This window comes from Denticeps clupeoides, chromosome 19 (assembly GCF_900700375.1).
Source record: "Denticeps clupeoides chromosome 19, fDenClu1.1, whole genome shotgun sequence".
Lineage (NCBI taxonomy): Eukaryota > Metazoa > Chordata > Actinopteri > Clupeiformes > Denticipitidae > Denticeps > Denticeps clupeoides.
The window spans coordinates 14,192,658-15,269,658 of NC_041725.1; the positions used below are offsets into that span (position 1 = coordinate 14,192,658).

Here is a 1,077,001-nt window from a genome sequence, read left to right on the forward strand (position 1 = left end):
TACTGTGCCTAAATTCCACCTCTGCATCACACACAGGCTGCCCTTTCCTCCCTGAAGCCCCTTCTTCTTCCCCTTTTATCAGCAAGCTTCTCTGTGAAAAGAGAGCAAACCAAGCTTCTCTGTGACAGAGAGTAAACTTGAACGACAAATGACAGAAACGAAGAAGGTCCTATTTCCTGGTGTGGTAATAAAAGGCAACTCTGCATCATTAATCCTTTTATTTTACTAGTTGAAAGAGTTACATTCATACTTTATTCAAAGTTTTAAATGGGTGGCGTGATCATGATGCATAACTAAAATTCATTGGTACTGACAACAACTGTGGTACGTAAAATGTGGCCAATCAACATTCACTTTTACATCCTACAAAAAGCCCAGAGGGGCTGATAAAAACACAATCAGACGAATTGAAATGCAACACAATAGCACAGTGTGGCACGACCTCTTCTGTAAAGAAATGGAACCAACCCTTTTCCAATATCACTTATGTGGACTGGGTGAGAGAGTTTATTTTCATTATTTTTATTACTTTATTAATTCTGTTGAATGGCAAGTGATTAACTACTATGGATGCAGTTAATATTCAAAATATCAAATTCCTGTTATTATTAAGCTGCCATGCTGTGATTCATGTCAATGAAATTAAAGTGTTAACACAAACAAGTGGCCATTTTCTTTGCCTTTTTAATCATCTTTACCATTTAACAAGCCCTTTTGTCTGATGAAACCCCTCAATGGTATAAATCAGTTGCAATTTGTCTCACCGCCAGTTAAATTACTGAGATTGAAAACGTCCTCTTTAATCTAACTTGTCTGCTGTGCTCAGTTAATTTAAGGTGACTGACTGGTTTGACAGATGCCAGAGAGAAGGCAGGTAAACAAGCTTGAGGTAATGGTTACCTGAGGCAAGGTGACGAGCGAAGGCATGGATCAAATTTCTCATAAAACTTGATCTTGTGCTTTAGGTTGCGCTGTGGCGAGGTACCACTTTATACCCTTTATTTCTTTTATGTGTCCGTAGCTGCAGAATGTCACCTACTGTCCTCTTGCCTCGAGTCGGTAACACATATGGACAGGGACCTTCATCCCCCACTGTTTAGAAAGAACACTTGGCCAGAAGGCCTGAAGTTACTCATGGCAACCATGGAGCAGAAAGCAGGAAAAAACATAGTTCAGTTTAGTTTAACATCATTCCCTGAACCAATCCGGTGATAAATATGAGGTCAGCTGACCATAGTAGACCAGTTTAGTTAAAATAATGTCTCCACGACATTGAAATTATTATTGGATTTTGTCAGTTGTGCCACTGAACAGAATAATGAGATAAAATGACACATAACGGTTTGATCAGATCATGGATGACATGATCCTGGATTTGCAGTCCTTTGAAACAGACAATAATTAATGGGGAATTTTTTTCTTACACTGTTATTGACAGTATGACAAATTGTTCTTGAGATTTAGACTTGAGAAATTATTTGTAAGATCACTAAAATACTGTAATTGCATGTGTAGTAACAACATTGCATTATACTAAAATGATTTTTTTTTAATCCATGGCAGCCATTTGAGTTTTCAGTGGATGAGAAAGATATAGGAGAATCTTGCATGGAGGGAAATATATGGAACATAGAAAACATATATTATTATCATTATGCAAACTGCTGCAACCACACTGCTGTCCATGCAGGAGATGTAAGCTTCATGGATCATAGCCTCACTGCATGCATTTACATTTTGGCATTTGGCATTTTTTAATCCTGTACAGAACAACTCTGACACGGCATGTCTTTACAAAATCCGCATCACTTGACGCTCTTTTCGCTGAGCTTTCTCAATGGCCTGCCCCTGGGAAGCTCGTTTTAAAAAGCCATGTGGCTGCATGGCTGTAAGGATTAGTGGGCAGCTCTCCACACTAAGTGGGAGAAGGGTAAACATTGCAAGCGTTGAGCGAAGACATCAGAAATAAAAAGGAAGCTCACGTATTTTGCATACGTATGCTTACGGCCATACCACCCTGAGAACACACGATCTCTTCCAATCTCGTAAGATAGGTAGGCTCGGGCCTGGTTAGTACTTGGATGGGAGACTGCGTCGGAATACCAGGTGCTTTATGCCTTTAAAGGGGCAATGGTAATCACAAGGTTGACGGTTCGAATACCGAGCCACCATGGTGCCACTGAGAAAAGCACCGTCCCCACGCACTGCTCCCCAGGCGCCTGGCATGGCCCCCCACTGCTAACTAACGGTGATGGTTAAAAGCAGAGGACACACTTCGTTGTGTCACCGTGTGCTGTGCTGCAGTGTATCACAATGAAAATCACTTCAATTTAACTTTTCATTTGAGATTAATGAGAGCAGAGACAGAGACATACGCAAGGTTCTCCTGTAGTTATGCAGACAGTCTGGTGAATTATTTCACTACTATCGATCTTTAAACATGAAAGTTTTACTTTGATTATTCAACATTAATACGAGTTCCCCTAGCTTGTCTATGGTCCTGCAGTGGATAGAATTGGTGATATGTATAAAAAGTGCTTTGGCCATTCTGTTTTCTCACCTGGAATTTCTCACCTTATGTCATCACCCAAATCTTTCCCACCCCTACCGTAAAAAAGTAACTCCACTGACCAACATGGGTTCAAAACGTGGGAAGCATTTCAATTGCTCATGATTGGATGAAATGAAAATGAGGACAAATGTTTTTTTGACAACTTCTTGGTTGCGTTAAACATTGTGTTTGGATAATTAATGCATATGAAGGTTATTGCGGTCCAATTGTGTATAACAAATTAGCATCCATGTAGTGTGTTAGAGTCCCAACAGGTGACAACCAGACGGGATCAACAGAGGGCTAAGTAGGACAGTACATGGAGGTTGGCCATGTCATGTAATCACTTCGAACCAGGCAACTTTCAGTGGCGTGGATGGTGACAGATAGAGAAAAGAGAAGAGTGAGTTAGTGATGAGATCGCAACAAATGACAGTAAATGAACAGAGAACTGGAGATTTCACTAGCTACTGCAGCGTTACTAATGGAGAGGGTAGTGTTGTTAAAGGCTAGACTGTATAAATTGTTTATTAGCCTGTTTTTAACCCCCCCCCCCCTCCTGGTGACCAGGTGTTGACTCTGTCCCCGGACAGTGTGAGGAGATCCCTCAGCAGGATCAACGCTCGCAAAGCTCCGGGTCCTGACAACATTCCTGGTCGTGCAGAGTGGAACTCACTGATGTCTTCACAGACATCTTTAACATCTCACTCTCCCAGGCTGTCGTCCCCACCTGTTTCAAAGAAACCACAATCATTCCAGTGCCAAAAAAAGTAATCTCCTTCCTGCTTTAATGACTACCGTCCAATTGCACTTACCCCCATCCTCATGAAGTGCTTTGAACGGCTAGTCATGAAGCACATTAAGTCTGTCCTTCCCCCCTCACTGGACCCCTTCCAGTTTGCATATCGGCCCAACCACTCGACCGATGATGCCATCTCCACTGCACTCCACTCAGCACTCACACATCTGGACAAAAAAGACTCATATGTCCGAATGCTGTTCATAGACTTCACTTCAGCATTTAACACTAGAATCCCCCAACAGCTCACACAAAAACTGATCCAGCTGGGGCTCAACACCTCACTGTGTAACTGGCTGTTGGACTTCCTCACAGGAAGACCACAAGCAGTAGGGGTTGGCAGTAACACATCCAGCACCATCGTTCTAAACACGGGGGCCCCTCAGGGATGTGTGCTGAGCCCCCTTCTCTTCACTCTGCTGACCCATGACTGCACTCCGTCACACTGCTCCAACCTCTTCATCAAGTTTGCGGATGACACGACTGTGGTGGGTCTCATTAATAACAGGGATGAGTCTAACTACAGAAGTGAGGTGAGCCGCCTGGCCACGTGGTGCGGAGACAACAATCTCTCTCTGAATGTGGAGAAGACGAAAGAGATTGTTGTTGACTTCAAGAGAAGAAATACTCAGCATGCATCTGTGGAGAGAGTGAGCAGCACAAAGTTCCTGGGTGTGCACATCACTGAGGATCTCTCCTGGACAAATAACACCACTGCACTGGCCAAGAAAGCACAGCAGCATCTATACTTCCTCCGAAAACTAAGAAGAGCAAGAGCACCAGCCCCCATCATGTACACATTCTACCGAGGAACCATCGAGAGCATCCTGTCTAGCTGCATCACCGTGTGGTTTGGAGCCTGCAATGTGTCCTGCCAAAAAACTCTCCAACGCATAGTCAGAGCAGCTGAGAGAATCATTGGTGTCCCTCTCCCCTCCCTCCAAGACATCTACAGCACACGTCTCACAGAAAAAGCCCTCTGCATAGCAGCCGATCCCACCCACCCAATGCATTTATACCTTTGTATTTAATGTTACTGTTTGTATTTAATGTTACTTGTAAGCACCATGGGTCTGAGAGTAACGAAATTTCAATTCTCTGCATGTCCTGTACATGTGGCAGAATTGACAATAAAGCTGACTTTGACTGACTTGACTTTGACTTGACTTTTTTTTAGCCTGATACTGGTGGGTGGTGGGTTATGAGGGACTAGTAGGTCATTTAAATAAACTGGAGCAAGTCCATGCAAAGCTTTATAGGTGATAAGCAGAATATATTCAATGAAGCTGCATAGCAACCTCCTAAGTGACACACACTGAAATGGCACGTCCTGGGCAAATCTCATTGTGTGACTTGCTAAAAGTGGCTGTAACTCTGCACCAATACTGCATTTTGGTCTCCATTTTTGTGAAGTACATAACTCTGCATGTGTTCATTCATAGTTTTGATGCCTACAGTGAGAATCTACCAATGTAAATTATCATGAAAATAAAGAAAACACATTGAATGAGAAGGTGTTTCAAAACTTTTGGCCTGTACTGTGCCAAAAAAGTAAAAAAAAAAACTTTCGTTATAGCGAACCTTTAAAGGTGTGTTTTTAATTCTCAGGCAGTTATTACAATTTATTACCTATGTAAAAAAGACCATGTGGTGTGGGGGAAGAGAATAGAGTGTATAGAAAAACTCTTTCTCCCTCCACACAAAGCACAAAGCACAACCACTCCAATTTGATGTTACCTGGCAGAAAGAGGCACGGCACAATAGAGGTTAAAAAATGAACAGTTTCTAATTTATTAACACCGGTAAATAATTATTGTAGTTACATGTGAATATTACATGTAAAAAGGTACCAAGGTTACAGAGAAAATAAAAATGAGAAGAAAGAGTAAAGAGGGAGAAGAGAAAAAGAGGGGGAGAGAAAGACTCAGAAACCTTCCGGCTTCCGATGGAAAACCCCCTGAGCAAGAAAGCTCAGAGTCCCTTTTCCACATGTGAGCAGACCTTTATACCCCTGGCCTACAGGAAGTTGTCACTGGCCTACAGGAAGTTGTCACTGACCAATTAGAACCTGTTGTTTCTAATGTCATGCCCCCCGTGCCTCCCATTTGGGGAAGACAAAGAGGGTGGGCGGTCCTGACGGCTAATACTTCATACGTTGCCGTCAGACAAAAGGCATGTAAAACGGGGTGCCGAATCTTCACCCACAACCGTCGACGACAAAAGGCATGTAAAACAGGGGTGCCGAATCTTCACGCACAACCATCTACACAGGAATGACACACATCCCCCTGCAGACAGCTGTTTTGCCACACAAAAGGCATGCTCCCGTGATGTCCATCCTTACACCTATAACCTATAACCATGACTCTGCAGGCAGAGTCTTCAAGGCCCTCAGTGTATTTATTGTTCTTGCTCTTTTGGAACGCAAAAAACGAAGAGATGCAAGGATCTGTGTGTTTGTGGTCCTGCCTGCCAGCTTGAGTCTTCAGAGAATCACTTTCAATAGCCTCGTGTTGACTAGGGACGTGTCAAAATGGAGAAGTGCAAGAAAAACAAATGGCTGCTGTGTCCAGAGAGAATATCCAGGTGGTGGTTTGACAGAATCCAGACCAGGGAATTGCTGTGAAGTGTCTGCATTGTGGTGTTATGATAATGAGATGATAGAGACTCATGAGTGCATATCTTTCTTCCCTTTTTATTGACAACTTGATTGAATCAAGCAAGATCCAAAGAATGAACGATTTATTCCCAGTCCAGGATGTCAATCACACTTGAGTTCCAGGTTGTGGTTGTTTATATCTGGAGTCAAATTCTGACAACAGCGCTTCAGGTCATTTCTGTTAATCTACAAAACCTCAAAAATCAAGATTCATGATTGGTTTATTGTCAGTAGAGTATTTCAGACAGGACACACTAGACAAGACAAACATATGCAAAATGAGCAGAAATGTGCTAAATGAATTAAGATGTGCAAAGTGATCAGTATGTTATCTGGTGCATAAGGCTGGAAGTGTATTGTTGTTGAATGTGTGGTGCGAGTCCTTCATTATGTTCCGAGCTTGACAGATGAGATGTTTCTCACAGAGCTGGGAGATGGGTGGAAGTTGAACCCTGATAATGCGCTCTGCTGTCTCCACTATCTGCTGCAGGGCGTTCTGCTCAGCGACGGTGCAATTCCTGTACCGGACAGTGATGTAGCAGCAGAGAGCACTCTCAATGGTCCCCCGATAGAGGATGGGAGGTGGGAGGTTGACCTTCAGTTTTCTGAGGAAGTGCAGGTGTTGCTAGGCTTTCTTGGTGGCGGAGGTGGTGTTGAGGCTCCAGGAGAGGTCGTCTGTCATGTGCACACCCAGGAACTTCACACTGCTGACGGTCTCAACAGCAGATTCATCAATTTGCAGTGGGGTGGGGACAGCCGGTTTCTTCCTGAAGTTGACAACCATCTCTTTGGTCTTGGTGACATTGAGAGTCAGGTTGTTGCTCAGGCTCAATCCACCAGAAGTTTAATTTCTTAGCTGAATGAAGAAATAATGGGACTTGCTGCTTTCTGCTATGCGTCAAACCACTAAACCTCTTATTGTTGTGTCAGTTGAGGTGTGTAGAAAAAGGCTAAATTATTTTTGCTTAATTGTTCATTTGCAATTATGGTTTTAAGTACTTGGTGGCCTTTTTTTATCGAAAGGGTTGGTAGTAGCCTAGTGGGTAACACACACTTATATGAACTAGAACCACAAAGTCCCAGGTTCAAACCCCACTTACTACCATTGTGTCCCTGAGAAAGACTCTTGTGTCTCCAGGGGGACTGTCCCTGTGTCACGACTACGGACTTACGGGGGAAGGAAGCGCAGAGGTCTGACATTCTGGGGAGGGGTTTTTATTCTACAACAAATAAACAATAAACTCAAAGAAACAATGGCGCGGTGGCCGAAAACAGTTTAACGTAAATAAAGAACTTAAACAAACCCGTAGGCGTGTGGCGATTGCCAGAACTCAAAACACATGAAAACAAAACAAGGTCAAGTTCGTGCAGCGAGTTCACGAAAATGCCAGCGACCCCGAACGGGCGGAAACTTCCGGCATTTATGGGGCGTCAGGATTAAAGTCAGGTGTGGAGGCCAGCTGCAGGCAATCCTGACAGAGCCCCCCCTCCAAGGGCTACGTCCTCGGAGCCCCAACAGTACCATCAGTGGAGGCGGCGGGGTGGACGGCGGCAACCACAGGGCTCCTGCCCTGCTGTATCCTCCCCTTGGAGGACCCGTTCCCTCGGGCTGGCTCCCCGGCGTGGTCAGGCGTGGCGGCCCCGGTCCCTCGGGGCTGGCTCCCCGGCGTGGTCAGGCGTGGCGGCCCCCGGTCCCTCGGGGCTGGCTCCCCGCGCGTGGTCAGGCCGTGGCGGCCCCGGTCCCTCGGGCTGGCCTCCCCGCGTGGTCAGGCGTGGCGGCCCCGGACCCTCGGCCTGGCTCCCCGGCGTGGTCAGGCGTGGCGGCCCCGGACCCTCGGCCTGGCTCCCCGGCGTGGTCCCGCTTGGCGGCCCCGGACCCTCGGCCTGGCTTCCCCGGCGTGGTCCCGCTTGGCGGCCCCGGACCCTCGGCCTGGCTCCCCGGCGTGGTCCCGCTTGGCGGCCCCGGACCCTCGGCCTGCTCCCCGGCGTGATCCCGCTTGGCGGCCCGACCCTCGGCCTGGCTCCCCGGCGTGGTCCCGCTTGGCGGCCCCGGACCCTCGGCCTGGCTCCCCGGCGTGGTCCCGCTTGGCGGCCCCGGACCCTCGGCCTGGCTCCCCGGCGTGGTCCCGCTTGGCGGCCCCGGACCCTCGGCCTGGCTCCCCGGCGTGGTCCCGCATGGCGGCCCCGGACCCTTGGCCTGGCTCCCCGGCTTGGTCCCGCATGACGGCCCCGGACTCCCGTACCTGCACACAATAATCAGGGCCGATCCATCTGGGTACGTGTGGGCCCTGTCTCCACATGTCCCCTCTGACACATCTTGTGTCACCCCCTGCACCGCGCAGGGAGATTGTCCCAGAGCCTCCGGCGACTGTTCCAGGCACCCCAGGCTGGTGCCTTCTGGGACTATGCAGCCCCTCTCGCTGCACGGCCCTGGTGCCAAGGGGGGGGCATTGCCAGACCATCCGGCTAGCCCCTTCTGCGTCCGTTGGGACAAGCAGGCCCTCTTCGTGCCTGTCCCAGCTGGGTCCTCATGCCTACCCGGGGGCTCTATGGCGCTCCACCCCTCTGGAGGCAGACGCAGGCCCATGCCTGCCCCGCCCTCCTCACTGGCTACCGGAGGACCCAGCTCCATCGCTTCCCCACCTCCCCTCCCCTCAGGAGGAGTCCCCAACCCGAACTGCACCCCCCCAAAAAATTCTTTGGGGGAGCACCCCCCCCGGCTGGACTTAGGGGTACCTTGGGGCTTGTCCACCTCGCCTTGGACCAGCACATTCGGGTCAGGAACCTCCTCCCTGGGGTTCGGCTCCGCGGCTGGGTCGCCATCTGGTGGACACAAAGAGGGGAAGTGGGGGCGACATACGGACACATATGCCACACAGACACACACAGACAGAGACAGACAGAAGAGAGGGTCGTCTGGCTCCCTCTCTGGGCTCTCCGGGACCTCCTCAGGGGGCACAGCCAGGATCTCGGGAGGAGCGACCTTCTTGTCGCCCACCAGTGCTGGGTCTTCTTGCCCCGGATCCTGACTGGCACTGGATGTGGTGGAGGGGCAGAGTTCGATCCCTGGCTCAGGCCGATCAAACTCCGCCCTCAGTCTCTGTTGGAAGTCCCGAAAACTCCTGTCTGTCTCTCCCTGCTGCCAGAGGGTTGTGCTCCAGCCCCATGCTGATCCAGTCAGACACGTGAGGATGGTAGTGATCTCGTCTGTGTCTGCTGCCCCACTGAAGGGTCCCGGGACAATTGGGCGGTCCCACACGGGGCTGGGCACGTCGCTGGAGATGGTGGTAGGTGTGTGGTGTGGAGGGGGGTGGACGTCTTCTCCAGCAGGTGTGGACGCTGGTGCTGCGCTGCCATTTTGCTGGGGAACGTCCGGGCAGAGGGAAGGCGGGTCGGCGACTGGAGCAGGAATGGAGGATTCCCTGCGAGGCAGTCCCGGCAGCGCAGTTGCTGGCTGGCGACCTCCCGTCGCCCTCTTCCACCAGCTTTCCTCACACTGCTGGGAGGGACGTGGGTCTCCACGGACCTCGTGACGCTCCTGGATGGGCGCGATGGGCGGAGCCATCCCGGCACCGCCTGCCCAAACGGCGTCATCCTGGTCGTCGTCCGTATCAACCTCGTACCCCCGGAAGTCACATGGGTCATCACGGACGTCGCGATGATCTCGGACGCGCACGCTGGGCGGAGCCATCCCGGCACCGACCGCCCACCGAAAATCCACGTCATCATCGCTTTCGTCATCCGTGTCCTCCCACCGGTGACTCCAAGGGTCGTCCACCCTGCGGACATCCTGGACCCATGGCGCGATAAGCTCCCATGGGCAGTACTCTGGCCATTCGGGCTGGAGGCTGCCCACCTCCTCGCTGGAGGAACGCCGCCGTTGTTGTTGCCGCTTCTCACCCCCCTGGAAGTGACGTGGGTCCCCACGGACCTTGCGACGATCGCAGACTGGCGCGATGGGCGGAGCCCAACTCTCGTCTCCCGTGCTCTCGTCGTCGTCCGTGTCGTCCCAGTCCACGGGGAGCCTTGCCAGCAGAGCGCAGAGTTCTTGGCTCGACATGGCGAAGATCGTGGGGGTCGCATCTTCTGCGCTCGCTGCCCACGTCACTTCCTCGCTGCTGCCGACGCCAACGTCCTCGCTCCGCCCCCTCACCCGCCGACGTTGTCGCTTCCGGGTTTCGCGGAGTTTCCCGGGGGTGACGTCATCACGCGGCGCCGCGTACCACGGCTTCTCGGGGAGAAAACGCTCCACCAGAACGGGCGGCGCGTCTCTCCCCTGGTGTCCGCGTTCGCCGCGCCGGGCTGCGTCCTTCGCGGCGTTTCTTCTCCTCTGCTTTCCACCTCTGCGCTTTTGGGTGGGTCGCTGGCATTCTGTCACGACTACGGACTTACGGGGGAAGGAAGCGCAGAGGTCTGACATTCTGGGGAGGGGTTTTTATTCTACAACAAATAAACAATAAACTCAAAGAAACAATGGCGCGGTGGCCGAAAACAGTTTAACGTAAATAAAGAACTTAAACAAACCCGTAGGCGTGTGGCGATTGCCAGAACTCAAAACACATGAAAACAAAACAAGGTCAAGTTCGTGCAGCGAGTTCACGAAAATGCCAGCGACCCCGAACGGGCGGAAACTTCCGGCATTTATGGGGCGTCAGGATTAAAGTCAGGTGTGGAGGCCAGCTGCAGGCAATCCTGACACCCTGTAACTACTGATTGTAAGACACTCTGGATATGGGTTGTCGTCAGACTGGAGATATAATTTCTCCTGATAAATGCAAATGTTGATATCTGACTAGTCAATGTAGAGTTCTTAGATAGAGTCACTGGAGAGGAACAGGTTAACAGGGTGAGGACACATGCCTCCAAGCTCCATCCTCCATGCTCACAATAACTCCACCAGCTGAATTGAATTACTCTATGGCTACATTAAATATACAGATGCATTATCTGCTTTCATTGGCGTGCTTAACTTTAATGAAATGGCCTATTCCGAGTGAAGGATCTCAGTAGAGAAAAGCAGACATGACCGACCCAGTCCAGCACGAGTGCATTGAAAATCCCCTTTTCTACTAATTACATCCTCAGAACATTTGCTTATGTGATTAAAGGATTTAAAAATCTATACAGTGTGAACAAATATAATCATTTTTTTCATTTAAGTTACTAAACATGTTGTTGTAAGATTTTGGTCACCGTCATGCAATGAGAACCATCCAGTCTGGGAGAGACTAGTCTGGGTGAGACGTCATCACAGGACCATGCGCATCACACACATTCCCTCCTAATTTCATTGCCATGCATCTAAGGGGCCATTCTCTCTCATTCTGATTTTTTCTCCTAGAACTTTCCAGAACTGAAGTCCCTGGTCTCTTGTTTTTTTTTTATCTCTTCCTGTCATCTTTAACTGCTTTCCCCTCCACACCTCTTCCCACATCTCTTTAGCCGTGCAGGTCCCACAAGGCCAGACTATATCATCTTCTGGCTCCACCTCTCTCCTCCCCATCACTCCGCCTGTTCCCTTCTGACAGCTGGAGTCTCCTGCACCTCAGAACCCTGATTGATTGGCAGGCTTGCTGATCTGTGTGACTGCAAACAGCAAAGAGAAAAATTCTCTCAGGATGAAAGAAATGTATGATCCCTAGGGCATGATGAAGCTAAAAATATAACTGACCATACAAAATATTAAAAGAAATAAAACTAATTATCTATCTAATGAAAAAGGCGGGGTAAAAGGGAACAAATTCCATACACATATGCGGAACCTAGGTGCATGTCATAACCAGCAATCATTCTCTCAGTTAGATCAGCCATCAACACATTCCAGCTCCCATGAGAATAGAAAAGATTTATATTTGAATGTCATTTGAGCATTTTTCTCATTATTTGAGCAATAGTCATGATATTATGTTCAATAGTCTTTATATGCAACACTTGCGATGCCATGGTGCCCCTGGTACTGATTAAACAGTCCTTTCAGACCAAGTGCTGTAATGCCATGGTGTTTGACATTGTGTGAAAAATGAAAAAGAAAAGGCACGATGGCCAAAACAGACAACAAATCAACGCAAAAACAGCATGCACATTACAATCAAAACAGGACAACAAGGATGTCCTGCTGGTTCCATTATGAAAGGTCCTGATCACCCTGGGTGTTGGTGTGGACGGACTTCTATTTAAATTGGCCCTTTAGTTACCCTGGTAATTAAAGTTTGAAAGCATTAAGCTTAAAAAATGATTGTCTGAGAAAGCCTGGTTTTGTTCCCTGAGAAGACAATACACAGCTACACTTGATCATCCTAGATGACCTCCAACCTTACAAACTCAAAGAATCCTTTAAAATGCTTCTGGGTCAGGACAGTCTTCAAAAAAACAGATCAACCAAGAGAATTCAGGCAAATCATCTGTTTGTTGTAAGAACCTTTCTATTTCTGCGGCCATCTGAATTAAGCATCATCTTGCTGAACCTGGATTCTCTTACTCTCTTGCACACATAGACATTCACTTGCTACTCCACCCACCATTACTAACAGTCATGTACAGCTTGTCTTTGACTTGAAGAGAATGTGTTAAAAGCTTTAGAACGGCATGGGGGTCACTTCCACGGGTGCTTCTGGGTGTCTGTAGTGTTGCCTGTTTTTCAGCTTGTGATTTTTGTACAGTGAAAGTGAAGTGAGATGATTGTCATTGTGAAACACTGCAGCACAGCACATGGTGACACAACAAAATGTCTCCTCTGTTTTTAACCATCACCCTTGGCAAACAGTGGGCAGCCATGACAGGTGCCCAGGGAGCAGTAATTGGTTCAGCACCATACAGGAAGCAGTAATGCAGAGATCTCCAAGAAATGTTACCTAATGTAAGCTGGGCATGAGAGACATGATGCAAATCGACTTCCTCAGGAGTGCATTAGAAAGAATGGAGTCGGAGCTGTCAGCCTGACAGACAGGCCAATGCCCTGACTGTGGGTGAGTCTGCATGTGCAGGAACATGTGACAGAATGAGGTCAGCGACTAACCCCTGGTCTCTTCAAAATCTTTACTTCCAAGCATTTGACCTGCCAGTGCATGCGGAAAATGACAAATGCTTTGTCTCATTTCACTTTCAAAGCAGCTCTATTAATTACCGTGTACTTGTCTCACCTTGCTCTTTGTAGGAGATGACGAGATTGGATTACAGGCCGTTTTGTCGCAGAAGAAACCAATATGACAGGACACATGGCTCTCATTGATCCAGCCTCATCCCTTCCAGCAGCTGGGGGGCAACCAAAGCGCAATGGTTATGCATTCGCCCGAGGGCCAGATGTGACTTTGAATGAAGGTTTCAGCGCTTCACGTAATCAAGAACACTTCGAAGGGCGGCAAGAACAACAGAATTAGCATCGCCTGCAGCCCCCCCTTCCGCCCACATGAGAAAGGCACTCCAGCTGGCAAATGGTGTTTCCAGCTGGTTTCTTAGCCTTTCAGGCTTGCCACTATTTTCAAATGTACTCAAAGTGTGAAAGGTAGGGCCAACCTGTGGCTAATTAGAAAGCATGTCTCTCCAGGAGCGAGAAATTATAAAACCGCTGGTGATGTGTCTCGTGGGTCTCTGTTAAACCCACAGCGAAAGTTCACATGGTCACCTTCATTATCACATGGACACAAGTACTTATATACATGTTAATTGAAAAAGAAAAGTACTGTTTGCAGAGTGGGTCTGGGAGAACCATTCTCCTTCCCTGACCTTCCATTTGCCTTCTGTCAATTAATCAATTGTTAATCACGTGTCAGCATAAATGAAAAAACCCATGGAAATGCTTAGGGTCATGTAGGTTTTCTCTGGCAGAGACGTGCTGCAGATGGTGGCTCATTTTGAACCATTTACGCAGGCTGAGAAGGAAGCTATGGTGTATCAGGTCATGTATCAGAGCTCTAAACCCCTTGGACAGCTGGAACCTGGACATCCAAGATGGCTGCACACAGACAGTTACTGTAGCAATATTTAATTTCTTTTACCTGGTGTCATGGAGGCGAGGCAGGGCAGGTGCAATTGTGAAAGTGTCAAAACAAAAAGGGGGTTCTAATATAAAACACAAGGCATGTACGGAGATAGGGGAAAATGACCACTGACTGGATGAGGACAGGACACAGCAGGCATACATTGATACACATGAACACAGACGCACACAATCAGGAAGTTAGGGAGACAAGATGAAATTCCAAACTGGAAAACACGGAGCCAGAACACTCCCCAGAGTCAGACATTGACACCTGATTACAATTTCAAACCTTGCAAAAATGAGTCTTGTTACAAAAATTATAAAAGGACATCAGAACCATCTGTACATCTGACAGCAAATACTTTCGTAGTTTTATTAAGAATTTATAATATACCCAGTACTTGAGTTGTAGGGGGAATTACAGGGATGGGAAATAAAAACAGTCAAAACACCCTCCCTTGTGTCATTATATCAATGAATTCATAGGTCTATTTGTGCGTGCCAACATTTAAAAAAACTTTTTTCAAACTCAGTAAGCAGCATCGCAGGTTTCGATGTGCCGGCCCATGCAATAGGCAGCCTGCTAAATGCTAAAAAAGCCACTCATTTAAGCGGCACCACAAACGAAGGAAGAAAACTAGTTTGTATTAATGTGTCTTAATATGAAAAGAATAAGACCAGATGAATTTACCAATTAAGTAGTAGTAATAATAATAATGATACTTATTTTCATATGAGGCCACAGGGGTACACACCCCCTCCCACCTCACCTACGGCAAGCCAACAGGGCCAATAATCGGCAAATTCATGATGCGTTTTAAGAGGGTTAGTTCGCTACAATCTACAAAGTACAATCAGAATTCAAAACCTGATTGCTTTGGGAGTACATGTGACACCTAACATCTAAACCACGCATGTACTTTTAGGATAGTGGAATATATTAATTATGTTTTTGCTTAAACAACAATAAAAATGGTACACAGTGGGTCTCCTACCATGTGCAGGGCATCCTACCATCAGCGCAAAATAAAATTCACCATCCCCCTAATTAGTTTTTACAACTCAACAATGGATTATACCTATTATATATTTTATTTGTGTGTTTTTGTATGTTTGTACATTTGTATGTCCACAACATACTAGTAGGAACTAGTTGGAAAAGATACCATGGAACCGAAAAAATTCATTTTCTATTCTGATATACTTTTTAAAAAATCCCTGGTGAAGGGCTACATTGAAATGCATTTGTTGCCATGTTGGTAGTGTCCTGCAGATCAACCCCAGCAGTCAAGCAAACATTCTCCCGTGGCCTAAAAACTATGGACCCCTCCTCTCCATGCCTGTATCTCGTGTTCAGCTTGCTTGCCAGCTTGCTGGAGTGCACCTGCGGAGGCATGTCATGCTTGTTTACAGCCAGTGCCTCACCGATATTAAATTTTTCTCAGACGCGGGTTTTAATTTAGAGCAATAAGCATCACTATCTCGTCCCCGATGCTGCAGCAATACCAGCCTGTACAAATGGGAGGACCGTGACTACATGGTGCTGTGACATTCGCTACAAATATGGACCATCTGTGTAGCACTGGGCCTAATGGCCTGAGGAGAGGACTGGTCCCTTCCGCAGTTTTTAACTTGTTAAGTCTCACAATCCGACTGCTTCAACACGGGACATTTTGTCCCCTATATTGTCATTCCTGGATTCCAAAATAGTTAGGTGATCTGTAGGTCGCTGTTCCCCAACAGGTCCTCTGTGTCTCACAGAGAGTGATGTGCAGCGACATGTGGTTTCTCCACAGCTCAGCATGGAGCTGAGGTTCCCAAAAATAAATACCTGTGGGGAAAGAGGTAGTCTGAGCTGTCTGTCCACTGTGTCTCATGGGAACAGCCTTCAACTCTGACAGGCTGCCCAGGGGGTAGGACTATCACATCTTTCAAGGCTTTTTTTCTGTCCTTAATGGACAGGTGGAGTTGATCAATGACGTGCTCTGACTGACGTAACATACTGCGTAAAACATGCTGTGAAATTTCAGCTGACCCATGCACTGAAATATTGGCGCATCTGTACGTAATAGCAATTTATTAAAATTGTGACGTGACCTCACACCTCCGAGGATGTGAGTCCCAGGTCCAAAGGCATGTACACTGGGTGTATTGTTGTTTCTGACATTGTTTTTCAGCCATTCATTACAGACTGAAATATTGGCTATCATTTGTATCTTTGTTGCCGTTCAACTGCAAAATCCGTCATGGAGATTTATGGCTGAGTAGGAGCTGGATAGAAAATGCCCCTCTAAAGTGAATGCTTATTAAATCTGTTCTGTTTTATGCTAGAACCCCAGTAACACAACATGATAGTGTCTATGGAAGATGGCCCTTTCCCTATGTGGATATAAAGGACTTGTGAAAAAACATCGCAAATTAATTTTTGTTTAAGGATGATCTTCCAATACAATCCAGTCACCTTCAGTCAAATGTTTGGGCTTATATCTAATGGGCCTCATTTATCAATAAGAGCGTATATTATGGTAGAGAAATCATGGTACACAGTGTTTCTCGTATGATTCGTGAAACAGGTGTACCTGTGCTGATCAGAAATCGACATCATTACGACCAAGGTAATGAAGACTTTCTCCAATATTACTATTGCACTGAAAGCTCAAAAAGATGGATGAAGTTAATTAATTCTGGTGGAGAGTAACAGAATGGTGCTGTTCGGTGCTCCTGTCAGACAACAGCGCCAGATCTGTAATGGCTGAATACGAGTTATTTAACTCGGCCTCTTTCATTGTTTGACCTACAATGCTTCATCAGTGAACAACAATTTATCCTCGATATGTCAATTTCCTTTAACCGCTGTACACAAGGTAGTTGGATGATGCAATTTATTCTCTCTCACAGGGTGGGTCTGCAATGACAGGAAGTGTAGATGCGGTCTGAGAGCAGCCATAGACTTCTGCGTATCGCATGCTCACGTCAAAACTTGATAAATCAGGAAATGATTTTTGGAAATAAAATGAGGTGATAACATCGTAACACACTCGCCTATGAACCAGAAGACCACAAAGTCACAGGTTCAAACCCCACTTACTATTGTGTCCCTGAGCAAGACACTAAACCCTGGGTGTCTCCTGGGATGACTGTCCTCCTGAAGTGTAACTCAGTCTGTATTAGGTTGTCAGAAAAATGCTGTAAAATGTAAATTATGTAACCCTTTTTATTTCAAAGGCATTTGTGACTATTTTGGGGGGAAAATTACTGTAAATCTTAAACATTTTTTTGCTTGTGTGCTAACATACTTGGCCTTTAAAATATGCTCTTCCTTAAAATGATGCTACACCTGTTTTTCCACTGTATGCACACTTGATAAATGGAGCCCAGTGTAGGATATGGAGAACATGATGGAGGCTGTTTTGGCTGATGGAGGCTGATGATCATTATCATGAGTGAACTGAAAGAAAAAAAGACTTGTTTAGGACTGTTGTCTAAGGTGTTTGAGAGAAGCCAAGAGTGTGAAATGCTGTTCTCACAGCTAACACTGCTGTTTTGGAGAACTTAAATTTGAAACATTTAGCTTTGTTCACATTTTTGCGCACTGTTTGTACTTGTAGTGTACATGACGTTGCTGCCAGTGGACCAGCTAACACTGCTGAATGAGATCAGCTTCTTATTTGCAGTCAGCGAAAGCTGACAGGGTCATCATCAGGCTGAAGAATGGCGATGAGGAGCATCCATGCTCTTCCTCACTCTCCCTCATTCTACTCGGTGCTGATGAGTGGGGAAATGAGATTAAGACACTGTGATCAAATCTTCCATTGCCATGTGTGGTTGTGGTTATTATGACCTGAGTGATGGCTCCATCACTTTCCTTCTCCTTCTCTGATAGCCCTTTGACTCCTCAACCCTATATTTGGACTTTGGACATATGTTCCCGCAGACAAAACAAATTGGAATCACAAGCAGACACAGGCTCCTTTGTACATTAATCCCACAAACTCATCGTGACTGAGGTTAATGTTCGGCAAGCATTTCCAATTGAATTAGCTTGGATGGTTGCGGAGGATCACGTATGCTCAAGCTTTCTTGGAAATCCACCAGCACTAACAGTGGACAGGTGACAAAAAGACCTCAAAGTCAAACAGATTGGGCAAGGAGCTGGAAAAAATTTTACGATCCCAGAGGACAACACCATGTGGGACCTAACCTGGAGGTCTGAATCTTGAAGCCTCTTCCATTGGAGGTTCACCTAGCTTAATCTAGCAGTACACCCTGGGGCTCCCAATCCTGACTAGTATTTTTAAAAGCTCAAAATTCATCTAGGAATTTGGTGAGGGAATAACTGATGATTAATCATAAATTATAGTAAAAAATTTAATGCCAGGAGCATGTATAGGAGCAGGCATATGCTGTTCCTTCTGAACATATTCAAGCCATTGTTCAATGCCAGGGATGATAAATTGGGTAATTTCCTGTCTGCAATTGAGTGAAAACAGAGGAAAATGAAGAAACAAAATCCTTTCATGCTTCTGCATTGCAGATTTGCAGACAGATTGGTATTAATCACCTCCTGTGTTTTATACAGACAGGATGGAAAGAAAACCTCTAGCTTCTGTGCACAATGGACAGAGCTGCTTTAAAATGGTAAAGCGAAGGTAAGCAATATTGAAAAACCTTGAAAAGCCAAGGCGTCTCTGTCTGCCTGACTAATGCAAAGCAAAGAAAGAACAGACAGCTGCCAGTCTGACTTCCAGAATTCATTTTAAATTGAGAGAATAAGGCTATAATTGCATGCAATGTTGCATGAATCTTTTAATTAAAAACTCAGAGGAAGACATGGAGCACTAGTGTCTTTTTTTTTACGTGACTTCCTCAGACATTTAGCCACATGGGTTAAAAACAGTTACCATGTGAACTAATGTATTTACAGTGTAATTTGAGAAGCTGAAACACACACACATGCGTCTGCTTGAATATATGTATGAGTATGGGGGTGTAAGAGTGCGAGTATCACCTCACCATAAAACCTCAGGATCAAATGGAGCATTAGGATAAGACCCACTTTCCATCACACACATAGGTCAAAGTTCAATGACTCTTAAACAGTGAGAAAACATTGAAGAACATGTCTTTAGGACAGTACAGTCAGTTTGATGGTTTCTCAGGAGTATCCTCTATGCTGGAGCCTCTTTGATCCAAATAAGGTGTTTTATGATGAAGTGATTTAAAGTTCTACAAAACAATCCAACGGAAAAGTTTTAACCCCTTCCAATAAAATACTTAATATGAAATACTTCACAGAGGGGCGACAAGGGGCTTAAATGCTTAAATGGCTGCTGTAAATATAAACGATACTGTTATTCAGCAAGGAGTATCCAAATGTTCCATCTTTATTCCCCCTGGAACCGTTTCTGGGGGATTTGAGAGGCTCGTATGTATGAATCTGGAGCTTTAGATTGATGAAGCCAAGATTACCATGGGGTTAGAAATGTGAATTTGCCCATTTTTGGTGAGGTTCTTAAATCCCTGTCTCCTCAAAAACAGCATTGGAGACTCAGTCTGTGCCCAGAAGCTGCGGTTTATTTTAGAGAGATGCATGCTGACGCAGAACACCACGGCACCGAGCCCCCAGCAGGTAAAAATACAATGGATGCACTTAAGCCGTTATGTACAGGGGGATTCCCTCTGTGGCAGCAGCCAGTAAAACGCTCAACGAGAATGCTCAACGATTCTTTTTAACTATAAAACTCAGTTGCAAACAAAGAAATTATCTATCAGAGTTTTTGCCAAGCTGCGAAAACCACATGGGCGTAAGTGACATTTTACCAACTTTACAGAAGAGCATATTTTGATTCAACTTCCTGTGTTAGCACACAAAAAAAAAATTACATTGCAAAAGTTTAAGATTTACAGTAATTCCCCCAAAATAGTCACATATTACAATATGTAATAACCCGTAATAAGAAGGTTGTGAGGTCAAATTCCAAAAAGAAGGCTGCCGAATCCCAATCCACCATGGTGCCACTGAGGTGCCACTGAGAAAAGCACCGTCCCCACACACTGCTCCCCGGGCGCCTGTCATGGCTGCCCACAGCTCACACAGGGTGATGGGTTAAATGCAGGGGACAAATTTCACTGTGTGCAGCGTGTGCTGTGCTGCTGTGTATCACAAGGGACAATCACTTCACTTTCTAATTTCCCTTCCTGATATCAGAAATTAAAAGCACTTCAGATAGACACCCCACACCATCTGTGTTTATGACACCGAAGGTAAGAGAACAGCAACAAGCTCCTTTGGGTGGAGGTAATGGACGATGCTCAGTCCCACTCGGCAGCTCACAGTGTGGCTCAAACCTCAGCAGCGCCGAGCCGGCCCCAGACGGTACATACAGTATAGATCACCTCTTCCTCTAATGTTGCACTTCCTAGCCATGACCAGCGAATGGAGGAAAAGGAGAGATGGACACAGTAGCCAGCAGAGTGAACAGCAGACTCCCGGTTTGTTAAAAGCAGCGCCTTCCAAACACAAATCCCTAATGGCCTGCTAAATGTCTCTGACAAAAATAGGCCGCATGGCAGATGGAGAGTAAGAAGGGCAGGGAAGAGAGGAAGAGAGAGAAGGCATGACAGAGGCTGGTGCTGTACTGCACAGCATAGAACAAGGTTAGCGGGCAGGAAAAAAAAAATGACTTCAAGTGTTCATGGGCAACGTGAAGATGAAAGGTTTTTACTTCAGGTTTTACCATCAGAAATGCTTGAATAAATAAAGTCCCAAAAGGATCTGATCATTACAACAATAAAATATTAATGTTTCATGAAGACCAACGCTATTAGAAATTCCATCCTTTGTGGTCTTGTCTGTCTGTTCCGATCTGTAAGGACGTCTTCAGGAGCCAAAATCCAAATAGTCATGTGAGTCTTTAAACCCTTTTCAACCAGGAATGCCGCCTTGAATGGGCCATCTTCAGTTTGTGTCACTTTGGCGGGTGGGAGCATCCTGTTTCACCTTGAAGATGTCCCAGTAGGCTGGGTCTTCCTCTGTGAGAGGCATGGCTCCTGAAATCAGGTCACTGAAGCTCAGCACAGTGAACTCTGAGGGTGCGGAGTCACAAAAACTCCACGGGGGTCTCTGAGACAAAAAGACAGAAGGCCATCATTTGAAAACCCATTCTTTCCATGTCTATTAAATCAATCATTAAAAAAATATATATTCTAAAGAGTGAAAAAAAAGATTTAATTGCCCTCTAAGATCTGGCAATGTTTATTTGTGGACACAAGTTTAAAGAAATACAGGAATACAGCTGCTGCTGCTCACCTCAGGCCCTGGAGTCTCAGATCTTCCAAGGGCAACCGCAATGTGGTGGTGTTTGTCCAGTAAACATTCCTGTTAAAAAACAGGAATGACAAATTAACATAATAATAACATAATAACACGGTTGTGTGCGCTGTGTGCTGTGCTTCACAATCATTTCACTTCATTAATACTCCATGACAACTATATCTGTCTATATTTGAAAAGGAAACAATTATGATAGCTTTGGATTGCCGCGTGGACATACAGAGTCATCCATCTACAGGATTAGAAGACTAAATGCTAGGTGGACCTCAATTTATCTGCTCTGCGATATGGAATCAATACAACAGAGTTTTCCAACTTTTCATGATGAGAGTGTTAATAATTATCTCAAAGTCTCCTCATGTACCACTAGATGGAGCCTGAGTACCACAGTTAGAGATACCAGGCTCTATGAAATAAAGTCAACTTTTGTTTCATCTGTCCACAAAATTGGGCTGATCTCATTCTTAAAGCAAACCTACTCCTTGGCTAAAAGAGAAGTTTAGTGAAGTTGTCCATTCCAAAACGCCTGTACATTTATTTATCGTGTTAACAAAAACTGGGTTTATGAGAGTTACCTAAACCTTTGGTGCATTCTCCTGATAAAATGCACAGCACGTAAGCAATTTCTTAAAAAGGCTCTTGTTTTCTCCGATCCCCAGCTCAATTACTACCAAGACGATGGGAAAAGAAATCATTGCCTGTCTAATAAACAACGTCTCTGTCTGCGACATTAGGGTGGAGTCATTAACTCACTTGCACACATCCCCACCCTCCACATCGACATCAGACCCCCTTTAAACAAGGGCAACAGTCTTTTCACATTGCTCTCCTCCTTTAACGCACAATCAGTTGCCGTAATGGGACTCCCCCAGGGCATTCTGGCCATCACTGAAAACCAATTTTTTTGTGCTGCTCATGCGCACCCGGCATCAGTAACAAAGGGCTCACTGGGTGCAACCAAGAACTGACCAGAGGTGCTTCTTTCTTTCCTTTTATTGATCGGTAAGACAATGTAGACGGCCCAACAACACCATCACCATGGGTGTTGCATGCTTATTGAAAATCAAGCCGTCTAGCAGGGGTTCCTACAAATACCCCGGAGGAAGGTCCCTCTGAGGTCCCTGCATGCATGATATGCAATATCAACTCCATCTTCATACTTTGCCTCTTGATGTTTCATCAGGACCGAAGTGGAACTGAAATCCATTCAAACCTGCCAAGGTGCACTCAACCCCTCTCCTGTTAAGACTGCACCACGAACACATACATTCAAATTTTATTTGTCACATACACAGTCATACACGGTATGATATGCAGTGAAATGCTTTAGCGGCTGCTATAGACCACAGTATTGCAATAATTGCAAGTATACAGTGAAAAAATATGCAAATATTGCAAACATAACCGAATATTACACTTTTATGTTTTTAACATAACATATGTGTATCAGATATGGTCGAGGTGTGCAAATGAGTAAAGTGAAAATAAAAGTAAAAAAAAATATATATATATAGTGAACGAAAGTCTAGATAAATGAGCAAATGTACTCTTTCAAATGAACACACGTTAAAAAAAATAAGGGTCATTCAGAAATGTCCTTGTTTTGCATGAACAAAAAAGCACAAAATGAGTCTGAACTTAAAATATTATAAAAACAAGAAATCACAGTAGTCTTTGCCAAATAAAGATCTAGTCAAACTCGTAGGAGATACACTTCCCCCAGGTCCAAGATTTGAAGCGATGTGGACACAATATAAAGATGCCCAGAGGAAACACTGCCACTGGAAAATTTCCAGGCATGTCCCACTGGACAGATGACCCCAAGGTGGACCCAGGGGGGTATTGGCCTTGGGACTTCCTGGCTGACAGCGCTGGACAAGCATGTGGAAAATGACTGACATTATAATAGAGTCCAACTATTCTTAATAATAATTAAAAAAAAGGCTATCATCTGCATATTGCATTCGACCGTAGATTTCATTCACCATGTCATTATTTACTCCGTTCTTGTCCTCCTTGCTGTCTTCCTCTCGGTCGGCCATTTCAGCAGCGGCGGCGGACCCACGCTGTTATTATACCAGCCCTGTAATTAAGTGGAGAGTCCAGCGCCTGCTGTCGCAGCGACGACCTCATAATGTTACACACGTCTCCGACTGTAAGTGACGTGGCTCGGGCGCGTATTCATTAAACGCACTGATCAACGCGGAGGAAGGCTCCAAGCACGCAGGGTCGAGGGTCAAATATGTGTTTCTCCTGTTTGCCTGCGCACCCGTGCCCATGTATAACAGGTGCTGCTTGGGCTGAGCCTCCGGTTAAGTGATGAGTCGTGAACGGGAGCACGAATGCTCCGTCTCTGGCGACGTAGGCTGGATTAAAATGCACTAAAGACGCTTCCAGAGGGATGGCTGGACCCAGAAAATGCCTTTCCCGTAATCCTTTTTGTCATTCGTGTAAATATTCCACAATAACATTGCACACGTTTTACATTTTCAGATTTGCAGATTTCTTTGCTCTGCCAGTGTTTGAAAATGTCCCTGCCACTGTGTCTCCTTTGCGTCAAGAACAAGGACATACCTTTCACCCATGCATGTAAAACCAGCCTTTGGGTTAGATTTTACGGATGAAACGTGGCATGACTGAGGACGTGCTGGACATGCATTTGAAATCCCAGTGCCTAGGGGCTAACAAACCCGTTGACCCAAAAAGTTCAGATCCAAAAGTCCAAATCCATAATTTTTTTACCACTGTGAACCTGTGCATGGCAGTTTAGCTTGATGGAATGTACACTATTCACGTATAGAAACGTCTGACTCCATGAACTACAACATGATCCTGAACAGAAATATTACAAAATGAATAAGTCATTAACAAAGTCATAAATGACGATCTCACTCTTGCTCAGTTTTATTGCTTCTTTAATCAACGGAACTGTTATTGGCCCTACTAAGGTAATTCCACTTAAAATGTACCCCCAACTATAAACTTAGGAGCAAGCCACTGGCGACATCAGATACAAAAGTACATTTTCTTTTCAGTTCTACACAATATCTCATTTAATTCCCCTCTTGCATCATTATTACGCCGTTTCATTTCTCCCTTCCCGTGTGCCCCGGAGAATGCTGAAAACGGCCTCCTCGTTTTCATTTAAACGCTTGTCAGTTGAAAGCCTCTGGGGTCATGTTTCTACCGCCATTCGCTTCTTTAAAAAAAAGAAAAAAAACAATCTTTTCTGCATGCATACTAATGCACCTCTGCAGAGATTTTCAAGGTGACTCTCCTGGGGTGCAAAAGTGGAGCTCCAGACAAGAGCGCATTTCTTCTATTTTGTCTTGTGCCTGAAGACACCACGTGCTGGAGTTTAGGGAATTGCGTCTCGGGGAGAGATCGATGATCCTGATGCCTATCTGCTTTAATAAAAACGACTACTGAATTAGTCACTGATTATGTTCTCCTCGGGTCAAATTACAGACCTGCCATGCAACACTAAAGTGTGGGGGGGCCCCTACTGGCCAAATCTGGAACAGCAGGTTTATGCCATGTCAGACCTTGCCAAGGCTGTCCCCATCCAGGTAAAACTGGTGGGGGAAAAAATCTGCTGAAAGGGTCTTCAATATGTTACTCATAAACATAAAAAAAAGGTAAAGAAATATCTCCACCGACCCACCTCAAACACCCAGTCATCTTCCTCCTCCTCATCCAAGTGAAGTCTGCTCTGGCGGTATAACTGGCCCTCCACCATTGCCAAAGGAGCCACGTGGAACTCTGCTCTCTGCAGGTTGAAGCCCAGACCGGTCCCGATGGCCTTGATGAAACTCTCCTTTAAGGCCTAAGCACAAAGAGAGGTGAGCTGACGCTGGACTTGACAGTAATGTTGATCATGAAAACATACTGTACTTGACCTTATCGTGTAAAGTATGAATGTGTTTAAAGTCTTATTACAATACAAATAAAAGAAAAATCATATGGCACTTTAGAAATGAGGCTGCAGTACGAGGGCTATACGAAGTCTCCCTTTTACCCAGTGCCTGTAGAACATGTCCAGCTGGTCCAGATCGGACCCGGCTGCTCGGATGGTGGTCCACTCGTGCACAGTGAACTGCCTTGTCATGATCCGAAAAAAATCGGGGATGGAACTGCTGCCTGGGAACATGAGCAAATGAACAAAAATGAAGATACTGAGGGAGCAGAAGTGAATGCTGCAGGCCTGACAGTAAAACCGGTCTTTAAACGCTGCATTGGAGAAGCCTTGCAGAACTGTTTGGCAACAGCGACACCTTGTGGCTGATCAGGTCACCTGATTTGAAATGTTTCAGACATTTCAATTGAAGAAATGCAAAGTCCTCCAAAATGAATCAAAATGTCTTAAACAGGGGTGGGGTGGGTTTCGTTATAAGACTGCAAATCCCAGTATGCTCCAATGTGAAAGAACGTGGGCAAAGTCAACTCATAATCAGGGCCACTTTCACCTTGGAGCATACACTATATTCTGTACTCTATAAGGTATTGAATCTTGAACCTCCAAGATGCCACTGAGCAAAGCACCGTCCCCACACACTGCTCCTTTCAGGGCTGCCCACCACTCGACACATTTTGTTTGGTGCACCGTGTGCTGTGTTCCACAACGACCAGCACTTCACTTTTATTAAAATACACAGGTTATTTATCGGCATTTGCAGGCACAGTTTGAGGACTTTACACGAGTTTCTGCATCAGATGAAACCCACCTGGCCTGGTGGTCTTCATTACATCAACCCCAACTTCAAGGCCTTGCTCTGCTGCCAGAACAGCAAAGTCACCCTGATGGGACACATTAAAGTTCCACTTCCGGTTTGCAGCATGCGTTGCTGGGTTTGCGAGGAAAGGTTTTCCTTTCGCAGTTCTATCCAGGTGGATCTGATCCCATGCAATTCCCACCTTCTCTGATACAAGTTTGCGGATCAGTAGTCTACCAGCCTAACATGCACAGATATAAACGCACAAACACACGATCAAGGCGTTTGGAAGTCATAACGTTTAGTATTTCGTTTCCATTACGGCACGCCGTGATGTACCATGGCTGATTTTGCATCTTTTGCGAACACGAACTGTCTGATCCTCTCCTTTTCCTCCCGCTGCACGCACCGGGCAGCGCGCAGCCACTCCGACCGGGTCGGAGACCAAGATCCGCAGCGGAACGCCCAGCGCACGCCGCCCATGGTGTCGCACGGGTCGCTATTTCATCAAGGCGACACGCATTAAAGGCCCCGCTGGAAATAGCATGCCGTCTCAACCAGAAACGTTGAAAGAAGCTCCGACGGCGACACTTCCGGTGTTTCGCAACGCCCTCCCACCCGTTGAAAAGTCCTACCCGCCGTCAGCCGTCCGCGGGGAGAGGGTAGGAGAATCCGACGGGGCGGCGCGCTGCGGCAGAGCGCCGGAAGCAGTCGAGGGGGCGCGCCAGCGCGCGGTAGGAGTGACGCGCGGCGAGCCAATGGCGCCAATGTTTACGGTTCATGCCCCCGGGGTCTGGTTCCGATTTGTCTTTGCCATTGATTTGATGATAATGGGCCGCTGACATTTCCACTTTGGCGTCGCCCCGGAGCGCGTCGGTCACAAGTTGTGAGTATTCCGCCGACGGAACGGGGGTCGCCAGATGTTGGCCGCGCTGTGCCGCGGACCGCGTCATCCCGAGCGGCTACTAGCTGACTAGCAGCCCCGTTTTAAAACGTCCACCCTGCCGTAACGTCGCAGGACCGGTTATTACACCCCTACAGCGTTTATTACTAACGCGTAATAGCCAGGGAGTGTCGAAGCGGTCACACGTCTGATGGAGTCACGGCAAGATGCGTTAATTTGAGCAGATGGACCGTGGACCGTGATTGGCTCGTTTTTACGTCATTAGTTCTCATTGTTTAGTCTCCAGTTTGCTAACTGGAGGGAATATTTTAATAACGCGAGACCACTCAATTACAACTTAACCGAAGATTAACTTAGGGACCATCTTTTCCATCTTCCATCTTTAAATTCATCAGGACGCTTGCAGGAGATTCAGTGTTAAAAGGCTTTAGGTCAAAGGTTACCTGATTGCTCGTCACCTGTGTCCAGTAATGTTTGCCGTCTTCTGCCAGAATCCCATCGCAAGGCCGCCGGCGTTGCTGCCGCCACCCTCTGCCAGCCTTGGAGATGGATTTCCTCCAGCTGAAACACCTGAAGAGGAAGCGGAAGAGCAACTACAGCGTGAAGGAGACCCAGACGCTCATCCGCGAGATCCACAAGCGGCGGGAGATCCTCTTCTCCCGCCAGCAGAACACCGCCATCAACGAGCTGAAGAGGCGGGCGTGGGACGAGGTGGCGGACTGTGTGAACGCGCTGGGAGAGGGCGAGCTGCGCACCGCGGCCGAGGTCAAGCGCCGCTACCTGGACTGGCGGGCGCTGATGAAGAGGAAGCAGATCTGCGCCGAGCTGACCTCTGGCCTGAAGGGCGAGTACGAGCCCTCGTCGCCGGACAACGACGCCTCGCTCAGCGGCGGCGACCAGTCGCTTGACGTGGGCGGCTTCTCCAAGGATTCTGCTTGTGACTGGCAGGACCTGTCAGACCTCGGGGAGCCTAGTAGCCACACCCTCTCGGGAGTCAAAATGGAAGATAAGGACACCAATGGATACCGGGTACGTCTTTGTTTGCTTGTGACCCCATAAGACCGCTGAACGCGTGAATGATTTTTTTTTGCCTCTGTGCAGCTGGAAGGAGACCCCGAGGAGGGCGTGGAGGGAGACGGAGACCCAGAGGACGATGACGAAGATTGCTTCCCGTCCATTCTGCCAGACATTGACAGAGAAGGCCGCGTGCCGGAGGTCTTCGCTCACATCGATGAGTTCGGGATGCTGAGCTCCACCAAGGCTGCGCCGGGGGTAGCCGTCGGCCGCGACCTGGGGGCTCTGGGCGTGTCTGGGATGGGGATTCCTGGCATGGGCGTCAGTGTGGCCAGCATGGGTCTGGGTGGAAGCGACAGCACAAGCCTGCTTATTGCTCTGGAGAAGCAGCGCTTGGACCTGGAGAAGCACCGGCTGCAGGTGGAGTCGGAGCGGCTGCAGGTGGAGCGGGAGCGCCTCCTGTTGGAGAAGGACCGGCTGCGGCAGGCGGAGATGGAGCGGGAGCGTCTGCAGCTGGAGCGGGAGCGGCTGCAGCTGGAGAAGGAGCGTCTTCGCCTGCTTATGTACCAGTCGGCGCCGCCCCAACAAGGACCGCCTTCGTCCACGTCCTCAACCACGCCCACCACCTCGGCCTCTGCCGCCTCGTCCTCCGTCGCCTCCTCTTCCACCCTGGACGCTGAAAAGGACAGAAAACTCTTCTGGCACCCAGCCGTGGACCTGGAGACGGAGAAGCTGAAGCTGGAGAAGGAGCGGCTGCAGCTGGAGAAGGAGCGGCTGCAGTTCTTCAAGTTCGAGTCCGGCCGGCTGCAGATCGAGAAGGAGCGGCTGCAGGTGGAGAAGGAGAGGCTGCAGCTGCACAAGGATGGCCAGCAGATGGCGCTGCATCAGGGACACTGAAGAAGAGGTGGTCTGCCTTTGCAGAGCGGACACGGACCAGGGACGAGAACGGACGGAGCTACAAGTGCCTGGAGAAAGAGAAGGCTAGAGAAGAGATGGGACCAACAGCATTTGAGCCGCTGTTTGAAGTGTTACAGTATAATTATGAGGTTGTGTTGTGCCAGTGTAATAGGTATACGTGGTTGAATGCATTCCGTTCTCGTGGGTTTCGTACTGTCACCAGGCGAGGGAGGGCACTTTCGACGGTCTCTGTGTTGTGAAGTGTCTGGTCTGGATTTTCTGACATGGGACGGCTGCACTGTTCAATCAAAATCACAAGTTCGACACCGTTCTACCGTGGTCCATGCAAACAACTGAAAATTCCTTGAATTTGGACGGTCTGTCAAGTAGCTTTGATTCCAAGCTTTTGTATTTATTTTTTTTTGCAGGAAATTCCAGTAAATGAAACTGGAACCAGTGGTACTTTGTGTTTATAATATACAGTATGTCCATTTCTGTCCATTATGGCGGATCATCTGCCCAGATGATGGTCACTCCTTGTGTTTTTTCAGGGAGGCCATTTCAAGGCAATTTTATAGAATTTCCTACAGATATCAGCTATGAATGCCGTTGCTAGTAGGTTTGGGTCCAGTTCACATCAGTGCTGCCTCGTACCCGACTGTGCAAAACAAAATATTAGCAGTTTTTCTGGTACTTTCTGCAGTGGAAGGTACCCCAAGGATGAAGCAAGAAGACGAATAAATTGAATATAAACAACAAGAGTTACGATTTCAGCCTTAGTCAAAATTGGCAGCCTAGCAGCTACGAAAGTGGACTCAGAACTGGAAGGTTGCGGGTTCTAATCCCGTATGGTCCCTACAATGTCCCGGGATGCCTGGGTGGGTGGTGGGTTAAATGCAGAGGACGAACTTCGTTGTGTGCACCGAGTGCTGTGCAATTCTGTGTATCACAATGACAAAAACAATCACTTTCCCTTCTTTCAGCTCCTCATAGTCGTGTTGTAATTGTGCAGACCTTCTGTTTGTTCGTTGTGGTGAATCGGGTGCATTGGCCAGTGGGGGAAAAGAAAATCAGAGACGAATGCGGGCGTCGGCCCCAGAAAAATGGCCGAATGCCAGAGCTGTGATCGCTGTGATCTGTCGGGGAAAATACCGCCTCAGCAGCTTCACTACAGATAACTATCAATATTTCAATATTTTCCTTTTTTTGAGAAGGACACAGGTTTTTTCCAGTCTTATCTGTAACACAGGACCTTTTGTAGGATGTGTTTGTGTGGCATAAGTCAAGTGCTTTTTCTGTGTATGTGATATGTACTGTTATTGGATGTACAGTGTGGTCTTTACATTCGCAATGAAGCACAAAAAACAAGTGTCTCTATAAGGAAACAATAAGATGCCTTGGTGAAAATGTATTGAGCTGTTTGTCCTTTTTTATGTTTTTTTTTTGTTTGTTTTAGTGTTGTACTGAGGATACACCAGCCTTTCCGTGGGTCAGTTAAGGCTGGTGGGTGGAGTCAGTTGTGGTCTAAGGCCGCACTTTTATCATTGTGAATAAAAAGTGTGTGTGTGTGTGTGTGTGTGTGTGTGTGTGTATATATATATGGGTGTGTGTGTGTGTGTGTGTGTGTGTGTGTGTATATATATATATATCCACCATTGTTGTTTTGACTCAAATAATTGACTTGCCTTTGGGTTAATTTGTACATTACGATTTGTACGTTATCTTTTTCTCTACGAAATGAAATTCACATCTGCTCATAAAGTGAACATGGCTAATCCTGGTCGAGTCTTTTCCACACCAGTAAATCCAATAAATCTGCAGTAGTCCATTATGTATAAGGCCTGGCCTGCTCTCATGAAATGGAAATGAAAGGGCAATAGACTGAGAACGTTTGGCCCTGTTTGTGACTGACATAAAATATATTGAATTCTGATCATTTGTCTAGCAGTATATGGTACAAAATAAATGCTTATTGAGTGACAGTGCCATAGATGTCCCCAAATTCCTGTGATAATTGGGTTCACCATTACCAGCTTGTGTTTGTGACCTTGGCAATCTGGAGAGGTGACTTGTCAGCCCCAAACTGGGTATGGTAGCACAAACTCATATAAGGAGAAATCGTCTTCTGTCCAAAATCATCAAAGACCCCTGTCAAATGACATGGAAATCTGTCACATTTTTGTGACCTTTTGTAATCAAATATGGCTCAAGTTTATTGCTTGACATAAAGCAATTAGATTTCATAACCTTGTCCCTGCCAACACCCTGACTATTATGTTAAATTGAATTTAAGGATTTTTTTTAGCGCAGGCCGCTCAGTGGTGCAGTGGTTAGCGATGTGGCCTCAAGCCTCCAAGGTTCGAATCCCGAATCTTGTGTTTGTATACTCTCCCCATATTCATGCAGGGCTCCTCCAGGTTTTCCGGTTTCCTCTCGCCGTCCAAAGGGTGGTAGTAGCCTAGTGGGTAACACACTCGCCTATGAACGAGAAGACCCAGGTTCGAATCCCACTTACAGGGACAGGGAGACTGTCCCCTGTAACTACTGATTGTAAGTCGCTCTGGATAAGGGCGTCTGATAAATGCTGTAAATGTAAATGTAAATGCACACAAACCTCATCTTTCACTTTCAGGTACTTGAAATAAATAGTGTTGAAATCATATTCTTTCCATTCTGACGGGAAATGGCCCATCCCTCCCAGTAAGAGAGGCTTCGGTTAACACCATGGATGAATTTGTGTCAGACATTTGCCAAAGCATTGTTTAATTCCATGTGCAGACAAAAATGAATAACAGTTTTTAAGTCTTCACTATGAAGTGCATTTTTACGAGTTTTAATCAAAGAAAAATATGTTTGTTTATACCATAAAGTTTGCCTGAAACAGAAGTTAGACAGAATAGATTTATTAATTTAAGATGCAAATGACTGTGGACTAATGTACAAATGTTTTAGTTTTATTTTGTCATAATTGGTGGTTACAAAAAGAAAAATAAAGAAAACAAAGAAACAAACAACGCAAACAGTTGAGAAACACCACAGAACACTGCGAGGCTGTGATAATCAAAGTTTGATGACTTGAACCCCCAGAAGTGAGCCCGGTGTCTGACATACAGTGTGTGTGTTTGAGTGTGTGTATCGTTTGCAACATTCAGTGTAGACAAGAACACGAAGAGTCAACTGCAACAAACTTAACGAAAGTGTGAAAGAAACAATCATCATCATCATCAAGCCGGATTCTCGTATTACCAGGGTCAGGGTCACTGTAAAAAAATCTTTCTTACAGTGATCCCAATTAATCTTGGTACTCTACATATCTTGATAGTCCAATTAATGTCTCGTACTAAATATGGCAATAGCTGCTATTTTTAATGTGTCTTGTACCTGATGATATTACAATTGTTAGATTTATGTTGCCATTGGTAACAGTCTTCTGTGCCATGTAGAAACACACAAACCACAATTTCAGCGCAGTGAGTTTGTTGCAGTTGACCAAAAAAAGACCAATTGTTTTATTGTCATCAAACCAACCCAAAACAGAACATGTGGCATGACCTCATACGATGGTGCTCATTTTTGCTTTTATATTTCTATAGATTTTTAAAGTAATTTATATATATATATTTATATATATATTTATAAAAAGTTTTTCTTTTCCTCTTAATTACATGTTGTGTTGTTTTTATATTCATTATTGCAATGAATTATTACCTAAGATGGTTACAAAAGAGATGTGTTCTGTTCTGCTACAGGGTTATTTACATCAGTTAAAAAGCAAACATCTTTTCATCTCTGAATTATGTCCATGGTTTAAGTTTTCATGTACATATTTACTAACTGATCCACTGCGGTTGAGTAATTATCTTACTTAATTTGTACTCATGTTGTCATGAATCATTTCATGAACACTATTCTTTTTTCTTCTTTTTTTTTTTAACACCCAGAAACATTTGCTGTGCTGTAATCCATGTTGGTTAACGGACACAGTGTCAGCTCTCAGCTAGTATCTGTGCTCATTCGTCAAGACACGAGCCGAGGATACTTAAGTTTTGAAACATTTGTGGGAAAAAAAAATTGCACATTTACATAGTCTATGATTCAAGTTTACAGTTTTCTGGTCTTCTAGAAGATGTGTACTGGCGTCTCTCCGCCCTGGTGGACTGTGATGCGGTGGATGAGGAAGGTGATGTCCTGAAACAAGGTGGGCCTGTTTTCTCGATAAGGCGTCAGGAGGGGGCGCTCTTGAGCCCGTCCAGTTGAAGTGCGTTGCTTCTGCTAACCGCAGGTCAGCCATCTGGTTTAGAGAAATGCCAAATGTCCTCGAATTTGGAGTCGTCGGCCGTTTTGATGAAAGGCTTCTGAAGCCATTAGTCTCCGCTGCCGTCCGGTCAGCCTCTCACCTCGCATTTCTCTGTTTATGACCCTTTTCCTGTTGCAATCCAAACCGCGTAGAAAATTCGATCAATAAACCTTATTGTAGTTTTTTTCCATTTCTTTCCAAGTCGCTCCTGTAACCCATTCCCCTCACAAAATGGTTCCGTATGCTTGCTGGCGGTGTTCAGATCTGGTTTGTTGTGTTAATAATATGTGTGTTGTGTGTGTGTGATTTAAGGCACAAGGTGTGTTTTTGGTTTTCATGGTAGGTCCGAGGATACAACAGCAAGTCCCGAGCTGTGTCGGAGAGAAGGCCCAGAGTGCACAGCCTTCGGGCAGTCGGGGGTCAGGACACGCCCATTTTCCCCCACGCTACCCGTAATTGACAGGCGGGCCTTGTTTCGCATGGCTTCGGTGAAGGTGAGCTGGAAGGAGGGTGGGCGGACAAAAGAGGGGGTGGGAGGAGAAAAGGGAGAAGGCAGGGTGAAAAGAAATGTGAGTTTGCTGTTTGTTCGCCTCCATTTGTAAGAAATGTGTACACACAAGATAGAAAATTACACAAACATTCACTACCACAAGACAAATTCTGGAAAAGAAAAAAAAACAAACCAAAAAAACCCCAAAACTTAAAAACAAATAAATAAATAAAATAAATGCAGGCAACAACAAACAAACAAACATCAAACCATTAGTAATATAACTTTAGACATCTGCAATTCTATTATATACAGAAAATAAACAAAATCTTGTTTCTGGGTACAAAAGAAATTTACTTCCACATTCTGACATTCTGTTTTTTTTTTTTTTTTTTCTCATTTAGACCTTATACACCAAATGCAGTGACTGTCTATATGTCGCTTCGATTAAAAGTGTCTGCCCAAATTAACATAATATAATATATTGCATCCAGACTCTAATCTAGACAATGTTGGTACTTAGACCTGCTTAGTCTAAATCCTCCAAGGCATTTCCGAGGTAAGTTGAGTAAAACGTGTTTTTATTTGCCCAGGCAACTCAGGCAAATGCCATATTCATTTCAGTTGGGATGTACTGATATAGAGTCTAAAGAATGCAGGTGTCTGTGATATAAAGCCAAGAGCGTACACAATCATCATCTGCAGCCAAAAACGGAACCAAATTTGCCACTGCCTCTCCAGACAAGTCTGGAGCAAAGCATTGTATAAAAAAAAAAAATTAAATTAAAATAAAAAGTGTTTCATGATTATAATCATATCATTGTTATAATTATGATTATTAAATGAAATAAAGAAAAGAAAAGAAACGTAAAGATAAGAAGCAGTCACAAGGACCGGCCCACAAAATGCAACACACAAAACACTGCTGTGCTACAAGAGACGCACCACCCCACCTACTAAAGGAGACCCTAAATCCTACCCCTAAATCTTAACACCCTCGGTGCCGTATACGTTGTACCCTTCTCTATATGTGGCTAAATTCTGGGTGCTCTGGGATGGGCTTGGAGCTGGACTAAAATTCAGTTCGGCCGATTCCACCTTCATTCTCTTGGCTTCGGCCCGCGACTTGTAACAGAATTCAACCAGAGCCACCAGCATGGCCAGACCCAGGCCTCCGACCAGGATGTAGAAGACCCCAGCCACATTACTGAGGCTGAGGGCCTGGGAGCTCTTGTCCTAGGGTTGCAGGGACGTGGGGGGGAGAGAAAGAAGCAAGACAAGAGTTAGGGAGACCGAGAGTGGCGGGAGCGAACATGGCACACACACAGTTTTTGCAGACACAGACGCACGGAGCTATCGGCAACAAACACAACTAGCAGCTACTGTAACAGTCAGTGGTTAGATCAACAAGTTAACTAGCTTAACTAGCTGGTCTGTGCAGTTGATTAGTACGATAAACTTAACACACTGCTATTACAAGAGCTAGAACTACAAGCACTACGACACGTACAGCTAGCACTGTTACAACTAGTGTTTCTAAGGTATACATGGGACAAGCTACTGTTAAAGACAGGACTGATAATAAACAGAAAACATGTATTTACATCGTATATGTTGTGTTGAAAGATATGATTTAAAACCCCCGGTTTATAAATTACAACTGTGATTAAATATGATTACACTGATCCAGGTGCATCCAGATAATATATTCTTTCTCCTTCTATCATTTATTGTTTTTTGTTAATTTATTTCTTTCTTATTATTATTTTTTTGAATCCCCAAGGATACTCTGGCTTGTGCTATGATGGAAACATGAGCCTCGCAAAATGCATTACATTCTGCTCGCAATAGTCATGTTTAATCTGCTAAAAGCTACCGGTAAGAATCTCATGCACCCAGGCCTGCTAACCTGGAGCCAGCGGGGCGCCCAGGTGACCCTAATGCGGGTGTAAAAAAAAAATTAAATAAAAAAACGTCACTGTTAAGAGCCGCACAGTCGGTTAAAGCCTGTCCTACTCAGTGTGAGCCCACATAAGTGGCCATGCATGCTGCAAGCAGCGGTCGGGAGTGTCGTGAGGCTAAAACTTCCGCTTAAGTAAAACAGAGACAGAACCTGCCCTAGTCTGCAGCCAGTCTGCACATACACACACTGCGTCGTAGGAATTAGGTCTGTGCATGGTATTTTTCATAACAGTGAGGGGAAGGGGGGGGTTTATTATTCCCCGAGCTGACCAGAGACTGACCTTACTTCCAGAGTCCTTTGGTCCACATTCGCCCTTATCGTACCACCATTTGTTTTTCAGTTTGTCTAAGACGCCTGCTTCACTGAGTTTCAAAACGGCAAGGTTTACGGGGGTTCTTCACGTGAAAAAATAACATAAATAACATCATATAACATGTTATTTTATGTTATTAGATTGTAGAAAAAAACTTGCACATGAATGTACTGCTTTTTTTTTTTAGATATATATATAAATAAAAGTGACGGAGCGGAGGTCCCATTGAGTACATGTGTGTAAGCTCATTCTTTTTTTTCTTTTTTTTTTTTGCTGGGGGGCGCGGGGGGTGCTGAGCTACAGACATATGAATGGAACCTCGCTACATCGCTTCCGGTAATGGGCACATGCTGCTGTGGCGTGCTTAACAAACATCGGAGGCAATTACTGTGAACCCAAGACTATTGGCAATACACACTCTCCGCAAAAAAACAAAATGGTGTACAAGCTATCACCGCTCCGTGGCTGAATGGTAAAACGCTGCCGTCGGAGCTTTTCAACAGGTTGCGTCATGCAAGATGATTTGACTCGAAATTCAGAAAAGTGCTCGGCCCGCGGCCGGCCATTTTCCCCCTTTTCCATTTCACTGCCGGACGAGGGTCCTGTTCGGCGGTAGAGTGGTCGAAGGAACGGCGAATATTTTTGCTTTGACAGTAATTGCTCTCTCCTCGGCGTTCACAGGGCCTTTGTTACCGCTCCCCGCGAGAGGCGTTGAACGGTGCGTGGGGTTGGCTGGGAGAAAGACAGGTTGGCTTTTGGGGTTTTTTTTTTTTTGGTGCCGCAGCAGATGCGCCGATTACGCCACACACTGTTTACCCGCATTCGGTGACATAGAGGCTAACCTTGGAGTCACCGCCTCCGCTGCCACACTCGCCCTTGTCGTACCACCATTTATTTTTCAATTTGTCCAACAGCCCTTGCTCGTTCAGTTTTAACACTGCGAGGTTAACCGCATTTCTTGAAAACGATAAAACATATTTTGTCAGAAATATAAACAGCCTTACTGAGCAGAAAAGGAGAGAAGGAAAAAGAAGGAAAACAGGGAAGAAACGAGTGGAGGGAAGTGCAGCGCCGCCCCGGACATCCCTCTCCTCCCTCAGGCGAAAGCCCGAACCCTCGCGCGGACTCGGAAGGTGTCCACTCTCCCCAGCATGTCCGAATCCGCCGGACTCGATGGGAGCTGATAAAGCCGTGAACGACTCCGGGGAGGAGAGCCTGATACGGACACCGGGCGGGAGGACGTGCTGAAGATTATTGCTGTTTTAATTTTTAAATGGCAGTGTTGCTACGGCGCCGCACCGCGACCCTGCTGTTATTAGGACGTAAGTTCGTCAGGGGCTTCGTTTTCTTTTTACATTTACAGCATTTATCAGACGTCCTTATCCAGAGCGACTTACAAAATACATTATAATTTTTCTTCGTCTAGCACCTAACAATCTCTGAGCATGCTCCTCGCTGACAAGTTGAGCCTTATCAGGGCTCTTAGTTTGTAAACTCAATATTCTATAGAAATCGAATGAGAATTGCTGGTGTCTTCCTCTTGTAATTTGCTTTGGATAAAAGCGTCTGCTAAATAAAGTAAAGTAAAGTAAAGACTTACAGTCAGTAGTTACAGGGACAGTCCCCCCCGGAGCAACTTAGGGTTAAGTGTCTTGCTCAGGGACACAATGGTAGTAAGTGGGGTTTGAACCTGGGTCTTCCGGTTCACAGGCGAGTGTGTTACCCACTAGGCCCACTAGGCTACTACCACCCATTTTTCTTTGAAGGCCTTTCTGCCTTCATGCAAGAAACAGGATGTGAAGAAGATGAGGGGAAGTGCCTCGTGATGTCAGCCCGGAACGGGTGGATTTTGTGCTTCTTCCTCTTGGCCATTTACTCTGTGCCGGCGGCTCAATATTTCTTTGTCGCCGAGGGACAATGCGGGGACATCGAGTTAAGGCTCCGATACTCGCTGGCTATTGATGGGAGATCTAAATGGCCAGTTACGTCCGCTTTGTCCACGCCAAGCTTTCTCACGGCCGCATGCACGCAGGCTGGGTACTTAAATATGTAGATGGGGCCCATTTCTTTTTGCTAATTAAGAGCCTTTTAAGATAAGAAAAACGTCCCTGCAGTAAAGTGCGGGCGGACGGATTGGATGCGCTATTAAACGGGCATTAAAACGCTGGGTAATCCCCCTGCCTGGCTCCGTCCTCGCGCCCACAGAGAGAAATGACCTCTAAGCGCAGTGGGGGGGGGGCGGATGCGCGCCGCAGTGGCAGAAAATAGCTCGAACGACGAGTTCGGCCTACAGATACAGTTTGCCGCGGGAAAAGGAAGGACAGGCTCGGCGCGTCTCGCGTGGCCGAGCGGGAAAAGTTCTCCCGCCGTGTCCACCGAGCGTGATGGAAGGGCGCGCATCTGTATGCTGCCCTCGTGCGCGGGCGCCGCGGAATGCGGCATTCGGGGGCCGCAATCTGTAGTCCTGCACTGCTACGCTGCACCCCCCCCCCCCCCCCCCCCCCCCCCCCCCCCCCCCCCCACCCACCTCCCAGTCTGCAATTGACTTACTGTCTCCCCCCCTCCCCTTTGCTCCTTCCACCCCTCCCCGCCATCTTTAACTCTCGCTGGTCCCGGCTTCCTGTCTCTGGCGGAGGGACGGCGATAACGACGACGGCTCGTCGCCTCGGACTTCGTGCAAATTCTTTTTGATATTTTCACACGTCCTTAAAGCCTCCTGCCTCCCATATTTATTCGGGGAAATAAAAGTTGAAACGGAGCAGCAGACTGTTAACGGCTCGATAATACGGATGTTGTTTTTTTTTTTGGGGGGGGGGGGTTTGGGTGAGGCCAAAGAAAATGGTGAGGCCATTTTTCACGAACCAGAATCTCAATAAACAGCAGGGTCACTGAGAGAAGTGATATGAGAAGGAGAGAGAGATATCCTGGTGAGCTGCAAGCCATGTCAAAACCACATCAAACGTAAGACACAACTACAAAGGGGGGGGGGGTGTAACAAACAAGAAGTAAACTATATAAATGATAATAATTAAATAAATAAATAAACAGTAGAGCGATTTCTAATAAATTCTTGACAACTGTACATGACATCATGGGTTTAATGGCCTACAGTCAGAGCCCAGGCCGGATCGCCGTGTGGATTTGCAGCTCGTGCGTGATGCTGCGCACTCTCCACCATGCGCCTGCTCCAGTGCGATTTTCCTCGCGTTAAGGAGAAGCCAATGACAGCAAACGATAATTCCTGAAATGGCCGACTGAGGAGAATTATTGTCCGCTGTCAGTCACTTTTCTTACAATAAGCGGAAAATCCTTCTGTCTTTTGTTTTTTTTCTTTCTTCCTTTCCATTCAAGTAAAATGCCCGAGGCAGAAGCCTCCCATGGGAAGAGAGCAGTCAGAGGAAGTTATAGTTCTGGAGGCATATTCACATCTCTTTTACTTTTCCACAGTGTCGATGGAACAAGTCTAATGTCGACTTGGACACCAACTGGACGCTTTGGGTCTCGGTTATCTACACATTGAGTCGATGCGTTTTGCTTTGGGTTGTGACACTTGTGTACTCACAGACTGTTGTCAATGCTTTAGGCTTTCCATTCAAACTCAGTCCAACTCTAACTCTGCGTTTGATGACATTTTTTTTTTATTTTCTGAAGTCCCCCCATTTTTTTTGGGCCTCTTTTTCTTTTTTTTTTTTTTTTTTACTGTTTCATCTATAAATTCCCCTTGATGGCTCAGAGAGTCAAGCTGCACTGCCGCGGTCTGCGCCTCCTCACCGCTCTCCTGTCATTGCATCATTTCATCTGCACACTGTCATTCTTTACCAAAAGCCCTCAGTGCTTACTACCCTTTTCATATGCTTAATAACTCAGAAAAACAAACTTAAAAAGGGGTAACAAAAAAAAAAAAGAAAAAAAAAAAAAAAGGTGACATCAAAAACAAAAGACATGGTTACCTGAGCGCTGGTTCTGCAAAGTGAAAAGAGAGTAACACACATGCACACAGCAGTACAACAGCAATGTGTTCAGCTAACAACCTAACCTAGCAGAGCTCAGAGAGAGATGGGGAAGAGACATGGGATCAAAGGATGAGAGAGATGGCCGAGCGTGAGCAAAGAGGGGCGGGGGGTGGGGGGTGCGGAGAGCCGGGGCGATTAAAAATGGAGGGAGGGAGAAGAGAGAAGATGGAAAATGAAGAAAGACTGAGAGAGAGCAAGGCACATCAGGGTAGGTGGAATACCATAACAACATGTGAGATATTGTTATACTACTCCACCCACCTTAACTGTGAGCCTTTGGGTGTGGCCACCCCGTAGCCCTTGGAGTCCAGGTTGCCCCCGACTTTCATGGTGTCGCACGGCTTGCGCTGCTCCGTGTACTCGTTCATGGTGGACTCCAGCAGGAAGGCGTACTTCCCTTTGGACTTGCGCACTCGCGCCACGCCCTCGGCCGTCGTCTTGGTGAAGACCGTGGGCTCGGCGGACTTCATGTAGCTCCACATCTTCTCATAGACGGCGATCTTTGACCTCTGAGGGAGCAGCAGCAGTTAACGAATCGTGAAAGCCTGGGAGCTCGTGTGTAAATGCAAAGAGGAAAGTAGACGTTTCCTCGTTTTTAATTGTTTTTTTTTTTAATTATAGTTTTTTTTTTTTTTTTTTTTTTTTGGCTGGGCACAGCCTCTCTCAGCCTCTGATGTAGTACAGGGTGATACTGATGGCATGTTGCATTTCACACACACACTCAACACTCAACTCCCTCAGCCTTACTCCGTTACACACGCTGAAATCAAAGGCACACAAAAACATCACTGTGGCACAGATGCTGCAGCACAAACGCATTCCGGGCCCACGCCCCCGTAATCGGAGAGCGCGGGAATGTTGTCGGCCGTTGAACAAAAGGTCTTAAGCCATTAGCGCTCCAGTGAGCCAATATTAAAAATAAATAAATCAAATAAAGTAAAACAAGAATAAAAAAAACCCAAACAGGCAGTTATTACAGTTGACCTTGATGCAGCAGGACGCACTGGTAGACCAGAAAGCAGGAGGCCCTAAAACCTGCTCGCTACTTACATGTAGTGAGGTGACGAGGTCTGCACTGTAAATGCGGGAGGCTGTTTGAGGACGTAAAGGGTGCCATCCCATAATAATGTCTGGTCTGGACTGCCATTTGTAAGGTCTGGCAGCAGAAAAGGCCCTCGGCGTCCCCTCAACTTCCTCGTTTGAATGTCGAGGCCTTTATCGGTCTGGGCGCGAACTGGGGTCGCGTATTTGAACAATTTGTCCACGCACCTCGTGCCAGATAACCGCGGGAATATGCGGGAGCAGGTACCAGAATCTCCGTGCGATTACTGCAGGCGTTCGGCGAGGAAGCGAGAGGACCACATGCGGCATTTTGAGGAGCCGGGGTAATTAATGGAAGTAAAATCCCTTTCAGCACTTTCTCAGAGTAAATTGCTTTTTCACCCTCCACAGATTCCAGGCTGCTTGTTATGTTGATGATGCGCGGAGGCTTCCAAGCGAGGCCGCGCGTGCCGTCTCTGCCGTTAACTCTTCCCTGGCGCCAATGCAGCCCAGAGCAACGGCAGCACTGGCGCCTGATGTCATTGTACCCAGCGGCCCTTGTAACCTCGGTCCTCGGCAACCAAACTACTTCGTTTGACTAAGTGGGGGGGGCCATCTTGTGAACACTGAATTTGGGGGTGGGGGATTTCGACCGCTTGCTACCAGCTTGGTTGAGGTGCCTGTACCCCTGTGTATTTCCCTGACAGAATCATACGAACCAGGATGTAATGACCTTGTTCCGTAACGTAACTGCCTTACCCTGAAGAACTCTTTGGTGGAGCCCGAGTCCAGCGTTCCGTAGGCGATCTCCGTCTGCTTGGCCAGGTCCTCGGCACTCTCGATGGGAGACACCATCCTCTCCACAGTCAGGAAGGCAGCCAAGTTGGCCGTGTAGGAGGAGATGATGATGAGGGTGAAAAACCACCACACGCCTCCCACGATGCGTCCAGAAAGGGACCTGGTGTGAGACGTGAAGTGTGGGAGTTGAGGAGGGAAAAAGAGGCGGCTTAGGAAGGAGCCCAGAGAGACGTTGCCACTCAGAAGCACACATTAGTCAGGACTGCTAGATACCGTGGAAGCGTTCTTTGTCAGCAGTGTCAGAATGACTGCTGTCGGGTCTGTGTTCTTCGCTGGAAGCCGCTTTGATTCATTCCGTCAACGCCGCCGAAGGAAGTGACACGTTTCCACCGATCGCAGACAACGAAGTGAAAACGCTCGTACAAAGCGAGACGCTTAGCAAGCCGCTCGTACGCTGGAGCGCTCGGGGGCCAATCGCGGCCCGCGGTGATTACGATCAATGACTGACGTCTCTCCCCTTTCCTCCCGTCTGTTCTGCTCTCTTTCCCTCTCCTTGGGGGTCTGAAGTGGCCTCTGTGACTTTGCCCTAAAATATCGGGCCGGCGTCTCATTTTTTTTTTAGTGCCCACACGACGAAATGAAATGGAAGCGGGACGAACGAGAACGACGGCCCCCGCAGATGCTCGGCTCCAGCGATGCCTGACTCTGCATAAATTGTCACCTCTTAGCATCAACGTTCCGAGCGACTTGCTCATGACGCGAGCAGCATCCACAGCGGTGGCCGGCGCTAATAATGCCGTCGTTTATTCAAGACGCGGCGCCGCCACGCCGGTTAAATTCATCAGCAGTGACGAACAGTGTCCCTTCACCGGCACGAGTCACAAACCGAAAAGGACACGGAAAGGAGCTTTTAAATTTGGGGACCCAGGCCACCGGGGTCGATGCCGATGCTCATCTACCGTAGCGGCGCAGCGAATTTTAAATTAAGTGCAGTTTTTTTTTTGTTTTTTTTTTTGCCTGCAGTACCAGAACGGATGAGTGACAGGAGAGATGAGAGAGGACAGTCTCGGCTGACCCTGGCCAGAGGGGACGTCCTCAGGGACACCCTGTGATGATCATAAAGGAGAGCTGTGCCTTTTAAGGCCAACGGCGAATCTGTGAACCATCCAATCTGCTGCCTGGCTTTTTCCCAGGAAGCAGCCCAGCTCGCCCCGCTGGGAGCAAGAGAGAGAGAGAGCGAGACGGATAAAGAGAGGAAGAGATGGAGAGAGATGTTGGACCGGTATCTTTTCATGTAAACACCCACACGGGGGATAGCAATCCTATTCCTGCCCCAGCCACCCCGATTCTGGAGAAGTCGCCATGCTGCTCGGACATTATTTACATCACAGAGTCACGTTGGACAGTTGCGGCTTATCGGCAGCCAGTGTTCAATGCTCGCGTTGCATTAACATACTGCTCGTACAGTTGTCCTCACGAAGCGCGGCCTTAAAATTGGACTGACAGAGGGTCTGTGATGAAGGAGGACATGAGTCTAATCAGGATGGCAGGCCTGATCTGATGTGACCGTCGGCGAATGAGCTCTGACTGCGTGCAAATTTAATATGCTATCACATCTATTCTGTTATCAAGAGCATTCGATCGAAGTGCCAGCAGGGAGGGAAGGGAATAAAAGAAGGGAGTGACGCACCCAGCTGCATGGGTGACAGTCGTGTCAGCCTTGGAGGGCAACGCTCGACAAGGCAAATTCAGACTGAGGTGTCATTAATGCCGCCATGATGGGAAGGGGTGTTGGGAGGTGGGCTTTGCCCGGGGGAACATGGAGGTGGCAGTAAGTGAAGGTTTTGCTGAAAATGCCGGCCCATTTCTGGACAGATACTTTAATGACGTGACATCCCATTGTACAAATATTTTCACAAAGATCCAAATGTCCTCTTGAATTAACCAGTGATCAGACTCACCTTTTAACACTGCCACCGCTGTCAGTGTGATTATCATCATAATGTGCTCTGATGCAGTCAATTGTAGCAATTAAGTATTAAAAAATGATAATGGAACTGAACTTGTATTTCATTGTAAGAATACATAAAATACATTGGGCACTATTTTTGAACCAGTGGCAAAAGCAGCACTAAAGGCATCATTAAAAACTGTTTTTTTTTCGCTTTATCTCTTCTTTTTTTTGTGCAAATCCTGAGGATGCCTTCGAAGTTTGACCTTAGTATGTAGCCCTGTGCTTAGTGCCAGTGTGAAAATGATGCTAATTGTGTTTAGGCTATAAGGAAGCTAGAAGAAGCATTTACATTTACAGCATTTATCAGACGCCCTTATCCAGAGAGACTTACAATCAGTAGTTACAGGGACAGGGACTGGAGCAACTTTGGGTTAAGTGTCTTGCTCAGGGACACAATGGTAGTAAGTGGGATTTGAACCTGGGTCTTCTGGTTCATAGGCGAGTGTGTTACCCACTAGGCTACTACCACCCACAACCATTTCTGCAATATGAACAGCAATCGCTGTTCAAATAAGGAAAGACTTTTGCACCTCATGACAAGTCCTTTGCAGGTTGCAGTAGGTTGGAGGTACTGTGAATGCTGTAGTCCGGTGGCCTGTGAGATCAGTGTTCTCAGGATATTGTGGTCACAGTTTGGTCTCATCAGACCAAAGAATCATCTTGCAATTGGTCTAGGAGACACCCACGTGCCTTCTGGCAAACACACTGAGATTTTTCTATTTCTATTTTCTATTGGCAACAGTCTTAAACCCTTAACTAGACTTTCTTATATGAGGTCTGTTCACTGAATTATATCTAATATATTTTAAAATAATAACAATATTTAAATATGTCATAAATTTCTCTCTCTCTTGGATCATTGTCTGCGTAATCTAGGCTTTATAATTGACCAAAAAATATAGTTGCTTTATTCATATATTCATCATTTGCAGATTTGACAGTATAGCGTGTAGCAGTAGCCACTGGTTGCCAACGTGTGTGTTTGAGTGTGTAGCACGTGCTGGTGTGCAACAGGCCAGGCAGCGCCCCATAGCTAATGCATCATCTGTGATGGGTCCCGGATTGCCTTTACTTCCTCTGTGAAAGAGATTGATGACGCTTCACTGCCACTTACACACCGACAGACAGTTCTGACGCCTGCAACTGCGTCTTGGTACAACTCCATTACCATGGCGCGGGTGCCGCCTTTGAACAACAGGTTTAGACTGCAGTGGATTTGGAGAATTCCAGAAGGATAACATCACTTAAGCAAATGGCTGATGAATCATGACAGGTTCAGAGTCATCCAGCAGCATTTTGGTGCAGATTTTCTCTGAGAATAATAACAGGATCAGTCAGAATTATGATGACTGGGTGCGGTGCAGGAAAAGAAAGACGCTAGTGTCAGCAGAAGGCTTCGAATTAGTAAAGGGGAGGAGAGAGAACATGTTGGGGAACGTGGAGGAGAGAGGAACCACAACACAGTGCCACAACACAACTACATATTAGTGACCTTCAGCTGTAATAAATAAATGAAAGGTTGAACCCACGCCCTCAGCTAGACTTGCCCCCCTGCTTTGCTATTCATGTGATTTTTTTCCCTGATTAAGAATTTAATACGCCCAAATCAATTTGACCATGCATGAGATGAGCTTTTCTACTCTCTGAACTTACTGTGGATAGTGATGGAAGCTGCTGACTGTGAAGGTTCTCAAATAAAATCTCCCATGAAGCAATATTGCATGAACACCTTTGTCTTTCACCTTGTTCTGCTGTTTCTTTTTATCAGGGCTTCTGTATCTGTCAATAACTAGACATGAATTGGATTTTAGACAACTCAGGGTCTACTTTCAAAGTTCTTTTATAGAGCTTGTGCATGGGGCTGGTAAATGTAAAAGGAATTGCCATATCTGGCAACGCTGAGCCTGACTCTGTCTCCTGTCTCCTGTCTCCTCCATCCTTCTTTGTTCACCTCCACTTTCTGTGGGCATTAAAACTTGTTCATGATGCTTTGCAGGGGATTATGGGAAAAAGGGAGAGTAATTAACCTTGGTCTGGGTAAACATTTTTACTTCAATGGTAACGAGTTCCTGAGCGGCCCGTGTCTGTCTGACAGCCAGAGGAACACCTCCCCTCCGATCCCACGCAATCTGCCGGCGTCCCGGCGGAATTGGCTGCAGCTCATTAAGGAAATAACACACATATCACGCAGACTTCACCGCAGCATCTGCACACCTGCTCGTGTCTCGGCATAGGAAGAAAAAAAAAGGAAGAAAACGCAACCTGAGTCCACGTGACCGTTCACACTCCGCTACTGTGGGCATCAAAGAGCATCCTGGCACGACCCCGCAGGGCCGGCTGGCAAGCGACTCTCGAAAAGGATCAATTCCCGCCGCTGTTAAAGCGCTGATAAGAGTCGTGTCCGGCCTGCATGTCTGTTGCAATCTGTTGACAAATGCGGTTTTTGACAGCCAAGGACAGAACAGAGGCTTACGGATAGGATTTCAGTTTGGGTTCAGCATCATTACGCCGTGTTTTCTGTGCACAACTTGTTTTTTTTTTGGTTTACAGTTCATGCCTGAGATCATAAAATGGAAGACGTAGACCGGGGCTGGCCGAACAACACTAAATCACAGGATACAGAGTCAAATCAAAGCAAATAAATATTTCCCGATATGCATATTAGCAATGCATGGCTTCTTATAAAGATTACTTTTGAGAATAGATGATGGACCAGACTTCACAAATTACAAGTAAGCAGTATAAAAATGCATTATAAATAACCCAACTTGGACAGGCGATTAGAGTTAATATAAGACATATTGGAAATGGTTAATAAGCTGCATCCTGCCTATGAACAAGATTAATTCAATTAATATAAAAATATTACCAAAAAAAAAATAAAAAATTGCTAAAAAAGCATGAACCAAAACTTAAAAATGGACAGTAGGGCCCAGATTTACTAATTATTTGCACCAGCACAAACCCTTACTTAACATAAAGTGAGAGACTGTTGGGACTTACTATAGATGCACAGTTGAAAGGCATGGGAGTGGTAATCTTATTAATATGGTTTGTGCAAGCCAATGCACTGCCAGTTGTGCCATTGTGCTGCCAAGAACAGAGGGCATGGGGTAAAAGGCAGAGAAGTTCTTCAATGCAAACATATTGGTATTCTTAATATTCGGCAAGAAAATTAAAGAAGGCCTCCAACTATACGACTATTTCTATTGACGGAACATCAGATACACTTCATTATTTCTTAATATGAAATATGAAAGGGGGGGAAAGAGTGCAAAAAAAATCTGCTTATCGAAGATGAACTCACAAAACAGGCTAAGTGGAGTCACAGAATTTCTTTAATGATTACCACTATTTGCCCATTTTGTCTCTGAAATGTCATCTACGTTTCTTCTCACATCTGCTTATATAGAACCACACAGCTGTTGCTATGTTAAACAGTTTTTCTTGGTTATGCCTGTGCATCATTTGCTCCCATACATCACATGTGGAACTGAACACTGATGCTGTGTTTTTTTTTACTCTGACCTTGTGCTACTTTGCCTTGTTTAGTAAATCTGGGCGTAGTTCCTATGCCATCCATCAAAATCATAGGTCCACTATAGCCACCAACTGGAGCTATAGACAAGTCCGGCTCTATTATTTTGCTCTAAGTACCTGCGTTACTTGTCCATTAATTTGGCTTGTGTCTTTCGTCCTTGTTCTCTGACTGGAGTGTGCATGTATCTGGAGCAAGGCGGGGCACTGCTGCAAAACAGAGTCTCTTATCTTCTCAGCACACTTAAATACAGGCTTATAGCTCTACTGAAGCATGCATGTGCCTCGAACGTTACCACACCAGGCACTACATATTAGCATTAAGCAAGCACTGTATTTATGGTGACAACCAAAACATCTTGTACTAGAACTGTATGAAGCGCATAGAACTCAGATATTCATGTAAAGTTCTTGTAATGACTGATCAATAACCTCTAAATGAAATGGCTGGATGTTTGGAATACATAAAAAATAAAATAAAATTAATGCACATACTACAGCTGCTGCTTTTAACATACGCGTCTGTGCACCAATACTAGTAGAAAAAAGTTTTCCAAAAATTCTTTTTAATAAATAGGACAAAATGGCAAAAGCTGAGATGCAGAAAAATAGAGCGACGCACGAAACAGAGCTTTACACAGCAAATGTCCAAGTACACTGGTGAACCTGAGTTTCTGATCCTCACACATGGATGAATGGCATAAGCGTAAGACATAACACAGAGATACTTACGGACGTAACACGGACATTTCACGAGACAACGCAATGACAAGCCACACCAATTGGCGCACAAAAAAAAAAAAAGTCCCGCAGACAGCTTTCTGCCACTCTGGTCCCCACCCTCGCTGGGTTTCCCATCTGTCCGAGACTTTTGCAATGTGCATTGTGAACATCTGAGAGAAATGTATTGCTTGTGTTTTTTTTGTTTGTCTTTGATATTGTTCCAGTAACTGTCCCACGACTCCGGGCATTCATTTTTCAATCAACTGTGTTGAGGTTATTAATAATAAAATGCTATATTCTTATAAATATTCTAAATCTAAGATTTTTTTTCCCTCTTTCTTGAAACATTAAAGTTTTATAACCACCGAAATGTCCCTGACTATGAAAAAGCATTGTGGAAGAGAAATGCTGAAGCTTCTCCAACATGTACACAGCAGAGTGAGACCCTATTACATGCTTCTGAATCACAAAAATTATGGCTTTTATCTGTTCAGCCCTCAAATTATCTCATTTTAGGTCTGTCATTACTCTCACTTTTACAGATTTTACAGATACATTAAATGGCATGAAAAAAATACAAAGCCAAACCTGAATATGACACAACTGATGTGTGGATTATGAAAGGTCCAAGGTCCCACTCACCTGGGAGAGATGTCACATCCTTGCTGCATGAATGCGCCAAGCGAAAACCAGAGGCTGTTGAAGATCCCGAACTCATTGGGGGGCTGGTCGCTGGGCTGCCCTTCTGTGCCCTCCTCTGGCTCCTCTGTGTGCCACTCATAGGGGCTGAAGCGGCTGACCAGAAACAGCACCACACTCACGCCAATGTATGCAAAAACTATGCACATCCAGATCTCGTAGGCCAGCGGGTCCAGGAAGGAGAAGACGCCCGGCTTGGACTTCTGAGGTTTCTTGATCATGATGGAGATTCCCAAGCTCATGAAGGGCTTCGAGAAGTCAATAACCTCCTCACGCACAAGAGTTATAGTGAGAGGTGCAACTGCGATTTCTGCTCTCTGGAAGGGAAAAGGAAACATGCAGGTTAAAAATAGTGGTGAAAAATTATTTTAAAAATTCTACACAAATCCCATTCTTTATTGCACTGTGATGACAAGTTCAATAAACACACCCAACTGCAATTTTCACCCCCCAGTCCAGGTTGTATTGCAAGATCTATACCAATATTGAAAATCCATACCACTAGATATCATAAGGAAATATATTCTGACTTATTGTTTCTGTTTGGGAAAATGATTATGAGTATGTGTGTAAATAGAATGAATAACATGGAGAATATTTTTTTTTTCCAAATCGATGCTAGCAGAGATCAAAAGGCCAGGTCAAGGTAAATTGAAAATTGATAAATTATAATACAACCCAGGGAATAAAAGCACCATAAAAGGTTTATCAATAAGCCAGCATTGACCAGCAATTCAGTGACGGGGACTTTAAAGCTACATTAACAGGACTAGAATTATGTCTTTAACATTCATTAAAATGGGTATTTGTAATAAAAAAAAAAATAAAAAAAAAGTAATTTTCTGTAAAATGTCACCTTTACCTCCCTGTAAATGAACAGAACGCGAAACACCATTTACCTTTAAGCTAGTGCTTAATGCTGTTAGTTCCATCTAAATATTTACAAATGAAATCCTCTGGAGATAGATTTTGTGTTACAATAATGTCATACACCTAGTGAACAATAAGTCTCCAGGCTCCTGCAGCATAACCTTTGCTTAAACTACAAATGTCATAAAACAGATTAATGTAGGCGGGAAAAGGTAAAAACCCAACATGTGGGTTTTAAATACCACCAGATAATATTCCTTCAAAATCTTGCATGATGCAACACTCATTTGGATTCAGTCTGATTTCTGCTCACTCAGAGGATGGAATATCATCTCTTGATGTACATCAATGGCAGTAGCAGTTAACTATCGTATGTAAATTCTATGGGGCATGAAATTTTATACCCTGGATTTTTTTACACCCTGTTTTAAAGTCCTTTTCTTTGAGAAATCCTACATTATGTAGTAACAGAGTTTGCACAGTATTAATTATTATCTATTACCCCATACACCAGCTCCCCAACCATCCCGTTCCAGATCTTCGTCTCAGGGTCTCTGGCGCCATACTTTCCATCGGGCACGATGGAGATCTTGTACTTGATGCCGATGTGCTTAGCGATCTCAGAGGCCAGGTCGACACAGTAACCCTCATACTGGTCATTCCCTTCATAGAGCTCCCAGTTCTTCTTCAGCATGACATATGGCCCCTCCTGCAACCGTGCACAGAAACCACAGAGAGGGTGGGGGGAGAGCACTGAGCAACCAACCTATCAAAAGCAGCAGAAGGCCAAAGCTAACAATAAAAATTAGGTTTTTCTACATTTTTGCACATACTATATGTTAAAGACATGAAAGACGCATTTAAATATACATTTAGCACTGTATTGTTAAAAATCGAAGTATAGCTCTTTTTTAGTTTTTTCCCCCAAACTATGTGTACAAGCTGCTTCTTGAAATGCAAAATGCGTTGTGAATAGACAGGTGGCAACATAAAGTACATCATCGCACTAAAATGACTGACAGCCACGAGTTGGCTGCCCTTAAATGAAAATGTAATTGGAAGCTTGCATTTGCAGTGCAGTTCAATTTAAATATGCTTTGGCATGCAGATAAGACAAAGGAATTTGCAGAGTGACAGATTATTTATATTCATTAAATGGAAAAGAAATTACATACATTGTACATAGACAGATTTACCCCCACCCAACACAAACCAGACTATACTCAAGCTATTGGAATACTTGGTGCATCCTGAATGCTTGTATTCACATAATGCATTTAAGAGTTCTGATTATAATTAAGCACAAATAATCAAATGCTATGCATTTAATGGCGGCAATATTTATTACCTCAAAGCTCTCATTTGGAACCCTGTTATTCCATACAACTGCTACCTTTTAAAACAGTTATGTTTTGGTTGCATGGTTTGCACACATGATTATAAAAAATAAAAATAAAACTACTACATATTGTAGACATATATAAACATTTTCTGTCATTTTATATGGATCAATTAATATTTAATGGTGTGTACAATGGTGAAAAAAAGCTGCTTACATGTTTTATTTACTGTACATGGCACATGCATTGTACATTCTGTAGCTTTACATTCAATTATTTATCTAACAAATTCACACTTCAGGAAAGTTTTGATGTAAATGCAATATATCAGTTATGTAAACCATCAAAATGTGAAAATGAAGCCATTAAAATATACACAGTAAAAACAAGCCATTACAGAATATTGGCTTTATAATAATAATATAATAATAATAATATTAATAATAATAAATAGCAATTGAAGGACTAATGTAAAAATATGAAGTGCATTTTATGTTACCAATTATTTACCCTTCCAGATCCCTCTTCAGCATCCTTTAGATCTCCTTTAGAAGTTTATATGAAAGCTTTCTCGTGCATGTTCATTAAACACCAAGGACTCTCTCCACGTTTACCTGCCAGGCGCACAAGTTTTTTGAAGATGCCATTCATCCTCTAACAAAGTCCAGCTTAGGGTGGCACTGGACATAAAACATAATCCCTAACACGGGGGAAAGCGTGCCCGGTTTTTCTTTGTGGACTCACATGGTTCCCGTCGATAAGAAATGAAACATACGAACAGGACAGAGGAACACAGGAACTGTGTTCTTCTAAAAGTGCAATAAATGTGTGCAGTGTTTTTAAATTATGATGTGAGTCAAGAAATTGGAAGAAATTGGGGGGGGGGGAGACTTGTGCCTTACCTTGCTCAGTGGCTCCTTGGCCACCACTGCTGAGCTAGATACTTATGGTTTTTGCTGGATGCCACATCCTGGGCTTGATCATTGTGTTATAGGGGGGTAATGGGGTAAGCTGAGCTGGGCAAGGGGGCTTGTGCGGCTCAGCCTCGTATGAACACGCAATGTTGCAGAATATACACAGACATGTCCTTGGGGCCCAGCCTTAATCATCCTCACACGGAGCTAACGTACATTCGCTCGCAGCCAGACTGCATGCTAATTATTGCAATCAGCCATTACGGGCTCAAAGAGGCACGATCCTGAGCCGCGTGCAATATGCCCAGCCGATTGCTCTCATCGTGTTCGTCCCACTGCCAGCAGCCCCCCTTACCCACGCCGCAGCGTGCAGTACAGACTCTTCTCTTTGGCAGCCCCAGTTTGATACATTATTTGATTATGAAGAAATTTCAATTGATTGGCACTTTCTAATCAGAAATTGACGCACAGGGCAATGGTGCTTCTGTATGTAAAGACAGCTTCTGCGCACATTTCTTATCACCGATCACAATCTGTCTTTAATCCTGCATGATAGGAAACTGTGAAAAGACAGAGTGGCATGAAAGAGATAAGAAAAGCAGGGGGGTAAACAGGAAATGATTATTATTCATTTTACCAAAATTCACCTGATTTGGCTTTGAACATGTAGCAGGAAATGTTCATTCCTAAACTGCAGTTTGATTAATGCATTCGGCACAAGAAATATGACGTCTTTTTTTTTTGTTCCATGCCACCAATTGTTTCAATCTAATGAGTTAAATGGTTGACATAAAAACGAATCACTTGAAAAGTGAAACTGTGAACACATAAGACACTTGACTTGTAAAACCATAATAGTCCCTTAGTGCAGAGGCCTGTTCTTGAAGGAGGTCACCTCGTAAACCACAGCTGAATTACCATTGCAGTTACCACACCTTCCAGTGAAACCGTGAGTCCGGCAGCGAATGGCCACATCCTCCTCAGTCTGTGCATTTATGCGTCCACGTCGAATCTGGTGCTTGGAGAATAAATCAGAAAGGCTGGGGCAGAGCAATAAAATCAGTGAAATAATGTTCCAGTCCATTGGTGTCGGGTCCAATACAGAGACCGGACATGCTACGAGCGTGCGGAAGCTACAAGTCTGTCATGCCGTGGCGGCCTGTCGGCAGTTCTGTCTCTCGGCCTTTCCAAAGAGCTCAGTGCCTTAATAACGGCTTCTTCAGCACCGGCTGCAAAGAGGAGGAGGCTGCTGAAGTATAATTCTCCATCGCCTTTTTTAACGTGTCATTCGGGAAAAAAAAAAGGGAAGGGGAGGGGGGTTGTCATAGTCTTCAATACACTTTTTCACTTTGATGACACATACACACACACACAAAAAAAAAAAAAAAAAATTAACAACCAACATTTTCTTTATTTTTTTTGTCGTTTTTGACAACCCCTATCCTTGGTGTCACACCTGAGCGTATGGCAATGGCATAACAATGCTGCCATTACTCCATGTGTAGTTTTGTAATTTGCCTTTTAATGATGTTTTGTGACTCCGCGGGGACACAAATATCTGCAAGGCAGCTTTTAAAAAAATTGCCTCCTCTCCACTATCCTCACAGCTCAGGTGATTGATCCCCCACCTCCGGTTCACCGATCAATAATACCTCCCCTCGCTTTGTTTCTTGCCTGTGTTTCTGTTAGCCTGCTCATCCATACGAAAGCACTGGCCGGCGAAGGGCCACTCGAAACGTGGAGGACAAATGTATCTGCTGAAGAAGGAGGAGTCAGAGAATACATTACCATTATTGTTGTCACAATGACGGTCCTGTTCTCCAGCGCCGAGCTGTCGTTGGACAGGAGGAGTTCGTTCTGAACCAGGACCAATTTATCGATGTCGTTCCAGTAGCCAATCTGTTGGCGCGCGATAACAAGGTCAGTGTGACCAGCCTGCGAGGGCCTGCATGCAGATGAGGTTCCGAATTGAGCAGCGCTTACCTTTCGAGGTCCATTACTCTTCAGCTCAAACACGTCCATCGTGTAATTAATTCTGCGGCCGTAGTGGTCGAACTGAATGTTCCCGGTCAGTCCTTGGATGCGCACCTGATTACAAAGCATTCGAGTGATGATGAAATGACGCCACCCCAGGACACTCACGGCATGTCGTCCATACCATCGCATGACTTTACCTGCTTCAGGGTGCGCTCCATATCAATACCCTGGTTCCAGGGGGCAGCTGGATTGGCCAGACAGTCCCCTGCGTTTCCTCTTCGGGAGATATCAATCTTCTGCCTCCGCAGGTTCCTGAAGGCCTCGGCCATCACCAGCACTCCGTCATATGTCAGGGACGAGGTGTACTGCGGAAGGAAAAGTTAATTAGCATGAGAAAGGCTCTCAGTTTCCCAGCTTGGCTGTAGCAATTCAGTCTCATTTAGGATTTGATCTGTAATAAATGGGAACGTTTGGTCCCTTTGGAGAGAAGGGTCAATGATAATTACTTCCAAAGCTCCCTTGAAATGGCTGGATGAATATGAAACAGTCACAATCATCAAAATGCCAAATGAAGAAAATACCTTGTGTGTCTGTGTGCATCTATTACTATTCAAACCAATCTGGAAAAAGAGGAGGCATACAAGGCCAGAGACTGATGAACCTGTGTCCACTGTAATGAGAATATATCACACAAATATGAAAATAATGGTTCCTCATTACCGACCATTAGCAACTGTAAAAAATCAAGCAATCAGTCAAAAGGTTAGGGAACTGCCGAGTCGAGCTGAATCATCAGTGTCTGAGCCTCTGAACCCAAGATAATGAATATATAATACAGAGGCGGGAGGGTATTTATGGCTAATTTATGCAGCGAGTAACAGAATCTGACTTCAGATCAATAATAACGGTTAAAGAGCTCAGTTATCGATGCAATGAAACCAGATAGATGAAGGAACGAGGAAGGCTCTTGGTGTGTGTGCGTGTTTATGAAGGAGAGAGCGCGTGGATCAGAGGCCATCACTGAAAAATTAAGTAAGGAAATGGGGTAAAACTGAAGAAAAAGACAAAAAAAAGATAATGAGTGGCACTTATGAACTAACAGGAATTAAAAAGGTAAAAAATGAGAAGGAGAAGAAGAAGGCTGCAGGAGGATGAACGTGTGTGTTGGTGTGTGGCAGGACTGACCACTGGGGAGTAAATATCCCCTCTTGCACCAATCAGGATAAAGGGTTTAGCTGCACATGTTGGTGCAGTGGAAAAATTCAGGACCTGATGGTAAAATTTATCCCCAAACAAAGAACTGCTGCATCAGGGGAATGGTGCATATTGGTGGTAAAAGGATGGAGCCTCCATGACATTCAGGAGGACAAATCCTTTGCTTCCCCTGAATAACAATCAAGACATCAAGGGCCGGCGCTAAACCCCCCCCACAATCTGGACAGTTGAAACCCACTCATATCAAGCCCACCATCCCATCTTCATCCCGCTCTCTATGATAGTAAGGCCCTCTGGTGAAATGTTGAAATGTTTCATTTTGTGTCTCCGGGAAGCGTATCTCTGCAAATGGCCTTGCTGTTCTGCCGTTTAGCAGCTTGCCCGTGTATCCGGAACACCTTCCACGGCACGGACATCCGCCTCCCCGCCTGTTGGTCACACACTGATCGGCTAAAGTGCTCCCGTTGCTGCTGCCTGCCACAGCCTGAGTGAGTAAACCACTGTGACCAGAATCAAGCGGCTCTTTGCAAAAAAGAGGATTGCCGAATGGAAATCCGTGGCCGGGTCACCTGTCATTTGCACAAGGTGGGATCCGTAATTGAGGATCTCTCCAGAGCATCATCGGTATTTGGATTCAGAATAAGGAGACTTTAAGGTTACCCACCCATAGACACAAACCTACAGCTGGTTAACAAACAGGATCTGAACTGAGCTTTGGACGACTGAAGCATATTCCTAACATGACACGATGATATGAGGGTCATGGTGGTAGTAGCCTAGTGGGTAACACCTTTGCTCAGGAACCAGAAGACCACAAACTCACGGGTTCAAACCCACTTACTCAAGAGTCATGATTTTTATTTGTCACGTGCATAGTTATAGCAGAACCCCTCTGTTTTGACTGTGCATGGTGAAAGTAATAGAATATCAAATAGAATAATGGGGGAACTTAAATAGAATAAAAGAAGAATAAGAATAAGTAAAAAGTAGTAATAAAAGTAAGCAAGCTATAATGCAAGCAAATATTTATGTTCAATGAGAACATGAGACAGAGACATCATTGGGCAGTGGTTATAGATAGTGCAATGACCAGTGTAACAGCAACAGACTGCAGTAGACAATGGTGAACATTTCAAATGGTCGGATTGAGAGGTGTGAGGTGTGGTGGCATGTCCTTGTTCAGCATCCTTATGGCCTGAGGATAAAAGCTCCTCCCGAGTCTCTCTGTTTCGGCCATGGTGCTATTTTTGCCTGATGTTAGGTATTAAAAAGACTGTTGTTTGAGTGTGATTTATCCTTAAAAACTTGATGGCCTACAGAAATGGAATACGTGACCTGCAGCAGAGTTCCGCCGCACGGATCACCCTCTGTGGGGAGAACAAGCTGGACGACCTGAAAGCCTGAGTTACTATCCAGCGTGACACGAGCGACTGTAACATTTTATGACAAGTTATGCCAAACTTTCATCAGCACGTTATTTGCCCGACGAGATGAGCAATCAAACTGGACCATTATACATCACGTACAAGCAGGGCTACAAAACTGTTTCCCATCCAGTGTTTGGGAGCACAATGCCTTCAAAATTCCTCTACCATCTTGTCCCTGACCAAGACACTTGACCTTCAGTTTAGCATCTGCTAAAAATTATATAACCAACACCCACCAAAACCCAGATTTTTCACATACATAAAAATATGTGAAACCTTCAGATTTTCATCATATTTATATTTCATCATATTTACCAATACCCTTGACCCTTGATGAAGATCTGATTTTATAACAAAATAATACAGAAAACAATGAAAATCCAAAAATAGTACAAATACTTTTTTATGCTCCTCATCGTTTTCCCAGGCTCCTGTCTCATACACTTCTGAAGCTATCGCCACTGAGGACAGGTGGGTTACCTTAGGGGGACTCTCCGACCCTGGGTACTCTCGTTGGTCCAGCTTGTTCCATCGCTGCATAAGCTTGATGACCATGGGTTTACTGAAGTCCACGAGCTGGAAGCCAGTCACGTTGGCACCGCCGTGCATGAAGCGTTCGAGTGAGATATCCTTAAAGCCCTGAAGAAATGGGGAGAAATCCCAAGGACTCAGACGAGGGTCAGAGTGCAGGGTGGCTTTTTAGATGCAGACTAACTAAAGTCAGTGCGATAAGGGCAAGCAAGCACTGTCTGATGTGCCTTCAAACCAAATTCTTCAAAAACGTTTTGTCTGTGGGATTTGGCTCGGTACCATCTCAGTGCCCCTTGGGTCATGAAATGAAACATCACAGGCCTGACTTCTGCTGCAGAAAGTGAGTTTGATTTGCTGAAATATTTTCCCGTCCCCATTACACAGACAAGTGAAATATCTGCAGGGATCGTCATCAGAGCACACTCCAAAAAAATAAGTAAAAAAAAAAAAAAAAAAAAAGATGTCTGCTCGAATCTCAGAGAAGATCCTAATGTCCTCGAACAAGAGAAAAGCCAGCTGTCCCTGAGACTGATGACATTATCCTTTTTCTCTTCACTCACTTCCACTGTTCTAACCCACCTCCCTCCTCTTTCTTCACTCTTAATTAATCCCTTTGCCTGCCCCTCTGATGTTGTCTTTTTTATTTTTCATTTTATGCCATTTCATATGTCTATATTGGAGTGGATGAATTAAAAGGGATGTAACGATCCACCATTAATCGGCCAAACATCAAAATAAACATGTGTGATTGTCTGAAAAGCCATAATATACAATGCATGTTCCACATTTAGCCATTGAAAGCCATTTTGTTATAAAAAGCCATTTAGTTGCAGTTCTGAAAAAGTAATATTTTCAATCATAATTTGCCTGCGGTTCATTCTGTAAAGAAAATGTGAGAAAATTGTACCATGAAAATTGTGTGGAAGTTGAGTGCACTGTAAAATCCCTGTTACTTTATTTTTATTGCTTATTAAAGGTCAAATCACTACTATATTCTAGTAGAAGAGAATGATCTCTTACCAAATTGGCTACGATGTAGTGGTAGCCTTTGACGTGTTTTCCCACACTGACAATCTGAAAGACAAAAAAAAAAAAAAATGGTTGGAGGAAGATCGACAAGACAAGTTCATCGCCTCCAGCAGCTTCCGACAATTACACTGCATCAGCATTTTGCAAATGGACTGGGGAGGAGCGTGTGACTTTGTTTGTGTGTGTATGTCATTTTAAGTGTGCTCATTTTACCCTATGACATTTCAGAGGCTCTGTCTTTAATTGGGATTATATAGATAGCTTTGCCTCACAATAATGCAATGGGGTGCAATGTGCGTAATTAAAGAGAATTAAGTCCGGAGGGAAGGGGGAGGGCTGAAAAAGCGCAGAAAAAAAAAGAACAAAAAAAAAAAGTTTAATAAGGACTACTCATTAAAGAGGATTATTCTGGCAATTAAAAGAGCAGAGGTCACCAAGGCCAATGAAACTCACTCAGCCCTCTCACGATTCAACAAACACTTCCTTACAGTTAAAACGGGTGTCAGTCAAAAATCAAAATCTGGGTGCTTCGTGGACCTCAATCTGTCTTCCTTCAACTGCGCGTCACGGACGTTTGAAATACACCTTCCCTCCCCGCGTCTCTGGCCCAACCTGCTGCACTGGGCCTCAGCCACATCTGTTCTGGTTGAGACGGCAAGCCTGGCAGCAGCAGCAGTGCCCCGAGACAGGCAGACAGCTTTGTGTTGATGTTTCTTGGGTTCCTCCCTGCCGGCTGCCTGCGGGCCGTCCTGCTGTTGGGTGTGCCTCTGCCCGCGTTTGTCAAAAATGCTTGAAAGGAAGAGGGAAGAGGAACTCCGTGCTAGGTGGGGAAGAGGGTGCATGAATGTGGTGTGAGACTAAGCGGAAGAGCTTGTTGATGAAATGCGTTTTTTTTTATGGCCCATGCCGGCGAAGATCAAATGCAGCGAAAAAAAGGCCCCATTGGATTCCGCTTTCACCGAAACATTCTCATTTGCACGCTTTCCACGTAAATTTACCCGTCTTTGATACAGGTCTGCTCTAAACGTAGGTATGGTCTGCATTACAAATTAGCCATTTTTGTAACCTGTGGAATCAATAAGTCTTCCCACTTTGTCCCTAATCCCTAAAAGTACATGGCTGCACTGTGACCGTAAGACGTCCACGTATCAGCCTGGTTGTTGAGTTCATGCGCCGCAAAGAGCAACGCTGGCCTGCAGGAACACCTGCGTCTGTCCGCGCTCAGCAGCCCTCGGCACACGGCTCCCAGACCGCCGCAGCAGACAGGTAAACAAATGGGAGCAGAAGGGCGTGAGGGCTGTGGACAGACTGCGGCGAGCGCCGTTCTGCATGGCGGGCTCTAAATGCGGCGCGATCCGCCCTGCCTGGAATTCTGAGCGGCCGCATGGAGAGGTGGGGGGGAACGTCGGACGGGATCAGCGCAGAATGTGCAGCCAGTTCCAGCTCACGGTCCTCGTCCTTTAGCTCAGGTGTGCCTGGCCATTCACGGACCCTTGGGGGACTGCAGCTCCTGCAGATTCATTTTCAGCTCCATCTCCATCCATCTACTTACTTAAGCTGTTGCCTGGCCCTGGGATATGCACATTTTTCCCACATTATGATATAAATCAGGACATTATAGTGGCCAAAATGTCTGCTATGTATTATTAGTGTAACATTTTAAACCAGTATTCTGTATTTTGGTTTCATTCTTTGGATCTTTTACAAATAAAGACATCACAGAATATTAAGGTTCAACGATTGCACGAGCTGGAGCACTTCCAAGGTTTGTGCCTGGACCTGAAGTCACCTGTTCCAGAATATTCTGAAGCCTCTCGGCCTCCAAGTCGATGACAAATTTCTTCTCCTGCCGCCGGTCGAGGTCCTCGAGGAGGCGGCGGTAGCTGGCGTCGTTGAAGTTCTCCACGCAGATGGCGCTCACCTGCCAGCCATTCTGCCCAGCTTTCTCCATGATGGCCTGCAGGATGGAGTATCCTGGATGACAAAAGAAAGAGAGAGAGAGAGAGAGAGAGAGAGAGAGAGAGAGACATGGGGAAAAGTTGCTTTGCTGAGATCAGGACAGGGTGGAGGGCATTAAAGGGCTCATCACGTTCACACTCACCTGCTCTCTAATGGGGCAAGGAGCTCCGGCAAAGTCAGTGATTAGCATCATCTCAGTGATTACGCCCTGGTCTGGTTTCACCTCCGTCTCTGTTTCCTTGTTTAGATCTTTTTTACCTACATTACCCTTTTACTGCCTCAGTTCCACACAAGGTCCTGAAACCTGCATTACTGAACCTTCTGCCGACACTGAAGAACGATCGCGGTGGCCTGTAAGCTGCCGTGTGTCCTTTTTGTCCTTCCCTAAATGGCCATTCTCCCCAGTATGAGTGTGTCTCTTGACTTTGCCTTCTCCACACAATCTACACAATCTCTACCCTCGAAATAGCCATTCTTCATTATTTACCCTTGCTGTATTAGAGAAGCGATGTAGGTTTGTCAGTATAATTTAACGTCCTGGACGGTACAATACGTTTTGATGTCTCCGCTGTCCAGTTAATATCCGTCCCCGAGTTGACTCCCGTCTCTGATAGCGTTGAACCGTGCGTCCAGAAGCGCAGCCAATTGACTTGATGGCTGAGTGCAGCAGATAAATCCCCTCCTCCATTACTGCCCCCCGCCCCTGCTTATCTCAGTGCTCTGATGGATGTCCTTTGCAAATTCTGGTGTTAGACACTGCCAGGCACATGAGGGCCAAAGATACCAATATTTCAGAAAACCAAGAGTGAAGAAAGAAATGACGGAGATGAGAGATCTCTGTGATTTCCCTTGAAGGCAAATTCCGATGGCTAAAGCTTTACGTCGAGGAGAAGTTTTATTACAAGGATGAAATGTGGAGGACTGCAGTCCCTGTGTTTGTTTTAGTGAGAAAGAGTACTTCTGACAGGACTGACATGACATTATCTAACACCTTCTTTCTGCTGGGAAATCACTGCACATCCCACACATCTCCATGCTGGGGCCTGACGGAGACCTGCACACACGGCTGGTTCTGAATCACCGGCTCCTCATTCGCATCTTCACGGGTGTTCCGGTTTCTCAGACACCTGAGAGAGAAGCCCCAGCGGCCTGAAACCCCCCAACTCTGTCATTCATCATGCAGGTGGTGTACCAGAAAGCGCATCCATCATCATCGCTGTGTGACAGAGGACCAATAGATGGCACTAGTGTTCCGCAGGGATGGATGAACCCCCCCCCCCCCCCCCCCCCCCCCCCCCCCCGGTTCTGGTGCAATGAGATGAGACATGAATAAGTTGCCCTGGATGAGTGGAGGTGAGATTTGAAAATAAAGGGAGAGGGAAGGAATGTGCATCAACTGCATGTGCCTGCATTGTGCTCTGATTGTGCAGTTTGATCTTAATATTGACACTTGAGGTTCAATCCAATCACTCCAGAGGGACTCTGCTGCCAAACGCCATTACAGCTTGGTGGTATTCGGCGTCAGGTAGTTCTGATGGAGACTCTCTAAAACCAAAACCCAGTGCTGGAATATTCATAACCAAGCGCAACATACATACATGAATGCATAATAGACCTGTACCAACAAGGGAGTAACAACAAGGCTTCATTCACATCTCTTCCTCGGCACTGTGCCATTAAGGACAGGCGGCTGGCAGCAGACACCAGTTCTTCGTCCCTTGCATACAGTGCAGGCCAAGTTCACATGCTGGCACACAGAATGAATGTCCACATGGGTCGGTCACGGGCCTAAAAACAGCAGGCAAACAAATACTGGCACAGGCGGCTCTGGCATGCGGTCGGCCATAATTTTGCCTGGAGCACAGGCTGCAAGGGAGACGTAAGAGGGACGATGGCCACACTGACCAGGATCAAGAGGATGGATCATGCCAGGGGAAATTAACCATTGGCAAATGGTATTAGCCATATTGAATATCTGTCGAGGGCTGAAAGTGGGTCGTCCTGGTACTACAGCCTGCTGGCTAAAACCCACATACAAAACCAGTCAAAGTCGAACCTTTAACACAAACCAAACATGTATTACATATTATATCTTACAGCGAAGGCTGTGCTACTACTAGACATCCCACCTCTACAAATTGTTTCTGCACGTTGAGAGTTGCTTACATGACAGAAGAAAATTACGCACCGAATGCGCAGTGCAAGAGGGGGGTTTGCTCTGCATGGTGGGTGGGGGATGGAGGGTGTGAACGGGTGGGTGTTGTTGCCGGGGGCGGCGGGTTGCATGTTGCAGTATAGGCAAAAAAATTGCACACTACTTTTGCCCCTGTGTGTGTGCAAATACAATAACATACAGGAATCATAAATGAGGAATCTAAAAAAAAATGTTGTTTTTTTTTTTGGTGCAGAAGCAATTCAACCAACCTTCACACTTAACACCATGTTATACGGATTGTTGTTCAAATCTCACGTGTGCTTCTCTCGGCCGTCTCTGACCAGGTGCACATCTTGGAACGTGACTTGTTTTTTTTGTTTTTTTTTTCAGAGAGAAAATTCCTCTGCTGAGTAGATGGGGATCTATTACATTTCCTCTCTTGTGTACAATATTGGAGAGTCATAGGTGTGCATGTGCAATTGACTGGATTCATATGGACCAAATGAGGCATGTGCAAGTCCTCCGTGTCCCCAAATGATACAGGATATTATGCCATAGCGGGGAGTGTAAACCCCTTTTTACGAAAATCTGCTGGTTGCTTAAATTTGCTTAAAAGTGTCCTTCAGAAATGCATGCAGATTATTGTTTTACCACATGAACTAAGAAGATGCCACATAGAACAGTCCCATAACCAAAAAAACAACAAAAAAAACAAACAGAGGGCATCAGCTGTGCCCCAGATGCAGTTGCCCCTGGCACATACTCGCATGCTAGGGCAGTATTTGGTAGAAAATCCATGTTCGTGAGCGCCCTTTCATAATAACTTTCCACTGCTATATGTTCACATGCCCTGCACACACATACACACAGAATAATCCCTGAAAGGGGAACTTTGAACAAAATATAAAAATATTTTCCACCAACCCAGTTGTGATCCATCCACAATAAAATAATAACAATAAAAAAACAGACATATTACAGATTACATTTGTGCAAAAGTCGTTTGTTAGTTTGAGCCAGTGTGCAGTGGCTGCATGGCTGAGTGAGCACTGCGCTCATTGACTTTGTAGGTTCATAAAGTCATTTCCTCCCTTCCCCCTCCACAGAGTGGTAGAGGATCTGTGGTAGAGGACCACATCAGTACAGTTTCACAAAACCACAGTTATTTATGTATTAATAATAAAAAAAGAGACAAATATTCCCCTTCAGACAGTGAAATGATATTTCATTATTTCCTGTGAAGGGGGCATGTTCGAGCCGCACACACAAACAAGAGGAGACTGATGAAGAGAGCGGTGCATTAGAGGCTAACAGTCGCCTTCGGAGAGCAGCAATTTAAAATGTAAAGCCATGGACACAAACGCCTGCAGCACACACAAGACGGAGAACACTCGATCTAACCGAATACGGACACACACACACACACACACACACACACACACATGCATGCATAAGCATGCAGAATATAGAACCATGCATGCCCACAGCCAGCAGAATGAGCAGGGCTGAGACAGAAGTCCATTCGCACACGGCTTAAATGTATACACGCTGTCACACAGCTCTGATATATTGCCTCTTTTCGCGGAAGAAACTGTTTATTAGCGGAAAAACAAGCCCCCACGGCTACACGATCCCTCCGCGAGCGTCGAACAACTTGCCCTCGCCATGCACTACAGTCCCACTGCGGTGCACTGCACTCGCTGTTATTGAAGGCACCTGTTCCTTCCCATTTCCAGCCACTTGACTGGCTCACTCAACTCGGAGCAACTCTTGGCCGGGTCCGCGGTCACACGGCTGCCAGGCTTCGACAGCGGCCCAGACTCCAAATTAACTTGACACCATTTACACCGTTTACAGCCTCTCCAGGTATACATCTTTTGAGCCGCAGTGCGGTGCAGAAAAGTCCAATTTCAAACATCCATATTAAAGTGTCTGATCCGGGTGATGCTCCAGATGGGCATGGTGGGCTCTTACCCCGGTCTGTGTCGTAGAGGAAGACGAAGCGGTTCCAGTCGTAGTGGTCAAGGAGACTCAGCAGTGCCCCGCGGATAGAGGGCCGCAGCTGCAGGACGAACTGGCTCTCGCCCTCGGTGGGGAAGCTGGGCGTGATGAGGGAGATGTGCAGCGCGCTGCAGAACGAGGTGAGCGTGTGCACCGAGCGCTTGTCGTACAGGCCGAAGATGGCGAACACTCCTCGTGAGTACTGGGAACAGACTGCGGAGAGGGACAGGGGAGAGAGAAGACAAGGGTTTATTAGGAACACCAAACTTGTCATCGCAAGTTAAAGGCCTCAGCACGGCAGCTGCCATATGAATTCCATCTTCTATGGTACTCTGGGCCCTAAACCATGAAAAAAATTCCCATTGCATTTGTGGCTTGATGAAGTGGTGGAAGGCATCTATGTATCTAAGCCTGTAAGTATTCACATTTTGGCTCTATTTTCTGTCACTAACTGTCACTAAGCACAGCGCTAGATGCTAAAGATTTCTATAAATATACAATTATAAACAGGCACCAACTTTATAGTCACTATATCTTTCTTTTTATTAACAGTGCCCGAAAAACAGAAGGTGGAGTGCAGGAAGGCCACCAGTTCACGAGTGCAGTCCCTTTTATCTCTGCATTCTTAAAAAATGGTTAAGTGGCATCCTCTTCCTGGAGCGCCATAAAAAAAAAAAAAAAAAAAAAAATCAATGCACTCATTTATTACATCACCCAGAACCACAATTAGGCGAACCTGAAAATGGAGTGGGAGGAATGAAGAAAGAAGGTCTCATTAAACGTACACAGGCACAACAAGAGCTCTTGCTTTATTCTTGTCGGCCATATTGACTCAACATGAACGCTTTGTCTAATTAGATGCACTGACAGGCTTTTTTTTTTGGTGGGGGAAGGGCTGCCTGCAGGCTATACTAAAGTTTCTGAAGCTCGGGAACATTGCCCTTGTGCTTTCTTACAAGCGCTACATAAATCAGCTACAGAAAAAAAAATCCCCCGTCCCCACATTTTCTGCTGCCTTCCTGCATATTCGAGATTTTTTCGTGTGATATTCGTGGGAAGAAGCTAAAAAGGGAAGTTTTTTTTTTTTTTTTTTTCAAAATGCTTTCTGCTCATGCTTTTATCTCTGCCTTTCTGAGCTCGGTAAACACATTCGGAAATGAGTTGCCTGCCTGCTCCCATGCAAGCGGAGAGCTGGCTTTGTTGTTGTTTCGTAACCGCTGTCCCCTTCGAGGAATGACAAAAGTTTCTGCGCCCAACTGAGCCTCATCACAAAAAAAAAAGCTCGGAGAAAGGGACCTTTTGCTGAGCCGGAGATCAAACACATTTCGTTTGCGTATTCTATTCATTTGTTCCGCCTCTAACGTTAAAAAAGCCAAGCCCCCCCCCCCTTCCCATCCTGCCTCACCAAGAACCTTCTACTGCTGCAGAAGTGGTGATGCGTTGGTGAGGACATCTGGAGGAGTTTATACAGAGCTTTGCACCTTCAACATGCCTGCTATTCATCAGTCCATGAAGCCTATACGAAGGACCTCGGCTGACGTTTAATAACGCAAATTATTTTACTGTCTCCAGCTATGTGGTCTCCATGGTCTCACTCTCTCTCTCGCTTCTTTACCTGCCCTCTCTAAATCTCTCACACCTCACTCCCATGTCTCATTGGGGAAAAGGTACAGTTTCATTACCCACAATATGCTCCAGTCTAGTAAACAATGCAGCGAGGCAGCCTTGCGCTCAGCAATTAAAGAAAGGCTGGGGGCTGAACCGTGAAAGCAGGGCCTGCATATCGACTCGCCCCACCTTTCAGAGACGCAACCTCTTTAGGAGACTCAGGCTCTGTTGCACACACACACAGTCTCACACACACACTTCAGCCTGACGCCAGAGACACTGATGAAAGTTTATCTCTCTAGTGACTTCAATTTAACCGAGCCAACCTTTGAACAACACATCAATTTAGAGCAAATAGAGTCAGCCATCTTCTTGTGGCTCTCACCCCTCACCCTTGGCGTGAAATAGTTGCACAGAGCAGACTAGTGACAAATGAGTCTTATAATATTTCCACTAAAGTGTAATCTTGACGTCAAAGCGAACGGAGATACAGACGTTTGGACATTACAGACCCATGGAGTCATGCTACAGCGTACAATCGTACAACGTACAAGTTGTTTTAAGCCTAATGTTTGAGGGGTTAAAATGCCAGAGTGGATTTAAGATAAAATGTCTGTGGAGCCTTTTTTCATTAAACATTAATGGGCTGTAAAAAATGCAGTGGTGCGTAATTGTGGCTGTAAAATGTCCCGATGCATTGGCCGTTTGCATTCTTTCATTTTTTTTATTTACGGCAAAAAGGTGACATTCACAATTACGTTTCACGCATTTGAGTCAGTCTCTCTTCTTGCTTCATCGTGATGTAATGAAGTGTCTATTGCTTTCTGTAATACCATCCCTATATACAAAACAGAAGTAAAATGGACTTAATTTTTACTTCACTTATTTGTTCAAAGTAAATGGCCTGTTTGGTGAAGGAGGTTGCAGACTGGGGAGTCGGGGAGATCACACAGCGGGGGCTATGGACTCGCGGCGGCGTACGTGTTTTTAAAGTAAACAGGAAATAACAGACTTATTTCCTCACCGCTGTGGAAGAAGCGCCAAGCTGAGCTCAAGACCGGCAACATGAATGGAAGGCGAGGAGCCCAGAATCTGCCATTCAGATGCTGTGCCTGTCCAGCTGATGAGAAAAATACACTTCTGCCGGGGAGACAAACGGAGCCGTTTGTGGGCAAGTCGCGTAGACGCCTCTTCTTCTTCCCTCTGAAAAAGAACTAGGCTGCTTCCGCTTGCGCCTTTTATCTCTCTTCGCTGTGTATCTTTTTCAGCATTTCATAGTGTCTCTCCATTGTAGCTCTACTTGCTTGCTTTGTTTGCTCAGAGAATGACCCCGCTCTCCTGAACCTCCTGTCTGCTTCTTTTATGGGCTGCTCCTCTGGCTCTCATTCACTGGGTTACATCTCTTTCATGCTGCCAGGGCGCACATCCCACTGTGTGAAACGGGGGGAAAATGCTTCCAGGCTGTGGCATCTGGAGTCCCAGGCAGCGCATCCCCTTCCAGCAGGGCCTTGACAGATTCAAAGGCTGAATCCAAGTGAACTTGTGACCTTTCCTTGACCCTGTGGGATCTTGCTGGGCCCCAAATGTAGACCAAGTGAAAGGGGATTAGGGGTTCTTCTCATGTTCACATTGTGGGTTCACGCTATAGTTCTGCGGCCAAAACCATGTCTACAGCAAGGCTAGAGGGCAGAAAAAAATATCAAAGCAAACCGGGAGTGCTTTGTGGTCACAGGTTAAACCGTTAAAGCAAACCAAAACTGAGGCCACCTCCCAGGTTGGTCTCATATTTCACTTAGTTTTAGAGGCGTCAAAGTTCATCTAGACAAAAAACTGCGTACTAATTGGGCTGAAAGTGTGAAAACCCCCTGCTCAGGTCACATCAACCTCATTTACCGTATGTGAGGACCCAGTTCAAAGGATTTGGTGACCAGTCTTTGACTCGATCAAATTAATTCTAACAAAAATGACCAGCAGAATCCAACATTTACTCACTCAGGCATGATTTGACAATATTCTAAAACTGGCCTCTCATCATGCTCTTCCTCTGTTCGATTTCATCTCCACCTCTCCGCATCTCATCCATTTTCTCCTAGCCTCCCTTTTTTCAAAAGAATGCTTGCCTTTCATAGCCTGCTATCATGACTGTAGGGCCCTTGACTGTGACCAAAATGGCTGCAAATGCAACCAGAGGTGATAAGTACTGTTCATTTACATTTATATTTATGGCATTTGGCAGACGGCCTTATCCAGAGCAACTTACATCGTGCTTTCATGTTACCATCAATGTTACCATCAAACCATGAATACAATCATTTTATTCACTAGGGGCCAAGACAGAGAAGAGTCTAGATGAGTGCCTTTCTCGAATCCTCAATGGTAGAGGGACCAGGCGAGCAGAACTGGAGGGTCGGCGAGTGCGAGGTGTAGTGCGAGGAATTATACAGACTGTGAGGTAGGATGGTGCTACCCAATGTTTGGCTTCCAGTATTTTGCATCAGCATCAGTATTTTGAATCTGCTGCGGGCAGCTACTGGGAGCCAGTGGAGGGAGTCTATCAGTATAGACCTGCTATAGTAATCCAGTCACGAGATTACAAGGGACTGATCAAGTATCTGGGTGGCCTGTGTTGATAGATAAGGTCCATAGATATTGTAGAGAAGGAATCTACCTGAGCAGGAAGGGTTGGTGATATAAGTCGAGAAGGAGAGTTGGTTGGTTCTCAAAAACAGCCAGGAGGGCTGTCTCTGTAGAATGACCTGCTCTGAAGCCAGACTGGTTGGGATCTAGGAGGTAGTTCTGAGACAGATGAAGTGATAGCTGATTTTAGGCACAGCGCTCAAGGACTTTAGAAAGAAATGAGAGAAGAGACACTGGTCTGTAGTTGTTGATGTCTGCAGAATCATGACTGTGTTCAAAGAAATGTGTTAGATCAAAATAAGTGTTACGTTAGCAAAATGCCACTTGGTACACTAACAAGCTATTCACTTCGTAGTCTCATAAGCAATTAAAAGAAAGAAAATGTCTGTACCATCCTACCACCCTGACAGGATGCACCCCTGTCAAATCCGATGACACTGATCCAGAGCATTCGAACACAGGCGGGTGAGAGCGGATGCTACAGCGATGGAGAGGAGGGGGGGCATTATGTTCTCTTCATGGGGTAATTTAAGAGCCTCATGCACACACATAAATCATTTGAATCGCACAAAACAGACCAAATCGAGGGAAATGTTAGTGTGTGATGTAGTCGGTATATCGCCCATGAGCAAGTTCAGTGGAAGGAGGCAGATCTTCCGTCCAGATTTGATCTCCTGCGCCGACATCACAAACGTTAAAGAGAGATTTCACAGTCCAGTGCAGCTGCAGACAGTGGCCACGCGCACATGACTCCGTCCCTATTGACTGGCGATAGCGCTCCAGCGCTGTCTATTTATAGCAGTGTCAGCGGTGGCGTGTGTCTGGCCACGAAATCCGCAGTCTGGGCTGAGGCAGAGGGGTGGCGGTTATTGTCACTGTCCAGTCAAGGATGAAGACTGGGTGGAGGAGGGTAGGACATCATGAATCACAGGGCAGACTCAGATGTTGCCCAGCTCTCGGTGGACTCAAATCAGAACCCCTTCTTTTTTAATTATCCGTGCTCATGGAAGGATTTTATAGATGGCTACCCTTGCTGCAGTCTTTAAATGTATTCAATCAATTCTAATATGTGAATGTTTTTTTATATATAGTTCAGGCATATAATAATCAAAGCCTCTCATAGTGATCAAAAAACCATCTTCACCAGAGATAGTAAGAAGCCTTGAGATTAACATAGACAGAAGAAAACTGGTCTGCACTGCACTGAAAAAAGTAAATCGTAGCTGTTTATTTTTTCTCATTACAGTCGTTAAAATACTATTAGTTTGTGCTTTTAAACTAAGCTGTCAAATTTATTCTTATGAGTAAATCTTTTTTTTTATTTTTATTACTACAGTGCTGCTGACAGCAGGTTTGTTTAGTTGATTCACATTACGGCAATGCGAAAAATATTAAGTGTGACAGATTAGTTGAGACGGTGTGGTTAGCAACTGAGTGGGACATTTTACATTTTATATTTATACAGGCGTGGTTCATTCAGACGTGCATTCAGGGTGTTCACCAATGAGAATGAAGTGTTGATTGGTCAAACAATGTCGAGATGACTGCAACAGAGGTTGTGTTTGCGACATCCACTGGCTCCCTTCTCCCTTCTACACGTGGTGTTACAAGCACGGAAGACTTCAGGAAATGTAGGAGACAGAAGAAGGGGCCAAGTGGCATATTGAGGGGAGGGGGGTGTCAGTCCTCCAGAAAAAGGAAAAGGGTGCGTGAGACCTTTCACTCATCACCATCAGCTCATCACATCCTTTTTGGGGCTCATAAATAATTACACAGCCACAAATAGTACTGGCTGTGTAGTTTCCTTCTCCTCTCCAAGATATACTCGATGCAAGATTAATGAATACTGTCTATGCATTACGTTGCAGTGGAACGAAATTGGGCTCTATGTACCAAGAAAATAAATTCTATGAAATAAATGGGTGCTTGATTAATACCATAAATGAGACAAAGCCATAAGCCTTCATCATCAACATCAACAAAGAAAATGCAACAAATATTGCATTTATGAAGGTGACACATGTGTCGGCTCAAGATGATCCCATGACAACTTGACCATCCATTCAGGGCCAGAATATGTTCTACAAACTGAAACGCAGACTGCGTTGGCCATCAGAACAGAGAGTGAGACTGTGTAGGTGTCTCACTGCTGGCACCACCATGAAACACACTGCAAAGATGCAGGATGTGCCACCCTAAAATGAAATCTTTGTCATCGCAAGGTGCTGGAGGCATTTTTTTTTTTTAGTACAGAGTTACATGTAGATCCTCTCATGTTCACTGGAGTCCCAACAAGTCTTGGCCCAGTTTCCACAACTTAGAACGCAGTTAAAAACACGAACCTCGAAACGCGAAGCTGACAGGAACTGCCTCTCTAATCTCCGATATCGCTTTATTCTTTTACACTGTTCCCTTCTGTCATGATCTCTGTCTCTCCTTCCCTTCATCACTGACTCAAACGCAAATCTGAGAAAACACACGCACACATCCCTAACTTCACACCACGTCTGGAAATCTCTGAGCACAACATGCTCTGCTTTGGAAGGTGTGAGGAATCCCTCGTCCTCATGCTTTTGAAAGTTTTTTTTTCTTTTGTTTTGCAGGCAGAAGAACTAGTGCAGGCCATGTGGTCACTGCTATATTTAAACAAGTGTAACAGTTAGGATATGTGGAATAGCGTGTGTGATCTATAACTGTCATGAGCCGGTCCGGATCCTGGAGCCGGAGTTACCCCTTGAGGACCGGATATCTGAAATCACAACGCATTCTTTATTAGAATTATTCAGTAGTTTTCAAAAGTAACATATTTTGTGCAGTTTATTTCTTAAAATGCAACGAGTACTGACTCTCTACACCTTGAGATGTATAAAATTGTATAAGATAAGGACTAAATGTAAATTAGCAATTAAATAAATTAAATTCCTATTTCCATAGTAGCTACTTTTTATTAATGCTGTATAAATATCTGGAATAAATATCTGGAATAGGTGTCATGGCCGAGTTGGTGGGTTAAGTTTGGGTTTTTGAGCACTTTGTTGGCTAGAACACTTGCATTGTTACCTTTTTCTTTCTTCTTCGTGTGAATAAATACTGGATGAGATCTCAGTGTTAGGAAACAATGAGTCACACTTTTATTGTGTTACATTCAGAGAACAGGCCGTGCTGACTATTTAGGTCATGCATAGATAAAAGAGTGCTACTCTCCACACTGTCATAGCATCATCAAGCACCAGGCAGGATTCATGGAAAGAGTGTGAGTGCAGAGCAGAGTGGCTGCATAGTCCATGCATTGCTTACGAATATCCAGGATATATAGGATCTTGGCAGACAGATGCAGATCCCTTCTATACACATATACACAAGGAGGCTAAATAGAAATTGCTCGCAAGAGAGTCGTGCTACAAAATGTGTATTGTGTATAAAAATGTAACCTGACTCATATTATGTATATGAAAAAGAGAAAACCCCTACATGAAGATGCAAATGGCTGCTTCAGAAGACTGTTGTTCAGGTGTGCAGAGCAGAGAGTAGAAGTCCGGTGCAGTGAACAAACACAGTAACATCTTACACAGAATTCATAGCATTCCCTGTCACTCCCTGTCTGAGCCTCCTTCTCACACTTAATATGCATTATCAATCAAATCCATAAATCACAACTTGTCACAATGCATTTATTGCAAAATGTTTTATTCATTAGTTACATTTGCTTTAATAGATTGACAGCACCTGTTTTCATTATATGTTTTGGGTTAATATGAATAATTTTGGCTTGGTAGTCGGGTTATTTTTGAGATTTGTTGAAAAATCAAATGCATTTACTTTTCACATATGCATGGTATAACATCGTGCACAACAGTCGTTGAAGTAAAGACATGAATCTTTTTTTTTATGACTGCTGTATTCCCGCATGGCTATAAAGGGCCGTTCTCTTTCTCTGCCTCGCGTTACTAAATTAAATATTCCAGGAAAACCATTTGCTGTGCCCGGCCCTCATTGATCAGCGACCACCCGGATAAACGTTGTTAGTTAAGAACGTTTGAGTTACGCCAGCTGTAAAAAGTTAACAGCACACACCAGGGCCATTAAATTTAAACCCAGGCTCCTTTTTATTAGGAATGATGAGCCTGTCCTCTTCAGGAATGGAATCCTAATGAGCGTCTGGCAACATGAGGAGGTGCAACAAAACATGCTGACGAGGGCGCGGCAGGCCCGGCTGCCATCTATGCATCTATTGAGCATCAAGGAGAGATTTATATTGAACCATGAGCCAATAGGAACATATCATCTTTCGCATGCTAATTAATTAAACCGCCAGATAAATATGGTGGATGTTTCGGCAGAAAGTGAAAATTCACTCACGGAAGAGGTGCCGTTTCGGCACATCCCAGATGAAATTCTTCACAGCCGAGCCTACGTCACCCTCTCTCTCTCTCTTTTGAGGCCTCCTGACCCTCTCTTCAGCGTTAATTGTGCCCTATCCCTGCTTTCATCCGTTCCCATCCAGTGAACCTCTTCAGCCACCAGCGCACTTAACCAGCCACAGAAGACCCTTCCAGCAGGCGGAGGAGAGGAAACAGGTGATTAGCACTTAGACTGGCACTTGAGGCGGACCAGCGATAATGTTTTCTTCGTGTGTTTATGACTTCCTGATATCGAAAAGGACTTTTTTTTTTCTGAGCCATCAGGCTAAAAGAGAACAATCACACAGAACTAAAGTGCTCTGATTCGCTGTCCCTGTTAGCGCAATAAAATTCTCGGAACAAAACGTGGGGGCGGACGTACTTTTTGCCCTCCAGAAAAGACAGCCAAATGACACATAACCATCTCTTGCTTTTTTATGGCGCAAACAGAGCGAGTCTCAATGCCCATCAATTGGTGAGGCGTCCTTTTGGGATAAGCAGTGCTGTCGGGTCACATCATTGTTGACTGCCTACCTGACCTCAGAGTTCTCTTCTGCCCTTCAGTGGGTTGTCTAAGGCCTGTTCTGCGCCATTAGCACTGGCTGCGGGCAGACAGTCTTTTAGCTTGCATTTGAGAATTAAAAACAAGCTTGTAAATGAATGCACTTGGCTTGGATCAAGACAGGAGTATCTGCTCCAATTGTCTAACTTTACATTCCTAGCGTACGAGGGGCAACTGGCAATCATGTGCGGTTATGGCTGGAATTAAAAACAGCCTCGCACTCTGTGCTAAAAATGGGCTCATTTCTCTGACCCTAGACAGGCCAGAGAGCAAGACATCTGTGTGTCAGCAGGAAAAACTGTTCCCCTCACATCTGCAAAGCACAGGCCCAAGGACCAGAGCCAGGACAGCGGCACCCTGGGGCGACACACACACACACACACACACACACACACACACCGCGCACAGGCTCACGTGTTAGCAGGGGGTTATTTTGCTGAACGGCAGCCAAACAATGATAAAACAATGAGGGACCCCCATTGATCTCTTGATCTCCTCATTACTCTGCAGCTTCTGCATGTGCAGCAGTTCTGCATGAATATACGCAAAACTAAAGACTAACTATAACATCCTGATCACAGAATAATGTGAAAAGTTTGTTGTTTATCATGCATGACGAGATGAATATAAGACGTTTCTATTAAAATAGTTTCAGAACGTGAAAATAACAAACATTTATGTCCACAAAACTCTTCATGTCAATGAAAGAATGGTTTTGCAGAGAGATGTCTGTCTGTATTCTAAACTGAATAATTAGAATAAAAAAGCTATTTACATTCACATTGTTTTGGGTAGTTGATAATATCACTAATTTGTCTTTTTTCTCATTTCTCATTTTCTGAATGTAGTTTTTCACTTAATTATAAAACATTATTGACCTCAAGTAAAAAAACACTTCTTTTTATACCCATATACATTTTTATACCAGACACGTGAATAAAATCCATTACTTATAGAGGTCAGGGTCCCGGGGTAGCTGGACCCTTTCCCAGCTATCATCAGGTGTGTGGCAGGAACAAGTTACCCACACGTCACACTCATTCACCCATGGAAACAAATTATTGTCTACAAATTGCTTAACGTGTCCAAGGACTGCAGGAGGGAGCCACACACAAACCCTCCTCCAAAATCTCCGCACGTGGAGGCGGCAGTTGTCACCATGCCACCCATAATAGCTTCCAGTGAAAACTGTACAAGGTGACAAAGGCAGGAGAGGCCCACATACAAAGGATACAAGCTTGAGGCTGACAACAGGGCTCTGTGACTGTATTTTCTTCAACGTGTTTCTTTCTCTGCTCGTTGGCTCCAGTAAATCTCTACTTAACCGATGATAAACATAGAGAATGAAGTTGCTCCCTGTCACAGCAGAATATAAAATATAAAAGTCTTGCGTCCCGCCACCTCCCACTGTGCAATCAGACTGGCTCAGACCCTGTCACCTCTGCCAGATGCGAATGCCAAGGAAGGGAGACTCTGATTCAGCCACTGACTCATTCTGTAACAGCCAGGGAAATATTTTAAAATAAAATAAAAAAATAAACGGAGTGATGATTAGCCCCAGGAATTAATACATAGTAATTACATGTAAATAAAGACCTGGGACTAAAACTGGTTTAAATAACAAAAAAAAAAAAAAATTGAAAAACAGAAAACTTAATAAAATAAGACGTTGTTCCAGAGTGAGAAATTATAATCAAATGGAGATAACGAGCAAATAATGTTTCAATTAAGTTTTCAAATCTGAATTAGTATAATTAAAAGGCAACTGACAAAAAAAAAAAAAAGCAGGAAATGATTTGTCAACACCTCACAGTGATTGGGGGTCATTACATCTCCCTGAAACTGTCTAAATATTTAGTCAATTAAAAACTCAAATGATTAAAAACACAAACACGGAACTATTGGAACTATTGCTGTAAATGTAAAAGTAAAACTTTTGCCAGGTCGATTGTGTGGACAACCAGACAGCCTGATGCACTGTGGCACATGCCTAGCAGGAGCAGCCGAAGGAAGAAGTCTAGACACTGGAAAAAGTTCCCTGTTAAAAATGTGTATAATGTTTATAATGCTGATGCAATATTTTTGCTCCTTTCCAAAACTTTCAATGCTAGATATGCTTTAGATATGCCAACACTGCATCCCTGTTTGGCTCAGGCTACACTATATAGGTAATTATTTTTTTGAAATAGTTGAAACTGAATGTAAAAATTTTATTTAAGTTTCTATTCTGATCCTATTAAATTGGAACAATATATGGTCTGTGACAAATACATGGGATGGATGTCTAGGAGTGTTATGGTTTTGAGACACACAGCACATAGGTCATCATTCCCACCCATAAACAGGGACACAGCGTGGTTTCTTCTTAGTCTAACTTCTACATCATGCAAATAGTCTATCCACAGCAAGCTACTTTTGCAAAGTAGACTCCTTGGCGACTGAAAGCCTAATGAGAAGGAAGCAGAGGAGGGGTAGAATTCAATCAGGCAATTTTGCTACTAAATGCAATCAGATTTCAATGACATTTGGCAGTAAAATTGTCCGACGGAATTCCGCCAAGTTTTATTTGTGTGTGCGTTTGTGTGTGTGAGTGTGAAACATTGAGCAATGCACTTCAGGAACTGGACCGAATGATGCTGACTCATCTCGGCATCCGGGTCGGGGCGACACAGAGGCACTTCATCCTTTTATCTTTATGACCTAATGTGGAAACCAAACACCCCACTGTGCCGTCAATGTGATCAATCGGGATCAATGAGCAGAAGTTCTCGCTCGTGGTATTTGTAAACTAATCCTCCGGTCAACTATTCACTCGGGTTTTCACTACCCTGGCGTGGGAGGGTGTCAGCTGCAACAAAAAACCCTCCTTAGGCATCGAGATAGAAAATAAAGCAGATGTCAGCGCAGTTTCCTTCAAGAAAGAGAATCAAATATTTTCTATAAATGAGAGGTTGGCGAGGCGGGGTCTAACAAAACGTATGATCGAGGTTTAAACATGATTAATGTGAGAGTTTAGTGCCGGGGGCCTGGGCTGCATGCTGTTTCACTGTTCTGAAGGCATAAAGACAAGAAACACTACTGTAGCATGAAATTTAATAGGACAATGAGGAGGCAGATGCTGAAGCGAAATAATGTGTTTAAAAAGTGATTTTCTCAGGGATCTGGAGAAAAAGGTGATTTGCCAGGAGCTCTTTGAGATTATATCACCATAGTAAACAGTTTGCACCAGCTGTCTGTCTGCGTTGGCTCTGAGCTTGATCACGTCATAATCACAACTTCTGTACAGTGGGAAGATGGGTCTTTGTCGTTCTTCTCTGTTCTACACTTTGTGTGTGTGTTCATGTGCACAAGCCCATGTTGACTCAGACAGGATTCTGGTTGAATGATGCTGACTTGTGTTGACGTCTCGGTTGCTGTGGAAGAAGTTCAGTAAGATGCCGTGTATGTCCATAGGCTCTATGCACACACACACACACACACACACACACACACACACACACAAACAGTCATCTTGTGCGATTTTCTTCATAAGCAGACAGACCCTGTTGTTTGGCAGGCTCCCAGGGCTCCTGCGTTTGTGGGCTTTATGACTAAGCATCCTATGATGGCGCTCGGTGTAGACAGAGTGTGTGTGATGCTCTCTGGGATATTTCTGATGTGTCTGTAGCTTGTAAGCCCTCTTTTAACATCCCTGCGACTCACCATGTATTTTTCACCACTGCTACTGCAGTCAGAGAACTGGAGCTGTCCATGGTGCCGATTCCTAAGATTTTTTTTTACCAGCTCACTGGCTCCAATTTTGAGAACATTGTCTCAAATTGCTTTAAAGTGTGATTCAAATTTCAGACATATTCTTAATGCCAAGCTTTCGTTCCTGATGTGAATATCTATTTCTGGTCATTTGATCTGTCATGGATAAATAATGCTATCTGTCTTGGGCCACTCTAAAGAACATCTAAAAGGTGATTGTCCCTTTAAAATCTGACCCTCATAGAACCTGAATTGACTTTGCTTATCTAAAGTAAAAGAGAAGAGTGTTAATTATTACATCACGGAACAAATTCGGGAAAGGTCTTATGATGTGGATGAGCACAGATTTTTCTGCCACCGTGGCAATGGGGAATTTGTTCTACAGCTTGTGCCGCATAGATCGAGCCTGGACCCTAACAAACTGTTACAAAATGTTATAATCAAAAGTGCCTGTTAACTGTACTGTCCAGTATGTTGTATATAAGACATTACAGGGAAATGTCTTATTCCAAACTGTTTCCTGTACTATTTATTACAAAATGCTGTGCAATTAACATGCAGACACAAACATGCAAAAGCAAACACGACAGCAGACCTTATTGTATGAACGTACAATAGTTAATAATGCCATAAGACTATATTATGAATCCAGACTGCTATTCTTAACCTCTGTTCCATATATTTGCTGCAATATAATTACCGAAAATAAAATAGATATGCAGTTGTTAACTAAGTTCTCCATTACGTATTTGGAAAACTGATTCACAATACCCAATATGTTTACTATGTATAATTCTGTCATGATAATGTTTTATTACTACATTGCCCAGTATGCTCACATGCCTGCGGGCTTTCTTTGGGCTGAGCACTTGCTCACTGCATAAATCCCCATTGGCTGCAGACGTGTGCATGTGTCCGGGACTCTCTGACCTCGTTACAGTGTATGAGTGGCGATATTAAAGTGTTAAATCAGCCAGAGATTGATCCGCAGTACACCAGCGATCTGCGGAATAATACCCTCCTCTCATATTCAGTTTAATGAAACATGATTCACTGTGAATTGCCGGCAGTGGGACACACGGGACTGAACTCCACGGAGATGTTAGTGTCTTATATGGACTCCAGCCTCGTCTCTCCTCAGTCAATAAACTTTAATATTGACCTGTCCTACTGTTATACCTCATTGCAAAAAGCACATGGTCAAAACAAGCACAGCATCCGTTTAAACTGGACCCATTTAAAGCATGAATAGAGCAGTAGACAGCAACAGCTTGGAGACACAACAGAAACTTTTCCTGCAGGGGAGGGACAAAATATTCTTAAAAGTGACCTGGCAGACCTTGCTTAGCAAGTGGAGGTGACTTTTTTTTTTTTAACAAGCAAAACGGATGTGTGGATGGGTGATGTTAGTGTGTGCTGGTGCTGAATGGGAGGTTGCTGGGGGGTGTGGGGGATGGGCATGTATTGATGGGGAGGGGGGTTGTCCGAAGCAGCTTCAGTTCCAGCCCTGCTCTTATGTATCATTGGACTCTTTCTGTTCCCAGGCATGTTGCTCATTAGCTGTTGCCCTGGAAACCACGTACACACGTGTCACTGACTGGTTGAGGGTAACCTGGGAAGCTTGTGTGTGTGTGAGTGCGTGTATGCTTTCCTGTCTCCATAGCTCAAGTATCTGTGTGTAGTCCATTTATCATAGTTTGTTAGCATATCGCTCAGCACCCCCAGCTCCATTCATCATTCCCACTGTCTGCTTAATTTTACATAAATAACCACTTTAGTACGATCGAGTCCATCTATCTTCAAATTAAGACATTAAACGGCTAAACTTGTGTTTTTAAGCTGGTGATGTGTGTACCTGTGTCCACTGACAGCCTCTTGTCTACTATACCGAAACACCTTATAAGCATGCAGTTTGTCAGACTGCGAGTCTGATAAGCAGGCGTGTGTGTCACCGTAAGCTTTTTCCTACTTTCACCTCTGCGACCCTGCTCAGTGACCCCTGACCCTGTCACCGAGACTAGTGGTCCTCTGGTCCTCCAAGCCCTGAGATATGGCCTCAATGTCAGATAGAATGTTTCCATTAGTGTTTTTTTTTTTTTTTGTTGCCTTCGGTGCATTTGCAGGGATTCGTTTCCCTGTTCACAAGACAATCCGGTCTGCCCTGATGATTAGATTTTGCTCGGAGCTCCTTTATTAGCCATTTGTTTCATGCACCAAGTCTTTTTTCGTCTCAGATTTGTGTAACTGGCACACTAAATAAACAGCAGTGCTGTAGAACAAATGACAATTTACTTTTTCAAATACATTTCCAAATGCATCAATATAGGTAATATTTCTTAAGACTATATAAACATACTAAAATTGATTGTGTGAATACCATAGAAAACAATCATTTGAAATAAGATACTATACTTATCCACACCAGAGACCTACTGTACGTACACACACACACACACACACACTCATATAGAGCAACTCTGGCCATCACCCAATTAAATTAAAAGTTCACATCTAATAATAGCATCACATCATTATGAGGGAGTTCCCATGAAAAAGATGCAGTGGTGGGTGGGAGGAAAGGTCACACAGAGAGGTCACTCCTTGGGGTGTCCTTTTAGTGATTCATTAAGGTTGAAGAAGCCCCCTGGGGTGTGAGCGTGCATGTGTGTGTGTGTATGTCTGGTGTGCAAGTATCCCCGCCCTTGCTTCATGTGTGTATGTGTGTGTGGGGTGGAAGTGTGTGTTTGGAGTGGGTAAAGGTCACTCTGCTGTGTGCACAGCGAGATGTTGGGAAAGCAGAGGATAAGCTCTCATCAATATTAACCACCCTCCTGGTTTTGAGCAGCACACAATCAACGGGGCCATTAATCTCTGGCCTCAGCGTCGTAGGATGCCTCAGTACAGAGTCTTCAGCATTCACAGGGTGTAGGGACTGCACCAGCAAAACAGACAAATAAAAAGGTGCCACGCGACTGTGAGGTAATCTGCAAGGTTTCCAAATCCAGACTGCGTTTTTGGCCGATGTTCGCATAAGTACAATCTGTACCAGGGGCAATCAGGTGTGTGTTTCAGGTCCGCGTTAAGGATGACACCCCCTGACTGTACAACTTGGAATGAAGATCACAGCATTTCTCATGCTCTCCCATCCTTTCCTGCTATTTCGTCACAGCAAAGCAACGCTGAGTCAAGGTGGCACCAGCATACACCAAAGACCCAATTAATTATTAGCAAAGCAATTATGAATAAATTAACATGGGATGAGTTTGTTCTCTTAAAATTGGTGATTTCTTAAGTTCAGGACCACGGAGAGCTCACCAAAAGGCTCAGGGGAGGAGCATTTACTTCTGAAGGCATCAAAACTGTGTGTTTTCAGAGATGTCGTGGCATTGTTCGTAATTCACCAGGAACACTCAGATGAGAGGAGCCAGTAATGTGAGAGATAGTACCTTTGTAATGAAGCCGGCATTCTGAAAAACATAGCTTTATAATAGATAATGCTGATTTTCTGCCCAATCATATTCTTTCTATTTAAAAGAACGGAACCCAAATTTCCAAGCACCAAAGCCCTATGATGACCTTTACACTGGGGAATGGTATTAGTTCACAGGGCCACATGAGGTAGCAGAGCACAGGGCATCAACAACATCGCCTTTGCCAGGATTGTTTTATGCTCCAGCGTGGACAGGAAGTGACTGTGATTTAAAATGATAACTCTGAGACCTGCTGCAGTCCATGATGAAGTTATCTCCCCACGTAGCTGCTCCAGCTGATGCGGATAGGGATAAAAGAGTGCCTGAGCATTCTGAGGAACATTAACACAGCCTTGGCAGGACACGGAAACTGCGGAGAACATGGAAACCGCAGAGAATAAGAAGGTCTTTTCTGGATTTTGACCATGTGACGTTTTATGTCTACATAGGTGCTGATATCTGCAGGATTTGTCAATCAATCAGTATTTATTAGCAAAGAATTTTCATAATGTACATTAAAGGCTACAGGGCAAAATTATGCAATCTTAAGGTGACATTCAAGAAGGGGCAGCCCTTCCTCCAACCACTAGGAGCATGGGACTGATTGATTCCCCATTGATTGTTCCTCTGAAACCACTGCCACCCGCATCTTCTAATCATCCCAGACCAGCGGCCACTTTCCGGGTATTTTTGGTCTCACCAGAGCAGTGACCCAGCAGAGAGTGCGGTACACTGTACGCCACTGAGTGGTCGGCGGCGGAGCTTCGGTCAGAATATGACCATTGATGAGTGGGGTAGTGGGTAGCTGATTAACTGCGGAGCAGCAGATGGGCTACAGCCCACAACTCTGCACCTTTACGGCGTTGTAAACATGGCCATTAATAACACCGCCCCTCCCTTTTTTCCCGTCCAAATTGATTTATTGTTAGCTCCTAAAACACCTCTAGCATCCGCTTGGGAGGAAGGTCACCGCATGCCTCTGCTAGTGCATGCTGGCCACCTCTTGTCACCCGCAAGTGACTGCAGCAGGTCAGTAGACAGACCAATCCTGTTCCTCAGAGCGGTGGAGAGGAGTACGGGTGGGATTTAACCCCAAACGCCGCTGCAATGCAGGCCCAGTTTTACTGCTTTAGTCTTGTTCTATCAGCAACATGTACCCATAAGGCAATGGGGTTCTTGGAGCCTTGATCCCCGACATATGTTTCTTTACACAGCTCAAATCATCACCAAATCATCTTGATGTTAACGCTTTCCCTGTGATTGAAAGCGAAATTGCTGGCCGCTCCGAGGGCAGGGGGAGCGGCGTCCCTCTCGCTGTGCATCTCACCACAGGAGGGCCGGGGGTTTCACATCGACCTGTCAAAACAGCGAAGGAAAGGAGGCCGGCTCTCCGACAGGGTTCCTAGAAAACCCATCCCATCTGCTTACGCCATTAAGGAAATTACCAAAGCGATTTTCTGTAACTTCAGATGTTACAAACAAGTTGGATCGAATCACCAAACCAAAAAAAAAAAACTACTCAATGTACTGAAACGATGTGCAAATTTCCACAAATAATGGTCAACTTCAAAAACACAACCTTGTCTGCTTTTATCATTTTTCATTCATACAGTCAGGGGGTCAGAAGAGAGAGGGCGCCAGAACTAGTCTGTACCTCTTAACACAATCACAAATGGCGCTAATTATATATGCGTTTCAGCATATTTATACACATAAACACACACACACCTCGTATATATATATATATACACATCCATGACCAGTCAAATAAACCCGCCAGCAAGAATACGTCTGCTGTGCAGTTAAACTGGAGAAGGAGACTCGTTCAGACAAGTAGCCCGGAGCGGAGCTGAAATCCCCTCCGTCACGCCACCCACCGCCTTTATCACACATGCCAAAGAGACAGAGTGGTAATGAAAAGTATCAGCGGCCCGCCAGGGACAGAGGAGCCCAGAGGGAGCAGGGAAAGGTAATGGGGTGGGTAGGGGGAAAAAAAAAAAAAAACCTGACCGGAGAAGTGGGGGGGGGGATCGCTCAGGTCCCGGGCATCAATCTTCTGCAGCCACGAGAATCCAGACCAGTTCCAATATCTGGTATCCAATAACGGCTCCTCCGCGCGGACCTTCGTTATTCCACATCCGCCGCGTTCGCATCATGTCCTACAGACAAGTTGCTTCATCTCGCTGCGCGCCAACAAACAAAAAATCCCTCTCGGATGCAACTTATCAGCGACCCCGCAAGACTGAAGCAGACGCCACAGCACGCAGATTCTTCTCAACCCGGTGGACGTTAACGGCATTTTTTAAATATACCCCAAAGGCGAAAGCACTAAAACAATTCCCGTCCTTTATTCATCTGACGTAAAGAAGGAACCAACGGCAGCCAAAATGCCAGAAGGTCCCTGCAGCTCTAGCGCTAGATACAGATCAATAAGTAAGTGGAGGACCGGCAGCTGCCACTCACAGGCATTGGTGACGGCGAAGCTGTTGGCCGTTTCGATGTTGTCCACGTGCGGCACCAGGTTGAAGGGGGCCTCGGTGGCGTTGGGGCTGGTGTTGTGGAGGAAGATGGCCAGGCGAAAGGCGGTGTACTCCTGATCGGTGTTCCGGATGAAGAGCCCCCCTGCGAGCAGACAGCGAGAAGGGAGGGAATCAGAGTGGGACCCACCAGGGGACAGGAACCATCAAGACGTCTGGGTGACGTCTAATGTGGCACGTGACCACGCGTTTGGAAAACGTGGCAGATGATTGCCTTGGAGGGTAAGATCGAGGTCCGCATCTCTTCACGGTTTTATTTTTATTTTAATGTAGAGATGCGCTGTCCGGCAGAAGTGTGTGCATTGCAGCGATATGCAAATTGCGTGTCAAATGGAAGGGGGGGGGTCTTTTCTTCCTCTTTTCTCTCTCTCTCTCTATTCCAAATTCAACGGAGAATGATTATCGCGTTAACTTTTATCGGGAGTCTTGTCCAAGCAGAGAGAGGAGGAATTTCATCGACCCCCCCCCCCCGCCCCCCCTCCTCCTCCGAGCCCCGGAGCCAGAGCCGCAGCGGCGGAATGGAGGGATGACGGGATGGGAGGATGAATGAATGAACGAATGTCACTTATTCGGCGCGCGTGCACGTGAGCCCGACTGATGGTGTGTGTGTGTGTGTGTGTGTGTGTGTGTGTGCGTGTACTGTGCGTTTGGGGGGTTTTCATGCAGCGCCGGGCTGCAGATATTGGGGAAAGGGGGGAAACTTTGACGCCGCCGCCGCTGCTGCAGTGAAGTGAGCGACGCCGAAACGGGACGGGGCGACACGCGCGACCCCCGGACGCGCGCTCTACGGCACAATTACTAGCAAATACGTACACGGACGTAATAAAATTATACATATATATATATATAAAACTAGTGTTCACTCACCAATCTGAACGCTGCTCGGAAAAGCCCCCATCGCCATCCCCCAGAAGCCAGTAAACGCCAAGATCAGCGGCGCACCAGTAATCCTCATCTTCACGGCGTTAAAAGATTTCCGGAGACATTGATGGTGGCGACGCGCGGCGACGGAGACGGAGTCGGAAGAGAGAGGGATGAAAAAGGGCTCTCTGTTAAAAAACCAAAAGAAAAAAAAAACCCGACAGGGTGAGTTTTAACAATCCATGGCCGCCGCGTCTCTCCCCGCAGTATCCACGGCCGCCGGAGGAAGGGTCTGTCCGGCTCGCTAAACGGCACGGCGCGTAAGACGGGAGGGAGGGAGGGATGGAGGGAGCGAGAGAGGGAGAGAGAGAGAGAGAGAGAGAGAGAGAGAGAGATTCGCCAGCGGTTAGGAGCGACTAGTGGCTGCATGGGGAGATTACACATGCGCGTCTCTCTCTCTCTCACTCACACACACAAGTTGGTGTTCCTATTTATGTGAGGACCCTTCATGTACATGTTATATTGATTGTGCGCGTTGTGATTGTAATAAAATCCTTCATCTGACTCTCTGTCACCCTACATGACCCCTCCAAATCATTTTTATTTGTATTGTTTCTGCATTTTATCGGTTTGGGGTCTCTCTCTCTCTCTCTCTCTCTTTCTCCATCCCCCTCCGAATCGCGGTTTTTGTCGTACATCACACGGCATCATTGATAAAGAAAAAAGGAGCCCAATCAGCGTGGGGCGACACGACAGATGACGACAGGCTCGGACTTTTCCCGGTGGCGCACCGTGAGAAAACACGCCGCGCTTTACAAGTTACTCTCATAAAATAAAAGAGAGATCGCCATTGGCGTACATCTGCTGGGGTTCCTTTTTTATTCCATGCCTATGCGGTTAAAAAGTAATGGACAAATGACACACTCGCTGAGCGCATTATAAAATGCCGGATAGAATGACGTGTGATTGAAGCTCTCACGCTCATGCTTTATTAATGCATCTGTGCTCTTACTCGTCTGTTTAAACCTGGAGCCCGAGGAGGATGAGAACATCAGCTGCGTTTTGGAGGTCACTGGAAATCGTCATCTTGTCCACGCATCTGCCCATGTAGATTCGCCGCTGTCCGTGGTGCTGAGTCCGATACTTGTCTCCAATTCTATATATTTATTTGCGTTAGTTGAACGGGTCGAGGACCGTTTCTGGAATCGATACTTATGTGCTTATGTAAGCAAGATGTTTTGCCTCAGACCGGTGCGTCGTGATTAAGATGAAAGGGAGAGTTGCGACTTTGTTAGGTCTCCGAATCGTCACCTGCTGGTGAGGGGTTATGAATTCACTTCAGTACCAGTTGGCCGGCTAAGAAGAATGAAAAATACAGAAGTTTGCAGCTCCACCATCCAGCTTCTACCCTCAGGTCCGCTGGAAGTGATCTTCTGGTGGTGATCACTGTTGCAAACTCTTCTCTGTGGGTATTTGGTATCTTTCTCCTACGGCCAATTCACCTTGGGTACATGCCCTGGGACGGAAACTGTAGAACCCTAAGGAAACCCTTGCCAACACGGGGAGAGCATGTAAATGCTGCACATGCAAGGTCCGAGCCTTAGAGGCATGGAACTGAAAGTGAAGTTATTGTCATTGTGATACAGCATACGGTGCACACGGTAAAATGTGTCCTCTGCATTTAACCCATCACCCTGAGTGAGCAGTGGGCAGCCATGACAGACGCCCGGGGAGCAGTGTGTGGGGACGGTGCTTTGCTCAGGGATTCGAATCAGCAACCTTTGCCGTTATTCGTTGTAATTCGTTTTGTATGTATTTCTTCTTTATTTATATATTTAGTTGTTAATACTTGTTAAAATTATCCGTTTCGTCTTAGTAGGGTTACGTTTGTGTCCTTTCTTTTGTTACGGGACGGAGCCCCTAGACCGGTTCGTAACAGTTAATACATACACAGTTTCTCTTATGATCTGTTGCATTCTGTTGAAAATGTATATTTACTAATTAATTAGTTATTTAATTAATTAGCTCTTTTCTCTTGACACAAACATATGGTTTCCTGTCCACTTATCCCAGGACCTGCCCCACAGCCGTACAGTGGTGCTGGCCCGCCACGATCGTATGGCACATCCTGAGATTATTCCAAAGCCACCACCTGTGACCATGTGAAAAACCGAAACGCCATCTCGGCTCACGCCGTCCTCTTTTTTTTTTTTCTTCCCTTTCTCCGACCCCCGGAAGCGATGGATCTGGTAATGACAACAGATGACATGTCAGAAATATGCTCACATGGCCGGCCTCATGCTGTTAAACAATATATTCACACAGCTTCAGGTCACGGTCTTTTCCCGTTGAGAAGCCGTGGTCGCTGTCCATCACTTCTGATGCACACACAGGATCTTCAGACACAGACCCTTTCCTGCACAAAGCAGTTTTCATGGAAGATCCGGAGGAGAACCAAAAAAAAGAAAGACAAAAAAATCTAATCATTTTCTCAGAGATGACATATTGCGGCAATTACTCTCTTATATTCCAGAGGCAGATTATTATTCATCTGGGACAAAAAGGGGTTTAAAAGCCACAATGTATTTCCGAAACCTCTGTGGCAGTGTCATATAGATTATCCTTCCCCGTGACTAATGCCGCTCCAGAGACTCTGCCGAAAAGGTCCGATCGGGCCGGTGCTGCTTTTAGAAACGTGCCGTATTTTTCACTCCTCCCCTGCCGCCATCATTCTCCGCCTTTGTCTTTCCTGTTCTCGGGCTTTACGCGACAAAAGCTTCGCGCTGGATGTCCTAGTCTGCCAAGGGATTTCTGTTCGTTTACGTATTTATATTGCTCCACGTCTTTGTGTGAGTACTCTTGGCCAAACGCAATACAAGAGAGTTATATCAATCAAATGGCATAAAAGGCCAATGGATAAATAAAGGTGGCCACCTGCAGGGATTTCCTGCATGAATGAAAATAGAACCCTTATCGATGGAATTGATTGGCGGAGTTGGGGAAGTGCACGAAGAAATGACGGCAACTTGTTGGTCTCCATTCTTTGTTCTGATGCATCCCTGCCCTGGGACTTTGTTTTGGGAGCTTAAAGAGGCACTCAGTCAGTGAAAGGGAGACGGCTGGAATTCAAAACGCCCGATAATCCACCATGTCACTTATTTTGCAGCGTGAAGCATGACTGAAGGCACGCTGGTTAACAACGAAGGCCATTTTCAGTGGTTTGATGCCTCGAAGTCATGAGATGGAACTGCTGCAGACTGCTCAGGAGGTCCATGCTTCAACCTTCAAAAGCACAGGGCAACTGAAGAACGTGTCCTGGTCTGATGTTTCATATTTTCTTTTACGTCATGTAGATGGTCGAGTGTGTGTGTGTTGCTTTAGGCAACTTTGGATCCACATTCCTAAATATTGACAAAATACATTTCATGGTGACTGCGTTTGCTTTCACTACTGCAAAAATGCTTCAAGAAGCATTTGAGGAACACAACGAGTTCAAGCTGTTGAGTTGCCTGCCAAGATCTGAAAACCATAATGTGTGGGACATACTGGAAAAAACTTCAAAATGAGCTGCTGGAAGCTTAGTGCCAGATGCCACAGCGTACCTTCAGAGATCTAGCGGAGTCCATCACATTACAATTTCTCTTTCTTCTTTCTGTCTGTCGTTTTTTGCACTTACAGGCGATCCACATGAAATAACAGAAGTAAGCTCAGTCTTGCAGTGGTCTCCACCAATGTCTGTCCCAATTTTTACTTCATTCTGACAGCCAGCGGTTTAAGATGTTATACCTGGGTCCCGATTGTAGGTGCCTTGTGTAGTTTTAACAGAACATCTCATGCATATCCGCATCTTCCTCATTAGCGCCTTTTAAAATATGGGTGTAGATGCTGGGAACCATGAGAAGTGTAAAGAATTTAAAAACACAAGTCGATCAAGTAGCCCGGAACCTGTGAAGGGTGATGGAATGATGACAGAAAGAGATACTAGATCATTTTTTTTTTTGCTACGAATCTCCTGCCTCCTTTGAATTGTCAGTTGTGTCTTTGGCTAATTTTAGCCTCCCTAAAGTGTACAGACACAGAAAGTCACAAGCAATCTAGCTCTATCTCTCTCTCTCTCTCTCTCTCTCATACACACACACACACACACACACACACACACACAGTCCTGGAGGCTGCATGGTCAAGCCCATTCGAATGCGTTCTCAGCGAGTATTCTAATCATGTCACAACTGCCACGAGGCCTGGCAGGCAAAACATGAAACATCTGGGAATTCAGATGTTTATTAACGATATGCTAATGGTCCAAGCAAAGCAGGCAGGGAGGGGCTAACCATCCTGGTCGTGAGAGGCACCCGGGGCTCCCGCAGTGCCGCATCTTTTGTGCTCCTGTGGCTAAATATATCAGCGTTAACTTGGGGCTCAACCCCAATCAAAGAATCCCTCCACAGAGGCACCGCTCCATACAGCAGATGACTGGAGATTAATGCGTCCGCTGAATTGAGCGGTGGAGAAGGGGAAGATCGGTTGGGCAGGGGGAGGGGAGCACGGGCTCAGCCATCCATTGTTGAAACTCCATTAGTGTCTTGCCGCTCCATTTGTAGCTGACATGAAGAGCAAGCCGAGGTAAAGGTTGGTTCTTTCTGCTCGTCGCAGCTCAGCCCGGAGGCGACAGGATATGTGGGGCAGCTTCACTGTACCATCCTCCCCTCCTTTCAGTCTTCACCAGAGTCTACAACCATGTTGGGATAGGACTCCATAAGTATCACGCAGCTGGATGAAGGTCCACCTGGTGCATTTTTCACCTAATGAAAGTAATGGGGCAAACACAAAACTCTCAAGACAAGCACGTCAATAAATAATCTGTCCGAAGTACCCACATGCAAGAGCCAGGATGTGATGCATGTTTTCTCCGTCAAACGTGAAAGTGAAAAATTGTCACACATGACACTCCACAGCACATCACCCAGTGCACACAGTGAAATGAGTCCTCTTCTTTTAACCAATCCCTTGAGGGAGTAGTGGGCAGCCACGAAAGTTGATCATGATTACATTTCGATAAAAGTCCACTTCCTTACCTGCTAGGCCACCACTGCCCCAAGTAAGTCTCCATTTGTATATTTTATTCCCAAAAAACTAGAAAGTATTAAGCAGGGTACTTACAACCCTGTAGTGTTTTGTCGTTTTTCTTGCATTCACTTCGTTTGAATCAGTGAGGCTATTCATGAATGTGTGCCAAGTTTAATACGCACCATTAAAATACAGCCCACTGTGCTCCATTCCATCCTAACGACCCGTCTGTGCCACCCAGTAGAGACTTCACAACTCAAAAGTGGGTGAAGACAGGTGCTCATGCATATTCATTCGCAAATAGGCCGGCTCAGAGCCTGCATGTGCATGCAGCATGCTGTATTTATCTCGCTTTAAAAAAAAAAAATACTAATGAGAGACAGTAGCACATACTTTTCGGCCCCAGCCCCTCATGTGAGAGATGGCAGGCTTCATTCTGAACTCAGCGCTTTAATGTGAACAAGGAAAATAATAAATAGTACCTAAAACTTCTCAAAGGAGAAAAACGGATAAAATAAAAATTCATGTTGTTGTATAAAACAAACCACATATTAGTACTTTTTCTCTCCAGTGAAATTTACAAATGTTCCACTATTCCAATTTACAAGACAGATGAGGTCTTTATGGATGCAATCATCTAGTCTCTCACTTGTTTGGCTCCCCTTGAAACAAGTTTTGCTAATGAATATGAATTATTGAAGCTTTGTTTTTTCACACTCCCAAACATCTTGGATAGCTCCTTTATCAAAATGGTTTGTTTTGCCACTTGAGGCGTTGCGTGGCGCTTGACTCTCACCCTCCCTGCTTTTACTTATGTATGACAAACAAGTGTCTGAGCATCTGAATAATTGACATCTGTTTGAATCCCACATGCCGCCCAGTTTTGCACCATAGGTGAAAACTGAGGACTTTCATTATTCTTTATATTCTTGATAGATCGTCTTTAGTACTAAACACAAATACACACATCATGGAGAGGGCTTATATTCCCAGGAAACTGAAAGCTCGTGAAAGGGACAAGGATTTAGCGAATGTGGAGTGTTCCTTAATTAGTGTCAGAAATAATGACTAGGTGAGTAGTTAGTACCTCATGTCCAAGATACAGATAACTAGTAGGTTCTTGCATGCATCGATTGATCCCTGTAAATCCATAAGACCTACTTGGTGTGTTATACGCAAATACTTCCCTTGTGCTACAGCAAGTGACAGCAAGTGCAAAATGTAATCTAATTTTTAGATGATAAGCGCATTAAATGTTCATACTTACATACCATTCTGTGGGCGGAGTTGTCATCGCGCAGAATGACAGAACACCCATACTTTAATTCATCTTCTATTTCTGTATATTATGCATCAGGTGACACAAAGACAAGTCTAAATATAAAAACCACCGGGAAAACAGATGTCCAGCTAAGTGAACTAATGAAGACACACTGGAGATAATGAGTGCTGTGGAGGAATGGGTGGTGTTAAAGGAAGGACATGCAATAAAATGTGAAGGTGGATGATATGTCTTCAGGCATCATTTTATAGATGCTGTGGAACCTTATGTAGCTCATTTTGAAGTGTCGAAACATAAACATTAGAGAGCAACATAAACTCACATTGCTCATGCTCCACAAGAACGTGGCTCCAGCAGAAATGATGAATGTGTTTCCCATCATTGGTCAAATATCTTCAAGTCACACTGGGGGACGTACCACTGATGTTTCTGAAAGGGAATTGGAGTTGCAATGTGAATGTTTGGGCCTAGGTACCTTTTCCAGTCTCCTAAGCCTTTTACACACACACACACACACACACAAAAACACTAAAATAAAATAATTCTGTTTACGCACACAATAATCACGACAGAGATTTCACTTTTTTACAAATATGCGATAGTAGGCCTGTATTATATGATTCAACAGTAATGTTTCTTTGGAATGATAATGAACAGGTTTCAACATCAATGGGTGGTAGTAGCCTAGAGGGTAACTCACTTGTCTATGAACCAAAAGACCCAGGTACAAATCCCACTGACTACCATTGTGTCCCTGAGCAAGACACTTAACCCTGAGTGTCTCCAGGGGGGGGACTGTCCTTGTAACTACTGATTGTAAGTCGCTCTGGATAAGGGCGTCTGGTAAATGCTGTAATTGTAAATGTAATGTTTAATGTGTCAAAGATCCAAAACAAAAAAAATTGAATTGCTTCAAATAATTTATGATAAAACTTAAACTGTGCTTTGATTAATCTCTATCACTAATCTGGGTGTGACTGATTAATAATCAATTTTTTGGGCAGTACCTCATGTTTCTCTCTGAAATGATTGCTGTGCATCAGTACTTCAGTACTTACCTACATGCATACATTAATACAAGCAAATTAAAGGATTTATATGATTAAACACAAGCTCAGCCTGATAAGTCTCTATAGTTCATTCAAACTGTCAAACAGTGAGCATGGATATGCCAATGCAAGAAGAGAGGTGATCGATTATTATTATTCAGTGCCATTTATTTTCATTTACTACACTGTTTCCCAAGCAGACATCATTTTTAAAATTCCTAATTAATTGGTTTTATTGATGTGTATAGACGTTTGGGTATTCCAGGGAAGATCCTCTTTCTGGTGCCGCCTGTTCTTATCTGGTCCTCAGTGGAATGAAAAGCACTGGCTTATTTACTCCTGCTGACATGTGTACTGATGTACAGAGGGAAATTAGGGTTTCCCCACCTATGAAATCCCCATTTGACCCCAGACACACGTGTGCAATTAGACTGGTGCAGTAGAAGCAGAAAAATTCCGAAGTGCATTCGCTGGGTATTTAATTCGCCAGCAGGTGCAGGATGGATCGAGAGACCGATGCCATTAGTGCGCATAAAGGCTGGAATTTAGATAATAAGGGCAGTTAAGGCTTTTGAGAGAAATTGCTCTCATTTCTTTTTCAATCCCTGTCCTCCAGCAAGCGATTTGCACCCGAACGTGAGCTGGGGCTCACACATGGTAACACACACGCTTACACACAAACAGACAGACACGTTTATGCGCATAAGCTGGAACACAAGAACGCATACAGAGACAGCATTAACTTCACTGCACACAACCGATGCAATTCCCTGTCTGAAGATATCAGAAGAGAACATAACCTCACGCACTTGCATGCACTGTCACCCTTCCCTTTCAGGGGGAGAAAAGGTCAGGAAGTGTGTGAGGCACACAGGCTGACAACAAGGCCCAGCTGCTGTAGACGGCCGAGTGCATTCTGCAGCCAGAATGCACACGACTGACTGGCATTTGGCATTTTGCTGAGTGCAACGAGGAGGAGCAGCTCATTACACGCTGCCTGGTGCGGACATGTTCGGAGTGTTTGATCAATTGTATGCTTATTATTATTATATTTTTTTAACCTGCATGTTATTTCATGCTAACATTTAACACTTTTGGTTTAAGTAAATTCTGAAATTTATTCTTGCACTAGTGACATGTTCTGTCTTAACATCACTGAGTTCCATCAGTCAAACGAACAAATGTGACCAGCGTCAAAAACAATAGCAACTTTTCTGAGCTCCACCAACAACAAATGGCACTGCTTGTAAAGCACGGGGAAGTGAAGGTAATTATGAGAGTCTTCATGAATTCATCACTGTGATGAATGGTGACTGCCAACATGCTGGAGAAAGTGGCATGAATGAGGTCATTAAAAGCAACAAGAAGGCTGTGAGCGTGCGGTAGGCCTGATCCAGGCTCAGCAACTGTCGTCTAGACTGATGTGGAATGAAAAGATGTTATGAATGTTTTCAGTTCTGTTATCGTTCTGACGAATAATTTCCCTGGACGTCGTACACCGAAGGGTCATTGCAAATCAGTACAAATTTACCGTGACTGATCGCCCCAATCCATTGATTGAACATTTCTATCCTGATGTGAGTGGTGTCTTCCCAGAAGATGATGCCATGAAAAAACGGCAATGGCGGCAAGTTACTCAGGAACAGTAAAGTAATAAAGCTACCCAGGTCATCCAAGGCAGATATTCCACACTGTAATCAGGAAAATTGTTCATTTATAACCTTGTGCCTTTTTTAATATCCTGGAAATAAAGCTCTGCTCTGGTTCTCATTGACATTAAAACTCCCCTAAATTGACACAGCTTTGAAATTATTGGAATAATTAAGCTGGCGGAGAAGGAGTCAACAATCATGATTACCTTCATTCTGTCATTGTTTAGGTAATACTGCCCTTATAATAAATGGTGCATGTTGCAGAGTTGGACAAGTATTTATTGTAATATTATTACTGTTGTGGATGTTTAAACTCATGGTTATTGGGGAAAGTAATAATATTGCAGTTATTATATCATTACTAAGTCATGCATTACTACACAAAGCACTGACCCCTGGATATCGCTGAATGGTTCATGAGAATGGATCAATGCTGTAAATCACATGACATAACCTTCAGGCACCAGACATCAGTCCAAATATGGAGTCACTTCCATCATATGCAGGGCAGGAGAATCTGTGACTCTCTTGTGTTTGATGGAATGATAGTTAAAAGAGAGAGCGATTTTATAATGGGCCTTAGTGCTAATTAAAAGCCATTTCCTGTTTGTTTACGAACAGCGGTGAAGATAATCCTGTTTTTAACAGCTGCGATTTGAGTGATGCGATCATAACTAATTAGAGCGCTTTCGCGATTAATAATTACTCACTTTGACTTGTAGACTCGGTTCATGTCACCCACACCCACACACACACAATTAGAGATGCCAAACTCCTCTGCAAACAAACAACACACTGACCGGCTTTATGTGAGTCCTTCTGACGTGTGTGGCCTTTCGGGTGTCACAACTTCCTCAGACCCTCAGGCCTTTAGCTGTCGTCAGGAAGCCCCTATGTGCTGTCTGTCTCACCGCTCTCACTTTTTCCCGCTCTACCACGTCCTGTCTCCGACCATCAGGCTCTTCCGAAGTTCACGTCCAGGTCGCAGATATCAAGAAACTGATGTATGATTACTGGAAATGTTAAGATCATACCATGATTGGCCATGGTAGACGGGAACCTCACCACCCCCCAGATGGATGAGGTTTGTTTCAGCTCCATATTGCTCAGAATTTGATTTATTTCGTATTTTTTCTTCTTCGCAGCCCTTCAGAAGTCAATATAAAATGTGACCCACATCTTGGCCGCCTGTGATGAGCGAGTTAGACATGAGTAGAAAACAAAACGCTCTGGCAACGAGCTGGCTCTCTCGGAACATATGGCATGTGATCCCGCCTGATAGAAAATTCCGTTATATAAGACCTGCTGTGGACCCCATCAGCACTGCTGTCGATTGCCCTATTTTTCCCTCGGCCTCAAGACATTGATATTTGGCCCTGCCACATAACGATCCCCACAACATATCAAATGTCACACGCCGCTGCGATGACATGTATTCAATGCCGAGGTCTCGCGCAGAAGGGAAGTCGAAGTGCGGAGATTGTGCCACAGAAGAGGCTGTTTAATTCTTAAAGACGGCTGCGCTGCTCCTCAGGTCTGCTGCTGCTGCACAGTAAATGTAAATGAAATGCAAATGAGGGAGATGCTGTGGGTCTTTGAAGCTTACGAGCCATAACACACAAAAATCATAAAAAGTGCAAAATGTGAAGCCATAAGCAGCAGACAGTCTTGTTGAGGGTAAACGTATGGTGTGAAATGGCTCCAAAGGACATTGGGAGATGTGGTAAAAATATGGAGCCCAAGGGGGACGACAGAGAAGATGAGTCGACCAGTGACCATGCAATGTCAAAGGAGTTGGGTGAAAATATCCCTACATTTGTGTTTTGTGGTCACAAACTGGGTTCAAATCCCAATTAACCACCATTGTGACCTTAAGCTGGACTCAGCACCTTGAGTTGCTCGAGAGTGTCCATCTTGAAAGTCACTCTGAACAGGAGTGTCACCTTCTGTAAAACTCAAAGTAACCAGCATTGGGAATGTAGGTTAAAACTGACTGAGAAAAAGATGCCACCAGCAACTTCTACAATTTCAGTTTCCACCACAAATAGGTAATTTTTTCCACAGGGTCCACGAGAGGCTGAGCAATGCACGATGGGTGAATCATATTTTAAACACAGCCAAAATGGAGGCTGTAAGCATACAGAACATTTTGGTTGCAGATTTTGGCGCTACACAATCAAAACAAATTGATTCAGCTTGCACACACCATTTCACAAAGTCAGTGGAGAAGACCACCGTAGATCTTTCTATGCTAATGCTGTACCCTTGTTTGACAGATCCTGAAACATTGATCCCTGGAGGCATGGCATTCTGGGACAGTCTGCTCACAGGGTATGGGGTCAGCATTGTAGTTGATTACCATTTGTCCCGTCTGACACATGACATATAAATAACATCAGCCTACTTCTGCCTGATTCACATCAACCACCCGCAACAATAAACTTTAGTTGTGTTTTTACTGAAAATGGTTCAAATGAGGACTATGCACAATATTTCCTGATTTCCTGATTTAAAACCAGCTCTTGTTAAAAATTCAAATGTCCCGTCTCCCCAATTCCTCCTGCGTTCCAATTCATTTTCTTCATTCATGATGCCGCTTGATCACTGTGCCATCACAAACGCCAGTTACCAAAACCAAACATGAAGATAGATTTTTATTCAAGAACTATTGAATTAAAATGTTTTTTTTTTTTATGTCTTATAGAGCATGTCGAAAATATCACCCTCAGCTTAAAAGTACATAATTTTATACTAATCTATCAAATCTTCTTCAAACTTGCCCATCTTACCTTATCCCCTCCTGTTCTTTTACAATTATAATAAACTGTAAGGCATCATAAGGGTAGGCTTTTCCAGTTCAGTACATAACTGGTATTGAAATATTGGCAAATCAATTAGTTCTGAATTATCCTTCCAATGTGATCTTTAATGAGGACTGCAGTCATGTGTCTACAGGTCAACGCAGGAGCAATTTAAAATGTGGGATATGGGTTAATTTTCAAAAATCTGGCAAACCACACAAAGCACACGAAGCACAACCCAACACAGCTCTATGCATGACGTAACATGAGATGACACTCGACATCACGTCACATAAAACAAAGCTGTCACGTCCCCAGCTTCCTGGAAGCCTTCCAGATCTGAGGCCTCCCAACCAGATCTTGGTCTTTTGTCTTCTCCTTCCTTCCTTCCACTTCCATACATTATATACACACACACACACACACACACACGTATATATGCATGTATATGTGCATGTATTTATGTCTTAAGCCTAGATTGTACATTTGTGCTTTTAATGAGGCTGCTGAAACTGCTGATCATCTTTAATATGACTCAGTCGAGTGCACCAAGCACAGATTAAAGCTCCTTTCACCCCCATAACACCTTCATTCACACTCAGCCCCTGGTCATTTGCGCTATAGAAGTGACTGTGAAAACCCCCACCCTCCAACCCCCTCCCCACAGACCATCATGGTATGACAGGCAGGTGGAGAGCTGGGGTCCCTGAGCGGTGTTCCACAGACAAGAGTGCCAGGCTCCCGCACTGGCTGGCGGCGGGTGTTCGGGGGCCAACCCCAGCCAGCTGTCCCGTTCCAGAGGAGGCCGCTTCAATGGCCAGTTTTGGGGTGCTGGGACAACACAAAGGCCCCCTGTGGGCCTCCTCCCCGCTCAAGGGGGAAGGAAGGAGTTCTGGCTTTTCAGACGCTGCCAGACCCCGCAGCTGAGCGGAAGACTGGACTCTCATTCTGCACCCCCCCCCCCCCCCATCTCCATAACCCTCCTCTCTCCTGTCTGTCAGACGCTTATATTCTATCTGCTACTACTGCTGTCTCTCTCTTTCTCTCTCTCTTTCCTCTTCTTATTCTTTAGAATTAGAGCTTATGTGCTGACGTTCTCCTCCTGCTATCTGACTACAGAACCGGCTTGTGTGATTGACAGAACGATGAGAAATATTTCATGGCCCATGATGTAAAATTTTAGTGCTTCGAAGAAAGGGGCATTGACGTTACTCAATAATTCCCAGAATCTACTTCATGTCTCGCACACACTTGCTAAAAAAAAATGGCAAGGAGGGAATTAAAAGCTAAACCGCTTCCAGACACAATGTAATTTTTCATCGATCCACTGCCCTCAACCTCAGCCATTATTACTGTGAGACTTCCTCGGGGAGCATAAAGAATTTTTATTCAATTTATTTTTCAGTGCTCTTGCAGGCATTTTCAATCGAGAGAAGAAAAAAAAAAAAGAAGAGAGACAGAAATGCTCAACGTTGTTCATTCTAACGTGAGCAAGAATGTTCTTTTTTACGAGTGATGACCAGAAGCCACTCCTCTTAAAACCCACCCCCTAAATTTTCCCTCCCTGCCCCCCTGGAGGATCTAGCTTATGGATGTAGCAATTGCTTGGCTTGCATTCCTTCTTCAATCTGTGTGTGTGTGTGTGTGTCTGTGTGCGCACATGCGTACATACCACAGATCAAATTTCTGCTGCATTCTTCTGCTGCAGGTGACAGCAGGGAAATATTTTGTTGGATACCTGCGAGGTCAAAACACAGTTTTACTCTCAGTCCCTTCTACGCACTAAATAGAAAACACAAACTCTCTTCCTGAATCCCTCCATTTTGTGGTAGGCTGCCATTAAATAATTCCTTCCTTGTTTGGACAGGCATGGTTTTAACACACAAGTCTGTGCATATCTCCTCAACCCCCCCAGTCGTAAGGATGAATTATTAACCTCTTGTTTTCAGCAGTCCCCTTGAGCTTCTCCAAGGTTACACTTTCACACACACATTCGTTGTCTTTGCAGGCAGCACCAAAACACCACGAGCTTTTTCCCCTTCTAATGCAGCTGCGTCATAGTGTGTTACTGCGAGGCTCCCAGGCATGGCCACAGTGGCAGTTCGCCTCTGCTGGAAACCAGTGTGCTAATCTGTGTGCTCAGTGGTTTGAATGGTAATGCCATCAACTTGCCTACAGGTCTGCATCATGGTAGGCAAGTCTGGGCAGGTGGGTCCTACAGAAGCATGACTGGCTGCTAATTGTATGTGTAAGGGAAGAGATGCATGTGCAAAATGAAATGAAATGTGGCTGACGATTGTAATGCTGCTGGGACCAAGACGTGCAAGTTATAATGCACCCATGAACAGGAGGAACTCATGTCCCCCAGCATTGGGGCAGCTCATCTGACTTATCCCAAACAGTGACAGAGTCTTCCAGCAAATAATTTATAATGTAATGAGTTGCTGGCATGCAGGAAACAATGCATTGTCTTATGCCCATAAAGCTACTGTATAAAGTGCTTTATATAACCTTTTGAAAATTATATTATGGACTTATTAAAAAAGAAAAGGCACAAGCAAATTAATCTTTGAAATTCAGTGTTAAGGCATGTTTGCAGAGTTTGCTAACTACTGCAGTGTATGATGGTTAGAATATTGGAGGCTGATTTAGTTTCATGGCCCAGTTCTGCCCTAAAGAATCAAGTGTATAGCTGTTGACCCTCTGGCATGTGTTTGCAGGGTGATAGAAGCCTAGTGGGTTACACACTCGCCTATGAACCCCACTTTCTACTAAAGTGCCTTGCTCAGTTACACAAAACCCTGAGAGTCTGCAGGGGGACTGTCCCTGTACATTTACCTACTCCTTGTACCCCTTTTTTACTCCCTGTAAAAAAAAAAAAAAAAAGGTGTCTGGTAAATGTGTTTTACAGTTTGTTGGAAAAGATTTGGCCTGGATGAACAGACTGAATTGGGCCCCTTTCAGTCCCTAATGGCTTCATTTAGTCATGGCAGGTGACAAATCACAATATTTGCAGCGTAAATAAACCAGTTTAACTGAATCACGGGGAGGCGCTGTCTATGGTGCTGATCCCTGGAGGGGTTAAACGCATGGATCAGAACCACAGACAGCTCCCCAATCAAAGCATCACAGTCAAAATGGTTCCTTACAGCATGACTTGCAAACACACACACACACACACACACACACACACAAAATTAAATATGGGTTGTGTTTGTCACATTGTTCATTGCTAATAAAAAAGCTGCTTTGAGATCCGGGCTTGATAGTGCGTCAGCATGTTGCCATGACTACATAGTTTGTTAAGTTATTTATGGTAATTCAATTCAGAACAATGACTAAGCTTGGGAACAAATTACTTACGATTAGAACTGCCTTCGTGGCAAAACTTCTGTGCTGCTAAAGGACAAGAATCAGTGCTTATGTAACAGTCCATTCACCCTACAGTGTGGCAAAATTCTCTGTGCATATTGTTTAATGAACATGAAAGGCTGTCTTTGTTTCTCAAAAATGGAGCCCTTTCTTTAAATGCCACAGACCAAAATAATAAAATAAAGCCACTTGGAATTCCATTGTATTTATTAAGAACCTTAGTATGCCGAAATGTTTTTCATTTTATTGTTATACATCTACTTTATAACAATCACTTTTTTATACTCTGCATATGCTTGATCCTGCCAAATGACGTCATAATTCTTGTACAGCGACAATCTGCTAGTTTTATTGCTTGTTTAATTGGTTTTAGCTGTATTAAAACCAGGGGTTTTTACCAGAATCATTTACAAGATGAACAACATCTGATGAGGAGTTTTGACCCACTTGATGCCTCTTTATTACACCAAATCACCAATCTGTTTCCTATCATAAACAAGGACATTTCAAAATGAGCCTAAACCTTTGTCTTAGATTAACGTTTTGTATTTAATTTAGCAAGGTGTTCTGTCACAGGCGCATGGAAGATACATGACTGGTCTTTACAGATTTTCTAAGAGCCGTGTTCAGAAGATCTGTAGAGATCTAAAGTTTCTCTGATACCGTGTTTGTCATTTTTGCACTGGTTTGGCACCTGTGGTGTCTGTGTAGCAGGGGCTGCTCTGAAATCGCTCCCTTAATTGAAAGGACTAATTTTGCAAATGGAAAGCCATGAAACATTAAAAGAGGGGCTGCGCACAGGGTCTGAGAACCCTCCAGAGACCTTCTCAAAGAGATTTTTCTTGTCTGAGAGGAAAGAAAAAAAGAACGAAAAAAAAAAAAAAAAAACGCTGTGACCTCTTCCTCCTCACTCTACCCGTCTCTGCTTTTCTTTTTCAATTCCATCATGTTTAACTTTTCTCGCCCCCGTCCCTCTCTCACTCAGCCTCCCTTTTCTTCTGCTTTAGAGGTGAGAATTCCAGGTCAGTGAGCATGTCATGTAGTCAAAGCGTGGAGAGTTATAATCCATCTTATTGGTCCTCGGTGAGGCGGTCAATCATGACTGGAGCCTCATATTTATGGATTCGCGGTTATGGGGAAGAGGGAGTCACAGGCCGATCCGCCCTCTACCTCCATGCCATTGTTTTTCTGGGCTCGTTACAATAAAACATGGCCACTTAGTGCTCCTCCCAAATACAGCCTTAGCATCACTTTGATGTACTACTTGAAACTAGAATAGATTTGTTGAAGTTGGCATTTTTTTATTGACTAGTTAATGAACATTTTTTAAAACTAGAAACCAGCCAAATAGACTCCTGCGCCCTGTGATTGGTTAGCTAGGCAATCATTCACTGGCTCTTGTGCTGTGATGTGACATGTTTGCTGTGTGCTGAGACTGTAGGCACAAGGTGGACAGGCGAGTTCAGTGGGTCAGCATGCTAGTGGCAGTATGTCATGGAGGAGAACAATTTCAAGAGTATTTTTCAGTCAGTAGTTTCAGCATTTTATTAACAAATGAAGAATTTAGTAAGTGACTAGAAAGTAAGCATAAATAAATGTTTCGTAGAGTGTGATTGAATAGGAGCTGTATTTGCCATTTCCTTCATCATACATGCATAAAATCACTTCAAGTGGCTGGTAGTAGTTGAGTGGATGAACCAGAAGATTACAAAAAAAATAAAAACACAGGTTCAACCACACTTACTACCATTGTGTCTCTGAGCAAGAAATAAACCTGGAGTGTCTGAGGGAGAGGGGGTGGGGAACTGTCGCTGTAACTAGGCCATCTGATAAATGCAGTGAATGTAAACAGACATTTTATATGCATTGTATAGCTGTACATCATGTGCAACAATGATCAGACAATTAGCCTGAAATCTGTCTTGGTCACGGGATGGAGTACTGTGGTGTGCAATAGTAACAGACCACCCCCTCAAAGTAACTGGAACAAACCCAAGCGTTACAGTAAACCAAATACAGTAGCTCCATTTACAATGTTAATTTATTTAAACAAGTTAAATATTGAAAATGAATGGCAGCAATTAGTGTGTTTTGCATCACCAAACTTTAACCCTGACTTCAGCCGCAGTTCACAGTCTGTCTCTCCTGTCTCGCCACAGTCTGAGTTGAATATGGAGTAGTTTACCAGGGAGACACACTCCAAGTTTGATTCTGTAGAAATTGGAAATGATCTGGTGTTGTAAGACTGTCTGCAAATCTAATTAATCCGCCAGTGAAAATTTAGAGTACTGGGCACCAGTAATTGCAGCTGTATTCTGTATAAATATTCTAAATGACCTCCTGCACTTCATCCTGCTCCTATTCTGTTCCATGCTGTTTGAACTTCTTATTTGAAAACTCTAAGTCATCATACTTTTACTATGTCCACTGACAATACAATTAAATCTAATGTAATGTAATTTATAGGACTTTTGAATGTCTGCATAGCCCCTGAGAAAAGGGCACTTCCTCCTGTTTCCATGTTCTCTCCTATTTTCTGCTTTTTATCTTGAGCCTCGGTATATTCTGTTCTCATTGACCGCCACCATCGCCTGCAATAACAGAGCCACAGTGAACTCAGGAGCGAGGCTGAGCACGAAGTTCGCCTTTCCAGTGTTGTGAGCCATGTATCGCTGAGCAGGGGGTGTAAACACATGACAACACAATCAATGTTTCTGTGTCTTTGGTGTGAATTATTTAGTGCCAGAGGAGATGGGAGACTTTTGTCTCTTTGAGCATATTTTATGTGTTTATCCTCAGCTAGACTGGTCTGGGTGAGAAGGGTCTCCGACGATTGTTGAAAACTGAAAAACACAATTAGCTTCTCTTGTTGTGTTACCCTGGTAAAGCTCCAGCTTCCCTGCAACCATGACCTGGAAATCTGGGATTGGAAAATGCATAGACTGCGTTCAATAAAAAGAAGAGAAAAAAAAAAACCTGCGTAGGATCTGTCGACCTGCGCATAATGGGTCATGCAACATAAGGCTGAAAACAGACGGCTGGCCGGTACCAGAAAATGTCGTCAATGTCCACACACAGCGCCGAGCAGATGAAAGTGAATGTGCGAGCCGTGTTCTTTGCCTCGGCTTGATATATATATATTCTTTTTTTCATCAAACACAGAAGCAGCGAAAGGAACACTCCCGCAACGTTTCAACTTTTTCTTCGAGCCAAAGTTGCTTAGTAACCAGTAACTGAGGCAATGCTGATCCCTCCATTAAATCACCTCTGTTTCTTTTTTTTCTCTTTTTTTTCTGGAACCCTCCTGTTTTACAGTTCTACGTCACAAAACCGAGTCTTGTGCAGCAAATTAACTTGTAAATGTAAAAGCGTAGCGTATACCAGCGAATTCGGGGTGTCATTTGTGCTATCGTTGGACACCAGTTCACAGATAGGTCTCCGCTCTATTATCAGCGGATGTGATTACAGCAATTAACGTCCGAGGAGCAGAGTGGATGGACGGCGCCAATGCATTAATAGCGGCTGTGTAAAATTTTATGACGTTATCAATGAAGCTGCTTCTTGTCGCCTGCTGCCGTTGTTGAAATGCTCTCTGCAGAGGAACAATGGACTGAGGCACCTCAGCAGGCGGTCTTCTAAATTGGTTTGTGCTTGTACGCGAGGTGAACCATTTACTTTTTTTTGTTAATTATTTAAAACTCTCTGGCAGTATGGACACCCATGTCTGAGGTGCCCATTTTTTTTTTTTTTTTTTAATAGCTCAACCATTTGTGTACAGTGCCATTAAACACGTTTCTATGGTAACTAAAGCAGTTTCTGAGACCTGCATGAATCATGATTCAGGCTGCGTCTATTCTGGGTGTAATTAAATTAATCTCAGATTCGCACACATTCTGTCTGTCTGTCTGTTTCACAGAAGCAGAAATTGAGTGCCGCTAAGTTTTGCTCAGATACCTTGCTAATTAACGAATGCAAACGCCCAGGGGATTCAATTAGAGAGAACAAAATCAGTTTTGCTTAACATTGCCTTGTGGAATTAAAAAGGTGCAGAAAGGCATGTAGCGACTTTAATTTATCAGGAAAATCTAGAAAAACGAACGGGACAATTTGAAACAACTGGTGATGTACGAGTATATTAATGCCAGAATAACTGTTGCACCTAGATCAGGAGGATTGAAGGTGGAAAGCACAACAGACGGTAAATCAGAAAGACAGTTGCGAGACCAGGACCGGGGAAATGTAACAGCAGCTGAATTTTGGCTCCATCCAAATGCTTCATTTCCATAACAGAGGCAGCGCCGTGCAGGTAATGAGCGTGAGCTCAGACACGGTTTGAGAACGCAGCTGACTAACACGGGGTGGGGGGGGGGTGCTTATCAACAGCAGGAATGCAAAGAATGCTCGTGTTCTTCACAGCAGTGTAGTTGCTCAGGAACCTCACAGGAACACAAAGGACACGTAGACTGTTAAATTGAGATTGACATTCCATCCAGCACAAATGCCCCACAGTTTTTGGATTAGTTTGTAAAAAAAAATAGTTGCCATGCCAGGATAAGGGTGCGAGGGAGAAATCCAAAATATAAAGGCTTCCAATCGCCCACACTGAACGAGCAGCAGGTGTGGGTCACTAGAATCCTTGTGTGCGTGTAACTGGCAGCACCTGGCTAGTCCAAGGCTGCTTTGGCCTCACTATAGTGTGTATAAAAATCGTACAGACCGTGAAGACCATATATATGTTAAAGGGTTCTGCAGAGGCTCTTTGATTTGACCGATAACCTGTACAAGTAAAAATAAGAAAATTAACATAATTTAATGTTTCACTGAAGCCCCTTTTGATTTAGAGTCAAAACATTTTTAACTTTCTTAGAACCTGATAAAATCACCACATAAACACACAAAGAACATATATATATTCCACACTGAAATACCCCGAACAAACTATTGTTTTCATGGTCGGCCTCGCAGGTATGAAGCTGGATTGAAAGTTGCAGGTTCAAATCCTTAACCGCCAAAGTGCCACTGAAGTCCCCTTGATCAAGGTACCGTCCCCACACACTGCTTCCCGGGTGCTTTTCACTACTCACTAAGGGTGATGGTTAAATGCAGAGGACACATTTTGTTGCGTCATCGTGTGCTGCGCTGCAGTGTATCACAATGACAATGACAATTCATACTTACATTGCTTATGTTCGTGTTAAGGCCACTAACGTAATGCCGCACCTACACAGGTCAACAGCACCAACCATTTTTTTTTACCAGGTAGCAAGAGAAGGATCATGCGTAATCCAGGATTCTAAACCAGTTGTTTATTTTTAAGAGCTCACAAATCCAACTTCTAAGGTTTCGAGATTTTGGTTCAAATGCGGCTAGTTTGATAGCGAGCCGTGTAGACATCTGGAAGCACAGCAGCTCTCTAGGTGCAGAGACAGGCCCATGGAGTCTCTGACGAATCCGAGTACGTAACTGGGCAGGGGGATAGTCGGATCTGACAACCTCCTCAGCTCGCTCCCCCCCTCTGACAGAGTTTTAAAAGAAATTCCGAAGCGCTTTCTCCCCCAAGCCTCCCACATTTATCTCCTCCGTCGACCCCACTGTCCTTTCTGCCGCCCGCGGGGAGCTGTTTTGATGGCGGGAGGTAAAGTGGTGCTGCTCCTTTCTCCGGGGCCCTCTCTCCATCACTCCCGGCCCAGACAGGAGCGTCGTTTTGGGTCATGATCCAGAGGCCCCTCCAGATGGATGGGTTGCGTTTAAATCCTGTCGGCTCTTCCGACGCTTGTTGGGCCTACACCACACACAAAAAAAAAGAAAAACACACACACACACACACACACAAGCAAAAGGACAGTGTGACAGTAGGACCAAAATCTCTTAGCAAGGAACAATGTTGAGAAGTCTTGTAGCATCATCTCCCGGAGGATTTGCAGCTCACACTGGCAACCTTTTTGCCGGCCTGCAGCCGGGACAGGCGCAGAGGGACCGAATCCCTGGGCATGCTCTCTTTTCTGTAAGTGTGTTAACCAACAGCAGGGAAACACTCGCAGTGGGAGCAAGGATTAAATGCACAACAGGGCTCGACTAAAAATTTAATTGAAGAACATCATGGTGTCCTCGTCTTGGTTCTGTTATAACGGATGCAGTCATGTGCCCTTGCTGTGATGCCGAGTTGGCGACTTTCCCCCAATTTTCTCTTTTCTCAATTGTCTCTGCATATCGACTCCAGTCCAATGCCTCGCTCAGTCCTGCTGTCCTCAAATGCCACTGTGCAGGCTAACTCCAGGACGTCTCAGCCTCTCATAGGTGTCCAACTTAAGCCTCTGACACACTTTCTGTCAAGTGCTGAGGCTCATGGATGATCTGAGGGAGATTTGCACCACATGTCAGCAGCTGAAGCTTTCATCCTGCGTTATGCTGTGATGTTGCCCATTTTGAAATAAAAAACCACAGAGAGCAAAGTAGAAAAAAAGTGAGCTGGGGTTGTTGGGTAGGTGTGGTCCCAAACTAATGCCAGTCTGCCCCACTTCTTAAAGTCAAAATGTTCAAGAACAGGTTGGGTGACTCCTCAGAAAAATGCTCAGGACAAGAATATAACATCACATAATTTTGAACAAGGTAAAAGAAGGTTCCAATTGGAACAAGATCAGGAGATGACAGACAGTTTTGCCCATTCATTTCATTCTTACATTTACATATAGAATACTAATCTACACACCATGTCCACTTGTTACCAGTCTGATGCAATTTCCTAATCCAAAAGACACTTCAAATGTCTATAAACAGACTGGCTAAACTTACATGTGTTGCCAGATTGGATAGTCTCCTGCCTTGCCAGTTTTGAATTTGTGGGTAAAAAGGATTTCGGTAGACAAACAAAAATTGGGCTGTTTGAAATAAGTTCAAGCAGTCTTTTATACATATTTCAGTCAACCACCAAGATTTATATTTATATTTTGGATGATTTTAATGCATTTCGTCACATTTTTAATGTGAAGGAAAGCTGTATCTGGCAACAAGGATTGTTTGCCTCACTATTGTATTGGAAAATCCATGGCTAATGCACATTTCACAGTGTACAGATTTAAATTGTTATAATGCATTCCCCCAAATTAAATGGGTCACATGCACAGTATACCAACTCTGCTCAAATCTTGGCATGACGTTTTAATTAAACAACAAAAAAAATTACAATATTACATTTGATTCCTTTGTGTGTTGAAAAAGAAACCCTGCTAGAGGCATCTGATCATTTGTACAGGCCTACATCCACAGCATCCAATCACATAGTGTGCTGGCTCTGAACGAACAATGCACAGAATAAATGATGTTGCCCACATCTTCTATAATGCATGGACACTTTATCAGCACTTTAACTAATTTAGTTCTGTGGAGGGCAGGTGCGTCAGTTACTCTATTTTAAAGCCAGAGGGGAGCTTTTTGCTGAGATGTGGCCTTATCTGGAGGAGGAACTAGTTGAGATTGCTTCTTGTGCCGCTCGAGACGCAGTTGTTGAAGTAAGAATGTGGCTGACAGGATTGCTTTGGACAGCCTGTCCCGGGAAGTGCCTCCCAGCCCCTCCCCTCAACTTGCGGCAGCTCAGACCTGCATAAAAATCTGTGTCAGCCCTTGGAGTCTCCACCGTCTACCCAAGTGTGCAACGCCCCAGCCAGGACCCCTACTCTCAGGCATTGGCGAATTTCACGCCACTGCAGTGCGGTCTGGCGATGGTGAGGAAACGGGCCTGCTAATGTCATAGAGAATGGCGGGAGGATAAATAATACAGAGAAAGAAAATATCCCTCGTGTCAGGAAATCCATCTCTTTTAAAAACTAATGTGAGCTGAAGTGGGGGATGAAAGCGGAGCTGATTATTCCAGTACCGGCTCCTTTTTCATGCCGTAAAAGTGTCATTTCCAAGTGGCCGGGATCAGTGCTCATACACTAAAGTTTGATCGATGGCTGCTTGGCAAAAAATGGATTCTTTTTAGCACCCCGTGAATAAAGGATATAGACCGGCTTTTCTGGCTTGTGAACTCCTTAGTCATAAGCATCCTGTGATCATTTCCTCCTGTCTCAGGCGCGGTTACCCGCCGCTGACGTCCCTGAGGTTGGACGTCAGTCGGTCATCAGAAGTGCTGAGGGGCAGCAAAAGCAGTGGAGGTCAGCAGCATCGCCGCCTCCACGCTGTTCTCAGCAACGTGCTTCCCATGGGCGCTTCAAACGTGGACTCTGGACAGGGGTTCAGCAGGGTTCCGAGAGGAAATGGTGCGGCCCTGCCCCTCGTAATTAGCAGCGAGGAGGAGTTTTCCTACGAGGCCCGGGTCAAGATAGAGCCCAGGACAGCTGCAGTTGGACCACCGTGCTTTTTTCCCAGGCTCCGAGGCACTCTTCTGTACATCCTTCTGTACGTCCCTCGGCGAGATTCAGCAAGTTTCCTGAAGAATAATGGAATTTAGATTAAGTTCCAGCTCACTGTAAAGGATGCAAAACTCTACATAAAACATTGTGCATGTGGCATGTCCAGTACTGTTACAGTACATTCACATGCTGGATTTACTGAAATTGCATGTTATCTAACTCTACAAGCGGATAAAATAAACAGCCAGAAGACAAACTTTAATCATGTTTAACTGACATAATACAAAAAAGGAGGCATTTCTTTCACTCTTCTTCATTCTGCATGATTTCAGTACATCACGTCCTCCCTCAGGGGCAGTGGTGGCCTAGCGGTTAAGGAAGCGGCCCCGTAATCTGAAGGTTGCCGGTTCGAATCCCGATCCGCCAAGGTGCCACTGAGGTGCCACTGAGCAAAGCAACGTCCCCACACACTGCTCCCCGGGTGCCGGTCATGGCTGCCCACTGCTCACTCAGGGTGATGGGATAAATGCAGAGGACAAATTTCACTGTGTGCACCGTGTGCTGTGCTGCTGTGTATCACATGTGACAATCACTTCACTTCACGTCACTAATTCTAACGTCGCTACCTACTCAAGATGGACTGCATCTTATTTAGCAGCAGCAAAACAAACTCACAAAAACATTTTGAAACGTCATTCTCAGAAACTTTAGCCTGGCACAGAGAGGACAGGGAGGAATGTGCGAGACAGGACAGGAGCTGTCATGTGGCTCATGGACAGGGGCGCATTAAAAACCTCATTCGCGGAACACGCACGGCCCATCCATAAACGCATTCATTATAAATACAAGCTCAGCGCAAATCATTCTTTCCCAGGGCAAATTCATTTCCTCGCTGTTATTTTTGAACAACTGGGTGGATCGGCTCGCTGGAATAGAAGCGCGCTGTTGTCTATTTCACAAGCCATCCGCTCCCTAATTGAAGAATGATGTACAGCGCGAAAGAGAAAAGGGCGCCTTTGAAAAGGAAAAATGCATCGACAGGGTTTTCATTTCAGCGCTAAGAAACCCAGGCCCTTTGTTTGCCGTGCTTCCGTTCAGGTGCGTTCGGTGCCTACAACTTGCGACAGGACGATCCGCGGACAGAACCAGTAAAGCCTTTTAGCAGCCGTCCAATAACCAGGCAGGAAGAGAGCAGGGCTGAAGGCCGTCGCCCAACACGAGGGTTTTTATTAAGGAGCCAGGGGAGTGCATGGAACAATGAGGAAAGTTGATGGAAGGGAACAAAGTTGAGGGAGGATTAGAATAGGTCAGCGAGGCCTGCAGGATGGTGTTGGGCAGCAATGAAGTAGAACGAGGGAATGGGAATGTGGTGTGTGTGTGAGATGGGGGCATTAACTCGACACAGGAAAGAAAGTAAGGATGGGAATGAGCGAACAGGAGAATTAGCGGGAGATGGGAGTGAGAAAGAAAGCCAGGAGAGATGTATTGGTACATCTGCATGGCGGCAGATGCTCCGGCTCTTCGCCGCTGACCCCGGGCGCGTGTGAGGAGCAGCGACAGTGGAGATCTCCAATCAGCCGGAGGCAATGTCTCCTCTGACGAATGAGCCATGAACCGCCGCTCTGCTTCACCCTCTTCAGTTCTGCCTGCTTTCCCTAACGCTCATCCCCTCATCTCTTCATCTGTTCCTTTAATGTCTTCCCAGGGGGGGCCAGGGCAGGGGGCAGCAGATGCATGGGAGATGAACTCTGACTGTTTCACTCTCCATATTCATGTATTAAAAAATGGAATTTTTACAAATTTTTACTATCCAGACAACTCATAATCAAATGGACCGTGATGGTTATATGTTTGTATGGTTCTAAATACTGGACCGTATGGTGGCCTTGTTCAGAGTGACTTACAATCAGTAGTTACAGGGACAGTCCCCCTGGAGACACTCATCATGTGTAATGACTCTGATTTGTCCATAGGTGTGACTGCATAGTGTCTGACCTGAAGTAACAGGAATAAGCAGTTATGTAAAGTGAGGTTCAAAATATACAGACAATATACAGATATTTATGATTTTTTACTTTTTAATATTTAAAAAACATATTTATTACTCTTGTGGTCTTCTTATTTTTCATTTTTACTATGAATGATGTATCAACCAAAATGTATTTTATTAAGATCAATGATTTGTATTTGCCTATGCCATCACAAAAGTAGGCTTAGTTCTGCTCTTCTGATTTAAATGTATATAATGCCATATGCATATTTATACTGATTCATCGGCTCATTTTGCTCATGCTGCTAAATTAGACTGTGAATGGTCATTAAGACGCAGCCGTAGAACATGCATAATAAACATGTAACTTGTTACCATGTCCCTCTTCCACATCCACCAGACAAACAGACGATTGATCACCCAATTTGTCGGCCCGTTCCTCTGTCTCAGTAAGTAATGACTGTAACAGCGAAGAGGATAAACCGCCCGCAAATTCTAGCTCCCCGGGCAGAATTAAAGCAATCCTTTTGCTTTTTAAATAATATAGCAATTTCACGCTGTTAATCATGCCCGCACACACACACACAGTCACACGCACGCGAAAAGCTGAGCCAAAAAAAAAAAAAAAAAAACGGACAATTTCTCATTTTTATAGCAGAGCATTTGTTAGCGATTTGCTTAAACGGTGTTTAATGTATTGGACAGAATGATGTCCTCATTAGTGATTATGAGTCCAGCCATGACTGTTAGCGTTAATTAGCATCAGAGTTTTACAACGCGGGCCCGTGGCAGGCCTTCGCCGGCACCTGTGCACGGGCGCGAGTGGCGGGTGGCGCGTCCCCTCCGCCTGTCAGCTGAGTCGGCAGACGAGACCCCATCAGTCAAGCCGACGGAAGAGCTTTCACGACCGCGCATGTTGGCTTAAAGGCTCCCACGGGCGGCTGTGTTTGCGTTCACCGCGAAGCCGCGCGATGACGGAGAGAGGGGTCGGAAGAAGGAGAAGAAGCGAGGTCGACGTTTTTCCTTTCCTGCTGAACCGGGTCACCAGTCAGCTCAATCTTCTGCTGCTGTGATGAGAGATGAGAAGAAGAGCCCACGTTTAGATAGTCAGAGTGAGACGAGGCCGGCACGGCCCAGGTTCCACACTTCCCAGCCCACGTGTGGAGATTTGCGGCCATCAGTGTGAACGGGCACTTTTCCTCGGGTCGTTTTTATGAATGCGCTTCTCTCCATCTTCCACCTCCGGATCTAGTCACAGTGCTGGGAGTTGGATGCAGATGTGGGGTACGCACTCCATTCACTCGTTTGTGTTTGGACCTGCAAGTGTGATCTGTCTTGTTTTCCCACGCGGGCCTGATGTGTGTCTGTCTGTATAGGGACCTGTAGGAAAAGCCTTAATATCAGCTAATAGAAAGGGTGACGGGCTAGACGTAGATGACACATTTTGTTGTGTCGCCGTGTGCTGCAGTGCTTCACAATGACAGTCGCTTCACTTTCACTTCGCAATCCAACCCAGCCAGAACATGTACTAGCTTCTGGTCCGAGCCGAGAGTCGTTACGCTGGTCAAGCAGGCAGGAGTGTGTTAAGATGCGGCACTTTTTTTGTTGTACCTTTGACTTTTCTTGGATGCGAGTCCAATTTGCCTTGCTCTGTTCTTTAAAAACAGTACACAGCGTGGATTCAAATTTGACACACTCTCGTTTCAAATTAGAACAAGAGATTAAACTGAACCCAATGTGGAACCCGTGCTCTGATGATGCCTTTAGAACCTGATGTTTTTTCACAAATGTGAATGAACAATTAGAGTTGTGAGTTGCGAAGCTGTTCATCTTGCAGCTGGTTTATTAAGGGGCTGTCCGTAAGGAATAATAATATCTGGCAAAGTCTAATGATCAGCAGCAAATGCAAGTGAAAAAAAAAACCCAAAAAAACAATTATAACGGGAATAGGTTTGGTCTGAGATTTCTTGTGTGAGCGCGAGATTGACGCCGAAATTGTGTCACGCCAGATGTGCATGAGTCGGCCGCCCCGAGTGTGTGCTATTGATTTATCTTGCCGCTACTTTTAATTACAGAAAAGTTTCTTCAAGTAAGCAATGGGCACCAGCCCCTAGCGATAAGGGTCGCTTGGCTAAGTCTTAAATGCGAAATAAATGCTAATATGCCTGTCTGCGTCATACGCTGAAGGGAACGCGCGAGGGAAAATCTTTGGCTCTGTTTTTCCACACACGTCATCAGCGATGATGGCACACGAGGTGCCGTTTGGTGCCAGCTTTGCAATCATTTAGAAACCTTAGCAGTTCGTCTTTGAGCCAGATGGGTTCCATTTGGGTAAAATATGCCTCCTGTGATGCTTTTATTAATCGCCTGTTTCTGCATGAGCCCAGTGCATCAGGAAGTGATGCTAACTTGAGGCAAAATGCTGTAAAGCGTGTTAGCAAGCCTGCAGACTGTTTGTATTACGCTGATGGGATCCGGGGCCTGGAAGCTACAGTTGGGATTTATCAATGCAAGAAACATTTCCTGTGGCGCCGTTTTAGCAAAATAACTTTGGGAGAAATTATTTATTATTTCACTCCAGAGGTTATTGGATTTCTGCGAATGCCATCCCCCATCACTTTGACATCATCTGTTTTGGTGTACCTCCATAAATTACTTGTTTTTTTTGTGTGTGTGTCTACAAACATAGAAAGTTATTTGTGGCATTGGATCATTGTTCTTGTGGGATGTGACTCAGATGTTCTCCAGTAAACACCCATCGAGAGTGATATCATCATTGTCATTCAGCGCATTTAAATCTCCTCATTGCATTTCATTTTTGTGTGTGTGTGTGTGTGTGTGTGTGTGTGTGTGAGCATGTGTGTGCATGTGTGTGTGTGCCCCTCATCTGCAAAGGCAGCGGGTAGCCAGTAGCAGCAGGACTCTGCGTTAATGTCTCTCTCCTGAGCAAATAATCACTCCATTAATTTACTGTGCAAGTTAATCCAATCAGCCATTAATGAACCAACTGAGTCTACTGCTGACACGGTGATTTAGGAAATGTTTAAAATATTGGCCAATCACAAAAGAAGAAATACTGTGGTGCAGTAGGCCTATATTTATTGATTTCGAGATCCAGTCTTTATTCATCACATCAATAGTTATACAGGCACCATTTACTGTGTAATAAAGGGCCAGCCTTCAATAAAGAGGGCTAATTAAACTTAGTAAGTTTAAAAGTACATTCAAATAAATGTAAGGCAATTTAAATAAAACAATGTTAAATTATATTTAAGTGAAAATTGACAATAATACTGATACTGTAAACTTAGTAGGGTTTACTTTGAGGGGTACTAGGGACATTTTGTATGAAATTGAGATGCACATATCAATTGATCAGCTCTACTGGCAAAAGGATAAAAATAATATATTTTTAAAATAATTTTAGAGTTATTGCACAGAAATCAAATGACTACACTGAACACACAGAAGTCACTTTTAAATTGAAAAATTTAGAAAAATGTTGTTCATTATGTATACTGGCATTTTATGTCTGAAGAAATGTGTTAAAATGAAATCAACACTGACAGATCAAAATACGGTCTTTTTTGTTTTTGCACTTCTGTAAAGACGAATGCAATATACACAGCTGCATAGTTCCAGTCTAGGGGCTGAACTATGATGCAAAATTCATCCTAGCCAGAGACAAGCCCTACACAAAGATGGAGACGAAAGGAAAATGAGCTTTTGGTCCAATTTAGATGATGCATTTACGTTGTTGGGCGAGGCACTCAAACACTGGAGCAACATGCTTTTGGTGCATACATGATGTGCTGCCCTGATTTGATAGTATGTGGAAAAGTTTATGGAAAGTGAGTGACTGAGTGAATGTGACATGCAGTTAATTGATGCACAGTACCAACTGAGCATGATAAACTGTTCTATAGTGTTGGGTGCGTCTGGTTCTCTTCACTTCACCAAAGTTATATGTGAACATTATAAGATTAATAACAGAATTCTGGCAAAACACTGTCGCTCCACCCCTCTGAAGTTTTTCTTCACCGTCCCCCAAACCTGTACCCTCATTCATAATGCAGAAGGGTCCTCTTTTTCACTGCTTTCTGCAAGGTCTTTCAAACTTATTAACTCGGTATGAAATTCATTACGAAGCAAAAACAAACTGTCTGAGATTAAAACAGGGACATGCGTTGGAAACATCAGTAACCCAGGACTGTCTTTAACCTGAGGTTTGACTGCTATGCATATGTGCAGGTTATGGTAAACACTGTGTGCCAGTGTGTTCCTGTCTGTTCAGACCTCCTGATTGTACAATGCGATGCCACCAACATGGTATCTTTAAACTGGACTTGTGTCCTACAACAAAACATGGTTAGCGTAGGGCCCTGGGGGCTGCTGTATCCCTGCGGTGAGCCCTGTGTCCCCAAGCTGGGTAATGGGGTCTCTAGAGAGAACCTCCCACACTGGAGAAGACAGGCTGATACATATGTGAGGTACCATGGGACTGGCATGGCCAGTCTTATTCCTTGTTGATGGGGTGAACAGTTAGCATTAAGACAATGACCGTGGAAACACAAATGCACATTTGCACAGATGCTGGACTTGAACACGTTCACTTTCTTCTGCAGTCTCTTCTGCAGTGTAGAGTGAAAAACTTCAGGATTCTGCTTCTGTATGGAAGCTTGTAGACAAGCGAGAGGTAGGGCTGGGTGTAGTCTGATATTTTTTATTTTACAGGATTACTCATTTAATAGATCTTTTTAATCTGTCGGGGGCTGCAGTCCATAATGCAATGATGTGATCTTCAGCACATGATCTTTAGCATGGGTGCTAATGTAATGCATGGTACACCAGCTAAGCATGGTACTCCAACGCTACTGCTGCTAATTCTAGCACCATCCATACACACAGATTATGCAGATTGTACGTATAAAGTTCCATGCAGTGAAGAACATACAGATGGCTGTGGAAAAGAAAACAGTGGTGGCCTAGCAGTTAAGGAAGCGGCCCAGTAATCAGAAGCTTGCCGGTTCGTTTCCCGAGCCGCCAAGGAGCCACTGAGCAAAGTCCCCACACACTGCTCCCCGGGCGCCTGTCATGGCTGTCCACTGCTCACCAAGGGTGATGATTAAAAGCAGAGGGCACATTTCGTTGTGTCACCGTGTGCTGTGCTGCAGTGTATCACAATGACAATCACTTCACTTTCGAAAAAAAATGAAAGAGAAAACAGCAAAAAGTGTTTGAGAGCCACCAGAAAAGTTTTAGTTGTGGATTCTTCAGTCTCTGTATGTTTGGCTTTGTGGACACGGTGTAAATAAAGTGTCCGTAGATAATCACCTGTTGCCTTGTGGATTGGTCACTACGCTGTAAAAAAACTATTCTGGAGGTTGGTAAATATGATCTGTTCATGTTGAGTGAAATATACTTGTGAACGAGTTAAATATAAAACAATTGGGTAAATCATATCCACACTACACAATTTTTAAGTGTAAGAGCAGCTACTTAAACAAAATACAATAAAAACGATCCATTCAAGTTTCTTAAAATATACCTAATTAAATTAGTCAGTGAGCTAAATATAAAATAATTAGGGAAATCATACCCACACTACCCAATTTTTAAGCGTAAGAGCAGCTACATAAAAATAGAATAAAATTACCCAATCTAAATGTGTTCTGGACCACAATGTGCGCATGCGTGATGCAGGATTTTTTTGCATGGGTTAATTTACATGTGCCTGCCTAAAGGGGATGAAGGCATGATTTTTGTATTGTGTGTCACTGTTGGTGATGTTGTGGGGACATTAGCATTCATTACTGCATTGTTAGCACTAAGGATGGGGAGTGGATGACCGGAGTAAGGAGGTTACTGGTAGCACAAAGCGTTTGGTTGGCGGGTTGGTGACTATGAACAAATAGAATAGTGCAGGAATTGCTGTGTCAATTTGGAGACCCCCCGTCTGTCACCATGATATGGCTATAGTTGAAATATGCATTGCCTGTCTGAATTGTACCTCATTGTATTCTTGATAATTTTATTGATTAAAGTTTTGTCATTATCAGCTGCATTTGAAAATTGGTTTGAGTATTTAACTTTAATGTATTTAACTTTCAATGCAAGGTAGTGTTTACTAAAAAAAATATTCCATATAAATTACCTAATTTCTAAAGGTTGGTTCTATATTTTTTTTATTTTTTTTTTGTAGTGTACTTTTTATGTAGTGTAGTTTATCTGTGCATCTTTTTGTTGCATCTTTTTCATGAATCTGGCAACCCCTGCACACGCAAAAGAAACCTTTGAACATTAATACATTTTGCAGTTATTCATTGTCATGTCCTTTGGGTGTGACTCTTAAGTCTCTCAAAATCTCACACACTCACTGTTGTTGAGTTGGGTTGAGATCTCATTACTGAAGGTCACATCATGTTATTCGCATGATTTACATGCTCATCAGTTTTATTCTGGAAGGCTGTAGTGTTTGTTTGTTGGGAAAAGGTGATCACCTGCTGTGGTGATTTACACACCCTGATTCCTGTAAGGAGACAAGTGAATGAAATGGGCCCTAAAACTGTCTAGTTTTGTAGCTACATTCTGGCTGTTTCTGTCCCCAGATTGAAGAAAATTTTTTCTTTGAATCATTGCTGCATTACACCCTGTTCAGAACAGAATTGTATTTTACGTGACACATTTTATGTTTTATTTTATGTTTTCATGTGACGCTAAACTCCCTAGTAGCCAAAGGCATTGTAATACCCTTGAATTGCTCTTAACAGGACACAACAGGAGTATATTTCTTACAAAACACAACTCTAGCAAGTAGACAAAAGGCAAAACTGCTGCTACATGCATCACCACACACTAAGTATGAGCCTTGTTTGCTAGTTTAAGCACCTTTAGGATTTTCATAAAGAGACTAAAGAAAAATTAACCACTTGGCAGTTATCTGTATGTTGAAGAAGAGGAACTGACTACTCTTTTCTTTCAACTGTCACGATCGCAACTTCATAATTTTCAATATGCCACATGAGCAAATATCATTCAAGCTATTTAATCTGTGTATGAAAATCCCAAGGACATCTTTGGCCTCTGGTTCCAGAATTCCCAGTTGTGTGCTAGAATGGAACAAATCTAAAGACTGGCCAGTTCTGTTCTGTCCCACATGGTCCCGATCCAAGGCTAGCTGTGAAAAAGGCAACGAGTTCAGATTTGACTTTTATTAAAGGGAGCGACCCAACAGTCATTAAGAAACAGGCCATGGGGAGCAAAGCCTCCCATTTTTATCTCCCCCTCCTTAATTAGAACCGTGAGACTAAAGAGGCGGCGCAGCGCTTTTTACTAAATTAAAAAGCGCGAGCGATAACGAGGGAAGCGGGGGCTTCATTGAGAAGGGGCGCTGACGATCTTCGCCGCTTTCATGCTGCTCTTCTGTGGACTGGGTGGGCGTGGCACGGCGTGGGGGAATGCAGGCCAGAGGCCAGAGCAGATTGAGCAGGTTCTGAGAGGGAATGAATAAGCAGGAGCGCGGCCTGTGGATCTGTACCCCGGCATTAAAAAGAATTATTGAGGCGCGGCCGACGGCATGGAGTATCTCCATCTTCCGTCTCCTGCCTTCTCCTCTCGTATCTCGTACACACAGACGTGATGTTGTCCTCTCTTCTCTGGCATCACCTCTGAGGCTGCATTTCCAGAAATACCTACTTGCATCTATCATAATCGGAAAATTTATGACATATTAAATCATGATGATAATTGGATCTAATGCCCAGCTTAGTGAGCTCTTATGTGTCCAGGTGGGAGGCAACGACAAAATCCTTCACGCCATCTAACTCTCCAAATTAAAAAGCGAAAACTGATAACCACAACATGGATGCCACTATGATCCAGTCACACTGGAAGTGATTGTCATTGTGAAGCACTGCAGCAACAGCACACGGTGACACAACAACTTAACTTATCACCCTTGGTGAGCAGTGGGCAGCCATGACAGGCGTCTAGGGAGCAGTGTGTGGGGACGGTGCTTTGCTCAGTGGCACCTTGGCGGCTCGGGATTCGAACCGGCAACGTTCTGATTACAGGGCCGCTTCCTTAACCGCTAGGCCACCACTGGCCCAAGTAATGGTCAAGCTTGGACCTTGTTCATTTTAAATCATACATAAAATAAAGATAAATACAATGAGAGGGTGGTTTGGGTGGGAGGTGCTAAAAGTTGAGACTGAAATTCTGTGGCTTTGACAGGCAGTCATCAGAAAGAAAGTTCAGGACCCTGGACAGTGACGATCTGTCCCCTTCCCATGTCACAAACACCTGCAAAATCCAGACAACGCTGCCATTGGGTAAGGACAAGCGCATGAATAAATTATATCTTGCTGATCTGTCAACGCCTGAACTGTCAACATGCAACAGAATTCTATTATTATCAGAATAGTAATTGATGTTGGCGTGAGAATCTGGGACACTTCCCTTGGTGGTTACTGCATGATCCAGTGCATATCGTGACACGTGAAAATAAACTTTGAACACACCAGTTTACACGCCTGTAGCTAAATCGTTGTTGGCATGTTATAGAGAGTAATGGGCTTTCACAATGTGAGATCTTGCTTTGTTCCATTGTTATTGGTAACCAACAAAGAGAGATGAGATCTGAAACTGACGATCCATGTTATCGCAACCTGAAATGACGTAATGTGACGTAACCTCATGATTTAACACAGGCAGTGGCTGAATTATGCATAGTAGAGAAATATAGGAGAGTAGATTACTGGAAAGAGTCCATCGGTGCTTTATATAACAACAAATATACTGGCGTGCAGGGGACAGTCTCCCCAATCACTCCTCCCTGACAGAACATCCAGACATTTGAACACAACCGCAATTTCCCATCAGATGTTTTGGTTTAAAATATGTATAAACTTTTTCTTTGCATTTTTTGGCACTTTTTCCTAAAGATGAATCCTCTGTGTGTGTGTGTGTGTGTGTGTGTGTGTGTGTGTGTGTGTGTGCATATGTGCGTGCATTCCTTTTTTAAAAGATTGAAATGCAATATATTCTTCCCTTATCATGCTGGGACATAAGAAAAGAGCAACTGTGAGACCCAGACACACACACAGTCTCTGCAGACACATCGACTCCATTTCAATTGCCTGTTTTCCAGCATCCCAAATAGTAAAAAAAAAGTCCTTTGAAAGCTGCCTTACTTATGCTGGATTCAGGAGGAATCAAATAAACTACAGAAAATCTAAATGGGAAAATATGTGGGAAAAGGTTGCTTTTGGGGGGTAATATTGTAATTAACAATCTAGCTGGCTGAGCAGTGAGCCGGCCAACCCATCTCCTCAGCAGCGGATTTAATTGACTTTTGGACCAAAAGCAAAACCAAATAGTGTTCTTGAGCTCCATCCAGTCTCAGCTTGAGTCTTCTGTCCTGGAGGTGGGCAACAAGCCACCAGCGGTGAAGACGAGGTCAGAGTTATCCCCGTCCGTCACTCGCAAACGGCATGATTACACATCATGTTCACGTGTGCAGGGCACACGGCTGCCTGCGAGATGACAGCGGGCCGGGACTCGTTTCTCCGTTATGATGTCCGGGACGTTCCGCGTGCAGCCACTGCTGGTTGAGTCATATCTGTCATGTCTTCCTTATCAGGCCGCCTTTTCATTGGCCAGTTAAAGGGGAAACTCGTCAATCTGGCAGGCGGCAGGTTTGGTGTGGCTGCTAAAAAGCCGTGAAGGACACCCAGCTAGAGAACATTCTAATGTGGTGAGAAATGGCCCTTTGCAGACAAATGCACACAGAAACACACACACACACACACACACACACAAACATCTGCTTCTACATTTTTATGAATATTTCATGTAAATGTCAAAAAATGTCCTTCACCATTTCCATTTTAATGTAAAGACCGTTTCTGGCAAGGATGAACTTTGTATAGGTCAGATCCCACACAGGAAGTAAACAAAATAAAGATGCCTTAATTGTTTTCATTTATTTTAATTAATTGCATTGATTAATGCATTAATTTGGACAGGTCTAGAAATTATACAAACACACGTATTATAATGGATGAAACAAGAGTCTTCAATTCCTATTCCTTGCCCTGAGTACTTCTCAAATTCAGGAAATCTTTTGAAAATATGCATTGTTTGTACTTGAGTAAAAAAAGCTCTCACTTATACTTATTCTTCACTTATTCCGTTCTGTAACAATGGCTGGACACGGCAAGGAAGGAGGACGCATACACGCGACGCCACGAGACAGCGGTTTATTAGGTCAGGGGAAACACGAACAGGGCAGCTTTATACAATCATACACAGGTGAACACAGTCAGGAAACATAATAGCACAGGACGAACATGAAACTCCGGTCCGAACTCCGGATCCAGAGTAGCCCCTTCCGGACCAGATCTTGACACGTTCTTGTACAAAAGTTACAAATTATGTCATTGCAACACACACAAAACTATTGTGCATTACTTAGTTTCATGTCATTTCAGACACTGATTAAGACTGATATTCTACAGCAGCCACATGTTATTTAACACTACAATATGCTGTCAACACAGCTTTTCTGAATGTGATGTGAAAGTGAAGTGATTGTGAAACACTGCAGCACAGCACAGCTTGCGGTGCACACAACAAAATGTGTCATCTGCTTTTAACCAAGCACCTTGATGAGCAGTGTGCGGGGATGCTGCGTTTGCTCAGCGGCACCTCAGTTGCACATTGGCGGTTCGGGATTTGAACCAGCTTCCTTCTAATTACGGGTCTGTTTCCTTTCCCTCTAGGTCATCACAGCCATTGCTCTGTACCTTCACAGTCATGCATGCACACATTCCCTCACTCAAGCACACTCTCCCTGTACATTGACCGCAGAAATTCTGCTTCATATGGTCTGAATGTACAAGCAGATGTCGGAATGTCTGAATACCATAAAACATGACTAGAATACCAGGCATTTACATCTAAAAGTTGATTGAATCACACACACAGACACCTCAAATCTATACATGCAGAAAGTCTTGCAGACGCTGCCTGAATGCTAATCCCACATGGCACCATTTGTACTCAGAGTTCTCTGCAGTCAGTGCACGATTTGGCTGAAACGGTTTTCAGTCTTTACGTCTTCTGAACAATCGAAAATGTTGGGAGAGACGTCATTTCATGGCGGGCTCAATGGCATTAGCCGCATTGTTCTGCTTATTTGCTTTTGCTTTTTGTTTGTATTTGGCAATTTGACCCAATGAAGACTGCAGCCCATCAGTGCACTGGGCTTTTTGTTCATTATGAACACAATTCATACGTTTTGTCACGGTGCTTCAAGCCTGTCAACTTGCTCGTTCCGTTCTGTTTTGTGAAAGTCACGTTAAAATTCATGTTTGCGGATACTGAGTTCTACTAGTGGATGGAGGAATTTTGCTGTAGCAGGAGCAATGCAATTTCTTTTTTTATAAAACTATAATATTGCAGTTAACAGACCATATATTCAGCAAACCTGCCTGGCTCTAAAATATAAAACAGATGCCAAAAAAAAGATCAAAACATGAAATGATTTTAATGCTATAGCTAACTTAGCCACTGGGGATGCATGTGTTTCATGGTGCCGGTCCCAAGATCGAGTAAATGGGGAGGGAAGGACATCCAGCATGAAACTTTTGCCAAATCATTGTGTGGACAAGCAGATTGGTTGATCTGCTGTGGCGACACCTAACAGGGGATATAGCTGATGGTAATGTGTATGTGGTAGTAGCCTAGTGGGTAATACACACGCCTATGAACCAGAAGACCCAGGTTCAAATCCCACTTACTACCATTGTGTCCCTGAGCAAGACCCTTAACCCTGAGTGTCTCCAGGGAGACTGTCCCTGTAACTACTGATTGTAAGTCGCTCTGGATAAGAGCGTCTGATAAATGCTGTAAATGACTCAACTATGTGGAAACTAAAAGAATGGAAATTGAAAGGTACTATCATTGTGATACATAGCAAGCACAGCACACTGTTCACACAACAAAATGTGTCCTCTGCTTTTAGCCCGTCACCCTTGGTGAGCAGTGGGCAGCCGTGACAGGTGCCTGGGGAGCATCTTTGCGTAAACGGACCTCAGTGGATTCTTAGCCGTTCGGGATTTGAACCCGCAACCTTCTGATCATTACACTTTACTACCCAATAGGCCACCCCTGCCCCAAATCTAAATCTGTTAATTTATACGCATTTCTATGAATGTTATCACCTGTTGCAATTGTTATTCTGAATTGTGTATAATATATGTTTTGGCCTAACAAATATCAAGAATGGATCGAAAAGGTAATAAAAACGGTGTTAATCTGATATTTAGATTATTATGCTCAGTGACATGGGTAATGACAGCATGCTGATCTCTCGAACCACGTTTGTCAGAATCAGTCATGGGCCGACAGCAGATTTTCAGCAGACTCTCTGTCACCGTGCCTCAGACTGGACCTCCTGACATTCTTGCTTAATTTCCTGTCATGTATGTGGACTAATTAACGAGCCTAAAACGTGCCTCTCGAGGCAGATTTATTGTGCCAGTGCTGCTTTGCTTTATTGTCCCTCAGCCACAGTGACTCAGGTGACGACCAAACTCCATTTCCGAAATGAAATAAAATATTTCAGTCTGCCTAAAGCAATTGTAATTGACACATTAGCATAAAACGCTTAACATGACTGGTGTGTGATTTTTAACAACCTGGTAAATGATGAGTAAAAAACAAAAAACACTCTGATGCTCCCTGTCTACAAGCCCAAAGAATTCCACTCTCCACCCTCATTCCAGATCTGTTCCTCGCGATTATAAAAATCCAACCAGTGCCTTTAAGATCCAAAAGCCTATGAAATCCGGGAGGAGCTGGTTTATTAGCGTTTACATGATATGTGCGCATGTCGGGTCAGCGTGTGCGTTTTCAATGAGCTGTGCCGGCGGTTCAGAAGAAGAACCGTACACCCTCTACATCCGCCACGTCCGGGTATTTCTGGCAACGGACTTGAAACTGAAGGAGAGACGCTTCCTTTGTCCTTGGAGAAGTCCGTTGTAAATTACAGGGTGCTGCCTGGCACTCAGTCACAGAGATGATGGCTGAGGAGTGGAGCGCCGTAGGGTTGCATTACAAACGGGGCGGGGGGGATCAGGAGGGCTGGTATTATTGGGTCCCACAGAAGACGCCGCACCTCTGTGTGCTGATAAATCACACCGAGGAAGGGATGGCTACGTGTTTGTGTGTGTGTGTAAGAGAGACAGAGAGATTCTCCTTCGCTCGGCACTATATCACAGCGTGAAGGAGACGGTGGATTAATGTGGAGATTGAGGCCACTTGACATTTTTGGCAACCGCTCAAGTTGGAGGAATGAAAAAACTGCCCTACACGCATGGGCGCGTACACACACACACACACACACACACACACTTGTGCTCTTCACACTGCAGAATTGAGATCTGTACACAGTGAGATGCGTAACTGCAGACTCTCTGCAGTGTGACCTATAAAAGACAGACCCCAATTCACGTCTGAGCGGCAGACTCGCTCGCTGTATCTCCGAAAAACAAAAGAGATAAGACTTTGCGGCAGCTCCTTGGCATAATCCCCTCCCGGCTTCTCAATGAAGCCCGTCTAATACTCCTGCTTCCTGATAATCTTGTCACTTGTTCATCTAATGACTGCGTCTGGCTCTCTACTCACTCCAGGGACCGGTGTTCGTAGCACGAGAAAAAAATGCCCAGACGCGAGCAGGAGCCGCGGTGCCAGGGTCTTATCGCGAGGTCGGCCATGCAGCTTGGGGGAGGCAGGCTCACCAGCACGGTTCACTCCTCAGCGGTTGCAGTGGGATTGAGAGACAGGTACAGCAGAAACCAGATGCCCACATGTTTGACCTCACGGTGGAGGAATGGCGTGAATCGTCGGCTCTGGAGTTCACGGGAAGCGTTGCTTCACACGTTGCCTGTCTGGACAATGATTATAAGCCATTTGTGATTTAATTGCCCCTAAAACTATCTAAAACTTTTATAAAGTATAAAACTTGTGTGCTTATTGTTGCTGCTGTTGTTGAAAAAGATGCATAATTTTTTGTTATGGATGCACAACCAGGATAGTAACCTACATCACATACATTCATTAGCATTTTAATAATGTGAAGAAAAAGAGCACAAGGAGACATCATTAATGAATGGAGCTTTTAAAATGTGCTCATGTATTTTGATAAAATATATAGACTGATAAGATACATACACTGACTAATATTTAATTTGTATAGAATTTATTTCTGGTATACCAATACATTGTAAATTATTCTTATAGTAGTATTAGTATATTCTATTTTTACATGTGTATTTCAAATGAAATAGTATGAAATGGTAACTGATAAATAAATGAATTTACATGGAAATATTGCATATAGGCATGTGCATGTATTGCATGTTTTTAATATCACATAATTCAAAATATTGCTATATATATATATTATATATACATATATTTCTTTTTTGGGTTGACTTTTTCCTCAATGTGCGTGTAGGTATAGATGGTGAACCAGCAGCACCTCACCACTTCTTCTGACTTATCATCTAACTTAATATATAGTCAATATTTATGCATATTAATTCTTCATTATTTTTTGGTCCCATTGTGCTTTGGCTGAATGAAAATACTGTCACGTTGATTTAAAAAAGGGTCGAGTGAAGCCACACTGATCTTCCTCATAAGGGACTGCATTATCTGGCATGATAGTTACTGTGACAGCTCTTGTGCGGAGAACTGCAATTACAATTAACACCTGATACCAAATGCATCCAGTCAGCACTGAAATTCCAAGGTCTGAACACTCATTAACTCGCTCCCAGGCTAATTGTTAGTGCTGCATGCTATTTTTTTGGGCATTTTTCATCAGCTTGCAGGTGTATTAAAAGGCCTGCGGGAAGACTTGACCCTGGAAGACTTATCTCCTCATCGGAGATTGTGGTGGGGGAGGAGCCGGCTGGAAAGTCTCCGCTTCTTCCCCACGGACTCCGGGAGCCCTGGGAGCAGACAGAGCCGTGGTATTTCTGGAATTAAATGAATCCGGAATGAGAATGCTCAGCCTTGCCAGACAGACTGCCTTTGTTGTCACTCATCTTTGATTATGATATCACCCCACCTCCCACCAACAGAGCCTGAATTCTGCGCCCCGTGATAGTTTGCTGTGGGGAGAAGCGGCTGGACTTGACCATTAACCCTCACCCCACATAATTTCGTAAAGATCACTGCCGGATAACGACAGCCAGAAGTGAGCTGCCCTTTTCACACTGCATCTGTGGGGCATTATAACCTACCCATCATTACCCAGAATGCATTAGGAGCACCATCCCAACAATTCATAAGCCCTGTAATCACCTGCTGTTTACCAAATGATTTATTCGTTGGACTTAAACCCCATTTTAGCCACTTTAAATATTAAGAGGAAAAAAGGAAAAATAAACACTTAATTCCTCCCCAAAGTCTGGCCCGGCTCCATAAAACCCATTAGAAGCACTGACCTTCAGACAACAGTCCTGCCTTGATGTTCAGTTGGGATTTAAATGAGGAACGTGAGGGAGCAGGGCCGGCGCGATCGCTCTGTTCTTCCTCCAGATGCTCCAGACGTCTTCTAATGAGCCGGATTTATTGACAGCGCCATGCACGCCCGCGTTCCCCGCATCTCTTTATGAGCCTAATCTGTTTGAAGGCGCACGCAGCCAGTTCCCATAAAACATTCTGTTCCCCAAAAAAGTATGTCGTGAATCACGTCCTGCTGCTTGAGGTGCCCTGTGTGGATGAGTGACAGGTGTCAGAGGTGCTCAGCAGATGAAAGGGGAAGTGAACGCACGCCGTTGGACTGTACTAACATCTGCACAAACTTTAATTGGGAGTAGGGAGGTGCAGCCATGCTGCAGGAGAGGCAGCAGTGAGCAGCGCATGCTTTCTTGTGATTTTTTTTTGTTATGCTAATTATGATATCCAGGTAGACAGGCGTGAACAAACATGATTATTTTTAGACCTGAAGAAACAAGTGAAGTAAATAAGAACTTGGCAAGACATCATAGCACATCTCCTTAAGTCAATTCCCCCTTTGGCTGGGACATAGGCTAATATGTAATCTCTAATAAAAAAAGGAAAAAAGCGAAGGAAAGTAAAAATGGGGAAGAGCACAAAAGACATTGCTAGATAAATACTGGGATAATGAGATCTGACCCTTTAACCCCTGCTATTAATGCCTTTGCCTCAGTGTCTGCACCACACAAAGTCTGTCTGTTTGGCTCTACAAAGACCCCATTTGCCCTGTCTCTTTGTCCAGACAGAAGATATGTACACGTGCAGTCTGTCTGGGAAGCACCCCAGACAGCCGTTTTTATTGGAGGGGTCCCCCTGATGCAGTTTAGACTTCATATGTAGTTTTAACGTTGTCACATGCACATACAGATTTTCAACCTGTGTTGAAATACACATTTCTAGTACACATTAAGTTTGACTTGGAACTTGGTAAACAATTAATTGTTATTAATTGATGTGCATGCCGATCTGAAAAAAGGAGAAGTCCAGTCCAGTAACAACATGAATACAATGGATTAATACAGTTAAATTGACAACAAATGTAATGTACTTCAGAGGGTGTAAAATCATTTAAAAGAATAAATAAATAAAGCAAAATAATTATGACTCACTGCATGGAAAAACTATAAATAAAATCAATGCAGAGATAAATGGCAGAGGGCAGAAGTTGCAAGAGAGGTTGCTGGATTGACAGGCAGCACTGGGCAGGATCTGAGTTTCTTTCAATAACTCTCAATGTGTGGCTTGGAGGTCTGACTGACGTGCCGGCTGCCAGATGTTTCTCTAATGTCTTTCCAGAACTTTCTCACAAGGCCAGTAAATGTCAGATGTGCTCTTCTCTATTCTTTGTTTGCAGTGGGAAGTCACTTCAGCTGTCCGCTCAGATGATTCATAGCCGATTAGCAGCAACCCAGACAATGCAACAGGTGTGGGCGTACAGCCCTTCCACTGTACCATCTGAGAGCAAAGATGTCTGCGAATATGTTAACGTTCCAGCAAGAAGTAAACAGGTACCACTCACAAAAACACCCACATCCATCTGAAATTTAAACACAATTTAGCAGCTTCAACTTTACCTATAATTATTTTTTTTGCAATATATATACAGTAGAGGTTTTGACACACCTTCTCATTCAATGTGTTTTCTTTATTTTCATGACCATTTACATTGTTAGATTCTCACTGAATGCATCAAAACTATGAATGAACACATGTGGAGTTATGTACTTAACAAAAAAAGTTGAAATAACTGAAAACATGTTTTATATTCTAGTTTCTTTGCTCTGATTACTGCTTTGCACACTCTTGGCATTCTCTCGATGAGCTTCAAGAGGTCGTCACCTGAAATGGTTTTTCAACAGTCTTGAAGGAGTTCCCAGAGGTGTTTAGCACTTGTTGGCCCCTTTGCCTTCACTCTGCGGTCCAGCTCACCCCTAACCATCTTGATTGGGTTAAGGTCCAGTGACTGTGGAGGCCAGGTCAGCTTGAATGCCACTGATGTGTGAAAAAACTGAATACTGATAAAAACATTTAATACACTGCAAACTTTCCTTTTCATTCAGATTCCTTTCCAGCAATCTGGAGTAAAAGCCTCTGGAGACCACAAGGGGGCGGTATAAAATCTATAGTGCTTCTACGCTAATATTGCCTTTAAAGGTCATAAGAGCATGCTTCCCTGTTTGGAAATCAGACTTATTTTAAAATGAGGAAGTCTTTCTTATTAAAATTAGTTTTTTTCTTGCACCTTCATCCCTTATTGATTAATTTGTCCTCGAAAAACCACTCATGACAGAGTGGTGTGAGAATATCAGAAATGTTTATTGCATAATGTACGTGCAGGAGCACACAGAGTGCACATGTTTTAATTCATATATAGACATTAAGAAGTATCTTTGTTTTTATATAAAAAATCAGCTAAAAGTAAGAAAAGTACATAATGTATATTTGAATACATGTTGAAATACAGCTCAGTGCTTGACTGGCACTGAGGTTGTTTACTGGTATTGTTCTGTGTGCATAACTGTTGTTGGTGTCCTAAAGGCTGTCAGTGTTTGCCAAAAGAGCATGGATGCTAATTAATTGAATTGAACCCTGAGACTGGCTAATTTTCAGTGATGAGCACGTTACACCAGCCCTCTGCTGGAGCCGCAGAAAGACGATCACCACAAAGGTAAAATAAGTTGCATCATCTTTACAGTTATTAAAAATGTCAGAGTAAAGATTTATGTTTGTGAATGTCGCAGTCCGGCGTGGACTCTGGTGGATGTGGAGTTCACTGTGTTTGAGGCTGATACTATTTCCTGGCCATTAATATATGTCCTGCCCCCCTGTGTGTGCCATATCATTACGGTGCCACATCATTACTAATGGCTGAAAGGAAACAAAAAGTTCTTGCTGGCACTTAAGTCTGATCACTTATGTGTCAAATTTTATGAGAAGGTCACGACCTTCACATAAACAAACGCAGTTGTGAACTTGTGAAAGACAAACACTTTCTTTTGCTCTCCTTCGTATGAACTGAAAGAAGAGGGCCGTAGATCTTAAGTTCCCTCTAATTTAGTGGAATGAACGGAATTTGGTCCTCTGTGGCATCGGAAGTGACGTATGACGAGTTTGGAAAATTTTCAACAGGTGTCTTGGCGCGCGCCCCCTACAAACAAACAAACAAACAAATACATAAATAAACTGACGTTCTAATATCGAATTAACACGTAAGGTTTTGTATTATTTTTAGCCGTGAAGGACATTTTTGCGGTGGTGCGTAACGCCTGCGCGCACCGCGTCCGTCATGCGCCTCGGCTGGCGTGAAGTTTCCTCCGAACTTCTGCCCAACTCTCCTCCTCCTCCTCCTCCTCCTCCTCATTTCCTCATCTGGTTGAGGGAACGGCCCCTCTGACCCCCTCCACCCCGTCTTATCGTGCCTCACTTCGGCGGCGGCGGCGGCGGCGGGGACTACGCGGATCTCCCGGCGGCTGGAGAATGTGAAACTGTCGCTGAATGCGAAGGCGACAAGGCGGCTGCGCGCGTCTGGATTCCCATCGTCGCCGCCCAGGGCTGTATGAACCTGCTCGTCCCGCTGGAGAGGGGCGGGTGAACCTGCCCATCCTACTCCAGGGTTGCGGGTGTCCCGATCCTGGGTCAACCGTCCCGCGGCCGCACGGGGGTGGGGGATTATGAGAAGAGGAGGAAAGTTCGGGGAACCCGCGTTCTGACGCCATTAAAGTGGGAAAACCCAGAGGAGCGTTTATTCGCACTTTTTGTCGTTGGTTTTTTGGGATTTTTAAAATTTTTGTTTCGGACGATGGAACCCTGCGCGCGTTCCGCGCTCCCGGTGCGAGCGGCGCTGCTGTGCGCGGTCACGCTGCTGGCCAGCCCGCACCACAACTCGGAGGCTCAGGTGGTCTCCGTGAAAACTTTGCGGTCCTCCAACTTTAGGCGCGATGGTAAGTTTTGTTCGCCTGCACGGCCATTTGTCTTCTGCAACTTTATTTTTTTCGTTGTTTAAACGCGCGACATGCGCGCTTGTTTTCACTGTTTGGTGACTCTTGTCGGATCATTTCCGCCTAACTTTTCTTTCTTTCTTTTTTTTTTTTTTTAGACCCAAACTTCGTCCACTTCATTTAACACAATTATTATTTAAATTAAACCATCGGTCTTTTTGACAAGGGGATTTCTTTTCTTATTTTACCCAAAGTAATTTGCATATTTTACAAAAAAAAAAAATCGATATGACGTTTATTGCCGAGACTGCGGCATATACGGGGGTGTGCGTTCTTTGTAGTGGTTCTAGATGTTTCACAGACTGGGCGCCGGAATGGTGGTGAAGCGGTGCGGTGCGCCATACGTCACGCGTCATGCGTCTTGACGCGCGTCTTCTGTAGAATGATCTCCCGTGCAAGGTCACCAAGGACCAAAATGGAATTATTCCCAATTTCTTAGAGCGGAGACCTGCTTTTATGGAACACTTTATGGCTCATCCTACTTGTCACGCAGCAGGTGAGAGGGTTTTTTTTTTTTTTTTGAGCCGGAGCTAATGACATGCATGCATAGTACTTCCAGACCTTTTGGTGAGATGACCTGTGCTTACTGGGCACCGACCACCAGTGACCCCAGGTGACCCCAGAGCGCCCTCCTGGCTCTGGGTCTTTACTTTTCCGTGCTGGTGCTTCACTGTGCAAAAGCAGTCACCGCATCAGCTTCACTGGCCTTTAAACATAAATCAAAATCAGTATCAAGAACCTGAGGAGATATTTCAGAGTGACTTCTGACTTTCAGTCATTATTATTTGGCGCTGGCAAGCCGATGCTACTGGGACCTTTGGATGGAGGACATTTTATCATGCTGTCAGTGCTCAGATCTGAGGAGAAGAAAGCTCGCCGTAGGGGTCGTGGCATCACTGTGTCGACACGCGCAGCAGAATAAATGCATGGCGCGGCGATCGGTATTAGCACTTGGCCTTTTCAAACGAACGTCCATCTGACAGCGGCCTGTGCTCGACAGATGATGGACACGCGCTAATTAACTGTGAGCCCACAGAGCGGGAAGCAGGTGCCGAGTTTGGTTAAGAGCTGGGCACGGCGAAGGCCCCGTTCGACCCCGGAGTCAGCTGATCGCTTATAAAAGCTGCATTCTTCTGGCAGGTGCTAAGGAGAAGAGCGCAGGAATGTGCCCCGTGGTTTTTACTGGTGTTAGTTTAGGTTTTTTTTTGTTTGCTCATCACTCTTCGGCGAGGAGGAGTCCAAACAAAACAGAACTTTTCCTTTGGTGTGCACTCCCAACCTGCCTTTTCACATCTGAGCGGCACTGCTCTACCACGGGACACTGGCACTGTCGGCAAACCCGCCTATTATCCTCTAGAAACCTGGTTTACCTGCTTGCTTGTTATTTATCTTCTGCGGTCGTATGAATCCTATTAATCACACAGTTTCTCAGGAACAGACATCGGGACACAATTTTACAATATTCCCTTATTTGGTGTTGGGGTGATAATTGGGGTGAAATGTTCCGTAAATGAATAGAATGACTGAAAAGAATAGTCCAACAATTTCATGTTATCTTTACATGCATCTATTCAGTGGAGGGATACAATTCTGATTAATATCTCTCTCAATATAATCACTCGCATTTGTATTGATTGGAAGTCTCTATGGGGGACAGGTGGAGCCAGAGCATTTATTCAGCATGCTCCTTTCGCTTGTCACCTATCTGTATAATTTGATAGGTGACAACAGGTCTGATCTGAGTCAGCTGGTAGGACAGAATTCTGGGCACAGCGCCGTGTTGATGTGTAATGACATTTTCTTGAGCCTCTTGAGTGCCTGCTGCAGCCAGCCTGACCTCCTGTTTTGACAAGCCGGTGGAAGGTTTGTGGGTGAGACGGAGGCCAGTGGTGTTTTCGGGGGTGACCTGACTGTTGTGACACGGTGCTGTCACTCTGAGCATCCTGCCGGCTCTGCTGTCAGCAACTTTAGTAGCTGTAATAAACATTGGCCCCCTGGTATGTCACCAAAATCAACAAACTTTTCTGGTATAGTCTGGTATATTCTTAGACTACAAGCAGGACTGGGCAATTATTCCATTAAATTAGTAGTTGTGATTAATTGGCAGAATTTTCCGCAACAAATGGCAATTTTAACTCTTCCTTCACCACTTTCTTTAATGGTCATGTCACATCAATGCAGGAGTGGCATCTTATCATTGTTTCTTTTCTGTGGCCACTCAGCTGGCAAAACCCATCCGATTGGCTGGCGCTTACAGTACAGGGTGGGCCATTTATATGGACACACCTTAATAAAATGGGAATGGTTGGTGATGTTTGTGGCACATTAGTATATGTGAGGGGGCAAACTTTTCAAGATGGGTGGTGACCGTAGTGGCCATTTTGAAGTCGGTCATCTTGGATCCAACTTTTGTTTTTTTCAATAGGAAGAGGGTCATGTGACATCAAATTTATTGGTAATTTCACAAGAAAAACAATGGTGGGCTCGGTTTTAACGTAACTTGATTCTTTCATGAGTTATTTACAAGTTTCTGACCACTTATAAAATGTGTTCAATGTCACCAACCATTCCCATTTTATTAAGGTGCATCCATATAAATGGCCCACCCTGTAGATCAAATGATGCAACTCTGTTGGTTCCATCATGTCCGTTTTAGTGCAGCCTGAGTTTACCAAGGAAAGTAAGGACAGGGCAGAGTTGAGGGCGCAGATTTGGGATTTGGGGTTTTCCAATGAAACTGATGACATTGTTTCACAAAAGAAAGTTAAGTCAGTTGTGTGGCGTTTGTTTTATGTTAACCAAAAATATGTGCTGAATGTTGTAAAGCTGCTTTATAAGTTTACATTTCACTGCCTCTAAACAGTGCATTTCTTCTATATTTATTTTTTAACTTGTTATTTGCTTTATCTTTGGTTTCTCAAGATTTTAGTGTAAATGCTCTCACACACTGAACGTTTGACCACAAGGGTGCAATGTAAAAATGTGTAGCCTTGATCGCCTGGCAGCTGGCTTGAATTCTGAAACAGCCCCATCTATTGGTGCTTCCTTAAATCGTACTGAGATGGTGCAGAGGTGAGCAGTGTTGTCACGCTTGGGAAATATTGCCACCAGCAGGCGTTGTAGAACAGTTGTTGAGGAAATTATGCAATAAGATTGGAAATATGTGGCTTTGCAAAATGTTAATAATTTCTAGTTTTACAAGTACATGACCAACACTGTGTTTGCACATAATTGTTAATCATGCCAAAAATTTTGCATTTTTGGTCCAGTCATACTCAAACCAATAATTTTTTTTTTTGCATTGTGCTGCCCAGCACAACTGAATTTTTATTAGTGAAGATTTTTATTAGTGATTTGGACTTCTGAGCTTTGTCTGTGGCCTTAGCATCTGTTAAAAAATAATTTTGTGTTGGAGGAGCAGGAAGAAAGCTTTTTTCTGGTAATCTATTGCTGATGTAGCCTGGCACATTAATGTCACATCCCAGGCCTCACTCAGCAACACAGCACAGCCTTCTCTGCTGCTAGACACCCATTTAGACCCCCATGCTTCATCTCCACCTCTGGAGAGCCAGTCATGTTGTGTTGCTCACCGGCTTGTGTCTGTGAGGCAGACTCCACCGGAGACTCTGGCTCCTGGCTGTCTCACCCCACACCTTCCCCGCTGCTGGCAGGCAGCCCTCTTGCTCTCATGAGTGGTGCAGCAGCAGCCATCTCGGGACAGTGTTTGGGTGGGGTGGCAGTGCTGGGAGGCGGCGGGTGGTCACTGGTGAGTAATGGAACAGTGGACGTAGGAGGAAGAGACTGGAAGTTGGGGCGGTGGGGGCAGGAGTGTTCCTGAGTGGATTGGCTCTTGGCAGGCAATGAGCTCCGGTAAAAGGAGAGGCGGGGAAAACCAGGGAATAATTCAGCCTCGCCTTACAGCATCATCCTTTTCCTTTTCGCCATCGTCCCGATAATTAATTTTTCCTCATAATCCACTGCAGCCACAAGTAGAACCACACAAATCTGTCACATCGCTCACTGACCTCACTGCTTTACAAGTTTTATGCTGCTAAAAGTACCGCTAACATAAAGCAATATAATGTAATGATATAAATAAAGCAACAACAAAAAAAAGTTTCTACTATCAGCATGGGAGAGATGGGGTTGAGGCCTGTGGGTCCTAGATGTGAGCGAACCTCTTTGGCGTTCTGTCAGCCTTGCTTGAGGAACCTTGACAGAAATAAGCTGATGCGACGTGAGCCTCTTTCGCTGCACAAGGAGCGGCGGAAAGTGCTGATTGCAGTGACTTCAGGTCCCGTGTGTGTGTGTGTGTGTGTTTGAAGACACGCTGAGCTTTCTGCACTGAACAGCTAGACTCTTCGGAGATTAGACGGCAGAATCAAGAACTGTTGAGAGTTATTATGTGAGCGGAAGAAACAGCCGTTAGCCGGTGCTGCTTCTGCAGTTTTGTAAATGAACGAATACGTTTTCAGACTGTAAACGAACTGAAGGATGGTACGCAGCTTCACTTTTCTGTCTCAGTCGTGAGCTCAGTGAAAAGAATATGTGAGGGCTTCCCCTGGTGTGCCGGTCAGTCACTACCAGAATGCAATCAGAAGATGTGTTTCTCTACTTTGCAAACTGAATAAATACTTCCAGTGGGGATCTTCATCCCCATATGGAACGTCATCAGGAGGTGCTCAGCAAGGATGACGTCACTTCAGCTGCAAGTCCTGCTTGGTAAATAAGGGAGCTTTCACAGCTACAGGCTTTAGTCCACGTCTGATGACTACATACAGTGCATCCCGAAAGTTTACTTGAGGTTTTGTAAAATGTATTAAAAATAAATAAAAAGAACTGACAAATCACATGTAGATAAGTATTTACAGCCTTTGCTCAATAAGTAGATTTTGAATATGATGTCATAAGCTTGACACACCCATCCTTGGCCAGTTTTGCCCTTTCCTCTTTGCAGCACCTCTCAAGATCCATCAGGTTGGATGGGATGCGTTTGGGGGCAGCGGTGGCCTAGCGGGTAAGGAAATGGACCCGTTATCAGAGGGTTGCCGGTTCGGGTCCCGATCTGCCAAGGTGCCACTGAGCAAAGCACCGTCCCCACACACTGCTCCACTGTCATGGCTGCATGCATTTCGTTGTGTGCACCGTGCGCTGTGCCACAGTGTTTCACAATGACAATCACTTTCACTTCATGTTCCAGAATGCAGAGTTGCTCTTGTATCACATGTCCAGCAACTCTTAGGCAATCTTCCTTCATGCCTAGTGGCAAATTTTGCCAGGCATTTCCAGACATTGTGAAGTAAACAAGGTAAAAAATGGTTATTGGCCACGGAGTGGCTTGAACACCAAATGGTGGCAACTCAAGTGGGTCAGGATTCCTGATCACTTGACTGCTTTTGTCAGTCCAAATAGAAGTCAGCTTCAGGCGGAAATGATGTTTGTGCCGCAAGATGGACCAGCCAATGGAATAGCTGTCCATTCTCCACCACAGATGACCATCATTTCAGTGAATGCCCTGAATTTCAACAGTTTTGATAGTGAGATCCTGACTTGGACTAAGAGGGAAGCATTGTGCTGGGGGTGCGTCCGAGATCATAAGGCTTCTCAATGTGACCTGAAGAAGCTCTACCTTAAATGTGGTGGCAGACGTCTGGGAGGGATTCATGACTGCAATTTAGACAGAGGCTGATCTAGGTCTGTCCTATTTAATCAGATCTAGCTGCAGGACTAAAGTTCACCTCAAGGTGGTAAAAGTTGTATTACAATATAGGGGGAAGAACTTGGATACTTATGCTAATATTGATGATGGATCAAGACACTGAGACCTTTATGGACAGAACTGTGTCTTTTAACATTGCCTCAGCTACAAACCCATAAAGCTTATTAAAGAAGCTCTCACCTCAGAACAGACTTATCCTGACAGTGTTCTGAAGCATTTCAGCATTTGAAAGGCCTGCCCCTCCAGGCATTTGATAGTGCAACCCACGTTACTTGATTAATTCCAATCACTCTGTGAAACAGCTATGTTCTCCTGAAGTCTCACAATCCATTGAATCCTGGTATATCCCCCATCATCTTGTGGACCTCTGCCCAGCTTTATATGAGAAACTCGCCTCATATAAAGTTACATTTTTAAACTGAATCCCACTCATTTCTGGGGATCCTTGGAAAGAGAAGCAAGGGCACTGAAAACTGCTCTAAGGGTTACATTGGTCAACCCACTGCCTTTAGGTTATGTATACCCACATGGAACTGCTTTCCGACCAAAGGTGGCGCTGTGGTCAAGTCCTTGCTGATCAATTCTGGTCAAGCTTCATAAAATACAACCTCCCTACACTCCAAACCTGTCAGACATGGCAATAAGACACTCCTAACCCCTCTCCTTCTACAGTGATGGTGGTGGTAGATCATCAGCTTCCAAGAGCACTATAGTAAGTTGGTAAGGATGGTCGAGTCAGAACAGTTGCAGTTCTCTTCAAAGGAAAGACAAATATGAGCCGAATCAGTACTTTTTTCTCTGCAGGTAGTTCAGGATGATGTTGATATTGCAATGTAGAGATTTTTTTATGTAATCAAAGCTGATCACAGACTTGAGGTGCCTCCTATTTCAGTGGCGAGTGCTGCGCATGTCCACGCTGTGGTGACGAGATCCTTTATTCCATTATCCATGCCTGGGAATGGGTATTTCATGTGCTTCTATGACCTGCAAGTTCCTCTTCCTCTTTTGTGCCTTGACATTAAACTGTTTGTATCTGCTGACACTACAAATCTGTATGATTGTACCACATGTCCTGCATTACATTCATCCATCGATTTACAAATACAATTCAATGTATGCAATAATTGCCAGTCCTGTGTTGTCATTGCTCATCATTACACCAGTAAAATTCAGCAACTGGGGCCACACCCATGGAGCCAGCGCAGCGCACTCCTCGCCACAGCTCCTCATAGTTTTAACCGTTCGTGAATCCCACCTGCTCAGCCCTGAAAAAGGGTATACAGTACCCTATACAGTATACCATATACAGTAAAGCCAATTGAGTGTTGGTCGAGGTTCTCTCTCTTCCTGGTGTTTAGAATAACTGTTCATTCCACAATCATGCTAGGTCTTGTCCTGTGTCCAGATGGTGTTCATTTTTTGCATTGCTTTATTCAGACTCTTCCAAAATTCTGCATTTTGGTCTGGTCCAGGTCAGAGTTGGACAGGTACTGACAGGAACAATGACTGGAACGTTCGGTTGACTGGATTTTTTTGGGGCGCGGGTTTGGTTAAATGGCTTTGGTTCTTACTGATGGAGCTCTGAAGCTTCCATCAGATTGATCTTTGCTGTTCTGAGATGAGCGTGCCGCGGAGATAACGAAGTTCAGTTGGTATGTGCAGCACACTGGCTGCAGGATCCTTTCATCAGAGGGGTGGCTTTACATGTTGAGAAATCTCTACTGTGACCAGAAACGTTCACCTGTTGTTTTTTGAATTAAACCCCTCTTTCATTTGTCTCATGTTGAAAAAACAGCATCTACATTCAAAAGGCAACAAACCTTTAGTTGAAATTTATTAAGAATAAAAAGAGCGATCCATTAAAAAAAAAACATTTAAAAATGCGATGGACAGTGGAGATCTGGAGTCTGTGACTATGACCTCATTAATCAGAAAAATGTCTGGAGTCATTACCGTGAGAGAGGAATACAGGGGTTCCGGGTATCGCAGTATGAATCGAGCGGCGGCATGATGATGGATTCTCTCTCCCAGGAGAAATGACAGCTGTCCATTTGGAGTCATTAGAGCTTCTGCCGAGGGCCTGCTGGGATTAATGAGCTTTCTTTTGTCTGGATAATTTGGAGCTAATCGGCTGCTGCTTGCTCCAGCCTGCGACCGTGAGGTCTCTGAGGTAGTCATAATGACCAGGTGAAGCTCCTGGCGGCGTGTTGTGTCCTGTCAGGGGTTTAGGTAGGGAGCAGAAGAAGGTGGAGGCAGAGCGGTCAGGGCTTTTTTACCAGTGACCAGTGTCTACTGATCAGAAGATTCTGAGGTGGTAGTAGCTTACTGGGTAACACATTTGCCTATGAACCAGAAGACCCAGGTTCGAATCCCACTTAGTACCATTGTGTCTCTGAGCACTACACTTAACCCTACGTTGCTTCAAACTAGTGATTGTAAGTCACTCTGGATAAGGGCGTCTGACAAATGCTGTAAATGTAAGATTCTAGATGTCTAACTTGTTCTTTGGTACTTTTTGGGATGATAGTGGTCACCACGCTCACCTATGAACCAGAAAACCTCAAATTAACAGGTTCAAACCCCACTTATTACCATTGTGTCCCTGAGAAAGACACTGAGTGTCTCCAGGGGGACTGTACCTGTAACTACTGATTGTAAGTGTGCTAAATACCTTAAACGTAAATGTTAGCCACCAGGAAGGTGGAGAGCAGATTCATCAAACGAAGGCCATCGTTCAGACTTTAAAGGAGTTTTAGCGTTTGACATGATCATCTGTTAGATGGGCTCAAAGATGTGTAATGTGCAGTGCCGAGGCCAGGTCTCTGAGTGAAGGCTGCGTCTGTGCTGCTGTTGTGCAGGGGGAGTGTTAGTTTCCAGCCAAGGGAATTTTGGCTTTTGTGGCGTCTTGCCTGAGGTCATATGCTGAAGGACAGCAAATCCGCCTCTACTGAATAAAAGGGTGATTGATGCTGAAAAGTGTTCCTAGAACTCACACACACACACAGCTCCACAAACGTCTTCGACTGCACAGCAGAGTTGCACGTGACTCAGATTTGGCCAACAGAATCGCCTGTCAAAATATCAGTGGTTGCATGTCAGCAGACTGGTGCCTACAGGGACAGGGCCTGATATTTAATCAAGACCGCTCCTCCAGCAGCCTGCCTTTGTAGATAAAACTTGGGGGGTTCAAAGTCGTGGCCCCTCTGTAAGGTGTGTTTCTGTGTTGGAGTGCATATGTGAAATAAGTGTGTGTATGTGTTGTCAGGATAAGAAAACATTTCACTGTGATCATCATGAAACACTGAACATCACCTGACTGATGCCAACTTCTACTGTATTGATTGCAATGGAAATTAGTTTGTATTCAACAGCATTCCATTCCATTCCATTTGAAGGAGGTCAGGTAAAGTGAACCTGATGTTCTGGATGTGAATCAGACTCTTTGAGTTGTAGAAAATGTGAATGTTTTCCTTTATAAATGTTTTCACCTAAAAAAAAACGTGTGATTTTTGGAGTGGATGGGTGTGAAGAAAACATGCAATATGACTAATCACATTTAATCACAGTTCAACTAAGTGCTTGGGCATTTACTGTTTCCTTTTGTAAACTATTTACATGTAAATAATATGTTCATTTCATGCAAAGAAAAATCAAAGTGCTTCTCATTTGAAATAAATTAAAAAACGTATCAAATAAATAAACATTGGGAAGATCTGGAGTACAGAAAATGCTTTGCCCAATTGCATTATGAAGTGGAACCATGTTAATAAAATCACATTTTGAATCAGTAGATTTGCTTGCATGACCAAGAATTTGGCCCCCAATCGGGGCAAGTGGTCCGGATTCGACACTGACTGATAGCTTGACCATGCATTTACATCGTGTTGGTGTGTGCAAAAGTCTCGCCTCAATAGGAGACACTTGTGGTGGGCTGGAGCAACCAGAAACTCGAATTATACGCAAGTCTGCATTTTACAACGCATTCCATTTTATTTGTTTGATACTACTACTCTGTTCGTGTTTTTCCACATTGCAGAATTCATAGGGCCCTACAAAAGGAGCTGGATTGTGACTAAACAGCAGTGTGGCCTTAAGAAAGCCACTTGATATTGAAGACAATCATTAAAAATGTTCTGTGAAACACAACGGTTGAACTCTGGATCAATGGAGATGGATAATGTGGTCTGCTGAGTCCAGTGTTGCAGAGTTTCGAAGGGAAGAGCATGAAGCCATGCACCCATCATGTGCTGTCCATGCTGTACGACCCCGTGGAGGCAGTGTTACGCTCTGGAGTTCCTTCGCTTGATTGGGTTTGATCATTCGGCAAAATTGAAAAGTAAAGCGGACAACCTGAAAATGTTGAATGACCACAGAGTGGTGCAATCAAAGTTAGAGGTGGTCTGAGCGAATATTAGTGAACGAGCACAACCCCATCCAACAAATACACAAAGATGAGCGAGGGGGAAAATAAGGTTACATAAATTCTGTGCGCAGGCATGCCAGTGTCGGTAAAAAGCAATCGTATTTGAAGGATGAAGGGCACCTCCCCTCTTTCCGGCTCGGCGCCAGCTGCAGCCCCGGAGGTGGCTTCTTTGTTTCCCCTCCTCGTGGAGAGCGTTTGGTGCAGGGCTAATTGATTTGCTTCATCAACAGCGTCAGTTTCCCAGCCCTCCATTGGCTGCCTCGTCTCTGCTCCACCGCACGCTTCGCATGCCTGTCATACCAACGAGGCCTTGATCCTCTGTCCCGAACCGGCCTACCCCGGATTAATAACTGCACAATCGTGACCTCCAGGTGCAGTGTTGCACACTTCCTCCTCCCACCTACAGCTTCTTGGCTCGCCTGTTAAGTGATTGGTAGGCAGGCTGAACCAGTGACTGAAGGGCGTATTGTCTGCTCCAGTGATCAGAGAAGAGAGCCGGAGCGGTGATGGATGATGTTGGAGCATGTTGGCTCAGACGTCTTCCGGAAGGTTACTTAGGGACAAGTGTTGCACATGCCCCTCCCTTGCCATTCGCTCTGATTCTCACTCTCGCCTCTCTTTACTCCTCGTGGTACGTGCTGTCTCTTCTGCTCTTACTTCTGTTTTCTTTCTCACCTTTTGCCAAACATAACTTATTCTGTTGTGCCGAGTTGCTGCCCTCTGAACAGCTTTTTTACATTTTTTTTTATAAAGGATAATTAAAGAAGCTGGATCAGTCAGGAAGGAGAAGATAATCCACATCGGCCCATCCTTCCTCCCTCCTCATCTTCCTCTAGAGTAGATTACACTGCTCCTCTGCCTGAATGTTGTATGCGTGTGCAGATGTCAATGTGCATGAGTCGGTTGACAGACATTTGCATTTACAGCATTTACCAGACGCTCTTATCCAGAGCGACTTACAATCAGTAGTTATAGGGACAGTCCCCCCCTGGAGCAACTTAGGGTTAAGTATCTTGCTCAGGGACACAGTGGTAGTAAGTGGGGTTTGAACCTGGGTCGTCTGGTTCATAGGCGAGTGTGTTACCCACTAGGCCCACTAGGCTACTACCACCCAGGACATCACTACCTGTTTTTGGAAGTCCATTGTTCATGCCGCAGTTGTGTGTGAGGCAGGTTTGTTTTTACGTAGACCGTATCAGCGGTCTAAGGTTTTCAGTTTTATTACCAGCAAACAGACATCCAGTGAGAATATGCAACATTGCTACTAGAGCTATGATAATGTGTGAAGGGAGGCTGAAATGATGTCCTGGTACCAGAAAACACCCTTATTAATGGCAATTCAGATGATGTAGTCAAAAATGCGATGAAAGCACTAGTTTTTGGTACTGAATGCTGTCCTTGCGAATGTGTGCTTGTGCTTAGGAGAAGTCCAACTGAAGCTCATGGTTACAGAGTTGCACAAATCCAGGTTTAACCTGGATATATAAACCAAAGATTTGGAATCACTCTACCTGCTAGGCATTGTGTCCGTTACGTAAGGTTCTAATCAATTGCCCGTTAACATGATTACGTCTTGGACTGCAAGCGATAAACAGGCATAAAAAATTGTCAACCAGCCATAGTAGTGCCAATGTTTTTGTTGGATCTTCCATAATTATGGCTAATCACTTCAGCTTTGTTCTTCTGTTTAATAATCTAGCAAAATGGGGGAACAAATACACTTCCACACTGTTAGGGACCCTCTGAAACAGGCTGGCCCACGATCCATAATTAGCATGCTACAACGATAGCATACTAACGCTGCTAGCTTAGCATCAAAGCCGCAACCTTCACTCAGACCTTCAGGTTGCGTCAAATGCGGATTTTGCCAGCTTAGTTCTCCTGCAAGATGTCAATCCTCTACTCACTTCTCCGGGCTTGTTCAACTAAAGCAGGCATTAAAGAAGCAAGTGGGTCCATCTTTGGCTTGATCTCCTACACGTGTTGCCTTAAAGGGTGGATGTTTCTACTTCATCGTTTCACCCGCCGTTATTTCTGCTATCAGTGCAACTGCTTAATGTGAAATGCAAGATGCTAAATATAAATGTGTTGTCAAGGTCCTGTTCACAGCCTGGAAGTTAGCTTTTAGGTGAATCAGTGAGGCTAACTATACAGTGGTAGTTCTCCCCTTTTTTGGCTGAGGGTCGCCGGAATATTCTTCACAATCCCGCCAATCCTGACCCTGAAGTTTGTTTTTAAAGAAATGAAAAAAGTTGTTACTCGAGTTGGGTTTGTTTATGCTTAGTGCAGAATAAATTGAAGAGTTTGTTCTGTGGAGTCCTTGAGCTGTTTTGAGGTGAAGAACCGATTTAGTGCTATTGATGTGGTTGAGGAACGTTTTCTCAGTGTCCCGTATGGCACAAATCCAGGCATAAAAAGAACGTATTAGCTTGGAAAACACCGCTCCACCATGCAGGCAGCTTGTTTACATAGCGCCTTCGCTTGCTGCTTCAAAGTGACCACATGTCCACTGCTCCATGATGGGAAGCTATACCCGAGGAATCCCCAGGGGTGGGGGAGCTTTGTGGACATTGTTTTTCCCTCATGGTGGTTGGGGCCATTGTGAAATGTTAATGTTTTTAAAGAGAGGAGCGAGAGTGCACCATGGATATCACCCACTCACGTCTCAACGGTGGGGCCTTTGCAGAATGCCAGCTAATTTCCTGTAAGCATCTTGTCAAAGTCGTTCCAAAGAAAGGAAGAGTCCAACACACTTTTCACCTTCTCTTCTATCTCACATGGGTTACAATTGCAGTGCATTAGTTTTATTTTACATTTTAACTCATATTATGCACACTTTTTGGTCCTGGGTTAACCCCAAAACCCCTCTTTTGTGTACAGCATAATATACATATTTCCATCACCCAACATAAGTAGAGCAGACAACATGGATATGCTTCATAATTTATAGCATATATTGGAATGACACATGGTGTAATGTGTGTGTATGTATGTGTGTGTTCGGGAACCCTCCCCCCCTTCAATTTATATGATTGCCTCACAATTTCACTCTGAGGGGGTTAGTCAGAGGTTTAATAGCTACTTTTATTAGCATTTATGTGGCTTTTATATGTGTGTGTGTGGTAAGTCCATAATTGAATATGAGCTGGAGTCCAGTGTGAACTTTCTCAGTCTGTCTCTACAGGTACTATTTCAGTCCATTTTATAAGTTCAGCCAACTAGCAGCCTTGCTGGTTGTACTACTGACTGACAGCTTCTGAAACTTCCGGGCATCTTCCAGTCATCCCCACCTCCCAACCTCCCCGCCTTTCCATACTCTGTGAGGAGGCTTTGAGGGGGGAAGATAGCGAGGACATTACGGCTGGCGAATGGTCCTGCCACGGGGCGAGAAGAACCGACAAATTCCGAGAGTGGGAGGCTGATCTGGACTGTAGCTGACACCCAGCTCAGCATGTAAGAACTAGATAAGACCCTGGGAGAGGGGTGTGTGTGTGTGTGTGTGTGTGTGTGTGTGTGTGTTTGTGTGCGCACATGCTTCTGTACACACACATCTTTGAAAATATGAGCAAGATGAAATATTTAAAGTCAAGGTGAGAGGGGAAGATGTACAGACTATTGGGCAGATTGAGCAAGGAAGAGGAAACGATGGGAAGCGGCTAAGCCTCAGTTGAGGCAGCGGCCCACATCTGATTGCTCTCTGATGTGCATTATGGGATGCGACGCAGAGCTGCGCCTGTTGCCTCGGAGCGTTGCACATCGGAGGCAGCTGTGGCCAGAGATGCCTCCGGAGACTGGGGCATTCTGGGGAATGTTTAGTGAACCTCAGGGTGGTGATGGGGGATGTGCACTGGGGGGGAAATGGCTGGGATTCTGGTTACGTCAGTGGGTGAACAAAACAAGCTGCTGAGGCTGGGCGACAACAGAACTGGGGCTTGGGGGAGTCGTCTGCTTCCTGATGTTTAATTCTCTGCATTTACGATTTTATTCCATCCTATTCCCAAAACAGAATAAAAAAATAATAATCTGACCCCAGTTTATGCATATAAAAGCCATTCTCATTGGCAGTCATTCAGAGTGAAATTGACTTGTGTCTTGTGGGAATCTCACTGAATTCCCATCAGCCCGTCTACACTGGGATCAGCCCAGTGTAGAACAGCATACTGCAACCCAGAACATAGTTTTTCTATTAGAACATTTATGATTGTTTGGATTATTAGGTTTAGTATAATGCAGTATAGCCTGAAAAAGCAGAATGTTTTGACTTGTTTTTGAATTTTTTTTTTTTTTTTTTTTACATTTTATGTCAAGGACATCTGTGTATTTACTAAAGTTAGCATGCTAACCACCTAGCAGCGGTCTGGCTGGTCATGTAATACAGGCCTACGCATCAAGAGGCAGTAGCGAGAGACTGGGTGTAACACTAAGTCATCCTCTTCTCTTTTCTCAGTCAAGGTGAGCACTGTTCATAATCAGTTGGAGAGACTGTGTATTACTACTCTTACTACGCACACCCTGTTTTATGCAATGCAATCTCAGCCAATCACTGTGCAAGATGCTTCTGAACAGTAATGGGAGGGAGTACACATCATGGCAGGGCATGTTAACAAAGCATGCTTAAGAATCGTGATGCCTGAATTTGTTCAACATGTTCCCTCTCGTGGGGAATTTCACAACAACTTGGACCATGTTTACACAAATATCAAGCAAGCCTGCAGATCTGTTCCCCTCCCCACCTGGGTATGTCTGATCACCTCGCCCTGCTCATTGTCCCAGCATACACTCCACCACCCCAGCCACTAACACCTTGTCTGATGCAGCTCAGGCTCAGCTGCAGGACTCTCTCAGAGTAGTGTCTGAACATGACTACCTAGAGACGTGTAAAAGAAAAGGGGGACCTGGTGTACCCAAATCATAAACCCTGGAAGACCGGTAAGTTTCAGGCACTGGTAAAGGCACGTAACTCAAATCTGGGGACCAAGAGCGGACCTCAAAAAATGCGTCAGAGAAGCAAAACAGTACTATTTACATAAGATATCGGATCACCTCTCAGACAACAACCCCAGAAATGTATGGGAGGGCCTGAAAACCCCAATTACAAAAACAGCAGGATATATATAGAAAACATGGACTTTTTATTAGCATAGGATCTAAACCACTTTTTTTTGCCCGACACCACTACCATGCAAACCTTCCCTGCAAAGCTCCTCTGAGCTCAGCCAAAACCCTCATCTTCCAAGAATACCAGGGTCACAATGTGTTCAGAGCAGTAAATTAGAGGAAAGCTGTTGATCCTGACTGAGTACCTGGGAGTGTGTTCAAAGTCTGTGCAGACCAGCTGTCTCCTGTCTTCAGCAGAATTCTCAACCTCTCCCTGTCACTGTCCTTCACTGCCTGAAATCTGCAACCATAGTCTTAGTCCCCAAGACCATTAATGACCTGAATGACTACAGACCCATTGCACTGACACTTGTGGTTACAAAGTGATTTAAGAAGATGGTCCTAAATCATATAAAGGATTGCCTCACATCCAGCTTTGAGCCCCCACTAGTTTGCCTATAAGTTAACCTTTAGTGTCTCCAGGGGGACTGTCCCTGTAACTACTGATTGTAAGGTGCTCTGGTTAAGGGTATATGATAAATGTAGAGTTTGGCAACTGGAGATCATCCACCCTTCCCTCAGCATTGGCTCACCACAGGGATGTCTACACCAGTGATTGCACCCCAGGCATCCTTTCAACACCATCATATTCGCAGACAACACCACTCTGGTTTAGCTCATCACTAACAATGAAGACACTGCTTACAGAGATGAGGTCCAGCGTCTGACAGAATAATGTCCTCGCCATATAAGGGGACTATAAGGTGACACATCTCCTAGGACCTGTCTTGGACTACAAACACAACCGCCCTAGTGAAGAAAGCTTAGCTACTCCTTCCATTTCCTGGGATGGAAAAGGCTGAACAGAACAACCTGCTGGTGTCCTATCAAGCCATAATTGAGAGTGTGCTGGTGCACGCCGTCCCTGTGTGGTACACTGGTTTTAGAGTAGCTGATAAGACTCCAGAGGGTCACCAGATCAACATAGAAGGGGGATCAGCTTTTCACTCTCCTCCCTGGACTCCTTCTCTAGCTCTAGGTGTCTGTCCAGAGCCAGAGCGATAACAGGTCCCTCCATCCCAACCACCACCTAGTCAACATACTGCCCTATGGAAAAGTGGGTGGTCAGAACTATTAATTCACCAGATCTCTGACATCACCAACCTACGAAATAGTTGTACTTATTTTTACTGACTTAAGTACTTTCCCCCTTATCTATTTATAATGCCGCTGTAAGCCGTTACTTTGTGTAATAGTGTTTTTTTTTTTTTTTTTTTTTTAAATATCTATCTTATGTAAAAAAAATATATTTTTTTACTTTTTGCCTTTGCTGGCTAATTTAATTGTTCAAGTCTTGAAGATATTTTGATGGATTATTTAGGTACAGGTAACTACGTAATACATTTTATTGGTAATACATGAACAAGATATTTTTAGTGACCACTTGCTATATTTGACCCAGACCCATTTCTTATTTCAAAGTCACTATTGATTTGATTTGTGTCTTCTGTAATTTTAACATAACCCTGCATATCTCTAGACGTCTGAACTGGGCGATTATATGATTGCTGTTAGTGATTGTAATAAAAGTTCAGGCCGAACGTTGAGCATATTTACTCGATCATATGTGGAAGAACTGCCAATCATTTCCACAGTGACCATATGTAGGGTGAGCAGGGTGCACAGCAGAAGTAACCAGTCTTGGTTTGTTGTTTTCAACAACACGACAGGCTTAATCCGATTGATTGGCAGGTGCTTGAAAAGTTGAATTATTAACTTTCTGCCACACCCAATTCTCTGATCATGGTCTTGTCACGCAGACCTCTGTCTGTGCTCAGGAATGGCTCAGCAGTGATAATGGGGGTGGTAGTAGCCTAGTGGGTAACACACTTGCTTATGAACCAGAAGACCCAGGTTCACATCCCACTTACTACCATTGTGTCCCTGAGCAAGACACGTAACCCTGAGTGTCTCCAGGGGGGACTGTCCCTGTAACTACTGATTGTAAATTGCTCTGGATAAATGCTGTAAATGATAATCCTCAGTCTGCTGCTTTGCCATGAGAACCTGGAAGTGTAGTTATGACTGTGGAGGTGAGGCAGGCGGCCTTAGGGAAGGTCATGCTGTTATAACAATTATGCTAAGTGAATGAAGTGGTATCTTTTAATAACCAGTGGCGATACTGGGGATTAATAGTCATCGCAAAATTAGACGTCCTGTAATAAAAATAATTCTCTAACGCCATCCCCCTGAATCCATCTATTGTGTTGAGGCAGTGTAGCAGGATTATTTGATCATATGGGTCCTCAGTAGTGACCGCTACTGCCTAGAATCCTACATTGACCGGTTGGATTGTATTCCTATACATATAGGACTCTGTCCTATAGTAAGGGGAAGAAGTAGGAAGGACAACTCGCTCACTGCCTACAGTGGCCACTGGAGCCGAATAATCCAGTGTTTCAGAAGAGTGGGTACATTTTAAGCAGCGCTGCTGCTGCAAGTTTGTGTTAAAACACCTAAAGTGAGAGGTTGTAAATTGAATGTAGACAGACTTGAGTTGCCAGTCCTTCAGTGTTCCTGTGAAGATTACGTAAAGTGTTGAGCTCAGGTGCGGGCGCGTTTCGTCGCTCACGTGACCGACCTGTATTTTTAAGATGTGGGCGCAATGCACACATACGTCTATTCCTGCTACCGTTGGGTGTCTGTCATAACACTTTCTGTGCCGCATGACTGTGTGCATTGCAACAGATTTTAATTGGTCCACCACTGGCACTGGCCAATCTCACAGTCAGCTAGGACACCGTTTCATCTGCACTGTTTGCTTTTCTCGTATCTGAAGTCCATATGGCTCCTCGTCGGCCCACCACAGTCTGCTGCTCCTCGGCACCTCCGTTCCAGCTCTCCTGGCCTGGCCTGTCGTATTTCGTTTGAATCCGTTTTTAGCAGCCAGCATCGAGCGCTCTGGCCGGCCAGAAATGCTTAACGTTTTAACTTCAACCAGATGGAACAGGCCTGGCAGCCGGTGCTGGCCAAGGCGGAATATTTAAGCGGCATAATTGATTAATTAGCCCGCCGCTGTGGAAGGCGCTCGGCCTCGCGCTGGACTGCGGCATGTGGGAGGGGAAAGCAGAAGAGGCCGGGCATCGCACAGGAATGACGAGTGACACTGCGGATTCTAATTAGCCCTGACCGCGTGCTGGGCCGTTATGGTAGATTAAAGCACGCCGTGCTACTTCCTGATACAACCCGGGAGAGAGAACGTTTGTCCTCTACTTCAGGACATCAAGGGGATAGCTGAAATCCAGTTCAAATTCCCGGGTACTATGGATTTTTAGAGGATTCATCTGTGTTTCAGCTCTCTCTATTTATCATTGCTGTTAATATATCTTGTTTTATGATTAGTTTGATACATAAACCATTTGCCGGTTTGGCAGGTGAGTCACCAGATTTTATGTGTCCCTGGACCTGCAGCCTCATGCACATCTGTAGCCATCTAAAATTATTGATTAGAGTTGCATCAATTTGCACAGAAAATCACACACTCATGCAGACAAGCATGCAATCTTAAAAATGCAGTCGTGTGTCTACGTTTCTTGTTCTGTGCATGATACCTTGACCTGAAATGGGATGGGAGGTAGCTGCGCAGTGAGTGACACTTATGTGCAGAGAGAGGGAGGGTAGGCACTGTAGAGTCTGGACATCCGATGCATTTTATAACCCATTTTTTCTTCTTCGTTGAAGAGCCACTGCATATATGCAGGATGTTTTCCCCGGAACTGGGCTCGTGAGCCAGACCCAAGTGCCCTACACATCATCATTCTGACAGAAAAGCACGTGGCCACCATTGAGTGTGTTTATGCACCAGGGGTGGGGCTGATATATTGTGACTCTGCCGACTGCCAGATATTTAAGGTACATACCTCGTTACCGGTCCATGCTCAGTGGACACGTCATCACAGCTCCTGCTGACACCGTGGGAGGTCACTGCGGACCCGTCGTGATGCTGACCAAGGCCATCCTTTAAATAACCCCGCCATGAAATATTCAGGTGAGCAGAAGCCCAAGCAGGAGACGCGGCTAATGGTGGCATTCCACATGACTGGTCTTAAACAGCCGCTGATTCGTGAAAGATTGTGCAGGTAGCGCATCAGGTAGAGAGATGGGCTGTGCGGGAAGAGTCTCCAGGGCAGATTATTACGCATGCAGGTGCGGCTTCGGGGACGTGCGGCCATGTGCGCTACACGTGACCTCGTGGGCAGAATGGCACAAACTGTCACATTTGATTCCATAATGCTGCCGCTTTGGCATTTTTCAGCGAGCAAGCCACTAAGCGCCGTCAGCAGCAGCTGCCCATTGTTTTAGCTCCGTATGACGGCTCGGCGCTCGCACAGGCTGAAAATACGATGTGTCATCAGACGAAGTCTGTTCACACTTTAATAGCATGTTCTGCAGTGTATTAATTGCAACCTTGGAATGTTGTCGATTGCATGGTTCCATGGCTGGCACCACCGATGTGACGTCCGTAGCAGTTATTGCATTATTATACATGCAGAAATGGTGGGTCCTGTTCTGATTTACATGTGGCATGCAGTATACTGGGATACACACCCCCCCGCAACCGCTGGGACCACAGAACACCGAATGGAGAGAATTTACTCCTGGACACTTACGTGCAGGCGCTGTGTTTTGATTTTGTTATCCTGACCGACTGAAGGCTCTTGACCTCATCATTATTACAGAATGCAGAAAATAAATATTTTTGCTTCGGTGGAAGGCCGCACAGCCACCTAATCCGTGGGAGGGTCAGGGGGAACGGGCTGTGAATGGTAACGGCATTTGACAGCGCCGCCCGAGTCATTTGTCTTGTTGAGCCGCTTGGACCGGGCTTTTATTGGAAACATATTTCTGTGCTCACCGCTCCATCCACACATACGCACCCCGCCCCCTCTCACATTACCTCCGTACTCCCCGCCTGTCTATGCTGCAGCACCCAGTGAAGTGTATTCGTTGTGTATTCGTTCCTGGAATACATTGGCTGAGACATGCTGAACACCTTTTAATAGTCAAATTATTGAAGTCCCGTCAAACAAATACAGGTACTTGAGAGAGAGTTTTTTTATAAATGAACTTTATCATTGGATTTTAAATGTTTACTGTAATCATCAACCTAATGTCTGTGCAACAACTATAACTAGTATGACAGTAGACATTTTGAAGTGAAGTGAAGTGATTGTCACATGTGATGCACAGCACACGGTGCACACAGTGAAATTTGTCCTCTGGATTTAACCCATCACCCTGAGTGAGCAGTGGGCAGCCATGACAGGCGTGCGGGGAGCAGTGTGTGGGGACGGTGCTTTGCTCAGTGGCACCTCAGTGGCACCTTGGCGGATCAGGATTCGAACCGGCAACCTTCTGATTACGGGGCCGCTTCCTTAACTGCTAGGCCACCACTGCCCCATTATTTTTATTTTATTTATTTTTTTAAAGTGAAGAAGTAAATGTATGGAAATCATATACAGTATAATGCACTAGGTTTTTTTTCAGCCTTTCATATTAAGGGTTAGAAACAGAATATAGCACAAACGTGATAGGAAATAATCAATATTTATTTTTTTCATTGAGGCATGTGCCTCTAGAACTGATTCCAAATGTCTTCAGCCCTTGGAACCTTTGGCTCACATGACAAGTGATGCACCGATCTGGGCATTTTTTTTGACTAATATGATGACTAGTTAACTGGGTGAAGAGGGGGAAGCTTTGGTCTCCTCCACCCTGTAAACGATGACGTCTGGCTCGGTGACTGGTTGGGTGGGGGGTCTGGGGAGTCTCCAGGATCTCGATGTGGATTGATGCGCCACTCCATTACTCTCTCAGAGGTGCCGTCTCATGGAAGCGAGCCACCCACTGGCCCGGTTGATGCAGTGCCCCCCTGGGAGCGTAGAGGCGCACCATTCAATGACAGAAGTGCTCCACCTACTGACTCCTCCGAGCCACACCCCTCTCTCTGATCAGTTTTCTGTATTCAAAGGAGAACGTTCTAGAACCAGGCAAGGGAGGCCAAACATGGGCTCTGGTTGCCTTCTTCTTTTTTTTTCCTTCTGTTTGACATCCTCTTTCACAAAGTAGACATGCTTGAGCATGTTGTAGAATGTCAAACGCCTGCTTCTCTGCGCAAATGATAGAGCAGTGGGTTAACCTGAGGCCCTGTCTGCCCCAGCTGAGAACAGAGAGGTCTTGTAATGTTCTTTACACTAGTCACAGGCCAACTTACTGAACCTTCATTAGGGCTGGACGATTATCAAACTTTATCAATGAACATGATCAAAATTCAGCTTGATCTCGGTGAGCAGCTATGGGCATTTTTCACAATCATGATAAAAATGGCATAAATTATCATCTTTTACATGTGTGTTTACTTTTAAATAATGACACTAATGATTTACTAATGTTATGAAGTGAAGATGATAAAACTGAACTGAAGCAATTGAGCACTATTGTTGCTCTAGATCTCGAGTTTAGATCCTGCTTAATGACGAAAGACTTGAAAGTAACTTGTTCATTTGATCATTGGTGCAGTCCCGGTCCCTGCTGCCATGAGGATTCTGCATGACGACTGCCGTCTCTAGACTATCGAGTGGGATTAAGCGAGTCTTTCAGAACTCCTGCAGTGCCCTGCGAATCGGCACCTTTTTTTCCTATGGGTGAGGAGAGGGACGGAGCATTTTAGAACGACTCGCTGGGAGAGGACTGATTGTGGTGGTAATTCAGTTTGGGGCAGCTGATGGAGGAACACAGCCACTATATATGTAAATTGGTTCCAGTAGGGGAGCCAGTGGCCTAGTGGTAGTAACAAACCAGACGACCCACAACAAAATCACTGGTTCAAAATCCTCTCACTACCACTGTGTCCCTAAATGAGACCCTTAAGCCTGAGTGGCTCGTTAATTAATTAGCGAGTGTACATGAGGTACTGCAGTAGCTGCGTCCATCCAGGGTCCAGTTGCTGAGTGCTGATTAGCCTCCTTACGGTACGGCTATAATTTCATTTTACAAGTGGAGCCCTTTGGAGCCCTTCAGCAACGGAAGGAGGAAGATGAAAGAAAACATTGACTTTCATGGGTCTTCTGGAAGTCACAATCGGGTCTATTGGCCAAATATGTAAGACACAGAAGGATTTTTTTGTGCCCTGTACAATAAAATATACACTAAATTTCCCAAAATATTGGGACACTTGTCCAAATCATTGAACTCAGGTATTCCAATCACTACTTTTACACAGATGAATAACATCAAGCTTCAATGCATGCAGACTCCTAAAAAACCCTTCTCTGGAGTGTCTGCCTGACTGAGAAGCTTGATCAATCTGATGGGTAGCACTTGTCTGGCTGCATTGTGCCAAATGTTTTGGTGTGGGGCTTTGGTTTTTATAGATTTTTTTTTGATATACAGTTGGGCATGGCCCCTTCCTGTTCCAATATGACTGCACACATGTGCACAAAATAAGCTCTTGTCAAGACATGAATGAAGGGGGGATAGTATGGAAATTCATGACTGGTGAGACCTCGACTTTGTGATGAATTAGAGCTGGGGCCAGGCCTTCATGAGTGCCTGATCTGCCAAATTCTCTTCTGGAAGCAAAAGGGTGGGCCAATTCCAGATTAACGCCTACAGATTAAGAACAGAATGAACGAAATCAGGAATTCCAATCACTTTTGCAATATAGTGTATAATGTAAAGAACAATATATAAGGATCTTTAGAAGATGATTGTATTGTAGAAATGAAGCAGTGTATAACAAGTCAGAAAGCAAGTGTGGCAACTGTTCTTGTGTGGACCTGTTCTACAGACTCCTGTATCATCTGCCAGAGAGGATGAGTTTGAATAAGTTTGAGAAAGAAAAAAAAAAGTATGAGGGACCTTTTCATACTCAGGAGGAGAGTACGTTTAATCTGTGTCTACATGATCCTCTTGAAAGCACAATGTGGCAAAACCGTTAGACCTGAGATTAACTTGTACCATGTCTGCTTAGTAAGATTATCCTTTGACTGATTCCAGAAAAAAAATAACTTAAATCCAGGAAAATGCTTGAATGGAATACTCAAAAATGCAACAAATGTAAAATAATAAAGCAACATCTAATAGAGCCCCCTGCTCACTAAGGGTGATGGGTTAAAACCTGAGGACTCATTTCATGATGTGCACCGTGTGCTGTGCTTCACAATGGCAATCACTTCAAGTTGCATGATTAGTATTTTTAATTGTTTATTTATATTTGCTAAATCCCTCTGTCTGAATACTACTTGTCATTTGTTACTATTTCAATATTTGCTTTTCATATCTATTTTTTTTAATTAAATTAGTCCAAACATCAAACTCTAACCAGAAATCCCTGAGGTGCAGAGTGTTGCGGGCGGGGAGATGAATAGGTGTTTGTGCGCGGGGGTTAACCAAACATGCTGGCGCAGAGATGGCCGGGCCGCGGCGGTCTGGTCAGCATCATCATGACGCTTGCCCGCTCCCTGCTGTAAACACGCGCTGCCATTTCATTTATTTGGCACTACTCACAATCCTGTACACCCTGTCCAAATTCTTTCTAGGGAATACGCTTGCGTGTGCTCGTCTGTGATTTCATCTGAGCTTACTCTGATTTATTGAATCATTTCTATCATTTTGGTAATCATCGTGCCTCTGTCTTTTGGTAAGTGAACCATAGACAGAAGGTCATTGGAACAGATAGGATCCAGGCAGAAGAGATATGTTATTATGCATGAAATGTGGGAATTTTGTGATACTTTTCTGAACACTTTCCATGATGAAGGGGTTGCCTGGCTCTGCCCATGTTTTGTCCTGTTGCATGTCTGTGCTGTGTCTCCAAGCGAGCAATCACACTAATTTTTACAAGTTGTGACCACTAACAGACAGCAATCACCTCACAGAATTGTACCGGAAAGAAGAGACCATCATCGTCTCGGGGAGCGGCCACATCCAGAGCCCCCGTTACCCCAGCTCCTACCCTCGAAACCTGCTGCTCTCCTGGAAGCTGCTTTGCCCACCCAGCTCCCGCATCCTGCTGGACTTCGACGTCCACTTTGGTCTGGAGGAAGCAGAGAATGATGTCTGCCGGTATGTGCTCCTGAGGGCATGGTGCTACAAATTTAACACACATTTAGAGTAAGGCCAGTCGATCCAGAGAAATAATGGGTTTTCTATGGTCCTTGGCCTAAAATGGAAGTGCCACAAAAGGGTTAATTTCTGATGTTTTTTAGTGTGGGCTGTTTAATGAGTTGAGACAAGCTGAAATGTTACTTTGCTGACACTGATGCTCTTAACCTGAGTAATTTAAAATCATTTACTATCATTAGTTACAGTGACAGTGCCGCTGTAACGACTCAAAGTTAAGTGTTTTGCTCAGGGACACAATTGTAAGTGGAGTTTGAACCTGTGACCTTTGTGGTCTTCTGGTTCTTAAGCAACTACTGCATGTACAGATTTTATCTATTAAGAATGTTCTGTTATCTTTGACCATTAAGTTCATAACAGTTTGGCATATAACATATTGCAATAATAAAGCATCTAAAATACTTAAGGATATATCACCCTTTTGTGGGTACGTGTATGTGTGAGATATAATCATTTATGGATTTATTTATTTATTTTTTATCCACACTTAAATTAAGGAACAAAAAGGAAAATGGGCAAATGGTACAGACACTGTGTAGGAAAAGAGCAATGGAGCAGCTTTTTTGTGGAAGACCGATTTTAAAATCGCTCTTAAAAAGCATCTTTCCACAGTTGAGTCATGCCTGAAATGCAGACTTGCACCATTATTCACCAAAAGGTGAATGTGTAGAAGAAGCTGGGTGCAGCCCAGCCTCTGTTCTCTTCTAAAGTCACACCTCAGCATGTCCATGCCATGGGCCAACAGCTCGAATGAGGATAGGACCATGGAAGACCTCATAGATCTCTGTAGGTGTGTGTGTGTGTGTGTGTGTGTGTGTGTGTGTGAGAGAGAGAGAAACAAGAGCAGGCACAATCTGGACTGTTAAAAAAAAAAAAACCCAAAAAAACGCCCCATTAAGTGGATGGAAAATGAAGCTGGAAACGCAGTTTCCTCAAAGTGCCCCAAGCTCATCTGTTCACAGGTGAAGCACCTTGAGATGGGTTTTTGACTTCACGCTTGTTTTATCTTGAAACGGCCGTCAATAAAGCGTGAAATCGTCCCCGCAAAGGCAGATCCTGTTTACACTTGCTTTTCAAATCCGATCAGAGAGGAGGTGAGCTCGAAATTGAGTGTGCTGGAATGCATTATAGTCTAAAGGTTAATATGTTGCATCCCGTCAAGGGCGTAACATTTTCCCATATTGACTAATAATGGTGTTTTTCATGTTTTAGTTTTTTTTCTGATTATGCCAAAGATGAGCTACATTTTATTAACATGTATGAAATAACATGAAAAATGCACACGTGCATATTGACATCTTTCAAAATAACACACCTTTAGACGCATCAGCTTTGGAGCAGACTCATTTTCAAGATCCCTTTTGCTACCCTCGGCTGTTTCCTAGCCTGACCTTCACAGAGCATGTGTTGGTCCTTTGTGTGCATCATAAAGATCCAGTGCCACCCAATCAGTCAGGTTGAGCCATGCCATGTTGTCATTTGCAAGAAACCACGATTGGTTTCGGACACGCCGAGCATTGTGTGTGTGTGTGTGTGTGTGTGTGTGTGTGTGTCTGTGTGTGTGTGTGTGTGCATTCACAATGTAAGCAGGGAAAGTTATTTCTGATTGGTGGTGATCGAATAAATATCCTGTAGTAATGAAAAATTTTATCATGATCAACATGTAATCCCCTCACCCTATGTACCGTACATCAGTACGTCATCAGTGCAGTGCGCTAACATAAAAAAAAAATAGAACCAACATGCTATCATCTGGCAACATACACCAGCGGAGGGAAAATGAAAGATCGGCTTCAGTTTTTTTTTTTTTGAGGTTCACAGGTTCAGGTTGTCCCTCCTGCAGATATGACTTTGTGGAGGTGGAGGACATCTCTGAAACCAGCACCATCATCTGGGGTCGCTGGTGTGGGCAGAAGGCCCCCTCCCGCATCACGTCCAAGACCAACACACTCAAGGTGACCTTCAAGTCAGACAACTACTTCGTGGCCAAGCCTGGATTTAAACTATGCTACTCTCTGCTGGTGAGTGATATTACGTGATCTGATGTTTGCAAGCAAATTGTGTATTTAAATCATACGTCAGCACTGTAATGTAAAACATGACCTGCTGGCTACAATTTGATGCTCACTGATCTGCTCAAATAAAATTAAAAAGGAAAGCTGCCAGACTGGACTGCAGACTAGAACAATGATGCTTTGCTGCACAGTGATGGTTTTTATCTAAATGGATGTGTGATTTGGTGGGACAATTGTTTTTGTCCGGTCACCGTGGACTTCGTTACACTTTTATGAGCAAAAGGAGATGAGCTCATGGAAGGAGTTTTGTGCTTTTGTCTGAACGGTGGACATCTGCTCCACAGAAACAGGGCGAGGCAGCGGAGAGCGATTGGCTCGTTGTTAGGCGGGCGTTGTTGAAGGTTCTGATAAGACGAGCCACGGAAGATTAAGATGTGAAGATGCTCCCATTCTCATAATCACCTTCAGCTTTCACCCACTTATCTGAAATTGTACTTATTCAAAAGCACTCAAATCTTTATTTATTTATTTATCCCCCCCCCCACACACACACACACACACACACACACACTCTTTTTCAGTCACTCTGCTGAAGCTTTTATATAAAGTCACGTTGGAATAAGTCTGGAGGCAGGAGAGTCTAAACAGCGTCTCCAACACTTTGCATGTTTCACAATTTTATGCGACCAGTGCTATTAAGTGCCATGGAGTGACAGGTTCAGGCTGAAGAAGGAAGGAAAAAGAAAATGCTAATGATTCAAGAGCTGCCACCAGCAGATACAATGAGGAGGCTGTCGTACGTGGACCTGTTTATATATAGCAGGATCTGGATGGCATTTAGTAAGTGTTAATTAATAAAGCAAAAAGCAGAAATGGGGAGTGTGTAACCTTCAATTATCATCACCAAGGCGACTTATATTATATACACAATTATACTCTATATTAACTACAGAGAAAATATGTGAAGTGCGAGAATGGTATACTGCCATGCTGATGTTTCTGCACATAATGTTTTTTTGTTTTCTAATGCTGTGTTATTGGCATAAATATCACAACAAATGGAATATAATTCAGAATATTGGTATATTGTCATATTAAACATACACGGCATTAAACATACACATATTGCATTTTTAATATCTATTTGTAATGTCTAAGCATGCATGTATAAGCAAAGAAAGTTTACTTTAGGTAAATTAGGGCAGTGGTGGCCTAGTGGTTAAGGAAGGTTGTGGGATAATCAGAAGGTTACGAGTTAGAATCCCGATCTTATTATAAGATTTTTTTGTCTTAAGACAGAAATTGAGATTTATATTTTCTATCGTTCTTGTGTGTATTTTTGAGAGTCAGTCCTCAATTATGTAATTTTAAAAATGTCCTCACATCTGTACTTGCTGTTTTGCATCCAGCCATTTATCCTACTCACTTCCTTGTCTGCCTGCTACCTTCCTTAATTCCTTGCTTGCTTCCTGAAATATTCTTCCACCCTTCTTCCTTTTGCTTCCTTACCTTTTCTCCTGTAGGAAATGGTTCTATCAGAACTGGCTTAAGAGTTTAAAAACCTGTAACTGATGAGTGGACAGATGAAAGAACCCAATAGGAACCTCCGTTCCTCTTCCTTATCACTTCATTAGAACTTTTACGCCTCTTCTGCAGCCTACCTCTGTCTTTCGTTCTTCTTTTTTTTTTTTTTTTTTTTAAAGGGCCCAATTTTCTGGGCCCATCCCTGCCGCGAGATAACGCTGAGGATGAATGGAGGGAGGGGGGAGAAGCAGGTGCATGAGATCCTATCGCCATGGCAGCTGTTCTACAGCGCTGGAACATCAACGTCTCAAAGATAAGAAGCTAAAGGAGGGGGTGGGGGAGAAGAAGAACCCGACGCCCTCCACTTTTATTACCTGTTTTCTCCTGCCGGGGCCTGACGGGCCGCAGATTTATGCTGGCGCTCATCGTCAATGTCGTTCCGTCGCGTGGCGGGGCCGGCATGACCTTCTTTCCCCTCTCAGCTGCATGTTTGTTTATGAGGGGCGGGGGATCCAGTGGAGACGTTGAAGACCCTAATTACACGTCGGCGTTTAATTACACCTCCACCAGAGCTATAAATCAAAGACGCTGTTATTGTTAAGTGTTTGGAAAGTGGTGGTCTGGCAGCACATGCCCTATAGTTTAACCCATGAAAGCCCTCAGGCTCGAGAAACTACGGCGAAATTAATTACACCTTACAGTGTAGTGTGAACGCGGGGGTTTACATCCGGCCTTCCGGGCTCTTTAACATGACGATGAAGGGGTGGTCGAGGGGATGTGCCAAGCAGACAAGTCGTATGTGTCCGAAAACTCCAAACACTCACGGAGGGAGTAACCATATGACCTCTGAACCTCTGAAGGCTGATTGAAATGCTGAGTCATGGCGTTCTGGGTGTGTGGAGTTGAGTGTCCAGTTCTATCTGCAGGGTGAGCTCAGATCCACACACTCACACACACACACACACGTGTTAATAATTCTGTCAAAGTTGTCTTAGATTAAAGGTGGCCATAACGCTCTGAGGCATTCGCCGTTTCAAGGGAACCCCAGACAGAGGGGAGGGGCCGAGCGAATCTGTGGTGGGATCTCCATGCAGTTAAACATGAGTAGTCCTCGACTCGCCCCTCCCTCCCTTGCCATCATTCAGTCCCTCCATTACTCAGGCCCTCTCGGTTTCGTACAAGGAAATTCATTTTGCCCAATTACAAATTAGTGATCTAATCGAGATCCTTAATGCAACAATAATCGAATTTCACCTCATTCCCCTCTGATCATGCAGACTGATTCTAGTCTAAATAATCTAGATGTCTGTATAATAAGACAGATTGTGCAACAATATATGAATAAAGCTGACCAAATTTCCTGACAAAACACACTTTTTAATTAAGTAAAAAATATTGTAATATTTTTGTAAATGAAATTACCTCCTCAAAGGAGATTCAGTGTGTTTTAAAGTGAAGTGATTGTCACACGTGATACACAGCACACGGGGCACACAGTGAAATTTGTCCTCTGCATTTAACCCATCACCCTGAGTGAGCAGTGGGCAGCCATGACAAGCGCCCGGGGAGCAGTGGGGACGGTGCTTTGCTCAGTGGCACCTCAGTGGCACCTTTGCGGCTTGGGATTCGAACCGGCAACCTTCTGATTACGGGGCCACTTCCTTAACCACTAGGCCACCACTGCCCCAAAGGTGAAGGGCTCGTCCGGGATTTGAACCCGGGACCTCTCGCACCCATAGCGAGAATCATACCCCTAGACCAACGAGCCACCTCAGTTATGGCCACTGTTTTATGTATGGCTTCTCTGTTACTCTGGATTTCTCGGTCACTGAGGACAGTTAGGACTGGGTTCTGGCACAGTTTTCACCATGTACGTTCATTTTGAGATGATTTGATGCTTTTCACTGGCATTCTGAAAGCTGGGTGAAGTGACGAGCTGGGCTGTGTCACAAAAGAAGATAAATTCTTCATGTGTGCAAAGTGGCTGTTCCTGTTGACTTGGATATAAAGCAGGAAACTATAAATGTTTACAATGGGGGGGAAAAAAAGAACAAATTTAAATACATGATCACACCAGATTAAAAATTGTTCCTTAAATGGAATAAAGTGTTATCACACTTAACATAAAGGACCTTGAGTTTTCAATGAGTGAATTATGGGTAGGGATAGATTATAGGAATGACTATGTGCTCACCACTGCTCCCAGCTGATAACAGAACATTGGTTGTCCTCGTCGGACAGAGAAGAGAAGGAGAGGAAGCACAAGCCCAAGTGGATCTGAGGATGCACCCACCAAGCTGCAGTTGTTCTGTTTTTGTTGGTGTTTTTGAGTGCAGAGGGCACGTTTGGAAGACTGGAGGTGGAATAAAACTCTCTCTCTCGCCCTCCCCTTCGCTCTTTAAGGTTGATTCCCCGCCGGCTGCGTCCGAAACAAACTGGGAGGCGTTCAACATTTCCATGGCAGTAAGTCGGAGCTCCACCACCTCGTATGACAGAGAAGGAGAGAGGCGGGGAATCAAGACCCCCCCACCCCCCCTTTCCTTCCCAACCTTCTTCTCTTCTCCGCCTGTCTTCGCTTGCAACCACAACGTCCTCAGTCCCGCCCCTCGCTCTGTTATCTGTTTTTTTTCTTCTTCATTATTTTATTAAATGAAGCCACTTATTGTCTATCGTCATTCGCTGAGTGTTGGGTGGGGCAGCGGGTATACGGTGGCTGCATGCAGTTTGTCCAGCCTGTCGGCCAGTGATTGATGACAGTGGACGGGGGGGGGTAGGGCTCAGGCGTGTTTGCAATGCAGAGCGTTTTATCTCAGTCCCCAACACACGCCTTTCATTTGCATGGTTGTGCTGCACAAGCCACGCGTGTGTGTGTGTGTGTGTGTGTGTGTGTGTGTGTGTGTGTGTGTGTGTGTGTGTGTGTGTGTGTTATAATAAATAATAATGCCCCGCCCACCAATCACGCCTGGCTCATAATGTCTTTAATCTGTTATGGAGATCGCAGTGCTCTGTGAAGTATGAGCTGAATACTGCCGAATAACGTTCTGAAAGAAGGCCATAAAACAGAAGCTTTAACGCCGCATCAGCCACTTCCTTTGTAGGTTAATAAAGAAAGGTTGAAAACGTTAACCCGTGGAGCTGGGCAATTACAGCACTACAGTACGGAGGACAGAGCCCTCCCAAGCACACACACACACACACACACACACACACACACACAAAAAAACAGTCTTACTCATGCACACCTCCAGCTTTTCTCTCTCTGCGGCTCAGAACTTCACACGCAGCCTTGATTTCTGAATGAATCGGGCTGCTAGAGTAACGGTACAGCGTGTGTGTGTGCTTGTTTTGTGTCTCTGTCTGCAGAGGATCTGTGTTCAGGGTCAGAGGTTCAGACCTCTTTGCTATTTCTGTTCTGGTGAGACCGTAGGATGAGATAATTAGTAGATCCACTGCCTCGGTGCTGCCTCCTCCTCTGGTCCGTTTAATCTCTGTGTGGGTTTTAAATTGATTGCACATTAGGGCATTTCAAATATCAGAAATAGAATAAAATGCAATTTATTTAAATTTCATTAAAATTACAGCAGTTGGACATTTCTGGGTTTTGACTGCAGTTACTATTACAATAATCAAGATACTGGAATTCATGCACACTCAGTTTGAGTTTGGACTCATCTACTTGTTACCAGTTATGGAGACTAAGATTGAGCCATTTTGAAGAATACAATGCAAGAAACATATTTTTTTTTGTAGCAGCAGAAAGTGAAGTGCGTTTTGATGAGTCAGTTTTTTTTCCCAAATACACACATGTAGAAACTCAAAGAAGGTCCACACTGTCACACACACACAAATAATAAGGTCTCCTCTTTCCCCTTCATTACTGCTTTGTTCACTGTTGTCAAAAGGCCTTCATGAGCCACTCGTTAACATGAACGATAAGAAAGTGTTCAGCATAAACCTTCAGGACTTGGAAACAGTGAAATGAGTTTCCAAGCTTACAGTTTGCCTTTTAGTTATTACCATAGTAAACATGTTATGAATATAGTATAGCATATATGAAGGTTTGGGAGGAGTTTGCATGACTTCCCTGACTTTCTGGAAAACACCCACTTTTCCCACGACCTTGACCTTGACCTGGATATGTAGGTTTGATGGATGGATTGTTGTCTGAGGGTGAGGTTGAGTAGGTCGAACCGCTTAGACCTTCGATGGACCTCCGCTGACTGCATTTGGTCATCTCAGGGCCCGTCGATGTTTGCACCAGCGGAGACTGAAGTTCCGATGAACGCGGCGGCGCTGGACCAGGCGATCTCAGCATTCAGCACGGTGGAGGAGATGCTGCGTCACCTGAACCCAGAGTCCTGGCAAGAGGACATGGACAGCCTGTACAGCGACACGACCCAGTACCGACCCCGAGTCTACCACCAGTACGACCGCAAGAGCAAGAGTAAGAGTCTACTATTAGTATTACTACTCAGAAAGAACAAAAATGATTTCAGAAGGACATTTACACACTCTATGCATGCACTGTATGCAATATTATGTGTAATACTATGTTGTGGTTGATCCTCTTTTATACTATATCTCAAAACCACAGATGAACAAATGAAGAAATAGAATATATCAAAATAGTTCTGAATTTTGATAAATTCTGTTTAAAACATTCTGAACAAGTCTTTCAGGTGGGATTTAGTGTGTGCTGTAATGTTCATGAGGCGACCAGCCAAGGCGACCTTGGGTTAAATTGAGAAGTTAAATATTCACAGGGCTTTTATGAAGCGAGCTGGACTTTTCATTTGTTGGAGCCCCTCGGCGTTGATTCTCTCAGGACGGAGTGTTTTGGTTTGAAACCTGAGGGGGAAGCGTGACCTCTGAGTCCAAGGGGAGGCTTCCTGAGAAAATATTTGGAATTGCCCATTCATCTCTCAACAATTTGAACTTTGTGTGTGTGCATGCTCCTGCACAGATGAATTTCATTTTTCTTATGTATGCTGCCTTTTATTGTGACTTTAGTCTAATGTGTGCAAATATGTGTGTGTGTGTGTGTGTGTGTGTGTGTGTGTGTGTGTGTGAAAAGATGAAAAGAGACATTTAAAATCAAGAAATGATGAGAATCCCTCACATGGATGTTGCGTGTGTGCATGTGTTGAACAGTATGCATGCACATCGTGTGTATGTGTATCGCAAGTGTGTGTGCATGCTTTACATGCCTATGTGTGTGTGATTAGTTGTCAAATGTGACACCACAGGATAGCACACAGTGAAATGTGTCCTCTGCATTATTGTCTACATGTGTATTGGCTGTGTGTTTATGTCTTGTCACGTGTGTGTGTGTTTCTGTGTGCGTTGTGTAATAGAACCGCTGCAGGTATGTCTGCCACTCTAATTGGAAATTCAGGCTGCGCAGCCGGGCAGAAATGTTACTGAAGTCAGCACTGCCTCGATTTTCAAGGAAAAATGGAGCCATGAAGATGGAACGGAGCCTCTGTGCTCATTTCAACCCCCCCCAAAAAAACTGAAATCCAAAGCACACGGGAAACCTTTTGTGTACATGACACACTCTCCGCTCCACCTCCAACAGAGCAACACACTCTCTATTCGCTAAAAATGCCGCAAGCTTCATCAACACTCCTCCAACACGCTGCACGCCACCGGTCGCCCCACGCAGCCGCTCTCCCCCGGGTCTTCCCTTCCGACGCGGAGAGCTGAGAGGAGCTCAATTAGACCTGCACTTAGAAGAGAAACTCTAATCTTTCATCACAAGCGGCAGGGAGAGCGCGGTCCCACCGCGCTGCCGGCTGAATGCCAAAGAAGGTGCAACCCTTAAGTTTCTGAAGTCACGCAGTTGTTTATCCAACTGCTCCTTTGCACCGGTTTGGTTGTGTATACACACACACACACAGTTATGGCAGCTAATGGTGTCTGGTTTGGGCTTCGTGACGTCGCTCCAGGATGGCCAAAGAGGCTGCGTTGCCGGGGACTACGCAGATCAATTCTGCAAGACAGTGGAAACAAATATGAGGATTTATCACTGCAAGATGTTACACCGCGGCACCGCCAGGTCCACTTTCCCGTTCCCTGTGTGTTTCAGTGAGCATAACTGGAGTTTTTCTTCCCTCCCCACCCCCCCAGTTGACCTGGACCGGCTGTACGAGGATGTGAAGAGGTACAGCTGCACACCTCGCAACTATTCGGTGAATCTTAGGGAGGAGCTGAGGGCCACCAATGCGGTCTTTTTCCCACGATGCCTCCTGGTGCAGCGGTGTGGGGGGAACTGTGCCTGCGGGACGGACAACTGGAACTCCTGCACCTGCGGCCCGGGGAAGATAATCAGCAAACTTCATGAGGTAAAGCAGAATGGTCCCAGAGACGAGATGTGGTTCGTTCCTAAAGCCTCCTGAGGATTTACATACGTAAATATCTGTATCTTCAAAAAGACAAACTAACCACAAACTTACTGGTGTGTAATTATTTTGGACTAAAATGGACTATCCCATGGCAAAATACTTACAAATCTAAACTAGCTTCCATGACTATTTTGGTTCCTCAATAGATGTAAAATAATGTAACAATTAAAAATGCCCCAATCTGGCAACACTGAGTGCAAGATCCTATGTCCTCTTGTCTCTTCTCTGTTCTCTGTGCATCAGCAGAAACCACCATTTCATTTATCTTATTGTCACGTCGGAACCACAACTGCTACCAAACAATCGATTATCATTGCATGAATGAATGAATGAATGAATGAACTAGTCCTTACTGCATTCTTCGTGTTGCAGGCCGGTGTTTTCTGGGCTTTTCTGTTCACTCAGTCTTATCTGGATCTGTTCTGAACCCTGGCCAGTCAGATGGGCAGCTTGATGGTCCCTTCACTGCTCTCCCTCCTCAGCTATTGGGTACCATCACACTTTTTTTTGGAAACGTGTGACTGTTCGGCATCAAGACCTGGGCACCCTGGCTACAGATAAGGGCTAGAAAATGCTTCAATTTCCAGGGTCCAAGACCCTGTGTCCATTAATTTAAAAAACAAACAGCCTTCCTCATCCGTGTTCCCAGAAGCGGCCAGCCTCCTCCATATGGGTTGCATTTGGCTGGTAATAAAACTCAATGTGCTTTTGTTATGTTGCAGTTTATAAATGGCCGCTAATGTATTATGATATAGCATCATGGGCCACGCTTCTTCGGAACTGGGGGTCTTGTTTATGTACCCTGGTTAATTGTTTCCACGCCGTCTGGCCCGGGCGGATGGCTGGAGCGTCGGCAGTTGCTGCTGGCATCAGTCTCTCCTTCTGTCAAGCCGCTTCTCCTCCAGCGCGGGACATATAGCGGCGAGCGAGCGCCGCCTGGGATTTATGGGCGTCCTTCGTGGCTGAGTGATGATGCCTCCGTGCGCCCCTCCGTTGTTGGCACCGACGGGACCCGATTCCTGCCTTTGATCCTGGTTTGGGAGAAGCTCAGAACCCCCCCCACCCCCACCCATTTCCCACTTGTTTTGTTCAAACTTGGACCTTTTTTTTTTTTTTTTTCTTCTATTACGTCTGGGAATGCGATGGCAGCGTTCCCTCCCCGGCTCTTATCAGGGCCGCACACACGAAACCCTTCATGTTTCTTATTATAAAACACCGGGAAAAAGTCCCTGACCGCCCCACACTGTATTACTACAGCATTATCACGTGTTTCCTCAGCAGTCAGCACTGTGACCTCAAACACTCTTTCTTTCTGTTCTTATTTCTTTATATCTTTCTGTTTCTGCTGTTCATTTGTTCACATGACTTAAGCTTGTGGGAATCTGCTCCTAGGCTATCTGTGCACTGGAAGTAAACCCCGTCTGAGAAGTGTGTGTGTGTGTGAGAGAGAGAGAGAGAGAGACCTATTTCTTCCCAGCACACAGACCCAAGTGACAACAGCTGAACTGGAGAGGCACTGATACGGAATATGTATATCGTTTCCCTGTCCACACATCACCAGGGACACGTGTCCACAGGGCTTTAGGTCACTGCAGTGCGTGGCTTCCCGGCCAAGCTTCTCCATTTATTTACATTACATTTACAGCATTTATCAGCATTTATCAGACGCCCTTAACTAGGCTACTACCACCCTGTTATGGTCTCCTTATAATCCATTATGAAGATCATAGATATAGATTTTTTTTTTAATTCCAGTTATGATGTTCACCAACATAAACTGAATAAAGTCACATCCCGGAAATTGATAATTAATTGATATTTCAGGCAGATTTGTAGCCAGAAATATCCTCATACAGTAAATATTCATCTGTCATATCCAGGGTTCCCAGCTCAGGTCCACGTGGCCACTGAAGTAACAAATAACCTTCACCAATCCCATGCATCAGGCGTAGCCGCAGGACGCCGCTGTCGCAGCTGTGAAAATATCTGCCCAGTCACATGACTCCTGTCAGTCTCCCTCTGAAACGCGTACACTCTACATGGCGTTAGGATGATGTACAGTAGGAGATTAGTAATAATCAACCTCTCAACTCCACATTTACCCTTGCCACTGCACATTAGAATAGTGATGCCATTTCTAGCATATGAAAATGCCCGGTAAAGCTTTGGTGGTCAACATGTCCCTGGAGTTACTTAAGTTCTGTCTACGTTATTTTTAAGGACAATTTTGAAGTAGTGGGTTTCTTGTCCAGATGTCCAGATTGCTTGGATGTCTGAGTCAGAAGTAAGCTACAGCCACTGAGAATGCAGGACATGGAAGGACAGAAAGGGCGTCCAGACCGCCGAAAAGGGAACACTGGTACCCTTTGCGTGTGCCCAAATCATTATGCTAAAACAACTCATAGCCTTTAAAAGTCCACCAATTTCATGGGCGGTCTTGTTATTTCCCATGACACTTATGACCCAATCACAAGCCAGGGAGCTGTATGTTATTAACTGTACAGCATTCTGGGAAATAAACTTTTACCTTGGTCAATGTAGCATAGATCTTAATATCATACTATATCATGCTTATATTGATGTCATGGTTAATTATAATGATTGTACCAGAATATATGATTGAATCACAATATGAGTGTTTTTTTTTTTGTTATTGCTGTGTTATTGTACTGTGCATATGTTTTCATATTTGTTTTTTTTTATGTGAATTATAGATTCTAACTTTAATTGCTTTCTAATATGTTGCTATTCATCAACAGTTCACCAATTTGGAATGAGGTGACTTTTTTTTTTTTTTTTTTTTTTTTTTTTTTTTTTTTTAATAAAATGATTAACAGTAATAAGCAGTTGGCTGATGTCACTGGCATCCTGTAACTCCCTCTGATACTTTTTTTTTGTTTGTTTTGTGTGTGACCTCTGACCCCTCTCTCTTTCTGTCTCCGAACATCAGGTGCTGAAGTTCTCTCCTGGCCCCGGCTACTACAAGTCGAGGACCAGAGCTCGCTGGGTTTTGGAGGAGATCTACCTACAGCACCATGAACGATGCGACTGCATGTGCCACTCCCGACCCCCGCGATGAGCCGTGCATGCTGGGATATCCAGCTCTGGGACTTAAACTTTCGTACAGGCCCTTCTCCCTGTGTCCCCACTGTCATTCTCAACCTTCATGATCTGTGTGTGTGTGTGTGTGTGTGTGCTTGTGTGTTACTTACTCTTTTTATACATTTCCATGCATTATATCACTCATTCAGTATAAACCATAATGAAAATAATTACTGGGGGAATGAAACTAAACAACAAAATATGCTTTATGTCTCAAAGTCTGGAAAGGAGGACACAAAGAAAAACTCTACGCCGCTCCCAAGAAAGCAGTATTATTTATTTAAAAGTCTTGTCATCGTGCTTGTGATGCAGTGTTTTTTTTTTTCTCTGTGTGCTTCTGTTTTGTCGTTTTTGTCTTTATGAAAGATGATAACTGTGTTTGTGGCTGTGGGTACACAGGGCCAAGCCAAACATTCCCTGCTCGGCCGTTCCCGCCGCGCGCTCTGCATATTTTCCCCACTGCCGCTAATGCAGATCAAAGGGAGGGATGAGCGTAACGTTTCAGCGGCCCACAAATCCCTCACATTCCCATCATGCCGCTCTGCCGCTACCTCCCCCTCACCCCTGTCAAAGTTTTTTTTTTTTTTTTTTTTTTTTTTTTGGGTTCCCCCCCACCCCCCCCCCCCCCCCCCATTACACCTTTTTCTTTCTGCTTCTCCACTCTCACTGTGAATTATTTGATTGAGGTCGCCCTCTGGTCATGTTAAAGTACCTCTCTGGCATCTTATCTGTTGTTCCCCGAAGGGGATGGAAACCCTTAAAGAAACGAAGAGACCCTCCAGGCGTTTCCGTTCAAAGCAAAGATCTAGCCTCGCGGGGCTCCGAATGTCATTTAATACCCCAGCGCTGCCGGGGGAGTCGGCCTCAGTGGAGAGCTTGTCTCCTCGCTGGTTTCTAGCCGCACCTTGTTTAATGAGATGGGGTCTGGTGACCAGGAGCAGTTGGTTGTTGGTTTTGCCTGTTAATGGTGTAGCTTTTTAAAAGGAAGACGGGATTAAGCTTCAGAGGGAGCGGAATTAAAAGCCATTCCTCTTCTTCTCCACGTCTCCCGGAAGTCTTAATGAACGGATGCCCTCCAGGCTTTCCCCTGAAGCGCCAATTGATTTATTTTGTGACTGGCGTCATACGCCAACCCACCATGGACCCACTCGAAGCGTGCAAAAGGTCCAACTCAACAACATTTCTGTATTACATACATGAAGCACAACAATTAAAGAAATAAAAAATGTTCATATTTATCAATATTCCATTTGTGCGTGTTTTCTTTTCAATGGCCTGAAAGTTTGTTTATAGGCATGAAAGGTCAACAGCATTACTGTCTGTGTGTGTGTGTGTGTGTGTGTGTGTGTGTGTGTGTGTGTGTGTGTGTGTGTGTGTGTGTGTGTGTGTGTGTGTGTGTGTTTAAGCATTAGTTGCGAGGTTGCAGTCTTCGATTTCAGCTGCCCCACTCTGTGCTGTGTAGACATTTAAGTAGCTGCTATCACAGTATAAATAACACCTCTCCCTCCCCCGGTAATCTTGACTCCATCTTGTGAAACCCATAACAGCGGTGGCATTCGAAATGACCAGCCGCTGAAGGATTGAATGCGTGTGGTTTTTCTATATAATGGAAAAACATGCTTTACATTTTATACTTTGTGTTAAAACACAATAACCTGGGGCGTCAGCAGTATGCATGTTTACTGTGTGTGGCGCAGGGTTTACTGTGTTCATGAGGGTCTCTTCTGGATTTGAACTTCCTTCCCAGAGCGAATCAGGGTGGGGGATTTGGTGATGGTCAGTTGACCCCGATGTGTCCTTTTGAGTGATTCCAACCTCGGGACTTGAGACAGCTTCCACCAAAAACAATGTGTCTTAATTACTCTTGTCAAAGAGGGGTCGTCTTAAATTCGGGCCAAAAAGGTAACTAGAGAAACCCTAACTCTAACCTGCAAGGGCTTTTTGGTATCCAATGTCACATAACTAGATGGCATTCCCTAATTCAGAGGGTTTAAATAAGAGGTTTGCTGACCTACTATACGAGGTCTACAGATTTTTCTAACCTCTTGGCATTCTCTGAAAGCTACTATTACAGTCAGAATTTAACACTAAGTAAATGAAAACAAGCTGATTACTTGTCCTTGCTCTTTTTTTCCTCTTTTCTTTATGCAACTGCTTACTGTTACCGTCTTCAGATCAGTAAAATCTTATTTTCTGGAGTACAGGTCGCAGTACAACATTGAGCAGGAAGTTAATGAGGTGTGTGTGTGTGTGTGTGTGTTTTTCCTCCATTTGGTTTTTTTTCAGTCCTGTGATGTATCTTTATTTATTTATCTTCAATAGCGACACTCGTTTCAATGCTGCAGACGTGCAAGGATGCGCAATTAACCGTCGCCTTTCATCTCCCATCCAAGAGCTGCTGACCCAGACACTCATTCAGAAGCAAAAAGTTTACTTTGCACTTCTGCCGCCTCCTGTGAGTATAGAGAAATGCAGTTTTATGAGATGGCCTTCTGTGTTGAAACATCAATATATATAAAAAATAATAATAATAACCTTGTGCTTTGATGTTCCTACAGGACTGCATTCTGCTCAGGTTTGTGTTGGCTTTAAATGTAGTAATGGTCTTCCCCCATTCAACTCCAATAGAAACACATTCTGTATATTAAAGGTCCCATGACATGATTTTTTTTTTGGTTTATATCGGTTTTAGTTGTCCCGTAATACTATATCTGAATTACAGCCACTTTGATCCAGTCCCACAATGAGTTTTGGTGTCTGCAGCTTTAAATGGTAATGATCAAGTGATTGTCATTGTGATACACAGCAGTACAGCACATGGTGCACACAGTGAAATGTGTCCTCTGCATTTAACCCATCACCCTTGGTGAGCAGTGGGCAGCCATGACAGCGCCCGGGGAGCAGTGTGTGGGGACGGTGCTTTGCTCAGTGGCACCTCGGCGGATCAGGATTCAAACCAGCAACCTTCTTATTACAGGGCCGCTTCCTTAACTGTTAAGACATCACCACTGCGGATGAAAGAAGTTGAGCGGAAATTACATCAACACCATTCACAAACCACAATGTTTGGTGCAAACAGGAAGTCATGTCGGCATTTATCCAGAATAAAGAAAAATCCCCTTGGGGATTATATATATGAAGACATTCCAGATCTGTCCGTCTTTGCCGCTCTCTGAACGGCGAACCAGAATTGCCAAAGCCACTTCATTTCTAGGCACCCATAGGACCACAGACAGGCTAGAGGAACTCGTATTAATGTTAAATAATCCCACAAAGTGAAACTTTCAGGTCAGGGGACGTTTAATGCACTGGTGCCTCTGGTTTTGTTGAATTCTCAGGAGGCGATGGATGTGTAACGCCTCTAAATACCCTGCTGTGCTTAAGTGTTAAAAGCTTCTGTCCCTCCTACAGGAAGTGATAAAAGCTTAACCAAAAACGTGCATTGGAGCAACACCTTTTATTTTTGCCAAAATAGTTTTTTTTTTTTTCCTCCCAATGAAACATTACTAAAAATATTTTACAGTGTCAAAATGCTGCAGAGAAACACCAGCACTGTCTGGCTGTGATCAAAGAACATTTTTTTTACCTACAGCAGCACTAATCTGTTATCCGTGGGAAAACAATATGCTTTCATGAAAAGTTTATTGGCCTGGTTTTTGATGAAATGAGGATATTTCCTGGGTTTGATAGCTGAAACATGTTAAAAAAAATTTTGAAATCTTCCTGGTGCTATAAATATATTTGGGGAAATTTTATACTGAACTGTTCTCATTATACAGTTTCATAAACTGTAAACTGTACATGCCAGGACACTGATGTACCTCTCTATGACAGTGTAGGCTGATTATCATTTAAATTTAAATATAAGTTAAATACCTGTGTGTGTGTTCAAACAGCCACAACAGACCCCAAAATCCCACTTGTTTATAAGCAGACATTTCCTTCACTTGCTGCTTATAATCCTTCAGATGTCTTTATTGCTCAGGAATTATTAATGTGGCTCAACATTGTTCCAGTCTGACCCCACAAAGTAAATTTTTCCATTTTATTAACTCAACACTGAACTGTTGCATTATGGGGCATGAGGATCAGAGCAAACAGGGCTGCACAGGACTAATAATTCATTATTTTCTAAGTATGCAGTCTTTCATATGATCTATCATTATGTATAAGGTAACATTGCATGAGGTAACATGAAAGCAGAGGCTGCCAGAAACAACAGTACATAGAACTCCAGCACTTTCACCTTCAATCACTCTGGACTCTTCACTTTGCACAAAATCTTTGCGCTTTTTACTTTACTGCTCTTTTTTCGGGTTTAAATTCTTTGAATGTACTGGATTGGGTTGCTGTGTGTGGTGTTTAAGACACCAGCAATTCTCAATCGGTTTTCATAGATTTTGAGTTACAAAACTAAGAGCCCTAACTTGTCAAGAATAGAACATGCTAGATGAATTTTATTTATTTATTTATTTATTTTCTGAGTGTGCGTGTGTTAGTGTTAGACTCGTTTGAAATACTTTTTAAACAAGTGGGTTTTCAAATGTTTCTTAAAGATGGTAGTAGTCTCGGCTAGTCGAATTGGGCAGGGCAAGTTAAGTTGTTCCACCAGCCAGGACAACAAAGGAAAATAGATTTGATTTAGATCGGAGACCCCGTGAAGAGGGACGTTTTTGTCTCATTTCGTTTGCAGATCTGAGAGGGCGTGCAGGAGTGTAGCTAACTAATAGCGTGTTGATATAAGAGGGTGCAGTTCCATTTACAGCCCTGTAGGCGAGCATCAAGGATTTAAACTGCGAGCAGCTACCGGGGGCCAGTGGAGAGAGGTGAGAAGAGGCGTGACATGGGTGTATTTTGGCTGGTTTAAAATGAGTCAGGCTGTCACATTTTGGACCATCTGGAGTGGTTTTATCATGACTGAAGAAGCTCCAGCTAGGAGAGAGTTACAATAGTCAGAGTTTAGAGATGACCATTGCCTGGAAGAGGAGCTGCGTAGCCTGCTGTGAAAGAAAAGGCCCAATCTTGTGAATGTTGTAGAGTGAACCTGCAGGTCACATCAACATATGATTTAAAAAAAAATCATGTTTATGTAATTAACATTTTTAAAACTTCTTGTGGCTTTATTTTCCATTGTAATATTCATAATGTGGTATGTGCATTTTAATGTGCTAGGTGAAATTTCTCACCTTCCAAGTAGTCTCTACTTTAATGGATTTTGTTTCCTTCTGTCTGCTTTCCAAGTTAATTATATTTCGGGCCACGTTAATCACACCACATCCTTCATTTGCAGATCTGTTTGACGCTGTGGTTTGGGGACCACAGAGCTCTAGCTGTTGTTGGAGGGCATGAAGCTACATGTGGTTTGCATCTTCATCTAGTCAACAGGTCGTTGAAAACAGTGACTTTTTTTCTGCATTTTATTTAATGTTCTTGCTCTTTTAGATAAACCAACAAAACGTGATTTAGTCTCTAAAATAGTCAGAAGTGATCGTGAATAAATAAATGTGCATAAATGACGTGGTTTAGAACGGTCCAAGACCAAAACAATGTGCTTAGGGAAAAAAAAGGAAATGTTAAGCATAATGAGATTTAATTCAATTAATTGAAGTACCAGTTATGGTCAAAAGTGTACAAAGATTCCAAGCATTTTATGCTATATGTTGAAAGGAGCATGATTATTATTTTATATTTTTATTGCATTTATTATCAAGCAAACGCACCCCAGCCCTTTGTAACCCTGGCATTTGCAGCTGCCTGGGGGCCGTGAATAATTTGCGGTAATAAAGCCCATTCATCACACAATCCTGGAAATTGGATACCAGTTTGAACAAAGATAAATGACCCTCTGCAGCATCATAATTACACCATTATCATTTATTTATCAAAAATAAAAGCGTTATTTAATCAACTTGAGGGGCAATTAAGTCCAATATTATACAGTTTTTAAATCCTGACTGGAAAGGAGTCAGGATTTAACTGGGAAGTCAACTTGTCTCCAGCTTAAGACTCCCGCAAACATGGTGAGTGAACGTCCTGTAAATGGAACTAGATATTTGCCATCACAGTACAGTCGACTTTGCTGAAATGCAATATAATGCTTAAAAAGCAGAGCTGTGGGGGACAGGAACCAACGCCATCCTCCATGCTCTATTCTCAAGGTTTTTAGACTAGAGAAAATAGCCAGGATGGAAGACAGAAGAAAAGTGAGAAGTCTGCAGACCTGAGTGCTGATCCAGTTCTGTGAAGACCAGAAAGAGCCCCTGATGGCCTAAGAACTACCATCTGATTCTTTAAAACAGTCATCCTGAGATGTAGAGGAACCTCTTCTCTTTCTACACTGACATTAAGGAGGCTGAAAGAGTCAGCTGATGATTTTGAATCTCAGAATAGTCTCTGAAGAGTTTTAAAGGAAGCTAGAAGTAGTTGAGGGGTAAGGAATGCTCTCTGTTCTCCCACTTCCCTCCCCGCTGACTGTTCTCTTGAAAACCTCCGGTCGTTCATCTCCTCTCTGCACTCTTCTCTGCTGGAGTTTTTGCACTCGTTTACATCACTGTGTTCTGTGCCACGGACCCTTTCCGGTTTATCATCAGCCTTGCATCAGCTGTGTATGTGTGTGTTTATGGCCGCAGTAGGTGCTGGTCTGGATAATGAGAATGGAGCTCAAAGGTGAAGAGCGGATGACAAATCAACGCCACTGGTCATGTTTATACTGATCTGTAAATATGTGACCAGAGCTTCTTCATGTGTGTGTACATGTGGGTTTGACGTAGTTCAGTAGCCCCTCTCTTTGCCACATGAACCATGACTCTTTGGTGTTGGGGGTGTTGTCTAGGTTTAGGCTGCTTATCATGTGCTTTCAGATAAAACGTGGCATAGGGCAGAACATCATTGGGCTATTAAGGTGGTCATTTTGTACATTAAATATAACATAAACATAACATAACCAGAAGGACTGTGTACTAGTTAGCCTCCTATTCACTATAGTTTTAGCCAGTTGTGAAGAGGTTGCTGAGATAATTTCCCAGTTAAGCGCATGGACGAATGTTGTTCAGCCTTTGTACCATGTAGACACAGGTTTGAGGCCATGTCTGCTCACTCTTGGCATTAGACTGAAGCCGTTTACATTTCTGGCATTTAGCAGATGGCCTTATCCACAGTGACATACAATCAGTCGTTACAGGGACAGTCCCCCTGGAGACACTCAGGGTTAAGAGTCTTGGTCAGAGACACAATGATAATAAGTGGAGTTTGAACCTGTGACATTTGAAGTCTTCTAGTTTATAGGAGAGTGTGTTACTGCATGATGGGGACCCCAAAAATGGGACTCCATTAGTGAAAGTGAGGAACTACTATGTAGGAAATGATTGATGATTGATGCATCACGTGAACTTGAAGAGCTCCTGTCATGAGAGTTGAGGATGTGCTGGCTCTTTGAGGTTGTGGGGAAATTACGCCAGCAATATCAATGTGCATGTAATGTCTTGAGTACATGTGTTAGTAGAAATGAATGCATGTTCAGGTCACAGGTTCTGGAACATTCTGCTCCATTGGTCTGAGTCTGAAACCTTAATAGGCCTCAGCATTTGTGCAGTGAGGCCATAAGGCTGCAGCCCAAAGTGTATCTGACACTAACGCACATCATTAGGAGTAATTAATGCACCCATGCGAACCAGGAAGCAGAGTTAATTGAAGTCCCTGACTGCTTCCTCTACACCACATGTTTTCTCGCTGCAACGTATCAGATGTGCACAGACAAGTTAAACACGCACACCGTACTCTCCCAGACTGCAGACAGAAGGACTAGTTTGAACCAGAACATCAAGTAAAAGAATATGTGACTCATCAAACAAGAAGAGCTTCATTCTTTTCTCCATGATCCAGTGCCCATTGAAGGCCATTTCCCCATACTGGGATGTGCACTGTGGACCACCTTTTTGGTCCTGACCACTGCAGACATAGGAGTCTCACACAAGTGGAAAAGTGGGCAGGGACGATGCTTTGCTTGCTTCCGATTACAGGTACGCTTCCTTACCCACTAGACCACTACTGCCCCTGGAGACTTGCAGTTCTGAACCATCTGATGTATCTTAACTAGGACCAGATCATCCACAACATAATGAAGTACTTGTCAGGTTGGGGAAAAAAATTGAAGGCTGGAATTAAAATCTCCACTCAGTTGGTCTTCAAGTGAACTAGGCATGGTATAGCATGGCATAGGTAAGGCAAGGTAAGGTAAGGTAATTACACTTAAAATGGTGGTCTGTAGTACCATGCAGTTGGTCACAGTATAGCCATCTGATGTTGCTTAACTCTGTATTTTTATGGTTTAGTCTCCGATTACTGCAGTGTAGTAAATGCTGTGTAATTTTGGGCCAAATTTCCAGTATTAAGTCCAGTTTGCTGAGTACATAAGATCATAGCTGGATTCCATCAAGTCGGGTGTGGAAATCAGGGTTGTACCAGGTCGTCTGAAGATGGGATGCAGATGGAGGGATTGGATCTGGGGTCTTGCTCCTCACCGTACTGAGGGTGAAGTATGATGACATTGCCCCTGAGAGAAGGTAGAAGATGACTCACTACCATCACTCCAGCATGATCTTCACCTCCGATTCACTTTTTCCATCCACACGCCTAGGTGAAAGTCCCTATGAGACTGTGTTCCCATGCAAATTAAGCTATTATTCTGTTATTACTTTACAACAACTTAATGCAGAAGACATTTCTAGACTAAGTGGGAAGAAGAGTCATACACAGTGCAAATGAGGCCAGGCTTCCCCATCAAAATGTGAAGTCAGCTGTGCAAATGTGGAAAAGCAGCATATGCCATGAAAGCCAACGCATATGCTGTCAAGGCACTCTGAGGACTGCAAGCGGACAGATCCTCCCTGGCAAGAGAGTGAGAAGCCCCTTTACACCACATTAAGGGCTGCAACAGTCCATATGTCTTCCATCATTACTGCATATGGAAATAAGTAAACTAGCAGGCTAGTTAGTTTTAGATATGGTATCCTGTATCAACTTCCTGCAACATTGTCCACAAAATCAATGATTATTTTTATCTGAGAAACAATTAAAGCTATTTAATTATTTATGCAGTAGAGCATGTACAGACATCCTGCAAAAAACAGACTAGAGGTCACCACTGGTTGATTCACAATGGACCCATTACCCTATAGCTATGGGATTACTTGGTGAAGGCTTCATTATAAGAGCCAATGGCTTCTGCACACTGGTCAGTCGTTAGCATTGACGACCAAAGTGCTGCAGGGCCTTCATAAATAGACAGGCGGGTCGATAAGGTAATCAGTGCAAGCACATCACTGGCCATAAAAAAAAAAAAAAAAAAAGTGAATTCTATGGTGAATCAAAGGAAAGACAGTCATGTGTTTCTCTCATATACAGACCTCTCAGTGGGCAAAGTAGACATTTACAGAATGGTACCATCTTCAGGGGAAATGAGCATAAAGTGGGTTATGTATTGCTAGACCAGTTCCAGTTTGCCATTCTCTGGTCCTTTTTGGTATAGGTGTATTCACCATGGAGTATTTGGAAATTTGTGAATAGTAGATTTTACTATTTTTTTTTCTTTGAATACTCTTAAGAAGCACTAATATCAGTTGTTAAGCACCACTTTCAGCCAGAGAACAGCCTGTGTGGCCCCTGTTACAATAAATCAAAACCTACAGTTTGTTCTTTGCTCTTTAACTTCATTGCTGCAGCAGTTTATAGTTTTGTCACACCTGTAATATGTAAAGCTGATTGAATGTGGTCCATAAATATTGCCACTATTTGTCACACATTCTGTAGTCACATGGCAAAGTGTCTGTGATATTTGTTGCCAGATATTTTACCCCAAAATGCACCATCACATAATTAAATCTTGCTTAATCTGGCAACACAACAGCCTGAATAAACATTTGTTTTCCTGGGTATAATGCATATAAGTATAGCTAAACTGTACACATTTGTTCAGGTTTTCCTATTTAATTTCTCACCCATCTGTAGCTTTTTGACATTCAGAGATGGTACCTTCCTCTCTTCCTGTTTTGATCACTCTTTTGTCCTCTTTCCTGTGGTAAGAATGCAGGGGTCAATAACTGCAATAATGCCCTAGCGTCCCTAGGTTTTAGCAACTAATGTGTAGCAGGTAGCACTTCACACCTTGAATTGAGTGCCCGGTAAATGTTTAACAGAATGTAAAACATAAAATGAACAGCATTGGATTCAGAAGTTCCAGACTGAATCAGTTAACCTTCAAGTAGAGCAATGTTTCACTGCCCTTCCTCTCTGCCAATAAAACCTAGTTTTACAAACTGTGGTACGTGTACCACTGGTCCCTAGTGGCACACCAGGGGACACTCAGATTGTCAGAATTCACAGCTGCCGTGTAGTTATTATTCTTCATATCCTCTGTGTGTGACTTCAGTATTGACAGTGGATTACAGAAAAAAAAATCTATTTGTATTAGTAATGAATCTGCTTCCTGTAATTGTAATTCTAATGGTGGTAGCAAAATTATCCTCTTTTCTCATGAACAATAACTTCAAAACTTTACAAAATTAAAGACATATGTTTAAATTTAGCTTGCATGTAAGGGACACAGGAACAGTGGTAAAAATACAGTTTTTGTTCAATTCGGTGGGAGGGCGTTAGTGGAAAGATGACATTATCTTTTCAGCGACTGGCAGCCCATGCACTTCAGACTGAAGACCACCCCATAAAAACAGCTTAGCCAAGAGGCCTATCAATCAGGACAATGAAGAAATAAAGGCTGTGTGACTCAAAGGGAAGCCTGCAGCATCAGCAGTCCGGGTCCAGTCAGCCTGTATATTCTATATATTTAAAAAAAAAAAAAAAAAACTGGTCCTGTTTGTCTGAAGAACCCACGAGGAAAAACAGATGGCATCTTTGTTAAATCTGGTGCATGATGTAGTTAATGGCTGCACGGCTCGCCTTTCCAGGAACAGAACGCCGTTTCATCATCCTCACCGGCCGCAACCCTCATTACTCTGACAAAAACAAAAGCCTCTTCCTCCCTCCCGTGTCTGATTCGCCGTTCTGGAGGAGCGGCTCCGGTGTACCAGGGGACCGGCTCCCCCCGCCCCACACATGACAGGGTGTAATGAATCTGATGTTTGGGTTTGTTTAACGAGGCCGAGCGGGCTGCATTAAGCACGGTCCGGCAGGAGCGCTGGATTTAATTTTGGAGAGGTGATCATCGCTATTAATAATTAAAAGCTGGGATCTTTTCAGCGCTCGTGCTTATTAATACTGCAGTAGAGTGGTTAAATGAGTGAAGGTGATTGTCATTGTGAAACACTGCAGCACAGCACACGGTGACACAATGAAATGTTTCCTCTACTTCCTCTACCCTTAGTGAGCAGTGGGCAGCCATGAAAGGCACTCAGAGGGCGAGTACAAGGGCAATCAAGGGCACCTTGGGTACCAAGGGTACAGAATTTCAACCCCCAACTTTCAAATTATGAGTCCACTTCATTACCCGCTAGGTCACCACTGCCCCAGCTTGCAAATTCGGGCAACGATCGACGCACAGACCTGAAAGGGGGCCTGCATTGGAAAAAGTTTGCCGCTCAGTCCGTGAGAGAATTAGAAGGAGTGAAAGGCCACGGTCTGATTTATTCCTCTCTAAGTCACACATAAATGCAGGGTCCCGAGACAAACAAAAGGCTGACCTTTCATTTCGGCCCCAAAAAAATGCATTTTATCTCCATGCTCCGGAAACCTGACTGCTGGCCAAGGTAAACTGTGCTGTGCCTGGTGCATGTCTGTGTGGCGAGGTGTTGTTAAAGGGCAGATCAAAAAAAAAAAAGAAAGAAAGAAAAGGAAATGCCAGGCATTCATCAAGTGCTGCTCAACGTGAATCTGTGCACATTAGACCACAGGAAAAGTTAATTTGAGATTATGACAGACCCAGGGAACTGGAGCGCTCCATAAAAACACAACAAGGCCAGGGAAAAAAACGTGCAATAGTCTTTATCACAAATCCAAAGATCCAAAGAGAATAATGCCAGGATATGAGTAAATGCTAAAAAATTAAGTGTGTGTATGTGTATTGTACTTTTTGTACAATGTGACAGTCTGGTGATATCCTGTCTCATTGTCTCTTGAAACATGAATCCATACATAGAAACAATCCCTAGAAATGAGATATCTTATTTGTATTCTTAATACACACAAAGCTAATCCTTCACTGATTCAGCCCCAACACAATATTAAGTGTTTCTGATTTGTGAATTCTGATTTTCATGAACTGCCAGCAACATCAAAGAAAGATTATTTCACTTTGTGTAATGAATATGGCACATGTGAAGTTTGATTCTTTATTTAATTCTGAAAAAAAAGAATCACGTGGCTCCACATTTCAAGGTGAGGCTGGTCTCGGGCACCCAGGTCCAGCAGCGGTTTTCCCGCTAAAGATAAAACCCGTTTCCCCATCTGTTTCCTGTTTTTATACCTTCCCACTCTGCAGTCGGAGAAACGTTTCTACAGGTCGAGGGGTCAGAGCAAGCCACCTCCTTCCCCCAGCTGCTTTCGGTACACGCTGCGCGGTGAGACAGTAATTATCTTTTTATTTTTTTATTTTCCCACTTTCCCGACTCACCGCTCCCACAGGCTGCAGTTGGGACGGCGTTGAGGACACCGTTCACTTTCCCTCTCTCCTCTTCCCTCTCTTTAACATGAAATGTTGAGTCAGAGGAGCAGCTGCCGAGACAGTAAATAATGAGCTCACCTGCAGAAAAACAAGATCTTTAGACCACCACGCTCAGTATGCTCCAGAACTCCATGCCGGGCCAGATTAAAAACCTGTGTGTTGCTGCTGGCCTTTTTTTATGAGACAAACATGTTTTTCTGCAAAGTCCAAAATCCGAATATTTCTGGTCTTGTTTATGTTTTTGACCCTGCGGGGTGGCAAGGGCTGGCAAGCTGTTCTCTGCCGTTCACAGCGGCTCAGTTGTGGACCCCTGAGCTATTTTCATTTTTAGGATTTTTTTTATTTCCTGCACCATGAAAATACTAAACTCCTCATCTTTGACCAATCAGATGTCATTCGTACAGAGTAAGTTACTAGTTATTTAGTCTTGCTTTGTTATCCCTGATAGCCCAGCAGAGGTTCTAGCAGGCGTGACCCAAGTGATGACTGATTTTTAATACTTTCAATAAAATGTATAAATAATGAAAACTTTTTAAAAAATGAACATGCAGATGAAGGGTGGACATGTTCAGGGCACCTGCTGCATCAGTCAGGAGGATCATTTCTCCACCTTGGGTTGCAGGTTTGAGCCCAAACTGGGTTGTCTCACCATATCAGGCAAAAACAGGTCTATGGCACCATCATTTATCAAAATAAAGGAGGTTGATGAATGGATGAGAAACTAATTATCTTCCTCTAATATGAACAGCAAATTAAGTGAGAAACTAATAAACCGCAAGAGGTTATGGGTCACAAGAGCCAAACGATAAGATTTTAGAAGTTAATATTTAGTGAAAAAAAACATTTTCCTCCTTTGACTTTAAAACCACCAGACATGCTGCAACAACTGACACTTTCCTGGAGAACAGACATCCGTGACTTTGCCCCGTCAGCTTCAGACGACCCGTTCAGCTCCGTCTTCCTCTCAGTCAGCTCCCGTCTGCAGCTTCAGCTGGATTTATTTGGTGTGGAACCCACAGGAGCTGCTGCTGACGGAGGACAGATAATCGCTCTGGGACAGACTTCAGCCATTATCTGTTATCATTATTCTGTCTGCCCGGCATGGAGAAATCATAAAATTATACAAGAACAGTCCATTTCCATTCAAATTACCATCTTCGGGGCATCGCACATTATTTTGTTTTCCATGAGTACTCGCCCACCAAAGCAACATTATGCCAAATCTTGACGGCACGCGGCAGTGGCATTACAACTGCGGGCAGAGACGGGTCCCTGGGCCTGGTGACTACATCTCAGAGTCACACAAGCCTTCTTCATGCTGACTCCACTCGTTATATTCATATACATATATATATGCATATGCATTTATAAGAAACATGGAAGTGTGAGGCTGAAACCTACCACCTCCCACCTGCAAGTGTGTCTCCCGTCATGTTCCGTTACAAAATTTCGTTTTTGGTGCATCTAATCTTGTTTTAGTTCCCATCGTTCCAAATAATCTCTGCATGGATTTAATTGAAAATGGAAATTTGTTATGGGGGCAAGGCTTTTATCGACTCCTGTGCATTTATGGCTTTTTGAATTGTAACTGGAAGCCATACAGGTGAACAGAGTTGCACAAAATGCATTTCCATCCCCACAGCGGTGGCGTAATTAAAGCGCGGAGGCTGTGGGAGGGGCACGCGTGGGCCTGCTGTCGGCGCGTGACGTGCCGGTGACAGTTCAGGACAGGCGGTGGCGGCGGCGCCGTGCTTCCCCACAACAAACGTGATTAGAGATAGTCACACCTGGAGCGTCGACGCTAATCTCTTTCAATGCGGCGCGTCAGGTAATTAAATAATCCGCAGTCATTGAAATGAGCCTCCACTTCCTCAGTCTTTGAGCCTCGCTGAGGCTCAGCACAGTGCCATGCACACACTGAGAGATGAACCATGTGTTAAAAAAAGAATTAAAAAAAAAAAAACAATGACAAAACACTAATTGAATTGTCTGTGTCAGGCTCTCATCCAGCTCTCTTCAGGTTCCCTCTGTCATGATTTGAAAGACAGAAATCGCTTAAATGTGTGTTCTGGGAATCCTGATAGCCCTCTCGCATTTATATACACAGCGGATGTTTTGATTATTTAGAGGTCGGTTTAATATTCGTCTCCAGATGAAAGCGCCCTGTCCTGTGAGAAAATGATCCCTCATTATTACTGAGGGCTGCCAGCTGCTGCGGCTCACACCCTGCTCAGATAATGGATCACTCTTCCAAGATCACGTTTCTCTCGGTGGTCAAAACAGTCTCGCCACTAACCAAAAAAGTGTAAATCATTTGGCTCAAATGAGGCATATAAGCATATGACACAGTCAAACAAAATAAACCTATGCAATAAAATTCTGAGGGCCCTGTTTGGCCCTAGAGAATAACGCACAAAGGTAAACAGGGTATAATAGTGCATTGAAATGTATTAATTGGGCATGTTTAAATTGTCTAATTGTCATGAAAATGGCTCATATACTACATACACCTTTTATACGATGCAAAAAAAAATTCTACAAATTCTACAATAAAATCAATCACAATGCATTATCTGTATGTATTTTGTTTTTAAAGGGCTCATAACAGGATTTATGTAGTTGACAAAGAATGAAGAAGGAACAGCAGGAGGACAAACAAAAAATAGACAGGGAAAAAAAACACAAGAAGAAGAAGAGTAAAGACGTTGACAGGGATTATGCTAATGTCTCCCACTCAGTGAGTCGCCCCGAAGCACCTCCTTCATAAGCGATAAACCCCCTGGCTGCCAATCAGGAGCCCTCCACACCACTCCAGCAACTTCACCTCTGGTCTAATGAAAGCAGGCGCGGCGTAAACGCCCGTCTACCTCTGGCCGCGAGCAGCACTAATCACAGCGACTGCTTTAGACACGCCTCATTACGACAGGCAGAGCACCTCCCCCAGGTATCGCGCTTAGACTGTTCATCAGGTGAGGCGGGGTGAGGTTTTCTGGGGTCCCAGTCTGTCAGGATGTCCCCGGCTGATGGGACCTGAGCTGATTATTGGATGACGGGGTGAGAACCTGCACAGATGAGTATGACTAAGTGGTTTAAAATTTTAATATGAAATGTATTCAGTTCAGGTGAACACAAGGACAGTGTATAATACACTGAATACACTAGGCTGTCAGTGGATGAAAACACTAATTAATCTCACATTTTGAGAATTTTGAACACTGAAGCTTGCTATAATGCTTATTTTAAAATTAAAAATGGTAAGATCAATCATACATGCTGAAGGTCATTAGAAGAGGTGTTTGCCATTACTTTGAAGCGCAGAGCAAGAACAGGACAACATAATCTCTTTATGCTAATTATTACAGGTTAAGCAGCTATGCTATTGAAAGTGTAAGAATGGACATCGTGGGAGCCTGCTTTGTCTTGCATAACAGATGTCTGCAGGGGGAAGTGTAACATTCCTGTGTCGATGGTTGAGGGTGAAGATTCGACACCCCGGTTTTTACATGCCTTTGTCCGACATCAACGTGCGAAGTATCAGCCGTCAGGACCGCCCACCCTCTTTGTCTTCACCAAATGGGAGGCACCGGGGGCGTGACATCAGAAACAACAGGTTCTGATTGGCCAGTGACAACTTCCTGTAGGCCAGTGACAACTTCCTGTAGGCCAGTGACAACTTCCTGTAGGCCAGGGGTATAAATGTCTGCACACATGTGGAAAAGGCACCTCTGAGCTATCTTGCTCAGGGGGGTTTTTCCCTCAGAAGCCGGAAGGCTTCTGGGACTTTTATCTTCCCTTCTCTTTCTCTTCTCCCTCTTTACTCTTTCTTCTCATGTTTACTTTCTCTATAACCTTGGTACCTTTTTACATTCAATATTCACATGTAACTACAATAATTATTTACCGGTGTTAATAAATTAGAAACTGTTCATTTTTAACCTCTGTTGTGCCATGCCTCTTTCTGCCAGGTAACATCAAATTGGAGTGGTTAAATACAGTGCTTTGTGTGGAGGGAGAAAGAGTTTTTTCTACACACTCTATTCTCTTCTCCAACACCACATGGTCTTCATGTGTGGCTTTTTACAAATGGTGACCCCGACGTGATACCTTTGCTCGGATGTGGATCTGTGACCGTAAGTCTCTTTTATCTGAATATTACTGCATAGGGAAGAATAGAATCTATGTGCTTTAATTTAAATAAAAAGGATCTACATATCCTAAAAGCCCGGGACCGTAGAAACCGAGGCATTTCTAAATCCAGATCCACTCCGACAAGGTATAAAATGAACATAGACTAATTACTGTATCACTTACAATGTGGCATGTAGATATGGCTGGCACAATAGATGAACCCACAAACCAAACTGTTAACCAGGATTTGTGACATTTTAGATTACTGGTATTACATTGAACATCATAAACCATGTCCCACGGTGAACAATTTGATAATAACTGATCAGGGATTGGAAATTGCACTGTTAAACTTAAATGTTTTTATTTTAAATTCATGTTCAGTATGATCAACATGTTTAGGATCAGAATTTAAATTTATGTGAAACTGTTTCTCTCTCTGAACACCTCAACAATGCCATAATCTCAAATAATAGCTTTTAGTGATAAAGGTGTAATTCTCTAATCACATGGCAACAAGCGGGATTTTATTTGTGTTTATTTTTCCGGCCACTGTTGTTGATTGAACTTCGTTAAGCCGATGCAAATTCGCAGAGTTATGAATTCCCTAATAAAGGTGTAATTCTCCAATCACATGGCAACAAGCGGGACTTTTTTATTTATTTATTTGTGTTTATTTTTCCGGCCACTGTTGTTGATTGAACTTCGTTAGCCGGTGCAAATCCGCAGAGTTATGAATTCCCTAATAAAGGTGTAATTCTCCAATCACATGGCAACAAGCGGGACTTTTTTATTTATTTATTTGTATTTATTTTTCCGGCCACTGTTGTTGATTAGACTTGATAAGCCAGTGCAAATCTGCGGAGTTATGAATTCCCTGATATCATTTTAAGCCTCCCACTATATTTACATGTTTTTTGCATTACAGTATCTGATCATTGTTGTCATTTGTTTTTCTGGTTTGGTTTTAATGTACGATGAACACTGTTTTTCTACATGCACAATCTGTATGCAAACCTCATCACACTCCAGACAAAGAACCCAACCAAGTGTGAAAAGCCCTGGATCCAGTTGAATATTCTATGTATGCTGCTGTGTTTGATCTATGCCAAGAAGACAGGTTTCCCTACAAGGGTGACCTCAGACGCCTGAGGATCACAAAGAACACAGAACCACAACTATCGGCTACATTTGAATTCCCGACTGACCAGGAAGCAAGCAGATACACAATCATGACCCAATTGTGATCCCCATGGACCCTGAATACTCGAGTGCCCCAGGGGATCAACCGGCCGTCTGTAAGAATGGACATCGTGGGAGCCTGCTTTGTCTTGCATAACAGATGTCTGCAGGGGGAAGTGTAACATTCCTGTGTCGATGGTTGAGGGTGAAGATTCGACACCCCGGTTTTTACATGCCTTTGTCCGACATCAACGTGCGAAGTATCAGCCGTCAGGACCGCCCACCCTCTTTGTCTTCACCAAATGGGAGGCACCGGGGGCGTGACATCAGAAACAACAGGTTCTGATTGGCCAGTGACAACTTCCTGTAGGCCAGTGACAACTTCCTGTAGGCCAGTGACAACTTCCTGTAGGCCAGGGGTATAAATGTCTGCACACATGTGGAAAAGGCACCTCTGAGCTATCTTGCTCAGGGGGGTTTTTCCCTCAGAAGCCGGAAGGCTTCTGGGACTTTTATCTTCCCTTCTCTTTCTCTTCTCCCTCTTTACTCTTTCTTCTCATGTTTACTTTCTCTATAACCTTGGTACCTTTTTACATTCAATATTCACATGTAACTACAATAATTATTTACCGGTGTTAATAAATTAGAAACTGTTCATTTTTAACCTCTGTTGTGCCATGCCTCTTTCTGCCAGGTAACATCAAATTGGAGTGGTTAAATACAGTGCTTTGTGTGGAGGGAGAAAGAGTTTTTTCTACACACTCTATTCTCTTCTCCAACACCACATGGTCTTCATGTGTGCCTTTTTACAAATATTCTTACAAAAGTAACAAACAATGGTTGGCTATTGCTCCTCTACTCCATGCATGGCAGACATGCCCACTCTCAAGCACAAATTAAATGTAGCTGCATTAATGCTATTTGTTTATTTGTAAACATTACATATTGTTCATTGATCTTTGTGATTAACGGGTTCACATTTACAGATCTAGTATCTACATATGAAGAAGAACTGAAATATATTTTAAAAAGCTGAATCACAGGACAGTCAATGGGCATCTGAACAAGCCCCGCCCTCTCAGCAAACAGTGAATGAATGGATGGATGGATGGATGAATGAATAAATGTTACATATGAATGAATGGTGGATATCAGTAGGGGGTAAGTAAGTCATTAACCTTCAGTAATCCGGGGGGGGGGGGGGGGGGGGGGGGGTCCTGGAGGACAGAACAGAACTGAATGAGAATGAGAAAGAGAGCAAGGGAAACAGCCTGCTATAAAGTATATAAGACTTCCGCCATTTTTCATTTTCAGGGTTTCCATAGCAACAACAGAGGATGAGTCCACCCAATAGGGGGAGAGAAGCAAAATTACAGGAAACAGCACTTTGCCGTGTGACGACAAAAGAACGGCCTGTCTTTCCAATCAAATAAACGCAATGCTGAGTAAATGTGTGTCACCATGATAACGCGGGGACAGGACAAGCAGAGCAAAGGGACAGGATGTGCCAGTCTGAATGGATAGGATATAAACACACCACCTCAGTCATATTAAACAGCACTGACTGACTTCACTGACATCTGCATTCATGCCCTGCCGTAGCCTAGAACACATTAATTCATTAAATTATCCTGTAAAGTAGCAGGGAAGAAGCAGAAAAAATTATGAAATGCTAGCAGAAACACACACACACAGCAGCGAATGCTGCAGGCTGTTTGCTGCAGTAGAAGGTGCATTAGTCAACATTGCCTGGCCTCCTCTGGTCTTTGATGCTGATCTTGGAAAAAAGAAAAAAAAATGTTGACTGTACGCTAAAGCTCCTTTGGATTCCATTTACAGTAAATACGCTTCAAAGAAAGTGAAAGGTTTCTCACTGGCAGAAGGAGAAGCTATCAGAAGCCTTCAGAGCCTCAAACTGCGGAGCCACAGAAACAGATATGGGCTCATGCCTAAGCTCTAGGTCAAAGGTCATGTTCAGAGTGACTCTGCGGCACAGAGTGAGGACTCACTGTGGAAAACAGACACCCAACCCTCAGGCTGATGGGACGCTGCACAGAAATTCATATTAGCAAATAAATTATTAAAAAAGAAATTAACTGTCTAGATGTCAAAGCGCTGGGTCCAGTGCCCAGAATTCACTGTGGTCCCTGCTGACATTTAATCATCCTCCCATAATCAAATGCTTCATACTAATAAAGCTAATTGTTTTTTTTTCCTCTGGAATTTCAATTATGAATTTGAGAATTATTAAAGTTGTGGGACATTTTTCAAAGTGTGTATGTGTGTGTCAATGCCATCAATCAGTGTCTGGGTATCTGGGAGATTTGACTTCAGTGCAAAGCTGCGTAGTGGAGTGTGTCCTGACATGTCACAATCCACACGCAGCAAATTAGGAAGCAACTGCTTCTCCAGTATCGGTCAAGGGTGGCATGGCAACCGCTTCCACAGAGATGGAGACAAGAGGCAAGGAGATTAGAGCCTGGATTCTGATTGGGCAATCTGCTTTAAGTGGAAGTTTATCTTTTATCATTTCTGTCAGATGTCACGGTCAGGGAGACGCTCAGTCAGAAGTGCTTAGAATCCGAGGGCTGCAAGGAATGACATCAGAGACAGACCCAGGGGTGAGAGAGGAGAAAGTCGTGTGTGTGTGTATGTGTGTGTGTGTGTGTGTGTGTGTGTGTGTGTATATATATATATATTCCCACCATGGCCACATAAACATAATTCATGAAATAAATAACAACAACATAAAAAAGACCACTGTCCCCCTAGTAAAATTAGTAATGAGCCAGTCCTGGCCAGTCCTAACCCATTACTGTGGGCGGGGCCGTCTCTGCTGCGAGGGATTGCGAGCCTGTCCTCTTGCTCTACTCCGTCTCCAGGCGGGCTATTTATAGCTGCTAAGACGTATGCAGCGTGACACTAATAGCCGGCCTGGAGTCAGATCGATATGCAGAGTGGATGGGAGCACCGCCGCACACATCACAAGCACTCTCTGAAGAGCACACCTCAGGTAATGAGTTAAAAGTAAAGTTCCAGTGAAGCATGAGGCCCAGGGCGAAAGTACCAGCCCTCTCCAACACACAGTAAACACTGGCATCACTAACTCTAAACAATGCTAGCTATAACGCAGCTAATCCACCCTACCACCATGCAGTTAAACACAGTTAAGCCACCCGTTTCTTCACAGCAATGTTTCTACGATATGGTAGAGAGACTTAGTTGCTAACGCAACACAATGCAGCTCTAACATTGCAAACCACATAATTCCAACAAAGCCAACTTATCAATTTCTTTTAAACTCTTTCACACAAAGCAAAAAACCCAACATAAAACCAGCACTAACATGACTAACCCCACACAACACCAGTTATGGCTAACCAAGCATAACATTGACTATAACATGGTTAACACAATATAAAAGCATCTCTAATGAGACTTATGCAGTATATAAGCTCTAACAAAGTCATAACTCTAATATGGTTAATTAAACATATGGGTAACCCAGCATAACACAACCTCTGACATGGCAAAGCCAACAAACAGCATCTATAAAATCAACCAAAAAATATAAAACCAGCTCTTATACAGCTAAACCGAATCACACAACCAGCTCACATGTGGGTACTCTGCTGACAAAAAGCAAAATGCTGGTAGGTGATACTCATGGTTTTTGGCTGGTCTGAGCTTGCACAACACCATGTGTAACATGGCTACCAAGACCAACATCATTGTTAGTAATCCAACATAAAACAAGTTCTAACAAGTTCTAACAGTTACATCAGCAGTAGCAAACCCAACCATCCATCCAACCAGTACTGCAAACTCGACCCCCCCCCTAACCATTATTGCAGTACATTGTACCAACAAACAGTCTATAGCTAAACCCTCGGACGCAGCAACGTTGCTAACCAAACTCCCAACCAACCGTGAGGGGCAGACAGCAGGCCAAACCAGGCGCAGAAATAACAGCACATGAAGCGCCTCGTTGCTGGAGTGTGACACAGGAGACAGCAGTAAATGTGCTCCTTCAATGATTCATACAGGTGCTAAGTATGGAAGTGCTGGCTCTTAGTTGCTAGTGCTTCATGCTCCCCCAAGCATCTAAAGCAGGGTCAGGCGCTTTCCATTCATTTATCGAGGCCTGACATTTCTGACGTTTCCGCAAAGGGAAAAGTATTTGCTTTCAAAGTAAACTGCGGAGTCTATCAGTCAAAAGAACACTTTTCCTAAGCGCTTCCATGTCTGCGCTTCAGAATAATGGATTAATTCATTAAGGGAAGTCTCGGTTGGTAAACATTACATGAATGGGGAAACAACCCTTTCCTGATTACAGGACTTAGCGAGGTGCGCCTCGACCCATAGACAGATGAGGAGAGATATCCCGAACATGGAGGCAATTACAGACAGACAAAAATGAGAGCTGACTGTGCTTGACATTGTTAGAGCGACAGGCTGGCTGCATTTACATTAGATGGCGGCGATAAAGTTTGGAATAAGACGTGCATTTGGGGTTATGAAGGGAGGGAAAAGGTCAGGTCTGCATGGGACTTTTTGTCTTTGGCTTGTTTCAAAATGTGAGAAAATAAATCTCGTCCACCTTTGGTCCCTTGCCACTTACTCTTCCACCTCTGCAAGAGAGAGAGAGCTCTAAACACTTTCCTCTTAGACCATGGGAATTGGGTCTGGGTAAAATCTAATCCCTTCTCCCACCTAGAACCGCCTGTTCAATTTCCCTCCTCTTTTGTCACTTTGCTGCACACCGAGCCGGGCTGCATCTCATCCATCAGAACTACACCGGTTTATTACTGCAGTCACCCCACCACACACACACAAACACGCTGGACAGCCCCTCATGCATACAAATATTTACTAAATTAGACCTCTCACATATCCCCATGCTCCCCCCCCCCCCCACCACACACACACACACACACACACACACACACACACACACACACACACAGAAAAAAATCTCTGGCTCTTCCTATCTCTCTCTACACAAACACACAACTACATACACTGCATTCCAATACACACACACACACACACACACACACACAAGAGTGCCCTGTTGGTTGATGCCAGCTGTTCTTTACTCTCCTCCTGAGCTCCAACAGGCCCAATTACCCAGAAGGTAATTCCCTCCTGGGAACGTCTCCCCATGGGACTGTCCACAGAGTTTAAGAATATCGAAATTAAACACGACCTCCTTAATCGCAGTCAGTGGGCCGTGCGCTGCAGTGTGTGTGTGTGTGTGTGTTGTTTGCTGTGCTGCAGCGCTCATGGCAACCTGGTTGGCTGATGGAGTGGGAGTTTATCCATGCTGAGGGCAGACACTGCGAACGACACATTCCCATTCAATACCATTAGCAATTTAAACACACACACACACACACACACACACACACACACACACACAAACAAATTACAAAACACAGCAAGAGGATTTGCTGTTGAATATAAAACCTCATTTTATTATGGAATAAATACAGAGCATTATATCAAATATAAAGTACAAACTTTACAGGAATGACAGGAATATTTATTCATGAAAGTAGTTCGATTGCGTGACAACTCCACATCTACCCATCTGTACCTCACTGCTGTTTGAGAAACAGGGCGGCGCCACACTGGATCCACTGGTCAGGATTTCCGTTGCATGGCAGGTCGATGCTGGTGACAACCCGCACACGCTCGGCACTTGTATACACTGGCAGGGAGATGCACTCCTCCAGGGCGTAGCTCCCACCGGCACTCTGCAACGTTCACAAATCATTACAGAAACGTTTCAGCAATGACTTCCTACAGCTGTATAAGTGGAGAACAGTGAAATGGCATGGAGGTGTGGTGTGGACACAACGCGACAAGACCAAATACACAACTGCACAGCTCTGTACATGATTTGTTTCAATATGTGTCCGGATGTTACCTTATACTAACTCACCATCCATAACCCCTTATTCCTGGATCCCACCCCGGATTATTGGGCGCCGGGCGGGGCACCAGCCCAACCCACAGGGTACACACACACAACCCACTCCTATTCTCACACACTGCTCCCCGGGTGCCTTCCATGGCTTCATACTGCTCACCAAAATTTAGATTCACCAATTCACCTAATGTACACGGCTTTGTACAGCAAAAAGGAAATTGGAGCACTAGGAGGAATCCTAAAACAGGTTCTCCAAGTCCTCCGCTCTGCGAGGACTAAATGAATGATCTGCACTACCATGGAAATGTCCTTGATTTTCATTAACGGCCATTTTCAGCTGCCTTGGTCATTAACATCCTCTGAACAGTATTTTGTTAATCTGATTTTTTAAAAAATAGACCATTTTGAAAATTAGAACATTTCTGAATGACCCTATATTGTTCTAAATGGGGACATATTGCTATGTGTATTATCATGCTTAATTTTAGTGTAATAATGTTTGGAGCAAGATTGTTACATAGAGGTAATTGCTTAGTTATTACACACATTACATAGTAATTACTACAGTCCATAGAAAAAGCTTATGTGTATGTGGTTTCAAGTATGTGGCAGGGTTAGAATGCCAATGTGTGTGGACTTTAGGGGATCATGTTCCTGCGCTATGATTGGTGAAACTGTCAGAGTCAGCAGAGAAGCACTGCTCACTAGAGAGATCCTCAAAGATCAGTCACCTGTGCTCTGCCTGCATATCTCGCTCCTCCGCTGCTGTCCTCACAGTAATGAAGATCACGCTGTGATCTGAGGTCCACAAACGTTAGGGGGCCATCCGCTTAAAAGACCACAGCAGAGACACTCCTGAATTATACATGTCCCAGCGTTCTGTGGTTCTCATTTGCACGGAACAAGGTGATTGAGCGGAGACAGATGCATCAGGGTGGTGTTACAAAGGGGTGCAGACTAAACGTAGCTTCCTTCCTGGTCTGGCCTGTCCGCATTCGTTTTTGTTGTTTTTTTTCCCATGCTTACAACTTCTGCCACCATCTTTCACCAACAGCATTGTGTTCATTTCTGCATCAACCACAGGTCACACCAACCATAGGCAAAATTCCCACAGGGGTTAGGGGGGGTTAAAAATCTTATCCAGCCAATATAACACCATTTACACCAATTTTTTACACCACAATGCACTTCGTAAGTGGCGAACATAGCTGCTTTGTTGTTTCACAATGCCAAAACAAATACACAGAGACCATGTGACCGTAGTTTAGAGACAGAGAAAGATGGAGAAGGATGTAGAAAATAGAGACGGATAAGGAGATGGATATGTATAGACAGACAGGCGATCAAAGCAAGAGTGAAGAGTGTGTGAGAAAGAGGGTGGGTAAGTAGGTGGGAGTGTGAGCGAGTGAGACGGCGTTAGAGGGAGGCAGTAATCACGGAGACAGGCAGCAGGCCGGGATGACGTGTGAGGTGAGGGAGAAGAATGATTGAGTACCTGTGGAATCCAGGCCATGTAGCAGGCAGGCACTGCCGACACACTGGGAGAGTCGTGCTGGTTCTCACACAGACGGCTTCCATCAAAACTGCAGCCCTCCAGCTTCAGTCCTCCGATCTGGAACACACAAATGCTTATATTTCACAAAAATGACAAATACCTCATTGGAACAAGACTTTTCTAAACACAATCCCACCCCCAGCATCATAAGCATTTTAGACTTAGCATTCAAATTCTAATTGTAGAAGAAAAAAATCCAAGGTTCCATGTCCTTGTAAGCCTCACTCTAAAATATAAAAAATGTCCAGAGACGAAGAGGGTTTCAGAGAAATGAAAAAAGAAGACGATTCAGGTGCTCTTTCTTGGTCACTAAGAATGTTTTATGCAAATTTGTGACACCGACACTTACTTTTTATTGATGTCCCAAATTAATTATTTCAGCAAGATAATGAATTCAGGTTTGTTGTAAAATACAAGACAAACACAGTTTTTTTTTTCCACTTGTGCTCTCAGACATGTGAACCCCACTGTACACACACACACAAGCTAATATTAAATATGCAAAGACCATCGGTCGGTGTTAAATGTCAAGATTAACACTAATGAGCCGGTGTCTACAATTGGGGTCACCTGCAGCAGTGCCATGGAAACAGGGCAGACACGAAAGGAGCAGTCACTGCTTTGTGCCGCCGCCTTTCTTAACTCACCACTCTCTCCTGCCCCACAGCCTGCTGCCAGGGTGTTTGGTTTCTATACATAATTAAATCATCTTCGCAGGGCACAGTTAGCTGCACAAAGGTTACAAAAATGTGTTCGTTGTGTTTGAAAAGGTTGAGCAGCAGGACGTAATTCAAACACACTGACGGGAGAATAGCCTTCAGATGATGTTCAGACTGTTAGCTTGAGAACCGGATCATTCCTACAGAACGGAAAGATTTTTATGCCGCCTCTTCGCCACTCAGCAATCGACACTGCGGGCCTGTCACTTTGCATATCCAATTACCCATCAGCATCCAGTTGTGCCCTGATTAACATGGGAAACAATGTGTCTGCACTACAAAGCACAATGATGGGAAAGATCTAACAATGACCCAGTGGAAGAAGATCTGTGATGTGTTAATGAGTTAATGTGCAGAAATATTTATACATTCCTGGATGGCTGGCAGGTTTGGGTTTTAGAGGATGGCGAGTGAAAGTACAGAACATTTGGGGAACAGTGGTGCCAGTCTTTATTTCTTTCCTTCTTATTTCTGGAGATTCCTTTAAATGAAATTCTGTGTAAAAAACAGAGCAGCAGGAGTCAGTGATGCCTGAAGCTGAATTCATCTCTTCCTCTGTGGTCATTACAACACACACACACACACACACACACACAGACAGACACAAATGGACACAGCTGAAATAACCTGTCACCATCACACAGAGCTGCTCCGTTCTCTCACAGTCGAGTAAAACCTCGCAGGGCTATAAACACTGGAACATTCAACCGGACACCTTCCTCTCTCCTGCAGAGGGAGAACAGTGTCTGGATATGATGAAGAATATAATAAAAACGAAAAAAGTAGAATGATTGAGTTTATATGGACAATGGCAGCAGGGATGGTGGTAAATTTCCCCCTGTACCAGCAGGAAGGTGACGTCACCCTCCCTACGGCCTGACCTGGAGAATCCCAGCCAGCATCCCTGCTCAGACTCGTTCTGTGCCTTATGCCCAGTTCCTCAGTCTTTTCAGTGAACAGGACCTCCCTGAGGGTCTCCCTCATCAGAATTTTCTTCCTCCAGCTGATTTTGGAGGATGGCCACAGTGCTCATCATACCTTGACTGGGAGAGTCGCTTCAGCAATCTTGCTCTTCCAGGAGGCCACAAACTTCAGACTGTCCATCGAGCAGTTCATGGACCTGAGGGGGAAGAAGTCAGCATTTTTTAATTCACACAGGACAGGATATGTTTTAAACACGACAGTCTATTCACACAGATTACCTGGCTGTCTCCTGTCTGAGAGCGTTGAGGAACGTGTCAGGGTGGAAAAGCTCAGACAGGTCCAGAGTGTCATTCAACAGACCGTGCCTCTCAGCTTTCTCTACCCAACCCTGCGAACACACCATAGACCAACACTTAAGTCAAAAACACACCAGCTATAATAGTTAATAAAATGAAATATATTTAATCTAGTCTTTTATGTAACTATCCCTTCAAGGGAAAGTTAAATACACCCAATAAAGCATACAGCCAACAAGAACAAATTAAAATAAATATTTAAAAAAGGAACAGGGTTGTAATGCAAATACGCATTATGTAAATTTTATATAAAATGTTTTAAAAAACAGCTAAACTCTGCAAACTCATCTTTTATATTTACAGGTCCAACCCATGAAAAGTGTGGAAAAGAACTTCTGTATCAATTCTGAATGATCCATGGATCAATCATGCTAGGACAATTGCACTCAGGTTGTTAAATATTGTGATTTTTCCCGTTGTAGAGACCAAAACAGAAAATATTTAGCTGGGCACAAATTGGACAGTTTTTGCAGCTCTATACATTTTGCTCATGAGATGAATATTATCCCTTGTGGTTATGGTGAAATTCTAAAAGCAAAAGACATGTTCTTCTGGAACTGTGGAGCATGTGCAGTTTAGGCTCCAGTTGAATGTATAGATGTGCCTCTCGATCGTATTATTAGTCCATTCTTTATCGGACTACCACAAAAACTGGATTTTTTTCTCCTGCTGTGGAAACGTAGTGAGTGAGGAGGAACAGACAGACAGAACGAAAAAGAAGATGTGCATGGCCTGATCTGGCATCAGCTTCATCACAGGTTAGATGATGTAATGAGTGACAATGTGCAAATGTATTAACAAATGAATAAACAAGTGGGGAGGCGTGCACGCTGTAAACAGGAAAAGTGCTGGCGCTTGGGGACATTTTCTGCCCGTTGCATCATGCAGAACTTCCCTGTCCTCCGCCCTCTCCTACTGCCAGTCTAACCAGAGCTGGCAGCTCATCTCTGTACCGAAGCCCAGTGATTATAAAGATAATTGGCTCTGAGTATAAAAAGTTAAGCCATTACACTTTGTTTCATGAGCTCATCTACTTTTTTTTGTCGGGGTGACCTTCTGGTCAGGAAGTGTAAATCCTTGGGTGGTGGGGTTGTGCAACCAAGTCACCGCTTGCATTAAATATAATTGGGCCTTTAAGAGGGGATCTCAGCGCACCCCGTATAATCCCTCTGACGGCAGCTCGGATAGAGCCCGCGAGAGAGCAGTCCAGAGGGGAAAAACGGGAAGCCTTGCCTCGGCTGGGAGCGGCGAGTGATGCATCCTGAGACGGCCGAAGACGGGCTTATCAGCTGAGCGCGGCAGCGGGCTCAAGGTGAGCGATGAGCCGGGGGTTTCTGCAGGCTCTGCCCGAGGCCAGATAGTGCAGCCAGCTCTACTCATTTCAATAGAGCGCCGATGCCGAGATTAACCGCGCCGCTTATCACACCCTTCAGTCAACCTGAACTCTCCCGTTCTCATTTAAGTGGCAGGAACGAGCCCGGCTCATTTCTGATGAGGCGGCTGATCATGTGACTAAGACCAAAGCACCTCAATTTTGTAGGACGGAGATTGACAAAACACTATGACTCCTGAAGTTCAGAGCTTTGGCAGAAATTCTCCACTGTTTAATGCTTTGTCAGCTGTGGAGGACAGGGACGTTGGGTGGGGCAGGCTGATGATGAAGGACAGGGCTTCAGAGTCAATATCCACCAACTAATCCATACCGCCGCCACACTGCCCACTCAAGCCTCTAATCAGGAACATCCACCTGCACAGCCCACCTTCAATAGGCAGGAGCCAATAGACGGTCAGACGACACACCGCAAGGCCACTACTCCACCATGGATTACCTGCACATAACTGCATACAAAGCATTCACACACCTTCAGTACAGATTTTTGAAGAATGTCAGGATGCCTCTTTACCTTCATGGTGGTTTTCATATCATTGTAACCACCTTTATGAGATAGAAAATCAGCCAACGAGTGCTCAGCATAGACCTACAGCATACCTTACATTTATTAATTTGTAGTCTTGTGACATGGGTTTTGTTCTACAATGTAAAAATATCAGAAAAAAAAAAGACGTGTCAAAAAGCCGAAATATGATTCAGGTATTAGAATATTCAAAATAGGGGTTTTAAACTGGTAGAGTGAATGAAATATACTATTTTCAAAAAAGCTAGATTCTGAATGGGGTAGCGAAAACTATGCGAAGGTCCATTATTCACATGGTGAATTTACAGCATGAATGCACGGTTTGTGTATATTTTGCAATTGCTACAAGCTCAGGCACAGGGGTTTACAGGTCAGTGAGAGGTAACTGGGTTCTGTATATGACTGCAGGGCTAAACATCAGAACAAACATCTCCTTTAGAGGGGACAGGTGTCTGAAAGTCTGCAGTGGCAGCGATCCAGACACACACAAACACACACACATACACATCCACACAAGAGCAATTCCACTTTGGCTGCACTCCCAGTAACCATAGGAGACCAGTACAGGGAGCTTGTCAGACCCTGATCCTGGTTAAATGGCTAAATGTGGCCGAAATGGCCCAACCCCATGGAAAGTGGTGGGGGTGTCCATGTAACCCAGCTAATTTTAACAATGCCACCCTGCAACCTCAGCATCGGCACCCCTGTGGGCAACAGAGAACAGACCAATCACAGCAGATGCGAGTCCCAATGCCGCAGGAGTAAACAGGAACTGCAGCTGGACAGCCGCTCAGGGATGAATTTGGGTTAGTGGGACCAGAACCGAGACTGGACCACCAACACAGGTCTGTACGCACAATCCTGATGAGTGAGTATGCTGTATTCTATACACAGCCGAGAATTCTCCCCCTCGATGCTGGATTCTGTAAATACAACTGCTTGGTGTGTCTGCCTTCAAAATGCTCTACCCAAACAAGCGGCCACAAGAAGCCTTCTGAAGCATGACATCTCCGCTGTGACCATGATACAACATAGGCTCGGCTCAACAGTGAGGAGTGTGCGTGTCAGTGCATGCTGTGAATCTAGGGAAATTTCCGTAAACTTCCGGGAAAACCGAGGCACGTTACATGGTACCCCGGCACCAATTTAAAGCTAGAGTCTGGCAACACAAGACTGAAATGACATAATGAGCTGGTGCTGATGTGCTCAGAGAAAAGCAGTAAGCATCGCATGTACATTCAGCCATGTGACCTCAACAAAACCTAAAGCCTCTAAAATACTTTACTCACCTAATCATTTATAGGTCTTTCAAGTTCAAGTGAGCTTTATTGTCATTTCAGCGACAGTGCAGTTGAAATGAAACAATACAAATCTGAAGATTTGTCAAACAAGGGAACGCTTTCATTTCTTACTTAATACTTGTATGATGGTAATTTAACCAAAACTACTTGTACTGCCTATTCAGTGCACTCACCAACAACGTTTACACTCCACACGGGTGTAAAACACACAGGGGTCAGGAGGTTAATTATTAGAGAAGTCTGCTTTGCATAAATGTGCGCACACACAACTACAGCTGCAGTAACATACCCCTATCAGACATGACACACACAAACACACATGCACAGTATCAATCTCGGTTTAAACAGATAATTTAGCGGAAATAAGGTCATAGGCATTCGTCTGCACACTCCTCTGTATGACTCATTGTCAGGCGCTCATTACTCTTGTTAATTGTTCTCTGTCTAAATTACATAAGGCCCATTATACAACTGCGGTAAATATGGTGTAGTGGGGCACTGTTATTGTTCCCACCAATCGGCAAACATGATTTAGAGGTGCAGCCAAAAATAAAAGGCATGAATAACTCACAGATGCTCCTCTAATAAACCGACTGAATTGCAGCTCATGCTTGCAGAACACCACGGCCCTGCCACGTAACTGTCACTACAAAGGGAGAGAGGACCATGTGTGTTTCTGTGGAATTTGGCTGTACCAACATGACCTGCCAGATAAAAGAGATGTGAAAACATACTTTCAATTTTTCTTTCTTTTTAAAATGTACAGATGCTAGTAGCCTATTGGACTACTGAGTATCAGACAGTGTCTTCCTGGTCAAATACTCAGTGTCTTCCTGGTCAAATATTCCTTGATTATTAACTAACTAAAAAGAATGTTCAGATGCAGAAACTCACATCGTGAACACAGTTAAGAAGCATGTGTATGTGGGTGGTAGTAGCCTAGTGGGAAACACACTTGCCTATGAACAAGAAGACCCAGGTTCAAATCCCACTTACTACCATTGTGTCCCTGAGCAAGACACTTAACCCTAAATTGCTCCAGGGGGGACTGTCCCTGTAACTACTGATTGTAAGTCGCTGTGGATAAGGGCGTCTGATAAATGCTGTAAATTTAAATGGATCTACAGGAGATTGAATCAGGAGGATGAACAATACAATTATTTCAGACTGCGGCAGAATTTTTGCATGACATCTTCTCTGAGTGTCACTCCAGAACGAGTCAGGGGTGGAGAGCGCCCAAATCTGTACATTACAAAGTCATTCTTTATCGCACCATCAGACCTGCGCTGTCGCTGTTGGCCAGCTATAGACGTATCACATGACAGTGGTGAACTTCCAAATGCCCTTTGCCATTAAATACTTTTCGAAAAAATGTTCAGATATGTTTGCCCTTTTTCATGTGGCAGGCGAGCAGAGGCTGTACATCAGCACTCACAGTGTGCTGCATTTCTTCCAACAAGCATTTCAGTTTTTTTAAGGGACATATTCTGTCCCCCTTAACGCATGTGACGTCTAGCAGTACAACACACACATCTGCATAGTGACTTCCCTGACAACGTGGCACCGTGAATGGAGCTAAGAAAACAATAAGCGCCCATTCTCCTGTTGTTCTCTTGCGGAGGTGGAGGCGACTGAAGCTCCCTCAGGTGATGCCGTGGCGAGAGCTCACCCGCTCATGAATAATTCACAAGGGCCAGTCAAAGGCGTTTAATATTCACACCGCCACGCCTTCCCAGAGCTCAAGGTCAGCATGTTTCTCTCAATCTCTGCGCTCTTATCCGTTTCATTTCTTTCAATTTGCCACGTCGCTCCTGTTCACATTCGGACTGGGAGCTGCTTTTGTTTTTCATGCTTGGGGTTTAATGGCTGCAACCACCTTGGTTGAACAGAGACACACACACACAGAAAAAAAAACACCAGAGTTACTGCTGGAAAGATAAGAAAATGGCAAGTTTGTCATTCAGAAAAAAAGACAGGGTTTTGTGGAGTGGAGACAGCAGAGAAGAACAAAACAGAGGGGAGGAGAGATTTCAGATGAGGAGGGAGGAATGGAGAGGGGGAGAAGGAGAGATTTGAGCAGGTCTGGGTCTCTTGGCAGCTCAGAATCCGAGCTGCTTCCACTCCGTCTCCACTGCGTTTCCTCCATCTCACAGTCCACCTACTGCCATATGCTCTACTGCTGAGTTCTGACACACAGAAACACACGCGCACACACACACACATACACACACACACACAATCTGCAGCATGTGTAAGAATTGGAGGGGGTATTAATTAGGTAGATTAGCTGTGTTTCATACAAGAACAATGCGTTAAAATCATCCAGCTTTTTCAATTATAAAGAACAAGACAGATATAAATGTTTCTTTTGAACATGGCATTTACATGTGTGTGTGTGTGTGTGTGTGTGTGTGTGTGTGAGAGAGAGAGAGCCTGACCTGTATAGCAAGAGCTCGTGCCACCACTGCCCTCAGGTACTGCATTGGGTCCTCTGGCCCCTCCCACTTGTTCTGCCAACTGAGAGGACACTAAAATAGAACGAGAGAGAGAAAAAACACATACACACACACACGTCATAATCAACAACACCAGCATAGAGCAAAAATGAGAAACATCCCACCCCCTTACACACAGACTTCCCATCATCCTTCTCAAGACATGTGTATGAGAGGATGAGTGTGTATGAGAGTGAGTGATGTGTGTGAGTATGATGAAGATGAATAGGTGTGAGTGAGATGTATGTGTGTGTGTGTGTGTTTCAGATATGGGCTATGTTGCCCAACACTATTATCAGTCTGGACTGCAACTTCAAAATGGCCCAATAGTGTGAGCAGTTCATCAGCCAGCTGGCCTGTTCCCACACCAAACAGAGTGAGAGAGAGAGGGTGAGTGAAAGAGTGAGTGAGTGAGAGTGACAGAACGGTAGAGGGATAGAAATGCAGAAAGGGAGAGAAGGAGGACGTGCCCGAGGCACCTTCCTGTAGTCATGTTTTTATAATGCCTGCTGCTCTGCACAAAGAATACCCAGCAACACTCATTCTATCAGTGGTGGGAGGGGGAGGAGTGTCAAAAAAGGATAGGGTGGAAAAAAAAAGAGATGCAGTGAGTGGAAATAGCTGAGACATGAAATAAAAAGGAAACAAAAAGAGGGGAAAAAGAGACAAAGAAGAGAGGACATAAAAGGAAGAAAATTGGGAACACAAAAAAAAAAAAAAAAAAGAATGGTGGGGTGTACATGAATATGGCACATAAATGAATATGGCACAAAAATGTTTAAGTAAATATATGAAAATACATATATATGTGTGTGTGTGTGTGAATGTGGCTCCCGTTCTGTTCTTTTTTCTCTACCTCCCAGCCTTCATCCTTCAGGTGAGAGAAGTTTAGCAGTACAGTGTACTGTGTACAGTGTACTAATATTCTGCCCCGTTCACATATTTCTCTCATGTGCACACACATACACAGTTTATATTTATATTTGTGAAACTGTAAAGAAAGGGATGTGAGTTTGCATGCGTGTGTGCACGTATATGATACTATAGCATTTGACACTATAGCAACTGTGTTGTGAGTATGGTGCATGCAGTGCTATGGGACAGAGGCAATGGCTCTGCAGCAGCTGTCAGAGTAAAAGCTTTGCTCATCTCTCACTGCTTATATCGTGCACACACACACACACACACACACAAACACACACACACAAACACAAAGGATATTCAGACATGCAGTCCTAATTTTGGACACCAAAAGCACAAAGGGCCGTATTTTCTGAGCACCGAATGCAGGGCCGGCCCACAGCATAGAAAATATAGGCAAATGCCAATGGTACCGTCCATCCAGGGAGCGGATGGATGACATTCGACTCTACTCTGTAAGAATGGACATCACGGGAGCCTGCTTTTGCCTTGCATAACAGATGTCTGCAGGGGGAAGTGTGACATTCCTGTGTTGATGGTTGTACATGAAGATTCGACACCTCTGTTTTACATGTCTTTTGTCTGACGGTTACGTGTGAAGTATCAGCCGTCAGGACCGCCCACCCTCTTTGTCTTCCCCAAATGGGAGGCACCGGGGGCGTGACATCAGAAACAACAGGTTCTGATTGGTCAGTGACAACTTCCTGTAGGCCAGTGACAACTTCCTGTAGGCCAGGGGTATAAAAGTCTGCTCACATGTGGAAAAAGGACTTCTGAGCTTTCTTGCTCAGGGGTTTTTCCATCGGAAGCCGGAAGGCTTCTGAGCCTTTCTCTCCCCCTCTCTTTCTTTTCTCCCACTTTACTCTTTCTTCTCATTTTTATTTTCTCTGTAACCTTGGTACAGTGGGTGGTAGTAGCCTAGTGGTTAACACACTTGCCTATGAACCAGAAGACCCGGGTTCGGGTCTTTCCACACTACCATTGTGTCCCTGAGCAAGACACTTAACCCTAAGTTGCTCCAGGGAGACTGTCCCTGTAACTACTGATTGTTAGTCGCTCTGGATAAGGGCGTCTGATAAATGCTGTAAATGTAAATGTAATGTAAATGTAATGTAAATGGTACCTTTTTACATTCAATATTCACATGTAACTACAATAATTATTTACCGGTGTTAATAAATTAGAAACTGTTCATTTTTAACCTCTATTGTGCCATGCCTCTTTCTGCCAGGTAACATCAAATTGGAGTGGTTGAATACAGTGCTTTGTGTGGAGGGAGAAAGAGTTTTTCTACACACTCTATTCTCTTCTCCCACACCACATGGTCTTCATTGTTTTTACAACTCTCTACATTGTTATTAAGAAATAATAAAACACCAATAAGGAGGGAGGCTATTTAGCTCATTAAAGAACATGGATCATGAACTACAGTTTATATAATCCCAAAAATACATCCAAACCAGCTGTTCTTCCTTCAGGAAACCTCCTGTTTCTAAACTTCCCTTTCCTGCTTAGTCAGTGGTCATGGTATCGGAGGACTTCCCTGATACTCGCAGCATGATCTTTCCAACTTTAGACTCCTAAATTAAGTCATCCCACAAGAGGCGAAGGAGCCGGGAGCATGGGTGGAGATTTGTTACCAGATCAAAGCTTTCCCTCTCCTGGGCCTTCCGAGATTCAGTTATGTCTCTGTTTCTCTCCCTCAGTTACCCCACCAGTGGGAATTCAAACATAAACTCACATTTAAATTGGTTCTAATCAGCTGAAATCATGTTATGGACTGTTGCTGCCATTTTTAGTTCCTGTTCAAAGATTCCGGCTCTCGGGATGTAGAGCAGAACGGTGAACAGCTGATTTGGGATGCCCTTGTTCCTGCTTTGGTTCCAAGCAGAGGGAATTTGACTCAGCCCAAATATACGGTGACCCGTCTCTCACGCTGCTCCACATATCACATTTTTTTTCTTCTCCCATAAAACTTGACAGGGCCATGATGAATGAAATCCTGGCTCCTGAAACTGGCTCCTGTGACAGGCAGAGCTCAGCCCTAATCCCTCGCACTGCACAGTCCTCCACTAAAATCCCCATGATGGAGAGAGCCGGAGGGACATGCGGAGAGAGAGGGGTGATTATGGTAATTAAAGAGGGGGTAAACAGTGTGGGCCGGGTACTCCTGACTTTTTAAATGCTTAAGGGAGATCCATCCGGATTTCAGGACAGGGACGGAAGGAAAGAGGCTTGACGGCACACGCCCCCACATTATAATTACTTAATGAGTTCTGACAAGGCTGGGATCACTTGGCTTGACCGGAAACACAGGTGAAGTTGGCAACCTTTAGTCTGTGATTCTGCTGGTTTAATGTTGAGGTCCATCTCGGGAGAACAGTGGATAGAGATAAGCCCAGAAGAGCCGAGGATCAGCAGGACAGGACGGGGTGATGTTATGGTTAGTGGCTATGGATACTCTTTCCTGCTGCATCGCCACACCCAATACCAGACTGCATCATGACCACAAAGTCCGGGGAGGAAATGACAGCCAATGGTACTTTCCATTGAAATAAGGGGATTAAACTAATCACAGCTGCTATCGGGCCTGCAGTTAAAACCCAGCCAATCTCGTTTGATTACTATCAGTCTCCTCAGAGTTTAATTAAGAAATGTAGCAGATTGAAGAGAAAAGTGAGAGAAAGAGGGTGTTAAAGTGTGTGTGTGTGTGTATATATATATATATATATATATATATATATATATATACACACACACACACACACACACACACACACACACACACACACACACACAACACACACACACACACACACACACACACACACACACACACACACACACCTCATTATGGTCTAAGGGAAGTAAGGAATGCAATGTTCTATTTATCACCCTATATATTGTGTTAGGGCAACAAAATAGGTCCAGATTTACATTTCCTATGTTGCCATGTTCCTTATAATAAACTGTTTGTTATAAATATTATCACTCAATGAGAAACACTTTGAAATAAACTACTGCCTGATTTATTGAGTTAGATACAGGCTATAGTATAGTTTTTTTCTTGTTATAGGCCATTGTTTGGCATTATCACACACAGATTTAGTTTTGCATTGCTGATCAAACACTATCGTTTCCATTAATTCAAAAAGTTAATGTATGTCTGTTGAATGGATCATTTGAAATTTTTCAACTGTGGCACCCTGGTTTAATTGGATGAGTAGACCAGTTTTCACCCTTCCAGAGTGTCAGCTGTTAGCCCTACCTCCTGGCTGAGTAGTGCTGAAGCCAGTTTGTGGACGTCTGCGGTGAGAAGAGATGTGCCACGGATAACTTTGCTCAGGGCTGCCAGTGAGTGGTGGATCCCCTGGACGAGACGGACGGCGTTAAATTGCTCCAACACAACAAATGAAAGGACAGGCGAACTCTGGCTCTCGCTGGGAGGAGACACCTTCTGGTGGATCAGTGAGGAGCCCTGAGAGAGACAGAGAGAAAAGATGACCATGATCATGCTTACAGCAGAAAACAGCCCATCCTCATCTGCCCTTAAGAGTGCTTCACATCTGCTATTTGCATGCTAGGAGACTAATAGGAGACTAATTGAAGGCTAATTAGCTGCTAATACAATTTTGATTAGTGCTTTACACTTGGCAGTGTATGGAGAGGCAAGCAACTCTGAAGGATTCTGGTCAATGGGCATAGCATCATTATCTCATCTCCCTGGAATAGAACTGGACCATCCTCAATCCAGCAAAGCATGTGTAACATGATTCAGCTCATCCATGTGCCAGTTGAAGTATCGCATATAGGGTATATGCAAATATGGATTAGTGTGTATTTTGCTATTAAATATGCACATATTAAAGCATTAACATGATTAATATACAGATCAGTGACAAGAATGCAATATATATTTCAAGGCAGTTACAGTACTGTCATAAAAAGCGATACATAAATAATTTCAAACGTGAACAGATAGGGGGCACATAGGCTCCAATGTAGGGTGTGAGAGTGACAAGAGTGTAATAACAATAGCTATATAAAACATATTATTTAATATTTGTAGCGCTCAAAACAAATTAATCTGTTCTGAAGTGTTATTTGTATACATTAATGCATATTCTAGTTTAAAGACAGTCTTGTTTTCTGAAATACAAAGATTCACTGTAATGGATCTGATGTGAATGTGGTCACATAACAAAATATATTTCATAACAAATTATTTTAACGTTAAACTCAATATGATTTATAGTTCTCTCTAACCCATACTGATCGGAATAGTCAAACTTGACCAAAATCTTTATATTATAGTTTTTATTCCAATAGAGCAATTACCACAACATTAATGTCCATGTTAATGAGGCCAGAGAGGGAAAAGCCAAATCAAAAGACGTTCCTCGCAACAGCAGACGCCAAAAGCATTTCAACACACTCAGACAAAAAGAGACTGAGAGTGCTAATCCCGCTCATTCCAGCATCACCTCGGAGAACGTGAGGAGAGCAGAATTCAATTAGTACCAAACATGCATTTCAATGCATATCCCTGAAACAATAGCATGCTTGGCCATTGTGTTTCCACACCTCTGTCGCTCCCTCGCTTTCATGCTCGCTATTTTTTCCGCTGCACATTGTTTTTGTTTCCCTACATCTTTTGTATTTTTCTTCCATCTCCCATGCCACATGTAGCTGGAATGAGAAATGCTAATAGAAGGAATTATGCGGGGAGACAGGAAGGGACCGACAATTAATTAAAACCAGCAGGAAGCTAGGCATTCTGGGACATTCTTGAGGCTTGGACTCATCCTGTATAAAAAGAGTCATTAACACAGCGTCACATTTTACACAACAATTAAAGGGGAAAGGCGGTTTGTGCTGCTGCCATCACTCACAACAGCACAATGGTGACAAACATAATACCAGGAGCTGGAGTGGGGTGGGGGTTTACGGGCACAGACAAACACGTGTGTCCGGACCCAGAGAACTGGAAGTGAATCCATCAGGCAGGAGAGGGATGGCCTCGCGTGTTAAACGCGTGAAACGCTACGAGCTAAACAGTCCGGGCACTTAGATCTATCGACAGCCGACCTGATGGATCTGCTCTCAGAGGCGTGCCGCCGACCAGTCTCTGTAGCACTCTTTGTATATTTGTGTGTTTGTGTGTGAGACAGCAAGAGAGAGAGAGAGATCCTTTTTTTTTTTTTTTAAGCGTGGTCCGTAGTGATGATTGCAGTAAAAACGAGACGTACGATATATACCCTTTCCTTCACGCCGTTCCCCCTTAATGCTCGCAATCTCCACCGTCCTCCAGCTCTTTCACACTGTCAAGTTCTCAGAGCTGCGAGGAGCCTGTAACATTTTTATTTTTTTCAGGAGTCACAAATATACGCCCGCAGTAGTTTGGAGCGATGGCCGTCACGCTATGATCGGGGGCCATGGGCAAAAGCATGAAGACGTGTGAGAGAAAGGGAGAGAAAAATAACTCCCAGGAGCCTCTTGCCAGATGCCAGACCTGACCACCGCTGACTACCACTGCTGCTGGAACGCAGGCAGGCAGTCATGCCAGAGAAACCAACAGTCAACACACACGCACGCACACACACACTCACATACACATATACTCACACGCGCTCAGAGTCAACTGCAACAACAGGAAAGATAAAAGGAAAACAAGTAATAAAAAGGAAATAAGGCATGTCGGGAAGGAGATGATCCACGGGTTATTGAACAGTGTAAAAATAAACCCCGTTTATCTAGTGACAGTTCAAAAGTGAGTGAGTGTGAGAGGAAGATGTCACCAGATGCCTGTCTGGCTGGACGTCGGTTCCGCACTCCTCGGAACCCTCCGCTGGTGCAGCAGCTCAATAATATTTACCATACAACCCACACGGGTCCTTCTTCCACAGCAGATGTAAAGTTGTCACCGGGGGGAGGGGGCTGCTGTGTAATGGCATCTCTTAAAGAAGAACAAGGCAGCTCTGGGACTCATTCTGAAGCTGATTGGAGAGAATCCTTCTTGAGATGTGTGTGTTGTGTGTAAGCATTCGTTTCCTTACTGGTGTTTAACATCTGTGATGTTCTAACTGGAGACAGCAGTAAAACCCCACAGGAGCACAGATTCCCATTTCCCAACCACTGGCACATCTGAATGGCCAATCAAGGGCCTTTTCACACGCCGCGAACGCATCCGAGGCAACCTTCACTTTTTAATGCCATAATTACGACAGCAGCAAAAATGGCCCGACAAGGCAAAGAAGCGGAGACGTCTGGGGGCCGCAAGAAAGAAATATCACAAAATGTTTTTTTGGCTGATGGCTTTCAGGCAAAACCGGAGAGAGAAAGAGAAGTGAATTATTTAGGACATGGGGCCACGATTCGGATGATACGAGAAGTGATGGTTTCTAAGCAACTGCACATACATCGCGTGTTACCAAGCAGCTGCCATCTGCAGGTCTGCCAATCAACAGGAAAGAGCGTCGGTAGCATCGGGGTGCCAGGGGACTCTCTCATCTCGCGCTGTTATTATGGGGCTCGACAGCATCGCAACTGCGCTCAACCTCCGACACCTCGTCACTGTCATTCCCTCTGGATGCCACGTTCGCTGTCATGACGCCGCCTTCCCTGCCATGAGTCACGTTGTTATGTATTCTCTGAATTCTGATGCGCCGCTGTCATACAGGGTCCTTGGCCAAGAAGGCGCAGCGGCATCTTTGCTTCCTGTGGCGGATCAGGAGAGTAGGCCCACTATCAATTCACCATCCAAACCATTTTTCCCAGAGCTACAAGGCTTAAAGCACATTTCCCATCACACATATAGTCACCTTTACCAATGTAAGTTGAAACTTGGCAGTATCAGATATACTTCTGAACAACCACACTTTACCACATAGTGTTAACTTACCCAGGGTGGGCCACCGGGGCACCGCAGCGCGCACACACACAGCCTTCACTCTCACCTACAGACAATTTTGAATCGGCAATCCGCCTAGTGTGCTTGCATTTGGATGGCGGGAAACTGGAGAACCCAGTGGAAACCCGCACCAACACAGTATGAATGCATGTAAGCTCCGCACTCACACGGTGATATCCAGGATCCAAACTCACCGCATCTATGTTTACTGATATTTGGTGTTTTAATTCCCTGCAATTTATATACAGAGCAGTATTGTTGGTGTTGATTTTAGCACATGCTGGGGCCCTAGGTAAAAATTCACAGCAGGTTAAAATGTTATATACGTTATATGGCTAGGAGTCCCAAGCAGTTCTGTAGATGAAATGACTTGTAGGAACGAAAGCGGTCCTACCTGGTTGAGCTTCTTCCACAAGTTCAGCACAGGGGACAGAGCACTGGACCAGACATCACGATCAAACTTGGAGCCGGCAGCTACGGACCTGCTTAGAATCCTCAACTGGGAGATCACCTAGGGGAGGTCAGAGGTCACTCAGTTAATCAGGAATTATGCAAAAAAGTGCATAAAGGTGCACATATACATCACATTCCAAATGATTATGCAAATATGTGTTTTTACAAATAAACTCATGGATAATATTTTATTGTGTCTCAAGACTCTGTGAAAATTATGTTTTCCAGGTGAAAGGAAGGACTGAAGAAGGATGTACCACATTATTAAGCAGATCACCATTTTCAAGCAATATGGGAAAGAAAAAAGAATATCTCTGCTGCTGAGCTTAATGCATGATCAGACATTTGTGGCTGATTCAGAGCACAAATACATTTGTGCGGAAAAAGGCACAACGAGGAAGGTTTCTGCCAGACAAATACATGAGGTTAAGAGAGCAGCTGCTAAAATGCCATTACAAAGCAGAAACCTGGTATTTGCAGCTGATGTAGGATCCACGAGTTATGCATAAACCTTCCAAGCAGAAACAGCTGCAGTGGGCCCAGAAATACATGAAGACTAACTTTCAAACAGTTTTTTCATTAGTCACACTAATGAGTGACATGCAACCCTGCACTGTCCAGGTGGATGGAGTGATAAATGGTTGGTGGCTGCGACATCAGCAAGAAAATGTTTTGGGCCGAAATCATGGGAAGAGAGCTGGTTCCTGAAGCAAGTATGTGGATTTTCAGACTGACCACTTCCATGGTACAAAAAGAAGAACTGTGCTTTAACAAAATCATCTTCATGCATGACAATGCATCATCTCATGCTGCAAGGAATACCTCAGCATCATTAGCTGCTCTGAGCATAAAAGGAGACCTCAACCCTGACCTATTGAGACCCTTTGGAGCATCTTCAAACAAAAGGTCTGTGGAAGGCTATTCTAATGGCCCATAGAGAAATTCAAGCAAAAAATATTTCTGTTCTTTACAACCTGAATAATGTTTTAAAACTTGTAATAATTTGTAATTGGAAATGTCATTGGCATGTTTGTTCATTCAACATTTGAATTAGACATAATGGTTGATTATTTGAAACTTATGCTGATTGTATTCGACTATTTAGGAAAAATATAATTTGTACAATCATTTGGAACATGGTGTTCTCTCCAGTTCACTCTCTCCTCCATTAATCTCTTCTGGTGCACCTTCAGCTCACATCTGCTCTGCCGGGAAGAGCATCTCAAAGAAGAAACCTGCGTTTTATTTGGGTTGGACCAAGACATATTGACCAGTGATGTCACCAGATGCTGAAGTTTTTTTACTTTCATTGTCAACAATGCTGTTTTTGAGCTGTTCTTTTTTCTTGTTGTTGCTCTGGGCTTATTGTGTCCATGTCTCTAAAGAGTAAAATTGCTCGTTTCACTCCATTGCATTTTCACAATCTTACTGATATTTTGCTAACAGGAGTGAAAAATGTACCTCAGCCTTCTCTTTTGACATGCTCTCAGATCAGCAACTCCCGTTCAGACCCCTAGGAACATAGCCAATTTCATCCGAATGCCAGTAATATCAAACAATCTTCAAACCTTAGACCTTATTTTTCACAGATGTTCTGAAATCATAGTCATGCGTGAGACACAAAATTCCCAATATAATGTATATATGGTGTTATGATATTGTGTATTAGTATGTGTAAGGGTATTCATATCAGGATATGAATTTTGGGGGAAAATATAATAAAATAAATAGCAAGCATTAAATGGCTGATAAGGTCTTTTTCAATGCCACTTCACATTTTGTTCAAAACTTAAAGTGTAGATAATACGTAGATCATTCACATACAGAAGAAATGGAACAAAGATGTGAGCCCGCTGTGAGTTAAGACCAAGAAGATGTTGCGCTGTAGGTCCATCAGCGCAGACAGGAACCTCGTCTCTAATTACGCTGCAGCTCTCAGATTTAAAGCCCCTGTCTGGTTGGACCTGCGCTTCTATTGAGATCTCACTAAATCAGCGGACACACAGGGATGTGTTTCTCCCAGCTAGACATACACACAAACTAGACAAGCTGACCGGGTTCACCGGAACACACACCCACAGGCACTGGTGTTCTATTACTCAGCCCTGTGGTGCATTAAAAATATACCACACAAAGCACACACACAGAAATAATAAAAAGCCACGCACAATCACATAAAACCGGGACATACACACCGCCACCCCTGGCTTTTTATTGGACCTCCACTAAATCAGGGACCTGCAGTTTGGACAATGATTAACGTGCAATGATATAAGATGCGAAATCTGTCGCAACCGCATAAACAAGCCTTTCCCAGGTAGGCAGGTACATTTAAAAATAAACAGAGCCGGCGCCGCGGCTCATTAACGTGTTTTTAAGCAAGGCCTGGGTGTGAGCGAATGCCGCTGCATGAACCGGCCCACGTGCATCACTCCACCTAGTCCACACTGACCCTGAGCTGCTTATTAGACCTGACCTCTCTGGGATTTGATGTACAAGAGTTTATCCATTTGTTTGTTTACTTGTCGGTGACATGTAAGGTGTGACATGGCATTAAGATGCCAAAGTTTGCGTGTGACCAAAAGACAAAAGCCACAATAACATGGCAAATGAGCCCAAAACACGTTTATGTGCAAAATGCCCAGATGCTTCATGCACACACACACACACACACACACACACACACACACACACACACACACACAGGGTTGGCAGAGAGAAAGTCAGACAGCGAGAGAAAATGATAGCTTCACTGTAATAGATCCTTTGCTCCATGCATGCTAAACACTTAACCTCAGGTACGGATTTTCATTCATTTCTCTCTTGCGCTGGTTTCAAGATAATGGTGGTAATATTTCAGAGGAATGGATGGTGCCCCCACCCCCCTCCTGACCCACGGGAAGATCTCGGGTCTCTCCATCATGTTCCTGCTCTCTGCGCTTTTAGTCAGGCGCACGCTCGGCCACCCTGTCCCTTCATTAGTTAACGAAACGCGCCAGGGTCCAGAGGCTGGCATATCGCTCTCACCTTTTATTACCGGAGGAGGAGTGTTCCATCCTCGCTGCAGCATCTCTGCCCCCCCACTAACAGGTGCACAGCTCCACGGCCAAGCACCGAAACACACAGGGAACGCTGCGGCGGCGGCGGTGGCCTGCACCCCCTGGCAAGAATGGAGGTGGGACTCGGCAGCTGTAATGAGCCGCACATAATCATATTCTCTTCACTTTCCCCTCAGCCTGTGTAATACTATAGCAAATGCATTATCAAACGCCATTATCCAATACTTATGAGCACAATATTTTGATATGGGGATATAAAGACTTACACAGAGTCTTCCAGTTCATAAAGCCTCCGTGTAACATTTTTTTTCTTTCATTATGCTATTATTGCACACTGTTCTAAAATGGTTAGTGTTTCAGCTTTTTTAGTGTAAACTTTTGTAAAGTTCCTGTGACAGATATCAGTGCCTTTGTCATATCTTTTTGCATGCCATTTCACGCTGAAATGCACCAGCCTTTGGCTGCATCTATGCCGCCTCACACAGCTAGAGTGTTAATTTCCAGTGACATTATTCATGCATCGTTATTTGCTCTTTGTTTCACAAGATCCCATTTCTCAGCTTCTGTAAACTACACTGGCCCCAGTAATTGCATTAGGGTTATGGACTAGTAAATCCTGACACGTGTCTAATGTATTTCAGCCAGCTGCTTGCTCTCTCGGCTTCTAATAAGCCTCCTGCTCGTCAAATATTGCCTTTTAATTTCCATTTGATTACAGGATCGTCTCTGGTGAGCCATACTTTGAGTCGTAGGAGTGACAGAGTGAGTGGGTATAAATGAAAGGAAGGGGAGTGATGTAGAACTACAGTCACAGGCTACAGAACTCAGTAATGGATAAGAGTTCATTCAAACCTGAATGCAAAATAAAAAAAGGACACACATGGATGGCTGTAATGACCTGTAATTCATTTGAAAGAATATTAGTATACTGAATTCATTTAAAAATTAATAATAAATACAAATGAAATTGTGTTTCATCACACTATTCCATATCAGAAGTCACTTCAGTAGCCTGAAATGATTCTAATTGTCATAAATCCTGCAATCTGAACCTGAAGAGAAGACAATAAAACAATACTTAAATAAGAAATTCCTTGACACAGCCTTTCCTGTTCAACAAAGGAGAAACTTATGTCTGAGCAGTCTCTTCTTCCAGGCTGTCCAGTTTGACCTGCACAGGGGCTTTTCCAGGGATACTGGGAGTCACAATGGGGAACCCCACAATTGTCTGGTACACAATGGAGGCTCTCTGGAGGAACGGCACAGGCACACTCCTCATTTGGCACTGCTCCCTGCGTTCCGGGCCTTTTCTTCCCAGTCGGCCATTGGAGACTGACCTGTGATGAATATGCTTGGAGCTGCTCTGACCTGAGCCAAGCTGATGAATTCGACTGGACTTACGGAGGTCTAAAATGGCTTCCCGTGAAATCGAAGCAGCAGAGCAAGAAAAGCCCACGATGAACCAAGCAAACTCTCACTTTGTGTTATATAACAGTGTAGATATGCTGTGTAGTAGTGCATGCTGTCTTTTACACACAGCACTATCATCAGAGAGGTCAAACAGGGCCACACAAAGGAGAAGGGGATTGTGGTTAATCTGGCAGAGAGTTGGAGATGGCTCCTGTATAGGAGACAAAAACAATGGCACATTTACACAGACAAAATAGAAGTGCATCAATAAAGTGTTAAATAAACAACTTCAGTGCTTTTTTGTCACAAATTCTCCAGTCTCCCTTTACTACTTTCCTGACAACAATATGGATGTTCATTTTAAATGTTTCATGCCAAAACTGCCCTTTGTATGTCATTTACATTGGCAATGATGTTAAGATAGAGAACCACCAGTTCAGAGTTTCTGACATGGTGATGGCAGAGGAGGTCATAACAATTATTGAAAAACAGAAAAGGAATAAGGTGCAACAGTCTGTGAGACAATTAAGACAATTTTTCTCATGGCTGCCCACTAAGGTAATAGGATAAATGCAGAGGACACATTTCATTGTGTGCACCATCTAGTGTGCTTGTTAGTGAGTGTAATGACAATCACTTCACATTCACCTCTCTTAAAAAAAATCACCAGGAATGATACTGCAATGGTATGTCATCATTCACAAGCTTTGCACAAATGAAGAATGACAGACACATTCACTCTGGTATCTACAGGCCATATGATTTACATATTTTTTTTGTCACAAACCATTCTGTGATGTTCATGTCCTGTGGATGAGGGTATCATGATCCTGGAAGTAACCACTCTGATCAAAATAAAAATGTTTGATATTTATTTAGGAGAAATATGATTTGTAGTCAACCCTTTAATCTAAGTGGAGAAGTGGACTCAAGCCATGTCAACAAAAAGGCTCATTTAATTTTCCAACCATGTTTTATATAACCTCTTAAAAAAGATGTAATAACCTTTAAGTATTTCAGCCTCATGTTTCAGATGGCTTTGTGGCTTTTCGACCAATAACAGGTCTTCAAAACACTTGCCTAAGTTTCATTAAACAACACCGCAGTCATTTTGAAGTAAAATGCTCATTATGCATAATGAAACTCGTTAGGCTGCATGAGGTCATTTGAAACACAGGCCTGCTTAAAGATAAATAGAATAAGCACTTCTCGATCACATTCTTTTATTTCTAAGTCTATGTCTGACGATCTTGTTATTATAACTGCCCATGTGGAACACTTTACCCGCACCAGTCAAGTTTTGTCAACTGAATTACAGGCACAAACTCATGAGAAACTATGTTCCCACAATGCATGATCCTCCAAGAATGACTGCAGAGGAATCTAAAGTGGCTCCTTTGGACACTGTCTCATATGCTTAGTGCTATTCACTGTAATGCTGGCATTATACACCAAGATCCACTGATTCACAGAGATGGGAAGTAACTAAGTGCAAATACTTTGTAATTGTACTTAAGTCCATTTTTTGGGTATCTACTTTGCTATTTATTTGTGTGATAACTTTTACTTCGTAGATTTTAGCATGAGTATTCACACTTTGGGCTCGCTACATGTTCAAATCAGAGTTGTTACTCTTGCTTTTAAATGGCGTGAAAATCTCTCTGTAACGCTTTGTTCACAGATGTAAAACTTTATTTTTTTTTACCTTCTGCCCTCGCCGTCATACGTCATCATAGTCAGATGACTGAAACACAGCTACTGGTGCAAGACAATGAAGCTAAAGAGAGTAAGAGGAAACCAGGTGGCAACTCGGTGGCATTTATTGTGGTAGTTAATTTTGAATACTTTTGCTAGCAACACACATACAGACACAACTCCATGGTTAAAAATATTCTGGTACTGGTGGTAATATGTACACCTTACAAGAGTCTTAAGATAATTCCCTAAAATGCGGATGTTCGTAAACTTTCTGATATTAAACATTTTCACACCATGTTTTACAGACAGTCATGTAAAGTTATACATACGGTTTTGGCGATTGGATACTTACCTGTTTTTTAAAGAGACTGCACAAATTCAGCTTTAAAGATCACACCACTGGCTGTGTCTCTATTTGCATACAAGCTTTTAAACACCATGCACATTGAGTTTGCAATCCCTCAATCTTTTACAGCAGTTTTATGTTTTGAATGCGTTCAGAAAAGATTTGCAAAGTTTTTTTTGTAACTCATTTCACTTCATGTTTCTCTGCTTGCACTTTTTAAAAGGTGGTTTTGTCCATTACAACGCTACTTTATACTTTTATACTTTAATTATATTTTAAAGCCTGTTTTTTTTTCTTTATTAGAACTTGAGTAAAAAAGTTCAGTCAACTTTTACTAGAGTCTTTTTAAAAACAGGTACTTGAGTAAAGAATGTGTGTACTATTGACACCTCTGCAGATTCCCCCCTTCTCCAACTCCTTGCGTCTGCTGCTCCCGTTAGATGGATCAGCCAGTATGGCTTTCCGCACAATTGACCTGGTAAAAGTTTTAAGGTAGATGCTGATGTAACCCTCTTCATTTACAAAGGTTTGGGACCGGTACAAAAAAACACATGGTCATGTGTGTCTCCAGTGGTTGGGTTGCATTGATCCCTCTACTCGTACCAAATTACAATCACTGGCATCGTAGTCTTCATCACAGTCAATAAAGTCCATCATCATCAAATACTTCAACATCAGTCACTCACAATCAGCAGTCACCTATCTCCTGTTTGTTCTCATACATTATCATTGCTGATGCTCCAAACCATTGTCATCTGGCCTTGATGTTAAGTGGCAATATGTTAAACTGGCTTGCTGTTAGGTCTGCACAATTAATCGCATTTTAGTGATGATCACAATTTTGGTAGCCATGATTGAATTAAGATGATTGTCTGCGATATTTACATTTGAATAAAAGGATCTGCTGCATATCAAATAAAGCACTTTCTCAACCAATAGTCAGCCAACCACGAGGGGACGAACAAAAGCATAGACTGTATAAAGTGAGACATAATGTCAGGATCAGAAGGTAACAACATACATAGAATATTGCATTCAGCAATATTGCATTCAGCCTCTCAGCATGCGCCAATACTGCCTCCATATTTGGACTGGGTTGCAAAGTCATTCAACCGAGTCGAATGCTGGACTCTTGTGCCACATACGGCAGTAATAAAGCGCAAACAAAGAATCAATTCATAACATGTCATAAGTAGGATTTTATTTTATCATCTTGTATGTTATGGAAATTTGTGTTAATTTTTTTCACATTACAGACCAGAGCGTTGGTCTTCCCACCCCCACCCCATAGGAAAGGCACAGCTTCTGTTCTGACACCTGTATATTGCAATTGACAAATCTATACAAAATGTCTCTGTTTATGGATCTGCTCTGTCTATAGTTTTTTTCCAAACAAGCAGGTAAATGGATGTTTATCTTTCATATTAAATCATTTTAAAAAGTCTTTTTTCATAATGACCTGACAGTCATCTCAGTGGTGGCCTAGCGATTAACTTTCACTTTCATCTCTTAAGCCAGAAAATGCTGATTTTTATCGCAAAGTAGCTTGTAGTATGTTTCTGTTCCTTGTAGTGTGAGTCTTTTGTACATAGGCTTCTTTTTTAATTTGTTTGCACTTTATCATTGTACTCTGCAATTGCTATTTATTTTTCTTAGCCCTTCAAATTCAAATTTTATTTGTCACATACACAGTCATACACGGTATGATGTGCAGTGAAATGCTTTCTGCAACTGCTACAGACCACAGTATTGCAAATGTTGCAAGTAAACAGTGAACCAATATTGAACCAATATGCAAATATTGCAAACATAACCAAGTATTACACTTTTACGTCTTTAACATAAAATATGTGTAACTGGTAGGGTGAAGGTGTGCAAATGAGTTACAGTTTTTTACAATGTTTAAGAAAGAAGAAAGAGCCATAAAAGAAAGAGCAGTAAGGGCAAAGTGATTATGTCTTGGGTAAATCTTATTTTATTATTTATGAGTTATTTTTATTTGTTCTTCACTTATTGTTTGTTTAAAATAGACAGTGCAATAAATTGCCTTTTCAAAAAACAATGAATAATCATAAAAACAATGTTGATAAAATTAATTGTGATTATCATTTTGGCATTAACTGTGCAGCCCTACTTGCGATGCATTTACATACATGTATATAGTGTCACTTTAGGAAGCTTCACTAGAGTCAAACTAGAGCCTGTCTAGTTTTTAGTTGGTCAAGGTAATTACATTAAATATAAGAAATATAAAATTAAAAATCAATAGAACCAAAGCGTAGCAGGAGTGATGTTGAGAGACTGAATGTTTTGCCATATGCAATGTGTTCTACTTCGTTTTAGCAGTTTGTACTGTAAACATCAGCATGTAGCTGTGTTTGTGTTCCAGATAGTTCCATGTGCGCCGTGTGTTTGGGAGATAAACACCACAGAAAACATAAATGTGTCGCTAATGTTTTTAAGCACACATCTATCTCACAGAGGATGTTTTTACTGGCAATTACACTGGAAGGCTGTAGCACTGCTGAGTGGAATTACACCATATCTTACTATAATGCAGTGACGGAGAGGGACTTCTCACGAAAACAGCGGTTAAATAAAATGACACCCTGCACAGATGTGGGCACAACTCCTGCTGTGAATCTCCCGCTGTTGTTTTTATCCAGGGCAAAGCACATATATAAAAAATAAAAATCTATAAACGCAACCATTTTGCATTCATAGAGCATTAACAGTGCTGTATGACTAATATGCTCAGTTCTATTGACCCTGATCCATACAATATCATCGAGCTGTACATTTTCTAGAACCTTACCAGTGGTGAAATATATGATCCCAGCAGAAGCTGGTGTTGTGATCATGGTGGAGCTTGATAACAAAAGTAACAGAATTACAGAAGACAGGTTCCGACTGATTAAATATGATGAGTAGGTCAGATCTGTTATCTCTGTAATCATCAGAAGATAAGAGAAGAGTAGCAGAGCACATTATATGCCTATACAAACACACAGTTTTAATGTATTCATGAGATTCCCCATTTATACAGTGTTTTGTTATGTTCTTCGCACCAAAAAAAAGAGCTGTGAAGGCTTGTAGATGCCAGAATAGAGCTGATCACTGGCATCACATCACAGTCGACTTCAGACAGAATGCTGCCTCAACGCTGCTGCGATAATAACAGGCACCAGCGGAATCTCGAGTGCTCCAATTGATTCAGAGAGTGAATAAAAAGTTATTCACGAAAGTGATTCCCCCCCACCCACTTCCCTGTTTCAAGCGATGAGCAGAGAGTGTTCATGGAAGGCAAGCTTTAATTAGCTTAAGATTTAGCATGTCTATGGTAGAGGTTAAAGGTTAACAATGGGGTCCCATGATTCCTCTCTTCCAAGCTGCAGAAAATGAAACTGCCTCCTGACAAAACCATAATTATTTTAGCGAGAAGGATCTGATGTGCCCTGTGAAAGACTGCGGCAGAACATTTAAACAAATGCTAATGCCCGGATTTCACCGGTCCTCATTATGACACAGAGATGGGGAGTTTATTAAATTGTTAGCTCGCAGTTTAGCGTGACCGAGCAGGCCCAGAGGAAATTCACATCTTCCTCTAGGCTCTCTGAGAAAAGCGTGAGCGGCAAAGCAAACTGCTTTATATTCCACTGCTTCATCCCATGCTGACACAGCAGCTACTGAAGACGAGGTGCAGCACCACGCTCAGTACTGCTGCTAATGAAAGGCACAAGGTCACGGCAGTCCGGTAGGTAAAAAGCAGAGGTAAGGGCTGGGGACGAAGCTGACAATGTTTCAGATCTAACAGTAAAACAAAAAGATTTCTGAATAAGAATAAGATTCATACTCTGTTTATTTGAGGGTCAAAAACAGCTGATGGTTTCCAGTCAAATAAATGTTAAAAACTGGCAAAACACACACAAAACTGCCCAAACTATAATGTTTTATTCCCTCTTGTAACACTGTAACTTTCAAGAATTGCAGTGAAAAACACAAAGAACAACAAGAATCCCAGTCCACATGTGCCAACTGGCTGTGAACAACATATGTTAAACATCACTTGTCATTTGAAATAAGGGTAATGATAATATAGCTCTTTGCAGCGTCTTATTTAATTCATGATTGGATGCAAAGTTAACATCAGTAACTTAATGAGTTACATAGTGGTATTACATGCTAGGCCAGTGCTATATTGTAATACTTCACAGCCAAAATTGGGTAAAATACACAGTAACAAGTAATATCATGTGAGAAGGAGTCTGATGAGGAATGGCTGTGGTAATAAGTACTAATAGTATTAGTAGTATTGACCGCATTACTGTAGTGATCACTTCTACTTCAATTGTCATGCATTTATTTAATAGACTAGACAGTCAAAACGACTCAAAACAAACACCACAAACAAATTGGTGGAATAAGACCTTTGTGTTTAAATCTGCTATATTGGCTATGTTACTGTTGTACAGTAAGTTGGCAGAGTGCATTGTTGAGTCTAGTGTAATATGTAGTAAGTAATGTCTATGTAGTACTATGTCAGAAAGTCAGGCCAATATTGTCTAAAAGACAAATGAGAAAAGAATAATACAAGAAGATAACAGTGAAAGTGTGCTGCTTGTCAAGGTCTTATCCTTTATCCTTTTAGGTTCACTTTGGTGATTCACCCAATCCTCATTCTCTATGCACGACAGAGAACAAAATTCAGTGGAAATGAAAGTAAAAGGTGGAAATATGACATGCTGAGAGAGAGATACAGTATGAATGGCATTTTCAATTTCCCTCCTGCTGTGGTTAACAGCAGTGCAACTGTCCCCCAAAACAACTGTGTGTCTATTAGAAAATCACTTAAAATGACACAAAACAAGCCCATGGTTCCCAGTCCACTAGAGACCCTGTGATCATTTCAGTGTCCCAAAGATCTGATAGTTTCAGTGCTCACAGAGCATTTCAACATTTAAAACGTAGAGAGAGGACATAATGGATGGAGTACTGAGATTTCCATCTGAATCAAAGGAAATAAATAGCTCTGTAAGACACAGGGTGCACAGGTTTCCACAGAAGCTAATTACAATTTAGGAAATGAGATTCAGACCCAGAATGAGGTATTAACACCAACACTAATAGCTCATCATAATTTAGGATGTGCGAGACGAGGCTTAAAATGAGACGTTAAGCTAACGCTTACTTGGCATTAGCCCTGTAGCTGTCAGAATTGCCATGTCATATACCATGTCAGACCAATTTCAAATCCCTAAATAAGTCCAACCAATCACTCCTATAATTGGGCTGGTAATGAGTCCTTTAATTGCATCTTGACAAACCTCACATAGAGGGTGTGGTCAAACAAACTGGCCATGGTGTGTTATTGAGGAGTCACCTTAAAAGACAAAGGGAGATATTTCTAATACAGTTAAAGTAACATATACCAGTTTGCCAAGCAGAATTCTGGAATTAAAGTGCTGATTATCTATCTGCAATTTTGGTTCAGTAAGCAGGCGTGGTTCTGCGATGACATGAAGTCGGTCTGACGTCCCCTGTGTACAAGAGGTATTATCCCTATGGCCTCCAGAGTATCACAAACCACCGAAGGTCCATTTACATTGGAGGAGTTGTCCCACAGTTCCCAGAAAACACATTATCTGATGTTCACCCCATAGGAACTATTATTATAGTTCTAGGAACACCTGTTTTGGGGAGCAAATTTAGGGTCTAAACCAGCACATTATTTATACTGGGCGAATGGGTGTCAGTGTTCCATATATCATTGAATGTTTTTTTAAAAGCTGGATACAAAGGAAGTATGTATGTCCGTGTGTGTGTGTGTGTGTGTGCGTGTGTGTGAAACTTATGAAACTACAGCAGCTCATAACATTACTAACCAAAAAAAGAGCTTTCTCCCTAAACTAGTGAACTAGTTCCAGTAAGTGCAGATAGTTTCTCTTCTCCAAGGCAGTGACTTTTTTGTGTTTTGAATTCATTTCTGTAAAAAAAAAAAAATACTAATGTGACATAAGGAAACTCTCTTCATGTGCTCTTGTATAGTGCTTTGAAAATCAAGCCCAAAGTGTGCATGTTTTCTGAGAGAAAGCAAGAAAGAGCAAGGAATGTTCAACAGTCTGGTCTTCCTGTGTCTCACCATCCAGGACAGTGTCTCTCACCAAGGGAAGCACAGACTAAACCCACCCCTCCCCATTCCAGACTTTGATGATGTGGAATGTCTAAACTCAGCACTTTACATCACCTTTGACCCCTCACGCATAGCCCTACTGAGAAATACACAAGTACATACTCTTGTGCACATGCAGCAGGAAGCGTAACATGCAGGATGTTACACTGGAAAAGGTCCTGCTCCTCACCTCATCATTAACATTCCTTTAACGCATATCCATTCTCTTATTAATGTGCCCTGCTGGGTCATGGGTTAGCCGTACCTGAGAGCTGATGATGCGCTGTGACGAGCGTTCGATGTTGGCAGGCAGGCCGAAGAAGCTCGGCCTGTCATCTTCTGGAAGGCTCTCAATAATGCCGCGGTAGTCCTGAGGAAGGCACAAGACAGAAATACACAAATTCTCAGACAGGAACCTTTCAGACCCACTTTGCCATTACACCTGCACAGAGTTTTAGCACAAACACACACACACTCACAGATATTTTCTCTCACACAGATCTCAGCCTTTTCTTCAGGTAAGTGACACAGAAACTGGGATTCTAGAAGCTAACATCACAAGAGCACTCGACAACACTGACAGGCAGACAGAGTGTGTTTGTGTGTGTGTGTGTGGAAACTTTAGTGGTATATCACTTCAGTCTGTAGTAGACAGGGTCCTATCTAGGGTCGTGCTGTTCCTAGTATCACTGTGCTCTGTCAGAAGCTTCCGATACCATGTAACAGGTTCAAGGATCACTTGTCACCAACAATTGTGCGGAGGTGCACAGTCCTAACACACAAATAAAACCTCTGTGATAACAGAGCACATACGATAATACCGCTGGTCATGTAACATGGCAAAAATTGACATTTAGATATAAGATATAAGACATAAACAATAAAGAAATCTGATTGAACATATATAGTGAGTAAGGCCACACAAGTCAGTATTGTCCATATTACGAAATTAAGTCATTAAACCCTGAAATTAGAGGAGCATTTTGTGCATTCATATTCAGTATGAACAGAAAGTATTCAGACCACCTTACATTTTTCACTCTTTTTTTATATCGCATCCATTTGCTAAAATCATTTAAGTTAATATATTTCCTCATTAATGTACACATAGTACCCCATATTGACAGAATTGTTGAATTTTTGCAAAAACTGAAATATCACATGGTCCAAAGTATTAAGACCCTTTGCTATGACACTAATATATTTATATGATTATATGGTTGATATATTTTATGGTTCTACACCTTCATTGTAGACCAGCTGTGTTCGATTATACTGATTGGACTTGGCTAGGAAAGCCACACACCTGTCCATATAAGACCTTACAGCTCATAATGCATGTCAGAGCAAATGAGAATCAAGAGGTCAAAGGAACTGCCTGAAAAGCTCAGAGACAAAATTGTCAAGGCACAGATCTGGAAAAAATTCTGCTGCACTTAAGGTTCCTAAGAGCACAGTGGCCTCCATAATCCCTAAATGGAAGATGTTTGGGACAACCAGAAACCTTTCTACAGCTGGCCGCCCGGCCAAACTGAGCTATCGGGGGAGATGCAGTTGGGAGATGGGAGAAAGTTGTAGAAAGTCAACCATCACTGCAGCCTTCCACCAGTCAGGGCTTTATGGCAGAGGGGCCTGACAAAAGCCCCTCCTCAGTGCAAGACACACAAAAGCCTGCATAGAGTTTGCTAAAAAAACCTGAAGGACTCCAAGATGGTGAGAAATAAGATCTCTAGTCTGGTGAGACCAAGATAGAACTTTATTGCCTTAATTCTAAGCGGTGTGTGTGGTTACACCCAGGCACTGCTCTTCACCTGTCTAATACAGTCCCAACAGTGAAGCATGGTGATGGCAGCATCATGCTGTGGGAGTGTTTTGCAGCTGCAGGGACAGGACGACAGGTTGCAATTGAGGGACAGATGAATGCAGCCAAGTACAGGGATATCCTGGACAGAATCCTAACACAACAATACTGTGACCATTCTTGAATGGCCCAACCAGAGCCCTGACTTAAACCCAATTGAGCATCTCTGAGAGACCTAAAAACGTCTGTCCACCAACGTTTACCATCCAACCTGCCGAAAAGGAGGAATGGCAGAGGATCCCCAAATCCAGGTGTCAAAAACTTGTTGCATCTTTCCCCAAAAGTCTCATGGCTGTATTAGATCCAAAGGGGCTTCTAAATAATGAGCAAAGGGTCTGAATACTTAGGAACATGTGATATTTAAGTTTTCCTTTGTTAATAAAGCTGCAAAAATGTCAACAATTCTGTGTTATGGGGTCAATATGGGGTGCTGTGTGTACATTAATGAAGGAAAAATGAACTTAAATTATTTTAGCAAATGGCTGCAAATGGTCTGAATACTTTCCTTTCCCATTGTAACATGAATATAATAAAATAACAGCCCTTTAGCAGACTTTGTGTATTATGTGTATTGTTAGGCGGTATTGTTATAAGGTGTGTATGAGTGCTCACCAGTATGCTGCAGGAGTTAGGCAGGCTGATCTGTGATGGGAAAGCGCTGCCCCTCCTGCTTCTACTGTTTGAGGAGAGGAGACGTGAGCTAAAGAACTGCTGCAGGTAGGAGCGCAGAACCTGCAGGTCACAAACGTTGTCAACGCGCCCGCCATATATGGCATTCTCCAGCAGGCCGTGAACAAATTCCCACTGGAACGTCTTGCCACCTTCCACACAAACACACACACACACACAAAAAAAATCATTACCATTATGGGCTTTGGCTGTAAAGAAGTGACCTTCGCCATCTGTCCTGCAGAATTTTGACAAACTGTCAGGTCTGAATTTTGGTCAGTCAAGTCATTAAAAATGACCTGCAGCACTGAGATCACCATCGGAGGTGTATTAAGATCGGGGACCAACAAGACACACCTTCAAACAGCCGGTCGATGATGTCAAAGCCGGCCCGCAGGTCTGACAGGGAAAACTCATAGAACTTGGTCCAGCCCTGTAGCCCAAAGACACAATATCCCATTACAGACACAGAGGTGAAGTATTAATCATTTTAAGATGTCATAGCCCTTGCTACAGGCATTAGAAATCTGTAGAGATCAAAAGAACAGATGTAATCAGCCAATATATGTAAGTAGTGTTGAGTGCAGTAAAGTGCTTTTTCATGAGTGCCTTTTTCCCCTCTTTTCAACATCAAGGCAAATATGACTGATTATTTCTATATGTAGTTATCACACTTTGAAGAGTCTATATTACAATTGTTGTATGAAATATTATTGGTAATGATTTCTAGCAACACCTGGGGCAAAAGGAACTATAGCATGTAGTACTTTAATTCATCCAGGCTCTGTGACAGGATGACAGAGCATCTGCACATTAGAAATCAACAGTATAATAATCAATCCAACCAACCATCCATTCATCAATCTATCAATCCATCATATTAAATGTTAATCATTGCAATAAAATTATAAACACACAGAATATATTGTAATGAAATCAGCTGCATTTTGTTTACTTCTAGTCCAAATTCATCCTGGCCAGAGGTAATGCCTACATGAAGATGAAGATGGGCAGTGATAATGACATCACTCAACACGTCTAGATTTCAGGCATGCAGAGAGTGTTTTGGGGGTCTTAAAATGTAATTGAGATAAATGTGAAAGGTGTAATTAATTTGATTTTTTTTTCAATCCACTGACAGCCGTACATTTTAAATTAGTTGAATGTTGTTAATGTGATACTTTCCAGTATTTGCTGAACTTTTGACTTGCTTTGGGAATAATGTACATGCATAAACATACAATGGAAAGGCAAAAACCTTGCCCAAAATCCAGACCCTTCTGTCACTCCAAAGTCACGACTAGGGTGCTTCCTGGCTGACAGTTCCTCATCACGTTTGAGTTTGTGTGTGTCTCACAGACGGGAGTGTTTTGATTGCGATTAGAGGCTGTTTGTCTCTAAGTGCTTCAGTGTGCGCCGCGTTTAACAGCAATCGCCTGATTTGAGTGCCGGTGCAGCTTCCTCCTCAAACCTCAGAATACAACAAATCAACAACAATAACAATGACAGTGGGAGCATAAATGTGCGCTCAGAGGTCTACACGGGGACGTTTATGCAGCAAAAATTACCTGGAGCTGAACTGAAATTACTCGTTTGATCTTGCTTAGCTCAAGTCAGCACCTCTTCATGCCTTCTCCAGCTGCACTGGATGTTCAACCTGAGTGTTCTTCTAGGAGATCTGGCTAATGGGTCTCATTTTATAGTAAGACCTACATTTACACTGGTATGGGTTACACAGCAGATTCAAATTTTAACTAATAATCAAAGCCCAAAGAACATTAAATTATGCATGGTGGAGAGAGTACAAATCCGTGAATGGAGCTGATGAAAAGAGAGTGATCTGATCATTAATCTCACTGTGTGAGAATTCATATTAGTTTCATGCCTGTAGATCAATGGAAAAAGTATTACAGCTTTAACTAAAGTGCTTTTAATGTGTGGAATATGTGGAATAAAGCACATTACTTGCACTGAATAGTGGCACTCCTGGCATGGAATTAGTATTGAAATTAATCACTTGGTAATCAAGACCTCTGGGCTGAATTCAGGGACTCAGGCTATAAGCCATTTTTCTTCCATTTACTCAGAGAGAAAATTTTTTTGAAAGTGTTTTTCCCATTTTAAAGTGAGATCAAGAGGTCACGCAGACACTGACCCACACGCTGCTTTCAAACGCCACTCTTCGCCAGCCTGGGGAGAGAGTGAGCATGCCAGCATAGATGGCACCGCATGCGGCACGCCATTAATGTGACTCACGACAAACACGAGTCTACACGAGTGTAGAGAGGAACAACAGAAGTGCCTTTCTACCAGCAAAGAGACAGGGAAGGCAGGTTATTCTGTGTGATGCTGAGAAATTAATGTCTGATCATGTTCCAGTGAAAGGTATGTAATTAACCAGTGGCCCTTGTGGTTGCTGGCATGAATGCACAACTGTGGAAGAAAGTGGGGGGGTAGGGCAGGGGAGCAGTTAATTAATAACGTTGAATCCTTCAAAGCTTTTGCTCTCAAAATATTTTAATTGGCGACTTAATTATCTGCTCGGTCCCAAGCGCATACACCACGTTGTGACAGTCGCCGTCTCTCGAGTGTGTCACTTTAATTGTGTTTTAGTTACACACACCAGTGAAAGGGAGAGTACAGTATGTGTGCGTGTGTGTGTGTGTGTGCACTCACACGATCCATGCCTCCACCAGAGTTTGGATGTGTAACTTGACAGCATCCCTGAGCCCATACATCAGTTCTAAACATTAAGGTGTTCACAGTCCTGGTAAACTTGCAGGACTAGTGAGCTAGTGAGACAGTTGAATACAGTGTGGTAAATGTAGGGCAGCAATATGTTACTGTAACATTCCAGAACGGAAATAATATTACAATAACTAATTTTTTACCAGAATGCAATTAGTTTGACCTGCAAAAATTGATACTTGTTGTTTTATTATTATACTTTATTTGAACTGTGTAATACGCTATTTTTTTCTTGGTTGTGGTTGACAGGTGCTGAAAGAAGGTTTTCATGCTCATCTATTTCAGCAACCAAAAATATATTTAACAAAATTTATGGTGATGTCCAATTTGTAGAAAAGATGCACACTGATAAAGCCACCCTACTCCAAGTGAGCCGGACATGTCCAAAGCATGTACGGGTTCAGGGACAGGGCGGTACTCCACCTGAGGGATGTAGTTCCGGCGCTCCTGACACACGGCATGGAACCAGGCCAGACAGAAGAGGGACTGGGCCCTGGGCAGCTGCCCGCCTTTGCTAATCTGCTCTGGGGTCCAGGACTCATATGTCCTCATTAGGTTCTTCTTGAGCCCTGGAGGCGCCTGATGGGAAAAGAACAGGGCAGCAGATGAGAGGACACAACGCAAATCAAATTCTCCAGTAGATGTGCTGCCAGTGTTTTATCCCTGACTGATTGTTGGGATAACGGGAGGAGGTGGGTCCCACATTTTTGCTGATTTCAGAGCATAGATGACTTAAGGTATGCAGATTCATACACACACATATTTCAGGCTACAGAATGAATCCCAGGTTGTATCAACCTGATGCTCTACCTGTCATCCTGTCTTACTAAATTTAAGGACATTTAGTATTTGGTGTGTTTGCTGAATCATTATTTGAATTTTTGCCATACATTTGACTTTCAAAAACACACAGGGTTAACAGAATGTTATTTTCAGGAATTTGTGAGAAACAGAAAGTAGACAGTGAGGAAGGGAGGGCGGAAGAAAGATGAACGAGAGAACTGTTGCAATAGATGCCCTGTGTCTATGCCAAGGGGGGCGTTGACATTGCTTAAATTATTTAAAGTGCTTTGAGGAACGTGTCACAGCTCTGCCTGAGGTAAATTTGAGAATGATATACCGCTAATTAACACACACAGTACAGAATTCGAATGCACTTCACTTCCTAGTAGGCAAGTGCTCTCCTTGAGAACCGTCACACACACATGGACTCCATCACCATCACCCAAGATGCACGTGCCTCCACTCTGCAGCACGCCGGCTGAAACCGTGTCAGTGTGATGCTTTATTTATAGACCCCCAGACCTAAGTCTCCCACGCTTGCATAACATAAAGGCTACAGGAAATGGCCTGGGCATCAGAGTGAGAGAGAGAGAGAGAGAGAGAGAGAGAGAGACAGGTTGAAAATGGGGAGCCAGACCTGGACCTGAGGACATTTACTCAATGAAGGCCATCCTCACCTCATATGTGATCTTCAGGCTGGACTGCAACAGGATGGGTGTAAATTTGGGGTGAACTTCGGCAGTAAGCCACAGGCGGAAACCGGCTTTTGGATGCAGGATGTTCAGCTCCTGAAAGTTAAGGTTGTTGTTATTCCGGGGTTTCATCACACACCCTGTCTTTACAAATCTATTCAATCAAGTTCAACTGCAAAAAACATTACTATAATAATTAGTTAACATGAAAAAAGGCTTTAATATTACTGCTCAGCAAAAAAGAAAAAAAATTAATTGTCAGAATTACATTATGCCTCATTATGCCATCAGAGACTGTAACAATGAAAATGAAATATATTACAATTACTAAATGTGCAGACAAAATATTAGCCAGATTGGTGGATCATTATTAGCTTGTTTGACTATGGTGGAAGAGAAAATGAAAAGTCAAGCTAATGCTAAATGTTTAAATTATATCAAGATTAACTTTGGTGAACTGAAATGGACACAAAACAAATCATTTAAAGTGTTTTATCACAGTGCAGCTTCATTAAGGCCTGTGCCGTTAGCCTCTGTCTGCTTGTTAAATTTAGCCAAGAGTAGCCTGGAGCGTTGCACCATCTGATTCAGCACTCATTCACACACAAAAGCGTGTTCTAACAGCATTTAACATGGCAATCCATCTCCTTTTAATCAACCTAGCTCTGCTTTTCAGAGGGAGTTTAATTTGGTGTCAGGCAGGAACAGAACACGACACAAAATCAAAAACCAACAGATCTCCAGCTGCAATGGTGGTGTTTATCTCCCTGCGAGTGAGCGAGTGTGTGTGTGTCCTGCCTCACTGCTGCATCTGTGCTTTGTTTATTCAGTCCAAGCTGAAGTAGGGGGAGATGATAATGTAATAAACCAGCGTAAGGAAGGAAGCAGGCCCAGCCCCACTGGCCTGAGGGAAGATCTGCTCACGGTTGGCTGAAGTGACAGAGTACAGTAGCTCTTGATGAGGCGAGTCACACAACTCGCCAGCTGGCCAAATACAGACCCGGCGAGAGTTAAAGAAAACAGTTTTAATATTCAGAAGAGCCACTTCAGTAGCCCTCTCAAGCCAACAGAGGAATGTGATTTATTTATAGAAAGATTTATTCATTTCCTGCCCACTAAAAACACCTGGGGAAAAAAAGAAACCGATTTCTCTGATGGACGTGCAAACCAAAAAATCAGCAGTTTTCTCGCCCAAACAACGCCTTCCTGTTAGACTCCATATATTTACCAAATAAAGCCGTTCCTCTCGAGACTCACTGAACTGGGATTTTTTGGCATATGTGCCGAGGGCCGCGGCACTTTGCTTGTCTTTCAGCACTGAGATGTGGTGTGCGGGTTATCCGCAGCCCAGAGTCCTCTTGGCCATGTCTCCACAGGCTCTTTGTGTAGGTGGATGGTACTTGACACACACATGCACACATGCACACATGCGTACTGCTGCATTTGTAATGTGCTGCTGGGGTGGGAGGGGGTGATGAGTGAGAAGAGAGGGGTTCCAACATTCTTGACACCTTAACAGGAACATTCTCACGCCATCGGATTCGAAACAGGCTTTTCTGGGATTGTGTTCTTCTACTTACAATAAAAGCAGTGACTTTTTGCAGATTCACAAAGATTAAACGTTACTGTTGGTTAGTGAAGTTATGTAGACTACCTACATGTTATATTGATTAATTATATTTATATATTAATAATACATGTTGCAAATATAATATACAAATAGCCCATTTGTTTTTGTTAAATTTATCCAAAAAGGGAAGCCCTTCAGATGCATCACATGTTGAGTGTCTGAAATAAATTATTATACAGAAGTTGGACATTTCTGATTTCGAATTCTGAACTGCCAAGTTGCCACTGAGGTGCCACTGAGCATGGTAACGTCCCCACACACTGCTTTCACAATGACAATCACTTCACTTGCACCAACTATATAAAACCTAAATATTTCCCTTTACATATAATGTATATAGGTTTACATTTTAGAATGAATGTACCAAAAAATACCTTTTTCAGAATAGAATTAGGGTGTTAGTGGTGTGCATATCTGGCACACCACTCTTCCCCCACATCTGATCACATAAGGAAGTAAATAACACCAAAACCTGGGTAAATAATCAATATGTGTCCATGATCACACACACACACACACACACACACACACACACACACACACACACTAAAAAAGAGATCAGCTTGGGAGAGGAGAGAAAACACACAGAGAAAAGGGGGAGGTAGAAAATAGAAAGCTGGAGTGGACTGTAAGACAGAAATGAATGCGTTTGCTCTCTTATTAATATCCTCTGTCACCACGGTTGAAACAAAGCGGGTTATGCAAATGGCCCAGGTATTTGATGCGCTGAGGACTCTCTGGGCAAACATAAAAGGATAAGCACCGTCGACAACAGAGAGAGCATCTCGAGAGCCTGCGACAGCCGCGCCCTCCGCCCAAAAACGAATCCCGGCACACGGCTCTAATGACAAGACAACCAGATGACAATGTCGGGCACGATAACAATTATACACTGAAGGCCCTTGTAAAAACAATCAGGGTCTGTTGTCTAGACAGATTCACGGCGGCGTCTTCCATGCCAGCCAGCAGATGAGAAAGGCAGATGTTCTCCAGGAGATAAAAAGGCACCGTCCGTTGGTGCCCGAGAGAGCCTGGCACACTCCTGACCTTCAATCGCTCTCTAAACCCTGTTACTCCAGCACTGAAACCCAACCTGTCTTCAGACGTGGCGCTGCAGTGAGGAGCTTTAAAGCACCTTAGGAAAAATTGCCCAGTAAGAACCAAACTGAGAGCTCAATCAGAACTGATTAGTTCAATTAAGACAAATCAACAATGGCGCATTCACTCACCACACTCAGAGCAACCGAGAGGCTATGATGAGCACACACAGGAGAAATGGAATGAAATGTCAAGACTTTGCCTTGTCACGTCTACTAGTGGACTCACACAAACCAATGCCCACTGGCTGCAGCCTGACAAAGAATAAGGTTTAGCAGATGGTTTTATATTAGTGCACTTCTAGTAGACTTTTCCCACTGCATATATGAATGTGATTGGACTGCATTCACATTTTACTGAACTAAAGTATCAGATTTTATCATCATAGTAATTGAAAAGCATTAGTAATTAAATGCAATAATATTTGTAATCACAGGTTTAATTGTTAACATGGAATTGTTAACAACAGTCTTATATTTCTTTCCAAGATAATATATATTATCTCTCCAGATAATATATATTACACATTTCATCATTATGGTTTTGAGATGTTTATATTATTTATATTGCATTAATACTTTATTTTACAGTTGATTTTAGCTGGAAAACCACAGCAGACATCGCATATATGTTGGCAAGGTGAGAAAAGACTGACCGCTTCTGATTTGAAACCATTTTTGTTTGACAACATATTACAATCTACACACATAGAGTGGTGCTAGAAGTACACAAAGAAATAAATGCTGGGTCTAGCTGAAATAGAAGACGGACTTCATCAGGTCAAACAGAAGACATTTCACTAAGTGAGAAACAACCAACGCGAGCATCTAGCTTAAAAAAATACTGAATGAGAGAAATTAGATCGGAGAAATGTCCAGACAGGTTAAATAAAGGGAATGAAAAGAGAAAATTTGTACTTGCTCATTTACGCTGTTCTCTGTTCGTCCCTGTTTCAGGCTCTTTATCAGGTCCGACAAGCCCCCTGTCACATTTCTCGCCCTCTCCCAGTTTCTCTCCCAGAATTAATTCCATTCCTGGATCAGGTGTGGTCACCCCCCCCCCCCCCCCCCCCCCCTTTCCCCATACCATGAATCCCATGCCCCTTGTTACCATCCACACTGAACAGTGAAAGGTGGTAATGCAATGAGAAAATAGAGAGAGAAACAGGGTAAAAGCCAATGAAAACTTATACTCTTTGACCTCCGTTCACACCTTGCATCCAGATATCCCGTCTAGATAAGCAAAAATCCCTGTTAATGCAAGGGGGAGATGTACTGCAAGCAGAGCAAGATGTGATCAGCCAGGCCACCCTGAGAGGTTGTCTGGGAGGGGGATATCAGTTTTTTAAATGCATTTTCCACTCTCAAGGTAAGAAGACAATCCAAATAACAATTTAAATTCTCCATCACTGACTAATGCATTGAATTTTTTTTATTTTATGTGTTTATGATGCACGGCAAAAACATTGATAACCAAGAGTAAAATGTAGACCCCATCAGCAGACAGGAATAGAGAGACAGAAACTCTAATGCCCAACAGATCTGAAAGACTGACATACTCCTCCATGGTGGATGCGGGATCAGCCCGGAGAAAATAAGAGCAGGTAGGCAGGATATCTCCCGCACTCAGACTGAGCCAGCCTGGAGCTCTGGCCTTGGCCTGTGGCAGGTACACTAAATCCCCTGCACTGCCTGTTTCGTCTAGCGGAAACAAAAGTGAGTGGAGAGAGCAGGCAGGCAGAGCAAAACGCTGTAATCGTGGAGGGGAAAAAAGGCGCATTCATTCTCTGGGGAGACGATGGTTGCTGAGCATGAGTCAGCTCTGGTACATCACGCCGCTCTCCATCAGAGCTCGATTCATCATGCCTGCATGCCTGGAGCTACTGCTTTTTAAAGCTAATGACCATCACCGTCGCCCACGCAGCCCAGGGGCACAGAGAGAGGCGGCCAAATAATTGCCATGAAATTGACTTGCTTGGAAAAGACCATGAATTAACATGGAATCAAGAACAGAGTTCTTGCACAGAAATACAAGCGTTAAAAAAAGTGACATGTCCATTATGATCAAAAGTACTGAATCATATCAGTCTTCTTGAGTTCTGGCAAGAATTGGGTTATCAAAAGATGCAATGTTGCCACTGGTAACGTGGTAACTTCCTGCAAAAATGAGGAGCAGGATCTCATTCAATTTATTTAATGCCTGCTCTGACGGACTAGCACAGGCCACGTACTGTACACTCTACCAGGAAGATGGTCTACGTGCTATGTGTTGCTGGTGCACACACTTACCTTCTCCAGTAGGGGCAGCCAGGACGTGACCAGGTGCAGGTTCTTGAGGCAGAGCCATTCCCCGTTTCGCGCACACTCCCTCAGGCTCTGCAGAGCAATGTCGGCTTGGCCCTGACCCATCGCCACCTACCACACAAGAACAAGCCAACAAAAAGAGGGAAGAACGTTTAACTGTTGAGTTTTGTGATCTGTAAGGAACTGTGTAGAAACCCTATGAACTCTGGGCAGGATAAAGAATAAAGCATAAAACGTTTAATGAACCTCATGGTAGCTCTCCCGACCCACGCTTTCACTGGCCAGCTCCAGCAACTCCTGCGATGGATCAGCACCAGGGGAGATAAGGATCAGAACCGGCTCTGTCTCTAGAGTCTCAGCGTACACACGTTTCAGGTTCAGAGGTGGAGGGGACAGCTCCCTCATGCCTGAAAAGGTGAGAGAGGGGTTAATAGTGGGATATATTCATTATAATATATTTGCAAGTAAAACCCACACCATCAGGATTGGCTTTTCTCTGTCGTTATGTCAACATAACTTTTTAATATATATTGATCTATAAAACACAATAATGTTAAATAAGTGAAAGAGAAAAAATGTAATTCATGTGATTGTCATTGTGAAACACTACAGCACAGCACATGCTGCTATTAACCCATCATCTTAGCGAGCAGTGAGCAGCCATGACAGTATGTGGGGAAGGTGCTTTGCTCAGAGGCACTTCAGTGGCACCTCAGTGGCACCTTGGCGGTTCAGGATTCGAACCAGCAATCTTCTGATTACGGGGCCGCTTCCTTAACTGCTAGGCCACCAATTGTGGAATTAACATAGATCAGGTCCCATTTTGGGCAGCGCTAAAGCAGAAATAATGTAATGTGTTGCTAGAAGAGTTTGGTAATTTTATCCATTTTTGTGTGTAAACCAGATAACAAAGATCCACTAATGTTTTCAACACTGCACACAGAAGGACGTACACACACATACCACACACAAAAGGCTGATGCAGGCAGTGCAGGCCTCCGATTAGACAGTGTGAAGATGGAAGATGCTTATCGCTCCACACTGCTGGTGAGGTGGGATTTGTGTTCATCTGTGTGTGAGTGTGTGCGAGAGCAAGTGTGCAAATGGAAGTAACGCAATAACCTAATTTCAGACCCACCACGCAGTGCCCTAATCTACCAGATCCATCCCGGTGCCTGATGAGCATTGGGGTAAACACTGATACCTCTGCCCTGGTCTCAAAAGGCTTTAGGAGTTATCACTTTAATCCATTTATAATGTATTGACACATAGATAAGTGATTTAATTACTGAACTCTGGGGCCCATGGGTGTGTCTGTGTGCAGCAATTACACACACGCACTCTCATCAATCTCACTCTACATGCCTGGCTCACCTGAGATTCGGATGGGTCAGGTGGATCAAAAACCAATATTACACGAAAAAAACAGTCACTCCACCTTCAAATCCATTTCAATTACCAAATTAGGCTAAATCAAGCAATTACCACAGTATCTGAGCATAACTAATATGCAGAGATTTTGCTGCATCTCTCCCCCAGATGCACAGAAAAGCAGAGAGAAAGCAAATGAGAGAGAAATGAAAGCAAATCCATTTCTATTGAAGTGACACTGAACACCATCCAAATACACCGTCGCATTTAAAAGACAAATCTTCTGAAAAACCCACTCAAGTCATGTTCACCAAAATGTGACCTTCACCGGTGTTAGGATTTGTTCCTGGGTAAGAATCCGCACAGTGTCTACAGCACATATTTTTTGGGATTTTTTTTTTTTATAAAAAAAAAAAAACAAAACCTCAAATCCTTACTAGAAATTAATAAAAGGTAATTAGCTGTTTGATTGTGTATTAGACGAGAATATTGGCAAATTCCATATGTGGAATCGCTTATATTAGGAGCAAATCCATGTGTGCAGGCAGACAAACACGCACACACACACACAGGCCCCTTTATATGTCATGCATATAATACACTCACACAGATGTGTGCACCCACATAAGCATCATATACGGGTGAGCAAATTTATTCCCATAAGCACATTCATTCCTCGGTGCACGAACACACACACACTGCAGAAAAGGGGCCGTCATTCTTATTCCGGTCCTGCGCTCAGACCCCAGCTTTCGGGCGCAGCAACAACGCCTTCAAGCGACCTTTCTCTGCCATTTCCATAGCAACCATAGGAGAAACACAGTGGGGAAAGCATGGCTAGTCATGTGTGGCGCAGAAGCACCTTTCACCTGATCAGCCTACAAAACACAGACAGTGTGTCCGACACACACCCCCACCCACGCACACACTTCTCTCAAGAGACAGACCTGACCATTACCTCACAAACACACACACCTCCTACCCACACTCAGGCCCGACCTACGCCTTGTAATTAATGTTTACACAGTTAGGAAATGCAGACACACTCACATAAAATTTGCCAATTATTACACACTCACACACACATTCAAACTTGACCCTTACAAAGCTCATCCAAACACATGAATAGCACGTGCAACGCGGTTTTTGTGTAAAAAGTTTGCGGGTTGTCAGGGCAGACAAACAAGTCGTTCTGAGTATGTTTCACAGAAATCCATCAAGGCTTAGCGAAGTGCTGACAGTGGTCACTTTTTCACCGCCCAGCGCTTTCATACTGTCTCTGAGAGAGAGTGTGTGTGTGTGTGTGTGTGTGTGTGTGTGTGTGTGTGTGTGTTTACACCGCCGCTGATAACTGCCTGTCGTACTGGCAGGGCTTGTCTGGACCGCACCGGAGGAGCATGGGAGATTACCGCCGCTCGTAAGCCGATTAAAGGCGCATGCCTCATTAGCATACAGTGACTCACTCCGCGGACTGAGGAGGGCGGGTGGGGGGGGTGGGGGGCAGCATTTGCCAGATTTCCCATGCTCCGCTGCAGCGGCAGCAGCAGCAGCAGTACAGCATTAATATGCAGATGCTGCACCGGACAAAGCTAACGCTACAGCGGCACTGCGCCACGTCGCAGCAAACCAATCAGCACCGATGCATTGATGTTAATGCAGTAGCCTTAGGGGTGTGTGTTTCCGAGGTGAAATTAGGAAATGAGGATTAAAAGAAAGAGGGAGCGGGAGACCTCTGTAGCCTCGGCCAAGGTTAATTGACACTGTCAGGTGTTGCGCTCCCAGTAAGGCCCGTCTCCGGTGTGTTTGTTCTAAAGTTGAGTGTGCATCCGGAGAGGTGTGTGTAAATGGTGTGTGCCTGAGGGGATCTGTGCTCGTTTATTGTGTCTGTGTGCGCGCGCGTATGAGTGAAGTCTTGTGGAGACTGAGTTGTCATGTCCTCTGTTCAGTCCGACAGCTCTTTACAGAGAAGCAGAGCGTTCTCATTATCTCCACAGAAGCGAGACGGCAGCAGCCCCAAAAAATCCATCAGGGGGCTCTGAACCACGGCCCCCGCCCGCCCGCCCGCCTCTGCCCCCACCCAACCTCCCAGCATCGCCGTGGCGCAGCCAAGCAGCTCCTCCTCTCCTTCTCTAAACCGGTTTAACCCTCCATCACACACACACACACACACACACACACACACACACGCACACAACAAGGCACACAACAAGGCACCCTCCAGAAATTTATCAGTGACCGAACATCAAAAATCTATTAGCGCCGACCTGCCGGGGTGTCAGTGGGACCCGGTCCGCAGCTAAACCTTTATCAGTCACAAGCCAGCAGAGCGGGACCCCTGCAGTGAGTCCTGTCGCCGGGTGGGCTTTTGGCACGTAACTCATTACAGACACATTAGAGCCTTGCGAAAGATGGGTCCCTTTCATTAGCTTTTAATCACGTGAAAAATGCAAGTTTCTGCTTTGCATTCATTCTTTGGTCTGGTGTGATCAGATGCAAACAGACGTCTGGCTTTAATTTAATAAGCAAAGTTTCGGTCTAATAAATTCACTCGGACAGAGAAGGGAAAGATAAGGAAACCAGTGCTGTGGCTTTTCAGGTGTATACTTGTGAGAGGGATAGTTATGTGTACAAAATTATTATTAAAATGACATTTATTGTGACACTGTAATTGACAAAAAGAAACATATCTAACAGCTTTCCTTCATGTCTTATGAACTGCGTATCTATGAACGTAGATGCATGTTGATTGATATCACAGCCTTGTTGCTGGTTTTGGCTACAAGGTCTTGTTTTTGATGGATAGTTTCTACATAGAGCAGGAACTGTACTGCAACTGTACTCCAACGTTGGTTGAAGACGGATTTTTATTAATGACAATTAAAAACGTCCATCATTACCAAAATGTGTGAAATATAGGGTTTGAAGTGAGACACCCTAGTCTCCCTGCTTTCACCCTTCACCTTTTCATACTTAGGTCTTCTCTTTATTTTTGTCTCCTATCTTTGCCGTTTGCGCAGATTATTTGCTGAGCTCATCGCTTCAGACACTGTATACAAACTTTATAACCAAGTTGCCCTAGGCATCTTCCTCTCTCTTATTTACTCCTTGTTAACACAATGTTCTTATGTAGATCCGGGTGTGGTGTGAAGAACTAAGCAGTGCAGGGCTGGTGCCCTTCAAGACCAGGGTTAGTACTTTCTGTGTTAATGGTTCTTTGCCAGGTTCCTCTACTCAGCATACAGTCTGCACTGCTGAAACACAAAATTAGTACATCCTGCTGTAAATAAACCCGGCAGGTTCACGGTACCCAACAGTGAAACAGCAGACTCCTGAAAAGGTCTGCAGCCATGAGGGCTATGTGAGAACAGAGATTAACTCCCTCATGCACACTCACTTCTCAATCTTCAGCTCTTTTCCCCACTGTCTTTTGTGTTTGTCTACAATGCTGGAACAAAATTCCTTAGAGGAAGACCAGGGGCTTTGTTCAGTAGAGTGGCTTTCAAATTCAGGAGGTAAACCCACCCCCTAAACAGGCTGAGGAATGTTGGGTAGAGAGGGACACAGATTAGGTTTTGTTTGTCTCATGTCATGAACTTGAATGCATTCACTAGGGTTTCCCACTACTGATGTTCATGGTATGGGTCATATTTTCCTGATGCTATAAAAAAAGAGTGCATGTAGTGCATAGGAATGTCATATTCTAGTTCACCCATCTTACCGGTTGAATCAAAGCAATGATAATCTGCCTGCACATTTGGTTTGGTAGGTTCAGCCTAGGGTGGTAGCAGCCTAATGGGTAACACACTCGCCTATGACCCAAACTCCACTTACTAACATTGTGTCATTAGCAAGACACTTGTCCCTGAGTGTCTCCAGAGGGACTGTCCCTTTAACTACTGATTGTAAGTGGCTCTGGACAAGGGTGTCTGATAAATGGCATAAATATAAATGTCCATTCTTATTAGTGAACATTGGTCAATGCTGCCCATGCACTGGGTCTCATTTTGTTCTGGTAAAATATGACCCTATGAGTTAATTTACATTTAGATTTATGGCAATTATTAGACACAATTATCCAGAGTGATTTACAATCAGTTGTTACAGGGACAGTCCCTCTGGAGACACTCAGGGTTAAGTGTCTTGCTCAGGGACACAATGGTAGTAAGTGGGCTCTGAACATGTGACTTTGTCTTTTGGCTCATAGGTGGGTGTGTTACTAGCTAGGCTACCAGCTACTAGACTACTACAAGTTTGGAAACATTGTCTTTCTAAAGGGGCACTTTCACTATGTTTTCAATAAAAGATGTCGCTAAACAATAAGCAATCAACAGACATCTCCTATGGAGCCTTGTGTCTTGCCATCATAAATTTCTTGTTGTTCTGAGTCCTTATATTGTCAGACATGCTGCCCAGAATAATTCTGTAGAGAACTTTAAATTGTTAAAAATTGTCAAATGTGATGGTTCCTCCTTGGAGCCAGAGGTGTAAACAAAAGTGACATGTCTGCATAAACAGCTTTTCACATTATTCTCCTCAGCGTTTTGCTGTGTGTGTGGTATCCACACTTCCAACAACTTAGCGACTCTGACTCTATACACTTTCTTATTTCCATACAGACAGCTTCTTTATTTCACCCATTTCTTTCTCCTGCCACCATTTTATACACAATGCCCCAAACATGGCAGCATGGCAGAAGCGGTCAGTTCTCCTACCAAGCAACAAAAAGGATTGGGTGTGATCTTGCACTGAGAATTTTGCACTGACTCTAGTTGTCCTCTCCCAGTCCCAAGAAGATGTAGTATGTGTGAAGAGGGAAATCTGCATGGTGTGCATTTATGTGGGCTTCCGTGAATTTTCACCCTGTTATGAACTATAAACGCACTGAGTGCTTGATGAAGTTATAAAGGAAATATCACTGGAGGGTAGAAAAGGAATCCTAAACAGACATTAGCAACCTGATCACAACACAAAGACATATGATTATCAATATGGTCTGAAATGACTGGTTCCGTAAATCAATGCGCAGAATTGAGAAATCAGGTTCCTAACATCTGACGGAGCTAGTGTATTTATTATTAATAAAGAACCTCTTATTGTAGTAAAATAAAAAATTATAAGAAAAACCAAACCAACATGCATTATTAATAAAAGTAATAGTTTGGACCCATAGATAAAGCCAGCCGAAGGACCGTAACTCAATTAACCGAACGCTGGAGAGAACACAAATTTAAAGTCACTGAATAAAGCTGAATGTGTTTCACAATTCATCATGTACTTAAATATGTACTATATACAAAATACTATATACAATACTATATACAAATGAAGCGGAATTCAATAGAATAGATACAAAAAAGTTGCTCTTATCCAGAGCAACTTACAATCAGCAGTTACAGGCATAGGCCTCCTGAAAACAATCAGGGTTAAGTGACTTGTTCAATGATAGTAAGTGGGGTTTGAACCTGTATCTTTGTGGTCTTCTGGTTCATATGTGTTCCCCTCTAGGCTACGACCACACCCATAGTGTGAGTGTGTATTTCTTGGTGCCAGTCCCAAGAAATACACAAATCATTTATGCAGACAACCCGACCAGTTGATCTGCTGTGGCAAGCTGAAAAGAGACCACATGTAGAAGGAAGAAAAGATGAATGGACAAAAATCCCTCTAGTAAGAGTTGAGAGACTCTCATTTGGCTACAAAAAGTGTTCTTGCCCAGCACTGAAAAACTTCTGCATGTCACTGTATCCAGTGGCTATCTGATGTAGGAGTGGAGCTCTTGCTGACCCAATGAGATCAATAGGCAATTACTCACAGGGAAGAGGGTGGGGATAGGAGGGAGACAGTAGAGAAAAAAAGATGAGAGGAGGACAAAAAAAATTGGCAGATATGGAGAAGCGAGACTGAGGGATGGGGAGTAATTTGACCAAAACGGCCTGATTAGGAGATTTCAGAGAACAGAAGGAAAAGTGAGGGGAAGGGGGAGGAGCAGGGACTGGAGCTGGAGCTGTCTAATGGGAAACAGAGTGCAGCAAACACAAGATGAAGGGCAGGGGATGCATTGGGCCATTCGCTCATTAGAGCTGGCTTACGCTCCCTTGCGGCGTGAAAAGCTGATTTTTTTTTTTTGGAGGGGCCCTTCCCTCTGCCCTGCAGATGCTGACCCAGCTGTGAGCCACAGCCGGTCAGATCACTCCGTCCAGCCCTGGCAGTATGTGCAGTAATTACCAAAGCATCCAATTATGTCACTTTAGCTAAAGAAGGACTGAAGAGTGCCCGTTCAGCCCTCCACTCTGTCCAGCATGACACAGCTGGTTAAAAAAGTTCTATTGAGATCTTGTCAAGATCTAGATCTGTGGTTTTCAGAGAAGTCCTCAGGGAGACCCAGCCAATCCACAATTTGCATCAGCTTCCAGTTATCAGATTTCCACATCTGTGCCAGAAGCTGAATCAGAATCAAATGGCCTGGAGGTCCTGAAGTAGGTTTGGGCACTGATGATGTAGAGGGCCAGCATTAAACCCTGAGACTCTCATGCCAGCATGGACAAGATGGACAAACGTGGTCTATGATATTAAGCCTTTTAATAATTAGTCCGGCTAATTATCTTCTGCTGGCCAGAACCGCTGTTATCATATGGGTGTATTGGGGGAAAGTGAATCCAATGTGCTCTGTGGAAAAAAAGTTAAATCCAAAGGCAAACTGCATTTAGAATTATGAGATTCATTTGTGCCAACACCTTATTTCCCCATATCCCCTATAATTATAATAATTATCCATTTGTGTCAATTCTGTAACTTAGTCATTATTCATCCTACGCCTATCGGGTGCCATGACTCCTCCATACATTATCGTAAAGAGAAAGGGGGTGGACCACAAATTACCAAGATATCCATTACCCATGGGCACAATAGTATCTATATGCAATAACAGAACTGCTAAAAATACATCAGCCGTGTCACCACCACCACTGACACAGGATAACAAACTGTTAGTTAGTAACTGTTAGTAATCATGTAAATGAATGGGCAAATTAGGAAATAAAGTGGCTTGTTTACCAGCACGTTAATTCTACATGCAAGACGTTTACTCCACAGGCAGACTATCAATTATGGTGCAATTAAAGTTAGTCAATTAGTTACATAATTCATTTCATTTGACTGTAAGGTATTGGCATAGAATGTATATGTACGCATGCTGATTAAAAACAATGGAAAAGCTTAAATCATTAAACATTAATCTTTAAACATTAATCATTACGGCCTTCATGCATGGAGAGAGCTCTCCACAATTCCTCTGTCTTGAGGCTGCATCATCAGACACTCTTCCCTATAGTATAACAAACTTCATTTAACCAAGGAATCTTGTTTTTGCAATAAGCAGAGATGAGGTATGTGTTGAGAAGCACACAGCAGGAGAGAAAACACTGCAATGGGACATGCAGTGAATGCGCCAAGAACCTCTATCAGCCCCCACCCTGCCCAAAACCTGCTGGGTGGCCCCATCCACCCCCACCTACCCACCCATCCCCTGCATCTGAGGGTTCATTCAACAGCCATTACTGGCCTTGCGTGTCACCAGCTGCATTCCAAAGAGGACGATGATGGCCTCTGCTCCGAGTCCGCTGCTACCCCATTCCCTGTCAATCAAATAAATCAACCTCTTTGTGCAGCATTTCCGACAGGCAAGGGGAAGATGATTGGCTTCCTTCAAGAGGAGGTTATATACAGAGAAGAAAAGGGAGAATGAGTAAGAGAGGGAGAGAGACTGGTTGATAAAAAAAGGACAGAGAGAGGGGGGAAAAGGAGAAAGCCAGTGAAAAACTACGCTTAGAAGCAAAATAGAAAAATATGAGAGCAAAAAAATTTGATGGATGGAAGCCTTCTCTACCAAATCAAGGATACATTCTTTTGTTGGAATGTGTGGCTACGTGAAAACACACCAAAATAAAACCCATCACAGCGTTTAATCTCCAAAATGGATTCCAGCCAGGTCAGTGCAAAGAATGTGAAAGAGCAAAAGGTTGGAAAGCATGAAACCCTCAGGCATTTTACAAAACAGATACTGCGGGGGGAAAAGAGTGACTAGATACGTACAGCCACATTTTCCCATTGTTATATCAGAATCTGAATTCACATATCAGAATACATATGGGAATAAGACATACAGTGCTTTTCGGAAAGTATTCACAGTGCATCACTTTTCCTACATTCCTGTTATGTTACAGCCTTAATCTAAAATGGATTAAATGTATTTTTCCCTTCATAATTTTACACACAACTCCCCATAATGACAACTGTTTACTTTCGCAAATGTATTTAAAAAAAAAAACAAACAAACCGAGAAGTCACATGTGCATAAGTATTCACAGCCTTTGCCATGAAGCTCAAAAAAGAGCTCAGGTGCACCGTTTCCCTTGGTCATCCTTGAGATGATTCTGAAGCTTAATTAGAATCCACCAGTGGAACAAAACACTTCATTGGACATGATTTGAAAAGGCACACACCTGTCTATATAAGGTCCCACAGTTGACAGTTCATGTCAGAGCACAAACCAAGTATGAAGTTAAAAGAATTGTCTGTAGACCTCCAAGACAGTATTGAGGCACAAATCTGGGGAAGGTTAAGGAAAAATTTCTGCTGTTTTGAAGGTCTCAATGAGCACAATGGCCTCCATCATCCGTAAGTGGAAGAAGTTCAAGACTACCATCTTCTTAGAGCTGGTGGCCACCTAAACTGAGTGATTGGGGGAGAAGGACCTTAGACAGGAAGGTGATGGTCACTCTGTCAGAGCTCCAGAGGTCCTCTGTGAACACAGAAGAACCTCCTAGAAGGACAGCCATCTCTGCAGCAATAAAACAATCAAGCCTGTATGATAAACAAAATTCTCAGGTCTGATGAGACAAAGACTGAACTCTTTGTTGTGAATGCAAGACATCATGTTTGGAGGAAACCAGGACACACTCATCCAATAGTATCCCTACAACGAAGCATGGTGAGTTGATCCAGGGGGGCTGTCCCTGTAACTACTGATTGTAAATCGCTTGGGATAAGTATGTCTGATAAATGCCTTAAATGTAAATGTAAAACTAGCTTCAGAGCACTCTTGAACTTTCATTTTTCAGCAGGACAACAACCCTAAGCACACAGCAAGATATCAAAGTGGATGCTTCAGGACATCTCTTTGAATATCCTTGAGCCAGACCCCAGACTTGAATCCGATTAAACATCTTTTGAGAGCTCTTAAAATTGCTTTGCACTGACGCTTCCCATTCAATCTGATGGAGCTTGAGGGAAACTGGCCAAGGATAGGTGGGTCAAGCTTGTGGCATCATATTCAAAAAGACTGTAAGGCTGTAATTGCTGCCAAAGGAGCATCGACAAATTATTGTGTTATCTCATGTGATATCTCAGTTTTTTTAATACATTTGCCAAAAACCTCAAGTAAATATTGTTCACATTGTCATTATTGGGTGTTGTGTGTAGAATTCAGAGGAAAAAAATGCATTTAATCCATATTGGAATAAGGCTGTAACATAAAATGTGGAACAAGTGATGAATACTATGAATACTTTCCAGATGCACTGTATTTACTAATGCAGGGTTAAGTTCTCTCAAAATTACAGTAAATGTCCATGATCTGCAGGTGTCTGACAGAGGTCAGAGTGACAGTATGTAACAGGCAAGTTGTTTTTTAAGTATCTTGAAAACAAGAAAATTCAAGGAAGGGGGAACAACACATTAAAGTGTTGGGGCGGGGGGGGGGAATGGGGGAAAAACAGAATGGGGAAATGGACACACAAGAGCACCCCTTCCCTGAACAAGAAGTAATCTGCTCTCTCTCAATAGAGCTAATTGTCCAATCAGCTCCTCTTGTTTTCACAGTTCCCTGTGGAGAAGACAAAAAGCTAAACAGAGAGAAATGACCACACATTCATCACTTCCACTGGGCAATTGTGTGAGGATGTGCTGTACAGAGCGTGTGCTTTTTATAGTGTATTTCTACAGTGTGTGTGTGTGTGTGTGTGTGTGTGTGTGTGTGTGTGTGTGTGTGTGTGTGTGTGTGTGTTAGACGGCAAGCGACAGCGAGAATGATCAATGTTTCTGATCAGGTGTGGGAGGCTCAGGTAATGCTGACTCTCCGATGGCTTTTATTGACGATGGTGGGTTCAGAGCCATTTGTTTTTTCAGCCAGTTATTTTGTTCTCGTTATAAGATGGCTGGGAATTCATAAATCAGCTGCAATTGTCCAAAGCAATCTGGTCATGGCAGATTAATGACACACACAGCAGGCAACTCAGCTGAACTCTACTAGTCAGGTCTGCGCATGAATACTGCATCAAAATACACAATATTTAGAAGATAAAAGCACAGAAAGCACACTTCTATCACCTACCACAGAACCTCATCTGAAATACACAGATGCACTCATTACTAATATTCAGCCAATAATACACAGGTCAGAGGTCAAGTACCACAGGTCAGGAGTACATCACCAAAACTGACTGTTATAACAAGACCTGGAACCTGGAATACACTGCTATACTAATTAGTACATTAGTATATTAGTTTTGGCCTCATAAGGACAGAAATGTTTCATTATATGTGGTCAAAGGAGACCACTCTCATGACTGAAGATATTGATATCCACATAATTCTTAACTCTAATGTCTCTGTCCACTTCCTATAATTCAAGCTTGCAATGTCCCCTCTTGGTTTATATACAGACTTCACATTCAATGCAAATCACATAAATTCAGGTCTTGTAGAACAGGGGTCTCTGCAAGTGTCCTGGGGTCCCACAACAGATATTAATTAACCCCGGGGGTTAATGTTATGTTTCAGCAATTTCCTTCACAATCAGTGCAAACATGAACAAGCCATACAGTGATTCAGCAGATATATTGATTTAAAGAGGGATAAACTTACCAAGAGCCTGGGAAGCAAATGAAGACATGGTACTCTGTAACCTGTCTGGTCTTATGACCTGAACCACCAAAACCTACAGCAGAGTCAGAGAGAGGAACACTCTCAGAAACAATATAGAATGGAAACTATTTAGTATTGTTGTCCTGCATCAAGTGCTTCATGAATATATAAAACATGCCCACCCCTGTTAAAATACCAGAATTTTGTGATATCCAAAATAATAATAAGCAAAATAAATATTTTCAAATATTTTCCCAATTCTAATGTGACCTTAAAGGGATTTCATTGTTGAAAGACATCAGCCAAGAGACGGATACAAAAAAACAGCATTGGATATAGCATGGAACATAGTGAAGATAGCCATTAAGTATAAGGATGTGCACACCTATGCAACCAGCTTACATTTTACACCAGTTTAATATTTTATTCTTTGTATTTGATGTTTGAGATGTACAAGATATAGGTCACATGATGGGAAAATGTTGCTCTCGTTTTTGAGGTGCCCACTGTAATAGGGTTTCAAATGAAAGGAAACAACCAATTGAGATTCAACCAATTAAGATTTAATTGAGTCTCTGTTCCTCTAGTAGTACTGGTAGTAGTACTGAACTGAGAACAGTTTGCTTTATCAGAGCAAATGGTCAGAGCTGGACAGATGACAGGCAGCTTTATTATTCTATCTGCAGTCTGGCCCGTGAAAGTGGCCAGTGCTAGAACTGGATCTGGACAGGCCGGCTGACAGCTGACCTGCTGGAAGGGTGTGATCTTCCGGGCAACTGATGGCGGGAACTCCTGCTCACAAGTGGAGCTGCGTGAGAAGGAGAGCCATAGGTCGACATCGCTCAGACACAGAGTCTGGTAAAGGCCTGGGAACGTGTTCTGGCAGAGATGACCGGCAATGAGAGAGAGAACATTTAGCACAGTTTCTACACTAAGACACATTAGCGTGGGATTGTGTGGGTTTATGATATGGATACAGTGTGCCAATGTGAGTATTTTCATTAGCATTTGGGTAACACCTCCACAGGCATCATCTGACACCACACAGTGAAGTATTCTATAATGCAAACCGAAAACTTGGTTGTAGATCAACTGTAAGAGTGCCGGTTTCATTAAATTACTTTAGAGAGTCTGACAGAAAATTACTTTTTGTGTAGAACCCACAGTGTAACCTGATTACGGTTGTAGAAACTGGACACACTGTGAGCTAACTGACAGATGTGTTGTGTAATAGGATACATTCTGAGAAAAGATTCTTTCAAACACTGTGAGAACCATATGCATCTTGTTCGACATAACCAGTGGTGTAGAAAAAAATTGAGGGCCTTTTCTGAGTGTATGTGAGCATGCTGTGCTGTACGACTCTTTACTTTGAAAAGCGCCACTGCTGAGTGTCTCTCTTGATCTATCCAGGATGGAATCTGTTCTCGCAAGGACTTCTGGGAGTCCTGGGTAGTAAACAGAAGCCGTGCAGATGAAATGAGAACCGGTGTTCAGCAGACATGCGCCACAGTGAACGTGATGAGAGCCTGTCGATGGAAACACACCTCTTTCCTGACCATGTCACCAACAATGAGGCCAATAAAAGCATCCCATTCCTGTGAGGGGCAAGGGAAGGGGTATTATCATCACAAGCAATCTTCATAATTTAATAAGAATAACAAAAAGGCAAAACCGTATGAATATTTTCAGACTCTACTCACGTTCTCCTGAAACAGTTCTGGGTGCATTCCTCGGACGAAGTGGAGAGCAAACATAAGCTGGTCGGCCTAAATTAAGAACACACAAACGCGCAACAATATGATGTGTAATATGATGTAGTTCACGTCCACCATGTGCTACACATGCTTCAGACAACATAGGCAAAACCTGTTCACAATACCATCCGTCCTGTGTGTGTGTGTATGTGTATTATTCAGGATGGCAGGTGAAATGAGTTCAGCCAAGTTGACTGAGAAGAATGCTAAACACAGCAAAATTCGTGGGGAGCACTTCCCTTTCACAGAACAGGAAAATGTGTGTGTGTGTGTGTGCACGTGAATTTGGGTAGATGAGTGCAAGTAAAATAAGTGAGTTAAGTGAGCAGGCTTTTCATTTTTGTGGCAACAGAGTGACCCTCCTGAAACAAAGAGGACACCCACTTCCTCCTCACCCTCTGTCAGGCAGAGGAAATGTGCAGGGAGAGGTGCCGGGGGGAGATAAGGTGTGGTGGTCACTAATCAAGATCCTTATCTATTCGACCTGAGGATCTGTGTGGCTTGGGACATGCAGGCAGGCATGTGTGTGTGTTTGTCTGTGTGTAGGAAGCCCCCCACATGCATTTATAAATGTTGCTGACAATAGCGGTAAATGGGGTTTTAACCTGTGACGCCATAGGCCAGAAGTTGGTGGTTACACACACACTCAGACACATAGTCTGATGCATGTGTGTTGCATTCTACAATTTGAAGCCCAAAAAGAGCCCAAACATAACATAACATATATCATAAGTTGTAAGTTGTGTCTCACACATGCACATGAGTTTCTGATTACATTTTGTATACCAAGGACACACACACAAAAACACACACAAGCGTTTAGTACTACGATGGCTCGATGCATCTCTACGAATATAATATAAGAACAACACCAACTTCACTCTACTTCCCCATCACCATATTACTCCTTTTATCTCAGTTCTCTCTTTCCTCACCTTTTCTCCCCTGCCCAAGCCCTGACTGTACAAACACATCAAATCAGCAGAATAACAGAGACATCATAATGGGGGACCAGTCTAACTTGGGTGAGGATAGGCCCTTTGAGACTGATAAAGCTCTCATTATACCTTTTAGCATCCATTGCTGTCTTCCATAGACGACGGCTTTATTCATTTTCAGTTCACCACCATTACAAATACAAAACCACAAAGGACATCTTGAGTTTGTAACTTGGTATGTAACTTCCCCAACTTTATAGTTTTAATTTGCATTAATTGCCTCACTGCCGGTGATGGTGAACTTTCACTCATCATGATTTTTTGTATCATATTGCAGTTTTGTGCCCCAAGGGCATTTTGGCTTGATGTATATATATGATGATTCAAATGCATATAACCACCCCATCCCCAATCCAGAATCGCATGCATTTTGAGGGTAGCCTGCAGGAGCAACAAGCCTGTATTTCTTCAGGAACATTAATAATTCACACATCTGCATTAACTCAGCACATATACATGTTTCATAAGCACAAGGAACAGATAAAGTGATGAAGAAGCAGATCTTTGTCTACTTTTTCTTTTACCTGAATTCTGTGCATCTGAGCAGTTCCAGATAAGTTCCAGACCAAAACGTTGTCAAATTAAGCCGCAGGAGGCAGGGTTTCTCACTGGGAGAGACTGACTCCATTCATCTATAAGGAACCTGCATTTCTCCACATGAGCAACACAGGGCGCCAGTCAGCGCTTGAGGTAGCTGGTGGTTGACAAAACCTTCAATCCTGACACTCCTGGCTTTTTATACCCCTGAAGCCATAAGACTGTCCTTCTCTTTGTATCACCCTGACTAGACTTTAAGACTGTTCCGGCTAAATGGCCCTATTGCATGCACTTGTGTGGCGGTTAGATAAGCTGTCTCCTCCATCCGGGCTCCTTTATAGATCTTTTTTTAAAAGCCGGAGACGCAGGTCGTTGTCCGGGAGTTGGACCACTCACCTTGGCACCATCTAATGACGTGCAGCAGAGTGGACAGCCAATCAGTCACCCATACAGTTAATAACATTCACAGGAAAACTGGTAGGAACATCATCCCACACAAATCAGTGAAGACACAATAAATTACTGCCTTTAACCTCCAACAACCAAACTAGTGATTAGTTCAGTCTATTCAACTGGTGCTAAAAGAATCCATCAATGTGGGGTAACACAAGATAGTCTTAAAGTCCAAAATATGAATTGCTTCACTGAATCATTTAATATTTACTCCACTGCAACCTGTCTGTAATGGGGGGACATGAAACCAGGATAAAAACAGACACACAGTGACTCCGTCCAAGCATTTGTACAGTGCATGTAAGAGTTAATGTACTGCACACAGCAGTATCTGTTCCTATTGTGCCGAATCAAAACAAGCACAGTTACAACTCTCTGGCTTGATGTCTCGCTCAGCTCGAGACAAAAACACTCTTGTCTCCGCTCTCTCTTTCTGCCGCGGAGATGACTGCAGCCTCAGAGGAGCGCAAGCGAGTGTGCGAGCGTCTGCCGTGGTGCTGACACACAGACACAGGGCTCCAGAGGCGACGGGTCTCGTGTCCCCATGTCCTCCCCCCCTCGCCATGATCCCGGCGCGGTCCAGATGAATCATTCACAACACACACAGGGACGCCTTTGTCCATCCCCTCCCATGCTTGTGCGAAGAAAAAAAAAAAATGAGACAAAAGCATCAGAGGGCAGCTTTACAGAGCCTGGCCCACCTTCCCTCCTCCATCTCCCGCCATCTCTCCTCCCTCCATTCCAGAGTGAGAGCACATAACATTTCATATGCAGAAAAAAACACACAGTTTTTTCCTCCTGCTTCTCCTCTTAAGAGTTTCAAGGATGACAATGTTCATCGGGCAGAATCATGTTCTTTTCTGAAAAAGAACTCTTCTGTTCCACGACCTGAGGTCCGGTTCCACGTTAGCGTAGCGAAAAGGTCACTTGGCATGAAAGGCCTTCATCTCTCATGCTTTTGTATCTCTCCTCTGTCAAAGGATCAGATATGACGGACGCTTCTTACGCCACGTGTTCAACGTGACAAGTAGAAAGGGCAACGCATGTGACTGACAACTCAAGACCTTTCCAGCTTCAAAGGGGGCTTCAAGAGACAGCGAGGGCTTATGTGACACACTGAGCCAGCTGCTTCCAAGCAAGCTGCTTCTCATGCTAACCGAGTGCTGCTGGGGAGGGACAGGGCTTCCAGGCACTGGCAGAAGGCCCCCGAAAGCTCAGAAGAGCCTGGCTGTGAGAACAGGAGCCTCTGCAGATCACCACGAGTTCATCATGCGTGCAGGAACACTCCCAACATCCCACCTGGGATCCCTATACGTCGCAGTCCTTCACGGGTCTGAAACGATGGGCAGTGACCTCTGACCTTTCATATCAGCCCCAGGCCACAGAGGCGCAGAGGCCTGAGTTATCAAAGCTCCGCTCTGAGAGCCCCATAGGCAGTGACAGATGGAGTTATAACCTCTACAAGCTCTGTGTGTGTGTGTGTGTGTGTGTGTGTGTGTGTGTTTATATTGTTCTTGTCTTACTAATGCCCACTTATTGGCACACAGAACTCCAAGGACTCCAAGTTTGCCTAATCCTGTCCCTCCCTGCTCTTGGCGTGTTTCGGTGGACAATTCAGTCCTGTGCAAGTTCTCATGGTTCAAGCTTCACACTAGTTTTCAGTTTACTCTGAAAAGGCCAGTTTTAAGGAAATCACGTTAAAAATATATATACTGTGCAAGCCGTGGGCATGACAACGGTTCTTAGCTGGAGACTGGAGGTCAGAGTTATTTTTAAAATGCTCAGGCTAATTTTGGAAGGGAGGAAAACAGAAGGGCCCCACGGGGTGCAATGAGTCAGCGGACTTTTCTCTCTGTCTCATTTAGGTGGGACATTTTTCCCTCCAGGCTGAGGTCAGGACCAGCCCATGTATAATGCACCTAGAAGCCCATCACACCAGCCACCCAATATCAGCCAAAGAGGAGGATCTCTGATCCCCTTCCACCAACACCCATGCCTCCACAGCCTGAAGATGGATAAATAATAGGATGAATATTTTGCACACATACATATATGGGTGGGGTGGCCACTGTTTGTGGGTTTGCATGTGTCCACAGAGTCAAACTGTGAGGCATTCGAAGACAGTTGTCTGTGCAGTGTGTCTGTGAGTCCAGGCTACGGCGGATAAGACAGAAGAAGGGAGCTGATTAAGAATGAATAATTCATCACAAGCGGGACGAGTGCGTCCAACCGCTGGAGCATCTCAGGCCTCAAGTAGACTGTAGTCAGTGCGACATGAAAGGTAGGAGAGACGTACAAGTGAATCACTTCAAGCTCCCTACTGACACAGAAACAGTCTTGCACTAATGGAGGGATGCATAGGAGTAGTACAGGAAATACTCACTCGGTCACTTTCCATAACCACTTGGACCTACTCAAAGTGGCAGCCACTGGAGCTCATTCCCAGGACATTGGGCGCAGGGCGTCACCCACGGCACGCCACACACACACACAAGCCATTAATTCACACAGTTTAGAGTTGACAATTCAGCTGGAGTGAATCCAGTGCAAACCAGCTCCAACATAGGAAGGGCATGCAAACTCCACACAGACACGGTCCGAGCCAGGATTTGAACTCCCAAGCTTTGTGCGGCCCTTAAAGAAATACATTTTTAAAAAATATTATAAATGCAAATGAAAAGGGGCAGAGGTGGCCTAGCGGTTAAGGAAGCGGCCCCATAATTAGAAGGTTGCCGGTTCAAATCCCAATCCGCCAAGGTGCCAGTTAGGTGGCTGCCCAATGCTCACCAAGGGTGATGGGTAAAAAGCAGAGGACACATTTTGTTGTGTGCACCGTGTGCTGCAGTGTTTCACAATGACAATCACTTCACTTTCACGTTCAGTTTCTAATGAATATAAATGATGTTAAAATGCACTGGTCACAGAATAAAGACACACAATTCCAGGTAGGTACATCTTAAGCATGTATATTAAGCATGAATCCTTAATATAGACAAGGTGACAGTAGAGCACTGGATTACACCAGTTTAGAGGTGGTTAAAACATATTTTAAATAATCCCTCTGTACTGTTCATGAATGAATGTGGAGCACAAGGACTAGAAAGAGTGTCCAACGCACACAGACACACTTTCTCCAAAGCTGATGCTGAGCGTGTGCTTTCCTATTAAACTCTGTGAGTGAATTCCCAAACGCACGTGGCTTCATCGAGTTAAACCATAGATTTCTACCCACACTCTCTTGCTGCCAACTCTCTCGTTTCCATGTTGTGCATCCCAGGGTCAGAATCAGAAAAAAAGGTTGTGTTCACATATACCATCACGAAAACACAAAAGTCAATAGTGACTTTACCTTATCATAGTCCAAGGTGTTTCAATTCCCTCACCAATTTGTATGCATGTACCTTCTGTGTAATGAATTTTTTTTTATTTTTGAGGGAATGGAGAATAAACACCACAGCCAAGTACCCAGATGCATTCCATAACTCTGATGAAAGAGACACACTGTAGAGCTTTCACTGCCTAATACTAAAATGATCCTGCCCTTCATAATTAAGTTATAGGGTAATTGCAGCAATATATCTTACCAATGGACAATGGGGAAATGTATAATGCTGGAAAATGGACATCTGAAAACTACTGCACACATTTAAAACATGCCATCAAACAATTTTTAAGATGCTTTTCATCATTATCACAAACCCCTGTAGAAAAGTCAGGTTTTTGAAGCAGCACTCTGTGGGCTTTTGAATTAAATTAGTAAGCATGAATGGATGGATGTAAACTGATAACTGGCTCAAGTGAAAATGACAAGCTACCGCTGAAGCGTCTGGGACTCCATTAAGCAGAAATAAATCAGCACATTTCAAATATCTGCCTCTTTTCTGATGGTAACAACAGCATTCATCAAAGATGTCCAGAATCAATTTCAAGAACTCATTATGCAACCTGTTCATTAAACATACACTGGCAGTCAGGAGCAAGTACAAAAGCACATGATGAAAAGGGGAATTTACTAGAAAACAGCTAAAAATGTTCCCTTTAGTGAGTGTGTATACACTGTCAAGAAACCCTCTTTCTGTCTCTCAGAGACAAGCAAGGACATATTGTATCTTTAATAGAGCTGCGTGATTGAGGGTTTGCGCACAATGATGACAGTGATGATGGGGCCATTACAGCTCAGGAAATCACTATCTGTTGACCATTGCACGCAATTCTGACAAACCTCCCAATCACTGGTGTGTTTGTTCTGCTACCTCTGCAGAATATACAGCAGTACAAGGACTGAACAAAACAGATTACTAACAATGAGAAGAAATCTATTGAATTAGTTACAAGTCTTCATGACCAAGGTTAGCAATTGAAGTTTAGTGTAGTTATGAATAGTCATCTAGCAGTCAAGGAAGCAGCCCTGTAATCAGGTTGCCGGTTCAAATCCCGACCCACTGAGAAGCCACTGAGCAAAGCACCGTCCCCACACACTGCACCCCAGGCTCATGGCTGCCCACTGCTCACTCAGGGTGATGGGTTAAATGCAGAGGACAAATTTCACTGTGTGCACCGTGTGCTGTCCTGCTGTGTATCACAAGTGACAATCACTTCACTTTCACTTTTCACTTTCATATCATCAAGTAGATTAGAATAGACAGAATGAACCAGATGGTAGGGTTTCACTTGAAATCAACCTTTCATTTTTAAAATCCCTGTTGCACCCCCTTGATTATGCAGGTTGAGCATGGTTATGGTCTCACCTTGAAAAGTGACCGGCAGACATACTCGTACACCATGCTCTTCAGACAGGCCTCCAGCGCAGTGATGCGGGCCTCGGTGCTCTCCGAGTCCTGCGGACACAGTGAAACAAAGTCTGGCTTGGAAAGGGCTAATGAGTCTCAAAGCACAATCACTCATTACAGAGCCAAACGTGTTTATTATTTAATTGGGGCAAATAATTAAATGCTTTAGCATTCACCAAGAACAAGAGAGTAGCGCAAATTTGGGCGACTGTATGATGACACAAATTATGTGAGACAATAAAGTGAAGGTTATTAGGGAATTGAGTTAGGAGCCCAACTATAGACAGGATCTGCCATTTTCAGTTGTGAATTTGTGTTGAGGGTGTAAACAGGTGAGGGACTTTCAGCAAACAAACACGGCGAGAGCTGCGGAAAAGAGATTTTCTTTCAGTTTCCCCCAATCTACACTGGTAAACAGGACACATTTCAAATTAAAAGCACATTGTTGATATGAGAAACACTGTAGTCTACAACATTAAAAATGTGTTGATTCTTGTATATTTTCAGGCTGAACTCATTTCACATCAGCAGCAATGTGATGTGAAAACTGCAACTGAAAAAAAAAGATGTATTTATGACATTAATATTAAGCAATAGAGAACAGCCATCCCTACTTCTGTTGCGTTTTGCCTAGAATCGTCCAGGAGTGGAAATGGAAAACAGTGCTGACAGGTAACCTGGAAGCTTGATAAACATCTCCTCTTAACAAGGTCATCTCCCCAGGGTGCCTTTCAGCCTCCACCCCTGGCTACCAAGAAAACTGAAGTAACATCATTTGAGTTTTCAAAGAGAATGGAGGAGCCTTTTGAACCTCCCCCCTAGGCTGTGTGGATTGTGGGTACTGATTTCTTGTTAGACCCAGTATGGGAAACAGCCACCACATAAACCCAGGTAGTCCTGAACTGGGCAGCACACATTGCAATATACGGAGAATATTGCAATATTTTTTCCCCTAATGCATCATTTTAAAGGGACCATCTCCATCTTGTGATCTCATATTACTTTACAATAGTTCCGTGTTATTGTACTCTTTTGGTTCTGCTGGGTTTGTGGGGGTGTTTGGAAGGATTAGAGTTTGAATTTTGTTTCTATTGTAACAGCGATTTTGGGAACATCAGGTCAGGTCAGAGGTCACCAATAGCTACTCTTCATCTGAATCTCTGCAGGCTGTTGACCCCGCGGCCCACTGAAAGGAGCATGACAGGAGGGAATGGAAGCAAAGTAGAGAGAGGAGAGTGGGGCCAGCATGATTCAGCACCACCTTCCATGAAGTCTGCCTAGAGACTCAACTCACACACTTATGCATACATGCACATGCCAGCACACAATGTTCTCATGCATACATTCATTATTAAACATGCCAGTGAGTTTTTTCCTCATCATCCCATTTCCAGGTTTTACTGGTGTGCTATTTTAGTAATTTCAGAAAATATTTAATTTGCTTGGCGCAGGCCAATAATTTAACCCCTCTGAAATACAGTGACATATTTTCCACAGCCTTGGGATGCATCTTCCAACATGGTTGTTTCAGAAATGTGAAGATATTCACTGCATCAGCTATGATTAAATAACATGCTTTCAGCTGAAACACATCAATCGCTGCAGCAATGAACCAATCAAGAGCTCATATTTGCTCATTTTTCGACTTTTCGGTGGGGCATTACACACACCTGCACAAAATGCTTGAGAAAGACACTCTCCGGGACACAAGCAACAGTGCATATGCACACACAGGCACACAAGAACACAAGTTGCAAGTTGCCTGAACTCTGAAGCAGTAAAACCACAGAGAACACCGCAGCCTTCCCACGCTGGACGTGCAGTCCAAAAACAACCCCCAGCAGCTGGCCGCCGTAGCAACCAGAGGGCAAATCCCTGATAATCTTAGTACGGAGGTGGGCCCCTTGTCATGGGAGACCGAGTGTGTGATCAGCATTTCAAAAGTCCAACCAGGAGACGAGGGGCTCTGTGGCTCTCATTACCCCACAATCAAAGCACCAATCTGGATCTATGCAGTGCTGCCAGTACCCCCTCCCTGGCTCCATGCCTCCCTGGAGCCTAAGGGAAATTAGAAAACATTAAGGAGCGAGAACTGCATGGAGGTGTTGGTAGACAAGGGAGCTGTCAGTGCGGTTAGAGCTTGGATGGAGGATAGCTGGGGAACAGTGCCCTGCTTCAGCGTGTAATCAGCATCGCAAAGTGTTGAGCTGCTGTGGAGAGCACGGTATTAAGCAAGTGAGAGCAGAGTAAAACCCTGACACAGCCATTCTCACAATCTGTGTATTCCAGTTCAACATTGTAGGGACAGATTAAAGATGAGACTTCACTTCCATTTTAAAAAGAAAGTCAACCTCTTAGCATGTCTTAAACATCAAAATGATGTAATACGTGATCAAGTATATGGACATACCAAAAATTTACAATTTCACTGGATCAGAGTATGCATATACAAAGCAGCAATTGTTAGAGGTACAAAAACTGTACATATTTGAAGGTGTTGGGCATGGTAATGGAAAAACACTACACTGGAAACTAAAAAGACTTGTATTTGCATTTTAGGGCAACATTCAAAGAATTTGCTTTTAAACCAACACTGTAAGGAGCACAGTACCACTAGATGCAAGGCATAAAAAAAACTTCCTTTAGGAACAGATTGGCTGCGCCAGTCCTTCAAAGAACAGCCTTCGGTGATGTCCCCTGGGCTAATGTTTTGCGGATGGTTCTGTCCAGACAACGCAGCCCAGCGGAAGTAGGTGCGTGCAAGGCGAAGCCCGTTACCTTTTTGCTCTGGAGGGCTCTCTGGAAGATTCTGAGGAAGGAGGCCAGGCTGAAGCGGTACATGTTGTTAATCTTGGACAGGTCGGTTATGACGAAGTACATTTTGCTGGCACTCTCTGCCAATGGAAGATAAGCATCGCGCTCCTGATGATGAGAGAGGGAGTGAGAAAAAAAAAAAGAGCACTGATGATATGCCTGATGTCACACTGCCCTCTAGAGGACACTGTACAATAGATGAAAGACTGAACTCACAAACAAACGTCACATGACACACAAAGAACCAAATATTAAATAAATAAAAAGTTCTCTTCAAAAAATTTACAAATGCAATGAAATAAAAGCAGCAATATGGGCACACACTCGAGCGAGTTCCGTGATAAGCATGAAATGAGGAGAGGCTGCCGATAAGACCGTCACACTGTCTGATCCTGACATGAGAGATAAAAAACTGCTATCTCTCTCTCCGCATTCACCCGCACTGACTGAACCTCTTCAATGGAGGTGACCGAAGCCATCGCTTCCCTGTCTGTCATGCACATCACTGTCTACAGTAGGTGACAAGCTCACAAAAACAGAACTGGACACAAGGATAAATCTGGTCTCAGTGGGAGAATGTGATGAGTGGTAATGATTAGAGACAGAAACAAAAAAAAACATGCAGGTCGCATGGCCGTTGAGAATTTATCTCTGCAGGATGTGACTAACAGCAGGATATAGACGCAGGTCCGTAGCCATGACAACTGTCACTCAGCCTCAAAGAAATCACAGTCTCTCCTCCTCTGCTCCTTTGCCTCAGAATAAGCACCTGTGTGCGTATGAGCTTGAGAGAAACAGAGACGGAGGGCACCCTTTGATTCGAGAAATGACGTACAGAACGCATCTGATTGAGAACAGAGTGCCTCTCTTTCTTTTCCAAACTGAAGTCTGTTCATCTTATCCCAAAAGTATCCCAACGATCACAAAAGACTTTTATCTCTTTCCCCAAATTCAGATTATAAACACTCCAGGAAGTGAGAGGGGAAAGAAGTGAGATCTCATTTGAGAAGGCAACAGGGGCCTGGTCAGGGTAATGCTGCTTCCTCCGAGGCTGCGAGGTCGGAGCAGAGGCCCTGGCCAGACAGGAACGCACGAGGCTGACGTGAGGAGTTCAACAAACAGCAGACCGACAGAGAGGTATACACACAATTCTCCAACGCTGCACCCAGGAATGGAGAGACTGGGGGTGACAGACAGATGAAAAAAAAAATGAGGAGGGTGTCCTCTGAGCTCCTATTCAAGCCAATGCACACCTCTTTGTAACAGAATCCAACCTGAGGAGCCGAGATAAGCCACAGCACAGAAAATAAAAGGAGAGGGAAAAGATTGAACTGACATCAATGAGACGAATGAAATGAAAGGATTTCAGTAGATTTTAAACATGATGGGAAATCCTCCATAGGCCACAGGCCTAATGGAATTTGAACAGGGTATGATTTTACTACAGCCACATGGGCAAAATTTACAGCCAAATTTCAACAATTTATTCACTGTCAGTCAGTTGAATGGTTGCACCCAATGTCTTGGTATGGGCACAGGAAGCCGCGACCCTGAACAGGATATGGCAGAAACAGGAAAGTGCTTCAAATGTCCCAGGGTTGCTTGGTTAGGTGTAAAGATGACATTTATCCATGATGTTTATAGGGACCTCCCTCATAAATCAGGGGCAGGGATAGTGGATAGAAAGGTAATTCGGTCTAATGAGTTGGGCCCGATCCTACCTGAACCGGACAGAAATCTGCCCAAGCCTTATAGAATCCAGACTCAACAAGTACATCTTTTAAAACCTGGATTTCTTTGCATGCTCTATAAGTGCTAGACTGTGCAATTTGTCCTGGTCAATTCCTGTTGTGGGGTAAAAACCCAGCCCAAAAAAAAGCTCACGATTTTTATGCGCACACTCTACGGCCTGATGCTCGGATGCGACCTGACTGCTCACAATACAAGCACAATAAGAACACATTGTAAAAAGAACCCACATCAGTAGTGATGTTGATAAAGTTTCAGAATCTTATTCTTATCATTCTCATAGTCAGCCGATAGTCAGTCGTGGCCTGGTTGGGAGGGGTGAATCGGTAATTGTACATCATGTACATTGTACAATGCATGACGCACGGCTGAGCTGAGATTCAACCGGACTTTAAAAGCTTTAGAGGGAAAGTAAATGTGGGGCAAAATGAGCGGGTTTAAGTCTAGCCTCTGTCTAGCCTCAGCATCCTGTTATGCATCTCTCTCCCTCAATAATTTAAACAAATTACAGCTCTAATAGTGAAGCTGTCTTTTACTAACTTTCAAAAATTTACACAAACTGTAATCTCACTCATTCCTCCAACTGACCTTGTCCAAAGAGGCCTGCAGCCGATGGGACTCCGTGAGGGACTCCTGAATCAGAGCGCTGCTGGCCTTGGTCTGGTTCAGGGACTCGATCAGGTCTTTATTCTCCAGAATGTTCCCCTGAGCTGTGGCCAGTGTCTGAAAGAGAGTTGGTGGGAGACGGCAGCAGTTAGGAGCAACCCTCAGAGAGCTCAGACAATACCACTCTGGCCGGAAGAAGGAAAATTGCCTTAATGTGTATCAGACTACACTACACTAGCCTAATAATCAATATGAGAGGAGTCTGGACAAATGCTGTAAGATGTAACTATCCAGTTTACAGCACTAGTGCTGTAGCGGTAACAAAAGCCTAAACAAATAGCTTGTTTCTTAAAGAATCAAATCCCTCTTAAAGACAAAAAGCTATCTAGAAGATATATAGAGGGCTATAGAGAACAATATATATAGTTGGATAGCACACCAACTGTCTGTTTGATAAACTCATGTATGGTGGACAGCGGAATATGGACAGATTGTTGTACATGAAAGTGAAGTGATTGTCATTGTAAAACACTGCAGAACAGCACACGATGCACACTACGAAAGTGTGCCCTTGGTGAGCAGTGTGTGGGGGCGGTGCTTTGCTCATTGGCACCTCAGTCGGGATTTGAACAGACAACCTTCTGATTACAGGGCCGCTTCCTTAACCGCTAGGCCACCACTGCCCTGTCATGTATCTAGAATGTGTGTGAAGACCCATACAAGCAGGTAAAAAAACCAATGTACCACCACTCCATGCAGCTAATACACCTTGAGGTAAGAAGTTTGCGAACCTCTAACAGCGTCTCCTCCAACTGGGCCAGCTGGATTTTCTTATCCTCCTCCTGCTGGAGCAGATGTGTTTTGCGTGTCTCCAGGTCCGGTTTCTCCTGCTGGATGGTGAGTGCCAGCAGCTACAGATATTAAGGCACAGGCAGAGAGTCATGAAGCATAATGCGCGCAGAATAAAATGCCAAACCCGGACAAATGCAAATGCCACTGATTGTTGCAGGCAGCTCTAAAAAAAATAGAGTGAAGAATCTGTTTTCTGGAGGTGATTTCCTCTCTGATATTGCTCATCCGAGAACAGAATCTTAAACAAAATCACACAAGAGCACAAACAAATAGGCCTTATACCAAAGAGCAGACATACAGTCCACAAAATAAAATTATTTAAATCTGTCTACAGTCACCTCTCTGAAATGTGGCCTCAGTGAAATGAAAGATAAATTGTGTTTCTGGTGTACGGGGGGGAAAGAGACAAAAAAGTTCCTTTTTATACATTTTTCCTTAGGACGATGATGTGTGCACTGGAGTGAAGGCGGGTGCTCAGAGGCTGGCAATAAGCCTGTAAGCCTGCAATCAAATGGTGTTCTTATCCAGAGAGAATGAAAGAAACAAAAGGAAGGGACAAAGGAGAGAGAGAGAAATCGTACGAGACACACACATACACACACACACACACACACACACACACACAAAAGAGAGAGAGAGTTTATGCCACCATGGTGCGGACACACTGTATCGGGAGTCCAGACATGCTGCATTGTCTGTGTTTGTCAGGTTTGCTTGTGTATTTATGTCACCTGGCCCCGGAGTCCAGCCCTGGTGGTGGTGAAGTTGACCTCCGTGACTATGGACGCGGCGTCAGGTGGGATGAAGGGGCTGGGGTTGCGAGTTGCCAGGAAAAGACGAAAATCCTCATTGTAGTCAATGACTTTTTCCCCGATCTGGACAACATACCGAGGCCCTAAGGGGTAACAGGACAGAGACGAAGGCGTTTTATTATAGATCATAAACTTAACAGCCTTTTATGGGTTTATCATTATAGTAATGACTATAGTGCAAATGACAAATGAAGGTCATTATCTGTTTTTGCAGGCACTTTACTAACCGTGAAGATCCTTCATCAAGATGCCAACAAGGCAATTGTGAAAATGTTTACTTAGAATGAATCTCTTAGGTCACCTTGACCTTTATTGACAGGGTCTTCAAAGGGTTAACTGAACAGTGACCTGAATTATATCAGTCAATATACATATATTAAATACAAAACTGTGATGTGGCTGATGGATGAAACACACCCAATGTGTGTTTAAGTAGAAACATTTCAGAATAGTCATGCAAATATAACTGAGAATATAGAAAATAGAGAACAGAATAAAAAGCCTCACAGAAACAACATTATAACAAAATTTCCTTGGTTATTTAGAGGCCAGGGGAAAAAAATAGGTCTCTTGATAAGCAAAAGCCATCAGCTACTGCAGCCACTGGCAAGACTCCATGTCGGTGATTTTACACTCACTGAATTATCTAATGGAATTCTGGGTAAGAGGAATGAGAGTCAGACTCAAGGTCAGGAATGTCCTCGCAGCCCAGTCTTACTCTTTGCTTATTAACTGGTCTGACAATATGGGATGCAGTACTCTTCATTTAGCTCCTTGTCATACACACACACACACACACACACACACGCACACAAAAGACACCTCAGTCAAAGTGGAATGGAAATTGGAGAATGAAAACACCAGTGATGCAAGGAATATGGGATTTTTTTATGTGGTGTTTATCGTGTTTGAATTCTGAGAATATTAAATTCATTTGTCATGAGCCTGCTCAGTTGTGACAGGACCTAATTAATCACAAAGCCTCCGCCTGGCACGCTGGGGAGCCGTAATGGCCCTGGTCTTTGCTATTTGAACTGTAGAGCTCTCTGCAATAGTGCCGTTGCCAGCTTGGATGGAGGAGAACAGTGTTCACACCAGGGCGGACAGACTCCACCCACCCCTGCACGTCTGCAATGCAGCAGATCCCGCAGCCCCCTCCCTCCCATTCTCTCGCCCCTATTCTCGCTCCTGTTCCTCCCAGCCCCCTCTTTCATTCCATCCTTGCGCTGCTTTCGTTTACTCTTATCTCTCCCTCTCCCCCCACCCATTTACCCTTTCCTCCCCTCTAGTTAAACGAAGTGCGTTTGTTTTCCCCTGTAGGGGGTGGGGACTGATAGAGTATGTTTAAATCATGGCAGCTTTTAATATAAGTCAGCCATGTTGACACATTCACGCCTCAGATCTTCCAAGCCCCCCACCCATCAAAAAAAAAAGCCTGAGCATTAGAATAACTGGCAATATGTCTGTGGCACATCCGCCGGTCTGTGCACATCCAGTCCATTACAACAGGCAGTTTGAAGGCTTTCAGCAGATTTGCATGTACTTCAAAGAGGAGACATATAGAGCTGTGAGGAAATCAAGATAAAAGAACTAATGTACGACGCGGAAGCCCTGTATGACTAACTGCAGCATCCTCTGATAACATGCAGAGTGGGGCTGAATGGGCCTATATAAATTATGTCTGATAGGATAGCTCGGCAAGGAAATGTCTGGAGACGGCACAAGATACAACAAACACCTGGTGCATGTGAGAAAATCAAAAAGGATTTACATGAGAATCTGGATACGGGAGGCCTAGCACAGCTGTGGAGGGGACAGAGATGCTCGGGTTGCAGAGAAATAGGGGGAGGCGGAATTAAAACTGTAGCACACTGGCTACAATGATGGAACAAGAACCTTGTGTTGAGTATGAGGGAGAGAGAGAGCCATTTGAAACCACCATCCATCTGCAAACATTGCAAAAAGTTTTCAAGCATGCCTTCAGCCACTTTTCTGCTTTGCTTTGGTCATCAGAGGTCCCACTATACTCAGACCCTGTGATAATCCCAATCTGGCGCTTAGTTTATATGTTTCTTCTCAGCAGAGAGGCTCACCAGCCTCGCTTTAATGACTCATGTGCTCTAAGGCCTGGCGGTCTGCAGCACACGATAACAGCACCTCCATCCCACTCCTGACACCTCCCCAGACAGCCAGTTAGTCAGAGGTGAGCCTCAGCATTGATCGAATAAAGAAGTCTTCTGAAAAAAAAAAGGTGTATTGAAATTGCCAGTGCATGCTACTAACCTTTGGATAAGATTTCGTATAGGACTTAAGTCAGCTACAGGCTCATGATAAAGGGATGTCCAAAAATGCTGTTCTCGTTTTCTGCTTTTTTATCAGAAAAACCTTGTATAATAATGATTGGAATGCGCCAAGGTGACATGCTGAATATCAATAGAAAGATAAATACAAATTGACTGATGAATATGGATTCAATGTGGATTATTTTATATGACTCATGCATGTCTGCTCCCAGTGCCATGGAAACAGAGTGATGCGATAAAATCAGAGAAAAATGTCTTTTCCAAACTTGAGCTAAAAGACTCCATTGTTGAGCAATGAGGATTGTTATGGAGGATGTGCAGGAGGTCGCTGTACAAGTGAAGGTAACACACCCTGTGCAATAAGGTCTCGTCTGAGTAAGGGGTACAGCACCGGCTCAACCCCGTCCATCTCCTGAATGATCAGAGTTTTCCCAAAGCGCACGGCAAGCTCCAGAGATGTCATGAAGTTAGAGTCCTGAGAGAGAGGGTGACAGAGATCAAGTTCAGGTCATCACACAGTCCCTGGGTGACTGACAGGTGGGAGTGTATGTACCTGCTGGTTGATGACCTCCAGACGATGCTGCTTCAGGTGAGTGCGCAACCACTCTGTGGCTCGAGAGGACGGGTCGATGAGGAAGGGGCAAGCACAGCTCTGTGGAAAAGTGAGAGTTCATGACCATCTGAGGACAGGAGGACAGTGCATGTCCACAAAACCCCACTCTGCAGCATCGGCACTTTACAGAGGTGACCAAGCTCTGTCATCACGACAGGAGTGCTGTATGGAGTGTTTCAGATTCACACAACCTGCACATTTCCCTCTGCAGATTCCAGCTCTGACTAAAACCAGCTCATCTGGACAAAAGGCAGGAATCCTCTGTCTCTTTGGTGGGCGAGGACATTTCTTTTAATGCCAAAAAAGAATATTGAGTTTTTTACGACTGTTTAAAAGGCTGCGGCTGCCTCTGTGATTGAGAGACGGGTTGGTATCTGATGCTGGCCATGTTCTTTTAGTGCACTTTTAACAGCACCATAACTCAGGTTATCACCCACGTCTATGGGTCTACTGGGACAGTCGGTGGCATGGAAGAACCTTGTACAGATTTCTTTTATTGTGTGTCTGTGGGGGGCACAGATTTTCATCCTGGCTCTCCATCTGCAGTTAAGACATCCACTGTGAACTGTTTCTCACACAGAGCTGGAGCATTAGGGATAAAACACGTAGCACGTAGCCCGTTTGTAATGGCAGACACTTTATCCTGTCTGCAAGGAGATACACTGACTCATTTAATCCTTTTCATGCACAGGACTTCAAATTCATTTATTTTCAGACAGCTGCCTCGCTGAAGTCATTTCTGAAGGGTCACGCATTAAAATACTGAACTATGGCGTCCACAGAATCTGAGTTTTTATAACTGACAAGCACTTTCATTACCATTACAGAGACGGGGGCCTTGCCTGGGCCACGGACAGCGTCTAATTGAAAGGATGAAAGGAAAAGGATCTGAAACAGAATAAATTCCTTGCACAGACAGGGGGGGGTGAAGCCGTTAGTCATTAAGGGCCACTAAAAAGGCTGATCCTCATTATGTGCAGGTCTCATGAGCCATAATGATGTCATTGCCACAGTCAAATCGCTGATGCCATTTCTATTTTCAGTTTTTGATAATTACTATTATTCATTTTCAACCCCAACGTCCTTGAGTGCCTCCCAGGGATCCACTGATCCTTTTTTTTTATATATTATGAAAGTTAAGATTCTCTCTCCATATCTTCATAAAATACATTCAATTACTGGTGTGACAAGTCTTGGCACCACTACAGAAAGGGTCAGGCGGCATTTGAAAGCTTTCGTTCCATGGCTTAGAAACTGCCACTCTGTAGCCATGGGAACACAACAGGACTTAACACGTCAGGAAAAACAGAAAAAGGAGAAAGAAAAAAAAAGCTTTTCATTACAGTCCCCTCAGCACGCCAAAAACTGGAAGTAGCTTGTCACATGGGAAAATTTGTTTGTAAATGATTTTTATGCCCAAACAACAAAATCAGCCAAATAATTTTTTAGGTCACATATTTTTTTTTCCAAAACACACACAGCCAATAAAGAATATACTATGAAAGCCAATTAAATCCCTTATCTGTGACCACAGTTATTTCCTGAGAAGTTAATATTAATTCATTAAGTCTGGCCTGACTTATTTTGTGATAGCTCAACACATATATTTAACACACATATTTGCGAACAAACTGCCATGTCAAAATTATAAAGGAAAGCCCACACTGAATCAATATATCTGTGTTTGCAGCGAGTACATAGAGTACATTTACTGAGCACTGCTGCAGTGCTTTTACACTTAAACTTCATTAGTGAGACACAGTGAACCAAGGCAAAGAGAGCAAAGCAAAGAGAGATGGATGAGATGGGTGAGAGTGCAGTCTTACCCGAGATGCCAGGGCATTGATCTGAATGCAGCAGGAGCGTGGAGGAAACAGAATGGCCACAGTGAAAATGACTGGTGAAGTAAGTAACATGCACAACACACACACACACACACACACACACACACACAGGAGAAGCGAACTTTGGAAGCAAACATATTACTTACAATACTTTCTCCCACTTTAAAGATTGAAGGAGACTCAATGCAACCAACACAGACAAACAGTAATCTAATGGCATTAGGGGGTAAGCATGCCCAGCACATGCACTCAGAACACCCAGACAGAGTGGAGGATAGCACAGGCTTAGAGCTCCATGCCAGTGTCTATGAGGCCTACAGGCTGTAACACGACCACAACATGGCCATGAAAAATAACAATCCATACGTATTGCATCGACATGAAAGAGTCAGAAACAAACAAGTGTTATTGAGTTGCTATTGGTGAAAATCTATGGGATGTCATGGACACAAATGGATAGAGAATATGAGAATGTTACAATGTAAAATGTGTTGTAATAGACCTGTAGTATGACCAGAGCGTTCTCCATAGATAAGTCGTCAGAAGGAAGACCCTCGCTCTTCCAGATGAGCTGCTCGCTCTCCGTGCACAGGAAGTGGCGCAGGTCAAATTCTGGCAATAGAAACAGAATGGCGAAGCTCATCAGGTATGCGCATCGTGCAAGGATTTAACACAAGATGGAATTCAATATTCTGGATACACAGTGTGTTATGCTGCGCCTTGGAAAACAGGAAAACAGTACATTTTGCAAAAGCAGTATAAATACTAAAAGGAGCAAAAGATTTACTGTTGGTTCCTGAGGTCAAATTTATGTGATAGCCCTACATTTTCACAATGATTTAAAATAATGTTTGAGTGTATTGTGCATACATTTGCATGATATAAACATATAATTGTCAGTAGGTTATGGTGGTTTGTAACTGTGAGAACATAAATTAGTATATTAATAGTTGATTTGCATCAATTTTGCTTGTGTGACATTACTCTGTAGACCTGAAGACTTCATCCAGGCCTCCAGACTGGCTCTTCTGCGGTCCTCTGGGGCTGCAGACAGATTCGTGATGAAGGCTGCAGCCAGCTGGGCCCGCTTGGGCAGCGTGTCCAACTCATCAGTTATCTCTGCCACCTGCATTACACACCCAAACCAACACACATTCACCTCAGTACAGATAAAGTGACTGATGATTACAGGCACTTTATCATTTATGTATGTGCAACCCTCAGTTAATATCAGTAAGAACCTGATACATTCATGGCAACTGTCATGGACCAGATGGGAAAAACAATATTAACCCAGATGCTTCACAAAATCTGGGCTTGAGGAGAACGTGGAGAATGAACAGTCACAGTATCTGAAAATCTTTCATCTAAATCTCAGCTAGTGTTGCCCAGAAGGCTTTGGAGAGGCTCAGAGACCCAACAGAGGGCTCTGTGGCCTAATGGGGGAAAAAGAAAAACTTGATCTTCCTGCCCAAAAAAGATAAGCACTGTATTTTGGCACAAATCTCTCTCAAGCCTAGAGACACAACCACTCGCTGTCCCTGGCGTGGCGCACAGTCACAGCAGAACATGTCAGAATAATGCTCTTAGACTCAGCATCTGCAAAGCTCATAAAAAAAAGCAGCAGGCAAGGTAGATGCAGTCTATAATGGACCTGCGACTTGGGGGAAGATTCACCCGATACCACGAAGAAAAAAAACTACATCAACTGATCCAAAATAAAGCAGCACACAGTTCCTGTGGCAGCACAAAGACAGATGCATTGTCCCGGAGTGGCCCTGGTCCACCTCAATCCAAATGAGGATCTGTGGCAAGAACTGAAAATTGCTGCTCACCCACGGTCCTTTATCAATGTGACAGAGCTCAGGCCATTTTTCACAGGCAAACGGATGAGAATTGAAGTCCAGCGGTGTGAAGCTATGAGCCAGAGTCAACTGGGGGAGGGGAGATCTTTACAAAAGTTTAAAGTCTCTTTGCAAGGCATGGGTTGAACACATTTTGAGAAAAGTACATAAAAGTAATAATTTACCTGAGTTTCTGTATGTCTTGTGTGCATGAATGTCAAGAGATGGTGAAGGTAATACTAAAACACCCATGAATACTGCAAATATATATATTGGTCAAGCACTTAATAATGATCCCAGTCTGCTACCATACAACATCATAAAAAATACATTTGCTTTTGTTCAACGTTCATAATGGTATGAACATGAAACGTTAGTTTGTTACCCAAATGTCATCCGGGTTGCCTGAATGGCACATTGCATATCCCTTTTAAGTTATGAGATCACTGGGGTATCAATTTCAGAAATACATACTGTACAATTGTAGCCCTTTCACTACAGGATCAAGTGGTCAAAATGGGTCAAGTGGTCAGATGGGAATGTAAGTGCATAATTACCATTAAGTTCTGAAATATTACATTTGAGTTCTAATTGTGTCTCCATCATTATTACTCTTATTACAATTGACATTACACTATGAAACCTGCAGCAGAGTTTATCGTTTATAAACGCCACACACACTGAGACATCACACAGTGTGAATTAATGTGAGTTAAATGCCCTGCTGCCTGTGCTCGCCTACTCCCTCTACCGTTTTAATTAGCCTGGACCTAAACGTCCGCTTAGCATTTGGAGAAGCTCAGGTGGCACAGCGGCGGGCAGCATGCTGCCACGCTGGCATTCGCAATAGCAAGTGACACACTGCCAGCCCTGTGACATCTGTGGCATGTTGAGACAAAATGCCTGTCAGCCGTGGTCAATCTGCTGGCAATACAGCACGCTATAGGAGCAGTGTCATCAAACTGGGTCCTGCAGAGAGGATGGATTTTGTGCAAACGTTACGACATACACGAAAAGTGCTTTCTGTGATTTACATCCATAATAAACAATGAGAGACTATGCGTTGTATTGCAGCTAGATGGAGAACCAAGTGCACACAGTGTGTGAGCATGAACATTTGTTTGGTATTGAACATGCATACCGAAGTGGTAATTTGCGCTCACATATTGGTGTGTGTGCACACTGGTGTGCATGTTTACGTGTTCGTGTATGCTCGTGTGTGAGCGGCAGGTAAATTGGTCCCCAGCGATGGGTTCAGAGAGAGAGGGCTGGAGATTGAGGGCTTTAATTAAGGAAGAGACAGATGGAACCGAGAGGTAGAAAAACTGCCAGGAGTGGCACGAACAGCAGGCTTTCTCCCTAACACACCTCTGCACTAACTCTGACGAGCACCAGACCACATCCCGCCTCTGTGCCAAAAACTCCCAGGGGTCGCCGCCTTTAATCTAAACACAGATCTTCAGCGTCGGCCACGGAACACCATTAAACCCCACCAGATTCCTCATTGTCCTCTTATAGACTCACCTAATCCAGCCACCACCCCCCCTCTCCAGCACCCACCCAATGATTCAGCCCGACAGCCCAGCCCTGCGGCAGGTCACCTGGGCATTCCAGCGAGTGTGTTCCCCATCCAGCTGGTGGATGAGTTTTTCAGCCGCTTCGATGGTCTCCTGGGCCTTGCTCACTTCGGCCTCTAGCTTGGCGGCTTCGGTGGTGCGTGACTGGAACCTGGGACGAGGGCCAGAATGAGTTCAGAGGCCAAGCAGGCGCAGAACAATGCACGGTGCTCTAGTGCAGAACAAGTATTCAAAACACTGGATTCATACATGGACAAAGCAAGATACAAAAAACTCCTGTGGAGTGAAAATATATATGTTTATAAAAAGAGAAATTAATAAAATGTACTGATGTGTCCTAGTCATCATTATTGGATTTGGATCTGCAGCAGTCTACCTCTATGGAATGTTGCCTGAAAGCATTGCCAACCCTACACACAAGCTGATTTAATTCCAGGCTGCTCTTTTCTGGATTTCCTTTCCTAAAGTTATACTTGCATTCACTTACTTTAAACTATTTCCTTCTAAACTCATGCATTATGAACTGAGTAGCACCATCTGTCTCCCATTGTCCTGAGGTTTGAATCTTATTCATATAGTCACTTTGGATAAAAGCTTCTGCTAAATGAGTGTTATTCAAATGTACTTAAGTATATATTTTAATGTGGGAATAGTGTTTTAATTATAGAACATCAGAAAGTTTTCCAGATGTCTTCGAGCGGTTAGTGTTTTGATCGTCTCAGGGATTGGGCTGTTAAGGCCCAACGTTGCTTAGTGTAAAAAATAGATGATATGCAGAGAGCCATCTGTCTGTACTCTGATGCTACAGTACAGAGCAGAACCACTGAAAGTCGTTGGGAAAGTATGTGCAAGAGTATCAGGAAAAATAAATTGAGGAATGATGCAAGATGTGTATAAGATGTGAGTGCTAGTTGAAACATTAGAAATGGACATCCTTATTTTCATACATGAGTGAGCCTTATGGCTTATATAGTGCAAACTGTGTGTGCACAATCTGGTGTTTAAGCATTGTCATCACAATATCAAGAAAAAATTCATCAAAACAGCAAGATGCATTACTAATATTATGATCTGATATATCATTAACATTTGTCAGGACCTACGGTAAGTCAAGCTACATGTTAAACTCGCCCTGCAAACTTACTACTTTTATTTTATGGTTTCAAAGTAAAATACATTTTTCACCTCTTCACCTTATATCTGGAAAATCCACAAATCATTTAAATATGACAAATAAATTTCAACTGGAGCTTTTCAAGAAATCTTGGATTTTTCAAAGGGGAAATACTGCTATAAATTTTTTTTTTCCAATATCGTGCAATCCTACTGCAGACAAAAAGTTTGAGATGAGCCAGAATGATGCCTACTTTTCTTTCAACTCATTCACTTTCTGGCCAACTGAGTTCAGCTGCTCCTCAAGCCTGTTCTTGCGGTTCTCTGTCTTTCGCAGATTTCTGGGTGATAGAGAGAATACAAAGAGAAAACTGGTCAATACACTCATCAACAGACCAAGTAGTTAATGACAGACCAGAGGATAAATGACTGTGATTATTGGACAGTTTCATGACCAAATGTTTTGCTGAAGACATTGCAGAATACATGCAAGACAACTGTGAAAAGAATACTGACTCCATCAACCCAGCTTGCTCCCTCTCCAAGGGTTCAATCTTCTCCAGGACGTGGGAGTACTGTACGTTTGCGGTCACCCAGGCGGCCAGAGGCGCCGCCGCAGCGCTGGCTCGCTTCGCGTTCTACACACCAGAAACAACAACACTTTCTCACCAGCACCTCCAACAAAAGCCACTCATGAAGGGAAATCATTTAATCTGTCGCTGCTTGACCTTCGGATCGAAGGAGGCCTTGTTCCTGTTCAGCAGCTCCTCCACGCTCTGCCGGATCTCGTGGGTGATGTTACGGACCTCAAAAGTTGCAATGTCTTCCTTCACACCGCGCTTTGCCAAGAAACTGCACAGGGAAAATAAACAGTTTGTTAGATTTAACAATGAGCAGTGAGAGCTCAGCTCTGATGTGCGCCCCCAGTTACTGAGATAAAAATATCTTTTGATGTCTTCAGTGGTGAAGCACAACAACCATCAGGCTTTATTAATGTTCCTATTTAGCAATTAAAACCATTCAACAAGCACATGAGTAATGCAGTCAAATCTCCTTCTCACCTCTTCATGCTAACCCAGGATGTGTCAAAAATACCCATGAGCCTCAGCACGCCCTCCAGGATGTCACGGATCACATCAGGCGGCATGCGCAGGGAGCGGATCTCCGAGAGGGACTCGGGTTTGATGTTGCCCACTGCCCGTTTAGCTTCATCTACCAGGGGCTGCAACAGAACAAGGAAGGCGTTTTTGCAACGAAGCGTTTTACTGTAACAATCCTATTTACAATTCCAGGTCTCACTCTCACTATTGAATTTTCCAGCTGGAGAGACAAGCATAAATGAAATCCAATTCTACAGCAGCCTGTGCAACATTCGTTATAACATACAACAGAAGCAAGAGAAGAACTGATTAACTTTAATTTTTGTGCAAACAGTGAGATTCTTATACAGCTCTAGAAAAAAAATCAAAGACCACTTCAATAACGTTTTATTTCTATAGCAGACATTCCATGTCCATTGTTTGTTGAATAAGATCATGCAAACAATAAATAATCATTTGTAAAGCATTATTGTATCATTACTGGTTTTCATGTTATTTGATAACAAATGTGACCAATAGGTAAATGAAGACTATTAAGAAAATGCTTTATTTTACACCGAACATGTTGTTTTACAATTAAGTCATCTATTATGAAATAAGAGAAGGTAGGGAAAGATCCTCACCTGCACCTCCTTCAGTTCATCCTCAATTTTCTCCTTCCGTTCCTCAATCTTGGCCACTTCCTGTGCCATCTTCCCCTTGATCTTCTCCATTTCTGTCTTCTGGTCACTGGCGTTCTGTAACAGTTCACAGAACAGTACAGTTTCTCATGCCACAACAACATTTATTTCTTATTTAGCTCTAAATCACAAACAGTATGTCTCAATGGGCTTTGACAGGTCCTGCAGTTGACGCTTTGGCCCTTTCTGCACACAAGAAAAAACTCCACTAAAACCCTCAAACACAGAGGAACCCCTGTCTCAAATCACACGAACAACATGACAAAATCACACAAACTTCGTTACCCATGGCGGCGTGAAAGCAGGCAGTACTGATCAGTTATGACAGCGGTGACACCATCCATGCCACATGTGGCGTGCCTATTTTGGGTGAGCGCTTGTAACCTGTTCAAAGTTCCCATCGGAGGGGATGTGGCGGGGAACATCAGTCCCAGTTCTGTTCCACCCTGTCTGCAACACTCTGCGTTTGGGCCCAGCAGGAGAGGATGTGGCTCCCGCTTCCTGTAAGGGACGGGCCTGGCGAAGGCTCCTAATTAAGCACTATGCAGAGCCATTTAGGTGGCAGTTGATAGCCAATCATCTGCCATTCCCACAGACAGCCTTCTGCCCTCTTATCTGATAAATGCAGAAAAACCTGCTAATGAGTGCAGCCATCCATCCAGTTCCTTTCCAGAATGCCGTCAACGTTTAATGGAGTAATCACTTTCAAAAAGCTGGAAAAGTTGCTGAAAGAATGTTCAGACATAACTGAACCAACCAGTCCTTTTTGTTGTTGTGTAATTATTTCTGACAATGTTTTAATTTTCATTTTTTAAATGAAGGCTATCATGCACTTCTTCATTCTGGACAATCAGGAATTGTTGCTGTTAATACGTCATACGTGTAAGTGTAGTTCCTTCCTCCTCTGTTTCTCTGTTCTCTATGCATCTAACACAGCTTGTACAAGGGATTAATAGCATTCATCCATTCATGAATTTGGTGAACATTGCCCACATGCTACGTCCTTTTCCAGCACTGAGAACTGTTCGCACTTTCATACCACGCACTGGGCAACAGTCTAATGAAAGCAGTCAGTGACACCAAGGCTCAGTGATGAAATCAAGCTGAAATAATGACAATAATAGCATCAAAAGCAGCGTAAGGAGCACAAGGATAGCAACACGTACTGCCTGGGTCATCTAAGCCACACTCACGTAGCGCAGGATGTAGGTAATCATTCTGAATTATGGAGGGAAAATGAAGCCATGTCACAGCCAATGAATGGCTGTCATTAGAGTCTGCTCCATAGCTGTCAATGGCTGCAGCCCCAGCAAATCGAGCGGTCAGAGCCTGTCCACCTCGAGCTCAATGAGGTGTCAAAATCAGTTGTCACGCTTGCTGAGCACCAACACACACACACACACACACACACACACACACACACTCTGACACTTGAAGACATAAAGGACAACATTTATAGAAAAATGTAAACAAACAGTAAAATGGAGAAATTACCATGTCAACATGGACATAGTATACACATGCACATGTGCAGACACACGGACTAAACACTCAAACAATGATAAAAGGAGGCAGACTGAGGGGATGAGGGTCATTAAACATTAATACAGCAGTGGCTGCACGAACATGTCACAGGACTGAGCCAATCTGACAGTGAAGAAAGATGCAATGTCTCACTGGGGCATACAGAGGCTGGAATACAGATGTGCTTATATGCACACAACTCTTATGCACACTGTCAATTGCCAGATTGCATGCTTTTTGGAATGTTGATTAAAAAAAGAATGCCCAGCATTGCATGACTGGGTTAAACTGACACTTTAATATCGGCCTACATGATCAACCACCTCAGGATTCATCCTTCAAAGCTTTTTGCGTCTTATACTTAATCTCTTTTTGAACCTTATGTACATACATTCACTTAAATGTAGCACCATGGTTGCAGAAGAAAGTTTTTCTTGAATCTGACCAAAGTGCCCTGACAAGGTGGGAGGACAGGGAAAGACATAAAAAAAATTTCAGCTTAACAATAGTTCCGCAGTTTGACTCCTTCAGAGCATTTTGAGAACACATTATGGAACACTTTAGTAAGTTTGCAGGTGTGAGTCATTTGAAAGGTGGGTGATTTAAAGACCTTGACAGTCCTTCGCCATTTTCAAAGAATATAGAACAGTTCATGCAGATTTGATTTGATGATATAGCTGCAGCTGTTAAGGATCCTTCCTTCCTTGGCAATGCAATATAGGAATTAATGTTCCCTCCATCAGAAACAGGAGTAATGGAAATGTAGTACAGACCACGTTTCCTTAATCACTGCAGTAAGACATGGTCTTAAAACCCCTGAGTTGTGTTGGAATAGTCACCTCTAATAAGAAAGATTTTATTCAGTTTTTTAAGTTGTATGGATGAGCTCCATTCAGATTAGCATACTCCAGTCAAATGAAGGAATTAACCCACTGCGGCTACTAATTAAGCAGCTAATTGAGTCATGCGATGTGTATGAGGCGAATCATGACAGTCGTCAATTACCTGTTCAAATTCAATTCAATGGATTTAATGACACTACTCATACTGACAGCCAGCCTGAATGAACATGAGGCACATTATAATGGGTATTCATGCATTCTTTAACAAAAAAAGACACTAACAAGTATGTTGTACAGTACAGACCTAAAAAACTGAATCTATTACACTATATACCTAATGTGCACTGTGATGCTGGTGATAATCCAGATCTTAATTCTGTGGTTAACGCAGGGTGACTGACAGCAGCCTTACCTGCATGGAGGCAGTGATCTCCTGCAGAGCAGCGTCCGCCTCTGCCTGTTTGGTCTTCAGCAGCATGCTCTGCTCAGCAGCCCGCCTCTTCAGCTCATCCACCAATGCCTTTGCCTCATTCAGCTTAGCCACACCTGCCTGTGCAATAAGAGCAGTAGAAAAGGCTTTAAAAATGCAGAGACGACAATACCATGTTGTGGATGTTATATGCAAAACTGTGATATAAAGCTATAAAATAGGAGTGGGACCTGCAGGTGACTCTGTCTCTTGGTGAGCTCTGCCTGCTTGTGGCTGTAGATGGAGGAGTAGACGTGCAGGAAGGCCATGTACTGGTTGGGAGTGGCACCATGCTCCCGACACGAGTCGTGGATCATCAGGAAGGATCGTGAGAGGTCTGCATGGGCCGCGACTGGGAGATGAGAAATCAGACAGACCGCTCATAAATGAAATCTAGGAAATCGATCTATCAACAAATGACAAAGGTCATGGTTTGCCAAGCTGCACACAACTCTGAGTTACGACTCTGCAAATTTCAGGCCAAGCCTTGTGGAAGGAGGAGAAACCACACAGGGAGAAAATGAGATTCCCTCAGTGTATATTCACCATGACCTATGACAGCGCTCTCTCCACCGTAAAGTGATTTAATACTCTGAACGTGATTCCACTGAGCTTACCCCTATATCACAAACATCTGGTGTTCTGCAGTCCAAACAAAGCAGGCTTTCACTGCAGATCAACACATGATTTGCTGCAAAGGCTTCTGTTTTAAGCCTATGATTTGACCCTGGAGCTTTGCTTTCATACCTGACTTCTTCTTCTTCTTCCCTGTGTCCAAGCCGCCAATGTCCTCCTCACCAAAGATCCGTGAGAGCAACATCTCAGGGATCTGGTTCAGGAAATGATTTACAGCATTTACAGGAAATGAAAATCCCAGTTTTTATTCACATTTTACTAACAATATTAGTCCATAAACAGTAGTATCTCAAATCAAATAGGATGGTGTCAGATATTGGTAGAAAGGATATTGCAAGACACACACACACACACACACACACACACACACACAATGGTTTTTTAACTTATACACAAAGTGGTGCTGGGTGCACAGTTTCATTCCCCGGTCCTCTAACCTTCTTCATGCTGCTTTCAGACCACCCCTCCATCCACTGCACAGAGCACTTGCGGTACAGTGCAGGGTTGCTCTCACAGTTGATGGTGAAGTTGGTGTTGGTGCAATCCATGATTAGCACTGTATGGACGTTTTGCTGAATCCCTGCAACATAACCAAGAGACACCCCATCAGGTTTTATGGAGCGGATGTGATGAGTGGAGAGGTGTGAAAAGGGGGCTCTATTGAAATCTCCTGGGACTCTTAGTGCACTTCACTTGAGCCATACAGATTCTATATGGATGCTTCAACGGCACTTTACCCACGCAGCTCTCCATTTAATAAACCATTGCACTAATGTACTGAATGTTTGTCTGAGTGAACATCATGCACACTAGGTCCTTTAGAAACACGCTGGTCTCTAACAGAGGGACTACTCTGTCTGGCTGTTTATCTCTGTAAACCCACAGCATCATTGAAGATTGGCAGGGAAATATCTTACATTTCTAAGCCAAAAGCCAGTGACCGCAGACAGAGCCGGCATCGCAGCTATAATTCAGCTCAACATCAGATCCGTGACTCAGTCAGTGCACAAAAAATACTCTTTCAATTTTCTTAGGGATATTATGCATGTTAATATTTGCCCATGCATGTAATTCTATCTGTGAAATGATTTCTAAAATCTGTGATACATCCTGAACTGTCAATATAAACAAGCATCGATATTTAGGGATCAACTTCAGTGGTGACATTTTTCCAAAAATGTTCCGCTCTCACTGTTGGCGAAATAATTAAATACAGGTCCCGTAAAGCCATCCTGAGAGGCCTGGTCTTTGAGAGAGGACAGAAGAGGCTCCAGCTCCTCTGGGCTGTACAGTCCAGGAACTTCACCTAAAGGAAAGACAAAAAAGTAATATTACACACTTTCCTGAGTGAAGAGGCAGGAAAAATTGGAAGAATGAAGGGCTAAGTGAACTAACCTGATGACAGCAGGCTATTGACCATCTCCAGGAAGGAAGGATGAACAAATTGATAATCTTCCAGCAGAAACACCACCTGCTGCCCTTCAATACCAGCCAGCTGCATCACCTGCAGGGGGTCAGAAACAACATTTTGACACAGCATCTCTTATTAGTAATAACACCACAATAAACACACTTCACTTCAGACCACATTTCACATCAAGAGAGTCAACAAGAAAGGAAAAAAAAAAAGATGCATGGATGCTCTTACAGTTTTGATGTCACTCTTAAACTGCTTCAGGCCATATCCACGGGAGATTTTTGGGGAGAAGAGGGTGGCTCCATGCATGTGGCTGACCACGGAGGTAGTCGTGCGGCGACCAACCCCACTACGGCCCGCCAGCAGCAAAGATCCCCCCGGCTGGCTCAAAACACGATCAACCCGAGACATGAAATCCAGAACCTCACGAAAGAGCAGGATGTCCAATTCACGGTTATCTCTCCCATACAAGACAATCCCCTGAGGACCGATGGAAAAGAGAAAAAAGTTTTAAAGACAATTGCTGCGATACAATGCTTGAAATGTGGTCAATTGAAGTTTAATGTATATCACCTTGTGTATTATTTCCTTTAGGTCAGCAGAGCTGAGATGCCCCAGTGGTTTGCCATGAGGAGGAAGAGACTGCCCAGGAACCATGGCCTCATGGGCAGCTCCCCAAGTCACGTAGAAACTGTCTGCAAACCACATGACCAAAGCAAAAGTCATTATACAAGCAAGAGCAGTCAAAGATTATGCTTTCCAGAACTGACAAGATTACTGAAAAAGCCATAGATTACTCAATAGCGTGGCTCAATACAGATGGACACATTCACCGTGTTTACCAGACATGCTGTCCAGAACATCGGAACCCCAGTCTCCACGGACGACAGACATCAATATGTTATCGAAGGTGTTCTGGTCTTTGGGGGTGACCAGGCGATCCCTGAAGAGGCGGCGAGCCTCATAGGCAACAACTTCCAGAACAGAGTCTTTGGGGGAGGAAGAGTTTCCTGTGAAGAACCGAGTCTACATTCAGTTCTTAAAATTCTTTGGTAAAATGAATCAGAAAGATAAGTTTTATTATTACCCGAGAACACATACCGTGGTTTTGGAAAGGTAAGCAGAAAAGACATAACAAGGGGAGATAAAAAACGATGAGCGAGGGAGGTTTGGATATATACGCTGTTGATTAAAATTAATGATCTGATGCACTACCACAGCACAAACACATTGCAGAAGGAACAGCCATGACAGAACAAATGATGAGGAAAAGGAAAGGATGGTGGCAGAGACACAAGGAAAGTGACATCAGTCAGAGCCAGCTGGAGATACTTCTCTCACTAAGGGATACTATGAAAGATGAGAAAACAATTAGAGAAAGAGACACCTGCAGTCAGCTGATATCTGAGGATGCTCAGCACCCACTGGGTCAGGACACATGGAGTAAATAGGTAGTGGCTGTAGTCATCCACAGTGAATTTGGCTTTCACCTGAAACCCAGGCAGAAAAAAATGGGAACTGATATCAACAAGGCAAACCAATAAAACACACAGGAATTTCAGGACACTGATTAGTCAAACACAATAATTGATGTAAAGTAGTGTAAAGTATTGCTGTGTGTGCCTGAAATGTTCTGGGAATGGTCAGCACTACTCTTTAAACCTTTATTAATGATGATGATAGGAATAAATGACAATACTTAATACTACCCAGCAATACATCATCTAATGAGATTCCAAAACAGCAGTTACAGTAAATCAACTTTGACACATGCAGCAAAAAAATATTGCATAATTGCTACATATATAAGATGCATATTAACGGTTAAGGGAAAAAGTAAAAGGTAACTGTTCAGCAACTATAACGTGTGGTTTTTAAATTTAAATGTTTAAATGTTAAAATGATTGTTCTGAAATGTCACATTCTAAATGCAAATGTAATCATGTTTAATAAATTGTTTGAAATATTTGTAAATATTTTGTGGATGTGCAAATCACAAAAAAATTAATTAAAACGACATTATTACCATGGCAGGCACCTGTGATTTATTGGGCAAAAAGTGTAAGACGTTAGGTAAGTTCTTAGAAAAAAATGTTAAGTAAGTTCTTCCTGGTTCTTCCAAAAGTGCTCAAAACCTGGGTAAGAGATTGGGTTAGCGACCCTAAAATACTACATAAGAATCACATTAAGGAATGTGATAGAGTTGACAATTTTCAACTTTGCTATTTCATGTTTCATTCTTTCTCTGTTACATAATGACGTTTTTTGCAGGGTAAGAGAGATAGTGTGAAGACTGGATAAAATTTAGTCTAAGGCCTTTGTTCATCCTTCCTATTTATGAGTGAAAAGTGAAAATACCTGAAATACCTTTTTTCCCAGAAATACTTTTTTTCCATAGATAAAATATGTATATAAATGCAAGTTGAATAACCTGAGCTCAGGCTCCATTCTGCCTGGAAGAACAAAGACTGCTGTGCAGCGGAGAGAGGCCTTACCACCCACCTGCTCATACACCTGCACCAGAGAGCCCGCCAGCTGATGGACCTTCCCTGCTGAGGCCCAGGCAGCATGATCTCCCAGACTTCTGTGCAACACTGGCTGGAGGTACGCTGCATAAATGGTCTGCAGCTGTTCCCTGTCAGGGTAACTACAGATGGGAGTGTGACAGGTGTCAGTAAAGGCTCAGGCTTGTGCTCTTGTTCATAAATCACAGATGTTTCTAAATAAATAAATGTTGTGGAAAAGCTCTGAGTAGTCTTTAGAACTTGTCACAACATACATTAAGTTGACAGCTTAACACGCAATGTCAGAAAAAAACTGCACTCTCGGTTCCTTCAAAAATAACACAGGTAGTGCTCTAAGTGCAACACTTTTCAACTATTAATTCTGACACCATCCGTTTTGTTGGAAATCAATTTGTTCTCCTGTGTGCACAATTATTAAGTGACACTATGACACAGGACAAGTACTTACTCAATGGTGCAGATGCGCACGATGGATGTGAATCTGGATGTAAGGACATGCCTGCCCACAGCTCCCCCCGCAGACATGGAAGCCACAATCTGAATGTTCTCTAGACCTACCCACTCCAGGTTTGCATCATAGAACCCATGGTAGGTTAGGACCTGTAAGTAGAGGTTATGATTACAGGAATAAAGGACATATAAATTCCATATCTCTCTATATAATGTACTTCACCTGCTGTAGAAATGCAATGAGGTTGCTGGTGCCCCACTTGTCAGGTTTTGGCAGGTTGATGTCCTTGAGATACAAGATGAGGCGCTCACAGTCTTTGGGCCGGTACACCCGGCCCGTGTTAGAGCTGATGACCATGCAGGTCTGCGTGAGTTTCTGCAGGACATGACGAGATGAGGTCTGGGCACTGCAGTGCACCACAGCCACCTGAGTGGAGCGCAGCCGGGAAAAAGCATAGCGCAGCAGCATCCTGTAAACGCAAACCACACCGTCATGAAAGAGGATGTTAACTAAGTTTCAACCATGAGGGGTACCGAGCATAAAGACGTTAGCCTTTATCTTTAACATTTCTTCCTCTATCTTTCAACATTTGGTGAGATTTTCCATAGAGACAGTTGGAGCAGCAAAAGAGCCAACAAAATGTTGCACTTCAAAAGCAAAGCCACCGTGAGAGGCAAGATGGGAGTGAGAACGAAGCTGCCTGGCTTGCTGTGCGCATATGTGCAGTAATGAGCAAATTAAAACTTTTCACAGCAATGGAAAACGCAGGCAAAATAATTGGACAGGGGTCGTAGAACACATTAAACAGATGTTCTTTTGTCAAACAAAGGAGTCAAGAGCATCTTCATAATGCTTGACCTTCTCCTGGAATGTCGGTTTATATCTGCACGAGGCAGTCTGCTTCTGTGTGTGTTTCGTATAAGAAGTAAGTACATCATTTTGAGCTCAAACGATGGCAGCCACACTGGAGATGTAAGTAATTACAGGTCCTACATCCATTTGGCTAGTTGTTGAAAGGTCAGGTCATCAGTGAGACTGGCTAGTTTGCCGTAGAGGGAGGAGCAGCCTGATGCTACTGCTTGTGTGTGACAGATAAATGCACTGGTCATTGGTTTTAGATAAATGACCAGTACATTATGTGAATCAGTCAACATTTGTTTCATGACAATTTATACACAAAACATCTCAGTTATTTGACAAGTGTAAAAATGCTGGTTGATTATATATGAAATATCCTATTAAATATCCATTTGAGATTAATGACAGAATAACATATTTTTATTAGTGCAATAAAGCTTAAATCACATAACCTGGACACAACACTCTCCAATATAAGAAGATGTCCACCCATTAATCATCAGTTTTGAACTGCCTGAGCAGACACTGTTACCCAAATGCAAATATCTCAATCTTGTCCAATTTTGCAATCAAGGTGGATGAAAACAAGTGAAATGAAAGTCGGAGTAACAACGTCCTCCCTGACTCACTCTCTCACCTAGCCCCAATCACCATTCTCAGTCCACTGAGTGCAGGCTACGCCCAGTCCTCATTTCCCATACCTGTTACCTTCACTATAAGAGGACTTCCTGCACCAGTGACGCAAGGACTACCTGTGACCCTGTTCTGTCTGAGTCAGTGTGATTCTAGTCCTTGTCTGTTCTCTACTCCATGTCTGTGTATCTTGCGTCAATCTGCATTCTTCCTCCAGGTCGCTGTTCTCTTATCGTCAGTGTCAGTATCCAGTCCTGTGTATTTGTAAACTCTGTGGTCCCCATGGTCGTGTGTCTGCCTTTCCACTCCCCATTTCCCATGGTCCGTTCCCCAAAGTACTGACCCTGTTTGTTTGTCCCTTCTTAGTTTGGTTTTCAGGTCCATCAGATTGTAAGTAAACAAACCTGGAATACATCTGCGCATAGAACTCAATACTTACTTGTATCACTACAGTCAGCTGCTGTGTTACAAAATGTTATTAAACAGATGTTCCTTTATCAAATAAAGGGGGCAGTGGTTGGTAAGGAAATCCCGAACCACCAAGGTGCCACTGAGGTGCCACTGAGCAAAGTACCGTCCCCACACACTGCTCCCCCGGGCACCTGTCATGGCTGCCCACTGTTCATTAAGTGAGGGATAAAATGCAGAGGACACATTATCTTGTGTGCACTGTGCTGTGCTGCTGTGTATCACAATGACAATCACTTCACTTTGTTGTAATTTTGTTATATTAATGTTACATTACTGCACAGGTTTGAATTCCTGATGTACATTTCTTTCTGTGCCAGAGATAACATAATTCAGAAATCACAGATGTTATTCTAAAAAATATGTGATTCATCTTACCAGTTTGTCATGCATGCAGATCGCAACTGTTTTATTTAGTCTTTTTTAGGATATTATGTTAGAAGCATACCACAATGGAAAAGTAAAGGGCGACAAAAGGGCATCAGACTCAACTTCAGTCAGTCTGACTGCAAATAATCACCTAATCTTTCAGTCAGTCACTACTTGAAGAAATGTAGGAGCACTCAAACCAGTCTGCTCCTTTAATCAATTCACCTTTAGCTGCATTGCCCTTACCCCTTTCCACAGCCTTCAGGGCCAACCAGCAAGAAGGGTTGACGGTGGTCACTGCAGAGCCACTGTCTGAAGTAGTCTAGTCCCCGCTGCATGTCAGCGGTCTGGATGACAGGGAGGCACTGAAGGCTGCTAAAATCCTCAACACTGAGCTGCTCTGAGCGCTCCAGCTGGTATGCCATCAGACGACCAGACTCTGCATCAAAATATGTATCCAGGGGCTTCCGGGGGTCTGGAGGGCTTTCACGAGCCCAGCTCAGCACCTGATTACAGAACAAAAAAGGGATGCGTTCATAGCCGCACACATAGACAGTATCCGTTAATTAATGTGAACAATCTAAATGATTGGACCTCCTTGGCAAACTCCTGCCGTGACTTTAGTCCGAGGTTTCCTCCAAGGCCCCTGATGAGGCTGACCACAAACTGTCCACGGTCACAAATACCACTCAGATGAGAGAGACCATTCATCACTGTCCCAACTAGGCTGGTGTCTACCACAAAATCATTCTGCTCCGCAACAGAAAGGTGAGAAATGGTTACTAAAAGAGAAGTACATTTAAAAGTGCAATAAACAAACACTCTGGGGATCTGGACAGGCTGTGATAAAGCACAAGACCAAAAGTGGCAAACGGGGATAGAAACCTGCTTGAGGACCCAATCTAGGCCTTTCTTAAAGTAATCCCCTAGCCAGTTCTCCAGATTATGCCTGCATTCATCTGGCTGGTTCTTGAGCCATGATTTCACCAAGGAGTTCACATCTGTGTCTTCATCGCTGTGAGACAGAAACAGCCATCAGGAACATAGAGATGAAACATATTAACCCTGTCAAACTTGCCTGCCATTCTTTGACTCCTCACTTAGCCTTCAAGTCCAGATAGCATTGGATTGCTGCTGTGTTTATTTTTCTAAAATTCTGAGCTAAACAACTATCTGCATCACAAGGCATAAAATCAGCACTGATCCTAAAACACCAGATTAGAGGTTGTGTAACAGCTACCTGAGGAAGATCATGCCCATCCGGGAGATAGTGGCTGGTGAGGCACAGCTCAAGTCATGTGTCTCAAATACAAAGTTGACGTTGGGGCCAAACTGGATGCGTTCCCCACTGGGCATGGTGAGGAGCCGGTTGTCATCTAAAACTGAGTTGAGGGACTCAATCCACTCAGGGTCAATGTCCCCGTCACAAATAATCCATGAGTTGATCTCTGGAAAAATGAAGAGCCAAAGAATTGGACCAGTGTGCATTGTAGCATGTCTGACACCAGCCAATCACAAGTTGATAACACCCTGATACCCACATACACTATTTAGTGTTGATAATGCTCCTTACATTAATGTCCAACATGTAAATTCCATTCAGAGTGTCAGAAAATGTTCTATTCTAAAAAATGATGCGGCACATTCACGCTAGCAATGCTTACCCTGTGGCTCTCGAACAACCTGTCGTGCGCTGCTAGTGAGGACCCCATCTGACCACTCCCTGGTGTCCATGTCGATGTGACCCAGCAGCTGCTGGCGTGGCATGGCCTTAGGGTTCACTGTATACTGCTTCACCACCCTACCAATACGACCCAGAGCCGCCCGAAGCATCCGCCAGAGGGTGGACTTCCCTGCGCCACTCGGCCCCACAATCACCACCCCCATCCTCTGTCTCAGCTGTTCATACAGTTCCAGGGCTTTCTTTATCTGCACCCACATAATTTAAAGTTGAAGTGATTACATTTGCATGGGACTTGTAAAAGGGTGGGATACGTTCTGCACTGTGGTGCCAGATGCCTAGGTCAGACCATATACATTTATGGTATTTATCAGGTACCCTTATCCAGAGCTACTTAAAATCAGTAGTTACAGGGACAGTCCCCCTGGAGACAAGTGTCTTGCTCAGGGACAAAATTGTAGTAAGTGGGATTTGAACCTCCCACTTTGTGGCCTTGTGGTCTATAGGTGAGTGTGTTACACACTAAATTTACATTTATGACAGTTATCAAGCACAACTTACAATCAGTGGTTATAGGGACAGTCATCCTGGAGCAACTCAGGGTTAAGTGTCTTGCTCACAATGGTCTTCATGTTCATAGGCGAGTGTTTTACCCACTAGGCTACTAGCACCCCCGGCAACATCTTTTATTCCAAGTGGAGCTTTCAGCATTAGACAGGGTTCAGTGTGAGCTGACCATAATAGAATGATGTCAGAACACAAGGCTGCACAAGAGTTTCCTGGTTGTGAGGTTGATTAACCAAAGGCCAGTGCTCATGCTGAACCCTGTCTACAGCCGAAACCTCCACTTGGAGCTCCAGTTGGTCTCACATGGATAGTGAGGAGCATGCATGTTAATTATGTTGCATCAGAAGGAGATGGAAGCAAGATGCTCTATGGGAAGAAGACAAGTTGTCAGAGTTTGTCTTATCTAAACAAAAATAGTAGTTTGAGGCCATAGAATCTTAGCTGTCAGCGAACATAGTAGCTAAATACAGTAATTTGACCATTGTTTCCCTTAAAAAAGACATTTAGCAGAGCAAGAGCATGCCTATTTTATTGCTGAGCAAAAGTGGGATTATATAAGCCAATCAGTTCTGTTAACAAATGTAAATGAGGTGGTAGTAGCCTAGTGGGTAACACACTCGCCTATGAACCAGAAGACCCAGGTTCAAATCCCACTTACTACCATTGTGTCCCTGAGCAAGACACTTAAACCTAAGTTGCTCCAAGGGGACTGTCCCTGTAACTACTGATTATAAGTTGCTCTGGATAAGGGCGTCTGATAAATACTGTAAATGTAAATGTATATCAGTTATGTTCAAGTAATAACCCTACAATTGTCACGCTATTTAGTTCAGCATTTAAAACTGTAGTGTGCACCTGGCTTGGAATGATCTCAAGTCTCGCCTCCTCATAAGCAGCCTCCAGGGCGGCGCTCAAAGCCTCATACTCCACATCGTTAAAATCAACCCCAGGAAAGATGTCCCGCACCAGAGCATCAAAACGGGAGCTGTCCACAAAGGTCAGTTTAGACATGGTGTTCAGCCTTAGAGCCTGTACCACCAGGTGATTCTCTTTAACTGTGAGAATTAGAGAAAGAGAGAAGAAAAAAAAAGAAAGAATAAAATAAAGGTCGAGGGAAAGGAAGCAATAAGGAGTAAATGAGGCAAGAATTAAAAGCATCCAACCATTGAAATGTTTACTTTGCATAGTGGATACATACATAGCTGTAAAATCCTTACGCATAAATCGCTACATGTGATATTCATTCAGGGTTTTATTGACACTATCATAACAAACGGAGGATTCCCCCCCTCAAATCAGTAATAATTAACAGGTAATAAAGTGTGAGCAACTAGCAAAGGGGTTCAGGGAGAGAAGCGATCTGTTTGACTGCATGAGTCAGGTATTTAAGAGGACGGTGGAGGTCAAAGATGGAAGGAACAAAGGAGAACAGCAAGCTGACAAGTAGAACAGAAGGTGTATAAAAGGGTGGGATGGAAAGAATGGGAAGATTATGCAGGGAAAAAAACAGTGCGTGTGCATTACAGGAGAACTGCAGACTCATACTCTTTTTGCTCTCAGTTCTTCTCTGTTGCTGCAGCAAATTCCCACAGCCTCTCAGTACTGTCTTGAGCGCACGAAGACCCCAGTCATAGTGCTGTTGTGGGGTCAACAGTTCCCTGATAGACAAATACAAATTGGAAAATTGATCACTATGAATCTGTCAAATATAGAAGACCTTCCCTGTCAGGGTATGCCAAAAAAACTGGGCAACACACACACACCCCAGTACATAAAGAAATGATTGGTTTTGACTCAAAATATGATTAGCCCACCTAGCCAGATTGAAAATAGCCACCAACTTGCGGCCAAGGATCTTGCCGTCCTTGAAGCCCTCTGAATAGAGTATGACTTCAGCAATGAGCTCATTGTCAGGTCTGGACATGGCCACAGGCCGGAAAAGCTGTTTAAGGTTGTCTGGAAGTTTCTGTCGGCCACCATAGCCCTTGCCAGCTGGATTCAGTGTAATGAAGATCCCTGAGTTGGGGTCCAGATCAACCTGAGGGTAAAAAAATAGACCCACACATAACCATGTGAGTTCAGTACATCTCAGGATGGTAATAGCACTGTAGAAATTATATCCAACTAGCAATCATTCTCACAAATCCTCTCACTACCACTGCATCCCTGATCAACACTCTCAACCCCGAATAGTCCCAGAGGGGTGTCCATCATGTTAAGCAGAATTGGAAGCAAACATTCCTCTCACCTCCTTGCTGAGGAGTTCACAGGTGTTCTTCTGGTTCTTCAGCGAGTTCTGAATGGCCTGGATCTGCATAGACACTGCAGATAGCACAGCCTCCTCCAAACGGTTGAACTCGTCAAAACAGCCCCAGGCACCACATTTGACCAAACCCACAAAGATACGGCCCATCGACTTTACATCAATGCCCTGAGAATACACACACACACACACACACACAATATCCAGACTTGTTCAGATCAAATAACCGTTACTGCCCCCTTTACTGTCTACTTTACTTTAATCATTTGGATGGGTGAATGTATTCATGAACTATGTATGCACATTCACCTCATCACAGTTGAATACTAGCACTTGCCGGCCGAACAGGCCTCCCAGTGCCTTGACAGACTCAGTCTTCCCAGTGCCGGCAGGGCCGTAAGGGTTCCCTCCTAAACCCATCTTCATGGCTTGTGTGAGGGTGAGATAGCACTTATCTGTCAGGGGTGTGTGGACCAACTTGGCAGAGTTACCCTGGAGAGGCAGAGAGAGTGATGGAGGGAGGGAGAAGAGAGAGAAGAGAAAGAAGGGAAGGCACAGATTGTAATTGGGAAAAGGGAAAAGAAGGAGATTAAAAGGAAGAAAAAAGGCAGAGGGAGCAAAGCAGAAGAAAATTAAGATGAGAGAGGCTTTGAGGCTTAGTACAGAAGAAGCACAGTTCTACTTTCAACTATAATCACATTTGTAAAACTTCAGCGCCACCTGATGGCACACTCTGGAAACCCAAGAATCACAATATAACATTCAATTCTCCTACTTTTCTTCACTGTCACTAAAATACAGGTGATTAAGAGGTAAGATTCTGCCCACTAATCAAAACTGCTTGCAGAACAATGCTGTGATGGTAGACAGGGCAGTGGTGGCCTAGCAGGTAAAGAAAGCAGACCCGTAATCGCCAAGGTGCCACTGATGTGCCACTGAGCAAAGTACCGTCCCCACATAATGCTCCCCGGGCGCCTTTCATGGCTGCCCACTGTACTCTAAGGTGATGGGTTAAAAGCAGAGGACACATTTTGTTGTGTGCACCGTGTGCTGTGCTGCAGTCTTTATGCAAAGTGTTCATTTTTTACTATCTCTGATAATGCACATGCATGGTAAGTACCTGGTACTCATAAGTGTACTGAAACTCAGCATCCACCATCTGGATGTAGCAGCGACGGTCCTGGTGGAGGTAGAATCGTAGCTGTTTTTTCCAGACCCAGCTGTCTGGGCTGTGAACCTGACATTCACTCAGCTGCTTCACTACTTCAATGTTGTGGATGATGTCCAAAATCAGTGCTTTTAGTTTCAACTGCAGCACACTGGAGTCTGGACCAACACAAGCAAATCAGTAAAGCAGTCAACCATATTTACTTAATAGCCACTATAACATTTAAATGATACATTTTATGTGTGTGTTAGTTACTACCTGGTTACCTACAGGCCATAGAGTTACACTGCAGCTATTAAAGAGATCAATTTTTAAGAAGAAGAAATTAGCATGGAAGCAGTTAAAAATGCCTGGTGCATATTAGAGGAAGTGCCTCATTAAATCGTGTAAGTGGCATGAGAGCTGTAATGACTAATAACACTATGCCAAATAGGGTTGTGACTAATCGCCAATGAATCTGCTTTTCTGCTTTTATTCCCATTTTTAATCATAATGGAGCCCCAGTAAAAGGCTTTTAGAGGAGAGTGACGGTTTATTTAGCCGTTCATTTTGCTACATTCATTTTGATCAGTCTCACAAGCTCTTTAAAAATTTAGCCTCCAGTATCTTGGGAGCACTATTCATTTAGTATGTTCGTCACATTTTAAATAAAAAATTAGACCATAATCAGAGTAATAAAATTACCATCACAAAATTCCAATACATGACACAAGGCCCATACACAGATACAAGCATGCACACACACACACACACACACACACACACACACATACAGCCATTTCATTTTACTGACAACAATTCATCATGTAGTTAATTTAAAGATTGGGAGAAAAAATTAAAGCCATTTTAAGAGACAGGATACTAGCTTATAAACATTGCTAAATAAGTAGCTGTGATAAAAAGCCTTGTAAAAATTACACTTTATAAGGCGTATATGAATACATTATCCTCATCTGCAAAATATGCTTTTAGTATCAGACACACAACAGCTGAGGCAATCTGAAAATGAATTCAAAGGCATGCAGCCTAATGTATTAACTGCTGAAAAGGCAGAACCTATCCAAACCTTAACATTAATAGACAGTAGAATGTTTACAACATGCTGTTAAAATAAATGCAGGAAATATTCAGATAAATATCAAACTCATATTAAATGAGTGTTTTTGCGCACACCTACAATTACCTGTGCTTGATGAATCTTCTGCACTGGTATCTATGCTAGTGTAGTGCTCCAGTTTGGCCATCAGTTCCACCTCCAGCTGCTGGAGGCTCTGGTTGCGGATGGCATTCTCCACATCCTCCGTGAACTGGATCTGCTCAGCCAAACACAGGATCTACCATAGAGGCCACACAGCAGTCAGTGACACAAATCAACAGACAGGGGTCAGTCTCACCACAAAAAACAACGTGGACCAAAGGTAAACTTAACAGGTGGTTTTATTTCAAATTGTAAAAAACTAAGTTACACTGTGGCGGAATTCATCACCCATGAATCCAGCTGTTAATACAATTTACCACCCAGCGACCACTGGATGCTTCCCAGAAAAAACTCCCATCAGCAAGAACAGCAACAGGATGCTAATGAGTTTATTATGACTGAGCTGCTACTGTAATTGACAGATGCCGCCCTTCTGCTGGGGTGTAATAGTGCGAAGAACAACATACCTGCGAGGGGTACAGAGACGGGTCCACCTCTCCTTTCTTCCCCGCTGTTACACACTCACAAAGCCGTTGCTTTAACGTCTCTTTCATTTCCGAGGAGAGCTTGCTTAGCCAGATCTGCAACACACAAAACATAAATAAAAGCACACACAGAATACATGCAGTTGATTTATGTGGATGATAAATTTCACCCGTGGAATTTCACCAAGCAACATCTTTGGCCTCACGGACTCTTCGTGGTTACATCTGAATGGTCTCTCAAGTCTCATTTACTACCACAATGGACTTTAAAACTGGACAATGCTACTTTTCGACTTTGCTCACAATCCCTGGATCACACTGCACTACGTCTGTGACCTGACATGAACATCCCAGGGTAAACCAGTGCTGATGAGGCCGGTTTCCTCTCAAAGTCTTATGGTAGTAGTAGCCTAGTGACTAACAAGATCAAATGCCACTTACTACCATAGTGCCCCTGAGCAAGACACTTAAGTCACCAGGATGACTGTCCCTGTAATTCATTCTAAGTCTCTGGATAAGGGCATCTGATAAATGCTGTAAATGTTAAATGTAAATTTTTCTTGCCGCTGTCACCTTTGGTTTGATCACTAGGGTCCTTGAGCACTGTTCTAATGTACAATATATAGTGTACACAATGTACATTATAAAAAGCTCTGTATAAATAAAAATTGATTGACTGATAAATATCTGTTGCAAAGGGGTCTCAAGACAGACCTGTTCTGACTGAAAAGATCTCACCTCTACATCATTGGAGATGCGGATAATGTTCCTCAAAGGCACAACCTCACCCTCTAGGGACTTCATGGCTGCAATGTGCTGAAAATTCTGATCAAACTCCACACTGCTAATACCTGCATAACAAATACGTGACCACAGTGACAAAAAGCTTCATGCATATGCATTTCATCTACTGTATGCACATGCTCTGTATAATTACTGTCAACACACCAACATAACTTTAAATATAGAGTCACCAAGGTCAGGGACAGAGCATTTATATCATGCTTTATGTTCTTGCCCATTTACTCAGGATTTGTTTTTACTGTGATTTTGTAGAACTGACCAGCAAACAGCTTTTTGAGGTGGGACTGGATGACAGCAGGGTTTGTGGCCTGGCCTAGAATCTCCAGCAAATCATCATCTCCGATGAAGTAGAAACGAGGGAAAGCAGAGCGTTTCTCCTTTTATAAAAAAAGACATCAGTCACCAGTGTTTCATCATGTTTGCTACTCGTCACAACTCACACAAGAAACAAAAAAACTCTGGTGAGCTGTACCTCTAAAAACTCATTGAGAGACTTCTGGCATCGCTGCAGCTGGTCCAGGATGGTGATGAGGGAGTTTCTTATGCCAGCTCGAGCAGTGAGAGATGTCACCCTGCTGTCCCGCTGCACATCTGCCATAATGGACCTGAGATTTGAAAACCAGCATACATCTACATTTTCATAATGAACAGAACAGAACAGAAACAACTAAAGCAACTGTTGGGGTGGTAGCTGCCAAGAGAGTAAGACACTTGCCGATGAACCAGAAGACCAAAACCATGTGTCCCCATGCAAGACCCTGAGTGTCTCTGAAACTAATCATTGTAAGTCACTCTGGACAAGGGCATCTGCTAAATTCTGTTAATATAAATATACAACTATAGGTCTTCAATATTTTTGCTAGATACATTTACAAATTATGCCAGACCGTTTACTGACCTGAAATCCTCGTCAACTCTCTTAAAACGTGCCTGCTCTCTTGGAAGGGCACCTCGGCCAAAAATGGGCTCCAGGTATACCCACTTCCTCTGAATGGCATTGAGGTTGTGCAGGTACTCATCCAGGTCTGACAGCCGGGTTTCCCATAGCGCCACCTTGTCCTCAAAGCTACGGTAGTACGGCGAGTCCTTCAGCGACTGCAGGAGGCAACGATTGTCTCCAACCTGATTGACCATATCTTTCCAGTCCTTAATCAGTTTTATGGTGCTCCCCTGACTGTCCCCATAGTCTGTAAGGGTGAATCCGGCTCCAGCCCCCCACAAGTCCAGCTCTCTCAGGGCCTCTCGGATGCTCACCTCTGCCTGGGCACGGCTGTTCAGGTCCTAAAAAAAACCACAAATGTGGTATTTCAAATTTTCTGTATTCAGCAGACTGAATCCACAGTTCATATTTTATCTGCACAATAATGCAGTGTTTTACCAAAATGAAACATGCCTGCAAAATATTACAAATATTACACATTCATGCTAGTTGTAAAAAATTATTTAACAGCCAATCCAAGCAAAAATATACCACTTCATATGGTTTCACCAACTGTATATGACAATGTCATGCACTCACTACAAGAATTGTTAGTTAATTCTCCATTCACAGTATTATGAGGACAAAAGTTGCACTCATTTGTTTTTTCCCACCTTTAACTCCAAGGCTTTGTCTATAATGGCATCTGATACTCTGACTAGGTCTCCAAACAGCAGCTTTTCCAGAGTGGTCCCACGTGGTAGACCAAGAATACGGAACAGATCCAGCCAATGATCCTGAGACAGATGCTCTCCACGTACATACTTCAACACAGGAACCAGACTCTGAAACACATCCAACAAGAACATGACTACTCCATAGGCCAACCTAATCAAAAACAAGCTTCTAGCTAGCACTGTGAAAATACCTTATATTTGTCAACTTCTTTCTGCAATTTGACAGACATGGTTGTGTGCTCTTCCAGTTTCCTCAAACGGTCATGCCAGGCAAACAAAAATTCTTCAAAAATATACGTTTTGCTCCTATAAAAGGATAAAACACATATTTTGATGAAGCATGCAACTGAGAGTGGGGATCTTTGCTTTGATGGAAACAGACCTGAATGTGATCCAGTCTTCCTTGGCACTGTTTTGGAAGCCTTCCTGGAATTCCTCATACAATGACCACATCTCAGAGAACTCCTCAATGTCTTGGATGGTTTTGAGCGCCAGGGAAAAGTCAGGAGTTTCCAAGTTGAAGTGTTGACATTCATCACTTTAAGCCATTAAAAGAAAAGACAAAAATGAAAAGTGGAACTGCACCACAGTTTGTTATGTGTAATCTTATTTACTTTGTTCATCATTCACTAGATAAAGGTATCAGCAATGGTATGCTAATCTACAACACTTGGCCTATGGTTTTCTGCCCATTGTCCATCCTCTGTACATTACTGGTTAAAACAACAAATCTGAAACATTTATGAAAAAGGTTAGTTTAATTCCTTCATGCATTATTCTGTCCCATACATGAGTTTTTTGCGTGTAGCCTCCAGCTCCTGGAACTCTGCCTTCTTGTCTTTGATGATCTGCACACACTTCTGCAGAGCCTCCTGGTCGCCAGATTCAACAATATCGTGACTTGGCTTCAGCTGGTCCCAGCGGGCACGGAATTTTTCCAGCTCCCTCTCATAGGCCAGGATCTGGCTCTCCGTGTTCGACCGCAACACTTCCACCTTAGGCAGAAGAAGGTTAGGTTACTATAGTACATGGACTGCACTGTGTGTGTGCTGTGCATTGTTTCAGTTTAGTCTTTGGTAAGACTTTTTAAGACTTGTATTTAACATGACCCATCACCTTTAGTAAGCAGTGGGCAGCCATGAAAGGCACCCAGGGAGCAGTGTGTGGGGACGATCTCTTGGTCAAAATGTACACATGTAAATCTAACAGCCTAAAATGCTGAATTATTACTACATTATTATATTATAAAATACCAAACAATTTGACTCAATTTCACAGGACAACATAGGTTTAAAGGAATAAGAATATGATTCCATATTCCATGAAGACTTCTATGTGTATCATTATTGCATGCTTTTATGAACTCATGTAGTATTATCTACTTGTTATTTCTGTGGTTTAACAGCTCCAATTATTCCCTTACATCAATTTACAATCTTTATTTATAGCCCAGTAAGACCCAGAGGGAAACCACCTGAGGCAAAATATAAGTGAAATCCCCAGAGTCAGTCAAAAGAATTTGCTGCTGAGTAAGAAATCTGCATAAGCCTACACAAAAACAAGCACCTGCTTCACAATCCACAAAACATGTGTGGTTTACAAGAGTACCAGAACATGGCCTATTGGGAGTTGGAGTGTATTACCAGAGCTGCAGTGGGTATACCTGGTCTTTGATCATGAGCTGGTGGCTCTCCATCATCAGTTCAAACTTGTCCCATTTGGCTCTCAGGGTACTGAGCGAATCCAGCCCCCCCCCAGCCACTGCCCGCAGCAAGCGGTTCTTATCCTCAGCCTCCTGAAACTGCGGGAGAATCTGTAGAGAGTAGAGCCAGTGTTACAACTAGATCATTATGAATTCTGCTGAAGCATATGAGACACAGGGGAGGTGGTGAGGTGCTTTACCACAGGTTTCTTGGACTGGAGCTCACTGTGTTTTACATTAGCCTCTCCTATTTCATCAATGCTCTCAGGCCGGGTGGACAGCATCTCCATAGCCTGGCTCACAAATGTGTCTATGTCTTGAGTGTGACCTAAGCATGGGGGACAGAGAAAATAAGAAATTCACTAAAACTGCTAATAGTTCAAATATCTGCTAAGTGCAACAGTGTTGAGGGTCACCTTGTATGGACCTCCTCAAAGATGCCAGCAGAATGTCAAACAGTCTCTGAATTAGGTCATCAATCGCAGCCTTGACAGGTTCACAGTTCACCGTGATGCAATCGACCTTCTCCAGGCTGCATATAAGGGGAAAATCATTAGAGAACATCAGTGATGTGAAATGACAACACTGCACACAGCCTTAGCAGGCCGAGAGATCCTCAACAAATCCAATCAGCCACAGCAGAACAGACCGACTTGTTCTCCATTTCTATTGGGCTGGTTGCTGATGCCTATCTGCCAGACGTCACGGTGAGTGAGCTGCTGACAAGCAATGGTGACAGGCACCATCTCACCGGGGAGGCCTCCGCACAGCCCTGCTGTCCCCTGTGCTATTCCCCAGAGACTCAACCTACAGCTTCACATCGAGGGTGATACAACTCAGGATGACAGCATTTGTCACCATCAAATTACTTTCACCACATCAAAGGCTACCTGTGGGCCCCTGAGAGACATGTTTGAGTGTTCTAGGTTGTCTGTAGAAGAAATTAAAATGAGGCTTTCTTTTGAATTTAACAATTCAGAAATGTAAAAAGTGAGACGAAAACGACTTGAATGAGAACAGTCTCTACTACCTTGGTAAGCGCTCAGACTCTTTTCCTTTAGCTTTCAATGCTTTGAAGTTCCTCTCCCAGTCATGAACACTGTGGAGGTATTTTACTACCAGGGCCTCAACATCCACCTGGCCTATAACCACCCAGTCCTGAAGAAAAAACAGTACCATCATCACAAACACTACACACAATTACAATCATTACTCTACTCAGATAAATCAAGGATACTTCATTTAACATGTTTAGCTCCTGATTATATTCTTCAATAAATCAATACACCAGAACAATTTGGCACATACAGTGGTGTTATTCAATTAAATAGTATGACCTTAGAAAGTATTGATTTTATTTTACTGAGTCATTTGTACTAGCCTTTACTGTCACATTTTACTGCTTACTCTCCTCATAGTGTTTAGATTATTGTTACATTCAGTTTTGATTAATGGAGTTGCATGTCTGTTGTTCCTGTTCCTTACTGCTAACTTGGGAGTCACACAGCACAACGTATGTATCCTTGTTTATAATGGCAGTCAAGAGTTGTTGTCTTCAGTTTGGTGAGAAATTTACAGTAAATTCAAATTACAATTTTCAACACAAAACTATAAAATGATCACCGCATAGATACCGAATTAGTACTGCTGACATCAAATTTACTGGTGTAAATTTCCCACTTGTGGGACTTATAAAGGATCATATCATCTTATCTTATCATATCATAAAAAGCAAAGATTAACTAGAAGGCAGAATTTCACTTTAACTTTCTGTGGTTTACCGCACTGTGACACTGAATGGAAAGGGACTCCCCATGTGTGACCTTCAGCTCAACGGAAGTAAGAATGAGAAGTTAGATTATGTAGAAGAGAATTAAAGTCAATGTGGACCTTAAACTTATCCTGCACTTGCAGCAGTCTGCTGAAGAGGTCCTCTGCCTTGCTGAAAATGGTCAGGAATCCACTGGCATTGCGGTCGATCATGATGCTAAAAATGGGCTCTTCCCCGGGCTCACTCACCCCCTTAAACTGGTTGGGAATGGAGATGAATCTCTTCATTTCTCTGAAATACTTTGCTCTTATTTCCTCAAATGGAGGCCTGAACTCAAGCCGGCCTTGCCTGTTAACAACAACAACAAAAAAAATGTCACCATTTCCAACTTTGATCTGATTTTAGTTTAAATGGTGCTGTGGTAAAACGAAAGACAACCAGAATTAGTCTGAATTAAATTTCGATTCATGTGTAGTTCCTCTATGAAACCAGACACATTCATTTAAAGAACATTAAATAATAAGATTGGTGAAGTAAAGCGATAATGAAAGAGGAAACTCACTTAAAAGTGAGATCAGCATGGATCTCTGGAAGATTTTTATTTAATGCCTCCAGGCCAACCTGGTACTGATGCTCCAATGCTTTGTAGAGCTGGTAGTTCCAGTGTTGGCGCCAGGCCCTCATGTCACCTGACTTAAAGCCCTGTGGAAAACACATGGGGTGGTAGTGGCCTAGTGGGTAACACACTCGCCGATGAACCAGAAGACCCGGGTTCAAATCCCACTTACTACCATTGTGTCCCTGAGCAAGACACTTAGCCCTAAGTTGCTCCAGGGGGACTGTCCCCTGTAACTACTGATTGTAAGTCGCTCTGGATAAGGGCGTCTGATAAATGCTGTAAATGGAAATGGAAATGGAAAACATACCAGTATGCCACTATACCATACCAATACCACTTCGGTATTGGGGATGTCTTGCTAATTGCCTATAATTTCCACCTGTTGTCAGTCCCATTTGCACAACAGCATGTAAAAGTGTGATTGACTTGGAGTTACATTGTGTTGTTTAAGTGTTCCCTTTATTTTTTTTTTGAGCAGTGTATATTCATTACATTTGAATTCATTACATTTATTTACATATAGATTGGCTTATATTTGTGTAACTGAATGTTTTACTTTGATTAAAAGGTTAATTGCTACCAGAAATGAAAATCCTAATTCCTACCTGTGACTCTAATACAGCAAACCCAGTCCTAAGGTCCTGCAGACCATCTTTCCAGCGTTGCTGGTGACGGAGGAGGTCTACATTCATCAGCATCACCACCTTACATAAACAGGTCAAACATCATGAGATACGGTGACACTGAAGACAGCATTTTCTTAAAATCATGAAATACCTTCTCAGTGAAATCTGTGTGCCATTTCCTCAACTTCCTATTTTCCGTGGAGAGACGCTCTGCGGCCGACTGCAGCTTTCTGATGTATACCTCCAGCTCTTTTGGGCTGTCCCAGGTGATTTGAAGCTTTCCACCAGATTCCCGGGAATTGGATCGTGGATTCTGCTATTATAGGACAGTGAGATAAGAAATCATTGAGTTGTTAATACAAAGACACAGGGCCTAGTGGTGGCCTAGTGGTTAAGGAAGTGGCCCCATAATCAGAAGGTTGTTGGATCAAATCCGAGCCGCCAACGTGCCACTGAGCAAAGTACCATCCCCACACACTGCTCCCCGGTCGCCCGTTATGGCTGCCCACTGCTCACTAAGGGTGATGGTTAAAAGCAAAGGACACATTTCGTTGTGTGCATGTGTGCATGTGTGCTGTGCTGCACAATGACAATCACTTCACTTTCACAATTGTGCAGTTATATTATAGATAATAGCAATTTTAGCAAATATGAACTATATACATTAAAACTTTAATCTTACTTTGATCACTTGTTCAAATGCAAGGGCATAGTTCAGCATCATTGGCTTCTGGGAGGTGATCATCTGTTGATCGATGGTGTTGTAAAACTGCGCCACCTGCAAAAACATAACTTAAATGCTACCCTTGTACCAATTTCATAAGAACCATAGCTCAAGGAACATAGCTTGCCTGTTTAAGAATGATGGCCTGCTGGTAGAATTTGTCAGCCGTGTTGGTGGCCTGCTGGATCTTAGCCGGGATGGTAAATCCCAGAGCAGACAGCTGCCTGACCTCTCTGAGCAGAGTCACTAGGCGGTCTGAGTACAAAACCTTCAGCTTGCCATCAGCGTGGTCCAGTTCCATCACACGGTTACTGGCCTGCAGGCTGAGCAGATACATATGAATCATGTTGCCTCGTGCTACAGCTCACATATCATGCTCAATATGTTTCTTTCACAGTCCCTTTTCAAGAAATCCATATAATTACCTAATTCCAGACTTAGGATCTGATAGCCCAGAGAGAATTTCTCTGGACCAGTCATCAAATTGGTCCTGTTCATAAACACGCAGCTGCTCCTGAAGGTCATCAGAATAGCGAACAAAGGAACGATATCCAGAAAGGTCAGCAAGCAGGGTCTTGGAGATCATAATGGAATCATCCACCTGGAAAAATCACACTACTCAATCACAAGAAGTCAAAAGGACACATTGCACATCATATTTGAGACCCGTTACCTTTAGCACCAGCTGGCGAACCCATACTATGTTGTTGACAACTTCAGGAAGGTTTCTGCCTGCAAGAGGACCTGATTTCTCCCCTGGTGTACCATGGCAACGGCTCTCAAAGTCAGAGCGCAAACCTTGACAACGGCCATGTGAATTAGATTAGGTTATGAGATTCAAAATGTACATTTGCTCTTTATAAACTTGCAGTGCAAAAATTATAACCTTTGATAAAGTCCAGAAGTTTGGCCAACAGTGTTTCTCTTTCCGACTGCAGCTCTTTGCTGATGGTTGGACGTCTGATCAGTTCCTTGTATTTTTGGAAGACCTGAAGAAGCTAAAACAATTGACTTGGCTCTTAAAAATTTAATTTGTTTATTTAAATAAACAAAGTTGTGAAGTATTTACAACTGAAAAAAGTGTGTTCTGACACTGTATGATTAGGTTCCTGTTTAATTATAGATATATTACACCTACATAAAGGATTTATCTCAAATTTATCACAGAACTGAAGTTTCTCAGGCAAGCTTATAGTTTTTGCTGCACCTGTTGAGGACTGTCCTGAACGTCACTGACTAAAGCCTTTAGTCTGCTGCCAATCTCCTGTTCCGCTGGAGCAATGGCCCTCTCAAACTGAGCAACAGCTGCTCGCCACAGAGGCTGAAACAGGAAATGCGTAGAAAGAAAGCACATATATTACATTTAAACATGGTTCTTTCCAGTCACAAAATCACCATGTTTTATAATCAGTGGATATTAAATGTTATCCCAAATGGCAGGTTTTTGTAGACAATAAATCTTTTCAAAATATCTGTGTCTGTACATTTCTAATAATGTCTTTAAGAACAAACCTCAGTGTAAGGATTGTAATGCAAAGGACTGAGGCCAGAAAAGGGCTCAAACACACGGGAGGCAGACACTGCTTGCTGCTTTGATCCAGGAAGGAGACGCAGGAGTTTCTCCTGCACTGTCCGAATCATCAGCACCTGCAAATTCAGTTCAAATGTCTTATATGTTCTCAAGAAAGCAAAAGTCTTTCAGAAAAAAAAAAGAGCTCACCTCCTCCAATCTCTGGGCCAGGTTTTGTAGCCCATTAGGCTGGTGCTTGTCACCTTTCCAGGGATGAGGGGCGTAGCGTTTCCACTGCTGACCGGTAAGGTGTTCACAGGCACCAGACCACTGTTCACACACAGCCAAGCCTGCTTTCAGATTCTCCTTTACAGACAGGAAGAGATCCTCCCAGAGTTTCAGTGAGCTTAGCTTCTTCTGAACATATCCACCCAGGGCACCACCTACAGCATCAAACACATTTTCCGGCCTGTAGAATCTGCAGAGAATGATTCCGAATAAAGTATACAGTAAATGTGCTTAGTTTACCAATGACATCCATCAGCCTCTGCATCCGGGCCTCAGGGTATGGTGCGTGTTCATTCTGCTTCCACACATCATCCAGCACATCTCTTGTTGACGCCACCAAATCCAGCGCGTCGATCAGTGCCACACTATCCAAGTTGCCATAATCCTGTGAGCAAAAACGCATCATATGGAGAAGAGACTTGTGGGACATACGCGTTCGCTTTCAAATTAGCAGTGAGTCTTTTACCTTCTCGAGTGGTTTGAACTGCTCCAACAAATAGGCAGCTCTTTCTCGGGCACTAGTCTTATGCCCTGTCTGAGCAAGATCAGCCCAGTACTGAAATTCATCACCGGGTGCCAGGATGCCTAAAATCAGGGTAAATAAATCAGGGTAATTAAACATGTTCGCTTGTGTGCCCAAGGCAAAAAAAGGTAACAACCCTGTAATAACACTGACCAAGGACATCTTCCTCTTTTCCGCTTCTTTTCCCAGACTGGTCTGGGTCAGACTGTCTCACAGCTGAGCCTAGACCCAGCTCCAGCTCACTAAGGAGATTCTGTAGTTTGGGATCAAAGGTTTTACTCCATCTTTCATCCTGCAGGGAAAAAAAGGGAGGCAATTCGTCGCTGATCTAAAGACCAACCCTCCGTCAAATTACTAGTCCACAATCATACCTTGAGCAGAACTGGCGCAAACACCTGTCGCACAGCCTGGTACAGTGTACTGACGGGGGACTCCAGCATCGAGGAGACAAGGACATTCTGGTGCAGATTTTCATCGGTGATCACTGTCGGCCGTAGCTTGAAGAACACCAAAACTTTGTCTTTGTTTTCACCAGATTCAATCTGCAACATTGGAGAATTCATAGGCAAAATTCAACACTAATTAACTTTGCTGTAAAAGGTGGAATTCTCTGATTAACAAATAAGACTTTCCTTAACAGTGTGTGTGAGTGTGTGTGTGTTAACATACCCTATTGAACAGTTGCACGTCATCTCCATGTCTAACCACAGTGAGAACAAATTCGCTTGAATCGTCTAAGAAATTATTGAGCTCATGAGAATCACTAAAACCAGAAGGCGGCTTCAGCCCAAAGAAATTTCCTGCGGTGGTTAGGATGAAGTTTTTGCGTACGTCCTCAGAGCCCCGTGGCATCTTTCACCTTTTGATTAAGAAAATTTAAATGAACGTAAGTCCAATGCGGTTAATGCATCAAGTAGAGAGCATATGGAGAGCTATAAGTTGTGTGAGGTGGCGAGTAGGAGCAAAAGGAGGGAACATGTCAGGACAGAATTAACACATTTACATTTGCGTTTTGGAATCTCAGAGCTAAATTAGCAACACTGATTGACTCCCAAATCATGCAAAGAGAACACGAATGATGCAGAAGCTACTTAGAGGACAGCAAGCAGGCCTGGGGCGACGAAGCTAACATGCTAACGTTAGCTGAAATTGCTAAAACGAACCACACTACTGGGCCAGCGAGTTTACGGCAATGCACGGAAAACGAAAGCCGTGAATAAAAACCATATTACCTTTTTTCAATGAAATAACAAGCGACGTGCAAACGTGGAAAGCGCACGCATGCCGGCTGAAGCAGCGGTCTTGCAGTCGTGTGCAGGGTGGCGCTGGAAGCGGATCTTGTTGCCGCGGTAACCGCGCATTGTACGGGGCGCTACGCTCAGAGCGTCTCTCCGCTACGCTGTCTGCGTAGCGCGGACAGGACGGGACCGCAAGCAAGAGGTGCAGTAAACAGGTGTAATTAAGATAATAAAAATAAATTAAATATGTATTATTACTATTATTATTATTATTATAAAAATCCAAAAAATAATAAGATTTTAATCTAGAAACACTGATCAACAAATATATTAAATTATTAATGGTGTTTATATTATAATAATATGCAAAACTGGTTGTTTATAATATAGTGCAATGCAGATCAAAAGAATGAACACATTTAATCAGGATGAAACTTTTTTTCATTACTGACTTGCCCAAAGTCAGGGAATGATCCTTTGTTTGACAAAGTTAGCGTTCACCCTGGCAAATTTGGCCAATAGATTAAGAATAATGACGATGTTTCAGAAGTTCCCATTAAGAGTGTTTGCTGGGAAACCCACCATTATTGGGGTGGTGTGGGGCCCGGGGTGAGTCAGTTCCCCCTGCATCTTCAGTTCCCCCAGCAGAGACCCAGGGGGACGCGACAGATCACACAGGAAGAGTTGCTTTGACTTCTCAACCAAGAGCATTTCAGATGTACCGTATGTCCCAGAAACAGTAAACATTATCTTATCTCTCGAATCGCCGTGGGCGAGGATTTATTTTCTAGTTTCACACTCGACCACAAATACAGAAGGATGAAGCCAGTGTCAAAAATTCCAGAACAGCTATCTGTTTTAAGCCAAAAAATTGGTCTGTGTTTTAAAAAAACTATAGGTCCACTCATGTTGGTAAGATATGAAAGAAACCAATGATCCAAAGCTGCATTATTCAGCATCTCTCAATGACTATATAATTTATGACAACAACGCCTTGAGTGGAGTGGTGGCCGTATAATAGCCAGCAGCAGGTGGCGCTGTTGGCTAAAATACAGGCCAACGCAGAAACTGTAATAACTGGGGTGCAACAATGAGAAACTCACCAATTATGACCAGCAGCCGAGGACCTGAAGCACTCAGAACAGTTCCCAATGACTTCTTTAGTTAAAAAAATTACTGCATAAGTGCAGTAATAATTACAGAATATTTATATACACCACACATTTGGCACCACTTTTGCTCTTTCAAAAATAGATTAAACATTGAAACATTTAGAATACATGTAAAGTGTATTGAAATGTACTGGTTCCATTAAAAAACTTTTATTGCATTAGATTCACAGATTCACTGCATGTTTTCCAGCAGTTTTAAAAGAATTATCCAAATATAACCAAAATTCTTTTAGCACCTTTTCAGGCATACAAAGTGAATGTCAATGCATTAAACTCACACCTGATATGTCTTGTTCGACAAGTCATAGTTTTTTGTAATATTAGTAGATTTTTTTTTTTTCTGAGGGTGGCACCAAACTTTTAGCCTTGATTGTACATATGCAGATACTCACACAGTAACTTTTTCGTCTGACTGCAATCCATTTTTTACTCTCATCACAGAGACAAAAGGGGAATTTTATGAGTGATATCCAATGCACTCATACTGTATAGCAACCTGTAATTATGAACTATTAATTTCAGACACATCTGATTCTCAGAAACCCAGGCCATTTCACAAGGAGGATGGAAGGTGATTCGGCCTTCTCGTGGGTAGGGTTGCAGTGTTTACCCTAACAGAGTGAGCTCAGGATTCTGTCTGTTTGACACCACTTAAAAAATTAAATAAACTCAATCGGCACGGCCAAAGAACTCCTCAATCGTCCATTTTTAAAAAAAAAATCTTTTCACTCGGCTACATCTTTATCTCTTGTTTTCTTTTAATGTTCACGTTTCTCTGTTTCCTCCATTCAATTAATCACTCAGCCCGCGGCTCCCCTCCGTTCCATGTTTATATTGAACAGCTCCTCCACCAGGTCAGGCCTGGGCTTCAGGACTTTAACCCCATCCTTCCCGCCTCAGCCATTAGCCACAAACACCCAGTTTTTATTCAACGCAATATCCTAAATAATGTTCCATTGCTATGGTTCCACACTGAATTTGATTTGTTGAAGTTTCCGGGTGTGTGTATCGATATGTATATACTAGAGGTATTTTATTTGTTTTCTTCTGTCATACAGACCTCAATTTAATATAGATAATAACTGTATATAATTCATTATTTTTTTGTGACGAAAATCAGGGACCATAGAAATAAAATAAATATGTACATTCCTAAATGAAGGAATGGAAGTTATAAGCGTCAAAACAATTAGTGGAAGGGTGAGACAAAGGCCCGACAAAGGCTCAATTCACAAGGAGCTCAGCTGTGACCTAAACAGCACATAGCTGATCCGTCCACTCATACTTTTCTAAAAATAAATATGTAAATTCAGGAATATCTGAAATAGTTTAATCTGATTTGGGGAGGAATGAATGTCCGACAGCAAATACAACACAGCACAGGTCGGAACAATAAAACCTTTCTGGACAATCCGGCCGAACAGTGAGCGTATTCAGTCCGGGAGGAGACAGTGCTCTTCAGTATCCTGTGATTTAACGTTGCACTCAAATGATCTTGGAAACTGGAGCAGACACTAGCCTCAGTCATGCCTATATTGCTTATTATTAGAAGTGCTTAAGACTTGACCTTTCATTTCATAACTCAAATTTATAAACAGGGTTAACCTCTCTGTGCACATTCCTTTCCTGATAAATCACTGCAAAAATCATTTTTCTGTATAAAGTGCGGTGGACATAAGAAAAGTGATTGGTTGTGCATTTTCTTGATTCTCTTTTCCTGGAGCAGCTTTCTCCTAAGACACTGCGGCCTCGTGAGCCGTGTTTATGAATCAGTCACCCCTGGCAACCCACTAACAAGTCACCCAGTCGTGTTTTTTAAGACCCAAACAGCTGCCCCGTGAGAAACTCACCACAACTCCTGGGTAATTTAAGGGGTTACTTATCCAGCTATCCAAGGGGCAGAGCGAGAGAGGGGCTGTTAGCCAAGGAAATAGCCTGACCTTGAAACTCAAGACGAGGGGAAAAATCGCAAGGCCCGGGCTGAAAACCCTCCAGGAGTCTTACTTACCCCTCTGTAATCTCCCACGCCTCTTCAGAACCCGAGTCTCCACAAACAGCCCCCCTCCCACATCCGCCCACACCCCCAGCAACGTGAGACCCCAGCGCCGTGAAATGGATCCGGGTGCTAAATTTAAGGAAGGAGAGCGAGCCTTCAGGCCCAAAAAGTCTCTCTCACACACACACACTTAAACAGAGCAGGTGTCTGAAGCATGAGGATGAGGAGGAGGCTTGGCAAATGCTTTTTGCGGGCTATTTGCTTGGAAGAACAGCCATCACGTCGCCCCGGTGTGAGCCAGCAGCGCGGGGAAGGGGGACTTGGTCCGGGCTGCAGAGCTGCTTATTATCCCGCCCGGCCAGTTAGATGACAGACACCTGAACCAGCAAGAAGGTCAACGCAGGAATGTCTGATGCCGATCAGACGGAGGCTCGCTTTGATCTGTTTACCGCTCACCTTTCAAAAATAGAAATCTCAGAACGGGTGATGCCCCGCCCCCATCCCATTCTGGAGTGTTTGGATGTACTGTACGTCTTCACATGTGGAAGGGCGAAGAGCATCATTGCTAACAATCCCTGCCATTCTCAGAGCTTGAACTACAGGCCATGATCTATGATTTATATAATAGATCAAATGGAGTGGTAACTCACAGTTTATGAATTCTGAAGGGGCAAAGCATAAGAACGGTTTAGCAGAAAATGAACTCTCTAAAACAGCAATATGAATTGATAAAAGAGGAGAAAAATGCAAAAATAAAACAATCAAACTAATATGTAGACCAATCAATCTCATATGTGGGGGATATTATCTGGGGATCTATCTCTCTGAGACATGGAGGATGGGTTGTGTTTGTGAATATACACCAATCTGAATGTTTGAATCAAAATGCAACCATATATGTTTATGTTTGGTTTGATGGTGGCAGCCATTGTTGTATGGAATCTATAGCAATTTATGATGTGTCCTTCTGTATCATGAGCAACAGAGTCAGAATTAAACAGAGGACAAAAGAAGGCGATGGGACCTTGCACTAAACCTGTGTGTGTGAGAAGTAATGGCACTAGGATGCGTGAGAGCTGTCAATCATCGCTGCTGTCCCATCCCATTTCAAACTTTATTCATAAAGCCATAAATGAAGTCGAGCTTCTGAGTGTCAGAAACAATTGCACACTAACAGGAAAGGGCTGGCTGGTAGTTAGTTCCTCCTCTTCAAGATAACCAGCAAGCATGCCCGTGTTTTATTGGTTTAAATATATTTTCCATGTTTCTAGGGTGAACACTCTGCATATTACGGCACCAAAGACACCAGGTCCATAGTCTTTGTCTCTGGATATGTGGCTAGATTTTTTCGAACAGCAGAAAAATACCACAACACAGTGAGACCATAATTTTTTTAATGGTTCTTGAAAAAAGGCTTCCTTTCCATGAACTTCCCTTTTGAGCCACAGAAGAAGCATCAGGTCACCTGTCACCTCATCACAGGCCTGGTGGTTTTAAAGACTTTCACCATTTAGACGAGTAAATCAGAGCGTGAAATTTACAGAACTTTACGAGGTATCATTAATCTGTCAAGAAAACTGTGCCCATCGTTCACATAAAAGGGACCATGTTACAAATCCAAACAGCTGCTTCAGTCACTTTCGCTCGGCCACAGAAGATGCGGGAACAGTGGTGAATCTTGCTGATATGATCCTGTAAAAAAATGGACAGAAAAGCCACATTACAGAAGAAAAGAACTTCTTTTTTTTTCTTCGGCGGAAAGCAGAGACATGGCACAGTCGGCCTGAGGAGCGGAAAGCCGACACTGATTCTCTGTCATAATATAACGGGGGAAGATTGGTTACATATGACATAAAATGGGCCGGCGGCCGCGCTCTGACTGATACCATCTGCTAACTGCACTTCACACTCACAGGAGCTGCGGAGGGTGTCTCTAAAACTCAAACACAAAGTTCATAAATTACACGCCTTTTACGGGAGCGCTTGCTTTCACCCGAGTCCTCTGAATGGGGGAGGGACGTCTAAACAAATCCAAATAGACAAGGCATCCGGATGATGCGAGTGTGCGTGTGTGTGATGGGCGTTCAGCTTAAATCCCATATGTCCTGTTAAGATTTGTTTCACATGTCATCATGTATTTTTTTTTGCGTGTGTCTGTCTCTGCCCATGGAACCATCTGGACAAGAGTCTGTCTACCCAGCAAAAGCACAGGCATCCACATGACTGAGTGAGTGAGTGAGTGTGTGTGTGTGTGTGTCAGGACGATGGCATCTGCACTTGGAGCCGGTGATACACACATTCTCAGATGTGCCGTCTGCTTCACACAAACTGCTGACAGAGGAGCTAGTGGGTTCAGGCCTGTAAGCGTAGACGTCCGTGTTTAAGAGCAAGGGCGGCTGGCTCTCGGCCAATGAGAGCAATGCTTGCTGGCACGCCTGAAGCACAGGGAGCCCGGAATGACTGACAGGGAGACTGCGGAGCATTTAGATGAGGAAGCAGATAAGGCAGAGCAGGAATGTCAGAGAAATGTCACAGAAATGTTAATGCAGATTTTTATTTTTTTTCCCCCTGTAAGGAATCTGAGCGTAATGTGCGAATCAGCGGAGAGCTGTTTCAGTTTAGTCCAACTACAGGAGGCCATGAGAACAGATGCACAAACACAGTTTCCAAAGTCATAACTTTATGTTAGCAATGTACTAACACAGCTAACGCAGCAGCTATCTGTAGACCAGATGGTGGGGTTTGCCCTCACCATGCATAAAGGAGGAGATGGTGAACTGGGACTGGGAACCCCCGCTGGACGGCGTCATCGAACTGGCCGCATCCATCGATTGGCGGCTCACAGAAATGCCAATTGCTCTCTTGTTAATGTGGTTCATCCCTTAAGTTGAAGTTGACTTTATTGTCATTTCAGCTATATACATGTTAGACAGTACATAGTGAAACGAAATAACGTTTCTCCAAAACCTGGCTTATCTGACAGACTTCCTTCCCCTCTCCTGCCATGGCTGCATGTGTGCTGAACGCCTCTAAAACTGACAGTGATCTATAACCTGTACAATTCGATTAAAAAAAACAAACAAATCGGTCAAGCCAGTACTTTGAGGAAGCACCTTAGAATTTAATTACAGCATTCACTCTTCCTGGTTTGGAGCATGGAACTTTGCCCGCTCCTCTTGGACCAAAATTCTCTGGCACCAAAAGACGGTGCCTAACCGCCCATGAACACAAACTTGTCACATGATTCCATCCATGTGACTGGGAGCAACACGGAAATGAGGTATTGTGACTCCTATAAATTGGCAAGATGGCCACTGCCAGCAGCTCAGTCATTGATTGATACACGTCAGCGAGACTCGGCTCCACTCCGTCCTTGAAGAGTAAGACCGTTACTGACCTTATCTTATCCTCTCTCCTGAACTCCTTCCTCTCGTCCTGTCCCGTACTAAATTGAACAACAACATCCGTGGGGTGTTGTGGCTTACGCTGGTTCGCATTCGCATATTTAGTCGGAGGGAACTTACGTCCCACCGCACCGGGGTTCCTCGTCTCCTCCTACACACGCTCACGTTCTGGTTTCGTGGACCGTGACAAAACTGAGTGCCTCCTTATAACACACATTTCAACATGCAACATTCAACAATTTATATACAACCTGCACATTTTCCCCACACAGTTTCTTGCATGCTGGTACAATCGGGTTGACCGACCTCCACCGCCACAATAATGTCGGGCTGTAAACAGGTTCGGGCTTTGAAAAAGCTGTAACTTTTAAAGCACAAATACAGCTGTTCAGATGAACACCACAGTACCTGTAGCTGGATGTTCAGTGGTTGTAGTGGAGGATGTTTGTGCCTGCAGAAGAAGATTGAATTTGGGCTTACCCCAAAAAAACACATTTTCTTCAAGAAAATGTATGAAATACTTAAAACAAATAATTGACTGGCTTTCAATAATTGAAAGTCTGTAGTAACACATTATTTTGCCACAGAGGTTTAAAATATTAGTTGTTGAACAAGACATATCAGGTGTGTATTTACTAGGTTGACATTCACTCTGCATGCTTGAAAAGGTGCCTGGAGGGTTTGGACCCTAGTTGTTCCCAAAATCTTATCTCACAAAACCTGTTGATGAAACTGTTCCATAAACTTTCACATCCATTAGATTGCTTTTACTGTGAATGTTGTTGCATTATACTTCAACAACCAGTCCTTCAAAATCCAGTTACAGTTGTTTGATGAATTTTTAATGGTTTCTTGCCGCAATATTTTGAAAGAACAGCGTCTGGCGTGTAGTGTAGGTGCTGAATCTAAAGCCCTGATGCAGGCTGTAGCATCTTCGCTACTGAATGTCGTTTCTCTGAACTTCCGAAGCCATTTATTACCAGCATTGTGCTTTGAACCGGGGCACTCTGTACTACACTGGTGTGGGACCTGAAGCGTTTGGCAGTGGCTGTAGCCTCACTGCGTGTGGTATCATGTGATGAATGTGGGAGCGGGGGCACTGACTGCTGTAGGAGCGAAGCCTGAGAACTGTCCGAGAACAGCGCGGACACACACTGGAGGGCATTCTTTTCCATGGACATCAGTGCCGGCCATCCTGGCCCTCAGCCGAAGAGGCAGCCCACCAGGCCCTGACACATAGCCTGAAAGGCATCCCACAGTCAAGCTGCAGAGACGGTCTTGGCCCAGTAGCCGAAGGTCCTGCAAATATTTTGAGCTGCTGTCTGACTGGCTCTCGGACAGACGCGGCATAAAATACGAGGAGAAAGCCTTTCTCCCGCTCCCGATCGCTGTTTAATGTAAACTGCGCATTCCACCGTTGCCAGAGCACTGTGTCTAGCAGGGACACATGTACAAACAACCCGGATCAGCAGCTGCGCCATGTTTGTACCGCACATTCAATGGAATTAGCAGAGACACTATTCAAGGCTGGACAAATCCCTGTCCCGACCTGAATTTCGCCACATTAAACTCCACTTGTGTTACCCCAGCCGCACATTCCAGGCCGGACCGGGACCAAATCTGTTTGGGAAGCTGGAGGTTGTTAAAAGTATTGACTTTTGCCGCAAGATTTAGTGCTCGTCCACCACGCCAAAGCCTGAGCCTTACCCCTAACAAATTCTCAGAGCTATGAAACTGCACCTCCACGAGATCCAGCTGTACCCCTCCACCCGTATTTCAGCTTCAGCTCTGGGACCCAAAGGACAAGCAAAGGAGGGAAAGCAGAATCAGACAAAAGCACACAACAATTTTGTAGCAGGAGGTTAGATCAGGCAGATTGTGTAGAACTTTATTAATTCCTCAGAAGGTTCCTCAGGGAAATTTAGTTTCTAGAAGCAGAACACCAGCGTAAAATGGTTTTCAAAAACAGTGGCAATCACAAAGAGACACTGAGAAATAATAATGGGATAAAAGTAATACTGTTAGGTCCCCACAATCACTATGATGCCTGGGCGCCGGTTGGATTGGCAGTCTGGCACCAGTTCACCTGATTATTGGGTCCTGATCACTCACAGGCTGTGCCCATTAGGTACGAGTGATAAGGACCCTTTAAGAGCAGGCCCAAACTCCCCTGCCGATGTTTCTGAACGTGTCAGTGCTGTGTGTTCGTCTTTAGCTTGTATGTGGTTTTCATTATTAATGTCACTTGAGTTCAAAAGTGTCACTCGCTTGTGTGCGCACACCTCACGCACCTGGCATGACAATCACAAGTAAACTCCCACCGCACAAAAAGCTACTCCTTTTGGCCTTGTGGTGAAGAAAAGACAGACACAAAACCAAGGATGACTTAAACTTGACTAAACAAAAAAACTTTGCATGTCCATCAAACACAACACTTGCATGCACACGCTTTGATTAAAAGGATGCATGCCGGTGTAAAGACAGAGGATTGTGACAGTACCAGTACCGGTACCAGCAGACCTCAGTGTTTGTGATCCACCAGACTGTAAGAACAGACTCTGTGCCACTCTGAATGTGTTCCTTGTGTTCTGACCATTGGTCAGTCAAATGTCACCGCTTTCTCCCTCCTTAGCCTGTGTTTGTTGATCAATGTTAGGTACGAGAGTGCCCCTCAATCTTACGATCTCTGATGCGCCAAACAAGTCCGCATTCATCCACACAGACAATGGAAAGTCCAGAAAAATGGTGCGTTTGCCAGATATGAGCAGAAAACACACTACTACTGTTTCTATGGATTTGTCGGTCATTGTTTTATTGTTTTGTCAATTAATTGTAACAATTACACCACTGTAAAGTTAAATTTGAGGCCTAATAAATCATATATGGTGCCTTGATAGTCCAAATATATATATATATATATATATATATATATATATATATATATATATATATATATATATATATATATATATATATATTTTTTTTTTTTACATGTGCTGTAATCTCAGAAGAGTTACCTCTATAAGAATACCAAATTTATATAAATAGACCCTGCAGTTGCTCAGATATTCTCAGTTCATTTTGGGTGTCATTTGAAAAGTAAGAGTTGGCCAAAGAGCTTAACCGTTCTCTCTGGCAGCCTGAACTACATTATTTAAACAATGAATCCCCAATGCTGAAAGTTTCAAGACAGCATAAAAAGCATGAAATTTAAACTATTTAACATGTGTTAACTTTGGGGATTCGCTGACGAAATAGAGAGCCTTGTGGAACCGGCAGCCCTGAGGGAAACCAAGTGATTTGTGGGCTGAGAGACAGGAGCATCCTGGATTGACCTCCCGTCTTTTGCCCAGAGCCAAAAAACAAAAAAACGGACCATTACTCCACCGAGACAAGCAGGGCAGTGCACCCCGCCAGACTCTCCCTAAGGAGAGAGGGTCAGGCGGCCTGAAAACCCTTCCGAGACAACACCCCATTTTTCTCTCCAAAACAAGTGTGGTCAAAATGCCAAGGAGATTTGAGAGTCCTCTGTTGTTTCTGAACAGACTCGGCATCATTACACTCTTTTTCCCTCAGTCTGGTTGGTTGGTTACAACACTATGGTGCCACTGCTGACTGGTATACAGTATGGATAGAACAACGCACCATATATCAGAGTCAGGGACGGGGGAAGGAAAGGGACACGTCCGTACTAACACAGGGATTTAATAAATAAATGAGACACGGGGTCCTTCATTTGGGCTAATGATGACATATGAAAACAATCAAGGTAATCAGGGAATCACAAGACAAGGCAAACATGAAATCCCGGTCCGAAGTAGTGGGTAATGTCTGGATTGTGAAAATCGTCTAAAAATGTATATAAATTTGTGAGAATTAAAACTGATTGAGAGAAAAATCTTTTTTTTTCTTTACATTGAAATGCAAAGCTGCAATCTACCTTCACCAGCACCTTGGCACACATGGAAGTGTGCAGAATTGAACGTGGCCAAAAAATGCAGACAAAGCCATAGGCATTGCGGTGTTTTGCCCTAATAAAAGTGTTACAAAAAGGTTATTTCATGCAAATGTTATTTTATGTACCCTACGTAAAAGTAGTCATTAGTGGTGCTGTTTTGCGTACAGGAGAATTGGATTGAGTGCTTTCCAGGCAATGCGAAATGGTGACTGATCCTGTTTCCGTGTGTGTGTGCATATTCACTCAAAGAGAGCTGGGATAGACTCCAGCTGCACCACGTCCCGGAACCTGAATTGATGGTTGGATGGTAGGCCAATTAACTCCGTGACAATTAATTATTGGCATCATCTTTGCTTAAGTGCGCGTTATGAAACCTGTACCGGTGAAGGAAAAAATAAGATGGTTATGTAAAGTAATTACTGGAACATGCCTTTCTGCAGACCCCTGGCCCAAGGCGGGGCAGCGGGAGACGCTAACGGGTCACAGGCGGTTGCTGCCATAAACCGTCAAGCGGCCGTTTGTTTCAAGTGCCACAGATGTTTATCTGCAAACAAGGTCCCTCTGAGACAGCGCGGGGAGAATGGCTGCTTGTTTGCACAACTTCCCATTTTTCTCGGTTCGAAAGATAAACAGTGTGGGAAATACTGTGGATTTCACTCAACCACAAGTCCGGCTAATAATTGTTTTCATAAATTCTTTGCCAGGGATAACTCCTGACCTTAATAAACTGTAATGTCATTCTGGAGAATTGCTTCATGCTCATGGAAACGAGGGGGGATTCAGAAATGAACGTTCACAGAGAAAAAAAATGACACGAGCGCAGCAATGAGAACACGGCGGTAATAAATTCTTTAGCGCTTCATGGGTTATTTTCCACTGCATTTAACAATGTGGGCCCTAATGTACAAGAAATGAGGGAGTTTAATGCTTCCCTCCAGACGTGCACTACCATGCATCATTCTGCCTGCATCTGGATGGATTTTCGTCATGGAGGGATCTCAACAGTCACGCTTCCATAACCCTCAGAAATTGTGCAAATTGAAATGGAAAATAGAAAATTCTCCTAATGGAAAAGCTGGTGGCATTTCAGGTGATTTAAAAAATGCTCTTTTTTTGGATTCTCAGGATATGATGTTATATGACTGGAAGTGTTTTGTGGACATTTTGAAAATATATAGATTAGTCTTTGCTAAGCAAGGAAGCCAACTGATTCTTCTGGGATGTATCAGTAAGTTAATATAGAGACATAAGGGTCTACCTCAGGGGGTGGCCACTACAGCAGGCCCTCGGGGGAGAAAAATATCCCACCAGGCTGGTCCATTTGCGAGACATTCTAGAATCTGCAAACACATTCCAGAACATTGCTTCATGCTGAAGGCATCCCAGCACCAGGGCAAATGAGCCATGTCCGATTGCAGTGCTCTGTCTGCTCCCCGTTTGCGTGCAGGAAAAAAGCACCCCTTTCGACTCAGGTCGTGCCAACTGTGGCATTCTGTCCAAAAACCTCCCCTTCCTCCCCACAGCCCTGAAGGAAAGACAAAGCCCACCTGTCACTTAAAGTGTGTGTCAAACACTTCATTACGCTTCCAGGCAGAAGAGAGTCTATAACACTGGCTCCAGTGCAGAACTCTGGAGGGCGAAGGCTTAGTTTCTAACCCGAGTAGAAGTGGAGGGACAGGAACCTGAGACCCACCACCCTTTCACTGGTCTCCTCTGCACCCCTTTTCACATTTGCCAGAAAACAGTGGTCACTGTTTTGGACCCTGCAAAATCTATTATGGCTATCATGGTTATGGCTACTATGTTTTTTTTGTTGTTGATTTTGTTAATAAAAATTCTGAAAATGTCCTCCATAATGTACTCCAAGGAGAGGACTCCAAATGCAAAGGAGTACAGAAAATGAGGGCTGAGGTTACTGAAACCTCATCGAGCAGTGGGGCTCATCTGCAATATTCTCTATATGCTTTGGGAGAGGGTCAAAGGTCACCAAAGAGACTGCCTGATTCGAGCAAATAATATGCTTGAGCAATAAAAGTATCAAGGTATGTATGATCGCATAATTAATTTGGAATCTTAATTAAAGAATTTGTGGCTTTGTCAACCTTCATCAGTCATTAGTCATGCGCCTTCTAATACACATAGAAAGTTGATTTCTCCGGTCAATTGCATGACCTTTTATTACGACTAAAGGTCAAGTACAGGGAACATTAACTATAGAAACAATAAAATTTGGGTTTTAGTTGGATATTCTAGTTGGCTTTTTGGGTTCTGTCATGGGTAGTCAGGTGATTGTAGATTAAAGTGCTCTGTATGAACAGTGTGTGTAGGTAATGACACTCCCATGTCAAGTGGGTTAGATTGTGGTTGTGTTTACTATTCGATCGCCAACAGCCGTAGTACTTGGCACTGAAAAAAAAGAGATCTGCATTCTAAACCTCCCAATTATCCCTCAATACATTGGGCAGATTCAGTACGTAACTAAGACTACAGCAAACAGGCCCTCATTACCATTGTACTTAGTGGGCGGGGCATCACTCAGTTTTTTTTGTCCACTGCCATTGTCACAGACACAGTGGGTGGAATCACATTTCAAAGTCAGCGGTGTGATGTTTTGTGTTCTGGTGGGCGGCGTGGGGACGGGGCTTGGCCTGGCTGGTGGAGAGCAGGGCATTAAGTTGTGTGATGAAAGATGTGATTAACCGGCGGCAGGTCCGGTCGGGGGACTGGTTATACGGAAACAGGGCCAGCAGGCTATTTGGGACAAACACCTGTTGGCCCAGGTAGACTGGAGCGGATAAGTGGTCCTCTTATAAAAAACAAAAAAAATTATCACTGCGCCACTGTAATAGGCAAGTTATCCTCTAGGCCTGGATGGGTTTAGGTCAACACTGTGCATCCCAGAGCTTTCTTATTCTTCTCAACACCCCTCATCTGCTGCGCTCCTCCACTCCTTTCTTCCTTGCTCCTTTTATTTCAGATGGGCTGGTTTGTGTTACAGTCATTGTGAACATTACTGCCCTGAGCCCAGGGCTCTGTCTCGAGGACAACACCTGAAGTCTGGCTTTGTGTCTCCAGCGGGATCAAAGAGGCTCTCACCAGCCCTAACACAACACAGGGGATGAGAGGACCACCACACACCCACACGGAGGTAATGACAAACACACCATTCATTCTGTTAGAAGAACCTGAGCCTGATGCCAGCCTGAAGAGGACAGGTTCCCTCTTTGAGTTCTGGGTCCTCTTAAGATTTCTTTCTTTCTTCTGTCGCCTTGGGCCCTTTTTAAAGATACTTTGTAACAATGGCCATTGTAAGCAAAACTGAACTTAATTCTCTGATTTGGTGTTTTGGTGACGATAGCAGAGAAGATGTTGTCTGTCATATGTGAGGAGTCAGGCTTAGATCTGGTGGCATGTGATCATATGATTTCCATCTTCTATCCAGAAGCTCATGTTTGGATGTAGGAATCCTCATCCTTTAAGCTCCTATCAGAATGACCAGTCAGTTTGTATTGATATTCATAAGAGGCCTTTTAATTTTTTTTTTACCTGTAAAATAAATTATTATACAATTCTTAATAAAAAGTGGAAATGAGAATAAACTGAGGGGAGAGAATTATAAGGACGTAACTGACATTTTTCCCAGTTTTCAGAAGAGCAAAGCCAAAAATAAAATCTAAGTTTTATATAATTTTTTGTATTGGATGAGATTTATACACAGAAAAAAAAAACAATTTTATTCAAAAAAAAATTTTTTTTACACTTTAAAATTTCTCAAATACTCACAAGCCCCTTTTCATTGTGTTCAGTGTTTTGTTTTTGTTTGATCGATTAATATGAATGTCTCAATTTTGCCCATTTGGTTCTCACTCCCCTCGATAGGCAAGTTCTCTCGACGAGTTCTCATCAGCCCATCAAAATCCCAGAAGAAACCCTAACCCTTCCAAACCTCTTGGGTTTCAGTGTGCAGAGACACTTTGTGTCACAGGTGAGGGTCGACCTGATCACAATCCTGCACTCAAACCCCTGCCCTCGGGGAGGCCATGTCACTCATGTGCTATTAGAAGCATTGTTCCTGGTTTTATGAGTTCTGTTCTCTTTTTTGCACACACACCTTGTCACATCACTTACTTACTTACTTACTCACCCGCATGAGATAATGTTTTGGTGCTGGTTTTAGAGCATAAATGTCATTTATATGCAGTTATTGAAACACCAACTATATATAAGTGTGGACTGAAGATTGTCAACATTGTAAATTTATGCTGAACAAATCAAACACTTAGAAATTTACAGTTAGCATTCATGTCCCAACAATTTATATTTGACGTGGATTCCTACTTGGCTTAAGATGTCACACTTTCAGGAGCATGAGTGTCACAGTTGTTGTAAGAGCTCTGCCACCCTCCTGGCCCACTCCAACAACCCCCTCACCACTCTTCTGATTTTGCATCGCTGTCACAAGACGCCATCTCTGCCCTGGCGCATTACACTGTGAAAATCTGATTTCACACCCAGATCATTGAGGATGACCCCAGATGAACAACACTGCTGAGACTGCAGCCGACCTTGTGATCCCACCGACTTCATTTTATAATAAATGTTTTCTGAATGTGCTTCCAGAGAAATGTTTGGTGCCAACAGCAAAAGTGACTGCAATGAGAAAGGGCTAAAACAGAAAAATTTCCACAATGTACATCAGTATATATGCACATTCATGCATTTATTTTGGGGTGCTCTGTTTACACCATGTTACTTATACAACAGGTCAAAGTCAAAGTCAACTTTATTGTCATCTCACCATATACAAGTACACAGAGAGACAATACATACCTTTGTTCTTAATATGTTCTTAGATCAGACTAATACCACAGGGTGCTTTACTAAATCCATGCAATTTCTCACTTGTGGGACTAATAAAGGTTGATCTCTCTTAAATCCAGCCCTGAATGCAATTCATCTGTCAATTTTCACAAATTAAATTACTTCATATTTACAAATACATGTTTTGTATAATTGTTTTAGAACACAATGCACTAATTAGTGCACATATTGCACATTTATTGAGTGTCATGTAATGCAAAGTCCATCACACGTACATCTAGTGCCGCTCGGCTCTAAAGAACTGCCTACGCTGTCACAGGGGCCCCGGCACCTGACCTGTCATTCCAGCGCTCCTCTCGAACACATTTTCCACGCGTGTATGATTACTGCTTTTACTCTGATTTTAGCCCCCGGGCCTAATGAGGTCAGAGTTTTGGCACATGCTCCAAGTCGGCGTTTAAGAGCTGATCACAGGCACCGCTGCTGAGTAACGTAATCTGCACGCGTTAAGCAGGGAGAGGACGTACGTTTTTCCACCCCGAGTGGCTGAAACCCCGTCGTTTGTTTAGACGATTCATTTCGGAAAGTACAGTAATGCAGTTTAAGCACGTCCAAATAAAAGCGCATGTTTAGTGTTCATTCTGGCAGGTCAGGTGTTTAGGGTTCTGATCCCCATGCTTAGGCTTCAGCGTGGGAGGGAGGGAAGCTTTGATCCATCGGAGGAAAGGGAAGAGAGCTATGCGTCGGCTGCATGAGGACGTTTTATAACCATGCCGCCGCAAAGGTCAGGTGGAGATGTGCAGAAATGCCAAAGGGAATAAAATATGAGCAGAAGAGAGGGATGGGGGGGTGCAGAGAGTGACATTTGATGAATGGAGAGGTGGAGACAAGAGAGAGAGAGGGGGGAGAAAAAGTCCTCAGGCCAGCTTCGTTACACCGGGGAAAACTCTTGAGCTCCACAATGTTGAGCGAGAAGGGGACTTGGTGGTGTGGGGGAGATGCTGAGAGGGTTAAAGACATTCGGCTTTGCTGCTTTGATTCCCCCTTGAGGGTTAAAATGGCCTCCCTCCTCACGACACTGTTTAAAGCGCCCCCTCTTCCCGGTTGTCCCCTCCCGTCCCCCTCCTCCAGAAAGGTAGAGTGGAGAGGGATTAGTGTACCAGCGCCAGGGGGGACAGCTGAGGACCTAATCACCACATTCAGCACATGTACCGCCACTAGCGCCCAGCCGGCCACTACAACAATGACATGCCTTAATCACCGACCAGCAAGCTGGGGGGGTGGAAAAAACCCATTTCACTGTGGGGGGCTTTTCAGATTTACACGAGTAGCCCCCCCCCCCCAACCGCTTGACCAGCTCCTCTGTGTCGGTCCTCCGAAATAGAGACGAGGTCCCCCCTATTCCACCGCTCTCCCCCCGGAGCGGGCGGCGGAATCATTGTGTGTTGCCGTGGCGATGGGGGGATTCTGTGGGATTAGCCCCCCACAGACAGGGTGTTTTCATCCACACACTTTGTAACACAGCAACAAAGGCAGAGGCGCCCCATGGCATCTTAGCGCGCTGAAGGAACTGTTTGGCCATGAACAGCACTTACCTGCGCTTACTGTCAAGATCCTGTTTTTATCCTTTATATTTTATATTTAAAAATACATGTTTGATCCACTGAAATCTGACCAGAAAAAAATATGGATTTCAGTGCTGGTGGGCATTTACCTTTGCCTTCTAAAAGTCTACAAACTAAAGGCAGAAAGATGAACTGGGTAGAATATGCTAGAACAAGTCATTTCCAGTATGTAAGAAGCATGAAAAGTAAAGAAGAATAAAGATTCCCTGACACAGAAAGGTTACATTTCCATAGTCACAGATTGAATTGTATTTTTATTAATTAAAGTATAAATCTGCTCTCAGCAGGAGGCGGATGAGACGGCGCCTCCTTTTCTGGCATGGTTCAGCCCTCTCTTCTCACCATCCCAAACACGCCAGCTCCCTCCCTCGCACCCCCAGTCCAGTCTGCCAGACCGCTGCAGCCCCGCTACCAGCCTAATTACTCCCAGCAGAAATAATTGGGCAACAAATCCCAGCACTGCTGTCAGAGGTGATCTGGTCCAGCTTGTTCTCTTCATTACAGGAGCCCCAGCCCCCTCAGCCACAACTATCGCCTCGCTGCACACTTGCTGAACCTCCCCGCGCCAGCTGACTGATGTGCACCCCACACGACCCGTGGCCAAGCGTGCCCTGCATCTCTTACGACCCTATCTGGCCCCCTCATCTATCAGTTGAGCCATCAATTCTAAAATGTTTAACAGTTAACGTGTTCAACTGAAGTCTAAATAACATCTGCGCTGTGTCAAATTGTTGATATTCATACTGCAATTGGAATTACTGCCATGGCAACCTCAGTTTGAGACTGGTAACGAAATGTACTGAAGAATGAAAATGGTCCCTCCAACCAACAGATTTGTCCATTTCAAGATCTATTGTTTCGTTGCAATGCATTTAATGCCGGTTGAAGAACTTTGCAACACACAAAGCATTGCAAATCCAGAGTCTGATTCTGGTTGTTCTCCTTTCCCAGATCCTGTAGCACTGAGTTCTTCTGCAGAGTGGTAATGAATATCGCACACAGCTGCGAGAGAGGCCCAAAGTGGGGAGGGCATGTGTATTACAAATCAAACCCAAACACGCATCTGCTATTTTAAATAACCTTTCTTATTTTTAGCCCATACCGGCAGGAGGGAATTTATTACGCACTTCACCCTCTGCTAAATTACACATGTTCGTGACCCCTCTATCCTGCTTCCACAGTTCTACTGCCCCCCGACTCCCAAACTCTCTCCTACTCCCCCAGCCACCCCTCCCCGCCATCACAACACCACACGAACTCTGTTTACTCAGATCAAAGAGGGCACAGCATTAAAACGTGCCAAGGTGCATCCCATAATTCCCTTCCCGTCCACAGCGCTAACATTATGCAGATAGAGGGAGTTGATCAGATAAACATGTGCTGTGTCACAGCTGCAGACGGGCTGGTCCTCCTCCACAGCCGGTCCAAAGCAGACCCATCTGCACCTCCAAACGCATCCAGACACTCTGATACATCACACACGCAGAGGACCTTAATTCTGACATGCAAGTGCATTCCAAAACTCTACCACTCAAACATATAGTGCCAGCACGCCACATATATCCAAATGCTCAACAAGACGAGGCCCTTACACTTGAAAAGCTTAATTTAAGGTGGCAAAGCATTTTCTCTCAACTTAACTTAGGAAATTAAGTCTTCACAACAACAGGGCATCTTTGCAGCCAGTTGCTTACATTAAGTTGTCCCAACAAATTTTTTTTACAGTGTACCAAAAACCCAAAGCTATATGTCAGCTTATCGCCTTTCAAAATGGCCTGAATTAACCCCTTTTCCATGCTCCATTACTTAACAGGCTGAAGATGTTCCCCAACGAAACTGTGCATAATCCCAGAATGGCACACCAAGGTGGAATGTGTCTACTCTCTATTTATTGGTCAGTGTTCATATAGTCCCAATTTTTTATTCTTTCAGCCTGTGAAAGAGAAGTTTGGTATCAGGATTCTCAATATATTTATATATATTAGTGGTGGGCCGTTATCGGCGTTAACATGCTGCGTTATCGGCGTTAACATGCTGCGTTATCGGCGTTAACGTGCTGCGTTAACATGAGACTTTTATCGGGCGATGAAAAAAAATATCGCCGTTAATCTATTCACAAAGTTGGGTTGGGAGCTGGTTCTATACTACTACGCAAGGAGTTAAATGGTTACACTAGATTTATAAGCATATTTCTTCTTTCTTGTGTCTTTTAGTTTCTTATTTCCTAAAGACTTTTATTTTGTTTTTGAGACCCGGTTCAGGTCTCTTGGACACATGGCGTGAGCTGTGAGAGGTGTGTGGGGTTTGTGTGCAAAAAGTTATTTCTTTCATCTTAATTTATGTACATATTAGGAATATTTTGCATGTGTGTTATTTTGTGAATTTTTTTTTATGTTCTTTTAATACTGTATATTGTAGAGAGAGGTGCAGAAAGACGCGATGGGTGACGCGATGTTCTGACGCGACCTTGCTTTTTGTACAGAATGCACAGAAAATCTCAGCTCATCATTTGTGGTTCAAGAAACTAAATCAAAAAGTTACACAACGCAGAAGAAGAACTGCTACACTATGATGACTTTCTCCTTGATATTTTAGCGTGGATGTATACCTAGCCGAATTGCACTGTAGGGGGCGAGAACGAGTCTTCGAACTGTGAAATAACCACATAAAACGTGACGCGTTAACATGGATGCAGCTATTTAACTGAGTACATCTTATTGAACATAATGTATTTTCATCACCAATTATCACAGTAGAACAGCTTTCTCAAGCAGTTTGTGATGCATTTTGGAAACAGGAGATGAGCCCCTGGTCTAATGCGCCACCTGTTTTAAGAAACCCGTTCTCAAAGACTTACTTTTAGTCATTATTTGGGTAGCACACATATTCTGAATGCCCTTGGCAGAATTCAAATGAGCCATTTTAATCTAGGTTAATCTATTAATCTAGAATCTATATAGATTAATTTTTCTTACTCTGGATTAATCTAGATTAATTCCAAGATTACAGTGAGATTAATCTAGATTAAGAAAATTAATCTATGCCCACCTCTAATATATATATATATAAATCCTGATGTAGTAGGGGGCTAAAGACATCTCTCCTTGAAAACTTCTGCACACCCCACAAAGAAAGTGAAGAGGAACAAAGTGGGGTCAGGGGTGTCAGCTGTGTGCCCATCAGTGGCCAACATCTGTGCCCTGAATTCAGCACAATGTGCTCTGAACACACACACACACACACACACACACACACACAAACATACACCTTCTACTATGATTCACTTTCTCTGCCTACCCCACCCTGCCCCCAGTAGCGGCTGTTTGCCCACTGGCCTTATGGCTAATCTTCAGGATTAGTCACACAGTGGGCCAGACATGGCTCACACTGAGAAGCCCACCATCCCTAAAAAAGCCCCCTGCCCAATCACATTCTCCCCCTTTCAGGTATTAATGGGGTCTATTTTAACAAAAAAAAAAATCCACACCCACTTCCACACACTTAACATACTCACAGTAGCACACACACAACATCCTCTTAGCCAATTATATGTGATTTTCTGAAGAGCACAGGGGCCTGTGGGCAAACAAAGAGCTCAAATCTTTGGCGGGGAAAAGAAAGGAAAACTAAAAAGCAGTGTGGAAGATCTCAGCACCTGATTAGAGGATCACTAAAGGCAGCCATTTTAAAACGGGGGACCTTTCATGGTCGAGTGAAGTAATGTCATCGAGAAAAAGCTGCTTACTCAAGAATCAGCACCAAATGTTGAGCCACCAAAGCAGGAAATTCCCCCCAAAACTCACTGTACTATATCTACTACTGTAGTATATCTCTAAAAGAAAAACAAAGTAAATTAAAAAAAAAAGCGTTTTATTAAATATTTAAACACAATTTATATTATTAGTATTTGCTTTATTCACTTGTTTATCCGGAGGCAAAAAGAAGAAGTGAAGCACAGGCATTATCAGAACAAGTTGCAGAAGAGGATGTTCACATTAATCATTTCTAATCAATACAGATCCGCCTTAAGTGCTACAATAATTTCTACAGTAATGTGTTCTGTGCAAATAAAAATATACAAGTATTGGTGTGGGGCCAACAGCCAGCAACAAATGAGTTATTTAAGTTTCTAGAGCAATTAGTGGATGCTGCAATCTGTATGCAGATCGAAACATACAGAGAACTGCAGTCTAGTTCTACATGACACTGTTAAGACAATTAGACGAAGCAGTGTCCGCCATAATTTTTAGCAGTTGGTGCTGTAAAAAGAGTTGTGTTACACCTCAGAAAGACCTCAATTTGTTTCCTGTAAGACAAAAACAGTGGGCAGGAGAAAGGAAAAAAGAACAGCTGAACGAAAGAGAAGGGAAAAAAAAGAACAGTAGCCGAGGCGTCTGATGGTGTAAGGGCCCGTGTCTGAAAGGGCCTCATTGTGCAGAGACGACAAGATATTGGGTTACAGGTGATGGGGGCTCTGCCTCAGCTTCCTACGCACAGCCTTTAAAGCAGGGCCAGTCTGGGGATGCAGGCATAGCACCAAAATGGCTCCTCCGTCAGCAGCTCCACTTAGCCCAGCGACCCGGGGAAAGGTGGGGGTCAGCGCGCCCACACAAAGCCCCCACAGGAACGGCCTGGCACCGGGACAGGGCCTGGAGAGACGCGTGTACCTGCTGCCCCTGCCCTGAGATCACAGGGCGGACCATTCCACAGAGTGGAGCAGATTCTGATGGCCATGTTGAACATTTGAAAAACATTTGATAAATAGAGTCTGATTCATTGGCCAAGAATGTAACACACACAAGGAAGCTGTGTGCTGGGTATGGACATCTCGCATTCAGTGAACATAGCAGATCATTCAAATTCAAAAAACTTTATTTCTCCCCGAGGGGCAATAAAAAAGCAGATACACAGAAATACCTAGAATTTCTAGACCCACTTATCCAGCTCAGGACTGTGGACATCAGTTCACTGCAGGGTGAACTTAGCATCACCAGTTCATCTATCCAGCTTGTTTTTGGACTGCGGGAGAAAACCAGAGCACAAAGAGGAAACCACGTAAACACAGGGAGACTGTGCAAACTGCACCCAAAGCAGTAGTGAGGACCACTGCACCCCAGTGTTTGAGTGTGCACGCTCGTGTGTACATGTGCACATGCAGACCAGTGTGTGAGTATTCTGGCGTTCTGAGGCGGGGAATGTTGATGTCGTTCGTCGCCCTCTCGTCTGTGCAAACGGATCCTGGGAAGGAAGAAAGGCGGCAGCCGAGGCGTGAGATTGATTCTCTGTGCTGCACATCCATCTGCATAGCTGCAATACCGGCACAGGCGCAATGAAAACAGCAGAGCACCCCCACACCCACACACACACACAGACAACACACCCCAACCCTAAAACACAGCCCTGAACAGAACCCCGCAGGGAAAAAAAAAACTCTGACAGCAACAACAAACAAAGGACTTTATATGCAATTCAACACTGCCGGCATGTTTGGGGTACAAATAGAGGTTCCTGAACACCAAACATTCCAGCGTGCATGTCTAAAGAAGGGGTCAGAGGTGCACCCTGAGCATAAATAATGGTCAGGTCAATGCCTCAACTTCCTGCACAGGGATCCAGCACAGCATATTTGTAAAGGGCTGTTTGAAACTATGACGTAGCAGAGTTCAGCAGACATAAGATCATAATTTAAGACAGACACAGAACATTTTAGAATCCATCTGTTATCCAGGGGTTGGCAAAATGGGATAAAACTCACTGTCTTACTGCTTTATTGTTGTATCTGCATCGTAGTTCAGAATGATCTTTCTGATAATACTTTCTTTCTGGTCATGTAATTACAATTCATAAATACAAAACAAGGAAAATAACAAAAAATATGATGATATCACATGGATCACGCTATCATGAGACAATTTTGTGGCCGTTGTAATCCCCAGAGATAAAGACTGGCTGAGTGTATGACCAGAGGGAGGGGAGTGAGTGGGGTGATGTAAGACCCCAAAAAGCCTCCTGTCTGTAACATCAGCACGCTGAGAACCCACAGGACACAAAAGAGGCTGCCGTCAGAAACAAACCAAAGAGAAGATCTAGCATTTCCCCAAGACAGGAGCCAGGCTAATGCACAGCTGACACGAGCTGTCATCGTGTGGCAGGACGAGCCGAGAGCAGCGCGGAGCAAAGAGGAGGAGAAAAATGGGGGCGCAGGAGAAAGGGAGAACACGGTCTCACTAGCAACAAATTCCCACAGTACCACACACAAGCACACACACACCAAATGCAACACTACAGGCACACACGTGAATACTGATGCTTCACATACTTTAAAATATCATGCATTACAAAGTGACACAAGTAAGGATTGCACATACATCCCATAATCCCATACACAAGTAATGCAAACTATATGCATATGCAATGCACTGTGCTGCAAACACTGCACAAATATATTACACAAAGATGTGTAATTACACAAATAATGCAATTTGAACATTAAATCCACAATTCCATACACGTGCACACAAATGCACACTGTGTATGGGATTTGTATATATAGTAGACAAACACTGCAAAAACATGTAAAAACTATTTACATATTACTCAAAGATGTAGAAGCTATGACACACATAAAAACAGACTGCAGCGCACACAGTTACGTACATGTGCACACATAAACACACACACACACACACGCGTATTGTTTACACATACAGTCACGCTTTGACTAATACATACATAGACACTAGGCACACACACACACGCACAAGCCCATAAGTCACATTAATCACCCATTTAGTAGCAGGAGGGATTTTCCCCCTCCTCTGTTCTTTCATGATAGATCCGATTTCTCCACAGTTGAATTAGAGCAGCCTTGCAATTTCATTCACATGGATGCAAACTGAATAGTCTGTGTTTGAAGGAAAGAGACAAATCAATTGAAGGAAATGTTTACCTTCATTTTTAGCTCTGTCTACATAAAGAATTATTTTATGCAGAAAAGGTGGTGTGCGCCTGGCTGGCTGGCTGGCTGGCTGGCTAGCTGGCTTTCCACTAGGTGTCAGTGTGCTTTGCCGCTGCTTTTGGATTGTCGGTTCGCAGGAAACACAAAACAAAGGTACTGCTGATCCAGGTTTACCTGCTCACGGGTGCATTTAAGGTACATAGGAAGCCGAGCAGCCGAGTCGGTCAGCTGCTCCACCGGCCCTCACCATCACCCTCGAGCCGCTTTGACGACAGGGATACAGACACGGAGATTAACATAAGAAAAGGTTGCATGTCTTTGGCTGTAATGAAAGCACGGACACTAGCACTAGCGGCAGCCCAAGCTCACCCTCGACAAGTGGCCCCGGGATAAAGGAGAGTCACTTTAGTGGAACACAAAAGAGCCTCACAAAAAGGAGCACTGGAGCAGACACGGCAGCTGATACATATATAAACACCGCTTTACCGTGTTGCAATACATTTTAGAGCAGAATTCCGACATATATCTGATATCAAGTGATGGAAGTGTCTGCTCTGATCATATTGGTTTAGCCCTTTGTCCATGAGACACACCAGCTGCGAGACACATGGGAACACAGGGTGTAAAAATTGTTCAGTTATGCACTGATTTGCTGTAACACTTGACTGTGCCTTTGATATTATCTGTACATGCAATTACTATGAGACATAAATGAAGTTCACACAGGTCAGATGTGAACTGCTACTGCAACACTACACGTTCACTTTTACTAATGCAGTGCTTAGCATTACCTTCATGGTAATACAATAACATATTTTCGCTGAATGGATCCAGGTTAAGGACATAGGAAACTCCTTCTTAGCTTTGTTTGGGGCAGTGGTGGCCTAGCGGTTAAGGAAGCGGCCCCGTAATCAGAAGGTTGCCGGATCACACACTGCTCCCCGGGCACCTGTCATGCTGACCACTGCTCACTCAGGGTGTTGGGTTAAATGCAGAGGACAAATTTCACTGTGTGCACCATGTGCTGTGCTGCTGTGACAATCACTTCACTTTACACTTTCCTTGGCCACAGGTCTATCGGTGTCCTCATTAGCTATCAGAATTTCACTTACAATCAGCAATTCTCTTCACAATCGCATTTAAGACCTTGCTTTCTCTCTCCAAGACGTGGAAAACTTCCTGTTAACTCCAGACCACATTGTAAGGCCAGAGACACTGAATTTAAAAAAACGCTTGAAACCGATACACATACACGGGCTGATTAAAATAAGACAGAGATGCACCATGGGGGTCAAGCTGAGGTCACTGTGATGGACAGGCATACAAACCCCAGGCCGGGTTAGCAGTGTGCCAGTGACCAGCAAGGCTCAAGTTTTATACTCAGGTCTCCTGGAAGCAGCCAGTGTTCCCTAGACTGTAAAGAAGAATAATGTCCCACAAGTATTTTTACATGCCAGCATATTTTTAAAAAAAAGTAGCATGGCAGAGCATTCAGATTTCTCCTTAAAGTTGAAGAACACTGTGGCACCTAGTTGTGGGTGGAATATATTACCCCAGAGGGACCAATGAGAGCATTCTGACCAGCTGCAACACTGTCTGGTTTGGGAACAGCACCACATTAGAATGCAAGACCCTACAGTGGACAGTGAGGACAGCTGAGAATCATTAGAGTCTCTCTTCCCTCCATAACGGACATTTACACCACACACTGCAACAGGAAAGCAATCAGCATTGTGAAAGACTCTACACACCCCTCAGATGCACTTTTCACCCTCTTCCCATCCGGAAAAAGTTACCAAAGCATTCAGGCCCTCACTGCCTGACTGTGCAACAGTTTCATCCCAAAGGCCATCAGACACCCAAACACTCGGGGACTTTCCTCTTTGAACACACACATTCTACCTTCTTATGTACAGTACATTATATTTCTTATGTACAGCTCTATTATATTTCTATTACAGTAGCATTAGCAACTTTTTACTTTTATCCCTACTTGGCATCTTCATTATTCATTTCACTGGTTTTTAGCAATGTCTGTCTTCTTTTTGATTTGTTTGATTTAAAAGTACCCTTGCTCTGCCAAAGTGCACATGTGTGACCGACAAACATCCCGACCGATACATCCAATGCTTGTTGGTCATACATGTGCACTTTGTCAGTTTGTGACCAGGTTCCAGAGAAATATTGTTTCGTCTCACTATGTATTATTTAAAATGTATGTAGCTAAAATGACAATAAAGCTGACTTGAACTTGATCTTTCAATATTTGGTCTTTGAGGTTTTGTGTGTTGGCAGCAGAAAAAAAGGGCAAATATAGAGATTTGAGTAGCTTTGAAATAGCATCTCCAAAACTGCAGCTCTTGTGAGATGTTCCTGGTCTGCAGTTGTCTGGGGTGGTAGTAGTCCGGTGGGTAACACCCTCGCCTATGAACCAGAAGACCACAAAGTCACAGGATCAAACACCACTTACTACCATTTTGATTGTAAGATGCTCTGGATAAGTGCGTCTGAAAAATGCCATAAATGTAAATGTAGGACCTACCTGCAATGTCAGCAAAGACTCGCTTATGCATATGGGAATTGAAGACTGGCTCATGTAGCCCAATCCAATAGAAGAGCTGAAGACCGGTCAAGGTCCACCAAACACTTAGAATGAGAACATGAAGCGGGTGTCACACTTGCTTTTTGGTGTGTTTGCGTCACTGACCTTGTGAAGACATGTACTATGGGATAAAGCCAAACTTGATGCTTTGGTCAGTGTTCTGCTGCCTTGACTCCGACATTCATGTAGCGGTTACTTTGACACATTCAAATGACATTCCATCTCCAACCAAGCATCTGTGGTATATGCTGGTAAAACAAGTCCAACACGTACATGACAAGTACATACTATATTTCAAGAATTTCAGGAAACCTGTTACTAAAAGCTTTAGTAAACACTCCAATAGGGCAGGTGTTGCACTTCTATCCCTCAGCCATTCTCTACTTTGCCCCTGGGGAGCAGGTGTGCTACTCTGTCCCCAAATCCTCTCTTCCCGGCCAACGAGGAGGAGAGTAGTGTAATGTGAACCCCTGGCCAGGTTTCATGCGGGGACAGGTGGGCTGTGAGGTGACCCTTTTGTGACCCCCTTGCCTCTAGGCAACCATCTACAGCCCATCTGATTCTTCCACACATACTGCCCCACATCTTTGTGTATCATGAGGACCCCCTGCTCCTCCTGTCCCTCGACCCCCCAGGGGAGTGGCGTGGTGGGTGAGGTCTACAGAGGGGCCTCAGTGACACCCGACCCAGCAGAGCCGACCAAACGCTTTGTTCTGTGGCTCGGACGACACAATGAGACAGGGCCGGCTTTCAGTGGGAGACCAGGACCAAGCATTTGAAAGATCCGGAAGGCCAGGACCAACTGGTCATCTGATCCCAGCAACTGTAGTGCTTTCTTTCTCACCAGCACTGCTTTTTCGTGAACCTCTTTCTCACTCCCTCACTCACCATCTCTGCTCACAAAGGAGCCTCCCCTCCACCCACTGTTGGCCAACAACTGTGCAAAATCGCCAATGGCCGCCTAATATTAAACATGTTTACAACGCAAAGCCAAATGGAACCTACCGCTCAGCAGCCTACGTGTCTGAGTAGGTGCCTGTGTAGGAGGGAGATAAAGATCACACAACGACGTTTTGCAGAGTGAACCATTATCAGGATTAGTGAGGGACGAATGAATTAATTTTATACAGAAAATAAACACAAACAATCTCGGGAGTGTGTGGGTCATCTGGAGCAGTGCGCTTATCAGCAGTCTGTTGGTTGTGGAGTGGGTCGCAGGGTAAATGGATTTTTAACATTGCCCCATCCCCCAGCCTGCAGTCCTCAGATAAGCACACCAATCGACCCACGGCCCAGAACCAACAACTTCACAATATCACAGTCAAATACAGAATGACCTAATCTTATACAAGTGACTTTCAAGGGATTCACATGCCTGTGCCTTTAAGATCACTCGTCATGTCATTGCTAGCAAAAGAATTGGAACGTACCAAGCATTTTTGACTAAACTAATGCTAAATGTCAGACTCTGCAAATCTTGCAGTTATTTCTAAAAGCTGACTTAAAGCAAAGTGGATTTTCTTCATGCAAAAACATGCGAGTAATAATTAATATCTGATGGTGCTTGGACCTTTTCTCATAATACCAGGCAGCTCTGTGTCCCAGCTGGGCTTCATTTGCAATGGATTAAATTCTCCCCAAAAAAAGAGAGAACTGTTTACTCTGTCAGTCAAATACATATAAAAACTCTGAACAAACACACAGACAGGCTTGAGGGTCCAAAAGGCCACGATATAGTCCTGTGAAAACAAACAAAATGGTTGTTCATTTGTTTGGAGAGGGATCAAAACCAAAATGGAAAAGGAACCCAATCAAACGTAAAATCAAGCCTGGCAGGCCGAACGTGAGCACAGTTTACAGAAAATATCCACAGACGCCCGGGCACATCACTGCCAAATCAATCCTCTGTTCTCTGAGGCGCCGAGATCCGCGATCGGGTCCCTCTCTCGGCCAGGTAGGGTGTGAGAAGGGAAAGAGGGTTTAGATTCCATGTGCTGCACACACAGAGAAAATACCCCTGAGAGGTCCTGAGACTGAAGCATTGTCCCTTCCACATCCTCTCCTTTGTGTTGTCCTGTATGGGGCCTGGACAATGACAGTGTCCCCCTGTCTAAAACTGGCTCTGTGGGAGACACCGCCCATTTGCTGGACCGGAGGGAAAACAGTACTGTTTACATGTACAGTAGCACCTTCTTTACAATGCAGTCGCATCAGTCCAATTGCAATTGCTACTGGAAAGAATATGATAATATCTCAAAAGCCAAGACATTTAATTAAATTTGACTTCAAAAATGCTAATCAATCTGTCTAAATCGAAGGGCCCGGTTTTCATGGTGCTAAATAATAAATATGTTGTATAGTTTTCTGTCGGATAGTTTTCTGTCTTGGAGAATGGGAAATAATCCAACCTGTTTTTGTTGCAATTATTTCTGTCACAGCAGATGTTTTTATAAGACCATAAGCATGTTTTATGATGCATGGTATGTTTTCCCAAGTTCGTTTTCTGCATATTCATCAGTTAAAGCAAACAAGAACATGCTGTTGGGTTGACAATTTCTCTCAACAAGAAAGCAAGACAAACCCTCCTCCTTTTTATGTGTATTTGTTGAGAAAAAAACACAGGGTTCCTTTGACAAACACAAAAGAGCCTGTCCTGGTTTTTTTTTTTAATTAAAAATTATTAGATGGACTTGATGTCTAGAATAATAGCATCTGTTAAATGCAAAGTCTCTTAATGAATCAGGTCACTGGACAATGTTCCTTTTATTATCAGCATTGCTTCCTTTTCAATTTGGAATTTCAAGACTTATGGGGACATTTCTGAGTAATAGTCAAATTTACCCACACATTATATGTGAACAATAATTAAATAAATTGTGCCCCATATCTGATAAGTACAGACCACGCCTTCATCTTAAGCAATTGCTTGTGGTTCATGTAAACTGTGCAGGTGCACACAATTGTTGTGTCCTTGTTCTAACATAATACGAGGGTTAAGCCCCGGTACACGCAGTTACGGCATTGTGCCACAGAAATCAATACGGTTGCATGACCTGAATTTTTCCTTCAAATCGCCATCTGCGCAGCCGGTGCAAGTCTGCAGAATAGCACAGGCAGGCGGAAAGGAGCACAAACCATCTAGATGATACCTGCACACACAACTGAAAACAGGGGGACCTCAGTTTCGGCCCTTTCTCCCTGCTCCTTTCTTCCAGGGGAAATATCGACACTATCAGACTTGGTATCTCTGTGCTGTTTTGTCTCGAGGTTTGGCGCCTGCTCGTGTGACAGAAGTCAACGGTGCTGGTGTTACACAAAGTCATTCAGCTGCGCTGACACACACAGGAAACACAACACCAGCCTGGCAATTATGAAGGATCGGCTCTGAGAGCGGACGCGCCGGAAAGGAGTGCAGATTTTTTATCCCAAACGCTCCCTTTGAGAAATCGCCGTGAACAAAAAACACGCCGGTACACTTCCCTTTCTTTTCATCCTGCTTCTTTTTCGATCATGCAATCTCGTTCTTGTTTTTGGCACACCTTTAGACAAAGTGTTTCCAGCATTTGGGGAAAGTAACTTTACCCTCTAAAAACCAGACACGCAGGCACAGTGATAATGGGGTGATTATTCTGCAAATAAGAAATGACATGAAAATAACATATTGTCGTAAACCTGTACTCGATTGGACTGTGGGATTAAACTGGAGAACATGGTTTTCCAGCGTCACACACGGAACGTTCCCTGGTAGACCCATAAACACTAAAAAGTCTCAAGGAGGATTCATCTGACCATTTTACCACCACAGGTCATGCTACATGTTCACAATTGGAAGATGGGCATACCCAAATTCAAAAGAACATCTCACACATCCCTCATAAATCCTTAGATATGTGCCTCATTTGAAAGAGTGAGAAATGAGCCGCATAGGATTTTATTTCTGCTTGCTTTATACATCACCAGCTTGTGATTTTTCCAGTGGAATTCAACAAATGCAAATATACAGTGTTTAAACAAAGCTAGAATAGTGGCACCCAACAGGTTAAAATCACTTATTGATTCAATACATGATCCTGAGAAAAAGAAGTAAATTAAATCATTCATTAAAAAAATGATAAAATTTGTGGCACTCGAGTGTGTACCAAAAATTTGAGTCATAACAATAATCTTGTTTATGAATGCGACTGGACTAACAACGTCTGGCCCTGGCACTCTCACAGGAAAGGGAAGTCATAATTAGAACTTGGATGAAGTTGGACTGAGAAGGAAAGGGTGGAGCATGGGTCTAGGGAGGTCAAAGACAGCCATTTAGAGGTGGACGGGTGGGGGTGGGGGGACGAGGAAGCGAGATGAAGCATGACGTCTGCGTTTTACTGTCCTCCCAGACATTTTCTCAGGCTCCAGAGCCATGGTGCCACAGAGAGGGCTCTGTGCTGGACATACTGGAGGTCAAGGCCAGAATGAGAGCACCATCTGCATGGAACTGCCGCCGCACTGGGCTCAGGGCAGGGATGGGCTGGGACCGGGCCAGGGGTCAGGATGTGAGGCTGTGAGGGGTGCACCATTCTCTAAATGAAAAGTGTGTGTTTATGAGCAAAAGAATAGGTTCTTTATGCACGATTGATGAGGGTGGGAGAGTCAGACAGACATCTGCAGTGGTGGTAACTGTCTCTTGGCTCCCCTTCCTCCTCCCATCCTGTGTTCATCTACAATACATCTACATGTGGTTTTCAGACGGACATCCCGTCATTAACCCTGCTAACCCAGTCCAAACCTAGACATTGTACGTGAGAGCTTGACATTTTTAGTCGACTGATGGACAGTTGGGCCACAACCACAGTACATGCAGTTAGCTTTTCCACATCTCTGCCAGGACCTTATATGGTCAAGCAAAACACCCACGTCTCTCTTCGCATCCCTCAGTGGGCAAATAGCTGACGCTGCACTCTGGCGGCTTATAAATCTTCAGAAACGTCACCTTCTGAGGTCCTGAGTAGAGGCCATGTTATGGTTTGCATTCTTTCTCAGCCGATTCTTGATGGCAAGGGTTGCTACAGTATTAATAGGGTGGTTGCTGCCCTCAGAGGGCATTGTGACATCATTTTGCCAGTAAATGCAAAGTTCATTATGACAGAGGGGGCCCAAACTTTTAACCTTTTTGTGCATCACTTGGTGATCATTCTCTGTTTAAAGCTACAGTGACGTGGTATTAATTTCCTGCACACAGCAAGCCAAAGCATGTGAGTGCCTGAGCTGAAATGTCTGTTATGCTTCTTAACTTTATTCCAAGTCTTAAGTGTTTGATTGTAATAACACTCTTATACATTTAAGCAGCACAGCAAGAATCACAACAAAGACCTGGCACTCTATTCTGCTTTTACGTGACTCTTGTCATGTCAAGGAAAACCAGATGAGGCAGTCAGAGAGTCTGAGACACAAGTGCCTAATCCCTCTGTCCAACAGCCAAGGTAACAAGAGCCAAAGAACTGTGTGGGGTATCGTGTTCTGCTCGGATAAAGATCAATTAAGATCTGCTACATGATGGTGGTTTGAAAGGAGTACACTGTTTGGAAAGAAAGCAGGAGCTTATGTCCTGTTGGCTGATCCTGGAATAAATAATATAATTACTGATGGGTACCAGACCAATAACAACCAAAAAAATGTTTATTGCTCATTATAGCGGCAAGTTTCACAAAGAAATATGTGTGAAGTAATGCATTGTATGATTTTGGGCAATCTCAGACATTCATGGCAATATCTTTGGTTCTGACTCGACTGTGACAGCAAAGCTGGCTAAGGTAATGCACAAGTAATCATAGGATTTAAGTAAGTGAGTACTTCATGTTATAAATTTACATTTATGGCATTTAGCAGATTATAATCAGTAGTTACAGGGACAGTCCCTCTGGAGACACTCAAGGTTAAGTGTCTTGCTCAGTGACACAATGGTAGTAAGAGTGGTTTGAACCTGTGACTTTATGGTCTCCTGGTTCATAGGTGAGCTACCACCACCACTAGATCCCTACGATCATCCAGGACTACATTAAATGTATATTCAATTTTGTAATTGATTTCACTTAGCCAGTGCTGACATCTTCAGCGAGGCGTTCAGGCTGCTCCACTCTTCTAGTGAAGGAACACATCATGATGGACAAGCGGAGTCACAGGAACGCCCCCATGCCTCTGTCACAGCCAGACAGAACCTGACGTTAGGATCACTAATCCGGCTGCAGACAGGCAGAGGAGTTTACAGATAAGCTTCATGCCACAGCAGGGCAGAAGAAGCAGAACGAGAGCAGAAAAGAAAGAAATACAAATAGCATGGTGACAGCTAGTAAATGTGTTCAGGCTGTGTAAGTGTGAACACACAAACACACACAACAGTGGTTCAATCGCAGAATCACAATCAAGCCATATGTACAGTATACATATGGCTTTCTTTCCTGTTTTCCGTAGATCAAGCCTCAAACTAAAAGCATTTTTCGAAAGCATGACTTTTAGTCTAGGACTTACACTTAATCCATGAACAGGAAACTGCAACAAACAGCAAGTATGGTATTAATGGAAGTGCATTGTGAACATGTAACAGGTTTCCAGGTGTTACAGGGCAGAAACTGTTCCTGTGTCGACTATTTCTAGTTTGCAGAAGTTCGAAAAAACATTACAGGAGCGGTAATATCTCAATTGGACATTCACTCCCGGGGAGAACTTTCCAACATTGCCGCTTACGGTGGAGATCGCTTCTTCGTCCGCGGTCCTGGGAACAGATGACTTCACTGTCCAATCAGTGTTGTGCCCCCACCCACTACTATAACTGGAGCTGAGCTTGAAGTGATGCAAAAATTAAATAAATAAAACAAACCAGGAGGCGGTGAGCACCAGCAGAGGAGTTGAGAGGCAGAAGTTCAAAGAAGCCCATTCGAGCAACATGAAAGTAGGTTGAAGTACTTTGGGGGCAGCATGGAGAGAAGGAGGAAAAATAGTCAAGAAAAATAAACCACAGAAAAACAACGATTGTCTATCGAAAATGCTTTAGAACAGACTTACTGTGGCACTTCAGGTCAAGTACAAAATACAAATGAAGAATAAACCATACCATGGCCCAGAAACATGGTAAGGATCATGTTGTGTACCATCTCCCCTGTACCATCCCACACCTACTGGATACCAGCACAACCTTCACTGTTCCCCTTTGTTCCCCTCCCCACAGCTTCAGCACCATGGATTCACCCAATGGAAGCCTTTGGGCAAATGGACGTAGAACCTGGATCGGCGGACGACAAAGAAAACGATGAAAATGTGTTGCTTGTGCAGAAATTGAGTATAAAGATTGCGTCAGTCTCATCTAACATAAACGCTGACTAGATGTTAGAAACTCTCATTTCAGAACCATTATCAGAAAGTGGGTGAGACCACACGCATGCAGACCAGTTTATGGACACAAGCACACGCACACACACACACACACACACACACAAGTGGTGTGTCCTGCCAGTCTTTCCACACCCATGTCATTATTACTCATTAAGAAAACAGCAGACCACCAACACTGTTGTTTTTCACTGGAATTGAGCGGGTTCCGTCTTTCAGCCCCGCGAAACAAATACATTCAGTCAGCATTACATAATGATGCCCCACAGGGGTGTTGTATTCCAGCCCCCAGAGTATTAAAGTGAGCTCCCAGGTAGATCGCGGCCAGGTCAGGCTTTCAGATCTTGCCCCAAAACGTTTACATCACTGGAACGGAGAAACTGCGGAGGATGGGCGGTTTCCTCGAGGCTTTCATCAGCACTGTCCATCCACTCAAGGCAGTGTTGCTTCTAGGGAGCAAAATTAGGCATCCAACATCAAGCCAACATGGCTTGTCATCAGATGTCATCAGAACTCTCCAACCATATCTAAAGGGCTTGATAAATTTGTCGACTAACATCGTTTTTTTTTTTAGCCAGTCCAGCATGTTGTCTTGCTGCAGGACTGAATTGGAGCTTCACTCTTACCTCGCTGGTCTCAGACAGTGGCCCATAAAACCCCCCAGACAGTATAGATCATCGCACATCTGACAGGCTAACAGGTGTCTACCGTACCTGAAACCGATAGCCTCTCTCTGTGGTGTTCCTCAAAAGAGGATAAAAGAGAGACAAAAAAGCTGGTAAAAGAGTGTGTGCATGTAATACAGATGATTCTGTCGATTTGGTGTAGCGTAACAGTGACAACAAAAGGGAATGGAAGTTGCCCCTTTATGCTCAGTGTCTCATCAGGGAGTTGGAGGAACGGGGCGTCTCGACACAGAAATGGTCCACGTGTGGAAAGCCATCCCATGGGGGAGCATCAGAACACTGCCGCGGCAGGCCAAACATTTCCTGCAGAAGCCATCACGTCTCCGCAACATCTGCAAGAACACTCGGCCAACCAACGCGACCCGGGCCCCTGCGTTTTCAGCCGACGCTAATCCCGGCAATATAACTTCCCTCCAAAACTTCACAGCACTTTTGGACTCACATGTAAGCCGGGATAAGGCCCTGTAGAGCCGACATTCACTGCCGGGGATAAATGGCGGGATAGTGTAACGGAGCCAGACATTTTTAGTGCACGGGGTGTGCTTCCCCCTTGCAAATCATCAAGATAATCCGAGATGCCCATGAGATCAGTGGAATGTTCTTCGCTACAGGCTGGTATCGTTTGTTTGTTGCCGTGTCCTCGGGGCTTTCGGTGAAATGTCCGGGTTATAAAAACAGCACTGAGAGCTCTGACATGTTTGCTGATTGGTTAAGAGTTGCTTGAATTACACACTGCCAACTCTTTCGTGGGCTGGAGTGTCATCGTGCGTTCTTGAAATTATTTAGTTGACGTTCATATCCCAGAGACAAACTGGTAGTATAGAGTGAATTAAGCCTGTCAGTGATATACCACTCAACATTCAGAAAGTGTGTGTGCTGGTCTGGTTGCAATTGTTGTCCCAACTACTCTGAACTCCAACAGAACTTTTAAAAGTAATTATTTGTACAATTTATATACCTTCAGGCAAACCAGAAAGCCAATGTGCAGAGCAAAAGCTTCACTGGTCTACCACCTTGAATTCCTGGTTTCGCTGTCCCTTTGATTCATTTTTCTCCTTCCTTTCTTATGAACAGAAGTGACCTCAGTTACTTCGTGAGCAAACTGGCGATCAGAGCTAAACAAAGGATGCCCTTTGCTGTGCTGCGGGTGGTTTTGTGTTAAGTTTGAGGGCTTGGGGGGGGGTTGGTTTCTTGTTAATGAGGAAAGCTCTGAGTGCTGATCCCAACCAGGGGCTTACCTCTGGACATTTGATGCGGTTAATGATTCCTTTGGAGGATCCCAGTTCAGTACAATGTCCCAACTAGCACAATCAATGGAGATAACACAGCTCACAACGTGGGGGGGGGGTGGTGGTACATCAATAAGCACTTTGAGAAAGGCGCAGGGTCAGCTATTAACGCCGTTGCCGTCCTGCACCCTTCACACACTCGAAAGGGTCAAAGGTCACGCATCATACTTCAACAAATGATCCCATTCTTTTCTGGAACTGTTTGAATTCTTGCCAAAGACCGACCTACATTTAGCATTGCAGTGTATTTCTGCCCTGAGAACACTTCTAGCTGACCTTCTAATGACATACATTTGATTAAAGTGTGATATTGTCATCCCTGCTTTACAAAGTAGTACACCCAAACGTACACACACGCACACACACACACCTCATTTGTTCCTGCATATCTGCCAAGGCATTACAGGCCTGCGCAAGATCCAAGAAAAAGGAAAATGATTTCCTCTGTTTTCCTTTATTATTTCCAAGAGGCCAGAACTGGCTAACCCTGACCCAAAGAATGTCCACGCTTCATAAACAAACACCGCTAATCTCTGTGGTTTCGCGGGGAGGGAGGCCGCTGATGCTTTCCTGACCCAAGCCTTGTCAAATGGTCTGTTTCATCTCCTTTATCAGTCTAGAGAGCACGTAAAGATTACAGATGTCGGAGTTCTGTGACGAAACACACGCAGGCAATCAATTACAGAACGGACGCTACCGCAGTGTTTCTTTACACAAACACCACCCGTTTTATCATCTTCATACGGTCAAGGCATAAGGAGCTGCCAAGAACCGGAGTTTGTGAGTCTTGTGCAACCCGCAATGCATCTCATGTAGGGGTGGTAGTAGCCTAGTGGGTAACACACCAAGGTTCACTCCAGGGGGACTGTCCCTGTAACTACTGTAACTGTCCCTGACTGTAAGCTGCTCTGGATAGGTAAATGCAATCTCCCGTAAAATGCTAAAGCCTGAGTGACGGGTCATCCGTGGTCATTACAATGAGTGAATTACCACTCATTGGGTTTACATGTCCAGTTGACTGCAGATCCACTGCCTCTGCTGTTGTCCCTGATTGAAATGAGATTATCGGGCTAATAAGCGCATGGCAAAATCCACCCAAAGGCCAATGCATTAGTCAAATGTGATCTTATTTAGCACAGCAGTAATGTTTTTGTGAGTCATACAGAATGCCAGAAAAATGTTGAACTGTAGGAGAAATGTCCATTTAATTTGTGTCCCAGAGCCGCCTGCTTGTCTTAACCAGGTCTGAAGAAAACATGAGCCAGAGGGTGGGAGTTTCTGGGTGATGGGGGAGAGGAGGGGGAGTCCCAGAGCCTTTAATGTGCAAAGTGGACGCCCTTCCTTTTCTCTGTTCTCCCCTCTGGGGTTCTGAGAAATGTTTGGGGCACAAATTGACACCTTTGTGGGTACCGGGCCTATTAAAGTGCCCATTGAAGGCCAGTGAGCTGGAACCAATCCCTTCAGACCCGCACACCGGGACAGATCTGTTTAACGAAAGGACGTCCACCAACTGCACAGTTTCTGGAGATGCACACTTCTTCTAATGGCTTTATTTAGAGGGTTTTCTACAACTGATCATATAGCAACATAAATTGAGAGATTGAGGAAGATCAAGCAGAAAGGAAGATGATTTTAAAAAGGAGGGGCAATTGTATGCTGCAATAATACCTCAAAGGAGGGTCTATAGAAGACAGGGAACGATTTGACTCAGTTAATGATGGCACAGATGCCTCCATCTCTTCCCCTTATAGCTAATTAAGGGCAGAATGGATCAACAGCAAGGGAGCTAGACGGCTGAGAAAAAAAAAAATTAGCCCATGCTTGATGAATTCTGTGTCTCATTAGAACCTGTTGAATAACGCTGCTCTTTGATGGACTCACAGACGTGGTGTAAATTGTCCTAAATAGCCGTTTCGCTTAAAGGACAAACAAACTCCAGGCCGTGCCGGTCCGTAAGATTTCGGTTGGCAGAAATTAGCTGTGGTCTGGGAAGCAGATTACAGTCCTTTTTTTCCCTCTGGCGCACAATGGAGAACAGTGTCAAGCGACATTCATTTGGGCTTGTAAAAACCGAAGGCTAATAACAGGCTGCCAGTCCAAAGTTCAGCGCCGACTGTGAGAACAATTAGTGCTCGCTGGTCGAATTAAAAAGGGAGGAGAAAAGAATAATGAGATATGGCCGGACGCCCTCAGCAGCGAGCCATCAGCGGATTTACGGCCCACGGCTGGACTGTTTGGACTGACCAGAGCGCATAAGCTATAAAAAAGGAAAGGAAAAACCACTCTGCAAGGTGTCCTCAATGAAATAGTCTGCTATCAGAAAAAAAAAACATTAATGCATGAAGAAAGTCGAGAAGGGAAGAGTAGATTATGGGATGTCTTCCCAAAAGTGATTAGCCGGAAAAAAATCAGCCAGACCATAGAGTCCAGAGGAGATTTCTGGGTTAAAAGGGTCTGCCGGTGCAGAGATGGAAATCTCAGAAGAGCAATATAATGAAAATGTTCCCTTCTGCCTTTCAGTTCCTTTATCTTGGTTCCCTTCTCCTTCTCTCCTTTCCCGAGCACTCATGATCCCCCCCTGCCTCTCTTGTGCCTGTCTCCCCCAGACTGGATACAGAATACTCAACTATGATTTCAAAACACAAAAAAAGTTGCAATTAACATCTATAACTTATGTGCATTATGTCTACTGCAGATTTAAATCCTCTGCACAAATTGCTCTCTTTGGTCCCAGTCTTACTGAAGCATGAAACCTAATATTATTTTATATAGTAAAATGCTTTAATATGATGGCGAATGCAAACTTTGCAATGCTTCACCTGTTCTGGTTCCCTATAAATTATTGTTAGTGAAAGTGAAGTAGTTGTCATTGTGATACCCACAACGAAATGTGTCCTCTGCATTTAATCCATCACCCTTTGTGAGCCATGAAACCTCGGCGGTTTGGGATTTGAAACCACAACAGTTGGCTAATATGAACATTAGTATTAGTACATGAAAATTAATTTTATTCGCTGAATGCATATAACAGCTTATTTTAGACACTTGTTTATCCCCTATGATAAATCAAAAGGTTCCTTCATGGAAGTTTCGTATGGTCAACGAAAATTTTGCCATTTTTTAATCTCCACTGTACTAGCACTTTAAGATGATGGCTTAACTAAATATTTGTTCTCTTCCCAGTGAAGGCTTGATCTCCAGCAACAACAAAGATCAAAACAAGACAGGAGAACCCTACCGCCTCAAAGTGGGCCGTAAGTATTTTAGGCGTGTTTGTTTAAAATTCCCGTCTTTAGAACGACAGGCTAATTTGAATCAGGTTGAGCGTATTAAGGCTGAGTGCCTTAATGAGACTTGTAGAAGGAGGATAATTTCGCCCCGGTTCTGGGGAGCCAGGTATTGTTATTAAATTTGTCAAGCAAAGCACCCATGGAGCTCGCTCAGACTGTTTAAATTAGCTAATAGGAGCCAGGACGCCAGGGTCCTTTGGACCAGCATGCACTGCAGCAGCACCTCCAGGCAACAGTGTCTCTGTTTGTAGTGCCTACCTCTCCTGATGCATCTTTTTACAGCATGTTCTCATCTCCAGATGCAAGCCCTCGACCTGTCAGACTTTACAAACCCTTGATCAACAGTTTTTTTATGCTTTTTTTTATTCCCTCACTTGGGCTGTCACTTTCCCTCCATATTTTCTCCCTCTTCTCTCCCATAATCACCCTTCTCAGTTCCTGCGGTCTCTGGTGAGACAGATATCTATTTATCTACTGCGGTCACAAACAGCATCCATTAGCCGCCTGTTTACTTGTAAATGTCAACCCTCATAACCAAACTCAGGTTTGAGCACCATGAACTCCTTCCGTTCTGCCAGGAAGCCTTTACGGGAAGAAAGGAAGAGGGGAAAAGAGACATTTTGCTGCCTCTGCACTTCTGCAGCCTTACATTTCTCACAAATATTCACTAGAACACTTACTGGCCATCGCTGCTCACAAAGCCATTTTCCTTTTCATATTAGAAAGTTGCAAATTCCAAATTCCATTCACAGCAGACAAAAGCCCCCATAAGAACTCAAACGGCCAATCTGAAGTCTGAAACATCCCAATCATACCCCTAACCCTAATCCCCAGGGAGGATCTGGTTACACTAAATATGGGTTTTAGGGGTGGTCACAAGCCCGTCCAACTTATAAATAGTTTGAGTTCCTCTAGGATGTTGGCAAGGCTGGGCCTGGTCTGGTTGGTCGTGGGATTAGAGCCCATGCTTTAATAGGACTGCAGTTACGACCCTCCGCACCCTGCTACACCCAAATCTTTCAGAACCAGTTAAAGTTTTAACATAAACTCTTTCTGACCCAGGAGACCTTCATCATCATCCTTGTGTGAAAAGTGATATAACCATTCTTCTACCCAGACACATGAATCAATAGGCTACTAGTGACAATATAATCATAAGTAACCACCTTTTGGAGTGAAACAGGAAGTTGTTTGTAACATTAAAGGAAAATCAAAAAGATGAACATTCCACACAATGCGCTCGTCATTGCAAAATGTAAATCGTGCCGCATGACCTTCAGTCACCACATCCCAGTCCAACATCTGCTTGTAAGACTTTTCTTGAACTCATATGTTCTTGCTATGGTGGTATCCATCAATGCATTTTACCGTTTCTAGATTCTGAGTGAACGAACATCTTTGAAGTCTTATGTCCAATCTGAAGTCCAACATACAATATTCTATACTCCTTGGGGGAGTTCAGCAATGGGACGTGCTGCCTGCAGGACTTCCTCTGAGATCACGTAGGTCTGAGTTCTACAGTTCCTGTTTTAGGAACCGGAGAAAAGAAGAAGGCGTGAAAAGGAAGTGAAGAAATAGGAGAACAAGGAACATATACCTCACACCATAATCCGTAAATGGTTTAGATCACCAAGTTCATTGAATCACTGGAAAATTCTGTAAAAAAAAAAACAGACCTGCAAATAAAGGGCACTATTTTCAAACAGACACTAAGCACAGTGCAATGCACATAGTTCACTAGAGTCAAAGGTCAAATGATCCTCAGGATTTCCAAAAATATAGAGATATAGAGAAGAAGAAAAAAACACAATCTTAACTGATGTTTGCATATGTGACATATTGATTGGTGCAGGTGGGAAATCAATCAGACTCCTCCAGACCAGACCAGCAAAATGTGAAGTTAGTTTATCTTCCTGAAGATACTGATAAGAAGCCAGTGTTTTATTTTTATGTATTTATTTGTGTTAATCCTGAGGACACCTTTGACCTTACAGTACATTAAAAAATCTAAGAAATAATACCATATAACAATTTAGATTATCTAAAGACCATTTAATCCAGCCATCTATTCAAAATATTCCACAATTTTTTCTATTAGTCCTTTTTGACATCAATAAAGTGTAAAGTGAAGTGATTGTCACATGTGAAACACAGCAGCACTGCGCACACAGCAAAATTTGTCCTCTGCATTTAAACCCATCACCCTGAGTGAACAGTGGGCAGCCATGACAGGCGCCGGGGAGCAGTGTGTGAGGACGGTGCTTTGCTCAGTGTCACCTCAGTGGCACCTTGGCAGATCGGGATTCAAACCGGCAACCTTCTGATTACGGGGCCGCTTCCTTAACCGCTAGGCCACCACTGCCCCGCGACAGTCAACAAGGCAGGAAGCACTAATCATGTTAGACCTACAATGTCAGACAATAACCCTGGCCTTTCCCAGCTTTCAGAACAGAACGTTGGGGTCTTTTGTGGCAGCAGTCATACAGATGTTCCCACATGCACTGCAATCTTTCCATGCTCACTGCAAAGGATACGTTAGTGGCCTACAACACAAAACGGAGCTCAACGCTGTATTGTCACCCACACACAGCCACGTTTCGTGGTTGCCCACTGCTCATTAGGGCGTTATTGGCCTAGTGGGTAACACACTGGCCTTTGAACCAGAAGAACCAGGTTCGAACCCCATTAACTACCATCGTGTCCCTGAGCAAGACACTTAACCCTGAAGTTGCTCTGGACAAGGGCGTCATATAAATGCTTTAAATGTAAATGTGCTGATCAGCATAGTCAACAGCTACAGTTTCAACAGATGCTCCCTTTCTTCCGAGAAATATAATAACTCCAAACCTCAAAAGAGAAGCAGTTGCCTTTTATCATTCCCCGTTAATAAGGTCAGGATTAGTTCACTGATCTTCCCAAATGCTCTAGCAACAGCGGAGACAGAGAAGTGGGAATTATTGTCGCCATTACAAACAGTTCCTGAAGCCTTCAATAGCCCACATCTATATATTAGGAGTTTTAGAGTTGGGGGGGGGGGATAAATATTTCAAAGCTGTGCTAAGGCCAGCCAAGTAGACACTTTACAAATTTTTTAATTGTGTCTTTTGGCTCAATTGACCTGGGCCCAGAAACCAAACAATTTATTTGCTCACACTCCAGAGTGTATTTTACTGGTGCTCCAAGCCCAGTCTTCTGGGCTTCTCATTTGTTAGCTATAGCTGAAACTAGAGGAAAGAGAAGTAACATGTGTCCTTGCATACATTCTCATGTTGTCTGATCCCGGAATCCGTTAGTCTGCTTTATCTTTTTGTGGGTCTTCAAGCCTCCAATATTTCAGGTCACATTGTAGGTACTGTAGATGATGCTAGTTAGCAGTATGTTTCATCGCTGCATCACGTCAACAATGCAGAAACCCTTCAGTTTGTTTGTATGGTTTTGTTAGTGGAGTCACATTTTTGGAACAGTCAGATAGGCCGGTCGAACTGGAAACTTTCATGGAAACCTGAGCTAGGTCCATAATCAGACTACTTGCTTTTTATGGTCTTCTGATCTTTACCAACCATGCTGCAAAGGATTTACTGTGATTTTAAAGAACATTTTAAAGAGGAGGTGGTGGAGAAGCAGAATGTGAACTCCTCGTGCTTTTCATCTTTTTTTACATTTACAACATTTATCGGATGCCCTTATCCAGGGCAACTCTTCTGGTTCATAGGCGAGTGTGTTACCCACAAGTGGTTGTCATTGTGATACACTGCAGCACAGCACATAATGACACAATGAAATGTGTCCTCTGCTTTTAACCATCACCCTTGGTGAGCAGTGGGCAGCCATGAAAGGCGTCCAGGGAGCAGTGTGTGGGGACGGTGCTTTGCTCAGTGGTACCTCGGAAGTTCGTGATTTGAACCTGCGACCATTTCCTTTACCACTCTCTGTCACCTCGACATAGGACCAACATTTTGGAGTAACAACCAAAGAAAGCCACTGTTAGATTGTGTTATTTAGCCAGCTGATTATAGTCTGAATTGTGAACCCTCTTGAGAGGAGCTGAAATGTTAAGTTTGGCAGTTCAGTACGGGCCACTTCTGTCTCCAGCCGTACCAGTCATGTGAGTTGATTAATGTGCTGATACGCTCAGGAGCGCCATTGTAATCCATCATCGCCATTTCCCCCCATTCTCCCCCTAATCTCAGCATAATTCTAGTTTGCTTTCACGTAACAAATATTTTTTCCCTTGCTGCTATGGAGTGGGGGAACAGCCGCCAAAGTCATTAAGTCTTTTGGGGTTAAAAGTCACGAATGCGATTTGATTTCCATGCACTGCATTTCCTGGCCTTGCTCCTCCCAGCTCCTTCTCTCGCTCTTGAGTGACACACTGCCCTCCGTCCCTCAGTCACCCACGCATTGCAGGAAATGGACTAATTTGTACGTACCGTCCTAATCACGTTATTATGCGACTGCTGTTGCGGCTGGTCCACAGTTGGCCTCCTAATAAAGTGCACATTTCAGACGCGATGCATATTAAACCCACATGTCACAGCCACTTTGGACGAGAAGGGGGTGGGGAGCACACAAGTCAAAAGAAGAGCGCCTTTGTAGCGGCCCAGAGACACGGGAATCGTTACTTTTTTCCCCATTATTCCCCCTTCTCCCCAAAAGCGGTGGTGCACAGTAATGACCCCCCCATTATGTAATCTTTCAACTGTACAGTATCAAATCTAATTAGACACACCTTCCCCCCACCCCTTTCACTGCACAAACCACGCCACACCCCCCCTTTAATCAAAGCCTGCAGGACGACGATGTCCCCGTAATTCAATCAGGCGATATATGTCTTTAATGTTACACGCCGTCTGATTGCACATCTAAAGCAGGTATTGTGCGTTTCTGGGGAACTCCCCAAGGATCCAGAATTTTTCTTCACAAATCAAACGGCTGCTCGCCCCGCACTGAGGTAAGAGAACAAAAGGCCGCAAGTTGCAGAGGAAGGGTTTTTCCTCCAAGACGCCCTCAGATTCTGATGCAGCACAACCCCCCATAATTCCAGTAATCATTTGAGCCTCTCCTCAAGCAGTGCTGAGCTGCATCGACACGCAGTGCAATGAAAAAAAGCCGCCCATGTCTGCTGTCGGGACACAGAAAGTTAGTCTGTGGCTGGAGGAGATTTTCCAGTAGCAGTAACCTGAAACAATGTCTTAATTATGACTGGCCTGTAAGATCTGCATTGCTGGGGTCATGTGATCAAGTCTCGGGGTTGTTAAGTCGCGCTGGGGGCATTGATATACAGTGGGCCCCTGCGGCTCGTAAAAACCGCCAACTCCACCAACGCGAGCCAGGCTAACAAAACACTTTCCCCCTCTTGGTGTCACCCAGCACCTCTGAAATCCACCCCAGAAAGCAAAGCTCCCCTAACTCCATTCAAACGGCACCAAAGCCCTGCAACATGAGGTCATCCAATCCCCGGGCCACTCCCGGCTCCGCGGCCCCGTCAGAAGCCCTGTAACGCGATGAAGGTTCAAACACATCTGCAGCAGCGGCATGGAGTGCCATGCCAGAGAAAATGTGATTCCATGCTTCTTCCCACATCCCGCCATGGAGGCTGCAGTGGGACCAGAAGAACCTTATCTGGTTGAAGGCGGCACAGGTCCACGAAGACCACTGGGCTTCTGAATTTCCCATTTTGAGGCAGCTCAGTCCATTGCGGTCCCAGGGCAAATGTCGGCGATAGGCGGTGATGCTGAGATTACACAGGTCTGAACCTGGGAGCTCCGGTGAGGCCATATCTCCCCAGCCACACCAGGAAGCGGATGATGGATGAGCATCCGTGGCATCTGTGACTGATCTGGAGTAAATCCAGCCAACATTCACTTTCTCATATTTTCCTCCCGTCTTTGTTTGCCTCTCTTACGTCCCAACTCAAGTGAAGGCAAACTGGGTTTATTCTCTATCGGCTACAATCTTTGCGAGATTTCCAGGGCTCTTTCTGATTAAGGCATTGCCTTGTGTTTGAAATTCTCATCCATCTTTTGTTTTTAAAATCCTTCAAAATCAATTCAAATATTTGTGTCATGAATGGCTGTATTGTCTTTCTTAAGATCTGGAAGTGTGCTTGATGTTAAGCTAATCATCTTTTTAGACTTTTTTGTCATCTGCAAAGCAATTTAAGAGGAATCTCTGAGCTGTATCCTGAGCTGTGAGGGAACAAAATGAGACTTGCATTAATGGACCCAGACAGTAACACAAAAATACTACCAGTGGTGTGCACACCCTTACAAAGCAAACATATATTGCTATATAGTAGAATTTATATTGCAATACATTGGTAAATATATTTCAATATATGAGAAAGTTCCCCATATAATTGCAATGCATTTTTCAATATATAATCTTATTAAATGTAGGACATTTTTCAGTGTATATAATAATATATTAAATAGTATAAAAATGTATGAAAACGGCAATAATTGCAAAATGTTCATATATTGTCATATATCCAATTTCATATATTTATATATTGCTCACATATAAAATATATTATTATAGAATATATCAACATATATTACAATGTACTATGTATTGTGAAATCTATTTTTGTTTTTGCATATGGGCACACACACTCACCACTGAGCCACACAGCCATACCTCTGGACAAATTAGAGTCACTAATTCAGCTAGTGTATATGCTTTTGGATGGTGGGAGGAAACCAGAGAACCCAGAGAATATCTGGGCTAACATGGGGAGAGCAAGTAAATTCAGAGGTGGGAGGTGTGTTACAACACTAAAATGTTGTAAAATTATAATTTCTCTAGTCATTTAGAATCCCTTTTTTCTTTGTCATTCGTCTCTATCTAGACGTCTTCTCATCTAGTTGTGTGAACGAATCACTAGAGCTGGGCTACAGTGGGTGTGGAGCCAAATCTCAGGCCACTCCTGGTAAAATTACGACCCGGGTTTCCTCTTCCCGGTGTTTTCCTCGGCCCTTCCACCCTCCCTTCTCTCTCTCCACATGTGTTTGTAGAGCTGTGTCACAACCACTGCTATTTTATTAAGGCAATTAAATGGGCTGCTGTCATGAATGTTTGGCCTGGACCACAGTTGGGGCTACTTGGCCAAACCTGTGCAGTTTAAGGCTTTCCGCTCTGAGCGCGTCATTACGGATAATTGTTCCAGTATGATGTTCTCATTGTGAAGCGCTCCACTGTTTTCTTCCATTTCTTGGCCATTAGACCAGTTCCATGTAAGGGAAGAGGACTCAAGGTTGGCAGTGATTTGCACCCCTCGGTGGTAACCTTCCACACGGACAGGATGCAACAATTTGTCTTCTTTGTTTCTTCTCACAGTGAGCGCTGGTTGTGTCATCTGTCATCCTGTGAGCAAGAATGTTCCAGAGCCATGCGCACTAACAGCCCTGCACTAAGCATTCTAGCCCACAAATGTGACCCCGGCGTGAAACAGGGTAGGGGTCAGAGGTCAAAGAGCACAAACCACCCCCTCTGGCACGGCCAGATACACTGTTTGCTTTTTTGTTTGTGGGGTGCGGGGAATTAAATCAAATCTGTCCACAGGGGGGGACACTTTTCCACACCGGTCCAAATTTGACCAAACCTCGGCTCAGAACTTTAACATCATTAATCTCCTCAACAATGGCTGGCGTGTTCTCAGCGCGAAACCAGCAGAAGGATGGGCCTAATATTCCCCATCAGCTTGAATGCAGCGTGTTGATTCGAAGGGTTCTTTCTTACCATGTGTGTTTATCTTGGGTCTAACAGATGGATCTCGGATCCAGAGAGTGAAAAAAATTTCAGGAGGCTTTTTTTCCAAGGCCCGAGGGCACTGGGAATGCAGCAGGGGGAGGAGAAGGAGGAGAAGCTGATAAGGTCAGGGTCCGGCTGAACATCTCAGAAGTCATTTATCACAACAGCAACAATGAGAGCAGCCAGAAAACCAGGGGAGAGAAAGAGTGCATCTCAAGGAAAAGGGGGTGGTGATGGTGCAGAATGACCTACAGACAAGGAGTGACAGAGGGGAGGACAGAGGAAAGGAGGGTGCCTGAATAAATGTTAAGGGGAAAGCTGGGGGGTTTTTTGGTTTGGGAAGAAGACGTTCCTGTCATCGTTTTTGGCTCTTCTGTAGCTTTTGTGGAGGAACTGAAAATGCCTCTATAGGAGCCTGTTAAAGATAATAGCCATAAATAAGCCGGACCGGCAGAGAAGATCACTTCCACCACCCGAGGCCAGAGCTGAGATGGATCTAGTGCGTGCCTGTTATCTCACGATGCCCTGTAGGGGTTAGAACAGAGTTTAAGGTTTACAAGCAGGGTCACAGAGTCTGGTGTGAAAACCTCTAAACAGTGCAGCCGCGGACCTTTTCCCTCAGCCACAATGATTCATGGGAGTTCTTCTGCACGCAGGACAAAACAAGGGGAAAACTGAGATGGATAAAGCCAGAAGGGGAAAAGTCTAGAAAGAGAAAGGTTAAAAAGAGAGGGGGGGTTGGCCCTTGGCTGTTCTACTTCCCCTGCTGGCTCAGTGGGCCAGTGGGAGGGACGGAAGGGGTCATTAAAGAGCACTAATGACCTGATGATTGACGAGCTGGTGAGCCTCTGACCCCGTAATTAGAGAGGGGCCTGAGAACCAGCGGGCCCCACAGTGGAGGATTACAACTTTTTACTCAAATGACAACAGTGGCTAAAAACAGACGCTCCGACCGCCATCGCAGCTGTCCCGGTACTGACAGAGCGGACAGAAACAGGATAAACAGTTTTATCCCAAATCAAAACACGGAGACGTGGCCCGAAAGCCCTCCGAGACAAACAAAAATTAATTCATATAACATGACGTGCAGTGTTTGCTTATTCCGTGCAACGTTGGCCATGTTATGGTTAGGAGGGCCTTGGGGGATCCATGCCGACACCACACCATGATGCCATTGGTCATCGTGGATCAGGAGTCCACCAGGCTAATGAGGTCTTTAGGGGGCGTAGGTAATGAGTCACCGCATGCATAACCAGACCCCTCTTCACTGACCCGTCCACCACAGCGTCCACCTTTCACATCACACCTCTAATTACTGTGGCCTGGAACACCATGGGGGACTTGGGAAGGCCACATATGCACGCACACACACACACATGTTCCCGAAAAACTCAGAAGACACCTCTGACCCCGTCACGCCTAGTCAAGGGTGTGTGTGGCTTTCAGCATGTGTGGGACTGCATGCCTTCATCAGGAGAGGACGTGTCATGGGTGTGGGCCAAACATGGAGGCAAGACGAACGTCTCAGCAGAACATTTACGGCTCGTAGCGTGTTAGTAATTAAAACCCCCTCTCCACAGCCACACACCATTAAAAATGTGTAGGCAAGGATAATCGGCCATCATTATAGACTCACGCACACACACTTTAAAACAGCAATTTCCTATTAATTAACATGGCAGGGAAACGAGATGCAGCAGGAAGACGGAACCCCCTCCTACGGGCTTCATAAAATGCACCTGGGCCAATCCCTGTCTGGCAAAATGTCGCTCGCATCCTGTTTTGTGTACATGCGCGTGGCCATACATGAAACGTACGCATTCTTTATATGCAAATACACTGCATTAGTGTATTAGCTTCATTAAATGTATTATTTATCATTCGATTTTAAGCCGGTTGCACACACATTCACGTGCCTGGATGTTTGTGCAAAATGCAAACATTATCAGCCAGTACTGTGACAAAAAGCTTTTTACGATTATTTATCTTGCACATGAAAATATATGAGTAATGTTCTACAGTGTGTGCATTTGATATGTGTGTGTGTTTGTGTATGGGTGGAGGACCGCTTGCACACACATTAACATGTCTGCTGTCTGGCTGTTGAGGAAGCAGGGGAATGCTGTTGTGAAACCGTCTTCGGAGCCTTTCCACTCACCCAGGCACAATTCCCAGGCCTCGTCCGTGTGGAAAGCGCTTCAAGGGAGGTTACAGAGGAGCTAAGGGGCGGGCGCTGGCGGTTTGCATGGGGTCAGGGATGTGTGTGTCGGCCGTGCAGCTGAGGGGGAGGCCCCTGTGGCACGGCGCGGCGAACGCACTGGAGAGTGGGATACAGAAGCAGCCAAAACATCTCCCACAGAAACGAGGACCAGATGAACCGACGGCGGAGACGTTCCACTTAGCCGGGGCCTTGATCGAACACATGCTCGGCGCGTGGCCAAAACACACACACACAACCATTTTCTCTCGCTTCTTGGCTCTCTGTCGTACGCTGCCTTCCCCAAATGAACAGTTATTGATCACAGGAGGGTGGATCCTTCTCGGGTGGAAGAGCAACAAAATGTCTCCCAGAGACGCTTGTTTCATATCTAATTTGGTTTGTTGTACTTGCCGCAGTACCAGCGACGACTGGACGCATTTCCAAATACAGCCCGCTGCTTCTAGATATCACGTCTTTCTGCTGAATTGCATTATGGGTGCGGAAGGAAGGGTGCACCTGGGTTCAGCCAGCGCATTTCCTCTGTCTTGCTTCGGCAGGAATGACACATGGAAATAAAGCAAGACAGGAAAAAATAAATCTTTTCCGAACAAAGACGGACAAATGTAATGGCTGTGTGTAGAATTTAAACGTTTTCCGTAATGCAGCCGACATTCAGGACAAAACTAGAAGGGTGAACGTGGAGCATATGCAACTTTACTGCTGCAGAGTGAACACTAAAACACTAAAATAATCCCCAATTTTGGCTGAATATTTAAACATTTTTAAACATGGCTGGAACTGAATTTAAATATGTACATGATTTGTGAAAATGTGAACAGATTTTTAAATCGTTAGTTCACACTGACGTCCATAATTCAGTTCACACCGTGGCCCATAATTTCCTGGGTCTACATAAAACATTGAGCACAGAGAGTGCTTGCTACTGTCACTGCATTCATTTCATCAGGATTTACAGAAAGAAACGGAAAGGAAGAGATCCTCAGTGTAGCCATTTCCATTTGAGCATTGTCCTGTCTAGAAGTATTGTTCCTGTTTGCACTTGCGTTCTGTTTTGTGCTGTTCTGTTCTGCTCTTGTGTTGCACCATTGCCCTGGAGGAACGTTGTTTCGTTTTTACTACGTACGGCCGTAAGTATGCGCTTGCTAGTTATCTGAACGTTGAATAGGAGGAACTAACTACCCAACCAGCCCTTTTCTTTATTATGCAATTATTATATAACAGAAGATGAATCTTATTGATGTGCTCATAAACAAAGTTCATGTCTTCATTCTGCATTATTTAACCCACCCACAGTGTCCATCTCCTCACTTTCTTCCATTTTCCATTCTCAACCCTCCTGATACCGCATGTACATGTGTACGTGTCAGTGGACATTACAAATTTGATAAACATTTCTTCTAATTGCCTGTCTGGTTAATGGCCAACTGGTCAGTTCATGTACAGTAGCTCACAAAAGTGAGTAAATGTTCTGTAAACATCTTATTATATCTTTCTATGTGAAATATGACACTTTGTTAAAATGTACTTAGTTTGTAAATCATCATAAATTTGCTGTCCCCTCAAAATAACTAAACCTACAGCCATTAATTAAAGTGAGTACACCCCTATTTAGGGCAGTGGTGGCCTAGCGGTTAAGGAAGCGACCCCATAATCAGAAGGCTGCCGGTTCGAATCCTGATCCCCCTAGGTGCCATGGCTGCCCACAAGGGTGACGGTAAAAAGCAGAGAAGTCATTAATAAAGTATAAAAATAAATAAATAGATAGGTGTGTGTGTGTGTGTGTATATATGTATATATATATAAACTTTAAATTGTGTCAATATTTTGTATGGACATCATTATTTTCCAACACTGCCTTAGCTGTTACCTCAGTCGCATCTTTGCAGTTCAGGATTTGAACCCACAACCATTTGGTTGCGATTTGCGTTCCTTACACACTGCCTTGGATTTAGGTCTGGAAATATGTTTGGCCGTTCCTGCACCTTTATCGTCGGTTGTCTTGAAGGTTTTGTTTGGGGTCGTTATCACGGTGTAAGACTGCCCTGTGACCCAGTTTCCAAAGGGAGGAGATCTTGCTCTGCATCAGAATGTCACATGTTGGCATTCGGGGCTCCTTCAATGAACTGTGCCGGCAGCACTCATCCAGCCCCAAACTGCGACACTCCACTATGATTGACTGTACAGTCGTGGCCAAAAGTTGACACAAATACTGTTTTTCACAAAGTTTGCTGCTTAAGTGTTTTAGATTGTTTCTGTGGGGTATTGAAGTATAATTACAAGCATTTTATATGTTTCAAAGGCTTCACATCAAGTTTATGGAAAGAGTCAACCGTTGCAGTGTTGACCCTTTCTTTCATAATCAGTGCTTGGAGTTTGTCAGAATTTGTCCACCCACCTCTTGAGAATTGACCTCAATTGGATTTGCTCCATCTTGCTGGCAAAGTCAATGTTCTTTACCTAACTGATCTTGGATGGTTGGGAGGAGTTGCTGCCGGAGGATGTTTTGGTACCATTCTTTATTCATGGCTATGTTCTTAGTTAAAATTGTGAGTGACCCACTCCTTTGGATGAGAAGCAGCCCCACACATGAATGGTCTCAGCATGCTTTGCTGTTGGCATGAGACAGGACTGATGGTGGCACTCTCCCTTCCTTCTCTGGACATCATTTTTCTAGATGGCCCAAATAATCAGAAAGGGGCTTCATCAGAGAAAGGGCAAAGTATCCTGAGGCCTTCTTCAGTGCACTTCAACCTCTTGCCTTGACGTTTTTTATGATAATGGTTGATAAATGGTTGATTTAGGGGCAATTTTAGTAACAGCAATGAAGCCCTTTTTATGCAACACAATGATGACTGCACATGTGTCCTTGCAGGTAACTATGGTTAACAGAGTAAGAACAATTCAGTCTGAAACACCAAGTCTGCTATTCCAACTCGATCAGCATGACAGAAAGACCTCCAGCCTTATGCTCCTCAACACTCTCACACTCTCACTGAAATGATCTCAGAAGGTCCTTTTGTGGCAGGGCTGAAATGCAGTGAAGGGTTTTTTAGGGGGATTATCACTTTTCTGGAATATATGCAAATTGCCATAACAACAAAAGCAGCAAACCTTGTGTAAACCAGTATTTGTGTCATTTTCAAAACTTTTGGCCATGACACTACACACTTTGAAAAGACAACCTCTGGATATCATGTTTCCAGTAAGCAGTATGGGAGAGTGTGAGTTTAACACACCTGCTCACACCTGACACCTTGTAACACGAACCACAGCACAGCACATGGTGCACACAACGAATTGTTCTTTCGTTGCATTTAACCCACCTGCCTTGGCGGCTTGGGATTCTAACCCGCAACCTTCCAATTACAGGGTTTGCTTCCTTACCCGCTAGTAGATGTAATAACAAATTTATAACAATGTGAGGGGTGTGAAATAATGTATGTTCACATTGTTGACTGATGTGTCTCTTCTGATCTCTATGGTGAAATGTTACAGAAGAAAGTAGCTACAGCTGGACCAGTTTGGCATAGCTGTACTCATTCGTTGGTACCGTGTAGGCTGTAGCAATTCGGATTTTGTGGGAGGGACTTCCTAAAAGCAATATTTTTCCACATTTGGGAGCCACTACGCCAGCCCGAGCCTGAAGACAGACACATGTGGGCATCCTGAGGGGTTACTCTGCCCCCCCCCCCCCCCCCCCCCTTCCTGACCCGCTACAGTTAACTGGGCTGTAAAAAAGTGACATCATAGTCTCAATAGACCCGTATTCACACAAATCAAGCAGAAGCACAAGGATAAGTTTCTTCCTGCATGAATGTTTTTCTCTCATCTGTGTTCCTACCATGTGTGCATGTGCTTTAACAATGAACACTTTAATGCATGCGCATGTGGTCATTGCACTTGGTGTGTGTATGTGCATGTGTGTGTACAGTAATCATGTGGCTTTGTGTGTGTGAGTTTGTCGCATTTGACGAACTCCAGCAATAGGACACCACATGCAGGGTGCACACCGAGGTCAATTACAGGTCCCACAGGGACGTCGCTGGGTCCCACAATTACTCCAGCTGCCCATTCGAGAGGCCCCGTCCCTACCCGTTGATTTAAACCGGGTTGGGCCCACAGGGTCAGGGGTCACGCCTGCAACTTAATGGCTCCTCTTTCCGTCTCAGCTGCCCCGCCCTCTCTCACACAGGCAGAGCGGCTCGGGGAACTGTTTGTCATCGTTTGGCCATTAGGCAGAAGTGGCGTGTCGCCGCGACCACTCTCACTCTCGGCCGCAGCCGCTCAGAGGAGGCTGGGCTTTGAAACGCTACACCGCCGCCGTGTTTTATTCCGCTGTTGAGCCGTGTTTAGGGCTCAGGCCTGCCTTTGAAACACTCTACCCCTGCCGCCATGCTATTTAGCGAGAGAAATATGACATGCTTAAAATGACCACTAGCCAACTGGCAACCTCTGTGTATTCTGTGTCAGGTTGTTATCACGGTTGCCAGGAACATTTTTCTAAAAAGCAAGGATATCCTCGCAGTTATCCTCACAGTTGAAAACAAGTCAAAAAACAGAGCACATAAAAAAGATCCTTTCCTGTTTAAGTTGCCCTGTCGTCAAACATGAGAAATGGCATTGTGGAGAGCTGGTTAATATACAATAAAGTAATGACCCAGGCAAAACTTGACTTAACTGTGTACTTTTCCACAACACTCACTCTTTCCCCTCCCTTTTTTTCCCTCTGTATTTCTTCAGCAATTTGCCTCTCGTACACTTTCCTGTTGCCAACTCAGACCAACTCGCTGCCAACTTACATCCAGGACTGGATAAAAAAGTAGTGATACTGAAGAGTGAACTCTTGAATGCCATGAATGTAATCAGTAATGTATTCCGTTACAGTACTTAAAAAGTCATTTAGTCAAAATACTTTTAGAAAATTTGAAATATATCTATTACAAATCATATGCATTGTAGATTTTGACCGGCATCCGCATTGAAGCATGTTTACATTGAAGCATTTGAAGCAAATAGATTTTTATTTTTTGCAACAAGATTCTAAAAGTCTTCCATTATTTAAGAAATAAACTTATTGTAAATACTTGTAAAAATGTAATGTGCATGAAATACAGATGATTATGTGTGTACATATTGCCAATACATTACATCACAAACCCACTTACAACACTAATCAAACCTTTTTAGGTCAATTAGAGAATGAAACCCATATTTTAATAAACTAGAGCTAAGAAGAGAAAAGGAGAGGAAAGGCCACAGCACCTTAATTACTTTATATTAACATAACTGAGTGGGAAATATCATCACCACTATAAAAGTAACAGGCCGATGTGTGTGAGAATGTCAGAGGCCTTATTAGCTTCTGTTTCTGCTTTGGCATTCTGGAGTCAGGAATGGGCCATGCAAGGAAAGCTGGGAGATGACCTCAGGAGTGGTCTTACATTATGGCCCTTCCACTGCATGTTTGCCGAACTTTGCTACCCATCTAGAATAAAGGAAGTTATGTGCATTGAATTGCTTATGCACGTATGTAGCCTTACACACACACACACACACACACACACACACACTTGGCTTTGGTCCACATGGCTTAACGCTGCACGACTTTGACTGTCTCAGTTTTTATAATACAGCTGGGAAAATGGAAGGTGGAGCACCAATTTGCCCCTCACCCCTAAACACACACACGCGCTTTCTCTGGGCTCTTAAGGAGACAATTTATCCCTCCCTGAGAGAAACCGCAGACAAATTTGAGAACACAAAGCTGTCGCTGTTTGAGAAATGGGAAACACACACGCTTACACACGCGTCACCCACTCACAATCTTTAAAACAACAAAATTGTTTCTGGCATTAGTGTAATGTAGGTGTAGTGAGAACAGCAGACAGAGAGGCTCGGATAGAAACAACTAAAGAAAAGTAATTGTTCACTCACATTCACGTTCACGCATTGTTCTGTAGTATATATAAATAAATGTTAGACCTGGCTTTCATATACTACACCAGCACACATCAATATGCATAAGCATAAAAGTTTAAAACCTACTGACTTTGTCTGTATGTTACTCTGTAAATTACTATTTAATTCTATAAATAGTTGTTGTTTTAGAATAATAGTTCTTTAAATATTGGCATATTACCCAACGTTATTACCAAATGTTATAGTGTTGGTTATTATACTGTTATTTTCATTTGTATACATTAAAGTCAATTATAGTCAAAGAACACTAGAAAAGAAACAGAAAATACCAACGGAGTAATTTCTGAAACATATAAATAAGAACAAATGAGCTAGCCCATAAATGCCTACTCCCGAGTATAGTAATAGGCCTGCTTCACTCTGTACCCAGAGGAACAGAGCATGGGGGGAAAACCTGACTCAGGAGCCAGCAGGCCTCATGCAGAACATACTAACTTTGCTGCAGAGTGAAAGGGGGGCCTCAAGGGCCACTGGAGGGAACATTTGGCTCCAGCCACAGGAGCGAGAAATTGAAAACAATGTCACGCGAAGGGAACAGCACCCCGTGAGCTGTAATGGAGAACACAGGGGCACACCTGACCTCCGGTCGTGGCATTTGATTGTGTGTTGGTGTGTGTTTCTGTACATGTGATTTGTGTGTGTGTGTGTGTGTGTGTGAGTATAGGGGCCGTGTCCAGGTCATAATAAAATAAATGAGCAGGACAGAGCCTTGACGGTATTCTCAGTGCTGAAGCGGTTGGGAACGGTTCCCGGCCGCGGGATTTACAGCCTTGAGCTGAGGTGAATAGAAGCGAGCAGCCGACTCGCCATTGGGCCGAGAGCAGATTCCTACATGCTCAATAAACCCGGACAGAGTTTGTTTCACATTAGTGTCTGCAATTAAATGTAACACAGTCCAATAAACAAGCCCTAAGTGCTGTAATGTTTCGCCTCCTTCTCACTCTGCAGCTGTGATCTAGACTCAGGAGACGGGCCGGACCGGTGTTGACTGGACAGGCCGGGCACTTATCAATAAAAAAGTGATGACCTTTAACCGGTCATGAAGCTTTTCTGCCTTGATTTGCAGAGGGGGCAAAACAACACACATTCTTCACCTCAATAATGGTGACATGGAGGGCATGAAAAAAGAAGCTCTCATGTCGTCGTGTCATGTCAAGTGATGGCATCAGTGGCAGTGGTGGCCTAGCGGTTAAGGAAGCGGCCCCGTAAACAGAAGGTTGCCGGTTCGAATCCCAATCTGCCGAGGTGCCACTGAGGTGCCACTGAGCAAAGCACCGTCCCCACACACTGCTCCCCGGGCGCCTGTCATGGCTGCCCACTGCTCACTCAGGGTGATGGGATAAATGCAGAGGACAAATTTCACTGTGTGCACTGTGTGCGGTGCTGCTGTGTATCACATGTGACAATCACTTCACTTTTTCTTTTTTTTTCTCATTGTATTCAAATAAGTGCAGTTTAAGTTGATGGATGTTTTCCAGGATGATGATCCCACAGCACATGAGCATCACAACATAAAATGAATGACCATGAAAACTACATGACATGATTTGAGATCATCGTCAAACATTTTTTTCAGTAAAGCAGTGCATATTCATGGCGACGGTTCTTGGTGCCCAGTACAGTCCGTTCATCTCGCTCTCTCGCCTTCATTTAGAGCAGTCCAGACCCCCTTACAACTGCGCGCACCAACAGACATGATGAAACTCATACGCTGAGGTGCAGTGGCCAGGCTGAAGCTCTGCAATTACGAAGACACGCAGCACTGAGAACAGGAAGTGGAACGACTCAGTTGTAACTTCAGAACGAGCTCCGAATTCTCTGCGGAAACGTACTGGCCCCCGCTCCGGCTTCTCAAAGTCCCTAATTGCTCTTAATGCTTAAAATAGGCCCCGAGATATCCCTTTGAAATCAAATACACTTACAGCCACGTAAACACACTTCCTCTGCCTTACAGGGACCAATTGTTCAGTGGCACATGTCTCACTGTGCAACTGTACCCCGAGAGTGTCTCTTTTTCCACCTGCTCCTCACCTTTGAGGTCATTTTTCGACCTGGACTAAAAAAACTGATATTTATCCAACCAGGTGCATGACAGAACATGCGAGAAAGGAAATCTTATTAAAGTGACGCATCCGCAGTGACGCTCCCACCGTCCAGAATGTTCTGGAAACTGTATAAAGAAACACAGAGAGGAGTAACGCACACACTGAAAAGCGAGCACGGCAGCATCAGTGCGGATGTGTCTTAAAGGCTCTTAATGCTACATTCCCCCTCCGGCAACAACTTGTGCGACTGGCGTCATCACGGCTGGAGCGCTCAGGGCCAGCACTCAGCCGGACGCGTGTGACGCCTCTAAACCTTCTTCAAATCTCACTGGCGTCAATAAATCGCAACTGTTCATTTATCTGCTTATCTGTGTCTTCGCTCAATGAGGACATAGCATTTCACTCCGGGCTTCGCCTCGCCAACGCAGATTTGGTAACACGTTTTGAAACACAGCCGTTTAATAGCAATAACCCCGGGGCCCGAGAGAAATATAAAGATCAAGGTTTGTGTGCGTTTGTGATGAGTGCGGAGGACGAGGGGGTAGATTGTGTTTGTTTAACTGCCTATGAATGTGCCTACAGCTGCAGGAAAATCGCGCGGCAGTAAAATGTACAGCAACACGCCGAACAATCCTGCGGCGCTTTTATTAAATCTGCAAACACGAGTGCAACACTTTGAACCGCCTTGACAGCAAGCACATGTTCAGCCTGGCACCGGCTATAAATGTTGGACCGAATCATATCGGTGATTGAATTTGCAAAAGCCAGCGTTTGGCAAGGAGGGTGGTTGCGTTTCACACAACACGGCTGCCACGGTCGGACCGAGCCGGGCGGGCGAGAGGCTCAGGAAAACGAGAACATGCTCTCCTGCCGAGGCATCCATCAACCGCACAGCCGGGGATGATTGACAGGCTCAGGGTTGATCCCGGGCGGCGGTGAGAACAAACTGAGCAGGTTGTGCAGGAAGTGACTGTTATTCCTGGAGGCCCAGAGTGTGTGGTGTGCGTGGGAGTAATAGCTTCATTACGTTACATTATGGCGTGCTTTAATGTACTCCTGAAACATGGCGGACGATCAGAACAAACACTGGGCATATAAACGAGGCCTGGCTTTGATCTGCATCTGCCGTTCGTGCTGTTACCTCATCTTCGGTCCAGGCCTGGTTCTGTCATTACACACAAACTGGGGGTGTTACCTCTAATTTCTGTCAAGTGGGCAGAACCTCATTATTCGATTATTATGTCATAATCGGACTTTTATAAAGGGGACTGGGACCTGGATGAAGGCTGTACATGATGTACATTTAGAGCCTCCACCTCACATCACATCAGAGGCCTGGAATCACTCCATACCTACCTCACATTTTGCGGTGAGACCTGACACTGCTTTTATTTCCATCATCTCACTGCACGATGACTTTAAAGTAGTTTTATGCCGCTTTTATGGTTCTTTTACATGGCTGCTCCTTAACTGTCTTATTTATATTGCACTGCCAATTTAAACTGTTTTATAAAACTGTTCAACTGGCCCTAATAACAGCTCTAGATGTAAACCATAAATAGATAAAACAGGAGATAACCACATGGTAGAAGTACCCTGTAGCCGAGCAGGTCCGTAACATGTCTTTGGCGCCAGCGCACCAAAATCAAATCTCGCCAAACACACTCTTCCTGGAGCAGTGGTTGGCATAGCGGCCAAGGAAGCCGTAATCAAAAGGTTGCCATTCCAAATCCCGAAAAAGCCAAGGTGCCACTGAGCAAAATACCATCTGCTCACTGAAGGTGATGGGTTAAGAGGACACTTTTTCTTATGTCACACTTTTGTTAAGTCCTCCGCATTTAACCCATCACCTTGGTGAGCCGTGGGCAGCCATGAAAGGCGCCCGGGGAGCAGTGTGTGGGGACGTTACCGTGCTCAGTGGAACCTCGGTGGCACCTTGGGAGTCTTTGATTTGAACCCACAACCTTTTTGGTTATGAATCCACTTCCTAACCCACAAGTCCACCACTGCCCATAAACCGTCTTGAACTTTATATTCCGCGGGGGAAAACAAGCGATATCCATCCTGTTACAAGCAGGAGTGAAGTTTAAGAAGGCCCATCTATAGTCAGTAGCTACAAAAATTAAAAACACACACACACTCTGTCCATCCAGCACCCGGCTATTATCAACACTTATTAGAGGTGGAGTGGCATAGCATTGCCTGAGTGGAAAAATGGAGGATGAAACAACAGACCAGTATTTATTTTTTTATGTTTTTTTTTATTTATATTATTTTTTATATGTGATATTTGCGAACTATATGTGAACTCCAACCCCATTAAAACCCATTGCCAGGTAGAAAAACGTACAAGGTCTTAAAGACCCAGAGAGAAGCAGGGAAGGCGAGATTAGCAGACAGAGGAATGTCTTTTACATATGCAGCCAAAATGCTTTCCTTGAAACCACCACTCCCCCCCTCTGTAGGGCCTTTAGCCCATTTTTTATATCCTACAATGCCGCAAGTGAAAATCACTTTTCCTCATTTCTTCTCCCTCTCAGCAGAAAGGGGAAAAAAACGAGAAATTTATCCAACTTCTTCCAAACTACCGGGCATGAGCCACTGCCAGAGAAACAAAATGGCTCAGCCACCCGTAAGGCCTTCAGGACATTATTATGAGTTCGAATGAGGGTTTGTGCTGAGCCCAGAAGCACTGCGTCTACGTTGCTACATCACATGCTTCCATGCGTCACACGCACACAAACATCAGCCCATGCTGGATCCTTGGAAAGCTGCATAAAGGGTTGAATTCACTGGGAATTTCGCAACCCAAAAGCGTTTTCTAGAAAGTATGTGCATGGTCTGTGTTGCACATTCAGACCACTTGTGAAAATGCATTTTTTTTCTGCTTCTACTGTACATCGTGATTTTTTTGGTAGAGGAATGACAGCATGACTCCATCACACAGTGATGGTGTATTTTTCTATGACCAAAAATTGTGCAAATGTACTCAGTCAGATGTGGAGCTGTGTTTGATATGACAGTATACGACAAATCTGAGTGTGTGTGTGTGTGTGTGTGTAAAGGCAGGAAGACGGGGGAGACTGGAGATGGGATCCACAGCTGCTCCAGCCTGTGGGATCGGTGCTCTGACCTAAAGTTGGACCGTGGGGAATATTTTACTGGCTATCATCATGCATGATTAGATGTGGTCCATGTATACAATACTGTACATACCATATAATCAAGTCTGTGTGTGTGTGTGTGTGTGTGTGTGTGTGTGTGTGTGTGTGTGTGTGTGTGTGTGTGTGTGTGTAATAGAAACCCACATATGACAGAAATGAGTGATGATGTGAAGCACACAAATTAGAAATACAATTTGTTTACAGCAATGTGCCACAGGGGTCTGTGGGGTTCGGTCCTGGATCTTTTGACACGACCGCAAAGACATTTGTTATACAGTAGAGAGTGTATGAATTACAGTCCTGCTGAAAGCCTGCTGCTTGTACACGTACACAAAGACAGGAAAAGCCGAGATGTGTGCAGACAGCGCTCTGATCGGTATGGTGAGAATGCTGGGGAGGATCCCGCAAGCCGGACATGAATAACTCATTTGTACAAGCAGACATTCCCCCGACCACCAGAGATAAACGCACACGCTCACAGAGCATTAATAACACCCTCTAAGGACGCAACCGTATCATGCAGCAACTGGCTAAAAGCGTGAACCTCCATTACTATCTGTGATATCGGGATAAATCTGGCTCTCTGTGCCGGCCCTGGCTGCATTTCCCAGAAGCTTTACTCTGACCGCACAGCAAAAGTCAAATGTTTACTCGGCTTCTGTTAATACTTCACTGTGTCAACACTGAACCACATTATGTCTATATATGATGTGTGCAGAGCTGCGGCATTCACAAGTTGTCGGGATTGTGTGTCTGTGTAAGAGATTATTTGTATACTTGTAATGGGATCAGGCAGTATGTAAACAGCCCACTTTACTCTACTGTAGCAGACGTTCATTGGGGAATTTGCGTAGAACATTTATAGATAGAATTAATAGAATATGAATTGCAGAGAATAGCACAATGAAATATTGACATGTAGGGTGGTAGTATCCTTGTGGGTAACGCACTCGCCTATGAACCAGAAGACCAAGGTTCAAATCGCGCTTACTACCATTGTGTCCCTGAGCAAGACATTTAACCCTAAGTTGCTCCAGGGGGGGACTGTCCCTGTAACTACTGATTGTAAGTCGCTCTGGACAAGGTCTGATAAATGCCACGAATGACATGCTCTCCACTGCAACGATGAGATCACAGTATAATCCTGATGTGTGTATAATTTAGGACAAAAAAAAAACAATTTCAGATGTAAAATGTAGAATCCTATAATAAGTGTTTCTGAGAGAATCTGGTAAAATCTACTGTATATCATTGTGTTGCCGTCATATTGGATACTGGTCGATTTGTGTAATATGATGTAATGTCTCACCAACAGGAATTATTGCAATTTCTTGCTGCATATTTTTACACCCCCTGATCATATGGAGCCATTATGAAGAACCCCATGAAAATATTTAGTATTTTTGTAGCATAGAAAGTGAAGTATATTTGATGAATCTGCCTCTTTTTACATTTTATGGCTGCTTTGTTCACTACTGTGGCTGTAATTCTGCACCACGGCTGAATTTTGGAAAGTGACTGTAGTATTAGGGGACAACTTAGACCTGTATAAAAGCAAAATATGTGACATATTGTGAGTGAATGATAAGAAACCATCCCTGTTGTCTAATTTAATGTGGTCAAGAGAAGCCAAGTGTGTGAAATGCTGCCACCACAAAAGCTCCCTGCTTTGGAGAGATGTAAAATTGGAGCCTCAAAACTTTTGGCAGGAGGTGTAAGTTGATATTAAAATTGCAATAACTGCTTAAGTATGTTGACCCAAATCCATTTAGGTGTGTCTGTACCTGTAATTAGTGAATGCAAGAAACCGGATGACATTAATAAATGTTCTTGCCCCACTTCCTTAAATGGGTTGTAGATATGACTGGAATAGTCATAGAATACTGTGACTTATATCTTGCTCCATATATATATAATGCGCAGATACAATGTTTGTACCAGATGTCATAGTCTGTTTATGCTTATTAATTCACAGCACAATGACTGTCACAATAAAACCGTCTTGCAGCTGAAGCGCCGCCGTAATTTCCCACTGGTCTGTACCTGCACGTGTGCCTGCAGAAAGCGTCTGCGTCCAACTCTCGCACGGTTTTTCTGCGGAACCCAGATGTGCTTCTTCGAGTCCCCCAAAGCTTAATGAAAGGCTGGAAACAGGAATGGAAGTCTGGGATGTGGGATCCTGTGCAGAGGCCCTGGGAATGACAAAAGCAGGAAAGGGAAAGTCTTCCACAGGCCGAGCATAAACACACCAGACGCCGGTTCTCGTTGAGACACCAGGGAGACCCTTCGAGACCAGACGGCAACGAGGAGGAAATGTCCTTCTGTCTGTCTGTCTCTCTGTGTACACTTATAAAGGCTAATTCAGCTGTATTTATTGAATGCTTAAGAACAACTCTTGACCTGTATTGTTCACTCTTCCATTAGGTAAACATTAATCCAGAATCTGGCACTGGCATGAGTTGAGCTCAGCCATAAATCTCCTTTCATTGTTTACATCTAAAGAGCAGAGCATGAAGGACACTTCCAATGGATGTCAAACTTTCTTCTTCCGTGTGGCCAGCCAGAAACGGACGGAGTGTGGTGAGCCGACAGCAGGTGCTATATAAACTCGCCACTCCACACCTGAAGAAGCAAGCCCCCTGAATAAAATGTCATACGATAATGATGAGATATGCTTCAGCGCTGCTGAAGTGTGCGTTTTGTATTCGTATTTAGTTTGTTTTTTTAATTGGACATTTCGGTAAAGCTAATGGGGACATAGAAGTAAAACAGATTGAGGTTTTTTTTTATGTAGCCACATTTACAGGACTAATATAGTTATGGCCAATGTGAGTTCCATAGGTCCGCACAAACGTGTGTGTCTGGATGGATTGCTGGAGGGGTGGGACACAAGGATCCTTGCAGGGTCTCATCCCTGAGAACAAACAACATGTCCAGACAAACTGTATAAACAATGCACAATTATACTCTTTAATATAGTATAATTATTGTATACTATTGTACAATGGCTTATTAATCACATTTGACGGTGTAATAGTGTGCAACGAGTGTGGCTGTACACATCTGGTGTTATTTTTTAAATAATGTAATTTTGTACCAGAACATTTGTTTTTGCAATGTTCACATACTACCTATGGATGTAAACATGCCGGAACGTCCTACTGAAAACAGCAATGCCAGAAATACAATTTTATCCAATGCCGTGAGCCTGACCATCATTATTCAAAATAGCATAGAGGCTCACAACTATTATGTTATTTCATAGTCTTATGATGATTAACATTTATACCATGGTGGCAGCAATGAAGACACCTCCTGCACCAGGCAGGCGATTCAAACCGATCTAAAAGGGAGAAATGATCAACAATGCTAAACATTTTCCTGAGCGGATCTGTGACCTCCAGTGACTTCCTTCGGCCTTCCTGCGGCTCAGCGCTCTCCCCAGCCTCCCCTTCCGACATAAACAGCAGCGCAGACTGCCTCACCGGCCCTTCCTGCTCCCATTGTGCTCCGAGAGATGCCCCAGTCACGCTGTAAAAGCACACTACACTGTCTGGCATTCACAGCGCGTTCAGCGGCAGATACGGAACGCACGCATACACCTCACTCACATCGGTGGGCCCAGCCGTGTCCTGGGAATGAGCGCATTACATGATCTGCAGGGCAGGTGCAGTACGAATCATGATACACACTTATCAATAATTCTGCCCCTATTTTTGCGATTATATATGACAGGGTTCAAACGTTTCATTAGATGGGTGGTAGTAGCCTGGTGGGTAACACACTCGCCTATCAACCAAATCCCTGAGCAAGACACATAACACATAACCCTAAGTTGCTCCAGGGGGACTGTGGTTGGCTGTTTCACTTCAGGATGACATCCCTCTGAAGGCTTTTCCATTTAGCCAGAAATGACATTTCATAGCCAATACATGCATACAAATACAATTGCTTGGCACGTGCAAGTTTTACAAGCAGATTTTTGTGAAGTGAATGCATTAACACTGGCAGCGATAATAGTAATCATTTGGCAGATGTGTGAGCTTGAAAAGCTCAGAGAAGCCTGGGAGACCAGGAACGCTGTTTATAAATGCAACATTAATCTTGACGTATTTGCTTGTACTGATCTGAAATGGAAACATGGTGGTTTGCTGGTGGGATGTAGGTTTTGCATTAAAAAAAAATTTTTTTTAAATGGTGGCGAGTTAACTACAGAAAAATTTATGACTCTAGCATTCCCTGTACTCAGGCGTATCCAAGACCACCTCGATGACAGAGTGTTTTTGTATGTGTGTGTGTGTGTGTGTGTGTGGGTGTGTGTGAGTGTGAGTGTGTAGTAGTAGTCAGCATTGTTGCAATTAGCTCAGCTTGGCTCTTTCATTACAAGCTATTAAAAGTAGGATGGTGAAATGCTCCAGAATGTTCTGTGCTTGGCTATAGAGGCCAAACAAATCAGAGCAGCTTAAAACCTAAACGAAATAACTCTTATGTTACTTTTGTCTGCTTGCTCTTTGTCTGGTCAACATTTTTTGTCCCAATGACTCACTGTCACACAACTACTTTCTATTAGAATTAAAAGCACACAAAACTCTCAGATATGCATGAAATTGTCTCTGTGTTTGTCATGATTTGTCTCCCAGGACTCCCCATTGGTCCCTTATCTGCTGCAGTTACTTTCTTCTGTGTTGCTGATCTGAAAAAAAATATTTAATAATTATTCTGATCATTTAAAACGACTGAAACACAAAGGATGGAAAACAAATCATGTTGTCCTCTGGCAGTGGACGGGGGCCACTGGAGGATGTAATGGAGGCCAAAGGTCACATGGGTCAGTTCAAACTTTCCTTTGACACTATTTTCCCCTTGTCCCCTTCTAATTACATTTCATTTACCATGTGGTATTATTATGTGATCTAGGGACAATTTTAATTATTTAAGAGGTTGTGTTTAGGTTGTATCAAAACTCATAAGCTATTTTACATAAATCTACAGGGTGTCCTGGAATCATTCATCCACAGATACCACAGATATACAGAAGCATCATAGTACTTTCATGTACTCTTTTGCACTCTTTTCCAATAACGCAACAGACAATCAGTCTGTTCTTGGTCTGAAATTGTGATTAACCCTTTCCAGTTTTATACATAAATTTGGCCTAACACATACTGAGAAACACATACTGAGAAAAGATTTGGTATAGATGATCTTATAGCATTTTCCAGCCATATGAAAAACCATGATTCAAGTCCTCAAACATGCTTTAGAAAATCAGATCTCTGTTCTAGAAATGAAACCAGGTGCCAAAACACGCATAGTCGTTTCTCCCCCACGCCAGGAGACTCTTTAATTCCACCACAGGGGGAAACGCTAATGTTACCATCCACACCCGCATCTTTTGCTTTTGTGCTGCACCACACACAACACGTTAATTGCACATGTCTTTGCACTACTCAAGCATTATTGGACTGTCCCAGGACTCCGCTCCAACAATGCCAATGCTCCGCTGGGACGTATGTCCGCTCTGTCCGGTGTGAAATGTATCTGTTTTAATTTCAATCTGCTGGAAACTGTGAATTTCAGTCTGATCTCCTTCCAATGAACTGCATGACATTGAAGGACATATTAGAAGGACATGTAGAAATCTGGACAATTCCTTCAAGCACATCTGTGCATGTGCCCTTCCGTTAATTTGAGCATGAAAAGCGGCATTGCACCACGAGGCTGTGAGTACTGATACGCTGCACTACCAAACCACACCTTACTACTTTCATTGTTTATTGTGTTGCATTGTTCTGTTGTATTATCGGTATTGGGTTCTCTCTAGTCATGTCCTGCGACTTGTACAGATGCATTGATCTTTAAGCACTGAGGCAACCGCGCCTCCTTTGTTTCTCAGCAACAGGCTCTGTGTTTGGTATGTAGCGCTGCGTAGAAACTCGACGGTAAAAACACAACGTTCCTCAGCTGCAGCTGGCCTGCTGCCTCTCACCTTTTCAGCACAACAGTTGACAGTACATTTCCACCGGGGAGCGTCCAACACACACAACCCACCGCATCCCCCTCCAAAAAACACACTGGCTGACGACTCGCACATTCTCACCCGATGTTGTCACGGTGATACAGCAAGGTCTACCATCGGGACGTGTTCCCCAGGAGGAGGCTGAATGTCTGGAAAGAAAGGTTCACCATACGAGCTCGCATGCTCACATAAAACCAAGAAAAAGCATCTAAAAGCCAAGCATTTACACGTCATTCACACATACGTTTCCACGGTTCATTCATATGTTAACACACACACACAGGAAGATATAAATCACCATTTGCACATGTGTGGACCCACACACTGGGAGAGGCATTGTAAGTGTACATGGCTGAAGGACAAGATCCAGGTGTCGCCGTGATGTGTTCCAGCGGAGAGCTGGGTCTGAAATGTGCATTCGTTTCCCTAACAGACAGACGCAGCAGTTCACTCACGCTCTGTCTTTCTGGCCAGCGCACACGTACACATGCATCAGCATCCATCAGTGTTTATCAGACGTGGCCTTCCAGCGGTAGACAGTGGTGAACTCATAAAGGTGCAATACGTGGCCGGTTGTGCCTGCGAGACCAGGTGTCACTTTTACGTTCTATGAAATGTGTCCCATCTCTTTAGTGAGCAGTGGGCAGCCATGAAATGCACCCGGGGAGCATTTGTGGGGACGCTACCTTGCTCAGGGACACCTCAGTTGCACCTTGGCACCTTGATGCCAAGGTCCATTTACTTACCCGACAAATCACCACTGCCCTTATACTATAGGGGTTAATACGTGTGTGTATTATCGAGGGGTGAGAGCTATGAGCAAAATGACATTTTGGGCAAATTTGAGATATGATTATCAAATGATGACCACCAATAATATGAAAGAATAGGGATAATCAAAAACCAAATGACATAACATTGAATGCACAGAAGCAGTTGATGCAAAATGTGTTAAAACAAAAAATGAAATGAAATCAACATGCGACATGCCATCAAAATATGTTTATTTTTGTTATTGCCCCTATGTTTCCCTCCCCTCAATAAGCACTGAAAATTTAAAATAAAAAAAATAATTATTGAACAAAAGAAATAAAAACATGAATGCATACATTTTATAATGTAGTGTATGGCTGATTCAGCTTTCTTAAAAAAAAAACGACCTTTCAAATTTACCTGGCGTTTCCTGTGTCAATTCGCTGATTCGCACATTTCTGGTGAAATCCAGGTTTTAGCTGCAAGTGTGAAATGCGTGTGAACTGGCGCAGGAGAATGGACCCTAATGGCCAAAGACTGCAGGCTGTGATTGTAAGGGTCCTGGTTGGTGAGGAGGAATTTGCGCAGGAGATAAAACCTACGCAAACACAGGGCCCCGGTCTCCTCAAACCCCTTGTGGATCCAGGATTATGCCATTAACCGCGTGGCTGCTGGTCCTCAGGGTGTATTTACTGTGCAGAGAAACTAGCAGAAACTAGTGTATTCACTCTTTACATGAGGAAATAATGAATTGTCTGTAGGTATGAAAATGATTACTGATGTGCTGGCTGCTATTTCATAAAAGCATTCATAAAAAATACGAATGATATCAGTATATCATGATGGCGATATGCTGGTATCAAGTATCAAAGACTTTCTGTTAAAATGTATAGATTTGACTGTGTATTTCATCTTCAGTTACACAGGTGTCCTGGTTGTGTCATACACAGTTGCTCTGCAACAAATCCACTAGGCCTCAGAATCTCAAATCACGGAATTCCCTGTGATTCCCATTCCCATCAGTCAACAGTGGGTGACAAGAGAATAAATCTTAGACTGACTTCAGGCTTTACAGTAAATTTAACATATTTTCCCCCAGAAGTGGATTTTCTTTGTCAGAATTGTACAGATAACGTTGTGTTCTGCCCCCTCGACATCCATTGTACATGCGTAACATTCAGGAACATTTGAAGTAAGCTCCTGGCTGTAATTCTTGAGTAAGAATTGAGTTGGGACAAGACTTTCCTAGGGTCCCAGAAGTGATGTCACAGCTTATTCCTATACAAACAACATCTGGCCCCAGAACGCTGTGTTACAGAATACCCCACTAGCTTCAAGGCCTCGCCACAGTTGAGAAAATGAGTGTGCACCTCGGAGCAGAACGCTGCGGTCCCCGTATTTGCATTACATGCAGTCACCCATGCCACCATCTTCCTCTTCTCCTGGAAACCGAATCCCTCCGAATCACGGTGTGTGCATGCGTTCCGACTTCTCTTTCAGTAATTCTGTTTAAACAGGTGTCACGTAACACCTCCGGAATACAGATTTACTGGTGCTAACAGGCGACGGTGCACACAGACATGTGCCCATGCAACTGCTTCCCAATCTTTTTTTTTTTTTCAATAGCCTGCTCACCTTTGGCCATGCATAAGAAACCTTACCCACGGTTCCTGTAACTAATCCATAATGCTCCATCTGGCATCAATTAAGTTCTGATGCACTGGAAAGTTTTAGACGTGCCGGGGCCATAAAAGAACACAGTATATAAAGGCATTCATTTGTATTTCTGAGGCTGAGAAAGCTCGCAATAGTTGGACCGTTTGACTCAAACATGTGAACGGTGCTCTAGAACTCTGGGCCGGTAGGACGCATTATCTTAAAAAGAAAGACAATTCCTTGGATCAATTTTATTCTTTTCATGTGAGCAGCAAGTCTAAAGCCATCGAGTAATAAAAATGACATCTTATATTACCATTGGTGGCCGCTGATCACAAGCTATCACATGATATCACATTGATGTCCCATTTCAGACACCCTTCAGCAGTAACCTGGTCCATCCACTTCCTGCCGGGCCCTCAAGCGGACACAAACTTGAATCTGAAGCATGAATGAAGGGTTTCCATGGCAGCCTTTCCGCAGTCTGTACATGCGAGCGCTGCTTCATGCGAGTTGGCCACCGTGGACATGTAAAGACATGGCGTTGATTAAGCGGCAGTGCCGTTTTTTTTGGGTTTTTTTTTTACGGCACTGCAGCTAATGGTCGGCAGCTCCCGTTTCATCTCGGCGTCTCTGAGCTTCATTGCGCTTTTTCTTTTTTTTCAGGATTAGGGCCCAACAGCTGCTTCGACACAAGCCGCGCTGCACACCAAGTCAAGTATAATATGTGAGAAACAATTGGGTTCCTCTGTGAGAACAGGCGCTGTAAACCAGCTAGGAAAATTGCCTGTGGATTTATAGATTCACACACACACACACACATACAAATATACATATATTCTATATATAAACCACAAAGATTTTAAAAATCTTTTGCCTCATCACTGGTGTGGTTTTATTGCTTCTTTACTGAAATAATTGAATAATATATTTTTTTTAAATGTTGACTGAAGCTTTAAAAAGTGACAGACTTGGGGTAACAAACGCAACGTTCCACTGGAGCTGATAAAGTTTCTCTCTACACGTACGCAGATATTCCACCATTAACAGACATTTCCAGCTACTAGTCGTTTACAACATGAACAATGAGTTTTCACCCATTTGATGTCTTTTTAATCCACAGAACAATGGTTTCCCATCAAGAAAAGGACATTTCTACCCTACCGTAAACTTTTAAATGTGTGTTATTATAGTTTTTGAGCGGTTATTTGCATTTTTTCCCCAATGTTTACTGAATAGAGTTTTCTTAGCATGGATCCTGAACTGACGTTACGTTAAGAGAAATGTGAAGGGAGCTCGTCTCCAGCCAGCAGCCGCACAGCAGAGCTCCTCTCACCTATTTGCCGGGACTCCTGAGTCAACAGGGCCCGGGTTCTGCAGGGTTGCCAGATGTGTGGGGGCCCTGTAACCGGCGCGCCGTTTCTGCAGCTACGCGGGTTATCATTCAGCGACTGGAGGATGTTTTTGGAACCACTCGTTTTCATCACTCGCGCACAGGAACGAGACGCGGGGCTTGCAGCTGGCGTCTGAGACGGGCGGAAGAGGGAGCCTGACAGATGGAGATGAACCGGGCGTGAGAGCAGAGATTTCAGGGACCAGCAACGCTGCATGTTAGGTGTTGTCTCCTTGTACTATTTGTGACGAGGTTTACTCTTTTAGTCCAGGTTTAGTCAGGCAGTCGTTCATTTGTTGGGTGAATCTTTATTTGAATCTGCCACACGATTTCACTCCATTACAAAGGCAAAAAATAAGTTTAGGGTCATTTAGAAATGTCCTTGTTTTTCCATGAAAAAATAGTTTTGAATATAAAAGTAAATAAATCGTCAAATATATGACAACTCGAGCACACAACTACTGATGCATTAGATGCTGTACTAGTTTGAATTTGATCAGTAACATCATTGAAAAATAGTTTTCTAATAATGAGACTTTTAAAGTGACAGACTTGGGTTAATAAACACAGCATTCCACTAGAACTCAAGACTAATTTCCAGCCACCAGAGTCTTTTACATCATGTCTCGGCTGGAGTTTTCAACTAGTGGATGTCTTTTTAATGCACAATTGTTTCCCATCCAAAGAAAAGACATTTCAAATTGACCCTAAAGAGTTGAGTGATAGTGTAACAAAAAACAATACCAGACAATGGCCACTTGAAAAAAAAGAAATATAAAGGTGGCACGAAATTAGAATGTTTGGGGACGTGAATGCTTTGCTGCGGCAGCGTAACGCTGATGTGTTGCATCACTTCACAGCTGGACACGCGGGCCACAGATAAGCATCGACCCATTGTCCCCTGATTGTGGCTAATTCAGGATTTGACCTGTCAGCGGGGGAGGGCACTGAAGACAAACACTGTGGCTGGGTCGGGCGTGTGGGTGCGTCCTTATTTCTGGTGCCCTGTATTGTCGGGGGGAAACGTGGGGAGGTTGGGTGAGTCTCATTCCCCTCTTCACTCGGGCCCGTGGACTGAAGATCTCTCGCCCCGTCGTTCCACACTGCCCCGACTCCTGCACCGCTGGCACAGTGGGGCGGGTGGGCAGGCTCCGGAATGCAAATACCTGTCCAGTGACAGAATGCAGACCTCAGGGCAGGACAAAGGAGAACGTAAACAGTGGCGTGTTTGCATTGCAAACAGAGGTGCCATTTAGCACACATTAATTTACTTATTTACACCTACTGTGCAGCACCCAGCCCCCAGCACCCCATTGACCTGTAGCTTCTCCTCGAATCGAACTGCTAAAAATCCAGTTTCAACCTAAATGGAAGACCTGACGGTGGTTTCGTACAATGAGAATTTAAAAAAAAAGAAAAGAAGGAAAGAAAAAAATTGGGAACGAACTGAAATTATAGGACCTGACAGATCTGCAGCGGAGCCCCGCCCCCCCTGGCGCGGACGCGCTCTGATTGGCCGACGCCAATCCCGGCTCCCTCTTTACCAAACCGGGCGGCGGAGGGCGTCCGGAGAACCGCGCGGACTGGCCGGACGCACCAGCGGCCGCCGGCAAATGTGTGTGAGTCGCGAAGTCACACACACACACACACACTTTTACTGCAGGAGTCGGGCAGACCGCGACACGGATTAAAACGAAAAAGTTTTTTTTTTTTTGTCGCCGACCACCGAGTAATCGAATCAGGGCATAAATTCGAGTTTATAGTTCGGGGCTCGGCGCCTTGCAGCCCGTTGCGGTCGGAACTAAATCGCCGCCGCGCACGATGCGCTGGACCTCGGCCCTGGACATCGCGCTCTTCTCCGTCCTGGTCCTGTGCGGCCAGCTGGGGGTCGCGCACACTTTCGGCGAGGAGGACGAGATGACGTGCGACCCCATCCGGATCTCCATGTGCCAGGACCTGGGCTACAACGTCACCAAGATGCCCAACCTGGTGGGCAACGTGCTGCAGTCGGACGCCGAGCTGCAGCTCCAGACCTTCACCCCGCTGATCCAGTACGGCTGCTCCAGCCAGCTGAAGGTGAGGGGATCCTCTGAACTTCTACGGGCTATAAGATACGGTGGAGGAGAGAAGATCTACCCACGTTGCAATTTGCATGTCTACAGTTTTACTCCATTTACATTTACAGCTTTTATCAGACGCCCTTATCCAGAGCGACTTACAATCAGTAGTTACAGGGACAGTCCCCCCCTGGAGACACTCAGGGTTAAGTGTCTTGCTCAGGGACACGATGGTAGCAAGTGGGCTTTGAACCTGGGTCTTCTACTCCACGTGTTCTGTGTGAGAGTGTGTTCGAGAGAGAGAGAGAGTTGTCCACTGCGCATTCAGCATTGTGTTCATTAATCTGTGCACAATCTGCACCGTTCTGCAGAGGACAATGTGAGCCAGAGAGCGCAACTGTCAATCTGGACGAAGGAAGTGAAATTCAATGAAATGTTGACTTTTGTTTTGACTTTTGGTTTTTTTTTGTCCTCCTCCGTTATTTGTTGAAAATGCGCTACGTAGGCTCACTCGAACGTTTCCTTTCTTTGTCTTCTTCAGTTCTTCCTGTGCTCCGTTTACGTCCCCATGTGCACGGACAAGGTCCCCATCCCCATCGGACCCTGCGGCAGCATGTGCCTCTCGGTCAAGCGGAAGTGCCTGCCGGTCCTCAACGAGTTCGGCTTCACGTGGCCCGACCTGCTGAACTGCAGCCTGTTCCCTCCGCAGAACGACCAGAACCACATGTGCATGGAGGGCCCGGCCGACGACGAGGGGCCCTTCCACACCGTCCGCGCCCACCAGCCGCTGGAGGAGGAGTGCCAGGCGCTGGGCGCCGGGCCGGACCAGTACGCCTGGGTCAAGCGCAGCCACGGCTGCGCGCTGCAGTGCGGCTACGACGCCGGCCTGTACCGGCGCCGGGCCAAGGTGTTCACGGACGTGTGGATGGCGGCGTGGGCCGTGCTGTGCTTCATCTCCACCACCTTCACCGTGCTGACCTTCCTGGTGGACTCGTCGCGCTTCTCGTACCCGGAGCGGCCCATCATCTTCCTCAGCATGTGCTACAACATCTACAGCGTGGCGTTCGTGGTGCGGCTGACGGTGGGCCGCGAGCGCATCTCCTGCGACCTGGAGGAGGCGGCCGTGCCCGTGCTGGTGCAGGAGGGCCTGAAGAACACCGGCTGCGCCATCGTCTTCCTCCTCATGTACTTCTTCGGCATGGCCAGCTCCATCTGGTGGGTCATCCTCACGCTGACGTGGTTCCTGGCCGCCGGGCTGAAGTGGGGCCACGAGGCCATCGAGATGCACAGCTCCTACTTCCACATCGCCGCCTGGGCCATCCCTGCCGTGAAGACCATCGTCATCCTCATAATGCGGCTGGTGGACGCCGACGACCTGACGGGGATGTGCTACGTGGGCAACCAGCACCTGGACGCGTTGACCGGCTTCGTGGTGGCGCCGCTCTTCACCTACCTGGTGATCGGCACGCTGTTCATCGCCGCCGGCCTGGTGGCGCTCTTCAAGATCCGCTCCAACCTGCAGAAGGACGGCACCAAGACGGACAAGCTGGAGCGGCTGATGGTGAAAATCGGCGTGTTCTCGGTGCTGTACACCGTGCCGGCGTCCTGCGTCATCGCCTCCTACTTCTACGAGATCTCCAACTGGGCCGACTTCAAGCAGGCGGCGCGCGACTCCTACATGGCGGCCGAGATGCTGCGCATCTTCATGTCCCTGCTGGTGGGCATCACCTCGGGCATGTGGATCTGGTCGGCCAAGACCCTGCACACGTGGCAGAGGTGCTCCAACCGGCTGCTGAGCTCGGGCAGGACGAAACGGGGCAAGCGGGCGGGGGACGCGTGGGTGAAGCCGGTGAAGGGCAACGAGACGGTGGTGTGACGGGGAGCCTGTCTCCAGCAACAGAAGACGACCTGACGGGGTGAAGTGGGACAGGACGGTAAATGTTTGGACCCTCTGCAGGGTGCCATTACGCGCTTCGCTTTGAAGGGGTGGCATTACGGGCCGCGGCGTGGGATGGTCGCTCCCGGCGGGACTCTCGGGTTCCCACTGCAGCCGGAAGGGTTACAGCGCCCCCTAGTGCACGGCCGCCGCCACCGCATTTTCGGGCTTCATAAGTACCACGAACCACCGGGGGGGACTTTATCAACGTAGTGCCACACCCTTCAATACAGATTATTCACAAAATTAACTTTTTATTATTATTGTAATTTTTTTACAAATAAGTACACTGGACAGCAGATCTGTGCTTTTATTATGGAGAGCATTATAAGGGGGAGGCTGCAGCTAAGGCACCTGGGAAATGTATGTTTTTCACCACTGACGCGGATGATATTAACCGGTCGTAAACCAAGACATTTTGTAGGATTCATTAAGCCCTCTGTGGACCCTGAGTTAAAATTTTTCAGGTAAAATCTGGAAAATATATATTTTAAACGATAGGAACTCATGAACTCTTCACCATTGTGCCATTTTTCCTATAAAAGAAGAAACGCAAACGCTCGCAGGATGCACAGCCATAGCTTCTTTTTTTCGTGTGTGTAGCACATAGTCTCACACTTAAAAGAGGATTCTGACATAAATGTGGTTTAGCTGTGTGATCAGTTGACTATCGTCCCACTTCTGAGTGGCTAGACAATCTACAGAGGGCCTTCACTGCCTCTTTAATGTTTTGAATGTAGGCATGTGTGTGCGTGAGGGTGTGTGTGTGTGTGTGTATGTGGGTGTGTGTGGCTTGGACAACTGTGCTGTTAACTCAAGTGAAGCCTGGGACTATGAAGTACTTTGTAAAAATGAATTGTAAAGGAGTTTTGTTATAAATGTATTATAAAATGCTAATTTATCTTTGTACAAACTAGGCCGAGAACCTGAAGACATGTTTGTTATTTAAGATGCTTTTGTATAAAAATGAAAAATTAAATATGTGTTTTATTTGATTTTAAGTTTGCATTCACTTGTCTTTTTTTTGTCTGCTTTTGTGGTCCAGACCATGTAGAACAAAAAGAGACAAAAATACTACGTTTTGCATTAAAAGTAACATTTCTTTTTTTATTGTTATTTGCGGATGACCATCACATTCTTCGAGGAGCTTTTTATTTAAAGTTTTAACTGTTTAGGTGGCTCTCAGTGAACAATCATCTGATAAAAGCCTCCATGACTGGTTCAAAACCACAAGTCACTATTAATAACTCCATAAACCGGTTTCAGCAACCTTTCAACTCTCACACGTTGTTTGCGCTCTGACGAAAGAATATATGAAGACTGAATCAGTTTATCAGCCCGATTAACTTCCGTACACTAAAATGTGTGTGTGTGTGTGTGTGTGTGTGCAGATGTTGCTAGCTGTGGGGCTGTATTGCTCTATTGCCAGCCACTAAAAATGCCATTGCAAATTACTTTATTGGTCCTGAGGGAAATGTCTGTAACGTCTGAGAAGAAGAGACCTACAGCCTCGATGGCAGACTCAATCTAGTACAACATCACAACATCATACTGACGTCACATTGATTCATACAATTAAATAAAAGAAATGCAGTGATTCCGATGGCCTTTCCACTCTTGGAATCTCCACCAAGCAGTTTAGGAGATATGAAACTTGGGCTGAAAAGTTCAAATTTAGGTGGAATGCCCCTTGAATATAAAAAAAGAAATAAACGTGAATAAGACAGCAGCACCAGCACACTGGATTTTTTTCTTTATAATTTCAAATCTTTTTTTTATATGGCATAACATAAGAACGCTTACTTATTACAAGAAGATGTTCAAGAAATGAAAAATAGTTTCAACCAGTGCAAGAGTCAGTTTTTTTTTTGTTCTTAAGCAAGAAATAAATGAGCACATTGGGAATGATTACAGAAGTAAAAGTTCAGCATGATGTTTCAAAAATTAAAGCCAAAGTAAATAAAGTAGCAAAATTTAGCTTATAAACTCTATAGAGTCATGTCAATTTATCTTATCACATATGTATCACATATACACATTTACATCTTCTTCTTGACGTGCTTTGCAAGTATTTTCTTTTCCAAGGAAGAACCTCGAGGAAAAGCAACAAATGACTACAGAACCAGAGAAATACCAGAGTAAAAAAAAAAGTGCAAAAGAAATATGCCGCCTCACACAAACCATGGGAATAATGTTCTAGAAGTTAATGACCAACTTCTAGCAAAGGGGAAACAGCACCTTAGGTTCTCTGGTGAGTGTTAGCGAGGTTTCAAGTCACACTGTTGTCCATCGTCCAACAGCAGATAGCAGCGTGGTCCATCCAAACACACACAGTCATGTCCCTGTGCTGTCCTCTGGTCAGACGGGTGGGAATGCAGCAACAGAACCGGACCAGTCCCATTGGTACCCCTGGTCAGCCGTTCCTGTCCCATCCCAGGGTGACAACAAAAATGTGGAGGGGAACACACACACACGGAACGGCATTGGTCAGCAGGTGTCCATGACAGGCTGCACCTCCACAAATCACAGTCAGCAGGACTGAGTCAGTTTAGAATTCTCTTCCTCTCCTGTGCCATGACCGCTGAGTGGGGGTGAGGTGGACCTGAGAGGAAATGCAGCTGGACCTGAGACAAATACACAGTCACTCTCAGAATTAAATTTTTTTTGTTTTTGTGTGCATCCAGTAATTTCTGGGTAATAATATTTTGTAGAATAATTGTTCTGCAATGCATGAAATACATAAATGCATAAAACATTCATTTTTCATGAAAGGTCATCATGGGTAGGAAACTTAATGGATTTTTGCTGAACGAGTACGTAATTCCAGTCTCAAGTATTCAGCTAAATAACCATTACAGCACCACCATCTAGCATTACCCATCTGACCAATACTATGATTATATCAATGCGTACTCTTGAAATACTCAATGCATAAGTAATTCATGGAATATTACATATTTGTTATTCACTGTTCTAATATAACATCACATCTTCTTCAGTAAGAAAGAGATCAAAGTATAGAAATTGATTGCATGCACTTTGCTCATACAATATATCAACAATGGTTCTGCTTACCATTTGATGCTCTGTTGTAGGAAACCCTCCTCATCTTCACAACGGCCACCACCAGAGCCACAAAGATCATGGAAGCCATGACGGTCCCTGCCACTATCAACATGATGTCCTGGTGCTCGTGGCCTGCAAAAGCAAGACACGCCTTTACTTATCCAGGCCGAGGTGTATTATGGGTGTGAAGGTGTCAGGGCATTCATTCGGATTACGTTTTATGGCTGCCGTCTGGGGTCATAGGTTGAAACGAATGGGGTGGCCAACTTTTCAAAAGCTAGATGGTAAATTAATGACCAAACCAGTCCGATTTCCTTTTATAGGCCTGGCTCTTCAGGTGCTTTCTAACTTCCCTTTATTTTTGTGTGTGTGTGTGTATATATACATTCATACATACACACACACATATATATAATTATTTAAATATATATATTATTTATTTATTTTTGCAAGAAGAATGATGCTGTAAATAGATGCTGTGCACAAGTGTTTTAGAACTTTGGCAAATATAGGCCAATGACAATCATAAGCAAATATGGGCACTGGCAATTAGAAACAACAGCTAGGGTTGGTGACGTGTGATGTTCCTGCTTCATCAATGGTAACACTCTGGCTGGTTCTTTGCCATTTCGGAGAGAATACTCACATATGCTCAACTCCTTTGAGATGGCGCCCCCTACAGAGCAGCTGATATTCAGCGGCCTGGAGCAGTTCAGTGTAACAGTGCTGAAGACGCTCCACAAATCAGTGACGTTGTCCAGCCAACCACCGTTGTCCACAACGTCCCACTGAGTGTGACTGTTCTCAGGAAGCAGCCTCCACTCCGGAACCCGGAATGGGTGACCGGCGGATGACGAGCAGTTCACCACAACCTCGCCGTTCCTCCTACCCAGTAGTATCTCTGGCCGACTGTAGTTCACTGTGGGGTAAAAATGTAGAGGGTATGAGGTGGGTGGCTACTGCACTGACGTTCGTGCACAAAACACACTAAGCAAGCATGTTTCATTTCTCATTTTTTAAGCAGCAGAGTGTTACTTTTTTCTATATGGAAAAACTTGCCTAATAAACAAACAAAATATTATTTGTTGGACAATGATATATATATATATATATATATATATATATATATAGAGAGAGAGAGAGAGAGAGAGAGAGAGAGAGAGAGAGAGAGAGAGAGAGAGAGCGAAGAGAGAGAGAGAGAGTAAAATGTTAAGAGTCAATAAGTGTCAAGAGTCAATACCTGAGTCTGGAAGAATCAAGTTAAAGGAGAACGACTTCTGGTTCGCAGTCACGCATGTGTAGATCCCCCTGTCCTTCAGACTCAGGTGCAATATTTCCAAAGTTCCAAGTGGCCTGTTAAATCTGAAATGGTTCTTGTATTTCACGGGAACGTGGGGTTCCACGTCCTTGTTCTCATAGTATCCGTTAATAAACGTGGTCTCATCTCCCTGCATCTTCTGCCAGTAGAGAAAGTTCTGTTTTCCCGGACTTGAGACGTTACAGTACAGCGTGATTTTTCCACCAATTTCACCAAAGATGTCTTTGGGTGTATCTGTATCTGTATATAAGGTGAAAGGGAACACAAAAAGAGGGCAATTCAAATAAGGCATACAGTAGAAATTCTCACTTTCTAGAACCGCTTATTCTTACTCAGAGTCGCGGCTGCTGGCGGCCATCCTGGGACACAACAGAGAGCATGGATTCAGCCAGGGCGGGGTGCGCCCATTCAAACACACCATTCACTCACACGCTCACACCTACGGGCAATTCAGAGTCCATCTAGTGTTGATGCCTTTGGGCTGCGGTAGGAAACCGGAGAACCTGAGCAAACCCATGCCAATGCGGGGAGAGCATGTAAACTCCGCACACACAAGCTCTGAGCCGGGATTCGAACCAACAACCTTGGAGGTGTCAGGCCACCGAGCGGCCCTGCAGCAGGAATCCTTTCTGACACAATGAGAATTCATTTTCCGTTTCCAACCGAAGCTGAGATGAGGCACTGAGCCAGTGAGGCGTGGCGCGGCGAAACGTGAAACATAAATGTAACAGAGATGGGGAAAACAAAAAAGTGGCCCGACAGAAACCTGTGGTCTGACGCGAGTCTGTCAGTAGACAGACATGCCGGATCCTTCACCTCGGTTTCAAGAACAGCACTACCCGGTAGATCCCCACACCTCTTGCATGCAAGTCTCGCCACTGCCTTCATGAATCCAATCAAAATCCTACCTGAACTCTCGCCCGGCCTCGGCAGCGACAGAGCAGCAGCGAACCTGGACACAAACACAGCAGGCCATTAGCGAGACACCCTGTCAAGCGAAGCGATTGTCATTGTGAAACACTGCAGCACAGCACACGGTGACACAATGAAATGTGTCCTTTGCTTTTAACCATCACCCTTGGTGAGCAGTGGGCAGCCATGACAGGTGACCGGGGAGCAGTGTGTGGGGACGGTGCTTTGCTCAGTGGCACCTCGGCGAATCGGGATTCGAACCGGCAACCTTCTGATTAAGGGGCCGCTTCCTTAACCGCTAGGCCACCACTGCCCCCCAAGGGTATTGAAACAGTCCTTTTATATAGCATTCTGTTTAGAACAGTAAATAGGCATGGAAATAATTTCTCAACTCATCAGTGCAACAGATTCTTTAGGAACAGTTGGTAAATTCTGGAATACAGAATTTAAGGAATAATTGCAAAGGGACAGTGGCCATCACCAGGCCCTTCTCATGTTAATAGGGGGGTGACGTCCCTGACGCCATACCCTTCTGCAACATGTGGCACATAAAACTTTCCTCTTAATTCAAACCTGCAACAACACAGGAGTGGCATGTGGGTATACTTACAAGGGCAGCAAGCGACCACTGACCTGTTGGAGATTGAAAGAGATTGTTGGAGATTGAAAATAACAAATAAATAATTAATTAAACGAAACAAGTTTGAGACAAAATCAGAAAGACAAGAAAGGACCGACGATGACGTCACCACGACACGTGACTTAAAGGGAAATCCCCCTCCCCCCCTCCCCCCAACATGATGTCATACATCGAAACTTGATACGGGCTGCGCTAGGAAAATGTGAAACTTAAATCGATGAACCAAAAAAATCGCTTCGCAATACGGCTGCATTTAGTAATGCACAAAAAGGAGATGATTTAAACACATGTGGGTCCGACTTTTAGGAAAGTTTCATTAATGCAATTCATCCCCTTGTGTTATGACAACCTTTACAGCTTGAGTTAAAAAAAAGAATAGAAATACGAATGTACGGCATGCAGCCAGGTTAAGCGTGTCCTTACCAGAAACCGCGCCATTCCGCTTCACATCGTCCCGACAGGTGGCTGTGAGGGAAGCTTCGGGAACGCCGACGGCTTGTTTCTCCCTTTTTAATCTTACCACGCCCCCCTCGTTCTGATTGGCCAGCTCTCCATCACGCTGATGACGTCATTTCACACACACTCGAAGACCAGTGCATTCCCTCCCAGGCCAGAATCCCCCAAATCTAAAGGCATTCTGCTGTGTTCGTTCGACTGCAGCATTGCTTTAGATCTAGTTATTTAGGCCTTGGCTCAGTTTCAAGAGGTGCATTAAAGACAGGACATAAAGCCAGAAATCAGGAATGCAAGCGTTGGCCTGTCCATGTGAAGACGGTCCAGATCATTTGAGGATGTGATAGTGCACATCCTCCTGACCACTCTTTCATTACTCAAAATGAAACCGAGGAATGCCCTCATGCGTTAGGCAAGACGGGACGAACAAGTAGACAAGGATAGGCGCTTTCATCTTTCCAACTGGAAACGGGTGGAGAAATCCGTGCCTTGGTCGCCAGGCGTCTCACAGGCAGCGGCGTTCGGTACCTGGCCGGCTATTTCCTTTTCAGCTCGGTGACAGAGGTGGGAATTCTCTGGGGTTTTCATGCTATGTGCGACAACCAGGCACTCTTACTGACCCCGCCTGACCCTGACGCCTCGGTGGCCTGACCCTGACGCCTCACTGACTGTCTCCATGCTGACTCAGCATGCTTTAAAGAACATTTCTTTAGTCCAATGTCATCGGTTTAATCTACTAGGTGGAACCAATTCCCCGCCCCAAAACACGCAATAACGTAATCACTCTGGCATCCTCAGATGATTTCGTGCCAACTCAGCGTTTTTCCTGACGCGAAGCAGCAGGTGAAGCGGTAAAGGTGCCAGGCTAGCAGGACAGGTTTGGGTGGGATTGGGTTCAGTTCTCACTTCTCGAGCCTCAGGTTTACAGGAACGCAGCCCGTTACAGGAAGAAAGGGGATTTTCCTGTTCCGCCCACCTTCTGCACACACTGATGTTCAGGTTCATGAAAATGACCAGCGATGTCAGCGATGAAGTAGGGCACGCCCTTAAACAGCCCACCCTAAAAGCCCACACAGGCATTCCACGTCTTTCAAAGGTTTCGAGATTGACTGTGATTCTGTGATGACTGAGTGAAGCATGTTAAAAAAAACAATAGTAATATTATACTTGGATGAAATCCGCAAGTTCCTAACTGGAGATTTATCGGTGAAGTGAATCGCAGCTCATCGCCTCCTTTGTTGTGGCTGCTTTGGTGGATTCTGCAGCACCATCAAAACCACACAAAATAACACACCGCGTTTCTAGAATTGTACAGCACCGGAGCTGTCTGCTTTTTTCACCAATCAATTTAAAAACAAAAAATGAAAACGAAACCAAAGAAATAGAAAGAAACACAACTTTCCAAACGTGTCCAGATGTCCAAAAGAACACCAACAATTCTGTAAAAAATGAGACAGACAGACAGACAGATAGACAGATGGACAGATAGACAGACAGACAGATAGATATATAGATAGATAGATAGATAGATAGATAGATAGATAGATAGATAGATAGATAGATAGATAGATAGACAGACAGACAGACAGACAGACAGACAGACAGACAGACAGACAGACAGACAGACAGACAGACAGACATATCAATAGATATTGACTGAATGTTTAGTGTACCTCGGTTCTCAGGAATTTTGCTGCTACTAAAGGTCACTGCTCACACACAGTTCTTGTTTAATTTTACGGCTAAGTTTTCCTTCCTGTAAAACCAAAAACCATAATTTGAAACTTAAACAACAAACAAAACATTGCTTCAGGAGACATGTTCATGGCCCTCAAGCCCCCGCACTGGTTGACTACCAGACAGCCACGTTCCTCATTTTACTGGCATGCGGTTGTTTCAGATGAATCTGCGAACCTGTGAATCATCGCATAAAGGGAACACTTGCTGATGTTCCTTGTGATGGCAGACGGGCCTCTGCGCTGATGTGTTACGATAGTTCCACTAGGTCTTATACAGCAGCTCATATGAAAACACTTTCTTGTATATAATTTGTATTAAGCAATTCTGCATGGACTCTGTCTGTAAACCAGTTATACACCAGTTGGTTAATACATTATGACCATATTATTACAGGTGAAGTGAGTAAGTATAATTTTTTGGCAGTGGGTGGGATATACTAGTCAATAAGTGAACAATCATAAGAATTTGAGCAACTTTGACAAGGACCAAATCATGGTGCAGCTTTTGTGGGATGTTCCTGGTCTGTGGAGGTCAGGACGTGCAGAGGATGATGCTTGAGACACTTGAGCTCCTGCCCCTTAAAAACTGGACAGACATGAGCATTTCCTAACAGTATTTCAATTGTAAAATTCTTACAATGGCCACGTGTGAACATTTTTTATTTTATCATGCCGATGGCATTCACCCGCATTCGCTGGTCTGTGTGCGTCACTTTGGCCTCATGAGTCACAAGGTGTTGCATTGCCTTAACCGTGACAGTGAGACCATGTCACTTTCTTTTTAACCATTTCCTGTTTGTTGTATTGTTGTGGGACAGTGTCCTGTCCCTCACCTTCCTGCTCACTCACTTACTCAAATCTCCTGGTGTTTCCCCAGTCGGCTCTTATGCCCGATAACTTGACAACTCTCGCTTGTTTACATCTGACTTGTATTCTATCCCTGTCATGTGGCCCGTTTCATCCGGTTTGTCCCTCAATCAGAGCCGACTTCCCCATTTTTCTCTGCCGTGCTGTGTCTAGTTTCCTCCTTGTTGTTTATGTCTGGCCCGATTCACAGAGCTCTCCATTCGACTGTGTGCCAATTTCTTTCCTGCTGTTATTATAGGCACAGGTTCCACATATCTGTCACTATATTGTAACCGACGTAATACAAACTCAACAGCGTCATTAATCTGAATATTTATTACAAAATAATATGTAATAATTTACATTTGAACTGTTCCTATATCTCTTATTCTTAGAGAACTCTGGAGAAAAAGTACCTCAAGCTTCATTTGATGCTCATTTGTGAACAACTTGCCTCCCTCATTCTGGGATAAAAAGTCTGAACAGGTAAGTACAGTACAGGCCAAAAGTTTGGACGCACCTTCGCATTCAATGTGTTTTCTTTATTTTCATGACCATTTTCGTTGGTAGATTCTCACTGATCATATCAAAACTATGAATGAACACATGTGGAGTTATGTACTTAACAAAAAAAGGTGAAAAAACATGTTTTATATTCTAGTTTCTTTGCTCTGATTACTGCTTTGCACACTCTTGGCATTCTCTCGATGAGCTTCAAGAGGTCGTCACCTGAAATGGTTCTCCAACAGTCTTGAAGGAGTTCCCAGAGGTGTTTAGCACTTGTTGGCCTCTTTGCCTTCACTCTGCGGTCCAGCTCACCCCAAACCATCTGGATTGGGTTCAGGTCCGGTGACTGTGGAGGCCAGGTCTCCACTTTTTGTTAAGTACATAACTCCACATGTGTTCATTCATAGTTTTGATGCCTTCAGTGAGAATCTACCAACGTAAATGGTCATGAAAATAAAGAAAACACATTGAATGCGAAGGTGTGTCCAAACTTTTGGCCTGTACTGTATATCGCCCAGAAATGACAGCTTTCCTGCTAGTTTGATGTTGCAACGGGGAACCTCCACTATTCCCCAGGTGACCTTTAGTAGACATCTGTCACTCTGAAGTGTGGTTACGAACCATTCCATCTTACTGCAGTCTTATATCCAGTCCCATTTTTTAAACCCACTCCTTTATGTGAAAACATTTGTTTGTACCAAATTCCAACCGGCAGTTTGCATTATTTCCTGTAAGCCAGCATTTTATCACAACTAATGAAAAATTCTGTTGTTATTATTATTACTTACTAGAAATGCAGATATAAGATGGATTAATTTCCTTGCATCAGATTTTAATGCACTAAAGGCCTGTCTGACTCTCTCTAAATCTCACAATCTCCTTGTGACTTCAAGCAAATGTTAGTGATTTGAAGCCATTAAAAAAGTGCAGGCTTTGCCAACATCCAGCCTCGCCAGCGCCACTTTCGGCCACGGATGTAAATAATTATATGATTAAGTATCACGGCAGGAAATCATCGCAGTTCCAATGAGGAAAAATATTAGTGTAAAACATTCTTCCCCAGTAGAGTTTTATGCGTTTGCATAAATATAGAAACTGCACACACAGTGAAACCGCACTGGCGGAAGGGGGAAGAGTGCATCTTACTTTTAATGCGGTAGAAGGCTGACATCTGTTGTCTGTCTGAAGCACAAGCACGTGATTTACGTCAAGTAACTGGAACAGTAAATATAATATTGGGATAATATTCATTGCAATTGCCAGTGCAATGGATAAGTGGGGAGGTTCTCAGTTAAGAGTTGCTGTTCTGAGCAGCACAGTCATGGCTTCTGTTGCTGTTGTTGTTAGGCTGGTCGTTGTCCGCTTGGTCATCGGCACCCTTGTCTCTGACAGTCTGCTCAAGATCCTTCTGGTTCTGGTTGATCTGGTCTGAAGGAGGGGCGTGAATGGGTCCACTGTTCATTATTGGAATCCCCGCTGTCCCATTGGCTGGTGGCTGATTTAGCTGAGCTTTGCACATGGAGTCTTTCTCACTGCGGAGTGTTGTTTGGCTTTTGTTGAAGCTCACGCAAACTCTGCAGTTCTGATTGGTCAGCTCCCTCTGGCTCCGCACACAGCTTCCATTCACTCCCCTCCAGCTTCTTCCTTGGATGGAGCGTCGACCCTTGTCGCCGCCCCGCTTTCTCTCAGTGCCGCGGAGCGCTGGTGCCCTCTGGGGACGAAGTCGCGCCAGCACGGCCAGGTCGGAGTGCGTGGAGGTGCTGTCAATCATCCTCTTCCCCATAGCCAGCGGCCGCACCGGCATGGCCAGCCTGAGTAACTTCCAGAAGCGCGAGCTCATGGGCTGGGAGCGTGGGCCCTTCCAGGCGATTGTGGTGGAGGAGCGGCGCAGCTGGTGGGCCTCGGTGCAGGAGCCGCACAGGGAGCGGTAGCGCACGGTGATGACCTGGGCGTGGCAGGTGTGGTGGAGGTAAAGGCACAGACGACCCTCTAGCAGACTGACGCTCTGCTGCTGTACGTACGCCGGGCTCAGAACCACCAGGAGCCGGCGGCTCACCTGCATACAGCTGAGCACGGCATCAGCTACGTCTGCAGGTGGAGAGATGAACAGCAGACACAGAAGCCTGACGCCAGAGGTCAACACTCCACATTTAGTAAGTTAAAGTTGCTCCTGATCGCAGCTAGATTCACATTTACGGCATTTACCACATGCCCTTGTCCAGAACGACAATCGTTAGTGACAGAGACAGGCCAACTGGAGACACTCAGGGTTTAGTGTACCAGGGTGGTAGCAGCCTTGTGGGCAACACACTCACCTATGAACCAGAAGAGCCAGGTTCACACTTACTACCATTGTGAGCAAGACACTTAACCCTGAGTGTCTCCAGGGGGACTGTCCCTGTAACTACTGATTGTAAGTCACTCTGGATAAGGGCATATGATATATGCTGTTAATGTAAATGTAAGTGTCTTTATCAGGGGCACAATTTTGAATGCAATTATTCCATATATTCATTAAATATGTATTGGATAATGAATACATTTGTCCAAACTGACATCTTAAACTAGTGGATTATCAGCAATGGTGCCTTTAGGCTCATGCAAACACACATATAAACATTTATTAAGGCTTATCCTAAATAATGCTATATTAAATTGTTTATTATTGTTTACCTAATGTGTTCCAGAATTTCCTTATTTTCATGAACCAATGATATTATGCGAGTAGAGAAAGAGACCCTGTTATTTCATTCATTCAAAACATAAAAATAAATGCATTTGCATGTGGTTAAGTACATCTATCAGGAAGCTAAGTTCTTTCTATTAAAAGCCAATTAGACAATGTCTGCGGTCTTATTTTCCATTCTCATTTTTTAGCCAAAGATTCCATATTAATCAACTAATATAACCTTGAGAACTAGAAAGGGGATGTGAAAAGCTCCTTTTCTCAGTGAAACTGCCACCCAGTGCATTTTTATGACAGGAGAAAGTTATATTACTTATATAAACGTACATTTAAAAAAGCTTGTAAATAACAACTGGGGGGAAAAGGGCTGTGCTTTTCAAAAGACTGGGAATATCTATCATGGAAAATTCTGGGGAAAATTGTAACTAGATTGGCTTCTACATGCCAAAATGTGAAGGAAATGGAACTGACCCAGTCCACCAACTGTACATAAAAATCTATTTGTCTGAACGTTTTAGATGAAGTATATGTTGAGGAATGAAATAAATGAAAAAGACATGGAAGACATGAAGATGTATAAAATGTTTTAATATAAATAAACAATGAATAAAAATGAAAATCAAAAATAAAGCACCTCCACAAAATGCATAAATCCCTGTAAACAAACTGTAAAGCAGACAAAGTGTAAATTATATAACAGTATAAATTAGATCAGTAGCAGCATAAGAGGCAGCATGATATTACATATTAAGATGGAAATGCCACTGTAAATTATGAGGGAATGAAGATGTGAAGTGCTAAATTGAGAACAAAAAAATAACGGACGTAATAAAATGTGTATGGTAAGGTCTAGTGAGGTCAGCAGACAGAAAAAATGTAATCCAGTGCAGTTATTTTTCAGGACAGGCCGCAATAATCACACCCGCATTCGCTGAATTAATTTATCGGTAAGTGCAAATGCTGTACTACATCATTTTTTTCCCCTTCCAAAATCGTCATAATCAATTAACCAGGCGTTTCGAAACGTCTTTGTTATTCATTCAGCTGAAAGCACAATTTATTTCATGCTTGCTGAAACCTCAGGCACAGGTAATGCAGAATTAATGGCCTGCATTAATCTCCGACAGTCGCACATTATCACACCTATGGTCGTGAAATTAATAAGCATTATTTCACGAGTGCAGAAGAAATGGACACCAAACATGTCCATTATGTGACATATGACTTTCATATGACCTTCTTTTGCAGTTTGTGTATTGTGTGTCACATTTGTGTGACATTTAGTGTTGAGCTGCAGTATGTGTTTCATCCAAATGATGTGAAACTGAATTACTGCATTGACTAATACTCCAAACTGAGCTCAAAGGCACCACCATTCAGGCCTTAATGAAAGATTCCACCATTTTGTTTTTCGCTGTGACGCCAGAGTCCTCCATGTCACAACTTTTAATCAGTCTGGCAGTATTGCTGTATTTCTCTGACAAGCTATCGGCCCTCCGGAGCGGCAGCTCCACCTGAAGCCGCTTCCAGAAGCGTGAGGAGATGGCGAGGGACTTGTCCCCTTCCCAGCGGATGAATGCCAGCACCACACGGGCGCGCCTCAACTCCTTCACCCAGCTGCCCCTGCTAATGGGCTTATACTGGACCAAGATGACCCGCAGGCTGCCTCCCCACACCATAGTGTCCAGCCCAGCCCGGAGCTCCAGCAGTGCCTGGGTGCCCTGCAGCTCGTGCTGGGGGCTTACAACCACAATGAGCCTCCGGCTGCGGTTCAGAAAGTTCAGCGTCTCATCTGTTATGACTGGGAGACAAGGAGAGCAGTAAAACAGATATAATAAAAATACATATATAAAATATAATAAAGCTGGGAACACATTCTAATCTGAAAACCAACATTTTTCAGTTATTCTTCAATGTAAGTCTAATTGTAATATTCTGTTATATCTATAAGTAATTATTATTATATTTAAAAAGGAAGGTCTACATTGTTAACATCATAGTATTATTTTACAGATACATTGAATGAAGAAGCAAATGCTAAATATTATAGTAAATATTACTGCAAATATCATGCTAAATTTGACTACTATAGCAACAATACTTTATTTTAAGCAATATTCCTTGGGCTACATTGTAGTTTTTGTGTACTACAGTCCTTATTTCACTGTCAGTTAAGGTGTATGTGTATAACTGTGACAAATACATTCATTCAAATTTTTAGATTAAAGTATTAATAATTATATTACTCTATTTCACAGATGTTGGTTCCAACAGACATATTCTGGCGTAATAGTAAATCAGCTTTACCACAGTCCTGTGCTATTCTCACCCACCCCTACAACACACCCACACAAACCTCACTTTTGAAAGCACATATGCACCTTTGGCAACATTAAAGCCGAACCTGCCATAAAATATTAATACTTGTTATGTCTATAATGGTGGGGGATCAAGATCACAGTTCAGGCAGCAAATGCATTTCTTTCTCATCTGCAACTATCAAAGAGCACTAGCACATTGCATCGCTCAGTATACTCGACTGCCACCAAAAAGTGGCTACAAGGTGTGATTTCCTGTTGGAAAAAAAACAGTTCATTCTTGGAACCTGTTATCAAAGAAAACATCTTCAAAAGCTTCCTAAAGTGACAGCACAGCATCTGTAATAAACCTAATAAGCAAGCTGGATCTTTACAGTGAATTTCGAAAACGTATTTTGAAACAAAGAGAATTTACGGAATACACAACATGGTTATAACCATGCTATAATGTTGCATGTAAATAACACACTATTGATAAATTAGTGGTCACTGACTCGTCGGAAACATTGGTGTGTTGTTAAATATGTTCTAAAACAAATGCATTTTACATTTATGAGTAAAGCAATGAACACCTGACTAAGTACAAATGTATCAAGTGAAATATAAAATATAAAGTGATTGTCATTGTGACACAGTAGCACAGCACACGGCGCACACTGTGAAATGTGTCCTCTGCATTTAACCCATCACCCTTCGGGATTCGGGATTCGGGATTCGAACCGGAAAGCTTCTGATCACAGGACCGCTTCCTTAACCACTAGGCCACCCCTGCCACATGTAACCATCTCATCACTGCACTTCATAGGTTCTCTGATACTCACTTCCTCCAGGCAGGCTGTCTCTGTCGAAAATGCACACGCTATAGCCCAGCTCATTCTCCAGGACTCTCCGTAGCGTTGACAGGACGAATTCTTCCTCTTCGCCATTACGTGCGTAGGAGATATACACGTCATATTCCTTATCATCTAGAATGAGCAACAGCTGAATGCAATACTCTGTTTAAGAATTCGAATGAATGACGTTGGGAGACAAAGGCTGGACTGTCACAAAAAGATTTTTTAAAAGCCGAATCCAGCCCAAACGTGGTTTACCTGTGGATCTTTCATCAGTTCCAAAACTAGCGCGGTAGAAGAGCAAGATTTCCAGCCAGAATATGTGGTAGATTACGAACATGCTGATCATGATGACCACAATAGCACCCAGGCCGCAGCCCAGCTCTATGTATGGTTGATATTCTACGAAAAAAAAAGAAATAAAAAATATATATAAAACAGGAAATTAGCTACTTTGCCAGGCCAGGAATTATTTTTCATTGCTAGAATTGTACCATAAAATACGACAGTTAATCTTTGACAATTTACTGAAAGGGTAAATTGCTTTTCCCAGAGGGCCAATTTCCTACACTGGTCAATGTAATGTCAGTAAACGGACTACATGCTTCAACTCTGTGGGAGGAGAAAAAAAAATCAATATCTTCTCTCAACATATCTCCACTCATCACTCATTACAAGCAGACATGACATATGAGACAGGAGAAAAAAAGTTATTTCAGTTGTTCTGCAATAACTGCTTAACCTAAGAAGGGCCGTGTGAGCTGTGATTGATGAGTTTGAGCTCGGCCGTGTGGTGCAGTGTGTGATGCTCTCTCCTCACCCTCCTCGCGTAGCAACACCTTGCGCGTGGCGTTTCCCCTGCTGTTGCGGGCGGAGCAGTTATACGTCCTGTGCAGGTCCTCTTTGGTGACGTCCTGGATTCGTAGTTCGACCTCTTGGGTCTCATCGCCGTCTTCGTTATTAATTATCCTGCTTGAAAGAGAAGTAAATGCAGCACAAACGGGATTAATGTTGTATATAACAAAAAACAAATGTATACAAAAAAACCCATAATATACAGTATGGTACTATTATTATACAGTAATGCATTATAATCTAAATTCTGAATTTACAGCAGTGTAATTACTGTCTTTTAGCCCAGGTTTGGCCATGAGAATGTGTGTTTTATCCCTACTTCGATTATGAGGGTGCTTATGTGTCAAAAAGACAAATAATAGAGTTTAATAGAGCAAGAGACGGTGGTCTTAAAGGGGCAGCACCCCAAACCAGAACTACGTATTAATTGAGATTGCTTCAGCAGTTTGGAAATTGACTGTAGAGATTTCTGCCTTCGCTCTGGTTTTTGGTTTTTCGGTGACCGAGCAGCAATGACCTTTTTCAGAAACCACAACCCAGTTACTCCGTACACCCTTTCATGATCTTGATACGAGCAGTTTCTAAACAGAACGGATCAAACCTGCTACTGGCTTTGAAGCGAGGATCTGCCAGCTGACCCACGGCTTTGCCGTCGACGGTCCACCACAGTTCTTTACTGTCGTTCTCAATGTAAGGAAGGAGCGCAGTGCATTTCAGCACAGTTTCCTCACCTGTCCAAGAAACGTCCCAGTACAACGTAAGTGGCAACGCCACATATCAATCACAGCATGTCACTGCTGCGCTAGGGACAAGACAATAAATCGATATGGCAATATATTGTGGTGCATTTTCAATATCCTGGAATCCAGTATGAATGTTTAATACTTAAAACTATGCGTGAGAAAAAATAATTACTGTATTGGTTAAAAATTTTATTTAATTTAATCTATATTGAGTATTGGGGAATAGCAAAGTCAATAAAATTGTCACTGAGGACAGTGTGCATCACAGTATCATGTATGAGAGTATCATTTCATCGGACACATCCACCTACCCAGCTTGACCGACTGGACTTTTCCCTCAGCAGGGATATGTATTATGGGCTCCTTGGGTCCTCGTGAGGGAGCTGAAAAGGACAGACGGGTGGATGAGTTCAGTTTATTCTGAATAAATTATTCTGAACCCTGGGCAATTATGGCTACAAACACATCTCACCCACTGCTGTCACATTGACAACTCGAGTGAAGTTGATGCCTCTGCCATTGGCCTCATAGCTGACCACGCAGGTGTGTGGACCCTCATACGCCTTCAGCATGAGATGGACAACAATGCTGTCGCCCTTCACCTCAATGTTCAACAGCCTCTGCTTTAGTCTCTCGCGGCTGCAATACTAACAGGGAAAACCGAAAGAGATGGAAGGATTTTCAAAGGCATTTCAATATGACGAAAAACCTTGGGAACTACTGAATACTCACGTAGTACCACGTGACCGAATAGCTGAGGTTGCGGAGTTGGATCATCTGGATGTCGGGGCAGGTGAAGATCTTCCCCTCCTGAACGGGTATGGTGATGTGCTGAGCAGGCACAGCGCCCTCCATGACGCACTCCATACCCATGGCGTGTTGGACCACCTCCAGCCTCACGGCAATCTTCACACAAGACGTTATGTTTCTGAAACATGCAGTGGCAGCGTGCTGAGCCAGCAACGGAGTAGCATATTCTCTTTGGACACAGAGTCTGGTATTCACTGTTGTCTAGTTACTTGAGAGTGGGCACATGCTATATTGGACAAAATATAATCAGGGACTTTGGGACAAAAACAGGGACAATAATCATACGATATAGACGATATATCTCACAAATTTACACTGTTATACAAGCTGTACACTGGCTACATTGTATCAAACTGTCATATCTTCAGTGCTGGAAAGATATAATAATATACGAGGGGTGTACTCACTTTTGTGAGATACTGTATCAAGATTGGCATTTCTATTGGTTATTAATTATAGCTATAAACCCAGGCACAGGGGACACAGGTGAAAGCATAATTTTGGGAGGGTTGCCCGGTCAACTGTGTGGATCCACTGTGGCGAACCTTTACGGGAACAGCCAAAGGAGGACGATGACAATTTACAATATTCTAGAAACATTATGGTACAGTATTAGACTGGAAAAAACACTGTCCATGGTTTCTATAAGACACTGCCTCACACCCACCTCAGCATGCAGATATATTGGCCCGAGTCCTGGAGAGTAGCTGGCTCCAGCCATAGCCATTCCCTCTCTTTGTAGTAGTTGGGCAGCTTGAGATTGATGGGCTGCTCCAGGTCCTGGCCTGGGCTGACGCGGTACCAGTAGAGGTTAAGTCCGCTGGCCAGAGACGAGCTGTAGTTGTAGACAGTGGGGTAAGAGAAGAGCGGGCAGTGCAGCCAGCCAGCCTGGCCCTCCAGCACCCTGACAGCTCCCTCTGAGTAAACCCCCCAGTCATGGCAAAGAGGTGCTGCAGGAACAGGGAAGAGACACACATGAACTGAAACGCTTTTCTTCACGGTGTCTGTTAATGTGGTGCAAATACGTAGTGTAGTATGTGAAGTATATGAAACTGATATTTAAACTATATGTCCTAAAAATGTATTCCATTATCCATTATTTCTTCCAGAATGTATTACAGAATGTGTCATTATCTCTAAAACAGACTCCCAACAAATACAATCTGGCAATGTTGGTTAATTGAAAATACAGTTAAAATTGCAGCACATCACCCCACCCTGGTCAGTGGCAATGAGTCTGTTAGTCCTGTTCAAGGTAAAGACTAAAATTCTCTCTGTTCGGAAATGAAACCATTCGAAGAACCCAACTCTCGACAGGTTCAAATCCATGCTTAAAACCTTTTGACCAGCATTTGTGCTCATCTTAACACACTATCAGCTTTACTGAAATGTCTGTTCAATTTTGATCTTTTAAACATTTCTACCTTTTTATATCTGTTTCATTTTTATTCCCACTTCCTCATTTTTTTAATGTCTGAAATGTATGAAAGTTGCTACGTAAAAAAAAATTAAAAACATCAACTCTGAAAGCCTCTGAATGAGTCTTGGGGGAAAACAAATTGTGTCACAGAAACTGAAAGTCCCACGTGAGTCATAAGCCCAAACGTTACTGGGATCACAGAGCACGGCTCTTTCAATCAATAACCTATTTTAATCAATTTTAACGCCCAGTCTGTCTCCTCTTCCAGCCATTGATTTAGCACATTTGCCTTACACTCAAACACCGCTTAGTGCTGATAGTCCGTCCCGGTTTAACATTGGCTATAAAGACCCAGTAATAGGGTGATTAAATTGATGGCATAAATTGCTTGAGAAAGTTAAAACATTATGGTGACTGAATCAATTACAGCTTAAAATCGTGAAATCAGCAACTGCCGGCGTCAATAAAAATGGGATGTAGCTATATAGCGCGCAGCAAGGCTGCTTTTTTAGACCTTTGTTCAAGTAAATGAATTTTTTTTCCCGCAGTCATGCAGTCATGCAGGGTTCATTAAATTGAGTTACGATCCAGCATCAAAACTGTCACCGGCACAACAACTACTCTAATCAAAAATGTTGCTAAATCACCCACAATCGGACAGAGTGTGTGCACAGACTGAAGCTGCGGGCCGAACGTGGGCAGCTGTTATTTCCCGTGGTGGCTGCGGAGCTCAGGGTGAATTAAGGTAGGCCGAGAGGTGTTTCATCTGCTCCACTCCGGTTAAAGGAATCCAGGGTTTTTGCGGTCGCCCCGTATGTAAGGGGGTGGTGTATCTATGCTACACCGGTCGGCAGTTTGCCGGTAATTGCCCTGTCAGATTCTCTCTGGGTAGGAATTAGTCTTCCTATTAAAAGCTTCTGCATACTGGCACTGCCGTGGAACGTTACAAATGAAACCCTTCTGGAACAATCCATTTCCTGTACAGCCAAAGAAATGTAGTTTTAATTAACCCCACCTTTTTTTTTTTCTTTGGAGGTGCAATCAAAATTCACCTTTGCTACCCGAGGGCTTGGACTAGAGTCACATTGAGGTGCTACAGGAAATAAACAAGCTAGAGGTTATGGACATTCATATATGCGATATCGCTCATTGGGATAGTGCTGCTGTCTGCATGCATGGTCAGTGGTTTAGTCAAATCTGATTGGTCGCGGGACCGAAGCAAAATGAGCTATCTGGAGAGAGGTGATGGTGTGATGTGATAACTGTGGGACATGATGAAATCACACAACGACAGTGAGAGTTATGATAATCGTTGCTCTGTGGGTTCAACAAGAGTCCAGAGCAGCACCCCATCCATCAGCTATGAAAGGCCGACCAATCAGACACCAGAGAGCTGTTCCTGCGCCTCACCTGAGTGGACAGTTGACATCGTGGGCCCTCCATCTACCAACAGGACGAAAGACAGGAGGGCTGGAACGAGGGCAATCCTGCAAGAGTTGAACAACCGCATTACAGGTGCAATAAAATAATATAATATAAAGCATTTTACAGCAGGACAACAAACACCAAATAATGTCCAAGCAATTAAATCCGAGTAAATAAATAAATAATTGACCCCCAACACAAACGCAATCTACAATTTACCATAAACCACTGAAGGAAGGGAGAGCACGAGCGATGAGGAGAGGGAAGTGACAGATTAACCGCACTATTATTCATCGGCCTTTTATCGATTGTACACTCGCGCATATTTCACTCGATCCGCGAGTGAATCCTCGATCCAAAATCCAGCATTAATGCACACCGCTTAGAATAATACATACATACAGACATTAAGAAATACTGCCACGTATTTGCCTTCACGCATTGTTTAAATGAAAATACACACATCGTCACAAGTGTAATACGATGGGCACTGGAAAAAAAGTGAATAGTGGCTAAACGTAACAAAAATGTAAGCAATCAATGCTAGTTTATCATTGATGTAATGTAAATAAACCAATCAAACCTTCAGTAACCTGGTTTATTTACATTACATCAATGCTAAAATATGATGTGTGACAGATTACTGCAAGTTTTTACTGCAACTTGTATTCCATGAAAGATTTTTTTTTACAAATTTTAAAAGAACTGTAACATGTTATGTTGATTTATACACTATGGTGGCCTCTGCATCGTACACATATCAACCACATCTTTAAAACCACACACAGCTTAACACATATTATCTCATGAAATGACACCAGTCAAGGGGTGCGATTCTAGTCATCTGGGTCATCACGTCTTCTCGGCTGCTCCTGTGGTTAGCATTTCTACTCAACGTGGTCCAAAATGGTGACAGTCAGCGACCTGGTGACAGGGACATGGCCATCCAAGGTTCGATGGTGCCATTTTACCTCCGATGTGAGTGCATGATGGACGATTCTGGGTCCTGCATCTGTGTGGATGTTACTTTGAAACACTCTACACTCTACTTCTGGACTACTGCAGGCCAACCTCGGTGGAGATCGTGGCTCTAAAGCCATGTGCTATTTTAGCCCAAGAACATGAACTCACACAACAGGCTAATCAGTGTCCATCACACCACAAAGTCAACAATATCTAACATGCCTAGGGATGGTAGTAGCCTAGTGGGTAACACACTTGCCTATGAACCAGAAGACTACAGAGTCACAGGTTCAAATCCCACTTACTACCATTGTGTCCCTGAGCAAGACACTTAACCCTAAGTTGCTCCAGGTTTGGACTGTCCCTGTGGCTACTGATTGTAAGTCGCTCTGGATAAATGTCTGATAAATGCCGTAAATGTAAATGTAACATTCACACATTACCACCTCAAAAAAAAAAAACATAGAACCCGTGCGTCTGCTCCTCTTCTGTTCCATCCCTCTCATGCCTACGTGCATGCCTGGTCATGTCCCTAAATGGCCACCAAAGTTATTCCAATCCATTTAAAACCCCAATATCGCTCATCTGAGCGCCAAACGAGCGCTCTCATTTTCCTAAGATGCATTAGAGCCGAATTAGGCGCAACTACACATTCATTACAGAGTCCAGCCCGGCTAATGGATCGATTAGACAAAGTTTCAAATGAGCCACTGAATTACTTAAAAAGCCCGGCACTCTCTCCCGCGGCCGGGGTTAAACGCCTCACTATTTGTTTAACGCTAAATCGGATTATGCCCTGGGATCGATGGGGAGAGCCTCCCAAGCCTCCAGACGGAGGACAAGAGAGCAGCGCCGGTGGCTCCAGTCAACAGATCGATCGCTGGTAACGACGGTGAGGACCGGGTCACCGTCCACGACAAAAGACAGAGCTGCACGGCACCGGGGCAAAAACATGAAACAGGACGTGGAGAATTCCACGTAAAAGAAAAAAAACGAAAAAACGCACATGACTCACCAACCCAAAGGTTGCAGGGTGGAAATCTACATTAAAACCCTTGTTCGGTTTTACAGAAGGTCAAAGGTTTGATGGGGGTTAAGGCACAATATACATACACGGCAGTTATTTGCAGCTCAAAAGAGGCACAACGGGCGCACTGTAGACATCTGTAAATATTTCCAGAGAGTCGTGGAAAATCCTGTCCTTCAGCTGACAGGAATCCCCACTGGCCGCCGTGGGACCGTCCTGTAATGACTGAATGGACGAGCGCCTGTCAAATGCACGAATGTGGACGTGAGGTGAGGGATGGACGGATGGACGAGTGTCCATACTCACATGCTCTCATCTGCTCTCCGGCTCGGATGCGCAGGGCAGGGCAGGGCAGGGCAGGGCAGGGCGCGGTGGCGCAGCCGGTGCGGGGAGGAAGGAGCAGGAGAGGAGGAAGAGGAGCAGGGCGCACTGACGCCAGCAAGGACCCCGGGATGATTTAACAGCGCTCCCTGCGCGCCACCGTAAATCGTCCAGGCAAACGGCGGGCGCACAGGAACTCATCCAATCAAAGCGCCACAGCCACAGCCCAGCACCCCCGGGGACGGGACTCGGTCTGCCAACGGGAGGAGGATATTTTGCATAAAACTCACCTGCCCGGCGGATGAATTACGGCCGCGCAGCGAGGTGCGCTCAATATTCAAACTCCGATGGGAAGCAGCGTCCCCGACCTGGAGCAAAAAAAAAATTATTAAATAACCACCAGGCATTAACAATAAGAATGACAAGGTTGTCATACGTTACTTTATAAAGGACCTATTTACTTTTTAAGCTTCAGGGAGGACAATACAGGCTGAAAATCACCATGTTTTATTCACCACAACAAATAATTGATTGGCGATCGAAGAAATAATGTGGGATTACTTGTGGTTAACCGATACTAAAAAAAGAAATGCTATAAGCGATGATTACCATATCTATATATATATAATTTTATGTACATATATATTTCATATATTCAACTTGTATAAAATGGTTCCGAGTCGCCCCACTCACCGAAGCGCCTTCCCTGAGAACTTTAATGCCGGAAGTGTGTGGAACAAGTTGACAGAGCGCCCGGAGCTTTTTCTGTCGAGGCGAACCGAAAGTGACGTCACGACGCCGAACACGCTCCTCCCACGGGGGCCGCGCACGATCTCTCCGGGACGGACCGACTCTTCCCCTTTAAAAAAAAAGACTCACTGTGCTGTCGTTTATCCCAGATGAATCGTCGGCCTGCATCTTGCGTATGAAATCTAGCTGAACTGACGAGTGCGCGTTTGCCCGCGGTCTGAGCCGACTCTTGACGTTCAGTGGGAAGACTCGATTCTTTTGATTCGTTTGCGAACGACTCGTCACTCGGGCCTCTCACCAGTTGCTTCAAATGAATTGTACTTCTCAGAATGGCATGACAGTTTAAAACGTATCTGTTACACAAAAAAAATGGGTGATTTCGACATTTCCATGATCTCGACAGGAAGAGAGTTGGCAAATATTACCTCACACATCCTGGCCTGTTCCTGACTGTGTGTCTATCCGACAAAAATAAACAGGCTACGTATTTTCACAGAGAAAAAGCATACACGTGCATCTAACAAATAGTGTATTTTTAAATGATCTAAAATTTGCTCATATTGTGTCACTGTGATATGTTGCACTGCAATCTCGTTTAATAGCATTTTTGGAACTGATCACTAAAGGCGGATTAGAAGATCCCCCACCTGGTAACGGCAGCGCTAGGGTCTGCACATACACCGCGGCCCTGCAAGGTGGCAGCCGGTGAACGTATATTACACCCCACAAGGCCATTACAAGAATGGGATTTGAGTAAGTGCATCACACAAGTGAGCTTTTAAGATCGATCCACTTGTTTTTTTTGCTGATAAAGTACTTTTTTCCCCTATTTTGCTTCATGGTGGAAAGCAGTCTTTACCAGTACCGCATTTTGCAATTTAGACGTGTCAGTGAACAATAAAATGTTAACGTATGGCGGCTGTCCTCCGCTTTATTTACTGGCCTTTCAGTACAAACCTTGAACATCTGTCATAAACCAAACAGGGGCAAAACTTGCCATGCTCTATTGCATTTGCTCTCTTTGTAAACTTGACCTTGAAACGGCCAGAACTCTTTAATGAGACCACAAAATCGGCTTTATTTAGTCATGGTGCATGGTGGCGGTGGATAGCATGGTCTCATGGCTCCAAGGTTGGGAGTTGAATCCTGAACCCTGGTTGTGTGCTCTCATATCTCTCCAGGTTCTCTCACTTCCCACTTCCTCCCGCCATCCAAAGCCGTACACATCAGTTGACCAGGGTGCAAAAATGCAAATAAATACAGTGCAGACAGAACAACATAGAGTGCACATGATTATGAAGTAATGCAAAACATTACAGATATTGCAATAGATTCTGCAAACATATACATTTTGTTCAAATGAGAAAATAGATTGGAGTTCATTTTAATGGGGGGGGTAACTCCAGCTAGAGGTTCAGTGAATGTCCATGAAAGAGGGGAGAGAGAGCGATAGCCTTTTTCAGCTGCGTGATCTGAGGCCGTGCCGTTCTCAAGACAGGCTGTAATGCAGCCCCACAGGATTCTCTCTTTAAAACGTGGTGAGGACGGGGTGGCAGGTGAGCACTCCTCAGTCTCCACAGAAAGTAGAGAAGAAGAGCAGCTGGTGTTGAGGGTCCACATGAGGCTCTTCGTTATGTGAACACCAAGAAAGTTGGTGCTCTGGACGATCTCCATAGATGAGCTGTCAATACAAAACGGGACTAAGCGGCAATGGAAAGTGAGTCGTTTCCATTTTCCATATAGGTCACAAGTCAGAAACTGTGTGGTATGGGCTTACTGTCACAACTTTGTTACCTGATGCTCCAGTAACTCACTACTGAGTTCTGTTACAAGTTTTCCTTGCTCACTTTCATTGACCATTGATTAAGCCACAGTATGGTTGCGGGTGCTGGAACCCATCTTCATACTTTGGGTGCAGGGCAAGGAGTCTCAGGCCATGACAGGATGCACACACTCACATCTACAGCCAATTTAGGTCACCATTGCACCTAGCCTGAAACGCCTTTGCATGCTGCGACCCAGATTGAGTCGTGAGGCCACAACAGCATCCGCCACATGCACTTCACTTAATATCTGTGCAAAACAGTGCATTTGTGACTTTGCCACAGTTCTTCATTTTACTTCTCATTCTTTTTTTGTTTAAAATCTTGAGAATACAGTCCACATAATCAGGGCCGGTTCTAAACAGGCATATATGAGGGGACAGCCAGAAAAGTGTATAGGGGGCACATGGTGGCAACAGAGGCAGGAAAGGGGTGTGGTGGGGTGCTCTGGATAGCTGTTAACTGTTTGACATGAAACTGGATTGCACATTGTCAGGCCTCTATCCTAAGACCTGTCCAACTTGGGTGTCCCACATGAAGACTGAGCTTATGGTTACTGAGGCACACAAACCCCCCAACCACGATAAGGCGGCAACCCCCCAGAGGGGACACTAAAAAATTTAAAACAAAAAATTTATAAACCTTTTTCCAATCAAAGTAGGCCGTTTATTCAATTATTTGAGATGGTACTTCTCGTGACAGCTCTTCAAAAGTCAAACAAGAAACTAATATTAATTCATGAGGATGCTTAAATAAGCAAAAAAAATCTATATCAGCTGCTTCCAGGTGTGTGTTGTTTGCTTGTGTGATTACTATTGAGCTGATTATAATGCAAATAGAACGTCATAAGGGAAGGGCCAGACCTCAAAAGAAAGTCCTAATTTGAACTGCTTTAAAGATTTGTGGAATAGGTTGATGGGTGAAGTTTTAGTACAACTCTAATCATATGCATTATTGTGATTATTGTAATCAGGTAGAATTGAATTTTTGCTGGATGACATGAAATCCATCCAAAAGCTAATAGCCATCACTCAATATGAGCACAGAGAACGCCCTCTTAGAATATAGACAAGATCCTGTTTGGCTGCGCCACTCCTGAGATCGCAGAGGATCAATGCTGCTTTGCTGACTCCTTAATTCTCCCCCTCAGCAAAGCCTGAGGTCAAGGTGAGATGAGAATAAGATTCTCAACAAAGATCAGGATGCGGGGAAAACGTAATATAAGACAGCATGCCAATGGTGACCTATTTCATATCAGATGCGGTGCTCATGTCATGTTAATGGGACTGTGTTCCTGTACTGTGGAGTCGCCATGGCAGATCAGGTCCATGTTCGTTTCTTGCGCCACCTAGTGGACGAGAAATGTTCTGCTTCACCCTTCTAAATGGTTTGCATTTTAAAATGATACTTTACTGAGCTTTCATGGAACAAAATGTTTTTTGATTTATGTAGAAAATGAGAATATTGATGTGTTTTAGACATATAGAGATGTCTATATTTGACAAATTGCAGCAGACATTTACTTATTTTTTGTGGAGCACAGACCACATGTCACGCCTCCCCCCAAACATCACCTCCTGGCACCACTCCTCTGTTCTTCAGTTGTGCACCTCCACAGTGCGGTGGCAAACAATAACCAGCGGAGGGCGATCTTATCTGCCCCCTGCAGCAAGTTATTCTGCATCTTTTTACTTCCACCTATCGTGCAAAATTATGCACCAAGCTCATAACTATAGTGTTCTTTTCGATTCTCAGATGTCCTGGTGCCCTTCTAAAGCACTGGAGGAAGGTTCATATCATTAACAGACATCTAATCCATCGCAGAGGTACAATATTCCATTTCCTTCCTTCCACAGTTTCCTCCATCGACTCTCTCTGTGTCAGCTCTCCCTGATACAGATCAAGATCTGCACCACCTGCCCCAACATACTGCTTCACCTCTGAGACACTATAGTTGTGACCCCTGAACACACACACACACACCTTCAGACGCTCCTATCTGATGACTGGGGACGTCTGCTGAGTGAGCATCACAGGTCTATTATGATCCTGTGACCTGGAGCCACAAAAAGCTGAGGCAGCCGGATGGTACAATGGAGCGGCCGTCCTTCCACGGCAATCCAATCATCACAGAAGTGTGGGACATCGGCCACCCTGTTCTTTTACATTTTACAGCATTTATCCGACGCCCTTATCCAGAGCGACTTACAATCAGCAGGGACAGTACCCCAGAGACACACAGGGTTAAGTGTCTTGCTCAGGGACACAATGGTAGTAAGTGGGGTTTGAACCTGGGTCTTCTGTGTCACCCACTAGGGTACTACCAACCTTTTATGGTGAAAGGACAGCAACTCAGTCCAATTAACAGCAGTGCGCAGGTGGCTCACACGAGGACAATTTTATTCAGTGCGAGATCAAACGGCTCCCGCTGTCAAGCGAGTGTAGGAGTAGTTGTGAAGTAAGCTGCCTAAGGCTGATTAAGACAAATATTGCCACGCAAACACTAGAATCAACGCGGAACCTTCTTTATTTAACGCTTGTGCCCGTTAGGACACATGCGACATTTAATAAAATCCCCTCTGAATGCACATCCTCTCCTCTGCGAGCATTCAGATGTTGTCTTTATTCTCCTGCTGCCCACATGGAGAAAGAAGTCTAATTTTAAGTTCTCCGTGGATGAGGAACATCGGGCTGACACGATTGTCCACGTTCAGTTCCGACTTAATACTTTGTTTTATTTTCAGCTGCCTTGACGGTCAGCTTTTAATGCGATATGTGGGACATTGTCATGTCTTAACTGTGACTAGGTGAAAAATATTGCTTATGTTTATAACACTCATATTGAATTGCAGTCAAACAATGCTTAAAAAATGAGTGCTAAAGGTACTAATTTAATATGTTAAAATGGTAAAAACAAGCCCAAAAGATCAAAAGAATATGGAAATAACACATTTGATTTTATTCACAATACGTATGCGTTGCCTTGTAGTGACAGCGGTGTTAGCATCGCTAACCAGCTAAAACGCTCTACGGCCTGTCAGCAACTATCAAGGCTAATCTCTTTAGCAATAGGAGTTTATTACTGAAAAAATGTTTCATGTGTGTTGATACTAAAGTACTTCAAACACTAAATATGAATTGTAACACTGTCTTAAGTTCTGATTTGACACCGCTGCGGCATTACTTGGCACTCGCCGCAAGGCCCTGCTATGCTAGGCGCACTTTATGTTTCCGCAGGAAATATGGCAGCCTTGCTGAAAGGAACTGTCCACAGGTTATTACAGTAACAGGTTGTCGGCAAATGGACCACTACGCGCATTAATGGTCTTTCCCTGCCTCTGACTAGGTGCGGTGCGGCCGTTGTAGTGTTTCGGTTTGTACAGACGGAGGAAGACAGAGCGGATTCTCTGATCCCAGCCATTTTCATGCTCCGGGCGGGGCAAGAGCATCCAGACCTGCGCCTCTTTCTATCCGAAAATCATGTTTTTTGGAATTGTGTATATAGTTGTGTATATAGTCATTTTTTCATTATTAAGTGTGCTTCTCAGTTTTGAAGTGAAATACTCTGATGAAGCAAGCATTTGCTCGGTGGCCAAATCTTACACATTGTACCTTTAAGCATCCCTTCTGAAAGCCATCTACCCATGAACAACTATCTATCTACACAGAAACCCCAAGTTAGTGCGTTCCCAAGTCCTGAGATCAGCAGCTGCTGTGGTTGAAGGAGGAGGCCTGAGGGCTGCAGTGTGCAAGGGCTGCAAGGACAGGTCATCCTTGACCCCTGTATGTCCTGCGTCTTGGATGCAGAGGGCGGAGTGCCTCTTGGATTCATTTTCAACATAGCCCCAGTGGTTGGCCTGGCGGGTTGCACCATGTGCTCTGCAATGTGCAGTGTTTCACAATGACAGTGACCACACTTAAAAATATAGTCTCTGAGCATCTACAGCTACGTGAGAGGTCATTTTTTTTGTTAATGTGTTCAATGTTAAATAATGCTAAATAGAATTTTAGAAACCTTTAGGTTGTATCAAGTAGTATCAAATGGGAAAGTGAAACTATGAGTGTAAAACTATGAGTGCAGATCATTAAAGAACGGAAATATTAGTGATGCTACTTTTGACAGCCTTTCGGAGCTGCCATTTTATTTATAGGGCTGTAAAAATAGCTTTTTAAGTGCTGTCCCCCTTTGACAAAACAGAGCTTCATCTAAGGTTGCTCGTTTGTGGTTTTGTAACATCCCTGTCACCATGACGTGGAGATTCATTTTCATGTTGTACACAGGAAAGCGGCCCTTGTTTGTATTGGACCATCATGAAATTTTAACAGACATCTCCGGCACTCCAGGAGAAAGATGAAGGGAACACGGCCCCAAAGAGGGCTGGCAAAGAGCAGTTTATTTATACCTGCATCATGCCGTCCTCAAGACATGACAGGAGCTGTGCCTGTGTTCTAACGGGGGGAGAAAGAAACTTTCAACCAGTCAGATCTCTGCTGGATTAGATGTGTTAGAATTAGCCTAGATAAAGTGGTAAATATTTAAGAAATTCATTAAGCAGTAGATGCTCTGGTTAAAATTGTTGAATTATCAAATTAAATTATCTTATAAACATCAAAAAATTACATTTTTGTTTTAATACTCAACTTCTTAAAATCCTGTAATTCTGACCATGGGACACCCAAGTGAACAATTATATTCAACTTAATTTCCCTGCGTTATTATCTTATTCATATAATTTATTGTGCATTCATGTTTCCTAGGATTGTTATTTTAATAAGAAAAACATGGAACATTGGTCAAAACTATCCCTACATCGTTTTCTGCATGTATCACTGTAGGATTGGACATAAGCCCTTTTTTGTATTTGAGCAAAAAAATAAGGAAATTATTCAATGTACAATGTCTGTATTTACCATATGTCATGCCTATAATGAAAATATGAGATTAAAACTAATCTTAAAACATGTTAACAGATCTACTTTTTCTGCTTAGAGAACAGTAGCAAAGTAATTGTCCTCTTCTTTTTTTGTTGGATAATAAATAAAATTAGAAAATGGATAAACAAATATATCAACTGTTACACTTTTAAGGGTTTTTTGTCAAAGTTAAATGCATTTCCGCCGAAAAAAGAAGCAACAAACATTTCAGTTTCATCATTTTTTAATTTAGTTTTTTAAGGTTTTTAATCATTTTTGTATCTTGCTGCTTATATTGGATATTTCCCTATTTTATGACGTATGAAGGTGAAATAATAAAAGGTGCAAACGCTAGCAAAGATAAACAAAGAGTTCAAGTTGTCCTAAGACCATTCCGACATGGCAAATACCAAACCATACATAACATCGAGAGAGGAAGTCCATTTCTTTCTCCGAGGCTCGTTCTGCCCTCCCCCGGTAGCTCAAACCCCGCACTGACCCCGTATAATGCTGGTGTCACTCCTCATATGGAAGACATGTCAGAGGCGTAACAGTATCTTGTGAGTGACAACTGGTTCCGCTTCTTCTGAACTGACCGGTGAAGACGCATGACCTCCCATCGCCTAGAGAGTTTGAGAGAAGAACCTGGGCCCCCATGGACAGCCTCCACCATTTCGGCCTTCTGGACGTGCTAATTCCAGCCCGTGAATGTTGACATGTCCTTCAGTTCTTATGACAGGGAAATGACTGATGGCTGTGACGTTTAAGACGAACGGGAGATCGTTAAGTCTAGGCCAGTAAAGGGCAGTGCATATTTGCAGCACACAGTGACAGTGTGGGTTCCACACCATCACCGGCTATTTGCTGTGGAACCGCTAAGGCCCTGCGCTCTGAGACACAATTTAATGCTACGCCAACACTGGCATGATACCGCCGTGCCCACTGGACAGGCGCCCGGCGTGGCTAAAAAGCAGCTACAGAACGGCGTAATTACGTAACCGGACGTTGAATGAGACACAGGGCCATGGCCTTTATCAGAACAGTGGTGAGCTTTTGCCTTTTGAGGGACAAGAGCCAACTTGGTTGAGAGGGCAGTCTGTGCTTTTGGCAGGATTATTAGTTTGAGCTCCCAGAAGAACGCACAAAAAAGAAGCGTGTGGTGAACATGCAACGGTGAGCTAATGAAGGTGCAGCGTTAACAAGGGGGGGCGGTTCTCCATGCTCATCTTCTAATTCCACCGGTTAAGGGCAGTGTGTTCTTCAGTGGGAATAAAGGGTCTGGCGTGGAAAGCGGTTTCTGCATCCTCCACGTCGATTATCACGGAATCGGTATTCTACACTGTCAACTTGCCCCTTGCCCCTCCCCCAAATAAAAAAAGCAGTGAACGAATCTAGTGCTGTGATTAATACAACCCCCCCCCCAATCCACCAAAAAGGGAAAAAAAATATATATATATATAATAATAATACATCAGTGATGGCAAAATAACAAAAAAAAGTCATTATCAATAACAACCATATACTTATAATGATAGTAACAACACATCGAAGCAAGAGAAAGTGCAGTTGCATTCATAAATCAATGCGTGAGACTCTATCATGGCTTAAAGCTTAGTTCAGAGCTTAACTTTGAAACGTTAACATTGTCATGGAGAAGATGGTCTTCCTGGTGCCTTCAGCAGGCTTTTGCATAAAATGTAAATGTCCTGATTTTCAAATCATTTTTGTTTCTGTTTTTTTTTTTTCTAAAATATTTCACAGGCAAGAATTCCATTTTTCTCCTTTTTTCATTTCTTTCTCTTTTTTTTTTTTTATCTTTTATTGTTGGTTCGGTTTCTTCTCTTTTCGCTTCAGCAAGGAGTATGAAATGGAGTTCGGCTCCAGGGGGCGCTCCACTGGCTATGAGCCATCCTGTTCTGTAGTGTCCTGGCTCACCACTTTGCCACCTCCGTTCATGGTGGGAGTCCCTGAGTCTTTCCTGGAGCGCTGCTTCTCCTCGATTTCGTGCAACGACGGCTCTTTGTACATGCAAACTGCGGAGGAGAGCACAGAAGGGTTCGGATAGAAAGAGAGGGAAAATCTGTTAATATAAAGGGAAGAGCAGCTGTAAATCCAGCCAAGATGGGGTTGGTGTAACGTTCCTGGAGCGTTACGTGGGTCTCGGAAGCCCGTAATGGCCCGTGGTGTCTGCAGAACCACTCACCTTCAATGGGTCTGGGCACAAAGTGTGAGCAGGGCTTGGTTTTTTTCACGCGGTTTCCCTTCATCACCACACCCTCTTTGTTGAGTCCCAAGAACCAGGCCCGGCCTGACTCATGCTGCCGGTACAGCGTCGAGGAGTAAATGACATAGTAGTTCTCAAAAACAGACTCCTTAAATTTACACTCGGGTGTGAAGACATCCTGAAGGGAGGAAGAAAGAAAGACAGGCTTTGAACGGCATCCAGTAGCTGCTGCGCCCTAGATTGGAGGGTCTCTTCATCATGCCCTGCAGCAATGCACAGGTGGACTGGGAGGAGGAACTTTTCAGAGCATAAAGCACTTCAGACACACACACATAACACACCGATTACATCAAGACCAAACTACCCTACCCGATGAAACAATGCGGAGAAAACGAAAGGTTCATGTTTTATGTAGAAAATAAATTATTCAGTGGATTTTTTTTTTCTGTGCATTTCTGAAAATTCCTACGTTTTTATTTGCGCCACGCTTAGCGTTCCTAAATGACGGGATTTTTTTTTCTAAACACTATATCCGGTTACTGACGTAAGAACAACTGGCAGCACATCAAACCTTCTAAAAGTGACAACCTTATCACTACCATCGCCGCCCCGTTCCTTCAGCAGGCGACAATCCAATTTGCCCAGGATGAAGCGTGCAAAAAAGAGGGGGAGGAACAAAAAAAAGAGAGGGGGGCGGGCCGAATCGGAGAGAAAGAAAAAGAACAAAGCTCCCCTGCAAGGCAGAAGAAGGTGACACCTGCAGCCGGCCCTGTCCTCGATGCATGCCTCTCTCGTAACAGATGCCGGCGATCGGCGCGGCTGTGGAACGTGCATCCGAAGACGCGCAGCAGGACCGCTCTCACGTGCGCCCCTGCACACGTGCCGCAGCGGCGCTCGCGCGGGGGGGGGGGCGTGCATCCTCGCGGGCGGCTGATGCACATCGGAGTGGCGCGGCGCTACGAGGCTCGCTGACTAAGCAGCGCGGATCTTTACCTCCCCGGGCCTGGCGGCCTGGAGCTGCGCGCGGGGGGGCGGGGTGGGGTGGGGCAGGCGGAGAGGCGATTCCCGTCTCCTTCCCATCGCTAGGCCTGTTTTAGGGCCACTTTAGCTAATTAAGAGCCACTAAATCAGCCAAGAGAAAAGCCCACAGAGACAAGACACCACGGAGCCGCGGCTCAGCAACAAAATATCATAAACCGAAGACAAGCATAGAGCGCTAATATAAAGGTGCTGTTAACTAATAAATTGCACCTTATTATAAAGCCTTGAAATTCCCACAAAAGGATTTTTTTAAGGGATTTACATCTACTCAAGACATTTAGGACCAATAGTAGCGTCAGATTTGCACTGACTAGGATGGGGCACATAAGTAGCATTATTTTAACTACTGGTAATGTTATACGATGCAGATAGTTCTTACTCTTGTATCTCATTCGGATCAACGTCCGGTTAGGTATCTACACCGTTCTGCAGCTGCTTTTTGGCCATACTTGTGTACATGGGGAGGTGGTGGCCTAGCGGTTAAGGAAGCGGCCCCGTAAATCAGAAGGTTGCCGGTTCGAATCTGGCACCGCCTAGGTGCCACTGAGCAAAGCACCGTCCCCACACACTGCTCCCCGGGCGCCTGTCATGGCTGCCCACTGCTCACCAAGGGTGATGGTTAAAAGCAGAGGACACGTTTCGTTGTGTCACCGTGTGCTGCGCTGCAGTGTTTCACTTTCACATTCAATATCCGCTCAGTTAATCTGTGCATTGTTGTGCACATAATGTGTTTCCTAGGGCCAAATGCATTATCGTTTCTTATTTATTTTAATCTCAAATCTTGTCTAATACACAACATGCATTAATTTGGTCCTTTATTAGAAAGACGTGATTTATTATTTCTTACAGACGTTGTTTATTATTCGTTTTTGCAGTCGTTTTTTCTTTCTAGACCGTATCCTGCACCGTTACCTCCTTCCACCGTACACTTGCGTATGGACGACCTGACAATAAACCCCCGCCGTGACTTGAGTTGATGTGACACGTATCTCGGTGTCAGCTGCCCTTGGAGAACTCTACAAGGACAGTGAGGCCGGTTTATAAGAGACCGGCCCCTCAGGGTTAATATAACACGACCCAACACGCGACATAACGAAGCGCCTATTGATCTGTGGAGCAGGAGAGAACATCTCGGCACTCCCGACGTCACTCTGCGGCGTTCGGCCTGTCTAAAAGACGCCCGCAAAAAGAAAGGCCAAGACCTCGCTGCGCTGCTGCTGCTGCACACCAGACGTTCGCAAATCTGGCCCTCCAATCTAAAATCAGGTCTGGTGCTCCCCCAGGTAATGGAACAATTAGAGCTCCAGTGCGGCCACGATATCTGCACCCCCGCCTCAGAGAGAGCCGAGGCAGAGAGAGCGTGGCGAAGCGGCGGCGGTGGAGAGCGGGAGCGGCCGAACCCAAATATTGCAGCGTCACATGATCCTGCTGACGGCATGAACGCAGTCAGGCCTCACATCTTAAAATAAAGAATTCAGTACATTTATTTGTGGCCAAAAGTGACAGTACACAGTCGCACCTCCACCAAAGTTAATTAACACGTCCACCCATTGAACTTAAATAATTAACAACGTTTCACCTTTGCAGCGAGAAGAACGCGCCGCTGAGAAGAGCGGAGGCAGCTGAGGGGAACGGCGTAAATAAGTTATCGTTTTGCCGAACGCCGCACACTCCAGCGCACAAGTTGCTTGCAAGTCACGTTAAAGCCACTTGCACATCAGGTCAGAAAGAGATGTGGGCAAATTTTCAATATTATAAAGAAAAAAAATATTTCTACAATGCATATAGTGTATACATGCAGTATACAAAATGCAGTGATGCAGATAGTCTGGTTTGCTATTATCTGTTATGTGGAAATACACATTTTAGAAGTGAGCCCATGTTGCACTAATCTGATGATAAATGAATGTGCAGATATGCATTATAATACGCCATAAAAATGTATGCCTACTTCAATAGATCAATAATGTTGAGAATTTATGTGGCGTTAATTGAAAGTTTCCTAGATGCCCAACGTTAGAAGCTGTCGTGCCGTTGCCATTAGCCCATATTTATTAATATAGGATCTGGGTGCTCGGAGTGGGCAGAGCTGCAACTTCTTTTTTTTGTTTGGCTCGTGGTCCTGACAGTCTGTGCCAAGAGGCACAAACCCTTCCTGTTCTCCTCCATTCACAAAAACGTACGCAGAGAAAAAGAACAGACTCCGCATTACGCGACATGCTCATTATTTTAAATAAGCGGCACACTTTCGGTGTGGTCCGTTGTTTGCATATGTACGGCCTCTGCCTGTTTCCTTTAGACCAGCGTGGCTTTCTGTTCCCATGATGAATGGCTCACAACAAAGACTGTGACTCAACACCACTTGAAATATGAGGTACCTCAACATTTTATACCTTATTATGATCAGTGTTTGTCATAACACGCAACAAAATATTGCATTATGTGTCATTTTTATATATTTTGTAACGCTGAGCAAATCCGGTAACAGCGGGGCAGTGGTGGCCTAACGGGTAAAGAACCGGACCCGTAATCAGAAGGTTGCCGGTTCGAATCCCACTGAGCAAAGCACCGTCCCCACACACACTGCTCCCCGGGCGCCTGTCATGGCTGCCCACTGCTCCCTCCCCGAGGGTGATGGATAAATACAGACACGTTTTGTTGTGTCACCGTGTGCTGTGCTGCAGTGTGTCACAACGACAATAACTTTCACTCGACAGCAAGTGCCACACTCTATAAATGTCTGTAGAAACAAGCAATGTGATTGGTTATGCCTGCAGACAACAAATTCATTTTAGAAACAATTCAAGCCTGTGTCTGCAGAATTTTGCAAAAGTTAAAAAAAGGTAAATAAACCACAACTTCAAAGTCATGTTATTTCCATGAGAATTGCCTTAATTGCCTTATTTTGTGTAAGACCACCTAAAAATATATAAATTCTAGCCATTTTCTATTGTCAGTTTCAGGTTGTGCAACTACCGTTCAATAGCGAGGGCAGAGGAAAACACCCACATGGAATGGAAAGAAGCCACCTCCATTCACATAAAAACGCGTCAAACAGGTCATAACCGCACTAAACCGTACTCTGGAGAACCCGCTTACGATTTATGGTTCTTGCCAGAGCTTGTTCCAGTTTCCAAATCTAAGCCTTGCGCGGTGAAGAAGCCGCGACGGAACGCTGCTACTACACCGAAGCGCTGTACTGTACATACAGGGCCCAGACTTTTATTTTTACAAACCTTAATTCTCCTTCCGCCTCTGAAACATTTTCCCTCAAGCAATCATTGTGATACGTCTCTGTGTTTAAAAGAGCAACAGAAACCTCATTTTCTCTCGAAAATCATATTTCATGTCTGCTGGGCGACTCGCAAATATAGCCATTGTGCCTAATGAACAGACTCTTTTTTCCCCTGTATTTATGTAACACGGTCTCAGCTCTCTGTTGTGTCATGATGAAACAGATTAAGATTTTTTTTTTTAAGTATTCTGAGAATAGCTCAACGCAATATAGGCCATTTCAGTTCTGATGTGGAAAAGTGCCTCGCCCGTTCGCTCGTCTCTTGCATCGAGACCACAGGGGGCTGCAGCGAGGATGGGATCAGACAACCAGACGTGGAATATGGCGGCATTAACGGCAAAATCATAAGTAAGGAAATGTTCTAGCGTTGGCTAAAGTCCGGATCCGCGCGATGAGGTCCCTCTTCACGTCTTTGTACGCCTATTTCCTGAATCCGACCTGCGTTTTAAAAGTTTTATAAATGAAGGCTTTAATAATGGATGTTTATAGAGTTGCATAAAGGCACTCGGGCGCTCCGACTGAGATCCGCCTGAACCGAGATGCTAAGAGGCACAAGCCAGAGTCCCCATGCTTTATGCTTAATGTCAAACGGACTAATACATCCCAACCACTGCTATCCCACTCCATAGGGATTTATTCCTCCTCTGAAAGCCTCTGCAGCTGAACCGGACCCAGAAGAATGAAGGAGAACGCAGCACTCCTCAAACTCAGCTCCCTCACCACCAATAAAAAAAAGAAAAGAAATAAAATTCAGGAAGGCACACAGGACAGGCGGTAATGGAGTTTTGAAACCCTGCTGATAAATCTCAGGGCCCTGTGTTTGTTTTTGAGAGTTATGGTCCAGGGGCCATAGATAAAATCTCCATTTTAACGCTGTTATTATTTCTGGGTGCCTTTTCCCCATCGCCACCGGAGAGAGAGGCTTAAAAACATAAGTTCCACAGATATGGAGACATGGAACAGATACTGACACATGACAATAAATAGGAAGCCACAGGTTCCATACACTTCTGAACTTTATTTGGGTGTTGTCTGCAGTTCTGGATCCTGCATAATTTGACACCTATTTAATGCTTCTGCAGCTATCAGTAAATCTGTAATCAGTACTTTCTAAAACCAAGACATAGATGAGAAAACAAACATGCATTCACTCTGAGTAGATGCATAAAATTTGACATTTACTATTATCATGAAAAATGTGTGATATTGGTATTATGCCACTACTATAGTATTATGGTGAGTTGTTTTATTCATAACACTTTTCATGAACATGGGTCTTTGTAGGACTGGGCCGCGATCCTCAATAACAATTAATCTTAACTATATTGTTGTTAAAAATACATATTTCCATAACTGTAACTAAATAATAAAAACATTACAATTATTGTGTTGTTTTTTACGAAGACGAAACACAGACCTTCCTTCAGTTTTTTTTTTTATCTGTGATTTCATATAATAATGTTTTAGCATTATATACTAGTACATGATCATCAAAGCTTGACCGTATTGTTGCATTTTCGTGCCAAGCTGATGCATGTAATAAGGTGGGACACTGAAATGGACGATCTGTATCTTATCACTGTTTTCGTGCCCCGAATGACGTAAAATCCAACCTCTTGTGGTGTTTTCTTGGGACTTTTAAATAACCTGTCCTCTGTTGCTCACAAACGCAGCACTTTCCCAGACCTTTCAAAAAGTAAGATATTACATTATGTAGCGTTAGCAGGCCAGCTACTTATACACAAAGCAGGGCCAAATTAGCATTGCTAATTCACCAAATCTGCATGATTAAGGATTCTGGGAGGAAATTGGAGCACCCGGAGGCAACCCACATAAATAAAGGAAGAACTGGGGGAAAAGAATCTATGCTCCCAGAGTTTCCAGAGTTTGAGCTGAGAACAGACCACTCAACTTTACAACTTCACAAAACAAACACACTTTACAGGGTTTTTCTAGCACGAAAAAGGGGTTTACATTGAAAACACAATACAAAGCGAAACAAACTCACACACACACACACACACACACACACACAGGAGACCAGGGTGGCCATCAAGTCCACGTCAGGGAGGACATTACGAGCTTCTGGAGGTTTTACGAACCACTGAAGACCTTCTGCCACTTTGACTAGGCGATACCGACCAATCAGAACACAGCAAAAAACCCTAATGTGAAATGTTAATGCTATTGTGAAATCCCGGTCTTGCATAGCTGAACGTCCGCCCTGACATGGACCATCTGGTCACCCTACGGGAGAAAGAAGAGGATCTTACAGAGCTGTAGAGGAAGCCCTCCCCGTTCATGGCCACGTAGAGTCCGGCTTTCACCCCCTGGATGGCCACAACACGCAGGCCCACTGGGATGAGGTTGAACAGGGCTGTGGAGCACAGACAGGACCACCGGTTCAGCGATGGGGAACCATCCGTAATAACCTACCTTGCATGGGACAGTGGTGGCCTAGCGGGCAAGGAAGCGGACCCGTAATCTCAAGGTTGCCGGTTCGAATCCTGAACTGTCCCCGGTAGTTGTGTAGAGTATCACAATCACTTCACTTTCAGCTTTCACTTCACACCAGCACCTGAGCTCACCTGTACACTTAGGTTCAAATGTGTAAACAAGACGTTTTTTATATGTAGTAATTATATACAGTACAGGCCAAAAGTTTGGACACACCTTCTCATTCAATGTGTTTTCTTAGTTTTTTTTGGTAGATTCTCACATGTGGAGTTATGTTCTTAACAAAAAGGGGAGACCTGTACTGTATGAATTAAGCATAACTTGAATAAATGTCCAGTTATAACTTCTATGCTATAAACTATAAAGATATATTTCCCCAGCTATACTGGGAAAGACTCAAATTCTCTATTTTCACGTTCAAATGTTCGAAATGACAAACTGTTAGAGCCCAACTGCTCTGTTGCATGACTTACCGTTACACCTTTAACTATGAATACCTTTCCAAACACCCACCCAGCACCCGTTCAAATGGAAGAGTGCGAGGCTCTGGGTGTGAGTGGGTGGGAGACGGAACCGAGGTACACACGTCGCAAAGTGAACTGGGTAAAAACTGGCAAAAACCCAAAGCCACGGATGACTACAGTGGCAGGAAAGGCGATTAAATTAATGCAATTCCATCCAAACAAAGAAATGAGTAAATTCTTATTGTTTGAGCACAGTGCCGAAGTGGAAACGCTTGCCTGTTCGCCGGCCAGATTCAATTTCACTCCAGAATAAAAAAAGGAGGGGGGGGGTTCTTTGTCGGCCCACAAATTGCCTTTAGGCGCTGAAAGTGAATACAGAAGGTCCACGGGCGGAGCAGCGAGGGGGGATTGCCAGCTGAGCGGCGGATTAGGAGGAGGAGTGTGTAGGATGAAGGCAGAAATGCTGGGGGAGGACAGATGAGAGGGAATATGTGGGAACAAAATAAGTGTGTGTGTGTGTGTGTGTCTGTGTGTGGCGGGTAGATAAAGGATCAATCAGGAGGGTGCTTGTAAGGAATATGGTTTTTGTGTGTGTGTGTGTGTGTGTGCGTGTGTCACTGTTTCCGAGGCTGACAGTGTACGGGGGCGCGTTGGATTTTTTTTTTTAAACACGTTGGTAGCTTTCCGCTGTGTTCTTTGCAGGATTTTAACTGGCGCGGTGCGAACAGACCTCTCGGGCGGCCATGTTCTCTGCCCGAGAGACGTTCTCCAGGGGGAGGGTGGAAATATGTGCCCTTGCACCATACCTGCTGACCTCCTCACCCTGTTTCCGAAGGCCGTCGAGACAGGCGTCATGCGGTCGGCGTGCCCACCACCTTTCACACACCTCCTGAGGCCAGCGACCCGAAATCTGGGCCCTTTTTAATGCCTCCTTCACGCGGAACCCCGTAACGCCAACCCGACCGTGCAGAGTAATGCCACTCTAACAAAGCGCGCGCTAAGCTCATTGGACGCGCTAATGTGGGCCACGCTGGTAAAAGTAAAGCGGCTAGGTGATATAATCCACGGATGCGATTGGGGCGGGGAAAAAAAAAAAAAAAAAAACACTCTAGTTTGAGTGGGCGCACCACAGAGCAGGAGGGAGCGTAATGAGCAAGAGAGCCTCGCCAGGCGTTCGTTCTCGCTCTGCGGGGCTTCGGACCCGGAAAGACGAGGGCCCCGTCCGTGCGCGCAACGCCTCGAGCGACCGCCGTGACCGTCCGCCGCCGCCGAGGTGCATGAATACCTTTGAATAAAAAGAGCAGGTGTTGACGCCTGCTGGCTAACATTTCCAGATGTCTTTAGCTGCTCCATAAGTCATTTTTAACCAAAAGGACCCATCTTCTCCATCTAGTTACTGCTTTAAAGGTGCAATCTGTACAAATAGGTTTGAAAACACTAAAATCATCAACGGTTTTGATGTAAATCTTAAGGACGTCTAGACAACGTGTTCCCCAGATTTACTGAGGTGATCTGCAAACCAGCTAGCAGTGACAACGTCCTGCAATTCCATTTTGTGTTTATGTGTTAATGTTCTTGTCACTCTCACATTTTTGAGCATGAGACGTTCCGAATTGGGGTTCCTTTACTGCCCATATGTGATAAATTTACCAGGTTTTCCATTTTGCACATTTCATCTTTAAATGAAGGCTGTTAGAACAAGATAATGGAAGCCTAAAGTGTAAAAGAAAGCACAGAATATTCTGTCTCTGGAGTTGCACAAGGATTTAAGGGGCATTCTGATTGTTTCACACTGCAACAGCCAGAAAGGGCCCAGGAGGTACTGTGAGAATTCCTCTGACCATTCGTCCATTAGGTCACCTATTGTGAAATTAGTGAGATTATTTAACATTAATATGATGTCCCCTAGCCTGTCGATGGTCCTGCGGTGGCTTGAAATGGCGATATTGACTGAGCTGCAGCTCAGATGGTCGTATCTGGAATTTCTCCCCTTGTGATGTCATAAGGGGAAAGGTTACCTCCCGTTTCTGCTTGAAAACATGCAAAGAAACGGCGCGTCCTGGGGATATCTCATTGAGGGACTGGCTAAAAATGGCTGTATTTCTACACCACATATATGGTATTATATGAAATATAATATTATATGAAAAAAAAATCATGTCAGTGGACCTTTAAGCTCTAACATGGCCCCTTCCCACTAACGCCTGCAGATACACATAAATGAAATGTAAATATGTCAGGCGCTTCCGTTGGCACAGCCTGTCTATAAGCGTGATGCCACCTCAGGTAACATAACTCAGTGTCCCATTTGACACCAGCTAGAGTAGATTTTGTTTTTTTGGGGAGCGGGTGGAGGACGGACGGCTCTGATGGAGGAGGTGATTGAGCTCAGCTCAGCGCGCCATCCATCACCGGACCCGGAGCGTTCCTCCTTGGCGTACAGGTCAGGCCGAGAGTGTGCAGAGTTTGTGAAGGTGAGGAGAAGTCGGACGGACAGATAGAGGAGACGTGGGGAGGGGAGCGCGGCCGTCTGAATATACAGCTCATGACAACGTCGCCTGCTGCTGGGAGTCGGGATTGAAGTATGAAATATTCATTCGCTTCTCTTTTTCATTATTTATAAGAACCCACAAACTGGTTTGTGACCCTCAAATATGCTTGGTTTCTGGGATTAATCTCTTTGTTTCAGAGATTAGTCACTTCGGTGCTTCTGAATTACAAACTGCTGCAAATTAGATTCCAAATAAATCTGAACGGATGACAAATTTAGCGCACGATGCGGATGAAATATGAAAGTACGTGATGGCGTGTTTGTCTCGCCCTTTTCGCACTGAAGGTGAGGGAGCGGCGCGGGGACTCACTGTAGTCGCTGTTTTCGTCTTTGGTCCCACTGACGGTGCCATCCGGCTGCATCTGCAGGTAGAAGCCCTGCTCGCTGAACAGTCGCGTCACAATGCCTTTCAGCTGCGGCTCTGAAACACAGGAGCAGCGACACACAAGTCAAACACGCGTCCGCCACATGCACCATTGTGGCCTAGAAAAGCACGCGACGCCGCGTTTAAAAACGGCATTAATTAGGCGGGATAATGAGCCTTCTACAACCTACAAACCCAACCAAGAATCCTTCTGTCCTTCATCATCGGTAATATTCTAGTAATTTTATATTGCTAATGGCACATATACGAAGCCATACCTGAATTAAGACGTTTTTCGTATGTTCGTGATTACAATGAGACGTATGCGAAGAAAACTGTTCATGCATTTGCTGGTGCCACTTCTTTGTGCAAGTGAATTAAAAATAGATGAAAAATGTTGCAAGGCTGTAAAATGTTAATTGAGCAATGAAATTTGCATTTACGTCAACGGTAAATTCACAATTCAAAGCGAAAGAAAGGGATCTAAAGTGGGACAAGTCACTTCACGTCTTACCTGAATGCAAAAAACGGAATTTGCTGAAAAGCAAGTCATCGGGGGGGCCACCCAAAGGGCGCGGTGTAAATTTCGAGCAGCAATGCACTTTTTCTTATCCATGCAAATCAACTTGCCGGAGATTAATTCGGCACAGATTAATTAAATTCCCCGGCCGGAGACGTTCCAAGAGCGGCCGGCGCGCCCGAACAGATAATCCCCTCGTCCCCTGGCCGCAGCGCCAGGAGACAGGGACGGCATCCAGAGGTGCGGGGATGCGGCCTGAATGCAACACCGGGTGGCGCGGCGCGTTCAGCCGTCACCCGAGCGGAAAAGGGCACGGCTGTGAATTTAAAAAGGAGCTTGAGCCTTTCCAGGAATGCGATGTTCCGTTCACCCTTGATTGATCCGCCTGTAGGACTCTGAGGCCGGTTGAGGCCGTGCTCGGAGGGGGCCGCTGGCACCGCCGCCTTGGTGCAGTGGGGACCCACCGGGAAGGGGGCCGCAGGTCACCTGTAAACATGCCTTCGGCGTGGTCCGTGGTGCAATGCAGTGTTTATTACATGGATTCTCTAGCAGGGATCAACATGTGTGTGTGTGTGTGTTCGGGATGGGGGGGGGGGGTCAGGCTGGAACCAGAAAATGCAACGCCAGGCAGAAATGCATGGACACGTCTGCATCTAACGTGCATGTGACCGTGGGCTGCGGAGAATGGTCGGAGACGGGTTCGGTTCCCCCAGGAAAGGCCTTTGCCTCCCTTGGACGGAAAAGTTACTGACCTGGTTTCCGACGCACCGGCCTTTTCTTTCCGCTGCAAAAGCGGACTTTGCTGAAGACCCCGAAGATGTGCCTCTCGCAGAGGGAGCGGGGGTCTTTGCTGGGGCTGGTCCGGCGCTTGGAGGTGGCGACGCGGTCGCTGTTGGACTCCCTCGCCTGCCGCTTCTGTCGGATCAGGGAACTGGCGATCGCCGCGGCCATCTCCCGCCCGGGCGCGGCGTGCGTAAAATGGAAGGAGGCGGGCGCGACGTCGGATTTAGCTGCACAACGCGGGCCGGGGTCCGGGCGGCTGGAAAGGCACCATCACCGCAGAACAGGCTCGGTCCCTGCGGCGCCTACATCGCCGGACGATCGGCGCCTTAATCGGCCCGAAGCGTTGCGCGGGAGCGTCGCGTTCCGAGAACTTCCCAAGTTGTCCGCGGACGCGCCGAACGGTCCAGGGTGCCGTGCGCTGCGGCGCGGTGGGGGTGCTCGACTCGACTCGACTCGACTCGGCGCCCGGGCTTCACTGGGGACCCCGCGCTGCGTCCGCCGCCACCGCCGCGGCGCCGGGGAGCCGGCAACGTGTTGCATCGCCGCCACCTTTCAGATGCATGCTTCCCGTCTTCCTTTCTTTCGTTTTTTTTTTATATATATATTTTATCGCACCTCTGCACGCACAGGGATCGACGACGAGCCGGTCGTGCAGCAAAAAAAAAAAAAAAAAAGAAAGTTGGATCGGAACCCCGTCCGGTCCGGAGCCTGCGAGACGCCGGCAGGCTGCCGCTTCCCTCTACGCAATCGTACGTGATCTAGATCCGTATGCGGAGCAGTCGGAGGCGGGGAGCGCGCACGGGGAAGGGGGGGGTCTTCACGTCATGGCTCTGTGTTACATTCATGCAGGGACCATTTTTTCTGCTGTCTAATGTGAATTTACATTTACTGCATTTACCAGGACTCCTTTATCCAGAGCGACTTACAATCAGTAGTTACAGGGACAGTCCCTACGTTTCTTGCTCAGGGACACAATGGTAGTAAGCGGGATTTGAACCCGGGTCTTCTGGTTCATAGGCGAGTGTGTTGCCCACTAGGCTACTACCACCCTAACCCTGAGTGTGTATTGTGTATAATGTGTGTATTTGAATAGAAAACATGCGAAAAGAAAAATAAATAGTCATTGACGACGTAGTCGAACCTGGGTCTTCTTGTTCATAGGCGAGTGTGTTACCCACTAGGCTGCTACCACCCTATAGAGACTGCAGTGTGAATTTGACCAGTTTTATTGCTTCTTTAGTCATTGCAGCTCTGCTACAATAAATTGAAAAAGGTTTTCTAATAATCAATGAAGCTTTTTAAATTGACAGCATGGGATAGACTTTTTGACATCACCAAAACAGTGGTCAGGACCTACCAGAAGTGGTCCAAGGAAGAGAAGAAGGTGGACAGGCAGCAGGCTCACGGGTGGCCAAGGCCCTTACAAAGCTCACTGATGAGCACAGAGAGCACAGGCTGGCCTGTGTCCTCAGGACTTAACCCAGCACCCTTGGTGAGCAGTGGGCAGCCATGAAAGGCGCGGGGGGTCTGTTGGTGATTTGGGATTTCAACCCGCGACCTTCCAATTACCCGCTAGGCCACCACTGCCTATGTTATTTATTGTGCCCATGCTGTCTGGTGTCCACCACCAAAAGCAAACATGTGATGGGCACACAAGCATCCAAAAACTGGTCGACGGAGCAATGGAAGAAGCTGTCCTGGTCTGACGAATCATGTTTTGTTTTGCATCCAGTGGACAAACCATGGTGTTCTTTGATGTTACGTCCCACCACGCTGCAAAAATATGTTTTGAGGGACACAAAAATTGATTTTAGGCGATGACTTCAAATCCTCAACCCAGTCAAGCATTTCTGGGATGTGCTGTAATAACAAGACCAATCCATGGTGGCAACGCTGCACAAGTTATAGGACTGCTGTACAAATGCCACAGTACCCCTTCAGAGGTCTAGTGGAGTCCTAATATTCACCATATTGGAGGGTTGCGGATTCAAATCCCGAACCACCAAGATGCCACTGAGGTCCCCTTGAGCAAGGTGCCCCCACCCCCCACACACTCCTCACGCCCACTGCTCACTAAGCCGATGGGTGGAATGCAGAGGACACGATTCATTGTGTCACTGTGTGCTGTGCTTCAGTGTTTCACGATGACAAAAACTTGACTCCAGATCAGTACTCGAATGGTGTTCATAATGTTATGGCCAAGCATGGCACAAGCGGGAGAACGCCGCTGCATAATTTCAACCCTAATTTTTAAAACGGATTGACAACAGTTACGCGGGATAGGGGGGAAGACCCGTGCAGAAAAGCAAAGTTTTACGTTGCACAACAAACAGGAAGAGGAATCAGATAAACGATTTGAAGACCTCCTCAAGCATTCATGCACTGTCAGGCATTCTGAACAACCGCTGCGCGGTGTCGGGTCTCCGGTCTAAAGAAGAGCCTGACGACCACCCTGATCAACCCCTTCCACACAAGGGGGCTGTTCTCCAGATGCGGCACGGACGGGGGAAACGTCGATGCGCAAGACTGACGGCCGCTGCCTGTTAATGATGGGCTACTAAAGACCCGACCGAGAGCCAATATTTTACCGGCCACGTGCGGCGTCCCTCCGGAGCGGCACCGCAGCGGAGGGCTCCTGCAGACCGCATCCAGCCGACGTGCATTTTCAAGCGAGCCCTGCAGAGCCGTGTTAGTTAATTGCCGGAGAGGGAGAGTTCAAAGGGAATTTTTTTTTTGCGTTTTTTTTTCCAGCCGTGCTCAGCTCGTACGGGCTCGGGTGCCGCAAGGCAAAAAAAAAAAAAAAAAAAAAAAAAGCATCGCACTTCACCCTGCAAGCCTCCCATTGTCTTCAGCTCGAACTCAACAATGCGCCATCACCACCGAGAACCGTCCGAAATGCCTCATACAAGTGGGGGCAGTGTTGCCAGATTGCACCTGCCAGCTTGAAATGATTGTATTTTGAGAAAATTTCCATTCTGGCTTTGCTCAGGAAATCTGCTTCAGTAACACATATCATACAAGATGTGGATATTATAATGCACAATGCAAGTTTTACCTTCAGAACGGAGTGCGGCACGAGTCCCTGCACTGAACAGCCCAGAATGTCATTTGCATGTTGCAACAGCGGCAGAAAGCTTTCCTGTTAGCGCTCGCTACCGGCGTTAACCGGCCAGTAAAACTGGGGTCTTTAGTCCATGCAGGTCCAAGTCTGATGGCTGTTCAACTCCTCGCCTAAAGCACTCGTCGTTGTTTACTTTGTGATAAAAATGAGAGCGACTGCGTAGTGGGGACGTCCCATCTTCATGTCGATTGGAACTCATTCTGGGGCTGAGGAGCTCGGAGGGGGGAAATGATGGAGATGATGCCGCAGAACAAGAAGGATAAAACCTCCACAGGCCTCCCAGATCGGAGAACGTCTCCTGAGAAGCTCCTGAGAGCCGGTGGACGGGAGGCTGTCAGTCCGGATTTACTGAGAGCCGGAGGGACCTGGGGCCGCCGGGTGGGGGGTTTAGAGCCGGTAAGAGATATAGGCCGTAAGTGAATTGGAGCCGCGTGGCGAAGCGGCCGGTAAATCACACTGTGTCCAATTTCTCATTCCAATGAGCCCATCATCAGCGAGATGCATGAATAGTGCTGATGCACGGAATATATCTGTGCTGCAGGCTTTTTTTTTTTTTATGATTTTTTTTTTTTTATTGTTATTATTAAAACAACGCCTTTTATCAAGGCAATAACCCTAATTACTTCGCTGGGAGGAGACCGCTCTAAAAACGCAATCACAAGCGATCAATTTATCAATTTGCTACGTGGCCTGGTGCAGGAGCCGAGGCTGGGCTCAATGGCGCAGCAAGCCAAGCGTCCATCATCACGGTGACCTCTGATTGAGCAGTTTGGGTATCGACCACGAAAACTCAACACCACCATCCCCGGCTGGGTGTCAATGGAAAAGGAGATCGAAGCTCCGGCTACCGCGCCTTGCGACAATAAATCCAAGGCACCGTTAATGGGCCCCCTACTCCACTTGGTGCTCAATGGCCACCGAGGCTACCGTGTCCACCCTGCTAACTACATCCCTCTCACTTGTAGCGTCGCAGAGCAGATGGGCAGGAAGTGATCCTCCGTCGATCGAAATGTTCTGGTTCTAGCTGAATATTGTGCGTGGGGAGAAGGGAAAACCTTTTGCTTCCGATTCAAGGCATCCACATGAAAGATTAACTCAGTTCCTTGTTCCGTTCATCCTTGTTGCGCGCATCACGCATACTACTCGTTCTACAAACAGATGGAGGTCTCACTGCATGGTGGTGAGGAGGGGGGCTGTGCTGCTGCTGCTGATGCTGCTGCCGCAACAGCTGAAGTGCACTGCCACCCAGTGGACATGATCCGGTACTGCACCCTCCCTTCTGGGGAAAAAAAAAAAAAAAAACTTCTAATAAAAACTTAAAAGGTCTGCATACTCTCTCCCTCTCTCATTGCTCTCTCCCACTCACTCTCTCTCTCGTTTAGAGCATGCACGTGTAAACACAGACACAAAATGGCGCAGCGAGGGGTTGCTTTAAATGATTGATGCCTCTGCTCCATTCCAAAAGAAAAAATGGAATCACTCATTTAAAAATCAGCTTGCTGCAAAATGCATGCCGCTCAAGCACAACTGGATTTTAAGCTGCATCACACACAGAAATGCGGTTTACAGTCACTGGTCAGTCCCGATGTATGTTTGGCGTAACACCTATCACCTACATAATATAACGTAGTGGATGGATGAGGATTACTACCCACACGGTTTGAACTCAGCATGACACAAGCTGTCAGGTTGGGGTTGAAATGACTTCATTGTCAGTCGGGATGAGACACGGGACAAATGACTCACACGATCATGGAGGTCCTGCACTTGAAATCACTCCATTGACGCAACATCAGAGTAAATAGGCCTTCAAAGCATCATCTTAAAATGTTAACAAGAGGAGTTCACATTCCATCAGCTGGCATTCACTGTCCCGGCATTTCATGAACAATATATGTGTGTGTGTGTGTGTGTGTGTGTGTGTGTGTTTATACAATACAGGCTAAAATTTTGGACACACCTTCTCATTCAACGTGTTTTCTTTATTTTCATGACCATTTACGTTGGTAGATTCTCATTGAAAGCATCAAAACTATGAATGAACACATGTGGAGTTATGTACTTAACAAAAAGTGGAGACCTGGCCTCCACAGTCACCGGACCTGAACCCAATCCAGATGGTTTGGGATGAGCTGGACTGCAGAGTGAAGGCAAAGGGGCCAAAAACTCCACTCTTGAAGCTCATTGTGAGAATGCCAAGAGTGCAAAGCACTAATCAGAGCAAAGGGCGGCTATTTTGAAGAAACTAGAATATAATATTTTATATATAATATATGTTTTCAGTTATTTCACCTTTTTTTGTTAAGTACATAACTCCACATGTGTTAATTCATAGTTTTGATGCCTTCAGTGAGAATCTACCAATGTAAATGGTCTTGAAAATAAAGAAAACACACTGAATGAGAAGGTGTGACCAAACGTTTGGCCTGTACTGTATATATATTGCAACTATGGGCACAGCCTGAAATGTCTGCATTTCTGCACCAAGAGAGGGCACTGCAGCAGCACATCACCGAGCCCCAAGGAGCCAGCAGGCCCTAAGTGCTGATGTGGGATCAGTCTCGACTCGCCGGAGATTTGCTTATGATAAGAACAGGATCTGAACAGACGATACCTCCGCCAGTGACTGGGTATTTTTCTCCTATCCTCTCATCATGCGACACTTTGCTTGGCTTGATTGCAGCATTCGGTCAACCTGAGGTCACTTTTGCCCCCTGGATTCTGTGCTGGGCCATTCTTTGTCCTTTCTCCGGTCCCACCCAATTGAGCATCACAGTGACAAACAGCCCCAATCATTATACACACTTATCATGTAAATAAGGAACTGCACACATTTGCATACGAAATGATAAATCAAAATACAAACTCAAGAATATGACATGACTGGGAAGATGACAGCACAGCATGTTTAGTGTGTTTAGACATTTGGGGTAAAAGAGCCGCCTGAGTGACATCCGGACACTTCCTGGGTTCTTCTTTGTGCACTAGTTTCCCCAGAGTCACGTGACACTCCGCACCAGTGTCATGTGAGAGGACCGGAAAGACAGTGATTCCTGTTCTATTTAATCGCCGCTTACCTGACAGTCCTCGCTCAGTCGCTGAGTTCAACTCCTCAGAGGTTCTTGTCTGATTCAAGTAAGCTCGATCCCACTGTCCCCTTGTCAGACCTGTCCTTTGATTTGTTTCTTCCTGGTTTCTCTGTGCGAACAGTGGGTGCCAGTGGGCAGCGCAGTTGAGACTGATTCTTGTTCATAGATCAGCGCCGCGATACTCACCTGCTCTTTTGCTCCATTCTGCAACTGGGTTCACTCGTACCACGTACACCGCTGCTGCTTCGGCCTTTTTTCTTAGAATGGCTCGCTGGTGCATAGCCTAATAAGGACTCAGGCATCATTTTATTTCCTCATTTGACTAATGGATCTCCAAATTGATCGATTTATCAATTTGAGTGTCATCGGTTTTTATACCTTATTTACACCTTTCCACCTTATTTCATGTGGGGTAACAAGAGGTAGTTTAACCTCAAACTTTTCCAGTCCCTAGGTCTGGGATGTCTTTTCCATTCCTGAAAAGGTCCCATTAATCCAGCAAATGTTAAAACAGGAGGAGGCGGCACCATTGGTAACGTTGCCCGAGCAGGGGACAGCTTGCATTTGGCCAAAAGAGGCAGTCAAAGTAAACAACATCACAAAGCAGAAGAGCGGGGCTCTTCAGAACACGACCCTCACAGGCAGAACTGTCCCCATTAGTGCATGTATGTAAAAAAAATGGATTCTACAGGTCTGAGGTGCAGTAGCATGGCTCCAGAAGACCTCTGCAGGTTCCAAGATGGCGGTTCTAAGGTTCAAAAATGGCAGCATGAAAGAATGGTCCACAATAAGTCTTCAGTGTCGTGTCTCATTGACTACCGTCCCATTGCACTTACACCCATCATGATGAAGTGCTTCTAGAGGCTGGCCATGAAACCTATGAAGACCCTGCTGCCCTCCACCCTGGACCCTATCTTCTGAACCGCTCCATGGACGATGCTATCGCCACCACCCTGCATCTGAGAGAATTTCTGACCAGCTGCATCACTGTTTGGTTTGACACCTGCTCTGCATCGAACCGCAAGACCCTACAGCGGATAGTGAGGACGGTTGAGAAGATCACTGGAGTCTCTCTTCCCTCCATAATGGACATTCAACACTCTACACACCACTCACATGCACTCTTCACCATCCTACCATCCGGAAAAAGCATCACCAACAGCTTCATCCCACAGGCCACAAGACAACTGAACTCTCAGGGACTCTCCCCTTTGGACTGACAAACACACACACACACACACACACACACACACTACCTTGAGTAATATTATCTGTAATATTATCTATTAATGCACCGTTCCATTTTGCACAGCAGTAGTATTTGCACATGTATTATTCATTTCAGTACTTTAGGGTTGTCTGTCTCATTGTTGTATACATGTTTTTTGTTTATTATTATTCTTGCACTGCCTGTGACCCCTGTTATGCTAAGAGTGTCCCCTGTCCCCCCGTTTGCACTTTTTGTAGCCCAGTTTGCCCGTCACATGTGCACTTTATGTCAGTATGTAACTTTGTTTAATTGTTTAAATGATACATGAGGCATCCATGAACCGGACAGGGGTGTCCTGGAACTTTCTATAGATGCACCATGGACACTAAAAATCTTGTGTCCCCATTGTTGGGGCTTTCGGTGGATCAATAGGTCTTGAGCCTCAGTCAGTGAGCCTCGATGAACCTTGGGCACCCATGACCAGTCGTAATTCCCTGGACCACTTTTGGCCACTGTACACTGGAGGACCTGCTGTTTTGAGATGCTCTGACTCAGACGGCTATTATCACAAATTAGGTCCTTGACAAAAGTCATGCAGATCCTTCCACTTTCCCACTTCAGCCTGAAGAACTGGCTGTTCGCTCAGACACCATTGTAACCAGATTACCCAGGTTAATTGCATTTCTGTGGTTCTCCTCTCAGAGCGTTCTGCAAAACTGAACTGTGTTTGATGCTCACTGATACAGGATGTACATTTATTCGTTTAAAGGTTTATCGTTTGTTCAAAACGACCTCATAGCAGAATCATAGTAGTAAAGTACTATGTAGTATAGTAGTGTATAGTAGTAGTAGTGTTCAGAGCTTTGACTGTGGATTGGTTGGTTGAAAGTTGGGCTTGTTATCGTGTGAGGAACAGGATTAAATCCACGCAGTCGTGTTTGCCCGAGCCTGTATGCTGTCCCTGCAAGATCAAGGGGTCTCTGTAGGGCCGGGCACAGCTGCTGGGTGTCTCTCGACCGGAAGCGAGTTCACCTGCGGCGCGCTCGCCGCGTTCAGTTGGAGATTGGGGAAATTCAGGGCGGTGCGCGGTTTCCGCAGGAAAAAAGCAAAATGCAACAAGTGTGCCATGACATGGTTTATGGTACTGGAAATTTGCTCTTCGATTTGTCTGGCTGTCATTTGGTCTCTAATTTTTCTAAATTTGCTGGTTTGCTCCATCGGTTTGATGACTTTCAGCCGTCGCAGTCAATATGAGACTCAGTTCGCTCATCCACTGACAGAATGATTGTGTGTGTGTGTGTGTGTAGCTGTGTGTGTGACACAGAGAGCGAGAGAGAGAGAGAGAGAGAGAGAATTAAATGAATGTCCACAATATCAGTGCATCAATGGCCATCTCCAGTGTGCAATATAGGCAAACATCAATAACATCTCTCGGCCTGCATATTTTCATAGACACAATATCAATTGCCTGCCATGTCATCAACTATTCCTCACAAACGCCTCGATTGACTTCAGCCCGTATCATTACCAGAACCCATTTCCATGCAACATATTACTACTGCCCTCAAGTAAATTCAGTGGCTCTCGGACAAATTATGTGTTGAAGTCAAATTGCGGATGCAAGCACATGAAACTCTCGTCAGTAGACATCTGTAATATTGACTCTTTTCCTGCCGCCAATTCCTGCCCGAAAACACACGTCTTCAGACTCGGTTCCGCTCAAATTCCTTAAAGAAAAGGCCTATATGAAATAAAACACATTTTAAAAAGCCCAAATCAAATGATGTCTTAACCTGTAGGTTGCATAGTTTGATTAGTGTAATAAAAAAATTATTTATAGTTTGCACTATTAGAATGATTGTTAAAGTAAATGAATCAGATGGGAGTGCTAAAACCAGGTGGAACAAACCTTGTTCCTAAATACAAGCAAGATAATAATTATAACCATACAATAAGCATCAGTAAGTTTTTATTAAGCTTTGCTTATTTTTTACACTTTGCAAGAGTAGTGCAAGGCAGCCGCGCCTCTTGCACCTTATTCACAGACAGCCAGAAGCTGAATCATACAAAATCACAGGCCGAAATCATATCAAACAGACAACCTTTTAGTATTTTCATTCAGCGATTCATAAACTAGTGTATATGACATTTACAAGCACGCCCAAGGCGCTGTGTCTTACATAATGTCCCTTTTTAATGTCACCAAAAACGTCTCAACAAACTGGCCAAGGTACATACAGATACTGACAAAAATATCAGCTTTTATTGGAAAGCCCACTTTTGGCTTGAAGGAGGGACACCGTACCCCCTTAGAGCGCAGATGAAAGACAGCGAACTTTAGACGTACCCGGATTTGCCCTCGGAAGCGTCCAGAGTTTCACAAAATGGCTAATTGTGGCGACATTCAGTTGCACCGCATTGGCCACCGCAAGCAGTTATCATCCGATCACGCAGTCATCTGTCTCGGGGATGTCCTTTAGCTCCTCACCTTGCAGCACCGTCCTTAAAAACCTTCATGCAGGCCGCACACCCGTGTGCATTGAGCACTTCCAGCGTTTACCGCGGTGCCTTCGAGAATCTGGACAGTAGACACCAGGCCCACGGGCCTTACTTGGTGAAGGGGGGAAAAATCTTCTCCGAAAACCGAGCGTTTTACCATTTCGCCGTTCAACAAACAAACATGGCCTCTTCGTAAAATCAAGGTCGACCGGCTAAAAATAGGCCGCCGGTGTACAGGTTCATGAATTATTTCCGCGGACCGGAACGTCGGCGACGAGCTTAGCACGCCTCTCTCCGCTCCCTGCACCCCCCCACCCCCCTTCCCTGCATTCTCGCACTCTTGATCCCGCCCCCCCCCACCAGCCCAGATCATGGCTCTTCTCCCCGAAAACCGGGGAGGGAGAGGAGTGAATTATTCCACGCCGCGGCCCCAGAAAGCTCGTCTGGGTGAGGTTTCCACCAAGACGGCGGCCGGATTCCTATTGTGAATGCATTGATGGGCAGTTGCCATGGCACCAGAAAAATGGGTCTGGTCTCACAGGGTGACAAAATGTGACACATCTGTTCCTTTAATCACGAGAGGTTCAGATGTCCTCAAAATGGCCTCGCAGTGGTGCCAAAGCCCCGGTTAAATATAAACCGTCCCATTCACGATTGTTCCGTAGTCGCGGAAACCAGAGGTTCGCGACATTCGCGGCTGGATACAACGCTACGAGTTCCAGATGAACGAGGCTCGCCCGTCTCTCGTCCAAGGTCAAAAAAAGGTCTTCACCCGTCTCCGTTTTTTTGCCGCTTTGCGCGTTTATTAAGGCCGTAGGAGGCCGTGCTGTATGACATGCCGCAGGAACGGCGGGTAAAAGCTCCAGCGAGCCAGCGGATAGATTTTTTTCCGCAGCTTGTTAGTTGTGGCGCGTGACGACTAGCCCGGCCACGCGAATCTGACTCCGTGACCTCGTTACTCCCCTGCGATGGGGAAAAAAGGCGAAGCGCGGTACGGCTGAACAGGCACGTGGGGCCGGCGCGCCACAGATTATAAGTAACCTTGGACCTCTGAAACTGGCCTGCCGCTGGATTCGCGGCCTATTATATTTCATGCACTTTTTTCCTCTCACAATTTGTCCTCGACGGAATAGAACCAACGGGATCCTAAACATCACAGTGACCAGAGAAGAAATTGTAGTTTATGATCTGGCAACATTTCGGTTATTATGACTTTACTACAATCCTTAAACATGATTCACATCATTTCCATAACCTGACAATCTGTGATGCATAAAATGTAATTACGTTCATTGCTAATGTGACCTTTTTCTAAAATGTTGGTACATTCATACACATAGCACATATTCATAATGAAATAATATGTACTTAACATTTCAATTACTGTAACGTATGATGCCTGTGATGCCACAGGAAGCTGAGCCTTTGATGTGCCTGTAAAAATCACCCGCAAAATATCGAGAATAAAATGTGTGACTTGTGACGGTGACAGCGTGGTGGAATTTCAAAACCACTGACTCCTTAATATAATGTCACTGTCCATCCTGCACTCCTCTTATCTAACACCGAGGAGGAGGTGGAGAGAGAGGCGTGAGGAGGTGGCGGCAGGAGGGGGCGGAGAATCATCCGTCAGCGCCACAGCGGGGGGGGGGTTCATTGAACACTCGACTGTGTGTGCGGCGCGTACAGAGTGACGCTCCACTCAAAACCGAGAACCAGACTTCAGGACACCGGCCTGCGTGCACATGCCACAATCCAGCCTTGGCCTCTCTGAGCGGAGGTGAGCATCAAGTTAGACATTACATATGGAGAGGAGCCCCGACAAGACTTCCAAACCGATACAGAGAGAGAGAGAGAGAGAGAGAGGGATCCATTATTGGGATGGCGTCACATGCCCCAGAGGATGGAGTTAAAAGAGGGATGGAGACGGAAAGTAGGGCAATCACTCTACTCTGGACTGCAGAACACTTTGGCCTTTAACTGTAACTTTAACCTGACTCACATGTAGACAGACAGACAGGCAGATGCACGGATAGACAGATCTCATCCTGTCATCCAACCTGACTCACAAAGTCAAGGTTCCACACCCTATTCTGCTGCAAGCAGCCATTTAATCTCTAGTTTTTATTTATATCCATTTCAGTATTAATAAAGAATGGACCTTTAACCTTGGCCAGCAAACATAAGTCCAACAGATCAATAGATGAACAGGCAGCTATCAAAACACTATGACCTTTGCCTAAATATGACGCTATAATACAAGGATAAATACACTAAATGTTATACTGCATCTAAAAAAAGTTATATCATTTGGTTTGTTTGATTGTTTGTTCTTAATTGAAAAAGATGAACGTTCATTTATTTCACCAGGATATAATCAACAATCGATCAAAATCATTGGCCTGAAGATTTAAATGTGTACATAGAATCACATGTTCACGCATTTGACGTCAGACCTTCCCCAGAAAGTTGCTCCCGACTTGGTGACCCCCCCCTCCCTCCCTGATCCAGGTCTAAATGTCCTTTGTTGTGAAGGCCAGGACCATGTCCGGTCCCCGTGGGGTGGCGTCTTGCCGCGGAGAACTGCAAGCGCAGCGTAACTCCAGCGACGGGCCAAAGCCAAGGTGCACCCTGGGACCTTAACCTCGGATGACCCTGCAGCTGCGCGGCAAAGTAGAATTGAAAAATAAATAAATACGCGACCCGCGTGGGAGTCCGAGTCGCTCTCCGAGGTGCTGAAAAGGCGCAGCGCCGCGCATACGCGCTCAAGGACGGCAGCCCCCACGCGTGGAACGACGCGCACCAAGGGGGTCTGAGACGACCGCGTCACACACACACACACACACACACACACACACATACGCTGACTGCAGACAAATCCAAGCCGCTTCTACACACACACACACTTGCTCAAACTTTTGGAGAGTAACGGTGGCTCAACTCGACACCCGGAAAATTCGAAGGATTTTTGACAGGACGTGATTGGACGTGGCGCCACCGTGGAACGACACCGTGGAAGTCGTGGGGTCGAGGAAGCATGCAGGACGTCTCACCGCTCGTGCTTGTAGTCGGCTTCGATCGCTTTCCACAGAGACACTGCAGCATATGCGCTCCTTTCTGCAGGAAGAGCCTCAGAATCCTCATCGATGTCGCTTTGGTGGCGCGCCCGTCCCCAGTCCGCGCGATCTCGACTCCGGCAGCGGGGACCGAGGCTATTTCGCCATCGTCCGCCTCGAGCCGGCACGGAGCCCCGGACCCTCCGCCCCGCCGCCGCCGCCGGGCTTCAGCAGAGCGAAGGCGCCGAAAGGGCAGAGACAAAAGGCGGCGACGCGCAAGAGGGGCGCATGCTGGCGGAGGGGGGAACGGGGACGCGCGGCGCGCAAGGGCGTCACGACGGCCGCGCGCGGCCCATGGCTCCCGACGAAAGAGGAGAAGAAAAGAAAAGAAAAGAAAAGAAAAGAAAAGAGAAGAAAAGAAGAAAAAACGACTCGGATCCTCGAAGTTTGAACCGCGGGGACGGCGGCGATGCGGCCGCCGCGATGGGGAGAGCAGGAGGAAGGAGCAGCAGCCCATTGATATGCGGGCGCGGGACGCAACGCTCGCCTACGTCACACGGAGGCTGCGTTTTAAAGACGACGCGCCGCGCTGCGCTGCGATCGCGGAATAAGTCGTTATCACACCGGGCAAATCGTCGCTCTCGGGGTCGTAACCTTGTTTAATAGCCGGGTGACTTTAATCGGGTTCCGTATCGAACAAGCCAAGAAATGTCAAATATGGCTATGAAATGGGCCATTATTTAACTTTATATGGCTGCATCCATTTTTATCTTAAACAGCTGACCATCTTAAAACCGATAGGTTCTCGAAGTCAATACGTGTCCATGTGGGGTTTTTTTCAGGGCAGTGGGGATACACGGCAATAAATAAAGAAGGGTTGTACATTTGGTAAATAGGGAAAGGTCATCAAAACTACACCAAATAATTTCCAACCCGGCTAAACTCTACATAGTTATAAATAAAAAGGAACATTAGGGAGGTTCTCGACAATTTATCTACTTTTATTGTGTTTAAAGTGCAAACTTACTGACAGGACAGATAAATAATACACAGAAATGTAATATACATTTTATGAATCTAATATTTTATCAAATAATACAATATGAATGGTTATAGAATCATTTTACGTTTCGATGTCATTAATTATAATTACTTATAATGTGTACATATAGTCTGACATATTTTCTTACTGTTTTCATGTATTTTCCTCTATGAACGTGCAGGTAAAGGTGGCGGTGCGTCGCTGTGGCCGCTGGGGGGCAGCAGCGCGCAGGAGACTCAGGGCAATGCAGCTGCAGCAGACTCTCAGCAGCATACGTCACCACGTCGGGGAGCTGACGTATGCGCGTAAATGGAGGCGCGCACGGAATTCGGGCCTTTGATTTCCCGAAATTAACATCAAATATGACCGTTTTTATATTAGTACTGAGACTAATATATTAGTGTAGACCAGTATATTAGAAGACTAGTATATAGATTAGTATATTCATTCATGCCCTTATCAGAGCCACTTACAATCAGTAGTTACAGGGACAGTCCCCCTGGAGACACTCAGGGTTAAGTATCTTTCTCAGGGACACAATGGTAGTAAGCAAGGTTTGAATCTGGGTCTTCTGGTTCATAGGCGAGAGTGTTGCCCACTAGGCTACTACCACCCCATATATATAATTATACCACACTGTATATATATTCTAGTCTATATAGTACATTTCTAGAAAACTAGTATATGTACATTTCCCAACTAATAAAGGATTATCTTATATTATTAGTACAGAGTTAAAGAAAATGAACAGGGGAAGTCATACAATTTTACTTCATGCCCAGAACAGACAGCCAGAAGAAGTGGCCCAAGCGTCACTACAAGATTTTCATGAAACAGGCACAGTCTTAAATCTGTGTGCTGGCATGATTAGAAATAACGAAAACTTGACTCACATTTCACTCAGGGAATGAAAATCAATGGATCTAGATAAACAGCATCTACATTTACAGATGAAGTACACAGTAGATGGTAGTAAGTGGGGTTTGAACCTGTGACTTTGTTCAGGTTCATAAGCGAGTGTGTTACCTACAAGGCTACTACCACACCTAGAATACTAAACCTACAGCATGGTGTATTTACATATATTCATATCTAATCAGAGACCTCTAGAACCTTTAAATACCACATTCACAGTATTTTATAAAGGGCATCTGCACCACCAGTCAAAGGTTTGGAGACGCCTGCTCTACGGAGGCTATGACTGAAGTGACAGAGAAGCAACAAGTTCTCAGGACTGTTTGAAATCCATCCCCATCGTGGCCAAGAGAGTGGAATTCGGCAAATGTTTGTTCATTAAAGACATTTTGGATTGTTCTGATGTTTTGTTTTGTCCTTCTTGCTTTTGAGTTGCCGAGCATTTAAGACATTATAAATGCTAACATATATTATAATGTATTATTACAATACATGCAGAGCCGGTGAAGAGGCGTGAGCCATGTGAGAAGCAGACCTGGGATGTTTATTTGACTTATTTTTAAACCCTGCTAAGTCTCCTTCATCGGACTCATCAGAAGGGGAAAGGAGGATTCTGTTACGAGTTTCTACGCCCACTGTAGACCACCAATCATAACCAAAACCCCCGTCCTCAACTTAAACCTGCCCAACCGCATCCGATACCCTGATGGCATTTCATCTTCAAAGGACCCCTCCAAGGCACAAGACACTCAAGCACGTTCAGAAGCAGCAAAAGTGTCCATCTTGGGAAGAGGAAACAGGACGAAAACGGCGGCAGAGACAGACAGCAGACGACTCACCCGGCTCTGCACTCTCGACTTTGGATGCGCTCTCCTCTTCCTCGGCCTCCTCAGCCTTCGAGCCGAGCGAGAGCAGGCGCCGGAGCAGGTCACAGCAGCGAGTCATTCCACGTCTCACTTGGCTTTCAGAGAGACGGCTCTTCCAAGCGTCTTGTCCTCTCAATGTCCCCTTCTGTGTCCCTCTCCCTTATTTGACAATCTGGGCACCTCCACTCTGGCCGGTGCCAGGCGCTCTTCTGCAACGGCGTGTCTGTCTGGAGAGCGCCTGTCCACACCCGGTCTGCAAAGCTGGAGACCCAACGCTGCTGTGGGTCCCCCCACACCAACCCTGTCACCTTTGTCACAGAGACAGCTGCACAACTGGCCGCCACCTTCCCCAAAAACTGAGCAAAAGTCACTCGAGCAATGACAGGGTCAATCAAACAAGCCTTTGACAGAAAGATGCAATGAGTTGCTCGGACGCGCATCAGAAAGTGACAGCACCTGTCCTGGGAATGCGACAGGGAGCAGCGAGCAGAGATATTTATATCCATGTTTATGCATAGAAAGTGCTGGAGAAGGAGATTCCCGCCAAGTAACGGCAGACAAGACATCGGAGACAGGGCGAGCGCGAGTGGTGGTGGTGGTGGTGGTGGGGGGGGGGGGGGGGGGGGGGGCGGGTTTCAAGACGTGCCGAGCTGTGAGCGCGCACCTATGAATATGGATGTGGAAATGTCTAAATTTAGACTTTTTATGACTTTTTGTGTCTGCAATATGATATAAAAAAAAAAAACTTCAGTGCACACTGTGCACATTTTGATTCGGGTCACGTATGACAACGTCACTTTAGAAAATCCTTTTGTCTGTCATTTTCATGCACACTGGTCCCTTGTTGATGGACGCACCCCTGCTTGAGGTGAACGTGAAGCTGTCGTTGCGGGCTGCCGCCAGCGGAGGGCGCCCTAGAGCCGCGCAGAAGACGGCGCTCCGGTGGGAAAAAAGCATGTCATCCTCCCTGCCTATTCTGGGATGGACAGCTGTGTGCGGGCTGAGCTGAGTGCCGTTGCTTGTCGGTACGGATCCTGTACGGTGGCATCTGACCTCTAATCTCGGCTCCCCGTACCCGCTCACCCCCCCATCGCCTTCCCTGCAGCTCCCCAGTGCACGCCGCGGCACTCCCACAAGCAAACTTGTGCGGACGGTCGGAATTTGTGGAATGTGGCGTCCATGTGACAGACCGCGAACGGTTGCTTCTAAATTAGGATAACGGACATGCGTGCACAGTACATGGCAAACTCACATGTCACATGTCAAGCGGCTCGTTGGTCTAGGGGTATGATTCTCGCTTTGGGTGCGAGAGGTCCCGGGTTCAAATCCCGGACGAACCCACTCTTTAGGGGCAGTGGTGGCCTAGCGGTTAAGGAAGCGGCCCTGTAATCAGAAGGTTGCCGGTTCGAATCCCGATCCGCCAAGGTGCCACTGAGGTGCCACTGAGCAAAGCACCGTCCCCACACACTGCTCCCCGGGCGCCAGTCATGGCTGCCCACTGCTCACTCAGGGTGATGGGTTAAATGCAGAGGACAAATTTCACTGTGTGCATCGTGTGCTGTGCTGCTGTGTATCACATGTGACAATCACTTCACTTTAAACTTTAGATGGAGGTCGGAACATCGTTTGAGACCCCTGACCTTGAGGTCTGCTAATCCTCGAGCGAGCAACAGCGTGCACGAACGCGGGCTTTCACTGGTTCAGGCGGCGGTGACTGGGTCCGGCACCCACTGATTTGTACCTCTTCCTGAATCAGAGGGTGGTAGTAGCCTAGTGGGTAACACACCAGAACCAGAAGACCCGGGTTCAAACCCCGCTTACTACCATTGTGTCCCTGAGCAAGACACTGAACCCTGAGTTGCTCCAGGGGGGACTGTCCCTGTAACTACTGATTGTAAGTCGCTCTGGATAAGGGCATCTGATAAATGCTGTAAAAGTACCTTTTTTTTTTAAATAATATATTAAAAGCTATTTGTGTGTATGAGTGTTCGGTGTGGGTGGTGGCATGTGTAGGCCCGGGCTGAATCATAGTTTGAGTGTGAGAGTGTCCAGTAAGGTTTTTTTTTCTTTTTTGAAAAAGAAGCGCACGGAACGCCGAAATGAACGCTGCTATATCCTGGTGCTTAAAACCTATGTAAACACTGATGTCCGGATCATCCGCAGCTCGACAGAGTCAGATACGCTCGAGCCCACCACGAGGGTGAGATTGAGATTTTTTTTGTTCGCTTTTGATCTCATAACTCCTCCTCACAGGTAGAACTTATATGGCTCTTATGGAGGCTAAAAGCATTCAGCATGTTTTCGGGGTTTCAGTGTATGGTACCAGTGTAACACCTTAAGCCAAGTATATATTTGTTGTAAGTCGCTCTGGATAAGGGCGTCTGCCAAATGCCGTAAATGTAAATGTAAATGTAAATGTAAATGTATTTGCAGGACAGGAGTTAAAGGCTCGATGACAGTAAATCAGGTCTTAAAGCCACTGCCACATATGATTAACACATATGTTGACTCATCTGATGCTACCCTCAACGAAGAAGATATATGTATACGCACATTTAGTTTTTCTATAGGGGCATTCACTGACATCAAAATACTCATTTTGATTAATTTATTTTTAGTAATAGCTCAAGATCGGAAGAATACTATAAAGATGGTCATCTCAGATTCACACAGAAGTCCTGCTCTTTGTATTTGGTGGATATCCTATATGTAAAAAAGTGAGATGAATAACTAAGAATGGCCATAGGCTGTGGGATACTGTCAATATTCCCATTGCAGTGGGAATATTTTAATACATGCTATATATTGAATGCAATAGATGGAAGTCATTCTGGAGTTAAAAATAAACCATCAAAATGTTTTCAGTTCTGTCTACAGTCTTCAGCATTCTGACCTACAGCGTGATATGATCTGTGGAATCTGGAGTATGCCAGCAATGCAGAAGTAATAATGGGTGTCTTTGTACAGTCATGGACAAAATTTTTGAGAACGACACAGATAGTCCGTTTTTTTCAGTGTTTGTGATGTACTGAAGTATAATTAAAAGCATTTTCAAAGGCTTTTATTAACAATCACATCAAGTTTATGCAAAGAGTCAATATTTGCAGTGTTGGCCCTGGCATGCTGTCAATCAACTTCTGGGCCACAATGAGGATTGACCACAAGTTCTCAACTGTATTCAGGTCCGGGGAGTTTCCTGGACGTGTTTTGTTCCCTGAACCACCTAGTCACTATCACTAACGTATGGCACAGTGCTCCATCATGTTGGAAAAGATATTTTGTCTCTGGACAATCTTTTTTCTAGATGGCCCAAAACAATTGGAAAGGGGCTTCATCAGAGAAAATGACTTTACCCCAGTCCTCAGGTCCCCAGTCCGCAGTCCCCAGTCCTGGACGTTTTTGATGATCTGATAAATGGTTGGTTTGGGTGCAATCTTAGTGGCAGCAATATCCTTGCCTCTGAAGCCCTTTTTATGCAGTGGCAGGTTTTTTGGGATTAAGTTCATTTTCATGGCACAGAGGGAATTCATGTGATCACTCTTCATAACATTCTGGAGTATATGCAAATTGCCATAACAGAAGCAAACTTTGTGAAGACCAGTATTTGTGTCATTCTCAAAACTTTTGGCCACGACTGCTTGTGTATGTTGCCTTTTGTAGTTACATGTAGTGTCACCGAATGACAATGAAGTTAGTGCGTGTTAGTCCAAGTGTGAGCTTGTAATGAGTTCAGAAAATGAGTTCATTTGAATATAGAACCAGAAAGCTGTTTTTTGACACCACGCACCTTAACCCAGAGTGGAGCGCATGCATGAGGACATAAAAAGGCATTATCAATGGAATGCAGATACAATTCACCATGGCAACTTGTTTCTAGAGCTCTTAATGAGCTCATATGCCGATTATGAGTATATATTTAATCAAATAAGCAATAAAACACTGCAACATGCCACTAAAGAGCATCAGCAGGCATGGTAGAAATTGCCGATGGAGTGAATGCGATGAGAAAGATTGCCATCATTCTTTATTTAAGAAGTATTAAGCTGTCTTGTAGCACTTTCAAAATCATGTATCTGTTCTGTGTGTGTGTCTGACTCTGTGCGTTTGCTGTTAAATCGGAGCCAACACAGATAAAATGTAACTGGCAGCAATTTACGACAAAATATAAAAATATAGTACAAACAGGTAGGTAAGATTTATTTACAGGCCATTGGGAGGTTTTGAAGATTCTGCTAAATTAAATTCAGGTAGTCTATACATGTCATTAGTTAGTGATGTGTTCCTCTCTCCACTGCCAGTATGTAAGATATATAAAAGCAGGGGGGGTTCACCACCAGAACCCCTCACTGAAGATACGCCTATTGTTGTAAAAACCCAATTCAAATTTTGTGGGGTACTATTTTAGGTGAAGTCATATATGTAACTGTGTAATCGTCATTATCTTGCTGTTCGCTAGTGTAAAATAGTTCAACTTCATTACGGGACAATGAAGACACACCATCAACTGCCACAGAAAGGGAAGCTGCTGAGAAATCTACTGAGGTTCGCGCAGGTGGGTATATCGCCACGTTTCTTACATTAAATATTCATTGTGTTCGAAGTGCACTTGCGGGAAATAAAGAATACTCCATAAAACCCGTGTTGAGGAAAGGACATGCCGTGTCTGTGCACCTTTGGTTTGAAGGTTCTAAAGAGGAGTGGAGTAAAACAAAGTGTGTCGCTACGGTAACTGACTCTGAGATATCTGAAGACAAAATAAACCAGACTTTTCCCCAAACCGCAATACCTGGCGAGGTTTATCCCATGGCCCACCCATGGCCCTCAACCTCGTGCTGATGCCGCGTCAGCTTGTCACTGGCGAAATTGATACTGAGGCCGGTTCACCAGCGACGTACGTCTCGCTGGCCGGTTAAACGCGTGCCCCCGTCCCCAGAGGTCACCAGGTGAATGGAGCGGCGGCGGAGCTGAACTACCGCTCACCCTGGGCCGCTCACAGACAGGCGCGCGTAGAGCCGCAGAATTTCTGGGGCCAGGCCGAGCAATGCGCTCCCTCGGTGACTGACTCCATTTGCCGGGGGCTGTAAATTATTAACAGGTTCTCGGTGCACATCTGAATGTGGAGCTCCGTCAACACGTTCTCGCTTCCACCCGAGTCTCGCGCATTACAGCCGGGGGTAGAATGCGTCGAGGGCGGCGGTGGGAGCCACGGCAACATGTGAGGCGCCATCGGCATTGCACTGCTGCAGAGCAGGAGGGAGGCATATAAACGATGGGCCGTTACTGGGGATGGAGGGGGATAAAACGGAAGACAAGGGAAAGAATGAGAGGGGGAGGAGAGAGTTAAAGAGAGAGAGAGGGGGGAAGATGGGGCCGTTGAATGGAAAAATGGAGGTGTCCGGACGCTGTGGAGGCCATAAAAACGGAGGGAGCGTGTGAAAGAGCGGGAGGGAGGGATGAGAACGAGAGGGGGAATGAGTTACAGAGGCGGTGCTGAGCTGTTCGGGGCCCAGGCCCGCTCTCCAGCCTGCTGCGGGGCGCTGAGACATGTGGATAAACAGCAATTGTGTCAAGCTCAGCAGAAAACAGGCCACTATAATGAAGAGCCGGCACACACACACACACACACACACACACACAGCAGCACAGCCTACACCCCTGTGGTACCCTGAGAGAAAATTCATATCGCATTTTGTTCATGATTGTGATGTCCGCCTGAAAATGGAGGGGGAAAAAGGGAGGAGACTTGCATGTGTCCAACTTACTGACAGGAGGGGGTTGTTAATCAGCCAGAATGAGAAAATAGGGTGCGTGAGAGCTGTCAATCATCCACACTGGCTCCACCCGTTTTAAACTTCATCTGAGGTGGAGATTTTCTGGGTGTCAGAAATAACTACACGCTGGGTAGGTGGTCAACTAGAGAGCAGCATTTCCTTGTTTGTAATCGTTTATTTCTGTAAATCCTCCCCGTGCACCAACGTCTGATATGGCCCCGCAAAATAATGGCCCAGAATGTTGCATCCAACAACACTGATATTCTGTAATAAATATGTAGAACAAGCAAAGTTGCTTAGATAAAAAAACAGAAGGACGTTTTCTGAAAACTGCATGTAAGTGAAAGAAGAATCTCACTATCTTGAGATCTCATTATGAATCAGATATGAGAGCATATGGCCCCAAACTAATACCAGTCAAAGGCTACCTACTCATTTAGGCGGAATGACTTTTTTGCATTATAAAACAAAACTGAAGACACAGGGCTATGAATTATTACACGTGTGGTTATGTAATAAACAAGAATAATATCAAACAAGGCAAAAAGTTGAACATTTGAGGCTCTCCATAATAAGGGGCTTTCGCTGTGAAGGCAGCACTTGGCTTCTCTTGACAATAGTGAACAAAGCAAGAAAAGAAATAGATTCATCTAACATTCACTTACTCCTGCTACCAAAATACTAAACATGGTTCTTGCATTGGATTCTTCAAAATGTCCAAACCTTTGACTGGTATTGTATATGTTTAATTGTCTCTATACTGTGGCAGACCCCAGCCCAACCAGCTCTTCCTCCACTGAATAAAAAAGGCCTTCGTTTCCCCAACCAGATGCCCTGAATGCAAACTCCATCCCCCAGCGGCCCCCCATCACTGGGATTTCTAAAAGCCCAGAAAGGCCCGTCCAGAGGCAGACGTAGCCCCAGACTATTTGGGTCAGCTCGGATCCCTGGCCTATCGCCGATGTGTATTGATTCTGCCAGTAACCTGGCCCCCGTGGCTCATCATGCCACCGCACATCTGGCTCCGGTTACCGTTTCGCGGCCGAGGTCCGGCGCTCTCCTGCCGTTTTACTCACACGCGGCCATCTTCTCCAGCAGAGACGAGCCACTACAGCCAGCGACCAATATTCCCTGGAGCAGTGAGCCCTGCTCACATCCAGCCAACGTGCATTTACTTTTGACATCGGCCCTCTGGACCAATGGCCTCGGTCCATTTATGGCGTCACTAATGAGTTCCTGCACCTCAGGTGTCCACATGCTCACGTACAAACGCCTCAATTTATCATTGGTGACAACCTGGACCCATAGCCTCCGTTCTGTTCCACCCACAAGCTACTCATCTCATCACCAGGACCAATGACCTCTGTCAGTGGCCCGACCTTTTAATATTATTGCCATTGACTTGCCGGACCAGCTGTTTCTCTTCACGTCCGTCCCTGGGGAATTATTATGCAGTACCATCCATACGTACCAGTGGCATCATTTCACTGATGGCTGGATCCGAGGACGTCAACCAAATGAGGGTGAGTGTGTTTGTGTGTGTGCTGGATGGAACGACAGATGACAAATGAAAGGCCCATCAGTGTCATGACGCTTTACCCCCCCCCCACCCAGCACTCAGCATTTTCCGCAGAACTGATATGACCTTGGATTCTCTCTCATACCAGATTTAATCAGGTCTAAAGGAACCACGGGTTCCACGCCGAGCCTTTCCCGTAGCTGTCTCCCCTACTGCCATCTACGGGGTATCAATGAATTATTTATTCAGAAATGCTGCATTTTAACTGCAAATAGAACATAGAGGCTCCGAAAAACATCAACCTTTCCGATGTCCAGCGGTCCAGACTCTAATTCCGTGATGTTCCGGCATCAATTTTTTCATGGCGCTGACGCACACGGTGTTAAGTGGACCCAGCTATTCAGACACTCCCTCAGCACGTATGCATCCCTTTGCCCTCCATAAATGACATGAAGTGGGGGACAAAACCCCTCTCACCTTGCCCTCTAACCGGGTCCGTGATTATTTTTATCCAACCGTTTACGGAAGCACTTTTTGCAAAATGATGGCGTGACGGCTGAAATACATCGATGACCCCGCAAGGTTGCAGGTTGAACAAGGGAATCGCCGGGTGAACGCCCGAAAAGAACATTCTGATGGGAATCTGCAGCGGTGCATCAGCAGTAATGGACGGTGTCAGCTGCCCAGCCTCCTCGATAGCGTAATTCAATTTTCCGAGCTGGATTCCAAGCCTCTTCCCGCACCTCGTCCACTCAGGATCCTGGGAACGACTGAGTGCGAACAATAACCTCTCTCAATAACGGCCGGCTCCGTTGCTGCCGTCCATGGGCCCATAAATAATCTAGGCTACAGAACACATGTATGGAATGATGTATGGCAGATATGGGATATCTGGAGCAAAGTGGAAGTTTGAGGCTGTGATCTGTTTTTTTTTTTTTTTTTTTTTGGGCTACATGCTGTTGTATTTGACATGAGGACTTTGTGGTAAATGTGAGAGATCAGACACCATTTCATGTTCTACACAGCAAACAGCACAAAGAACATTCTAGACACCTTTTAAGGACTGTCGTTATCCTGTTGCTGCCTTTTTCCTTCCATGAAGCCCGGAAATGACATGCATTTATGTCTCATCCTACACTATGGAAATAGTTTGCATTTATTTCTTAAATCTTGTACATTTATGTTTTTTTGTACTCGGTGTAGTCCTATCAGGTCTTTGTGTACTTCATAGATGATCATGATAATAATCATAATAACATGATAATGAACACCTACAACAATAAGCAATTCAGACGCTGATCTCATACGTTGTGAACTCAGGCATGATAAAATCATCCAAAGCAAGTCCAGTTTTAAAGTGACAGTCATTGTGAAACACTGCAGCGCAGCACACGGTGAACACAACAAAATGTCTCCTCTGCTTTTAACCATCACCCTCGGTGAGCAGTGGGCAGCCATGACAGGCGCCCGGGGAGCAGTGTGTGGGGACGGCGCTTTGCTCAGTGGCACCTTGGCGGATGGGGATTCGAACCGGCAACCTTCGGATTACGGGGCCGCTTTATTAACCGCTAGGCCACCACTGCCCCTGAGGGTGCACAACAGGGACCTGTTGTCTGGTAAGTCTGCACAAGGGGGTCACAAGTGGGTCACCCATTCATGAGAGAGAAGGAGAAAATGTGCAGTCTCAAGGATGCCTCCAGTTTATATGTATGTGCTATGTATGTATAATTTATCAACGGCCACCTTAAAAGGTTTTTCGCACGGCCAGCGCGAGCGACAGGGCACCACAAGCAAAGTCTAGAGTTCCGGCCAGGTACCTACTCTTCATACATGCAGTAAAAGCAGGTCTATTTACCACATCATATTGACAACTTTCCGTATGTATGCTAGACATCAGACCTGGAATACTAATAGTTTTCCTACCATTAAAATACTGTTGTGCTGCTTTGAATTGAAATTTGTCCCCCTGTTTGGTTGTCATTTAACTGGCTGCAGAGGTGCAGAAGAAACTTCAGGTTCGGGCCCTCCGGGCGTGCTCAGCTAATGTGTGGGTCGGGCCTGTTTGGCCTGAGCACGAGGAAGAAGGGTCTCGTGCACACGCGCGCACGTTCGCTCAGACGTACCTCTGGTTTCTAGGTCCCTGTTGTGCACCGCGCCTACGATTACTCACCGCGATGCCGACATCTTTATTTAGGATGGACCGGGACGCAGATGATTTATAGCCTATAGGCGCAACCCATTTTCAGGTCCAGCCTGTACCCCCCCCTCACCCCCACTTTATGAAAGTATTCCGGAGCGGAGGGAAGATGTGGCGACTGCGCCAGCACTTCCCAATAACGCTGCTCCAACAAGAGCCGTTTGACGTTTGGGATCTGGACCTTGTGAGGTCTGTCTGAGTGAAAGCGACGGCCCAGATTCCTCCACTGACCCGCCCGGACCGGGGCTTCACCAGCTGGATTGTGATGTTTCCGATGTTGCTGGATCGTGTGGGACTGTGCTCTTCACTCTCGCTCCTGAATCCATGACGCGCTCAAATGCATCCAGACACACGGCACGCCCCAACAAGCGGGAACGGCGGCCAAACCCCGTCTCACACACACCGACACCAGGCCGAGAGCACAAACACGCACGCACTTGCACCCCACCTCGGTGCAGTGAAGAGCTACTCGCCCTGCATGCTGATCACGAAAGGCAAGGCGCCATTTAACTTCTCCCTGCTGGTACCAGACAGTGGCGTTTACTGTAAAACACACACACACACACACACACACACAGGGGCTGCTTGCAGGCACACAAATACCAGTCTAGACAGCCAGCAGACAAGGAGAAGGTGTGTATCCTACGCAGACACACAAACACACACACACACCCTGCGTAACGCAGAACAGGTTGGAGTTTTAAGATCGCGGCGTGCTGCGTGGCCGCAATGTCGCGTCACGCCGCTATCTGCGTGTTCCCTTCCCACGCACGTCGTCCGCCGCTCCAGCGGCTGCCCAACTCCCCGGCGCCGAGTACCGCAGTCCCCACGCCCACGCCCATCAACTTCCTTACCGGCGCTTTTGTCTTTGCTCTCCATCTCCCGCGGTGCGGTGGTCGGTCAGGTGTGGCTGCTGGATGCGCGGTCCGGTCCGGTCCGGTCCGATCGGCTGTTAATCGACCCTGCGGCTGCGCCCGAGAGGCGTGGCCGGGCTGTCGGCGTCGGCGGTGGGCGGGCGGGGAACGGCGCTGGTCAGATGTTCGGACGTGTCGCGCATCGGGCAGCTGCGACCGGGAGCTGTCCTGGCGCCGCGGTGCTGCGGCTCGTCTCCTGGCGAGCGAGTGCGGGAGTGACGTCACGGCCGGGGACGCGCGTCTACCTGAGGATGCGTTCCTCCCAGAGGTCACCGCGCCGAGATGGGATTTATTGCCATCAAATGTGCTTAATTATTGCTGAGACCAGCAGCAAAGAACGGAATGTTCGTTTTTTGTTTTTTTTTTGGACATGTTTATTCAGTATTTGCAGGATAGATCGCATTAATGTGTTGTGATTTGAATTTCGCTTCAAAATACAAAAACAACTTAATCAAAGAGAACAAATGCATAAATAAAAGAATAAACATTTAAATAATACCATAACGCTATAATAAAGACATGCCATTTACAACAAACACACATACACACACACATACACCCGAGCAAGCGCTAGAACCCAACAGAGCCACGACCATTCTTTATGATTTTTTTATAGAAAAGTAACCACCTCAAAACCCTAATTGACAGACAAAACCATTTCCCTCACATCTGGAGATAGGTGATCTATAAAGAGAGGCCATACATTCTGAAAGCTATTTATATTACCCCTAAGCACTGTTTTTTATCCATCTAATAAGAATGCACTTTCTTGCCACAAGTAGCCGTTTGTCTAACTATCTATAATCTATAACTTTTTGCGGCAAGTTTCAGTGACATTGCTTGTCTTTTAGACGGGAGCCCAAAAAAAAAAAAAGACCCGGATCCACTTTTAATTTTATCTTGGTGCTGGTTTCATAAGCAACAACAGAATCTTGAAACCTCCAGAAACAGTGAAAGTATGTCCCCAACTCTGCCTGACATTTAACGCAGAGAGCTGGCAAAGAGGGATCAATCTAAATTTTAAAGTGAAGTGATTGTCACATGTGATACACAGCAGCACAGCACACAGTGCACACAGTGAAATTTGTCCTCTGCATTTAACCCATCACCCTGAGTGAGCAGTGGGCAGCCATGACAGGCGCCCGGGGAGCAGTGTGTGGGGACGGTGCTTTGCTCAGTGGCACCTCAGTGGTACCTTGGCGGATCGGGATTCGAACCAGCAACCTTCTGATTACGGGGCCGCTTCCTTAACCGCTAGGCCACCACTGCCCCCTCAATCTTATTCATTAATACTCATTGAAGTATTATTATATGTAACCTGTGTTTTTACGTTTTTATGGCACATTGCACACACAGGAGCGATTCAGATTCAACGTGCATTAAAAATTTGTCAAAAAGCAATCAAAAACGAAATCAGTAAATAAAAAAAGAACAAGTGAAAAGATCGAAGTGAGAGCAGTGGGGAATAAAAGCGAGGATTTAAACGTGGCTGGATCCCTCCGTCTCTCTTCTCTCGCCACCATTTGCCGACCTGGTCCAGCTGCTGCAGCATGAAGCCTCCTGCACGATGCTCCCCCTTTTGTTCTACCCACGGACCAGCCGTCACATTGCACACACGTGGTCGGGTTTTTGCTTTTGGATCAGTGTGGCACTCAGAAATTCAGAAGACCAAAAAGTTACAGGTTCGAACCCCACTTACTACCAGTGACTTGCAGAATAGAGGGCCTGATAAATGCAGTAAATGAAAAATGTAATAAAAAACGTTGTGCATCACATTTGAGGTTGGGGGTGGGATGTGGGGGTTTAAACAACCGTGCTGCTGTGGGGTGCCCCGAACAGGGCAGATGGTGATCCCCCTGTACCCACTTTTCCACGTCAGTGCTGGTTACCATAGAAACATGGCCTTTTTTGATGCGCTGCAGCCTCGGTGGCAGCAGGTGACGCACAACATAACCACGGAAAATGGCACAGAAGATGCGCCAGCAGGAAATAATGAGGGTTCGGAGTCAGGAGCAGTAAAACCAGAGCTAGACCCCCCACGCTTAAAGGCGGAGAGCTGAGTAAGACTAATTGATTTTTCCATTCATTCCAAAGAGCGTGCAGACAACTGCCCCAATTCGCACCAAATTCGGCCATGAAAAAAAGGTGTTCACAGATCTTCAACACATTTTTTTTCAGTGTCGAAAAGCCAGCGAGTCTGCAGCACAACATTTACTGTTTTCCCCGTCGCTACTGATTGGGTCATTTTAACATAGCTCTGCATACACTACAGTTCTAAAGTTTGGAAGGATTTAGAAATCTCCTTGGTTTTTCCATTAAAAAGCCATCATTTGTTGCCCTAGATGTGAATTTGGCCAATTTTATTGATTCTTTAATCAGTGTGACTGTTCTCAGCTCTACTATGAGGAATAAAAAGGGTTTTCTAGAAATGAATTAAGCTTTTAATGTGACAGACTTGGGTTAACAAACTCAGTATTCCACTGGAACTCAAAACTAATTGCTGCTGATTAGGTTCAGATATTCCATCATGAACGTGGTGGTAGTAGCCTAGTGGGTAACACACTCGCCTATGAACCAGAAGACCCGGGTTTGAATCCCACTTACTACCATTGTGTCCCTGAGCAAGACACTTAACCCTAAGTTGCTCCAGGGAGACTGTCCCTGTAACTACTGATTGTCGCTCTGGATAAGGGCGTCTGATAAATGCTGTAAATGTAAATGTAAACAGCTACCACAGTTTCAACAATGTGAACAACGTTTTCACCCATTTGATGTCTTTTTAATGCAGCAACTATGGTTTCCCCATCCAAAATACTGGACATTTCTCAATGAGCCTAGATAGGAAACAGATCCATAATCAGAAGGTCCCACTTAGGTGCCACTGAGCAAGGTGCCGTCCCCGCACACTGCTCCCCAGCACCTTCCATGGCTGCCCACTGCTCACCAAGGGACCGGGTTAAATGCAGAGACCGCATATCACTGTGTGCACCGCATGCTGTGCTGTGGTTTGTGGCCTAGCGGTTAAGGAAGCGGCCCCGTGAACAGAAGGCTCTGCCAAGGTGCCACTGAGGTGCCACTGAGCAAAAGCACCGTCCCCACACACTGGGCGCCTGTCATGGCTGCCCACTGCTCACTCAGGGTGATGGGTTAAATGCAGAGGACAAATTTCACTGTGTGCACTGTGTGCTGTGCTGCTGTGTATCACATGTGACAATCACTTCACTAATCACTTTCACTACGTCATGACAGGCTTGGGGGCTGCAGGGCCCTGCATAAATGGTCGTCCCAACCAAACCATGCTTTTTTTTTGCCTCTGGTTCATCCTGTAAGTTGGCATCATTTGTCGGACGCTTCCAAAAGAAAGAAGCCAGACTTGCTTGCTTAGTTTGAACATGCCATGTTTTATTGACAGCTCTCGTGTGTGTGTGTGTATGAGTGGTTTGGAGTGAATGGGGTGGGCCTTGGAGAGGGAAGGAATTTTGATCGCTGCAGCAGCCAGGCCCTGCAGGCCAGCAGCAACACTGTCGCACAGCGCGAGAAGCGCCGCGGTGGCGTCACGTCTGGACCTCCGAGCGTTCGTCGTTAGAGCGGCGCTCTCTGGCTCTTTAAGGATCTGTACAGGCCCGTGAAGTAGGGCTGGGTGATTCAGGTCAATTACGATAATTAGCTCTGGGCATATTTGCTCGAGCATACGTGGCGATTACCTGCCAATCAGAGTCAAGCCCATCTACTCCCAGGTCTGCATCGCGTGGGCGTGTCTGTCGGGCTGACGCCTTCGTTGCGTATGAGTGAGAAACGAGGAGGGTAAAGACTGGAAAGAGCTGAAAGCGGAGTTGAAGTCATTGCTGACAAAAAAAAATTATGTGTTATTTCTATTAGGGAGCCAATTACCTTTAAAATCTTGTATGGTTATTTCATTGGTCAAGTGGAGGGCTGCCGGACGCTGCTTCGCGAGACAACTGTACGTCACGTTTTAGCAGTGCGAGATCTCGTCCACCCCCACAGATAATGTGTCATTTCATTAATGGAAATAAAAAGCCCAACACGTGATTCTTCATTTCTTACTTTCCCAAAGCCACACCCCTTCTGCAGCGGCCCAACATCTATAAAGGAGAAGCAGGAGGAGGAGGAGGAGGAGGAAGGGGTGGGCTGGACCGCAGGTGTGCTGACAGGTGCTGAGCCAACAGGGTGCAAAAATAACTTGGAGAAGGGAAAATGCAGACAAGAGAAAATGGATTATCCTGATGGGGGGGGGGGAAACCAACCCCCCCCCCCCCCACACACACACACACACACACACACACACACACACACACACACGTTCTACAACGATAAGCATACAGCAGTGCTTAAAAACAGCACCCCCACCCCAAACAGCCTTTGAAGTTGATTCGGAGGGGTGGGTGGGGGTTGTAAAGTTGAGTTAAGTCAGCACTTAAATCAGCGGAAAGTGAGACGGCTATGGCAGCAGGAAGTGTTAACAACTGCATTTATCATATTTCATGCATGGACTGTGAGTTTCTTTGTATGCGTCATCTTTAAAGGGTAAAAAAAAAAGAAGTTCCGGGACTTTTTCCACCATGGCGGTGTGCAATAAAACGTCTTCAGCTGATGTCCAGTAAACACACGGGTTTGGAGAAAACGTTTATCTTTCCAACGATTTTTCCTCCCAGCCAAGAAGGGCCGAGATGTATGGCCTGTGCGGTCCTTCCGGTCCGTCCAATCGGATCGCAGAAGCACCACGCCCGGCCGTCCCATCAAGTCGGGCATCTGTTATTGGTCCTGTCACACGCTGCCAGGGGCCCAAATTGCAGGGCAAGGCGGAGGACAGCTGTTGGACCGTGCGATACAGTGGGAAGGTCGTCTTACGTTAAAAATATAACGGAGAGAAAAAAAATCCTGACACAGGTTTTAAAAGCCAAATGTCAAGGGCAGCAATTAGGTAGCACTTTCAGAGTGGGAATCGGAGCATCCGAATCTACCCTGGATTAAAAGTGGACAAAATCAAGCACACGTCGGGGTCTCGTACGACTATTCTTTTATGCAACAGACCTTTGATAATAATCAGACAATAGTTAGTGGAGCATTACAGTGCGCTCGGATACAGTTTAATCCAACAGTAAGACCATCGTTCAAAAACCCCTCCTGGTGCAGTCTCTGAGATTATGTTGCTGTAAGACTGGAAATTGATTGACGAGATCGACCTCGCACCTCTCATAAATCGGCGGATTTAAAGCAGCCAAGACGTGAGGTCACTGCGCCGAGTGGTGGGGGGAGGTTGGTCCGGGTCTATGCTTGTAAGGCAGTGTGATTGGTCCCTGCTGATATTTTAGATAGACGAATGGTCAGTTCCGATTGGTCCTCCTGGTCTTGGTTGATACAGAAATTCGGTGGTCGCTTCATAACAACGTGGCCTTTTTTTGGTCTCTTTAGGTGACAAGCAAAAAAGTCCAAGATCCGAGTCTAAGACTCGGGATCCTCAGATATTCAGCAATATGTACACAGTAGCTACACAAGAAATGAAAACACATTCTCCATTCGTTCTGCATAAGAGAAACGTATAGCAGCAAACACATGAAATTGAACACGTGAAACCACAAGGGACCAGTGAACAGGGAGGATATGTAGCCATGAAAAGCGATTCTGCGTGTTTGTGTGCACCACTATAGCCAAAGCCCTGCATCAGGCGGCACCAAGTGTTGTGTTGTGTTGTGTTTCTATTCTCCTACTAATTGCACTTGAGGATGTAGACATGGGCTTCTCATCATCCACCCCACAGCTTCTTTTGGCATATTAATCCACAGGCGTCTCAGTTAAATTCTACACAGACGACTAATGAAGATGACTGTACAGGTTTCGTTAGCACTAACTTAATGAAGCTTAAATTAATAAAAATTAACTCTAAAATTAATTCATTCGTTTGTTCATTCATTCAATCGTCCGTCCACCGTGAGGAAGTCCTGCAGAAGTTAACACAAGAACAAACTTTTTTTTTTCTGGCCAAAAGCCCTAGAGCCAATCGGTGCCCGAACTACGTCTGTCTCTACTTCCTGTGCAAAACGACCAGTCTGTTTCATTTACATTGAGCCCTCTGACTGCAGGACGTCCCCTCCCTCGAGGGACCAGCCAAAAAAACAACATACCCCTACTGACTTTCCCCGACCCATTAAACTTCGAGCGAGGGAGAGGACATGGCGTGAGACTTCAGCAGACCCTGGACATGAAGGGGGTCAGAAGAACTTGTCGTCGATGCGGAAGTGAGGCCTCGTGACGTCGTCCGGGTTGATGAAGACGGAGATGGACTTCCCCGGGTTCTCCGTCACCAGCTGCTGCAGCTTCTTGGCCAGCCGGTCGTCCGGGTGGTGCTCGCCGCCCCCGTCCGACTGCGGGGACGGAAGGTTGGAGGCGCCGCCCCGCCACTGGAGCTCGAGCGTGAGGCGGTTGGCCGCCTTGGCGTGCTCGATGGTGGTGCGCAGGTGCTCGGCCGGGTCCGAGCGGACCGAGGACAGCTTGCGGGCGTGCAGCATGGCCGTCTCGTCCGAGAGGTGCTCCAGCATGTTGCACTGTGGGATGAAGTAGTTGGGGCACATCTTGTTGACCAGGCAGTTCTGCAGGTCGTCGATGAGGCCCAGCAGGAAGTGGGCGGCGAAGTCCTCCTGGGCCAGGTAGGTGGCGGGCAGGCGGTCGCAGGCCCAGAGCATCATGCTGCGGAGGTGGTAGGGGCTGATGGCTTTGGGTCGCGACAGCAGTTTGATGATGATGGCCTTGCAGGCCTGGTACGCCTGCATGAGGCTGCCGGAGATGCACTTCTTCAGCTGCACCTCGCTGCGGGCGAAGGACAAGCGCCACTCGTTCTCCTTGCGGCCCTTGAAGGAGCAGGCGGGTACCAGGTAGAAGCCACTAATCACCTCTTCCTCCGTGATCTTGCCGTCCCAGAAGTGGTTCTCCATCAGCCAGCTCTGGGCCACCGCCGGCCAGCCCTTGAAGGAAACCACGGGCACAATGTCATAGAGCATGCGGCTGCTGCCCACACCCAGGATGATGGAGATGATGGTGCCGTTACGCTCCACCTTCTCCACCCTCGGCATCCCGCGCTGCGGCTTCTTCTGGATCTCGGCCAGGACCACGCCGATGGACTCGTAAAACCAGTCGGCCACCAGGGTCGGGGAGAAGAAGTAGTTGGTGGCGCCGTTGATGTGGTCCACGATGGTGCAGCAGTCCTTCCACTTGTTGATGGTGCCTTCGTCGAACAGACGCAGGCTGAGCCAGGAGTGGCAGAGGGCGGAGTGGCGCATGTCCAACGTGACCGGCTGATTTCGGTCGTGCAGCTTGAGCGCCGGCACCAGCAGAGTGAAGTCCATGTCGTAGTCGGTCCCGCGGGCGTAGACGTTCAGCTCGTCCAGATCCATGTCCACCACGCCCTCCCGCACGCCGCCAGACAACAGCAGGTACTCATTCGCAACGGGAAGCTTCTGGTCCAGTTTCTGAACCATACCTGGAGAGAATGGGAACAAAGGGAGAAGGTTTGCATCCATTTACAGAACCTGCATGTATATTCATCATGCGGCGAGACCAAGTAAAAAGGGGGGAAATGCAACTTTGCTCTTACTGGGCGATTATACGATCTCGGTTGATGGCGGCAATAAAATTCATCTTAATCTCTGTGATCTGCGTTGGTCATTTTTCACAATCATGATAAAAATGTTGTTCTAACCGAAGCAACATGGACACACACACACACACTTCAGTCTGGTAATATCAGAAAAAAAACCTGTGACAAATATCAATAAAAAAAAAATCTTCGATATGAAAAAGTATACCGTGATCAGTTTTCTTGCAGCTCTATAAATAAAAAAAAATATTTTGTGCCACGTGCCATTTGTGCAGTTTTCTCTCTAGACCAAAGATGTAAGATGACACCACTAAAGACCTGTCTGGTATTCTTGTATTCATGCCAGTACAGTAGTATTACATGATCACAACATTATGGCACCAGGCAACGTGCTTTCAATTAAAAAAGATCTTATATCCAATCATTTACATTTACGGCATTTATCAGACGCCCTTATCCAGAGCGACTTACAATCAGTAGTTACGGGGACAGTCCCCCCCTGGAGACACTCAGGGTTAAGTGTCTTGCTCAGGGACACAATGGTAGTAAGTGGGATTTGAACCTGGGTCTTCTGGTTCATAGGCGAGTGTGTTACCCGCTAGGCTACTACCACCCTGTGCAATATGAACCAAACACAGGTACAGAGGAGCCCGTCGTTTCACTCACTACAGTGTTATTATTGCAATTGCAATATTTTTGTAAAGCAATTTGGTCCACCGTGTGGTGCTGTCAAGCGTTTTCTTTAGTGAGGTCAGCAGAGATGAGAATCAGCGTCTGACTGCAACCTCCACTCCTGTAGATGGCGCTGTACAGATGGGAACTTTGTATTACTGCTTGGCTATTCAGGCAGAGTGAAATTTCACAACATGATAGACTGATCACAGCATCTTGTTTTTCAGTGAACCGTAGAGTATAGCAATATGTACCGTGATTTAATCGTATCGTGACCTGTATCGCATCATGAGATCTTTGCCAATACGAACATGGATTGTGATGCAACACCGTTAGACTGCACTGTCATTTGGTTGCATATGATAAATCCGGGCAGGCCGAGGTCTGGATCGATATTACTCAACTCAAACGTAAACGCATCCACTTCTGCTGTTGCCTCCCGCCAGAGGTCTTAATGTGGCAACTTATCAACACCCGCGAACAAGCTAACCGGAAAAACAATTCGCAGGAATTAGTCGTGGTTGAACATTTAATTTGCCCACCACTATGGCTGGCCGAGCAACTTCACTCATTGTCACGCCAAATCACCCATAATTTACCAATGAACATGTCTGACCACGATGTGACCACAAAAGCTTCGGGAGCCACAGGCTGTGCTGATTTCAATTAAACAAATGAAATGGTTATCAAGCAATTACGATCCCGGTATGGCTGCAAGTACAGTCTCATACGCTGATAGCGTAAATCAGCCCCGTGCCTGTATAATAATAATAAAATCCACGTGCATCAGGTACAGCGTTACGAAGTAACAAATAGATACAGTACTGAGCTAAAGTAACTGTTCAAGCACACAAATAATAATGATTAAAAAGCGAACGTGCCAGTAACGCTCATCTCTGTAAACTAATGGACGACCACACAGCACTTCGTTGTTCCGTGGAAAATAAAGAAATTCTGCAATAAACGGGGGAGGTTTCTGTTACGTTATCAAAATTGCCTGCATCTTAGGTGAACCGTGGACTTTTGCATTAAATTAAAACTTGACGAAACCAGAACAGACACCATAATAATACAAGCACACATCAGGGCTAAAAATTACACAAGGAAGCAAACCAGCATCTGCCCGATGGTGGAACCGTGGAGGAAAAACCGGTCTGGGGGGGGTCAGGACGTTGTCCCGATTTCACCACGGGGGCCTTCGGGCCCGGATGTCCCGTCCGTGCCTCCAGGATGCCCCTGCACCCCGCAATCAGCTCACAGCGAGCTTGTGTGGGGTGGGGTTCTGTCTTGGGGCGACTGGGCGAATACAGTGGGAACCTCTAACTGTTGGGTGGTAGGGGGGGTAGTAACACACTCGCCTATGAATAAACCAGAAGACCCAGGTTCGAATCCCGCTTACTACCACTGTGTCTCCAGGGGGGGGAGGACTGTCCCTGTCACTACTGACTGTAAGTCGCTCTGGATAAGGGCGTCTGGTAAATGGAAAATGTAAACGTTACTGTCCCTTTGTGCTGGAAATATTATGGGAGAAACCGGGCGAAACCGAAAGCAACTAGCAGCGCTGCACGACATTTGCGTCGAAAAAAACGACCGATCGAAAAATGGAGGCACTTCGCTCCACGCGCGACTCGGACCCGCCGACGTGGCGAAGCCCCCCCTCGGCTCACCCAGCATGGAGAAAATGAAGTCCTTCGCCGTGTGGATCTCCAGGGCGCGCTGGTCGTCGTACTCCCGCTGGTCGTGCTTGGTGAACTCCTGGATCAGGCGGTTCAGCTCCTCGGTCCTCGCCCCCGACCTGAAGTCGAGCTCCGGGAGGCCGGGGACGAACCTGTTGTTGTTGGCGGAGCCCGGCGTGGCGGTGGGGCTGCCGCCCAGGCTGCTGACGGAACCAGCCCGGCTGGAGAGGGCAGGCGCCGCCATGTTCGCCAGGAATAGCGGCACGGCGTCCTGCACGGTGGCTGCGCCGGGCGGAGTCGGTGTGTCGGCGGCTGCGCGGTAAATCGCGTCGTATCCCCGGCTCGCTTCTGGGTAAAGGGCTCCCGTTCACGCCAGCTTCTTATTTTCCGCCTCGGTGCGCGTCAGCCAGGCTCAGGTAGATGGCGAGATCGTGCGCATGCGCGGAGATGGAGCTTAAAGCGGTGCTGATGCTGATAAAGGGGATAACTGAAACCCGAGCATGATGGGGAGCTGGGACGAGGCATTATCATCTCCACAGATCTGCGCCAAAAACAATTTTCCAGACACTGATTGATTAATTATTTGAAACTTTACATTTGTTTTTTTTACAGAATGTTGCTAATAATAATAATCATCATCATCGTCATACACAGTACAGGCCACAAGTTTGGATACACCTTCTCACTCAATGTGTTTTCTTTATTTTCATGACCATTTACATTGGTAGATTCATTGAATCTACCATTGAAGGCATACATTGAAGGCATCAAAACTATGAATGAACACATGTGGAGTTACTTAACAAAAAGTGGAGAGCTGGCCTCCACAGTCACCGGGCCTGAACCGAATCGAGATGGTTTGGGGTGAGCTGTACCACAGAGTGAAGGCAAAGGGGCCAACAAGTGCTAAACACCTCTGGGAACTCCTTCAAGACTGTTGGAAAACCATTTCAGGTGACGACCTCTCGAAGCTCATCGAGAGAAAGCCAAGAGTGTGCAAAGCAGTAATCTGGTTAATCTGTGTTGCTGGAAAATATTTATTTACACGTGCAGTCTATATCACAAATCGTATTTATTTATTTCATGACTTATTTCTGAACAATTACACTGTGTATTTTTTTTTTCACTCTTTGCCCGGGGTGTTGACGGTCGCCACCACTAGAGGCCGCTGTGCCGTTCTGGGGCGCGTCTGTTTTGGCGCGATGAACCGGAAGGGAACTGATCCGGCGGGGCTGCTGGGGTCACACGGACCATGGCGTGGAGGGGGTGCGTCGTGAGATGGGTTAGAGAGGGCGTCGTCTCTTCCACTCACAGAGGAAACCGGTAATGTTTGTTTCTCCGCGACCTCCTGGTGTGTTTATGCACCTGTGTCCGCGCCGCGCCCGGGATTCTTGTCTGTTTCTGAAGCAGCCCGACGTTCCGACGAGGGATCGCGCTGCTGCTTCTCCTGTGTCCCGCACACGTTTTAATACGTCGGGCGTTTCTGGGGGTTTGTGGCGGGGTGACGGCCTCTGAATCTCTTCCCTCAGCCGATCAGACGGCGACCCGAGTTTCCTTGGCAGCGTGACACGTGATCCGAGTCGCTCCGTGTCCATCCGAGGAGAGAAAAGGTCCCAACAGGCAGCCGCGGCTTGTCGTTTACTAATAACGCAACACGGTTCTCATAATCAGAGGACGAAATGCCCGGATAATCAAAAGGACGAAAAATCATAAAGCGTGGACAAGTTGCACAACCAGAAATGTGGAGATTAATTAAAGAAGCTTCTAGTATGCATGGTGACGCCCCGATCCCTGAACACATCCAACCAAAACATTTGCCGTTTTCTCCCGTTTTATGTCCGCCGTCACAGTCAAAGTTGGATATTTACATTTACGGCATTTATCAGACACCCCTCATCCAGAGCGACTTACGATCAGTAGTGTAGTGTCTTTCTCAGTGGGACAATGTTAGGAAGTGGGGCTTGAACCTGGGACTACTGGTTCATACCCACCCTTCATATATAATAAAGGGACTTGGTGAGTGTTTTTAAAGGTCCCCTATTATGAACATTTCACTTTGTGAGATTATGTAACATTAATACCAGTTCCCCTAGCCTGTCTATTGTCCTACAGTGGCTAGAAATTATGATTTTATTTGGCCATTCAGAGAGCGACACCTGTCAGATCTGGAATTTCTCCCCTTATGATGTCATAAGGGGGTAGGTTACCTCCCCATTCTCATGCTTTGTCCACACAGAGAAGTTCACATCCATCCCCTAAAAAAAGTACCTCCACCTAACACCATGGGTTTAAAAATTGCGAAGCATTACAGTTGCTCAGTGATTGGATGGAAAATTGAGCACGCATGCGTGAGAACCAGTGGGTTAATCTGAATTTTTTTTTCCTGAAAAAAAATGCAGACACTACTTCCTGTCTGGTTGGTGAATGGTGTCGATGACGTAATTTACGCAAATGCCCCCTCAAAACAGATGTCGAAATGCCGCACCCGGGAGAAATCTCATTGTGGGACTGGATCAGCGTGGCTGTAATTCTGCACCACGGCTGTATTTAGCTACAGTAGTAGGGGAACACTTAGACCTACATAAAAGCAAAAAATAAGCAGGACGTTGTAAAGTATTATACCTGTTCGTTCCTTACAAGCTGCTTAATTGGTTTTGTGTTTTCAGATTTACCCTCTACACGCAGCAAAAACGTGGCTTCCGGAAAGCCACAAAGAAGCCAGAGCCAAAGAAAGCAGGGCCTGAGGAAGCCGGTCCGTCACCTGCTGAAAAGAATGAGGGTTTATTACAAAGGCAGGCCACGTCCCCACCTGAGACTTCAAGGCCACAGATGCCCCCCAGGGCTTTTGGTCGACTCATCAAGCCTTTGGTGTTTACTGTTGGGGTAAGTTATGTTGCATCTTCCATACAGTTATGAAAGTGTCGCTGTTTATTCTGTGTAAAGCATCGTGAATTTTTTTTTATTTTCCGTGGAGCTGTCTTGCATTGGGATGTAATGCCGTGTTAGTTCACAGGCTGCTCCTTCGGCACAGCGGCCATCTGGCAGTACGAGTCTCTGAAGTCACGCGTCCAGAGCTACTTTGACGAGGCGCGGGCGGACTGGCTGGAGAAACTGCGGCCACAGAAACAGGGAGACGTCCGCAAACAAGTAGTGTCTGGGTTTTGCCAGTTCAGGTTCTATTCCAGCAATTCTCATGTAATGTGTGTGTTGAGGCTTTTTGCTTTGGTTTGCAGATTAACATTTGGTGGAACAGTTTAACTGAAGGCCAGCGCACAGTCACAGGTACGACAGAAGTTGCTATCCAGGCAGTGATGGAAAATGAATTATATTGAGTGGTAGGGGTGTTAGAAAATATCAAAACGCAATATTTTAGGTGGTGATATTGTATCCGTACAGGGACATCAAATATCAATATATTGGTATGCAAATTTAGTGCTGGTGAGCGTTTTCTTTTGTGAGGTCAGCAAAGATGAGAATCATATTTAGAATACGACCTCCACTCCTGTAGATGGCGCTGTAAAGCTGGGTACTTGCTGCTTGACATTTCAGGCAGAGTGAAATGTACCGTATCACAATATATAATCGTAGTATGTACCACAGTATGTACCGTATCAAAATATATAGGGCAGTGGTGGCCTAGCGGTTAAGGAAGCGACCCCGTAATCAGAAGGTTGCCGGTTCGAATCCCGATCCGCCAAGGTACCACTGAGGTGCCACTGAGCAAAGCACCGTCCCCACACACCGCTCCCCGGGTGCCTGTCATGGCTGCCCACTGCTCACTCAGGGTGATGGGTTAAATGCAGAGGACAAATTTCACTGTGTGCACCGTGTGCTGTGCTGCTGTGTATCACATGTGACAATCACTTCACTAAAAAAAAATATATATATATATATATAAAATCATTGAAATTTTGATTTGGTCTCCTGATTTGAGGCATGGCACTTAATCTCTTAAGGTTTGTTGTGATGTCTGGCACCATGCCTTCAGTAGAGTCCTATAGATTGTAATGAGATAATCAGTATTATTCACTTAACATGTCAGGTTATGACAATTCAGTGTATCTGTTTAATAGACTGTGCTTAAATGAAATGTAACGTTTTTTTTCCCCCTCTTACTTCCTGAGGCATAATTGCTATGAATGCCGTTGTGTTCTGTTGCTGGCGAGTTCCGTCTCTGCAGCGTTCCATGATGAAGTACTTTACTTCCAACCCAGCCTCACGTGAGTAAGAAATCTGCTTTTGCATGAATAATTAAACATAGCCTCTCACTTCATTGCTTTAAATTACTGTGTATAGAGATTATAGAGATCTATAATGCAGATATAGAGAATTGGGGCCAGTGGTGGCCTAGCGGTTAAGGAAGTGGCCCCGTAATCAGAAGGTTGCCGTAATCACACTGCTCCCCGGGTGCCTGTCATGGCTGCCCACTGCTCACTAAGGGTGATGGTTAAGAGCACATTTCGTTGTGTCACCGTGTGCTGTCACTTAAAAAAAATAAAGATTGGCTGTTATAAGTCATATGGTTATGCAGTGCTCCAGAACAGGAAACTCATGATGGCCAACAGGAAGTGGAACAAACAATGCGGTTGCAGCACCAGAGATGGTTGACATGGCAGCCCTTTAGTGCAGTGTGTCAATCGGAACTGGCTGTTTGGAATTTTCGATTTATTTATGTATGTATGTATGTATGTATTTATTTATTTATTTATTTATTTATTTATTTACAGAGGCCCTCTGTAGTCCTATGCTGCTCTCCACCTTCAGCCACTATTCACTCTTCCACATGGCTGCCAACATGTACGTGCTGTGGAGCTTCTCTTCCAGCATCGTCTCCATGCTGGGGAAAGAGCAGTTCCTCGCTCTCTACATGTCTGCGGGTACGACAGACTTTTATCTGTCATTGTCTGCACCAGAATAAACTGCACTTTATCTAATGAACGGTCTTCTCCTGGCAGGCGTCATCTCCACATTCGCCAGCTACGCGTGTAAGACGGCAACTGGACGCCTCGGACCTTCCCTTGGGGCAGTAAGAACAGAATATGGCCCCCTTAGGCAGAATTTCTTTTGTTTCTCTCGATTTCCTTTATCACCTGATGTGACCATTTTTAGTCAGGTGCCATCATGACTGTTTTAGCCGCAGTCTGCACAAAGCTGCCCGAAGCCAAGCTGGCCATTATATTCCTGCCCATGTACACCTTTACCGCCGGAAATGTGAGTGCCTTGCCATCGCTCAGAGGCAGTGTCATATGCTGTGACCTATATTAAAATCTAATTAAATGCTTTATGAAATCTAAAAGTTTTTTCCCCTCTTCGAACATTGAAGGCACTGAAGGCCATCATAGCCCTGGACTCTGCTGGCCTTGTACTTGGTTGGAGGTTTTTTGACCACGCTGCTCATTTAGGAGGCGCTCTGTTTGGCATGTGAGTCCCAAACTTGTTGATAGCCAATATAATCCGTAATGCCAATCAATTACATTACAATTACATTTTCCTGATTACTACACTTACAGTACAAGTAGGCTGAGCGTGAAATCATGTGTTCTACAGCTGGTACATCTGGCACGGCCATGAGGTGATCTGGAAGAACCGGGAGCCTCTGGTGAAGATGTGGCATGAGTTCCGATCCAGGCGCCCAGGAGGAGGTGGAAACGGCTCGGCATAGAGACTGTTGTGCTGATTTTGGACAGGAAACAGCCATCTCATTGTCACATCCATTTAAAAATAGTTTTTTTTTTTTTTTTTTTTTTTTTTTAAATAAACCTTATCCTTTTATTTATGTCCCCAATATTTATGACATTGATGTAATGGCTCATGTCTATAATCTCTTGAGACACATACACTACAGTGTCTCTAGTATCCCATCAGACAAGACAAGGGCTCAAGATGACATGACTTTGTAAGTTCAAAAACAAGAGAACGGGCTTTTTTTTTTTTAAAGCCTGCCTAAAAATCCACAGAAAATCAACAAAATTTATATATGGTTTCAATGTCATTGGTCTGACCCCAAAATTTTTCTTGTTCTCAGACCAGGCATATGTTCTGAATTTTCTTTTGGAAATAAACATTAAACATATACATGCATAGGTTTGCAATGGAATTTGTTTAGTGGGCTATACCCTGGCTAGCCTTGATGTAGGTTGCATTGTTGCATCATTATGCAATACACTGTCATTGCACCAACACGAAACTTGAAGCTTGCACTACTCGCTACACATTCAGACTTTGATCCCTCTTATGGTAAATCATTGACCAGCACCTATACCATAAAAACCCAGGGGGTGAAGCGTTATAGATTTTCATGTGATAAGTCACTCAGGAAGGTTTTTTTTTTTTTTTTTGTATTTGGTCCTCTTGTGAAATAAGGATGCTGCTATTCAGTTTAAGAATTCATACTCACAAAATGATCCGTCAGCATGAAAGGGTTTGACAAATTGCTGTCTGTGGTTGGAAGGGTTCTCAACATATTGTGCAGCAACAGCTTACATCATGGTGGTGCCCATGCTGACCCTGCTACAGTCCTTTCATGGCACTCTGAACCTGTGGAACCTGTAGGTCCTGATGGCAATTCTTTAAGCAGAATAAAATATTTTTTTAAAAATCTCCAGTAATCAATGACTTGATTTAAAGCTCAAGCATGCCTGAAATGTGCTTTGCACCCATGGACGCCCAACCTCGCAACTGACGGGATTTATAGTGTCTGCTGCACCATATGGCACCAGATACCACTTGACACCTTCAGACCTCCAACACAACAGTTGGCAGGGTGATTATAGCTGAGTGGCAATTCAATTTCTGAGATCTTTTTAACTATAGTTTTATATTATTAATTGAATGTTCAGTAAGAAGCTCGCTTGAAAATCCACGAATATCTGTTGTGGTGAAATGAGCAAAGTTCATCAAGTCACTGGCAAAACAAAACACTGATAAGAGAAGGACAGTGGAAAGCGGATGGTACTGTTCCTCTTTTATTTCCTCTATAATCCTTTGTTATAGTTTCAGCAAGATACCCCCGATGACCCATATAAATTAATGTAAACCTTACAAAAAGTCTATGTTTCCAATTTAACATTTGAAATGCATGTTACTCTAAATGTTGTGTGTAAATTAATGGCAACATGGTGACCTTACTGTCATGATTTTCAATAAATGTCAGCCTCGTTGCATCTGCCATCACCATCAATCATCCATATTCTCAACACTGACCATGTCTTACTGTGCCTTTTTTTGGGGGCTGAAGCAAACACACATCATGTTCGTTGAACCCAAACTCAATATTTACCCAGTGGTGAGAGGGTCTGAGTGGCACCAGGTTCCAGCCACAGTTCATTTAGGACCTTATAAGCCTACAAGTTTGGAATTCCATCTACAGCTAAATTAAAACCAAAGACCTCATAAACATAAATAAGACAGTTGAGAGACACATCTGACGTTCAGGCTGGAATCACCAAAGGCAGTGTGAGTATTTTTATGTGTTGTCATCTTGTGAAATGACTGTTAAAAGTCTTCAAGTTACACACACATATATATATATATATGTGTGTGTGTGTGTGTGTGTGTGTGTGTGTGTAACTTGTAAATATGTAAAATGTTCACAATACACAATTGATATTTGTAACTTTTTGAACCCTTGGGCACTACTGAGTAGAACACAGTTACTACAGAGTGATGCAAATTCTGTTACTGTGTGATTTCTGTTCTCATGGGGCGAAGTGGTAGCAGATCGGGTATAGACTGGTGCTCCAATGGCAGTTCTTGCACTGCAGATTGTGGGTCTCATCCTGGGCATCTTGGGCTGGTGTCTGGAGTCCTCCTGCACCAGCTCCCACACCTGGAGGACCGTCAGCCATTCTGAGGCCGTCATGACCAGCAGCTCGCAGTTTGAAGGTCTGTGGATGTCCTGCTCTGCCAACTCAATGGGAGCCGTGCAGTGTCAGAAGTTCAAGACAATACTGGGACTGCCAGGTCAGTACAGCAGGCCTATAGAATTCAAAATAGCTGACTAACAATGTATTTTGATCATGCTAGATTGCAACAGCAAAATTAGTTTCCATCCTCTCTCATGCCTATGGAGCACCTTGGCACAGGCTCCACCCCCTCAAAATTCCCAACCATTTCATGTATGGGCCAAAATGATGAAGTGAGGTGAGGAAGTTTCAGCCTAGTTTTGAAAAACACCAAGCTGTTTTATACATCAACATGGCCTGTTTTTTTTTTTTTGCTGTTTTTTTACATCAAACATAATAACGCATAAACATAATTATGTTTTTTGTGACTCTTTGATCGCCTTTAACACTTCAGTGTCCATTTCAGCGACTCAGAAACCATTCATCAGCCATGTCATCCCTCAGCTTACTGCCTGAGCAAAAGCAACATTTATCGACATATCAATAAACTCTTTAAAAAAAATGTATAGAACCATATCGGGCGTGCCCTAAATGTTGAAAGGCAAATATGAAACTCAAAACTACTAACAACTGGGTGACAGCAGGTTTCGGCTCTGTAACAGCCATTACGTTGGTCATCTGTATGAGCCACTCCTTGCACCATAGAAGGATTGGCGTTGGCTTTAATTGCTTTATGGCCCTGAATAAAGAGTAAAGTCCCCGGCTCCTAAAAAGGGCAACCTTACAGACAGTCTGTGCTTGACGTTCGTTCAAAATTTAAGACATTTCTGATCCCAGTCAGCCCACGTCTTCTAAGGTAACTGCAGAGGGGAGATTATTTGAAGACATTTCTGCGTCGTTTTGTGGAGCAACCATGTCAACTGGGCTTGAATTAATAGGGTTTTTTCTGGGCGTGGGGAGCTGGCTGCTTACCGGCGCCAGTCTTGCCAATGACCACTGGAAGACATCCTCGGTTGCTGGCAGCGTAATAATTTCTTCTCGTTCGTACCAGAATCTGTGGCGCTCCTGTGCAGAGGATAGCACAGGCGTCAGCAACTGCAAGGATTTTGAGTCGTTGCTTTCACTGCCAGGTAGGTGCTGCATTAAAGGGTCATTTAGACTATTAGCAATCAACTATCCCAATCAGCGCTGAATCTTCGGTGGATTTTAAATTTACAGCAAAAAGGATGAATAAATTTACACTATCCAATTTCAACGTACCCATCTGACCCATCGGCTGCAAATAATATTACAGAAACTCATACAATCAAAACAGATATTTAGGTCGCTGCCTTGGCAGCACTCTAATGTCATTGCTGTCATGGACATGTATTATTGCTACTGTTTTTATGGTTTATTGCCCTCAATTAAGTGTGACCTTCCCTGTTCATACAGACTGCTGAGAAACTGGTGTGTATTATAATGTTGTTACACATTTAGGGGAAAAAAAACTTTCTCAAAATTAGACGTGCCTGTAAATATGTATTAATAGCTGGTTTGATATGAACATGGTGTTTGGTCAAGATCTGCAGAAGTTCATTTTTGTTTTCTGTTTGGTTTCTGTTTAAGGCTACATACAGGGCTGCCGGGCTCTGATGATCATTGCTTTGCTTATGGGCCTGATATCTATAATAATATCTGTACTGGGCCTCAAGTGCACAAAGATCGGAAGTACCACAGCAGAGGTTAAAGGCAAAATTGCCCTGACCGGCGGCATTTTATTCATCCTCTCAGGTCTGTTGTCACTCCCACCTGCTCACCACTAAACCTCCATTTCAGCCATCACTCATACCACTTCTTTTTGTGACTTACAGGTGTGTGCACTTTGACAGCTGTATCATGGTATGCCTCTCGAATTGTGCAAGAATTTTATAACCCCGTATATGGAATGGCAAAGTGAGTGTGAATCAAACATTTTTAAGGAAAAAATACAACTTTTTAATTCTTTCAGAAACTGTTCAGGTGTGGCTTTAGATATTGATTATGTTTTTGGCACATTCACAGGTTTGAGCTTGGCGCTGGCCTCTATATGGGGTGGGGTGCAGCAGCTCTAGCCATTCTGGGAGGAGCAATGCTTTGTTGCTCTTGTAAGACGGGAACATCAGCAGTGCCAAAAGGGTTAGTCACACCAATCCATTGCCTCTCATATCAGAACCATTGCTTGAATATTATACCCTATTGTGACCCCGCTTCTTTTACACAGCAGTTACAGCTATGGCTATACAGCCAAAGGCCCAGAAAGGACCATCTACAAAGCAGCTGCCACCTCAGAATCTGGGAGCTCTAAAGCTTACGTCTGATGTGATTTCACCTCACAATTATATGTTTAAAGTACTTTTACTTTTAGAAACTGGTCATGTATTGTATTCAGATGTCTTTTATAGCATTGTTTGTCTTGCACCTGTATAGCTGTATTAGATCCTAATTGTTAAAGTGCACTATTGATTAAGTTTTGAATAAAACACATATGGTCAATTTGTTAAGAAGTGTTCTCTGTGCATCTGAGGCACAATAAAGTATTTTTGGTTGAAATATGAATATGTTGAACACTTTGTATTTCAGAAAACGGAGGTTTATACTGTATATATACACAAACACACACACACAGAACAGGCCAAAAGTTTGGACACACCTTCTCATTCAATGTGTTTTCTTTATTTTCATGACCATTTACATTGGTAGATTCTCACTGAAGGCATCAAATGAATGAAAGGCATCAAATGAATGAAAACATGTAGAGTTATGGACTTAACAGAGAGCTGGCCTTCACAGTGAGCTGGACCGCAGAGTGAAGGCAAAGGGGCCAACAAGTGTTAAACACCTCTGGGAACTCCTTCAAGACTGTTGGAAAAGCATTTCAGGTGACGACCTCTTGAAGCTCATCGAGAGAATGCCAAGAGTGTGCAAAGCAGTAATCAGAGCAAAAAAACTAGTATATAAAACATGTTTTTCTGTTATTATTTCACCTTTTTTGTTAAGTACATAACTCCACGTGTTCATTCATAGTTTTGATGCCTTCAGTGAGAATCTACCAATGTAAATGGTCATGAAAATAAAGAAAACACAGTGCCTCCAAACTTTCAGCCTGTACTGTATATAACAACCCAATTTAAAGCTTACAGTAAACAACTTCAATATTTTCACTGTCATCCTGAATTTTTTTTCTGGCCTGTACCCTATACTAAAAAAGAGCACAAACATCAACATCACACAACGAATCGCTTCTCCTTTGTTTACAACGATAAAAAGACATGTTCTGACCTTGGTGGATCTCTGAATGCTCAACTGTTAGTGTATATGCATATTATAATAGTCAAAGATATGTGAGTATGCTGTATATTTTAATGAAATGACGTATACAAATAAATATGTCCAAAATATTTTAAAATAATAATTGTTCATGAAAAATTGCACCGGAAAAGTCGTTACAATATTATTGTTAATTAACAATAAAATTGTTAATTTTCCCTGCATTTTTAAATTGAAATGCTCTGTCACATGTTGTCGCATTACGTCATTCGCCAGCGCCAGTTTCCGACAGAAAGTGGCCGTGAGGAGGAAACTCCGGGAGCCAAAATGGTGGTCAGGACGAACGAACCAGGTGTTGGTTGAAGCAGTAACAGTTTGTTTTGGAGTATTATCTTTCCCCGTCTCCCCGGCAGAGCTGAGGTCTACGCGGCGCGGCTACTCGGTGTCCGGAGACCCGGTTAAATGTTGTGAGGTACCCGTTTTCCCGGTTTAATTCTGCCAACTCCTCGCCTGGCCGTAAACGCGTATTAGCCGCGTCGCTAGCGGCAGGCGTTGTCGAGCCGTCGCGGCCACACGGCCGTGTCGGACTCATTCATTACACCCCGTGGATAAAAGTCGTCGGCTTGTGGTGAGCTCTCTGGAGGAGGCTGCGGCGAACGCTTTCGTTTTCGGGGGCGACATTGACGGGCTGGTTTACAGCCGGCTAGCTCACGCCACACATCTTTATTATTTCTCCGCGGCGAACGTGTGGCGCTACTTAACATCTTTTACATTTACAGCATTTTATCAGAGCGACTTGGTCAGTAGTGACAGGGACAGGCTAAGTTTCTTGCTCAGGGACAATGGTATGAAGTGGGATTCGAACCTGTGTCTTCTGGTTCACAGGTGAGTGTGCTACCCACTAGGCTACTACCCACCCCTTTTGTGTGGTTTTAGGCCACGCTGTGGTGAATGTTATCGCAGTCGAACGCGGGTGATTCGTGGCTGCTTTGTCTGCATGCCTGTCGGGAGTCACGGGAGTGTGGAATGTGGAAAGTTCCCACTTGAAAAACAATTTTTTTCTTTATCTTAGATCACTTTTTTTTTTTTTTTTTTTTAGTTTGGAGGGATGTACACTCCCCCCGTATCCTCATAGCCCGCGTTAACAAATGTGAAAAATGGATCGTCAGCTGGGAAAAAAATTCTCGACAACTTCAGGAATGTGTTTATTCAGAGAAAGCAAAGGGCCCTGGACGTGAAAACACGTCTTTTAACCTTGATTTTCATCTCTTGAGTATTTGGCTTTACACAGTCTCCAGATGTGGGTGTGTCTGGTATTTAGACTTTTTTTTTTTGTGTTGTTTTTATTTTATTAAATGGTTAAGGATTTATGCACGGACAATGTCTATTATATCGCATATTCAAGCATGTATGCATGCACCGACCTAATAAAGCTGCTAGGTGGAGCATTAATTTTTCATGCCGTGGACACTTGAGAGAGGGTGTGTTTTCAGTGCCTTCAGCAACCACACCCTGGCATTTCAAGCATACACCTAATTTTTTATGATTTGTGATCCTAATAGCAGTTCTTGACATGGTTAATAACTGCCATTGTCCAAAAGTCAGTGTCTAATATTAGTTGCTAATAAGTTATTATGCTCACTTACAACAGTATTGGTATGCACACAGTCCTAGACTGTACAAAACAGGCAAGTAGCGCTTAACACTTCCAGAAGCATCTTACAGACTCGTCATTAAATGACGACGAGCAAAGTTAAAAAGTGTTAAATGTATTTTATTTTCTGTAAATGTATATTGGTTTTCCTTTTGCATGGCACGTTCTGATGGGGCAACATGCACGTTGCGATTTTCTGGAAATTGCAGTGTTTCTTTTTGCGTAAGGTCTCAGTAGAAATCTTCCCGCTGGGTTGCTCCAGAACAGAAATGGTTCTAGCAAGCCTGTGACATAGAAGACTTTTGCTATTATTGCCACGCTTAACTTTTAACAGCAGGTTAATGCAGGTAACGTAGTTCTATTTCTCGGATAATTATATATTTGTCTATGGTCAGACAGGACGAATGGTACCATGGAACATGTAAAAAGACTATGGCATTATATGTTAGTTGTGTCACAGAATGCTGTCTATTGAGAAACTTAAGAGCGCTTTTCGACTGTAATCTCCCCGTTTGCGCAGAAATTGCAGTCAACAAGGGAGTTGCTATGCTTTAAACGTGCAGGTGGTGATGGCGGGGCGGAGGGAGGAGTGCACGTGGAAGAGGCACATCACAGAACAGCTGAAACAGCGGGACCGTGTCCAGAGGCAGGCCTTTGAAGAGATCATCCATCAGTGTGAGTGCCATTTACTGCACTGTGCCAGGCCTTGATTCAGGACTTTGTGTGAGATATCGCCAGAGCTACCTTTTTTTTAGTGAGAGTGGAAGTGTGTGTTTGTGTGTGTGTTCCAGACAACCGGCTTCTGGAGAAGTCTGACCTACAGACCATAGTGACAGAAAAACTTCAGACTGAGAAATATGACCCGCAGGGCAGACATGACCTCAGGTGAGTTTTCAGACCCGGTGGCTCCTTTTTGCCAGGGTACTGGACTCATAACCGTTGATGTGTGGTTCATTTTTTCAGCCCGGGCTCTGATTCCAGTCGCTGTGACGTCCTTCAGCAGGAAGTGTCCCAGATCAGGATCAAGCATCAAGAGGAGCTGACAGAGTTACACAAGAAACGAGGAGAGGTTAGTACCTTTACATCATTTATCCGACGGCCTTATCCAGAGCGACTTACAATCAGTAGTTACAGGGACAGTCCCCCCCTGGAGCAACTTAGGGTTAAGTGTCTTGCTCAGGGACACAAGGGTAGTAAGTGGGGTTTTAACCTGTGTCTTCTGGTTCATAGGCGAGTGTGTTGCCCACTAGGCTACTACCACCCTAGTGTCCTATTCACCTCTTCATTTTTTAATACCAAATTCACCAAGCTCACTGCTTTCATAGGGGCTTCCTTTTAAATTAGCCTGTGTGTGTGTGTGTGTGTCTGTATCTCCTTATTGAGCTTTCCTCTACCACATGGTAGATCTACCACATGCTGATCAAAACCGAATCAATGGCCTTTCTGTCTTTGAGTTCGTGGCTGCCCTCAGTGTCTCATGCTCACAAGGTTTCTGCTGGAAGAGTTAGTGAGACGGAGTGACTGTAGGCGTGAAATCTGCAAAAAAAATTTATCCACCATCTGATTCAGTTAATGTGTAAATGTTTTTTAAACACATCCAGTTCTGACTTCTTCTTTTGGACCTCTTACGTCTTTTGAATGAATTGCGTGTCGTTTCCCCACACAGCTTGCACAGACTGTAATAGAACTGAACAACCAGCTACAGTTGAAGGATAAGGAGATCCAGAGTAATGAAGCCAAGTGAGTCTGTGTTATTGTGTCACTATTGTGCCACTGTGACCCTACCTTCAGGGTTGCCGTCCCCATCCACTTATGTCCAATCCCTTTTGTGTGACTGGGAACAGAATGCAGGAGTACCAGCAGCAGATCTCAGAGTTGGAAGGCGAGTGCAAGGAGCTGCACAACTGTCTGCAGGACCTGGAGCGAGCCAATCAGACGCTGAAGGACGAGTATGACGCCCTGCAGATCACCTTCAGCGCGCTGGAGGAGAAGCTCCGGCGCACCACAGAGGACAACCAGGAACTGGTGTCTCGCTGGATGGCTGAGAAGGCTCAGGAAGCCAATCGACTTAATGCAGAGAATGAGAAGGACTGCAGGTGAGTCTTCTCTGGTATTCATGGTCCTCAAGATTCAGAACATTTTACATTTACAGGGACAGTCCCTCTGGAGCAACTCGATGTTACGTGTCCTCCTCAATGGTAGTAAGCGGGGTTTGAACCTTTTGTCTTCTGTCCACCGTTCATTTTTGAGTATCACGTGGTACATCTACAGCTAACTAGTATTAATAATTGGTCCTAATCCACTATAGAGTAAAAGTAACTGCACACCCACGTCAATTTATTGAGGTGAGTGCACTTTGAATGGCTTATTGTAAATACTGACTCTTTCTCCTGCGTTTTGGAGATTGTCCTTTGTTTTGTGATTGACATGCCTTTTCTGTATTTCTTGCATTTGAAAAGAGTGTGAGGACAGTCGTTAAGGTCTCAAGCCTTTTTTTTTTTAAGGACTGTCCCATTAGCACAGAGTGTTCCATTGTTGAAAGGTGAAAGCTGGTTGAGGCGATTGGCTGCCGCTAATGGGTCAGTGACGAGCAAGCGTTCCTCACTAATGGCCGCTGTTAGGAGACGCGCGGTGTGATTGGCTCGGAGAATTGGGCTTTGTCTTGTGGGGATGTTTGTGAGCCATAAGTCAGTGTGTCTGTGTGTCCTCAGTTTCACTGCATTCCCTGCACTAGAAATCTGAAGACTCTGCGGTTTACTGGGCCGCACAATGACCGCTTTGGACTGGGAGACCCGGGTTTTCTTAACCCTGTTTTAAATTTCAGACGCCGGCAGGCCAAACTGCAGAAGGAGCTGGCAGACGCTGCCAAAGAGCCGCTGCCCATCGACCCGTGAGTATCGCTGCCTTGTGAGTGCATGTTTTGCGGTGTGGGCGCCCGAGTCTCACGGTCTCGCTCTTTCGTGCAGTGACGACGACATAGAGGTTCTCTCTGAGGATGCTGGGAAGGGGACAGGGGAGGCTTCTCCCAGCCGGACTCATGCCCGCACACCCAGGTAATCTGGTGATGTCCAGACAGGATTGCAGCTGCATTATAATTTACTGTTGCATGTGGGGTGGTAGTAGCCTAGTGGGTAACACACTCGCCTATGAACCAGAAGACCCGGGTTCGAATCCCACTTACTACCATTGTGTCCCTGAGCAAGACACTTAACCCTAAGTTGCTCCAGGTAGTCTGTCCCTGTAACTACTGATCGTAAGTCGCTCTGGATAAGGGTGTCTGATAAATGCTGTAAATGTAAAAATGTGGGGAGTATAACTTGGTGGGGGGGGGTCTCTGCCAAGTAGGAATTTGCACAATTAATCAGCTGTAAGTTTGAATCCCAGCTTTGTGTGTGCAGAGTCTGCATGCTTTGTGTTGGTGTTGGTTTTCCTTTGGTTTCCTTTCTGGTGGGCCACCCAAAGGTGACTTAGTTAAATTGGCAACTCTAAATCCTCCATAGGTGTGAGAGTTTGTTTGACTGGTTTATTTGTTGTCCTGGGGTGGACCACAAAGTAACTGCTGATTGTAAATCGCTCTGGATAAGAGCATCTGTTAAAATCCATGTGTGTATGGGTGAGTCCCGTCCATTGTCCCGAGATTAGGAATAGGAGGCGTGGAATAGTACAATTGTGCATCCCAAAAAGAATTATCAATCCCTCCCCTTCTCTTTCTCTCTCTTAGTAAACGCATATCCCAGCCTTCTCCACCCGCTGGCCTTTTGGACTCCATCTCTAACATATTTGGGTATGTAGCAGTGTTTTGTGGCTTCAGCATGTCTCATGTCTGTGTGTGTGTGTCTGTGTGTGTGTGTGTTTCCTGTCTGGAGAGGCAGCTGTCCTCATGTTTATGGCTTCTCTCTGTCTGTCTGCAGCCTGGCTGAGTCTGTGCAGCCTGGAACCTTCCCATCTTCATCCAGGTGACGCTGCACTGTGGTGTGGACAGGGTTCACAGCTCTTTGTATAACCTTCTGCTGATGTGTTTTTGTCTTTATGTTCGTGTGTTGTACGTCTTCTGAACATATGACCGGCTGTGTGTGCTGTGGCATGGTTTGATGCTTTTGGTCTGTAGTTGGCCCTACATTTGCATGATCTACAAAAGGAAAAGGAAACTACAAAATGCCTTCATTGTAGCAGATGAGTTTTTTTTAAACAGTGTAGTGATAGAATAAAGTGCATGAATATTATTGGATTAGCCTGTTCTGATCAATATCTGCTTTGAAAATGATGTAATGTAGGTATCTGACGGACCGATCCAATACACTTCCAGATCAATTTTTCAGTCTGGAATATGAGCCTAATGCAAAGTCTGTTTCAGTGAGCAGCATAGTATTGTTTTCTATGGCAAATTTGTACTGTGCTTCCACAAGCTTCTGCACTCAACAAAGCATGGATGGAAGAGAGGTTGATGCAGGCCTGCCAGGTGTGTCCTGATGGAGAACGTTGCTATGCCATCACATAATAATTATATTATGTAATGGGATAGTGAGGGTGCTGCAGAACCACAGCTGCTTTTTGTGCTGAACCTTGCGGCAAGATTGGCGCATTCTCTTTTGAATGAAGCGCAACCGTGTGCTGTGCTGTGACAATCACTTCACTTTAATGATTGGTCTTTTTGGATTTTAAGGTAATGCGACGCAATACTTGCATTCAACAGTGTAACAACAGTAATCTGTGAATAGAGAGATGTTTAATAGATGTGGCTTTATAGCACAAAAAAAAAAAAAAGTAACTTCACTTGTATAAGAAATGGGTATCTGTGTCTGCAGTAAAGTATGGGGTTTGGATTGTAGCTGAAAAAACTTACATTTACAGCATTTATGGTTTTGTGGAAGAGACCACAAGTTTTTTTTTTTGTTAAACAGGATACAGGAGGTTTTGGGGTTCTAAAAGTTGTGCATAGTTTTCCCTTCTGGTCACACATTGATCCCCGGGGTTCATTGCATATCATCCAACTTTAGTGGCCTTGAGTTGTGATTGGCTCATTTTTCCCATTTCATTAGGGTTTTCATTAGGCATGAAACAAAACTCTCATTGTCATGCATATTCCTATGAAATTGCATTTTCTTTTTGACATTTCCATACTTAATGGTACCAAAGTTCTGTGAACTTTGTTGTTTGCCCGGTCCAATGGAGTAGGCCGCCAGTGTTTTGCAGAGTTTTATTGTCATGTAAAGATGGAGCCTGTGAAGCTCAGTGCTTGTAAAGCTTTGTGGCAGTGAGCTGAGAAATCATGAGACTCTCCCTGCTTTTCTCATCTCATCTCCCCCTTTTCTGTGATATATATTATTATTATTTTTTTTTTTTTAAGAAGACGGCGTTCAGTCAACTCTTTCGGGACCTCGCCGGAGGCGACGGAGCCCCCATCTGGGGTCTGTGCTGAAGTTCGCGTGCCCTCCACTGCCCTGCACATCTTTGTGAGTATATTTAGTTGTGCCACGCACACGATTTCTTTTCCACACACGTCTGGTTGGTCCGTGATGAGCTGTAAAAGGTCTGATGCCCAATTCCCCACCCAGTTAACCTTTGGCTCCCAGCAGTTCCTGCTTTGTTCCCAGCATGCTCTAGCTGTGCAGTGTTGGCTTCAGGTCTGCTGACAGGTTTCATGTGCCTCATAGCCTGTGAGTCTTTAAGATTCAGACGTCACGATCACAGCACATTAAACATGAAGAAATGCGCAATGGAGTATCGGGGTCTGGATGTGGGGATAGGCAGCTGATCTCAAGTTTTCAAGCTGAGACCTTTTCATCCAGTTGCTGTGGTCAATGTCGAGGGACAAGTGTAACTTTAGGTTTTTGTTTATTTTCTGTGCACTATACTCATCCCATGAACTAGTGCGTATATGTTTATAATCTACTGTATTTGTGCCTTGCCAGGATGCGCACGACGGGGAAGTGAACGCTGTGCGCTTCAGCCCAGGCTCTCGTCTGCTGGCCACTGGAGGAATGGATCGCAGAGTTCGGCTTTGGGAAGTTATAGCAGGTTTGTTGTGTTTTATTATAAATAAATAAAAAAATTTTTAGTGGTCAGTGATGAGCTGTAAAAGGTCTGATGCCCAGATCCTCTCCCAGTTATCCTTTGGCTCCCAGCAGCTCCTGCTGCCTTCCCAGCATGCTCTAGCTTTGCATTGTTGGATTCAGGTCTGCTGACATTTCAGATGCCCTGTGAACCTGTGAGTCTTCAGACTCTGACGTCACAGTTAAAATGGCATCAAACACTAGGAAATCGGTCCCGGAGTGTCGGGTCTGGATGTGGGTATAGGCAGCTGATCTCAAGTTTTCAAGCTGAGACCGTCCTCCTTAATATTAGCTAGAATCTTCTTAGTAATAGCCTACCTATTGTGTGAATAGCCAGATTCACACAAATAACACCCTCACTCCCTCCCTTTCCTCTCTTCTCTGCAGGTCGCTGTGAGCAGAAAGGAGCACTGATGGGCAGTAATGCTGGAATCACCAGTATTGAGTTTGATACAGCAGTAAGTACCACAGCTAGACTTTTCAGTCATTTGATGACCTAGACAATTTTAACTCATCTGATGGTGTTTTTTTTTTTTTTTTTTTTGTGTCTGTGTGTGTGTGCGCCAGGGCTCATACCTACTTGCTGCCTCTAATGACTTCGCCAGTCGAATCTGGACCGTGGACGACTACAGACTCAGAGTGAGTATGAAACTGAGACAGCCTTTCGAGTCACCAAGAATTGAGAATTATTTTTTGCTACTGTGCCGGTCAGTGATGTGATGTAAAAGGTCTGATGGCTAGGTGTCCTGCCAGTTGCCCTTTAGCCTTCCAGCAGTTCCTGCTCTTACTTTTCCCAGCATGCTCCAGTAGTGCACTGTTGAGGTTGACTTGCTGCTGATAATCATGGACATCTGCCATCTGTGTGTCTCCTGTAAAAGTCCCAGGGACACCCTGACTTGTGTCCAAAAGTGGTGGCTCTGGTGTTGGGCGGGCCAGTATGATCTAGCGTTTTATGCTGAGACCAAGAGGTACAGCTTTAGGTAGATGATGGTCGTCTTCTGACAAGTACAGTGAAATTCTGTCTTCCTTCGTTCAGCACACACTCACAGGGCACAGTGGGAAGGTGTTGTCCGCTCGCTTCCTCCTGGACAATGCGCGGATCGTCTCTGGGAGTTATGACCGGACACTCAAACTCTGGGACCTACGCAGCAAAGTCTGTAAGTTTCCTTTACTTACTTTTTCCTTCATAGTGTTTTGTGCATTTTGTTTGATGTTCATTTTTCAGGTTATGTGTCCTGATTTTTATTTTATTTTTCCCCAGGTATGAAAACTGTGTTTGCGGGTTCTAGCTGTAATGACATTGTCTGCACAGAACAGTGTGTTATGAGTGGCCATTTTGACAAGAAAGTGAGGTTCTGGGACATAAGGTGAGAAGAATGCACTAATGAGACTATTTGTTTGTGAGAGAATTTGGGCCAGGCAGGAGTTTGATGGCTGTCTGTCTGCTCAGGGCTGAAAGTATAGTCCGTGAGCTGGAGCTTTTGGGCCGGGTCACATCGCTGGACCTGAATCATGACCGGACTGAATTGCTCACCTGTTCCCGTGACGACCTTGTGAAGATCATTGACTTGCGCAACAACACAGTACGACAGACCTTCAGGTAGGAATTCTTCATAATTTCTTCCGAGTCATCCATGTTCCTTCCTACTCTGACCTTTTCATTTCTTCATGGCTTCCTTCCGGCTTTGGCTGCTTCTCATTGTCTGATTCTCTTTTCTTTTCTCCAGTGCTCAGGGCTTCAAGTGTGGCTCAGACTGGACCAGAGTGTCCTTTAGGTAAGTAACACTCGTCCGCATTTAAACTTCCTGTTTCAGTTGAGCTGTTTTGTATAAAAATGTACCAACCTGTTGTCAATGTTCCTTTCTCAGTCCTGATGGTAGCTATGTGGCAGCCGGTTCTGCTGAAGGCGTCCTGTTTGTATGGAACGTCCTCACAGGGAAATTGGACAGGACCCTTGACAAGGGCCACAGGTGATTTGGAAGCTTCAGCCTTACTCACGTGTTTGTTTTTATTTTTTTTATTTATATATATATATATATATATATATATATATATATATATATATATATATATATATATATATATATATATATATATATATATATATATATAATTATTATTATAATTAATATAATATATTTTTTTTACTTCTCCATTTGATTTCCAGCTCTGCCATTAATGCTGTGTCCTGGTCACCATCAGGAACCTATGTGGCCAGTGTAGAGAAGGGCAGCAAGACTGTTCTCTGGTCTGACCTGTGATCTTTTTTTGCTTGAGCACTGGTCTTTCCTGTGATTGGATACACCCGTCTTTGGCCCAATGGGATTGGCTGGCTGGCTGACTTACTGACCAGGAAATAGACACAAGGTTTTTTAAAAACCTCCAGTCTTCATCCATGCCACCTTCTGCCTGTTTTGCTGCCTAGCGGACCGTCTCTGGGCTTTTCACTCCTATGTGTGTGCGTGTGAAGTCTTTTACACAGTCATATTCCCCACATATCCAATATATGATTATAACCTCCACTCATGCTGTGTTTGACAAAAAGGACAGTATTTTTTTCCCCCTAATTTGTCACAAAACCTGAGTGTCTTGCTTCTTTCTGTGAAGTCTGTCAATTTTACCATCATGCCATGGTTTTTAGGGCTGGGGAGGGGGGTGTTAGTGTGCTTTTTTTTATTTATTGCTTATGCTCTCTGCCTTAAACAGACAAACTAGTAATGAATACCTTCATAAAAGAAGCATCCATGAGTTCCATTCCTGCATTTACACACCTGCACAAGACTTTGTAGCCATGACATGTCCCTCCTCCTCTTCTTTAACTTTAAAGTTTACAAGCGGCTATGATATTGGAATACATTCATTGGGATTGACTATAATTCATGCCTATCACCTTTCACAGCCTGATTACTGAGTAGGATTGTGTACCCGGCCGCTAGTGGGGAAAGTGATGACAGTGCAGAAAGTAGGATGGCGCTGCTTGTCATGGCAGTTTGAAGATCTAGAAAGCACTGAGGTGACTGCTTATTATGGCAACGCTGTTGTATAGCTGACTTTTAAAATGATTACTCCGGTACACAGCCTGGATAAGATGTTAAAAAGTCACATCTGCCAATTAAAAATATTAAAACACAAAAAAAAATACTTCCAGAAAGTATAAAACAGCAGCATTGCTAAAGCACTTAAAAAAATATACAACCGAAGAACCTGCAGGGTTCTATGCACAGCTTCTGTGTACATTCACTGCAGCAATGGTATATAGTTATAGTTAATACGTTGTTTTTTTTTTTTTTTTTTTTTTTTTTTAATAAAAGGTTGTACATAGGAATGGACAGGCTTAGCCATGAGTTTTTTTTTTTTGTTTTGTTTTTTTTTGTTTTTTACATCATAAATTAACATTTTGGCAGTTGTACATGGTACATGGCTCAAAATGGTAAATCTCCTAATAAAAGAGCTCTGTGACTTCTATATTATAGCAATACCTCCTCTACTTGGAAGTTTATCATTTACTTACCCATGTTAGTCACTGAACGGTGTACTTGGAATGCTACACACGCACACACTTCCAGAACATCAATTCCCAGTGTATTTTAAGTCTAATGGTTATGTGAATTGTACTAATTTACTAATTGTTTTCCCCTAAATGGAAATTTACTTCTTATAAAGCCAGTGGACTGTGGCCTTCATTCTCTGAAGTTGAACATTTCAACTCTACACTATTATTTTAATTTTTAATCGCATATTAGCTTGTTTCATTGCCAGATTGGCCTGAGCTACATATCGCCCCCTGGTGTGTGTCTGCAGCACGTCCTTACCCACTTTCACTTGCATCGTCTTGCCCGTTTAGCGGGTAAGAGGGTGGACACTGGATCAGCCCCACCCCCCCTGTTGTCATTGGCGCCAGGATTGTAAAGCTTTTAAATTATGTCAGATGTATATGAACATCCTCTGTATGTATATGTATGTCAAATATATGCACACCAATGAAATGTGTGAGACAACCTGGGATCTCATGTGGTTTGTTGTGGATTCTGGCCATTAAGCCATTAACTCTTCTTTAATTATCTATTAGACAAGGAATGATCAGTCACATTGACCTTTGTGGCATTTGGCAGACGCCCTTATCCAGAGCGACTCACAACATGCTTTCCTGATACCATCAATTAAGTAATCAGTTTTGCTTCGCAAGGACCCCAACTATGAATACAATCATTTTATTCACTCCGTTGTAGTTTTTCCTACGTAAAGTAGACTATAAGAAAGTTTCAAGTTAGCCTAAGTATTCTCTAGAGAGGAATCAGTTGCTCAGGACGGACTGCCTTGGATGAGTGTCATCCCGTAGGGCTATGTGTGCGTTTTCTGTCGGGGAGCGCTATTAGCCGTTGTCTGTTTTGCAAAAGCGTCTCGGCAGCAGCGAGGAGATTGCAGCGATTAATTTTCTGGTGATTCACCCCCCCCCTGTGAGTAATCCTCCTGCTGATGTCAGCACTAGGCCTGCTGAGTTCGACAACAAGAGCTTTTCGGCTCAGAACTCCACCTGAACAGGTGGGTTATCTAAGACCCCCTCTTCTCATGCGCTTTTATTTAAGGAAACCGTGACTAATACAGGATTCAGCTAAAACCCCTTTTCTTTCCGGCCAGCACTGTTTAGCGGTAAATGCAGAACTATCCTCATCTCACCTTTTGCTCCCCTTTGCTGATTTAACTCTAAAGAGAACCTTACAAATTTTTCCACTTGTGGGTTTACCAACCAGAGAGAACTGTGGGGAGAAATTTCCAGTGGGGGTCATATTGCTGGAAGCATCTGCATAAGGATCAGCTATTTCTGCCCTGGGGTCTCGGGTCCTAATCGTGCTGACTGAGAACATCCAGCCCAATCCAGAAGGTACCTACTGCCGGCCGACTATTAATGGCCATGGGGCGTGGCTGTACTAGGTGGAGCCTGGTCCTGACCCAGGCACCTTACAAATACTCCTGCCAGGGCACACCTGGACACTCCTGGTCTGTGCTGCTTACCTGCAGAGCCTCGGTTCCGTTCCAGGTCAGTCTTGTACAATGCTGTTGGATTAATTAACACTGGATTATTTAGGGTTTTGGTGAAGACCAGATGTTTTTTGTTCAAAAAGTGACATATCTATATCTGCTGTAAAAATAAAACATTTTTTGGAACATGTCACGGGTATACGTTTTCTTATTGGTGAGATTTAACTACTCCTCCATTTGTATACTGGTGCTAGTGACTTTCCTTGTGTTCTGTAGGTGCGTGTTTAAATTATCCATATCACCATGAGTCCCAAACATGTCGTCTTCAAAAAGTTCTCCCGGGACAAGTCTGTGAGTACAGAATCACTGTGTTACCTGCATCACCTACACACATGTAGTACAGGTCGTTTCATCACAGTTAAACACTGTATGTTGGTTCAGGTGGGGGTGTACATGGCAAGACGAGACTTTGTGGATCACTGTGACTTCGTGGACCCCGTAGGTGAGTGTAGCATCTGACGGGAACAGTTTTTTCTTCCCATTGTTGCCATTCTCACGTCAATACTTGTATTTTATTTGTTACATGAACCAGATGGCGTTGTGGTTATAGACCATGAGCAGATCAAAGGAAAGAGAGGTTAGTGTACTGACAGCCTCCCACCCTTCCATTCATCGGTGGTCAGAGGCTTACAAGATGCGATTCAGTTGCGAGACTATTTTTTCGGCACCGGGACTGATGGACAGATGCTGGTCCAATAACATCCAGCCAGCAACCATCCTATGGAAGCTGACCACTGGGCGGGACTGTTGTGAAAAAAATATTATACTATTACCATACGGGTGCCATTTAAAGCATCACTGCATAGTATTTAACAGTGTATGGTGACAGCATTTATTTACTTTTTATTTTTGTATATTCATCTAAAGAATAAAATGCGTCAGAAGTATAGGAAGGCAATACACTGAAAATACCTTTTATGTTTTCCATTAGTATAATTTGCACTATTTTAATTAAATATATTTCATGCTGGGCCCAATAGCCTGATGAAAAGAGTGCTTTTTTTATTTTCCTTACAAGAACACAATACATGGCACCTGCTAGTTATCTGATCATGCACACTAAAGTGCTGTGTGTGTGTGTATATACCCTGAAATCATTTTGAGACTAATTCTTTCTGCCCTCTAGTTCACATCATGCTATCCTGCTCGTTCCGTTATGGTCGGGCCGACTTGGACCTGGTGGGCATGCCGGCGGACTCGTACCGGAGAGACCTCTTCCTGTGCACGCGGCAGGTCTACCCTCCCCTGCAGGACCGGGAGAGGAGCGTTCACACCAAAATGCAGGAGAAGCTGCTGAACAAGCTGGGGAATGACGCCTACCCCTTCTTCTTTGAGGTGAAAATCTGATCGGCCAGGCTCAGTGACGGCTCGCTTTTATGAATGCCCAGCATGCTGATTGGTTTGATTTATGTCTCAGTTTCCAGACAACTTACCCTGCTCTGTGGATCTCAAGCCTGGTCCCAAGGATGTAACCAATGTAAGCAACATGTTTACTATTATAATACACTATTTCATAAATAAATCAACTTTTTATTTGAAATCTTTTCGATAAATTGAGTGCATGTGACAGCTCCTGTAATTGATATATTAAACTGACAAATATTGACAATAGGAAATAATTTTTGACACAATTTGTTACTTGCAGCACTGTGCCGTCGAGTTTGAAGTCAAAGCTTTTTGCAGCGAAGGTCAGGATGAAAAAGCGTTGAAGGGGTGAGTTCATAATTGAACTTTACACTCATGTAAATTTGGAAACTAACTCTCCCCGCCCACATCCTCAGGAGCTCCGTCCGTCTGGCCATCCGGAAAATTCAGTATGCCCCCGAAAAGAAAGGGCCACCCCCCTGTGGTGAGACCACTTGTGAGTTTGCCATGTCGGACAAACCCCTGCAGGTGAAGGTCACCCTGGACAAGGAGGTGAGTCAATGCCAAATGCTAAAGGCAAGGATGGGCAATTTCCAGCGTTGTGATTGGATGGAAGCTAATGATGTCACCTTTCAACTGTCCTCTGCAGACGTACTACCACAGTGAGCCCATTAACATTAGCGTTGACATCACAAACAGCACCAATAAAGACGTGAATGAAATCTCTGTGGCAGGTGAGAAAATGCCACCATATGCCCAGTTTGGAATGCCACTACTGTACAGTGGCAGTACAGTAAATGTTTTCCATTGTAACCCCCAGTGGAACAGATCACCAACGTGGTGCTCTACTCAAATGACAAGTACATGAAGCCGGTGGCCAGTGAGGAGGCAGGGTAAGGGCACGTGTGTGTGTGTGTGTGTGTGTGTGTGTGTGTGTGTGTGTGTGTGTGTGTGTACAACACAATTTTTGCAGAAAGACACTCACACACACACTCATAGTAAATGGACTGAAAAAAAACACTATTCAAAAGAGATTTTACTATTTTACAGTTAATGCATAGAGCATTGAGGCACAGAGCTGTTGTCTTCTTGACTCATTTGCCATTATAATTTTAAAAATGTGCTATCAGACTTCGAAATGTCTGCTGCAAGGAACGTATGGTGTTTTGCAGAGATAATGTCCCTGCTGGAACCAGTTTTAAGAAGGTCTACACCCTCCTACCACTGCTGAGCAATAACAGGGAGAAGCGAGGCATAGCCCTGGATGGAAAGCTGAAGCATGAAGACACCAACCTCGCCTCCACTACTATGTATGTAATTAACACAGATTTTTTGCTTCCGTGTTAAATATAGTTTTTAGAATATAATTTGAATTAGAGCTGAATGTGTTTAACCAAAACTAAACAAGTCGTGTATTATAGTCTTGTTGTTCTAGGCTTCATCCCTTTTCTCTTTTTCTTCCCCAACAGTATAAAAGATGAGGTGCTCAAGGAAGTGCTGGGAATGCTGGTCTCTTACAGGGTGGCAGTCCGACTCATGGTTGGTGGGTGAGTAAGAGGGAGACGGAAGACAGCTGTTTGTTTTTGGACATTGTCTTATGAAGACATTCATTCACTCTCTCTTTATTTACAGCATTATTGGTTCAAGGTAAGAGTTCTTTCCCCCTATATATTATGAATGCGATTTCTATATGCGTATTTGAGTAATTGTAATTTGCTGTTAATGTTGTTTGTGTTTCAAGTGAGGTTGCAGTTGAGGTGCCTTTTCGACTCATGCATCCTAAACCTGACCCAGGTAAGCTCAGAAACTCTGAGTCACCACATGTAAATCTATTTTCCATCAATAGCACATCACTGTGCAGATATAGCCGTGTTTTCAGACCATCTCAGCCCAGAGAACGTTGGGTTGAGTCTTTTCATGTAACTCAGTGGCATCTAACAGCATAAATCAAGAGAGAACATTTTCTTATGTGTCCCTTCATTGCCAAATGAAACCATTGCCCTGCTCCTCATGAGATAAACGGCCAGTTTCAGATCTGGGGCGTAGCAGGGACAATGTAATCAGCTTGTCTCCCTGCTGACCACTGTAAATCCCATTTATAATGGCACTGGGTATGGTTACATATGGAATCTGCCTTAGGGCTTTAGCATGATCGGCGTATGACAGATGAACAGAGCAGCACGTGGCACAGCTGAGTTTTGCATTATGAATGTACCCTCTGTCTGATTTTTTTTCTTATCCTGTCTTTTTCCTACCTGCTCCATGCTTCTGCAGCAAGAGAAAGGTGAGCAGTCAGCCCGGCCCGTCACCCTGTGATTGATTATGGCAGTTCTGTTTGCGCCCACAACAACCCACATCATGTTTCATTGAAGTGTTTCACAACTCAAGTGTGGCAGCTTGCTTGCTGTCCAGATTTTGTCAAAATATTGGCGAGTGCTGCACTCGCAAGAAGACAAAATGGGTTTTGCATGATTCAGCAGGAGGCCAAATGGATCTAATTGCCTGTTTTCAAGAGTCTCTTTCTTGTAAATGCCATTGTTCTGTGGCTAAAGTTGCAAGAGTTATGTGTCGTGCAAGACAAGCAGCTACATTTTCTAATCTTTGATATCCCCCTCTCACCGCCTAACTTTCTCCTTGTCTTCTCCTCTCCACGTCTTGGCTTGTTCGACTGTGTGCTGCACAGCATGGAAGAGGAGCTGGTGTTTGAGGAGTTTAAACGCTCCTACCTGAAGGGCATCATTGGCGAAGAGGATGACTCTGCGACCGAGGCGTGAATCAGGGCGCCCTGGGGCGTGTCTGCAGTGCTGATGCTGCTGTGTGTGCCTCTTCTACCGAAGGCTTCAAAAAAAAAAAAAAAAAGGCCAGGAGGCACGCGGAGAGCTTGGAGCTTGTAACATAGAGGCTGTTAGAGGCCAGGTGGTGTCTAGGATAGCTATGACCCTACTGCTCCATCAGTGCATGTATACCAGTCGATGGCAAAAGTTAATTCCGCTGATGGTTCCGAAATGTAGGTGGCAAAAATGTGACTTCAGAGCAGGCTATGTGGCTGACAGCATATCAGAGTTGACTATTCTGAGAAATAAAATATTTTTATAAACTACGACAAGGTTTGGCCTGGTTCTGGTTTTGTGTGTAAATCAACTGTAACTCGTTTGGAAGGTTTATTTTTGTTAATCTGCATTTGAATATAATTTGTGCATAAAGCTTTCTTTAAAAAAAAAATTAGAAGCATCAGTACAGTACCTGTTACATTTGATTTGCGTTTACCATAGGTTGAGTACCAGTCAAAAGTTTGGACACACCTACTTCGTGGCAGTTTTTGAAGAATCCACCACTAGAAAAATATTTTTAAATAATACAATATTATTATAAAAACTATTTTTAGATTTCTCCCATATTTAGTGGGAGAAAGTGAAGTATGTTTAAGTAATCTGTTTTTTCAGAGTCGCCTCTTTTTACCTTCATGGCAGCTTTGTTCACTATTGTCATGAGGAAAAGCCACTTCGTGAGATGCTCATTAAGATGAGTGAATGATACGAAGTTTTCAGCATAAACCTTCAGGACTGTTGGAAACCCTGCCCATTGTGTAGTTAGAGCCAAGAGTGTGAAATGCTGCCATCACAGCAAAAGCTTCCTGCTTTGGAGAGACGTAAATGTTTTAACTTCTTGCCTCGTTTGATATATATCACTTACGTAGTTTGGTGCCTTCAGTTTTGTTCACTAAGATAAAAAATCCAAGACCCATAAATGAGTTGGTGCATTCAAACTTTTGACTGGTAGTGTACATTTATGGTTTAGGATGGACATAAAATACAAATAGACCCACGTTATGCTGCTGCAGGAGGGATGGGTTCTGATTTATTCGCTGATTGGAAGAACAGCTCCTCTTGTTGGACGCTCGCACACCTACGGTACAGGTTTGCACACTGACCAGAGAACTCACAATCAGATTTGGGAAGAACACACACGTGCACATACACCTATGGGATCAGCTCTATTCCAGGATGGACACACCCATCCTTCACATCCTTGGCTCTTATATTGAAGGACTCGGGTTCTTGGCTTTCACTCCTGTGAAACAAGGGAGTCGACAGAAAGGTGTGGTCGGGTGTTGCAGCACATTTTAGATTGTGCTGATCGGCTTACATAAGGCTGTAAAAGGGAGAGTCGTTATCAAGAGAAAACTTCACCCAGGTGGGAAAAAAAATACCTTGTGTGGGTAGCGAATAATCAAATTACAAATACATGCCCACAGACACAAAACTTCTCCTGAATCTTTTGTCTTGTGGCATGTAAGGAGGCCACGTGTGCAAATTGAGATGGTCAGTAGAATACAAAATAAGCAAAGGTCAATATCATAATAGGTGGAGGATAGAAAGAAAATAGAGACTGGAGAGTGGGGAAGCTGCAGAACCAATCAGAACATGACTTAAAAAATGAATAATTTAAGGTATTTACTAGAGAGTCCAGAAGAAGGATCAATTTCATGTCAGTGGCGGGGAAGTTCTATCAGATGGGTATGCTGGATTTCCTGTGTAACAAAGTTAAAGTGGGTAAGAGATTAACTAAGGGGCATTATGGGCCTACTTGTCACCCCAGCTGTAATCTCCTGTTACTGGAGTGAAAAAGGCATCTCGGGACGTGGCCATATCACAGCTGTCGGGGTGGAGCAGGTAGCCGGAGAAGGTGCTGCTGGCCTCACTGCTGGTGAACATGCCATTGCTGGCTGAATCTTTCACTTGGATCCACACCATGTCTTGGCGATTCAAGTGCAGAACAACCTGTTGGGAGGCAGTGCCGAGCTGGGTCGACTCGGTGGTCTTCACAACAGGCAAGAAGTTGAGGAACAGCCCCACCTTCAGGACACGGTCGCTGACAGTGAGGTGGTAGCTGAAGCTGTAGGTGCCGTTGACTGGGGCTATGAAGACCCCAACAGCAGGGTCATAATTATTCTGCAGGTTGTATATTACACGCGTGAATAGGACTGGGCGGTTTGGAGATGGAAAAGAGGCTGTGAGAGCTGCAGAGAAAGCTGATTGGACGGCTGGGGAGCAAGGGCCCGGGACCCCAATTGGACCCATGTCACCTTGGTCTCCTTTGGCTCCGTTCTCACCAGTCACCCCTTGTACACCCTGAGGTCCTTGGTCCCCTTTGTTACCCTTGGGACCTGGCTGCCCATTTGTCCCGTTGGCACCATCCTTGCAGTTGCACTGTCCATCAGCCCCCTGGTTACCTTTTGGACCCACAACACCAGGGTCGCCAGGCTTCCCTGTAACACCCATGTCACCTTTTTGACCCTTAGGTCCAGGTACCCCATCCACCCCAGGTAAGCCTCTCACTCCAGCTGGACCAGGGAGCCCCGGCCCACCAGGGAGACCCTCTGAAGGTATACAGGGTCCCGGGCACATTCCATCATCTCCTTTGGCACCTGGTTCTCCAGAAGGTCCAGCTATGCCAGGGTCTCCTTTGTCACCTGAGACAGAACAAGAAGGAAAATGATAAATTAATGCACATCCTGGAAAGACACATGTGCTATCGATCCAACCTGCACAGCACAGTTCCTTATAGCCTCTCGACCGTCAATAAACACCAGTCAGCCATAACATTATGACCACCTGTCTAATAATGAGAATGACCTCCATATAGAAGGTATGCTGTGGAATCTGGTTCCGAGCTGTCAGTAACATCTTAATCAGTAATCTGCAAGGTGGTGCAGCCATGAATTGTACTACTTTTTTTCCAGTGAGATCTAGAGAATTTGGAGGCCAACTCGGACTTTTTGCCATTTGGCATTATCAAAGAGGACACTGCCACCAGTGAATACAGCAATGTTTAGGTAGATGGTACGTGTCAAATTATAATCCACATGAATGCAGGACCCAAGGTTTCCCAGCAGAACATCCTCCAAAGCATCACAGTCCATCTGCTGACTTTCAGTGCATTAACCGCAGTGGTGGCCTAGCGGTTAAGGAAGAATGTTGCCGGTTCACTGAGGTGCCACTGAGCAAAGCACTGTCCCCACACACTGCTCCCCGGGCACCTGACATGGCTGCCCACTGCTCACCAAGGGTGATGGGTTAAATGCAGAGGAAAAATTTCACTGTGTGCTCCGTGTGCTGAGCTGCTGTGTATCACATGTGACAATCACTACACTTTACTTTTTTTTTTTTTTTTTTTTACTTTTTCTTCATTCTTCATTGTGCAAAGGTTTAAATTGTTTTTTTATATATTGCAAAACCTAAAAAGAGACTAAATTTGTGAAAAGTGTGTAATCAAACTCTTATTTCACATTTTTCTTATATTTTATCTGTAAACTTGCCTTTAAGGCCAGGGTCTCCCTGAGGTCCACACTGTCCAAGAAGTCCCCTTTCCCCCTTCTGTCCGTCATCACCCTTCTGTCCTGTAGGTGTGATGGAGTGTTTATTTAAACCAAAAGCACAGCGAGTGTGTTCTTCTGTACAAGTAATTAAAGTAAAGACTTAATTGTGATTCTTCAGTTATTACCTTTAATCCCCTGCCTTCCCTCATATCCAGGAACTCCTCTGGGCCCAGGGAGTCCTCTCGCCCCCGGACTCCCTGGTCGGCCTGTGTAGCGAGGAACATGGAGAATTCATTCCAAATGCACTCTGCAGTAAACACCAGCAGTAAGTGGGCAGGAGAGAAAAGCACCTGGCAGCCCCCGGTCCCCCTGCTCCCCTTTAGGCCCAGCGGTGCCCTTGCAGCTGGAGCAGATGCAGAACCAGGGCACCTGGTCAGCCGTGGGCGGGATGGGGGCGTTCAGCAGCATGTCGCAATACGTCGCGTCAGGCTCTGCCCCACCACCTGGGCCGAAAGGGTCCATCGGCGTGTTGCCATTACCAAGCATGCGGTGTTCCTGCGATATCGCCACAGAGAAGATGGCTCCCAGCAGCAGCAGTAGCATTTCACACATAGTCTGGAGAAAGACAAATCTCAGTGTGAGACCTCCACATTACACTTTTACAAATTTACAAAGTCAGGGATGAGAAATTCAGGTGCCCTGCTCCTTAATCTCCCCATTGACTACATGTTCCAGAAAAGAACAGTGCAATGCTTTCAGACGTATTTTTCCTCTTCCCAACTGTCCCTTCTCTGATTGTCCTGCAGAACACTTGATCCTTTTGGTGAGAGCTGCCAAAAGTGACATGAGAATGAGCCTGTCCTATTTATTATCCACTGACCATTACCTTCAGTCAGGGATGGGCAGGATGCTGGCTAAATACCCTTTAGCATTTAACAGCACATTTCCTTAGGTGCTCTGCGCGGTGTAAATGCAGATTGTGAAGCCCACACTTGCAGGGTTACGTACAGCATCTGGGTAGACTAAACACCAGACAACCTGGATGATTTCTGAATATTCATATTGAGCCATTACACCACACTTTCTTATTCAGAGGCACACATTGTATGTTACATCCTCATGCTTGCTGAGAATCAATGGTTTGACCTGCAGTAATAAATTATCCTGTAAAGAACTTCAGAATCATTAACAGAATCAAGGTTTATGGAGAGAAAAGTACAATTCTGGTTTCATCAAACATCCAGAAAATTTCAGCTGATACCATTATGTATTTAATATTGCTTTGAGCACAGAAATAATTAGAAGATTTTATTGAACTGTTCACTGTTTAGTGAGGTCATTTTGTATAAACATGTTGTGCCTTTTTAAACAGTGTTGTATAAAGTAGTATAAACTGTTTTATTTAAGTACATGCAAGGACACCTTACTTGTGTTAAGTTTTACTTTAGAAAAATATATTAATGCACTAAAGTATCTGATAATATGTGTAACAGCAAGTGTAGAACATTTTATATATCTTTCAATATGGATTGTCTGATCATTGCTGTTTTTTTTTAGTTTCTGCTTGATTGTATTGGTTTGTAAAAAGACATTTATTCATCAAAATGAAATGCAAAGTAAATTGCATATATATGACATGAACAGTTCTTGGTTTTGTAAACATATATGGCCATAAACTCTGCAAAAATATTTTAACTGTAGATTATCAAAAATATATCCAAAATTATTACATCCTATGTTTAAGATATAGCTCTCTTTAAGATATTGCTCTCTGAATAAAATACTTTATTGTCATCTGTACCATTCTCGATGTGACATCCTAGATGCATTTAAAGAAATGCAATATTACTATGTCTAATTCAAACAGAAAGACAAAAAAGACATGCTTTTTATTTTATACAGTTTGGTATGGTGATTGCATTTTGTACCAAAATAAATATTTCTTTCTAGCAGCATTTCTTTTAATTGCCAGCAAATCTCAGGCTCTGCTTTTCAATCTCACTCACCAGTTGTGCAGAGGATCCTCAAGGTGCGATTTCCTTGGAGTGCATAACTGCCAGCAGGGAAAATGATCCTTATACACCTGTCAGCTGTCAGGCCCCGCCCAATGTAAAGAATCACACATGGCCAAAAAGTGGATTTGTGTTCTCTGGGGTGTCAGAAAATGCTTAAAGGCTTCATAAATTCTTCATAGGCCACTGAGCGTCCTAGAAAACCACTACTAAAAATGACAATCATAATAAGGAAGATTTAACAATATATGGCATACCCCACCAGTCAAAAGTTTGGCCACACCTACTCATTTATAGGTCTTGCATTTTTTACATTATAGAACGTGGGACAACGTAATAACACACGTAAGGTTATGTAATAAACAAAAGATATAGCAAAGCAGGGAGTTTTTGCTGTGATGACAGCATTTCACACACTTCTCTTGACCACCTTAGCCTTATGCTGCAGACTTTGTTATCATGTACTCATGTTAATGTTCGTCACTGGTTTTGTAAGTGAAGTGATTCTGTATGTAAGAGGAAGGTTGCCGTATAGACCTGTTTTCCACTTTGATACGAAAATCACTTTAACCACAGTTTACTGATACTGATGACATAAAGGTATTTTGCCGTTATTATAGTACATACACACATCTGACACAATAGCAGCACAAGGTCAGCACTTTAACCAAACTGCATTCAAATGGGGGTGATATTGGATCCTGTAAGTAGAGAACTGCCATAACGAATGCCTGAGGTTTCTGTGAAGTGACACAAAAACCAAAGGGTGTTACGAGACTTATTAGCACGGCGGCTTTCACTGAAATAACTTTTTGTGATCGTCTAGTGTCACCACAGCTTCCTAAACAAGGATCAAAGGGAAGAAAGAGTTTTTCCCGGCACAGCTCTGGGCGACGCAAGTATTTGGCCACCAATGACATTTCATCGGAGGAAGAGGAATCACATTAAGCCTTGTGGTCACATAAACTGAGTGTGGGGACCCAGTAACATTCCTCTTTCTCTTCCTCTTTGTGGGCAGCAGCGCATTCTCATAACCTCCATAAAGAGTTAAAGAAACATCACTGAAACATGAGTGGGGAAAACAGGGCCGGCACACAATGCAGTAATACTGCCCCAGCCGGCCGCGCACAATAAGTGACCCTGTTTCCATGGAGCACAAGCGCGGAGCGCATTTCTCCTCAGTGCCCTTTCTCAACCTTTGTTCCTGTTCTTTGCGGATACAGTGCAGCATTCTGTACGTTGGGGCGCTCCGTCCCAGACGGCCTGCGTTCTTCACAAGGGAAGCACATGGCGGTGACAACTCGGCCAGTTCCTCAAGCGCGTGTGCGTAAATTATGAACCCGACACTTTTCAAAGATCAGTTAATCCCAGCTGGTCTGATCTACAAGATGACCTGTTTGGACCAAATGAGAAAAACCAAACCAAAGGACGCCTCTGTTTGGCTAAATTGTTCCATTCTTTTTTGACTGGTTTATAATCCTTGGTTGCATCTGCTTCACCTTCACATTAGTGTCACGCAGGGGGTGGACAATATTCACACGTAAAGAAACACAAATAATTTTTCAAATTCAAATTCTAATTTTATCTGTCACATACACAGTCATACACGTTATGATATGCAGTGAAATGCTTCGCTTGTTTTTTTTTTTTTGTTGAAACAGCATTTTGCAAATGCTGTTTAAGATCAGTCAATGTGTGTTGGCTTGAGGACAGTTATGGTTTTCAAATGGCTGATTACTGTTGCAAAAACAGCCCGGATAAGGTCGTGCTTGACTGTTTTGCATTGCGAAGAAGTGTATAACAATGGGGTGGTAGTGGCCTGGTGGGTAACGCACTCACCTATTAACCAAACTGACAGATAAAAACCCCACTTGCTACCATTGCGTCCCTGCATGTCTCCAGGGGGACTGTCCCTGTCACTACTGATTGTAAGTCGCTCTGGATAAGGGGTGTCTGATAAAGGCCGTGAATGTAAAATGTAAACCGACCACCAGATGGCGCGCCGCGGTTCACCGCCATCCTGTCCGGCGGCAGTGCGCCACTTGACCGCAGGGGGCGCCCGCCGCCCCCGCCGTTACTGTATGGTTCCCCCGGGGTAAATGTAAGGATGGCGGTGGCGGTCGGCGCCGAGGCCGCGGCCAGATGCTTGGAGGAATCTTCGGACAGCGAACCGGAGCAGGAGCACGGCTCGCCGCAGAAGCTGATCCGCAAAGTGTCCACGTCGGGCCAGATCCGGAGCAAGGTAACGCCGCGTTTCCTGTCGCGGGGGCTCCACGCCGGAGCGCCGGACGCCGCTCTGCATGCGCGGTCGGTCGGTCGGTCGGTCGGTTGGTGGGACGGACGGACGGACGGACGCGCCTGTCCGGCTGCTAGCTCCGCCGCCGAGGCCACTTAAAAAGCCCCGAGCTTTCCTGACCCCTCGCCACTCGCGGTCTCTCTGGCCGGCTGGAGCGTCGCTTTCTGAGCCGCCGTGTGTGTGCGCGCTAGCGGCCGGGCGGAGGATGCGTGGCCGGAGCCGTCCTCCGGTTCCGAGCCGCGCAACAGTTCGGGCCGGGGTTCCAGGGGAAAAAAGTCGGGGGTCCAGGGGAACTTCAATTCAACTCCATTCAATAAAACACAAATAAAAGTCTCCTCGGTTTTATTTTTATTTTTTTATTTTTTTTGCCCCCCACGAGAAACTAAAAATAAACGCCGTTCATCAGTTTAGGCGGATGGTTTTTTTAGTGTGTGTGTGTGTGTGTGTGTGTGTGTGTGTGTGTGTGTTTGTGTGCGTGTTTTAAACGCGTCCCACGATAAACTTTTTTATTTTATTTTATTGACATCAGTGATTTGTTGATGGTGGTCTCTGGATCCAGGGAGAGGGGATCCGAGCTTGTGATCACGACTGACGTCTGGACAGAAGCGTGTTATTTTGGGAATGTGGGAATATGATGAGGAGACATGGTGGCTTCGGCTGATCCCCGGTGGTGCCACAAAGGTCACTGGGCGGTTGTCCCTTTTTTTTGTTTGTTTTACACAGGACCTGGCTACAGGTGTTGATGAAAGAGGTCGCCGGGAAGGTTGCCGTAGCAACGGGCCTCCCCCCGAGGCAGCGAAAGGTCAAAGGAGAGTTTAATTTTGACCCCCCGTGCCCCGTTGTCCCTCGTCTGCTCTTTGTCCCACGGGACTGCGGTGCCGCGTGGTGCTGCGGACGGGAAATAGGTAACTCGGTCGCTTCCACATGATGCTGTGGTGGTTTTACCTGCTTCATGATTTCCTGGGCAGAAACAGCACTACAGCACTTACCAGACGCCCTTATCCAGAACGACTTGCAATCAGTAGTTACAGGGACAGTCCCCCCTTGGAGACACTCAGGGTTAAATGTCTTGCTCAGGGACACAATGGTAGTAAGTGGGATTTGAACCTGGCTCTTCTGGTTCATAGGGGAGTGTAGCCACTAGGCTACTACCACCCTACATTCATAAATTAAGGTCCTAAATAAAATGTAGGAATATTTTGTTGTGAGTGCGTCTGTCTCTGTACATCGCAGACACTAAACATGTGAGACAGCAGCTTGGCGAACGTAAGTATACGGTCAGTAACCGTTCGACCTCCTGATGGTTCTGGGTTTTTTTTAGTTGCTGAGATTAAAACCAGGGCTGGATTATTGGGTTGGTTCACCGTTTGATCCGTCTTGTAGGTTTATGCATTTCGTTTGCGTTGATTTGTGTCTTACGTGGTGACTGCTGAATATTGATGTGTCCTCACTAGGTGTCCCATTTTTTGTTTGCGCAGCCGTAAATAAGTGATCTTCTGAAGTCACTGCGAGATCGCGCTGGATTTGTGCATCCTAATCCTAATCTCGGCACAATTTTATATTTTGAAATATTATATGCAACTAAACATGTTTTATCGTCATTAATTTGATTCTTTAATAGTGAATTATAACAAATTCTGACCAACTCTAGTACAGTAATATGCTCGACATTTTACAGCTGTAAAAACATCTGTAATGTAATCCTAATGTTGGCACAGTATTATATTTTAAAATATTGTATATACCTAAACCTGTTTCATTGTCATTAAGTTGATTCTTTAATAGTAAATTGTACTAAATTATTTGGATATAAAGCAGTTTTTAAAGCGTTTTGCTCTAAAGAGGGTGGTAGTGGCCTAGTGGGTAAGACACTCGCCTGTGAACCAGAAGACCCAGGTTCAAATCCCGCTTACTACCATTGTGTCCCTGAGCAGGACACTTAACCTTAAGTTGCTCCAGGGGGGACTGTCCCTGTAACTACTGATTGTAAATCGCTCTGGACAAGGGCATCTGATAAATGCTGTAAATGTAAATTTGACAGAAGAAAGAAATACATGAGTGTTAAATATAAGATGTGTGCGGGCTAACTACCCTTTTAAATATGCAGAGCTACATACCAGCACGCGTCCACACACGCAAAAATGCACGGACTCTAGACATAAAAAAAAAAAAACGATAAAAGTTGGCCGCGGGGCGCATGTCCTCTCATGCGACGCATGCCTCGCGGCACTTTCTCGCAAGCGGGCGTCCGACCGCATCCGCTGCGCGGCGCCCGGCGAGCTGCAGACATCGCAGCATCTCGGCCGACCGGGTCAGGTTTCCTGTCGAGGAGCGTCTCGCCCAACCCCGGCGTTCAGGTAAACCGCGTTAGCTCTGACCCCGCCGGGGTAGATGCTGCGTGCCCTGCGCCAAGGCGTGGCAGGAAAAAAAAAAACCACCCGTCGTGATTGGATGCAGCCGCTGACATGGACGCGTGCTACGTTAAGGTCTGGCAGAAATCTTCCGTCCTTTATCCGTCGGTATTTAAAATTTTTTTTGGGGGGTTTTGTTGCTATTTTTGCTTTGCCGGGATCCACACTGGGCCGCATTACTCAAGAGTTCAGTGGTTTTGAGCGCAAGACCTACACCATCGCTGTGCTGCTGCAAAGTTCCCCGCTGGTCTAGAGTTTGGCCTAATCTGCGATCCGAGATCGTCCGTCGGATGTAGAGGAAGGCTTGGGGAGGTCTGGCAGGGTGTCTGTGGATTTTCAAAAATGAAGGCCTTAAATCAAATAAAAAATCATTAGTAATCCTTAAATCCAGAGTTAAAGATACTGTGGACCCAATACATTTATTTGCTGGTAACTTCTAGATAATTTGGCGAAATTCTAATATGTTTAATATGTTTTTTTTTTTCTTAGATGCAGTATTGGGAAAATAAGATTGGCACTGATGTAAAGATTTTGTAATTATTCATTTAGTTATTTATTTATTTGTTGATAGGCAAGCAAGGGCCATTTGTCATGTCGCAATATTGATCTCAGTAATTGCAATAAGAATTGTGCAGCCCTGAAATAAGAAAGCGAAAGTATCGCAGTCAACCTCTAGTGGTTTGCTGCACTTCAGGTAATATGAGTCTGGTAACATTGACAAAGGCAGAAACTTGGAAGGAAAATTAATATATCAAATAATCATTTATCGCTTATGATAAAATACAGTTAACACTGTAGTTTAGAAGAGCATCTAGCCCTAACAGTGCCACAATGCCAAAAAGTCTGGAGTTTTTGTCTGCAGAAATGTAGTTGACGACCCCGATGAAGGGTCTTAATTTTGATGAAGGTGACCTTGGAAATAAGCTTTTTAAACGCCTTAAATTTGGCTTCCTTAAAGCTGCAGAAACCGTGGTCTGGATAAAGAGCGCCTGTGCGGTTCGCAGCAGGGGAAGAGCTATTTTTGGCTCCACGTTGAGGATGAATGGGAAGCGGGTTCAGATGCGCTCGATTCAGAAGGGGCCTCTGCTGCCCCCTACTGGACCGTGTGAGGAACTGCAGGGCATTTGCATTGACCCCCATAAATCCAGCTGCTATCAGTATCACTTATTTTTTTATGACACATTTGATTGTTGTTACAAAAAAAAGTCCCTTTGGAAGTCCCTTGTTGAGTATTTACGTACATTCATTTATTTGTCTTTATGCTGCTCAAGCATTTTGATGAATATCAATATTTTTGATAAGGAAACGTCCTGCCAGTATCTCAAGGACGTACTTGAGGGGGGTTGTTAACTTTTAATGGCCATCGACGAGTACTGCTGGAGGTTATGTGCTATTGACTGGAACGCTGTGGCAGTTGAGTGGTCCCACCAGTGGCCATTGATCAGAGAGGTGGGGAATTTGGTGACCTCGCATCAGTGAAGTGAAGCGATTGTCAATGTGAAACTCTGCAGCGCAGCACATGGTGAACGACGAACAGCGATATGTGTCCTCTGCTTTTAATCATCACCATTGGTGAGCAGTGGGCAGCCCTGACAGACGCCCGGGGAGCAGTGTGTGGGGACGGTGCTTTGCTCAGTGGCACCATGGCGGATCGGGATTCGAACCGGCGACCTTCTGATTGCGGTTACGTTTCCTTAACCGCTAGGGAGTGGCGGGCTGCACTTCCACTGAGGAATGCTGTCTGTGTGTGTGTGTGTATTGTTAATTGATTTGTAAATGTGTGTAATTTTTGTTCATGGATTGTGTGTATTTATAAGGCAACACGCTGGTGTCTTTAAGGAACTGGAGTACAAATTTGCAGGAATTTGCTTGTTGGGCAGCTCTGAAATATCGGCCTTCTGTGGAGATGGTGCGAGGAATGACTCTGATGGTGGCTTTTTAAGAGTTGTGAACATTCAATACTGGGTTTCCCAAGGATGTTCTGGACGTAATGCAGCGCGTTGGCAGAGGCTTGTGTGACCTCATGGTTACGATTGTGATGGTTTTTTGGATAATTCTTGCACTTCCTCTTGACCCTTTGTCCTTGAGAGACTTGGCGCTGGTGCTGAAAGGCTCCTCTGTGCTTCGTCTTTGTCTGCAGACGATCCTGAAAGAGGGCAAGCTGATGAAACAGACCAACTCCTTCCAGCGCTGGAAAAGACGCTACTTCAAACTCCGCGGGAGGACGCTGTACTACGCCCAGACGGCCAAGGTCGGTGCTGTTCTTTGCATGTTGGGCGCAGAGCCGCTGCCTTGGTGGGGTCAAAGTTCACGAGGCCGACCTCTCCTTCTGTGCCATTCAGTCCATCATCTTCGACGAGGTGGACCTGACCGATGCCAGCGTGGCCGAGTCCAGCACCAAGAACGTCAACAACAGCTTCACGGTGAGTCTCTCGTCTGTGACCACCTCAGCCTAGTTTCATCAAGTTCTGGACGAGGACGCCCCCTAACGCATTTATTCCCATTATTTAAACCGACTAAGGATTTGACGACACGTGAAGATAAGACGTCTTTTGAGTCATTTTTGGACTTTGCGATTTTACTCAGAAGTGTGATTGTAGTCGGCCTTTGGACAGATTTAGTTGTAATAGCTGGGTGAGGCTGTGTTTGCCAGCGAGTATCCGTTTGTTCTGCAGTGTGCAGCTATTTCAATGGGCTCTGTGTGTGTGTTGTGGAGGTTTATTTCATTTACATTTACAGCATTTATCAGACGCCCTTATCCAGAGCGACTTACAATCAGTAGTTACAGGGACAGTCCCCCTGGAGCAACTTAGGGTTAAGTGTCTTGCTCAGGGACACAATGGTAGTAAGTGGGATTTGAACCTGGGTCTTCTGGATCACAGGCGAGTGTGTTACCCGCTAGGCTACTACCACCCTATTTCATTGTGTGTGTGTGTGTGTGTGTGTGTGTGTGTGTTTGGTTGTCTATCATGGGATTTTTTTGTGTATTGTGCACATGTGTCTGGATGAGGGAACATCTGTGTGTGTGTGTGTGTGTGTGTGTGTGTGTGTGAACCTGTCTTGCTCGGTGGCCTTCACCCCTCCCCTTTACCAGCCCAGGCCCCTCCTCCCCTCGCCCCCACCCCCCGCCATGGTGATTTGACGTAACGGCAGGAAGTCCATCTGAGTCACTCTAGCGGATTAGGGAGGGGCCTGTTAGCCCGCAGCCTGGAACGGAGCGGAGCGGAGCTGCGGCTGAAGCCGGAGGAAGGGGAAAACTGGGGAGGTGCAGGGGGAGTGAGGGGCTCTCGGTGAAGCGCTGGCGGCCATCGGGCACTGCGGCGTTTATTAGCTGCCTGAAACGGACCGGCCGGATACGGCGGCGAGAAGCGGCCGCATCGGGAGGTCGGAACGTGGGAATCCCAGGGTCCCCAACTGGACAGCGGCACACAGAGGCTGCCGTCCCCCGCTGAGACAGCCTGGGGACCGGGGCTGCTCCCAGGGAACTGGAGTGGGATTTGGAGCTGGAAGTAAGGCAGAAAAATGTATGGAATGAGCATGTCTGGGTGGGGAAGCAGAATGCCTGGTGTGTTTCACACTGTTTTCTCCCAGTCCGTTGTGTGTGTGTGTGTGTGTGTGTGTGTGTGTGTGTGTGTGTGTGTGTGTGTGTTTATATTGCTGTGACGTATACGTATTACACTGTCTTTCCACGTGTGTAGTTGTGTATGAATGAATGATTCAAGCTTTCTCTGTGTGTGTAGATTATATCTCACAGTCCCCTACTTGAGAGCGGGACTCGTTCTCCACTGACCTGTCAGATGCCAAATACTCGGTGTAACGAGAGATCTCTCACTATGAAAACTATTCTGACACACACACACACACACACACACACACACACACACACACAGAAGGTCCCTCCCAGCAGCTGAAAGATAAACCTGCTGCGATAATGCTGTCATTTGCCAGGGTTAAAAACAAGTAGTACAGTTCTGCCCTTGGGATAGTCATATGCTGTGATAAAGCAGGGGTGTGTGTGTGTGTGTGTTTGTGTGTGTGTGTGAGTGAGAGAGAGAGAGAGTGAGTAAGTGAGCTGGTTTGATATTTATCTCTCAGACACAACGCAGGTCTCATCCTCTGCACTCCTAACTGTCGTCTGGGTTGTTTCTCTTCGTCTCATTCATGACTTCTGTTTGTGTGTGTGTGTGTGTGTGTCTCTCTCTCTCTCTCTCTGGGGCTCTTCTGAGCTTCCAGACCAGTCACAGAGTGATGAATGCGTCTGTGTGCGTCAGTGTATTTTCATATGCTGCCTCTGTGTACATTGCGTTCTCCTGAGGATTAAACATATGAGACGTTTTTATGGGGGTTTGTCATTTTGACCAGTTGCTTTGTGTGTGTGTGTGTGTGTGTGTGTGTGTGTGTGTGAGTTGCACCCTGCCAAAAGAAAGGCAGCGTGTCTATTTTTATCCATCTGGGAACACAAGCGTCTTTGAGATGCAGCTGTGGAGGAAATGGACGGGGAAACTGACTCCAGCGGTGGGCGAAGTCGCCTGGCGACAGCCTCCACATGTGACCCCCTTTACGCATCTCTTCTTTACGAGTGGGCAGCCATGACAGGCGCCCGGGGAGCAGTGTGTTGGGACGGTGCTTTGCTCAGTGACACCTTGGCGTCTCGGGATTCGAACCGGCAACCTTGTGATTACCGGGCCGCTTCCTTAAACGCTTCCGTTTTTGCACATTGTTGGACATTTTTCGTATATTAGCACTCAGCTCTTTGTGGACTGGTTCATGAAAAGAACTAATCTGTGTAGGATTGGGTCACTCCATGAAAGGGATTTGAGGAGACTCGTTCTGCAGGACATTTAGACTTGAGTTACCTCGATGACCTGATTCCTGACAAAATCTAGTGATTCCTAATACGACCAATAAACCTTTGCAAATGAGAACTGGGGTTTATGCCTTTTTACTGTATTTATATACTATCTGCTTTGTGCCTTATCACCGTTTTCCATCTTCTGGAAATGTTCCAGATGGAGTTTGCTCCCAATTCCACGGGCTCCTGCAAAGATACACATTTCTGTCCGTTTATTTCGCTGCATTTCATTGCTCAACCGCTGATCGCTCTGATTGTTCTCAGAAGTTTTTGGTCCTCTGGGGTTTCACATGACTCCATAACACATCCGTTGCTCGGTTTATTTCTGAGTCTCACCGCTGCTATTTCTGTACACTGCTGTGGTTTTCAGCTCCTCGGGTTCTGAGAATTTCTCTGATCGCAGATGAGAAGCTGCCCTGCAGTTGTTTCTGGCTGCTCTCTCGTTGGTTTTTTTTTTTTTTCCTTCTTCATGCTTATTTGGTCACATGTTGTCCTTGTGGATGTCGATAAGCAGAAAGTAGAAAGAAAATTGTGTTTTGAATATTTCTCACTGTGAATTGTTTAGCGTCAGGCTTTCAGACGACTATGAAGGAATAACCCTGCCCTTTAAAGGAATAGCACGACTTTCATTGCATTATAGTAGAAAGTTCTAGTAGTTCTAACTATGATCCAGCTGTTCCTCAGCAATGTCATTCAGCAGCCGCCATAAACAGTTTAATAAGTCAGAATGACATCCAACAAAGTGCGTCAGAGTGACATTATCCAGGTCAGAACTAACCGTGGTATAATATTGGTGCATAACCATGCTTGGTTTATCTCTCTCTCTTTCTGTAGATCATCACACCGTGCCGGCGCCTTATTCTGTGTGCCGAGAACAGGAAAGAGATGGAGGACTGGATGGCAGCGCTGAAGAGTGTGCAGAACAGGGAGAACTTTGAGGTGAGCCCAAGAGTCTCAACTTGCCTAAAATGCCTTCTTGATCCCTGTCATACTGTAAATGATACAGGTTATTACACCCTGTTAACTGAAGAAGAGAAACTCAAATTACTTTGTCCTAAAACAGACAAGAGTGTCAGATGAGTAACCCATGAATATTTTACTTACAGATTATGTTATTATACCTGAATAATAGGTATATTATGGTAGTCAATGGCTCTTTTAGGGTTAAAGAAATCAGTGCAATTTGCAATCAGAATGTATTGTAATAGTATTTCCACATTTTTGCTGACTGGTTGTACAAATAAGCATTACGGAAAGCCAAAGCTCTATTGAATATCTCTAATTGTAGATATTAAAGCAAAATCTTGATATTAGTGCTTAGTTGTAGCATATTGATAATCTATGATTTAGATAAGACTTATTCATCATAATGAAATAATGTCATATTTTTTTATTGGTCCATCTGTAATTCCGTTTGACGTATTTTCTCTTTCTTTCTCTCTCTGTCCACACGTCCATCCATCTGTCTGCCTCACGCTTGTCTTCCCTCTCTGTATCTTTTATCAGTCCACCCAGTACAGCATGGACCATTTCTCCGGGATGCACAACTGGTACGCCTGCTCGCACGCCAGGCCCACCTACTGCAACGTCTGTCGGGAGGCGCTGTCCGGGGTCACGTCCCACGGCCTCTCGTGTGAAGGTAACAGCTCGGACGTCAGCCGTCCTTCAGCACCTCTCGGCGCCGCTTCTTCTTTTTTTTTTTTTTTTTTTTTGGTTGTTTTTGTACGAGCGTACAAGGTCAGCGGGCCCGAGCGAGCGTATTCCCCATTAATGACTTCGCTCAGCATAAGCATCACTTTGTCTGTCAGTGTTGGGCCGCGGGCCCGAGGGACCGAAGAAACACATCGGCTCTTCCTGTCTTCCCTTTGACGTCATTGGGCCGCCGGAGCCCGGCCAAAGAATGCGGCGCTCTCGGGGGAGGTCTTACAGGGGGAACAAATTTCTTTACGAGGGCCTGCTAAAGAACAAACTCCTGTTGCTCCATGGGCCCTTTGATGAATGAGAGGCTGGTCTGTTTAAAGTCATGTGACCTGCACGGCACACAGCAATGTGAAATTTGACACACAGATCAATGTAACAGCAGACACAGAGGTGGTCAACGCTGGTGTCATTTCATGCGACTTTACAGAGGCGGCGTGTGTTTCCATTATTCCTAAATGAATTTCCATTTCCTCTTCAGTGTGCAAGTTCAAGGCCCACAAGCGCTGTGCAGTGCGGGCCACCAATAACTGCAAGTGGACCACGCTGGCTTCGATTGGCAAGGACATCATCGAGGATGAGGACGGGGTGAGTGACAGAGAATCCGATACCCCTGTTCACCTAACGAGACACGGCGGAATTTAATGAACCACTCGCCTTTTCTCCCGACCTGCTGTGGCCCGGTGAGTGAGGTCCTGGGCGGAGCCAGTGATGGAGCCACCAAGGTGGCAACGGTCGCGTCTTTTCACTCTCAACCTCCCGGTGTATTGACTTTCGGTTTTGAGGGGATTGGTTCCCTTGTGGCGTCGAGTTTACAACTCTGTTCACCAAGAACACACTTCTGTGTCTTTGCTGATGTTGTCCATCCGTTCTTTTCATGCGGAAATAAATATATTTTAAATATATTTTTTGTCTGGTTCGCTGCTGGTTGTTTCTAAGACAATTACTTTCTTTTACAAAAGAAAAATAAAAAAAAAAAACAGGCACAATATTTTTGGGATTTTTTTTCTCTCTTCGTGTCCAGATTTCCATGCCGCACCAGTGGCTGGAGGGGAACCTGCCGGTCAGCGCCAAGTGCACAGTGTGTGACAAGACGTGCGGCAGTGTCCTGCGGCTACAGGACTGGCGCTGCCTGTGGTGTAAAGCCATGGTGGGTAGCGACACCCTGCGTTACTTAAGACCGCGGCCAGTGCACAACTAGTGTGTGTAACGCGTCTGGTTTTACTTTGCAGGTTCACACGACGTGTAAAGAGCAGCTGTCCTCTAAGTGTCCCCTTGGCCAGTGTAAAGTGTCCGTCATCCCACCCACCGCCCTGAACAGCATAGACTCAGACGGTGAGTTATGCGGTAACGATGGGAACCGGTGTGTGTTCTATTTTGAGCCCCTGCATCATTTCCTGTTCTCAGGGTTCTGGAAGGCCACCTGTCCCCCCTCGTGCACAAGCCCCCTGCTGGTGTTTGTCAACTCCAAGAGCGGAGACAACCAGGGCGTGAAGTTCCTCCGACGTTTCAAGCAGCTTCTCAACCCGGCGCAGGTGTTCGACCTGATGAACGGTGGCCCACATCTCGGGTGAGAGTGTAAACATGCACATTCACACACAGATACAGCCACACGTTCTGCAAACATAGTCTCTCTTACGCCCTCAACCCCCAACAGTGGCACGAAGGACGCTGTTTTTCCACAATAAAACGCCGAAAAGGCCGTTTTTGTGTTGAATGTGTGGAACAGCAAAGTGACTACAGTTCGCTACATACAAAATGCATTTTCTAAAACAGTGGCATAAAATGGCAGTAAATGTTTTTGATAATCTGGGTTATAATCAGAAAATCATTTTCACAATTACTGTAGTTTTTTCGGAAAGTACCTTATTCAGATGACGTTTTATTATTTGCAGTGGCGCTTTACTTTAATTATAGGCTACCCCATGCTGTAGAAACCATGCCCAAAACCATCTGAACTGATAACCGGAACCTTTTGGTTTCTGTCTTAGAGAGACAAAGTGGTGTAGTATGGCACTGATGCACTCAAGAACACTCTGTCCTCTCTCTCACACACACACACACACACACACACACACACACGCAAACTGCACACTCGCTCACAGTTAAAGGCCACACAATTTTCACTCCTGGGACCATGCATGCGGTGCACGACCCCTCAAAAAATGTGCTGCACGTGGGCTGAAAGGGTTCAATCGCTTAGTCACTTGTATCAAGGCGAATCTCTGCCTGCATACATCTGCGCCCCTTCCAAATCCAAAAACAACTCGTTCCCGTTCCAGAAAATTCCACCGAGGCCCTCCATGCGTATTGTTATGCTGAGCTGGTGTTTTAACTGGCTCTAGAAGAAAAGCATTTTTTGGATCGGCTCCTTGTTTTGCTTACATTTTTTATGCTTTTTTTTATTCTTTATTTTTTACTCCCTCTGGAAGGCTTCGCCTTTTCCAGAAATTCGACACGTTTAGGATTCTGGTGTGCGGTGGGGATGGCAGCGTGGGATGGGTGCTGTCTGAGATCGACGTGCTCATGCTCCATAAACAGGTGAGGCCCGGCTGGGGAATGACCGATATACACCAGTTATCTTTAAGAATGTTGTGTGTGTGTCTGTATTTACTGAAGCATATGCTGGTTGTCCACGCTCAGGCCCCTGGAGGACGATATTTTTAGCGCCGGGCCGACGGTTATCTCTTGCCTTTTTTCTTGTGTATACATCCATCAAGTATTAATGGGGATGATTCTTCTCGCTGCAGTGCCAGCTGGGCGTTCTGCCACTGGGCACAGGGAACGACCTGGCACGTGTGCTGGGATGGGGCTCAGCCTGCGACGATGACGCGCAGCTGCCGCAGATCCTGGAGAAGCTGGAACGGGCCAGCACCAAAATGCTGGACAGGTGAGGAAGCGCAGATAAGTCCAGTTCAGCTTTTTTTGCCCACGTTTGTTTAAATGTCGAACCTTACAACGATTGGAGCGTGAAACTGGAATTTTTCTCAACTAATCAGAGTGCGAGCTGGAACAAGCTGGGCAGACTAAGCCTTTGTTGGCTTTCATAAGTCATATGATAGCAAACCATGGGTGCAGAACCAGAATAATTTGCAGAATTCATAATTTTCATAATTATGCAACATAACACATCCTGTTCTAATTTACTGTATTTCCGTGTAACAAAAATTCATTTTCACAGAGGTTGCAGAACTGTTTTTTACATTTGTTTAATTAGTTTGTTTTGAGATATTCAGAAATGAAATGTTCCATTTATCTGTTTTTTTTTTTTTATTATATATTTTAAATGTGGCACAGAATTCTCCCTACGTAGGATCAGAGTGTCTTTTTCGTTAATCAAATGTCATTTGTCCACGTGCAGGTGGAGCATCATGGTTTACGAGACCAAATTTCCACGGCAGCATTCCACGTCCACGGTGACGGAGGACTGCAGCGACGACTCTGAGGTGCAGATGAAGAACTTCCTTGTTGCATCAGACAGGATAATAATGTTTACCTAGTAGCCAAGATAAGGCCAAGAGTGTCTGGTGTGGGGTTAGGGTAGAAGTGTGCTTTTAATAAAGAAAAATCTCTCAAAGTCTCTTGTTAGTTTTTAAAATAATGATATTCATATTCATACTACACTTCATTAACTAATTGAAGGTTCCCCCCACACTTCTTTCAGGTGCAGCAAATCTTGACCTATGAGGACTCAGTAGCGGCTCATCTGTCCAAGATTCTGACCTCGGATCAGCACTCGGTTGTCATCTCCTCCGCCAAGTGAGCCTCCTCTACTGAGCACCTTTTAGATTTACATGTACAGCATTTATCAGACACCCGTATCCAGGGAGACTTGCAATCAGTAGTTACAGGGACAGTCCCCCCCCAGGGTTGAGTGTCTTGCTCAGGGTCACAATGGTAGTAAGTGGGGTTTGAACCTGGGTCTTCTGGCTCATAGGCAAGTGTGTTGCCCCCTAGGCTACTATAAAACAGACTTGTCAGAGGTGAAATATTCCTCCGTCTAAACTGTGTTGTGTGTCGTGCAGAGTTCTGTGTGAAACGGTGAAGGACTTCGTAGCCAGAGTGGGGAAGGCGTACGAGAGGAACACAGAGAGTTCAGAGGAGTCAGAGGCCATGGCTAAAAAGGTAAAACGGCCCCATTTGATGCATTGAAATGTATGAAGTATGAAGTATAAATTCCTTTGATCACTTGGCAACTCATTTGCACATACACAACTTAAGTTCTTTCTTTCTTTCATTTTTGTGTGTAGTGTGGAGTTCTGAAGGAAAAACTGGACTCCCTACTGAAGACGCTGAATGAGGAGTCACAGGCCTCCACAGTCATGCCTCCGACCATCCCTGAGGAGGTGGAGGGGGTGCTGGCGCCTCCTCCTACAGCACCCAGCGCCCCTTGCTCGCCCCGCACCGCTGCTGCCATCTTTAAACCCAGAGAGCAGCTCATGCTCCGAGCGAACAGCCTGAAGAAAGCAATCAGGCAGATTATAGAGCACACAGAGAAAGGTGCATTCATAGACACATACACACATGCAGTCATACCCAGTCCGAACATGAAACTGTAAAATTATTAAAAAGGCAATAATACAAATTTTAAAATATATATATTTTTTAATCGTTTAAACCTCTGGCTGATCTTTTCAAAGGCACAGACACACGCACAGGGGTTTAATATAAAAAAAACTCCTAGTTGTAAATCCACCCTTATGTGGTTTTATTAATAAAAAGTCACATTTGTAGTTATGTCAGACTACACTGAAGACTCTTTCATGTGCAAGAGCATGATCGATCAGAAGCTTTGGTCTGTACAGCACTTCTGTCTTTTTTTCCCCTCAAGGAAGATACAAATGAAAAAGCACAGAGCAAAATCCAAAATCTTTTCAGTACATTAATGTCAAAAATGTAAGTGTGAATTATTAGAATCATTTACAAATGCACCTTTTCTTTCTCAGCGGTTGATGAGCAGAATGCCCAGACCCAGGAGGTCTTCACTTTGGGGACTGGAGTGGAGGAGGAGGACGAGGACGACCTGTCCCTGCAGTCGTCCTACAGCGGCAACGCATTGTGCAGCAGCGGCCGGCCCCGGCAGACGCGTCGAGGTGAGAGCGGACAGCGACTGAGGAAGTTAATTAGGTCACTCGCGTCTCTCGTGCTTGGTGACAAGCAGCAGACCCGCTGAGCTTTCCATTGTTCTGGTTTCCTGGAAGGGACCACTGAAGCTACCTTACTTCTCAAAATAACATGTTTACCATGCACCTTAACAGTAAAAACACCAGGCTCTTCAACGTAATAAAGTTTTTACTGCCCCCCCTTTCTTTTGGAAACGGGTTTTTTGCTCCCGTTGCTGGGGTGATTGTTTTAGTGTGCTGTGAGTTGGGTCCCCTCTGGCCAGAGTTACAGTCTGTGTTGAATGTGTCTTCATACAGTCTCTAAAACCCCCTGTGAGAAGCTCATCAGCAAGGGAAGCCTGTCAATAGGCAGTTCCGCATCGCTTCCTGCCCAGACAGGAAGTAGGGAGAACATGCCCATGCTTAACACCAAGGTTCTTTACCCAAGTAAGACCCACTTTCACCCATTTTTAGCTATTTCTTATGTGTGTTAATGTATCATTTAATGTATGTTTAAGGTTGCATCTAATCATTTAAGTGTGCATTCAGGTCTTAGGGCAGGAATGTCCGGCTCCCTTTCCAGTAGCTCCGTCATCAGTAGGCTGCTGGTCAACGCCGACCCCTTCAGCGTTGATCCGGAGAATGTCCTGTAAGTGCCCTCAGACGTTTCTCCCTTCCGTTTTACATGATTTAACCTTTCCCAGCTCACCTCGCTACCCTCACCTCAACTTCCAGCGACTGTTACACTGAGAAGTGCGTGATGAACAACTACTTTGGGATCGGACTGGATGCCAAAATCTCCCTGGACTTCAACAACAAGCGGGACGAGCACCCTGAAAAGTGCAGGTAACCAGAACTTTCACTTTTTACATTCTGACATTATAAAAATGCCATTAGCTGATTTATTAATTATGGTTTCCTATTTTTATTCTTATTTTGACTTTATGCAGGAGTCGCACTAAGAACATGATGTGGTACGGAGTGCTGGGCACAAAGGAGTTGTTGCACCGCACATACAAGAACCTAGAACAGAGGGTGCTGCTGGAGGTGAGTTTTTTTAGTTTTTTTTGCTTTAAATAACAAGTTAATAATAACTATCAGAAATGTATAATGTGTGTGTGTGTCTCTGCAGTGTGATGGCCGGCCCATCCCTCTCCCGAGCCTCCAGGGCATCGCTGTGCTCAACATCCCTAGCTACGCTGGCGGAACCAACTTCTGGGGAGGAACCAAAGAGGATGATGTAAGTTAACAACGAATACAGAAATCATGAAGGAAAAAAAAATCACAAGGAATCATTCAAAATGTTTTTTTTTTTCTTCCCCGTATGCAGACGTTTACAGCTCCGTCATTTGATGATAAGATCCTAGAAGTCGTGGCCGTGTTTGGCAGCATGCAGATGGCCGTGTCCCGCGTCATCAACCTGCAGCATCACCGCATCGCTCAGGTGGGTACCAGTTCTGCGCGCTCCTGTTACGCGGCCAGTTCAACGTTAAAGACGATGTCAACGCGCCACGCCTGTTTCCGACCGTGTCCATTCCACAGTGTCGAATGGTAAAGATCACCATACTGGGGGACGAGGGGGTCCCGGTGCAGGTGGATGGAGAGGCGTGGATCCAGCCACCCGGCTACATCCGTATTATGCACAAGAACCGCACTCAGACTCTGACCAGAGACAGGGTGAGTGTGTCTGATACTCAAACAGTTACAAAAAGTAAACTAATAAATGGAATTTGCTGAAAGCAGGTAGAACTGAGGGCCACCGGGTGTTGACCGCGTGTAAACTCCAGACTGAGTGCTCTCCCTTGGGTCCTGTTTAGGCGTTCGAGAACACGCTCAAGTCCTGGGAAGACAAGCAGAAGTGCGAGTTCCCTCGGCCGTCTGCCCAGGCGCAGCTGCCACTGACACCCGAGATTGTGTCAGAGGAAGAGGCGGCTCAGATCAACCTGTTTGGCCAGGCAGCCGGCGCGCTCATACATAGGTAACGATCGTTGCGTTCGTGGGTTTGTGCTTTTCTAAGTGTCTTTAACTCTCAGGTATAATGTATGCATAGCTAGGTTAAAGGGCCTGTATTTATGCGACCCTGTCATGTCCGATTTTGTCACAGCATCCGTGAAATAGCGCAGTCTCACCACACCATGGAACAGGAACTTGCCCACGCCGTCAACGCCAGCTCCAAAGCCATGGACGTGGTCTACGCCAACTCCAACAGCAGCGAGGTAGGTGTGCTGCGCCTGCATGTCTTCCTCCGCCGGCCTCAATCGATGGCCGTGGTTACGGACTGGACCTGCTCTCAGGTCGCCGTGTGGGCCAGATGTCACTGTACCTTGCTGTGCCTTCTGCTGACATGACTCGTCTCTTTTTGCAGGGTCTTAACTGCACCGTTGTCGTTCAGATGGTCAGCAACGTCAAGGCGCTTCACAGCGAGACAAACCTGCTGCTTTCTGGAAAGATGTGCATGGTATGTCCATATCATTGCACCCTTGTGTTTGATGTATTTTTGGTCTGTATTTTACACATCAGGACATTTTTGCTTTGAAATGTGATAAATCTAATGTCAGAAGACAGATTGCACATAAAAATTGGGCTGCTTTGTTTTGGCTATCCTGATATTTTTGCTTACAGCAATCAGATGTGGTCACTATTTTGAAACACTATTTTTACAATTGAACATTTAACATGACTTTCTTAATAATCACGATTGAAGATGAATAAAGGTAAAAATATTCTTGATAGGAGTTTTTCGTTTGGTTAATGTCTACACGCTCATGTATGCATATTTACAGATATGGTGCTTATGCATGATTCCTCCCAACGGTCTTTTCAGCAGCTGGATCCTCCTCAGAAGGAGCAGCTGACCACTGCCCTTGGCACGGTGGCACAGCAGCTGCGCCGGCTGGCAGACATCTCCTGGCTGTGCAACCTCATAGAGCCAGGAGACGACGAGGTACCTTCCTAACGCTATAGCAACACCTCTCCACCACAGCAGCTACTATCCAGCCTCTTCTAAATCTATGTGAGCTGCATGGTCAACTCAGTTCAATCATGAAGAGTAGAACAGAGTTGAAGCCCTCTACATGCCTGTCCCTACACCTTTCCTGCTGTTGTGGTTGACTTGTTTCCTCCTGCTTTCTCCCAATGTGATTGGCCAATTGATTTAAGTGCATTTATTGTTATTGATATAGTTTTTTTTTTTTTTTTTTTTCACATTTGCCTGTCTGCAGGGCAACCTGACAGATTTTTCCAAGCGAAGTCGTAGTGCCAAATTTCGTCTTGTTCCCAAATTCAAGAAGGACAAAAACAACAAGAACAAGGAGGCCTGTTCCACTCTCAACCTGCCAGGTACTGCAACCATGGCGAAAACCCCCATCTCTGACCTTTTTACCCTTTCCTTCTTTTTTTTATTGCCTTCCAAAATACACTTATGTGATTCTCCTAAGACCACCTGGGCATGTGATCACTGGAAAGAATGAACTCCGACTCAAAGGTCCCCTGGCATGAACATTTTTTTTTGCTTTTATATAGGCCTTAGTGGTCTTCTAACACTATATCTGAAGTCTCTTTCGGAATTTAACATTGGTGCAAAATTGCAGCCTCTTTGAGCCAGTCCCACAATGAGATAGATGTATTGTCAGTACAATCTTATACTGTGTATTGAAATAGTTTTTTTTTTTTTTTTTTGTTTTTTTTTTGGCAGACCCCCATAGTGCGATCATAATAAGTAATATATGTAGTACAGTACATTACACATGAAAGGAAGGCCAGGATGCGCCGTTCCGGTGTCTGTAGCTTTAAATGGTAATGAGGAGGAGAGAGGCGGGTCGAGTAAGAGCGCGGCCTATAGAACTGAGCACACAATCGCAGAAATGACGTCATCAACACCATTCAACAACCACAGTGTTTGCCGCGGACAGGAAGTCATGTCTGCGTTTTCCCAGAAAAAGAAAGTGAACCCATTATTTGTTCAGAGGCTCACATGACTGAACTAAATAAAATATACATGTGCTCGTTTTTACACCCAGTCACCGAGCAACTGCAATGCTTCGCTCGTTTGGAAGCCATGACAGTCGCTGGAGATAATGTTTTAGGCGGAGGGGTGAGAAATACTCCTGGTGGAAAAACCATGAGAAACCAAAGCACTCCTTACACCTATCGGCACTTCTAGCCACTGCAGGACCACAGACAGGCAAGGGGAACTCATATTAACCTTAAATAATCTTCCAAAGTGAAATTTTCATGATAGGGGACCTTTTAAATTCTAATGAACCAGGCTGATTTATAACTGAGGCCCTTCAGAACGCTGCCACTCAATTGTAACACTTGAGTCACGTCCCCGATTGGAATTCAAATTCAAATTTTATTTGTCACATACACAGTCATACACGGTATGATGTGCAGTGAAATGTTTTTTGCGACTGCTACAGACCACAGTATTGCAATTGTTGCAAGTAAACATTGATCCAATATGCAAATATTGCAAACATGGGGTTTAACATAAGTCTTTAACATAAAAGTGTAATATTTGGTTATGTTTGCAATATTTGCATATTGCAAATTCTATTCCGGACCTCCTGCTGTCATTGGCCAGTAAGGCTCTTGTGTAACGCCGTGGCAGAGTTGCGGGGGGCTCACGCGGGTGTTTTCTGGGTGTCTGTGGGCCGGGCTCTGAAGCACTTCCCTTCCTGCAGTGCACCAGTGGGGCACGGAGGAGGTGGCCACCTGGCTCGAGCTCAACTGTCTCACTGAGTACAAGGAGATCTTTATCAGGCACGACGTGCGCGGCGCTGAGCTGCTGCACCTGGAGAGGAGGGACCTGAAGGTTCGTCTGGGGGAGGGGCTACACACACACTCACACACACACACCTCTGCATGTGTTTTCTCTCTTTTTGCATTCCTTGGGAATATGGCCTAAAGACATGCCAATATTTTCACAGTAATCATATTATATAATGTGTACCGTGCTGTCATTGGAATTAATTTTGAAAGATTTCTGAAAAATCGAAATTCACAATATTCACTTACAAGAAGATTTGATTAATCTTTTTTATAAGACTGACTTGAGGAGGGCTTGGCTCATGGGACATCACCTCTACGGCCCCATCCACACAAAAACGCTTATCTCTAAAATGCATTTTTGGTTGCATCCACACGGAGACGTAAGTGGTGCTGTAACTCCCTCGTCTCACCCAAAGCACTCTACTTGTTTGGTGTCTGGTTCAGCAAGTAGTTGTTTTCCAACCTCATCTTTTCAATAGAAATGTGCACCATAGAGAGAATTTCTTGTTGCTTTTTGAGTTTCTGCAGCTGCTGCAGCTCAGACACAAACGTGTTATCCACCATTGGTGTATGTATGGTTCGGTTGGAGGTCAGGAGCTTTCACAAGAAAGAAGGCACTTTGAGAATATACGGAAAAGAAAAATTCACCGTGGAACCCCTGAAACACCGTTTTATGTGGACTCTAGGCCAAATCAGACAGGAAATTTCCAGTTTTAGAGAAAGACCTAATCGTGTAGACGGGGACCTAAAAAGCCTTCTTTTTTTTTTTTTTGTAAATGCAGGCAAACCAGAGGCAAACATGCTCTGTCTTATTTGTGATTTAGCAATGCAAAAAAATATTTAATCAGTATGACTATGCTTGTGATTCTGACAAGACTGGGCATGGTTATCCGGATTCAGATGTTCTTCTGCCTTGACTCTTGACTTCTGCATGATGTATTCCAGGACCTGGGGGTGACGAAGGTGGGACACATGAAGCGCATCCTGCAGGGTATCAGAGAACTGAATCGGAGCAGCACTGCCAGCGAGGCCTAGCGTCTCTCCTGTACGCCTGTGTGTGCCAACCCATCCGATCAGATGAGACCTGACCCCAGCCATATTAATCAAGCCTTGTCACGGGGACCAAATGCAGTAGCTCCGTTTTAAAGCCACATCAGGATTGAAAAGAACCGATCCCAGTGCCTTCATTTCTCGCCTCCACCACATCATTACATGGGTGTGTCTCATTTAGCTGTCAGCCACAGCTAGGATGTCATCATTGTTAATAAAGAACTGGCCCTAACATTGTCACACAGGAGAACATAAAAAAAAAAAAAAAAAACACTCATGTTGGTACAAGCCAAGACAACACAGCCTACCTAGAATTCCTGAGCAGTGAACCAGTGTTGGGTTCAACTGGCCTTATTGTAGTGGACCAATATGCTGTTTTGAACTAGGAAGGCGAGAAAATTAGCTCTTTTATATAAAAAAAAAAGAGAGAAACGTTTTACCTTATTTATGTATGACTTATATGAAATACTTTTTAAATGTCAGAGACACAGGAACACTCTTTTAATTGTGGACCAGAATAGTTCTGACTGTGACCCAAAACCCACAGCAGTGACAATCACCTGAGATTTTAATTTTTATTTTTAAAGCCATAGTTATCCTGGTAACTCTCCCACTCACTGTGTGTCCCGGTGGGACGTCTCCCACGACAGATATTAGGCTTTGAAGAGAGCTGAAGATGACGTTTACCTTTTAAAGAATGTAAGGGCTGTGAGCGTAGAGCAGTGCCGAGGACTCGCCTCGAACACAGAACTCCACTTTGCCTTAAAACCGATTACCAATCACATATCAGCCAGGACTGCGGCCATCTCAGATGCCACACCATGTTTCACAAGTTAAAAAAAAAAAAAAAAAAACACACACACACACATATGAACCACTGCCTTCTGACTGGTGGACAAAAGGTTTCCGTGTGTGTGTTGGGCAGCGGGGCAGATTCTTTATCAAGACCATTTCATGCCCCTTGTCAAGGACCCGTTGAAATGTCCCGTTTGTTACTGAGAGCTCTGGGACATCCACTTGGTTTGCCTGTCCAGTATTTATTGTTAAATTATGTGTATGTGAAAAGTGTAAGCTCTGATTTCTTTGATTTTTTTTTTTGTGTGTGTGTGTAAATAAGCCCCTATCAGTACTGTACATAAGCTGTGTACAGTACCACACAGTCATCCTGCAATTAAAACAGAAAAAAAAAACATCTAAATCCATGCATGTTGTCGTTCGTTGTTACTTCAGCGAGGATCCAAAGTGCTTCATTTGCGTGATCCTGCCTCGTCAATATTTGGAGAGGGTGAAGTGGGGGGGTCAAGAGTTAGAGGACGGTACACACACGACACCATTTTACCAGAAAGCCACAAACAGCGGTAGGTCGACTCACCTCTATTCCCTGTATTTTCAGGGATTTTCAGTGTACGAACCATACATTTTCATTGGGTCGTAGGCCATTACAACATTGTGGCGTCAAGGTTGCTTCACGATAAATTCCTACACATAAAAACCAAGGAAAGTCCATCCAGTGCGATGCCTTGTAACTGGAGCTGGTTCTTTACCCCGGTTCTCCTCTCCATGCTGGCCGAAGCACTGAAACCAGAAGGTAAGTGACGCTCCACTGGCCTGGTGCAGACCTTTTCCTGTGGCTGTGGGGTTTTCTTTTTTCCCTATATCCTTCATTTCCTGTTGACACCCCGTCCTTCCCCGGGACCAAAATTTTACTTCCTGTTGCCAGATTGGTTGCTTGGCTCGCTTCCTATTACTTCCTCTGAGGCTCTAGAGCAGAGGTCAGCCACACATGAAGGGCCTTTTTAGAGCATGTGCAATTTACATGAAAGAATATACAGTGCGTTCAGCATGCGACAGCATATTCACTTGGAATTTGAATAAAGCCATAATTCAGCTCTGCAGTGCAGGTAAATGGGAATTCAGAGCGAAGGGGAAGTGCCGCTTATATAATAAGAGGCCTGAGCCTCTTTCCCGAACTTGCCTCTGTAATCGTTTTAAATATTATATCAAGCTCCAGTCTTACGAATTAATAACAATTACATTTAATGACACTTTAATCTATTTACAGCCCTAAATACAATACATCCATGCTTGTTCCATCCAATGTACCAATGCAGTAGCTTGAAACTGACCTTTGAGTTTCCGTTTAGCCTTCTTGCTCAATGTCAAACATTGATTGGAATGTGATGACCGAGAAGTTTATATTTTGTGTTTTTATTCCTGATTTGGGGCATGGTAGTGTTCCTGGAGCCCAAACAGGCAGCAAGACTACTACGGGTCAGGAGGCCAAGGGCCAACTCCTTCCTGGAGGAGATTAAACCAGGGAACCTGGAACGAGAATGCTACGAGGAGACGTGCTCTCAGGAGGAGGCCTATGAGATCTTCCAGGGCAAAGAGAAGACGGTGACGAAAAAGCATAATCAAACCAAATCCCAGTTTGTTATAAGAAGACCTGTTATGCATAGCAATAATATTCTCTATTTCATTAACAGATGGAATTTTGGTATAGATATAAAAGTGAGTAGGGCTTTATTTGGAGGTCATACCTCTAGATAAAGCAAGACAAGAGCTGAACATTTTTTTTATTTTTTTTTTTTTTATCTGAATCAGCTACAAATCCCTGCCGAATAAACCCATGTCTTAATGGTGGCTTCTGCACAATGGACCACGGTATTTTCCACTGCATCTGTCCACCCCGTTACGATGGACCCAACTGTGAGGAAGGTAGAGCCCCTTATGGCAACCGGACCATTTCGGGTCAAATCTATACCAAGCAACTCCCGATCACAGATAACTAGTACCAAGTCTAACCACAATACATAAAACCTTGCATTCAGTAGGAATCTAATGACCTTTGGTTACACCTCCATCTCATTTTCAGAGATTTTTGAGTGCCAGTATAAGAATGGTGGCTGCATGCATTACTGCAGCAACTGGGACCGCGCCACTGGAGTGAACTGCAGCTGCGCCAGTGGATATGAACTAGACAGGGATGGCAAGACCTGCAGAGAATCAGGTGCAAATTAAATCTGAGGGACGTTTCAGTTCACATGATCAGGTTGGACCAGACAATTGTCTTCATTTTAGTATGATGGCTTCTTGAAGGCAAGCATACTACAGACTATACCGACTAACTAATTCACAAACCAATGGCATGCAACTGGCAATTTGAATAAATTAGATGCTACAAGAACACATTAATGGATATAGTCTCCCCTCAAGCGTTTCCCTCCTTCTCACCCTTGGTATTCCGTGCCAGTGCCTTTCCCCTGTGGAAAACAGTGGAGCACCAGCTCATCATACAGATCCCTTGTCTTTGATGACCTTGAGGACCCAAAGTTTCTCACCACACCCAGCCCCACTCCCACTCACACAGAGGATGACAACTCTACCCAGTTGTGGGTCAACAGGTTTAACACCAGTGGTGCCTTCACTCAAAATGGCACAGACCTTGACCAGCGCATAGTTGGAGGTCAACTTCAGAAACAAGGAGGGAGTCCATGGCAGGTATCATTTTGCGACTCTTGCATCACAGTAGAATCAGATTCATAAAGAATCAGATTTGCATTTTTATGGTTCTGCGCATTTGTGCGCAGGTGCTGATTCGTAGGAAAGATGGTTACGGCTTCTGTGGTGGTACCCTCATCAACCAGCACTGGGTGGTGACTGCAGCACACTGCCTGCAGCAAACTCCAGACCACGTGACCGTTGGTGGGTCAATGAGACCCACTGAGTCTGACAGCTGATTAAGATTTCCGATAGTCTGATCCATGTGTAAGAGTACTGTATGTGTGGGTAGCGGTCTAGGGCAGTGCTTCTAAAATGAGTTCCTCCTCTTAAAATCTTTGGTTCTCCAAGTATCTCCATGATGTATTAAACACGGAAGGGCAATTGAGCTAGATTACACAGGAGGCCATTTTATTCCTAACATGAATATTATTTACTGCTGACTTTGATACATTGTTAATATTGGGGATATTGTTAATATTATAATATTGCATTTAAAAGTCATTAATATGAGTTCCCCGAGCCTGTCTATGGTCCTGCAGTGGCTAGAAATGGCGATAGGTGTAAAGACTGCTTTGGTAATTCTCCTATAGGCTGCTCTCTTCCTTGTCCCACCTCTCTCGTCCTCATTACCATTTAAAGGTACAGACACAGAAATGGCGCGTCCTGGGGAAATCTCATTGTAGGACTGTCTAAAAGTTCCCATAATTCTGCACCACAACTTTTGGAAAGTGACTTTTAGTATTAAGGGACCACTAAGACCTATAACCTTTAAACACACAGCAGCCGTCAATATTGATGATCTTGAAGTTGTATGTGGCGTACCATCAGTTTGAGAACCAAAGTTCTGGAGTGTTTCTTGAATCTAGGAATCTGACAGTATTTCTGCCCTGTCATGTTTCCCATACATCAGGTGATTATGACAAGATGCGTGAGGACCCAGGCGAGCAGAAGATTAAAGTGTCCAAGATCATATCTCATCCTTTTTTCCACGCCTTCACTTTTGACAGCGACATCGCTCTACTTTATCTAGAGGTTCCTGTGAAGCTTGGCCCCTTCGCCTCGCCAGTCTGCTTACCAAACACTCACCTTTCTGACTACTTGGTGCGTGAGGGCATCTCTGGACTTGCCACAGGGTGGGGTGCAATAGAGTACCTGGGCAGGTCATCCCGGTTCCTTCGTAAAGTGACGCTGCCAGTGGTGGACCAGCACAAGTGCATCATGTCCACTGAGCAGCTGGTCACAGACAACATGTTCTGTGCCGGCTACCTGGAAATGGAACGCGATGCCTGTACAGGTGACAGCGGAGGTCCGTTCGTCGCGAACTTCCGCGGGACCTGGTTCCTCACTGGAGTGATAAGCTGGGGGGAGAAGTGTGCGGAGCAGGGGAAGTATGGAGTGTACACGCGACTGGGCAACTACTTGCAGTGGATTGAAGAAACTATATCCAAACGGGGGGGAAATGGAACCGCAAGCTAAGGACAAAGGGCTTGTGAACGTATATCTGCAGCATTTTCACTTTTCAGTAAAGGAAGCGTTGTTCCTCATCACATGAAATTTGTTTCTTCTTGTTATGGAGGTTCAGAATGATGCTTTGCTTCTAAGGTCCTGTTTATATGTTAGATGAGCTCCTTTTGGGAGGAGATATTTAAATTATATCAGGACTGCCATGATGAATGGAATTTCTAAACTGTGGTCCACTCACATCTGAAATGAGACACTTATTAGAAATAATGACTATTTGTAGATACAAATAATAATAATAATAAAACAGGAAACGGATAGGAAATAAAAATCACATCAGAAACACCAGGACACTGTAACCCTTTATTATGAAAGTAACACCATTTTGAATCAGAACAACATGAACCTATATTCCTGTACAAAGGTTTTTTTCCTCTCTGAAACCATATGATATTTCAGTCTGAATGGCTGGACCAGCCTAAGAACAAACACTAACATTATTTTACATTCAGATTGCATTGCTGATACAAGGGGGTCAGGCCTGGTCTAGGCATTGTGGGCATGAGGGTCATGTTCTTAGAAAAGAAAAGTTTTAATATTAATAAAAGGGGACTGGGTACGTTTAAAAATCACAAGGGCATTCTGTTGCCCTCTACACTGATCTTAACGGCATGGCCTGTTTTTGTCATACGTCTGATGTCTGCGAAACGCCGCATCTGCTTGTCTACTCTGGACATTCCTTTCTTGACAGGACCCTAGAGAAGAATGAGAAAAGATGGCAGATAAGAGACAAGATGCTAGAGGATGTTTATCCTAGTACATTTCTACCTCTGTGCAAAAAGTTGTCTTTTGTGCAGATGTCTTGCCCTAGCAAGTGCTATGAGTGAACACAGAGCAGGTTTTCACACTCAAGTGCATCACATTACATGCCTCTGAAATACATGATGCATTTCAGCAGCACACCAGTTAAAATAAGTTAACGGCCAAACCATTCAATTTGCATTGATTTCACAACAGTAGTAGTAGTGCAGTAGTTTTCATACAATTAACGTATTTGCCCTCAACTGTTTGATTTTCAATAACGACCAAAAACTTGTTAGTTAAATTTTCACACTGCAGAACACAGTGCAATCCAGCCATCATGCATGAGCACTTACTGCCCCCTGTGGCATGATTTGGGCACTACAACGGCATTCGGTTGCCTTCCACGCTGATCTTCACAGCTCCCTGAGGGCGGCGCTGTCTCTTCTGTTCAGCAAAACGCCGCTTGTGCTTCTCCAGTCGACTTATTCCTTTTCTACATCCCCTCTACAGGAACCAATTACAGCTCAGCTCTTGACCTACAACTACCTACAAGCTGTAGCACTCATCCTAAAAGATCATAGCCAGACAATCCATATGTTGAAAGTGTCTCCCGCAATTTTTAATTCACCTGCAACATTAACCGTTGCACAAATGTTCCTGAGAAACACTATTTCAACCCTTCTGGATGCTGAGAAACGTACCCGGCTTGAGTCGCCATCCACGTTCCATTTCGGCCGAACAACGTAGTCTTTGTTGGATGGCATAGGTACTCTGGCACGGGCACAGAATCCTGGGTCACCTGGGCGTAGTGCTCTGATAGGAGAGGTTATGAAAATGGATTAAGGAGACAGATTTTTTTTTTTTTTTATTAATAAATGAAGACAAGATACAACCTGGAGATACTCACTTCTCCTCGCCTGTCAGCACTTTCTCGAGATCTCGGCGAGGGGTCTGTCCCCCTGAGCTAAGGGGGCAAGACACACTGGGTCACATACAATCCCTCATTCAAAAAACATGCATTCGTTAAGCACAACAAGAGCAAATCACTTGTTCAGAAGCAGGTATTAACAACACTGGAAGCAGGTTACACACCAACATACAACTGAACCAGACACCTCAAACACTGACCCAAGATTTCAGACAAATTGGAAAATTACCCGATATAAAAAATACACTGATATAAATGCAAAGTATTAATTTATTTTGATATGAGTGTACCCAGTGGGGTAAGGCGACAATATTATTGTTGCTCAGGCCTAGCTCAGGAGATATCAAATGTTGGGAGTGGGGTCAGAGGTTAAAAGAAAAGAGGAAATGTCATTTTCAGTACTGTTCAATACCGATCATAAACAAAACACTAATAAATTCCTAAAAGGGTCTCGCAGACATCATGCTGTAAGTGATCATTCAGCATAAATCTGACAGTAGTTCTTCATGTTACATGTTAAAATGTGGCTGCTGAAACATATTAATGTTGCATGGCATAAAATGTAATCATTTCTGCAAAAAATATTTCTACAACAGACAAGCCATGGCCTAGCAGCCTCAATACAGTACAGAAGCACCATGTGTCTTTAAACAATGCACCCGAGCACTGGCATGCACTTAATCTGAACCTGAGGGCCGGGGCGAAGACGTCCGTCTCTTTGGCCCTCTCTACTTTCTGGGGCTCACTATCGGGAAAGGGGAGATTATGGGTGGTGATGGAGAGCCGGAGAGGGAGAAGGGGATTTAAGAAAGAGGTGATCGTGAAATGTGGAGCCTGACAACCGAAGGAAACTGAATTGAAGCAAAGATTCATTCAAAAAATATATAGATTTTAAAATACATATTTTAAAAAAGAGCTTTCAAGCGTATAAAAGATATTAACAATGGGGATGACTGAACAGTTTAGAAAAAGGAGAAAATGCGCGTACCTGAGGCGTCTGCGTGGAGCAATCTGCTGATCCAGGTCTCTCTGCTGCCTCTCCTCCCTCGTCATTCCCTTGTAGTTGGACGTCAGTCCGAATATGGGCCTGGACCACTCATCTACAGAAAATTCAGATCGGAGGTAATCTGATGTAAATTTGTCCGTGCAGCCCCTGTGTCCTTTGTTTGAACAGCTCTGATTTGGTCCAGTGAAAATCAGCAAATAAGCAGTCATCTAAATTGAACGTGCAACATCAACCAGAAAACTTTTTTTCTAAAGCAAATGACCCGCAGACGTTTAAATCTGCATTAAAATCAAATGTTCCTGTAAAGTCCCTGAAGGCACAACATTAACTTGCAGAAATGGCTGCAGAAGTGAAATTTAACGTTGACACTGAAATAAAAGTTGTTGACCCTAAACAAGCACCTAATATTGACAATGCAAATTGACAATTTATGCCTGTTATCAGAGCAAAATGTTACATGTTAAAATAATCACGGTCAGTAGTAGTAACGCTACTACAGTAAAAATAGCTCAAAACCACAAAAACACGGGTTCAAACCCCACTTACTACCACTGTGTCTCCAGGACTGTCCCTGTAACTACTCGTTGTAGTTAGTAGCTCTGGAGAATGGTGTCTGCCAAATGCCAGAAATGTGAATGATCCAGTCTCGTTTATTTACGTTTATTTATTGTAATAATTGAATATCTTAATTAAGAATTGCACACAAATGATCACTATTTTAAGATTGATAAAGAAAACATTGCGTGCACTGTTCAGATGATGCCTGACCACGCCTGTTCTTCTGAACACTCTGGTTTTATGCTCATTGGACCAAATCAATGTCAAATAATGTAGAAAAATTGATGGGATGCATTGAGATGAATTGATATTCTTAATCAAATCAAATCGGGGGAACAGTGAAATTTCACACCTCTAGTGTACTGTGGCTTTAATTCCATTCCTCTAATCCAGTTGATCCGTTCTCGGGCAAATTTTATTGTTTCTTTTTTTTTTTTTTTTTCTTTAACTGTTCTTCTTGCTGATAGATCAGATTACCACAGACATTTTCTGACTGTCACATTTTTCAAAGCTTTTCAGAGAGAAATGCATGTACAACTAATTATTCAGTTACACAGACTCAGGAGCATGAGTACTTTACTTTACTTTATTTAGCAGACGCTTTTATCCAAAGCGACTTACAAGAGGAAGACACCAGCAATTCTCGTTTGATTTCTATAGAATATTGAGTTTACAAACTAAGAGCCCTGATAAGGCTCAACTTGTCAGCGAGGAGCATGCTGAGATTGTTAGGTGCTAGACGAAGAAAAATTATAATGTATTTATACATTCTTGTATTGTTTGTGCAATGTGTACGCATATGCGTGTGTAAGTGTTAGATTTGTCTATAATACTTCTTGAACAAGAGGGTTTTCACCTGCTTCTTAAAAGTGGTGATAGTCTCTGCTAGTCGTGTGGAGGAGGGCAGGTTGTTCCACCAGCCAGGGACAACAACGGAGAACAGAGATGATTGGAATCGGAGACCCCGTTAAGAAGGAATTTTTAGTCAGGGTGGTAGTAGCCTAGTGGGCCTAGTGGGTAACACACTTGCCTATGAACCAGAAGACCCAGGTTCGAACCCCACTTACTACCATCGAAACCCTGAGCAAGACACTTAACCCTAAGTTGCTCCAGGGGGGGACTGTCCCTGTAACTACTGATTGTAAGTCGCTCTGGATAAATTTTTTTTTTTTTTTTAAATAAATAGTCTCCTTTCGTTTGCCGATCTGAGAGAGCGTGTAGGAGTGTATCTAGGTAGTATTGTATTGATGTAGGAGGGTGCAGTTCCATTTACAGCCCTGTAGGCAAGCATCAAGGATTTGAACTCAATGCGAGCAGCTACCGGGAGCCAGTGGAGAGAGGTAAGAAGAGGTGTAACATGGGTGTATTTTGGCTGATGAGACGGGCTGCCATATTTTGGATCATCTGGAGTGGTTTTATGGTGACTGCAGAGGCTCCAGCCAGGAGAGAGTTACAATAGTCGAGTTTGGAGATGACCATTGCCTGGACGAGGAGCTGCGTAGACCCAACATTCATGAGTATCATGAATGTTGGGTCTACTCTACTACACCAACTAGTAAACTATTTGCCATGTAGTGATATAATTTCTAACAAAAACAGTGATCTGGTTAGTTATCTTGGACTGTAGTTATTTTGAATAAAACTGCACATACGATTGTGCTGCCATTAACGGATTCAGCCCACCAGCCCAACAAGGTGGAAAGGGTGGAACTAAACACATGCAGCGTTTAAAAGAAAAGGCTGGCTTACTGATCAGTTTGAGGGCGAGGTCCTTGTTGGGCCGAGACTCTTTGGGGTGCTTGTAGAGGAACATGACTGCTCGTCCGATCCCACTGTGCTTCAGAGTCTCCTGACTGACGCTGGGCAGCTGAGGAAAGAGGATGGCTGATGTGAGGATGGACTCATTCTCAAACCTTGAGTCCTTGCTAAATGTTGTTTATTTGGCTTTTGCAAATGCAGAATTGCAAACAGAGGAAAAAAAAAAAAGTAATAATAATTCTTTGTTTAGCACGGCACTAATGTGTCATGTACACAGCAGTGAAAGTAATTGGCTGCCATCTTTAACATGTGTATGTCAAGACCCACCTTAGATGATGAAAAATTAATTGAAAAGATACCAAGAGCCGCTTGGCAACTTGCTGACCGGTTGTAATCTGAGACTGGAAGTGTTTGCATTGCACGGATGTATACCAGTCTGTACTGAATATCCAGTGTTATTTCGCTCATAACGTTTCTCTTGTCATAAGCATGTCCCCATTTGTTGCACTGGAGTGACTATCACTTGAGCATTCAAAAGTGAAAGTGAAGTGATTGTCATTGTGTGAAATTTGTCCTCTGCATTTAACCCATCACCCTTGGTGAACAGTAGGCAGCCATGACAGGCGCTCGGGGACTAGTGTGTGGGGACAGTGCTTTGCTCAGTGGCACCTCAGTGTTACCTTGGCGGATCGGGATTCGAACCGGCAACCTTCTGATTACGGGGCCGCTTCCTTAACAGCGAGGTCACCGCCGCCCCCATTTGGTCCTTGCTGACTGGTAGGTTGCGAGTTTGGAATCACAAACTTGCAAGGTGCAACTGAGGTAATGCTCATGGCAGCCCACTCCTCCTTCACGAGAGTGTTACTCACTTCTTGTAAAATTCTGAGGAGTTCCTCTCTGATCTTGAGGGCTGGCAGGCTTTTGTCCGGCAAAGGGCTGATCCACTCCTTAATGGCGGTCATCACTCCACTGTCTATAAACGTCTCTTTTAAATCCTGCCTGTAAAAGACAAAAGATATTCAGAAAATGCAGATGCTCTTATTCAAATCAATATTAAAAAAAAAAAAAAAAAAAAAAAGAAGTAATAAGCAGTATCTGAATATGAAGACTCAACTTACTTCTTGAGGTGCATAACTACTGTTGGGAGGAGTGTGAGCTTTTTCAAAGCTGGCTTCTTTTGGCTGTTCAGCATACGATCCTCCTGCAGAGAAGAGAAGAAAAAAATTATAATTAAAAAAAAAAGATTTCAACTCCAAACTGGACAAAACTGTGTAAATCAGTCCCAGAGTTTAAATGGAATTCAGACAAAGTTTCAGACCTCAGCAGCTTCTGTCATCTTGGTGATCATGGCACTGACCACATCGTCCGCATCGCTGATAAAAGTCCCCCCATCACGGTTCCGCCGTCGCTTTCCACTCTGCGCTTTCTTCCGCGCCAACATGATGTCAAAATCGGACATAAAGCTCATACTGTGGAATAAGGCGAAAAGTTCATGTACTAAATATGCACCCGTGCAGGAAAACACGGCTCCGTGCTGGAAGACTCACTCTTTGCCACCTCTATTTATGTCATCGTCGGAGTCGGAATCCTCTGCCATGGCCTGCTTCGCTGTCGTCTGTCCTTTGGTCTTTTCCACCTCAAAGTCTTCTTGATTAAAGCCCTGCGAGCGATAAGACAAAGTTCAGCCTCAACACAAAACCACAGGGACCCGGAGAAGGACTCAAACCCACCGTGAACTCCTCTTCTTCCTCATCTCCAGACTCTCCAAAAATGTCCGCAATCATTTTCCTACAAAGACAAAACCCCAAATCCAACGTTATTTCCTGGAACAATATGGAATATGGTAATGGCATATTGGCTAGAGGTCCGATGGCGCATTTATGGGGAGGAGCAACTCACTCCTCTTCATCTCCCGAGTCGCTGTCGCTCCCAAACAGGGCTTTCTCATCATTCTTGCCGGCTTCTCTCTTCGGCCCGCTCTGCTCCTCATCCTCGCTGTCCGAGCCCAGCTCCCGCAGCTTGGCTGCCAGGCTTTTGTCGGGTCCCTCCGAGCCGGCGTCGCTGTCTGAGTTCTCGCCATCGGACACCCTGCGGCTCTTCTTTGAAACTGTTGGACGGTAACGACCACGATCAGCCAAATAAATCCACTTTGGAAAGGCGTACGGAACCGGCAGGTGGAGAGGGGAAGCACCAAGCTTCATCCGTAACTCTAGAGGTGATCTTTAAATAGCAGAAGTTGAGATGCAGCACTTACCCTTTTCTTCCTCATCATCTTCGCTGTCTGAGAGAATTGCCTTTTTTCTCTTAACTGTAACAACAAAATTGCGATTATTCCTGACACACAGCTGTACGGATGTAAACCGGACGGGATTATTTCTCATATCTGAGCGGTGCTACGCATGAATTGGAGATAATGATGGGAGAACGCTGATGTACGAGTATTTGACAGTGGGAATACCAGGCTGCTCGTCTTCATCGCTGTCATCCAATGCCCGTCGTGAGCGACCTTCCTCCTGTTCCTGGTCACTTCCCGCTCTCGCCTTGGCGCGTCCTTCATCCTCATCCTCACTGTCAGAGTGCATGACCGCCTTCCACTTCCCTCCACCCTCCTCCCGCTCAGCATCCTTCTGCTCTCCGTCGTCGTCGTCAGATTCTATCCGCTTCTTGCGTGTGGAAGCCTCGTTTTCAGAGTCGCTGGCCCCGTCGGAACGTCTGCTCGGGGCTTTGGAGTTCCCTTCGTTTTCAGAGTCGCTCCGGCGCTCTTTGGGCTCTTCCTCGTTGTCGGACGTGCTGCCCCTGTGTTTGGGGGAGGACGCCGGGCCGGCCCGCTCGTCGTCGCTCTCGGCAGGACGCGGGGGCTCTGGCTCCGAGTCGCTGTCACGTCCTGCCGCCTCCTTCTCAGAGTCACTGTCCCCACCCTTCCCCTCCTCGCGGTCTGAACTGTGGTCCACGCCATTCGCCTTGCTGGTTCCTTCGCCATCACTTCTCTCATCCTGCGAGAAAACAGATCGGGGAGAGGTCACGGAACGGCCGTCACGCTCAGGCATTTATAACGATTCAGGCAAAACGATCAACCAAGACCTCAGAGTGCCGAGGCTCGCTTCTCATCTCTTCCTCTCCATCGGACCCAAGGGCATGTTCGTCTTGGACAGGAGTGCCGCTGCCGTCATCTACGGACCAAAAAGGCGCCAGATCGTTATTCAGATCCAGTGGCGGTAAACCACACACGTTCCCGGCGTTTTTGTTCTTAGCTCCAAAACGCCGGCTTCCGGCAGCGGGCGTCGCACAAACCAAAGCGGCAAACTCACCCGAGTGGTTCCCGGAAAAGAGTTCATCCTCCCCGTCCATTGACTTTATGGACGGACCAGCGTCCTCGCAGCTTTAAAATTTCGACAGAAAAAAACCCCACCACAAACAACAACTACAGCTACCCAACGTTGTAAGAGCGAAACAGCAGCCAGGCCCGGCCGCTTCACCTGCCCTGCTCCGCGCCCGTCAACACGCTTCCCGGAAACGCACCCCGACCAGCGCGCAGCCGCTTTATCATCAACATGGAAAATGGTGCAGGCGATTTAAAAAGCGAGCGTTAGCACGACTAGCAGCCTAGCTTTGGCCAAAATGGTGTCCCGCTTGCGCTACGAGCATGCGCAGAAAGCGGGCTGCGCTTTAGTATGACGTAGGCGCGATATATGTTGCCAAGTCCGCAAATTCAACGCGAAATCTTTCACACGTTAGTGATGTGCCTCGTATGATTGCTAGAGCCACTGCACAGTATTATTAAAATAAAAATACACAACTGAGCAATTATCTATTTTTTTATTGTAGGATATTAAGTAATTTTTCCTCTTACTTAACAAATGGCGGCGGATTATTTTGTATAGTCAGGCCGTTTCTTTAACTAATTTTTTTGTTTACACGTTCGGTTGGGTTTCTGAGTTAGAATGGTAATCAACACATCCGGAAGTCTTCCTTATCTCACTTACCAACTGAAAAACACCGTTTTGTGTAATTCTGCAGAAACATCTGGCAACAGTGGCGAACTGAAGTCAAGAAACTTAAACTATATATATACACACACACACACACACACACACGACAGATTGGACTAACATCTCATTCAGAATTGAGCATGCAAAAGTTAAGTCATATTTGCAAGTTCATAGTTAAAAGTCGCTTTTATTGAATTCATGTTACATTTCACTTTCAGTTTAGTGTTTCTTTAATTGATTCATTATAGGGCCTTTATGATAGATAATACATGTAACAGTCAGTGACACAAAGGCAACTGGTTCACCCTAGAGGCATGCATTCTTTTTAAGCCAAATTAAAACCATGGCTATTAGTGAGTCCAGTTGACAGCTTAGTTCCACAATGGTTGCACAAAAACAGCTTAGCTAAGAAATATGTGCAGTTAGGCACATAAATAAAACACATTAATACACTATTTTACACAACATTTGAGTAGCTACAATATAAACCACTCATGGTTAACCATTTAGAATACTTTTTAAGACATAAATATTCATAATACTAGTAGTATTTCCCTTCATTTGCCAACATAGTTTAACTGTATTAGGTCAACAGTGACATTTTTTCTTCTAGCATTTCAGTCCTAACCTGAGATTGCTGTAGTGAACTTCACCCCTGCTCCTAAATCTTAATCTGTTTTGCCACTCTGAACAATTAAAACCCTAAACCTGATGCCTGCCCTGGATTGAAAAGAAAACCACAATCATGTAGAGGTCCAAGCAGGCATATATCTGCTTGCATTTCAATCTTTCTCTCCTGGTTATCTGCATAAACAAGCAATACTTATTAGGCTGATTAATAGCGACGTGTGGTTCAATCCTTTCTTTCGATCACTTTACCACCTTCCACTTTTTCTCCCTCTTTCTCTCTCCTAAACACATACACATAAACTAAACTAAAGCAATTCAGCTAAAATCTTCTCTAAAACCAGCGAACACAAATGAGATGAAATGTTGCTTCTGAAAAGTGGAGTGAAATGGAACAAGCCCTATGTTTCCCCCTCATCGTCTGGCTGTTCGCTCATCAGTGAACTCCTCTCTCCTTCCTCATTCTTGCTCCGACTGAACTGCCGCCGTGCAAGTTTGTCCGGGTCATGGGAAGCCATGTTGCTGAAATCTTGAAAGATATCCTGGAAAGTTTCATCATCTCCTATGGACACAGACACAACAACAACAAAAACCGTTATTATAACAAGTATTATTTCATTAATTCAGCTCTATACTATAGCTAAAAGAGAATGGTTTTGTGCATACTCCGTGCAATTACATGATTTAAAAGTGTTTCTTAAGAGCAAGACACGCAGAAGCAGAGAGAGGGCGGCATCTTACCCATGGAACCAAAGAAGCCTTCCGAGTCTTTCATCTCTTCGTTCATGCGTGCCATTCTCAACCTGTGGAACATGGACAAAACGTGGTCACGCGAGATGAAGGCATTAACCACCTGCAGAAATTCATAGAAGGAGATGTACTGCACTCACAGCGTCACAATGTCAGCTTGTGCCATCTCCATGGCGATGCTCAGTGGGTCGTTTCCTTTCTCGTCAGCCGCATACTGATTTGCTCCTCTTTTTAAAAGCAGGCAGACTTGTCTGACAGGACAAAGGTACCAAATCAATTAGAAGAGCTGACTGGTTCTACAGTTGGTGTAACAGAATAGTCTAGATCTCTAGACTCTAGACAACAATGTAAGTCGCTCTGGATAAGGGCGTCTGAGAAATGCCTTAAATGTAAATGTGTTCTGCATCTCCTGCAGTAGACCTTCATGGTCTCGTGATTTGATTCGATTATGAATGCCTCAATTATCGATGCACCCTCCTTTTTTTCGACATTACTTCACATTATGTTTGCAAATACGTAAAACAATTTAAGGCCTCCTTCATGCAGATGTCCAACCAGGTGTTTTTCTGGGGTTCAGCACCAGTGTTCGTTGAGAAAGTAGAATTTTCATGCTGTCGGTTTCAGACGAAATCTTGACAAACATTGAACAGCGACAAGCGTTTACTAGAATTCTTATGCAGTCACCAGAAAACCACCAAGCAACGTCATTATGATATAACCAATTACGTTCTGCAATGCATCAACCCCCCCTATCCTGCAGTGGAGGTCCTAATATGTTGATTTGAACTGGGGCTCTGTGATCGCTCACCCAGTATGGCCCCTTGTGGCCGCTGCATGAAGGGACCCCTGGCCTCGCTGGTCACGGTGGTTCACGTTTGCCCCGTTCTGCAGCAAGAACTCGCAGGCCAAAAGAGAGCCCTGCCAACCCAGACAGACAACCTCCTTTAAAAAGGGTTGCATCCAACAGCAGACGATAAAACGGGTTAACCTGAAAACACGATCAAAGAACCATCTGTGTTTGTGCAACGCTCACTCCTATAGCTGCAGCGATTAGAGCAGTTCTGCCCTCCTCCTCGGGGTGACTCCAGTTAACCTCTGCCCCCTGGGCCAGGGCGGTTGCCAAAGAGAACAGGTCCCCTTGGAGCGCTGCCTGGTACAGTCTGCAACCTGCGTCATGCCGCACTCCTTCTACAAAGAGAGTGGGCATCAAAAGACAGGAATAAATATGCACCCCCCCCCCAAAAAAAAAAAAAAAAAAAAAAAAAATTGTTTTGTAGAGCATATCTAGGAAGTACCCGGCTGAGAAGAGGCAATCCGTCGGACAAATCTTTTCTCCATGTACTTGTCTTTGATCCAGGCCTCTTTCTCTTGCCTGAAATAGAAATTAGATGCTGGATTACTACTACTACACTGTCTGGGCACGAACGTGGTACTTACCGCGTACTGTCCGAGGTCGGTTTCTTAATAGAGTCTTCCGAACCACATTCTTCAAATATGCTGTTTATAGCATCATTTCCCAGCATGCACAGCAGCTGCATAAGGAACAGACATGTGCTTTAATGGGAACCTTACCCCTCATGCAATCACAGAAATCTCTAGCGGCTTCCATTACCTTCAGTTGCTCTGGTTCCCACGAATCCAGGGTGAGGGATCGAACTTTAGAAATATGGACACCAAGGCTCCTATTGAACCAGAAAGTGCTTCTTATTATTAAAAAAAACCTCGAGCTCGATAAACAGAAGAAGAAATAAACAGCAGCCCAGTACCGGTGGATACCTGAGCACTCGATGCACATCGTGATGCCCAGGTTGACGCTGGCCCAACGAGGTTCTTCCTCACCGCAGTCACAACATCTGCGGTTCCCAGGACCTCGAAGAGCAACACCCAGAATGGCCGGCCTCGATGGTGGCTGTCGGGGCTGAGGGTCTACTCTCTGAATGGGCGCTGAATTTTCTTTTGGCTAGGCATGGGAATATTGAAAGTGAAAGTGAAGGTCATTGTGATACACAGCACAGCACATGGTGACACAACAAAATTTTTAACCATCACCCTTGGTGAGCAGTGGCAGCCATGACAGGCGCCCGGGGAGCAGTGTGTGGGGAGTCGGTGCTCAGTGGCACCTCAGTGGATGTTTTGTGGACCGGGATTCGAACCGGCAGCCTTCTGATTACGTGGCTGCTTCCTTAACCGCCAGGTCACCACTGCCCCAATTGGATTGCTTTATGTAACATCTGGCCACAGAAACTAATTTTATAGGGATGTAATGATGCAATTATGAGTCTGAATCCCAACTCGGACCTTGTGTGTGGAGATGGCATGCTCTCCCCTTATTGGCAGGAGCTTCCTCCGGTTTCCTTTCACCATCCAGGGGCATTCACACTAGGTGAATTAGCGCCTCTGAATTGTTCGTAAGTGTGTGTGTGTGTGTGTGTGTTTGTATGGGTAGGACTAGACCGTTAAAGAAAGTGAGCGAGAGAGTTAGGGTGCAATATTTAATTATACCCTTTTTTTTTACCCCTTTTATCAAAATGTTAATTTAGTTGCAATCCATTTTTATATGATTCACAGTGCATCATTACATGTCGATAAATTCATGATTATTTTTGTTCTACTGGATAATACAACCAGAGACGTAGCTGGGTAGATTACCTGCGGTAGCTGGGACACGTCCTTCTCCCTGTACGCCATGTCAATACTGCTCTGCACCGCATTCATCCAGGCCTGCCTGAGCTCCTCTGAGTCGGCCTGCAGAGCGCAGCATCTGAGGGAAACAGGACTGGTCACATTCATGCATTCCTCAACTGACCACCAAAAGTCACACACATCCAGAAAAAGGAAAAAAAAAACTAGAAAAACCACAAAATATATGTTCCGAATTTTTTTTTATTTTGGATGTGTAAAGAACAATAACTAGTGTGTCCTGGCTGTGAACACACACTCATCTCACTGCACATCTTGAGCGCTAAAGAACAGGCAACCATTCTCTGAGCTCCTTACTTCTGGACAGACACCAGCTCGAAACAAAAGCGTCGGTCAATGCTGTCCAGAGATTTCACAGCGCACAGCCTGAGGTCATCAAACAGCACCATGGGTTCCTCCTGCATAATAAGACAAGTGAATCAAGTTCTCACAGACACACACACACCCCAGAACCCACAAAATCCAAAATTTTACAGAAGAACATTCCTACCTTGTGTGACTTAGTGTAGACCAGCTGGTTATTTTCAGTGGAGAACCAGCATCTGCAGAGATAGTTCGAACATTTTTTGATTGCACGACACTTCCCAGTCTGTGTTTCAGGCTTGACATGCGAGAGCTCTCACCTCTTCCAGGTTTTGTTTTTTCTGCGAGACCTCTTGAAAAGGTAGCCTTGAATAGTCCCACCATCCGATGGGTTAGATGCAACAACAGGCTCCCCTGAAGCATCCTAAAGAAATGAAAACAGTTATTCTATCCAAAGTAAAATCTTTCAGGTCATGAGCAAATATAAATAGAATTTTAGAATGTCATCACATTTGGGTTAAAGACTGCTAAAAACTGCACCTACTCTTTGCTGAACTAGAAGATGAGTATTTTCCAGGTCCTTCCTTTTAGCCACACAATCTCTGGAAAGCTGGGCGAGCTAAAAGGCGGAGGACCCATGAGCATTATAAATCAAATGGATTAATACAGAATATTTAAACGACAAAGCCCATCTACAGCGATGGCAGACCTGTGCAGCCATGGTCTTCATGGTGGGTTCAAAATCCCTTAACAAATCATAGCCCTGGTGAAAGAATGTGTACTGGGCATGGAAGTAGGAGAACACCTGGAACAAGCAGATGACAAATGGGTATATTACAGCAGCAGCATACAGCATATTTACCAAAAAAAAAAAAAACACAGCCTCTGTCCCGGTCCCAACTCCATGCTTGGTAAAATATGCTCATAAGATAGGTGGAATAAAGATACTTACCGAGTTCAATATATCCAGCTTCTGCTGAACTTTGAAATTGTTCAACTGCATGAAAACGTGAAGGAAAAAAAACAAAACAAAAGGATTAACCTCCATGGTACTTTTCTAAAAGGAAATAAAGGTCATTTGGAAGTTTAATCATTATACCCGCCGTGTGTAATGATTTCAGAACACTCTTCAGATCATCACATTAGCTATGTGTTCAAGGCCTGTGAGGTTTACCAGCACTGTTTAAACAGACCTGCCCTGCTGATCCAGGATATCTTGCTGCCAAATGCAAACACTCCGTCGACTGTTTCATGGTTTTCAACCATTACGAATTTGATTTTATTTTACAAATTAATTTAAAAACAACATATTTCAGAACTTTCAGTTGATTACTAATTAGAAGCTGCTATTACCTTTTACCTGTTTTGACCCATGGCACGTTACCTGTAAACAGTAGTCCAAAGCAAAGTGCTGGTAGCACTTGCGAGTGGCTAAAAGCAAGTGGCTGGCCCGCTCTGCATCCGTAGGTTTGTTCTTGGACATCTGAGCACTCTTGGCGGCAGCCGTCTCCAGGTCTTCCCCAATTCGCACAAACTCCTTCCGAGCCTCCTTAATCTGGGGCAAGAAGCTGGAGAGCGCGTGCAAGGTGGCAAGAGCTTCATTATGTCACCATGCCTAGATGGTAAAAATCGCTACTACTACATGCATACAGTACTGTGCAAAAAATAGGCCCCCCCTCATCTTCCCAACTGTAACTCAAAAATGTAAAACACTCAAATTAATAATGAATAAAAAGTGTAGAGACATGCTAGAAGAACTGAAGGTTGGTCTATCCAAACCCTGTAAACCAATGAACGATCTAACAGCGTCTCTAGAAATGAAAGTAAAATGAGGATATTTTGCAATAAACTGTTTAGGTAAATCACTATTTGATCAATGTTTGATATAGGGCTTTGATTTTTTCTCTCTTGCACAATACGGAGCCATACTGTGATAGCAGGTTCGTGAGCTGCTGCGTGATGGCTCTCTGAGTCTGGTCGAACAGCATCTGATGAGAGGAGGCGCACAGCAGATCAGAGGCCGGTGAGAAAAGGACGAAGGTGAGGATTCACTATGCGTCGGAGCGAAAAAAAACGTGATATTCTCACCGTATGGAAGTGAACCATCTCCTGCAGCCCCTCGCCGAACTGACGCAGGCAATTCTAAAGGTGGGGCGACGGAGCGAAAAAAAAGACACTGAAAATAAAGCACGTCGCGACACGCAACCCCGAACAGCGCAGGCCCTCACCATCATCACACCGTCCCGTTTGTGATATGATGAGAACTCCGCCAGTCCCGCCAGAAATTGCTGGTTGGAGGTGTTGTACGCCTGACCCGCCTCCACCATCCTGTTGCAGAGCTTCATGACCTGCGGGCACGAAAGAGAGAGACGGCTGAGGAAAAGGAAGACGCGGGCGAAGGACAAGGGACGTGTCCACAGACCCGCGTCTCACCTTCTCCACGCGGCCCTCCAGCTCTGAAACGCCACCCTCACACTGGTCCAGGGAAGCCCTGCCGGTCAGAGCGACACACCCATTACCACATTATTACCCTCGAACCCTCGGCCTGAAAGGAGCCTCAATCCGGAGCAGAACCAGAACACCTGAATGCAGGGGAGTCTCTGATGCATTCCTCAAAGTCCAACAGGGAATCCATTGCAGGCGTTTGTTGTAAACTTCAGGTTATAGTAAAAAAAAAAAAAAAAAAAGAATCGAGGTTGGTGTGTTTTGGACGAAAAAAAAAAAAAAAAAAGTCTTGCGTAACAGTTTAAGCAAAATTTCCTGTTTGATTAGAATGCACAGCAGACTTCGAGCATCGCACTCCTTATCTAGATAGCCAATTTCTGAGGTAAACGGCGCCGACGGTGTCAGTAGTGAGAACAGTTAGTCAGCATGGAACCCGGTGGGGGGGAAAAAAAAGCTAACGGAAGGCGCATCCTCCCCGGACACAGACCCGACAAGGAAGGCCAGCTTTCATTGTGAAAACGTCTCCGCGATCCTCCAGAAGTCCCGACGACACGTAGTGCATCCTTCTCCCCGGGAGAGCCGTGAACGCCGCCGGCATCTGGCTCCTGCTGTCTACGCAGCCGTCGGTGAGGATGCGATCGTGGGAGATTTCCGGCGCTTCAGCATCGGCGAGCTCAACGAAGCGTTGCTTTTAGCAACGATGTTTGCAAAGGCAATGGCTGAACAGGACCATCGCTGCAAGTACGATGAATTGTAGACCAATCATATTTAACCAAGGCGGACTTCCTGTATATCGCTTTCAAAATAAAAGTCCCAAACGTCAGATTTGTCTCGCCAAATATTCGCAAATTTGTCCCTAAATATTTAGGACGTTTTTATAAACCCTGAGTGTCTCCACGGAGGCTGTCCCTGTAACTACTGATTGTAAGTTGCTCTTGGAATAGGGCTTCTGAAAAATGCGTAATAATCTTCAGGTTCAGGCCATCTGGATTTTAGCAGATTTTTTTATTGAACGACTTGAATACCAAGGTAGCAAAATGTAGTACTTCTTCTACTAGTGGAAAAACTCAAACTTACATAATAACCACAACAAAATGTTATGATGGAAAAAGTAAGTTAAAAAAAAAAAAAAAAAGAACAATTGTGTAAAAAAACAAAACAAAACAAAACATTGTTGTAATGCAAAAGTAAATCCCGCTTTCATTTTGAGATTAGAACACTATTGAATGAAGTTCGGTCTCGGCTCTGTATGTACAACGGGTTTGGCAGAGCACATGACTGTACAGGCGCGAACATCAAGCTCAGAAACCGACAGACACCAGAATCACAGTGACGTTGTCTGCGCAGCCTCGTCTCACAGCCTCACTGGCCAGCCGCTGGCAGGCAGCTTCAAACCGCGCCTCCTCTTCCGTTTGTCCCTCCTTCTGCTCAACAGCCACATCCTGACGCGAACCATACGAGTGTTGGTTTAGGATTTGACACTAGTTACCATCAGCACACAACAGGCACATTATAAAATGAAAAGAAAAAAAAAAAAAAAACCCACCTGCAGGACGTTACGGACGTACGCGATGGCTTCCTCTGGGGAAAATACTTTAAACAGGCCATCACAGGCCAAAATTACAAACCTAGACAGAACAAAAGAACATGCATATATAGCACCAGATAATGAATTTAAATCAGACATGTCGGTATATGTAAAGATAGCTGGGTCTTACTGATCACTGGGGGTGAGCTGGCAGCGCCTCAGGTCTGGGGTAGAGATCACCCCACACCTTTTATACTGCCCGTCTCCAATAGAACGGGACACCTCCAGCACACCCAGCACACGGCCGTCTCTTCAGAGAGACATATATACATATATCTAAAAACTTGCATACATCCATTTTCAAGAGCTACAAGTGCCAGCAGCGAGCTGTACGCTCCTTACACGCACCTGACAGTGCCTCCCGCCCGCTGGATCCTTATGCGCTCTTCATAAATGGTTGGGTTGTGCTCTTTGCTAAGGGCGAGGGTAACGCACTTCTTCTCACAGCCCTCGTCCCCCTCTTCTGAACGACACAGCACAGCCTGCATGAGTTATATACGAATAAAAGTAAAGATATGTGGTGTGTGTGTGCATATCAATACAGCATTTGAATTCGATCTTAAAAAAGTCGCTCACTCTGCTGTCGCCAAGGTTGGCCACATAAAGAACGTTGTCAACCACCAACATGCAGGTGGCCGTGGAGCCGTCCTTCCACGCAGGTTTCCTGGACAGTAAAACGACACAAGAAAGGCTGTGAGCAATAATCACAAACACAAACGTTAGCAGCTGACCTGGGTTCGATTGCTGGCCGATGCAACATCACTCTTAACACCAGAGTCACTTACTGGCTTGAAGCTTTCTTTAAAAAGTCGTCATCCGTCTGTCGGAACGTGTCCAGCAGGCACTTCTTTATTAACTTGTCCAAATTGTCAGCATTGCCTGCAAGGAGCGACAGGTTTGTGTTGTAAAAGACTCCAGCAGAGGATCATGCCGACGAGGATCATGGCGACGAGCCAAGTAATGAAGTGCCCACTTTTAGGAAATTTGGAGGCCAGTGTATGATGGAGGTTCTCTGCTGCAAACTGTGAAGCTCGAGCACCACCGTGCCCATCAAACACTGCAAAGTAGCCTAGACGAGACCTTAAAAACACAACAAATGACACAAAATTACACACAACACTAATATTGCTATCTCTCTATATATATGTGTGTGTGTGTGTGTGTGTGTGTGTGTGTGTGTGTATACACACACACACACACACACACAGAATACGAAACAAACTTCTGGGACAGAGAGCATAATAGCGTCTAATCAATTAACAGCTCATTTATGGAATAAAAAAAAATTGATGTGTGTGGCACAATTGACATGTTCATGGATACGTGCCAACACATGAGACAGTGCCTGGAACGTTTCTCACTCACACTTGGGATGGTAATGACGACAGGCAGTTGCTCATGTCCGGCAAAAGGACGTGGGCATCCTGCATCTCTTCTCGCTCCCCTCGGCGTGCAGCAACGTACCCCCTGAGCCTTGCCAGTTCTGTGAAAATGAGAGTAAAACATTCTTCACACAGGATCTCTACCACGCATTTTAAAATGAATAAATACAATATATACAGTACAGGCCAAAAGTTTGGACACCTTCTCATTCTATGTGTTTTCTTTATTTTCATGATCATTTACGTTGGTAGATTCTCACTGAAGGCATCAAAACTATGAATGAACACATGTGGAGTTCTGTACTTAACAAAAAGTGGAGACCTGGCCTCCACAGTCACCGGACCTGAATCCAATCCAGATGGTTTGGGGTGAGCTGGACCAACAAGTGTTAAACACCTCTGGGAACTCCTTCAAGACTGTTGGAGAAGCATTTCAGGTGACGACCTCTTGAAGCTCATCGAGAGAATGCCAAGAGTGTGCAAAGCAGTAATCAGAGCAAAGAAACTAGAATATAAAACATGTTTGAGTTCAAATCCTTGATGCTTGCCTACAGGGCTGTAAATGGAACTGCGCCCTCCTACATCAACACACTACTACCTAGATACACTCCTACACGCTCTCTCAGATCGGCAAACGAAAGGAGACTAAAAATTCCTTCTTCACGGGGTCTCCGATTCCAATCATGTCTGTTCTCCGTTGTTGTCCCTGGCTGGTGGAACAACCTGCCCTCCTCCACACGACTAGCCGAGACTATCACCACTTTTAAGAAGAAGGTGAAAACCCTCTTATTCCAAAAATATTACAGACAAATTTAACACATACACATGCATACACATTTAACAAACAAATACAAAATGTATAAATACATTATAATTTTTCTTAGTCTAGCACCCAACACTCTCCGAGCATGTTCTTCAATGACAAGTCTAAGCCTTATCAGGGCTCTTAGTTTGTATACTTGATATTCTATAGAAATCGAACGAGAATTGCTGGTGTCTTCCCATTGTAAGTCGCTTTGGATAAAAGCGTCTGCCAAATAAAGTAAAGTAAAGTAAAGTAAAGTTTTCAGTTATTTCACCTTTTTTTGTTAAGTACATAACTCCACATGTCATAGTTTTGATACCTTCAGTGAGACTCTACCAACGTAAATGGTCATGGAAATAAAGAAAACACATTGAATGAGAAGGTGTGTCCAAACTTTTGGCCTGTACTGTATATATATTACATTACCACATGTATGCACATACGCAAACACACACACACATCATATGAATACATTTCTGTGGGAATGCTGAAAACCTTTACAAACTTTCTTGTCTTCAGCCTTGTCTTCCAGCACCTCGTCCTTCGGGCCACAGTCATGCTTCCTCTTTTCGCCCCTGAACTCTTCCGAGGGACACGACTGTACCTCCTTAACGCTGGCACCTGTAAACAATGGTAACGCAGTCGCCTGTGAGCCAGAAGACCAAGGAGTCGCAGGTTCAAACCCCACTTACTACCATCCCGAGTGTCCCCTGGATAAGTGCGTCTGGTAAACTCTGCAAACGTAAATTACCCATAACCAAGACGTGATGATACGTTGAGATCAGTGACTGTAAAAATCGTTTCTTTCGTTTTCACAGATGTGTAAGGTCACCAAAAAGAGATAGAGAATGAAATGCATCGAGATCATTAAATACTGCAAACGTGGTCGTGATAAAAAAAAAAAAAAAAAAAAAACGTCCACATCAACAGCTCGGCGGTCCGGGTACCTGCCGTCTGGGTCGGCTCGGGAAGATCGTCGAACAGATCCATGCCCGACTTAGCCGCGGTTAGCGCCGCGTGTCGTGCAGGCCCTGGCAGATGCGGGCGCGACGAACCCCCGTTTCGCCGGCTAGCCGGCAGCTTCGAAAAACAAACCAAAAAAAAAAAACCCCGAGGTGCCGCCAGACGTTCGGCCGCTCGGTTTAATTTCGGCCGGGCCGTCCGCGTTCCGCACGCCGGCCCTCGACGCCGCGTCTCCCCGCGATGCAGCTCCGCAGTCCGCCGCCAGGGGGGGCTCTGCGCCGGGCCGTCCGCGTTCCGCACGCCGGCCCTCGACGCCGCGTCTCCCCGCGCTGCAGCTCCGCAGTCCGCCGCCAGGGGGGGCTCTGCGCAGGCTTCGCTCGGTCCCCTGCGGCGTGTTGGGCCTGTGGGACGCGTCTCAGGCTCAAGTTGAGCTTTATTGTCGTTTCAGCCACGTACACGTTAGATGCAAAGGCAGGTGCTACGTGTGACATTTAAACAAAGTTACATACTGATATGAAGCGCCATGTGTCTATATACAAGATACACTCAGTTGTAATTACTGCCCCTTATCGTATTGTGTTACGTTTATCTGTAGATTTGTATTTTACATTTACATTATATTTGTATATGTCTGCACTGAAGGAGTTGCTTTTAATCTCATAGTACATGTGTATAGTGACAATAAAAGGCATTCTATTCTATTCTATTCTGTTCTATACTATTCTATTTATGTGCAACATCAACAAACACAGGGAGTTCAAGACAAACAGTGCAGGAGTAACATTGGAGAAGGACATGGAACGAACACCAACCATCTGATTCTGTACCTGCTTATGGTACATTACAGTATTTATCAGACACCCTTATCCAGAGCGACTTACAACCAGTAGTTACAGGGACTTGCTCAGGGACACAATGGTAGTAAGTGGGATTTGAACCTGGGCCTTCTGGTTTATAGGCTACTACCACCAGGTACAATAAAAGAAACACCATGGGAAAAAGAAACAGCCACAAGCAGCATCTGTATAAACCACAGTGACATTCCACTAACTTCGGACTACAGGCACTCAAAAAAAAAAAAGTCACGGTGTGCTCCTGCCTTCTCCTGCTCCCCTTTAGTACTTAACCTTCAAAACATTGAAAAAACAAAAGTTGGATCCAAGATGACCGACTTCAAAATGGCCACTATGGTCACCACCATTCCCATTTTATTAAAGTGTGTCCATATAAATGGCCCACCCTGTATAACGTCATGTATGTCCAGCCATTCGTTTAGTTTGGGAAAAGGTGAAGGGCTCGTCCGGGATTTGAACCCGGGACCTCTCGCACCCAAAGCGAGAATCATACCCCTAGACCAACGAGCCACATTATGCTTGGTACTCCTCAGCCCTTATATTTCTTTAGAAGAGAGTCGGGCCGCCGCCCGGGCGTGAATTCATCTGGTTTGCGGCGCAGAGAACTGTTTACAACACACGCGAGTATCTAGTGCACGTAAAGCCGCGACTAAATCCCGACATTTTAATAATATGGGAATATAGCACGAAACAACTTGGCTACGTAGCGCAGGCCGGTTAGCTCAGTTGGTTAGAGCGTGGTGCTAATAACGCCAAGGTCGCGGGTTCGATCCCCGTACGGGCCATCTATTTTTCTCATCGATCACGCATAATACATTTTTTAATTCTGCACATAAAATAAATTATACACGGTATAATTTGAGTTAGGAATGAAAATGCAAGAGCATCACAAATGCTTCTGGATATGGGCTGGATGGTATGTTGTTTATTTCTTTATTTGCATTTACATTTACATTTACAGCATTTATCAGACGCCCTTATCCAGAGCGACTTACAATCAGTAGTTACAGGGACAGTCCCCCCCTGGAGCAACTTAGGGTTAAGTGTCTTGCTCAGGGACACAATGGTAGTAAGTGGGATTTGAACCTGGGTCTTCTGGTTTGAGATGTCACGACTAATATCACACTTCCCTAGCTAATGAGATAGATTGAAAATGCATTTCTTGGCTTTAACCTCTAATGTCTCTCATGCTTCTTGATTTTCCCTTGATTTTAAGGGCCGCAACACTTTCAACATGCTGCATTTTTTAGGTGTTTGACACGAGAGGAGATTGAAGAGGCGCCTGCAGCTGCAGTTGGTTTGTTTAAAAGTTTAGCTGATTTCTGTCCCAGGAAAGACCATTTATTGTTTCAGCCATGCTGAAATTGTGAATTTGCTTGTACAACTATTTTGAACGTATTTGGAGAGGAGACCATAAATAAGGTTGGTCCACCTGGAGCAATACCTTAATGTTAGTTGCTAGCGCGTGGCCGGTTAGCTCAGTTGGTTAGAGCGTGGTGCTAATAACGCCAAGGTCGCGGGTTCGATCCCCGTACTGGCCAGAAGCCTTTTCCCACCCTCCTTCCATTTGTTTGAATGAGAACAATAGGTCCACAGCACCTTTTAAACAGAAACATTTATCAAAGGTAATGGCCGCAAAATTGCCTTAAAATTGTAAGGTGGGAAGTTCCAGGTCCATGGAATTTTGTGCTTTTGAGTTCCGTGAGGGACCCCCACTTGTACCTTTATCAAACTGCAGCCTCACCCAAACAAGGGGTGTCAAGAGCCAGCAAATGGCTTGAGGTGACATGAAGAGAAAGTCTCGTGGGAGGGCAGGGTGACCACGGTCTTCCTGTATCTGCTTGGACAAGGCAGGTCAATCCCGAAAAGTTTTGAGTCAAATGCTGAGCGTAAGAGTTTTCTCTTGTGGACTGCGCACTCTTCTCTTCCTCCTCCACCAGGGGTTCGCCCCAGCTTGTGGGGCTTTCTCCCCTCACCCCGTTTCTCTGCTGCCTGTCTATTTCTTCTTTCTCTATCAGGCTGCCTTTCTGAAACCTGGCTCATGGCTTTTTTTTTTTTTTTTTTTTTTTAAGTTTTTTTTCTATTATTTGAGTTATTATTATTTTTTATACCTAACTGCAACAGTAATCAACCTGTGTTAATAAAAAAAAAAAAAAAAATCATTCTAGTGCCATGCCTTTATATCCAGGTAATATCGAATGAGATTTAATACAGTGCATGTCAAACCCCCCCTCAAAATACTTATTTCGGTTGAACAAACAAATCGAATAAGCAAGAAATGAGATTCAAATCAGTCATCTTGAAATAAGCCCACTACCCGTTGGCAGTGGAACTTGGGAAGCATTAAAAGCACAAAAACCAAAATTGTGAACGGAGAAAGAGAATATTTTAAATTTTCCATTTTTATTAACTTTTTTTGGACAATTTGATTTCCAGTGTCATCCACACGTTTCATTGATGTTCTTTTCTTTTTTGCATAATTATTATAAGGCTATGTAAAGAGGGTTGCTGCTATGGTTTCATAGCAACATAGCATTTGGAAGACAAAAAAAAGGGACTGGACACTGACCCTGTAGCAAGAATGAGCAACACACAATACTTAACAGTTCATTGGCACAGTATGGTCTGCTTCTTCCTTCCAAAACATTTTGTATACATATATATTTTTTTTTTCCTTTGATCAACAAGATTCATGAATACAAAAATGAGAAGTACTTAGCAGTTTAGTGTGGATTCGGGAAAACTCTTTTTGAGTTCTGGGTCTAGTGTTGCCACAGAGTAGAGATGGCAGTTAACAAAGCATGATGTAGTGAAGAACATCTTTCCACTTAAAACGTCTGACACTTCCTATGACATGATTCCTCCAAATGCCCTGCTTCAACATGGAAAAGTTACATAGACAAAAAGTGAGGATGCACTATGCGAGAACCACAGCATGTTGGTAAGATTCTGCAAGTTCATACAAGGCAAGGGGAAGGGTTGGTATTTTTATTATTTATTTTTTTTTTTTTTTATGTTGACTGAAGTGTAGTTATAGCAGCTAAGGATAACCGACTTCAAAATCCAGAAATGTATTCCATTAGAGGTAACAGTTCATCTCCCCGTGGCCAATGCAAAGGCAACTAAAATCAGGGCAGCCCAGGCCACCGCAGTCTTGGACTGGTTGCCCTGCAGAAAAGATCTGGAATTAAAAAGGCCCAATGAAGTACACTTAAGTATTCTCTGGACAGAGCACAGAACATTTGTTCAAGTTTTCTTAGGTCTGCAAACCTTATTTTCCTGGTAATAAACACACAGCTGTAAAATAAAAGCTCAATTCAAGCAGTATGCGGTCAACTGCAGACCAAGCTTAGCTAACCCAACAAAGCATGAACCGTAGTATAACTGAAGTATTGTGCCATGTTTCTGCTCACAACCATAACCACTGACAACTTTGTTGGGTCCTAAGTAAGTGAAATGGAATTCTGAAGTTTGTTCGCAGCATCTACAGAGTTGGGAGGGTGAGGAAAGGGGGATGGGGTCAGTGTCAAGGGTAGCCCATCTCAGCCGGGTGAGGATGGGAGGGGAATTCTGGGCACAAAAAAAAAAAAAAAAAAAAGCCAGGTCAACTTCAGGAAAATTTAGAAACGTTTAGGACCCCATGGCGAGGCCTTAGCAGCCACAGGAGCACCAAAGCTGGGGAAGTCTTCAGCACTGCTCATGTCAGGAGCCTAGGTAGAAAACAGAAAATGAGGTTTTTAAAATACATTTTTTTTTTTTTTTTTTTTTTTAAATAAAGTCACAGTGAAAAACAGCACACCGATGCACACAACAAAATGTGTCCTTTGCATTTAACCCATCAACCGTGGTGAGCAGTGGGCAGCCATAAAAGGCCCCCGGGGAGCAGTGTGGAGGAATGGTACTTTGCTCAGTGGCACTTCCGCCATTCAGGATTCGAACCTGCAACCTTCTGATTACGGGTCAGTTTCCTTACCCACTAGGCCACCACTGCCACAGAACAATCATGCTTTTCAAAAATTACTCGCAGTGGTAATTTCCAAGCAGCTCATTGATAATAGTTAAGTATATATAAAACTTAAATTGCTAACGCCTCACCTCATTGGGTGTTGTCCAGGGAGCCTCTCTCACCACAAAGCCCTTGGATGGGCCTCGGTGTTCCTCCGCAGCCCCAGCAGAAGAGGCTGTGCCCGATGGTTTCATGTACACCATCTTGGACTCGTTCTCTACCACATCAGCCATCTTGATTAAAGGGAACACACATTTACAAACCATATAAAAACAAATACAACTAGCAGGACCCTGATCGGGTACACCAGATCCCATCTCGATTATGGTTTAAGGAACTAAAGATCGCTTTAATACATACATATTCCTCTTCCAGATTCAGAAGGTGGTCAATAGCTTCATCCACAAGTTCTGGACGACCAGTCACAGTCACAAGGTTTGGGTCAGCAGCACCACTTTGTGGGAACCTCAGGTCAACCTAAAGTGAGGAGGATGTATACATTTTACTTTGCTCAGTTTCCTTAAAAGAAGCTTTCTTTTATAGCAGCAGCCCTCACCTTAAACTCATCCATGATCTTGCGGATCCCCTTGCCACGAGCACCAATGATGCGAGCATGGACTCTGCTGTCCAGAGTAATGTCCTCGGAGATCATTTCCTCCAGTTCATCCACGATGGCCTGAATGGCATCACGGGCAGCCATGGCATTTTGCTCATACCCAGTGATTGTGATCTGATCCTGGTGAAGGACTACTGTGAGAAACCTTAACACTCATTAACAAAAGGAACTTCAAACAGAATTAAACATACCTGGTTTTCATCATTTTTTTCAGGGAACTGGATGTTAACATCATGCTCTGTGCGGATCTGGGTGATTATGGCACCTTTGCGGCCAATAATCTTGGGGTGATATTTAGGGTCCACAGTGATGGTCAATTTGAAGCTCCTTAGCGCCTGGAAGGAAAGATTTTTGATTATACTCATCAATACAAACATTGTATTATAGCCCCTCTAGCATCTCACACTGGTCTTGATTAATGAAAGTGTCAATTAGAGCCAGTAATAAAAAAAAAATATATATATAAGGATGCAACCCAATGCACCTTTTAATACAGATGTGATATATTGTGCACTAACATCCTACAAGACATTATTAAATTAATAATAATTTAAAAATACTAACCCGATCCTCCTGTTCTGCCTGCAGTTCCTTGACGCGGTCCAGAAGACCCTCTTTAGCGCGGTCAAGGTGACTGGCAAGACCAGTTACGGAGATAACATCGGACTGCAGCTCAGGAGCAGGCACTTGAATATTTACCTTAAAGTAGTAGAGGAAAAAAAAAAAAAAAAAAAAAATTCTTAAAGGCCAAAAAATACAAATGTATGCAAATACATACATTTATTAAAAAAAAAAAACAAAAAAAAAAAAACGCATACCTCAAACTCATCCATCATCTTACGAATTCCGCTTCCTTTTTGCCCAATTATGTAACGATGGAGTTCAAAAGGCACTTCCACTTCTATGGACACAGGAACCAAAGCCTGAAACACAAAGGTCACCAAATAAGTTTTCTACACCTATTGTGTGCTCCAAAAAGATATACAAAGACTTGCTGTACCTTCAGGGCTTCCACTGCAGCCTCACACTTCTCCTTGCGACCAGAGAGAATTATTATGTCACACTTCTTGGGGGCTGCAGGATCTGCAAGATCCTTAACCTCACCATTTGGTTCACCATTCTCCTGAATAGGGGCATCAGGAGGAGGAGCTCCTACAGAAATTAGAAAATGGGATTAAACTTCAATTATGTGTTTAAAAGTAAAATATATATTTCTTTAAAGTGAAACAAAATCAGACAATTAAAATGAAAAACTCCACCTTGCAGGTCTTCCCTCTCAGGGAACTTTATCTGCACATTGTGCTCCCTGGTGATCTGCTGGATTCGCGTGCCCTTGGGCCCCATGATAGAACGATGGAACTTTTGAGGAATTATGCATTCCATGGTCACTTGGGAATCCTGTATGACGCAAAATATGAATACAACACATGGATCTTAAGTCCTTTTTACATGAGGACCTTACAAACCAATCAAAATCAGGCAATATAAGTATATTTCAAGATATTACACAAAACAGTCCATGTTGCAATGAAGTGATTGTCACATAGTGTACCAAGTAAAAACTTAAACAAAAGCTTACCAAATCCTCGATTATCTCCAGCATGCGCTTCTTGGCAGCCTCCACGCAGTCTTTAGCTCCCTTGAGGGTAACCCTCTCACTCTGTGTTCCAGTGCGAGGGAAGCTCACCATTACACCTCCATACTCATCAGCAAGGTCCCTCAGTACCTGACCACGGCGAGCCACAAAGTACCTATGGTGCTTCGGATCAACAGTCATCTGGTCCTCCACAATGTTATCCTTTAAAAAAAAGAAAAAAAAAAAAAAAAAAAAAAAAAAAAAAAAAAGAATAAAGAGTATTTAAATAAATTTTTATTTATTTATATATATATATATATATATATATATATATATATAAAAAAAAAAAAAAAAAAATCCAAAATAAATAAAGCATAAACTTCATGCAATATAGAATCCAGACAGTTGTTTAGTTCCGTACTGCACGCTTACCAGGCTCTTTATCAGGGAGTCCAGCTCTTTCTGGGCCTCATGCACAGCCTCCTCAGTGCCCACCACAGTGATGAGCTCCTGGTCTTTATCCTCAGCGGTCGGAAAGATGATTCGAGCCCCTGTACTGTCTCGCACCTTTCTGATGTTGCAACCACCTTTCCCAATGAGGAATTTGTGGTATTCAGGCTTGGCACGCAACTCTACCGTGAAGCTCTTTGTTTGCTGACAAAGGGAATAGACAAAGTACGGTTCTCATTTGTTCCCCACGGAGTAAGATATTAGCAGTTTGATTTAGGGGGAAGAAAAAAAAAAAAAAAAAAAAAGTTTTACATTTCATAAAACAAGAATTGGATACTGCTGCATTCCTGCACCAACCCAGCTTCAAACGCCCAGATAAAACAAAAAAAAAAAATACATGGCAAAACATTCCATACTTTCTACCAATAAATTTATTATTTGAAATGCATTATTTTAGCAAATGCACCACAAACCTTCTCCTCAGCCAAAGACAGCAACTGGCGCTTGGCCTTTTCCACCTCCTCTGCTGGCCCTCTGATGGTCACAGTATCGATGCCTGAGCCCTCTGTGGGAAAATGGATGTGCACACCAGTACACTCCTCCATGATGGAACGCACAAAGCGACCCTTTGAGCCAATCAGGGAGTTGTGCAACTTGGAGGGAATTGACACCTCCATCTCTGTGATGTTTGCCTGTGATGCAGAAAGATGAATACAGAGTAAGAAATAGATCAAACTGGAAAAATAAAAAACCATTCCTCCCACAGCAAGAGTGACTACATGTGCTCTCACCAGTTCTTTCTGTATGGCCAAAATCCTGTTTCTGGCAGCTTCAACGTTGGCCTTCTTGCCAGTAATGATTATCATTTCAGAGTTGCTATTCTCCGCAGGCAAGTCTATCTTAGTGTTGGTCTCTTCACGAATCTGTCAACAAGGACACAGAGCAAACATTTAGTTTAAAAGCCCTCTATTATGATTTTTTTTCTTTTATATTTGTCTTAGTGGCATTACTGCCACATTACGCCAGTCCCACAATGGGATTTCCCCAGGGCGCTCTGTGTGTCGCTTTAAATGCCAATGCGGAGGAGAGAGGAGGGACTAGGAGGACTGCAGCCAATAGAAGTGTGCGGGCATTTACAGAAATGTAAACCATTAATGTGCAAACAGGACGTTATGTCAGCGTTTATTAAAAAAAAAAAAAAAAAAAAAAGTTTTCAGAATCTCCTAGGGATGAACTAATATATACATGCACATAGAGTTGATCAGTTTACATCCAATCATCAAGCAAATGCAATGCTTCGCACATTTGGAAGCCATGATGGTTGAAGATAATGTTAGGGGAGAGGTGGTACAAAACCTTTTCCCCTTATGACGACATAATAGGACAATGTGATGCCACGAGCGCCGCCACGCAACCTAATGGGGACTGATAAAATTTACAGTGTGTTTTAAGCACTTGTGTATATATGAGCAGTGTTTGTGGATTGTTGTGTATTGTGTGGTTCTGACTAGTGTAGACAGGCGGATGAACACACTCTGCTACATTTATGCCCGACGCACACAGTGGTGGGTAAAGGGTCAATATAACAGATTCTTTTTTGTTAAAGACAACCCAAAACCTACTTCCTGCACGGCATCGTAGTGTATCCTGAAGGGGTGGTCAAGGAGTGTGCCCCCATTCTGGGACTCATTTTGAAGAGTTCACGTTTGCTAGAGCAGGGGCGTTGTCTTTATTAGTAATTATCTGTGTTCAGAGGGATGAGGTATGTGGTGTGACCCAGCTGTAGTAAGTCTGTTTTAATAAAGTTGGAATTTTCAGAAACGCTTTATATCTGCATGTACATTGGTATGGGATGTCCCAATTAAGGGATGGGCTTTATGACCTTTTTAAGGAGGGTACACCTTGCAGGTGGAGGACTGTTGGAGCTCTGTTTAGAGGGTCCATGGTGCTGCTTACAGCCATGCGCTTGGTGGCTGAAATAGCCTGTACCTGAGTAAGATTTTTTTTTTTGTCGTTTCATTGCCTTTTTGGTTGTGTATAAAGTTTATGATACTGTTTCTTGTAGCAAAATATTTTATCTGGATTTATGCCATGGATTTTATTTTTCTCCAATGACTGACACCCTGTGGAAACATTACATTTCTTTCCTGAGTTTCACCCTACATTGAGGCACCTCTGCTGCCTCAATCAACCTCCAAGACCATAGACAGCCTCCCATTTCTACAGAGAAATTCTAGACCAGACCATCTGAGCTGTCGCTCTCTGAACGGCAAAACAGAATGGCCAAAGCACTCTTTAAGCCTAATCGCCACTTCAGGACTATATACAGACTTGGGGAAACTCTTATTAACGTTAAATAATCTCACAAAGTGAAAACCTTTACAATAGGGGACCTTTGAAAGGAAACATAAAATGAAAGTAGTTTGAAGTTTACACAGTGCTTTAAATACCTACCTTCTTAATGTTAGCACCTCCTTTACCAATGATGTTCTTGTGGAATTGCTTGAAAATGGGAACTGAAACAGAATAGCTGTTCTCCACCTGAAAAAGCAAAACCATAAAAGCTCATAAAAGAACCGAGAAGACCACTTTTACCTAAACCAAAATGAGTCTTCAAACAATGCAAGAAAGTTCCCTGCTTATTGGCCAGATGTGTTGCCGTGGTAAGGAGGGGGAGAGACAGGGGAGGGAAAAAAAAAAAAAAAAAAAAAAAAAAAAAAAAACCAAATGTCTGAGGCCCTAAGACATTTTACAAAAGGTCCTAACATACCATTTCAGCCACCACCTTCTGCATAAATTTGGAACACTTCTCTACTTCAGTGCGGGGACCACGCAGCTGCACAATGTCACTCTTCTGTGCAGGGTCTGGGAAGTTGATTATGACCTTAATAAAAATAAATACATAAATAAATAGATTTTTTTTTTTTACTAAATACTATTAAGTACAAATTTTAGGAGGCCAAATCAAACCCACAAGGAACTGCACTAACCTCAGGGAACTTGTCCCGCACTTCCTTGATCTTCTCCCCTTTCTGCCCAATGATGGCCCTGTGAAAACGTTGTTCAATGATCATGTCCTTTGTACGCTCATTCTCCTGTAAGAAAGCATGTAGACAAGCTAAACGAACCACCATTCTGCAAATGGGCAAATAATATACAACTACACAGCTAAAAAAAAAAAAAATAAAGGGGAACACAAAAGTATGATGTCTTAGATGTGAATGAATTAAATTCTAATGAAATTCTTAATAAGTCAATCAGGCTACCTCTGTTAAGCACAGAGGGCACTGTAAGCACAGTGGGGCATTCGCCAATCTTTGTGTTCTCTGGCAAATGCCAAATGTGCTGCACGGTGTAGGGCTGAAATGTGCAGCACTACCTTAGCCACTTCTGTGGTTTGTAGAAGTCTACAGGCGAAGGCACTGGAAGCATTCAAAAGTGACCAAAACATCAGTCAGAAAGCATAGGAACTAAGAAGTGCAGAACCACGCCTTTATTGGGGATGTCTTGCTAATTGTCCGTGTTGCTTCCTTCAAATTGGACCGTTTGATTTCATAAAAGTGTGATTGACTTGGAGTTACATTGCGTTCCCTTTATTTTTTTTGATAAGTGTGTTTCTACAGCAGAACAGGCCTTCCTAAGAACAATTTTTATCAATAAACAAGTCCTACCATGCGTGACGCAAGCTCGAGCAGCTCCTTCTTGGCTTCTTGAACCCCCTGAGGATCTCCCTCAATCCGGATCAGGTTACTCTTTTCGTTGTCCGGAGGAATGCGGACAGACACCTTGTATTGGTCTTTGATGCGGTTGACTGGAACGGCAGAGTAAAAATCAAAACATCTGAATCTCATATTCCACTTAGGGAACAGAATTTCATAAAACTACTGTCATGAAACCATGCAGGCAACAGATTGTGCTGTTGTCTTACAAAGGTTACTTACTGTTAGCGCCTCCTTTTCCAATCAGGTGTCTGTGGAACTTTGGGTCCACACTAATTTCAGCATAATCCATTCTGTTCATCTAAAACAAGAACCACAGCTTCAGGCAAGATCTCACCAAAACCAAAATTTAAGGAGGGGGATTAATAACAGAAGAATCCCTCACCAGATCTGAGACAATAGCTTCAATCTGGCTCTGGACCATCTGTAAGTCTTTGGTGGGTCCCTCCAGGGTGATCTTGTCATCTCCCTCTGTGAACTCTATATGAACCTACGCAGAAATTGGACCAGGGACAAGGCAAGAGTGTGTAACCAAAAGGCTTAAAAACCTGAACGATCAGCCGCAACAGAAAGAGAGCGGGGCCAACCTTAGGCATTTGCTGAGTAATCTTAGCCAGATTTTGACCCTTCTTTCCAATAATGAAACGATGAAGCCAAGCTGGAGCCAAGACTGAAGACACAGTATAGCTGTTAGCCTGAAAGAGGAAAATGAAAATATTCATTCATTTGGGTGAAAAGGTGAATGCAGAACAGAATCGCATTGTTTACATTGCACACACAAATATTAATATTGGTTATAACAACAAATATTAATTGGTTATAAATATCAGTTATTTTGTGTGTGTACACAAGCTGTACACTGAGTACAAGTAGTCAAAGGGTCAACTTCACTGTTGCCACATTTACAAATATGTGAGCACTTATTTTTGGAACATACTATAGCGTCAACAATGTTTTGAGTAAAAGGGAAAAAAAAAAAAAAAATATATATATATATATATATATACATAAGACTGGCCAAACAGTTCAATACCTTGGCATAAACCTCCGTGAGGGCCTGGCCCAGCCGGTCCGGCTCCCCACGCAGGATCACAGTCTCTGAGCTGCTGTCGTTCGGTGGGATCTCGACCGAGACGCCAGTCTTATCCAGAATCTCCTGCAAGGTGTTTCCTTTGGGCCCAATCACATACTTGTGCTGAGATTTCTTGACCTCCACAGCAATAGTGGTGGTGTTCTTCTTCTGCAGATGGGGAAATACAGAAAGGTCAGGGAATTTTATGTTATCTGAGAACAAACCTTAAAAGCAGATAAGCCAAAAGTATATATAGGACAAATACCTTCTCTTCAAAGATCTTCTTGATCATGGACACTGCCAGGGCCACCTGCTCTTTCTCCCCAGTGATTACTATCTCCGTTTTATTGACACTAGGAGGTGGGATGCTGATGCGAGCACCAGTTTCCTGCATCAGCTCGTTCACCAGCTTGTTGCTGGCTCCAGCGATGAAGGGATGGTACACCTTGTCGATGCTCAACCTTTCCACAGCTCGCTTGTCCTATGACAATTTCAATTAGGCAAAGCAGGATATGAATGCTAATCTTCGCCGTAGAGCGAAAGCCTAAAAATAATGCAGGTAAAAACACAAAACCTCTGTACCTGCTCAGCTGAGATAAGCAGGATCTCATGCTTGGCCTTCTCCAAGCCCTCCTTGGTGCCAGAGATCTTGATGTGGTTGCTGGAGTCGTCAGGTCTTGGGATCTGGATTTTAGTGGCTGTCTTCAGCTCAAGCTCCTGAAGCTTCTCCCCATTCTTGCCAATGACAAAGCGATGATGTTCCTTGGGGATAGCCACAGTAGCTGAAGCCTGTTTTAAATAATGAGCATTATTATAAAAGAAAAACAAATTTAGTTAAACCACCAACAGAGAAAGTGGTCCAAACCTGAGTCTGCAGTCGGGACACTATCTCCTTACGGGCCTTCATGACGGCGTCCAGTTTCCCAGACACCATAATGGAAAGACCCTGGTCTTTAGCCATGGAGAGTTCCAGATGGGCTCCTGTCTTGTGCATGATGTCAACACAAACCTTGGCCTGGTCTCCTTCCCCAAATTGGTTGATGTCCTTGTACTTGCGCTCTTCCAAAGGCACATGGAAAACCTTGGGAGAGTTCATGAATACATTTACAACCTTAACCCATCTTAACCTTCTGCAATACTCATTCTTAGGGTGGTGGTAGCCTAGTGTGGAAGACATTCGCCTCTGAACCAGAAGACCCAGGTTCAAATCCCACTTACTACCGTTGTGTCCCTGAGCAAGACACTTAACCAGTTGCTCCAAGGAGAACTGTCCCTGTAACTACAGATTGTAAGTCACTCTGGATAAGGGCATCTGATAAATGCTGTAAATGTAAATGCAATACAAAAAGAGTATAAAATTATGAAAACTTAGGCCATACCTGGGTGATGACAGAGGATTTGAGTGGTCTCATTTTGGATGTCCAGGCATTGCTGACTTCCTGAACCCCATCTGGTGAGGAGGCCTTCTCAGGCAGGGGTGGAAAAGCATCCTTGTAGGTGGGGAGGGCATCCTCATCCTCAGCACCGCTGGGGCTTGCCTTCGCAGCTAAAAGCCAAGCAAATACAGAAGGCATTAGAATTGAATTTTATTGACAGATCACAACTTCTCGGCGCAAGCCAGGGGACACACTCACCTCCCACCTGCTCTGGCATCAGCCCGCTACGGTGCTCATTAAAGCTTTCCTGCGTAAGTACCGCGACTGAGCTCATGGTCGAAATCCCACTTTTTACACGGAGTCCGAGTGTGCCACTGAGCGATTGGGGGGTGGGAGAGAAGAAATGTCAGACATGTATGCGTGTGGGAAAGAATACAACAAAAAAAATTAGGCCTGGGGGACAAATGTATTACTTCATAGTGCATAAAGGTTGCAAAAATTGTTTGCTAATGACAAAGCAGCATAGAGAAGACAACCATTTAAAATGGAGGGAAAAGACCTCCAGAAAAGCGAAGGTCAGTGGTTTATATCAGACTCAAGTCAAGGGCTAATTCTAAGAGCATGCACTAGATGTACAAGCTTCAAGGGTAAGAGGATTTCCATGACTAACCCCTATTTGACAGTCAACTACAAAGTGGGTGGAAGTGTGTAGATAATTTTAGACTAACTAGCCATCGCAGACCAAAAGAAAGCATAGAAAAGAAAATGTTCACACCCACACTCGCCAAACGGCTTGGAATGGAGATGGTGTCTCCTATTACGTGGCCTAAATAGGCCCTTTTATAAAAGGTTCTTCAGTCATCTCACACAGGGACACAAAGCTCACCGTGACAATATTAAGGGCTTCCTGTACCATGAACAAGTCCTGGCCAATTACCCTCATTTTTAGTTTTTTCGTGCCGTCACGGAGGCAGAGCTGGTCAGCATGTGACATTCCAGCCCCACGGCAGCACTTCCTGCCCTCACCAGCGGAAACGCTGGGAACCTTTAGGTGGAGCAGGGCTGGCTGCTTTGACGCTTCTCTGTGTTCCCCTTTCAGGGCCCCTTCCTCTGCTCAAGACCCCGCAACAGAACACTGTATAAACTCGGGCAAGCCTCCAAAGTCAGATGGTGCTCGCAATGAGCCTTCCATGCAATGCTTATATGGTGGAGCAGCGCTGGTTTAATGCAAAATAGGCGGAACCCATCCAAAATTGTAATAATTTCAAGCTGTGGTTTGGGCTCACTGAAATTGTGCTTGCAAGGGCAAAGTAAAAAATTTTGCATTCCGTGAGACCTTGGGGAAAAAAAAAACCCACTCTGCTCTAGAATCACGTGACTGATCATTCAAAAAAAAAATGCTGCGCTACCCTTCCAACAAAGTTGGTGTTCGCCTTTGGCCCTCATCCTTTTTACACACACACACAAAATTCCTGCTGATGGGCATCCACCTCCTTGCAGCGTTCTAAAAGTGCAGCGTGGAGTCACAGCATGGAAAGACAGTGAGCAGATTAAAATGGCGGTTACAAAAGCCTTGACAGATCTTACCAGCTAAATGGTCAGTTACCAGATAATCCGTCCTGTAAAGCTGTTTGATCGTGTCAGCCTGCCAGCTTTTGCCTGCAAATAAATAATAATAAAAATTAAAACAAAAAGCAAATAAAAAAAATTAGGCTTTGTGATTAAAGAATCCCTTAAAATAGGCTTTTTTAAAAGACAATTTATTGGATTGGTCCTTGGAAAATCCGTGTTTCGCCAGACCCTCACCCACCAGGTCTACCCACATGAACTGACAGGTTAGGCCAGTTTGCAAACATGCTTGCAAATAAACTTCGGACAGGGGATTCACAATACTCTCACAATAAGTCGCATGTACTGATTAATATCTATGCTGAGTAACATTCATATTTAAAGGGCTATAACCCAATTCAAGCTTTAGAACATAAATAGCTGGCACACAATAACGCAACACAAATCAGCAGTAAGAATGGAGAGCTGAAAACACACGACATTCTTTAAAAGAAATACATTTAGTCTGTTCCACGTCACTTGTATATTTAGAGGAATGTGCGAGATTCGGCCTAAAACTTCACCCATTTCAACGTGGCAATCTGACTAAATGAGACTCGTTCTAAAAAAAAAAAAAAAAAAAAAAAAAAAAAAAAAAGAAGAAAAAAAATCACGACGCATTAACTCAGACAACACGATCGCGTATATATTCCGCCAAAACGGACACTTTCGGAAAGAAATGTATGTATTCGGCTAATTAATTAGCTGCTCGGGAGAACTTCTACAGCTGCTGTGCTACGTCAACTACTTAGCCACCACGCTAGCCAAGTTAGCCGGCTAACTACGACACCAAGAGGACCGTTTTGTCAGAAAAATAAAACAGGGCGAGCGGCTTCTCTTCCACTTTCCGATGCCCAGTCAAACACGACGCCGGCCCACGGTGCCGGGCGGTTCATCGGCGACGATATTCGGATTAATTTTGTCGCCCAAAGCTCGCCGGCTAGCCAACTCAAACTTTAAGTTTGCGCATGCGCGCTTGTGACACGTAGCTACTGCTGGCTGGCTAGGCGGCGAGCGACCTACTCAGATTGACTCCATTTGTGAACTTGTCCACGTTTGCCCACGTACGAAATGTGGCACGCTCGCCCCGGTGGATCGGATGCGCCGAAACTAAAATAGAAAAAAACACGGACGCGAGCCCGAGCGGAGGCTCAGGAAACGCCGCGTCTCGCCAGGGACGACGTCTCCGGCGGTCCACTCAAAGTCCACGTAGGCATTTTAAGGCAGAGGCGGCGGAACAGCGGAGGAGCCTAGCCAGAGCACCTCCGAACCGCGCATAAGCCGAAAGTACGCGACACGATCCCACGTGGACGGCAGGAAAAAGCGGCCACGTAGGAAGCTAGCGACGTGGCCGCGTTGCGAAACATCTGCCCGCTACTCACTCGTGTTTGTGCTCCCGTCTGCCCGGTGTGGTGCAGAAGCTGGTAATGAAACTCAACTGGCGAAAGGGTGGAACTGAAGCCTGTCCGCTATATAGCAGGAGCCGCCTCCAATCGCGGCCAGTCACGTCAGAGTCTCGGGTTACTAATCACACACAAATCACTTTTTTTTTTTTTTAAATCTCCTCCTTCTCCCTCCTCGCAGGGAACAAGTAGCACAACTTCGCCGAATTGTTGCGAACTCGGGACGTCGAGGTGTGCCGGATGATGCCTTTATGCTTTTGCGAAGATGTGTCAGAAAATGCATTCTCTTTATATTTATAGATATGTGTATATATGTACACACATACACACACACACACACACACACACACACACACATATATATACACACACGCATACATACATATACACACATACATATACACATGTATATATACACACACACATATACATACATATATACATACACACACACACACACACGCATACATACATATACACACGTATATATATACACATACATACATATATACGTACATACACACACACACACACACAGGATGGTCGACATTTGTCTTTCTGATCTAGCATGGAAATGAGTTGCCCTTGACCGTGTGTGGATGTGACACTGCCGGCTACTCTTCCGTTGTACTGCATCAACATTAGTCATCCTGTGCACAATGCACATTTTCTAGCGAAGTCTCAGGTGTTGATAAAACACAATGCAGCGTTTCCCACTGAAGGAAAAAAAATGACCCGCTAATCAATTGAATTAAAAAGGTCGAATCGGCCCGGGGCAACTTGATCTCGAAACGCGGCCGCTGCAGGTTATCGGATGACCTTGGTCAAAACTTGACCTGTTTCAGGTCATGAAGTTAATCCATGTTCCTGGATGGCAGTTCGGAGTACAGTTTGAATTGAGTAGCTCTGTAGTATGCACGTTTCGCAGGTAAAAAAAAAACTGAGAATTTATCTAAAAGGGAGATAAAACACTGAGCAAAGTCCTTGAGACATGTGGGCCGTGTGTAGCCTGATTTGCACTGTGACAAGCGGGTCACCTTTCCACCTTGAACTGGCAATGCCAGGCGGGCTGAAAACCTTTACAAGCGGCAGCTCTTTTGAAGGTCTTTGGCAGTGGGGCCTGTCTTCTTTGTGAACTTTTCTAAGCCTGTTCTGGGAGAAGCAAACAGATGTCACAGTGACCACGAGTGTCTTATTTGGTCCTGAGCACCATGCCTTGCCATGTTAAATAAGCCGGAGTTTGGATGTGCGCCTATGCATGTTTAACTTTGTGAGATTATAATTTTTTTTAAATACATCACGGGAACCACACACCACTGACAGTGTGGGTTATTGGCAAAATTGGCCTTTTTTGTTTAACATAAAAATGTTAAATAAATAAATGGGGGCCTGAAAGGAGACCACTAGATGGGGCCAAATATGTAGAAATTATTGGTTTTAAGATCTAAAAGGTGGAAAAATCTTTGCAATTCCAATGCTGATGATGTGTTTTTTGGGGCAGTGTTTTTTTGGCCTAGTGGTTAAGGAAGCAGCCCCGTAATCAGAAGGCTGCCGGTTCGAATCCCAGGCCGCTGAGGTGCCACTGAGCAAAACACCATCCCCATACACAGCTCCCTGGGCGCCTGTCATGGCTGCCCACTGCTCACCGAGGGTGATGGTTAAAAGCAGAGGACACATTTCGTTGTCCCAATGACAATCACAATCCCAATGACAATGACAAGTGATTGTCCCAATGACAATCACTTCACTTCAAGAGCATGGAATGTGGCATGCTATAATAAATATTCAGAACAATAAATGAGACAAGTTCAAGACTGCATACTTTCCACTCATATTTTCCACTCAATGTGTGCCTGAAACAAAGACGCATCCAGATGAAATGAAAGCAAAAGTGAAGTAATTGTCATTGTGAAGCACAGCACACGGTGACACAACAAAATGTGGCCTGCTTTTAACCATCACCCTTGGTGATCAGTGTGCAGCCTTGACAGGTGCCCAGGGAGCAGTGTGTGGGGACGGTACCCTGTTCAGTGGTACCCTGCTTGCCAGATTCGAACCGGCAACCTTCTGATTACGGGACCGCTGCCTTACCCACTAGGCCACAAGGTGCACGCACGTTGCTCTCGCGTCTGAGCCATGTGGCTCCATTTGAAAATAATTTAAATGCGCAAGCAAGAAATACATCACTCCTTCACAGTCTGTCTCCATTTCTTACATGTGGCTGGTTTCTGGTTAGCATGAATTTAACCCGTATTGTAATGCAGCTGCATTAGCTGTGTTGGCTTATTTATAGATTGCTATTTCAATGTCAAACGATGCCTTAGAAATTGAGCCCCTATGTATGTATGTGTTTGTTCCTCTTTAAAAGTCGCCTGACATGAAAATTTCACTTTATTATCATTATTAACTTTAATATGAGTTCCCCTAGCCTGTCTATGGTCCTGAAGTGACTAGAAATAGCGATAGGTGTAAAGAGTGCTTTGGCCATTCTGCTTTACCTTTCAGATGGCTGTACCATGTTCGTATATTTTTGTTAAAATTCAACAATGAAGTAGATAATAAATATTATATAATAAAAAACATTATAAAGCCCTAAATTAAATGCATTTGAGGATCCCTCGACCCCCCGACTGGTATCACGCTGCTTGTCCTGGCCTCCTCTTACTCCCCTGTTTGAACATGTTGGAAAACCCTTCAGATTGTCCTTCTTAGGGTTGTGGAGGTTGAGGAGAGGGTGTTCCACCACCAATGTTACTTATCACATATTTGACAAAAGAACAAAGAAGCAAACCACCCAGGCTTGCCAAAAGTGTTCAGAAATGAGGGTCAACTCAAAACCACAGGAGGAGGAGAAGCAGCATTTTAGATCATGGTTAGGCATCAGCAGAATGCCAGGGTGTCTAATAGAGCCGATTACCTGCTGCCTCAGCGCCGGCACGCATGGAAACATTTTTTCAGCACCTGTCATCATTGCACTGAATGGATTTGTGAATATCTCCAGATTGTGATTCGGCTGGCTAAAGAGAAAGTTCTCTTGCAGTATGTCTCACTGCCCACTGATCACAATTTTTGATAATTACCCATTGAACATTAGGAACACATTTGGCCTTGTGAGGGAAATCAATATCTATTCTAGTTCGACTTTATCTCAGCTTCCTGTGAGAATCCTGCATCCAAAGTGATGAAATTATCAGCTTCTATTTATCATCATTCCAACAGTGAACTCAACAAGAATTAAAAAAAAATGTTTTTGTGATAAAGGCTCCAGAAGTGATCATTTGGTTGAATTAAGTTGGAGTTTTTATTCTTTTTCTTCATCTGATCTGAATCTCCATTGAAGGCGCTCGGACGTTATCCGTACATGGACAGGTTGGCTTTCCATTTCCAGTAAAAGCTTGGCCCGTGTCATCACATTTTTGGATTCCCTGTGATCCTGCCTACAAGTATAAACCGGTCTTCCTCCACCCCCATCATCAGTTTCTACTTCAGTCCCGTGTGAGGACCAGAGAGAGACGAGGGTGTGACTGTTCCTGTCACTGGGGTGCCTTCTGAGACATAAAGAGTCAGAGACCCAGTGCAACTTGGCTGCTTTCGTCTGAAGGTGAGTGTTTTGATTCCATTCCATTCCATACATTGGGCATTTTATATAACACCAAGCACTTAAAGACATTTAAGTAAAGTTGTAAAAAGACTAAGGCCAGAAATGTGCTTAAAATGTTCTTTTTTTCGACTTGCACATGCAAAAAAAAGGGATTGAATTGTTATATAATTAACGCTTTTCATTGTGTGCTTTAGGCTTCCTTTTCGGTTATTTTTGCTCACTCATTTTCCAAATACATTTATGGAAGCAGAGTCATAGTTCCAAAAGCCATTGTGACGCTGGATAATTTGAGTAATCACTCTGAAAGGCGTATCTACGGGAAAAACGAGCGCGGCAGAGGGCAAGCGGCTGAAATGAAGGGAACAACCATTTTTGGTGCAGCCCCTGCCTCCTGGCACAGCAGCTCGCACCCGTTTTATTTTCGCAGGTAAATTCTCCGTTGGCCTGCAGAGCGAGGGCCTTCTCCTGCACTTTTCCGGCCTTCACAGTCGCAGCCGGGCACGGAGCGTGTTCCTAGCCTCTGCTCTCGCCCCCCCCCGTCGGCTCCGCGATGCGGCAAGACGTGACTCACCACCGAGCTCACCAGACAGTAGCTCTCTTCTATATTTTTTCTTCTTTCCCCAACTCTCCCTCCTTGATTTTTATCGACGAGAGATATGCACCCGTGGTTACGCTCCATGTAGACACATGTACCTGTTTTGTCTTCGTTGCGGTCGGAAGGCGATGTCTGTACGAAGTCAGGATGCCTTTGTGTCTGAAGGCTGTTATGTCTGAGGTTTGAATGTTTTCTAAGCTTGTTTGCAACGGGACAGACAGCAGGGGCTTAAACATGGTAGTAGCCTAGTGGGTAACACACTTGCCTACGAACCAGAAGACTACAGAGTCACAGGCTCAAATCCCACTTACTACCATTGTGTTCCTGAGCAAGACACTTAACCCTAAAATTGCTCAGGGGGACTGTCCCTGTAACTACTGATTGCAAGTTGCTCTGGATAAGAGCGTCTGATAAATGCCATAAATATAAACACTTTTTTCTAAAAGTTGCAGTTTTATCCCACTACACACCAACTGGCATAATCAGTTGTTCAAAGGGGTAAGTGTCATCTCAATTTAAGAAAAAAAAAATCATAGGAATGCATTACTTCATTAAAGGACTTCTAGCTACTTTCCCGAGCCTGTTTAGAACAGCATTCCTCAGTGATATTTGGAGCTTCAGGTTACATTTACAGTCTGGGTTTTGGAGAAAGGAATGTTTTTTTGTTTCGCTGCAGGTGCACTAGCAGCAAGCAGAGACTTGATTTTGTCAAACCGGGATAGGAATAAAAGACTTGCTGTGCGGGGCCCAGTGCGGGGATGTACAGATCACATAAAATTTACAGCATTTATCAGACGCCCTTATCCAGAGCGACTTACAATCAGTAGTTACAGGGAGCAACATAGGGTTAAATGTCTTGCTCAGGGACACAATGGTAGTAAGTGGGATTTGAACCTGGGTCTTCTGGTTCATAGGCGAGTGTGTTATCCACTTTTAACCTTTTCACTGTTCCTTTAACCTATCCACTGTTAACCTAAAACCTTTTTTTTTTTACCCCACCCCCACCATTCCATGTGCCTTGCATCACCTAGACACTTTTTTTCCCATAACCACCAGAAACATTCAAACTTTAACATGAAAGGGGAAGACAGGTAGATAAAACTGAAGATCATTTGTCCAAACATCTGCATATGGAATGTACCATATGACTGGACAGAAGAGGGACCCACCCAGTCTTGCTTTTTGCTATTAATTCACATACACTGTAATAACGACTAATCAGTGGTGGCCTAGCAGGTAAGGCAGTGAACCCATTGAGCAAAGTATTGTCCCCACACTCCCCGAGAACACATTTCATTGTGTGCACTGTGTGTGGTGCTGCAGTGTTTGACAATGATAATCACTTCACTTTCATTTTCGACTTTCACTCGATATGTTGATGATGTGTCAGACTTTAAACCAGTAATTCCAGTGCCTTCAAGTACCTCCAACTGGAATATTTTGACTGTAAATGATGCCAATTACTTTAATTGCGTGGAAAAGAGTCTATGCATGCTGACATCACAAAAATTTGCTTGCTCCCTTTGCTTATCCTTGCTCTTCCAGGGGATTGGTGCTTAAGACGTCTGGATGGGAACAGAAAAACATCATGTCATCAAACCTGCTCTGCCGCCAAAACCCCAAATTCCACCAATTCCATTCTCTCGGGGAGAGAGAAAGAGACGAACCACCAATGTCAATCTCAGAAATGAAAAGGATGAGGAGCGCCAACAGGATCTCAACAGGCAGTTGGTCAAACACATGTCTCTACCACCATCAGCCATCAGGAGAAGAAGAGTGAATCCAGTGATCCTAAACCCAGTGAATCCGCAGACCTCTTCTCTCAGGGAAAAACCAATTCCCAAACCTCGGACCCATAAGATCCCGCCAGCACTGAACAGTAGTACGCAACCAAGGGGCGCTGCTGTCCAGTCAAGCACAAACACTCTTTCAGGTAACCTGCTCGTCATGTATTGAGGCATTTTTTTAATGGTTTTGTTGTGAATTATTGCGAATGTGGTCATGCCCACAGATGGCACCGTGGTCCCTGACATCACGACAACTTGTCACTGCTGCATCTGTCCCCCAGTCCACCCCCAGAAGCTCCCCCTCTCCACAGAGTCAGGCGTGGTCCTGCCATCGACAGGTCAGAACCTGTCTACTGTCACAGTTATGTGACCCAGTGTCTGTAGTAGGGTTTTCTATACCTTAAACCATACATCTTAAACCTTAAATCTGTTCGAAATAGAAAACTGTGTATGTAAGAATAATTTTTTAAAAATATAGAATATACCACCCCAACCACTGCCCTTGCAGAACCAGCAATGTAATGAAAAAGAGAAGCATGAGAATACATTTGTAAGATCATTAAGATGATTAAAATTACACGTCTTATGCCCCAGCCATGAAGAGCAATATACCCATTTGGACACGTTTTAAGACGTTGGCACCTGCAGAATCTGATGATCTGATATACCTGTTGCTAACACTCGTTCCTGACAACTTCTCATTGTTTTTCACTTGATCTCCTCATGCATTTCTGTCTCTGTCGTGTGCTGTGCGTCTTGTTGATGCAGGCGACGCTGAGGACACTTTGAGGACTTCTGATACAGAGTGTATGGAAATTAGCTCGAATAGTGAGGACTGTTCCTCCTCGGTCTCAGGTAAACGTCAAGCTGACCTCAGATCAGACCCCTGTTATGTAACCAGGCCTGTTTCCCCACAGCTTTGTGGCACTAAGGTGATTGCTGCTGATACAGAGGGAATTAAAGTAATGTGCTCTAGCACAGCTTTAATCTTTTCGGCATATTGAGGCCTGGTAATTAATATTAGCTCCAACTCAAGCTTCCGGTGTTTGTTGTTTCTCATGATTAGTGCTCGGGTATTGCAAAAAATAAACCATCACTACAGTCAAGACACACCACAATAACTAGATCCTTGTTCCGAATTTTCAGGTGAGAATGGACCAGACAAGAAGGCCCAGCCCAAGCGGAAAACTGTACCTACTCCATGTATTCGCCACAAGTCACTGCCATTGATAAAGGTGGATGGAAATCAAAAAAGGGGCAAAATATGTGAGTCTGAGCTGAGCTCCAACATGCCCCTTGATCTGTTGGCGGAACTGCAACTGAAGCTGGCCAGAGAGGGGCAGGGAAGAAAAGACATCGTTGCAGAAAAGCCCACAGCAAAGAAACCCCCAGCACAAGAAGCGTGGAGAAAGTTGTCTGTCATGGCAGAGCTCATTCTGCACATGCGACCGACGAACCAGGAGGCCGCATCAAAAAACGAGCCACATGCCCAAACGCCTTTGGTGCAGACGAACCAGGACGGGGAGGATAAAAAAGTATCTCCAACCATACCTAACGCCAAGAAACCAGATCCCGCTGAAGAAGATTCACCCACCAACAAGAAGCGATGTCAGACTCTGTCTGGACTATGGCAGGAGAGAAGCATAGTGAGGAAAAATGGGATTGTGAAACAACTCACGAAGCAGCAGATTCAGCTTTATGAGGTATGGAAATCAAGACGAGTTTTGCATGCTCAGCAGTGTGGACCATTTATTTACGAGTTTGTTCTTGTAAAAAAATATGTGAAATATTCTAGATTTTAAGGGATTTAACCTTTTTCATGGGCTTTTTACCTTTGCATATTTCAGAGCATGTATGAGGTGGTGACCACAGAGTGCACGTTTCTCAGGAGCCTCGACGTTGTTGTGGACCATTTCCTGCAATCCCCAGACCTCAGTCAAGCCTTATCAGCCACAGACTGCAAGTTTCTTTTCTCTGACATTGTCAAGATCAGGACGATCAGTCAGGAGTGAGTTAATTTCATCAGCTGCTGGCGCTTCACAAAGACCAGACTTCAGTGTCGTGCTTCTTTGATCTAGCTGGAAGAGATGTGGGTGTGTTCCTTGTGCTTCCCTTGTAATGCATAATGGTTATGTGCCCAGCTTTCTGCAAGCCATGAAGAAAGAGCTGGACATCAATGTATGTTGTGACATCTGCAAGGTCATCCAGCATTATGCCAGCGGGCCCTTCAGCGCATTTGTGGACTACGTCCGTAACATACCTTCCCAGGACGAGTTTCTGCAGAATCTGGGGTGAGAAAAGGAACACTTTTATGCTTTCAAAGTGAGTTAAATGATAAGTATGAGCATTTATGCTTTTGTTAAAAGGAAGAAGAGTCCACACATTTTGAATATCGTGCATAAGCTTCAGGAAGACCCTTGCTGCCAACGCCTGCCCCTAAAGTCCTTCCTGTCCCTGCCATTCCAGAGAATCACTCGCATCAAGATCCTGGTGGAGGTGAGCAACATCTCTCAGGGATATTCTCTCAGTGTGGCCATCATGGGAAAGGGAATAAAACGTTTGAAACTATTACTGCTGAACAACAGAAAGAACATTGAGACATTGGGTTTTTCATGTTTTCTGTTTATGATCCTATGTTATTCGAATCAGCACTTATCCATACGCACTATACATGCATTTCAATTTAGGGGTTTGATGCCACCAGGAATGATGCAGTGAGTGTGGTCTTTGTATTGACATGTGGTGCCAGGCCCATGCATTCTAAATGAATGTGTTGACACTCTTGACCCTCTAGAACATTCTGAAAAATACGGAGCCTGGGTCAGAAGTTCAGAAATCCGCAGAGGCAGCCCTTAAAGAAGTTTCCAAGGTAACAATTAGCATTCAGCCTTGTTATAGCGCCCCCTGTCTTTACACAAGTTTGGTGATGACAATCCATGGTAGCTTTAGTTTATAGTGATGTACCTCCTATTGTTTCCTTTTTCTAAAATGTCTGTAGGTTGTTGAGGCGTGCAACAGGGATTTGGGAACGATCAAACAAATGGAGAAGATGGTGCACACTGGCAACAAAATTGAGTTTGAGTACAAGGTGGTTCTTAATGATAATAAAAAGACATTTTTAAAATATCCTCACTGAATGGTTAATGCTGTATTATGGTTCTGTGTGATGAATAAGCAACACATTCGTCGTTTTTCTTCTTCTAACACAGCGTCTTCCACTAGTGTCCTCCTCCCGATGTCTTCTAAAGGAGGGGGACCTGTCTCAGCTCTCTGCAAAGGGGAATTTTTTTGGCCAAAGGAGGGTTACTTCCATCTACTTGTTCCTCTTCAATGACCTGCTGCTGGTGGCCACCAGAAAAGGGTAAGAACATCCGACTTCGGCTCATCGAGTTACGCCGTGATGCTGAAAAAATAGATGTCACGTATGCTTTTTTCCTCTGACCCCATGGATAGTAGGCAGGAGCGATTTGTGGTGCAGGACCATGCTCACCGCTCCCTCATTGAGGTCAGCAGTGCTGACAATGAGGAGGACTTGACAGGGCGTGGGCTGGAGAGGACATTTAAACTAGTCCTCCTGAAAAACCACCTTGGGAGAACAACTCAGTTGTTACTGCAAGCGTCCTCTGTGTGAGTGCACGAACAGTAATGTTCTGTTTCTTGCTACCTATTGTCCAGTGAGAAGTGAGAGTAATGGAGCCGAATTTCTAAATGTTGTTTTCCCAGAGAGGAAAAGGACAGCTGGATGGAGGTGCTGAGTAAACAGAAAAGTGGCGAAGAGAATGTATATGAGGAGTGGGGTGAGTCTTTAGTCTTTTTTTCACATATGTTTGGATTGCTGTATAGAATGGTTTTTATTTTCTGTTTGTCTCTGTAAAGCTGTTGCAAACTACTGTAGAGATATGCAAGTTCTACAATTTGCAGCTAGGGGGCAGAGTTGTCAACTACATGCAAATGAAAATTTAACCACAAAAACATGCGACCCCAATGGAGAGTGGTGCAAGAATCCGTTAACACTTGTAAAAACTTGTCTCAGACTGTCCACAGTTTCAGTGCACAAAGGACTACCAGGCTCAGCACCCTGACGGACTCAGCCTACAAGAGGGAGACATCATTAACATCTTACAAAAGAATTCTGGTAGGTTGATAAAAGAATGCAACACTGAATAAGTTGATTAACTCTAACCTATTTTAGTTCTCGATGAACCTATTTTCCTGAGATTGTTTCATACGTTTAACTATTTAATGACAAATGCTGATTGCTCTCATAAATTTTTTGTGATTTATGCCTTGTTACATGCCTTTTAAATTCTACAAACCCCTCTGTCAGTCTGCATACTATCTAAAGTTTTAAACCATTGTCACGGCCAAGGATTTTTAATAAGATCGTATTAAATGCAGAACAGAGCAACAGTGTTTCGCTGAGCAGATGTCCAATTTATTCATTTCCTGTCCTCACTAGTCCCCAGTGAGCCTTGCCGGGTGGAGTCATAAAACCCGTCTGAAGGGACATGAACCTGTAGCTTAAATATCGCACTCCTTGTACTTTCATGGTGCCGTTTATGTTGTTGCCATTTACTGCAAATGATGATTCGCCTTCGCCATGTAGCAGGGATGCTGAGGGGCTGGAGGAAAGTGGACGGGGAAAGTGGCTGGTTCCCTGCTGACTTTGTCATGGAGATCTCCAACGAGCACGTGCAGAGACGAAACCTCCGCCAGCGATACCATGTCATGAAGGCAGCCGATCATGTGCTGAGCCGTCGGACATGCACTGAGAGGCAGACGACCTCTTGCCTCCAGTAGGTCACAACCATGGAGCCGACATCGAGCCCTTATATAGCTTTATTATTTTTTCTTCACCTCACCCTCCATGTGCCAATGACAATGGATTGCAGCTGAATAATAATCACATTAACCCCATTAATTAAATTCCTGACGTTGTCTTCTATGTGTTTCCAGTTTCTGTGTTTACCGATAAATAATTGCTGTAATTGTACTTCTAAATAATTAGTACATTTGTAAATACACGCAGTGAGTGAATATTGCCTAAGTAGAAATAATTTAAAGATTTGAACTTTGATCATTAAACATTAAACTGCTGTGAACCTGATCACCCTGCTGCTTGTCTCCTTCATTTGACTTTGTGAAGAAGAGAGATTCTTTTCATCCAAGGCCGTCATCCCGACGCTTTGCGGGTGACATTTAAACATGAATGGCACCTTTTTTTCTGCCTTGGTGATCCCCAGACAATCTATCCACTCTGGGAGTGTCCCACAACTGTGCACTAGCACGTTGGCCTCTGCCCTGCCACTTCATAGTTTCGCATTAATCTGTTCCTGAAGAGTGACACCAGGGGACTGTGCAGGGTCTTTATCTTGTGCTCTTAATGGAACACTGTCCCTTTGTTGACCGGGACTCCCCCATAGGAATAAATGGACACCCACCCGCACACTGCACAGTTGGTTTTTAAATGCCATGCTTTGCAATGCATTTGTCTCTGTTTAAAAAAAATCTACTTATATATTATATTATATTTATATTATAACATTACTATTTAAAGTCTAACGTCATTCAGAGTAAGCAAGTGATAATTGTCGACGCAACCCTCGCGTTTAAAGTAGGGTGGCTAAAAATAAACACAGGCCCAAACTTCAAAGAATGTCAAAAATGAGTGTTATGCCCCGCTGTATGTAAGCGCACGTTGACCCCCCTCTCGTCACCGCGCCAGCCAATCAGAGGCCCTCCCCAGACAACGGCGTCGCCCAATGGAGAGGGGCGGTTTCGGCGGACGGGCGGCCAATGAGAGGCCGCGCCGCGTCTGCTCGTCCAATCAGCGAGCGCCGTTTCCCTGCCGTTTGTCCGGCGACTGCCGTCGGATCCCTACTAGCGAACAGAGTTCCAGCCGCGCAGGACGCCGAAGGTACGACCTACTTTCATCCCGTAAATTAGAAGCCGTCCGACATACTTGTAACTTCTGTCGCCGTCGACGTGCCCGGTGCGCGGCAGCCCCCAAAAGACGCGTGTCGCTGCAAGTTACTTTCTTCCAGACCGCGCTCGCTTCACGCCGAGTCGCCTGTTGTCGCGCCGCCGCTCGTTGGACGCCCGTCGCGGTGCTTAAGGCGGACATCTGGCTGCGGCTGGAGGTCAGACCTGGTCCCGGAGCAAAACGTCGTCTCAAGCCCGGAGCCGGGGAAGGGGAGTCCGGTTCTGGTCCAATGCACAACCACTAGTTTTATATATATATATATATATAAATTATTGAATCGTCAATTATTATTATTCGTAAATAGTTCAGTCGAACCTGTCAGTAGTAATCTACTAACCAAGCTACTTGGGAGAAGGGGAAAAAAAGCGAAGCGTTACCTGTTGCGTCACCCACCAGTGAATATTCAGGGAGTGGCGAATCTCGTTCAAACGTCCCGTTTTCCCCTTTAAATGGAACACTTTTTACGCGGTTCTGACAGTTGTGCGGTGAGAATAATAATAATAATAATAATACTAGTAATCAAACGTGGAACTGCGTCTAACAATCCGAGCAGCGCGGGACTGCACTTGTGCAACCCGAGCCCCGGGTGTCTCTGATTTACGGCCGGACCCGCGAAGCGCCCCGAGCCGCGTGGAAGTGGGAGATCCGAGGCGGGACTGTGCTTGTCGACGTTTTTTTTTTTAATTTTCCCTGCTTCTTCTTGTTCTTGCCGGGTGAGGGGGTGTTTTTTTTTTTTTTTCGGGTGTGCCAACTGCGTGCCACAAGAATGCGCCAGCGGAAGTAATTACGCCGGGAATAGCGCAACCGAGAGGCTGTGGCATCAAAATAACCAGCAAGGTTTCCATACGCGACCGACGAAAAATAAATGTAATACTACGATTGCCCGATCGTTTTTTTTTTTTTTTTTTTTGTCTTTTTGGCGTAAACGAATTCACTTGCAGATTAAAAGAAATTATTTGTGCAAACGTGACCACTTGAATACTTTGTGGTCCTAAATCTAGACTTGTTATATTGAATGCAGAGTCTCCAAAATGACGAAATGTCACTCACGTCGGCTCATGACAGTGATTGGTTTTGGGGGGGGGGGGGGTGAAAAACCCATAAAACCTGGAAACAACACGTGCCTGTCTGGGTCGAAGTGCAGATAACCCGAAATGAAATTTTCGGCTGCAGGAAATGGCCACGGGTGTTGTGCAAGGCCTATTGTGCCTGGCGTTGTGTACTCTGCATGAAAAGATTCACTGATAAGTTAATCAGAGTTTGCATTGGAGGTGGACGGCCGCCTCCCCCGCGTGACGGGCCTGCCATTTTTTTTCTTTGCACGCTGATAGCACATCTTTAGTAACATGTGCCAAAAGCAACAGGGGTTTTATGTATTTGTTGAGTTCATTTTTTTAAATTAGCAGGAGATTTTCTGGGTCGGAGCATGTAATTGTTTCAGTCTGACTTGTGCAAGGATGGTTCTCTAATCAGATATGGAATCTGCCTTTGCTAATATTGAATAATGTTGTCTTTTGTAATGTCGCATCTGCTTCCCGAGCACAAGGGCATGAACTCGGTCACATGACTCAGTTAGATGCACCAGATCCGTAATATTTCCCGTACTTACGTCTCCTCAGGGTCTCACTGGCCTTCTGGCCTTCGTCTCAGGTGTGTCCGTGTGCACGAGGGCGCTCTGGGGGCGTGAGCGGCAATGGGTGAGATCGAGGGCACCTACCGCACCCTGCAGACCCCCGGCGTCCGGCTGGGCTCCCAGTTCAATGCGGGCATCAGCACCCTGGAGCCGGGCCAGAGCCTCAGCTCGGCGATCGGCGGCAAGGGCGGCGGGAAGGGCCTGCAGATCCGCGTTCAGAGCCTGGACGACTCCCTGGAGTTCTACAGCCTGGAGGTGAGTTGCCGGCGCTGAAGACGCTTCGCTAACAAGCCCTGCTTTTGAGCGATAAGGTTTTTTTCTTCTCAGTGGGACGTCTGATGAATGTCAATGATCGTACATAAAAAAAAAAAAATGCTATAATTTGAGATGCTATAATCAAGATAAGAATTTTTTTTTTTCCCTTCACGTCTAATTAAGACGGCACGTTGGCGTTTTTAAGAAGCTCTAGTGTATACATGTCTATAGATTTGGCCCCTTGTGTCCCGTGGGGCTGAATCTCTCTGGCTCGCTGGTGTTTTCGGGGACCTGCCTGCTGCTGTGACCGGTGGCAGCTGTCCCGTGGCTTTGCCCTGCAGATCCTCTCCGACCTTAAGACCACTTTACTCCAGTGGCCTCCCTTCAACCGGCTAACCGAGGCCTGCCCGCGTGCCCGGCCCGGGTAGATTTCCACTGTGGCCCGGGGCCGACTTTACCATACAGGGCTGAGGGTGGAACTCGCTGGAGAGCAGATGACTGCGAGCCCAGAAGAAACTAGCAAGGGGGCGGCGGGGCTCTTGAACGCTCTAACATCTGGGCCGGGTGTGTCGCGAGGACAGGTTTGCAGTGTGTCGGGCCCTTTGTGTAACTGAACTCTGGTAAAACTCCTCTTTTTAGCAAAGTCTGCCCCTCCCGCACGAACGAACAGTTACGACCTGACTGGCGGGGGCATTTTTATGGGGGGGAAAAAGACGTCCAAACGTTTATAGGGTCAAGAGCCTCGCTCGTGTAGAAACGGTGAAATCCATAGAAAAAAAAAGTTCCCTTCGCTGCCCTTTCACGTTCTCGCCAGCCAGGTGACCGCGTACAGAGCGCCATTCTGTTCTTTTATTGCCGAAACGAGGGGGTAGAGGCTGTTGACAGAGGGGCGAGAACAGGATGGGGGGGCCTGACTTCTCCATGAGGAGCAGCAAATCGGCCTGTTGTGGAAATGAATAGCTGCCATTCTCTGCTCTGAATAGAATGATCAGGCACCAGAAGTGATGTGAATAGTGATGCCCATTGAATGAAGTTTTATGGGAATAAAATGGCTGGCTGGAGTCAGTGCTTCACATTTCAGAATCGCGTGGAAATATATATATATATATAAAAAAAAAAAGAAAAGTAGTTTGGGGAAATTTGCAGCTTTAATAATGGCTGAAAAAGCTTGATGAAGTTGCATGCAAGTGGCAAGGATTTATTTTTATTTGCAATTATTCCAATTATTTCAGTTAAGGCAAGATTTACAAATTGCTGCAAAATTGAGAATTACCCTTTTTCTGTAATTATTGACATTGTAGAATTTGTGGCTGATTTCCCCTCTGCCCGCATCACTACTAGATAGTTCTGTTTAATCTTTCCAACACCCATGGTGCTCTATTTCAGCACCCATGGTGCTCTAACCTGGCCGATCGTAAATATCACGCATTCAGTCAACACCATGGCATGTTCTCAGGAACATGGGCAAAAATAGGTAAGATGGCCCGCTTTCATCAACGGAGCCAAAGAACAGGTTGTCTGATCCAGCATAAGCTCTCCGTTACTTACTGACGGCCAGATCAAAAAGGCGTGATGGTGCACTGCAAAATAAATAAAAGAACAGAAAATGTGTGTGTTCTCTCTTGCCAGGCTGATGACATTTTGGCAACATCTGTGTGCAAGTTGGCAAAAAAAGAAAAAACAGGATAGATTTTCCTTGTATGAGGAAAACGAAATGTACCTGATGTGTAATGGTTTTATTTGATCGCGTTCTATCTAGTTGGCTTTATTGCGCAGCCCTTTACAAACGTCCCTCGAACCCAGTCTCTTAGTTCTTCGAACCGAGCCAATATCGAAAGCCACAAATTAGTGTGCGAAATGCAGATAAGGAGAGAGCATACCTTGAGGTGGAGTGGAGGGTCTTGAGTTCGCCTCTCAGAATTGAAATCGGTTTTGTTTGCGAGTTACATTCCAGGCATTTGTGGTCTTATTTCCAGAGGGAACAACGCCAAATCCCTTTTATTACATGTTTGGCTGTAAGTCACTTTTATATACTTTTTAAATATATTTTATTATATTATATTATTATATGTGACGCATCCTCTCCAACCAGCTAGTTTCTATCTTGGCGTTTCCTGTGGCTCCCCTTTGATGTGCTCAATGGGTAAAGGCGAGCGTAGGCTTGGGCGGTGCAGAAGTCTTTTTTTTTTTTTTTACCACAAGCTGTGGTATCGCCACGGAAACCCAGCACACTAGCTCCAGCAACCGCTGTCCGTGGCACAGTCAATTTCCAGACGAATGCCGTCAGCTTGCCGGCACCCACTGGTCTGCTGGCTTCCTTTTCCGCCATGGGTCTGTTTCATGTGGGGTGTACGGCCGAGCGACGGTGCCCTTCATGGTCTCACCATGGGCTGTTTAAATTAAAATTCCAGACAGATTTCCAAATATTATCGTGCCCTTTTTTGTCCTCATAAGAATAATTTTTTATTTTTTTTTCCAAAGCTTGATTCAGCCTTTTAGTTGTAATATTTATATGCCTGGTCCGAGCGTACACGCTGTACCTGACGGAAGATTACTCAGCCAAGTCTGATTATGTCCGGCTCGAGGCCGGGACTTAGTGGCTGTCGAAGATTTCCACCACCTCTGCAGGTTGTCCTGTGTACACAGCATCTGTGCAGTTACATAACCAGGCATAAAACAAGATGCCACTTCCTTTCTCGGCCATCTGTACAAGTGCTCTACGCCCTAACAACAGTGGTGGCCTAGCGGTTAAGGAAGCGGCCCCGTAATCAGAAGGTACCAAGGTGCCACTGAGGTATCGTCCCGTCCCCACACACCGCTCCCCGGGCGCCTGTCATGGCTGCCCACTGCTCACCAAGGGTGATGGGTTTAATGCAGAGGACAAATTTCACTGTGTGCACCGTGTGCTGTGCCTCTGTGTATCACAAGTGACAATCACTTTCACTTCCCTTCTTCAGTGGACGTCCGAAATGCGCTTGAATACCCCTAACCCGCCGCTGGCGGAGATCTGGACACGTTGGTGTGGCTCTGATGAAGATTCATTTGGAAAGTGTAACTCTTTGCTTCAGTTCAGCAGGGAACTAAGCCGGGAATTCCGGGCGTAGCTTCCCATAGCCATTAATTAGCGGCCGCTGCCGGAGCCGCCGGCCCGAGCCCCGCTTGGCGTTCGCCTGCTGGCTGGGCTCGTGCCGGCCCTCGTTCACAAAGCTAATAGGAAGCGATGAGGAAGCTGCGACGACAAGCCACACTTCCTGCCGCGGCTGCAGCCAGGGAGCCAGCCCAAGCGGTAATGAATAATCGCCGGATCGCTCATTACCCCGCCGGCCCTTCGGCCAGTAATTTACACGCCGCCGCGGCGCATTGTTCTCCACTGTAGTGGGGAGAATTGGATTTGTTTTCGCGACACCTCGAATGGATTTGGGCCGTGCCGGATGGAGGGCCGGCGCGAGGTGGCGAGTGAGGCCGCGCCCTGACCTAAATCCCGCTCTGCCGTGATAACAGGCACGTTTACTCGTCATCTCATGCGCCGTACGCAGGTTCTGAGCCAAGAACAAAAGACGTCTCCTCGCAGAGCATTACGGCTCCGGGTGGAATTCCATGAATGCAGAATCTTAACGGTCGGAGCGCCGAGGAATCCAGCGGCGTCTGCTGCCGATCAAGATGTTTTTCTCCGTGGAATCAAACAGCACGTAATGAATACCTGTCCTCGGGATGAAAGAAAACCGCGAACAGCGCAGTACGAGACTCTTCCGTTTCCCCTCGTTGTTAAATGAATATTTGTATGAATTTATGAACAAAGTTAAAGCTCTAATTCGCAGACTCGTGCAGTAGTTATCCAGTAAGTGCCGCGATTATTGCAGGTTATCGCCACATATTGACAGATCACGTTGCTTTAAAGATGTATATTTTGAGGCATTAGAGTTGATCCAAAGTTTGTAATCTTCTCTTTCACTCAGCTGGTTAATTCTGGAATAATTGAGTCTTTGCCAGCTTATTCCCACTGAGAACCAGCGCCATCTATCGGTGCTTCCTTATATGAAGGAATACCTACAAAACACTTATTTCTACCCGTGATCAGGAATTTATTTATTTCCGTTGTATCGTGGATAATAGAACAGTGCGCTATAAATATTAGTGTCAATTCACCGAGCTCGGTTTAAACCGGGGCCATTTGACCCCAGTCATTGCGCTGGGGCTGTGTTTTGGGAAGCCCAGCCCCTCTAGACAGCAGGGAGACAGTCGTGAATAGCTAAATGCGGCGGAATTCTCCCATGAGACCCCTGGCCAGCGCGGCTGAGGTGACACCAATCCCTTAATCGAGCTTCGCACCACCCTGCCAAGCCGGGGACTTGGGCCAAGCCTGCCTGAACGAGGACCTGTTTATTGCCCAGTAAGCAGCAGTTTGAATTCAGCCGTGAAGAGCCGGGAGCCCGGAGACACTAGAACCCACCCCCCCACTCCTGTCTCTGTTTTTTTTTTTTTTTTTGAGAACCGCGAGTCCGCCACCTCCATGCCGCCCTGAAAGCCTTTTTGTTTTGACTTGCGTTATTAACTCGCTCTCACTAACATACTGCTTTAGCCGCCGCGCATTAAATCATTGGTCCCCATAAAATGGCAATTCTCAATCCTTTTTATTAGCCTGCGCGTTTTTTTTTTTTTTTTTTTTTTTTCGCAAAATGGAATGATGATTCACATTTGGAAGCGGATCTGTTGAAAAGAAGATAATAAATCTGACGTTTCTCCACATCGCCGACTTGTAATTTAGACTCGGCCATCTTCCTCTCCGGGATTCATGTAACAAAAATAGATTCAAATTGTAGTGCTTGATGTTCTGCGGAGGCCTTTACAATAATAGGCTGTTCTCCGCTGCCCAGACGCTACCTGGGTCCCTGGGATACAGCTGGCTCACCTCTCGAATGATGGGAATTGTCATTTCCGAGTCCGGCGGGCGCCCGCTGCCATGTGATACACAGCAGCACAGCACACGGTGCACACAGTGAAATTTGTCCTCGGCATTTAACCCATCACCCTGAGTGAGCAGTGGGCAGCCATGACAGGCGCCCGGGGAGCAGTGTGTGGGGACGGTGCTTTGCTCAGTGGCACCTCAGTGGCACCTTGGCGGATCGGGATTCGAACCAGCGACCTTCTGATTACGGGGCTGCTTCCTTAACCGCTAGGCCACCACTTCCCCATATATTGCCATATAAATGAAGCCAGACATCTTGTTCTTGATAAGGAATGGTTTTAGATCTGACCAATAAGTGTGTGTGTGTGTGTGTGTGTGTGTGTGGGTGTGTGTGTGATGTGATGTGAAAACACCCCGGACAGTTCCTTATCAAGGAGCAAGATGAGTTAAAAGCACTTCAGAATAGCTCAGTATGCGTTACATCAATTATCAAATTGGCTTTCAAAGCTTAATGACACTTAATATCAGTGGAATGTGTCGAAAGGCTGTGGGATTCCTCAGTTTGGTGGGGGCAGCAGTTTGATCTCGCAGGAGTTTGAGATTTCCTGAAAACAGCTGGCACCAGGTTAGGACACTTGCCCCTCGCAGGCAGCAGAAATCCGCGTGGCGCAGGTCCATGGGCACCAGGCCCCTCCTACACCCTGCGCCCGGAGAAAGCCCAGCCTTGTGGACGTCTGAGCAAGGAACACTGGTTTCTTTTATCCGGGCCCAGCCTGCCCCTCCGCTGGCCTTCAGGAGAGGGAAGGGGTCGGTGGAGAGGGTGGGGGTGGGGGGTGGGGGGGTGACTGAGAGAGAGAGGGGCGGTCCGGGCAGAGTGAGAACGCAGTGTGGGGGATTCTCTGGGTGGGAGGTTGGGCCGAAGTCATTCAGTGTTAGCAAACAAGCACATAAATAGCAAAGCTGACAACCAAATGGGAAGAGCGAAGCGACTGTCGTCTGTGGTGTGGAAGTCTGGTGTTTAATTCTACCTTCCTGAGAACAGACTGTCCCGGCAGACATCTTGCCTGGGATTTTATTTTTTATTTAAATTTTTTTCCCATGTGTGCTTTTAACCGTTTTGTCTTATATTCATACATTTTATTTCTTATCCATTTAATTTGATATTAAGGTTTAAGGGTGCTTTTTTTGTTGCTGTTTCGTCATACAAAACTGCAGCCTGCATTGGATGGCACTCCATATCTAGGCCTTAAGGGCTCTTTCTAACTCTGTAAAATACATTGTGAATTGAAGTCACGGGTGATGAGATGCCAATTAATGACATTTATGCAAAAGAAGTGAATTTTTTTTTAAATGTTAAATTATGCAATGCTCGGTGCCTGCTTATTCTACTGACGTAGATGCTCAGATAAAAAAGGGGCCTTGTGGTCTCAGCATGTGCACATCATGGATTTATGTGTGTAGTACAGCCATACATGCATTTAATATTGAAAAACCCATTTGCTTTGCAGATTTTACATCAAAGTTACACTGATCCTGTTCTCCCCTAATTACACACATTGCACCCTCAATTACTTTATCAGCTGTTGCACAGTATTGTTTCACTAAATTACACCAAAGTTCAAAATTAACCAGCATCATGTAATTAAAAAGTTACTTTTCAATGTGGCAAGATGTCATTTTTCTGGCTATGTCTGATCTAATCGCTGTTATTAGTATCTCATTTGTCAAGAAAGTAATCGTGGGTAATTGCAGAAGCCGCAAAGCCCACCTCCAGTAGTGGCGATGTGTTGGCTCTACATTTACATTTACAGCTTTTATCAGACGCCCTTATCCAGAGCGACTTACAATCAGTAGTTACAGGGACAGTCCCCCCCGCCCCTTGCTCAGGGACACAATGGTAGTAAGTGGGACTTGAACCTGGGTCTTCTGGTTCATAGGCGAGTGTATTACCCACTAGGCTACTACTCCCCTGCTCTAAACAGCAGGCTTTTGCGCTGACGCATCTGGCATTCCCCCTTCGTGCCAACACACCTCCACCACCACACTTCGCTTTTGGACGGCTTAAAGCCCGACACACGCTGCAATTAGGGTAACAAATCAGAAGACTAGAAAGTCCCTGGAGTTGAGAGAAAATCCTTCTGTCCCTGACTGCTTTCACTTTTTACCCTTCAAAGAGTCGTGTTTGGCAACTTCATGTTTCTCTGTTTTTGTTTAATGCCACGTTATTTTAAGATGCCGTCATGCTAATGGGTGTGGGCACAATTCAAGAGTTTTTACGGCTTTGTTGGCCACATGGCCATAATACATTTTAGACCTGTATTTGTCATTAACAGTCACCTTTACCCAGGGTCTTTACAATCAGTTACAGGGACAGTCCCCCTGGAGACACTCAGGGTTATGTGTCTTGCTCAGGGACACAATGGTAGTAAGTGGGGTTTGAACCTGTGACCTTTGAGGTCTTCTGGTTCATAGGTGAGTGTGTTACTCACTAGGCTACTACCACCCATGAATGCTTATGTCTGTCTGTAGTCAACAATTATGGCTCTTTCTCTGAGAGTATTAGACGAGTAACACATTAGATACGTATTGGCATGTCTCAAATGCTGTAAATATGAAATACAGTAGGGCTGGACCAAGAGAAGCCCTTCCAAGTTTAGTTCAAGCATTTGTTAAAATGTCTTATATTTTTATTTGATGAGCGTTCTTGTTGAAGTAATTGCAGCGTGAATTCACTCTTGCCTTGGCTCGCGTGGTGGTTCCTTCAGTGACACAGCAGTTGGTCAGTAATATACGTGTTTTGGCAGCGGGCAGAGGGAACCCGCTTAACCCCTCTACCCTGATCCCTTTTATCACCCGGTTCCTCTGCTGACACACCGACACGTCCTCGCCAGCTGTCCACCGAGGGAGTTACGCAGAGTGCGTCCACGTGCAGCCGACAGCATGGGCTCTGGCCGCGTTTGTGCACACGTCTGTGTTGTTCAAGTGTAATTACATATGATTTAAAAAATTTTTTTTTGCTTGCATATGAATAATTTTGTGAGATCACATTATTCAATTTTATTGAAACACCAAAGGCTTTTATGGTTTATATCGTAAAATAATAATAAATATCCTCACTTTCTGTATTTGATCTGGCAACAAATGAAGGTGGTAGGTTAATGATTCCCTTATCACCTGGAGTGGTTCGCGCTTGGTAGCAAGAGTTCTCGGGAAAACCCAGTTTCTTTTCACGCCCCTTTAAAGCCGAGACAAGCCTGGACACCGCCTGTCCTGAACGCAGTGCTCTTTTTCCCACATTCTGTTCGCTGGGAGCAGCTGTTGGTGGGAAGCACCAGGCAGCGCCGCATTTGATACACACACACTCTTTATTATGCCGTTTTGTGCTTTTGATGTTCTGAAATTATTGAACAATATGGTATATACAGTACAGGCCAAAAGTTTGGACACACCTTCTCATTTACTGTGTTTTCTTTATTTTCATGACCATTTACGTTGGTAGATTCTCACTGAAGGCATCTAAACTATGAATGAACACATGTGGAGTTATGTACTTAAATTAATGTGAAATAACTGAAAACATGTTTTATATTCTAGTTTCTTTGCTCTGATTCCTGCTTTGCACACTCTTGGCATTCTCTCGATGAGCTTCAAGAGGTCGTCACCTGAAATGGTTTTCCAACAGTCTTGAAGGAGTTCCCAGGGGTGTTTAGCACTTGTTGGCCCCTTTGCCTTCACTCTTTGGTCCAGCTCACCCCAAACCATCTGGATTGGGTTCAGGTCCGGTGACTGTGGAGGCCAGGTCTCCACTTTTTGTTAAGTACATAACTCCACATGTGCTCATTCATAGTTTTGATGCCTTCAGTGAGAATCTACCAATGTAAATGGTCATGAAAATAAAGAAAACACATTGAATGAGAAGGTGTGTCCAAACTTTTAGCCTGTACTATTTTTTTTTTTTTTATAGATACTTTTCTTACTTAGTCAGAGGCAGTCTTCTTACCCTCAGTAAACATGGCAGATCATCCTCCCACAGAAACATCTGTTCCCATGTAATCCCTGCTTTTGGATTGCTGTTGATTGGTTGACCCAGTATCTTGCGTGCCCTGCGCTGATAAGTGTCTCTGCGTGAACATCTCAGCAACATCTCAGGTCATGTGGTCAATTCTTAGCAGCTTATTTATTAAATGACAGGTTTTGGTATCAAGCCAGCAAATAAGTCAGTCGTTTTAAAAAAAAAAAAACGACCGTTGTGCCAACAGTAGGTTCAGGTTTCGTTTCAGTAGGTAGGAACTGATCTCATGCTTTGCACAACTGTTGGGAAGATTGTAAGGCTATTTTAGTTTTTGATTGTGCAGTCACAGGGTGAATCAGAATGGGTCTGGATATTATTATTATATTTCCCAGAGAATTTGTGAAAATTTGAAATTGTACAATAAGTTAATGTTGTCCCAGCCATAAACGTGCCAGTGTGGAGAGTAGAAATTTTCTGATTGGCTAGGCAGGTGGATAAAAAAAATCCTGATTGGTTATCGAAATTTAAACAGGAACTCAGCTACAGACCTGAGCAGCTCATTGAGAGGTCGGCAACCGCAAAAAGAATGTGGAAAGTCGAGATTTCTCTGAACTGGATGCAAATGAAAAATTCTCAGGTCATCATCATCATCCCAAACGTTCCCTCGAAAATATGGAAACAAGTGCAAACAATTTGGATGTGTTGTGAGCACAAATAGCACTTCACAAATGATTATTATTATTATTATTTTTTTGCACATGTCTGCTCATTTTGCACGTTTGTCTTGTCTTGTGTGTCCTGTTTGAAATATCTTACATATCCACTTACAAGCATTCTACATGATGTTGTCCTGTTATGTCCTGTTCACTGTACAGAAAAGTTCTACTTTTCTCCTATAGAGAAACCTGTACAACATTTAAGTTTTAGTTAGTATAGTTTAGTTTATACATATATATTTTACTTTTATGCTTGCACTATGGGGGGGGTCTGTGTGAAACATACTGTTGTACTGACAATAATCCAGTCTGGAATAATATTTAGAATTTGTAGAGGGTGGGAGACCTTCAATTTGAAACGTGCAATATGTGGGTAACGCTTAACGCAAGTCACCAGGAAGGGGGAGGGGCTTCAGGGTTTGGACCGCAGACCATGTGATCGCAGTGTCTCTCTTTAAAGTCCAACACCCTCCAGTCACACCCTAGCGTGCAGCCTGACTCTCTTCTGATATAAATACTTCGGATTGTGTGCACGCGGACTAAATTCATCCTTGCCCAAAAGTAAAAGTCTGTTCGCGGCAGAGTTTCAGCTTCAGATTTTGCCAGTCAAATAAGAGGTGGGTGCCAACACAAGCCAGACTGTTTTTAGTTTTTCCATTGCAAACAGATGTCCGGCTGTATAATTTCTCTGGAAGCTGCAGGCCAGAATCCCAAACCCCGAGAGTCGTGTGTTCTCCACACGTAGCAATTAGCCTTTCACTCTGGTGAAGAAGAAGCAGAAAAGTCTGCAATGCAAAGGTGAACTGCTGCAAATGTCCCATCTATTCTTCAGAATGCGTGCACACACACACACACGAGGTTTGCTTTGCACCGCGATTGTTGCCAGACTTGACACGCTGAGCTTTTCTGTTGGTGTTTACTTGTGGAATGGGGTTTGGCTCTTTACGACATCTGGGAAGTGGCAGTGGACAGGCTGCGGCTGCTGGTTGGTGTGTGTGTGTGTGTGTGTGTGTGTGTGTGTGTAAGACGGTCTTACAGATACTTCTTCCTCACGTCCTCTGACCTCAGAGCAGATAAATCCGCCGCCTCGACAAATCCTAGTAACCTCTGGAAACCCAGATTTTTCCTGCTTTTTGCAATCCCTCGATGCCTGTAAAGCCTTAAAGCAGCGAGAGAGTAAATGAGCGGCTCTAGATTCTTTCTTTTAGATCTTTATATCTGTTTCAAACCAAAATTAAAACAAGTTAAATGTAAGGTGGTGCCACACGGCCCTGAATCTGAACTACACTATACTGTAATTAGGCTGTATGCACATGTCGTAACTGAGTACAATATCAATATTTACACGGATGCAGCACGATGGAATGTATATATTTACATCTACGCCCTTATCCAGAGCAACTTCCAATCAGGGACAGTCCCATTGGAGACACTCAGAGTTAAGTGTCTTGCTCAGGGACACAATGGTAGCATGTGGGGTTAGAACCTGTGACCTTTTGAGGTCTTCTGGTGGGGTATAGGTGAGTGTGTTACCCACTAGGCTGCTACCACCCTGGTTATATATTATGTTGCTGTATATATTTATTTATCATGCACAATTTTAGCAAGAATCATCTTTTTTTTTTTTTTTTTTTTTTTTTCTCCACCCCCTTGTTTTACAGTCCAAGGCTGACGGACAGGCTCTTATTTCGGATGTCTTCAAAAGATGTAACATCATCGAGAGTGATTACTTCGGTGTGGAGTTCCAGAATGTACAAATGAACTGGGTAAGCCTGACTGTGGCCCTGGCTAATTTCTTGTGATGTTAAAATACTCATAAATACAAATTGCATATATTTGTCTACCTGGTTATATGCAAAAATAAGAGATACAATGTATCAGAGTCAAAGTCTTACTGGCTAATTGGTAGATCATCCTTTAAATGCTCCTACATGAGGTCTGTGAATGGACTTCTTCTAACCTTACGTTGAGTTCACTAACTAGTTACTAAGGCGCTGTGGTTAAAATCTGTGGTTTTTGAAGAATGGGAATGGAAAGTAGTCCAGGACCCTGGTTTCTTAATGAAACCGGTGAGTAGCTGCAGCGTGTGGTGAGATGGCCTCTGTTCGCATCAACCGTGCCTAGAAAGAGGTCATGGGGGTCACTTGAGTGTTTTGTGGGAAACAGTCACCAGTGAGGAAGAGGTAGGTGCAGCATTCCTCCCTGTCGGCTGCAGACGTCCCAATGAGAGGAGGAGCATTACTAAGAGCCACTGTGCGCGCACACACACACACACACACACACACACACACACACACACACACACACAGCCAGTGAGAACAGAATACCAGGATATGTAATAAACACATGCACACACATCCTTATATGACAGGGATTTAAGAAAGATAGAAACATTTAGATTAATATGTGGAGTTCAGTATGAAATTGATGACAAGTTTTGAACATTTGAAACTTAGTTCTGCAATTTTGTTTTAATTCCAGGTCTGGTTGGAGCCCACAAAACCTATTGTGAAGCAAGTGAGACGTAAGTCGCATACGTGGAACCTGATGTTGATTTGCAGTATGCTGGGTGCTTGAGCGGTTGTCCCCGGATTTTCTTGCAGGACCTGTCAATACGCTCTTCCGGCTGTCCGTGAAGTTTTTCCCGCCAGACCCTGGTCAGCTACAGGAGGAATACACCAGGCAAGTCCTCCATTCCACCGTCCTTACCTCCTGTGGCCATAAGGAAAGCTTTGAACCGCACTGTTTATTTGAACGGGGTCCAGCGTCAGGCTTTGCAGGCCGTGGTATTTATGCGGCACGCTGTAATTGTCCTCGGTGATGTCAGCCGCCTTTCACTACGAGGCGAATCAAACAGATGCATTAATTCCAGGGATGTCTGTGGCAAGTTAAAGAGAGCTAAAAATGCTCCTAAGCGGAGCGCGAAGTCTTCACAGAGTTCAAATTTCCTGGTGACTCATTTTTCAAGAATCGAACTCACTTTGGACCACCCGTGTTACCGCAGCTGAAGAGGGACTTCGACCTCGTGTCACCTTTGAACTACTCGTGTTCCCACAGATACCTGTTCTCGCTGCAGATGAAGAGGGACCTGCTGGAGGCTCGTCTGATCTGCTCAGAGAACACCGCCGCCCTTCTGGCCTCTCACCTGGTGCAGTGTACGTACCCCACCCACGTAACCCAGCCACAGCAGGGCCCTCTCGACCCAGGGGGTATTTTTAGTCCCGAAGCAGAACTTTTAATGATGTGTGTAAGGAAGGAAACGTGTATTTAGGTTTAAAGAGGAAAGGCTCTGACTGCCTTCCCCCCCCGTATCCCATCATGCACTCTGACTTATTTGGCCTGTCTGTTGTCCCCCCTCAGCGGAGATCGGCGACTACGATGATGTGGCAGACCGAGAGTATCTGAAGATGAACAAGCTGCTGGCCTGCCAGGACAGAGTTCAGGAGAAAATCATGGAGCTCCATCGTAGGCATATGTAAGCCCTGCCCTAACACACAAACCGTGCACCCTTAAACCGATAGGCTCCTCCTACTCTTGCTTAGTTTTTCTTATTTCAATCCGCTCGCCATGAGCCGGAGCAACATAAAGCGGCATCTCTTTCCCCATCACACTCGGGTTAAGAGATTCTGATCTCTCTCTCTTGCTGGCTGAGCATTCGCATTTTTCAGGGTGGGCGGGCGGGAGGTCAGCATCGAACAGGCTTGAACGGTCCATGATTTACTGCCACTGTCTGTGGAGATTTTCCACTGGAAGCTGGACGAGGCGTGAATGCGGTGCCTCAGCTGCGCGCTGCTGGAACGGGATCATACGTAACCCAGGAATGAGACGGGTTTCTCTCCGGTGCCCGTTTAGATCGGTTTTTTTTTTTTTTTTTTTTTGTGGCAGATGTTCAGTGCATTTTTAGAGATCCGTGTCAACCAATCTCAACCGTGGGGTCTGTGTAAATTACAGCCCGTTAGCAGTTGCCATTATAGTGCGGAGTAGAATAGGGCTCGTTTTCTTTTAAACTTGCCTTGAGCTTAAACGCGACCCATCTCCAGTTTCTCTGAGGGTTCTGCGGATGTTTTGTTGTGGTTGGGAATGCCCATTATGTTCTCCAGAAGACCTGACAACTTGCACACGTCGCAAATAAGAATATTTTTCTACATTTTCTTCAGAGATCTTCAGAGAAGAGGTGGTAGTAGCCTAGTGGGTAAGACACTCGCCTGTGAACCAGGAGACCCAGGTTCAAATCCCACTTACTACCATTGTGTCCCTGAGCAAGACACTTAACCCTAAGTTGCTCCAGGGAGACGGTCCCTGTAAATACTGATTGTAAGTCACTCTGGATAAGGGCGTCTGATAAATGCTGTAAATGTAAATGTAGATCATTGCATCACTATATCATTAAAATGTTAACAGAAATACCTGGGATTGCTCTTCTGGCAAATGATTGGAAAACTGTACGCTGCAGTCACACCAAATGTTGAACCATTTTCACCAAAATTCTGGAGTTTCTGGTCAGCGGGCGTGGCCTTCCCTTATGCAATTGTGTGGTTCCTTCCAATGACGCCCCACTAATTGCAAATATGCCACAAAAATGTGAATAGTTTCAGTTTATGACTAGTTCACAGAACTACTGTAAGACCACGTTCACCACAAAAAAGCGAAACTGTTAAATAAGATGGTGGTTCATCAATGACACGTCTCACATGCTCGCCGATGTGAGGGAGGCACCTGTCGATCCTGTACACCGCCGCGGCGGCAGCAGAGTGGAGCGCGGTGGCCTTCTGGCCCCCTGACTGCTGCCTCTAATCCGCGGCTCTCCAGGCTGTTGATTAGCCATACGGCCACTGGGGCAAGAGGAGGGGCCTAAGCAGATTTCCCAGCTTAAAGGATGAGCAAAATTAGAATGTGCTGCTGATCTGGCGCCCGGCCTGCTCGGCCTCCTGGTAGCTTTGGCTGAACGGCAAACATTTAGATGATTGAGCGGATTTGGTGCTCCCTAAACGATGTTTGGTTGTAATCGCTGCGGTCTTGGAGATGTTTCCTAGACGTTCCCTAATGGAGCAGGGGTGGGGCCTGAAAGAGGGTTAAAATGGAACTTTAATCTGACTTCTGAAGTGGGCAAAGTAAATTTGGAGCTAAAACCTTCTTTATGTGTCCTGTTTCCTAACTGCAGAGGTCAGACCCCAGCAGAGTCGGACTTCCAAGTGCTGGAGATCGCCCGCAAACTCGAGATGTACGGGGTGCGCTTCCACCCCGCGGCTGACCGCGAGGGCACCAAGATCAACCTCTCAGTGGCCCACATGGGCCTGCAGGTGTTTCAGGTGAACAGGCCTCTTTACGCCCCTGCCCCGGTCCCGTTTATATAACCCTCAAACTCCCTGTCTGACGCGTCACAATATCCTTCTCAGGGCAACACAAAAATCAACACCTTCAACTGGTCCAAGATCCGCAAGCTGAGCTTCAAGCGGAAGAGGTTTTTGATCAAGCTGCATCCTGAGGTGCATGTGAGTATTGGGGAGGGGGGCGGTCTAAGGATTACGTTCAGTCTCTAACTTACTGTATGATTGCATTTATAGACATTTGTCAACAATTTTTGATGCTTTTTTTTTTTGTCATTTGTCAAAATCGCAGATTTTTCCTTTTCTATTGTGGCATTAACATACGAGTGTAAATGATACTTTTTAAGGGTCCACATCAGGACACGCTGGAGTTCCTGATGGCGAGCCGGGATCAGTGCAAGATCTTCTGGAAGAACTGCGTGGAGCACCACTCCTTCTTTCGCCTGTTCGACCAGCCGCAGCCCAAAGCCAAAGCCATCCTCTTTAGCAGAGGCTCCTCCTTCAGATATAGGTGTGCAAGGCTCGCTGTCCGCCTTTTCCCCCTTTCCCCTGTTCCCGTCTCACTGTGACATGTTCTCATACATTAACTTCAGAACTGTACAGTATTTTTACAGTGTTCGGTGTCCTTCTTCTCACTAGAAATGAGAATCTTGTTTCCGAAGCTTGTTTAGCAGAGGGAGGAGGGAATTACTTTATTAATTGTTCTACACATTGTATCATGATCCTTAAGTCATTGTGTGTATGTGTTTTGCAGTGGACGCACCCAGAAGCAGCTTGTAGAATATGTGAGGGATAGTGGGGCGCGGAGGACTCCTTACCAAAGGTGGGTGAGTGTGTTTTGGGTGGATGCGTCGGGACCGGGGCGAGGTTATGGTGGGGAGAGGGTCGTTCAGGGGTCGCAGCCAGACTCCTGTCTCCGGCATAATCCGACACTGACTCCTTTTCTCCCGCAGGAGAAACAGCAAGATTCGGATGTCGTCCCGCTCCCTGGCTCCTGATGTGCCAAAACAGGTCAGCGGAGACGCCACACATTCCTGCTTTATTCTCATTCCCTTTTTTCTGAAGCCAATGGCTTGAGCGTATTGAGATCTCTGTCTGGTGTTTCTTTATCGTGCTCCTCCTGTCTCTGGCTTTCCTTGGCTCCTTTTCATCCCTCTTTTTATCTTTTTTTACATCCTCCCCTCTGCCCTTTCAGAGTTTGTCCTTCAGCGACAGCCTCAGGGTCCCGGGCTCTCCCTCTTCAGCGACGGTCTCCTTCCACTCGATACAGACCTCCAGCTCTCCCCTGCGCCTGGAGCCACAGGTCTACCCTCTTCACAGTCACCACCACCCCCAGCACAACCAGCACCAGCTCCAGCAGCAGCCCGCCCGGCCCCCCAGCCCCCCGAAGGAGGACCCGGTCAAGACCGCCGCGGCCCCCCCGTCTAACTACGCCTTCCAAGGTGCCACTAGTAGCTGGGCGACTGCAGGAGACTGCAGCCCCTCGTTTGTGTGTGTAGAGAGTAGCCCCTCCCGTCCCCTGCCGCAGCAGCAGCAGCCCTCCCAAAATGGCAATGAGCACAGCGAGCTGGTGGGTGGGCCGAGGGGGGGGGCGGGGTTTGTTAGAAGGGGCTCTTCGGCTGAGAGGAAGGGATGCATGTCGCCCGAGGCGTTCGAGGCGGAGCTTTTGCGCGTTCGACAGTTTCCGGCCGCCGCCCACTTGCAGGTGACCGAGGAGTACATAGACGACGACCCGGCCGAGATCTCCTTTTACGCCGGTGGCGTGGAGGCTTACTCTTACGGCTTCGATGAGAAGGCCGGTCAGTTTGATTACCTGGAGGAGGAGGATGAAGAGGAAGAGGTCGGAGTTGGCATGGATCCTGCGAAAACGCACGTCTACGGCCTAGGCCTGGAAGACCTTAAGGGGAATGCAAACGGGGGTCCGTTCTATGAAAATGCCCTGGGCAGGTCCGAGACCAGTTCGCTGGTGAACAACCGCTCCGAGTGCAGCTCCCTCGACAACATCCCACTGGGCTACAGTGCCGGGCTGGACTCCTCCTCCTCGCTCCGCCTTCCCGGCCTGGAGAACCTCTCGGAGGCCAGCTCCATGGTCAACTTCCCAGCCTACTCGGTGCGGTCGGAGGCCAGCTCTGCGGTCCAGTTCAGCGACCTGGTGGAGCAACTGGAGCAGCTCAGCTACCCGCCCACCGCCACCGAGGGCTCGGCCGACGGCAGCTCCGACTGCGACTCCGACTGGGGCTCCGATGCCGGGCTGCCGCCCGATCTGAACCTGTTCTACAGCAACCCGATGGCCGGGGGTTCGGCGGTGGAGGATTTTGTCCGAGAGTACCAGAACCTGCGGGCGCTGAGCATGGGCGAGCCCACTGAGCCCAGCCAAATTAAAATGTAACCGGGCTAGTTAAGCCAGCAGCCAAGTGGCCCTGACTTTCCCACGATTCTCTGGTCCATTTTAAGCTTGGCTTTTCACGGGCAGGCTCTTCTGCGCTGTTCTCTCTTTCCGACTTTTCATCCACAGAGCAAACCGGATGATTTGTCGGTCGTGCTCTTTTTATTTCCTGTGGTAGTGGCTTGATGTGGCACTTTTCTGAACATCTCGAGCTACCGGCTCTATGGTAGGCTCTTGCTTTTGATGCGGCTCTTCTAATCAGAAAGCATTGATGCCAGAACTCTTTTAAATGTCTGTGAGGCGAACGTGGTTTGTTTTTTAATCCAGTGGTCTTATTTTTGCTTATTTTTAAGTGATTCTTATTCAAATACTTTTCGCTAGCGTTCTGGAGAGCTTCATGTGTGGGATGTGAAGGAGCCATAGTAGAGGTGTTCAATTTTGAGCCAGTCGTAGTCTTTAAAAAAAAAAAAGTATATATATGTTTTTAAAGCCAACATCTAACACACTTTTAATCGAAGGGCAACTGATTACTTTTTTATTCTTATGGCCGTGCAGTAAAAATTTTGAAGGTCCTTTCAAATGGATTTAGCACAGTAGCGTTTTATTGCATCCTTGAACTCAGGTCTTAGTTTAAAATTCAGATTGCTCTGTTGTGAGATTTGGCAACCAGTCGTTAGGACCCAACACCAGCCAAACTTTTGGTTGAGGCTTAGTAATGATGTGGCGTTGCATTTGTACCACAGCGACCCCTGCTGATCAGAAGATTCTTTTTATAAGCTCTCCATTGACCCTTTTTAAAACTGTGACACGAGTCTCGTCTTAGTACACGCATTGCGCTGTTGGAATTGGAAAAGCCAATTAGAAATGTTCAATGAAAACATGTCGGCAGATCCATACTGAAGAAAAGCGCACGTTTTTTTTTTTTTTTTTTTTTTTTGGGTCTAAGCTTTGTGGAATGTATGCAGTTTGCAGACGAGCCGGAGATACTGCATACGTTGTCCATATCACTGCCCACAAACTGAATGTAATCCAGTGGATGAAGCAGATTTTTTTGAATACTCTTCATGCATAAATGATTGGTCATGATGGCCATTAAATATATATCACAGCGTGAAAAGTCTTTATATCTGTGAAAAAGTGATGCATATGAAACAGCGTTTTTAATGTTTAAACACAAGTTAGTCAGGTACTGTAAATGGAATCCTTTTAATGAGCTAATTCTTAACACAGTAGTTTATTTCTCATGGGCCTTTAATTATCAGCACTTAAGCACCGTTTAGTTTAAGCTTAGCTTCTTGCACTTTGACTTTTTTTTTTTTTTTTTTTTGGCCACCTTGTTTAGTTTGTCATATACAACGTCCCTGCGCCCGTGTACTTTTCTGAGCAGATAAACAAAGCGCCGATGGCTCTCCCAGCGGTCTAAGCACTGTTGCATTTGTGCCTCAGCCAGCCCACATGCATGACTTTTGGTTTCTGGTCTTGCGCTAGGAATGCTGATCTGGTACCATGGCCCCTTGAACAATTTTTCTTTTTTTTTCTTTTTTAAATATATATTTAGACACCAAATTTCCTCCTCCTCGTTCTAAAATCCTCTTTTTATTTCTTTTTTAACCAGCTTCATCTGCCAGAGGACAGCTCAATGCACCTAGCAGCCAAATCTGTCTTTTTATCTGGTTTTCTCTGGGTGTGTGTGTCTCTCTTTCTGCTCCCTCTCTCCTCTTTCTCCCTTTTTCCCCATCTCCTACAAACTTATAATTTCTAACCCCAACTCAAAAATTCCTGCAAAGAATACCTACTCTGAAACAAGGAAATGGACCCAGGGGACGTATGCGTTTCTAGAAACTGACTGAGGCGTCCATTCTCATTGTCATTTTGCGAGTCGGCACATGGTCCCCTATTTCAATGGGGAAAGCATCCCCGTGTTCAGCAGGGCCTGGACGGCAGCTCTCTACTCTCACAAGCAAGGAAAAAAGGGGACGTGTCCTTACTGCAGTCTCTTGGTCTTCCCAGGGTGCAGAGGGGCCGACAGGTGTCCAATCAGAGTACTTCCTTCTCAGTTCCTAAACTCTGGGCTAGACTCTCTTTTGGCCATCTGTCAGTCGCTCCGTCCTCACTGTAGTCACCCCCAGCTGCTGCTGATGTCCATGGACTTTCCCACCCCTCCATTATTTAAAAAAAAAAAAAAAAAGTGTCCCCTACTGGTTTGTCATTAGGGCATCACCTTTTGTTTTAGCGCTCATTATACGCAGTAACCTTTTTAACAGGTTTTTCCAAGGGAAATTGAGGCAATGGGCTTGTGATGTTTGAAGTGTTAAATTGGGTCTGCCAATGTGATGTGTAGTACATTTTATAGCATCCAAGACTCACAAATTCCATGTTGCAGTCTGTGTGCAGTAGTCACAGTTCTCTGCACTGTTTAAGGTCCCATGACATGCTGGTTTTGTAAGCTTTTATATTGGTCTTAGTGGTCCACTAATACCTTATCTGAAGTCTCTTGCCGAGGTTCAGCCATGGTGCAGAATTACAGCTGCTTCTAGCCAGTGAGGTTCACCCGGGACGGGCCGCTTTGGTGTCTGTAGCTTTAAATGATAATGAGGAGGAAAGAGGAGGGGTGGGGGCAACTGTACCCTGTGCTAATGGAGCTAATTGGTGTAAATTGAAGGTGGAGCTAATTTTTTAAGGTTTGGGTGCGAAATTCTTGGGCAAAGGGGCCAAATTCCAGATCAGACCCGCTGAGCTGTCACTCTCTGAATGGTTAAACAGAATGGCCAAAGCACTCTTTACACTCTTTACCGCCATTTCTAGCCACTTCAGGACCATAGACTCGTTTTAATGTTAAATAATCCCACAAAGTGAAATTTTCATGTCATGGGACCTTTTAAAAATGCTCAGCAGTCACCGACTGTCTTTAAGGATGGGGGTCCGGTTTTGCAGCCTTCAGACTAAAGCCAGATGCCATTCTGTTACATTCCCATGTGTTACCAGGCTGCAACAAGATATTCACATCATATCACTTCTGTTATCCAAGCCATTTTGTCCTCAGTATCCTGTACCCTCATGCCATAAAATTAAAGCAAGGACGTCCTGAAGTCTCTGACAAATCATAATCCTGTAGCTACACACAAACATAAAACCAGGACCCAATAAATAGCAATTTAATAATCTGCCTAACAGTTTTAAGTAATTTTTATGTAAATTTTCAAATGCAATTTCTGTCATATGTAGGGATGGGTGTTTTTTATTTATTTTATTTTTTTTGTCAGTGATTTAAAGTCACCAGTATTCTGAAATTGTTTGCAAGAAAGCACTTAATTTCTCGTAATGCATCCTATGAGTCTTTTAGTGAACTTGAGGCTGTCTATCTTGTCCACTTTCAGAATTTCTAAATATGATTACCAGCATCCACTCAGCCTGATTTGTGTACAACTGGGTACATTTGGGTTTGAAATGCCTCTCTGGTTGAGTACAGGCCAGTGTTGTAAAATTAATTCGAAAAGCAATGTAATAGATCAGCTAATTCATGATTAAGTTGCCATTTATTGGGATCTATTTTTAAGTATTACCACTTGTCCTTTTTTTTAATCTTATTTAGAGCCCAATGCCGATGATCATTGGACCCATCTTACCCAGCTGAGTGACAGACCGTCCATCCCTGGTGTAGAAATGTTATGCCTGTAGAGTCAACTCAATTTTAACCTTTTATTTTGAACTTAGGACCTGGGCTGTTGATTTCAGCAGTATTTTTGAGCCATTTTCTTTTTCAGATCAGCTTTGCTTTGGTTCTGATCTCCGCTCTTCTTCACCCATGTTTCAGTTTTGGTTGAATTTTATCCGTTATTGTATTGAAGACCACTTTCCACGGGACTCCATTCTACAAATCTGTAAAGGTTGTGAAACAGTGTGTATGTTTTTCCCCTCATCTTTTAAAAATAAAATAATCCAATTTTTGGTACCTTTTTATGTATTTTGCACTTAATAACACGATCTAACAACTCTAATCAATCCCAGTGACTGGCTAACATCCTCAGTTTCACCCAAATCATATGAAACCTGATGAACTCCCAACCCGTGTTCTTTATTTCGCGTGTGTTATTCGACTTTCCTCGCTCAACTGTTTAATTACTCCCAGACGTGAGGATTAGCCCTAGAGCGGATCCGGCCCCACGGCGGGGTTAAAACCACAACCGTGCATGAGAGAATTAAAGAAGAGCCGCCCGTCCCATGGGCTGGTGTCTAGCTCTCATTGCAGGATGCGAAGACGTCTGACTCTAGATCCTTGCATCCCTGGACAGAGGCCCCATATTCACAAGGTGTCTCAAAATCATTGTAGATGGCACTCATCTCGTAATTTTTTTTTTTAAACATTAACACTTTCTTGTGTGATTGACCACGGACCACAGAGAGAGAAGGAGAAACAAGACACTTCAGCCATGTCCTGTCTTTTCTTCCCCTTCCCGAAAGAACAGCATTGCTGGTCCTGCTGGGATGGAGTCACCAAGCGGGATGCACCTCCATGAAATTCCTGCGCCTGGGTGCAGCCCTGTGAACTGTCTCTGTGTTTGTCCGGGCTGTCGGCCAAAAGGCGCTGTGCGGCAGACGAGACCCCCCCACCCCCGCTCTGTCATCCCTCCTGGGACGCTGGAGTTGTAGTGTAAACCACCACCCCCCCCACCCTCTTCATTGGCCGGGGAGACCGCCGCATTCCTGATAAGTTCTTCTCTGGGAATTGTTTCCGGGTCGTGAAAGACACCCTCCACCCCACCACCCCACCGCCATTCCATTCTCTCTCTCTCTCCTTTTTCCAAGGAGCAGCACAGCTGTGCCTGTATGCAAAAGAGTGTGTGACCAATCCAAACCGTGTGTGTGTGTGTGGTGTGTTTCCTCCATAACAAACTGTTGGTCTCACATTCTTCCTTAGACAAGAATCCTCAGTAACGTTACGTGCCTGCTGCATGTCTGTAATTAAATCATTCTCAAATGAGAGCAGCTGCTGAATCGTGTCCCAGGCAGTTCCGTAAAGCAACGTAAAGACGAATAAAAAGTCTGTTCCCCTCAATCGCTGTCATGCTGTTTTTCACCGCATCATCCTGTTAAATACATATATATATATATACACACACACCTGTTGTATCTTCTCTCTTACTGCTACTTTTGATCTGGGTTCTTTCTCCCCCCAAATATTAGAGCTCTGTGTTCATAAGCATGAAAGAGACACTGTGTGTGTGTGTGTGTGTGTGTGTGTGTTAGCTAGCTTACTTCTGTGAAAATATTGAAGCTGCCCTTTGTTTCCGTTGGCGGCACTATGGCTTGCTTGGCCCAGTCTGCAGGGGTTCCCGGCAGTGGAGTGGAGATGAGCCACTGGCATGAGTGTGTGGAGGTTGATTCATTTTTTATATTAAAAAGGTTTGAAAATGCTGCCTGAGGTGTTGAGCATTGACCTGGATCATCATTTAAAAAAAAAAAAAATTTGGGGGCGCGTTTCTGATTTACGTGGATGGGCTTAATCTGTGTTCATTCTCTGGGGAGAGGGGGATTAGGATGGGAGCTGGTTTGACTGGTTTTGTCCCTCCCTCCGGTTTGCTATGTTTGATGGTATTCTTTCGGCGTGGGTGCTCGGATAACTCTGCCCTTTGCCCAGTTTACCGCAGGGATAAATATTTAGCCTGTTCGAAGTTGAAGTGTAAATTTGTCTTAAAAAGTGCGACCACTTCGAGCCATGTTTGTGGAATTGTCTAAAACCGTAGTTTGGATTCCCTGGCATTCGCAGGCCATCTGGAGGATGTAATCCCTCCGCCGTGTCCAGGGTCCACCTTGATGTTTAATGGGTCTGGAAGGTCTCCAAGGCAAGGCGTACCTCAACTGTCTTCTTTTTAGTGTGGAGGAGGACTGTTCTGCTGAGTTTCTCATGCAAGACGCGAAGTCCCTGTTACCTGGCAACTCGTACGTGTTTCCCAGTCTGAGGGGAGATTTCTCCTCAAAACCCCCTATACAAGTTGCCTATACCTTGAGAAGCATGGGCCTTCCATGGTGGTCATGCTGGGAATGGGTGACCCATCTGAGTGTTTTTTGTTTGCTTGTTGAACTAATGGCACCCATTAGCTCACATTAAGAAAGAAGAACCAAACGATCCAAAAATTGGGGGACGCCAGTACAAGAAAAATGTCTGTGGACTCATTTTACAACCATATTTTCCTGATCCTATACAAGCTGTAGCCTCCTTGAGGTATGCTAATGTCACATGAAAAATATCACGTACATTTACAGGAAGGAACTAGCTACCCAAATAGCATTTTTTTTATGTGTAATTATGCATTATTAAAATAGTGTCCATCTTCAAACTTTTCTCCATCCTTTCCCTGCATTCTCAATACTCGTAATACCTCTTATACATAATGAACATCACCTGTTCTATTTTTCCCCTCCCTTCTTTCCCTCCATCCCTCCCAGGCTCCATTGACAGCCCCCAGCTCTCTCCGTTCAGTGCGAAGGGTCCACTCTGCCTCTCGCCCTCCTTCCAGATGTCAACCCTGAGTTTGCCCGGCCAGGCACCCTCGCCCCTGCAGAGTCCCATGCTGAGTGAGGTGGGCACTGCCAGGCTAGAGGAGGATGATGAGGGCAGGAGGAAGGTACACAGCTCACATGCCGTCCTTTCTCATGGGTTTTGGCCTTCTGGTGGCCTGAGCCATCTCGTGTGAAGAACTGTCCAATAAACAAAATAGCTGATTGGTTGTCAGTTCAGTTAACAAAAATTTGGCAAAAAATAAGCTTCAATTAAGTCATCGGTCATTTGCTGAACTCTGGTATTATCCTCTCCTCCTGTAGCTTGTAGATATTCATTGTCATCAAAAAACATAGTTCCCAAAGGGCGAGCCTTTAATTTTGTGTATCGCAGTTTTGATCGGTTGTTTTGTCCTCTGCGTGTGGGTCTGGAGGCACAGATTGCACCGAAATGTCCCTTTTTGCCCACAGCGGTATCCCACTGATAAGGCCTACTTCATTGCCAAAGAAATCCTGACCACAGAAAGGACCTACTTAAAAGACCTGGAGGTCATAACAGTGGTGAGCTGGGTTTTCTTTCTTAGATAACCATCAACATCCATGTGTGTGTGTGTCTGTATATGTATATGTGTCCTGATATGTGTATGAATCTGATCGTCCTTACCCAGTGGTTCCGCAGCGCTGTGATCAAAGAGAACGCCATGCCAGAGGGCCTGATGACCCTTCTCTTCTCCAACATTGACCCCATCTACGAGTTCCACCGCGGTTTCCTCAAGGAGATCGACCAGAGGCTGGCTCTCTGGTAAGTGCATCCTCCCACCCCGTAGAATAGTCTGGAAAACCTCCAGCAAATAAGTCTTTAATCTGCAGTGTCTGCCTCTCCAGGGAGGGGCGCTCTAACGCCCATGTGAAGGGGGACTACCAGCGGATCGGGGATGTGATGCTGAGGAACATGTGCGCTCTGAAGGTGAGGCGGGGCGAAAGAGGTCTGGGCTCCATCACTGAGCTCTGCTGTTGGATCTGGCATGACGGCGTCTGTAATGCAACTGTGCATTAAAAATAACTAAATTAAAAGTTCAATTTGTATAGTAACAGCACAGAAATAAATACAAAATAAGGATTAAAACATTTATAAAGAATATGTAATGTTATTAGGACAATGCCACATTCAGTGTTAAATGTTCCAGTACCATGACCAATTATTAATGCACTTGTGTACAGTAGCATGTATTAGCAGGGTGGTAGTAGCCTAGTGGGTAACACACTCACCTAGGAACCAGAAGACCCGGGTTCGAATCCCACTTACTACCATTGTGTCCCTGAGCTAGACACTTAACCCTGAGTTGCTCCAGGGAGACTGTCCTTGTAACTACTGATTGTACGTCTGATAAATGCTGTAAATGTAGTAATCTGTGGAAACTGTTTAAATTATGACCGTTCAGTTTTAACAGTGGCTTGTACGGTTTCTATGAGGCTGTAATTATTTCATTACTGTAAACTATATATCCACGGTTGTTTCACAACTCTTTATTTATTCATTTGTTTCTTTGTTTGCTTATTTAACTCCCTTGCACCAACAAGCATGTCCAAATTTGACACCCTTGGGTGTATTATGTGTGTGTATAACGATCGAGGATAGGAATTCCATAATTAAAGATTAATATTTTTTTTAGTTTGAAGACTTGGTAAACTTCCCCCCTTTTTTTTGCTTCAGTGATGTGAGAGAGTCTGTAGCATTTTACAGGCAACCAAAAATACCCTCCAACGTGCTGTTTCCTACAGTAAATCCTTAAGCACTAAAGGTTCTTCCCACTGCTGCCAGGAGTTCACCAGCTACCTGCAGAAGCACGACGAGGTGCTGACAGAGCTGGAGAAGGCCACCAAGCGGCTGAAGAAGCTGGAGACGGTGTACAAGGAGTTTGAGCTGCAGAAGGTCTGCTACCTGCCCCTCAACACCTTCCTGCTGAAGCCCATCCAGCGGCTGATGCACTACAAGCTGATCTTGGAGCGCCTGTGCAAGCACTACACGCCGGAGCACCGCGACTACGACGACTGCAAGGGTCTGTAGTCCCAATATGTATATAATGCAGTGTACTATGCCAGCCCCCATATAGCTTGTTAGACATGAGGAAAAATGTGTAAACTGTAAAATTGACGGTAACTGAAAGTAATTTAAAGTTTTCACAATTAATGTTGCAAGAGTCAGAAATACTATTCATGATAATTTGATAAATATGCAGTTGTGCAGTGAAATGTTACAGAAATATACAGTTCTGCTGCATTATTTAATGTTGATGTGTATTAATGTGAAGGGACAGTGGTGGCATTTGCAGGGGCAGTGGTGGCCTAGCGGTTAAGGAAGCGGTCCCGTAATCAGAAGGTTGCCGGTTCAAATCCCGAGCCGCAGAGGCACCATCCCTACACACTGCTCCCCGGGCGCCTGTCATGGCTGCCCACTGCTCACCAAGGGTGATGGTTAAAAGGAGTTTTTACTCCTTTTAGAGGACAAATTTCTTTGTGTGTGCTGTGCTGTGTATCACAATGACAATCACTTCACTTTCACTTTAATGCTGTTAACTTGGGTGTGTGGTTGCTCCTGCAGAGGCTCTGAAGGAGGTGGCTGAGATTACAGTGCAGCTCCAGAGCAGCCTGATCCGACTGGAGAATTTCCAGAAACTGACGGAGCTGCAGAGAGACCTGATCGGCATTGAGAACCTGACTGCACCTGGCAGGGTGAGGATCTCTTGTCTGTGAAATACTTGGTCCCGACAAAGATATCACAAAATAGCGCTGTTCAGAAAATGTGTTCTATTTATTGATTTCTTAAATTGAGAATTATGAAGGTTCGGGTTTTTAAATTTTCTCCAAACATAACTGGTGGTTCAAACCACTTACTACCATTGTGTCCCTGAGCAAGACACTTAAAGGGTTAACTGAGTGTCTCCAGAGGGACTGTCCCTGAAACTACTCACTGTAAGTCGCTCAGGATAAAGGGTAAAGTCGTCTGATAAATGCTGTAAATGTATCTGTCCTGATTATTACTAACAGATTGATAATGCAATTATGCAAATAGAATGATTTGTTTGTCTTCCTGGTTTCTCAGGAGTTCATTCGGGAGGGATGCCTATACAAGCTCACTAAAAAGGGCCTGCAGCAAAGGATGTTTTTCCTGGTGAACACACTTACTTACTCAGACTTGCTGTATTTTTATTGGAAGGTTTTTCTTCCAGAAGTCCTGCTTTGTAAAGAAGGTTCATGCTCCTGTTCATTAACAAGCTGTCTATGTGATTTGTCCTCTTAGTTCTCCGACATGCTCCTGTACACAAGCAAAGGGGTGACTGCCACCAACCAGTTCAAAGTGCACGGCCAGCTGCCCCTTCATGGCATGCTGGTGAGTAAAACCAGAGCAAACATTTACTGTGGCCAGTGGTGTCCAGTTTCTCAGAACTGGTTCCAGAAATATCAAGAGCCAACTGGAAACCTCTTCTATAACAATAATCTCTTATTTCATTGCTGGTTCTGTGTTTGTAATTGGAAAGGGGGTATTTATGGCACTGAGTGTCAGTCAGTGTGGTGGGTGAAGGTGGGTTGTTGTGGGGTTTTTTTTTGGGGGGGGGGGGGGGGGGGGGGGGGGGGGGTGGTTCTCCCCCTGAACGCAGCTCTGGGAAACTGCTTGTGATCAGGACTCATCTGTGAACTTTTGTCGAGATTAAATGCAGGATTCCTGTGTGCAGTGTGGTGAACGGATGCTGCCTGTTTGTGATTTTTAATGGTTTCTCTTCGTACTAAATGCCCACCCATGTGCCTGCAACATGTACAATTTAGTATTAAAAATATACAGATACTTATAATTTTTGCAATTTATTTAACATGATCAATTTGTTAGCCCAAAACAAGCCCAATCATCACCAAAAATTCATTCATAAAAAAAGCCATTTTGGTGTCTATGGTGTGTGTAGGAAGCGAATGACCAAAATTATTTTTCTGAGGAATTATGTTAGTAGCTGGGTTTTCATCTTGAATCGACTGTATTCTGCTCAAAGATGTCAGGTTACTTTCTAAGTCTTTTCACCAGCGCCCAGAGATCTGGCACATAAGCTTGTGGGTAGGGTGGAGTTGACTGGCACCAGTATGGGGAGTGAAGGGCAGGGCGGAGGCTTGAGCAGGGTTTGGCACCAGGCCTTTCCACCTTCTAACCGTGCTCTCTCTGCTTCGCTCCTGACTGCAGCTCATAGTGCTGGATGCACCGGTGAGTAACTTCCAAGCTCTCCCGCTGGACAAACCGCCCCAGACCGCCTGTACTGCAGCACCCAGTCGCTCAGTCTTCTACCTATTTCTATATTTTCTCTCATCTTGCTCATCATCTGTCTGTCTCTGCCCTCCCTTTCTGAAGTCAGAGGCGTTAGCCAGGTTTCGGGGCTGATGTGGAGCCTCTAGGAAAGAGTGGAAAGACCAGACGCTGGTTTAGGCTGCCAAATATAGATGCCCCATTAGAGCTGCCTGGCAGGCCTATCTGTAATGTGTGTTCTCCCCGGCATTTTTTTCCCCCCCTGCTCATCCTCAGAAGACTCGAATCTGAAGTTCAGCAGATCGGATGATTGGAAACTGTATTCTCCTCTTTGTCTGCACTTCTTAGGTGGAGGAGAGTGAGAACGAGTGGTCGGTGCCTCACTGTTTCACCATCTACTCTGCGCAGAGGACCATCGTGGTGGCAGCCAGGTGAGGTGGTGGTCATCCTCCTCTAACAGGGCTAATATTGAGGCCGGGCTTTTAAGTTGAATTACAGGGTCATTTAAGGTTTGTAAGCTTTTGGCAGCTGATTTAAATCTGTCCCGTCAAAATTTTGTAATTTGTTATCTGTAAAATATTTCAGAAAATTAAATAAAATTTGTGTAACATCAGCTCAAACAAGATCAACATTTAGAAAAACTAATTAAAATAATCAACAGACAATGCACAGTTTACCCCATACATAACAAGCCATGAATGCCAATACTAAATGTTGGCAATTTTAGTATTTTAAAAAAACGACACAATTCAAACAGTTCAAATATTATTATTATGATGAAGTTATTCTAAAACTTAAAATAGAGTTTTCTTTATTTCTGTGTGTCCAAAGTTCCAAAGTTGAGATGAACAAGTGGATTGAGGATCTGAACATGGCCATCGACATGGCCAAGAAGTCTCATGAGAAGACAGACCTGCTTTTGGATGCCAGCTTGTGCGACCGTTCTAACAGTAAGTCTTTTGTCCATCACTTCCTTTAATAATGTTTTTTTTTTTTTTTTTTTTTTAATTGACAGTGTTTAATTGACATGTTGGTTTTCTGAGATTGGCATGCAGCATCTTCCAGGTTTTATTCCTGCAGTGATTTAGCTATACCTGTTGGTCAGCACATTGCTGTTAATGTTCTTATACAGCAGTCTGGTTTGTTGTAGGATTTTTCTTTCTTTCTTTCTTCTGACCACATTTGCTGCCATCCGGGATAGTTTGTTAAACTGACTCATTACAGTCCATTACATTTAATCAGAATCATAGCTGGAATAAAGGCCTGCGGGACGTTTAGCTGCATATGTGTATTTCTCTGCCTTTTTCCTTTTCCAAGGTTGGACCGCATATCAGTACCAATTTCCTGTAACCTCCATTGATCAGCCACAACTTTACCTTCACAATCCACTCTGTTGCTTCTGCCACGTCAGTTTCACAGAAGTGCTACACCCCCTGATTGGTTCAATTGTAACCCGATCAGTCAATGTCAGTCACTCTAGCTCTTAGTGGTTTCAATGGTTTGTGGCTGGTTTGGCATGTATTTTTAAGATTGAAGTTGTATGTATTGTAGCTGTAGACTCCTGGTTTGGCCAGGATGTGCAACCCTCCTCACCCCTCCACTCCTCCATTCCTTGCTCCCTCCCTCCCTCCTCCCCGCTTGTTCGCCAGGGTCGTCTGACGAGGTTTCTCTGGAGCAGGAGTCTGAGGATGACATGCACTCCTCTCGCAGCTCCCTGGACAAGCAGACTCACCACCGTGCCAACACCACCATGCACGTGTGCTGGCACCGCAACACCAGCGTGTCCATGTCTGACCACAGCCTGGCCGTGGAGGTACCCCTCCCTGTCCTGCCCTGCCATCCTGTCTTCCCCATCCCAGTCCGTAGTGCCAGGCACACACAGCAGAGGCCTCTGCCATCTTTTCCCCTTTTCCCTGCTCCAACTGCCTTTCCTTTCATCGTCTACAGACTGTCCATTCGAACCTTTCATTTCACAGGATGCATGAATCGCCTGTACATCTCCCTGGTTTAAGAATGGGAGAAGGGAAGGCTGCTGCCGTCCTCTTCATCTAACACCACTTGTCTTTTCAGTCCTTTACGCTGTTGTCACTGTCGTGGCTAACACATAATTTTATTTCTCTCTCTTTCCGCCCCTCTCTTTCCCTCATCTGTCATGTCTTCTGTTCCGCCCCTGCTATTCTTCCTCTATCTGTATCCTCTAATTCTTTCTCGACTTCCTCCTTGATCTTTCCATCCCGTTGTCTCAGTCTTCAGCTCTCCCACTGCCTCCCCTGAGCTCCCCCCACGGTATCTCCTGGGGCAGGGCCAGAGGCCCAACACCATCACTCATGTTTGCTGGTACCGCAACCAGAACCTCTCTCTCACTGATTACCTGCGGATGAACCAGGTACTGCAGGGTCTCGCAAATATCGAAGCAAAGGCCGATATGGGATGGGATTCAAATAAGGGTCATATAAAGACCACTAGATGGGCGCTGCCTGATTGGGAATGTGGAAGTGAGTTGTGGGGTGAGAGGCAACTTTAAAAGCCTGTAAATTGGATACCGCCCCCTTATGGACCTATTGTTCCATACAAGCAGAGGGAATAGGAAACAAAACAGTACATATCTAATTTATTTATAGCTTATTTTAATACACTGGTTTTAATAAACATTGCTTTGCTCATTTTTACCAATATATTCAGCCTTTTGACATCCTGATAAATCACCGTCTTGTAAAATATTATCACCAACACATTTTTTCACCGGTATGTCCCATGGTTGTCACCACACAAAATGTCATGCATTGTATGCATTAATTAATGCTAGCCTTCCTAAAGTATTATATGGGAATTCAAGCATCAATAATGAGGATTCTTTTAAAAAAAAAAAAAAAAAAAAAGAATATTGTATAAATATCTTGCTGTTTCTCATTTGTACAGAACCAGCTATCGGGATACCTCCTGAGGAAATTCAAGAACAGCAATGGCTGGCAGAAGCTCTGGGTGGTGTTTACCAACTTTTGCCTCTTCTTCTATAAGACGCACCAGGTAACAGTGTCTCCCCCCTCCACCGCACCCAACAGGCATGCCTTCCTTTACTGCATTTCTCATAAAGGGCAAGAGGCATTCAGACAAGGACCCTGCAATATTTGGTCGCACAATCCTGCTTCATGCAATGCACATCTGTTGAGGTGTTTAGATTCTGGTAATGACTCCTGTACAAAAAAAAAAAAAAAAATTTCCTCTTGCCGCATACAGGATGACTTCCCATTGGCCAGCCTTCCGTTGCTAGGCTACACAGTCAGCACCCCAGGGGATTCTGACAGCATTCACAAAGAGTACGTCTTCAAGCTGCAGTTCAAATCCCATGTTTACTTCTTCCGGGCGGAGAGCGAGTACACCTTCGAGAGGTAATGCAAATAATGTAAATTATGCGTTCAGGCACATAATTGCTATAATGATGTAATAGTGTGAATGGTAAAAGTGATCGATGTGCTTGGCCTGACTATCCATGTTCCGCCATGCCCTCAGATGGATGGAAGTGATCAAGAGCGCCGCCAGCACTGCCGGCCGAATGAGCCTGCTCATCCCCAAGGGCCCTGCAGAGATGAATGGGAACTGAGCGGAGCTGCGTTCCGCGCTGGGAGCTGGGGGCTGGGCCTCACAGACTCCTGCCAGAGCCTGCTATCATACGTCATTTCTCTCTGGCTCCTATTGGTCCGTTACTTTTTGATTGACACTAGTCTTGAGAGATGTCACGCGGTGACAAAGCAAACGGGCAGAACATTTCTTCTTGCACACTGTTTATCTGCTCATTTGGTTTCTCGTGTGTGCCACGTGTCACCTTGCTGTGGCTAAGTGACTGACTGCTTTAGCGTTACCACATTTTATAACCTTGAAAACAGGTACTGAACTTGCCATGCCGGAGAGCACGGGAGCACAAACGAACAAGCATGTTGCAATAATGGTCCAACACTCCTCTGTAAATAACCTCTAGAGAAATCAGTTATTAAATTAAACTAAATGTCGCATGTAAGGCTTGGCTATGGCCTAGGCAGTTTTCTTATTAACAGAAATGAAGACTTTCAAGCTGAAGGTGCTCAGAGGATAGCTTTTCAGGGGTGGGCATTAAAGGAAGTCAGAAGGCACTCGTAAAGTGAAATTGGGAGGCACCGCACTCTTTTCATAAGGTTGTGGCGGTAATGCATCATGGTGGTACTGTGGAAGATGTGAACGTTCAGGGTTGTTGGGATGAAGTCGGTCCAGTACTATGAAGAACTGGGTACGTGCAGCTTGGGAAAATTACAGGATTATTTGTATGTTGAACCAAGGTTAAAAAAGTCACATTCCGTTGCACCTGATGTCCTCTGAAGCTGCTTTGCATTGTTGGAATTCCATGCATCATCACCATTTCCACTTTCTATATGGTACCTTTACATATGTTGAATTTGTCTAATCTTTCAGTAGTTTTTTTTTGTAATTTTTTTTAATGAACGTTCTGTATATGCTTCAGACATGTTAACCCTCTCAGACCTTAGTCTACACAACGGACCATCACAGAGAGTGGCATTTGTATACATTAAGGGATTTTTATATTATCTGGCATATTTGAACTTAAGGGCATTGTCATATTTAAAAATATTTGTGATACATAATGAGGGAGACTGCATAGTAATATTCCCCAGTGCCCACTGGAGGCGCTATATTAGGAGTATTCTGTGCAAGTTGCGCTTTCTGACGCCAATTAATTTTTTTTTTTTTTTTTTTTTCGTATTTTCTCCCCTCCTACAAATGTATAAAGCACATAGGGACCCTGATGTCTTTTGGAACAAAGCTTCAGCCCAGTCTTTGACATTCCCTTTTTTTTCAGGAAATTGGTTTTGGTCTGGTCTGCTTTTTTGTGTGGGGAAAAGCCATAAACAGAAACATTTTGCCCTATGATTTTATATATATATTAGATATAGGGTTTAAATTGTAACAGTATAGCCCTGCTTCAGTGTATAGCGGTGGTCAGTACAGTTTTGACACAGTAGGAGGCGTCCTCCTGGCTGAATATATTTAAGGGCATATGTAAGTGTAATAGGAACTGCAGGCCTGGCTGTGTGGTTTTAGCAGGCACTCAGGTGTACGTTTTTGGTCCTGGTGTTGGGTAGTCTTCCCTTACCGTGTAAGTCATGGCTTGTGCTCTTAATATTTTGTACTTTTTTTTTTTTTTTTTTTGTACTAGGACTGGAATCTTCAGTATGGATCAATATTTACTGCCCCCTTAAAGTATATAGATATTTCTTTTTCAGAGAAACACTGCTGTAACTGGATTCATGCAGGAGAAAAAGGGGCATGGCATAATGATGCAACACAGCAGATGATGCCATCACAGAGCGGCAGATTCTCTGTGTGCGTCTCCCACTTCTAATCCCACGTCTGTATACAGACGTCGTTCTATTTATTGTGTAGCATGTTACTGGAGTTCTGCTCATGTACACTCTGCATGTAGCTGTTTTCATCTTACTGCATTTTGGGGAAAATGATAACAAATAAATGCGGACGTGTAAGAATCTTGCTCATGTCTGTTTCTTGAATGACATTCAGTACCATTTAATAATAATAAAAAATACACACATCTTGCATCTCACATTATCCATGCAGTTTATTGTATGACATGATGTGTGTGTGTGTGTATATTAGTTTTTATGCATATGTGTGTCTGTATATATATATAATATGGACCATTGTATATGACTTTTTCACTTTTGTCCCCTTTTCCTTTTTACAACATTTATTATTCTATAAAGGAAATAATAATACAAAAATGTAATTATAAGCTCTAAATAAACTCTGATGCGTGGCGGTGGATGAACAGACGATGCGATGGAAGGGACAGAGTTGGGGGCTGGTAGCATGATGAGCAGGGGAGCCCACCCCCTTCCCCAGGAGGGGGTAGAAGGAAGCATGGCAGCCACAGGGGCTCTTAGCGAGAGGAGGGGGTGGTGTTACCGTTGAGTGAAAACCTGGAAAAGAAGAATGAAAATCACGTTGTGAGCTGGACAAAAACGCATGACTTTCTTTTTTTGTATCATGATTTAAATTTCAATGAATGGGTAGAAGAATAATTAAGGGTCAGAATGTTCACAAGTTAAGAGCCCGGATGTCCATCCCCTGAAAATGTTCTGAAATCAGTTCACTAATTTGGATCAAGTTATGAAGCTTTTTTTTTTTTTGGTGAAATGTCAACATACAGCCCTTGAAAATCCTGAGGCCAGTATCTCACCTGCACACTCTCTCCATCATGTGTGTGAGCATGTGGTCTGAAATGCCCGGGCATGACTCTTCAGCCAGGTTGAAAGCGTTTTCAAGCTCCTCCAGGGCACCGACGCTGCCCCCACCTGACCGACGTTTTTCCTTCAGCTAAAAAAAAAAAAATCATGTTTTTTTTTTTTTTTTTTAAACACAGCAACTCAACAGATTCTAGATCTGTTTGAATTCAAGTCTGATCGCTCAATGCTAATGAGCGATACCTTTACATGTATGCCTTTATCAAGAGTGACTTACAATGAGTGGTTACAGGGACATAATGGTAATAAATGGGGTTTGAACCTGGGTCTTCTGGTTCATAGTGTGTTACCCACTAGGCTACTACTATCAGGCAGTGGTGGGTAAGAAAACAGAGCAGAAACTGTAAAATCCAGAACCGCCAAGGTGACACGGCGGTACCCTTGATCAAGGTACCATCCCTGGGTGCCTTTCATGGCTGCCCACTGGGAATGGGTTAAATGCAGAGGACAGAGATCACAGTGTGCACTGGGTGCAGTGCTTTGGTGCTAATCACTTTCAAACCACCCTTCATACCTTTCGTCCACAAATGAATCTGGCCAATAACGATTTGAATCTTGGTGAACCCACAGAAGTACACCCACCCACACACAACGTACCATTTCAAACCACATTTTCTGACATAAAAGGACAAAGGCACATCAGGCAACCAAAAACAAACAAACAAATAAATAAAATCATCTTTAAAGACGTCAATTTCATTTTTAATGGATATGTGACTAGCACATTTGGTGGTCTTGTAAACGATGAGCAGAAAGTCATTAGGTGAGGACAAGGCCTTTACCTCTTTGAATATAGGAATGATGAGAGCGGTCAACGAGGGCGACTTGGGCTGACGCTTCATGATGTCCCCCATCTGTAGAGATCAGAAAAAGCCATGAGCTCATCACAACAATCTTGCCCATTCAATTCAGACATAAAAGCAGGAGGTGGGGGGAGTATTCTCTGTATGTGGATTACAGGTTCAGAATGAATGAATTCTTAATGATTTTGCATGACCATAACTCTCGTCTGATGTATTTAACATAGCAACAAATCCGAAACCTTCGTAAACAGGGATTTATTCAGTATATCTATTGAAACACACTCAGCCATGAACACGACATCCAGTCGGAGCTCTAATAATAAGCGGAGCTTTTCAAAGTGCAATCAAGATCCTTTAATGTGGCCAAATTATAATTTTATTAAGGAATGTACATTTATTATCTCTATATATAAGAACCAACCAGCAAACATTTTATGTTAAATATATAAGTTTGAAGTATATTTATACTGCACTTGAACCTGTTCCCAAGTTCTGATTATTCATAATATATTAATAGCAAGAAATAAATAATAATGAATAAATGTAAAACACTGGAAAAGTAACAGTGCATTAAAAGAAATGTTTAAATTGGTCAGCCTCTGTTTGCAAGAACCTTTTCTGGTTTTGTCCACTTTCTGATCTTGTTTTCTAGTCTCCATATATTACGCCTTTTGAAGCAGCACGCTGTCTTCTCAGCTGATTGAATCTGGCCAAGCTAATCTAATTCTCGGGTGTGTTTGATGATCCAACAAAACCAGATGAGTTTAACCATCAAGATGAGGCTTCTAACCTCTGATCATTTGAGAGTCATGTGTCCGAAATATTCCTCCAAAGACCAACAAACATGTGCAATTCATATTGTGAGGGGGAAACCTTAGCATCTGGATGGTTGAGTCCTCTCTGTAACTTGCTCATGGAGCTGGGCCTCACGGTGGGGAACGTCCACATGGGACACTGTTCACTGTCGTCACCCTCCCCATCCCTGAGCAGAAGAAAAGATGGTGTCAAGATCACATGTAAAGATTCACAGGGTGGTAGTAGCCTAGTGGGTAACACACTTGCCTATGAACCAGAAGACCCAGGTTCAAATCCCACTTACTACCATTGTGTCCCTGAGCAAGACACTTAACCCTGAGTGTCTCCGGGAGGACTGTCCCTGTAACTACTGATTGTAAGTCGCTCTGGATAAGGGTGTCTGATAAATGCTGTAAATGTGAATGTATTCACGTCAGTCAAATAGGCGGATTAAGCATTGTTGGCATGGTAACCACATTTTCTGAGTAAGAGTTTGAACTCAATAACAAAAATAATAAAATGTTTTGTTACATTTGCACTTCAGTTTGTCACAAGTTAATAAAACAACTCCTTGCTCCAACAGGGACTGCATAACACACTACTTGAGACTTTTTATGTCATTTAGACGAACTAGATGGGCTCTACATTTATACCCAATTGGCTTTAGAGCATGCTTGGATTGGTCTTCAAAAACATGCTCAGATGTTCATGAAGCAGGCACGGTACGCTACAGTAACAACGTACATGTCTGAGTCATCCGAGCTGGACTCGTCTCCATGGCCCTCGGACTTCCACCGGCGGTATCGATCAATGAGCTCGGCCAGGAAGGATGTTTTCTTGGTGTACCGGGTAATGAACTTGTGTTTCAGCAGCTCTTTGGCTGTTGGTCTCTGTGGGAAAATAATTTGGATCGGAGTTGTTCCATTATTTAACAGGCAGGCAATATGCAATAACAATACCACTGTTAATGTGATACTTTATTTCAAACAACTACTGCACCTTGTATGTACATATATTGACTAAGTATCCATAAAATATCAGATCAGTGATATCTAGTCAAAAATAGTAACGGTAGTAGCATTAATAACTGACTCTTTCGTCTCGAAACAAGATTATGACAAAAGTCATTACTGTCCAGTAAGAATTCAGGCTTAAAGTCAGATTAGTCAGCTAACAGAGAAATCTTGTTTTCATCTGCGTTTCACAAACCCTCACAATCCATGATTTATTCGATGATGCAGTGCAGAACAAAGGTTAAACCTTGATGTACGGCACTCACAAATCTGGGGTCCTTGTTTAGGCACGCCTCAACAAACTCTTTGAAGGGCTTGCTATAGCTCCCCTCCAAGGTAGGGGGGTTGTTTTTGGGAATGAGAAAAAGAACTCGCATGGGGTGAAGGTCTGAGTTTGGAGGTTCTCCTTTGGCCAGCTCAATGGCTGTGATTCCAAGGGACCAAATGTCAGCCTGGGAAAGGAATAAAACCGTCGTTTGTTTTTTTTCTTTGCAGTTTTGTTTCTAAAAAAAAAAAAAAATTATCAAAAGGAACAATACTTTTTTTTTTTGCACTAGTACCTTGAAATCATATGCCGACTGCTTGATAACCTCAGGTGCCATCCAAAAAGGCGTGCCCACAAAAGTGTTCCTCTTGATCTGCGTGTCCGTCAGCTGGCCTGCTACCCCGAAGTCTGCCAGCTTGACCTCGCCGTGCTCCGACAGCAACACGTTGGCAGCTGCTCAGAGAGGAGAGTGAGCTGGCGTGGGTCCGCGAAGACGCAGCACTTCAAAAACATCATCCCTTCGATTCCTGTCTGGCGCTTTATTATAAAGAATTCAATTATGGCCGTTCAGGTTTAATAGGAGTATTGACCTGTACAGTTGTTTTGAACTCTTGTGCAGGGTGGAATGTAAATTATTGATGTGTGTCTGAAGGAGTTGTCGAGGGAGGGGGGGGTCAGACCTTTTATGTCACGATGTATCTTTCTCTCAGAGTGCAGGTAGTCCAGGCCTTTGAGGATCTCTCGTATGATGGTGGCAATGTAGGCTTCTTCCAGAGGTCCTGGTTTTAGCTGCAACACAAATTATGCCCACTGATGCAGGGATAAGGTGGGTTAACACTATCAGTACAATAAACTATCTTATAAACTGTCTTACCAAATCCAGAGCGGAGCCACCTCCTAGGTATTCCATGATGATCCATAGTTTGGTCCCCTATATAACCAAGTACAAACCATCCAATGAGATATTTTTCACCCATTGTGGTAGTCCAAGATGTCAAGATAAGGTGTGCTTTATAGTCTGGAATTTGCGGTAGTTATACCAGTACAACATGCAGTGAAATGAATGTTTTTTTTTGTTTGTTTTTTTTGGCTGTGCATAGATAGAAGATATTCAATTCCTAAAATAAATAAAAAGGGAACAAGGCTCTTTAAAAAAGTAAGCTAGCTAAATATTCAGGCAAATATGTATGGTTAAAGAGACGTTAAGACACAAACATCACTGGGTGGTGGCTATGGCTGAAAATAAATAATGAGTTACACTGTAGGGTGCAGAGATGCAGATGTAAAGTATTTCTATACTGCGGATTGACTGGCACCTTCAGGTACGAGCCGTAGTACTTGGTGACGAATGGGCTATCACACTGGCTGAGCACAGTGATCTCCTGCTGGATGTCTTCAATCTCATCCTCTGCTTCCTCCAGATCGATGATCTTGATGGCCACCACCTCCTTGGTGCGGTTGTTGATGCCCTTGTACACCTCACCAAAAGAGCCTTTGCCAATGCGCTCTAGCTTGGTGAAGTACTCTTCGGGATCCAACCGGGTGTTCTGCTAGAACGCAACGACAAAACATAAATTATGTAATGGGTCACATAATGCTGGTCCAGAAAACTTAACTGATAGATCAGTTAATATTATTTCATATTTGACTATAGTGTCGTTTTAATTGGTTGTTGATTTTGGGTCTTTAATTACATCTAGGCTACAAATGATTCAATACGCGGCACTCCAAGACCCGGAGTGGGCAGGACTATAGATGATCTTCCACCTTCTGCTAACGGAACTGGCAGTTACTAGGCAACACGTGAACTTAGAGTTGTCACAGTGGGTTCACTCATGCCAATTCAGAGCGCTGAAGTTAAATTTATTTATTTTATTAGAGCCGCAATGCCACACCAATGCAAGAATATCCAATCAACACCCTTTCCCCCCGTTCACTGCCGAAGTGCACATAGTTTCTCAAGCCCCCTAGCATGTTTGACATCACCCTCTAATCCTCTTAATTAGACTCAAGAAATCATTAACAAGCTAATGATGCATGTGGCCAGTGGGAAGCTTGGGGGTTAAGATCCCAGCTTTTGGGCCTTCGTGTCCAAAGAACACAATGTCTGCAATTCTCAATTCTAACTATGGTCTAGATAAAGATGCGCTGAGTAATTCCGATGGGAGTTGGGGCAGTGGTGGCCTAGTAATCAGAAGGTTGCCGGTTTGAATCCCGATCTGCCAAGGTGCCACTGAGCAAAGGACCATCCCCACACACTGCTCCCCGTGCGCCTGTCATTTCCTTTGGCATTATTAAAGTAAAAAAAAAAAAAAAAAAAAAAAAACTTGAGAGGATTTACAAACCGAAGACAAATGACTCGTAAACACAGGATGTTAATGAAGGAGCGTTTCTGATTCGTCCAGGCCGCCATCCACAAAGTCACGCCCGTGAAGCCCCACAAGTTCAGGAACCTCGAGACCTTTGCCCGCTTTCCCCGTAACCAACCAGCAGGCACACAGGAACTCTGCGGCGATGTCTGTTGGGCTGCATCCTGTGACAGGACAATACTTTCCTGGACTGTTGTCTGCACGACGTCACAAGAGTACAAGACGAGGATTCACATTCCTGACCCTGCTACTTTCACCACACCATGTGAAGTAAAATAAAAAAACCAGGCATACCCGCACACACTAGGCCATGCGTTACAAAAATAAACGACAACACATATGTAGATGTCCAGGATTGAGGTTCGTCGCTGTTGTTCATTAGCAGCTGCTTGAGGCAAGATGCAGCCGCCGTGTATTATTCACTATTCATCGATCGCTTATCGAAGCGAGGCTGGAAGGGACGTCAGCGGACGCCTTTTAACGCGACGCGTCCACTACAGGTGACGGCGCTGCCCGAAAATAACTGGGACACCATCCGGGCGGCGGAGAGGGAACAGGCTGTACCAAAACACGGCGACACTCGCGGGGAGGTGTGACGCTGATGTCGGCGCGGCTTACCTGGTTCCTCATGTCCCGGAGATGAGCCATGTCGGCCGTCTGCGCGGAGTTTTTTGGCAACCGAGGCCCTTCTCGGGCGGAATGGGACTCTGTCTTCGTTGTATTCTCTTTCTAATTTGCAGTCTATTTCCAGTCTCGGTCCGAAAAGGAAAATAATGACAGCGCCAATAAACAAACAGCCCTCGCCTTCCTCCCCTGACACACTCCCCGCGACCGTATTTTTAACGTTTGTTTAACATACCCGCGGATAAAAACTTCACCGCGTCCGTGTCAGGCGCAACAGCCCATAGCTTCATCCGTCCGAGAGCCAAACATCGGGGATGTCTTCAACTTTGATCCTGTGCGATTAATTTTTATATAAAAGGAGACTCCCTCATCGTTGTTTCTTTTCCATTGTGCAGGGAAGGGATATGCGTAGTGCGCATGCGTGCAACTCCTCAAAGCCGCACAGGCTTGTGGGACTTGTTGTTTCGTTATATGGAATTCTAAGCGAATGAAGGATTCATTCGGTTCTCATTTCCGTGTGTCTCTGTTGTGTTCATTGAGCTCTTTACATCTGACTAATCTGACTGAATGTTATTGCTTTATACATATTACTTTAAACGCTTGACATTTACATCAACATGGCAATGGCTTGCTGCTTATCTTGATCAGCGGTTTGATCTACATCTGCTTCACAGAGATTCTTCACTGCCGTTCCACAGGACCCTGTACATGGTTCTCTCCTTTTCTCCCTTTTCGACACGAGATCACTTTGTGAGGTTATCCTTCCACTGCCATGCATCTTCTCTTTTCCTCCCTCAGATGTACCTTCCGCTTTCAAAATCTCTGCATGTCTAAGTGACATTTCATCTTGGAGGCAGCCCATCTCACATTTAAAACTCAATCCCACCAAATGCAAACTAATATTAATTTCAGAAGATTCTTCAATACATCAATACATCAGAATCTTGCTATCCACCTGAACAACTTGCTGGTCTCTCCTTCTGCAACTGCACGCAACCTTAGAGTAACTACAGAAAACCAACTCTAATCAGCAATCTTTTCCGCTCATGTAAGACACTCTTGCGACCCCGGGCATGTCCTGTAGATGGCGCTGCTGAACAGCGCTTTCCCCCTTCATCCGCCTGTTGTACTGATTTCTGTAGTTAAGGTTCAAGTAAACTTTCAACCATGTTAAAGTATATATATAGAGGCGACGCTCACACAGCAATGTAAAGGGTGGTAGTAGCCTAGTGGGTAACACACTCGCCTATGAACCAGAAGACCCAGGTTCTGTAAATGCTGTAAATGTAAATGTAAATGGGACAGTCCCCCCCCTGGAGCAACTTAGGGTTAAGTGTCTTGCTCAGGGACACAATGGTAGTAAGTGGGGTTTGAACCTGGGTCTTCTGGTTCTTAGGCGATTGTGTTACCCACTAGGCTACTACCACCCCTGTAACTACTGATTGTAAGTCGATCTGGATAAGGATAAGGATGTCTGATAAATGCTGTAAATATAAATGTAAACCCAATCAAGTTCAGATAGTTTAAAAACTACACATTGCAACACAACAAGGTTCAAAGACAAGTGCAACAGCACAATGTGTGCAGAAGAGTTAAAAAAAAGAAGTAGTTGGAAGTTCCATATGTAATATATATATGGTCTATGCTAAATTTGGTGGGGCCTAAACACCGTTAAACATGCCGACAGTTAAGGTTGCGCTGTTGCAGTATGCTGCAGGATTGTGAAAAGCCCATGTGTGGGGGTGAGTGGGCTCCTGCACAATGCTGCAGGCTTTGCAAACACTTTGTCTGTTGTGTGCTTCTTCCAGTGAGGGGAGAACATCATCCCGGTGATGGTCTCAGCTATTCCATACCGGAATCTATGCAGAATCTAGTTAGGATGGGGAAGGCTTGCCCCGTCTCAGGAACAGTTCTCTGTGATGACTTTCTTGCTTATGGGTCTATATAAGCAAGAAAGTCATCACATTATTATTATTTACGCTCTGTTTCTGTGTGTGTGGCTTTAAATGATAAGTGTTAAGGACGAGGAGGAGAGCGGCCTACAGAAATGAGCAGGCATTCGTTCATCAACATCATTCACCAAGAACAATGTTTGGAACAGACAGGAAGTCGTTTCGGGTGTTTTTTCCAGATAAAAATAAAATTTACCCACTATTTCTACAGCGTCTCGTGTGTTTGAACCAAAAAAACACATTTGCGCTAATTTTCCCATCCAATCACAGAGCACGTTTGGAAGCCATGACGGTAGGTGGAGTTACTTTTTTAGGGGAGGGGTAGGACATTTTCTGGCCGGAGGGGAGATACAGGAGGTAACTTTTCCCCTTCTGACGTCCTAAGAGGAGAAATTCCATATCTGGCCGCCTAAGCTGACCAAAGCACTCTTTACACCTATCGGCATTTCTAGCCATCGCAGGACCACAGACAGGCCAGGGGAACTCTGTGTTTAATGTTTAAAAGTTCATAACAGGTGACCTTTTGAAGAGGTGACATACTTCATACTTCATAGTCCTTAAAAAATGGGCTTAAAGATAAAACCATCTAAGTTGTTCGTTGAGAGAACGACGCTGGAACTTCTTTCCCGGAGAAAACGTATGAGACAGGAACACTTTTCAGGGTATTCCACAGGCATGTCCAGACACAACTTGTTCTTACTGAGAGTGGCAACCGTGGCTTTCCCTCAGGCAGGGGTGGAAAGGTATAGTGAATGACATCATGAGGTTTACGGAGTGTTGGTGGACGCAAGAGTTGTCATTTTTCAAAAAACCCCTATTGACTCGGTCAAAGCGCTTGGGTTTTAATGGAATCTCACTGTGAAAAAGTTGTGTGTCGGACACTAATTCAGCACCTTTCAGGAACCTGTCTGAACAGGAATGTCCCCGTCATGCACAAACATCTGGAGAAAGAGGTGAGAATTTCCTTTAACGTACAACTTCCCGGGTCTTTAATGTCTTAAAGAGCTGAGATGAACCCGTTAACCAACATCATGTCTCATAATGTAAAATCACTGGCAAGTATGATCCTGGGAATGATGTGTGCCTCATTTTATGTACCTTTCCCTGGAAAATGTATGTTTTTAACTAATCCAGTGTCAAAATGACACCCCAAAAGAGACCTCAAAAGAGACCATTGAAAACATATTTCATTATCAGTCGATACTTGTCATGCCTGTTGTGGTATCCACCCAAATCGCTTCTGGTGAAGTCCTCACATGCTCCATGACAGGGAAGCCGTCTCCTCCCCAGATCAGAGGTTTAGCAGGAACAACATCTGAAATCACCACGAAAGCACACACCCAGCATTAAAAGCCACACTTTCTCATTTTACTGAACTTGCAAGCAAACATGGATGGTTGCCTCAGTTTCCAAGACGACCATTTCTCCAAGCCGAAATATTTATTTATTTATTTGTATTCTTTTTGAAGAGAAATTACTGCAGTTTACACTCACAGTTTTGCCAATCCACTTTCGGGGGGAAAGCGCCGGCTGCATTTTGCCAGCAGCATTTGCCATATTTCACGTCTAAACGCCGGCGAGGGCGGCGGGAGGTGGAAAAACTGCAAATGTGCATGCTGCTGGCATGTGATAAACGTTCCCAAACTATTTATAATTCTGCATGACGTGGTTACGAACGCTGTGCTTTTTCTCCAAAGAGAACAGGCGGCCAGGATGGGGAGGTCTACCTCTCTTCTGGTTTTCAAATAATTATTCCATGAATCATAATTAACGACTAATGATTATAGTAACCTTAAAAAATGAATTGGCACGTTCATACTAGAAAAGGAGAATTTATCGTAGCCATTAAAATGTTAATGACAGGTTGCTCTCTGGGCACGAAGAAGCCATCTTGGGTTACAGCCATTATTCCTTTAATTGACTTGCTTCTGTTCGAGACTGGTGTCTTCCCACCACTTTCCCCCGAGCAATCTGATACATTTTATTGGATTAACCCAAAATAATCCCACAAACGAACGGCTTCTGTGACGTTGGGAGCGTTCGGGTCAGGGTCACGGGTCGGGGGTCAACGTCAAGCACGCTCGCCCGCGTGGGCGGGCCTGCGGGGCGGGGCCAGGTTCGACACAACGCCGCTGTAAATCTCCGCCTTTCACCCGAGCTCGACGGTTTCCCTTAGAAGGAGAGTCGGCGGGGCGCGATGCGCCTCAGCCGGACCTGTTGCGTCTCCCTTCCCGTGGGTCCAACGCCGGCGGGACGCGAGTGAGAGTTGAGGGAAGGAGGCTGGCAGGTATGTGCATTTATTCGCCGTGTCTTGCGCGGCGACGGCAGCGGGCGTGGGCGTGGGCGCGTTCGCGGGGGGTCACAGCATTGCTGGTCCGCCGACGTCGCGTTTTGGACGCGAACGCTCCGGTTTTCCGACGCCCGACCACCCCGCGGGAAAGGCCAGCAGTCAGACCCGCCGCCGCGGGAAATCGTGGTGCGCGGCTTTTACACGCAAGTGGGAAGCGTTCTCGCACGAGGCTCGGGAGCAGCGCGTAGAAATTCACAGAAAATGTATTACGGTAATATGAACACCTCCATCCTGCAAGTAAGAAATACGCGACTTTTTAGCGCCAGTTGTCTGTGTGTGACTTTAATTGCTCATCTTGATGCCGGTTTTACTTGCCATTTATTCTATTCCTACCTCGTGTGAAATGTCTAGGTTATATTGCAATAAAACCTGTCACCCTTTAATTTAGGCAATTTTTTAATTGATTATTTAGTCTCTCAGCTAATTCTAGAATTGCAGACTGGACCCTGGAAGAAGAATGTATGCAGATAACTTTTTTTTTTATATTTTTGAAACTTTAATAAAACCTAATTGAAACAATAATGTCATGTCCTTGATTCTTGGAAACATGAAAATGATTAAGCAGCCTTCTTACTATCCATCTTTTTATTTGAAAGTGTCATTGATCATCATGTAAACGCTACTTGATATTTGTATGTCACAGTTCGCGCTTTGCTTATGGCCTGACGCGGTTTTAAACGAACAGAAGGCCGATGTGTGATTTGTTCAAACGTGTCATAAGAAAGGTGCCAGAAAAATGACAGGCACCTTCGTTCCGATTCCTCCTTCAGCGTTTCAGAACATCAGAGACAATTCACGTCAGTGAAATGACAAAGAAATTGTAATAAAAATACAATTGACTTTGAACATGTTCCATTTTGTTATTGGGATTAATGTAAATACTGCACTTTTTGATAGTGAAACAGTTTCAAAATTGTTGAATTCCTCTACCACAGATTGTATTTTATATATATATAATACAATCTGTGGTAGAGGAAATATATATATTTTGCCGTACTCATCATATCATGATTCATTTCTTTTCTCCACAGGGGACGTGCTTGCTGAAACCCCATTGGCGGGCGGGAGGAAGGTGTTCATGGTTAACGTCATCTAGGCATAATCATCATCATCTGGTTTGTCTGTTATTAACTACCGCACATGAATGGCATGGAGGTGCTGCGCCGCTCCTCGGTATTCGCTGCAGAGGTCATGGAGGTCTTTGATCGCTCCCCCACGGACAAGGAGCTGGTGTCTCAAGCCAAAGCCCTGTGCAGAGACTACATACATTCGCGCCTGATCCGGGCTGGGATCGGCTGGTCTAAACCTGAACACGGGTTCTCCGCTGCCGGCGTAGCTCTTGCAGAGGTGTCCTCGGTGCTCATTTGGTTAGGTAAGAGCTCCAGAGCTTGAACCTTCTGGCGATGCACGGTTTTTATGTACCTGCTCAGGAACGTTGTAAGTCGCTCTGGATGAGGGCCATAAATGTAAATGTACCTGTGTGTCAGTGACCTTGCATACTCTCTATCTTTGCATGGATTGGTGTATGGCACACCTTTTCTGCTGAAATGGATCATGTGTGGTCGCTTCAGACATGTTGGGGGGGAAAAAATGTGTGGCTTTATATTTGTTGCGGTAGCTGAACAAGTGCTCTAGTATGATTAGCCCTATATAGCAGGCTGTCTGCGCATCTAAACGAGGGATATTGATATGTGAGTGAACCATAAATACATTAGGCAGGGTGTCCGGTACTGAAACTGAGCACGGCCCATTGTGAAAGGCTGGCTTTGTACTTCGGAGTCAGATACCGGAATTTTGCCGCGGGCTCTTTTAGACCGTGTTTCCTTCGCCATCGGTGCCAAAGTGTTGCCTGTTTAATTTAAACTGTTATGATGAGCGAGACACGTGTGATTATTCTGACAATGCCTAGCACTGACAAAAAAAAAGAGATTGATCGGTACGCCAACCGGCCCGTGAGCGCCGGCCTTCTGCCCAAGTTTTGCCCTTTCACAACAGAAGACACTTTGAGCTTTTCCTTCCACTTAATCCATCATGATGACACAAACAGAGCTTTTAAAGGAGTCTGCGTGTGTGTGTGTGTGTGTGTGTGTGTGTGTGTGTGTGTGTGTGTGTGTGTGTGTGTGCGTGCTCCTGCCTCTCTGGCTAGTGTGAGGAGATTCTGACTTGTGAAAAGCAGAGAAATGCAGAAGCGCTGGACCATTTGAGGGAAGCACAGTGCTGATGTGGTTTGTGTGTGTGTGTGTGTGTGTTGCTTCATTCAGGCGACGAGCTGGAGTACCTGCGACCCAACGTCTATCGCAACGTGGCGCGGCAGCTGAACATCCCCGTGGCTTCCGAGAGCGTGGTTTCGGACGCCTTCCTGGCGGTGGCGGCTGAAATTTTCTCCACTGGTGAGTTGTAACCCCAAAACCGATCTCAGATTGATTGCACTGACACACGTGTTAACCCGGTGTTCCAGAATAATTAGATAGTGCAATGAGGGGCAACATCATGTGTTCAGAGTTTCTGTCCACTTCCTTTTTAATAGTGAAAGTGAAGTGATTGTCATTGTGAAACACTGCAGCACAGCACACAGTGGCACGGTGAAATGTGTCCTCTGCTTTTACCCATCACCCTTAGTGAGCAGTGGGCAGCCATGACAGGCGCCCGGGGAGCGGGATTCGAACCGGCAACCTTCTGATTACGGGGCCGCTTCCCCTGGCCCCTTTTATGGTTAGTGTTAGTGTGTTTGGATCTGGATCACCGCTATAAAGCGTACTGGGCATATTTAACTCGTGATGTAACGAACCGAAACAGATGACATTACACAATAAACACTTTAACCTAAAGCAGCTGCACTTCCCGCTTTGCTGCGGCTCGCCTGCGCGGCGCTCTTAAAAGTCAGTTCTCCCATAAACCCCCATGTCAGTTTAACTCTAACCAGGTAAAAATAGCCCCGGCCCTCTGACGGTTTTATATACACACATGTTCTGCTACATAAACACTGACCGGGCACATCCAGGGGCGTCCTCTCCGTCGGGGATTTAATTCTGCTGGAAGGGCCAGCGCCTGCGCTTTCCAGGGCGAGGTAGAGCTTTATTTGAGATCACATCTTCTGCCTTGGGGAGGAGTTCCGTAATCCCCCGGTATTCGCTGTTTGCGTGCTCGCCGTGTTATTTTCGGATCCCCCACATTGTGCCCAACTTTTCTGATCCTGACCTATTTTCAGTTCAGTGGTAGGTTTCTCGTGTTATTTGGGCCTGGGTTTATCAGTCGTTGTTGATCGACAGGGCTGTCATCGCAGGTTTGAAGTGTTCCCTGGCACGGTTTCAGAGGAACTCACAGCCTGTACCCTGGGTCACGCCAACCCACGGGCATCGTTTGCAGCGGCGAGGGAAGCCCTCAGGTTACGATACACAAGGTGTCTTCACTGTGTTCGCTTTCTTTGGCTCAAGCGTAAAGTGATCCAATCAGCCCTTTCAGTTGGTCCACGTGAAGCTGGAATGACGCATGGGATTTTATTGTTCGACCACTTGCTTTGGTTTGGAACAAAAGGACCCAGTAACAGCTGAAGTGGGTCACTGTCCTTCCCACCAACTTTTTTTGTTTCCTCCTGTTTTGTCCTGTTAAACGTTATTTTATGAGGTGTTGAAGTGTCTGTATTCTGATATGTTACTGCATTCTATAAACCTTTATGTGTAGCTTTGAGTATTTTTTTTTCTTGTTCAGGTTTAGTTTCTGGGAGAGGTTAAAGTTTTCTTTATCACTTTAAGCTAAACAATATGCTGTTGTAATTGGGGGGAAAAAAAATAACCTATCCAGACTGTCCTGGGTCATGGGATGCGATGAAAAATGAATCTGATATGAAAATGACCCATAATTCCCATCACACAAATTGTCTACTGCCTACAAATGTCCAATTTAATCTACAGCCATTAAATTCTATACACAAATTGTATTTAAATTATCATTCAGTTTTCTCTCTGATCACATATAGTGATAGCAATCATTTTAATGATTGCTTGTTATCTACTTGGATCTATAGTGCACATATGTCATGTGACCTTCACTTTTGGCAATTAGAAACTGCAATAATGTATGTATTTTACCTCGTATTTTCAGAAACGTTCAGTAAATATGTGAAATAGTTGAGGCCGTGACTGTTGCTTGCAGCTTGCGGTGGAGCCTGCGTGTACTGCATCGCTTATCAGCAGTGAGGCCTGCTGCGCTGCCCACCAGAGAGGAAGTAGTGGGCGGATCACGATTACCCTTTATTCCAAACCAAGGCACTTATCTTTGAGCTCATAGAACATTTTTTTTTCCCTTCTTCTGTCTGCTATCTGATTGTCTGCACTGCTGGTCTGAGGTCAGGAGACAAGAGAATGGAAACCCCACACGCTGACTTCTTAAGGTCTGCTCCATACTAGATTAATAATAATAATGCATTTTCAGTCATTATTATCAACATCTACTCAGTCCACCATACATGGCAGTAAATAAAGTGAGCTGCCTGCTGTCATTGGCAGAATGTAATGTTGGGGGGGTGTTAGTGTGGTGGAGTGTGGCGTTCAGTCAGCCTGCTGCTGTTCTCGTGGTTCCTGGCAATGTTTGCCTGCCGTTGTGGTTATGCAATCAAGTGTGTGTGTTGCATGTGGGATAAAACCCTTAAATATAGTCTCCACATTCCCCCTAGACGGCTCCTAAGTCTGCCTTCTGATGCTCTGCCACGTGACGTGCGATGGTTGAGGGGATCCAAACGCCTGACTTCACGGCGCTGCTATGTGGGCACAGCGCTGCTGTTCTTCCTTCTTTCTTCTGTCTGCATTTTTTTTTTTTTTTTTTGCAGTTTGATGCCTGTTTGGAACAGATGGAGAGAAGTGACCCTACAAATGTGCAGGGGGGGTCACATGGCGTCTGCCAGACCACAGTTTAAAAAATGTTTTTAATGTTTTGTTTTTTTTCCCTCCACTTTTCCCAGAGCAAAGTGGCTTGTCTTGATTTCATAAGCTGTTCATACTTTATTGCAGGTTTAATAACACCATACTGTAATGGTTTCATCTTTTTTGTCTGGCTATCTTTCAGGAGTCACTTGGGGCAAGGTAGTCTCCTTGTATGCAGTAGCGGGGGCTCTGGCGGTGGACTGTGTCCGGCACGGCCACCCCGCCATGGTGCTCACCATCATAGACTGCATGGGCGAGTTCGTCCGCAAAAGCCTGGTCTCCTGGCTGAAGAGGAGGGGTGGATGGGTAAGGGGAATATGCTTAACACACTTCCAAAAACATAATACTTATATTGGGGCTGAAGGGTTAAGAATTTCTAGAACAAATAACCTTTTTCGCCATATTCAGATTTTTGAGATGCCCCCAGTAGAAAAGGCCACAGCTGAAACTTTATATATAGAATCTGCAGTTATTTACCTTCCGTACATAGACGCTTTGTGTCCACGTTGATCCTGGGGAAAAGAACGGGAATCCTGCAGTGATGTAGCGCCTTTTATGTAACAGATCCGCTTCAGGTTGAACTTGGCGTTTGAGGGTAGCGTGATGAAAGCGTGACTGATCTCTCCCATGACACGTTGAGCTCTGCGATCACAGAAACTACTTTCAAATCCGCTTGTGACGTCGACGGGAGGTTCTTTTGACGCGAACGTGAAGCCGGCTTCGTTTACCCATGGGTCAACAGGTCGGAGGTGACTATGCTAGATAGATTTACAGCATTTATCAGATGCCCTTATCCAGAGCGACTTACAATCAGTCATTACAGGGACAGTCCCCCCCTGGAGACACTTAGGGTTAAGTGTCTTGCTCAGGGACACAATGGTAGTAAGTGGGATTTGAACCCACTGGGTCTTCTGGTTCATAGGTGAGTGTGTTACCCACTAGGCTACTACTACTAAGTAATCATTTAAACAGGACCGCATGAAGAATATCCCATTTCCCACAATGCCCTGTGTGGGGAAAAAAAGTCTTAATTGGTTGAGGGTGAGAGTGCGACTTGGTGAGATGTTTTGGATGTGTGTCTGCGGTTTCTGGGACTGAACAAAGGGCCCTGTGCGCCACACACCCTCCCGAAGGGGTGGTCATTAGTGGACAACGTGCACCACAGAGGCTCTTAATTAGAGCTCCGCACAAATCCATCTGCATCTCCATCACACAAGCCAGCTTCCCACCCCAATTTGCACCGTGCTGGACTATTCATCCGTTAAGTGGTGGACCATGACATGGCCATGACCTTTTTATTATTATTATTATTATTATTATTATTATTTTTTATTCGGCTTATTCCATCCTGGAACACTGGGGTACGCAAGATACTGACCATTCACAGTTCACAACTTACCTAGTGTACATGCCTTTAGATGGTGTGAGGAAAATGGGATGAGCTCTTACATCCAGGATCTAGACATTTAATTAGGCAATACAAGCCTGGCATGGCTCCGATTTAAAATCAAATAATTTTTTATTATTTATTTATTTATTTAATAAATAAATAAATAGCACACCCACATAATCGGAAGTCTCCATGTATTGTTGTATCTTAACTTGGCCACTTTTAGTGCTTTGAAACCTTTGACCAGCTGTCAACTGTGTGTGTGTGTGTGTGTGTGTGTGTGTGTGTGTGCGTGCGCAAGTAGAAATGTCTTGTTAAGATTATACAGTGTTTGATTTGGCCATGAACATGCATAGTTGTTCTGTTTAACAGCAGCCTTGGTTTTTATTGGCTAGGAAGTCGATAAATAATTTGGGTGTGAAATGTGATTTCAGGCTGTAGACTTCACGTTAACTACTTTGTACAAAAGGTCAGATATTTTTGTTATTCAGTATTATTTACTACATTTACAACATTTATCAGACGCCCTTATCCAGAGCTACTTACAATCAGTAGTTACAGGGACAGTCCCCCCCTGGAGCAACTTAGGGTTAAGTGTCTTGCTCAGGGACTCAATGGTAGTAAGTGGGATTTGAACCTGGGTCTTCTGGTTCATAGGCGAGTGTGTTACCCACTAGGCCACTACCACTCTGTACATTATCACCCTGTATATTATCTAAGAATACTAAGAAATGTAAAATGGAAATGTTTGGTGGGCGGTTTGTGTTTAATGAGTGTTCCTTCTTTTTTTCTCAGACTGATATAACAAAATGTGTGGTGAACACCGACCCGAGCTTCCGCTCTCATTGGCTGGTCTCTGCTGCCTGCACCTGTGGTCACTACCTGAAAGCTGTGGTCTTCTACCTACTGAGGGAGAAATGAAAGGAGAAGAGCATGTGGGCCCGTGTGAAGGGAACTGCCGATCGCTGCTCTTGTGACCTGTTTACGCCTGCAGATATTTTGCACTGTATCTAAGGAGCATTCTGGTGTCCTTCAACAAACCTTTTGTCCTGAGCTTTTTTTAAATATAACTATATAATATATAACCTTTTGTGGCACACAGTCATAAGTATGCACTAGAATCCACAGTAACATTCAAGCATCGTCTTTCCAAACCACTTCTAATGGGTGTGCAATGTTTTCAGCAGCTTATCATGACTATGGTCAGAATCTGATGTCCGTTGCATTTGGACATACAGCAGCTGAGTCCCAGGCTCTGCAGTGACTTTGTGGAGATGTATGCATTAACCTCCAGCTGGATGGAATCTGGATATTTTCCCTCCAGACGCCTACACAGTGCTTGAAAGGAGAATTGCGGAAGGAGGTGCAAAGCGTGTGATGGTCTCCATGGAGCAAAGTGGTTGTGACCCAGAGGTAGAAACCAGAACACTTACTGATGTAAGCCCCGTAGTGTTCCATGTGTTTTACGGCCCATTGTCCATAAATCTACTTCGGATGCTGCCCTTTTGCCATACCGATCGTCTTACTATGTCCTCAGACAGTGGATGCTGTTGTTTTTTTTATTATTTGAAATAAAATTTTATTCTGTGAATAACTACACATTGGTATTGTACATGTTTAACTAGCATGCTTCACTGAATGTATGCAAAATAAATATTTTAAAAGCCAAAGTGTTTCGTGTCTTTACTTTCTCTGCATTTCAGACTCACTTGAGCAACTTGAAAGTCCTTGCTGGTTCCTACTTTCAGGAGCTAATTCTGTTCACCACATTGACAGCCTTTTAGACACGCCCAGCTCGAGTTGCATGCTTTTTGCAGTTTTTCTTACCTAGTTTTGGGTGTGGTTCATGTGAGCAGATGAGTAGATGTTGCTTGATTGCCAACGACAAACACACCCACACCTAGATTAGTGTTGCATTCCACGTGTGATGTCTGCTATACAGGCCTTTTAAAGGCACCATCCATGGCGAATGATGATTGTCTTCATGACAGCAGACAGCTAGTCACATGACCGGGATCAGTTGGATCAATATTTCCAGGATTTGGTAGTGGGAGGTAGTGTTTGGCTATTGAAGAATGACTAACAGCTGGGAAAGTGACCCAGATGAACCCTGAAATGTTTGATGGTGAACAAATGTAATTATTGGAAGAACTTCATGCCATTAAAACATTGAGTATAGATGTCAGCGTTTTAGGAGCCAGAGGTTGAGCAGAGGTGACTACTGGCAAACGTTATATCGTATTCCTAATGGCAGTGGTTTATTCTTGGTCGTTTTTTCATGTGCAGATCAACATCTTGATAATGAAATAAAGTCTTTGTACGCCAAAAGTAATCCACTTAGTGTGTTCTCGGTAGAGAACCAGCAGCTCAGGCTGGTTGTAATATACTGCCCCCTGGTGTTCAATCATCCCTCTTTACTCGGAATTTATTCATTGCAGATGTTATTGTCCCCGTGTTATCGTTGCGTGGATAAATATCCTCAGGGGTTTGTGGAAGGAAATTGCAGTGTCCCCGGAAATCATCAGACAGGCTGGTATAATTAGAGCAATAAACAACGGAATATGTCATTTATAATGAGCTATTTAACGTTGAGGTTGATATCAGTGCATTAAGAATTAAAAGGTCACAGAAAAACACACATCATCGTCCTAATGGAGCTTTCAATTAGTTCAAGCAATAATAGGGTCGGGCCAGTCTGCTGTTTAAAAGGGAGACCCTATTTTTAAAGACCCTATTTTTAAAAAATCAAACCAAAAATCCCATCAGGTGGCAGATTTGAACGGCGAACGGCCACTTCTCGAAGGACGCAACGTGCGCCCGATTATATCGATTATCTTGTCGAGTTATCTCCTGTCTGCTGAGTGTTGACACGCCTTGCCTGCGTTGCGCAACGCCTTCGACGCCGTGACGTCAACGTCACGCGACACCCTGACCGAGTTCTCCGTTCGCTTCCTGTTTACATGGACGAAGCGAACTTTATACAACATTTTGCTCGTTATTTGTCATTTCGAGCGCCCGCTTGAACCGGAGAGGATGGGAGAGCGATTTAAAAAAATAATTTTTACGTTTTCGAAGAAAGGTACCCAGCTCCCTGTCGCATTTATCTTTCACGCTAAACATCTACGTCACTACTGCATAAGAACGCAATTGGCTACGTTGCAGCGTCCCGCCCAAATATCTGGTTTTCATTGGCTACTCACCAAGAATGTCCCGACAACAGCATCCTATTGGTCGACCGGAAAGCTGTGTTGTCCACAGCATGCCTGTGTGAACCGCTGTTGTCGGGATGGATGCAGGTAAGACGTTCTGGGGAAAAGAATCGATACGCTAAAATATATTTTAATTGTTTTTATATCAATTGGGTGCAAACACCGAGATAAGCCAACGTGACCTTTAAGGCACCGGGACGTAAAGTCCGGTGGACGTGGTTACTTTTGGGCTGGGTCGGGCTGGAATTAGCCTGCTAACGTCGCTCAGCCTCCGGGCGAAGCCGGTCACTGGCCGCCCCGAGATGCGCGGTCAGTGATCGGGTGTTACGGGTTGGTGCGTTAAAAGTTCATCCTTCTGAAATCCTTCCAGCTACTCTGACTTACGATACGCTGCGCTTCGGAGAGTTCGAAGATTTCCCAGAAACGTCAGAGCCAGTTTGGGTTCTGGGGACGCAGTTCAGCGCACTGACAGGTAACGACCCGCATTCACCTGGTTCTTGTTTTTTTTGTTTTTTGTTTTTTTTCATGCCAACTTTCATACAACTTTGTCGATCTAGATATTTTTACATACTTACCTTGATTTCCCAGAAAAGGATGAGATTCTCTCTGACATCACGTCAAGACTCTGGTTCACTTATAGAAAAAGCTTCCTTCCGATTGGTGGGTGACCGTGGCAGGCATAATAAAGCTAATAAAAGTTCTGCAGTCTACGTGCCTCTGGTTGCAGTTGGTTTGCGTGAACTTGAAAATGGGCTCTTGCAGGAGGCACCGGGCCCACGTCTGACACAGGCTGGGGCTGCATGCTGCGATGTGGCCAGATGATCCTGGGCCAGGCCCTGGTCTGTAGGCATCTGGGACGAGGTACGATGGCGGACTTCACGCGGAATGTGTGGTTTGGTGGCGCGGCGTGCTGACGCGCCGTGTGCTCTTTGTCCTGCCAGACTGGAGGTGGGTACGAGGCCAGCGGCAGAGAGAGGAGTACGTCAGTATTCTCAACGCCTTCATCGATAAGAAGGATTGCTATTATTCCATCCATCAAATAGGTAACCCTGGATGGGTTTATTAGTAATGCATCATGGGTCTGTCAGTTAGCTGGAAAATAAAGGGATGGTAAACGAGTGCTACACCCTGATGTCAAGCACACCAATATACAGAACAGGCCAAAAGTTTGGACACCTTCTCATTCAATGTGTTTTCTTTATTTTCATGACCATTTACATTGGTAGATTCTCACTGAAGGCATCAAAACTATGAATGAACACATGCAGAGTTATGTACTTAACAAAAAAAGGTGAAATAACTGAAAACATGTTTTATATTCTAGTTTCTTTGCTCTGATTACTGCTTTGCAAACTCTTGGCATTCTCTCGATGAGCTTCAAGAGGTTGTCACCGGAAATGGTTCTCCAACAGTCTTGAAGGAGTTCCAGGGGTGTTTAGCACTTTTTGGCCCCTTTGCCTTCTTTCTGCGGTCCAGCTCACCCCAAACCATCTGGATTGGGTTCAGGTCCGGTGACTGTGGAGACCAGGTCTCCACTTTTTGTTAAGTACATAACTCCACATGTGTTAATTCATAGTTTTGATGAATGAACACAAATGGTCATGAAAATAAAGAAAACACATTGAGAAGGTGTGTCCAAACTTTTGGCCTGTACTGTAAATCTAAAATGACCTTGAGTGTTTCATAATAATTTGAGGGCTGTAAAAAAATAATTTATCAAATTAATCACACATTGTTGAATGAACTATTAATTCACAAGAATAAAACTTGCTATGATTATTATAAAAAAAAAAAATACAGAGAGAATTTATTGTGTTGGGTAAAATAAAGCCCTTACAGGATTAACTTTGACAAGTTCTTCACTAAACATTGTCCCACATAACCTATTAGTCAGAAGCGGTCTAAAACGTGGACCGTTATTTAAGTAAAATGAATCTAAATGCCCGTTCAGAATTAAACAATGGAGATCATTAAATATGTTTTTTTCTTTGTTGCAGCCCAGATGGGCGTGGGGGAGGGCAAGTCCATAGGACAGTGGTACGGCCCGAACACAGTGGCACAGGTGCTCAAGTAAGTTTGCGTCGTCCACTCTACCTTCGACTCTTGCACGTGTCTGTGTTTGGACATTTTGAAGTTGTTCCTTGTTCTGCACGTAGGAAACTGGCCGTATTTGACTCGTGGAGCCGAATGGCTGTACACGTCGCCATGGACAACACTGTAGTCATTGAGGAGATAAGTGAGTTCCCTCCACGTGCGTGCTGTGCTGCCTGATCCAATTATTACAGCCATTATTAGGCATCTGTGCCACGCCTGTATGCTACTTTTGAAAACTTAAAAGTACCGTGTTTGGATGACTCTGATCTTAGAAGTGCTTCCTTAATGGAGCCATCGTCTAATCTGAAGTATCAGCTCCCCTGGTTGCATGTGACGTAAAGCCGTTGGTTTAATTCAGGGACAGTGGTGGCCTTGCGGTTAAGGAAGTGGCCCTGTAATCAGAATGTTGCCGGTTCGAATCCTGATCCGCCAAGGTGCCACTGAGCAAAGCACCGTCCCCACACACTGCTCCCCGGGCGCCTGTCATGGCTGCCCAATTGCTCACCAAGGGTGATGGTTAAATTCAGAGTAGAAATTTCACTGTGTGCACCGTGTGCCGTGCTGCTGTGTATTACAAGTGACAATCACTTCACTTTATAATTTGTACCTTGTGGGGTGGTAGTAGCCTAGTGGGTAACACACTCGCCTATGAACCAGAAGACCCGGGTTCGAATCCCACTTACTGCCATTGTGTCCCTGAGCAAGACACTTAACCCTAAGTTGCTCCAGGGAGACTGTCCCTGTAACTACTGATTGTAAGTCGCTCTGGATAAGGGCGTCTGATAAATGCTGTAAATGTAAATGTAAATGTACCTTGGGTCGGCATTCTGGTTTTAAACAAGGGGGCGGGGGAATAATGCTGTCAAAGAGTCTAGAACATTCCGTTTTCCCTTCTGTGTTTTGAATTCCAAAGTTCATTTCCCCCCTGAGGCAGGAATCCCCTTGTTAACCCTCCGGAACCCTGCACCCCAACAGCTAGGCCGATGACCCAGGACACCTTGTTCTGAAGTCTCCTCTTCACGTCACTCCTGAATATGTTAGTCTACGGTCGCGGCCGCGTGTGTTACTGAGGCAGTTTAGGTGGTCGCGCCCAGTCGTCCTCTGTGGTGACTCAGCAGCTGGTGTCAGGTGGCTCCAGCGGCGATGCTGTCACCGTACCTCCCGAAGGACCTGTGCTGTTAAAGTGGTGAGGCCTTTAAAGACACAGGGCTCCTTGGCCAGTGTTACAGCAGTAGGGGAAAAATGTAAAAATAGTTTTTGAACCAATGGCACGGTTGGAGGGCAAAAGCGTAGATTTCGGGGCAGATCCTGTCAATTTGACATCTGGATGGAGAGCCTGATAATTGCGTCACTCTCTGAGTTATATTGCTGGGTCAGTGTTCTTCTTTGGTATTTAGCCTAGTGCTTCAAGTCACAGGTCCTAGTAGCCTAGTGGGTAACACACTCGCCTATGAACCAGAAGACCCAGGTTCAAATCCCGCTTACTACCATTGTGTCCCTGAGCAAGACAAATAACTCTGAGTTGCTCCAGGGGGGGACTGTCCCTGTAACTATTGATTGTAAGTCGCTATGGATAAGAGTGCCTGATAAATGCTGTAAATGTAAATATAAAAAGTTAACCCTGGCCAAGACACTTAACCCTGGGTGTCTCCAGGGGGACTGTCCCTGTCACTACTGATTGAAAGTCGCTTTGGATAAAGGCGTCTCCTAAATTGTCTCCCCTTTCTACAGAGAGGCTGTGCATGCCATGGCTGAACTTCGAGGGGGCAGGGTGCTCTGAGGCAGCAGCGCCCAGGGAGATGAACGGCTGTCTGGAGGGGGCATGTGCCATGGCGGAGGAGGAGACGGCCCTGTGGAGGCCGCTCGTTCTGCTTATCCCACTCCGACTGGGTCTCACTGACATCAACGAGGCCTACATTGAAACACTAAAGGTAGGAGGACAATAGCACGGCTAGATATATCCAAAAATGAGCCGCGGTGTTAATGACACATTTATGTTTCTATTGTTAATGATTTGTAACCTCAACATGTCAAAAACATATTTTTCTTTTATGGAACCATTTCAACACAGCGGCCTCATTGCGCCGTCGTTTCTCTTGCTCTGGGGAAACTGGAGACTGGGAGAAGGTGCATTGATTTTTAAAAAAAAATGATTCGCCTCCGCGCTCAATCGTTTGCGAATTGATGAAACGGAAAGGCGTGAGAAACCCTGCGACCTTTTATTGAAACATGGAACCCGGACTGAAGTTGTTAGAAAAGTGGTTGCACGGGGAGAGATTTATTGAGGCAGATTTTAACGAGGAACCCTGTCGTCCTGAGGTTGGAAGCGGTCATTTATGTCTTTCGGCCTTTTTTCTGTACGAGTAAGTAACTTTCAGACGATTGCAGGCACATTCCAGAATTCATCTGGCCAGTTTAGAAGCCAAGTGCTTGTAGATGTTAATGGGATTAGGCTTGATCCAGTGTCTCTTCTTAAATCACGTCCTCCTGCTCTGGACCGCGGCCTGGCCTTTCAGACTCTGGTCAGCATGCTGACAGAGTGAAACGATGAATTTCAGGTTTCACTGACTAATCCCTGGCCGTCTCTGTTCACAGCAATGCTTCATGATGCCCCAGTCGCTGGGAGTGATTGGAGGGAAGCCCAACAGCGCCCACTACTTCATCGGCTTCGTGGGTGAGCATTTTCATAACCATCAATAGGGATGGGTTTTTTTTTTGTTGAAGCTGCTTAGCGGTCTCGAGACCTTGGTGCAAGTCCTGCTGTAAGTGAAATACAGGTACAGGTACTTCCGCATTTGTTATTAGTGGCGTTTAGGGATGGAGCGATTCAGAGCGAGTCGGCTAAGAGTCAGTATGAACGTGCGGGAATTAAAACCGCTGGATATAAAAATGAATTGCACTGAAAAGCAAAGTCGAAGACACTAGGAAGTGCGCTAGTGTGAAAACAGGATGCGGCCCATCCCCTCGCAGAGTGCGTGGAAAGGCATGATGTACAATGTGCAAAACATGGTGATTGCGCTGGGGGAAGCCGGTAAACACATCTGCTGGCCCACGGAATACAGCTACGCACGCAAGACTAGAAGAGATTTCTTTATTTTTTGCATTAATTTTCATAAATTTAAGTTCATTTGAAAACAAATAGTATTTTATAGTTTATATAAAGGAAGCAGCACTTCCTGTTATAATTTATCTGCAGCCATATTGTGAACTTTAAATCATGCATCGTATCAAATTCCATGATTGATAGTAGTGGCATTACTGCTTGAAGCGGAAGAGAAAAAAACACAACTAAATAATATAATTTTACGGTGACATAACACCAGCGATGGCACATCTGAGATGTCCCATGATGCCTGCATATGTCAGGATTTTTCCCCCCTAATTTTATGGCCTAGTCCGACTGCAGTGTTCCTCAATTCTCCTCTATGACACACAAGTAATGATTGATTGGGGCTTTAGTTATGACACTAATCTGACTCAGTGACACTTGTTCTCTCTTTTCCTGCTCTTAGGAGAGGAGCTGATCTACCTGGACCCCCACACCACACAGCCGGCAGTGGAGCCATCGGAGGATGGCCAGGTGCCCGATGACTCCTATCACTGCCAGCACCCGCCCTGCCGCATGGACATCTGCGAGCTGGACCCCTCCATTGCTGCGGTATGATGGAGCAAGGGTCACAGGTCACAGACTAGTGTCCAGACAACTGGATATAAACCGTATTTCTCTTATCCGAAAGCTAATGCCTTGCTGTCATCGTTGCCATTTTAGGGCTTCTTCTGTAAAACAGAGGATGATTTTGATGACTGGTGTGCACGCATTAGGAAGGTGAGTTCTGGCTGCTGCTTTTTTTTTTTTTTTTTTTTTTTTTTTTAAGCGTGCAAAATAAAGATCGAAGTTGTGAAGTGGTTGGTTTCATCGATTCCCCCAGATGTCCTGCAGCAGGGGCAGCCTGCCCATGTTCGAGCTTGTGGACAGTCAGCCGTCCCACCTAATCAGCGCAGACGTGCTCAACCTTACCCCGGGTAGGCGTGGCACCTTAACTCGCATCCATCAACTAGCGGGTCCCAAATCAGGCAAAATATAAGATGTCATATTGTTGTATTATCCCCCCCTTTGGTTGGAGTAAAATGTCAGACAGGGTGGGTACAAAGTTCACCGACATCCAAAAACCTCCTCAGATTTCTCAGACTCGGACCGGCTGGAGAGGTTCTTCGACTCGGAGGACGAAGAGTTCGAGATCCTCTCGTTGTGAGGCGCAGCAGCGGGAAGGAAGGTGCTTTTGTGCTGGCGAGGGAAGGATTCCTCTTTGCTGTGTAAAGGAGGCCAGACTGGAAGAAAGACCCCCAGTGACGTGCGAGGGCCCCGCTGCCTTCGCGTCACAGTCACCTGCGTCCACTACGGCTTTAGTGACCACTCCTCCTCTCTTCCTGTGTCCAGGACGTGAAAGGCCTCGGACAGGAGCTCGGGATTATCGTGCATACTCACAGATATTCTTGTATTTCTTTTAAAGTCTTAAAACACTTTGAAGTTTTATTTTAAAGTGATACAGGTGCCTTTTTCCTTACCTTGTACCCCCATCCCATGCTTTATTGCCATAACATGACCATAAGGTGTTTTTTTTTTTTTCCTTCTTCAGGAAGTTAAGTGAAATCCATGGTGGGTTTGCTATAACTTTGATAAAAGTTGCTACTATCGCAAGTCTGTATCAACTCTTACATTAATGGAGAGAGAGAGAGAGAGAGAAAATCCAAGTAGATTTTTTTTTTTTATTCTGTTTCTGAACACAGGTTCATTTTAAAAATTATTTATTTACAGAAATGTGCATATGACAAATGGCAATTATGTAAACAAGAAACGATTCAATAATAATAAAAAATAAATTCTTAAAATATTTGCGCCTTTTGGTTCTGTTTCTAAGTCTCTAATCCTTGTAACCAGAGACGTGTGAATTGGTAGTGACTAGAATTAGGAGGACCGGGTTAAGAAATACTCGTGCGACCCGGTTTCACTTCCACAGGTCGCCAATGGGCTGCTTCTCCACCGCGTTGATCGTGTTCATGGCGAACTGCTTTATGTCTTTGTGCACCTCCTCTACGCTTCGGGCTGCATCAATCACCTGGAGAGACAGAGGCAGGCCGTGCTGATTGGAGGAATATTGATCTGTGGGAGTCACCACTGGCCACCAAATATAAAGACTCACCATTTAATCATTGAGCCCATAGGTTTTATAGTGGGCAACCTTTTGTGTATAATAATAAAATAAAAAAATAAAAATGACCTGCCAGTTGACCGTGGGGTCTTCCATCAGCTGGTCGAACTTGCTCTGCACGGCCTGCTGGAAGACGCTGGTCTCGTAGCGCTCGGTGCCAAACTCGCCGCGCGCCGCTGCAACTGAGGGCGGCAGCTGCAGGAACATCACCAGGTCCGGCTTGGGCAGCCCCACATCCGGGCTCTTGCACCACTCCAGGCCGAAGCCCTGCGACAATTCAGTGCAATGCAGGCACCTGGTCAGTGCACTGGAGATTTGGCGGGTTTTGTGTTTCATACCAATACGCTGAGGGTTGAGCTAGTTTTCTACTTCTGAGAAAGTGGTAAAAGGCTATTTCAAGTTGAAAGTGAAGTGATAGTCATTGTGAAACACTGCAGCACAGCACATGGTGACACAACAAAATGTGTCCTCTGCTTTTAACAATCAGGGAGCAGTGTGTGGGGACGGTGCTTTGCTCAGTGGCACCTTGGTGGATTCGGATTCGAACCGGCAACCTTCTGATTACGGGCTGCTTCCTTAACCGCTAGGCCAGCACTTTCTTGTTCACAAACAAGAAAGCCACCGTCATACGTGTTGGTTTGTTAACACTGTGCAGTGGAGCCATTAGAATGACATTTGAGGTCAGAAAGGGAACTAACTAACCGGCTTGGCACTGGTAAACGCTACACCTGAGAAGGCGTAGCGGTCAACCACCAGGCTGATGCCCTTCTCCAACTTCTGCTTCATTTCAGGCCTGAAAGAGAGAATAAATAAATTCAGGCCCAGACGAAATGAAGAATGATTGAAAAAGACAAGAACCCAGAGGTGAAAATGTTCTCGGAGGGGCAGCAGCCTAACTTGGAAATGTGTCTCAGATTTTTAATAAACATTTTTCCACCAATGGAGACTCTGGTTGAAGTAGTCATGTGTTCGATTTACTGGCAGTGAGTCGAGTGTTACCCAACATTGCAAAGAAAGTGTAGAGTTTCTAATCCACAGACGTACTCAAGTAAAAAGTATGACATTGTAAACATACACTTTCCCCCAAAAAAGTTACTCAAGTAAACATAACTCATTACTACCCGCCTCTGGTGACCCCACTGGTCTTGATATCAATATCCATCTCAATATTCATTTAAACAGACTTAAACGTTTAATTAAGCGCCAAACGCACATTTGTCTGCAGAAGAAACGCCAAAAAAGCAGTTTCTGGCAGAATAAAACTATGTAAAAAAAAGCTGCTACTCTAAAGTGCAGGAAAGTTCTTTTTATAGCATAAATCCTTATACAGATGTCCAGTCAGGAGTGTTTGGCGACGTGGCAAAACAGACATTTTCTGCTACCAAATTCTGGCAAGGCAGCAAAAAAGGGCAGGCCACCGGACGAACGCGTCCGTCGCTACTTAGCAAGGTTTAGGCAACGAGGTGAAATAAATTAAATTAAATTAAAAAGACTTACACGAGCTCCCAGCGGTTTGCCGAGAAGAGCAGGTGCACGGTGTGGTCCTCCAGGTCGCTCTTCTTCTCCAGGTAAGAGCTTATTAGCTGACCGATCATCGTGGTCCTGTCTGCACAGCCGCACAGAAAACACATCGACGTGAGGAAGAAAAAAAAATCACGATCATCATCACTAATCGGGACGTCCGCGTCGAGGCCAGACGAGGCGGGGATCGGTTTTTTACCGGGAAACCTCATCATCTCGGCGGCGCGGCCGCTCCGCTGCAGCTCCCGCACGAGTTCCTTGCACTGCGTCGTTTTCCCGGCGCGGTCCACTCCTTCCAGGACGACCAGCGCGCCCCTTCCGCACTTCATGGTTTTCGCGGCGATGGGGGTGAATGCCAGACAGCCCGGACACAGTCGCCTCGTCCGGCGGGACTCTCTGCCTCAGCGCGCCCGCTTTTTTTCAAGCCACTTCCGCTTCGCCCGTCCGTGTCAAAATAAGAGTCGTTCCGGATCGTACCTCGGGTTGGTAAAGGTCGTTTTTCTCCACTCCTGCCCGATATCTTGCAATTCCGTCCATATCGACGTGCCGAATATTTTTACAGCGCAGTATGTAAAATGCTCAGATATTTCAGTACGACTATAGCTTGACGTGTTTAGATGTGATTCCATGGTTTTGTATGAGGGGCCGTTTAGGATATAGTTCAGACTTTTGTTGCACAAACACATGTGAAACTGACAAGCATGCATTTATACTACCGAACACACACACACACACACACACACACACACACATACATATATATAAAACGCTCACACAGATACAGTTGAAATGGACACACTCACATATACTGAAAAGTTTTCACTTTCACTCGCTAATGCTATATGCTATGTTTGTTACATAAGAGTATTTCTCCTGTATCTGTGTGAGCGTTTCATATATACATATATATACATGTGTGTGTGTATGCGTGTGTTTTCACGTGGATCTGTGTGAACGTTTCATATATGTGTGTGTGAGTTTTCAGTATTATAAATGCATGCTTGTCTGTTTCATATGTGAATGTGTAACAAAGTCTGAAATATTTCCTAAACGGCCCCTCATAGTTTTGAATGTCATAGAATCAACTATTGTTTCCTTGCAGGCCGCAAGACGGCCAGCCCCTCCATGGTCAACAAAGCTCATTACATTTTTCCACCCATGGGTGGAAAATGTCCACTGAATGTCCACTCTCGTCTCTAAGGTCTTGAGCCTGTTCAGTTCCAGGTTGTGCTGACCGCATTAGAGCACCAGCCTCTCACCTTCCTGTTGGTTTACAGATTCTTCGACATCCTGAATGAGTCCAGGGGCGGTGGTGTCGAGTTCGAGTTCCTGTTGGTGTAGAGGGAGGACAGCACTGGGGACAGGACATCCTTGAGGGGCACCAGTACTGTTCCAGAAGTGATGCTGTTGACACGTTGAGCTGGAGAGAGCTGGAGGAGTTGGTGTCCTGTAATTTCCATGTAATATCCATCAAATACCATCAAACATTTCCTTAAGTATTGGGATAAATTTAAATCATTATAATACAGTGGATGTTATTACACTAGCATTATGAAGTGAAAGTGAATTGATTGTCATTGTGAAACACTGCAGCACAGCACACGGTGACACAATGAAATGTGTCCTCTGCTTTTAACCATCAGCCTTGGTGAGCAGTGGGCAGCCATGACAGGCGCCCGTGGGGACGGTACTTTGCTCAGCGGCACCTCGGGATTCAAACCAACAACCTTCTAATTACAGGTCCGCTTCCTCACCCACTAGGCCACCACTGTGGTGAGCACAGTGAGATGATGTGGAAAGCAAGCTGTATGATCAGCATTAGATCAAAATTAAAATTAAGCAGAGCAAAGTAATGTGGTCAGAAAAACATCAAAATCCATAACAAATGTTTATCTGCAAATTAAATCTAATTTAGATGACAGTAAATGACACAAAGTGTTTACACTACACAGAATTAAGTGGAGAAAATGGTCAACAGATCGGGATCTGAGAGAGGGATCTGACCAATCATATAGCTTGTTGTTCTAGTGTGTGGGAAAATGTTGTGTTGAGTAATTTAATTAAGACATAATTAAGACACAATTCTTATTGTTACTGTCATTGTTGTTAAAATAGTACTCATCTATCATAGTATTCACGTATATTTGCAGCATTTGTATTTTAACTTATTTGGTTCTATTTTATTGCAAAAATGAGACGTGAGATAAAGGGCATGCAAATAATAATAATTGTTTAATTGAGGCGACCTGCATATGTAGGCAAAACAGAATGAGGTTTCGTTATTTTTTAATTACACTCTGCTTTTGTGGCAGTGTTTCAGTGCATCTGCCAGGGCGGCCAGCACCATGTCCACGTTGGGTTTTGACGAGTTGCACCCCATCAATCCAACACGCAGAACCTACAGGTTGGGACACAAATCAATTGCTTTTAACATCACAGATGTCTTAATGGCAGTACCCTGGTCATTACGCTCACCATCCCAACAGAAGGCCCCAGTCCCCCGGATATCTCTATGTGGTGGTTCTTCATGATGTAGGCTGTGATTTCCTTCCAGTCGTAGCCGGGCGGAGAAACAATGGTGGTCACCGTGGGCAATCTGGCTTTCTGGGAAAGAATGGAATAATGTTACTAGGGACAAGTCAAGCTGCAGGAAGTTGACTGTGGTTCTGGCCAATTCACTTGTATGTCCACCTTTTCAGAGACAAACAGCTTCAGACCCATGTCCTCCAGTCCCTTATGAAAGTATTCAGCAACTTCTTTATGTCGTTTCCATGAGTTCTCTAAACCCTGGACGGGTAAAAAAAAAAAAAACTACAGCACAGACCAAAAGTTTGGACACACCTTAATATTCAGTGTGGTTTCTTTATTTTCATGACCATTTACGTTGGTAGATTCTCACTGAAGGCATCAAAACTATGAATGAACACATGTGGAGTTATGTACTTAACAAAAGGTATTAAGTACATAACTCCACATGTGTTCGTTCATAGTTTTGATGCCTTCAGTGAGAATCCACCAACGTAATGTTGGTCCGCTGTGGCAACTGCAAACGGGACAAGCCCAAAAGAGTCAACAACATCGGCATAAAATTTTTCATATGAACTGACTGTTTCGGCAAGGATGCACAGGGCTTCCCTCAAGGTGAAGAATCCAGTCACGGGGCCGGTGTGGTGATATCTGTATGAAGAATATTTTCTCATAATGATTCATAGACAACTTGTGTCCAAAATTAACTACAGATGCAACAATGAATAAGGAAGAACTGAAAAGGGTCTCCGGGGTCTCACATTCGCATTGCTTTGCCGTCACAACCCCAGTAGTTGGCCAGCCAGCTCAGGTCCAGAAAGTATGAGACAGGTTTACTCTTCCGGTTGAAGGCTTTTTGGCTAGGTCATGAAAGAACAGAGCAGAGGAAGGGAATTGAAACCTTTCATTTGCTCCATGTTTTTGTTTCAAAGGATTCATTTGTCTGCTCTCACCACGCTCTCTCGCTGAAGGAGATGGGAGCCGTTCCCGGAGGGGCGTTCAAGACCTTTTGTGAACCCGTGTACAAGATATCTATGCCTACAAATAAAAAAAGAGAACAGCAAATGAATGTTCTTCATCAAGATTCGGAAACTGGGGAACATGACTACAACTACGACGGTACCTTGCTTGTCCATGTAAACCGGGGTTCCTCCCAAAGCTGCCACCGAGTCGACCAGGAACAGACAGTTGTGCCTGTCATCATAAACACAGATTTAGCTTTGTAACTCGAAAAGTGAACATTAACTATGGAGCGAAATGGCTGCGAGACAAGAGTGACTGTACTTGTGACAGAGGTCCCCGATGCCATCCAAAGGATGAAGAACCCCCGTGGAGGACTCTCCGTGGCACAAGAAAAGCAGTACGGGCTTATACTTCACCAGGGCCTGTGGGGTTTTGAACCATAGATTTCTGCATGTGACTGTCTGGCCAATATGGAAGATTTTAAGCATAAATATTTTCTAACAATAATTCTGGAATTTTCTAAAAATAATTCTGCCATAATTACTCTTTGACATACTGTGTATTATCTATTTTATCACATTTATCTCATTGCCGCCATGTGCCCCCTTCACATTTCTGGCTGCCCCCCTCATAAATGCCCATCTAGAACCGGCCCTGGTACAGTCTATGATTGTGTTTGAAATTGATTTGAATTCAGTATAATATAGGGTAAATATAAAACAACAACATTTACATTTTTGTGGTTGTGTGTATATGATTAAATTATGTTTTGTTTTTAATGAAAGCTGTCAAACACTGTGTTGTGTTACTTAATTGTATTACTTAATTGTAAAATGTTACTTAATTGTATTATTATTATATTTTAAATTGTTAATTGAAAATTATTATTATATATATTTCTTTTACAAATGACAGTAAAGATTTTGAAACCTTGAGCTGAATCTCTGCTTCTTTTTCTTACCTGCTCAATTTCTTGGTTTGTGAAGTAGCCACCAGCAGCTTGTACAATGGTATTAACCTTAGCGCCTGTTCCAGGGGTGAAATATTAAGATTCTTACATTAAAGTCCATTCTTGAAATAATATCAAAGAATCAACAGCGGAATGATGGAGTAATGCATATCATTGACCAAATAATGCTGTGAAACGGTACCTATCCTCTCGGCTATTTCTGCCGCCCGTTCCCCCCAAATGCCATTGACGGCGATGAGGACGCTCTCCCCGGGTTCCAGGCTGTTGAAGAGGGCACACTCCATAGCTGCGTGGCCTGGGCCACTCACAGCCAGGGTGACTTCGTTCTGGGTCTGGAAGGCGTACTGGATCCCACTTGTAATGTGGCTCATGATCTGTTGCAGAGCAGTAGACATTCTCTAAACCATTTCTACGGGCAATATGTCAAAAACTCAAAATGCAATTGGAGGTATAGATTCAGTTAGGCCTGGGTCAGAATTAAACTAAATCCTTGCATATGTATAATTGTGTTAATAAAACTAGTTATTTAAACAGAAGCAATCTCATATTTATCTGTCATGATAATTAAAAATAGAAGTGGAGAAAATATATTACCTCCAACGTTTCTGCATGCATGTGACCTAACATGGACTGCGCACCAGCAGCCAGGATTCGGGGAGGCACGTTGGACGGTCCAGGTCCCAGCATGTAGCGGTATGGGACCGCGTAGGGTTTCAGCAGGCAGGCTGGTGGAGGGATAGGCAGGGAGGCCATGTTTCTGTCCGATAGGGTGTGCGATTGCAGCAAAATGGACGCAGCCAGCTGCCTCTGGACCCACTACATCACCTCTGATCCCTGCCTCCACAGCGGGTCCAGTTGGAAAGGAAAATGTCCAGAGCAAAAGTGCAAAGCCTGTCAGGTCAAAGAAGGGCAACACTCCTCCGCTGGTTCGTAAACCCTTCCCTGGAAAGAATTTTCCCTGCCTCCTGTTGGAATGATAAGACCTGCCAGCTTTCCACTTTTACAACAAATCTTGCGCTTCTTGATCTCATCACAAGCAGCTACGCCGTGTCAGTAAATCCAGTTCATTCCCGCGTCTTCCAGGTAAACACTTCTGATATCATTAATCATTAACCTCGTCATAGCTGTTGAAATCGAGGGTCAGACACTGTGACATTTTTGCATTCATTTATTGCAACAGAGGGTTGAAATACACTGTTTACAACTTGCTTCATTTAAAGGAATTATTCCAAAAATGACTTTCCACAGTGTGAACTTTGTAGGTCTGTTTTAGTGATCTAAAATATGTATTTTACGGACGTCCGCTGATGGTGCTCTCAGTCTCACAGTGAGGCATGAGATCTGCCTGGGCAGACGAGGAGGTGCTGCCCCAGGGGCCGAGGTGAGAAGGAGCCCTCTTTGTACACCAGCCTCCCCCGAACTACGGTGGCATACACCTCGCCTTTCAAAGTCATGCCCAGGTACGGAGTCAGCTGCAGGGGAGCAGAGAGAAACTTTAATTCACGCCGATCTAACAGAGTTATGTCCGTTATTATAGAATACATAAGGGTTTCTTTAAGCACATTTTTTACGGCAAATTATTACTTTCTATGAAAAACCCAGACTACATGGTTAAGATGCATAAAGCAATTTTTCATCCAACGGTGATGAAAAGCTACACCCCACAGCTTTTATTTGTTATTTTCAATGAAGGATCGATGTTGATCATAATTTATTTTGACTGCCTGGTTTAGTGTCACTGTGGGCAAATAAAAGTACCCGGAAACCAACCCTGTGGTCAGACGTTGACCAATGACTAGATTTGAATTAAAATCTAATCTGATAATTATTTCATGATATTGGAATAGTATTTGGGAGACATCCAGCAAGCCGCTTTACCGTATTTTTGTGATGTATGTTTGCTTCTTTCACCTGGAATTCACAAAAAAGAAAGCTTATGATTTAACGAACATCATTTTATTTGACATTTTATGTAAAGGAGAAACGCATTTTAAAATGAACATTATCACACTGAAAGATAAGTTACTTTGCAGCATTGAAAAAACAATGGCAACCAAATTGCCACCAAACGTCCATCAAAACGGATTCATCAGTCAATCAATCAATCAATCAATCAATCTATCTATAATAGGTCATAGAAGGTCATAGAGAGCAGAGGTGCCATGCTGACTCCCTCTCCACTGACCTCAAACTCTTTGTCTGGGTCCCAGATGACCAGGTCTGCATCATGACCAGGGAGGAGACTCCCTTTCTGGTTGTCAAGACAACAAAGCTGGGCTGGATTTTTGCAGAGGAGCCTGACTACATCGGGGAGGGTGAAACCCTTGTTAGCAGCAGATGTCCAGAACAGAGGAAGTCCTGCAGTATCAGTGAGCAAAGTCACCTTAGCATAAAATGAAACTCATGAAAGGTTAACATGAGTCCAGTTATTTGAAAAAAATGTGCGAAGGTAATTTGTTTATTCAATGGCATTATTGATTGCGTGGGATTGTCATGATCCGGTCCAAAAGGGGATCCGTTTCACGTTTGTCATGTGTAATGTTCCCGGATCGTTTTCACCTGTGTCGAATGTATAAAGCTGCCCTGTTCGTTTCTGTTCGCCGTCGGGTCTTTGTTGTGCTACACGTTCACCTGTTGCAAGATGTCTCCCCTGTCCTGTTCCTCACCCATTAAAACCCGGTTTCGTGACGTCATGCAAATGCGTCCTTCTTCCTCGTCATCTATTCTCATCGTCACCTGCCTTGTCATGCCATCAAGGTTGTGACAGGGATTAGTCTTGGGTTTACCACAAGGTATTAAACCAGATCGTTTACTCAAGTTCCTCTGGAGTAAATCATTACAAGTTGTTGGAAATCATTACAAACTATTTGCTTCCATGGGGACTTTGTCCTCTACGAGAACGTGGAGTTATTCCTGCCAGGTGTGTGTGTGTGTGTGTGTGTGTGTGTGTGTGTGTGTCTGTTTGAATACGTGGATGAGACTCCAACAATTAATAAAGTTAAAGGAACATGTGAACAGGCATGAACAGATACGGTGCTACACTAAACATATACAGTAAATATATATTTTAAAATGGTGGCCTACCGAGCTGGAGGGAGGAGATCCCGCCCCAGGCCTGGGTGAAGTCTCCTACGTCCAATCGTTTCAGGTCAGGTGTGCAAGGGGAGTGGTCTGATACGACCATGTCGACATCTCCAGCTCTGAGTGCCGCCCACAGCTGTTCCTGTGCGGGGAAAGGCAGAATCAGGGGTAAAGATGACCCCCGCCAAGTGCATCATGAACTTTACCTGGTTGGCCATGCTGCGGATGGGAGGGCAGCACTTAAACAGGGTGGCACCAGTGGGGACGCGCTCAGCTGAAAGGCTCAGGTAATGATGGGTGGTCTCCACTGTCAGGGGTGCGCCTGCCTGCCTCGCTGCCCGAATTATTTCCAGGGGCTGGGCAGAGGACAAGTGCACTATATGGCATCGAACCCTGACACAACACAAATTACTGTGAGGGCATGCAGTATGCAAAAAAAGGAGAAGTACATTTTATTTGCTCAAATCAGAAAAAATTATGGGGCTTTAAAATATATTTTCAGTGCCAAGGCATCTCCAAAGAAACAATATTTCACACAACAACAATATAAATCCAGCTTATCCTAGTTACACCTAGTTAAGGCTTTAAATTCTGCTGATGCACTCACTGGTACTGCATGCAGAGCTGGGTGATGATGCGGATGGCCTCCAGCTCCATCAGGTCAGGCCTGGACTTCAGGAAGGTGGAGTAGCTACGCAGATCTGTTGCTGAGAGACAGATACATTAAGTCCTGGTCAGTGTACGGATTTATTGCTGTGTACCAGGTCTGTAATCCAGGGGTCTACAAACTAAGCAGATAACATGAAGGGCTCATTCATATAATATTGGTAAGATCTGCACTGATTTTCAGTATCTTTACTGTTATAATATACATATATTATTAATGAGAGATCTAATTCCTGTCCTTGCTTATAAATAGGTCATTAAGATTTAATTGTGACCTTAACAAGCAGAGTCAAAACTGATCTGAACTTTAAGATCTAATTTCATCACATTGAGACCATTGTACAGCATGTCACAGGTTTTCATTTTACCCATAGGCATTTTAGGCTCCAAAGGCAGTACTTACTCTCTTCCTCACCTGGAATCTCCCCTATTTCCTTTTCAGCATGAAACTCCAAGAAAGAAAGGTCAGAATAGTACAGGTGATTATTTAAAATGATTAAAATATTGATTTTCAACTTCAGACTGGCAATATTTGAGGTTTGTTGTAATGGGATGACATAATATTAGTGTATTTAGATAAAAATCTGTGTATTGGGGCTATGTTACCAGAAGAACACTTCCTGTACCCTGGAGCTGCTGCATGGCAGAATGGAGGTCACTGTCGCTCACGTGGGGGAACTCATCCACCCCGCTGTGGATCATGAAGCACTTAAACCCAGCCACTCCGGCCTGGATCATGGGCCTCAGCTCTAGCTGGAGATACCACACTAGCACACTTATATCTATCCATTTATAACACACAAACTGCATATGCATTACACATGTATACTTAAGTCAGGTAACATTATTATTATTTTTATTATTATAATTGTTTTTCTTCATTAGACATGAGGTTAGCATGCAATGTTATTTCATTCTGATGTTCCATGTCATCAATCATCTACATCATCTAATGAAGAATTACTGTATGCTGTACTTGGTTGCCTGGAATGACCCCTCCCCAGAAGGCTGTGTCCACAAAGCACTGGCCTGTGGCCGACTGAATCTTCTCACGGAAGTTGCCAACAGTCGTGGTGGGTGGGATGCTGTTGCTATGGGGATGGCAGTACAGGATGTGATGTGACCGCTTTTTGTATGACTCAGTTAATGCGGTTATTGCAGAAAGCTGGTTTGCTTTGTCCGATTTAATGCAAGATGGGAAATCGATAGATATGAGAGACTACATGGGGGGTTTCACATTCAGTTTTTTTAATATGTGGAAATAACGAAATAACGTTATTGTAGTGCATACTACGTGTGTTGAATTCTTCTGATCGAAAATTCTGGTCTGATCTGATACCTACAGGGGCATGTCTACAATGGTGGTCACCCCTCCAGCGGCAGCAGCTCGTGTGGCCGTCCAGTATCCCTCCCAGCTGGTGCGACCTGGTTCATTCACATGCACGTGGCAGTCCACAATACCTGGCATCACCAGTTTATCACCTACATCTAATACCTATAAACAGAGAAAAGAGCTATATACTTTTTAACAGACACCACTATATAACATACAGTTTTTTTTGCAGGAATAGTCTACAGAAATATGTAAGATATATTGCATTTGTCAGACGTCATGCTGCAGTTTATCAATAAAAGCAGTACCACTTCTCCCCAGGAGATGGCAGAAGTGCCACAATTACCCACAGTCCCAGCACAACACACCTCAGCGGGGCCTTTCAGCGCTGAGTCTGGATCAGGCAAGATGCTCTGGATCTTCCCGTCCTTGATGAGGATGAGGGCCGGCCGGACGCCGTCGCTGCACAGCACCCTCCTGCTCCTGACTGCGCTCACCGTCAATCCGGGCTCCATCGTGAAAAATGACTTGCTGTGTCATGTATTGACCTGCCGGCTCTGCTGAGGCTGAATGCCCCTGGGGCCAACGTACTTCCTCTTGGTGTTACATAAGAGCATGGCTGGAGTGATAAGCGTTCGTTGACCTCTTTGGTACCTTGGATCCGGTGTAACCGATGAGCTGTGGAAGGCCAAAAGGTCAAAAGTCGTGATTGCTACCCACAGGAAAAAAATTTCAAGGGCCAAAACCCCCCAAAACAAAACATTTCATTAGCTCCCTTTGCTTTGTTGTGTTATGTAAGCTGTTCTGTCTCTATTGTGCAGCTGAAATATGCCAATTTACAGGCATTTTTGCTGGTATATTGGGTTAATTGGGTACGTTTTTATGTGGTACGGGTTCATGACCCTCCCCCCTCCGATTAGGGCAAGCCAATAACGGCAGGTTCATAATGCTTTTTCAAAAGTAACGTCGTAGAAACCACATTTTGTTCAATCCTCCAAAACGGCGTATTTTACGTGGCACTAAGCGAGAAATGTCTACTTCTTCCGAGGGGGGAGCGTAGCAGAAAATAACCTGTCAGGCTGACCTACAAATTTGAAAACTCCAGAGTTGATGTGAGGTCGTCTTCAATTTGACGAACGGCGAAGGCCACCAGCTGTGACCATTTTTTACGACGCATCATCAAAATCCCAGACACCTTTGTTGTACCCCTTGCTTGCTATGCTTGTGCGGCCGCTGTAAAAAACGAACTTGGATTGCTGAACAGCCCGTGGGAGCACATCTGGTTTTCCGGATGGAGGTAAAAAAAAAAACGAACCATGGCAGCGCGGTGTCGTGCCGAGGCGGCGTCCCTTTAAGGAAGCCTCTCAGCGACTGCGCTCACCTCCATGTGGATGAATAATTCAGCACCCGGCTTCGCTAAGCTGAGACAGGGGGCAGGGCCAGCGAGGAGGATGCTGGGCCGGTGCCGTGTCTCGTGGCCTAGGACTCCATCAGTCTCCGGCCTGTCCTCGCTCTACCATCACCCGCTCCTGGCCCAGGGTCATTAATGGACGCCGATACCCATCATGCCTCTCTCTGGATTCTGAATGTACAAATCGTGACGCTCTAACATGGCTCCGTAATTTTCTGTACAGACCGTGATGGGCTCCTACACCAACCAATGTTATTCAAATAAGGTAAATGACATCTAAAAATGAGGCGGAGGAGGCGAGAAATGACGGACGGAGAGGTGTGAGATGGTCTGATTACAAAATGGAGGCGAAGGACAGCGCAGAAGGCCGTGCTGTAACCGTAGCGAGACCTGGGAACACATTCAGCACTGTATTTCACGAGCGGCGTAACCCGATCGTGCTCCTTCCCCCCTCCACTCCGTTCCTGCTCGGCCACGGTACTTTCTGGAGCGTCCACGTCAGCTCCCCTCGCATTGTGCCCTGCCCACGGCAACAATGGACTGTGCACATGGTGTTTTGGCACATTTTTTTTTTCCAATTCAAAATTTTATGGCTACATATTTTACACACATGGCATTTCCTTTGATGGACTTCTCCATCTAATAAGTTCAAGGCCCGGTATTTATTTCCATAAACCTATGTTATTGATACCAGGGTGGTTCAGTCAGATACTACCCAGATGTGCACCAAACGGAATACTTTGTATTGTTATTTAAATGTAATTTTGTTAATAAATTAAACATCTGCGTTATTATTTCACATATTTTTTCTACCCCTGTATGTATGATTTCTTCCGCCCGTCGATCCTCATCTCACCCCAACGCCGGGGCGAAGCTGACTCACTGGGGAGGAGCTGAGAGCATTAACGTCAGGCTGGAGTCGCATCACAGTGGGCGCATTACACACGCCGATTCCTTACAGAGGGCGCGCCGGAATAACTCCCCTCCACAGCAGGCCGCCGCTTCCTCAGCGGTGATGTGGGGTACTGGGTGACGGGTGCCCCGTCTTAATTCCCACAGATTATCAGGATGCAACAGTGATGCCGGTTCACAGCAACAATATTAACAATATATGCATTTTAAATCATTTATTTTTTCTATTAACATTACCTCCTACCAGTGAACATGAAAGTAAACGTTATTAATACATCATGAAATGCTTGAAGCGCTGAAGAAGAAGATTTATTACCTCATCTTACCAAAGCTTCAGCTTTGATCAATATGTCATACAAAAAATATCAAGAAATACACAGCACAGTACATACAGTACCATCACAGGAATGATATTTCACACTACATTACCATGCTGTTTATAATTAAGTGTTTTTCTTTGAAATCAACCTATAACAGAAAACAGAACTCTTTTAATTTAAAATTGTGCCCAAAAGTTTTTTTTTTTAATTTTCCATTATGAGACTCATCAGTGCAATACTTCATCAGTGTATTTAAGAAGAAGAGAGGTGGGTGTGCATTTTATGTGAAAGTGAATCAATACCACACCCGAGGTGCGAATAAAAGTGGTGTTTAAACCAACATTGAACATTTTGTGCTCTCGTTTTATTGCTTGCTTTTTTTCCTTTTTTTTTTGCTGGCTGTTGACATACAAAACCAGAAATTCGCAAAGTGCAGCTGGTGTGTTTCAGCAGTGCTGAGACATGTCGCTGAGAGGGAAATCCTGCTCTACTGCGCTTCGGCCGCTTATCAGAGTTAATATTTGCTCATGGCTCCATAATGCTCATGTTAAACACAGACTGGGAGAGGCAGGGTGTCTTCTTTGTGTGTGTGTGTGTGCTGAATTCTCCGGGGACGTTCGTCCCTCCCTCCCTCTCTCCCTCTCTCTCTCCCTCTCTCTCTACCTCTCTCTCTCCCTCTCTCTCTCTGCTGCATTGATGCTGCTGCCTCCGTCTCCGGTGACGTCACTGGCTCGGCGCAGCTCAGCATCCCCGCAATAAGGAGACATCAGAGCCATTTTGGCTTTTGCCGCGGAGCGATTCTACACCCACGGCCCGGGCTCCGAGGGCATCCGACTGCGCCGAACCCCGGACGGACCGTGCCGGACGCGAGGAGACGAGAGCACGGGGACCAGTGGGGACCTGTGTCCGTGGGGACAGGACGCGGCTCGGAAGGTGAGGCTGGGCGTTCCATTCCCCTCCCGCCGGGGCGCGGCCGTCAACAGCCCGCTCGCTGTTGTTAATATTACTATTTATTGGACAGGTAGATGGTAATAATAATAATAGTATGGTAAATACTGTTATTATTATTACCATCTACCAGTCCAATAAATGCTCTTCTAGGGCTGACATGGATAAAAAAATCGATTCTATTCGTAACTAATTGAGATACATTATACGCATACCTTTACTAGCACTGACAGTTATTATCATTTTTTTTTTTTTTTTATAAATCATGTCGTGGACCGAGAATATATTTAATGAAACAAAACGATCAATTCGTAAATAGTACGTTTATTTAAAAAATGTAAATGTTCGGCAACAGACACATTACACGATAATAATGAAATAATTTACGGGCATTTTATTTTTTGGAATAAATGTATTTTTTTTGTACCGATGTCAGGTATGTATTGATGGTTATCGCCTCCCCTCCGCGGTCACTTTTCAAAATGGAGGACGTGGATGTTTGCATTCCGAACCTCTTCCTCCGGTAAAAGAAAAAATAAAAAGCCTGACCACGCCCTTTCATAACCCCGAATATTGCATTCAGCGATAAATAAATAGGCGTGTACGTCCGTGGGAACTGCAGCATTGTGGCAGCACATCTCCTATAAGGCCCATTGGCGGCACCAGTCACCGTGTCCAGGGCCCCGTATAACGGTGTATTTAAGGTGAGAGGAGATGGATCTCGGGGAAAAGCGGATCGATAGTGAATCTGTCGATAGGCCCCAAGCACGTTGCGCCGGAGTAATGGTGGGATGACGCTATTTCAAAATTAAACACCGGTTTCGTCAACCATTTTCATGTGTACCATTTCTAATCAGGCAAGATTAAGTTTGACCCCTGCATATCGCCTTTTACGAATGACACTGATGTGATATATCACAGGTCTCGTGTAGGAATCTATTCGAGTCAGATGTTAGTTTTGCCAGATGGTCGTTGCTCATTAATGGGCCTAAAGGACGAGTTCTCATGACACGGAACGTGACTGGATAAAAAAAAAAAAAAAAGAATGAATGAATGACACAGCAGTCACGATCAGGGCCCGGCCATTGACGATTCATTAGCTCGGGTCAGCAGGCGTCCTCGTTCAGTCAGTGATAAGCGGACGTCCGCCCTGCCCCTCTCCAGCTTATTAAAACGCAGAATGACGTTGGACGGGGAGCTGATTAGGCTACTGGCTTGGTCTTCATTTTGTCCCTGTCTCTGTCTATCACACGCGCACGCCCAGCTGGGGGCCCGCGGGCCCTGCTCGGTGACGGCTCCTGTCCGCGTGCTATTTGGACGGCGTAATCCTAGCGAGCGGCCTGACATTTAGCCGCCGCTGCACTTCTTTTGTTGCAGCCGGACCGCGTGTCCCCTGCCACTGTGCGCCGTGGCTCACCGCGGCCGCTCTTTTCGCCAGCGTTCGGGCTTCCCGCACAATGGTGGGGAATCGGGTGCAACGTAGCTGGTTTGAAAAAGGCACGTTTCCAAATCTCCAACTTTCACAGTGCGATCATTTCAGGACAGATCCCGGAGACGCTGTGCTCGCGTTCCGCACAAGTTTAATTTAACCACCAGATGCCTTCAAGACACTTAATGGCCTTGTAGTCATGGCGACTGCCCTCTTGACCTTTCTTCGGATCATATGCAGCTCGCAAAAAGTCGTGCCTGCTGATTGCTGAAGGAATACGGCCCTCAGGCATCCTAGCTGCTTAACCTCGAAAACTTTTATAATGGAGTGGAAATGAATTTGACTGTCGCTCGAAATAAAAATAAATTATATTGTGTGTGTAAGTAGTGGACCGGACTCCTTGTCCTTTATTGTCCTTTAGTGAGACCCTGCCCTCTAATTATAAATGGCTATGTCCAAGTGTGAATATGCATGTGTTCCCCAATAAAGGTCCTCAACATTAAATTAAAAAATATATATATTTCTGGAAAGAACGCAGATACGACTTCCTGTTTGCACCACACTGGAAGTCATGTTTGTTTTTCCAGAAAAAATTAAAATGAACCCACTGGTTCTTCAGAGTCTTCCGTGACAGAACTAAAAAAAATACGTTTCTGCTCATTTTTACAACTGCAATGTTTCGCACGCTTTCAAGCCATGACGGTCGGTGGAGCTACTTTTTTAGGGGAGGGTTGGGTGGACAAAGCATGAGAAAGGGGAGGTAACCTTTCCCCTCATGACATCATAAGGGGACAAATGGCCAAAGCTCTCTTTATGCCCCCCATTGCGAGTGACTTTTTGTGTGGCCATTTTACTCTCCTCCTCTCCCCTGTTTTCCTGACCTGTCTACCCCATATGTGCTGTTTGTGTAAATGTACGGTCGGGTTGATGGCCAGACATGGTGTGTATTGCAGCAGCAATAAAGGGTTCTCATCACACATATCGCCATTTCTAGCTTATGCAGGACAACAGACAGGCTAGGGGGACTCGTATTAATGTTAAATAATCTCACAAAGTGACAATTTTCATAATACGGGATCTTTAAAGTGTATTTATATTGCAGATGGTCCTTATAAAGTGTAAAAACCAAAAAACTATCTGGATATATGTGGTTTCTCCCCAGTAGGTGCTGACACCCATCTGTAGTTGAAGAGCAGGAGCCTGGGAAGGAGGCGCCATGGCCGGGGCCTCGGTGAAGGTGGCGGTGCGGGTGCGGCCCTTCAACTCGCGGGAGATCGGCAAGGAGAGCAAGTGCATCATCCAGATGTCCGGAAACACCACCAGTGAGTACCCAGCTCCCCCCCCCTGCCCCGCTCCGGCTCTCAGCGGGATTCATCCGCTGATGGGCTTCGGCCTCCCTGATGTTCCCTGTGGCCCCATCTGTTCCTGTCGCACGCACGCTCCGCCGCGGCGGCTGTTGTCCTTCTTTCACCCCCTCATCGCGAGGGTTCATCGTATGGCCGCACCCGCTCATGTGAAATGGAACCCGAGAGCAGCCATTTTGTTGCACCGAGCTGGACTCCTGCCTGTGCTTTCTACATTTTTGCTTATGAATTTCAGATAATAGGTGGAGATGAAATCCAGGGGCGATTGTTTGCTCTGTTAATTAACCTAAGACCTGCGTTGCAGTACGACGTCATCACCATTTCCTGTAGGGTCGCCGCTGATTAACTTGCTTCTGTAATGAAATGTTGCCGTGATTTGATTTATATTAAAAACATGTCATGATGTTTGCATGTGATAAGGAAGCATCAAATTAGTGTTTATTCTAATCTTCATAAGTGCACGCATTTTTTTTTTGTCAGAATATTAAGAGAAACGTACAACACGTGTTTAATGTTTTCAATCCCAGTGAATTGCTACTGGGTGGTTCCGGGGTGTGTAGGTGTCCGCGGGGAGAACGACTCCTGGGAAACTGCTGCACGCTGGGGGAACTTGGCTGGGTGGCGGCTGAAGAGAGATTTGATTTCCAGGCTTCGCGGCAAGGCAATGCCATTTGTCAATAATTCATGAGGCCTGCTGAAATATTTACCGTTTGGCCTAATTTAGCCGTCTCCTCCTTTTGCCACTCTGTCCTTCCTGTCATGGGTGGCTGGAGACAACAACAAGGCGTCCATTTCTGTTTTTTCTTCTCTTCTTCTTGATTCATTTCTTCTCCGATGGATGTTGTTAACTGTCGATTGAGGTTCATTTCCCTATCCTTTATATACAAGAGCTTCATGCTGGAGGCTACCTGCCGCTGATGGCCTGGTTCACCCGCAGATCTAAAGGCACAATAGAGCTCTTAATTAGGCCCATGGCAACCTGACACCAACAGAAAATGACAGAGCACTGCTGAAAGCACACAAATATGTGTGTTTATGTGTGTGTGTGTGTGTGTGTGGACCTGGCATGGTAATGGACTTGTTAAAGTGATCCTTAGGTCGGATGTCTGGCTTTTGAACGAATCAAATCTAGGTTTGGAGAAAAACACATTGTCCATATTTCATTGGACGACGGACAATGAACAATCATTCATATGCAGCATGACACCACATAGGACAATGTGCCCGCTTCTGAACATAACAACATTTTTCAGAGCTTTCTTGCAACATTTGATAAATAATACAATTTGTCTGTAGAAAACAGTAAATCTTTGTTTGATGACTTAATATAGATGCATTTATATAGTCATATAAATATAACAGGCAGTGAAATGTAACCCTGATTATAAAATGTAATACAGCAACTGTCAATAGATTAAGTAGATTATAATATACGCACTCACTTTCAGGGTTGCGGCTGCTGGAGACACAGGGCAGGGAGCACACTCAGTTACACACTCACACCTACATACAGAGTCACCAATTCGCCTAGCGTACATGAGGGAACCGGAGGGCCCAGAGAAAACCCGCGCCAGCACGGGGAGAGCATGTACTGAATTGTACGGTTTTAATTTGCAGTGAGGTTTTGGAAGTTATGAAACCCATTAATGCCGGTGATTATAGCACATTACGGCACATGATTTGCACATACAAAGTGACAAATAATTGTTAATTATGACAACATTTGTCGATATATGCCGCAAGCCTCATTACACAGGCATTTGAATCAGAGTTTGGCTTGAATAACGAGTACGCTGGGATGGAATATTCGGTATGATGTGCATGCCTCCTTCTGTGGTTATTTGCGCCTCGTACAGGCAGCTTTTAGAGGGACTTTAATGCGTGTTGAGGCAGGGAGGTGCGTGCGTGGCATTTCCTGGGTGGGTAACGGAGAACTGTACTCGTCCATTAAAGCCCTTAATTACAGGACAGTGTGATGAAGCTTCAACATGATGAGAAAAGGAAAAAAAAAATGTTTTGTGTTTGCTTAAAAGGTGTGTTAGCATTGCTTGCATCACGTTGGGGTGTCAGTGACCTGACACATTTCACTGGCAGCAAGGGCGTGTCCATGACTGTGCATTGGTAGTGTGCATAGGCCTTTCTTGTTGGAATAGAAAGCCCACAGGGATATGACCTTGCATTATACCTGCCCGGATACCAACGCTACGGCATGTGGGCTAACGTCATGTGGGCTAACGTCATGCGTATTGATTGGACGTACCTGGAAGGCCTATATCGGAAATTGGAAACACCGAAGCTAAATTGAGCCATAAATAAATGCGTCTCCTTTTCAGTCTGGGTCGTATCGTCCGAGTGCACAGGGCGTAAACGCAGCTCGGCTGAGAGAGCAGAGGCTTAAGTCATGCACAAAATCAATCTGACATGCAAGATTACCTGCAAGGACGGTCGGTCGAGGTTTGCTAGGGAAGCCGTTTTGGTCACCTTTTTCTAAGACGCCCACATCAGAAACTTGTCTGTGTACAGACACCCACCAGACATCTTCTCACCCTCTGTCTCCATATTTCTCTCCCCCACACACACACATACTTGTCTCACGGTCCCACAGGACTTGATCAGGAGAACGTAATAAATGACGTCACGAGGAACGTTCTCTGCTGCTTCCAGAGAGCTCGCTTTAAATGGCCGCTTGTGTTTGGCAGCCTGGCCTGGACAGGGGAAGGAGCCCAGCCGGGTCTTTTGTACCACTGGCTCTGCTGCTTTGTCCTGCGAGGAGGCTGGATACGGCTCAATAGGCCGTTCCCACAAAGCAGAAGAATGGCAGTGATCTAAGTGACTGACGGGGCTATTTGGGAATAATCTGCCCTGTCCTCACAGCTCCAAGAGGACTGCTAAAGGGTTTTCCCTCTGGGAAAGTGGCTTGTACAGGATCCTGTCTTCATGGTCTTACTTTAATGCATTTTGTAATGGGAACATTTGAATTAGGTTAAAACATTCTAATTGATTCATTCAGTAATACGTGTTTTTGACCTTTATCCATGACTCACTGCTGTATACGTCATCAGGCTGACAAAGAAAGCTTGGTGGTCTTGGGAGGGCTGTGCGACAAGCCCCCACCGAACAGAGACATTCTGGGCTTGGTTTTCCTGTGGTCTGCACCCCTGCTGTGGGTCTTTCTGCCTTGAATCCCCTTTCTCTCTATTCAGGGGAGTGGGTTGATTGTCTGGCTCAGTGAAGAGACGTGGGAGAACTGGAAATATTCAATAGTTTCAGTAGAGGACCTCGTCCTACAGAAACATTAAGGTCTAAATATGGTTTAGAGTAGTCAGGTATAAACCACATTCTTTTAGCAGATAGGTACTGGATCAGATTCAAAGAGTACCAATTCAACTAATGTCCCCTGTCTAAAGAGAAGCTTGTATATGCTATCACAGTATGTTGAAATAGTCAGTATTATAAGCAGCTTTGGGCTTGTTTCAGATTTAAAACCTTGTTATTTGTGTCTTTGTAAGATCTGGCAACCCAATCTGAAACATCACACACACAAATGGATAATTTATCGATCCTGAAGGTAATGTTAAACCAATCACTCCTGATTTTTTTGTGAGGCGTGTTGGCATTGTGTTGCATTTGCCTTGTTTTTCATTGTGCGCTTGTTCTTTTAATTCCCTCAGACTATTTATTTAAAAGGCATTGATGTCTTGCACCCCTTAAAAACACCAATGTGTTTGGAATTGATTCATTATTTGCATTAAGAGTGGGGATTTGATTCCTTGAAATGCATCAGGATCCATGTTGTATCTACAAGGTCTGCACAAATATACAGAGAGGATCATCCACAAGGTCTGAAGAGGTCATAAGGCTTATGTTTGTTGGGACCTGGTGAAGTGATTGACTACTAAGCTGCTAAAAACCTTTATCATTGGTATGCCTTTAGCTTTGTCCTTCCGTCTTCTTCCTGCAATGGAGGCCTAGTGGGTAAGGAAAATCCTGAAATGTCAAGCTGACATTGAGGTCCCCTTGAGCAAGGCACCGTCCCCACACACTGCTCCCCGGGTGCCTTCAGTAAAGTTGAAGGGTTAAATGCAGAGGAGACATTTTGTTGTTTGCACCTCGTGCTGTGCTGTAGTGTTTTACAATGACAAAAAGTGGTCTGTGGGCTTCTAGAGCTGGGTTTTCAGACATTGATTTGATCCTCCTGCAAAAGGTCTGAAAATGCTCTGGACTGGTTATGTGACATTTCATCATGCATGCACAGTCAGTACTTTCAGTATATTATCTACTACGAAATTTTGTTTTTCATGAAAGATGCAGTTTCATTAAGGGCCAAGCACACATGACTTCTAAAGTAGATTTGCTTGTACAGCAATGGCATCAAAATGCCCTTTTAAAGTATTTTGAATTGGCTGTTCCTTTATTTAAACGTGAGCTTAATTGACTTGGCTCTGTCAGTGGAGAGACTGGCATCTCTCAGGGCTTTCAGCGCTTCCACCAGTAGCCAGATATCTGCTGCACACCAGTACTTTGTTAGACTGTGGACAAATTGGTGTATTATAGCCTGGAATCACTAAAACACGCTCGTCGTTCTAGGCTTGGCGACTTACTGTAGCTTCATGCTGGCAGGTATGAATCACTGAGCAGACTCTGCAGACCAAAATGTATAAAGAAGCATTTCGAACAAAATGTGGTCCATTTGGACATGTCCTCAAGAGTTTTACAGACCGGCTTCCTGTGTAATAAGACAAAATCAGGTTGCCGGGATGGGACTGAAAGCAAGCACCACATCTGCCATTAAACATTTACACAGCGGTCACAGGTGCAACTCCCCATCACGGCCACTGGCTTCTGGGATTGGTTAGCTGGGGCCGCCCAACCCATCACAGTTTCCACAAACACGGAGCGACGTGAGCAACCTGACACGTAGAGTCTTCCTGAATGGGGTGAACTGTCCAAGCTCAGTGTGAGTTGCTGCCTCTCACAGGCTGTACTCCAGATATGGATGTGTTGGGTGGTGTTGGGAGGTGTTGCAGCACTACGTGCCATGTCTGCTAGTGCAGTCTGACATGTATGGATGCCTGTGTCCTTGAGGTCCTGTGATCCCTGGATGTATTATGGTACATGACAGGACATGTCCTTGTGTTCCTATGTTGTACATATGTGTTCTGTTGTTTCAAATATTGCATCAAAGTCAGTAGGGTCGGCCCATTGAATGCTTGCAACATGCTTTCAACAATGAGTTGTGTGCCATGATCAGGATAGCGTGTGTCGATAGTAAACAGTAGCAAACAAGCATGTGACATGTCACCCCAAATGCAAGCAGAAGCACATATGGAAGCATTTACATTTACATTTACAGCATTTATCCGATGCCCTTATCCAGAGCAACTTACAATCAGTAGTTACAGGGACAGGGACTGGAGCAACTCAGGGTTAAGTGTCTTGCTCAGGGACACAATGGTAGTAAGTGGGATTTGAACCTGGGTCTTCTGGTTCACAGGCGAGTGTGTTACCCCTAGGCTACTACACTGTTGGCGTCCATTGTCTTGGTCTAATCTATTCCATGTAATTTAGGGAAGCACCACGAGATGGATGGCATTGTCTGACTGTAAAAGAATAAAGACATTTACATATTCCTTTTAATGTAGTATTCAGTATCTGTAGAGTTTATATGGCCCCATTGTGGTCTCACAAAGCTTATATTCCAGAAAACTTGTATAGAAATGAGGTGAGCTTTCATACAATTCATACAGAATTGTAAATTCCAGGAGAGTCAGTCCGTTTCAGTAGCCTGTCGCTTTGTTGCTTGGGTTTGTCTTGAGGTTACACACAGCAGCTGTGATATGTTAAATGAACCGAGCAGAACTCTGCTTGATCACTGATTAAGAATCATATTGGAGTGTGAGGGCAGAATTCAGTTTATTTGCTTATTATGGCTCATGTATACTGAATTTTGTTACAAAAAATGGGGACATATAACAGCCATCGGACAGGGTCAGCCTATATATCAGTCAGCCTAGTACACTGAGGCACTTAAACACACACACACACGCTGCTGACTCTGCTTATAAAAGCAGAGCAGGCCGTGTATAATGCTGGAATTGGGACTCCCATGGGCAGTTCAGCCCTGCTTTTTTGAGCTGCGCGCACTTAGAGCCACACAAGAGATCACTATACACCCCAGTGACTGCAGCCTGCAAAGCCAGAGGATGCAGTTATTCACATATGGACGGCCATTTTATGCAGCATAGAAGTGCTTTATGCAATGATGCATTTCATATACAGATAGCCAAGGACGGTGTGTGTAAGCGGTGGCATGGTTCAGGCCTGCAGACGTCTTCGGCTTGTTTACATTGGTCAGTTCATGTTCAGCACATGCGTATGCCACTTCAGGTTCACAGCAAATAAATGGTATTTTATAATTATTATAGATTTAAATAGATTTTTGTGCTTATGCTTGTATTAGTACTGTGTGTATTTATAATGGTAGGTGGAGGGGAGGTAGCTCCTGGTAAATACGGTAGGCTCTAGCTGCAAAAAAACAAAAACTGTTGCGACCCAAAGTCAGTTGCGCACACTAATTTTTAAGTGAAAAATACAGAAAAAATTCACAATTTCAGAGAACGTTATCCGTCCAAAAAAATTCATGCTATAGGTGGAAGTGTTCTAATTGACGTTGCCAGTTCTAGACACAGAATGACTGATGCTGGCTGCACAGAACTAACAACATTTAAATCTTGCATATGACTATTGCAGTTGCAGCATGATGGTTGCATTTGTATCATTTGTACCACAAAGACCTCAGTTGGTTATTATTGTGTGTGATGTGGAATAAATATGTAATTTGTATGCAGTTACATGCTAACCCCGTTGAATTTACTGAGTGGAATTTTTTGGTGATAGTAGAGCATCTCGGTTTTACAGTGATGCAGAACAACAGGCGCTGGTGAGATAAACGGATTGGCAAAAGTCTGGGCTGATGAGGGACTAGGTTGTCCCTAGCGATGGCAGGGACACACGAATACCTCAGGGGTGAGGGGGTCTCACCAGGGTGAGGATTATATCCTGATCCCTCTCTCAGTGAGATTGCGCTGTGTGTGTGAATGTGTGTGTGGGTGTAAGCGTGCGTGTTCTGTGCAAGTCTGACATCCGGATGAGTTGTAAAGATCCACGTCTCTCCTAATCCAGTAACTGTGCTGTTGGAAATGACCGTGAAACCTGACTCTGCTGCCCTATATTCTTAATTCAAACGTAAGCACTTCTAGAAAGATTGGTTCATAAAATGTCCACTTCTAGAAAGGTTCATAAAATGTCCAGTAATACACTATTGGGATTTCTTTCTTACATAAATGTAGCTGAATTGAGTATTTATACATATCATTACATTACACATAAATCAAGCATTGATAATTATGGCAATTTGTATTTACACATAAATCAATTATTTATAATTTTGACATTTCAGTATATTCTTTTTGCCTTGTATGCTAAGGTACCTCGCCAACAATCAGTCCCATCTAGTGGTGATTCCGTAAATGGCCTCCTCAAATGAACCTTTTCAGTGGGGCCAGTTTACTGGAAACCTGGAAAGGAAGTGGTCCGGTTTTAATATGACTGCTCAGCGACACCAGAGTGCCTTCGGGCCAAAAAAGCGGGCATCTAATTTCAAAGCATTGATCGGCCCGAGATTGCGGCTATAATTCTAGACTTCCTCTGAGGGCGAGAGTGCTGCCTGACGAAAGCAGCGAGAGAAAATTCGGAGCAGTTGGTTTCCGTTTGCGGCTCCATCTTAAATTAGCGCTGTTCTGTTCTCTGGACTTATCTCTGTGTGTAAGAGAAAGGGGGCTCTGTCCCGTTAGCCTGTGCCTCTGAAGATGGACGCTTCCCCCGGGGGAGGATGGCTACGAAATTCAACTCTCTCTTCCAACGAGCCGAGGTTGCGTAATCATCAGTTCAGTACATAAAACACTTTTAATGTCCATTTTTTTTTTAATATACGTGAGTAATCGTGTGAGTGAGAGATGGCGGGACAGAGACAGTATGTGAGGAGTCACAGGCAGGCATCCGCCCGAGGACGAGGGAGCGACGAGCACACCAAATGCCGGTCAGCCAATGACGTCACAGTGCACAGGCGGGCAGGAAGCGATGACCGAGGCAGTTAAAAGTAGGTTTTATGATGACGATGGTCCTTCTTTTTTTAAAGTCACCTGGCTGGCCAAGCTCCTCCATTCGCCATTCAGCTGCTAATGTGCCCCGCCCGGTTTTTCGTCGGAGACTGATGACTCAGCAGCTCTGTAATTTGGACGTGTCTGATACAATCGGCTCTCCGGCTCTGCTGCTCTTGTCCTTGAGCTTTCCCCTCCTCTTTTTCACATCCATTGGTACATGCCGTTTAGTATTTCAGTCGTTTGCTTGCTGGCGCACTGCTTATCGTGTGCGCCCTATAACCATTTTTTACTCTATATATTCAACGAGGTCGAAAGCGAGCTGACCTTGGACTGCACCCAACTCTTCACGAATCATAAAAATATGACAAAATACAGCATCGTATACTCTCATTTTCAATTCCTGGGGATGAAATAGACTTGCTTCGGTGGGTCTCTGTTGAAGTACAGGCAGCTGGCGTAGTAGCTATTCTCCCAACTGGGCACCATCTTGGTATATATGTGTAATATTACTAAACACGTTATTACTGTATTTTATCATATACAGTAACCATGTGCATGTGAGAAATACCCTGAATGCTTCTCTTCAGAAGGTTAACCTGTTGCTATAAAACAGTATTGTTTATCATAATCATCCATTTCCAGATTGAAACCATACTTTTTTTTTTTTTTAAACCAATTTTTCAATTGGAATATTGATTCAATGTGATCAGCTATTTACCCAGACACAAACCTATCAGCTGAGAAATGTCTATATAAACCATGTAAGAACGTGAATAAGGAAGAACAAAAATATATATATATTCTGAGTGATAACTTCCTGAGCCATCCCTTCTAATCAGTGCCTGCTCCATATCCAGATCCATGGAATCCTGCATGTCTGTAATTTCCTAAATTGTTTCCTGGGAGCCTGACGTGACTCAGCATTTCCTGCTTGTTGTCAGTGTGCCGTCGTTATAACGCCGTGTCTTCGCTGCTCTGTGTTTCAGCCATAATCAACCCTAAAGTACCGAAAGAGAACAAGAGCTTCAACTTTGACTACTCCTACTGGTCCCACACCTCGGTGAGTGATGCCGGCGATTAAGCGACTAAACACAGGAATTCAAACACGTGATCATCATTCCATGTCATGAATTTTACCACAGATTCCACAGAACATATTCATTCATTCATTCATTCATCTATACTGTATATTATGTTGCTACATTCATATTTAAATCCATCATTTTGAATATGGGAAGTTTTACGCGACGGCATGAAGCCTGTCACTGAAATTAGCTTTTAGTGTCGGAGAGGTGTGCGGAAATGAATAATGCAGACCGGCTTCTGAGAAGGAACCTCGAATGCCATGAGCCGTGCTAACAGATGAATGATTTACTGCACTGGTGCATTATGGGTGCGTATCTGATCCCTTCCTCTTTGTCCGCAGCCTGAGGACATCAACTATGCGTCCCAGGAGCAGGTGTACCGCGACATTGGGGAGGAGATGCTGCTTCATGCTTTTGAGGGCTACAACGTCTGCATTTTTGCCTACGGACAGACGGGAGCCGGCAAATCTTACACCATGATGGGCAAACAAGAAAAGGACCAGCAGGGCATCATTCCTCTGGTACACAGTCTCATCCGAGGCCTTTCATTGTCATCATTGTCTTATATATAAACCATGAACATACTGAATACAGTCCAAGCAGATCCAACCTTACGTGACCTCTACGTTTTCTTCACAAATTAGATTTTTTTTAGCAGCAGTGTTGCAATGGTCTATCTGCATAGTTATAAGAATCTGTGAAATTCAGACCAATGCTGAATTTCCATTGTTGATGCAGTGAAGTATTGTAGAATCAACATTTAAATGGCTAATTGACCGTAATATTTCCGGAACGAGGTTCTTTTGTTCAGCACAGTACATTACAGTAGGTACAGCAATAGGCCAGAGTTCTCAGAATCCAGCCCAGATTTTGTTTTTGGTACAGATACATGTAGCTGAGATCATAAGTAGAAGCCAGGCGACTCCTAAGCTATCCAGTAGAATCAAGACGACTTTACATGTAGCATGTTGTAGCATTAAGACCATTATTGTCTTAAATGCAATAGGGTAATGACGGTCACATGACACAAATCACTATCCAAATTGCATAGTGATGTTTTAAAATCACTGATTCTGATTGGCCCAGTGGCTTTACACATGATTGTTAGGGTCATGAAGGGTCAGAAGGCCCGTGAAAATCCCTGCTGTAAAAGCTGCCACAAGGCGGTCTATTGATGCCTGTTGGCAGAAACATGTCCCACCATATCAAAAGGCTGTTAGTATTAAGGGCTTGCAAGCCTGAATGTGCGCACAACAATGGGCGAGAAACACGAAGGGAGCTAAATGAAACAGGATTATACACGGTCAGCCTGCAGACCCCATTTACAGTCCGGATCGGCACACACCATCACGGCTATTGTTCGTTTTACAGCACTGACTGTTCACCCTCTGTGTCTCTGTCTGCCACCCACCAGCTGTGTGAAGACCTGTTCACCAAGATTAATGACAGCAATAACGACAACAGCATGTCCTACTCTGTGGAGGTAAGAGTTGCTGCCTTAATTAATTAGACAGAGGCAATGCACGGCCATTTTAAACCCCATCTCACACACACACACACACATATACATCTCTGCCCATCCAGGTGAGCTACATGGAAATCTACTGTGAGCGCGTGCGGGATCTGCTCAATCCCAAAAACAAAGGGAACCTCCGAGTTCGGGAGCACCCCCTTCTGGGGCCGTACGTGGAGGATCTGTCCAAGCTGGCCGTCACGTCCTACAACGACATCCAGGACCTGATGGACTCAGGAAACAAGGCCAGGTGACAGACCGCTCATTTGTGTACAGCATTTGTTTGTTGTGCTGCACTAAACTGTCTTTTAACGGTTTATTGTCTACTTGCGGGAGTTTATTACTGTTTCGTTGGAGTCTGCTGGTTGCCAAGAACTTAATTAGCCGGTTAATTGGTTGCTCTTGTGGGGAAGCCGCTGTTTCTGTGCAAGAGTAGTTTTTGTATTTAAACACAATAAATTGACTCAATTAACGTTGAGACGTTGTTTACATGTCTGGAAAAGCGCTAAGAGGACTGGACCGACTTGCACGCGTGCATCCCAGACAGCTTTGGTGTTTCTCCGGGACATGGATCTGCTCAAAAGGACTGTTTGTCAGCCTCTGCTCAAAATTCCTTTGCTTAGTAATACACACCGACAAACAGGCCACAGTTGGTGAACCGAAGAAAAGTCCGGTGTGCATGATTCCGGTTTGCTGAAGCATCAGCTGGTGCTTCTCGGCTCTGGGCTCTTCCGCATTGTGGCCCATGGAAAAGATATTTTTTTTGACTTCCGCCCTCTGTTGTCCATCTTCCTGCTTCCATTATGTGCACGCTTACCCTGATGGGAACACAGGGCGTTGAAGCATCGATGGCGCTACGTGTTGGTACAGCTCAGCACGGTCAAATCTCTCACTCCTTTACACTGGTGACGCCGCGCCATCGTTTACTGCGTCCCCCTGTCTCGCAGGACTGTGGCGGCCACCAACATGAATGAGACCAGCAGCCGCTCTCACGCCGTCTTCAACATCATCTTCACCCAGAAGCGCCATGACTCGGAAACGGACAACACCTCTGAGAAGGTACAGCTGGTTTCAGCCTTTAATACACTGCTGGAGGCTGCCGGGTGCCGGGTAGCCCTGGTGCTGACAGGCACTGCACTTGACGGTGGTTGACACGTGGACGTGGTTCATCTGGGCTCCTGATTTTTATGTTCTATATTTAAAATTTAGATTACATCTATATCCATTTCGCCTTGTTGTGGTGTTTTGTTTGTTCTGTACTGTCATCGTATGTTACTGTATTACCAAAAAAAAAAACATGAAACTTTAAACTTACAGGTCAGCAAAATCAGCCTGGTGGATCTGGCTGGCAGTGAGAGAGCCGACTCCACAGGGGCCAAAGGCACCAGACTGAAGGTTGAGTTTTTTTCAATAACTTTTTCATCTATTTCCTCTTCAGCAATCAGTTTTATGCTCTTTTCATGTTGGCACTGGTGTCTATTTCAGAGTAACGTTTTAATGAAAATGCTGAAACACAAAAGATGTAACAACGGCACAGTGTAAAACTGTCCCTCTACCCTCTGTATTTACCCGCAAGACATCAATAAATCAATGTGTGGTTGTATTCTTGTGTTTCTCCTACTCTTTTGGTTACATGGAAAATGCTCAAGGTATCTAATGTTCTTCTTTTAGGAAGGAGCCAACATCAACAAATCCCTGACAACCCTGGGTAAAGTCATATCTGCTCTGGCTGAGGTGGTGAGTATACTTCGGAATGTGATATAGCAGGTTTTTTTATGATTCATCTCACACACAATACTCGTTTGGCTTCTTTCAGGATTCTGGATCAAACAAGGTAATTCAGTCCTGCCTGACAAACATTTTGATGCATTTTGTGGTTGTGAAATGCTGTATTGAAACAGCTGTGTGTTTGGCGGATTTAAGAACAAGAAGAAGAAGAAGGTGGAGAGCTTTATTCCCTACAGAGACTCTGTGCTGACCTGGCTGCTGAGAGAGAATTTGGGTATGAGCCTCCATTATGTTACCACACTACTATAGGCTTCTCATTATTTATGTCTATGTATCTATATTAGGTGCTTTGTAGATGCACAAAGAGGCAATTTATGAAATAGATATCATGTGATAGATAACCTGATGACCCCTCCAGCGCACCAGCAGGCAGATGCACTTAGTCTAGGTGCAGCTCACAGACCAATTGTCATTTACAGGAGAGGGGCAGTGGTGGCCTAGCGGTTAAGGAAGCGGCCCCGTAAACAGAAGGTTGCCGGTTCGAATCCCGATCCGCCAAGGTGCCACTGAGGTGCCACTGAGCAAAGCACCGTCCCCACACACTGCTCCCCGGGCGCCGGTCATGGCTGCCCACTGCTCACACAGGGTGATGGGTTAAATGCAGAGGACAAATTTCACTGTGTGCACCGTGTGCTGTGCTGCGGTGTATCACATGTGACAATCACTTCACTTAAAAAAGTAATAGCTGTTTTCATGCAGCATGGTGTGTTGCGCAGCTGTTTAAAATGTACAGGATGAGTAAATCGATTTTCTGGGAGAAATGATTTACCTGCCCACGTCACCATAACCACCAAATGCCTTTTGTGTGACGATACATTAGATAATCATTAGGCCCTAAAATGCTAACTCTGAACACCAGTCACAGGGCCTCACTCGTTGTAAGTAAGATTCTTGCTGTATGCTGATGTTCTAAATTCCTGTGGAATGTTGTGGATTCAGAAAACAGAGTAATTTTTCGGATCTTTCAGCTGCGAAATTTGCTTAGTCAGGCAATGGCAGCTATAATGTTCTTTTGTTATTCTGATATAGGCCTTTTGATCACTTTCTTGTGTAGGTGGCAACTCTCGAACTGCTATGGTTGCTGCCCTCAGCCCAGCAGATATCAACTATGATGAGACCCTCAGTACCCTAAGGTAAGGAACATGGAGAGATAAGGACTTGGAGAGACTTCAACCCAAGAATGCCACATAGTTGCATCCACCATCTGTTGTGTTATTGAGTGGGACCAATTCTCATCATCACTCTCATGTAAATTTCCCACTTGTGGGACTAATAAAGGATCATATTATCTTCTCTTATCTTTTCCCAAGTCTGTTCACTTACATATACTGTTTTGAATTGAGCTCTGCACTGTTATGGTCTGCCTAGTACGTTTTTACATTTTCAGTTCTGTTTTCTCTGTTGATCGGCTGATAACCTTTTTATAACAATATTTGTATTAGTGTTTTCGGAGATATAGATACGACAGAATATTATTGCCTGGATTAAACCATAGAAGCGACAGAGAAAAAACAGGGACACACACACACAAAAGAAGATAGAAGAAAAAAAACACCCCTGTAAACATACACATACATCCATACCACATCCATACACACACACATACAACACTCATACATATGCAAACCCGCCTACCCACATATTCCATAGAACGGACATAAACCTAAAATGCATCCTAGTAGCACATTAAACAAACAGAAAAGAAAAGGGGAGTGTGTTGCACCACTGCCCAGTCTAAGCCAAGCTCCATGTTATATTTTAACAGGTTGCCCAAGAATGACTGTCAGATAATGTAGAATTTTTTAAGATTGTCCATTGTTTCATAGCGTTTTCTTTTTTTTTTCTTCCATGTGCAATACACAAATGAGTTCTGTCAACCAGGCCTTGAATTGAGGCACAATATCAGATTTCCTGCAAAGTCATTTTCTTGGCAATTATCATCCCCTACATGACAGTGTGGTGCACTGAATGGCTCTGAGTTTGCAGAGATGAATAGAATCCAAATAAAGCTATCTCTGGGTCCGGTTCAATCTGGCTGAAAACCTTTTTGTGACCATTAGGTCAGTTGCATGTGGCAAGTTCAGAGTGTGCATGCTGGTCTCAAATTGAAAATCTCACTTCAACCAACTGACAAAATTTGGCAACCCTGCAATCCAAATATTTTATTGGCCTTCAAATGTGTGACCAAAGTGATATGCCATCCAGTTGAAAATGTAATTACAATGTACAGTGTACAGAGCTTTAAAGTGCAGTACAAACACTTCCTTCCTTCATGCTCTGCTCTGAAAAAATATACCATAGATCCTTGGCAACTGGAAATCAAAGTCAACTAGCATATCTTCTGCCTCTGGACAGGTACGCCGACCGGGCCAAGCAGATCCGCTGCAATGCGGTCATCAACGAGGACCCCAACAACCGTCTGGTGAGGGAGCTGAAGGACGAGGTGTCCCGACTGAAGGAGCTCCTCTATGCCCAGGGCCTTGGCGACATCATCGAGAGTAAGGGTCCGAATCAGTACCGGTCGAGATGCCACACCAGCTACCAACGGCCGCCCTCACGTTGTTGTTCTGACTGAGAGTCCAAGACTCATCAGCAGCCGTCGGTGCCGCGTGGTTCCGTCGCTTTGTTGCTGGTACAGAGACAAGCCAAATGCTAGCTAGAAAGACATTAGCATACATTTGCTTAGCTTGCTCCTTCAAAGCCAACACGCAAGTGTGGCAGAGTTTATAGGTGGGATAGATCAAGGTACATCAATGTTAAAGCTTTGTGTGGTGTTCATTCAGTTTATTCTAGTTAGCATAGGGCACACTTTTTCAAAACGCAGCACTACACACTAAGCATGGGGCCTATTTTTCTAGCGTTAAGTCAAAGATGTCCTTAGAATTGGCATAAATCAATACATAAAACTACTTGGTAGTTTGAGCTTACACTACTGAACAAGCCCCAGAATGCTAACACACTGAAATGTTTAATTCCCCATATTTTGCACAAGAAGGCTGCGAAGATTTATGTAAAGTTTATTCTAAACATCCCAGCAAGCATCCAGACGCCACGTTCCGGAGTATTACATCATTCACCGTCCCTCATGGCATCCTCTACACCCTCACTGCTCCTCTCTCACTCTTCTGTTCATGTCACACAGTGTTACACATCACTGCGGCTGTCAGGAGATCAGCCTATAGACAATTCGCACACATGGCGGCCTCACTCTTGTCCTTTTTTTCTTTCCCTCTTTCTCTCCTGCTCTCTCTCAGCGTATCGAGGGCCTGGCGATGAGATTACCGGTTTGAAATGTGTGTTTCCTTTCCCCCCCCCGCGACTCTCTGTCAGCTGTCTTCAGGACGGGCTGTAATAGTAGCTGGGCTCCCTGCAGCACCAGGGTCACGTGGGGGAGATCGCTGAGACTTTTTGGGGGGGTTCTTGGCCTGCTGGACCCGAGTTTGGTTGCTTTTCCTGTAGAGGCAACACGTTCAGGCCAGCACCCGGGCTTTTGACCACCACCTCTCCAGCCCTGCCAATGATTCTTAAGGACAAAATTGCTGCCATTTGGTGGTGAAACCATTAAGTGTGGTATGATGCACTAGCAAGTTTAAATCGACACTGCTTGGGGTGTTTGGAATAGCTGTCAGTGGTCCTGGTTGCCGGCCTGGGTTTAGATTAGTTCCTGGGTTTTGGGGTGGTGCTGTTTTTTTTTTTTTTTTTTGTGGGCTGAGAGCTCTATGGGTGTGCAGTGTTTACTGTGCTTGTGGTACTCTGGTGCTGCAGGGCTGCTTGCTCTTATGGACTGTGCTGTAGAGGCGCACTAACAGCCTGGCCTGGATGAGGAAGAATCAAGGTCTCTGGAGATCCGTGGCCATCAGTGCTCACATTACTTAAACACCCAGCTTACGGTGCTCAGCCAGCTAAAAGCATTCTGTGATCTGTTGAAGTATGACCACACGTTAGGGTTGCTACATACTGTATGTTTTAAAAAAGATATTTGGGTCAATTCAAAACCTTTTGTTTTTGTTTTTTAAATTTTCATTGTTACATTGCCAGTTTTGCTTAATTTTTTTGGCTATGATATACCTGGTGATACCAGAGCTTAATTGAAGTGCATTTTCCTCAAATTGACATTTCAAGGAATGGTCCAAACCAGTCAAACCTATGCTTTTGGTGAAATGTGGGATATTTTATTGCTTTATACTTATAATTTCTTTATGATCCTGGGAAAATCCTGAATATGTGGCACCCCTGATCTGTATCCTGCATAGCTAAAAATGGCAAAACACCAGTTACCACTCTGTTTGTGGACTTTTATAAGCAATGTACCTGAATTATAAGGCATGCTGGGAATTTGTGGTATTGAAGGAGAGCATTTCACAGCTGGGTGTCTGAGTGACAGACACTGAGCCCTGAGGCACCACCACTCCAACTGGCTCATCCATTGGATTATTAATAGCATTCCTGTTAGAATTTATGCTTAGCATCTGCTCATCAGCTTCTCTTTGCCGGAGAGTGGCCTGCACAGGTTCTCTGTGCCCAGGATAACACATTCAGTACTCGAGGGCATGCTTTCCTCTGCGGATCTTTTATGAATTATGTTGAGCGGTTTGGAAATACCGATCCAGAGTCGCAGGTTGTCGACGGCACTGAGCCATGCTTCCTTATGCTGGCTGCATGTTGCACTGCAATGGCTGCTTAAAATGGACGTCATGCTTGGGTTGACTGGATCCACTCTCATCCAAGCTTTTTCCATGGTAGGAGCTGAGGTGTAGTGCTGATGGGGCTTTTGACCATATGTCAATTCATGTCTGGTATCTTGCATTTACAGCACTCATACAAAATGGCAACAAAACAGCTAACCTTCTTTTTGAGCTTTAAACAAACTAGGCTTTCTGTGATATGGAAATGAGGAGTGAACCAAGCATCTTCATCTCAGTCATTCAGACCAGATGTGTAGGGACATCACACAACCTTGGGCCAACTAGGTTTCAGTTAAACTATTGTCTGTCAGGCGTGTAACCACACAGACAATCGTGAGAGAATGGATACGCCCTTGTAGCGTGCGGGATTGACCCAAACGCGGAGAGAACCGCGGGAGGTTGGAAGACACACGCGATTGTTGTTGTAACGCCTGAGCGCTAAAAGCGGAATCCCACCGGGGAAACGGCATTACGATATACCGGCCGATAACAGTAGCTCGCGAGCTGAAGAGAAGGAGGTACCGGAGATGGAGAGGACTGGATACGGGATCGGGAAACAGGTGGGAGCTCATGGACCATGAATGAAACACGATGTCTGAGCGAGGAGCAGGCGCCAGGACTTCCTGTTTATCTCCTGTCCTAACCAATCCTCGCTCTTCCTCGCAGTCACCTGACTCGCTCACCTGACAATTGTCCATGTAATATAGGCTCGAATACAGTGGTGCATTATGTGCTGTCATGGCACGGCGATGTAGGACGAAGCTGGAGGTGTTTGTGAGCTCAGTCCTGGCGTCCCTCATTGAACCCTGAATCCATTGCTATGGCAGCGTCTCCTGCACTTTAATAGATGACGGTGCAGAAGCACAATCGACACGTCCACATTCGCTGAAATTTTCCAATGTGTGAACTTACCTCAATGGCAGCTCATTAACTGGAAATAAATTATACATTCACATCAGTGACTGCCAAGACATGACCCAAATTATTGTGACAGGATCGTTTTTTTCAGGTTGGGAAATCATTAAGTCGGCCGCAAACTCCTCAACCCCAGCATCGAGATGCTGCACCATGGTTTAATGGTGGCACTTTGGCCTGCACAGCAGGCGTGTGAAACATTGTAATGGATCTGGTAATGCTAGTTTTATAGATGCCAACAGCAATAGTTAATGAGACCTGACAGCTTTTATGTGTAATCTGATTCCCTGGCTCCCTGTTGGGAAGGGAGGCCTCAGTCAGCATGTCTCCTGGAGTGGTGGATAGGTGGGTTTTGTACAACCTTGGCAGGTTTTCTTCTGTAACAAGGAAATGAATAGATGCACGATATTAAAAATACATGTGTAAATTTATTGATCAGACACTGAGTTATATAGATCCAAGGAGAGATCCAAGTCCAGATTGAGGTGGACAGTCCATGATTTGGTCATGCATATATGTGTGGTCACCTCAAAGTTACGGCTTTGGCTGGGTGCTTGTTGAAGTGCTTTGTGATGCCAGGTCTTCTGCTCTGTGGGCTTTAATTACATTTTTTTTTCGCTTCGTCCTCTGTTTTCTGCTCTTGTATGGAGAATGGCCGCTGCTTTCTCTTAACTTTCCCTTGAAAGTCTATGGGATGTCTTGTTTTCCAGATCATTTCAAGCTTCTTCACGTCTTCTTACTCTCTGCTTTTTTTCTCTATTTTCCCTTCTCTCTTTTCTTCCTGTTTTTTTCTGTTCTCTGGATCTCTCCGTCTCTTCTCGCCTCCCTGTCCACCCTCCCACCCCCCCACTATCCCACCCACTGCCCTTTTCACCCCGCCCCCTTCCTGACAGACTTATCCGATTACAAGAACAATAACAATAGTGGCCAAGCTGTCAATCAAAGAGGTGATCTCTCCACAGTGACCAATGCCATGACGGGGATGAGCCCGTCCCCCTCTCTCTCCGCCCTGTCCAGCCGTGCCGGCTCCATCAGCAGCCTTCATGACCGCATCATGTTCAGCCCTGGAAGCGAGGAGGCCATCGAGAGGCTCAAGGTGACACCTCAGCACCCCAGTTAAAATCAACACACACACACACACACACACACGCACGTTATAAAATGCTGAAAAAAACTTTCAACATCCAAAAATAAAATCAAAGAATTACTCCCATATATTTGATAGCTTTGAAGACCAAGGATGTTTTACTGCTAAAAATGGAAATAAAGGATTTGGCTGAGATAACCGTAATAGATTAAAAACCAGGAATGAAAAAAATTGCAGATTTCCATTTGTTTTGTTCCATGTGAGAGGTATGAGATGAATATTTCACTCATCTTAAGTGTGATTTTCTCACTCATACTCATACAGATGGTTAAACCCTGCTTCTGTGTACTGTTGTGCTTCACTGTGCTTTTATTTTCTGATGTCGACCAGGAAACAGAGAAAATCATAGCCGAGCTCAATGTGACCTGGGAGGAGAAGCTCCGACGCACAGAAGCCATCCGCATGGATCGGTGCGTTCTGACATTTACATTTACAATTAATGCAAAATACAACGTGCTTCCATGTTACCATCAATGAAGTGATCAATTCTGGATCACTAGGACCCCCAACTGTGAATACAATCTTTTATTCACTATGTTGTAGTTTCTGTACACAAGTTCGACAATAAGAAGGTTAATCTAAATTTTCTGTAAAGAGGAAGGTCTTGAGCTGCCGTCTGAAAGTGCTCAGTTACTGTGCTATTCTGACGTCAAGGGGACGTTCATTCCACCGCCGAGGGGCCAAGACAGACATCATAGTGCACCCACAACTTAGATGTCTGTGTTTTCAGCACCAAGTGTTCTAAAACACAGAATGTAAAAAAAAAACTACTGTGCAGAAGACTGCATAAAACATTTCCAAAATTGAGCACACTGATGCTGGTCAAAGAGAAAAAAATTATGTATTAATAATTAAATAGTAATGGAGCAGCACATAAGCAATTCTGCAGTAAGGAATTAGATTGGAAAATGAAAACCAATTGAGGTTAAACTTGCCGTTAATTTGCTTTCCACAGAGAGGCCTTGTTGGCTGAAATGGGCGTGGCCATGCGGGAAGATGGTGGTACCGTGGGAGTTTTCTCCCCTAAGAAGGTAAGCGTACAGTTAACCTGATCACTGATTGTGTGTGAATACAACTCAAATAAAATGAAGTCTAAATAAATGGTTGAATGCCGGCAAGCAGAGCAAAATGTTACAGAACAGTTATTTATGGCGTTGGTTATGCGTTCCCCTCTGAAGCCTCCGCAGCGAAAGCCCCAGCCAGTTTTCATTGACACAGTCGGGCTGTTCTCCCCCAACGAGGTTGGTTGCCATGGAGAGCCTCTGTCTACTGTCTCTCTCTCTCTCTCTCTCTCTCTCACTCTCTCACTCTCTTTCTCTCTCTTCCTGTGTTCTGCTCGGCTGAGACTTCGCAACCGACTTCCGCACATTCTGTTCCCATCTCTTATTATTAAACAAGGACATTTTGAGGATGCGTAAGCATGCCAGTGAATGTCTTCTGAATTATTTCCTAACTCTCTTGGAATTAGCACTGCAGATGCAGAAACAGAATCTTCTCAGTGCAATATCTACATGGGTACTAGAAGTGCTAAAGGGTTTATTTATTGCAGCATCGATCTATTCTGCAGGGCGGCAGTTAGTGTTTGGAGGGTATTGAAATTGAATCCTTTTAATCTGCACAATGCCTCATTAGAAAGAGTGTTTTGCGAGCGGTGATCAAAATGGCAAAGCAAGCCCATTAAATGCCTTGACCATGTTAATGGGGGCGGGCATTTATTGTCCTACTTTGTCTAAAGCCACTTGTGTGCGTGTCTGGGTGCTGCTCCTCCTGACTTCTTGATTCCACACTCTGCATGCAGAATGATGTGTGTTTTGGTGGTGAAGTGGCCAGAAACCAATCAAATATGGTGTCAAAGTGTCATTTGAAGTCAGTGACATTTTGACGGCCAGGTGGGCTAATCGAGCCGAGGCCTGATTGGTGGGGTGTGGTGGAGGGAAGATGTGTTCCTTACTCATCCTGCAGTTAAATGAGTGGCCAGATTTAAATAATCGTGAGTTATATGAAGCGTTGAACATGCCAGCTCGTGACTGCTTGGCTTACATAAGGGATGGGAGGAGCGCGTTCGAGGTCTTTCAATTAATGTCGCTCACCACCTCCTGTGTCTGCTCAGACGCCCCATCTGGTCAACCTCAACGAAGATCCTCTGATGTCAGAGTGCCTGCTCTACTACATAAAAGATGGAATCACAAGGTGAACAATGACCTGTGTAACAGTATCATCGTGTACACCAACCAATAATACAACAAATAGCATAATAACTTTTTAACAGGGTCGGGCGTGAGGATGCCATGCTGCGTCAGGACATCGTCCTCAGTGGCCACTTCATTAAGGACGAGCACTGCACCTTCACCAGTTCTCCTGGAGAAGCAGAAGGTAAAAGCAGTGACTGATGTGATCAATTTCCAGCATCAATAACAGTAAAAAACATTACGGCCGGTCTAGCTTGTTGAGTATTAACCCACTGTCTTTAATAAGTAAGTCAAGGGCCATTGCAATCTGGTACCAGTCCTAGTTGCTTTTATATTATATTCCCTTTGTTTCATTAAGAAATAGCTAGAGAAAAATCTGTGTTAGGAGTTGTTGTAATGAACAAATCTCAGAAATGAAGTAGTTTAGAAATGAACATTTCCCTTCATTTTCTTTTAGACCAGCTTGGAACTAACTAATTGAGCAGTTTATTGTCATGCCAGGCATCAGTACAGAAGGTTGAGGACTTGCACTTCTTTTCACTGACTGATGCTCAATGAAAATACTGGTCCATTTCAGGCCAAAAATCTATTGTCAAAAGATTTTCTACCTATGGTTAATCCGTCAGTGATTCTGGAGCCCTGTGAGGGTGCAGAGACCTATGTGAATGGGAAGAGAGTGACCGAGCCCACAGTCCTGAGATCAGGTGAGGTCTTCCAGATGTCCTTCATCTCTCTGTCCTTCCTTATCGATTTGTGCTCCCACTTTGTCTCTATCTTGATGTGTGATTAAGCTGAATCATTGATGGTAAAACTACATTCAGTATGAGCCAAATGCCTGTTACCATCCCCTAAAGGCTAACATGCTTCGCTGTCCAGGAAATCGCATCATTATGGGGAAGAGCCACGTATTCCGCTTCAACCACCCTGAGCAGGCGAGGCAGGAGCGGGAGCGGACCCCTTGCGCTGAGACCCCCGCCGAGCCGGTGGACTGGGCCTTCGCTCAGAGGGAGCTGCTGGAGAAACAGGGCATTGACATGAAGCAAGAGATGGACCAGAGGTATGAAAATGATGATTAGAGGTACAACCTGATGGCAGGGGAGAGAACGAAGAATCTGACGGTCAGCGATTTGTTGACGGTGAAATTAACTGATGATGGGGGAAATTGTCAGGAGAATTGAATTGATTAATTAATTTCTGTCATTTTGTCATAAGGCTGCAGGAGCTTGAAGACCAGTATCGCAGGGAGAGGGAGGAGGCCAACAACCTCCTGGAGCAGCAGAGACTGGTAAAGACTAGAATAATCAAGATACCCTTCGGAATAAAGTGGTAGCACACAACACATGTAGCACTTCTGTAGAAACCATGTTATTGATTATGAAAGGCCAATGTGGCATAAATGTGAGACAAAAAAATCCACGCAGCTTTACTTACCCCCTGTAAGACTAAGTACAGTATGACTGTGGAATTTTTGAAGGCACTCACTTTGCTTCTTCTGATGAAAGTATAATATATATGAATATGGATTTTTTTTTTTATCAATAAATGTTAAGAAATCCCTAGAAGAAAAATCTTGAGTTTGGGTATGCAGCCCTGACTCGATATGTCCACACAGGACTATGAGAGCAGACTGGAGGCCCTTCAGAAGCAGGTGGACCGCTGCTACCCAGAGATGCCAGAGGAAGAGGAGGAACCTGAGGAGGAAGGTTTGGATTTTACATTGACCTTTACAGCATTTGTCAGATGCTCTTATCCAGAGCTTTAAATTGTCTATAATTGTGATCCCTCATTTGGGGGAATATACCATTTAATAGTACAGAACCTAACTTTTCCCCTATTTATTTCCTAAAAGGTTTTCGTTTGTGACTTTAGTAACACTGTGTGCTATAAATATTGTTTTTACGTCAGAAGTCCACTTAATGAGACTCCTTTACCCATAGTTCAATGGACAGAGCGGGAAACTGAGCTGGCCCTGTGGGCCTTCCGTAAATGGAGGTTTTACCAGTTCACCTCCCTGAGAGACCTGCTGTGGGGTAATGCCATCTTCCTCAAGGAGGCTAATGCTATTAGCGTGGAGCTGAAGAAAAAGGTGTGTTTTCAATTCTATCAAGAAAATGTGTATTGTCCTCATTTTATAGGAGTGCATTTGCCCATTGTTTGTCAAGAACTAACCAACACAAATATATTTGGTATTTATTTATCTTTATTTCTAAGCTTATCAGAGAGACAGGTTGTCTTAGATCTTAAAGAAAAAACAGGTGTTAGCAACTTTTTTTGGGGGGGGTGTGTCCCACAGGTGCAGTTCCAGTTTGTGCTGCTGACGGACACCCTGTACTCCCCCCTGCCTCCCGACCTGCTTCCTCCCGAGGCAGCCAAAGACCGTGAGAAGCGTCCCTTCCCTCGAACCATAGTGGCTGTGGAGGTGCAGGACCAGAAGAATGGAGCGACGCACTACTGGACGCTTGAGAAACTAAGGTGCCTTAACCATTGGACCTTAGGCATTTTCTGTTCTGTGGACCAGTGACAGAACTGGGAACTCAAATGTTTATTAGATGTCCTTATTTGGGCAATTCTGACATTATGTAACATTAAACCATAACATGGATGCTCAGTATGGAATGGAGGACTGAACTGGGTTTGGTGGTCTTTGCTGCCCCCTGCAGGCAGCGTCTAGACCTGATGAGGGAGATGTACGACCGTGCAGCGGAGCTCCCCAGCACTGCCATAGAGGACTGTGACAGTGTGCTGACCGGTGGAGACCCATTCTATGACCGCTTTCCCTGGTTCCGCCTCGTGGGACGGTGAGTGTGAAGCTGATCACTGATCGGGTGGGCATGGTTAGGTAGGCCCTCTGGTGGTGAATAACTTCTGTGCTTGTGAATGCCCAGTTTAAAATGCTGGTTACTTGAGCATGCTCTCTTCAGGTTGGCTCTGTCGAACCACTTTAACATCGATAAACTAGGTCTCCCACCAGCACCAACCATATAGGAAAGTAAAATGATGACCAATTTAGTGAATTTTTTTTCAGCTAGTATTGTGGTTGATGTGTTAGAACGCACCTTGAGATGCACTGCTCCAAAATGTTGTCCATTAAGACTAAGTGCTGGGGGGGGATGCATGCCCCTCTAATGGGAATGGGGGAGCTCACCCACACACACACACCACACACGCATATATACACACACACACACACACACACACACACACACACACACACACACACTCACCTGCTGTCAGACACTGTTAAGATGGACCTGGCAGGCTTTTAATGTGCAGCCCTTCAGTGGAGCGTTAAAATGGCAGATCCTTCCCTGGATAAGAACTAGGTCATCAGCCTGATTATCGGACACCCTGCCTCTGTGAGATGCTGAGATGGAATGCGTCTCATTAAAGAACATCTCGGAGCAGAGTCATGCATTTGCTAATCCGTTTCACTTATTAGACACACTGGCTATATATTAAATTATGTACCTGTCAGGAATTTCATTTAGAAGGAGTCTGAAGTCTTTGATTTGGACTAATGGGATTGGCTGCAATCTAGCTAATTAAAAGAGCAATAACTTCGGACATCGGAAGGCTTCTGAATCTGTGTCCAATACACATTAGCCTATGAAATGAGGCATGCTTTGACACATGACCACCGACATGCTACCCCCAGTCATCATTCACCACCCCACCTTCTTGCGCTATCCCTTCAGACAATTTTGAAACCAGTGTTTTTGTCTCTATCTTGTTGTTACTAACCATGACCCACCCCCCACGCCACGCTCCGGCTCCAACCAGCAACCCCATATTCAACGCATGCATGAGCGAGCCCACTCCCTCCCCCACCCTCTCCAACCCCAACTCGGACGCCACCGAGCCGGCCGACTCCTGGAGGCGTGAGTGGCGGGTGGAGGAGGAGGGGATGGAGGAGCTGGAGGACCTGGATGATGATGATGATATCTTTTCGGACGACCCGTGCTCGGAGCTCGGGGGCGAGCGTGCTGAGGCTGATGATGAGGATGATGAGGCAGAGCTGTGCCCACGCTCTGGCGAAGGCCCGGACCCTTTTTACGACCGCTCGCCCATATTCAGTGTAGTGGGAAGGTTGGTGAGGTTTCAGGAGCATGCTGGAAGAGGAAACTAGCTCTTTCACACTGAGACGCAGGGCTTCTCTGGTTTCCTTTCACCAACATGCACTTATTACTACTGCTTGTGTTTTGCTTGGTATAAATTTCGGGTTCTAAACTTATTCATTATAATATTATTCATCAGTGGTTGGTTTTTGATTACAGGACAAAGCATAATTTTAGTTTTGTAACACTATCCATCAGTTACTTTTACAGTGTGATTATAATGCAGGCGTGCCTTATCATGTCCACAAATAGAGTAGGTAGGGAAAATGTCCCTAATAATGGAATGAATAACGAGTGAACAAGTAGGTATTTTTATATTATGTTGAACATACGTTGTTTTTAAAAACATCAATTTCTAAGGATTTCTAGGATCTGCTGCATATGAAAGTCTGTGTATATGCTGGTGGGTGGGTATTGGGAGGGCGTCCTATTGCGTGATAAATGCTGGCAAAACAAGACCCTGTCTGTTTTCAGTGATGTATGCATTTGCGAGACTGTATTTCCACAGGCTCCAAGGGGTCCCTTTGGGCTGCAGCAGTGGCTTTGCGTGCAAAGGCCCTTTCTGGGGAAAGATAGATGACATCACTTGGAATAGTTAGAAGGAGGGCCGCACAATGCAGAAAGGCATAACCAGATGACTAAATAAGGGTCCCCTGACCCTTATTCGGTTTTGCTCATAAAGCTCCATTTACTATCCACGCAGACATAGAAAACACACAGAGTAGCTCAAAAGAACTGACTGCACACACCACCTGCTACATCAGCCATGGTGTTTTACACAATCTGCAATGGTCATCTACATGTCTTAAACCTAATTAAACCTAAATTAATTATTTCAAAAGTCTTTTGAGGATTGTGAACTTTGGGATTGATGCAGTTTTCCTACAATGATAATCATAAAGAGTCAAGATGGTTACCAATTTAGCATTTGGATTTTTCTGAAATAAATACTCGGTGGTACAGGTTCATTATAATTGAATTAATCATTCAATATAAGGAATGTGCACATTGTACAATTGGTACAAAAGCTAAACATTTGCTTAATGATCAATAAATTATGTATTGATATTTATGACTTTCCTACATAATAATTATATGAGGAAGACAAATCTGAACCTTGCACAACCTTCTTGAAGCCATTTAGAGCGGTAGACATTTTGGAGCATTCTTAAACTCCCATCCTCCCTCCAGAGTTTGCCTCTGTTCTGAGAGGTTGTGAGCACACACCTTGAGCTTCCATTGATTTCACCTGGGTGTAGTGATTGGCTGTAGGATGATTCATGGAATAATTTGTGCAGTGCTGCAAAATCCATGGCTTTCGCCCATTACCCAATCAGTCCTGCACTTGAATCAATGGCTCATTCACCAAGGTTTGTGTGTCACGTTTTTTTGTACTGACCTTCCAGAATTTTGCTTAAAGGAGGCTAATAGCCTTGACAAAGTGACATGTTGAGATTTTAAGCTTTTGAAGATCACAGCAAGAAACAAAGGCATTTTCTTGCTGTGGCATGAATGCTCAATGAATCAAAGCAAACGATTCATCTCAATAATTCATGAATTTATTGTTATTTGAAGTGCCGGTTCAGGAAGACTCTTATCTCAAGATGAAAGAGCTGGTTTCTGCTACAGCTGACTCTCAGGCATGCCAGAGCACTCTATTTGTTTCATTATTTTGGCATTTTTTGTCAAATTTGACATCTTAATTGATTGGCTCCTCACCTTTGCATTTGTGCACACTAAACACCGCTGTCGATTTGACTTGTTTATGGTGTCATCCCTTTGGTTGCTCTTTTAACATATTTGAAGCTGTTGCTAGTGTTGGTTGATCCTTATTTGTGGTCTGTATCTCACACAATTTCAGTTGATCTTTTGCTTTGGATTGAGTCAAAAAGCCAAATGCGTTTTTTTGTTCACTTTTTTGTCGTACTGAGCATGCCCTTTTTGCACCTCACCAATCTTGTCTTAAGCCTTCCCCCACCTTTTCCCTCCAAATGTCCACCCCACCATTGGCCTCCGGGGAATGTAATGTAGACCTTGACTGCAGTACAAAACAGGTCAGACAACTGAAATGGTGAAAAGCAAAAGAGGGTGAACCTGAAATTCATCTTAAATCCAAAAATCTGTCTGAAATATTCTCCACCGTTTTATTTTCATTTTGTGCCTTTGCATCATGTTATTACAATGTGGGTTTTTTACCTACATAGTCCCTAGGTTTTATCCCTCTATTTAATTTTTTTACTTTATAGATTGTATTCCACTTATTTGTGTAATTGTTTTAATTTGTGAGGGGTAATTTTGTATGTTCTCAAAATACACAGAAATTCCACACAGAATTATGATTCGCTTGGCTGGAAACTGCTTTGTATTCCAGTGGCTTTTTACTATGAAACTTTTATACTTAGTCTTGTGTTATGGGGTCTTATGTGACTGTTGCTCACCAAACATGAGTAACAAAAGCCTCTTGAAAAAACACTTTTTGTTATAGTTGTGTGAAATGCTTCGTCAAATGTCTTAATGATTCATACATAAAGGTACACATTAACTTATATTTCTGTCATATCTTATATCATATTTTATTATAACATTGGGTAGCTATGAATGATAGATATTTATGTGATGTTATAGCAGCAATATTATCAACCATACCTACCCATTTCATAATTGGTATGTCTATTTGTGACATTATTACAATAATTATTAAGAGTTATTTTCAGATAATATCTTATACATTTATTGTAATAAGTCATAAATTGGAGATATCATTTCACACAATCATTACAAAAAGTCACATGTGTTTTTAATTAAAAAGCAACATAATAAAGGGTTTTCAGATTCGTTGATCGGTAGAGGGTAGTCTCCTCTCACACCCATGCTCCTCAACCTCACCAGTAGTATGGCAAGAGTACCCCTGCAGAGTTCATTTTCCTGGAACAACCGTGGATGAACCTAAATTCCCACCAGGGAGTGTAGTTTTCAGTGCAGTCATGGCCATTGCGAGAGATGTCCCAGCTTCTGTTTGGTTGCTTTGCAGCTTGGTGTTGTGTTCGTCTAGTGCTATGTGCTCATATGTGTAGAAGCCCTCTGATTTTGTAACTTAACTCTCTGCATCCTACTTCTGTCTTTCCCTCCTTTCCCCATCTTTTCCCAACTTTCTCCCTCACATTCCTTCATAGGGCCTTTGTCTACCTGAGCAACCTTCTGTACCCTGTGCCTCTGGTCCACCGTGTGGCCATTGTTAGTGAGAAGGGCGAGGTGAAGGGCTTCCTCCGGGTGGCAGTGCAGGCCATCTCAGGTAACATCTGGACCAGAGCTCAGCTAGCTAACTGAACACAAGTGATATTTTTGAATGGGTGGATCTATTTGGGGATCTATGATGCAAATTGAAGTATGGGGTGAGTGGTACTTCTAGAGGAAGTGAAGTGAAGGCGCTTTGTGTTTCCCTCCAGCTGATGAGGAGGCTCCAGATTATGGCTCTGGTGTCAGGCAGTCAGGCACCGCCAAAATCTCTTTTGAGGACCAGCAGTATGAGAAGGTGAGGGTCTTGACTAAAATACTCATATTTTTTAGATAATTTATTCAGCATAACTTATTATTCTGTTCAGTTCCAGACAGAGACATGTCCAGTCATTAGCTTATCTCGTACCGGGGCTTCTCAGGAGGAATTGCGGATTGTGGAAGGTGAGGGGCAGAATTCAGATATGAGTCCCTCTGCTGATGAAGTCAACAACAACACATGTGCAGGTACGATAATAGGGCTTCTGAAGTCTTTTGAACTCATCTAATTCCATCAGCACTATCTGTTCCGGCTTTAAAAATCTGAACCGTACCCCTCCTCATTGTTGACACGTCCCACGTTCTAATCATAGCCAGTTCAGATGAGATGGAGAGCCCACTGAAGGCTGGTCTAGATGGGGCTTTGGATGGCTCTTTAGAGCACCTGAAGATCGGGAGCGTCTTCACATTCCGGGTCACCGTGCTCCAGGCCTCCAGCATATCTGCCGAGTACGCTGACATTTTCTGCCAGTTCAAGTAAGCCACATTTTTCCACCTCTCCACTCACTTTCTCTTGCAAATATCAACTGCTTTAGTGTCTAGAAAGGTGTTGAGTTTAAGTTTTTTTATGGATGCTTGCAGCTTCATCCACCGGCACGATGAGGCCTTCTCCACAGAACCGCTGAAGAACACTGGCCGTGGTCCTCCACTGGGATTCTACCATGTTCAGAATGTAGGAACTCTACCTTTGTGTTTATGTGAATCCTGACTCCCTCTGATGGCAGTGGATGAACATTAGCACATTTAACAGGATTAGCATGTGTTACACAGTGTACTGGCCTGCCCGTTCCAAAGCTGTAAAAACTGCTCCCTAAAACACATGTTCTTCATTTTGCGTTATTAGGAACTGCCTCTTTGAAACGTGATTTGATTTCATATTCAGATTGCTGTGGAGGTGACCAAATCTTTTGTGGAGTACATAAAGACACAGCCCATTGTGTTTGAAGTATTTGGACATTACCAGAAACAGCCTTTCCCGCCACTCTGCAAGGACCTAATCAGGTATTTGAGACTATGCTTCATTTATATGTTGGGGCGTGTGTGTTTTACATTAAATATAAACATATGCACTGTATCACATGCACTGTCTTGTTCCAGTCCATTACGCCCATGTCGAAGACAGTTCCCACGAGTGATGCCTTTGTCCAAACCAGGTGAGTTCAACAAACATTCACAAGTGGTAATCAAATGTTTCTGTATTTATATAATGGAGTGACCATTGGCAGGTGGTGATTTAGAACTGTTCTGCCGCTGATTCCGCCAGATTTCGTTTGGTCTGTGTCTGTCTGTGTGTGGGTATGTGCATGTTTGTAGAAGAGAACAAAGATGATCCATCAGACCGCGAGAAGACGCTGGAGCTGATTCGATATCTGGTGCCTGAGGTTTTCAATGGGGCGCTGGTTGACTCCCTGTCAGGCCACGCCCTGTCAGCAGCAGGAGTGGCTGCCTCCTTTCTCTGTGAGGTGGAGAAGCGAGCCTCGCTGCCGGCTCCGCCCCTCTCTATCAGTTCGGTTATTAAAGCACAGAAGCCGGGTCGGTACCATGGGTGTGCACTGAGCATGAGGGAAGCCCTGAAATTCAACTTTCCCAAAGAGTTCCAAATGTTTCCATTGCTAAATTAAGGAGCTGTAGCTGCATAAATTTCATATTGTTTAATCATTGTATTATTTGGTAAGAGGTTTGCTCTGCGGCCAAATGATTTAAATCTTCCAAAAACTGAGTATTGAGATGTTACTGATCCACCATCTCCCCGATCTCTAGCTCAAGAGTTCAGGGCTTTGCTCAGGCCCAGTTCTGATGTGTCCGAGTGCTGATCTCTATCTTCCCCTGTCAGTTCCTTCTTTTTGAAGTCTTCATCAGTTGGACATGCAGGATTCCCGTAGAAACACTCGTGCTTAATAGTCTGTTCCTCTGAACAGAACAGGCTACTGATTGATTCAAGCTGGTTCTGTGTATCAGAGAACAGACAGAATGTGCACTATTCCCTTGATGTCTGCCTTGTTCTTAAACACATAACATTATTGCAGCTACTGCTATTAAATTTTATTTAAAAAAATTGAATGATAAACAAACAGTAGATCAGCTCGAACGAACTGGCTTGAATGAAGGGAGTAAGTTTGTGTCCAAACTCACGTTTTTTTCCTCCCTCCTCCTACTGGACCTTGGCCATCCTTTCTTCCACTTCTAACACTGACGGCCCTCTTTTCCAGCCGGTCAACACCTTCACTTTGGTCTTGGTCTCAGCTCACCTGTTCTGTCGTGAGTCCCAGGCTGCAGTTAACCCCATTTTCATAATTACTTTCTCTTCCTCGCTTTTTTCTCACCCACTCAGTACCCGCCACCAAGCTGACAGCATTGACTCGCCCCACGGCAGGGCCTTGCCACTGTAAATATGACCTCATGGTGTTTTTTGAGATCTGTGAGCTGGAGGCCAATGGAGAGTGAGTGTCCTGTTTCCTACTGTTGTTGTTTATGAATTCACAGTTGAGGCTATGGAAATCCATACACGAACAGATCATACTTCATAGCTCTAACTGATCAAATGCACCATAGGCCGCATAAGCATAATATGCCATAATTTAATAAACATTAAAAGTAAAACTGACGTAATGAAATTTTTTCAGCTACATTCCGGCAGGGGTGGACCACAGGGGAGGGATGCCCTGCCACGGAACATTCATGCTACATCAGGTGATTTTCTTTATTTTAATCCCTTATTATCAGGACCCTCGGGTAATCAATGAGAAATATTTTCTCATATTTCCTCCACATGTTTTGAATTAAAGGGATTGCAGAGAAGAGTCACAGTGACTATTGTCCATGAGGCTGGGGATATTGAATGGAAGGAGGTCCGTGAGCTGGTTGTTGGTAAGTCTTGCGCTATTGATTCAATTCCATTTCGTTCTAGTTCAATTAATTCAACATATTTTGCATGTGACTGGAAACAGGACGTATTCGCAACACACCAGAGGCAGATGAGACCATCATTGATCCCAACATCCTGTCCCTGAATATCCTCTCTGCAGGATACATCCGGCCTACACAAGACGACAGGTAGGATTGCAATACTTCAGAAGGCATGGAGAGATCATGGATAAATACACTTAGAGTAGGTGGCCAGTGTAATTAAAAAAAAAATGTATAGTTTTTCTGTACATTTGCTTAAGTGAGTTGCTGTATGGAGAAAGGATAAAGGAACTGATAAGGCCGTCTCTATAATCTAGATACAGATATTTCCTTGTATTTTACTTCAAGTAACTGTTAGTGGACAACAGATATTTCTACATCTTTCTGAAGAACTGTAACCTAAATGGATTCCTGTATTTAGAAAATGATTCTGAATAAGTTGAACTACTTGTTTTAATTATTTATTTGAGTAATCTGTAATCCTCGAGAACCTGGAAAATCATTTTTTACCTCAGAAACCACATTAGAACCATCAAATAAATCCATCTAACGACTGAATTGTTCCATCTGAGCATTCCGTACAACCCCTTCTCTGTAAATGGGACACTTGGCATCAGATGGTTTCATCTGCACAAATCCAGCATTTGAAATACTACCTAATCACTCCTCTGACCATGTGAAGAACAACATCTCTGAATAGCATGGCCTGGTGCCTGTTTCTTCAAAGTTGGCAGCGTGTCGCTTCCCACTCTTCCAGCATTTCCAAAGCTCCCTGTTACCAGAATGCTCCAAGCACCTCATTCAAAACATTTGCTTTTCAGGCCTGGCACTTGATCTGAGTAACAGTGCACTGTGCTGTGCTTTAAAAGGGTGGCGTCTGTTCCAGAGCAATGAGGTAGCATAGAGCGCACCAAACATCAAAACCTGCAAAAACTGCACTGGAGCTCTGTTCATCTTTTGTTCTCACACCATAGCACACTTGCTACATGATTATTGCGCGGGAAAGATATCAGTTTGAAGATATCACTTCACATTATGTCGCAGCAGAGGTCAAGGGTTGGTGGCAGGGATGCACCTTGACACGATGACAGTGCTCCTGCATTATCTCAAAGCTGCTTTGCTGATGCATGGTACTCATAGGCAATGCTCTATGGGTCGGATACACTTCACACCAGATGTGTCCAGTTTGTCTAATAGCCAGAATAACCACATGCTGATGTTTCCTTTTTCCCTTAAATCCCACCAATGCAATGAATGCTTTGCAAGCAAGTGCTATGTGGTTATCAGCCAAGATGTAGGAGGTCACATGCATAAGATTGCCACCCAATATTGCTATGAAAATCCAGAGGACCCCTCAGATATTGTCCCAACATGAGACGGATTTAATGAGTTAATTTGCTTTGATTTTAATGGAATTTCTCACCTTTTTGCTGGCTGTGCGACCCTCCCTTTTGGTGCTTGTCTGTGCTGTGTTTGTCTGTCCTTCATTTCACAACCATCAGCCTCAGTCACCAGGTCCATACATGGGCATTAACCACAATCAGTGAATCAGTCAGTTGGTTCAGACCATTGTGGTGATGGAGAATCAGGCACAGCTGAACACCAACCACAAAACTATGATCAAACCTTTGTGTTGTGTTTAAGAACAAATGCCAATTCAAGTCAGACATAGCAGATTAGTGTTCTGATTGGTCATTTAACACCACCAGTGAGTCTAGGCACAGAGGCTCAGAGACAATATTAAATATGAAACCTATTGTGATCTCACTCTGTCAACCGCACAATGAAGCTCGATCACCCCTTACAGGAAGAACGTGCATGATTCACTCCAGTCCCCGATGAATAATAAATGGCCATTCCAGGAGACCATTATGAAGATTCAGGCAGATTTGTTCTTGCCATTGATTTGGGTTTCCCGTCACTATAGGTCCGATCCTGTGTCACTGGTTAAAACTAACATTAATTGAACCATCCTGTGTCAATATGAGGGCATAACTAATCCATCATTTGGGCTAACCAAACCCATATCCTTCATACTGGACACTTGCATGACTTCATTTACTAATTTCACACAGCACATTTAACAGTTCTCATTAACTCTAAAACACATTACTGTGGCTCTTTTATATTGTGTTCTGTAGACTATGTTTGGGGCTGTGCATAGTAATAAAATAATAAAACAACGCTCAAAAAACAGAAATAGAAAACAGAAATATTTGCCGTTGATACAAATGGGTAGAAGTGGTGCTAGTTATTGTACTGCAACCAGACAGCAACCTGTGGACGATGCATGTCTTTTCAAAGTGGATGGCATCTATTGATACAGCACTGCACTTGGTTAATACACAGTTACACAGCATACATGTTATAGCGGCAGCTATAACTCATTGCCATTTCATTCAAACATGGCATAAACAGTTATTGACATTTTATCACTGTCACCACCCAACTTATCTTGCACATTAGGCTAAATTACTATGTTTACTATGCTTTTTTTAAAAAAAGCTCCTGTCCATAGTACCACAGCATAACATAGCATCATGTCACCAAAGCATAGCTTTTAATTCAGAATTTCTGATCCTGACCAATAAAATTATGTAATAGAAAATGCTACTTTTTGCCTAAATGGTATATTTCTGACTCGTGACCTCCTCTCTAATGGTGCAACCACTGCTTTGCCTGATACACCCCCGCCCCCCTGTTCATGTGCCACACATCCCCAAGTCATGCTTCCAACCTGGGTTTTCTTGGCACCATAATAAGGGACAACAAGGAAGACAGGGAAACACAGATCTGCGCAGATGTGCAGCGGTCCCCCCTTGAGTCAGAATGGCCGTCGGCTGCTGCATCCTCTCAGCTTTCTGGCTCCACCAGCCTGGGCCATACTGACTCTGACATCTCTTTCCCTGTAGTTCACTAACGCAATGTTTTGTTTTGTGTTTTTGCAGACAGTTTCTTGATTCGGACATGCCTAGGTATATCTACAAACTATTTACTCTCACTCTGTTACGTTAGATAGCTGTACGTGTTTTGTAGAAAATATGAATGTGTTCTTCTGAATCCACCATCCATTAAGCCTCATCATTCCCCCTGCCTTGTTTCTGGACTCTCAGACTCCTGGGCTGCCTCCCCTTCCCCTTCCTCTCTCTTTGTATTCCTATTTTATTTTTCCTCCTCTTTCCAAAATGTGATGGAGATTTGCCATGGCTCCCTATGAGACTGTGTATGTACGTCTGTGCATCTGTACACCATTGTGGGGTTTTTGTTGAACGTCTGCTGAGACTGCATGGCTCGCTTGGCTTTGTTTGGGCTGTTTTGGCTGAACCGTGGCTGGGGGTGTCGCGGGGGCCAGCATTTTACTTTCAGAAACGTAGTACTCATGCACCAAAAGTCTTCCAAACATGGTGTGACCATTCATGTTGCTCCCTCAGAATCAAGGTCATGATGCACCGGTATAATGAACAGGGGAATAATAGAATAACTCACATGGGTATGGTTCCAGCCATCCTGGTTAAAGTTACTGACCAATATATTACTAGTTAATACCATTTCAGTACTTCCTGTAACCATCATTTACAAGCATCATTAGTCAGGGTGAATAAGCTGGAGCAACGCTGAATAGAATTCTGGTGAATCAGCTACCAGATGACATGGCACTTCATGGGTTTATCGGGAGTCTAAATGACCTGTCCGGAATCGCAACATTATGCATATTACGATCCGTTGGCTGATGCTTTATCGAAAGCGACTTACTGGAGCAACTCGGGGTTAAGTGTCTTCCTCAGGGACACCATGGTCTCAAGTGGTTATTGAACCTGTGACTTTGTGGTCATCTGATTCATAGTCAAGTTTCTAAAAGCTACCCGAATGAACCCTGAGTCCTGTTATTGGAACAGCAGAGTGTTTCTCCATGGATTTGGGCGATTAGAGTTATTAAATTCATAATTATGCAACCCTATTTTAAAGAGACATGCTTTTATATGCCAAGGACATTTATTCCTGAGATATATACTATTTCAGCTTTTTGACTACAGGGGGCAGTGCAAACCAACATCAGTCAACATTTGGATCAATTACATGTATTTTGGGGTGCTAACGGAACAGTTTGGCTTTCACAGATAGCACCTTTGTGTAAAATTGTGAAATTTTAAGAGACAAAATGACATACGAAGGAGCCCAGCATTTCATGAAGGAAACATCTGGAAAAAGATGTGGATGTCATGCCAGCAATTCAGAAGTGCAAGTTGAGGAAAAGAAAAATCAAAAATTAAAATTGAGCATAATGGCTAATCACCGTCTGTGTGAGGCCACCTGAACAAATGGGAGTGAATGCCCACACTTTGTACACTTCTCATTTCCAGTCACTGAGCTCTGAGGACTTTTCAGAAAAAACGTCTCATCACACATTTGTGCACCTGAGACAACACCAAGCGGCTTACGTTTCTTAGACGCCCTTATCCAGAGTGACTTCTCGGTAGTACAGGGACAGTCCACACTGGAAACACTCAAGAGTTAAGTGTCGTCTTGCTCAGGGACACAATGGCAGTAAGTGGGGTTTGAACCTGTGTCTTCTGGTTCATAGGTGAGCGTGTTACCCTCTACGCTACTACCAGTCCCACCATGAAAAAAGAAAGACTTAATTTACTGTAACCTCTTTGGCCTTTCGGGAAACTTTGATTTTGAACGTAATCTGTGGACCATTACCCCAGCAGTAGCATATCCTCCATCTCACTCCTGCACTGTGAACATTTTTCGAATCTCAGTTGTGCCTCTGGAAATCCGAGCCAAGCGCTTAAAAACAAAAACGTTTCCTCGCGTGTTGCCAAGAGCGATGACTTGAAACCTGGCCCCCACAAATTTAAAGAACTGTAAGAAGAAAGGAGGTGGCAGGAATAAAGCAAGACAGCTTTGAAATATGAAAAGAGGGAAGCCTTCTTGCCGCGCAAGAACACGGGAGGCTTCCTCGTGTTCCCTTAAACGTTCCTCCTCTGTCTGTCCTTCCTCGTCCCTTTTTTCTCCTCTAATTTGGTCTTCCCACGCTCCCCCTCTTTTCCTCCTCTCAGTGACCTGAGGTTGGGTGAAACCACCTTCTACCTCTCATAACATCGGCCCTTATTCCTCTCTTTTCAGTTCCTAGCATCTTCCTGCCCACCGCTCTGAATATCTTCCTTTCTTTCGTTTTCAATATTCGACTTTTTTTTTTGGTGGTCAGAAGTGCACTCTTGGCTGGTGCAGATTTTTTTGGGGGTGATGTCACTCCACATTTGCCTCCTTCTCATCCCCTGGATTTTTCCTCCCCTGTCAAGTGTCCATCACGTGGCCGCCCTCCTCTTCCTCCCCTTTAAGAGCTGCCCAAATTTAGTGCCTCGCCAGTGGGTCATCTCAGTCCACCGGCCCCTCTGACCCGTTTGGGGGCCCAGAGGAAGGGTCTGTGCTGTCCTCCCTGGCTTTTCGGGACACAGAAACATTTGTTTCAACATTTCTGACTGAAGTGCATTTGGAGATTTAGGGCCGTTGTGCCCGGGCCCCGTGCCAAAGGAGTCGTTGCCTTGGGTGCCTCTAATTATTTAACTGGGTTAAAATAGCTCCCATACATCAGTGTGTGTAGTGCAGGGAGGAGTATTCAGAAAAGGGACGAGTGGTGTTTCATTTGAAAAGCAGCCTGTGCTTTTCTGTCTTTGATGCATCGGAAAAAAAAAGACAAAACCTATGTCATGCTTTTTTTTTTTTTACCTTATTGGTTAAATAAAAATAAGATCAAGCGCACAGCACTGATATGTTGGAAAAATTAATATTGGAAACTGTAACTTGCATAGCATTACTTTAAATTCATTTTTAACCCATATTTCTACTGTGTAAAACTGTTTTTGACCCGTCAGGATCACAATTTCTCAGATATGCCTTTAGATGTTATTGCTATTTTAGATGTGTGATTATCATGTTTCAGTAATGACAATTCTCACCCCAATGGCTGACATTCTGTTCAGTTTAATTTCCATTGATATTATTAATAATGTTATTATTTTGCATGTTTGAATACTACTGTATTTGGAAGAAGCTCATTCATTTAAAGCAGCAGACTCATTACCTATAGTGGAGAAATTTATTCCAGACTAAGGGAGTTTATGGCGATCTCGATCCCTGACCGTACCTACAGCACTCATGTTCCTTCTGCAAAGCTCACCTTTGACCCTGTTGCTGATCTTTTTCCCTCCTTTCAAAGCATTTCCTTGGGGATTGACCATAGGTATAATTCCCCCTGTCCTCCCCTACGTGATTCCTCTGTCAGTCAAATCTCTCATCACATTTTCTTTAAATATCCTGTCAGTTTCTGTCATGCCTCATGCCGACGTGTGGTGGTGGCTCTAATGGTTGGGCTGGACTACAGTGTATTGCTGCATGCCTGTGTGTGTGTGTGTGTCTTCCTTGTTCTCACAGTGAAATATGTTTTTGATGTGCGTCTTGTGTCATCCTTGTCGACTTTGAACAATGGTGTGTGTTGTTTAAGTGTCCTTAGGAATCCACTGAAATGATTGGTGGATTTACATTCCACCGTTTGTGCACCTTTTCTCTAACCTAATCCACCTCTGGCCTGCTCTGGGCTGCACCCAATAGGACCTTCTTCCGTTTCGAGACAGCCTGGGACAGCTCCATGCACAACTCCCTACTGCTGAACCGTGTCACACCTTATGGCGAGAAGATCTACATGACCCTTTCGGCATACCTGGAGGTAACTTTTCCTAGTATTCCATCCCGTGGCCATAGCTGGAATCATGGTGTAATGTCTGTACTTGTCGTCCCATCCAATAAATGCTGCAGTTGTTCTCTTCAACTGAAATCTGGAAAACAAGGAGGTGAACGAACCCATTATGGGTTCAATCTTTATGGTGCTGCTTATTCCCAGCACAATACAAACCACAGCACCGCAACACTAACAATATATCACCAGTTGTGAGTAGGGGTGGGAATCACAGAGAATCACACCTAATGATAATATATCTATGTGTTGCCCACAAAAGCGGTGGTTCTACAAGATGCAACATATTGCAGGAAGCTCTCTATAATATGATCCTGGTATGTGTATAACTGAAACTGATAACCCACTAGGCTACAAGCTCCTTTTTTTATTTTTAGCTTGGAGTATTGGCAGCTACTTGACAATTGCAGTTAAGTTCCACAATAAATCGGTCACAATGTGGAACTTGCTTCACTTCGGGTTTAATAGTAACAACTGGATTTATTGTGCTGAACTGTTTCTGGTTTAGGGGAGGAGATGGGTGGATCAGTAACGTGTAGTTATAAATTCTGCTCAGATCTCCTCGTTGGCAAATCCAGATTGATGGACGGCCAGCTCCGTGGAAGATGTGTAGTATTTTTCTATGGGACGGCCTTTAATGTTGTTAATCTCATTGTCCTCCTCAGATGGAGAACTGTACTCAGCCAACTGTAATAACCAAAGACTTCAGCATGGTGTTCTACTCACGAGACGCCAAGCTCCCCGCGTCCCGCTCCATACGCAACCTCTTCAGCAGTGGGAGTCTGAAGGCTTCGGAGGGGTGAGCCGGTCCCCTGTGTCCTAGAAATCAGCTCAGGCGTTGCCTTTTTTCTCTTCCAGATATAGAACAAAGCATTCTTCAGGAGCTACCTGGAAGCTCCTCTGACACTTTTGATAAATAGCCTTAGCTATATGAATGGAAATTATGACGCTGATGCAGAAATTTGGGGGTCTGAGGTTTTATTTTCAGTCTTCTTGTCTCATTACTCACAAAGATTTGTTTCCAGTGTGCACCGCAACTGAACTTTGATGAAGTTATTTTGTATGTGTGTGTGTTTCTGTTCATATTTCAATAGTAACCGGGTCACGGGAGTATATGAGGTTAGCTTATGTCACCTGGCTGATGCTGGGAGCCCAGGTAAAGTATCACCTGTGCTCCTCTAACAGATTCACGACTATTTCACTTTTATCGTTTGCCGCTTCCAACCTGATGAACTGTGGCTCCTGCAGGCATGCAGAGGAGGCGCAGAAGGGTGCTGGACACCTCTGTGGCGTACGTTCGTGGGGAGGAGAACCTGGCTGGCTGGAGGCCTCGCAGTGACAGCCTCATCCTGGACCACCAATGGGAGCTGGAGAAGCTCAGTCTCCTGCAGGAGGTGAGAATTTGGACAATCCACATTGTTTAGCAGGTCTCGCAGCTAGTCCGTGTGACATGATGGTCTTCACCCAGGTGAATTATTTCCTGTCATATATTAAGGGTGATAGCATTTACAATGAGCTACAATGAGCTACAATGAGCTCCACCGTGGGAAGAGACTTTGAGGGTAAGCAAAGGGTTTGACAACAAACAACGAAAAAACAAACAGTGACGGGACCCCAAAACAGGAAAAAATGTGTTTGACTGTGATGTTTAATGCTATAAAGTGTTATATAAGCGTTGACAATGAAAAACTATGAGTTGAAATCATGAACAAAATGAATGACTATAGTGAATGTCACCTTATATACATAGATAATTCCTTTTAGTTCCAGGCTCAAATGTTCATTGGAGATCTTATGATGACGCAAGGTGTAAAGGTGCATTGGTGAACTTCCACTACATGTTCAGTAATGATCTTCAAACACGAGCTAAGGAAGGACTCTTGCGTATATATTAAAGTCTGAGTTAATTAACTAATTGTGTTTACAGACCAGGTCCTAGTGAACCAAATGAGAAATTTCAACGATGGACATCTGCATAAATGCTGTGAATGTAAATGTATATTGTTTATGGTGCAGGTGGAGAGGACCAGACACTACCTCCTCCTGAGGGAGAAGCTAGAGTCCACCCTGCTGCTGGGCCAGGAGTCGCTGCTGTCCTGCGGGGGCGAAGATCTCTGTGACTCGCCCTTCTCCTCCTCCGACGTGGGCCACGGCCCAAGCCTCAGCCCCGACATCCCCAACGAGAGGCAGAGGGAGCTCGCCGCCAAGGTAGACAAAGCACAGCGGCAAAACGAAGTCTTAATCAAGCTTAATGAAACGTCGATGTGCAATCCTTCCTCACCCATCTTCTTCGTGTACTTTAGTGTCTGCGGCTGCTCACCCACTCCTTCAACAGGGACTACAGCCATGTGTGTGTGAGCGCCAGCGAGAGCAAGGCGAGTCTGGTTCTCATTAAAACACGCTCTGAATTCGCTCTTGTTTTGGAAAGCACAATACAGAAACACATGCAATACTTACATGCTCATTCGAGCTTTAATGCTGTATCAACACACGACGGACTCAAGGTTGGGCAATGTACTGATGCACATGCTGTAAAGCATGTACTTGTTTATATGGCTTGAACAATGTATGCACGCATGAGGGTGTTGTCAGTATTTTATTTAAATCACATTCGTTATTAGAATTCATTTAAACATGTTTATAGATTACAGATGATTTCCCCCCAAAAGTATTGCCTCATGTAAGCTGTGTGCATTTGTGTTCTGCCTAGTTGTCGGAGATGTCAGTGACGCTTCTGAAAGACATGACTCCGGCCACTGCCATCAACACCCTCACCCCGTCCTCAACGTGTCCCTCGTTGTCTGACAGTCACTACAGCAACACTGAACTCAGGTCTGCCACGCTATTGCCTTGAGCAAAGACTGATTTAATTGATATGTTTTAAACCTAAAAGCTTTATGTATTTGTCGCATAGGAGTAGAATTCAGTTAACTGCCTCTCTGCCTGTAGGCCCCCAACACCACGCTCTCGCTCAGCCAGCCCGGACCCTGACTCTCTGCAGGATGGAGAGGTGAAGAAGTCACCCGGCGGTCCGCCCGAGTCCAAGCCCAGGTCCCGTCTGTTTGTCCCTGATATACAGGAGATCCGCGTCAGGTTAGAACGATTCTAATTGCCCCTACACCATATACATCCATGAACGCATTTGATTGGCTGGTTGGCTGGTTAGGGGCAGTGGTGGCCTAGAGGTTGCTGGTTTGAATCCCGGTCTGCCAAGGTGCCATTGAGGTGCCACTGAGCAAAGCACCGTCCCCACACACTGCTCCCCGGGCGCTTGTCATGGCTGCCCACTGCTCACCAAGGCTGATGGTTAAAAGCAGAGGACACATTTCATTGTGTAACCGTGTGCAGTGCTGCAGTGTTTCACAATGACAATCACTTCGCTTTCACTTCATTTTCCTTATGTGTGGTTCTGCAGCCCCATTGTGTCGAAGAAGGGCTACCTGCACTTTCTGGAGCCGCACACCAACGGTTGGGTGAAGCGCTACGTGGTGGTGCGACGGCCGTATGTCTACATCTACAACACGGAGAGGGACACAGTGGAGCGTGCCATTCTCAACCTGTCCTCCGCACAAGTAGAGTACAGCGAGGACCAGCAGGCCATGCTCAAGGTTTGACTGGATTTATGGTCTGGATAAAGAACGCTAGTTGCCAGATCTGACCAAGATAAGTGTGTGTGTGCTTTCATTTGATGGTAGTAGCCTAGTGTATAACACTGGCCTATGAACCAGATAACCACAAAGTCACAGGTTCAAACCCCACTTACTACCATTGTGTCCCTGAGCAAGACATGTCACCCTGAGTTGTTCCAGAGGGGACTGTCCCTGTCTCTACTGATCATAAGTTGCTCTGGATAAGGGCATCTGATAAATGCCATACATCTAAATGTAAATAATTGAAACAGACTTGGCAAACATTTTACTGGCATCGTATATTGAACACAAAATGCTTAAACTTAAAATGGTCACAGCTTTTGCTTGACAAGCTGAATAATTGAACGATTCCTTCATCTTTGCTCTTTTCCTTGGAAGCAGACTTATCAGTGCCCTCCCACGTCATTTGTCTTTCCAGACCCCCAACACATTTGCTGTGTGCACAGAGCATCGTGGGATCCTCCTCCAGGCCAGCAATGATAAAGAGATGCATGACTGGCTGTACGCGTTTAACCCTCTTCTCGCCGGATCCATAAGGTTCAGTTTTTCAATGTTGCATTTGAAAACAGCACAGATTAGTGTGCATGTTGGTTTGGATCAGGGATCCTCAGTGATTCCCAGTACGTGTGGCCATAACCTGGCCATTTGTTTCAGAACACTTTAAATAAAAACAGGCAAATAAAATTGCATAAATTGCTGTTGTGCAGGTTAAATGAACCTTTAACTCAGTAAGTTATGTTTAAGGTTGAGAGTTTGCTGGATAAGATGTGATACACCTAGGCAGTGAAATGACTCTTTCTTACATGACTCTCCCTGGTGAGAACGTAAGAACATCTGAAAGTTACAAACGAGTTGAATTTAAAAGTTAAAGTTTTTTGGAGGAATCCAGAATTTTTGCGTGCGCAAAAAAAAAGATCTTTCTCAAACTTGTCTTCTTCCATTAGTTTCCAACTATGGCCATGGGTTCTTCAGTTTGAAAAGTGTATTTGTCATTGCTAATCTCATCTCTCTCTTCCACAGATCAAAGCTTTCCAGAAGAAGAGCAGGACAAATGAGGATTTGAGAAGATGATGCTTTCCACCTCCCGATGCCCCTTGCACACACACACACCACAGAACCAACATATTTACACGCAACACACAAACAGACATACGCCTAGACACAAGAGACAAAGAGACTAACCTTTGTAAATAGACCTCCTGCCTCTTCCTCTCGCCCGATGTCGATTCTCTAAACCAGTAACCTATGGTGTCTGCACGTGCTCAGTCCAGCATTATCTGGCCACCAGTGTACCACTGCTGTGTTGTCCCTGAACCGACGGTTCGTCACCTGATGGGGAGCGTACCGAACCTACCGACAGACTACAGATGAAGTTGGATGCCGCTCCTCTACACATTCGCAGGATCGTAGGTGCTCCTGGGTTCCACCAGTTTGGCCTATTAAGACAAGAGGGGAGAGAGAGTGGTTTTCACGGGTTTTAAATGGCTTGGCTTGTCAATCGACAAACCTGTTTTATTACGTATTTAGATTTGAGACATTAGCAAGGTGACCCGCGGGTGTACCTCAGTTAGCGTATGAAAGATAAAACATCCAGATGGCCTTCATTGTGTTGCTCATCCCTAACAAGTGCCCAGCGCTACATCAGGTCAGTATTTCAACAAATTTCTTTCTTTCCAGAATCTTCTTAGCTTCCGATGCTAGGTCTGGTCAATGCCCTTGCACAGGGGTAGATCCACCACTGAAGGTGATGTAGAATATACTTGCTTAAGGAAGTCAACACAAGATGGATGCTCTAAAAAAAATCTGTCTGGCTTTGCAAAGAAAAAAAAAAATCCAAAACCATCCATATCCATATCTCTAATAAATGTCTGGCATGAAGGATCCGGTTAAGATCAGAAGGGAAAGTTGTCCTCCTTTTGAGAGAGGTCCTAACACAATAAAATGTCCATTAGGCAACTCGCATTTGTCGGTCTTATCAGTAAACCGGCTTTATATCTGTGTCCCGGGATACAGAGTGAGGTCGATTTGACTGGACACCATGGCTACGGGACTAATATTATTCTGAGCTTAAACCGTTTGCAGTCCTCCCCTTCCTCCCGAAACCAGTGTCCTTCTGTTTGATTTTCAGAGGTAATTGTTGGTAGGATTTTTATCTATTTAGCTATTTGTTTACTGTAACATTATATGTATTTATTTCATGTCTGTATTTATTGACGAGAAAAAAAAAGGCGTTTATATTTTTAAAGGAGTACAGTGCAATTTCTGCATATGGCACTTTTTATCATGAGTTTCCCTGCTGTTTTACTCCCCGCTTACTCGCTGGCGTACCTCTCGAGTCATCACTGACCCCTGCCCAGCCCTTAAAACAATGCATCTTCTTGGGGAACATCGCGTGATTGTAGTACGGAATATGATTTCCCCTTTCATGGAGTTTAGCCAAAGTTCCTTGATAATGTATAGACAGTAGAGATGTGGATATCCCAATTCAGGGGTGTTCCCCAGCTTGTAGCACTGGACGGGTCACCGAGGAGGGTCTGGAAACCGATATTATTTAGTGCCTCTCTTTTCATGCATATCGCTACCCGCTTCCGTTCACTCACACACTGATCGTCTTATTGTTGTGTCCCAACCGCCATCGTCTCAGCCTCTCTTGACATGACTCTTTTCCCTGCTAATGTCCATTTGTACACACCGGCAAACACTTTGATTCTGTTTGTAAAATTGAGTGTAAAAGTTATGCACTTGAGCCATTTTCTAAGCAGACTGTACGTAGTGACACATTTCTACTGATAACTTCTTACCACGCATCACGAAAAAAGGACCTGTGGAGCCATGCACTGTACGCTACGCGAGCTCCTAGAAAGAATGGACCTACCCTTGTAGTATCTTCGGACATTCTTCTCCTCACCTGCCGACTCCTTTCCATTTCTCCACTGCGATGCCTACACACGCTGTCAAAAGATCTGCTGATCTGAAAATAGTTGTGCAGAATTTTTTTTGGTGAACTTGAAACATTTTCATGACTCAGATGCTGTCCTTGTCAGTGATATGTCTTGGTTTGAAGGTAACGGCATGGCTTTAAAAAGAAGTTCATTACAGAGTTGGAGAATCTTCCATCGTGCTTGAATCGGGAATCTGTGTTCTTTAAAAAAAAAAAAAGTAATATGTGAAGATGCATTGCGTGTTTGGCACTTAGCACGCAGTATTCATGCTTCAACGTTTATGGCAGTGCTGAATGTGACGCAGCTCGACTGCAACCTGTCATTTCTTTAAAAAGCAGGGGACTGAACTTGTTGAATAAAGTGTTGATGGGACATTGTATGGGGGAATTCGTAGGAGCATGACTGAGGCCAGCCAACCTATAGATCGTGCTCAGCAGGAACCCCGTCAAAGTCCCAACAGCATCTACCAACTGCATCTACCCTTCCGCATGCCGTGCATATCAAATTAGACAGACATGCCGTTATTGGTTAATCATTTATTGGTCTATATTAGTTTACGGGGCTTATCAAAACACTGCACTTATCAAATGTCCCACCCAGACAGTCTGGTCAGCATCAGCCGCTGAAGGTTGCGGCCCTCGGACCTCTGTAATCGAGTGGGGCATGCAATCTTTATGGCAAGATATCACTTGCCACATTGCAGTGTGGACAGTTTGGTCCTTTTTATTTAGTTACTGCTGTTCTTTTGATTCAATCACGGACAGAGGGACAGTCCACCGGTAAATATCAGCTTTTGTCATGAATGCATAGATTTAATGAGAGGGGTCCACACTTCTCTATGTTAAAGTAGACGTGTGCATCAGCACACTGGGCAGAGTGAGATCTAGACCCAAAAATTACAGATTGATGTAGAGTTAGTTTTTGCACTTGAATTCAGGGTACTGGGTACTGGCAAGAAGCTTCTGCCATCACTGTCCGCAACTTTACCCTTTGCTTTATCCACAACTTCCTCTTACCAAGGCCATTGTGTGCTTCCACCCCCCCTTTCTGTATGCACAAATGGCAGTTTAACTCATGGGCATTTTCTATCTTTTTTTTACCTCTGGATATTATTTTGCATTGTATATAAACATGATTGCTGTGAATGGTGTATTATGCTGCGGTAAAACCGTCGGTACCATCTTAAATGGGCAGTAGTTCAATGTCTCTATTTGAGTGTTGGAATTAAGAGTCAAATTGTTTGTGTACACTTAACACATTGTCAAGATATCAAATAAATGTGGAACTTTATGCAACACTAATATTGTGTGCATTTTTTTCATTTAATTACTTTATTTGGTTGTTTGTTTTATAACATCATTTTAATTAAAATAGTAATTCAACAATTAAAAAAAGAAGAATGGGCACTGAAAAGTAAAAATGACTTCCAATGAAAACATATGTAAAATGCTTTCAGATTAATTTATATCTTTATGTTTATCTATGTGACAATATGCTTACTATAAATACAATATAATAACCAGACACCATATATATTATGTACTACAATTTAGTACATACTACAATTTTATTTATTTTGCATAACAATTTAAATAAAACCATTTCTATTACTTTCTATTCTCTCTGGCGAGTAGCTAACATAAGATAAGATAAGATAAGAAGAACTTTATTTATCCCGAGGGAAATTCTTTTGTCAACAACATGCAGTAGGATAAACAAGAGGAATAAATTATATTTACAAAAAAATAGTACAATAGAGCAAATATCAAAAATAGCTTAAGGCTCAATAACAATAATGATATTACTATATCCAGTGAAATGCCCGAGATAGTGCTAAGTGACATAATGATTATGCCATGGGTACAAGTGAGAGGGGGTAGCAGCGGCGGCGTGTGCAGGGGGGTAAAACATTCAAAGACATCCAGGTGAGTAGTATTGCACATCTGAGTGAAAAAACATTTGTTTTTAAAATGTTTTTTAACATAACATGGAAATTTTCCCCGTTTTTATTATAATAAAGCATGGGGGCATAGCGGTTAAGGAAGCGGCCCCGTAATCGGGAGGCTACCGGTTTGAATCCCGATCCGCCACTGAGCAAAGCACCGTCCCCACACACTGCTCCCCGGGCGCCTGCAGTGTATCACAATGACAATCACTTCACTTTCACACAACATAAACTGAAAATGTAATTATTCATTCATTCTTTTTTGCATTTTTTGTATAATAATATAGCATACCATAACATAACATGGCAATTTAATTATTCATTCTTTTTTGGCATTATTGTATACATTCGTCCTTTCCTTTTCTTTATTTTTTCTGTTAATTAAATAACACGTGTAAAGAAAACAATGTAACATAATGAGTCAAATAAAACTATTTCTTTCTGAAAAACAGAACATGACATGACATAACTCGTTCCTTCCATGTAAAAGACTCGCTTTTGCGCGTACACGCAGCCGTCGAACGGGTGCCCGTTTGCCTTCTCCCCCCGGCTCTTCTGGGGTCTCACGGCGGGGGGGCTCCCCGGCAGAGACGCCCCGCGGCCCCCGCGCCGGCGGCCGGACTTTTATCCGCCTTTACCCGCGCCGCTTCCGCGTCCCCGCCGCGGTGAATGATTGGCCGGATACGACCTTCCGGTGAGGGAAGGACGCGTTCTTATCCGCCGGGCGGCCTTCAGCAGCATCCCTCGCTGGCTTATAAAACGCTCTCCGCCATTAGCTGTTATAAAGCGTCGCGCCGCGCCGCGTTGTAGCGGTGCTAACTACGCTAGCTCCTCGTGTGCTACTACCCTGGTTATGAGAAGCCGTAATTATCTTGTTATTATCCACTTTAAAAGCATTTTATCTGTCAAGTGAAGCCTCGTCTTCCCGGAAAGCGATGGCGCATCAACTCGAAAGGTATCCAGTAGAAGCGAATAACGCGTCGTGTGTCTTGCCACGCGTGTATTAGCGTGTTGTGTGTGTGTGTGTCTGTATGAACAGGATCTACATGGACTACAACGCCACCACGCCGCTGGAGCCGGAGGTGGTCGAGGTCGTGTCAGAAGCCCTGCGGGGTGCGTGGGGGAACCCCAGCAGCAGCTACCTTCCAGGTAGAGGTGTAAAGGGGTGTACCTGGTGGACGTGGGGAGTTTCCTGCATCACTTTCTAACATGTGCTCCTAGGGGTGAAAGCAAGGAATATAATCAACAAATCCAGAGAGAACGTTGCTAGAATGGTCGGAGGACGAGCAGAGGACATCGTCTTCACGTCAGGAGGGACGGAGGTCAGCGCGAGACACACCGGCGTTGGTCCTGGTGAGGATCTGAATTGTAGCGCGTAACTCCTTAGTCTTCTCTGTCTCGAAAGGCCAACAGCCTGGTCTTCCACACGGCAGCTAAACATTTCTGGGAGAGCCAGCGGGGCGCCGAGCGGGAGCGGGCCGAGAACTGCCGCCAGAACGGGACGTCGGTGCGGCCACACTTCATCATCTCCAACGTGGAGCATGACTCTGTCCGGCTCACTGCGGAGAACATGCAGACAGAGGGCAGGGCAGGTAGGAGGGAAACACACACACACACTACAAACAACTACACGTACAGTACAGGCCAAAAGTTTGGACACACCTTCTCATTCAATGTGTTTTCTTTATTTTCATGACCATTTACGTTGGTAGATTCTCACTGAAGGCATCAAAACTATGAATGAACACATGTGGAGTTATGTACTTAACAAAAAGTGGAGACCTGGCCTCCACAGTCCAAACTTTTGGCCTGTACTGTATATGCAAAAAACCAAAACTTCACTGAGACTTTGAAACTTGTAATTGACTAATACATATTCGTTATTAATCTGCTATAACATTGACAAAAGTAATGCTGGGTATTAACTAATGTCATTTTTTTACTCAAGAGTCGGGATATTCATGAACTAATTAGTTGGTCGCTTATCTAGTGCTTTAATTAATCCTTGCACCCCAATGTTACTGTGGAATGTTACAGTCCCATTTAGGGCCCTATTATTTTTTCCCTAAATTCTGTTTTTTCCTTAAAATTTTTCTGAATGCCATGTTTTCCGTTATAAACATATCTATTCACCTAAAAGCGTTTATGGAGTGGGTGTGGAAAAATTAACCTGCAATATGACAAATCACATTTAATCACTGTTGGACATTTGGACATTTACTTTTTGCTTTTGTAAATAATATGTGAATTTCATGCAAATAACTGTGCATTTCATGCAAATAACTGTGCATTTCATGCAAATAAGTGGGGCAGCGGTGGCCGAGCGGTTAAGGATGCGGCCCCGTAATCAGAAGGTTGCCGGTTCGAATCCCGATCTGCCAAGGTGCCACTGAGGTGCCACTGAGCAAAGTACCGTCCCCACACACTGCTCCTGTCATGGCTGCCTACTGCTCACTCAGGGTGATGGGTTAAATGCAGAGGACAGATTTCACTCTGTGAAATTATATGTGACAATCACTTCACTTTAACTATTTCACAACATTACACATTCTTCCTTTTACAAGGATTGAAAAATTTTGTCCCATAAATTTTGATTATTAAAATCAAAATACTCACATACTTCATATGACTGTGGTCTAATGTCGCTCTTGCCCAAAGTCTTGAATGCTGTCACTGATTGAGGGTCTCAAGTTCAAGTAGGTTTATTGCCATTCCAGCCATACACATACAATATACACGGAAATGAAATATTGTTCCTCCAGGACCACGGTGCAATACGGAGAAGAACAGAGAGACGTCACATTTGCAGGGCATACAATACAGGCCAAAAGTTTGGACACACCTTCTCATTCAATGTGTTTTCTTTATTTTATTGACCATTTACATTAGTAGATTCTCACTGAAGGCATCAAAACTATGAATGAACACATGTGGAGCTATGTACTTAACAAAAAGTGGAGACCTGACCTCCACAGTCACCGGACCTGAACCCAATCCAGATGGTTTGGGGTGAGCTGGACCGCAGAGTGAAGGCAAAGGGGCCAACAAGTGCTAAACACCTCTGGGAACTCCTTCAAGACTGTTGGAGTCCATTTCAGGTGACGACCTCTTGAAGCTCATCGAGAGAATGCCAAGAGTGTGCAAAGTAAAGCAGTAATCAGAGCAAAGAAACTAGAATATAAAACATGTTTTCAGTTATTTCACCTTTTTTTGTTAAGTACATAACTCCACATGTGTTCATTCATAGTTTTGATGCCTTCAGTGAGAATCTACCAATGTAAATGGCCATGAAAATAAAGAAAACACATTGAATGAGAAGGTGTGTCCAAACTTTTGGCCTGTACTGTAAGAATACACGAGACAAACAAGTGCAACGATACAATTTGACATGACTAGACAACACATAGTGCAATTCTCCAAATATTCACAGTTTCAATATAGAGTGAGTGCAGTATCTGGGTTAGCAGCAAGGGTTGATTGAGGTGCTGAGGTTGTTATATACATGTGCAAAATGTGCAACAGAGTTAAATGGCAAAATAAATAACAATAAGTAGTATTGTGTGCAAATTTGACAGCAGCAGAATCCGAAGTCTGAGTTATTGTGTACAGTTTCGGCTGAGGAGTCTGATGGCCTGATGGTCTCGTTTCAGATGTCACATGTGTAGCTGTGTCCAAGGTGACTGGCCGGGTGGAGGTGGAGGACGTCGTTGCTGCGCTGCGGCCCGCCACCTGCCTCATCTCCATCATGATGGCCAACAACGAGACTGGGGTTATTATGGTGAGAGTGGGTGCCATCGTATTAATACTCCCGCACATTTCGTTCAGTATTTGATCATTTAAGCACCAGACTAGCTTTGTTATTTGCTGATAAAAAGCAAGCTGTAGTTTGACTAACTGGACATGTCATCAGCCCATCAAAGAGATTTGCCAAAGGGTGAGGTCCATAAGCACTCAGAGGCATGTTCCCAGAATCCTCCTCCACACAGATGCAGCCCAGGCTATTGGGAAGGTGCGAGTGGATGCTCGCGATCTGGGAGTGGACTACCTGACTATAGTAGGGCACAAGGTTTGAATTTTTTTTCTTACTTTCGATACAAATGCTTTTGAAGTGATTTGGTGATGACTGACGATCTTCTGGCCTCTCCAGTTCTATGCCCCTCGGATTGGAGCCCTGTTTGTGAATGGGCCCGGAAACAGCACTCCACTGTACCCCATGCTGTTTGGAGGAGGCCAGGAGCGCAACTTCCGGCCAGGGTGAGTTTTGTGTTTTTTTTTTTTTTAATGCTGCCCCTGTAATCGTCTAAAATGCCTACCGTGAAGCCTCCTTCTGCTCTGACAGGACTGAAAACACACCAATGATTGCAGGTCTAGGAAAGGTACGACGTGCTGACAGTATAATTATAGCTTGAAATAATTTGTACTCTACTGCAGTGCACAGTGCAGATACTTGATCTACTTGATTTAAGAATAGAAGTGTACCTACTTTTACCTAAACTTGTAGTTTGACTCGCCTACCTGAATATTTGCATGCGTGTATGTATGCATTAGGCTGCGGAGCTGGTGAACTCAAACTTGTCTGACTATGAGACTCATCTTCGCACCATCAGAAGCTACCTGGAGGACCGTCTGCTGGTGAGCTGGAAATGCACGTTGAATGCATAGCCGGCAGCAGTCCGCTCTGACAGTATTGTGAAATTGTGGCCGGTTCTACTTCCCCAGGCTGTTTTTGGGAAGGAAAGGATCCGCTTCAACAGCCACTTCCCCGGGAGTGAAACCCTCCCCAACACCTGCAACGTGTCCATCATTGGTCCTGGTTTACAGGGTAGGCTGAAGTCCACTGAGGAGTTCATTATGAGACACTTAATTAAAAGTAGGTTAATGAATGCAGCCTGAAATAGCAGTGAAAACATCTTAGCGTCCCTGCCAGGGCATGACCTGTGGTGTAAACACAGAGACTGCGTTAATTATTGATGCGCCCCCATCGCTGCCCCACTGTAGGTCGCAGGGTGTTGTCCACGTGCCGCAGGCTGCTGGCCAGTGTCGGAGCTGCATGCCACTCAGACAGAGGCGATAGGTAAAACATTTTTTCTCCTGTCCACGCGAGAACCTCAACATTTAAAAAATTACTATGTTCCAATTGGATTCAGCATATTTTAATGAAAGAGCTAAAATCTAATTTCTATAAAACAATATATGCATTTTCAGTTTTGGGACATGGATTTTTCCCTCATTAATAATTTACTACGTCAACACACATATCACGTTCGGCTCATACCACTGGCCTCCGTTTGACCCACAGGCCCTCGCACATCCTGCTGAGCTGTGGCGTTCCTTTTGAAGTGGCCTCCAACGCACTGCGGATCAGTGTCGGCCGCGGAACCTCGCTGAAGGATGTGGATCTGGTGGTGGAGGACCTGAGAGAAACCGCACGAAAGCTAGAGGAGATGAACTAGCGCCAAACCGCAGAGGGGCCATCCAATACAGCACCCCCCAGTGGCCTGGCTGCACACAACAAGACTGGTTGAAAACTAAAATTTGACTAATATATGGAAAATCTTTTTTTTTGATTGGATGCGGTTTTACATTTGGAGCCAAAACCACAACCTGAGTTTTTATTTCTTTTGGCTCGTGTAACACAAGGCAGGATTCATAATTTTCATTAAACGCTTTAGAACTGCAACTTAAACAAGTTTGGGGAAGTAGGACCATCAACCTCAAACTCATAGTCATTGTTTATATATAAATTGTGTTTATTTTCCTTTAAATTATTTCTAATTTATTCAATTGTGTAATACTGGCTATCGGGGTTTTGTTACAATGAGCTGGACTTTTGCCATCAACAATATCCCATCCAGGACTGGGGTATCAGATGCTGCGCTTGCAATGTTTAAACAGGCAGCTTTACTATTGCTTCTGATATTTTACCACATTTATTTTATTTCTTTATTTAAAGCTTTGTTTAAATGCTGTTACTATTTCACGTGTGATTATGTTAAATACATAGTACAAGTTATTTCAGAATTCTGGCAACATTATTTAAATGACATTCTTAAATGGCTTAAATTATTCATGAAATGAAATATGAATTGCACTACTACAGTTTATGTTATTGCCTGTTATAAGATGATTTCATGGACTGATATTGTCGGGTGCTCTGGAGACCAGAGTCTACTGAGGAATGTGCTCCCATAATTCCTGGCTGTTTGCGCCTGCTGTTATCTGCATAAACTTGCCCTTTTTGTGTCATGTCTTCGTCGAGTCATTTTGTGTGTTATGTGTCCTGTCCAGTGTTAACTTGCGTGCTTTGTTTCCTCTTTTGTAATAAATCCCCCTTTATGTGTATAATTCGAGCGATTGCATCCTCCAGCCCCACGCCGGCACATGCAACTGTGACAGATAATAACAAAGGACTTAGCATGTTCTCTACAACAATAAAAAGAGAAGCGAATTACCATTTAAAAGACAAGATATTTATGTTTATATTACAAAAATGTTACAGCAATTTGGAAATTGGCTTGGTGTAGCCAAATCTACTATGTATTTTGTATATTTAATAAAATTATTTTGTATTTAACCTAATATCAGTTTTGTCCAAAATGGCTTTTTAATAAATGTCAGTTCTTGCCAACCGTTATTAAATGCTGTGTGATTGTGATTGCTGGCTGAATGTGTATTTATTCGGGCCTAATTTGAACCTTGAATTCCCGTAAGCGTTGTGCTGTTAGCACGTAGTGGACGGCCTTTAATCCGCTGCTCCTTTTTGTAGAAGACACCGGCGTGAATTTTTAAACCTGTTGTAAAAATAAGGCTTACAGTAATCCCTCCTCCATCCCTGTAACGGCGCTGCTCTTGGGAGACGACGACGCTTCTCCTGTTACTTAAGTTTCCGTAGCACTTGCTGGATGGCTGGTGTGTGTGTGTGTGTATGCGAGAGCTCGCTTGCCAACGCCAGCGGTCAGACGCACAAAGCTGAGCGCTGGGCCATGAGCAGAGAGCCCTTTGTGCCGCCACAGGCTTCTTTCATTACCTTTACAGCTCACTGGGCCTGACCTGCTCCTCTCCTTCTCCCAACTCATGGACTCGCTGCCCATCTGGCTGCCACGGTATCGACTTTCCATCATCCCCCTGTGTGTGAGGAGAGGGACAGCTTGCATGTGTGTGTGCGTGGCAGTGGATGCGGGATGAGCCCTGGCAGCTCGGAAGCTGCCCGCTGAAGACAGGACCACCAGACATCCTGGAAGACAGAGATGGTTCTCCACAGGGCCATCCAGGCAGCTCGGGAAGGGGACCTGGGGGGCCTGAGGGAGCTGGAGGCCGCCGGGTGTCTCGTGGACGCCATCGCTGACGCCCAGGGTGCTGGGACAGTTCACCATGCTGCACGGTGTGGAAGGCTGGACTGCCTGCGCTTTCTAGTGAACGATGCAGGGCTGGCGGCCGATGCCAGGGCCCACAACGGTGCCACGCCGGCCCACGATGCTGCAGCCACCGGGAACGTCCGTGAGTTGCAGTGGCTGGTGGAGTTTGGGGGATGCAATGTGGAGGTGAGGATACGGTGTGAAGGACGTGTGTGCTAATCTCTGGATTACAGTAAATGATGAGACGATCGGCTGCAGGCGTTGTGCAAGATTACATAACGCTTTTACACAATGCTGTCATGCTGAGCTCTGTTCATTAACTAATTACAGCAACACAGGGTTAAATGTCTTGCTTAGTCATCATGGCAGCAGCAGGATTTGCGAGTATGATTCAGCGCTATTGATTGCAATGTGTTCAGTTGCACAACTGCATCTTTCTTACAACATTTCAGTGTTGTTTTGCTATGTGGGACACGACCCAATGGCCTGAATTGTTGCAACGAACTCTGGGTCCTCTAAGCAAGTTTCAGTGAGGACCCCATGGGTCCCCATAGTTCCTTCCTACCTTCGATGTGCCTCTGTCCAGGTCTAAAACTATTGCAGCCTTTCATCCCTTGCAATTGGATCACCATTTGATGTGGTTGATTTTGCAATCAAACATTTACAGTAACTAACATTTTGGGGCCTGCAACGTATTTCATTAGTTCCAGACGACCATACCGCCACCTGTTGTGATTGTAGGCCACCTCCGTTACGAGGGGCGTACGAGGGGCGTACGAGGTGGCGGCGTGATGTCACTTGCACCCTGTCCAGCATGTTGCTCGCCGTCCTCTGGCGTTGCATGACCGCCATAATCAGCAGCAGATGCGCCGCCAGTTTACAGTGCCGCCCCCGCGAGGCCTCAGCGCGGCTTTTTCTCACACTAATGCAAACCGGCTCCCTTAACCCCCGTGACCCGGCCCGGCGTGATTTATGTCCAGCTGCAGCGCGTTAAAGCGCCGGGCCTCGTTATCATTCACCGGAGCGGCAGTGCCGCTGCTCGCCGGTGGTCTTCCTGCCCACGTTTATCAGAAACGGGCCCTCCCCCTCCCCTTTCTCTCGCCAGCACCGGTTCAAAGGTGCGTGTGGGTTGAATAATGAATGAGCGTTTCCCCGGTGGACTGGACAAAGATGGGTTACCTAATTAGATTACAGCGGTGGGGCTGAGGGACAGCAGGCCAGCCGGACGATCTGATCTGTGTTTGTGGAGGAGTAAAATTTAATCCAAAAAATCTATCTATCTATCTATCTATCTATCTATCTATCTATCTATCTATCTATCTATCTATCTATCTATCTATCTATCTATCTATCTATCTATCTATCTATCTATCTATGTGTCTCTATTTAAGAAATGAGTTTGATAAAGTAGGTGTTCTTTGTGTTATTTTTCTTGGAATCAGCCAATTACTGCATTATTACTACATTACTACACTCAACATTGCTGCTCTTGATATATGTTTTTTTTTTAATGATCAGAGTGCCACATTGCAATTTGGAACTTGCAGTGACAGTCAAATCTCTATCACTTTCATGATTGAGCTAGTGTCACAGCAGGCACGTTGTCCTCAACTCTCATCTGTGCGTGCTTTCAGGACCGCGATGCAGCAGGAGCCACTGCTCTTCACCTGGCGGCCCGCTTTGGCCGCGTGGAGGTCATTAACTGGCTGCTGTCTGTGGGGGCCAGGGCAGAGGAGGAGACGGACTGCGGCGCGGTCCCCGCCCACTACGCTGCCGCCAATGGCAACCTCACCTGCCTAAAGCTGCTGGTTCATCAGGCTCAAAGGTAAATCTTAATTCAGCTGTCAATACAGTGTTGAGTTGTCCCTTTCATTATGACTCACACTATGAAGTATTTACTGTTCTATGCGTTTTATGTCCGTGTAAACTGTTACATTCTATGAAAACGTCACATTTATATTATTATTCATAATAAATAAAATATACTTTTGGTACATATAGCACACGTTAGCCTGCAGCCTCTCAGCAGTATCCTGTTGCACAGCTAGTAGGCCATGTGGTCTACGTGACCCGGCCAAGTGCACGCGCGTCCAGCGTACTCTAAAACCCCGCCACCCGCAGTGAGTGTCAGTGACAGTGCAGCGTGCAGTGTGTGACCGACCCACTTTCCACAAGGTCAGACTTTTAATTTGAAACGCACACCTAGTGTTTTCTTTTTCACGTCTTTGACTTAAAAATTTAAAACTAATGCCATTTCGGTGCAAAATCTAAAATACCTTGTACAAGCGTTTAAAACTTTTTGTAAGAATAATGTAAGAAAAATCCTTTTCTTTTCATGAAAAAAAAAAAATTAATAAAATAAATATATATATATATATATATATATACACACACACACACATACACATATACATACATACATATATATACACACACACACACACACACACACACATATATATATATATTTATAATAAATATAATAAATAAATAAATAGAATATCTCTTATTTTAAGTAGTGTAGACTCCACTTACTCCACTTCCACTCCACAAGACACGCCCATGTTTGTATTGTAAGAGCCGTCAAAATGCCTTGTGACTTGGGCTGATAAATAAAGCACGAGAGCTACCATGCCCATCATGCGTCGGCTTGGCCTGGCTCCCTGGCTCAGACCATGGCAGTGTGTCTGTACGTAACACAGGGCAGGCTGTAGCCAGTTTTGGGGACTAGCTGATTCAAGATCATGTCTTTGTGATTCATATTAGTTCATCCGTCATGGACACACACACACTCTCACACACGCACACACCTGCCTCTGCTTTCTCTGGCCAGAATGGTATGTGTGTCTCATATTGTGTAACAGTATATCTGCTCCTGCTACTTCAAAAGCATGAACATAGCATAATCCAACAGAATGTTCCAATGCAGACCGTTCACGGTTGTAATGCATTTCAGACACTTAGTTCCTCACTTCAGGGCCTCCGTTCATCCCCCTTAAACCAATTGTGATTAATTACAGTAGAAGCCTTTTGAAGAATGCGTCTCTCGTTTTCCCTGTGTAAGCACAATCTGATCACAGCTCTCGCTGGAAAAACAGCAGATGGGGTTTCTTCCTCATACATCCTTTGATTGCTTCAGCACATGGCTTCTTAGTGGCCGGATTATGGCGTGACTCTGGCACCGTGGGCCACACAGGCCGAATGAGCGAATGCTTGGGTCATTGTAGGATGATGGAGGGTTGGGGGTGGAAGCGATTTCCCCCACGCAACACACACCTGCTCAGCCTGATCGCTGCATGCGTACCGTGGCGGCAGGAAGCTTGCTGGGTTACTGAGGCCATTGAATGTAATACACAGTCTGTCACAGAGCTGCATGCGATTGAAAACTGGTCACATGCTCATTACGTTCTTGTACAAAAGGACCCAGAAGATCAGGGTTCAATTGCTGGGTGTATGCGTGTTCTCGCCAATGATCCAAAGGCACACAAATCTGCTCTAAAGTGGCCCAGGTCTCTGTGTGTGTGTATTTTTCCCATTCAAGGATTTCTGGGTGGAAGATGGATTACTTTTTTGTGCTCCTCGTAGGTGCGTCAACCAGCAGACAGGAATTGGTGCCACACCACTGTACCTGGCCAGTCAGGAGGGCCACCTGCATGTGCTGGAGTACCTGGTGAAAGACTGCGCGGCAGACGTCCATCTGCGGGCACATGATGGCATGACCGCCCTTCATGCTGCTGCTCATATGGGACATTATGCTGTGGTGGTCGGACTGGTGAGCTTCCACAAGCCATGAGAACATGATAAGTTACAAAAAAACAACAACATCTGTACTTACATAGCACCTTTCAAATAGATCCCCCAACACAAAGCTAAAGGGCTAAAGGGGAGAGATTTTAGGAGTTTCTTGTAGATGTCCAGGGATGGAGCATTGCGGATTTCACAAGGTGGTGTATTCCGAAGAGCAGGGTCAACACCAAAGCTCCACAGCCTGGTATTGGGGCGGCAAATAAACCATTTTCAGCAAAATAGAGGAATGTGGGGGAGTAGCAGGTCCAATTGGGGCAGTGGTGGCTGAGCGGTTAAAGAAGCGACCCCATAATCAGAAGCCACCAAGGTGCCACTGAGGTCCCCTTGAGCAAGGTACCGTCCCCACATGCTGCTCCCTGGGCGCCTGTCATGGCTGCCCACTGGGTGATGGTTAAATGCAGAGGACACATTTTGTTGTGTCACTGTGTGCTATTCTGCAGTGTATCACAATGACAATCCATTTGTTTTACTTCACTTCACTCTTCAATAAGAACTGTGGAGCAACTGTGGAGGATTTGAACTCTTCTGTATGTATTGGAGTTTGCCGAGGGCTTCACTGGGGAGACCAACCAGTCCGCCATTGCATTGAAATTATGAATAAGCAGCACAAGCAGCACATAAGCAGCACAAGCAGCAAAACCAGACAGTGATCTAGAGATGTCCTTCAGGTGGAATAACACAGGATGGAGTCCTCTGAGCATGGAGAAGTAGAACACCAAGGAGGAAAGCAGTCATTTTCTAATTTTAAGTCACCAGCTTCTGGAAAGTTCCTTCTCAGACCTAGTCTAAAGTGTTCCCCCCACTAAATGACTTTTTGGATGATCTGGTCTCCTTTGCTGAAGGCACTTTGATCGTGCGGTGTTTATGTATTTACATTTACACCCAGACTTACAATCAGTAGTTACAGGGACAGTCCCTCCCTGTAGCAACCAAGAAAGCCCTCTGCATAGCAGCTGATCCCACCCACCCAATGCAAACCTTCTTCAGCCTGCTGCCATCAGGGAGGAGACTGCGGAGTCTCCAGGCCAGGACCAGCAGACTGAAGGACAGCTTCACCCATCAGGCGGTCAGGAAACTCAACTCCCTCCCGGCTCTGCCCCCACTCCCCTCACTCCCCTCTTCTGCTCCACAAACTTTCTGAACTCTAAATCACACAAACTGACCATGCACCAGTCACTCTGTGCAGCTCTGGTCTGCCATCTACCTCACTTTCACTTCGTCACTTTAAACTAAAAACTCTGTTGCACTATTGGTTTTTGCACTCTCCTGATGTTGCACTCTCCACCATGTGCCCTTATTTGTACATGGTGTTTTTAAAATTGTATATTGTGCCTTTCTTTTTAAATTGTATTTATACTCTGTATTCGTTACTGTTACTGTTTTTGTATTTAATGTTATTCTTATGGGTCAGAGAGTAACGTAATTTCAATTCTCTGCATGTCCTGTACATGTGGCAGAATTGACAATAAAGTTGACTTGACTTGACTGACTTGACTTGACTTGACTTAAGTGTCTTGCTCAGGGACACAATGGTAGTAAGTGGGATTTGAACCTGTGACTCTGTAGTCTTCTGGTTCATAGGCAAGTGTGTTACCCACTAGGCTACTACCACCCCTCACATGGAAGAACAACAACTCAGATTCTCTCGTGGGCCTGTTTCTGTTTTCTCACAGGCGACCTTCACCGACATCAGTCTGTCCTGCCAGGACAAAGAAGGCGCGACTGCCCTGCATTTTGCTGCCAGCGGCGGTCACCAGCGCATTCTGGAGCGGCTGCTGCGCATGGGGGCGCAGGTGCTGCGGGACTACTGGGGCGGCTCCCCCCTGCATGATGCTGCTGAAAATGGAGAGCTGGAGGTGAGCAGCAGTCACCTTTTTGTATGATTTTTACATCAAATCTGACAAGTTTAAACAATCGCCCATTGTCTGACAGCCAGACAACCATCTATAACGGTCAATACCTTATCATATAATGCTGAATTATTCCAAACCCACAGTGCTGTCGAATCCTCTTGAGGAACGGGGTGAGCCCGTCGGAGCGGGACGTGGACGGCTTCACCGCAGCCGACCTTGCTGAGTACAACGGCCGCTACCACTGTGCGAACGTCCTGCGTGCCGCAGAGCGAGACGTAAGGCTTCCCGCACAACACGGCAGCCGCCGCCCAGGTATCACACGCCTGTGCCCTGTTTTCCACCTAATGGACCTTATTGATTCGAATTCCAGGCGAGTGATTTGGGAGAAATGGACATGAATTCCCATGCTGACAGTTTTGGACGAATAAGGACATTCTGTGTTCTGCTGTTTGGTGTCCTCGTGGTCGTAGTTAAGGGTGTTTACTCTTTGAGCTCCCACCCCTACACAGAGCAGCCGAGGTCTTTGAAGTGTAATCAAAAGGGAGCCGGGAATAAAGTTTTTAAAGTTTAAAGTGAAGTGATTGTCACACGCGATACACAGCAGCACAGCACACGGTGCACACAGTGAAATTTGTCCTCTGCATTTAACCCATCACCCTGAGTGAACAGTGGGCAGCCATGACAGGTGCCCGGGGAGCAGTGTGTGGGGACGGTGCTTTGCTCAGTGACACCTCAGTGGCACCTTGGCGGATCGGGATTCGAAACGGCAACCTTCTGATTACAGGGCCGCTTCCTTAACCGCTCGGCCACCACTGCCCCAATAGCGGCTGAATAATGTAGGGGTTAAAACCCCCTGCAACAGCGGGGTTGATGAATATGGGAGGCTCTCATTCACTGAGGAATGGCTTTGTAAGCGTCCAGAGCTTGGTGTGCTAGTGTATTAGTTTTAAATGTTAAGTGACCCTTTGACCTTTCCAACATTGCTGAGTTGCCAGAAACACTACATCTGGTGTCTCATTAACACAATGCAGTATTCTAAAGAAAAAAACAGATGAACTAGAATACATTAGTGCAAATTGGGTGCTGCTGTAGAGTGGCCCACTAGTATTTGTACCATGCTCAGTGTCCACTCAACCATTAGGTCAGAGGTCAAATGTAAACAAATGTAAGCATGGTTTATTTTTCTGTTACAATGTGGTCATACCAAACGAAGAAACATCCAAAACTGTAAAATCCAGGTGCCATTTATTTCCATTTATTATATCATATCTATTATGTCATTTCCTTCTATTATATCATATCTATTATATCATTTCCTTTTATTATATCATTTTCCATCTCTCCCTTTGTAATCCCCATTCATCGTCCACTTTGCTTGATTGATGAAAGTGGAAAGTGGCCGGCAATTTCTTTGGTGTGGGTGTGTGTGTGAGTCACGCCATCTTGCCACCGGAGAACAGGAAGAGGAACGTGTGTGTGTGTGTGTGTGTGTGTGTGTGTATGTGTATGTGGATGTATATGCATGTGTAACAGGATGCATGATTGCACTGATCTTACAGATCAGCCCCTTTGTTCGTGGTAAGGAAGATGCTCCCTTAATTTAACTGATGAACTTTCCACTGGCCCAAGCACATCATCAATTTAACACAAGAAATGAATAACAATACTCTTGTCCAGTAGGTCAGGAATTAGAATAAAAGAGAAGAATGGTTAAAGAGTGGTAAATGATAATATGCTGTAAAATGTAATGGCATTTTTACATGCAATATTAAAATGTGAAGTTCTTTTGGTCTTGGCCTACATCCCCCCTGGCAGTGATGGGACTGTGACGGACTGTGATTTCACCTTTTGATAACTTTCCTAGGTGAACCCAAAGAACAGTCATTTTGTTTGTTGTGGCAAGCAAGATGCTCCCTTAATTTAGATAATGAATTTTTCAGTGGTGACGACTGCGCCGGGGATGAAGTCACCCTCATTAAGAAGAACAGGGAGAAATCTAGACGTATTCTTAGTACGTCCTTCACCAACAGGCCTGACTGTGATACAGAACATTAATGCTGAACTGTAAAGTTTATGTATAGAACTGGTCTTATTTTAGAAGACTGCCCACAGCTGTCATCAAACTTCTATTGAAATGTTAGACTTTTGGGACTGGCGGTGATATAATGTAGGAAAGACGTGCTTGAATATGAATTACACAGTAAAGGCCGCAGGAATAACTTAAAGCTGTGGTGGCGTGCACGGTGCTCCAAAGAAATGTCAGTGACTTTGACTGACGGCGCACGTCCAGCCTCAACTCATAACATCATTCAGAGTTAAAACCAGACCCCTCCAAGGGTCAACACATCCAGCAGCATGCATCAATAAGTCAGCAGGCCTGCGCTCCCGTCTTAAAACACGGCTAAAGGAGCAGGATGGTGATGACGGAGGCGATGATGAAGAGTCGGCAAGCTCTGGTGCGAATCGAAGCGGCGCTACGCCCGAAATAACCCTACCTGTCTCAACAATAGACAAGCTAATTAGCGCTGGGGCCCGAGCAGCATCGGATGCTGGCGGAGTTGCCGCACTCTGGGGGCCTATCGGTTACCTTGGGCTCAGATGGAGGGCCGGGGCCGGGGCCGGTTAGGAGATCCGTGGGGCTTCGGTTTCAGGGTTTTCACAGTTCCGATGCCTGGAAGCGGCAACCCTATCCAGTAAAGTGGTTAGAGAGCAGGGTGTTTGTTGGCTCCGAGCAAACGCGCCTTTGATTGTGTCACTTTTTTTTTTTTTCCATTTGGCTATGTGCATGCCGGAACGTAAATGAGAACATAAGAACACAAGTTGCAAACGAGAAGAGGTCATTCAGCCCATCGAGCTCACTTGGAGGGAATTGAACTAATAAGTTAAAGCTGGCAAAATCTTGTCTGGGAATCTTGGGCTTTTAGCTTGGATCCCCCCCACCATCCTCGGGTAAACTATTCCATACTCTTAACAAGATGCTGTTCCTCAGATCATCCACCAGTTTGCAAGACTTTTGAAATAAGAATATGGATGAGAGGCACGTAGACCTTGTCCCCCCCTCAGTTTCTTTTGCTCAAAGCTAAACAAATTCAACCCTGATGACTTCTGCTCGTACCTTATTCCCCTAAGTATGGGAATCATTCTGGTAGCCTTGTGTTGAACCCGCACTAAAGCAGCCATGTCCTTTCTGAGGTAAGGTGACATGTTATTGATAAAGTTTTACTTGTAAGACTTAGTATAATTAATTAATACCCAGATTATAGGTCTTAATGTGTGAGCTCAGTGGTAGCGCTGGGTTCAGCAAGTTCCAGAAAAGATACCCAATATGCTTCTCCAGTAGCAGCATAATATGCTCCACTGGCCCTCGTACAGGCAAATGGCAAGTTGTCACCATGCTAAACAGTGTATTTTAATTGCCTCTCACTCCGAGGTTCACAGGGTTTCATTGGCACCTTAATGCACAAAGCCAGCCCTTCTAATTTCCTACCCAGCGCCTTTAATGGATTGCTCAGGCTGGTGGCCAGAGAGCTGCGTGCTAGGCATTTCCTCGTGCTCTGGTCGAGTCCTAAAGAGGTCAATCCTTTTTTTCAAGGACAGCTGCGATCAAATAAATAGTGCGTGGCCTATTTTATAACCATCTCCCATGCTCAGGAATTTAAGCTTTAAAGGTCCGGCTGTCTTAAAAAAACGTGGCTCTTAAGGTGCCCATATAACAGGGAAGTTTGTGTCCATTACAAGACGCCGGGCAGGACTTCAGAGGAGCCCTGTGTAAATAAGGGCGTGTTGCTGGGACGTCGGGCCTGTGTTGCCTAGCGCGCCGCTGTCCATGGAGAGCAGCACGAGGGCATAACCCAAACAAAGTTTCCCAGTCGCAGGTGTCCGTTACTGGGTAAAGAGAGCGAGTGCTGGGGCGCGATCAAAGACCAAAGGGCTGGAAAAGGCCCCGTTTTTATAGCCACTAGAGGGTACTAAGGGCACTTAATGTTGGCTTAAACGGTTCCTGCAGATGGAAAATGGGTTCAAACTGCTGTCAGCAACGTCCACAGGCCTTATGGAAACACGAAAGTGCTCGTGTGCTGCGCCAGAGTTTGTCTCTTTGTTTAATCAAGACACGTTTGCTGTACGGTGTTTGTCACACCTCGTTTTTTTAGTGTGAGGTTTTGGTAACAGGAGAACATGGAAGTGGTCAGAACCTGTCACGGCATCCACGGAGACCGTCCCATTGTGCTGTCAGTACTAATGAGCCCTTGAACAGAGCCTGTGTGTGTTCACTATCATACTCAAATGTCTCCGCGCTGATGGTCGACCATCAGTGCTTGAAGATCACCAGAACACTTGAATTTCCAGTTTCCTGGGAGGCCGGCACCTGCCAAACCATTACAGCCCGCCCATGCCCGGCGGCTCTTCTGACATAGTATCTGCACGGCCATGCGTTCAATAGCAGTGGGTAGAATGAGGCACCTGAATGAGTTGGATAGGGTATCTCCTCCCAGGCTGATCTGACAGCCTTTTCCGCTGATATCTCTTCCCCTCCACTGCAGCGAGCCGCACTCGCATGCGGCCGCTGCTTCCTTCTGTTCATTAGCCGCCCTGCTGGGCCACCCAATCCCCTTGCCTGAATTATTAAGGGCATTCAGAGTTTATTGTTTATTGCCTGCTGGTCCTTGGCCAGTGGCTGAGCCGAGGATGATGGTGTCAAACGGCTGGCGGTTTTGATCTTCAGATTGCATGCGCGCTCCACCACAAGCTGACTGGATTGTTCTCAACAAGCATCAGGCTCGCTGGTGGCCATGTAAGTAGCTGCTTGTCAGGAGATGTGACCGTTTATCTGCTCTAAATGTTTAATTTCTGTGTGTAGTTTTCTGAAAAGTCTGTTAAGTCTATCAAAAGTCTTTTTTTCTTACGTAATTAGAATAAATAACATTTTTTACTCTGATTCACTGTTTTGTTGATGTTACTATTGCTTACTGATGCTGCTATATGTAATATGACAGAATGGACTCTTAAATTCTGACACATACTACACTGGCAACGATGGCTTTTGTCTTATCTGTGTTTTGAAGAGATTCCTTTTGCCCGACTTCTCTGGTGATTTTAAACTAGAAACTAGTAAGTTGCAAAATTTTCACATGAGAAACAACCCCTCCTTTTCATCATATATCGGGCTTGTTGCATGGAGGTTGTTGAAGAGAGATTAGACAGTTCCTGAAAACTCTTTGAGTCAGCTCCTCCTAAATTCAGACTCCTCCTGAATTCACTCTTTCAGCTCAGAATTTTCCCCTCGTGGTTCCAATTCTGCACATTAGCGTATTTCTTCATCAAAATGGAAACCCTTTTCAGTATAAATAGTGCATAGTGTTATCCTGAAAATGCAAACACAGTTCTCTGAAAAGAGATACTAACAGCAAGCACGTAGATCTAACTAAACTGGTTTTAAATTAAATTCAAGTTGCCTGGTTAACTGGTTTAACTGGCAAATGACAGGTATAGCACCCATACCTCTTGAACCTGTGATCATCAAGTAAAGCATCACATAATGCTCTAAGGCCAATGGAATTATGCCCATGTTGTTGTCAAGCTGTACTCATAAGCTTAGACCCTGGGACTGTGCAGTTGCAAAGTAAAGTGATTGCTCTGGACAAGCAATATTGTGGGAAAGGGCTTTGATGTATGTTCTGAGTTCACATTGTGCTCACTGTTCCTTCCTTCCTTCAGGATGTTCCTTCCAATAATTACCCACTATTGGAAAAACAGCTCCTTCTTCATTCCTTTTTTTTTTTCTTTTCAAATTTTCAAAAGTGAGTTCAGGGTTGAAAATAACTTCTCAGCATCCTTAGAAACATCACAACCCTTCCGAAGTCATTGGGGTTTACTGGGCCCCACAAAATCACTTGGCTGATCAGAATCAGAGAGTTAAGCACATGAGGAGAAAAAAAGCCAGCTCTGATGGAGCAGGAGGATAGCGCATCCACTGCGTGATTAGGAGCTGCGGCGCTGATTTAAACCAAATGTGTCATGGTGGCCACTGGATTTAATTATGCGCACTTGCAGCAGCAGATGCTTGGTATGGCTGCTAGGATTTTGAACTGCTGGGAAAAGGTCAAAGAGGGTTTTTTTCCCCCCTCCTTCTCTCACTCTAGTCCAGCACAGTTTATCTATTTATGTATTATGCAACTTCAGGCAATTTTCCCCCTTTGTGCCGAAGCCGTGTCACAGCATATTTCGTGCTGTACAACATCAAAGTGCCATGTAAGAGGAAATTGCAAGGACCACCTCATGGAGATGAAGCACAACAGCATGCTGTAGCATATCACTGCTTTCTTTGATGTCTGTGTGTGTGCACGCATTGTTCCCCTACTTTTGAAGTCTCCTTGGAGAGCCACATTTGATATGCATTCTGCATGGAGCCAATTAGAATATTATACGTTTATTAAGTGGGGGGTCTAAATGTTTCCATATATCTTCCTTCAGACTGATATAAAGTAGCTGAAGTTGCCAACAATTATCTCTATTTGTCTCACTTTTATCCATATTTGCACACAAGTGTTCATGCTATGATTTTTTGTAATACTCTGCATACTCTTTATTATTTAACAGTAATTTTAATGATCACGTATGTTACAGCCTGGTGCAGGAGATAAGCCTCTGGAGGAGGTCTTTCCATTGGAGGAAGAGGCAAGGGAGAAGCTGTCTGTGTCGTGGCAGCCCAGCCTCGAGGACCATTACTACCACCACCTGTACGAGACCCACAGGACATCCAGCATCATTGGCCAAGATATGGACAGTCTGAAGGTGACCTGCTCAGCTCACTCATCTGCTATAACACCCCCATGATTGCAGGAGCATTTGCCCTTCCTTGGAACACTTTTGGAATGACAATTTTCAATAAATCGAATTTTATTCATGCAGATCTTTTTACAATGTACACTGTCACTAAGCGCCTAACAATAGAACAGTGCTCAAGGCCCCTAGTGAGCAAGGCAATGCCAAAAGTGGCAAGGAAAGACTCCCTGAAAAAGATAGAAACCTTGAGAGGAACCAAAGCTCAGCAAGGAGAACCCATTATCTTCTGGCCAGCACTGGATAATCCTTGGAATGTTCAGTAAGATTTATCCATGAAATGACAATAAGTGAGCAGAGGACTAAGCGCCACTAACTACTGCAGGGGAAGATTTAGTAAAACTGTAGAAGTAGGTTTTTAGTCTTCATTTAAAAGTCCTCATTTAAATATTGTCTGATTCCTGAATATTCCCTGGAAGGTTGTTCCAAAGATTTGGGGTTCTGTAGACAAATGCTCTATTTCCAGCAGAGACTTTGGCCTTCTGCTCATATATATGTCATGTCAGAAATGTTCGTTTGTGTCATATATGACTGTTTTGTAATATATGATATGATAGTGCAAAACATTCCAATGCAAAGAGTTTATTAACAGAATGTAATAATTTTTTTTTCAAAAGCCGGGTGGTGAGGAGCTGACCCAAGGCCGTTATCCATCGCCTCCTCCAACACCGCCTCTTTCTTCCAGTTCACCTCCTGTCCAGAGCTCTAAGGAGAGGGCCGCCAGTGGGGTGAAGCACATCCAGATATCATGCTCTGGTGAGACAATTACAGGAGGCAGTTAAAGTTCCTGATTAAAGTTCTCGGGAACTGATGTCACCAGTGGCTCATCATGTTTCTCAATTCCTCGGAGTGACACTAATCAGGCTGTGTAAATATGATCAGGACATGATCAGAAACTCATGAAAGTAAAACAAATAATGTTATCCGTGTCATGCCTGTCACTGCAGTCGTAAAGAATTTCAATCAGGGCAAGATGGGGGAATGTGAGAAGATAGGCCTTGGTGATATGAAGCACATCAAAAGCCTGAAGCAAGCAGGGATGACAGCCGTCTTCACCGGACAAGCTGTAATTAATTATTCCATGTCTCTATGATAATTTGGGAAGAATTTTTCCTAAAATTGGCATAAACCAAAAAACTGACTTGCTCTCTTCCATAGAGCAAGATGGTGGTGTTGCCTACAGAGGAAGCTAACCTGGCAGATATCGATAACCTAGTGCCGACACATGATGAGAGGGGAAGGCCCATTGCTGAGTGGAAACGTCAGGTGATGGTCAGGCAGCTTCAAGCTCGACTGCAGGATGAGGAAGCGGAAAGACAACAGGTGAAGCGTTTGTCGGTCCTTCTCATGTTGGACATGTTGTATCTACATTTTACATTTACAGCGCTTATCAGACGCCCTTATCCAGAGCGACTTACAATCAGTAGTTACAGGGACAGTCCCCCTGGAGCAACTCAGGGTTAAGTGTCTTGCTCAGGGACACAATGGTAGTACGTGGGATTCGAACCCGGGTCTTCTGGTTCATAGGCGAGTGTGTTACCCACTAGGCTACTACCACCCTTACGGTGTATCTCCCGTTTAGCACTTGTGTAAATTGTAATGACAGTTATGGCTGTTGTCGGATTTGCTTTAAAAGGCTATGTCAGGCATCACTATTGTTACAGAATTGTCACAGGGTGTCTACTGCATTTATATGAAATACAGTAGACTTTCACCTGCCTTTGTCTGTCAGCATAAATACCAAAAAAAACAAATGATCTTGGAGAGGAAGATGGACGTTGATGTTTAATGGAGATGGGTTGGTCGGCATGCTTGATAGCTCTCATGCAGCTTACTTCCAAAGAAATAAAACATCTAAAAATCATCCCTACATTCCCAATACCACTGAACATTAGGGAGTCATTGGACATTTCAAACACAATCTCTGCTGTAGCTATCTCAAAGCCACAGTAGCTACGAAATGCCTTAATTCAAACATTCTGAGTGCTGTGGTATTGAATGTAACATTAGCAAAGATGTCTCAGGTCCTGCATCATATGTAGCACCAAGAAATCATGGTCTATGGTGTTACTTCATTCATGATATTAACATATTTGCTTTTCACGCATCGTTTGAAAAGATATCAGCCAGAAAATTCAGCTGCTGATTTGTTCTTTGCTCTGACAGGAGAATGGGAGCCGGTACACCAAAATGGACAGCTGGAGGTTCTCCCATGTGCACAATGCTATACTTGGTCCTTTTGGTGAGCTTCTGACTGAGGACGACCTCATCTACTTGGAGAAGCAGATCGAAAGTGTGTCAATGCAGAAGAACTCTGAGGGCTATGAGGCAGAGTTGGCTCGTCTTGCTGAGGAGCTCCGACACATCCTGCCAGCACCCATTGTGAACCTCAGTGTCAACACACAGTTCAGAAACCGTCACTCACAAGTGCCTCTGCCGGTTTGGTGCAACCGAATATCCGGTATTGTGAAAAGCATGTCCCTGCTCATGACAAACATCACAGACCATCCACATTGCAAAATGCCCAATATGGACTTGGTTACAGTCTTCTCACAGTCTCCTCAGAGACAGAACTCCAAGAGGAGTCAGCGAGTTAAGATTGAGAATGAGATTCAGCAGTTTGGCGTCTCCGTCAGGAATCTGAAGTCCAACTTTGAGACCAATCAGAACTCCATCAGGTCTAAGGACATGGAGAAATTGGACGTAACACCTTCTACTCAAGGACCCCCAGTGGGGGTTACCCGAGGGACACATTCTCTGGAACAGGGCACTGAACCTCCTGAGGCTGACCAGAACAGTGACTCAGGCATTGATTATGATGAAAACATGGTTGATGTAATGGAAACGACTAGTTTGAGAAAGGAACGTATTGTAGTGTTGTTCCTTGGACACTGGAAGAAGTCTGCCTATGCGGTGTCCATTAAGACCAAGGATGGGCAAAGGAAGCAGAGTCTAGAGGGTCCAGACTCTGCTGGGATGAGTTCAGTAGAGCGCAAGGCCAGTGTCGATAGCTCTCAGAAGAAAAAACTGGAGAACGGTTCTCTGGGTAGCTTCTTCAAGCAACGCAGCACAGTTAACAAGATGATCGGCAACTGGAGGAGCATGATCTCAAGCGTGCCTTCAAGGCAGATCCGCCGCCTCAACCGCCAAAAAGTGGTATATTCTCCCGAACAGTTCCTTCCCCGCGTGGACGGCTCACCAGTCGATTACGACACCTTGACTCTTGACCTTTTTATGCTGGGCTACTTCCACATCCTTGAGCTTGATCTACCAGCTGATGAGCGCAAAATGAGGCATCTGCTGTGCTTTGAGGTGTTTGACCATGTGGGTCGTTTCACCTGGGAGACAGTCAGGGACTTCCACAAGGCTGTCATCCAGGACATTGAGGCAGGCAAGCGCGAGTGGAAGGAAGGGTTTGAGGATATCAAACTGAGGTTTTTTGGCACTCCTTCCAACCAGCCTGACCTTCCGGACCCAGAGCAGGATCAGATGAAGGAAAAGAGGCCTGTGCCCAAAGTCATTGTCCAAACCCCCACTCCAGACGAGGGCACATTTTTGGAAAATGGAACAGAACTCTCCAGCTTTAGCAATGAAGAGATTTGCAAATATATTGACCGTAGTTTTGCATTCTGGAAAGAGAAAGAGGCAGAAATTTTTGATTTTGAGTAGAAAATATAGGTTTTTGTTTTTAATACAAATTTTATACGTAATTTGGTGTGTATTTTGAGTTTATTTTCCATGTTTTCATAGAGAAATAGTTTACATAATGCACTTTGTAGTTTGCACAAGTTATGTGTCCTTTTTGTTGTGCTTTGTTTTTCACACTACTTATTGTAATAAATATGCGCTTGAAGTTAAAAGTTGGGTGATTTTATGCAAGTTCGTAGCAATCATCATGCAGTTTCATCTAAGTAGTAACCGGAGTAGTAACCATATAAACACACATATAACTGTTGCAACAATTAAAAATTTTCTATCATAAGAAGCATATATGACCTGATAGCTCTTACAAAATGAAATCATTAAAATGTTATGAGTATAGTTATATTGTTGTGTGTACAAAGTATGGTGTGCAAAATAGAGTGAAAGTTTTCTACGCATCCGATACAAATAACCTATCAGCAAGCACATCAAGCACCAACTATGACACAAATGTTTCCATTAACGTGTCCTAGGTATAATATATGGATTTATTGAGCGTGTATCACTGAAATAACACACAGGAATACTCTCGGACTGTGGTGTAACTGTGGTACAATGTATAGTAAATGTTACCATTTACCATATGTTAAAAATATTGATTAGAAATACATATTTTAATCTGGATTTAATCACGGATTTAATTAAGCCTCTTCTGGGTGTTGTGTTCATGTTCGTGCCATCTGTAGATGTTCCTTTAACAACAGGTGTGGCATTGCAGTGTGTGGAATCCGAGTGTAGCCCCTCATGTCTGCCGGGGGCCTAAAAATAGCCGGCCGAAAGACAAGCAGAATGCGTAACCCTCCGCAGCCTGACGTTGTGTCAGCAAGCTAGCAGGACTTACAACTGTTTTATATAACAATGTGCAATTACCCTTCCCAGGTATGTGTGTTTTTTTGTATTTTGAGTGATATATATTTATACGATTGAAGGGAACGTCTGTGTAACTCACTACCATGTATGCAGAGCTACTACCTCATGTTGTGTGGTTGGACACGACAGTGGACTATAGTTGACTGTGTTACGTCACTTTTTTCCTTTTACTCATAGAGAGAGTTTTTGTATCCTTGGCTGCCCGAGCTTTTAAAATTGTAAGATTTTTTCTGTCTCTCACAGTTTATAATCAATCAAAGGTGCAATTCCAGCAGAAAAAAAAGCACAGAGCAATGCTGGTTTTTACTTGTGTTGAGTGTTCTTGTTAGTGAGTATTTCAGCTTTGAACCAATAATATTAAACGGCTCTCTTGTGAGAGGAAATCACCGCTAATTTGGCTTTTTTCGTAGATGTTGGGAAGTCCAGTCATGAGTATCAAATTCTTCCAGTAACAGCGCCATTAAATTGGCCTTGGCAAGCACCTGTTTTCAGACCCATATTGGAATGGCGACTTAATGCATGTGAGCCTGGCCCAGTTTGGAAAAGCTTCCTCTTTCTGCAAATGAGTCATGAGTCGAGCTAAAAGCATCAGGGGTTCAGGGACAGAGTAGGAAAGCTGCAGAATAACCATGATGGCTGACAGCTTGGGAATTAGCATCATGTCTGAAACGTGTCTTTTTATCCAATAGGTCAATATCCCACGGGTCATCTGAAGAAGAAAGGGGGAGCGGCCCAGACCTGAAGTGAAAATATTTGTCACCATGGTGCGTAATGTGGACGACCTGGACTTCTGCCTCTCCTCGCATCCACAGACCATATTGGAGGGTCTGCGGACGCTCTGCTCCCACCCCAAACTGGTGGATGTCACACTGAGTGCCGGCGGTCGTGACTTCCCATGCCACCGAGGCATCTTGGCCCTGTGTAGCCTCTACTTCCGCTCAATGTTCTGTGAGGACTTTGTGGAGAGCATTGCTGCTCGGGTTGAGCTTCAGGATGTGGACCCTGATGTTCTGGCCACCCTGTTGGACTTTGCCTACACTGGCAAGCTGACCATAAACCAGGCCAATGTGGAGGGCCTGATCCAGACCTCCAGTCAGCTCCAGTTCCAGACAGTACGCGCTGTCTGCAGCCGCTACCTGCAGCACCAAATCGACGCTTCCAATTGCCTGGGCATCCTGGAGTTTGGGGAGATTCATGGCTGCCCTGAAGTGGTGGCCAAGGCCTGGAGCTTTCTGCTGGAAAACTTTGAGTCTGTGCAGCAAGGGGAAGAGTTTCAGCTACTGGAGACGAACAGGCTGGTGGCTTGCCTGAAGGATGACAGGCTCCAAATCAGAGATGAGCGAGCTTGTGCCCAGGCAGTGCTCACCTGGGTGGGACACAGCCTGGAGTCCCGTCTCTGCCACCTGCCTGAGCTTCTGTCCTTGGCCCGCCTGTCTCTTCTTCCTGTGGTCTACCTGGACGAGACCTTGCTGAGGAGCAGCTTGGTGCTTGCTTCAGCTGCCAGCAAAGAACTGATAGAAGCAGTCCGCAGGGAGGTTAGTCTCCCAAACTTTTCACCTGCAAAAATATTTGGTTCTGACCAGAATTAAAAACAGAGGTGTACATTGAAAAAAAAATTCAATGTTCCCTTTTAGAGCTACCTTAAACTAATCACATGTGATATATTCTAACGTTTGCAACAGAATGCATGAGTTAAACATTTTTAAGAATAAGGTACGAATAGCATGTTTAATTTCAATTCAATGCCAAATTAAATTTGATTAACTTAATAAAATCATTTGATACTTAAAAACTGAAGCTGAACTAAGTTAATATGTATGATTTGAAATAATGCAAAGGAATTAGGACAGCCTAAATCAAACGGAACCAATGTCCATTATTCAATTAGGTTGCACCAATGTTTTTCTTTTTCAGTGTAGAAATTACAAATTATTTCTAATATGAATATTATTTATTAGTGACTGATTCGCTGTTAATAGTCAAACACACAGCAGTGCATGAAGAGGACATTAACTGTAATATGCTTGGGATATTAAAAGATATTATCAATAGTAACCACACAGGATTTAAACACACAGCAGCTGTGAATATGAATACTAATCTAGAGAGAGCCTGAGTGCCAGTTTGTTACAACAGCATGAGAACAAAGGGTCTAGAGGTATGATCCTATGAAGCCAGGTTAGAAGTTAGCATTTCCTCCCCAGGGCTCTGATAACTAGCATACTTTATGCAATACTAGTGAACACACCCCAAAAGGGGAAAATTTAGTGAATTTAGTCTGAAGATGAAATATCTTATGTCTTGGCAGAAACTAAATGCATCACCAGAATGTTCAGAGGAGAGACTCCCAGGAATTTCCCGGCATAACTTGCAGGAGGTGCTATTCGTCATGGGAGGGCGCTCACTGGACGATTCTGATGACGAAGATGAGGGCGACGAAGACACCGATACCAGGCTGCGACCTCGGAACTGTGGTTTTTACAACACAAAGTCAGGTGAAGAGCCATGCCACCTTTTCTTCTGAGTTAAAAAAAATTCATGCACTGAAGTGTCTCTGTATTTTACACAGGACGATGGTTTCGGCTTCCTGACTTCCCTAACTACAATAAGTGGGGTTACTCCATGGTCTCCTTGAACAATGATGTTTATGTGACAGGTGGGTCTTTACAATTCCCTCCAGCACTTCAAAAAGAGCTCATGAGACCTCGGAAAAGCCACCAGGCTTAGATAAATATGTGGAGTGAAAGAGTGCTTCTATTTTTGCTTAAGAAAACAGCTGATCCTGGGCATTTGCGGAGCCTGTTGCCTTTGTTAAATGGGATCAGAGGGATTTCTCTTTCTCTTGGTTGAATGGCTCATCCATGGCTGAGGATTTAGAAGGGCTCACAAAAATCTTGCATAAGGCCTAAGCAGCAGTCCCAAGAAGAACCAGAATCACTTTAATAAACAAGGAGAATTTCGTGCAGAGAATGGTAATATGTTGGAGATTAAGTACGACCCAGAATGGTAACAATCCTCCTCCTGACCACCCTGAAATCTTGAACAAAAGAATAGCAGCACTTGGGAGAAAATGTTTCGTTCGTTTTATGGAAACTGCAGTATTTCCCATTCTCAGGGGGTTCCCGAGGGTCCCAGTCAAACACCTGGTCAACCACTGAGACCTGGAAGTACATCACTCGGGAGGGGAAGTGGGTTACAGTAGCGCCGATGCTGCGGCCCAGAACTAACCACACGTCAGCGGTGCTGAACGGAGAGATCTACGTCATCGGAGGTAAAAGAATCAACATGGATCTAGTGCTGCGCTTCAGTGGAAAAGCTCTGTGTCTTCTTGGCCTTCTCTAATTTTAATATGGTTTCTGGTGACTGGACCAGGCCACATCGCTAATCCCCTGTGAGTAGCTTCTAAAGAGACAGGCTGGATGTGTCCAGCAGTCCATCAGGGATTTTGTTTCAATCTGTCATTGAACGAAGCGGACCTCGTCCAGGACTAAACTGTAAACATCTCCTCCTCATGTGGTTGCCTGTCAGCTATTTTAACATTTAAACAGTTTATCTAATAATACGTATTTTTTTAATGTCCAGCTCAAATAAGGGTTTTGTTGTGGCAGGTACAACCATGGACGTAGTGGAGGTGGAACACTACGACCCTTACACCAACGGCTGGGCACTGACAGCTCCAGCTCTGAAGTATGTCACAAACTTCACAGCCATCGCCTGTCTGGGAAAACTCTACGTGATTGGCTCATGTGCCGTGAAGTACAATGCCCTGACACTGCAGTGCTACAACCCTGTCATAGGTGAGTTTCTGGCTTGGTTCCCCAACTGCACTGCAATTGTTATAAATCCTAGAAGTACATAAGTGATGCTGATGTTGACAGACACTACCAGCTCGAATTTACACCTACATTTACATTATAGAACAAAACAAGTAACACACGTGAGGTTATGTAATAAACCAAAAAGAATTGCAAACCAGGCAAAAGGTTTGCGTTTCTCCAAATCAGGGAACCTTTGCTGTGATGGCAGCATTTCACACTCTTGGCTTCTCTTCACCACCTTAACTTAGACAATGGGAATCATTTCCAACGGTCCTGAAGGTTCATGCTGAACACTTTCTGATCATTCACTCATTTTGATGAAAGCAGCCACGAAGGTAAAAGTAGGCAACTCTGAAAAAAACAGATTCATCAAGCATTCAAAAATGTTCTTCCATAACCACCACAAAGTAGATGGGTCCAAACTTGATTCTATATAAAATAAAAAATAAAAAAAACATTCCCTCATAACAGATGGCTGGTGCATCGTCTGCTCCCCCTTCATACCCAAGTACCTCTCCTCACCCCGCTCCGTCTCTGTGGATGGTGTGATTTACCTGATTGGGGACAACACCAAGAAGGTCTATTTGTATGACCCGGATGCTAACATCTGGCAGAAGGTATGTGTTTTTTTTTATTCTGAATAGCAAATGTCCAGTTGACTCGTTGGACCAAAGTTGCGTAAGCGTTTTTTCTTGTACAAGGAGACAAGTCATCATGAGGCAGTCTGTTCCGTTTATACAGTAGACATTGAGGTAGCTATTATTTACAGGAAGAGTGGAAATGTCCATTTAAGGTGTATAAAATGAGTAAATGGCTGTCAGGAATCGGTGCAGGGCAGGGAAAGAAATTCATAACTAACAAAAGAAGGGATTTACTGAACACAGAATTCAAATACAGGGACAGCGCAGTGGTAAACAACAATCAATGATCGGACAAAGACAACCGAGTACATCTATACACATGAACACAGGTGGAAACAATCTGGAAAATCTGCCAATGCTGGACAAACACAAAAACACGGAGCATGGATCGGGGACACAGAGTCGAGACTGTGACAATAGCTGGTTTTACGCTGTTTAAATGAATATACATATAATAAATGAATAAAGGAGAGCAATTTTTGAGCAGTATAGCAGTTGTGTCTTTGTTGCTACTTGCCAGTGTTAAAATAGAAAGTCACGCCACATTTGATATGTCATGTGGCCAGTGACGTTATAGAATGTCCTGCACGTCCTCACTGGAGACAGAAGGACAGGCTTTCCTCTCCTCTAATAGCAACCACTACATGCTATGAAATGTGAAGTTCTCCAGTGATGTCACACACTATTCACACTCCCAATTTATTTCTCCACATAACTGCTGCTTCACTGCTTGTCTCCCTCAGGTCCAGTTCCTCCACACACTGCATGAGAACGGTGGCTTGGTAGCGCTGGGTGGACAGCTCTATGTCACTGGTGGCCACTGGAAAGGCATGGAGGGGGACTATGGAGTAGAGGTGGAGGTCTACAACCGGGCCTCCAACCGGTGGAGGGTGGAGTGCTTCCTGCCCAGGCTGTGGTATTACAGCGGCTGCTGCTGCGTCTTTCTGGATCCTTCGCGATGGACAGAACCTTTCCCAGACGAGACCTAGAGCTGAAACCCACGAACAGTGCTGGATTCCATACTGTTCCAGACTAAAGTCTCTTTCTGTACTGAGACCATTTTTTAGCATTTTGTATCCTAAATTAAAGATGGAAAGCTGTATATTTGATTGAAACATGTTTTCTTCCTTTTCTATGTTAAGAAGGAAAAAAAAGCAGAAAAAAGTAAAAACCTCGGGAAATAAACTTAATAGACTTGGTTTGAGTACTCGTGTTGTGTTCCCTGTTAAAATTAAAATCTTGGAGCTTTAATTGAGAACACCGGCTTGAGTCAGTGTATTTAATGGCCATTTAACATTTTTTACGGCTAGTGAAAACAGATTCAACAAGCAACATCTTCAATTCTCACATTTCACTTCCCTAAAAGAAGCAATCAACAAAAATGATTATTTATTGTGTTTTTTTTTTTTTTTATTCCTGTCTGGACAGTGTAGAAGTTTGTTCTGTTTCTGAGATTTGTTGAATTGGGTGGTAGTAGCCTAGTGGGTAACACACCAGGAGACCCAGGTTCAAATCCCACTTACTACCATTGTTTCCCTGAGCAAGACACTTGCTGTCCCTGTAATACTGATTGTAAGTCGCTCTGGATATGGGCGTCTGATAAATGCCGTAAATGTAAATGTACTGCAAGTAAATGTAAACGAATGCTACAATGAAGACATGATCTTTTTTCCCAGGCCGTAGGATTGCAGGATTGCACAGTTATAGTTGAGAGAGCTTCACCTCCCGCTTCGGGTTGAAACGAAGTTGTTAATTAACAACAAAAAAAAAAAATGCATGCAACGTATCGTGGGAAAGAAGCGTGCATCGGCGTGCGCGTCCCCGGTTGCCATGGCGACGTTTCCACGGCGTCCCGTTTCCACGGCGAGCCGCCCCGGAGCGTCCGGTTGCCCCGGCAGCCCGTGGCGAGACGAGCCGAGCGCTGGGCTGTGATTTGCAACTTCGCTGACGCGTCTGCGGTCACGTTCAGAAATTCAGATTCAAATTTCTTCATTACTGCTGTGATTTTTGCGCATTTATCACAATTAAGGTTAATTCGTGGGACCTACGTTTTCTGCAATGAACTCTGAAGGGGATGAAAGGGAACAGTCTGATGGACTTGAGGCGGTTATAAAGGTTCGTTTTCCCTATCTAATAGACACAATAATAATGCCTACAAATAAATGTGATGCTTTTATTATATTAGTACAATGAATGCTGATTTTCATTGAGAGTCAAGCTGTATATGTTTACATTTCTGAAACATATTCTGAGTCGAACAAATGGATAAAAAGCCAGGGGCTGGTCATGCTGGGTGTTAATGTAGGACCGTGCCTTGCGGTTTTAGAAGCTGGAGGACTCTCTCCTCCACCCAGACAGCAGTGCCGACGAGAGGTCGTTCGCTGGCGAAGGTCTAGGGTCCCCCAGAACACCCTTACCGGCCCACATCCACCAGATCGTCACCAGGAACCCCAGAGAGACTCCAACAGGTGCCCTGATCCCAGAACAGCGCTACTATGCACTTTCGAACAAAGGTAATCGTCCCATGCATCACGTGAATGCAACGAGTCCGTGGCGCTTATGGTAGAACAGAGCAACCGAACTGACATCCATTAATTAGCATCGAGCGTCCCGCGTGTAATTTACAGGCCTGCTGGGCCGCGCCGTGCCACCGCCGAGAGTTCGTACGAAGGTTATTAATGATGCAGCCGTCAACTGTGTTTACTCCTCTGTTGCATGTCAGAACGTGATACGGTCTACACACCACATTCCCGCCGAAGACGGAGCGCAGCTTTCGCTCATTAATTAAACAGACCCCCCCATGCATTATACTGCTGCCTTCTAGAACTTCTAGAACTTCCGGAAACTTTTGCTTAATGGAGCTCACGTGACGTGACACTTTTGTTGGAGAGCCATTAAGAGACCAGAGTAAAGCAAGGTGGCGCACTAAGCTCTCCCAAACCCACCGGGGGAAGAGCCCTGTTCTTTACTTCCTCTCTTTCATGCTCACCGATGTGTGGAAAGAATGGCCGGGGGAAACCGATCCGGCAGCAGCCTGACCTGCTTTTACCCCTGAATTAATGGTCAGGTTGGAGAGTAATTATCTGACATGTTCATCTTGGATTAGCAGTGTTGCTAACAGCATGGTGGAAGGAGCTTCAATTCATTGGTCATAATTCTTTCTCTTGGATAATGGAAGGAAATTGATTCAAATCAGTGCAAACAGCTTCAGTCATTTTAGTATTTTCAGAATAAGACTATTTTGACAGGGTCTCCTATCTCACCTCTCCATCATCTGTTCATCTCAGCAGGGGACATGAGTGCTGATGGCCCCGTGCAGGACGAGAACCGGATGCTGAGGGACCTCCTCTCCCAGACCTGCTCAGACCGAGACCAGCTGATGCTTAGACAGGCTGCCCTCACGGACCGAGTAGGAGCACAGAACACTTACCAAGCTTTATTAAGCATCATTACACTACTCAATAGCAATTAACATTACTTGCCATCTATAGTTCATTAGCCGTCCCTGTTAAGTAGTGGAAATGTAAAAAAAAATAATGGTCATGAAAATAAAAGAAAACACATTGAATGAGAAGGTGTGTCCAAGTTTACGTTGGTAGATTCTCACTGAAGGCATCAAAACTATGAATGAACACATGTGGAGTTATGTACTTAACAAAAAGTGGAGAGCTGGCCTCCACAGTCACCGGACCTGAACCCAGTCGAACCAGTTTGTGGTGAGCTGGACCGCAGAGTGAAGGCAAAGGGGCCAACAAGTGCTAAACACCTCTGGGAACTCCTTCAAGACTGTTGGAGAACCATTTCAGGTGACGACTTCTTGAAGCTCATCGAGAGAATGTCAAGAGTGTGCAAAGCAGGAATCAGAGCAAAGAAACTAGAATATAAAACATGTTTTCAGTTATTTCCTTTCCTTTATTACCTTTTTTTGTTAAGTACATAACTCCACATGTGTTCATTCATAGTTTTGATGCCTTCAGTGAGAATCTACCAACGTAAATGGTCATGAAAATAAAGAACCCAACGTATGGGAAGGTGTGTCCAACTTTTGGCCTGTACTGTACATTCTGAAAAGACAGGACAGGACAGTGTGGCACCAAGTTCTTATGAAATCTCAGTCTTTAGGAGTCTGGATAATTATTATTATTTTGGTTATAACTGGTTATTTAGCCAATGTACAGCCTGCATTATGTTGGCACTGAAAGGCCAAGATGAGCCATACCTTGGCATCACCTTGTTGCAGGACGTAAGCAGGAACGTTGGCAGGCCAGCTTTAGCCAACTAGGCCAAGCGCGCTGCGGCAATCCCCGCTAAGACGCACTCGGACGTTTGTTTGTGACGCTTTTCCATGTGTCTCCCATCTTTCCCCCCCTCCTTTCCTTTTGCATGGATGTCTCGGCAGGCAGTGTGTGAAAGAACCTCAGAGAGCCGTACTGCGTTGCTCTTTTGAAATGGAATATGGGCACAGCAAACATTGGCGCCGTGCAGCCCTTTCCAGAAAGGAAAAGCCCTTTGGAGTTTGATAAACAAACTCGGCGGCGAAGCGGCGACTGAAGGTTAGCGCTGTCGCATGCTCGTGGACGTATTTATTTCTGTTTGAAGGCCAGACCCGCTCTCTCACCTTCACAAGAGCACTAATGTAAACTGCTAAAGCTCATTACGCTGAAACGACAACCTTTAAGGTGGCTTGCAGCAGACAAATCGCTTGCTCTTATAGTATGTTATGCTTGGGGGAGTTTACGTAGAACAAAAAGCTCATGAAGTGATACCTTGTGGTCAGCATCACTCTCCAAGGAGCACCGACGCCACCCAGCAAACCCCCCCCTTTACGGCTCGAGGCTGCTTTTTTGGGGGGAAAATTGGAAGGTCAGTGGCCTCCTCTCCCGGGGCCGCAGAAGAAAAAGTTCATTTTTCATTCTGTACAAAGCTGCCGTTTGTGATAACACTGCCCACTTTCTGCTGGCCGAGTCGAATGAACTCCAACTGTGCTCTCTCTCTCTCTCTCTCTCTCTCACATTCTGTCACTGAAGCTTATTTTGCAAAAAAAATTCTGTGCTATAAATACTTCATTTGCTGTACTGGTGTGTGTGTGTGTGTGTGTGTGTGTGTGTGTGTGCGTGTGTGTGTGTGTGTATATATATTTGTGGTAGGGGAGACCCTGGTGACCTAAGACTTCCTCAGATCTCGAAGCAGATCTCAAAAAGATTCCAATTAAATAAGTGAGGCAAAATGTTGCACTTGGTCATTTATGTATGGTGGGAAATGGTTCAATAATCTTTAGAACGATTTTCCCTTAAAAATACTGTCACCTCACACTTGTGGTCTAGACAAAAAAAAAAACAAACAAAAAAAAAACACAAGACCCGTAGATGGTGCCAAATGCAACATTTTCACAAGTGTCTTGAAAAAAGTACGGTTGTGTTATATTTTGGGTTCTGTTACATTCGGGCCAATATGGTACATATTTTAGAGCGGCAAATTTTTTTTTAACCTGTAAACATATGATAAAAACCAAACCATCATACCGTTATAAACAGATGATGAATATCAATCATCATTCATTCTAATCATCATTTAGGTTTAGCAGTAATGTAGAGCTAAAAGGTCTAGATTTGTGTCTGTCAGCCCTGCAGCAAAAACACAGCCGACTCCTTATCTCTTGTTCTTGTTATGAGCTGCTGTGTTGAGCATCAACTGTTTGCCCCCTTTGTCAGCACTGTCCAACATCCCTTTAATGTTGTGGTAGTCCGTCCTTCTGCGAAACCCGTGGAAGAAGTCGTCTGAGGTCTGCTATGACTGCCTATGTTTGAGGTTTCAATGTCCTTTTTTTCTTTCTGCTTCTTTACTTCCACATGCTGTACACACTATTTCCTTTCTTCTCTCTCAGTTTACATTGACCTACAGATCGCGTTTCACATCTCTGTGCAATCTGCTCGCTTTGTCATTCTCAGTCAGGGCCTGCATCAGTTTCCCTGTCCTCATGTGCTCTCCCTGCAGATGCCGAGCTCTTGCTGGATCTGAACAATGCACTCTACATCTGCACTTTTTGGTTTTGTGTGCAGTTTGCGCAAGCCGCTAACAGGCTCCATTAGGTAATCAAAATGAATGTGCTCCATGCTAAGAGTCGAAACATAAGGCATGAGGAACCATACATTTTTCTGGCAATGCAACACACAGAGGTTCATAACCTTTTGGAAAATACATTTACAGCTCGTCTGTGGCTGGGCAATATGTGCTAAGAAACTGATACTATTATATAGTATCTGTTATATATATATTATGTAATATTATATATTGCATCCGCTATATAGCTAACACATTTTTAAGTGCTGATTTTTGAACTGTTCTTGTGTTGACATAATTATCACATAATTATGTAATGTGACTGGTCAGTGTTGTCTGTCGTGTTTTCTACTTTCGGAGATTTGTGAACACGATGTGAAAATATCTGTTTATTGGGGGAAAGGGCTCAATATTTTATAAGAAGATTTTCCCTTCAAAATACTGGTCACCTCATATTTGTGGTCTTGCAAAAAAAAAAAAAAAAAAAGTTGTGCCAAAGAGTTGTGAAAAGAGGGTCACCTTATGTTTTGTGTTGTGTTACATTCAGGCCAATATGGTACATATCTGCGAGTGGCAAAAAATATATTAGCCTACAAAAAAATCGAAACAAAATGTGTCCTCTGTATTTAACCATCACCCTTAGTGAGCAGTGGGCAGCCATGACAGGTGCTTCCTTAACCGCTAGGCCACCACTGCCCCATCGAGGAGTAACGATACTCGACATGCAGTCCATAACAGCATGCCTCTCAGTCTTAGCGCCAGGGTTGCCATGACATGTGTACATTGGAACATATTTTTCCTTATCAAGTCCTTGGATAACATTTACATTACATTTACAGCATTTATCAGACGCCCTTATCCAGAGCGACTTACAATCAGGATAAGATGGACATTTGTAATGAGAATTTGTGATTTTCATGGCATAGCAGGCTTTAAATCTTGCCGCTTATATGCTGCCAGATGCATTAAGAAGGAAAGGAGTTTGCCGTGGATAATCCTTATGTGTATTTGTACGGAGCTTAACAAATTTTACAAACTTGGCACCCTGCTTTGCCATTTTTCAGCGAATGATCCTCATATGCTTTTGTACTGCTTACGGTTTTAACATGCCGGAGATCCCGGAGTCTCACAAGTCACCTGTCTGTTTAGTGCTTCCAGACATAGAGAGATTTTCATCTCGTCTCTATAAGAAAAATATTTTTATTCACTTCTAGCATTACTTAAAGGTCTCTACCAGGCACTGAAAAGGACGGCTTCTACCTGTGATGGAAAAATAATCCTTCAGAATCGTTTGCCAAGAAACTCTCAGGGTTTAGCTTTAATTAGCTGTGGGTAGTTGGCAAACATAGACTTATTGCCCATCGTTATGGAAAAAAGTACAAATACCCTGTTAACTATTCCATGCATTCGTTTTTAATAATATAGTTCAGTATTCAGCAAATGCAAACGTTATCAATCAGTAATGTCTGGTAATGTCTGGTTGCATAAGCACTTAATCATTTTATCCACTGACATATTTCACAGATAAATCAAAGAACCCAAAAAGTTGTAGGCCACTTTCGGATGAAGCGAACACTGAACAGTGAGGTAGTCTCATCTCTTCCAACAGGAAGTGGAGTGGGATTTTTCGGGATTGCAGTGGAGCTGCATGGTGTTCTTCTCTCAAAGCCTTCCTCTGTCTCCTGGCTGAGTTGTCCTTTCTCACGACAAATTTGCCCCTGAACCTGGATAACCCTTGACCCACTTTGCAAAGCCCGATTGTCTCAGGAGATTATAGCCATGTTAGGGTGAACTTTGACCCCTTTGTGTTGATTCTGGAGCCTTGCCAGGTTGCAGTTTCTTCAGCAGTGGCGTTAATGCGCATGTGAGCTTGTTTGACAGTATGTATGCATTTTACAGCCCCTGGCATGTGAGATAGTGCAGCCGTGCCTTGTTTGCCAGAGATCTTCTTGCAAGGGAAATTGTGTTGAAGAACCAGATGTCACTTCAAAGCAGTGTGACCACTTCCAAACGAACTGATGGAGATACATGGAGATGGATCTAATGTTAAATGTGGGTTGTAAAGGGTCCCCTACAGATGAGTGACACGCAAACACAACAGCAAGTTTATTGTTTCAGTCTCAAGTGTCGAAACGCTGATGCTGTCAAAGCTTGATGGAACCCCACGCAGCACTTTTGGGCAAAGAAAAATTCTCTGTGGACTGGCACATTGAAAAAGTCTCCCACGAACGCGTGGCTGCGGCCGCTCAGTAAGCCTTTAACTCCAGTTCACCCGTGTCCTGCGATGTCTCCTGCTCTTTCTTCCCGTTCACTGCTTCGTTGCACTCGGCTCCATGAAAGTCGCCCGTCCGTGCGGTGGAAGCAGGTGAAGCGGAGTCAGCAGGGTCATCTGGGCTGTAAAAAGCGGCGGGTCTCCTCCACAGAGAGGTATTTAGGATGGAGGAGGAATGGTGGCTGGAGAGAGGAGGGGGGAGATACAGAGATCTGTGTCCCACAGCGCTCGCTGCATTTAATGAAATTTCGCCTTTATCCCAGTCCATATTTCCTTCACACTCGAGTCGAGTTTTCCTCCCGTGGCTTTTCTTCTTCGCCTTTTCTTCTTGTTTTGTGTGGGAATGTATCAGAGACCACAATTTAAAAAAAAAATTGATTAATATGGTCTGGATTATTGTCAGTATCAGTTTTTGGTGCATGTTGCTATACCGCATTTTTGTATGCTTCTCACTCCCCCGCAGAGTTCTATGAATCTGAGGCCAGTTGAACCCCATAGATTTGAGGCTCCCAGCGAGCCATGCATTCAAAACAACATTTGATTGCCAGGGTCAATATGATTGAGCATCTGTTTGTGGATTTAGGCAACATTGTGCCTCCAGGTCCAGGGCTCTATGACTCTCAATTTAATGTGAAATCAATATCATTTAGTATTCCACACATAAATAGGCAATAATAATTAGACAATAAGACATTAGTTTATCTAAGTGAATGCTTATAAGGAGGCAGAGGCTGCCTGATCGCGATTGTGCAAACTATATGAGCATGGAAGGATCAGCACCTTGTGGTCTACAAAAGCTTTTATTCCATACAGCATTCTAACAAAGTGTATATCCAGTGATGGCATAAACTGTAAATGTATGGTAGTAGGTAGTAGGATGGTAGTAGTAGACTAGTGGGTAACACACGCGCCTATGAACCAGAAGAGCCAGGTTCAAATCCCACTTAATACCATTGTGTTCCTGAGCAAGACACTTAACCCTAAGTTGCTCCAGGGGGACTGTCCCTGTAACTACTGATTGTAAGTCACTCTGGATAAGGGCGTCTGATAAATGCCGTAAATGTAAATGTATTAAAACGATCACCGCATGCTTTTTCTTAGCTTATACATAGCAAATACTGAAATAAGAACACAAATAGTCATTTCGATGGCTGCATCACAGCTAAATGCGTCAATGCATTTTGAAACAAATGAACAGAAAAAAAGATTTGAGTTCTGCCTTCATTTATACTGAAAATATTTTTGTAGTCAAGTGTGCCACATTAACAATGTCTGCACAGTATGTTTAATCAAATATACATTTAAATGTTAGTGCCTGTAGTTAAGTTCTTACTTATACAAGGACACATTATAGTAGGCATTCTATCTGAACTACAATCTTTATTAGCTGTTTGAAATTTTTACCAGCAGTAAAAATTTGCCCAGGCCTTCCATTTGCCTTAACTGAGCATTTTCTATGCAGTGAAAAAGAATTCAGACTTTATTATGAGGGGAACAAATGTCTCCATACAACTAAATTCCTACGTTTTTTTTTGCTGGTCCCCACAAGGTGGCTTGTGTGAGTGAGTGTGTTTGCACATTTCCTGCTGTCCCCTGCAGGGGGCTTTGAGTGATATGCAGCTGCCAAGAACACACATACATACACACTTCCGCTCCTGTATCACAACACATGGAGGAGAGCCGAGTCCTCTCAGTGCTAATGTTCAATCGCTGGAGCTCCAGGCTTCAAAATCAGCACAAAACCCCTCAATTGCCTCCACCTCACCCCTCGGCCCCAAGTACACTCTCCTGAGTTGTGTAATCACCCTCAATGACACTGAAATAACAGCTTTCACAATCAGCTGGGGCTCCATCACTAGACCTAATCTCTGAGGAGAGAGAGAGAGAGAGAGAGAGAGAAGGAAAGAGTGACACAGGGTGAGAGAGGGATGGTGGAGGAGTAGTAAGATATGTGGAGTGTTTTGAGTGTGTGTGTGTGTGTGTGTGTGTGTATAGGGGAAGGGGGGGGGGGTGCTGGACATCCGCTCCAGCTGTGTTTAGGAATCTGACAGATAGTGCTCTACATTAATTCCCTTTATTAAGGCCCTGAGCCCAGGCCAAGCCAGGGAAAACACTCACAGCTGTAACCCTTTGAGCTCTGCCTCTGGTGTGGGTGTGTAAGTTGGAGTGTGTGTGAGAGCAGCAGGGTTCTTTAGACCCAATCCATTGCTTAGTTTTCTCCATAATTCCACAACCAATAGAGCACATTATCATTAGCTGATGAGTTGGATCAGGTGTCTTCATGCAGGAAAAGCAGCAGTCTTTCTGGAATGAATCATGGATATCAGGTTAATAGTGTGTGTTTTTTTGGGGGTAGTCTGAGACAGTTTACGCATAGATGTGGGTGCACACACGTGTACAAGATCATGCATGTATGTGTTTTTTATTTCAGAACATGGCTTGTGTCCATGAACAGGACCAGTATTAATCTTGCATACACCATGGTATATTAGTTTCATCATCAAAAGTTTCATTCATGTCAAAATATATTGTCTGTGAGAAATAAAAAAGTTGTTAAAAAAGTTTCTTCAAGCACATTTTTCTACTACTTGTACTAACCATTCATATGTGTGTAAGAGCAATAAATGATGAAGAGATATTTTCTGAAATGTTTTCTGTTGATTGCAAGGTTATTAGTTAACATAAGTGTAACTAATTTGGTTATTTGCATAAATTTAGGAAGAATGGAAGCCTAGCACAAATTTAACCAACTAGCTAGCTTGGCTTATAGAAAGAAAGAAAGTGAAAGAAAGTGAAGTGATGATCGTCACATGTGATACACACAGTGAAATTTGTCCTCTATGCATTAACCCATCGCCCTGAGTGAGCAGTGGGCAGCCATGACAGGCACCCGGGGAGCAGTGTGTGGGGACGGTGCTTTGCTCAGTGGCACCTCAGTGGCACCTCGGCGGATCGGGATTCGATCCGGCAACCTTCTGATTAAAGCCCGCTTCCTTAACCTCTTGGCCACCACTGCCCCAAAAGCTGTGGTGAGCAGTGTGGGAACAGAACCGTTGCTCCTCGGTACCTCAGTGGCGACCTGGCGGGCTCGATTCAGCACCCCTGTTTTACATGCCTTTTGTCTGACGGCAACGTGTGAAGTTTCAGCCATCAGGACCGCCCACCCTCTTTGTCTTCTCCAAATGGGAGGCACCGGGGGCGTAACATAAGAAACAACAGGTTCTAATTGGTCAACTTCCTGTAGGCCAGTGACGACTTCCTGTAGGCCAGGGGTATAAAGGTCTGCTCACATGTGGAAAGGGGGTCTGAGCTTTCTCAGCCCTCTTTTTCTCTTCTCCCTCTTTACTCTTTCTTCTCATTTTTATTTTCTCTGTAACCTTGGTACCTTTTTACATTCAATATTCACATGTAACTACAATAATTATTTACCGGTGTTAATAAATTAGAAACTGTTCATTTTTAACCTCTATTGTGCCATGCCTCTTTCTGCCAGGTAACATCAAATTGGAGTGGTTGAATACAGTGCTTTGTGTGGAGGGAGAAAGAGTTTTTCTACACACTCTATTCTCTTCCCCCACACTACATGGTCTTTTTTACATCTGTAAGTGAGAGAAAGATATACTTTCCGAGTTAATCTGCAAGTTTTCCTAAACTACCTGGCATTATGGAATCGGAAAATTAGAAATGATGTAAAACGTAGGAGCCAGATAAAAAAAGGAGAGAAATAAAACCACTTAACCTGCCTTTAACAAGCAATGAAAGAACTGTGCAGTGCACAGGTGCTCTGTGTTACATGGGTGTGGCTAGCGATGATCTAATGATAAGTATTATGGTAAGGGTGACCGGGTGCAGGGTGTCACGGTAATGATGCTCTTTAAATGAGTTCAGCCCAGGATGTCGGGCATATATTGCGAGGGCAAAGCAGGTAAGCAGTGATTGAACAAGAGCATGGAAATTCACAGTCCCATGGACTTTATGTCATTCAGCTTGTCCCACCCAATGGTGTCACAAGGATCCAGGTCTTCTTATGCTCATGGTTTCAGGTGTAATATTCTGTCTTAACGGAATATCAACACGATATAGATATTCTTTCTTGAAAAATACATACAACCCAGCCAGAAACAGCATGAAGACAGCATTAGTGGTCAAACAGACAGAACACAATGCTGAAGAAACTATTCTGTTCTTCTGCCGTTGAGTGGACTTGACTGAAAAATCCCATCGAGTTATGAAAATATGTGCTTTTGCACTTTTGAGGTCCACAAAAAGAAAAAAAAAAACAACACAAAAAAGAAAAGGCGACGATTGAAAAACAGAATTTTACGTGGCAGCAAATTTTGGGCCTGTCGCAAGAAGCTTTCAGTGACTTTGAAAGCTGTTCTCGTGCCGTTCATTGGCAGATGCATCAAAGCTCCCTCGTTCCTTGATGTATTTTTGAAATATTTATCAAATGAGACAACATGAGGAGTGGCACAAATCAGAAATACTGAGTAATATGAAAAAAAAAAAAAAAAGAGAGAGAGCAGAGAGGGGAAAAACTAATTGGGAACATATTGGACAGAGTGGAGGGGTTTCTCACTTCTCGGTAACGCTGGCAGAATCCCGGCCAAAGACATGGTTGCGGGTGGCTGGTGTGAAATAAGGGACATGGAGTGGAAAACATATGGCTGTTTCCAGCGCACACCCAGGAAGTCTGTTTTTGTACGGGGCCGCGTGTCGACCGCCGCAGTAAAATTGTCGGTGTGCTGAGTTGGCTGTGGGCTCCACGTGGGCTTCTGTGCCTCACAGAAGGGCCGTAAACAGCATGGGTTTTGTGCTGCCTCACTACAGGGATGGACAGGTTTACTTAACATTAAACGAAGTAAGGTACTGTGTGTGTGTGTGTGTGTGTGTGTGTGTGTACGGGTGAATGCACATCATATTTGCTCAAGGATGCATGGTGGAGGAGCAGTAACATGCGGATGGATGCAAGCTGTGAGTGAACAGAGAGGCCTGCTGTACACATTTCTGGGAGGGAATCTGCCTGTGACACTAGATCGCTGCACTTGGCGACGCGACGAACGAGGGGCCGAAAGAAGAAAGAACCGTGCTGCATTTCTCATGCGTCTTTCTCCCTCTTCCCATTTGCTCTGTTGGTAGCCATGCAGTTTTACTTTCCTCCTTTCGCCCCCACCCCCTCTGTGAGGATCATGGTTAATGGGTAGCAGTCCTGTGTTTATGGCATTTCTCTGAGGGGTGTTTAAAGCGCAGCTCCTCTCTGGGTGGGGTGCTGGCGAAGAGACCACAGGCTACACTGGTGTGAGCACCACCAGGGCCCACTGTCATGGTTGTGAGTGTGTGTGTTAGTGTCAGTGTCAGTGGTCTCTGTGAGGTGTCATCCTTCAGACACTGGGACCAACACGATGAACAACTATCAGACATATCCACATTACTTAATACTGCAACTGGTACTGCGTCTTTCATCTAAAACCCAGCAAAGAAAGTACTGCTTTGAGCACCACAAGCACTGTGAAGCACCCGCCGTTCCTGATTTAGCAGCAAGTTGAATTCTGCGCGGAGGACTTGAGTGACACTCGCAGTGTTCTCATATGGGAGCTGCAGCCAAAGCAGTGGCAAGAAATTGGCCAGGAACGTGCGTGCAAGGGAGAATGAAAACCCGAGAAGAGATCTTCAGAGGGATCATTACAGGGGGGGTTTCCTTGTTGGGGGCCTTTTGCACTTACAGGGGGGAAAATGCCATTGCATCATCTATCAGAAATGCTCTGAAGTTCTTTCTGAAATGTGCCATGTTACAGTCTTATGTGAACTGCCAAATTGAGAAGCATAAATTATTAAATTTTTTATTAAATGAGCTTTCTGATTAAGCCTTTGTTATAAATTCTACTTTTTCAGTTCTTGAGATTAAAGAAATAAAAATTATAATTTCATGTTTAATTCCTCTCATGGCCTGTTCATCAGCAGTGAAAGGATTGCAGCGAGCTACTTACGAGTCCAGTAGCAGTACAGCTACATCGGCAGCGAGGGATCGGCTCAGATTTGTTTTTGCAGTGTCGAAGACACAGTGAATCACGGTGATTGATGGTTTTAAGGAATATGCAACCACCGTGCTGAGAGTGTTTTTGCACTGCATCCGCAGTAGTTTAAAACCAGAGCCGGGATATTTATTACCTCCACCAAGGAGGTCATGTTTTCGGTGTGGTTTCTCTGTTTCACCAGCATGGACTGATGGGCCAAGGTGGAGCCCCCGTTAGTTAGCAGATTTAGTTTCACCTTGTCAATACATAGGAGTTCTTGTTTTTTCCTTAGAATCTGTTTATGTTTATTGGCTTGAATGCTCAATTGGGAATCAGAGCCTCTACGTAACTATTCATTTTCATGTGCCAGAATGCTTTGGGATGCACACAGACCTTAGGTCCAATTCCATGTGCATTGTCAAAATGTAGTACGCAAGTTGTATTTTCATCACCTATCAACACTGAAACAGTAAATGCTCTGAAATGGCCTGTCTTCCCAGCAATAGAAACACTATATATAAAAAACTATATATAAAAAAAGAGAAAATGAAACAAAAGTGGGAAAAACCTTGTGGGGGAATTAATCTAATTGTATGCTGGATGAATCATATTATTCTACATAGCAACTGTACTCCTTTATCTAGTTTTGGAAGCGTGGCGTGTCACGTTCAGTTAGTGATAAAACTGTGCAACATTTCACTTAAGTCTGCTGAACCTCTCCAATATGTAAAGTTTCGGTAAGAACTTTTCATTTTACATCCATTAAAGCCAAGACTATTCCCCAAACAGATTTTAACCGTACCCTTTCTTCACTCCCAAGGAACAGGAGAACCTTCACTAGAACATGCTCTGAGCAAGGCTGCCGTAAACATTGTAATGTGTTGTTCAAGGAGCGCTCCAAGTGCGTGGAGCGGGTAATTTGTACAAAGCTTGTTCGGCACACTCCTCCAATGGAGCGGCGCTTTCAAAAACGGCAGATCCTTTCTTTCGCTGCCAGGTCCTGTAGGCCTGCTGGAGCAGCTTGGTGAATCACTGAAGGCCATGTGTTGTTTTAAAAGCCCGCTGCATTAAAACCCTACTTGTGTGTGTGTGTGTGTGTGTGTGTGTGTGTGTATGAGAAGGAACACATGTTCGCCATGTATTCGTGTCTTGTGCGTCGGAGAGGCCCCGCCCTCCCCTTGATTCTGCCCTAGCAACCTACAAGCTGTAATTGCGTGGAGATTGTTGTGCGGATACACAGTCGTGAGTCGCGGTGATCACAGCTGCTTCAGTGGGACCCTTTAAAACACATCTGCTGCCGTTCCGCCCAAATCTGTTCCCGGTGTGGCTCTCGGCTTCCGCCAGAGCTGTCACCTACATCAGGGGACCTGAGGAACCAGCGCCCGCACCCCCTCTGGAGTCCTCCAATCTCCCCCACCCAGTCTCCGTCCCTCCCTCCCCCCCAAAATGGCAGTGTTTACACCGCTTTGTAGCGCATTTCTTCCTGTGATATAAATGCCCCCCAAAAGAGCCATTGGCAGAAACATTTTATTAACGTTGGGAAAGCCTCTGGCACCAGTGTGGGGAACAGAGGGTCCGTTGTCCCAGAGTGTGGTGGAGCCTGCTGGGGGGATTAGAGAGAGGAGACGAGGCTGGGTGGAGGCTGATGGAGTCGGGTGGGGCACGGTGGTGTCATTGCATTTTTTTGGCGGGGGTGGGTGAGAGAGAGGGGCTGTATGAGGAGAAAGAGGGGCTTCAGTTCTCTCACTCGCTCTCTCTCTCTCTCTCTCTCTCTCTCACACTCCGTGTTCTTTTCTTTATGGGAGAAGTCAGCTGAGACGTTACTGTTTGCTGTACTGGGTGGAACATGTGGTTTTTGTTAGTGGGGACAGGGTGTCTGGCACCAGTGTGGGGTGTGTTGGGAGGAGGCGGAGAGGGGTAAAGGGTTTGGGCTTTTTGTTTTTTCGGGGATTGAGGGATGTTGATACCGAAGACTGTGCGGAGCCTGATAGAGATCAGAGTTCGGCCTGGCTGTGAACACTAGGCCATTAATGTGATTTCATTTAATGTCATGACCCCACCCAGGAGCTCATCGCTTTGGGAATGGTTATCTCTCGTTTTCCAGGGAAACAGGATCTATAGATGGTGGGGCCTTTACCCTTGAATCACGCCACTTTACGGTAGTTCCCGCTGGTTAAACTGGTTCCAGACAACCTTATGTGTGATCTGAAACCCAGAACCTATTGCAATACTACTGTAAACGTCACCTTGCATCATGTCCTAGAATCTTGTGAAGGACCAGCAATATACAGTTGCAGTGAAGCTTTGGACCTTCAGATACTTCTTTAGCCACAACTGGACAAAAAACCATTTCAGCTCATCGAGAGAATGCCAAGGGTGTGCAAAGCAGTAATCAGGGCAAAATAACTCCACATGTGTTCATTTATAGTTTTGATGCCTTCAATGAGAATCTACCAATGTAAATGGTCATGAAAATAAAGAAAACACATTCAATGAGAAGGTGTGTCCAAACCTTTGGCCTGTACTGTATACTGCATGCATATACATATTTCAGAATATGTAAGAAAATGTTTAATCTGATCGAGTCTGATTGGTCTATCAGAAAAATCCATTTGACAAGTTAAGAGAAAAAATGGATTAGAAATCCATGACGCTACACTGTTCTGAACTATAGTAGATTGCCTAGTAGTGCTGACGCAGCAGTTTTGCCTGATATGTTGCTGGGCTCATGACCTCATTTGCAGGCAGCTGCATGTGTTGTTTGACACACTTTAAGGCCTGAGAGGTCTTCACTGAAGTTTGTGTTTATTGGTTACTGTTCATGGGTGGCTGTGGATCAGTAATTATGGTTTTATGTCTTTCTGGTGTGTGTTTACTGCGTGTGTTCAGCTGGAGCACATGCTGGCACTGCAGTCGGGTGAGTCGGATCAGGAGGGCGTGTGTGTGGAGCAGCGCAGACTGCGTGAGGAGGCGCAGTCCTATCGCCTGAAGCTGCAGAGCTACCAGGAGAGCCAGCAGAGGCAAGCACAGTTGGTGCCGAAACTGCAGGCTAAGGTGCACATATCTCACACATACCTGCAATGGTATACACACGAACACATGAACACGCAAACACACGCAGAGACAGTCTCTATGTAATAAGCATAACACGAAGGTATTATTAATACATAACTTCTTCTTTTGAGTTCTTGCTCAGCAGCAATGGTGCATTTACACACACACACCAACATACACAAACACAAAGCACTTGCAATGGTGAATTAAATACACATTCACACAAGACCAATGGTATGCAGGCACACTCACACTCATGCTCTTGCACGCATGTGTCAATAATGTTCATGTTGATATATATCTTTCCATTGTGCTAGAAGAACTGGGGGGTTGTCTCTTCCAACCCTGTAAACTAATGAATGATCTCCAAGCAAAAGTCTGCACATGGAGAACAATATTGCCAGATAACAGTCTCTGTCTCTACACACATAATGTCATTGTTCCATGAAAATAAGAAAATTCTTATTTTAAATGAGTTAAATCAATATTTGGTCAGATTTGGACATGGGAGGTTTTGTTTGATTAATAAAACTTTTTGCAGCTCAGAGAAACAGTGGTTTTCACTTATTTTGTACAGTACTGTATACACCCCCATATATGCAAGAGTAGCTGCACAGTTTCAGCTTTACAAACACATACTCACACACACCCATCTTGGAAGATACTGGCTGTTTGTAATTGCAGGTGCTGGAGTAGCAGTTGTGTTTGTGTGTGTGTGTCGCTGCAGGTGCTCCATTATAAGAAGCGTTGTGGAGAACTGGAGGAGCAGGTGCTGCAGAAAACCTCTGAGTCAGAGAGACTCAGGCTGTCTGTGAGTCAGCGGCTCTTGCACAAGCGAGCAGAGAGCGATGGGACACTGACCAAATCACGCCAATATTATTTTTAATTATTGCTCATAATCTTATCTTTATGCACTGCTACACTAAAAAAGTACCATAATCAGGTTATCAAACAGTAATTTGTTGGTCGTTACTGGGAGAATGGGGTGAGGTGGACCTTGATGACACACAGGCGCCATACACACCAAACGAAGCACTGCATGCACACATTAAACCGTCTGCACCCCTACACATGCTTTTCCTGCAGCTCCAGGCCCATCTGGACTCCTCAGCCCACCGGCTGCAGCGCAGCGAGCAGGAGCACAGCCTGGACGTCCAGAGCAAGCACGCCCTTCTGGAGGAGGAGCAGAAGAGGTGGGGAGCCTCCGAAACGTTGTGTGTCTCTGAGCCTTGCAAAGAGCATGAGTGGGAAAACGTTGGCAAATCACAAAACAAACGAGAAGATTGCAGACAGTCACTCTGGACTGAATGGCATCAAACCACAAGAATTGCAAATGGTTCAAATTCAAATTTTATTTGTCACATACATAGTCATACACGGTATGATATGCAGTGAAATGCTTCGGTTCACAGAGAGATGGACAAAAAAATCTCTTTCATTCTGCACACAGATGTCATTAAAGCTTTATCTTTGCGGGAGGGTTGGTGGGGTCATGATCCCTGCAAAAATCTGCTCCAGCCAATGTAACCCCCCCATATAATTATATCATTCCGATTAATTATAATCTTGTATTAATAATGTGTTGGTTTTCTTTAATTTATTTCATGATTATCTGGCTGGACTATACATATGTAGTGTCACCCATATGATTCCATTGCCCTGCATGTTGTGATAGATTAGCAGGTTTTACCGTATCTCTTGGGGTTTCAGACTGCAGCCTTGTAGCCTGAACAGTTGGATTGTCATTGCGGGACTGACCCCCACGCTTCAAGCCAGGCCTTGATTTAAGAGGCAAGCCAGTCTCTAATTGAAATGCCTCTGACAGGCTAACAGGCCCTCAGCTCTGCTTTTTACAGTTCCAGCTCCGAGCTGGCGCCACGTCCTGCCGTTTTCTGCCGCTGGCTTTGCTCTATCCAGCTGCTGTGTCCCCTAAAACGTGCAGTCACCTCCACTGCATGTCATGTTAGGTGCATGGATTGGCCTTTGTCCTCTGCAGTGTACTGGCCGGTCTCGTCGTGCTTGTCTTGCACTCTCCCCGTGGAGCTTGAGTGGACATCCTAGGGTACAGTCATGAGCACAAATACTGGTTTTCACAAAGGTTTTTGCTTCAGTGTTTTTAGATCTTTTTGTCAGTTTTTTCTGTAGTGTATTGAAATGTAATTACAAGTTTCAAAGACTTTTATTGACAATTACATACATTTCATGCAATATTTGCAATTTGCCCTGGCATGCTGTCAATCAGTCAAATCCTGACTGATGGCGACCCATTCCTTCATAATCAGTGCTTGGAGTTTGTCAGAATTTGTGGGTTTTAGTTTGTCAACCTGCCTGTTGAGGATTGACTACAAGTTCTCAATTCGATTGAGGTTTGGGGGTTATCACTCTGGACTACCTCAATTTCCCCTTTTCAAGACGGCAAGCTGGTCTGCTGTTCCTGGATGTAGGCTGCATAGACATCACCATAAAAATTGTGGCAGCTAGATATGGGGCGTACCCGTGAGGGGGTGGAGGTGGGTGGTTGTGGTGCCTATAGGTTGTAAGACAACTGGACGGAGGTGTGTTAGGCTGCGGACATGATTTTGAACCACACATTTGTGTAGGCCGAGTACGTTGTGGCTGTAGTTCATCATGCACTTGCGTGTTAGTGGATGATTCCACTAGGGGGCAAACTAGCGTATAAACGGTGTAAGGATGGACATCACGGGAGCCTGCTTTTGTGTTGCATAACAGCTGTCTGCAGGGGGAGGTGTGACATTCCTGTGTCGATGATTGTGTGTGAAGATTCGGCACCTTTGTTTTACATGCCTTTTGTCTGACGGCAACGTGTGAAGTGTCAGCCGTCAGGACCGCCCACCCTCTTTGTCTTCCCCAAATGGGAGGCACCGGGGGCGTGACATCAGAAATAACAGGTTCTGATTGGTCAGTGACAACTTCCTGTAGGCCAGTGACAACTTCCAGTAGGCCAGTGACAACTTCCTGTAGGCCAGGGGTATAAAGGTCTGCTCACATGTGGAAAGGGGACTCTGAGCTTTCTTGCTCAGGGGGTTTTCCATCAGAAGCCGGAAGGCTTCTGAGTCTTTCTCTCCCCCTATTTTTCTCTTCTCCCTCTTTACTCTTTCTTCTCATTTTTATTTTCTCTGTAACCTTGGTACCTTTTTACATTCAATATTCACATGTAACTACAATAATTATTTACCGGTGTTAATAAATTAGAAACTGTTCATTTTTAACCTCTATTGTGCCATGCCTCTTTCTGCCAGGTAACATCAAATTGGAGTGGTTGAATACAGTGCTTTGTGTGGAGGGAGAAAGAGTTTTTCTACACACTCTATTCTCTTCCCCCACACCACATGGTCTTTTTTTACAATGTTATATGTTCTTATATTTGGATAGAGCACCTTTATCTTGATTTAAGCATACATTCACCATGGTAATGCCACAACAGTCATTTCAATTTAAGGTTGGTGACATTTGTTGCCTATCCATTGGTGACCCCAAACCATTCTTTTAGGTCTAGTGCTTGACACATGGTCTTAGCTTGAGCCACGTCCTGATGCTTTCTGTCAGTGGCTTCACTTTTTCACTGTTCATGCACACAGACACACACACACACACTTACACAGACTTACAAGCAGGTATGTTTTTGGTCCAAGCTGCCTTGCAGCAAGGTGTCGCAGCTAACATGTTGCTTCTGAATCTGTCATTGGTTATCAGAGCAGTCCAACATGCATTTTAAAATGCATGTCCCCCTGGAGACACTCAGAGTTAAGTGTCTGGCTCAGAGACACAATGGTAGTAAGTGGGGTTTGAACCTGTGACTTTGTGGTCTACTGGTTCATTGGAGAGAGTTTTACACACTAGGCCACTACCCTTATTATTGAAATAAACTTTTGTCATTGTATTTTGGGGTTGTCATTGAGAAACACTGCAGCACAGCCACAGTGCCAACGAAATGTGTCCTCTGCTTTTAACCATCACCCTTGGTGAGCAGTGGCCGGCCATGACAGGTGCCCAGGAAGCAGTGTGTGGGGACGGTGCTTTGCTCAGTGGCACCTTGGCGGTCCGGAGGGTGCCGGGAGTTTCTGACACAACAGAAACAAATGAGTGTGTGTGCTGAAGAATGCTCTTCTTCAGATGTTCCAGCCTGAGCCAGGTGAATGCTCTGCTCCGAGAACAGCTGGACCAAGCGGCCGCAGTCAATGAGGGCCTGTCGGAGAGCCTATGCCGCGCCCGGGAGGACCTGGAGCAAAGAGACATGCGGCTGCGCAAGGACCTGGAGGTGAGTCGTTGGGAAAAACAGAATCCGTGAGATAATATCTGCCCATCCAAATCTCTCTCCCTGTCTCGGACTGTCACTCACGCCCTCGATTCAAACTCAGTGAAAGCAAAACGCAGGACTTTGCGGAATTCCACCCGCGACCCCATTTGGTCAGCCCGGCCTCTCGGCTTTGTTTTAAACCACTGTTTTGATTTTCTCAGCTGTTGTTTCCTGTGAAAACATTCCAGGGACTTGGACAGAGCGAGTGAAGGAGCAAGAACTGGTTAGGCGGTGCAAACATCTGGCCCGATGAAGGCCCTCGAACAGCCGCGCGCGCTCGGAACCGGCGGCGGCGGCGGCGCACAAGTGCGACTGGGCCGTGGCGATGTTTATTTGCCTGTGTGTGCGCACGCATGTGTGTTTATCTAGCCCTTCGTGCAAGTGTATTTATCTATGCGGGTGTGTGTTTATTTTTGCGTTTAGGGCTGTATATGTTTAAGTGTGTGTGTTACTGCTAGTGGGTGTGGCCTATGTGGACCGTGATTGTATGTAGGAGGGCTTTTAAGCCTTAATTTACTATTTAATATATTTTATATGAATTTTTGAATTTGTGTTTATAAACCTCGTGCGTTACATTGTGCAAAACACGATGATCCAAGTTATTCCGGCAGGGTGTTAAAATGCTTTGAATTGATGACATGGATATTTGGAAATATGACCGTTTTTTTAAGGAGGTTTGCATGGTCAGTGTCATTTGTGTTTTTGTCTCTGAATTCCTAAAATATTCTGTCTTAATTTCAAAGTTTTAACCAAAAATTTTAACATGGTTTTAAATGAGTGTATAAAATGGTTCATATAGCCACCGATTGCTGTTACTTTTCCTTCGTTTTTTCAACACCAGTCTCTCCTGGAGGGAAGAAGTGGCACCTGCTTTCAGCCTCCACATTTCTCTCTCTCCCCCAGACAAGTGCCTCCAGACTGGGGCGTGAGCAGGCACGAGTGCGGGCTCTCTGGCGCCAGGCTGCCTCCCTCCGCAGCACCTTCACCCAGTTCAGAGCCTTCGCTGACAGGTCAGAGAAGCATGCCGTTTGGTCGAAGCCATCATCACCATCATCAAGGCCTGGTCACCCCTGCCCCAGAGCCTCTTCATTTTCCCTGCCAAAGCTCCAGTGTAGGCTTTGATCAAGGCAGGAAGGGGTCATGGGGTTCAGCACCGTACCCTGCAAGGCTCTGAGCTGATTTAGTGTGCCCTGTAGGCCAGCATTTAGCCATCCATCAGGATAAGATCCACTGCTGGCTGATTAAGTCAGATTTAAACTATTTCTCAGGAGTTTCATGTAAATACGAAGTGGCAATTTAAGTGCCAAGTCATGGTGAATTAGCTGGCATTGTGTGTGTGTGGTGGTCCCAGGAGCCTCTCGGACATGCGGATGGAGTGTGTCAGCGCTGGTCGCCGGCTGAACGGCGCTTGTCTGAGCTTGGAGTTCAGTTCAAGCCACAACAGCAGTCCCATGGGCATGGAGTCGTCAATGCGGGACACGCAGCTGATGGAGAAGCTGAAGGAAACCATGCAGCTGCAGGCTTGCTGGGATGCAGAGAAAATGGAGCTCAACTCAAGGTCTGTCCACATCCGGTGTTCAGTTTTCTGTCTGTCTTTCCACTGCACATCACCTTCATCCTATGAAGAAATCCCGAAAATGAGCTTCACTGAGAGGCAGACAGGGTTGACAGCTGTAAACAATATTCATGTTAATGTTCATGTTGCTTATTGTTAACCACCCAGAAGTAAAAAAATATTTAAAATCTTTTTAATACAATTAAGACATTATATTCAGTATTATTATTTTTCCAAAACAACCCATTGGCCCAACCCTGTTGGCTGGTGAAAATAATAATTTAGTCTCAACTCAACACACCACTAGCATCATCCAAATGCCAAATATTGGAAGAATGGTGACCGTCCCTTCATTACAGTAACTGGAGAGTGCTGGTATGAAGCTGTTCTGGTAATATGTGTTCTTTTTCTCTTTTTATTTGTTGCCCATCTTTTACTGATGCAGTCCAAATATAGTTTTAAGTGGACATCAAGCACAGGTGCACATGTTAACATGACCTCAACAAGGTCCTGAGGGGTCTGGATGAACTGCATGATCACGCAGGACCCCGTCCAACTAAGAACCCCCCCCCCCCCCTTCTGATATTTCCCTCATCCTCAAATGCAGTATTAAGCCAAAAAACGAGAAAGAAGAAGAAGACAAGCCTTTGGATCGAATGCTCGGGATTTTAACAGCACCGCTGGCTGGGCTCAAAGGAAACATATACCAAACGTTGTCATTCTGACCGAAAGAGAGGCGGATTCATTTACACCCTTTACTGAGAAATATCCGCTTCGCGCTGGGCTCGCCCCCAACTCACTCTCGGCATCCGCGAGGCATCGGCATTCGCTGCAGTTTTAGCTCTTGCGGCCAGATCTGTGGCAGGGAGATGTTGACAAGGGAGGCAGGGCTCTTCAGAGGAGCGTGCAGAATCTCGCTGCGTATTGAAATGTGACCCAGTGTTCACCTCTGTCCATATGAGAAGGGTGCATCGAATCTCGAATCAGAGGTCTGTTACAGTCCTTTTCGTTGCCTATTCCACAACAACTGGAGAATTTGAAATCCGCATTATTAATGCTTTCTGGTCTGAATTTTGTCTCTTTGTCCCTACATACCTTTAGCTCCCATAAATAAAGCCATCCTTCTGTGGGATTACACAGTCGATGGCTGTATGTTCTCAAGCCAAAAACATGCATCATTTAGATCCCACACATTTACCTGATGTTCTTCAGTATTCTTGCTCGTTGAAACCAAAGAGCCTTGCTTTCAAATAGGTGAGTTCATATAAGTTCATGTATATGTGTGTGTGTGTGTGTGTGTGTGTGTGTGTGTAGGGTCGTGGAGCTGGGAGACATAGTGAAACATCTAAGAGAACAGAACAGTGACAAAGACTCCAGCATGACCTCCTTGCAGAACAGTCTGGACAGGATGGTGAGGTTCCCAGCCTGATTGGGCAGGGTGGTGGGGAAGCACTGAACATGATTAGGGGATCTGACTTCCTGCTGGCCCCCTGGTGTTTCTCAGTACTGTTAGAGTGGATGTGGCACGCCTGGTTGACCCGTCCGTCCCCTGCATTCTGTTTCCCTGTTTAGGAGTTGAGCAGGGCTGAGGAGCGCAGGGAGAGGGATAATCTTCGCTTTGAGATTGAAGGTCTTCTCCATGTCCTCCAGAATATTGGGCAGGTCAGGCCAGCCCGGAGAACATCAAACCAAATGCTTCAATGATGTGGTTTTAAACTATTTTTTCATGCTTAAGTGTTGTTACCAATGATGTGATGCTAACATTCTATTAATAATAATACCGTTGCGTAATTCATCAACAAGCAATGGTTGCCTAGTAACATGTCAGCAAAAGCAACTTGAAAGCATTATTACAGATTTCAAGTGATATGCGGTCACACGGTTATCAAGTAATTCACCAGGGCTTTGAACGTGCTTCAACCAATGAGATTTTAGAACAGATTCAGAGCTGCTTGATAATGTGATTTTAGAATGTAATGTAATAGTTCCACAGCCTGTTTCACATCAAGGTGCTGTCATGCTCTTAGGTCTGAAGAATGCCATCAACAATGTTTCTTCCTGGGAAGCCTGCACTTACGCTCAAAAATGTGTTTTGATTAGCACAATATTATTCTTGCTGTGGTCTCACATATCCTGTCGCTCTACACCTCTGTCAGCTGGCTCGGGGAGACGGTGACAGTGGCCTGTCAGACAGCAGTGAGAAGGATGCTGAGCCCCGCTCCACCTCCTTCGTCCGTGGGGCGTCCCCAGAGAAAGACAGCATTCTGCTGGCCGTGCAGAGAACTCTGACCCAGGGCCAGGCCCGAACTCAGGTCAGGGAGGATGCAACTCACTTTACAACTTGCTAAAGCAGATGTGGGTTCAGTTTCTCCCCAACATCCAGATACTGTACTGCAGTGGCCCCAAAAAAAAAGAACTGCCATGTCACTTAGCCAGGGAATGTAAGGCAAAACAGTTGGACCTTGTTTTTGGGAAGGGTAATGTGGTCTGTCACTAAGGTTGGCTAGTTTGCACGTGAAGTCATTCTGCGTTCTTCCCGAGGCCACAATGTCTATGGAAAAGTGCACAGCCCATGCAGCATCTTCTGCTTTTTGTCAGTGTAATGCCCCAGGAATGCCCCAACATTTTTCAGACTCCTTTGAACTACGTTTAGAAAATTAAAGTATTTTAAAGACAGCACTGGCGCATTGCAAAACTATATGCTATATATATTACATATAAAGTTAAATACTGGTTTTGGGTCGATGGATATGAGGCGTGACTCTTGAAAGAAAAACAGTATCTAGAATTAGAATATTGCTTATTAGATTTAAAAAAAAAATACAGAAATATCCACCTTCTGAAAAACATCTTCATTCATGCAGGCAATATTTACTTGGGGTTCAGGGAATACAGGTTTATAATGACATTTTTCTATAATTTTTGTAACTTTCTTAAATCAATCTTGAAGTGCACTGGTTGGCGTAGGTCATAGATCCTTTAGCATCCCTAATCTCACAGAGCCTCTGCCTCCCAGGACCTGCGTGTGCGCCTGGATGCAGCTCTTGAGCAGCTGGGCACCCTCAGGGTCCAGCTGCACGAGGGGCAGTTAGAAAGGAGAGAGCTTGACCAGAGGATCCAAGAGCTGCAGCAGGAGAACCAGAAGACAAGCAGGGAACTGGAAGTGGGCTGCAGGGACTTCCAAAGGTGTCATTCCACGCTGGACCATGTCACAAGGTAAATGGATTGTCCTCCCCTTTTACCCTGTCGCCATAAAATTTGTTCCCTATATCTTGTGAGCTGAGGGACCTGAAGTGACCCTATCGCGGTAACCTGAGGTCAACTTTAAATTCCTGTATACATCATCGTCCTTGGGTTACTTCAAAGGCGAGCGGGACGGAGCAGATTTACAGCCTTAATTCTATAGCGGCGGTGTGAGTTCAAAGTCTGTTTTAATTTAAGAGAAATTGCAAGGATTTTTCTCCATAAGTTTCCCCCCTCAGCTTTTACAGAGTTTTTGTCTATAGAAAAGCTGATAAGACCATATGAAATATGGCCTGTACTGGCTTGTGCTGTGTAGTGCTGTGCACACAGCTGTTTGCAGAGAATCCCTCCCCAATCCCAGTTGACTCTCTCTGGAGAGCCGTCTTCTGAGGGGCCCTTTTTTATGGCTGAGGTCAGCTTGTATGCTCCTTTTCGTTCTCGCTTTCTCAAACTCTTGTTATCCCCCCCACCTTCCACGTAACCCCTTTCTTCCCCTGTCCATCCCCATGACTCTCTGTTCCTTTTCCCTGTCCGTCGCAGCGAGAAGGTCAGGCTGGAGAAGCAAGCCTCTGCTCTGCAGGAACAGCTGGACTCCCAGCATGCCGAGCTGGAAGTGGCGCGCGTGGCCGGGCTGGATGTGCAGAGGCAGAGAGACCTGCTGAGGCAGCAGAGGGAGGATCTGGAGAGGCAGCTGACACGCCAGCGCTCAGAGGCAGAGAGAGGGTACGGCGTGCACCGCTAATCTGCACCAGGGTCCTCTCACCTCTGTATCTGAAGGCCTTTGTTCCTGGGCTCCAGTCGCAATGCCGTCCGCAGCTTCCACACCTGTCATGAGATCCCCCCCTTTGCAACATGATTCAGACATGAAACAAACCTCACAGCTAGCAGGCCTCTTCACAATCTAATCCAGCATAAACTACTGTGACTAATCATTAGCATGTACATTGGCCCAGTAAGCATCCAAAAGACTGCACTACAAAAGAGACTTTCGGAGAAATCACAAATCGCTTATGCATTCACCGCGTGTGACCAATGAGAGCTCTGAGCACCAGTTTACCAGGACGGCGCCTTCTCAAAGCCACATGTTTCCATGCACAGATGACCAAAAGCAAGTTATACATTAAATCCGATTTCGATCTTTTGGGCCCAGCTTGTTTAAAGCGAATTGCATTAACATATTTCAGCACCACAGATGTTTTGCACTGCGACCAGGCTGCCTCTTAGAAAGTCCTGAAGAGCTGGGAGAGACTAATGCTTCTTCGGGCATGTTTGCAGACTTGAGTGTTTATAACTTTAGCATGTACCTCAATAGCAATCAAGGTGAGGGTCCTGTTTACCTGACACATTGTGTAACTCCCCTTCTTCACTCCACACTTTGGTATTGTTGCTCTAGGCAGAGACTGGTGGAGCAGCTGGAGGAGAAGCAGTCTGACCTGCGTAAGGAGCTGGTCCTTCAGAAGGAGGCTCTGAGTCAGCTGAGCCTGCAGAAGGAGGTGCTGGAGGATGAGAAGCACAGCCTGACCCAGGCAATTAGCAAGGTAGGTGCCCGGGCCCAATTTGAAAAGCCTGTCTTCCTGTGTATAGCAACACTGGTTCATTTCAGTTATCAACATTAAACACCGCGTGCCTGCTGGGTCTGTGTGTGTGTGTGTGCTCCATCAAGCTGGAGTCCCAGAATGCTGAGCAAGAGTTGGCCCTCACCAAACTGCAGAGAGAACAGGCAGGGTTGAGGGACTCTTTGGCCAAGATGGCCGCCCTGAGCGAAGGACTGGCCAATGACAAGGTGGATCTGAGCCGCATTCTGTTGAAGGTCAGAGGCTCTTTCAGGTGCCGCGCCGGACCACGCATCTACTGCATCGGGAGAGTGACTCTGTAATTGTGTATTGTAAGACTGAAGCAGAGAAGGCATCGCTCGGCGAGCGTAGACGGGGGGCGGAGCTCGAGCGTGCCTCCGTCCGGGAGGAGGTGACCCGTCTACAGCAGGAGTTGCTGAACATGGGTGCTGAGAAGCGAACCCTGGAAGCCTCAGAGAGCCACCTGCAGGGGGTGCTGGAGAGCCTGGAGGTCCAAATTGCCCAGCTGCAGAGAGAGAAGAGTCAGGGTTTGGCTCAACACACCCAGGTTAGGACGCCTTATTCTTTGTTTATCTAGGATGAGGCCATTTGAACTACCACTGAACGTCACTAAAGTTACAAAAAAAATGTCTTTTAATTTGAGAAATGAATCATTTTGAAGAAAACTTATTTGGTCCCAACAACGTTAGCAAAGGTACATACACACACGCGCACAAATCTAAAATTCCTAAAGGTCCAATATTCTCTCGCAGATGTGAGTACACTTGCACACACACCCAGGCCCCAGAGCTACATACGCGTGCAGGTCAACCCTGCATACACGTGCACACACAGACACACACCTCCCTGAACCATCATTACGCGTGATTCACAGTGCTCAGCTGTGACCGGCCTCGTTGACACATCAAGAAAAGTCCAACAGGCAATATTAGCTCCATCTGCCCGTCTACTCAACACCTTCCCCTGGTACCAAACGTGAACGCTGGGCTCTCCAGATGCTTTACGAGTGGTCGGGGAGAGGTGGTGGGGAGAAGGGGGGGTGCAGGGTCCTCGATGCACTGAGCAGGATAAATAGATATTACAGACACGTTCAATCTGTAGGAGAGGAGACGAGTGAGAGGAGCTCATAAATTAACACCTCTGAGACCCCACTAAAGAGACACAGCGGAGAATTCCGGCAGCTTGACGGTGCACACATTAGTCCGCACCAGGAAAGGAGGGGTGCAAATGTGTGAATAATTATGCAGTCCAGAAGTCTTTTTGGAATTGAGAATCCTGCTTTTCTGCATCTGAACTGGCACCCAGCAATGATTTTGATGGTGGGGTCGTGTCATGCCCTTTAATGCATTTCAAAAATATGTACATTTTTAAAAGAAAAAAAATTCTCAAACTGGGTGCCAAAAGTCCCAGTTTGTCCCTTTTTTGGACTTTGTGATGACTCGTCACCAAAACATGGCCTTGTAGGCCCAGCAGGGAAACCTCTAAAATTTCATGGAAATATTTGAACAACCTGCTATTTACCTAGTTACGGTAAACAGTCCGGGCCGTTTCTTTGTGGAAATTCACAGCTTCATTCCAACAATTGACACTGATTGACACAGTAATACATTTTTATATTCCGGGAAGGGTATTATTCATGCAAATGATCCTTAAATCAACCCCCCTGTTTAACCAAACACACTAAGTCAATTAGAGCCCATTTGGATTATGACTGGACTGTGACCAAGATCCTTAAAACAGAATCGGCTTCACATTGCCTTTCAGTGTAGCTGTGATTTGAAAATATTCCATGCTTTTGTGAATGTTTTGCTGGTTCAGTGCATGAGTTTAGCATATTCCCATATTTTTACTAAGCGCAAAAATTTAGAACATTTGAGGACCATACATATTTGAATGATAAAGACTTACTTTAGGTTCTTTTATTAAGTCTAATAAGTTGCACATTAATAATACCTTTGTTACAAAGTGGTTACCATCAGGTCGCCCAAACACAGGAATGCAGAAGTGTGTGTCTGTTTAAGTCTGTGATTATATTCATGAATATACCACTTATATGACTTAACAGTGGCTATACAAGTGGGTTTCAGCTAGGTTAGGGTAAATAAATATTTTTGCGATTTTGATCAGTAGCTTAATGAAGAATATAAAGAAAGTCATATTTTACACAGACACAAGCCAATCATAATAAGAAATGATAAATAAATTAAATACAAATCCATCTAACCATTTATTATGTGCTGTTTTAATTTGAGGCATACATTATTATATTTATCTATTTTCTTCATTTTTCAGAGCAGACACTAATTCCCTCTGCAGCAGCACAGGGTTAAGTGCTGTGACATTTTGTGGCAGCCATACCGAACTGTACATATTTCTATGATCCGTGTGTGTATGGGACAGGACAGCAGACAGCAGCGGTTGTTGTTGGAGCAGCAGAGCGTCTTGCGTCGGGAACTGGAGGCCCAAGCTGCGGAGCTGCAGAGGCTGGGCCGGGAGAGAGAGGATCTGGCCAAAGACAAGGCCAGCCTGTCCGTCCATCTGACCACGGCACAGCGCAAGGCCAGCGGCTTCACCCAAGAGCTGGTGGCCCTCAGGTGGGTGGGTGTGTGTGTACGTGGGTGGGCTGTTTGTGTGTGGCTTGTGCTTGCGTGAGTCGGGCTGTTTGAATGGGAGTAGAGGGTTTGTTTATGTGCTGGGGTTGTTTGGGAGCACAGCGATGTTTGCATGTACATGCATTTGTTTGGGAGTACAAAAACATTCATACTTTATTACCAAGTCTCTCTCGCTCTCTCTCAGGGTGGAGAAAGAAGCTCTTGAGTCAGCAGTGTTTGAGTCACAGGAGCAGGTCTCTGCACTGGAGGGTGACTGCAGTAGGCTGGAGGGGGAGATGCGTAGCCTGGTCCAGGCCAATGACACCCTGACTCGTGAGTAACATGGTGCAACGTAGAAATTATATTTATTATTATTATTATTAATAATAATTCTCTCCACTTGCTCTAGATTGACCATAAGTGTAACACTCCCTCATACTGTTAGGAGATAAATTGGAGTTGAATTGTGTCAGTCTGCAGTTTAAAATTTTCCCCTCGGCCAGGTTCCATTGCCAGAGATCCAAAGTACCCCCTCCTTCACATTTATCAGATTAGAGCCATTTTCATCTCCGTGTTTGCCTTTGTCTATTGCTGAAAGTGTTGGGTTTCCTCGACCTTGTCTTCACAGGCGTAGTCTCCCTGTGGTCAATGGCTTTGACTGTCCTGGCGTAATCTAGAGCTCCACGAGCATGAATCCCAGAGGGATTCCTGGCCACTTATTGCAATGCCCAGTCCATTATTGCAATTCATGCTAATACAGTGCAGCCATGAATTTGCCTGGTAGGCATCCTGATCATTTCTCCATCTGGTTTTCTGTGGCTGCAATGAGGGCTCTTTCATGCGGCAGCCATCAGCCATTTGCATCGTATGCTTGATGACATTATCACTTTCCCCTTCTTATCACCAGGATTCTTTACTAAACTGGTTTCTACCTTTGTTAGTTGTTGCGAAGACGGTGACGGTTCAGGAAAAAACTCATTTGGCATTTGGGCTTCAGTGTCAACAGGCTGAAGGTATCACTACCTAAACTAAATCTGTATATGAGTTGAGTGCGCATGCGTTTGTGGGTGCTTAATATCTTGGGGCAGCGGGTAAGGGAGCAGACCCGTCACCAAAAGTTTGTGAGTTCAAATCCCGAAACCGCCATGGGGCATTTAGCAAAGTACCATTCTCACACGTTGCCCCCTGGTCACCTTTCATGGCTGCCCACTGCTCACCAAGGGGACATGTGACAATTAATCACTTTCACTTTTCATTTGTGCACTACTATACAGGCGAGCTTGCGCGGCTGCAGACTGAGGCAGAGCAACAGTCTTTCAGCACTCAGCGGGAAAAGCAGGATTTGGAGGGAAGGTTGGCTCAGGCTGAGAGAAACACCCAGCTCTCCCTCAACAGCGCCCAGCAGAGCCACCTGCAGCAACTGGAGACTGAGCGCCGAGATAAGGCACGGTGGATATTTCAAAAAATGCCAGACACAATAAATTATTTCAAAACGTTCCCCACCTTGAACATTACCTATAACTGGTACAAGTCAAAAGACAAATGAATATGAATTCAAGCTAGGCTAGGTTTCATGTTCACGGCTGATTTCCTGGTTGTGTGCGCCTGTTATTATCAGTATAAATGTGTCATTGCTGTGTCCTGTCCTCGTTCGATCATTTGTCTTTTTACCCTGTTCTGTGTGTTTATGTAAGGGCCTTCAGTCTCTGTTCAAGTTGTTATTTTAAACAACTGTGTCCTTTCCTGCCATGCCATGATCTTGATAGTTGGGTAAAATAATCAAAAAATATATATAATATACAATATTGTGTTGCATTGGTGTGAACGCCCATAAACAAATGCATTTTTACATCACAAAAACAATTTTAGTATCCAGTGTATGCCATATAGTCAAATGTATCCTTGACATGCAAATCCCAGACAATATCTGCCATAATAATATAAACAAGAAGATAATGTCAATAAATGTCTTGTTTTTGAGGGATGGTATCTGCAGAAGTACAACATATTTTTGTATGCATGCATACAAAAATATGTTGTATTCGTGCATTCATGCATTGCATTCATGACTGTGTGCGTGTGTGTGTGTGTGTGTGTGTGTGTAGGAGCAGCTGTGTGCAGAGCTGACTGCGAAGTGTGAGCAGATAGAGAAGCGTTTACGTGGGGAATGTGAGGATCTGCGTACAAGCAGCCAGGTCGAGCTGCAGCACCTGCAGGAGGAAATGAGGCGGCTGCAGCAGGACTGTAACGCCCAGCTGCTGCAGGCGGAGAACCTCAAGCAGCAGGTGCGTTCATGAGGAGAGTCTTTGCTGGAGAGTGGGTCAGGATCCTGTAGCAGGAATTGGGCCTCGGGTTCCAGTCTCCATTGGTTTGAATATGGATGTGGTGTTTCCCTGTCTGCAGGCCCTGTCTGAGGTGGAGGTCGAAAAGGCATGTCTCTCTGAGAAGCTGCTTTCTCTGCATCAGGAAATGGAGGCAGCAAGCATGGAGACCGAGCTCATGCGCAGAGACTTCCTCAGCAGACAGGAGCAGGATAAGGTAGTGTGTGTGTGGCTGGAGGATGATAGTATCAGCGCTGATCTGTTCCTCACAAACGTGTTTGTCATCCAAAGTGTAAATCAAGTCCATCCTTAATACCTCCGGTGTCTCCCCTCTCCTCTCAGACCCTGGTTTGTGGACTGCAGGCCGACCTGGAGTCTCTGCGTTCGCGTTTTGAGGACTCTATCATCTCCCATGAGAGCACTGAGAAGACTCAGAGGGAGCTTCTACAGGAACTCAACCAGCAGAAAGAGGAGGTGCAGCGGAAGGTTAGACATGGGCCCCCCTCCTCATCATCACCACCATCATTTTTGTTTAGAAGAGAGCAGATATCAGGTACTGTTCACTCATGCTGCATGCAGCATTGTCTGAAAATGACCAACACAACTTCCATGAAGAGATATCTTTCGATGCCTTACCCACTAGGACACCACTGCCCTTGTGATACACAGCTATATGCTTTAGCAAATCTCACCTTACAGTCCTGTAGATGCCATTAAAGATCAAAAGCAACATAATGACATCACAATCCAATTGACATTATTAAGCATCATTATTATACATGATGTTTAGCTGATACTTTCATATTATAGTTCCTGCTGCGGGTTTTTTTTTCATTCTAAGAAGACTATTTCAATTAGTTTAAAATACCACCATTATTTTTAAGTTATTTTTCTCAATTATAGAATTTATTGCACGTAATTTAAAGGGCAGTTAGTTTTTCTTACCCAAGATTAAGATAACTATTGGATTATTTCTGTAAATCCTGACAACATACCTAACATGTCAATTAGGCTTTAAATGCAAATGTGCAGAATGGTAAATATTACGAAAGGAGTGTGTGTGTTATAAGTATGTAAAGGTTTGTCATTGTAAAGTGAAATTTAACTAATAAATTCAACTGTTCAACAAAATATAGACTGCAACATAATCCATGCCAGGCACAGATGGATGGTTTCTATGCAGGATGTGCTCCTGCTCTGCGCTTCCAACTTGAGTGGCCACTGGCTGACCCAGACCACTCCGCTCGGGCAGAGAATTTACACGTACTAACAACAGCGTAGAACCGGACAAGTGAGTGTGTGGGAGAGCAAGCAGTGCTGTCACACGAGGATGGATGGATGAAGAAAGGGAGGGTGGTCATGTTTGGGTTGGCAGTGCCCGTGAGTCTGGGGAGGCACCATGCGAGTCGCCCTGGTCCAATTAGTGCCTCCACCAGGGAGTGAGCCAACAGTGCCCAACTGTTGATGTTGGCAGCCAAGCCTGGCCACACTAACACAGCTACAGAGCCACCAGCTGCAGCACACAAACCACAGCAGCCTGTCAGTGGTGTGTGTGTGTTTGTGTGTTTGAATGTATGCGGATACTTTAGTTTTACTATTTTTGTGGGGACTTAATGTCTTATGAGGACCACATAAGATATCCAATTGTTGCAGAAGACGTTTGGCCACTAGGGTTAAGGTTAAGTTTAGAATCTGCATAGGCTATGTGTTTATGTTTGGGGCAGCGGTGGCCTAGCGGATAAGGAAACGGCCCCGTAATAAGAAGGTTGCCGGTTCGAATCCCAGTCCGTCCAAGGTGCCACCGAGGTGCCACTGAGCAAAACGCCGTACCCACACGCTGCTCCCCGGGCGACTGTCATGGCTGCCCACTGCTCAGCAAGGGTGATGGTTAAAAGCAGAGGACACATTTCGTTTTGTCACCGTGTGCCGTGCTGCAGTGTATCACAATGACCATCACTTCACGTTCACTTACAGTTATTAACACTGAGAGAATTTAAAAACAGGTGAAGGATAGAAATGTTTGTGTTTATATTTTAGAGTCTATTAAGATTTGTTCCTGAAAGTGCTCTGTTTGAATATTGCAGTTTTCTTTTTACGTTTGTCTTGTATTTATTACCCTCGGTCCTCACAAGTGTGTGTGAGTGAAAAGCTGAGGTTAGGGATGTTGTTTCTCACAGAAACAGGACGCTCAGCAGATCTCCCCTCTCACCCGCCTGACCTGAGGCGGTACACAACCATAACTCACACCGGCCGCCACACCGGCCTGATCCTGCCGCTTTAACCTGCGATACACACAACCGCACACACCGTACCGTAACTCAACGGAATGACACTTCACCAGAAATGATCTGTGTGCAGTTATGTTTCGCTCCATCAGTAACAGGACGAGGCCGCCACCCAGATCAGTGTGCGTGCGGCGTGCGATACGTGCGTGTGGTAGCTCCGGCCGCACTGTGAGATCTGGCTGCGTTTCGCCCTTTTCCGTAATCCCGGCGCGCCGCTCTCCGCGCACGGAGTGGGAGAGTGACAGGGCGGGAGATAGAGGAGCAGGGCGAAGGAGAGGGGGAGTGATGGAGGGGGCTGCTCTTGTCCATATAAAAAGGGGAGTGTGAGTTAACCCCTTGTGTAAATAAGCTGGTGACGGAATGTTTGTTTTCTCCAGGGCAGCAGGGAGAGTTACACGCCCCCTCACGAACACACACACACACACACACACACACACACAGACATTCTGGTGCTCCACCCCCTCCCAAATGAAAGTAATAAATACTTGTAATTAAGAGAAAACAAGCTGAACTGGCTCAAGATTATTTTTCTCACATTAGAATTTATGAGAAGAAAACATCTTGTGTGGCCCTGTGAACAGAATGCTTCTACACACACACACACACACACACACACACACACGCTCCTCCTCGGCCCTGCCAATGTTTATCGTTTTCTTTGCTTACGACCCCATGCTCCGAGGATGGCGACGGCACCGGGCCTCGTTTCCGCAGCCATTCCCGGGTCGGTGGCCAGACCCGTCCAGCGTTACTCCTCTCTCTTCCTCTCGCTCTTCCTGCCTCTCCGGAGTTCTGGCTGCGGTGGCAGAGTTCTCCGCCATCAGCGGACGGGCCGCTGCCAGACTGTTACCAGAATGTAGGTCATGTTCCTGTGTGTTCTGGAGCAGGCGGTGTTTGAACCTCCCTGCGTGTGTGCTGGATAGGACAGTGCAGCCCACCCTGCACACGGCTTGGTGGGAGTGTGTAATAAGACTGATCTATTGATTTTATTGTCTTATTCTCTCCCTTTGACCCCTCTTTTACGTTCCTTTCTAATTGCTGGACGGATATCAGAAAAATTAAGATATACAATATTGCAGAGCACCAGCTTTTACAAAGCTTCACTTCATCATCTAAAGTGTAGATATAGACGATCCAGGGTGGTCCAGGTGATGAGTCAGTGGTATCTTAATGTAAGGAACAGTTTAATAGTTTTAATAGCAATCATTTTTTTCTGTGAATTTCATATCCCTAAATCCAACGATCAGTGCTGCCTTGTTGATAAACTGCAAGTTACTGATGCTCAGGTGGAGGTGCTGCTGAGAGAGCTGCAGGAGGCGCAGGAGGCTCGTGACGTGGGCCGCAAGGACCTGGTGCAGGCGCGCCGTGAGCTGCGGGCGAGCAGCGAGGAGAGGGACGCCCAGAGAAAGGAGGCCCTGGAGCTGAGGCGGTCTCTGGGGGACGAGAGGCGCGAGAAGGAGGCCGTGCAGACCTCCAACCGTGAACTGCGGGGTGCTGTGAAGAGGGCGGAGAGTGACAACAACAGGTTGGGTCCTGCGACATTTACATGATACGGATCTTTATTGCATAGATTTACTGCATTAATAACATGTACTTACATAAGATTGTCACTCATGTGCACTGTACCTGTGTATTCATGTCATGTGATGTGACAATAAATGTGATTTGATTTGAAATTATTAACAATGAGCTGTCAGTGGTGCTGATTCCTGGGTTGAGGAGATCATATTCATCCAGTAGCATTTTAACATGCAATCAGTAGCATGGGTGATACTGAATAAGTTAAACTCATTCCAAGCACCCTTGATCCACAGGGTGTAGCTCACACACCTGATTGGACAGAATATGTTATTAGTCTCCAGTTCCGACCTGACTTCAGCAATGCTTGTGACACCATGATTACGAGAATGTTCTTTTTCAGTCTGAAGCGGGCTGTGGAAGAGAAGGAGCAGCGACTGGTGGTTCTGGAGGAGTGCAAGACCTCGCACCATCAAGAGACGGCCAAGCTGAGGGCCACCCTGCGCGAGCTGGAGCGTTCCCGTCTGCAGGCGCGCAGAGAGCTCCAGGAGCTGCGCAGACAGGTGGCCACTTTCATATGCAGCGTCGCATGTGAAGAACGTGCGGACCTTTAGATGCACGATTAAAGAAGCCAGGGGTGAAATCCCATCCTCTCGGCTCTTCTGTGGAATCTGAGGACGTCAATGCATCTAATCCGATCTGATTTCAGGTTAAGACTCTGGAGGGAGAGGCGGCCGCGCGGACACAGGAGCTCCAAGAGCTGCAGGCCCGGGTGACCCAGGAGGAGCAGCGGGAGGAGGAGGCGAAGAGGGAGGCGTTTTCACTCCGACAGAAACTGCTGGAGAGCGAAGCAGGGAGAGAGGCGGCGCTGAAAGAGGTGAGCTGGTGCATGTTTCATCGGTACACAGCCATAGATCTTCAGATGTTGAAAAATGTGTCACTTCCTGACAGTCCTCGGCGCTGCAGCGTCGAGTTGCAGAGCTGGAGGACGCCGAGAGGGCCGGGCAGGAAGGCCTACGACAGCACGATTCCGCCATGCAGGAGAGCCTGCGGCGGCACCACGATGAGACGGCCCGTCTGGAGGGGGCGCTGCACAACGCCCAGACCCAGGTCCGAGAGTTGAGCCTGCGGGTCAGCCTGGCCGAGGAGCAGGTACAAGGGTTGGGGCAGCAGTTAGCCCAGAGCGAGGACACCAACCGGGATCTGGACCAGAGGCTGGCAGGCCTGGTGTCTGCGCTGAGACGGACGCTTGGCATCAGGCAGAACGGGCGGTCTCTCAACGCCGGGGTACGCGGGCGGAGCCTATCCCCGTGGAAGACTCGCTCTCCTGTGAAGGGTATTCACTCACAGCCTCTAAGAACATTCCAGAAGCGTTCCATTAAATTGCCCACTTCCTGTCAACGAAATGAACTGAATTGACTTTTATTTCATGATCATGGATTTCTGCTCTGAATGCTTGCATGTGCAGGTGATGAGCCTGCGCCCGAGGGGGGTCTGGCGGTCGGGGGTTCCCCACGTTCTCCCTCTCACATGGAGGAAGGGGATCTGGATGCAGAGTCGGTGCGGGTGGCGCTGTGCAACTTTCAGCTGGAGCTTAAAGACATGCAGAGAGACCGGGTAAAGCCCCACACTCGCTACACACACTTAACTCACCTGGGGAAGGGTGGGGAGATTACAATGGAGTTCAGAGAAAAACGTCTCGGCGGACTGTACGTGCTGTTCAGCTGTCGGGATGAAGGGAGTGTGAATCCCGTCGCAGTAGCGAGCGCGGTGCTCTCTTGTTGGTGTAGTACGGTGTTTGTCTGCATGTTTGTGAATGCGGGTGAGTGTTGCAGGACGAAGCCCAGGCGCAGGTGCTCGGCCTGTTGCAGCAGCTGCGTGAGCTGCAGGCCTCGCAGGACCGAAACAGCGGGAGAGTCCAGCAGCTCCACAAGAAACTGAAAGAGATGGAAGAGGGTGAGAAATCACACACACACACACATACACACACACATACACATTTTCACAAGACCATATGCTGGTAAGTACATGCACTACCAGACAAATGTTTATACACACAACTCAATGGAGGCTATGAAGAATCTAATCTAAGGTGCCACTGAGCAAAGCACCGTCCCCACACACTGCTCCCCGGGCACCTGTCATGGCTGCCCACTGCTCACCAAGGGTGATGGGTCACCATATGCTGTGCTGTATATCACAACCACTTCATTCAGATCATTTACTTTCATGACTGCTTTGCACAGTTATGGCATTATCATAAGCACCTTTTAGAGATTATCATTATGTTAAGAGGACAAAATCAGCCAATGGCTTTCTGAGCCAACAGTCATCACAGCAAAATCGCACTGCTTTAAAGAGCTTGAAATATTTAGTTGTTTACAGTTTTGTGTTATGTCATAGTTATGTGTCATCAGTTCAATTGAGTCAGAAAAAGAGACCTGCAAATTAGTGGGTCTTTACTAGACACGTGTGTAAAAATGCACCGAAACACACCTGTATCGTATGCACTCACTCGTACATGCAAAAGCCTTCTGGTGACTGATTTTCTTAAATGCCGTCTGCATGCGTACCAGGGAAGATGGAGGTGGTGCAGAGGTTGGAGGGTGCCCAGACCTCCCTGTCTCTTCAGGAGGAGGTGGCTCGCCGGGCGGAGAGGGAGAGGGGACGTCTGGGGGAGGAGGTGACACGACTCAAGAGCAGCTTACAGGCTGCAGGGGCTGAAACACAGAGACTTCAGGTGAGACCAGGGTCATGTGAGCGTCACCCTGGTAATCAGCGCCTTCTTTGCCAGAAGCTCTCACTGCTTCTAGTGTAGTAATTGTGAATTAAATTATTTGGGTGTCTTAAAAGAGAAAACTACAAAAGGACCACAATGGTCTTAGTTCACATTTTATGCACAATTTAGCATTAAATACTCAACAGAAGTCACAGTCTGGTGGATGGAGACAGATTCTAGAACAACAGTGAACAGTTGTGAGAAACCTTGCTGCCAGAAAGTCCATTTACCTTCTTCAACTTCACCTTCCCACCTCCACCAGTGTGCATACTCTGATATGGACTATGTCGTAATCACCTGGCCCATGTAGGAGAAACTGCAGCACGGCCAGCAGACGGAGTCTCGGTCCGACTCGGAACGGAAGCGTCTGAAGGAGACATGTGAGCGGGCGGAGGCTCGGGCAACGCGGGCGGAGCTGTCTCATCGCAGCCTGGAGGGGGAGCTGCAGCGTGCGCAGCGCCGTTTGGCCGATGTGGAGGCAGAGGTGGGGACACTGCAAGAGCGCCTGGCTACGCTACGCAAGGAGCTGGTGGAGAGCCAGGAGAGAGGAGGTCTTCTCAGGTATGGGGTCTGCCCAGTCCCACCACCGTACCAACCAAGTATATGATGAAGGAACGGTTCATCCTGGTACCTGTTTTTCAGGACAGGTTTCCTCCCTTTCAGGGCGGAGGTGGACAGGCTGGGTGGGGCTCTGGCCCGGACAGAGCTCCAGGAAGCCCAGTTGAAAGAGCGGGTGGAGGTCATGGCTGCTCAGCTCAGCGAGAGCAGCGTCTCCATAGGGGCAGCGGAGGAGCAGGTGGCTCAGCTGCAGCGGACGCTCACCGCCACTGAGCACGACCGCAGGATGCTGCAGGTACGGCAGGATGATCATTAGACATCATTCAAGCGGTACATAATCCCATAAAACAAGGATGGTAGTAGCCTAGTGGGTAACACACTTGCCTGTGAACCAGAAGACCCAGGTTCAAATCCCACTTACTACCATTGTATCCCTGAGCGAGACCCTTAACCCTGAGTTGCCCCAGAAGGGACTGTCCCTGTAAATACTGATTGTAAGTCGCTCTGGATAAGGGCGTCTGATAAACGCTGTAAATGTAAATAATCATGAATACAACAGACATTTAAGGGTAAGGTTACATTCAATAATGGCAGAACGTTTTAGGAGGCCAATTCAAAGACAGCAAACTGGAAACAAGTTGACTCATAATTTTCTATCTGCGTCCCCACTGTATGATCACCCAGTGATTCAAATAAAACATTTACTGTGCATTTATTAACGCAGGGTAAATTTGTTCCTGTTCTACTTTTCGGACCCAATAGTCCTTCACAGCACTTTCAAGAAAATGAAAGGTGAAGCATGTTGCAGGGGATAAATGGTATGAGAAATGGAAAGCAGTATGCCATTAAACAAGTGAAAATAGATGTTGGCCTCATAAACACATAGGAAAGGTTTATTATAACTGTGGACTCTGCCCCTTAACAACTTTTGGATCCATCGTTGATGCCTGACACCCAATTGCAGGACTCTATCCCATAAATGTAAAGTGTGCTTGTTGAATGGTGCTTGTTCTTGAGGTAGTAAAGGCATAAAATGTTTTAACCGGGGCATTTTGTTGTATTAAATGGATAAAAACTAATCAAAGAGACCAAAATTGTCCTGAAATTTGCAAACTAATATGAGCTGTTGGTAGTTGTGAAAGACAGTTGTGAGTCGGTGGAAATGTTTTACGTTGCTGCTTCCCAGGCGTACAGTAATGTGGCAAGTTGTTTATGTACCATGATGGCCACAAACGCTCCCATCAAAACCATTCTGACTGAGTTACGGTCCCAGCATTCCCCGACTGATCTCGCCTCGGTTCCATACCAGGGCATTTTAATTGAGCCTCTCCAGATCTAATAAATAATCTCTCTCCCATTACCAGTGCATTCGCATGATTTATGCTGAAGTTTCACAACTTTTCCATTTTAGGATTTTTTTTTTTGGTTGTTTACCTTTGCCGCAGCGGTTTCCATGAAGGACGTTGATGACGGTGCAATAAAATGCTCGGCCATGCTCATTAATTCTGTGCGAGTTCCTCAGGAGAGTCGTTGGGGATTTAGTCTGAGGCTGAGCCTTAAGGATGCTGTGCAAACACAAACAGAACATGCTCGACATAAATCTTTACGTTTCTGCTTGGGATTTTTGAGCCCGACCTGTCACTAAAAAATGGATGCCGATTAAATCTGAAAATATTTTGTATTAATCTTAAATGTCAACATTGCTGTACCCTCATATCATTGAGCATTACATGTTAAATTAGACTGTATAAAATTACATTTTATTTAGCTTACACTCTCATTTCCACTAATTACAGCTATGGTGGTGGTAGTAGCCTAGTGGGTAACACACTCGCCTATGAACCAAAAGACCCATGTATAAATCCCACTTACTACCATTGTGTCTTAACCCACTTAACCCAAAGTTGCTGCAGGGGGGGGGGGGGGGGGGGGGGGGGGGGACCTGTCCCTGTAACTTCTGGTTGTAAGTCGCTGTGGACAAGGGCTTCTGATAAATGCTGTAAATGTAAATGTCTATGGTCCCATCAGTATCTTGCAGGTCATCTGGTTGACAGATTGCTCTGTATAATGCATTGTGCATTGTGTTCTGGAACCTCAGGACAGGCTGGATAAGACACGTGAGGCCCTTTCTGAGAGTAAGATGCAGAACCATGCGCTTACAGAACGTGCTCAGAACCTTCAGAGAGCCCAGGAGGACAGTGATCTGAGTGCATCAGAGCTGGAAAAGCAGAACAGGGCACTGCAGGAGGTAAGACCATTGTTGTATAATATAAAATTATAATAAAATAATCTAGTGCCCTGGTCCTGCTGTGGTTTGCATGCTTGGTGTAGAACACATCATGATCGGTTTTATTTACATAGTTCTAGAATGAGATAATGAGCCGAAATGTCATCTTTAGAAAGACTTTAGCCAGTTACAGGAACCAAGCATGGAAACAGCAGTGATGTGGATATCCAGAGAAGCATTTGCAGAAGGGAGTGTGAGAAAATAAACACTGATGGTCTCTGAGATGACCTCCTCCTGTGTGGCGGTGGTGTGTGCAGGCCCTGAGGCAGAGGCAGGAGGGGGAGCTGGAGACCCAGGAGAGCTCCAGGCAGCTGCAGAGGGATAGAGGGGAGCTGCAGGGCCGGGTGGCCGGGCTTCAGGCCTCCCTTCAGAGGCTGGAGGAGGAGAAGGGAGAAATGGAAAAAGGCCTGAGTCGACTGGGCAAAGATAAGGCCTCGCTCAGGAAGACCCTGGAGAAGGTTGGTGCTTCTTTCTTCTTCATGTTCCGGTCAGTCAGATTTTGTGTTGTGCATTGACCCAAGTGAGTTTTAACTCAATTGCCAATCATCACTCCAGGCTCCTCCCTTCTGGATGTGATAAATACATATGAAAGGGATTGGTTTTTTTTCATCATGATATGCAGCAAGCACAGCACACAGTGCATGCAATAAAATGTGTGTCCTCTGCATTTAACCCATCACCCTTAGAGCAGTGGGCAGCCATGAAAGCAGTGGCCCCTTGGCGGTTTGGGAATTAAACATTTGGCTATGAGTCCACTTCCTTACCAGCTAGGCCACCACTGCCCCATCAACTAGCTATACGCACAACTAGCAAGCTTTCTTTTGTGTATCTATTTACAGAAGACATGCTTGATATGACAAGATGGCCCAAGCACAAAATCAACCATAATTTGAACAGCACAAATGATCATACAATAGAGGTTGCCTGTTGAGAACCGGCAAAATGACAAAGTGGGATGTTGGCAACACACCAATGGCAGAGATCTGCACTCTGGAAAAAATAACCATTAAGTTGAAATTCCGTAGATTAGCATGCTGTTCCAGGCCAAACTGATGTGATTTGTGCCCTGGCCTGATTAGGGTGGCAGCGAACACTGTGATGTTGCATGCTCTCTTGGCTTGTCTGCATTTTTATGGTGTCGTGGGTATTTTGTTATGCTTGTTGTGGGTAAATGCTAGTTGGTGTTGCATGCCGTGCCATTGTCTTGCGGGATCTGAGAGTCTTTTGTAATTCTGCCAGGCATGTCCTGCTTCAAAGGGGCCTCTTAACCGTTCTGTTTGTTGCATTTTTTCCATGCCAGGAATTTTTGGGTTTAGGGACCGTATCAGAGGGTGTGATCGGCTGGAAGATTTTTCTATCTCTTACTAAAATAAGGACATATGGAATATGTTTTAGAGATTGTGTGTGTGTGTGTGTGTTTTTTACATTTAGACAGTTTTCATGTTTGAGTGCATGTTTGTTTGCACATGCCTGTGTGTGTCATCAGGTGGAGTCGGAGCGGAGGAGGCTGGAGGAGGCGTCGGGCCATGAGAAGAAGCAGCTGGAGCAAACAACACACACCCTGCGGGACGAGCTCACTGAAGCTCATACACAACTGCAAATGCTGCAGGTAGGAACAAGATGAGGAACACGCCTCATCACTGGCACGTACCAAATCAAACAGCTCTGATCCCGTCTCATCCCCGTCAACGTGTGCAGGCCCAGGTCTCCCATATGGAGCACGCTCACTCGCAACGCCTACTGGAGGCGGCTGCACGCCATCGGCAGGAGCTGGACCAGGAGACGGAGCGGCTCAGGGGGCCGCAGCTCCAGGCGGAGCACGCGCTGGAAGTACGTGAGAAAGCTCATCGACAGAGAGTCCGCTGCCTGGAGGAACAGGTGAGGGTCCAGAGTAGCATTTTAATTAGTACCGGTGTACCAGTATCATTTTAAAGTGAACTTAAGTGAAAGTGAAGTGACTGTCATTGTGAAACACTGAAGCACAGCAAACGGTGACACAATGAAATGTGCTTTTAACCATCACCCTTATTGAGCAGTGGGCAGCCATGACAGGTGGGAGCAGTGTGTGGGGACGGTGCTCATTGGCACCTCAGTGGTACCTTGGCAGACCAGGATTCGAACCCTCAACCTTCTGAATACGGGACCGCTTCTTTAACCGCTAGGCCACCACTGCCCCTTATTGATGCATATTGAAAGAGTGTCCCCCAGGACCTACACTCATTATATTTTACTTGCATAATTCACTGTAACACATAGGTACATAGGGCTGCACGGTGACGTGGCAGTTTGCGACATGGCCTGACACCTTAAAGATAGTGAGTTTGAATTCTGTCTCAGACCTTGTGCGTGCAGAGTTTGCATGCTCTCCCCGTGTTTGTGTAGAATTCCTCAGGGTCTCCGGTTTCCTCTCACCATCCAATGGCATGAACTCTAGGTGAATTGCCAACTCAGAATTGACCGTAGGTGTGAGTGTGTAAGTGAAGTGCGTGTGTGTGTATCCACCCTGTGCCCTATGTCCCAGGATGAGCTCCCGTAGCCATGACCCTCAATAGGACTAAGTGTATATAAGCAACAGTGATGGAAATAATGGTGTTAAAATAATTAATTTTTCAGTAATGGGAAACAGTTACAGTTACTGACAACTGTTACAGTTACTCCCATCAACTGTTACTGACAATAACATGCCGCCTTCATCCAACCACGCTTTCAGCCACAGGAGCTGCAAAGCATTTTTCTTTTCTTGGGCGAGGTGAGATACAACTGCATAAGGGATGATAATTTATTAAGTTAAGCTATATTAAATTAGACCCACCTCTGCCAACCAGAGGCAAAGGTGGGTGGGTCTTTGCACAAACACAAACGCGCAGGAGAGACGCAGCAATGGCGAGTTCTGAAGTAGTGTTTTTACAGTGGAATTACAGACCTGACTTTTCCCTTTTTGAAATTAAGAATGTATTTTTTTTAAATGTAAATTATGCCTGGGAAGTCTTTATCCACATCGGAAACAAGCAATTCAAATAACATTAAGCTGCTCTCATTGTCTCACACTTCATCAAACCTAGCGGCCAAGAATCGTGGAAGCTGATAGCAGCAAAAACCCAGGTGCAGCTAATGTGAGCTCCACTAATGAAGGAGGACAAGGACAAGCAGCCACGCCCTCCGCATTCTGACATATTTCAACATTTTAAGTCACTGTCACTAGAAACGAGTTATTTTCATAATGCTCTAACTTTTTGAAACTTTTTTAACAAACAGACAAATACAGACAGTAGACGGTGCAGGCGGTGGTCAGTACTGATAAGCAGAGATAAAAAGCAGACTGGTTATTCTGAGGACACCTTCTGAAAGCACGTACGTATTTGCTCCTCTCTAGGTGTGCACGCTGAAGGAGCAACTGGAGCAGGAGATGAAGCGCAGACAGGCCTACGTCAGCCAGATGCTGCGACCGGGTGTCTGAGAGGGAGCACGGGGCCGTGTCGTGGCAGGTGGAGCAGTGGCTGTCCTGAGCTGCTGCGAAAAGACCCTCACCTGTCCTCCTAACATACTGTTTACACGCTGAAGCTGGGAACACACACACATACATGCAAACACATGCACAGAGACACCACTAATCTGTTGTAACGGAATAAAGGAACAGCGAAAAAAAGAGTTCCGGTGCGCAGTAAGTGGTTTTATGGTAGCAAACGCTGAAAAACACACACACACACAAACACACAGACCATGATTTCAGGGAAAAGCTCTTGAGTCGACACAAGTCCACATCCACACTTCAGAAATGTTCAACCACAACAAACAATGAGAGTGTTGTTTCCCCGCCGTGCTGCAAGTGCCAAATTGTTTTAAGGATTTGTGCCTGCGTGCCGCGGCCGTCCGTGTTTATACATCTTATTAATGCCGTCTCTCTGTCAGAAAATCGGGATGTATCCGGGGATGGGAATGCTGTTTCTCTCCCGACGGCCTTGTTCTGAATTATTGCTTTCACCTAATGGCTGCATGTCATATTAATCTGAAAGGCCACATTTTTGAATCACGAGCCATTAAGACACACCAGTGTTGATTCATTGTTTTTGCTAAATGAAAAAAAAGGGACAGTGGGAATGTATTCGATGTGACGCACTGCAAAAATAATTAAGAGAAATATAAGAAATGAACACTAAGTTTAAGGTCGCAATGACTTAATACTAATGAAATTATCAGCATATGCAGCAGGATCATTTTTCTTGTCAAGAAATTCTTAAAACAAGAATTGATTAGTATAAAAACAGGAACTCTCTGATGCTAAACTAGAAGATAAGTTCATCTCAATTGATTAATCTCATGTTTCTAGGTCTTAAGATCTTAAATAGAACAATTTGCAGTGTGAATGATGTTTTGCATGCTACAGTGTAGGTTTCTGCAGATGATGACATTGAATCTTAGCCTCCGAGCACAATGATTGACACACATGATGAAGAAATGCATCTCAATAAAGTTGAGCGTTGCGGGACGAGTGATGTCTCCCTGTTTACTTTGGCCTCGAGGTGCGGGGATAATTGCTCCAGCTTGTTTTGATGTGTGCAAACAACTCATAAACCACTGCTGCGATCCCCAGCGACATTCCCGGTCCAGGGTTCCGATTCGCTTTGCTAATGACCCTCTTTGTCAAAAGGAGTTTTTTTTCTTTTTTTTTTTGCATCCGCAAAAAGATGATGACCTCGGCTCGGCACCGCCAAGACTCCCTTCTCTCACATAATACTGCAGGACTCTGAACCGGGTCCAGCCAAACTTTCTCCTCCCCCAAACATTGGCTTTGAAATGAGAAGATCCATATACACAGTATGACGATTTTTGAGGGGAAATAGAATTTTTTGAAACATTTTAATAGAAACCAGAGAGACTTTGTATGACGGCAGCTTTGAAGTTCTGCGTCTCGCGCATGTTTTACATGACAGAACGTGCGCGGAACTCGCGGCCCTCTGAGGGAGCGCAGCAGAGAACGTGAGATGCCGAGCGAGGGCAGCAGGCTGTGCGTGAGCGAGGGAGGGAGCTGTCAGGCGCTCTTTTAAGCGGCTCTTTGATTATCATAGTTCCGCCCAGCGGTTATCCAGCTACCGGCCTCTCTGCAGCCATTGGCCGGGGCTCCCTAATTATGCGAGGTAGCGAATCCCCAGGGGGGGAGGAGCCAGGGCTGAAAGGACTCCTTTGGCAGGCAGAATAGAGCTTTTATTGAGGATATTTCTAAGCAAACCATCAGGGACCAAATCGTTGGATTGTAAAAAAAAAAAAGAAAACTGAGCCAAATCACTCAGCTCTCTCTCTCTCTCTCTCACACACACACACACACACACACACATTCTCACTCACTTTTTTCTCCTCCTCTGCTCACTTATCTGAGAGTCGGAGCACAGCTCAGCAGTGGAGCAACCGGCAGCACACAGAATGCGAGGAATCTGGCCCCCTGTCTCAGCCCGGTTGCCCAGCTAACAGACCGACACTCAGAGACAGAGGAAGGGACAAGAGGAAGAGGAGGACAAGACACTTCATCTGGAGTCCTTGCTGAGGTCCAGGTGTGCGTGGAGGTGCCGTGACCTGCTGACACCTCCGGTGCTGAGGTCATGGGGCCGAGGGCTCTGACATCCTGCCTCTTGTCCCTGCTCTGCCTGGATCTCCTGGCCAGAGGTGCGGAGGCTGCTGTCCCCCTAGGAGACTTCTACCCATTCGGGCCGGAGGAGGGGGACTCGCAGACGCCGGCACAGGACGATGGGGGCTCGGGGCTGATGGAGACGTCCGTGGCGTTCCCGTTTTTTGGCGACAGGCACGCAGGACTCTACGTGAGTATAGGATCCTGGGTCATGACTGATCCACACGTGAGGGAGAATGTGCTCTTTCATTCAGACCAGAGCGGCTGGGTTTAACTGTGTTTCTGTGTGTGTGTGTGTGTGTGTGTGTGTGTCACTGGGGTGTTTTTATGCGCTGCAGAGTTTAGAGTGCTGTCATCCATAAGCAAACACACACACACACACTCGGATAAACAGCTGGACAGAGCTTCTGAGAACAGAATGAACGCGCGAGGAGAGCTGAATGAACAGATAAACACTGCCGTGGGAGAGGTTAGCGGTGAAGGGGGGGGTGTTATTAAGAAAGCCGGCTGCATGCGACCGCTGTACGGCCGAGTGCGGTGCTTTGCTTTTCCAAATCAGCACCACCTATTGCACCTCATGTGTCCGTCTCTTCCCCAAAACACCGTTTCCCCCCTCTGTTCACCCCCGTTCACCTCTCTCTGTTCATTCATCCGCTCGCCTCCAGCCATGCCAAGATGAGCTGAGCTGCCACGGCAACAGCGGGCCAGGGGAAAGGTCGCGTTTCCCATCTGAGCTGACGGATGGTTGCCGGGGAGGTGAGGTCAGTCGCTCGCCGGAGGGATGGCTGCCCCTCCAACAGCAGTGTGTTGTCAGGGCCGATATTGTATTTTTGCTTTGCTCTATTCCGACGCTTGGCCAGGGGACCTGGGAAGAATGCCCCCCGGTGAAATAGTTGCCCTGGGGGATGGGGGGCACAGTTGGGTGTGGTGGAGTGTTTTAATGTAACCCCAGCATGTGAATTCTCAGATGGAAGCATGACTGGACTTGTGACTCGGTGCAATGATGCCAGTGCGGGACGAGGGGGCGGGTGTGTGACACATTCGTTCATTGCACGAACACACTCACACACTGTACCTACAGAGAGAGAGAGAAACAGAGGGACATTTTCTGCACAGGTGACATTTTTGAATGGACAGCGGAATGGCACCGGAACTTTCTCACGAAAGATCTCGGCTGTGCAGCAAGAATGATGTGCAACATGGGGATATCGGATGTTGCTCATCCACTTATTTTCTAGACTCTCCTAGCCAAAGATCTGAAGCACAGAAATAGAAAAGAAGAAGAAAAAAAAACACCCAAAAAATAACTGGAGCAACTGGCTGAGGTTGCGGAACGCTGCTGCTGTCTAAAAGCAAACCCCCCTGCAGCAGCTCTTCCCTCTCTCTACCGGAGGAATGTAAAAACTCCGCTTTACTGCCATGTGCTCTGCTTCCCACCTTTCTCTCTCTCTCTCGCTCACTTTCTCTCTTCATTCTTCAGGGAATCGGAAGGATTTTCGATGTGTGCTGATTTGTGATAGATTTGGCCACTAATACCAAGCTTTGAAGCTATCATCACTGTTATAGTCTTACAACGGTGTGTCTCTCAAACATCCCCAGTAACCTTCTTTCACCTTTAACTGTATGTAATTGTTATAACATTGTTACTGAGATGTTATTAGGCAAACATAACCTATAAATTACCCCTGTTCCCCAATGTTAGTATTGATTAAGGGTCCTCTGAAAAGAGACTCTAGATCCCTTAAAATCCTTTTAGGGGAGCTTTGGAATACAGGGTAAAAAGGTGACATTTTCTAACCATTAAGGTGTGCATGGTATGTAGTTAATGAAGAAAATCGTATTTTGTACTGCTTATTTTCCAAAAAGGCTAGTTCAGGAGCTAGAGCCCATCTCTGATCATTGGGCGCAGGTCAGGGACACTCTCATGTCTATGGCCAAGTTAGGGTCACCCATTCACTTAGAGTGTATGCCTTTGTGTGACGAGAGGAAACCGGAGAACCCAGGGGGAACCCGCACCATCTTGATTCTTACAACCATGGCTATCGGATGGTCAATGCTATTATTGTGCCTGTATACTTGCAGGATTAATTGTCTGAAGTAGTGATTGCAGAATGTTTTTCTGCTGTAGAGTTTCAAACCAGAAAATATGGCTCTCCTCAAAAGCCAATCGAGTAATTTAAACATTAATTATAGTTCTATAAACATTGAGATCATATTTATTCAATACTGAGGCCGTTGCCAATATTTGCAACATTAAAATGCTTATGCAAGTTATTCTGGGCCCGAGTGAAGTCCCAGACTATTTCAGGGAGTGTGTAAATATTTTAAGCCCCGGAAAGTGGACCTTTCCGGCTGTCCCTGCGCAGCAGAAGTGTCCGTGAATGACAGTGTTTTGTAGATGCACCATTTGTGTGGGATGCTGCGAGGGATGGGGGGCCTTGAGTATTTTTAACTCGCACTTGAGTGAACTCCAAACAGAAGAAGAGTGACGGGGGACAAAGGACTCGTGGGGTCTGCCGACATCTGCTAACTCTCATCCCCGAACACGCCAGGTCATTACGCGGTTTGCGCAACTGCGGAGAGTGAATCCCGCGAACATCTCTTCAGAGAGATCTTAAGGGCCTGTCACCACCAAGACAAGCAATTTGTTGTTTTTTAAATAGCTCGGCCAGAATGAAATCCGAAGAAATTAATTTCCCCTCAAGCAAGCGCAGGCTTATTTTTGCTAGAGCAGCATGCCTCTTTGTGTATTATGATGAGGTTTTGGTGAAAGTGTGAGTGTGTGTTTATCCATGATTTAGCCTGATAGGTAGGGTCAAAAGGTATGTGGGGGGTGACAGGACTTTCTGGAGCTCGTTGTGACACACAACACCATTACTGATGTCAGGGGTGGGGGGTTCTGACTTCCTCCAAGCTCCAAGTTTGTTTTCTTGTATGAATTAATCATCTCTAAAGAAAACTACCCAAGACCTGGGATATTTCCGGCAAGAATTCCCTGACTGAAATATCAATGGTGTCTGAGCATGGAATGTCACTGTATTGATAAAACCTGCAAAAATTCTACATATTTATTGCAGTTTAGATTAACTGTGATATCAATCTCTGCCTTGGAAAATTTGAATGACATTAATAAACATTTTTCATAGGACATCTTTGTACCTTTATTTTGGGAAGGTCTGTTCTTTTGATTTATTTTCAGAAGAACAGGACTATAAGACATGGATCCAGTATAGCTTGCTTGCTCTAAAATATGCAAATCATGCAATATCATTTGACCAGGTGAAGCCAAACAATGAATTCATGTACAACCTTTAAGGCTCTACTTTCTTCAGATTTGCTCCATCCTACTACTTTGGGGGAGAAAGATTTTCAGTTTAACCTTTTCCAGATGGTCGCAGTGAGTGACTAAAATGCCAAGCCGCATTACAGCATCAAGGCATAATCACTGATTTGATGTTCAGCATGATTTCCTAATTTTACAGGTTAATGGAGGTTCTTAAGGTCAACATGAGTCCTCTCTAAATGCAAGAATCGCAAAGTCCCTCCCATGCAATTATGCACCGGTTGAAGTGAATTTAAAAGACATGCCATGGTACCATCTGGGGATACATTTTGAATTCACATCCTGCTCGACCTTTGATGGTTGGGTTTTGGATGTGAATCAAGATGAATTGACTGTAATTCTTTGACTAGAGACGACTATTACCTTCATTAGCAGCCAGTTAAAAAGCCTATTTTAGTGATTGCTTCCGTGAATGACCGCAGTGACCTAAAGCACTCTAACCTGCAACAAATAGCTCATGTCCTTGCTGACCGCTTCAGTCCAGACCCCTTCTCTGTTCAACCCTCTAAGACCATTTCCTCGGGCCTGTCCGGTGCTCCAACAACATTGCACGGGTGCAGAGAGGGGAAGACTGCGGTCGGGGCAAATTAGCTGCAGCCCCGCACCTAAGCCAAACAAAACTTCCTTGACTGTTTTTACAGCGAAAGCCTCAGAAATTATGGTTTCCATACGCGGCCATGAGGGGAGAGAGCTGAAAGAGAGTGAAAGAGATTAAGATATGGGTCAGTTTGGTCAGGGGCTTCAATGGTGCTTGGTGACCACCACTCCCGCAAGCAGGAAAGGTGAAACTGACCACCACAGTTAGCAGGGAAGATGATCAGGGTGAGGAGCGAAGATAAGTCACCAGGAAGGGCATTGTAGAATGATGTCTTTGATGTCCTTTCATGGCAGCTCAAATCTACTGTCAAGAGAGAAACTGCTTTAAACCAAAGAATACATCATGTTGTAATAATGGCTGAGAGGAGAGGTTTGTGGTTCCAGCAAATGAATTCAAATATACTCATTTTGTGGAACAATCCTACATTACTATTGGTATTAAAGTCCATTTATTCATCAGCTTCTCTCTGGGGACTGGCCAGTGTCATGCCTGACTTTCTCAATATCACTGAACCGAAGGATAGACTGGGAATCTCTGGCCTGGGCCCATCACTCTTTGCAAAGAATGAACTTTTGGATACTTCGAGGCGGTTTAACAGCCTCTCCCTCTGAAACCACTTCCTGGTGTGGTGGTTGATGGAGACTGGGGCAGGTGTGTTTGGGTTCGCCAATGAGTGGTAATGTGCAGGTTTTCTCAGCTGCTGGTCAACATATCCGCCCAATGGGACTCTCCCTCCACTCCTCCCTCTGTCCTGTCAACATGCTTCACATCAGTTCTTTACCTTACTGACCTTACTGCTGTTGTTCCAGACCAAAAGCAATAACCTGCTTTTTGCTGATCATGAATATTGCATATGAATAACAGTTTTGAAGTGTTTCTCGTCATATTGGATGCTAGAATAAGTTTTGGAAGGGCATTTGGAATTTGGAATCAACGCCAACTGCAGAGCTGACAGTGTTGGCTACCAACTGATTTTTTGGTTAAAAAGAAGTGACCCTGATGCTATATCTTTTCAGGTCAACAACAATGGACTAGTTTCATTCCTAAGGGAGGTGTCCCAGTTCACACCAGTGGCCTTTCCCATTGCTGGCGATCGCAGGGTGGTGGCCCCGTTTTGGGCTGATGTGGACAACAGGCGTGCTGGAAAGGTCTTCTACCGGGAAAGCAAAGACCCCGCCATCCTAAAACAGGCCACAGATGACATCAGGCGCTACTTCCCGGAGTTCCCAGAGTTCATACCCTCCTGGGTCCTGATCGCCACCTGGCATGAGGTCACCTTCTTTGGAGGAAGCTCCATTACACCGGTAAAGCACCAAGTTGCCAAGCCCACTGATAATTTCATCACCTTCGTCTAGCAGAGCAATATAAATCCCTTTCTAGTTTCTTTTTTTTTTTTCCAGGACTAGCTATTGACCCCCTGCCCTTATCTGATGGGTGATGAGGGAGTAGAGTTGGACTGGATTTGTGAAACTAGATAGCAAACACGGGATGGGAACGCACCTCTACTTTTTTCAGAAATTTGATAATGCGTGATAGATGCATGATAAAGCATTATATCAAGGCTTATCAAGGCTCTCAAGTGTCTCGCATTGAGCATGACAGTCACTCCAGATTAATTATAATCTTCATCAAGGCTCTCAAGTGTCACGCATTGAGCCTGACAGTCACTCTTTTTAGTCACGCACTTCTGACACACGTTGTATTTCTCCTGCTGGAAAAATATTTTTCTCAGACCGCGGCAGAGTAGATTGCTTACCAGTCAATCAAAAAAAAAAAAAAGAAAAGTTTGACACAATAGCCAATCAAAAAATAGCAGTATTGTATCTGGGTAGAATGCAACACAACAACCAATAAAAAGGCACCCTGGAATTCTTCACATCAACTACTTCAGAATTTCACAAATTTGCAAGTTGTTTGACACAAACAATGAAAACTAATTGGCATCAGTTGTTCAATGCTGAGTGTCTGTGTGTCTTTCTTCCACAAGTCATCTCCATTCCTGCTGACCATACGACCCACTCCCCCTTTATCAGCTTACAAATTCTTTTTCCATGTGAGAAATATAATGACAATTGGCAGGACAGGATAGGGCCTCACTTTCTATGTTAGTTTGACAATGTGGCTTCTATTGTGACAGGTGAACACCTTCCAGGTGGTTCTCATAACAGATGGAGAATTGTCCTTCACCATTTTCCAGTACCACAACATTACGTGGACCACCGGCATGCATGCTAGCAGTGGGGGTGACCAGGCTGGCCTGGGAGGCATCGCTGCACAGGTAGGGTCACCTGCTTCCACACAGATCTATCAAAGGGTGTTCAGTCCCAGAACAGTTGGATCAGGGATGATCAGGATCATGCTGGTCCAGAAACACTTCCCTCAGCTTTTTAAAAGTAGTAAATCACCCAGTTGGTTGTTACCAAGGATCCCTGAAACATTGAAATGTATACTTACCAGGTCCAAGCCGGTGAGTAAACCAAGAGTTGCTTATTAATCAATCAAATTCAAATTCAAATTTGATTTGTCACATACACAGTCATACACGGTATGATGTGCAGTGAAATGTTTTTTGCGACTGCTACAGACCACAGTATTGCAAATGTTGCAAGTAAACAATGAACCAATATGCAAATATTGCAAACATAAACAAATATTACACTTTTACGTCTTTAACATAAAATATGTGTAACTGGTAGGGTGAAGGTGTGCAAATGAGTTACAGTTTTTTTTTTTGTTTTTTTTACAATGTTTAAAGAAAAGAGAAAAAGAGCAGTAAGGTAAAAAGCGCAGAGTATTGTAAGTGCATTGTATACTAATAGAAACAAGAGTGTCTCTACTGTATTTAATGCGTTGCATGGTGGTAGATTTGCCGGTGTAGGGTTGTTAAAAGAGGGTTTAAAAAACAAAAACAAACTAAACTTGGTCGGAGCAGTCGTGACGGCAGCCGACCTCACCGGCGCCATCTTGAAACGGAGATCATGGAGATTTAATGTAAATAACCAGATGAACATTACTGCTTTCTAGGAAGTACATGCCTGGCAATTTATTTTTGGTTTGAATTCAAAACTCTCAGACAAACACACAGCCACAAAGGGCTAAGTACATTTTTACACTTGCCTCATTAAACAATTACATCCTTATAACCTTTTACATATTTTACTAATTGCAAATTGAACCCTTTGGTAATACAGTGGGGCAAAACAGTATTTGGCACCCTCCTCTTGTGCTAGTTGTCACTCTTAAAAAATTAAGAGAGGTCTGTAATATTTATTATAGTTGATAAAATCCAGGAAATCACATTGTATGATTTTTAAATAAATTTTTTCTATAATGGTGCACAAAATAAGTATTTAGCACCTACAAGCAAGCAAGAATTCTGACCCGTTATCAGAAGGTTGCTGGTTCAAATCTTGAACCGCCAAGGTGCCACTGAGGTTCCCACACACCGCTCCCTGGGTGCATGTAATGGCTGCCCACTGCTCACCAAGGGTGATGGTTAAATGCATTTAAAAAAAAAAATTTAAAAAAAGTGAAGTGAAGTGATTGTCACATGTGATACACAGCAGCACAGCACACGGTGCACACAGTGAAATTTGTCCTCTGCGTTTAACCCATCACCCTGTGTGAGCAGTGGGCAGCCATGACAGGCGCCCGGAGAGCAGTGTGTGGGGACGGTGCTTTGCTCAGTGGCACCTCAGTGGCACCTTGGCGGATCGGGATTCGAACCGGCAACCTTCGGATTACGGGGCCGCTTCCTTAACCGCTAGGCCACCACTGCACACATTTAATTGTGTACCATGTACTGTGATTGCTGTGCTTCACAATGACAATTTCTTCACTTTCACTTTCTGCAAAGGGGATAGGAGGACTGATCCGTATTAAAGAAAAGAGGAATTTGGTCATGTATCATGAGATTCTGGGCATAAAACTCCTTCCATCAGTGAGAGCACTGAAGATGAAACGTGGCTGAATCTTCCAGCATAAAAATGATCCCAAACACACTATCCCTAGGCAAATGGCTACGTTAAAAGCATTACAAGGTTCTGGAGTGGCCTAGCCATTCTCCAGACCTCAATCCAATACAGAATCTGTGCCAAGCAACAGCCCTAAATCTTCACAGCTCTTGAGAAGATCTGCATGGAAGAATGGGCCAAAACAGAACAAGGAGAATGGGCCAATTTTTTATACTATGATTCTAAGCATAACACTTTGTACTTACAGAGGCATAGAAAGTGTTTTTTACAGTTTTAGAAAGCCTTGCACCCATGCCCCAATCTCCCTAGGCAGGTTTTAATGCCGGTGATGGTAGGCGCTATTTCAACATCCCGGGGTCACGCACTGATGACATTGTGGGAGTGGAGAGCACCACCAACGTAGGCTACCCTGGACGCTGGGTGTTCCGCATTGACAACGCCCACGTTCAGGTGGGGAGCTGCAATGACTCGGGTAAGAAAGGTGATGCTTGTGCACCTGAGATTTTTTTTATTATTGCTGCATCTATACATCTATAGACCTTAAAAAGGGTGAGGCAAACCACTTTTAAAATGCTATTCAAACACTATTCATCAGAAAAGTACAGTCATGTCATATCAAAGTCAAAGTAAACAAGAGATAAAATCTGGATAGAAGAGTACAGATGCTGCATACACTTTGAATATGATAAATTGTGACTGTGGAAATTTATTGGATAGATATATGGTTGGACTGAGCACTGTTATTCCCTCTCTGCTTAATTCCGTTATAAAATTACACAGGATCCAGACGACAACGTGGAGCTCAAGACAGCCAGAACTTCACTTAAAGCGTTTCTCACTCTTTCTTTCCTCTCGCTCCTCATCTTCAAGCCGCCGTCTGCCCACACCTGCGGCCGTGCCTGAACGGGGGCCGCTGCATCGACGACTGCATCACAGGAAACCCCTCGTACACCTGCTCCTGCCTGGCGGGCTTCACCGGGCGCCGCTGCCAGATAGGTGAGCGAGTGTGTAGGTGCATGTGGTTTGCGAGGCCTGGTCTCCTCGCAAAAGGAAAAAAAAAAAATTCTCCCTTTCCCCAGCTTCCCGCCACCAGCTGCCCTGAGGGTTTCCTCCACGCCAGGAAAGTGCATGTCTGCTTGTAAAAACCCAGGATTCCAGCATGCCTGCCAGGGGGACAGCCCTAGAGCCGTTCAAATATTTCCCTGGTCACATCTGCTTGTAATGTGCATAGTGCAGGGATCCTTCCCTAAAAATGTGCATTGGTGAAGTCATTAGCTCCCAGACTCTCTGTTCTAACCCCTTTTCCTTTGTCTCTATTCCTTCCAGTAACCGTTTTTTTTTTCCGTTCTCTATCCATTTGGGTCTGAATTCCTCTCCGGCAGGTTGCGACAGTCGCTCAGTGTGTGTTTTCATCTTTTCTGCTAGAGGTGGACGAATGTGCGTCATACCCCTGTCACAACGGAGGCACTTGTATCGACAAGGTCAATGGGTTCAGCTGCCAGTGCCCACCTGGATTCACTGGCCTGTTATGTGAGACAGGTATTTACACCATTCGAGAGGTTATGCACCTCACACGTACTCACAATTCATAGATTCTTATCGGTCCCCCAATGCCATATAGGTATTCCATTTAATTACAGCATTAATAAATTGTACTGAAGATGAATGTAGAGGAACTGTCTATGGTTCTGAATCAAGTTATTTTTGTGATGATTCCTTCAAATGTAAATAGCATCTTATGTTCTATATTCAAAGCAATCATATTTTTCGGCTACCTTGCCGTATAAAGCAGCTCTGCTCAAATCCTTTCTCTGCCAACATCACCCGGTCACTCTGTCCCCAGCATGGTGCATTTTTCCTCATTTAATCAACACACTGACCGTCTTCAAGCTCCAGTCACAATGAAGAGACATTTCCTGGTTTATCTTGTTCGTGGTCCAGTGTTGACTTGTTTCAGGTCTTCGTGCCATTAGGCCCCTGCCTCTGTCCACCCTCCTTCGCCTCCTGCTCATCCCGGGGCCGCTATGCTCCCTTGTTCCCACAGTCCTGCCTGTGAGGATGTATCAGGCCCTGCTTTTAATACCATTCACAGCCAGCAGCACATACTTGCGGGGTGAGCGGAGCCGAGTGGCAGATATGGTAATCAGCTGAGTAAATATTCTGTGTGTGTGTGTGTGTGTGTGTTGTCCAACAGACATTGATGAGTGCCGTGACAGCCCCTGCCTTAATGGAGGCAAGTGTGTGCAAGGCGTGGCCAACTTCACCTGCGTGTGTCTGGTGGGCTACATGGGGGTCCTGTGTAAGACGGGTGAGTTGGGATTTGAAAATGAAAATGAGACAAAATTGTCTGCTTTCTCCATCACTGCAAAGCTTCTGGCAAACGACTCGCCACCGCCAATTAATGCAAGCCGCACAGAGCAGCCCTTTCGTAGGGCAGGTTGCAGTCGGGGCCTGACAGCGTGAACCTTTGACTGTTTTTCTTGTTAACGACCCCCCTCTGACAGTTTAAATGTCCCAGAGCATCCCACAGTTCCTCCAAACGAGTTTGACGTCGATGAGAAGCGGTGGTGACCCCGCGTACCCCCTCCCCGCTCCGGACGGTGGGTTATTGATGAAACCTGAGCTGGAAGTGGATATGGGCTTTGGACAAGCGAACGTTGGCTCGGCGTTTGTGTTTCTACATGAGAGCGGATTACGCTTAATTCCGAACACCTGGCCAATGAAAGCGTACACCTGCCGAGAACCCCGAAACTGAGGATCAATACGTGTGCCGAGCAACAGAGCCGCTCTGAGACCCTGCTGCACAGTCAATGAAGCCTGTGTGTGTGCGTGTGTGTGTGTGTGTGTGTGTGTGTGTGTGTTTTCCGATATGAGAGAATGAAATACCCAAATGCAAAATGAAACAATTGTTCCCCGGATAATCTCTGGGCCGAATGTGTGTTTTTTGTGTGTGCGTTTTAGACATAAATGACTGCGAGCCCATGCCGTGTGTGAACGGAGGCGACTGCACAGATTTGGTGAATAACTACACCTGCACCTGCCCTGCTGGCTTCACTGGCAGACACTGTGAGACAGGTGAGTGTGTGAGTATGTGTGTGTCGCTCTCTCTTTACTTGGTTTCTTCTCATTTTGGGATATTGGGATATGCTGATAATAACCGAACAAAGGCCCGGAGGCTGGAGATATTAATGGCTCCGTCTCCGGGTCAGAATGACCTGATCTTCCAGAGCGGCTCCAGATTTCCCATCCATTTGAATTTCTGTAAACAGCCTGCCTAGCTCTGTGATGAGCGGTGGCAGGGCTTTTGTGGACATGAAACACTTTCTCTTGGTAAACCCCAAAGAGTCAGGGTGTGGAAGGTTTGGAATTATGAAGGAGGCCCACAGTTTCTATTGTAATGGTCTGAAAATTTGTCATTTATAGAGCTGCCGGCAGTGCAGAGCAATTACTCTACCGAAGCTGAAAACCAAACAGGTAAGCCTGCACATTATTGCATAAATTCTTGGTTAAAATCCAGAAAAGGGAACATCAAATGCCTTGTGCTCATCTGCAATCCAGTGCTGTTGCTCTACTCTGACCTCGTCCTCCTGGTTACTATAGCGACCAGGTAAAAGTAAAGCATGAGACAAAAGGTTCAAGGGCTTACACTCAACCAACAGAATTCATGAAGCAATGATGACAGAAACATTTTAGGGTTAAAGTGTGATTATTATAATTTATACATTTCTTTATCACCTTTCTTTGCCAATTGCTAACATACAATGCCAATACTAGCAGTGCCATGCAATACAGCTAACTGCATTCCCAGAGCATCTCCTGTCTCACCTACACTGGGTAGCAGCACTCCTTCCAGCTCTCTCCCTCCCTCTCTCCGTCTCCATGGGCTGAGGCTGTGGCCTGACGGTAAGCAGGTATGAGCCGTGGTGATGTGGAGCGTGAGGACGATGCCGCAGGAATTTGGCCCGTTGCCTAGGAAGAGCGTGCGGCGATGACGGATGACTGCAATTATCAAAGCCGACGCGGCCTCGCCCCGGTTTACAGCCCGGACCCGGCGATGGCAGTTGCTTGATGTTGTGCATAATTGCTTTATGGCACTTTTATTTTTATTAGTTTAGCAACAAGAGGAAGTGCCTTTGTCTAGACTTGAAAGGGGCCTGTTTTACTGGCTCAGTGCTGATGGGAATAATTCAGCAGATGAAGGACAGGTGAGGAATGCAGGGCTTCTCTTTACTTCTCTGCAGCTTTCATGAAGTACTCTGGTGTCACAGTTTAACCCATTTTTATATAACAAAGTAACCCTGGATAGCCTGGCAAGAGATTTTCCAGAATTTAATAATTGGATTTAAGCAATAATAGTGAGTGTGTTTTTGCATTTTATACTACAGTTTATTTGTTCATCTGCAATAGTTCATAATCATCAGCACAAAACCATCAGTATTAATGTTTGGATTACTTGTATTATGTGTACATGGATAATGCTTTACACTACAATCATTGCAATATTACATTCATTATGTGTCATGAATAGCGCAGATATGAAGGTTTATCTTTCGGAATTAAATTAAATAAATTTTAATTATATAAAATATAGTACCATCTCTTATTATAACAGATTACAGTGAAATTGATGAAAATGTTCCAGTGCTACTTCTTGCTTTATTTTCGCATTGTTACATGATTTTCCTTTTGATCTACGTTTTTAGGTTTGATTTCGTCTTCTATATTCCTGCCAACAAGTGAAGGGAAAATGACGGTTTGAATATGAAGTAATAAACGCTCCCTTTAATGGTTTGCAAGCCACTCCACATTCACGCTGCTCCTTGAGCTGGTGCTGAAATAACTATCAGCCCCTATGCAGACCCTTTTAAATCTCCCAAATACCTTCCTGCCCAGCTCACTTGGACAGTGCAGTGGAAAAAAATGCTCCTGGTCCACCAAAGGTAGCGGTACTCGCACACAGGAGTGGCTGACGGGGCCCGGAGATCAAAGACGCCGGCCCCAGCGCCGGTCAGGGAATGCTGCCCCTGGGGTATTTAACAGTCTATTAATCGCCTCCAGGGCAAATGAGCGCTGATCAAAAATTTTCCATATTATCAGAAAAGTAACAGTGGGCCCCCCCCAGACTTCAAAAGGAAGCAATTTAGCCGTGATGCAGCTACCTCCTTTGATCTAAGCCTGCAATTATGCCGGGCTGGGTGGGGGTGGAAAACAAAAACTGTCCAATTTGTACGGATGACACGTGCAGAATGCGTCTCGGCGACAGGGGTGTAAGTGTGAGGGAGGGAGGGTTTGCCAGAATCTTGCTCACATTTCCTCGTAAAAAATCTGCCATATGCAATAAGACAGAACAATAAATATCACATATATTTGATGGGCGAGAACAATAAAGAAGATGCTGGGAGAGAACTGGAAGAGACAGGAGATGCTCTCGGAATGCTGCGAGCCATGTTGCATGGCACCAGTTGTATTGGTGTTATGGGCTACAAATGGTTAAAAAAAAAACAGCAAATATCACATATATCTTGATGGACCAGAACAATAAAGTGTCTCAAGGAGGTGCTGGGTCACCATGAGCCTTCTTGTCTCATGGGATGGATGACCTACTTCCAGAAGAAATGAATGGCTGTCACTTCATACACTCCATTGGTGTTGGGATCTGGCAGGGATCATCCTCACCGCAGTATAAAGGGATTAAGTCGAGCAGCAAAACATGCCCGCAAAAAAAGATTCTCATTCATTTATTCATGTTTTCCCCTCAAATCGGCACCTGTGTGAACATGTGCCGTGCTTTAGACGCACAGAACGCCTGGCGGTGTCATGAGAATTGGAACATGAGCGCGTTCATGAATTAAACATCGCTCCTGTTAAACGAGTTTTAAAGACGCACACGCCGCTCACCTATAGCCCTCCTGTAGGATCAGTCGCGCCTGTTCGACTCATTCAGGGGCAGAGCGTGCTGCTTTCTCAGAATACGGAGACTGTTTATGCGTAGTGGGGAGAACCGATTCCTTCTCTAAACAGTCAGCTTTGTGTGTGTGTGTGTGTGTGTGTGTGTGTGTGTGTTGCAGAGGAGTGCCTATGCCAGAACGGAGGTGTGTGTGTAGACGCGAATGGCACATGTGAATGTCCTGCTCGCTTCACTGGACTCTACTGTCAGTTTGGTATGTGTTTACTCCCTTTGCGGTCCTACACACTCACTGGGGTCACGAAACACACATTTACGATTTCAGTGCGGCAGGTCATTTCTGTAGAACTTTTGAGAGGATTATTGAATTAACGAGGAACACTCTCAAACATGGAAAGTTTGTAAAAATCTTGCCGTGTAATCTCTACATCTCCGCCCCCACCCCCCACCAAAACAAAAAAAAAAAAACGCTGCATTTGGTGTCTTTGCCAAGCAATTGAGCAGCTGGATTGCGTGTTAGTTGGACCGGCTCAAGCAAGTAAATATCATTTGGTCGAGCCTGATGGAACACGTTTGTTGCTGCTCTGAAGAAAAGCCTGCTGCTCTCTAAATGGAAATTAGATGCCATGGCTTAATGTTCTGGTTTTAATTCTAGTTTCTAAATGTGTACCTTTGTATATGTACTAGTACGCATACCTGTAAAAGTTCTTGCTAATTTACATTTACATTTATGGCATTTATGACAGTCCCCCGTGAAGACACTCAGGGTTAGGTATCTTGCACAGGGACTCAATGGTAGTAAGTAGGGTTTGAGCCTGGGACTTTGTGCTAATTTGTTGTGAATTATTATTTATTCATACCTCAAATAATTGTAATGCTAATTAATGATTGTTAAGGTAATACTGAAGTCATATTGAAGTACATTCTGATGTATTCTGCACTGAATGCATGCTTTCTGAGCTGTGTGTTCATTTTTGCCAGAGGTGACCATGACCCCTTGCAGCACCTCCAGGCCCTGCCCACAGGGGGGGCCCTGCCTGGAATACGGAGGGACGTACCTGTGCACCTGCCAAACTGGTGTGTCCGACATCGACCACAAGGACTACTACTCCTATGGTGAGTGGTGTAAAAAATATGAAAGTTTGTGAAAATATTAAATAAATGGGGTGTAGTCAAGCGTCTGTGTGTGTGTGTGTATGTTGTTTCTACCAGTACAACCCCAGTCGGTCTGTGACTCTTCCCCGTGCCTGAATGGGGGTTACTGTCACGAGCAGGATGATGGCTACAGCTGTGATTGCAAACATGGCTACCGTGGAAAGCACTGCGAGAAAGGTACCAGCCCCCCAACGCGCACGCTGGCTCGGGTGTACCCTAACCCGGCTGCTTCATCGTGTCTGCATGTGTGTTGTCTCCTCAGTCAGGCTGAGTCCCTGTGCGTCGGCTCCCTGCCGCAATGGTGGCTCCTGCAGAGAAGAATCGGGAAGTTACCGTTGTGTTTGTCCATTCAGATTCACGGGCAAACACTGCGAAGTGGGTGAGTGTGTGTGCGGGTTTTAATTGTGCTGAATGTGTTGCGTGTGCGGTTTATGGGCCCGAACGTGTCTGCCATTGCGTGCTTATATTTGCTGTATTGGTGCATCTTTGTTTGCAGGCTTCTGTGTTTAAATGTTTGTGTGCGCATGCTAGTGTGTGTGTGTGCACGTAATTATCCCACCGTTTACCTGTTATTTATGCCTATAAATTACCCAAGACTCCTCTCAGCCAATCAAACTGTTTGGTCAGAACTAACTTTTGGTGTAAGTGGTGCTAAAATGCCTTGTGATGCTTCTGGCCTCAGTTCTGCTTCCTGCCATGAGTTTTCAAAAGCCAGCTGTGTATCCGTCTCTCCCTCTTTCTTTTTCTCACACACGCACACACACACACACACACACACACACACACTCACTCACTCACATGCACAATGTTCTTCGTGTTTGGAGAAGTGTGTTTCCGCCCAATCGGTGCCATGAAAACAGCTTTCCAAAGGCCGAGGGCCTTTTTCATCTCTGGGTTATCATTATTACTCCTAACTCTGTCCCGCATTAGAGTTGTGCAATTTTGGCCTTGTTGCGTAACGACTGTGACTGTGTTGGCTGGGGGACGCTCAGCAGCTTCACTCATAGAAAAAAACAGCAGCGTTTGCACATCCCTCAGACCACGGTATTCTCGCCACACTATTGTATTGTTCCATGCAGTTCCCGCAGTTCCGTGCACACGTGTGATAATCGCAGTCGTGCTGTGTTCATATCTATCATTACGCCGCATATCCCACTCCCATGACCCACACTGTGCTTGTTTGTGTCTAGGAAAGCCTGACCCCTGTGCATCCAACCCCTGTCTGAATGGTGGCACGTGTTTTCACTACATCGGCAAGTATAAGTGTGAGTGCACTGCAGCGTTCAGCGGGCGCCACTGCGAGGTCAGCCAGGACTCATCAGCCAGACAGGAAGGTGAGTGACCTCTGACCCCTCCATCCTTGTGAAAGTGATGTAGTATGAGAACCAGCTCTGAAATATGAGCACAAATCACACCGTTTTAAAAAAATTATTTGCTAAAACATGAATAAAACAAACGACAAACATCAGCAAAGGACCAAGGGCTCTATTTTATCAGTTATAAATGTCACATTTACGCATCAGAATGCTTCAATTTTTAGCACTGTTAAAACAAGTATAGAAGATGGATGAAATTCATTAGAGCTTTCATTTCAGGAAGATTCTAATAATTGTCCTTTTCATCTGTTTTATTTGTTGACAACAAAGTCCACATGCCTACATTTACATTTACATTTACATTTACATTTACATTTACATTTACATTTACAACATTTACCAGACGCCCTTATCCAGAGCGACTTACAATCAGTAGTTACAGGGACAGTCCCCCTGGAGCAACTTAGGGTTAAGTGTCCTGCTCAGGGACACAATGGTATTGAGTGGGATTTGAACCTGGGTCTTCTGGGTCTACATGCAACTGTATTTCCCGACCCTGGTAGTTTTATGCGCACTGGCATTGGAGTGTGCTGAAAACTTCATCTGGTGAAGCCACTGGACATGGTGAAGTTGTAGAGCACTGGGATTTCATGTTGTGTTTTACATCTCTATCGATGACTGTAGAGCTGTTTCTAGACAGCTATGCAAAATCCAACTCTGTGACTTTGACTAGTGACTGTGAGTGAAAGAAAGGATCCATTTACATTTTCATAACTTTTAAACTGCTAAATTTATATTCATACCAACTGCCACAAAATAGTTTTCCTGACTAGTTTTCTTTGCAATAATGTATTATTGCACAAACATTGTTGTTTGCTGTGTTAATTCCTGTGCTTCAAGAGATTGGTGGCCTCTAGAGGGCAGTATTTCATGGAACCCAGGTCCTGCATGATTTCTCCGGAGCACATTGAACACCACCTAATTAATCCAATTTGTTTAGTAAGCAAATAGCAGCAGCAGCAATGGGCCGAAGGAGACGATGGTGTATGTCGAAATAAATCTCCGGGCTGCAGGCCCGGGATGATTGATCGCGGTGCACAGTGTCCGTGTGGGCCGCTGCATTGACGTTGTGGGAGTCTTGGTTGGGAGTATATGTCTCTGTGTAGCTATGAGTGTGTAAATGTATCTCTATACATCTCCTCTGTGTGACTGCGTGTGCCAGCATGAGCCATGCCTTTGAAGTCCATCTGTGTATCTGTTACAGGCTAAATGAGTGGGTCTGTGTAAATATACTGTGTCTGTTTTAAATCTCATATTTTTTTTCCCTTTGTGGTTGGGTGATTGGGGGCATGGGGGGGGCATTCTATTTCTTTTTACTTAATCTGTGTGTGCATTTGCATAATATTTGAGTTTGCTGTGCGTGTACCAGGGCCGGACTGTGGACATCCCGCTCAGGTGAAACATGCTGAGGTCCAGTTCTCCTTCACCCTGCCTGGGTCCGTGGCGCAGTACATCTGTCACGTTGGCTTCACCCCGGTCCCCCGCACCACGCAGAGCATCTGCAGCAGACAGGGAGTCTGGAGCCAGCCTCCTGTGTGTGAGGGTACATAACACACACTTTTTTTCTGTGTAGACTACGCACACACTTAAAGTCTGCCTTACTCATGCACAGAATCTGCGCACACTTACACAATGCACATGCACACACGCACGGCCCACGATTTATTGCTTTGGGATCGTAACCCACACCCCAGGATCCCTGAGGTCCATTAAGTAAATGTTGCCCTGGCAGAGCGCAGTTGTGATTATATGGAGGGGATTATATCTTCTGTGAAAAAGAGAGACGGGGCATAAGGGCGGGGTGGCGTAAGGGTGTGGTGGGGAGTCGTAATGTTCCAGTGCGGCAGAGAGAGGGAAAGAGCCGGGCTGTCGGCCTTTGTTGTGGTGGCACAGGCAATATACTGCAGTCCAGCAGCGAGTGTCACTCAGCAGCCAATTCGCAGTTACGACTCGCGCCTTTCATGTGCCGAGCCAGCTGCGGTAGTCAGCCTCTGGATGGGCTTGGTGTGTGTGTGTCTGTGTATGTGCGCATGTGTGTGTCTGTGAGGCTTGACCAACCTGTAACTTGACCTAAAGTGACAGCTCTTTAATTCTGAGCAGAAATATCTGTACATTACAAGGTATTCATGTGCACCTGTCCGCCAAATCGGAATCCACACCGATATGCAGATGACTGTGAATTTACGTATGTTGTTGTCATTTTAGTTATATGCCGTCTGATATAAATGTTTTGTGAGTGGGCATAAAAAGTGTAAATGTAAGTATTTGCTGGTAAATATGGTTGCCAGATCATGCGAGCAGGTGTATAGGCCTTTGGACGCAGTAGTAATTTTTACAGTGGGTACAGTGCGTTGGCCACCACGGTGTCGTGTTTAATTCGATGGACGTCTCTCGTCTCCGCAGAGCTGAATGAGTGTTTATCCCAGCCGTGTCTGAATGGGGGGAGCTGCAGGGACAGGGTGGCTTCCTTCCTGTGCGAGTGCGAGGAGGGATTCGGCGGTCCACGCTGTCAGACTGGTGAGGCCGAGCTGAGAGCTGAGCTTGAGCTTTTTAGATTTGTACGGCACTGTCTGTTTCTGTGTGTGTAAATGTTGATATGGGTTTATGTGTTGTAATATGGGTGTGTGTTTGTGTTCTCAGACCTAGATGAGTGTCTGTCCGAGCCCTGTAAGAACGGCGGAACGTGCGAAGACCAGCCGGGTTCCTACTTCTGCCACTGCCAGGCAGGTTATAGTGGGGACAACTGTGAGATAGGTACTCCTGATGTAAACCAGTGCCAGTGTTTCATTTATGCAACCAAAATGTTTAGTGATGCTAATTTTACATAATCATGTTGTTTTCAGCACAGGATGCGTGTGTGTCCAACCCATGCCTGAACGGTGGTGTGTGTCACGTCTACAGACGCAGCCAGCTGTGTGTGTGTAAGGAAGGTTTCTCCGGTGACCGCTGTCAAATGTGTGAGTTCAGTTTATGCTGCATTTTTTTAAGCGTAATTTAATTCCAGTTTAGGCTGTAAAATCGTCCCAGAAAGCTGGAAAACTTCAGTTAAATTTTATGTGTCCCATGTCTTAAAATGAATATTTTCTTCACATTAAACCACTCGTGCAGTTACAGTTTTGACTAATCCAGATATACAACTTGATTGTATTCAATAAAAGTGATCAAACCGCCATGTGCCTATTTCAGTACATTCACAATGTTAAAAATGACATGATCATTTTTTTTATTAATAAAATAACATTTAAATGCCCATTGCCCGAGTGTAAATTCTCCTCAGGATGTGTGGTCTTTGTCGTCCCTTAGTGGACAACCCGTGTGTACTGCAGCCCTGTGGCAACCGGGGCTCCTGCCGCAGCGACAGGAGAGGGAACTACAGCTGTTCCTGCAGAGTGGGTCACACAGGCAAAGACTGTGAGAAAGGTCGGCCAGGTTATTTTAAGAAATGAATATTATTTGCCACAAAACAACTGAAATGACACTATTGGCGCAATTGGCAATTTAACAGCAGCTCGTAGGTCAGACTGAGCTACTTTGGTCCCAGAAGCAGAAAGAAGCTTCAGCATATGCTTCATACCATTGTTCCCAGACCTGCTGCCTCCATCGGGGCTGCGCGTGCTGCGAGTGGAGGAGGACGAGGTCGAGCTGCGCTGGGACCAGGTGGACGTCTCGCGCAGTGCCCTCAGTGGCTTTGCCGTGACCTACGCGCCCATAGGCCGTGGCCCACGCAAGAGCGACTTTCTGGAGAGCCGCTACTCCAGCCACCTGCTACAGGGCCTGGAGCCCGGGCTGCTGTACAACATCTCCACCTTCTCCGTCAAACGCAACGCCAACAACAACGACATCAGCCAGCCCGCCTACGCCCTCATACGCACACGTGAGTCTCACATGAGCATATGAGGCAACAATCTGTAGTCATTGTAATGAAATTCATTGTATGAATATTACCCTTGTTAGACCAAAAGCCCTAAAATAGATCAAAAGAAAAAAATATGAATTATATTAGTAAAAAAAAACAGATACAATGTGTAAACATGAGAACGATATTCCAAATGGAACAGCTGTGCTTGTCCCAGTGTCAATGAAGTCCATTCCATGTGTGTGTGTGTGTATGTGTGTATGGGGGTGTGTCTCAGGGCCACGTAAGGTGGAGCAGCTGCACGTGGTGAATGTATCCTCCTCTCAGGTGTGGCTGAAGTGGCTCCTGCAGGCAGATCGCCACGCTTCCGTCAGCCAGCTCCGCCTCTCCCTCACCCCCTCGGACAGCAGCGGTGCCCGGACCACTGTGCTCAACACCAGTGTTACAGAATATACGTTCAGGTAGCACACAGTGACACACAAACAGCCACGTTCAACACCAGTGTGCGTTATTAATAACAACACATATACAGTATAGTCATTGTACACTCTGACAATCAGTTTCATATGCATTATTTTCAATTCACAGTGTGATTAGCTTTGAAATAACTGGGGCTGTGTTGCTGATCTTGCCCACTAGATGGCAACATGGAACTTTGAGCTTTTTTTTTTTACTCTCCAGCCAGAATGATTTAATTCCAACCCATGCATCCGTACATTAGTACCACCATAATGATCTCCAGAAGGCAGAGTAGGAAGGAATTTATTGTTTGGTGTTACTCCAGTAGAGGATTTAAGAACACAAACTATTATAAGTACATCATAATTCATCTTTACTCGCCTATATCGTTAAACTGCTGCTCCTGCTTTCCTTTGATACTCGCTGCAGTTCCCTGCTCCCAGGCCAGATGTACACCGTGGACATGTGGACACAGAGCAGCATTCGACCGGAGAAGCTGCCCTCCACCAGCCACTCTGCGGGACCTCTGCATGTCTGGACACGTAGGTCGCTTTCAGACAGAGCCAGCACCATCTGTAATCTAATACAGGCTTTAAAGAAAAGAACATCTTGGACTTGACAAATCAATAATGAAATAACAAGAATAACAGCACAGCTGTGTTCTTGTGTTTCAGAACCTCTTCCTCCTCAGAACCTCTCCCTGGGTCAGGTGACCTCCACCTCAGCACAGTTCACGTGGGACCGGCACCCTCGGAGTGTGCCGGATGGGTTTGTGGTGAACGTGACCCGTGGCCTCAGCACCCGGAGCCGCTACCTGCCCGATGGGCGGCTGGGCAGCTATACGCTGCGGGAGCTGAGCCCGGGGCACCACTACCGGCTGGCCCTCACCGCCATCCGCAACACTGGCCAGCAGCAGGTCCACAGCCTGCCGCAGCACCTGGCCTTCACCACATGTAAGTGCTGAGCAACTGTCAGTGAGAAAATATGAATGAATTAATTAATGAACTAATGAGAGCCCTTCGACTATTTGCATTGGGGCAGTGGTGGCTTAGTGGGTGAGGAAGCAGACTCGTAACCGGAAGGTTAAGGGTTCAAATCCTGAATCGCCAAGGTGCCACTGAGGTCCCCTTGAGCAAGGTACCGTCTCCACACCGTGTTCCCTTGGCTTTCATGGCTGTGCATCGTGTGATGTGCTGTGTGTATCAAAATGAAAAACTGTCAGTTTCACTTTTATTATACGTAAATTCTTACTTTTGGGAAAAAGATTTTAACAGAAACAATGAATCAATGAATGAAACTTTTAATTGACACTAGAGAAGAATGGAATGCAATCTCTTGATGAGAACAAATGAATGAATGAATTGATCCTTTTTCCAATAGAATGAATAGGTTGAATAATAGTATAAAATGCACCCTATGAACCATTTGAGGAAAACCATTTAGACACATGGCAGCATAACGTTCAGCCTGTAAGCCCAACACAAAACAAATCAAATAATGTGGCGTAATATTTACATCATTGAGTTTACAAAGTACCCACTCTACCTCTGCCAGCATAAATTTGTGGTCTTCAGTAAACGTTCCTTTCAGCAAGAGCTATACACCATCATGCATGCTGGACCAATTTCCAGCCTGAAAAAGAGAGAATGCACATCTGTTACTGAAAGCAAGGCTGGCTGCCCTGGCAATTCTGATTTCTGCTTCTGAACCTGCGCTAGATAATGAAGATATGGCCAGCGGTTAAAAGGTTTAAATGAATGGTTTAGGACATTTGGGTTTTCCACTGGAAAACAGATCCACAGAAAGTATATGAGATGGTTAGAACATGAAGTCACCTAAGTGATTGTCATTGTGAACCAAGGTTCAAATCCCACTTACTACCATCGTGTCCTTAAGCAAGACACTTAACTTTAAGTTGCTTCAGGGTGACTGTCACTGTAACTACTGGTTGTACTTCGCTCTGGATAAGGGCGTCTGATAAATGCTGTATATGTAAATGTAAATGACGCCTCCTTCAAACGTCTGCTGCTATTTACTCTTTTAGCTGTTCTACTATAATGCAGCGTGGAATTTGTGAAGAACCCACTGGCCCATGAAATCCCTTGTTCCACATGATGAAAATGTGACAAAACTTTGGTCTATTTTATGCTCATTTGTTCTAGCTCGTCTGCAACACATTTCTTTCGGGTGTAAATGTATTGAAGTGTAAAATGACTCTGTCATTGTGCATTGGTATTTGCAATAATGAAACTTGCCCAGTCGTTACTGGAAACTGAATAATGTTTTATGTATTTTGGCTGCAGATCGTTTAATCTGAACCAAAAAAAAACATCTTTTAAATTCTCTCTGTCGCTGGTATTTTCCAGGGACTTGAGTCTTTAATCCACCTTAATCTTTCACATACTAAAGATTTACTAAGAAATAACTACAGCCCGTCTCTCTCTCTCGCTCTCGCTCTGTGTGTGTGTGTGTGTGTGTGTGTGTGTGTGTGTGTGTGTGTGTGTGTGTGTGTGTGTGTTTGTGTGTGTGTGTGTGGATGGGTGTTTTTTTGTTCTCATTTGGTTTCATTTGCATCAGTACCAATGGATGAACGGTGGACAAGAAGAGAGAAACCAAAAGACAAGGGACAGGATTCTCCTGCAAGACGTCCCCCTGCCCAAGGAAAACCTCAGGACCTGGAAGTGGCAGAGGACAGGGAGCACTCAGAGGAACTACCCAAGTAGGAGCAAGTCCAGCAATTCATAATATAATTCTAACGTGTCTATATCATATTTATATACATATAGTTATTTCTCTGCCACACGATACAGACATCATATTATATTATAAAAGGTCTGCTGGATTTTTAATGCTTTTGGATTTGTAACCTTTCAAAAAATGGTGTTTGCCACAAAATCTGTATGTGTTAGCAAAGTGTGCAGCTTTAATGGCTACTTATCTTAATTTCACTGAAAAAGAGTTTGTGGAATAATTCTGTTATTAATTTGTTTCTTGAGAATCGTATGGCATAGCAATTGCGATTGCTAAAGAGGAACAATTCCTGTAATTAGTTACCAGAAGGACTACTGTATAGGAGCAACTGGCCCATTGGAAAATTAACTGGTTGTTGATGATTACGCAGGTACACAGAGCTGATAGACGGCAGGGGGAGAATAACAGCCAAGTTCGCCAACTTGCCCCGTAACACCATCAGACACCGCCCCAGTGAGTGCACGGCACAGGCGATACGGGCCTCTGCAGCAGTGGCATTGGCAGCACCTCTCCTCTGATGGCTGTGTGTGTGTGTGTGTGTGTGTGTGTGTGTTTGTGTGTGTGTGTGTTCCTTTGCGCAGGACCCGAGCCTCCCGTCAGGCTAGAGAAAATGGAGGAAACCACCAACAAAATCAGCCTGGCCCTGGAGATTCCCGAGGAGGCTGGCAGGAAAAAGACAGGTACGGTCAGATTTATCCCAATCCATTTCTTTACACTACTGACCATTAGCACAGACTAAAAATGAAATATAATATAGTGCTAATACCATAGTTAGAATCCTTTAGTGTAAATGGACGGAAGAGAATCTCTCAAACTTTATTTCCTAAGCTGTGCTGATGAACTGTAGGGGAGAGTGGGCTGTAACGTGAGCTTGTGTATGTGGGTGTCCATATCGAGCATGTCATGGTGTGGGGGGGTGGGTGTTCTGCACAGAAGGTCCTGACAGCTGTTGTGTTTCAGAGCCGAGCAGGGACTGCCGGAACAGCCTGCCCTGTCAGAATGGAGGCACGTGCATCCAGACTGGCGACTCGTACGGCTGCGACTGCGCGGACGGCTTCAAGGGCAGACAGTGCGAGTTGTGTGAGTGTAGACTCGCTGCCTGATAAACTGCACTGGCACTGCAAGGTCTACGTACAAACTAACTGAAGATAAGTAGACTTTGAGACTTCTCCTGGGATTCTTTAGGTCATAGTCAAAGAGGCCAGCAGGGGGCAGTGTTGAAAACACTACTTTCCAAAGGTGAATGCCACATAAGTCAATGTGGTTGTTTTGGCTTTAAATGACCTAGAATGTTCATTTCATCATTTGAAGGCTAAATAAACTCTGATGATGTACAGAGTTCTCACATGTGAGGGAATTCTTCAGGTCTTCTAAACATACATACATCCCCCTACACCCACTGTCATCCCTGTTTACTGCACGTTTGGTAAAGAGGCTGCAACTGTCAGTAGCCAAGAGACCTCTTTTAAGGTGCTGGACTTTATCTTAATGTGGTGCGTACTTTTAAGCTGCTACAGCATTCACTTCGACTTATTGCATCAGCCAAACCCTCGCTGCTAACCCCGAGTGAATCCTTGTGTAAACAGTCTTTTCCTAAAATCATCCATCAGCAGACACCCCATCAATCGACTCCAACCTCTCCCACTTCCTCTAGTGGACTTAATGCAGCCAGCAGGTACCCTGCCTGCTTTATAGAGCTTGTGGGCCCAGAATATTCCCTTTTCAAACCCCTCCCCATACCTCTTTCAATCCCTCCAGTTATCGTTTTTTCTGAATATGTCTTGTCTTTAATGTCTCCAGACTGCCAAAGACTGTCACACCCCTGCACCCGCCTCTACTCTGAAACAAAGACGGTGCCCGTCTGGGAGGACGGAGTCTGCCATTACCAGTGAGCAGATGCGTCCTCCTGTCCTGTACAGAGTTCCCACCCATGATGCATGCTACATGCTGAAGTCATGCATCAGGACGCTTCATCTCTGCCTTTTCTCCACAGATACAAGCGGACGTATAAAGTGCAGCAGGACGTTTGCTACCGGGAGATTTGTGAACCCCTTCTTCCCAAGAAAACGAGTAAGAGGCGGCTAATGCCTTTCTTGGGCCGTTTACCTATATAAACGTCAAACAGCACTCAAGCAAAGTTTAGACCAGATGTTCTTAACACATATTTCTCAGGATGGGGTCATCGAATGCCGATTCATCCTGAAAACTTGTTTTAATTTTATCCCTTCTTTGCAGAAGATCGACGGATTCCAAAACAGCAATAACGGTCAGTATACTTTTTATTTTATTTAATTCAAACTGATTATTGTGTTACATGCTGAGTGTACTATACGCATTGGGAATTCTTACAATTTGTGCCAGTGTTGTGCTTGCAAGTTGTTTTGGGTAGTGTGCACATATCCATATGGTATTTAAAGACTTTTTATACTGCCAATTAATGCGGTGTGGTGTACAATTCCATCATCTCAGGCAGGATTGAGAGCAGACTTGATGTTACAGTAAATCAGAGTGGTGCAAAACAATACATTATTGTCTTTAATAAACTTTAATAAACTAATTTCATAAACTAATGACTAATTTCACCTCTAAATAGTGTCACTGTTGGATAAAAACAGGACTATACTCATATATTTAGGTACCTAGACTGAAATGATTAGCAAATAGCTTAGTATTCTAGTGGGTAACACACTCACCAAAAGACCGCAAAGTCACAGGTTCAAACCCCACTTACAAACATTGTGTCCCTGAGCAAGATACTTAACTCTGAGTGTCTCCAGGGGGACTGTCCCTGTAACTACCGATTGTAAGTTGCTTTGGGCGCTTGCTAAACGCCATAGATTTGTATGTGTGTGTATGTATGTTTAGTACACTGCTCAAAATAAAGGGAACACAAAATAAGACATCCTAGATCTAAATGAGTGACACGGTGACACAATGACTATTAACCATCACCCTTGGTTAGCAGTGGGCAGCCATGACAACCTTCTGATTACGGGACCGCTTCCTTAACCGCTAGGCCACCACTGCCCCATGTGCCTGTATGACCTCCCTACGGTGCCTGGGCATGCTCCTGATGAAATGGCAAATGGTCTCCTGAGGGATCTGTGCTCAATTGGGTTCAGGTCTGGGGAACGGGAAGGCCAGTCCATAGCATCAATGCCTTTGTCTTTCAGGAACTGCTGACACACTCTAGTCACATGAGGTCTAGCATTGTCTTGCATTAGCAGGAACCCAGGGCCAACCGCATCCGCATTTGGTCTCACAAGGGGTCTGAAGATCTCATTTCTGTGGAGGGCTGTGCGGCCCCCATAAAATGCCACCCCACACCATTACTGACCCACTGCCAAACCAGTCATACGGGACGATGTTGCAGGCAGCAAAATGTTCTCCACGGCGTCTCCAGACTCTGTCACATCTGTCACATGTGCTCAGTGTGAACTTGCTTTCATCTGTGAAGAGCACCCTGCACCAGTGGCGAAGTTGCCAATCTTGTTTTTCTGTGGCAAATGCCAAATAAGCACAACCCCCAGCTGTGGATGTCGGGCCCTCATACCACCCTCATGGAATTTCTGACCATTTGAGCAGACACATGCAGGGTGGTGGTTGCGCTCCTGCTGCTGGGTTTCTGTCCTCCTCCGGCCTCCTCCACGTCTCCCGATGTACTGTCCTGTCTCCTGGTAGCCCCTCCATGCTCTGGACACTACGCTGACATACACAGCAAACCTTCTTGCCACAGCTCACATTGATATGCCATCCTGGATGGGCTGCACTACCTGAGCCACTGGTGTGGGCTGTAGACTCCGTCTAATGCTACCACCAGAGTGAAAGCACCGCCAGCAAAAAAAAAATCAGCCAAAAGCATATGAGCTGAGAAGTGGTCTGTGGTCACCACCTATAATTTCCACCCGTTGTCTATTCCATTTGCACAACAGCATGTAAAATTGATTGTCAGTGTTGCTTCCAAATTTTACAGTGTGATTGACTTGGAGTTACATTGTGGTGTTTAAGTGTTCCCTTTATTTTTTGAGCAGTGTATATTTGCTGTTTGGACAGAAAAATAAATAACTGTAATGTTTTATGTTTTTAAGGAATGTGATCCATGCGCTTTATAGACTTAACGGGTCAATTTCCTCCCCCTGGACCCATATCAGCGACCACCAGCCTGAGCAAAGAACCAAATCAAGCCTCTCTTGGAGAATTATGGATTTTCTCAAAGGTTAACAGGGGTCAAGCTCTGCTGATAGCCTAAATCCTCAGAAGGAATAAAAAGCTGGATCAGAATCACATCAGCATACAGGCAGACTGGATCGTAATATACCTCAGATGTCCGTGCTGACACATTTTAAATGGTCATATGTTGTGCAGTGGCAAGTACGTCCCTCAGGGAAATTTTAGAAATGATGGCCTGATTCCGTTATACCCATTACATATAAAACCAAACAAAGAAGATGCATCTCATAATAATTGTTTTACTGGCACGGCTCTCTGAAACGGATTGTTTCTATTTTTCTGAGTGAAAGAACACTTTAACAAATTCAGTGAAGACTGGACACCTATTCTGCAAACCAAACCTCTCTGCTAGCTATCATGTAAATAGTGTTTATAGGCTGTTTTTGTAGGTGAATATTTTAATAATAAAAAAGTGAAAATGTGTTTTTGTGTGGACGATCATTTCTTGAATTTACCTCAAATCAGTCTGTCCTGAATGCAAATCAAGAAATCAACAAATATCCCAAGATGTTATGCTTCTTAATGTCAACTGTGCATCAATGAGTTTGTAACAGGGATTTCATGCATTTTTTTATTATTTTAGTCTAGGTAGCATTAACAAAATGATATTTTGTTATAATATACTATAATAACAAAATGATTATATAATACTATAATACTAATTTACACTCACTATCTGTAAGTCTGTTAAGAACATGGAGTAGTGCAATATGATTCTTCTGCTGCTGTTCTTCTGTGCAACTATTTCCTGTTGCTGTTTTTTTTTTATTACTGTGCAATAACTCACTTATTGACTCTTAACTCTTACATAATGCGCAATGCTGCTTTAGCCATTACTACATACTTATTTTTATTTTTATTTATACTTATAAATGTATGTCTATCTCTCTGTGCACTTGTTGCACAGTACAGGCCAAAGGTTTGGACACCTTCTCATTCAATGTGTTTTCTTTATTTTCATGACCATTTACATTGGTAGATTCTCACTGAAGGCATCAACACTATGAATGAACTCATGTACGTATGTATGTACTTGTTATGTACTTAACAAAAAGTGGAGACCTGGCCTCCAAAGTCACCGGACCTGAACCCAATCGAGATGGTTTGGGGTGAGCTGGACTGCAGAGTGAAGGCAAAGGGGCCAACAAATGCTAAACACCTCTGGGAACTCCTTCAAGACTGTTGGAAAACCATTTCAGGTGACGACCTCTTGAAGCTCATCGAGAGAATGCCAAGAGTGTGCAAAGCAGTAATCAGAGCAAAGAAACTAGAATATAAAATATGTTTTCAGTTATGTCACCTTTTTTTTGTTAAGTACATAACTCCACATGTGTTCATTCATAGTGTTGATCCGTTCAGTGAGAATCTACTACTGTAAATGGTCATGAAAATAAAGAAAACACACTGCATGAGAAGGTGTGTCCAAACTTTTGACCTGTGCTGTATGTACATTGTATGTACATTGTATGTCTTTCCCTCTGTACAGTACAGTAGCATAAGCAATTTCCTTTGGGATTAATGAGGCTTTCTGATTCTGATTCTACTGATAAAAAACACCTAAAAGTAAACGTACATACAATAAATGCTTGTCAAATATTTACTCACAATTTTGTTTTCGGGTGAAAAATTGCATCCACATTGGCTTTAACCTAGGACGAGATCTGTAAATCTGACGTGAAAATTTGCCTTGAACCGTCATCTGCATTGTTGGCGACATTTGCTTCCCTCGTCCTGGCGCCCCCGCGCCGTGAACGCGCACGTAGTCCGGCGTCCGTACGTGCGCGCGCACCCCCCCTCTCTCTCTCTCTCCCTCCCTCTCTCTCTCTCTCTCTTCTCCCCCACAATGAAAGCTGAGCTCGCAGGGGGGGGAGGAAAGAAAGACCATGAAAGGAGAGAGTTGGATTCTGGCGACTTTTCCGACTTTTCACGGGACCGCCAGCGGCTGATTTGCGTGGCATTTCCCCCGCTCTCGCGTTGCCGGTGAGCTGCGTGAGGAAAAAGAAAACTGCGTCCCGCTCGGGATTCCCCGTCGCTGCCTAAACAGGAACCGGACCAGGACCGGAGAGGAAAGTTAGCCCGGGTTAGCCGGCCAGCTAGCAGCGGGAAAGCCCGGGAGAGAGGGGGGGGGAGAAAGTCCGGTCTCTTCCCCCCGCCCCGGCGAAGGCATTATTATGTTGCGCCCGCGACGCGGCTGGAGCTCCGGGCGAGACTGAGGAGAGGAACCGCGGCGCGGAGGGCACCGGGCAGGGACGCGATGTCGGGGCGGGAGGACGCCCGCGGCTGGCCGCGCTCGGCGCTGCGGAGGCTGGGGGGTTTCTTCCTCCTGCTGCTCCTCGAAGGGGCCCTGTGCTCGGCCAGCCCGAGCACTCTCCCCGGGCACACGGACAACAGCCGCCCGTACGTCAACGTCTTCCTCAGCCCGGACGAGATGAACAAGCTGCTGGGTAAGTTTCGTACCGAGCGAGGCTCTGAGAACAGAAAGTTTGGGGTGTTTTCTGTATTTTTGGGGGCTTGAGCGGGGTTTGTTTCTCCGTAGCTACACAAGCTAACTGCTAACAATATTATTTACTCTGGAGGCAAGTGACGACGCTTCTTTTAACTTTGCACCCTTTAAAACGAGGAGCAGCTACTGAAACGAATTAAAAGCTGGACTGGCTGCGTGAAATCCCGCTCTTTAAATAGACTTTTTGGGACATGTTGTCCCTACATGTGTACACCGAGGTGGGAGCAGGATCTCGGGCGGCTGTTCAGACTCGGAGCAACAGTTGGATGGATGCTCACTTTTTTTTTTCCTCCTAAAAACATTTAATTCACTACAAATGCAACATGGATGGCGGCATATTAATAACTTGCCATTTGAAACGTTATATCGTTGTCTTTGTTTTTTTATATTAAAAAAATCCTACGTGTACGTGTGTTGTGATTATCAGTTATTTAATATTAAATAACTAAAGTGCAGCCGTAATATGAAGAAGGGACCCGGGATGTTGTTGTTATTATTATTATTATTATTATTTTTAACCAGTAAAAACCACAGAAACAACTCGCCCTCCCGTGTGCTTGTACGTCGGGAATGTCGCCCCGGTGGCGGACGCTGGGCGACACCCGCCCCGAGTGGCCGTAAGTGGCTGCGATCGCGGTGAGTCGCCGGGTGTGCGCATGTGAACCCGTTTCAGATGAGCTTTGCAACACGGTCGTAGCGGGATACGCGAGCAATTTCCCCGGGGGTCGTTTCTTTTGGGATTCTTTTTTTTTTGTTTTTTTTAACCAAGCAGATCTGTGATCAGTAGACGTGAAGCCAGACCCTGCTGCAGAGCTCATCAAATCCCAGTCTGCCGGATTTTCCGTGCTCCCTGTTGGACCACAGGCCTCTTTCTGGATGTCACCCGGCCAGGACCCCCATTCCCTGTCCAACCAGCGTGCGAATGTTTTTACGGCATGCTTCTTAATGCCTGAACAGTTTCGTAAATGGTCCTCTGCTGTATATGGACCGGCTCTGGCGTCGTTTTTTAATATCTGGCGGAGGATTGGTCCGTATGTTGCGCTTAATAATATCGGCACCGTCAGGCGATGTGAGGTGGGGTTAGTGTTCGTCCCCAGTCATGTTGATGGTGCAAAAAGCATCCGTCCACGAGTATTCACGGATGCTCATAAATGATTTCTAACTGGCAGCACCACTCCCGCACATCCTCACGATTACTACACGCAACACACTGCTAATTCATGTAATTACGGTGTTATAATGACAACCATGTCTGTGATGTTGAGTGTTGTGTTTTTTTTTTTTTTTTGTAGGCATCTTTTGATTAAATTACTGGTTTAAATGGCCGTTTTTATTCTGCTCTGGTGGCTTTAAGACTTCTTCTCAAATTACAGAGCAGTTCTTGCTTTAAAAAGGACTGACGTCAGTCGGGCGCTGCAGATGGGGGTCCTGAGGGTGGAAACGCAGCCGTCCCTCAGCTCCTGGACTTATTTCGGTTTCATGATCACAGGTCCCCCCTCCCCACGGTGCCTCAGAGAATCAGGTGGCCCAGGTAGTGAGGAGTTGGGTTCCTCCTGATGTGGTTTTTCGGAGCGCGAATCACCTGGAGGTCTGCGTGCCGCCGCTCGGCTGGGAAGGGTGATACGAAGCGATTTTTCTCAAGTCCCCCAGTGTCCATCCTGCTTCTGTTGCCGTGTGATGTGCAGTGAATTGTCTTCTTGTCACCTCTCCTTACACTTACAAGCCTGGGAAATCCAATTTATTAAGACTGTGGTCTTGATTTCACCGGTGTGTTGTCAGTGTGTGCCTTGATCTTATTTAACGCTGGTGGGAAACAGTGTTCGGACTGTTCAGTCTCTCTCGCTCATCGCTACCATTTCCTGTTGCCTCTCCCTGGGGTCCTTCCCCCAACTCTCTAATTCCTTTTCCTGATCTTTATCTTCCCGGCGTTTTCTGCACCGCCTTTCACTCCAGCTTCGCGGGCCGTGGAGGCATCAGCCTCTCCTTTCCCTCCTCCCGAAGAGTTTCCTATTCGACCGACCTCTGATCCGATCCGGGGGTACATTACCCCCCTGCTCGCGCTGGTTTCTTCCCTCTAAACACTGGTACAAGCGTGCGGGTCTGTATTTACGTTTTTCCCCTGTGATCTGCCACGGTCGATCCCCTGGAGGAGGGTTACACATCAACAACAACATTTATTTCTTATATAGCCCAAAATCACATACAGTACGTCTCAATGGGCTTTGACAGGCCCTACAGTTGACACCCCCCACACTTGACCCTTCTGCACACAAGGAAAAACTCCACACAAAAAAAAACTCTAGGAGAGAGAAAAAAAGAAAGGAAGAAACCTTGGGAAGGAGTGACACAGAGAGGGACCCCCTCCCAGGGTAGAGTGAGCCTGCAAATGGTGTCAGTGCAGGGCTGGGGGTGATATAATAATAAGTCCTACAGTTGTAGGGTTGGAGAAATCCACATGCCAAAGGTCGTGGCCAATCATGTGTTGGAGGCTGATGTTTTTGCGCTGTGGCAGCACCCGTTTCTGCAGGCCTGTTTTTTGGTGTCCCCCCATGCACCCTTTCAGCAACGCTCCCACTGCTGTATATTTGCTGCTCGAGGTGGTGATGAAACCGAAGTGTTTCAGGTCTAGCGATGAAATATTAAGGAGCGGTGAACATTGGGGGGGGGGGTCGATGTTTGTCTGACTCGTGAGCTCGGCTCGGGGCGATGGGAGGCAGCCGCGCCCGCGAAGGCAAAGGTCGGACGGCGCTGTGATTTACGATGCTGGCGCGTTGCTCGCAAAACATTTTTCTTCAGTAACTGGCAAGTGGGGCCTCCGCTAAAAGGCGCACGAGTGACAGGCACTTTCCTCTGGGTTCCTTTTACAAGCGGCGAGTGGAGTGAAGATGTAGCGACTCCAGTAATGTCGTAAAGGGGGAGGCGGCTTTTACATTTTTTTTATTTTTTTAAAACCAAGTAAACCGCAGCATTTGCTTCTTCTTTTTTCTTTTCCCCTGCATTGTCAAGAACTACAGAGCTTTATGGGGGGAATGGTGGGCAGACTGTTTGGGACGTGGCGGAACAACAGGACCTCAGCCAACTGGCAACTGCTGACCACTGTCCCCCCCCCCCCCGTTCTAAAATCTCGTCTGTCAACACGTGGGACCCACTGCTGTGACAGACATGACACCTGAGAGCTAACAGGACTCCGCTGGAGTAGCCAGGCCGGTATCAGTTGCGTCTCCTCGGCCCCTGCCGACACCCTCCGCTGCTTCTGCCTCGTCCGGAGTGACATGGGGAGGTAGCGTTTTAGCCTCTTAAAGCCGGCAGGATTAATGTCACCGAGCTTTGCCTGAATCACAGCGCACGCCGTGGCACCTCACATCTCCTGATTCTTTTGGGCTTTAGCAGTTAAGGAAGCGGCCCCGTAATCAGAAAGTTGCCGGTTCAAATCCCGATCTGCCAAGGTGCCACTGAGCAAAGCACCGTCCCCACACACTGCTCCCCGGGCGCCTGTCATGGCTGCTACTGCTCCCTCAGGGTGATGGGTTAAATGCAGAGGACAAATTTCACTGTGTGCACCATGTGCTGTGCTGCTGTGTATCACATGTGACAATCACTTCACGTTCAGAGTCTGGTTTCAAGCCGGTGGCACAATAGCAGAGTTCCTGTTAGAATTGCTCAAACCTAAAGCAATATTTTGAGAGTGGCAATAAAGTACAATTGCAAAAAGAAAAAAACGTGACGTTACCGGGAAACAATTTCAGTTGGAAATGGAAACGGGATGTCTCTGGAATATTGGAAATGGATATGCAGAGCGTGGATTGTTTCCGTTGATGCCGGTGGGCGTGTGCACAGTCTAGACCAAAAGCGGGACCTTTCATGGGCTTGTTTGCACCAAAGATTGCTTGGCAGGGCCCTTCCGCCGAGTTCCAGGGATTGACCGAGGAGAAACGCGGTCCAGTGCCAGGGACCGAAGGAGAAACCTCAGCCTCCTGGTTTGCATTGTGCGTGGGAGAGGGGTAACTCTCCCCGGGCTGCAGGATAGGGTTTCTTCCCCTCCTCCGGCTACTTGCCGGGACCCGGGTTGTCTTTTATTAGAAGATAAACTGTGCATTGTGTGCCGCGCTGACTCGTGTTACGTGCTTTGGTTGGCGCTGATTAACCATAATCAGGAATGAGCACGAGGATTATTGGTACCAGCCAGCCGGATTAGCGGAGTGTGTTTAATTACAGACCGCCACATTGCTGTCTGCACTGTTTAGGAATTTACCCAGTTGGATGGAAATAAGCGCAGCCGTTTCGTTTTCTCCGTAATTGATCGTTTGGCACAGACGCCGCGCTTCGGTTGAGGTTCGAGAGGTCGGCACTTTGTGACTCGTCTAGACAGTCGCGTTTATTTTTATTTCGGCCGTTCCCGGTTCACCAGTCAGCAGAGTTATCTGAGCAATGTGGAGATTAGCCCAAAGCTCCCGCTGGCCGCGCGCAGTTCTGTGGCTCTCACGGCTCCAGAACGCGGTGCAGGCGCTGAAGTGGCGCAGCCGAACCGCTGGATTTTGAGTCCCAGCATGCGCTCATTTTTCACACGCCGGGGGGATTCTTCCTGACACGGTCGCCCCATTGCACTCTGTCTGTAGGCCCCATCTGAAGGAGGCCCAGGAGGGCGTCTCAAGGATCGAGGGGTTAGCTGAAGATGAACAAGTTTGGTAATGTATGGTGGGGCCTGTTCATTTAGGGCCTTAAAAACAAGCAATAAAATTTTTAAAGAATTGTAAAATTAGCCGGAAACCAGTGCAGTGAAGCAGGAACTGGTGTAATGCAGTGACTTGTGTTGTCAGCAAGCGCGCTGCAGCATTCCAGACCGAAGCAGTGACAATAGTGACTGTGGGAGACCAAAATAAAGAATGTTGCAGTAGTCAAGCCATGATGTAATAAAAGCAGGCATGCTTTCTCATTTTTTTTTAAATGTAAAAAAATTCTCAGTTGATTAAAAAGTTGACTTGACCACAGAGCTTATCTGCTTTTCCATTTTAAAACCATCATCCATGTTTACACCCAGGTTCCATATTGAGGATTCTAGGTAACCAAGGTCCAATTTATGGCAATTGTTGGTGGCATTGAGCTTTAATTCCACCAGTGCCATTTGGTGGTGGTCAGTGGTGGCCTAGGAGGAAGGAAACGGATTTGTAATCAGAAGGTCGCCGGTTTGAATTTTGAACCACCAAGGTGCCACTGAGCAAAGCACCGTCCCCGCACACTTCTCCCCGGGCACCTTTCATGGCTGTTCACTGCTCACCAAGGGTGATGGTTAAAAGCAGAGTCACTGTGTGAATTTTAAAAATTAAAACCTGATTGGTAGAATACTTCGGAGATTCATTTTGCCATGCTGGAGAGGAAGCAGCCGAGCGCGGGGAGCTGGGGCCTAGTAGCCTGGGGTGACAACCAGCTAGCTGGTGTATGCCGGCTACAAAAACACACAGGTCACCAATTTGGTCCAAGTAAAGTAAACATTGCATAGAGAGAATTCAGGCAAGGACGATGTCAGGGCAGATTTTAGTCCATAAAAAGTAGTTAGGAGTGCAGTACAGGTAAGTGGGTACTCCTTATAAGATAAGTTTGTGAATAGTGGTGAGCACTCTGATTATACTTGGAGAAGTAATTCCAATAGAAAGAATGATTTGGTGACCAGATGTTAATACACAGTCATCAAAATGCAGGAAGAGGGACACAATAAGGACCAACTCAAACAGATCTGACAACTGACTCCAGGTCATATACACTGACGCCATCGTGGGATTGGGTAGATCTGGCATCCAGTAAATTTCCAGTAAACCTAAGCAATTATAGGGAGACAGAAGCATCTGATAAGCAGAAGTCTTTCAAATCTGTGCATTAGAGATTTTCATTTGAATGCCACTTTTGCTGTGTGTTTGTCTTTTGGATTTCCACAACCGAGCAGCGAAGAATGCTCAGTAAAACAGGGTTTCAGGGTTTCTGAAAGTCACTGTGGGCGTCAGTGTATAGGTTAAATTCTGTAAGTCCTGAATATATTTCAAGCTCTTCTTTTTCATTTTGCAGTCGCAAAACACATTTGTAGAGTCTGTGAATTTGTATTTAGTGAGGGTCATGTCCAGTTTATAAAAGAAAGAACAAAACCTTTTCATCTTATTACCAGGAAGTGGTTGCTTTGACTTGTTACAAATTGTGTTTGAGATTTGACCGATTCTGTGCAGTTTGAAAGTACCAAGTGGGAACCACTGTCCATTTTGGACCTGTCTGCAGTTGACTGCACTGGGAGAGGAAGTGGACCCACATGTGCTTCTTATTAATCGAAAAAGATGGCCTGCCTACTCGCCAGGCCCAGCCTGGATTTGATTTTCGATCTTCAGCGACAGGTCAGCCTCCTCTGAACAGCCAAATCTGCACCCGGTCCGACCCAAGCCCGGGGGCGAGGAGCCAGAGAACTTGGCAGGAAACTAATGTTCATTAATGAGATGTGTGGAAAGAGCTGCGATCATTCGACTCCACGATTGAGAGCTGAAAGAAGGGATTGTCGCTGCCTTGGGATCAATCGGAGCTCCGCTGGCTGAAAGACGTGAGTGGACTCGGGATGTGGAGAGCACCTAATCTCGGAACCCAACAACGCTAAGCAAATGCTAATGCATTCTGTAGACATGTGTTTCTCTGTATTTATTCAGATCCAGTTTGACGTCTTGTGAAGACCCAAGTCTGCGTTCCTCTGGCCTCAAACGTCGTGTTTTCATTGGGGGGGAAAAGACTATTCCCAGGATCCCTTACTCACTCAACTTCAACTTTTAAGTTCCAAAGTCTGACTCGTTTTTGGATGCCATATATCTTGTAGAGGTGTGAACCTTCACTGGTCTTTGTCTGATCGTTGGAGCAGATCAGAGCATCCACACGTGTGTTCAGAACCAGCGTTCGTTCGGCTGCACGTCCGGATGACGTCGAATAACAATGCGTGCAGCTTTGACTCCGTTTCTTTTGCCGTCAATTTCTGCCAAAGTCAGTATCGACGTGAACGCCAGGGAACAGTCATTTGAACGCAGCTGCAAAGCACAGCAAAAACACGTATGGACGAGGCTGAAGGCCTGCACTCCGATCACAGCCACTACCAGCAATACTTTTCAAACAGCCGGAAAAATCCCCAAGCAATTTGTACACTCCTAATACCTTGAACTTAATCAGCAGATGCAGGAGACTGGACGACACCAGAAGATCAATTTGTTTCGATTTTCCCCGTTCCATGCATGCCAATTTTTTTGCATCTCTGGACGACGTCTATTTCTGGCAGAGCACAGATTAACTACAGTTGTACTGTAAAGGGCAGACGCTGCTGTCATTCTAAAAAACGAACACATTGCATGGCCTTAACACATTCCGGTGTCAAAATAGCTGCAAGCCCCCAACGCTCTGATGACCTCCTGCACGCAGAGCCAAGAAGCCTTCATTTGTACCAACACCTGTCTGCCATTTTTATCATCGCTGGCTCACCTTGCGTTCACCCTGAGGGCGCTCCAGCAGCAGGGCTCTGCGAATTTGTATTTATTTTAGGTTTTTTTTTTTTTTTTTTTTGCCCCTTCCAGGATGTTACAAACAAGTGAGACCCACCTGATTGGGCTCTCCAGACTCTTGCTGGCACCCAAAATCCATGGATGCCAGGTGGCATGTTGACTCTAGGTGTGAGCGAATGGTGAATATCCTCCCCTGTGCCCAATGTCCCAGGGTGGCCACCAGGCAAATCAATAGTAGTTATGGCTGATCAGAAATCAGCTCTTACATGGCTGAGACTGTGCTTGAAGTATAATTTTAATATTGTCTTTGTTCAACGACTGAAGGCTACAACTGAGTTTGCTTAGATGAGTAGAAATGTTGCCCTCTGCCAATTTTTACTTTAAAATTCCAGTCTGATGTGGAATTTTATAATATAATTTCTTTTTTTTTTAAACTGATTGAGATGTCAGTGAATCCAGACGGAGCAAGTCCGCCTCCGGCCAAGTTGCGACTGCTGCACGTATCGCTCTTCCGTGCAGGAACTGCTCTGATTGGTTTTGCACATGGCACTCCTCGGTGTCTGGGCCTGTAAATCCTTCCCTGTGTCTGGTAGCACTTTCCTAACCTTCATGGCCCCATTTTTACCACCTGTGGAGGCACCTGGGCTCTCGCTTAGCCCCCGCGTAGCCAGCTGGTGACAGGCAGTTCCTCTTCACAGTCTGCTGTGTATCTAGCTGGATATACAATATAAATAGAGCAGTTCTGTTGAGATTCAAACTCATCTTTAGCTCCATAAGACACGGTTAACACTTGCGTTGCCTGGTATGAGCTGGAAGGTCCATTACTGCCATTTTAGTTCTGACAAAAGGAACAATCTTGTCCTTTGAATCTAGGAAGCCAAAGCATGGCTCCTTTTTCCTTTTCTCTCCTTCAACAGATGTGAAGCGGTGATGCAGACTTATTTCTGCTGGTCGCCCGGCGGATGTTTCTGATTTTTCTGACATGGCCATTTAAAGGCTTTGCTGTTGCCTGTGCGTCCAATTCTGGAAACACAAATATTTGTCCAGGCGAAATTATCAACATTTTCCCCGCGTTCCACGATCCTAATATAGCCTGAATGAAGGCTATGGATTTTATTTATAGGTTGCCGACCCAGGTCATGTGGGCTCCCAGTCTGAGCCATTAAAGATGCAAACAGTAGACTGGAATTAGAAACGGTTAAAATAATAACAATAATAATACAACGTGAAGCACAAACACATGAACATTTGGGATGAACTTAATTATTAGTAAATATTTTAAGTTATAATGAAACAATAACTTGCAATATTGCTTATTTTATTGCACAAAGAGAGGCAAAATCTGTTAAATTGTCAGCAGGCTTAGCTTCATTGTGTGTGTGTGTGTGTGTGTGTGTGTGTGTATAAAGTAAAAAAATCATCCTTAGGCTTTTTTATGTTTTATTTCTCCCTGCATCCTCTCTGCTGCCCCAGGATCTCCTCTGCTTGTTGGTTGTTCCTCTGGTCTCCCTTTGAAGAGTGTAGAAGTGCATTTCTGGCCACAAGCACCACTTTTCTTTTTCTTACACATGCCGCTGCTATTGTAGAGGTTCAGAATAGCACAGGCAAACAAAAAGATTTCGATTTAGAAAGGCAGAGAGGGGGGGGGGGGGTGAGGGCGTGTGTGGTTTCGAATCCATGCTGAGCTGCGGTGTTGTGGAGGTCAGGCCACTGCTGAGGGAGAGAGTGAGCCCACGCTTCTCTAAAGCCTGGGGGAAAGTGTGTGTGTGTGTGTGTGTGTGCGCGCGCGCCCTTGCTGTCCATTTTCTTTATTTTTAAAATAATCAGAAAATAATTCTGCCTGTGAGGTCTGGTGTCCCTTTTGAGTGTGATTTCCGTCTGTAAGTAGGTGTGAATCCTCTCTGTTTGAATAGCCCCCTTTTGGGCTATTCACACACACACACACACACCTGTTTGACATTACCCATGATTACCCTCACCCGGCTGACCATCTATACTAATTGGGGAGCTTGATCCATCATAGTGTGGATTTGAGGAACACTGGGATTTGAGCAGGTTGGTATGTCAGTAAGCTGAAATACTCTCTTCCAGAAGTGTAGAGGGTTTCTGGTCCTCTCCAACATCGCCACCCATCGCCCTTCCCAAGACTAGTGGGAAACTGTCATATTACAAATGCCCAGCTAAGCGTGAACAGGGGTTTCTTGACTCATGAGCACTGAAATATTAACATTTTACATACACTTCTACAAGGGAACACATAAGGAAACATCCTAGATTTCAATGAATTAACTTGGTTGAAGGGGTTGACCGAGAAAAAACACACAGAAAAATAATTGATGGAAATAAAATGGATTTGGAGTCACACTCAAAATTAAAGTGGAAAAACACACTACAGGCTGATCCAACTTTGGCGTCAAGTCCTTAAAACAAGTCAAAATGAGGCTCAGTAGTGTGTATGGCCTCCACATGCCTGGACACTTCTGGACTGTATGGGGCAATGTGGCGTTGGTGGCTGGAGCAAGACATGTCCGAAATGTGCTCTATTAGATTCAGGTCTGGGGAACGGGAAAGCCGGTCCATAGCATCAATGCCTGTGTCTTGTAGGAACTGCTGACGCACTCCAGCCACATGAAGTCTAGCATTGTCTTGCATTAGCAGCAACCCAGGGCCAACCGAATCCGCATATGGTCTCACAAGGGGTCTGAGGATCTCATCTCGGTACCTAATGGCAGTCAGGCTACCTCTGGCGAGCACATGGAGGGCGGTGCGGCACACCAAAGAAATGTCGCCCTACACAATCACTGACCCACTGCTAAACCGGTGATGCTGGAGGATGTTGCAGGTGTGAACCTGCTTTCATCTGTAAAGAGTACAGGGTACCAGTGGGGAATTTGCCAATCGTGGTGCTCTCTTGCAAATGCCAAACGTCCTGCAAGCCCTACCTCTGGACATCAGGCCCTCATACCACCCTTATAGAGTCTGTTTCTGACAATGCACATTTGTGCTGGAGGTTATCTTTAAGGGCTCTGGCAGTGCTCCTCCTGTTCCTCCTTGTACAGAGGTGGAGGTAGCGGTCCTGCTGCTGGGTTGTTGGCCTCCTCCAAGTACTGGCCGGTCTCCTGGTAGCGCCTCCATGCTCTGGACACTACGCTGACAGACACAGCTCGCATTGATGTTCCATCCTGGATGAGCTGCACTACCTGAGCCACTTGTGTGAGTTGTAGATTAGAGTGAGAGCACCGCCAGCATGTGACCAAAACATCAGTCAGAAAGCATAGGAGCTGAGAAAGGGGTCTGTGGTCAGCACCTGCAGAACCACGCCTTTATTGGGGATGTCTTGCTTATTGCCTATAATTTCCACCCGTTGTCTATTCAATTTGCACAACCGCATGTGAAAATGAAGTGGACAGTTTGATTTCACAGAAGTGTGATTGACAGGGGGTTCCATTGTGTTGTTTGAGCGTTTCCTTCATTTTTCGCCAGTGTAGTATCGAGTTTGAAATTTCTATATCATGACAGGCCTGCACAGCGTATATGTGTTTGGTGTGATGTCACTGTTACCAGGTGGTTTCATTTTTACATTTGTGAGAATAGGTTGTCAGTCCTTCAAAACACAATATCATAAAATTTATTTAATAGGTCAACCACCCTGGTTAGCTGATCCTTTTGATGTGAAATATTATTGATCTGTGTTTGAATAGATAGTGGACGTGCACTTTTTCATAAGAGATCATGGATAAAAACAAGATGTTTATTCCCATATGGAGGCGTGTGTAAGGAACAGCTTCACCCTGTTGCGTTTAATCACTGTAAAGGACTTCACTCATGAAATACAGGACCCTTGTATTCTGTAATACAGATGTCACTTTGATGTGAGTCACTTGCTTGGTGTGTGTGTGTGTTTGTTTTTCCTTCCAGTCCTGGTCTGTTGTTTCAGTTGATGTTGCTGTGAGGCTGTACTGAGGTTTCCCATCAAGCCCCCTGCACCACACACACACACATCAAAACCCCCCTTTCTTTCCCGTTCACCTCCTTTTTCTTTCAAATCATTCAGACCCGAAGCTCTTCGGCCCATTCAGTGCTCTCACGCTGCTATGGAAACGGGAGCGTATGGGTTTAAGAGTGGTGTGATGTGAGCCTCACAGACACAGAAGAGCTGCTGAATTGAAAGGGAGGTCCTTTTCTCAGTGAACTACTCATCTGGATCTAAATTCATCCAGCAATTGTTGAAATGACAAGGACGGTTGACACAGAAAAACAGCAATATAATATTGTTAGGGTCGTTAAAATTAAAATCAAATCTCGCCATGCAACACACTGCTATGGACTACTTTATCACTGAACCAAAAAAAAAAATTAAGGTGTTCTGTACTAGTGCTTGGTTTGCAAACTGTTGGCTACCAGAGACCAGTATCCCGTGGCTGATTACCCAGGATCCCCACTGTGAGACGAGTGGGGCGGTTTCCTGTCCCCGTGGCTCCGTCCCTCACTGCCACCTCTGCTCCCAGGCTGGGCTCCAGCTATGCCAATTTGTAGATAAGAGGTGGTTTTTAAAGCTGAATGAAAACAAGAATACGGCTGAGCGAAAATGATTGTTGCTTTTTCTTTTCCACAGTCAAGGTCTTTTAAGGTGGTGTAAAAAGCGAACTACCCCGAAACTTGCTCTCTTCATGGTCGAAGGTTCGCCATGAAGGCAACCAGAAACCACAGCCATGCCTTTTTCCCTCTCCTTTTTCCTTTCCATCATTCTGTTTTGGAACTCTTTGCGGTTCACCGCATCTCCCTTGAACGCGGCTCTGTTGTTCATTGAGCTCGAGTGACGAGAAACATCTTCCACCGAGTCGCACAAGCACACAAACGAATGAGCGAGGTCCCGCAGCTCGTGCCCATGCGTCAGAGTGAACCCAGCGCCCCGTTACCATTCAGCCAATCGGGTCTGTCCCACCTACTTTAGCCAGAGGGCTTTGACCCTGGAACACGTAGGGATCACGGTGCCCCCACCCCCGGCACCTTTTCCTCTCCTACTCCGTCTGCACCGCATGTTTAGCCATGCCGTGATCTGGCTGTCAGGAATGTGTAGTGGAACGTGTTTTTTTTTTTTTAACTTTTACATAGTAGAAACATTATACTGACTAGGGATTCTGACTGGAAGTGGTTTTTCCTTTTCCTCCCCCCCCTAGAGCAGATTTGTTCCCCTCATCACACCTCTAGGGAGTGGCCTTCATTCACTGAAGCCCCACATCCATTGCGTTTTTTGCAAGACTATGGTTCCTAGACCTAAAATTATTATAAAATGCTATTTCATGGCAGTTGTGTTGAAATTTTCTTGTTAAAATTTTGAATTTCTTACAAAATTATTTTGGCACCCGGGGAGCAGTGTGTGGGGACAATGCTTTGCTCAGTGGCGCCTTGGCGGCTTGGGATTTGAACCGGCAACCTTCTGATTACGGGTCAGCTTCCTTACCTGCTAGGCCACCACTGCCCCATAAATGTCACCTTATCTTCTCAGCGCAGCCCATAATGCAGCTCCGAGTCGCAGTGACGAAGTTGTGCTCTTCATATCCTGCTCTAATTCATTATGGGCCAGCAGCCATGTTGCAGGCTGGGTCAGCAGTGTAATGAGCACGGGCTGTTCAAGATGTCGTTTCAGCTGGAGGCCACTGTGTAAAGGCTCTGGACCGGGACAACCAGGAATTTCTCTTAGACCTATTAGACACCCAGGCCCCTATCTCCTTCCCCCCTCAGGCCGGAAGATAAAATGGTGGAGATACCTGTCTGTTGGTGCCACTGAACCTCCCCTTCAGCGCCACTAATTACAGCAGGGGCAGATGATAAAGGAGAGCGGGGTCACATCCGTCCCCTCTTCGCTGAAGCTTAGGCTCGCAGTGAAGTGCAGCAGGGGGTGTTCTGCAGATTCGTTCTCTGCTCAGTGTAGACATGTGTTCTGGACCTCTGCTAGATTTAATGGAAAGCAATTTCCCCCAGACCTGAGACCAGGGAAGTTCCGTCGATCGGAAATTGTAGTCGTATTTTTAGTCTGTGGGCTTTAATTTTTCGGGGAGGATTGGATTGTCACTGTTCTCTGTAGGTCCACTCCTGCCTCTGCAGAAGCCATTAGTCCCAAGCTCCTGGGGCGACTGTATGCAAGAGGCCAGTGAGGCCAGTTTTTTTTATCTATCCGACTGGAGCTGTGTTTCTCTCCTTTAATCTGGACTTGTCTTGGAATTTAGGTGTTTTGGTATGCTGTTCCACCCTGTCTTCCTTCTCTGTCTGTCTCCAGCAGATATGGAGCAGTAGGGCCCTATGAAATCCCACTTACTACCATTGTGTCCCTGAGAAAGATACTTAACCCTAAATTGCTCCATGGGGGGGACTGTCCCTGTAACTACTGATTATAAGTCTGATAAATGCTGTAAAGGTAATTGATTGATTATGGCATCAGTGGGTCAAAAATAATCTGCGATATGACAAATCACATTTAATCACTGTTCAACAAATTGCTTGAACATTTACTCTTTGCTTTTGTAAACAATTTACAATATGTGCATTTGACACCCCCTTTACCATAGCTGACCGGGCGTTTGCGCTGCATTGGTGTGTGCGAATGTTGCGTTTTCCACATCATGTAAATCATATGGCCATGGCGCAGTATTTATGTATTTTTACAGTCATTAAAAACCTGGAATTTTCCAGGTCTTGAATACAAAATAAACACACAAAGTTTTGGAAAAAAAAAAACAATAAAAATCTGTCACATGAATGTATGACAAAGTGCCTCCTTTTAAAACTCATGTAAACTATATCTGATTTATGCCCGAACCTGATTGGGTCTATTTAACTCGGTTTGCGCGGACTTGGGAGGAAGAAACACTGTCGTCTTACATAAATTTAGTTAACAATATTTTGGTAAATTTGAGTTCAAGTGTTTTTTTTCTCTTTTCAACTTTGTACAGAAATTTCATAGAATATATGATCATGAAATGTTGCCTTAGAGTATTGGAAATTCTTTTTGTGAAAATGTATAAGATCCTTGTATTTAATTCTTGCTTCAGACTCTTTTAACATGTGAAATCCCAGCACTGTTGTGATTGATTAGTAATCTGTGTGTTTCAGGGGTACATGCCGAGCTCTACTACGTGAGAGACGATCACGTGAACATGTATGCCCTCCTGTTCATCCCCCCTGTTCCCAGCGAAATCAACAGCCTGCACTTCACATGGCAATCCAGGAACAGGGTGAGCACATACATTCACCTAGCTACAAACTGCTGCTGATTTAATAGCGTCAGATCGGTAACCGATCACTCCTGTTCTCTCCTTTCTGTCCATCTCTCGATCAGGTTGAATACAGGCTCGGCTTCCAGGTGGAGAACCCAGCAGCCATGGACCTTCCTCAGAGCAACATCTCCTCTCATGGGGAGGTGCCTCGCAGCCGCTCTGGTGGGCTACAGTCCACTTCCCATAGCTCAGTCTCACTCTGTCATCTGCATTTAGTATACTGGACACATTTTGTCACTTAATTTGACATATCTCCTTATCTCTTGTCTGTGGCCGTGGTGGTTTGTAGTATTCCGAGTCGACCTGTTCTGCTCAGGGCAGGTAGATGGAGAAGCCCTGGTGACGGTGCAGCTCAACCTGACCATCCATCCCAACAACATCACAGTGCTGAACTTCAAACGTCGGAAAATGTGCTACAAACGTACGAATCCCTAATTAAGCTGTTATAAGTACAATAAGTTGATTCGATTAGCAAGACTGTATAAATGTGGGATTTGTTGAACATTTAGCATACATTCTGTAGTTATGACATAAAATTAATAAATGAATGGCTCTAATGCATAAAGCTTTATTGTTTGCTGTATAGTAGGACTGTTGAAGGGTTATTTCCGGCCTCAAGAACTGAATTACACAGCACTGTCACATGCTCTATGCTGTAAATGACCGATAAATCTCCTGCCTGCTCGTTTTGATTACATTGGCCAAATTAGTGCGTTTGAAATTGCATGTCCGTTCAAGTCGTTCTCATGGTGTGATGGTAATCTCCTCTGTATATTTTTCATTGGATGCAATTCAGTTCTTCAGTATTTAGTAATGAAACCCTGATCACACCTACGGTGGATTTTGCTCAGTTTTAAATATTTGAAATTTGCCATCATGACTGGTCTTGAATCTTGTTGCCAGGACTTGAACCACAGGATCCTCAAAAGGTTCCCTCCAATAAGAACATACCAAGTAAGCACAGGCCTTCCTCAGCCTTGATCTAACCTCTACCGAAATGATCATTCTCTCACAGTTCTGATAAGCACTGGAATATGCAGTATGAGTTTCAGACGTCTTGGTCTTGTAAACTGTGTCCCTGCATTCTTTGGTTTTGACCTCAGTGGATGACCCACCCACAACCTCCACCCGAGTGTTCTACATCAGCGTGGGCGTGTGCTGTGCCGTCATTTTCCTGGTCGCCATCATCCTCGCTGTGCTCCATTTACACAGCATGAAGAGAATAGAGCTGGATGACAGGTGAGCGTCCTTCTCCATCAGCTCTTCAGATGTTCCCTTAGAGAGGCTCTGATGGCTCTTTTGTTGACTTCCTGACATGATTGTCCAGGATTCTATCCTTTTATGTGTGATTGTTTTCTGTGATACAAGTATTTTGAAGATCTTCATAAATAGCCAGATTTATTTAAGGTGTTTTTTTTTTTTTTTTTGGACTCTGGGACCTCTCTGCACAGTAAAAAATGTATTTTAAAAAAGCAATAATGTTCTCAATAAATGGAACACGGGTCTGTTAGCCTTCTGCTAGATGAATGATGTTGTGAACAAGCCCTGGGTGTCCGTGCGAGCAGCAGGCCACTCTCCTATGTGATTCCATTTAAGCTCCCATTTGACATCTCTTAACGTCGTTGTCTTAATTGGATTAAACTGCTGGCAGCTGTTCTAGTTGAATTAATTGGTGCAAACTGAAGCAAGGTCACAAACGAATTCTCATTGATTTGCTTTCACATGATTCGTTGAATTTGTGGCGTCCCCTTGGAAATGTATTTATTTTTTTCTCCCCCATCTGTGGGGCCATTGGGTTTTTATAATCCTTGCACAATTTATTTAATGCAATATCAGAGGCCAGTCAGGTCATGAAATTATGAATTTTCTATTAAATCAAACCACTCAGTCCAGCCTTGTTAGCCTTTGACCATGTAGGCATCAGATGGAGTTGACATCCTCAGTCCTCGGCTCAAACAGACCTTCTGTTATCCCCTACGGAGGGGTGTGGGGACAGTTTCCAAAGCCATGTTGGGTTAAAATGCATGTGCCAAAGGCTTGTTTTTTCCCGTCCATTCCTCTCAAATAGCACCATTCATTGCCTGAGGCGCGGTCCGTTCTCTAGGCTGGAGCCTGTAATGGCATTACCGCATGATTGGGGTCACTGGTGGCTCCTCCAGAGCTGAGAGGGCCTCTACCCGGTAACCCCCAGCAAGCATTTAACCTCCTCAGTTAATGGGTGACAGCTTTAATTGGGCTGACTGAAACCACCTTCATCCCCTGTCTTGGCTGGGAGAGGCAGAGCGGCTCTGCCTCTGATGGGAGAAAAATATGTGCTGCTGTTTGACATTTAGTGGCCATCTTTACTTAATTTATATTGCATTGCATTCTTTTATGCAGCCTGTTTTTGAAACTGCACTCAAGCTTCAGGGAGAAGAGCAGAGTAAGGCATGTTGTGGAGACTTGACATTTTGCATTTTGAATCTCATTTGTACACGTGGGGAAACTGTAATCAAGTGCATGAAGGCATTTCCTGTATTAGTTGTATCTATACAACTATATCAATTTATTTATTTATGGCAATAAATAAATAATTTATTGAATTAATTCAGAAAACATTTCCCCTCTTCTGTTTCAGTGTGAGTGACAGCGGGAGCTCCCAGGGTCTGTCCCAGCCCTCCACCCAGACCACCCAGTACCTGCGGGCGGACACGCCCAACAATGCAGCGCCCGTAACCAGTAAGACTCTTCCCTCGGTACCCCCATATATTTGATCATAAGAACTGCCCACTCCTCCAACTAGGCTAATGAATTGAATTAATTAAATGAAGAAGAAGAATGTATCTTTTAACATGCTTTATCTTCATGTATCAGACACACATTTATTTCAGTATGACAAATTAAACAAGTACTTAGTTAAACGGAATTAATTTTAGCTTGTTTAGTGTAATGCTATCAGATACAACGTTAGCTCAGGGAGAGGAATTAAATGTTTCCGCCTCCACCATACCGAGAAGAAGAGCATCATTAGGTAAGTAGGTAGCCGGTAATATAGCACATTTGAGAAGGTTTGTGGTGTTACGGGATGCTGTCCTGACCATTTACATACCTGTATCCGATGTTTAATAATCAGATGAATCAAGGCAAGTTAACACTGCTTTGTTTATATTTATTGGGCTGCAGGTCATATTTGAACCTGATTTTTTTTTTCTTATCTAACAGTAACTGTCAGTGTTGTGTTTATATTTTTAAACGTTTGTAGCACTTCATGTTTGATCCATATTGGATATGGACCATTTTAAGAGCCAGTGTAGAAGTGCGCTGTACGTCTGCAGTGGTAACAGCGCCTCCAGACACACCCTGCAGGGATACCTCGTGCCCCAACGCCTCCGTGTGTGAGGCCAGGCGGATTGTAACCCTCCAGTCACATGCTCAGCATTGTCTGCACCCCAAGCCTGATTCAAACACATGTCAGCGCCAAACTTGATCATGAGTCGATGGATCAAATCAGCTAAACGAGAATCAGAAGGTTTCCGTTCCACTGACTGTGTGTGGACCAACTGTGTCTAGTGTTTTAGATGTCTGTTTATTATGATTTAATAAAGCAAATACTGTACATTCTTAGAATTACCTGGTTCTGTGTGTGTGTGTGTGTGTGTGTGTGTGTGTGTATATACACATACACACACACACACACATAAAAGCTGTAAACATATGTTATAAGGTCAATTCTTGAAATAAAATATTTTTGTTATTTTGCCAGCTCATCAGTAGTGTTGCAATAGCACTACCTTTGTCACAGTTTATTATTTTCACAGTAAAATGCAGGATTATGAATATCAGAACACTACAGACATTGTGATGTAGGTGCTAAAATATTCATATTAACAATGGGCTAATGATGTAGTAATTGTTCATCTCCTAAAAAATGCTTTTCTGCTGCTGCTGTTGTGGCTGTCGTCATATTTGACTTGGGAATTCGTGCTCTAATTTGGCGCTTCAACAACAGGTGCTTTGGACATACAGCATTCATTCCAGCTTTTTGCAAGATCTTGCTACGTCAGCCACACTTCACACTTAAATGTTGTTTAATCGTGCACAAGGCTACTGCAGAGTAATAAGTAAATTCTGATGTCTGAGATTCTAGGTTCTACTAATGTATAATAACACAGGGCTCGTTCCCAGTTCATGTACCACATATTTTGTCCATTTTACCTATAATTACATCGCTCCAAATGATATTTTATTAAAAGACACCTTTTATTAAAGGAGTGTGGATCGCTAAAAAATGAATTGAAGTAGACAGTCAGTTCTGAGCTCAAAGACTGTGAAGTAAAATGGGACATGTGGCAAACGAGTCTGTAAGCAGATGTAACAAGTGAGGAATGTGTGAGAAATAACACCAATTTAACAAATCGGCAGCAGGAATGTTGACAGGACGGTCCCGGCCTCTTCGTTCATCCTCCCCACCGGCAGATACCCGAAGCAGGAAGATAGGAAGCCATTTAGACTCCCTGTGCCGAGTTGTCATGTTTTTCTTAGCGTCTCTAACTGCCGGCGCTCTTAATGGTGGTGATTGGGCGGAAATTGGAGCTCATTATTTCTGAAGGCTATTTAGAAGTCAGGGGTGGGCTGTCTGGGCTGGGAGGACTCCAGTCAGATGATTGGTTTCAGAGACCTTCTGAGGCTGACCTTTAGCGAGGCCATATTTACGGTGCCCTTCTGAGCACCGGCTCTGATGAATGGTTCTTTTTTTTTTTTTTGTCAATTTCCTGTCTCGTATATATATCGAAATGGAGAGCAGCACTACGGTGAAAATGTTATTACCCATGGCCGCGTCACAGTGTAAAATTGCATCTTGAACAAGGAAAGGGCAGCATGGAGCTCTGTTGAAGCAACTCTGTCACATGCAAATTTAATGGAATGCCACAGTTTCTTAGTGAATCTGCTGTGCTTTTTGATTGTGTCTGACGTAGCTTTAGACTGTTTTGATGTAATGTGAGTGCTGTTCGTCTGAGCGAGTTGGTCTGTTGCATTTTGTCGCCCTCTAGGGGACGTCTGGCTATCATCACCTCAGCCACTCGGTTGCATTCTTTTATTTTTCCCTGTTCTTCCCACCTTCCTTGCCTGGAGTGTCGCTGTGGCAGCATCATCATTACTCAACTTTCATGCACTTCTCTCTGTCTCTCTTCCATCCCTCTCCTTATCCCTCCTGTCATTCCTCCATCAGACAGTCACCCTGGCTCTGCACCCATCCTCCAGCTCGCTGCTGCCTCCTTCCCCAACCCTGGCGCCCCTCCCCTCGAGTCTAAAAGTAAGTCCCTCTGGTCCCCCTGTGACATCTGACCGCCTGCAAACTTAACGCTCTCCTGGTGGCCAATAATCGCCTAAAGAGCCACCGTGGATACAGACCAGACATGAGTTCATACCGTGTTGTTGATCAGTCTCCTGCAGGCCGTGAGACAAATACTGTTGTGCGGCCTTACAGGATATTGTAAGTTTATACATATTTCCCCCAAGTATCAGATTGGTATTGGGATTCCTGTTTTGCTTTGTGACGTGCCATCTCCTGGCAGACCTGCTGAATTCACACCGTATGACAAAGGCACTGAGCTTCTAGTTCTTCAGGCACTTATCACCTCGTAACGCTTCACACTGCTTACTAACGGCTTACACGTCACCCGAGAATTGGGATAGTTACACACTGGCTTTCTGTGTTTCTTAAAACCTTCCTTTTGAATTCTACTTGGACATGAATGGTTTTTATATGGGTTGTAGAATTCTTATGGAAAATGTTGTTCCTGGAATCTTGGTATGGAATAGCATGATACCTGAGCTCCAGGCTCACATTAGTCTGTGGAATGAATGGTTTGAGTCAGATGTGGCAGATTGTCCAAAAGGGGGCAGTATAAACACACCTGAACTTCTTATAAAGAAATCAGCTGGTGAGTGTTGATCAGCAGGTCGTATTCTGAGGCCAATGAAAATGATCTGGGAACAAAGTAATTCTACCAGGAATTTAATTACATATGATTATGGTAAAAATGGCTTCTTGTTATGAGTGCTTTGGCCATAAGATGCATTCTGTGTTTTCTATATATTATTTTACATGGGAATTGTTTTTTCATCCAACATATTTGGTTTGCAAATTAAATTCATGTCTCAAATACATATTTATGAAGAAGCATTCTGAATCCATGTGGGGTTCGGTTGAAGTCTTTGAAAGCTTGTAAATGTAGACAAATAAACATCCCACTGAAATTCCATGCAGGTCCTACTCATCACTACTATGATTGACTAGTACTCATCACTAGTATGATGGCCGCTGTGTTAGTGTTAATGTGTATGTGTCAGGGGCCTAGAGTGGAAAACTACCTTTTCCTCATAAGAATGGAAGTTCTCAATTGGTTCAGAAGTACCTGGAGATGCTTAATTCCCGCTCATTTGTGTCAGGGGGGTGTTTCAGTGGCCGAAGTCTAGCTGGGAATTGTTGGTTACTGGGTTTACGTAACGCCAGCTCTGACTCGCGGTGAAAATCCCCACAGCGCACTTACGGACCTTGAACACACATACACGTTTGAGTCTGCGCTGGGAGACACTGGAGTTACATCACTGTAAACCACAACATAGCCTGCAGGGCTTTTGTGTTTTCATGTTTCAGTAAGTGCACCCCACAAGGTTTCGAAGTTCCTTTATTTCAAACTTCTGTTCTACTTCCCCTGAAGCCACTGCCCTCTGTGTTCTACACTTTATAAACGCTCCTTTCCTCCTAAAGTACACATTCAACACTACACTTTAATTAATGGCAACATTAATTATGGGATTATGTGAAAAAACACACATACAAGACGATAAAATACCAGCCGCCGGCATTGTGTGCGTAAGCATGGATGCAAGCTGTAAACAGAGTCAAGCCACACTCTGTGCTCTGGCCTGCTGAGGGGTGCCAAGTGTAAACGGATGATTTCCTGCGTTATGGAATTGATGCAGAATAAATCCCGGGAGCCTTGAGGCAGGTGACTGGGACCTACAGAGGCTTAACCAGCGGTACACCTTTTTACCAAAAGGTTCACGCATCCCTGCGGATTATGACTGGGTGGTAGTCGCCTAGCGGGTAACAACCCAGGTTCAAATGCCACTTACTACCATTGTGTGCCTGAGCAAGGCACTTAACCCTGAGTGTCTCCAGGGGGGGACTGTCCCTGTAACTACTGATTGTAAGTCGCTCTGGAAGAGGGCGTCTGATAAATGCTGTAAATGTAAATTATGAAAGTAGGCTGCTTGTTTTGAAGGTGTGTGTGTGTGCGCGCGAGAGAGAGTTTTGTTCATTTGCAGTATGTTTGTGTTGAAGGCTATCCTTCTCTTCGCATCGAGAAGAATGATCTGAGGAGTGTCACACTGCTGGAGGCCAAAGCAAAGGTCAAAGATATCGCCATCTCTAGAGAGAGGGTTACCCTGCGCGACGTGCTGCATGAAGGTAACACACACACACACACACACACACACCTTCCTTCATGTGTCGAGTTTCAACATGTCAGTCCCGTGGGTTCAACGAGGTCCCAATAAAGTCACAATTTCACTCCATAACCATCTCATTCAGTTACACACGGCAAATAATACTTTACATGAAGCTGGAGTGGTAGATGCACCATGCCCTGCTCACGTCTGGGACTCACTGCGGCCGTGAGAAAGTTCTCATCTCTCAGCTCGGACAGCTGGACTCCCATGACCCCTGTCTGCTGTTTTATCTGGGCATCATTTAACAATGCATGGCATGCATTGTTATTTATTTATTCTGCATTGTTGTATTAGTAAATTGTCACACTTTTCCGGGCACAAGAGTTCTCAGAAATGATGAAACTCCCAGGAAAGATCCAGATCTATCTCTACTGGGTTTTGAGGACCACCCAGTCAAAGTAAGCCAGACAGGATATGAAGAAACAAGCGCTTTTCTCATCTTCGCTGCAGCAGCGAAAGCATAATCTTGGTCTTTTAGCTTATTGAGAGCATCAAAGTCAGAATAGTCAGGACTTCTATTTTTGTGCTTTCACTGCATTAGCTGCATGAGTTTGAAATGCTTTTTTATAATAGAGGCATCTCAGCCTATTTTTGCCTGTTGAGCAAGTGCTGCGGTTTTTTGCCAAAGCTTCTGGAATGCTGCCGAATTATTTTTTTTTTTTTCCTTTTCTTCAATTTGACCACTTTTCCTATAAACTAGAGAATTACCCCCATCGCTCTTGTGAGAACCACCTGACAAGGGCTATTACGGGAGCGCCTCTGGCTCCAGCTCGCTTTTGTTTCAGCTGCAGGTCTAGACGGGGACCAGGTCTGAGCAGGACTGACTGCAGCATTTATACAAGGCGCCCTTTCAGCCCTGCCTCGTGCCTTACGGCTGTTTGCATATTATACTGTCTTCCCCTGGGGGCCACAGAGAGACGAACAAAAGCTGAAGGATCGTGCCGCTCTCCATCATGCTCCAGCTTAACTGCTGGCTGTTTTATTCCTTTTCATTAGAACAGAATAGAGGTGTAACTCTGTTGGGAGGTCGGGGTCAGTGTCCTTGTGATCCTCGGTTTGGTTGATGGACGCTGAAATGTACAAAACGCGCGAGGATAGAGTGGAGGCACGGAGACATTTGAAAGTTTTTGTGATTGTGGTACACAACGGAGCACACGGTGACAGAATGAAATGTCTCCTCTGCTTTTAACCCATAACCCTTAGTGGAAGGTGCCCAGGGAGCAGTGTGTGGGGATCAAGGGAACCTTGTTCAAAAATGTTTTACTTCTGCATCTGTAGTAACTGAGGTTTGTTACTGAGTTTTTTTTTTTTATTCGTAGAATGAGCTTGTACGTTTTTGTGCTCGTTTCGTTTTACAGGTACCTTTGGCCGAATATTCCATGGTGTTCTTTTGGATGAGAAGGACCCCACCAAAGAGAAGCAAGTCTTTGTGAAAACAGTCAAAGGTACACAACCCCAGCCTGCCGTGCGCACGTCTGCATCCACGTGCACCCCAGTGTGCACATTTTTCCCCCCTCCTCCGTCTCTCTTGCCGTACTGTACATGCCAGGGAACATTTTGTTGTCGAGACTAACGTAGCCTTTGTTTTTTGTCATTGGCCAATTCTCTCTGAGGAGGAGACCGGTTCAGACCGGCCAGATTGTGTAGTCCAGGCTGGGTCACCGCCAGCAGGGCTGCAGTCAGCGGTGCTGGAAGCCCGTGTACCGAATGTGTATCTGCTCTGCACCGCAGCAAATGGTCAGAAGCCCTGATGGTGCGCTGCTCAGTGATGTACAGACTTTGCCAACTTTAAGCATGCTTGACCTACTGTGTTCAGATGAAAAGACCCAGAAAAAAAGTGAAGTGATTGTCACATGTAATGCACAGCACACAGTGCACACAGTGAAATTTGTCCTCTGCATTTAACCAATCACCCTGAGTGAGCAGTGGGCACCCATGACAGGCGCCTGGGGAGCAGTGTGTGGGGACGGTGCTTTGCTCAGTGGTACCTTGGCGGATCGGGACTCGAAACGGCAACCTTCTGATTACGGGGCCGCTTCCTTAACCGCTAGGCCACCACTGCCCCAGGTCCATGGATGAGTTCTGGATAATGCCACGATTTTAAAAGTCGCACTATGTGCCAGGCATGGGGCTTGTTCTTTAGTGTAAGATCAAAAGGCATCATTTGGGTTTACCAAAAAATTCAGAAGAAAACAACACAATCGTTATTGATGTTTGTGCATGTGACGTTTTGACTGGTGTGGGTTTAAGGTAAGAGCTGTCAATCAGAAAGTCACACAACAAGGGTGGTAATTTTCTCTTCAAGATACAAGTTTTGTCATATTACTTATACAAATTATTACACTAGCCGTCAAGACCCATGCTTTTAAAACAGTCCTACATTACATCATTGTGCTTCTTACTGGTCCAGATAGATGCATGAACACAAGCACCTTTTCTATTGAATAATTAAAACAATAATAATCAGACACTTTGATAGCCTACTTTTAGTTTTGTGTGTAGTGAGATATAAATATAAAAACACACGAGTTTGGCATGATGTGATCATTGTGTGCCAAATGCAATCACAACGTGAGGTTGCCTAGGTGTTACCCATTTTTAGCCTCATTGCTTGTGCCCATGTCCGTAGTTATTGTAAATGTGCCATAAACTGTTCCTATTTTTAGGAACCACTCTTGCAGACATGAAGACATTTTGGCTCCTTTAGGCTCTTCTCTCCATGACTTCATGGTCACTCTTGTCTTTGTATGTTCCTAGACCCCCTCAGCATAAACATCACTTCCTTCCCCACCACTCACAGCCCGAGGCCCTGTGTTGCCCAAGTGCCTGTTGGGGCATGCTTACTTTTACTCTGCTCGTGTGTGGTTCCTGTAATGAAATTACATTTGCGGTGTGTATTCCTCCCTGAAGTGCCGGAGACTGCCGGCCCTCCCTTTGTTTTGGTCTTTGAAGCGAGCGCCCTGGCTCTGTTTATCAGACACTTGTTCAGTTTACCACAGACCCAGTGGCTCTTTCCTGCCCTGAAGTGCCGGTCACATATTACACAAAACCTGAGGTCTGTGTTCAAACCGGCGCTGGTTGTGCAAAGTGTGACTGCAGACTACCTACCCTACAGCACACGTCAGTATAATTCTGCTGAAGTGGTGTTCCTCAGTGGTGGGAACCGTTCTGACAGGCTTTTATAAATCCAAGTGGATGTTGCTGCAACCGAGTCGTTTGGATTGATTTCTTTTGACTTCTTTATTACGTCTTCAGTGTTATTACATTCTTCAATGCTGGCCTTCCAAGGCACATTTGTATTAAAGTCAGACCTTCATCACCACATAAGGAGCAGGTCAGCACCACTGGTTTTTTTACTACAGTGGTCCAGAACAACCCAACCTCCAGCTATATAGAGGGCAGCAGCATTGCTCACTTTTTTGACCAATAAAGCTGAACCTCGTCATGCGTAAGGATAAAGAACAACAAATTGATATTTGTCACCTCTTTGTTTAGGCTGTGTAGAAGAGATTAAATTTATTTAACTGATAAATGCTGCAAATGTAAAGATATATTCTTATGGATATATGGATTATTAATGTTTCCAACATATTCCATGCCCCATTAAGTGATGCCTGAGAGCATCTCAGCTTGCGTAATAGGCAGTGTAATTGGATTCTTTATTTTAAATAGATTTTATTGTTGCAGCCATAGTTTCAATTGAATGATTATCGCGATGTGTTGAGCAGACAGAACAGGTGGCTAGGGCCAGTTGAGAGCGACTTGTCTCCTGTCGGCTTCTCTCACGCCACTCTGCGGTGAATCCAGGCGGTGGAAGCCCTGACTCCCCTGCCCCTGTTCCCCTGCCCCTAATACCCCCCGCCACCACCTCCCATGTTTACCCAGGTCGGGGCGGCTCCCCACATGCGAACAATGTGGCTGGTGCCAACCACTGCTGTGCCAGGCCGTGCACTTCCTCTCCCGTTCACCCCTGGGGGCAGGAAACAATACACATTACCATAAGTAGTGAGCGACGGCCAAAGCTGCAGTCGGAGATCTAAAAAAAATATCGTAGCGAACTTGAGTCGACCCTAGCGACTGCAGCACTCAGGGGCAGGAGGGGAAGGAGCGGAGGGAAGTCCAGAGGACCGTTCTCACCGACCCTGGCATGGGGGTCTCGCTGAGCCCTTTTCCACATTGCTGCTTGTCACGATCACGCTTGGCACAGTCCACTGGAATGATTTTCATTGTGTTAGGAACCTCTAATGCTACTTTGCAATAGTCAGCATCAGCCTAATTGACGTCTTTAATGTGGCTGCTCTACTCAGGATGAGTTAGCAGTCAATCACTACCTTAGCAACAGGTGGGGTGAGATCATTGGTTGGTTGGCCACAGCTGACGTAACTGAAGAAACGATGTTAAAAGTCTGATTGATGGGCATCGTGTAGCTTTAATCCTTCTGCTCTCTCTGCAGACCACGCCTCGGAGGTGCAGGTGACCATGATGCTTACTGAGAGCTGCAAGCTGCGAGGCCTGCATCACAGGTGAGTAAAACTTGGCAGAATGCACGTTTTTCTCATGCAAGGTACAGGCTTTACTGAAGACCGTGGGTCACCAACTCTGGCTTCCTCTGGTTACCACCCCAGTTCTGGAATCAGGTCTGGTGGAACATGGAAAGGTCTAATCCCTCATTTCCACAACACTGGTGCTGGTACGAGGTGACTGTTCTGGTGCTGAACTGGGAACCAACTGAGAACCGGTGGCATTTACACTAGTCAGGAGCTCAATGGGAGCCGCATGATAATACATCGCAGGTCACGACTACTAAACTGAGAAAAACATTTTTTCTTTTTTTTCTTTCTTTTTTTTAGTTTCTGTGTACATCAATAAAGCTAGAATAGCTTTAATTTCTTCAGCGCTGTCTCATTCCCGTCTAAGGGTTAAGGGACACGTGACAAACGAGAGGGACCCTGCGAACTAAAACACACATACAACAGCAATTGAGGGTGAGAAGACAGAGACAGTGTGTTTGTTTGCAACGAATACAACACAACCGCAAAGACAACATTCTTAACAAAGCAATCAGTGCTTTTATAGAATTACAATGTAATTGAATTAAGATTATATGAGACGTTCTGTTCCCATGCTACAGGAAGAAATCTTGGAGGTGGGCTACACTGTCCGTGGAGGAATAGCGGGCTATTAAAACTATAAAATTTTCTTAGATTTGTATTGTAAGTTCTTTTTATCAGAACGGGCCTTGGATAAAAGACTGCTGGAACAAACCTGTAGAAAGGCAGGCTAGTTAGTGGCAAGTCACAACCCTAATTTTGACAGATCTTTCCCATAAATTGAGCAGTAGAGCACAATTAGTCAACCATACATACACAAACATCCTGAAAGGTACAGTGACCAACAACGTTCCTTCTGGGAACCCAAGACGATGTTCTCCATTTTTAATGCTCTAGCCATATGTACGCCCACAAATGGCTTTTGTGCAACACTGTATGATCACAGACATTTCCTGAGTTCAGAAGAAGTGCCCTCCTAGGACACAGCTTTTATTTTATCTTCACCATTGCTTTACCACTTGGCCGTCGATGCTGGTGTGGAATAACTGACCTTTCCACCCAGGTCAGACATCGATATAAACACAGATTTCCTTCCTTGCCCCAGCAGCGAGCGTGTGTGAGACATTATATTAGCGTTTCTCAACGGATGCATCTAAGCACGTGAGCCCTGAAGTGAATTGTTGCACAACGTTAAGGATGGAACGTGATAATGGCGTTCCCAGAATGTTTGAATGTCCGGGGGATGGACACAGTGTCATGGTTCATTCCAGACGACTTCCTCTTTCCCTGGGCTTGCCTGTTTCAAGCAGAAGCGCACTTTGTCATTTCCTGTAAAGCTGAGTAATTGCTATAATTGTCTTTTACCGGGCTTCTCCCGGGCTTACACCTCATGTTGGACCATCACTCACACTCACAGTCTCACAAAATTAAACTTAATGTCTCAGAATTTCCTCGTTCTCCAAATGAGGACATCTGTTATAACACATATGTCACTTTAAGACTCTTTTCTTTCTCTCTCCTGCAGAAACCTTTTACCCATAAGTCATGTGTGCACAGAGGAGGGTGAGAAGCCCATGGTCCTGCTGCCTTTCATGAACTGGGGCAACCTGAAGCTCTTCCTTCGGCAGTGCAAACTGGCCGAGGCAAACAACCCTCAGGTGAGCTCCCGGTTTCCACATTGAGACATAAGTCAACATTTTTATTATCTGTTAAAGACGGCCATTTATCTTGAGCCTGTGGAGTTTTATGTGCCGCAGATTTGCATTCTTCAGAACGGCGCAGCATTTTTGCTTCGTAAGATGCAGCCGTAGACTTATAACCAGGCAGCGATGCAGCGATACACTCCCCCCCAGAGAGAAAACAATCGGGCTTTTGTGCCGCCTGACCCCAGGGGGTCCCTGGTACACTTGGCATTGGCCTCTTTGCGGGAATTTGATGCCAAAGCCTCAGATCAATGGCACCGCTGACTAAACTCCATCGGGGGAGGGAGAGAGAAATTTCCCCTCTCAGGGCAACGCTTACCAGCGTCGTCTTTTGAAGATTTCAGAATGCAGCTTGTTTCTTTTCATCCTCTCAGCCCTGTGCACTTTAGGCAGTGATCTGAGGTTTTTAAAAGAATGAAAATCATAAACCCGAATCGCATTTCTCCTCGATGGTGCCTCTGTAAACCCTGGGTTGTAAATCTGCTGCTTGACAGAAGGTGGAATCTGCAGGGTGAGACGTTTCATTTGATTACATGCTGACTTGCACATGTTTTTCCCCGCAGACTAATTATTCGTCAACCCTAATCTTCTCAGATGAGTGATCAGTGATTTTGTAGAGTCAACACATGATTTTTTTTTTTTTTTTTTACAGAACAGATGTTTTGCATTTGTCTTGTACCAGCGAGGTTGTGAGATTAAACATGGAACCTTCCTTTTTGTCTAAAATGTTCAGCTTCATATAGGCTGCCATCATTGCACAGTGATCCACAGCAATGAGCATTTCACTCACACCAAATTTATTTCTAGACCGCCATGTCCCATCATCATTGGGGTCAGTGCACTCAATAGCCTTTGCCGCAGATTTTACCTCCCCAAAAATGTTAATACTGTGACATTGTGACTGGAGATGATCCATTACTGATATAATAAGCGTAGAATTAATGTCAAGTCATTTAAAGCACTGTTTTCAAGTTGGGGCTATGTGTGGGGCTTTGCTAGCAGTAAATTAGCCATCAAGACTTACATAAGTAAGAAAGAACCACTTGGTAAGTTATCTGAAGACGTGTGTCAGGTAGAACACTATTTTAAGTAAGTAGAGCTTTGTTCTCTCAACAATACACTATATGTACAGTGAGACAATATATTGTTCTCCAGGACCATATGTGCAACACAGCAGTACATGAAACAGACAATAATGGCAGTGGGGTAATAATATATATGATGCATATATGTAAAAATATGTAAATATGCTTTATAATATACTTGAATCCACCCAAAATTGCTTTTACTACTTCATACAAGGACATGGAGAATACATTCATAATAGTATTCAATAGTTCAGTAAGAAAAACAGTATGAATGTGCATATATACAGGATAGGTAAAGTGAGCAAATTATATTGTGGATCCCAATGATTGACAGCTCTCATGCATGATACTTTCTCATTATGGATGATATGCACAAACATTATTCAATATCACCATTAAATACCTTACATAAGCGAGCAAGCCCTGTGCATTACATTGTACTTAGCACCAGTTTGAAAACATTGCCACAAGTGCAACTCACTCAACTGGTCCCGTTGGTGCTGTCAAAACTGGGATAATTGTGGGGAAGAACTGTTAATGGCCAGGTGCTTTCTGTGCTGCAGTCACCATGCGCCCTGCCCTGATGCAGCCTGAGTCACGTCACATGGTCGCTGAAGGGTTAAATCCAATCACAGCCGACTCACTTCCGCATCACTTTAAGGCACGTTAATGCAACGTGAGCGCGCCACACCTTGTCTGTCCGTACCTGAGGTTTTTTTTACGTACCTAGCCTGTCCTCACCACACTTTCTGACGTATTAGCATCAAATTGAAATGGCTCATCACGACATCACGTCACATGCAGATGGTGATACTTCCACTCCACTCCACTTTTTTTTTTTTTTTTTTTTTTTTTTTTTTTTGCCGTCGAGCACATGACCCTTGCAGAAGACCATTGACTAGTTTATAATTGTCTCTCCCACCAGGCCATCTCCCAGCAGGACCTGGTGCACATGGCCATTCAGATTGCATGTGGAATGAGCTACTTGGCTCGGCGAGAGGTCATCCACAAAGATCTGGCTGCCAGGAACTGCGTGTGAGTTCAAACTTTTAAAACCTGACCGATGCACAGATGCTTTATATATGCCTCCTTTCCCTTTAAAAAAAAATCTGCACATTCCACATTTAAGATAAGCCACAGCTGCACGAACAAATTTTTATTCTTATTTTTTCCTTCTCCAGCATTGACGATAGCATGCAGGTGAAGATAACCGATAATGCCCTGGCCCGAGACCTCTTCCCCATGGACTACCACTGCCTGGGGGACAACGAGAACCGGCCGGTGCGCTGGATGGCCCTGGAGAGCCTGCTCAACAACGACTTCTCCAGCGCCAGCGACGTGGTGAGGAGCCTCCATCCCGACCCTGTTCACCAGTCAAACTCCCCTGCGTTCATTTATGGCCTCAAGCTTTCTTTGTAGCTTTCAGCTGAAAAGCGGACACACACAGCGTAACTTGTAAGCGCTAAAGCCTTATTGTCAGATGGTGTAATTCTCCGAGTCCAGAATATCAGACATGTAGAGGCTTGTGGTGCGTTTGGCTGGCACGCTCGGCCGGTGTGACTGTTTCATTACTTCCCACTCTGCTTGAGCGTCACACTCTGAGCCACGTGATGAAAGCTTTGCTTTATTTTTTTTCGGCCATGTAGAGAGAGAGGACTCATTCTATATTTCAGGAGGGAGAGGAAAATCCCCTTTTTGACAGGGCATTTTGAACTTTGACCCCGCCGTGAGCAGGAAGGGTGCTTTGCGTTATCAGGAAGTCTCCTCCCTCTCTCACTTTTTGACTAGACTGACCGGTCTCAGTCCCTGTGTTTTGTTGAACAATAGAACCCCAGAGTGCTGACCTGAAAAGGGTGGGGCTTAATCTGATGATGAGCCAACCATCCAAATCCAAGAACAAATGCACGAAAATGTCTTTTTATACATACACTGAAGGCCAGTTCATCCTGCCTGTTGATGCTAAAAAAAACTGGAATAATGTTTGCCAATACAATAACATTTTTTATTTCTTTATTCTCCTGTATTCTGAATATTCTTTTATTTAGTGCAAAGAAGATTGTTCCACACTTTTTAAGATACAGGTTATGTTGTGAACGTGCTAAACTGGTAAATGAGCATAACCTCTAAATCAAACATAACTACATTAAACACAGTCATGAATGTAATTTTATTAGATGTGTAAGATGCAAACATGAATTGCATATTGATCTGGTTTCCAGTCAGTCATTGTCCAGCATCGTTCACACAGCACTGAATAGTGTAGTAAGGTGGTGGCAAAGCAGCCCAGTCCCTTCCATTCTTCTCTTAGTTTTTCTGCAATAAACTTTAAAATATCAATAACAGCGTAGCGATAATCCATACAAGCATATTGCGATTTGATAGTCCCACCCTTCGGCCGTCTGTGTGGCCTGAGTGGGTTTCTCAGGCCAGGAACAGCAGCTGAGAAAGTGTGTCCCCCCTCGCCACCGTTTACCTTCGGCTGTACACACAGGCACACGCACACAATGGCCCTCGTACACAAGAAGAAGAAAAGGCAGAAGGCTTCGGAGTAAACGGTAGGATTTCGCCGCTCTGCTTATTCCCGAGGGCTCCTGCGCGTCCGGAGACGTCTTTTCCGCGCCCCGGCCCGCGTGCACGTTTACATACTTGCCGTGATGCGTGTCTAAATATTGACGCGCTGTGACAGCGCCTCGCGTGTGCTTGTTCTCAGACACGTTTTGTCCCCCCCCGTATGCGCGGCGAGGCATGTTCTTCAGGGGAACTCGTACGAAAGAGAAACAGGAACAGGCTTTTAGTAAATACGGCCGGGGTGTCTTTGTTGTGGTTCTGAACATCCGCTCTGCGCCAAGCTGAGTTGGACTGGGATCCAGGAGTCGGCGTGCCGCCCGGGGACGGTCCAGGGACTGGCGAAACCAGGGGTTTCCGGACCTTACTCATTAGTCTGATGAGCCCTGAAACTAGAGCTGGGTATCGTTTGAACTTCTTCAACTTGAACTTTTTCAGTCTTCGTAGAACACTCAGTGTCAGTGGAACGCTGTACGTTCTCACCGTTTAATTATGCTGCAATAAAAACTAGGATGCATGGTTTGCAAACTCTGTGCTCTTTGTTGCAGGCAACTACATTTAGTTAACAAAAAACCTACCTAGATGATTTTATTTGCAGGTCTCTAATCTCAGCAGTAATTGGGGACAGACAGTTAAACTACTGCTTTACAGGAAATAAAAATATGAATATCTCTTAGAAGGGGAAGGTGCCGTCGTAGTCGTCCGATTTAAAGAGGATGGCAAGCTGTGGTATATCAGATAAGCTTGAGAATTGTTGTCTGGTTTAGTCAATATTATGTTCTCTTTTCTTTTCATTCCTCAGTGGGCTTTTGGGGTGACACTGTGGGAGCTGATGACCTTGGGCCAGACACCGTATGTGGACATTGACCCCTTCGAAATGGCGGCCTACCTGAAAGACGGCTACCGAATAGCACAACCAATCAACTGTCCAGACGAACTGTACGTTTCCCAGGCTGCGCCTCTTTATTTTCTGCTCCGTTCAGATTGAATAGGCCACAAGGATCCCGGAGGGTGAAACTCTCCTGTCCGTGTGGGGTTCCGATGATATGAAACGTTGGACAGGATTTCCCACAGCAAAATAATTACTACTTTGTGCAAAAATTGGCAGTTCTTCCCAATGCTGTTTATATCGTTTAATCTGTTGACCCGAGAGGAAGCCGACTGCACGGAGGCTCCGACCTCCAATACTCCACCAGCTCCCGGCAGTCGGAGCCGCGTCGACAAAACATATGAACTGCGGTGATGTGGCCGCTGACTTTCAGCACGGTTACAGCCTGAGTGTTATCAACATCCTCCAGCTGCTTTACGACCTGGCCAGCCGCTGCCAAGCAGAGCAAATCGCAGCAATATTATTTTCATCAACTCCTGTTAGGAAGCCTGTCCTCTTCCAAAGAATAGGTGTTAACTATATATAAAAAAATAACAGGGAGTGTGAAACTGCCGAAGGCATTTCAGCTTGGCACTGAACGCATGGCAATTAATCCGCTCTTCTAGAAATAAATCTGATTTGACTGATCATTTTAAGCCTTTTGCTTAACTGGCACTGGAAAAATGGATATTTAGATTTCAGTTCCATCTGCCAGTTGGGATTAAATCTAGTGCAATCTACATTTTAATGAATGTTTGCAATGCAGAATGGGTAATGTGCATATGAAGGGGTGTCTATTTTACCAAACTACATCAGCTACGTTATTACTACTTATAATGACAAGAAACATGTAATTAATGTAACTTGCACTAATGGTTTAGTAGCAAGGAGCACCGATTCTCATGCCTTCTGCGCCCCTTTTGTCTGCAGGTTCGCTGTAATGGCCTGTTGCTGGGCCTTGGACCCGGAGGAAAGGCCCAAGTTCCAGCAGCTGGTTCAGTGTCTCACCGAGTTCCATGCTGCTCTGGGAGCCTACGTCTGAGCCCGCCCCCGCAGTGTCCCGCCAGCACTACATCCGAGGAGGAGGAGGAGGATGATGAAAAGAAAAACAAGTGCCTTACAGAAAGAACAAACTAAATAATTTTTTTTTTTTTTATCATTGCTAAAGAGCAAAATATCATTTCCAGAGCTCAGTTCAAGTATTTTTGCTTTGCAACGCCTCAGAGAAGCAGTGTTCAGGCACAGAGGTTGATCTGGGTCACCACAGAGTTAGAAGGTTTCCCAAGCACAGGGATCAACCCCCTTTGTTGCCATAGAAACGTTTGACATCCTCACTTTTAACGACGCTGTCACAACATATTTTGGACCAGCTGGTGATGCTGCCCAGGAAATGTCCAAGCTGACCCACCTTCCTTCTCATCCTGCTTCAGGACTCACAAATTTGAGCCTTAAGTTTTCTTTTTTTTTTTTTTTTTTTTTTTTTAAAGATTCAATAGTGAGAGGATGATCTCCACTACAGTCAGTCTTTATTAGGATGCCAAAGCTGAAAGCATCTTTTTTGTGTGTGGATGTGGGTGGGTGTGTGTGTGTGTGTGTGTGTGAGAGAGAGAGAGTGTACAGTCTGTCAAGCGTGATTATTATATGTATTTTTTTTTTTTGTCGGTACGTGAATGATGAACTTCTCCACTGTGTTTTAATCAGTCCCATCTAACTCCTTCACCTTTCACCTCACTCGAATGCATTTTTGGTATGTGTTGGGTTAATGGACCAGAGATCAGAGTGGACATCCTGCACTGGTTTCCCACAGAAATCTGTCCACTCCCTGGACTGTGGTACGTCCTTATAGGAAATAATAAAAAGATTTTTTTTTAGGTGGATTGATCCTTTGATGGTGTCAAGCAGTCTGTGGACTTTTTGTTCTAAGCACCATTAAATGTTCCTCACAGGGTTTTTAGCTTTTAATTTTGCCTAGTATAAAATTTGACTGTTCTGTGTCAGAACTAAAAGAGTCTTTATTAAAACATTTTATATATAGATATATATAAGAATAAGAAAACACAACAACCCTGTCACTTACGTATGTCTCTAGGGTCTCTTCCATGTGAACGATCGATCACCACATGCTGATTGAAGGGTATCGTGTTCATCCTGATCCATCCTGGTTTTTCTGGTACCTACCTAGCAATTGAAATGGCAGCATTTGAATAAAAACAGACTTTGAAGTTTTGTTCATTCATGTGGTCTGGGCTGTTTGTTACGGCGGGTTTTTCCCCCCCACACGTCGACAGGTTTTCGCGTGTGGCGCAGGTTCCCATTTTCCCACCTCAGCAGGAAATGGGCAGCGTTCTCGGGATGTGGCCTTTCCGCTCCTCTCGACTCCCACTGGAGCCGTGGCGTGTGTCGCGTCCCACCGTCTCCCATTGTCTCCGCCCGGGCACCGTGGAAGTCTCTCCAGGCGGGGTGAGCTCCAGCGATCTCTCCTGTCTTCGGACGAAGCCGCGTTCAAGACGTCCCGTTTATTGTAATGGGGATCATGACACCGTTATGTGTGACAAGTTTGTTTGTCCCCCATTGTCACAGACTATTGCCTGTATACAACTCCACAGCAGATGAAGAGGGCTGATATAATGGCCTTTATGGGTGGACATTGTTTTGCTGCATGCGTTTGTAAACCAAGTCCCCGCAAAGAAAAAAAAAGGGGGGAAACAAAGCGGAAAGTTTCTATGATGCTGTAATGGAAAGTTATCTCAAATCTAATTTGTGCCGAAACCCGGGATAAGCCTGGAGAGTTCGGCCTTAAATCTTTGTCAGTGGAGCCATTGTTGCATTGTTGTTGCCAAGTGCTCCTAATTCCCCCTTCCCGCCGCTTACAGTAGAGTAATGCTCAGGAGGCGCCGTAGGATGCCGAAGGTGCTGCGGTACGTGTCACACACGTAGAATAATAAGCGGGAAACACCCGTGGGATTATCACCCGCGGGCACTGTTCCACAAAACAAGCCGGATCCCCTTGATATGTGCATCATCGCCAAATGCAGAAGATTATTATTTTTTCCACATTCGTGGGTCTACGTTAACTCTGGATTTAGTATATTTGGCAGGCTTTTGCGCCCTCAAAAAATACAAATATCATAATAACTATGCCTGCCAAAGAGGTCAACCCTAACCCTAACCCTAACGTAACACAACCACACAATGTACAAAATAACAAACCCTGTCCGGTGTCTAGTAAACGCACAATTTCTTTGTCCAATATTTTAAGGGATATGGTGATATATTGAGGTAATGTTAACTGAATAAAACAAAAGTCCCTCACTGGGCACCAGGTGACTTGATGTGGCCTAATGAAGCATAAGTTAAGTGATTGTCATTGTGAAATGCAACACACGGTGACACAACAAAACGTGTCCTCTTTAACCATCGCCCTTAGTGACCAGTGGGCAGCCATGAAAGGGGAGTAGTGTGCGGGGACGGTACTTTGCTCAGTGGCATTTCAACAGCTCAGGATTGTGATTGTGGTACACTGCAGCACAGCACACGGTGACACAACGAAATGTGTCCTCTGCTTTTAACCATCACCCTTGGTGAGCAGTGGGCAGCCATGACAGGTGCCCGGGGAGCAGTGTGTGGGGACGGTGCTTTGCTCAGTGGTACCAGCGACCTTCTGATTACGTGGCCACTTCCTTACCCGCTAGGCCACCAATACTCAGGCCTGGAGATTTATGATGCATTAAAGTGCTAGAAATGTCGTAATCACAAGTTCTGAGCACATGAACATTCAGACGATGATTCCCGGTTTTACGATAATATCAGAGTTGACGAGTTCTGACGTACGAACTTAGCGCAGGGAAGGTGATCAGTCGATGGCGAAATGGTACTGACGTATTGTACGTTAGATGACATGATCATGATAATAATAAAAGTCCATGCATAATAATAGTAAAATGCAGGAGCAATGATCACTTGTTATTTTATTTTTATTTGAGGAAATCTTCAAGGGTTGGACAATATAGTGAGATTTAGTTCAACAATAATGTCCCAAATGTCAAATGATTCAATAAAAAGACACCATGAGAGGACGAAGCACTCTGAGAGCAAAGCATGCAGAATCATCTGACCCACAGTGCTGCTCATCTCTAGATGCTGCCCCGCCCTTTTCTGTAGCCAATTGTGCAATCGGGACCGTTCATGTAAAAGACGCTTGTCACTCACTGGCGTGTCCTGGAGCCATGCTCTTAAAATGGCAGTCGACATACTGCCGAACCATATGGGCGTGACATCTTTACCGATTTACACTAGCAATTATTAAACAAATAATAATTATACAAAAGATAAAATATCATTTATGACGTTGTCAGAACGTCGCTTATGTTGCAGTGATGCGTGCCCCTCCTTAGCAGGTTGAAGCACCCTGACTGGCACGGCAATTCTGGAAGCTGGAAGATAAAGATCTCCAGCATCATGACCCTGAATCTGCACTGCTGCGGCCTGTCTGACTGAAACGCCCTGAAATACGCCACCGTGGCGTGGCGTGATGGTCCTGTGAATCTGCTCACAACCTGGGGGAATAATGAAAATGATCATTGCTGAAGCTTTAAAAAAGCAGCCTGTCTCCTGCCCTTACGTGCATCCGTGTCCTTTTATGCATTCTGCACTCACTGTCCAGAACTTTGTGTCCTGCTCTTGTTTGGCTTGGGTGACTTCCAAGCACGTTTCCTATTAAATAATGACTCGCTGTGGAAATCAATACGGTTTCATGTGACGGGGGTTAACATTCATTTTGACATTAAAGTTAATTGAGCTCACTGAGCTGAATTTAATTGGATTTCTGTCTGTAGTGACATTATACAGGCCCGTATGAAATGAGGTCGAATTAAAAAAAGAGCGAAAGAAAGAACAGCAAAATATACTTATTATTAATTATTATGATAAGTTTCAGTTAAAAGTCTTTTTTTTAATTAAGGATAATCATGATGACTTTAGTGACATTATACAGTATGAAATGAGGTTGAATAAAAAAAGAAAGAAAGACAAAAAACAGCAAAATATATGTATTATTAATTATTATGATAAGTTTCAGTTAAAAGTCTTTTTTTTATATATATAAATGATTATCATGATGACTGTAGTGACATACAGGCCCGTATGAAGTGAGGTTGATTAAAAAAAGAAAGAAAGACAGAAAACAGCAAAATATAGTTATTATTAATTATTATGATAAGTTTCAGTTAATTATGTCATTTAGAAATTACATTATTAGCTGAAACTTATCATAATAATTAATTTAGAAATGACATTATTAGAACGCGCGGTTCCGTTTTGACGTCGCTCCGTTTGGGGGCGTGGCCTGAAACCCGCATCAGCGCGAGCCATAAACCCCCCCATTCAGACGCGCAGAGCAGCCGAGCAGATCCGCGGCGGCACGGAGATGTTGGCCCTGGACACCAAGAAGCCCGCGGCGTCGATCTTCTGCAACATCAAGGTAGACCATCTCCACCCTGGCCGACCTGCAGCTCTCAGCCCTTCCTGCCTTTAGGACTTTGCACGTTCAGCTCTGAAGATGCTGTTGGAATGCAAATGCTTCATAATTAATGTAAATTCAATCTTCAGAACGGCAGAAGTTTAAATCTCGTGGTGGATAAGAGTGCTCTTAAGGGCACGGATCTTCTCATTAAAAAGCCTCAAGAGATCCGGCCACCTTGGTTGGTGTGAGTTAAAAACGTAAAGTCAGAGCAGCTCGGTTGTCAGATGTTCCTGTGGTCTGTGTGAAACCGTTTCTGAAATCGGCTTGGGAACATGACCACCTTCTTCTTCTTGTTAAAACTATTCCTGGTATGTGTAACATGCGTTTTGCTCAGGGTTCTAGACCGTGTGCCGCAACGAGCGTGTAGGACTGAGGTTTACATTTACATTTACAGCATTTACCAGACGCCCTTATCCAGAGCGACTTACAATCAGTAGTTACAGGGACAGTCCCCCCCCTGGAGCAACTTAGGGTTAAGTGTCTTGCTCAGGGACATGATGGTAGTAAGTGGGGTTTGAACCTGGGTCTTCTGGTTCATAGGCGAGTGTGTTAACCACTAGGCTACTACCACCTAGGTGTGAGGTGTGTCTTCTCCTGAAGAGCAGCTGTGATGCTTTTCTTCCACAACTCATGACTCTATTCCACTCTTCTCCATCTGGAGCTGAGTAAAAACCTTCAGCAATGGCTGCATGTAAGGTAGATCCAGAGCAGGTCATGACCTGGAGTCCCTGGTTCCTCTAGCTGAAAGACATTGGAACACTGGCACCTCATAAATTGCGTCAGACTAAAGGATGCTTCTCTCTCCAGTGAGTCGTTATTTGATTTTTGATTAATATTATTATTATAAAAAAGCTTGCAACATTTCATTGACATTTTGCTGTGTCACATGGTGAGCGTTCAGCTGTAGTGAACATCAGAGTCATAAAAAAAGTAATAATAATAATTATCATTTCTGTTTCGCAAACAGAAATGACGACTAGTTTTTGGTGGATTAATCTGCCCACCCCCGTCCCATCCTGCGCAGAAGTGGGGGTGCATGTCCAGAAACAACACATGCCTCCCGGCCCCGACCTCTGGACTAGAACTGCACTCTGTCTACTGTAGATCCTGTAGATACTGTGCGTCTTCTGCACATCCTCCCCAAACATCCTTCCATCGGCCGCTCTCTCGCGGGGAGCCTGCGTGGTCTTGCCGAAACTCTGACACGTATTATGAGACAAATTGTTCCAGACTTTTCTACACCGTCAATAGACCATGCTTGAGGGCCAGTTCATTTCGGGGTAACTGAAGCAATCGTCCTGCACTCTCCAAAAATGACAGTAGAAAAACCTTATACTATTCAGCAGGAGCCAAGTCATGAAGATTTGGACATTTCTGTTTAGTCTGTAAAGTGATTTTTTTTATTGATCATTAGTAAAATGATAATTATTTGGATTACCAATAATTTTGGTTTTTCTTTACATTCTTTACATGAATGAAGCATGTAATTATCCACAGTACAAGGATTTCTTTTTGAGACGGCAACTTCTTTGCTTCAGACTGTGTTGTGTGTGTGTGTTTAGTATTAATAGGTATAATTATCCTTCACAGACATTATTAATAGAACCGAGCTGACCACCATCTCTTGGTTTCCTCCCTGATGGGCTTTATGTCAGTTCTGGTGGGATGTTCTGACCTTTGGTGCTAGGGATGGGTGTTTGTCTAACATGCACATGTTGATGACCCTGTTGATGATCCATACCATAGAGAACCTTTCTGGGAGGCATTTTGGCAGCACAGTTTTAACATTTAAAACCACAGAACAGTCCCCCTATGATATCATACAAAGCAGCCATGCATTTACAGATTACATATTAACTGCCAATTCTGTTTGACTCCACAGCCTTTGACAGTTTTGCTTGTCACCTTAACCCTTCAGATGCGTGTTCGTGTCGCGACACAGGTTGAATTTGTGCCCAACATTTCCGACCTTCAAAAAACTGTACATATTTCAATCTTAGTGCTTTTCATCTTTGTAGATAGTAAAGATCCACCAGTGAACCAGCATCTTGATAGATATCTGCACCCAGAATGCATCCCTTTGAATCAATAACGTTGTTTGGATGCTGCTTCTTTTCACAGTTGAAAGAGCCTTTCATTTGCTTTATTTCAAGCTCGCCTTTCTCGTTGAACCTATCTAAGCTGGGAAATCCGAACTTCCCCCGATTCTCTCTGCTCCACAGGACTCTGGTCAGACACAATGGGCGTCAGGGGATGGGCAAGACCAGACCTCAGTAGAGAATGTCCAGTTTGGACCAGGTGGTCGTGACATTTCCTGTTGTCCATCGCTCTTGGTCATTTCTGCATTTGAACTGAAAGGGCTTAATAGTGGGTTGTGTACTTGACACCTTACTTGTTGGTGTATAATCCTTTTGTCATGCCGGTGGCCACATGACATGGATGAAGGACACAAATGCTCGACTTCACAGGACAGGATTTACTTACGAAACATTATACACGTACAAAACGAAGCAATGCGTGCCACAAGGTACACCGACAAGGTAATATATACAATGACTGGGCGTCCAAGTCCAAAAGGATGATTGACAGCTCTCATTCTGGGCAATTTAAACCCCACTCCTGTCAATACATCACACGCCCAGGTGTCACCTCCTCCCCTTTCACAGTATTCTCTAACCTGCTAATACCCCTTGACCTGCAGGGGTGTCAGTCAATGTCACCAGCGTCATATACACTGCTGCTACCAATACAAACAATGGAAGAATTCAAGCATTGTGATTGGTGAAATGGATATTGTGACATTTGTGAGGGTGTCTTACACGAGAATGCAGCCTGGACAATCTAGTTGTTCTCAGTTCTCCCCACGCTACTAGGTCTGGGTTGCTTAATGTCACCAAACGTTTGACTGGAATTGTCCAATGATTAGACTTTCGTCGCAACAACATGAACTTGAACTAATTTGCTCAACTAAATTGAGTTGTACCACTGACTGGTTTATTACTAAAAAAGGTTTAATCACCACTCTGATTTAACAAGCTGGTCTTCTAATCGGGATACCCACTGTAACCTGCTGGGTGTATCTGAAGAGAAAAGACGCAGCGCAAACACCAAGCCAACCAAGTGTGTACCGTTTTAATTAGTTTTGGAAAGAGCGGGGTGATAATCGGCTCAGAGGTGTGTGTTAAAAGATTTAAGGATGAGTACTAAAACCATTAAACATACACCTTGTTGTGGATTATCTCGAACTCATATAGCACGTGTGGATTTTCATGGGTTTTCATCCACAGAATATAGTGATAGAGGATATAGCATAAAAGTAAACGCACATTTTTGTCCACTGACTGGTTACTAACTACATTTACAGCATTTATCAGACGCCCTTATCCAGATCGACTTACAATCAGCAGTTACAGGGACAGTCCCCCCCTGGGGCAATTTAGGGTTCAGTGTCTTGCTCAGGGACACAATGGTAGTAAGCGGGATTTGAACCTGGGTCTTCTGGTTCCCACAAGGCTACTACCACCCCCTAAACGAAAACATATTTTAAAAGTCAGAGAGACGTAACTGAGACCTTCGTTGTGCAGGAGGCTCTGCGGGGGCTTTCTGTAATTAACAATCTTTCTGCAGACAACGTGGATGCATTGTGTGGGAGCATCTACTGTTCCAGGGACGGAAGCCTTGCCACTGGATGACAGAAGGGGTGGTCTTAGTTTGGAGAGTTTTTGCAAAAAAAAAAAAAAAAAAACGAAGCACCTGTCCCACCAGATGTCTGGGTGACCCCATCCGATGCTGACAACTCCCCGTTTTCTTGTTTTCAGCAGCAGCGGCATCATAGCCAAATGAGCCGGCCGGCTCTTTGCAGAGCACCGGGAATGTGTCCAGGACTGAGAAGCTTTGATCTTTCCTGCGTTTCTGGCTACCAAAAGAGCCCTTTCAGAGGGGGAGAGTCAAAGGCCTTCACTCACAATGCGCAAATATGCCCTTCCAATCAAAGCCGTGTACAAAAACCAGGGCCAGTGACCTGAGCTTTCCAGGCACCAGACGCAAGTACCGGCAAACCTGACCGCTCTAGCGATGAACCCGGGCTCCTGCACACCGGCCCAGTTCCAAGCATCTGTGTAACAAGCCACAAAGGTTTTTCATTCAGTTTGCACATTACTAATGTTTTACTACAGGCAGCTCAATAACCCGGGCAATTGTAAAAACCTGGCCAGACGCAATTTCCAGGTCTCAGAAAGAGGGGTCACCGTGGCTTTATTCTAAAGAGGTTACTGCCATGGCCTCCAACGTTGTGAGTTTCAGCACCAGCTCCAGCACGTTCTCCTGAGCTCCCCTCCAGGTTCTCCGGGTTTCTCCGTTTTCTACACACCTATTCACCTCCACTTGCACCACTGGAGTTCTTCATGACAGGCTTTGTCTCAGTCGCTAGCTAAAAACAGAGCCACCCTACCTCCATCCAAATTTTACATTTTACAGACCATGACACCTCCTGATAGTGATCAAAGGGAAGGCTGATGGACCTGGGTGAGTGTCAACCTTGCTTTAAAAAAAGCGCTTGATTAATAGGTTGGAGAAAAACTAAGTATATGATACAATAGCTCTTTTAAAAAATGTGCTGACCAATCACAGGCCCACATTATCTTCCGATCCTACGCGAATGTCTGCAAGCTTTGCTTTGCCTCCGAAAGTTTCAGGCACTGCTCATCCTCTCCGTGGACCGAACGTTCTAACGTTCTGTTTTAAAGAGACCCCTCGATTCAGTTTTTATGTAAAACATGACAAATGTTATGCTTAAATAAAGCTACCACCTCTGACACCTAGCAAAGGAGCACCGCTGAAGACAATTCCATCAAGATAGACCACGTAATTGTGAAAAAGGGTTCTCATTGCTATCTCCAGAATATATGACGAATGGCAATCTATTCCACTCACTCAGGGAGCAGCTGCATGGCTGCAGATTTTTCTCTCACTCTAATTCAGTTCTTGGCATTTGAAATTGATGGACAGCTCCATCAGCTCCACTGTTCCTCTCAAGTACATTAGAGAATCTCCCGCTCCCCAAGAGTTGGTTGTGATTATCTTCCAAATGCTCCTCTCTCCTCTCCAGTTCTTCGTCCTGTGTCATGGCCTGCTGCAACTCACCCAGCTGCTGTACAGCGCCTACTTTAAGAGCACCATCACCACCATCGAGAGACGCTTTGGTCTGGACAGCTACTCCTCTGGCACCATCTCGTCTCTGCATGAGGTAATTGGTCTTTTCTCAGAAGCCCTGGTTCAAGACAGCACTCGGATATTTGCATAAAAGTCGAAGGTTTTGCATTGGCGACACTTGATAAACGTAAACGTAAAACTTTAGCTCCGTTTGGTCAGGTACTCTTCTATTTTGAAGAGCTGCCTGCAGGGGAATTGTGGTTGGCGGGTGGGGATGACCTCAGTGAAATCTTTCAGCCGTGTCACTCCTTTTTCATCCCCCCTGTTTTGGAAACAGCCTTTTCCCGTTCCCATTACATAACCAAGTTGTGTCTGCTAGTGTCCTCCACAGATGTGATGGTATCTCAGTTTAATCTACTGAGAGGCACTCTGTGTGTGTATCATAATAGTACTATTAAATATGCTTCTAGCACTATTATAAGGCAATTATAACTAATATAATACAATTATATGCTTCTATTTTATTATTTTAGTGCTACTATAACTAATATACTACAAATGGTACTATTTTAGTACCTTTTATGAACAATTAACTCCTATTATATATTTTAATTACAGTAGTATGGTGCTATTACAACTAGTACACTACTTTTATAAAATTGTATAGTACAATGAGAGTGCTAGTATAACTAATAGGTTAATGCTGTATACTTTTAGAGTATAGTACTATATTACAAGTTTCCACCATTACTTTCTAGTAATACTTTTTGTTTTACAGGACATTTAATTATTTACTCTCCTTGCTCAGTTTTTTTCTCCCTATTGTTCAGGTGGGGAACACTGTGCTGATTGTGTTTGTTAGTTACCTGGGCAGCCGGGTGCACCGCCCGCGCTTTATCGGACTGGGCGGTGTCCTCATGTCCATCAGTGCCTTGATCCTGGCCCTACCCCACTTCCTGTCCCAGCCGTACGACTACGACTCCGTGCTTCATGGTGAGAAGAGCTCATGCAGTGGCTTTCGCTAGTTTCTTCTTTGCATGAGTCTTACACTGCGCTTGTGTGTCTACACGTGATTCTCTTGATGAGTGAGATACATGTTTTTTAACAGAGCTCTCCCAAGGGCTGGGATTACTTACGTAATGTTAATAAGAAATTTAATTCACAGGGAGCTCCTCATTTGCCGAAAATGAGAAATTAATAAAATTGCCATTAAAAGTTCAGTGAATTTTAATAACACAAAATTAAATCTAAAAGAAGAACAAGAAAGGTCAGTTTTAGCAAAAAAATCCCACACATAAATCAGTTGGAAGACGTTGATGTGAAGACACTCAAGGAAAGTCGGGGAGATTAGCCATATCTCAACAGGCTTGTGATCGCCTGCATACGCTCTGTCCCTGTCCCGGACCAGACCAACCTCTTATGAGCATCATTGACTTTTATGGAGTACATCTGTGCTTCTGTGCCCCATATATTTCTGTACATCTCACCCCAATATGTTCTATTGGATGGTTTTACTGGTTTTGTTGGAGGCATGTCAGGGATTTTTCATCATTCTCTAAATATAAAATAATCTATGACTAAATATATAACCTATATAATTTTTCCTTTGTTTTCATTTATAAAAAAAATATTTGTCATATTGCTGATGGATCAGAAGATCTAAGTATAAACGAATAACCTGTTGAGTGCTTTATGGAGGATCCGACTGAAATTAATGGCCAGAAACATCTTCAGCACCAGTCTAGTGCCCAGACAGTCCAGTTGGTGTTCAGTCCCAGCGGAACGATGTGCTCTCTAAACTGCTCTCTCCCTCCCTTCGACAGTGGACAGGCAGCATATCTGTGTGCCCCACCATGCCAACCTCTCATCTGGTCCGGTGTCCTGCGGGCAGGAAGACTCCAGGCGTCTGGTGGACACCAGTAACCTCTGGATGCTCATGGCTTCGGCTCAGCTGCTGTTTGGCATCGGTTCTGTACCCATCCAGCCCTTTGGCATTTCCTTCATCGACGACTTTGCAGCGCCAAAGAATTCTCCTCTTTACATTGGTGAGGGCGGGTGGTAGTGACGTTTTCTGGGGAACAAAAATGTAAATAATATGGTGGCAAATATAGGCTGGCCTGTGCGTCATGATCCACTCTTGATACATGGACCTGGGCAGAAGGTAAATATTTGCATTTGTGCTCCCTGAGTGACGTGAATGACGGCGCACACCTTTTTCTTGCAGTGACACATTCAGGTCATGAATTTCACACCAGGGTCTGGTACTTCTCACGTACTTCGTTTATTTATTCAGCATTCCTGTTATGGTCGGGTGAGAGCTCCTCCAAGCCCCTCTAAATTATTAATAGACCCCCTTCGTTATTACCATGCGCTCCTTTCATTATGCCCCATTTCCTTTTTTATTCCACTTTCCTAACACAGCCCACCATCCCTCCTAAACCCCCCCCCTGGATCACCGACCTTAAAAACAAATCTGTTTTTGCATATAAATTATTACACAAAAACACGTTTGACCTTCTTTGGCTCTGTGTGTTCTGCAGCTATTCTCTTTGCCGTGTCCGTGTTTGGCCCGGCCATCGGCTACCTCCTGGGCTCAGTGATGCTGCGCATCTATGTGGATGTGAACTTTGTTAAACCAGGTAGGGCGGCCTGGGTTGTGAAACGATGATAAATTTGGCGTTTTCCCCTATCAGACAGTTACTAAATTACTACATAATTCCTCACTCCTGCTGTCAGGAGTTGCTGTAGCGATCATGAGGAGTGGACCCAAAACATTTCTCTCTCTCCCACAGAACAAGGCAACCAGCCAGATATTAACAATGACGTTGCACCACAGATGGTTGCTGAATTCTTAATACTCTGCTGTGTAGCACGTTCCTTTTTAGAAAGAAAGATAGATAGACAGATAGATAGATAGATAGATAGATAGACCACATCACAGTTTTTTCCTTTCTTCATCCATCTTTATCCTCTAATTGTAGCTGAGGTGCAGGAATTGACCCCTGCGGACCCTCGCTGGGTGGGGGCCTGGTGGATGGGGCTGCTTGTGGCCTCGGTGGGTCTCGCCCTGACCGCCATGCCTTACTTCTTCTTTCCCCGCAGCATGCCGACCGAGAGCGTGAGTCCCCGTCTATCTCCCTCCTTCTCTCTGCTTTTTCTGCTCTGTGTTTGGCTGGAAGGGCGCGGCGTAAGTCATTTCAGAAATTAACTCTCTACAGGGCAGTAACCGCAATATTTACAGTCTGGATTGACGTATGAGGCCGAGCCTCCACTCTGCTCTCACATTATTCAAGCGTCCAGATGGTGATATTCTCCACATCTGTGGTAATTGATGGTGAAATGCGTCCCGGTTTATGAAACGGCAGATTTGAATGTTGCGTTTCCAATTCTACCTCAGGCTCGGCGCACCGCTCGTAAATCCGCCACTGCCCTCAGCCGTGATGCACTGCTGACATCGGTTTTGATTAAAACCACAGCCTTCAGAAAACTCCGATGTGCACTCCGTCCATGCCAGCAGAACGATTTCATTAACGTCTAGTGCTGTGTGTGGTAGGACCCTATCAGGGTATGGTAAAGCAGCGTGGCTTGTGCAGAAAGTTTCCGAAAGCCTAATCATCAGCACATGTGGAGGCTTTTCACTGAAAGTGAGAAAGTAGCCGTGCCACGGTGCCGAGCAGTGACTTATGCCAACCCTTGGTGACTCTTCCTTTCAGTTTTTGTGAGTTTTCAGAAACTGAAATCTCAGAGCCAGCTAAATTACAGCCGCCATACACAGTAAATTCTGTTTCTGACATAACCGCAGTGTTGCCAGTTTTAATGAGGCGTGTTTAATATGGTCTTTGACATAAACTGAGGTCTGTTTGCTGTGGTTTGTAGATTTAACAATCAGATTTTGGCCAGTTTTGAGAATTGCACAGTTTTTTCCAGAACAATGCATCATGACCACAACATCAAAGAGCCAAGTTCAGACTCAAACGTAATGGCCCATAGGTGTCCATCAAGTATGCCCCAAACAGACAATCCACCAATGCATCACCCATCTCCGGGGTGCTTCACACAAGTGTCAAACAACACAAGGATTGCTCGGCATGGCCACTCGTCACTTCAGACACCACTTGACCACCAAAGTCAGAGTCAGACTCATATTCATTGAAAAGCTGCTAAATCCAGCTTTAATCCCTCAATATTCAGTGTTGCAAGCCTTCTAGGAGAGATAACAAAATGTAAAATAATATGCAAATGTTATCAGCGTTTAATGAGTGTGACCAGTTTCCTTCTTCAAACAATCCTAAACCAGACACTGACAGGCCTAATTCGCTTCATCAGATCTGGAACAACGGCACCAGCCATAAAAGCCCCACTGGGAGACCTGTCATTTTTTTATCTGCTGTGGGCTGACATAAATAAATAAATAAAAAGCCAGAATTGTTCTTTACAATATAACAGATTTATGAATGGCCCTAAAGACTCTAAATTCACAATCCATCAGAATCAGAAACATTTATTCATCTTAGAGGAAATTGCTGAATTTCTTAATTAATTTCATAATTCCTTGGTTTTTCAGGCACTTGAAAGTGATGACGATCTCAAGGGTGACGATTCCAAAAGGCCAGACGTCTCCATGCTGGAGTTCCTAAAGAGTAAGTTGCTGCCACTGGGGTAATGTGACTTGGCATGCACTAACCCATTCAGATGCTTTTGTAAATAACCCTGACGGCACAGGGTGTAATAATAATTTCCACGGCTGCGGTGTGATGTGATGCGCTCGTGGTTCTGCGTTTTTCTGTCTGCTGCCCATTCTTTAGGCAAGAACGTTCCGGAGGGCATCGCCCTCTCCCCTCGTCTGCCGCTTTACCGTTGAGTCGGCATGACTGATGAAGACTTTAGCTTAACAGGATCTGACGAGCTCTTAAACACGCGCTGTGCCTTCAGGTGCTGACTGCACATTTTGCATGTGTTGCCATAGCTGCTTGCTAGTTGTATTTCTGCATATTCATGTTGGCTGTTTTTGGGTTGTAGACGTGTGAACATACTTGCATATGCATGTAACAGGTCATGCTGACCCACTCATATCATTTACATTTATGGAATTTATCAGACGACCTTATCCAGAGCAACTTACAATCAGTACCGTGGTTACAGGGACAGGGACACTCAGGGTTAAGGGAAACAATAGTAGTAAGTGGGGTTTGAACCTGAGACTTTGTTGTCTTCCGGTTCATAAACGAGTGGTCTGTATATATGCATGTATATTTTTCAAAAGCAGGTTAGAGCCTTGGCACCTATTTTTCATGCATGCAGCAAAACAGACAGTTCATGACGTTCATTTCTACACATTGACATCATACCCACAACATTTCAAAACGTGATGAATCAGATCTGGAGCAGGTATGCACATTTGAGGTCACTGGATAGAACTCCACACAGAACTACATTTGTGTAATAATCTCCACTGCGTCTTTTCATGCCCAGCCTTCCATGTTCTGTGAACCGCCATCCTTCAAATTGCACAAAAGGGTCCTGATGATTGGTTGCATAACTAATGAAAGGATCCCATTTTTCATGCCTATGTGCATTAATAATGTTCAGTATGGAATACCTCTTTTGTCCCTGTATTACTTTTTCACCGTATTGTGTACAGTGAGTGATATATGTGTGTGCGTGTGTGTGTGTATGCAGTGTTCCCACGGCTCTTTGTGCGGCTGCTCCTCAGCCCCATCTTCCTGCTCCTGGTTCTGGCTCAGTGTTGCTTCTCCTCAGTGTTGGCTGGCCTCTCCACCTTCCTCAACAAGTTCCTGGAGCGCCAGTACAGCACCTCCGCAGCCTACGGCAACCTGCTGATAGGTCAGTGTGGTCACATGACCAAGCTTTACCAACTATGCAAAAACTACCAACTGACTTTTTTTTCAGCACCAATTCAACACCAGTGGTTTAGTTTTAGTTCAATAACTAAAAAATTATTAAGAATTTAATCATATCATTTGGCAGTAGAATAAGCTGATATGCATTTGATTTGCATATCTTAGTTTCACCCAAAATGTCAAGCACGCCCAAATGGTCAAGTTTCACCCCTCAATACTCTCTCTTAGAACAGCTTATCCACTGGGTGAGAACTTATCAACGGAACGTCAATCTATGAAAACATTTCTGATGCATCAATAGACTGCTGGGAGCCGCAGCAATAATCTGACCCTTTTAATATTTGCTTTCCAGACACTGCTGATTCATGCACAAAACTGTATCTGCCATGAGGGCCAAAATTGATTCCTGTTGCTGCTGCCTGCACCCTCATGGCTGGTTCTCCAGTTTGTGGTATAAATAGACTAATGTTATTTAAAATGCAGGGTGGGATTTGGGGGCCTAGTGCAAGCAGAGCGACTGAATTGATTCAGATCTTTTAAATAAACTCACACAAGAACAAATTCTCTGGCAGCTTCTCTCTCAAAAAGATTTCTCTTCAAAGGCAGGATTTGTGTGAGTTGTTCACATTCCTACTGTGAGTCAGAAGTCATGAAAAAAGCATTAGAAATGGGAAGAATGCGGATGGTTTACTCACCCGAGCTCGGAACGTTTTAGGAACGTTTCAGACCGTCGTCATCGTAATTGCAGCACATCAGACGTGTGAGGTTTTGTCCTTTGTTGTTCTCGAGTTGTTCTGCGGGGCGCCTCTGGCCCTGGGGGCCGTGTGAGTTCATGCAGCTCTGTGATTTCTGCAGTTATGAAACACTTGCTTCCATTTATGGCCTGATGTGAATTTCATTCATGCACTCGTGCATTTCTTGCACTGCTGAACGTTTTTTTGAATCAAACAGAATGTTATTCGGAGAGTGTTTGTTATTATGCCATCTTACTTACAGAAATATTTAATATAGATATATATATGTGGGGAAACTGTCCTGACATAAATGAGGTTAGGATAGTTCCATGGATGGGATCTAGTTTTATTTGAAAGACCCCCTTGCCATATTTGGGTGTTATTAAGGATATCTTGATTGATAACAAAGGGCATGGCCTCTCTCCAGGCGCGGTGAACCTTCCGTCTCTTGCTGTGGGGATGCTGATCGGCGGGGTGATCATGAAGAAGTCAGGCATGTCGCTCCGGGTGATCCCTCGTTTCTCCATCCTGATGCTGCTCACCTCCATCCTCCTCTGCATCCCACTCTTCTTCATGGGCTGCCCCACCCAGAGGGTCAGCGGCATCTATCCCCAATCCAAGACGAACAAGTGAGACACACACACACTTCTTTATAATCATTGTCATACCGAATCTAATATGCATTATATGTTCAAATCTGCTAATTAATGATAGTTGATGAGGGTTTAAACTGTTAACAGGGGAAATCAATTTGATTAAATTAAGAGTATTAGTAATAATCACTAAGAATTATTTGCAACTAGTAGTTAATTAATATGGCATCAATATCAATTAAATATTTGTATGAATGTGTAGGTATTTTAGTGTATTATAGTTCATGTGCTTATTATTTAAAGTTGCATTCTGTTGTTGGTGCTGCGGTGTCTGATGTACTCGGGACAGAAATATCCCATGCGTGGCTCCTCCGGTCTCAGTTTTGCTTGTCAGCTGAGGCCTAACACACCACAAAACCAACCACGGTGGTCGAGCAGCTCCGAGTGCGGCAAGCTGACAGGTCAACAGCCCCTCAGGCCTCTGGGAAGATTTAAACAGCGTGCGTAAACCTCTCTTATTGGGCTCTCCTTTAATAGCGGGGGCCAAGCAGCGCCGTCCAAAGGGGGCACTTGTATTACGCTCCGAGCCGTAACATCCCCGGAATGGCTCGTCTCAGCTGCTGAGCTTTGGCAGATCGGCCCGCTCAAGTGGTTAAGAGGTCGTGCTGTTTACGAGGGAGGAATGTGCAGCACACTATGTTCAAGTTTACACAGGAGGGCGGAGAAACGAAGGGAACAAAAAAACATCCTGGCCACCAACGGTACAGGTGCGACTAAACCCAGGATTAAACCCACAGCAAGGAGATTCATTTAGTGTTGGAATATCTCGATATTTACTATACCGACAAAAATAAAATGCTCTCACTACTGTGTATGCAGTCGTCTTGTCGCCTTGGTGGTTTCAGGGCACGAGAGGGGTGGCAGTTTGCTGTGCGGTTTCCTTGTCAAGTGAAAGCCTAAGCCCTGTGGAACACCGTGTTCCTACAAGATAAAGCGCGCGGAGTGACAGTTCCTCACTGTGGACCCGCATCCGACCTGTAATGATGCTGTTATCTTGGCGGAAGACGAAATGGAGGCTGGATGTGTGGGTCTGTAGAATTAGAGTCAATAGAGAGGGGGGGTTACTGGAGTGTCGGTCTCATGCCGGCGACCTCTCCGTACTCACTTACTGGCGACAAATCAACTGCAGTGGCAACGTGACCCAATTGAAGTCTTTGTTTTAGGCATTTCAGGGCTGTTTGCTAAATTCTGCTGGATGATTACCATGTTGTATATGGGTGGGAGGAGCTTATGCAGGTTTCTTTCCTCTGATCCTTGTATTCTGTCCTGCAGACCCCTCCTCGTCTGCATGTCCAACTGCACATGCTCCTCCAGCGCCTTTAACCCCGTCTGTGGCTCAGATGATGTGGAGCACGTCTCCCCCTGTCACGCCGGCTGCACCAACTTCACCAAGGACCCCCAAAACCCCTTCCGTGTGCTGGTCAGTGCTCACTGTCTAATTAAATGAGTTTGAAAATCCCCGGTACGAGTGGCACAGCAGCAACTACCAGCCTGTGCTGAAAAAACAGGGGCTATTCTAAAAGGAAACGAACAGAACTGATGTGGTGCAGCATCCGGTGGTTGTTTCCATTCAGAACGCTCACTACTTGGCAGTCAGGGTGAGACTGATCCTGTTAAATTTGACTAGTGCTATTGTCCAATCAGAAGCATCTTTCCATATGCAACATGTTGCTTTTAATTAATCACCGCAGAGCGGACGCTTACACGTATTGCATTAACAGTTCATTCTATTTTATTTAGCAGTCCAGTATTAAGTGCCCAACTCAGGCCCCCTGGTAGCAAGTGGGGTTTGATCATCTGTTAGTTAACCGCGGGGCTACTGCCACCCTTTTTAAAATGCTTACAGCAGAAGTCAGTTTTTGAAAAATAATGAATCTTTATGAATCTTCATGACTTTCCTCTCTTTATATTGTTGAAGGAAAGGAAAAATTGCATTTCTCACCAGCAGTGTATTGCTTTAGAGTATTAAATGTTCCACTGTCATGTTCTCTGGGTGATGACTTTACACCATACTTTGATCATTTTGTCCCTCTCGAGGCTGCTCTAGACATACACTTTGCATAATGTATGTATAATGTAATTAGATCAAGCAGCAGGCAAAATCAGACAAATCCCACATATGTGCTCATATGCATATACATACTGAGTGCAATTTTCTCATATGCATCTAGCTCTTCTTATGATGGAACATATTAATTATTAGGCAAGAACTATGTGCCTTGTTCAACTAACATTTGATGCATCTTTATGAGTTTGACTTGACTTGCAAATATTTGCAACAGCTGGCTAAATATTACCTATGATGATTAAGAAATCTGATCATTCTGTCCCTCCATTCCCTCCATTCAGGCCTATACCAACTGCAGCTGCATTGGAAGTGGCATTGCCCGGCCCGGCTCCTGTGCCAACAGCTGCCCTCACTTCCTGCTGCCCGTCATGTGCCTCATCTCGCTGGCAGGCCTGGTGGCCAGCCTCACCCACAACCCTATCTACATGATGGTGCTCAGGTAGGACGTTCATGAGGCTGGGCTTGTCCTTAGCTTTGATCACAGGCACCGTCTTCTTTTACTTCCTTTATCTTTGATCCTCAATCAAATGTTATCTGCCTAATTACGTCTTTTGTTCATCACTCTCTGTGTGCAATAATACCTGCGGGCCACGCAGATGAAGAGAGCATTGAGTTGCAGCGATGCATAGCCACGTTTTCAATAGGTTATTCAACTGACCCACATACTGTTAATTACTCAAACTGGCATGAAATAGTTGGACCATAACACAAGTATGCAGGGCTGTGGGGGTTGCTGAGGAACAGATTGGGAAACCGTTGTTGGTAGATAAACTTGTCAAAAGTAAAGTGCTGTTGGCAGAGCAGCAGGCAGACCTTTTGGTATGGTGAGGGAGCCAGAAATCAAGAAATCTATCTTTTAGAATGATGGGGAAATAGCAAAAAGAAAAACATTTGACCTGTGACGTTGTGACATGTTACTAATTGAAAAAGAAAATTTTTCAATGAGAAAGAAATAAAATCATGAAATGCTGCAAATCTGGGGGTCGGCCTATTTCTTTGCTTATAAAATGGAGGTAAACTTCATTCAAACTTCTCTCCATAGGACGGTGCCCCATGAGGAGAAGTCGTTTGCCATCGGTGTGCAGTTCTTACTGATGCGAGTTCTCGGTGAGTGGCTGCCCCCCACCGGCTGATGGCTTCGTAACACGTTCCGCTTACTCTTCTACGGGGTTTCAACAGGTTCACACCCATTCGCTGCTGGTCACAAGCCGTTTATGTAACCATACGCCAAACCAGCATGGAGAGTCAGCCAATGGAACAAGTGAATCCATCACTAATACACACTCTCTCACTTTCTGAAGCTTGTTCTGAACAAGTATGTATGTATCAAAGTATGTTCGGTGTAAACAGTAAAGAGACCACGTACCTGTTTGCTGTGTAAAGTAAAGTGCTCTAGGGCCCCCTAGTGGTTATGTGCGTAGCCCCTTCATGTTAACTGTTAAAAAAGTGAAGTGGAAGTGAAGTGATTGTCATTGTGAAACACAGCACACAGTGTACACAACAAAATGTTTTCCTCTGCTTTTAACCATCACTCTTGGTGAGCAGTGGGCAGCCATGACAGGCGCCCGAGGAGCAGTGTGTGGGGACGGTGATTTTTGGATTCCGTTTCCTTACCCGCTAGGCCAGCCGCTGCCCTATTCAACTGTCAGTTCTCAACTTCATAACCACCATGGCTTAATTAGGATCAAGCGATCATTAACAACCTAATAACAAATGTCCTGAATGCACAGGCGGTTGGAATGAAAACATTCTGTCAGGGGGTCTTCAAGGAACAGCGTTAGATAAAAAATGAAGCTTTGTTAAAGTGTCTTCTTAAGACCCATGTAAAGTGACAAATAAGAAATTGTCAAAAACGAATTAGTCAGATTAGCAGCATGGTGGAAACCTCTAACAGATTATGTTCTCCATGCAGCCTGGCTACCGGGCCCCGCCCTGTTCGGTATGACCATAGACTCCACCTGCATCTGGTGGAAGCAGGTCTGCGGGAAGAAGTTGGGCTGTGGTTACTATGACAACAACCTCCTTAGAAACAGGTAAACAAAATCTCTTTTCACTTGACCTGATTAACACCTGCAAGCTACTACTACTACTATTAATACTAACCCTAACCCTACTATTAATACTATAAGTGTTCATGTCTATTATGACTAATGCTATTACTTATACAACTAATAACATTGTAATAACCATAAATTTCTTATCATATGATATGAAGATCTGACTTCCTTTTCACCTGTATTTCCTTTACCTGTAGATACCTTGGTCTCCAGGTAGGCTTCAAAGTCCTGGGGACGTTCTTGCTGGCGATTGTAGGTTGGAAGGTGCAACGCACCAGAGAATACAGTTTAGAGAAGAGGCCCGACGGACTGCTGTGATGTCTGGGGTGGACTCTTCCCTACTTACCCAGTACACTGCTGGAGCTCCAGGATGGATGCTCTTATCTGACGATTGCCTTCCATAGGTGGTCAGTGCTGTAAGGAGGCAACCAGCAGTCCAACCTGCAGATAAGACATCCTTTACAGGGCACTTTTCAGCTGAACTCTGCCTCAAAAGACTGGTTTGGTTTGGACCTTCCAACAGGTTGTTCTAGCTGGGATTCATTATTTCAGCATATATTTTCAAATAAGTTTCACAATGGCCAAACCAAATACTGTCTCTAAATACATTTTCATTTTAATGGCCAGGCCACACAAATCAAACAGCGATGTTTTTGATATTGATTTGAGCATGTTGAAGAACATTCTGGAACATCTGCCATTGTCCAATGTTTGATTTGATGCTCTGGCCTTAACAACTCAAGACTGAGCAGCTAATTCAGCACATTCAGAGATGGATAACCTGGCGCCGTGATTCATCTTCAGACTGTTATTGCTCTTAGTGGCCTTGTACCTCAGTTCTCATTTCATTAGTGGTGTGTGTGTGTGTGTGTGTGTGTGAAATGGAACAGGGTGTTCTGTGTATGTGGCACTTTCTCGCTTCTTCACAAAGCTGTGTAAAAGCACCAGACCAAGGAATAGCACTGTTCAAGTCTCCACTTGGGGCAACTTCACGTTATAAGCAAGCTTAAAATTTCAGATGTGTTTAGTTTGGTTAACATAAGTTGGCACTCTGTGAACTGAGGGGACTGAATGTGTGTAAAATATTCAAAACATTTTTTAATAAAAGTTTTATAACCATATGATATAGTATCACTTTAGTACTATGCGTTATGTATGTTCACTGAGACAATAAACTGTATTTTTAATGCAAAAATAATAAAAAAGTATTCAAATGCACGTAAATTGTCTTTGAATGTCCAAATCAGATGAGGGCAGTTTTACCACATCAAAAGCATGCTTTGTATGCCTTTGATTCTTCTGGATTAGAAGCATTTTAAACTTTAGAGCTGACCAGTAACCAGTGGATGCCTGGACACTGGCCTGAGTCATCAGCCAGTAAGCCGGGTGGCAGTAACCTGGCGGCCAGACACCAAATTACCCTGTAATTTGTGAGCGTGAGTATGAATCATGTTTTTTTTTTCATGTTTTATTACTCCTAGCTATGATTAAATGGATTAACGTTACAAATATAGAGATTAGGTGACCTAAAATGCGACAAACGTTCCACCATCACTTCTAAATTCGGCACTGGCTGCTTTTATGTTCGTTTCGCTCAACGTGTAACCGGGTCCGGTTCGGTTCGGTCAGAACTTTCCCATCCAGGACGAAGTCCAGCGTCTCGGGGCCGCGCCGCCATGACGTCATGCGGGCCGGTGGGAGGAGGGACGGCGGCGGACGGACGGGCTGCGCCGAGCGCGAGGCGCGCACGCGCAGCGGGCACCGACAGCGCGAGGCAGCCCAGTGCAGCATTCCCACCGCCGCGGAACGGCCACAAGCGTCGCGTCTCTCTTTCCCCCCCCCGGAGCCGGCCGCCGCCATGAACCCCAAGCACATCACCGTGGGCAACGACTTCGGCAACCCGTTACGGAAATTCAAGCTCGTCTTCCTCGGGGAGCAGAGCGGTGAGTCGCCGTTCCGCCGCCCGCTCGGCTTCCGCGCGTAACTTCGTCCGGTCTTTTTTTAAAATTTTTTTAGCCGCATACACCTGCTGTGAGGGGCGAGGAACGCAACTTCCCCCCCTCCGTACCCAACCCGGACTTAGCCCGGCAGCTAACAGTTTTTTTTTTTTTACCTCAGAAAGGCGGCTAGTCTCGCCCGCGCCGGGGCTGCGTGAAGTGCACCCTAAAAGTCTTATAGCTCGATAAAAATATATATATATCTGGCGACTGAACAGCCGAACGTATTTACTCCTATTAACTAAAATTTAGAACTTTTTTTGCTATGTTTAATACACCCGAATGCTTAGCGGTTAACGCTTCTCTTTTGCTGCATTCCAATAAAACGCCTTAAAAACGTTGTCGTTCAACGTGACGTTATGACAATGTCACGTCGTCCCCGATAGAGCGAAGTTGTCTACTTGTTCATTGTATTCGTGCTTTCATTAAAGGCGCTCATTGTGCCGTTCGGAAGATGAACGTAAGTAAATAAATAATGAAAGAAATATTTTCTTGCGCACGGAGACACGCCCAGGCCGCCGGTGCCGGCGGCTGGAACTTGGGCGGCTGCGGTCGCGGTCGACGCCCGTCGTGCCCACCCCGCCAGCCCCGGCTCTTCTCCCCGCCGCGGCGGCAGCGGTCATGGGCGGTGGCGCGTTGTGAGCGCGTTATAACGTCCGTGTCCTGCGCGGATGCTGCTGACTCCAGACTCGGTCCACACCCTCGGATGCAGGAACCCCTGCCGGTGTCGTTCACCTATGACGTGCTTGTTTTTAATTTTTTTTATTTTATTTTTTTGCGGATTTTTTTGGCCGCTACACTAACACTTGGCTTCAATGCTTTTCTCCGCCCGATTCCACAACCAGATTTCGTTTGGTTGGTTGTAAATTTGCATCTCATTAGATGCTGGCAGGAGGCAGGGCTGTAGGAAGGTTAGTACTTTTCCACATCGCAGACAGTGATGTTTGAGTCCGCCGCCCGGTCTCCCCCCAAGACCCCACAAAGACCCAGACTCTCCACCGGAGCCCGAACCCAAAGGAGACTCGTCAGTAGACCGGGTCTGAGCAGGCTTCGCTGGAGTTCTTGTCAGTGACTGCCGGTCTGCCCTAATCCCAGGTAGAGTGACAGGCCGAGTTCAGACAGTGTGGGGCAATTAGAGTGAAGTGGCTCCAACATGATCTCTTTAACTCAAGGCGGGGGGGGGTGGGTGGCGTGGCGAGGGCGGCAACTGAATTACAAGCCTGGAGCTGTGAATGCCTCCATGCCTGCTCATCAGCCTACTCGTCCCTGCCATGCTTCCCACAGAAAGAGCCATTGTTCAGTAATTGACTAATTGTTTGCTGCTTCTCCCCCTGGCTGCGTTTTGTCTTCTTTTTTAAGTGTTCAGACCGACACGTTCCCACACACCTTTGTGTCACTGGTGGAAATGACAGACATTCTGCATATTGATTAATAGGGCCTGGTTTGCATGGTTATATATGTCTTCTTGGTTTACAGAACTAAATAGATACAAGTGGCGGTTTGCTAGTTTCCTGTGTCTTGGAATGGAGGAACTCACTAACAACCCACCCAGCTCTGTGTGTAATCATTCATAAAACCAGAACATGAACCTGTAGGACATGATTGACATCTCATATACATGATTTGTCCTCATTTGGATGACCCTCCTTTCAATATCGAAAGTGAGCTCTAATGTAGACATTTCAGGACCACAGCTACCACCGAATCGAGTGTTATCACCATAATCACCATTTTAATTAAAGCATTGTGATTGGTTGATTGGTGAACTGAGCAATATGTGAACTCTCCTCCAGTGCTACGTCTTATATAGCATCACGAAAAGATCTCCCTCTTGGCTTCTCACAGCTCTATTTTCCCCACAAACGTTTCGCTACATGTTAATGCTGCCATTATGAACAGACCATTTGAGGCGGCTTATTGATTTTCAGCTCAGGTCAATTATTGTGGTCCTCTCCCCATCAGTGGTGTTCATTTATTCCCGTGAAGTCGTTTTCCTGTTCTTGAACCGACGCATCAGCACAGCTTCCTCTTTGTTCTGCATGTGAGGCGGCGTAAATTACATGGCCGATCTCTGAAGCAACAAAGCAGGAGCATTTAACTGTTGTCAGTAGGGTCTATGTATTTTTTTTCCCTTTTAATCTCAATGATAATAATTAAAGAAATGTTTGGTTTTAAATTCAGTTTATTCATATTATTAGTTCATATTAATTAATTAAAATGCCCTTTTCAAATTGTAAATAATAATTGTAATAGAACGAAATGCCCATGTTCTACAATTCACTTTAGAGTGATTTAAGTTTAACATAATTACCAAACATACAGGTTGTAGAGATCTTGGTTTTTTTTTTTGCAAATGGAAATTTTTTCATTGCTCTTTCTTTGCTCAGTTTGGAAATGCCCTCCATTAGAGGTCAGCAGCATGAGGTATAATCCAAAATGAATGGATAAATTGATTGAATTAGGATCCATTTGAGAACCTTAAGTGATTGACTAAAAGTGACTTAATTGAGACATATTTACATGACGTCAACAAATGTATATTTTTCAAAGATATTTATATTTTGAGCATCAAAATTTGTCTTTCATTTCTAGTCACCACTAATGTATGTTGAGTCAGTATAGCAAGATAATATAATTATCCCCCATTGCACACACACAGCTGCTAGCTTGCTAATGTCAGCACTTTATGTAATTATGCTTCACTTTGGCATAGCATCATAATCACCCACTGATGGCTGTTTGGACAAATCAGCATGTCTAGCTGCTCTGACCACACACTGGAGTGGAAATCTTTTATTGCCATGGAGAGTCAGTTGTGGCGAGTACAGAAGCTACTCAGTTCCAATCACCAGAAGAGCTGTTTAGATGGAGAGCTGTTTTTTGGCCGAGGCTGTCCAAGGTGCTGAACCAGGAATGAGACCGAAAACAAGACTTGTCCTGGGCCTGGGTCCAGACAGTCTTCTCTCCTGTTATCTCATGAATGGTAAGCTGTATATAAATACAATTCAACCTGGCAGCATTGGTAAATGTTGTTACTGTCTATGTGTCTGTTTTCATTGTTCATTGAGCGACACTCTGGCCCCTGGAATTGTAGCTGGAAGTGCACACTAATTAGAAAAGACACCCAACCAAATGCAAGGACAAAAAAACTGTGTGGGCCGAACTGGCAGCTGCCATATTGGGGGAGATAGTTAAATGGGTCGTCAGAACCCCAACTACCCATGGCTGCATCTTTGGCCGTCCTTTAATTTGACTGTGCGGACTGTGTGGGTTGAGGCTGTCAGCATCCTTCTCCTGCCAATGCGTTGTGCTCGAAGCTGGCGAGCCCATCTGCGAGACCCCTGAGTATTACGGAAACAGCCCCTTGGCAACTTCTTTGGGCCACACAGGCCGGTGAATGGGACCATTATCAGGAGTGGATTTTCTGGAATTTGCTCTAGCCGGTTTAGCCAAGAGGTAGCTATGGGAACGAGGTGCGATATTATAACCAGCTTATGATGTCCAGTGAGTTGGCCGTGTGAAACTCATTTCTGGACGCCCTAATCCTTCCGCTAACAGATGGGTTCAGATCCTTCTGGAGATGAAGGAACGGAAACAGTGCTGATGTACTGTGCAGGTGATAGTGTGGACACGCCTCGAATAGAGTCTAACATGGCCGTGTTTCCAACAGCTTTTTCTCTCTTGATCAAAGTCAAGGTTCTTTGAATGCCAGGCGAGGTACAGAATATATTATTTTGGCTGTCACAGATGGCAGTCAAGGACCATGAGAGAAATGTTACAAAGTCCCCGCCTCTGTGATCAAGAATAATAAAGACGGTTGAATTGAATGTCCCAGGATGACTATGGCAACTTAGGACCATAAAGGAAAAGTGACTGGAATGAAGGTGATATTTAAAGTGGAAATTATTTACTGTTTTCTGGGACATGTTTCAGGGAATCCAGCATTGTTTCATGTCTCTTTTTGAAAATTTTGGTTGATTTTTGTGACTTTTGTGAAGAGGCACAGAGAAATAACTCCAATCTGCTCAGATGGATGTTGGACTCCCCTTGCATCCTTAACGAAAGGGGCGAGAAGGAAGAGCTGGAACAGAACATTGTAGCTGATATATAGTGGTTGCTTTAGAAAAATGCGGGGGAGACCCATTTGATGTTGGAAAAGCCTTGAAAGGCCTTTGGACAGGACTGCTGTGCCTTGAGTTCATTCATATTAATGCAGACTCTAATTCACATTTACTTGCATTAGGTCTTGGCAGTTTTTTTCAAAGATTATTCTTCACATCAGTCAGTATCAATATAAAATACATCTAAGTGAGCATCAAACAACTGGCGTTCAAGCTTAATTTACGATTACCCTAAGGGATCAGCTTTTCCGAGATCAGCACTCTGAGACATCTTGGTTCCACATTCACACATGGCAACTGTTGTATAACAATCGTATCTTTCCCGTCTCATATATGCAATAACAGTCTTCACCGACTGTCACATTCCAAGTGTGATTCTATTCTGGAGAAATAACCTTTTTTATCTGCACTCTGTCACCCCCACCCACCTTTCTCCCCCGCAGTCGAGCTCTTTAATTATAGATCAGCGCTCACTGATGGGTTAGCCTCACTAAGTTTCCCACTGCTACTGTTTCATGCTCTCTGTCTCTATCTCTCTTGCTCTCTCTCTCTCTCTCTCTCTCTCACACACACACACACACACACACACACACAGAGCAACCTTACAGCCAGCATTCCTTTAGTGTTCACTCAGCCTTTCTCTTGCATTTTAATGAGTTTCGCAAGCAACTTTACTTTGTCTGATCTCTGCCTTTCCCTGCATCTCAGAATAAAATTGGCCCATAAAAGGCTCCCGCCTTCCCTGCATGTTTTTTTGTCTAGCAGCCCCCAAAAAAATCAATATTGTTTTCATTAGGAAGCTTGTGAAGCAGTCATCTATTCAGATTTTGCTGATAATGGGGGTATAAAAACAGTATTGCACAAGCCCATGTTCATTTAAGAAAATAATGACAGCTCACTGCAAAGCCACCACAGACATAATCAAGCCCCAAATGGTGCTGATAGTGTGTTACGCGTGGCTTTATCAAGTGGAACATTGGTGAAATTGGTCAACTTAATATCATTTATTGCGCTTGTGTGACTGTATGACAGAGCTCATTTCTCTTCAGATCTCCTGATCCAGGTCAGGAATGATAAATCTTTCAGTATTGGAAACTAAACCTTCAAATTTAGATTAACATTGATGATGCCTGCAAGGTATATGATGTTGACTAACCTGCATAACAGGAACTCCAGAGTCATTGAAATGGTAGATTACAGGTATTTAAAATTTGGTGTTCAATCCGTCAAAGAACTTGACCTTGCAGGGCTTGGCTTTCTCAGTCTCCTGAACATTGTTAATTAAGATGGTTGGGGCTTCTGGGTTGACAGTTCTTAGACTTTGACTTATTTTATTTTATTTTTTTTCTTTTATCTTGTCTTGGAGGAGCCTATTGCATGTCTGGAGCTGGGACAGAAATGCTATAGGATACCCATTCTGTGAACCATGGGACAGATTGGACTGTGAAGGAACCTTCTCAGTCTGAGAAAAGAAGGACGCATTATTGGTCAGCATAGGAACCTCGAATTGGGACAGGGCTAGGAAATACCCCCTGTATCATGGAATGGCTCAAAGTGTTCTTTGTGAAATTCACTAGGTGATAACACCAGCAGTGATCTAAAGTGAGAAAGCCAAACTATGCACATTTTGGATACTTTTGCTGCCTGTATTCCCTGAAGTTATAAGAGAATGCAGAGCTCCCTGCCTGAAACCTTTGCCTGTAACACCACAGAGCCTGTCCACTGCTGGGTTTTCTTTTCTTTTGCATTTCAGCGTTGATTCATTATTTTTTAGCTTTTAGTCTCACGGGGTTCCAGTGAAAGCATTTCCACCATTAAAATTACAGCATGCAAAATCATGCTCACAGGCCCCCAGTTTTTATTAGCATTTCCTTAATTTAACCTTGAGATTGAATGCCACAGTTCCTTGTGAACAGTTCCCAGTGCTTTCTCGGCTCCAGGGGCATGACCAAATGACAAAGGTAATGCATATTTGAAAGCGCTGCTGGCTATGCGGCGACAGGGAGCTCCATGAATTTATGATTGCTGAGTTTATTTATAGTTGATTTTGATGAGCCATCTCAAACCAGAAAAAACAACTGTCAGAAAATCAAGGCTTTTCCGTGGCTCCCTCAGGAATGCAGCATCTTCTGGTTGAGCCCATGAAAGAAGATGGCTCTGGCTTTCCAGAAACCATTATCAAACTCTGAGCAACGTTCATATGCATCTCCCATCAGTCTGAATGGAAGAATTCTGTCTCTGGATGCAGAGAGCTTTACTGGCACTTACAGTAAACTGCAGCACCTCCACGTTTTAAAGCGTGCAGCATTTCGGATTTGTCATTCTAATAGGGTGGAGCTTTGACCTTTTAAAACATTCCCGCTGCTGACTAAGGCTATGTCGGTGTCAAGTATTGATTGTGAGGTGTGGGTCAGCATAGTGACACTAATAAAGCTGTGGATTCTGTAGATGCAGACAATTCCCCTGGGCTCAATTGTGAATCAGCGGGGTTGGGCCTTTTGGCAGGTTACAGGAAAATGGTACATGTGTTCGCACTGCTCTGCTGTCTTCTGCCATTTATTGACTTGGATGTACATACAGAGGAATTAGTTTGATCTCTCCTACTAGCTCAATGGACAGACATGTGCAATGTATACTTTATAAGGGACCACTTCAAAAAAAAGCTGCCCTTTTATTTCTGTGGCATTTTCGTGGGCTATGCCCATGCCCAAATTCTCCTTCTTCAACATGATGATTAGAAAGAACCAAGTCTCACCAAGTCAAAAAATTATTATTATGTTATTGAATAATGGTTATACACTAGTTTAGTTAGCTGTCAAACTTTTTTTTTACTTGTTTTAATGAAAATTTTGATGAACATTGGATTTTTGATCAGTGGTTTATTGAAAGAACATCAGTTGACAAAGAAGTGAAAAAGAAAATGCAAACTTTCTCCAGAGCATTTTGTCATCATTTTCAGACAGCATTGATATTTTTAGATCTGTTTGCCCAGCTCAACATTAAGTTGATTCTGAAATCCATACACACATCTTTATCTCTCAGTTTAGCTGCAAAAAATCTAGATTTTTTTCAGTCCCTGTGATCCCTTCTTCAATCAAGGCCGTCATTCATCCAGTCCTCTGTGTTCTTAATGACTGCTGTCCTGCAGCAATTAAAATATTGATTATTGTTGGCCCCTCTTAATAAGGCAGCAAAAGAGAATTGTTTAGAGAAATCAGGTTTTCTGCCTCATGAGCCAAAGGCTGTTTGGAAAAGGCATTAATGCTAATGCTTTCAACCTGGTTTATATGCATTTATCTTATATTTATAGCTGGTGTTAGTATGCACTATAATTACCCTCGAATAGCCTGCACAGCACTTTCTTTTTTATTCATTGTTGAAATGTGTTGGTGCCATTAATTGAACTGTCAGCCTGGGGTTAGGTGGATGAATATGTTTGAGTTTAGCACATTTAGCTTTAATATATCTGCTGTGTTTTTCTTGTTTTGTAATAGACTATGTCAGCTGACTGACAGGCCTTGGAAGTTACAGGAACATCGAACACCAACTGCAACATTTCACTTCTGATTGGTGCATTTTTCTTTTTTCACCACCTAATATCAGCCATTCAGATTTGTGCCAATGCCAAAGGTTTGGCTGGTGCAACAGGCTGACTGATTCACTTTCATCCTTGAACGTTTGATCTTCAGTAATCTTAGAAGAACTCAATGTAGCTAACTAAAGATCTGAAGATCAGGAGGGTAACAGAGGTAATCCAGGCCCGGTTTAGCTGTTATAAATCTCACTCTAGAAGCCCACTGGCAAGGACCAGTAGCTACAAAGTTATCTGATTCACTTATGTGACACCAAAGGGTGCATAGGCTTGATCCTCACTTTACTTTGATGCCGTGACCCAGATTGTGAACTGGGCTTAGCACAGCAACATCCCATTGGAAAAATTACGATAATTGAATAACAGTGGCCAATATAAGAGTTTTTGTAACCGGAATCTTGAAACCGGACCCTCCCCAGCCCAAATAGTACCTACAAAACTTTGTTATAGCATTGTTATACACATTGTTAGACAGCATTTTCAACATTTACTTGGAAATGCTGATAGGAGCTACAGTTTAGACTGGCACAGGGACCTGTCAGCACAGCATTATCAAGAATGCAGTTGAATGGTTTCAACAAGAACAAAACATTTATTTCACACTAAACATATGAAACATATGCAAAGTGGTATAGTCCTTCAATATTTCTGCCTCATTTATTTAATGGTTTTCAAAATGTCTCTTTTTAATGAGGATCTGCGATAAGTGGACACTTGTGCACATCACCCATGTGACTAAAATCTCCCAAAGCTCCTTTGCTCAGTAGGAGTCGAGCTCATCCTCCCTTTTCTACTCTGCCAGACCTGTTGTGATGCTGGCCTGGAGCCATCTCATGGAGGGGAGAGTGAGCGAGAGTGAGCGCCTGAGCAAGGGATGACAGCTGGACTCGAGCTCCAGGGCTGAAATAATTCATGAGCATTTGACAGAAATTAAGGCAGTGGCGAGGTTGAAGTCATTCATGCTGTACATAAATGTTCATGAACGTGGAAAATTGTCATACTAACATTTACTAACATTTTACAAAATTAACTAATGGAGTGTACAGTAAAGCACTGGTATCGATACTCAATTTTCAGTTTTGCATCTGATCACGGAAACTCGTCAGACTACAACAATTTTTAATAGGCATTGCAGGGGGCAGCCCCTCCTGGCTTCCTGGAGGACCCCAAGCAAGAGCACTGTCTGGAAGCATTTTGGGTCAGGTCTGGTTCTGGCTCAATTTATATCATTTTAGTCGGACTCTGGTCGGGTTGGTTCAAGCTCACACAGTTGAAAAAAAAGGAAGTGATTGTCATTGTGATACACTGCAGCACATGTGTCCTCTGCTCTTAACCCATCACCCTTGGTGAGCAGTGGGCAGCCATGACAGGCGCCCGGGGAGCAGTGTGTGGGGACGGTGCTTTGCTCAGTGGCACCTCAGTGGCACCTTGGCAGACCGGGATTTGAAGCTTCTGATTACAGGGCCACTTCCTTAACTGCTAGGCCACCACTGCCCCACAGTTAACGATTGGCCAGCAGACACAAACGTCCGGTCTTTGTAAATGCTACATTTTATATAAAATTTTTATTTAATCTAGTATAGCTGTACTTTTTGGGTCGGGTCAGATTCTGTCAGGCTCAGGCCGGGCCTAACTTTTCAAGCCCGCTTACAGTTCTAATTGCATAAATTTTTCATTTCTGTGGCAGCGAGGAGTGCTTTTTTTTGTTAGACTCAAGAACGTAAAAAATTATTTATTCATTAATTTGTTCATTTGTTATCTATTTCCTCAAATTATTTATTTATCCATTTTTATTTAGTATATACATGGTGTTATGACTTTTCTAAAAATATTAATTATTTGTAAAAAGAAATATTTAAAAGGTCCTGTGTTTTTTTTTCTCCCCCTGTAGTATCGAAAATAGTATTGAGTATCTTGACAAGCTGCCTCTCTATATGTTAGGGGTGGGACAAAAAGTGAAACGGTAATTTGTTTGGATGCTGATAAATTATTGATGCACATATCATGATTAGATCATAGAGAACTTTCCAGAATGCATTGGGTGTCACAAGATTGACAGTGTTGTGATATCATTGTTTTTATCAATAATTTATGTGTATTCAATGTATGTGATGTTTTTTTTACTCATTCTGCCTGATATTTCAGTTTGCTGTTAAACCTTTTCAATCCTGTCTGAGAGAAGCAGACAAGTTTCAACAGAGCAAACGGAGATGTCCAAAGTGCTGTTCCACACTGATTTACTTGGACAAGCTGACTGCAAACGGGCTGTCAATACCACAGTCTGTCAGCCCGGTTGGGGCCCACATTGTGTGTATTACCAAAGGAACCAACACACACATCTAGCTCTGTGCGTGTATGTGTGTATGTTGTTTTTCCCGCAGAATTCACAACGCAGTATGAGTCTTTGTTGCTGTGGTATTGAGCGGCTAGCCAAGCATCTAAAGATAACTTGCACTCTTTTTCATTTCACATCTCGCTGCGCCTTCTCCCTCACCGAGTTGCCCTCGCTCACTGATGGATAGGGGGAAGCAGTTCCTTGGCAGCTTTGATCTGCTATCGATCGACTCAGCTGCCCAGTAATGGGGGGTAATTGATCATAAGGCATAAAACACCCACCCTCCTTCCTTCCATCTTCCCTTTTTCTCCACCCTCCTCTGGCCTTCCGGCTGGAACTCATGTCTGGGAGCATGCCATCTCCTCTGAGGCTCAGACGCGGGCGCCTCCCACGCCCCTGACTAATGAATCAGGAGGATAAGCCAATATACCACTTAGAGGCATGGTATTTATCGAATGCATTTCTGTTGCCTTTTAGAGGCACTTTTTAATTTTTCAGATTAAAGGCGGTTGCTGCACCATGAAGGATGTAGTTGCATTCATGAAATGCAATGAAAAGGCTTGCAGGTTTTATACAGAAAAAACTACGTCTTTATCAGATCTTACTGCTGTTGCAGCATGTAATGCTCTGATACACAGTCATTTATTAGAAGCTTTACGGGATGGCCTTGATGCAAATCAGATGGGACTGAAGCATTTCTCATAAATTCAGTGGCAATATTTCATCTTGAAAAAAATGCAGAATTCGACTGTGGCTCTGGTAGGAGGGGGAGATGTTACTGTGAAAATGAGTGGAAGGCTCAGCTACTTATCCTTAATAATCATAAATGTAAACCTCAAAAACAACAGCTTGTCTGGGGCTCACAACCAGAGGATCTTTATATTTTTTTGGTTTTCCTTCTTGCTTGTCCCTCTCTGGTCCCTGCAGGGTCTGGACTCGTGCCCAGGAAAGGCAGGCTGTGCATGTGTGCTGAGGGTGGGTGGGCCCGCTCAGTGTATTCTCACCTGTGGTCCCCCAACACTTCACTCTCAAACACAGAGCCAGTGGGTGTTACAGGCATGGTACTGAGAACCGATATTCCTCAAGTTCCCTAGTAATGCCATTTTTAAGGCAAGTAAAAAAGTCATTATTTGCCCTGTATCGTTTTTATAATTCAATTTCATTATAAACTATAAATCAGAAGCTAAATGGATATCCAAATTCCCCACATCTCCAGCATAAGTGTGATCCTTCATGAAAATTTACTGGACTCTTGGTACCAGTTCAGGAAACCTTCAGAGGTCTTGAGTAGCAGAAGGGTAAATATGCGGGTGTGGTGTTTGACAGTGTTTTTTGGATTGATTGTACAGCAGTATATTACAGACCGCTGTATATTACAGTATACTTGCAGATTTTTTTTTATGTCTAAGAGACCATATTTTGGAATGGTGCATACCGTTTTCAGCACAATGTCTCGATAAATGTTTATCCTCTAACCATATTTTTTCTGTCTGTTTAAAAAAACCCCAACAAAGGTTTGTAACAGCTGGAGACAGCATACCAACTCTCTCCTCTTGTCCAAACATCTATCCCTGTTGCTCAGGCAACTAAATGTCTCACCATGTGTCCAAAGGTCCTGTCATTTATCCTGCAGTGGTGTATGTGTGTGTGTGTGTGTGTGTGTGTGTGTGCGTGTGACTACTATCTCAGGCAGGGTGTGCCGTGTTTACTCTCTTCCAGATGAGTCCTCCATCACAGGGGCACTGGGGCCTGCCGTCGTACCGCTCAGCCCCCGTTGCCTCCTCCACAGTCGGGCTCCTCACCTCCAGTGTAGGGAGAACCTAATTAACACCCCATCCATCAGCTAGCCACCAGTCTGCACCTGGGAAGGGCAGGAGACTCACGTCTGGGACAGGTGGAGCGTGTCGAGGAAAAATAGCTCTCTGAAACCAAGGAGACAAAACGCCAGCACTGGGGTCTTTCAAAGAGCTGAATGGAAATGGCCATTTCTGTGACAATTTAAGGCGTGACTGAAAAGCTAAACTTTACCTCATGAGCAAGATGTCAAAACAGTAGCATATATGAAAATGTCTGAAAATACATATGCAGATTAAAATAAAGGCAGAGTAAAAATGACATTTTGCTTGGCATTAAGGGTGGAACAATAAAGCAACATCGTCATGACTATACGTCATGATTATTTATACAGATAATTTGAGGTTTACATTGAATACTTTAAATCTGTGTGAATCAAAGAGTGGAATTTTTAAAAAACATATTTTGTGCATTGATTCCTCAGAAATCATTGATATAATAGATTGTAGACTATTGTTGTTGTGGCACTAATTTGTGTATGTGTGTGTGGGATATTGGGATATTAAATAATGCTGCGCTGACAGGAAAGGACATGAATGACCTCAGTCGATCGTTTTGAAGATGGGAGTTTATCATCACACACCTCCGTTTATCTCTCCCTCAGCCTTGGAAATCTTTGCAGGGTGGCCAGACCCACAGCTGTGTTAAACACCATCTGAGTGACTCGGAGGCCAATTATCCTCTCTGCGTCCTCATTGGACAAGGCACTCCAACGGGGTCTATACACAGAGAGGGTGTGGGTCAGAATGAAATGATGTTTTTTATACATATTCACATAAAGCTGAAATATGAATGTAGGTCCAAGGGTATAAAAGCTCCAGCTTCTTTATCTTCAGACAATACTGTTTTCATGGGTTTAGTTCAGAGAATGATGGCAGGTGCTGTGTGAGGACACGGACCACTGTTTTCCTTTGGGCTGATAGCTTAAGATGGAGGGCAGTAATATCAGCAGGACATTCCTGGAAACGCATCTCCCTGGGGCTGAACTCTTAGCCTTTGTTCTCATGCAGGTGTTACAGGCCTGAGTCCAGAGCCCTGGTAGACTGCAGGCCAGTAAATGGTCCCAGTAAATGATCTATAAAGTATTTTATTATCCATTGTGTCTGCTTAGTGAGATTTGCAAGATTGTTTTAATAATAGTGATGGAGCAAGGGACCAATTTAATGGACAATTATGTAGAACTTCCATTGTATAAGATTAGCTAACACTATACATTTTAGCGAGAAACATTTTTTGTCATGATTTGGGATTCATATGACTGTATGGCAATAATCATTTCAAATATGTTGTCTAGCTCCTCCAGGACTTATTATTAATGTCTGTGTTATAGAAATGTCCTGCTCCACCCCTTAAAAGAGAATTCTAGCTATATCTCTTTTTTTTCTCACCATGCATTGGTTCGCACCTGTGATGGCGTAAGTTTGCCTGAGGGCAGCATCTTATGCTACTATGTCAGTTTAACCTCTTCAGCACCCCCCATTTTTGGAGCTCCAGCTGAAGCCCCTGAGCGGCTCTCCGTGGCCGAACCCCAGTGTCTTGCTGCTTGTTTCATTAGTGAGATTGACCTGGGTAATGCGATCCGTGGCGCTCCTGTGTCTGCAATGCACCGATACTGACGAGCCTCAGACACCCATTACAGCCATGTAATTGCCTGATTGAGTTGTTAAACGGGGGTCCACTGTCTGTGGCACGGCCAAGACCCCTCCCACGCTACTAATACTAATACTGGCCTCAGAGGATTCCTCAGGAGCGCAGGAGCATATTAATGCAAAAAAACATCATTATTTTTTGCACTCATTATATTCTAGTGAACTGCAGTGTTTTGTAGTTTATTATTATAATATATTATTACCTGTATATTATGCTGATAGGCTGATGTATATATCTGTATAGTTACCAGATCCGTTGACAGTATTATAGATAGATAGATAGATAGATAGATAGATAGATAGATAGATAGATAGATAGATAGATGCCTTTATTATCACTCTACAAGTACAGTGAGATAACTTTTAAATCGAATATTTGTCATTGAATATTACAATAATAGAATATTAAATAAAATATACAGTCTAAAACATTTACAATTTAAAAGTAAGCAGTGGGTTAAAGTGCAGGTAAGATGATGATTGAGAAAAAAGTAAAGAAGTCTGATATTGCATTTGTTTTTGCACTCCAAAGACACATAGAATCGCATAGGACAGTTAGACTAAAGTGCACAACAAGGTAATCATAGTAAAATTCTGAGATTTGATAAAATTGAACAAAAACAGATAGGTGCATGTAATACATTATTTATTAGTTATGTAATTTTATAGAACAATTTGTTTTTTTTTCAGTTCACAGGGAGGACAGGGTGTCTCAAAGGAACTGCCTTGAGAACTCAACTGGCATAATTACCGCCCTGTCTAATGTGTTACTGTTAATTTTCTATCATGTCAGAATTTTGTCAGGAGACTGCTTTGTTCGCGTTTCTGAAAAGAATGAACATATTCTGACTTCTGCTTGGAGAAAGACAGAGGAATTGGAGGAGAGGGAAATTGCAGGCAACGTTGGCCTGTCATCACTCCCAAACACACTTGTGTCCTTGGGTGTGTGTCCTTTATGCCCGCGAGCACCCACCCACAGACAACCTACACTTTGTACTATCCATTTTGGCTGCACTCCACTGACAGATGATTTTCTGGATGATAATTAATAATGGTCCAGTCAGTGCACTATGCCTGGCTCTTTTATACCAATCTCTGATGAATAATTGCGTCTCTTGACTGTAGTGGCCTTTACACACACTGCTACCCCCCAGAGCAGAGTGCTGTTAGGCAGCGGGGGATCATAATCACTCACGAGCCAATATTTCAGTCAGTGAGTTTTGTTCAATGAAAAGTACTGGGGGCATTATTTTACCTCTGTAATTACAATGGCTGTCGCAGTTGTGCATTTTTGTTTGTCTTAAATATTATTAATGCAAACAGAATGTATACATTGTAGCCTCCTCCAGGCATCATCATGGGCATCTGATCTTATTGGTCATACACCACCAGTGGCGGCTTCCCAGTGGCTGAAGTGACTTGGCGTGAAGGGAATCTAATTTAAACATTGAAATGTCAAGCTGGTCTGTGCCAGGCCTACTGGCTGACCGTCAGTAGACGTATGACTCCTGTCTCCTTTCTCAAGGCAATTGCCTCCTCGTTGGAGGTAATATATTTCCAAACGGTTGTCACGTTGCTTCTTGTGTGAGCGTATACTCACGCCAGCGTCTCGCTTTATGATGTCGTCTTTTGCGGAGGCAAGGTAGAGTGTCCCCGATGAGAAAAATGGCTTTTGAGATTTCTTGTTTCTGCTGAACAGTCCTCTGCCGCACCGCGAGCTGAGTTCATCCATAATTTAGGGCGATTGGTAAATGTTTGCGATCTGGAAGGAATTCATCCTGCTCATTCTCCCCCACCCTCCATGTCAGACGTCTGTGTCGAGCTAGGCTCTAGAGTGGCTCTGTGGTGTTTTTGCACTGGTTGATATCATGTTTATTTATGAAGGGGTTGTGCAAATAGAAGAGAACGCTGGATCTGTCTGATGTCATCAGGTGCAACTGTCCTATTAAAGGCTGGAGGACTGTGCACTGAACTCATTTGTGTTTTTCTGTGAATGTCATGTGTATCCAACTAGAAAAGTGGTTGATTTGAACTGCCCTATTTGAAAAGTTGTCATCCACACGGAGATGCAGAGAACAGTCCAAAAACTGTTTCAGCCCCCCTCCACGCCTGTAAGTGGTGCTGTAACTCCCCGCTCTTCTTCGGTGAGTTAAACACGTTGTTGTCCTCTAGCCTGGTCTTTTCATTAGAAATGAGCTCCGTAGAGAGAATTTCTTTGTTTAATGTATGACGCCCTTGGGGATATAGGTCAGGTTGGAGGTTGAGCTAATAAAAAAAGCTTTTCCATCCACATGAATTTGCAGAAAAAGTAAATTCACTCTGGGACCCAGTCTCGAAAGTATCCGTTCTGGATCTCTTGAGACGCCATTTCCATGTGGCCGTTCTTGTGTATAAAGGGCCTTAGTTTCATTATTTTGCAACATGTTTATGGAATCCTTTTCTTCAAAATACTGTGATATCTAAAAATTTACAGATTTACATTACAGATCCAGCATGGTTTTCTGACAGTCGGGTCCCCAGAGTGAAAACTTTTGGGAGCAAAGTGTCTTGCTTGTGCATAATCTGCTTTAATTGATTCCATATTATCCCACAGTCCCTGAACGTGCATGCTGCTGAATGTTAGCTTTGCTGTTTTATTTGATTATTAGGCTACAAGTCCATCCTGCTCAGTGTCATTCTGACAAAGCGGCAGTGGGAACAAAAAGAGAAACAAGAAAATGTGTTTTTTTTAATAAGGCTTGGGGCTTTATTCATCCTCATGAGGACTGTACACAGCACCTTTTCCTTTATACATTTCTATGTCTTTTTCCCTTACATTTGTTTGGTTGCCTTTACCCAAGGAATTGTCTCTTTTTGCCGCTGATGTAACCAAGCTAAGGATTTCCAGCTAAAGCACTGATTCTGGTTTCCATTTCAACCAAACACAGTCACGGCTGAGATTCTTTTTCAACCAAGGAAAGGGAACATAATTTGTCATTTTTTATCATTTGAAATGAAAACCTGCACACTCATATCAACATCTGTCCTATAGGGGAGAAGCTTCTCGATATTACAGACTGAAAGTAGCATCAACAGTGAGTGATAATTGCATTATATTTAATGCAATTTAATTTAATGCTTGTTTAAGGACATTGTGGGTGATTTTAAATCCTATGGAGCAGAATGCTCCATAGGACAATCAAGAGAGTGGCCTGAGCCAGGGGGAAAATGGTGAACACCTGCGTTTTTGTGCTTCATTTCACATGCATGGTAATGATATTTGCATCTTGCAAATGCAGCATGTTGCAGAATTGCAGTATTGAGCTGCATGTTTAAATTTAAATTGAGATGTACCCAAATAATGGACTTCTTGGTAGTAGTCATATTGTAGAAGACCTTCAACTAACCAGGTAATTGTTGGCTTTGGGAATAGGCACATGTGGGGCCTCTACATCTCTGTCCCATGAGTATAAAACATCCCCAGACTGGTTTCTGTACCTTCATTTTTTATTGTCCTTGATATAAATCCTTGAATTACAGATTCAGTCTTAAGCCACAGCAGGATACTCAGTTGGTAAATACAGCATCGTGCTGAGGCCATTCTTCTGTCAATAGTGTTTGGTCACAGTGAGACTTTTGAGTAGCCTCTAGACACCCTTTCAATGTAGATGAGATCTTGGGTGGCTTCATTGCTAATGTAACTGTACTCACAATGTTGATAGTAAAAGTTATAGTAAAAGATAAGTAATATACGTATTAATATGTACAATGTATTTGTATGTCATCAAAGTCATGTTTGTCCAATACACATACATACACATTGAGATCCTAGAAAAACACTGAATTTGAAAACTTGTCTGTTGTATATTACATTATGTTATATTATATTATATTATATTATTTCTTTAATATGTATTTGAAACATGTTTACTTTGATTTCTATGAAATTGAGGGCAAATTATTATCATAACCCAGATATTCAAACTTCAGTTTATATATGTTATATTGAATAGTGCATCAGGCTTAATTAAAATATTCATACAATGCACCATATTTTAACACTTGGTGCTCGATATCATATGTGAAGTGAAGTGAAGTGATTGTCACATGTGATACACAGCAGCACAGCACACGGTGCACACAGTGAAATTTGTCCTCTGCATTTAACCCATCACCCTGAGTGAGCAGTGGGCACGGTGCTTTGCTCAGTGGCACCTTAGTAGCACCTTGGCAGATCGGAATTCGAACCGGCAACCTTCTGATTACGGGGCCGCTTCCTTAACCGCTAGGCCACCACTGTTAAACCTTATAGCACTCATGTAGCTTTTAGACCAGTGAAATCTTCTTTGTCATTTAATTGCATATATTGGTATTGCATAAACATTTATACATTGCGATATTATGGTGAGATGATATATGGTGCAATAGTGTTGTCTGAATACTTAGGGTTCACAGAACTTTATAGTGGAGTGTCCCGTCCATCACATAACAAGTTTTCAAACTGCTTGTATGGCTTTTGTCAGTAGTAATGCATGACAAGTTCTACACACATTGTCACACTTGTTCATAGTTCTGACAACTAGTTATGGGAATAAAGAAACTTGTGTCATCAAAATGTCCCATGCATCACATCCACAATCATCCACATCTACTATCATCCACATGGCAACATTGTTCATCTAACTAACTGGCACTATACACACTTAACTGGGACAAAGGGTAGAAAATTCAGTCGTATTTACATGAAAATATCAGAAATTGAATTGGTTTGGAGCAAAATGTGAAAGTTAAGACAGCTGATGTGCTCTATTCATGGGGTGTTAGTTGCCTAGTGAATAACCTATGAACCAGAAGACCACAAATACCCAATTTCCACTTCTCAGGTTCCCATGCCGGTTCCCAATTTTGGAACCAGTGCTGCGCTTTCCCACAGAAAAAAACTTTGTGCCGGTGCCCAAAAATTCAAAAGAAGAAAGGGAAGAACTTAAAGTCGCAGAAGAAAGACAGCAAGAACAAAAAGAACAGAAAGTGTCAGCGGAGGAGATCCCAAATATATATATTATGATGCTATGGATTTGGTGCTAGGATTTCTGTTTAGTGGGCGTGGCCTGTGACATATCACGCTGAGCACCTGTCTAGTGTAAATGCAACTGGTTCTTGGTTGATTCCCAGTTCAGCACCGGCCGAGCACCAGAACCAGCACCTGGCACCAACACCAGTGTAGTGGAAATGATATAAAGGTCAAAGGTGTCCTTGAGCAACACTTAATCCTGATAGGGACTGTCCATGTTACTACTCTAAATGTAGTAAAAGTACACGTTTGAGGGTAATGTCCCTCATTTGAAGGGACTGAGATCTGTCCATCATTGTAAATACTGCTACCTTAGAGAACCCCATGTAAGTCAGCAGTATACTATGAATTTCCTTATACATTCATGCTGGTCTTTTGCTCTCATTCTCCTATTCCTTCTGCTCCTTCTTGCCTTCCTTCTCCATCACATTCTTTTTCACTCTCACCAGCCTGATGAATTTTTGATGGCCGTGTGGCTGGCTCATGTCACCGTGTCGTGTGGAGGCCGGGCCTAAGCCTCCTCCCTGCTGTCGTTTATTTTTATCACTTGATTTTCAAATACAAAGCTGGCCAAGGGCGTGTTTCAGGGCTCCAACTGGCTGTTTTACAATCCTCAGGGGTATTGCATGTTATTGGACCCTCAGGGGGGCATGAAGTTGACTTTTTTGGCATGGAATATAGTCTGGGTAGATTGGTCAGAGGCATCAACATTTTAGGATGAGATGGCCCCCAGAGAGAAGCACATCTGTCTCGAACTGTTTAGAAGCCAGGGAGAAGGAGCAGGCCCCTTTGGAAGTCTTTATCCAGAATCTTCCTGCAGCCATGAGAGATAAGCCGCTCGAGCAACTTGGTTAATGTTCAAAATATAGATTTCCTGCCACTGAACAGAATACAGAACAGTGATGCAGCACACAGATCTCAAAGATTGAGATTCGGTTCTGAAATCGAATATCCTAGTATCTGGGTGATGAGTGCAGATTAAAAACTAAACTAAACTCTATCTCCACAGAACATACTGAAGTGCTGTTGCCTCCAGATCCTGTCAGTTGTTGTTTCTCAAAATTGGAAAAGCACCCTCAGATGAGGTGGAGTTTTCTTATCCACACACAGTGGGTCATTGAAATACAGAGAGAGAGAGAGAGAGCGAGAAAGATTTGCCTTACCAATAAATCAATGTGGCGCACAATGGAAGTTCATTTGTAAGTAAAGGTGCACATGGAGATGCTTCCTGCAAAAGGAAGCTTTAATTATCAGCCAGGGCTTAGGGGGATGCAGCAGACTGACAGCTCGGAATGCTGCTTTCCATTTTCTCCCCGGTGACTCGGGCGCGAGGGAAAAAAGGCCTAGATTGAGACATAAGTATAAGTGGAGTGAGGTATAAGTATGAAGTCATTTGGAACTTAATTCACACGAGCAAGCAGAGTGACAGGTAGAAATGGATGGCTGGAGTGGGAGAGCAGAAAATGGGGAGTGGGGGCTGTGCTTTTTTCGAGTGAATGCTTAATGAGATGAATAATCCACCATAGCTCCTTGATGGCTCTGACGCAATACTGTGCTGTTGTGGTCAGTTTCTGTGGGCTTGCTGTTTTATTCATGCTACCAGTCAGATGGATTGCTACCAGTATGCAAGATTGCTTTTAAAAATGAAATATCCCCCAACGAGTGATCTTTTCCTTATTAACCAACAAACACTTCTTTCAAATGATTTCTCTAACCCAGACATTTTCAGATTTTGAATAATTTACATTATGACTAGACTATAGATTCCAATGCATTATAAAATGAGGAAAACACAAGCTTATATTCCCCAAAAGCACATTAACAAATAAATGGCTTTTATTTATATATAACATGTTGCACTGGAGCAGACGCTTCTGTCAACTGCGTGGGCGTGGCTTAGTGGATCGTTCCCAATGGTGCACGTATCATCTCAACACAGGACCAAGCAAATGAAGCCAGGCAACAAATCACTGCACAGGAGGTGGAGTCAGCAGTCTCTGCAAACTCTTCTCACACAGACAAAAAAAATAATTTTGCAGTCCTACATTTAATATGACACATTCGAAACCTTCATTCTTTAAAAAAGAATTGAATGACCACTTTATGCCTTTGATATAATTTTTTTAAGAATTTTAACGTCCCATTGTCTGCTTTCATTTACCAAAACGTGAACACCTGGCCATGCATATTTAATGTGTCACACTTTTCCTTTTCATTATGCCATGCACCCCTCATGCACACAATCTGAGCCACAGTTGGGCTACACAGACAAGCTGCAGGCTGACAGTGCCCTGCATGTGCCAGCAGGTGAAGGGGGCACAGGAACAGATTTACTGGCCCGCAGATGTGCTGTGCGCTCCTCTTTTTTTAATTGGCTCTCATGACGATAACCCCATCGCAGTGTCTTTGAACAGCTCTGGATGGAGCAGGCCCTAATTAAAGTAGACCCCATTAACTGGGTGGCCAGCAGACAGCGGACTGCCCCTTCTGCTTATTAAGCTGTCTCTGATATCACCACATAATTGATTGGTTGTCGATGACCCCCCTACCCTGGATCTGGGCTTTTCGTGCAGAATGGCCTCTCAAGACCTGTTCCAGTAATAACTGGCTGTAGACTTCTCAGATTGCTCTTCATATTGAGTTGGTTCCCCCCAACTTCTCCTCCAGGCCTCTTTTGTAATCGAGACCACTCAGTGTCCCCAAACATAATGTCAGATCTCCCGAGTCAACGCCTTGTGTTCCATTTTTACACAGACGCTGCCAGCTTGGAGCTAGAGATGAATTGCTTCTTCCGTGCTCTTTGTCAGGGGTAGAGAAGCACCTGAGCACCTCCCAAACGGCCATAGATCAGGCCAATTACAGCATGCGGTACTGTAGCTACTGCCATACAGCAGCGTAAGCACATTAACAGCAGGCTTTCCTGACTTTTATTGTCTTTGCCACGCCACCGGGTATCATCGTGATACGATTCTAAACTGCTTCACTAATTGCAACAAATCAGAGGAAACAATACCCCCCTTTTGCCACAGCCTAATTAGCACACATTTGCATTTTGAATAGAGTGGAGTGGCCAATTTCCCGAATCGTTTTGGGAATGGTAACAAAGGGGTATTGTGGAGCAGAATAAAATTAATTTTAATTTTAAATATAATGGATGATTGATTTTAGATTGAAAACAGACCAAAAATTCAGTCACTTCTTTAAATCACTAAAATACATACCTTTGAATAAATGAAAGTGAAACACTTCAGCACAGCACACCATGACACAACAAAAATAACCCATTACCCAGCAGTGGGCAGCCATGAAAGGCGCCCGGGGAGCAGTGTGTCGGGGCGGTACCTTGATCAAGGAGACCTTGACCTCAGTGGCACCTTGGCCATTCAGGATTCAAAACTGCAACCCTCTGATTATGAGTCTGCTTCCAAACCCGCTAAGCCACCACTGCCCTAGTTGTGACATACGGCCAGGATATAATTCATATTAGTGCAATGTAAAAATAAAATAATAATATACCAAAAAAAAGAAAATGAAATTATAGCTTGCAACTGTAATATTTAGTTTATTGATGTAAATGTAATTTCTATTTAGCAACATGTAGCCTCTGCATGGAGGCTAGATCTTTAGAAAATGAGCCTTGGTTTGGGGTTAACCCTGGCGTAGTTTCTGAATTCACAGGGCTCTTGAGTGCTTAAAGTGAACATTTTGTTGGGTTTCTCCCTGCAGGTAGTGGCATCAAGCAAGCAGCCACGCTTGGCCTTGCGTAGGGTCTATAGGGTCATCATCTCGGGAGTGCAAAGCTGAAAGGACTGCTTTTATTCTGCATGTCAGAACGAGGCTCATGCACCTCCCCACATGAATTAGGCTTTAATGTTGATCAATAGGTGCCAAGTCCTGAAGAAAAAGCAGTATTGATCCATGCAAATGTCAAGATGAAACAGTTTTGCTCGGAGAACCTGGAGGGGCTGGGGGATTAAGAGGCTGAGGGAGGAGGGGTTGATAGGATTTAGAGTATACAGATGATAATCTGTCTTTCGTAGTCTTTCATTTAACTGTACACAAATAATTGTGAAAAGCACAAATATTCTGAAAATCTCTGACATGGTTTGAAAGGCACAGGTCTGTGTCTGTGCAGTCATAACCCTGTGCATTAATATTTTCTATAAACCGCTATTTCCATGATGCTAATTATAATCACTGAATTAATAAGAAGAGATAAGGCCTTAATTATGCCTAAATGGTAATTCCCGTCTAGCCACAGCACGGTTTAAAGTGATTAAGACTGAGACTGGCAGTTTTTACATAGGATGCAATGAAATAAAATGGACATTCATACAAGTGAAGGGTCATACAAATATATCATAATCATGTTTCGCCGGGGGAGTGAATCTGTAATGAGCAAATTGACATTGTGATTGATAATGGCATCAGCTACAATGAATAAATGCAAATGTATTCATTTATATTTCAGTTATAGCTGTGTTGTCTACTGTTTCTTTCTGATAATAAGGGCAATGGCAGCAATCAGACAGACCCAAGGGACTCGGCATAGAGAGGAGAACATGTGCCTGTAGATGGGAGTGTTTAGGTCCATTGGGCTCGTTCCACTGTAATCACTGTTTTGCTGACCTTGAACTGTGTGTATTAAGAAGGAATAGAAATCCCTGACCACACAAAAAATTCTGTAGTTACACATTTTATACATTATAATTGAATCAGTAACATTGGGCCAATCAGAAGACTCTAGTGGCAAAGTTCATCTGACTTTTTTATTCCTAAAAGTTATGCCTCACCATTGGATATTGGCTGATATTGGATAATCTTAAAAATAAAACACTAAAATTAAAAAATGACAAAATGAGTTGGGAAATGATCTGTTAACAGATCTGTTAACATATTCACCTAGTTACCACAAGCTTGCATTAGTGTACAGAAATATGGATGACAATTTAAATCACATGAAGGATCTTATAAATTATGTTTCACATTCATCCGGCTCATGTTAGCAGTGTGTTGCTGCTTGTTTAAAATTAAATCAGTATGTCTTGATAATGGAGCATCTGAGAATATTAAGACCTTTCTTGCTGGCTCATGTTTGTGGGCTAATTCATGTTTTATTCCTGTGCTGTAATCAAATGTCTGCCTGGTTAATTGTTTGAACTTCGGTGTGTATCTGTGTGTGCATCTGAGTGTGTGTTAGTGCCTAGGGTGATGTTCAGTTTGGCTTCCTTCTCCGCCGGGCTTATCAAATTAACTCGGATGGGGGTGCTTTGAAAACAGACCTTTAGGCAAACCTGCTGAGTGGCATTTATCAGCGCTGTCTGTGCAACCTTTATGGCTGGACAAATTGATTCCCGCAATTATAGTTGTTTCTATACCAGCGTTCTTCTGAAAATTTTAAAGCCAGTTTGGTCTCCTCAGTACGTAATATAATTAATGCTTTAAAGTGAGTTGTTGAAGGAAGTGCAGAAAATGCTGAATACTTGTGGCCTGGCAGTGGTGGCCCAGCAGTTAAGGAAGCGGCCCCGTAATCAGAAGGTTGCCGGTTCGAATCCCGATCCGCCAAGGTGCCACTGAGGTGCCACTGAGCAAAGCGCCGTACCCACACACTGCTCCCCGGGTGCCTGTTGTGGCTGCCCACTGCTCACCAAGGGTGATGGGTTAAAGTAGAGGACACATTTCACCGTGTCACCGTGTGCTGTGCTGCAGTGTTTCACAATGACAATCACTTCACTTTCACTTGTTACTTTCACTTTCTTGTTACTCCAATGGCAACATGTATGCAATACCATAATTTATTAACTTCCATATAATAAATAAATAATACAATATAAATAATACCATGATTTATTAACTTCCATAATCTTTAGGCTTGCATCAAGTCACTTATTACTTATTATTAGGTATGGGACATTTTTGGTGATACATCAGTGTTGTTAAAGTAATTATGCAGCACTTTTTTCATTGTTTCAAAAATATGATACAAAAAAATATCATTTTAAATTATTTATGGGGAAATATTTTTTGGGGGTATTTTAGTTACACAGTTATATCATAGATATCTGTGCAATAGCTCAGGTATCACGGTATCTGCATCATTGGGATATTTACCATGTATTGTGATTGTACTGGTCACTGTTATTCCCACTCCAATAAGTAATGAGCATCGGTGACCTCCATTCATACCTGAGTCAGGTGTGATGGAACAGTTGATCAGTAGAGTCGTCCGGTTAATGCTATAATGTTGCAATATGAAAGCTGACAGGGTCTGTTAAAAAAAGATCCCAACGTGGCGCTAAAAGGATCCGGCCCATCTCCTCTTCCCCAGGTGCCTCTCTGTTGATGTGGGAATGCCATTCGTCACTTGCCTCAGGCACATTGATTTTTAGCTGCCCACCCTACCAGACCTCTTTGGGAAATTGGTTTCCCCAGATCTGGGTCATTCCTTGAGATGTCATGTGAGTTTTTTTTCTTCTGTAGACTCAGAAGGGGTAATGGCAGAGAGGGTTGTGTTCTGCACAGTAATTGGATCTCGGACTGAAAACCCTGCAGACACACACTCACAGTGCAAATGGGGTACGCACAACAGGGGTGCTCCCACAGTTTTTATTGGCCCCTCCATTATTTTTTCTTTCTCTCATTCTCTCTCGCTCCCTCTCTCTCTATGACATTGCAATTCTGGTGATGGAGAGCCCAGCCGAGGCACGCAGCAGCACGTCACATCCACAGCAGCTCGCTCTGCACCACCTGCTGACCAGCTCATGGGCTGGGAGATGAAGGCTAGAAAAACCATCTGCATCCAAAGGGCCAGACTGCTGTTTACTGGTGTGAATACTGACAGTGTTTGGACTGAGTCTCCTGAGCTACGGTAGAAAAAAAATCTGCCGGTCAGGCGATTGTAAAATTACTGAAAACAACACTGTAGTAATATCACAATGGATTTCAGAGAATCTATTGTAAAACTATTAAGTTTTACACCAACACTGGATCCATTTAAGCTTGTTCTAAGTGTATAAAAGACAATTCCATAGACTCCCTGTAATTCTGCTTGATGGGTTCTTTATGGCACTTTGAGTTCATGCAAAATCATAATTTTTTGCATTTTTTGAGACTTCATGCAAAGTTTCCCAGCCCAAGAGCTGGTCAGCAGGTGGTGCAGAGAGAGCTTCTGTGTGGATGTGAGGGGCAGTGGTGGAAACAGACCCGTAATCTGAAGGTTGTTGGTTCAAATCCTGAATCGCCAAGATGCCACTGAAGTGCCACTGAGCAAAGCACCGTCCCTACACAATGCTCCCTGGCGCCTTTCATGGCTGCCCACTGCTCCCTCAGGTGATGGGTAAAAGGCAGAGACCACATTTAAAGTGAAGTGATTGTCACATGTGATACACAGCACATGGTTTATCCCATCCCATTTATCCCATCACCCTGAGTGAGCAGTGGGCAGCCATGACCGGTGCCCGGGGAGCAGTGTGTGGGGACGGTGCTTTGCTCAGTGGCACCTCAGTGGCACCTTTGCGGATCGGGATTCAAACTGGCATCCTTCTGATTACGGGGCCGCTTCCTTATCCGCTAGGCCACCACTGCCACATTTCACTGTGCGCACTGGGTGCTGTGCTGCGGTGTGTCACGTGACAACTAATTCACTTTCAAAATCCTGTATGTGTGTTTGTTTGTGTGTAGGATGAAATATAAGTCTGGAATAACTGCTGCAGATGGGCAGAGAGCAGTGGGATATCCATGTGGCTATCACCATGGTTACATACCTCTTTTGTCGTTTCATGGAGTGTCCTCTTTGCTTTTCACAGCACATTTTTTTTCTTCATCAGTTTATTTTTCCTCTCTCTTTCCCTCTGCTGCTATATTGCAGATTCATTATGCTGGCTCTGCAAGTTAGAAGATAAATTAGGCAACAGAACAGCTGCCTCATTGCACCCTCATGAAACTTTTTGAGTGAAGGAGAAAGTGAGAGCAGTTACCTTAGCAGTTGTAGGCCATTCATTTATCGGATATCTATCAGAAATGCCCAGAGGTTATAATGTTGAGTTAAATAGACTTCTAAATGTTTCCTTGAGCAGGCGATGGTGGCAGATTACGTTATGAAACAATGAAGCTCTTCAAAGTACAGAAGTTAATTTTTTGTAGAATGATGCCCTTGAACACTTTATTGATTAGTCAGAAAATTAGAAGTTTTTGCATCGTAACATGCAGAGGATTTGCCAAACGGCTACAAGTTATTAGCATAATGAGTAATTAAGGGTTCTTGCAAGATTAGGCAGCAGATACCGTGACACAAATAGGGTACAAATGATGATAATTACTCTGTTGTGATAAGTGCTCTTTGCACATGCGCTCATCTTTTAATACAGCTGGTGATTTAGTCTGGACAAGTAAATAGGAGGTAACTCACCATTTTTGGTTGAAGGGGCTGATGATTTGTCCTAGTAATTGGCTTATATAGAATAAGGGTCCTCTTGACAGAAGTAATGCACATCAATGGCATAATTGCGACTGATGAATCAGATCACTCCAGCGCTCAGCCTCACTGTTGCAGCAGAGAGGACTCACACCAGCAATCATCCGTCAAAAACAATTCATGAAGTGTTGCTTCATGATGGAGGCCATCATTGTAATGCTGAGTAAGTGGGTGATGAGGAGATCTCTCTAATTTTGATGGAGCTGTTTTTACTTCAGACAACGGTGAAGGGTGACATTGATTCATACCTTCTCCAACAGATGATTAGTCCAGTGGCGGAGAGCAGGTGTTTAAAGCATTTCTGGCTGAAAAAATTGCTGTGTGCCCAAGAGTGTTCCTATCTGGGTTCATTAGGATGCTTCGATCAACCAACAAGTCATCTCTTTCTCAATTTATTTTACACTCCCCATCCAGTCAACCATTTGCAATGCCTATTTTAATTGAGAGTATTTTTTTTTTTACCCCCACAGTATTGACTAAAGGTAGTTGGATGATTTAAATATGTCTAAAATATCTCAGGAATCAATAAATATGTAATTATGTGCACATCCATCTTGATTCATATTCCCATATTAATGCTGTAGAAAATTGACACTGAAAAACTATCTGTGCAACTATCATACATTACTGTATTTAGTGGTGCGGTGCAAAGTGAGAGAAGAGGAAGATGGGTTGTGCTGTGCCTCGAAGCGCTGCAACAGAAATTCTGCACGTTCTGTAAACTTTCATATGTTTCATATGAGTCCCAGGAGACCGTCTCCAATCCATATGACAAATGGAGCTTCACCAGCACATGGCTCAAACTAGTTGCTAAAAGATCTCATGTATATTAGTTATTTTTTTCTTAATATTAGCATTATGTGGTAGCAATACTATAAATCCTATAAAATTGAAAAATAAGATGGTTTCTGACATTGGCTGCCTATTTTCACACAGACTGTGGGTGTTTGCTGATGTTCTCTATCTGACCGTAATTTGAGCTGTAATAATAGCAACAGGAATTATGCCATGTCACCAGATTCCATAAGAAAAGCTGATTCGTTTCCCTTTTTGGACAAAAGGCTTTGTGCATGGTGAGTGAAGGTTAAACTAGTGAATGTCACATTATCCAGAATCCTTGAGTAAAATCTATCAATCTGCATGTTTGTTTTGGTAAAAACTATTACAGGTGAAGAGGACAGAAGCAAAAAGAAGAGGAAGGGAGGACATGCTCTACTAACTTGTGTGATATATTGACAGGTGTTAGATATAGATGGAAATCAGGCCCAAAAATTCAACCCTGTTCCAATGCAGCCTACATTGTAGGATAGTTGGACGAAGGGTACTGGTCATCTGCTCGGCCACAAAACAGATTTTGTGAGTCATCTGTATTCCCTCATCTTAATCCTGTCATTAAAATTTTAACACATTTGCTTGAATAAATACTTGTTTACAATTATACCATGGTTACCACTGGGTCAGGCTATTATTTCTTGACTGACCCAATTCCCGGATAAACTATTTTAATTTACACATGTGCCATATCAGAGAAGAAGGCCTAATTAAGCTCATAGTGATGTTGAAACTGTTCTGTTTTTTCATTCCACTCAGATGACATTCTCAGTCTGTTGGCTGAATTTTTTATTGAAAATATGGGAAAAGAGTCACTCAAGTCTGAGTTTATCACTGGAACCAAATGAAGCAAGACAAAATTGGTTTTGTGACCTTAAAGAGATTTCTAGAGACTTTGGGATTTTAGAGTTTAGAGTTTTTGCAGAGCTAAACCTTATCTAGTGCCTTCAGGATTTACAAACATAAATATGATCTTTTATCTGTATATTAAAGATTAGAAACTACCCTACTTTTTCTTTATCACTGCATCCAGAAGACAAAAGAGAATGATTATTCGATATCAAAAGTAAAAATTGGAGTAGGCCATAGGGATATCCCTCTTATTCCCCTTCTCACTAAACAGCGTACAACCAATGCCGGAAGCATAGATGCTCCAAAAACATTTTGATTTTCTTTGAGCGAGCACTATCTGACGAGTATTTCCCATTAACATCCCTTCCAATCCCATCTATGCTAATTTAAATGCACACCAAATCCCTTAGTAGCCCATAGGTATGTTCTCTCATGCTGAAAGATTCATTTTGGTACTACTTACCCTCTTTTCCCTTTCTAAACTGTTGGACTAAAATAATGGCATCTGATCTTATTTTTAGAGGCATACACTAAGTGAAGGGGGTTGGGGTAGATGGTTCCTAGTGCTCTTCCTGATCTATAACAATTACACTAGCCTGGCCTTAATGGCTAAAATGGGGGCTAGCGAAGGCCACACTCCATCTGCAATCCATCATAGGAGATGCTTCTTCCAAGCCTGGTGTCCAGGAATCATTCTTTTGTCTACTAGAGGTGATTAACTCCATAAATGACATGGCATTAAATATTGAACATGTCTAAAATTAGATTCTGCCACCGCTGAGCCATCAGTCAAGTGCGTCGCCAGATGAATCCCTCCTGGCCGTGTTAAATTGCACAGAGGGGCAGAGTCTTTTTTAAATATTGGAAAAATTATGGTTGGAAATTTGGATCTTTGCATATAAATGGAAATGGATACAAATTGATTTATTCCAAATAACAACGGTATTAATGTGCAGTTACTAAATAATAAAAGGGAGCTGTCTATGATGTCAATTCCTGGACTACTTAAGGGTCAAGCTGCTTGTTTTTCACTTCCTATAGAACCCTGTTACCACAGGGTAATGAACACGGTCACTTAACAGGTTTTTACAAGATCAATAACATTGGTTTGTTGAGAAAGTGCTGCTTAAGTTAAAATCATAATTCAGTATTTGCTTGAAAGCTTTTCCAAGGCCAAATGAGCCCCATTAATTTAGATCACTATTCACTGTAAAATCAGACAAGACCGTGTCTTTGGGGAAATTAGCATTTAAATGACTTGAGGTGGGCAGCTTTTCGTCACAGTTGACTCTCTGTGAAGTCTCCTCAGCCGATTGGTATCCTGTCTGAGTCATCCTCTCAATCCCCGACGTTTGCATTCGTCTGACGGTGTGTGCATCTGTCTGTGACCGTTTTTAGGGTTACTTCCGCCCCCCCCCCCCCCCCCCCCAGGTTAATGCATTCCATAGTCTCTTCAGTACCACTTGAATGGATGCTGGCTGGATCAATGTTAATCTTACACCGTCAACCAAATGTCAGGCTAGAGTTAAATGAGTGCAGGCAGGGTAAGCGCAGTAAGATGCATGGGGTGTTTATTTCAGCATTCGCTTAATGGCTCCTCCGAGGGATTTCAGGCTAGGTGCTGCTATACCTCACCAGAACACTGGGAAGAAATAAGAATGGCGCCAAAGTAGGGCAGAAGCTATCATGAATGCAGCCAGCACACATATCTGCGTTATATTGTTTTGCAGAATTTTAACACAAGCCTTGCCACAAGACTGATAGGACGTCAGAGACACATTAGAAATGCTAATGTTAAAATAGTGTTCTTTATTTATCAAAATGTGTCACAGTCTTCCCCTGCGCTCCACAAATGTGTTTCATCTGCCAGTGGGAAGCCTGTTTGATGTAACAGTTAAAGGGAAGGATCTTCATTTTTTTAATGCATGTTGAGGAATGGTACTCCACCAGGCCTAATTACAGCATGTCGCGTTTTACATCACATCCGACCTTCTGGTCAGACTTGTGTCCAATAATTAAGTCCCTCGGCAACAGTAGCATTCCTCACTGCTGCAGCCTAGTGGCACGGCATCAAATCATTTCCGACTGCAGCCGGGGTGATCGTCGGAGGTCGTACCATTGAGTTCCTGTCTCTCTCTCTGTTCTTCTTTCCCCGCTCTCAGACGGCTGTCTTTTAACCACATCTTCTCTTTGTTCTCTTGCAGTGGGGAAGACGTCTCTGATCACACGGTTCATGTATGACAGTTTTGACAACACGTACCAGGTAGGTACCGGCGCCGTCACTGGCGGCGGGCACATTGTTCCTGTCAGTCGTAATGTGACACCATCTTCACCTCCTCCACGATTAAGTGTAGTGCTGTGTGCTGGCTCTCAATCATTGTGTGTCACATTACAAAGGAACCTCAGGTGGGAGTCATTTCCATGTGTCCTAAAAGTACCATTTCTATTTCAGTACAGATCCATTTTTTTCAAAACCGCCTTTGTAACAAAAGAGCTTTACATCGTTTTTGTAGTTGGAACTGCCTGTGAATCCCATTTAACACACAGAGTCACTTTAAGTTATTGAAATAGTGAAATGAGATGTTCTGTTCCGCCTGAAGTCACTGTTCCACACCATGATCACAATAAACAAAGTACATTTGAAATGCCATGTTTAAGTTAGGAGACATTCACAACACCTGACACCTTTTAGCTGATACTTGATGTGACAGAATCAATGATCAGTATTGTATTTATGTTGCACTTTGAGTGTAATGTTTATTTGACGGCTACGTATTTGCAGAAAAACAGCCAACTAATTGTCTTTAACTGACATCCCCTCTCCCTGATTGTTACTAATGAGCTCATGTAAGCATAACTTTTAAGGTGCAGAAGGTGAGGCAGCTGTTTCTATAGCAACTGGCATCAGTCTCATTTTGTGTGGGTAGTCAATCCAAATGCTATTTAGAAGCTAAATATATGCCGTGTTGAAGCAATTGTGACTGATTTACCTACCCTGGGTCATATACAATTTGGAAAAGGAGACATTGCACAGTCAGGCTGTTCAGCATGTTGCATTTTCAAGTCTGCTAGGCACAGCACACACAGTACCACAAGCAGTTATTGAAGATTTAGTCAATTTTGGACATTGCCTAAATTGTTTATCTGCGTATTCTCCACAAAAGTGATGGCAGAAGACAGGCAGATTGTAAACACCTTTACTGACCATCCCTGGACCTGCTGTCTGTCCTGATCCAGGGTTGCCCATTTCCTTATTTTATTTCATTTACTTCCGACCCTTGTGAGAGAATCTGGGCCAATGCGCTGCAGGCCAGTTTGCTCAATGGGTTATTCAAACACTGCCATCCTCCAGATGATTCGTTTACACAGGGTAAGTACACTGCCAATCCAGCTGAGAGTGTTTTATTAGTTAACGCCAATGGGAAACAAACCTGAGGAGAGGATGAGTAACCAGGCTTTATTGGAAGTTCATATTTTTCGTAGTGCAAGGAAGTGCCTCAGAAAATGAAAGAAAGTGCTATTAAAGCCTAACTTGAATGAGTATGTATGTGTATGTGCAATACATCTGTAATAATCTCTGATTTCTAGGCAATCAGAGAGATGCATTTTGATAGCAGGTGTGGGTGTGTGTAAAACACCTGCTTATCTGAGACTTTGTTATCAGAAGTTTCATCAGAGGGACCTAACAGAGAAACTGTGCGTGTGTGTGTGTCTGAAAGTGAGACGTCAGTGTATATGAGAAATGTGTGTAGGTGAGAAAGTGTGTATGTGTGTGTTGTGAATCAGTTTGTAAGTCTTCCCTCTGCAAGCTTAAGTTGACACTGGTGTTCAAAGAGACACCTCTGCACCATCGGCAGTAGCACATCCCTCTGAAGTTTCTGTCTTGGCTCTTGATCTATCTCTCCTCTCCTCCCCTTCTTTCACTCTCTACATTTTCTGCCCTCAGCAGCATTTCCCTGTTGAATTTTGATAGTTTCCTCCATGCTCAGGACAGTGCACCAAAGCCTTCACTAACGTATGGGTGCAGTGGGGATGGGCCAAGGGCCACTGAGAACAGGGCCTGACAGAAAGCAGACATTGATTGGCATGACCTTTGTTCTTGTCATATTAGGCTGAACCTCCTTATTTCCTGATCTATCCACATTCAAAGCAAATAACCACTGCATCTCATTGGACCATCAGACTGCAGAAAACCTATAACCAACCTCAACACTCAAACAGTCATACCATGTTAGTGTTAATCCAACTACAAACAGACCGAAATTGTAAAAAAGTTGACTAACATGCCGATGTTATGCGACTGGGAGCTGAGCTACTCCTGCAGGTATACGTTCAATTGTAGCTGTCACGATCGCAAGGCATGGCTGGAGAAAACAGTGGATTTAATGCAAAAACACAAGGCATGTACATTGACTGGAAAAAGACCAATGACCGGACGAGGACATGACACAGTTATACACATGAACACAGATGCACACAGGAAATCAGGGAGACAAAATAGACAGCATGAAACTCCAGACCAGAACTCCAGAGCACCCCCCAGAGTCAGGCCTTAAGAGTAGCCTACAGAATCCTCATCTGCCTTCAGATTACACTACAACAACAAGCGAGAACATACATCTCATTTGAAACAGAAGTAAAGTGTACAGCACAAACAAAATGTCCAATTCTCTTCTTGACATGGTGCTAATTTGCCACCATCTTATTAGTTTATTTATTGTTTTGGTCTGTGATATAATATGATAATGGGAAAAGGATAATATGCTACTGAGCTTGCATACTGCATGTAAAATGTAGTGGACAAGTTATATTTAGATTAAACAACAGCAGTTTAGTCTAAATTGTACATGGGGAAATGCTGTCATGGTGAATGGATGGACACATTCGCATGGAATATCACAAAATGGGGGTTTATTACCAAGAACAATGACAAACAGGTCAAGGACCCAAAAAAGACATGGTGTGAAAGACAAGGCATGTATCAGGACATAATCAGCATCAGGGAGACACAACAGAACTCCGAGCTGTTTTGGTATGGATCCACTTTTTCAGATGTATTTATTTCTATCAATATGTCATTTGTAATGTTACTGCTGCACATTTGGCTCACATGTACTATAGCAGTGTACTAGTGTCAAGTGACAAAAAAGATTATCAAATAAACTATTTAATATTCTTGTGCCAGTCATTCTTTGTGTTTAGCTGCAGATCCTTCCACAATAATGTAAATCGCTGCTGAATTACACCATTATAATAACCATAATGCATCGCTGGAATAACATTCCTCTACTGTAATGCCTGTCTGGGATGAATGTGGCTCGTAAGCTGGCTCTGTTCACCAGGCATTATTCTGTGCGTCCTGAAAAGATGAGTTAGAAGGGTGTAAGCACCCGTACAGGCGTGTCACCACCAAAGCCCTGGCTTTCACACAGCGGTGTGAGAGCAGCGCTGGGCTGTAATGAGATTTAGCTCCGGCTTTGTGTGCTGTACTGAACCATTGTTCCTCAGTGGCAGACATCATATCCCATTGCAGTTTCACACACACACGTATCCTCTACACACACTTAGACGGTGGACAGTATCACAGTGTTCATCTTCACTCTAAAATATTGTCCCCAGAGAATTTCTGATTGCTGATGGCTTCTTTCTCCAAGTTCTGTGCCTCTCCTATTAAATGTGGATGGCAGAAGCTAATCTGCATGCCAGTGTGACCAGCGACAAGCCAAACAGCAGCAGAACAAAAGGAGCCAAACGACTGCTGCCGTTTTTGCCTACCGCTTAAAAAGTCAGCGCTCGAGTCACACGGCATGAAGCCTAAAAGAGCTTTCTCCTTTTTAAAAATTCATTCACAATCTCTGCTCATGTACTCGACAACCTCGATAATCTTCAGACAAACAAGGTTCCTCTGTACTTCAATAGCAGTTGCAGCGAATTTTCTTTCCTCCCATGTTCTTTTCCCCCTGCTCATACAAAATCCCAGAATGCATTTCTTTATGATAATAAATTGCTCTGCAAAACTGCCCCGTGCCTGGTGCTGCAGTACTGCTCTGCTTTTGGTGAATGCTTGTGACTTGATACCCTTTATCATGAACCCCTTAGGGGGCCAATCCCTGAAATGCCCCAATTCTTACTTGGAAATTACATGTATTTGTGTTTATGGATAAAAAGGAGAAGAAATGATGTGTGAATACAGATTCTGTCTAAATTTGCATTGCTCCACAACAGCAATAGCTAATGGTGAACACAAATTAGGTACTGTGCTATTATGTAATTATGTTGTTATTATATGCTAAGAACATTCCTGTAGATATCTTTAGCTGAGATCTTCAAGTTTGTTTATGTCTGAGTGTTTGTGTGTTTTTCACATGTGTTGACATTTTCGTGTGTGCTCGGAGCCCCTCAGAGCTACCCTGTCTGAATGTCACGCTCGGTTGGTGGCTGCTGCGGTGACACGCAGCGCTGTAGCTGCTCTTTGAATAGGTTCCTGAGACCTCTGCTCATTAATTAAAAATCCAAGCTCGGACGCCCACAGCGGCTCCCCTTGCCACCAACTTAAACCAAGCGGCTAATGTTGAGAGCAGGTTGGGCTCCCTGCCCAGTCAAGGTGCATTTTCCTCACTCGAACCTCATTAAGGCCAGTGGAATCAGCTGCCTACAAGTGCAAAAAGCCTCAGCTTATTGGTTCACAAATCGATGTCTGATGTCATCATTTTATGCTAGCTATTCTGCCTGTGAGGTAAAGCCTAAAGCATTGTGTTACAAGACAACATGAATAACAACTTAAAAGTCTGTGTCTGCGGCATACATAACAGTCATTTAGAATTATTACTATTGAATAATGTAGAGCTATTATGAACATAATACAGATCAGCACAGGAATGGAGACTGCTGTTAATAGGAGAAAATGAAAAATATTCCCATGGTGACAGTGGAAATGAGGATAACGTTTATAGTGTTTCTCCAGGGATGACACCGACATGTGTTCCATAATCGCTGCAGTGCCTGATACACAACTCCAGCATCCCACCACCATGTCAATGTCACTACTGGAGTGAAGAATTAAATTACAGCTTACACTGTGTCGGGTCTGTCACAATGTCATGGGCACACAGCTGTTTAAGTAGACAGGTAGCTACACCTGGCTTGCCCTGTGACGGAGTTACAGGGTTCTTACGGTCATTAAAAACATGGAAAAGTCATGGAATTTGATATGAGAATTTTCCAGGCCTTGAAAAGTGGAATACTAAATAAACATGTAGTTATAAAAAAGAATTTTCAAATCTGATTGACATGAATGTGTAACGTGGTAGATAGTCGAGATAAAAGTTTTTTAGCATCTTTTCTACCTTTATGTAATGAAACATGTCACATGGTACTGTGCGCGTTGCTTCTATACTGCAGCACCATGTAACATCTCAACATGCAGCATTCAACAATTTACATCCAATGTGCTCATTTCCTGTCCCTCTCATTAGTTATTAGTATAGTACTTGTAGCACGCGCAAAGCATGCTGGTACAGTCAGGATGGCCTCCCTCTGCGCCACAATAAGTCGGACTGTGGTTGTGAAAAAGGCAAAAGGCTGATCACCGAGATAAACTTTATCGGGATCATAGATCTGGATCAGTGTAAACGTGCGGTCAACAACAGCAAAGAGGCTGTCAGTGTTAAATCTGATTAGTTCATAAGTGACCATAACTTTCTTTGTCTTTCCTATGTTCATTTTTTTTTTAAATTAATGTTTATTTCAAACGTGAAGCACTTTTATTTTTCAAGTGGAAGAATGTGTAATATTGTGAAATGCACATATTATTTACATGTAAATGGTTTACAAAAGCAAAATGTGATTTGTCATATTGCATTTGTTCTTTTTTCACCATCCACTTCATAATCACACAGTTTTTAGGTGAACAAATATGTTTAGAACGGCAAACATGGAATTTAGAATAATTAAAATGGGAAAAAAACAGAATGAATTTCATGGGACCCTACATTACTGGTAATAATCACTTTTACATTGTTGCCTTCCTGTCCTGTAAGTTAAGCTTTCAAATTTCATAAATTTAGTTTCACAATATTTCAGAGAACATATGCTCATGAAAATTTGCCGCAGAGTATTTGAAATGTTATGGAAAAGTCATGGGAATTCTTTATAAAAATGTGTAAGGACCCACGGTGTTAGCAATAGTAATATTTAAAATAATAACCAGAGGATTTCTTTAGTTTTTTTAGTTACATGGCCTTAAAAGACTGCGCTTACTTCCTGCCTCAGTGGCACCGCAAACCCCGTCTCCCACCCTGAGAGGAGAGTCAGGCGGAGAGGCAAGAGGCTGTGGCTGAAGCACTGCAGGGTCTCCAGAGAGACAGGGAGGGGGCTGCGTTCCCTCTTCAGTCTCAGCTGTCACTCACTCCGCGGCAGTGGAGTGTGACGGCTGAACCACTGCTTCCACTGAGTTCAGAGACGCCGCAGAGGGGAGGAGCTGAAGACAGGGATGAGACTGATGGGAAGAGTGAAGGAAATTTCATTTTTTTTCTCGTTGTTTACCTCAGCACAATTCATAGACATTACACATAACCAAATATATGCCCCCGCCCTCCAGCCCTGAGAATATTGAAGAATGAAGCTTGATTGTTACAGGACATCAGGCCAAGGGGGAGATTTTTCACAGCACTAGATGTAGTGCGCTGAGATTTTTGTGCCTTTGACACACACATAATACACAATACACATAATGTTTAACAAGATAGTGCGCATTGTCACAATATGTATATATGTCCTCCTGTTCAAGACACAGACATTTACATTTACAGCATTTATCAAACGCCCTTATCCAGAACAACTTACAATCAGTAGTTACAGGGACAGTCCTCCTGGAGCAACTTAGGGTTAAGTGTCTTGCTCAGGGACACAGTGGTAGTAAGTGGGGGGTTTGCACCTGGATCTTCTGGTTCGTAGGCAAGTGTGTTACCTGTAAGCAGTCCTTTCTTCCCCTTTGTATCTGTTGTATCTTTAAATGCAGAAGACACATTTGTCTTATATGTCTTATACAAAACACCAAAACAGACTCCATTACTGAAAATAAAGTGTGTCAGAAATTAAACACTGTCCATGCCTGCAGTGAAAAATGCTAATGGCCTTGTCTTGCTATTGAGCTGCTTCTCATCAGCAGAGGAATGCTGAAAGAGAAAGGCAAATATCCTGTAGCTGGTGTTGAAACCTTAATCTTAGGGCTTGGTTCAACTAAACAGTGATCAAAGCACAACTGCAATGCAGTTGGTCTGTTTGTGTTATATGATTAATGAAAATGACTGTTTACTAACCATTTTTAATACATTTAACTCTATTTGTTTCCATCACCCATGCAATGGACCATGGCAGCTCCATGAAGCAAAAAAAGAATTTAGATTTTGTTGCACGCTGGGGCTCATCAATATACCCAAATTGGAACTGTTCTGCCAACATGAGAAATATTGTCACATAAATCCATGGAACTCTTACTGTTGTTCGAGCCACAGGCAGTTTCTTTCACATTCCAAGCTACATTCCATCCAATGCAGATGCCATGACGTCACCCCTCTCCCCGATCTGCATCGAGCTCGTGCAGTAATCAATAAGGCTTAATTAAACACTGTTGGCTGACGATGTGTTGTCCGCCTGCAGTAGAAATGGGTGGGCGCTTTAACGGCAGCGTTAAATATCATGCTTTAAAACCCAGACTATGAGGCACATTTGAAACATTTTTCCACAAAAGCACAGCTTGCTCAGAAATGTGAAATGGCACAGGGATTAGCATTCACTTTCATTTCTGCAAGCCTGTCTGTGGCAGCAGAGGGTTTACACAGATTGTGGAATTTGATTAAATGTGAAGTGAAGGATGAGGCAGACAAAAATAAGATAAAGGGATATATTTGTATCCACTGAAAGAATGGAATGGGATTTAATGAAACTTTTTCTGGGAGAAGATTATTAAGGAGCTTGACCCTTTCACCCACTCTCGGTCTTTGCCGGTGGTAGGACATTAGAAATGCTGAGGGCTGTTGCTTGTTGGCCTCCCTCTCTCCAGTGACAGAAAGCCAGAGACAAATTGCTGCTCTCCAACACTTCAGCTGACACCAGGGCTCTTGTGACAACGGAGGACATGTGCTAGTGGAAAGCTAACAGTCTGGGTGGCCCGGTGGGGTTTGGGGGTGATGGAAGAGATTAAATGCTAGTGTCAGTTGGGTTGTTGTGGGTGCAGGTTGGTGGTTCATTTTTGACAGATAGAGGAAGTCAAGACAAATTAAACCTGCTTCTATAATTCATATAGCTATTGAAACTCAAATATCAGTTCTGTTTTGGTTTAAGTTGTGGCTTCATATACTCTATAACACAGTTGAATATTTTGGACAAAAACAACTTCAAAACCATTTGGGTCTGGATAGCGTTATGCTAAGAACCTTTTCAAATATTCACTAGCCTTCCTCACCACATCTAGTTTTTCGTTGTGTGCACCGTGTGCTGTACTGTGTATCACAATGACAATCACTTCACAAGATGTCTGTCATGTTGTTTTTTCTATACGGTATTAAGACTGTCAAGAGGCTCCTCCTGTTTCTTCTTTCGTTGTCATTGTGGAGGGCAGAGCAGGAAATGGTGTTTGGCGTTCTTTAACAATAATGTGTGCAGGGTTTAATTATTAAAGTGCTTATGAAAAAGCAATGTGCGGAAGAATACCGAAAAGAAAACTTCACTCACTCTAGCTCTGTGTAATACTATACACATGCATATGTACAAATGTACTTTCAAGTTCTGTTTAGTTTAATATTAACCCTAGCATAATTTACTATAAATTATTATGTTATTATTGAACGTTCTATTCATTTCTATATCTTACTGTAGTTTATGAAAATATTAGATTGACATTCACAGAGAGAGAGAAAGAGAGACACATGGTCTGTTAATCACAGATTTGCACCAAGACCCAGGCACACCCACACAGCATGGGTCTGGAGCTGCCCCAGAGCAGCAGAACATCGGGGATCTTGCATATCAGAGCACAGAGGCACCCTGGTGTGCGCACAAGTACTCGAGTGAAACTGAGCGTTGCCATGTTAGCGTCTACTCTTTGTTCTCAGTAACACAGAGTGCTTGAGCTGGGCTGACATAAGCTTGACATAATGAATTTTTTAAGGCGCTTGTGTGAAGTTAAAAGTAAAGCAGCACATTAGGCTCAGGTTTTAAATGGCAAACTGACCAGGAGGCGATGGGGGAGCGACAAGCATGCCAAATGTGCCATTGTATTTTGGTGTGTTCTTGTAATGTGTTTGTCATTTCATAATTTCATTATTAATATCTCACAAAGAAAATACTGAAATCTATCACTTTATTTGCTAATAGGATTGCATTGTAGCTACAACATACTTTTTTCTTGTGTACTTTGACAGCACCTGACAAGCAACAATCAGTTCTAATGCATATTTTATCGAATATGCGCATAATGTAAAATAATATTATGTAAATCGCAAATACATTGAGAGTTGATTGACTTGTCAGTTCATATTTACTCCGTTCATTATTGATAACAGTCATCTGGGTTGGACAGGTCATGTCAGGTGATCACAGCTAACATTTCTTTCTTCACCTATATCTGTCTGTCTGCCCTTCATTCATGTACCTCTTTAATTCAACACTAAGTCACTTTATGCTTGGATGAACCTTCCGGCTCTTATCTTCATCAGTAGGATTAACCTGAGAGGCCAGGACCTTGTGAGTGTATCCCAGCAGGGCTGAATCCTGCTGTTATCTGCTGCGCAGGAATTATGTGGCCAGACAGCAGTCCACCGATCAATCGATAAATTCACATGTGAAGCAGAACCACAGGCCTGCAGCACCTGCGTGAAGTAAATGTACGGTCACGAATGTACTGTAGGAGTGCAGAAAATAAATATCTTTTTAAATTTTGGGCTGGGTAGTGATCATGGATCTTCAGATACAACAATATGTTTGTCTTAAATCACTGATGTTTTAAAATTTTAATGGTTAATGGGGTAGATTGTTGTAAATAAATATTGACATTTAGAGCAAGTCTTTATTATCAGTAGGTTATATCACATTGTTATGTCACACAATGTGATATTTTTAGTGCTTATTTTTACTTTATTTTTATTTATACTCATAAATGTATGTTTGTCTCTCTGTGCCCTTGTTGCAGTCGTAGCATAAGCAATTTCCTTCGGGATTAATAAAGTTTTCTGATTCTTATTCTGATTCACATCACGCGTCTGTGTGAGGGTCTTTAGTAGTCAACTGCAGTTACCACCATTTTACAATATAATTCATGATGTATCTGACACCCCATATAGAACCAACAAGACATAACGAGAATAAAAATGTGTGTGTATGTGTGTCTTTCAAATGACATCAGGATTTTATAATTCACACCCATTTATCTAGTGCCCTGACCGCCACACACATTATAATCCCTTCAGCCTTGTGTGATTATATTGCGGTAATTAAAGTCACCTGAAGTCACCCTTCCTTGATGATGTCACACATTAGACCTGGGTCCTGTGTGACCATTTGTCCTTGATGTTTCCGATTTGCAGTGATAGTGTGTTTTCTCTCCACCATCAAACACACACACACTAAAGGTCGAGCTTGAGCTGACCATACTGGGAGAGGACCCCGGTTCGTGTGTGTCTATGTTCACGGGGGAAATCATTCTATTGTGTTTATTCGTTTCTGTCTGCAGGGAAATAAAACCAGTCTTATGTCTGGCCAGTGGTCCTCCTCAGCTGGTCAGTTTTATTTTTTTTGCTTTAGGCCCTATTTTTGGAAGATACAGGCTCCAAATGAACACAGTTTGTGGGGCTGAATCGTGATGGCAGTGCAGATCTTTCTGTTGTAATTAAAAGTCCCATTCAAGACTAATAAAATATGTTTGACATGTAATAAATGACACAGAGTGTATAATCTGTTCATAATGTTCCTTACTGACATTTTTAGACTCACACCTTTTACACATAAAATTATTTATTTTGTAATGTAATTTTTTACAGGCAACAATTGGAATCGACTTTCTGTCAAAAACCATGTACTTGGAGGATCGAACGGTAAGCATTTGATAACCATCCCACTCATATTAACTTTTTATCTCTGTCATGTAATTTTACTTTTTTGTGTTTCTTGTGAATGTTTCTCTCTTTTAAATTGTAATTGGCTCAGGCCTACCAGTCTCCCTGAGGACTGCAGTGTAGAAAGGTTGTTTGTCTTAATGGGTGACTCAGAAATGGGTTTATATATTCAGAAAACTGCCCAATGTCATAAATATCACTACTGTCGTAAACGTCTCTACACTCAACCTGTCTTTTTATTACCCACTCTGACCTTGGGATGTTTGTGCTTTAGTAGTGTGTGTGTGTGTGTGTGTGTGTGTGTGTGTGACAGAGAGAGAGAGACAGAGAAAAAGAGAATTGAAAGAGATTGTGTGTAAAATTCTGAATCTGTGTTCTTTGATATTAAATGTCTATATGGTGGTTTGGGTATTTTGGGAAATGCTTTAGTGTACAGATATGTAATACAACACATGAAACTGTAGTATCTACATCTCCTCAGGTGCGGTTGCAACTGTGGGATACAGCAGGTCAGGAGCGCTTCAGGAGTCTGATCCCCAGCTACATACGAGACTCTACTGTGGCTGTGGTGGTATATGACATCACAAGTGAGTTTGGCTGAATCTTTGGCTGGATACGTTTTCATGCCCAATAAATCCATTTGCAAATCAATTTGAGAGTGGAGAAATTATATCGCCTCATTAGATATTTTAAAATATCTCATATAAACAAGTTTACACCATTTTTGTGTACAAGCAGGCATTACTACAAGCAGTCTATTGTTCAGGAGACAGGACCTTATGTCTGTGCACTTAATTTTATATCCAAATCACAGCTTTTCTGGCCACTCCAAGCAAGAGGGCCTGAGAGTGAGAGACGGTCGGTGGAGGAGGGAGGTAGAGAGAAGTGGGGGAATTTGTTTTCACCTTGAAACCGGATGCCTGGAGGCCTTTTGCTGTCAGAGCCCCGTGATGTGTTGCTCGCCCTCTTTCACATGCAGAGAAGACGAGTGTGTGCTCACAGAGAGGCACACAGGTCAAACAGAATGCATTAGCTGCTGTGAGAACAACAGCCACCCACTCCACTGTCCAGCCCAGACTTAAATAAGTCTTAAAGCCATCTTAGCATTTCAATCTCTGTTGACAGGGTCATCTAGAGCAGGGATGTCCAGTCTTATCCAGAAAGGACCAGTATGTAACTATATAACTACTAATAATTATTATAGTATATTATATAGTATTATTGTGGTATAATAATTATACTATATTCTGTAATCCATACCCTCTATCCCTATGCAGAAAACTGTGAAAAAACATTCTATACCATCTCATATCCATAGTTTTTTTGTGAGTAAAGAGAGGTGTCAGAAAATGTCAACTTCCCTCCATTTGTTGTATTGTGTCTGTGTGATTCCTAAACTATTGACTGTTTTGCTGATTTAAAGAATAACAGAGTTGCATTGCTATGCTGCTAATCAATATCAAGCCAATATTTTATTTATATTTATTTCATTTTATTCACATTTGCATATTTTATTCTTCCAGAAGCTTTAGCAGATTGTTGCAGTAATCTGAAAATTAGTTTGTATGGAAATTAGTTTGTAAGATTTTGAAGCTAAATTATAAATGCCTAGTGTCCTGACATATCAACTCTTTGTTTCAACAGATGTGAACTCATTCCAGCAGACCTCTAAGTGGATTGATGATGTCAGGACAGAGAGGGGAAGTGATGTCATCATCATGCTTGTTGGCAACAAGACGGATTTGGCAGATAAGAGGTGAGCATTCACTGCATTCTGATTAATATGGAATGGAATTTGATGTAATTGCAAATCATATGAAAGTCAGGTACTTTGTTTTTACAGAAAAATATTTATTTCATAATTGTAATATTGATTTTAGTACCACTACACTTGAAAACATCGTCACTCCTCTACAGATCCAGCAAAGAATATGTGAGGTGCTTCTGGAAATCTTACAATTTGACACACTATAATATGTGAATTAAAGTCTGCAGGACTTCCTGCTGTCCTGTTGGCTTAAGTTGCACCTGATTTAAGGTAGGCAAATTGCCACCTTGTCTATTATCATACATCACCAAGCTTCGTTTGTGCAAGCTTAAGTTCCCTCTATGAGAGAATGTGCATGAAATAGATAGTGTGGAGGAGGAGGGGTAGTCAGAAAGGTTAATGGAAGAAAGATTGAAAGGTTGAAGCTTCAGAAAATGAGCCTTGTAGGATTGGATAAATGAAAGAGCCAAAGAAAGGCATAAGGAAATTAGAAAGACAGTTAAAAAAAGAGAGAGAAATGGTTGCCCATGGGTGGGGGAAGGGGGCAGTTAACTCAGAGAAATGATTCCAGCCTCCACCTTCAAGTTTCCACCATAAACTCTCACCACCTGCTGCAGGATGTCCTCAAAAGCCGTGATTAGGAATTCATCACCACCGCTACCAAAGAACAGTAAGAAAAGACAACAAAACAGGACGCAGCTTTTGCCTTCTGCATCTCCTCCTGGGTATGGAATCTGTGCGAGCACCTGTGTGATTGACTGGTTTACACCCTTAATTAAAACGGCAATCGCCATTCCCTGTCCCCAAACAGCTCCGTCTGTATAACTCACTCAGTGGTAAATAAGGCCGTCCCTCCCTCAGGGCTGCGCTTCTCCGTGCTTCTCTCCCTCAGCCCTTGTGCACAACCCCTTAATTTAGGCCAGACACACCGACCACCAATCGTCTGTATGACGGCGCCTCATCGGGGACGTCTGGAAACTAACGAAGCTCCTACCCTTTAAACACACACCCCAGACTTCAAACAATCAAAGGAAATGTGTGGACATGGCTAACACATGGGCTGTTTTAATGAAGGCTTCTGAGTGCTTCACACAACCTGAAATAGTGACAGTGGGGTGTCTGGTCTCTTTGAGAGTCGATGCTTCCTTCTTGCTTTTGCTGTGATTTTGCTGGAGATTCAGCCCCAGCAGTAAAGCTTCCAACCAGGGAAGTGAATAACATTGATTGTCTGTTAACAGTGGCACCTGATAAGGGATGGATGTATTAGGCAGCAAGTTAAAAGTCAGTTCCTGAAGTTGGTGCGTTGGAGTTAGGAAAAATTTGACTTCTTGTTGCACTCTAACACTTTTGCACTCCAGCACACTCAGCTGTAAGCTTTTACATAGCAACTTCTTAATTATAATGTAAGATAAAAAGACCAGTGGGTCTTGATCCCTGTATGCGGTGGTTAGTATCTACCAAAAGTGGTTCAAGGAAAGATAAACAATGTGCCGGCAAGAGGCCCATGGTTGCATGAGGCTTTTTGATGCATGTGGGGAGTGAATTACAGAAAACGTGAATGGTGCTCAGGAAATAACCACATAGTGCAGCATAGTTTGCTGCAGACTGGTCCACCAGGGAGCATGTTGTCCACCACCAGAAGTCTACACTATCATCAGAACTAGACCATAGATTGACGAAAAATATTTTCATATATTCCGTCATTTGCTGTTGCATTCTGGAAAATCCTAGTAATCGCTCAAAATAAATGATTTGAGGATAAGTGATATGCAGTAAACTAATTGGAATAAAAATACAACAGCAAAACGTATTCAACAACGACTTTCTGTTAAAAACAGAGTTTGCCATCAAGTTGCTTGATTTGTTTTTTTAGGATTTGTTCAGTCAGGAAAAATATATTCCAAAATATCTGCAGGAATTGGACTTGTGTATGTGGCACTTCTCTCTATGATTTAGAGAACTGTGAGGTGGGTTGTCATTACAGACTCTTAACTTGCTGACCGCTGGCTTATTCTGGAGAATGGGCTTCATTATGCTGACATGACCATTCGTCTTAGACAGTTTGTCTTATGGTAACAACTCTGAAAAAAACCCCACTCATACAAATTGACTTTGAACACTTTGTCTGACATTAAATAAGGGCCACAGTGAACATAAAATGCAGCCTACTGTCTCTGAGGTTAATTAATTAATTGCGGTTAGTAATTTAAATTACTAAATGAATTAGTTCCCTGGGGGTTTAAACCAGTTTTACGTTTTTTGCTGGAGAGCATTACATGCCATTCAGTGGTGTGTAGCAAAGTCATAAACACACACATTTTCTTTGCGACTGCTCATTTTCCACAGCCTGAAAGGCCATTTCATCTCTCTGCTCGTCTCAGCAATGCTGGAGTCCTATTGAGTTGATGGACCCATTCGCACAAGGATTTTTCATAAAGAAAAAGGGGCTTTATAAAAAGAGGGAGGCTTTATGGATTCACTGATTGTAAAGGACAGATGAATTGCAGTGTAGGTGTTGTGGCAATATTGTTGGGCCGGTGAGGATGGATTGGCTGGATAAGCATCAGTCTCAGTGACCTATGCTGTGGCCTTTGAGGCTCTGTGGCTCCTTTATTCTGGATTCCCCTCAGTGGCTCAGTGGGAGCGGCACCAACTGAATACTACCACATTTTTTGATATACACCAAAACTATTGGAATTGCATTACATAATCTCAATGATATCACTGTGGTAAATTGGATGTTTTTATAATTACAGCCCAGCAATTAATTGGAAAAGCAGTTTGAATTGTTAGGAATTAGCACCATAGACAGTTTCTTTGTATTGTTCAGTTGTTACATTTTCTTATTGCACTAATTACATTAAATAAAGTCATGAACTGAGTGAAAGGGGTCGGTGTAAAAAATTGTAACCAGGAGGGATGTGGATTAGCTATTAACATCTCTATGCTTGAAAGCTGACTTTGCATGGGATGTATAACTGATCTTTTATTCAAGTCTCTAGATCTTTCAAATCGCTTACAACTGGCTTGCAACCTGCTTGTGAGTCCTTTTGTGTAACTCCACGTCTAACAGTTTATGCGTAGCTTGGTGCAGCCTCGAGGACGTGCTACCTCAGAGGTAATTAATCATATTCATGATCAATAGCAAATCCAGGGGCTTGGCAGAGCACGGTGAGGAATCCATTTGAATATTATTGCCATGGTGCTTCTGTAATGAAATGTGACACCGTAGCGTGACTCCTCTAGGGAGATAAAAGGTCGATAATGAACCTGGTTGAATCACATGCCTCAGCCAGAGTGACAGAGTGAAAGAAAACCAGGAAGATTTATTTTTTTTATCTCCACCTGTGTGCGTCTTAGTCTGAGCATCGTCCTCCTTTCTTGCCTCACATCACCTTTACAGAGAAAATTTGAAATGGCAGTCAGAAATGAAAAGCTATGGCTACAATGGCAAATAGCACATGGGTAAAAATGTTTACAGGGCCATTAAAACAGCTCCTCAGCTCCTCTCCATAATCTCTGAGGACCACAGGTCTATTTGATGTGTGCAACAGTGACAGAAATGTTGGCTCAGGGCTTTTTAAAAATATATTTTCCTGGCCTTCTGCATTGCTTCAGAGCTTGCCCAAGAAGACTTGGTGAGATATAGCCAAGACTCAAAGTGAGGCTCTCTTCAAGTCAGGAATGAGCAACCCAATAACATATAATAACTATTCTGGAAGGGAGAGCTCTTCCTGCTCACTCATACCCTTGTCTTGCTGGAATTGGATCATTTTCTTATCAGGGCATGATTTTTATCCTCCCAAAGTCTGTTTACACAGACCCCTACCCCTTTTCTCGCCTTGACTAGGGGAAATACGCTTGTGCAGAAGAACAGATGGCTGTTGTCTGTTTCCAGATAGCCCTGGAGATGTCAGTTTAAATTACGCCATCCTATAGGCCGCTTTTGGGGCCCTTCTGCAACCACTCAATGCTAATCCAAGATTTAATGGGAGAAAGAAAGCATAGGTTTCCCCAGTGTCACATTTGGTTTGGAAAATGGAAATGTTTCTATCAAGCTGTAGCAAGTTGCAAGAGGAAGCTTTTGTCTCACTGTAGATTTTTTTATGTCGCTGTATCTTTCTCCTTGCATTGTTTTCTTGCGTTCCTGCAACAGCATTTGGTGTAAAAAATTCTTCAACACGGTCTGTCCACATCTTTCTGGAAGAGGTCCTATAAGTGTCCACCCCATTCTCCATAGAAAAAGACCAGGGGGATTGTTTGGAATGAGTACATATCTGGATGGTACAGGGTACTCGTCTTCAGCTTGGAGCCCTTTTCAGCTGTCACAGTCTTTGTTGGAGCTGTAGCTGCTGGGAAGGTTACATTCAGTGGTGGATAATGAGAAGGACTGAGAGGACTGGAGACTTGATTTGCCACTAGAAAATCCTAACAATCCAGAACGTTTTCAAAATGGACATTTTTGCACATTTTTGAGATAATTTAATGCACTATAATTATCAAGGTATATAAAAGAATGGATTAAAGTGTGATAAAAATAATGAAAAGGCTTCTTTAAACAAAACCTTTGCAAAGCAGGACATAACACATGTGCACCTTATCGCTTATCAAATCTTAATAATAAATGTATACTTGTCACTGTCTCAAATTGTCTCAAAAGCATGTCTCAAAATGTACATAAACAATCATTGAAACTTTGTTAAAGTATTTCTCCTTATTAGTATCACATGCAGGTATATCGCTTAATACATTTACAGCATTTATCAGACGCCCTTATCCAGAGCGACTTACAACCAGTAGTTACAGGGACAGTCCCCCCCTGGAGCAACTTAGGGTTAAGTGTCTTGCTCAGGGACACAATGGTAGTAAGTGGGATTTGAACCTGGGTCTTCTGGTTCATAGGCGAGTGTGTTACCCACTAGGCTACTACCACCCTATATATCTACTGTAAAATAGGACTCTTTTTCACTAAACTCTTGCAAACTTAAGTGCACTCTAGAATAAATATATAGTTACCCTGGTTTCAAGGCTACTGTAGGTTTAGCACAACTTTGCTCTACCAAACCCTGTGTGCTTATGTTGTCTTGATCATGGCCATAGCAGCAGTGGCATAGCAGTGTGCGACAAAGGCCTAGTACTCTAAGTTTAGTATTAGACGTGTGTAGTGGAGATGGAAAACAAAAAGAAACTCGAGGGGCTGGGTGCTCGTGTTCACTTCGCTCACTCATCCCTCCGGACGTTTCAGAATTTATAATGAAACCTGCCGTATTTTTACCTTCGCCTCTCCTCATTTTTATTCTTCCATCTCCATCACCTTTTGCCTTCCCCTAGGGTTCCTGTTCTGTGAACAAAAGATGCATAGCTCGTCTCAGATTCTTGCGGAAGGCGGGTAGTACAGTAGGCAGGTTGCTTTATTCTCATAAAGCTCTTTGGGAGCTTGACTTTGATGTTTTAAGGGCTGTGCGGTATGGCATAAAATTAATATTGCGATATAAATTTAACCTTAGACTGTAGATAGTATATACTGTGGTATAGAATTTGACAAGTAAATTTAAATGTACCTATTTTTGAAAGGGTAACGTGTCTATTGCAAAGGCACTGCAGCAGGAAGTTATATAAAAAACTTTAAAATCAATGTATAGCATAATCGTATACCAGATAAAACAATATCTGGGCAATTCTACTGTAAGTGGACTGTCACATCCATGAGACCATAGAAATACAGGGTATTTGTATGATGTGAGTGATTATATAAAATTTTAGGATTTTCTGTATTACATTTACATTTTACATTTACATTTACGGCATTTGGCAGACGCCCTTATCCAGAGCGACTTACAACGTGCTTTCAAGTTACCATCGATGAAGAGATCAATTCCGGTTCACTAGGACCCCCAACTATGAATACATCTATTTTATTCACTCAGCTGTAGATTTTATTTTTTTCTAGATTTAGAAAAATATTGTGAGAAAATATTTAAATAACCCTATGCTTGTTCTTATTTTATCAGGCAGTCCCTCCAGGATTCCAAATGTTGTTTTATTTCTTGCACAGAGCACCAAACTAGTACCGCTAGTACTGCCCCAGGTCATTTCCATGCATGCTGTCAGTACCCAGTACTACTTGCCCTAAAGTTTTACTAATATTTCAATTTTCTATTTTTTAAATAAATACAGAATGGAAAAATGGGAGAATGATTCTAAATGATCCAGTTATAAAAAGACATTTGACTTGGTGAGGGTTTGGGGGTATGAGGTGAAGCAGGACCACTGATGTCTCTTTATTATTTTAAGAATTTTTCATGTAACTATTTAGAAGCACCATTCTGCTTCAATGACGTCTCTGTGACCTTTTATAAAGTTGGTGAGTAATATGGGTGTAATATATTTTTTGAATAGTGTGTGGGCAGGCTGGTGCATGCTACATCACTGAAACTCATTATTGCGGATGTTGCCTTCCGAGACACAGGCTTTTGAGCCAGCACCACCAGACGTGGCTTATGCTGCCATCACCATGGCGACAGCAGAATAATGGAATAGGCATTGTAGGTTTTACAAAGTTGGGGCAAATTAAAGAACCAGTTGAGCAGATAACTGTGAGTGCATTTGCATTTATAAATGATGATGACTGTATTATAGGAATGTATGGCCACTGGGAGATTAGGATTTTGTACACACAGCCTGTTTGTAGTTTTTGTGCACTCTCTATCTTATTGTATGTGTTTGTGGAACATTGAACTTTGTTGATTAAGCTTGTGTGCAAAGAGTCAAGTGATTCAGCAGTGCCTGAGATGCTGGTCTTTTGTGTTGTTTTGGGTGAGGTGCCATTCCCTGCTGATTTAAGCTGCTCCCTGTAACCTGCATGTGTGTGTTTTTAAATGAAGTGATTGTCTTTGTGAAACACAGCTCAGCTGTGCACACAACGAAAAGCATCCTCTGCTTTTACCCATCACACTTGGTGAGCAGTGGGCAGCCATGAAAAGCGCCCAGGGAGCAGTGTGTGAGGACAGTACTTTGCTCAGTGGCATCCTGGCGGCTTGGATTCGAACCAGTAACCTTCTTATTATGGGTCCGCTTCCTTACCCAGTGGAAAGGATCCCAGTGAAGAAAATAACTAGGTTTGAACAGCAACAACATGACAATCCCATGAAAATGTTCCCTCAAGCAAATGCTGTTCTTCAATGGTCAGGTCATGGTCCGTATTCATGGTCCTTCAAAGGTCATAGTCCGTATTCAAAGAGAAAAGTCAAAGGAGTGAAGTAATCAGCCAGTGTCCCCTGTCTCAAGACTGAGCATGATGAGTGCTGAGCAGATGTGAGCGAGCACGGATGGATGAGCATGTGTCGGTGTTCATGAGGTACTGTGGTGTTCTGTAAGCTTTTTTTTCTGTATATAAGATTTTTACTATATTGAGTTTTGTTCTTTATACTGTGCTTGGGAGACACCATCGACCGGATTCAAATTCCTTGTATGTGTTCACTCACATACTTGGCCAATAAACACAATTCTGATTCTGATTCTGATGAGGCATTATTTGTATCTGCAGAGCAGATGGTTTTCATCTAGCAGATGCCATTTAGTGCGCTCATATTACAAACACGTGTGGTTTGTATGTATGTGGGTTTCTAGACTAATTAGCTGTAGAGTAGGTGTCACAATCAATATACATGACAAGAGAATTGGAACAATATTCAGGACATTGTGGTTTATATGGGACAGCTAGCAACAGACACATTACACAATCAACTACACCATCACGATAGTATTAAGCTATAATTGATTATAAAAGAATGTATCTTTCTTTTGCTTGCTAATTTGTCAGTGACCATAATTACCATTTCATTTTCATCTGACCAAAATTCCATGTGTAGCTAAACAGTGTGTGGTAACTGGTAATTTTAAGAGAGCTGAGCTGGGTGATACCAGGGGAAATGGGGAGACATTGATCAATCGCTGTGTTATTCAGTACTTCATTGTTTTATTTAATGATTAATTATTTTTAATTAGTTTGTGTTATAGTAGAATGTGCTGAATGGGGGGCTTGCTGGGATCTCTAAAAGCAGGTTGGGTGGAGCTATATAAAGGCGATTGGGACCAGAACTGGGCCAGTTTGGGCTCGCTGACTCAGACAGTGTGTACCCACTTCTTATTTTGTTCAATAGACTGCTGATTTATTTTCTTTTTTTTAGTAACTGTATGTAGTCTGCATTGCTCCTCTGTAAATATTCTCTCACCACTTCCTCTTCACAAAAAAGGAAACCTGTTGTCTCCTTTCCTCTTTCTTCCATCCATCTGTGCATCCCTAACAGGGAAGAACAAAGAAGGGAGAGTGGTTACATCATTGCCTTGTCCCTGTGGAACGACCAGCCCTGAGATTTAAAGCACTACGACGCTCCTTCCTCTGTCTGGAAGCTGACAGACAGGAGTCTCTGGAACTGCACTTTAATCTCTCCGCCTTTATCTCGTCCCACTTTCATTTCTCTCTCTCTCTCTCTCTCTCTCTCTCTCTCTCTCTTTGGAGACAGGGGTTAATACACAGGAGTGTCATAGAAATGTGTTTTAATTAATGTGCCAGACCATAAAGCAATTAATCAGATACTCTATCAATTAATTACTGGAGACAGGCTTGCTGGATGAGACAGGGAAGTGTTTGTCATTGTGTGTTCCTGTCTGTGCAGTCCTCTGGCACTGCTATCATTGTCCTGTATTTTATTGCTGTGTAGAATAGCCACATCTCATTTCCCATTGGGGGCTCTGGTTTTGTTATAAGGTGTGGTTTGCACAACATTAATGTAGTTAACTATATTACTATATTAGCAACTACCTATATTTCATTCAAATGCAAAGGTCTTAATGAGATATGATATAGTATTGTAGTATTGTATTTGTCTATGTGTGTTTGATGTGCTATATACACACACAAAATATATAAATTAGCAGCTTGTTTTAAAGGTGTTTGTTTATGGCCCTCATTTGAAATAATTCCTCTCCCCAGGCAAATCACGATTGAGGAAGGTGAGCAGAGAGCCAAAGAGCTGAGTGTGATGTTCATCGAGACCAGTGCCAAGACGGGCTACAACGTCAAACAGGTGAGTTGCCAGAGCCTGACAGAGACTAATGCGCGCAAGCGTGAGGCACCAAAGAGAGTGTGTGGGTCCGTTAGTTGCTCTGCAGTTCTGAAGAACAGTCAGAACGGTGAGTCACTGTGACTAAGCACACAGCGAGAAAACCAGATCGCAGGATTGCAGTAGTGCCCTGTGAGGGCAGCATTGCCATGGTGAGTGGGCTTCTGCCAACATACTCCCCGCTGCTACCCCATAGCATAACAGTGTACTGGGCATCCATTTCTGAGGTGCGGTAAATCTATTTTCTTTAATAGAGTGTAGCGTTGTAAAGTCAGTCAATATTAAAATAAATCACAATATACATTCATGTCTAACATGGAAGATAGACTCTATGCAATAATATTAAATCAGATGACTATTTCTTTTTACTTCGAATTCTGAGGTGATGATATCATCTGGATTAAATATCTAAACCTAAAAGGTTATGCAGTAGCATTTTATTCAGTATGTCTGTGTTGCTGACCACTGCATAAAAATTGGATGATGTGAAGGAAAGACAGTCTTTCAGTTCAGTCTTCTGCCTTCATCAACTCGTTCCACTGCTCCTATGTCCATTAGCATTTTACCTGTGACGCGCTGCTAACATCTGTCGCTTCACATTTACCATCTGAGCCATTAGTGCCCAAAATGAGAGGAGTCTGCTCAGGATAAGAGTCTAATTAGAAATATCAGAAATATTCAGAGTGCAGCAGGGAAATGAAGGCTGCAGAAACTGAGATTTGTACATGTGCATTCACCCAGCACACATGCCACAGATTTGTAATGCACCAGCGCAAAAGATGACACAGTTTATATATTGGCAATGTCGACTGATGCTTATGTTTATTTTTATTATCAATGAACAGTGGCTGGTATCACAGTATTTGTTGAGATATATCCAGTTCTGTAGGGGATTTACTCACATACCCACACATATGGTATGGCCATAAATCATTCATACTCACACGCTCGAAATGATGGCTCCACCACGCTCCACTGTATCCATGTAGAAACTGCTGGCAGTTGCTCTAACCTGCTCATTCACAACGGGTTATTTAACTCATAGGGCTGGCCTGGGTGCTAATTCATGCTGTTTTTTTTTTTATCATCATCACAATTGGGCTCTCATTCTCTGATAATACCCTGGTAGGGTTGTTTATTCATGTGCTTATGTGGTCCTGGTAAATAAATACACAAGCATCTGTCGGAGTGCTGCAGGCGAAACGTTTCTTAATCGATAAGACAATTTACTTTATAATCAGCCTCACAATAACACAGTTTAACTGACTGTATCAAAGAGATAATTGGACCACAGTAGGTCCCATATTGATTCAGTGCATACCTTTTTGTGAATAATATAACATTTTAATGGAGAAAATGTGGCAGGCAAAGCTGCTGCTGTTCAAATAAAGATTTATGGATTATGTATTATATGAAAAATGCACTGTACATTACTCATGAGCATGCTATTGGCAAGCTAATGCACGCTTACATTACATGCATATTTAACTAGCATAATTATAATGACTCCATGGCCTGCATGGTGGTGTAACATTTCTTATACATTTGGCTAAATCTAATTTGTCTTATACAGGATGCAGCTCTGTAAGCTGAACTAATGCAGACAATGATATATGCCATATAATATTTATATTTATATAGAAAAGTGAATCCTCACGCTTGTTGTAGGATTCTGAGATTGTGTTTTAAATGATTCACTAATTGAGACATATCATGTTCTGTACTCTCCAGGCCCAACCACATTGGTATTTTATGGATTCCTCCATCTCACCATGTCAAAAACAATAGCCTGTATCCAGTTAACAAAATTGCTCCTTTTTCCTGCTGTTCCTTTGCTAATGGCCCTGTGCTTTATACAGCCATGGCTGGAACATGGTGATTGATGGACCCAAGTGAAGGAAATTGCAGTTGCTGTATACAGTATCTGCACTCTCTGATTTCATTTGAAAACGGGGGATAATACATTCTCATATGCCCCTTTCTGGAAAGAAATGAAATATAATAGCTTCCACAGAAATGTACGTGGAACCTCTGCTTTGCCATTAAGGCATGTTTTTTATTAACCCAGTGGAAATTATTTTATATTACAAAATCCTTGAAAGTTGCATTGTACAAAATACAAAAATGTCAGTGTATGTATAGTTATTAATCCATAAATCAAATATGTCACATTTGTAAAGATTTTAATGAGCTTGTATGTGTTTTTTTGGGTGCTTCTTTGGACCTATTATGTATGTATGACTGGTAAAATTGCCTCAGTGAGGTATATAATCTTATTAATTAGCCATAAAGGATATCATTAATTTTGTTTTGGTTGTTCATTAATCAATAACAATGCTGTATGGACTGTAAGGTTCATCCCTCGGTCTGAATAAATAAATACCTCCCTGCCTCTTTATTTTTCCTCGCTAGGAGGTTAATCTCCTTGTTGTTCTATGACAACAAGGTGGTGACCACACCCCGGCTGCATCTGCTTGCCTCTTCCTGCTTGTCTGTAATTGGCTGAAGTGTGCCATTACAGAGGTGCTCTGGGAGACGAGGTTGATGTTAAGTGTGTGTTGTTATGGCTGTGGCCTGTGTGGTCCTTATCGAGCGAGGCCGCTCCTGCAGCGCCTCAGTGCGGGAGAAGGTGGCGGGGGGCACAGAGTGCAGGCTGGGAGGCCGTATAAGATGAGAGGTGAAAGTGGAGTGGGCTTCCCGGAGGGCTGCCAGTTGGAATTCTGGGAGGTTGGGTTGTTGCCGTGCTTTTAGTCTCTCTTGTTCTCTCTTTTTCAGCTGTTCCGGCGTGTGGCAGCCGCTCTTCCTGGAATGGACAGCATGCAGGAGATGAGCAAAGAAGGAAGTATCCTTTCAACATTCATTTGCATTCTGTGGTAAAGTCATGCAAATGCTCAGGATTATTTTAATGTAAATAAACAAAAGATGAACTTCAAATGAAGGTCCACACGAGATGCATTGTAGTCTCCAATGAGAAATTTCCACAAAACACCCTTTCCTTTTCCTCACTGTTGGTTTCAAAGTGCAGGCACACTGTGCCGAAGGTGCACAGGCCTCAGTCACGTGATTCAGGGTTCAGACTTGTTGACTGTGAGTGGGGAGCTGGCTGGTTATTTGGTCATTTTGACAGGCATCAGATTTTTGAGCCCCCTCTACATATGTGCTTTGCAGAGGGGGAGGTGGGTGGCAGCTGTGGGGGGTTTGAATGATGTCTTGTGGCAGACATGCTGTGAGACGAGCCGTCACAGAGGTGCAGCGTATGCTGGTGTGTGTGTGTGTGTCTATGGGAATACAGATAAGTGGTGCATAGTGTATGCATGTGTGTAACGGTGAGTGTGTGTGACGGACAGGTCTGTGGCTGCGTGATTTAGTGCATTGACAGCACTTGTGCACCATCCATCATCAGTCAGCTCACAGGGCCGTGGCGTATGTTACCAGTGGCACAGACTTCATCCAGCACTGTCATATATCACACACACACACACACACACATTCATACACATTCAGCCTGACAGCTGAGCTAGAATTTTCTTAGTCATGATTTTCTTTCTCTGTTCAGTCTCGAGCTACATAAAGCAACAGAAGAACGTTGATCTTGGGTACAGTCTGCATTACAAATCTCGATGTCTGCTCTGTGTTGACGTCTGGTGAGAGCGTGTTGCTCTGTCAGCACTGCTGCATTTTCTGCATCCATCATCCTGTCAGTGTTTCTGTCTTCATCTTGTGGTCTTTCTGTCTGTGTGTGTCGTCATCTTCCCCAGCAGACCGTTCATCCATCCCACCCCTGACGAACACCCCGCTGCTTTCGCCACAATCTCAGTCAGTCAAAAGCAAACGGCCGCAGATAAGATCAGCTTATCAATTCCGGGAGCTGCCATGGAAAATGGCAACGGGAGAGAAAACACACGGCGTGATATTTCTGATCACCAGAGACCTGTCAACAGGGGAGTGTTTTCTGCACTGTGAAGCAGTTACAGCGGCGTGCCGACCATATGTCACCATGCCTGTGCTTGCTAGCCTGTTATTCTCCGGCTATAGGCATAACAATCGTTTTACAAGATTGGTAGCTCATAGAGGAATCTTTTACCAGTCGTTCTCTGCAGCCTGGCTTCCCCGCTGGTCACAGATCAGAACCAAAAAAAAAACGCCCATCTGTTTCAAAACCAAATGCAACCGGCATGTTCGGAAAAATAACACTCCCCGGGAGCTTCTCCAAAAGCCAGCAGCAATCCGCGTGCAACGGCAGTGCTGTCTGCACGCCGGAGAGAACAGAGGGAGCGCGCGGAATGCATTTCCTTTCCATCACGCCCAGCTTCGCAGAATCGCTTAGGAGTAGAGAAGAGACGAGTCATTTCATTTGTCTTATGCGTTTGTTTACCACGAGACATATTTTATTTCAATCTTTGTTTTGTTTCCTTCCTCATCACCCGACGCCTGAGTTCGTTTAGGCACTAGCGAATGTTCTTTCACTCCCTTTTGGTACTCACTCACCCCTGACATCTCCCTTGCCCCACTTCAGAAGCAGCATCTCTATGGTAACGGAGTTTGTGGAATATGTCGCTCATTTTTATGCCATAATGTCCTTCAGCAGCACGCTGTACAGACAGAACAGGTCTTCCCAGTCACATCAAATTTCTGCCTCATTGCAACAGTTAAGATAAAAGGCCCTTTCGTGATCTGATGAGGTGGCATAGGCAGTAGGGGTGGGACAAAAAGTTGATACAGCAGTGTGTTGTGGTCCTTGTTGTGAGCATGCTGGTATCCGGTATTGTTGTGTCACGGTTTAATTTGAAGACTGTGTGTAAGGGAGGAACTGAAGGTAGTTTTCTCCAGATAGCAGTAGTGTTAAAACAATATTGTTGCAGTGATACTGTGATCAGATTATTGGTTACATGCCGCTTGATTGGTAATGATTGGTTGGTAATGATATAAAAGAACCTCCAGATACCACCCAGTAGGTTGTCTTTCTATGAATTCAACACGGAGTTAATGGCGGACGTTGGATGGATGGATAGACAGGTAGAAGGATGGATGGATGGTGACGCACTGTCACAATGATGAAAGGGCCTGATTGGCGACTCCTCTCATTTTGTGTGTCTCTCTGTTCCTTCTTAATGGAGTCCAGGCCCTTGTGTTGTTATTGCGCTCTGCTGGGTATCGATCTGCCCTGGAGAGGGAGGATGGCGGGAGGGAGGGAGATAGCTGGAGATCAGATAACACCAGCCACGTTCTTTCAAGAAAGGGGAAAAACAATAAAAACACCACTGGTGCGCCACCAGTGTCCTTCCATTGTCCTGTTGTTGTTCGGGGTGTCTGGCGTCCTTTTAAACCAGGATGTGATATTTTTATAAAGCTTCTTTGATGTAGATATTTCTTTATATACATGGGCCATTATGGTCTTATGTCCTAGAACACATTTATTTCTAGGAATCAAGACAAAAAATGATTTAGACAGCTGGAAAACATTAAAATATCAAGCTAAAATATCAACAAAAAAAAAATTCAAAATGTTAGCATTTTTTAACATCATAGAATAGATAAAAGACTGTTTTCTTTTCTTTCTTGTAGACAACCTGCCCCACCCTGCAAAATGTAATGAGCCATTCAGGAAGCAGAAAAGGGCGTGGGCTTCAGAGGAAGATATTTAGACAATATTTACGATGGCCATTTTTAGTAATTGTCTTTTTTCAGCATTGCTCAGAAGCAATGAGGTCAAGCAGGTATTTGGAAAAGTGGCTGATTTATGGGGTGTGTCAAGACCCTAGTGGAATAGAGAGGAGTCTTATTGTGCCTCGCTCTAAGGGGTAGTTTCTTAGCTTTTACAATAAAACAACAACTACCCGATTCGAAAACAGATCAACTGGGTGGAGAAGATTTAGTTTCATTGGACAATGACCTATTTACATATTTAAACTGAACCAGTGAATTATAATTGTAACTCTTTTTAAAAAAAAAGCACATGATTTTTTTATTATTATTGGTTTCCCAACTGTGATTTATGACCTCATTCTCCCCCCTGTTACTGGAAAGAACACAGTTTGGCCAGTTGAAATGGAGGCGCTGAACTGGAGGGTTAATGTGAGTCTGGCCTGTGCATCCAGGCGTCGCAGGTTAAGCTCCGGTTTTATGACCTGGTATTGAGAGTCCATACTGGCGCTGTCATGAAGGGCCACAGAGAGACACAAAAAACCTGCACCTCCTGTCCAACATCAGTGGGCGAAGGGACCACCGGCACCATCTCCCTCCCCCTCTTTTTCCCCCCGCAGGTGAACAGATACTCTCTCCAGGTGGAGGGAGCTCAAGGGAGAGCAGAGGGTCATCATTTGGTTTGGAAATGTGTGTGGGAAGTGACTCAACTTGCCCTGTGGGACTGAGAAACAACCACACACACACACACACACACACACACACACACACACATACACAGTCTTTTCTTACGATATGAGCACATTGTTTTATACATATTTATTATGCAATTCATAAATTCATCGAATAAAAAAGTTTCCTTACATTTCTATATTACATTTACCCATAATTTTGCTTTTATGGTTTAAAAAACACACCTGCAGATCGATATGTCCTCACAGGAACGCCATTTACTGTCACTGACCCTTTGTGATTAGTGGCATGTCCTTGGAAGTCTGCATTCCCGTTCCCAAGATACATGTAAATAATATTTGTGGGGATATGGCAAGGGAGGGGGTTGTTCTGCCATTTTGGGGAAATTAAGATGATGCCCTGTGCGTGGCTGCCGGTCGTCCATTTGTTACATTTTAACTCACAGCAGTAAATAAAAGTGCTTAAAATATAATTTTTTTGTATTACACAGAAAAATAAAATAATTCAAATCTGCAAATCTGAAATAATTCAAATCTGCATATAGTCCTATTGTCATCCATGTGCATTGACACAGCCATTTAAAATAATTAAATGTTTTACCATTTAACTGCAATCACCCAACTGGTGCAAAAGCAGCACCTAGAGACCACATTCTTTTTTAGCCAGAGTTTGTGTTTCACCAGCAGGGGGCAGTCTTACAGCAGTTTTAATCACACCTGAGGGTAACACACTGGAGCATTGCTCAGAAATACTGAGGGGAAGGGGAGAGGGTGGATTTGTCATCAAATTTGACACCACAGTCTAAGGCCAGAATTAATTTGCCATTGATACTGGTATCCACATTCTTTTTTTTTTTTGATAATGGACCCAGCAAGTGGTATGGTGTCTGCATGTGGCCTAAATACAAGGCATTTAAGGAACCAGGCTGCCAAATAACTAATTGGAGCAGTGTTATTCCCATGAATAAGTCTCAAAACAGCTAACCTAACTAGCTTGCTACCTGGTTAGCTTTGAGCTCTCTCTGTGTGCATGACTTTGTCCTTTCGGACTGTGTTTTTTGTATTTTGTGGAATGATAATTAGCCATAAACATTATATGTAATACCCTTCATAAAATGCAAATGTGAATATTTGTGTGTGTGCTGCCTAAAATGTCCTTAACTCCCTACTCAGTGATTGATATCAAGCTGGACAAACCACAGGAGCCTCCGACCTCCGAAGGTGGATGTTCCTGTTAATATCAGACTTCTGATTGGGCAGCTCCGTCTACACCACATGCTTGTTGTGTTGCTTCCTATTGGTTAGCTTCCACTTGAGTTTTCAGATTGGACATTTGGCTTTACCATCTGAATACAGGTCATTGGTTGGATCTAGCATTATATCAGTTTCAGGTTTAAAATACTCTACTTTATTAACGAAATTGCCAAAAATCTTAAAAATTCATAAAGAAGAGGAAAATGAACAAAAAAAGTCCACTCCTAATGTGTGTATAATTTTTTAACAACTAGAATTGTAGGGTTTTATTTGTTTGTTTGTTTGTTTTTTCTTTTGATTTTTGTATTTTTGTATATTCAAGGAAAAGCACTAAAAAAGAGAAGACGACCATGTTCTCGACGTATAATAGAAAGAGCTGAATTGAAACAAGCAGTCCAATAACAAAAAAGGCAAACAGAACAATAACTACTGAGTGAATAACTGAAGCATGCATGCAAAGCCTTTTTTTTATCTAGATGCTGATGTACACAGTTTGGATATGTTAAGGCTTACTTAGACCCGTGACTTTATGCACTACATTGAAATGTTCATGTTGTTTAATTTGAACATTTTCTGTGAAACTTGACTTTCCAAACTTGATTTCCCTCCCTTAACCATCTCTCAATGTCAGTGGCGTAAGAGCATTTGTAAATGTATGCTATCTATATAGAACACTTTAGAGTGCAAACATAGAAGGTAACTGCCAAGCCGTGCTCTCTGTCTCCTGCCACACGTGGATTTTTCACACAGGGGTCTTTAAGTTCTTCACTTCCCACCAGGCGTAATGCATTGAGTCACTTCTTTACTGCTACACTGTGCTGTGTCTGTGTTCTTGTGATTTAGGTTGTAGTCTCACAGTAGTCAGCAGCAAAGAGCAGGTTTTCCAGAGACCTCTGTAAAAATCACATCAGCGACCATACCCAGGTATGCCCTCAAGCCTTGTTTTTTTTTACTCACATAAACATGAGGTGCTCTTTCAGGTGAAGGCTGGATATATTTCTTCATGCAGACATTTTATTTCCCCAAACTTTAACAAGCATTTATTGGAATCACGCAACGTGCAACATTTCATATTTGATAAGTTTGCCAAAACACTGATTCTCATTGCCTGTTTTAGTCATGGGACCGGATGTGTTACTTCCTGTAGTAGGCACCACACCACTCCTTCATTTGAAAAGAAGTCATTAATGCACTTTTATATATGTACTTTAAAAATGCAAAAAATAATATGAATTGTAAATGTTTCAAAGTAAATGTTAGAGTTCTGTAGTCTTACATTCACTGTAGAAGTTTGACTGTAATCTTCCTGAGGGTCACAGTAAATGAATTGTGAGATACAGTACTTCATGTTTCTCTGGTCTCAAGTGAAGACTCATTCTGTGTGTTAAATAAAACAAGTCAAAAAAAGATGAAAAACAGGAAAAGATAAGAAAAAAGTAGCAATCTCTTGACTTAACCCTTTCCCCATATGAGCCAAATAATGGAACAGGTTTGAGTTTTTGTCCCTTATCAGCTCTGAACTGTAAGATACAGATGAATAGATTAGTTTAAACACTACTTTGGGAGGTGGGCATTTTGTGTTTTATTATATCTACCACTTGAACATGTTTACAGAGTTTTTTTTTACATAATTCTAGTTAAAAAAGATTCTCATGCTTCCCATGCATCGCTATAAAAATGATGAGTACAGGCTTTGTAAAGGAAAAAGACATGTCCAGTTCCTTACACGATCTTCTCTACATGTCAAGATAGCTTGTAGGATGAAGTTGAGGTATGAAAAATGATGTTGTTTCTCCATTATCTTTCGTGTGTGGGTTTTCTCTCCATTCCAGAGAACTCTTAATTTAACATGGAACCATGGCAACAGAATCAGGGACATAAAAAAGACATTTTGTGTTTGATCCAGTTTAACCCCGGATTCGTTATTTTTGTCTTAGTAGCCTTTTTTTATTGTGTTCTTTCTCTCTTAACAGTATGCTAATTGCTTTTTGTGGAAGCGCTATGGAGGAATGTATTTATTGCTGTTGCGGTTACTTGTGTGTTAACTACCCTGTCTGAGGTTAATCGGCCCGCCTTTCGTCCCCTTTTGCATCCCACTATAGTGACGTTTTCTCTCCTCTGGTGAAAACAATTGCGGTACAGAGGGGTAGGAATGTCTCAGTGCTACTGTATCGCCATGATAAGATTGGCAGCGCATCTGAATGTTGAGGTTTTGGGGAGAGTCTGTCCCTAGTGTATAGATACCTGGAGCATACCTGGTAGTTTCAGAGCTGGCTCTCCATCCACACTGTACAGAGATCTAGCATGTCTGTCCAAAATCAATAAAAATCAATAAAATGTCTTATTACCAAAAACTGCCTGGTCTTCAATTTTATGTAGACATCCGTTTGTACACCGACCTGTGTTGTGGCATTGTTGTGCTAGTTGTGGTACCCAGACGTGACACTGCCTCCACTGTCCTGTAAAGTAGGGACTGTGGGTTTCCCTTCTGACACTGATGCTCCCATATCTCTGGTACGGGGTCGGTTTGGACTCACTACACCCATCTGTGTGCTTCCTTGCAAATAGAAGACTGTTTTTTTAATTAGTCTCACTAACAAGTGTCTTCCTTGTAGTGAAAAAGCTTTTTAGCCCTAATCCTGCCTGTGGAAATGCTTTCATTTCCGCTATTCCACAGAGCTCTGAGTCAACAAATGTTTAAGTGATCTCTGACGAAACTTCGGACTATATTTGTTCTGCTGAAATGGCGGTTACCAATGTGTTAGACTACACCAAAGATGATGTTAGATAACACCAGTCCAAAAGGCATGCACATGCATGTTCTACTCTGCACTGTACTGAGGTATTTCTGAATGCGTGACTCAGTGTGTACATCAAAAAAAAAAAAAAAGAACTAAGAACAACATTTTGAATTCCTTGATAGGAAGTGATGAGACTGGAAAAGGTGACCCCGTCTGCCCTGTTTCCATTTCCATTTTGATTCACAGGTAAATCAAAATGTAAACAGTCTGAAATTTTACAGTCGTGCCACAAGAAGCCATTTCATGCGCAATAAACCAAAGCCACCATGTTCACCTGACTCAACCCCCTCACTCAGCATTATTATTCATCGTGAGAGCATGCTTTTCAGGAAGTGCCAGAAAGTGACTGCATCTGTTCTGCTGGTGGATGGAAAACCCAGGCTACACTGAGTTTCATCAGTAGAGGCTTTCTGATTAAAGCCTCTCTGGCCGCACTCCGTCCGCTGGCAGGAAGTCAAGTTTCAACTGGAAAACTGGATCGGTAAGAAATTAGTCAACCTATCGTTAGACGTAACGATTATAAAAAGATTCGATTTCTGTCACATTGCAAATGTGACCCAGCATTGTAAAAAAAAAAAACTCATTGTGTGTTAATGAGTGAGCCCTAATCACATCACATTCTCACCAATAAACACGTGTGTATCACATATGTTGTGAATAATTGCAATCAATTTTTGTGCCAATGAGTTTTGTCAGTAGATCTCAATAGTCTCCATTTGAAAATAAAAGTAAATGTGCGCCCAAACGTCAAAGTGAACTTTATTGTCATCTCACCATATACAAGTATAAAGAGAGACAAGATAGCGTAGCTTCGGGGATTCACAATGTAGCGGCATCTGATTCTGGCCCTAAAAACTAGGCTATATCAGATTTACATTTTTTGTAGAAAACAATGATCATAAACGTTCGGCCCTGTGCTGGCCATTCCTTTTTGTAATATTAATGCTTTAATAAGGACTTTTGCTCTATGCCCCCAAACCCTTATACTTGTGGCTGAGACAGTTACTCGCTCTCTCTCGAAATATATCTGATCAGGGGGTTCTGAACTAGAGATGAATAATTTGATGTCTGGTGTCCACATGCTGTACAGGACCGGCGCAGATGCTTAATGAAAAGCGTTCGGAATCCACTTTCACGGCTGAGCAGCTCTTTTGTGGGGGCATCGTCTGCTCGCTCGCCTGCGTTTTGGCCGGGGAGAAATCTCGGGGTTCCTCTTGGCTCTCTTTAACGCTTCACCTCATGGGTAATTGAACAGGGGGTCAAGGAGGCTAACAGCCAGTGAAGTACAGTAACGTGATTAATGATGACATTATTAATACTGAAAGTGTTGTGTTTTTTTTTACCGTCTGTGACATACAGGGAAGTGTATTTACTGAACGTGGCCGCAGAGTTTTATGTAAATGAAGCGTCGTCTGAGTGGGGTGAATGGGGACACGCTGTGGACGTGGCCTTGGGGGTGACGCCGCATAAGACCTCACAGATGGCCGCGTTCAGTGGAGTCCCTCTCCAGGCTCGTCTGCAGTGTTATTAATGTGAGCTGACTAAACATGAAAAGAAGGTCAAAATGACACTAATCCCCTCACCGTCTGGGGCAGGAGACATTTTTCTCTCAATACGCTGAAAAGCAGAGCAGACACACCCACACACAGACAATAGCTTCTCTAGAATTTTTAATGAAAAATAATTTATCAAAGACATAAATATAGGCACAAAAAAAAGATCATTTAAAGGGTTCTTTTGGAGGGTGGATGAAGTGATTGTGTCCATGGGGAGGTGTCAGGACCCTGGAGGCCATCTGTTGAGGTGTGCCTGGATGGCATCTGTGATGACCCCCACCAACCCCTCTCTTTTTTCCCTTTCTATTTCTACGTCTCCTTCTTTCTCTCCCCCCTCCGTTGGGAGAGCTGATTCCGAATCGCGCAGGAGCAGCTGTGACGGATTATGAAGGGAATAGGTAATGAGAGGGTCTCGCACCCCCTTTCATGAGCACAAAACACACGGCAGCGTCCGCCGTCCCTGCTCCCTCCACATCGGTGCCGGTGGCACACATCTCTCAGGATGTGCCGTCTCGAACCCTGCCTGGCCATGCGTTCACAGCATTTCTTCAGCTGAGAGCCGGCGCCATGACTTCATTTCACTGCAAAAAGGACAGACGTTAGACGTCTAACTGCCATATTTACTAATGCCTTTCAGGAATTTTTATTTATATTATAATATATATATACACACGCACACACACATACAATACAGGCCAAAAGTTTGGATACACCTTCTCATTCAATGTGTTTTCTTTATTGTCATGACCATTTACGTTGGTAGATTCTCACTGAAGGCATCAAAACTATGAATGAACACATGTGGAGTTATGTACTTAACAAAAAGTGGAGACCTGGCCTCCACAGTCAATCGTATGAACCCAATCGAGATGGTTTGGGGTGAGCTGGACCACAGAGTGAAGGCAAAGAAACTAGAATATAAAACATGTTTTCAGTTATTTCACCTTTTTTTGTTAAGTACATAACTCCACATGCGTTCTTACATAGTTTTGATGCCTTCAGTGAGAATCAACCAACGTAAATGGTCATGAAAATATAGAAAACACATTGAATGAGAAGGTGTCCAAACATTTGGCCTGTACTGTGAGTGTGTGTGTGTGTGTGTATAAACCCTTATGTTTAATGAATGCTGCGTATATGATTATCAATTAAAAAAAAAAAAACTAGTATTTTTTTCAGAATGTATGAGATGCAGTAGATTGTTGTTTTTTTTTTCAGATTAAACCCCACAACCATGGAATATTTTGCCGCCGTTCACACCCACCGTTCTGTCACCCTGGACACCTCTGAATCCCCCTGAAGACCCACCTGTGCATCTTCTGCCTAGAGTGTGTGGCCTGGATTTTGTGCTAGAAGCTTTCTATGTGTATTTGGAAATGAGTTTCGTGGTTTAGTCTCTGATTGAGATATGCTGCAGATGTAATACTGACGCATCTAATGCAGCTTTTGCACAACAGATGACTCAGGGAGAGATGCGTAATGAGATGCTGTTTATCCAGCGGATTTGACAAACTGTGAGAGTGTGCGTGTTAATTGCTGGCGACGGTTGGCCACCGCCCTTGAATCGGGCGTGGATCGCTGTAACACTTGGTACACAGTAAAACGCTCACACGTTGCAGCCTGGCACGATCCTTTCCTGTGGCTGTCGGCTGAAGCTGAGCCTCCTCAGGAACAGCGGCAGCTTCAGTTTCCGCCTGTGGGGCTTTGCGGCTCGGCTGAGAAAGACAAGGACATTGGGAAGATGACTTTGGATACGTGAAACTGGCATTCCTGCAGCAAAGTCTTCACCTCCAACCTACAACCATTCAGCTTTAACCAGCTTCCGTTTTGTGATTAATATTCTAATAATTTGAGGTGGCATATATGACAACCATATAGTAGTCAAGTTTTTCTCCTGCAAAATTATATGAATAAATGAAACTAAAACCATCTAACACACTGATGCCATAAAAATGTGAATGAGGCTATTATTCAAGTTAGAAAAAATGTTTTGGAATTACATATAATGAGAATTGTTCACTATTTATACTGTCATCCTTGTGTTTAAAGAGATGTTGTGTTTTTAAAAAATAGATAAAAATGTAAAAAATATTTTCTAGTTTTTTTTTTTTACAGCATTTATCAGACGCCCTTATCCAGAGCGACTTACAGTCGGTAGTTACAGGGACAGTCCCCCCTGGAGACACTGATGGTTAAGTGTCTTGCTCAGGGACACAATGGTAGTAAGTCGGGTTTGAACCTGTGGTCCCTGTGGTCTTCCGGTTGTGTTACCTGATCTTCGCACCCTCCTCAACATGAAGGTTTAGGTTTTTTTAGTTAATGCGCTACTGCTAGATCAAAGCAGCGGGCTGATGACATTAAACGATGCGCCTTTGTTTCCTCCAGCTGCTGGGGAGGAATCTGGGCCCGCCTTGTATCATCCAGCCAAGCGTTTAGAACACAGCGCACCCGGTGTGCTGTAGATAAGCCCCTCACCATTCAGCCTGAGTCACCGGCGCCTCCTCCAGCCGCTCCCCCTGTCTGTCCAGGCCGCCCTCGTCCTCGGCCTCCTCTTCCTCCTCGGAAATCTGGTCCCACAGCTGCGTGTCCACCCACAGGCCCTCCTGCAGGGTGAGGCCGCGGCGCATGCAGGTCACCTGCCGGCACAGCGGGCAGCGCACGGTCAGCATGCCGCTCTTGGTCTGCGCCATGGCCTCCAGGCAGGGGGCGCAGAAGGTGTGGTGGCAGTGGAGCTCCCTGGGCACGCGCTCGGCCCGCGAGTAGCGCAGGTAGCACACCCTGCACTCCTTCTCCTCACACAGGACCATGGCGGCGCTCCTCGCTCCAAGGTCGGCTGGACGTGGGACGTTAAGAGGACCTGCCGGGATTGGGTGGGGTGGTTTGACGACTGGGTTTCGGAAGACTCTCACTGCAAAATAAAAAAACACAATGGAACGTGCGCAACACATTTCTTCTTTTCTCTGCCCTGGTGAAATATGACGGTTTAATGATGCAAAAACAAACGTTTGCACTGTAAATATTTGACCGTGCTTTTAATGAACACAAACACAAACTTAATATCCCATCACTAGCGGCAGTCTAAACAGGCCCATCTGCGGCTCGAGCGTAATTTGACACTCGGCTGTGCGCGGCACAAGCAGGTGCCAGAATTTGCATTGTGCGCCGTATTTGAATAATATTCATTTTCCTGGCTGCCGGCCACCTGTTCCGCTGGAATAATTGATGATGGCGTTTTGACCTGTACAAGCATGACCTCTGGCCCCTTGACTACTGATGCCTTCGATGCAATTGTCCAAATGGAGCAGAGTCATGTCTGTAGCAAATTAAATGAGCCCACGTGGGGAATAAAAGACTGCAGACCAAAACTATTTAGATTTTATGTGGCCTAAAGTGTCATAGTTTCAACTGAACTTCATATCCAGACAGAAAACTGCATTTAAAATCTCTGTATTTTTATTACATTCTGTATCGGGGGGAATTCCAGCAAAAATCCCGGTGTTGGATAAAATATCGGTGTTGGATAAAATATGTGTATTTTCATTTCAATGATGATCTGCTATCACCTGTCAAATCCAACTGTTCACGTCTTCAGAATGGTAGTTAACAGTCTCATCATCTAACGCTAGTCAAGTTTTTATATATATTTTGAAATGTTGAACATCATATATACTTTAACTCAGCAGAAAGTGTCATGGATTGGAAACACTTACAGAGGGCAGCTTGTCATTCCAGTCCAGTTCCCTGTCGGTGGAGCCGGCTCCGCTGCGAATGAAGTTTGGCGCAGCTCCTCGCCTCTTTAAGCCCCACTTTGGAGATGTCATGTGTGGAAGTGTCCTCCTCGCCCCCCTCCCCCTGTCCCGCCGGCGTGTATGGCGGAGCAGCTGTGTGTGCGGTGGAGGGGTGGCAGTTGTGGGACTGGATGTTTTAAACACCCATTAGGCACAGTGGGAGGGAGGCGCTCTCTCTCTCTCTCTCTCTCTGCCTGCCTGCTTGCCAGCTTCCAAGATCCCTTTGTTCCCGAACTCGGCAGCTGACAGGGAACAGGTGGGGTGAAGTTCAGGAAGAGGAAGACTGCAAAATTCTCCAGAAGTGCGTCCAGCGCTGTCAATACACAGGAAGCATAAAGATACAACAGTCCAGGTTCCAAGAAGGCCCATACCCATGCCGGTAGGGTGGTAGTCACCTAGTGGGTAGCATACTTGCCTATGAAACCAGAAGACCCAGGTTCAAACCCCACTTACCACCACTACCACTGTGTCCCTCGGGAAGACACTTAACCCTAAGTGTCTCCAGAGGGGACTGTCCCTGTAACTACTGATTGTAAGTCGCTCTGGATAAGGGCGTCTGATAAACGTAAATATTCTACTTTGGCAGACGCTCTTTATCAGAGCAACATAGATACGTGCTCTAAAATGTCCATTATTGAAATCCCTTGTTTGGTTCTCTAGGACCTGATCTGTAGATACCATCCGCTTAATGACTTTTAATATACACAAGAGCCCTTTTTAATCTAAGTATTTCCTACAAATGGAGGTTTTCAGCTTGTGTTTGAAGATCTTCAGTGACTCGACTTTGAACTTCTGGTGGAAGTGCATTCCACCACCTGGTCTCCAAGACTCTAGACAAGAGTCTAGATGAACGCTTTCCTAGAGAGATCGAGGTGCAGAGCGAGCAGCGACGACGGATCTGAGGTAGGAGGGCATGACCCTTTCTTGGCTTTGTAGGCAAGCATCAGCATTCTGGGGAGGGAACGCCGCAGTGGAGTAGTGAGGCAGGAACAGAGGACATTTTGTCCGTTATGCAAATAGTAGAAAACCAGTGGTTTGCTTTGCAAAATTGTTGCACAAAAACACGACTCTGTGAAAGTCCCACGGTGCAAAATCACCAGATTGAGTCAAGGTTCACATGATAAATGCCCATCCTTCCCTCTTTCAGGCACCAGATTTTTGGCCTTTTACTCTCTGGGTAATAGGTTATACATTAGGTTATATATTAGCACAACAGATTTGCGCCGGGGTGAGAATTCCCTCGCTATAAATGACCAGGAACTGACCGGTGTGTGACCGTGACAGCCTGAAACCGGACCCTGTCACCACGGCTCTCTGAGTTGTAACTAAGGCGTAGTAATAGAAATCCAGCTATTCCCACCTCCTTGCGGGATGTGTGGTGTCACAGATCACCCACAGATCACCCTTCCGAGCAGATATGTATTTAATATTGAAGTGATTTATGTCTCCCCCTGCTGTTCAAACTCACGTCCACACGTCCATGTGAATCATTGTTATTGATCATACCAGAAATATATAAGTAACTATTAACCCAATATATATTAGACATAATACGTCATTACGTATGACGTTGTATTTTATATTTGACATTAAAAGAAGAAAAGAGTGGGCTCGTCCGGGATTTGAACCCGGGACCTCTCGCACCCAAAGCGAGAATCATACCCCTAGACCAACGAGCCGCTTGCAAAACGATGTCGCTCTCTTATACACGAATGTTCTGTCCTCCAGAAGTTCGGCAAGTTAAATGCGGATTCCAGACCTGGCGTGCGGTTTGACTCCAGATCGCTTTATTCCACGGACGGCGCCGCGTTGTGGTGACTCGGTACGCCGGGAAAAGGAAGGGCTCGTCCGGGATTTGAACCCGGGACCTCTCGCACCCGAAGCGAGAATCATACCCCTAGACCAACGAGCCACGTGCTTCGATCTCCCGAACACCTCCCCCTTCTACAGAATGTCAGGACGTCCAAATGACGTCACACGATGACGCGCACGTCTACTGGACGCAGACGTTTTGGTTTTATTTTTTTTAAACACTCTAAAAAAAAATGTTCCAGGACAAATCCGGAGCGAGTGATGGGTTACAGGTGGACGCGGACGCCGGTAGTACGTCGTGTCGCCGCGGTCTCATCCAGAGGCTTTCAGGCTGATGGTGGGTTACACGAACGTTCTTTAAACGTTACACGTAGCACCTGGTTCAGGTGAGACGTTGTTTCGTTTCACTACGTGCTTTATAGCATGTATGTAGCTGAAATGACAATGAAAATGTTTTTTTTTTTTTTCGGAAATGACATTTTGGACATGGCAAAACGCACAATGTACACGGAATTTGTAAATGTGCGCGTCTTAGTGCCTTTTGTGCTTCCATACTTGTGCCTACTTTGCTTTACGATTTGTAACGTACCGGATGCTGTATTCTGGAGGGAGAAAATCTGTTCCTGGCCATTGTCGTCCCATGCATCTTTGCCAGTGTTGCCAGGTTCTGCACAAATAGCTTAACAAAACAATCATGGTAAACAGTTCTATTAGCTTTTTTCTCTCGACCAACAGCTTTAAATATAAATACAGTGAGTGGGTATTCCCTTTCTCAGGTCATTTATGTATTTGTTTTTGCATTTTTGCTGAGCCTTTTTCCCCATCCCGAGATCTGGCAACCGCGGTCTCAACTGTAGTCAGCGACGCTGCTGAAGTATAAACATGCACTTCACTGTTGGGTTGTTAAGTTGGAACGAGGGTAGGTTTTTAAACTTTTTTTAAATCGCGCGTTTCGTTGTCATGTTTTATTTCTTCTTATTCTATTTACCCGAGAGGAGTGTTAGCGGGTGTTTTGAAGGTCTTGGAGAACTCTGGTAATTATGGAACGGTGGGTCTGAATTAGCTGGCTAACGTTAGCCAGCCAGCTAAGCTACCGCTAACAAATCAAGGTTTCTTACATTTTGTAGACCATTTATATGCGAGGAGAGTTTTGTATTACGGCGTCCAGGCAACGTAGTATTTTTACTCTGTTATTAACTATCGTTCCGTGTATTAGACAGAAGCGGAGTGAATTCCCCTGTGCAGTGTGATGAAGGCTTCTGGCGTGTGTTCTGGCAGTTGAAAACCCTCTCATTCAAAAAGTATTTCCGACAAACCTAACACTTACACACGCACATGCGTACCCACTGTACAAAATTATATATATATAAATTTCTTTCTTCGTCTAAGCACTTAACAATCTCCGAACATGCTCTTTGCTGACAAGTTAGGCCTTATCAGAGCTCTTAAACTCAAAATCTATAGAAATCGAATGAGAATTGCTGGTGTCTTCCTCCTGTAAGTCGCTTTGGATAAAAGCGTCTGCAAAATAAAGTAAAGTGTTTGGCAGGTTCGGTGTCCGTTGGTATAATGACGAGGTGAGGAACAGTGAACATGGATGCTTTTCTGGGGACCCTGCGGGACCAGGACGCCAGGCAAGTGGTGCAGTCCTAGCTGCTGTTGATCACGTTTGGGTCTTTGAAATGATTCTGATAAGTTTTTTTTTCTTCTTCTCAGCTCCATCCTGGCCTCCTGTGAGCCCGAGCTGCAGGAGCTCCTGCGCCAGATTGACATCATGATGAACCACAAGCACTCCGAGTGGGAAGCCCGGGTCCACGCCCTGGAGTCCGAGCTGCGGTCGGCCAGGGAGATGCTGGACCGGAGGAACGCTGAGGTGAAGGGTCATGGCCGTTCCTGGGGTCAGGGTGGGGGTGACCGCAGAAAAGTCTCATGTCCTGGCTCTTTCTCTCTGGTGCCCTCAGATCAGGGTTCTTGGGAAGCAGGTAGACGAAATGCGTGCTGGGAAGCAGGAACAGGTCACGAAATATGAAGAGCAGTTACAGCATGTGCGAGACGAGGTGAGCTGTCATTTATTTGACAATATATAATTTTTTTTTTTGTTTGAACAGAACAGCAGAATCTGATACCAGTTTACACTCTTGTTCTCAGTTGGCCAAGCTGAAGCGCAGCTATGAGAAGCTCCAGCGCAAACACCTGAAGGACGCAAGAGAAGGAGCCAGGAGTCGCGAGGAGGACAGGAGTGAGGTCTTCCGTCTAAACTCAAAGTTAGAGGTAATAAATGGACCATTTAAAGACATGAATGATCTTATTTTTTCATAATGTGTGTGTGTGTGTGTGTGTGTTCTTTCACGTGCAGGAGTTCCGTCAGCATTCAGCAGAGTGGGAGCAGCAGCGGCAGTGCTACCAGAAGCAGGTGGCATCACTGGAAACACAGAGGAAGAACCTGGCAGAGCAGTTCTCCCATATGCAGGTACACACGTGGCGTCGGTTCTCCTCTCGAAAAACAGAGCAGTGTTCATTTAAAATTATTACTCCCCGGGGCCCATTGTTGTTTGGTTCCGTGTGCTGCGACAGGGCGGCGGGCGGCTGCAGGAGCAGGGTGAGCTGCAGCGGCTGCGCACTCAGCTGCAGAAGGCACAGGACCAGATACACACTCAGGAGCTGGAGCTGGAACGACAGCGAGCGCTGCAGGACGCGCTGAGAGACTCGCACCAAGAGCGGCAGGTCCGTGGCCTTCTTCCGTTCCTCTCGTAATCGAGGGAGGGTTGCAGTCCAGTGTCTCACTCAGACTGTTGACGTGCCGGCGTGTGTTTCCCACTCGGTTGCGGCCCAGTGGTGCAGTCAGAGCTGCCATGTGATGTGATGCGGGCCGCCTGCTGCCCCCTGCAGGTGCTGAACGAGGAGAAGCAGGAGCTGAGAGCCACACTGGCGGCTCAAGAGAACTTTGTGCAGAGCTCCAGGCTGCAGCAACAGCAGCTCAGCTCCGAAGTGGCTCGGCTCAGCCAGGCGCTGCGGGACACGGAGCGCAGCGTGCGGTGAGTGGCCCTCCAACCCTCAGAGCAGCACAGAGGCGCGTACACGGCTGCCCCCGTCCCCACAGCGGATCAGCCGGCCCGGACTCATCCCTCCCAGGAAATACGCTGCCGCGTGTTATTTAATGCCCACCGCATCCAATAATTACATTCTGTGCTTGAAGCAGCCACATTTCCTGTCATTTTGATGAGAGAGTGGAACAAGTGAAGACTTGAGTACTCCCTGCCCTAGGCCCGAAGCCGAGTGCCAGCAGAACGGAGCGTCCGGGAGGACTGAGCAGGAGTGGGAACTTTTGGAAGTGGAGCACGGTCACGCTCTCGCTGAGGCCAAGAAGGCAAGAGTCTCACAAGCTCATTTTTATTATTTTTTTTGTATCATTTTTATCTGGTGCTAAACGTGCGTGTTGTAGCTGCGTGAAGAGCTTCGGCTGGCGGAGCAGACGCGTCGTGGGGAGGTGGAGGGCATGAAGAAGGAAGTGTCCCAGCTGACCAGTGAGATGCACCAGAGAGACATCGCCATAGCGACGCTGAGTGGCTCCGCCTCCGGCATCGAGAAGCAGCTGAGGGCTGAGGTGGAGAGGGCGGAGCGACGAGCTGCAGAGCTCAAGGTGGGTGAGGCTGGGCCGAGGACCACCCTCAGTCTGAGTTAGTGTTGGTGATTCCGTCAGAGGTGGTCAGACACGGTGCTGATAAAGACGCATTCAGTCGGCCAATCAGGTAGTGCTTCCCTTATAAATGATCCATACAGGAAATTCACTGGCCACTCATTACATTACAATATATGCATCACATTCTGCTGAAAGCCCCTGTTTCTTCAATACTGTGAAATAATTAAGAGGGTGAATGTGCCTGTGTCTTTTATAACGTCACTGAATTTCACCTAAATCCATTCAGTATATATCCGAAAAAAAAAAAGTGAAACACCTCTACATCTAAACTGTCTGTGGACTTCACTCAATCAAATTTCAAACATATTATTAAGGAAAATGTTCTCTGTAATCAAAGCTGGCTTTATTTGCATTTTTTCTCCCAGGTGACCCAGGTCCAGCTTGACACACTGAAGATGGAGAACCAGCATCTAAACAGGTTGCTGGAGAAAGCAGAGTCCAGATCATCCAAGGTTTGGGGTGGAACGTTTTGTTTCCCATACATCTTCCTACCTTGGGAATGGTAAAGCGGGTGACGCTGGGTAGTAAAGTTCCATCACTCTGTCTCTCGGTTCAGCAGGAGGCAGAGAACTCGCTGGCCTCCCTGCGGGACAGTTACGTGTCGTCCCTGAGCGCCCTGGAGCAGGAGAACCAGCGGCTGAGGCGGGAGCTGACTGAGGTCCTCACGCGGCTGGAGGCCAGTTCCCAGCGCTGGAAGGGCGGGTACGAGAGAGCCCTGCTGCACAGCCAGGCTACAGCCTCACAGGAGAGGTACGTCCATACACACACACACACGTTTCCACCTTGTTTCCACTACACTGGTTCTGGTGCTCGGCAGGTGCTGAACGGAACCAACCGAGAACAGGTCCGCATGATAATACGTCTCAGGTCACGCCCACTAAACAGATAGGGGTGAATGCACATTTTGCTCACAACCCTTCCCTGGAGATGCCCCGACCGGTGAACTGTCAGTATACCAGTGAAGAGTCATGTACTGGAAGAGGCTGGTGAGAAGCAAGATGATGCATATATGAGCTTCAACGGGTCATCACATGACTATAAGATGGACTGTTGTTGATTGATGTTCCGAGAGCCAGGAGTTGTTTTTTTTTTTATAATTTTACAAAAGTATTGCCCCACTTATGTTGATTTAAGTTTAGGGTGGTAGTAGCCTAGTGGGTAACACACTCACCTATGAACCAGAAGACCCAGGTTCAAACCCCACTTACTACCATTGTGTCCCTGAGCAAGACACTTAACCCTAAATTGCTCCAGGGGGGGGACTGTCCCTGTAAATATAAATCTTAAGTTTGTGTTTCTGCTGGATGTGTAAGGCTGCTTGTCCGAGGTCTGCCACTGTTTCCTGAAGTTATAAATTTGTATGGTTCACATTGAATGCAGTTTCAAAAACGCTTTCTGCATATATCATTGCAGCTAGTTAGAACGTTAACTTTTCGTTGCTTAGGAACGAGCAGCAGATGCAGCATAATCGGCAGGAGGAACCGGCTCCCACTGATGTGCTGATGCAGGAAAATGCCGCAGGGTTTGTGCAGAAGATCCAGAGGTTACAGAAACAAATGCAGGAGCTCTCTAATCCCTCCGACCTCCCGGACGGCCGGACCCCATCCCCAGCTCCGTCCTCCACCTCTTCATCCTCCGGCTCATCTTCAACCCTCAAAACCCAGCGCTTGGCTTCCTTGCTGAACGCTGCACCGAATGGTGATGGCGGGGACGAGGAGGTCCTGCCTCTGGTGGGTCTCTGGTGACAACACTCGCCCTCTGTTCAGTCTTATATACCGAAAAATACAACGATTAAGGAAAGATAAGCCACTAGTGTACATAAAGGGGCGGTGGTGGCCTAGTGGTTACGGCCCCATAATCAGAAGGTTGCTGGTTCGAATCCCGATCTGCCAAGGTGGCACTGAGGTGCCACTGAGCAAAGCACCGTCCCCACACACTGCTCCCCGGGCACCTGTCATGGCTGCCCACTGCTCACTCAGGGTGATGGGTTAAATGCAGAGGACAAATTTCACTGTGTGCGCTGTGCTGCTGTGTATCACGTGTGACAATCACTTCACTTTCACTAAAGTACATATAGTCCCCATGTAAGATGTCTTTCTCTGGACAGAGGCCTTCATGTCAGAACAGTTTCTAGAATGGCAGGAATTTCTGAAATTCTTACGGTTAGTTATGGAAAAAAACTCCAGCAATCCGTTTAAAACCGGGCTGATGGGGATTTGCTGTGGTGTAATTGCGATTCCTCAGTACTGTGTCTCTCTCTCTGTGTCTCAGGACTCGCCCATCGGCTCGGTGGCGTCCCGTTTCCTGCAGGACGAGACGTTGCGTTCTCAAGAGCTCCTCCAGCGGCTGGATGCCCACATACAGAGCATGAGGGAGGGCAACACGCACACGGTCCAGAGGTACCTGGGCACGGGGAAAGCCAGCGGGGCGACCGCACTCGGCGGTGACTAAAGCCCCATACACACAGACAGCGGGGGTCCAGGATGTCGATAAAACCTCCCTTTTATTGAGCCAAATGCAGGCAAATGGCAGCTTGTGCCCCTGTGCCAATCGTTAATATGCAGAAATGTTTTAAAAATGCCAATAAACAGAGAAGTGAGTGAAGAGGTAGAGACTTGGTAACTGCTGTAACCAGATGTCCGTCCATCTGTTCCTCTGTGCTCCTGGTGCCTTACACACTCACAACATGCTCACAGATAATCTGAAGGGGGTGGGTGTGTGCATGAGTGTCCAGCAATGTGTCTGCAGTGAGCACTTATTTTATTATTATTATTTTTTTTAAACCTATTTAAAACATTTATTTTTGTTAATGTCCTGTTGGTCGTGCCTTGTCTATTTTATAAAACCTTTCTAATGACTGTTTCTGTTTTGGGTTTTTGGTGTATGTGTGTGCTAATGGAAAAAAAAAAAAAAAAAACAACATTAAATGTCATATTTTGATAACCTGTGTGTGTAAGAGGCAGGTAGACAGAGCGCTGATGTCGGGGTTCTGTGGACTAAACAGATTTTTATTTATTTATTTTTAATTTTATACTTTGACAGATGAATAAAAATTTCAAAACAATACAAATCTCAAGCTCTTTTCTGCCTTACAATAAAAATGAAAATATTGTTTTAATTACACACCTGTAATCTTGTTAATTCTGTGGCATGTAGTTTATGAGTACCTTATTTTCTTTATTTATTGATGCAATTGACTGCAAGAATGTCTAAGCCCTAACACACACACATACGCGCTCTCTCTCTCTCTCCTGATGAAGTCCTGCTCATCAGGAGAGCGCCATTGGAATGTTAATATCATCCATGTGGGACGGTGGATCTGCAAGTTATTGACATGGTGCAGAGCCGGGGTGGGGGGCGTGCAGCCGGACCCATACTGAGGGGACTGGGCGGACGAGCAGCGTTAACTGGAGAAGGCCGATTCCAAATCTAATTTGCTTAGGAATGTGTCTCTCCCCACCACCCCGTCCTCCGTGTTTAGCCAGGCCCCAGTCCAGCGGTTTTTGCGACTGGTATTTGGTAGATGAGGCCCAACAAACAGGGCTGAGGAATTCAACAACGTGGTCGTTCACTCTGTAGAGTAGTAGTAGTAGTATTTTTTTTTCTATAAATGTATGGCCTTTAATAAGTTCCTATAATATGAGGACTTGTAAAGATAGATACTGTTTTACGTTTTATATCTTGATTTATTCATACAACAGTAATGTGTGGTGATGTGTACAGTGGAATGTTTGCAAGTGTTAAAAACATCAGTTTCTCGTACAGCATGTGATCCTTGAGGATTTGTCCGCTTTGTTCTGGTGTGTCAGTCTATTGCTGATCCAGCAGGGGGCGCCGTAACTGCCTGCTGGGGAGCTACACAAATATTTCTCAAACTCCCAGCATACAATGCATGTGCGTAGTGCTGTCACATCTGTCAAATTCTTTGTTTTAAATGAGGCCAGATGTTGGCGTTAGTCAAATATGGTCCATGTCCATCTTCCAGGAAATTCTATGAATTAATCAAAACGAATCAATTAATTTTTTATTTATACTTTATTAATCCCGAAAGAAATTGCTTCTCTGCTTTTAACCATCACCCTTAGTGAGCAGCAGGCAGCCATGACAGACACCCGGGGAGCAGCGTGTGGTGCTACGGTGCTTTGCGGATCAGGATTCGCACCGGCAACCTTCCTTAACCTCTAGGCCACCACTGCCACCTTTTCTCAATTTCATCGAGAATTATAGTGCCTGTAATGATTAAAAATAATCTATTTACTCCCATCTAGCAAAGTGAAAAAACTGCTGTGGCGATGGCTGTGGTGGAAATGACATTTAATTTAAAATCTCGTGCTGTTTTTCCCGGGTCCCTGATTTCCCGTGTAGTTTGAAGATCCAGGAAGTAGTGTACGTTTTGTTAAACATGGATGCTACAGGCCTGCCTGGCTTGTATAACGCATTGGACCAGATTTGTGTTTGTATTTTTTCCCTGCCGGCCTATTGTTTTGCTGGAGTGGCCTGGACAGCCGTGGTGGAGTCTGCAGGAGGAAAGGCGGCCCCCCTCCCCGACGTTAGTCTTTCACGCAGACGACGCTCGCGGGGGCCCGTGGCGCCGGCCAATCGAACGCGCTTCCTTCGGGCTACGTGAGGCCCTACATCGGCTCATCGGCTCTGCCAAGGTCAACAGGGCCGCTGTCCAACCAGCTAGCGTTTCATTCTGAAGTGAAAGTGATTGATGATTGTCACTTGTGATACACAGCAGCACACAGTGAAATGTGTCCTCTGCATTTAACCCATTACCCTTGGTGAGCAGTGGGCAGCCATGACAGGCACCCGGGGAGCAGTGCGTGGGGCCATCACACCGTCATTCTTCCAGAAACAGTCCAAGCAACTGTCCTACCTCACAGCCCTTAGTACACCTCATATTCTCCGAGCCTCCGAGTACTGCTCGCCTGGTCCCTCCATCTCTGAAGGTAAAAGGAGGACGCTCAGCTAGACTCTTCTCCGTCTTGGCCCTTCCTCTTGAGGTCAGAACAGCTCAGTCACTGAGCACCTTCAAACGGCAGCTCAAGACCTTCCTCTTTAGAGAATATTTAGATTAACTTTTAACTTTCTTATTGTCAAACTTTTGTACAGAATCTACAACAGAGTGAATAAAAAGATTGTATTCATAGTTGGGGGTCCTAGTGAACCTGAATTGATCTCTTCATCGATTGAAAGCACGTTGTAAGTCGCTCTGGATAAGGGCGTCTGCCAAATGCCGTAAATGTAAAATGAAAACAGATTGGATTCCTTTCAGGAGCGGCAGATGATAAGTCTGTGGTTTGTGGAATAAAGAATCTAACCTCACAAGCGCACCTTCCAAGTGCAGGATGAGCGCGATGAATAATACAGATACGCCGAGCATCTCAGGTGTTCGGTAACACGTGTCCCTCTGACCTCCGGCGTCACAGACAGGAGGCAGGAAAGACGGCGCTTACGTCCAACAAACAAACTGGACACGACCTGGAATGGCCCGTGCGGTGGCTCCAGGCCGCGACTCGGTGCCAGCGTGGTGGGACGGGAGGACGTCTCCGAGGCTTCGCGAAGAACTCGCTGACCGTTGCCAAAACAAACAGAAGTTTCGTCGGCGAGCAGATGGTCGCTGCGACTTTCTGCGCCGCGCTGCCTGCATGCCGGAGAACGACCTCGAGCGACCCGGCCCTCCTGCCTCTCCTCCCAGAGTTCCCAGGGCCGGAGAACCTTGTGATGTCTGTAATTGTTATTAATCCAGCGATGATAGAAGATGATAAAAAAATGGTAAAGCGTCCTGATTGGATCTTGGTGGTTTATTTGGAGAACGGATCACGTTTGGGGAGATGGATGAGATGAGATTGTCGCAGTGCCGCTGGCAGGTGCCGGGCCAGGAAATCTCACCTCCATGGAAAAATCAAATGATTTATTTAGAAGAAAAAAAAATGTTCCCCTCCCTCGGCTGGATGTCTGGAATTCGCCTGTGAGATAAGAGGCTCTTTCCCACGATGGTCCCCGGGGCCCTTTTTTCGATTGCTTGCCCCCTCAGATGCCTTTTCTGCTGCGTGCCAGGACAGCACCGGCTTCTCAGGGTGCCCTGGCATCGGCGGGCCCAGTGTGCCCCACTTCCCTCCCTGGCCGCCAGACACGGGGCTGCCTTCATTGTTGGGGACTGTTAGGAAGGAGGAAGAGGAGGAGTGTGGCTGTAGATTTGGGGCGCTGAAGAGGACCCAAACACTCATCCCAAGACACTTGGAATTCTCCGAAGTGTGTGTGTTGTGACTTGAGGGTTGAACGGCGCCGCATTCTTATCGGATCCAGCAGGAAGTTGGGGAGGGGGCTCTGTCCCACTTCCATAGACACATTAACGGCGAACATTGGGGTCGTGCAAATTTTGGGACTGGTTGTTTTAATCTGAAGTTACATTTCTCTGATATTTTAATGAGAATTAAAGGAATTAAAGTTAGTAAATCCATTTTGAGCTAAAAATGACCACCCCATCTCTGGGTCTTGGCAGTCTTTTGTGGGGCAGTGATGGCCTAGCAGTTAAGGAAGCGGCCCCGTAATCAGAAGGTTGGTCCAAATCCCGATCCGCCAAGATGCCACTGAGCGAAGCACCGTCCCCACACACTGCTCCCCGGGCGCCTGTCATGGCTGCCCACTGCTCACCAAGGGTGTCGGGTTATAAGCAGAGGACACATTTCTCTGTGTGCACAGTGTGCTGTGCTGCGCTGCTATGACAATCACTTCACTTTTTTTTTTTCCATAATTCACAATAAATCATTTCAGTCCCAACATCAACAATCATCCTTCTGTCATCGTAGTAAATAAACTGCACTATGTGTGTGTGTGTGTGTGTGTGTGTGCAGATTTCATACACTGTTCTGTCTGGCCAGACAGCGTCAGATGAGTGCAGATGTAAACTGTGTTTATGGTGTTTGTGGGAATGGCTGGTAGACGAAGGCTTTGGCCGAGAGCTGTGCGGACGTGCCAGGGCAACATAGGGCATTGTGTGTGTGTGTGTGTGTGTAGTGTCTGTAAGTCGTGTTTAACACAGTAAAGATCACAACTTGACTTTTTTTCTCACACTTTGACCCTTCGCTGAAGCGCCGAGGCCGTTTCCTGTTTTCTGTCACCCCTTGTCATCCCGGTCAGGCACTTATCTCAAAGCAAGCAGGAGCCACCCCAGAAAAGCGTTCCCACAATGTGCTTATCGCCAACTGGGTCTTCACCGAGACCTTCTTCCTGCTTCGTGGAGCTGCTTTTCTAAGTGTCGCGCGTGGTGAGCAGGCTGTAGCCGCAGCTAGCCTCGCTTCCTTTTGTGTTTGGGTATAACCTCTGTTATGTAAAAAGCTCATTGTGCCGCTCATCCCTTTGAGCGGTAATGAGGGCAGCCGCTCGGAAACAACGTCCTTAATTCGACCTGCAGTTGTCCCATGACTGCTAGCACGCTAACTGGTGCACAGCCCCGGGGCGCTACCCATCTTTCCATTCGCAAACTTTTCCATTTCACACCTTACGTAACAAGTCACTAATGTCGCCGACTGCAGCCATTTCGCTCTTTTTGTTCTTCTGGGTCTGGATGGACGTGGGCGTCAGCTGCCCGAGGGCCAAAAAAAAACACAAAAAAAAACCCACCCCTCGCTGTGATCCCTCATTAACATTCCAGCGTTGGTTGGTGGGAGACGCGTGAAGGCCGAGCGTGGATCCATACTGTACGTTATCAAACAAAAGGAACCCCCGTAGAAAAATGGCCACGCGTTCATTTGTAAATCGATGGGCGCGCCGCCACCGCGAGGGGCCAATTCACATTCGAATGGCGCACAGCATCCGATTAACTGCTTTCTTTTAAAAAAAAAAAAAAAAGACAGAACATCAAAACACACCTTTGTACTGCTGAGTGATGTGTTTTGCAGGGCTGAGGGGACAGGAGTGAAGGTCCCGTCGGAAATGAACCCCGTATGGAATCAGCGTTTCAGAGAAATGTTGCCATAATGGGCTCTCCACAAGCAGGTTTAAGGTGCTGGGCCCGTATTTATGTTGTGAGGAGTTCTATGAACTGTGTGTGTGTGTGTGTGTGTAATGGGGGTGGGAAAATATCATTCCTGAATCCTTGCGCCACAAATTCCTTGCTTAATAGTTAACAGGCCTCTGGACCTCCCTCCCTCCCTCGAAAAGCGTTTGTCTCAATTTTTTGAAAACTTTTTATTTTTTTATTTATTTTTTTATGAATCCTGTAAATTGTTATGAAAGGATTCGTTTGCGTGCCGTTTCACAGCAGAGGGTTGAGCAATGGTCCTGGGATCAGCTGCACCTTTCACACATTCCACGGTCTGCTGCCAGGCCCTTCTAGCCTCGCTCCTTCAGAAGAACAATCGGGACGAGGAGGATGTGGCATTGTGCGCAGGAATGTGAAAGGAAAGAGGCCTGTTTGGCTTTTCTGAAGGCTGAAACGGGATAGCCGCGTTCGTATCGAAACACAATCTGTTCTGAAGCAGCCGTCCAGCGATTCGGCCAAGGATCGACTGTTTACATTCTTCTAGGGGATATGACGTGGAAACTTTAGCCATGTTTTGATTTATAAGACCTAGCTAACGTTCTTTTTCTGAAAGGACAGCTTGGCCTACGACCTCCTGTCCTATCAGAGAGATGGGGTGTGATGCAGAATGACTTCTAGTGTGATGTTCAGACACGGCTGATTTTATTATTTCAAACATTTTAATTTTGCACACAAAGGCAGGTAACTGTGTGTACATTCATTTGTCCCTAAACTGACCTTTACTGATGTCTTTTTCCAACTTGTAAAACACTCTTTATGAAATGTGGCATATAAATACACTCGCCTTGCCTCGCCTTGCTAATTACTGGACAGGTTAAAAGGCATACCGGCATACCAGCCATACATTTTGTGTTCATTTTGTAGAAAAGGCATTTTAAAGCCGTCATTATGTCCGTCATAAAGTTGTCAGGGTCTGGGAAGATCAGAGAGGGGGGCGTTGTTACCTGTGGTCATCATTCCTATGGCTTTTTGGATCATAAATCACACAGCCTCTTATGGCCTTCATATAGTCACTCCTCCTGGCATTAAGCGGCGTCCCTTTCTCGAAATAATGTCTGCTGAGGAATGAAACGGCAAAAGGCACCCAATTCTGGTGAACCACACATAGCGTGCCTCTTATTTCAGCTCTGAAACTCTGCCCCGGGTTCTTCTGGAGCCTGACTGGGACAATGCTCAGGTCTCATGACATTTTCATGAGATTGAAAGGAGACACCGGACTCCCTGTGACCTCCTCTTGTTTAAGAGGGACCGCCTGGGTGAGCCTGTAGCTTGCAAATTCCTGATATCAAATGGCTTCTCGCTCAGTCCTGATCAAATTTAGGACACAGACTCGTCTACCAGCCTAGCAGAAGTGAGAGGATGTGGCTTCACCGATTTATCTGATCTCCCCTTTGGTCCATCTGGCCGTAGGGCAAACTCAGGAATCACTCAGTAATACGACCTCTGCAAACCAACGTGGCTAATTTGCGCCATGCTCACGACAGTAGGAGCTCCAGAGGTCAAAGGTCACCCCGCAAGGGCCATCTCACATCGAGGTCATGTACGCCCTCCCGCCCCAGAAACTTAAGTGCAGGAAATGAGCATGCGTCACCTTTCAAAGCCCACAGGGGACAGAGCAAGGAATGTCGAGGAATGTCTGGCATCCTGCAGCCCGGCAGGAGTCACAGTAGATGCATGTATACAGCCGGCGAGTCTGCATAAAGCGTCTTAATATTTCCTCCACCAATATCATCGCTTCCACACACCTTGCTATTAACAACTAGGCAGCACGGAAGAAACACAGCCAAACAAAGGCCATCAAACAGCTTTGTAGAACGTTATCTGAGAACAGGAACAGAAAAGTATGGTTATGGTTCCTGAACCAACTACACAGGCCAGTCGTCCCAAAAGGATCTGGATATTTATTGAGCTTTCAAGAATGTTGCCAAAAGCAACATAAAGATCCATTTCGCTTATCGATAATATGAAATGTCATGGCATTAAATTGGCACTCTTTAATAAAGTGACTTGCAAGGAAAGTCTGTGTAGAGCAGCTCACCTCAGGAACCCGTGGCTGTGTTGTTCTCTGGTTCAACAAAGTCCATGAAGTTTCACAATGGCGGCCATGAACGGTACCAGTAACCAGTTGGAAAAGGACCCGATAAAGGAACTATGATGAGAACTTCAAGCGCTTTAAATTCATGGTGCAGTACATCTGGATGGAGGAGCAATGTCTTCTTGAAAGGGAAAGTGTTTTGGTCATATAATGTCACCGCAATCAAAGCTTCTCCATTAATTCCCACGTTTTGTAGCTACAGTTATCTGAACACACTCTGCTGGCAGAGATAGGAGCCTCTCTCCTTACTGGAGGAGGTGAGGTTAATGATGCGCGTTTTTATCAGTGTAGCGTATGAAGTTAAGGACACGGTGATAGCGAGGAGAGAGAGGAAGACATTCCGCCGCACAGACGGAGGTATGTTTTTCTGAACAGGCCTTTCCCACACCCTCTTCATTCCTGTCGTGACACCATGTTTTCTTCCCGTTGGGGGAAGAAACGTCCTTGTGTGTGTGTAATGGATGGGTGCCGGGTGAGGGCTGAGGGATGGGACTCCTTATCTCTGTCCGCTCTGCTCATCCGTGGCCCGTGGGTGACATCATATGCTCCATCGAGCGCCTGATGGGTAATTAACGGTGAGGACCCCCACTTCCATTCAACACGGCGCCCCTCCTGCCGCACAACTTATTCTGCTCCACATTTATTCAGATCCCTTGGAGCAGCGCGGGGTTAATTGTGTTGATCGAGGTCACGCTGGCAGCAGCAGGGTGTGTAAGAGTCAGGTTCACACCTATAGGCTACTGTCACATGCGTTATACATCACGCATGTTCTTACACACACACACACACACACACACACACTCGTTTCTGCAGACAAAGGGCTGTGATTTACAGACATCCCGCTGTTAGAATGCGGCCCCCTGGCCTCAGATCTTCACTTCCCCTCGGCGTGGGATGCGCCAGCTTCTGTTTTCACACACGTGCGAGAGTGGTGTGTGAGACTCGGAAGCTCCGCTGCCACCATAATCCCCCCACCGCCGGCCCAGGCGGGCGTCCACCGCCGAGGTGGAAACACTGTGGGACTTCCTCGCTGTCCCCTCGGCCCGTGGCAGTGTGGGAATGGGTGGATGGAGGGACCCCGTGGCCGGCAGTCAGATGTTTGTACAGTTGGGACTGTGTGTTTTTCTTGAGGCCTGAGCAATGGCTGCACGGGTCACAGAATCCTCCGCTCCCAGAGGGAAGCCCTCCAGAGGTGGGGGTCACAGAGCCAACGTCACATACCGGATTCTTTCAACATATATATATATTTTACTGGCACACGGCAGAGCCAATTCCAGATCCAAAAGAACAATTGCCACACCTATTAACAATTTCATCTGAATACAAATACAAATCATTCTTCTGCTTTCACGTACACAATGGCAAGAGAAACAGTAGGATTAAGAGTCAGCACACAAATTCAGATGAAATTTTGCTCTTGGTTTGCTTTTGATCCTCCTGTCAAGTTGATGGAATGTCACTGTGGCTCTTAATGACCTAATTCATTGTCATATAGAGCACGGCGAAGCTTTCAAAGCTCCTGGTTATTGTATTTCGGAGTGCCTGAAGCACGCCAATCATCCTCCAGGCACGAGAGGAATCTGTTCGGACCGTTGGCCGCTTGACAGTAAAAACCCGCTTCCTTCCCCTGAAAAACGCCGCGCATTTTGGGGACCTATTCATGCAAAAAATTCCGTCCATCCAAAGCATGTTGCGCTGAACTCGTAAATATGCAAAACATACGCAATAAGCTGGCTCACGATTCGAACCCTGAAACTGACATGTTTACAGCGCCATGCAAGAAATGCCAACACCATGGACTAATATGCTTATTGCGGAATTTATTTCACCAAACATTTTTCTTTTCATACTATGTTTTAAAGGGAGAAATAGTCAGTGCAGCTGTACATTGTGCAGTATTGTTTTCTGCAGATTGTGTTCTGGCATCAAACCTGCGTTCTCGAGCATATCTAACCAAACTAAATTCTTGTTATGTTTAATGAATAACTACTTCCTTTTTGCGTTCCTTTTAGTCATTTAGTCAAGACAAAAAATGTGCAAAATATTGTAAACAATAAACGTGTTCCTCATTGTGTGTGTCTGCGTATCTGTGTATGTGTGTAAAAGATGGAATTCCAATCACGTAAAGACTTTTATTAAACAATTTTCCTCATTGTGTTCAGCATGTGCCACGTCCCACATATACAGAAGCCACACACACACACACACACACACAACGCAGAACAGGCATTCTGCTTCACTCTGTGACAGTAGCAGTAGAACCCCCCCGCGGAGCTGTGCCGTGTTGCTGAGGGTGAGATTGACCGATGTGTGCGCTCTGAAGAATGTGGAGATTCAGGTTTGGCATGGGGAAGGCCAGACAAGGAGAAGGAGGCATCGCTGCCACGGTTACTGTCGGGACTGGCTTCCCGTGAGAATGAACTCTTAACAGGGTTTGTCCTCAAGATTTCAGAAATGGAGCAGAAGGCATAGAGTGCGTATGTGTGTGTGTGTGTGTGTGTGTGTTTCATTATTTACTTGCTCACATAGCCCTGTTAAAATACACCCCCTAAGAGCCTGTAATGCACTTGGATTAGCGTGTTTGTGTGTGTGTGTCCCCACAAAAGAGAATTATAGATTATTAACTGTGTGTGAGCTTTTGTGCGTCCTGCAACCGCTGACTCACACCCTGGCAGGCCGACGTCCTGCCAGATCCTGCACCCGCATCAAGTATTTGAGGAACTGCTGAAACGTCTAAAATAAACGGCTCGCGAATGAGAAACTGTCCCCCTCCCTGGGTAAATGGTCATTGTTAAAGAAAGGCCCGGGGGTGGAATGTTCTCTCACTTTTTACAGACATGAGTTAAGAGTGAGTTCCACCTCCTTAAATCCTCAACGGCCGCTGGGTCACACACTGCCGTTAGACATCGCGGTTTTGCGGGAATCTGTGGTCTTGCCGTTGTCTGGGGTGGAGGATGAAGATGGTGTTTCTCTCATTCGTCCGTTGTGTGGGACGAAGGCATGTGGAGTTTGCCACAGTTCACTGCAAGTTGGCATGCAAACCAATCCGAGGTCATAATTATCATTGTTCCTGCAACGTTTTTCAAATAAAGAAAGACTTTGACAGTCGTCTACAGCGTCCTCCACAATTCAGTTAAAAAGCATAAAAAGGAAAAAAAACACTTAATCTCACAATATATTTTTTTTTGAGAAATTCCGTCATAAATTTAAATAAATATATTTATTTATACAAGAAATTGTATTTTTTGCCGGTTATTGAAATTATTGCCACTCCTGTGTTCATCCCTTTAATTCAAACCAACAGGATGGAGAGGAAGAGCATTTCTCTCTGCAGATCCGGTCATTATCACACTCTTCTACACCCAACTCACTGGGGTTCCAATCATGGTTCTGCCATAAGATCCAATAATGACAATTTTTAGTTCATTTAGAGCCTAGCAAAGAAACATTGGCACCTGGTCACATGCTCGACGTGATTCTTAGGCAGTAATTAATAATGCATTGAATCAATATTTCAACAAAAAAACAAGCCTTGTGGTGCGTAAACCTCGGTTGAATTCCAGCCAGGTTTGTGACAGTGCCAGTCATTGTTGTCCCCTTTTTTGTTCACATTTAGGATACTTCATCCCCCCAACTCTTTAAGTCTGGTCTTTTACTGATAATGAATGCCATTGCATGTGCTCAACAGCCAGACATATAACCACAGAATGAGAAGAGGCCTTTGGCGACAGGCTGCAGCCCTCCCCCGGATGTACTGTCAGTGTTACCCTGTCCTCTCCTTTGATCTCCTTTGTCACCAGAGCCTTCAGATCCAGTGGGGCCCTTTGGTCTCAGGTGATACTTTTTGGAGGAGCCAGCCAGCTGGAGTGACTTCTGTGGCCTTCCGTAGCCTGAGCCTCGCCTGCCTCCACCCATCCGCTCTTCCGCCCTTCCCCTTTTGTGTGATCAGGATGGGTTGGCACAGCCCGTGGGGCGAGGCAGCGCCGTTTCTCCGCACGTTCCAGGTCCAGTCAGATGGTAATGCCCCCCTTTAATATGGAGGCCACAAGGTCACTCAGTAAGGGCGCCCGACAATGGCTGGCAATTAGAGCACAGGAAATGGAAGTGGTCTTCGGGTTGGGCTGTTGGACTTCACTGACTTCGGCGAGCTGAAAAACCCAAAGTCTCTTTTACCGCCTGTTTGCACTTCACAGCCAGTTACCGACGCCGCTGATTCGGCTTGGCGCGAATCCCCTTTTTTCGCGGTGAAGTTCACGAGAACTCCGGACTCACTGCTGTTTTTTTACGCGGGGGGTGGAATTGAGAGATGTGTGGGCGATAAATCATGAAGCAATGGAGGGATTCATTATCTGCGGCCAGGTTGTTCTGCAGAAATAGCAGAATGGCCTGCATGCTTCCCCCGTTTGTGGTCGACCTTTGTCTTATTTTTAGTGTCCTGAACCCCTCCCCCTTCTTATTTAAAGGTCTGTCTGCATCCCCTCAACACGTTTTTATGTCTGTCTGCGTTGCCGGAACACCCCTTCCCCCACAGCCCCATCCCACTCTCTCTGTCCGACTTCCCCCGTGACCCCTCCCAACTTTGCGCTGGAAAATGGCAGGAACTGCGGCCGGCGAAAATCCAGGGAAACATCCGTAATTTTTCAGAAAGGGCCCGGCCGCATTCCTTTGCAGTTGACTGAGCCCCGTCCTCCCAGGGCACCTCCTATCAGGAAGCCCCACACAATGGGCGCAGAGTGCCAGAAACGCGGAGTCAGACAGTCGCAACAGGGGGGCTGGCGGAGGGGTGGGGGTCCGGCCTGCAGAGGGGTCTGTCCAGGGGGTGGTGGAGAGAGGGGCCGGCACCATTCGCCCGCTTGCGCATTCTTCATCCGGAACCAAATCGGACAGTTTTGTAGTGTTTTTTAAAAATGAGACCAGCGACTTGCCACGTAACCCCGCTGCCAGCGGTTCCCACCACCTGAATGCCCCTCTCAGGACCGGGATATGTGAGACGGGACGGTCACGCCAAAGGAATGCTGCCGTGCTTTACAGAGCAGCATGCAATCCCAAACAGACCCCCTCGCTCGTCTTGGTCAGTAACTAAGCCGTGACGGTGGCCGTTTTTGCCCCCATCCAGAACACAGTCCAGAACGCAGAAATGGCTTTTTAAAACGGTCTCGCTGGGACATCCTGCGAGACTCGCCGAGCGAACGAGCACCTCACCTCTCCTAAGACACACAAACAGGCCACTGTTTGTTTGGCTCCGGCAGAATTTTTCAAATTCCTTGGCTCCGGTCAGCCTCTGCCATTTGGCAATCGCAGGCGTGTGCTGAGATCTGAACATAATGATTTGGTGGGAAGAGGGGAAGTGGCTTTTTTTTTCGGCCCGTTTATCAAGAAGCCAAGCCCATGGTTCCTACTTTGACCTAAAGCGGTGGCACTAATCTAATTGTTTGTGGAAATACTATTTAATCGTTCCGCAGTATATCGCGAATCAGCCGTATCTGTATTTAAAAGCCACGACCCAGCTCTGGAGGGTGGTATTAGGTCATTGGTCCCTAAATAAACCAGCGCTCTTAATAAGTTATCTGGGCGACAGATAGTGCCTTTGACATAACAGGACTTTTGATTACTGCTCATTTCCTACACAATGAAACCTTGTCATCCCAGGCACGCACCTAATCTGATGGCTAGGGCCGGTGTACCACTCATCTTTTACCTATAAATGACAAAAAACACATTTTAATGGATGGAAGAGCACCCTATCGCTAATCTGATATTAGACAGAAGAATTGTATTTGATGGTGACTGGTCAGTTGCAGTTGATCATCCGGGAATTAAAAACAAGACATCAATATGACAAACTGTCCAGAGCGCCTTACAATCAGTAGTTACAGGGACAGTCCCCCCTGAAGACACTCAGGGTTAAGTGTCTTGCTCAGGGACACAATGGTAGTAAATGGGGTTTGAACCTGGGAATTTGTGGTAATCTGGTTTATAAGTGAGTGTCAAATCCACCAGGCCACTATTAAATGATAGCAGAGGCAGTGGTTTTGAGATTGTTGATGGAGGGTTTGTAGTAGCCAAGTGGGTAAAACAGAGTCCCAGGTTCAAATCTCACTTACTACCATTGTGTCCCTGAGGAAGATACTTCAATCTGGAGAAGGTCCCCACTCTGATTGTAAGTCGCTCTGGATAAGGACGTCTGATAAATGCCATAAATGTATATTTAACATTGTATTGTATAATCTAACTTTTTGTTCAAAATTTGTTCTCATGTGTAAGTTGTGCACAGGGATGGCATGATGCTTCTCACATACCCTCCATACCCCCCACCATACTGTCCCAGCCACCTGCCCTGTGTGTTTATGGGAGCATGTGAGAGTGTGCCGTCACCAGGCTGCGGGCCGAGAGGCATTCATCTCATTTCAATGGCCCCGGGCCCCTCGCAGCCCAGGAAGGGACATCTTTATCGGGCTGGAAGGTGTGTCTTGGCGGACCATCTGGTGCCTGTACGCTCAGGGGGTGTGTGCGGGAGCTTGAGAGAGGATGGGTGTGGGTGAAGTAACCTGAGTCTCATTGTCCTGTCTCTTCTTCCTGAAAATGTCAAGATGTTTTGAATATTATCTGTTTTGTTCCCATGTAACTTCATCTTTTTTAGTATTTTCGTGGTGTGCTTTGTTGCATTAGCTGTTCTGCACCCTAAGCATCCTGTTGTGTGTGGAGAACATAATCAAAAAAGGAAACAATGTCACAGATTCATTTTAATGCGAGTAACGATTTAGATCTTTCCTGGCACTCCTTGCAACTTTGTTTCCACCACAATCGTTCCATGCTTCTGACCTATAAGAAGCGTTACTGCGACAAGCTAACTCAGTGGAACAAAAATCTGCCACTGCAACAACATGCTATTTCATTCTGAAACCAGAAGAATACACTTAATTGCAGATTTCCAAAAGGTTACTTTTGGAATAGGAAATGACCCGGCACTCCGATTGGCTAGGAGGAACCCTGATGTTTCACTTATGTGACCTTCCACCGTGTGAATATTTATGCTTTTAACTTGTACCTTGAAACCAGATTGTGCGGCACTAAGACACTGGGAGCGTTTTCTCATGTACACACAGACTAGTCCGTGCTTTTACAAATGCAAACGCTAATCTTGTTCTTTTTTGTGTGCTGCTCTGCTCTTCTCTGGGGGATCACGTTGTGTTGGACAAACAACATTTGTCTTGCAGGCATCTGGCTGATCATGGTGTATAACTAGGTCAAGATGTTTTGGGACAGAAATACTTGTCTTTTCTCTCATAATGAGCAGATTTTTTTAGGCGGCTTGGACTGAGAATCGCAGCTCAGCGGGAGCAACGGCTCAGGGAATTTGGACGAAATCCTGCAGATATTTCGGATGCCTTTTTAGCTCCCCCTGCAATCGTCCCGCGTTTTCGCTGCCGCTCTCGAAGCAAGACCGCAGGGTGGCGGTGAAACGGGCCGAATTTGGCCGATGTATACCCGCCATTGTTCGCATACAGCCTCGTTCCCCTCTGCAGTCCGGCCGCTGCAATGTTCCAGGCCTTTCAAACAATGAGTGACAAAAGGGCGTTGATACAGCACCATTGATATAGCATTGAAAAGCCTGGGCTGGCCACGGCCTACGGGCTGTGGCCCACACCTGCATGGAGTGATAAAGGAGTGAGGAATGTGTCATCTGTGTGTGTGTGTGTGTGTGTGTGTGAGAGAGAGAGAGAGCGCGACAGAATGAGAGAGAGGAGAAAGTAAGTGGAAAGCCACCCGTTAAGGGCCCCCTCAGGACGACAGGAGCAGGTGTTTGGGGGTCACCCTTTGTGTGCGGGAGACAGGAGAGGATGTGTGGAGCCCGCCTCAGAAACACACGTGTTATTACCGCTCCGTATGGTGGCGTAGGGAAGGATGGCGTGGCGTCCCCGCAGTGTTAGGCTGTAATCAGCGCGGTTGGCTCTGTGTGAGGTGAAGCCGGACAGGCGCGTGATTGGAGGGTTGGAGGACATGGCGGAGGAGAGACAGGAAAGTTGTTTGTTGTTTTGTTGATGTCTCAGAGGGATGTGTTAGAGTGGTCATGTGCCTCTCTGTGTGTGTGTGTGTGTGTGTGTGTGTGTGTGTGTGCACATTTGCACTGCAGGGGGGTGTTTGCATGTTAATGTATCATTATGTGTGTCTTTGTGTGTGTGAGAGCATATTTGTTTGTCTGCCCGAGTGTGTTTACATGTTGCTTGTGTATATGTTTCTGTATGTGTGTGTGTGTGATGTCCAGATGGAGGAAGTGGCTCTTTGTGAGGCTCTGGTCTCAGACTGGCCATATGGTTGAGGCTGACAGGTGCATCAGAGGAGGCGGCCGGAGGGCAAGAGGATTATTTTTCTCTAACCAGCCCATCAGCAGACACTGGACGCAGCAAACACAGATTAACCCCTCCGAACATAATCTAACTCGCCAAAACCTGCCTGACTCTAATGGTGTAATATGTGCTAACACAGCCAAATGGAGCCAAACAACCTTACACAGTCCAGCTCAATTTAATACAGCCAAACACATGATGAACGCCTAACATGCAGATAAATGCAAAAAGACACAGCACAATCTCATTCATCTACAAACACAGTCTAGCAAGTCACTCCATGAAATACAGCCTAACATGCAGATAAATGGAAAAAACACAGCACATCTCATTCACCCACAAACACAGTCTAGCTAGTCACTCCATCAAGTACAGCCTAACATGCAGATAAATGGAAAAAAACACAGCACATCTCATTCACCCACAAACAGTCTAGCTAGTCAGAGTCGGATACATCCAAACACATTTGAGACAGCCTAACTCATCAGAACACAGAAAACTCCATAGAATACAGCCTAGCATGCACTTAAATGGAGAAATACACAACATAACTCCAGCTCTAACACAGCCCAGCTCAGTGCAACAAAGAGACTCAGTTCAATATAACACATCCATACTCTTCCAAACACAGTCTCAGTCTAAAATGGCCTAATACCGCCAAGTGGAGCAAAGGCAGCAAAACTCCTACAAATACAACCAAACACAGTCGAGCTGTGAAAGACACTGCATAGCTCTGTCCAGTTCAGTGGAAGACAGTCCAATTCAACGTAGCACATCCAAACTCTACAAGCTAACACAGGCCAACACGCAGCCAAATGTAGCCAAACTAGTCCAAACCCACCCTAATTCAACCAACACCCAACTGAACATGGCGGACATCTGCTTTTAGCACACTGGCTGAACTGATAAGCTAAATTGGATATTAGCCTGTTAATGGCGTACGTCGTACTCATCAAAACAAACGCAGCCAAACCCAACTGAGCACACCTTCGCCAAACACTGTCTAGCATGACGAGACTCAGCAATGTCAGTCAACTACGTCGAGAGCAACGACGTGATGCAAACTTCCTTGTAACGGGCTTCATCAGAGGGTATGTAGGTTACTTGGTCAACAGCCAGAATGGGAATTTCATTTTTCCCCCGAAGAATTGTGCATTGCTTATTAGCTTATTACCATTAATAAGCAGGTTATGATATTAGTGCCTGAGTTGTGCAATTCTCAGAAAAGCGCCCACTTGTTGACCGGAACGTTGTAGTTACAGAGAAAACAAACAGATATTTGTCCTGCGCAGCTTTTTCTCCGAAAGGAGAAAAAAATTCTCCAGTTTGCGGCGTGTTTACGTAACTGTGTTCGATGGGGGCTAAACCGGGCTGAGCGCAGCTTCAAACGGCGCGCTGGAATGTGCTCCGGTGCCTGGAGAGGTGCCGTTTACAGGCCGAACAAAACGCCATTCATTTTCTGACAAACTGGAGGAGCTTTTCCACAACAGCGGCATCGTGGAGCGGCATCGGCCGACCCCCTCGCGGCCGGACGGCAACACCGGCAACGCGGGGACGCTCTTTTTCATCTGCAAGTGTGTTAAATCTCATCACATCCCTGTCCCTCCCTCATTACAGGCTGTCCTCGTCTGTAACACAACTGTGACACATCCCATTGTCACGTTTCGTCCTTATTCTGGCCGAAACTGGTGTGAAACAAGGCCTTGTGTCACATCCGAGTGTCACAGATCTAAATGACACCCAGGACGCACGGTTTAAAGCATATTGTGCCGGTATTTGATAGCGAGTGAGGGAAAGTTGCAACATGAAGGGAGTGGCAGCGAAGAGAAGAGTGAAAACCATTAACATGACCAGCAGAAAAACTACCAAATAACTGACCAAATATCTATTCCTCATACAAAATATGGTTTATTGTTCATATCTTTTTATTGAACAGTTTTTAACAATTAATTTTCTAATAATAATTACGCACGACAGGTTGTATTAAGCAATTAAAACAAATGTTAATCTAGAAAAGGAGATATTTTCTCATTTACAGAACACGTAAAAATCGAAAAGGCAGCTGATATCATAGTTTTTACTGATTTCCTTACGTTATCGTTATGTTTTTCTATATATTGATTTATTTGTTTGCATTTTTGGTCATTTACAAGTGTAATTTACAGATTTATGTATAGGGCCAGTTTCCTATTCATGGATGAAGCCTTATCCTAGACCTGTGAAGTGAATTTCTCCACTCAAAAACGCTTTTAGTCGGGGACCAGGCTGAATCCAAGAATGGGAATCTGACCCAGACTTTGCATTCCATACGAATAAAAAATGTCTTTTAAATCGAATGTACCTGCCTTTTTTTCCCTCTCAAATGCGTAGACTTCAGCGCGGTGTAAACAGAGTCTAACATAATGAAGTTATTTCAGCTAATGTCAGGGTGTCAGCTTTTATAGCTCAGTCTGTCATCTTTACCTTTGGACACAAACGGGCCCTTTGTTCTCGGCGAGGATGTATACGAGCAGGGTGTCCAATGCACCCATTGTTGTTCTTTATCTGGGCAGAGGAGAAAATTGTAACCTGCTTTTGAGCTCCGCTGTCAATGAGGCTTTTGAAGCTCAATTAAGAATTCAAAGAGACGGAACGTCACAAGTGTGTCACAGGGCCATGGATCAGCTTGAACTCATCATTTTTGTCTTTTCAGCATGCACCTGGCAAGAGCGGGGCTTACGCCAAGCCTGACTTTCGCCGCCATATGCTTCTGTGTTGACAACTGTCTTCTTATAAAGCTAATAGCAATTCCAGAGCCCTGTCTGAGAGAAAAAAAGGGGGCGATGATATGAAGGGATCTCATACGAGCATATGAAGGGTCTGGCTGATTACATTGTCATTTGCCTGATTGAATTTAGGGCTAACTTTGAAAAATGACACAATTATCTCACATTGTCAGTCAGTGGAGACAAAGGCGCTGATAAATGAGATGAATGAGAGGCCATTGTGCTCCATAAGGGCTGGTGGCGAGATTGATGAATTGATCGGTAACTCGAGGAACTGCAGCTGTTTTCTGGGCAACCGTTAGCCGGGGCTCTTCGGCCGGCATTTGTTTAGGCAAATGAGAGGCCAGGAGGCCGGTAATGTGCAGCAGCCGAGATGGCAATCACCACGACAGCTGCTGCCTAACCCCTCAGGGACTGACTGCCATACCACTGGCAACCCCTGCCAACACGTGACCTGCAACACACACACACACACACACACACACATCTCCCTCGCTCTCTGTCTAATCCATCAAAGAGCTTTCTTTTTTTTTTTTTATTCCATTTATATACAAAAAAATATACAGCGGTAGAAAATTACACTGCCCTCGGCACCAGACAGGACAGGCCTTAACATGAAGACTTCTAGAGAGAGACTAGAGAGTGCAATGCAATACGACAATACATATAAACAGTGTGACCAGCACCAGAGAAGTTAATCATATGCTTCCTGGCTTACGTTCTCTGTTTGTGTGCCATACAGGATAATGGCCGAGTGTGAATGCATGTATCTGAAAATTTACCAAAAAAAAACCAATTTATTAAAAGAGCAATATATGCTGGATCGCATATGGTAAATAACTACATGCTTTATGGCAAAGACCAGCACAGATCACACCTGCTTTTAGGCTTAGGGAACAAATTCGAATGGCCGAGCTACAGAGGAAATCTCCCGATAATGAGATGGGTCTCATGCCCAAGATACATTTACATGAGCATTAGTTCATTGTCCATAAGGTTGGAAAAGGAGAGTTCTTCTGGAGAACGCAAATATTTAGGCTATTTAGTGAGAACAAAAGCGCTCAAATATTTGCCCATATTGCCTCATTTTGCGAGTCTTTGCTCCATTGATCTGGCATTTTCATTGCCGAGAGCGACTCTCGTTGCAGTGTCGTGTAAACACTCTAATCAGCTCCGGGTCTCTGTGGGACCTGCCTGGTTTGTTTGGCCCTGATGCCGTGGTGTGGAATTCGCTCGGTGGGCAGGTGTTGGGGCAACAGCTCCGGCGGCACAGTGCCGTGTAAGCTGCACTTGTTCGACACACTCCTGATGGCATGCTTACGTTTGGTCTCTGGCTGTTGCCATGCTGTTTGCTGACAGGAGTCCTGTGTCTGAGACATTCCTTCCTCCAAACCTCACACCGGGGTCAGGGAACATTCCCCTCTTTCACAAAAACTGTGACCCAGCCATCTTGTGTTCATCTTGCTAGTAACTATAAGTGCGGTTGGTACAACTGAGATTCTTGTAATTTATGCGATAATCAGTGCATTTGTCTGGCAACCCCTGCCAACACGTGACCTGCAACACACAAAAGTTACAAAATACATTTAAAATGTGAATGCATCTCCAAAAATTGAAATTTCTGCGAGACCCATCGGTCATACCCACTGAAAGGTTTTACTGAACGCATCACGGGGTTATAGGTTATGTAATTTTTTTTGTTGCCATGTCTGCTGAAATGTGTGCATTTTTAACATGGTTTCCATGGAGAAGCGCATTGGGCCAGGAGTGCTGGGTACACAGACTCGGCTCAGGAAGCCTGTGGTGGTGTTGTTTATAAAGAAAAGCTCAATTAGGTGTAAAATATTACCCCCCTCCACACACACACACACACTCTCTTTCCCACTGAGTACTGCCGACACCAGGGCCCCATGGACATGGTAATGCGAGGAATGCGGCCATTTCCTTCTTCTATAGCTGCAGAGACAAAAGGAGTCAAGGCTGAAGCACCCTGTCTGTCTCTCTGTCTTTCTTTCTTCCCTTTTTGTTCACCTTTCTCACACACACCCTGTATCTTCCGACCCGTGTCCACAACTGCTGGTTTTTCTCCCCTCTGTGCTGAAAAGGCACAGGCGCCGTTTCTTAGTGGCTCACGTAGTCTTAATGATGCCTGTCGAGCAATAACACGCTTAACACGCTTCCTGCTGAAGTCCAAACTTCACGCGAGCAATCGTCTTTGACATAAATAACAGCCTTCATCAGCGGGGGCCATTTTTAAAGAGCTGGGAATGAAAACGTGAACACTCAAAAGACTTAAACTGCCCAGACGAAGACATTTGACTGCTGCGCAAGGAAAGTTTGCAAGTCAAATGAGGGTATGCTTTAAAACAAGAAGAAGGCGAAAATGCGTGGCCCTTCCACCATGTCAGCGCTGGCAGGTCGAGACTTGCCCCTGCTCTCTCCCGCTCTCCATCTGTTGCTATGACGGAGAATGCCGCCATACAGGCGCGTTTCAGTCGTGCGACGCTGCCACCTTTGTTGTGTGTTTTACCACGCCTGTGCCGCCAGCTGATCCCGGGTCCCTCGTCTGTGTTGTGCGTGTGTGTGTGTGTCCGTGTGTACAGAATGCGGGTGAGGGGGGTTGGATGTGACCCGACGGAGGGTTTAGCAGCAGATGGCTGGTCTCCCCCTGTTAAGTGCGCTGCGAGGAGAACAATGCACCTCTCTGAGCTCTGGTTAGGGAGGGGAAGGGGCTTTTACTCCTCGGACAGCTGGCAGGCAGCGTGCCTCATACACAGACACGGACCTGCCTTCTCCCCACCTCCATACACAGACACACACTCGGCAATTAACTGGCACGGGCCACGGCTTAAATATTGACCAGGCCTTCACAAACAAAGGGCCTTTTAAAACTAGTCTTTATCGGTTCTGCAGTTCATTCAATCAAATGCACCCTGGCTGTGCACTACGAGAGCGATAGAGGCTTTTATAAAATCTAAAAGATGTACAACACAGTACTATATAGGCACTACATTATAACACAACACAGACAAAATATTGTGAGAGAGACTAATATATAATCTAAAAGGTGTACAATCCAGTACTATATTTATAGACAATACAATATAATACAACATAGACAAAATATAGTGATATAGACTATTATGTAACATAAAAGGAGTACAACACAGTACCATATTTATAGGCACAAAAAATATATAACACCATAAAAAATAATGTAGTGATAGAGGCTTATATAATGTAAAAGGTGTAGAATACAGTACTGTATTTATAGACAATACAATATAACAAAACACGGAAGAAATATAGTGATATAGACTTATGTAGACTTGTAGACCTTTTATATAACATAAAAGGTGTACAAAACTGCTTCATAAGCAATACAATATAAAACAGTGAATGAGGAGTTTATAATTCTAAAAAAAATTACTACACAGAACTAAATATATAGGCAATACAATATAACACAACACAGAGAAAATAACACATGTACAATGTAGTGATAGAGGATTTTATATATAGCCTGAAAGGTATACAACACAGTACTACACAGACATATTATACTGCACATCAGGGTCTAATTGTGCTCCCACACTACTGTACTAGTAGTGCTGTACTAGTGGCTTTAGGATAAAACAGAAATATAGGAATATTGGAATATTTGGTATATTTGGAATGAGAATTGCTGGTATCTTCATCTTGTAAGTCGCTTTGGATAAAAGCGCCTGCCAAGTAAAGTAAAGTAAAGTATGGTATGGTATTGTATTGTTCGATACTTGGTTGTATAGTTTTATGCATTTAAATTTGTATTATTATTTGTATTCATCCCTTTCCTGTCCCGTCCCGGTCTGATTATGACAGCGTATTAAAGTGGATGTCGATGTAGACGGCTCACATTTCGAACATTTACGCGTCTTCCTCTCCCCCTCCTTGCCGCGGCGCAGCTCCGCCTCCGTCCGTCCGCGCGCCCTGCGCCCCTCCCCGCTCCGGGCGCGCGCATGCGCGTGCGCGCGCGGCTCCGCTTTTGATCCCGCGGGGACGCGGGGCGCGCGCATTCCGCGCATTCCAGGCGCGGCGGACAATCGGCGCCCGGGCGCGTTTATTAGCGCGAGCGCCGCTGCCGCGCGCTCAGTCTGCTGTGGGAACGTCACGGAGAGAGAGAGAGAGAGAGAGAGAGAGAGAGAGGGAGAGAGAGAGAGAGAGAGAGAGAGAGTTCTGCCGAGTTCAGGATTATTATAACCCGACGCGACCAGAACCGTCCCGACACCGTGGCCGCGATGACGCTGTGAATCGGTGAGTTGCGTGGAACGTGGGACTTTGCGACTCAAAAAAACCAACACACGTAACAGAAAGATCTATACGTACAAACGTCTAATGCTATATCTCATAAATATATATAGACTTGGTTATTTGTAAAAGCGTTTTTATGATCTTCAGTAGAAGCCGATGGTGGCTTTTAGGAACGTTCCGTGTAATAAGGTTCGTAACGATCGGGCAGCGCGGCCCCCTCCGAACCCCCGGTTTCCAGCGTGTTGGGACCCAGACTCGTGTTGTGCTGAGGCAATGGAGAGGAATTTGCGGACGTTTGCAGCAGGAAATGACTGTCGCAGTTTGACAAGTTCCCCGTGTGTCGCTCACCCGGCCATTTCCATACCGATTAATAATAAAGGAAACTATTCGCGCTTTCTTTTTCTTTTTTCTTTTTTTAAGGGCAGTGAAACGCGCGCCTGTCGCTGTTCTCGAACCGTCACCGACGTGTCCCCAGTTCCCGACACCAGGAATGCGCGTGTTATGGGATTATGCGGTTTAATTCGGTTAGGGCGCATTCCCTGGAATGCCGGCAGCGCCAGGAAGCTGCTGGGATGTTTGGAGTAGTGCTATTTATGTGCTGGACCGTGGTGGGACGGCGTGGGGGACTTGTCCGGCATGTGGGAGGACACATTACCTCTCCACGGTGTTCCTTCGGGCCGGTGCCAGATGTTCGGCGTAGCATTGAAATGTTCTGCTCTGGTTTTTTTTTTTTAGGTAGATGGTGGGCCGTTAGAAATCGCCGCCGCGCCCCGTCCGACTTACCGAAATATCGCATCCGTTTTGAGCCAAGATGAGAACCGCGGAAGAGTCCTCCGGCACTGTCCTGCACAGGCTGATCCAGGAGCAGCTTCGCTTCGGGAACCTCACCGACACCCGCACCCTCCTCGCCATCCAGCAGCAGGCCCTGCGCGGGACCAGCAGCGGCGGGGGCGCTGGCAGCCCTCGCTCGTCCCTCGAAAGCCTCACCCAGGAGGAGTCTCAGTTCCTCCAGATGTCCACCCGGCAGGAGCCCCAGGGCCAAGAGCACCAGGGCGACTACCAGCACTCGGAGAGCCCCGTGTGCCACCTGTACCAGCTCCACGGCGAAGAGCTGCCCACCTACGAAGAGGCCAAGGCCCACTCGCAGTACCTGGCGTCCCAGAGGGGCCAGGCCGGCCCGGCCCTCGCCGCGAGCGAGGCCCCCGGCCTGGACGCGCGCGGCAAGCACGGCGAGGGCCTCTGGGACGTGAAGCGCGAGCACGCCCGCTCGCTGAGCGAGCGCCTGATGCAGCTCTCCCTGGAGAGGAACCGCGCCGGCGGCAGCGCGCCCATGAGCTCCTCGCACAGCTACCCCCAGCTCACGGGCCCGGCGTCCCGCGAGGGCCCGGCCTGCCTCCACGTGGCCGACCAGAGGGGCCCCCCCCCAGAGTACCCCTTTGTGGTCAAGCCCCCTGGATATATGGTCAGCCACTCGCAGGAGCACGGACACTACTACAAGGAGCCGCCGCCGCCGTTCCACTCGCAGCACCAGCGGTAATTCGGAGGCCCAACGCCATCCACTAGCCGTCGGCCGTGGACCTTTTGGTTTTTGTTTTTTTTCTGACGCAAGTGTCCGTCTCGTTCCTCCTCAGGTACACTCCAAGCCAGCAAGCGGTCCCGCGCCACAGCGTCCTGCCCACAGCGACCCCTGCTGGTCAGGAGGTTCTCGCCGCAGCCTTCGGTGGCGGCGGCCAGGCGGCTCAGATGGAGATGCTGGTGAGGGACAACGAGAGGCTCCGGATGGAGTTGGAGGGCTACGGCGAAAAGGCGGCGAGGCTGCAGAAGGTACGTGGGCCCCGTTCCCGGGGGTTTTCAACTGGATCGTTTGCCGGCACTGTCCGCTGCCACTCTGAAACTCGCGCACGGCAAACAAAGGGTGTGCCGGGAGGAAACCATAATGCCGCCGCTCTCTCGCCAAACGCCGCATACCAGCGAGATTAGCTTCCAAGCCGAGCAGGAATGCGCACGGCGGAGGGATCACGGGGATTTCGGGCTCATTTTCATAAAAAAAAAAACGGCCAATCTTTTCACCGTAATGCGATAATGTCAAATAAATGCCACGGGCACTCTGGTGGGGAGAAGAGAGGAGCCCGGCCGGGCCATGGCACATGGAAGCCCTCGTCCTGCCGCCAGTAAATCAGAGATCAGAGCACAGAAAGGGAGAGGGGACCCGGTCCCCCCGTGTTTTTCTAAGACCTCCTTTGTCTGGCCCTCCGTGGAATGCCAGGCCGAGCAGATGTCCCGACTCATCTGAGCGTTGTCAGACGCCGGTCGGTGACCCCCCCCCCCCCCAAAAAAAAAAACAGAGACCACAGCTGACGGAGTGGGGCGCAGCCAGCACCAAGCCGACCCCACAGCTGTGGAATTCCAGACTGAATGGTCTCTTTCACTTTCTCCCCTCTCCGCCACAGGCCCGCGTCACCCCCTTTCTAGCTCCCTCGTACCTTTTCGATAAGGGACAAATGCAGTCCTCAGCCGAAACAGCTACCCTAAACGTTATGGGTTTTTTTTTTTTTTTACTTGGTATTAATGTCCTCCAGAATGCCTTAAAAAAAAAAAAAAAAAAACCCCACACACAATCAATTGTGAAGCGTTTTTCCTGCCCGAAGATGCCCGAGTGCTCGCGCTTTGAGTAATGTTCCTGTTCCAGGGGCCGGCGTGCCTTCGACGCATCCTGTTCTTTTGTTCCCTCGCCTGCTTCTCTGGCATCTCTCCCCGCGGGGGGATGAAGACGAGACACCTGGGACTCATAAGTGTTCCTGCAGGAATGTTGATTCAATTCCCAGTCCCCGAAGAGGCCGGCGAGGAGAAAGAGTCATTTGTTGGCCGAGCACAATGAGTCGGGCGGCCCGGCACATTCTTCGTACGCTCGTCTCCGGTCGGATTGTCGAGGTGTAACGCGGCTGCCCCGTAGTCGGACGTTTTTTCTTCTTCTCGGTTATCTGAGTGACTAACAGAGGGACTGTTTAAGCCGAAAGGAAGTGGCGGAGGGTAAAATGGGCCCTAATCTTGTTCTTTCAGCTGGAGCAGGAGATCCAGAGGATATCGGAGGCTTACGAGACCCTCATGAAGGGATCTGCGAAGAGAGAGGCCTTGGAGAAGACAATGAGGAACAAATTGGAGGGCGAGATGAAGAGGCTGCATGATTTCAACAGAGACCTTCGGGGTGAGAACACCAGGCTCCTTATCTGCACATACATATGAAGGTGGGCCGTACGCTGAATTAAACTGAGAAATGCTGAATTAAACTTTTTTTTTTTTAACCCCCCTCCTCAGACCGTTTGGAAACGGCCAACAAACAGCTAGCAGCGATGGAGTTCGAGGACCAGAGCCAGCGTGTCTATGCCAAACTGGTTGAGCAAAGTAAGTCGACGTTCCATTTTTATTTTATTATTATTATTTTTTTGCTTTGAGGTTATATTTTCAATGGTCCCATAACTAGCAACAAAAGGAATGGGGCTTGTGTTCCTCCTCTGGCCATATTTCACTTTAACGACTTGAGTATTCCCCCTGCCGCATGGGGCTTTTCGATGGCCACAGGCCCAAGACTGTTAATGTTTGACATATTGCATTCCTAGACGGGTCACTCCAATTAGCATAGCAAAGGGCAACTCTTCTGTGACTAATGATCATGGCATGTAGGGAGAGAGAGAAGCTTTTTTTTTCTGGTTAAATGGTTGAGGCCTGGCCAGGGAAGCTTTGCTCACTCCACCTCCCCATCCAAGAACTCTTGGCTCTGGAGAACCGGTCATTATTCACGGCGGCCATAAATGTGGCCCGGATTCCTGGAATACTTTCAGGTATTTCAGGCTGTTCGGCGCAGCGGGCATGCCTCCCTCCTCCCTCCCCACTGCCGAGCCACGCGCTGGCGGGGGCTTGGACACGAGGGCCGTGCGCGGCGAAGACGCCGTTGGGATGGTTGCAGTTTAGACCTCGCGCTGGGACCCGCGGGGCGTTACATAACGCCAGGACACGTTTTGGCCCTTTTCCTGCTGTGGTCCCCAGGAAGAAAGAAAGCGTTTGTTGCCGCGCCGCGCTCGTAACGCAACCGACCTTGAGCGCGTCACCTTCGAACGCTGGAAGGTTGTTCGCTATGTTTTTCGCAAGGAGAGGGGGAGGGAGGGGGCACCACCCCGCAGAGGTATTTCATACAGTATCTGATACGCCTGTTTACCGCTCGGCCCAGCGCTATTCGTGATTTCCGCTGCCCGCAATCAGGGGGAGGGGTCATGTTTTCCCTGTGTGTGTGGGTGTGTACGCGCACACACACACACACACACACACACACAAGTTCTGAAAAAGTTTTTTTCCCCAGTCCAACACTGTGACTCGTGTCCCACTCGCTCCTGATTTGTGTGAGAACCCGGCTCCTCGGAGGCGGCAGCAGTGGGCTGAGAACTCTGGGAATGCGAGCCCGGAGCCCGGCAGTTAGGCTCCCGGCAAGCGCAACACCGGTGAACACCGGCGTAGTGCGGCCCGAGGCGTGTCAGTAACGGATGGATTTGCGTTTGTGCAGACGAGGAGCACCAGCGCGAGCGCGAGCGGCTGGAGCGGGAGGTGCAGCACATGCGCGGCCTCGGGGACGAGTGGCGCCGGCGGCGCGAGGCCCTGGAACAAGTGCTGGGCTCCGCGCAGGTGCGCATCCGGCAGCTGGAGGAGGAGCTGCGCCGGAAGCGGGCCTACGTGGAGAAGGTGGAGCGGCTGCAGAGCGCGCTGGGCCAGCTGCAGGCCGCCTGCGAGAAGAGGGAGGCCCTGGAGATGCGGCTCCGCACCCGGCTGGAGCAGGAGCTGAAGACGCTGCGCGCGCAGCAGGTAGATGCGGCGGCCTCTCGCGGGCACCTCCAGGCGCGTTTAAGTCGCCTCTCTGATGGAACCTCGCTCTGTCGTTCTTCTCAGTGGCAGGCCCAAGGCCAGGGGTACGGCCCGTCCCCCTTGGAGACGAGCACCTCCTCTCTGCCGCAGCAGCTGAGGGAGAAGGAGGAGCGCATTCTGGCCCTGGAGGCCGACATCACGCGCTGGGAGCAGAAGTACCTGGAAGAGAGCACCATGCGCCAGTTCGCCATGGACGCCGCCGCCACGGCGGCTGCTCAGAGGTGAGCCCCGAGTTCCCTTCCCCGATGGCAGAGGGTGGCTTCCCCGGAAAAGTCGACCTAAAGCGCTTTTCCATCGATTGCAGGGACACCACGATCATCAATCACTCGCCGCGCCACTCGCCGAACAGCAGCTTCAACGACGACCTGCCATCGACCAACCACAGGCACCAGGAGATGGAGAACAGGTGCAGGCCCGCCTCTAGTCAAATCTCAAGTCAAATGAAACTTTATTGTCATCTTAGCTCTATACAGTCCAGTACATTGAAAGTCAGACCGTAATAAAGTTTACTTAAACGCATTAAATCCAGGCAGGCATTAGCACTGGAGTACTCGGGACGAATGACTAATTAACCGCCGACTGTGCTCTGCAGGATCAGGGCTCTCCACGCCCAGCTCCTGGAGAAGGACGCCGTGATCGAAGTTCTGCAGCAGCGGCGCGAGCTGCAGGGACTCCGCCCCGCCCGCTCCGTCCCCTCCATCAGCACCGCCTGTAGCGGCACTCGAGGGAAAGGTGAGTTGCTTTGGGCTTGGGGGAGGGGGGGGGGTCACATGCCACCGGGGACGTTCTAGACGGCTGCCACGCCCTAAAAACCAAAACAGTAGCCCGACAACTGGCCGGACTCCTTTAGGCAGACGCCAGTGCAGAATGTGGCGCTTCCTAAATAAAGTTCTCTGCAAGACTTCCAACGTCGGCCCTCAAATAGGCAACGACTTCTTGCCCGAGTGGAATGTGTGATCGTCTCCCCCATACTGGAATAGAAGCTCCAGAATAGAAGAAAAGCCGGGAGGGGCGTCTGCTGGCACCAGTTGTGTGGGTGCGGCGTGTGGGTGCATGAGGGACTGTAATTAAACGACTTCCTCTTTCTCTCCCCGGGGCTCGGCAGGCAAGAGCCTCTCGGACGACCAGACGGCCGCGCCTGCGCCGCCCTCGGACGCCCGGCTGCTCTCCAAACTCCCCGGTCAGGACTGCAGCACCCAGTGTGACGGGCCGCTGCTGGAGGTCAACGGCGAGACCCTGGCACGCGCCGCGGAGGCCGCAGTGGCGCCCGGCTCTGGTGTGTAGCCTTCCTGTTGCTACGCAGTGTTGATGAATTGAAGTGGTTAATATGTTAATACCCCAACGTGCAGCCATAGACCTACGAGAACACCTCGACCAATCGTGCATCATTTCACCTAGTCCTGCATGCACGCTGATTGGTCACCTCTAATAATTGAATACGAATACTGTACCCTCAAATTAGGGCCTGCGATGTCTCCTGCCGAAATGTAACATCCAGTGTTTAATTGCAGATAAGTCTGGGCACACGACCCCTTCGGTCAACCTGAAGGGCCTGAGCAGTGTGGAGTCGGACCTGGTGGAAATCCTCATTTGAGCAGAGCCATTGGAAAGCTCCCAGAATGCACCTGGAAGCGAGAAGAAGGGTCTGGTTTGAAACGGGGGACCTTTTGAGGCCGACCGGAAAGGTTGCAGGGTGCTGCGGGGGGAGAGGAAAGAGAAGAAGACGGTGTCATAGCGCAGGGAAGGGAGCTGAGCTCCCTTGGACTGTGTCTCGACACTTAAAAAAAAAAACAGAACGAGGAGAGGAGAAGTGAACTTTGCTGGCCACGCTCTCCCGCTAGACCGCCAGGTGCACATGAGACCGATTCTCCCGAGGTACTTGGACAGTCCCCCGCAAAAGGGGCAGCTGTCACATCAAGTAACTATGGAATTGTGTACAAATGTGTATGTTGTCCTTTTTTTTTTTTTTTTTTTTGTATTTATATTTATAATGTGCTGCTGGTGGTGTGAATCGTGTGTGTTTTGCGTGTGAAGAGTGCCGTCTCGTACGGAAGAATAGGACAGAACAAAGACTCGTCCCGGGAATGGCGGAGGGGCCTTATCGCGAACGGCCACTACGGCGCACTCCTCGTTTAGCCGAGACCCGGTGCAACTGCTCGACCCAAAGTCCGGAGGAAAGAATAGTGTTCTTGTGGGAGGACAACTGCCATGTAATCTGCTCGGCTCTGGATTTACACCCTTTTACCGGAATAGTTGAGCGAATGCCGACTGGCCAAGCCCTGCCGCTCAAACGTTGTAAACGAACGATGCAGTTGTTCGTGTTCTTGTAATTGCTTGTCGGGGGGGTGTGTGAGACTCCTATTTTTTTCCCTTTCTGTAGCGGAGGAATGGGAACGTTTTTCCTTTTTTCTGCTCCGGTCGCTCCAACATGCCGCCTGTATCCGTTGCCGACAAGCCGGAGCTAATCTTCCCGCATTCCTGCCATGCGGAATGTCCTGCTCTAAGTAAAAGGCTATCTGCGGCCTTGACCCCACAGCCTGGTTAAAATGGCAGGCATTCCGAACACTATTCTTTTTTTTGGGGGTGGGACTATTTATTTTCGACAGGCATGGTAGCCGGTTCTACCGTGACCTCTCCAAATCGAAGAGCAGTTAAAATTACATCCAACCATATTGGATTCCCAGGCTGTTGTTCCGTTTTATTTGGTGAGGATTAACATGTTCTGCCTTTTTTTTTTTTTTTTTTTTTTTTTTTTTTTTTTTTTAACCTTTACATATGCAAGAGATTCACATTTCTGAGGTCAGAAAGCTTGTCTTTAACCCACAGAGTGACATTGGGCTGGCACTGCTGGCACTTAGTGAATGTAGTTTTTCAGTGTAACGGGCTTCTATGGGAATTTCTACACGTTGGGTGACATTAACTGGAAAGTCTGATTTCAGTGCGTTTAACATTTACAGTTTCAAACTTACATCATATACTACTTTTTATATGCATATTTCACAAACACACAACGCAGTTGCTGGTCAATGCTTTGTGTCAGATTCATTTGCTTTTTAAAAATGCTTTTTTTTTTGTTCACATTATGGACTGTTTACAGAAAGGGTTGTTTTTGAAACAAGAGATGTTAATATATAATGTATATTATTTTTCTTATTAGTATTTAGTGATGTGAACCTAATGCCAAAGATTTGCATTACATTAAGTTATATCTGAGACTATGAGAAGTGGCAGAGCTATGTGTAGCTGCCGAGCTGAAGCTGGTTTACCCATACTTGGACGTTGCTGTGAACTTCTAGGATGGGAATGTTTTGTATGCCATTAACATTTCATTAATTGAATAAAACCTTAATATATATTATCTTTTCAAAAATACAGTTTCGTGACATTTTGTGTGTGTGTGAGAGAGAGAGAGAGAGAGCGTGAAACAAGGAAGTATGCAAGCCTGGACAAACTCCTCTTTATCACAGTCACCATGCTAGCATGAATGGCATTTCCCATTCATCAGTGGAGAAGGCCGTTTAATTCGCTTTAAGAAGGCAAATATGACCCCACCAGATGTCGGGAGCCAGTCTGGAACTTCTTGCTTTGGTTGCCGGTGCACCCTCACAACCTGCGTTACTTTACCGCCAAATGTTACAGCAAAGGAATTTTCCAGGCCCACCTCTCCTCTATCAGGAGGATTGTTCCACACACGGTTCAGGGTCTGATGGGGACTTATCGCCATTTAGGAACCAACTAGTGGTTCTAAAGAAAGGCCGAAGTTCCCAAATTTTCAGATCGCTGAATGTAAATTTTCTTTAATGGCTCTAGGGAAAAAATAAAAAGTACCTTCATTTTTCGACCAGTGCTGTTGGATCTTAGCGAGGGCTGATGGGTGTTCAGGGGAGTAACCATATCCGCATTCTGTGTGCATTACAGCTGCCAAATACCAGAGGCAAGATGCCTGTGAAGACATGCAGAACTACGATAACTTCCACCCAAGGCTGCCTCGTCTGTGATTTTAGTACAATTACATTATCTACACACTCATATACATTCATATTTTCAGCTCTTCAGATCGTTTTTGTAGTGTACTTTTGGTAGAAAATTCTATTCATTTTTGCTGTTCTTATCTTCTACTGTGACTATGCAAAGTCACACGTGTGGGACTAATAAAGGATTATTATCTTATCTTATGAAGAAAAGCACACAGCCTTTCTCCACCGCGCTGTGGCCGATGGTTCTTCACCACAGACCTTCGCGCTTTAGCTGTAGGCTACACACACCGATGTCAGTCTGTCTTAACAAACATCACCCTGGGAGCTGTGGGATGTTCTCCGTAGTTGACACAACTGAAGAAATGATGCACTGGTCGGCAGAAAAAAATATTAACAATATATTCCCCATCCTTAACAGGTTGAAACATTCCATTCCTAAAAGGTTTGCATGCGGTTTGAAATATGGCAGCCATCAAGAAAACCTCCCCGAACTGTCATTTCACTGGCAATTCATCTAGAGTTTAGCTCGTCTGGGATTTGTTTTCTTTAATTTTACACTAAGGGGTGAGGTTATGCTGTAAAAATGTGTCTTGAGCTGTTTTCAGCCATCCTCCCTTTCTCCCCCTCTCGACTCCCAGTGCAGTTCACCGTTCAAAAGCATTTTCTGAACGTGTCAAGATTTTGGCTCCTTGATTCATGAAACACAGCACAGGTTTGTTAAAAGATTCCCAGTGCGATTTCAGTGGCCTGACCTTTATTTTGCTTCACATTTATTCAGTTTAGGCATTGCTTTTCGTTATGGATGACACAGTTGACATATGTCAAGTTAACCGGGTTGCCACAGAACATGCCTGTCAATCAATTTTTACCTGGGAATGAAAAACAATGCAGATGTCACCGTTTTGGGCCACGTCAGCCTGACCACTGAAAAACTGGTACATTTGAATAAGAACACTAACATTCATTGAACGTAAGTCAGAATGCAAGTGCCTTTTCCTCTAGTCCGTGTAAATATTTTGCCCCAAACTCAATAGGTGTGAGGGGACATTCCAGAAATGTTTCACAGTGTGATCGGTGGTTGGGTCTACATATGGCAGACTGGTGCAACTTTTCTCAGCTCAGACAGACCTGGCAGAAATTCCAGCCTATGCCTCACCTTGTGACACCTTCGTGAGGTTCGGATAGGCAGGGGTAGGTTGGGAGTCAATTTCAGTGGAATGGACTTTGTTTCAAGGAACTCTCGCAGAACGATGTCACTGCAGTTCAATAAAAACTTCAACAAGGAGTTTTTCTTTGTGTAACTATATTACATGGTAAGTATAACCATGTTGGGAAAATCACTTTGGACATTTGTTCTAAGTTACCCTATTTAAATTTTAATAGTAATGTGACAATTTCAATTACTATATGAAAGTAATGTAAATAATTACATTTGATTACTTTTGCCAAATGTGAATGAATATTCCTAGCTGTTAACCATTTGGAAATGTTGAAAACTTGCAGTCTTTACCTTACAGCAGTGAAAAACATTGACTACCAAACTCCTTTCAATATATGAATTAAAAGGATTATAATTGACCAATTTAATAAAAGTAATATAATAACAACCACCACAAGCTCAGGCTTCATTCTTCATTGTACTGTAAGATCATACCGTTATAAACCACTTCTAAATCAAATATTTAAACCAGTTTCAGGACCGCTTCTGAAGTGTTCTATTTTTCACGTGATAATGCCTCACAGCGTGCAAAGGTCAAAGTTCAACACATTTCAGCTTTGACCATGATGTGTGCAGAAACTCTATATGGCAATAATTTTATATTTAATTGGAGTGTGTTTCTTTCTTTTCTGACATCTCTTTATAATACTTCATAATGGCGGACGCTGACTAGGCAACTCGTCCACTTCACCAAGATTTTCAAAGTCATTGGGCACAGAGTGCTGATTGGCTGACACAAATACCACCCCCATGATTCCCACTATATCACTATTAAACATATTGGCAAGGTTTTGTATACAGTATATCAATATACAAGATGTAACTCAAATTGTAATCATAAGTAACTGTAATTTCCTCCAGCAACTGAAACAGATTACAGCTTTTGGGAATTAAATGATGTAACACCACCACATGTAAACACTTACATTGCATGTAACCCACTCTAAAGCTCTTAGTCTGCACAAATCTTCTTTTCTCTTATCATCAATGTCTATGCTATAACTGTAAATAATTGCAAGAGTGAAAGGGCGTTTTTTTTATTACATTACCGACGTGAGCTGGAATATGAATGGATGAACACAATATTTCATAGTGTTGATTTAAATAGTAACATAGCTTTGGTGGAACATCTGGAGGTCCTAGGCTTCCACAGAGACTGTGAAACCCGGCCCAGCTCATTTCTGCAGGCAGCTGAGTGCTGCTCTGAAGCATCTGGAGGTTCCCTGGAAAATGCATTTTGGTTGACTGCCACAGCATGCTTGGCTGCTTCACGGTCTTTTTAAAGGAATTAAGATGAGGAATTGTCTCTTCAGACAAGGCTGCATGAATGCCCTTTCAATTCTCCACATACACCTGACTACAGAGGCACGGTATAGTACAAAGGACACCTGAGTGGAATTGGCAGCTACCCATCACAGAGAAGCAATCCTGTCATGTAAATCTTGGAGAACACGTGAAACACAAACCTCTGTACATTCCCATAAAAAAATATATATAGTATATTTAAAAAAAAAAAAAAAAGTAAAAATATTTTAGAAATGGTTCAGACTGCAAAGAATAAAGTCAGTCGGGTGATGTGGCCCTCTATTGCTTCACTGGCATATGCATAAGAAAGTGCGTCACTTTCCATAATCCTAATTATGCCACCTGTGGGTGAGCTCATGATAGGCAAAGGTGGAAGGTGCGAGCTGAGACATGTCTGGATTGTCTGAATGCGTCAGTCTCAGGCTGATGAAGCGAGGACATTGGGGGAAAACTCGTTTTTGGTCCGTACTGCAGTGTAAAAGCATAGTTCAACACGACGCAAGACACCTCGAGGCTGTCTGGCTTCACGTACTGGTGTGTGTGTGTGTTGTCCATTTTCAGAATTCAGTTTTCCAGCAGTTCTCGACTGCTCCCGAGTTTGTTATAATTTGCTACTGGACGCAATGGAGTGTGCCTGATGGCCCGGGAGGGATGAAGTCTGGCCTTACTCATGCTCGCCTGTGAACATATTTTCTCCCCAAAGTCTTGTGGAGAAATATTTGGAAAAATACCTCTGTCAAGTCATGTGTTTTGCCTCGATTTCCATGGAGATTCTGAAAACTTCCTGCCTTGGGTGGTTATGGAATGCGGTTCTCCCTCTTTCCTATTTTTCCCCCCTTTTCCACATAAACCAGCGCATCTTGTAGGCATGTATTTCATGTGTGTCTAAAGTTTCCGGGAGGTCTGTTTTCAGGGAAAGGTCAAGCTAATAGCTTTCCTCGAACTGTCATGCCTCCTCTAGAAAGTTTATATATTAGATTGCATGATCTTATTATAAATATAATAAAAATATAATCTTAGCTCAATCTTGTGAAAATGGGTAATTAGTTGCTTCAGAGCTGCAACACATCACATGATGCAACAGAAGATGTTTTAAATGATTAAAATAACTGGGAGACAAAACCGCCAAGATGAAGCGCAACCATTGTCCTTTGTGAGACAGAGTGGGAAAATAATTATCATGTGTCACGTCTACACAGAGAAACCATTCTGTCTTGTGGCACAGACGCCCAGCCGCTGTAGTCTAGGGTGCATTTCCATTGCAGTTCCTTCTTTAGAGCTCCCTCTCTCTCTCCCTTTATTTCTTTTTTTAAATAGACACTTTCACCAAAGTGAGTTTTGGACAGAAGGGCTAACACTGACGTTATTGTTATCCCATGACTCCAATGGAAGAGAGGATGGTTGGGGGAACGTTGGCTGTGGAATCGTCACAGGGGAATTTCTAGCCAATGAATCATCGATCGTACGAGGGGGCGTGGCACCGGTACGCCAGGTGTGCCAACAGGTCCAACAGAAGCACGACCTCGGGCTACTCCACGGTGCCACGGTTTACAGAGCATTGTTCTCTAAGACACCAAATAATCCCCAACAGCTTCATTGTTGTGTCCAACGTTTCGTCTTGAGGAGAAAATGAGAATCGCCGATCGCCATGGCGATCGTGGGAATAACAGTTGTTGATAAAAGGTCTGCGCTGCTTCGGCAGGAGGCAATGAATATCTGGCAGGTGACGTTCCGAGTTCCGCTCCAAATCCCGTGGCAACGAACAACAGAAAGGCATGTTGCTGTTTACGAGTACCGCTAGCCTGAAACCAGACGGAGTCATTATGTAACGTGGTATGAAATTGACAGCTGGGTTGAATTTACGGCTTGCTATTGAAAGCCCAGTTTCGTTGACCACAAAACATACTGAACGCTTTAAAGGAAGGATGAAAAAGAGGGGTGGGGGGTTGGAGAAACTTTGGGAATGTAAACCCTCTCGGCCCTCTCAGCAAATGTTCCGCTTAATTTCCCCAGAAATCTTTAGGTGTACGTGCTGCATTCCGGCTCCAGCACCAGTGTTTACCGAGCTGCCTATCACAGTACTGGGGGGACTTCAACCCCTGGCTCAGCCCCGCGGCACGCCATATTTTCAAAGGAATCCTGGGTATGCCGAGCTCGGCTCGATCCTGCGAGGGTCCCATTAACAGGTGAGGCGCCGAACTGCTGCCTGCTGTCTTGCGTAACTCCCACGTGGCGGTGGGAACCGTCCGCGGCCCATGGGCCCCTGTGTGGGGATTGAGCCATGCGTGGCATGAGCCCACGCACACCACTGAGCGTTAGAATTCCGTCCGGGAGGTGTCCCACGTTTATGTGTGTTTGTAACAGGAATTCTCAAGGCATTCCGGATTTGTTTGGTCTCTTCTCCCACAGATCGAGAACGTGGATTCTTCTCCCTCCACGCCAGCTCCCTTCTCTCTGTGAGAATCTGGAGTTATTCGGGGAGGATTGAGCATGCAAAGGCCGAAAAGGTCACATTCCCACAATGTCGTGCAGCTTTGGGAATGTTCAAATTTTTCCCCCTAAAGTACTTTGCTCTCTTGTGCCGGTGTGCGAAACAGTTGTGGTGTTGGATTTCTGGTAAAGTTCTACAAAATGCTTGGAAACATCCTTTCACCTAAAATGGAAGTGGAAAACATCATCACTGCTGTATGGACTACCTTGCAGGAGATAAGTGGAGGATCCTGTAGCACAGGCAGAGCTGATAAATTCAGTTCCAATACATGTGGGAACTCAAATAACAGAGCAGAGCTTTTTCAAGCATTCTTCTCATGACCTGACTGGCCTACAAAGCCTTCATTTCAAAGTTGCCTCCACACAAGATATGGATCTCATTCAAATTCCTCCATGTCATAATTATTATCAGCATTAGCCTTATCTTTCATGAAGAATCTGTGTAAAGAACAATAAAGTCATGCCATAATATTTTTGCAGGTAGATCTGAGAGACTTTCCATCACCCATGGCTTTCCACTGAATTCCACATTCTCCTCTGGGTTTTGTGGAATTCAGTTGGGGTGAATTTAGTGATGGCCACTTCGGAGGGGGATTTTGTTGGCCCTCCTTAACAATGCAAAGAATAAAAAAAAAAAATGTCCCTCAAGAATGTCTTGCATAACCCTATTTTGACAGCAGGGGTTAAACGTAAGTTATGTACTGTTGCTTCATGTGCGTATAAAACTTGGGTTTATCCATCTGGACGATTACATCACCATTGCCAATTTCATGGTTGGTATGTAACATATGAAATGGTGCCATGTATTCAAACTGCTCTATTACTTTAAATAACTTTTTACAGTGTCTAGAATACTGTTTTTTAAAATATGCTTAGAATCCATTTTGAGGAAACAAAATCTGATCTGCAAATGAAATGCAGTTGTGGATGATCATCAATCATGCCTGATATAAAACTCATATCTGATATGCTAGTGGACAAATCTAGTATATTTGGTGATAAATCAATAATTCCCACACGAACATTACACTGTCATGTATTTGGACAGCAATACGACTACAACATTTTAATTAGCCATAAAACCCACAAGGGGTGAAGGTGACGGGGCGTGTCTGAGTTTCACACGCTCGAATGAGGATGTGGATGACAGTCAGCAATAAATAATATTCATGTCGATAGTTTACAAATTTGCCACCCAGACGAATAGCTATAAATATAGAACAACATGCTGATGACAATATATTTTCATTTTTTTCATAGCATTTAACCCAAATCTTCCCAATGCCTCTGAACATTAAACATAAACGTCTTTCTGTTTGTTAACCTTCCAGAATCTAGCCATGAATGTCATGTTATTGAGTAAGAAACTCATTATGTGCACAGAATCTCTTACATGTCTGGGAAACAATTGAATTTATTGAACAACAGCACCCACCCGAGGTGCAGCAGCAGGCTAATCGCATTCCAGCATTCCAGTTGGGAAAGACTGGAATTCCCCTCCTTTACGCCGGTTGCATTTGAGCTATCAGTGTTGCAAAGGTCGCTCGCTCTTAAAGCAACAAAAAAATGCGTGACGGGGTAACAAAAGCGGGGGGTTAAAATCAGAGCATGTGCAGATAAAATTAGCTGTTCAAAGTCTGTTTGTTGTCAAATGGTCTTTTTTTGCTGCAGGCACTCAACATGAAGTCTCAATGGTTATTATTCTCAAACTTCAGTTTTTCTCAGAGGATCCCAAAATACTTTTTCTTTCTTTTTTTTTTTTTCTGCCGTTTAGCCTGAATGGCTGTATTCTTCCCTGCTTGAAAATCGTCATTGTGGTGCTCAGGCCAGACTGCGGTTTCACGGAAAAAAAGTCAAACAAAAACGGAACATCTGGTTCATTTGAAACCACATATTCTCAATCTAGAACCGCTAAATGGAGCGCAAAGTGCACACTTCAACAAACCGCTTAATAGGTGCAGGGATCGAGTGAAACCTGTGATGTTATACTCTCATCTCCATGGACACACCATGAAATATTTTCATCGCAGTAAATGCCTTGGAGCATTGTTTTTGGAACAATCCCGCCAGAAAGGCAAGAAATGCGAAGTGTAACAACTCAAAAATGCATTCCATATTTGGGAAAGTTTAAACTCTCCCTGCCACTTCTAGCCCTTCGTATCCTTTGCCCTTCTAGAACAGCGGGTCCAGAATTCAAGGGATATGTTTAAAGGGGCATTACTTCAGAGTAATAATTTTCTTTTTCATAAAAAAAAAAAAAAAAAAGACCACAAGGTGTGTAAATAAGGTTCAGCTATTGCACTTGGCCCATAAACGTCCAGGCCCAGTAAATCAAGGCAGCAATAAAGTGGTGCATAGCATCTGTCAGAGGTGTCCCACATTCTTTTTTCAGAAGGTGGGCGCTTGTTTTTGCATCCCGCCGCCGCCGCCTCTTCACATGCTCTGGCTGCACAGAGGCACCTCCATGAGCGCCTGTACAGAAATAACATCTTCGCCTTGTTGGAAAAATAGCCTCGGCTTGCGGGATCACACACCGAGAGAGTCGGGCAAGCCAGGCATCCCGGTTATCCGGGTGATGTAATGCCCACCCCACGTGAATGTGCCAGTAACATGATGCTGGAGCTCGGGGACTGTCCTCCATGCCTGCAGTCCCCTCTGATCCAAAGCAGGACGTCAAAACGGGGCCTTCTGTCATCGTCCCGGCGCCCCTCCACCCCCTGGTTACAGAGCTGACCCCAAATTTTATACGGAGTCAATTAAACAAGCCCGTTTTGTGGGTGAAACGTGTCTGTAAAAGATCTTACGCTGTTTAATGGAAGGCTAAATAAATCCCTGGCTCTGCGCTTTGCAAAATAAGAGTCTCTGATTTGCAGCCAGCGCCATTCCGAGCCTGGCTGGCATACATTCCTCAGGTGTCTAAGCAGCACGAGGGAATTCCATTACGTTGATGTAGTGTTCCTGGGTACAGAAAAAGCATTCACACATTATATTTATCGCGACACCCTATCTGCAGACATCTGTTTTCGTGCTCACATACATGCATGTGGGCAGGCTGACATACATTTATGTAAATGAAGAGTGTTCGGGTCACTTCAGCTTGGCCCATTAGCTATGGGGTTTCACAATGTCTGGGCACATGATTCATTAGCAGAGTACTTGTCAGTGCAGTCCTGTCAAAAGTGGCATTTAAGCCATTGCTGAAACGCAAGGCGTGGGGGCATTTCTGCAGGAAGCTGTCATCTGATGAGGCCTCGAAAAGCTCCTACTTATGTCAACTATTTTTGAACCTGACAACGTAAATACAGCGTAAATATGTTGTATTCCTTCTTTGACCCATTAAGTGTTTGCAGAATACGTCTCCCTTCTATAACAGTATGTTGTGGATGTAAGCACTTTTTTATGAAAAGCATCATCTCACTTTACACATTTAGCCTACATGACAATTTTTTTTAATGCATTTCTGAGAACCGATCAGTCTGTGTCTTCTCAACCCACTTCCTTGTATACCAGAGTTTTGTTTGTCTTTGTCCTGGCCTAGTTATGGTCTTATCATAAAAGGCATCGTAGTAGGAATGCCTTGGCTGGAATGCCTTGTCCAAATATTGGTAAAGCCCCCTGGAATGGGGTTTGAAGCAGGAAACATTTGTTGTCTTGATCCCAATTTCCACCGACAGTCACACTGCAAGATTTTTTTCGGATTAAGGGGTCTTTGCCTTTAAAACCACATTCCCCAGAAAGCCATCCACAGGTGTATCACATCAGATTTTTTAAATTAAATTTTAATGTTATTAACACTGGACGGTGTAAACGATTTCGGATGGAACAGTTCAAGGATGTGCGTGACACAAGCGACACATCCAATGCACATAACCCACGGTCGATAGTTCGGTTACGCTTGTGGGGTCACAATGCGTGAAGCGTGTGCGTGTGACCCCGAATTCCGCAGTCCGCGCCGTCATTGGACGCGCCCGAGCTGAGGAGCCCCGTTCCCGATTGGCTGCGAGGTCCGTTCGGCGCCGCGAAGGAGGCCGATTCTAATTGGCCGGCGACGCCGCAGGCGCGGCCTGTGATTGGACGCTCCGCGAGGGCGCTCTGTGGAGGAGTCGGCGCTCTTCCGGTGTATGTGTTGACTAAAAAAAGACGGATGGAGAGCGACTAAACCAGCGGTATTCCCCATTCGCGCTTTCTTACAAATTACACTTGTCGCGAAGCAACGGGCCGTCGCCGGGAGGGCGCTCCGTGTCGTGGAGACGCGGAACTTTCCAGACGCGCTAACGAATGCGGCAGAGGAGCGCGGTCCGCTAGTGGGCTATTGTTAGCGGGGCCGGCTAGCGCTAGCCGCGGTAGAAGAACGCGGAGGGACCGGGGCAGCGTTTTTTTTTTATTCGCGGCACCATTTCCCCTCCGAACCGAGGGTCCGCCGATGTCCGGCCCGTTCGGTCGGAACGCGCGGCTTCTGTCGGCGTTCAAGTTTCGCGTTGCTAATGCTAAGCTAGCGAGTCCACCCCCCTCGACAAGAGTGCCAGACGCCTGACGTGCGCCGCAGTCTCGCGTTTAGCGGAGAGGCTAACTCACCGACAAGAACCGGCCGAAACAGAGTATAGCGGGACTTTGCTTCGTGCTCGGTATGTTCACTTGGTGCTTGCAGGAATCTGTACGTTCGCCGCGTATGCTTCAGAAGTGGCGATAACAAGCAATGCACGCCCCCCCCACACACAAAAAAATAATTATTTATCTTGTCATACACATGCAGGCGTGGGTCTTTTGCATTAGTCGCACCGTGATGTTAGTATTGAAGCGGTCACGTTCTGTGCTCGGTCTTCGAAGAGCGTTGCAGCGAAGTTGCACACGAAACTACTTTTTTCGAGGGCCAATCCTAAACTGTACTGTCCTACAGGCCTCCGAGTCAGAAGATGAGCTCTCAGCAGTTTCCGAGGACAGCGCTGTCCTCCGGGGGTGTGGGACAAGGCCAGTCACCTGGTGGGAACGCTGCCGTGGTGCCAGCCACGCAGCCTGGGAGCCAGCAAGGTGAATGGCGCTGTAAATGCCAAATAGTCACTCATCCCGAACCCGACGAGAGTTTTGTTTCGATGGCAGAGTGCGATATTTGTTTTGCGTTCCCCAGGTGTAGCGGGTGAGGATAAAGGTGCTCGGGATGCTGACCATGCCCAGGACCACCCTCCGAGCAGCAGTGCTGCAGGGGCCGCGGCCTTCCGCGACGAGAAGCAGGAGACTGTGGTGGTCCGGCCCTACCCCCAAGTCCAGACATTGGGACCGCCTCCAACTCTGCCCCAGCATGTTCCCATCCAGCCCAGCCCGCCTGTGACCGTGGCCGGCCCACCTGTCCACCTGACCCAGGGGCAGACACCTAATTTCTCAGAGGGATCTGTGAAGGTAACAACATCACAGCAGATCAGTTAGTTATTGGTCTTAGAATTATTTGTCCTCCAAGAAATTCAGATGTAAGACTTTTTTAAAAAAAAAATTTATTTTGGATGTCACACTTTCAGGCTTCTCTGAAGTCACCAATGCCAAGTCGCCTCATAGCTCCAGCGCCGGTCACAGGCCAGGGACACCTCCCTGTGCCACCCAAGGTGCCTGCTCATATCACTGTTACCTTGGAGAGCAGCATTGCGCCTACTTCATCTATCCCAGTGGCAACCATTAGTGGGCAGCAGGTAGGACAGACTTAAAAAATACTTTCAGTACAATACAAAAAAAAAATGTAAAAAGTGTGAATGAATGAAGTGACATTCTAATGTATTTCGTTGTTTGCAGGGCCATTCTAGCAACCTGCACCATCTAATGGCTACAAATGTTCAGATCATCCGCAGCAGCACCCCAACACTGCAGATCAGTTCCCCTGCAGCCCCAACACACACCTTCACGTCCCACCTGCCCCGAGGTCAGTCTGGCTGCATCCTCAGTTTTTAAATGTATAGTCCTGCTAAGTTCTTCATTGAATTGTACATAATATATCTGAATTCAGGATAATGTTTTGTGTGTGTACATGTTGGTATAAAGCATAAAACACTTTTTAAAATGTCAGAATGGTTGTATATTTTGTTCACTGTTTAAATTATGTTATTTTTTTTGGACATTGTAGGTGCAGCAGCTGCTGCTGTTATGTCGAGCTCCAAAGGAGCCACAGTACTTAGGCCGGCCTCTGGAGGCAATGCAGGCCCAGGGCCGTCTCAAGCAATGCAGCACATCATTCATCAACCCATACAGGTATATTATTCTTCTCTCGCTCCCTTACAGAGTCCAGCATCATATTGGGATCGCCACAGGGTTGAATAAAAAGTGACCTTAGTGCCACCTTGATTGCTCGAGATATGGAACGTACAACCTTTGTTACGAACCCGCCACATGAAACAGCATGATCTCAAAGTATTCAGATTTTTTTTGTAAACGTTTCTGTTCCTACAGTCTCGTCCAGCAGTGTCCACCTCCACTGCAGTGTTGCCGACTGTGGTGGCTCCCATCTCTGCTGCCAGGACACAGTCTCCAGTCATCAGCCCTTCAGTCACCCATAGTTCAGAGATAGTGCATGGGTGAGGGATTGCTGTCGACAGTAGATTTAAAAAATTTTTTTTAAATAATCTACTGTATACTTACATTTTTACTTTTGATTTGTGTAGGCGCCCAGGCCTGACCATTCACCAGCCCTCTCCAGCCACCATCAGCATTCAACGGCCACCCACCCCCCGGGACACGGCCACCCGAATCACCCTGCCCTCTCATCCTGCCATTGGAGCACAGAAAGCCCAGCCACCCCACACAATGACCCAGGTAAAGGACCAGTCAGCCAGCTGGGAAGAGTTTCATTTTTTAAAAGGTGATTGTGGTGGTCATGTCTTCCGCTCTGTTCTGCAGAAACCTATTTTTAGCACAGTTACCCCTGTCGCTGCGGCCACTGTGGCTCCCATTCTGGCCACCAACACTGTTCCGTCAACGACTGCTACAGGTCTGTTCTGCCAGGTTATATGCATTACTTGCAGTGTGTTGCCATCTTTCAGACGGTTTACTTTAGTAACCCTTTGTCTCCCTCACAGGCTCAGTGCCACATACCCAGATGACCAGCAGTACCATAGTCACAATGACGATGCCCTCCCATTCTTCCCATGCCAGTGCAGTTACTACTTCTGCCATTCCAGTGGGTGAGTGGAGCAGACCCTAGTCTAGAGCATGAGTCCAAAAGGTCAATAGGTCCTGTTGTTCAGTCCTCTAATGCCAGGCACTTTGACAGGGTACCCATGGGGTCTTAAAAATTTGTCTTAAAAAATGTCTTAAATTTTGAATTCATAAATGAAGACCTTAAAAATTGGAGTGTTGTTCACAGGTTTAAATTAAATTTGTTCATCAAATGCAATCGCTGCTGTTTTTATGTAATTACCGTAACTCTTGAACCATTTGCGCCATAGAAAAATTCCAACGGTTTCTGAAAGCAGAGAAGCTTTCCACCTCATGGCGTAACTCAAGTCCGCCGAGGTGCACGCCGTGCCCAGTGTGCCGCTCAGATCAGGCAGCCACAGTCACTACCAGCACTATTTGTCTACTATTACAAGATTAATAACTACGGGTGTAGAAATTACATCCTGTTATGACTCTTCTAGCACACTGTAAAGCAAAAACTACTAGCATGTGTTGACAGAAGTAGTCCTGAAGTAAAGGGACAAAGGCACATACTCACAGCAGGTTTTATTACACTGTCACAACTAAAACCAAGTGATAAGTTTACAATTATAAGGTATAAAGGGTTCTGTGTTTTTTTTTTTTTTTTTTTTTTTCCCTCCTCTCCCCATCCCTTATTTGTATGATATAGAAAGCAACGTCCGAATGGAAATTGCATGTACGATAATCTTCGAAATATGATCGTTTTAAGCAGCTGGTATGATACTTCAACATTTAGGATCTGGCAACACTGGTCCTTGCTCCATCATAGTGTGTGCAGTGAAGTCACGTCACGTCACTCACCCACAAAAGACGTTGTCAATAACGTTGTTGTCATTTGTAGTATGGTTAGGCTAGTCAATGATGGCCAAATATCGATTTAATCCTTTATGGGTACACAACTCCAAATACAAGACTGCAGCAGGTCTTTGAAGACTGTAGACCTCAGAAATAGTCTTTAATTTAAGATAAAATCCTGGGGCTACCCTGACTGTTCTCTTCATTTTTTTTATAATCATAAACTTTTTTGTTTACAGGCTTGTTTCCATTTTTGAAACTGAAGAAATGTGTAATTGAGGTTGAAGTTTGTCATATGTACAATTGGGTGTATTCTTGATAATTTTGTTTATTTTATGAATGGGGGATCCACAAATCACTCATATAGTTCATTGTTTCATTTCATTGTTCACTGTTTCATGTGTGACCATAGTTGAGTGAATTGACAGCAGAAATCTAATCCATCGTTGTAACATACAACTGCAATTCAGTTTATGTCCACTAGATGCCGTTATCCAGCCTTCAAAATTGTCTGGTTTTGTATGCTCAGTGTTTCTCTGATGTTTTAACATTTCGATTTTCAGCCAAAGTGGTGCCTCAGCCAATAGCCCACACTTCCCCCCGAATTCAGCCAGACTATCCAGGGGAGAGGACCAACCTCATCCCCATCTCTGGCCACCGCTCCTCCCCAAACCCTGTCGCCATGGAAGCACGTAGCGACAACAGGTATGTCTACCTTAGATGGAAGAAACTGAACACAATGTGGTAATTTGCTCACTGTGTAATTTAGTGAATCGAATTGCTAATATTAACCAATATGTCACTCTTGTCAGGCCATCTGTGCCAGTGCAGTTCCAGTACTTCCTGCCCACCTATTCCTCCTCTCCCTACCCACTGACCCACACCTACACCCCAATTACCAGCTCGGTGTCTACAATCCGCCAGTATCCAGGTAAAACATCTTAACAGAAGCATCATTATCAAAGTAGTTTATGTTTGACCTAGTGTCAACTTTGTCAAATGTCTGATTCAGTCACACCCCAGGCTCCCAGCTCAGCCCTGCCCACCCAGACTGGAGTGGGGGTGGCCACCACTGTGCATCTCAACCACATGCAGCTTATGGCAGTGGACCGTATTGGCCTCCAGTCGGCACAGAGCATCCAGCCGGCTTCCATGACTGCCCAGGGAATCCAGCCTGCACCAATAGGAGTGCAGGGTCTGCATGCCACTGCACCAATAAGCACACAGGGCATCCAGCAGACCCCTGTTGGCACTCAGCAGCCACAGCCTGAGGCAAAAGCACAAGGTATTTGTAGAGAACATGGTAACACCAAAATTTGATTTGCAATAAAATACCTGCAAATAATTTAAAGTTTGATTGTCTAGTAGAGACAACATTTAATAAGGTCCTGAAATGACTACTTTCATTTAAATATTCCTTAAAGTTTAGGGTAAGGGTTGGGTTAGGTTAGGGTGTGTATTCCCATTCTTGATATCTAATGAATTTTGTCATGGTGTAGGAATGGTCCTTGCTGAAGGCCCTGCCTTTGTCACGAACCCCATCGGCAGTACTTTCAGTGCGACCCAACCAGTGACCACTGTGGTGCAGACACACCCCCAGGGGGCCAGCACAGGTGGCCCAACCCTAGTCTCCTCTCCGCGACCCAGCATCCTCCGCAAGAAACCAGCCAATGAAGGGTAAGTTACAGTGATCTTGTGTAATATGTATATTTCCATCTCTGTCTTTACCCTCTTTACTAGTTAACAATTTAACTTGTGGGACATCCGAAGCAGATAAGTAGTTCTGTGCTGATCGGATCCAGTGCTGATACAACACTTGGAACACATGAAGAGCTCAGGTCACTTAAGTACAAAAAATACCATCTAACATAATGTTCAGGCCATTCTCTGGCCTTATGAGCTTTAATGTGGTTTGACCACAAAAAAAAAAATATTCAAAAGCTTAATATGGACATAATGGAATGAAGACCCAGCTCTTCTGTTCTGGTGTGGGTTTCGGGAGTACAGGCTGCATTTTGGGAGAGATAATCAAATGCGAAAGGCCATGCCATGACAACGGGCAGTGATGTGCACTGAGTGTGACTCTGCAGCTGTGTTTCCAGAGCCGTGCGTAAGAACCTGATAGCGGCACAGGGGAGCGAGCCGGGCCCGGCCCGCATGGAGAGCTCTGTGAGGGGGGTGGCCGGGTCCCCGCGACCAGCAGGGTAAGCCTCCACTATGGTCCGACTGTCTGCAAGCTGAAAGGAGTGTTCCACCCGGAATCTAATAATTACGGTCCTGCCTTCACTGTCACTGAAGAGGTGGTCATGTGACTGAAATAAAAACTTCCAATGTATTTTATGTGTAGAAGAAACCTGAATACATTGGACTAGTCAAAATATAATGGAAAATGTCTTAAATCACTACTTTAGAGGCAACCTTTATTGGAATTCCGTGTCATGTGATCATCCATTCGTTGACTACTCTGTTTTCAGATCATGGGAAAGATGGCTTCTAACATCTTCGCTATAAGGCCTAACACACATCGCACGTGGATTTTGAGTGGAATGCTGGTTATGTCAACTGTTGGGATGATTGGATATTTGTCCTATGGGCATTTCATTTTGGTGCATGGTTACTATCCTGGGTTCAAACATTTCCTCCCTGTAATCATCTGGATTCATTTATTTTTCAGTTGTTGGGCTGGTTGTTGTGTATGTTTCGTATTGGTGCATGTTATCAAATTTTCACCTCATACAAAAAAATGTATGTATGTCTCTCTCTCTCTCGCTCTCTCTCTCAATCGCTCTGCCTGCAGATTGAAGCCCAAAACTGATGTGCATGTTGCCATGGCGTCCCCAGTGATGGCTGCAGTGGAGGCCCTGCCCACACACGGAGCAGAACAGCAGCCCCTCCCCTCTCCCGCCCAACACCTATCGCAGGCCATCCCTGCCCTGCTGGCTTCCCCCGTTCCTGCCCCACCATCCCAGCCCACCGCGGTTCTCTCCGCCCTTCCTGCCGCCATGGCTGTGACGCCACCTGTGCCAGCCTCGATGGCCAATGCTGTTGCGTCGCCCACCCAGCCTGCAGCCAGTAGCACAGCGGCATGCGCCATAAGCTCCACCTGCCCTGAGGTGAAGGTCAAACAGGAAGTTGAGGCCATGGACACGTCCCAGCCAGGTACTCCACCATTTTTCAGTAGAACCTTATTGCCACATTTATTTTATCAATGAAAGAAAACACGCAAGTCAGCAATGACTGAATGACATCCTTTTGAAGTGCCTATAATTTTCTCAACTTTCTATAAATGTACTTTAAAGAATCAAGTTTCTTATTTGCATTCCAGCAAACCAGAGATGTGTTTTGAACACCAAGTTGTAAATGTGCATGTTTAAGCATTTCTGATGGACAATAACCAGGTGGCTCCTGCATGCTGGGAGCTTGTCTTTTATTAGCTGAGGACCAGACCCATCTAAAACCTCCAATGTTGCACGATATGGATGGAGCATAATAATAAAATATCTCCCCCATCCCCTCCTTACCTCCTTCAGCTGTGCCTAGCATGACCTCTACCACAGGCCCAGCCCCAGCCCTCTCCTCCACCCAAGCTTCATCTGCGCTGAGTGTCCCCTCCCAGCCAGGGGACCTGCTGCCTGGTGCCTCACCCAGGAAGAAGCCACGCAAGCAACAGCACAAAATCTCCACCGAGGAGACTGAGATGATGGAGACCAATAGCACTGATGAGGAGAAGGCCATTGGCAGAACCTTGGGGGGCAGGTCAGAACAACACGAGTCCCCGCCCAGGGAGTATGTCGGTGAGTCTTGCAGAGAATAGTCATCCGTTTAGCCATCATTTAGCCATTCTTTTAATATTAACATGTCTTGATCAGATGAGGAAGGAGTGCGTTATGTACCCGTTCGCCCACGACCTCCCATCACCCTGTTGCGGCATTATCGTAACCCCTGGAAGGCTGCCTACCACCACTTTCAGAGATACAATGACATCCGTGTCAAAGGTCAGTGGCATTCTATAGGTTTGCATGTTTAACACAACTTTGGATATATGGACAAAAACTCCTATGCATAGAGAAGTCACCTTTTGACTCCTACAGAGGAGAAGAAGTGCTCCCTGCAGGATGTAGCGAATCAGAGGGGCGTGGCTTGCCGAGCACAGGGCTGGAAGATCCACCTTTGTGCAGCCCAGCTGCTGCAGCTGGTGCGTAACATTTTTATGTTTTAGTAGCTGTATTTTACTTTATTTTCTACCATATTACTGTCCTACAGTAATTTCATAAGACCATTGACCCCTTTATGACCTCAGTCAAGTCTGGAGCATGACGTGTACAGCCGGCTGACAACCCTTCAGGAGGGGCTCATCCCAAAGAAAAGGGCAGGAGGAGATGACGAACTTCACCGCATCAACGAACTCATACAGGTACACAAGCATCCCAGCGTCCCACACTGCATCATGTGAATTTGCCTCTCCCTCATGATTGGTATTTGTAGTCTTATCCATTGTCCTACGTTGCCAGGGCAACATGCAACGCTGCAAGCTGGTGATGGACCAGGTGACTGAAGCCCGGGACACTATGATGAAGGTTTTGGACCACAAGGACCGTGTTCTCAAGCTCCTCAACAAGAACGGCACCACCAAGAAGACCTCCAAACTGAAGCGCAAGGAGAGGGCCTAGAGACTTTACATTTTACCTTTCTTCACAATGAGAAGAATTCGAGACTGAACACTCCTGGCCACCACCATCATCACAGCTTCCTTGTGTTTCCCACCATGGGCCTAGAGATGGACCCTGTCGCCTCTCTTTGCCTGCTTTACTCTTACTCTTCTTAAACCACGAGCACCACCACTCAGGCAGTTATGTGCCACTAAATGAACAGCCCACTGTTATTATTAAAGCTCCAAGGCTATATTTTATTTTATTTTTCCCCAAGTAGCATTTTACTTATTATTTACCCCTTTTCTTATCTAAAATAAACGCTCAAGGACGAGCCCATCAATATTGTTCCTTGTTGACCATCACTCCGCCATATTTGCATAGTGGGGCATGCAGTTCATTGGTTTGTGTGTATTGGGAATGGAACATTAAGCCCTCATCCCATGTAGCTCATCAGACGCTCTTTCTTTTACGGCCTATGATGCTTATTTTTAAGATACCCCCCTTCTCCTGTAGGACAAGTTTTTTTTCCTTCCTCTTCTCACAAGGTGAACATGGCTTAAGATCAGATTAGCCTGGAGATTTTCACTGCAGATTTAAAAGGCCCTAAAGGCTAATAAGGGGGCATCACCATCAGGGCCTGCCCACGGTTCCTAAGCGTCACGGACACTAAACCGTATAGTGCCCTTTTTATGGTTCGGTGCCTTCAAATACTGAGTATTCTTGGAATGTGTGTGTGTGTGTGTGTGTGTGTGTGTGTGTGTTTTCCTTTGATTTTGTGTGTGTTCTTGAGATAAGTGGGAATGCTCGCTAGTGTTACTGTCTGCTCCCTCGCCCCACCCCAGATACTGTAGCCATCTGTAGTCCAAACATTCTTTTTTTTTTTTTTTTTTCTTTTTATATATATATGAACACCCAGGACATCGAACGACTCAACATGTGCAGAGTATCAATGCCCTTCACTTCTCCCTTCGCCACAATTTCTGGAAAGAAGCTGGAAATCACAGAGACAGGTGTACTTGAAGATGCTGGGGTATTCAAAGAATGTGAGAAACCTGAAGAAACCTTTTTTTTTTTTTTTTTTTTTTTTTTTGGAGTGGGAGAAAAGAAAAGATGTGTAAATGAAAAGTAATTGTACACTTCTGGGCTTTTTTTTTTTTTTTGTTTGTATGCAGCGAGAAAGATAGCTGTGCTCATTAGATGTGGCTCTTATTTTGCAAGTCGTTAAGTGCTGAAGTTTGTGAAGTGAGTTTGAAGAATCCAGCTCTTTTGTACATTTCATTTTTTTTTTGTCTGTATATTATTATGTGCTCATGCAGTAAAACACTGTACATTAATGCTACTGGCTTGCAAATGTTTTTTCAATGTGACCGTGTAGTATCATTTGTTAGCTGGATGAGCCGATTTAGTCACACTAACGCTGTTTTAATTTACTTGCCCTACCTGCTTAAAGATGCATCAACATGTTTTAATTGAAATGAGAGAAGGTTTTATCCTCTAACAGTACTAGTCATGATGCATAATGATATTACGGTAACGCGATAAGCCACATACACTTCCTTATAGTAGGGAGTGGCCATTGTTTAAAATTTCCAAGACCATTAAACCCTGCTGTCAATAGTTAAAAATAGCAACAGAGGCAGGTTTTATGTCCATGAGGATCGTCAACTTCCTTGACCTGATCTCCAATAAGTCATTTATTACAAAAAGACGAAGCACGTATGAATCCAAATAAAGACGTTATTAGATAGTGGTGGATATCGCTGCTCATCATGCCACAGTGAACGCGCCTGTCGACAGTGCCGATGAGCGCTGCAATTATCTGCCATTTATGACTTGATGAGCTACACGGTTTATATTCTCCTTTTGACGCTGGAGTCCAAAGACCACTGCCTGGGATTTCAGAAGTCTTAACGCACTCACAGCAGAAGGGTTAATGCTGCTCACTGTAGCGGTATGAAGCAATGCATACTGTTGCATGCGAGTTGTACAGATTGGCCAGATTCAGGAGATAAATCAACTGGACGTGTCCTTCTCTGACTGCCTGTGCTGAGGTGAAACACACTTTACTGCCCCATTTATAACAAGACACTCTGCTTACATAGGTGGCTCTGTTTCACCAAGAGGGCAAAGTCTGTGGGCCATAAACTGGGTAGCACCGGAGGAGATGTCCCATTTTCCTGAGCGAGCTGGAGTGATCCTCGCGACGGCCAGACAGCAGGGACAGGGGTCCCGGCGACTGTGAAGTTCACAGGTAGGTTTTTATTAATTAATGTTTAAATTATGGTTTAAATTATTTAAATTGTCTCTTTAAATTTTTATTTTATTATAAAATTTTATTTTATTATTTTTTTCTTTTATTTTTTCTTTTAAAATGTAGACCTGAAAGGGAAAGGATTCAGCCATGGTGATCCTAAGGAAGGTGAGACGCTATTAAAAGAAAATTAAATCCAGAGCCATTTGTTTTACACAATGAACAATTTTTTTTTTCTTTTCAGGGTGATTATGTTTGGGTGGACTTGGACGTGGGTGAAGACAAAGTTCCAATAGGAGCTGAGGTCAAGCTGTCCAGCACAGGAGAGCTTCAGCTGATCGACGATGAAGGAAAGGTACAGACGTTTAAGACGTTTCACTGTTCTCCCCAATTAGTTCAGTAGTGCTGACCCTCACGTTGTCTCCAATGCAGGAACACAAGATCACCAAGAAGCTGGAGAGCTCCCTCAAGACCATGCATCCCAGCTCAGTGAACGGTGTGGACGACATGATCCGACTCGGTGACCTCAACGAAGCCGGGCTTCTACGCAACCTTCTAGTGCGGCACAAAGAAGGCATCATCTATGTAAGTCAAGCTGAACAACCTGTTGTGTTACACACACACACACACACACACGCACACGCACACATATATATATATATATATATATATATATATAAAAATGAGGTAGAATTTATGTTTGATTAGTCCATTTCTTTTGCTCTTCAAAATGGACTAAGAAGGTTTCTTTCCATTGGCTTATTCACAGGCCAACCATTTGAGGAAACGTGTCTTTATTAAACCAAATTCTTAATTTGTATATCAGCCCATTGTTTCAGACTTTGAGCCCTGAGTTATAGCAGAATCCCTTGTCTCCATGGAGACGCGTAAGCCCTGTTTTTTTGGAGGTGAAGAATCACACCGCTGCCCTGCCAAGATTACAGAGCTAATCAGCGCATGTTTCCAATAAAGAATGTGACCTTGTAAAGCTTATTGCTGTGACTGGAAATGGCCTGACAGGTAAGAGTAAACAAAACCAAAAGTGTCATAAAAGCCATCAAGTTGACCTTTCACTGGTGCCATCGTCATCGTGTTGTTGGTTTCAGAACTCAGTATTAACCTAACTGAAGATTTACCAGCAGGTAACCCTGGTGTGTGTGTGTGTGTGTGTGTGTGTGTGTGTGTGTGTGTGTGTGTGTGTCGAAAAAAAACACACAGTTGTCATTAAAGCATCCTCTGCAAAATGTGCGTTGAAATTGTACTCACAAGAAGATTGTGACATACAGTATGCAACATATAAGGTTGCAAGGTTTTTAACCCATTTAAAAGGAAGTCAGCAGTGAACGAAATACACAATGAAAAATTATCAGATGAATCTGATAATTGGATATTAAATTGTGCGAAACAACAGAAAGGCCATAAAGTTTAGGGGTTCAGTTTCCTGGTCATGCAGCATAGACCTAGGCTAAAAGACAACTTCACAATCCTCTGTCCCACAGACGTACACAGGCTCCATTCTTGTGGCGGTGAACCCGTACCAACTGCTGCCGCTCTACACCACGGAGCAGGTGCACCTGTACACGGACCGCCGGCTGGGCGAGCTGCCGCCCCACGTCTTCGCCATCGCCGACAGCTGCTTCTTCAACATGCGGCGCAGTCGCAAAGACCAGTGCTGCATCATCAGGTTTGTCCTCCCAATGCCCTCTGGATCACGCCCCGTCACTGGCTGTAACTGGCGTAAAAAGCGTAAAAAGCCAAATTCTAAAATGTAGTCTCTTACGTTTTACCTGTAGTCAGCCATAAATTCATCACAATGCTGTTTTCTGGATTTATATTTCGCATGGCAGCGGGGAGTCTGGAGCCGGGAAGACCGAGAGCACTAAGCTGATGCTGCAGTTCCTGGCCGCCGTGAGTGGCCAGCACTCCTGGATCGAGCAGCAGATCCTGGAGGCTAACCCAATTCTGGAAGGTCCATAGATGCCATGCGACTCGGATCGTGGAGAGGAGGGATATATGACAAAATTAATATATCTCTCACTGTTTTTTTTTTGTTTTTTTATATACTTCTGAACCCTTAGCCTTTGGAAATGCAAAGACCATCCGCAACGACAACTCTAGCCGCTTTGGAAAATACATCGACATCCACTTCAGCAAGAGCGGCGTCATCGAAGGCGCCCGCATAGAGCAGTATCTGCTGGAGAAGTCTCGAGTGTGTCGACAGGCAAGCTCTGGTCACCTTCTTTTTACCACAGGCCGGGGTTTAAAGGTGACAGATGGTTCCCTGGGTCCGTGGACACAACTGCTCTCGCTGCGACTAAACAGACGTATCCTGGAAGGTCAATGAGCAACTTCTCCTCGCTTCTGAGGAGAGCCCACGGTCATCAAAGCCCATGTTGTCAGATTCACGTAGCCTGGAGAAAAAATAACAGTTTTAGTTGACATGGGCTGGTAGGTACATGAGCCGTGAGTCTCCCCTGACTGGACACATGCTTGTGCCCTAGGCCCCCGAGGAGAGGAACTACCACATCTTTTACTGCATGCTGATGGGGATGCCCGCAGAGCAGAAGAAGATCCTCGCGCTTGGCACTGCCTCGGAATACAGATACCTGACCATGGTAATGCCATTTGCTGTCCCGCTGAGCGTTTTCCTGCTTTTAGACCTTTCTCCTTTGACTGAACGTCTCGGCCTGGGGCAGGGAAAGTGCACTTCCTGCGAGGGGCGAGACGACATCAAGGAGTATGCCCACTTCCGCTCGGCCATGAAGATCCTCACCTTCACCGAGAACGAATGCTGGGAGATCTGCAAGCACCTTGCTGCCATCCTCCACCTTGGCAATGTAGACTTTGAATGTAAGGACGTGTTCAGGCACTTACTGTTACATGGACTTTCCTGCGGAAATTCTAATAAAAAATGTCTTTTTTGTCTCTGTGTTTCAAGCTTCCATTACAAACAACATGGAAACCTGTAACATCCTTTCATCCAGTCATTTCAACATGGCCACCAAGCTGCTCGAGGTGATGAGCAGTCACTGTAATAATGCTCCAGTGGTGGAACAGACAGGATGCCCACCTAATCCGGCTTTCTCCCATCTCCTCGCTCCAGGTTGATGCCAAAGCTCTGGAGTCTGCACTAACCGAGAGATCTTTCATGACCAACAGGGAGAAAGTGTCCAAGCTTCTGAGCCCGGCTCAGGCTATGGACGGCCGCAATGCGTTTGTGAAGGTGCTGTATTTTAACAAGCATGTGACAACGTATTGAACAATGTACATATCTCATCTGCAGAAAAAGAGCAGTGCGAAGAGGTTCAACCTAACAACGATAACCTATTTATCTTAGGCTATGGCAGATTTAGAGCATTGAGTGTTCCACCCAATTAATGAAAGCAAGAAAAATAAATAAATGAGAGAATGATTTTAAAACCCATGCTTTGGTGCAGGCCATCTATGGAAAGATGTTTGTGTGGATCGTGGAGAAGATCAACAGTGCCATTTACAAGCCGCCGTCAGAGGACTACAAGCCACAGTCCATTGGCCTGCTGGATATTTTTGGCTTTGAAAACTTCAACCATAACAGGTTTGGATATAAGTACAGTAACACTTTTAAATGAGTCTACTAATTAAGTAAATGCTAAATTAAAAATATCTAATGTGTGTTGCGCAATATGTTTAATTACGTTTTGCCACATATGAATGGAATTTGATGGTATATGGCAAATTCTGTGTCAACATATGTCCTTACTCTCGCTATTTTACCAAAGAGACTTTGTGTAAGAAAGTGTAAATTTCAAGATATTTGGCTTGGAAATTAAGGACTGACTTAAAATAAAACATGCATGTAGAGGATGTCAGAGATGGAGTTGCGGTTTTTGGTTTGTTCCATTCAACACGCCAAGGTGCCTATATTCAAAAACAGTGACGTAAATGCAGTTTTTAATTCTCTATCCCTTTTAAAGCCTCTGACACTTATATGGAAGGTCATGGAAATTCTGCTCTTTGGTCAGGGAAAGCCATGGAAAAGTCAGGGAATTTTAGGTCTGACTTAAAGTGGGAAGTCTGCAAATTAGTATGTAGTAATAACGTGTATGTGTGTTGCATTTATAGCTCATTGAGCATTTATAATAGTGGGGGTACTATTTTTAATTAGAACTGGATAACCTTGGTGTTTCCATGCTGTCGTTTCGGGGACACGGTGGACAATGTCTCACTGTGCTGCCTTGTGCCTTGTGTTTTGGTCCCGCAGCTTCGAGCAGCTGTGCATCAACTTTGCCAATGAGCAGCTGCAGCAGTTCTTTGTGAAGCACATCTTCAAGCTGGAGCAGGAGGAGTACGCTCACGAGGACATCGTCTGGAAGCACATCAGCTTCAGCGACAACAAGGACACACTGGACTTGCTGGCCAACAAGGACATGAATATCCTTGCCTTGATCGATGAGGAGTGTCACTTCCCCAAAGTATGACAACATGGCATGAAATGCGTTCTAACCTAATATTGATTCAAATATGACTTGCAAAATGGATAAATAGTGAAGCTAATAAAAGAATTATAAACACACAACATGAATAAATGGGTAAATCTTTATCTTCTCACTCGTGATTGTCTTTAAAACTTGTCTTTAGGGCACAGATGCCACCTTGCTGTACAAGATGAACCAAAAACATAAAGACAGCAAAGTCTATAAGCCACCAAAGAGCAGCCATGACACAAAGTTCGAAATAAAACATTTTGCTGGTCATGTGACCTACGACTCCCAAGGTAATACCCCCTGTAGAACGAGTAAACACAGAGAAAAGGATTAATGGATGTCCTGTTAGAGTTTTAAAAAAAATATTCAGAAGAAATAACACAGATGAGCCAGAATCATGGTTAATTCTTCATTTCGACAGGATTCCTGGAGAAGAACCGAGATGCTCTGAGCTCAGACCTGCTAAAGTTAGTGGACACGTCCACCAACAAGCTCCTGAGGCAGATCTTCCATAACGACGTGTCAACCACGACCACTGGCATCACCAACAGCTCCAACCCCAGGATGATCATCACCCCAAAGAACAGCTTACGGGTTAGCATGACTCCTTAAGATTGAAATATCCGCATGTTCTTTACCAGTCATCCAGGGTGGTAGTAGCCTAGTGGCTAACACACTCGTCTATGAACCAGAAGACCCAGGTTCACTTTCACTTAGAGAATAGTAAGAAGCCCCTTTACAGAATCTCTCTTTCCACCACAGCAACTGGGCGACACGAAGAAGCGAGTGCCCACCTTGAGTGGTCAGTTCCGCCAGTCTCTGGACGCCCTGATGACGACCCTCACAGCCTGTCAGCCGTATTTCATTCGCTGCATCAAACCCAATGACTTCAAAAAGCCTATGGTAAATTCACCCATAATGCATTTAACGTCTGATAAAAGTCTACTGTGGTTGGCTGGTGCTCCACGCTGGGCCCAGACGTCCTGTGATTATGGCTGGGATTGGCGAGGATTGAGCAGTACCGGGGCCAAATGATTTATTGATTAAAACTATTATCTTGATATCCTATAATACCAGTAAAACATTTATTTGACCAGTTCTGTATTAAATAAGTGCAATAAGTGTCAAGATTCAGCACCCCTGGGCGAGGCTGCTATAACCCACGGCCTGTGTGCAGCTCTTTGATAGGGAACTGTGCATGCGTCAGCTCAAATACTCCGGCATGATGGAGACGATTCGCATCCGCAAAGCCGGCTACCCCATCCGCCACAGCTTCCAGGAGTTCCTGGAGCGCTACCGCGTGCTGCTCAACGGCGCCATCTGCGACCCCAAAACAGTGAGTTGCATTTTGCACGCACTGAATTCTCGGAAATGGTCTGTCCTCGCACTTAATTTTCATGTTTTTTATTCGGTATGCCTCTAACAGCAAAGTGCCAAAGCATGCAGTGAGAGCATCTGTTCAGCAGTGCTGAATGGAGAGGACTGGAAGGTGGGCAAGACCAAGATTTTCCTGAAGGTAAAAAAAACAATTCATCAAGCATTCATTCATTTTCCTTTGCAAATTCATCGTCAGGGAATTGAATAAATTCATATTTGGTTTCATTCAGGACTACCATGATACCTTCCTGGAGCTGGAGAGAGAGGCAGCCCTCAATGTGAAAGCCCTCATCATTCAGAGAGTCCTGAGAGGATACAAGTACAGGTGAAGCTGTCACCTCTCCTGGTTTTAAATGGTGTTGGTACAGATAATAAAAAGTGATGTTTAAAATTCGAATGTCCCGTCTTGGTGTCGTTCTTGAAACAGGAGAGGCTTTTTGAGGCAGAAGGCTGCAGCTCTGGTGCTGCAGAAGCAGTGGCGCGGGTACAAGGTCCGGAAGCAGTTCCGAGTGGTGAGCTGCTCACGCGGCGCGGTGTAACCGGAGAGAGGGTCACTGCTGAGTTGCTGCTCTGGTAACTCTGCTTTTTAAAAAAAAAAATTTCCACTCTAGGTGCGTCAGGGCTTCTCCCGCCTCCAGGCCACCGTCCGCAGTCGGCAGCTCTGCCACCGGTACAGGCGCCAGCGGGCAGCTGCCATCGTGCTGCAGTCGTACGCTCGCGCCTTCGTCACCCGAAGGGAGTGGCGGCGCAAGAGGGCGGCCGTCATCCTGCTGCAGTCCCACACCAGGGGCGTCCTGGCCCGGAAGTCTGTCAAGAGAATTCAGAACGACGTATGGCAGCTTCGCGAAGCGCGCGACGTGCCGGCGTGTAGAGACCAGCCGGCTCTGAATGCTCTGCTCTGCTCTCCGCCATTTTGCTTTTCCAGGCCTTCCTGTCTGCTCAGGAGAAGCAGGACGAGGAGCTCGCCGCCCTGGAGAGACAAAGGCGGTTGGAGGACGTCCTGCGCAGCAAGCGGGAGCAGGAGGCCGCGGCCCAGTCGGAGTCCATCACTGACCAGGAAATGGTGGACAATATCTTCGGCTTCCTGCCCAGTGTGGTGGGAGGGCAGGAGGGACAGGCACCGGACGGCTTTGAGGTTTGAGGCGCCTCTAATCCAGCTCCGATCTGGATTTATTTCGGTGTCACCTGTTTGGAGGAACTCACCCCTCTATTGGTCTGCAGGACCTGGAGGGGAAGCGGCTGCTTTTGGAAGAGGTGGACTTGGACGAAGCTCCAATGGCCGTGGACCTGCCAGAAGAGGACTATGACGATCTGGATGAGTACTCCTTCTCCAAGTTCGCCTCCATGTATTTCCAGGGTGCCGCGACGCCCGTGTTTATAAGACAGAGGCTGCGGCAGCCGCTGCTGTACCATGAGGACGAGGGTGATGTTCTGGTACAGAAACTTCTCGCTCCTAAATAGAAGGCCGTTTCTTGATCGTGAGTTGTCTAATTCTCCCCTCTGCTGTATGTGTCCTGACAGGCTGCACTGACCGTGTGGTGGATTATTCTGAGGTTTATGGGGGACCTGCCAGAGCCCAAGCCCATCATGAATGACAAGCCAATTGCCCCAGACCGCTCGCTTCAACCAGATGTGGCTTCCAGGCAGAATAGACGCCTCAGCAACTTGGTTGGCATAGATCAGGTCTGTGAAATTGACACTTTTTTTGGACTGAAACATCTGAAAAGAGCATCAGAGCAGTAGCTGACATTGTAACCTGTTTTCCTTTGAAGAAATTACTGAGGAACAAAAGGAACCGAAAAGTGACCGCAGTTCCAGAGGAGAACTCTCGGAACAGGAAAGGATCCACATTCACTGACCTCCTTACACGTAACCGAAAGACCTCTGTAGCAACGGATGAGGATAGCTTAAAGGGCCGGAAGTCCTCTACTTTCACCGACCTTCTGAGCAGAAACCGAAAGATATCCACCACTTCAGATGAGATGGCTCCATCTCATAGGAAACCATCCACAATTGAGGAGGAGGTAAGCTTGATGGCTAAAGCGTATTTTAACAAAATGTTAACCTTAATCCAACCATGTCGACATATATCTCCTCGCAGCCTGATGACCCCAATGTCCCGGCCTCAAAGCCCCCCACCATCCAGACTGTGACAGAGGAGGAGGAGGTCATGATTGGCGAAGGGCCCACTCTTGACCGCCCCCTATCATCCCTTGAAAAACTCCACATCATCATGGGATACGGCATAGTCAGACGTGACCTTAGGTAATAAGGCTCTACATACAAGACACATTTTTTTTATTTTCTTGGAGAACCCGCTCCATCAGACCTCTTTTTTAAGCATATTAATCTGATCCATATTGCACACAGAGTTTTAATTGGGTAAATTGGTGTGAAATGCTCCCTTGCGGCTAATCAATAGGGACGAGATCTACTGCCAGATCTGCAAGCAACTCCAGGAAAACGGGAACCGGAACAGCTTTTTCCGTGGCTGGATCCTCCTCTCACTCTGCCTGGGCATCTTCCCCCCAACAGAGCGCTTCATTAAGGTATCTCTCAAACTAGTAACTGAAGATATAGAAGAAGCCTGAATCCTACTTATTGATTATTAAGTAGCCACACATTTCACAGTTATTGGTGAAATAATTGTGGGTAGATTTCAGCCTCAATTGCATCACACATGTGTGGTCAATGAGGACCCATGGACCTTATTATTTTTCTGATTACAGTACCTACAAAACTTCATTCGTACCGGCCCTGGAGGATATGCCCCATACTGCGCAGAGAGGCTGAGGCGCACTGTGGCCAATGGGGTTCGTGGAGAACCTGCTAGCTGGCTGGAGCTACAAGTGAGTCTGGGGATCACCCAGCATCCATCTGCATACCACAAACAAAAGACTTGCATAATTTGTCACCATTTGTCCTCCCTTTTGCCTTGGGAACAGGCCACGAAGTCCAAGAAGCCCATGGGCATTTCGGTCACCCTGATGGACGGCCGCACCATCAACATGCCCGTTGACTCTGCATCAACATCTAACGAGATCTGCCAGACGATTGCCCAGAAAGTCAAGCTCACTGACACCTTTGGCTTCTCGTTGTATGTGGCCCTGTATGAAAAGGTACCCACCATTCTCTACTGCCAGAAGGCTGCTGGGGTGTAAGACACTTGCCTGTGAACCAGAGGTTCAAAACTCACTTACTACCATTGTGTCCCTGAGCAAGACATTTAACCCTGAATGTCCCTGTAACCCCTGATTGTAAGTTTGATAAATGTAAATGCTACCTTGTAATATCTGCTGGATTAAATGTTAACAACAATCATAGGCACGTCGGCTGCATCGGTCATGTATGTAAGTGGTTGCTTCCTGCGCTTTAGGTGTGGTCGCTTGGCAACGGGCGCGAGCACGTTATGGACGCCATCACTCAGTGTGAGCAGGAAGTCAAGCGTAAGGGAGGCCAGGAACAACACGCTCCCTGGCGCTTGTACTTCCGCAAAGAGATCTTCACCCCATGGCATGACTGTGGCCAGGATGAGGTCAGCACTGACCTCATCTACAGACAGGTCATCCGCGGGCTCAAGTATGGGGAATATCTGTGTGAAAAGGTACACGAATGAGGATGGTGGTGTCAAATCTGGAACCTTTTTAATGTTAATTATCTGTTAAACTGTTAATTATCTGTTAATGTTGGACTAAAGAAATTGCCGATTACATTAACTATTTTATATTTCTGATACCCAGAAGACGAACATATTTAAATAAACCCTATTAAAGCAATAGAATTAAAACACAATCAGTCCATATGATTTTTGATTTTACTTCATATGCTTCTAGGAGGATGATTTCATCCAACTGGCAGCCAAACACTTCTACATTCAGCACGGCTCGGACGCCAGCATGGAAAATGCAAAGAGTGTTGTCAATGAGTGTATCAACTCCACCCTGCTGGAGGCCAAATCGGAGGCTAAATGGGTGCAGATGGTCAGCCAGGCACATAGCGACGTGAGTCCCAAAGTTCTGCAAAGGGCCGCAGTCCTGCAAATGTTGCTCTGTCTCTGATTTGACACCCCAGTGAGTAGATTAATGATGTGATAATCAGCCAATGAGCTGTAGTGTTAATTGAAGGGAAGTATGTCAACTATAAATTACGGTTCTTCATCTATCATTAGCATCATGATGATTTGTTTTTCAGGGGCCAGATATAAATTCGAGGAAAAAGGCGAACAAAGTGAAGGCTGAAGTGGTGGACTATGCACGGCAGAAGTGGTACATGCTCTTCTCCAAGTTCTTTGAGGTCATCAAGATCTCAGGTACTGGATCAAGCTATGTATTCAGAGTTCGGGTTCATACGAAAATTGCAAAGATTCCATATCGCCCCCTTGTGGTCTCCAAGAACTTTTACCCTACGACTATCTGTAATACTTTTTGAAAGTATTTTTTAAGTATGGCTAATTATAGTCAAACACATCTGAAATGTCTATGTCTTGCTGAAAGATTGAAGGTTGTCTGTTTGCAGGGCCTGCTCTTCCCAAAAACAAGTTCATCCTGGCTATTAATTTGAGTGGATTAACCTTTCTTGATGAGAGAGAGCGGAAGCTGATTGTGCTGACATACCCGGAAATCACTGGGGTCAACACCATGAGGTAGTAGGTCGAAACCCTGAATCCGGGCCATGTGATAAAACCTAAGGCCGGTGCATACTGTGAGTACTGTGATTAACCCTGGACTTTCCTCAGGGAAGGGAAGGCCTTTGGCCAGTCTGTGTGTTTGCTGACACTGAAGGGAGACTTCATGTTAAATGCTGTCAGTGCGGCAGACATCGCAAATCTCACCACCATGTTCCTGGACGGTCTTAGGGAGCGCTCAGAGTATGCAGTGACCTTGCAGGAATCCAGCAAACTGGGTAAGATAACAGAATCACTCCACTATCTGGGCACATCTGAGCCAAACCACTTTCAGAAATTAGGAAGCCCCAAATGAATTTTTCATGTTGATGCTCGTCAGATGATCCCACATACCTCAGCTTTAAGAAAAGCGAGCTCATCCAGCTCATTAAGGACAAGGAATACCTTCCTGATCGCGGCTGGCTGAAGGGCAGGAATGAGCGAACTGGCCAAATTGGTGCCGTGCCGACTGATGCCATATTGATTCTGCCCACGCTCACCAAACCCAGCAATGAAATCTTGGTGAGGCAGTTTTTTATTGGCTTCTCATATCTTTGCTATACCAAAACTCAGATTAATAACACATAACACAATAACTCTGCTCTTAGTAATGCAATTAATGTAGATAATGTACACAAAACAATAATGCTTTTTCATCAGAAAAAAAGAACGAGCACACAGTTAATGATTTCTTATTTAGGAATCAGTGTCACTCTGCAGACAGTTCATTCATGGATTGTTTTGTGTGCCTGTGTGTATTTGTGTTCTTAAGACCCTGATTAGTTTGTCTCCAGACCAGAGACAGAACATCATCAGCTCCACTCAGAAGGGCACCTCCACTGAAAGAGTGGCCCCCATGTCCCTTAAAGAGTATTCGTTTGAGTACTTCAGGTATCTGGTTTGCTTTCATTTGCTAGAAATGTAGATATTTTTTTTAGATTTGTAATTAAAATTTCATCCATATCTTGAAAAAATCTAACTTGTTCTGTTTATCCCCTGTGTGCAGGCCGCCATCCAAGGATGTGAACAAACACATCATGTCTAAAGGTGCTGCGCCCGAGAAGCTCTGGGCCAACTCCAGAGAGCCCCTGAGACAGCCCCTGCTGAAGAGTCTGATGGGCAACTCCGAGCTCAGCCATCAGGCCTGTCAGGCATTCACTGATATCCTTCACACACAAATACACTCACATAAATATGCAATGATTCAATCACAAAAATCACTCAGTCTGCATCTTTACTTTGTTGTGTTCTTGTTTACAATACCTCACAAAAGTACACCCCTCACATTTTTGTAAAACAATTATTACATCTTTTCATTTGGACAACACTGAACATATGACACTGTGATGCAATGTAAAGTAGTCACTGTCCAACTTGTATGACAGAGTACATTTGTTGTCCCCTCAAAACAACGAAACGCACAGCCCTGGCAACAAAAGTGAGTACAATCCCAAGTGAACATGCCCAAATCGTTGCCAATTAGCCAGTTTCCCACCATGTGGCTTGTTAATGTTACAAGGTCTCAGGTGTGAATGGGGAGCAGATGTATTAAACTTGGCGTTGTCACTGGGCAGTGGCGGACCCAAAGGTTGCCGGTTCGAATCCCGATCCACCGAGGTGATGCTGAGCAAAGCACCGTCCCCACACACTGCTCCCCGGGCGCCTGTCATGGCTGCCCACTGCTCACCAAGGGTGATGGGTTAAAAGCAGAGGACACCAGCAGCCTTCTGATTACATGGCTGCTTCCTTAACCACTAGGCCATATATTATCTGTATCTAATATATATATCTATATTTAGATATATATTGCTTTGAAAATGTTGCTGATCCTCCTTGACATGGTATGAACCTATCCTGAAGTACATGGGAGACTACCCCACCCGGCAGGTGCAGACCCCTCTGGAGCTGACCGACCAGATCTTCGGGCCGGCCACACAGCACGAGGCCCTGAGGGATGAGATCTACTGTCAGATCATGAAGCAGATGACCAGCAACAACAACCGGTACCTGCCTCAATGATGCCGCCTTTGTTCTGAAATGAACTAATCATAAACTAGATATTCAAATATATTTGAAGATTCTATGATGGTGCCTTTGTAAGGTTTAGAATGTGTACTGACATCTCTTTATTTTCCTTAACTATCAGTAGCTTTCATTTCTCATGACATGGAAAATTTTCTGGGACCATAATAATGTAGATACAGAACAAGTCTATAAATGACGTGTAAAAAAAATAAGTAGAACCCTATGTTCTTAAAACCCAGAGTGTAAAGTAACAAATTCCACATTATCTCCTAGATGTTTATTTTACAGTTCCTTTATTCCATGTGGTTTGTCTCGCCATGTTTGCTTTGAGTTTCCAGCCATTCTGCTGCCTTGTGTGGCTTGGCAGGAGGACAGCTAATTTAAATGCGCCGCGGCCGTAACTCTGAGCAGCGTTTTTACTGTTCGACCCTGTCATTTCCTCTCTCAGGTTCAGCATGGAGCAGGGCTGGCAGCTGATGTGGCTGTGCTGTGGCCTGTTCCCGCCCAGCAACTCCCTCCTCAAACACGCCCAGCGCTTCCTGGAGTCCCGGCGCAGAGAGACCCTGGCCCCCGACTGTCTGCAGCGCCTGCAGGCCTCGCTTAGGTGATTAGAAAGAAAAAAATCAGTTTAATTCCTGTGTGCTGTAAATGCATCATGAATAAAGCCCTATTGGACGGGAAACTGCGTAGCACAACAGCGTTTTCACGCCTGCCCTGGTGGCATTTTGTGAGGAGAGTGCCCTTTCACCACGCCAGTGACTGTGCCAGGAAGTGGCCACCTCGTGTGATTGATGACATGGCAAGTGCAAGTGCATCTGCTGGTGGCCCCCGTTCATCTGCGGTCCTCCTCCATCCGGGTGCTGACTGCAGCTGCCCAAAGCCGCGGCCCTTCTGTCAATCACCAACTAGGGGCTGTCGCTGCAATAGCAAAGTTTTTTTTTTATATATGATATGAATATGTGTGTGAATTTCAACATAAAATACAGTCAAATCTTGTATAAATTTATTTGAGCTCATTTAGTTTTAAAATCAAGCCATGGAGGATTATTATTAATTACAACTTGTTCAGCCAAGAAACCATCTTGAACTATATTCATACAACTTGACAAAAGTAAAGTGCTCCATGTCGTTTTTTTTTCTAAACATATTAGTTCATTAATTTTAATTAATTGACTGTGTATTTGAACTACACTGTGCACTCAGAAAGCAATCATTGTGTTAGTTTAGAACAGAAGCACTTTCGTGCCTTTTAGTTTAAGGGAAACGTTGGCCCTTATCTGGAACATTTCTTTTCTGTCTGGTAGGACGGAGCCAAGAAAGCTGCCCCCTCATCAGGTGGAGGTGGACGCCATTCAGCAGAACAGCACCCAGATCTTCCACAAGATTCACTTCCCCAATGATACAGAGGAGGTACATGATCACATTGACTTTCCAATCGACCCAGTCCTTTTACTGCAGACCACAAGGGGGCGATGTAAAATCTGCAGGCCTTGTGCACTAAGATGGTTCACCTGACAACTCAGGCCACACCATTTAGTAGAGCTTTCGCATTAACATTTAGCAATTAAGAGTTGTCCATTTATTTACACCAATATATAAAACAGCATATCTGATATATCAGTCATAATCTTTTTGACTAACCCATTTGTGAGTCAAAATAGGACCATGTGAAGACCATGTGTTCTTGCAGATCTTCGAGGTGGGAACCAGCACAAGGATCAAGGATCTCTCCCACACCATTGCGGATAAACTCATGCTGGTGTCTGCAGATGGCTTTAGTCTTTTCATGAAAACTCCAGACAAGGTGTTAATGCATCATATGATTATCCATTATACAATAATAGATACTTGTATACTAAGTAGTGTAATTTTAAGTATGTCTGAATAAGATATTTTTCTCTGGCTTTTCCGCAGGTTCTGGGTCTGAATGAAACTGATTACTTCTTTGACAGCCTGAGGCAGATCACAGACTGGTCCAAGAAATCCAAGAGAGTCAAGGAGGGTGAGTGATCTCTAATGTCTGCTCTACCACTCCTTATGTCTACCACATAAACCTGAGTCACCATTTCCCCCAAATAAAACATTTCGGAAGACCCATTGCACGACACAGCCGAACCCCTCCGACTAGGTTGAGTGCCAGTATATTTAATCTGTGAGTAAATGGTGTTTGCAGCTGGACCGGTGGCTGTTCCGTACCTGGTGTTCTTCATGCGTAAGCTGTGGTTCAACGTGAGCCCTGGCAGGGACCTGGAGGCCGACCTCATCTTCCACTTTCCTCAGGTTCCCAAAACACCTCATTCATGCCTCCCATTACCATCCAAATTGAATTTAAGAGCTTTATGTAATTTCAGTGCAGTGAAAAAAGTTGCCTCATCTGCTTGCATCTATATACAATAATTGCATGAAGGAGTTGCCCAAGTACCTGAGAGGCTACCACCGCTGCACCAAGGAGGAAGTGGTGCATTTGGGTGGCCTGCTCTTCAGGGTGAAGGTCAACGATGACAAGAGCCAGTTCATCATGATCCCCAAAATGCTGAAGGACCTCGTGCCCAATGACATGCTGAAGGTCACGTCTGCTGATGACTGGAAGAAGGTGGGGTCACACACACATTATACTGTTCATGTTTACTGAGTTCATTTCTCGTGATGGCATCTGTGATTGTGTCTCCTTTCATCCATTCAGAACATAATTGCAGCTTACAACAAACAAGCGGGTCTCACTGTTGATGAGGCCAAGGTGGCTTTTCTGAAGGCCGTCTGCAAATGGCCCACTTTTGGCTGTGCTTTCTTCGAAGTGAAGGTACTAGGCTAGACTCGTATGAAAATATGAAAAACTACTGATCCATTTAAAAAAATGTAAATTGTATTGACTTTTGTGTGATAGCAAACGTCCGAACCCAGTTACCCAGACATTGTGAAACTTGCCATCAGCAAGCAGGGAGTGACCATCATTAATCCCAAAACCAAAGTAACGTCCTTCTGCAAGCAAATTTCTTAGAGATATGTATGGTCCTTAATTGCTGTGGGAAATTATTTCATTTTTTCCCCCCACTGAAGGACATTCTGGCAAACCACCCTTATAACAAGATTGCAAACTGGTGCAGCGGCAGCACGTACTTCCACATGACGGTGGGCAGCTTGGTGAGGGGCAACAAGATCCTGTGTGAGACCTCACTGGTAAGGTTGCTTGTGGTTGTTTCATTAGTGACAGTTACCAAAGCTAGATGACAATAAAATATTCTCTTCTGGTGTAGTCCAGATTCCATTAGATGTCATGTCAGGAAATTTGTGGTTGATGCAGGAAAGCAATCAGGAAACCCAATTAGTGTTGGTTTTTTTTTTTAAAACAAGAATAAGTCGTCGGGGCATCGTTTTTTTTCTCACCAAACTGATAGTGTGTCTTTTTTTCAGGGCTACAAGATTGATGACCTGATCACTTCATATGTGAATATGTATCTTAATGAAACCAAAGCAGTCGCTCGGCCCAGAAACCAGCGGTTCCGCTGAGGATGCTCACCATGCTGCCCCAACACAAAGTCCCAATTCATTACTGTGGCTATTAATGCATGTCCATATCTAGAGATAAATACAGAGTTCATGTTTCACTTCATACAAAACAAATCTGAGACAAGTAGGGTTATTTAAGTTTTTATACTTTTAAAATAATTTTTTTGGTAAAGTTAATCGGTTCGATCCTCAAACACTTTCTATTTAAGCTCCAGAATTGCACAGCTTTGCACTTCATACTTTTGTTTGTGCATTAAAATAGGACAGCAGCACTGCTGATGCTTGACTTATTTATTATTAACCCACAAATGAAAATGATTCTAGGTTTGTTGTTTTTTAACATTTTAACAATAAAAGGCATTGTTCTGCACTCAGTGTGCAAAATCATATCATATCCACACATGTGAAATTGACTAATAAAATATTCTCCGCACGGTGTCTATTTGTCCATTGTGTGAGCGCTTTGAATTCCATCTCAAAAGGCGTCTGAGAGACGGGCTGAAAGGACTGTTAAGTGTTCTCTATATAGTGTTCATATTGTTTTTTTTTTTTCTTTTTTATAACAACGACTCAGAATCATTGACAACCCCCTCTCTGTCCCGGCCTGCGCACTGAAAAGAAAGTCCTCTCTTTATCAAAATGAAGTTCTGGCCGCCGGCGTAAGGCTGATGACACAAAGACTCGGTAAAAAATAGCACTGGCTAAAAAGCTGCGAGACGTCCCAATTAATAGCTGGCAAGGCATAAACGGCCCTGGCTGCCCGGAGCAGATAGCGGCTTCATTCACCCGCGGGGGCTGCATTAGCATACGGGCAGGCACGAGACGCCCGGAGGAGGGTGGATCTTTAAGGCCACAGCTGTGGTCCTCATGTCTGAAAGATATATTATCCCTCGGTGCCCCACCGACCAACGGCAAGCCACATCTGTCTGAGGGCCAGTTATTTTTGCGGACCCCCGTCCTGTCAAGAATGAGATCCACAAAGGCCCCCCTCCTGATTTCTGCTATCCCGCCACCTCTTATATTTTCATTTTCAGGACGCGAGGGTGGGTGTGGTGACACATGGGGCCCTCTCCAAGTGACTTGCAGACACTTTTCACAAAAGCTTCAGTTTCTTTATTCATAAGCGACCCCAATGCTTTCAAACAGTCCATCTTCTATGTATATAATATGGGAATGAGGGGTAGGGCTGGGGGGCATCATCCTAAAGGTCTACTGGTGCGCTACTGGGCCCCGTTGCCATGGTACCCCGCCCGGCAACACATTAGGACCGAGGCACGCCATTCTTCTTGCTCTCCTCCAAAAATGCGCCACTTCTCCTGACTCGGTCCATTGTGGGGCCCGCACAAGTGGTCCTCAGAAAGACGAAGGGGTTACAGGGAAGACGGGGTGGGGTCAGGGTTTAGCCCAGAGCCTCACTGTGGGGACTCCCTCTTTGTAATCAAATTTGTTGGGATACAATAAGAGCCACAGTCTCGTTGCGGCAAGAAAACACCCTGGCGTGGAGACGGTCGAGGGACCCCGCCCCCTCCTGTCAGTGTCAGCGCTCTTCCAACGCCGCGCGGCCCGAACCCCGCTCCACTCTGCAGCGCCGAGCGGCCGGGATCTGCAGCCAGACCAGCTGTTATCAGTCCAGCACACTACTTGGCTCCTGTGGTCGCCATCTCTCTTGCTCCCCACCCTCAGAGTCGTCTGGGTAAGCTGTCGCGGAGTCGTGCTCTAACTTACTTTTTACTTCCCTCTGTTGCTCTTTTTACTTTTTCCTTTTTAGTTTGACAAATTTTGCTTCTTTCTTGAACAACTTGTTGTGGTTAATGAATAACTAACTGTGTATTATGTATTGTTACACATTACACATATATGTACATATATATATATATTCTTTGGTATTTATATATATATATATATATATATATATATATATATATATATATATATATATATATATATATATTTTTTTTTTTTTTTTATTACAGTTACGCATTTAGATTTTTTAAGAAGAGGTATGTTGGAATCTGTCAGATGGAGACGCTATCGCTATATAACCACTTTGGTCCGATGGATTATTTGTGCCATAGCTTGCAAGAGGAGTAGAATTTGTTTAACAGGCTGAAAGCATGCATTAGTTCCCCACTTGCTGGCATGGCCAGAACACAGGCTTTGCTCCACTGGCAGCCTCGTCACACTCCTGCTCTCCCTCCGGCTTTGGCTAATCTCTCAAAAGTTTCAGCCCCAAGACCCCAACGTCTTTCGGTGGGGTCGGCAGTCGCTCTTTACGTCAGACCGCACACCAAAGACTTTCAGAATCAGATCCCTGTAAGTCTGGCAATAGAGATTTAGGGGGATTTGGATTTTTTATGGGATCATGGAAGGTGGTTTGTGGTGTTTTTTTGTACTTTTCCCCATGCATCATTGCATGTCTACAGAGATGGAGAATCGCTTTACTAATGGAAGCACTTGTGACCACTTTTTATTTCTTTATTTATTTCTTTATTTTGGAAGACTTTGGTCTTTGAGATATTTTCACACTTCCATGCTTCAGCTGGAAACAGTCATCCTCCTCCATCTGGACTAATAGTTACGTGCCCAGTGACTCCCCATGGGGGAGAAGATGTTTCATTTGAAACAGTTTCCTGAGATTTAGCCTTGACCATACCAGCTGCAATGGAGGTTTGTCTGGTGGACGTGTTGTTCTCCAGCTGTTTTGCATTGTCAGTTTAACTGCTTTCAACTGTTTGGATTGATAAAGGGCTTGGTGTGTCTGTGGGACCCAACACTGGTCCTCCCACAGGAATTAGAGTTAAGACCTCTTCTTCTACACCCCCCTCCATCTGTGTTAGCATGAAGGCGGTGTCCTGCACACACCCAACGTTTTTGTTTTCCTTGGGCAGCGGGAAGAATTTTTTTGACGTATCTCCTTACTTTCCTGACCTCTTGGAGGTGTTCCAAGATGTTTTTTGAGATTAGGTTCCAAATGAGCAAAGCACGCGAAAGTTTGAATTTGTGTGTGTAAATTGATCATTTGAACTGGATTATTTACGATAATGGCTTCATTTTAAAGGCAGCTGATGGCACTAACAAGTTTCTCCAAAGGGTCTTGCACTTCTTGGGCAGACTGATTGCCACATCTGCAGAATTATTAATAGAGCAACTGCACTGACAAGTGGGGGATGCATGCTACTTTTCCATAATAACCCCAAACAGTCTGCCTCTTTAGATCTGAGCTAAAGGGTGGACACAGAGTGCCATTAATTACATGCAAAACCGAAGCCTCAGAAGGACAATTGGTTATGTCTGAAAGGAGACAGCGATAGCGAGGAGTGGCTGCTGCTGCATCACGCGGTTGAGGTGTGGACGAACGAGCCCAGAAAGGCCCCAGAATGACCCGTAGGGGGTGGACGGGGTCACCTGCTCCCGAAAGCATGTGCATGCTCCCCCGGGACGTGTCCATCTCCCCACAATCGCTACATCGGGCCTCGGGCCAAAACCTCAAGCACAAACCCAGCCCGGGTTCACACTGGGAACCATAATATTTACTACTGCTCTGGACTCAAGAGACTCAGAGTCCAACCATTACATTTGCAGCATGGAGGAGGCTGCAGCCCGACTACACTTGATGTCTAGTAAATATTTATTGGAAGCTAAATGGAAAAAATGCCTTTTGGCCCAGTTTAGGGATTTCTTTGGCTCCTCTTTGTTCAGTTGAAATGGGTTAGGCATTGGGTCGATGAATGAAGCCATTCTAGTGATCAACTATTCCGTCGACTCTTAAAGAGTGTGAGACCCTGAGAAGGGTCAGTGTTGAGAAATTTGGACCTTTAGGGGTCTGAACAGACTGACTGTACTCTGTTTCCAGCATTTCTCTTTTGTTTCCAGTCTTCACGGGACATTTGCTGTCTTCTGACTCTAACTGGAATTTGCTTGGCTCTGGATTTCTGAGTGCAAATGATGGAGGAACTTTTCTGTTTCTTTCAGCTGAAATGACAATGGAAATGCCTACAGAGGAAACCTCCTTGGTGCTGAATAATCAGACAACGGAGAACTGTGAACAAGTCAACAACACGGTGGAGAACCTGATCTTCGGAACCTATTACATCCTGGTCTTCCTTCTGGCCGTCAGTGGCAACGGCCTGGCATTGTGGATCTTCTCCCGCCAAAGAGGAACATCCTCGCCGTCCAACGTTTTCCTGCTCCACTTAGCCGTGGCCGACCTGTCCTACGTGATCATCTTGCCACTGAGAGCCACATACCACTTAACCGGTGGGCACTGGCCATTTGGTGAAATCCCCTGCCGCCTTGCGGGATTCTTATTCTACGTCAACATGTATGCGAGCCTATACTTCCTGGCCTGCATGGCCGGGGACCGCTACCTGGCGGTGGTACATGCCGTGCGTTCGCTAAAGATACGCCACTCCCGCTACGCCCATATCACCAGCTTTTGCCTGTGGGCCCTGGTCACCGTCTCCATGGCTCCACTGCTTGTTACGCAGCAGACGGTGGAGATGGAGGGAACCACTGTCTGCCTGCAGTTGTACCGCGAGAAGGCCTCCCGTCGAGCTCTAATCTCCCTTGCCGTGGCCTTCACTCCACCCTTTCTGGTCACGCTAGCCTGCTACCTGTTCATCGTACGTAGCCTGAGAAAGGGTTCGCGTCTGGAGCCGACCCTGAGGCTCAGGGCCCTCCGCACCATCAGCCTGGTCATGCTCATCTACATTGTCTGCTTCCTGCCTTACCATGCCAGCCGAGCCATCTACATCCTTGGTTACAGCCGGCAAGACCTCTCCTGCGGTGTCCAGCGAGGCCTTGCGCTGGCCAATCGCCTCACCTCGTCCCTGACCTGCATGAACGGGGCCCTGGATCCTCTGGTGTACCTGTTTGGGGCTGAGAAGTTTCGTGGCACCGTGCAGAGGCTGCTGTGCAAGAAGCCGGGTTCTGGATCCAGCGCCACCAGCGGCGAGCTGAAGGGAACACACGAGAGCTCGGTGAGCGCCAAGTCCGAATTCTGATGGGAATGAAGCGGAGGAGCGATTCCGAACTCTTCAAGTCCAGCTTTGAGTCTGGCTACATGCAGCATTAGTTCAAGAATGTTGTGTGGACATGGTGACCATGACCATTTCTAGTCAAGGTACACAAAAGGCACAGTTGAACTGCTGCCTCAAAAATATTAAGTTTTGCAGTGTCTACATGCAATCTCATAATATGCTATTATATAATATCCTTTTTTTTTTTTTTTTTTTTTTTTACATATTTTTAAAAATGGAAAATGTCTATGCTTAGGTAAATAGACCAGACAATAAAATGAAAATGCAGCATCAAAAGCCACAAAAAATATGTAAATATTTTCCCAACATTGTAAATGATTTCCCCAAAACATCCAGCCTTTTACTTGGAAAGTACCGTTTCCCATCCTTGGTCCTGGAGGAGTGTTTTCACTCCAATTCTACCTTTTTTAGGCTCAGGCGTTCCTTAAAGGCCTAATAATGAGTGTGGCTGTAAACCATCCGGTTGTGTATGATTTGTGTGTTTATATTTTTAAATCAACAACTGCAATGTGGTATGCAATAAAACTTTATTACAAGGCACCCACTATGCAGCACTATTTATGCATTTTAGTGTGACCTTTCACGCTGTCTCTTTTAACCCCGAGCATGCTTTGTAAGCTAGTATATTACACTGACTTCACTGTTCCTGCTTCCCGTGCTATGCAATGCAAGTGCTAATGTTGTTTAACACATTTTTGTTGTTTTATTTTATCTGATATTTATTTGATGTTGTATGTATCTTTTGTACATTATGCATATTAAATCATCTGAATACATAGTTTTTGGTTTGTTATTTGAATTTAGAATTTTTGGTTTGTTATTTGAATTTCAGTGCATTGTCTCTCTGCTCCCCGGGAGCCTGTCATGGCTGCCCACTGCTCCCCAAGGGTGATGGTTAAAAGCAGAGGACACAGTTCGTTGTGTGCACCATGTGCTGTGCTGGGTATCACAATGACAATCACTTCACTTTCACTTGTTTTCCTGAACTATATTTCGATGGGCTGTGATTGTCAGTAAAAGTGCCTTAAAACAGCAATTTCAGGGTGGTAATACATCAGTAATGGCAAAATGCAATGCTAAATGCACACTTCAGGTGACAAAACCTTTGAAAAGATGAAAGAATTTTTTCAAAAGCGACTCAAGGTGGAAATCAGAATCTACATCAAAATATAAATGTGAGTGAATCCAACCTACAGACTCAAAAAGGCCAGCCTGACACACTAGAGGGCAGAATGGAGAGAAAACAGCACTTCAGCACACTGTTCTGCCACTCTCCACCAAACTTGTTATCTATCTTCCTTCAGATACATTTGCCTGTTAGTCTAAGAGTGGAAGATCACAGCACAAATAGGCACCAGTGGAAAGGTCACCATTCCTTATTGTGACCGCATTACTTCACAGATCCATCCCTCGCTATCTCTCTCTGGATCTTTTTTTGCATTTACTGACACCTCTTTTAATTTTTTTCTTAGGGGCCTTTGTGTGTCTCTTTGTGTGTGTCTGTGTGAGCATGAGTGAGTGACAGTGGCTTTTTTTCTGCTAGAGATAGGCGGGGCGGAAACCCCCTGTGCCACAGTGACTTGGGTTCTGTTTCCACATTATGTGACAGACGCTGTGGCTTGTCAGCAGATTGCCTTTCTTACTTTCTGCTTCTTCTTCTCTACTTCCTATCCTCTGCATGAAAGTGTTGGGGGATCCTCTGTTCTTTATACAGAGTCTGTGGGATGCAGAGTGGGCATGTTGTGTGTGTAAGTGTGCATCTGATGCATTTGCATCGTTTATGATGTGGTCTTGTGTACACTCATTCAACCCCTCAGATGTCTACAGACCTACACACCTGAAAAGTTGCACAGTGTGCATTTTTTGATAATCCACATCCATTTCAAATGAAATATATAATGGTGACTACACCAGTATCCATACCGATTAGGTCTGGCCAGTATTTGGATGAGAGACTTCCTTGGATGGCTTGGGTGGTGCTGCAAAAGGTAAAAGCTCAGCCAAGTATGGAATGGGGGAACAGTGTCATTAAAACAAAACGTGCAAAAACCACTAGGTGTCTTGTCCAGTCCAATGCTGTGCAGAGTAACAGAGTATAATACTGTACAAAGGATGCAATGAAAGCATCTTCAAAATGATGGTAGAATGATATTGATATGTTTTGATATACATCAAATTGATGTGTTTTTGATATATGTCTGGCTTAAAGAAAAATGGAGGAACATTTTGTGGACTGATGAAAGTAAAATTGTTCTTTTTGGTCCAAGGGCCACAGACAGTTTGTGAGACGACCCCCAAACTCTGAATTCAAGCCACAGTACACAGTGAAGACAGTGAAGCATGGTGATGCTAGCGTGTTTCTCCTACTATGGTGTTGGGACTATTTATTGCATACCAGGGATCATGGATCAGTTTGCATATGTCAAAATACTGCAGAGGACATGCCCTTGAAATGGGTTTTTCAACAAGACAATGACCCCAAACACACTAGTAAACAAGCAAAGTCTTGGTTCCAAACCAACAAAATTAATGTTATGGAGTGGCCAGCCCAATCCCTGGACCTTAATCCAATCGAGAACTTGTGGGGTGATATCAAAAATGCTGTTTCTCAAATTCAAATTGTGGTGTGCAAATGAGTAAAGTGAAAGTAAAAAGTAGTAAAACATTTGTGCAATGGTTCTGGGGGGATTGAGTCCAGAAGTGATTGAAAGTGAAAGTACTGGAGTGTATTAGTGTTCTGTCCTATGAAGTGTTGTGGTTGTTGAGAGCTCGTATGGCCTTTCTGAAGCAAAACCAAGCAGTTATAAACAAAACATAAAGCAGTTATAAAAACGGGGTCATGCAACAAAATATTAGTTTAGTGATTCACAGGAAGTGAAACAAAAACGTTTCTACAAAAAAAATTTGAGTTTGTACAGTCAACGGCAGACACTGCTATTTTTTAACACACCCCTCTCAACTAATTGCCCAGTTGCACAGCCTTAAGGGTGTGCATATCATGAATACCAGGTCTAGTTTGTTGTCTGAGAATCTACTGCACCTACTGGTAACTTGTTTGCCAAGTAGCAATAAAAAATATACTAAAAAGATGGATTATTCTGGTTAGTCACATTGCACTATTATTTTGAACAATACTGTAGAATGACATATTTTCAATGAGGACATGGGTCCATGAGAGCCCTTGTGGCGCATGTGGTGTTGCAAATGGCTGATCCGCTCTCAGCTGGATGAATTAAAAATGCCATGTGTTAAAAATATTAAAGGAAGCAAAGAAAAGATCAAAGATCAGGCCCTGCTGGTTGGTCATGTTAAAATGCACTGAGCTCAGAATGAGGAAGTTCACTGCCATTTTTGCGGCAGCTTCCTTTTTGCAGCTTTCGCTCCTGTAACAGGAAGAGCGAAAAGCAGAGAGAGAGCGAGAGAGATAGAGAGAGAGAACCGGTCAGCTTCACAACACAGGCGGACTGAGGAGAGCCACCATGAACAGGACAAGAGAAAACAGCTGAATCCTGCACGTTCCTCTGGGGGTTCTTCTCGGCAGGTCCATATCTAACTGTAAGAGGCAGCGGGGGAAGGTGGGTTAGGGGGGTCACGGTGGGCCAGGATGTCTAGTCAACAGCCGTGGCACCATGGCAATATCACACGCTCCAGAGCGGAAGACCTGCTCTCCAAGGCAGGCAAGGATGGGAGCTTTCTGCTGAGGGACAGCGAGTCCATTACGGGCGCCTACGCTCTGTGTGTCCTGTGAGTACATGAGCGTCCTGCACCGTGCACCATCATCCCCACCCACTCCTGGGTGGTCAAAGATTGCATTTATTGCACTTCATGTAAAGTTGCTACATCGTGGTGATTAACTAACTGTGAAAGGTTTTCTCACATAATCCCAGTGATGCAGGTATGCTCCAAATTCCAAAGGGGTGTAATAAAAAAAAGTTCCACCTGCAAAAGTAGACAAATGTAAGCTGAAAAAGAAAAAAAACTGTCACATATGGGTCAGTAGTGTCAAAAATGGACCGGCTCCATTTCATCCATCTTACCTATAAGCCACCATCTCTGAGAGCTGTTCAGAATAATATACAAATACAAAAATGCAGGCTGAAGTTCTTATTTGTTATATGCCATATTAATAATGGCAAGTGTTAAATTTTGTATGACAAAAGTAATCGGTTCTGTGGGCTTCTACAGATCGTCTGTCTTTTTGACTTAATTTCAGACCATGGAGTGCTGGCTTGTTAAAAGAACTGTTAAGAACTTTCTTCACTGTAATACATAATTTGTCTCAGATGCACTGAAGTGTTCTGTTTTATAATTTGTTCATCAAAAAAATCTGACATCCTGACGTTTTGCATTCAATAAACACATTATTAGTCACTTCATGTGAGCTGAAAAGTGACATTTATCAATTCTCTCATAAATGCAACCTAGCTAGACCAGACAGGATCTAAAATGGCATTTAAACTGCGTGAAAAGCACAACCCAAACAAGCAGAAAGCCCGACAAAGTAAAGCGAAAGCAACTCGACTCCATTACCTGTTATGGAAATTCGGTGGTTGAGTGAAATGTCAAGTTGTACACAAAGCAAGTAGGAATTTTCATATGCGCCGCGCTCCCAGCCCATTCCCGTCACCGTCCCTCTCCTCCCGCAGGTTCCAGAACTGTGTGTACACCTACAGAATCCTGCCCAATGACGAGAAGAAGCTGTCGGTGCAGGTAAGGTCAGCTCCCCCTCGCCCCCCCCAGCTGCCAGGTGCTACCAGCGTGCAGGCCGGCTATTTTCAGCCTGAGACGGGGGAACTTCTGCTTTTGCCCTTGAAGGCGCAGAAAGTCCTCTTCGTAATGTGGCAACCTCAGGAAAGACGATGTGTGTGACATGCCGTAAAAGCCGTGGACGTGTTTTAAACCGTGCATTCATTTTAAAACCGGTTGGGACGTGCTTCTTCTCCGGCGGTCAGAGGTTCTATGAAGGAGTGGCAAGCTGCCTGGGGACAGGCTCTAGCCCTGTGGCAGTTGTCTCCTCAGCTGCTCTCAGCCCGACCCTGGCAGTGTGTAGGCGTCTTGTTCCCCGCACTGTCGTGCCGCCGGGTCCAATCCCCTCTGTGGCGGCGCAGCTGCACCCGCACTGGCTGTATTTGTTTCATCTCCAACGTGACCCCTTGCCGGCACAGGCCAAAAATGAGCCCCACAAAATGGCTTCCACTCAGAGATGCATGCTGGGTTATCGCTGATGTATAGAATAAATGTCGCCTCTCTGGACTCTCTTATTGAAAATGTCCATGAAATTATAACAACATTTCATATGAGCTGAATTGATCTGTTCATTGTTTTGAAGAAACGCTAAAAGAAACTGTAAAACTGCAGTAGGCCATACGCTGGAACGAGATGAACACCGCCATATCCACGACTATCTCTTGGACATCTGACACCGACGTGCCGTGTGGGCGCCGAAGAGGACCGCGCGCGTCTCTGCTCGAACCCAGCAAACGGCGCACTGTCTCCACTATCTCTGTGCTTCGCGCAGCCCTTCCTCTTTCATCGCCGCTGCGACTCTTCAGTTTTAAATGATCCTTCAGCGTGGGCGTAGGGAAAGCCACAAGGTTCCTCTTGCACACTGTGTTAGATGGAGGCCATCTTCAAGTCAAGGTTTTTTTTTTATCACATATGTGACCTAAAAGAGGGGGGAGAAAGGGGTAGAAACATGGAAATATTTTTTTTTTTTCACAAAGATGCTGTTTGGGTGGGGCGTGTATTTTTTATTACTATTTTTTGGGAACTTTAATAGCTTTTGTAAGCATCGCACCATGTGTGATGATATACCCATGCGTTCGTGCTTCTGGCAGGCCTCCGAAGGCGTCCCGATCCGCTTCTTTACCAAGTTGACAGATTTGGTGGAGGCCTATTATAAGGAGCACATGGGTCTGGTGACACGGCTGCAGTTCCCCGTGCAGAAGGAGGAAGAGCTGGAGGAGGAACAGGGTAAGGCCTGCAGGTTTTACTCAGCACAACCCAAAATGTCACCATGGATATCATGGTAAACTATGTGGTATCAAATAAGCCACACAAGTCCTGCAACATTCCATGGAAATCTATTATCAAATGTTTACATTATTTTACTACTGTTAGAGCTGGTTAACATGTAAAGAAATTTTACACAATCATGTTTTTTATCTTCTAATCAGATGATATAAGTTAATGATATGTGAAAATATTGTGAGGCCGATGTTGGTGTAAATATCATTTATTGTGTGTCAAGATGATAATGGAAACCTTAATGTAGGTATGGACATTTTTCCTGCAGATGGAAATGGCCTCAGATTTAAGGCGCTATGTTAAACATTCAAATTAGACTAAATAACAATGTTTGGGTTTTTTGGAGTGTGTTTTAAGACTCACTAATGTTGAGCAGGTTAATTAATGTGAAAAAAGCAATTTTTTTTCACCCTAATTTGCTCATTTGCACGTCCATGATGTTTTCATGCAGCAATATGCTTGATTTTAAATGCAGATTAATTGCAGATTGTATGGGGTCTAAGTGAAAATCTTGTTTTATGTCTATAAATGATAAAGAACTTCAAAAATGAGTGAATAATACCTTGAGACCAGGGTTTGAGTTATGCGCATCATTGTAGACATCCATTATTTTCTGTGACAGTGAATGAAAGGTCTGTCCAGGGTTAATCTCTTCATGATTTTTAATCCAGAGGGACACCTGGGTTGGTCACATTTTAACGTGATGGAAATGTGTAAAGGGGAAAAAATAATAACCATCCCTTGTTGGATTCCATTTTATTTGAGAGCTCATCGCCGCTTCTTTGCTCATTTCTGTATCTGTCAAAGAAGAGTTATTGTGCAATATTTTTTTTGCATCAATCAGGCCTAATAATTCATAAAGCATCCTTCAAATAGTTGGATGCAAAACATTTAATTCAGGGTATATTATTTATTTGTGGCAGCCGCATGGATCCTGCGGATCATCGACTTTGACCTAGTTTGACCTTTGAGCTGACTTTGACCTAGTTGCACATCATCATTTGTCTGTGCCTCTCAGAGCCAGTGAGTCAACCTCCTCAGCTCCCTCCCCGGAACTTGCCAGCACCCCCGTCTAGAGACGCAGAAGTTAGTCGTCCCTCCATCTCTGACGTCTACCTGCAGCGACTGCAGCACGTCGACGCGTCCAGGTCCGACATGCTCTCTTCCTCTCTGAAAGTTTTGAGTTGCATGAGGCCGGCGTTGTCCTTGATTTGGATGCCCCATTATAGTGGTCATCAGTGCAGGGTTTGCTGTTGACTGTATTGTTCTCTGTTCATTTCTCAGTTTACCCGAGGACCACCAAAAGTTCATTCAGGAATATTTCAGGCAGTCCATCGTCTTGGACGCAGAGCAGGTGCAGAATGGGAATCCAACCCTGCCAAACCTGAAGAAGCTCCTGATGACCATCTGCAAGAGCTTGAACAAGTATGCATGGTTTTTAAAATATTTTTATATGTAGGTGTTTTTTTTTACCTTCTACACCCCCTCATCAGTGAAATTTCCCGCTGCCTACCCTCTCTGGAGACTATTCAGAAGGTCCTGGAGCAGCCCATGTCTCCTGGAAGCAGCCGACTGAAGAGTCAGGTGAGGGTATTAAATCGTACAGGCAGGGCTCAATACAGACAAGCCTTTACTATGTGTACCACTTCAATATCGACAAAACAGTATCATTTATCTGGTTTCTGTTAAATTTGTACATGAGTAGGTCCCAGGATGCATAACTCTGACCCGAGAGTTTTACAGACGCGGTTCTGCTTTCTGTTGTAGGTGTCTGCTGACATGAGTCCGTCTGTGGCCTTCAGGCTCGAGCAGCTGATGACGCTGCTTTACTCCATTGAAGATAAGGTAGCATTCACATTTGACATTTTTTGGATAGATTTGCTTTGACTCTTATTTTTTTTATTTAACTTTGATTACGAGGAGTACTTTTTACACGTTCAAAGCAGACTAGCTTTTAGCCTATTTCACTGCACACCATCCAGACTTCAAAACCAATTTCTACCTGAACCCTTATAAACAGACAATCGTATCAGAGTATCAATAACTCAGTAACTGTTTTTTTGTGTTGTGTGTAGGCATAGAAGTACCCACCATTATATTCCTCTGCTTGCACTCTACGTAACATCTGCTCACATATTGCACATTTCATATATATATATACACACACACATACACACACACAAATATATATGTATATATACACACACACACACATACATACATATATATATAAACACATATATATGTGTGTGTGTGTGTCTGTGTGTGTGTGTTATAGTGAGGGGTGACAACCACATGGGCCTAATTGTTATTTTGTGCAAAATTGAGATATACATATCAAATACTATATTGTTCACGATGAATAATGTTACCCATGTATTCAAATAAATGTACTTTTAAACATGTAAAATCAACACCTGAATTAGCCCAACATAAGTGCAATCACAAAAGCACTTCACTGTTCAGTGTCATTATAAAAGCGCCTTTGGTTTGGTCCTAGACCAGTGCTGCTGTGTTCGAGTCTGTCGGCTACGATGGCGGTCACAGGAATTCACTCATACCACCGGCGACATTTGAGGTGCAGTATTTGAGCGTGTGCACAAAGGCGGAAGCTCACTCGATTTCTTCACCAGTTCCCGCTGCCTTCACATGCTAATATGGGCTCTCACTCACATCTTCCCTAATCAATGTCTTGTACCAACAGGTCAAGTCAGCCGAGTCCCTTGGTATTTCAAGCAAAATGTACCTCAAGGTGGACGTGGAAGGCGGTAAACTGTACTTCAAGAAGTCCAAGGAAGGGGCGGAAGATAAATACTTTGTACACAATAAAAGTAGGTGCACCCCTAGTTTAAATACAATAGTAACAGATTAAGCATATTCATTTTAACACAGGACTACTTATGACCGATGCTGGGGTAACCTGTAGGAAAAAAGACCAGGTCCTCCGTCCTATCACGTTCATTTGCTGTGTACTTTCTTTGTATAAAATATATGTGTAGAGCACGTGTTGGTGTATTTGTGTGGTTGGGCCACAACATCTGATTGTGACAGAATGTGTATCTCACGTTCAGTCTTGCAGCTGGTAAAGTCCCCAAAATCCCAGAAGCTTGTTGTGGTGCTGGAGACGGAGAAAGAGAAGACCGTTCGAAAAGAATTTGTCTTCGATGATACGAAGGTTTGTCTTTTCAGTGCGTCCATAGCCCATGGAATCTGGCTATCGTTTCTCATATTTTGGATTTTACACCATGCGCTGGTCAAGTGATGGTTTTACCTTGTGTGCTTGTGTGTGCCGCAGAAAAGAGAAGGATTCTGCCAGCTTCTACAACTGATGAAGAACAAGCACTCAGGCAAACCTGAACCAGACATGATCACCATCTTCGTGGGCACATGGAACATGGGTGATTCTTGCATGTTTAGAGTCTTGTCTGCACAATCAGCAGCAAGCTGATGCAATGTGGCGACTGCTCAATTTTTCCACTTCCCCAAGTAGAGGCCTTAGAACCCAGTCATGATGTCTCTTCACAGGCATAGATCTCAAAAAGATATTTTTAATTCATTGTAGTCAATGTTTACATTTTTTTCAGTCTTCAAATTAAATTAATACTGATAAAATCTTACATTTACATTTATGGCATTTACCAGACGCCCTTATCCAGAGTGACTTACAATCAGTAGTTGGATGGACAGTCCCCCTGGAGACACTCAGGTTTAAGTGCCCATAAGTCCTTAATCAGGGACACAATGGTAGTAAGTGGGATTTGAACCTGGGCAGTGGTGGCCTAGCGGTTAAGGAAGCGGCCCTGTAATCAGAAGGTTGCCGGTTCGAATCCCGTTCCGCTAAGGTGCCACTGAGGTGCCACTGAGCAAAGCACCGTCCCCACACAATGCTCCCCGGGCGCCTGTCATGGCTCAATCAGGATGATGGGATAAATGCAGAGGACAAATTTCACTGTGTGCACTGTGTGCTGTGCTGCCGTGTATCACATGTGACAATCACTTCACTTACTTACCAGGCTACTACATTGGTGTAAATGATGAAAAAGTGGCAAAAAAATAGATGAATTTATTGTGTCTGTCCTGCAATAACCTCTTATTTGCTCAAAATTCATGGTAATTATTGATAATGACAGCAGTGTTGGTCCAAGCTGAAAGGATGGTGTTAAAAATAACATGGTTTCAGCAATTTATAGACATAAAACAAGATTTTCACATAGACCCCATACAATCTGCAATTAATCTGCATTTTCACTAACTGGCCCCTTTCTGAATTGATTAAAAAATGGCACACAATTTTATTGTTGAATACAGGAGGAGTCCATATTTTCTAGGACATTTAGCAACCCTAGTCATTTCAGGATTTGACATTTTAAGACATTGGGTATTGAATATGATAAAATCAAATGCATATTGCTGCATGAAAACATCATGGACATGCAAATGAGCAAATTAGGGTGAAAAGGGTGATTGCTTGTTTCACAAAAATGAACTTGCTGAACATTAGTGAGTCTTATTACACACTGCAAAAAAAACCCCAAACAGTCGAATTTGACGTTTGAATCTACCAGAAGTAGATTCTCTATGACATTGTTTCCCACCTTCAGCCACAAGTGCTGGAATGTCTTTGTCGTCTTGGCACATCCTGCCCTTTTGAAGTCTCCTCGCCTCCTGTTCCCCAGCATCTTTCTCGCTATTTTAGGCTGTTGGTTCACGCCACTTTCTGCTTTGACCCACGCTGGGAATTTGTCTTCACGGCCGCAGGAAACGCCAACCCGCCTCCGAGCCTCGCGTCCTGGTTTAAGTGTAAGGGCCAGGGGAAGACGAGGGACGATACGGCGAGCCAGATCCCCCATGACATCTATGTCATAGGCACCCAGGAGGACCCCTTGGGAGAGAAGGAGTGGATGGATGTCGTGAAGGGCGAGTTGCGGAACATCACGAACATCAGCTTCAAGCAGGTCAGATAATTATAGACGGAAATATTTTTGGCATGTTGCTGTGTGTGTTCACCACAAAACATTTTCTTTCTCTCAGGTGGCCACTCAGACACTGTGGAACATCAGGATTGTTGTTCTGGCCAAACCCGAGCATGAGAACCGCATCTCCCACGTCTTCTCCAACAGTGTCAAGACTGGCATTGCCAACGCTCTGGGTGATTTTTCCCCACGTCCACGCTGTATCTTAAGCATAACGTGACACACGTCCCAGTTTTTAACAGTGACACTCTTGCAGGAAACAAGGGTGCGGTCGGCGTGTCATTCATGTTCAACCGGACCTCTTTCGGGTTTGTGAACAGTCACCTGACCTCAGGAAGTGAAAAGAAGCTCAGGTAGAACACACAACTGGGTTATAGAGTTTAAAATAAAAATGTGAAAAGGGATTGTGGTCGTTGTGAAATGTGTCCTCTGCATTTAATGAACCCATCAGCCATTGTGAGCAGTGGGTGGGGAGCAGCGTTCTCCTCACTGTTCCTCACTGTTCCTCACTGGACTTTCCAGTCAAAAGTCTAAAAAAATATATATATTATAATCTCACGGGAAACTTTATGACAGCAGTTCTCAGTTCTAAAAGCCTCATTTTCTCCAACCCAAGAAATCTTCGAATATATCATGATTCATGACTGAAAACATACTTTCAATAATATATTTTATTACTATAGCAACACAAAACCATTTGCTTGAAAAAAAAATGCAAAATTCAATGGCATTTTTGTAACATAAAAAACTAGTCGATTGTCAGCGATGCTAGTATGACTTTGTGGCGCCTTTATATTTGCTACATTGGAAAATAATCTTTAAATGTCACGTGTGATCAGAGGACGCACACATTGAAAGAGAAAAGAGAGACGGCTCAGCATTGCTGCACTCTGCACAGTTCGACCTTCAACAGGATCCGCACCGCACCTCACGTTTTGCATACGTGCACCTTCCTTACCATTGCACGGACATACACAGAAGCCTGTGCCTGCATTAACCGTTCTGCCCTCATACCCTTTTCGCTTATTTCTGGACCTTTTGTGGTTCTGCATGTGGTTCTGCAAGGCACAATATACAGAGCAATGGGTCACGCTTTTTGTTTTAATCTGATGCCAGACGCAACCAGAACTACACCAGCATCCTTCGCTTTCTCAACTTGGGCGATAAGAAGTTGAACCCCTTTGACATCACACACCGCTTCACCCACCTCTTCTGGCTGGGAGATTTGAACTATCGCATTGAATTGCCCTTCACAGTAAGTTGCTTTCTTGTTGATTGTGAATGTAGCATTTAAAACCTATTTTTTGCAATATTTCTTTTGTTACCCGGTGAATCTGGCATGAGATGCTGCTTTGCATTGCTTACCCTTAAAGGAAGCTGAGAACATCGTCACCAAGATCAAGCAGCAGCATTACCCAGAACTCCTCAGAAGTGACCAGCTCACCATGGAGAGGAGCGAGGAGAAGGTCTTCTTAGAATACGGTGATAGAGACACAGCAAGGGTGTACGTAGTGCCGCAAAAGGCATATTTCGTAAAACGTTTTTTTTCTTTTCTTGCAGTGGAGGAAGAAATCACATTTGCTCCCACATATCGCTTTGAAAGAGACACGAGGGAGAAATACGCCTACACCAAAGCCAAAGCTACTGGGGTAAAAGGATGTCCTAATAATAAAAACAGCAATTTTCGCAGTGTCCAGGAAACTCTTTATAGATTACCAAGACTAGAAATGGCCGTTTGAAGAACACAAATATGAAAAAATAATATTAATAATGTGAGAGACTCAACTCTTCAACAGGAAATTTTTGGATCCGTTTTGTCGGAAGATTCACTTCCTCTCTTGCTCCTCCTGACAGACAAAGTATAACCTCCCTTCCTGGTGCGACCGAGTTCTGCGCAAGTCGTACCCCTCGGTCCACGTGGTCTGTCAGTCATATGGTGAGTCCACATGCAAACACGTCCTGTCCCTCAGACACACGTCTCTCTTTGCTCTTCACGTCGTCAAGCTTTTTCCCTGCCAGGATGCACCAATGACATTATGACCAGTGACCACTCGCCTGTGTTCGCCACGTTTGACGTTGGGGTGTCCTCACAGTTCATTTCCAAAAATGGTAACGTGCTATCAGTCGATTAATTCCAAATCAGTTTTAATGCTAATGTTATTAATCAAACCCAATGCAACGAGTCTATGGGTGTCTGTTCCTAAGGTTTATGTTCTGCTGTAGGTAGGGCAAGACTTCCCAATCCTGGTCTTCCTGAATCAGGATGTATGTCTAGTCAGAAACACAAACACAGGAACTTTAAACATCTTGTCAGGGAAAGGATTATGATAATGTAAAATAAAATTAAAATGAATGCCATTGTTGTGTTCTGTTGTGCTTAGTAATCTGCATAATCATTCTTTGAAGCTTGTGGAGTGCATGTGGAGTTGAGTGTCTTTCACTGATGTAGTGGTAATTCTCCTCAGACCCCACCAAGTTATCTGAGGGAGGAATTACATTCATCGGCTGCCAGGCAATTCTTAAAACAAAGTCAAACACCAAGTTCTCCATCGAGTTCCACTCCAGCTGCTTAGAAAGTAAGTCCCGCCTGACAACGACTGACACAGCAGTGTTTGTCATTAAAGATAACTCATTTGTGGGTTTTTTTTGTAGAGTTTGTAAAGAGCGCTGAGGGAGAGAACCAGGTGAATTCTGAAGGCTCCATAAAAGTGAGGTTCGGAAGTCAAATTGAGGTAATTTGGAATGATTTAAACATCCTGACAGAATGTGACATGATGACAGGAACCTGGCATTCACCAGAAAACCTGTATGGCTGTCTGCAGTGTTTATGCTGAAACTAGTTCGGTTTCAATAACAGCTCATTCCCATCATCTCGGACCCCGAGTTTCTGCTGGACCAGCACGTCCTCATCAGTGTGAAGTCCACAGACGGCGACGAGTCTTTCGGTGAGTTTCTGCTGTCTGTTATGGTGATTTTTCCCAGAAGCCCGCAGGGTCGCATGTTGGGGTGTGTGTGTGGCTGCAGGTGAGGGGTGTGTGGCACTGCGCTCGGCGGAGCGCTCCTACACGGAGTTCGAGATCACGCTCACTCACCACGGCGAGAGGACGGGCACCCTGAGCGGCGGGGTGCAGGTCCGCACCTCAGAGGGCAAACAGACAGAGAAGCTGTACGGTGAGTGGCAATGGTCGGCATATCGGTTATTGATATGTATTTTACCAATGTGTTTTATCATATTCAAACACACCATTTTATATCTTTATTTTTTTATTTTGATTGATTCAGTCATCTAATGAAATATATATACACACACACTATATATATATAGTTGTTATGTAAATTAGGTAGTGTATTTATATGTGTGTGTGTGTGTGTGTGTGTGTGTGCGCAGTACACAGTACAGCAAAGTCACCTGTGACAGAGAAACGTAACATTATAAAGTGTCACAAGGGATGGAAATTGGGTATGTGTAGCTGCTGCAGAGACAAGAAACCATATCACATCACAAAAAGTTTCTCAAAACGTTTTAATCAATACTAAAAAAATGTATGGTTGCTATGGGCGATCCTGTTTCTTCCAGTAGACTAGTGTGGTAATACAGTCATGATTCTAATTCAAGCTGCACATGCTGCTTTGCACTGTTTCACCTCTCAGATTTCATCAAAGAGGAAAGAGATGATCAAGGCGTGCAAAAGAGCAAGGCAGTTGAAAGGTGAGTATGCCCACATACCCATATACCCACATCTGAACCTAAACCCACGTACAGTATTTAATGTACACTGCCCGTCAAACGTTTGGATGCACATACTCATTTATAGGTCTTGCATTTCTTGCATTAGAGACCAAAGCTGCAGACACGGGGCAATGTAATAACTCACGTAATGTAATAACATGTAATAAGCAAAAGAAACAAGGCCAAACATTGAAGCTTTGCGTCACTCCAAATCAGGGAGCTTTTGCTGTGATGGCAGCATTTCACACTCTTGTCTTCTCTCCACCACCTTAAGTTGGACTAGGGGGACAGTTTCCAACAGTCCTGAAGGTTCATGCTGAACACTTTATCATCATTCATTCATGTTAATGGGCATCTCATCAATTGGCTTTTAATGAAGACAATAGTCAATACAGCAGCCATGAAGGTAAAAATAGGCGATTCATCAAACATACTAAATATGTTTCCTGCGCTGGATTCTTCAAAATGGCTCCGTCTTAGTCTCCTAACCACCACAGTGTAGGTGCATCCAAACTATATACTAGTAATGTATTCCCAGCACTACATTAACTGGTCATTGTATTTCGTGGATCATTTTGAAGATGGTAGGCAGGCATCGACCCGTCTAGAGTTCCTCATCCTTTCCAGCAACTGCCTAGATGTGTGCAGATCAGCCAGCTGAGTGGTTGGTGTCAGTGAAACCAGTTTTGGTTTGGCCTACATTTCTGGGCCAATTGTCACGTTGCAGGTCAACCCATGTCTCTGACTTCAGCAACCCGAGCTACAGTGGTTTGAGCTTCAAGTCAAGCGGCATCACAGACAGAAAAGTTAACGCCTATGGACACGTTGCCAAGGAAACGTCTGGTAACCTGTCCCCAAAAAAGACACAGAGTCCCACAGGGAGAGCAAGTGAACTTGTGTGAGTACAGATATAGTGTATAAAGTTATATACGCTACATCAAGTCACTTCCGTACCTTTTACACCTGACTGTCATGCTACATTCAGCCGGTTTTCATTTTATCGTGCAAACTTGCCTGTATTACTGCGCCTTCTTTTTTAGAGGACCTGACGAGAACCATGCTGAGATGTTTGATAACCCTCTGTATGGCTCCATGTCGAAGTTGACTCGAGGCAAGGAGCCGGAGCACTTAAAGAAAGACCTCCTGATGCCACCAGATGGATTCTTCATATTCCCTAAACCTTCAGAGACGGACCCGGAGCGGCCTCCCCCGATCCCCAGCCCACGCATCCGCTCCTACACCTCCTCCGAGACCAAACCCCAGGCCCCGCCGCCACCCAGCACCACCAGCACCACCGCCGGCCCGAGCTGCGCCAGCGGCAGCGGCCTGCAGCCGCAATCCTATGTCAAAAGACCAGTAGTGCCGTCGAGGTCCGAAGCGGGCATCATCCGGCCCCCTGTAGCCGCCCCCATAAAATGCCGAGCCGGCCAAGAGCCACAGGTTGGCCCACAGGTCAAGCCCAGGGACTACAGAGACAGCTGTGAACTCCCCAACAAGCTCCGGGCTACGAACAGGCCGAGCCCACCACTCCCTAAAGAAGGTAGCGGGGAAATTACTGTATGCTACATCATCAATTGCAGATCAATTCTTTACAATTATCGGCTTTTTATTAACACAGAATTTTTCAGATGGGGGAACATTTCTAAAGGAAAATGGTGCTTGTGTCTGTTTCAGGGGAAATCATTACGATGCATCGCTTTCTCTCTTTTCTTCTTTCATTTTCAGCACATCATGAAGCGGCTGCACCTCAGAAAATGAGTCGGTCGGGAGGAAAATGACCACAGGCGGCCCAAGTCACCAGTCTTTTCATTATCTGTTGGACCCTCAACATCTGTATGCCGTAGCGGTTTTGGTGCTCCATGGCACATGTGGAACACACATTTTATGATAAAGTGTTTTAACAGATAATAAACTTTATTCCATGTGAACATGTGTGTTTCGCTACCAATGCTGTCAATTTGTATTTCAAGTCCCACCTAGTTGAGAGGAACATTAATTATTATTTCGATGGCATGGTGGTGTTGTAAATGATTGCGACTACAATACATTTTCAGCAGCTGGAATGTCTGGTTTCTTTCATTCTTTGGATGTTATTCAGAATAGCCACACCTATGAATTTCTGGATTCCTTCACTTTCACTTTAATTATTGGATCGATAACTGATTTGCATATATACCGGCAGCATAGATTATGCTATTACTTGTGTCATTAATAAAGTTCAGGGTTTATGTGAGGCATACAGGGTAACCTGTCCTGACCTGTTGCCTCAGTTCCATTCCATTTCTTAATGAACCACTAATTTTAACATCTCAATTTAAAAATCCAGCCTATTGTGATTCTCCCCTTCAGGCTTAGAGGGGACAGCATTTACTGAACATGCAATTTGGGGATGTGGTTTGGGTAGAAAGGTCATGATGTGCCAGCGCCCCCTGGTGGCTGGCTGGTTCTGCTGCAAGATGTGATGTGACCTTTGACTTTATCTCCGCGCTTTATCCATGACATTCAGGGTCTGAGCAGATAAAGCAGCAGCCGGCAGGCCCAGCCCTTATCTCTGCACATCAGAAAGCTGCACAGTTGAGGCAGCGGGGAGTGCAGCTTCACTGCAGCAGCTCAGTTATTGTAAGCACTTTACCAGCAAATTTCTCTTATTTATGAAACGTTCTGATATTAACAATTACAAAAAGAAAAACAATCTATATATACATATACATTTTTGCCAACTAGAATAGTCTAGATTAAAGCTACATTACATATTTTACTCTACCTTTTATATATTATTTCCTTTTTTTTTTTTTTATTGGAAGCACAATTGGCAATAAATTAAGCATAAATATCTAACAGGAAGCAAGTTGTAAAATTAGGGTAGATAGTGTAAAGGTGCATAAAAGCATGAAACATCAGCCCATATGTGAACATTTTAATTTTTGGACAGAACGTACCAGAACATTCTTGCACAGTAATGCATTGAGCATTTCCCCATCCAAAAAAAAAGAACAGTACAAAACACATATTTAAAAAAAAAAATAAAAAAATCCTATCAGGTTGGGTGCAACAGTGCATTTTCAGATCAGAATCAGGAATTATGTTATGGAAGGAAAAACAAAAAAAAGCCAGAGACACATCCTGTCACTCAGATGCTCCTGAGGGGTATTCATCCGAAATCATGGAACGTCGCTACTGATCCTCTTGGTTCTACTTCGCCTGACCTGTAGGTTTATGCTGAAGTTGTGCCTAAGCACAGTTTTCCAAGGTACTACGTATTAGTTTTACTCGAACACACCAACGTGCATATTGAGGGGAGCGGGAACAGGTGGGCTTGTGAATTTCAGTCTGATCGGTGGCCCTCCGGATCCCGCCGTACAGTAATGCAAGTTTTAGGCCACAGTGTCACCTCTGAGCATCGGGATTTCAGCTCAGACACAAAACACGAAGGGGTCTGGAGACGGGGTTCATTAAAGACCAGTGCACCCACACAAAAAGACCTCCTTCCCAGCTCCAGACTCACACGCTTCCCGACTGTACGAAATGCAGCGAGGTATAAATTAAAGAGTCTGAGCATTTTCACTACGCTACAACACACCCGTTTTTATGAAGAGAGACGTTACAAATGAAACAAGGAAATAAAAAAATTTCAAAGCGGAAATTAGCGGAATTTTTTTCCCCCGGTTTTCTGTCGACACTGAGAACGTGGGAATCTTTCACCTTGTCGTTTATAGCACCGGTTTTGAGTTTGGAGAGACTGAACTGTGCAAAGTTATGAATATGACTGGGTAAGCGGGGGAGGAGATAAAAAAAAATCATATTGAGAAATGAACCCTACACCGATTCACGGCTGATTTTAGGAATAAAAGGAATGTCCAGCACTGTCCAGCCATCGGTGCCGTCCTTCAGACTCGCAGTGGACGGGACTGGTCCTTCACAAGTTCCTGCTTCAAGTTTATAACTCATCCTTGAGTTTAGAGTCTGTTTCTTCCTCTTCCTCCTCACCCTCTTCTTCTTCTTCCTCCTCCTCTTCTTCTTCTTCCTCCTCCTCCTCCTCCTCCTCTTCGTTCTTTTCCTCTTCGTCTTCGTCCTTTGCCTCCTCCTTCCTCTTCTCCTCTTCCTCCTCCCGTTTCTTTCGCTCCTCTGCTTCCTGGTTCTCCTTCATCTTTTTCTCAGGGTCCTGGGCAGCGAGGAGATAAAATGTGAACAATTTACTAATTTACTGGACGCCCTGAATGGACATCAAGGTCTTCAGGCTTACCTTGGTGGCACCCCAGGTATCATTTCCAACTTCTTCTGCCAACTTGGGGTCATTGGTGATGAGGAAATTGTCAAAGATGGTCCCTGATTTCACCTGTGATTTGACAGACTGAACTGTTGGTTTTGCAGGTAGCGGTGGGGACATGCGCAGCAGAAAAAGAGCCACCGTACCTGCCACAGGTCCAGACCAATGACCCCGATGCTGTCGTATTTGTAGATCTCAGGGTCGGCCGTGTACTCGGGGTTGTCGATCTCTGGGTGAACCCACTTGCCCTTGTAGGCGGGGTTATCAATCTGTTTGGGCTTCCATTCACCCTGAGAAAGCATAAAGATTATTGAATTTTAAATTAAGATAACAAAGACAAATTGTCTGCGTGTCTTCGTTGTTCATAATAAGGAAGCGACTGATTGAGGACAGTCACCTTGTACTCTGGATTGGTGACCATGGGCGGCTCCCACTCGCCGTCCATCTCCTCGTCCCAGTCGTCAGGCTTCTTGGCATCAGGGTCAGGGATGGTCTCAGGCTTATCCCAGTCCTTTCAGCAAAGAGAATGACAGGGAAACTAGAGTCAACTGCAATTATTAACCAGTCATAATAAACTCTCCAAAATATGGCATTTCAATCTCATGCAACTTGTCTAGAAGCTGCATGGAAATTACCTTCATTTTAAAGTGCTTGTGTACAGACATCGAGACAAATTTCACCTTTTAAGGGACACTTTATTTGTTATAAACAGAGCATTCCACAGCACTTGGCCCACCTCTGGTTTCTTGTCGTCAGGGTCGTCGACCTTCTCCCTCTCGTCCCAGTCCGCGGGCTTCTTGGCCTCCGGATCTTTGATCTTTTTAGGGGGCAGGAAGTCCCAGTCATCCTCCAGACTGCCAGACTCCACCTTCTTGTTGTCTATCTTCACCTCGTAGGTGTTGTCGGGGTTGACGATCAGCGTGTAAAGGTGCGTGTACTCATCGTCCTGTAGAAAAACCGAGAAAATAATGATATTTCAGGTCAGACGACTTGACTCTTAGAGGCGTTGGGGAATCTGAGGCCTGGAGAGAACCCCACCTTGCATCTTATGTCTTTGTTGATCAGGTGGTTCTTGCCCTTATAATTGAAAATCACATGAACCTTCTTAGTGCCTGGGCCACAGATATCAGGTCCTGCAAGAGACGCAGCATCGACAGACAAAGCTTCATAAACCTTCAATTCCACTCTCATATAGTCTGGAAAGAAGGCGGGGCCGAGCACCCACCGAACATGATGTTATACTCGGAGTCTCCGTGCATGTCCTCCTGATTCAGCTCAGACGGGAAGAGTTTCACGTAGCCGCCGCCACAGTCGATGTTCTGCTCGTGCTTCACGGTGAACTGGATCACCAGGGTCTGGCCCTGGCTGCTGACGCCCTGGAAGCGTGAGGAAGAGGAGTAGAAGCGGGCGTCCTGGCTGGTCTGAAGGCCTGGCCGAGAGCAAGAGACAGTTCATTCAAATGTGCAGTAGGTCCCTGCCCAAGCATCTTCTTCAGCTCGGCGTGACGTCATCCACACAGGCCACGCCCACGCGCCGACGTCATTCCATCCAAGGATTCGAACGATGACACGTAATTATTAATACATTTAAATGCAACGTCTCGACAAGTGCATGTTTTCTGCTTGAGAAACGCGGCAAAATGATGACGGAGAACAGCAAACGTCCACACTAGACATGAACATTAAAACGCACCTTTATCTTTCTCTGCATCGCCGTAAAATTTGCCCGCAGACAGAACCAACTTGCCGTAGTCGGACTGGTGTTTGGAATCCACCCAGCGGCTCCTCCAGGCGTCTGCGGCGCAGCATTATTAACAATCATTATAATAATACATGCATACATTTTATAAATCGCCGAAAGCGCCGAACTCGCCTCCGTCCTCGAACTGCTCTCGGAAATGCACCACGGGCTCCGCGGCCGCCAGCGCGGCCGAGAAGGTCAGGACCAGCAGGCGCAGCGTCGTCATGTCTGCTCCAGACGCGACGCCCTCGACTTGTGGCGGTAGGGAATTCTTATAAAATGTAGTTTTATTCCCCGAGCCTGCGCTGGACCCGCTCGCCGACGCTGCTCACGTTGGTCCGAGGCTCTCCTCTCGCCGCGGAACAGATGGCCGCTTCCCATTGGCCCACGGCTCCGGCCAATCGCGTCCTTCCCGGGGACCCGCCTGGCCACGCCCACGAGCCAATGCGGGCGGACCACGCGTTTCGCAGGCAGGACACAACGACATGTATTTAAATCGGTTCAATTTTATTACCCTCTTTTAAAGTGACAGTACAAAGACATCAGCAAGTGGGGAAAAAAAGGAAGTCAGTGGTTTTTTTTGTTTTGTTTGCCAGGAGTGAAATGCAAATGCCTGCATAGATTTTAATATATCAACATTAAAAGGTGGCGCTTAAGATGACAGATTAGATTTTAGTCGTGTCCTTTAGCTTCATAAAATACACATAACAACGTGAATATGTTGTTAATGCAATATTACTGTAATTATTTTCCCCGTTTTTTTTTTTGCATACAGGCATCATAGATTTGCTGTTCAGTCCCCGGCTGCAATGAAATGCCGGTAGTGATGTTGGCACTCCGCACGGCCTGGAGAGACGCGAGGCATGCACGGAAATGGCACAGTGTCAGTAACAATCTTCAGAACCATTTACAGGCTGGGTTACACAAAATAAATGAAACACATTTCAACACACTCCATTTACAGATTCGAAGAGGAAAAAAAACACACACACTCCTGTACCTTGTCACTCAAGAATACTGACTGAATCACTTATACTCAAAAGACATCGGCCAATTTAATAATAATAATGCACGTTATCAGTGAACACAAAATGGCACACAGCATGTGTTGTGATTTTTCAAAAAAACAAGTTATGTGCACCAGCCAGCCACATAATAAGAGGCGATGCCTTCAAAACCGATCATCTGGCTGGCAAATAAGTAACAGCGATGATGATGAAGATGATGCGACATGAGGACCCCAGTGACCTTGGTCAGAAGACCCCCATTATGCAGTGGGATGGTACCTACAAAAAAGGGGTGCACATGGAGAGAGAAGACTACACTGGTCCACCACTGATCCACCACAGAGTTACAGGACACCACAGATAACATCTGACTTCCCGAGACCGCCAAGACCATAATATTAGGTGGGTGGTTTTTATTATTGAGGCTGACGGGTGTACATTTAGCAAGGGAAAAGTGACCCTGAAAGCATCCACAGCACCAACCCTCCTGAGTTCGTGCCGCCTCCAAATGCACGTAGTTTGTGCAAATATCAGCGTTCTCCAGCTGACCTGAACTGACCTTCTGGACAGAGGTCCGGTAAACACGGACTCCGCAGCCTTCATAATGGGCAGTGGGAGGTTCCCACCGTGGTCATGATTGGCGTTTTGTCGGCTCAGGTGCCAGATGTGGTCAGGGCATGAAGAAGTTGATCCTGTGTGGGATGGACTTGCAGCCCTGCGCAGAGAAAAGCTTCTCCTCCTTCGGCACGTAGAGCATGGTCTTCGCCACCTCGTCTAGCGTCGCTTCCGTGGGCTCCAGGCCCCGCGCCGCGTAGGCGTCGCGGGCGCACAGCTTGACGTGGCGGTACTCCAGCGGCAAAAACGGGACGAAGAAGTCGACCAGGTGGCCCGACAGCAGTTCGCTCTGAGCGAAGCCTCCTGTTGAGATGATGGGGAAAAAACGATCGCAGCATTACAACTCGTCGCATTGCGGAAACACGCCACCGCCGACCGGCGCGGAGGCGGCCCTGACACACACCTGGGGCGTCTGAAGCTTCGGCGCGCAGGCGGTGCTCCAGATCCTCCATGCCAATGTCCTCTCTGTTCTGCCCGGAGTGCCAGAAGTCCAGTGCCACCTCATTGATGGCAGCGCCGCCAATATTGCTGCATGCAAAACACAAACGAAGCCAGCAGCGTTTACGACAGAAATGCCGGCATCCAGCCTGGTCTTTATTCTACATGGACACCGTGGTCCCAGTGCAGCTAATGACTTATTACTGCCATTACTATTTACTACATTAATAATAATGTAACGGATGATTGAAACCACATCTTTGTTCCGCCATTTTAACCCTTTAACCTTTATGGGACAATACAGACTGGTTTAAGCCTGGTGCTAGACCGGAGAACTTCACTGAAGTTCTCATTTTGTCAAGGACCAGACCCTAAAAGCTGAGAATCTTCAGATTTATATTCCATGATAAAATTGAAACGGACTGTTTTTGACACGGTGACACAGTGAAATGTGTCCACTGCATTTAACTTGTCACCCCTGGTTGGTGACAAGTTGGCCGCGGTGGGGAAACCAACCTGAGGAAGAGGAAGATGGCCCTCCTGTAGCTGACCCCGTCCACGTTATCGTAATGGTTCATGTAGGGCTTGATGGCGTCGATCAGGCCCGGGTGCAGTTTCTCAGCCTCGTCGAAGATGAACAGGGTCTGAGGGCACCGCAGCACCATGTCCCGGATGGCCTCTCTGAGCTGGCCCTGAAATGAAACCACCAGCTTCCAGCACACAGTGACGTGTTTGCAGTTTCATGATGAGCGTGGCCGGACTGGTACAACTGCTCCTTTCCCCTTTGACACAATTCGCCTACAAGTTGTACAATTCTCCATTTCCCAAATAGCGGCGTGATGCAACGTGCTGTTTGCTTAATGGAATTGCGTGATTGCCAGTTTGCCGTGGTGCCCACCTTGTACACGTCCAGCAGCCTGAGGTGGGGGAAGTGGAAGGGGGCGATGAACAGGCGCACACACTCGCTCTTCACGCCGTCCCGGTACAGGCTGTCCGCAACCATCCGGGCCACAAAGTTCTTCCCCGTGCCAGACCAGCCGTGGAAGGAGAGGGTGAGGGGCTTGTCGGACTCTGGGTTCTCGATGAAGCCTTGCACGGCCTTCAGGACCACCGCCTGGGCCAGGTGCTGTCCGTGCAGCTTCTGCCGCAGTTCCCTGGCCAGGCCTGCACGACACGCGCGGCGGTTTATATTCACCAGCAACAACTTCTCTTTACCTTCACTACTGCCATTATAGTGTCACCATAACAACCAGTTTCATGAGATGAAGAGAGGGCCAAACCACATAACATTATACAGTACAGGCCAAAAGTTTGGACACACCTTCTCATTCAATATTATTTTCGTGACCATTTACGTTGGAAGCTTCTCACTGAAGGCATCAAAACTATGAATGAACACATGTGGAGTTATGTACTTAACAAAAAGTGGAGACCTGACCTCCACAGTCACCGGACCTGAACCCAGTCCAGATGGTTTGGGGTGAGCTGGACCACAGAGTGAAGGCAAAGGGGCCAAAAAGTGAAGCTCATGGAGAGAATGCCAAGAGTGTGCAAAGCAGTAATCAGAACAAAGGGCGTCTATTTTGAAGAAACTTGAATATAAACATGTTTTCAGTTATTTCACCTTTTTTTGTTAAGTACATAACTCCACATGTGTTCATTCATAGTTTTGATGCCTTCAGTGAGAATCCACCAAAGTAAATGGTCATGAAAATAAAGACCATTGGCCTGTACTCTATGCTTGAGTTCCTCGTGCTGGAAGTACACAGTAAATAAATCTTAAACCAACGAGCCATGAAGAGGTGACGTGAGACACGCACAGAGAAACGCAGCAAACATATTCATGGACGACTCATGCCACGTACACACACACACACACACACACACACACACACACACACACAGCCATTATTTGGAACGATAGAGATACGGATGCACCTGTGACATTGTTGGCGATGCGACAGTCGCCCGAGTCGCAGCACTGTCCCACGCTACAGTACCAGTCGGCGAGCACGCGCACGTAGTCCTGGGGGAAGCGCGGCCAGAGCGCGCGCGACGGAACTGGGAAGAACGGACCAGGACCGAGAAGCGACGTTAGACGGCGAGTGCCAGTCGTCCGGAGAAAAAAAAACGCACATGCACACATGATAATAATAATAAATAATAATAAATGCGGAATAAAAGGACGCGCGCCGCCCTACCTTGCTGGCTCGCATCGTCTTGGTTCGGCTGGCACTCGCCCTCCCAGATATTGCAGTAGACGTAGTAGAAGTAGTACGCGGACGCGTTGGAGATGCTGTCGAAGCGGAAGAAGTGCGCGCGCGCCGAGGCGGCCCAGAGCGCGGCCAGCAGCGCGTGGACTCTCATCGGGTCTCCGGGCGCGCGTGCACGGCGAGAGGGGGGCGCGCCGCGGTGGGGTGCGAGGGGGGGAGGCGGGTCCGAGGCCGCGCGTCACATCCGGAGTGACTAACTTTGGAACGCTCTGGGGGGGGCGACGACACCATACGACCTAGACTCATGGGGTGGTAGTAGCCTAGTGGGGTAACACACTCGCCTATGAACCAGGTTTAAAATCCCACTTTCTACCATTGTATCCCTGAGCGAGACACTTAACCCTGAGTGTCTCTGGGTGGGGAGGGGGGGGGCACGCGTGGTGGTCCCTGTAAACTGATTAAGTCACTGTGGATAAGGGTGTCTGATAAATGCTGCAAAATGTAATATGACAAGTCAGGGGGCAGTGGTGGCCCAGCAGGTAAGGAAACCGACTCGCAACTGGAAGGTGGTAGATTCTAACAGAGGTGCCCAAGAGCAAAAGAACCACCAGACACTCCTCCCCAGGCACCTTCTGTAGCTGCCCACTAAATGCAATGGGTTGAAAGCACAAAAGTTTTTTTTTTTTTTTTAATTAAAAACAAAAAACTGAATTGCATTCAGGCTTTTATTTAACAGGTCAGTTTCAAATATATAACAAGAGCATCACAATAAACAGCTCAGGCCACATTTATTTTCAGGACTCAAAAGGACCGCGAACGGATTCCTGCTGGACCCAAAAGCTTGTGATGTCACGCTAGGGAGAGGAAAAAAAAATAAAAATAAAATTAGGAACAGGGAAGCGAAATGCTGTGCACAGAACACTGAACAGAACAACCTCAGAGTAAAGTGGAACGGTAATGGTTATAATCAGCAGAGTCATCTGGCAAAATCAGGTCATCACAGGTCAGAAGACTACAATTAAAACAAAAAAGCACAGGCTTTACTTACACATATGCAAAAGAAGCTTCCATACAGCAGGCCCCTGGCAAGGGAATTGAATATTAATATTTTAACCAATATTCCACCACAAGCAGCAATGTATTTTGGTTCTCAGCAAAATCACATCCACATTAAAATTCAGGTCAGACATTTTAAAATGACCATCACAGAACCTCTAATTCTTTTTTTTTTTTTTTTTTTCCCCTCTTTCCTTTATTAAAAACACCCTTACCAGATTAGAACCAAAATTGCCGGCCCAGTCAGCACCGCCCTCAACAGAGACTGAAGCCTGGAGGGAAGAGGGGGGAGAAGAGGAGAAGGAAAAAAAAAAAAAAAAAAAAGCCAGATTGAGATATGGTTGTGAAGAAAAACCAGACATGGAGAGGATACGGTGACCTGGGCTCAGGCAGAGCTAATATCCAGACTCCATGGGACAAGTCAGTGGATAATAGGGTCATCATAAATAGGCTAAAGATCTCATGATAAATAAGATTCATACCTTCACTTACATTAAAAGGCTTCTTGAGGCTGGAGCGATCTGTACCCTCTACCAGACAAAAAAAATAAAAATAAATAAAGATTACTACAACACTAAACATAGCAAATGGGCTTCTCATGGTGTGGGGCGTGCTGATCAGAAATCCATAATAACATCCTCAACTAGATCAGAGACCTGATTCAGGTTAATCATCTCAGACTGGTGAACATTAACAGAAATCTGCTCAAGCACACTTTATACCTTAAATGGCAGAGAACGTTCAGCACCTTGTGGTCCTCCGCTTTTCAGTCTATGGGGAGAAGAGAAATTAGTCGACCCAGCGGTGGATGAAAAATGAAAACCAGCCATTGCAGGAGCAACACATCAGCTAGGAGCGAAAGACAATGCTCTGGATCGTCAGGGGTGATCAGCTGAACTATGCGGTCATCATTGTATTGCGAAAAATAAAAGCTTAGACTTGTGAACAGGACTATACACACCATGGAAAGAACTGGTCCTGATGCAGGTCACGGGCCTGGGGAGGAGGAGGAAGTGTCTTAAAAACAAGATCAAAAACACACACACAACCTGCTCAATTTATTTCAAGGATACATCAGCTAGGAGCGAAAGACAATGCTCTGGATCGTCATGGGTGATCAGCTGAACTATGCGGTCATCATGGTATCGGTCAGAATGAGATGAGGAGGTTATATAAGTCTACTTACCGAAGACAGCAGAGAAAGGTCTAGCACCGGTCTTGCACAACCTGCGAGAGAGAAATAAATTCAGGGACAAAGCAGACTTAACTGCTGCAAGAATACGAGTGAAAGGCAATGCTCTGGGTAATAAGTTGAACAAATCTCCTCATAGGTCTTACCTGAACATCTGCCTGGTGAAGAAGTGCTACAGCTCAAACCCTGCAGGTGGGAAGATTTGCTTTAAAAAGGCACCAACACTGACAACACAAAACAAAAAAAACCTACTGTTCTGTTTCAGTATATAAAAAAAAAAAGCTCTTCACTCTTATTCAGAGAGATTCCCATTTATATAAAACATCATTAACAGCACAACACAGAATTCAGAAAGTGAATCGATTATCTTACCATCCACTGGTTTGAGGAGTCGCAAGACGATCAGGTCAAACTAGCAGGCCACATCACGTGAGATCTCATTAAATAGATGTATTATAGGGTGTGGTGATATTTACTTGGCAGATTTATCCAAAGCGACATACAAGACACCAGCTATTCCTATTCAGTTCATATAAATTGAGTTACCCCCCCCCAAAAAAAAAAAAAAAAAAAAAAAAACCCGATAAGGTCTAACTAGTCAATAAATAGAACATGCTAGGGAATTGTTAAATGTGTACGCACGTCTTGAAAATACCTTTTAAACTAGTGTTTAAGTGTTTCTTAAAAGGTGGTGTGCTAGGCTAGTCGAATGGAGCGTGGCAAGTCATTAAAACCAGCCAGGGACAATGAAGGATTGGGATCTGAGACCCCGTGAAGAGGGAATTTTTTTAAAGTCTCATTTCGTGAAGACCTGAGGGCACGCAGGAGTGTAGCTAGCTGATTTAAGAGGGTGCACTTCCATTTAAAGCCCTATAGGCAAGCATCAAGAATTTAAACTCAATGCGAGCGGCTACCGGGAGCCAGTGGAAAGGTGAGAAGATGCGTGACATGGGTGTACTTTGGCGGGCTGCAACATTTGGGACCATCTGGAGGGGTTTTATGGTGACTGCAGGAGCTCCAGCCAGGAGTGTTACAATAGTAGAGTTTACAGAGGACCATTGCCTGGACGAGGAGCCACGTAGCCTAATCCTGCGCATGTTACAGAGATTCATGCAGTGCTTCAGTTGCCTTGCCGAACGAGGCCTTGACACTGCAATTAAACCTGTACAGGAGCAGTTACCATTTTAACATATGGTTTGTGAAGCTAAATATTTTTCCTTCGTGCTTCAAAAGGCACCAAAGTGGCGTGCAAACTGTGCATAGTGCACATTGCATTATGGGATCAGTAATTTGTGCATTATGGCTTCATATTCAAGACATAATAGATCTATATACAGTGACTCCACGAGAGGTGGCCCGAGAGTTTGACCTGTACATTAAGGGGGCTGTTGGGAGCGATGCATTCATCTGCAAAAAGTATGAAAAACAGCAATCAGTTGTGGCCGTGCCTGGGGAAGACAGCCTGCTGGCATGCACAGTGCCTCAGACAGATGATCTGGTGGTTGGAGAATCATCACTTTAAATCAAGAGTAGCAAATAGTGGTCATCACTGCAACACTTCAAATTCCCTTGAAAGAGATAAGAAACATTTCTAACCTTGAAAAGCATGACTGCTGCTTTCAAGCAGGAGCTGGGAAAAAAGGGAAATGAGATTAATAACTTAATCTGTCGAAGGAAACAGTCACAAATGAAATCGGCACCGCGACCTCAGAGTAGAAACGTTCAGAAATGCATTCTGTCCACTACTCTTATTCATTTCACTCATCATCGGCCCCAAGTAGCGCTGAAGTAGGGTGATAAAAGCACCAAGGCCCTCACCGACTGTGCAGGTCCGAGTCGCGGCAGCCCAGCTGGAAACCCTGTTGGCGGAAAGGCACGATTAGACCGGAAAAACCCTACACCGCACAGGAGGTTATATATCAGCGTAAATCAGGCCTGCGTATGGATCAGAAAAGTTGGCATTCTTCAGGCGTAACTCAGATGTCCCTACCAACATATGTTTTCATCATACACGCATGGGCCACAAATACGCTGAATGCTAATGCTAACAGTACTAAAAACAAAATGCGCGAATCCGCCAGAAAAAAAAAAAAAAAAACGATCAAACATACATAAAACTTCTATGCTTAGACACTTATAGCAACTAGACAATAGAGTTAAAAGAATTTTAATTAAGCGAATGATGAAAGAAAGTCGAGGAACAGATGTTCCAACATGGACACGTGGTCACGCAAATATAGCATAGAAAAAACGTCACAAATACAAACTCACACATTTCAAAAGAAATAATTGCCTCTTTCTTTGACGAAACGACAGTTTGAAAAATACAATAGTTCGATAAAACACCAGAACATTTCTTGCAGGCACCTTACGAACTACTTACCACGACTTGAGGAGGGCGAATGAGACCGAACGAGCGGCAGAACCGGATCTTTTATACGACAGAGCCGCTCTGCTTCATGGGAAAATTACGACTTTTCGCAATGACTCATGGGTAGCAAAAGAGCCACAAGATGGCCGTCAAACGCAGAGGAGAGGAGTACAGATCTTTCTTAAATATATATTTTAAACAGACGTTTAAAGTTAATCTAGAATAGAATTTTCATCTAGATATTCGTGTGCGTGTATTTATATATAATATCGAAACAAATCATCTGCAGAGGACAAATAAAAAGGTCCAGATCCTGTCTACTTAAATCAGTCCTTTCAACGTGACCCCTTAAATCCTGTTGTGGCTTGTAAAAAAACCCCAAAAAAACACGAAATTATTATTTTTTTAAGGTAAACTCATTGAGCTTTAATGTTATGCATCAATAAACAAGAGAAATCTGGTACAATCATGATTTAAGGAGAAATAAAAAATACATTTGGGTTGCTTGTGACAATTACATTGAAATGCATATGGCAAGGCCCCGTGTTTTTATTTCTGTATCTACAAAAAAAGAAAATGGCTTTTTGAGAGGGGAAAAAATGCATTGTGTGAACATTTTTACCCTATTTAAGACAATATGAGCACATCCAACACTGGCACTGCAGGCAAGAATCCTGGTGCATAAAAGCTAAAAAGTGAATACCATTTCAACAAAACTATGCAACAGCATTTAGGTTCACCTTTAGATGAATTATAAAATTTCCTGGGCAATCAGCAATATTGGTAATTTGACTATTCTTAAATTATACTCCATATTCGAAAAGTCAATGCACTGTAATAGACGATCATTTGGAAGCATTTTGTTCTGATGGAAGAAACTCCAGGGAAGGTTGACGGGAATATGCATGAATACGCTGAAATGGCTGATGCGTTCTTCTTGGACGACACAAGGCTCACAGTAAAGCTACTCTGCCACTACTAAGGTACTACTGACAGAATCTCCGCACTCAAGCAGCTCTCCAGCACAACTCAGCCTCACTGAGGCCCGGTCCTTTAATATAAGTCACATGAAAACAGAGAGGAAAGATTTGTTCTTGAACACTGCTGGGGATGGTTTTGATGCAGCCAAAAAGGTTCGAGCCCCCAACTGTCCATTTGGCAGAAGCAGCTTTGTCATGAATCCTTCTGCAGACACTCAGCCAGTACAGTATGCTCAAACAAACTGAAGACACATTTCGTTTTATTCATAAAAATAAGGAAATATGCATCTCGGATCCGCATCCCCAAAACCACATCCCCATTGCCAGAGAGGAAGGAAAATGATGGGAGGAGAACACCAGAATAAAAAAAAAAACAAAAAAAAAAAACGAGAGAATATATATATCTTATGTATGTATAAATAGCTGTAGGCAAGCTAATTTCTCTTCCTCACCCTCCTGGGTCCACCTGTAAATCCTTGGGGCTCCCAGGGACACCACCGTCCCTCCACCGTCACCGGATTCCCTGAGATACAGAGCAGTGTTTTCGAAACACCACCTACCCTCCCCGATCTGAGGAAACAGGCTGACCCCTCCAGGGGTCGCCGTGAGAGATTGTGTCACTTGTGTCAGATGCTGGAGGATCTTGATGTATGATTGTTATCTTTAAGGGGAGTTGACCAGGTGCAGGAAGTAGGTTCGGTGAGGACAGAAGTGTCTTGTTTTTTGCCTCTCTTTTATTTCGAGTTTCTGTGTCCAACTGTTGTTCATTTATTACTTCAAAAATGCAAAGCTGTTTATATGCTGAATCAGTCATTCAATCATTCCAATGCTTGAACGTAAAGTGGTCTCAGAGAGAGAGAGAGAGAGAAAAAAAAAAAAAGAAAAAGAGAGTTCTTATTAAGACTCAGAGGTGTTGGAACAGGTCACTTCAGTGTCGTTGGGACACCAGTCTCTTCAGCAGAGGCTCGTCGTACACCCAGCACTCGCCGTCCTCGTGGAACAGCTGCAGAGATCACATTCAACAGGCAGTCAAACATCAGCCACCTCACTACAGCTGCAATAAAATAGTATGTCCTGATTATTGTAATGTTCTACTTTGCAAATTTTGCATGGCCTCTTATGTGCCTTGTTCAGATTAAAATAATAGTTTGATAATGCCTGCTACCATAACCATGTTGTTCCAATAGGTCTCTGCCATGTATTCGTAATTTTGGATGAGCTGGTCACCGTCGGTTACATGTGAGGAGGATGTGACGTGAGATCCTCACCCTTGTCTCCCACTGCTCCTCCTTTTCCTTCCTCTCCCTGGCCTCTGCCCGCTGCTTCTCTTCCAGCCGGTGCTTCGCCTCAGTCGCTGCGTCGATGTCTTTCAGTTTCAGATTCAGAGTCACGTCCCTCCAGAGGCTGATAATAATGAGAGACGAGAGGGAGGAGAAGTTGAGGAGGTGGATGATAATTTTGTGCCACATCATCAAAAGAGACACCACCACCACCACCACCACCACCACTAAATAAATAAATAAATATATCTAATTTATTTAATCTGTACATTTTCTTCAGAAGACTGCATTTAAAAAGTACATGAATTGGTAATTTATTATTAAATAGGCTATTTCACTAATGAGCCTGTAGACAGTTGTGGCTAAAGCTAAACACAACGGCTTAAAAGTCTGTGATCGAACCTGGCACAAATTGGCATGTGGTATAAAATAATGTCTAACAAGAAGAGGCTTAAAGTTTCTGACTTACAATCGAGACTCGTATTCCAACTGGTCCTCTGGCTTCCTCACTTTCTTCTTAATAATGGCCATTTTCTTTGTGTCAATGAATTCAGAGTTTTCCTAGAATCGCAGAAAAAAAACGCACGATTTGGATAAAACTGTGAAAAAGAATGAAGGTCCATTCCCGTTCTATTAGCTGGTGAACCGTACCCCAGAAGGCCATTTAGCGTACATGACACCATTCCACTCTCCCTCAACAGAACATACAGGCTTCTTGTCGTTAGGAGCACTGGGGAAAAATACACACAATGCGTGCAAATGGAAAAGGGAGCTCAGTATGTGTGATTACGCATTCAAATCCTATTATGTGCTTCGACGCAATAAAAAAATAAATAAATAAATAAAACTTATCGTTGCACTTACAAAATCTCTGCCGTTATTCTGTGCTTCTTGCCTCCGTAGAAAGGCTTGGTGTGAAAGACGATGTTGGCGCTGTAGCCCGACTTGGAGCAGGAGATGTTGCATTCACCACCCAGCTCCACCCAGGGCACCGTTAGGATGGACCTGTGCAAAAGCACCATAACAAGAAAATAATAAAAAAAAAAAACCCAAATGCTTAGGCCAGGGCTCTTCAGTCCTAGCCCCGGTGGGGTCTCGAGGCAGAAATTTCTTCAGTTTACCATCATCCAGCACGTTATGAAAAAAAAAAGCACCATAATATTCCAAGTCCCACCTTACAAGCACACGTACGTACCGTCCGTAACCATTGGGGAAAGTGAGTATGTAGTGTTCATCATGCTCCAAACAGGAGACACAGCCTAACAGAACACAACAAAATGAACTAATCAATCAACAGAATAAAGTCAATTGTGTATCTTTATTTAAACCACACCTTCATTTTCTTAAGCTAATGACCCTGTGTTAACGACCCTACATCCAGGCCTCTCCAAAGTGCCAGAACGTACCTTGGCCAATGTTATGAACTCCGATGGACATTCCCAGAAACTTTGACTTCGTCCAAATGTGTGCATTGAACTGGATTTTTTTGCTGAAGCACTCGGCATAGAATGCAGATACTGGTGAGCAGAAGAGGTCACACAGGGGTTTATCCTCAGGTTAACCTGATGGACCTGATGTCCAAACCACCCACTACCTGACCCACTTCTGAAGACAGACTAGAAGACTGGACTTTAGCACTTAATTTACAGATGGTACATGAAGATGAATCACCTTATTTTACGCTTGAGCATTGTAGTAAAAATTAAATGCTTCCTTCTCATATTCTACTCATCATACTGGCCAGCAGCAGCATACAAGCCATACTGGTTTCCAAAAATACCTTACAAATACTGTCCGCTTCACATGGTCTGAATTACAATGGAATGTGAGTGTGTGAGGACTTACTGGGCGGGTGGTGAGAGACCTGCTCTGCCACAAATGATACACTGTTCTTCCCACACCACGGAACTGGACCTTCAGATACCGGCTCCTGCAAAAATATTTAAAACCAACGAGCGGGAAAATCAATTTATATGATTTACAAGGTTGATTTATGTTCTTTTTTGAACTTTTAAAACATGAAAGATGAACATGAAACAGGACAGGCATGATTCTCCTGCACCATGAGAGACTGACCCCAGACGCCGACTCCTCTGTGTCTGAGGGCAGATCCCAGTGGCAGAAGAACACCTCTCCCAGGATGGGGTTATACGGCTTCTTGGCCACAGATCCTTTACGCCCTGCGTGGAAGGCTGAGAGGTACCACTTCACCACATACACCATACGGTCCCGCGGGTCTGACTGCTCAGCAATACTAAGCACAGAAGCAGAATTATCATCATAATCAGTACAATTCAATTTCTGCATCTATGAAGTATTTTAAAATGTAAGCAAAATAAGGTTTCAATCATTTTTGTTTTCCGGTCTCTCCAAAAACGATAAATTAAATGTATGGCCCAATATTAACATACATGCTCCAAACGTTTTGAACAGTTTAGAATTTAGTGGGGTTCTCATCAAAATGGCACAAATATCAACTTCTATTCAGCATAACAACAATCTTTTAACTAGTAATAGTAGCCTAGTTGGTAACACACTCGCCTATGAACCTGAAGACCCAGGTTTAAATCCCACCTACTACTAATGTGTCCCTGAGCAAGACACTTAAGCCGGAGTGTCTCCAGGGAGACTGTCCCTGTAACTACTGATTTCAAGTCTGATAAATGCCATACCTGTAACATAAATGGTAATAAACATTTCATTCAAACTCTGTGGGCTGAAAAGGCTGTTCGAAGACATAAATGGCAAGGACTCTATACTATAACGCTGATTTCACGTTATGAAAGCGTTCCTTACTCATTCATTTAACTTAGGTCGGCTGTTAACATGTACAATGTTTCTTCAACCAAGTCACATCGCATCGTTCATTATAAGCATATGGCTCCTAAAAGTGTTGTCTCATTTCTGTATTCCAAGCTTACCTGTCCCCTAAACATAAAACAGTAGAATGGTGTCAAGTTTATGCCACTCCAGGGTAGAAATATTGGAGGGAAAGGTAAATGTATGTGAAAATGTATGCGGCTCCTCCTCTCATGACCCTAATAATTTATACATATGAAGATCTCTCACCTACCATACCTTACAACCAAAAATGCAACCCGTTTCTGATTCGTGTTGTGGGCTCTGGATCCTGTGCTGGTCACTAGTACCTGACAAACAGATCCGGATGTGCAAAGAAGTCGGCGTACATCTCCAACAGCGACCGTCTCTCCAGGATAAATGTTGGGAGGACCACCTGAACCACAGACAGCAGAACATCTGAGAAAAAGGAACAACGGCCACTGGAAAAGGGGGGAGCGGGGTCAGAGGTCAGTGGTACCTTGGTGAGGTCCATGCCCAGGCGCACTTGTGACAGGAGGTGCATGATGACGCTCTTGTGCTCCTCCACAGACTCCCCTTCGCCCTCATCATCATGGTCGTCGTGACTGTCAAACTGGTCTGCAGCACAAACACAGACGGTGAAGCTCACCGACCGGCCAGTCAGATGAATCAGTAGAACAAAAAAGCCATTCGCTCCTGTGCTCCCAACATGCCCAGAGCGGTACCTGCGTCTGTTGTGCCGTTGGACATGGAGGAGTTCAGCGACTCGTTGGTGTCTGGCCTTTTGAGGGCGGGACAGTCATCACTCAGTGGCAGAGCAGCTGGGGGCCTGGTGGGACTGAGAGGAAAAGTGAACATCCATCACTACAAACCGCATTACGCGGACACACCAGCGCCCCGGTCCCTCAATGCCAGGTTTCCACTGTCTTTTACTGAACCAAGAGAACTGATAGAAGTCCTGCAATCAATATTAAAAAAACGAGTGAAAAAAGAATAGTTGTCAAATTAGACTAAAACAAACTGGTTATTTTTGTGAAACAAAATACAAGAACCAGATGTTCCTCATCTCCACTGCAGTGTACAGCAGAGCTGGTTACTTTACTGTAGAAAGTTGGACCAGACTTTGAGAACTTCTTTCCCAGGTCTCGTTCTAGACTGGAACCTTTCTTGGCGAGAAGCTGACTCACTCGGTGCAGTGCTTTGGGGAGGTGTTGCTCTGGTAGAACTCGTCGGCGTCGTAAAACTCATCCTCGCTGCTGGAGTAGGAGAAGTCGGGGACGCTGTGGGCGGGCAGGTTCATGTGTGCCGGCGAGGCCACGCTGCTGCTGGGCGCTGAAGGGACGCTCCCTAAGAAACGAAAGGAGCCGGACTGAGGGTGACTGTGTTCTTGTAACGATCACACAGTCGGTCGCCGGATTTCTTCAAAACCTGACTTTTTAATGAGCGCATACTCAAAACGTTGCCGTGACAACAATTAACACCACATGAGCAACGGCACAGCGCACACATACCTCCTCTAACAAACCTTATTCAATTTCAGCACACAGGATTTGTTTAAAGTGCAGACTGCTCTCAGCAAACGAAGCTTCGGCCTGACTGGCTTCGAATTCAACACTCTAAAAGGAAAAATCTGTGGTTTCCTTTATAGTCACAGGGGTCACTGGGATTTTGTTAATGATACACTTCTGTCTTAGGAAATGCGACGCTTTCACATGCATGCCATTTATCGGACATCCTTGTCCAGAGCGACTTACAATCAGCAGTCACAGGTACAGTCACCCTGGAGACAACGGTAGTAAGTGGGTTTTGAACCTGTGACTGTGTGGTCTTCCCACAAGACTAGCAGCACCATTTTCACAATGTATAAAATTAGGGCCGTTTTTCACTCAATCTAAACTGAACAACACCGAACAACAAATTATTTTGGTGCAACATCTGAGATGGCATCTCCAACAGCATGCAATCAGATTTGTGCCAAAACACTTTCCTAATGTCAAACAAAAATACGACTTTGAAACGAAACGTAAAATTAGAGGTTAGAGGTTGCGCTCTTTTTCCGTCTTCACTTGTGAGTCTTTCAATTACGCTGCTCGCTTATACAGTTTCACTGCTGGCTTTTCAGTGGCTCCGCCCTATTTTATATTTATTCTGGCTTTGGATTTAGTTGCATTCACAATTCTTCGCCTCATTGGTCAGCAGGTATTTCTGATTCCATTCAGATTCTATTCAACAGCAAATGAGGGAAACCACTCAGGATTAATCAATATTGCGCTCTCCAGTAGAGTTAATCTGGAAAAGGTGACACGGACCGATGCACAGAGAAGATGCCCTGAAGCTTAACTTCCAGCTCACTGAACACAAAAAATAAATTCATAAATAAAATTCAATGGTTTATATTTAAACAACCTTTCAATTAGATGGGCATTTATTATAGTCTGGAACCACAAGGGGGCGATATAAAAATACACATCTTGTATTTAAGACCTACGAAGTTTCGCAAATGACATTTAAAAACAACTTTAATTATACCCGAAAAATTAATTACGCTAATGAATAGAAAAAATATGTAATTATCAATGCATGGAAAAGGCATAAATTCCAATGATTCAATTTTTGTATTTTACCTGTTACACATCTACATCTGTGGCTTATAGTGATTCTTTAGCTGTAATTAGTGACCATGATTTTTTTTCCCCGTCATTTAAAATGGAAAATTTGGTTAATGTTTAACCCCACTGTAAAAAAAATGTAAATGTATGCAATCCATTGCAGACACAGGTTATGCTGCAAACCACTCACCTCCTACTCAACAGGCAGCAGCATTTAACTCTTATTTTCACCCCCACCCTAGTCTTGCTGCAGAACCTGCCCTGCAGTACTACAGGGGTTTCTGCCGCACTCCGCACTAATTTCCCCACCTCAGCACAAACACAAGAGGCAGAGAGCTACAGCCCTGATGCAGCAGAACTACTTCATCACAGAGAGAGAGAGAGGGGGCTCAACATGAACTCGGAGCAAAAAGGGCAGGATTAATCTAGCAAAAGACATACAGAAAAAAAGTTCATGACAGGGGCTGCAAATAATGCCAGGCTGGCCAAATATATCCATAAAATATTATTGCCAGTATCTCTAGAAACCTTTCACACTGCTTACCCATGTTCTGCATTAAGTGTAGTTTCCATATAGCGATAAATGAAAAATATCTAAAATGATCCGTATTAAAAAAACAATAATTGAACTGCATTAAAAAAAAAAAAATTAAATCCAACTGCAAAAGTGCTGGGCTCTTCGGGGTATGCCTCACCTGTGCTGTTGGGCGTGGGGGTCTGAAGGCTACCCATCACCGTGACCGCCGGACCCACCGGCAGAGAGGAGGGTCTCTGTTCTGTTTTACACGTCTGTGCTCCCTCTACACAGAGACAGACAGTGTGTTTCCTTTTAATAAGGATCTCACATCTGCGTAAGCTAGGCCAAAAACAGTCCCTCTTACCTATATTACGTAAAACCAGTGGTCACGTTTACACTCATTTACATAAAAAACATTCATTAACAAATATAGCAGCCAGTGTGTTATGAACACATCGGACACTATATTCAAACTGCAATGCCACATGATTATGAGCGGAGATGTGCCAGTAGAAACTGAATTTCAATTATTCAAACTGACGCTGAATGTATTCATTTGAATATGAATTCCAATTAAATTGAAACCGCATTTTACACCCGCAAAATTGTAGTGCAAATTTGCTTCTCCAAAATTAATTTTGGCTCTCACAATTTTAGCTTATTCAATAACTGGGGCTAGCGGGTAAGGAAGCGGACCCGTAGTCAGGAGTTTGTGGGTTCAAATCCTGAAGAGTGATGGGTTAAAAGCAGAGGACACATTTCATTGTGTCACCGCGTGCTGTGCTGCAGTGTATCACAATGACAATCACTTCACTTTCACTTGCGACGCACAATAGGAACTGCCAATGTCAACGCATGCATAGTGGTATGCATAGTGGTATGTGTCTGCTGCATTTTAGATGGTGTCTCAAATGCCGTGTTACTTTTTCCCAAACCAACATTGTCAGTCAGGAGCTGTGTTCAACAAATAGCACAGGTCACGAGGCTAATTTGACCTATTTATGTAAAACCTGATGCCTTTGACCTCACACTAGCAAATGAACTCCATGCTCAGTATATAGTGCCCATACAGCCCATACCGAGTGTCGGTCAGAGGCTTGTAACAGAAGCTCAGCATCATTACCTGTGGGAAGGGCGGTCTGTGTTGGCATGGCGACGTTTACTACAGAGGGGTCCAGAGGGGTGGGCTGGAATATCCCATCCACTGGGTTGATCGTGCTCTGAAAGAGAGAGGACGACAAGAGAAAATGTCCCAATCAACAAGCGGACGAGAGGGTCAGCACCGTTAACCCATATTCAGCGCTCCCCACCGCCACCACACTACCCATGCCAGCGAAGACAGACGCAGGAAGGTTTCCGTCCAGGAGACAGACAGAGCCCAGATAACCACAAGTGCAGCGAGATGAAATGAATACCTGCGGTTCCTCAGCCATCTGCCAAGCACAGCAAGGCTGAAAGCCCAGACTGGCACGCCGTGTTCATGGCTCAGATATTTTTGTTAATGATGATTCAGCACATTCTAGAAATATACGATGACTAAATTGTCTACAGAAAAGCAGAAACTGTGACAGCGGTGGACATAAAAAATGGCCGGGGGCAGATCAAGCCGAATAACCCAGCCAGGAAAAAACCTGCCCAAAAAGGGGTGAATGAAGGTGGGGTGATCACCGGCATCTATACACCAAGCAGTTATTTTTGGCCTCATTTTGGTAATAACAGCGCTGTGATGTAGCAGGCCAGTGTCGGGTGTAAATCAATGTGACCTACCATCAACACAGGCGTGCATCTACTGACCATGAGAGAGACCATTATTGAGGTAAAAACAGTTAGTACTGCATGGCTGAACTAGATCTACTGAGGTTCAGTGATATGGTTGATAGACTGACTTAAAAAAAAAAAAATTAATACATATGCCAAGAGACAAAAAAAAAAATAATAATAATAAAAAAAATCATCCCAAATTTAAAAAAGGAGAGAAAACCACCAGCCATAAAAAGGCCAAAAACTTTCATTAAAGAAGACAGAAAAGATAGGGTGAGTAAGTTCTGAATCCCGGGGCATGCATTTCTAAAGACGCTCTCAATTTTAAAGAAAAAGTGAAAAGTTGCCTGAACATTAGGAGAAGAAAAGGTCTGCGGAGGTCAGACGAACGTGTGTTCGGAGAGGGAGACAGCGTCAAAAACTTACAATCTGTCCGTTCGCGTGTTGCTGCTCGTTACTTTGATCCTTAAAATTTTGACAAGAAAAACAAATCTGAGCGATGAAAACCTTCACAGACGATGGCACCCTTTTATATGAAAAAAAAAATGGCCGTAATGATATAAAAATGTTTAAAACGCTCTAAAATTGGGTTCATCAGATGATTTCACAACTTCCTCTATACCCTCAAACTGCAACCCACACACACTAATATATATATATATAAAAATTATAATAAAAAGCCACCCAATTTACTACAATGGATTCTAAATTTTAGCGCTCATGACCCATATGACCCGTGACGCAGGAGGCGAACACGTTTCGTCTTACCTTGGCAATCTGCAGCAGTACGATACAGTGCTTGATGGACTCTACCATACTCTGAAAGGGAGAAGAAGCCAGAGAGATGAGACGTCGCTGCACGTTGTCCCAAATGTCTGAATCGGATCGTTCATCACAACAACTTACACAAGTGGTTTCCTTAAGGTTCTCGATTTTCTGCCGAAAAGGAAGAAAAATTGTCAGCAGCAGACCAGCAGCAGCAGTAGCACCACAGCAGCATAGTTGCACTCTTTCCACTTGGCACCTTACATTACACCCATTTCACATTTTCTGTTTTTTTAATTTTTTTATTGTTTGCCTTAAATGTTACTCATGCGCTGTCTGGGTCTTATGTTTGCACTTTATGTAAACCGGTTTGTCGATGTTGCACATGTGCAGTTTTTGCCAGTCTGTAACTTTTTTTTTTTTTTTTACATGTGGCACCAGGTTGCAGAGAAACGTTGTTTCGTTTCACTACGTACCTGAGATGAACATAAAGCTCAACTTGAACGTGAACCAAGATCAAAACAGGACTCAGCTGATCTAGTGAAACGTCGCCGTTTCCTCATTCTATGGATTATTTGCTTACATTAATGATAACGGCACCATGCTCCGAGCTAGAGACTTTTTTTTTTTTTTTTGAACCACAATTATTTGGATACATTTAATTCATGCAGGTTTAAGTTTCCAAAAAGCCATGGAGATGCTCTTACCCGGCGCGATTCATCTTCTTTACAGTCTTTTACTTTTTCGTCGAAAAGCTGACAGGAGAGAAGGGGCAGCAACAGGTCAGGCAGGGTACACGGTGTTCACAAGAACAATACTGATGACGTCCTGCTGCCCCTACCTTCAGTTGATTGATGAGGATCTGTAAGTATGCATCAGCTTCGGCCAGCTTCTTGTCAAAGTCCTGGACGCTTGGAACAAATCCTGTTTCTGTCTCCTGGAAAAACAAAAGCAGAACGAATCAGAAGTAGGGCTGTAGTGTAAAAAAAATAAAAATCACTTCTGTTCTTCTGCTTTTCGTTATTATGAGGCAAGTGCTACAGCAGAACCTCCTTATGATGACTTGTGAATCCCTGTCCTGGGAAGAGCATGAGGTTCTCCCGGGGGTTCACGGGGAACCCGAATGTGCCAAAACCGCAGGGAGCGGCATAACCACACAAGTCACCAAGCAGGATTAAAAACCGCTTTTCTATTTCTGGGACGAACATAATTATTCTACAACGGTTATGACTGCTCAAAAAAACGTTAACATACCAGGGGGGAAAATAGGTGCTCTTCTATCCACACCAGGTTCATACCTTTAACTGGGGGATTTCACAAGCTTAACAAGAAAAGCAGAAGTGAGGGTTTCAAACGTTTAAATGTGAGCGTTCAAATCATCTTTTGATTTCAAAGAGGTGATGTTATCTGCTAATTTCTACTGCAGGGAGTCGCAGCATCCGAAAAGGTCAGAAACTACATCAATTCCTCATCGAAACACAGAAGCGAAGCCTCGGCAGCTTCCCCAAAATCTAGCTGACAGGTGTGTGGGAGCCAAGATAACTCCTCAGCTCCTGGGCCCTGGTCTGAAGTTCAGCCGCTGTGTGTGTGCAGGAGTCCCGCACTGCTTGGTTCTGCTTGGAGACCTCACTGGAACGTGAAGGAACGCCATTAAACAGCGCGGTCAATGTTGTGCGGCAGTTTAATGTTTAAACGACTGGTCAGAGTCCACGCTGTCGCACGGATCATCTCGGGGGGAACAGAAACATCACTTAAGTTCATATGACCTTAAGACAGCCAACACTGACATCTACGCTGCAGAGTTCTAGACCAGAACTCTAAGCCAAACACGGATCCTGTAACGTGGTTGTGTGTTTAAAACAAACAAAAGATCCACAGTCACGAATATTTCAGTTGTGTCAACAGTGTGTGCGCGCACACACACACACACACACACACAAGGACATACTTAACGGACATAAAAAAACAGTAAATACTGGAGGCATCATGCTAACCAGACAGCTATAGGAGCCGCCCTGCCCTCCGCCGTAACTCCCGAACGGCCTCGGCGTGACCCCTTTTGCCCCCAGCCCCACTCTGACCCACTTCCAAGCCAGTGGCCCACAGCAATACTGTACTTACTGGGCGGCTACATCTGTGGAACATGCCTTGTCACAAACGTGAGTTGAGCAGGCACCCTCAGTCTGGCAAACGTGCACACACACACACACACACACACACACACTCTCTCTCTCTTATTCTGTTGTCCTCTCTGCTAGTATCGTGTTCGCCGCATTGCTGCTGTTAGGCCAGCAGAACTACTCTGGGATCTTCTCATGACAGGAAGTACAGACTTCCTCTGGAACAGAAAAAAAAAATGGCAGAGGCAGCAGCTTATTTCACAGAGAGAGAGAGAGAGAGAAACAGGAAGGGCTGCTGTGATTGGTTCTTAGTCTAGAGGCTGGCAACAGAGTCAGCAAATAAGCGGGACTCTGATTGGCTGCCAACAGGCCACATGTTCATGTTGGGTCCATGCCGACGCCAAACCAGAAGACAATTATGGACGTGTAGCCTGTCAGCAGACCTTTTTACACGCAGGAGGGGTACAGTAGCGATGGGTGGAAAGAGTGAGGAGGTGGAGCAGTATTTATATAAAAAAAAAAAACTCGTACAGAGTTGGGAAAAACCCAGGATGTGACTACTTCATCCTCAGCCTACACCCAGTTCTTCAACTCTTAAATCACGCAGGCAGGACAAGACCGTGCCTGCCGCCGCGTCTCGGGTGACCTCGTCGCATTTCTTACAATCACCGCGGGACACGCACCGGCCCGTCCGCGTCCTCACCTACCGGATGTACCGCGCGAGCCCTTTCGCCAGCTGCCCTCGAACCCTGCCGATAGAAACACACCTCCCCGCGGATTTTCTGTTCGGGGAAAACCGATCCTGTTGCCTCGGGGGGCGAAATTACGCCCTTCGGCTGCAACAGGACTCCGCGTCACGTCCCTTTCACCTGATGTGCACACCTCTTACCCGCAGCTGCAGGGTGTGTCGCAGAATCGTGCCCTCTAAAGCGTGGATCCACTTCTCCCGCTCATCTGCGTCGTGGGCTGTGGGTTAAAACAAAAACCACACACACAAGGCAACAGTAAGACGTACAGTAATCGTCACAATCGTACAGTAGCGATAATGAGGAGAGGCAGAATGAGACGGGGATAATAATGAAAAGTCCCAGAACGTTCATCACATGGCACAATCAAAGATTCATGAGACTGCGTGTCCGGGTAAGTACAGGGCACGCGTACTGAAGTGGAAGCGATTACTTTGTCATAAGTGGGTAGAGAGCACAGCATGGTTAGATCCACCGCTAGGCCACCGTATCGAAGAAAGAAACGTTTGGGAACAGTATAAGTTCAGACTGAATTTGTTCTGAATTTACCTTCATAGCCATGCTACGCTGAAACCAAATCATCTCTAAAACGTCACCAGTTCTGAAGAACACTTCCAAGTCTGATTCCAACTAATTTACAAATGGATCAGAGGAGAAAGAGGAAAGGTGTGGGCAGCAGCCAGCAAAAGTCCCCCAGCAGGACGGGGGGAAAAAAGGAACGCTAATTAAGACGTAAAGATTAGCTGACAGAGGCTGATGAATAGAGCACAGCGCAGCATAAAAGCAAGGGGCTTTTAGAGACATTAAGGGCCGCCTCGGCCCTCGCCGTCACATGGGCCTGCTCGCGTACCCGCGCCAGATCAATTCAGATGCACTTCCCCTCCACGGAAGCAGCGGAGTGCATATAGTTCTTCGTGCAAGAACCACCGGGGTGGTGGTAGCCTAGTGGGTAACACACTCGCCTATGAACCAGAAGACCCAGGTTCAAATCCCACTTACTACCATTGTGTCCCTGAGCAAGACACTTAACCCTAAGTTGCTCCAGGGGGGGACTGTCCCTGTAAATACTGATTGTAAATGATGTAAATATAAATGTAAGAACCAGAATGAAGGATGAGGGATGCGCTCAAATTCCACACTTGGCACCTTCATTACTCATTTCACTGGGTTTCAGCACTGTCAGTCTTCTTTGTTGTCTGTGTGTTTTGTTTGACTTAAATTGTTGTCTGCACCTTATGTAGTCATCTATAGACAGCACAACTCATTTGTTGCTGCCAAGCAGTGATGACAAAAAAGATAAAATGTTAATAATAACTAATAATAAAACCAAAAAAAACAGGAGAAATTTTAAAGTGCTTATTCAGGGTGAAAAAGGGGCGCAGGTGACAGAACGACGGGCATAAACGAGTGTGGGACCCCATTTATTCATTCAGGTTGTGTGTTTGACCCACCATGCAAAATGTGGCGGGTTTTGTTTGAACCGTGCGCAAGCAGGACAAAGGACAATAAGCAGAGCCAAAAGAAAATGGGACCCCACCGAGGCAGGTCATATGTTAAACCATGCGTAAAGAAGAGCCCTAAAACTTGGCACACATCTCAGGTATGTGAGATGTGAGCCATTTGGAAAAAAACTTTTCCAAATTTGGTCCTGGTTTGTGGGTGACCCGCTGGCCCCACCGGATCCACCAATATATCAGTCCGGAGAGGACGGGCCTTTGGAAGTTGAAGTGCAAAAATGTGAGCGTGTTCACATAGCAATTCAGAGGCCACCAAAATTCCACTTGCGCGCAAGTCTGGTCACCCCACTTGAACGTGCAAATGTGGAGTTTTATGGGAGTTACAATTTTAGGACCTATGCAAACAGGATATATTATAAATTCCTCTTTATGAGACGAGCAGAGAAGCAAACAATGTTTTTTTAAAAGACAAATAGAAAGTTGAATCAGTAGCCTGCAACACTACACAGCTCAATGATTTTTGTTTTTCTGCAAATGGGTGGCTTATGGTCCTGGATTTCTCCTTAAACTATTGCATCAAGGGGAGCAGTCCCATTGTTAGTTGTCCATCATTGTCCTTCTACCATAATCCGTTTAGGGTGCTTCACTTTGACCATGCGGGTCATGCTATTCGATGTCTTTGGTTTGGGTGGATTTCCTTTTGGGATCAACTTTGTTGTGGATCAACTGAAACGTTTCACACTGCGGTTAATCCGTGCAACCCTAGTTACAGGTGGCACCTGGGTTTCATTTCTCTAGGAACTGTCTGTAACATGTATGTAGCTGAAATGACAATAAAGCTCACTTGAAAAAAAAAACTATTAAACTGAAGACATCGAAACAAGAGAGCGGTTTTGAGGGAAAGGAAACGGCTCCTCTGGTGTTTGGTTTGGCTCAGTGTCACACGTAGCTGCAAAGTGAAATTAAGAAAATGCCCCAGACCTGTGTGACATTTACTCCCCAGGCAACAGTTCCATGGGCTTGTGTAAGATAGTGGCAAAACGACTCAACTGAGAACAGAAAAACATATTCCGTCTAACATATCAAGATTTATTACATTTAGTACATTCCTCTTGTGATTCCAAATTTTGCCCTCGATCAAGGAGGTGGAGATGGAAGCCACTTATCTTTATTAGAGACAAATATGGTGAAGCAGCCACTCATTTCAGCTTTGCTGGGGCTCTCATCAGAAGCGTTTTAAAAATTCTCCTGGCAGAAAAGGGCCTTTCACCAGAACACCAGCGCGGCGGGTGGCCAAGCAGCAGGAGGGACGTGGGGAACAAATACAATTACAGACTCCCTCGACACAAAAAGCTCCATCCAACCACCTGAACCTGGCGAAGTCAATCCCAGCAAGCACCGGGACCCAGGGGCTCCTCTAGGGATGCTCGTTGCCAATTTGCAACCCTCAGATGCACCAACCAGACAACACACGCTCACACCAAATTGTGTCTGAAGTACAGCAGCGTAATTTAATATACATTTCAAAAGCTGGTTAACCAAAAAATAAATCTGGACTAGGTTACCCTCTTATGCATTGAACAGGGACCCGGTCAGGGTTAGAGAAAAGTGGACGCAGTCATAGCTGAGAAGATGCCTCCATGCTCTTAGGGTTTTGCATGCACTGACTGGTCGATACAAATGTGCATGCCTTGCATGTTTCCTTTTTCCATTAGAAGAACGTTTAAGATTTGATAAATAATGAGGCTCCTTGTTCACTGACAGGAGGTTAGAAAGTGATCTAGAGAGAGTGGACCAGTTCTACACTGCAGCCACTGAGTCTGTCACGGAGCAGCCGCCAAACAGGACAGGAGCAGACTGCAATGGACTGTACAGATGAAAGAAAAGATCATCGGTGTCATCCTGCATCCAGACAGCCATAAACATAAACAACTTGACGGTCGCACTACAGCATTGCAAATGCACTTTATGTACATGTGTGGTATTACTTCTGTATTTTATCAGGTTATGATATTTTAGCCTATTGTATGTGCTTGAGAGACTCCATAGAACAGAACCAAATTCTTTTGTTCAGTCACATACTTGGTCAATAAACGCGATTCTGATTCTGTTCTCAGGGAGGCGTTAAATCTTCATCCTCCCGTGTAGGTCTGAGGTCAGGAGTGAGGTATTATTGAACATGCAGTAATTCCACGCTGGACGGGCCGTGCTTGACTCTCTTCGTCGCTCTGCATCTCAGCAGCTCGGCTGCATCGTGAGCAGTTCCGGCCCTCGGGAGCTCGGCGCTGCCGCTGCAGAGAGAGTGTTTTTCCATGCATTAGGAGCTTTGTCTCGAGGTCTCCAGAGACGGAGTGTTTGCTGTGCTCAGGGTCTTCGCGAGGATGCTTCAAGCGAAGGATACGTGGAGGTTGTGGAGAGGCGATAAACAGTTTATTCTGTTTATACTCGGTGTTGTGTGTGTGTGTGTGTGTGTGTGTGCGCACAGTGGCAGTGAACCCATGAGACGCCGGCAACTGCAGCACGGCTGCGGCCCATTTTCTCGGCGTCCCTCAGCTCCCTGCTCCTGCAGCATCTGTGCACAATGCCCATCCTTAGCCACGCTCAAAAAAATTTGCATTCATTTGCAGACACTTATCCCTTCAACTCCATTAATTTCTGTACCTGCTAGTGGGACCGTAAGCCACGTTTGTTAATTGTGAGCATAAATCACAGCCATTTTTAAAGCTGATTCCCACCCAGTCATCATGCCCAGCTCTGCCTCTGCCTTTGCAGAGGGCAAAATAACAAATCATAGGCAGATAAAAACACAGCAAAGACCACATAACTCTAAACCAAGTGATGCTTGCTGTTCAGAAAAAAACGAATGCAGCTACCTATTAACTAAAAATATTTTTTTTAAAAAACAGAATATACTTTAAACAGCAAAGCCAACATCAGTCTAGCGCCCCCTTTGGCTGGTTATAGCAGCTCGTCAGTTAGCTTATTCAAACCACTACGCTGCTTTTTGATTCCTCTAACAAATTATTAACTACACATTTTGCAATATCTTTTTGAGTGAATGCATTGGGGAATCCGCATTGAAGCAAAAACAGATCAATTGATCAGGATAGACAAATAGGTTTCCTTGCAGTGATGATTAAAATGTCCTAATTCCCCTCACGTCGTCTGCAATTTCCCTCAACTCTGGAGGCTCTCTGGCTGGGACGTGTTCGGATGTGGAGCAGATGAGAGCCGAGCGTAGGAAATAACAGCCTTTAAGACGCTGCCAGGAAAAAGGCGCTGAGGAATTATGGATGAGGACTTTAAATAGAGGTGCCCTGCCCGTCCCCTTCTCTCTGAATCTTGTGCTACAAACCTGCCTCTTCCTCCCACCTACCTACCCCCTCGAATGTGCAATCGCTTCAGAAATGGGTGTATGAATCAGCTCCTGAAATAACTTTTCTTAGAACCACTTCCGATCAGGAGCAGAACGATCAGACACGCTATTTCTGCTCAACCAGGCACTCAACCTCAAAATTGACCAACGTTACTGACAGGCAAGAATACATACATACAGATCTAATCTCCCAAAATGACACTGCATTACAGCCACATCCTGCATCAGACAGGGTAGTGTCTCTGTCCAGGAGACTAACGGATGAGGCCAGAATAAGCTACGGCTTCAAACCCCGAACCGGCAAGGTGCCACTGAGGTCCCCTTGGTCAAGGTACCGTCCCCACAGACTGCGTCTGTCATGGCTGCCCACTGCTCAGAAAATGGGGATGGGTTAAATGCAGAGGACACATTTTGATGTGTGCAACATGTGCTGCATAATATCATAATAAAAACAAGATTATTTATGCATTTATGAAATAGCTCAAGGGCTCAAGCTGAAGCTCATGAGCTAACATTTTTTTGGGGTAAAGTTCTGTTTTTATCCTGCACATAAAAAACTAAAACATTTACAAGATGGCAGGACTTTAACTCTAGCACCATATTCGCATCAGTTACCTTCCCAATATATCAAAATGACGCTAAGAGATCTCCAAAATCCAGGCCAGGTTCTGCACTGCCATTGACACATCATGGAATTCTGTAGTTCACAAAGCAAGAACCAACCATGCCAAATACACAGGGTCCCATTTTGGAATGTTGGGAGTGTTCACACAATGACATTGCATTTGGGTTTCCCTGAAATAGATCTAGGCATGCAATGAGCATTAAGATACAAGGCTCACCTGCTGCCTGTTTCACAGCTTCCATCGGCTTTCCCAAAACATTTTTTAACCCACACTCTTCGATATTGCTCCAGGTCTCATCTTCAGACCTTTCCAAAGATGCACAAATGCAACCGTGGAACATGCAGGTCCCGCTCCATAAAGACACACAGCATGTGCACCAGACCTCCATCAGAGGAGGTGAAATCAAACGCTCATTAAACTCACTACATTAATCATAAAATTCCAGTAGCAGTGCACTTTTTCAATCTTGAGGAGCACAGAGCCATGATGATGTTATGCACGCGGCGCTCCTGTGGCATTTGGATGTCATATCACAGGTTTTCGGGAAAGGCCGAGACCCCCCATACCCTCTCTTATTCTTCACAGCGTTGCGAGTGGGACCTTAATTACCATAGTCTAACCTCTAACCGGTGTCCCGGAGACCCACTCATTACGATTTTCCCGTAAATACATCCCCCGCAGGCCTTTTAATTCGGCCCGGCATTCAGAGCATGCGATCAACAATCAATACCCTATTTCCCAGAAAACTTTCCAACATCGGCGCATTCGAGTCGAATTCTCTAAACGCAATCTGACCGGCAGGAAGAACATGTTCAGTTGCAGCTTCCAACTTCCCAAAACCAAGGAGCGGTGGGCTCCACTCAGGCCGGAGGAGACCACACATCCTTACCCTTCCTACTGTAGAGCCACAGCATACAGTGCCGGAACATAGCAATGGGTGAAGGCATGAAGGAGGTGGTGCTGGTGGTGATGGTGGAGGTGGCAGTGCCAGTGTGAGGGGGTGAAGGCGTGAGGATGGAGCAGGATGCTGGTGGTCAGCGACCTGGAGGAGGAGGAGGAGGGAGGAAGAGCGTGGCGTCGCATCACTGCCCCTCCGGCAGCCAGACAGTCAACACAGCCGATCTGGCCAGGAGACGGGCTGCTGGAGGCGAGGGAGGAGGGGTGGGGGCTGGATGGACAGGAGAGGATCGGGGGTTGAAGCGCCGGTGGTCGTCTGGTCAGGGCGGGGCAGGGTGAGGCGTTTGTGGTACAATAAGTGGAACTCAGGTTCTCAGATTCAGGATATTCTCTTACATCCGGTTATTCTAGCAGTCGGAAAGGAAAAGAAATAGGAGGCAGCAGTTTGGAGGTGAAGTGGGGTGGTGGAGAAGCTTGCTGGTTGTTCCAGAATTAAAAAACGACAACAAAAAAAAAGTCTCAGTCTCAATCTTTCTCTCTGTCTGTGTTAATGGCAGTTTTCAGATCTGCCATGAGGGGAGCAATGAATCACACCGGGCTGTGCGTTGGTTTGGCTGAAGTATGATCCACCTCTGCAACATGCAAGGACACTGTGTGTGCGCGTGTGTGCGTGTGTGTGTGTGTGTGTGAGCATGATGAATGGAGGAGGGGCGAGCATGTGAGAACCCAGCACGCGGCAGCAAACACTGTCGGGAGGACGTACGGACACGGAGTGCGAAGGACATGGCAGGATGAAGAATTGAGGAGAGGCGGAAACTCACCTTGAAAATGGAAAGTCTTCTGGTCCACAGTGACAGTGAACGTGCTGTCGTCCTCGTCATCGATCCCTATCACGGCTCCCTGGGAAACGACGAGACAACAAATAAATAAATAAATAGAAATAATAAAAGGAAATGGGAGCAGGAGCCAGTCAGCAGGAGCAGGACGACGTCACCGTCTCTCTCTCTCTCTCTCTCTCTCGTTCCCCCTTTAACAGAGGGAGGAGGGAGTCTGGGTGGGTGGAGTGAGGAGACAGGAGTAACCAGCAGCAGGGGTGGGGAGGAGGGAGGAGAAAGAGACCAGGGGAAGCGAGTGTGTGTGTGTGTGTGTGTGTATATATAATGAAATAGAAAGCCTATCCAATTAACCCTTAACATCTCTCCTCAGAAAACTAAACTGTCAAATAACTGAGCGTTCGGAATACGTGTCACACACACAGACTGTTAACATTTGAACAATTCTGACAATTTCAATCAGTATCCGTTTCTCTTACTCACTGTGCACTTTATTACCACAAATAAGCCTTAGGTTTACATTGTATTTATGAAAAGATGGTTCCACAATATATTTATGGTCATGTCTGTCTTGCACCCCTTTGTCTTTTAATCTGAACACTGAGCCTGGAGAAGTAAAATACTGCACGATGGCATTATTTATTAAGACACCGGTGTAAATATGGGAAGCACAAACAATAATGTTTCTCCACGTTTTCAGGGCGGATCTTCTGCTAACAGCTACTTCCCTGTGACAACACACTGACAAACACTTTATTGTGGAGTATAAAATTAGCTGCTATATTACTGTTGATTATGAATGGACACGTGGCTCTACAGGAACTTTCATTCAAAAGTGACTCAGCTAACATCATTATGAGATTATGCGGTTGCCGTTACATTGACGATTACATTGGAATAAACGGAAAGAAGGCTGTCAAATGCACACCAACTTAAAGGAATGCTTGCAGTTTGATCATAAGCCATCATAAGTCAGTCAGTAAACAGACTATTTAAAAAAAAAAAAAAAAGCTATTTAAAATCTGAAACATCACTGCTGTCTGGCCTTCGGGTATAAGAACAAAGTTGCTGTGAGACAATAAATAAGATGGAAATAAAACGTTTGTTGAAACGGTCCCTGCATTCGTGTAAAAATAAAGCGGTAAACAGTGGGAAGATTATGTAACATAAACTGAGGTTTGAATGGAGCAGAAACGCTGCCATCTAGTGGGAGGAAAACGTTTCTCATCATACGTGACCAAGGCGTTTTTTATTTATTTATTTATTTTTTTTATAAAAAAACGTTTTGCAAAGACAACAAACACCAGAGGACAAATCTGTGAGTTTAAGAACCGATACTTCCCCAACACTGCAAATCATGTGGCCAAAAGAGTATTTCGGTCAAACATTAAATGGGCCGTATCATGTGGTTAAACTGTAAACAAAGGTTAACCAGTCAGACCAAGCACTTCCAGGAACCAGACCATAAACTGAATGTATATTAGAACCCATAATAAAAACTCTTACCCTGAGCCTTACACAGCCTCTTCTGGAGCCTCGCATCATCTTGTCCTTGGACTGAATACAAAAAAAAAAAGGCACAAATTAGACACAGGAATTGAACCAGAACACGTATTAAGATGCACATGCCAGATAAATCATGTAATTCAATGAAGGTGATAAAACGAACTGAGGCTTTGGCATTGTCTTGTAAAACTTTTACAGACAGCTTCTCCTGTGTCAAACTCAGATTGGTCAACTGTGTTCTGGATGTTAAATGCATGCTTGTGCTTATTTGAACACTCATCTTGCCAAACAGAGACAAAAAAAAAACATAGTCATTGCTGCAGAAACGCCAGCAACGGAGCCCCCCGGTGCGATAACAGCGGACAAAGTAAAGTGAAGTGATTGTCACATGTGATACACAGCAGCACAGCACACGGTGCACACAGTGAAATTTGTCCTCTGCATTTGTGTGAGTGAGCAGTGGGCAGCCATGACAGGCGCCCGGGGAGCAGTGTGTGGGGACGGTGCTTTGCTCAGTGGCACCTCATTGGCACCTTGGCGTATCGAGATTCGAACCGGCAACCTTCTTACAGGGCCACTTCCTTAAGGCCACCACTGCCCCCGACAAGAAGGGAAGCGATTTCACACAGCGCATTCTGTTACTCGATACAAGACGTCCATCGGCTCTGATCATACGAGGCCATTTAAAATCTTGAACAAATGCTGACTCTCACATCTGCCAGTTCGTGGGGCTCGACGGCGTCCGTCCGAAGTTGGGGAGCAGAGGGGAACTCGGAGGTCGCGATGGGTCAGAGGAGGGCTTTGGGTGGGCTTTTGCTGCAGAAGACACCGTGTCTTACCGCACCGCACTGTCTGCAGCAGTCAAAGCACACGTGGGCTGTTTTATTGTCCACTGTACAGAAACACAGCTCACAGGGAGCAGCGCCACAGCAAGTCAAGCCTCGCGGAGATGCTGTAATTCTGTCCACCAGGTTTCAGGTGCAAATTTTGCAATTGCCACCAACAAGAAATGGGACCTGCAGCGTCCCAGCAGTGAACACGAGAACCTGCTGGGACCCGCTTCAACTGCATGTATTTTTATATAAAAAGGTGTATTTCTAACAGTCAGCTCATTACATGCACTGCCAAAACTTGACGGTTAACGTTTGTTAAAAAACTCTCATGTCGAGACTAGCACATTTACTGGAAGATGACAAATGATAACTTTCCACACACGTTTTCTGGACGTCAATAAGCTGGGTGCCTTTCCCACCCATGAAATACAGTCACATGGGCAAGGCGACACCCTTCTTTCAATGCCAGCTAACCAGCTGCGGCCAGCTAACCAGCTAGCGAAGGCTAGCCTCCGGTAGCGTAGCAGCAACAACGGCAACGTCACGACGCCGAAACTCTTCTGCCACCCCATTGGACACAGTGTTTTCGGTCGTAGCGCCGATTGGTTAAGGCCGCGGTCAATCAAAATCCCCGCCCCCTTCACGCCAGCCGAGATGCCCAACTACTGGCAACGGGCCTCCGATCCCAAGTCCGCTTCCAGCCGAGCGCAGTTAGTCAAACCCGACACCGTCGGCCCTGCTCCGCTTGACACCGGTACCGTTCGGTTCGTCAGAGGAGCACGTACCGTGTAGTACGACAGCAGACCGGCATTATAATCCAGGACGAACCAGCGGTACTGCCAGCCTTTCATGACGTTAGTCCACTTGCTCAGCGGCCCCTCCATGATCGACGCCATCTTTGGCCCTGGTTCTAGGGGGAGGAGTAAAATGTTGCGTGCTACGTCACCGCGCAGAAACGGGGCGCTGTCATCGCAGTTCTGCACAAACGCACGCACACTGTACAGAACATTTAATGGACGTCTACAAATGGACGAATGAATGCATTGATTTATGGACGGATGGATGCAGTGGTGCAGTGATGGTCTAGCGGTTAAGGAAGCGGCCCTGTAATCAGAAAGTTGCCCGTTTGAATCCCTGCTACTGAGGTGCCACTGAGCAAAGCACCGTCCCCACACACTGCTCCCCGGGCGCCTGTCATGACTGCCCACTGCTCACCAAGGGTAAATGCAGAGGACACATTTCACTGTGTGCACCGTGTGCAGTGCTGTGGTGTATCACTAGGACAATCACTTCACCTCATTCTGGATGCTAAGACTAAGGTTTGTTCTGTTTCTTAAACTTTAGATGGACATGTACAGTATGTCCAAGTGCAATACACCATCCTAGCAGGTTTTATGTACATTGGAACAAATGGAAAAAGCCTCAGGTATTCCTTGAGAAAAACAGAGCATTTTGGGGGGAAGGCCCTTCAGCACAGCTGCACCTGCAGATACATCGCATCCTGTTTCTCAAGAAAGTGTCTCGTGGGAACTGCTCTTTATTCCAACTCTGGTTATGTATTTGGATCCTTTTGCTCTACTGTCTGTAGTTAATCCTGTAATTTTACGTGCTGTTACTTTTTATATTGTAGATGTTCCTTCATACTTTCAGGCTTCATCCGGGAGCATTATTTTCCCAGCCAATTCAGTCTGACATGCCACTGATTCAGGAGTCTGTACAGAATTTCTAGTTTATTTCATTACAATATTAACTAAGGATGTGTATTGGCAAGGATACATCGATCAAGATATGATTATTTCTTGATATATTATAATACTGTACAGTTTGTGATATTCTACAGTTCACTGAAAATGTAAAAACAGACCTGAAATACAAGATGCTGTGTGCAATCTGTGTAGATCGTATTACATCAATAATTCAGCCAAATCAACATAGCTCAGAACTGAATTTTGGACTAAATTAGTATACCAAAATATCGATATTGGATGTCCCTGTATCGATACAATATCACCACATAAAATATCACAATATTTTGCTGTATTGATATTTCCTATCACCCCTAATATTAACTAATAAATAATCTCCCATATCTACGATGGTCTAGTTCACCGTTCCTGTAGGCCGAGGAATTTATTTCGTATTTATTTCCATGGTCTGCATAAATCAAAGATAATTCGCACTTCTGTTCACGTCTTCACATCTCGGAGAAAAGAATAAAACCGATACACCAGACGACCATTGATGACATAGAATATTTTTATTTTAAAACTTGGTAAGTCAGGTGAAAAGATGCAAAAACCTTTGTACTCTTTCAACATTTTATTATTTACATCAAGTTTAACACTGAAAAGAATTTCACAGTAATATACCATTAAATGTGAGCTTTAAATTAGAAACACACAAAATATATATTTTTTTTATACAAAAAAAAGAAAAAAATACTGTGTTAATTTGTTAACCTCTGCCATTATATCCCTGTTAAAATTCACATATTTCAAATTAAGAGTGTTCCATTTTCATTGCACTTGAATGACTGAAGAATAAGTGGCCTTTGGTATATAAATGATGCTTACATATAATTTCTTCAGCATGTTTCCATTAAAAAGACAGAGTCCAGATTCCAGAGTACGAAGATCAGAGCAAAATAAATTAAGAAATGATGTATAAATAACTAATGTATTCACTTTTCTGAAATGGCTGGATTTGAGACATCCCTTCTACCAAGTGGCAAAATGAAACAGAAAAGGGGTTTTTGTGCATTTCCTTTTTGAGGACAATTTTAATAATAAATGTATTTGCTGGACAGCAAGTTTCGGCCTTCTATCTATCCAAATCCATCCATCCACGTACTAAGGATTTCAGAAACCGTCTTAATACTGAGAATGTGTAGGCACATCTCTTTTCAGACTGCATCTTGACACTTCTGCACTTCACCAAAGGCACCGAGAACCACATATTTGGCGGAGCGATACGTCATATCAGGCTCTGTAAACCCAGTACTTCACTAAAATGTTGTGTTTGTGTGGATGACATGCTCACGGTGCGGCCGTTGGCCATTTATTCTCTGACAGAGAGGTAAAGTTACCAATATGATCCACACTTTCAGCTCTTGTTCCAGTGTCTAGTTGTATTCTTGCTCCATAGCTCCAACCCTCCAAAGCGCCACTCCTCCAGTACAACATCTTGTGTCAAATATAATACAGGCTAATATTACTAATAGAGGAAAATAATTTGATTTAGTCGGAGATGAAGTTTAATATGTGCATGAGGAACTGCCCACCAGTGTTTAATAGAAGTGTTCTAGCCCCCTTCTGCATAAAGGGGCAGCTTTACTTTTAAAGAACCTGTAAATGGAAGACGTAACACCACACCTTCTCACAGAAAAAAAAAACAGAACGACAACAGCACACGGTGAGCTTCCGCAGTACTGAGAAAGTGTACATTCATTGTGTAGTGGAAGAGGACACCCTGTCCAGCCCCCGACCGTCTGCATTAAACATCTGAAACTCAGTCCCGCTGCATTCGTCTCTCTCCCAAAAAAAAAATACGTCACCTTAAATGCTTCTCCTGGACACGGAATAATAGACACTATTTACAATAACATTAAGAATGACTGTGCTGTGCTTTTAATAATAAAAAAATAATTTAAAAATTCAAGTTTACAAAAAAGAAGGAAAAAACAAAAAAACAAAACACAACATTCAGGGCTTTCAAGACAAACAGAACTCTGGGTCTGAATTCGGATCCAGATTTGAAAACCCCTGTTCTGAATGGAAATGAAACACTTTGAAACGCTTTATTTTCACATGTAGAAAGACAAGGAAATGTTCCCCAGAAACATAGATTTCTTCCGAATGGAGTGAATTTGAACTTTGGCCAATGTTTGATCCAGGCACAGAATGAGAGAAAAGGCCACAAAACACACATTTATGGTGCCCTGGTACGTCCACCTACAGCACCGCATCCAAGCACCGACAGCACAACTAGGGTTGGGCTGATATTGCATTTCTGTCTATCAATTTGTAGGGCAGATCTTCCTCTGCAAAACATGTGGCCGTGATTTTGATCACTGCTAAAGCCCCGATTTCATTCATGGATCCCATGACTGCAGATTGTGCGGACCAGTGGAATTTACTTGCTTATTTTACTGATGGTTTGCCCAACCCTAGGCTAGGACTGTAATCAGTAGATTTAAAAAAAAAAAAAAAAAAAAAAAAAACACTTGAAACAAACCTAAAAAATAAAATTCTGTATTGTAAAAAAAAAAAAAAAAAAAAAAAATGTACATATTTATTGAATAAAAACAGAAACCCTGGGCACATGGCACTCTCTCTCCTGCATGGTCCAAACGAGTACAGCTTTGCCCACACAGTGTAAAGTATACATGAAATCCACACAAAGCTTTCCGGGTGGCGTGTGCGGTTCGCGCGGCGGTGCGACTTGCGGCATCCAGTTGTGCTCTAAAGCGCATGGGCCGCTGGCGTTGGCCGGCCGACCCACCTCACGGGTGCTAGTTACGCTGCAATCTAAGCTGCGCTGATGACAGAGACGCCGCTGGAGCGTTTGGTACACGACAAGCTTATATTTACAGAGATCTGTTCCCCACTGGCACTTCTCAGGACCGAGTTTGTCTGTAAACAAGACAGTGACACTTTTTTTTTTTTTTTTTTCCCTTTGAGGTAAGTTCTCTCCATCCCCAGAAGATTTAAATAGAGACACGCTGAACATTTCCCCCCATTTTTAATAAAAAAAACAAACTTAAAAAAAAAAAAAAAGAAAAAGCTTCGAATGAAGCAGAAAGGCGTTCGCAGTGGCTACCTCTGCACCACGTCGCTGATCTCTTTAACGCAGCTGTGCAAGTTGTCCAGGGCGACCCCGCCCGCGCCCGCCGCCCGCAGCTCCTGCAGGCTGAGCTCCAGCTTGCCCACCGCCTCGCGGAAGGCGAACTTGTTGCGCGTCTGCGGGATGCAGTCCACGTAGCCCGAGCAGTAGTCCAGCAGCTGGTGGCCCGTGTCCAGGACCAGGCTGCTGGGGGACGGCTCGGGGACGCCGTGGAGGGCGCTGCTCAGGCACTCGGCGCACTCCAGCAGGGCCTCCTTGCTCACCTTCTCCGCCGGCACGCGCTCCGCCTGCTGACGAGTCCGCCGCAGGGCCACCTTGGAGGCCACAGAGGAGGCGTTTGTGGTGGACGAAGCCCCGTTGGCCATCTTGGTGGGGGTGGTGGTTTTGCCGGAGGGCGCTGGAGGCACGTGCGGTGGCGGTATGACCGGTCTCGCCCTCTCGCCTCTCCCAGTCCGTTTCGGCGCCCCCTCCCCGTTGACCTCGGCCGCCTCTTCTGCTCCGTCGGCGGCGTAGACCGCCTGCAGGGATCGCAGCATGGGCGGCGGAGGGGGCGCACATTTGGGCTTGACCAGCCGGGGGCGGTCCCGGTCGGCGGCCTGATGCTCGGTCAGCAGTTTGAAGCGGTTGCCCTGAGAGTCCACTCCAACCGGGTGCGCGTCCGGCGGCCCGTGCTTCAGCGTGGGGGATATCAGCACCGGGACCTTGTGATTGTGCGGCCCCGCCGGCGCGGCCAGTCCGGCGCTTTTGGAAGGGGACGACCAGCCCGGTCTGTCCTGCATCGCGTCCTGAGGCCCATAGTCAGCCTCACCGCCGACACCAGGTGCCCGGACCACCCCGCTCCCACCGCCACTGCGTGGCAATAACTTTGCTTTTGGCCGTTCGCGGATCTGGGCAGTGCCCTCGTCTAATTTTCGGAAAAGGGACTCAGAGGGCCGAGCCACGGTTCCATTCTCCGGCTGCGAGGTGGTGGAGGCGGTTCGGTCCAGTGGAGGCTTGGTGCGGTTCCGGGGTAGAGTCAAAGCCATGCGCTCCAGGTCCAGCAGCCCGGCTGACATGGAGGAGGTGGAGTTGGACCGCGGAAAGGGTTTCCCCGGCACGCCCGCGTCGTCTGTGCTCTGAGGCTTCCCTGTGCGCAGCCCCAGGGTCTTTTTGATAAGCCGCGGGGTGAAGAATCCCGCCAGTCCAGACCAACTGCTGCTGCTGCTCCCAACCTGTCCACCAGGGGGCACCCCTGAGTTGAACAGCGGCTTCTGTCCAAACGTCGCCCCACAGCAGCGTGACTGAACGTGGTTGCTCTCACCATGGGACGGGGAAAAGCCCAGACCATCCAGCTGGGGCAGAGGGGGTGGAGGGCTGCCGAAACCGGCCGTGGGTTCGTACTTTTTGTGAGGCTGCGTTTCCATCTCGCGAAAGGAGCTGCTACGTTTGGGGGGCATGGGGAGGTTGTGCTGCGCCTGCTGGGATGGAGAAGATGATGATGATGATGATGAGGACTTCTTTTTGATGAAGGAACTGAAGAAGCCAGCCTTGCGGTCCCGGGTAAATGTGGTCTCCTGCGTATCCTCCAAGAGCATGCTGGGTGGTTTGTCTCCCTGTTTGCGTGGCAATGCTGGCGAGCTGCCTACACGGCTGTCCCCGCCCAGCAGGGATGTTGGAAGACCTGCAGAGTGTGAGAAAAACAGGGCACGAATGAGAAAGTGGCTTCTGAGAAGCACGTTGATCCATGTACTACTGAAAGTGCAATAACTATCAAAATGCTATCCTTATATCCACAAAACTAAATGGTCCGTCAAATATTAAAGTTATGTGTAGAATTTGCCGGATCATGATTATGAGACAGGGCGCTTCCTGATCCTGGGCCTGTTTTGACACGCATGTTGTGCAACTCCCCATTTGGACGATACGGGCGTGTGGCGCCGATGTTGGTGTCTGGGGGAAAAAGAAACACCGTACGGCCTGCCAGCACAGGCCCCTTCTTAACCTCGTCATTCGCTCAGGAAGCCCAGTGAGGGCCTACTGTCGTTGTCACTCATCTCACAGGATTCATGCGGAATAATTATATAATGTAAAAGGAGAAAGAGGTGATGGATTATGGTGATTGTGCAGAACGAGATCAGAGGAGAAGGGATGCATTCATTCAGGGTTCAGGTGTGTGTTTGCAAAGGATGAAGGTTTGATTTTTTTTTGTTTTTTTTTTAAGACAAAGATATAAAAGCTTGACACAATTTAGTTTACTTTATATAGCATGTAAAAAAAAGTTACATCAACCTAATATGAATTAATATGAACTCATAAATACTTAATGTTATATACAAACATGCATACACAGAGTAGAAAAAAAAACATTACAAATATGAACAGATATTTGAGGATTATGTTAATCCAGTTATAAATATACAACAGTTTATTTGACAACTGGGACGAGTCCGAAGAGCTTTGAGCAAAGTTTTGAGCAAATGTCTGTCATGATCTGTCTAATCTGAGATTACAGTTGGATCAGAGAGAACATGCATCCACCATGAAAGAGATGGTTTGGATTACTGGAACTACATTTAATCCGTAGATAAAGCAGTGATCGGATTAAACCTGCCGCCGCACTGGTGGATTTACTCTGTCTGCTCAAGTGGACTAATCTCCCTGTTTCTGTTCTCTGTCTGAAAATCGCAGCAGACGGAATATCCATCTGCTACAGAACTGTGGAAAACAATGCTACTCTAACAGGTCTGTTTGCCCAGTGGACTGGACAAGCACTGTGAATACAGAACAGCCATTTCCATTTCAGACCAACAGACACCAGAGGAAAGGCAATGGGTTGTTGCATTAAAAATATATGCATGAATTTATACAGTACAAATGTGGACTGAGGCTGTTGACTTCCTTGTTACAAATTTTAAATGCATAGTCTAGCATTTAACATAAACCTTATCGAAAGTTGGTCAACTGAAATCATATCATTTATATCTATTTATAGATTTATAGAAGTGGAAAACATCACAGAATCAAATCACGGAATTATTTTTCTAACTATGACCCCCGTGGCGATATTTCTCCGTGTCACACTCATTCGGTAAGGAACACCAGGCCCATTCTCTTCAACCTGGGCTGCATCCTGCACTCACAGGTGTGGGTACCTGCGGGGCCGAGGGCTCCGGGATCCCCCCTGCCATCCAGGCCGCCCTCGATGTTCTCCTTGTTCTCGGCGTGCTTCTTCAGCGTCCGTGACGACTTGGAAGGCAAGAGGGGCAGGTCGTGGCTGAAGCCGTGCGACGGTGTGCTGTGGCTGGAGTGGCTGGTTTTACAAAGCTCCTCAGCCACTTCTGTGGACAAACGAGAAATATGAAGTGCAACTCAGCTTTGTGCTCATATGCACATTAATTATTTAAAAACTCAAATTGATTGATTGTGAACTATATACCTGTGCAATCAGAAAAGAAACCTACATTCTCATTTGGGGGTGACTGTACCTTCTGAGATGCTGGAGTCGTGGAACATGGTCTCAAAGGCCTGGTGTGTTTCAGCGAAGGACGGTCGGTCCAGAGGGCTCCACTGCCAGCCTGCAACCATACAGACAAACAGACAGGTAAGAGAACCTCAAAGAAAAATGCAAATCTAATGTATGAATGTTCTAGAAGTAGCTTTACTATCGGTGTGTGTAAGTAATAACAGGGTTCATACATATTGTTTGAGAAAATAATTTCCATGACTCTTCAATTACTCTAAGGCATAATTTCTGTGCAAATGTGAAAAGAAAAGATCCAGAGTAAAATAGACCCAATCAGGTCCTGGAAAATTCTCTTTTCAAATTACATGACTTTTCCAGGTTTTTAATGACCGTAGGAACCCTGTAATAATGTAGTGGTGGTGTGGACGCGTTGTGTATGAACTCACAAGCCCTCATCAACTCATAGACTTTGGGCGGACACCCTTCAGGCTGCTCCATACGGTAGCCCTTCTCCAAGAGGTCGTACACCTGGGACAGGTCGATGCCAGGGTACGGAGACATGCCGTATGTGGCAATCTCCCACAGCAGCACTCCGAACGCTGAGGGCCAGGAACACAGTGCAGTACAGTTAGAAATAAGATTGTATTCCAAAGTCTACAAATTTATGAGCAAATAGTTGTTTTTCATAATGCCTTTTTCAGAACTTTAAAAAAGCTGTCATCCATTTCTGATATGACCTCTATATGTTGTGTATGTGTGTGTTAGTGGGTGGTAGTAGCCTAGTGGGTAACACACTCGCCTATGAACCAGAAGATCCAGGTTCAAATCCCACTTACTACCATTGTGTCCCTGAGCAAGACACTTAACCCTAAGTTGCTCCAGGGAGACTGTCTCTGTAATTACTGATTGTAAGTCGCTCTGGATAAGGGCGTCTGATAAATGCTGTAAATGTAAATGATACAAGGTGTGTGTAAGACTCACCCCACACATCAGACTTGATGGAGAAGGTGTTGTAGGCCAGGCTCTCCGGCGCAGTCCATTTGATGGGAAACTTGGCGCCGGCGTGTGCTGTGTAAGTGTCTCCGGTCATCAGCCGACTCAGCCCAAAATCTGCCACCTTCACCACGTGGTTCTCACCAACCAGACAGTTTCTTGCTGCCAGGTCCCTGACAAGGACAAGAGGAAAGAGATGATGTGTCATTATAAAGGACGACTGATTATCAGTAGTTACAACTCAGGGTTCGCCGTCTTGCTCAGTGACACAATGATAGGAAGTGGGGGGTTGAACCTGTGACTTTTTGGTGAGTGTCTTACCCACTACGCCACCCGCCTTAAATGAAACGTACGGAGTCAGAGAGTGACACTGAGCAGAGCATCCAGATCTTACCTGTGGATAAAGTTCTTCTTCTCCAGGTATTCCATCGCAGATGAGATCTGCGTGGCCATGTAGAGCAGCACCACGGCGTTCACCTCCCCCCGGTCACACTCGCGCAGGTAGTCCAGCAGGTTCCCGTGAGGCATGTACTCGGTCACTATGTAGAACGGAGGCTCCAACGTACACACTCCTGGTTCAGCACAGAAGAGGGAATCACACGAAAGGATGACAATAGTCCCCAAATAATTGTAATAGTTCATTTTGAAATGCTATGTTAAACAAAACGGGTCTTTATCGTATTGTGTAGTATAGACAACAGTTACATTACATTTCTGAAAAAACGTGCACAGATCAGAATACTGAATACCCAGCATTTCAAAAGTACCGACCGAGCAGCTGCACCAGATTGGGATGTTTCACTTCCTTCATGACTGCAGCCTCTTTGAGAAACTCCTCCACCTCCATAGTGTCTTCCTACAAAAGGCAAGACAAACACAGAGCATATCTGTACACAAGGATCAATCAGGGACAAATCACAGCCATTTAAAATCAGAGAGAGCGCTGTAATTCTCAATCACACCACTAGGTGGAGAGCCAGCACCATTGTTGCACCCATCTCAACCCGAGCCAAGTTCACAGGAAGGCCGTGAACACAATTATGTTGGGTGGTAGAAGCCTAGTTGGTAACACACTCACCTATGAACCAGGTTCAAATCCCACCTACTACCATTGTGTCCCTGAGCAAGACACTTAACCCTAAGACTGTCCCTGTAATACCTGATTGTAAGTCGGGGCAGTGGTAGCCTAGCGGTTAAGGAAGCGACCCCGTAATCAGAAGGTTGCCGGTTCGATTCCTGATCCGCCAAGGTGCCACTGAGCAAAGCACCGTCCCCACACACTGCTCCCCGGGCGCCTGTCATGGCTGTCCACTGCTCACTCAGGGTGATGGGTTAAATGCAGAGGACAAATTTCACTGTGTGCACCGTGTGCTGTGCTGCTGTGTATCACATGTGACAATCACTTCACTTTACTTTACTTCAAGTCGCTCTGGATAAGGGCGTCTGATAAATGCTGTAAATTATGTCCAAAAAGGACAAGAACACGACAAGATATCTTGTTTGAAACCCGAGGTCCCCAACCTTGAGCGTTTTAACAGCCACGGTGAGGTTGTACTTCTTCCACACGCCGACGTAGACCTCGCCGTACTGCCCCCCGCCGAGCTTGTGCTTCATGGTGATGTCGGTGCGCTCCATCTCCCACTTGTCATGGATGGGGGACACGCCGTACACGGTGGGCTTGTTGCACTTGGGCGCGGGGTAGTGCAGCGTGGTCACCAGGCCGTCGGGTACCGTGGAGTGATGGTGCACCAGCTCCGCCAGCGTGCTGAAACGGCTCTCGGAAGTCACGTACACCTGCACGTAGAACAGGGGTGTGACCCTTCACAGGTCTCATGATTCCATTACAATTATCAATGCACCGATTGTGGACGAACCACGATGCGTCCCAGAGAAGACATTACTTCACATTAAGTTTTAAATATGGCAGAGTTATAGATTTAAGCCTCGTCCCACACGGACGTCTGAAACGGGCGCTTTCCTGGAGTCAGTTGAGCGCGGACTGAATGTTTTTTTTTTTTCTGCCGTCACACGCGTGTCCGGCACCAGCATTCGGATGACTTCTATTAACGTTGCATGCCGTGTTTTTTCCTGCCGTCAATTTAAAAAAAAAAAAACAAAAAAAAAAAACTAAAACACGTATGGTGTTCATTTCAAACGCCCGTGCGGACCCGGAGCGGCGCTGTACTCAGGTCAGGCCGCCACAATCTCTACCGGCACTACTTTTTAACTAGAATTTTTATACCGCCGCCCGAAATTGGTCCAGCAACGTCATCATCTGCATCGTGATGCATCGATTATGAGATTACTTTCAACAAGTCTGGATAAAAGGACACAGAGTGGAATACGAGGCAGACACAGAGGGATTAAAAGGGACTCGTGTGACCTTGGCGTCGGACGCGGTGTTGATGCGGTAGTGGTAGACGCGGCCCTCGTAGCGCAGCGAGATGGACAGCTGGCCGGGGCTGCTCTCGCTCTCGCGCACCAGGAAGCTGCCGTTGATCAGGCTGCTGAGCAGGTACTCGGCGGCGCTGCGGGACACGGGGCCGTGATACCAGCTGTGCTTCTCCAGGCTGTTGACCGGCGTGATGTAGTTGCTGGGCACCCATCCCTGGCCGTTCTTGGAGCGCACCTCGCTCCACTCGCCGTTCTGGTTGTAGCCCAGCACCCGCAGCTTCTCACCTGGACAGAGGGGAGGGAAGGAAGTGAAGGACGTAAAGAACTTCAGCTGAAATCTCTACGAATGTTAAACAGAGTCGAGCGTTAAATAACATCAAAAACGCGGATGGTGTTCGGAGGGGAGATCTGTACTCGGACCACTGCCGGCGTTATGATATAATACATTACGTTCTGCACTGCATCGACGCAGAATTGTCCTCATCTACCTCGCGATGCATTCAGATTATGAGATTACTTTCATAATCATGGTTTGAAACCATGGTGGACATGGCTTTACATTTACTGGTCAAAGCGAAGCGGCGGAGCCACGGCGTCCATGTTTAGCACCCTTGGTGAGCAGTGGGCAACCATGACAGGCGCCCGGGGAGCAGTGTGTGGGGACGGTGCTTTGCTCAGTGGCACCTTGGCGTTTCGGGATTCGAATCGGCAACCTTCCGGTTACGTTTCCTTACCAGCTAGTCCAACCACTGGCCCAATGGTAATGGACATAGTGATGGTGCTGGTGCATAGTGATGGTGCTTTGCAGACAGTAGGCTCCGGTCTATACCTTGCTTCAGGCTGGCATGCCACGTGGTGTTAGTGCCATGAAAAACACTGGATGGACGGACAGATTAAACTGCTGGAGCTGTTGGCGACGCCCTGGCTGTCGGTATGCGCTGCTGACTAATGCCCACCTCTGCTCTACCCTCACGCCTCAGTAACAGGGCGAGGTCTCTTGCATTAGGCCGACAGAGCAGCGGAGGGACGTGAGCCACAGCAAGACGGAAGGACAAACATTAAATCGCTCCATCCATCCATCCATCCCTCAATCTTTTTAAACCTTTTTTAAGGCTTTAAGCATCGTAAGAGCTGCATGTCTGCTAAAAGCTCAGTTGTTTGCCTTGGCTCCACCCAAATCAAGGTGAGCAAACAGTCCAATGCTTGCCGGGTCCTGCCTTTGACACATGCCAACACGTACCAGCAGCTCGCAGGGCTTGGGTTGGTTTTTGGTTGCTGCGGGGCATCAGATGAATGTTTTTTTTTTTTTTTTTATTGAGACATAATTCCTAGAAAATGTTCTGTTACATAACTCCAATACAGGCCAATTATCAGAAGGTGATAATTATGTAACAAAATGTACAAGTTCTTCCTTCAAAACCAAAGATCTCTCATTCATATATATATAAAAAACGGATTTGTCCTTATATAATACAAAATAAAGTGTGTAACAGTGTTTTGTAAAAAAACGAAAGCCAACTCACTGGATTTTCGATTTTACTCCCTAGATGGACGTGCAGTGTTTAAAAAACACTGTTCGGCGCTTTAAAAAAAAATCTGGTTTAATTCCATTCCTAATAGAAGCAAAAGTTGGCCCCCGTGCCCCGCCTCCTGATGCCCCGGCGTGTAAAACGTCCAAAGCCCCGGGCCTCCGGCAAGGCCGGCCGTGAGCCGCGGATCTGCGCCGCCTCGTGTTTATTCACCTGCCGGCGCTGCCAGCCGAGGTGGCCAGTCATTAAACGGGAATTAGAAATGGGCCGGAGCGAGGAGGAGGAGGAGAGTCATGCCGCCGCACGGCTTTTCCGATTAAAGGCGGAGGACCGGAGGGGACGAGGACAGCTCTTCGCCGAACGCTGGCATTTGAAGTGCTCCCTCGAGGGGCTTTTTGATGTCAGCGCCAGGATGGGTTTTATTAAAAAACACGACGCACTTCCTCATTCCGGCCTCCTGGAGATGATCTTTCGCCCTCGTCAGCACGAGTCAGCGTTCGCCTGGAAGTGCGGGCCGAGTGAAACGCAAAGCCGCTGATGTGGGGTCTTTCCGCAAACGTACCTTTAGTGATGCTCAGCGTGTTGTCGCCGCTGGCCACGAAATCGTAAAGTGCAACGAACAGGTTGGGATCGCTCTCGGCGGCGCCCAGCAGGTTCTCCTTGGAGCTCCAGCGCACGGCTTCCGTCAGGGCCGCCGAGTCCAGGCCGAACGGCCGGTGGAGGGCCTCTGCAGAGAGAAGACGGAGGCGCTGAGAAACGGAGGACTGAAAGGAGCGGTGGGGGCGAGGGTGAAGCGAGGGGAGCAGAGAAGGAACCAGCGAACAGAAACATCAGACAAATCATCAAACTGAAACACTTACTCCCTAATTCCACTGAAATTAACCAACCATCGGGGTCCCTGCACATTTTTACAAAAGAACTTCCAGGACTTTACATTTTCAGGACCGTATGTTCTCTGAAATTTCGGTGCAATTTGGAATGGAAAAGATCGTTCCCACTAGTGTTGGCTGATTCCATGGTCGCAATGAAATTCATCTCGGTCATCACGGTCGGTCTTGTCGTGGCGGCGGATGCCAGCCAACTGGACGGTACCCAGCATGCTTTGCGAGCAACTAGACTAAGAGGGAAAGGAAACGTGCGGGGAAATGAGTGTGTAAATATTTGAATGTGTAACATGGCGGTTCGGCACCGTCTCCCGTGGTGCGGTGCCAGAGAATAAGAGCAGCACAGATGCTATAGTTGTGAAAGTTTCTCTTTTTTTTTTTTATACATTCATTTGCCGGTCAGTTTTCCGAGACCTGGAAAAATCTCTTTTCAAACTCCATGAGCTTTTCCAGGTTTTTAATGGCCGTAAGAGACCCGAAACATGCGCATCTTCAACAAGGCGTGTCTCTTTTCATGAGGCTGGAGAAAGCCGAAGTGCACTGACAAGAGTGATTAAACGAAACGTCAGATCCACAAAATTGTTAAGAATCTTTGCAATGCTAGACATGATTAACAAGCAGACTCGTGAAATTCCAAATGATCCGACAAGAAACGAGAAGGAAAATGTTTCACGCGACATTTACGTTCTACTAAAATCCCAAAGCTGAAGTCCAACCTGGAAAAATCCACCATGTAAAACCACTCTCACATTCCACAGGAACGGCCCCCTGACTGTCCACACGCGTACCTGACGTGCTGCAGTAGATGGCATTCCTGACGGTGGGACACGGCTGGCTGGTGACTGTGGGAGCCGCGCCCGACTCGGCCAGCGTCGTCAGCAGCATTACTCTGTCTGTCTGAAGTCTCTTCATGACTGTCCCCCCCCCCCCCATCTCTTCTACACCTTTCTGACGTACGAGGGAGTGGCCTGGACTCCCACCCACCCGCACACGCATGTGTGCAACACACGCCACACACACACATACACACACACACACACACAGCGGCCTTCCTGTACAGCTGTCAACATGCCCGGGCAGCTGCTTCACAAGCTTCTGAGTGAGAGAGGAGGATGAAGGACCGAGCGACGGGGTTCCGGCACTTTCCTCATGGAGAAATACCAGACCTTCTCGCGGCATTTGACATAATGTCAGATCCATCTTCAGTCCATCTTAGAAACAAGGTGGACTAGTGGAAATGTCCCCGTCCCCGGTCCTCCAGCCAACCCCCATCAACATTATCTGTGATTTGGCAGACAGCCTTATCCAGGATTAACACGCCCAGGCTATCAATACATAGTAAGAATAAAAGATTTTTTTTTTTTTTTGTTCATTAGAATCAGAAACTTTTTTTTTTTTTTTTTTTTTTTAAATCACCACCGTCTCTTGTTTCAAAAGTTTTAAGCAGCGAAGCGCGGAGGAATGAGACTCTGAGGCACACCATGTGCCTCCATATCTCCACAGCATTTCAGATGGTAATCAAAAGGCTGTCTTGATTGGTTAAGGTAACTACCTTAACCAGTCAACAGACAACTGTTGACTACCTTAACCAGTCAACAGAATGAATGTTTGCAACAGTGCAAATATAATTTTTTACAGATTCACAAAACCAATAATTAAGCACTTATATCCTTTCCTTTGAAGGGAAGACCGTAACCACATCCTCCACATCAGTCACTGTCCGAGGAAAAAGATCACAAGACTTTCATATACACACACACACACACACACATAACTAATTAAACAGAAAAGAGAACAATTTTCCCTCATCGGGTGTCTTATTACTGTATTGAACTGTACTGGACTTGCCTCAAAGATCACTCGTGGTCTAGATATTCCTGTACTGACCCGAGCCCGACAAGTACAGCTTTTTAAAAGCCCGAACCCGACATTATAGTGGCGGCTGATGACGGCCGATATGACTGTACGAACATGCTTCGCAACCGTTACGAGTCACTTATACATTTTTTTTTAAAGCTCAGTTTTATCAACTCAGCTTCCAAAATGCAAAGCCCCACTGTGCATTTACCACTCAAGCCTGAGTAAAACGAACGAAATTAAATGTTGAGAAAAAAAAAAAAAGAAAAAACATAAAAAAAAACATTACATTCAGCAATAAATTGTCTCCGCACCCTGCTGCCTTTCAGCAACCGATCACCGGGCCAAGATGATACACACATGGAGCGTGTTAAAGCGGTAGGTCCCCTTTCTTGTAGAATTCAAATAAAGAACGTTACGTTAACCAGATTGATATTTAATTATTACAAGTCAAAATTGCATATATAGACAGCGATTTAAAAAGGAGAACAAGTGCGTTATATACAAGTGCGTTTAATAACCTGCGTTATTAAATGGCATGCCATCGAAAATGTGGTGCACCTACATTTTCTTTTGCTTGTGCATCCATTTCTTTACGGTCCTAAATGTCACGACTTGCAAAAACTCATATGGCTGTTAATTAACTGAAAGACCTTATGCATTGAAAAACAATGCGTTGAAATTCTTTAAATCCAAATTAGGAAAGAAAACCTCTCAAATTCTTCCTTTTTTAACTGAAAACTGCAGTGGTGGCCTAGCGGGTAAGGAAGGTTGCTGGTTCAAACCTCCAACCGCCGAGGACGCCCCTTGATCACACACACAGACTGCTCCCTCTGTCCTTCGTGGCTGCCCGCTGCTCACCAAGAGTGATGGTATCACAATGACAAATGACACTTTCACTTGACTTCTGTGTCACGCATCAAGGGCGTCGTTTAAAAAGCCGAAACTCCTCCAACATTATAATTCATGAACCAGCACCGCCCCACCTTTCTGCTCTAGCAGCACGGAGCGAAGATCGGATCCAGCACCAGCCACCTGACTCCGCCACAGCTCCCAGTACATGGCTGCAGAGAAGACTGTCTCGGCTTCCTCTCGCCGTCTTCTCAGTGACCGTTCATCTCTCCTGTCCAGAAGCTCAGCCCCTCAAACGTCTCACATGCACCCTAACAGCAGCCAGACTCCGAGAAGAGACATCCGAGGAGTTCTGATCCGGCTTTTCCGCAGCCAAGACCATGAGCGAACTTCTCCACGCCGGCGGCCCATCTGTCTGAGGGCGTCTGCGGTGCCAGGGGAAAGTTGAGCTCACACGGAGGGGCGAGAGGAGGATGAGTGATTTGCATTTGAGGTCTCCAGGGAAAAGCAGCAGCTCTGGGAGGAGGAGGGGGGTCTAAAAACCAGACTCCACAGCAGATGGTCTCCTTCTGGATTCTTTTTATTTTCTCTGATACTGACATTAAAGACAGAACTTGGACAAATCATTTACATTTATAGCATTTATCCAGAGCGACTTACAGTCAGTAGTTACAGGGACAGCCCCCCCCCCGAGCAACTCAGGGTTAAGTGTCTTGCTCAGGGACACAATGGTAGTAAGTGGGATTTGAACCTGGGTCTTCTGGTTCATAGACGTGTGTGTTACTCGCTAGGCTACTAGCACCCAGGGGCATTTATATTCACCAGTTACTGTTCTATCATCAAAATGATCATTTTAGCTCCTGGAATCTTTTATCCGATTTGTTTTACGGAGTGTAAACTCCAGGCGTTGATCTGAACCACAAAGTCTGAGAGTTCTAGCTGCTCTAATAAACAGTATAAATTTTACCATTTGACCATATGCACTAAAACTAGAAAAGGGGAAAGATTTTCCCCCCAGAATATCCAGCACACGTTCCTCTCTGTTACCATTGTAAAATGGCTGGTAATTTAAGAGAAGGAATATTTACTCCAGAACGCAACACAAACGCTTCCATGACAACTTGGTGTTT

General features: G+C 44.7%; 49 protein-coding genes, 2 long non-coding RNA genes, 16 other non-coding genes and 1 pseudogene across 149 annotated transcripts in view; 36 read left to right on the plus strand and 32 right to left on the minus strand.

Annotated features, from left to right (window-relative positions):
- Positions 1-1,999: 1,999 nt before the first annotated feature.
- Positions 2,000-2,118, plus strand: LOC114769824 (uncharacterized; annotated as a pseudogene).
- Positions 2,119-18,915: 16,797 nt separating this feature from the next.
- Positions 18,916-26,623, minus strand: aasdhppt (aminoadipate-semialdehyde dehydrogenase-phosphopantetheinyl transferase). Its single transcript, XM_028962046.1, has 6 exons — positions 26,372-26,623; positions 26,045-26,273; positions 25,339-25,460; positions 24,985-25,146; positions 21,297-21,365; positions 18,916-21,110 (listed from the first exon to the last, which is right to left on the minus strand). The coding sequence occupies exons 1-6, from the start codon at positions 26,513-26,515 to the stop codon at positions 20,946-20,948; spliced, it is 891 nt and encodes a 296-aa protein (XP_028817879.1). The 5' UTR covers positions 26,516-26,623; the 3' UTR covers positions 18,916-20,945.
- A 119-nt stretch (positions 26,624-26,742) lies between these two features.
- Positions 26,743-30,829, plus strand: msantd4 (Myb/SANT-like DNA-binding domain containing 4 with coiled-coils). Its single transcript, XM_028962198.1, has 3 exons — positions 26,743-26,918; positions 27,428-27,965; positions 28,038-30,829. The coding sequence occupies exons 2-3, from the start codon at positions 27,483-27,485 to the stop codon at positions 28,845-28,847; spliced, it is 1,293 nt and encodes a 430-aa protein (XP_028818031.1). The 5' UTR covers positions 26,743-26,918; positions 27,428-27,482; the 3' UTR covers positions 28,848-30,829.
- Positions 30,830-31,734: 905 nt separating this feature from the next.
- Positions 31,735-84,291, minus strand: gria4a (glutamate receptor, ionotropic, AMPA 4a). 5 transcript variants are annotated; one of them, XM_028962612.1, is made up of 16 exons: positions 83,985-84,291; positions 83,044-83,202; positions 64,127-64,366; positions 59,828-60,012; positions 58,030-58,083; positions 56,959-57,117; positions 54,034-54,201; positions 53,843-53,947; positions 53,648-53,758; positions 50,108-50,314; positions 48,679-49,052; positions 41,724-41,922; positions 40,185-40,432; positions 35,878-35,992; positions 34,733-34,870; positions 31,735-33,643 (listed from the first exon to the last, which is right to left on the minus strand). In XM_028962612.1, the coding sequence occupies exons 1-16, from the start codon at positions 84,070-84,072 to the stop codon at positions 33,479-33,481; spliced, it is 2,715 nt and encodes a 904-aa protein (XP_028818445.1). In that variant the 5' UTR covers positions 84,073-84,291; the 3' UTR covers positions 31,735-33,478. The 5 variants fall into 5 exon arrangements, with proteins under 5 accessions (XP_028818445.1, XP_028818444.1, XP_028818447.1 ...); XM_028962611.1 differs by lacking the exon at positions 35,878-35,992 and adding an exon at positions 36,753-36,867; XM_028962614.1 differs by having other exon boundaries at positions 33,507-33,643; positions 34,614-34,870.
- A 44,234-nt stretch (positions 84,292-128,525) lies between these two features.
- pdgfd (platelet derived growth factor d) lies at positions 128,526-167,173 on the plus strand. Of its 6 annotated transcripts, none has more exons than XM_028962931.1 (7): positions 128,526-129,056; positions 153,274-153,478; positions 155,379-155,556; positions 159,478-159,537; positions 161,314-161,518; positions 163,204-163,418; positions 166,429-167,173. In XM_028962931.1, exons 1-7 carry the CDS (start codon positions 128,915-128,917, stop codon positions 166,555-166,557), a joined length of 1,134 nt encoding a protein of 377 aa, XP_028818764.1. In that variant the 5' UTR covers positions 128,526-128,914; the 3' UTR covers positions 166,558-167,173. The 6 variants fall into 6 exon arrangements, with proteins under 6 accessions (XP_028818764.1, XP_028818766.1, XP_028818767.1 ...); XM_028962933.1 differs by having other exon boundaries at positions 153,292-153,478; XM_028962936.1 differs by lacking the exon at positions 128,526-129,056 and adding an exon at positions 129,517-129,609 and having other exon boundaries at positions 153,292-153,478.
- trnap-ugg (transfer RNA proline (anticodon UGG)) lies at positions 158,771-158,842 on the minus strand. The gene has a single exon. It is a non-coding gene; the product is annotated as a tRNA-Pro (tRNA).
- Positions 167,174-189,880: 22,707 nt separating the features above from the next.
- Positions 189,881-300,357, minus strand: dync2h1 (dynein cytoplasmic 2 heavy chain 1). Of its 8 annotated transcripts, XM_028961658.1 has the most exons (92): positions 300,260-300,357; positions 299,697-299,886; positions 299,399-299,569; positions 299,181-299,319; positions 298,971-299,089; positions 298,745-298,889; positions 298,427-298,659; positions 298,219-298,353; positions 297,914-298,027; positions 297,593-297,704; positions 297,380-297,504; positions 297,132-297,307; positions 296,834-297,029; positions 296,665-296,760; positions 296,134-296,298; positions 295,962-296,060; positions 295,300-295,439; positions 294,857-295,085; positions 293,997-294,124; positions 293,383-293,498; positions 293,167-293,294; positions 292,928-293,077; positions 292,054-292,259; positions 291,647-291,802; positions 291,456-291,570; positions 291,202-291,372; positions 290,507-290,889; positions 290,081-290,213; positions 289,868-289,985; positions 289,543-289,655; positions 288,787-288,900; positions 288,305-288,455; positions 287,074-287,279; positions 286,263-286,445; positions 285,939-286,121; positions 285,505-285,728; positions 285,215-285,348; positions 284,546-284,745; positions 283,107-283,371; positions 282,683-282,890; positions 282,328-282,457; positions 282,037-282,192; positions 281,689-281,948; positions 279,337-279,583; positions 279,112-279,263; positions 278,641-278,785; positions 277,526-277,628; positions 276,981-277,148; positions 276,712-276,833; positions 276,370-276,618; positions 276,117-276,225; positions 275,914-276,027; positions 275,159-275,301; positions 274,833-274,914; positions 274,277-274,437; positions 274,029-274,166; positions 271,194-271,307; positions 270,532-270,692; positions 270,199-270,322; positions 269,987-270,108; positions 269,725-269,811; positions 268,382-268,508; positions 265,921-266,062; positions 265,439-265,548; positions 264,919-264,939; positions 263,033-263,131; positions 262,831-262,954; positions 260,096-260,259; positions 259,304-259,423; positions 258,495-258,629; positions 256,122-256,265; positions 253,302-253,391; positions 246,512-246,577; positions 246,356-246,406; positions 246,179-246,256; positions 245,556-245,687; positions 244,809-244,881; positions 232,761-232,921; positions 232,500-232,625; positions 227,469-227,579; positions 226,432-226,587; positions 223,618-223,693; positions 223,204-223,412; positions 220,996-221,100; positions 207,990-208,106; positions 203,954-204,163; positions 199,708-199,797; positions 193,975-194,084; positions 193,811-193,892; positions 191,994-192,110; positions 190,163-190,322; positions 189,881-189,902 (listed from the first exon to the last, which is right to left on the minus strand). In XM_028961658.1, exons 2-91 carry the CDS (start codon positions 299,877-299,879, stop codon positions 190,164-190,166), a joined length of 12,954 nt encoding a protein of 4,317 aa, XP_028817491.1. In that variant the 5' UTR covers positions 299,880-299,886; positions 300,260-300,357; the 3' UTR covers positions 189,881-189,902; position 190,163. The 8 variants fall into 8 exon arrangements, 7 of the variants coding, with proteins under 7 accessions (XP_028817491.1, XP_028817490.1, XP_028817496.1 ...); XM_028961657.1 differs by lacking the exon at positions 189,881-189,902 and having other exon boundaries at positions 190,013-190,322; XM_028961659.1 differs by lacking the exon at positions 189,881-189,902 and having other exon boundaries at positions 190,164-190,322; positions 285,236-285,348.
- Positions 300,358-371,990: 71,633 nt separating this feature from the next.
- fzd4 (frizzled class receptor 4) lies at positions 371,991-375,410 on the plus strand. Its single transcript, XM_028962666.1, has 2 exons — positions 371,991-372,492; positions 373,015-375,410. Exons 1-2 carry the CDS (start codon positions 372,238-372,240, stop codon positions 374,347-374,349), a joined length of 1,590 nt encoding a protein of 529 aa, XP_028818499.1. The 5' UTR covers positions 371,991-372,237; the 3' UTR covers positions 374,350-375,410.
- A 238-nt stretch (positions 375,411-375,648) lies between these two features.
- Positions 375,649-380,864, minus strand: LOC114769551 (uncharacterized). Its single transcript, XM_028962668.1, has 7 exons — positions 380,769-380,864; positions 380,316-380,338; positions 379,702-379,745; positions 378,716-379,033; positions 378,122-378,394; positions 377,485-377,607; positions 375,649-377,033 (listed from the first exon to the last, which is right to left on the minus strand). Exons 1-7 carry the CDS (start codon positions 380,781-380,783, stop codon positions 376,939-376,941), a joined length of 891 nt encoding a protein of 296 aa, XP_028818501.1. The 5' UTR covers positions 380,784-380,864; the 3' UTR covers positions 375,649-376,938.
- A 6,372-nt stretch (positions 380,865-387,236) lies between these two features.
- il1rap (interleukin 1 receptor accessory protein) lies at positions 387,237-398,354 on the minus strand. 3 transcript variants are annotated; one of them, XM_028961980.1, is made up of 14 exons: positions 398,238-398,348; positions 397,985-398,150; positions 397,277-397,659; positions 397,057-397,195; positions 394,966-395,042; positions 392,803-393,085; positions 392,058-392,253; positions 391,798-391,972; positions 391,637-391,708; positions 391,184-391,313; positions 390,548-390,699; positions 389,986-390,129; positions 389,716-389,859; positions 387,237-388,377 (listed from the first exon to the last, which is right to left on the minus strand). In XM_028961980.1, exons 3-14 carry the CDS (start codon positions 397,284-397,286, stop codon positions 387,953-387,955), a joined length of 1,947 nt encoding a protein of 648 aa, XP_028817813.1. In that variant the 5' UTR covers positions 397,287-397,659; positions 397,985-398,150; positions 398,238-398,348; the 3' UTR covers positions 387,237-387,952. The 3 variants fall into 3 exon arrangements, with proteins under 3 accessions (XP_028817813.1, XP_028817815.1, XP_028817816.1); XM_028961982.1 differs by having other exon boundaries at positions 390,548-390,696; positions 397,985-398,354; XM_028961983.1 differs by lacking the exon at positions 397,057-397,195 and having other exon boundaries at positions 397,985-398,354.
- Positions 398,355-405,004: 6,650 nt separating this feature from the next.
- fgf12b (fibroblast growth factor 12b) lies at positions 405,005-444,891 on the minus strand. Of its 4 annotated transcripts, none has more exons than XM_028961587.1 (5): positions 444,617-444,891; positions 417,121-417,231; positions 413,612-413,715; positions 406,982-407,180; positions 405,005-406,811 (listed from the first exon to the last, which is right to left on the minus strand). In XM_028961587.1, exons 1-5 carry the CDS (start codon positions 444,639-444,641, stop codon positions 406,678-406,680), a joined length of 573 nt encoding a protein of 190 aa, XP_028817420.1. In that variant the 5' UTR covers positions 444,642-444,891; the 3' UTR covers positions 405,005-406,677. The 4 variants fall into 4 exon arrangements, with proteins under 4 accessions (XP_028817420.1, XP_028817419.1, XP_028817417.1 ...); XM_028961586.1 differs by lacking the exon at positions 444,617-444,891 and adding an exon at positions 434,249-434,727; XM_028961584.1 differs by lacking the exon at positions 444,617-444,891 and adding an exon at positions 431,450-431,945.
- On the plus strand, positions 435,544-435,615 carry trnap-ugg (transfer RNA proline (anticodon UGG)). The gene has a single exon. It is a non-coding gene; the product is annotated as a tRNA-Pro (tRNA).
- A 4,806-nt stretch (positions 444,892-449,697) lies between the features above and the next one.
- On the minus strand, positions 449,698-455,157 carry LOC114769789 (protein MB21D2). Its single transcript, XM_028963140.1, has 2 exons — positions 454,628-455,157; positions 449,698-452,171 (listed from the first exon to the last, which is right to left on the minus strand). The coding sequence occupies exons 1-2, from the start codon at positions 454,878-454,880 to the stop codon at positions 450,907-450,909; spliced, it is 1,518 nt and encodes a 505-aa protein (XP_028818973.1). The 5' UTR covers positions 454,881-455,157; the 3' UTR covers positions 449,698-450,906.
- A 660-nt stretch (positions 455,158-455,817) lies between these two features.
- Positions 455,818-460,722, plus strand: parlb (presenilin associated, rhomboid-like b). The gene is made up of 10 exons (XM_028961985.1): positions 455,818-455,959; positions 457,303-457,519; positions 457,643-457,783; positions 457,870-457,918; positions 458,761-458,856; positions 459,364-459,513; positions 459,592-459,662; positions 459,746-459,847; positions 459,960-460,057; positions 460,184-460,722. Exons 1-10 carry the CDS (start codon positions 455,889-455,891, stop codon positions 460,296-460,298), a joined length of 1,110 nt encoding a protein of 369 aa, XP_028817818.1. The 5' UTR covers positions 455,818-455,888; the 3' UTR covers positions 460,299-460,722.
- A 1,656-nt stretch (positions 460,723-462,378) lies between these two features.
- On the plus strand, positions 462,379-464,819 carry cldn15lb (claudin 15-like b). The gene is made up of 5 exons (XM_028962487.1): positions 462,379-462,598; positions 464,089-464,253; positions 464,334-464,415; positions 464,524-464,637; positions 464,726-464,819. The coding sequence occupies exons 1-5, from the start codon at positions 462,379-462,381 to the stop codon at positions 464,817-464,819; spliced, it is 675 nt and encodes a 224-aa protein (XP_028818320.1).
- A 1,234-nt stretch (positions 464,820-466,053) lies between these two features.
- On the plus strand, positions 466,054-477,475 carry atg16l1 (ATG16 autophagy related 16-like 1 (S. cerevisiae)). 4 transcript variants are annotated; one of them, XM_028961397.1, is made up of 20 exons: positions 466,054-466,240; positions 467,986-468,097; positions 468,214-468,307; positions 468,386-468,491; positions 469,089-469,162; positions 469,267-469,518; positions 470,247-470,312; positions 470,389-470,475; positions 471,144-471,206; positions 471,334-471,378; positions 472,770-472,875; positions 473,335-473,440; positions 473,863-473,933; positions 474,043-474,114; positions 474,512-474,632; positions 474,737-474,842; positions 474,926-475,075; positions 475,203-475,250; positions 475,344-475,445; positions 475,643-477,475. In XM_028961397.1, the coding sequence occupies exons 2-20, from the start codon at positions 467,992-467,994 to the stop codon at positions 475,734-475,736; spliced, it is 1,869 nt and encodes a 622-aa protein (XP_028817230.1). In that variant the 5' UTR covers positions 466,054-466,240; positions 467,986-467,991; the 3' UTR covers positions 475,737-477,475. The 4 variants fall into 4 exon arrangements, with proteins under 4 accessions (XP_028817230.1, XP_028817229.1, XP_028817231.1 ...); XM_028961396.1 differs by lacking the exon at positions 466,054-466,240 and adding an exon at positions 467,567-467,769; XM_028961398.1 differs by lacking the exons at positions 466,054-466,240; positions 471,334-471,378 and adding an exon at positions 467,681-467,769.
- Positions 472,931-473,200, plus strand: LOC114769813 (small Cajal body-specific RNA 6). The gene has a single exon (XR_003743271.1).
- Positions 473,483-473,750, plus strand: LOC114769812 (small Cajal body-specific RNA 6). The gene has a single exon (XR_003743270.1).
- On the plus strand, positions 474,182-474,438 carry LOC114769814 (small Cajal body-specific RNA 6). Its single transcript, XR_003743272.1, has one exon.
- A 958-nt stretch (positions 477,476-478,433) lies between the features above and the next one.
- On the plus strand, positions 478,434-482,983 carry sagb (S-antigen; retina and pineal gland (arrestin) b). 2 transcript variants are annotated; one of them, XM_028961428.1, is made up of 16 exons: positions 478,434-478,513; positions 478,732-478,806; positions 478,897-478,957; positions 479,048-479,092; positions 479,642-479,850; positions 479,933-479,992; positions 480,161-480,228; positions 480,297-480,432; positions 480,530-480,614; positions 480,701-480,773; positions 481,053-481,190; positions 481,350-481,427; positions 481,513-481,527; positions 481,622-481,674; positions 482,155-482,164; positions 482,564-482,983. In XM_028961428.1, exons 2-16 carry the CDS (start codon positions 478,759-478,761, stop codon positions 482,652-482,654), a joined length of 1,170 nt encoding a protein of 389 aa, XP_028817261.1. In that variant the 5' UTR covers positions 478,434-478,513; positions 478,732-478,758; the 3' UTR covers positions 482,655-482,983. The 2 variants fall into 2 exon arrangements, with proteins under 2 accessions (XP_028817261.1, XP_028817262.1); XM_028961429.1 differs by having other exon boundaries at positions 481,513-481,521; positions 481,616-481,674.
- A 45-nt stretch (positions 482,984-483,028) lies between these two features.
- Positions 483,029-488,240, minus strand: LOC114768924 (collagen alpha-1(X) chain). The gene is made up of 5 exons (XM_028961438.1): positions 488,206-488,240; positions 486,550-486,814; positions 486,385-486,465; positions 486,200-486,280; positions 483,029-485,353 (listed from the first exon to the last, which is right to left on the minus strand). Exons 2-5 carry the CDS (start codon positions 486,809-486,811, stop codon positions 484,464-484,466), a joined length of 1,314 nt encoding a protein of 437 aa, XP_028817271.1. The 5' UTR covers positions 486,812-486,814; positions 488,206-488,240; the 3' UTR covers positions 483,029-484,463.
- A 2,021-nt stretch (positions 488,241-490,261) lies between these two features.
- On the plus strand, positions 490,262-511,259 carry dgkd (diacylglycerol kinase delta). Of its 4 annotated transcripts, XM_028961361.1 has the most exons (31): positions 490,368-490,453; positions 491,231-491,412; positions 495,059-495,169; positions 495,261-495,341; positions 498,605-498,709; positions 499,277-499,409; positions 499,950-500,056; positions 500,493-500,618; positions 500,701-500,803; positions 500,876-501,038; positions 501,901-502,009; positions 502,219-502,358; positions 502,830-502,914; positions 503,133-503,227; positions 503,494-503,593; positions 503,719-503,968; positions 504,415-504,561; positions 504,889-505,017; positions 505,120-505,219; positions 505,306-505,416; positions 505,521-505,617; positions 505,703-505,810; positions 505,901-506,014; positions 506,113-506,247; positions 506,388-506,548; positions 506,675-506,786; positions 506,936-507,028; positions 507,395-507,514; positions 507,792-507,909; positions 509,256-509,386; positions 510,289-511,259. In XM_028961361.1, the coding sequence occupies exons 3-31, from the start codon at positions 495,083-495,085 to the stop codon at positions 510,376-510,378; spliced, it is 3,450 nt and encodes a 1,149-aa protein (XP_028817194.1). In that variant the 5' UTR covers positions 490,368-490,453; positions 491,231-491,412; positions 495,059-495,082; the 3' UTR covers positions 510,379-511,259. The 4 variants fall into 4 exon arrangements, with proteins under 4 accessions (XP_028817193.1, XP_028817196.1, XP_028817194.1 ...); XM_028961360.1 differs by lacking the exon at positions 491,231-491,412 and having other exon boundaries at positions 490,262-490,453; XM_028961363.1 differs by lacking the exon at positions 491,231-491,412 and having other exon boundaries at positions 490,262-490,453; positions 507,398-507,514.
- A 1,360-nt stretch (positions 511,260-512,619) lies between these two features.
- On the plus strand, positions 512,620-515,373 carry LOC114769638 (coagulation factor IX). Its single transcript, XM_028962829.1, has 7 exons — positions 512,620-512,790; positions 512,880-512,904; positions 512,998-513,111; positions 513,269-513,403; positions 513,647-513,894; positions 513,984-514,098; positions 514,808-515,373. The coding sequence occupies exons 1-7, from the start codon at positions 512,620-512,622 to the stop codon at positions 515,371-515,373; spliced, it is 1,374 nt and encodes a 457-aa protein (XP_028818662.1).
- Positions 515,374-515,707: 334 nt separating this feature from the next.
- On the minus strand, positions 515,708-524,046 carry iws1 (interacts with SUPT6H, CTD assembly factor 1). Of its 3 annotated transcripts, XM_028961394.1 has the most exons (17): positions 523,721-524,046; positions 523,494-523,582; positions 522,871-523,405; positions 522,667-522,720; positions 522,312-522,519; positions 522,143-522,200; positions 521,960-522,072; positions 521,731-521,881; positions 521,531-521,613; positions 521,282-521,411; positions 520,404-520,521; positions 518,079-518,190; positions 517,779-517,835; positions 517,070-517,126; positions 516,864-516,975; positions 516,516-516,666; positions 515,979-516,113 (listed from the first exon to the last, which is right to left on the minus strand). In XM_028961394.1, exons 1-16 carry the CDS (start codon positions 523,758-523,760, stop codon positions 516,541-516,543), a joined length of 2,043 nt encoding a protein of 680 aa, XP_028817227.1. In that variant the 5' UTR covers positions 523,761-524,046; the 3' UTR covers positions 515,979-516,113; positions 516,516-516,540. The 3 variants fall into 3 exon arrangements, with proteins under 3 accessions (XP_028817226.1, XP_028817228.1, XP_028817227.1); XM_028961393.1 differs by lacking the exon at positions 516,516-516,666 and having other exon boundaries at positions 515,708-516,113; XM_028961395.1 differs by lacking the exons at positions 516,516-516,666; positions 517,779-517,835 and having other exon boundaries at positions 515,708-516,113.
- A 522-nt stretch (positions 524,047-524,568) lies between these two features.
- Positions 524,569-531,919, minus strand: LOC114768898 (arf-GAP with coiled-coil, ANK repeat and PH domain-containing protein 2). The gene is made up of 22 exons (XM_028961391.1): positions 531,364-531,919; positions 531,215-531,272; positions 531,010-531,129; positions 530,870-530,923; positions 530,711-530,769; positions 530,166-530,349; positions 529,734-529,778; positions 529,491-529,586; positions 529,326-529,400; positions 529,102-529,205; positions 528,969-529,020; positions 528,776-528,876; positions 528,428-528,539; positions 527,545-527,738; positions 527,391-527,460; positions 527,216-527,310; positions 527,074-527,150; positions 526,812-526,966; positions 526,587-526,696; positions 525,919-526,029; positions 525,770-525,831; positions 524,569-525,590 (listed from the first exon to the last, which is right to left on the minus strand). Exons 1-22 carry the CDS (start codon positions 531,414-531,416, stop codon positions 525,430-525,432), a joined length of 2,148 nt encoding a protein of 715 aa, XP_028817224.1. The 5' UTR covers positions 531,417-531,919; the 3' UTR covers positions 524,569-525,429.
- Positions 531,920-532,356: 437 nt separating this feature from the next.
- ilkap (integrin-linked kinase-associated serine/threonine phosphatase) lies at positions 532,357-536,206 on the minus strand. Its single transcript, XM_028961431.1, has 10 exons — positions 535,949-536,206; positions 535,497-535,622; positions 534,180-534,297; positions 533,788-533,894; positions 533,600-533,693; positions 533,391-533,478; positions 533,163-533,296; positions 532,945-533,064; positions 532,773-532,854; positions 532,357-532,668 (listed from the first exon to the last, which is right to left on the minus strand). The coding sequence occupies exons 1-10, from the start codon at positions 535,989-535,991 to the stop codon at positions 532,528-532,530; spliced, it is 1,053 nt and encodes a 350-aa protein (XP_028817264.1). The 5' UTR covers positions 535,992-536,206; the 3' UTR covers positions 532,357-532,527.
- Positions 536,207-537,256: 1,050 nt separating this feature from the next.
- On the minus strand, positions 537,257-537,328 carry trnap-ugg (transfer RNA proline (anticodon UGG)). The gene has a single exon. It is a non-coding gene; the product is annotated as a tRNA-Pro (tRNA).
- A 201-nt stretch (positions 537,329-537,529) lies between these two features.
- Positions 537,530-537,603, plus strand: trnai-aau (transfer RNA isoleucine (anticodon AAU)). The gene has a single exon. It is a non-coding gene; the product is annotated as a tRNA-Ile (tRNA).
- Positions 537,604-538,285: 682 nt separating this feature from the next.
- trnai-aau (transfer RNA isoleucine (anticodon AAU)) lies at positions 538,286-538,359 on the plus strand. Its single transcript has one exon. It is a non-coding gene; the product is annotated as a tRNA-Ile (tRNA).
- Positions 538,360-539,202: 843 nt separating this feature from the next.
- hdlbpa (high density lipoprotein binding protein a) lies at positions 539,203-552,697 on the minus strand. 2 transcript variants are annotated; one of them, XM_028961358.1, is made up of 28 exons: positions 552,624-552,697; positions 551,221-551,292; positions 549,892-550,007; positions 549,637-549,803; positions 549,123-549,338; positions 548,840-549,046; positions 548,523-548,738; positions 548,219-548,425; positions 547,773-547,880; positions 547,571-547,675; positions 547,408-547,486; positions 547,138-547,277; positions 546,457-546,561; positions 546,237-546,350; positions 545,921-546,007; positions 544,258-544,389; positions 543,940-544,158; positions 543,449-543,670; positions 543,020-543,238; positions 542,700-542,838; positions 542,441-542,592; positions 542,259-542,363; positions 542,005-542,139; positions 541,632-541,775; positions 541,381-541,560; positions 541,185-541,301; positions 540,914-541,057; positions 539,203-540,528 (listed from the first exon to the last, which is right to left on the minus strand). In XM_028961358.1, the coding sequence occupies exons 3-28, from the start codon at positions 549,965-549,967 to the stop codon at positions 540,439-540,441; spliced, it is 3,825 nt and encodes a 1,274-aa protein (XP_028817191.1). In that variant the 5' UTR covers positions 549,968-550,007; positions 551,221-551,292; positions 552,624-552,697; the 3' UTR covers positions 539,203-540,438. The 2 variants fall into 2 exon arrangements, with proteins under 2 accessions (XP_028817191.1, XP_028817192.1); XM_028961359.1 differs by lacking the exon at positions 552,624-552,697 and adding an exon at positions 552,265-552,541.
- Positions 552,698-556,135: 3,438 nt separating this feature from the next.
- On the plus strand, positions 556,136-563,734 carry LOC114768896 (ephexin-1). Of its 2 annotated transcripts, none has more exons than XM_028961382.1 (15): positions 556,136-556,245; positions 558,386-558,773; positions 558,852-558,965; positions 559,396-559,482; positions 559,774-560,330; positions 560,475-560,635; positions 560,769-560,918; positions 560,994-561,123; positions 561,422-561,496; positions 561,626-561,715; positions 561,837-561,988; positions 562,081-562,254; positions 562,351-562,424; positions 562,661-562,762; positions 563,234-563,734. In XM_028961382.1, exons 2-15 carry the CDS (start codon positions 558,410-558,412, stop codon positions 563,425-563,427), a joined length of 2,424 nt encoding a protein of 807 aa, XP_028817215.1. In that variant the 5' UTR covers positions 556,136-556,245; positions 558,386-558,409; the 3' UTR covers positions 563,428-563,734. The 2 variants fall into 2 exon arrangements, with proteins under 2 accessions (XP_028817215.1, XP_028817216.1); XM_028961383.1 differs by having other exon boundaries at positions 562,084-562,254.
- Positions 563,735-564,483: 749 nt separating this feature from the next.
- On the plus strand, positions 564,484-600,143 carry farp2 (FERM, RhoGEF and pleckstrin domain protein 2). Of its 5 annotated transcripts, none has more exons than XM_028961376.1 (28): positions 564,484-564,544; positions 566,230-566,498; positions 577,794-577,898; positions 578,614-578,656; positions 578,736-578,814; positions 579,190-579,287; positions 579,493-579,607; positions 581,294-581,441; positions 581,529-581,624; positions 581,807-581,970; positions 582,214-582,282; positions 582,413-582,470; positions 582,655-582,901; positions 590,293-590,471; positions 590,815-590,904; positions 591,012-591,145; positions 591,229-591,310; positions 592,166-592,403; positions 592,946-593,076; positions 593,447-593,515; positions 593,645-593,734; positions 594,572-594,592; positions 594,980-595,062; positions 595,463-595,581; positions 596,281-596,444; positions 597,551-597,658; positions 597,869-598,020; positions 598,142-600,143. In XM_028961376.1, exons 2-28 carry the CDS (start codon positions 566,304-566,306, stop codon positions 598,230-598,232), a joined length of 3,168 nt encoding a protein of 1,055 aa, XP_028817209.1. In that variant the 5' UTR covers positions 564,484-564,544; positions 566,230-566,303; the 3' UTR covers positions 598,233-600,143. The 5 variants fall into 5 exon arrangements, with proteins under 5 accessions (XP_028817209.1, XP_028817212.1, XP_028817213.1 ...); XM_028961379.1 differs by lacking the exon at positions 596,281-596,444 and adding an exon at positions 596,878-597,017; XM_028961380.1 differs by having other exon boundaries at positions 590,293-590,426.
- A 99-nt stretch (positions 600,144-600,242) lies between these two features.
- Positions 600,243-607,230, minus strand: stk25a (serine/threonine kinase 25a). Of its 6 annotated transcripts, none has more exons than XM_028961422.1 (12): positions 607,047-607,227; positions 606,806-606,928; positions 605,135-605,365; positions 604,693-604,749; positions 604,499-604,607; positions 604,114-604,271; positions 603,820-604,005; positions 603,285-603,430; positions 602,619-602,727; positions 601,725-601,796; positions 600,879-601,015; positions 600,243-600,618 (listed from the first exon to the last, which is right to left on the minus strand). In XM_028961422.1, the coding sequence occupies exons 2-12, from the start codon at positions 606,833-606,835 to the stop codon at positions 600,579-600,581; spliced, it is 1,275 nt and encodes a 424-aa protein (XP_028817255.1). In that variant the 5' UTR covers positions 606,836-606,928; positions 607,047-607,227; the 3' UTR covers positions 600,243-600,578. The 6 variants fall into 6 exon arrangements, with proteins under 6 accessions (XP_028817255.1, XP_028817253.1, XP_028817252.1 ...); XM_028961420.1 differs by having other exon boundaries at positions 605,135-605,368; XM_028961419.1 differs by having other exon boundaries at positions 605,135-605,368; positions 606,806-606,939.
- Positions 607,231-610,887: 3,657 nt separating this feature from the next.
- On the plus strand, positions 610,888-619,092 carry boka (BCL2 family apoptosis regulator BOK a). Its single transcript, XM_028961434.1, has 5 exons — positions 610,888-611,050; positions 612,145-612,485; positions 613,375-613,503; positions 616,175-616,338; positions 618,218-619,092. The coding sequence occupies exons 2-5, from the start codon at positions 612,254-612,256 to the stop codon at positions 618,341-618,343; spliced, it is 651 nt and encodes a 216-aa protein (XP_028817267.1). The 5' UTR covers positions 610,888-611,050; positions 612,145-612,253; the 3' UTR covers positions 618,344-619,092.
- A 1,540-nt stretch (positions 619,093-620,632) lies between these two features.
- atg4b (autophagy related 4B, cysteine peptidase) lies at positions 620,633-627,617 on the plus strand. Its single transcript, XM_028961425.1, has 13 exons — positions 620,633-620,718; positions 621,002-621,103; positions 621,220-621,291; positions 621,394-621,492; positions 621,573-621,674; positions 622,629-622,701; positions 622,788-622,867; positions 624,457-624,656; positions 625,321-625,399; positions 626,238-626,383; positions 626,495-626,551; positions 626,655-626,748; positions 626,905-627,617. The coding sequence occupies exons 1-13, from the start codon at positions 620,709-620,711 to the stop codon at positions 626,976-626,978; spliced, it is 1,188 nt and encodes a 395-aa protein (XP_028817258.1). The 5' UTR covers positions 620,633-620,708; the 3' UTR covers positions 626,979-627,617.
- dtymk (deoxythymidylate kinase (thymidylate kinase)) lies at positions 627,473-629,891 on the minus strand. Its single transcript, XM_028961435.1, has 5 exons — positions 629,656-629,891; positions 629,433-629,541; positions 628,638-628,728; positions 628,005-628,202; positions 627,473-627,842 (listed from the first exon to the last, which is right to left on the minus strand). The coding sequence occupies exons 1-5, from the start codon at positions 629,783-629,785 to the stop codon at positions 627,732-627,734; spliced, it is 639 nt and encodes a 212-aa protein (XP_028817268.1). The 5' UTR covers positions 629,786-629,891; the 3' UTR covers positions 627,473-627,731.
- Positions 629,892-629,906: 15 nt separating this feature from the next.
- Positions 629,907-631,515, plus strand: LOC114768926 (uncharacterized). The gene is made up of 4 exons (XR_003743162.1): positions 629,907-630,022; positions 630,559-630,657; positions 630,734-630,916; positions 631,100-631,515. It is a non-coding gene; the product is annotated as an uncharacterized LOC114768926 (long non-coding RNA).
- Positions 631,516-631,669: 154 nt separating this feature from the next.
- On the minus strand, positions 631,670-635,005 carry agxta (alanine--glyoxylate and serine--pyruvate aminotransferase a). Its single transcript, XM_028961427.1, has 11 exons — positions 634,510-635,005; positions 634,097-634,289; positions 633,907-633,971; positions 633,267-633,367; positions 633,106-633,176; positions 632,936-633,020; positions 632,744-632,842; positions 632,564-632,633; positions 632,148-632,243; positions 631,932-632,060; positions 631,670-631,854 (listed from the first exon to the last, which is right to left on the minus strand). The coding sequence occupies exons 1-11, from the start codon at positions 634,666-634,668 to the stop codon at positions 631,747-631,749; spliced, it is 1,176 nt and encodes a 391-aa protein (XP_028817260.1). The 5' UTR covers positions 634,669-635,005; the 3' UTR covers positions 631,670-631,746.
- Positions 635,006-635,136: 131 nt separating this feature from the next.
- On the minus strand, positions 635,137-639,566 carry LOC114768908 (allantoinase, mitochondrial). Of its 2 annotated transcripts, XM_028961415.1 has the most exons (11): positions 639,364-639,566; positions 639,006-639,157; positions 638,639-638,753; positions 638,269-638,415; positions 638,066-638,111; positions 637,604-637,703; positions 637,203-637,389; positions 637,000-637,138; positions 636,101-636,273; positions 635,794-635,826; positions 635,137-635,387 (listed from the first exon to the last, which is right to left on the minus strand). In XM_028961415.1, exons 1-11 carry the CDS (start codon positions 639,508-639,510, stop codon positions 635,238-635,240), a joined length of 1,389 nt encoding a protein of 462 aa, XP_028817248.1. In that variant the 5' UTR covers positions 639,511-639,566; the 3' UTR covers positions 635,137-635,237. The 2 variants fall into 2 exon arrangements, with proteins under 2 accessions (XP_028817248.1, XP_028817249.1); XM_028961416.1 differs by lacking the exons at positions 635,794-635,826; positions 636,101-636,273 and having other exon boundaries at positions 635,139-635,387.
- Positions 639,567-642,337: 2,771 nt separating this feature from the next.
- kif1aa (kinesin family member 1Aa) lies at positions 642,338-692,087 on the plus strand. 21 transcript variants are annotated; one of them, XM_028961336.1, is made up of 50 exons: positions 642,338-642,571; positions 645,178-645,337; positions 654,528-654,601; positions 654,968-655,147; positions 656,041-656,109; positions 656,211-656,389; positions 657,087-657,198; positions 657,457-657,534; positions 657,811-657,876; positions 657,956-657,973; positions 658,063-658,141; positions 658,982-659,060; positions 660,283-660,425; positions 661,182-661,220; positions 664,421-664,623; positions 665,005-665,084; positions 665,630-665,705; positions 666,785-666,864; positions 666,944-667,047; positions 667,490-667,567; positions 667,740-667,920; positions 668,076-668,148; positions 668,476-668,566; positions 668,801-668,949; positions 669,157-669,335; positions 669,524-669,661; positions 670,644-670,949; positions 674,152-674,270; positions 674,404-674,510; positions 674,581-674,719; positions 674,845-675,007; positions 675,113-675,203; positions 675,414-675,532; positions 675,629-675,684; positions 676,863-676,971; positions 677,155-677,221; positions 677,317-677,398; positions 677,479-677,584; positions 680,386-680,412; positions 684,053-684,167; positions 684,860-684,993; positions 685,289-685,350; positions 685,443-685,588; positions 686,211-686,402; positions 686,498-686,569; positions 686,905-687,026; positions 687,144-687,287; positions 687,610-687,802; positions 688,263-688,381; positions 688,865-692,087. In XM_028961336.1, exons 2-50 carry the CDS (start codon positions 645,232-645,234, stop codon positions 688,905-688,907), a joined length of 5,487 nt encoding a protein of 1,828 aa, XP_028817169.1. In that variant the 5' UTR covers positions 642,338-642,571; positions 645,178-645,231; the 3' UTR covers positions 688,908-692,087. The 21 variants fall into 21 exon arrangements, with proteins under 21 accessions (XP_028817169.1, XP_028817171.1, XP_028817172.1 ...); XM_028961338.1 differs by lacking the exon at positions 680,386-680,412 and adding an exon at positions 683,661-683,684; XM_028961339.1 differs by having other exon boundaries at positions 674,587-674,719.
- Positions 692,088-693,240: 1,153 nt separating this feature from the next.
- scly (selenocysteine lyase) lies at positions 693,241-699,310 on the plus strand. Its single transcript, XM_028961424.1, has 12 exons — positions 693,241-693,686; positions 693,771-693,880; positions 693,953-694,053; positions 694,137-694,323; positions 696,382-696,509; positions 696,642-696,797; positions 696,879-696,985; positions 697,071-697,107; positions 697,280-697,363; positions 697,451-697,553; positions 697,730-697,805; positions 698,031-699,310. The coding sequence occupies exons 1-12, from the start codon at positions 693,667-693,669 to the stop codon at positions 698,182-698,184; spliced, it is 1,263 nt and encodes a 420-aa protein (XP_028817257.1). The 5' UTR covers positions 693,241-693,666; the 3' UTR covers positions 698,185-699,310.
- Positions 699,311-699,890: 580 nt separating this feature from the next.
- On the plus strand, positions 699,891-716,446 carry espnla (espin like a). The gene is made up of 10 exons (XM_028961381.1): positions 699,891-700,272; positions 701,721-701,911; positions 703,672-703,858; positions 705,567-705,749; positions 705,890-706,021; positions 712,371-712,538; positions 713,204-713,342; positions 713,534-713,652; positions 713,745-713,909; positions 714,753-716,446. The coding sequence occupies exons 1-10, from the start codon at positions 699,979-699,981 to the stop codon at positions 716,253-716,255; spliced, it is 3,081 nt and encodes a 1,026-aa protein (XP_028817214.1). The 5' UTR covers positions 699,891-699,978; the 3' UTR covers positions 716,256-716,446.
- A 449-nt stretch (positions 716,447-716,895) lies between these two features.
- Positions 716,896-722,815, plus strand: klhl30 (kelch-like family member 30). The gene is made up of 8 exons (XM_028961409.1): positions 716,896-717,167; positions 717,848-718,693; positions 719,467-719,653; positions 719,728-719,814; positions 720,274-720,429; positions 720,767-720,955; positions 721,448-721,593; positions 722,361-722,815. Exons 2-8 carry the CDS (start codon positions 717,920-717,922, stop codon positions 722,604-722,606), a joined length of 1,785 nt encoding a protein of 594 aa, XP_028817242.1. The 5' UTR covers positions 716,896-717,167; positions 717,848-717,919; the 3' UTR covers positions 722,607-722,815.
- A 698-nt stretch (positions 722,816-723,513) lies between these two features.
- Positions 723,514-768,535, plus strand: crocc2 (ciliary rootlet coiled-coil, rootletin family member 2). Of its 3 annotated transcripts, none has more exons than XM_028961333.1 (37): positions 723,514-723,732; positions 723,944-724,130; positions 724,905-725,026; positions 738,853-739,017; positions 739,745-739,828; positions 740,104-740,210; positions 743,152-743,296; positions 744,239-744,345; positions 744,687-744,893; positions 746,205-746,301; positions 746,463-746,552; positions 747,047-747,202; positions 747,907-748,106; positions 748,674-748,856; positions 749,527-749,671; positions 749,797-749,943; positions 750,024-750,254; positions 752,108-752,301; positions 752,504-752,631; positions 753,573-753,742; positions 754,404-754,583; positions 754,702-754,836; positions 754,962-755,105; positions 758,191-758,429; positions 758,826-758,985; positions 759,132-759,299; positions 759,374-759,758; positions 759,891-760,039; positions 760,258-760,378; positions 760,999-761,162; positions 761,512-761,762; positions 761,865-762,054; positions 763,858-764,007; positions 764,304-764,504; positions 765,533-765,655; positions 765,745-765,924; positions 767,420-768,535. In XM_028961333.1, exons 1-37 carry the CDS (start codon positions 723,676-723,678, stop codon positions 767,501-767,503), a joined length of 5,946 nt encoding a protein of 1,981 aa, XP_028817166.1. In that variant the 5' UTR covers positions 723,514-723,675; the 3' UTR covers positions 767,504-768,535. The 3 variants fall into 3 exon arrangements, with proteins under 3 accessions (XP_028817166.1, XP_028817167.1, XP_028817168.1); XM_028961334.1 differs by having other exon boundaries at positions 724,908-725,026; XM_028961335.1 differs by lacking the exons at positions 761,512-761,762; positions 761,865-762,054; positions 763,858-764,007; ... (2 more) ...; positions 765,745-765,924; positions 767,420-768,535 and having other exon boundaries at positions 759,891-760,378; positions 761,004-761,030.
- Positions 768,536-768,844: 309 nt separating this feature from the next.
- Positions 768,845-797,736, plus strand: sned1 (sushi, nidogen and EGF-like domains 1). Its single transcript, XM_028961357.1, has 31 exons — positions 768,845-769,856; positions 774,624-774,911; positions 775,745-775,885; positions 777,891-778,053; positions 778,452-778,577; positions 779,007-779,120; positions 779,776-779,889; positions 780,543-780,656; positions 781,005-781,055; positions 783,650-783,742; positions 784,468-784,602; positions 784,699-784,818; positions 784,904-785,020; positions 785,832-785,975; positions 787,387-787,560; positions 788,421-788,534; positions 788,658-788,771; positions 788,861-788,974; positions 789,321-789,437; positions 789,604-789,891; positions 790,151-790,334; positions 790,762-790,874; positions 791,007-791,285; positions 792,910-793,051; positions 793,454-793,536; positions 793,665-793,763; positions 794,044-794,163; positions 794,884-794,971; positions 795,077-795,153; positions 795,319-795,349; positions 797,172-797,736. Exons 1-30 carry the CDS (start codon positions 769,641-769,643, stop codon positions 795,345-795,347), a joined length of 4,071 nt encoding a protein of 1,356 aa, XP_028817190.1. The 5' UTR covers positions 768,845-769,640; the 3' UTR covers positions 795,348-795,349; positions 797,172-797,736.
- Positions 797,737-799,161: 1,425 nt separating this feature from the next.
- On the plus strand, positions 799,162-835,107 carry ryk (receptor like tyrosine kinase). Of its 2 annotated transcripts, XM_028961407.1 has the most exons (16): positions 799,162-799,757; positions 814,441-814,562; positions 814,667-814,766; positions 814,894-815,025; positions 815,508-815,558; positions 815,708-815,843; positions 817,222-817,322; positions 819,814-819,897; positions 821,935-822,060; positions 823,460-823,546; positions 826,555-826,624; positions 828,177-828,309; positions 830,368-830,477; positions 830,624-830,783; positions 832,810-832,946; positions 833,806-835,107. In XM_028961407.1, exons 1-16 carry the CDS (start codon positions 799,568-799,570, stop codon positions 833,915-833,917), a joined length of 1,851 nt encoding a protein of 616 aa, XP_028817240.1. In that variant the 5' UTR covers positions 799,162-799,567; the 3' UTR covers positions 833,918-835,107. The 2 variants fall into 2 exon arrangements, with proteins under 2 accessions (XP_028817240.1, XP_028817241.1); XM_028961408.1 differs by lacking the exon at positions 819,814-819,897 and having other exon boundaries at positions 833,806-833,944.
- A 3,158-nt stretch (positions 835,108-838,265) lies between these two features.
- Positions 838,266-856,083, plus strand: slco2a1 (solute carrier organic anion transporter family, member 2A1). Its single transcript, XM_028961406.1, has 14 exons — positions 838,266-838,354; positions 843,504-843,641; positions 844,378-844,540; positions 845,371-845,592; positions 846,088-846,186; positions 846,529-846,665; positions 848,112-848,187; positions 849,227-849,391; positions 850,570-850,771; positions 852,068-852,215; positions 853,145-853,302; positions 853,906-853,970; positions 854,776-854,896; positions 855,118-856,083. Exons 1-14 carry the CDS (start codon positions 838,301-838,303, stop codon positions 855,236-855,238), a joined length of 1,869 nt encoding a protein of 622 aa, XP_028817239.1. The 5' UTR covers positions 838,266-838,300; the 3' UTR covers positions 855,239-856,083.
- Positions 856,084-856,589: 506 nt separating this feature from the next.
- Positions 856,590-919,622, plus strand: rab6ba (RAB6B, member RAS oncogene family a). Its single transcript, XM_028961433.1, has 8 exons — positions 856,590-856,863; positions 887,879-887,937; positions 898,712-898,765; positions 899,268-899,373; positions 900,431-900,542; positions 909,550-909,643; positions 912,455-912,521; positions 917,188-919,622. Exons 1-8 carry the CDS (start codon positions 856,605-856,607, stop codon positions 917,250-917,252), a joined length of 816 nt encoding a protein of 271 aa, XP_028817266.1. The 5' UTR covers positions 856,590-856,604; the 3' UTR covers positions 917,253-919,622.
- A 2,100-nt stretch (positions 919,623-921,722) lies between these two features.
- LOC114768922 (RING finger protein 227) lies at positions 921,723-925,644 on the minus strand. Its single transcript, XM_028961436.1, has 4 exons — positions 925,336-925,644; positions 924,101-924,533; positions 923,236-923,340; positions 921,723-922,206 (listed from the first exon to the last, which is right to left on the minus strand). Exons 2-4 carry the CDS (start codon positions 924,430-924,432, stop codon positions 922,161-922,163), a joined length of 483 nt encoding a protein of 160 aa, XP_028817269.1. The 5' UTR covers positions 924,433-924,533; positions 925,336-925,644; the 3' UTR covers positions 921,723-922,160.
- Positions 925,645-927,020: 1,376 nt separating this feature from the next.
- trnap-ugg (transfer RNA proline (anticodon UGG)) lies at positions 927,021-927,092 on the minus strand. The gene has a single exon. It is a non-coding gene; the product is annotated as a tRNA-Pro (tRNA).
- A 161-nt stretch (positions 927,093-927,253) lies between these two features.
- trnap-cgg (transfer RNA proline (anticodon CGG)) lies at positions 927,254-927,325 on the minus strand. The gene has a single exon. It is a non-coding gene; the product is annotated as a tRNA-Pro (tRNA).
- Positions 927,326-927,906: 581 nt separating this feature from the next.
- On the plus strand, positions 927,907-933,863 carry cep63 (centrosomal protein 63). 5 transcript variants are annotated; one of them, XM_028961403.1, is made up of 15 exons: positions 927,909-928,144; positions 928,446-928,526; positions 928,775-928,859; positions 928,942-929,098; positions 929,187-929,282; positions 929,374-929,496; positions 929,582-929,695; positions 929,800-929,949; positions 930,115-930,260; positions 930,490-930,592; positions 930,668-930,865; positions 931,291-931,377; positions 931,482-931,675; positions 932,370-932,655; positions 933,197-933,863. In XM_028961403.1, the coding sequence occupies exons 3-15, from the start codon at positions 928,819-928,821 to the stop codon at positions 933,374-933,376; spliced, it is 1,875 nt and encodes a 624-aa protein (XP_028817236.1). In that variant the 5' UTR covers positions 927,909-928,144; positions 928,446-928,526; positions 928,775-928,818; the 3' UTR covers positions 933,377-933,863. The 5 variants fall into 5 exon arrangements, with proteins under 5 accessions (XP_028817238.1, XP_028817236.1, XP_028817233.1 ...); XM_028961402.1 differs by having other exon boundaries at positions 928,072-928,144; positions 928,442-928,526; XM_028961405.1 differs by having other exon boundaries at positions 927,907-928,526; positions 931,485-931,675.
- Positions 933,864-956,255: 22,392 nt separating this feature from the next.
- Positions 956,256-964,106, plus strand: amotl2a (angiomotin like 2a). The gene is made up of 11 exons (XM_028961392.1): positions 956,256-956,476; positions 957,209-958,006; positions 958,105-958,297; positions 959,534-959,678; positions 959,789-959,875; positions 961,029-961,324; positions 961,409-961,605; positions 961,689-961,790; positions 961,977-962,116; positions 962,490-962,660; positions 962,896-964,106. Exons 2-11 carry the CDS (start codon positions 957,285-957,287, stop codon positions 962,976-962,978), a joined length of 2,136 nt encoding a protein of 711 aa, XP_028817225.1. The 5' UTR covers positions 956,256-956,476; positions 957,209-957,284; the 3' UTR covers positions 962,979-964,106.
- Positions 964,107-974,455: 10,349 nt separating this feature from the next.
- On the plus strand, positions 974,456-983,338 carry sap130a (Sin3A-associated protein a). 3 transcript variants are annotated; one of them, XM_028961373.1, is made up of 21 exons: positions 974,456-974,541; positions 975,273-975,403; positions 975,501-975,769; positions 975,886-976,053; positions 976,154-976,280; positions 976,482-976,606; positions 976,805-976,929; positions 977,017-977,167; positions 977,252-977,342; positions 977,431-977,535; positions 978,910-979,051; positions 979,159-979,277; positions 979,359-979,631; positions 979,846-980,023; positions 980,449-980,550; positions 981,144-981,505; positions 981,877-982,140; positions 982,216-982,341; positions 982,438-982,541; positions 982,647-982,760; positions 982,858-983,338. In XM_028961373.1, exons 2-21 carry the CDS (start codon positions 975,289-975,291, stop codon positions 983,014-983,016), a joined length of 3,219 nt encoding a protein of 1,072 aa, XP_028817206.1. In that variant the 5' UTR covers positions 974,456-974,541; positions 975,273-975,288; the 3' UTR covers positions 983,017-983,338. The 3 variants fall into 3 exon arrangements, with proteins under 3 accessions (XP_028817206.1, XP_028817208.1, XP_028817207.1); XM_028961374.1 differs by having other exon boundaries at positions 974,481-974,538; XM_028961375.1 differs by lacking the exon at positions 980,449-980,550.
- A 1,589-nt stretch (positions 983,339-984,927) lies between these two features.
- myo7ba (myosin VIIBa) lies at positions 984,928-1,001,717 on the plus strand. The gene is made up of 48 exons (XM_028961437.1): positions 984,928-985,249; positions 985,376-985,417; positions 985,494-985,604; positions 985,682-985,834; positions 986,749-986,933; positions 987,097-987,218; positions 987,328-987,470; positions 987,751-987,864; positions 987,946-988,099; positions 988,188-988,264; positions 988,353-988,472; positions 988,687-988,823; positions 989,490-989,700; positions 989,867-990,002; positions 990,134-990,306; positions 990,475-990,615; positions 990,890-991,048; positions 991,139-991,228; positions 991,320-991,414; positions 991,517-991,601; positions 991,701-991,919; positions 992,015-992,224; positions 992,311-992,523; positions 992,611-992,772; positions 992,862-993,113; positions 993,191-993,354; positions 993,512-993,638; positions 993,819-993,938; positions 994,035-994,208; positions 994,466-994,693; positions 994,923-995,090; positions 995,281-995,398; positions 995,605-995,731; positions 995,825-995,991; positions 996,093-996,274; positions 996,525-996,643; positions 996,759-996,913; positions 997,602-997,755; positions 998,226-998,381; positions 999,082-999,187; positions 999,468-999,581; positions 999,692-999,779; positions 999,951-1,000,057; positions 1,000,185-1,000,370; positions 1,000,461-1,000,577; positions 1,000,662-1,000,745; positions 1,000,835-1,000,954; positions 1,001,189-1,001,717. Exons 2-48 carry the CDS (start codon positions 985,400-985,402, stop codon positions 1,001,282-1,001,284), a joined length of 6,657 nt encoding a protein of 2,218 aa, XP_028817270.1. The 5' UTR covers positions 984,928-985,249; positions 985,376-985,399; the 3' UTR covers positions 1,001,285-1,001,717.
- Positions 1,001,718-1,002,745: 1,028 nt separating this feature from the next.
- Positions 1,002,746-1,007,101, plus strand: gpr17 (G protein-coupled receptor 17). Its single transcript, XM_028961432.1, has 2 exons — positions 1,002,746-1,002,977; positions 1,005,257-1,007,101. The coding sequence occupies exon 2, from the start codon at positions 1,005,262-1,005,264 to the stop codon at positions 1,006,285-1,006,287; it is 1,026 nt and encodes a 341-aa protein (XP_028817265.1). The 5' UTR covers positions 1,002,746-1,002,977; positions 1,005,257-1,005,261; the 3' UTR covers positions 1,006,288-1,007,101.
- A 2,647-nt stretch (positions 1,007,102-1,009,748) lies between these two features.
- On the plus strand, positions 1,009,749-1,023,116 carry inpp5d (inositol polyphosphate-5-phosphatase D). Of its 3 annotated transcripts, none has more exons than XM_028961367.1 (27): positions 1,009,749-1,010,067; positions 1,010,970-1,011,033; positions 1,012,161-1,012,296; positions 1,013,369-1,013,498; positions 1,013,635-1,013,775; positions 1,013,844-1,013,934; positions 1,014,118-1,014,195; positions 1,014,851-1,014,928; positions 1,015,055-1,015,181; positions 1,015,422-1,015,525; positions 1,015,646-1,015,748; positions 1,017,109-1,017,305; positions 1,017,382-1,017,499; positions 1,017,580-1,017,676; positions 1,018,440-1,018,578; positions 1,018,697-1,018,805; positions 1,018,884-1,018,972; positions 1,019,178-1,019,259; positions 1,019,343-1,019,432; positions 1,019,789-1,019,899; positions 1,019,976-1,020,055; positions 1,020,181-1,020,268; positions 1,020,348-1,020,494; positions 1,020,975-1,021,032; positions 1,021,781-1,021,951; positions 1,022,094-1,022,593; positions 1,022,728-1,023,116. In XM_028961367.1, exons 1-27 carry the CDS (start codon positions 1,009,928-1,009,930, stop codon positions 1,022,829-1,022,831), a joined length of 3,372 nt encoding a protein of 1,123 aa, XP_028817200.1. In that variant the 5' UTR covers positions 1,009,749-1,009,927; the 3' UTR covers positions 1,022,832-1,023,116. The 3 variants fall into 3 exon arrangements, with proteins under 3 accessions (XP_028817200.1, XP_028817201.1, XP_028817202.1); XM_028961368.1 differs by having other exon boundaries at positions 1,009,750-1,010,067; positions 1,022,779-1,023,116; XM_028961369.1 differs by lacking the exons at positions 1,009,749-1,010,067; positions 1,010,970-1,011,033 and adding an exon at positions 1,011,068-1,011,963.
- An 839-nt stretch (positions 1,023,117-1,023,955) lies between these two features.
- calr (calreticulin) lies at positions 1,023,956-1,027,426 on the minus strand. Its single transcript, XM_028961417.1, has 9 exons — positions 1,027,193-1,027,426; positions 1,027,013-1,027,114; positions 1,026,546-1,026,749; positions 1,026,359-1,026,453; positions 1,026,057-1,026,266; positions 1,025,718-1,025,831; positions 1,025,467-1,025,610; positions 1,025,297-1,025,389; positions 1,023,956-1,025,215 (listed from the first exon to the last, which is right to left on the minus strand). Exons 1-9 carry the CDS (start codon positions 1,027,284-1,027,286, stop codon positions 1,024,991-1,024,993), a joined length of 1,281 nt encoding a protein of 426 aa, XP_028817250.1. The 5' UTR covers positions 1,027,287-1,027,426; the 3' UTR covers positions 1,023,956-1,024,990.
- Positions 1,027,427-1,027,772: 346 nt separating this feature from the next.
- Positions 1,027,773-1,031,518, minus strand: tor3a (torsin family 3, member A). The gene is made up of 6 exons (XM_028961430.1): positions 1,031,322-1,031,518; positions 1,031,059-1,031,181; positions 1,030,019-1,030,284; positions 1,029,637-1,029,812; positions 1,029,086-1,029,210; positions 1,027,773-1,028,985 (listed from the first exon to the last, which is right to left on the minus strand). Exons 1-6 carry the CDS (start codon positions 1,031,485-1,031,487, stop codon positions 1,028,738-1,028,740), a joined length of 1,104 nt encoding a protein of 367 aa, XP_028817263.1. The 5' UTR covers positions 1,031,488-1,031,518; the 3' UTR covers positions 1,027,773-1,028,737.
- Positions 1,031,519-1,032,040: 522 nt separating this feature from the next.
- On the minus strand, positions 1,032,041-1,036,043 carry LOC114768925 (uncharacterized). 2 transcript variants are annotated; one of them, XR_003743161.1, is made up of 12 exons: positions 1,035,965-1,036,043; positions 1,035,400-1,035,440; positions 1,035,178-1,035,211; positions 1,033,954-1,034,988; positions 1,033,728-1,033,767; positions 1,033,576-1,033,616; positions 1,033,351-1,033,385; positions 1,033,112-1,033,160; positions 1,032,872-1,032,919; positions 1,032,605-1,032,661; positions 1,032,382-1,032,415; positions 1,032,041-1,032,187 (listed from the first exon to the last, which is right to left on the minus strand). It is a non-coding gene; the product is annotated as an uncharacterized LOC114768925 (long non-coding RNA). The 2 variants fall into 2 exon arrangements; XR_003743160.1 differs by having other exon boundaries at positions 1,032,882-1,032,919; positions 1,035,965-1,036,042.
- Positions 1,032,266-1,032,339, minus strand: LOC114769806 (small nucleolar RNA SNORD47). Its single transcript, XR_003743266.1, has one exon. It is a non-coding gene; the product is annotated as a small nucleolar RNA SNORD47 (small nucleolar RNA).
- Positions 1,033,227-1,033,309, minus strand: LOC114769811 (small nucleolar RNA snR60/Z15/Z230/Z193/J17). The gene has a single exon (XR_003743269.1). It is a non-coding gene; the product is annotated as a small nucleolar RNA snR60/Z15/Z230/Z193/J17 (small nucleolar RNA).
- On the minus strand, positions 1,033,455-1,033,539 carry LOC114769809 (small nucleolar RNA snR60/Z15/Z230/Z193/J17). The gene has a single exon (XR_003743268.1). It is a non-coding gene; the product is annotated as a small nucleolar RNA snR60/Z15/Z230/Z193/J17 (small nucleolar RNA).
- LOC114769804 (small nucleolar RNA SNORD79) lies at positions 1,033,836-1,033,917 on the minus strand. The gene has a single exon (XR_003743264.1). It is a non-coding gene; the product is annotated as a small nucleolar RNA SNORD79 (small nucleolar RNA).
- On the minus strand, positions 1,035,285-1,035,354 carry LOC114769815 (small nucleolar RNA SNORD75). Its single transcript, XR_003743273.1, has one exon. It is a non-coding gene; the product is annotated as a small nucleolar RNA SNORD75 (small nucleolar RNA).
- On the minus strand, positions 1,035,519-1,035,596 carry LOC114769808 (small nucleolar RNA SNORD74). The gene has a single exon (XR_003743267.1). It is a non-coding gene; the product is annotated as a small nucleolar RNA SNORD74 (small nucleolar RNA).
- A 1,132-nt stretch (positions 1,036,044-1,037,175) lies between the features above and the next one.
- Positions 1,037,176-1,059,987, minus strand: osbpl9 (oxysterol binding protein-like 9). Of its 7 annotated transcripts, XM_028961384.1 has the most exons (24): positions 1,059,864-1,059,987; positions 1,058,246-1,058,296; positions 1,056,728-1,056,806; positions 1,049,694-1,049,770; positions 1,047,526-1,047,621; positions 1,047,392-1,047,439; positions 1,046,826-1,046,855; positions 1,046,688-1,046,738; positions 1,046,346-1,046,384; positions 1,045,282-1,045,378; positions 1,044,337-1,044,441; positions 1,042,220-1,042,379; positions 1,041,758-1,041,870; positions 1,041,532-1,041,650; positions 1,041,362-1,041,447; positions 1,040,289-1,040,466; positions 1,040,058-1,040,142; positions 1,039,619-1,039,729; positions 1,039,408-1,039,471; positions 1,039,077-1,039,217; positions 1,038,864-1,038,942; positions 1,038,682-1,038,773; positions 1,038,201-1,038,336; positions 1,037,176-1,037,935 (listed from the first exon to the last, which is right to left on the minus strand). In XM_028961384.1, exons 1-24 carry the CDS (start codon positions 1,059,972-1,059,974, stop codon positions 1,037,861-1,037,863), a joined length of 2,223 nt encoding a protein of 740 aa, XP_028817217.1. In that variant the 5' UTR covers positions 1,059,975-1,059,987; the 3' UTR covers positions 1,037,176-1,037,860. The 7 variants fall into 7 exon arrangements, with proteins under 7 accessions (XP_028817217.1, XP_028817218.1, XP_028817219.1 ...); XM_028961385.1 differs by lacking the exon at positions 1,046,346-1,046,384; XM_028961386.1 differs by lacking the exon at positions 1,044,337-1,044,441.
- A 3,872-nt stretch (positions 1,059,988-1,063,859) lies between these two features.
- Positions 1,063,860-1,077,001, minus strand: part of abl2 (c-abl oncogene 2, non-receptor tyrosine kinase) — a 24,022-nt gene continuing 10,880 nt past the window's right edge. The window contains exons 1-11 of one of the 3 annotated variants that reach the window (XM_028961366.1): positions 1,073,951-1,074,055; positions 1,072,841-1,073,005; positions 1,070,739-1,071,034; positions 1,069,877-1,070,149; positions 1,069,127-1,069,211; positions 1,068,750-1,068,927; positions 1,068,344-1,068,528; positions 1,067,809-1,067,961; positions 1,067,385-1,067,474; positions 1,067,040-1,067,237; positions 1,063,860-1,065,580 (exon numbers count right to left, since the gene is read on the minus strand). In XM_028961366.1, the coding sequence (XP_028817199.1) occupies positions 1,063,893-1,065,580; positions 1,067,040-1,067,237; positions 1,067,385-1,067,474; positions 1,067,809-1,067,961; positions 1,068,344-1,068,528; positions 1,068,750-1,068,927; positions 1,069,127-1,069,211; positions 1,069,877-1,070,149; positions 1,070,739-1,071,034; positions 1,072,841-1,073,005; positions 1,073,951-1,074,047 (3,408 nt within the window). In that variant the 5' untranslated portion in view covers positions 1,074,048-1,074,055 and the 3' untranslated portion in view covers positions 1,063,860-1,063,892. Of the gene's footprint in view, positions 1,065,581-1,067,039; positions 1,067,238-1,067,384; positions 1,067,475-1,067,808; positions 1,067,962-1,068,343; positions 1,068,529-1,068,749; positions 1,068,928-1,069,126; positions 1,069,212-1,069,876; positions 1,070,150-1,070,738; positions 1,071,035-1,072,840; positions 1,073,006-1,073,950; positions 1,074,056-1,077,001 lie in introns of those variants that run through there. The other 2 variants (XM_028961365.1, XM_028961364.1) reach the window with 2 other exon arrangements.

Coding starts and splice junctions, on each gene's coding strand:
- aasdhppt (XM_028962046.1), bottom strand. CDS start 26,515: ATGGGCGGCGTGCGCTGGGCGTTCCGCTGCGGATCTTGGTCTCCGACC. Junction 26,274..26,371: donor AAGATGCAAAATCAGCCATG/GTACATCACGGC, acceptor TGTGCATGTTAG/GCTGGTAGACTACTGATCCG. Junction 25,147..25,338: donor ACATGTTCTACAGGCACTGG/GTAAAAGGGAGA, acceptor CTTTGTGCTTAG/GCCTTAAAGGAGAGTTTCAT.
- msantd4 (XM_028962198.1), top strand. CDS start 27,483: ATGGATTTCCTCCAGCTGAAACACCTGAAGAGGAAGCGGAAGAGCAAC. Junction 27,966..28,037: donor AGGACACCAATGGATACCGG/GTACGTCTTTGT, acceptor GCCTCTGTGCAG/CTGGAAGGAGACCCCGAGGA.
- gria4a (XM_028962612.1), bottom strand. CDS start 84,072: ATGAGGATTACTGGTGCGCCGCTGATCTTGGCGTTTACTGGCTTCTGG. Junction 83,203..83,984: donor TCCGAGCAGCGTTCAGATTG/GTGAGTGAACAC, acceptor GTCTGCTCGCAG/GGGGGCTCTTCATCCGGAAC. Junction 53,948..54,033: donor TGGAGCGCACCCTGAAGCAG/GTAAAGTCATGC, acceptor CTTTGTAATCAG/GTGCGCATCCAAGGACTGAC.
- pdgfd (XM_028962931.1), top strand. CDS start 128,915: ATGGAACCCTGCGCGCGTTCCGCGCTCCCGGTGCGAGCGGCGCTGCTG. Junction 129,057..153,273: donor CTCCAACTTTAGGCGCGATG/GTAAGTTTTGTT, acceptor GACCACTAACAG/ACAGCAATCACCTCACAGAA. Junction 153,479..155,378: donor GCAGAGAATGATGTCTGCCG/GTATGTGCTCCT, acceptor TCCCTCCTGCAG/ATATGACTTTGTGGAGGTGG.
- dync2h1 (XM_028961658.1), bottom strand. CDS start 299,879: ATGCCACGGGGCTCTGAGGACGTACGCAAAAACTTCATCCTAACCACC. Junction 295,086..295,299: donor CATGCTGATCTCACTTTTAA/GTGAGTTTCCTC, acceptor TGTTGTTAACAG/GCAAGGCCGGCTTGAGTTCA. Junction 193,893..193,974: donor CTCAGACAGGAGACAGCCAG/GTAATCTGTGTG, acceptor CTTCCCCCTCAG/GTCCATGAACTGCTCGATGG.
- fzd4 (XM_028962666.1), top strand. CDS start 372,238: ATGCGCTGGACCTCGGCCCTGGACATCGCGCTCTTCTCCGTCCTGGTC. Junction 372,493..373,014: donor GCTGCTCCAGCCAGCTGAAG/GTGAGGGGATCC, acceptor TGTCTTCTTCAG/TTCTTCCTGTGCTCCGTTTA.
- LOC114769551 (XM_028962668.1), bottom strand. Junction 379,034..379,701: donor GAGGCCGGGCGAGAGTTCAG/GTAGGATTTTGA, acceptor CCTTATATACAG/ATACAGATACACCCAAAGAC. Junction 377,034..377,484: donor CTACAACAGAGCATCAAATG/GTAAGCAGAACC, acceptor TATTTGTCTCAG/GTCCAGCTGCATTTCCTCTC.
- il1rap (XM_028961980.1), bottom strand. Junction 393,086..394,965: donor GATGTCAACTGTCCACTCAG/GTGAGGCGCAGG, acceptor CTGTTCCTGCAG/CACCTCTTTGCCATGACTGG. Junction 392,254..392,802: donor CAATATATCTGCATGCTGAG/GTGGGTGTGAGG, acceptor TGCATGTTTCAG/AAACATAACGTCTTGTGTGA.
- fgf12b (XM_028961585.1), bottom strand. CDS start 418,645: ATGGCCGCGGCGATCGCCAGTTCCCTGATCCGACAGAAGCGGCAGGCG. Junction 407,181..413,611: donor AGGGCTTCCTCTACAGCTCT/GTAAGATCCTCT, acceptor TCCTCCCTTCAG/GATGTCTTCACACCCGAGTG. Junction 406,812..406,981: donor TGTGCCCAGACCCATTGAAG/GTGAGTGGTTCT, acceptor TCTCCTCCGCAG/TTTGCATGTACAAAGAGCCG.
- LOC114769789 (XM_028963140.1), bottom strand. CDS start 454,880: ATGGCGGCGCCTGCCCTCTCCAGCCGGGCTGGTTCCGTCAGCAGCCTG. Junction 452,172..454,627: donor CTTCATTTTCTCCATGCTGG/GTGAGCCGAGGG, acceptor CATTCTCTCCAG/GTATGGTTCAGAAACTGGAC.
- parlb (XM_028961985.1), top strand. CDS start 455,889: ATGGCGTGGAGGGGGTGCGTCGTGAGATGGGTTAGAGAGGGCGTCGTC. Junction 458,857..459,363: donor TACTTCCAACCCAGCCTCAC/GTGAGTAAGAAA, acceptor ATTTATTTACAG/AGGCCCTCTGTAGTCCTATG. Junction 460,058..460,183: donor GGAGGCGCTCTGTTTGGCAT/GTGAGTCCCAAA, acceptor TGTGTTCTACAG/CTGGTACATCTGGCACGGCC.
- cldn15lb (XM_028962487.1), top strand. CDS start 462,379: ATGGCAGTTCTTGCACTGCAGATTGTGGGTCTCATCCTGGGCATCTTG. Junction 464,254..464,333: donor CATTTTATTCATCCTCTCAG/GTCTGTTGTCAC, acceptor TGTGACTTACAG/GTGTGTGCACTTTGACAGCT. Junction 464,416..464,523: donor CCCGTATATGGAATGGCAAA/GTGAGTGTGAAT, acceptor GCACATTCACAG/GTTTGAGCTTGGCGCTGGCC.
- atg16l1 (XM_028961396.1), top strand. Junction 473,441..473,862: donor GCTTTGGGAAGTTATAGCAG/GTTTGTTGTGTT, acceptor TCTTCTCTGCAG/GTCGCTGTGAGCAGAAAGGA. Junction 475,076..475,202: donor ACAGTACGACAGACCTTCAG/GTAGGAATTCTT, acceptor TCTTTTCTCCAG/TGCTCAGGGCTTCAAGTGTG.
- sagb (XM_028961428.1), top strand. CDS start 478,759: ATGAGTCCCAAACATGTCGTCTTCAAAAAGTTCTCCCGGGACAAGTCT. Junction 478,807..478,896: donor AGTTCTCCCGGGACAAGTCT/GTGAGTACAGAA, acceptor ATGTTGGTTCAG/GTGGGGGTGTACATGGCAAG. Junction 480,229..480,296: donor GATGAAAAAGCGTTGAAGGG/GTGAGTTCATAA, acceptor CCACATCCTCAG/GAGCTCCGTCCGTCTGGCCA.
- LOC114768924 (XM_028961438.1), bottom strand. CDS start 486,811: ATGTGTGAAATGCTACTGCTGCTGCTGGGAGCCATCTTCTCTGTGGCG. Junction 486,281..486,384: donor GGGAAGGCAGGGGATTAAAG/GTAATAACTGAA, acceptor TCACACCTACAG/GACAGAAGGGTGATGACGGA. Junction 485,354..486,199: donor GGGAGACCCTGGCCTTAAAG/GCAAGTTTACAG, acceptor GTTCTGTCTCAG/GTGACAAAGGAGACCCTGGC.
- dgkd (XM_028961360.1), top strand. CDS start 490,319: ATGGCGGTGGCGGTCGGCGCCGAGGCCGCGGCCAGATGCTTGGAGGAA. Junction 498,710..499,276: donor AGAACAGGGAGAACTTTGAG/GTGAGCCCAAGA, acceptor ATCTTTTATCAG/TCCACCCAGTACAGCATGGA. Junction 506,015..506,112: donor AGCATCACCGCATCGCTCAG/GTGGGTACCAGT, acceptor TCCATTCCACAG/TGTCGAATGGTAAAGATCAC.
- LOC114769638 (XM_028962829.1), top strand. CDS start 512,620: ATGGTAGTGTTCCTGGAGCCCAAACAGGCAGCAAGACTACTACGGGTC. Junction 512,791..512,879: donor TCCAGGGCAAAGAGAAGACG/GTGACGAAAAAG, acceptor TTTCATTAACAG/ATGGAATTTTGGTATAGATA. Junction 513,895..513,983: donor AAGGAGGGAGTCCATGGCAG/GTATCATTTTGC, acceptor ATTTGTGCGCAG/GTGCTGATTCGTAGGAAAGA.
- iws1 (XM_028961393.1), bottom strand. CDS start 523,760: ATGGACGGGGAGGATGAACTCTTTTCCGGGAACCACTCGG. Junction 523,583..523,720: donor CTTTTCCGGGAACCACTCGG/GTGAGTTTGCCG, acceptor TTTGGTCCGTAG/ATGACGGCAGCGGCACTCCT. Junction 523,406..523,493: donor GCGAGCCTCGGCACTCTGAG/GTCTTGGTTGAT, acceptor GTTTTCTCGCAG/GATGAGAGAAGTGATGGCGA.
- LOC114768898 (XM_028961391.1), bottom strand. CDS start 531,416: ATGGATTCCCTGTTGGACTTTGAGGAATGCATCAGAGACTCCCCTGCA. Junction 526,030..526,586: donor GCCACAAGGGGCCATACTGG/GTGAGCGATCAC, acceptor TTGTCCTGTCAG/ACAAGTCTGCCTGCTTTTAA. Junction 525,832..525,918: donor CAAGCTGACATTGTGACGCT/GTGAGTGCAGTA, acceptor CATGTTCCACAG/GTTGAGAATGGCACGCATGA.
- ilkap (XM_028961431.1), bottom strand. CDS start 535,991: ATGGATCTGTTCGACGATCTTCCCGAGCCGACCCAGACGGCAG. Junction 535,623..535,948: donor CGAGCCGACCCAGACGGCAG/GTACCCGGACCG, acceptor CATTGTTTACAG/GTGCCAGCGTTAAGGAGGTA. Junction 533,694..533,787: donor GGCCTCCAAATTTCCTAAAA/GTGGGCACTTCA, acceptor CGCTCCTTGCAG/GCAATGCTGACAATTTGGAC.
- hdlbpa (XM_028961358.1), bottom strand. CDS start 549,967: ATGAGCTCAGTCGCGGTACTTACGCAGGAAAGCTTTAATGAGCACCGT. Junction 548,426..548,522: donor AGAAGATCTTTGAAGAGAAG/GTATTTGTCCTA, acceptor CCCCATCTGCAG/AAGAAGAACACCACCACTAT. Junction 546,351..546,456: donor TGCGGGACAAGTTCCCTGAG/GTTAGTGCAGTT, acceptor ATTTTTATTAAG/GTCATAATCAACTTCCCAGA.
- LOC114768896 (XM_028961382.1), top strand. CDS start 558,410: ATGGGAACAGAAAAACATCATGTCATCAAACCTGCTCTGCCGCCAAAA. Junction 561,124..561,421: donor GCATCAAGATCCTGGTGGAG/GTGAGCAACATC, acceptor TTGACCCTCTAG/AACATTCTGAAAAATACGGA. Junction 561,716..561,836: donor AAATTGAGTTTGAGTACAAG/GTGGTTCTTAAT, acceptor CTTCTAACACAG/CGTCTTCCACTAGTGTCCTC.
- farp2 (XM_028961376.1), top strand. CDS start 566,304: ATGGGTGAGATCGAGGGCACCTACCGCACCCTGCAGACCCCCGGCGTC. Junction 566,499..577,793: donor TGGAGTTCTACAGCCTGGAG/GTGAGTTGCCGG, acceptor CTTGTTTTACAG/TCCAAGGCTGACGGACAGGC. Junction 591,146..591,228: donor GACCAGAGGCTGGCTCTCTG/GTAAGTGCATCC, acceptor CTGCCTCTCCAG/GGAGGGGCGCTCTAACGCCC.
- stk25a (XM_028961420.1), bottom strand. CDS start 606,835: ATGGCTCATCTCCGGGACATGAGGAACCAG. Junction 604,608..604,692: donor GTGGCTCCGCTCTGGATTTG/GTAAGACAGTTT, acceptor TTTGTGTTGCAG/CTAAAACCAGGACCTCTGGA. Junction 603,431..603,819: donor TAAACAAGGACCCCAGATTT/GTGAGTGCCGTA, acceptor ATTTTCCCACAG/AGACCAACAGCCAAAGAGCT.
- boka (XM_028961434.1), top strand. CDS start 612,254: ATGAATGGCATGGAGGTGCTGCGCCGCTCCTCGGTATTCGCTGCAGAG. Junction 612,486..613,374: donor CTCGGTGCTCATTTGGTTAG/GTAAGAGCTCCA, acceptor TGCTTCATTCAG/GCGACGAGCTGGAGTACCTG. Junction 616,339..618,217: donor TGAAGAGGAGGGGTGGATGG/GTAAGGGGAATA, acceptor TTTTTTTCTCAG/ACTGATATAACAAAATGTGT.
- atg4b (XM_028961425.1), top strand. Junction 621,292..621,393: donor AAAAAGCTTCCTTCCGATTG/GTGGGTGACCGT, acceptor GGGCTCTTGCAG/GAGGCACCGGGCCCACGTCT. Junction 621,493..621,572: donor CTGTAGGCATCTGGGACGAG/GTACGATGGCGG, acceptor TTGTCCTGCCAG/ACTGGAGGTGGGTACGAGGC.
- dtymk (XM_028961435.1), bottom strand. CDS start 629,785: ATGAAGTGCGGAAGGGGCGCGCTGGTCGTCCTGGAAGGAGTGGACCGC. Junction 628,729..629,432: donor GCAAACCGCTGGGAGCTCGT/GTAAGTCTTTTT, acceptor TCTCTCTTTCAG/GCCTGAAATGAAGCAGAAGT. Junction 627,843..628,004: donor ACCCCACGGTCAACTGGCAG/GTCATTTTTATT, acceptor CTGTCTCTCCAG/GTGATTGATGCAGCCCGAAG.
- agxta (XM_028961427.1), bottom strand. CDS start 634,668: ATGGCCTCCCTGCCTATCCCTCCACCAGCCTGCCTGCTGAAACCCTAC. Junction 634,290..634,509: donor TGCATGCAGAAACGTTGGAG/GTAATATATTTT, acceptor GCTCTGCAACAG/ATCATGAGCCACATTACAAG. Junction 633,368..633,906: donor CAAACCAAGAAATTGAGCAG/GTAAGAAAAAGA, acceptor AAAACCCCACAG/GCCCTGGTGAAGTATAAGCC.
- LOC114768908 (XM_028961415.1), bottom strand. CDS start 639,510: ATGGAGCCCGGATTGACGGTGAGCGCAGTCAGGAGCAGGAGGGTGCTG. Junction 637,704..638,065: donor GATTCCAGGTGAGGAAGAGA/GTAAGTACTGCC, acceptor TCTGTCTCTCAG/CAACAGATCTGCGTAGCTAC. Junction 635,827..636,100: donor ACCCAGACAAAGAGTTTGAG/GTCAGTGGAGAG, acceptor TGTGAATTCCAG/GTGAAAGAAGCAAACATACA.
- kif1aa (XM_028961336.1), top strand. CDS start 645,232: ATGGCCGGGGCCTCGGTGAAGGTGGCGGTGCGGGTGCGGCCCTTCAAC. Junction 667,568..667,739: donor GCCCACAGTCCTGAGATCAG/GTGAGGTCTTCC, acceptor TTCGCTGTCCAG/GAAATCGCATCATTATGGGG. Junction 684,994..685,288: donor AGTCTGAAGGCTTCGGAGGG/GTGAGCCGGTCC, acceptor ATATTTCAATAG/TAACCGGGTCACGGGAGTAT.
- scly (XM_028961424.1), top strand. CDS start 693,667: ATGGCGCATCAACTCGAAAG. Junction 693,881..693,952: donor CAGCAGCAGCTACCTTCCAG/GTAGAGGTGTAA, acceptor ATGTGCTCCTAG/GGGTGAAAGCAAGGAATATA. Junction 697,554..697,729: donor CATTGGTCCTGGTTTACAGG/GTAGGCTGAAGT, acceptor GCCCCACTGTAG/GTCGCAGGGTGTTGTCCACG.
- espnla (XM_028961381.1), top strand. CDS start 699,979: ATGGTTCTCCACAGGGCCATCCAGGCAGCTCGGGAAGGGGACCTGGGG. Junction 700,273..701,720: donor TTGGGGGATGCAATGTGGAG/GTGAGGATACGG, acceptor GCGTGCTTTCAG/GACCGCGATGCAGCAGGAGC. Junction 713,343..713,533: donor CATCCAGATATCATGCTCTG/GTGAGACAATTA, acceptor CTGTCACTGCAG/TCGTAAAGAATTTCAATCAG.
- klhl30 (XM_028961409.1), top strand. CDS start 717,920: ATGGTGCGTAATGTGGACGACCTGGACTTCTGCCTCTCCTCGCATCCA. Junction 718,694..719,466: donor TAGAAGCAGTCCGCAGGGAG/GTTAGTCTCCCA, acceptor ATGTCTTGGCAG/AAACTAAATGCATCACCAGA. Junction 721,594..722,360: donor ATGCTAACATCTGGCAGAAG/GTATGTGTTTTT, acceptor TGTCTCCCTCAG/GTCCAGTTCCTCCACACACT.
- crocc2 (XM_028961333.1), top strand. CDS start 723,676: ATGAACTCTGAAGGGGATGAAAGGGAACAGTCTGATGGACTTGAGGCG. Junction 752,302..752,503: donor CAAGAGCTGGTGGCCCTCAG/GTGGGTGGGTGT, acceptor GCTCTCTCTCAG/GGTGGAGAAAGAAGCTCTTG. Junction 759,300..759,373: donor GAGAGGCGGCGCTGAAAGAG/GTGAGCTGGTGC, acceptor ACTTCCTGACAG/TCCTCGGCGCTGCAGCGTCG.
- sned1 (XM_028961357.1), top strand. CDS start 769,641: ATGGGGCCGAGGGCTCTGACATCCTGCCTCTTGTCCCTGCTCTGCCTG. Junction 784,819..784,903: donor TGGAAAGCACTGCGAGAAAG/GTACCAGCCCCC, acceptor TTGTCTCCTCAG/TCAGGCTGAGTCCCTGTGCG. Junction 790,335..790,761: donor GTTACAGAATATACGTTCAG/GTAGCACACAGT, acceptor TACTCGCTGCAG/TTCCCTGCTCCCAGGCCAGA.
- ryk (XM_028961407.1), top strand. CDS start 799,568: ATGTCGGGGCGGGAGGACGCCCGCGGCTGGCCGCGCTCGGCGCTGCGG. Junction 819,898..821,934: donor CCCTCCCCTCGAGTCTAAAA/GTAAGTCCCTCT, acceptor TTTGTGTTGAAG/GCTATCCTTCTCTTCGCATC. Junction 830,478..830,623: donor CTGGCTGCCAGGAACTGCGT/GTGAGTTCAAAC, acceptor TTCCTTCTCCAG/CATTGACGATAGCATGCAGG.
- slco2a1 (XM_028961406.1), top strand. CDS start 838,301: ATGTTGGCCCTGGACACCAAGAAGCCCGCGGCGTCGATCTTCTGCAAC. Junction 846,666..848,111: donor GCAGCATGCCGACCGAGAGC/GTGAGTCCCCGT, acceptor TTGGTTTTTCAG/GCACTTGAAAGTGATGACGA. Junction 854,897..855,117: donor AACAACCTCCTTAGAAACAG/GTAAACAAAATC, acceptor CTTTACCTGTAG/ATACCTTGGTCTCCAGGTAG.
- rab6ba (XM_028961433.1), top strand. CDS start 856,605: ATGCGGGCCGGTGGGAGGAGGGACGGCGGCGGACGGACGGGCTGCGCC. Junction 856,864..887,878: donor CTTCCTCGGGGAGCAGAGCG/GTGAGTCGCCGT, acceptor GTTCTCTTGCAG/TGGGGAAGACGTCTCTGATC. Junction 909,644..912,454: donor CGGGCTACAACGTCAAACAG/GTGAGTTGCCAG, acceptor TCTCTTTTTCAG/CTGTTCCGGCGTGTGGCAGC.
- LOC114768922 (XM_028961436.1), bottom strand. CDS start 924,432: ATGGTCCTGTGTGAGGAGAAGGAGTGCAGGGTGTGCTACCTGCGCTAC. Junction 923,341..924,100: donor CCGGTGACTCAGGCTGAATG/GTGAGGGGCTTA, acceptor TGTCTTTCTCAG/CCGAGCCGCAAAGCCCCACA. Junction 922,207..923,235: donor ATCGTGCCAGGCTGCAACGT/GTGAGCGTTTTA, acceptor TCCTTTTTGCAG/TGAAATGAAGTCATGGCGCC.
- cep63 (XM_028961400.1), top strand. CDS start 928,819: ATGGATGCTTTTCTGGGGACCCTGCGGGACCAGGACGCCAG. Junction 929,099..929,186: donor TGGACCGGAGGAACGCTGAG/GTGAAGGGTCAT, acceptor TGGTGCCCTCAG/ATCAGGGTTCTTGGGAAGCA. Junction 930,593..930,667: donor CTCTCGCTGAGGCCAAGAAG/GCAAGAGTCTCA, acceptor TGCGTGTTGTAG/CTGCGTGAAGAGCTTCGGCT.
- amotl2a (XM_028961392.1), top strand. CDS start 957,285: ATGAGAACCGCGGAAGAGTCCTCCGGCACTGTCCTGCACAGGCTGATC. Junction 958,007..958,104: donor TTCCACTCGCAGCACCAGCG/GTAATTCGGAGG, acceptor GTTCCTCCTCAG/GTACACTCCAAGCCAGCAAG. Junction 959,876..961,028: donor TGCCAAACTGGTTGAGCAAA/GTAAGTCGACGT, acceptor GCGTTTGTGCAG/ACGAGGAGCACCAGCGCGAG.
- sap130a (XM_028961373.1), top strand. CDS start 975,289: ATGAGCTCTCAGCAGTTTCCGAGGACAGCGCTGTCCTCCGGGGGTGTG. Junction 979,052..979,158: donor GAAGCACGTAGCGACAACAG/GTATGTCTACCT, acceptor CACTCTTGTCAG/GCCATCTGTGCCAGTGCAGT. Junction 982,342..982,437: donor CAATGACATCCGTGTCAAAG/GTCAGTGGCATT, acceptor TGACTCCTACAG/AGGAGAAGAAGTGCTCCCTG.
- myo7ba (XM_028961437.1), top strand. Junction 991,415..991,516: donor CTGAGAGGATACAAGTACAG/GTGAAGCTGTCA, acceptor TTCTTGAAACAG/GAGAGGCTTTTTGAGGCAGA. Junction 992,225..992,310: donor AGGCACCGGACGGCTTTGAG/GTTTGAGGCGCC, acceptor ATTGGTCTGCAG/GACCTGGAGGGGAAGCGGCT.
- gpr17 (XM_028961432.1), top strand. CDS start 1,005,262: ATGACAATGGAAATGCCTACAGAGGAAACCTCCTTGGTGCTGAATAAT.
- inpp5d (XM_028961367.1), top strand. CDS start 1,009,928: ATGTCTAGTCAACAGCCGTGGCACCATGGCAATATCACACGCTCCAGA. Junction 1,014,196..1,014,850: donor TTTACTCCATTGAAGATAAG/GTAGCATTCACA, acceptor GTTTGGTCCTAG/ACCAGTGCTGCTGTGTTCGA. Junction 1,020,495..1,020,974: donor ACAGACAGAGAAGCTGTACG/GTGAGTGGCAAT, acceptor TTCACCTCTCAG/ATTTCATCAAAGAGGAAAGA.
- calr (XM_028961417.1), bottom strand. CDS start 1,027,286: ATGACGACGCTGCGCCTGCTGGTCCTGACCTTCTCGGCCGCGCTGGCG. Junction 1,025,611..1,025,717: donor TCACCAATCCAGAGTACAAG/GTGACTGTCCTC, acceptor ATGCTTTCTCAG/GGTGAATGGAAGCCCAAACA. Junction 1,025,216..1,025,296: donor ATACCTGGGGTGCCACCAAG/GTAAGCCTGAAG, acceptor CTCGCTGCCCAG/GACCCTGAGAAAAAGATGAA.
- tor3a (XM_028961430.1), bottom strand. CDS start 1,031,487: ATGAGAGTCCACGCGCTGCTGGCCGCGCTCTGGGCCGCCTCGGCGCGC. Junction 1,031,182..1,031,321: donor AGACGATGCGAGCCAGCAAG/GTAGGGCGGCGC, acceptor CGTTCTTCCCAG/TTCCGTCGCGCGCGCTCTGG. Junction 1,029,813..1,030,018: donor GGCTGCTGGACGTGTACAAG/GTGGGCACCACG, acceptor GTTTCATTTCAG/GGCCAGCTCAGAGAGGCCAT.
- osbpl9 (XM_028961384.1), bottom strand. CDS start 1,059,974: ATGGCGTCGATCATGGAGGGGCCGCTGAGCAAGTGGACTAACGTCATG. Junction 1,042,380..1,044,336: donor CCCCACGCCCAACAGCACAG/GTGAGGCATACC, acceptor TTCGTTTCTTAG/GGAGCGTCCCTTCAGCGCCC. Junction 1,039,218..1,039,407: donor TTCCCCAATGGTTACGGACG/GTACGTACGTGT, acceptor GCTTTTGCACAG/GTCCATCCTAACGGTGCCCT.